The sequence below is a fragment of the Rhodnius prolixus genome, unplaced genomic scaffold (genome assembly GCF_049639745.1).
Source record: "Rhodnius prolixus isolate KJV_2025 unplaced genomic scaffold, Rpr scaffold_5, whole genome shotgun sequence".
In the NCBI taxonomy this organism is placed as follows: domain Eukaryota; kingdom Metazoa; phylum Arthropoda; class Insecta; order Hemiptera; family Reduviidae; genus Rhodnius; species Rhodnius prolixus.
Genome location: NW_027411624.1, coordinates 10,001 through 974,440, shown reverse-complemented (window position 1 = coordinate 974,440; position 964,440 = coordinate 10,001). Strand labels below are relative to the sequence as shown.

At 34.5% G+C, this 964,440-nt stretch overlaps 11 protein-coding genes and 4 long non-coding RNA genes across 52 annotated transcripts; 7 read left to right on the top strand and 8 right to left on the bottom strand.

Moving 5' to 3' along the window:
• The first annotated feature begins 1,941 nt into the window (after window positions 1–1,941).
• Window positions 1,942–258,053, top strand: LOC141458261 (uncharacterized). Of its 6 annotated transcripts, XM_074136002.1 has the most exons (28): window positions 1,942–2,172; window positions 4,548–4,681; window positions 57,768–57,816; window positions 89,816–90,049; window positions 92,247–92,344; window positions 162,306–163,286; window positions 164,679–165,148; window positions 166,833–167,733; window positions 222,332–222,358; window positions 223,591–223,617; window positions 223,798–223,900; window positions 243,877–243,986; window positions 249,538–249,626; window positions 249,704–249,944; window positions 250,608–250,815; window positions 251,535–251,627; window positions 251,738–251,937; window positions 252,464–252,564; window positions 252,681–252,805; window positions 252,908–253,087; window positions 253,174–253,362; window positions 254,101–254,280; window positions 254,374–254,595; window positions 254,683–254,823; window positions 254,901–255,029; window positions 255,141–255,225; window positions 255,330–255,608; window positions 255,695–258,053. In XM_074136002.1, the coding sequence occupies exons 4-28, from the start codon at window positions 89,822–89,824 to the stop codon at window positions 255,811–255,813; spliced, it is 5,526 nt and encodes a 1,841-aa protein (XP_073992103.1). In that variant the 5' UTR covers window positions 1,942–2,172; window positions 4,548–4,681; window positions 57,768–57,816; window positions 89,816–89,821; the 3' UTR covers window positions 255,814–258,053. The 6 variants fall into 6 exon arrangements, with proteins under 6 accessions (XP_073992103.1, XP_073992104.1, XP_073992102.1 ...); XM_074136003.1 differs by lacking the exon at window positions 1,942–2,172 and having other exon boundaries at window positions 4,433–4,681; XM_074136001.1 differs by lacking the exons at window positions 1,942–2,172; window positions 4,548–4,681; window positions 57,768–57,816 and adding an exon at window positions 65,235–65,501 and having other exon boundaries at window positions 166,833–167,349; window positions 167,479–167,733.
• LOC141458264 (uncharacterized) lies at window positions 223,907–232,586 on the top strand. The gene is made up of 2 exons (XR_012460859.1): window positions 223,907–225,594; window positions 227,872–232,586. It is a non-coding gene; the product is annotated as an uncharacterized lncRNA (long non-coding RNA).
• A 714-nt stretch (window positions 258,054–258,767) lies between the features above and the next one.
• Window positions 258,768–269,430, top strand: eIF3c (eukaryotic translation initiation factor 3 subunit c). Its single transcript, XM_074136011.1, has 19 exons — window positions 258,768–259,054; window positions 259,458–259,630; window positions 259,799–259,914; window positions 260,460–260,592; window positions 260,700–260,844; window positions 260,933–261,075; window positions 261,644–261,738; window positions 261,812–261,939; window positions 262,016–262,157; window positions 262,698–262,960; window positions 263,060–263,269; window positions 263,729–263,882; window positions 264,762–264,977; window positions 265,064–265,204; window positions 266,597–266,735; window positions 266,816–267,009; window positions 267,090–267,293; window positions 268,382–268,520; window positions 269,122–269,430. The coding sequence occupies exons 3-19, from the start codon at window positions 259,822–259,824 to the stop codon at window positions 269,235–269,237; spliced, it is 2,655 nt and encodes an 884-aa protein (XP_073992112.1). The 5' UTR covers window positions 258,768–259,054; window positions 259,458–259,630; window positions 259,799–259,821; the 3' UTR covers window positions 269,238–269,430.
• A 531-nt stretch (window positions 269,431–269,961) lies between these two features.
• LOC141458262 (uncharacterized) lies at window positions 269,962–524,472 on the bottom strand. 6 transcript variants are annotated; one of them, XM_074136004.1, is made up of 18 exons: window positions 524,290–524,472; window positions 506,273–506,318; window positions 283,155–283,256; window positions 282,899–283,027; window positions 281,998–282,148; window positions 279,301–279,476; window positions 277,786–277,949; window positions 277,271–277,418; window positions 276,409–276,496; window positions 276,193–276,328; window positions 275,365–275,597; window positions 275,148–275,283; window positions 273,308–273,900; window positions 272,309–272,627; window positions 271,369–271,534; window positions 271,128–271,275; window positions 270,553–270,634; window positions 269,962–270,441 (listed from the first exon to the last, which is right to left on the bottom strand). In XM_074136004.1, exons 1-18 carry the CDS (start codon window positions 524,431–524,433, stop codon window positions 270,364–270,366), a joined length of 3,039 nt encoding a protein of 1,012 aa, XP_073992105.1. In that variant the 5' UTR covers window positions 524,434–524,472; the 3' UTR covers window positions 269,962–270,363. The 6 variants fall into 6 exon arrangements, with proteins under 6 accessions (XP_073992105.1, XP_073992107.1, XP_073992108.1 ...); XM_074136006.1 differs by lacking the exons at window positions 506,273–506,318; window positions 524,290–524,472 and adding exons at window positions 457,655–457,700; window positions 461,502–461,777; XM_074136007.1 differs by lacking the exons at window positions 506,273–506,318; window positions 524,290–524,472 and adding exons at window positions 283,612–283,680; window positions 283,974–284,016.
• LOC141458736 (uncharacterized) lies at window positions 501,629–503,462 on the top strand. Its single transcript, XM_074137104.1, has 4 exons — window positions 501,629–501,979; window positions 502,256–502,449; window positions 503,036–503,143; window positions 503,246–503,462. The coding sequence occupies exons 1-4, from the start codon at window positions 501,857–501,859 to the stop codon at window positions 503,403–503,405; spliced, it is 585 nt and encodes a 194-aa protein (XP_073993205.1). The 5' UTR covers window positions 501,629–501,856; the 3' UTR covers window positions 503,406–503,462.
• A 6,979-nt stretch (window positions 524,473–531,451) lies between the features above and the next one.
• On the top strand, window positions 531,452–532,149 carry LOC141458167 (protein atonal-like). Its single transcript, XM_074135801.1, has one exon. The coding sequence runs from the start codon at window positions 531,458–531,460 to the stop codon at window positions 531,899–531,901; it is 444 nt and encodes a 147-aa protein (XP_073991902.1). The 5' UTR covers window positions 531,452–531,457; the 3' UTR covers window positions 531,902–532,149.
• A 28,823-nt stretch (window positions 532,150–560,972) lies between these two features.
• On the bottom strand, window positions 560,973–571,253 carry LOC141458292 (uncharacterized). 3 transcript variants are annotated; one of them, XM_074136058.1, is made up of 7 exons: window positions 571,071–571,253; window positions 564,876–564,961; window positions 564,306–564,412; window positions 563,640–563,721; window positions 563,289–563,567; window positions 561,963–562,381; window positions 560,973–561,604 (listed from the first exon to the last, which is right to left on the bottom strand). In XM_074136058.1, the coding sequence occupies exons 3-7, from the start codon at window positions 564,360–564,362 to the stop codon at window positions 561,074–561,076; spliced, it is 1,368 nt and encodes a 455-aa protein (XP_073992159.1). In that variant the 5' UTR covers window positions 564,363–564,412; window positions 564,876–564,961; window positions 571,071–571,253; the 3' UTR covers window positions 560,973–561,073. The 3 variants fall into 3 exon arrangements, with proteins under 3 accessions (XP_073992159.1, XP_073992158.1, XP_073992160.1); XM_074136057.1 differs by lacking the exon at window positions 571,071–571,253 and having other exon boundaries at window positions 560,974–561,604; window positions 564,876–565,035; XM_074136059.1 differs by lacking the exons at window positions 563,640–563,721; window positions 564,306–564,412; window positions 564,876–564,961; window positions 571,071–571,253 and having other exon boundaries at window positions 560,974–561,604; window positions 563,276–563,431.
• Window positions 571,254–597,490: 26,237 nt separating this feature from the next.
• On the bottom strand, window positions 597,491–599,929 carry LOC141458520 (uncharacterized). Its single transcript, XR_012461042.1, has 3 exons — window positions 599,433–599,929; window positions 598,225–598,577; window positions 597,491–598,150 (listed from the first exon to the last, which is right to left on the bottom strand). It is a non-coding gene; the product is annotated as an uncharacterized lncRNA (long non-coding RNA).
• Window positions 599,930–672,521: 72,592 nt separating this feature from the next.
• ATPCL (ATP-citrate synthase) lies at window positions 672,522–701,128 on the bottom strand. 3 transcript variants are annotated; one of them, XM_074135573.1, is made up of 23 exons: window positions 699,646–699,784; window positions 695,039–695,234; window positions 691,868–692,030; window positions 691,541–691,663; window positions 689,338–689,400; window positions 689,071–689,261; window positions 687,053–687,311; window positions 686,739–686,951; window positions 685,854–686,011; window positions 684,622–684,790; window positions 681,670–681,822; window positions 681,451–681,574; window positions 681,240–681,355; window positions 680,569–680,765; window positions 678,486–678,645; window positions 677,492–677,612; window positions 677,023–677,261; window positions 676,015–676,110; window positions 675,715–675,924; window positions 675,400–675,543; window positions 674,985–675,181; window positions 674,003–674,079; window positions 672,522–673,184 (listed from the first exon to the last, which is right to left on the bottom strand). In XM_074135573.1, the coding sequence occupies exons 3-23, from the start codon at window positions 692,018–692,020 to the stop codon at window positions 673,093–673,095; spliced, it is 3,255 nt and encodes a 1,084-aa protein (XP_073991674.1). In that variant the 5' UTR covers window positions 692,021–692,030; window positions 695,039–695,234; window positions 699,646–699,784; the 3' UTR covers window positions 672,522–673,092. The 3 variants fall into 3 exon arrangements, with proteins under 3 accessions (XP_073991674.1, XP_073991675.1, XP_073991673.1); XM_074135574.1 differs by lacking the exons at window positions 695,039–695,234; window positions 699,646–699,784 and adding an exon at window positions 701,111–701,128; XM_074135572.1 differs by lacking the exon at window positions 695,039–695,234 and having other exon boundaries at window positions 699,646–699,797.
• Window positions 701,129–702,561: 1,433 nt separating this feature from the next.
• LOC141458055 (serine/threonine-protein kinase 16) lies at window positions 702,562–707,331 on the bottom strand. Of its 2 annotated transcripts, XM_074135593.1 has the most exons (6): window positions 706,991–707,331; window positions 706,679–706,913; window positions 706,072–706,276; window positions 705,152–705,306; window positions 704,948–705,082; window positions 702,562–703,545 (listed from the first exon to the last, which is right to left on the bottom strand). In XM_074135593.1, the coding sequence occupies exons 1-6, from the start codon at window positions 707,098–707,100 to the stop codon at window positions 703,429–703,431; spliced, it is 957 nt and encodes a 318-aa protein (XP_073991694.1). In that variant the 5' UTR covers window positions 707,101–707,331; the 3' UTR covers window positions 702,562–703,428. The 2 variants fall into 2 exon arrangements, with proteins under 2 accessions (XP_073991694.1, XP_073991695.1); XM_074135594.1 differs by lacking the exon at window positions 704,948–705,082 and having other exon boundaries at window positions 706,991–707,327.
• Window positions 707,332–722,715: 15,384 nt separating this feature from the next.
• On the bottom strand, window positions 722,716–806,784 carry gus (splA/ryanodine receptor domain and SOCS box containing gustavus). 5 transcript variants are annotated; one of them, XR_012460729.1, is made up of 8 exons: window positions 788,285–788,563; window positions 736,416–736,591; window positions 734,060–734,247; window positions 731,610–731,795; window positions 730,409–730,553; window positions 727,657–727,815; window positions 723,122–726,900; window positions 722,716–723,011 (listed from the first exon to the last, which is right to left on the bottom strand). XR_012460729.1 is itself a non-coding variant. In XM_074135591.1 (8 exons), exons 3-8 carry the CDS (start codon window positions 736,438–736,440, stop codon window positions 726,761–726,763), a joined length of 843 nt encoding a protein of 280 aa, XP_073991692.1. In that variant the 5' UTR covers window positions 736,441–736,591; window positions 791,494–791,593; window positions 806,545–806,784; the 3' UTR covers window positions 722,716–726,760. The 5 variants fall into 5 exon arrangements, 4 of the variants coding, with proteins under 4 accessions (XP_073991692.1, XP_073991689.1, XP_073991691.1 ...); XM_074135591.1 differs by lacking the exon at window positions 788,285–788,563 and adding exons at window positions 791,494–791,593; window positions 806,545–806,784 and having other exon boundaries at window positions 722,716–726,900; XM_074135588.1 differs by having other exon boundaries at window positions 722,716–726,900.
• On the top strand, window positions 805,874–882,660 carry LOC141458053 (relaxin receptor 2-like). Of its 12 annotated transcripts, none has more exons than XM_074135576.1 (22): window positions 845,720–845,857; window positions 845,943–846,065; window positions 846,142–846,210; window positions 854,138–854,249; window positions 854,320–854,385; window positions 854,460–854,531; window positions 854,601–854,741; window positions 857,666–857,737; window positions 859,736–859,807; window positions 859,882–859,953; window positions 862,079–862,150; window positions 866,923–866,994; window positions 867,114–867,185; window positions 868,085–868,152; window positions 869,887–870,048; window positions 870,120–870,265; window positions 870,347–870,497; window positions 870,570–870,699; window positions 875,225–875,373; window positions 875,454–875,585; window positions 876,911–877,153; window positions 882,305–882,660. In XM_074135576.1, exons 1-21 carry the CDS (start codon window positions 845,770–845,772, stop codon window positions 877,045–877,047), a joined length of 2,178 nt encoding a protein of 725 aa, XP_073991677.1. In that variant the 5' UTR covers window positions 845,720–845,769; the 3' UTR covers window positions 877,048–877,153; window positions 882,305–882,660. The 12 variants fall into 12 exon arrangements, with proteins under 12 accessions (XP_073991684.1, XP_073991688.1, XP_073991687.1 ...); XM_074135575.1 differs by having other exon boundaries at window positions 875,183–875,373; XM_074135577.1 differs by lacking the exon at window positions 859,882–859,953 and having other exon boundaries at window positions 875,183–875,373.
• On the bottom strand, window positions 812,896–842,340 carry LOC141458050 (uncharacterized). Of its 7 annotated transcripts, none has more exons than XM_074135567.1 (19): window positions 842,198–842,340; window positions 840,504–840,844; window positions 839,317–839,449; window positions 839,110–839,249; window positions 833,292–833,462; window positions 833,068–833,191; window positions 832,745–832,928; window positions 832,298–832,421; window positions 830,786–830,876; window positions 830,282–830,428; window positions 822,170–822,287; window positions 821,878–822,015; window positions 821,692–821,765; window positions 820,930–821,042; window positions 819,461–819,661; window positions 819,171–819,305; window positions 818,174–818,291; window positions 817,791–818,078; window positions 812,896–815,715 (listed from the first exon to the last, which is right to left on the bottom strand). In XM_074135567.1, the coding sequence occupies exons 2-19, from the start codon at window positions 840,726–840,728 to the stop codon at window positions 814,910–814,912; spliced, it is 3,330 nt and encodes a 1,109-aa protein (XP_073991668.1). In that variant the 5' UTR covers window positions 840,729–840,844; window positions 842,198–842,340; the 3' UTR covers window positions 812,896–814,909. The 7 variants fall into 7 exon arrangements, with proteins under 7 accessions (XP_073991668.1, XP_073991666.1, XP_073991667.1 ...); XM_074135565.1 differs by having other exon boundaries at window positions 841,897–842,270; XM_074135566.1 differs by having other exon boundaries at window positions 842,036–842,270.
• Window positions 848,054–849,859, bottom strand: LOC141458056 (uncharacterized). 2 transcript variants are annotated; one of them, XR_012460731.1, is made up of 4 exons: window positions 849,435–849,859; window positions 849,243–849,353; window positions 848,658–848,817; window positions 848,054–848,535 (listed from the first exon to the last, which is right to left on the bottom strand). It is a non-coding gene; the product is annotated as an uncharacterized lncRNA (long non-coding RNA). The 2 variants fall into 2 exon arrangements; XR_012460730.1 differs by having other exon boundaries at window positions 848,147–848,316; window positions 849,435–849,852.
• A 53,517-nt stretch (window positions 882,661–936,177) lies between the features above and the next one.
• Window positions 936,178–943,644, top strand: LOC141458993 (uncharacterized). Its single transcript, XR_012461339.1, has 2 exons — window positions 936,178–939,700; window positions 940,019–943,644. It is a non-coding gene; the product is annotated as an uncharacterized lncRNA (long non-coding RNA).
• Window positions 943,645–964,440: the final 20,796 nt, after the last annotated feature.

Here is a 964,440-nt window from a genome sequence, read left to right as displayed (position 1 = left end):
CTGGTTCGAAACCATTTATAGTGGATTATCGTGGACTTTTAGAGATGCTAAATGAGGTTGCGCTTCTTCAAGTTAAATGGGTCAATACGATGTTGATCAAAGTCGGTGAAATGGAAGTGCCACTTGACTGATACACAAACTTCAGACGATTGCACGCTCCTTCCTGTTACTAGGGGTACGAGGAGGGTATCGGGGATCTAATCTAAGAGAAAGTTGAAAGGCTATTGGTGTTTTATTTTGGTATGATCCTACCGAAACAAACTGGATCTTGATAAAACTGGATTTATTATTGGTATAAAGAAAAGGATATAACCAATCAGATTCAGTTTAATGAGATAGGCGCCCTTAGAAGCAAAGAAGGTCACAGACTCCCCGGCACTCTTATCTTGAAGGCTCTTTTATCTTCTTTAATCACTCAATATCAAAGAGAAAAGTTACTAATTTAACATTCATCTGCAAAACAGCCGGGACCATAACAAATTTTTAGTCAGAGGGGGTTCACCAAATGGGAAGAAAAGTTAATAACTTTGGCATAATAAAATAGAAAAATCTAACAAATACGTTTGAGAAATACTTATTTGAAGCGAGCAGTATTAGGATCTGCTGAAGTGATCTGGAGTTCCATCCAAGGAACCTATAATGATGCGACAGACAAAGCGGATTTTAGGAACTCTTCGGAATCCTGTGTGAAATCTTTTTTGATCTGAGAGACAGAGATGTGATGGAGGGCTCGTTTACATCTATTTTATTTTGAATGGTTGGGACATACATGTTTACCAGATCTGGCTTTATCTGACTTCCTTCTAACCTACATCTAATGAAAATTGTGGCAGTTCAAAAGTTTTAAGATCAAATGAAGAGGCTATAGTTGGCAGCTCTTCACCATTCACTGAAAAATCGTCGGCCAAGTTGATTGATCTGAAAGGGAACTACACAGAAAGATAGATACATTTCTTTGATCTAAAAATCACCAGCTGTCTGCAGCAATCGCAGTTTCTTACCATTCACTTTGGTGGAATAACATCTGTAAGATTGGTGATACTGTGCGATGGACCAGGATCCAACCAGCTGCTCGATTACAGTGATACTATTGTTAGGTCTCAAACTCAAAGGCGGAAGGCTACTTGATCTATTCGGTTGGGCTACAATAATCTAGAAAGTGTATTTATCTTGGGTTGGTGAACTGTTGCGATCAAGTGTGCTGTTAAATGAGGCAGTACCAGAGATTTCTAGCCGAGATATCGGAGTGTGATGACCATGTTTAGGACTGCTATGGAGTGGTGGTTACTTTCGCCCAGTAATGGCAGTTCGCCGGCCAGTTAAGATCTTCCTGAATACGCTGGAAATCCCCACCGGAAACACTTTCTCAAGTGATCAATTTTTTTTGGCTCGAATTTGCACTTTTTTCGCTGTCCAGTCTAAGAAGCAAAATTATGACGATTTGCACTTTTTGAGGAGCAGTAGTAAAATAAATTTTTGAAAAGTTAGCTTACCGGAAGTGACCCTTTTATGAATTGTTTTTCCAGTTTTTTTTTTTTTTAAATCTCTCTCTCCAATAATTTGAGGCTACGAAACTCTGGAAGAATGGCTTGCCCTAGGCAGAAAGTAAGAGTATTTTCGACAGGAAGATAGTGAGTCTAACGCGGCCAAGTGACCATCCCAGTGAACTAAACCCTCCGGCCCCTAAGAGAGGGATGTAGTATGGCGTTACTCCCCCACAACAGCGCCTGCTTACTTCAGTCTGCAACGGTATTTCGATCAGTTCGTCAGTGCGCGCCAATTCTCTGCTCTATACGTTTATTTTTATTTTTTTTTTTAGTTTTTATTTTAAGCAAGTGAATTTTTATTTATTTCATTTTGATTTTTCTTTTTCAAAGAAAAAATAATAAAGAAAATATCCTAATTTTAATTTCATTAATTTTAATATTTATTCTTATTTTCATTGATACAGATAAACAGAGATAATTCTTCTCTATTCAACAAATAATAATTATTTTATTTATTTATTTATTTATTAATAATTTTCTTTAAAAAGAAAAAGGAAAAAGTTTTAATTTTCATCTAAAATTAAATTAAATCAGGAACTTCAAGTTTTTTAATTTTTCCAAATCAGGAGACCCGTCTACCTCGGCTTCTAGTTATTATAAGTTTCAAAACCAATTATAAGAAAAGGTGCGATTAATTTTTTTTTAAATTTTCTAGAAAATTGAAAATTGCCAGTCCAGGAGTGTCAAAATAATAAATATAGTTTTTAACTTTAGTAATTGGCTTTTTGGATTAGACTTTTTATTCCTTTTAATTAATTGAAGAGTTACGTTTAAACAGCAAAAGTAGATGAAGGAGAAGATGAAGTATAAAATAAATAATAATAAAACAATAATCTATCTAATATATTGTATATTAAAGTTTGGCCGTGACTATTTCGTATTGTTTTTATGAAATGCATTGTTTGCGGTTAAAGGTTACGTGGTGCGAAGTGCGACTCTAAAACTATACATACATAAATGTTGTTAGGATTGTTGAGAGAACCGCCGGGTGCAGCTGAATTACCCCAAGAGGGTGGAGCTGTAACTTCATTCGGGCTGTATACTTGCTAATGTTTTTGTATTTAATTGATTTGGTAGTACTTATTGAAATTCAGCATCGATTAAAATTGTTGTCGATAATCATTCTGCAAATTAAGAATAAACAGAAAAAGAAAGATTTTTTTTTCTTCTTTCACAGATCACTTAGAATCGTATCTATGTTCTCCCGCGGGAGTGACATCAGTGGAAATGCGCGCGCAAAGATATTTCCTCGTAACAAACACCTACGTCATAGAATATTAATCTTATGTGTTTTTTATTATTAATCCTAACTTCAAACTGGCCGCGAGTGAAACTTCGAAAAGAAAAGGCTGCCAATGGTTTTGATAATATGACACTTGTTGCATGAAAACGAAGTTCTAATAAACTGGAGCCGGTTGGAAGGGAGATTGGCCACACAGTACCTGAGTCAGTGTGCCCTGTAAACTCTCCGTACATCTTCTCTGTGTGTGTCGCATGTTAATTTTGGGCGTGCTGGAGGCGAATCTGATTATCTCAGGATTGGGAACATTCTCCCTTCTCAGTCACTTCCTTCACAGATCATATTTGGCGTCAACCTTGCACATTCAACACTCAGGACTTCCCTGTACTACAACTTTTCCAATTGACAAAGTACCTTATCACGTAACACAATCTTTTTTGGAAAATCTTGATAACACTGAGCCTGGCTCTTTGTAAGAACTTCTCAGAAAGCTGAGGAAGACTTTGAAGAAACGTTTCCTTGAGATGTGGACCTATCTACGGGAACCACCAGGAGTCACAAAGGCAAAGCACCAATCGACGGAAATCAGCTCCGAGATTCTTAATACCAGCTGATGCGCATTGAGACAATTGGGACAAATCGAGCCAATTTGAAAACAATGTTCAATGTCTTGGCTGGGAAGTTCAGATTAGATCCTCCGTCCCACAGCTCAGATGATGACCCACTGAAGATGGTGGTGGTTGATCTGAGCTGTTCACCGTCCCCAAACGGGACCAAACTTTAGCTCATCTTCACTACATGCAGCTTCACTCTGGGGATTGGATTGCGCAAGATTAGCCTCTTCCTACGTTCAAACTCTCGCGCGTGCATGCTCAACACAAATCCAGCCTAGATGTTTCCCTTGCATTTTCCGTCTTATCCATTTCAACCGAATCCCTAATTCAACTACAGACAACCCTAATCCCTCGCTGTTTGTAAAGTTAGTTTCTGGAATTTACTCGCGTAAGCCATTTCTTACTTCCTGGTTTCCCTTCTTCCATCTTCAACAGTCTTAATCATTGTCTTTGGAAGCGGCATAGTGCATAACTTAAATACTAGTATATGACGATTTGCTTGATATGCATTTAGAAACAATTACATTAAATTCTTTTCTGTTAGAAAATGCGCGTCATAGTGTGCGTTTCCCAACCATCCTTGGCCTGCACACCCATTCATCTAATTAGTCAATACGCTATCCGTGGAAGCCACATCACCGTGTTACTACGTGTCCACTCGAACTTGATATCATCTCTTTAACAACAATAACAGAGTTAACCTTGAACTTGCTACCCAGGTTGCACGCAACTTAAATAAGCAGATTCCCCAAACCTGTAAGCAGCACCTACTTAGTTGATTTCTGATTTTGTTTCTTATTTTTTTCGTAAAAAACACTGGCTTCTATTTCGTATGTTCGTAACATTTTCGAAACTAAGAATTCAGCAGTTTAAAGGGAAGTTTTGTTCAGAAAACTCCGACTGGAAATTTTATTATCAATAAGCCGCTTCTTTCCAAATTTATATTTTCCTTTTTTCATTTTCATGTGCGCTACATTGTTTTATCAATTTTCTCGTTTGGAAATTTTCTTTTGGTTTTTTATTTTTTTTAAAACATGTGACCAGCGCCGGAAGTGCTCAGTTTTCTTTTCATTCTGTAATAATTATTTACTAAAAATGTTCATTAAAGAAAAAAAGTGTTATATTTATTTTTCTGTGTGTAATTAGGGGTAAAAATATTGTTGTGGGAGCTTCTGTTCTTGGATTGAAAGCGTTGTCCTGAAGGCTAACTGGGGCATCTTTAAATCCTCGCTTCACCTTACAGGACGTCCAGAATTCGGATTATCGAATTTTTCTTTCAGGTAGGCGTTAAAATTTTATTATTATAATTTCTAATTATTTTAGGTTGTGTGTGAAAGGTGGGGGGCGGATTTATGACTTTTCGTCGTTCTGTGATCCCTGAAGCCTGTCATTGGTTTGTTCTTGGGGGTCTAGGAGCCACTTAATCCTCCTTCTCATTTGCCTGCCTCATTTCGTGTAATCTTCCTTTTTGATTTTTGGAACGCTCAATTTTCCTGCTTTTCCCAAGATTCTTAGTACCAGGGCATCTCTTTAGCCAATAGTCTTCTCTCATTTCAACAATCTCATGTGCAATTGCGATCGCTCTTTTCGTCACCCTGGACCCGAGCTAGATAGGTTAACACGAAACATATTATTGCCTCAATCTCCACAATAGATATATTAATTTTTAAAAATTCGACAAACATCTGGCTTCACATCCAAAGAGGATGTGTTACTTTTCATTGCAGATTGGTATAGCTATGCTTTTTGAACTACTTGGTCCATTTGCTCCTTGCTCCCGTCTCCACCACTAAGACTTGTAAACCAACTGTAGGGTCTCTAAAAAGAAGTAATACACCAAGATCATAAAAACTCTTTACCAAATTAAGATACCAGACTCCCAGAACAATCTCTCTTACGTGTTTTCAGAGACCATCCAAGCTGCGGGATCTCTCTCTAGGGTGGCAGTATGAACTCCCTAGTTATTTTGTTTTATTTTTTTTACAAAATCTAATTTCTACTCAATTTTATTTAAAAGTTTAGTGAAAAATTAAGAAAATCATTTTTCTCTCTTTTCTTTTTTAAAAATATTTTATAAAATACATCATAGAATTTTTCTTTCAAGTTCAGAAAAAAAAAAAAAAAATTTCCACCCCAATTCCACAAAGAAAAACACCTTTCTGAGAAGTTTTCTTTGTCTATGTTAAATAATAAACTCTTTTGCAGACATGCGCATGCTCAAATGTATTAACGACCCAGATTTGGAACCCGGCTAAACTGAAATTATAAACATGGTTCAGCAGATAACCTGATACTTTTATGGGAGAGATGCTGGGAAAATTGAAAATTCCTTAGATTTTTCTTTTTATAATTGCTGAAGTTGAACTAATTTCCAAAAGATTATGGTTCAAGAATTAATTTTTATTTTGAATTATTGTCGCCTAATATTTATTACTCACTTTGAAAGGCAGGATTAGGGTGGGGGAAAGAGTGACGGATACACACCCCTTTCCCTAGACTATTACACTAGTCTTTTAGAGCATTTTAAATGGGTATTTCTGTTTACAGTAAAACCAAATTTACTTTTGTATATTAAGGTGCCATTAATAAAAGGTTACGCCCCCACAAAGCCACGCCCATCGTTATTTATTCTGATCATCCGTAACAGGAGCGTTGTAGATTTTCGATTTTGAATTTTTTCTGGATACACAGGTTTTGAGGTCCCCTGAGTTCAACAAATTTAGCGTCTGCGCAAACTGCGCGGAATTCGCGAACGGAAATTCAAATTGGCTGATCAGGTGGGACTCGACAATGAACACTTTGACCAAATCAGCCAATCAGAAGTGCCACATTAGTAGATTATTTTTACGGCTTTTTAAGATATTTTTCGGAAAACGAATTTCTTTAAGCTTTCAGCTGGAACACTTTAAATTGCAACGTTTCACCAGCGAACTGATTTCACGCAGACTTTCCTAAGAGAGCCCAAGTCTTCCCACGCCACAGCCAGTTCCAGAATACTGATCAATTCTAACGTTGCTGGTAACTTTAAGAGTTGGAAATGTGAGGCCGAAATTCCGAGTTGGGAAAAATCATCCTCCAGGAGTGCGACAGCTTTTGCGAGTATTCTTTAATTATCTAGACATTCATCATGGGGTTCATCCGAACTGTGTCATCTTGTACTTAAGGCTTTCACTTTGGCTCGATCAAAAAAACTGTAGCAAAGTTTTTGGCAAAAGTGGATAAATACCCACGGCGTCCAATACACCCAGCATCCCGCATGCTTTCTTTAGATATTCTCGGGTGACACGATAAGAAGTTTGGGGTGTTCCAGGAGGGTTTACACCACTAGAGAGGAAGTGGGGGATTGTTTGCTTATTATTTTTGTTTTGTCTAGCTGCGGACTTCTACCAAACATGTCCGCAGGTTTGTGTTTATCAGGAGTGCAGCTGAACGTCCAGTTTAGATCGATCTGAAACATAATGGGAATGCCCATGGACCGGGAAATAAAATACCTCCTAGAACTACTGAAAACAAAATAGGCACTTAGTGGTTTGTGCTTCAGGCCGGATGTGTGTCGTAGTAGTTTGCTACATTTTGCCTTTGTATAGAGCAATTATTATGAGTGTAATCGCTGCAATGTGTGAAACCCTGCGGCTGAGTTTAACCCAAAGAAGGTCTAATTAACGCTCTGTCTCATTCTCTCCTGCACTTCTCAGCCCAAAGAAGACAATTAAGACAATCCTTTATTAACGTTGTTTGTATTTGATACCTCTTTGTGCAAACCGAAGAAAACTTTATGGCCACATTTTTGGAAGATAAACGAAGACAAACTGATTTTCTCTTTGGTTTATTCAGAATAAGCACGTTTTGTGGTTCTCTGCGTTAGAAGCGTATTCTCAAGGAACGCAAGCCTTCAAAAGCTATAATCATTTTTCAAATTGTGGATAAAATTAGTATCCATTTTTTTGTGACACAATTCATTTCGCAAATTATCCACCAAATTCTCTTGAATGAATTTTTAGGCCGTAAATGAGACAACTGACAAAGAACTAACATGAGAGTTCTTGATGCGGTTCAAAAAATTACAAATTCATTTTATTTTACTTTGGTTTAAACTTCTAATTATTTAAATTATTTTACCTAATTCATACGAATGATAACTTGTTCATATTTGTCTGTAACTAAAAATACATGGTATTTGGAATGCATTGACGAAATGGTGAGCATGATGATGTGAGTGCATGAGCATTGTGCCGGTGCTATCTTATCACAGGTGACGTGGCCTAGCAATGCATGTCAGCATGCCACAATGCCCGCTGTCCGCTCAAAACGCTGACAGTTATGGGTCAATCTCACTCAATGCAACCCAGTTATTATTCACCCTGGCACCAAAAAACCTTTTCTGTCGCCCTAAAGACAAATAGTTTTTATTAATGTAAAAAATAATTTCTTTCTTGTATCTAATGGAATAAATAAATGAACGATTTGTTTATGTTTTCCTTTGAATTTCCCAAATATTGGTTGGAAAAGTATTCTCCTCATAAACTATTAAAGGACCACTTTTTTCGGCCAAAATTAGACGAGGTTTGTTGGATAAACTCTGTATTGTGTTCGTGGAAAGCGGATTCTGTTAGAAGCATTGGCTTTCTCTTTTCTTATTGTTTCTGGGTTTCCACAGATTTCAATTACTCTCTTCCAATGTTCGACCACAATGAGTGCTGTTTGCCCTTTACCTACTTCCTCTTCGATAACATGAAAGGATGTTCCTCTTCAGTGGTTTTCTGATTGTGGACTATGAACGAGGATTTTGGTGTTTTACCCTGAACACCAGTCAAAGATTCCTTTGTTCCCCTCGTAGACGTTAGTTCTCAGCGAGAAGTCCGATTTTACTGGATGAGAGTTTTCATTGGGAAGGGAAATGCGGAGCATCCAGCAGAAAGTGGAAGCCAGAGTTTCGAGTTCCTGCAAGATAGAGTTCGACATTATGCTGTATGAGTCTGTCAGACTACTTGGCAAGGTTTCGTGGGTTTGTGATAATCCCAAGGCATTAATCTTATGAGCACCATTGGGTCCAGTGGGAAGAAGGTTGCCAGCTACCCTAGAGTAGCATGCTACTATCTCTCAGCCTTATGTTTATTGATGAAAGCTGAAGACACCAGTGTTGAGCATAGTTCGTATGGTTAGGCTGCGATACTTGCAGGAACGTTAAGTTCCTAGAAGAAGTGGCTAGTCCACTTCCGCTACGGGTATGTAATGTAAATTAAATCAATTACTTTACATTTGAATTTAATTCTTTCAAAAAATAGCTATCTCAGTAAGTTTCGATAATAGATAATCGTTGCGGTTGATTCCCAGGTTACTGGTGACATTACCTTAGTCAGTGTATATGGAATGTTGAAAATATAATTGATTGCTGACAAAGGATGCAGTAAATTATATTGTGTGTCCACCATGTAACTAACTATATGACAACAATTTTCTGCTCTAAATTTCTCTAAACTTTTATTACATTAAAGCCGGAAATTTCGTGAAAACTGCCTCAGATTTGTAAGAAGAAAATAATAGAAATGAAGTCACATTACTGGAGTTCCTTACCTTACAACACCCGTGCGATAACAGTGTTTCATACTATTTCTACAACGTGGTTGGACGACTGACTGTAGAGGAGCTACTAGTTTGCAGTGGTCCAGTATTGTTACCTCTTATTCACTCTAGTATCCTGCAGATATCTGCTTTATTATGTAATTGACTGTGATCTTCCAACGGAGTTCCATTACTGACCTACTTTCGGTCCAAAGAGATAATGCAGGTCCTTCGCTATTTATAAGACCGATATGTGAGAGATAATACCACTGGCTATTCACCAGTTCCTCTTCCTTCTTCCTTTGCTAACTAGTAAGAGCAAATGTGTCACGTTTTCAAGGTCAAGTTTTTTGACGGAAATATCCGTTTCGGAGTCCCAAGAGACCGATTTGATGAGTTACAAACAGAGAAGAGATCAACTGAGTGGTTAACGTGCTGGATTCCAACGTGAAGTCACCGGTTCAAATCCGGTTGCTGGTCCTTAGATTACCTCTTTCTAGAAGCTTCTAACAGTTCATGGACAGTGTTGTCTTTAACGAAAGAGTACGGTCTGAAGGCTGGCAGAGCACCGGAAAAAGCTCAGGGCGCCAGTAACCTCAGATTTGGAGGCGTCTTAAGTTAAAAAACAAATTTTCCTAGTGAAAACTGAAAATACTTTTCCTTTCGTAAGTGTGAGCAAATGATTTTATTGGCTCTAGAGCTGTTCTGGACTAGGAGATCTAGGCCTAAACTCTTCAGTAAACAGATTGTTCTGAGGCACACACACTTCACAGATCTGCTGCCATCTAGTGTCAAGAAGGCAAGCTTAAGCTTTAGCCAAATTCAGGGCTGAAAGAAAGTTGTTAATCAGTTTATCGCAGCAAAAGGAAATCGCTGGATTGTTCATACCGGGTTTTCAAGGTCATTTCCCCTGAAAGAATCACCTGTTTCCCCTTGGAGATTAGATAAAGTATTATGTGATTTCTCTTTGACATTTTTTACAGTTACGATATAATTGGAGAAATTATGTATTCAATTTTTTTGGATAATAGTTAATTGTGAAGGAGAGTCTGTCTATTATGTATTGTGTTGATAACCTTGTCTGAATATTTGGTTTTGTTTATTTGTATGTTCGTCTACAATTAGGGAAATGTCAATTGTGAAACTCTTAGCGAAATAAATAGACGGTGTCTGTGATCGCCCTCCTTCTGTCCATGCTAATGAAAGAGGCGGTTCCAAAGAGAACGGAATTCCACCTGGGAGAGTTCGGGCCGTTTACCTCTGTTCGCCTATTCTTCACTAAATTCACATCTACCTTGGCAACAATTCCAAGCCGTAGACACATAATTTCAATGGGTGGGGGGGCCACGCTTTCCTTCAGCCTGTTAGTTTGGTCTGAAACGAAAATATGGATCTTTGGCCAGGTCGCTGGAAGTACCGCCTAGCTCATTATTCACAGGTAGATCGGCCAAACCAGCTAATTATCGCAAACAAGCAGCGCTGATTTATTCTTTGCACGTTCCGGGTCTACTCCGACCACAAGTAGAGTACAAAAAATTAGATTGGAAAGTAAACAATTTTATAGCGGCCGGAAGTTGATGGAGAAAACTCTGAGTAGGGGCGGAGAAGAACTATCCTAAAGAACAAGTAGAAGGTTTGGTCGGTCGGTCTTCCGAATTTTCTCAACCTTTCGTCTGCTCTAACAGTGCTTCATCAAGACTTCTTCTTGTTTCACCCTCTCATTTTCTACGAACAGGAAGTACAGCGGTTGAGCCAAATATTCCAAGTAGATCTTTCACCCTGTTTGACCTCACACGTGTTTCCGTTCTGACCACCCTCATGTCTCAAACTTCCGTCTCTAAAACATTTCATTTCAACAGCACGTCTAACAGGAAGTGCACCCCCCCTTGCAGTAGATAAATAATATTGAGACTAAATTTATTTAATACATATAATAAAGTTATATTCCAGAGTGTTACACAGTGTTATGAACTTTATAATGTGACTAAGAACTAATAAATACTGGAAGTTCGATGAACATTTTTGAGGTAGACGGCAGAGTGTGGTAAATTGCAGTAAGAGGAAGTCAAATAGATTTTCCGCCTTTCTCTTTCCAATATGGCTGTAAAAGAACTGAATTTATAGTGGCAGAAGTGTTCCTCGCTGGAAAGGCCGTTGTAATGATTATGACGAGAGACAGTCGTGAGAGTATTACAGCGCAGTCCACCAGAAATGGTCTACTCTGAACCTGGTTATTGAAATGAATAAATTTTGTTAGTTTGAGAGCTTGGAAGTTCTAGCTTCACTGACCGGCTCCCCTCAGCCCCTCACCGTCCCCTGCAGGCTCCCCTTTTCACAGTTCCACGATTTTGTTTACCTTCCAGGCTTCATTCACTTCTCAATTCAATTGATTTAAATTACAAATTGATTTATTAGTTACGAACCAGCCTTCAATATTGAAGATGATCTATCTGTTACAGCTTCATTTAGAAAAGATTTTTTCTTTACCAAACATTGGGAAACGCTTCCATTCTGTTCACACCCTGAAAGACGAACGCCCGATTTCAATCTCTTTAACATAAACTTACAGTTTAAAATGTTAAGTATAAGGGTTGATTAAACGCCAAAAGGTACACAAATCAGCGAGTACCCAACATTTCATTCATGCTTCATTGATATCATTTAAGAAATTTTACTGCATTAACTTTTCATTGATATTTTTAGAATATATTAGATGTTTCACAGACCCTTAGGCTGGTCACTTCATTTATAATCATTTTTTTGTGAAAATAATAATAAAATGTATATTTCTTCATCATAACTAAATAGAAGCTTATTTTAACTCTATTCCACATTATTTTTCTGATTTATCTCTATTATGCCCTTTATTCTGTGTAAACACATACACATGTACATTAAAATAAAATAAAAAGTTGAGTGTAGTTCTGATTACAATTTAAATTTGAATCACGAAGTTAGGACAAAATTTGAATCTTCAATTCGTCTAACAGAAGTATTTGAGAGCACAAATAACACAGTTAATAACAAGTAAATTATTCATTTCTCAGTTGTAATTTAATGCAGTCCCTTATATTGAGTACTTGCAGTAAAATACTTTAATAATTAACTGTCCTAAATATGTGCAAATCTTATCTATTTTATATTCCATATATACATATAAGATTGTGGGAAGAACACCTAGATTAAGAATGTAGTTGAAGAAAACTATATTGTTTAATATTAACCCAGAATAATTATTACCTATTATTTTAACCCTTGAATACATAAAGTAACAATCACTTTAATCGAAGAATTAACTTAAACCGACGATTTTTATTTAAAAACTAAATAAATAAAATAAACATAACGTTTTTCTTTTCAACCTGTGATTAATAGTTTGATTATTACAGATTAATAGATATTACAGTCAATCTAAGTGAAATGGTGCGTCACTTGAACAAATATTTTGTAGATGAAAATGGCCAGGATAAGGGCCCGTAAGGTCTAATATATTCTAAAAATATCAATGAAAAGTTAATGCAGTAAAATTTCTTAAATGATATCAATGAAGTATTAATGAAATGTTGGGTACTCGCTGATTTGTGTACCTTTTGGCGTTTAATCAACCCTTATACTTAACATATTAAACTGTAAGTTTTTGTTGAAGAGATTTTTGTACCTTTTGGATAGATTCCCTTTTTGCTTTACAGATTTTCTTAACATTTGGAATAAGCAATAGTTTCATTACGACCTAATATGGTGTTAAGTGAGACCCGTAACTACCACTGGAGAGATCTTTTAAATGAATGCTTAGAGTTGCGGTCCCCAAAGAATCCACAACAACAGTTTTCTTCGGTAAACGTTTCAATTAAAATTGGAAGGTATTTGTGCGTAAATAACAAAATTTATCAAAATTGGTCGTAGTTATTGATTATTAAGGCGGGCCTTACTTAAGTGGTGCAAAGTCCGTTTCTAATGTTGAAAACTCGAGATCCACAAAAGCTTTATTTTCATAAAATATCGAATCGAATGACAATTCGACGATTGACGTAAATCAGTTCACGCGTGGATAATGTAACGATTGCATTACTTCCTCTTAGTAGGTGTAAGAGCATAGTAGCACTTAGAGTCACGTATGGAAGCTTTTACCACTTCTTCGTGCTAAACTTTATCAAACCGGCCTTAGTGTTATAGAAATAATACTAATAATACTATTAGAAAGGGCCTTATTTGGGTGGGGCAAACTCCCCTCCTTATGAGGCACGGCGTCGAGACTTTTAAAGTGCAAATCTGTACAAAATTTCGATTCGAATGACCCTTCATTCATGCAAATTGGTTCACGTGTCGATAATTTGCAACGATTGCTATACTTCCCCTTAACAAGTGTAAGAGCAGATCGTCGCTTTAATGTTACGTAGGGGAGCCCTAACCCTATCATCCTACCAAATTTTATCAAAATCGGGCCAAGATTTACAGATAAATTAGTAACTTAACAAAAACTTACAGTTTAAAATGTTAAGTATAAGGGTTGATTAAACGCCAAAAGGTACACAAATCAGCGAGTACCCAACATTTCATTAATACTTCAATAATATTTAAGTAATTCTACTGCATTAATTTTCATTAATAAGTTATTATTTAGAATTTATTAGATATCACAGACCCTTATGCTGGCCATTTTCGTCTACAAAATATATGTTCAAGTAGCACTGTAGATTGACTGTAATATCTAGTTATTTATAATAATCAAACTATTAATTACAGGTTAAAAAGAAAAACGTTATAAAAAATAAAATAAAAATATGAGGCTAAAAAATTCAAAACCTTTTTTTATAAAAAACTTACACCAATGATTTTGTTTATTTTATTTATTTATTTTTATTTTTAAATAAAAATCGTCGGTTTAAGTTCATTCTTCGATTAAAGTAATTGTTATTAAAACTGTCCGGTAGGACAGTTGTATAAGGATTGATCGTCAAAAAGTGCACGAAAAAACGTAACGTTGAAAAACACCCAACTTTGACAATTTTTTTCTCTTTTTCTATAAAAGATAAAATTCCCAAATTTTCTTTAAAATATAGGGCAAACCCTCCTTTATAACTGTAATTTTTTTGCAACCACCCAGACCTAATAGATTTCGAGAAAAAAGTTGCCGAAAATGAGCAAAAACGGCATTTTCAGAAATTGTTGTTGTTCTTCTTCTTCTTCTTCTTGTTGTTGTTGTTACCTTTTTTGTAAACCACGTAGCGCCTAAACGCGAGAACCGATTTTCATGAATGAGGTGTCATTCGATTCGGAATTTTATGTAGATGTGCCTTTTGGGGGTCTCGACGCTGTACACCGAATGGGAGAGGAGTTAGCCCCCTTTATGTAAGGCCCCCTTCAAAATTATTATTACTAATTACTCTGTAAATCTTAGCCCGATTTTGATAAAATTTGGTAGGATGATGGGGGTTAGGGCTCCCCTACGTAACATTAAAGCGGCGATCTGCTCTTACACTAGTTAAGGGGAAGTATAGCAATCGTTTCAAATTATCGACACGTGAACTGATTTTCATGAATGAAGTGTCATTCGAATCGAAATTTTGTACAGATTTGCACTTTAAAAGTCTCTTCGCTATGCCTCATATGGAGGGGAGTTTGCCCCACCCAAGTAAGGCCGTTTCTAAAACTATTATTACCAATATTTCTATAACGCTTTGTCCGATTTTGATAAAATTTAGCACGAAGAAGTGATTAAAGCTCCTCTACATGGCTGTGAAGTGCCATCATGCTCTTACACCTACTAAGAGGAAGTACTGCAATCGTTAAAATTATCAATGGGTGAACCTATTTACATTAATGAATTGTCGTTCGATTCAAAATCTTTGAATTGCCTTTTAGGGAGAAGTACTGTAATCGCCCGTTTATTTTTCTTACTCCTCTTAAAAGGAAGGTCTGAAATCGCAGTTTAAATTTGCTTTTTACGTACAAATACCTTCCTATTTTATATAAAAAGGCTTTCTCAAAAAAATTGTTATTGAGGATGGTTTGGGGGGCCGCAACTATAATCATTCTTTAAAAAGATCTCTCCAGTGGTAGTTACGGTCCCTACTTAACACCTTATCAGGTTGTAATGATAGAATTGCTTATTCCAAATTTAAAAAAAACAGTAAAGCAGATATGTAACTTAGCAAAATAGACAAAAATGAAAATCTATCCAAAAGGTACAAAAATCTCCTTAACAAAAACTTACAGTTTTAAAAGTTAAGTATAAGGGTTGATTAAACGCCAAAAGGTACACAAATCAGCAAGTACCCAACATTTCATTCAAGCTTAGTTGATATAATTTAAGTAATTTTGCTGCATTAACTTTTCCTTCACATTTTTTAGAATTTATTAGATGTCACAGACCCTTATGCTGGCCATTTTCATCTACAAAATATTTGTTCAAGTAGCACTGTAGATTGACTATAATATCTATTAATCTATAATAATCAAACTATTAATCATAGGTTAAAAAGAAAACGGTATAAAAAATAAAAAAAAATACGAGGCTACAAAATTTAAAAACTTTTTTAAAAAAATGCTTACACCAACATACATCAATGATTTCGATTATTTTATTTTTAATAAAAATCGTCTGTTTAAGTTTATTAAGACGAATTCAAGTCTGAAATATTGTTTTAAATCCTCCGTGATTCAAATTTAAACAGTAGCCGACTCTAACTTTGTCTTTTTCTACTTTAACATGCATGTATAAGATGTGACAACTTCAGAATAAAGGGCATATTAAAGATAAATCAGAAGAATAATTTGAAATAGAGTTAAAATAAAGTACCAATTTAAAAACGAAGATATAATATACATTTTATCATAATTATAACCAAATAATATTATGAACGAACTGGCCAGCATAAGGGTCTGTGACATCTAATAAATTCTAAAAAATGTGAAGGAAAAGTTAATGCAGCAAAATTACTTAAATTATATCAACTAAGCTTGAATGAAATGTTGGGTACTTGCTGATTTGTGTACCTTTTGGCGTTTAATCAACCCTTATACTTAACTTTTAAAACTGTAAGTTTTTGTTAAGGAGATTTTATGTAGTAGTCAAACGTTTATTAAAGCTGTCCGGTAGGACAGTTTTATAAGGGTTGATCGTCAAAAACTGCACGAAAAAGCGTAACGTTGAAAAACACCCAACTTTGACAATTTTTTTCTCTTTTTCTACAAAAGATAAAATTCCCAAATTTTCTTTAAAATATAGGGCAAACCCTCCTTTATAGCTGTAATTTTTTTGCAACAACCCAGATCTAATAGGTATCGAGAAAAAAGTTGCCAAAAATGAGCAAAAACGGCTTTTTCAAAAAATGTTCTTGTTCTTGTTCTTGTTCTTGTTCTTCTTCTTGTTGTTACCTTTTTTGTAAACAACGTAGCGCCTAAACGCTGGAACCGATTTTCATGAATGAGGTGTCATTCGATTGGGAATTTTATGTAGATGTGCCTTTTGGGGGTCTCGACGCTGTACATCAAATGGGGGAGGAGTTAGCCCCCTTAATGTAAGGCCCCCTCCAAAATTATTATTACTAATTACTCTGTAAATCTTGGCCCGATTTTGATAAAATTTGGTAGGATGTTAGGGTTAGGGCTCCCCTACGTAACATTAAAGCGGCGATCAGCTCTTACACTTGTTAAGGGGCAGTGTAGCAATCGTTTCAAATTATCGACACGTGAACCGATTTTCATGAATGAAGTGTCATTCGAATCGAAATTTTGTACAGATTTGCACTTTAAAAGTCTTGACGCCGTGCCTCATGAGGAGGGGAGTTTGCCCCACCCAAATAAGGCCCTTTCTAAAACCATATTATTACCAATATTTCTATAACGCTTAGTCCGATTTTGCTCCGAAAATTCAGCTCGAATAAGTGGTTAAAGCTCCTCTACGTTGCTGATGCTCTTGCACCTACTGAGAGGAAGTACTGCAATCGTTTAAATTATCAATGAGTGAACCGATTGAAATCAATGAATTGTCGTTCGATTAAAAAATCTTTGCCTCTTTGCCTAGAAGTACTGCAATCGCAGTTTATTTTTCTTACTCCTCTTAAAAGGAAGTACTGAAATCGCAGTTTAATTTTGCTATTTACGTACAAATACCTTCCTATGTTATTCAAAACGCTTTTTCAAAAAAAGTTGTTATTGAGGATGGTTTGGGGGACCGCAACTATAATCATTCTTTAAAAAGATCTCTCCAGAGGTAGTTACGGTTCCGACTTAACACCTTATCAGATTATAATGATAGAATTGTTTATTCCAAATTTTAAAAAAATCTGTAAAGAAGATATGTAACTTTGTAAAATAGACAAAAAGGAAAATCTATCCAAAAGGTACAAAAATCTCTTTAACAAAAACTTACAGTTTAAAATGTTAAGTATAAGGGTTGATTAAACGCCAAAAGGTACACAAATCAGCAAGCACCCAACATTTCATTAATTCTTCATTAATATTTATGTAATTTTACTGTATTAATTTTCATTAATATTTTTTAGAATTTATTAGATGTCACAGACCCTTATGCTGGCCACTTCATTTATAATATTTTTTTGTTATAATTATGATAAATCACACAAACGTACATGCATGTTAAAGTAGAAAAAGACAAAGTTAGAGTAGGCTACTGTCTTGAATTCGTCTTACCGAAATATTCGTGAGCACAAATATCACACAGTTAATAACAAGTAGATTATTCAACAACAATTATTCATTTCTCAATTGTAATTTAAATTAGTCTCCCTAATTTTACTTATTAAAACTGTCCGGTAGGACAGTTGTATAAGGGCTTAGTAAAATACTGGAATAATTAGCTGTCCTAAAAATATGCATATCTTATTTACTTTATATTACATATTAAATTTTTTGATAAAAAAAAGTTTTGAATTTTTTAGCCTCATAATTTTTTTTTATAACGTTTTTCTTTTCAACCAGTAATTAATAGTTTGATTATTATAAATAACTAGATATTACAGTCAATCTACAGTGCTACTTGAACATATATTTTGTAGACGAAAATGGCCAGCATAAGGGTCTGTGACATCTAATAAATTCTAAAAAATATTAATGAAAATTAATACAGTAAAATTACATAAATATTAATGAAGAATTAATGAAATGTTGGGTGCTTGCTGATTTGTGTACCTTATGGCGTTTAATCAACCCTTATACTTAACATTTTAAACTGTAAGTTTTTGTTAAAGAGATAATAATAGGTAATAATTATCTGGCTTTATCGCAAATAATATAGTTTTCTTCAATTACATTCTCCATCTAGGTGTTCTTCCCACAATGTTGTATATATGTAATATAAAGTAAATAAGATATGCTATATTTAGGACAGCTAATTATTCCAGTATTTTACTATAAGTAAAACTAGGGGGACTAAATTAAATTACAATAGAGAAATGAATAATTATTGTTTAATAATCTACTAGTTATTAACTGTGTGTTAATTGTGCTCACGAATATTTCGGTGAGACGAATTCAAGACAGTAGCCTACTCTAACTTTATCTTTACTTTAACATGCATGTACGTATATGTGATTTATCATAATTATAACAAAAAAATAATATAAATGAAGTGGCCAGCATAAGGGTCTGTGATATCTAATAAATTCTAAAAAATAACTTATTAATGAAAATTAATGCAGTAGAATTACTTAAATATTAATGAAGTATTAATGAAATGTTGGGTACTCGCTGATTTGTGTACCTTTTGGTGTTTAATCAACCCTTATACTTAACATTTTAAACTGTAAGTTTTTGTTAAGGAGATTTTTGTACCTTTTGGATAGACTGTCCTTTTTGTCTATTTTACAAAGTTACATATCTGCTTTACAGATTTTTTTAAAATTTGGAATAAGCTATTCTATCATTATAACCTGATAAGGTGTTAACTACCACTGGAGAGATCTTTTTAAAGAATGATTGTAGTTGCGTTCCCCCAAACCATCCTCAATAACAATTTTTTTGAGAAAGTGTTTTGAATAACATAGGAAGGTATTTGTACGTAAATAGCAAAATTAAACTGCGATTTCAGTACTTCCTTTTAAGAGGAGTAAGAAAAAAAAACTAGGATTGCAGTACTTCTCCCTAAAAGGCAAAGAGGCAAAGATTTTTTAATCGAACAATTCATTGATTTAAATCGGTTCACTCATTGATAATTTAAACGATTGCAGTACTTCCTCTTAGTAGGAGCAAGAGAATCAGCAACGTAGAGGAGCTTTAACCACTTATTCGAGCTGAATTTTATCAAAATCGGACTAAGCGTTATAGAAATATTGGTAATAATAGTTTTAGAAAGGGCCTTATTTGGTTGGGCAAACTCCCCTCCTTGTGAGGCACGGTGCAGAGACTTTTAAAGTGCAAACCTGTATAAAATTTCGATTCGAATGACACTTCATTCATAAAAATCGGTTCACGTGTCGATAATTTGAAACGATTGCTATACTTCCCCTTAACAAGTGTAAGAGCTGATCGCCGCTTTAATGTTACGTAGGGGAGCCCTAGCCCTATCATCCTACCAAATTTTATCAAAATCGGGCCAAGATTTACAGAGTAATTAGTAATAATAATTTTGGAGGGGGCCTTACATAAAGGGGGCTAACTCCTCTCCCATTCGATGTACAGCGTCGGGACCCCCAAAAGGCACATCTACATAAAATATTGAATCGAATGACACCTCATTCATGAAAATCGGTTCACGCGTTTAGGCGCTACGTTGTTTACAAAAAAGGTAACAACAAGAACAACAAGAAGAAGAAGAAGAACAAGAACAAGAACATTTTTTGAAAAAGCCGTTTTTGCTCATTTTCGGCAACTTTTTTCTCGAAACCTATTAGATCTGGGTGGTTGCAAAAAAATTACAGTTATAAAGGAGGGTTCGCCCTATAATTTAAAGAAAATTTGGGAATTTTATCTTTTATAGAAAAACAGAAAAAAATTGTCAAAGTTGGGTGTTTTTCAACGTTACGCTTTTTCGTGCAGTTTTTGATGGTCAACCCTTATACAACTGTCCTACCGGACAGTTTTAATAATCATTTTGGAGGGGGCCTTACATAAAGGGGGCTAACTCCTCTCCCATTCGATGTATAGCATCGAGACCCCCAAAAGGCACATCTACATAAAATTCCGAATCGAATGACACCTCATTCATGAAAATCGGTTCGCGCGATTAGGCGCTACGTTGTTTACAAAAAAGGTAAGAAGAACAAGAAGAACAAGAAGAAGTTGACAATGGACAAAGTACTTAATTGGAAAAAACACATCGAAACCGTGGAATTAAAAATAGAAAAGTACTTCAACACATTACGAGCCTTTTCCCATAGGAAGTGGGGGGCGGACCCGGAGGTGTCCCTAATGTTCTGCAGGACCACAATAAGAGCGGTACTGGATTACGGGTGTTTTCTGTATGGTCAGGCCTGCAAGTATGTTATGCGTCCCCTTCACGTACTACAAAATAAATGTATCAGATTGTGTCTCGGATTCTTGAACAGCACACCTGTGGACGTAATGTACGCAGAGGCTGGCGAATTACCGCTCGCTTATAGAATAGAATTACTGTCCGATCGATATGTCTTAAAAAAATTAGCCACGAACCGGATAATTTATAATAAAATAAGCCAATTAAATACCGAAGTCCTCACTCACAAATATTGGACAAAAAAGAAAGGCCCCATTTACACAGAAAGTTTTATTAGAATCTCTACCTTTAGAGATAAGGTATATTCTAATAATAAGTTAGATTTGTACAACTTAAAATACGAACATTTATTGAGCGAATCCTTAACAAAAACTTACAGTTTAAAATATTAAGTATAAGGGTTGATTAAACGCCAAAAGGTACACAAATCAGCGAGTACTCAACATTTCATTAATTCTTCATTAATAGTTAAGTAATTCTACTGCATTAATTTTCATTAATAAGTTATTTTTTAGAATTTATTATATGTCACAGACCCTTATGCTGGCCACTTCATTTATAATATTTTTTTGTTATAATTATGATAAATCACATAAATATGTACATGCATGTTAAAATACGAACTGCTGGCCATTTTCGTCTACAAAATATATGTTCAAGTAGCACTGTAGATTGACTGTAATATCTAGTTATCTATAATAATGAAACTATTAATTACAGGTTAAAAAGAAAAACGTTATAAAAAATTTAAAAAAATTATGAGGCTAAAAAATTCAAAACTTTTTTTTATAAAAAACTTACATCAATGATTTTGTTTATTTTATTTATTTATTTATTTTTATTTTTAAATAAAAATCGTCGGTTTAAGTTCATTCTTTGATTAAAGTAATTGTTATTTTATGTAGTAGTCAAACGTTTATAATAATAGGTAATAATTATCTGGCTTTATCACAAATAATATAGTTTTCTTCAATTACATTCTCAATCTAGGTGTTCTTCCCACAATGTTGTATATATGTAATATAAAGTAAATAAGATATGCATATTTTTAGGACAGCTAATTATTCCAGTATTTTACTATAAGTAAAATTAGGGGGACTAAATTAAATTACAATAGAGAAATGAATAATTATTGTTTAATAATCTACTTGTTATAAATGTGTGTTAATTGTGCTCACGAATATTTCGGTAAGACGAATTCAAGACAGTAGCCTACTCTTTGTCTTTTTCTACTTTAACAGGCATGTACATATTTATGTGATTTATCATAATTATAACAAAAAAATATTATAAATGAAGTGGCCAGCATAAGGGTCTGTGACATCTAATAAATTCTAAAAAATAACTTATTATGAAAATTAATGCAGTAGAATTACTTAACTATTAATGAAGAATTAATGAAATGTTGAGTACTCGCTGATTTGTGTACCTATTGGCGTTTAATCAACCCTTATACTTAACATTTTAAACTGTAAGTTTTTGTTAAGGAGATTTTTGTACCTTTTGGGTAGATTTTCCTTTTTGTTTATTTTACAAAGTTACATATGTTCTTTACAGATTTTTTTAAAATTTGGAATAAACAATTCTACCATTATAATCTGATAAGGTGTTAAGTCGAAACCGTAACTACCAATGGAGAGATCTTTTTAAAGAATGATTATAGTTGCGTTCCCCCAAACCATCCTCAATAACAATTTTTTTGAAAAAGCGTTTTGAATAACATAGGAAGGTATTTGTACGTAAATAGCAAAATTAAACTGCGATTTCAGTACTTCCTTTTAAGAGGAGTAAGAAAAATAAACTACGATTGCAGTACTTCTTCCTAAAAGGCAAAGAGGCAAAGATCTTTTAATCGAACGACAATTCATTGATTTAAATCGGTTCACTCATTGATAATTTAAATGATTGCAGTACTTCCTCTTAGTAGGTGCAAGAGCATCAGCAACGTAGAGGAGCTTTAACCACTTATTCGAGCTGAATTTTATCACAATCGGACTAAGCGTTATAGAAATATTGGTAATAATAGTTTTAGAAAGGGCCTTATTTGGGTGGGGCAAACTCCCCTCCTTATGAGGCACGGCGTCGAGACTTTTAAAGTGCAAATCTGTACAAAATTTCGATTCGAATGACCCTTCATTCATGCAAATCGGTTCACGTGTCGATAATTTGCAACGATTGCTATACTTCCCCTTAACAAGTGTAAGAGCAGATCGTCGCTTTAATGTTACGTAGGGGAGCCCTAACCCTATCATCCTACCAAATTTTATCAAAATCGGGCCAAGATTTACAGAGTAATTAGTAATAATAATTTTGGAGGGGGCCTTACATAAAGGGGGCTAACTCCTCTCCCATTCGATGTATAGCATCGAGACCCCCAAAAGGCACATCTACATAAAATTCCGAATCGAATGACACCTCATTCATGAAAATCGGTTCACGCGTTTAGGCGCTACGTTGTTTACAAAAAGGTATCAAGAAGAAGAAGAAGAAGAAGAAGAAGAAGAAGAAGAACAAGAACAAGAACATTTTTTGAAAAAGCCGTTTTTGCTCATTTTTGGCAACTTTTTTCTCGAAACCTATTAGATCTGGGTGGTTGCAAAAAAATTACAGTCATAAAGGAGGGTTTGCCCTATATTATAAAGAAAATTTGGGAATTTTATCTTTTATAGAAAAAGAGAAAAAAATTGTCAAAGTACGGTGTTTTTCAACGTTACGCTTTTTCGTGCAGTTTTTGATGGTCAACCCTTATACAACTGTCCTACCGGACAGTTTTAATTAAGTGTTAACACTTCCTTCGACTTGATAAAGGTACCGGAAAAGATGAGAACCGCGGCCTTCGAAGATTACATTTCTTCCCATTATCCGGGCTCATATCGTTTATTTACAGATGGGTCCAAAATCAATAATAAAGTCGGAAGTGATGTGTATGATCCGGTTCGGAACTATTTTACAATAATTAAATTAGAAGATGAGGCGTCCATCTATACAGCGGAGCTAATTGCTATTTTAACGGCTTTAAAATATATTTATTCGTTGTCGTAGGAAAAATATACCATTATTAGTGACAGCCAGAGTGGGTTGGGTAAATTATCACATATACACAACCAGTCTACAGGAATGAATCACATTATCGCAGAGATTGTAGAAACTATTGCCATTTTTAAAGAGAAGGGAGTCTGCATTAATTTTTTGTGGGTAAGGGGTCATTGAGGTATAAAAGAGAATGAAATTGTTGATACACTTGCAAAGGAAGCCACCAATAGTGGAGAAATGGCTAATTATAAATTACCACACACCGATATCAAGGGTATAATTGCAAAAGCAGCACTACAAAAATGGCAGACAGATTACAATAATGGTGATAAAGGTAGATTCTATAAAACTATGGCAGATCAGTTTCCTAGACAACCATGGTTTAAAGGAACTGTCACTAATAAATGGGTTGTTACGACAATAAGCAGGCTGAGAGCGAACCACGCGGTGTGCGGATCGTATCTACACAGGATCAACAAAAGGTCCTCTCCTCTTTGCGTAGATTGCAATGAGGAGGAGGATTTCAAACATGTAATAATGATATGTCCACGTTATGTGGTAGAAAGGAAACGAATGTTTGACGATATATACAGGTATTTAGATGCACCATTTCGCTACGAAGACATTATATTCTCCACCAACATTTATGTGCTTAAGTCGATAGCAGAGCTAGCAATGAAATATGAATGTATTTAAAAGCTATAGCCGAATTAGAATGAATGGAAGAAAATGCTTAGAGAAGGATTACGTGATTTTAATTTTGGTTAAGCTATAAGAATGGCAGGAGCACAGAGTGCTGCTCCATCCATTAGCAGTAGTTTATGTAAATAGCGGTATATAGTAGAGGGATGAATGTGTGAAGCGAATGTATTTGTAGGTAAGAATGGAGAGTGAGTGATATTCTAGTGATAAGCACCTAGACGATGCTGGCTGTATGGCGAAAGCCAATGCCAAAAAAATGTAACAAAAAAAAAAAAAAAAAGAAAGAACAACAAGACCAATTTTTGAAAATGCCGTTTTTGCTCATTTTCAGCAACTTTTTTCTCGAAATCTATTATATCTGTGTGGTTGCAAAAAATTACAGTCATAAAGGAGGATCTGCCCTATATTATAAAGAAAATTGGGGAATTTTATCTTTTATAGAAAAAGAGAAAAAAATTGTCAAAGTTGGGTGTTTTTTAACGTTACGCTTTTTCGTGCACTTTTTGACGATCAACCCTTATACAACTGTCCTACCGGACAGTTTTAATTTGACCCATATTTGAAGAGAATATCGCCATTTTGTAAAAACAAAATTTTCCATCTATAAGAAATTTAATCCCTATGTGGGTTTCAAATGTGGCAAAAAATAGATCAAATTTTCACGGGTCATTTACTAAAGATGAAAATTTCACAGAGAAAATATAAAAGGCAGGTGAAAATTGGTTACAAAATGTGTTTTGAAGATTATTTTAAGTAAAATTCATTTTTTTTTGGAGAACAATTTCATCACCAGAGTTTTACTTTTTGGCGCAAGCTCTAGTTCTGAACGGGTTTTGAAACGCGTGTTCGTGATATTAGTTTTGGTTACTGCAAGTGGTAGCTTCTCACGTCTTACAGATTTCCTATTGTATACATACTGACACAGATGGTCAATTTTTTAGAATATGAAAACTGTTTATGATGCCAGTTGTTTGCATCTGTTAAGATGATGTTTCGTCATTTTCATGGTTTGGCACAGCTTCACCTTAAATTTACTTTCCCTACTAATAAAAGTAATAGGCCTACTAAATATAAATAAAGATATTAAAGTAGTTTTTCTTTGCTCTAATTTCTCGCCAGAATGTGCTCTGTGAGACTATTATTTGAAATCCCCTGTCCAATGTTAAAGCCTGCTTTATGCTCAACATGTTGTTAGGAAGACCAGCTTATCCGTAGCCCGACGTCCCGTTGTAAAGAAACATGTTTATTGGCTGAAGGGATAAGAAAATCTGCCGCCCTGTGTACCCCGTAAACTTACTTGCCCTTTCCCAATATATACCGCGTGGGAAACCTTCTTGCTTATACCTTGCATCTCTCAAAGAGATATTTTATACAACAGTTTTCCCAAGTACAGGTAAAATGAATTTCCATTCATGTTTTCTTTACTTCAGTCATAGAATATTAAGGAGAATTAAAATGAGTTTCCGAGAGGCCAAGTTAGAAGGAAATTCCTCCAAAGAAAGCCTATCACTTTTCCTAGATTTTCCAAAATGTTTGCAGTATTATTTTTACAAGAGTTCTATGCACATTGCAAGCAGATCTACAAGTGGGTAACGCCAGTTAGAACACGAGGATAATATAACTACAATATTAGAAATACAAGTAGATGGAATAATAAAGGTTTTAAGAAAATCTGTATTCTATAACCTTGAACTTTACTAATGAAAAGTCGTGTGAATGTGCTATGTAGATTTTTTGCGTTCATTGCACCAATAAGAAGATATAGTTTTGATTCCTAATTGTTGCCTTGATTACCCCAACACATCGTCCTGTATCCTAACAACAGGCACAGTCTGTCATTGGTGGCCAAGAAGGAGAAAACTGTGGAAATTGTTAAACATGTAAGAGACAGTTTTCATGAAATTTCTCTTTATGTTTTCCCGCGCACATATCACGTCATTACTTCACAAGATGTAGTCATTCAATATGCATCCACAGGCACCAGTTTGACATTGTTTATGTATTTATGTTCGAGTTCTGTATTCATGTATTATACAGTGTTTACTTGAATCATTCCCTAGGCTGAATTTATACCCTACTTCGGAACATTTCAAACACTTTTTCTCTCTTTTGCTCCTTGTAAACAAAGAGTGTGGATCGTGCGGATTTTCGATTATGAATGTCCAACGGATATTCACAGTTTCGACGTCTCCGGAGATCGAAAAAACGATTTTTACAAAAATGTGAGTCTGATCGGATTCGTATGACCAGCAAGTAAGATTTAACTATTATTAAAACCCAATTAAACTATTATTAAATAAAACTGTAAATGTTCACCATATTTTATTATAGCTACAGAAGTATTGCAATCGTGCCGTATTGGCAGTTTGAACTCTCTCTGCACTTTTAGGGAGAAGTACTGTAAACGCAATTTTATTTTTATTACATTTCTTGAGTGGAATCCTGCATTTGCTGTTTAATTTCTCAAAATTTTGAGAATTACATTAATTTTTGAAGTAAAAATTTTTATTGCATAAATTGATTCTTTTTGAAATACCTACGGAGGGAAAAATAGTAAAAAAATTCTAAACTATGGTTTTAACCGAGATATTAAGCATTTAAAATCCTAATGGCGGATCAAACAACGGTCTAGTGGGCGTGTATACTGGCCAATAGAACGGTAGGTAGGTATGGGCTAGACCTCACTCCATTACACGCCCACATACACTTTCTAACTTCCACCATTAAGACTTTTTACTCGTTTTTTCGTATCAAAAATGTACTTTCGAATTTTTTCACTATTTTTTCCTCCATAGGTATTTAATAAAGAATGAAATTATGCAAAAACAATAATAAAATATTTTGAAGATCTATTTTACGTTTCACAATTAACTAAGGTTTATAAAAGATTGCAGGATAGGTCTTATTTAAATTATGATGTGTCTAATTTTGATTTGATTGAAGAATTTTTGCGGTATAAAACCGTTAAGTTAAAAATTACATTAATTTTTGAAGTAACAATTTTTATTGCATAAATTGATTCTTTATGAAATACCTACGGAGGGAAAAATAGTAAAAAAATTCTAAACTATGGTTTTAACCGAGATATTAAGCATTTAAAATCCTAATGGCGGATCAAACAACGGTCTAGTGGGCGTGTATACTGGCCAATAGAACGGTAGGTAGGTATGGGCTAGACCTCACTCCATTACACGCCCACATACACTTTCTAACTTCCACCATTAAGAATTTTTACTCGTTTTTTCTTATCAAAAATGTACTTTCGAATTTTTTCACTATTTTTTCCTCCATAGGTATTTAATAAAGAATGAAATTACGCAAAAACAATAATAAAATATTTTGAAGATCTATTTTACGTTTCACAATTAACTAAGGTTTATAAAAGATTGCAGGATAGGTTTTATTTCAATTATGATGTGTCTAATTTTGATTTGATTGAAGAATTTTTGCGGTATAAAACCGTTAAGTTAAAAATTACATTAATTTTTGAAGTAACAATTTTTATTGCATAAATTGATTCTTTATGAAATACCTACGGAGGAAAAAATAGTAAAAAAATTCTAAACTATTGTTTTACCCGAGATAATAAGCATTTAAAATCCTAATGGCGGATCAAGGAACGGTCTAGTGGGCGTGTATACTGGCCAATAGAACGGTAGGTAGGTAGGGACTAGACCTCACACCAATTACACGCCCACATAACACTTCTAACTTCCACCATTAAGACATTTTACTCGTTTTTTCGTATCAAAAATGTACTTTCGAATTTTTTCACTATTTTTTCCTCCATAGGTATTTAATAAAGAATGAAATTATGCAAAAACAATAATAAAATATTTTGAAGATCTATTTTACGTTTCACAATTAACTAAGGTTTATAAAAGATTGCAGGATAGGTTTTATTTAAATTATGATGTGTCTAATTTTGATTTGATTGAAGAATTTTTGCGGTATAAAACCGTTAAGTTAAAAATTACATTAATTTTTGAAGTAACAATTTTTATTGCATAAATTGATTCTTTATGAAATACCTACGGAGGAAAAAATAGTAAAAAAATTCTAAACTATTGTTTTAACCGAGATAATAAGCATTTAAAATCTTAATGGCGGATCAAACAACGGTCTAGTGGGCGTGTATACTGGCCAATAGAACGGTAGGTAGGTAGGGACTAGACCTCACTCCATTACACGCCCACATACACTTTCTAACTTCCACCAATAAGACTTTTTACTCGTTTTTTCGTATCAAAAATGTACTTTCGAATTTTTTCACTATTTTTTCCTCCATAGGTATTTAATAAAGAGTGAAATTATGCAAAAACAATAATAAAATATTTTGAAAATTTATTTTACGTTTCACAATTAACTAAGGTTTATAAAAGATTGCAGGATAGGTTTTATTTAAATTATCATGTGTCTAATTTTGATTTGATTGAAGAATTTTTGCGGTATAAAACCGTTAAGTTAAAAATTACATTAATTTTTGAAGTAACAATTTTTATTGCATAAATTGATTCTTTATGAAATACCTACGGAGGAAAAAATAGTAAAAAAATTCTAAACTGTTGTTTTAACCGAGATAATAAGCATTTAAAATCCTAATGGCGGATCAAACAACGGTCTAGTGGGCGTGTATACTGGCCAATAGAACGGTAGGTAGGTAGGGACTAGACCTCACTCCATTACACGCCCACATACACTTTCTAACTTCCACCAATAAGACTTTTTACTCGTTTTTTCGTATCAAAAATGTACTTTCGAATTTTTTCACTATTTTTTCCTCCATAGGTATTTAATAAAGAGTGAAATTATGCAAAAACAATAATAAAATATTTTGAAAATTTATTTTACGTTTCACAATTAACTAAGGTTTATAAAAGATTGCAGGATAGGTTTTATTTAAATTATGATGTGTCTAATTTTGATTTGATTGAAGAATTTTTGCGGTATAAAACCGTTAAGTTAAAAATTACATTAATTTTTGAAGTAACAATTTTTATTGCATTAATTGATTCTTTATGAAATACCTACGGAGGAAAAAATAGTAAAAAAATTCTAAACTATTGTTTTAACCGAGATAATAAGCATTTAAAATCTTAATGGCGGATCAAACAACGGTCTAGTGGGCGTGTATACTGGCCAATAGAACGGTAGGTAGGTAGGGACTAGACCTCACTCCATTACACGCCCACATACACTTTCTAACTTCCACCAATAAGACTTTTTACTCGTTTTTTCGTATCAAAAATGTACTTTCGAATTTTTTCACTATTTTTTCCTCCATAGGTATTTAATAAAGAGTGAAATTATGCAAAAACAATAATAAAATATTTTGAAAATTTATTTTACGTTTCACAATTAACTAAGGTTTATAAAAGATTGCAGGATAGGTTTTATTTAAATTATGATGTGTCTAATTTTGATTTGATTGAAGAATTTTTGCGGTATAAAACCGTTAAGTTAAAAATTACATTAATTTTTGAAGTAACAATTTTTATTGCATAAATTGATTCTTTATGAAATACCTACGGAGGAAAAAATAGTAAAAAATTCTAAACTATTGTTTTAACCGAGATAATAAGCATTTAAAATCCTAATGGCGGATCAAACAACGGTCTAGTGGGCGTGTATACTGGCCAATAGAACGGTAGGTAGGTATGGGCTAGACCTCACTCCATTACACGCCCACATACACTTTCTAACTTCCACCAATAAGACTTTTTACTCGTTTTTTCGTATCAAAAATGTACTTTCGAATTTTTTCACTATTTTTTCCTCCATAGGTATTTAATAAAGAATGAAATTATGCAAAAACAATAATAAAATATTTTGAAGATTTATTTTACGTTTCACCATCAACTAAGGTTTATAAAAGATTGCAGGATAGGTTTTATTTCAATTATGATGTGCCTAATTTTGATTTGATTGAAGAATTTTTGCGGTATAAAGCCGTTAAGTTAAAAATTACATTAATTTTTGAAGTAACAATTTTTATTGCATAAATTGATTCTTTATGAAATACCTACGGAGGAAAAAATAGTAAAAAAATTCTAAACTATTGTTTTAACCGAGATAATAAGCATTTATAATCCTAATGGCGGATCAAACAACGGTCTAGTAGGCGTGTATACTGGCCAATAGAACGGTAGGTAGGTAGGGACTAGACCTCACTCCATTACACGCCCACATACACTTTCTAACTTCCACCATTAAGACTTTTTACTCGTTTTTTCGTATCAAAAATGTACTTTCGAATTTTTTCACTATTTTTTCCTCCATAGGTATTTAATAAAGAATGAAATTATGCAAAAACAATAATAAAATATTTTGAAAATTTATTTTACGTTTCACAATTAACTAAGGTTTATAAAAGATTGCAGGATAGGTTTTATTTAAATTATGATGTGTCTAATTTTGATTTGATTGAAGAATTTTTGCGGTATAAAACCGTTAAGTTAAAAATTACATTAATTTTTGAAGTAACAATTTTTATTGTATAAATTGATTCTTTATGAAATACCTACGGAGGAAAAAATAGTAAAAAATTCTAAACTATTGTTTTAACCGAGATAATAAGCATTTAAAATCCTAATGGCGGATCAAACAACGGTCTAGTGGGCGTGTATACTGGCCAATAGAACGGTAGGTAGGTAGGGACTAGACCTCACTCCATTACACGCCCACATACACTTTCTAACTTCCACCATTAAGACTTTTTACTCGTTTTTTCGTATCAAAAATGTACTTTCGAATTTTTTCACTATTTTTTCCTCCATAGGTATTTAATAAAGAATGAAATTATGCAAAAACAATAATAAAATATTTTGAAGATCTATTTTACGTTTCACAATTAACTAAGGTTTATAAAAGATTGCAGGATAGGTTTTATTTCAATTATGATGTGTCTAATTTTGATTTGATTGAAGAATTTTTGCGGTATAAAACCGTTAAGTTAAAAATTACATTAATTTTTGAAGTAACAATTTTTATTGCATAAATTGATTCTTTATGAAATACCTACGGAGGAAAAAATAGTAAAAAAATTCTAAACTATTGTTTTACCCGAGATAATAAGCATTTAAAATCCTAATGGCGGATCAAGGAACGGTCTAGTGGGCGTGTATACTGGCCAATAGAACGGTAGGTAGGTAGGGACTAGACCTCACTCCATTACACGCCCACATACCACTTCTAACTTCCACCAATAAGACTTTTTACTCGTTTTTTCGTATCAAAAATGTACTTTCGAATTTTTTCACTATTTTTTCCTCCATAGGTATTTAATAAAGAGTGAAATTATGCAAAAACAATAATAAAATATTTTGAAAATTTATTTTACGTTTCACAATTAACTAAGGTTTATAAAAGATTGCAGGATAGGTTTTATTTCAATTATGATGTGTCTAATTTTGATTTGATTGAAGAATTTTTGCGGTATAAAACCGTGAAGTTAAAAATTACATTAATTTTTGTACGGTGCCCTGGGATACGACAGGATTGTAAAGTTGGCATCCACGATGTCACTAGTTAAAATAAGACTGTTTTGTTTAGAAGCACTCCGGTTCATAGATATCGATTGAACCTTCCGGATGTAGCTGCGATATAAATTGATAAATAAATAATTGAAACATAAGAATGTGAGTGTTAACATATCTGATTGCAATGTAATTCTGCTGCGTTTCCTCTAAAATCGACGCAACCATTTTATTTAAACTCTAATTCACACTCATTTACTCAAATATATATGTGCGTAGAATCATGGAATAAATAATGTAAGCTATGATCCCAATTTTGAAGGCAGCCGATAAAGCGGTAGTGCGACCTTAAAGAGAATAAACTATTCAGGTTTTTGTTATAATTTTCTGGATAACGACTGTCTTGATATATTTTGTCTTAGAGCGATAAATATCCTTTACACGAATGTCTGAGTATACTTTTTGATTTCCTTTTTTTAATGTTTTGATTTTCTGGAAAACTAAACTTAATCTTTGGAAAACACTTCAGTTTTTGTCTTTAATTTCAATTGAAGACTTCAGCTAGCTCTATGCTCTCGGAAGAGGTAACAGCGCTTACTGAGTTGGTCCATCCACCAAATTAAATGTCCAATTAGAGTACTGAAACTTAACCCTAAAAAATTCAATTAACTGGACCAAGGGCTGTTGTGAAAAACTGGGAAAGTGAAAAGGCCCCCTCCCAACTAGCTGAAGATATATTCTTTGTGGTGGAAAAGGAAATTAAGGAGCACAATAAGACCGACGGCCTCCACGGCCCACCATCAGGTGATGGCCTATTGAAACTACCTTTTCTACCTCCACGGCCCACCATCAGCTGATGGCCTATTGAAACTACCTTTTCTACCTCCACGGCCCACCATCAGGTGATGGCCTATTAAAACTACCTTTTCTACCTCCACGGCCCACCATCAGGTGATGGCCTATTGAAACTACCTTTTCTACCTCCACGGCCCACCATCAGCTGATGGCCTATTGAAACTACCTTTTCTACCTCCACGGCCCACCATCAGGTGATGGCCTATTAAAACTACCTTTTCTACCTCCACGGCCCACCATCAGGTGATGGCCTATTGAAACTACCTTTTCTACCTCCACGGCCCACCATCAGCTGATGGCCTATTAAAACTACCTTTTCTACCTCCACGGCCCACCATCAGCTGATGGCCTATTGAAACTACCTTTTCTACCTCCACGGCCCACCATCAGCTGATGGCCTATTGAAACTACCTTTTCTACCTCCACGGCCCACCATCAGCTGATGGCCTATTGAAACTACCTTTTCTACCTCCACGGCCCACCATCAGCTGATGGCCTATTAAAACTACCTTTTCTACCTCCACGGCCCACCATCAGGTGATGGCCTATTGAAACTACCTTTTCTACCTCCACGGCCCACCATCAGCTGATGGCCTATTGAAACTACCTTTTCTACCTCCACGGCCCACCATCAGGTGATGGCCTATTAAAACTACCTTTTCTACCTCCACGGCCCACCATCAGCTGATGGCCTATTGAAACTACCTTTTCTACCTCCACGGCCCACCATCAGCTGATGGCCTATTAAAACTACCTTTTCTACCTCCACGGCCCACCATCAGCTGATGGCCTATTGAAACTACCTTTTCTACCTCCACGGCCCACCATCAGCTGATGGCCTATTGAAACTACCTTTTCTACCTCCTAGTACAACTTCTGTTTACTTGCCAAATAGTATCTCTTTTTTTGCAGAACCTCTAGAATACTGGTTTCACCTCTTTCTTCGGTAATATTTAATTATACCTGTTACCGTTCTTATCACACTCTCTAACCATCAGTTTATCGAGGTGTTGGCCTTTCTACAACCTCTTATCGGTCGAAAGAGGAAGTCTGGCGATTGATTGGGGGTTTTCTTTTGAACTAAACATTTAGAAATCTCCTGATTACGAGCTAATGGATTTTTCAAATTGATCAATGACTGTCAATCTGAGAAATAATTGTGGTGAGCACTATTCAAGAACGAAACATCGCCGTAGGATCAAATTTGATAGTTACCTTAGGTGCTACGTTAACTTTTTTTTTTCAAAGAAAACGCACAAAATGGAGATTAGGTAAACTAAGTGCTCAAAGAAATTGGGTTTCATCATTATTATAATGAATACATCAATAGAAAAGTCGTCTGTGGAAATTTAGTTTTTACTTTCAAGATTTACATTTTCCAGTGAATTGTAGCTGCAGAACAATAACTTCTTCTTTTTCTTTATACAAAAAAATTGACGGAAATGCTGCGTAGGTAGAAGGAACATTAGCAACCCTCTTTGGCGTTACGCTTGATGAACCCTAAAGGTCAGTGGCAAAAAGAATATAGGGCTATCTCAAGGGTACTCCGTTAGTCTGTTCTTTACGCTTCCTTGCGGGTCCTACATCTTACGCTCAAAGGAATTGTGCTGCCCTTACCCGCCACCCAAAAGGTACAGTTCAACTTTTTGTTTTTATTGTTCCAAGGGAGAGCTGAAATGATAAAGGAGGGTGAGACAAACATTCCGGTATCCTCTAAAACCTTGTTTTACCTTCGCTGCTTTAAAGATGCCCTTGTGAAGCCGCCCAAACACCAAAATTTGCCCTTCATTAACAATAAATAAACAAAAATGAACACCTTCCAAACGCACAATTTCTTTAAGTTTAACCTAACCATTTTTTTTTACATTACTTTGAGTTTTTACAGAGTTAATTGGCTTCATTTGAGTTCGCGGTAGCAACGTGAAGTGACCCTTAAAACTAACGGCCTGAAACATTTGGTGTGAACACTCTTACTGCAGTTTATATTTAGTTTTCTTCAGCCTTACAATTACTCTGGCAAGATACGAGTATTTTACTCCAGAAGCGTCCACTGTTACTTACATCAGATACTGCTGAAGGATCATCTCAAACATCTCAGAATCCCACTAAAGACCACGTTTGGTCAACTCATGTATTTGGTTTACAAAATTGTAACTTCCATTGGATCAATTTTCGACCAAAATCCCACTTTTGAGGTTTCTGAAGTGTACCTTTTTGAGTGACGTCCGCTTACTACTTTTCTAAACATCGAAAATTTCTTGGACTTCGAACTAGCTACAGTTTTATGCTCTTTATGCGATTTTTTTTTTTTTTGCTAATTGTGAACTTAGCGAAATGAATTCTGTGAGCGACAAGATTACATACTTTGCTCCTAACTGCATAAAAAGCAAAGATGAATTCCGGGCATGCAAGGAGGATCCGCGACTGCAGATCGAGGCCATGCTGTCCCTTGGCTGGTTGTTTTGAGCCAAACCACTTAAAATTGGCAGAAAAAAAACAGACATTTATACTCGTCAAATATTTAATTAGATTTGCCATCGCCATTCTTACTTATCGATGTTAGAAAGCAGGTTCTATTTTAAAAGACAACTGAGGTGATATCAGAGTATACTGGAGGACTGTTTAACAGTGATACACTGGTGACCCCAATAGCTGGACTAGAGCGAGCGGGGAAGTGGTAGTGATGATGTGACGTGATGATGATTGGAATGGATGATGGCAGCTACATCTGGCCATTGAGCGTGTAATCTACTACGATTGTAATTACCAAACAAAGGGTCCATCTGATTGTTATTGATCGATATTTACATTGCAAACTAACCTGCACAAAGGTATATATATATATATACTGCTCACTTTAGCAGCTGTTCCGTCCTTATTGAGTTCCAGCCAAACGATTTGCCCGTACTTCTCAAACCCAGTTTAGTTTCTCTTACTTTGTGCGCTTAGTGACCAACAACAATCGATAAATAAATTATACTGTCCACGCTCTCTCTTCAATGCAAATACTACAATTTTGTCTACATTTGAGAAGTAATCTGTTGCAAGATTACGTTTAAATACTCAGACCACCGGAAGTATGACAAGTTTATTGGAGTATTTGGTTATTGTAAAGAGTTTAACTTGAACTAACTTGGCCTACCGTTTGGTTTGACCGGTTTTTTCCTTTCTGTCTTTATTCTTAAAAAAGAAAATTTAGTTTTAAATTCTGGAAAATGTCAAGTTTACACAACGCGTAAAAGAATGTTACGTGAAAAATTCGGCCAGAGTTTAAAATCAACCAACATTCGTAAAAATGACCAGAATAGAAAAGTTTGAAATCTTGAAAATCTGTTTTCTATCAATCACAACTTGATTTCCATCAAAGAACTAGAATTGATCAAGAGTTTGATTGATTTTGGGAGCTTTAAAGGATGAGAATGCACAAGGGATCTGTTTCAGTCAGCAATTTCCAGAAATGTATTTGTATTTATATATCTGACATTTATTTATTTCCAGCGACAATAGCTATCCACGTCAGGTGACGATGTTGTTGAGGTGACATATCTGATATCTGTGGGATACTGTGAAACAGGAGTCTCCAGCATTCACCCTTCCTAAACAGGACACACGCACCGAATTTATTAGGTTTGTGAATTCCTTACTGTGGAGGGGGGCGTAGAAACGCTTACTGGGAAATAGGTGCCCCAAGTTTGGGTAAATTAGCCGAGAGCAGAGAGGTTGGATCTTTTGTTAGCCAGCGAGCGCCGAGTCCAGCCCATTCAACAACTTCATACAATGCTGCCACTTCACAAACATATACGACTATTTTGTGATGGTTGAAGTGAGCTGTTGTACACACTGTTTGTTTGGTAGCACTGTTGTAGCTTGGATAGGGCCTCAACTAGAATGCTGTGGCAGCGTGGGGGATGCTGCAATGATGAAGTCCGCACTGGCACTGCTCACTGACTCCACGTTCATATAATTCATTCAATGAGTTGACATGAAGAGCACACGGACCACTCTAGAATGATCTTCCACCCCCGCAGAGTATATCTCTGCGCTACTTCACTGAGCATACATTGTTTTGAACCCGAGTACATCCCGAGTATTATGTTGTACCCAACATTCTCTGCACTCACAGAACACAATATCACAGCGAAATAATTCACCTACACACTCTTCATGTTAACATCCTTTACTGCCGTAGTTTAGTTTCATCTAGAACTGGGAGGTTAACCAGGATTCGGTGGCAGTTTTGGTCAAAATTATAAACAAGTTTCTGTAGCCTTTTTAAAGACTAATGGCGTGGAAACCGTAATTAACTCGCCTTTTAATTTCTATTGAGTGAACGTTGGGAAGATCCAAGATCCAGGCCACAATCCTGCTCTCCCAACCGTATTAGTAAACTGAGGGCAATCAGTCAGTGAAGAAGTATCCAATTACGTATTTTAAACAAGGCTAAGTATTTATTGACAAGTAGAGAACTTTGCCAGTGGCTACTTGATAGCTTGGAACTTGGTCTGTTTATTTAAGAACATTTTTGGCAAGAGTTACCCGTTAACTGCAGATAATGATGATGTTAAGTTAAACAATTCCGTTACTTTTCTCTTCTTTAATTAAATTTTATCTCATTTTATTATTTCAAAGACCAAAAGAAGAGAAATGGAAGAAAAAGAATTGAATGAATAAAAATAAAATGAAGAGATTATTTGTACTTTTGGCATTTCAGTTTGTTGATTTATGTTTCAAAATGATTATGCTTGCTTTCGGCCAACCGCCACATTGTTTGCAACAAACACAACAAAAGACATTGTCCTTGATAAATATTAAAGGTGCATTTATAAGATCAATTACAACGATTGCAACACCAGAATACTGGGACATGCTGGGCCCCAATTGGAAGAGTGTAACTAGCAGCAACACGATGGGGATCTGAAAAAACGCAAACCAACACTTCGTACCGCGATGTTCAACATCAGCGGTCCTAAGTTTTGGGAAACAATTCCTATGATTTCAAGCGTCATATTCGGCTTCTTCTCACCAGCCATCTTCAGAGATTGGTTCTCAGGTTTGTTTTTGCCATTCTGCTTCTAAAGCTTCTGCCACCTTGGTAGGTATTATATATTAAATTTTTTTTATTTATTTTAATTGTTTTGTAAAAAACAAAGGGGTCGATATTAAATTGAATTGTTTGCATCGCTCTGTTGACCAGCTCTATCGATCTTCCGTTTTCAAATATAATGTAGTGAAATAAATTGGTCTGTGCGTCCTGCCACGTGTTGAACTTCATATGCATTTTTCAATCACCGACTACGACGTTTACCATATTGGCGGCACAGAACTCATGGCAGCAGCGTGGTCGCCCAGATAAACAAGAAAATTCAATTATTTTAGTAAATATCCTTTCCTCAAATAAACAGCTGTTCGGTGTGACGCACAGTTCGCCCACAGTTTTCATTGGCAATTTGTTCTTTCTCTAATTTCTCGTATTTCAAAAACGAAAAATCGTACAAGGTTCAAATTAGATAACTCGGTTGCATACAGAGGGTAGCACAAGGTCAACAATCGTCCACCGGAAGTTTACTAATTTGATTTTTTAATTTTTTAAAGATTTTCTCGAAAACGAGCATCAAATTGGGAAAAGACCAATTTTAATAATTTACTGATCATTCTAGGGGATGAAATGTTGGAAGAGTTTTAGAATGCTGGGGCATTTAACCACCTCACGTTCAGATTCTACATCATTCTTAAAGAAATTAGCTCCAGTAAAGCAATGCCTTGCTCTACGCTACTAATTTTCAGTCTAAGTCATGTTTACTGTTTTTATGACCAAGTAATTATTACATTACGCTCAAGTGACGTTCAGTCGGAGATTGCAAACATCACTCGTATCAAGGAAATCTATTATAAAGTACAAGCTATAGAGTATACTCTATTTTTGGTTTACTTTTAGCGTTAATTGTAGAAATGTAATTTTTCATTTTAGGCGCGTCAACATCTGAGGTTATTGTTGTTGCCAGGAACTTTTTTCAGTGCACAGCCAATTTCAGGACAGTGTTCTCTCGTTATACTACAGATAACGCTGTTCATCACCGAACAGTCAGCTAAATAAAAAGTTCCTAGGAAGAGATTATCTAAGGGGGCCAGGATTTCCGATTGGAATCCAGGTACGCTAACCACTGAGATCTCCCCTCCCTTAGTAACGTATTATTTTTAATGATTTAAGGAGCGTCAACATCTAAGGTTATTGGCGCCCGGTGCTTTTTTTAGTGCACTGCCAGTCTCGGGACAGTGTTCTCTCGTTACAGACAACACTGTCCATCACCGGACAGTGAGCTGTAAGAAGCTCCTAGGAAGAGAAAATCTAAGGGCCAGCAGCTGGATTCCGCATGGAATCCAATATGTAAAAACATAATTATTGTAGCTTCACCTTGCAGTCTTGTTTAGCTGCTTCATTGAAATCATGATGGCATTTGGAACCGGAATACACATTATCGATTTTTGCAATTATTTAACTTCTCCGGAACTTACCATTCTGCGGGTCCTTCTTTAAATATTGATTAGTAATCAATTATTTCCCGCGAAGGAAGTAGTTGGTAAGAATGAGAATGTTTAGAAAACAAGAGAGAAGGTTAGATTCCTCGTCATGTTTGCCATGACTGTGGTTTACATTTAATTATAGCGACTCACTCTGTTCGAGCTGCAGAAGAGCTCGCTCGGTGGCATCTAGATTTCCATTCTGTTCTCTTGTAATTCGCCCGCCCACATACTCTTAGTGTTTACCTTGTCGCCATTTCCTCTATAGAGGTAAATAATCCGGAACGCTTACTAATAGCGGCTAGAAATGGTGTTTGCACTTTCTATCGTTCCATTTCAGTGCAGTGAACGGCCCTACCACTTAAATACTGTGCTGCTGCTGAAATTCCGAGTTTTTAAAGGAAATTCCTCATCCGGAAGTGGCTCTCCTCACTGAACAGCTCTCGATACTCTCTAATCGTTGTGCGTACATTATATCCGTGTTGATCTACAGCATTTATTTATTGTCGAGGAAAGTCAGTTTTTTTTTATGGCAGTTCTGAGATTCACTGCCGGCTGCAGTGCCATCGCAGCCTGATGAACAAATTATAGTTACGGAAAGTCGCGAGAGAGTAGATCCCAAATTTTGTGCTTGATTAGCGGAAGTTAATACATTAAAAGGATGAACTTAGAATAGAAAACGAGCTTGATTGCAATACTTCCTCTTATACGTAAGAGAAGGCACTTAGATTTCCTTGCGCTTCATCCTTTCAGACCGCCTCTTCTCCATTATTAAGTCTAAATTAATTTTCTATATTTTGACTACTTTATCGATATGAATATGAATTATTTTCCGATAGACTTTTAATTATGTATTTCCATTTTCCGAGGCGGAAAGAATGTTTTCCCCGCTTTTCCTTGTGAAATGTTTTAATTAATTTCATTGGTTGTTCATGTGCGTGTGAGGTATTGATTATAACCCGAGAATCGAACAGATCTGAACCGCTTTTTTTAATTTTTTTTATAGAAAATAATAGTGTTATTAAACGAAATAAAACTATTAAAGTAATTGGCTGAGGCGGTGCTCCTGATCAGAAATTTGAAGGAAGTGTCTACATTAAGATTAACGGTTATTTAAAAAATAAAAATGTAGCCTATATGCGAGACTCGAACGGAGGATCTCTTTCTTACAAGTCCACGCTCACAATATCTACACTAAACCACCCTCTCATTATAATGTATTGTGGAATTGAAGGAATGTTGGTTTGTACATATGTAGTGGGCTCTATAAATGTTCTACGTAGACAAGAAAGTTTATTTAAATAGAAATAATGTAACAACCACAACAATTAGGTAGCGTTAAGATCAATTTTTTTGTTAGTCAGTTTCTTTAAGACCCACGAGCTGAACAGTGTTCACTGTGAGCCAGAGTTACGTACCCATCAACAGCAATAATTCTAATAATTTTGTTAATTCTAAAACCCGTCTGGTGTAAACGTTGAAAATTTAGCAACTGGTCTCGACCAACTTCTCCAATGGCAATTTTATTTCTGTTGGAAGTCGCAGCCACTGAAATTTTCATTCTTTGTTTGAATGTGACGCCGAATAATGGCAATTCAGTCTCTTTGTTTGTTCAGTGATGACATTCGAGTAACCTCAAAAACATCGCCTGCTTTATACCATTCATCTCCGTGACCTAGTTTTACCCACAACAGAGACGTTATCTAGGAAATAAAAAAGGTAGCCGGTAACCACCTCTCTCACAGACTGTGACGTAAAGAATGTGCACACTGACTCAGTGACGGAATGGTAGCAGAATTACTGATAAGAGGAGAAGCTGGTGATTGGCTAAAAGATAGCTCCAGCTGATTGGCCCTTCTTCCACCATCACTCTTCTTCAAATCTCTCCCCTTCTGTCTCTGTTTGAATGGACTCAGTCTTTGTTTCTTTTAATCTATATTAATTATTAGATGGGCACAACAATTCATCTTGATTTTGTTGACATTGGAATGAAGCCTAAACCAGCCGATTAATTGGACAGCTGTTTCATGTGTGAAACCTGTAAAACTCAAATTTCCCCAAATAATAAATCGATATACTCGTATTTCAATGACAAATAACTACACAAGCTCTAAGGGAAATGATTGTAGCCATTTTCGGTGAAGAACAAAGCGAAGTTTCGCCGCGGTTGGTGAGTGTCGGTCTTTGTACCAGAAACGACGGTAGTCTCAACGGAGCATCAATTCTGAGCTCGCTACAACTATTTGTGTGTTAGATATTATGCAAGTGCTAAACGTTATTCTCATAAGTATATAGAAGATTTCAGTTTTTAAAAATGAACAAAAGAAAGTAATTATTGGCAAACAAAGTAATTGTATTGGCTATTTGTTTAATCTGTAGGCAAATTGGCCGGCAATAATAGGCCAAATCAATACCTAGCACGAATCAAAGGCCAATCGAAAGGCTAGCTAATTAGCAGTGATATTTATTGTTAGAACGGCGACGATCATTGGCACCAATGAAATTGGCTAGGTAGGGATACGGTGATTTGTTGATAATTTATTAATTTGTTTTTAATTGGTCGTTTAGTTTTCAGCAAATTAATCTTTTCTTATTTAAATTTCCATCATAGAGAGAAGGGCTTAGAGAGAATTTTGTATATTTTAATTTTCACGCAAGGCTCGCTGTGAGAAAGAGAAAACTTTTTAAATTGAGTTTCTACCAGAAATATGGCGTCCCCATGAGTACCTTTTAAGTCCCCTAAGTTCTTTTAAGGTCTCATGAGTTCCTTTTATGGTCCCCTAAGTTCTTTTAAGGTCCCATGAGTTCCTTTTGTGGTCTCCTAAGTTCTTTTGAGGTTCCATGAGTTCCTTTTAAGTCCCCTAAGTTCTTTTAAGGTCTCATGATTTCCTTTTATGGTCCCCTAAGTTCTTTTAAGGTCCCATGAGTTCCTTTTATGGTCCCCTAAGTTCTTTTAAGGTCCCATGAGTTCCTTTTGTGGTCCCCTAAGTTCTTTTAGGGTCCCATGAGTTCCTTTTAGGACCCCTAAGTTCTTTTGGGATCCCAAGAGTCCTTTTTTTTAGGTTTAGGCAGTTCGCATATACATGTGAACGGAACATCTCAACTACGAAAAAACGTAGAAATTTTACTTTTCATTAAACTGTGCGTGCACACTGCCATTAAGCCCTTCAATTTTATTTATTATTGAATGAATTTATATTAAATGTCCAGCAATTTATCTGGAGGGTAGCATTTCTAAGACAATCGCCGCATAAACTATACGCATTCTTGAGCCACCTAAGAATAATGTATGGTTCTATCTGATATTGGATGAAATTTATTCTCCCAACACTGTGTAGTAAACTGACGTTCTAATCTCCTACTTCGTTCCATTATGAATGAATTTAATCTTGCAGGAAAAAGAGGAAATCTCCTAATGTAAGCCCTAGAAGGATCATGTTTTATGTAAATATGGGGCGAAAGAAATGTGGTAAATGGAAATCCCTGGCGGGAATCAAGAAGCGGGATTATCTCCCTGAATAATCCGCCGTCTCTGGTGATGGTGTTACTTCAGGTAAAGTAAAACGCCAATAAATCACCCCCAAATTAAGCGCCTACCTCTCGGTACTACGTCAAATGCACCCATCAACGGAACACAATGTATTTAGAGAAAACCTCATCTAAAATAACCTTACACGACCTTAACTTAGTTTGGGTGAATTTAAGTTTTCTTTAAATTGGAATATTTTAATAAAAAGATAAAACTTCGCGTTACCAATTTCTCTTTTGATCCATTTTTGAGTAATTCCAAAAGGCATATCCGGTCTGGAGATTTTCTGCAACTTCGGGACTCTGGTCACACATTTAGTCTTTATTCATGTTAAATGGGCGATAAGTCCTTAATTTGCACTGAATTAGCAGTTTGGAGGGTGATGTACCCCTCGCTCTGAAACGCGATTCAGTATACATCATTACAGAGCTGAAATGGGTTACCAATAAAGCAAACTTACACAATAACGGTGATGACTGGACTAGCGAAAGATACTACATTGGCCTTCTCTATTGGAAAGATTCGCGATCATTTCAGTCTTTGAGGCCGTCGTTTGCAATGTTCGTTCCATGTCGGGACAGAATCTTCATCCAATGAAATTGATTTTTTTATCTTTCCTGATGATGTTAGTTTATCTCCACCCATAGAGGAAATGAGTGCACGCCCCTAAATCCTAGCTTTTCCATGTATTTCCTTAATTTAGGTTTCCCTCCATTTTATTGCTATATCTTTTGCAATCTTCTTACGATTTCCATTTCTTTACGACTTTTCCTTGGGCCTTTTTCTTCTCTTTTCCCTTATTCTCGGAAGTCAAACTCATCATCTTCAGGAATATTTTAGAAATCCTTTTTAATCAATGTTGTATTTACATCTAATAATTTCGGAAATGCGAACGAACCGAGCCGATATTGACCGAAGTGAAATCCATTCTATGGAGGGTGTACTTCCAGTGGAGCAATCTTTTTCCAACTTGCTATTTTTGGCGGAAACGTTTAAGCAATAATAACAATATAAGTGATAACACCGAAGACTATAATTAAGTGGCTCTTCAGAAGAAAGATTCTTTTCTCTATAAATCACCCCCCTCAGTGAAACTAAGGATCAGCGTGTTTTTAATGCAAGTACTAAGTTTAGAAATAATTTTAGGTGCTACTTCAGAGCAAAATCCCTTTGGTAAGTTGGTGCTTGAGAGTTGAGGAATTTCTTCGAACTTGAAATTTGAACAACATACTAAGCACTCAGAGATATTACTGTGTGATTCAGGGGAACGTCTCTAATCGCGCTCTCTTCCAGGATTGCTTCAAAGTGATTTTGTCGGAAAAGCTTCCAACAGAACGAGCGGACTTTTGTATGGAAAACTGGAAAAACCTGCACTTCCGTTCACACTTTCCTCCTTAAAATCAGAATTTTAGCAACTCCTTGAATCTCTGTGAATATCATAGAAGGGCCGGATGTTGGCAACCCCGTCCTCTCCACTCTGCCTGAAGGGCTCTTGAAAGAATTTTCCTGCAAGATTATTTTCAATGGAGCTTAGACTTCGCGTACCTGATTGGTGAAGGTGTTTAATGAGCTTTCAAAGGTGAAAAAAATCGTTTTGTAGGTATCAAGCGAACTCTTCAGCGGAACTTCCAGTATGAGCTTCCTGCGACGTTTTGAGCTGGCGTTTTCACATCATACAATTTTTTTGTTTTTGTTTTTATAATTACTTTTGCGGACTCCGAGGGTCTCAAAACGGATATGTCAAGTAGAAACTTCCTCTTAAAACAGGAAATGAAGAGAATAAGTGTTTTTTTTTTTTTACGTAAGAAAAATATTTCCGATAAAACGATTTTCTCCTTAAGAAAAGGAAAACATGAAAAGGACGCGGTTTGAGGAGGCTGGGACGGAAAAAGAGGAGCACAGAGAGAGATTGAGTTGGGAAATACTTGACATTGTTTGGTTACCGTCTAGTTTCCCTGGGCCAGATATTAGTTCGAAGGCACACTGCTATTTTTACCTCTCGCCGCTGCAGAGTTGAGGAGAAGTTCGGATTCCATTCACTTGAAAGTATTCCAACTAGAGAGCAACCGCTCTCCCTTTAAATATTCTAAAAAGTTTCTGTTTGTTGTGGTTATTAAATTCAGTCAGATCTCCTCGGCTTTTATTTACAATCTGGGATGCCCGTACTTCTTCCGCGATTAGTTTGGAAAAAACACCTGATTTTCTCGCGCTTCTATTCTCAGCTGAGCCTAATATCTGTATACTCGTACATCCAAAATTTGCCAAAAATCCAAGGAGTAATGGTCAAGTGAATTCCAAATAACGGAAACATCTCAAAATAGTGGCACTTCTCATGAACAGAATTTCTTCATAATTGGAGATTTATTCCAAAATTTGATACATATTATTGTTATACAGATGGTTAGATAGTAAATATTCGGAGCACATTAGAGGGAAGTCTAATCACCCCACTGTCCGTAATCGAATTTCCTAGAAAGTAATAACACTTACAGTTCTAATTATCGTTTATTTGTTACATTTTACATTAACCTTACATCGTACACAACGGTTAAACCAAAACTGCTGTATGGGAAATGGCCTCTCGATCTGTGTGATCGACCAGCTGAAGATCATAAAATCACTGGAAGCTGTAGCGTCGGCGAACCTCTATGGAACCTGACGGTAATCTCTCAAAACGGAAGTATCATTTCACTGAACGGATTTCCCACTTTTTTCAAAACGGCTTCAACGATTTCTTCAACTTAGAGGCACTCATTACAAATTTATAAATCTGGTAACTTTTGTATTTAACATTTTTTTCATTAAAAAAACACGTAATTACACGTATAAAATATCTCTGCAGTTCTATATGAGTGTTGGGAGGGGTGTAGGTCTTGACTGGATTCTGTTTGTTTCCGGAATTCCCAGTGAGAGTGAAGATCGCTGAAGAAGAGGCTAAATACAGTTCGCTCTAACAACATCAAGATTGCAGAAACAAATCCAGTTGTTGCAGCCAAACGGGATGAAAGTAAAAGAAAAGAAGGAATATTTATTACTCACAGGAAGAAGGTCAGCAAAGGACATCTAGTCCCCATAATTCAGGCGTAATGCGAAGTGAACCATTTTTGTAAAGTATGCAAGTACTGAACATTAAGTCTTTCTACTTAATGGCTGAAACTCTCTCATTAAATATTCAGCGCTCTGAAAGCATCCAGGCGCTGTTAGTTTGGCCATTTCTTTACTACAATTTTGTCCATTTTTCTGCCAACTATATATCAGCTGGTACAGCTTTATGAATTATAAACAAGTTAACGTACGTCCGTTAGAATGTATGAGCAGTTTCATTGAGAAAGCATGCTATAGTTTCACTGCAAACTTGATTAAATTTGGGAACAACCTTTAGTAAACAAAAGGTTTGAAGTTAGAAATATTGATTGAAGTTCTACTAGGCTAGGCTTGACGTCGTTGTTCTAGCATGCACAGACTTGCACCAGCAAAACGCCTGGTGTAAATTAGTTCTTGTAGTAGCATAATGACAAAGATAATTACAATAAGAAAATGACAAAGAAAAACTAAAAAATAACTTGAATGTCACTAAAGTTGCATTTTCAGTTGGACTGATTTTGAAGAATCCTTGTTATTATTTTTGGCTTTACTTTTCTCAGTCGCACTCACGCGCGCCGAGTTGAGGAAAACACTTTTTGGAAATCCCAAAACATTGATTTCCGGTCAACTCAAATTTGAAAATGTGAAAATAATCTGAAAACTTCTTCTCTCAAATAAAAAAGAAAAGAGAAGAAATTAAGAAAGACTTTTCGTTGTGAATATCCAGGAGTTAGAGGAAAAACCACACTTATTTTAGAGGACCGGAAAATAGGGAAAAGAGTAGTGGGCGGAAAAGGTGCGGCCGGAAATGAGGAGATCACGCCCTCTACTTCCGCTCGGACAATACCGTTCACACCAGACTGCAGCACTGTATGGTGGGAGGAGGAGGGGTAGTTATTGTCCAGTCCCCACACCGTGGACCCGACACTTCACACTCTGGCGGCAAACATCTATTGTGTTAATGTTCGCAATAAAAAACTGTTCATAGCAACGGGCCGACACAATGTGTGTTTATAAGCTAGCAGCTCTTATGTAAATACATACGTATATGATAAATGGGTTCTGGCCGGCTTACTACAGGTGTTTAGTAACTGTATTGGTTTACTTAACAGGGCTTAGTGCTGAAGCCCCCATCCTGATTTAAGCACTGCTAAGTACTTACCCACTAATAACACCTTCGTTGCGCTGACGAGATTTTTGTTACTGTTGAAGAAATCTGAAACGAACTCTCGCTCCATTTCCCGTCACTAGCACACTCTCCAGGCGCTTCCTTCAAACTCGATGGCACTTCAGAGGGTAGTCGCCCTTTCATTGGACGGCCCTAAACAGAATATCACCCTGAAACAATTGTTACATGTTCCTAAGAAAATGTTTTATAGAGCCAAGTGCCATTTTCGAGAACATAAGTTCTCTGAAATAGCATTTTGGAGGAAGGTGTAACCACCCTCATTCCCCGAAGTACCTTTGAACGTGGAAACCTGGTGGGTACAAGGTTCAAAGAGCGTGGTACACTGCCAACTTTTCTATTTGGATTGCCATTTCGGAATATCTAAGGAGGTCGTGGCGGAGTTACACCAGGGTGTGATAGTTACTGCTCACTATCTCTCACTTCCCTAGAACTTGCCTAGAAAACCGGATATCCTAAATTTTGGGGTCAATCCTCAGCAGGAGGGTTGGCCAGACATGCTCAAGCTCAACCCAGAAGCCTGCAGTGTTTTCTAATTCTCCGGTACTAGTCAGCTCGCCCTCTAAGATAGTTAAAATGGTAATTGTGTGTTATTCCTGTGCACCCAATAATGCATCTACCGGTAGCCTGAATTTAGCGGTTCTTTGATCCTGAATTGGCTGTTTGAGTTTGATAGATTCCAGTAAGAAAGTAAAGCTGTCGGCTCCTATTGCAATTACCCCCCACCACTCCAATGAACACAGGCACCCTTCTGCTCCTCACACGAATAACTATTTCACCCCTCTCTTCTATCTTCGATCAGTACTTTGCCAGTTATTCCCAAAACCCTAAGAGCAATTTAATAAGTGTCTATTTTTGGGAAAAACACTGGCTGGAGAAAGGAAATGTCTCAGAAAGTCCGTTTACAAAGCCCCAGTGCAGCCAACCGGCTCTAACTCCTTTCTGACGCTCCAGGAATTCCTAACGGTCTCATTTTCCACTTCACACACACACAATCAGTCTGTCAGACTGTCTGAGGAAATCTCAGTCAGTTTGTCTACAGGAAAAAAAAGAAACAGAATTACTGTCCACCCTAATGTGGAGATGAGAACTAACTTACAATTGGGTTTTTTGTTGGCAAAGATATGAGATTAAGCTACGGTTGTCTGAGAATTGGTTTATAGCTCAGTTTGAAGACTGTCCTGCCCAGACAGTGGTGGCATGGCGAACAATGGAGTCGATAGAACGATCAGAGTTTCTCTCCTCTGCACCACACACCCGGTTGGAAATGGTTTAATGGTCAGATTAATCCGACTAATGCCTTCTTTCACTTAATAACAGCGGATATGAGAGACTTTAATCCAGTCTGGCCAACATGTGATGAAATGGGAGTGAAAGTAATTCCAATTGTGTGACCAATCCACTTCCTGCTATTCTCATATTTCTAATTCCCAGTTTCTATAACTGAATGTACTTCAACTTACAGTTGGTGAGAGGAAACATTACCAGAGTGACAAATTTTCCTAAATTGAGTTTTCTCTCAAAACTGGGTATAACCGTCGTTCCTTAGTCCGTAAAGAGGGGTTATTTAGAATATGATAAGCATTTGTGGATAAAATAACTGGAAAACTAAAAATTGAAGTAAAGCTTGTCCTGGAGCTGGAGTCAGAATGGACTTTCTTTTCCTATTTGGCCGAAAATTGCCTCTACGATTTTCTAAAAACTCCGCATTCATTGCAGTCCGCATATCATTGCAGTGCCGAGATCTAATACGTCTTTACTCATTGTTTTAGGATAGTTCTGGCAAAAAGAAAGGAGCGAATCCTTACCTTTAAGGTGTGCCGGTCCGTGTAAGCTTACATTTAGTAAGTTTGAAATACTTTAGTATTTGGGACTTGGAGGAAACTGTAAGTTACAATCCAGAAAATTGTCCAGAAAAGTAAAATGTAAAAAATAAGGACGTTCTGAGATCTCAACTTTTGAGGTAGGTTTTCTAAATTACGCAACATCCGCACTAGGTACATAAACACAGTTGTATCGATAGTTTTCTATCAATTCAATTCCAATCTCGGTAAGGGGTATGACTGATTTAGTGCACCCAATCAACACTCGCTTTTGAGTCCAGCTGTTTGTCGTTCGATTCCTACAGCTCACTGTCCGGTGATTGTTTTCTAAATCGAGAGAACACTGTTAGAAGGCAGGTAGCGCACTGAGAATGCATAACTATGGAAGCACCTCTTATTAAAATAATTCTTTTTGTTTATTAATGATGCACTTCTGCGAATATTTCCATCGCTTCATCATGTTTATTTGCCCGATATTTCATTAATTGTCCAACTCCTGAATAATCCCTTTTCGTTCCCAGAGTCCTAATTAAAACTTGTGCGCATTCCAATGCTATTGTTCTACATTCTTCCCCCTCCGGAAGCAGAGGATATATGTTGTGTATGTTTTGTATCTTTCATTTAATTAAATTCCTGGAGGTATTTTATATTTGTTTTCCTGGAATTTATGGCTTTATCAGATTTCTGCTGAACATGACGTAACTTTTTTGAATACATCTGTGTTCAAGGCGCTCGTAGTTCTACCCTTTGCCGACAGAGTTCTCAACTGACATAAGGACTTTTCTAACTATACTTGTTTGTACATCACGCCAAAATGTGGTATTTCAGTTTTTCCCAAAGATCACAAGTTTGTCCAAATTTTGGAAAATGAGTTTTCACGGAGATAGCATATTTTGAGTTTCCCCTGAGTTGTGCAGTTGTGAGCGTGTTTAAGTTATGTGCATACCAATAATGCATTTGTAGCAAGTTTAAAGTAAAGAGAAAAAATAACGCAATAGCTGGGTTAAATGGCAATGTTTTAGTTATAATATTGAATGAGATATGGAAGGTTAAATTTTAGAGGTTTTCAAACTGCTACAAACATACCTTTATATCTCTCTTTGTGGTGTTCTGATTTCAATGAAATCTTTACCTAAATGTAGAGAAATGGTAGCTCTATAACTGGGTTAAATGGCAATGTTTAAGTGATAATAGTGAATGAGATATCGAAGGTTAAATTTTAGAAGTTTTCAAACTGCTTCAAATTTCAAACCTTTATATCTCCCTTTGTTGTGTTCTGATTTCAATGAAATCTTTACCTAAATGTAGAGAAATGGTAGCTCTATAGCTGAGGTAAATGGCAATGTTTTAGTTATAATAGTGAATGAGATATGGAAGGTTAAATTTTAGAGGTTTACAAACTGTTTCAAATTTCAAACCTTTATATCTCTCATTGAGGTGTTCTGATTTCAATGAAATCTTTACCTAAATGTAGAGAAAAAATAGCTCTATAGCTGAGGTAAATGGCAATGTTTTAGTTATAATAGTGAATGAGATATGGAAGGTTAAATTTTAGAGGTTTTCAAACTGCTTCAAATTTCAAACCTTTATATCTCTCTTTGTGGTGTTCTGATTTCAATGAAATCTTTACCTAAATGTAGAGAAAAAATAGCTCTATAGCTGAGGTAAATGGCGACGTTTTAGTTATAATAGTGAGTGAGATATGGTAGGTTAAATTTTAGTTGGGAAATTTCTATTTATTGTTTTTACCGGTAATTCATTTTTTGTTCCTCTGGGTTCGAAATGGTTGATTTTACAATTTTCTTCCTGTGGGTGTGTCCATCATTTTTTTTGGCACCTCATACCAGCCTGCTGCCCTGTCATCCAGAGCAGAGCTGTTAGTATCAAGTAGCATCAAATCTAGTTTGTGCTTATCTACTTTTATTTTAATCGTAATAACTTCTTGTCCTAAACGCTATCTAGCTCATATCTACTTTTCCCAACTTTTTGTACGGTACTTAAGATGAATTTCACGACGTAGTTAGTTGGGACTTGGAGGAAAAGGTAGTAGGAACTGAACGATGAAAGTATTCCTTCTGGACAGTCTCCCTACAAAGTATTTTGATCGAAATTTTAGTTTTCCCTAAGCATAAACGATCACTAAATATATCCACCACGCTATTAAGATAAACCCCACTAACGAACCGTCTAATGGGTGGATGTTTTCTATTAGAATATTCAATAATGTTATAAAAATAAAGATATAACTTAAGTGGAGAATAAGAAGGCACTAAAATGGCGTTCCGTCGAGTAAAGTGGCCGAGTCAATATTTAGCAACTGATACTCCAAGGTTTTATTGAGGTCGCCTCTCCAGTGAGAGATAGACTTCTTTGTCAGCAAGTTCACTGCTTTGCCTCTTGATCGTCGTCGCTTATATTCTTCTTGTTTGTTTCCTGTATACCACCACCGTTAGAGATCTTCAACTTCAAAAGAATTTTATTTATTTACTTTATGGTAAATAATACAAGCAGGAAGCAGCTAGATATCCAGTCTGCTAGTCTGAGAGGTGGTTACTTAGCCCATAAAGGCCAACCAACTGGCTCTACATCTAGACAACTGATAAAATGGAACTTACAGTGAAGGATTTTCCAATTAGTAACATTAAGGCGCTTTGTTTATCAAAGTCACGCAACCATAATGCGTATGGTTTCTCTGTGCGAGGTCAAGAAATTTATGCAATGGTGGATAGATCTGTCTTGTAAGTCCGTGCTGGCCCTAAGTAAGCATTTATCCTGCCTAAACGCTCCAAAGGTCGGGAGTGTGACTTTGGGAACAGCTGTCAGGTCCTTAATAAGGGACCAAGTGCACGTCCTTTGCCTAATGCTCGATCGCCTAAGAGTTCACTGTTTCAATTCAGGAAGCAAGCATCCTAGGCTAGAGAGCCAACTCCAGTCACTAATTTCCTCTACCTTCAGATAAATAAAAAGAGTGGGCAAGCAGATCGTTGCAACTTGCCACCAAACATTGTGCTAAAGTCTGGACGTCTCCTCAGAAATGTTCCGGGTAATTCTGTTGGTAAATATGACGGCTATTTTCTTTAAATATTTTCTCTCCGTTATATAGAATTTATTCAAAATAATGAAGCGGTAGATTGTACTTTTAATTGGTGTCTATTTCATACCTTTTAGAGAAAACTGAACAGAATTCAATTACAGTGGCTGCCACGATGAATACCCGCGAGATTACTTCTGTTGTTGCTTTGACCAGGAGAGTGTCGGCAGTGTCCTGAAGACGGCAGAGCAGTCGCTCCTTTGTTTCTTTCCATTATAATGGAGTGTCCCCTCCACTTGCCCTTTACACTACCCGGCGCCCTCCGACCTCATTCATTTGTTTTCAGTTAAACACCCCACTACAAGGCCAATATCTTAACACAATTATAATTAAATTCCTTTTATAACGGCTTTTACAGGATTTTTATCTTTAATTTTAACCAAACAAACCAAAGCTTCCCAACTAGGTCCTTAGTTACGCGAGCCAGCATGCGTATTTTTAAACTCAGTGTTCAACTTTCCGATGATTCTAATAGAGCTAAAGATCCTTCCTAGGGCAACTGTGACGTCACAGCCACGAACTTCTCCAGAGTCGATTCTCTAAAACCAAAAAAACCTGATGTGACTACAATTTTCTGGTTTTAAGCTCGGCCAATCCCACCCACCAAACAATATTTTTTAAAAAACCCTTTTTCTGACTAGGGCCATACAAACAGATATCGCCTTTAAAAACCCTAAATCTAAAATGTAGAATCACTTTTGTTTCCACAGCTTCAAAGTTTCGGAAATTTGGTTGGCTCTGAGATTCCTGAATTCTAATGAAGATTGTATTAACCAAGGAATTTCATCCGGCACAGCTAGTCCGGGATGGATAGTCCGACATCTCCATTGCAAACTAAGAATTTAGTCATCGCGTGTCGATTCACACCATCGATTATCTGTAAACATTTCAGTATCTGAGTGCCACTTGTTAGAATTGTCAGCTGTGTCCATTCCAAACTGACGCTTAATTTTACCACAGATCGATAAAGCGTTATGTTCCTAAATAGCATAGATTGTTGTCCGGATGCAATAGTGGCAAAGGGTCATACGACCATATCGCAATAGCCCGTCTCTTCTTACTTAATCTTTCCGGCAGCATTCTTTCTCATTTTTCTTCGCTCCGGATGCTCTTCTTACAGTAGTAGTCATTGACCGACTTTGAGATCGCTTCACTCTTGCGACTCTCCATCTAGGCAATATCTTCCTCATTAAAGGAAGCATTAGCTTTATGTCATAAATTTTATATTTTCCATTCCTTGTCTTCCGCATAGCCGCTGGACTGATATTCTTCCAATTTGGAACATTATATTCCTAACATAATGCAGGGGTTAGAACTGTACTGAAACGGTAGAATTTAAAATGGAATATTGATTTCGTAAATAAACTTCGCAATTGTTCTTGTTACTCAAAAAAGATGAAATATAAATTTGAAGCGGCAGAGAACTAAGAGGATCGATATCAATGTTTGCAATTCAAACAGGATGTAATGTAGTCCAAGAGGGAACACTTCATAATATCCAAAGGTGGGCTGTTGGGTCGCAAGAAGTGGTGCCAGAGCAAGCGGTGAGGTAATAGAATAAAACTTGAATAGGTTGAACGCTTGGAACCGCTTGGCTGAGAGCATAATTGAGCAGTCTGCCAGCGAGTAAACGTTCTGCATTTACTCATACTGTTGCAGTTCCAGACTACATCTCTTTCTGCCTGCTGGTTAGCTCGTGGCCGACCTGTATATATTAGCCAGTTCTATTGAACTGCATACAATATCAGTGTAAATTTTATTTAGGAAATCTAATTTGCAGTCAAAGTTTGATAAAGGTGATTCAAATCGCTAGACAACATCCTTTCTTGAAGCGTTTGTTGGCATCCTGTGAACTGGTAGGTTTCGAGTTAGTCCAACTCGTCCTGTTCAGTGCGTTACATGGAGGACCCTGGATGCATCACATGATTCCAATAATACAGTAGTAGTATTAAATTGAGCAAAATTTGTTGAGGTGTGATCATTTGAAGCGAATTGTTGGGATTTTCAAAATTAGAATGATGGTGATGTCGTTAAATTGATCTATACTCTGCATTAAAATGTCGGCATGCTGTCGCTCAGTGGTGAGGTTACAATCTATGAATGGGTTTGAACATCGTATAGTGATCGTACTGACTGAAGCAATTTGCGCGTAGTTTAGTGAACATCGCACTGACTCTTAGGAAAAGCCTCAAACAAGTGCAATGCTTCCGGTGGACATTTTCTTCTTACTTGGAATTTCAACAAAATAAATGTAAAGAGAGAAACCTTCGAAAATATATAAAAGAAAAATAAGTAATTAATTAGAGACACCATATGAATGCAACTACTTTTCGTCCTGGGCCAACGGGAAATAAAGGAAAATAATGAGGAAATCCTGAAGAGTATAATAAGAAATGCTGGTAAAAAAATAATAATGGAAGCTGGAGAGAATCTAAATCGAATATCGCAACATCGGTCTCTCAGGACGGTAAATAACAGGCCGTGTTTTATTGGGAAAATCTCATACAGCATCATGTAATAAAACTCAATTATATCGCCGAACGGATTTACTGGCTGTATTTACAGTTTATTTATGGTCGCCATTTATTGATATCAGCCTGACCGACACACAATTACTTTGCCCCACTCTTAACCAAAGATAAAAGCTTTCCACCCGCTAAAAGAGAGAAGAGTTTTCTATCAGCTTTTCTAGTTCCTTTGCAAGTCTAGGTGTAAAAACTGTGTGGTTTTCTTTTTCTAATATCTTCTTGGTGTTCTGTTTGCGTCGCTTCCAGTGCCAAAATTTCCAACCTGAACCTTCGACTTTTTGCGTATTTTAGTGAGCTGCAAAAAAAAATTTTAGAATTACAATTTCTTACGAGGGACATTGGAAATATTTACTTCCTGCACTACATTAATAAAATGGCAGTGTTAGAGGTCGCATGACGACGGATATCTCCCAGGGCCTAAATTAGTAAAATTATGGAATTTCTAATTACTGTATAATTGCTAATTGTAGATCGTGCGAGTGTTCCAATAAATGACAGGGGAAGAATCAGCTTTGAAAGGTAATGGGAAGTGCAATGAATTAAGGAAGGAAGGAAGATGCACACGGAACGAGTGCTTCTCTTACTTCCGTTTGAATTAGACAGGATTTGGTAGCTCCAGCCTCGAGAAGTTGACCTAATGGAAAGAGCATGAGGAGACGCGCGAGGACCGATCTGAAATCGATGAGCCGAGGCGTAAAAACAGTTTTCTTTCTCAAACTTTTCCCACTGTTAAATTCTATGAAAAAGAAGAAAATCTCGGCAGAGAAGCGAAGAAAAGTTTTGTACAACAAATTTTCCAGATGGGTAAACCCTTTTTAACGGGAAAATTATGAAATATCGTACCGTGGAGAGAGTGCCTGGGGCCGCTTTTAGGAGACCCGAGAAAGTAGTGCATGAGTCCGACAGCTTCAGTTTTCATTACTACACTTCGGCTTGGTTTTGTCCTAAAGTAAGGACCTCTTCTCCTCTAAAATTCGTAGTTGGTATGTATAATTAGGAAAAACAGAGCTTAGAACGAGATAGCATTGCAGACAAGGACGTTAATCAGAGGAATTAATATGAACAAAGAATAAGGACAGCACACTATATTCTTCTAGATTACAGTTACAAAGATCAGAAACGAGAACCTAGAATGAGAGACATGGCATCGGTCTTGATGAGCGAGAGGTTCAAGAATATTTGAAGCTCTCAAAATAAAAAAGGTTCCCTTTTACAATAGATAATAAATGTCCAAAACTCGAGATTCCAGTGGTTATTGTCTCAGGATCAAAGCGACATAAATATATCAGCCACACTGGGCAGCGAAGTCGGGCCAACATAACCAATCAAATCTGTGCAGAAGTTTCTCTCTCAGTTTGCCTGATGTGTCCTGCCAGAAGACTTCCTGTTGATTCTGAGCTGATAGTAAATAGTTAGCATCCATTTGAGCATTTGGAGAGAGAGAGGAAGTCGTACAATCAGCACACTTGCACATCCGGTCTTGTACCTCAAACTTAAAATTCTAGCCATTAGTTTAATACACGCTGCCATCTGCATCAGTTAGGGGCTCCTACATTAAGGTAATGTGACACTTCTGGCGAAACCACCGTGGCTCTCCTCCGGAAGTGGGGAGCGAATTATCCTGGCAAATGTTTCGAATAAAGATGTGTGTCTGTCTGTCTGTGTGCACTGAGTATTACCGAGTTAAAGAAACATGTTAAAGTCGATTTGAGAGCATCTCAAAACAAAATTGAATTAAGTGGTATTCCGGAAGGGTGATTTCCATCGCGGCATTCCTTGTGATGTCGGAGGGGGTGCAGAGCTTCCAGAGATATTTCTTGTATACGTTCACACACACACAGACGCGTTGGTTAATTAGGCTGAAAGAAGATATTTCCGGGCAGCCGAACTATTTCCTGTCAAACCTCAACACCAACACTATCCTTGCCCCCCCTACCCAGAATGTGTGCTGCATTCACCGGCTAACGGATTTCCCATTCAATAAGAATTGTCCCCACTGAGCGTGTCCCAGTGATGGTAAGTTATGGTGTGCCTCTAACAGAGTTACTTGATCTGTGCGGGTGGTTGGCATGTAGTTCACACCAGTCAGCCACATTGTCTCGCCGCCCCACGTGACACATGGCAAACTTTTCCAGCGCTGCCCCCCTCTTACAGTTAGCCTCAGATTCTCGGTCCTACATTCCTTTCCTGTTACAAATTAAATTGTACAACTTTGTGCAGAAGTCAGACGTTGCCTTCACGACAGTTACCCTTCGCTTGAATTACCCACCGTTTATCAGAAAACCTCTGCAACCATATTTGCCGCATTTAAACTGTGAAATGTTTTCTCTGAAGTGTAGTTTTCATTGTTAATATTGTAGTCATTGTAAATGCTACGAATTCTGAGTTATTTTATTTTTATATAAATTTTATTTCGTCACAGCATACTTGGTTTACAAAACGATGTTACTTTGTTAATTATTTTACAATTATGATTGTAAGCAAACAAACTAAAATACAGAATTGATGCGGTCGCGGTAGCTGCAGGTGCAGTGCAGAGATTTCTGCAACTTACCTCTTTCTCTAGATCTCTTCTATCACTGGACTGATTAAGGAGACTGATTGGGGAGTGCTAGAAGTCCCTTTGTGGTCTTTAGGGGAACAAATTTCCATAGATATGGATGAATCTAGTTTTCATTTAGAAGACCCAAATGTTTCCTGCGGGAGTAAATATTCTGTAAACGACAGTAGCTACATAAGTTACCCAAAATGGATTACCACTTATTAACATTCAAATTCACTTTATTAAAAGGGGATCTTAGACAAAATTAGGGATAAATTGGAACAAAATTTAGAGAGCGTGATAAATCACTTGAATGTTTGTTCAAAACTAAATAACCAGGCTAAAGAGTACATTAAGATCAACCTCTAAATAAACGACGGTAATAAACTGCTCCCACAATTGGCCATTTAACGCAATTAATGATTAAGAATGTCTATTTAACGATGCAGCCAGTACTAAGAGCTGAAGAATTGGCTGGGCCAGCGACTTCCGTCGATTGATCGCCAATCTTGTCTCAGACTTTTCCAGAAGAATGATTAAAACTATTTCCATTTCATTGGTTTAAACTTATTTAGAAAAAAAAGTCAAAAAATATATTGTTTATTATGGTTCTATAACTAGGCGCTGCACGGTAGCCAAGCGGGTTAAGAGGCGAGACCTGCAATGCTATGTATTGTTGGTTTAGTGCGTTCGATTCCCGGTCTAGAGGCCTTGGATTTTATTTAATGGCTAATATGAGAAATAGTAAAGTACGTTTGCTATTCGCCTCCGTCCACGACACCTAGTAAATGGTAGTTGGACGTTAAGCCCCGCCTGAAAAAATAGGCGATTACTTTACTTTACTTTTTTTTTATGGTTCTATAAATGAACAAATGTTATATGTATAATGTGCTTTTACATTAAACCAGAATGTGTTTCCTTGTTCTCCACAATACTGGAGTGAGAGCGAAGAAAAATACGGAATTCATTCGCCATAAATTAACTAATTCTCTTTAATTTCCAGGAGCTGTCCACTGAAATCATTCGCCACGAATTTTTTCAAGATAACCAAGGTGAGTGAGCTTCATTTCATTTTGATGTTAATTGAGTTGATTGAGTAGAGAGCCTACTTGGGCCAGTCGTTTTCAATTCAAACTTTAGTAAAAATGCGAAGTCTAGAGAATAACTTGCGATGGTAGGACAAAAAAGACGTGTGTGGGGAACGAAAAGAATCCTAGATTGGTCAGAAACGAAGCAAGAAAAGTGGTCTTCTATTTTTCAAAACTACGGCCCAAACCAACATAAGAATGTGCTTCTAATGGGCAATTCCAAATCTTTCTATCCAGCATTAATGTATAAGCATTGAATTTGTTGTTGAATGTTTGTGGTACCGCGCTCTCCAACGGGGACTTTTAGCATTGTGTCTTCGGGGGGACTTGAAGCAGAAACTTGGGTAGGTATAATTAGTTAACAGTAGCAGTAGGTTGGTACCAGAAGTTGGTATAGGAAAACGCAGTCTTCGCCACAGAACTCGAAGGGCGAATTGATTAGAGCGCGTTATGATTACACCGACTGGGTGTCACAAATGGGTGGTGAGGAAGAGTAGAGGGCAGGATGTCGATGGTGAGAGGGACGTTCAAAGAACCGCGCTGTCCAGCTCTTCAGGGATGTCCCCTGTTTCAGGAACTCTGTGCGTCAGTCTGCCTGCTTTATTCCTTCTATAGTTTATTATTTGTTCGCGGCGCGCCTCTCACAAAGAAACATTATTTAATTCTGTTATTTACCCTCAGATTTATTTCCTCTCCTTTCAAGCTGAAGCTGTTTACATTAACTTTCATTTAAATTTGAGAAGATTAACTGTTAAGCTGAATGGCTGCCTTTATTCAGCCCATATTTATCACTTTCTCTCAGTCCTTGTTCCATCGAGCGGGCGGGACTTCGGATCTTTGGTGTTAATGTAACACATTGAAACACCAGAAAAAGTCGTCCTGTACTGCCACTTTTCCGGTAGAGTGAGAGGGACTTCCTGTCAATCGATTGTATAATTTTTTTATATTTCTGCTGCTCATTTAACTCCTCGGACAAGAAATGAGACCTTACGATTCACTGACACGGCACATTAGAGGTTCCGGTGAAGTGAACGTGTGTGTTGTAAGGATATTCGGAACCGATAGCAAGTTTCCACAAAATTTAATATTATTTCCACAGCGTCCTAAAGCCGCCGATCTCGGCAATCCAGTTCCTCACCTACTTGTGTTTTCCTATCCAAGTGAAAATAACGAGGGTTCTAGAACAAAAGAAAAGCATGCTAAGAAAGCTCTTAAGGACTCAGTTCTGGCCACTACCTGAATTTCTTTTACCCTGCAACATCCCTGTTTTCACACAAAATTTTTTTTTTGTGTGTGTGTCCTATTGAATTATTCAAGACACTTTCGAATTGTCCATTACTTGATGGGGGCCACCTCCCTTTCCTCCATTCCTGGGTTATTATGTCCCCTGAACTCGCTCACTAGCGGGCTAAAAAGCTCCAGGATGCCCCATTAACAAGAAGAATGTTTCAGATAAAGGAACTCCCTGTGGAAAGTATTGGAAAGGTTCCCGTTATTTGATATAGTTCCGGAAGCTTCCCTTGCACAGTACTCATTGTGCAGACCCCTGCATTTCCAACGACACTTGACGCCCACGTCACAATAGATTTTTTTGATTGCATTGGGTTGCTTCCAGCCACATCCTCACTAAACGTGAAACACTAGGACAAATCTGTAGGAAATCTTCATGCAGAACAAAACAATTAGTAGGAAAGCAGAGTAGAACCAAACAGAAAAGGAGCCTATCTGGAGGCGGATAAGGCCTGGAGATCAGCTAATGAAAGATTCACTAGAGAAACGCCCCCGCTCAGTTTGTGCTGGAGACGTTATCCCTGGGTCCCCTGTTTCCCACATCTTCCCCATCCTGACCTCCACAACTTTACGAGCTTCTAGAAACACTTTTTCATGGTGGTGCCACCCTCAGTACAGGATTCTAGGTCACGCAGGGAATCCCTACTCCAAGCCACTGCAGTATAGTTCACCTGTTTCAGACGAGGCGGCGCTTTTGAAATACTAATAAAACTAGTGTATCCCATATAAACCGGATGTCTGCCGCACAAAACCAGTTAGTTTTATTGAGTTTACTTTTTCAATTTAATTACGTCACTCTCGACTTTAATATTCGCAGATCTGTATTTTCCTAATCAAGTGTTTATATTTCCAATTAAGGCTTAACCGGAACCATGTGCAATTCCAAGTGGACAGGAAGTCCTGCTGGTTCTTCAGATCTATTAACAGAACTTTATTTCCTCCCATCACTGAGTTGGCAACAATTCCTCTACCATGAGAACCATTTCACCGAACTATTTGTCACTTTTCTGACATTTTTAGAAAATAATTTCTATAATTTTCTGTTTAACTGTCGTCAACTTCTAGAAAGATTCCTTTTAAAACAATTCTGAGCGAATGGCAGGGCTGAGGGGAGGTGGGTTATTTAGTGGGTGTGGCTCCTCATACCGTGGCCATTTCCCCCACGATGATGCATAATGCATTTTCCCCCTCCATAAAAAAAATCATTATCATTAAATTAAAATTATTTAAGGCGCGTCAACATCTAAGGTTATTGGCACCCGGAGCTTTTTTCAGTCCACTATCGGCCTCCGGACAGTGTTCTCTCGTTACAGACAACACTGTCCATCACCGGACAGTGAGCTGTAAGAAGCTCCTAGGAAGAGAAAATCTAAGGGTTAGCAACTAGATTCGTACCCGGGACCTCCGCGTGGGAGTCCAGTATGCTAACCTCATAGCTAATCCCTTCCCTTATTATTATTATTATTATTATTATTATTATTATTATTATTATTATTATTATTATTATTATTATTATTATTTGTATCATTGATACTGAAATGCTGCGAACTCTGGGTTCAGCTGCGAAACTAATCTGCAGGCTCTAATAAAGCACTTACATGTTCGTAAGTTTAGCACAATATACTTTCTTTCGCTTTGGTAAGTTCAACTTTTTAACCCCTAGAACTAAGTTGTAACTTCACAGGATTTGAAACGAGCTTTTAGTTGATGCCTTCTATTTACTCTACACTTCCTTTCTTATTACATTCACGCTTATCGTCTTTTATGTTATAGTTTCTTAAGATTTGCACTTTTAGAAATTTGTACACTTGATTATTTCCCAAATAATGATAATAGATACATAAAATGCGCAGAGAAATACATATGTATATTTGAGAACGTTTACGTATGCACTATTGGGAGTATGTATACACAAGGGTGTGGATGATTCAGGATTCTTTTGAAGTTAAGAAATTCTTCTTAAGTTAAGTAAAACTTCTTTCCACGTGTAGCAACCTGAGGAATTACCACTATGCAATATGTGGAATGAAGATATTTAGCATCCAAATGTGAGTCTAATGGAGTTAATCGGAATGATTCCTGAACAGAGGAGATTCTATCATTACCTCTTCCTAAAAATAACTTTTCTCTAAAAATTATTTGCATAAAAGTAGTAACTTTTCATGTTAAATATCGTCGCCTAAGAAGTGATACCTTGTAACTAGAAAATATCAACTTTACAGGAGAAGGAAAAAACAGGATATAAAATTCATTTTAAGGCATACAGTAATTCTTCTTTCAATATTAACTATTAGTGTGACTGTCGTCTTTAAAGTGTAATTTATAAAAAATAAATTTTATATATATATTCATTTTTTATATATAAAAATGTAATTTTCGTTGAAATTGTAGTTACGAGGTATCACTTCTTAGGCGACGATATGGTACTTACCTCTCTGTGAAGGAATCGAGAGGTTTTTCGTGAGAAAAATACTTTGGGATGTGGAACTTGGGGGCAGAGCCTAGTATTTCTTCTCTCTTGGAATATAACAATGATCTGAAGTGACAGGATGGTGCATTAGATGGACTCCTAGAGCTGAGAGTGTACCTTCATCGTACTTTCTGGAGACTCCCACACGCTGAGACGGAGTGAGAAGGAAGAGGAAATAGGGAGAGAAGGAAGGAACGATCGAAATACTTCTTGTAAAGAGAAGGAAGAGCATGTAAACACTGGAATAAAATAATCTGCCAATCAGTAGTGAAGGATGGCTGCTATTAACCCAGAATCAGCGTTATTAGACTTTTTGGAATAAGGGAGTAATTCTGTTTATTTAGGGAGTGAAATGGAAAGCCAAACAGATTCGGGTAAATACCATTGGATATGAAAAGTGGGTTAATAGTGGATTTAGGCGATGTGAGAAAGGATGGCTTCTTCCGTAAGAATATATCTTACTTACACAAACAAGAGTTTTCTTTTCCTTTTTTTTATTGATTGAAAAGTTAATAAAAAAGGAGAGCAATAAGGAAGAGATGGTCCTGCAGGATTCAGAGTGTGGGGGTGGGTATAGACGCACCAACTGGCGTCCTCGGCAATCCACAGGTTGATTACTGCCCGCTCTAATGTGCTAAACTTAGTGGCACCAACTTGCCCAACTCGTGATCTCCGTTTGGCGACATTTTGGCTTCTCTCTTTGCCACCGTTTGGACATGTTTACAGATCCCCTCTATTGTTCATACACTACAGCAGAACCAACCCTCAGGAGTGCCCAGTGTTTCTGTGGGAATCCGCCACCACCGCAACGCTGGATCTGTAGTTGTTTACAGCTTTTACATTCCTCTAGAGTGCCATTTCAGTGTGATTACAATCCTTTAAGTTCCGCTGAATAGGAGGGTTCAATGTGGATCCTAAGTCCTCCACCGGAAGTGCTTTACTTGACGCATTTTTATACTTGTTTGATTTGTTTTCGGAAGTGGCGCCTAGTATTTTATCAAACTTGGCAATGTGCCGAAGACCTGCTGAATGCAGATAGTATCCGCCTTGGCGGACATTTGCTTAAAATAACTATTTGCCTGCGACATTTACATTATATAACCGAAAATCTATTAACTTTCAATTTCATCATTTTCCAAAAATATAGTTTAGGGTAGTTCTGCGGGGTCGGCTTCCCTCTAAAAGGTTCGTTGTACTGGTTTAAAGCTGGAAGGATATCTATCCAGGAAATCCAAGAGAAAATGTAGACTAGACCATGAAAATTGTATTGGCCTTCGCACCAGATTTTCAGCTTCCCTGCTGTATTAGGGAGAACCTTAACTAGATATCGATTTGAGGTATCGAGACTTTTCGTTTAGAGTTACACTGACCACGTGCACACACAGAGGCCACTATTTAGGATCCTGGAGACGGCAGAAAGATATTAATAAATATTGAGTTCAAAAACAAAAATTAATAAAGGAAAATCCAAACAGATTCCAACTACCTAAGGACGAGGAAAAGGGCATTCAAGCAGGTCAGGAGGTATATGCTAATATTGAAACTAGCAAGGTGAAGTGACCTTAACATCGAGCGAACGGCTACTTCAAGGGTATGGTGGAATACTTCGTGAAGTCTGTGAAATACTTGGGATAAGTATCAATAATAAAGTTGGATAGTATGTGAAGTCCCTCTTGCTGGCTTCCTAGAGTTTGGTCTCTAAATGTAATGAAAAAGTTTGAAGGAGCTGATGAAGATGGACCAATTTCTTTCTAGCTGCATCAGCAGGTTATGCTTCTCATAAAGGAAGTTTATAAATAGCTTGGCATTGGCCACGTGTGCTGGGAAATAATTTAATTAAGTTAAGATATCTGTTTCCGAGAACATCCTTGTTCAAGTTTCAATGATATTACTCCTCATTGCTGAGGATGTAAGTAACTAATTAGCATAAGAAGGGATTCTGTGACGCCAGTGAATAGTCCGCGAACTATGTACACAAAACTGTTACCTTTAGATTTCCATTCCCCTGGGAAACTAATTCCTCAGAGTCGCCGCCATTCACCCTTCAGTACTCTCACAAACTGAATGGAGTACATTGAAAGTAGCGCTCGCTTTACAAGTGCGCTTAATGCTTGGAAAACTAACTTATTTGTCCTCGGTGCTTTTCCTACTTACAGGTTAGCTAATAAAGTTTTCCGCAGCTTATTATATGAGATTTCACTATTTCCACCCACAAAGGGAAGTTTTGAGTCTTTGACTGTGTCAGAGGGGGTTCCTTGGGTTCAAAACATCTGGAATGAACACTCAGCCGAACCTTGTCTTACTTCAGCTCCAAGCTCCTACAGTTATTATAGATGGCAAATTTACTTCAAACATTTGATTGGACTTTGTTTTGAATAAATACACGGTTGTGGCAGTCCTGACAATCAGCCACGCCCCCCAAATACTTGGGCTCAACGTCGTAGAACCTCTAAAATCTCAAATACACTTTCCTAATCCCCCAAACATTTTTATGATAATACTTCTAAATTCATGAAATATTTCTATTTAAGGGGAGAAATAGTATACATCATGTGCATAATTATTGTTTTTACTCTACATAAAATTTCTAGTCTATTTTTCAGAAAAAAGCCATTAATTATTACTTGGTGATTTAAGTAGCACTGAAGTGGCCATTTTGGATGCTTAATGTTGATAAATCGCTGCTGATAAACAGAGAGAATAGCGACGTATAAAGTTCATTATTCAAAACAGTATACTGCATTCAGTTTGGAAGCCAAGTAGAACATCTTGGCTAAAGATTTTCGTGGAATCCAGCGACTAGACTGAAGATACTTGCCGTGGACAGTCGTTACAGACTGCTCACTTCAGTCAAATCATTCATTTACAACTCCTTCCTTAAACCGATCTGAACCGTATGAACATTCCATTTCCTATCGGTTATAAAACTTGCTTCCATGTATTCGCCACCATGCCTCTCTCCTAATTCATGTTCATTCTGTATTAGAATTATAGAAAATAGTACTGGAGAAAAAAATTATTTTTTTTATATGAAGAACAGACTGGCAGTTTGTCGATAAATAAGGTTAGAATTTCCTTCCAGAGCAAGAATTATATGTCAGTTCTAAGACGGATAATTAACTGTGACTTTAACCTTAAATAAACTTGACATTGAATTAAAGTACTCGTAACTATAAGCAGGAGAATCATTATTAACAAGAATTATAATAATTTGGTGGTAAAAAAACATTATAACCTATACACTACCAAAACCTTCCTATGACCTGCATGCAACGTGAGAATGTACCTCGGCTAAACCAACTAAACTTAATCAAATACTAGCCCTTAGATATTTGGCGTATAAAGGTCGTTAGAGAAAATAGAATCGCTTTGTTTTAGAACAGATGAATGCTACAATATTCCATTACTTTCAGAAGTTGGTCATTTCGCTGAATGAAGACGCGCTTAAATAACTAATTTAACGAATAATTCACAAGAGTTATTGGTATTTCGTTTTTTAAATTTATGGGCTGATTGCAAGATGTATGACTTGTTCAGGTGTTGTTGGTGAGATTCAGATAACTGAAATGTGTGTATACATGTATGACTAAGTGGGGAATGCCACGATTTCCGAAGTAGTGGGACAGTGTGGTGAAATATGTGCAAGGAACAGAGAGCCAGGAGAGGGGAGAGTGGTATACAGAGGGTGCTGAACAGTACGCATGCCCCGGTCGATCTGATCCCCCTTGCTCGCCGGGAACAGCGTCCTCCTGCAACGTCCTCGAGAGAGAGTGAGAGTGTACGGGCTTGTGGGGTGTCCGGGGAGCCTCTGGACGCGGAGGCATCCCGACCAGTCTCTCGTACAAGTTACAGCCATCATGTGACAGCATACTCCGTCTACCCAGAGAAGGTGAGTGACTCAGATCTACCGCCCTGCTGGGCATCTGCACTGTCTTATTACCTTCCAACCGCGCATTCCCATAAATTAGGTCACCACTTTCACCTGGCCTCTTCACAGAAACATTCCTCTCCTTCGTAGAACAAAAACAAAGAATAACGGCCATGTGATCACTTGATACCAAAAAAACTATGTTTAGCTCCACAGGTGTGCTCCTCCATGGCGTGGGAGGTGGACGGTATTAATCATAGATGTCTAGGGTCACCATTGTTGCATGTTATCCACTCTTTCTCTGGCGATGACAATAAATGCAACAGACGCAGCGACAGTGCATGCTGAGCAGCTCACGATAATCGACCCCTTATCAACTTAGCGTGACCACATGACTCATAACTGTCCATTCATTTAACATTAGCCATTTTAATTACAGCATTTCTAGCCAATGAAACTCTTTTCAAAACCCCCACTCTCCAACTTGCTCCTAACCTAACCTAACCAATAAATATAATTAAAAACTCAGCTAATTACAATTGCAACCATTGTAACCTCCAAGTTTATTATTACTTTAATTATTAATAGAATAATTATGCAATTATATGGAGTTTCAGATGGTGATAAAGAGTTATTACGTACGTTTATGTCATTAAAAAATTACTAAAAACTAAAAAAACTGATTTTGCGCAGATGTTTTGTATTTATTTCAGAGGTTATTGCACTGTTACCCCTGGTTGTTGTGCCGATTTATATTGAGCTCTCTTTAATTTTGTTTGATATTTCTCCTCTCTCTCTCTCTCTAAAGTTGTGCAGTGTTTTCATTGTCACTCGGTCCTCACTGGGAGTAGGGACTGTAATGGGGCGGATTTCCTATTTTCAGTTTTTCCCGGAAATATCTGACCCTCAAGTTCGAAAAAGTGTTTTCTACACTTTGTGCCTCTCTGATTGAGTTTTGTATCCGCCGTAGATCAAAAATAAAATTCACAGAAAATTCTTAATTAATATTTCCCTAAAGAGCTGCCGAGGGATGCGACAATAATGATATTGTCAAAATCGATCAATCGAAAGTATCACAATTGTAATCAATTTCCTGTTTCTTTTTCTTTAAATATTTTTCCGCAAAGAACTTTTCTTCTAACTGGGTGACTTCTATAGTTCGGCAAAACTTTTTAGTTTTCACTTTAATTTTATAATATGTAATTACATTTTTTTTAATTCAATTGTAACCAACACTCCATTTGTACTGGGGTAATACCCTAAAAACAAATAAAATTATACTTACACTTATACTTAGTTCGGCAACTCTCATGATCTGAAAGAGAAAGGGAGTTTGAACTTTCCCTTACTCGGGAGAATTAAATTGTAACCATGATTCCAAATTGGATGGATCTTGAATGACAGACGTGTCAACTCAGTGGAATAGATTAATTTAGCTTTCAGCTTGTATTTATAACCTCTAAAGTAGAGTTTCGGGGTCAAGTTCTCGATTTCGAGGACATTCAGAGCTATAAGTTTAAATCTACATTGTTAGAAGTTAGCAGTTCGAGATTAGAACTTAGAGAAAGTCACGTGAGTCGAAATCCGGGCACTCCATGGCGGTCTCTTACCGCAACTTAGAAGTTGTGCAGTGAAAATGAAGCCAACTTTGTGCTGGAGCGGTCACACACACCTCCCACACATTCTTGCTACTGAATGAGCTCCCTATGGAAGGCTGACGACGGTCTAAATTGTGCTTTGGGAGTCCAGGGCTGCTAGAAGGGTGATACTTTCCGAGCCAGCTAACTGATTGGATCCCTTACTCGATCCTGTTATCTCAGCAGACAATCACTCGCTGTCTCTCACTTCCAGCTGACCTCGTTCTGTACAGTTTGTACCATAGAGGGCGGTAACACCAATTCATCTCATGAAGTGTGAGGAGATTAGCTGCAGGATCGGGTCAGTGAAAGGTGTCCTTTATCTCAAGACAAGAGAGAAATATGTCCTCAGTACTTAAGTTGGGTGCCTTGCACGAGCTCAGGAGTCGCTCTTCCATCTACTGAGCACTCAAAGCCTGGCTGGAGTACCTTTCCAGGATTTCATCCTTGTCTTGCGTATCTTCTTAATAAACGGAAATAGAGTACTTGGTGAGCTAGACTTTGTCGCCCGTAAATTCTCTGAATTTATTATCACGACTTTTATTTTGATTTGTAGCACTAAGTTACAACTTGTAGTATTATTTATTTTCTAAATAAATAACTTGAGTTTGCAAATTGCCGTACGAGACCTGGCCGGTGTTCCTCAATTATTTATTTCCGCCAAGCAATAAAGATTTCAACATCTCCAGGCTATACCAGAGATCTCCATTAAAAGTTTCTTGTGGAATAGTTGGCGAGAGTCTGGAGTTTGTTGAAAGATGGAGCAGCTGTGGGATCGTATTTCCTAGAATTCGGTGTTCAGTTGGTACCACTGCCTCTTCTTCTTCTTCTTCTTTTTTTTTTAACTCTCTACATTCAGCTTCTTATCTGTAATTCTGGGGAAAACTATATGAATCACCTGTAAGACTTTCTTTTATTGCAATTTTCTTAAAATTTGGCGTTTTTACTTTATGTTGGAGGTAAGGCCTCTCACTTGGTGGTACAGGAGCACAAATTCTCTTTTCCGCTAGAACCAAATTTCCGTTTCAGTAACTTTCAGATTAAAGGTTTTATGGTCAGTAATTAAAGAAAAGCTATATTTGTTCGATGCAGTGGCATCCGGCCGAGTCGGACTTCCGGTCAAGTTATGTTCCAACAGACTCGAAATTCTATCACTTCTTGACTAGTTTTACTCTAAAATAGAAGGGTTTTTGTTAGGGATCCATGATGACATCTCACCTTCTCAGAACGACCCCGAAAGTCGATGTTAACGGAAAATATGTCAGACAAAGGACGTGTTTCTCTGAATACAGGGAAGTGAAGAGGAAATCCTGTAAAACTTTGGTTTTTGTGTTGCGCAGAGTGCGCTCTAGACAGAGGAAGTGATCCACCCTCACTCGCTGACCCGTCACTAAAACCACTCTTTCGTGCTCGGGGGACCTCTGAACGTATATTTATGCAACAGGAAATAGAAACTCTGGTCGATTAGAGTACTTCCTGCTGAGTGAGAAGAGAAACTAAAAGAGAAAGAAAAACCGTAGCAAACAGCTTCTCCTGTCTTAACTAATTGTCTTTGGAAAATATCTCTAGGAAGGTTCGAAACCAAACTTGGTTCACCGAACTTGGCACAGTGCTGCACTCACACAGACTTACCACTGACAAACCTTCCCATTCAAGGTGGGACAGTCGGGGAACTCTAGATGTTAAGCATGCTTCTTAGTAGAATTTACAGATTCACCACATAGAAGACCGAGTTTGAACTAAAGATGATTATTAGAAGTGCTATTTTACCCAAAATATTTCTCAACAACAACCCAAGAAGGCTAGCAATTTTTCTCTCTAAACTGTTCCTGATTCAAGAAAAGTAGCCGAATAAGTGCTGATGAGAGATCAGACCAAGGAGAAATACATTAAGAAACGGAGAAATCCTCCGAGAAATCAACTAAGACGTGCGATCATCTATGGCAGAAGGAAGTGGAGGACAGCCGCATTGTGACAATATGCAGACTGACAGACACCTATGAATGCTTGAACTCGTCTTGCACACAGTATTAATATACAAGAAGACAATCGAAGGACCTTTTTCCTGCCAGGGTCGGGCTATGTGTATATGTTTAAGAATTGTACAGTCTAGGCGGCTCTACTGGGAGTTCTGCACTCTGTGCGAATAGAGCTTCTCAACAACCTCACCACCGGGAGGTTTTCGGTAGCTCTATATTTATGAGTTTGCCCAGTTCGTTTGACTTTTCTACATTTAAAGTTCTTCTTTTGAGACATCTCTTAGACAGAAGCAAAAAGTTACTCCAAGTTATCCCTATCGCAGCTTTGTCTCTCCTGAATCTTGCACTATTCCAATCGTGTAATTAGAATTAATTCTTTACCAGCCAAAATCCCGACTTTGATGGACCACAGATACGAATTTAGTGAGTGGTCAGCGTCAAACAGGTATTTAGTTCGCCTTCTAAATGTAACTGTTGATCTTCTCTTACTGGATTAGAAAATCTGGCGAGCGAATTAAAAACGGACTGATATTGCAATCTCCGAACGGTAAAACTTTGGCATTTTGTTGTAAATAAGAGATCGCGTTCCACGGATCAAAAATGATCTCTAATTATAAATGCATAGCAAGAAATAATGTGCCAAATAATAAATTTACCCAAACCATAGACAAACATAAATACATGCAAACCATTCGTTCCACTTGCAAGCAAATATATGTATGTGTGGTTCATGTAATTAAGTTGTTCGATGTAATAATTATGGCAGCAAGGTAATCACAATGTGCGCTGGTTCTACCTGGAATTACATGCAGCGAGTTACATGAGACGGTGAATGTTCAACATGTTTGGTCGGTTAGATTTACAATGGCCAGTAGTTGGTCCAAAAACTAACGTTAGTTGATGGAAATTTTTGTGGATAGTTTTAAATTTTAATGACTTCCTTTTGCTTCTCCTAAAGATTGCGATCTTGTAGGTTTTAATTTTTGATTTGTTTCCGGCAATATCCATTTTCAGATCAGATTTTATATTTGATTTAGGCACCACTGAAGGACCTAACATTAAGATTTTCGATAAACTTAGCCTGAGAAGGGAAGAGATGATCAGCAGGTCCAAATCTTCCTCTACAAAATAGAACTATATGAAGGGGTGCCTTCGTAACCACGTGCTGCTCATATAAACTCTATTCCAAGCCAGAATTACATTCCTCACATCGAGGAGTTTAAGACCGTGTGTTAATTTAAGATCTGTGTCCAAGAATCTCGGTTCGATTCCTGAGTCTTTATATTTAACTTTTAAACTGATTTCTACCGTTTGTAGTAAATTTGTAACTTTGGAAGCCCAAATGTATAAACTTTATCATGTCAAATAACAAACAAGGTCCATCCTTACAGGTAACAGCGCATGCGTACATATGGTTTGCAATCCCCTAAACAGTTTCTGAATATTTGCGATAAAATTGAACGAAGTAAAATAAAGCTGTGATTGGCAACAACTAATTAAAGTTTCCACAATGAAAAATGATAAGACTAAAACAAAGTTTCCACAAATTCTGAGTACTTCCTGTTTTCCCTAACTTCTATTTCTATATTTTCTTCCCTTACAAAATAAAAAGGAAAAGTTTTTAAAGTTGGGTGATTCGGTTTTGAAATATAAAAAGAAAACATCTGCAACTTTATTTCAAAATGGCCGCACTACACACCGGGGATTGATTTAATGTCAACCCGAGTTTTCCACCCACTTTTCTCTTTATTTATTTTTTCCTGCAACGGTTTTTCTTTGTGGAAGTTGTTTTCCGTTTTGCTGCTGGCGATGGGTAGGGTAACACAGGATTCTACTTGAAGATAAAGAGCTGTTTTATCTCTTTTGGTCCAGAATCAACTTCCTAAAATTGAGCTTCTTTCAACTAAAACGAGCGGTTTTGTCCTTCTTTGCGCTAAATCCGTTACAAACTCAAGACCTGAATGTACACAAACTAACTACTTCCACAATGTTTACGTTACTTGCACTTCCTGGAACACCGCTTTCCTGGTTCTATTTTCTTCCCCTTCTGACAGTTCTTCCAGCCACCCTCTCTCTGCCTCCGCTTCTGTAGCATCCACTCTTGCTCTTGCTCAGTCTCATCACAGAACGCCTTAAGCTTCTTTGCAGCTTGATCTTCTCTTGGGCTGAACAAAGGAAATCTTTCCACACACAGAAGTCTTAGCTCGAGTAACGGGATTGAAGTGAATAAGGACAGAATTGAAATAGGTAAAGCAAATAGCGGAGCTGTTAGGATTGTTTCAGATTGAAGTGTTAAATTTTCAGCATCCCCATAGACCGCTAGATTGTGTACGTAGATAAAGAATTAAAGTTAATCGTGAAGATCAAGTACTTTCTAAGTGTGAGGGTCCGATTTGATAATTATTGATAATTGGGCAGAGTCTGTAAAGTTTCAGTCCGTCCCGTCCTTCTGTCACCCTTAGGTCTATTGGCCTGCCAAATATTCTTTTCAGTGCCATTCTTTTGCTGTTAATCCTAAGCTGGGGCCGATCCTGGTCACACTCTAACGACCTCTGCCCTTCTTCACTTCAGTCCCTCAACCTCTTTTAATTAAAATTGATTTATTACTCTATCCAAAGCATTAATTTATCGTTTCCGTAATTTCCTCTATAAATTTTCTTCTGATAATTACCAATAAATTGGTAATTATCAGAAGAAAATCACACCACTGGCAGAACCTTGATGGCCTTACTCTAATAATAATCTCCCGAAAGTATAGCAGTGCGTTCCTGCCAAATGTTAATCTCGTGAGTCCTAAAAATATTTTTTTATTCGGTTTAATTCTCGTAGTTTGCAATTTTGCAAGATCTTAAAACTTATGTTTGTGAAAAACTTATGTATTCTTGACCAAGTGTCCTTTTGATTGGGTTTGTGCGGTTGTCTGTCCGATGGCCTTCCTGTATATTTATGTTATGGTCAGTTTAACTCGAAAACAAAATCTTAGGATGTGGAAATTGGCCATTTGGTCATCAGTCCTTACAGCTCCGCTACTTGCTTTACCTACTTCAATTCTATCTTTATCCACTTCAGTCGCGTTACTCGCCGCGTTCTTCTACAATATCACTCTCATGCCTCATCCACATGCGTTGCTCACATTTCAGGTGACATTGGAGCCACTCTACTCAGGATATCTTTCGTTTTGGTTTTCTCCAAGACCAATCCAGTTCATTTCTCGAAACTCACAACTTACTCTACTCACAAGTTCATCTAGAACTTCTGTTTGAAACAATTCTCAAACGGGCTTTATCTTAGCTGAACTTAGGCTTGAAAGTGCTTTTTCTGTTGCCTGTTAAATGAGTGTGTTGTGTCCAAACTCAATATTGAGTTATAGAGATGATCAGAGCTGATGGAGCTATATCGCCCACAAGAATTGAGTATGTCTCAAAGCAGCTTATTTCGATTAAAAAAAAAAAAAAAAAAAAAATGAATAACAAACAGAGCCCAAGTGACGTCCGCAAATTGTGTGATCTCCATCTTCTTTCTTGTCTTTGTGAACGCTTGACTTGGCCTGGTTTTGCAATGAATATGGAAATCTGGTCCCTCCGGCGGCATGTTGCTGTCTACATGTGAATGTAATGTCTGCAGAGGATGAGCTCTGCCGTCGTCATGCGCTGGCTCGCTGTGCGACATTCTTTCAATATACAGAGCTTCACACACAAAGACAAGAAATTTTGTCTAAAATAAGTGATGCTGCCACCCTCGCTGGATTAAATATACAAAAACATTTTGCAGGAAGTTTTTCATTTTCTGTTTGTTGCAGCATTTTGCATTCGTGTCTATTTATTTGCATATGAACTACATGTTTGCGAATTAAGTCACTTTAATAAAAACGTCATGAACCTCACTCGACTTCCTCTCGTCGCGGCTTCCTAAAATTCTAGTATTCCTCTCAAAAGTTGGTTTAGATCGTGTTCCATTGAATTGAATCCAATCTTTGTATTCTGGTCAAAATTATGTTTGAGCTAGATGCTACCAGGGCTCTAGAAATTGGTCTTATGTCCTTAGGTAGTTCTTGTATCGTACTTCTAACTTCAATGTTTGAAATTGTTCGCTCGTAACATAATTTGTTGGTTGTTTCAGGTAGATACCAGTTTCAATTCCAAGTTAACAATTAAGGTCTATTTGTGTACACTTATTTATGAAAAATTAGGAAATCGATTTTTCACCATGAATACGAGTGTACGTTCGGAGGTCCTCTTGGTTCAAAAATGTGGATTTATTTTAGGGAGTAGCCTGAAGGACTTGCCCTTCCAGGGACTCCTCTTTACTAAAGTATCCCACCTCTACTAAAATGGATTTTTCACAAAATGTGGGTCTCATCTCACTCGGTATCTTCCTGCACCCACAATTTAAACTTCGTACGCTCATTGCAGCCATGTTAATCTATAACTCCATTAGGAAATGCTCCTTAAGACAAGCTCTGGAGGAGAAGCGGCGTTAAATTCCTCTCTTAGACAAGTGCGATCTCATTGCCTGAACAATATTGTTATGTTCTTGGTAACTAGTTACTTTTTTTTTTAACCAAGTGTGATGTGAATTCCCCAGCTTCCGTTGCGAACGTTGTGTTAAAAGGAAGTCATGTTTGCGTTCCCACCAGATTTCTTTTGGACTCAGAGGACTTTTAAAACGGGTACCGAGGCGAAAACTCAATTTCAATAATTTCCCAGCAATTTTTATGATTTTGTGGAAAATGGATGACATTTAACACAAAGTAAGGGGTAGTTGAAGCTATTTTCTTTTATTGCATCCGAAAAACCAATTTATTTTCCGACTAAATGAATGCTGAGAAGGAGCGCACAGTTGTTTTCTCTGTAACTACAGGATGTACAGGACTATACATAAGTACCAGACTGTGAGGGTGGACGACAGTTTATCGAGTACTTTGTTAATAAAAGTATCACCGAGTTTGCATGAACGCCTGCGCCTTGCCACTTTATCACCTCTGTAAATTATTACCTCTGCGGAATATCAGCTAGCTGGGTGACGTCAGCCAGGAAATAAGCTCGTGTCTACTTTGATTTCCGCCCTGTACTCAGTACGTAGCAGAAAGTTGAATTATACGTCTGGTTCTCACCGTCTGGATGGTGCCAACTCTAATATTCATGTTTAAAGAAGAATTGATGGGTAAAACTCACACACGATGATATTACAAACTTGGCATTGTTACTAAAAATAATTTTCTATCCATACGATTGGTTGTGCAGTGAGTACTTAATTGCTGAGCTGAGGCACTTCTTCCAAAAAGCGATTTGATTGGTTAGAATAAGAAAAATCAGGTTCAGAATTATCCGGAGTTCTAACCGGAAACGCTTCATTTCTACGTGGCAAGAGAATGTCGGGTGAGGGTGATTGTTTTAATCCGCGGATAGACCGGAACTGGTATTTCCTGGGATTTCACCAGAGAGGAAGTACACCTCGAGGCAATTATTTGAAGATATTCTATGGTTAGCTAAGTGGATTTCCCATGAAAGACGAATGGCGTGACATAATAGGAGAAGAAAATGGTAGACATTATGAGATCTGTAGAACATGTTTAAACGATGGAGTTTATGAAGAATTCGCGGAGGAAACTGGCAGCCGGAGTAGATTATCCTGGGATAATTTGGCACAGCGCCCAGTCACCCCCTTCCGGCAGAAAGTTCTGAATGATCTCTCTAAGTCACATTCTTCTTCTTTATCTCCCAGACTTCCACTCTAAGCGGGATAACATCTCGTGCCCGTGTATTTCTATCTGCTGTCTTAGGTAATTCTCCTACGAGTACCATTATGCAGTAATAACGAATTGGATTTAGAATATTGGTTCTATTTAGAAATACTGGAAGTACTTATTTGTAGGTTACGGTACTACTTATTCGAATTGGTATTGAGCGATCATTAACATCAACTTAGTCGAATTCAACTTAAATACACAAGCTAAACTTCCTTCCCTACTGTAGCCCTTGTTTTAGTCTTGCAGTACTCTAAAAGTTGTCAAAGGAAGTGGGGTACCCTGAACAGAATACAATTGATCTATCTTCAATAATGTACAGAACAAAATTTTTGGCGGATTTCTTTGTTATGTTGGCTCGAAAAAAAAGAAAGATTTTGCAACCTTGCTTATTTCCTGTTTTATCAAGACGAAAATATTCCGCCCTTCTTCCGACTGCTCTTCCCCCACCAAATCGGGCCAAAACACCTCACACACACACACACACTCGCACACTCCAATAACTTTCTTTATGGCCGGATAAATGTCCCCATAAAGCCATTTACAGACTGTGCCGCCATTCAAGGGTATCTTTTCAATTTTCAACCCTAAATAAAGGTCAGAAGGTCAGTCATTTTAGTTCAACCATATTGTTATTGTCAAAGCTTGCTTTACGTAATAACAATGTATTTCAAAGCTTTCAAAGCTCATTCATTCAGAAGATTTAGAATTTTTTAAAATTTATATTTATCTTTTCTTTTAAGTTTTAAAGTTGATGATTATTAATATATTGGTCATCTCACTTCACAACAGTTTTGGTCGCAATTGAAGGCTCTTGCAGAACGCGAACTCTAGCTAAAAAAATTGGGCATTTTTCCCATTAATAAAAATTCGTTGATAATAGATTTGACTATATTCATTAAACTCGGCCATTGAACTGTGGAGATCTGCAGCATCTACCTGAACCAGGAAATTCCGATTCTTCCTGAACCAGATTTTAGACGTGGGATACCCGCAGATCTTCATGGGGCGCGGACTCTATGCCAGGAGGCGCAATCCTATTTATCTCTTCGGCACCTTAAAACAGCTCGCCGGCCGCTTACATTCCTAGTGTAATATTTTGGTACCATAAAGGAAGATATAAACAATCTTTATTGAGCGATGAATTAGACGTTAGTAGCAAGATAAAAATCTCAAAATTTGGGTACGTTTTGAGTTCGTTAAATTTCAAAACCCCTTTAATTTGGCCAAATGATTTCGAGTTCTAATTGATATATTGTGATACAAAGTTTGGGTTCAATATTATTGGTAAATTCCAGAGAATTGTAGCAATATTGTGCGCAAAAATTTTCCGATTTCTTGATTACTTCTATGGGGTTATTATTGCTAATTAGTTTCGCCCAATGAAAACTCAATGTCCACAATCACTTCCTGTATAATTGTCGATTTTCAGGTTGCTTTAATGTTTGCCATCTGAAGAGAAGGTTATTATTTCTGAGAAGATAATGAAGTAATAACAGTAATTTGACGAGTTATTGTATAGTTAATGGGGCGCCATCTATGCAATAACTAAGTTCCTAATTAGCCAAGTAAGTTTACTGAAAGCTTAATACACATTATCACAAAGCGAGAGTTATGCTTGTGCTTGTGCTCTTTGATGAGAAATTATGGGTAAAGTTATAAATTTCTAATGTGATAAAGATAAAGTACGATTTGGGTGTCAGGTTATTGGTTGTCAGAAAATGAACAACCAGCAGTTCTCTTGCTGTTTTAGAAACTAAAAATTTGGCCGAAAAATGGAAAATAAAACCTAAGATTTATTCATTGAAATCCGATTTGTTTCAACATCGAATTCCTGTGGGGCAGATGATGAGGCCGTACTTTCTACTTAATCAACAATTTAGTGGCAATTTTAATCGTACTCATTTTTACAATTTTCTTTTTGTTTATCGCCATTTAATTTTAGTTCTGTATTATTATTTGCTAGCAAACTATTGACCAACTATTCTTTATCGTAATTCTCTATAAAATAAATAATAAGTGTAGAACATCTTGAAGGCTTCATTAAAGAGCTGAATACGACCTGATGTGATAGAATTTACTTTAGGTAAACGGAACTATCGGTTTCCCAAAAATAACTTCCGTTCAGTTACTTCCTTCTTGTAAGTTCCATTCCAATTAGAGTTGGTGGAGAGGGGTTCCGCAACAGTTTGTACCAACTAATTGCGCTAACTGGTCTTCAATAAATCATTAGCCTTCTGTCCTCTCTAATTGAGAACTAAGTAGTTGGGCTTCCACTCTGGACGGGCAATTCTCATCCTCCAACTACTTGATTTAAAAGTCAATACTTCCTTTTCCTTTCCTACTTCCTTTTCTGGCCACGATCAAGACAGGATGTGCGGCCAGTCTCAATAGTGTTCCACCTTCTTATTCCTTCCGTCTCCGGGGCGCTCTCTTCTCCTAATTGTCAAAGTAAACCCATCAAATCGGGCAGAAACTTAATTAAAGCTTTCGCCCTCTCTCTCTCTCCCCCCACAAAAAGAGACTCAAATTGGTTTTCCCAAAAAGTTTTAAACAGTATCAAACTTGAGATTCCTTATTACTTTGGCGAACTGTTGCTAAGTGGGGCAAGTTTTGGGATCGTAACAAATTGTTATTATTTTTTTCATGAGCTTTTTAAATGAGCACTTCCTAGTCATGTGTGGTCACGCCCTGTAAGAGTTCTCTTAGGTCTAACTTTCGTGATCCTTCTTCAAGAAAAAGTGGCTCTAATCCCCATCGGTCACAATAGGCGGCACTACCTCTACGTCTAAGATCCCCCTCACTGAAAAAAATTTGTTGAGTAGCCTCCGTGTCCTTGGAAATCTTTGTCAAACTCTTGCAGAAAAAGTTGTGGATAAAATTTAAGGTCAACCTGACATTTTTGCAGGAGCTTTAGCAACTGATTTAGTCAGACGCGACACTTTTAAAAACAAGTCTAGCAACTTTTATCAACCAAATGTTTCCAATTTAAATTGTATTTCGAAAATTGGACTGCATCTCAGTGCTCTTGCTTAATATCAGAGGAAAGAGTAGTGAGGGATTTACTGCAGAATTGAGCTGTAAGATAGGGAAGTGTTACTAGTTTGTATCACTAACAATTAGGCACCTCCGTAGAGCGCCATAAAATGTGGTTCGATGACTTCTTGTCATACAAGCAAAATCGGCAGGTACGACTTCCTTGCTCATAAGAAGATCTGCTTAGCAGACCTCTTGGACTCTTAAAGCTAACGCTCCCAGATCTCCTGCGAACAGAAAGGTTAATCTTATCTCCAACATAAAGGTTAAGAGTAGGTATAAAGGTAGGAGTAGGTAGGTCTTCAATGTGACAGATCTCGCCGTGGATTCACAAGCGGTAAAAGGGTCCATATTACCGCAAAATGAATAACTCTGATGAATGCAATTTACATAGAATTTCCAAACTTGCTGAACTGAACTTTAGTTAGAGTGCAGTTCGACAGAGAGATTTTCTGCCCAGCAAATTTCATCCGCTAATCTAGTTTGAGTAACTTCTAGCGCTACAAACTCTCCCAAAATTTGAATAATTATCAAGAATAATGTTAAGTGAAACATGTTTTAGTTTGAAGGTTAGTTGATGAATCTCCAATCAGAAGTAGAGATTAAGATTCGATCAGGAGTGAGTCTTGTGTCCCCATGACCGCAGCTAAACAGGCTTGTTGCCGGAACTCCTGCTTTGAAGAAAGCTCTTTTTCCTTGGGGTTTCCCATAACTCGTTTTTCCGATATATTTTTTTGAGAGTTGGGAGAGTGTCAGACTGTTGGTGGCTGAGAGTGGCTGCAAGCATCTCAGCTTTTTAACTCAAATTCTAAGTTCTATTAAAGTTTAATTACGTAAGTTGGTAAAAGAGAAAGCCTGTGCTCTCCAAATATGTTTCCTTCCGCTAGGATTCGCTTCCTTCCACTAGCTGGAGATCTGCGTAAACATTCCAAGTTTATAGAAAATATTCTTACGTAACAGCATGAAAATGGAGTTGGGTTAGTGGCCGAATGCTCCATTATTGTCGGATGATTCGACGAGGAATAACCTCTATTTTCCAAGTAATTTGACTAATTTCATTGCTTTGAAATGTTGCGACGACTGCAAGGAGAAGACCAGTCTCAATATTGCGCAAGGACACGCACGTTAATAAAAAGAGTAAAGAGTCTCCGTGCGCAGCAGCCTAATTGTGGGTGAGATTAATGTTCCTAGAAGGCGCCAGAGCCTCGGGTCGGCCCTATTAGAGGCAACCTCCCCCGGGGGCAGTTTGTTCTCTGCCGGCACTTACTCCGCTCCATTTCTCTCCCAACCAGCCGCATGCAGAGAGGTAATTCTAGGCGACTTCTACTTTCCATTCCGACTGTCTCAACTTTTTTGACCTCAAACTCTCTTTGGCCATAATACGAGCTATTTCTGGTCTGCCGGCGGAAGAGATAAACTTCTGATGACACTCTTCCCTAGAGCGCCCAGTCTGATTCTAATTGGCACCGGTCTTCCGTCAGTAGAAGGCGCGACTTCCCTTACCAGTAACCGGAAGCACCCATTTACGCGATGGATATTTAACTTTGTCTCACATTTCCTCCAAAATAGCTCCTTCATTTTTCACCTGCAGTTCGTACACCCAGTGTTTACATGAAGATTTATTACTTTATGCACACTTTCAGTGAGGAAAATTTGTTTTAGGGCGGTCCTTCAGGGTGTATCTTCTCTCTAATGTGTTATTTCAGGATAATGTGAAGATATACAAACTATAATAATACTAGAAACGATTAAGTTAGTTTTACGGTGCTAAACTCCACTCTTGCTAAGGAATTAAGTTCGTAACTTTACGGCGTTTTAATGTTGACGATTATGGCGAATCATTATGATATAAATTTCCATTTGTTGTAGGAGGACATCTTGCAGAGTTTAGTAAATAAATTATGGAGGATGGACAATCAACGTAGTAGCTGTTGATTCAATGAACATGGCCACAGTAGTAACAGATCTAAATTATAGAGCTAGCACAATATGGGTTGATGAGGTACTTTAAAAAAAAACAATATGGCACTAAATCAACTGGCGGAGACAATTAAGCCGTGCGGGGGAAGAACTCGACCCCCACTAAGTCCCGACTTTATATAGCCGCCTCCAACTTGCAAAGCCCATTAATTCCGTCTAACAAACACTTGAATCTTAACTGATTCACAAACTATGAATTTATAATTACTGACTCTCTGCGGCCAGCCGTAAATCTTCCTCATGCCCCTCCCCACCAACGGCGCTTCCTCCTTTTTACCACTCTTCACTCAACTTCCGCTCTAATCCGCCCTTTACTTTACTTCGTAAAGCTGCTTGCTCACTTAGTTAAAGCCGAAATACAAACAATTTCTACTCCTAATCAAGGAAATAGCAATCCTGTAATATTTATTAATTAATCGCTTATTTATTAAGGAAGACAATCTTGATTACAGGCGAAAGTCCGTATGAAATTATTAATTTTTGCAATGAATTCTTCTCCAAATTCGCTAAAAAAAAATCAAGCTTTTAATGACTGATGATGCGAACGACTTTAAAAATAAATAAACGGAGCAATAAATCTTTTCGAGCTGAAAGTGGGAGATAAAACAAAAAGGAACTTGAAGGAGTTGGTAGATCGTTAAAGGATGCTGCTTGGGATCCCTCGCTGGACCATAACTACACTCAGACCATTCTGGAAATCACTTTCCCGGAATGGAATTTACAATTTCAGATCAATTCTGTTACCTAATATTGTTCACTTTATCTATAAAACGTTTAATTTGATTCACGTCTTTATTTACCTTATCATGTTCTTTAATTTTTAATTAATATTATATTTATGTATTATTTAAATTTAATTTTGAATCTTATCTAATTCAATTTCACCTTATTATTATTGCGGCACTAAAACATTTAACTAATATCGATAACTCTTTGAGGAACGAAAATATTTTTTTGCAAACATTTGGCCAAAAGTGGGAAGAATTGTGGCGGATGTATGGGGCGGTTGTGTGGGGCGGCAAAGAGAGAGTTGGGGCGGAGAAGAGGGAGTTGGGGCGGAGAAGAGAGAGTTGGGGGCCATGTTACCCTAACTGACAGCCAAACTGATACCTGACAACCAGCTCGCACCAGCCGGCTTCCTCCGCCTGCCTCTACAAGCCCCGGGGGCTACAGATGTATATTGCTCCTCACAATTACACTATAAATGTATAACTGGCTGTATATAGTATACACACGTTGCTTCCTTTTATCCTTCTACTCAACTTTTATTTTGATATCTCCATCACTTTTTTGTTTTATCATCCATATAATTGACATCTCAGAAATCTGCCACCTTTAAATAAATATCTTAATAAATACTGTCTAATCTTCATCAGAATGCCCACATTTAACGGTGATTTCACTTCCCAATCGATCATGTGGGCTCTCATTCGACTTTTTCTACTCCAATCGATTGTGACAATTGAAATACAAATCGTTTGCTTTCAGTCAAATGTCTCGCCTCACCTCAAATTACTCAAAATTAACGTCATAGATTCCCCATAGCCCCTAACTTACTTAAACATGCTTTTAAATGGAGCAAAGCAATATTGTGGGCATATTTCTTTCTCTTACCAGGAAGGATGTTCTGTGATCGTGTCGAATATCGAGTTTTCCCAGGCAATACTCGATTTTAGGACCCCCTAAGGCCATGAAACTGGTTCTCACCAATTGGTCTGTGTCTGTATGTGGTCTGTGTCTGCAGTCGTGCCCAGGTAATAGATAGGAGACAGATACTCCGACGGCTCTGGCCAGTGAAGAGAGCTCAAAGAACTTCTTCCTGTTGCAGTCTATAAGATAATTAATGGCATCCTCTAGCAGAACTCATGCTGGGTTCCGAGATAATGATACTATTGACTGTCTTTGCCAATGAGTCTGCCTTTTCCTGCGGTTACTGCAGGGCATGGATTTTACTGAAAAAAAAAAGCCGTTGTTCACAAACTCTGTCACTCTCTTCGGCTGATAATTCCGGCTGGTTGGTTTGACTCAAAAGCTTATTGTCAGCTCGCAGGAAGGTCACACTTGGGTGCCATCACTAGAGCTGACAATAAGCTTTTGAGTCAAACCAACCAGCCGGAATTATCAGCCGAAGAGAGTGACAGAGTTTGTGAACAACGGCTTTTTTTTTTCAGTAAAATCCATGCCCTGCAGTAACCGCAGGAAAAGGCAGACTCATTGGCAAAGACAGTCAATAGTATCATTATCTCGGAACCCAGCATGAGTTCTGCTAGAGGATGCCATTAATTATCTTATAGACTGCAACAGGAAGAAGTTCTTTGAGCTCTCTTCACTGGCCAGAGCCGTCGGAGTATCTGTCTCCTATCTATTACCTGGGCACGACTGCTTACTGGCTCTCCGGTACCGTATTTAAATCTCCGTCTTGGATATCTGATGTCACTTACCACCACCTCCACTCATGAAACACCGCTTACTGCTGAAAACTACGACCAACTAAAGCAGCGATATCCCCTAACAGCACGCACTGAATCATGAACTTAGAAAGCGTCGGAACTGGATAAATTAACTCAAATCAATCATTTCGAAGCAATAGACAGAAGATCAAGTAAACTTGGCAAATATTCTGGCAGTCTCATTCATAGATTTCTGACAAAGGAAGTAAAGAGGCATTAATTACAGCAGTAAAGCAATTAAAAATCATAACAGAAAACAAGATTATGGCACTAAAGTTATCAGAACAGCATTTCTGTTGGAATGGCCGAAAATCGCGGCTGCCATTATTTGCTAGGCGGCGATTAAATGAACCCAAGACTACAGCTGCCGAATGGGATGCGACTAATCTCATTTAGTAATTGCATTGGCCAGGAAAGGGTGTGGGCGCCTCCTTTGCCACTTTAACCGATCTCCTAATCTAATCCCTAAACAAAACAGTAATTTCACTTACCAAAGAGGTGGATAATAGTTTACAGAGTCGGTAATCGCCATTTTTAGTAAAATACGAGACGTACGAACGTACGTAGACTCATACTTGCGTTAAGGAAAGAATCCATCAAGTTCATGATTTAAATTTTTTTGTGGTAGACGTATAATTTATTCAGTGGTACGAGATAAAAACTGCAGTTCTTCTACATAGGGCCGGCAATCGATTGTTACAAGATCTCCCAGTCATTAAATTGGGCCATTTTACACTCGATAGTTGTTTCTCTTTTTTTCCCAAGTGATTTGCACATTTAACAAGATTCCAGAAAAATGTGCAGATACTTGAGTAAGAATGCCAGGTTTGAATTGTTAATTTTCGTTTTTTGAATTGGCCTTCCAGTGCCCTTGCTCTTTGGCAACGTTATACATTCTGGGCAAGACTCTATTTACAATGGTAAGGAGGAATTAAGGTAACGCAGGTGTATTTTAGCCAATACATTTGCATCCATTGGTTGGACTTTCGTATGAAGGCGGGCAGAACTTCCCTTAAGAGAAGATCGCTGAAAACCACCAAAAAAGATCTTCTCCACAGACTGTTGTTTAAAGCCTACAAGATGTCCTTTAGAAGATTTTCGTCGTACATAAGAAACTGTACAGAACAGGGAGAGGGGTGAGGACTTCTTGTGAAAGTTGCAGGAGGAAGGCGCGTAAATTTATAGTCTTTTGAAATAGATCCAACATCTTACATTGTTAAAAAGTCTTGGAGGCCCGGGCGGGGTTCAGTGGTGACGACGACATCAAGGGGATATTATCTTTTCACTCACAGCCCCAACTCTTGGCAAGTTTTCAGCAAAACCGCTTTCGCTTTGCTCCCTTTATTTATATTTTCTGGTATTCTTTTTTTAATGTTCATGACTGGAGCAGTCGTTAGCGGATGTGGTCGATTTCTTTTTCTTTAAACCTTCCGTTAAATGGGTAAGAAGTACTGTGTGATTCGTCAAATTTTCGATAACCCATTTTTAGCGGAAATATCAGATTTGAAGATCGTTGGTTCTCAAAAAGTGGTTTTTAGATTAGAGCGAAAAACAAAAACTCTGAACTCATGAGACTCGAGAGGAAGTTAGCTCTCAAAATAGTTAAACCGGAAGTAGCCAATTTTCATATCAACTCGAAAATGGCTCCCATGAATCTTATTTAAATCTATAACTTCTATTTCAACCAATAGAAGTCCTTTAGGGCAACTCTAGGAGAGAGGGGTGGCAAGATTCCCGCTGACGTTTTATTCCAATGTAATCACAAACAGTTCAATGTCTACATTCTATTGTGAAATTCACATTTTGAGCTAATTTGTGAACCTTAAGAATTTATCGAGAGAAATCAACTAGTTCTTAACACATTTTTCAAACCGCGAGAATCACATTGCAATTGTTAGATTGAGTGACTAATGTCCACTGTCAGGAAAGCATTGGATTTTCGAGAAGGTTAAATACGTTAACTAGACCTAGTAAGGGATCGACTGGATAGCCTGGAAAACAGGACCCATTCGTAAACCAATCTGTCACGGATAAGATCGCATCTCCTCACTCGAGTACCTCCAGTTGAGGTTAAACATGGTTACTTGCAGGTTATTGTTTAAATTTTCACTCGGAGGGTGTAAAAGGATGTTTACACAAAGGACGCTAATTGAAATAATTGGAAAGTGTAACGGGGTTTGTTTGTTCGTGGGGTTTTGTTAGGGTCTTTTGTTATATAAATACAGACCTTGCTTAGACCGACAAACGGAAAGTAAAACCTTCAACGTAGTATTATTTATTATTACAATTATTCGGTATAATATAGGGAATAAGTGTGGCGTGTCGGGACTGGCCTACAAACTGGAGCGCAGGCGCACAACCCCTCTTGCAGGCCCTTCTCCTACATACACTCACTTCATATCCAGGTGAGTTATGACACAGTTTCAGCAGTTATGTACAGTGCCCACAAGTGCCTTTGTCTTGTATACACACATGACGTCATTGTCCTCCCACATTCATACGTCAGGCGGTCTAGCAAGCACCTCACCCGTCATTCTCATTCTCTATTTATTAGAAAACTTTCCTCTGTTATAAAATTTTATCATATTTCTCCTGCAAATTTATTATTTTGCCGCCTACCATAGAGAGCCTGTTTGCGATCGTGCTAGCCTCTTTCAGCGGTCTATTACCAATCTAACAGGAATAAGAGTTGAACATTCCCGACCACTCCCACCTATTTACCCTGGAGTCTGGAATATCCCCAGTAAGTGGGCATTAATGAATTCTGCGAGTAATTACTTAAAATATCTTATGTTCAAACTCACATCATTTACTCTCAGCGCAGTTAGATTGTTTTGATAATTAGAATTTCCGATGGAAAAGATCGTTGACTCTAATATTGCAAGTGTTTCCTTTAGAAGAACTATTTTCGAAAGATAGTAAAAACTAAACATATCTATTAAATAAAATGGTACATCTGGGCAACAGATTTGGTTCTAATTTGGCACTTTGGTTGTCTATTATTTCTCTTTAATATTTAATAGGTGGTAAGACTTCGAAGTGCTCTTAATCGAAGACACTTGGGGTTGTTGCACCTGGTGCTAAGACACCTTGTTTACCAACGCGCCGGAGGAAGCTGGACGCTCCTTAACTACTGGTAACATACCCTAGTTATGCCGTGGAGAGCAGATAGGGATCATCCTCCACATGTTCTGAAGGTGGCTTCCTGTGCTAGTCTTCTAGATGAAGAGGTGTAAGTTTGAGGATCACCTCATGATCAAGTGGGTCAAATCTTTACACCGTCTGTGTACTTCACTCCAAGACCGAAAGGATCAATAATTTTCAGGAAGAAGGACTATTCACCAATGTAGTTTCCTCTTTGCGCTTTCAACTATATAAACTAGCCCCCATAATCACCGCAAACTTCCTAAAATAATTGAAAACACACAGAACAGCGACTAAAGTGTAAACCCAAGTTATGAGTTGAACATATCCAATTGCCGCCTCCAAGGGTGGTAATTGTTTGACAGAGGGTAAATCTCACTGCTATTCGCATTCAGACCATTAGCAAATTAAATGGTTACTATTCAGAAGGTCTTGGTGTTAGGCTGAAAGGCGAAGTCTGAGTAAGGAGAACAGCTGTCATTGTGTTTCCTGCTCAGATCAGACATGCAAGACGGGCCGCCATGTAGCCAACTGCTGCCACCTATCTCGTATCTATCTCAGTGGAAAGACAACGAGGTTTTCTCGGCCTATAATGAGAATTTTCTTTCTTTAATAAAATAACTGTTTACGGTTCCAGCGCTGCAATAAGAATGGTTTCATTTTAAAGTTACTACAGTAGGAACTCGTCAAGAACTACCACCTTGGGGATGAGGCTGGACCTCAAGACAGCTGCTGCGCAATATAATTTCCCTTGTAGACAGATATTTGGTAGTTCTACATGATACATGACGTTGTATACGCTGAATATGTTATGTGCGGCGGATCCAAAACTTCCTGCTGGAGGTCCTAAAATAGCAGAGTGTCCTACACTGTCTATATTTCAGCCAATACACAATATAGAAGTATTTTCGTTTTGACGAAAATTCGATCTATACTATCGACTTGAAACTTAATTATTGTCAATTTTATTGCAGCTGTGTCTGCAATAGTTTGATCGTGGAGGGCACATTTTTTAGCCTATGCTTCTTTTTTGCCAGTAAAAGTGCTCGTACCAAATCTCTATTGATGAATCGACTCCCCAGCTCCGATTTCAAGAATATCTCTAAAAATTAGGAATCGATTTAGTTAACTAGTGCTTTCGATTGGTGGGCCCTTTCCCAAATGTTCCAAAATGTGGTCGGAGACGAAAATGTGGATCCTGACCTGACAACTGGTTCAGTTAGCGCGTTCTGCGATTTCCCAATTTTTAGTTATGCTCAATAAAGACCAATTGGTAACAAACACTCCTTCGACTCCTTCTGCTCCAAAACTAATGTATCCGATAAAAACTCAAAATCGGAACACTAGAGGTTCAAAATACTTTCTCCTACACTTGGTAAGATAGTGTAATAATTATGGAAATATAAAATATTGAATACCTTAAATTTTAATTAAGCCCCTATGTTTTAACTGATTTTATATCAATTCTCTTACAATTCTCTTACAATTTGAGGGAGAAAATACAATATTTACAATACATATATTGTTTGTTACTTGAAATGGTTATTGGTTTTCTAGGGGCGTGTCCCTGTTCCCTCTGCAGCCCAAATGCTGCATGATGGGAACAATAGAAATTAAAATGATTTCTAATAATGGTATATACAACGTGATATTTATTGGTACCAATCCTTTATTGTTAAACTTGGGTTAGTTCCATCGTTTTCATTTTTACAAAAATATACCCTTTGATGTGGGACAGATTTTTCGCCCTCACACATGGATTCCTATAAAGATGTAGAACTTGATCGTAAATAAAAACCCACTTTCCCACATATAGAATTAAAGTGTCGTTCCTGGCGAGGTAAGTGATGGATGTTCTTATGTAGCCTGAAATCTGTAAAACCGGAAATGGAAATGTTTTTAAGTCTCCTGGGTCGAGAAAGTCCGCTTGTCTACATCGAACAGAATACTTGTTCTTCTCTTGTCTTCCAGAGATATTCCAGGTGAGTAAGGCCTGTTTTCTCTGAGTAATGGGACTTCTACGTAATAGAAAGTAATTTATATTTGTATATTCGTACCAACTTACATTATGGCAAATGAGTTGGTGGTATTAAAGTATTCTATTTTTCTGCAAATTCTACCACAAAATAGTAATGAAATAAATAAAATCTAGTCATTTAGAGGTTTTAAACAAACGAAATCTACAGGAATTTGTTCTTTTTCCAAGATAATTATTACACTATCTTACCAAGTGTAGGAGAAAGTATTTTGAACCTCTAGTGTTCCGATTTTGAGTTCTTATCGGATACATTAGTTTTGGAGCAGAAGGAGTCGAAGGAGTGTATGTTATCAATTGGTCTTTATTGAGCATAAACAAATTCTGATTAAAATCTTAAATACTACAGAGTCCTTGTACACTTAAACGGTTTTATAACAAAAAAGGATACATATTTAATTTTGTTTGGGCTATTAACATTTAAAATCTCCTTTATAAAGTCAGAAGTGTACCGTTACAGTCGCTTTATTGACATAAAAGTTTGTACGAACAGGAAACAGTGTGGCATTAAAATAAAAAGTGTTTAACATCGTCATACTTTTGTGACTGTCATAAAAACTACAATCATTATCGAAGGAAAACTGATATTTTAACCAAATTTACGTAAAAAACATTCTAGGGGATATTTTAGAGGCCGGCGATTTCTGGGCGAGATCCGCAGCTTTTCCGAGCGACCAGGAATCTCTAAATAATTATGGAGCTCACCTGGAGAACGTAATACTCTCTAGTGGCCAGCCTTAGGCCCAATTTGAAATGACTAGTCTAAATTATTCTGGAGTTCTTCAAGTGCGCCTCTTTCTAACATAACCATGGACTTTGAGCTCTAGTTCATGTTCCGCACTTTTTCAGGCAATTTTTCTGCTGCGTTTAATCAGTTTTGAGACGCAAGTGCGCAAACGAGTGTTACTAAATAAATCCAAAAAGTCAGCTTTCATTTGGCACTTTTATACGACAAGGGAATTTGCCCAGTTTTCATTCTCATATTGCCACCAGGATGTCTGAATGGGCAGCCCTAATACTCTTAAACTGTTGTTCGCAGCAGAATTAAATGTTTCACCTGTAGAGAACGGCCACCAATGGCAGGAAATTAAACTTTATTTATTATTACATAAAAAAAAGACCTTCCGCTGGGTAATCGACTTGAAGTACCGGAATAGAACAGAACAACATTAGTTTTGATTGGTTGAGTATTTAAAGTAATAGATTTATAGATAATATGCTTGGATTACGCTGTGGGTAGCAGATCTAAAAGATAACCATATCGCTTATTATCAGCATATTAAGCTCTCTAACTGGATTATCACTAATTCAGGGATAATCAGCTGCTACACCAGGGAGTATATTAGTTTCTCTTCTCCCTCGTATTTGCAAAGACTCAACGGAAATGAATTTTTTCAGGACCCTGGTGTGATTAAAATAGTTTTTACAAATTGATCTTTGTGTCTGTCTGAGGAGTTTTTATCAGCAAAAAAGCAAAGCGTAAAATGTTGGAAACTTCCGATTTTTTATTTAGTTTAGGTTTCCTGTATGGTAGCCGACCTTTTGGACGAACTTTTAGGACACAATCCGCTTGCACGAAATGCCATTTCTCTGTCTAGTTTTCACTTTGTTTTTTTTTTTTTAGTGGACGACTCTCACGATTAATATCTTACAATGAGATTAACTCATAAGTTTGATTACCATTTATTTAAAGAAACTTTTACAATTAAAACAATAGAGCAATCCAGCTGCTGACCCGATGATAGCGGAGAGCAAAGCGGCGAAAACAAACACTCTCTATAGATAGCGTTGCTCTATCTTCGCTTTGCTCCCCACTGTGCGCACCCCATATGTTAACTTGTTTGATTTCGCCGCTTTGCTCGCCGCTCCACTATGTTTCCAGCCTTAGATATTCTCTTTCTAGGAGCTTCTTACAGCTCACTGACCGGTGATAGACAGTGTTGTCTGTAACGAGAGAACACGGTCCGGAGGCCGGCAGTGCACTGAAAAAAGCTCCGGGCGCCAATAACCTTCGATGTTGACGCGCCTTAAATCATTAAAAAAAATAATCAATCTAGTTCTGTCATATCCTGTGAGAGGGGACAAGCGACTTTTTGATAAGCAGTTCACCAAAACGAAAACTGGTTAGAAGCCCCAAGATGACAATCCATCTTGATTCTGATCATGTTTTCGAATTGAAGGAAGAATACCGAGCGGCCCAGAAGCACACTGGTTGTTCCCAAGAGCTATCAGTGCAATTAAATGTTAGCGAAGAATCCTTAAAACATGTGCCAAATAGTGTTATAATGATCACAGTTAGTGGAGATGGTGTGTTCTCACCTGTTGCAGGTAGGTATGAAGGTAGGGGAGGACGTGAGGTACCGGGGCGGAGGAGGAGGCAGGCAGGACTCCCGCCGGCGCTTTGATCCTGCGTACACGCCGGACATCGCCCACCTGGTGCACCGCGGCTCCTCGTTCACGGCAGAGCATGAGGCCAAAGCGAAGTCGGCGCGGGCCAGGTTGGCCGAGGTGCTCAACCTTACCAGGACCGCCAGCAGATTGCGTCAGGCCACCCAGAGAAAGGTGAGACTTTTCCTAATCTTATCTCAAGGTCAGCTTTACATTTATCGGCCAAGCTTTCTTACCCCATCAACTGCAATGAATTAGATGTTTGAACTTCTTAACTCAACCAGGTTACTCTTCTTACCAGGACTCTTCTGATGAAAACTGTCCGGTAGGACAGTTGTATAAGGGTTGATCGTCAAAAACTGCACGAAAAAGCGTAACGTTGAAAAACACCCAACTTTGATAATTTTTTTTCTCTTTTACAATAAATATAAAATTGACAAATTTCCTTCAAAATATAGGAAAAATCTTCGTTTAAAAGAATAATATTTTTGCAACTACGTACATCTAATAGGCTTCGAGAAAAAAGTTGACAAAAATGAACAAAAACGACATTTTCGAAAATTGTTCTTGTCTTTTTTTGTTACCTTTTTAGTAAACAACGTTATTATTGAAAAACGGTATTATTGATTATTTTAAAAGTTCGAAGGATAATTAAAGAAATATCCAACTATTACCTTCATTGGAAAGAATAAAACAAAAAATTAATTGGTTTTACGCTTCTGGGAAATCTGTGATATTGAAATCAAATGTTTTCAATATTCAGGTGAACTTTGTGCTAGTTTATTGTTTTGTAGCAAAAAAATTCCTAATTTACGATAAAATTGGCTAATACTTTTGTTTGTCAAAAGTAATAGAAAATAGAAAAATGAAAAATACAGATCTTCCATTTTATTAGGTGGCCAAAGAGGGCGTGGTGTAATATACTTGGTAGGGTAGGCGTGGTTTAATAAACGCTTCTGATTGGCTCTTGAACCAGCCCACTTTTCACACTTCCATTCTTCACTGTGGTTGGCCAATTCTTTACAGTTAATTATTTCTATGAAAAATAAAAGTTTAATTTTTTTTACTAATTTCCCCCCGCCCCTAGGTATTTGATGAAGAATCAAATTGTGCAATAAAAAATTTCTCAATAAAAACTTAAAAAATAAAAGATTTTTCTCGCTTAATGCCTTTTTTTCCACACTAATAATGTAAGGGTAAACTGAAATTTGGGAAAAATGGTTATTTTCTTGGGAAGTATGTGAAAGAAAATTGTGGGTCATGTTCACGAGGATTGTTCCTCGCCATTTTGCTGTTATTTAAAGATTTTTAAAGATTTAATAATTATAATAGTTTGATACCTCCCATTGCAGTCAATCTACGAGTAAGTTAATCTAAGAGTGCTAACTTTACTGAAGAAATATATTGCTAGATGAAAATGGCCAGCAAAAGGGACTGTGGACATCTAATAAATTCTAAACGATATTAATAAAAATGTATGCAGCAAATTAATTACTTAAATGATATTATTGTTATAATATTTGAATAAAAAACATAAGCTTTTTTTGCACGTGTCTAAATTGCTGAAATTACGATCTCAAGTATGAATGTTGGGTACTTGCTGATTTATCGTTTGCTTTTGTTGTTTGATCAAGTCTTATGCTTAACCTGTTAAACTATAAGTTCTTGTTCAGAGATTTAATCTGTGGAGGGGTATCCCTAGACTTTTCAAAACCAGTTACCGTCGTTTGACTTCTCTATCTAAAAATCATAAGAAACAACCTACGTACGTACCTTTCTAGGACAAAATTCTAGGTAAACCTACTTAGGGATAGCCAATAGGTCATGTTTAAGCATCAGAAGGCTAATAACCGTTCTTGATGGCCAATGCTTGCCTTAGAGGTGCTCCACATCGGTCCAAAATTAGGTAGCAGGAGTCTTAGACTATCTTTTAAAACCTGTATAACCTCTCGAGACCATAATAATAGAAATATAGGGATCAATCTTGAGCATTTGATGACAAGCTCTTGCCCGGTAACATTTAGTTTCAAGGCCATTGGGAACTGCAGTTATGTATGTCTCAATGGATTAGTAATCCGTTGTAATTGTTACTGCTGCACTAATTAAAACCAACGAAAGCAAAAGCCCAGCGGGGTTGCCATGGTTGCAAAAAGAAACATAAAAACAGCTGTACTCTAATTGATGTAAACATTAGGAACAAATCCAGTTGGTTGGTGGTGGTGTGTGAGTGGAGGGCCATCGAACTTGTCTGTTCTCCCTTCCAGTCAAGGCTGAGTGTATGAGCTGCAGCATGTCCAGTTGTGGCGCTAGAGTGTGCATGTAATCAAGTTATACGGCCAGTAACAGAACGTGTCTCGGTGTGTTGACACAGGCAGTGAACACGGCAAGTGTGGACCGCTACACCACGGGCTACCAGCCTTCCTCTGTGGCCAGCAAGCCCGCCGACAGAGCCACTATGCCTGCAACAAGGTCAGTAGTCTTTAGTTATTATCATCTCTATTTAAGTAGAATTTTAAATCAATCATCTTACTAATACCACAATTTTTGATACGATAAAAGTAATATCTAAAAAAAAACAGTTATCTGTTGATAACCACCATCAGTTTTCCTTCCAGCGGAAGTTATAAAAAAAATACAGTGTCCGACTCTCCGACCGCACTTCTGTTCTTACATTTACTGGGGCCTGGAGTTCGACTGCGAAGGTAGCAGGAGACTTCAATCGTACCATATGTTCACTGTTCTTCAGGATACTATTAAAGGAAGCATGACATCATAGCTCCCCACATCCCTACTAAAATCCATGTTCCCTGAAAACGTTTTACAACCAAGGTGATCTCCTAACGCTGGATGTATCTAGTTCAACTAATCACTTTGGTTTTCATCCAGACATGCATGAAGTCCACTTCTTGGGCACTAACATTCTCCAAGCTAGGACATTTTCCCCCTAAAGTTTGGTGAGTTTCCGGTCTTCGTTGTGAGTTACACAGACGCACCAAACACACACACACATTCACCTAAAAATGGATATTTCCGGGCGCAAGTTGAAAGCCAAACACTCGTCCAATGGTGATACTGTTTTACGAGAAGTAAGAGAAAAATGTTCAAGTTTTGTGAACAGGCATTCCTCCTAAGTGCCTCTAATGTAAGCATGACACCTGTACCTTGGACCTGGACGATTAATGAGCTACTAATGTCTGAACTTCACGGGAGGGACTTCCACCTAAACGATTCGCGCGATTTCATCTAAATTACACTTTGCCTATTAATAGATGCTATTATCAAAATAATTTTACTAGAATTTGTGGTAGGGGGCTGTAGATGTTTAGCAAAATGACCATTTCAGTGTAAAAAGCTTTCTGTTATTGCAAATTTTTAGTTTTAACGTGAGTAAAAGTGTCGATTTAGGACCAACTCCAGATTTGCTAGTTTTTAATTTTCTTGGGTAAATTTGAAAATAAATTAAATTGTTACATTTGTTTCAATATTTACTTAGAACATTTCTACTAAGAAAGTTAAAAAGGGCCTCCTGGCACCACGCATCTCTTGGCTTTCATCGCGTGAACCTTATGAACAAACCACTTTATTGGGAGATACTTCGCCCGAGATTTCACATCTCATGTTCATGTTGGTCAGCAACAATCTGGGATATTGATTTCCTTGGCCAGGAAGGATTCCATCTTACAGAGCGGAATATTAACTAGTCAGCGGTTCCCTAATTCCCTTTTTGCGCTAGAAAGTCCCTCTGATTTATTTTTTGCTGGAAATCTCCGTTAAAAAAATAAAATGGTGTCCCATTCGGTTAGTATTGCTTGTTCATTTCACTTTCTACTTATGCTTTGCAAACATTGAAGGTAAAACTCTGGTGAGCGGCAAGAAGTCAATTGGAAGTCCATCCGGCTCCCTTGAAGAAGTAGTTAAATGGCGAGAATGGACTAGAGGTGGTCCCGAGGGACGTGTGCTCGCCATTAACTACTTAGCAAGTACCCCCTGTGTTGAGCTTCAAATACCTTACCCGCAACACTCCTTCCCAAGTGTCCTTGAGGCCAGCTTGTTCCTTACGTTCCTTAAAAGAACGTAAGAAATGTAAATTATCTAAATATATATATTTATACATTACGGTTGCTGGTCGACATTAATAATAACGGAAACAGGCGGTCTTAGTATTTATTTTTAACAAATATATTATAGGAAATAGTGACAGTATTGGACTGTCCGCGATAAATTCAGCGAATTGCAACGTCTTGGGTTCGAAGCTTGCGAGTTATTAAAAAATTGTTATATAACGGCATTTTTAATTATTTCTAATCGTCATTATGCATTTTCGACACGGATGTCGCTACGTTTCCCTCCCTTCAACTTCTGCAGGCCTGACCGACTTACATAATTCTTTGTCGGCTTATTGGTGAACAGATCACTAAGTTTTTTTTCTTTATTTTTCAAATTTACTGTGGCTTGAGTTGTAATCGTCCTTAGAATAAATTACAATCACTGTATCATTGTCAAACAATTTCGCTCTTAAACTGATCGCAATCATCATTTTAATTTTAAATTATCAAAGTCCTATAATAAGTTTGAAAGCTAATTACTAAACCGACCTAAAAGCGGGGGCTTCACCCCCTAAAAGTTTAACAATTTGTATTTTAAAAAATAAAATAATAACTTAACAGCAATTACGAGTTATATCTGCAACAAAAACCTTCGCCTTTATAGCCTTAGCGAAGGTTAATAACCTGACTAGGTAGCCGCGATGTTAGCGGCCAACTCAGTCTGATAAAGGAAGGTGTATTCAATGACTGGAATTAATATTGCGCACGTGGGAGGAGCAGGTTAAAGGCGTGTTGTTTATAACATCGCCTCTAGCATAACCTTCCCTCCTACCTGCAGGTTATACTTTAGTAAGAATTTCATTTCATTTCGTTCAAAACAAATCTACAGCTGGTGCAATGAATATCTTGATTCATGAGTTCCCCACCTCCCCTCCGGGCGGATTTAACATTCCGCTAATTACCCAAATAATTAAAATAATTCCTGATCTTATTTTAGACCATCTAGATGAGGTAACTAGATAAACCAGGGCTGTCAGATGTCAGCTGTTAGAGGGTGGGTTCTATCAATGTGAAGGCTGAAATTCCTACTTCAAAAAAACTAGCGTCAACGGAAGGGCGAATTTCCTGAAGTTGTAATTTAGTTTCCTAGTATTTTCTTGAAGACAACCCTACTTCGTTCATTTTAGTTCATAATATTGTATAAATAGCAATGTTTCAGTGATAAAACTTCATGAGATATAAAAGGTTAAACTTTATAGCGTTTGCAAATCGTTCAAATCTCAAACCTTTATATCTCTCTTCCTATTCATCAGAACTCAATGATTCCTTTACCAAATTGTAGAGAAAAGTTAGCTCTACAGCTGATGATAATAGCACTGTTTTAGTGATAATAGTTATTGAAATATGGAAGGTTAAACTTTAGTGTTTTCAAATCCTTCAAATTTCAAACCTTTATATCTCTCTTCCTATTCATCAGAACTCAATGATTCCTTTACCAAATTGTAGAGAAAAGTTAGCTCTGTAGCTGATATCAATAGTATTACTTTAGTGATAATAGTTATTGAAATATGGGAGATTAAATGTTAGAGTGTTTGCAAATCATTTAATCAAATTGCAGTAATATGTTCCAGAGTTTAATGTAGAAATTTGTCTAAATTATGCGCAACTTCAATTAAGTTCTAATTTAAAACTGGGAATGGTACGGTTTTTTTTTAATTTGTGTTTTTTCACTTTGGGGAGGGCGCACTGTTCTAAATTAAAATTTTAATAAAGCATTGAGGGCCTAGCTGGCAGCCAGTGTTTAGCAAGTTAATTGTCTGATCAAATTAGATGTTAAACTAAACAGAGGAACAAAGAGATGCCAAAAACTTGTATGTTCGATGTGATATAAATTAAAAACAGTTTGGCATGGACAATCACACAACTGCATTTTATCGGTCTCTGTCCTACAATCTGAAGAGAGGTTTTTCTTCTTTTATATGCTAAACAACAAAACATATGCAACTTTCTTTGGTTTGAAAAAATATTCTTTGCAACGATACCCATTACCATAGGTATTCTAAAAAATGTATTCTGTTTTGCCAATCTACTCTATTTGTATGAGGAATTCCTTAAAACAAAATAAATAAATATTATTATTATATCACCATAGGTGCTTTTTAAAGTATTAGTTTGTGTTAGTTGGACCCTCAGTACACCCCAGTAAGGAAACTTCTTGCTTAGAACTTACTTGAACTAAGCTTAGTGGTTAGTGAGTTGGGCTCCAAGGCTGACTCTACCGGAAGTATTTTTCGAGAGAAGAAAGCCATAGTCTTATTGATGGGTGAAGCTCCAAGTGGTCATGTGAGTGGGAATGTACGGATTAGAGCATTTCAGTGCCTAGTTTTGATAAGACTGTAGACTTTTCGTCAGTGTATTGCACCTGTAATCCAGACTGGGCAGACATACGTCACTCGAGTTCTAGATAGGAAATGCCTCGTAGAACTGTTGAAGGAAGTTCATATTTGTTATTTAAATCGGGTGCTCCATCAGATCGTTTTTGGACGAAACCAACCGACCGGAAGTGCGACCAGTTTGAGGATCTCAAATTGTGGCTACCAGAATTCCCTTTAAACTCTAATTGCACAATGCAGACAAATATATTTAATTGGAAACGTTTTCCAATATTCCAATTCAATATACATATACATTCAATAGTTTTCCAATTCATATAAGGGAAATTTTGGTGGAAAGGTGGGCAGAGCTTTCCTTCAGAGTACAATCTCGTCCTGCACTATTCGTCAGACGGCGAATGTGCTGTCGTCAAACCGATAGGAAGAGATCAATTTTGTTATTTACATTGTGGAAAAACATCTGTCAAATATGACAGTTAAATTGCAATTTAAAGGAAATCGGTTGGCCGGAAGTACTTTAAACCGGATGGTTGGTTTACTGAACAGATTTTATCCTGAGGGGAAAATGGCCTCAATCTCCAGTTATTTTTCTTTCCGCTCTGAATACATGGACAGTTATGCACTGACACTGTGATAAACCTATGTCTGTGTTTACTGTCTTTACATTTGTCTGCTATTGTCTAAGCCCGTCACCGAAGGTTCTCAGATGGTACTTTCATTTCCAAAATTAAGGGCCTAGTAGGGGGGGGTCCAATCAAGCTCTAAAGGGCCCTTTTTGGTATGTAGCACGGTTTACCCTTGTTTGCGCACTCTTGCGACTCATTGGGAAGTATCCGAGTCGGAAGAATGTTAATCCATCGGAAGTGAGGCTATTCGCAACGCTTTTACGAGTTTTCCGTTATTTCTAGGCAGAGAATGTTTTTACTCCAACTGGGACCTGCAGAATATTGATCTTAGAGGATTCTTGAGGAGCGAAAGTATTAGAGGAGGTCTAATATGCCACCATTTAGTGGCAGTGATCTTACACGATACTGACGTCAACTATCCTTAAGCGGAAGTTTTAAACGGAAAAATAAATGAAATTAACCCAAATGATGGTTGGTAAAAGATATGATTGGTCAAGATCAACTTCTATAAAATTATTATTATATTAGATACAAAATAAAACAGAAGTACATAAAAGCAACCGAAGAGAGTTTAACAGTTTTATTTTGTAGTGGGGATTGAGGAGGTGTATGTTCAATGTCACCAGGATGTGTACGTATGTGTGAGTAGGAGGTGCAGCACCTGAGAGGTGGATGGAGGGAGGACACCATTTGGTGCGACACCACAATTCCAGACCGGTCCTCCAACCTTGCCACTTCGGCTAGACGCCAGGTTCCTCGCGATTATTGTTATCACGGCTACCCTTGAGTACTTATTTGTAGAGAACAACAGTAGTACTAACATATGGCGTACAGCTGTTCATGTGAGATTACTCTCATTGTTCACCTTTATTGGTCACTAAGTCATTAATCCAAAAGATAGCAAGATTGTTGCCGATTTCCCAATTCCAGTCATAATCCAAGCTTTCGTACTAGACCCATCTTCAGGGCTTATGCTGATTAATAATTTTAATATTTTTTACATTTTCAACATCACAAGATTGGTGTGTCTGCCCTGGTTTCAAAATAGTTCAGAAATATTCATTTAACGTGAGAACGGTCCGAACAGCAGTGATAAGACTCCTGAGCAGCAGGAACGTAAATTCGATGATTGTTCAGTGACAACAAATCTATTGCTGATCGGCTCTCCAGTTCCAGCGCGATATCAACTTTCAGCTTCGTTTGAGGTCAACTGTGATGTCACAATAACTCGAAGTCGCTAATAGTGGATTTCTCTACCGTGGTAATAATTCACAAATCAGAACTTCAAACCAAAGATCTTTCATGAGAGCAGTTACTTTCTTCATGTTTGAGGATGAACTGCAAATTACTGGTGTTGGCTGCATCTGCCGCATCTCTTAACCTCCTCTAAAGAAAAGATTCAATATTCATGGTTCCTCTAATGTGTTGGGATGTTGGATTACCGTCAGACGAGGAACTCTTATAAAAAGGGAAGGAAAACGTCTAGGACTAGGCAGTAAATAAACTGCCCGTCTGTAAGTCACGCATTGTTATACATGGATTACATTCACGTTTCTCATTTGTATTCGCCGAAGTCGAATTTCCTGCAGACCGATTGATGACTGTAGGACAATGAAAGGAGGGTAACATTAGGAAGACTAGATGAGGAAGTGGATACTCCCTTGCACGTGCAAATCAAGGCGGATGATATCTCCTATCATTTGTTATTCAATAAGGGCGAACAGGAGCAGACAGATGGTGTTCTCCTGCTTGCCAGCTGGAGTACCCTGGGTGTTTCCATGATGGCCGCTCTCTACTCATGGAGGACCAATATTACCTGTATTTCGTGCTGCGGTGGGTTTTCACACCAATCCATTTATTCAAATTGCATTAGATGTTTCAGTGCGCCTTACATGGTCTTGGTAAAACTTGATATCTTGATCATTCAATGTTGATTTCCCCCAAAGCAGCACTGAGGACATTCCTCCTCATTACCTCATAGATCCTTCCAATCTGGAGGGAACCCTCACACGATCTTCTCCTACCATTATCCTCGAAGTTCCATGCTCCTGCTTACTGAATTTTCTTGGGAAACTAAAGTTTGCGGTGTGTTCACAATCATGAAAATGTGGTTAAACGTCTCTTGCGGTCAAGCGATTCTATTTGAACTAAAGAAGAACTTTACTTTGACGAGGTGGTCAAAACCAGGTTTTTTCAGATCTTGTACTTCGTTACTTGTACTTCCGCTCTTACGTTTAAAGAACATCTTCTCAAGAACAGTCAGAGAAAGTAATGAAATATTGTTTTGTATGCTGTGGAGTTCTGCAGTGACATTACTCATAGATACAAACCGCCGAGTGGGAGAGTAAAAGTTGAGAGTATTTGTGAGGAGAGAGATAGACATTTCTCAGAAGACATAATGTGGTAGAGGCGGCAGGAGGTAGGAGATGATCCTGGACCAGCTGAAGAAGGTCGCTTCCATCTTCAGAATACAATACTCATCATAAAAAAACATCCTTTCAGAGATTCCTAACATTTCTTTTTTTCTTTTCAATCTCCTATCCGAACAGTTGCAGACCGTTACACATTTTCTCCGGGTTGTGCAATCATTTTTTCCTCAACTCTCACAGATTTTTTCCTTCACTCAAGATTGGAAGTGATCTTCGTTCTGCGGATAGCAATTTTCTATCTCGTTTGTACAAACTTTTGTATGAAATATTTACTCAAATTTTTGAGGGTCACTGGGGGTCGTTTCTTCTCTTTACCCCAACAATATTTCTTACTCTTTGCCAACAGCAAACATCTTGTTAACCTTCCCAGATCCAATGGGTCCCAGCTTTATTCGTGAGTACAAATAATTGGCTAAAATATTTTCAGCAAAATATTTAATTTCAAATTAAATTTAACAGTGTAGGTACAGCAAAATCCCAAAATTCTCAAGAAAGCCCTTCAGGGAGGAATTTGAATCAAAACTGGAAAGCCCCAACATGAATGTATAGTGTACTTGAGTTCCGCTTAATTGGCTTTAGGGAAGATCATCGGGGAAATCGCAGTTCTTAAAATTCGGAACTTTAGCAACTCCATTTATTGCTTTGTGTGAGTGGGAGACCAATCAACAAGTGTGAGGTGCCATCCAGCTCCCATCAGAATCCTCAAGGAATTCTCCTTAAACAATATTCCCGTTAGATCTAGGTGTGCACGCAATCAGTTCAAGTTCAAAGGAAATCTCCGGAAAATCTATTGAGCAAAGTGGATACTTCCGGTGAGAAATTCTCCTCAATCTTAAGATGTTAGTGACACCATCCTTCTCTCCAGAAAAAGCAATTTCAAGTTGAATTAGGATTCTGGAGTATTTATAAGCTGAGGGCAAGGATTGGGAGTGGCCTAGGTCAATAACTTGAACTGTGATTGGATCAACGCTACCCTCACCTTCCTTAAATGTATTTCAATGACATTCAACTTTGAAGGAATTCGTCATCTATACTTTAGACGAGAGAAAGCACAAGATAGATTTGCGGAAGGCACTGCTAGTGGTCTACAGTATAAACTACCAGGATTCAGGCACATTGCTAGAACGTGGTCTCCTTAACGTTGTAGCTAATGTCTAAACATCCAATTTGAGCGTAGCATTCCAAAACATATGGCTGTGCCAAATATCCTTATATGTCCATCAACTTATTTAGGAGGTCATGGTTACTTCCGATTTCTAATCGATTCTTGGTTAAATGGTTGAATAGTTGATCTCATTGTTCCAATGGTATTGTTTGTTAATATTAATTAATATTGAATTTTGATTGACGTGTTTGTTAAGTGGGTTTGTGGCATAGTCAGACTGAGCTAGTTTTCTATTTTGCACCAACCACTTTATTCTATTATATACTTTTGTTTTTTGGGGGATATACAATTTGAGTTTGATGAAATTTCACATTGAACTTTGGCCGGAAATAGACGCATTGAGCTAACCGCAGTTTCCAAACTCTCCGTGAACACGCATGATTTCCGTCTACACCAATTAGGTATTCAGATTCTGATTAGTTGTTCCTAAATATAACTGTAGTCGTTTTCCTCAACCAAACTGCACTAAATTAAATTTGTAGTTGAGCAAGGAAGACTCTAGTTACCTAGCCACCATCAAATAGTGTCACCTTCTGTTTAAGTAAATTGAGGAGACCCCCCCCCGACTGGAGGTCTCATGCTCGATCCGGCCTCTTCGCTTGCAACTGCTTGCTACACTAACACAACAGCTCTTTGCCTCTATGACGCAACACCCAAGAATGCCAGCGATTTGAACTTGTGAAAGAACAGAATAAAAATAAAATTGGGTAAAATAATTTAAAATTGGGCAACACTCTGTTTACTGTAATGTGAAGGACTTCTCAAGGACACAGACCGCCCATTCGCGTTCAATTTCTGCCCCTACCTGTGGCAGTGGGGGGCTAAATTGAGGTCCACCACAACTTGGCAATTTGTCTGTTTTATATAACTGTTTTTTTGGATGCAATTATTAGTGTTTGTAAATTGTTATTTAGAAGGCACGGCCATACTTTTTCTCCAACATCATATTTCTAGTACAAAATGTCTGAGTGCTCACCAGCAAAGTGTCCAATCTCTATTAAGCTTTATTAAAGGCCAGCATTTGATGTGTGAAATGTAATTATGAATATGTACGTACATTTTAAGTTAGTTTAAGCGAGGTTAAGTTGGGTTAATTAACTATTCTAACAAGCAACCAACTCTTGGAAATGGAATTCATACTTCGTAGAAGTTGTGAAAGTGACAATAAAATATAAGTTCATCCATCTCAAGACGTATTGGTTATCTTCAAAGTATCTCTGCTCGAAAGAAAATGCAGCCAAGCTGCATGAAGATACTAACTCTGGAATGTTAGTAAGTTTGGTTCTGGAATGTTCCAGGAAATTGAAGGAAGTATCTTCTACCAAGTACGTTCTCCTTCTTTGGAGACCAGGTCATTTTGGAGTACCGGAAATTAGGTTGGCCTCTCTTCGTTTCATCGGCCCGAACATGCTGTTGGCATATATCCCCAAATCTGTCTAGTTTCCCTGATGACCGGCTGTGCAGCCATCATCCTTCGGAATAGACTATAGTTCTTAGCAGTCCTAAATAAGAAGATCTAGCTGGATTTTCAGCGGACGTATCTTCGACTTCTTGTTGTATCCATTATGCACCGCAGAAAGCTTTTGCTTCTTGTTTTTCCCTTCAATGTTATGATTTGCTTTGTTGGGTTCGCTGTGAAGATTCCGACTGGATTATTGATCTTTGTTTGTGTTGTTATTGTTGACTTGGGATGGATAAGTGTCCACAGAGTTTGTTTGCTCCTACCCACCCAACAATCTTAATAACACTTCTATGAAAATTGGTTCTCCTTCAATTTTTACATCCAAATTCTACAGATAACATAATGCTATTTTATTTGTTAGCGTCATGGGATAACCTAGTAATAACGGTAAAGATGTGTTCTGATCGATCTAAACTTGACAAAGAAACATGACAATCGATTTCCACTTGGATTATCTGCCGCTCTCTCTCTCCTGTTATACAAAGAAGAAGGTTATACATTATACGCCATCGTTATTTACATCTACTGCAGGTTACACAATACACGCAACAAGTCCACTGACACACGCCTGGCAACACATTTCAATGTAAACACAGATAACAAGCTCTACTACAGTCAAAATGTTGACAGATAACTGTACACCGGGACCGCAAGTGGAACATATCATCACTAGTAACTTCCTTCAGAAAGCCACCATTCACAGGTACTCTCACTCTTCTAAAAAGGAATGATTAATATCAGATCGATTTTTTATTTTGAATTTTCAAGATAAATGGAAGGTGGAGGTCTCGTCTTCTGAGTTAGAAGAGTCTGTATGTGTGTGAGTAACCACCGTAAATGAAAAAGAAAATCAGTTAAGGTACAAACCTTATCCCTATTAGTGGCGACCAGGTTGCGACCTTGTAAATCAGTCACTACTTTCCATGCAACTCTTCACCGTATTTGGCACCAATCACTTTCTTTGAATTTGATGCGTGCGCACTTCCATTACTTCTGCTTGGCAGACTATTCTCTTAAGAGGGTTGAATGGATTCCCAGTTTTAACAAAATGGTTAGACCGGAAGTGTGGATCTCTTTTGACGATATCTTCTCGTGCTCCTTCCTGTAAGAGATACACAAATACCCTAAATTGAGTTTTCATTGCTAATTCACGTCCTGAACAAGAGCGGATCTCTAGTTTTGAAATCATTATTCACAACTTCAATTCATCCGTTCAGGTATTGCATATAACTCCAAAGTATTGTCTTTGATACTAGAGCTTTCTAGTTGCTCGTCTTTTTCATAAGAGGAGAGATGATCTTGTCATACCGACTGACATATAGAAGGTAATGTTATTTTTGGCTTTCAAAGGATTATATTCTTGGAAAGATAACGGATTGAAAGAGCTCCCTATGGAAAACAGAGAATATTTCCAATATTTTACTATTTTCTTTGCAAAGCAGAAGAAAATTAAGTTTTCTTCTGAGCTGAATTAAACAAATTTCCCTCTGAAGGTAGTTTAATCTCAACATATTTTCCTTAACCATAGATATGTGGATAGCTTTTCTACATTACCGTAGAAATGGAGTAAAGTAAATTGGCTTATAAAGTGCAAAAAATAAAGACATGGAGTTTTTATGTGGTAAGGGTTTTCTGTCAATACAGAAAACAATACATCAATATGTACCATTTTTAAGATACCAGAACATGAAAAAAGTGTTAGTGCGAATTTGAGTGAGTTCTTGCTAAGCATAACTAAAATATATAAAATCGGAGATGTTTCAAATTGTATATTTCGTTTAGACCAGCCGCCATAGGACGCTTTAAATCGTTTTGTCGGAATCGAACAACAGGAGAAAAGTCGCTTTACCAAATCGATTTATAATTTTTTGCGATTCTCTCGAAACAGTTTAACCTTTTTTTGAATATTTAGTTCTCGTTAGTGTCAGAAATACTATTAGGAAGAAGTAGCATTTCAGGAAGAAGTCTATCACCCTTCCTGAAATGAAAGAGTTCACTTAATTTTCTAAAAACCACATTTATGGACTCCACAATTCTCAAAATTGATATACCCGAAGACAAGGCTGTTTGATATGATCTCTATACTTCCGCTTACAAGGAGTAAGACAAGGTAGATGAGCGATAGAAATCTATAATTAGAACCTTGAGACGGCCATGACGACAAGGCTTGCTGATTACAGTTAGGTGGCTGGAGATTAGTAAGGCAGAAGATCCCGGCTGGTTGGTCAGAGAGAGTGACAGTGCTGTAGTACACCTGCAGCGGGTACTATCTCCACAGGGCCGGTCGGCCGATGGAACGAGGAACGAGGTCGTTCAACATGGAAGTCATGTACTGTTATCCATTCTCGGGCCGACTAGATATTATAACAGTTTATCTACACAAATACACACAACGAACAATATCATCTCCGGACTTCCTGTAGCTGTAGCTTCTTCGTGCGTCACTTCCTGTACTCTGTTTACCTTTCTGACATAACCTGTCCCAACCAAATTTAATGTCTTCTTTGTATTACGTCAGCTGAGTTATAGTTTTGCTCTGCGTTGAATACTTTCTTTTTTGCATCCTTTAACATTAAACACCTGGAGGGGCCTATGCCATGGCCTTGCTCAGAGTAAGATTTGAGAAGTCCAATGCCTTTTCTTTTTGGAACTAACCCCTCCCCCCCACTTCACTTAGGACCCTAAGGAGATTGTTCCTGAGAATTATTTTAAAATAATTTAATCTTTTATTATCTTTTTAGTAAGAAATGAATTTATCAATAATAAAGTTATTATTATTATTATTAACTAAATTAGTGTAAATTCAGATGTCGGCTGCCACGAAAACGTGAAAAACTCAGACGGAAATTTGTGTTCATTTCGACGATCATGAGCAGACCAAATCCTGGAGATAGGCTGGACTGATTAGGCTATTTCGCCCTATTTACTCTACCATCGAGCCAGCTGTTCAATTATTTTGGAACGAACTGCTAAAATATTTACCCCGGATTACATCTTGCACGACTGTTCGCTTCTTATTAATTAGCCGCCAAGTTAGGTTTACTTAAGTCCTTATATTAATTGTCAATAATTAAATTATTTGGTTGGTGGATACCGAAATCCAGTTTAGTAAATAGAATTTATTTCGCCTTTTAGTAAATATTGTAGTAAATTAGCTAAATTCTAATTTAACTGTATAAAGGCTGGTTTCTATTAAGTTAACTTACTGGTTTGCTGTTCGAATTAGGACCCCGCGGTTCGCTGAATGTCTCGAATGTCAAGGTTTACTTTCTTTTGGTCAGTGTTGGAAGTATCCCACGTAAGAGGAAGTGAAACACGAGTATACGTCATCATTGTTTTCGTAATTAGCCGACCTCATAAAGTGCACTTCCGGCACAGAAAATCTGAACGACCGCAGAACCCCACAAACTCTCTCTTTCTCTCATCTTTTCTATTTATGGCAGCCTAACGCTTAGCCAATATCAAGTTATGTCTTCTTGTTTGCCATAATTACAGCTGAATGTAAGTGTTTAGGGCACAGCCAATGCGACAGAAGATTGCCCAATCACCGTCTTGAATACAAATAAATAGCCAATAGCCTGTTTTGGTATTGCAGGTTCAAGTTTCTATTAATAGAGGGAACAGCAACAGATGTTTCCAAGTGGTCGGCAATTTCGTAAGAATTATTAGACCCAAGTATCCAACTGTTGTAGGCAATTTCTGTGTTCTTTCTTCTTCTCAATATTAGTTTTTGCCCGGCAAACCGATGTACACCTCTAAAGTTCTATTTCAGGACGATGCGACGCCTGCAATTAAGCCACACTAGAATTATTTCTAACATTTCAGAATTGAAGAAAACTTATCTAACTGGTGATTACCTAAGCTCTAAGCTTTTTTAAATTCTTTCGGAATTTGTTCCAAAAATGTTCAGTTTCACTTAGGGAAGGCTAAATTTGATATATTTTACAGACAATTTAAAATTTAGTTGATTCTGCGAATCAGCTGGGTGCTGAACACCCACACTTACCAATTTTTTATTAATTATTACATTCTCTCATCTGACCTGAGAGAAAATATAGCGGTCAGACAAAATTTCTATTCGAGTTTTCTTGGGAATCATGAAAATATGCTTTTAATTAAGAGTAGTGCCCAGGGAAAGTCTTGGTGAGGGTTTCCACCAGGTGGGTGTCATATTAAACATTTTCAGAAATTTAAGGAAAAATCACTCGATGATGTCATGAAAACATTCAGCCATTTAACAACCAGCAGAAAGCAACGAATGTCCCGTGAAAGGGAAATCTTTTCGCTCGCCGCTTAAAGTTGACATTGAGTACCAGGACGTGGGACTCCTCTACTCCAGCTACACTGTGGCTAATACCAGGTCTTCTCAGTCCCAGCAGTTTGTTAGTTGGTATATGAAAGTTAACGTCCATTGAGGTAATCAGGAAATAAGGATGGTAAGCTATAGAGTAATTAGCTCCTTCTGGTCGCCTACTTCAACTGACCGAGGTGTGGTGTCCATAAAAATGTAAATGGCGGCGACTTTAACCTGTTCCTCGGCTGGCTGGAACTCGTAATTCCAAACCTTTAGTACAACTATAAATTTTTATTACAGTTCTTCGTCATTCTTCTGTTTAATACTGTTCAATAAAACTCCAGACTTGATTAGTTTAAAGTGAAACTGCTTCTCAACGAGCTCTTATAGTGGATCAGGATGCACGCAGATAAATGGAAGTCTCAAGTTAGGCTCCTCCCCTCCTTTTGAGAAGTTTTAAACTCTTCTTACTTTCTACAACTCCACCAGTAACAGGAAGTCATGCATTTTGAATTTCCACCGGAAATATACGTTAATCATTCAACCGGAACTACCACTTTAATCCATTTTTACGAGATTTTCTTGCAAATGGCTACAACGAGTTTTTTTTTTAATTGAAGTTTTATTTAACCTACTGCATTTCTGGGGTAGATGGTTAGAGTGGTGAAGTGTTGCTGAGTAATTCAGGTGCTGAGGCCGTACATCTACCGAGGATGGTCGAAGAATGAGACAAGTAGAAAGGATCAAAGCGATGCTCAATTCTGTAGTGTAGAAAACGGCCGAAGAAGATGAGGTTATCTGGAGCCTTGAGCACCAAATTTATGGATCAATATTAGAGAGAGTGGTGTTACACGTTGCTGAGAACTGGTTTCTAAATAAGCAAGAACGAAACAGATTGTTATCGATCGAAATGACGAACATTATCGAATCAAGAACTTACTTGCGTGGAGAGGAAACGGCTGAAAAGGAACCTGTTGATGATGATTAGAGATTAGCCATTCAAGCGATGCATAAATTTATGACCTGAATTATTTATAGCGGTATTCGAATATCGTAAAAACAAGTTGAAAGTTCAGAAATGACCAATCATTCACTATTAAAAGAGCTTTTTGCCCTTTGTTTAAATACATAAAAGCTTGATAATGATTTGCCATCTTTCTTCTGCAGAAACTTCCTCTCTTCTGTCTTCTTATAAAATTGAAGAAATATATTATATAGGAAAAATTTCCTTCAGTTTCATTGGTTGAAGAAAAACTAAACTCTATTTAGCTTTCCACTTGAAGGATCAACAATTTTCTTCTTTACTGGAAAGTATTATTCTAAGATTGGAATCTCTGAGTAGAATATTGAGAAATAGTCGATTTAAACGTATTCACATTGATTTAGGGTTGATTGTGTATTTGATGGCTTTTGATTGAGTACTTCATTTTCCCATAAACACCATTGCTGGGCCAATATTCTGTAGTAGAAAAGGCAAGTAGTTTAAGACACTGAAGAACCGATCACAAATCTTAGCCAGAAATTCGTAACCATCACGGTTGTCTTTAAGTTCGATGTTTAGTTGTAAGAAGATTTTTGGAAATCGATAATTACATTAAGAAGAAGCTTGTGTGAGGGTTCATTATCGATTTTTGTTAACTAACTGAAGTGAACAGCTGATTAACCAAGTTAAACGTTGTTTTTAGTTTAACCTAAAAGTACAAACGTCTAATATTAAACGGAAAAGTGAAGCCCTGAGCCTGGACCTAAGTAAGTTACATTTCTGGTCCTGTTCAGCCTCTGTGTCCTTATTTACCAGCGTGTAACATTACAGTATCCTGTCGGGTTGTCCACCAATCTTGCACACGCATAATTCTGATTACCTTTCAGTAAGGTTATGAATAGAGGTTTAGTGTTAGTATGGGTTAGTTAGTTTACAGTACGGTGTTCACTTAATGCATTTAAATGTAGTTTTAAACAATATCATTTCTGACAATTAGAGCAGTGTGCAAACGCTATAAAGATTTGGCTACACTAATTGTGTAATTGCCCGCTAGGGAAAGTTTCGCCTTATCTACTTCGCTTATCTCCCCATTAATAAATAATTCACTAATTAGGCGACTTAGTATTCTTCTCGGGTTAAATTAATTTATTTCATTCGAGAAAGTGTTTATTTAAATTAAAAACCAAAACCAAATCAAATGTGAAATCTAGTTGGATCCTGCCAAAATTTTACTCCTTCTCCTGTTAGGAAGAAATCATCAGAACTGAGTAAGTAATCTTATGGAAAGTCAGCCTCGAATACGACCTCAATGATTTTCTTTAAGACCTGCATCAGAAAAAAGAAAGTAGCTCCTCTTTAAACGTCACAAATAATATTGAAAAAGGAAGTAAAAAAAAGTGCGATTCACGAAAATGCGAAAAGTGCGAGAATAGATTTCGCTGCAATATCGGCTTCGAGAAACAGAATTCACTCTTAAAATGCTCGTACGGTTAGAGGTGTGGGCCTCTAACATTGCGGCGGGTTTCGATTCTCAGTCTACACCTTGGATTTCATTTATCGGTTTAATAGACTGGATATTAGCAATCTGCATCCATCCCCGACTCCTGGTAGTCACAGGAAGTGGTGAGGAAGAAAGAAATCTTGTGTGACCACTCACACGACTTGCTGGAACTAGAAGACAGTAATTTTAATTAGTATATTTCTCTCTAAACCGTGATTGGAACATCTTTCACAGTAGAAGTTCCTACCTCCAATTTCGTATAATAATTGTAAGAATTGCAGAAAACTAAATTATTTTTTCCAATCTAATCTTTTGATTGTTTCCAAGTTGCGTAAGAAGTGCGTTTCTCTAAAGATAGTCCAAACTAATTGGAACTTTCTCAAATTGTAAAACTATTTCCTAAATTGCCATTAATTTTAGTCACGATAATTAATTTGTTTTCTCATTGTTAGTTTGATTTAGAAAGTATAACTTGCTCACTTCCAGTGAGGAATGACAAGACGCGCCAGAGTTGGCGAAGTGCCAGGGATGAGGTTTCTGCTTCTTGATCATTGACAGACAGACAAACTAGGAATGTAACTGTGCATACACTCTGCATGAGGAGTGAATGCGCTACTGGTTGCTCCAATTAATGAAAGATACCTCAAGAGGTTTACCTCTCCGTCAGTTCGCAAGTCTGCTCAGAAGTGTCTGTCAGTCTTAAAGGCTATTTCTCTATTAAAGAGACAGATGTCACGAAATATGTCTAAAGTTTGGAAAACTTATTTTCTCTGCAGTTTCTGACAGTGACCTAGTCTGTAGAATATTAAATTAAAAATAATCTGGCGAAACTACTTTCTCCCACTCCAGTTACTTGCAAGCTAATTGCGAACCAATCTGCACCAAAAACTCGCAAGTTTTAGGCAGTGTTGAGGCCGAGAAAGTGCCCTCTTAGAGCGAAACCCTTGTGAGTCCAGTACTGCTCATGTAAACAGAAACTACAGTTACTAGCGGACGTACGCTGCATGTTTGAAGCCCCGCCCTGTGACCCTCACTGACTTTACTTTCGGCGACCTTCAGCGTGTTCCTTCCACTGCTCTACTCCGCATTCCTCGGAACCTCACGTGTCTCTCTCTACTAGCCCAGCTGATTGTTGTTACGGACGATTGGCACTTCCTAATACTGCTTTGCTTTCAACTAAACTATTTCGAATGCAATTGTTTTACTTTCTCTTACCTGTTCTTGAGTGTCTAGACAGACATTCCTGGCTGAGTAGCAGCACTCCTGCAGAACAATTCTTCTCAACATATTTGTATACTCAATGGCGTCTAGTTTTCTCTGTCAAGCTGGGGAATTAAAGAAGTATGTTTTTGGTATAACATGTTGTTCTTGGAACAATACTGCCCGAACTTCCAAATGTTCCTCCCTTCATGTTGAAAGAGATGACTTTCCACTGGACAATTCCAATCGGATGTACGCCGTACAGATATATTCTCTCTGGAGACTCTGAAACGGATGCAGGTCTGCCTTATTCCTAATTACAATAATTCCACAGAGAAATCCTATTACTTCCTGTTCATTGCGCGCAATGACAAGATTTAGGCGCACTCTGTGTGTCTCAGCCTTTGTGTGTCTGTAGATTTTACTTTCTCACATTTTGGTCTTAAAAGCTCACAAGAGGGTGCAAAGTTCGTACTTGTCCAAAGTTGATGGAAAGCCCCTGGCAGACTCAATAGAGTTACCGACTTCCTCTTTGGTATGTTTATCTACAGACTATCAACTACACCACCTAGGCAATCACCTTCATCCGGTGATCTTTTTTTAGAAACGAAGCCATGTCATTAGATCACGCTGAAAGTGTTGTTCTTTGAAGCCCACTAGATTCAATTCGTAACAATCGAAATTATTGCGAAACAGTATCAGATGTTTACACTATCCCCCTCCCAATGTGGAGGGGTAATCTCTGTCTGTGGACAACATTCTTGTGACCATTTACTGTGCTGCCATCTATATTTTTAAACACCTAAGAATTACTAAAAACACCAAGCATGTCTTTGGTCTTTTAAATTCCAGAAAAATCTCCAAGAATAATCTAGTGCCACTAAATAATTAGTTTATACCAAATGCGTTGTACGAATCGGTGAATTCAATCAGAAAAATCGTAATTAATGAACTAATGACGTCACACAGATGATGCAGTTAAATACATTTCGATTAAAGTCCATTTAATCAAATATTTCTTTAAAAATCTGGTCCTGAAATGCCAAGGTTACTTGCAAGCACGTGATTACTTACTCGCCAGACTACATTACTTTTTGTTTAAAAAAAAATGAGGAAAAATATTCCATTCATGGAAAACGACTTTCCCAAGTTTGATCTACTGCGGAAACTCATCCACCCCTTCTGGCTACATCTCTTAAGGTTCTAACTTACAAATTTTCGTCAAAACTGGCATTTCCAAACATATTTTATCGATACTATTATTAAAAAACTAGTAAAGCTGTACATTGCACAAAAATGGCACGTCAGAGCTTAGCGGAACCACCGCCTAGAGCTGCAAGAGGAAGGTTGCAGCTCACTACTTCCTCTTACTCCCGAATTTAGAACTTTTTTGCAGACGATTCTAACATTTCATTCAATCTCAAAATTGGCGTAGTTTTCAAAACCGAACAAAACATTGAAATGACACTTTCCAAGGGAAGTAAGTCCACTGTCTGTCAACAGAACTGCCATAATTTGCTGTTCTATTCTAAAATTATTATAACTCCAAATAGAAGTTATAGATAAGATCTGCGTTTGTAACGTCAACATAAAATTCGGGAAGTTGTATTCGAAAAAATCTCAAAAATGTGGAAAGTGGTTCTACTAGTAGAGGATGTTGATCGCTGACAGACGGATCCCACTGGTCAGAGATCAGCTTACTGCGAGTTAAAGTGTTTGAGATGTTTTGTCTTCATCACATACCAGTTGACCAGTTTCTGTAAACAATTTCGCCGGACTCAGGGGGCTCCAAAACGGGTTCCTCCGTTGGAAAATCAATTTCACATTGTTTGCGTGTTCTCAGGGCCAAAGTAAAGGAAAAGAGTGATTCGCTTGTAAATAAGTGGCCCCTTAGAAAATCGAGTCACGCTTCATCTTTCCGGAAATAACTCCGAAAGCTAGACTTTTAGAAGCTTTAAGACTCCCTGGTGGATACTTACACTAATGCAGGAGGCTGCGAAAATCTGTAGCCTCTGTATCTTTCTTAAACGTTCAGTATTACGTAGTTTAGTCGAAGAGATGTTTTGATTTGTTTTATGAGAGTCAAATGATTTGTTTTATAGCTAGCTATTAAAAAAAAACTAATAAAAACAATGTTTACCTTTTTTGGAAAGATATTTGTAGAGATTCGACCTTACAGCTTAAAGGGGAGCAATGCCACGTGTTACTATATGATTTGCTTGTGTATAAATATATGTTGAGTGGAATTCTGTAATTCAGTCAGCCGTGGTGCATCTGGGTTTACTTTTTAAAATCAAGGTTAGCAGAGATGATGAAGGACAGAAAGCTGGTTACCCCTGTTCGTGGGTTCTACTTCAGAGTGGTGTGCACTAATTGATTATTCGATCTGTCGGAATTGATTTGCTCTTCCGCTTGGACGCAAAGATATACTAGTGAGGATTACTCTCTTGCGAGCACTTGGACCTCTTAAGTTGGGCTTACTTTCCTTTCTGTAGATGTTTCTAAACACTTTGAGATTCCTAATGGACATAGCACTAGATTGTAGGACGATTTCTTCCCAGAGCTCGTTTACATTAACGTCCACAAAACATGTTTCGTTTTACTGGTGCTTCACCACCGTTTATAGAAACTTGTCATCGCTCGGTTTCTCTTTCATTTCAAATGGATAAATTTCTGCAAACTCCAAACTTTAGCACATGTACCTAGTTCTTATTGAAGGTGACAAACCGCACCATTCTAAAAAAAAGGTGCTCTTTGCAAATTGATGTAATTAATCCAGGTAATAAAAAGTCGAAAGTAAAAAAATGAAAACCAAACAGGAAATTGTAAGAGACAAGGACACCGCGTCTTTCTTCAAACCTCCGTTACTCGTAATTTATTCTCCTGCTTCACTGACCGCAATCAATTCGACAGACACTCTGCTATTATTTAGTTAAATATTGCAATAGATTTCTAAAAGTAGTCTCTCGTTAAAACTTTACGTGACACCTAGGTAAATCCTTACTTTTAGATAAGCAAAGAAAATAATAAGTACAAGATTTCAGAAAACACAAATACTAGATTTTTTGTTGTTGTTGATTGCCACATTTCCCGTAGATGAGGAGAGCCGACCACGTAGTTCTAAAGAGCTCCCACCTCCGGGCTGCGTGGGAACTACTAGCGGACTTTGAACTCGACGCGCTCGCTACTTATATGGTAACAACCAAATCTTGGACCGACCAATCACACCTCCGGTTCTCAGCATGGCCAGATGTAATCATAGTTCCCTCTATTTACTGATGAATATTCAGTGGGAGAAACTGATTTCCGGCTCCTTTTTGTTCCATCAGTTTTTAAACAAATCCAACACTTTCTAAGTGGACTTAGTTTTCCATGCGCTGGGAAATTGCAAACAATTTTCTTTCTTTAATAAGCTCACAGTCTGTGAGTTTCATTGTGTAAGACGCATGCTTATGATTATAAGTCTTAATGTTCCGTTTCGCAGTAACCAGAACTATGAACTATACGTATTGTGGAAATAATATCCACTGTTTCCGTCTATCAGACAAAAATGAAGAATTGCTTTATTTAGGAAGATTGTAGGTTATAGATTTTCTTGACACAAATCCTCCTCAAATTTTAAATCTCAACATCTCCTTTACAAATTCTAAATTGCTAAAAATGTTAATTAGGTGAGTGAATTACGGTAAAAGTAGTGTATGTTCTTGTCATATCTTTAATCCAGATAAATATTTGATTATCAAAGCTGTGGGAATATTAGCATATTTGGGAAATACTTTAACTTTGAATGTTTGGTTCATCTATTTACAGACAGACGCCAGTACATAAGACTATTTACTTTGTACAATTATTTTTATAAATGTAAATATTTGCCTAGAATCTCTTTTAAATAAAATTCTCCAGCGGGCTGACGGTCCCTCTGCTGGAAAATCTCCCTTCATATGTTCCTCGCACGGCGTTTATTTCTTCAAATTAAACATTGTTTTTTTAATTGAATTTTACTCTACGTATGGAGGTTATTGTTGAATTGGATATGTGTTTAAATTATCGACGCCGAATGCAAATATTACTGCTGTGTAAACCGCACAAAATTAAATTCATCCATCTCACAAAGATAATTCTGGAAAATATTCAAAATTAAAAATTACATTAATTCCTTTTAATAGTTGGTAATAAAAAGTAAAAATTACCACATCAGGATGAGAAATTGTTGTAAGAAAAATGAGAAAGGAAAATGGGAAAGACACTTTACGCTGAATGCGGAAGTGTAGTACACACAGAGGTAGTCGGGTGGCAACACTTGGCGAGATCTGGAATTATTCATGACTACGGGTGGACTGGCTCTTTGTAACAGATACGGCCATGTGGGGAATTGCAAACACGGATGCGGCTCCAAAAACTCATTATAGCAGAATTATCCATTGCCCAGGATATGATGGAGTGGTTCTAAGCTTAATCCGACGCCAGTGTTGCAAACTGCGCTCCGTTGTGTTGCACCAGGCATGCGGTGGTACTTATTCATGAGCGGATATAAGAAAGGTGCTCTTATCATGCTCAACGTGCCAAGTAAATTACTGCACACACTGTTGGTAGAACTGATGGACTGTTAATTACCACCAAGATAGTGATAATAATTTAAAAAAAAACGAACAAAACTCTCACTTATTGGAATTTTTATCGATAGTTATCGAATTAGTGCGGAAAGTGGTGCTCTCCTTACGTGTGCGGAAAAAGGCGAGATGAGCCGAAACCACAGTTTCCGTACTAACATAAAACCTAGCTCATATTCTGAGACTAGCGAGGCACGAGACAATTGTAGTTATCTGGTGTAGTTAGATTAATTACATAATTATAGACAATCATAGACAAAAGTATTCTCCATGTAAAGGTGAAATATAAACAAAAATCTATCGAGGAGTTTACGATATATTTAAAGTTAAATATTAGACTGTTTCAAACAATACCAAAGTTCAACTCTAAATATCTCGTTTTCTACTCGACAGATTTTTAAGAAATTTTACCCATCTATAGACAATAGTTGCCTCCATATACAGATGAAATATAAACAAAATCTATCGAGTAGTTTACGATATATTTAATGTTAAATATTTCACTGTTTCAATCAATACCAAAGTTCAACTCTAAATATCTCGTTTTCTACTCGACAGATTTTTACGAAATTTTACCCATCTATGGGCAATAGTTGCCTCCATATACAGGTGAAATATAAACAAAATCTATGAGTAGTTTACGATATATTTCAAGTTAAATATTTCACTGTTTCAAACAATACCAAAGTTCAACTCTAAATATCTCGTTTTCTACTCGACAGATTTTTGCGAAATTTTACACATCTATAGACAATAGTTGTCTCTATATACAGGAGAAATATGAACAAATTCTATCGAGTAGTTTTGCAGATATTTGAAGTTAAACATTTCACTTGTTTAAACGAAACCAAAGTTTAACTCTAAATATCTCGTTCACTACTTGACAGATTTTTACGAAAGTTCGAACATCTAAAGACAATAGAAGTCTCCATATACAGGTGAAATAAAAACAAAATCTATCAAGTAGTTTTACAGATATTTGAAGTTAAAGATTTCACTTGTTTAAACGAAACCAAAGTTTAACTCTAAATATCTCGTTTTTTGCTCGACAGATTTTTGCGAAATTTTACACATCTATAGACAATAGTTGTCTCTATATACAGGAGAAATATAAACAAATTCTATCGAGTAGTTTTGCAGATATTTGAAGTTAAACATTTCACTTGTTTAAACGAAACCAAAGTTTAACTCTAAATATCTCGTTCACTACTTGACAGATTTTTACGAAATTTCGAACATCTAAAGACAATAGAAGTCTCCATATACAGGTGAAATAAAAACAAAATCTATCGAGTAGTTTTACAGATATTTGAAGTTAAAGATTTCACTTGTTTAAACGAAACCAAAGTTTAACTCTAAATATCTCGTTTTTTGCTCGACAGATTTTTACGAAATTTTACACATCTATAGACAATAGCTGTCTCCATATACTGGTTAAATATGAACAATATCTATCGTGTAGTTTACGATATATTTAAAATTATATATTTCACTTTTTCAAACAATACGAAAGTTAAACTCTAAATATCTCGTTTTCTACACGACAGATTTTTACGAAATTTTACGTATCTATAGACAATAGTTGTCTCCATGTACTGGTGAAATATAAACAAAATCTATCGAGTAGTTTACGATATATTTCAAGTTAAATATTTCACTGTTTCAAACAATACCAAAGTTCAACTCTAAATATCTCGTTTTCTACTCGACAGATTTTTGCGAAATTTTACACATCTATAGACAATAGTTGTCTCCATATACAGGTGAAATATAAAAAAAATCTATCGAGTAGTTTACGATATATTTAAAGTTAAATATTAGACTCTTTCAAACAATACCAAAGTTCAAATCTAAATATCTCGTTTTCTACTCGTCAGGTGAAATATAAACAAATTCTATCGAGTAGTTTTCCAGATATTTGAAGTCAAATATTTCACTTATTTAAACGAAACCAAAGTTTAACTCTAAATATCTCGTTCTCTACTAGACAGGTTTTTTCGAAATTTTACACATCTATAGAAAAAAGTATTCTCCATGTAATGGTGAAATATAAACAAATTCTATCGAGTAGTTTTCCAGATATTTGAAGTCAAATATTTCACTTATTTAAACGAAACCAAAGTTTAACTCTAAATATCTCGTTCTCTACTAGACAGATTTTTTCGAAATTTTACACATCTATAGAAAAAAGTATTCTCCATGTAAAGGTGAAATATAAACAAATTCTATCGAGTAGTTTTCCAGATATTTGAAGTCAAATATTTCACTTATTTAAACGAAACCAAAGTTTAACTCTAAATATCTCGTTCTCTACTAGACAAATTTTTTCGAAATTTTACACATCTATAGAAAAAAGTATTCTCCATGTAAAGGTGAAATATAAACAAAAATCTATCGAGTAGTTTTCCAGATATTTGAAGTTAAACATTTCACTTCTTTAAACGAAACCAAAGTTTAACTCTAAATATCTCGTTCTCTACTTGACAGATTTTTACAAAATTTTACACATCTATAGACAATAGCTGTCTCCATATACTGGTTAAATATGGACTATATCTATCGAGTAGTTTACGATATATTTAAAATTATATATTTCACTTTTTCAAAGAATACGAAAGTTCAACTCTAAATATCTCGTTTTCTACACGACAGATTTTTACAAAATTTTACACATCTATAGACAATAGCTGTCTCCATATACTGGTTAAATATGGACTATATCTATCGAGTAGTTTACGATATATTTAAAATTATATATTTCACTTTTTCAAAGAATACGAAAGTTCAACTCTAAATATCTCGTTCTCTACTTGACAGATTTTTACAAAATTTTACACATCTATAGACAATAGCTGTCTCCATATACTGGTTAAATATGGACTATATCTATCGAGTAGTTTACGATATATTTAAAATTATATATTTCACTTTTTCAAAGAATACGAAAGTTCAACTCTAAATATCTCGTTCTCTACACGACAGATTTTTACAAAATTTTACACATCTATAGACAATAGCTGTCTCCATATACTGGTTAAATATGGACTATATCTATCGAGTAGTTTACGATATATTTAAAATTATATATTTCACTTTTTCAAAGAATACGAAAGTTCAACTCTAAATATCTCGTTCTCTACTTGACAGATTTTTACAAAATTTTACACATCTATAGACAATAGCTGTCTCCATATACTGGTTAAATATGGACTATATCTATCGAGTAGTTTACGATATATTTAAAATTATATATTTCACTTTTTCAAAGAATACGAAAGTTCAACTCTAAATATCTCGTTTTCTACACGACAGATTTTTACGAAATTTTACACATCTATAGACAATAGTTGTCTCCATATACAGGTGAAATATAAAAAAAATCTATCGGGTAGTTTACGATATATTTAAAGTTAAATATTATACTGTTTCAAACAATAACAAAGTTCAACTCTAAATATCTCGTTTTCTACTCGACAGATTTTTGCGAAATTTTACACATCTATAGACAATAGTTGTCTCTATATACAGGTGAAATATAAACAAAATCTATCGAGTAGTTTACGATATATTTCAAGTTCAATAATTCACTGTTTCAAACAATACCAAAGTTCAACTCTATATATCTCGTTTTCTACTCGACAGATTTTTACGAAATTTTGCACATCTATAGACAATGGACGTCTCCATATACAGGTGAAATAAAAACAAAATCTATTGAGTAGTTTTCCAGATATTTGAAGTTAAATATTTCACTGTTTCAAACAATACCAAAGTTCAACTCTAAATATCTCGTTTTCTACTCGACAGATTTTTGCGAAATTTTACCCATCTATAGACAATAGTTGTCTCCATATACAGGTGAAATATAAAAAAAATCTATCGAGTAGTTTACGATATATTTAAAGTTAAATATTAGACTGTTTCAAACAATACCAAAGTTCAACTCTAAATATCTCGTTTTCTACTCGACAGATTTTAACGAAATTTTACACATCTATAGACAATAGTTGTCTCCATATACAGGTGAGATATAAACAAAATCTATCGAGTAATTTTCCAGATATTTGAAGTTAAAGATTTCACTTGTTTGAACGAAACCAAAGTTTATCTCTAAATATCTCGTTTTCTACTCGACAGATTTTAACGAAATTTTACACATCTATAGACAATAGTGGTCTCTACATACAGATGAAATATAAACAAAATCTATCGAGTAGTTTACGATATATTTAAAGTTAAATATTTCACTTGTTTGAAGGAAACCAAAGTTTAACTCTAAATATCTCGTTTTCTACTCGACAGATTTTTACGAAATTTTACCCATCTATAGACAATAGTTGCCTCCATATACAGATGAAATATAAACAAAATCTATCGAGTAGTTTACGATATATATTTAATGTTAAATATTTCACTGTTTTAATCAATACCAAAGTTCAACTCTAAATATCTCGTTTTCTACTCGACAGATTTTTGCGAAATTTTGCACATCTATGGGAAATAGTTGTCTCTATATACAGGTGAAATATAAACAAATTCTATCGAGTAGTTTTCCAGATATTTGAAGTTAAAAATTTCACTTGTTTAAACGAAACCAAAGTTTAACTCTAAATATCTCGTTTAACGAAATTTTACACATCTATAGACAATAGCTGTCTCCATATACTGGTTAAATATGAACAATATCTATCGTGTAGTTTACGATATATTTAAAATTATATATTTCACTTTTTCAAAGAATACGAAATTTCAACTCTAAATATCTCGTTTTCTACACGACAGATTTTTACGAAATTTTGCACATCTATATACAATAGAAGTCTCCATATACAGGTGAAATAAAAACAAAATCTATCGAGTAGTTTACGATATATTTCAAGTTAAATATTTCACTGTTTCAAACAATACCAAAGTTCAACTCTAAATATCTCGTTTTCTACTCGACAGATTCTTGCGACATTTTACACATCTATAGACAATAGTTGTCTCCATATACAGGTGAAATATAAAAAAAATCTATCGAGGAGTTTACGATATATTTAAAGTTAAATATTAGACTGTTTCAAACAATACCAAAGTTCAACTCTAAATATCTCGTTTTCTACTCGACAGGTGTAATATAAACAAATTCTATCGAGTAGTTTTCCAGATATTTGAAGTTAAAGATTTCACTTGTTTAAACGAAACCAAAGTTTAACTCTAAATATCTCGTTTACTACTCGACAGATTTTTAAGAAATTTTACTCATCTATAGACAATAGTTGCCACCATATACAGATGAAATATAAACAAAATGTATCGAGTAGTTTAAGATATATATTTAATGTTAAATATTTCACTGTTTCAATCAATACCAAAGTTCAACTCTAAATATCTCGTTTTCTACTCGACAGATTTTGCGAAATTTTACACATCTATGGGCAATAGTTGTCTCTATATACAGGTGAAATATAAACAAATTCTATCAAGTAGGTTTCCAGATATTTGAAGTTAAATATTTCACTTCTTTAAACGAAACCAAAGTTTAACTCTAAATATCTCGTTCTCTACTTGACAGATTTTTAAGAAATTTTACACATCTATAGACAATAGCTGTCTCCATATACTGGTTAAATATGGACTATATCTATCGAGTAGTTTACGATATATTTAAAATTATATATTTCACTTTTTCAAAGAATACGAAAGTTCAACTCTAAATATCTCGTTTTCTACACGACAGATTTTTACGAAATTTTACACATCTATAGACAATAGTTGTCTCCATATACAGGTGAAATATAAAAAAAATCTATCGGGTAGTTTACGATATATTTAAAGTTAAATATTATACTGTTTCAAACAACAACAAAGTTCAACTCTAAATATCTCGTTTTCTACTCGACAGATTTTTGCGAAATTTTACACATCTATAGACAATAGTTGTCTCTATATACAGGTGAAATATAAACAAAATCTATCGAGTAGTTTACGATATATTTCAAGTTCAATAATTCACTGTTTCAAACAATACCAAAGTTCAACTCTATATATCTCGTTTTCTACTCGACAGATTTTTACGAAATTTTGCACATCTATAGACAATGGACGTCTCCATATACAGGTGAAATAAAAACAAAATCTATTGAGTAGTTTTCCAGATATTTGAAGTTAAATATTTCACTGTTTCAAACAATACCAAAGTTCAACTCTAAATATCTCGTTTTCTACTCGACAGATTTTTGCGAAATTTTACCCATCTATAGACAATAGTTGTCTCCATATACAGGTGAAATATAAAAAAAATCTATCGAGTAGTTTACGATATATTTAAAGTTAAATATTAGACTGTTTCAAACAATACCAAAGTTCAACTCTAAATATCTCATTTACTACTCGACAGATTTTAACGAAATTTTACACATCTATAGACAATAGTTGTCTCCATATACAGGTGAGATATAAACAAAATCTATCGAGTAATTTTCCAGATATTTGAAGTTAAAGATTTCACTTGTTTGAACGAAACCAAAGTTTATCTCTAAATATCTCGTTTTCTACTCGACAGATTTTAACGAAATTTTACACATCTATAGACAATAGTGGTCTCTACATACAGATGAAATATAAACAAAATCTATCAAGTAGTTTACGATATATTTAAAGTTAAATATTTCACTTGTTTGAAGGAAACCAAAGTTTAACTCTAAATATCTCGTTCTCTACTAGACAGATTTTTACGAAATTGTACACATCTGTAGACAATAGTATTCTCCATATACAGGTGAAATATAAACAAAATCTATCGAGTAGTTTTCCAGATATTTGAAGTTAAATATTTCACTTGTTTAAACGAAACCAAAGTTTAACTCTAAATATCTCGTTTACTACTCGACAGATTTTTAAGAAATTTTACCCATCTATAGACAATAGTTGCCTCCATATACAGATGAAATATAAACAAAATCTATCGAGTAGTTTACGATATATTTCAAGTTAAATATTTCACTGTTTCAAACAATACCAAAGTTCAACTCTAAATATCTCGTTTTCTACTCGACAGATTCTTGCGACATTTTACACATCTATAGACAATAGTTGTCTCCATATACAGGTGAAATATAAAAAAAATCTATCGAGGAGTTTACGATATATTTAAAGTTAAATATTAGACTGTTTCAAACAATACCAAAGTTCAACTCTAAATATCTCGTTTTCTACTCGACAGGTGAAATATAAACAAATTCTATCGAGTAGTTTTCCAGATATTTGAAGTTAAAGATTTCACTTGTTTAAACGAAACCAAAGTTTAACTCTAAATATCTCGTTTACTACTCGACAGATTTTTAAGAAATTTTACCCATCTATAGACAATAGTTGCCACCATATACAGATGAAATATAAACAAAATGTATCGAGTAGTTTAAGATATATATTTAATGTTAAATATTTCACTGTTTCAATCAATACCAAAGTTCAACTCTAAATATCTCGTTTTCTACTCGACAGATTTTGCGAAATTTTACACATCTATGGGCAATAGTTGTCTCTATATACAGGTGAAATATAAACAAATTCTATCAAGTAGGTTTCCAGATATTTGAAGTTAAATATTTCACTTCTTTAAACGAAACCAAAGTTTAACTCTAAATATCTCGTTCTCTACTTGACAGATTTTTACGAAATTTTACACATCTATAGACAATAGCTGTCTCCATATACTGGTTAAATATGGACTATATCTATCGAGTAGTTTACGATATATTTAAAATTATATATTTCACTTTTTCAAAGAATACGAAAGTTCAACTCTAAATATCTCGTTTTCTACACGACAGATTTTTACGAAATTTTACACATCTATAGACAATAGTTGTCTCCATATACAGGTGAAATATAAAAAAAATCTATCGGGTAGTTTACGATATATTTAAAGTTAAATATTATACTGTTTCAAACAATAACAAAGTTCAACTCTAAATATCTCGTTTTCTACTCGACAGATTTTTGCGAAATTTTACACATCTATAGACAATAGTTGTCTCTATATACAGGTGAAATATAAACAAAATCTATCGAGTAGTTTACGATATATTTCAAGTTCAATAATTCACTGTTTCAAACAATACCAAAGTTCAACTCTATATATCTCGTTTTCTACTCGACAGATTTTTACGAAATTTTGAACATCTATAGACAATGGACGTCTCCATATACAGGTGAAATAAAAACAAAATCTATTGAGTAGTTTTCCAGATATTTGAAGTTAAATATTTCACTGTTTCAAACAATACCAAAGTTCAACTCTAAATATCTCGTTTTCTACTCGACAGATTTTTGCGAAATTTTACCCATCTATAGACAATAGTTGTCTCCATATACAGGTGAAATATAAAAAAAATCTATCGAGTAGTTTACGATATATTTAAAGTTAAATATTAGACTGTTTCAAACAATACCAATGTTCAACTCTAAATATCTCGTTTTCTACTCGACAGATTTTAACGAAATTTTACACATCTATAGACAATAGTTGTCTCCATATACAGGTGAGATATAAACAAAATCTATCGAGTAATTTTCCAGATATTTGAAGTTAAAGATTTCACTTGTTTGAACGAAACCAAAGTTTATCTCTAAATATCTCGTTTTCTACTCGACAGATTTTAACGAAATTTTACACATCTATAGACAATAGTGGTCTCTACATACAGATGAAATATAAACAAAATCTATCGAGTAGTTTACGATATATTTAAAGTTAAATATTTCACTTGTTTGAAGGAAACCAAAGTTTAACTCTAAATATCTCGTTTTCTACTCGACAGATTTTTACGAAATTTTACCCATCTATAGACAATAGTTGCCTCCATATACTGGTGAAATATAAACAAATTCTATTGAGTAGTTTTCCAGATATTTGAAGTTAAATATTTCACATGTTTAAACGAAAACAAAGTTTAACTCTAAATATCTCGATTTCTACTCGACAGATTTTTACGAAATTTTACCCATCTATAGACAATAGTTGCCTCCATATACTGGTGAAATATAAACAAATTCTATTGAGTAGTTTTCCAGATATTTGAAGTTAAATATTTCACTTGTTTAAACGAAAACAAAGTTTAACTCTAAATATCTCGTTTTCTACTTGACAGATTTTTACGAAATTTTACACAATTGTAGACAATAGTATTCTCCATATACAGGTGAAATATAAACAAAATCTATCGAGTAGTTTTCCAGATATTTGAAGTTAAATATTTCACTTGTTTAAAGGAAACCAAAGTTTAACTCTAAATATCTCGTTCTCTACTAGACAGATTTTTACGAAATTGTACACATCTGTAGACAATAGTATTCTCCATATACAGGTGAAATATAAACAAAATCTATCGAGTAGTTTTCCAGATATTTGAAGTTAAATATTTCACTTGTTTAAACGAAACCAAAGTTTAACTCTAAATATCTCGTTTACTACTCGACAGATTTTTAAGAAATTTTACCCATCTATAGAAAATAGTTGCCTCCATATACAGATGAAATATAAACAAAATCTATCGAGTAGTTTACGATATATTTCAAGTTAAATATTTCACTGTTTCAAACAATACCAAAGTTCAACTCTAAATATCTCGTTTTCTACTCGACAGATTCTTGCGACATTTTACACATCTATAGACAATAGTTGTCTCCATATACAGGTGAAATATAAAAAAAATCTATCGAGGAGTTTACGATATATTTAAAGTTAAATATTAGACTGTTTCAAACAATACCAAAGTTCAACTCTAAATATCTCGTTTTCTACTCGACAGGTGAAATATAAACAAATTCTATCGAGTAGTTTTCCAGATATTTGAAGTTAAAGATTTCACTTGTTTAAACGAAACCAAAGTTTAACTCTAAATATCTCGTTTACTACTCGACAGATTTTTAAGAAATTTTACACATCTATAGACAATAGTTGTCTCCATATACAGGTGAAATATAAAAAAAATCTATCGGGTAGTTTACGATATATTTAAAGTTAAATATTATACTGTTTCAAACAATAACAAAGTTCAACTCTAAATATCTCGTTTTCTACTCGACAGATTTTTGCGAAATTTTACACATCTATAGACAATAGTTGTCTCTATATACAGGTGAAATATAAACAAAATCTATCGAGTAGTTTACGATATATTTCAAGTTCAATAATTCACTGTTTCAAAGAATACCAAAGTTCAACTCTATATATCTCGTTTTCTACTCGACAGATTTTTACGAAATTTTGCACATCTATAGACAATGGACGTCTCCATATACAGGTGAAATAAAAACAAAATCTATTGAGTAGTTTTCCAGATATTTGAAGTTAAATATTTCACTGTTTCAAACAATACCAAAGTTCAACTCTAAATATCTCGTTTTCTACTCGACAGATTTTTGCGAAATTTTACCCATCTATAGACAATAGTTGTCTCCATATACAGGTGAAATATAAAAAAAATCTATCGAGTAGTTTACGATATATTTAAAGTTAAATATTAGACTGTTTCAAACAATACCAAAGTTCAACTCTAAATATCTCGTTTTCTACTCGACAGATTTTAACGAAATTTTACACATCTATAGACAATAGTGGTCTCTACATACAGATGAAATATAAACAAAATCTATCGAGTAGTTTACGATATATTTAAAGTTAAATATTTCACTTGTTTGAAGGAAACCAAAGTTTAACTCTAAATATCTCGTTTTCTACTCGACAGATTTTTACGAAATTTTACCCATCTATAGACAATAGTTGCCTCCATATACTGGTGAAATATAAACAAGTTCTATTGAGTAGTTTTCCAGATATTTGAAGTTAAATATTTCACATGTTTAAACGAAAACAAAGTTTAACTCTAAATATCTCGATTTCTACTCGACAGATTTTTACGAAATTTTACCCATCTATAGACAATAGTTGCCTCCATATACTGGTGAAATATAAACAAATTCTATTGAGTAGTTTTCCAGATATTTGAAGTTAAATATTTCACTTGTTTAAACGAAAACAAAGTTTAACTCTAAATATCTCGTTTTCTACTTGACAGATTTTTACGAAATTTTACCCATCTATAGACAATAGTTGCCTCCATATACAGATGAAATATAAACAAAATCTATCGAGTAGTTTACGATATATTTAATGTTAAATATTTCACTGTTTCAATCAATACCAAAGTTCAACTCTAAATATCTCGTTTTCTACTCGACAGATTTTTACGAAATTTTACCCATCTATGGGCAATAGTTGCCTCCATATACAGGTGAAATATAAACAAAATCTATGAGTAGTTTACGATATATTTCAAGTTAAATATTTCACTGTTTCAAACAATACCAAAGTTCAACTCTAAATATCTCGTTTTCTACTCGACAGATTCTTGCGAAATTTTACACATCTATAGACAATAGTTGTCTCTATATACAGGAGAAATATAAACAAATTCTATCGAGTAGTTTTGCAGATATTTGAAGTTAAACATTTCACTTGTTTATACGAAACCAAAGTTTAACTCTAAATATCTCGTTGACTACTTGACAGATTTTTACGAAATTTCGAACATCTAAAGACAATAGAAGTCTCCATATACAGGTGAAATAAAAACAAAATCTATCGAGTAGTTTTACAGATATTTGAAGTTAAAGATTTCACTTGTTTAAACGAAACCAAAGTTTAACTCTAAATATCTCGTTTTTTGCTCGACAGATTTTTGCGAAATTTTACATATCTATAGACAATAGTTGTCTCTATATACAGGAGAAATATAAACAAATTCTATCGAGTAGTTTTGCAGATATTTGAAGTTAAACATTTCACTTGTTTAAACGAAACCAAAGTTTAACTCTAAATATCTCGTTCACTACTTGACAGATTTTTACGAAATTTCGAACATCTAAAGACAATAGAAGTCTCCATATACAGGTGAAATAAAAACAAAATCTATCGAGTAGTTTTACAGATATTTGAAGTTAAAAATTTCACTTGTTTAAACGAAACCAAAGTTTAACTCTAAATATCTCGTTTTTTGCTCGACAGATTTTTACGAAATTTTACACATCTATAGACAATAGCTGTCTCCATATACTGGTTAAATATGAACAATATCTATCGTGTAGTTTACGATATATTTAAAATTATATATTTCACTTTTTCAAACAATACGAAAGTTAAACTCTAAATATCTCGTTTTCTACTCGTCAGGTGAAATATAAACAAATTCTATCGAGTAGTTTTCCAGATATTTGAAGTCAAATATTTCACTTATTTAAACGAAACCAAAGTTTAACTCTAAATATCTCGTTTTCTACTCGACAGATTTTTACGAAATTTTACCCATCTATAGACAATAGTTGCCTCCATATACTGGTGAAATATAAACAAATTCTATTGAGTAGTTTTCCAGATATTTGAAGTTAAATATTTCACATGTTTAAACGAAAACAAAGTTTAACTCTAAATATCTCGATTTCTACTCGACAGATTTTTACGAAATTTTACCCATCTATAGACAATAGTTGCCTCCATATACTGGTGAAATATAAACAAATTCTATTGAGTAGTTTTCCAGATATTTGAAGTTAAATATTTCACTTGTTTAAACGAAAACAAAGTTTAACTCTAAATATCTCGTTTTCTACTTGACAGATTTTTACGAAATTTTACACAATTGTAGACAATAGTATTCTCCATATACAGGTGAAATATAAACAAAATCTATCGAGTAGTTTTCCAGATATTTGAAGTTAAATATTTCACTTGTTTAAAGGAAACCAAAGTTTAACTCTAAATATCTCGTTCTCTACTAGACAGATTTTTACGAAATTGTACACATCTGTAGACAATAGTATTCTCCATATACAGGTGAAATATAAACAAAATCTATCGAGTAGTTTTCCAGATATTTGAAGTTAAATATTTCACTTGTTTAAACGAAACCAAAGTTTAACTCTAAATATCTCGTTTACTACTCGACAGATTTTTAAGAAATTTTACCCATCTATAGAAAATAGTTGCCTCCATATACAGATGAAATATAAACAAAATCTATCGAGTAGTTTACGATATATTTCAAGTTAAATATTTCACTGTTTCAAACAATACCAAAGTTCAACTCTAAATATCTCGTTTTCTACTCGACAGATTCTTGCGACATTTTACACATCTATAGACAATAGTTGTCTCCATATACAGGTGAAATATAAAAAAAATCTATCGAGGAGTTTACGATATATTTAAAGTTAAATATTAGACTGTTTCAAACAATACCAAAGTTCAACTCTAAATATCTCGTTTTCTACTCGACAGGTGAAATATAAACAAATTCTATCGAGTAGTTTTCCAGATATTTGAAGTTAAAGATTTCACTTGTTTAAACGAAACCAAAGTTTAACTCTAAATATCTCGTTTACTACTCGACAGATTTTTAAGAAATTTTACCCATCTATAGACAATAGTTGCCACCATATACAGATGAAATATAAACAAAATGTATCGAGTAGTTTAAGATATATATTTAATGTTAAATATTTCACTGTTTCAATCAATACCAAAGTTCAACTCTAAATATCTCGTTTTCTACTCGACAGATTTTGCGAAATTTTACACATCTATGGGCAATAGTTGTCTCTATATACAGGTGAAATATAAACAAATTCTATCAAGTAGGTTTCCAGATATTTGAAGTTAAATATTTCACTTCTTTAAACGAAACCAAAGTTTAACTCTAAATATCTCGTTCTCTACTTGACAGATTTTTACGAAATTTTACACATCTATAGACAATAGCTGTCTCCATATACTGGTTAAATATGGACTATATCTATCGAGTAGTTTACGATATATTTAAAATTATATATTTCACTTTTTCAAAGAATACGAAAGTTCAACTCTAAATATCTCGTTTTCTACACGACAGATTTTTACGAAATTTTACACATCTATAGACAATAGTTGTCTCCATATACAGGTGAAATATAAAAAAAATCTATCGGGTAGTTTACGATATATTTAAAGTTAAATATTATACTGTTTCAAACAATAACAAAGTTCAACTCTAAATATCTCGTTTTCTACTCGACAGATTTTTACGAAATTTTACGTATCTATAGACAATAGTTGTCTCCATGTACTGGTGAAATATAAACAAAATCTATCGAGTAGTTTACGATATATTTCAAGTTAAATATTTCACTGTTTCAAACAATACCAAAGTTCAACTCTAAATATCTCGTTTTCTACTCGACAGATTTTTACGAAATTTTGCACATCTATAGACAATGGACGTCTCCATATACAGGTGAAATAAAAACAAAATCTATTGAGTAGTTTTCCAGATATTTGAAGTTAAATATTTCACTGTTTCAAACAATACCAAAGTTCAACTCTAAATATCTCGTTTTCTACTCGTCAGGTGAAATATAAACAAATTCTATCGAGTAGTTTTCCAGATATTTGAAGTCAAATATTTCACTTATTTAAACGAAACCAAAGTTTAACTCTAAATATCTCGTTCTCTACTAGACAGATTTTTTCGAAATTTTACACATCTATAGAAAAAAGTATTCTCCATGTAAAGGTGAAATATAAACAAATTCTATCGAGTAGTTTTCCAGATATTTGAAGTCAAATATTTCACTTATTTAAACGAAACCAAAGTTTAACTCTAAATATCTCGTTCTCTACTAGACAAATTTTTTCGAAATTTTACACATCTATAGAAAAAAGTATTCTCCATGTAAAGGTGAAATATAAACAAAAATCTATCGAGTAGTTTTCCAGATATTTGAAGTTAAACATTTCACTTGTTTAAACGAAACCAAAGTATAACTCTAAATATCTCGTTTTCTACACGACAGATATTTACGAAATTTTACCCATCTATAGACAATAGTTGCCTCCATATACAGGTGAAATATAAACAAAATCTATCGAGTAGTTTACGATATATTTAAAGTTAAATATTTCACTTGTTTGAACGAAACCAAAGTTTATCTCTAAATATCTCGTTTTCTACTCAACAGATTTTAACGAAATTTTACACATCTATAGACAATAGTTGTCTCCATATACAGGTGAAATATAAACAAAATCTATCGAGTAGTTTACGATATATTAAAGTTAAATATTTCACTTGTTTGAACGAAACCAAAGTTTATCTCTAAATATCTCGTTACTACTCGACAGATTTTTAAGAAATTTTACACATCTATAGACAATAGTTGTCTCCATATACAGATGAAATATAAACAAAATCTATCGAGTAGTTTACGATATATATTTAATGTTAAATATTTCACTGTTTTAATCAATACCAAAGTTCAACTCTAAATATCTCGTTTTCTACTCGACAGATTTTTGCGAAATTTTACACATCTATGGGAAATAGTTGTCTCTATATACAGGTGAAATATAAACAAATTCTATCGAGTAGTTTTCCAGATATTTGAAGTTAAAAATTTCACTTGTTTAAACGAAACCAAAGTTTAACTCTAAATATCTCGTTTAACGAAATTTTACACATCTATAGACAATAGCTGTCTCCATATACTGGTTAAATATGAACAATATCTATCGTGTAGTTTACGATATATTTAAAATTATATATTTCACTTTTTCAAAGAATACGAAATTTCAACTCTAAATATCTCGTTTTCTACACGACCGATTTTTACGAAATTTTGCACATCTATAGACAATAGAAGTCTCCATATACAGGTGAAATAAAAACAAAATCTATCGAGTAGTTTACGATATATTTCAAGTTAAATATTTCACTGTTTCAAACAATACCAAAGTTCAACTCTAAATATCTCGTTTTCTACTCGACAGATTCTTGCGACATTTTACACATCTATAGACAATAGTTGTCTCCATATACAGGTGAAATATAAAAAAAATCTATCGAGGAGTTTACGATATATTTAAAGTTAAATATTAGACTGTTTCAAACAATACCAAAGTTCAACTCTAAATATCTCGTTTTCTACTCGACAGGTGAAATATAAACAAATTCTATCGAGTAGTTTTCCAGATATTTGAAGTTAAAGATTTCACTTGTTTAAACGAAACCAAAGTTTAACTCTAAATATCTCGTTTACTACTCGACAGATTTTTAAGAAATTTTACCCATCTATAGACAATAGTTGCCACCATATACAGATGAAATATAAACAAAATGTATCGAGTAGTTTAAGATATATATTTAATGTTAAATATTTCACTGTTTCAATCAATACCAAAGTTCAACTCTAAATATCTCGTTTTCTACTCGACAGATTTTGCGAAATTTTACACATCTATGGGCAATAGTTGTCTCTATATACAGGTGAAATATAAACAAATTCTATCAAGTAGGTTTCCAGATATTTGAAGTTAAATATTTCACTTCTTTAAACGAAACCAAAGTTTAACTCTAAATATCTCGTTCTCTACTTGACAGATTTTTACGAAATTTTACACATCTATAGACAATAGCTGTCTCCATATACTGGTTAAATATGGACTATATCTATCGAGTAGTTTACGATATATTTAAAATTATATATTTCACTTTTTCAAAGAATACGAAAGTTCAACTCTAAATATCTCGTTTTCTACACGACAGATTTTTACGAAATTTTACACATCTATAGACAATAGTTGTCTCCATATACAGGTGAAATATAAAAAAAATCTATCGGGTAGTTTACGATATATTTAAAGTTAAATATTATACTGTTTCAAACAATAACAAAGTTCAACTCTAAATATCTCGTTTTCTACTCGACAGATTTTTGCGAAATTTTACACATCTATAGACAATAGTTGTCTCTATATACAGGTGGAATATAAACAAAATCTATCGAGTAGTTTACGATATATTTCAAGTTCAATAATTCACTGTTTCAAACAATACCAAAGTTCAACTCTAAATATCTCGTTTTCTACTCGACAGATTTTTACGAAATTTTACCCATCTATAGACAATAGTTGCCTCCATATACTGGTGAAATATAAACAAGTTCTATTGAGTAGTTTTCCAGATATTTGAAGTTAAATATTTCACATGTTTAAACGAAAACAAAGTTTAACTCTAAATATCTCGATTTCTACTCGACAGATTTTTACGAAATTTTACCCATCTATAGACAATAGTTGCCTCCATATACTGGTGAAATATAAACAAATTCTATTGAGTAGTTTTCCAGATATTTGAAGTTAAATATTTCACTTGTTTAAACGAAAACAAAGTTTAACTCTAAATATCTCGTTTTCTACTTGACAGATTTTTACGAAATTTTACCCATCTATAGACAATAGTTGCCTCCATATACAGATGAAATATAAACAAAATCTATCGAGTAGTTTACGATATATTTAATGTTAAATATTTCACTGTTTCAATCAATACCAAAGTTCAACTCTAAATATCTCGTTTTCTACTCGACAGATTTTTACGAAATTTTACCCATCTATGGGCAATAGTTGCCTCCATATACAGGTGAAATATAAACAAAATCTATGAGTAGTTTACGATATATTTCAAGTTAAATATTTCACTGTTTCAAACAATACCAAAGTTCAACTCTAAATATCTCGTTTTCTACTCGACAGATTCTTGCGAAATTTTACACATCTATAGACAATAGTTGTCTCTATATACAGGAGAAATATAAACAAATTCTATCGAGTAGTTTTGCAGATATTTGAAGTTAAACATTTCACTTGTTTATACGAAACCAAAGTTTAACTCTAAATATCTCGTTGACTACTTGACAGATTTTTACGAAATTTCGAACATCTAAAGACAATAGAAGTCTCCATATACAGGTGAAATAAAAACAAAATCTATCGAGTAGTTTTACAGATATTTGAAGTTAAAGATTTCACTTGTTTAAACGAAACCAAAGTTTAACTCTAAATATCTCGTTTTTTGCTCGACAGATTTTTGCGAAATTTTACATATCTATAGACAATAGTTGTCTCTATATACAGGAGAAATATAAACAAATTCTATCGAGTAGTTTTGCAGATATTTGAAGTTAAACATTTCACTTGTTTAAACGAAACCAAAGTTAAACTCTAAATATCTCGTTCACTACTTGACAGATTTTTACGAAATTTCGAACATCTAAAGACAATAGAAGTCTCCATATACAGGTGAAATAAAAACAAAATCTATCGAGTAGTTTTACAGATATTTGAAGTTAAAAATTTCACTTGTTTAAACGAAACCAAAGTTTAACTCTAAATATCTCGTTTTTTGCTCGACAGATTTTTACGAAATTTTACACATCTATAGACAATAGCTGTCTCCATATACTGGTTAAATATGAACAATATCTATCGTGTAGTTTACGATATATTTAAAATTATATATTTCACTTTTTCAAACAATACGAAAGTTAAACTCTAAATATCTCGTTTTCTACTCGTCAGGTGAAATATAAACAAATTCTATCGAGTAGTTTTCCAGATATTTGAAGTCAAATATTTCACTTATTTAAACGAAACCAAAGTTTAACTCTAAATATCTCGTTTTCTACTCGACAGATTTTTACGAAATTTTACCCATCTATAGACAATAGTTGCCTCCATATACTGGTGAAATATAAACAAATTCTATTGAGTAGTTTTCCAGATATTTGAAGTTAAATATTTCACATGTTTAAACGAAAACAAAGTTTAACTCTAAATATCTCGATTTCTACTCGACAGATTTTTACGAAATTTTACCCATCTATAGACAATAGTTGCCTCCATATACTGGTGAAATATAAACAAATTCTATTGAGTAGTTTTCCAGATATTTGAAGTTAAATATTTCACTTGTTTAAACGAAAACAAAGTTTAACTCTAAATATCTCGTTTTCTACTTGACAGATTTTTACGAAATTTTACACAATTGTAGACAATAGTATTCTCCATATACAGGTGAAATATAAACAAAATCTATCGAGTAGTTTTCCAGATATTTGAAGTTAAATATTTCACTTGTTTAAAGGAAACCAAAGTTTAACTCTAAATATCTCGTTCTCTACTAGACAGATTTTTACGAAATTGTACACATCTGTAGACAATAGTATTCTCCATATACAGGTGAAATATAAACAAAATCTATCGAGTAGTTTTCCAGATATTTGAAGTTAAATATTTCACTTGTTTAAACGAAACCAAAGTTTAACTCTAAATATCTCGTTTACTACTCGACAGATTTTTAAGAAATTTTACCCATCTATAGAAAATAGTTGCCTCCATATACAGATGAAATATAAACAAAATCTATCGAGTAGTTTACGATATATTTCAAGTTAAATATTTCACTGTTTCAAACAATACCAAAGTTCAACTCTAAATATCTCGTTTTCTACTCGACAGATTCTTGCGACATTTTACACATCTATAGACAATAGTTGTCTCCATATACAGGTGAAATATAAAAAAAATCTATCGAGGAGTTTACGATATATTTAAAGTTAAATATTAGACTGTTTCAAACAATACCAAAGTTCAACTCTAAATATCTCGTTTTCTACTCGACAGGTGAAATATAAACAAATTCTATCGAGTAGTTTTCCAGATATTTGAAGTTAAAGATTTCACTTGTTTAAACGAAACCAAAGTTTAACTCTAAATATCTCGTTTACTACTCGACAGATTTTTAAGAAATTTTACCCATCTATAGACAATAGTTGCCACCATATACAGATGAAATATAAACAAAATGTATCGAGTAGTTTAAGATATATATTTAATGTTAAATATTTCACTGTTTCAATCAATACCAAAGTTCAACTCTAAATATCTCGTTTTCTACTCGACAGATTTTGCGAAATTTTACACATCTATGGGCAATAGTTGTCTCTATATACAGGTGAAATATAAACAAATTCTATCAAGTAGGTTTCCAGATATTTGAAGTTAAATATTTCACTTCTTTAAACGAAACCAAAGTTTAACTCTAAATATCTCGTTCTCTACTTGACAGATTTTTACGAAATTTTACACATCTATAGACAATAGCTGTCTCCATATACTGGTTAAATATGGACTATATCTATCGAGTAGTTTACGATATATTTAAAATTATATATTTCACTTTTTCAAAGAATACGAAAGTTCAACTCTAAATATCTCGTTTTCTACACGACAGATTTTTACGAAATTTTACACATCTATAGACAATAGTTGTCTCCATATACAGGTGAAATATAAAAAAAATCTATCGGGTAGTTTACGATATATTTAAAGTTAAATATTATACTGTTTCAAACAATAACAAAGTTCAACTCTAAATATCGCGTTTTCTACTCGACAGATTTTTACGAAATTTTACGTATCTATAGACAATAGTTGTCTCCATGTACTGGTGAAATATAAACAAAATCTATCGAGTAGTTTACGATATATTTCAAGTTAAATATTTCACTGTTTCAAACAATACCAAAGTTCAACTCTAAATATCTCGTTTTCTACTCGACAGATTTTTACGAAATTTTGCACATCTATAGACAATGGACGTCTCCATATACAGGTGAAATAAAAACAAAATCTATTGAGTAGTTTTCCAGATATTTGAAGTTAAATATTTCACTGTTTCAAACAATACCAAAGTTCAACTCTAAATATCTCGTTTTCTACTCGTCAGGTGAAATATAAACAAATTCTATCGAGTAGTTTTCCAGATATTTGAAGTCAAATATTTCACTTATTTAAACGAAACCAAAGTTTAACTCTAAATATCTCGTTCTCTACTAGACAGATTTTTTCGAAATTTTACACATCTATAGAAAAAAGTATTCTCCATGTAAAGGTGAAATATAAACAAATTCTATCGAGTAGTTTTCCAGATATTTGAAGTCAAATATTTCACTTATTTAAACGAAACCAAAGTTTAACTCTAAATATCTCGTTCTCTACTAGACAAATTTTTTCGAAATTTTACACATCTATAGAAAAAAGTATTCTCCATGTAAAGGTGAAATATAAACAAAAATCTATCGAGTAGTTTTCCAGATATTTGAAGTTAAACATTTCACTTGTTTAAACGAAACCAAAGTATAACTCTAAATATCTCGTTTTCTACACGACAGATATTTACGAAATTTTACCCATCTATAGACAATAGTTGCCTCCATATACAGGTGAAATATAAACAAAATCTATCGAGTAGTTTACGATATATTTAAAGTTAAATATTTCACTTGTTTGAACGAAACCAAAGTTTATCTCTAAATATCTCGTTTTCTACTCAACAGATTTTAACGAAATTTTACACATCTATAGACAATAGTTGTCTCCATATACAGGTGAAATATAAACAAAATCTATCGAGTAGTTTACGATATATTAAAGTTAAATATTTCACTTGTTTGAACGAAACCAAAGTTTATCTCTAAATATCTCGTTACTACTCGACAGATTTTTAAGAAATTTTACACATCTATAGACAATAGTTGTCTCCATATACAGATGAAATATAAACAAAATCTATCGAGTAGTTTACGATATATATTTAATGTTAAATATTTCACTGTTTTAATCAATACCAAAGTTCAACTCTAAATATCTCGTTTTCTACTCGACAGATTTTTGCGAAATTTTACACATCTATGGGAAATAGTTGTCTCTATATACAGGTGAAATATAAACAAATTCTATCGAGTAGTTTTCCAGATATTTGAAGTTAAAAATTTCACTTGTTTAAACGAAACCAAAGTTTAACTCTAAATATCTCGTTTAACGAAATTTTACACATCTATAGACAATAGCTGTCTCCATATACTGGTTAAATATGAACAATATCTATCGTGTAGTTTACGATATATTTAAAATTATATATTTCACTTTTTCAAAGAATACGAAATTTCAACTCTAAATATCTCGTTTTCTACACGACCGATTTTTACGAAATTTTGCACATCTATAGACAATAGAAGTCTCCATATACAGGTGAAATAAAAACAAAATCTATCGAGTAGTTTACGATATATTTCAAGTTAAATATTTCACTGTTTCAAACAATACCAAAGTTCAACTCTAAATATCTCGTTTTCTACTCGACAGATTCTTGCGACATTTTACACATCTATAGACAATAGTTGTCTCCATATACAGGTGAAATATAAAAAAAATCTATCGAGGAGTTTACGATATATTTAAAGTTAAATATTAGACTGTTTCAAACAATACCAAAGTTCAACTCTAAATATCTCGTTTTCTACTCGACAGGTGAAATATAAACAAATTCTATCGAGTAGTTTTCCAGATATTTGAAGTTAAAGATTTCACTTGTTTAAACGAAACCAAAGTTTAACTCTAAATATCTCGTTTACTACTCGACAGATTTTTAAGAAATTTTACCCATCTATAGACAATAGTTGCCACCATATACAGATGAAATATAAACAAAATGTATCGAGTAGTTTAAGATATATATTTAATGTTAAATATTTCACTGTTTCAATCAATACCAAAGTTCAACTCTAAATATCTCGTTTTCTACTCGACAGATTTTTACGAAATTTTACACATCTGTAGACAATAGTATTCTCCATATACAGGTGAAATATAAACAAAATCTATCGAGTAGTTTTCCAGATATTTGAAGTTAAATATTTCACTTGTTTAAACGAAACCAAAGTTTAACTCTAAATATCTCGTTTACTACTCGACAGATTTTTAAGAAATTTTACCCATCTATAGACAATAGTTGCCTCCATATACAGATGAAATATAAACAAAATCTATCGAGTAGTTTACGATATATTTAAAGTTAAATATTTCACTTGTTTGAAGGAATCCAAAGTTTATCTCAAAAATATCTTGTTTTCTAAATATTTCACTTGTTTGAACGAAACCAAAGTTTATCTCTAAATATCTCGTTTTCTACTCGACAGATTTTTACGAAATTTTACCCATCTATAGACAATAGTTGCCTCAATATACAGGTGAAATATAAACAAAATCTATCTAGTAGTTTACGATATATTTCAAGTTAAATATTTCACTGTTTCAAACAATACCAAAGTTCAACTCTAAATATCTCGTTTTCTACTCGACAGATTTTTACGAAATTTTACCCATCTATAGACAATAGTTGCCTCCATATACAGGTGAAATATAAACAAATTCTATCGAGTAGTTTTCCAGATATTTGAAGTTAAATATTTCACTTGTTTAAACGAAACCAAAGTTTAACTCTAAATATCTCGTTCTCTACTTGACAGATTTTTACGAAATTTTGCACATCTATAGACAATAGTTGGCTCCATATACAGGTGAACTATAAACATAATCTATCGAGTAGTTTACGATATATTTAAAGTTAAATATTAGACTGTTTCAAACAATACCAAAGTTCAACTCTAAATATCTCGTTTTCTACTCGACAGATTTTAACGAAATTTTACAAATCTATAGACAATAGTTGTCTCCATATACAGGTGAGATATAAACAAAATCTATCGAGTAATTTTCCAGATATTTGAAGTTAAAGATTTCACTTGTTTGAACGAAACCAAAGTTTATCTCTAAATATCTCGTTTTCTGCTCGACAGATTTTAACGAAATTTTACACATCTATAGACAATAGTGGTCTCTACATACAGATGAAATATAAACAAAATCTATCGAGTAGTTTACGATATATTTAAAGTTAAATATTTCACTTGTTTAAACGAAACCAAAGTTTAACTCTAAATATCTCGTTTACTACTCGACAGATTTTTAAGAAATTTTACCCATCTATAGACAATAGTTGCCTCCATATACAGATGAAATATAAACAAAATCTATCGAGTAGTTTACGATATATTTAAAGTTAAATATTTCACTTGTTTGAAGGAATCCAAAGTTTATCTCAAAAATATCTTGTTTTCTAAATATTTCACTTGTTTGAACGAAACCAAAGTTTATCTCTAAATATCTCGTTTTCTACTCGACAGATTTTTGCGAAATTTTACACATCTATACACAATAGTGGCCTCCATATACAGGTGAAATATAAACAATATCTATCGAGTAGTTTACGATATATTTCAAGTTAAATATTTCACTGTTTCAAACAATACCAAAGTTCAACTCTAAATATCTCGTTTTCTACTCGACAGATTTTTACGAAATTTTACCCATCTATAGACAATAGTTGCCTCCATATACAGGTGAAATATAAACAAATTCTATCGAGTAGTTTTCCAGATATTTGAAGTTAAATATTTCACTTGTTTAAACGAAACCAAAGTTTAACTTTAAATATCTCGTTCTCTACTTGACAGATTTTTACGAAATTTTGCACTTCTATAGACAATAGTTGGCTCCATATACAGGTGAAATATAAACAAAATCTATCGAGTAGTTTACGATATATTTAAAGTTAAATATTAGACTGTTTCAAACAATACCAAAGTTCAACTCTAAATATCTCGTTTTCTACTCGACAGATTTTAACGAAATTTTACACATCTATAGACAATAGTGGTCTCTACATACAGATGAAATATAAACAAAATCTATCGAGTAGTTTACGATATATTTAAAGTTAAATATTTCACTTGTTTAAAGGAAACCAAAGTTTAACTCTAAATATCTCGTTCTCTACTAGACAGATTTTTACGAAATTTTACACATCTGTAGACAATAGTATTCTCCATATACAGGTGAAATATAAACAAAATCTATCGAGTAGTTTTCCAGATATTTGAAGTTAAATATTTCACTTGTTTAAACGAAACCAAAGTTTAACTCTAAATATCTCGTTTACTACTCGACAGATTTTTAAGAAATATTACCCATCTATAGACTATAGTTGCCTCCATATACAGATGAAATATAAAGAAAATCTATCGAGTAGTTTACGATATATTTAAAGTCAAATATTTCACTTGTTTGAAGGAATCCAAAGTTTATCTCAAAAATATCTTGTTTTCTAAATATTTCACTTGTTTGAACGAAACCAAAGTTTATCTCTAAATATCTCGTTTTCTACTCGACAGATTTTTACGAAATTTTACCCATCTATAGACAATAGTTGCCTCAATATACAGGTGAAATATAAACAAAATCTATCTAGTAGTTTACGGTATATTTAAAGTTAAATATTTCACTGTTTCAAACAATACCAAAGTTCATCTCTAAATATCTCGTTTTCTACTCGTCAGATTTTTGCGAAATTTTACACATCTATACACAATAGTGGCCTCCATATACAGGTGAAATATAAACAATATCTATCGAGTAGTTTACGATATATTTCAAGTTAAATATTTCGCTGTTTCAAACAATACCAAAGTTCAACTCTAAATATCTCGTTTTCTACTCGACAGATTTTTACGAAATTTTACCCATCTATAGACAATAGTTGCCTCCATATACAGGTGAAATATAAACAAATTCTATCGAGTAGTTTTCCAGATATTTGCAGTTAAAGATTTCACTCGTTTAAACGAAACCAAAGTTTAACTCTAAATATCTCGATTTTTACTCGACAGATTTTACGAAATTTTACACATCTATAGACAATAGTTGTCTCCATGTACTGGTGAAATATAAACAAAATAGATCAAGTAGTTTTCCAGATTTTTGAAGTTAAATATTTCACTTGTTTGAACGAAACCAAAGTTTAACTCTAAATATCTCGTTTACTACTCGACAGATTTTTAAGAAATTTTACCCATCTATAGACAATAGTTGCCTCCATATACAGATGAAATATAAACAAAATCTATCGAGTAGTTTACGATATATTTAAAGTTAAATATTTCACTTGTTTGAAGGAAACCAAAGTTTAACTCTAAATATCTCGTTTTCTACTCGACAGATTTTTACGAAATTTTACCCATCTATAGACAATAGTTGCCTCCATATACTGGTGAAATATAAACAAGTTCTATTGAGTAGTTTTCCAGATATTTGAAGTTAAATATTTCACATGTTTAAACGAAAACAAAGTTTAACTCTAAATATCTCGTTTTCTACTTGACAGATTTTTACGAAATTTTACACAATTGTAGACAATAGTATTCTCCATATACAGGTGAAATATAAACAAAATCTATCGAGTAGTTTTCCAGATATTTGAAGTTAAATATTTCACTTGTTTAAAGGAAACCAAAGTTTAACTCTAAATATCTCGTTCTCTACTAGACAGATTTTTACGAAATTTTACACATCTGTAGACAATAGTATTCTCCATATACAGGTGAAATATAAACAAAATCTATCGAGTAGTTTTCCAGATATTTGAAGTTAAATATTTCACTTGTTTAAACGAAACCAAAGTTTAACTCTAAATATCTCGTTTACTACTCGACAGATTTTTAAGAAATTTTACCCATCTATAGACTATAGTTGCCTCCATATACAGATGAAATATAAAGAAAATCTATCGAGTAGTTTACGATATATTTAAAGTCAAATATTTCACTTGTTTGAAGGAATCCAAAGTTTATCTCAAAAATATCTTGTTTTCTAAATATTTCACTTGTTTGAACGAAACCAAAGTTTATCTCTAAATATCTCGTTTTCTACTCGACAGATTTTTACGAAATTTTACCCATCTATAGACAATAGTTGCCTCAATATACAGGTGAAATATAAACAAAATCTATCTAGTAGTTTACGGTATATTTAAAGTTAAATATTTCACTGTTTCAAACAATACCAAAGTTCATCTCTAAATATCTCGTTTTCTACTCGTCAGATTTTTGCGAAATTTTACACATCTATACACAATAGTGGCCTCCATATACAGGTGAAATATAAACAATATCTATCGAGTAGTTTACGATATATTTCAAGTTAAATATTTCGCTGTTTCAAACAATACCAAAGTTCAACTCTAAATATCTCGTTTTCTACTCGACAGATTTTTACGAAATTTTACCCATCTATAGACAATAGTTGCCTCCATATACAGGTGAAATATAAACAAATTCTATCGAGTAGTTTTCCAGATATTTGCAGTTAAAGATTTCACTCGTTTAAACGAAACCAAAGTTTAACTCTAAATATCTCGATTTTTACTCGACAGATTTTACGAAATTTTACACATCTATAGACAATAGTTGTCTCCATGTACTGGTGAAATATAAACAAAATAGATCAAGTAGTTTTCCAGATTTTTGAAGTTAAATATTTCACTTGTTTGAACGAAACCAAAGTTTAACTCTAAATATCTCGTTTACTACTCGACAGATTTTTAAGAAATTTTACCCATCTATAGACAATAGTTGCCTCCATATACAGATGAAATATAAACAAAATCTATCGAGTAGTTTACGATATATTTAAAGTTAAATATTTCACTTGTTTGAAGGAAACCAAAGTTTAACTCTAAATATCTCGTTTTCTACTCGACAGATTTTTACGAAATTTTACCCATCTATAGACAATAGTTGCCTCCATATACTGGTGAAATATAAACAAGTTCTATTGAGTAGTTTTCCAGATATTTGAAGTTAAATATTTCACATGTTTAAACGAAAACAAAGTTTAACTCTAAATATCTCGTTTTCTACTTGACAGATTTTTACGAAATTTTACACAATTGTAGACAATAGTATTCTCCATATACAGGTGAAATATAAACAAAATCTATCGAGTAGTTTTCCAGATATTTGAAGTTAAATATTTCACTTGTTTAAAGGAAACCAAAGTTTAACTCTAAATATCTCGTTCTCTACTAGACAGATTTTTACGAAATTTTACACATCTGTAGACAATAGTATTCTCCATATACAGGTGAAATATAAACAAAATCTATCGAGTAGTTTTCCAGATATTTGAAGTTAAATATTTCACTTGTTTAAACGAAACCAAAGTTTAACTCTAAATATCTCGTTTACTACTCGACAGATTTTTAAGAAATTTTACCCATCTATAGACTATAGTTGCCTCCATATACAGATGAAATATAAAGAAAATCTATCGAGTAGTTTACGATATATTTAAAGTCAAATATTTCACTTGTTTGAAGGAATCCAAAGTTTATCTCAAAAATATCTTGTTTTCTAAATATTTCACTTGTTTGAACGAAACCAAAGTTTATCTCTAAATATCTCGTTTTCTACTCGACAGATTTTTACGAAATTTTACCCATCTATAGACAATAGTTGCCTCAATATACAGGTGAAATATAAACAAAATCTATCTAGTAGTTTACGGTATATTTAAAGTTAAATATTTCACTGTTTCAAACAATACCAAAGTTCATCTCTAAATATCTCGTTTTCTACTCGTCAGATTTTTGCGAAATTTTACACATCTATACACAATAGTGGCCTCCATATACAGGTGAAATATAAACAATATCTATCGAGTAGTTTACGATATATTTCAAGTTAAATATTTCGCTGTTTCAAACAATACCAAAGTTCAACTCTAAATATCTCGTTTTCTACTCGACAGATTTTTACGAAATTTTACCCATCTATAGACAATAGTTGCCTCCATATACAGGTGAAATATAAACAAATTCTATCGAGTAGTTTTCCAGATATTTGCAGTTAAAGATTTCACTCGTTTAAACGAAACCAAAGTTTAACTCTAAATATCTCGATTTTTACTCGACAGATTTTACGAAATTTTACACATCTATAGACAATAGTTGTCTCCATGTACTGGTGAAATATAAACAAAATAGATCAAGTAGTTTTCCAGATTTTTGAAGTTAAATATTTCACTTGTTTGAACGAAACCAAAGTTTAACTCTAAATATCTCGTTTACTACTTGACAGATTTTTACGAAATTTTACACAATTGTAGACAATAGTATTCTCCATATACAGGTGAAATATAAACAAAATCTATCGAGTAGTTTTCCAGATATTTGAAGTTAAATATTTCACTTGTTAAAAGGAAACCAAAGTTTAACTCTAAATATCTCGTTCTCTACTAGACAGATTTTTACGAAATTTTACACATCTGTAGACAATAGTATTCTCCATATACAGGTGAAATATAAACAAAATCTATCGAGTAGTTTTCCAGATATTTGAAGTTAAATATTTCACTTGTTTAAACGAAACCAAAGTTTAACTCTAAATATCTCGTTTACTACTCGACAGATTTTTAAGAAATTTTACCCATCTATAGACTATAGTTGCCTCCATATACAGATGAAATATAAAGAAAATCTATCGAGTAGTTTACGATATATTTAAAGTCAAATATTTCACTTGTTTGAAGGAATCCAAAGTTTATCTCAAAAATATCTTGTTTTCTAAATATTTCACTTGTTTGAACGAAACCAAAGTTTATCTCTAAATATCTCGTTTTCTACTCGACAGATTTTTACGAAATTTTACCCATCTATAGACAATAGTTGCCTCAATATACAGGTGAAATATAAACAAAATCTATCTAGTAGTTTACGGTATATTTAAAGTTAAATATTTCACTGTTTCAAACAATACCAAAGTTCATCTCTAAATATCTCGTTTTCTACTCGTCAGATTTTTGCGAAATTTTACACATCTATACACAATAGTGGCCTCCATATACAGGTGAAATATAAACAATATCTATCGAGTAGTTTACGATATATTTCAAGTTAAATATTTCGCTGTTTCAAACAATACCAAAGTTCAACTCTAAATATCTCGTTTTCTACTCGACAGATTTTTACGAAATTTTACCCATCTATAGACAATAGTTGCCTCCATATACAGGTGAAATATAAACAAATTCTATCGAGTAGTTTTCCAGATATTTGCAGTTAAAGATTTCACTCGTTTAAACGAAACCAAAGTTTAACTCTAAATATCTCGATTTTTACTCGACAGATTTTACGAAATTTTACACATCTATAGACAATAGTTGTCTCCATGTACTGGTGAAATATAAACAAAATAGATCAAGTAGTTTTCCAGATTTTTGAAGTTAAATATTTCACTTGTTTGAACGAAACCAAAGTTTAACTCTAAATATCTCGTTTACTACTCGACAGATTTTTAAGAAATTTTACCCATCTATAGACAATAGTTGCCTCCATATACAGATGAAATATAAACAAAATCTATCGAGTAGTTTACGATATATTTAAAGTTAAATATTTCACTTGTTTGAAGGAATCCAAAGTTTATCTCAAAAATATCTTGTTTTCTAAATATTTCACTTGTTTGAACGAAACCAAAGTTTATCTCTAAATATCTCGTTTTCTACTCGACAGATTTTTACGAAATTTTACCCATCTATAGACAATAGTTGCCTCAATATACAGGTGAAATATAAACAAAATCTATCTAGTAGTTTACGATATATTTAAAGTTAAATATTTCACAGTTTCAAACAATACCAAAGTTCATCTCTAAATATCTCGTTTTCTACTCGTCAGATTTTTGCGAAATTTTACACATCTATACACAATAGTGGCCTCCATATACAGGTGAAATATAAACAATATCTATCGAGTAGTTTACGATATATATCAAGTTAAATATTTCACTGTTTCAAACAATACCAAAGTTCAACTCTAAATATCTCGTTTTCTACTCGACAGATTTTTACGAAATTTTACCCATCTATAGACAATAGTTGCCTCCATATACAGGTGAAATATAAACAAATTCTATCGAGTAGTTTTCCAGATATTTGCAGTTAAAGATTTCACTCGTTTAAACGAAACCAAAGTTTAACTCTAAATATCTCGATTTTTACTCGACAGATTTTACGAAATTTTACACATCTATAGACAATAGTTGTCTCCATGTACTGGTGAAATATAAACAAAATAGATCAAGTAGTTTTCCAGATTTTTGAAGTTAAATATTTCACTTGTTTGAACGAAACCAAAGTTTAACTCTAAATATCTCGTTTACTACTTGACAGATTTTTACGAAATTTTACACAATTGTAGACAATAGTATTCTCCATATACAGGTGAAATATAAACAAAATCTATCGAGTAGTTTTCCAGATATTTGAAGTTAAATATTTCACTTGTTTAAAGGAAACCAAAGTTTAACTCTAAATATCTCGTTCTCTACTAGACAGATTTTTACGAAATTTTACACATCTGTAGACAATAGTATTCTCCATATACAGGTGAAATATAAACAAAATCTATCGAGTAGTTTTCCAGATATTTGAAGTTAAATATTTCACTTGTTTAAACGAAACCAAAGTTTAACTCTAAATATCTCGTTTACTACTCGACAGATTTTTAAGAAATTTTACCCATCTATAGACTATAGTTGCCTCCATATACAGATGAAATATAAAGAAAATCTATCGAGTAGTTTACGATATATTTAAAGTCAAATATTTCACTTGTTTGAAGGAATCCAAAGTTTATCTCAAAAATATCTTGTTTTCTAAATATTTCACTTGTTTGAACGAAACCAAAGTTTATCTCTAAATATCTCGTTTTCTACTCGACAGATTTTTACGAAATTTTACCCATCTATAGACAATAGTTGCCTCAATATACAGGTGAAATATAAACAAAATCTATCTAGTAGTTTACGGTATATTTAAAGTTAAATATTTCACTGTTTCAAACAATACCAAAGTTCATCTCTAAATATCTCGTTTTCTACTCGTCAGATTTTTGCGAAATTTTACACATCTATACACAATAGTGGCCTCCATATACAGGTGAAATATAAACAATATCTATCGAGTAGTTTACGATATATTTCAAGTTAAATATTTCGCTGTTTCAAACAATATCAAAGTTCAACTCTAAATATCTCGTTTTCTACTCGACAGATTTTTACGAAATTTTACCCATCTATAGACAATAGTTGCCTCCATATACAGGTGAAATATAAACAAATTCTATCGAGTAGTTTTCCAGATATTTGCAGTTAAAGATTTCACTCGTTTAAACGAAACCAAAGTTTAACTCTAAATATCTCGATTTTTACTCGACAGATTTTACGAAATTTTACACATCTATAGACAATAGTTGTCTCCATGTACTGGTGAAATATAAACAAAATAGATCAAGTAGTTTTCCAGATTTTTGAAGTTAAATATTTCACTTGTTTGAACGAAACCAAAGTTTAACTCTAAATATCTCGTTTACTACTCGACAGATTTTTAAGAAATTTTACCCATCTATAGACAATAGTTGCCTCCATATACAGATGAAATATAAACAAAATCTATCGAGTAGTTTACGATATATTTAAAGTTAAATATTTCACTTGTTTGAAGGAATCCAAAGTTTATCTCAAAAATATCTTGTTTTCTAAATATTTCACTTGTTTGAACGAAACCAAAGTTTATCTCTAAATATCTCGTTTTCTACTCGACAGATTTTTACGAAATTTTACCCATCTATAGACAATAGTTGCCTCAATATACAGGTGAAATATAAACAAAATCTATCTAGTAGTTTACGATATATTTAAAGTTAAATATTTCACAGTTTCAAACAATACCAAAGTTCATCTCTAAATATCTCGTTTTCTACTCGTCAGATTTTTGCGAAATTTTACACATCTATACACAATAGTGGCCTCCATATACAGGTGAAATATAAACAATATCTATCGAGTAGTTTACGATATATATCAAGTTAAATATTTCACTGTTTCAAACAATACCAAAGTTCAACTCTAAATATCTCGTTTTCTACTCGACAGATTTTTACGAAATTTTACCCATCTATAGACAATAGTTGCCTCCATATACAGGTGAAATATAAACAAATTCTATCGAGTAGTTTTCCAGATATTTGAAGTTAAATATTTCACTTGTTTAAACGAAACCAAAGTTTAACTCTAAATATCTCGTTCTCTACTTGACAGATTTTTACGAAATTTTGCACATCTATAGACAATAGTTGGCTCCATATACAGGTGAAATATAAACAAAATCTATCGAGTAGTTTACGATATATTTAAAGTTAAATATTAGACTGTTTCAAACAATACCAAAGTTCAACTCTAAATATCTCGTTTTCTACTCGACAGATTTTAACGAAATTTTACACATCTATGGACAATAGTGGTCTCTACATACAAATGAAATATAAACAAAATCTATCGAGTAGTTTACGATATATTTAAAGTTAAATATTTCACTTGTTTGAAGGAAACCAAAGTTTAACTCTAAATATCTCGTTTTCTACTCGACAGATTTTTACGAAATTTTACCCATCTATAGACAATAGTTGCCTCAATATACAGGTGAAATATAAACAAAATCTATCTAGTAGTTTACGGTATATTTAAAGTTAAATATTTCACTGTTTCAAACAATACCAAAGTTCATCTCTAAATATCTCGTTTTCTACTCGACAGATTTTTACGAAATTTTACCCATCTATAGACAATAGTTGCCTCCATATACTGGTGAAATATAAACAAATTCTATCGAGTAGTTTTCCAGATATTTGCAGTTAAAGATTTCAGTCGTTTAAACGAAACCAAAGTTTAACTCTAAATATCTCGATTTTTACTCGACAGATTTTACGAAATTTTACACATCTATAGACAATAGTTGTCTCCATGTACTGGTGAAATATAAACAAAATAGATCAAGTAGTTTTCCAGATTTTTGAAGTTAAATATTTCACTTGTTTGAACGAAACCAAAGTTTAACTCTAAATATCTCGTTTACTACTCGACAGATTTTTAAGAAATTTTACCCATCTATAGACAATAGTTGCCTCCATATACAGATGAAATATAAACAAAATCTATCGAGTAGTTTACGATATATTTAAAGTTAAATATTTCACTTGTTTGAAGGAATCCAAAGTTTATCTCAAAAATATCTTGTTTTCTAAATATTTCACTTGTTTGAACGAAACCAAAGTTTATCTCTAAATATCTCGTTTTCTACTCGACAGATTTTTTCGAAATTTTACCCATCTATAGACAATAGTTGCCTCAATATACAGGTGAAATATAAACAAAATCTATCTAGTAGTTTACGATATATTTAAAGTTAAATATTTCACAGTTTCAAACAATACCAAAGTTCATCTCTAAATATCTCGTTTTCTACTCGTCAGATTTTTGCGAAATTTTACACATCTATACACAATAGTGGCCTCCATATACAGGTGAAATATAAACAATATCTATCGAGTAGTTTACGATATATATCAAGTTAAATATTTCACTGTTTCAAACAATACCAAAGTTCAACTCTAAATATCTCGTTTTCTACTCGACAGATTTTTACGAAATTTTACCCATCTATAGACAATAGTTGCCTCCATATACAGGTGAAATATAAACAAATTCTATCGAGTAGTTTTCCAGATATTTGAAGTTAAATATTTCACTTGTTTAAACGAAACTAAAGTTTAACTCTAAATATCTCGTTCTCTACTTGACAGATTTTTACGAAATTTTACACATCTATAGACAATAGTTGGCTCCATATACAGGTGAAATATAAACAAAATCTATCGAGTAGTTTACGATATATTTAAAGTTAAATATTAGACTGTTTCAAACAATACCAAAGTTCAACTCTAAATATCTCGTTTTCTACTCGACAGATTTTAACGAAATTTTACACATCTATAGACAATAGTGGTCTCTACATACAGATGAAATATAAACAAAATCTATCGAGTAGTTTACGATATATTTAAAGTTAAATATTTCACTTGTTTGAAGGAAACCAAAGTTTAACTCTAAATATCTCGTTTTCTACTCGACAGATTTTTACGAAATTTTACCCATCTATAGACAATAGTTGCCTCCATATACTGGTGAAATATAAACAAGTTCTATTGAGTAGTTTTCCAGATATTTGAAGTTAAATATTTCACATGTTTAAACGAAAACAAAGTTTAACTCTAAATATCTCGTTTTCTACTTGACAGATTTTTACGAAATTTTACACAATTGTAGACAATAGTATTCTCCATATACAGGTGAAATATAAACAAAATCTATCGAGTAGTTTTCCAGATATTTGAAGTTAAATATTTCACTTGTTTAAAGGAAACCAAAGTTTAACTCTAAATATCTCGTTCTTTACTAGACAGATTTTTACGAAATTTTACACATCTGTAGACAATAGTATTCTCCATATACAGGTGAAATATAAACAAAATCTGTCGAGTAGTTTTCCAGATATTTGAAGTTAAATATTTCACTTGTTTAAACGAAACCAAAGTTTATCTCTAAATATCTCGTTTTCTACTCGACAGATTTTTACGAAATTTTACCCATCTATAGACAATAGTTGCCTCAATATACAGGTGAAATATAAACAAAATCTATCTAGTAGTTTACGGTATATTTAAAGTTAAATATTTCACTGTTTCAAACAATACCAAAGTTCATCTCTAAATATCTCGTTTTCTACTCGTCAGATTTTTGCGAAATTTTACACATCTATACACAATAGTGGCCTCCATATACAGGTGAAATATAAACAATATCTATCGAGTAGTTTACGATATATTTCAAGTTAAATATTTCGCTGTTTCAAACAATACCAAAGTTCAACTCTAAATATCTCGTTTTCTACTCGACAGATTTTTACGAAATTTTACCCATCTATAGACAATAGTTGCCTCCATATACAGGTGAAATATAAACAAATTCTATCGAGTAGTTTTCCAGATATTTGCAGTTAAAGATTTCACTCGTTTAAACGAAACCAAAGTTTAACTCTAAATATCTCGATTTTTACTCGACAGATTTTACGAAATTTTACACATCTATAGACAATAGTTGTCTCCATGTACTGGTGAAATATAAACAAAATAGATCAAGTAGTTTTCCAGATTTTTGAAGTTAAATATTTCACTTGTTTGAACGAAACCAAAGTTTAACTCTAAATATCTCGTTTACTACTTGACAGATTTTTACGAAATTTTACACAATTGTAGACAATAGTATTCTCCATATACAGGTGAAATATAAACAAAATCTATCGAGTAGTTTTCCAGATATTTGAAGTTAAATATTTCACTTGTTAAAAGGAAACCAAAGTTTAACTCTAAATATCTCGTTCTCTACTAGACAGATTTTTACGAAATTTTACACATCTGTAGACAATAGTATTCTCCATATACAGGTGAAATATAAACAAAATCTATCGAGTAGTTTTCCAGATATTTGAAGTTAAATATTTCACTTGTTTAAACGAAACCAAAGTTTAACTCTAAATATCTCGTTTACTACTCGACAGATTTTTAAGAAATTTTACCCATCTATAGACTATAGTTGCCTCCATATACAGATGAAATATAAAGAAAATCTATCGAGTAGTTTACGATATATTTAAAGTCAAATATTTCACTTGTTTGAAGGAATCCAAAGTTTATCTCAAAAATATCTTGTTTTCTAAATATTTCACTTGTTTGAACGAAACCAAAGTTTATCTCTAAATATCTCGTTTTCTACTCGACAGATTTTTACGAAATTTTACCCATCTATAGACAATAGTTGCCTCAATATACAGGTGAAATATAAACAAAATCTATCTAGTAGTTTACGGTATATTTAAAGTTAAATATTTCACTGTTTCAAACAATACCAAAGTTCATCTCTAAATATCTCGTTTTCTACTCGTCAGATTTTTGCGAAATTTTACACATCTATACACAATAGTGGCCTCCATATACAGGTGAAATATAAACAATATCTATCGAGTAGTTTACGATATATTTCAAGTTAAATATTTCGCTGTTTCAAACAATACCAAAGTTCAACTCTAAATATCTCGTTTTCTACTCGACAGATTTTTACGAAATTTTACCCATCTATAGACAATAGTTGCCTCCATATACAGGTGAAATATAAACAAATTCTATCGAGTAGTTTTCCAGATATTTGCAGTTAAAGATTTCACTCGTTTAAACGAAACCAAAGTTTAACTCTAAATATCTCGATTTTTACTCGACAGATTTTACGAAATTTTACACATCTATAGACAATAGTTGTCTCCATGTACTGGTGAAATATAAACAAAATAGATCAAGTAGTTTTCCAGATTTTTGAAGTTAAATATTTCACTTGTTTGAACGAAACCAAAGTTTAACTCTAAATATCTCGTTTACTACTCGACAGATTTTTAAGAAATTTTACCCATCTATAGACAATAGTTGCCTCCATATACAGATGAAATATAAACAAAATCTATCGAGTAGTTTACGATATATTTAAAGTTAAATATTTCACTTGTTTGAAGGAATCCAAAGTTTATCTCAAAAATATCTTGTTTTCTAAATATTTCACTTGTTTGAACGAAACCAAAGTTTATCTCTAAATATCTCGTTTTCTACTCGACAGATTTTTACGAAATTTTACCCATCTATAGACAATAGTTGCCTCAATATACAGGTGAAATATAAACAAAATCTATCTAGTAGTTTACGATATATTTAAAGTTAAATATTTCACAGTTTCAAACAATACCAAAGTTCATCTCTAAATATCTCGTTTTCTACTCGTCAGATTTTTGCGAAATTTTACACATCTATACACAATAGTGGCCTCCATATACAGGTGAAATATAAACAATATCTATCGAGTAGTTTACGATATATATCAAGTTAAATATTTCACTGTTTCAAACAATACCAAAGTTCAACTCTAAATATCTCGTTTTCTACTCGACAGATTTTTACGAAATTTTACCCATCTATAGACAATAGTTGCCTCCATATACAGGTGAAATATAAACAAATTCTATCGAGTAGTTTTCCAGATATTTGCAGTTAAAGATTTCACTCGTTTAAACGAAACCAAAGTTTAACTCTAAATATCTCGATTTTTACTCGACAGATTTTACGAAATTTTACACATCTATAGACAATAGTTGTCTCCATGTACTGGTGAAATATAAACAAAATAGATCAAGTAGTTTTCCAGATTTTTGAAGTTAAATATTTCACTTGTTTGAACGAAACCAAAGTTTAACTCTAAATATCTCGTTTACTACTTGACAGATTTTTACGAAATTTTACACAATTGTAGACAATAGTATTCTCCATATACAGGTGAAATATAAACAAAATCTATCGAGTAGTTTTCCAGATATTTGAAGTTAAATATTTCACTTGTTTAAAGGAAACCAAAGTTTAACTCTAAATATCTCGTTCTCTACTAGACAGATTTTTACGAAATTTTACACATCTGTAGACAATAGTATTCTCCATATACAGGTGAAATATAAACAAAATCTATCGAGTAGTTTTCCAGATATTTGAAGTTAAATATTTCACTTGTTTAAACGAAACCAAAGTTTAACTCTAAATATCTCGTTTACTACTCGACAGATTTTTAAGAAATTTTACCCATCTATAGACTATAGTTGCCTCCATATACAGATGAAATATAAAGAAAATCTATCGAGTAGTTTACGATATATTTAAAGTCAAATATTTCACTTGTTTGAAGGAATCCAAAGTTTATCTCAAAAATATCTTGTTTTCTAAATATTTCACTTGTTTGAACGAAACCAAAGTTTATCTCTAAATATCTCGTTTTCTACTCGACAGATTTTTACGAAATTTTACCCATCTATAGACAATAGTTGCCTCAATATACAGGTGAAATATAAACAAAATCTATCTAGTAGTTTACGGTATATTTAAAGTTAAATATTTCACTGTTTCAAACAATACCAAAGTTCATCTCTAAATATCTCGTTTTCTACTCGTCAGATTTTTGCGAAATTTTACACATCTATACACAATAGTGGCCTCCATATACAGGTGAAATATAAACAATATCTATCGAGTAGTTTACGATATATTTCAAGTTAAATATTTCGCTGTTTCAAACAATACCAAAGTTCAACTCTAAATATCTCGTTTTCTACTCGACAGATTTTTACGAAATTTTACCCATCTATAGACAATAGTTGCCTCCATATACAGGTGAAATATAAACAAATTCTATCGAGTAGTTTTCCAGATATTTGCAGTTAAAGATTTCACTCGTTTAAACGAAACCAAAGTTTAACTCTAAATATCTCGATTTTTACTCGACAGATTTTACGAAATTTTACACATCTATAGACAATAGTTGTCTCCATGTACTGGTGAAATATAAACAAAATAGATCAAGTAGTTTTCCAGATTTTTGAAGTTAAATATTTCACTTGTTTGAACGAAACCAAAGTTTAACTCTAAATATCTCGTTTACTACTCGACAGATTTTTAAGAAATTTTACCCATCTATAGACAATAGTTGCCTCCATATACAGATGAAATATAAACAAAATCTATCGAGTAGTTTACGATATATTTAAAGTTAAATATTTCACTTGTTTGAAGGAATCCAAAGTTTATCTCAAAAATATCTTGTTTTCTAAATATTTCACTTGTTTGAACGAAACCAAAGTTTATCTCTAAATATCTCGTTTTCTACTCGACAGATTTTTACGAAATTTTACCCATCTATAGACAATAGTTGCCTCAATATACAGGTGAAATATAAACAAAATCTATCTAGTAGTTTACGATATATTTAAAGTTAAATATTTCACAGTTTCAAACAATACCAAAGTTCATCTCTAAATATCTCGTTTTCTACTCGTCAGATTTTTGCGAAATTTTACACATCTATACACAATAGTGGCCTCCATATACAGGTGAAATATAAACAATATCTATCGAGTAGTTTACGATATATATCAAGTTAAATATTTCACTGTTTCAAACAATACCAAAGTTCAACTCTAAATATCTCGTTTTCTACTCGACAGATTTTTACGAAATTTTACCCATCTATAGACAATAGTTGCCTCCATATACAGGTGAAATATAAACAAATTCTATCGAGTAGTTTTCCAGATATTTGCAGTTAAAGATTTCACTCGTTTAAACGAAACCAAAGTTTAACTCTAAATATCTCGATTTTTACTCGACAGATTTTACGAAATTTTACACATCTATAGACAATAGTTGTCTCCATGTACTGGTGAAATATAAACAAAATAGATCAAGTAGTTTTCCAGATTTTTGAAGTTAAATATTTCACTTGTTTGAACGAAACCAAAGTTTAACTCTAAATATCTCGTTTACTACTTGACAGATTTTTACGAAATTTTACACAATTGTAGACAATAGTATTCTCCATATACAGGTGAAATATAAACAAAATCTATCGAGTAGTTTTCCAGATATTTGAAGTTAAATATTTCACTTGTTTAAAGGAAACCAAAGTTTAACTCTAAATATCTCGTTCTCTACTAGACAGATTTTTACGAAATTTTACCCATCTATAGACAATAGTTGCCTCAATATACAGGTGAAATATAAACAAAATCTATCTAGTAGTTTACGGTATATTTAAAGTTAAATATTTCACTTGTTTGAAGGAATCCAAAGTTTATCTCAAAAATATCTTGTTTTCTAAATATTTCACTTGTTTGAACGAAACCAAAGTTTATCTCTAAATATCTCGTTTTCTACTCGACAGATTTTTACGAAATTTTACCCATCTATAGACAATAGTTGCCTCAATATACAGGTGAAATATAAACAAAATCTATCTAGTAGTTTACGGTATATTTAAAGTTAAATATTTCACTGTTTCAAACAATACCAAAGTTCATCTCTAAATATCTCGTTTTCTACTCGTCAGATTTTTGCGAAATTTTACACATCTATACACAATAGTGGCCTCCATATACAGGTGAAATATAAACAATATCTATCGAGTAGTTTACGATATATTTCAAGTTAAATATTTCGCTGTTTCAAACAATACCAAAGTTCAACTCTAAATATCTCGTTTTCTACTCGACAGATTTTTACGAAATTTTACCCATCTATAGACAATAGTTGCCTCCATATACAGGTGAAATATAAACAAATTCTATCGAGTAGTTTTCCAGATATTTGCAGTTAAAGATTTCACTCGTTTAAACGAAACCAAAGTTTAACTCTAAATATCTCGATTTTTACTCGACAGATTTTACGAAATTTTACACATCTATAGACAATAGTTGTCTCCATGTACTGGTGAAATATAAACAAAATAGATCAAGTAGTTTTCCAGATTTTTGAAGTTAAATATTTCACTTGTTTGAACGAAACCAAAGTTTAACTCTAAATATCTCGTTTACTACTCGACAGATTTTTAAGAAATTTTACCCATCTATAGACAATAGTTGCCTCCATATACAGATGAAATATAAACAAAATCTATCGAGTAGTTTACGATATATTTAAAGTTAAATATTTCACTTGTTTGAAGGAATCCAAAGTTTATCTCAAAAATATCTTGTTTTCTAAATATTTCACTTGTTTGAACGAAACCAAAGTTTATCTCTAAATATCTCGTTTTCTACTCGACAGATTTTTACGAAATTTTACCCATCTATAGACAATAGTTGCCTCAATATACAGGTGAAATATAAACAAAATCTATCTAGTAGTTTACGATATATTTAAAGTTAAATATTTCACAGTTTCAAACAATACCAAAGTTCATCTCTAAATATCTCGTTTTCTACTCGTCAGATTTTTGCGAAATTTTACACATCTATACACAATAGTGGCCTCCATATACAGGTGAAATATAAACAATATCTATCGAGTAGTTTACGATATATATCAAGTTAAATATTTCACTGTTTCAAACAATACCAAAGTTCAACTCTAAATATCTCGTTTTCTACTCGACAGATTTTTACGAAATTTTACCCATCTATAGACAATAGTTGCCTCCATATACAGGTGAAATATAAACAAATTCTATCGAGTAGTTTTCCAGATATTTGAAGTTAAATATTTCACTTGTTTAAACGAAACCAAAGTTTAACTCTAAATATCTCGTTCTCTACTTGACAGATTTTTACGAAATTTTGCACATCTATAGACAATAGTTGGCTCCATATACAGGTGAAATATAAACAAAATCTATCGAGTAGTTTACGATATATTTAAAGTTAAATATTAGACTGTTTCAAACAATACCAAAGTTCAACTCTAAATATCTCGTTTTCTACTCGACAGATTTTAACGAAATTTTACACATCTATGGACAATAGTGGTCTCTACATACAAATGAAATATAAACAAAATCTATCGAGTAGTTTACGATATATTTAAAGTTAAATATTTCACTTGTTTGAAGGAAACCAAAGTTTAACTCTAAATATCTCGTTTTCTACTCGACAGATTTTTACGAAATTTTACCCATCTATAGACAATAGTTGCCTCAATATACAGGTGAAATATAAACAAAATCTATCTAGTAGTTTACGGTATATTTAAAGTTAAATATTTCACTGTTTCAAACAATACCAAAGTTCATCTCTAAATATCTCGTTTTCTACTCGACAGATTTTTACGAAATTTTACCCATCTATAGACAATAGTTGCCTCCATATACTGGTGAAATATAAACAAATTCTATCGAGTAGTTTTCCAGATATTTGCAGTTAAAGATTTCAGTCGTTTAAACGAAACCAAAGTTTAACTCTAAATATCTCGATTTTTACTCGACAGATTTTACGAAATTTTACACATCTATAGACAATAGTTGTCTCCATGTACTGGTGAAATATAAACAAAATAGATCAAGTAGTTTTCCAGATTTTTGAAGTTAAATATTTCACTTGTTTGAACGAAACCAAAGTTTAACTCTAAATATCTCGTTTACTACTCGACAGATTTTTAAGAAATTTTACCCATCTATAGACAATAGTTGCCTCCATATACAGATGAAATATAAACAAAATCTATCGAGTAGTTTACGATATATTTAAAGTTAAATATTTCACTTGTTTGAAGGAATCCAAAGTTTATCTCAAAAATATCTTGTTTTCTAAATATTTCACTTGTTTGAACGAAACCAAAGTTTATCTCTAAATATCTCGTTTTCTACTCGACAGATTTTTTCGAAATTTTACCCATCTATAGACAATAGTTGCCTCAATATACAGGTGAAATATAAACAAAATCTATCTAGTAGTTTACGATATATTTAAAGTTAAATATTTCACAGTTTCAAACAATACCAAAGTTCATCTCTAAATATCTCGTTTTCTACTCGTCAGATTTTTGCGAAATTTTACACATCTATACACAATAGTGGCCTCCATATACAGGTGAAATATAAACAATATCTATCGAGTAGTTTACGATATATATCAAGTTAAATATTTCACTGTTTCAAACAATACCAAAGTTCAACTCTAAATATCTCGTTTTCTACTCGACAGATTTTTACGAAATTTTACCCATCTATAGACAATAGTTGCCTCCATATACAGGTGAAATATAAACAAATTCTATCGAGTAGTTTTCCAGATATTTGAAGTTAAATATTTCACTTGTTTAAACGAAACTAAAGTTTAACTCTAAATATCTCGTTCTCTACTTGACAGATTTTTACGAAATTTTGCACATCTATAGACAATAGTTGGCTCCATATACAGGTGAAATATAAACAAAATCTATCGAGTAGTTTACGATATATTTAAAGTTAAATATTAGACTGTTTCAAACAATACCAAAGTTCAACTCTAAATATCTCGTTTTCTACTCGACAGATTTTAACGAAATTTTACACATCTATAGACAATAGTGGTCTCTACATACAGATGAAATATAAACAAAATCTATCGAGTAGTTTACGATATATTTAAAGTTAAATATTTCACTTGTTTGAAGGAAACCAAAGTTTAACTCTAAATATCTCGTTTTCTACTCGACAGATTTTTACGAAATTTTACCCATCTATAGACAATAGTTGCCTCCATATACTGGTGAAATATAAACAAGTTCTATTGAGTAGTTTTCCAGATATTTGAAGTTAAATATTTCACATGTTTAAACGAAAACAAAGTTTAACTCTAAATATCTCGTTTTCTACTTGACAGATTTTTACGAAATTTTACACAATTGTAGACAATAGTATTCTCCATATACAGGTGAAATATAAACAAAATCTATCGAGTAGTTTTCCAGATATTTGAAGTTAAATATTTCACTTGTTTAAAGGAAACCAAAGTTTAACTCTAAATATCTCGTTCTTTACTAGACAGATTTTTACGAAATTTTACACATCTGTAGACAATAGTATTCTCCATATACAGGTGAAATATAAACAAAATCTGTCGAGTAGTTTTCCAGATATTTGAAGTTAAATATTTCACTTGTTTAAACGAAACCAAAGTTTAACTCTAAATATCTCGTTTACTACTCGACAGATTTTTAAGAAATTTTACCCATCTATAGACTATAGTTGCCTCCATATACAGATGAAATATAAAGAAAATCTATCGAGTAGTTTACGATATATTTAAAGTTAAATATTTCACTTGTTTGAAGGAATCCAAAGTTTATCTCAAAAATATCTTGTTTTCTAAATATTTCACTTGTTTGAACGAAACCAAAGTTTATCTCTAAATATCTCGTTTTCTACTCGACAGATTTTTACGAAATTTTACCCATCTATAGACAATAGTTGCCTCAATATACAGGTGAAATATAAACAAAATCTATCTAGTAGTTTACGGTATATTTAAAGTTAAATATTTCACTGTTTCAAACAATACCAAAGTTCATCTCTAAATATCTCGTTTTCTACTCGTCAGATTTTTGCGAAATTTTACACATCTATACACAATAGTGGCCTCCATATACAGGTGAAATATAAACAATATCTATCGAGTAGTTTACGATATATTTCAAGTTAAATATTTCACTGTTTCAAACAATACCAAAGTTCAACTCTAAATATCTCGTTTTCTACTCGACAGATTTTTACGAAATTTTACCCATCTATAGACAATAGTTGCCTCCATATACAGGTGAAATATAAACAAATTCTATCGAGTAGTTTTCCAGATATTTGCAGTTAAAAATTTCACTCGTTTAAACGAAACCAAAGTTTAACTCTAAATATCTCGATTTTTACTCGACAGATTTTACGAAATTTTATACATCTATAGACAATAGTTGTCTCCATGTACTGGTGAAATATAAACAAAATAGATCAAGTAGTTTTCCAGATTTTTGAAGTTAAATATTTCACTTGTTTGAACGAAACCAAAGTTTATCTCTAAATATCTCGTTTTCTGCACGACAGATTTTTACGAAATTTTACATATTTATAGACAAAAGTAGTCTCCGTTTACAGGCGAAATATGAACAAAATCGATCGAGTTCTTTTGGAAAGTCAGAAATCTGGCGCGAAGAATCACGTGGCAAAATATCGAATAAGTGAAAAACCCATTCCATAAAGGCAACTTCCGATGGAGCAGTTTCTTCGCTAAGTTCCTGTTAGGTGGGTCACTCAAACCGGTGAAATAAAACTCCTCTGAGGTTCCCGTTTTAGGCTACCTGTTCAACAGTGTCTTGAGAGCGAACTTCTTTCTGGTCAATGCAGTAACTGCAGTGGTGCCAAATCTGACCCAATCGCAGTACCCGAGTAAGTGTGGCGAACAGTAAGTGCTAACCTGAACGGTCCGTAAGGTCATATCTTCTCTTTCTAGTTGTTAAAAAGAAGCAAAAAATCATTGATTTTATTTGCCAAACAAATGATGAAGGTTATTGTGGAAGGATAAAAAAGTAATCGCCGAAATTGTAAAGGAATTGTGCTAATTCCTTTAGTCTGGATGAAGATACCGGATGGGGAAGTCGCCAGGGGTGCCTAATTTAATTTGCAACTTTGTCCTTCGTCCACCTTCAAACCCTTTTGCTAAAAACACTGCGGGGAAACAAAAAAATTACATAGTCCCTTATCCCTTTTGCTTCCCAAGGGTTTCCTGTAAAAATGGTTACTTTATCCTCACAATTTTCGGATTAAAGTACGTTATCCTAATCAAATTGTAAGTCTTAACAGCGACCCCAGGTTTTTACATGAAATATAAACCACAGAGTTTCTTATTTAAGGCGATCCTACTAAAAGCTGTACGGACCAGCATTCTCCTTTATACACTGAAGCACATTACAACACAGTTTTACAAAATGGGCAAGCGGCGAATTTAAATGTTAAAGAATTTAGGCCAGAACCTCTCAAATATTGAAACTACCTATCTTATGCAATCAAATCATTTTGTTTTTTATACATATTGAGTATTCAACAAACCGGTTCAATCAAAAGTGGTATAGTAACATCGTAACATTTTGTCAGTCGCTAATTGAAGTCATTCTCACTGGAATTTCGCCTAAATTATTAAATAGATTTCTCTGTTCGATTCACTTTCAGTATTTACTGTTCCCCTTACCTATCGAGAAAGGAAGTATTGATACACTTTCGATTTCGAACTGACATATGGAAATAACCGTTCTGAGGACTAACCGGAAGTATTTCTTACGGAAGAGATCTTATGCACAAATGCCAGAATCAAATCAGTCATGTTGACCAAGTGACAATGACAAAATAGATGAAATTCTTACTGTATTTAAGTAGCACAGTTGTATTCATTAATTCGCGGACTTAAACTCACTTTCAACAGTGGTCTCAGCTTATTTTTTTCTTATCTAAAGAATTAAAAAAACATCTGTTTCCGCTGAGAATTCAATTTCAAACTGAATACTACCTGTTAGGGGAATATATCCTTAGTCCAGGAAGAAACGCAAGTGAATGCAAGGAAAATAAGGGCTGTTTTGAATAAGATGATAATGCATAAAAATTCTTAAGAACATGATGAACTGGATGAGGAGAAAGTGGTATTAGTTCCGATTTGAAGAACTCCTTAACAGCGGAATTCAATGTGAAAGGAAATGAAGGATGAATAAGTGGGTTGCAAGGGCCCCCAACCCCGACTATTCGGCCGTTCAGAAGAGTTGTACAAAGAATTACAGATAAGTTGGTCGGCCAGCTTCATTCAAGTACGACTTTTGCCGACCTCAAGCACAGCTTAATACCTGACATCTTGCTTGTAAATACTACTACCAAGATTAAACTTTCGATTCATAAAATGAAAAATAATTCTTTTATAAGAGAATGGTTGGGAATTAAGGATTTAGTATGTTTGGGGACTTAACCCTTCCAAAAGAAGCCCTTTTTCAGCGCCAGCTTTCCGATCTGACTGTAATATCGTGATTCATCGCCTTCAGCCCGAACCAATTATCATTTCTTTTCGTTTAATAAAGAAGGAAAATTTACCACTGTAAGTACTGAAAGGGATACAAGTTGATCTGTCGCCAATGGTGCTGGGGCGACATCTCTAGTAAAATAATTGGATTTGATAATAATATTCGATGTCAACAGACGACAGAAAATGTTCATGAATATAAATGTAACAATTTTAGATGTAAAGATTCAAATTGAGTTCTATTCAACTCACCAGAACGTATAAATCTTTTGAATCCATAATGTATTATGATACATTGATGGAATAACTTTATGTATTGTTTTCCCACATTTTAAATTATTTATTTTAATTAAACTGTATTCTTGGCATCGCCAGGGGGGCCCCTTGTTTTTCATTAAGCCTTTATTAGTTTTGTTAGTTTCTTATTTTAATATTTTGATTGGAAAACTAGACTTTTCTATGAAGGGGGGTTAAGGGGCAAATAGGTGAATATTTCTGTGCTCTTTTCTTTATAAATAGTTGGCAAGTTTGATCAGTCCTTTAAAAATCCTTTGACTGGGTGTAAATGAATTTAGTTATAATTTATTTTTCTTTATTTTCGCTTGTTTTAATGTTAATAACCTAACCTAACCTAACCTAACCTCACAAAAGAGATAAGAGAAATAGTATTTTTTCTGGTGTTTACAGTAGAGCTTAGACTATGGATCCAAGTGATCACGATATGGTGTGCATTTCCTATCTCAAGAGACAAATCGACAACGTCCTCATTTAACAAACCTTATTTCTCTCTTGTTACAGAGGCGCGAACGTGTCCGTACTGCACTTGAGGAGTGCTTCAGAGCCTTGGGAGGTGAAGAGTAGTGTTTACACCACGCCCAACAATTACAATCACTACAACAATTACGTAGCTGAACGAGGTGCCGGCACTAACTTCAGATCTAGTCTGCAGAGGGGTTCCTTGTCCAGAGATCCTAGTTTAAATGTAGAACAATGCACAAGAGAGCTTTCACCAGTTCGCTGGTGTGACCGCGAAGTAGACGGTGTGTTTCTAGGCAGATCTGGCTGGGTGCAAGTACAGCAAAGTTCGATGGAGCGACATGAAACCACAACCACAACTCGACCGCACGTCACCAGAATCAAGATGGCCGACTACCACAGTAAAAGTGAGCCGGGCAAGCTGGAGCCGCCACACCAACGGCCTGGGTACCTGCCGCTCCCGGGTACGACGGTCCGACGAGGCCGCACTTCACCGTCGTCCCTAGATCTGACGCGTGAGGAGCCCATCACACCACCGCCCCCGACGCCAATAATCTCTCCGCCACCCGCATTCCAAGACACCAAGTATCGAGTGTCGCCTAGACGTGCAGGGCCGACGCTGTTCAGAAGTAACGCCATCGAGATATCTCCGCCCCCCTCGCCGCCCAAGTTTCGTCTTTCACCCAACACACATCAACAAGTTCAACCGCCGTCAAGAAGACGTATGACACCGTCTCCAGTTAGTTATCATACTAAATCTTTAGAAGATCATTCCGGAAGACGTCATCTGTACCAGAAAAAAGATTCCTCATCGTCCAGTTCTTCGTCGTTTGGTTTCCATTCGTTAGACAGTGCTCTGAACCCCAGCCGACCGCAGCTCATGCCACGCCTTAACGAGACTGACTCTTCCCTTGGCGGTTACGAAGAGGGAGACGACATGAGTGATTACTCCACAGTAACACTAGTGCCCCGAGATTCCCCAGATATTGAACGAGTTTCTCCTTCCGGAAGAAGTAGACAAAGGTAAATAACATTCCTCATAATTACAAGTGTATGTTTCAGGTAAATGATTACTTCAGGAAGATAGCAACAGTCTGGAAAATAACTAGACGGATAGTTTCCCGCCACTCTAGTCGGAAACAAAACTGGGCGTTTTCATTTAAAACTTGTCTTTTTGTTAGTGGCGGAAGTACGAAGCAGTGAGTTTAGGGTTTTCTCAACATCTCAGGAAGTTTTTAGGACCCACTTATTTTGGTGTCGAGTAGCCGAGGAACACATGAAATAGAATCTAAGCCTAGGCCGGGAATCAAACCCGGTTCCACATCTCAGTTTTGCGGGCCGCTAACCGCTAACCGTTCTCCTACTATGGTAATTAAATTTGCTTGACACTTCGAATTCTTAATAAAACAAAAATGGTTAGTTCATTTAACAGATATTCACTATAATCAAATGATTCTGTCGAAGAAAGCAGGAGACACAGCTTTTCTAGACCCAACTAAATCATTGTCTCCTGAAAAATTTCAAACCAAAGTTATGTCCTTCAACATTACCAACAAACGATATAAGAAAATCCGTAACATTCGAAATTAGACACTCAATTTGCTGCAACTCTATCTGCTATCAGCACCGCGCCGAAGCAATCTTTAGTACTAATGCTCTTTTTTGTGAGGATCCAGTTGTATCTCTCTAAATTTCCCCTTACAGATATTTCTTAATTAATTATTTTCATTTTCCTTCTGTGGGAAATTTATGACAAGAGGAAACCCAGTCTTGTAGAACCACCTGTCCGACCCCTGATTGCTTCGTGATTATTATTAAACAAACAGCTTATTAGAAAACAAATTAAGATTTTTTATTAAGAGTTTATTTCCTGTTTAATACTTTAATTAATTTGATCATTAATTAAATATATTTATGAAGAGATCATTTTTCTCTCGAAGTCTAATTTTATTACTGTTTAAGCATTTCCATAACGGTACGTTAAAATCTACCGACGCCGTTTTCACGATCGACTGTTCCAAATTTGATTACAATCGACAACTTGCCTTTCTTTCCAAAATCTTAGTTTCGAAGAAATGTAGAAATTAGAGTTGTAGAGTTGTTAGTAGTTTCCGGCGTTTGTAAACCCAGAAATCTGTAGTAAATACCCGAACGACTTCCGATTTTCCATTATCATATTTTACATAATTAAATTCCCTTTTTCTTGAAACTAACATTTACTAAAAAGAGAGTTCACTTCAATGTTATGACGTGGTCAGTTTAATAAATAACGCTGTTGAATAAAGCGTGTCGCCCAGAACCTTCGACAAAAGATCTAAAGACGTAGCAGAGTCACAATTTCAATAATCTCATCAGAACTTAGTTTGTTTCGTGGATCAGCGTTCATTTGCAATTTTTTTGTTTTTTTGTTTTAAGACAACGAAGATCACCAGGGTCTGACGCGAAGAATGGCTCACCAGGTTCTTCTTCGTCTTCATCCACCGAATTGGAAACATTTAGAAGAAGTGGTTCGTCACATAACCGAGGTCACAACAGACCTCGTACCGTACAGCAACAACAACAGCAGCAACAACAACTGCAACATCAACAGCAGCTACAACATCAACAGCAACTGCAACATCAACAGCAACATCAACAGCAACTACAACAGCAACATCAACAGCAACTACAACAGCACCAGCAATTCCAACAACAGTTTCAACATCAGATGGCCGTAGTGCAACAAGCCTACGAAGACAAGGCGAGTCGTGTGAGGCGATCTAGGAGTTTACAGTTGCCAGAAAGGTGTTCCCCGGGACATCCGGCCTATCTGCCGCAACAACAGCAGCAAGTCATGGTGGGACAACCACTCACCATGTCCCGTCAACAGCGGCAGATGCATCCAAGTAAGTAGTCTTTTAGGGGAATTCTATGTCCCCTCTTGCAGAAACTTTTGCTGGCTCAAGTCTTCGAGTTTCAGCCTGCATTAAGGCTGGCTGAAGCCACGGTAATTACGAAACTATATCAACTGGTAAACTCGCGTCAGTGTTCACATCAGAACTTCAAAATCTCTTTCTATAAAAAAAACAAAACAAACAAAATCAGCTTCGACTTGATAAAAATAAAGTATAATTTGGGTTAATGGTCAGAAAATGGTAAACTGGCCGCGGGAGTTAGACTTCCGGTATAGTTCAGTGCTTATCTACCGAAGGTAGTAAAATTATGGATAATGGCGTACAACAGGTGAGTTGGATGGAAGCAGAAGCTCCGGTTAAACTTTCCTTTTTATTGCGTACCAGCGATCCAATATGGAGAAATAATTTCACTTTTTCCTTCTTCCGTTTCGATCGTTTTAAAAGAAAGTAACCGCGGCGCAGATTGGCTCTTTAAATTGAAATCGAATCCTGAAAATAATTGTTCGATGTGTGGAATACATCTGATATTTCTATTTCCGGCAATCGTTGGGTGAAATTGAATATCGACCGCAAGCTGTATTATATCCAATCACGTTCTACAACCAAAAAACAAGAAACTGAGACTTTTTTTTAAAAGAAAGTTGAATTTGATTCTATTTTAACCAATTTCCTGTAATTATAGCAAAGTCTAGCTTTTATTTTCTCTGAAGTGGACACTCTCACGACTCTCTGATAATTTGCTAAAAACTTGAAATAGAACCAAAGAGTTAGTTATGTTCAATATTGAATTTGTTAACTATATGAAAATGATAGTACTGAAGCGTGACGTAACCGCTTTCCAGTGACGTCATTACACTAAAATCAATATTCCCGATCCTCAAAAGAAAGTGATAAACCTTACATTCGTAGTAAACAGGTCCGAATAAAACCCGTTGGCAAACTCTACGGAAAATAACATAAATCTGGAGAAAGAAATGTCTCTCCAAGAGAGCTCAGATGCAATGGACTGAATAGGCAACTTAGTGGAATCCTTCTTAGAACCTGTGAATGTTACTTAAAAAATGTTAATGAAGGCATTTGTGTGTTCAAGTTAAAGAACGAATTCGGTAAAGGAGGCACTTCCGGTCAAAAGATAAGCTTCACTTTCGGATTTTTTTTTACATACACTTCCTTTTTGTAGTACATCACACTGGTAAAGTAAATTTAAGCAAAATGGCATTGCGCCTGCTCTCTCACATTTGCTCCAAAATAACTTCTATAAATCTCCCAAAGATGCATGTTCCAAAGGAAAATTGAAAAATCCATTCAGCAAGGTGGCTTATTTGGCAGGTTCATTTCCCTAAAACCTTTCAGGATCCACAGATGATACTGTGATTTTCCGTTCCCGAGTTATGGAGAACTCATTGAGAAACTAGGCTGAGTGGAATACCTGAAAGGCTGGTCGAACAAAGTCTATCCTCGGCCTTATGCAGCTATCTTCCCACTCTGGTGACAGAGAGGACAGTTTGCTTTACTTTTTTCTCTACTACACCGTTCAGGTTTCCATGTGCCTAAAATTAAAGTCATTTCAAAGTCAGCAATCATTCAAAAAGAGTTTTTAAAAGAAAGTTATCTTTAGAAATCTATGAGAACTACCTACTTAGTGGCATGAGTGTTTCGAACTTGATTGTTTCAGGAACAGTGCAGTCAGAGGAGATGGCACTGGAAGCAGAACTGAGGCGCGAAGCGGAGGAAGAGGCGCGCGTAGTCACTGAGTTCGTACAAGGCGTGAGAAGCAGGGAGGCTGCAAGGTCACTACTACGTCACCGTTATTTGCAAGAACGAGAAGACTTGTGTCATCAGCAGAAACCAGCTCCGACCGCCCCCAGCGTGGTGCTGGTGAGGCCTGGCGTCCAGGCTAGAAGTCGAGGTCTGCAAAGAGGCGTGACCGCACCCAGCGGCTGGACGGCCGCTCAGATGGCGTACTGCACGCACGCAGCCCAAGCCGCCGCCACGGGGCCAAACATGCGCCTATCGCAGAGTTACCCGTCACAAAGACCAAACCGTGAATACAATACGAGATCGTCACCTGCCTCTCTGGAGCGTGTAAACGATGCATCGCCACGGCCAAGACGTGGCAATTCATTGAACGTTCCCACACAAGAGGAGATGGACGCCAATAGACGCCATAGATTTAGACGATCGCCAGACAGGTATGAGGAGTGTGTTTATCGTCGGCAAAACGTCTCTGTTACCGTACATAAACCACCCGACATAGAAACAGCTATATCACCCAAACTTTCTCCAGTAAATTCGCTCATATCTAATTCTTCTTCGTCCAGTGAAATGTGGTTAACCTGCTCCGAACGGACCAGATCGCCCAGGATGATGAAGTCTGCAGCATCCACCCCTGAAGACAGAAAATGGGTGGAGGAGTGTCGGCCGGGCAGCGCGCCCGCCGAACAGCGGGCAGGACATCCTGGCAGGGTGGAGCACACCCAGAGGTCGCTCTCCCTGCCCAAGTGTTTCCAAACTGGCAGGGAACTGCCAAGACTTCCGCCAACCGTGCACCACAACCCTCCTAGATTGCAATACAAGTAAGTTGAAACTTTCTCCTCTTACTCACTTTCAGGCAGCTTCAGCGCACACTTTTTATCGAACTAGTCTCCCACTCCATTAACACCGTTCACCCTAACTAAAGACACTTAGTATGTCTCAAACATGGGTAGAAAAGTTTTTATTATAACCATTTATTCATTGATATAATCTCGCATTGTTAGAACAGCTATCTTCAGTGAAAGGTCCGAAATATGCAGCAAACACTATTACGTCTTATCTGGATCATGTACCGGCAACCTTACAGGTTGCAAACATTGACCTCAACTGTGCTATGACTTTTTATTGCTTCTTGGGAGTCTATCTTTGTTAGCATTTGAGATCGGGATTGCCTGACTTGATTGGCAAAATTATTATTAAAGTTGTATATTTTTAGAATGATTAGAATGTTATAAAAAAACAGATATAAAAACGGATTTTTGCAGGGCAGTAAAAGACTTCTTTAATTTGTTCTTATAAGTAGCTAAAACAGGATTGAACAAATATAGTTTTGGTTTGGGAACCCAACTAGGCGATATGAATTTTTAAAAAAATAGATTTCACCTCTTTAGGGTGGTGCACTGTAGAAATGTTACAATCAGCTTTTACTGAAATTTGTCCCCAACGCTGCTGGGCCTTTATTGTTATCACAGTTTACAGTCTCCGTTTAGCTTTGCTTCTTGCAATTTACTTTACCACTTCTCTAACAAAATGAGCTTAAGAAATTAGGACTGTCGATAAATTAGCCAAGGTTGTATCATTCTTATAACCAAGGTTGTATCATTCTTATAAAATAAACAAAAAGACTGATCTTTAAATCTCCTTTAAACTGGGCAAGTTCTTCGATCAGAATACATTCAATTTTTACATTAATCAAGAATAATGTAAATTTGTTGCAATTCGTTTGGCGGAGAGAGTTGGAATTAAAACTAGATATAGTTCCAGTGTTGTCCGCTAGAGTGAAGCACGAACTGAACGTGCACCTGCTTCACCATTCATAAGCCGTTACTTTTAAACTGATTCTTTCTCAGATTATTGTTTCATTCTTTCTTTTACTAACTACTGCTGATGATTAAAAGACTTCTGTGATCTTGAGCGAATTTCATAATGAATATTCCTGTAAATTACTGGTTTTAGGCCACCTAAATAATCCTAACAACTTTTTCTTATAGTGATTAGTGATTGGCCAATTTTGCGTTAAATTATACGTAAAAGTGACCCCACAAAACACAGATAGTGCGGATTGATAATTACAACCTGCCAAACATATAACAGTTTTAATTTGGCTCAGCAGTGCCTTCTGCCACATCCCCTTTCAGTTAGAATGTTGGATTAACTTGAGCTTTAGGAGTGTAAAAGTTAAGAAACAAATTAAACATTGCTGTGATGTATTTGATTTTTGTTGAGCTTAAATTTGTTACCATAACTGCCAGTAATGTTGACTGGTTACCTCTATTATATAAGTTGAACTCTAATTAGATAATATATTACTTTAGACCGGAATTGCAGCTCAAAATTAATCTGGAATCTCAATAAATCTATGCGACTGAAAACGTTTCAGATTAAAATGTGAATTTGCATTTATGAAGCAAATAAGGTGACTTATTAATAGTAGCGGTAAGTGCTACCTGCTAGAACGAGGCGTACATTTATATACCGCTTGCGATTAGTGGACTAACGGGATCAACTTTTGTTTTGTGAGATGTTCTGTACAAAGAGAAAAAGATCAAGAACACTATTATCCTGTTTCACAGTTCTAAACAGGACAACATAACAGTTTTCTTTAAATTTAGCGAACTCTTTGCACACTTAGATTTTTAATTTTAATTATAACTTCAAGGAAGGTTTTAATCTGGGATATGGGAACGGTGGACATCTCCCTATAGTGTGTAATCACTCGTATCGCACTTCCTGCGTATTGGATTCCTTTGAACGAGACCAAGAATGTCCCTAGGATGAGAATATCTTCCATTGTCAGAGGAACACATCACCAAAATCTCACTTACGCACACTCCACCACTTTTAAGGGGCATTAAATGGTTAAAATTACTTACCCGGAAGCCCTACTTTACGAAATGAATTTCTCACGTTTTTGAGGTTTTCTCCTATGATTTTCTGTAACTTCCTTTGCCCATTTCACACAGATCTATAACTTTATTGTGATCAAATTTATGGAAAAATTCTTTTTCTGCTAGTTCTAAGGTTGTGGTTATTATTCCTGTGAAGTGTCACTTTAGGGCTATGTAAGGCTATACAAGCCTTGCAATGAAGACAATGAACAATATTAGGGAAAAAGTTGTGAGAGTGTCCCCTGAAGGTTAAATGATTTCTGTTTCTTTGATTGGAACATGCCTCTGAGGTGAAGTTACAGGAGGGTGCATGTTACTGCATGACTGAGTTCACATGTCAGGGGCCGCGCCCTTCACCCAACCATTTCCGGTTATATGGGGCCCTTCAGTCAACCTCTCTCCCGCCTCAAATGCTCTTATTACTCCTGGCGAAATAGTCCAAACAAAAGTTACCGTCTCTTATATCTGTAGTTTCTAGACCAAATTTAAAACATTAGGGAGGTGTGGCTTCTCATGGCATTCCTTCCGGAATTGTTATTTCCAGTCACGGTATTTAAGCTGCCGTCTAATCCACATTACGATAGACCTGCATTACATGGTGCAATAGAGGGGGATAAAACATTCCTCGTTCTTGGAAGTGCCTGTAATAGATCTTTCCAGGGAGTGGAACAAAATGTAAAGAAAATAGTTTGTCCCATTTTCAAGGAAATTTTAAAAAAATGAAAAATCTCTGAAAAGTGCTGTTTCCGGTATAGAAATTTTAACCACCGCGTTTTCAATTCCAATTGGAGGACTTTAACGAAATTTTAATTCGATTTTTTGTTTTTGCGATATTTTGTTTATCGATCATTTTCCCAAATTACTTCAAAGAACTCGAAAAAAGGTCTACATCAAATATTTGATATGAACGTACTTCTTGCCATTAACTCATAAAAGAAAAATTACCCTATCAGCCGGGCATACTCAACGGCACATTGTATTGGTAACAGCGAGTGAAGTTAAGGTGCGAATGGAGCTAAACTGCGGTATAGTGGCTCAGCCTGGTGTGAAGTTGGCGAACCGGTGGTGACCGTTGCCGGGGAAACCTGTTCCCAAGGAATACGCCCCACTTTCTGCTAAAACCGCCAAACTTGGTTCAGTGTATTTCAGCGGGGTGCCCGTGGCGGTGTTGTTTGTGTGCACCGACGCTTGGGGCGTTGCCGTAATAGTTTTTATTTTTTATTTTTGTTTATTTATTTAATTTTTGTTAATTTTACTTGGTTACGAGTAGTAGAGTGACTGAAAAAAGATAGATAAATGAAATACATTGTTTTAAAAGAGTTATCTATAAATGCAAGTAATATCAGTATTTCGTCTACCATTTCTGTGATTTTTCTTTCATTCTCCACCGCTTCGTTGATTTTTTTAATTTAAAATTTCTAAAAAAAAACAATAAATAAATAAGACGAGTTGTGTGTGTAAGTGATATTTGGTGATGTATTCCTCCGACAATGGAAGATATTCATCGTGGAGACATTCTTGGTCGTGTCCAAAGTCGTTCAAAGGAGTCCAGTACGCAGGAAGTTCGAATAGTTTAGGCAGAAGTCTGGCGGAGTAAGTTACGATTTGCTGTCGAAATTTGTTTTTTACTTTGTGAATTCAATTCTCTATTGGACTTTATTTCAGGAGGTGGGGATCTTAAACCACAGATCTTTTAGTTTTAACATTATTTTGCGTTTTTAATCAATATTTTGCCTTTAACGAATAAGCTGTACTGCCCCCCACGACGATTATATTTGAAACAAGTAAATCACTATAACAAAATAAACGTAATGTTTTCCTTCAAAAATATGGGCGAAAACCGAAAACTACCAATTTTTTTTTTTAGCGCAAATAACCTCTAATAATGATGTGTGAGTTGTTTTCTAACTGAAGTTCAAGTTAATTTTCCACTTGCCTCTCGAAATATTGCAATCTTGCTAATTTTCCGTTGAAGTGTTGAAGAGATAAATGTTTTGAAGTCCCATGTGTATCAGAAGTTGTTTGTATAAATTGAAGGGATTCCTGTCTGGAAGTATGATATCCTCCGTAACTTAAAAATAGAACATAGGAGAGCGTTCATACTTGTTGCTTGATTTAAATGACCCTGTGGAACCTAACAAACAAAACTTCCATTTTTTACTGGATATAGTTTCCTGCTTTCTGGATTACTCTATAAAACGGCTCGGAAAGTTTGAATTCAAACTTGTTTACTGTACAAATTACTTTTATCGATCTGTAAGTTTTATTTAAAACATTTTTAAACATAGTTTTTAGTGAGGGATGAACCCTTCTAAAGTGACTTTTTAATTGTTTTTGGTACTGATGCGAGATTAGATAGGCGAGATGGTAATTTCTTATTTTGATAATTATTACATTGGTGTAATTTGCACCTTCCAAATGATATCAATTTTCTTACAATTGTAATGGATTAAATGACATCATTTTTTTAGGTTGGTGTAATTAACTTTGTTATTGCTTCGAGTTAATAGACATTTTTATGGGAAAAGTGTCTTCTAGCATTTAACAACTATGAAATTAAAGCTTTCTCAAAGTCAACCTATGTCTTCATGAACTTTTTTCAACGTAAATGAGGGTGTAGAACAATTTCTGTGGTTACATTAGTTAAACTGTTCTGAATGGAAAGCTTTACATTTCCAGGGAAACACGTTTCAAATAAACGTGAAAGACCCTTTTATTAATATCGTAGTAGACCACTCTTAAAGCCATTTAACAAAAGTAAAGAGAACAAAAATCTAAAAAGTCGCATTTCTGGCTGAATGGTTTCTGCTGAAATTTTATCTGAAGTGCAAACAGCAGGATTGTCCATACGAATAGAGAAAGTTAGTGCAGATATGATTTTTCCATCTTCTCTCAATTCCAACAGAAAGCCTAGGCTAAATAATTGTTTTTCTCTCCCACAGGAGACCTGTGAAACATGTACATATTTGTGTTGCGAAGGAGAAAGAAGCAGTTATAATAAACATGGAGAATTGTCAATAATCTATTGTTTACACAAAGCCAAACTCGGTTTTATTAGTTCAGCTGGGATACAGTTGGTACCACCTGATTAATAACAGTCTCATGTTTGATTTCCCGGTATTGCGATATTGGAAAGATTGCCTCTACTTTTTCATCATGTCGTGCCATGTTGCCAGCTTTTATTGGATTGTTTAATAATTCCTCTTCGATAAAGTTATCTATCTAATGCTTATTGATTTATTCATTCTGTTTACGTATCTTCGATTTTTTTCTACAACTAAACTAGGTCAGTTCATTTATTTTCTACTTTAGGTTTAGGTAGTTTAGCTAAGGAAAATATAATATTTAAGTTGGTTGCTCGAAGAGGTTTTCTAATAACTCCACAGAAAATATTGATTTTTATGTAATACAGTAAAAGCTCCTTATTCGCGCTTCCTTCATTCGCGTTTTCACTATTCGCGGATTAAAAAAATGCGACCCAATTCCTATATTCGCGGAAGTACACTATGATAATAAAAGGATTCCAATAGGTATCCAACCCAATATCCTTTGTAAATGCCGTCAAATGGACTAATAAAAAAAGTAAAATAGATCTTATTACAACTTTGCCTAAAGTACGTTGTTAAATGATATCGCCGAGGACTTTGACATAAGCCGCCTTCGCCGCGATCGGTGATTTTGAGAATGTAAACGCACAGAATGAAAGCAATTGTTCGTGATCCAGCAATAGAAAAAATGGAAGTGGCGTTGTCATTATGGATCGAAGACCGCAATCAAAAAAGGGTGCCCCTGAGTGGTCCAATGGTCCGGGAGAAGGCAAAGTATCTTTACGCTCATTTTAAAGAACCTGATGGTAGTTGTAGTGGCAAGTTCAAACTTTGACTGCAAACAAAAGCTTTTAAAAACTGCCAAGCAAGAGGAAATTACAAAATTCTTCAAACCATTGCCTAAGCCTTAAGATAATTAATCAAAATCTTCAAAAACTTCAATTAAATTGATTTTTTTATATATTTGTTTTTTTTTTATTTTGTCACCTAGGAACGTATCCCCTATAATCCCATATAAATTACCATTCCGTATTCACGGTTTCTGTATTCGCGGCATATTTATGGAACATATACCCCGCGAATAAAGAGCTTTTACTGTATTTATTTTACAATTCGGTTTGTAAAAATTTTTCATCGCTTAATTGCAACATATTTTAGTAATAGAATTGTCCGCCAGAAGTCTAACATTGTATGTTTCTCGGAATTCGGTAAAAACGCACCGTCTTCTTTCTCACACTGGAACAGTAGAATTCAAGAACGAAGAATGACGAAAATATTGGTTTTACATTGTTGAAATTAGACCTTAATATTTTTGCCTTATTCCCTGAGAGTGTCTTATCTGCTCAGAAAAAAATATTATTATTTATTGGCCACCATAAATGAGTTGTGCCTTTTTTCTTTCTTTGTTTATCGCTCCACATTGTTTATCTCTATTCTTGATTCCCCAACAATTCTAGTCGCAATGAAAACTAAAAGCGAATCCATAAGTTAGAGCAGCTGTTGGTGGCCCAGTAGGAAGAAAACAGGGCAAGATTGTTAGTGGAAAGTAAAAGTACAACTTTCCTTTGTTTTTGCAGCGCTGTGTACAGATATATTCAGATTTTACACAATAGCATGGCGTAGAACTTTCCAAAGCAGTACTGGTTTACTCGTTAAGTTATTCATCCTCTAATTAAGAGCGTAGAAGTGCCGTGGGCAGCCGCTACGAGGTGTGTGCTAGTCCCTAATGAGCGGCCTCTACTCTCTAGGATTTATAAAGACGCCGTTTGGGGCCAGAGAGGTGTAATTAAAACGGAAGTGCTCCATTGGAACAGCTAAGCAGCTAATTACCGTGTTCACACAGACTCTCTACATCTTCTGCTTTGTTCCGTCAGTATATCACAATTTGCATTCACTCGGAAAGCGGAGACAATCTTCACCATTAGCTAGTTAATAGTGTTACCTAATTCTGCAGGATATTTGTATTATTAATATACTGAGTACGGAGTGATTGCGCCGGTCTAGTTGTGCTTAGATGGCTCTTAGTCTGATAGACCTCCTGCATCAGACACCTGTTGGCATGCTGGATTTCTCAGTCACTACTGATGAGTCCGTCTTCTTTTCTTCAACTTCGGTATTTCATCTCGATATGGTCCTTGCTATTGCCCGTATCAGATTTGTCAGCATTGAGTTTTCATCTGAGGTCTGATTCTAAGGAACTTCTGACTGTGGGTGTGTATTCCAAGTCATTGGCCATGTGCTGCATGTCCTTCGGCACCGAATCGAATACACCAGAGTGAACCTGGTTGGAACGCAACTAATAGCCGAGTGATGAGCCAGCTGTTTCCTCTCTAATTACCGATTCTACATATTTACCGCATCCTGTCACCGCTAGTGGAACCAAATATAAAATTTGTACTACCCCCCCAACAAAAAAAAAGTGAAAATATTATTTGTGAAATATTTGGATGTAATATTCAAATAGATTCAATAAGTTAAATAAGAAAAGTCAGCCAGTGAATCTGGCAACTGCGCACTCGGCAGCTAAGGGCTTAATTCCGGGAAATTGGGCCGATTTGGCAACCCTGCTCACCTCTCTAGAACACTAACACACCTCTAAAATTCACTTACTTTCTTTAATTTAAGTTGAAATACTTTGTTTATTCAATTTTGTATCTAATGTCGCCATTTTGTCTCCCTAGCCCCTACTACATCAATCTTAACTAAACGAAATACATATATCTGAGAATTACTCTTTATTATGATTTTTTTTATTTTAGGCATCACTCACATGACTTCATTCTTGAATAGGTTTCCTTTAGTACTTGGACATTGTACTAAATGTTATTTACCTCCTAGTGTAGGGTGAGAAAAGGGAAGAAAGGTTACAGACAACCTATCAATTACTACTTAATTATTAAGAAAAAAAACTTATTTTTCGGGTTCGAGACTTTTAGGCTAATATTTCAGCGGAAATCGATAATTTGCGGGAAGTGAGACTGGATCAACTTACAGTTCTAAGGAACTAATTTATTGTTTTAGAGTACGCCTAGGTCTTGTAATGTAGAAGGGGTGGATTTTATTTCTTACAAATTGCTGGCTGTCTCCGATGGTATTCAGGCGCCTTAAGTATCCAGAAAATTAATGGTACAATTTAATTTTCATTTTTTTAACGGGAAAGGGTCCGGAAAAGTCAGGCAACTGGTGAGTAAGCAATTTTCTTCAAGCCTATAATCCTAGCAATACTTTAACCGTCCACCGGTCTTTTTGAAACATTGAACTGAAGTCGTACTCCAGAGGTTAAAGAGATGAATATGAATATTTATACAACTTGTTGGCCATGAAAAGCCAGTTTGTTGGGAAGCCCAGCACATCAAAGGGAATGGCTAACACTTGCCCTAAAAGTAATGACCTAATATGTGGAGAGCGGTAAAGTAAGGATGGTCGGGATGACTGGATAACTCCCTGGTCCTACCTAGAGAGGTCACAGCCTGCTCGCCCCTTGACACGAGGTCACAGCGTTCGTTCCCACTCGGTTATATTTAGCTCCAGGTGGACTATTTGGGTAATATCCTTCGAGCCTGACCTATAATTAGGTTACCTCTCTCATTTTAATACTTCTCCTCACGAACATTACTCTGAAATTTACTGAGACAGAGAATCACGCCAAATTCCTCCCCACAAGCGTACCTCTTCACCACCACCAGAAACTTCAGATTTGTCTGACCGAATGTCAAACTAGCAGATTCAGCCTTTTCGAGTTAAGCTGAACGCAACCTACTCAGACAGCTCACACTAACACTGAGACCAATTTTTAAAGAAAACGTACGAAAACGGAGAATTCAAAACGGATTATTGTTGGCGATCAACACAAAATTGAAAATGTGTATGATTGCATAGTTCCTTTTATGAAGGGGAAGAGAAAGCACGAATTTATGCAAATTTTTTTATGTTTCTCTTTCTGTAACATGAGTTTGCTATCCATTCGTATTCCACCATTTTGTCAGAGATGGGTGGAAGAAATAGTTCAACAGGTGTTTAATCTATTCACTGCCCCCAGGAAAGGCAATCAGATCTTGTTATTCTACCGACCGACAGACCTCTTTGCTCTGTCGCTTTCTTTTCTCTTATATCCTCTTTGTTTCTGATGGTGTTTTTTTTACCATTACCATTCCTAATTATATAAAAGAGGTAGAACACTTTACTGTAATAGTTTTATTAAAGGGAACCTCTCCTCCCCTTCTCTTAGAAATGCTGAATTCAATTTGTAGATGTACATTCAGTGTGGAAATCGTTTGGAGCGACTTTCGAGACCGTAGCAGTATGTGACTTGTTAGTGAGAAGAAGGCCAGATTAACTTGGCATAAGTCTAAATCAGGCCGGGTCAAGACAAAGACCAGCATCGTCCAGTAGAGGCTAGTGAGATGGGCTTGGATGCCACAAGCAAGTCTCATTATACTTACTTATACAGTATGAAAGCTTAAGGCATAGATTAAAAGAAATTCCACCTGAATTTCCCTACTGGACCCAGGTACGTGACTTCGCCAAACAGTGGTGCTGCCAGTTCGTCACTTCAACGAGATAATCATTGGAAAGATGAGGAAAACTTGAGAAGGAGAGACTACAGTTATTTCTTTTCGTCCAAAACAATCCTCTGGCATCAGTTTCACTCTGACTAATGAGAGAGCTCAGTTTGAAAGTTTACAATCCTCGTTCTGACCACAATAACCACTCCGCTGGCAGTATTGTTTTAGATTACTTAAAGCGCATTCAAGTCTACCTGTCTAAAGGTTTTAAATCTTACTTAAAACCACAAACTATCATAATATGAAATCAATAGTAAAGTACTAGAAGTATTTAGCGAGAAGCTTACTAATGGCTGCAAAATGGCGCACGTGGCGTTCTAATGTGCTGCCATCTACCCAGCTTTGTTACTACTCAACTTACCCCAACGCTACCCTGTTCCGTGCAGCATGTTGTTCGCATTTCCACCATCCTCCAGTCTTACCCAGCACCCTTAAACACTAAAATGTAATCTCCTTGGGCATAACGAGCAGCCTGTGCCCATAGGGTGAGAGGAAACCGCAACTTGCAGTTCGTCATCCTGAAAGCAGCGACTAAGTAGGACTTGGTCTGCTCTATAAATAAACAAACTAAGCGCACTCAACCTAGAGCTTTCAGTGATACGGCATTCTAAATTTGTGATCGTGGTTAATTTATCCTAAACAGCCGACAATTATATAGTCGGCCCTCCCAACACTCTTTCTGGGTTTTTGTCCGCGTGTGATTTTTCTGCTGCTTAATTATCTGTAGCGTTCTTTAAGTATATTAATTTTCCATTTGGGTCCAAGGGATCTCAGCTCAGTGTAGCCAACATAAAAACCGATTGCGCTGCCCTTCTAACATTCTCACGATAAGAGAATATTTGTTAATTATAATGCACAGGAGGTAGTATGATAATAGAGGTAGTAATAGAGGTACTTTAGTTTAGAGCCCAAACTTGAGGTGAGATGCTGGTTGGAGAAGAGCGCTCTGAGTGACACAGGATTTACGCTGCAGACGATTTCTGACCGAAGCGGAAGGCGTTCTTTCTGCCATGATTGTAACAAGTTAAGTGAGAGGAAGTGCTCTGGCTGTCACCATTCGGAACTTTTTAATTCATCTCCTGAACAAAGCGCTTTGTTAAAGCAGAAATTTTAATTAAAATGGAGAATGGTAGACTTTGTTAGCTGAAGAAAAATCCGGCCTTAAATTAGAGATCTGTGTGCCCAGTTGGCGAGCGCAATTTAAAACGTTCTCGGTTGAGTAGAATTGCCGGTAGCAGGAAGTTAGTGGAGATGGTGGTACTGGGATACCCAACAGAGAAGAAGAGGAAGGACGACTCTCAACTTCCGATTCGTTAACTCCGCTCTTTAATAAGACAGGCTTGGTTTACTTAATACTTCACATCCGGCCGAGGGAAAATGCCGGAAATTAATTACTTACTCTGCTATTATTGCTTAAAATGAATTTGTTCTTTCTGTTCCTTACTGGAAGTATTGCGATCCGGTTCACTTTGGCCGCCTTTTATCGCTAATCAGTTCAGTTTGTCTCTGAAGATTCATTCTGAGATTTTCCTGCCAACAAACTATAGACCTTCAAATTTAACAGTAGTCTGGCAACTTCACAGTCGAGGAGAGGTTTCGTGATAGTCGTGATTCTGCTTATTAGACAGTAGACATACTGCTGGAGAGTCTGCGGATACTCCCTAGCACGATTGGAGTCACTCGTTAACAACATGTCTTGCCACTTAGCGTGTCGGACAAATGATAATTTTGATTTATGTGACGTTTTAATGAACGCGTTCTGGAACATCGTCAACTATTTTAAATCGAAGTTTGTATGTCTGTCGGTCCTGTATGTGGGAAGAGTGCCCAGTAACCTTGCTGGGGTTATCCACTTCTCACATTGCTTTCAATCTTCCTTCAGGATTTAGAAAAGCAGTTATTGCTGTGCTTCGCCCATTGATCAGCCCTCCCATACACCCCACGGCTCTTACATGAGCTGTTGTAGTGTATGCGATTCCAGTCTAACCAACAAAAGAGAAAGTGTCTTCAGTGATAACTCTTACAATGCGAGTGTTATCAGGATATCTTAAAAACTAAAGGTCTCAAAAGCTCGGAGTTGGTATTCTATTTAGGTATTACTGCCACTTTGTGCAAGTCATTCATTTGAAGCCCTGGGAATATAGACTAGAAGTGTCTCCTGGAGAAGTGCCAAGTTAAAGCATCGCTCTAATTGAAGTGTCCCTCACTATAATACATTGCTGTCGCCTGAGTTTTAGGACCAAATTGCATCTAAAGCAACCATATCATGAGTTCGAGACTAATCGATTAAACGGAAGTGCAATTTTCAAGGATAGATTTCTTCTTTTAAAACGGTTTCATCGATTTTCTCTGTTGCTTTTTTTTTATCTGACAATGTAGCCGCGGGCCATCTAAGTCAAAAACTGATTGGAGGAGATTAATTCATTAAATTCTTGTTGAAATGAAAAGCTCTAGCGATTGGAATAGCGGGAGTAGAATGGAGTTACAGCTGGCCGAGAGCTGACGTGACTCGAACGATTACCGCCCAACCGGAGACACTATTTTGTGTAAATAGTGGGAGTTTAAATTAGGCAGTCTGCTGGAGGGGAGGTTCTTTACTAGGATAGTGGGTTTATCGCCCCATTTTAACTTCATTCAAACAGGACATGTGTTTCGCTGTGTGTATGAGGAACCTGGTTCTGTACAAAGGGAGGTTACAATTGGGGGGTCAGTTCCTCCGACAAATTATCGAGCAGTAAGGAAATATTTCTTAGGTCGGTGAGGAAGGAAAAGTTGAAAGAGAGTTTCGTCTTGTGGTAACAACCCCAGGGTGCAGACGGTCCCCCTCTGGCCCTGTACTGGCGTCACCCCTCGCAGTTTGGTATCACCCTCACACTGGCAGCGGTAGTGTCTGTCTGGTTTATATAAAATGGTAGTGGGGGGCCAATGTAGATACACACACACACAGACAATGGTAATACTGAAGGGGGATTATATAGGGGCGTCCTCTAAATAGATCGAGGGGAGAATAGTCACGACGCTCGCCAGTATGCCGTGAGATTGGCTGCTGAGATGTGTTGTGATGTTGCTAGTGCTGTTGGCCGCTGTCGCTTACATCTGGACCTTTATTTCAATTCTATGGCTCGTCAGGTACGCCTTGCCATGGATTTTGGCTTTCATTCAGTTCTTAAAATGGAACTCTTATTTCTTTACAAATATTTCTCTCCACTACTTAGAATTTTTAATAATATTTACTTCAAGTCAATGTTTATATATTTTATAGAAAATAAGAATGTGGTTTAGTTCGCTAACTTCATTGAAACTCTTCCTCATTTTCACCAGCAGAAATGGGCAAACCCAAGTTCAGATCTGTGTTCATATCAAATCCTTCGGGTTGCGCTAGAAAGTTGCATAAACCTAAGAAAGATGTCCTTTGTTCTGTCAGCTTCCGCTGGACTTCCTAGAGGATTTATGGTGACATCACTAATCCAGCCGTTTGAACCACAAATTGTACCACTACGTCATATTATCTTCAACCCTTCCAGCTTAAAACCAGTTTCTAAATTGAAAGTATCAGACCACCAAGTATGTATTGTGTATTTAACAAGAATTTTCTTAAAAATCGCTCAACATTAAATAATTAATTAATTAAATTAATAAAAAGAATAAAGTGCCACTTCCGGTCAAGTGATATTCTTCAAATTGGGAATTTTACTACTTAATTCGTGATCACATTATACAGACAACGCGGCCGCACTGGAACTTTAGCGTAATGTTCTGCTGCAAGGAGTAATTTCCTCAAAACTATCACACCTTCAAGTGTGGACAAACAAAGATTAGAGAAATCGTAGAAGTGGTTTTGGTGGTTGGCAGAACCTCTTGAACTTTTAGAGAAACATTCAGTGAAGTGGCACTTCCTGTTTAATACCAAAACCTTATCGACTCTAAGGGAAATATCGAGTTTGAATTTACCGTCATTATTTTGTTTGAGTTAGGCCTACCACTCACCTAAATGGACAATGCAAAACCCAGTGTCGAATATCTAACAATCGCAGTATTTCCCCTCACGGGGGTGCGCATAAAAATGAAATCAATAAACTTACGAAAGGTGTACACACCCAAAGTGATGAATCTACCCGCACGAAGTCTGGCTGCCTTACTAATCGATATTTCATTTCGATTCCCCTATTGCACAGCTGTACACGAAGTGTCTCCCTCGCACAAAACTTGCCGTGCGACAGTAGTATTGTTGGAGCTAAGTTCCGATCACCGATAGTAATTTTATGCTATTTTCTGTCCTTTGAAAAGAAAGCCACCAAACCAATTTAGATTTTTAGTACTTTTGTCAGGGAACAATGGCTGGTGATTTATAGCGACAGGAAGCATTCCTCTAATTTCAGAGTACTTCTGGGAAAAGGATTTTCTTCAAAGTCAGGCGCCTTTTGTAGGTTTCTTGCCGTGCAAGTCTTCTCAAGATCAGTTTGTGACTGGTTAGCACCCCTGACGAGTTAGCCAAAATTAGATCTGGAGTGCTTTCCTTTTTATTGCAGGATGCCTCAGTGTACCTCATTTACAGCAGCAATAGTGATAACCCCCAGAGGTAGTTGACAAATGTGTATTAGATTTGAACCAGCAGAACTAGGTTGTCGTTTTAGCGTTTTAGAAGAAAATGTTTAACTGGTTTGTGTCTGCTAACTATCAGTCTTTGACTTACAATCTTCAGAATACTAGCAATCTTTTACCTTTGATAAAATGTCTTCTGTACTAAAATTCAAATTCTAATCAATTAATCAATCAATCGTGACCTTAAGTTTCGCAATAAGACTTTTCGTACAAAATTTTATCACCCCTAAGGCATTATTGGAAAAACGGAAGTAGTACTCCGACAATAATAGTTCCGTATATATTTCAAGTTTGGAGAAGACGAACTAATTTCCCAAGAGAAGTTAAGAGCTGGTGAAAGAATAAGTGCTAATTTGCAGTAACACCGCGCCAGAAATTGCACTGAGTAAAGGAAAATCTCATAATCGTTATTATATTTAGAAAGAATGATGGCCTGGCGAAACATGTTATTTCCTGTGAAGCCGCAAGGTGGGAAACTCGTGTTTTCTCTTTTTTTTACGACCCATTAAACATTTATTGCTTTATGAGGCTTGCTTTTTTTTATTGTTCTTTCTCTTCGATTGCGTAACGTGTGCCTTTGGAATCCATGAAAGCAACAATAAGACAAGTCGTGCGAGTTTGGCCCAGCGAGTTGTTTTTAGCGCCTTATTTACAATTGGCGGCGGGAGGGGGTCAGAAGCGTGCAGTTCCTGGCGCGTAAATATTTAGGAAGTGAGTGCCAAGTTTAAGCGAGGAGAACATCTCTAGTGAATCACCCGGTTTAGTTTTACTTAATCTTCGCTCTCTGACGAGAGTGCGTCCATGAAGGCAAGTTGGCATCGCCTCAGCCCACTTCTTTCATGTTATTCAACTACCTGGTTTCTTTTCCGTAAGCGTAGTAAAAGTGAAAAGATTGTACGTGAATGTGAAGAAGTTGGCAATAACCTGTATGAGAGAAGGTTATCACCAAGGTTAGTGCCAGCTATTGTGGCAGGCAAAAAAACCTGGTGGCAAAGATAACCAGTCTGATAAGTAGTTAATAGAACCGACAATAATCTGTAAGAGGAAACTCACTAGTCTGTTTCCCTGCTGGAAAAGCCAGACCTGAATTGTTGAGAAGGATGAAGATTTCTGTTGTCTACTTGAGGAGAGACCTAGAGAAAATAATCGATATTCCGGTACCAGTGCTGCCAACCCAGTGCGAGATAATGGCAGCTCATTTAATGTTTACATTGGCTCTACTTCATTTTCCCGTTGTCAGGATTGTGTACTAAGGAGTACAGTTTTTCATCCTCCTACTTGAAGACGTTTTTCATCAGTTTATTTCAGGACGTTGATGTGGTTACCAGATACGGTGCTCACCCACTCTGGGCAAACTGCTATCTTCTTGGTACAATCAGACTGCTATTTATCTGAACTAGGCTTCCGAAGAAGCAAGCACTCTTGCTTAATAGTCAAGGTTTTTTACAAGGTGGAATTCCCAGATAAATGAATAGAGATTATGGGGTATAATGATGAGCTACGAGCTAAGTTAAATTTTGGTAAAACAAATAATGCTGATGTAAAAAAATGGCACTAAACCGTATTTAATAGAAATCACAATAACCGAGCTAAACTTACATAGGAAGTAATTATGAATTATATGAATTACGAATTTGAGCAAGGATGGAGTTGTGGCGTATATAGTTCCGGATGGACGAGCCCTTTTGAATGAGTTGCTCTAGGCTGCTCTCCAAAAGAGAGCATTCCTGGCTCTTGCAGCTGCAACAGATGCCCTCACAGTGCAAGAAGATCTATTGTTTTCTTCCACGTCACAAGCTTTACACAATTTAATTTTTGAAACTAATTATGTAGTACTTATTTACAATAAAATAGCTAATCTTACAGATATTTAATTTTTATTTAAAACAATAGAAAACAGATGTCTTAAGTATTTGATTTTAAGGAAACGCAATTCTGGTTTTCATAATTCAAAAGGAAAGAGCTCCATGCTGATTTCTTAATTGCAGGAGCTAAGCAGGGAGTTAATATTAGTGGAGCTTCTTTTCAAAACATCTCATGCTTTAAACAAAGCAGGCAAAGGTCAAAGGTGACTGCGCCCCAACTCTTTATCAGTTAGGGCTAAATATAGTGCCCAAGTGGACTACCTTCCTGCCTTCCCAGGCCACCATTCAGCCTTTTCAATTACCTTTTTTTCTAACCATTAATTAAAAACGTTTCGACTATCAAGGAAAATAGCTGGTGGGAGAAAATTCTCACAATTTTCTCGAGAGACGCCTCCAGCATCAATTTCCTTTAAACCTTGACTTCGTTCCTATTATTTGCTAATTTGGATATTTTAGTTACTGTTGCTCTGAACAGAGTCCGCGAAGGAATGACGAAGAGTTCTGAACAGATGTCTTAAAGGCTTGCAGCAAGTTAGATAAGCTGATATAATTGCAAGATTTTGGAAAATAAAGTGAAAACACTTTTTTGGAAATAGTCTGAACGGCACAGTGCGATTAGTTTTTCGCATTAATTTTCCTCACGACTAACATACCCGATTTTCCTCGTCAGAAATGCAATGTTTTACCTTTTGGTAATTAACTGTGGGCATCTTATCAGGGCAACTATCCAATAACATGTTTAGGGAAACGGAAGTATCTATTGGATTTCTGTTTCTTTTTACCCCGGCGAACTCAAATATCTTGTCTCTACAAGTTCTTAAAGTCTCCCGTACCAACCTTAGATGTGGATGTCTCTGGTGAGAAAGGACCCCTTGGTCATCGCGCATCCTTTAAATTGCGCAGCTTAATGAAATGCAGTCCGAAAGAGAGAAAATTGGCTAAATACAGGATATAATTATGAGATTAATGAAGGACTTTTATTGGCCCAAGTGACTGAAGGTGCCCAAGAAATAGCAGAGCGATTAACTGGCTCAGCCGGACTGTGATCAGTTTCAACAGCATTGATTCGAATGGTCCGATTTTGAATTGCCGTCTGTGTTATGATTGCCAAGTTACTATGCTGGGTTAGTTGCCCATTCGCTCATTAGGAACAGTTCCATTCATGCAGAGCTCCAATGTAAAACATATGTTTTCTTTAGTATATTATGCTCTTATTAGAAGCAGATGATTAGTGCTGCACGAGACCGAGACGAGGCGAGATTTTATGCAGTCTCGATCTCGGTCTCGGTCGCTCAAGTCTCGGTCTCGATCTCGGTCTCGGTCGCTCAAGTCTCGGTCTCGTTTCTCGTGCAGCTCTACAGATGATAGTTTGTTCTAACAAATAATTTCTTTCTAAACTTTGTGATTTTTTTCCAAAATGCAACGGGAAGTCTCCACTTTACTTCCGCTAATGTTCTGTAAACAAATAAGCGCTAATATTGAGAAAATTTCAAAATTACTTGGCTTCCTTGGCAAATCGATGAAATCGGTCCTGGGAACCTCTAGAAAAACGGAGAGGGAGTGAGTCCTCTGTCCGTGAGAGCTGCCATTGTGGGTGCAGAAGGTTTGTTTCAGTGTCTGCACGCCATTGTTTGCCTTGATCGCCTTCCTAGTCTATTCATTGCAATTACTTTACAAAAAAATTATTATATAGAACAGATTTGAGAATGAAGATTTGGGTGCCTGGTTTATTGCAAATATTTCCTTTAGTTTTATTTAATTGCTTTGTTCCATCATTTTATTATGCTTATTCAGTTTATCAAATCAGCCATAAACCAGTTTTATGATTAATAAGCCTAATCTCTCTGCTGTTTTGATTACGTCATTACTCTGTGACTAGCAGTAGGTGTGACGTGTACTCCAGCAATCTCTCTGTACGAACTCTAAACAAAACATTATTTTGTATATATATTTTCTTTTCATAAAAAGTTTTGCTATCCTTAGTACCGGTACTAATCCAGGATTATTTTTTTGCTAACATTTTTAAATTGCAGGATTGTATGGGTCTAAAATTGGTAAACCCTGGGAAACATCTCAAGGTTTTTGTGTGCCAAGTGAATTTTATCTCTTTTACCTCGCAAGAAGTCCTGCCGTAGTTCCTATGGAGAACAATAAACCTCAGCTGTCGTAGAGAACAGCAAGCCCCGTCTCCCGGAGGTATACCATCAAAATATATTCTTGATGTTTTGTGTTTTTCACTGAGTAGTTTGATTTTGTTTTGTTTATTTATTTACTTCAAAAGAAGAAATGAACTTTTGCCGCCGTAAACAGCTGATTCTCAATAAACTACTGAACTCTAAACAAACTCTGTTATTAGATTTATAGTCTTCATTTTTATAATTTACCAGATAAACTACTAAATATGCACAATTCTGGCGGTTCGTAAACAAGTCTAACTTCCGGAAGTGTCTAGTTTGAGACAAAAAGCCACGTGGTTTTTAAACTTCCATCCAAACAAAACTTTACTGCAACTTACTTGACTTTGCTTCAAATATTAAGTTCAGTTTAAAATAAAACCTATGTTTAGACTTTCTTTTTCCTTTAAGGATTCCAACCTTCACTTAACCTTACCAAATTAAGTATTTTTGTAGTTTTTGACGGGAACTCAAACTGCTCTGTTATTTGTTGCAGGCGATATATTTTATTTCTAAAATCATTTTTCACCTCCTTTTAAGTTTTCCTTTGCACAGATTAGTTAGTAAACCAAAGTATAATGACACAGTGTAGATGTCATATAGGCACACTTTACGATACAATTCGATTGTGGCAGTTGTGTGTTGTTCGTGATTGTTGACAATTTGCCGTTGATTGCATGTCCCACTAGCAAGTTTTGTGCTGTCCTTACTTTAGTTTTGTTTAAGAAAATAGCTGCAAAACCAAGTTTACTGCGAATTGATACATCTATTGTGACTCCCTAAACTATTAGCGTTTGTGTTAGAATTTAGACTTGAGAAAATCTACGCTGAGTAGATCGTGAAGTTGGGAGTCTGTTGGATTTTTATTCCAAAATGAGGTAGAAATCATCGAGCTGTCGCATGTGCTAGTTGCAGTAAACACAAGCATGTTGCAAGAAAAGTTCTAGTTTACACAACTGGTCATACTCAAAATAACAGCAATTTAGACAAGTTCCCAACATTATTTCTGGATTTTTAGATGGGGATGGCGCAATAGTGTAGCAGGAAGGGCGAGTTTGTAACCTCCTCCTAAGAGAAGAAATTTAGCGGTCAGGTTATAAGGCACGATCGTTTGAAGCAGCCGCTCTCGAGAAATTGGTTGGTCACTTGGAAATAATGTTTAATGCAGAATGTAGAGTTGACATGGGCCCAACTGGGGTGTGGAATTCCCTTCGAGGATTACCTGCAGGGCTACCATATCTACATAATCTAGAAATAGGACCTCTACCGACATTACACCGGGACTGCTTATGTATAATTTATATTTTAGAGCTCGTTAACTTTTATTTCAGCCTACTAAAATGGACAATTTTACACACTATTCTGGTACATAAAATAGAGACTAGATTCCCTCCAGTATATCTCCTAGTAAATGTCAATTATGTTGGCTCATATGATTTTGTTTAGCTAATTTTTACTAAATAGGTTAGAAATAAGCCAAGTTTTCTCCTGTTCTGATGTTCTCTTCGAATGGTCTAGGTCTCTTAAGTCATATTAAGCCTAAAATATTCTCCTAGGATCTGATGTACGAGTATATGGTTATATTTAGTGGGAACGAATGGATTTCTGTTTGAAGATTCAAAAACCGATTTACTACATTTAATGAACTTGCGTAAAATAAGAACACTAAGTATCGATAAGTGGATACGTTCACTAAGATGCACTTTCGGAGGAGGAATTTCCTTATAAGTAAAGCGTTCTATCTTTCCTTAACCTACATCCTTAGAGCCTCATATATCTAACGTTTTGAAGGGAAGCCGAATCATCTTCAAGAGTGTCCTTTTTTTTAGTTTGAATAAATTCTGCCAATTAAAGTGCAGTGCAGTGATTTCTGACGCAGATCACACATTGCCAATACATTAATGTGTTTCCACCACTCTTCTCCTCAATCTCAAGAAAAGTCGCCCAGCTGTCAGGGTGGCTGAACTTCTGAAACTGTCAAACTTACCTTCGCTTCGTAAAAAGGAAATTAGGGAGAAGGACAAGTTTTCCCCTCAACTTCTCCCACGGAATGCTCCAGACTTCTTCATTTTGACAAGAAAACTCTTTCGCAAGTTCCTGACATTGATTTCAGAAAATATGTCAAGAAGACATGGAAAACTGCTGAAGCAAAACTTTTTGACTTCCAGCTTCTTTTTTATTCATTACTGAGTTTCTGTCGCGCCAAGTGTTCGAAATTGAGTATTAGTGGGAAATGCGAGTTTTTCTAAAGAACTCTGAGTGTGGAAAAGTTAGTTTTAGAAAGTGGTCTGTCCGTGTGAATAAAACGCCCAAGTGACCTGGCAAGGGCTTCACGATGAAAATCCCCTTATCGGAAATACTGTTATCCAGAGTTGGTTCCTGTTTTAGTCGCAGGTGGTCACGGCAGTTTTCTCGGACACTTAATTTTTACGTAATTTTCATTCATTTGTGCTGGGAAATTCGTTTTAAGGCACCTCTGGAAAATAAGATTGGATCTCTCAGTATGATTAGAGACCATGATAATTAGAGGTAAAACTGTTCCTGAAATTCGAAGTGAAGCTTGAAGGGTGCTAGGGCTGTCAGCTGATTAAGTGCGACATCATTGTGCAGCATCCATGTGGCTTTAAGTAGATTATTGCCGCGGAGTTGTGGGATCACTTTGGTGCGCTGAACACACAAGCCGCTCAGTTTGGCTAATTGGCGCAGTGCTGCCACACATCTCTCAGCGGCATGAATACAGCCTTTATAGTGGCAAGATGTGGTTGCATAGCAAACAGTGGTTGTTGCCTGCCGGTTTAGCTTTCAACTAACCTTACACACATCCTGTACGTACTAAATAAATTAGTAATCGATTCTCTCTGTTAAGTTTGTATGCTGCATAACTTCTTGCTACTCTGCGGGGCAATCGGGTGTGACAGTCGGGTCAAAATTGTTAAACTGGATTCTTGAAAAATCTAAAAAGCATAACATTTGCAGCAAGTAGATTTCCTGTGGAATGTCTTTTCAGAATGTTTATTACTTTCATTTATCTCGCCCAACAGAAAGTATTGCAATGAACCATTTCCATTTTACACTTGACTCGCTAATCACACAAATTTTGTTCAATGTATAATTAATGTTTGTAAACAAGAAATCTAGGATGAATAATTCCCACCAGCACTCACTCGAAACCCGAAGCGGAATAACGCCTTAAGTGTGGGTTCGCGGAACTATTCGGGAAACTTTATAGTTCTAGGACACTCATTATTACGCAAAGAAACATTTATATTTGAAATTATTTCCTGGAAAACTCCTAGAGAGAGCGACATTGTTTCCCTCTAATGGGCCATTTCGTGAACTTGTACAATTCTACTCAATTCTGCTCAAGTCACAATAGGATTTTTACTTTTTAAAACATTTTCTCGAAAATTACTCTTAAGTCAAGTCTTTCAATGTCAACAAACCTCTTGGCGTTAATTACTTAAGATTTTCATAGATTAAATCTCTCTAAAAGCAATGGACCGAAATTTCTTCCATCTGGGTGCACTAATGCTGTCTATGTACTTATCACTTTGGCTTTTTACGATTTTTCTTGAAGTTCGAATGTTGCTGTGGTGGCTTGCCCCGGAAGTGCCATTTCCGGGGATCCCTCTGGTGTATCATCTAATCCATAATTACTTTGAAGTAAATATGTCGCTGCTTTTATTAATTCCCTGCTTGGCGAAACATGCGAAGAATGAACGTCACTTCCAATCATGAGAACTGGAGACTCAGGTAATCCGTAAGTTTCGCACCAGATTGCTTAGAGACTAATCCCCAGTGAATTCTCTCACTTCGAAATAACAAAGCGCACAGCTTCCTCTTTGTTAGTAGAATTTACTCTGGTATTGATCTCGCATTTGGTCTAAAGTTCCATTGTGAACTCTTCTTACATTGTGCCGCACTGAATAGAGACTTTAGTTTCGACTGTCAATATGAGAAAGGAAGGGCGTTACCCGCACAACAGGTGAGCGGCAATGACGTCACCAAAGCGTGCTGCCACTAATGAAGTTCTTGTTATATGGACCTCCGCTGCAGATTCTAATCCCTTTTCTAATTTAAGGCCAGCGAACTCTCTGAGAGTGTTACAGGTAGAGTACTTAACTCAGCCTTTCCTACTTTACGCCCTACTTCGAGAAAACTTCCACCTCATTCATATACTTACTTTCTTATCCCTTCTCTCTTTGGCAGACATTTTCTGTCGATAAATAATACCGATCCTTTACGAAGATATAACTCCTTCTATGGTTACAAATTTACTACTTAATTGTATTGCTTTTACTGCGAAGGGTGTTCAACGCGGCCCAGCAACAATGAGAGAGATTATGTCTAAGAATGGGCTTCAGTTTGCAGCCTCAACAATACCAGCAATTACAGCCAACAGATTTAGTTAATTTATTCTGTGACTGAAGACGCTGAAGGACGAGTGGTCGTGGTAGGTGTTGTTCTTGGACGGTAGCAGGGGTTGTACTTAGGCAACTAGATGGACGCGGTTCTCGACTCTAACCGCAGCTATTTCACCGACTAAAACCTGTCAAGTTTATTCCCTTAAGTTACTGGACATCCCCAGACTAATCAATTATTCTGCAAAAATTAAGAAGGTAATAAACAGCCATTGGTTATAAGAGGAAATGAATTCTTAGTGAAATGCTTTATTTCCGGCTGCAGACCACCTTGTTTCCGCCCTCGTCAAGAGCAATTTGCTTAAAATTAATGTCGTCGTCATATTTTTTCAATATTTATACATCAATATGTGTAGGTTTAACATGGCTGCTTGCTGGTAGTGACTCTAATAGACCTGGCTGCAATCAGAACACGATAAAATTTCCAAAAATTTCTCAGTTCGGATTTAATGATCCTCTGGGCGATGAAAAGTACAAGAGGGGAAGAATGCGGTACTTCCTTTCATCAGGGGTGAGAGAAATTAAAAATCAAATGAATAGTTCTCAGCTGTTATTTTTTTTCAAAATAAAGCTAAAAGTAGCTTAGTTCCCGTGGGAATTCTAACTTAGAAAGGAGTCTGTTACCTAGCCGCTTTATTGTGTTCTGTAGGAACATCTTCTTCAGGTAACAAGCTTTGCCCATCTACAACCGCTTCTATCCCAGGCTTTTCGGCACTTAGTGCACCTCTACGAAAGGTAAACAATAAAATCTACTCACACGACATTCTTTCGCGGAAATTCTCAAGCCTTATAACTCATACATTGATTATTGGTGGAATTGAAATGCTTGAAACATATTTGAACGTAGTTAAAGCGGCACTACCTCTTGGGAAAAGGCAGGTTATCTAATTGACCGCTTGGAGGACTAGCAGTAGACACTTCTAGGTCTAGTGGTGATCTAGGATTTATTAACGAATTCATAAAGAAACCTTACCGGCCCCAGACTGCCTACTCGTGAGATTCCAGCGGTTCACGTATATGTAATTGAATTGTATGTATTAGTTCAGTTTATGAACAGCTTGAGTTCAGTTTCCATGGCGATGTTACTCCTTTGCTCTTGAGATCCATCATGTTGTCAGTTATTGTTACAAGTTCTATTGAATTAACTTACTGACCTAACCTAACCTTCTTAGACTTCCATTTTGAAATTAATAAAACTTTACTAAATTAGTTGTAGTTTTCATTGATGGCCCATTTTAGTTCATTATTTTAGTGGGCTGCAGATTATGTAAGGTTGTTAGAGTATTACGTCATTAAAACAGCAGCCACGCCCCACTACTTACCTTCTCGTCCTTTTTAGCCAGCGTAATTTTATTTAATGCCCTGTATTATACTACGAAGAGTGGGCGGCCATATTGTTAAAGAGAAAAATTAATTAATTAGACCAGCATTTAACTAAGAAAATTAGGGTGCCTCATTTTTCCTGCGGCTCACTAATTCGCACCACTTCCGCTCTCAATTTGTAAATATTCATTCAAATTTAAAATTTTAACTTCCTCTTTTCTCCTTAAGATTATTAATGTTTAGTTTTCATAATGTTGATCATAACTCCAAAACAGGGAATCGAATGGTTCAATGCTGCTCAAGAACCCTTAACGTTATGCCCTAATTTGATCCACCAGTAACTTAGCTGATTGTTTACAGGGCGTTCAGTAACTTTTATATCTTACACATCAACAGGAAACTCTCTCCTGCCGTTCCCTAAAATGTTCTTTTGTATGAATTTTACTAGGGAAATATTTGAAATTAATGTTTTAGATTTCCATATATGGAATCAGTAGACGGAAGTTTAAAGGCAATAGTCGATGGCGGCAACTAGAGATCTCTTCTCCTGGTGGCATTTTCAGCTGTTCTAAATCTAAATTGATTCTGATTCTTGTATTAGTCAGGGGAATTCCCCCTCTCCACAGTTTCTAGTTAATTATAAGTTCCATTAATTTTCTATGTGCAGCTCGGACGTGATGGCCAACTCGATGCGCTGTTCTTTAATCTATTAACCAGCACAAAGCACATTGCTTGCGCTCCCTTTGCTAAACGGGTTTCAAGTTTCACATTGTGCACTTCAAAGTTTATGATGAGAGAACAATAAAAGTACTTGTTGACCCGGAAAATATAAGTTCTGTGGCCACTATCTGGAGCGTTAACTCTGTGGAGAGTCTGTGGAGGATTGCAAATAGTTTGTAGGTCAGAGATGATGAATGCTGGGTAGTGATTAGGTATTTAAATTCTAGGGTAAATTTACCGCTGTCGCTACTCTAGGCTAGGCTAGTTGTTCCAGATGGAATTAGAACTGCAATAATTCCTATTACTGATCGCTCTCCAGGTCCATCGGGCTTATTAACTGCATTTTCCCACAGTATTCGTTCTTTTCCACAAAGAGGATCCCAGTGATTGTCCAGAAACTTCTCTAATTCAAACAATTGATTCTATTTTTACACTCAAACGAGCGAAAGAAATTTAAACTCACTACCTAATCGCTGCATAGTTAGGTCGAAATATTGCGATCCAGTTCCTGTTATATATTATTGATATAAATTAAATATTATATAAAAATTACAGAATCTACTAAGCTAGAAATATTAAGTTTACGTTTTGGTTCAGTAAATATTACTAACTAACTATAACCTTCCCACGGTTTACAAAAAAGAAAAAATAATTCAAGGAAATTCTCGAAATTATGATTGTATTCACTTTTAGTTGCCTTTTGTTTCTCATTCCACGTTCTCCAAATTTACTGTTTTATTCATTCAATTTACTGTTCGTGTAAGCGTGTAGAGGCGAGATCTTGAAGGTTTGACTTTTCATTTGGAATTGTACTTGATCGCATCATGAACAGGATTACACTACCAATAGTATAACTGCTACTCGACATTTGTTCGAAAAAATATTGATCAAATTTAATTTTCTTTGGGTATCTTTGACGAAGTCAAAAATTGCGACTTTCTGTTTCCACCATCATCAAGAGTCTCACAGATAAGCTACAGATTCCAAACATTTGCATCATCTTTAATCATAACTGTTACTGTACAGTTAGTTAAAACTAGAGCTTTGTGTCGATTTCTGCGAATATAATTTTTTTTTTTAAATTTGATCGAATAGTATTAAATTTAGGAAGTGCATCTTAATGCAATGGGCAGAGGAAAAATTGTTTATATCCGATTATCACCGGAAATAACATTTTTGAGGGTTCCACAGTCCGTGAAATTTGGTTTTGTTTTAGAAAGTGCTTTCCCAGAAATAGCACATAAGAATCGATTGTTTACTTTTTTAAAAAAAAATAATTTCCCTGAACGATGAAAATAGAAAATACTCGTAGCTTAACTCGGTCGAGGTGACGTAAAACTTTTATTGGAATGTTTTGGGGAAAACTTTGAGGCAATTCTGGGCAGGAGTGAGGTAAGGCTTCTTCCTGTCTGATTTCTCATTTCCTTTCATAATGTTTGGAGGAATCCTTTACCAGAATTCGGTAGAGGTCATGTAGGTGTTAACGCCAGGTGTTTCCGCCGTGGGGGAATGATTAGAGGAAGGAAGAAGTAGATATGATTTTCGTGAAATTGTCAGAGAGCAAAGAGTAAAGCCAGTGGTTAACATTGGTCGGTCGGAGGTGACATGCTGGTCTCTAGTCCAGGGATGCTGGCAAGAAGCAGCTGTAGACAGCTGGCGATGACTACCTCTACTGGGCCCCACCAGACAGCACCACACATCTTGCTCCTCCAGTATCCTAGACCTCTCCCTCTAGATCTATCCCCACTCCACCTTCTCTTCAACACTCCTCCTGCGAGTAGTACACACACCACATTCTACTGGAGCCTCCAGACGTGTCAGGACAGTCAGGCAGTGTACCAAGTGACCAGTGTGCAGAGTTGTTCAGTGCGTGAATTACTACCTTGTTCTGGTTTAATGTTATTTCCAGTGATCATTCTCAGTGTTCTGGAATAAACTCTATCCCGAGACTAGTTCTGGACTATGACAATGACCAAAGTTCTGGGACCTTCATCGCCCAAAAGGTACTTTTCAAGTTCTTAAAGTAATTGTGCAAATCTGGTTTGATCGCTCATACCAGTTTCTCTAACTGCCATTCTAACTTGAACTCGGTTATTTTATAGTTATTTTAAACCCGTTTTAGGAGCGCGGCGATAATATTGATGATGTAAAAGCTAGTTAAATAAAGATTACTGAATAGTAAACCATCAAGTTTATAGAGGCGGCAGTGAACTTTAAAACATAAAATATACTCTCAATTATAATTAGCTCTGACGCAGTAAAGCTTGGCATCTAAGAAAACAATTAAATCAAAGGGTTTATGATTCAGTCATTACAGTGGAGATTAGTTACATTATAGTTGTTACATCTTCATTACGCTGGGTGACAATTTAGGGTTTAGAAGGAATTTAATGTGGCAAGTGTTCCACATTAAAAATGAGTATACTTTAAGGAAGATCGTTAGAACCAAAATGACACTTCCGATCGGAAGTCTAGAGTTTAAACTTTAGTTCGGTCACAAGTTGCCTCTGCACAGGAAATTGTCCCCATTTTATGCTTTCTTTAAAACCCCTCCCACGATTTTATTTGGGTTCGAAGGTCATGTGTGAGAGTAGTAGTGTGGGTTCTCAGATGGTTCTTGCCCTCTCCTCCTCCGAAGTACCTTAATGTTACCGTGGCCAATGCATCCATCTTGACAGTTTGTGTGTGGAAGGTATAGTAATATGTATTGTGAAGTGGACAGCGGATACATACAGCAGACAATACCGAAACATGGGTACTTCAGCTGGGTATTTGTATGTAAAGTAGGTAGAGGTAGAGGACTGCCGTATTGTCCAAGTTCTATGTGTATAATAGCAGCGTATGAGTTACAAGGTCCCATTACGTACCCCACGGTGTTGTTGGGACCCACAATAAATTCTAAAAGTATTGTCAGCTTTTGTTGCTAGTAAAATAAAAAAAATAGTGACGCTAATGGCAGGGCTGTACAGTTTGTTGACCTTTTGAACCTAGCGCAGCGCTGCTGTTCTTTGAAAGAATTTCTTAAAGAGGGAGAGAGACAGACGATAGAAATTGAAATGTTTTTGTTTTAACTCAGATGAGTTCTAAAGTCGGAAGTGCGAAAGATCAGCGCGGTCAGGAACTTGGCAGAGGGTCTGAAGCGTATTTCTCACATTAGTTTCTCGTTCTGATAACCTTGAACCAATGTAGGGTTAGAACTTGATTGTAAAGATCGCTTTCACCCTTAGAGGAGCCCTTGCACAGTTTGCAGGGCCTCCTAGTGATCTCTTTTTATTGAGTTCAGCGAGAACTCTGGTTTACCGAACTTCATCTTGATTTCTTCCTCCTAATTCCCCGTATAGAGGAAGTAGAGTGTTAAAAAGAATATCACAAATGAACATGATTTTTATAATAAAATGAAAAAAAACAAGAGTGTCCCAATGATAATCCGTTGTTAGCTCAATTAAGAACGGCAAGAAAATTTAATTTAAAATACCCAGAATTCAACAGTGCATGCTGTTAGGTTAATTGCGCCATTGTATAACATCTACATCAGCATAGTTTTAGGTTATATATTGTTCGACTGTCCCTGTTGGAACCAATCAGGTCGAAGAACCCGTCGAATACTGGCTGGCAACGCTAGCTTTAGGGAAGTTCAGTAACTAGAGATACGTTTCTCAACATTGTTTAGAATGTACGATCTGGGCAAGTTTTATTAAATAAGACTTGTTAGTAAAGTAGAATGGGGCACCTTGCTGTAAGTTACGCCGCCAACATGCGGGTTCACTTGACCGTTACGGAGACTAAACTGCTGCTAATTACCTTTACCGCTAGCTTTAACGTTAAACAAATTAATCGATAATGACAAAAAACTGTGAGTTTAAGATTATTTTGCTGCGAAGTAGTGGGCGGGCGTTAGTTCGGAGGAAATTCATTAGTCACACTCCAACTATTCGGTTAGTGACGGTTCACTTTTTGACTCTTTGTGCTGTCACCAAGTGTCGATTCTCTCCAAGGGAGAATTGTTCTTCCTTCCTGACTGTCTGGGGGAACGCTGGTGCCGAGATACTCACACGACTCTCTCTCGGTTCAAACTTCATAGTTCTGGAACACGTTCACTTGCCCATCATGCTGAAACATCCCCAAGCGCACCCTTCCGTCAATGCCCTAAATTAATTTCTTTCTATATACAAGTTATTTATTAATTACATTTGAAGCTCTGGAGCTGTGTTATGGTGTTTAGAGGGAATTTAGGAGGTATTTTCGAGAAAAACTCGGAAAAGTGTAAAGGGTAAAAAGTGACTCTTAAGGTTGATGGTTTTCTCAGTACTCGGAGTTTTAGCCACTAATTTAATCTTCTAATCCCTTTTTCATTTGCTGTATTATGATGATAAGGATGGAGATCAAAGTTCGCAGAGTCGAAACTGTGAGAAAAGCGCAATAAGTAGTCGAGAGTGAGTGAGTGAGACCTAGGAGTTATTAAGGGAACTGAGGATCTTTATTTGGAGATTTGAGAGCTGAAGGATTAGGGTAATGTGAATGAGCGTAGACTACCAGATGATATGTTAGACACAGTGCAGAGGACTTATAACAAAATCCTGTTGCTTCTAAATCGGTGCATTCAAACTCCGACTCAGCTGAGACAGCTGCACCCGGTCTAAGAACAGATGTGTTGCATTCGGCGCAGGTGTCAGTTAGAGTAGGAGGATGCACCTGGTGTCTCTTTCTTTCTTGAAGTTGGTGCTATTTTAAATCTTAGGATTGGAACACGTGCTCCTTTCCTGGCTTTGTGTGTGTTAGGGACCAAGGTCCCTCGGGCAGGCCCTACACACTAACAAAAAATTAACAAATCTGGTTGAACCAAAACACCAGATTGGTTTTGGAAGAAAAGCTGGCCAGCATGACACCTGCTCCAGATGGCTTGCTACCTGACATCAGCTGCTAGTTCGGAGAAGGGAAGGTGATGTTTCGAAACTAATGGGGAAACTCACTCTGTCCCCTTGAAGAGAAAGCAAATGCTAGAAAATTGCGGAAAATGGAATTTTCCTAGGCGAACCCTCATTTTCCAACACGCAATTTCGCCCACACATTTGATGCTCTTAATTATTGATTTATTTAATCAAATTACCGAAGTAACTAATTCCCTGAAATTAACAAAAAATTTCTCGTATTCCCGGTATTTATTTCATTTCGGCATTTCTGACAACATCAGAATATATTTCTCGAAATAAGAGGCGCATTACTGAATCGCCATTGATTCCAATCGAAATGGATTTAAAACAATATTAAACGAGATGTATGCAGATTAGTCAGGGTTGAATTATGATACGTGGCACGGTAAATATCTGCTGTGGGTGGTGTTTTGACCAAAGCCACATTTCCGTTTCAATATTTAATTCTGCTATTCTGGATTTACTCCGCTCCGCTTTTAATCCGGATTTATCTGGCAGTGAATGAAAAATTAGTTAGCCATTGCCTCGTTTTGCAAAGTTTAAAAAAATATTATACCTAAGTTCAATGAAAAGTATGTCAATATTTTATTGCCTTAAATTAGCCTTCTTGAGTGCATTTCTGCGGAAGCGAGCACGAAGAGGAGTGTCTCAAGCAGCAGATGGTAACCCTGTTCTCTAGCCACGTCGCCATTAAAGTGTTACTTTATCAGTTTGAGAATGGTTTGAAAGTGCCTCAGTGATCAAAGACAAGGAAAACAATATCCTCCTTCACGAGGCAGGAACCGTCTTCCTTCGAAATGGCTCCTCAAATTTTCATTTTATCCCGAATGGTGGTTCTACAATTTCAGATCTGTTACTTAATTTTAATCTTCTAAGACAAATTCTTAGCTAAATTCATGGGGAAATGTTTTCGGTTTCAGCACGCATGCGCATTTGACAAGCACCTTCTTAGAACTTCTCGCGCCATAGTTTCATTGAGCTCCATATCCGCTGCACACCACCAATTCCAAGAGTAACTAGGAAATAAAGTTTCTAAAACAAGCACCTAAACTATCGCAGTAACTCACCGATTACTACGACTAAAGTGCACGCTCGGTTTATTTTATAACTATAATAAAATAGTATTTTTTTCTTTTTAGGCTGTAACAAATTTATTAGTAAATAATTTAACATTTACTGTTGGCCAACATGCAAAGCCCTTCATTGTGATTACAAAATAGATATTTAATTGTAGCCATTGATGTAATAAAAATATAGCAGGCCTAATGTATCTCTCGAGACTAATCTACTTGTTTTAGAATTAGAAAATTGAGGCCAGGTTCACTATTATTAGTTTTAGGAGGAATATGGAGTTGTGTTTGTAGTTAGTTATCTGTCCTGTTTTCTGTAGGAGCTGTGAGTCCAGGGTATTCACATGGACAGTTCCAGATACTGTCCGTTTCGAATCCGCCATTGTTCACTCTGACATAGTTTTAGTGGGAAATCAACGATCATATTCTCTCTCTCTACTTTTTTTAAATCAAGTTACTATAACTTTTGGAATAAACAAAATAGTTTCTATCTTAGGCATGCCTGGTTCTTTATGATGTCTGCGGCCTAGATCTGGACTCCTTGCTGAATATTTATTTACCTGCCATATATTAAGTTGGTATGAGAATATCAGGAGGGTCGGTGTATTGTGCTTTAGTTGTGGAACGTCTTTCGATGGCAGAAAATGTTCCTCACAAAATCGTTGGCAGTCTACTCCCGTTAGAACAATCACTTTTAGCAACCTATTTTAACATACAATCCAGCTATAGGTAGTAGAAAGAAACATGAAACTGAAATGATCCATAAGAGCAAAGCCCTGTTCCAATCAAATTTTGTATATTTTGTTGTTTGTTTCTTTAAGAAATCAGTGTTACTCTTTAATTCACCCATGGGGGTGCTGTTCGCTTTCGGATATTTGGAGATTCATGTTTTTATTATATTTTATTTCGAATAACCATGCGAACCCACTCGGACAGCTTTCTAAAGTCACTTATTTCCTCCAAAGATCAAAATAAGGAACGTCCGATGAATGTCAATGTAGAAAGTTTGATAAGTTCGTGACACTTCCTGGTTCTGGTTTTAGCAAGAAGGAATTTAAATAAATTAAAATATTAATAAAAAGAGTGAAACCAGAATGCTATTGTTTATAAAAATTATTTTTAGCGGAACGCAGTCAGCATGCTAAATATAGACTTACATCCGGTTGGGTGGCAGGCCAAGGTCCTGTTATCACTAACTTCATTGCGGCCAGTTTTATCGCCGGCTACGTTTCCTTCCTTTAAACATAAACATATTATATTCCTTATGCACATTTTTTTAATTCTCTTACTTCTCATGAAGTCAGAAATCGTGCAATCGACAATCCTGGCATCCGCTAAAGACATCTCGTGGCGCCCTTCAATTGTCGAGACATTTAACATTTTTACAAAATATTTTTATTATTTATTTTTTTTATACTCGAGATGGTTATAAAGTTTGCTTAGCAGTGATTTTATTCATCCTGATTTCCCACAAGAAAATCCTTTCAAAGGAGGATGCACCTGGTTAACCAGGACTATAGGAGCGGAAGTGGAGTAGGTAATGAAGGCCGGAAGTAGGGCTAGTAGTGCTGAAGGTCGTCAGAACAGTTGCACCGCCCCCTGCAGCTCTTCAGAAAGCGAGCGCCTCCCTGCCGTTATTCATGTGTGAAACTCCGGCGTGATTACCATCGTCTTTGTTTCGCTTTGTAGTGAATCTTTGAGGAAGAAGGAAGATGAATAATAGCGTAACTCTTCCATCATTTCCTGTCTGCCAGCCGCCTCGCTTTCTTAGAATCCATAATAGAGCTAGGTTAGTCTTTTGTCCATTCTGCGCCCCTAAGCTAGCCTTTACTTGAATTGAATAATTCTTCCTTTTCTAATATTTAAATCACACCTCAGGATGCTGTTTCACTCCACGATGTTGTCACGGAAATTCTTCCCTCAAGAAAATGTCTGCTTCCTGGAATTGTTTGGCCGATTATACATCGTCAACTTGGGCCATTTTATAATTCATATTGCGTTTTATTCATCATGCATGCTGTGTAGAGTTTATTCCATCTTTCATTTTGCATGAGAAGTATTGTAATCGTGCAGTTGCTCTATTTTGAGTTTCTATAACGTTCATACTTTTATTTTGTACCGCTTCAGGCGCTCCTGTGCACCGCTTTCCTTAAGATACTTGACCTTCCACTTCTCTCCGCGTCCTACCAACGGTAGAACATATTTTTTATGATCTAAACAAGCTCTCAACAAGCTGACAAAACGAGCAATTAAATGAGTTTTAGGAATTAATTTAAGGAGGGTTCCTTGATGACTCAATGCCGGCTTTATTATTTTAATACCGGTTCTTGGTTTTTATTAACAACTGCTTATGTACGAAAGATGTAGTAGAGTATGATAGTTAGCCGTCTCCGTCGACGACACCTGTCTGCAGAGGAGGTAAAGTCTGAAATAATGCTTTAGTCGCAAAGATATTTTAGGATTAGGATGCTTATCGCTCCATCTCCATCTCTCAATCCCACTGATTCAAGTTCTAAAACTGCGCTGGGTGAGCGGGAGTCACCATTCAAGTTCTCCAGTGATGACGTGTTCCAAACCGGTTCTTCAAGTCTGACCGCCTCCTCCTAGCTTCAAATAGCCTGGGTGTTGTTTGCTTGTTTCTTGGTAGTAGTCGCACACGAAGAGAGAACACAATGCTGTCTGTAAACTTGGCGCAGATACGACTCTTTCAGCGAACTTCCACAGAGATTAGTTCACGTACAATTATACCCGGCCTTTGCGACCTTGACAGGTGTCCGTCTATTTCTCCATGGCGTACGGCCATCTTAATTAGGACAGCAGCTACAAGTTCTCATTGTTATCAAACATGGCTGCCAATATGATCGCCTGAATCACCTAGTGATTATCGCTAACCATTCATTACGTCCAACACATGAAACCAATTAATTTCAGCGGTTCCTGAATATATGAAGCAGGTTACTTTGATTAGTGGGATAAAAGCTTATTCATATCTTTTATAATAGTTTGTTTTTGAAACAAATTTAATCTGGATAAAAGTGTATTTCTATAGCCAATTCAAATTAAATATATTTAAAATTGCTGCTGTTAGAGGGTTGTGCAGTGCGATCCTGTGTTCTTCTCCGAAATAACAAATAATAGCTACGTCAAAGATAAAAAAAGTGGAAAAAGATTGATTTTTCTGTTTGAAAACATACCTTCCCTGTAAATTGGTGCCTCAGTAACACGGGGTACAGCAGTGGACAGTAAACCTACGGGATTCCTGTCTTCAACAGGATGGCAGGAAAAGGCAAATTTTTACGAATAAAATGGGCGAAATGTGCTAGTCACACCCGAATATTCGTTAGTGGCGACAAAATAACTTATCTTGCGAAGTTTACCTGGACCTGGTGTGGACTGAACTTCCTTTCCGCTACTTTAGTTCATTTATGGATTAAATAATTGTATATTTTATTTATTCACTAGGCTGATAAGGTAAGTAAAAGCTGATAAGGAAAAGCTGATGGTCTAACTGACCAGGTTAGGGGAACAAAAATAACAATCTTAGCTATTGTTCAATTTACTTTGAAATTCTAATAAACTAGTCTAGAACATCGTTCGATTTTATGCCTCGCACACTTGTTGAATTGTAAATTAGGTTTCTGAATTGTAAACTCTCAAGTTATTGTTGTTTTATATGAAATTTATAATAAAATCCAGTTAGGTACGTGTTGGGAACTGTTGGGAAAGTGGATGTAAACTGAAGAGAACTGAGCCAGAATGGATCGTTACAGCCTCCTTGTCTAGGGTTACAATCTGCTCACTTTGTTACAGTATTCTCCTCTAGTTTGTGAGGAAACGTTTTAAAGTGGCAGATTCCTCACAACCACTTTACTCAGAGAAATGGGCATTTACCTTTATAGTGGGTATGCTACCCTGATGAGTACGTCCCTCCTCTATTATGGAAAACATTTTCCTAGGAAAATCTAATTGTAGGGTTTCTGATGGAGAAAACTTTTGTTTATCTTAACTCTTATATTCTGCGTGATTGCGTTCTGCAATCTTCAGCACCAGCCAAGATAATGCAGGAGAAAACTCCGGATCTTGTAATAAAATGATTCCTCTTACAAGAATTTCAAGGGGTCCACTGACTGATCAGCCTCATTGGCTGCTCTGTCTGGAGACTGGATCCGTCTTTAGTTCTCAACTAATCTAAACATTTCTATTTAAAAAATGTCTATATATATTTATGATTCTAAATCCTTCTGTTAAAGTTTGATTAGTCGATTAAACAATAGACAAGGACTTTATCCTTCAATTAGAAATGCTGACCAGAAATTTGTGCCTTCAGACCGCCCAATGTAGAGGTTTTGTAACTTACAGTGTAGCAATTATAGTTAGACAAATTTCGAGTGAGTACTCAAATCAGATCAGAGATTAAAGGCTAATCAGCTAAGTAACAATGTCGTAATTTGTAAAGGAGTTCTCGAGTGTCAGCAGTACGCATTACCAATGTCACGCCTGGGAGGTCCGACCGATTGCAGTCATGTTACTAAGAGCGGCCGCTCAGGTCTTCTTGTTGGAAACATGCATCCAATGATGCAATCTAGAAATTCTCTCTCTGCCCACAAACATAAAGTATTAGTAGTGCGGTTGTGAAGAAACTGGCGATTAATCAAAGTCACCATCGCTAACCACCGATTAAATATCTTATATGTACACAGTGAGGTAACTCCTACTACTTGTAATGTAAATAATATTACTTAGATTTACATGGCTGTCTGGCATGCATTCACATTTAAGTAAATTATCACATGACTGTAAATATTAACACTTGGATTAGTGTAAATAGAGAGGGTCTTCATTTGTATTTCCTTAGGTTGAACTCCTTGCTGTAAAATTTAAATTTTTAGAAGCAATAAATTTGATTTGATTTCCTTAGGTCTTAAATTTAAATAGTATTAAATAGGAATTTAAATCCCTCGATCCTGTCGATCAAGTTTTCGAAATTTTCTTTCGCAATGCATGCGAGTATGTTAACAGAATCGGTCAGAATCGAAAAATAGCAGCAAACCCAAACTTGGTATTCAATTCTACTATCGATTGCAGTGCTGAAGTGGTCGCCAAATCCATCTACCGGAAGTACGAATTTATTGACGAGACTTAACACTTTTTTGAGGTTTACATAAAATAGCTCTAACTATTTATAATTTTTACGAACTTCCTGTCTACTACAGTCCAAGTAAATAAATGCCTATCACTTTTATTCCAGCAAAGAGGAACTTTGGCGATTCTTTCTTTATTAAAGTTCTGCTATTCTCTAAAGTGCCGATTCAGGATAATGTATGGCCTCACTAAATATATAATATAATAATAAGGGGGTTCAAGCACTTGTAGAAATTAAATACATCCAATATTCTCTCGGATAATATAATTCAAAGTAGGCTTATTTTAAATTTATAACAATAGAACGCCTTATATCGTATATACATCTCTAAATACATTACATTTCTAAAGTAGGCAATTCTATCTAGATAACTCTTACTCTGGAAGGTTTCTTTTTATTGTTTAGATTGAAGGTTATAGTCTCATCATTCAGGAACATCACGCTAGAGTTCGTGTCTTCACGATGGAAACTAAATAAACTAGCAACATTGACAGAACTTGAAGACAGCTTTCATTCTTTCCCATCCTGCATTCACTTTCATTTCCGCTGAGGCTTGCATTGTTTTTGTTGGTTAACGTGACAATGGGCGTGCGCATTGGCCTTGCCGGTTGTGATATATGGTCGCACATAAACTGAACCTGGTACAAGCTCTTGGCTACGTGCTGGACAAACTCTCTCTTGGTACTGGAACATGGAGGCTCATTTGACGACGTCAGTGGCTCGCTCCCCAGCCGCTAGTTTTCTTATCACCCAGTCGCTGTTTCGTAACCCGTTTGTTATTATTAAGCGCTTTATCAATCCTCTTTGTTGCCCCCTTATCTTAACTTTATTACTCTCTAATCTTTATTATTTTATAGAATTTACAAGCGTGGGCAGATTGTGTAACGCGGCCATGATAGTTTGTTGCTGCTCTAATAAGATTGTGGATTTTTATAATGCGGGCGAATAATTCACTCGACGGTTTTTGTTGCAATCGTTACAGAACTGCTCAACAAATTTGCTCACCACAACAGCGTGAGTGTGCGTCACTGACATAAAATATTATTGTGTATTTGTGTGTTAGTTTCCCTGGCCCAGTACCGGATTGCGGCGCGGGGTGCCTTACTAAAACCAGAGTCTTTGCAGTAGTGCAAGGTTGAACTTTAACAACTAGTTCGAATGTCCATTGTAGCGTTAGTCAGGTAATTTGAGTGGCACTAATTAGACACCAGTTTCTTTAAGGAAGAAAAGTGCGCAAAATATAAAGTATTTACAAGATAAGGGCAGAGCCTTGTAAGTCAGTACATAACGGTGCCAAGCACCTCTGATGACTGCTTCACCCTAGGGAAAAATTATAGCCAATTTCAGACTTATTTGTTGATACTACTGGCAAACCAACAACCATCCCTACTTTATTAGGTGTGGTACTCCGCTTTGCTGCCTATTACACACCCAGGAGCAATAAGTAACGTCAGCGACGATATAGCTCGGGAATCAATGGCTTTCTTGATGGATATTTTACCAGCCATAGCTTTGCTACCAGGATGTCAGCGTCAACATTCAAGGAGAATTCGCCCACTGCAGATGGCATTAAGTGCAGATAAGGATATTGTAATTACAATGTCAAACTGACGTCATCTGAACCAGTAGGAGGAAATAAATCTGTACAAAGAGACTAAACAAGAGGCGACAAATTATTAAAGAAGTAATTAAGAAAGAAATGAAAGAAATTAATGGCGCAGATAAGAAAGACGTCGAGGCTGTTGCGCTAACGATAACTGTCGCTAATGGCTTATATTTCATTCGGTGGCCATTTATCTATTTGTTATAGACACAAATTAGAACCTCCTTATCTGCTGCTCCTCTGGTCAACCTCATCAGCCTTGGTCACTTCCATAGAACATAATAACATTGGTCAAGTTTAGACCTGAATCTGTTCAGAGTACTCGAAGACCATCTTACCTCGTCTTTCACTTTCAATAATTAGCAACCATGCTTTATCTAATCACAACCTCCATTTCTTTCGTATTGACGTTTCGTATTGATTGCATACAGTTATGTGACTAAACTCGCTCTGATCTCTTGGGATCTTGACAAGCCGTAGAAGTTTCGATAGAATTTTTTATCTCTTCCAAAGCCTCGTAGAGCTAGGCTTCTGAATGCAGCCATGCCTTTTGTTGATTTCTTCAATTGGAGATCTTGGACGAGTTAGAAAGCTTTATCCTGAAGCAAACTTGATTTAGGCGTGCCGTTTTCTTGGAAGGGAGGGACCACTAACCATTTAGTTTAATGAGTAGTAAGGATTGGCGGACCGCGGCCAATGAAGACGATGTTAGTCGCAACAATGGAGTAGGAAATGCTGCTTCAGCGCAATGTCGTTTCCTCTGACTATTTTGAAATGAACATCTTATTACACAAAATAAATGATTTTAATTGCGACTTTGTGGTAGTTCTGAAGGGAAGATGAGAAGTTGAAGAATTTACCGGTTGGTCTGACTTTCAGTCCATTTAGTTGCTCAAAATGAATCCTTGAGGTCTGGAGTGGCCCTTCAAGTGATTAATAACAGCCGATCAATCAAAAGATCTTTGTTGCTGGGTGGTCCCGTTTTCGAGGACCGACAAGGGGACAGACCTCTCTGCCTCTGAGTGATGTTCAGTGTAACGTTGTGGCCCACTGATAGAGACAAATGGAACTAGATGGAATTCTGGGACGGCTAACTGAGGGGAGCGATCAATGAGGAGACTGATGCCCAAGTTGTCGCCGGTTCGCAGCTACATCCCCTTGATTAATGATCTGCCATATGGTTTTTTCGATTTTTTTTTAAACAAATTTATTTTAAACTTTATCTCGACTCCATACTGAGCACTAAATCTGCTCTTCACCACCAACATTAAAACTACCAACTACTAACTACTAACGCTAGTTGTGACGCCCACAACACTTTTACAATTCGCACTTAACGTGATTAAATTTACATGAAACAAGAAATTTAACTAAAAGGTTAGTCTACTTCAGTATTTCAGAGATGCAATGTGTAGAACTACCCTTCAGTGGTGAGATTAACTCTAACCTGATGAAGAGGTTGAATTCCTTCAATTTTACTCTCAATATTCAACCAAACCATCGTTTTCCCATGCACCAAGGAAGTTCACAGCGTGTATCTGAATAACCGAATCACAAGGTCAGGATACTTCCTCACAGTTGTAAGAGGAAGCGGAAGATACCATCATGTAATATCCGCTTGTTTTTGTTAGATTCTTTTCCGGATGCTCTTTCGTATTCTTAGAAGATTTCTCTCCCTTAAGCAGTAATTGTTTGTAAATACTGGTAACAGAGGTAATAATAGATAGATTTAATTAATATTTTAGAGAAAGCGAGACCAATTTAATAAAGTATAGAGTTAATATAAAATGCCTGGTATCCGCGCTGTTTATTTTATTATTACCTTTAGAAATCTTGTTCACTGCAGTAATAATTATCGTTTTCTTTTATAAGGCAGATGCGCAACAATGGTGCATCTTAATAGAGAGTAATCCTGACAAGATGTACATAACATCTTGTATCTGGGTAAACTACATTTCGCCTCTGATAATTAGAGTACCAAAGGTAAATCCGTCAGTGGTTGATGGAATATTTTCACAGCCAATTAAAGAGACAAGACTAGCAGCTTGTACTTACCAACTGATGCTTGTCTAATCATCATCATTTCATCTAGCCTCTGATGGTGATAGTTTCATCACAGTTATTATGTTATGGGAAAGAACATTGTTATTTCCGCTTTCAGAAAATTCATCGTGTTCCTGTCAAATTTTCTAAATTGAGTTTTCTTTGGAAATCAACATTTTGTGGTCCTTTGAGTTTGAAAAATGTGTTAAACAACATCCGGTTCGGTGTAAATAGATTTTCTTTAAATTTGAAATTCCGCTATAATGCGGCGGCTTCATTTATCTAACGGCGTGTATTGTTCCAAAGAAGCACATTAGAGGCATTTTGGTGTAACAGTCCCCTGATTGGCAAATAAAAGAGGCAGTCTCTAGCAGAGTTGGGCACTGATTAAAAAAAAAATTAAATTCTAAATTTAATTGATTAAATTTTTTAATTGATTTTTTTTTTTAATTTTAATCGGCGAATTTAATCGTCATTTTAATCATATGACAATTATTTAATCAATTAAATTTCAGATTTAATCGTTAATCAAACTAAAAAAATTATGATTAAATCTGAGAATTAAATTGAACTTTAATTTTAATCACCGAATTAGTTCAATTTCAATCGTTAATCAAACTAATTTAATCATCCACTTTTATGGCTTTTCAACCAATGGTTCGAACCACGTTTTGGCGATGCCATTTTTCTAAGCGTCTTCAATAAATACTTTTCGGTTAATTTTTGTAGACTTGGACTTCTTCACGAGTCTCTAGACCAGCGGTTCTTAACCGGTGTTCCGCGAATATGGTCCAAGTGTTCCGCGAAATTTCAATTTTAAATGTATTGAAATTTAGAAACTTAGGAAAGATACGAAAACAAAAAATTGTTCCTTTTTTTTAATTTGAATTTAATTTTAAGTTCTTTCTAAATACCGAATCTCAAATTATTTAATGTTAGTGTTCCGCGAGAAAAATATATACGATACATATAATTGTGTTCCGCGTCTATGAAAAGGTTAAGAACCACTGATATGAAAGGTTGAAAATTTTTTGGGTCATGAAATTCTGTAAAATTATGGCCGTTCTATATTTCCCACTGTGTACCACTTATTGATATGGAATTTTGTTCTCTTGTACACTTTGTTTTTCTCAATTAAAAACTATAGTTATTTTGTGCACAGATCTAAAAAGGTAGACGATATAAAGGGTTAAAAAAATTTTGGGTCATGAAATTCTGTAAAATTATGGCCATTCTATATCTCCCACTGTGTTCCACGTATTGATATGGAATTTTGTTCCCTTGTACACTTTGTTTTTCTCAATTATAAACTATAGTTATTTTGTGCACAGATCTAAAAAGGTAGAAGATATAAAGGGTTAAAAAATTTTTGGGTCATGAAATTCTGTAAAATTATGGCCATTCTATATCTCCCACTGTGTTCCACGTATTGATATGGAATTTTTTTCTCTTATACACTTTGTTTTAATCACTTAAAAACTATAGTTATTTTGTGCACAGATCTAAAAAGGTAGAAGATATAAAGGGTTGAAAATTTTTTGGGTCATGAAATTCTGTAAAATTATGGCCGTTCTATATCTCCCACTGTGTACCACGTATTGATATGGAATTTTGTTCTCTTGTACACTTTGTTTTTCTCAATTAAAAACTATAGTTATTTTGTGCACAGATCTATAAATGTAGAAGATATAAAGGGTTGAAAATTTTTTGGGTCATGAAATTCTGTAAAATTATGGCCGTTCTATATCTCCCACTGTGAACCACGTATTGGTATGGAATTTTTTTCTCTTATACACTTTGTTTTTCTCAATTAAAAACTATAGTTATTTTGTGCACAGATCTAAAAAGGTAGAAGATATAAAGGGTTGAAAATGTTTTGGGTCATGAAATTCTGTAAAATTATGGCCGTTCTATATTTCCCACTGTGTACCACTTATTGATATGGAATTTTGTTCTCTTGTACACTTTGTTTTTCTCAATTAAAAACTATAGTTATTTTGTGCACAGATCTAAAAAGGTAGAAGATATAAAGGGTTGAAAATTTTTTGGGTCATGAAATTCTGTAAAATTATGGCCGTTTTATATCTCCCACTGTGTACCACGTATTGATATGGAATTTTGTTTTCTTGTACGCTTTGTTTTTCTCAATTATAAACTATAGTTATTTTGTGCACAGATCTATAAATGTAGAAGATATAAAGGGTTGAAAATTTTTTGGGTCATGAAATTCTGTAAAATTATGGCCGTTCTATATCTCCCACTGTGTACCACGTATTGATATGGAATTTTGTTCACTTGTACACTTTGTTTTTCTCAATTAAAAACTATAGTTATTTTTTGCACAGATCTAAAAAGGTAGAAGATATAAAGGGTTGAAAATTTTTTGGGTCATGAAATTCTGTAAAATTATGGCCGTTGTATATCTCCCACTGTGTACCACGTATTGATATGGAATTTTGTTCTCTTGTACACTTTGTTTTTCTCAATTATAAACTATAGTTATTTTGTGCACAGATCTAAAAAGGTAGAAGATATAAAGGGTTAAAAATTTTTTGGGTCATGAAATTCTGTAAAATTATGACCGTTCTATATCTCCCACTGTGTACCACGTATTAATATGGAATTTTGTTCTCTTGTACACTTTGTTTTTCTCAATTATAAACTATAGTTATTTTGTGCACAGATCTAAAAAGGTAGAAGATATAAAGTGTTGAAAATTTTTTGGGTCATGAAATTCTGTAAAATTATGGCCGTTCTATATCTCCCACTGTGAACCACGTATTGATATGGAATTTTGTTCTCTTGTACACTTTGTTTTTCTCAATTAAAAACTATAGTTATTTTGTGCACAGATCTATAAATGTAGAAGATATAAAGGGTTGAAAATTTTTTGGGTCATGAAATTCTGTAAAATTATGGCCGTTCTATATCTCCCACTGTGAACCACGTATTGGTATGGAATTTTTTTCTCTTATACACTTGGTTTTTCTCAATTAAAAACTATAGTTATTTTGTGCACAGATCTAAAAAGGTAGAAGATATAAAGGGTTGAAAATGTTTTGGGTCATGAAATTCTGTAAAATTATGGCCGTTCTATATTTCCCACTGTGTACCACTTATTGATATGGAATTTTGTTCTCTTGTACACTTTGTTTTTCTCAATTAAAAACTATAGTTATTTTGTGCACAGATCTAAAAAGGTAGAAGATATAAAGGGTTGAAAATTTTTTGGGTCATGAAATTCTGTAAAATTATGGCCGTTTTATATCTCCCACTGTGTACCACGTATTGATATGGAAATTTGTTTTCTTGTACACTTTGTTTTTCTCAATTATAAACTATAGTTATTTTGTGCACAGATCTATAAATGTAGAAGATATAAAGGGTTGAAAATTTTTTGGGTCATGAAATTCTGTAAAATTATGGCCGTTCTATATCTCCCACTGTGTACCACGTATTGATATGGAATTTTGTTCTCTTGTACACTTTGTTTTTCTCAATTAAAAACTATAGTTATTTATTGCACAGATCTAAAAAGGTAGAAGATATAAAGGGTTGAAAATTTTTTGGGTTATGAAATTCTGTAAAATTATGGCCGTTCTATATCTCCCACTGTGTACCACGTATTGATATGGAATTTTGTTCTCTTGTACACTTTGTTTTTCTCAATTATAAACTATAGTTATTTTGTGCACAGATCTAAAAAGGTAGAAGATATAAAGGGTTGAAAATTTTTTGGGTCATGAAATTCTGTAAAATTATGGCCGTTCTATATCTCCCACTGTGAACCACGTATTCGTATGGAATTTTGTTCTCTTGTACACTTTGTTTTTCTCAATTAAAAATTATAGTTATTTTGTGCACAGATCTAAAAAGGTAGAAGATATAAAGGGTTGAAAATTTTTTGGGTCATGAAATTCTGTAAAATTATGGCCGTTCTATATCTCCCACTGTGTACCACGTATTGATATGGAATTTTGTTCTCTTGTACACTTTGGTTTTCTCAATTATAAACTATAGTTATTTTGTGCACAGATCTAAAAAGGTAGAAGATATAAAGGGTTAACAAAATTTTGGGTCATGAAATTCTGTTAAATTATGGCAATTCTATATGTCCCACTGTGTTCCACGTATTGATATGGAATTTTTTTCTCTTATACACTTTGTTTTTCTCAATTAAAAACTATAGTTATTTTGTGCACAGATCTAAAAAGGTAGAAGATATAAAGGGTTGAAAATTTTTTGGGTCATGAAATTCTGTAAAATTATGGCCGTTCTATATCTCCCACTGTGTACCACGTATTGATATGGAATTTTGTTCTCTTGTACACTTTGTTTTTCTCAATTAAAAACTATAGTTATTTTGTGCACAGATCTAAAAAGGTAGACGTTATAAAGGGTTAAAAAAATTTTGGGTCATGAAATTCTGTAAAATTATGGCAATTCTATATCTCCCACTGTGTTCCACGTATTGATATGGAATTTTGTTCTCTTGTACACTTTGTTTTTCTCAATTATAAACTATAGTTATTTTGTGCACAGATCTAAAAAGGTAGAAGATATAAAAGGTTGAATATTTTTTGGGTCATGAAATTCTGTAAAATTATGGCCGTTCTATATCTCCCACTGTGAACCACGTATTGGTATGGAATTTTTTTCTCTTATACACTTTGTTTTTCTCAATTAAAAACTATAGTTATTTTGTGCACAGATCTAAAAAGGTAGAAGATATAAAGGGTTGAAAATGTTTTGGGTCATGAAATTCTGTAAAATTATGGCCGTTCTATATCTCCCACTGTGTACCACGTATTGATATGGAATTTTGTATTCTTGTACACTTTGTTTTTCTCAATTATAAACTATAGTTATTTTGTGCACAGATCTATAAATGTAGAAGATATAAAGGGTTGAAAATTTTTTGGGTCATGAAATTCTGTAAAATTATGGCGGTTCTATATCTCCCACTGTGTACCACGTATTGATATGGAATTTTGTTTTCTTGTACACTTTGTTTTTCTCAATTAAAAACTATAGTTATTTTGTGCACAGATCTAAAAAGGTAGAAGATATAAAGGGTTGAACATTTTTTGGGTCATGAAATTCTGTAAAATTTTGGCCGTTCTATATCTCCCACTGTGTACCACGTATTGATATGGAATTTTGTTCTCTTGTACACTTTGTTTTTCTCAATTAAAAACTATAGTTATTTTGTGCACAGATCTAAAAAGGTAGACGATATAAAGGGTTAAAAAATGTTTGGGTCATGAAATTCTGTAAAATTATGGCCATTCTATATCTCCCACTGTGTACCACGTATTGATATGGAATTTAGTTCTCTGGTACACTTTGTTTTTCTCAATTATAAACTATAGTTATTTTGTGCACAGATCTATAAATGTAGAAGATATAAAGGGTTGAAAAGTTTTTGGGTCATGAAATTCTGTAAAATTATGGCCGTTCTATATCTCCCACTGTGTACCACGTATTGATATGGAATTTTATTCTCTTGTACACTTTGTTTTTCTCAATTATAAACTATAGTTATTTTGTGCACAGATCTAAAAAGGTAGAAGATATAAGGGGTTGAAAATTTTTTGGGTCATGAAATTCTGTAAAATTATGGCCGTACTATATCTCCCACTGTGTACCACGTATTGATATGGAATTTTGTTTTCTTGTACACATTGTTTTTCTCAATTAAAAACTATAGTTATTTTGAGCTCAGATCTAAAAAGGTAGACGATATAAAGGGTTAAAAAAATTTTGGGTCATGAAATTCTGTAAAATTATGGCCATTCTATATCTCCCACTGTGTTCCACGTATTGATATGGAATTTTGTTCTCTTGTACACTTTGTTTTTTTCAATTATAAACTATAATTATTTTGTGCACAGATCTATAAATGTAGAAGATATAAAGGGTTGAAAATTTTTTGGGTCATGAAATTCTGTAAAATTATGGCCGTTCTATATCTCCCACTGTGCACCACGTATTGATATGGAATTTTGTTCTCTTGTACACTTTGTTTTTCTCAATTAAAAACTATAGTTATTTTGTGCACAGATCTAAAAATGTAGAAGATATAAATCGTTGAAAATTTTTTGGGTCATGAAATTCTGTAAAATTATGGCCGTTTTATATCTCCCACTGTGTACCACGTATTGATATGGAATTTTGTTCTCTTGTACACTTTGTTTTTCTCAATTATAAACTATAGTTATTTTGTGCACAGATCTATAAATGTAGAAGATATAAAGGGTTGAAAATTTTTTGGGTCATGAAATTCTGTAAAATTATGGCCGTTCTATATCTCCCACTGTGTACCACGTATTGATATGGAATTTTGTTCTCTTGTACACTTTGTTTTTCTCAATTAAAAACTATAGTTATTTTGTGCACAGATCTAAAAAGGTAGAAGATATAAAGGGTTGAAAATTTTTTGGGTCATGAAATTCTGTAAAATTATGGCCGTTTTATATCTCCCACTGTGTACCACGTATTGATATGGAATTTTGTTCTCTTGTACACTTTGTTTTTCTCAATTATAACCTATAGTTATTTTGTGCACAGATCTATAAATGTAGAAGATATAAAGGGTTGAAAATTTTTTGGGTCATGAAATTCTGTAAGATTATGGCCGTTCTATATCTCCCACTGTGTACCACGTATTGATATGGAATTTTGTCCTCTTGTACACTTTGTTTTTCTCAATTAAAAACTATAGTTATTTTGTGCACAGATCTAAAAAGGTAGAAGATATAAAGGGTTGAATATTTTTTGGGTCATGAAATTCTGTAAAATTATGGCCGTTTTATATCTCCCACTGTGTACCACGTATTGATATGGAATTTTGTTCTCTTGTACACTTTGTTGTTCTCAATTATAACCTATAGTTATTTTGTGCACAGATCTATAAATGTAGAAGATATAAAGGGTTGAAAATTTTTTGGGTCATGAAATTCTGTAAAATTATGGCCATTCTATATCTCCCACTGTGTACCACGTATTGATATGGAATTTTGTTCTCTTGTACACTTTGTTTTTCTCAATTAAAAACTATAGTTATTTTGTGCACAGATCTAAAAAGGTAGAAGATATAAAGGGTTGAAAATTTTTTGGGTCATGAAATTCTGTAAAATTATGGCCGTTCTATATCTCCCACTGTGAACCACGTATTGGTATGGAATTTTTTTTTCTCTTATACAGTTTGTTTTTCTCAATTAAAAACTATAGTTATTTTGTGCACAGATCTAAAAAGGTAGAAGATATAAAGGGTTGAAAATTTTTTGGGTCATGAAATTCTGTAAAATTATGGCCGTTCTATATCTCCCACTGTGTACCACGTATTGATATGGAATTTTGTTCTCTTGTACACTTTGTTTTTCTCAATTATAAACTATAGTTAATTTGTGCACAGATCTATAAATGTAGAAGATATAAAGGGTTGAAAATTTTTTGGGTCATGAAATTCTGTAAAATTATGGCCGTTCTATATCTCCCACTGTGTACCACGTATTGATATGGAATTTAGTTCTCTTGTACACTTTGTTTTTCTCAATTATAAACTATAGTTATTTTGTGCACAGATCTATAAATGTAGAAGATATAAAGGGTTGAAAATTTTTTGGGTCATGAAATTCTGTAAAATTATGGCCGTTCTATATCTCCCACTGTGAACCACGTATTGGTATGGAATTTTTTTTTCTCTTATACAGTTTGTTTTTCTCAATTAAAAACTATAGTTATTTTGTGCACAGATCTAAAAAGGTAGAAGATATAAAGGGTTGAAAATTTTTTGGGTCATGAAATTCTGTAAAATTATGGCCGTTCTATATCTCCCACTGTGTACCACGTATTGATATGGAATTTTGTTCTCTTGTACACTTTGTTTTTCTCAATTATAAACTATAGTTATTTTTTGCACAGATCTAAAAAGGTAGAAGATATAAAGGGTTGAAAATTTTTTGGGTCATGAAATTCTCTAAAATTATGGCCGTTCTATATCTCCCACTGTGTACCACGTATTGATATGGAATTTTTTTCTCTTATACACTGTTTTTTTCAATTACAAACTACAGTTATTTTGTGCACGGATCTATTATTTTAGAAGATATAAAGTCTACGAGTGGTAAACATGGTGAAATGTGAGTGTAAGGTGGTCCTATATAAGTCTTGAGAGTCACCAGACTGGTAGAATGAAGGTGCCAAGTTTGGGAAAAGTGATAATATTGATAGTGAAGAGGCACCAGCTAGGCGGAATAAAGATGCATCGGTCCGATTCTGGTTTAACCATTGGCATTGTTTGGCTTTAAAAATTTAATCTCTCAAATTTTGATGAAATTAAAAAATTTAATCGTCCAAATTGATTAAAACTAAGTTTGGAATTTAATTCAATGAATTAAAATTCTGATTATTTAATTTTAATTTTAATCTTAATTTTTAGTTATGATTAAAAATTTTAATTGATTAAATTCCGATTAAATTAAAAGTGAATTTAATTTCAATCAACTAATTTTGGCCGATTAAATTTTTTAATTTTAATCATGATTAAAATTAAATTTCGGTTTAATTCAATTGTTTTTTAATTGATTAAATTTTTGCCCAACTCTGGTCTCTAGTTATAAAGGGTGTGTATTCGTTGTAGTTTAGAGAGGAATCATTGAACAGAAACCAGAAAACCCCAGTAAAGTAGTGTTTTGGTTTCCCAAACGACAAACCAGATTCTCTGTCTTAGAGTTATTTTGCTTACATAAATACTTAACCACCATTTTTCCGTATTCAGATGTACTCAACACAGAGTGTGAAATTTGGAGTTAACATCGTGTTCTTATTTTTGTATGAAGGGCAACGGAGGAAGGTCCTGGCAAGACTGAAACTTTGGCTATCCCTTGACATTTCCGCTTTGAGTTTCAAAATTCAGGTTCGATTTAGCCGCAATTTCAGACTTAGATGTTTATACTTTTTTTTGACATTGGCTTCCGCCATACAGCCAGCATCTTCTAGGTGCTTATCACTAGAATATCACTCACTCTCCATTCTTACTTATAAATACATTCGCTTCACACATTCATCCCTCTACTATATACAACTATTTACATACAAACTTACAACTAATGGATGGATCGGTACTCTATATTCCTGCCATCCTTATAGCTGTTTATACTTATTAAATAAGCGGCTTCTTTTGCTATAAAACCCTAGAAACTTTGAGACTTTAACCGATGTCAGGATGTTGCTAGAGAGTTGCACTTGATTGCTGCGCTTACTTAATATTTGTTGCGGAAGCTATTAAAGTGAGAGAGAAGTTGGGCCCTTATTGTGGCGCTAAAGGAAGAAACACCCGCGGAGTACGTGAGGCGAGTTGAGAATCCAAGGATAAAAAACTTTTCAGACCCATAGTTACCATGGTGATGCAGCTTTTATTAGATTTGCATTTTTTTTTTTTTTACTAACCGCTTTAAAGTTTCATTAAAGTGCTCCAAGTTGATTGGATATTGATTAGGGATTAGCGTTTAAGACTTCCAGATATCGTTCAATATAATTTATCCGGCCGCGAGTACCATTACGGTGGAAGTCAGCACTTGGCGCAACAACTCCCACGACCTATCTTTACCGCAGATTGCGTAATGATAGTACTTTGAAATAAAATAGTAGTTGCAACAATATTACTGTGCATGGTTCTCTCGCTTTACTTCAGCGCAGTAATAGGATTATTTTTTTTTTTTTAATTTATTGTCGGACGCATCGGACGCACCTAAACTAAATATCAAATTGTAACTCTCCATTCTACTACGTGTTGTGCTTACCGCGGGTAGTCTGAAAGATCCCCATTTTGTAAATTAACTTTCCTGTATTCTACGTCATTTTAAAACATGCATTTCCGGTGCACATTCAAAACAGGAAATTCGTTCGAATGCAATAAGTACTTCCGCTTAGTGTCAAAAGAAAGTTAAGCGCACTCCTTTTCCTGTCCAATTTAGAAATGAGTTCGAATCACAGATTCGAGATAACCCTAGTCAGCGCTCTTTGTAGGGGCCACATTGGAGGAGGACTACTGCTTTATATACGCGAAAATGGGTTGATGTAAGACGTGATCTAGGTCACGTACGCTGAACCCAATTCTCTACGGACATACTACAGGGCTGCCAACACCACATCTAGCTACCTTTTATTCACCTTTTTTTTGTCGGACTTGTAAGAAGAGGGGGTTTATTAAGGAGAATGGGGGTCTAACGGTAAATATTTACCTCCGTTTTCACTTTCCTTTCCTCCATTTTAGACTTGACTTTTTTCCAGTTTCCTTCTCGTACCAAGAGAAAGCCTTGTGATCGTGCCAACTAGTGCTAATTGAGATTCACTACAAACACCTTGAGAACTCTAGCGATCTCCTCCTGTTAAACGTTTCGGAGCAGATGCGAGCTAGTCCTTGAAGCCTTGATCGCGATTAATGATCAAGTAACTCTGATCGTCATCTCTCCTTCCATGGAAAACTTGCATTAGCAAACAGATCACAGCCTTCCCTGTAGTAAATCTTTTCTCCTTCACATCATAACGGATCCAATGTCAAAACCATGCCGAATACAGGTCGTTAAAAAATAGTTTAATCCTTTTATTTTTATTTTAAATAATATATATTATTTCTCAAGTGAGCGAAGTAACGCATCTTCACTTTTCATTATGTTCAGGTATTGACTCTCCATGTTAGCCAGAGTGTCATCTGATCAACGATGAAATCACTACTTTGTCGAACTTTTGTTATCACTCACTTCTCGAAAAGAACAAATAGTCGAAGTAGAGTTTCGAGGCTGGTTTTCTCGCATAGCACAATAATTATCTGGCTAATTTTATTGCAGTATATCTTAAATTGTCTTATGAGAAAAACAATTGCTGATTTTAGATTGAATTTCAGCAACATGTGTCCAACTTTAATCACTACTATTGATTGATACTTATTTGTGTTCTCGTTGCTTTCCTGTGAAGGATGGATGTGTTGGTTACCTTGTAAACTTGCGTCCGAACTGACACAAACACGAAAAGCCAAACAATTGTATAACTTAAGTCGCCCACACAAGTCCAAGTAGCAATCTCCACCCTCACCATGACAAACTGAAAACAAATCAGTAGAATTAAAATCGGAAAAAGGTAAATTCAAACAATTTTTTTGTGTGTTTTGATTTTGTTCGTTTCCCGCCGCCATATTGATTGATCGCCTGATTGAATATTTGATCAGTGTTTCCTAGGATCGTGAACAGACTTTGTATTAGTTTTCTCATTTCTTGTTTAATTCACTAGAACAATTAGTTTAGCTCCTAACTACGAAGTATCGATTAATCGATTCTAGAAATATTGACTAATTTCGGTACATAAACCAACTAATTTAGCTTTTAGTCTCCAAGAGACTTGTTGGGGTCTGTTCTGATTGATTTTTTCCTGAAATGTTTTAACTAAGAATTTTAGAGCGCCCGCCAGATAAATTTATGATGTTTAAACTCTTACATTGAAATTTAAAAGGAACTTGCTGATTAGTATGAGCCAACAATGTCTTCTGGAAGAGCTCTGAAAGGAATGCACATCCGGGACTGCGGAGCTCAGCTTAAAGCAGAATAAGACTTGCCCGGAAAAGATCTGTCCAATGCAGTACCATCAGAAAGATAAAGTTACTCAAGCTGACGGATTTCTCTTGGGGATTTGAGTCTAGCTAAGATTCTGTATTCTTTCGTTTAACATTCGGAACAGAAACGACCGAGAGTTAGAAATATTCTGTCCAGAACCTTGTTGGATTCTGAGACTATTGGGGAGATAGTCGGTCAGTCTGATCGTAGCAGTGGAAATGCTCAGTTTCCTTGGTTTGTTGGTACCGCGGATGCAGCACCCTGTTTGAAACGGTGGTTAGTAGCAGAGGAAGACACTTTCCCCTGCACACGAGTTTTCTTGGAGCAATAAGTGTCGAGGATTGTTTTCCCTCGGGAATGGGGCGCTAGTTTGTTGGCTACTGTTTTGGAATTGTTGGCTCCGCTTCCGTTTCGGGGAAACATCAGGTTTATTGTATATACTTCTTTGGTGTTGAGCGTGTTCGGTGATTTACTAACTGAGGCCACACTAAACACGTAAGAGCTCTAGGTTCTTGCCTTAGAATGCTTAGACCAAATAAGGGTTTTCTTATTTCAAAAGTGGTCTGACGGAGTCCAGTAAGACGGAACTATATCGTTAGGGTGGCAGGAAAATAATTCTTCCCCCTTTTGGGCATCCCTCGTAACTTCTCCTGACGAATGCATTTGAACGAGTAATTCAGCATTAATAAAAATATCGATTAAGTACGAAGTCAGAAGTGAAATTCCTATCCTGTTCTGGAGAGAAATGTAAATTGCAGGAGGCTTATCTGCTGCGTAGCTCACGGTCACCGAAATGCAACCCACCCAAGTCCAAGGTCAGTCAAGGCGTTCCAGATTATATCTAGATCTTCTACGTGAAAGAATTGATTTCTGTTACTCTTCTATATCAGTTTATATAATTTTCTATTTTTGCATGTATTTCTTCATTTGTTTGTATTTTTGGTTTTATTGATGTTCTCCTTCTTCAGTTCTAGATTTATTGTTTGTTTCTTTTTAAACTGTATGTTTATTTATTTACTTTATATAATATGTTTTCACTTATTTTTTATTATTTTTAGTTTAATTAAAGTCCATTCTGAACTTGTCGTTGAAGTAATCTGTGTAGCAAGGTAAAGAATATTGTCTCAATACATAATTGGGTAATTAAAACTCCTAGTTTTGTGTGCTTACTGAACTAGTTTCGCGGACAGTTCTATGAAATATGGGCTACGTCAAGGGAAAGATTTATATTTTTACCAGAAACCTCCAGGAACGTCCATTTTGAGCAATCCTTTGTAAAAGTGCCATCAGAGGGGGCTGCCGACAACGCCACACAGCCTGAAGGTTAGGTTATAGTCTAGGAAGGTTTAACGTCATTTTAGAGTGTTTACCTTACAGTTTTTCATAGTGTTTAACGACGGTGAAATATAGCTAGTAATTTAATTATTCTTTACAGAATAATAAAATCTGTTTTTGAAAACCGTCTTACACCTATAATACGTTAAGTGAAATGTTTAGTGCTCCTACTTTCAGGATGTTAGGGATCCAGTGCGCTAAGTCTGTTGGGGAGGAAGTAGTTAACAGGAAGATCGATTTTGGAACTTTCATAATTTTGTGAGAATTTGGCTGCAGGAAGTTTATTGAAACTCTAAATATATTCAATAAGAATAAAAATATTACTTTTATCTGAAAACATTTTTTGGCAAAAAAAAACAAAAAACTTATTTTAGTTGATTTAGTTTTAAGAAGGGACTCAGATTATGAAATCAAAGCCTGCTTAATGATGGCGCTGCGACTGGTATCCAGGCAATCAGCTAAACGGCGGAAATATCGAAGTCTCTAGATGGACTTACATACAAACATTTCGAGTAAGTTCTACTGTTAGCCAAGAAAGCCTTGGTATACAATATTGTGGAGCTAAATTCTATTTTTAAGTAGTTTAACGTTCGTGCTTTTCTTGTCTACTTCTATTCCTTACAGTACGTTTACTCTATTTGCTGCTCTGATTCATTTCAGTTATTTAATGAGGTTAGAAATTTTGTTTTTAACAGAAAACTGAGTTTCAGCTCAGAATAGCGGCGCGCTCTCGCGCTGTCAATCCGAACTTAGTAAAGCCAAACAGCTGATTAAAAAAACTATTCTAAACTTCTACTGCAAGTGCTGACTTAATTTCTGAAGTTTTAGTGTTCTTAAAAAGTAAAGTAATCTCCTTTCTTTTTGATGTCCTAAGATCTCTCTGGTACTTGGGAAAAGGCAGTTTAGATAAATGAAAACAAGTTAATTATGTTGGCAGGCCAGCTTTCCCACGTGAAAACTCGGTGAACTAAACAAAGAAAAACTCTTGCGAAAGCATGTCTAAGCTTAATTCTTCTTTAGAGCGCCATAAAGTCTCGCAAGTAGGTGAACTAGTGGATGGCCAGCTTTATATCCATTTTGGATTGTGGGCTAGTGAACCCGGAAAAGGCTGTAAAACTCCTGAACATGTTACTGAAGGATTTCTTCATGGATAAGGGATTTTCCTTGGCTAAAAATAAAGGAGTTTCTTATTTTCTTTTCTTTTATATCCGAGGAAGCTTTGGGAAAATGTCTCTTCGTTAAACAAAACTTCTTTTAAAGCTATTTCTAAGTTCTGGCCTGCAATTGGTTAGTCAGAACCTAAAAGAAAGCCCAGAAGAAATGAGTCAAAACTCTGAACCCCTACCCAAATTCGAAATCCACACACGCTCTTTCTCAACATTAACAATTAGATATTTTAATAAAAATGTATCAGTATAATTTTCAGTCCGATCAATAAGGCAGGAATTGAGAAGTGGCTGTTCCGGTCTATGATTTCCTTCAAAGTCAGAGTTTTGTAGTTTAGTGGAGCAGCTAAATTTCAGACTATGTAATGCTGAAACGAGCTCCACTCATTTCATTTTTAGTCACCACTTCCTCGGCACCTGCGCAATTATTATTCCCGGGGACATGCTCCAAGAGAACATTCTAGAACTTTTTATCTGGTGTGCAATATGTGGATTTAGATCACTTGAACCAAGTGGCACTTCCGACAGATTTTAGCCAATAACCTATAAAATAACTCTCCCGGAAGCACCTAAACAAAATATTACCTTTTCTAACGAAATCTTGGTTACTTTTAAAACACCTTTACAAGGTGTTATTAATGTTTTACCTTTACCACTTTTATAAAACTTGTTACTTTCATCTGCCCATCAGAGCTATGTATTGCCGCATACGTCGAGTGTGCAACCCCTTTGTGTATTCGCTAAATATGTCTGTCCACGTGTTCTAGTTTTAATTGCACTTGTAGTTCATGTTTTATCGTTTATAACAGTTTTTCTTTTAAAATTTTCACAAAACTTACAATTTCCAAAAAACACTTTTTATTTTTCAAATTTCACTTTTTCTCTTTTATTTTCTTTATGTTTTATTGTAGCGCCCTGTTACGTCGGGAAACTCTGCAGTGAGTATCAAACAACTCCATTTCCAAACTACCATTTTCTTGTTCAGTAAAGTTTGTTTCCTTTACAACTTCCAGTTGAATACCCGTTTGCTTATTTTCAATTTCATTCCTACCATCATCCAGTATTGATTGCTCATTATTTGGTGTTCCATTGGTGGCATTTCTTCCTTATTTTTGTTAAATTATAGTATTTACTGGTGTAAATAATTACTTTTGTAACTGGAACAATACGTCCAAGAGAATAATTGAAAAAAGCACATTCCTTTTGGCGTATTTTCCACCATTTTCATTTATTATAAAAGCCTAAGTGGTATGTGCTGGGAAAATTAAGTTAGACGAATAGCTTTTAGTGGAAATTAACTTCTGAGTTCTAGAGGCTCGCAGTTTATACCACCGGCTATTATAAAAGCTCAAGTTGAACTTTACAACTAAATGAACAATTTTCTTTTTATTGTTATTTATTTAATTGTTTGTGTTTATTGCTCCTCGTGTTGGAAGTTAAAGTAGAATTTGCTCCTCCTCAGCATGTTTATTGCTCCTCATTTCTTCCAAAGATTTTATGATGCAAACATCTGGTTTGGATGTTAGATTCATTCTCATCGCGGCGGGTCTCCAAGATTTCACGTGAAGACAAAGTTGCTTTTCTACGAAGTTTCTCTCAAGTCTACAGTAGCACAACAAAAGAAGTGCAGACCAAGCTGGTTGTGTCTGGTTAGTCTGTGATAGTCGCTGCCCAAATAGTATAGTACTTGACTACGCACTGATGCAACAGATTGTGGAATCGACTTTAGCTCTACACGAAGAGACGTCACAAGAACACTTGTCAGTAATGGCGTTATCAGAATACGTTCAGCATTCCAATTGTCAAACTGTGACTTACGGCACTCTAGTTTCTCTGGTTGGCCACTACTTCCTAGCACCACAAAGAAGTTCTAGAACTGAGGAGAAGTCTGCCAGGTTGCCCTCTACGTCCTCCTACATGTTTTTTGCTTCTCCCGACAATGTTCTTCAAGATCTGAACTTTGTGCCTTTAAATGTGACTCCCCAGACCAGTTTATAGTTGTGAATGCCTTCATTTGATCCTAAATCTCTTATTAACCCCCAGTTGCCGTCCTATTTTCTTTTTAACTTTCTGTTTCTTTGGCAACTTTATTGTTGCTCTTATTTTGCAAATCAACATTATCAGCTTGACATTAATACAGATTTATGTTTTCTCATGGTGCAATGTGCAGTGCACTCTACAGACGGGATACATTCCAGTGAGTACACAATTACATAGCCCCCACCCATCACTTATTGTCATACATATTTTTGTTTTATCTTTTCTTGTTATGTATCCATATTATCTCCATATATGTTCCATTCCAAGTATGTTTTATATTTTTTGATATAGATATATATTTAATAGATGGCTAATGTGTGTTCTGTTTGTTGCACAGTGGAGGCCCGTGGGGCAGACACCGCGCCGGCACCAACAGCCCGAGTCCCGTGCCCTCCATCCGACCACCGACACCGGAAGTAGCCAGGACTGCGCCACCCACGGTTAGTACCATCTAGCTCTTGATTACACCCCAGTGAGCATTTGTCTTCTGATTATTCATGACCTCATGATTTATCATTGAACTCCCAAAGATAGCCACTCTCACCAGGACTCCTTCCTTATGTCGCACCAAACTGCTTCCTGTATACCCCTCTTTTCTCTTCCCTTTGAAGTGGAGGCTCCTAGTCTTGGTGGTGATTACCTCTGCATCCGGTTACTCCACAGTTCCATTTTCAGCAATCTATTTTCATAGCAAACAATCCGTTTTAACTTTTCCAGAGTTTTCTGACATCGCATTTATACTAACCCACACCACCGATCGTGGAATGATCTCTATTTATTTGATTGAATCCTTTCTGCGCCCGGGGATGGAATTGCTACAAATTTTCCCCTTCGGTGTATTTTGACCACATTAAGTTTAGCTAAGTTTTGAAAACAACACTCACGTGTTGAGTGCCATCAAATTGTAAATTCTGTAAAAGTGGCTCCCCTCCAACAAAATAATAATAATAATCCAAAAAGTTCTTAGAATAGACTAAGAGGGCCCTTATTTCCTTCATGGCATCCAGAGGAGTTTACTGTATCTCTTCTTTTTACAATGTCCAGGATGTTTGCAGCAGTCGTTGCCTGGTCTCCATTTTTTTTGTTTTGCTTTTTTTTGGCATTGGCTTCCGCCATACAGCCAGCATCGTCTAGGTGCTTATCACTAGAATATCGCTCACTCTCCATTCTGATCTCCATTTGCTAGAAATCAGAACATATGAGATAGCGATACTATCTGGCGTAAGGCCAGATTAAGCCGACGTAGTAACTCGGCCCATTTAGGTTCAAGACCGCTCGGCAGTTACGGCCAGCGCCAGTTGAAGGGCTGGCATTTTCGGTTGCCATCAGAGGCTAAGAGCCTCCTCCCACTGGGGCCCAAGTTTAGGTCAGGCATCCCAGAAAGCACAGGTCAGACATCTCTAAAAGCTAGTGGTTGATACCTTTTGTTCGTGATACCAATACAGTATCTGGGAATTACGGTAGAAGAGTGATCTTGGAGATCGCAGTAAAAATCTTGATGGACTTAGAAATGAAACATACAAAATGAATGTTTTCATTTTCTAAAAGTCACCAATCTTTGAATTAGGAAAAATGATTATCTATAGCTGGAGAATGATGATCTGTAGGTGGACATCTATAAATGAATCTATAACTCAATATCAAAATCGCCAAAGAACTCTAGCTTAAGGCCAAACTTAACCAAACGGTATCAGTTATTTTGGTGCGAATCCAGAAACCGCTCCAAACTCCAGACCAATGCTCACTGATATATTGTAGTCTGTAAGCAATAGATAATCGATTACATTTTCATTTTCCAAAACACAAACATAAATATACTAATTTCTTTCCACCCACCACCCCAAACAATGAACAAATATTAATTAATAAAATTCATAAATTTATTTATTTAGTTATTTTCATTTTTTTTTTTTTTAATTTTAATTTTCAACTCGTTGGATATTTTGGCTGTTGATCATATGTGCACTGGAGAGTTTGTTTACACTGGCTATTATTATATTGTTTTTGTTTGGTTTTATCAGTTTCCATTGTGTTCTAGATTTAAGTGCCTGTTGTTGCTTGGATGAACGTGGTGTATGCTTGAAATTAGATCTCGTATTAATGAAAAATACTGTAAATATAATTAATTGATAAGGTAATTTATTATTTGTTTCTATGTTAAAGAGATGAGTTTTTGTGCATTTCAATTAGATTAGGTTATGAAAGTATTATTTAATTTTGCTTCTTTTTATTATATTTTTAGATTGGTTATTAATTATTTTTATTTTTTACTTAAAAAATACCTTTAGTTTAGAGAGTTATCATTGATCACTCACTCATGAGTTATCATTGCTTATCTGATCGTATGTAAATGTACAAGAATAATGAACAAGCAGCAATGTGCATCATATGTTACGAGCAATTTGAAGTGGGCCGTGCAGAATGGTTGTGTAATGCACAAGAATCTTTTGTAATTCTAAAGGAAAATCAAGGTCTAGCCCCTCCAAAAAAGTAGACTGCCCTCAAGTTATCCTAAAGCTCCACAAAATATATATTAACTGCATCAATCAATTTCCTATTCACTTACCATTCTGTGCGAGCTGATTCACTTCAGCAAGCACCATCTAATTATAAATGCATGTTTGTAAATTGTGCAATGGGCTGCAACACTACTGATTCCATTGCTCTTGTACATTTAATTCTATTCAATTTATCAAGAACCATTGTTCTATTTACTCATTGGTGTTTCTGAGTGCTACTTCAAAACAAAATTCAATCACAAATCTTTTAAAAAAAGAACTGACTTTTAAAAACATAGTTCAAATCATTTAAGAAAGACCGCTCGACCTTTACCTTGATATACAGCTGTAAAATGTATCACTTGTTTAGCAAACTTACCCTGATGGCCAGAAAGTTGGTTAGGAAGCCAGATCCTTTTCAAATCCTACGAATATCTGAAATGATTCTTTAAGTTGGAGAATTGTAAACTGTGGACCTATTCCTTCCACATCCTGAGAAGTAGGGAATATTAAGTGGTGCCTATTGGTGTCCACACACTGGTGTAAATAAGCAAGCACGCATTTCCCGTGTGGCTGAAATACCCTCAGTCAAAGCCCCAATCCTGTACATTAACCCTACCATAAGAGTGTTTAGAGTTGCAGTTTCCCGTGAATCGTCGCAAAACAAATTCTGAAAACCAGATTCCTCTCCACAATACAGGTTCACCATATTCTCACCGAAGGCAAACATATCCCAACTTTTTAGCTGCAATTGTAGTCTGTTACCCAACCTGTTATCGAAGTTTTAGGTTCCTGACGAAATGTCGCTACACGTTAGGAAAATGGTTGTCACAGTTTTACCGAGCTATATCATTTTGCGAGGTCTTATTATTGAAAGTTTTAAAAAGTTAGTCTTTAAATTGATACTTTCAGTTTACATAGCGTATTTGATGGCCATCAGATCTCTACTAGTTTGTGGAAAACCTTTTTGAAAGTGATTTGGTAACAAAGTACCATAGAACTGGAAGCAAGCAGTTAGGGATGGTCAGTTTTCCATGGATTATCTCACAGATTTACGAGTTTTCTTCCTGCTACCTTTGCGCCCCTCCAAACACACCATCCTTTCTTCCAGAGCATTCAGGAGTTTTCCTTTGCGCTAACTTTTTATGGAACTAACCTAACTTTATTGAAGCAATGTTGGGTTTGGCCATGCCATGAATGAACTTCATCACTGCACTTATCCCTGCGGTTAGTTTGTTGATTTCATGGCAGCCATAAAAAGTAATGGCAGCCCCAGTAGGCTGCATCTCTCATTCTCCTGTTGGATCTCTTCACGGGCATTTAATTATGATCAACATCTGAGATTACTCCCATTTGTAATGTTTATGAGACAGAAGGGGGGAACGCACGTTTCTCTGGTGATTCGCATGACATGAAATAGGTTCAGGGAGGCGTTTCCCAACTCCACAGACTTTTACGGCCCACCACTCAGATAATCGCCTAGATAATTGTGCGAACATCTGGTACCTGAACAAACTTAGCAGAACCAATTACTGACGGTCTATCACATAGATCAGCTACATGGACGGCCTTTATGCCACTACGGTTGTATGGTACATAAACAAAAGCAATCTTGTTTTACAAGAATTATCATACTGATTACGCATAGACGACACAGAGTGCAGTCTATTTTGGACTTGATTCTTGAGAGTTTTACAGATCACCGAGTAAATAGAAAGAAATTTTAAAAATTCAAGAAAACACTAAAAAGAAAGAGTAAAAAAGAACATCAGAACACAACAATATAAATAATTTACAATATTTTTTAAAAAAATTTAAAACGTATAGATTTTGATTTATCTTTTGTACTTTTTTCTTTTCTTTTTTTTTAACTTTTGTTTCCATGTCTTGCGCCAACACAAACTCGATAACAGGATCATGGATGGGTATACTACATGTAGGATCTTGAGAAAGAGCTCATTATTTGAGACCGAAATAATGAGCTCTTGGATAGGAGTTGGCAGGGTCTACCGTCACATCCTCAGTTGCACTCTGACAAAGTGGAAATGATGGTGTGATAATTCCTTTATTAAAAAGACAATTGTTATTTATATAAATTGAATAATTCTAGTTATATGAATGAATTAACTCTTCTTTTTATATATATTGAATTTTATTCAAAAGAAAATTTATTGGAATATATAATTCAGTTTGTTGAGACAAAGGGTGTTTATATATTTACATTTCATATTTATATATAAGCCAATGTATTTGTACATATATGTAGACAATCGTCATTATTCTCTAATTAATAAAATATATTTACATGAATTTTATATTTAGGTAAGGGACAAGTTATTTACTTTTTACAAATATATTAATGGTGTTCAGAAAACAGAATGTATTTGCTCATATTTGCACAGAAAATGAAACTTTTTTGGAAAAAGTTATCGTTATCGAGTGTGACGCTCCTTTTTGGTGTCTAAAACGTTTTCTTTCATTTTTTTAAATAACATTTCCCTCGTCTTTCACTTTTATTGACTTCATTTTCTTGTTTTTCTGTTTTCACTTTTTGTTTACGCTCTGACCGTTTGGAATATTTACGTAGCAGCGCTGTTTTCGTTGAAGAGTAAGCCAAGAAGTATTTGTTGTTGGCTAATATTTGGATAATGCCAAGTTATATCGTGGTATGGTCCACATTGGTCATTTAGAGGAGGTAACTAACGCTGGAAGTGACTCTTAACCCCAATGTTCCTATCTTGTCCAGCGTTTTATGTGATCTGGTGGAAACTAAAGTATACTCGGACATAGTTAATAGGGGGCACTACTGCGACCAAAGTTGAACTGCTGTGCGTCTTCTGTGGCCAGGCGAGATCACTTCTCCCCGAGGAACATGCTGGCAAATATTGCAGGCTTTCTGTTATCAGAATGCCGTCACAAAAAGCAGCACGGCCAATTCTTCAGTTTCTATAGAAAGCTATCCCTAAGAATCTCTCGCAAGAGACTATCTGCTGTCATCAAATGGCCGCCTTCGCAAGATACGGTTTAGACGAACAAATAGTTTTATGCAGAGGCAGAAGGTTGTTCATTGAGGGTGATTGGCCGGAACTAGAGTAGTTTAGGTCGCGAAGACCATCCCACTCGCTTGCCTTCTGACTAGTAGTTCTGCCGCAACCCTATTTCCGCCCGGGAAGACGCATCCTCCCGCTGGGCTTCACATCACCTGGGGGACTTTAACTATTACTTGAAAACGCATTTATTATTTTAGAAAATGATTTAAGAATCCCTATCATTTTGTTTGTTTTTTGTTTAGTTTACGAATAAAAATAATAATAATATTACGATTTAATTTTCAATAGTTTACGAATTGATAATGAATTAAAAATAATAAAAAAAATTCCATTTATTGAATTTAAAAAAAAAGAAGAAGAGGCACAATAATTAGTGGTATTAGAGTAATTGCTATGGTGAAGTGTACAATTTTTGATATTTATTACAGTCATCCATTTTATATTATATAATATGATAATACTTACATATTGGACTGTTTCTAGTTTCTTAGGAGCATGTTTAAATATTATAACATGTGAAGTAAAGAAACAAATCTTTATTTTTGAAAACTAAATCAGTTAATAAATAAAAATAAAGATGAAGTAAGAGGGCAATCTGAATGTCAGCTGGGATTAAAATAATTAATTAAAAAATAAAGAATATTGGTTAATTTTTCTAAATAAAAACCTAGGGTGCCTGAACCATTTAACTGTTTAATAATGATATTCACTTCTCAGAATGACTCAAGGAATATTTTTGGTTTTTTTTCTTGAGAAAATGAAAAAATCGAACATTTTAATAAGATAATCAAGATAATTTCATAAATTGAGGAATTTAAATTATTGGTGTTCTCTGTGTTAGAGTTAATTTGCTTTGAATACAAATGAAATTGAATTTTAATACAGTAATAAAACGAAATTAACTAAAACTTACAAAAAATAATAAATATTTATAAGACATATCATACGGAAGTTCCTCTGCGTTAATGTTTTCCGAATTGATGAGTTCCTGTTGAATTTACTGCGGAAAAGTAATATATCACGGAATGTCTGTCTCTTCCGCAAAGCCATTTCGTAGTGGTCTTTCTTGCCACATGCTGCATGGCCATCCATCTTGTGCTAACCATTCGAAGGCCTGCGTAACCCACAGTCCTATTTACCACAACAGCGCCTGACCGGTCTTCCAGCGTTTCTAAGATTCAAACAATCCGAACAAATGCGACACTAATCTTGAGTTCCCGCACTACTTTCTTTCCGCCCACAGTTTCGAAACATAATCTCCTCAAAAATCCAATTCCACATGAAAGGATAAATTCTATGGAAATCTCTCAAAACTCAGCCAGGTAGCCTATTTATGTAGAAATGTCTCTCTGGCAAGCACAGTTAAGGACCCTAACAAGGAGCAGGTGAAGTCCTTGATTCCAACCTCACAAGGTACTAACCAAGAACGTGTCTCTGGTAGCTTTGTGGCCCGCATCTTGCTGAATGTCCTAGGAGTTTTTCTTTCAAAGGTTCCCAAATCTTTTCTATCCCATTCGGGGATAAGCCTGACTTGTACAAGCGTCTTCCAATATATACTTTCGTTGGTTGAAGATTGTTCGACAGAATGACTTGAAGATGAGTGGAAAAATAGTGACTGGCTGGGCTCGAAGAAGTCAGTGTTTCAGTCAGTCAGAGAGTGGCCCATCAAACGCCAAGGTACTCATGCAGCCAAACTTGTTAATCCAATGGAAATTCTTTCTTCAGTTTTCAGTAGCCACTTTGTCCATTGCCATCACGATCCACTCTCTGCAAGTGTTTAGTACTTTTTGAGCTGATTCCAGGTAAAATTGTAAACAAATTGGACCAATATTTCCTCTCTTGTATCGATTAGTGCTACTCTTCAGTGAGTAGCCGTCCCTTCTTTATCGTATTGTAAAATTGTATTTCGTAAATAGATAAAAGTAAAATATATTATTTAATTGATCTAAGAATGTAAATATTTTGATTGGCTTTCAATTAATTGATAAAGGGAATGTTTCCCAACATTTTCAGTCACTCACTTTATGACTTCCATAATCTTTTTACACACCCAATCAACGACTAGTCATAAGTTTATCAATTGTAAAATATTATTTATAATTTATTATTCATTACTCACCACTCAAGCAAGGCCTAATGTACAGGAACTCATCCATATCTTTTTTTTGTGACGAATTTTTAATTAGTAGTTTGTATTAGTTTTATCTCCGTAATTAATTTCCTGTATTAATAATTAAATTAAGAGTAATTGAATAAAATGTGAGGTATCGGTTCGTTTAACGTCCGTATGTGATGCCCAAAATGAGGGGCCTGCACGGAAAGATCCTTAGTACCCGATAGTAAAGGAGGGATATCCGATTTGCTGTGATTTTTTTATTTTTACTTTTTGAGGCGAGAGTCGTTCAGTGAGTGCTTTCATTATTTAGAAAAGCTGTCAAAGAAGTTCGCTAAGCTCTGCCTCCCTTCCGTGTAGAGTGGAAACTCCTGTCAAATCGTCGCTTCCGATGTACTGCAAGAATCCCTTCTGGTGTTAGCGTAGAGCTAGAGTGATCTCTGCTCTAAAACAGTATCAAGATGGGTGCATCATTCAGCGACGACATACTGGAATCTCCTCAATTGGGTTGTTCTCCTCCAGTAACTCCAGCAGTTACAACAGTTTTTGAGTGATGGACCGTCGGTAGATGAATTTCCTTGGCCAAACACCAAGCCCAGCTTCTTCAGATTTGACTCTAGAACGCCGATTAGGAATCCATCAGTTGCTCAGACTGCCACATTCATCTGACCTTTTTTCATGGCCCTAGCGGTCGTATAAGAAGGTTCTCCTGGAAGATCTGTCGCAGTATTCCTGCTCCTTTATGACAATCTGGACGTTTCGCCCTCCTATGGGAGTTCCCGTTCCAGTTAAGAACATTGCTGCGGCCATCTTTCACGATGACCGTCCATGTTAAGATCTATCGTTATATTCTTCGGAGTTAGTTCCGAGTTCAGCATGTACATTGTAGAAACTTTCAGCAGGAATTGGAACATTCTGCGCTCGTCTCTTGATGCCGCTATCCTTTTCATAAATGAAAGCCCTCAAACCTTGTCTAGTGAAATGTGGCCAATCCTGAAAACTGTTCTTACTCAAGGGGTGGCCATTAGTGGTCACAGCAGGACGTTAAACGATCTGAACCCAGCTTATTAAACACTGGAACCTTGGTGATAATTGGTAAAGCGCGATTTTAAATGATAATGTAGTTAAATACTATGATATATAAACGTTTTTAAATTAAAAAGTCTAAATTAATAAACAATAATTATAATATATTTATTTAAAACACGCTCAGAGCTTCGTTTGTAAAGGGAGGGATATTCTCTTGTAATCCGCTTTCCGAACAAATTGTGTAAAGTAAAAGAAAATTTATATACCTATGTCGTTGTAAGATAAAGTGAAAACTGTTTTCTAGCTTTAAGGTAGAAATAAACTGTTTGAGGAAAACTCTGAATTTTTCTGAACAGACACGAGTAATTCTAAAAATAAAATTCCTTTATAAATAAATAAGTGAAAAGAAATAAAACAGCTGTGAAGTTTACCATTATTTTGTTATTACACTGGCTCATTTATTTTTATTTTATTATAAGTTGGTGGTACCTTACAAACGTTTCGCGTCTCACCGAAGAAAGTCCATGAACCATAAGAACACCTTAATCAGTATATTAGTGAGTTTGCAACACTTCTGCAAACATCAGATCATCAGTTTGGTTATCTCAAGTATATCTCCAATCTTCCAAGTTCGTGCTTGAAAAATAAGTATGCTAAGTGCAGTTTAAAGTCCTTGCTAACCTCTCAGATCATTAAAGTTAAAACTTTGGACCATAAAGAATTATTATTTTTATTTCCTCCCACCCCCATTTTTTCTATTGGTCTATTTGGACGTGGTCTATTTTATAAGGGCGTGGTCAACTAAGAGTTCTCATCTTTTGATTGGTCCTACATGCCACCTCAATTTCACACATTTATTCTTTATTTTGACTGGCCAATAATTGATTTTTATTTGTCTCTATAAATACTAAATCAATTTAAATTATTTTTACTAATTTTTCTCCTGCAGGTATTTGATGAATTACCAAATTATCAACAAAAATTATTATTATAAATGCCGAAAATGTAGATTATTCTTTCTAAATAGTTTTATTGTGTGGTATTAAAGTGCGAAAAAATGGAATTGATTAGAAGATTAGATATTTAATTGGAAAATAGGGAAAAGAATATTGTTTTTGTCAATTACTGGCTGTTTTTCTCATTCATTCCATATGTCCACCGTAGAGGTTGTAAAAGAAGTCGCTGCCACCACCCGAAACGAATGGTAGCCGAATTGTGAGCCAAGTCTGCGTAAGATCAATGATTAAAACGTTTCTGACGATTGGCACTTTGGCCAAGCGGAAGCAAATTTAACAACCTCAACAAGTTGGCAATTGGAATGCTGTAGTTGATTCTAGAGTGCAGGTAGAGTGTGGCAGCGAGCAATCCAAGATGCCAAACAGCTGTTTTCGTTTACATTCTAAACTTTAATTTAAAAAATACATAAATTTAACAAAAACCTACAAATTTTTTTAATAGAAAAGCGGCCATTTTGTTTGTTTCTTTAAACTATTGTTTTGATTATTTATTATGTTGGGGAAAAGTAATCAATATATGTATTTAATTTAATAAAGTGAGCATGGCTGATTACTTGACCATTAATATATCATTTCTTTTCGCCATGTAATAAATAAACTATAATAAACATACAAGCATGATATGTGCTTGATTAGCATGTTCAGGGTGCTGTGCTGCAACTTACTACTTAGCAGGTAAGTCTTACAGAAAACTTATTGATTTCTCCCCCCTAGAACCCAGATTTGTTTATTATTACTTTATTGAGCTCTATTTTACTAAAACTTTATTTACTTATTTAGTGCATGAGCTTTTATTTATTGCACTTGTTATTTTATGTTTATAAATCATATATATATTTTTATTTACACTTCACAAATAAAACCCTAACTCAAAACCATTTAGAAAACACAATACAATCACCCTGAGTACAAATTGATTTCAGAATTACTAATTAATTATTTTATAAAGCAAGAAAGCCAAGTAATTCATTTCTGGATATTTATTTGCTGTTAAATAAGAGAAATGTTCGTTGAAACATTTCATATGAATGTTCTTAATAATCAGCTGATAACGAACTTTGTTTCATTATTATTATGTGTATTTACATTTTGGTAATTTTAAAGTTAAAGTATTTTTACAAATAGTACTTTATTTACATCTAAATGTTAACATTTATTTCAAAATGTTTTTTATAGTATTTGAACTTCAGTTACTAAAGTTATAATGCTTTAGTATATGAATGATATGAAAATTTCTGCTCCTTGATTTTACTTTTTAAACATTTCATAAGTTCAAGTTCTGAAAGGAAATAACAACGCAGTGGTGAATCGCCTTATTTGTGAAATAAAGGGCAGTGATAAGATGAGCGCCATAACTCTGAACTCAATGGAAGGATGATCCGCCACAGCATCACTACAAGACATCACTGGTAAAGTTAGTCTGCTTTTTTTCCATCGCTAGCAGGTTAATGAAGGGATTGTTGTTGGGGATCATAAAGGAGAAAAAAAAACCAGAAAGGTTTTTAGGGCAAATCTATTGAGACGTTACAGATCCAGGGAGGTTATCTCGCAAGATGTGAGGGATGTTTTTATAAACAGTCTGCCAGGTGCAGAAGGTTTTCTTAAAGAAGCGATTTTCCCCATTTTTCGTACAAGTTCGTGTCCAGGAGGATCGTCATGGGGTAGTTCTGGCAACGAAAGGAAGTAGACATCTCGAACTAGAGTCACTTAATTGTAACCAGTTGCAGTCTTGCAGTTTAATGGTAAATAAAACGTGCAGGTTGAACTTTTGGCAACTTCATTAAATGACAGTCGCGTGAGTGTTCATACGGAAATTTTCAAGTATTTATTTTATATTGAAGTGGCACTGGAAGGGTTGCGGCTATAATTAAGTTGGTGTTTGTTTAAAGTTTGAATGAAGTTGACAGCCAGCTGCCTGGTTGAAGTACCGCAACAAAGCACACTGGATGAGTACCACTGCTGACCAAAATCTGCTCTAGAGCACTGCTTGCATGAGTCGGGAATTACCAAGTACCAGCGCACTCTGTGAGCCCCGCCCAGTTACAGTCTCTCTGCGAGAGTGTATCACTCGCATTCTACACCGGACATAGACTTTTGTTCTCGTATTGCTGTGCGGCATTCACATCGCATTACGCATTCAATGAGTGTGTATACTCGCAACAAGTAGCCATTCATTCCGAACTGTAATATCACCGTGCTAATATCTATAGGGCAGTGGTGTTCTCAACTACCCCATTGTTTCTGTGGAAGCACCATTATTTAGTATCCCTTGGTTTAGTTCAGTATTGCCACCTCTTTCCATTACGGCAAGTGAATGATTGCTTTTGGAAACCGGATGCGCGAAGAAATTGCAAAAAGCTCTGACTAAAATGATTCAGCTGGAAAAGCTCATGGACGCGCCCTTAAATAATAATAATCATAGCAGTAACATGGTTAAACATGATATAACTTAGCGAATTCTGACATTTGAGACAGCGACAATCGGCCTAAATGGCTAAAAACCAAAATAATCCATTTAGTGAAGTAGAACTTATTGTCCAACAATTTTGGCCCAAATGTAATTCTTAATAATTAAACCTTTTATTAAATTCACACTTCCCATTTTCGGACTGAAACAGCTGCTGTTCGGCTCGTGAGAGAAAACTAAAATGTTGGATACCAACTGTTGGTATAGTTGGACAAACCCATGTGAATTGTTGACGTCTCGCCAGGTTCGGGCCGAAACGTGGTTAAAAGGAAACAGTGTTGGTTGCATGCGTGTTCATTGGTGCAGTCCGACTCCCTGAGGCGCTATCTGACCCACATTATCAAACTATCTCTCCCTCCGCGATGCAAGCACCTAGATTCGCCCATGCAGTTCCAACTATTGATCCTGCCCTCCACAATTACATTCCTACTGTCTATATTTATATTATTTAGTCCAAATTAAATTCCATTTGGCTGTAAAAGTCTAGTAACAAATGTCATTTAATGGAAATTCTTTCCGATGGAGAGGAAAACTTCTCACAATAATAACCGCATTTAAGGTCAGTCTCACTCCCAATTGTACCTCCTGCCTCAATATCAAAAGAGAATCCTCTGTATGAAGTTTACCAAATAGTTACAAGCTTAGCGTTTGATTGTGTAGCATTTGATTTCTTCAATAGGAGCTCATTCCATCACAGATCGCTCCATCATGAACTTGAGCCCCAGTTTGCTGGATAACTACTCCTAGAAATTCCACCAAGTTATTAGCTACTCCAAAATCCGATATAACTCCTCCCTGTTCTGGGAACTGACTGACTAATCTCTGCTATCTGGAGCTTGCTGGAGAGTAGATGCCTTAGTCAGCCTCCTGGAAATGACTGTGTTTTACTCTCAAGCTTTGTATAGTAGATGAAAGTTGTGATTGGGGAAGTAAGCGTCCCCGGGTCAATCTTCACCCCCACTACGATTCCCTCCACTTATTTCTATGCAAAACTTAATTTTAAGATTTAGTGTAAACTTTAGTTGATCAGCAAATAACTGTAGTGTTTTTGTTCCATACTGGTGTGTAATGGATACAGTTGATTAATGTTTTCAGACTTAGAATGAAGAGTGGGTCAAACAGTGTAATTCGATACGAGTTCTTGACCCACACTTAGTGCGATTGGAGCATCTAAAAATAGAAAATAATTTTAGAACACAAAGTAGGGCAGTTAAATATTTAAGGAAATTGAGGGTGTCAGCTGAATTAGCTGACATCTTGAAGTAGGAAAGAGGAGAGCGGCAGCTACTCGCGCCGAACTGACAGCTCTGCTGCATAATATAGACCTCACCAGGGGCGCCACCTCAGCTGTCCGGAGTCACATCCTTTCCCAGGAATTTCATGCACTTCAAGGATAACTTTTGTCATTATTTTGTGGTCGCGTATTCACTGAAGCGCATATTGCTTTGTTGCAGTCATTCATTAAAACTTTTTTGTTTATATCTAATCTGCAGAGAAGTTAATGAAGCTATGATGATTCGAAGGTTTCAATCAAAGTCATCAAAGCAGATGTGCTTACGTCAGCGCAAATTAGGAAGCTAGGGAACAGATGAAAGTGTTTTGACACAAATTAGAGGACGTCGACAAGGTCAAATTCTATGTTTACTCTTAGTTTACCCTGTCATCAAAGAATCTAGACAATGTCTGGTTAATGTTTTACTCAAGAAGGCGATGCCGTGTACTCCAATTCAGCAAGACTTCCTTTCCGCATTATTTATTTTTAATGACCTTACTGTGACTCTTTCCGCTCTCTTAATTGATTTCCCGGCGTTTACAATTTGAAAATACAAGCTACACCTTTCGATTAGAATAATTTAATTAGAATCAAAGTTTAAGCAATGGCCTCTGATCACCGCTAATATATTCAAAAGAGTTGTGACGACATCAACTAGTCTCGCTCCGTCTCCAAATTCGAAATTTCAGCTAAACCCATAACCCTTCTTAATGGAGCAGAACGGATAGGATCCTACTTTTACTAAATGGCGTTAAGAGGTACATTTAAGTTGTAAGAAAATTTGTAAATCAGAATTACTGTAAGGGAAAGTATGGAAGTGCGAACATTGAGCGAGTGATTATTCGTCATATTTACAAGTTCATATCGGCGTTTTACTTTTTATACTATTTTGTAATTATTATTTAAAAAAACTTGAATCAGCGTTAATTTGTAAGAAATTATGTATTTTTTTTTTTTTAATAATTTTTTCTCCGGAATAAACGATCTTTTGGGGAATTGCGTTAATAAGACCAATGATGAGGTTCTGCGGTCCTCTTTGTACAAATTTTGGCTCTCAAACTTCAAAAGATCATGCAGCCCTTCTGTAAAGTTTTATTTCGCATAGTATGTACCATGTCAGAATTAAATATGTTTTAAAGTTGAGAGGTTTAGAGAAAGTTTAAGCTATAAGCTTGAGAATCGCAGTCGCGTTTGAATCACAGAACGTGTTTGAGGCACTTCAGGAGGCTTGATGATCATTCGCAGATGGTATCTGAACAATGCCGACACGATTAACTCGCCCAGACTCCGCTAGTTGACTATGAATTATATTTAGTTGCAGTACCAGGGCTGTATTGTTCCATTATTGTATTCATTTCCGTTCGGCTTCTCCAATCATTTCTCTGTCGATCTTCGTCCGTGTGATTAATGCCTTGGACTGGCAGACCTATAATAACCTCCTCAAGGCTTACCAATATGGCTTTCAACCAACTTACCCTCTTCAATATTATTATTAATAACGTTGCCGTTGACAGTGATGACCCTCTACTAAATTATAGCAACATTACAGGAAATTATAATTCATTCACTGTACTATCTACGATCTACGATGTACTATCTCGTATACACTGGCTAAATTAAGTCCATAATCAATTGTAGTTATTCGATTTATTGCCAACACAGATTGATTCCTGTCAATGCCCTAATTATTTTTTATCCAGTTATCCTAACTAACTAAAATGATCCTTTTTATTTTATTTTATTTTAAAAAAGCGCTGAGGTAGAGCCAGGGGAGTGTTAGAGAAGTCGCCCTGAATGGGAATGTCTTCTGTTCACCACTGTTCGCAGTTCGCACACCATCCTTTTGCCGCGATCTAACGGAAATGGAGCAATTATTATCCAAAGCAATCTTAACCACTTCTAAAGCAAACTCTGGTGCCAAGAAGCCGGGTTTGTCCATTCGTGTTCTACCAGATACCACTGTGCGACATCCATTCGTGAGGTGAGATCATCTTGGACACCATCAAGCCACTCTTTGATCAGCTTTCTAGGCTATTCCACTCCCAAACTCGAGCTTTACCATTCATAGAACCCTACTAATTTTTTAATTTGGAGGGCAATCTTTGGATTACATAGGATATAGTAGGGATTGGTTTCGAACAGCACGAACCCCTCACCGCCTACTCTTGCTCGCCTTCATATTCTCGTTATCCAATAGTTCATACATTATTATTAATCCAAGTTGATGTGAAGTGTAAATGTCAGTTAATTAGCCCTTCATTTTGACTTTGAAGTTCTACCGCCTCATTCTTCCAAGATGCCGACCCTTACGTAGCTCCCAGCTCGCTGTACTCTTAGCTAAGAAGCAGGGCAAAAAGTGCAGAGAGAGAAAGTGAACCTATGGCGCTTGTCTTTCAATCTTGTCTGTAGTAGTTCCATTTCTCTTCCTCAAGATTGGTTTAAATTGAAAATCCTTTTTGAATGGCTGACGAAATTTAACAGCTTCAGACGCACTTTTTTGTGTTTCACTCCTTTGACTCTGGAACATGATTTATCGTAAAGCGGAACAGTGTGAATTCAAACAAGTTCTCAGCTGTGCAAAGTAGATCTGGTGGGTAAATATTGATACAGTTACCACTGCTCCGCCGCTGTGCGGAGTTCAGTTGGAGTTTTCTCATCTCAGTTTGTCCATAATTAATGAGCGAGCTAAAGAGGGTCTTTAAAAGTACAGAGAACTGCCGGTCATCGATCTGTGCTTCTTGCCGACTGACCCGTCTAAAACGCCTTCAAATATTCAAGCACCCGGGTAGATGGCTACAGCTAGGGCCCTCTCCAACTCTTAGTACAAGTATTTATGAGTTATCTATAGTCTAGGGCTGTGGGTAGTTTTCAATTCTGTAAGTTTTTCTTTATTCTCTAACACATACCACCTCATCTAGCTGAAAATGGGATGCTTCATCAGACTGGCCATTTCGCCAGTTTGGGAGCCGGAGTTTCCGCCAAGTCCGCGCCTTTTCCCTAATAGGTCTCTGTGGCAATTGAATTTCATTAAAGTGACAAAAAATCTTTCTTTAACTGACTGCACTGATATATTTCTTTTTAATGCACCGTACCCCTAATATTCTTTCTGTCTCTAACAACTCCCAGAACCTCTTCAAGCAGACTTCCTTTGAAAATTTCGCACACAACTATTTCCTACGGCAGTGATTTTCTGCTTGACATATTTCTCAGTAAACATGCAAACTTTTTCATTTTGCTCACCTTGAATCAAATAATTGATAAAAAAAAATGGTAATAATAAAAATTAATAACCAATTTCAGATAAAGACTGTTATTATGTTGATTTTATTTTTTTATTTTTTAAGTGCTAAGATAATTTGGTTCTTATAAATGACGACACTATCGGCGCGGTTTCATCATCAGCTGTTTTAGTACGTCAGCGCTTTACAAACAAGTTCAACAGGTGGTTTTAATCGCTTTGCCATAAACTTTCCTTTTTGGATTTTGAAACTCAAGTCGCTTTTGTGGCTGATAAAAATCTTTATTATATATCAAAAACAGTTTTGTTTGTCAGCCCCTAGTTCCGGATAGATCTCAGTTCGGGAAAGTTGTCATCACAATACGTTTTCGTCTTGCTAGGTCTCAGAAGCGAAAGACAGGAAGTTTTGGTACTTTTTCTGAAACTTTCTTGACAATCTTTCATTCGGCCTGATCGGCTTTTTCTGCCAGATACTCTTCGCGTTTACTCTTTCTTTTAGTTTTCACATTTCAATATCTCTCTGTATAAGTTGGGGGTCAATACATTAAGAAAAGCGGCATGTGCACCTGGATACATGTACCTTCGACGAATTACTCACACGCCACGGAGGAGGTGAGCATCATGATCATCAGAGAGACTTGTATGCCCAGAGCACTCAAAGCCCGAGCCAAAAGCTCCAAGGACCGCACGTAGTATATTTTGTTCCGACTTGACTCAACCCAAGTGGATGAACATATGTACCTTAACAGTGACTGAAACGGCTGAAACTCTCAGCCTGCTTCTTTTCCCAACGAAAACAACGTCAAAAGATTAAACAAACTATGTCGTTTTAAGAATTCGTCAAATAGGTGGATAAAGTTGAAGAACAATCTGACCAGAATTCAAAGTGGGGTGCGAAGAATAGGGAAGAAAGCGCCTCCTGCTGGACCCTTTTTACTTCAGAGGGAAAGAACTGAACCCTCGTTCTTCAAACAGATGTACATTTACCTGCTATTACCTGCAGATATAAGATTCTGACAGCTCGCAGGGCAGTTGTCTCTAGTGGCGCCACATCCAGATCTTATCTCGGCCACCGGAACCGCTCCAGTTACAGTCCTAGCAGCTCTACTTCCTCCTACTTTCCACAGCACACTAGATACTCAAATTTCACTAGAAGTTACGTTATCAAAAATATATAACAGTACATTTAGCTTCAACCTCATTTCTTAAATGATATTATAGAAGATTTAAAAAGCAACACCTTTCTCTGGTTTGAAAGCGAGTGGTTAAGTTGGTCAGGCGTTTTCCCTAAAATCAGTTGAATACGTTTAGTTGATTTTTAATGGTTTCTATTTTTTTTTAAAGTTATTAACTGTTACCACGGTAACAGATCCACTGACAGTTTCACGAACATTTAGTTGAGGCAAGCTATTTCAGATGTTGGTTAATTTAATGAAGCCTTAAAAGAAATGTCTGTTGGACGCCCATTATTATCAAATATCCCTTAGAGGGTTTTTAGCAAGGCTACTCCTGAACTTGGCCTATTTTCAAAATCTGGTGCTCCTGCTCCTATTCTCAAAGTTCTAACTTACAAAGTTTCTTCAAACCCCCCACATTTAAGTTATATTTAATTATTATAAGTTAGTAAAACTATATTTTACACCGAAATATAACCTTATTGAAAACCTACAACAACCTTCTTTCGAAATCGAATTGTTCTACAAAATGAATAAAATAAAGGTTTTAAAAACAAGTGATTGCAGAAAATCCTAGAATCCAAAAAGTTGACAATCCGAGCAGAGGGGGGGGGGCTACTTAAGGTTGAGGGATTTTCTTCAACTTTTAATTTGATCAGCATATTTAACTATTTTGAGACAGGGAAATTCAATTTCACAAAAATGGCATTTTAGACATTCAACCCGCCCAAGAAGTACTAAATTTGGGGGGAAATGTTTCAAGGAAAAGCTGGATGGCTCCATTCAATCTGTAAGCGTGATACTCCCTGATGCGGGAGCGATGAAGTAGAAGCGATTGGAATGTGCCCCAGGGAGGCACTGCAATAAATAGTAATAAATTAAAGTAAATGAAATGTAATGTGATATATGTAGAAAAGTAAAGGGGCACTTCCTTTTTGGCGCAATATGTGGATAGCGCAGGGAGCACTGAGAGTGAAGTGCAATGGCAAACCGCCAAGGAAGAAACAGGAAGGTAAGTAACTGTGGGGGCTATGTGTGAGTGCGTCTCTAGGTCGGAGGGCGAAGGAGATATAGAGGAATTTCCAGGATATACGAGAAGACTTGCGGTCCCTAGGGAACCTCAACCACTTAAGTCCAAAGAGGCGTAAGGGAATGGAAGTGAAACTAGAAGCGTACAAAATAGATGCGTTAAGAAGTAGCGGTACAGCGGGCTCTAGTATCATAGTGGACGATGAATAACAAAAACCAGTACAGAATGAATGGGTGACCAGATGGTCTAGATGGGAGTAGCGAGGGCAAAGGTTCTTAGACAAAGACCACAAAAAGTTTGGAAGGAAATGGAGGCTCTAGAAAATCTTATTCAGGAAAGGTTTAATTTCAGAGAAAATGTACTTAAATAATTTTTCCTTCAGAATTTTGGGATTTACAATAAACGCAATAGAGAGTTGGTTGGCAGGAGTTTTATTTGGGTCAGCTGGTTAAGTTTACTTTCTAAGAGAATAGCGCTAAGCAAGGGGAGCTAGGTTATAATGACCAAGTTAACCTTGTGCTTACCTGCGCTTCTGACAAACAGGTTTGTGAAGTTAGGCAAAGCATGTAAATATGTGCGATACACTGATAAGCAGTGACGTGTCGGAGTTCTACACGCACCCCTCACTCACTGGTTACCCCTTCCACAGAATATGCACGAAAGAAATGCCCTCTAGCGGTAGCACTCTATATTGATGGATTGTTTTTTTAAAAAAAGAGGTTTTCAACTTTGTTTTCGAGTTGTTGCTGCTGTTATCAGACCTCTCGCTGCTGTTCTCTACATCGCTGTACACCATTGGCTAAAACTTTCTCGTCAAATTGATTTTGGCTAACTTTCATAGAGCTTAAACCTGCACATTAGGTTGATATTTGACGATCGAGCAGTAAGGCTCTCAGGGGTTTGGAAATGTACATATTTGCGTTATTATACTCCCGCAACACTAATCGATCTGATATCGTTAATAAAATTGCCTAAATATGATATTTCCTGCATTAATTTATTTAGTTAATTTGGCTTCGTATAACAATTTTATAACATAGAGTTATAATTTCTTAACGACTAAGAAATTTATGTTAGCCTGATCTATTGCTGTTTTTCTGACAAATGATTAATGATCAATTATTACTTATCGATTTCTGTCCGCGTGACCTAATCGGTAGTTGGGCGTAAAGCCCGCCTGAAAAGTTTACTTTTCCACTTTACTTTTTTTTATTACTGGTCAATTTTGCATCCAAAATTTTACATTAAATTATCTCAAATGCAATATTTATTTAAGTTTGGAAGCGACCGTGAGCAAGTTGACAAGTCTAAAGAACTTAGTTTAACTTCACTACCGAACATTAACTTATTTCTCTGCTTTTATAATTGGTTTTATTAGGAGTAAAAAAAACTTCGGAAGTTTAACCAATAAGAGTAAGGTTTAAGAGCTTCTTGTATTTTTGTAAATATTTGTCTCCAACTAATTGCTTACTAACAAATACACTCTTCATTGGCAAAGTTTAATTTCTATTTTATCTCTGTTTGCAGCCGGTACGTGACATCCTGTCCGGAGATGCAGACAGTCAACTGAGTAAAGCCACCAAGTACTCCAGTACACCTCTTCTCGACCCAACTGGCTCTGACTGGGACTTACCAAGGTGAGTTAAAGTTTACTTTTTAGTCAACAGACTCTACTCATTGAGCACAACGTTGGTGTTCTTTGAAACATCGGGTCGATCAAAGACTTGGAGTCCACTAACGTTAATTATCTTAAATCAGCATCTAGAGCGGATGCCATTAAATGGTATTACGAACCGACATAAAATAAAGAGGCTGATAACGGAAAAGCGCCTGCTTCCTGTTTACGTAATTACTAATCCAGATCCACTCCTGTATACCTGAATGCTTGTTAAGAGGTTATTTTCCCAAGTGGTTACATCATTGCGTTGGTTCCAGTTCCAACCTCCGGAGTGCAGCACTTAGTCTCGTCCATAATTTTTACCTTCTCTCTTAGTCACACTAAAAAACAGCTCTGAAATCTGGTCAGATTTTCTTTGTAGAGTGTTCACGGTTCTCAGTTGTCCGTTTAGTGATTCCTTGAGTCGAAGAAAGTGGTTTTTAGGAAATGTTCTTTCGAGAGTTAAAGTGGTGTCAGAAGTTGAAAAATTGCAAAAGGCTGAAGCTTGGTATAGAGATTACACTCTTAGATCTACAACTTTTAGTTGAAACATTTTCGAGTTGATCTCTCTCTAACGTGCTATTTTATTGTGTTGTACGATGGTACCAGTTATTTTAAGGCACGCGAAATTTAAAGCAGTTTCTCTTTTTTGAAATTTTCTTGAAAAGCTCGCCCAGTTTTTCTCTTAACTTTGTTGTAGATTTCACACTGTTAGTCCTATAATTTTAATCTCACCAAGGGAACTGCAGTTCTGGGCACCAAGAGGATAGGAATCAAGCCAGGCCTCTAAGGTGTCATTTTAGTGTATTGTATAGTTTTACTAACTTATAATTTTAAGAATTATTATTTTTCGAAAAGTCATGGTTTGAAGAACTTAAGGATTGCCAGTGAAAATCGTGAGAGTGGGGACTCCTGATTCCGCGTTTGAAAATATTTGCGGAAGGAAAGAGATATTCATTACTGCGTGGAGTGGAGAGGGTGGTTGTTACAGGTGCCTGTCACAACTACTGTCTGAATCACACAAATTAACTATTCCAATAGTTTAATAAAGTTTGTAAGCAACACACTTAATGAAGTGACAGTTGTGATTAAGTGGGAAACTTGCTAAGGACAGAGTTGGCTGCAGAGCAGAGTCTCGGCAAGTTCTACTCAATAGATTAGATGAATATCGGCGGAAGTAAGTAAAGGCAAGTTTAGCAGACGGTTAAGACTCTTGTTAACTATGGCCACTTTACCAATAGTTCGTTATAAAGAGAAACTTGCTTAGAAATAACAGTTCTGGTACATCCTTCAGGAAAATGTCGTATTTTAGTTTTCATTGGGAGATCATTCCATGGTTCAAGCAGAGCCTTAGAGAATCATTGTGCACATCATGAGTGTACATCGCAAGTAGATCTTTGATATTTATTCCAAAGATTTAACACGAAGAATTCACTTAGGGCAGTTCTGAGGAGAGTCAAGGAAGTAATGATATAATAAGTAATAATTATATAACTTAATAATGAAGTTATAACTTTAAGTTATTACTAATCTTTACAACTTTGGTAGGAGTGTTCAAAAACGGTCCTAATTGTGTGCTGCCTAGATAGTGAGCCTATAACTTCTATTTTAAGCATTTATCCAGGAAGCAGAGCTGAAGGGTTGGAAACAGGAAACAGTCTATAATTCATTGTGCAGTTTTAACACCTGTTAAAGTTATTGATACTTGGGAGTGAGAAAAGTCTGACCAAAATTTCGACTTGGAGGATGACTTGCAGAAGTGGCGTCAGCGCAGAACGGCTTCCCAATAAGTTACTGGGCAGTTACCAAATAGTTCCTTTTGATTAGATATTGATTTTAGGGAGGTTTTGGGGGGAACTAGACGTCATGGTTCTTTCAACTGTACCACCTCATGGCAGGAAGTAGGTATAATATTAAAGTCAGCTATATTTCCAGAGATATTTTATGGAAGATAGTTTCCAGCTAAAGATGTTCCACCCTAGGATGAAAACGGCGTTTGGTTACATATTTACAGATGTCAATAGGAAAATATGAGGCAAGCTAGTTGTAGGCAATCTTGAATGTTGAGAAACAGTTTTAGAAGTTACTTTAGAACCGTTATTCGTATTCAGTTTCTATATGAGTTGAAGTCGTTAGTTTCAACAAGCATTAAGGTTAATGTACAAAAATGATGCGTTCATTACGTACACAGATATATGTGTGTACGACGAGGAATATTTAGTGAGGCTGTGAAGATAATGGGCGAAGTCAACGGCCTTTCGCAGCCACGTCACACGAACAATGTCTAGTATTTCTAGCATTTAAAGCAATATTAGTAAGTCTTCTATTTCTGGTGCTAGTTCACCACTCTTTTTTAACAATAGATTCAACTATTTTCTATTTACTTTTCAGAAGTTAATAACAAATTTTGTCAGTTCGAAATCTCTAGAGATCAATTACCATCGCATTCAAGATCAATTTTTAACCATCAGTTTTCACTAAACATTCACCAAAAAAGAGAAGTTTCTTCGTAAAGAGAACATGAAAATCAAACAACTTTCAATTTCCGTTTTTGTAGTTATCGGAAGTGCCTATACCTTGTACCTTGAGTTTATCTAAACTAATATTGATTAGGACCAGAAGGTCACTCTCACGGCGCAGTTTAATGCTCTAGAAAACATCTCCTCCAACGGGAAACCGCAAGGAAACTAGTAGAAGAACCTCTAATAACAAATAATATCGCCATCATTTGCTCCGGACAGAACCAGAATGAAACTAAATGTTGTTAGGGATTGTACTAAGAATTAAGGATAGTGGAAAGAAGTACATATTAAAATTTCATTTTCATCATAATTTTCGCAAGGTGTCGTTTCCTCAATTTACGCTATTTAACTAAGGGTGATTCTGAATAATAAATCCTTCACCACCGTGAAGAAGGTTTGAGGAAGCGAATGCCTGAGATTTTACGAGACAAATCCTCTCCCCCCCACTGGGTGCGAGGGTTTTGCACCAGATTCAGAGAATTCGGAAACGGTGGGAAACTCAATTTCAATCGTTTGCCCCGGTATCTCAAGGCAACCTTTCCTTAGCCCAACAGGTAGTTCTAGTGAGTCTCTTCGTGGTTTCTCCTGCACGAAGCTGGGGCGGTTGCTGCCTCCTACTGCTAAACTCCACTATACTCCATTTTGGCCGAGACCCCATACCGATCTTTATCAAGAGGACCGTGTAAACTGCTGGTCCCAGTCCCACTGTTTATCCCCTTTAAAGCGCAGTTTGGAGAGAACAGTCTCATCTGTGGTAACAACTCCAACAATGTTTGTACATCCATTTTATTATTTATATAGGAGTTAAAAGGATTCGGAACAAAACAACTGAGAGCCCGATTTCCCTGTTGTTTATCCTCCGCCAATCCAAGATAAGAATAAATGCCCCAATCATTTATTAATATAGTGTTATTTAAAAAAAATAGAATTCACTCAGATTTGTATTTGAAATGATGCGATTGCACGGGTCAGGCAGCTGAAAATAGGAAATTTGATTCATCTCTGTAGGTCTCAAAAGAGGATTTTAATGGTTCATTAACTGTGCTGGTGGTTTGTAAGACTGCAGAGTCTGGCAGTGTGCGCCCTGAAGAAGAGATCATGACGGCAGTGCGTAAAAGAGTTTGTGTGTATGGCGAAGTTAGCGCGCCCTCGCTGTCCGATCTATAGTGCATCAGAGTGGGTAGTCATGGCAACGCAGCCTCTCCACCTGCACACTTCCGTCTGTTGTGCTATGGCTTTAATTAAACTGCCGCCTCCTGTATTCTGTTCGGTAGCCGCTCCCCGCGCTATCCAGTAATGTTCGTATCATCTGACCAGCTTTTAATCGCCTTCGTTCCTCTTCCCCAGGGTAGCATTAAAACAGGGCCAAATCACTTCGATGAATACCGCAATTACCGCTTTAAAAAAACAAAACAGAAAACCATGTACTTTGGGGAAAATCTTTACGATTTTCCACCTCCTCTCACTAGGTGAGGAAAGTATTAAGAAAACATGTTAAAATTTCAAATTCGGTTTTTATAGGAAATATCTGTTTTAAGGTCCTCGAATCCGAACAAGGGGGGTATTTAGAGAATGATCTCTTTTTCTGATGTTGGTGGGTTCAATTTAATAATAACATTTAAAAGATGGTAATTTTACACATTGCGCTGATAAAGGCACACTAGAGTTAAGTCAACCATCTGCCTCACTCAAAAATCCCCTTAATCGTTAATGCCGAGAAAACTTTTCAAATTAAAGTCATGGAGTTCCACAAGCAGTTGCTTGTGAGTAAACAGAACTCCAAGTTTAAGGAAATCCACAGGAGAAGCCGCTATCGAGAATCTGAACAATCGATTCAGAATCAGTGTAGCTTTTCGGGTTCACTGATTTTGTCCAGAAGATTATTAGCACGTGCAATTGCACGTGGCATGTAAAGCAGATTTGACCTGCCTGCGATTTATTTTTTGGTTATGGTTTATTATTGTATTTTTTATTTTGTACTGAATTAAAAAAAATAAATAAAGCTAATTCGGTCATACTACTTTTTCGAAAAATGAATGGATGTAGTGTATTCGTGCAATTTCTGGTGAAATCTTGTTTTTAGAACTTTTTACTCGCAGAATCACTGCCAAGAAATAAAAATAACAAAAATGGAAATAATGCTTTACAGTATCTTTGATTGAAATCAGATTTACGCTTGTGCCTGGCAATATCAGTCCCTACATACTTACGTAGCAGCGGGCTCAGATTTGCACATATGAGTTTGAGAATGGAGCTGGATCACGTCTAGCGACAACTTACACAATAACCACTAGTTTGATAAAGAAGTACATCTCCAATTTGGAATAATAATAACTAATTAAGGTATCGTGTATTTACAAATGAAAAATTGTAATTAAGGTTCACAGATTTTAAAACTAAAGAAGCTGCGAGCACTTCCCTGGATCAGGTTATGCTCGATTTGGCCTGTAGCTTCTCATAATTTCCGATAGATAGCACCACCTCTCGGCAACCAAAATTTACCTTCACATGTAAGTTTATAGCCTCGCTTATTATAGCTTCGAGTTTACTGTTCGTGTCTTTTGCAAATTTTCATTCTACAGATGTATACTTTTTTTTTCATCCTAAACATCTTTGATTTTTTTTTAACTTATTCTTAGTTGAAAATGGAGTTAAAGGTATGAAAAGTACTTTCCTTTTGTACATTATTACATAATTCGCTTCTTAGTTTTTATTGTTAAGGAAAGATAGTAATTATAAAATCAACAGAATATAGAAATGCAACTGTTCTCTTGGATCTGTTTTAATGGAAAAATCCGCTTCTATCTTAATCTTCCTAGCCTCATTCAGGCTTCCTGAATTTTGCTGAATCTCATTTTTCGAGGGCTTTTCGTTTATAAACTTTAAACATCTTTCTTTTGCAATGTCGCGTCCATGTTTGATTGGCTTTTGGGTAGTGTAAATGTTGCCATTTTGAACAGACGACATTTTCTGATTAATATAATGCATCTAAAACATTCTATGTTACAGACAGTGGAGTCTTGAAGATAAGGGATGTAGCAAGCAGAATAGATTTAGTGATCAGAAAGAAATATCTCAGTCGCAGAAGAATATTTCAGGTAGGTGGTTTAATTCTATCACAAAACTTTCTCCAGTATGAAAACATGGAATAAATTGTTTTCTGTTTTATTTCCAGAGAGTGTATTACAAAAATTTCGCAAAAGTTTCTCGTTAAGATTTTATAAGAAAGGTGGAGGGGGAAATAAAGACGGTGAAGAGGAAGAAACTGATTCAGAACAGCCACAACCTGCGGAACCCCAAGAGCAACAACTTGAACAGCAAGAAGAAAAGCAGACGGTGCTACCTCAACAACAGACTGACAGTACTTCCGACACTTCACAGCCTCTTAAAGAAGACGCCTCTGCCGAGAAATTTAGGTTGGTTTTTTAAATGAATATTTTAGAGAAAGAAGCGCAAACTCTGAAAGATTATGTGGTCGGTTTCTTTCCTAGCACAGCTGATCATCATCTATTCCTCATGTCTTAAAATATTAAATTTTTAATGAAAGAAAAGAAGGTTGATGAAGGGGTGAGGGGCTTTGCCAAAACTGTCGATACTTAACTTCAAACTTTTGGGTTTTATTCTTCACCTGTTGTGCAAAATATTTCCTGAATAACTTATATTGATGTCGTGTCTGAAGAGGTGGTTAGTAGTTGCTAGCAAGCAACCTACAGTGCCGGTCGACACATAAGCACATTCTCGAGGTCTTCCTTCCCTTAACACCTGAAGTATAAGAGAATTATAATATGTAAAATATAGGCCATATGGCTTATACTGGCCTGTTCAGATAACTTTTGATATAACTAACCGTACATAACTAATTTTTGGAGAGTACAAGTTATTTACTTAAATAAGAAACAACCTTGTATTTCAAAAACTTGTTTTTAGGAAAACTGGTTGCCGGATGAGTTTGATAGAGGACTGCAATTTCAGAATCCCTCCGACAGTAAATGGCTAGTCCACCCCTCATATTTGTTAAAGCATCTAACAGATCTCTTTAGAAGCATTTTTTAAAAAATTATTTTCATATTTTATTTTAGATTTGGCCCTTTAGTGTGGCGATCAAGCAAAGAACGTAAGAAAGCAAAAAAAGCGGCTCGCCATGCTAAATGTAATTCAGGAGACAGCGGTATACAAGTTGAAATGGCATCTGCCGGTGGAAGTAGAACTGCTGGTGATTCTTCCGAGTCTCACGATACCGAAGACAACCTTCCCGAAGATCTGGTTGACTTGGATAGTCCGCCAGTGGTTAGTATCGTATAAGAACAGTTTTGGGTAGATTATGGTGTGCGTGAATCCCTGATGAATGTTTATGAATAATTGAAAAGCTTACCTAACATAATTTTAGGTTTTCCATTTCTTTCTGATTTAATTTTCCTAGGTTTTCTTTAAGTTGATGAGAGTACCAAACTTTCTTACAGCTTTGCATTATTTTGCGCTCGATTGTTTTGTGCTTTCTTGTTGTAAGCAGGTGTTGCGTTTATCTGGAAATCCAAATTAATTCTTCCATATTTTCGACAAATCTGCATCTTGAAATGTACTTTTGTAAAAACGAAGACTTCTTCCTTCCAGTTTGTCAGTTTCCAAGAATGTGCCCTTGAATTTCGCAGAAACTCGTGTTAAACAAAAATTTCAAAGTAGAGAACGGAAGGATAGGATTGACAATCCTTTTCTTACATTTGAACACTACATTGACACTGAATTTTGTGAAAGTAAAGAGTTATAATAAACTGTTGAGTGTTGATTTTCTATCTACAAAACTTACTAACTATACTTTTTAATGGGAGAACGAAATATTAAAATCTGAAAAATGAATATCACCAACACGCTAAAGTTTGTGTGCTTTGACCCGGTAGGGCCTCTCTTAGTTTCCTCTAATAGTTTCGTTTCTAAAAAGTAACTTAGAACATTCCAATTTATGCGGATATTTCAGAAATAAACAGCATTAATTCTTCTTAAAATGTTAGGTGCGACGTCGGGGTACCCATAGTTCTTCTGAAGGCAGAGTATCCAGGCCTACGTCCGATGTAATTAATCAGTTCCTCATCGATAGATTAAAGGTAATTTATCTAACTCTATTAGACATAACTGCTAGAAAAGATTTAGTTAGATTTTAGCTTTTTCTTTGAATAATCAACCTAGGCTTTCATGTTTTTGTTTATTATTCAAGGCTGAACTAGAAGCGAGAGGATTGAGAAAACGAGTGCAATCTGGAGTAAGGCGAACTTATTCTGATCTAGGCGGTCAGAGACTGTACAACTGGGAGATGAGACGAAGTTACCGTCGTATGACATCGCACCCGTCACCACTGCGAGCGAAGCCAAGCAGGGACCATTCGCTGAATAACCATAGCAGCTCAGCTATCGCAAGGTGTGTTTTGAATATTCTTGTGCAGTTCTTCATTCGATTAAGTCTCGTGAAGCAAAACTAAAGTAAGATTCCTTAAGAGTGACCTTTTTCGTACTAAATAAAACAAATTGACTCAAGATCTAGGTTTTATTTTATCAATTTATTCTGAAGAACATTCAATGAAGTGGATGTAAAAGGTATAATTATGTGTCCACGGAGGGGCCTCTGCTCCTAGCATGAGCCTTTTTTTCAGAAGATTCCAGCTATCCTCAGCCCGCGGGTAGCAGTAAAATTACCTATTTTGCCTGCATTTGGTCTGGCCACCATTTTTACGATGTATTTTGCCACCATTCTTTGTTGCATGCCCTTACAAAGCATTCAGCAATGTCACAAAAGAATTCGAATCCCATGTGATACAGAACGAACCCCGACACATGTTGGGTCCGTTCACCTTTATACATCTGAAACTTGAGTCTAACATCGTAAGTTAGTTCTGAGGATTTCTAACATCGTAAGTTAGTTCTAATTCAACTAATTTAACTTACAGCTGCCGAAGAGTTTGTGCAAGAACTACACAACTTAGGAGGTCGGTGAGCCAGCCTCTCGGAATCAATGAGCTCTCACCACTGATGCTGCGCAAAACGTCAGGTACATAGAAACTGATCTTTAGTGTTCAAGCGCGCTGCAGTATTCATGTTAAAGATAGCTTTAATTAAATGAAATAATATTTCAAATTATTATTAAAATGCATGATGATATTTCAGGCGGCCGTAACAACGTACTGAGCGAAGATGAGAGAGGAGGTGCCGGCACATCTGATGATGAAGTGCTGTCGGATTCTGAGTCTTCGGTGGCCTCGCTGACAGATAGAAAGAAATCTTTTGAACAGGTTAGTACTCAGATAACTGAACATCCAAGTTATTTACCAGACGTAAATTAACAACCTAGGACTAAAACTTACTACAACAAATTATTTCGTTTCTTAAATCAGGCGATGGAAGAGGAAGTAGTGATACTGGCGGAAGCTGTATGGGATCATGTTGCCATGGAGCCCGAAGAACTAGCTTTCAGAGCGGGTGATGTGATCGAGGTGTTGGACACTTTAGATAAAGACTGGTGGTGGGGCGCCAATGGATCTCATGAAGGGTGGTTCCCTTCAGCTTTTGTGCGGGTTGGTATTATCTATCGCTTTTCATATCCAACTTCCTTTTATAGAACTATTATCTGGATAGCTTATTAACTTTAATTTGTTAATAGTTACGAGTGAGCCAAGAAGCGACCGTGGAAGATTGTTTGGCAGCCGCTGCAGAAGGTAAACAGTCATCTTTGTGCCGTCGTAGAGTTTCTGTATCATTGTTGTCCAACGATCAAGTCCGAGCTAGAGTTGTCACCGAATTAATTAACACCGAAAGAGATTTCGTCAAAATACTCAGGGATGTTCAACAGGTAAGTTGACACACATTGGAAACATTAAAACTAATCTTTTGTAAATGTTCGGTTTCCATCTATTTTAAGAGTCGGCGCTTTCGGCTATTTACTTTTGGATGTCCATTTGTTGAGTTTATGAGTTGCATTATAAGATTTATTTAGTTGGTTACTTTAATTGGTCAAGAACCCAATGCACCAAATATATTGTCTAAATACAATAATAATTTCATGACCGATTAAATTGTAGCAATTAAGAATACCTATGTTGAAAATAACCCGTGTAGAAAAACAATCTAAATTAGTAAAGTTGTATAAAAATTTGATATAAGAAGAATGATTCAGATGTAAAAAATAAATATGTAAAATTTATATGATAGGAGAAAATAAAAGTTAAGAATTTAGTAAGAAAGCCCAGAGGGAAAGTAGAAATACGTGGTCAATAGTATTGGCCATTTTAGATTTCTCTAATTTAACAAGATCCTGTGTGTACAATAGATTAGTTGGACTTGTCTTCTAACGATGTAGATAAAAGAGTCTGTCCAATAAATAGTCCGCCCTCCGCTCTTCATAACAGCAAGGTTCCGTTCATTGCGTAAGGACTCAGATCGGCTGGTCTTAGCATTTATAAATATCATCTTATGGCATCATTTGGAAATTCAGACTCTGAAAGCACCGATGTTTTTGGAATATCAATAGTGTATGTAGTGAATATCTAGTGTCCGGATTATCGAAATAATTTCAAGTATTTTATTTTAGGGTTATCTATTCGAATGCAGACGAAGAAAAGACATGTTCTCTGAAGAACAGTTGCAAGTTATATTTAGTAACATAGAAGACCTTTTAGTCTTTCAAGAGAAATTCTTAGAAGATCTAGAAGCCAATGTGGACTGGGAGCATCCTCACAGAAGTTGTCTTGCTCCAATATTTCTAAATCATGTACGTTGGCGATTCGTTATTTACTGTATTAGCCACGATTCGAGTTTGTAGTTCTAAATGAAATGTTTTAACAACCTATTTTATAATCTTTAGAGAGCCGGATTTCGGAAGTATTCAGATTATTGTAATAGTCATCCGTTGGCAATAGCAACGCTTCAAGAATTACATAGGCAGAATGGTTATGATAAATTTTTTGAAGCATGCCGCTTGATGAGAGGTCTCATAGAGATACCTCTAGATGGTTACCTGCTCACTCCTGTTCAGAGAATATGTAAATATCCTTTACAACTTGCCGAACTACTTAAATACACTAAGGTATGTTGTTCACATTTTATCAAGCTATTGTTTTATATATATTTATAAAATTCAAAATTACTTCAGCATTTATCTTTTCCCATTCAGACTGATCACGAAGATTATGAAAAAATTAAGGAAGCGTTAGAGGCAATGCGAGGAGTGGCCACACTGATAAACGAACGGAAAAGGAGAATGGAAAGTTTAGAAAAACTGGCGGCTTGGCAAGCCAGGGTAGAAGGTTGGGAGGTAAATATTTAGTTCCTGAGTTTGTAACTTTAATAAACTGGATTTTGTTTTATAAATTCAATTTAACCAAATTTTAGGGGGAGGATTTGATCGAAACAAGTTCCCAGTTAATTTACCAAGGAGAAGCGGTGCGAGTTACCTCCGGCATGTGGACAACCAATGTCACTCTCTTTCTTTTCGATCATCAGCTGGTCTATTGTAAAAAGGTAGGCATTGTAAAAATGTTTTCTATTTTTATACTAAAATCAGAGGGGGTTAAACTTCCTTGAACTTTACTGTAATAGTAATTAAATCACTAATTGAATTTTAATTTTTAGGATATACTCAAACGAAGTACTTATGTGTATAAAGGAAGGGTAAACATGGACAGAAGTGAAGTCATTAACTTGAATGATGGCAAAGGTATGTTTTCAAAACATTGGTCACCTAACATTTCATTTTGGTGAACTTATCCCAAGGCAGTTTAGTAAATATATTTTTCTTAAAAAAAAGTATTTTTGTTTCAGATACAAGGACAGGTGTAAGTGTTAGGCACGGCTTTAAAATTCTAATATCTTACGACAGTTCCTTGCAGAACAATAAAGAACCGAGTACAACCACAAAGGCCCTAGTGTTCTGTGTTCGTGGGTCGAAGGAGAAACTAGAATGGTTGACAGCTTTTGATCGTGAACGGAAATTAGTAGAGCAGGATTTGGCGGAAGGTTTAGAATTCGCGCCAGCAGCCAGGAGATTAGCCAGGGAGGCGGCTTCCAATCGACGATCTAGGCCTCCTAATAAACACGGACGTCAGTATTCTTTTGACCATTTCCTTTTTATTAGACTTGATTCAGTTTTTATTGCTCGCTTGATAATTATTGGCAAATTATTACAGAAAAAACCTACAAATACCACCACCAGAACAGTGGAAGACACCATGGTCCTCTCAGTCGACGAGTTGGAACCTGGTTTACATTTAATAAGAAATCAAGACCCCATCCAGCAACTTCATGAGGCATAGTCGGGGTGACTGCCCTCGCTTGGGTTTAAATAGTCACCCGACGGATATCTATCAATGTATTTATATCACCAATACTTGATGTAATAAATGAATTACTCTAGTCACTAACGAACATTTTTCACTCGTATAGCTGTAGAAGTGTTGGAACGTTTTATGCTATTGTATAAAAAATATTTTACAGCATTACTAAAAAAATCCTGGTGGTCAGTATTAAAGCAAGAAATATTTGCAGAATAGCAAGGTCACAGTCTACTTCTATTAAATTACATTACTGATACTAGAAATTAAATTAAAAATCACCTAAATGGTTCATAAAAATCATTTGTTGATGGTATGAATTAACAATCTGAACTCGCAGGTAACTTTCTCTTACTCCAATTTAGTAATTAATTTTTATTTGACGTTAGAACGTTTATTTAAAAGGTAGTTGACATTAGATAGACATTTAAAAACAAAGCTACTAAAAACTAAATAACATTAAGTAATTCCATACGGCTGATTTAATTCAAATTAGGAATTACATGTATCATACTTATTAATATCAAATGAATGATAAATACTTAAATCACGCTGAAATGGAACTTTAGAGGGATACCCAACATTTCTCCTCGCCAAGAAGTGCCCTTAATCGAATTTTCCCTGGAAAATGTATTAGTGCTATAGTCAACGTATCAGTGCTGTACTAAATGTATCAGTGCTGTACTAAATGTATCAGTGCCATACACAATGTATCAGTGCTATAGTCAACGTATCAGTGCTATAGTAAATGTTACGGTACATATTATACAAAAATTAAGTTTAAAGAAAATCATAAAAGCCAGTTTGAAGTGATAGTTTTTTACTAAAACCTTACTTAAGGGAAATGTTGAATTTCTACCTTCTTATGAGAAGTTAAAGTCTAGAATGAACGCTCGCGTTACTTTCTTTTACCACAATTCATCGAATATTTCCTTGAAACTAGGAATTGGTTTTAAAAAATTAGTTGTCATGCTGTTTATGTTCACTGCCGTTGAAGGAAGCATGACGATCAGCTCCGCCCAGAACTCTAAAGTAAATGTTCGAAACCAAAGTGTTGAGCATACCTTTTTCCCAATTCAAATTAAACCCTTTGAATAAAATTCAGTTTTTTAGTTCGCACTTCGCAGAAAGACGTGTGAATAGAACAATTCCAAATTCGCAAGAAAATATAAAAAATAAAGCTAAATAAATAAATAAAAACTAGCGCACCAATGAAAAGACTTCAAAACTGTTATTTCCAGTGAAAACTCGATATTGAAAATTTGGCAGAATATCAATGCTTCCACTTATTAGAAGTAAGAGAAAGTAAAAATTGCATTTATTAAAGTGGTACTTGGAGGGATGTTGCTTTGCTGCGGTAAAAAGAAAAACCCCGTTTATTTTTCAAACAATATTTGTACATACACAAATGGAAGGACAAAAAGGAGAATTGAAGTATGTGTCGAATGTGAGGCAAAAGGAAAAAACAAGAATAATTTATAGAAAGCCTACGCACACAGCTGGTTTTTACATATCATTATAGAAATAATATGAGTTTATATAGTTAACACATGTATCAATATTTTTGAAGATATCCTTTTATCATTCTTATATATGTGGTAAATGTGTAGAGAATAAGGCAAGAGCTTGATTTACAATTACAGGTCTCTTAGGAATTAACCATAAACGTTAAATTTCTTTTTATTTAAATAAAATAGAACTAGATGTTTGTAAAGTCGATCAGATTTTAGATTAGAATATCTGTGATCAGTTTTATTATTTTTACTTTTTTTTATATATAAACTTCGTAATCGATGTAATAACATTTTACCTTTTTCAAGTATTCTAGGTGAACCCCATATATAAGTGCAAAAGTTTTTATTTTTTATGTAAACGTATAATTTATTGCTAATCGATAGATTGTTATTTAGTGTAACCTCGTATTTAATGGAGATGAATAATTCCTGATAATTCAATATTAGTTATTAATTTTAAAATCGGTAGAAAATATTTTAAATTTTACTTAAGGAAAATGCCAGAACTGCGGTAATTTTCTTGAACCATTTCTGTCAATGAGGAGTATTGGATTTGAGACTTTTGCTTTTGATACTGAAACTGACAGATTTTCAAAAATAGGAAAATGGAAAAATTGTAGCAAAAGTATCGTCTCCAAGCTCTTCGTCTATTTTAGTGAGAGACTTGGAGAAAGTTGGAAGTAGAGCCTTCAATCATTTTGCCGTGATTGAATCAAGTTAAACAAGCGAAAAAAAAATTGATTTTCTAAAATTAACCGTTAAGTTGTAATGAATTCTTTGAGCATAAAAAATAATAAAAGAGAATACAAAAATGAAGAAAAATGTTGCTACTATAATTTGTTACTGTATTTTATATACAAATTAATATTATTTATTAAATTTATAAGGTGTTGACAAAAGAAAACAAAATGTAATTAATATGTTGTAGAAACTGTAAATTAAATGAAAACAGAAAATGTGTTATAATTCAGTATTTTAAATATCTATCCTCACCCATGACCTGACAACCATTTTGGTTTAATAATAATAATTATTTATTTATTTACAAAACTTTACATACGTTCTCAAAAATGAAATAATTGAAGTTTCAAACTTGGCGCCTACATTTAGACACTCAACTGATTAAATATATTCAGATTAAAGAGAACATAACAAATTTTAATATTAAACATATTAATGAAAAAAATAACAAAAAACTTAGCTTCATACAGGCAGTTATTACAAACTATACTTGAACCTCTTATGTTTATATTTTTTATAGCCCAGAGAACTTATTACAATTTATGTTTGCTATATGTAATAGTTATTACTATTGTACGGACTATTACAACAGTTAGTGACAAATTTTTCCAGAAGATAATAGCAGAGAAGAAAAATAGCAGAGACGCTAGGAACGTCAAGTACGTGTGCATATAGTGAATCGAAGGTTTAGTTTCTATTCATATAAGTGAACAGAATGCACATAACGCCTAGCACCTTATTCCATGCATCATTCACACGCTTTTAACCATGGTTCAGAGAGAGACACCATTTATTTTAATAGTATGGTTGGTTGATCACGGGTCTTCTACGAGTGAATAGAATCAGCTTGTTTTAGTGCAGTTTGGTTAGATTTGGGTAGTGATGAACTCACAGAAAAGTGGCAAATCAAGTATCGTGACTGGTAAAAAAAATAACAGGAATAATAACACATTGTTTTGAGGTAATGATCTTATCCTGTCACTCTTTATTTAATTATAAATATTTTGTGAAGTCCCAACTCTCTTGTAAAACTGCTAGTTGTAACAAGTAATAAATGAATAAATAAATTTAATTATAAACAATAAAATTACTGGAACAGAAAATATTTGTCAGCTATTAACTTGGCAATACAAGACAATTTATATCACAGATAAAATTAATGCGTCCATGGGACTCATTTATTATGCTATTTTTCAAAATACTTACTAATCGCCTTGTCATTGACTAATTCAGTATTTAGTTTTAGAATTACAATAAACCTTAGCTGTGATTGTCACAAACCCTTATGCTGGCCATTGCATTATTATATTGCAATATTTTTTTTTTTTTGTTAAAATAATGATAAATGTAAATTACATTTTCAGTAGAACTAGTTGAGTCAGCCGCCACTAGACTGGGTGGCAGTAGGGTAACCTCTCTGTGGTAAAGTTAGATTAGGTTAAGTGAGTCGTGTTACTACGAATGCGTGCTTGTTGGGCATCTGGTAAGCTGGTGGAAAATAACAAGTATCTGTGTAATAATTCAAAAGTTAAAAAAGGTATATTATTGATATTTTTCTATTCTCTAGTGTAAATAGAGCTTGCCATTCTTGTTTCACTGTTTTTACTTTTTGTTCTTAAAAGCAGTATCACGTGAGCCACCTATCTTGAAAAAAATTAATTTTTTCATGCTTGAGAATCTATTTTATCTGTTCCGTATTTTTCAGTTTTTGTTGTGTGATAATTCAAAATGAGTCGTTTCTTCGCAACTGGTTCTGATTCTGAGTCGGAAAGCTCTTCTGAAGAAGAGCAAGTAGTTAGGGCGCCTCCAACTACCTTTACAGTAAGTGTAATTTTTTTTATTGTTATTTTAGGAATGTCTTCATAAAGTCATAATATTGTAGAATGAATAATGAGTAACTTCAATACTGGAACAAATTTGTCATTGTTGTAATTTGGTTGGGATGAAAAAGATTGTACATAACTAAAGTGTAATTGTTTAGAAATATAATTTTTATTCATAAATTTAACATTGAATAAGTTTTTATTCAAGACGAATTCGAAAAAATATTAAGATAGCGATCAGGCGAATACCATAGAACAACGGTTGCTCATTAGAAAACAAGAGTGATTCAAACATCAGCTCAGTCAACGGATTTGGCATTTAAAACTTCATTTTCAGGAAAGATCAGTTCCAAGCAAGGGAAATGCGATGAAAGCAATTTTTATTTGCAATTTTATTTGCCAAATTTACAATAAACTTTTTCTACCCCAACCATTTATTATAGTTTGAAATAATTTGTTCAGATATGAAAGTTACCTACTGTATGTCACAATTAGAAACTATGAATTATACTCGTGATATAATGTTTATGGTTGACGTTATAGTTCAGCGATGATGAGGAAGATACGAAGAGAGTGGTTCGTTCGGCCAAAGAGAAAAGATACGAGGAACTAACAAACAACATTAAGCAGATCAGAAACTTCAAAAAAATTAAAGATATGAGCAGCATGTTGAATAGTATGTATATCTACGAATTCTGAACTTTCGTTTAAGAAAATTTTGTCTTGGTATTTTTATTTTTATTATTGCATTATTACATAATTTGGGATTTTATTGGTGGACAGGTTTTGAAGAATTAATGCGAGCCTATCAGAAAGCTTTACCAGTTATTATTAAAGAAGAAAATGGAATGACACCGAAATTCTATCTTCGATGTCTGGTTGAAGTAGAAGATTTTATCAATGAAATGTGGGAGGATAGAGAAGGAAGGTAAGATGTACATACTTATTGAGGTAAAAGTATCCGATAGAAGAAAATATCTCATTTGAAAAGTATTTGTTCTTAATGTCATTTTTAGAAAAAATATGTCAAAGAATAATTCTAAATCATTGGCATCATTAAGACAAAAATTGCGTAAATACAATAAAGATTTTGAAGAAGAGTTGGCAAAATTCAGAGAGAATCCTGATTTAGGAGATGAGGATGAAGAACAGCCTAAAGGTGATGAAGTTACTTGAAATTAAACATTCTTGTTTTTATCATTTTATTTCAATTTTTCGAGCGTTATGGGACTTTAATTTTGCCATTTTAATTTCATAGCTTTCTTCTTGTATAGTTTTCTATCGAGGTAAAATCCATTTTGACATCTCTTGAATCCGAAATGGAGGTTTCAGAATATGATTTGTGTTTGAATAAAATATCACATAAACTATAAGTCTGATGAAGTTTAAATTTTATATTTTATTCTACCACATTACAACATTGTGCTGTACCTCAGCCATTTTTACTAAGAGGCTAAAAGTGGGTAAAAAAGAGTCAATTTTTTAATAACCTTGCAACAAACTAATTTTCTTCATATGATCATTCGGAATTGCAACAATTTTTTAAGTTCCGTTCACTAGATTTGCCTAGAGAAATTTGACTTCCACTCATCATTTAGTCACTACTTTGTCTGGGTCGGAAAGGCGAGATCTATAGGTAGGTGAGGAAATTAGCAGTGTTAGAGTACTGCAGATCCAGATTTTCTACTTTTTGTTTTCAAATAAGTAATGTTAATATTAATTAGCAGAGGTGGAAGAAGATTCAGAAGAAGAAGCACTTGGTCCCGCAGTTTTTAAAAAAGGACCATCTGAGGGCAGTGCATCGGAAACTAAATCTGCTAAGGTGATTTAATCAGAGTATTTATTCTTTAGTTTGTTTGCTCTTTGGCGAGTTAAAGCAATATTATTTTTTTCAGCCGTCTGGGGGAGACGATGATGAAGGAAGCGATGATTCTATTGACTGGGGTAGCGATTCCGAATCGAGTACTGAGTCTAGTGACGATGAAGGGCAATACACTAGTATTAGAGAACGATTCTTGAAAAAGTAATGATATTTTCTGTTACTAAAGTTATAATGAATATACCAAAACAGTAAAACTTACCACGATTGCATGTTGCAGGACGACAGACCGCGAAGAAGAAGAGAAGCGTGAGAAGAAGAAAGAGAGGAAAGAGAAAGAGAAAAAGAGATTACGAAAGGACGAGGAAGAGGATGGCGAAGGGGAATGGGAGACGGTAAAGTTCGGAGTGGCCATTCCATCCGTGAGTATTTCCATTCATAGTTTCGATGTATGCGAAGTAATGCTGACAAATTGGAAGTGTGCTAATGTCTCGAATTGTTGTTCATGCCTAAAACTAGAACCTAGAACTATTCGCTAGAGCCCTCCCAATTTTTCCCATAAGATTTCCCATTTGAAATAACTTAGGAAGCTTTAGACACCAGTTAAGAGAGTCTATTGTAAAGAGCGTTTATTCTCTTCAAAAAATATCAGTACTATTATTTTTAAGTTTTCTCTTCTTCAAGTCGCCAGTCAAGTTGAAATCTGCACACTGCATGAAATTTTCTGACTGAGATAGTCCGGAAGAATCAAGTCGTCAGCTACATCTGCGCTATCCCGGGGGATAGCCACGGGTGCTTCATGTTAACTGATTCTAACTGAATGAACGCAGATTTAACTTTTTCTCCTCTTTTTATTTTTAAATAACATGTTTTTCATATCAATAAAATTAAGTCAAACTGACCGAACCCTAAAGACCAGAGTTTTTTGTTCGTTTTTTTTAAAAAAACATTTCTTTCCACAGGAAAAACCAAAAATGTTTGCAAAAGATGCTGAAATTGATATGAATCTTGTGCTGAAGAAGTTGAGCGAAATAGTTGCAGCACGTGGTAAAAAGCGAACTGATCGTCGAGAACAGATTGAACTGTTGCATGAATTAGCCGCCGTGGCTGATACCCACCATCTTGGGCCTGCTATCAACATCAAGATCAAGTTGGCCATTATCTCTGCCATATTTGATTATAATCCAAAAGTATCTGACGCGATGAAACCGGAATATTGGGCCAAGTATGTAATATAAAAACAAAAACAAAAAATGAGTAGAAAAAAAATGTTTTGCATTCTTTTGTACTTTGTTAATATTTTATTTATATTTTAATTGATTAGGTTACTGGAGAGAATATCAGAAACATTAGACCTGTTGGTGGCCACGGGGGATATCCAGATTGGCGAGAACATTCCTGAGGAAGGAGAAGTGTTTGACAAACCTCCGTACAGAGTCAGAGCATGCGTGTTGACCATAGTTGAACGTTTAGATGAAGAATTTACTAAATTATTAAAAGAATGTGATCCACATTCTAATGAATATGTCCAAAGGTTATTATTTTTTTTAAAAAAAATATTGTAGTCTTTATCTTGCAGCCAGAGTTTCTTGTATGTTTTCTTTAAAAAATATCTTTCCACAAGAAAAACCGAAAATGTATGCATTCCTTAGATAAGTTATTTCAGATTTAAAAAATAATGTCAAACTGTTAAATCTCACAAATGGAATGAATTTTGTTACTTACCTAATCCCTTAGATGTTTTGGCCATTTTAACAGAAAAAGTCATTTAGCGTAAAAAAAAAAAAAAATCAAATGACTGATTTACCGAAAAATTTTTAAAAATCGAATCATGATTTAACCGAACTTTTTTTGTCGTAAATAAGTGGTAATACCACCTTCTTGCCTATTACAAGTTCAGCCGACGACGACGAGTAAATAACTTTGAAATAGTAAGAACACATGTATTCGAACTTTGATGTAATAATTTTGGAAAGTTTGTTTCTAATTCCAGATTGACTGATGAAAAGAGAGTGTGCAGTATTATAGACAAAGTTCAAACGTTCTTGGAGAAGTCAGGCGTGCCTTCAGATTTGTGTCGAATTTACTTAAGAAAAGTGGAACATCTGTATTACAAATTTGATCCTTCAGTTATCAAACAGAAGAAGGTAAGATGCTTTCTCTAACAGCTGATCTTTCCCTTAACTATTTCAGACAAAGTTCTCTCTTAAACATTTGTAAAAGTAAAGTAATGCCTATTATTTCTGGCGAGCGTCTAACTACCAAATTTGGCGCTGGAGAGACTTGCAAACATACTTTACATAATTCCTTATATTTACCATTTACCAATCCAAGACCAGAGTCGAACCAGTACCACCATATATCATAGCTTTGCGGCTCTGCCCCTAACCGCTTGGCTACGTAGCGGCTCTCTTAAACATGTGTTTCTAAATTTCTCCAAAACGAAAAGTGTTGGAACTTTGTTATAAGGGCGTCAACCCTTTAGCAACGATGAGATCGTTACAAAAACTTACTTATGACCTTTAAAATCAGCGATATTTAATTTCTAGCTTAAAGAGATTATGATCGCTAAATTATTTTGTGAACACAGAGGCAGTCTCAATAAGAAAGTTATGTGTTTGCCTTTTAAAATAATTGAGTTTTTAAATGAAAAGTATTGGATTTAGTTTTCAAACCACCACACCCCTTACCCAAAAAATGAGGTGCGTCTCAGTATAGATACATCCAATCTATCTGTTCTACATTAATAAGAAGATTGTGTGTGGACAACACGTACACAGGCTTTGTAAGTGAAAGTCACTTTTCCTGGACAACCTAATTACTCAATTTCTGGTTTTTCATTTATCTAAACGTAAATCCTTTGCTGATTATCCATCTCTATTGCAATACAATTTTAAAGGTTTTCTTTAGAAAAACTACTCGAAAACCAGAGAAGTGAAGCAACTAGTTAGTTATAAATGTTAGTCTTTGAAAACTATCAATTTAACTTAGCTAAACATACTCACAATCGAAGTCGTAAATTTCAGGGAGAACTTGAACCAGGAACTATAACCAGTATACAGGTTATGGACAAATTGTGTAAATATATCTATGATAAGGACATAACCGATCGGCTGAGAACCAGAGCAATACTAGCGCACGTCTATCACCATGCTTTGCACGATAACTGGTTCCAGGGCAGAGATCTTATTCTTATGTCACATCTGCAAGAGGTTATCCACCATTCGGATCCATCAACTCAAGTAAACTTTCTCTAGAAATAGTATTGAATAAAAAATCGTAAAGTAAATTGGAATTAATTACAAAGTAAAATTTCCTCCATTTGTAGATTTTGTACAATAGAACAATGGCACATCTAGGTTTGTGTGCTTTTAGACATTCAAACATCAAAGATGCTCATAACTGTCTTGTTGATCTGATGATGACCGGTAAGACCAAGGAGCTGTTGGCTCAAGGACTTATGCCACAGGTAACTCTTCTCTACATTAGCTGCTTCATAGAACTGCAATTATTTCTCTTATTACTAGATCATTTCCGATAATCTCAAAAAACTTCCTCCTGTGAAGATGTTTTAAATGCTTCCTTGATCGTCCTTTCTCTCCAAAATTCCTCGCTAAAAACTGCTAACTACACAGAGATAATTGTAAGTAAATCTATTTAAAAGAGTAATTTGGCGTGTACATACATAGTTCTAAGTTTATCTTTTACGTTTAATTCTAACTTCAGATGTTTATTAATGATATTAAGTAGGCATCGCCTTAAAAGAAATCCGATTGAACACTTGAGATCTTCTTTTACTTAGATGTTAATGATACCTAAATAGTCTCCTAAATTTTAGCATGGGCACTTAATTTACGGTAACAATATGTGGGAAATTAAACCATAGAATACTCAAAAAAAAACAGTTTAGAGGGAAGACCATAATTCTCATGTCCCCGTAACCGGAAATCTAAAATTAATTTTATCGAAAACTTATTCAATCAAAACTGATAGTCCTTATTTGCATTTTAAGGTGATCCGTGATGGTTACGTGAAGTGTAGTGATTGATTCGTAAAAATCGCCGGAAAATGAAAAAATAAAAACATTTAAATTTTACTTCAGAAATGGTGTTTTCAAAAAATTACAAATTTTATCAGGTCATTTAATCTTCTTTAATGTTTTTGATAAGAATTAGTTCTACATATTACACTAAACAGCACTGCAGAGGGAAGGTGATCTATTACCCTTTATCTCCAATGACAATATATTCGAGTAAATCTCAAAAAAATGAAATATCTATTCAGCAAATATAGTACTTGTAGTAGGCTATCACTTTATTGGACTCAGAGGACCTAAAAAAGTCTCAGCTTCCCCAAATGTAAAGGATCGAACTTCCAGACATAGCCTCAAATATCTTTTATTTTATCTGCCGTATAACGCATATTTCTAGTATCGCTGACTGTTTTCGGACTTCAATCCATCATCAGATGTAGACCACTCAGCCTCGTGTCGACCACACGTTGCTGATTGATTCATCCAGTCAATCCAGCACTACGGATCTAATCGCATTTTCAATAGCCCCAAATAATTGAATTTTGTTTTGCGTCCAGCATGCCAGATTTGCAACTTGCTTATTTATTCAAAATTACTGATTTCGATATTAAGCACTTACATAAGAATTTAAATATCGCACTCCATTATCAGAAGTGTTGTAGTGACATCTACTTCGTCTTGGAGTCTGCAGCAGCCTTCATATTCTAGACCGAGACCACGTGTAATTGTAAAATCTATTTGTTTCTACTGATTGTTTATATTTATTGCTGTAATTTCCTAGCAAATATCAAGTAATTATAAATCAAATTTGCACTTACCTAATTATAGAGACAACACGAAAGAAGCAAAGAACAAGAAAAAGTGGAAAAGCAACGGCAAATGCCATTTCATATGCACATTAATTTGGAGTTGATCGAATGTGTTTATCTGGTCTCTGCAATGCTTATTGAAATACCTTACATGGCCGGTAAGTGCGCAAAATGCAAAACCACTTAGTGCTGCTATTGTTTTGTTAAATAATCCATTTAATTCCATTTAAAATATCAGCTCATGAATTTGATGCACGAAGAAGGATGATTTCCAAAACTTTCTACCAACAGCTGAGAAGCAGTGAACGTCAGTCGTTAGTGGGTCCGCCGGAGAGTATGAGGGAACATGTGGTTGCCGCCTCCAAGGCGATGCGAAATGGAAATTGGTCTGCGTGTGCTGATTATATCATCAATGAAAAAATGAATGCTAAGGTAAATATTTTATTTCCTTGCCAATATTAATTGGTTCATATGATTTTTTTTTGCTTCTAAAAACTGTTGTGATATTGCAGGTGTGGGACTTATTTTACGAAGCGGATAAAGTCAGAGCTATGCTTATTAGGCTTATCAAAGAGGAATCACTGAGGACTTATCTGTTTACTTATTCACACGTTTATGCGTCAATTTCAATGGCAACATTATCAGAAATGTTTCAGTTGGACAAATTTGTTATTCATTCCATTGTGAGCAAGATGATCATTAATGAAGAATTGATGGTAAGAGATCTTTATCGTCTGCCCGCATGCTTAAATTTTACCAGAAAAATCATTTTAGGGGAGGGTTGGAGGTGACGCTTTCTTCTAAATGAACATTTTAATGTAATTTAGATCCTTAAATTTAATTAATTTTTAATGAGAATTCAATGGGTTGCTGAAATTGAAAATTTGAAGAAAATCACGTAATAGAAAGTGTGAAGTTTCCCAAGCTCTTTCAGCTTAGCCACTTTGTCGAAAATCACTTACTTCTTGTCACCTACAATTCTCATATAAGCAGTTTTGATTTTTTTGGAAATATAGTATTAGAAACATTTTGGTTCTTCGGGGAGTAGCATTTGATTCTTGTCTTTCAGGCGCCATCTTTCAATTTTATGCTTTACCACCTTTGTGGTGAGAATTCAAAGTTATTCTGAAATTCGGACACACACACACATAAACTTTTCCGACCAAAAAATCTTTTAAAAAAAATATTCCTGTGAAACTCTCTATATCTAAACTTTGACAAGATTGCAATATTTCCGTTTCTCTTTATACAAACAAATTAATAATAATAATAACGTGGTCATAAATATTTTTGGTCTGTTATATTGCTTCAATAATTTGAAGAAATTCGTCGAATGAGAGTGCAGTCACAGGCGTGTAGAAATTTAATAATAATAATAATAAGTGTTTATTTGAAAAGAATATTGTATAAATCATACTAAATAAAAATACACTTTTCGACAATAGACATACGTCCTTCTGCCAAGTTAGTCTTTAACTTACAGAATATATATGAATAAAAATAAAAATGAAAGCGCAACTTGAATTAACTTATAACAACTCAAACAAAAAATAAAACCTGGAGAAAATAATAATAAAATAATATTAATAATAATAACCTATTTACATTATATACATACATTATCCATTGTACTGGGCAACCAGAAAATCTCTGTATATGGATGCCGCCCTCACATGCCCACAAAGTCTACCCCAATCCTTCCCGTTTAAGTATTCTATTAGTAGAAAATTAATAATGGATATATTAAAATTAATACATCTTTTCATCTAGAATTTTTTTAACTTAATCAAATGATTACTTCCAGGCATCACTGGACGATCCTTCGCAGACTGTGGTCATGCACCGCAGTGAGCCTAGCAGATTGCAATCACTTGCTTTGCAGTTGGCTGACAAAGTGATCAACTTGGTTGATTCAAATGAGCGGATATTTGAAATGAAGCAAGGTAAAAAAAATATTCAATTTTATTGACTTGAAAAATTCGCAATTATTTTAAATGAAATTTGTGTAGATATTGGTCTTGCTCGTACTTCAGGCGAGTTCAGGACTAGCAGTAAGTATTAGCTTAAATTTTGAAGAAGGGGATTTGTATCGTTACAAGTAAGGCAAGTTGGGGTCGTCCAAGGTCGCTTGACCAAACTATAGAAGCTGTTCTCAGGGCAAGCACTAATAGACTTGCAAGGAATATAATAATGCCATAAATAGACTCAGGCTCATGCATAAAATTTAAAAATCTAAGTGTTTACTTTAACCACCCAAACTCTAGGTTAGGCCTTGCCAGTCTACTCCTCAAAGAGAACAAGTTTGCGAAGAAAAAGACTTGTTATCTCTTTGTGTATTCTTCTTTAAACTATAGACTTGAATACTCATTAAAATAAAACAGCCAAAAACTAGAATTCTGTATTAACTAAGTAAATAGGTACACGTTTTTTGTTACGGTGTTTTTTTTTTTCTTCTTGGGTTTTTGGATAATCTAAACAAAATTCTACTTTTTTTGCCATCTAAATTGTTTTGTTACTAAAAAATGAATAATGTTAATTGTTTAGGTAACTTCTTCCAACGAGGAGGTATTCAAGGAACATTCAGACAGAATTACAACAGACCAGGCCAAGACTGGGGCCGGTTGAGAAGAGATCGCGTGGAACAAACTAGAGCCTATTAATTCTATAATACCAGTACATATTTAGATAAATTTACATAAAATGTATTGTATTTGCAAGATTTCCAAATCCATTGTTACTCCTTACTTCATTCATATGTTTCTTAAAAGTGCTGAAATAAAATTGTACTTTTTACAATAAAAGCTGATTTGTTTATAATAAATAAGAGCTAAATAATAAAAATTTTGTACAATATTTTTATTATATTTGTATTTATCATCGCCTCGTAGAATTTACCTTCCAGTTCTGATACTTGTATTTATAATGAATGCTTGTTTACAATTTCGCAGTTCTTTCACAAGAGAGCCTCAACATGTCCCTTTAAAGATGGAAAAAACTGGTGTAAACATTCACACTGCTTCCTCCTGCCACATTCTAATTAATCTTATATAACAGTTAATACGAATTTTCTCCAAATACAAGATATATAGGAATATGGAATTTCAATTTGTTTCTTTCATTTTTCAACTGGCTGTAATTTCAATGCCACTAGCACAATTAAATCCAATAAGTTCTTCCATAGGTTCTTCAGTCTAAACCTGGATTCCAACTTTCTCCATAGTTTTATGCACATATTGCTTTTTCCTCAACTTTACGCATATATAATTGCAATAGTATCATTATCCCAAGAGTTTAATTTAAAATATGGTGAACAGTGATTAGAATTAAGCCTTTTTTTAGTCAATCTAAACCGGAATTTCAACTTTTTTTGGTGTTAGTGTATATAATTGAAAATAAGATGGACCCTTTATCTGACATCCTGCTCTGCTTTAGTATTTAAAACAGGTGGGCTTGAGGTTGTTTGTACTTGTACCAACTTAAAATCTGGTGAGAATGTGTCGCGGATAAAATAAATAACTTTCGTATTGCCCACCATTATCTGTTATTCTCTAATGTAATGATTGTAAAATAAATATGCATAATTCCACAAATTAATTACTTTTTTTTTTATACAACATATAAACATGTTATATTGTTAATTAATTTAATAATTACATTACATTATTTTACAATAATTTGTGATTTTTATTTATTGCTTTTATAATTCATTTAAGTATGAAGCCTCTTAAGTGTTGAATATTTTATATATAACAGTAGTATACATAATGATATATATTAAAATATGACTTAGTTACTTGACGTAGAACTTATATACCCTGGTGACGGGGAGTCTGAATGCTGGGCTCCGCTCAGTTTGCTTTTTCCCTAAACAAAGACATTCAAATCTTTTAATGTGGATGTTACTTTAAAGGACGATTAAATTTAATTTCTTTCGTTTTGAAATGAATAATTTAAAATAATATTTGTAAGGCTAACATAATCGAGAGCGCTCCTGTCTATCTTCTGATACTCCTTTCCTGATCTTGGTCTTAATATGGTAACCGCTGAATGACTTTGCCTGTAAACAATTTAATTCTTGTCTAAAATTTTGGTCTAAACTATTTTTTATTCGCTCTTGTTTCAATATTCACTTTATCTATTGCGTGACAATATATTTTGCAAAACATTAATATTATTTTAATAAAGAGTGAAGCAATCCAAAACAATGACTACAATAAGGTTTTGGTCTACCAGAAGCGCCAATTTACTGAAACATTTTTTCAGTTGAAAGTTTTCTCAAAAATTCTCTCAATTTTCTTAAAAACTTTGTTTGCTAATTATATACCCTAACATATGTAACTTAACAAAGCTGGACATTTTTAAGGTAGATTCGGATCGTTGTCATTAAAAAATCGAAATTTTTTATAAATGATTTTCCTCAATTAATTTTATATAATAGCAGTTTAGATACTAGTTAGTTAGTTTGTCTGGACAATAATGTCCACTATAAAGTTACACCCTATTTCGATTGGCTGATGGAGAGAGCAAATATAATCGAATACTTCACTTACCTTAATAAATTATCATGTTCAGAAGAACTGTAGGATGACATAGACAAAGTTTCGAAGTAATCAGACATATCTGATGCTCCAGAACTGCTGCTAATAGAATCTATGTAGGGTATGGTTAGGGTGCCAGAACTACTTGAGACTGATAGGTCTGAAATAGAAGTGCATACTCGTATAATCGAATAAAAGTAAAACTGCAGACAAGCTCTCATATTTTATTGCTGTAAATGAGTTTTCAATTTACCTTTGGTTCCTTCTTTCTTGGGTGGACAGATTGGTACTTCAGCTTCAGCGGACGATGATTTAACCTCCCCTTTTCCAAGCCTAAAGCACAATTCTTCAAGCGGCTCTGAAGATTTTGATCTTCTTGGAAGTCGAAGAGGTACACCTTCTAAAGACTTTTGCCGCACCTAGTATTGCAAAACTTGACTTAAAAATTTTTATTTTGCAACATCACAAATGTATAATACATGTTGTAAGATAAAAGAAATATGATATAAAGACACATTCTGGAAAAGCCTCTCCTGGGAGCTTAAAACATCAATTTTAATAAAACAAAAAAATAATTTTCGAAAGACTAGTAGAGATAAAATTACTGTGAAATACCAAATTTTAAGGAACCCTTTAAATTACCAGAATAAAAAAAAAAAATTAATTAGGTTGTAGTAAATTAATTAAACTAATTGCATTAAATGTGTAAGTTACGAACATCACATAAAAGAGAAATGTACGCGCGCTAGAGTGCTCATTCTGGAACAGAAAATTGTCCGCCAACTTCTCATTTGATTCCATTCGGGTTCTCAACGAATTATTTGAAGTTTGAACTCCGCGCTTTTATCACTTTGATGAAATGAAAATCACTGAGATTTGGAAAAACGGCTTTAGAAACTTAAAAAAGGCGACTACTTGCTGGGCGTAATGTGTGGAACGTTCTACCAGCTGCTGACACATTTTACACATTCGTGAACATTTTCTGGTGTAGCATTTCTGGTCAGAAGTTGATAAAAGTTTCCTGGTGAACGAAGAGAAACTGTAACAACAGCAGTCCTCAGAAGTGTATCTAACCCTTATGCCTTTTTGGTCAATCTAAACTGGAATTTCAACTTTTTTTGGTGTTTAGTGTACGAGTATATAATTGAAAATAAGATGGACTCTTTATATTTCATATTTCTTTTTTTTTTTACCTTTGAGAGCGGAGTGATTATGGTTTCGAATTCCAGGAAGCCAGCACCAAAGTTCTTCAATGAACCAGTTGAGACCCCAGAATCATTGGACGAAGAGGAATCTCTGTTGGTGTTGGACTTGTTGCAAGGTACTGAAGAGGGACGACGAGATACTTCCTGTTCCAATAACAGCTGAGGTAGTGTCTTTTTCGGTGTGTTCTCCTGACTTTTCTCAGAGGGAAGAGAATCAATCGAATTGGATTGAGAATTCGGAGTGAGCGTGTTGTGGGTTGACGAAGATGTTGTCCTCTCGGTGATGCATTCCAAACCTTCCAAATATCTGGATTACATAAAAATCTACTAGAAAATTTCGCTACAATATAAAGTGGTCTTAAAATAAAAATTTAATACACATACAAAAAATTGTGGGGACTGAAAAATAACTAGTTTCGGGTGATGTTTTAGTTCTATCATAAAACGCTCACCCATCTGTTTCTTTGTATTTCTTCGGCCATCAAACTTAAACTGTACTCTCACAATTTGTGCGAACTCACAAGACTTTTTCTGACTGAAAAAATATCTAATTGACAAATTTTTCTTTTACGTTGCAGTTTTCTAAACTTTTAGAAGACCATAAATTTCTTGATATTCACGTTGCAGAACCTACTCTGATGAAGAACTTTACAGAAATGCTTGGCACGTAATTGCCCAAGACCTCCCAAATAGATTTTCCTTGAAATAAGTTACCACGGAAAGTGTTTGGCCTTGCCTTCATATTTGTCCACAGGTTGTTTAAAGAAATTGGTTGAAAAAATATCAATATCAGTCGCATACTGCACGAAACCTTTAGTTTCTACTTTTGTAGATATTCTATTAACACTCACATCCAAACACATCTTGCGTTAAAATATTTTTTTCTCGTTTTCAGGGTCCTCATCAGTGCATTTTCGGTGAAAAATAATACCGGAAATTTGACAATATAACCTGAACAGAACTGAAAAAATAGCGAAAACAATTTACCTGCCAGAATCCATTGAATTCGATCTCCTTCGAATTTGTGCTAGCCTTCGACGTTCATTCGTAGCATAACAGCTGGCCGGATCATGTCTTCTAAGATAAGGACTGGCTGTGGCAGATCTTGGCTGTGTGGACACAGGTTCTGCGTACGGTTCAGAACACTGACATTTCACGATTGGGTTCATTGAAATGTAAGGTGGTCCTCCTGAATTTATTAGAGCAGATTGTTGCGCTTCATCCGCCACATAGTGAGGAACTGGCCCCATGAATAAGTAATCTGAATTATTCGGCGACAAAGCAGTACTACCTGAGAACGTTGTGGTGTTTTGACATTGACATTGGCCACAGCCAAGTTTACCCTTTAGATCGCGAACATTTTCATAATGTTCCAATGATCGTGCAAACCCAATGTTGGCGTAATTCGGCACTGTGATCACACCAGCGCTGTCTTTTATTGGCGGCTCCATTTTTGGAACTGGGCAGGATTTTGGCGAGGTTTCTGGATTGCCGTTGGCCATTTTACGCTTCGTTTTTTTCAACAAATCAACTTTAGCGTAGATAGCACCATTTGGACTAGATTCGCTAGCAATTACTACCTGAAATGTTTAAAATAAAAATTAAGATTCAATGATTTAAAATAGAGGATATTATAAGAACACTATATATTTTTATTTATACTTCGGAAACTTTTAAAATTGAATTTTTTCTCTAAACATAGACAAAGTGAACTCCATGTGGGAAGACCGAGGCATCCCAAACTAGCCTAGAACTGACTTCTTAGATATTATTAGCTTTAATTACCACCGGACGGATGACATCGAGATTTCGTTATAATTACCATCACAATCGGCAACAACCATAAATTACGCTTGCGAGAAGTATATTAAAAGCAAGTAGGGCTGAAAAAGTATTTGTCAAAACTCCAACACTTGCATTTACTTAATATCTTTTTTAGGCCCTTTTGAGTTCTGTGAAATGATCTACAACAAGATAAGTTGCTTTCACAGATAACTGATGATTTCAACCGTTTCAACACGAATCATCTACATTTGTCGATATTAACTCAAATACTCATGTTAAATTAACAAAGTTAAATATTTATAAATCTCACAAAAGGATATTACCGCTACTGTTCTCAAAAATTTTAATATTCTGGAGGAAACTTTCCCAGCTGACTTAAACCAGCAGCAGCCGACCTATGTTTCTGCAGCAAGATTTCCCCGGGCCTGATATTGTCAAATATAGGAGCAAATCCGGTTTTAATCAAGAATTATTGGAAAACATTATTATTTCTTTGTTTCTGTAATTAAAACTGCATCGTTTCAATAATTTCAAATCACCGAAATTAAGAGTTCGGAAACAGCACATGCAGGCCTATACCACTTATTCTTGTTATCAAATTTGTTGAACGATGCAATCCGAATGCAAATAATAGATACGAAATTGCTGAGTTTTTGATGGACATTGTTTAGATTCCTGGCATGTTTTTTTGAGAAACACGCACTTTGTCAAATGTTGAGAATGTGTTAGGGTCCGCAGTGCTGAAGAATGCCGTAGATTTCAACCTCGTAGAATGCATGTTTGTTCAGTTTCTGGATAGTTTTGGAGTTTCTTCATCATCAGAGGTAGTTTGGAGTAGAGAATGTGTTTTCATTATGAGTGTTCTAGCAGTCAGCAAGTATAGTATACGTCAAATTGTCTATACCAAACTGATTAATCTAGCTAGTGATGATCAGAAACCGGTCAGAAGCAAAATTCTATTTGCGATGGATAAAATGTACCAAAAATTTTACTTTTTAACCTTTACCTTTCCCTCCTAACCACTGAAATAATTTCTATCTACCTGAGCAACAGAAGTGTGTGTTCCAGGCTTATCTTCGTGAGAACAGGAACACGCAGCAGGAACTTGCTTAGTTGAATGGCACATTGGTTGCTGCTGGCACGAGCAAATTCGCACCATATGACAACTGCACTCAAACCTAGAATGATGTCGGAATGTTTTTGTAGAGAAGGTTATGTGAAGCAGATGTAACCTAATTCAAGTGAATGTGGTGAGTTACCTCTGAACATTGTGACACGGCTGACAGACCGGTTGGTGCGCGAGACAAGAATGTCTACAGGCTGGTTGTATGGCCGCGCTGTGGCAGAGACAGTGGTGCACGGTGGCCGGCGGAGCATGATGACGATGACGACACTGACTCGTGTTCATCGATTCCTTGATCTTTCTCGGAGTGTCGTAGTACTCATCAGACGATGAGGCAAGTGACATCCTGTTCGGCTGGTTCGGCTCTTCCTAAAAACCAAAATAAATATTTTTACAAACGAAAAAATAACGATAAAATTGTATCACTTCTAGCAAAAAAATTAAAAGCTTAGAATTAAACGCTTGAAGGAAGAAAAACTGTGGAAAAGATATCTCGGGACGTTAGATTTATACATACTTTTACCTTTCTTAAAAGAAAGGTTGGCTTCCTGCTTTTTTAGATTCCAGATTTTCGATTTTAATTTTTCAAGGGGAATATCAGTTTTTAAGATTCTTAGTACAAAAAAAGTTTTCTACTGTGGAGGTAAGTACAACTTTAAAACGTTTAAAGCCATGAAAATTTAACCTTGTACACTTATAGTGTAGGATTTACCCTATATTTTCACGAAAATTTGGTAATTTTTTTATTTTATAGGAAAAGAGAAAATATTTTTCAAAATTTTAGGTTTTCAATGTTTTCTTTTTTCGTGGAGATTTAGACTAGCAACGCTTAAACTAGTGTCCTACCTGACTGTTTTAAAATGAAAGAATATCATAACACTATTAAATGGAATCAAGTATAGAAGAAAGCAGAGAAAATAGAGGAGGAAATGAATTTATTCGCATTAATAATAAATAAAGTTGCCTTAAGACTAGCGCAGATAGATCTTGGCGTGTCATAGTTCTCATAGTGCAACGGCTCAACTAGGCTTTGACATTTATGTGTTCTTGGTTCACCATGGAGTTGGCAAGGGGGTACGTGACCAGTGGGTGACGCAGCTCTGTAAGCAAATTTACTTTATAATATCTCTATTAACATCACTGTAAAACTTTCTTAATTCATAAGGCCGTAATAAGGTACCTGCAAGTTGAATCACTATTGAAAACTTGGTCAGATCCGACGACAGTGCTGCAACATCCGGCGCTCCTAGTTGTTCCGTGTTCACAACCTGTCACAAACAATTACACTAATTATACAGAAATGAACTCGACCAGGTAGAAACATGCAATTAGAAAACACCTTTCCACTTCCATTTGGACTCATGACCTCCCTAAGAGGCGAAGATGCTAGAGCTCATTTTGTCTTAAGGACAACAATCAACCCTCTCATCTTTAAGAATTATCACGGCTTTCCCACTCTAGATTAGAGTTTTAACGCACAATACTTTACGGATAGCTTGCTAAGTTTGTGCTCCGTGTTGTCTCATCATTAGATTCGCTTTCTGACCTCTCTGATCGAATGGCAGCATGGATGTAGAGCACCTAGAGTCTTGCGCGGCGTCAAATAGTGCTATTATCACGTGCCGGCGTTGTGTAAAGACAGCGCCCATATGTTGTATTCCGTGACATATTCTCCATATACGATGCACGCAATGCATTTTTTTATAATCAATCTATTTTGTTAATTTTGGACAAAATGATTATGTATTGTTTTGCAATTTACAGCTATATTAATTAGAAAATCTCAATACATTCTTCGGTCAGAAGATTTAATCAGTATCGTGTACTTCGCAAAAATTCCAAGGTTCAACGCCATATTGCTTACAGGAGCGCGATGATTTTAACAGGCAGACTCCATCCATTGAAAAAAAGCTGAAGGCCAAAGCTATCACTAACAAGCCACGCAATTTTCCCAAGCAGTAAAAATGTTTTAGCAAACAACCGACACGGACGATGTTAATGGCTAGTGTTATCAACTTATAAAGCCGTTTCCAGTTACAAACCTGTGGCTTCCATGATCCAAGCAGGATTGAAGCCGGTGCCCGGAGTATTGGAGACAGTCAGCGATCTGGTCATGTTTCCCAGCTTGGCCGAATTGCAGCCCCCACACCTGCCCGCTCCACTACTGTTACTCCACCCATCACAGCTAGTCTACGATTAAACAAAAACAACAGAATAAACAAAAAATATCATTACTTACATATATTTTTCGTCTTTTAATTACAATCAGTGGTAAAAAAGTTTGTAGTCTCAAAAAACCACTCTTGTTATACCAGATATTTAAAGATAAAATAATCACCAAACAACTGTCTGATTTTGTAGTTAGAATTATACAATAAGCTAAAGGCTTCAAAATGACTAAAACATATTAAAGCAATGGGATCTTAGATGTAACCTGTGATGGAGTATAGGATACTTAAAAGAAGTCACAAAGTATGTTAATTAAGTTGGTCGATCAGAGGAATGATCACGCAGTAATCATTTTTTCCTTTTTTTACTTTCATAAATACAATTTTACCTGTGATTCCGTAGTCAAATCCGTCACGGAAACGGTATCCCCAAATTCAGAATTGCCAAGACTTTGTTCCCAGATCGTACTACTGAGTCGAGTCTGTTCTGATCCGTCTGTACTGACAGCTGTTTTGAGCCTGGGCGGATGCCGTCGAACTGGGCTTTCCATCACTAAAGCATAATAGTTACTAATAAAATTGATTCATTCATAGAAAACAATTGATTATTATACATTATATTTTCAAGGATTGGGAGAAATTTTCCGGCGCTGCTTCATGTATTATGGAAAGTACTCTGTCTGTAGATTTATATAATTACTTTTTTAAAAAAAGGTGTTTAAGCAATGGCAGAAAATTCCAAATATTCTAAATATGCAAGTTATTAAAATTTGTACCATTTTTATTACAAGCATTTTGTAGATGGTTTAAAAATGGATACCTTTGATGATTCAGAGTTTTTATTGTATATTGAAATGTTCTCAGCGAAAAGATACTAAGTTGTAATAAGACATCAATGGAATAAATAAATATTGTTAAAAACAAAAAATATTGTGTTTTGGATTATCTAAACTTTAAAATCATGTGTTTTAGGTTAACATTGTTAGAAAAGACCATACCGGGAGACCATGCTTTGCGGCAACTCTTTGAGATCACAGCAAGGCAAATTCTTAATAATAAGAGTTTTTATTGTGTTACTTCTTTTCTAGCCGTACTATAGTTTCTTTGTAATGCAATTATTTCTTTGTTAATTAATGTTAAACCAGCATCCTATCCGGCTGTCTTAATCCTCAATAAAATTCTCTCTTTAGTCAGGACAGCGTCTGCTAAACCTGAACAATTATCTTTCTTCCAGCTGTATTAATAACATAACATACTTAGTCCAAACTACTTCTAAAATCATACACTAAGACTCCGGCGATTGTGGATCTCCCGGCAAGACACTTTTTTTTTCTTTTTTTTTTTAAATTGTTGTTTAATTTTATTTTTCCTCGTTGTTCCAACACTTCTCGACATCTGTAACGAGAGAAAACTAGAACTAAGATTTTCTTAAAAAATTTCAGAAAAAGGAGGCAAGAATGACGAATTATGACTGGCTGATCTGCTACATGGGGGATATCCTAGAGATATGTGGCACAGGTAAACAAGGATTTCCTAAGCTGTTCTATACCAGAAACTAAATTTGGGCGAGGGTGTAAATTTATGATCTCTGAAATTTTTTTAAAGACGAGTCCAGCTTGAGGCGCTGCTCAAGTCCAAAGGAGGACCGAAAATGGTAGGCAGAGGTACATGGAAGTACTCCAAAACTGTTCAGACAATGAAAAGATGATCCATTTTACTAAATCCATTTTTCAATTAGAACCTCAAAGAACCTCACAGTTCGGATTTACGCTAACGTTCTCTATTTCGATGTAATGACTGCTAACTGTTTGATCGATTTCTCAGCGCTTAAGGGTTTATCAAGGATCCACACAAAATAGGGAAAAATTTGTGATGGAAAGCTACAATCATCAATAGTATATTACCGGACATATTTCTAATGACTTGCTTCCTTCTAGGAATTAGTTTTCCCTCTGAGGCGGCTCTGAACGAGGCGGTTATTTCATCTCCTTGGTCGGTCACCAGAACGTACACTCCTTCTAGTCGGCCACATGCAGAGCCTCCTTCAAAACAAAAACGGTTTTCCACAACGCCGTACCTCCTTAAACATAAAAAATGAAAGATTGTTAGGTAGTTACGAGTGATTAGGTACGTATTAAGCGCTTAGCATCATCTTTCATTTCAAAGTAACAAATATGTGGGGCTGGCCCCATGCAAAAGGATATACCTATGTTATGACTGGCATTAGATACCGTTTTGTGGACAGAGATTATTGGTTTACTGACTCACCCTTTAATTAAAATTGACCGTGTGTAAACTCTTCTCACTAGTCAAATATTGATGGGCCAGAAAAATAAAAAAATAAAAGTTTTTTTTTTTCAATTTAATAACAATTTGATCTTTCAATTAACGCTTACATTTCCGGGTACTGTTCTCCTGTGAGGTCCGGCACAATAAAACATCGACTAATCCATCTGGGTTGGGTTTATTTTATTTTTGGAGAATATTAAGGCATCAACTTCCGGTAAAACTCATTTCGAAAACTAAAAATCTTTTATCTGAGGAAGTAGAAATATTTGAAATTGCTATTTGTTTATGGAAACTTAGAATTTTAGTCGAATGGCAAGATAAAGAGATAACCGTCCTCCTTTATTAGAATGCAAGATGGATAAACAAAGTGTTCTGTTTTTAAATTCTGTTTTTAAACTAAAGACTGCATTAAAAACTATCAAATAGAAGAAATAAAGTGTGAGACGAAGAGAATAGAAACTGAGAGCTGCAGCTCTGTAGTGACCTGGGCACCAGAAGTTGGAGGATGCTCTTCATGCAGGGCATGCAGCAGCTACGTGCGCCAGGAGTTGTCCGACAAGCCGAGTTGTCACTCTAAATAGCCGGCTAATATTCACTCTCCCATTGCGGTCACGTGGACACTTGTCCTGCACACGTGCCAAACTCAGAAGTGCACGTACTAACACACCTCACCAGCTGCTAATTAGCTATTCCCGAGATTTGTTATCAACTACATCTCTAATAAATATGGATTTGTTTGCACGCAGCTTAATCACTTTCTCGGGTAATCAATGGGTTCTTAGTGTGCGCATCAACTTATTCATTCCCTTGTTCACACCTAAATTAATCGGATCTCTTTGTAGAATTTTAATGCAACTTCATTTATATGAACACGAATACACTGTACATTAATCTAAACAATTGAATTTATTTCTAAATCGATTGATTTTAATTGTGTATCTATTTATTTAATTTAAGGCGCATCCAAATCTAAGATGATTAGCGCAAGAAGCCTTTTCACTGCACTGCCAGCCTCCAGACATTGTTCTCTCATTACAGCCACTGCGAACTGGAGGGCTGCTAAAAAAGGAAAATCTAAAAGTAGCAGCCTGGATTTAAACCCAGGACCTCCGATCATAGTATTAATTTTAAAATTATCACTATTAATAGGTATTTTTACTTTCTCTAATCGTTAGCAAATAACAAGAAAGTGGAAATGAAAGTGGTGAATGTGGAAATTTTCAATTTTCTAAGTTCGACAACTCACACGACCTTCTTGAGCAACACTTTCAACTTTGTATTGTAAAGAATAAAAATTGGAAATTTGTTACTATATTTCTCCTCTCATCTAGAATGTCTACTGTCTAACTGTCCGGTATTCTGAAGTAGCATGAATGATGCCACCACTCTCACAAAGCGTTAAGAAAAATATTTGAAAATCTTTGGAACAGTTTTCTTGAAAAGAAAGTGAATCACACAATCATGAGAGCCCCCTCCTCAGCGACCTCGGAATATGTATTTCTAGTGAATTCAATTCTCAATTTGGAAAGCAAACAATTGCAATATTTCTAGTATTAGTAGTTTTATATATTTATTTTGTAATTACAATTTAAATTACTTGAACGCTTCTTTAATTTAATAGCAGACAGTTCCCCCTGTTAGTCGCACTACCCCGATGGTATTATATTTCTGGATAAATAAAAACTGGTCAACTAAACTGGAGATGTTGAATTTTCAGATGAAAGAGTTCTTGGAATTTTTTGATCAAGAGTACTCACACTCCAGTTCTTCTGGAACTTTGAAGTCTCCAAGAGGCGGAGATGGACATACAGACATGAAAGGATGTTTTCCAGCTCTGGAATTTCGGAGCAATATCATATGTTAAGTAAATTGAACTTGTAGGGGGATAAATTTTTCTGCTATTGTAGAACAATTTTCACTAAGACAATATTTGGCAGATTGTTTTAGCAAAAAACATATTTTTTTAATAATAAACTCTAATTGAATTGAACTGATGGTTAGATTTGATGAAGGAGCTATCTAATGGACTGTTGCAGCAATTCTCATTTGAATGCATCTAATAAAAGACAAAGCTTTGATAACTTTAAAAATTGGTGCAATTCAATTTCACATTATTTTTGATTACATGGCTATCCTTCCCTATCACTGATAAAAGCATTGGTATCAAAACTTGATTGTTGACGAACTGTTCCGAGTTTAAATGTTAAACAAAATACCAGCAGTATACATATAAGTGTTGAACATTTACAAAAAAATTTATGAGTTTACGGGCAAGAAGATGCGTTGGAGCTTTTACGGACTAAGTAACGAACCTGAGCTGTGAAATGTTCCAAACGCCTATAAGTCGAGGCGGTACGCCCATAGTCAAGGAGAACCTGTACTCTTGAATGTGCAACCTTGCAGGGCCTGCAGAGATTTTGGTGCGAGCCGGAGCACTTCCTATTTGGATCAGATACTGCAGATCTGTAAAACACATTATTAAAAATTAAGTTTAGTGAGTGAAAGAAAAAACGGGAGAAATTTAACAAACGGCAATAAAATCTAACTCATTCACAAAAGTAACGTTCAACTTATGAAGACTCTTCTATCGGTGAGCAGACAAAATGCTGAGAATAAACTACAAATAAAATTTATTACTAGAGCGCGGTCAAACATCCAATTGATTCATGTCCGATTAACTATATTTATGCACAAAATCAGTTAAGTACAGCAAAAGGAAAATAAGCATAAAACTCTGACAAAATGCGATTTAATAATGTACTAGATAAAAACTGTTACCAGATTAGGGAAGAAGGGGTTTAATTCACTCGGGCTTATTTTTTAGGATAATAATTTAGGAAGGTTTTTAAGATAATAAATACTGTGGTTCCTAATAAGGTAATATTTCATATATGGCTTCTATGATTATGAACCCAGTGTTATAAACACAGAAATTAAGAATTAAACAGATGTTCTAGGCAAATTTAAGATCTAAATAATACTCAATTAGCGTCCATCTGCGATAACCATCAACTTTTTGTACGATTAGTACAAGTAATTTATGTAAAAAACGATTCAACAACAATGAGGGCAAGATTATAAACGGTTTACGGCTTGTTTGGAAGAATAATTTTAGTGGAAATAGAGCATCAAAATGTTAAAACTATTATCTCCTTTTATAGATTTTGGAAAGCTCAAATAACATTTTGCAGTTTTAATATTAACCATAAATACCTTCTCCTAAATTGTTGGCAATCTTCACTTGCCATTGTATAAGTCGTTCTCTGGTGTCGAACGCCAAGACTACAGTCACATCTTGACACAGAATCGCTATAGTGTTGGACTCTTTGTCTAAAGTAAACCCTGAAATTAAATAGATTTCAATTAGTCAAAAATAAAAAGAAATTTGATAATATTTTAAATCAGTTAATCATTATTAATCAATAAGTATTGTTATTGATAATTAGGAAGAGCTAACTCATCGAATTACCTGTTTCTACCCCAAGAAAGTGCTGTAAGGAGAGGGATGCCTTCGTTTGACCCTGTTTGTATCTGTCTTTGCTGTCCCTGTACAGCTGCAGGTGCAGGCAATCTGTAACAAACACGGTAAATAAGCTAAAGAAAAAGAAACATTTTATTTTTTTAAATACATTTAAAAGATGCAGAGATATTACAGCAAGTTCAATTAACAAAATTTGGCGAACAGTTGTATTTTGATGAAAACATGTCAGTAGCAGCCCACATGGCACACCTTGCTACACTAAATTAAAGCTGAAACATATGCCGTATGCGGGTTTCCAGAACGAGATGTAGATATATTTGCACATGCTTGCATATATAAATTTTTCATCACTTAGAGAACAGATAGGGCAATCACAACCTGATCTTAAGAAGTATTATTATTTTCACTTCAAACCTAGAATTTTTGTTGATGGTAGCTATCTAACCTTGAGGGAGGAGCGTGGGTTCTGGTTCTCTAGCGATGGTTCTCTCGTGGATTCTAGTGCAAACCAGAACTAAAATCAGATTAAAATATTAACAATTTAAAATAATGGTGCGGTTCGAGTATTTTATCCATTACATTTTGTGGACTAGGCCAATAATAAATCACCACTGTAATTTTTCACCAAGTTTCAACAAATTTATTCCTTCTTCAGAGAGTTATTGTGCAAGTGTCAGTTACAATACGGTAGAAATTCTATATCTTCGAACATGTAATACTGTTACAACGTTGTCGATAGATTAGAATAGTGATTTATTGACCGAATATTCATCCCTATTAATCTGTTAAATTTAACTACGAACGCACTGTTACAGTAATTGTTAAATGACCCCATTACTTGGTTGGTTTGTTGTACATGAAATTGTTTTTTTTTTTTTTTTTATATCGCGCACTAACTAGATGTCTTGATATAACCTTATTCTGAACACTGAGGTTACTATTGTCGTGAATGTTTAGTATTGGACAAAAGAAAGAAGGTTGTATTTGTGAGATTATCCTCTTACAGTCAATTCAATGAAAGCTGTCTGGGATCAAATGATCTTTTTATGTTTTACATTTGCAACTTCGGTAGCTTGGAAAGAAATGCTAAAATTGACAATATTTTCTTCCTTAAAGCAAAACACAATTCTTGTTAATAACATCCTCTAGATACAATCCCAATTAATGAGAAGAGGTGCTATTTTTGATCTGCGGACCCTGATAGTCTCTGAGAATGTAACTAAAAGTTAATGGATTGAAATACAGAAATGTCGTACCCTCCAAATTAATCACCGACTAAAAATTACTCAGAAATCTGGTAAGATGACCTTCCTTTTTAACCCTAGCAAATACTTCGGTAGCATATTAGACACAAAGGTTAAAAAATGTTTAAAGAAATAATAAAGGAATGGAAACGATGTGTAAAAGAAAAATGTCTGGCATAATTGATGTAGTGGCGCTGAGGGTAATCCGGTAATCTTGTTACCTCGCAACGTGGAACTTACAGCCTCTCTCGACACTTCCTTCCGCATCTAAGCCAATTCTTCCTTGGAGTTTATACTACACTAGCCAATGTTTATCAGATATTTACGACCTAACTAGAGGTTATCTGTATACAAGAACAAAAAGTAACACATTCAAAAAATGTATCATCTGTAGCCGCTGGAGATTAAATTTACTATTTTTTTTAGTCAATCTAGGCCAGCATTTCAACTTTATCCAGTGATCTTCTCAATTATTTGGTAATAAGAGCAACCCTTTATCTTACACCTACATAATTCTGCTCCTAAAAGTGGAGATGAACAATTAAATTATGTAATTCTTTTGTGGTCAATCTAGGCCTTAGATTCAACATTTTCCAATGGTTTTTACACAATTATTTGGAAAAAGAGCGACTTTTTTATCTTCCAGCTTCATCGGCTCCAAAAAGTGGTAATCAATGATTAAATTGAATCAAAGCAGGAATTTTTACTTTTTCCAGGATTTTTTACACATTTCCAAACTACACAGAGCAACTGTGATCACCACTTTTTAGCGAAGAGTTGGATATAAGATAAGTGCTCGTTCTCATTTCTAAATATATGTGCTAAAACAGTGGAAAAAGTTGAAATCCTGGCCTAGATTGACCGAAAAAGATTTAATTTAACCATATTTTGAAGTGAAAAGCTGGGTAAAAAAATAAAATGATGTTCCTATTTCGTTGGTTGTTTAATTCAACATTTTTGCTTAACTTTTTAAATCTCAAGTTTTTTGTTAAGGAGACATATAGAATAGTAGTCCCTTGATTTAGATGCAATTAAGAAAGTGAAGTTATTACATTGTAATAAGTCGTATGGAAAATGCTGTAATTACAGCAGTTAAACGGAAATTGGTTTATTTTATTTATAATTCATGTATTGTAGTGGTGAAAATGGTTTGGTTGATTGTGGAAGTGATAATAGTGGCAGTGGCGCTACCTTGGGCGTGAGGCCTCGTTTGCAGACCGTCATCCTTATAATGGTCGTCTAAATTCTAGGTATCTGCATGCAAAGGGAATAGAGCAATATAAGAACCGCATCAAGCAGTAAAGCGCGGCAACACACCTAATTAGGCGGAATGCCTACCTCTTCAGTCACTAAACCCGTGCGCTCAATTCGATAATTGAGCATTTTCATTTAACACCTTTCTCTCGGGCTTGTATCTCCCTAATTATCTAGGCCTATTTTGTTTCTGTAAGGGCACAATGTACCTTTCAAAGAAATTAAATCTCATAAATTTATCATGTACCATTCGCTCGATTCTGTTTTCAAAACGAGTACAGCAAGTGCTGCGACCATGTTAATTTTCGATATGTTTTATGTTTCACGGAAATATTTGTTGTGGATTTCCGTCAATCCAAAAGATTGTTTCGTCGTACATGTGAACACATTAGCTCAATGACTATAGTATAATTTCATGAAACTCAAATTTTATCAATGATCAAAACACAATGAACAATATTCAAAATTTATATTATTTTGGATTCACCATGGGAACGAATCCCAATACAGAGATCCAATTCTCTCGGTTGGTTTTTCAACAAGCGTAATTCACGTTTTGAAAATTTCTCAAATCTGAAATGATTTTCATTAATTCTCACTTTCATATTTGAAATATTTTCTCAACATTCGATTAAGTACTGTGAGAGTGGGAGGATAGGTCCCTCAAAATTACCCTTCTATTCTATATTCATAAATTTGTAGCTAGAAATTCAATTTCAAAGAGAATTCCTCAACCGCAACTAGCCCTTCACAAATTGTACGTTTCGCTATTTTGAAATATTTTATCAAAAATGCTCCATCGCTTCTCTTTAAATTCTGCATGCTCAATGTATACTTCACAATCTTGTTAAGTTTTCCAAAGTAAACGTTCTCTTGATTTCGTCACAGGAAGTAACACGATCGTGCTAATTTCCCAGAGTTTTTGCAGGATATACAAGAGGTCCTTTAGCGCACGGTCTATGTGAATGACAAAATCGCCGGACGCTTTAACTTATTACTCTACAGATAACTGTACAATATTCAAACTTTTGAAACAAGAGAAACTGTGACTGCAACACCAGATTGTTTTGAAGCTGTTTAAGCCACCATATAATATAAATTATATCCATTTTCAAGCACAGCAGGAAGTGGGCAAACATGCTGGCGGCCCTTCTCCCCGAAACTCCAAAAAAAACTTGGGTACAACGCCACCTGCATTTTCCGTTCCACAATCCCAACTACATACAATTTGCTCTGCTGTGGAAACCCCTCTTTGCCCCCTTTCTTGCGTCTTCTGGTTTAATTAAACTAGGTAATTAATTTTGTTGGCGCAACTGTACAAAAAGCCCGGCAAGTGAAACCGCGCAGAATAAGGCGACTCATCATGAGTTCTTAGTATTGCTGAACGACCCCGAAGAGGGGAACACGCCCTCTTTACCCAACCCCTCACTAAAAGTTCTGCATGTTGACAATAAGATCTCACTTTCTGATCGTTGTACTCTTCTGCAGTCTTCCGATCTCTTTGGACCTCCTCCTAGCCCAGGCCAACAATGCAAATTAACCCTTCTATCATCAAAAACCATCCCTTTCTTCCGTTAACCTTCCGCAACCCATCCCTTTTTTGCCAAGCTATATTATTAACTGTGTGGCCGTCCCACATTGTAACCTCTCTCTGTTCCGTAACCTTTTATTAATAAAACCTTACTTTCCTTTCTGTAAGTCACTTCCGACTTGTCACTGTTCATTATTGAACAATTTGAGTTCGTCACTGACTCATAGAACTCTTCAAGAATAAACTAACTTTCAGCACCAAATCACTACCTAATCCAAAATTCTGGTGTGGACTCACACACTTTTTCTACCCTCAGTTTAGATAATTACATTCTTGAAACTTGGAATTTATACTAAGAAGATAATTAACTTCTATATTAGTCATCTAGGGTATTCGAACTCTGATTAGTCTTCCGACTTTTAACGCCAGACGTGAACAATCTAACACAATGTTCTGTACAAAAGTTGACAATATTGTAGATATTCCAGCCCTACTAAACGAAATCTCATTAACTTCGTTTCTCTATGTCCTCTGAGATCAATAGACACTTTCCATATATCTTATCTTAAAGGCCATTACCTACCGTTAATGCTCCTCTAACGCTTCAGCTATGGCTTCAACCACCAAATCTCTTCAAAGTACAGATATATTTTCAGTTTCATATCACCAGTTTCGTACCGGCTTTTTAGTGTATTGTAGCATTATTATTTGTAAATTTATTCTTATCATTAATAGGTATCAAAATTATCATTATGTCCGTAAATGTAAAAATAATTACTTTATGGAAAGAAGAAGAATAAAGAGGAAATGCCAATTTAGAGTAAAAATTTTAGGAAAATTTGGCAGTTTCGTGGTAGGGTTCAGCCCTATATTCACTGAACACGTTTTGGGCTCAATGCGGCCACTTCTAAGGGCGAAATATTTTTCCATTTGCGCAGAAATTCGGCGCAGAGGCAGCTGGTATAATGACCATAAATACTCCATCGGCTGGTTCCGGTAAATTGGGCAAATTATTGGAAAAGTTGTTACTTTCATAAGTACAATGTGCCTTTCATATTGTTTTACCGTAGTGAGAACTGGGCTGCGTAATATACAAAACGGAAATAGCTCTGTGTAGGAATTTTCGACCAATAACTTGGTTGCTTTGTAAAAGAAGATCAGCTCTACGGCTGCCAAATTGTGATTTTGTTCTCTATCTCCCACCTTACCAGTAATTGGTATTCTAGAATCTATACATCAGTTTGGATTTACAAGGGTGCTAATCCAACTTTGTTAGTAAGTGCTTCAGTTCGAGTGAATAATTTTTTGTCGTTAATTTAAGTTTAAAAAAATGTATTTCTCTTTGTAGGTTGCAATGCATGGCACATTTTGATTTCCGTTAATTAGTTAAGCGGACATGGTTGATCTAGATTGGATCTAGCATTTATCAGACTGTCCTTGCATTCCTCACTAACAGATCTATCAATCACATTTTTTTTAAATACCATAAACAGTTACATTATTAAGTCAGAAAACTATTGGTTATTAATTGGCTTGTACATGACTTGTACATATCGGCAACACTGTACGTGATGGCATTACATGTAAATTTCACAGATTAAATAGAAATAAATCGTTCATAGGGCTCCTTAATTACGCTGGTGCCACATAATACTAATCGGCTTGGCATTCCAGAATTCTGGAATAGTGTGAACGCCATTGATAAGTTTAGAATTTCGGTTAATAACTTCAGATTAGCATTCCCAGTATGCTTTAGATTTTTAAGGAGATCCCTAAAGTGATAATCGGAGGAAGTGCTAAACTTTCCTTTATTTGAACGAAATACAATAATGCTTTTGCTCATGTTATTTATAGTAACAACACTTTATAGTGATAATTCCCATTCTGTGACTTTTACTGAATTTTCTAATTAATTTTTATCCTTTTCTAAAATTAATGTTTGAACTTGATAAGTGCATGTAATCTAAAGTTCAAAGAAATGTCTTCTTCAAGTTAAAGGTATTCATGCGATATTAAACTAACTGCAATGTAATCTGCCAGACTGAGAAAGATCAGCCAAGTATGAAGTATATAACATGAATCGCAAGGCTAAAGTGAGACGCTAAGATTTCTTTAATTCTTGTGGCTTTTAACTCGTGACATTATTAGCTAGATTCAGACACGCCTGGCGCGTCTTCTACTTGGCGTTTGGCCGCAAGTCAGGACACTGCGATACTTGGTTTTATATTTGGAGGCTTTTAAAATTACACACAGCATTTCCGTGACGTCAACGCATGAACAGTGCGGTGGAAGGTGTGCCAGGGCAATTGAGTGAGGTACCATGTATAAGTGTAATTGTAATGGAATTTGTGTAAAGTAACAGAACTAAGATAGAGTAGCACAACTTTTCATCTTCAATAAGTCACACTTTACAGCCCAAGAGATAAAAGCACTTCTTGCCCAATTACAGGCAATATAACGAAAAGATGAAATAGTGCCGACTTCCATAACAGCAATAAAACACCTGACTGTAAAGGCAGCTTGCCGCTTTTTTGATATTTCCCCTCTTTTCTAGTTGCACAGGAAGTGTTTAAACCAAATATGGAGCGAATAATTATCATTTATTTTACTTTTAATTGGATTATTATAAACTCTTGAAGGCTCACTTTAAACAATGATAATGGAATCCTATTCGAACAAGCAGCCCTCATGTCTTCAGCTTTTTTGGCACTTTTAGCACGCTGTAGGTTCTGCAAGTCTAACCGAAAAGTTTGTTCAATGAACTATTTAAGCATGATTGTTAAGGAGCGGAGTTGAATTCATGTCTACAAGGAGTAGACCAACACGATCATAATGTGAGTACAAGGTTAAAGATAGTAATTGGAAACATTTTCAGAAAAGTCGCAATTACCCGAAAAAACCTCTACAAAACACGTTCAGTCGGCTGATTTGGTGCTGTGCTTTCATTCCTAATTATAGTTGGTGTTACAGTAGATCGACAAGTTTGAAGGAAGCACAGCAAAGTAAAAAGTTATGCTTCCGGTGTCGAAAAGTTTGCCTCCGACATGGTTCCATGGTTTCAATTCCATTTTGAGTCTCTACGATTAGCTGTTTTCCGGTATGTAGCTCACATTTGGGGAAGCAAACGAACAAAAGTTTTCGCTCACGAACTCCAACACGTGCATGCTGAATGATCTCAAGATTGAAAATCTACACGATTGCAATGTTCCTTTTGCGAGGAGGAAGATAAAATAAAAGGAACGAGTCGTTTGTCGATTAACAGGGCCAGATGCCGGCATTGGGGCAATCTATCAAACTGGGTGGTGTTTTTACAAACTGGCCGAATGTGTGGGCTTCAGATTGGCTTGGACGCTCACTACCACCAATGTCCGCAGGCCGAGGAAAGTATAAAGTGGACATTGTTTAGCTAGTAGAGTGCCTTCTAGAGCCCAACAATTATGCAAATCTAGATTACATTTGTTGAAATAGTCTTACATTTTATGTAATTCATCCATAAAAAAATAAGAATTATTTTGTACAAGATTGGAATATTATTCTAACGGGAGATTATTAATTTTACTCTCTGAGTTAAGGAGATTCATTGGACCCTCGATAATATTACCCAAGTGCCAGGAGGAGATACTTCACGGAATAGGGAGCGAAACCACAATCCTGTCCACGAAATGCCAATTTTTTGTTACGTTCAGAGAGATGTAATAAATCTACATTCTTGCGATAGGTTTTCAAGATATTTTAATGGAAACCGCAGCACCTTCCGAGAAAATCCCAACAAAATGAAGAAGTAACAGTTTTCGGATGAAGGATTCTCACCGCGTCATGGGGTTCACCGTCGGAATATAAATTTCTGCTTCTTGCTTTAGTTACACTTTTTGAATTAGTTAACCCACACTGATAAGAGACTATTTCCAACCATCACTTTTTTGCATTCAAAAGACTCAAATGAGTACTTCCGGTAAAATATTCTTTTTGTGAAAATTGAAAGCGACCCCAACACTTCCTCCCACCAGCAGAAGAAAATGAAAAAACTACAGGGGAAAATTATTAAAGAGCAATGTTATTAATAATTTATATTTATAGAGTATTTAATTATTTATCGCTATATTTTAGAAAGCTCGTGATTTTTGGTAAAGTACGGGTTGTTACAGGAGCGAGTCAGACTTGCCTATTCATTACAGCTCCTTGTGGCAGTCCTGTGCTTAGCCAGTAAGGAGCAAGCGGTGGGCAATGCTGCCAACTAACTCTTGTTAATGTTTAAAGATGTTCTTGAAATCTTTCAATAATTCATAAGACAACTCTTGTACAAACTACAAACACTGACCTCACTGATTTATTATGTATCACTCAGTGAACACAGATTGCGGGACGTACTAGTAGTCCCGGTGCAGCGCGGGGAGCAGGATGCTGTAGGCAGATACCCGCTGGGTAGAGCAGCTCCTCCACGTAGACAGGTCGTGGAAACCCAAATTGAATCCTCACTTCCTGTCAAAAAAGTCCGCCCCAAAATGAAGCGGAAGAAGAGAATAAAGAATAAGTGGGTGTAGTTTGGAGCATCTTTTGCACACTGTTGCTAAGTGTTTCCTAAACTCCTTGGGGCTGCTCTCGCTAAACTTGTCCCAACAAGTTTGTTGTCGGCCGCCCTGCGCGCTGTTGCCCCACTGTTGCCTCGCTTCTTCCAGTTTCACTCCCCTCTGCCACCCTGTTAGCTCCAAATTCACAACACGTATCCCTCAAACCCGGCTAAACACTCCCAATACCCCTCACATTCTCTTTCTTTGTTTTATTTAAGCCAATTCTTCACGGACCTTTCTAGCCTACAGCCATCTCGGCATTGATCAAGGATGGTTTCGACAGACGGACAAACTGATTTCAAACTTGGCTAAATTAATTGATTAGTCCCAGACTAAAGAAAAAACACTTTCTCAACTTTATCTTTTAATTCTTATGGTTTTAACACATTCAATCAAAATTTCTAATATTCAGAGTGTCTGATATCGCATTCTTTTGCCCCTTCTGGTTCTAATATTCACTATTGTAATCATCTCGGGGTGGTAAAAACATCATCTTTTGTCCCCTACTCTAGTTGCTCTTGGTAGGTTGCACCTCCTCAAAATCACCCCTCGCCATAACAATCAATCATCAGGAAATGTTTGTAACACTAATTTCATGAGAGAGTTTTTCACATCTATTAGTTAGTTAATGTCTTTAATTGTCAGGCTTTGTCTGCCAGTCAGTATCCTGAAAATCAATTATAGAAATCGAATTGGTAGTTAGTGAATTTAAAAAAAAAAGGACCTCAGCTATAGGGTAGATGTTGCCCGTCGGGTTATTGGTAAAGTTGTTGTCGGATAAAACCAAGTTTGCTGGCATCCTGCCGGCTCCGCACAACTCTCCGAACCAATTATGCAGAAAGCAGCTCCTCTACTGCAGAAACTTATGCTCAACTAAATGGTATTTTCCCCAATTTACGACTTGGACTCGGCTACATATTTTTCAGTCATTGCATTACTTAAAGCGCTCTTTCTCCTAATTACTGTTAGTTATGTCCAGGGAATACAGCAATCAAAAGTGGATCGTTAAGTGAGTTACTAAAAGAAAAATCTCCCAAAAAAAAAAAAAAGGTAAAATCGACTCATCAATTACGCACTACCGGTGAAATTTTACTTCTTTTGGAAGCATCGACTTCTCAGACATTAGTGCCCTCCAAAAAATATTTACGACACAAACGTTACCATTCATCTTGTATGTCACCCGCGACCTGTAATACCTAGCGCTACATACAATACCTAGGCTAGCTAGATAAAAAATCCTAGGTTGAGTAATGATGTGATTCTCGTGGAGCACCTACTTCAAAATTTGGTGAATTTAGAATGTTCTTAAATTGCTACATTTGTTGGATCGCAGAGTTTTGATTGTGATTGTGTCCTCAGAGTTCTACTAACCTCATAAATAACCGGAAATTCTCAAATGGAGTCATCAAGAGTACTTGTGGGTGATGGTATATTATATGATGGTATGTGGTATCCGAGTGTGTTGTCTGTATGTGCGTTTTAGGGTAATTTATGCGGCTTGTAAAGCAACAATTAACGTCGTTTGCAAGTACGAGCCCAACGGAGTTAGTGCATGCCCGCTAAGCTCCCCGTCCGCCCGCGGCATTCGCTGTATCGTTGTCCAGCCTCCATGCTGCCGTCCACCACACCAGACTGGACCAAACGGAACTATAGGCTGTCCTACTACTTTTCCATCTCCCACCGTCTAGGGTGTGTCAAAAAATTGTTCCCAAGGGTACACCTTACCCCGATAGGCCTGGAAGCCAATTAGTAGATTCGATTTATTGTCGGTTGAGTCAAATACCATTGGGAATTTAAACCAGCCACAACAGCTCAACGCCTCTGTACTCCAGGAGTATGTCGTAAACACCCCAATTGCCCTCTATATCACCCCTAGCCGAGAATCCCCTATAAACTGAAGTATCTAGAAAATTGTCTTCTAACGATTTTTCGAAAAATGAAGGAAATCGCAGATTAGATTGGACTCAAGGAGGGTCTTGTTCCTTAGAATTGCAAACCATAAAAACTGACCCTTCGACATCAGCGCAGCAGGCATCCCAGACACTTGAAAACTAACCCTAAAACTTGTTTTTCCTTTCATGACGTATTCACAGACTAAAGAAAACGAAAGTTATTGAAGGAAAAGTTTACCCGGAGTGCGGATCAGAGGCTGCGGACGGCAGGTGCATTTAACTAATCGCAACGCCCACCTGTGAAGCCATAGCAATAAAACTCTGCCACAAGGGAGATGAGTGAGGTTATAAAGTCCAGGTTTGGAGGCAGAATAGCCTAAGGGGGTGCCTCTAATTTGAACAGTTATTAGTGCTTTATTCCCTCTTCGGAGTTATTACTTTAGGGAAGGGGACCCAAAAAGATAACATTTTCAAAGACGCATTATCGATTCTGGAATATATCTACTAAAAGGAACTTGACAAGGTACGCCCTTTCTTAGAACTGCTCTGCATGCAGCGCTTTTCTTTACCACTACTATTTTCACTGCAGATTTCCTTTAAAAACATTATCTGCTCAGACACTCTACTTCCTGAATTGTATCAGAATCTCTGCCTTCTTGATTATTCTCTCTCGTGAACTGCGGAACTCCATACCACTTTCTCTTATTGTAAGTATAGAAGAGTTTTAATTTAAACATTTTCAAAAAGTCTACAAGGCTTTTGCCGGCTCTTCTCACATTACGACATCACGTTGGATCAAAAATTTGTTTTCTTTAAAAATATAGTTACCTAGTTGATGTGTGTAACTATTTGGGATTAATGATCCAACAGGGAAAACTGTTGCTCTGACCAATCCCGTCTGAAATGCGAACTAAGCACGTGGGGCAATCTCGCGCAACTGATCAAGGGTAATAAAGCCTTTTTTAGCAATAGTGAGCATTGTTCCACGGTTTGTGGGAAGGGGTAACATCCCAGGATGAAGGCAACACAAATAAAGTGAAATCTAATAAAGATAAAGCAACGCAATCTTGGGGTAGTGCTGCTCCCTCTTTCTGCGGGCGGTAATAAATGAAGAAGGGGGGAAGCGAATGCTTCAAAGAAGTAGAAAAATTGATTAAAAAAGAAAGTAAAGTTTCAGACTGAAGGTGTGCTCAGAATATTGACTCTGGTACTGAGTCACTCGTCGAAGGGGTTACTCACACTTGCAAATACTTCATCACAACTAAATAATGGAGTGCACAATGTCCATCTCGCGAGAACTCCGTAATAACTTGCAGCTGAACATGAAGCTGGTGATGATGTCACTGACAATGATGATAATTTAGTGCCAACTTTATATATATACAGAATACTAAATATATATAGATGTATATTTTCAGTTTGGAGCTGCGTCACATTAAATAACATGTGTACAGACATACACGCACATACAGACAAAACATGCACGGTCAGTATCCATTTTGCACAAGAAAATTTGTTGTAGGTCGTTCCCATATACATGTCCTGGGCCTCCTATAACTGACACGTCATGCTCTTCCAAACACAGTCGCCATGGCACTACACGGACAGAGACCAACATGGGACAGTGAAAACTCGGCTGATTCTAAATTAAAATGCCCCACCACTACCGACGGCCCCAGCAGTGAATGGAGGCAGCGGTTCTGTATTGGCGAGGGAGGACTTTGTTCCACCGCCCCTCACTGCTGCACACGGGCGCACAAAACAACTAGAAAATTGAAATGGAAATCATTGTTGGCGACATTTTCCCAACCGTTTCAACATCACAGAGGTCGAGTTTTCGTGAACACAATTTTCTTTTACCCAACCCGGACAGTCAACCTTTTACAGATTGGTAGAATGTGATTTTGACTAGATTATTGCTCCTTCCATTCTGCAACTCTTGGGCGTAGTGCAGTCTGACGTCCATTGAAGAACTGCGGAATACTGTATAGTGTACTACGCACCATTAAGTAGCTACGTAAGTTACGACAGAGTTTAAATTGAATATTTTTCTAATACTAACCGAAGTGCTATTCTTTGTAGACCTCTCAAGCGGTAATTAGTCGGTTTGTATTTATTTCTGTGTATTTCATTATTAGTTTCTTTTTCTGTAATTAAATGTAAAAAACTAACTTTTGAGGACAGTATGGCTGCAGTTAACCTGTACCATTCAGGACTTTGCTCAAACTTGCAATACGAAGGATTTAAGCGACCGCAGCCCTTCAGCAATAACCGTCACAGGGGCAATTACATGGGACTTAACAATGCAGCATAAATATATTTCACTCAAAACGCAGCAGATGTAAAAAAACAAAAAAAACTATTTGCAATAGATTTATAAGAACGGTAACTAAGGGAGCGCGAGTTTCCGTTTTTGAGTTAAAGCTAACCGCTATACCGACCTGTTTGTGAAAACCACAAGATGCCAATAAATTCTGGCTCCGTTTGGCAAGTGTAAGGAAGAAGTGTCTGGAGCATTTCCGTCTTGGAGATTGCAAGAACGGTATGCGAACAATATTGCAGAGGCTGGACATAAATTATGTGTAGAAGATAAAATAGACTAAATTAATTAATAGCTTGAAATATGAAGGACTTTACAGATTTTAAAGACTACTTCTAGTTTTGAAGAGCCCTGTAATTGAATACAAAGAATCTGTGAAGTACTAATGACGAGGATAGTTGAAACGCGATGTTTCCAGAGAGAAGAGAAATGTTAAACTGTAATTGTTAGTGATTGTCGGCAAGTGTGACAAGGCGCGGGGATGTTTTAGAACTGTTAGCGCTAAAAGGGAAGCTAATCTGTGGTGATGCCCTCGCTAGAAGTACAGAATTACCCTGTATAGGGCTGGGGCACAGTTTGAAACAAGAGCTGCAGGCCCAGCTCAGTTAATAACCCTTATAGCAGGCACGCTCCCCACGCGCGCGTGTATGTCATTAGAACCTCGCTTCGCTTCTTGTTAGTACACCTTGTTTTGCGGCAACATGAACGTATGCAAAGCTGTACTCAACTAGCTCCCTTTGCTTACGCTGCATCGCTCAACCAACCGGAACTAAGGCAGATCCCTCTAAGGTAGCGGTTCTCGAACTATGGTATGCAGGGCTTCTCGCAAACCGACACAACAGTAAACATATGGAGTGAAATAATACGCACTGCCTCCTAGATTCTTGAGGAGCTAGTGCCAAGTTTCTTCGGATTTTTGACAAAATATTCAATTAGCTGTAACGTACGTATTTGGTAAAACAAAAATGACTCTTTAAGGAAAGTCCGGCATCCAATCACCAGTGACGTTCCTTAATTCAACTTCATCGAATATTTTTCAATCAAAACTATCAAGTTCTTCATACCAAGTTTCCGGTCCCTCTATCTTCAGAGGCTGATTAAACCCAATTCATATAAATCGATCTAAAGTGCCAAATGACTTCACCATCTTAAAGAAGAGTTTCAGAAAAATCCCAAACTAGTGTAAACAAAAATCAAAATCAAAAAAATGGCCTGCAATATGCACGAGTGATTGAAACTAGTGAACCATCGTGATAATGGTCAGCCCGATGTTGCAAGCAGGTTTCTGGCTCTTTGTACTTTTTTGCAAACTTTAAATAGCGGGCTCATTATTGCACAAAATTCAGAGAAGAAGGTTGAACTTTCAATCACCAGTGCTCTCTCGCTGCTCTTTGAACCAAACAAAAATGCAAAGCGTTCCTACCAAAACCAGAATATGGTACGATTTACACGAACGATCTACCATTTATTGCGGATCCCATTTGGCCCTGACCCGCTAAGTTAAATCCCACCACAAACATTCCCTTAATCTTCAACTTGTCCACCATTTTCCAGTCAAGTCCGCTGGCTTCGCGACCATCTGCGCACCTCTAGGTGCTCTTTGAAAATCTGCATAATATTTTCTCTTATAACTGTGAGAATTAGTGTAAGAGACATTGGTGCGAGGGTTTCACTAATAAGTTTTTTCGTTAGGATTTGTTTTACCACGGAAGTGAGTTGCCTTGGTGTAAGGAGGGGTGGCCGATGATTGCATTAGGTATTTTAGGAGCACAAAAACTGGTATTCGGACTAGTATAAAAAGAGAAACATAAATTTCAAAAAAGAAGGGATGAGATGGGTTTAAGTAAGCCCGTACAAAGAAGGTGAGGAAGCGAAGATAAAGAGGAGCGCCTCCAGAGATTCAGGATGTGGCCCAGAGAAGGAAAATGCCCGGACTTCAGTGCAGTTAGTTACGCAGCTTGCACAGGCCGACCTCTGCTGCGGATGTCTCCTTGTTCTTCGCCGACCTCTGCTGCGGATATCTCCATGCTTCTTCTCCTAGTAATGCCAACCATTTAAACAGTTTTCTCCACTTTCCTTTTTGTTGCGGTGCTTAAGATGGCTCTGGGACTTATTGCACTTACATCTGACCTACTCTTTCCCAACAAGTTTCTGTCTGCTCTATGCTGACTGGCTACTTCTCTAGTACACTTTTAAAACAGAATTATTTATTGGTTTTCAGGGCAGATATGTTGTGGGATTCTTCAACAGAATAACTTCAGCCACTTATTACAATAACTTTCAACTCAAAAGTTACAACAAGTAACGCAACATTACTTCATTAAATGCATTATTGAATTTTACTATTACTCAAACAAACAAAAAAGAAATACATACAGTATATGGTGGGTGTGTGTGTGTGTACATATATATTAAAGCAGTTGTTTGTTCGGTGGCCATTTTCAATTTTGCGCTTCTCGGATGAACAACTTTCTGTACGTCTCCAGGAATTTAGAAATCGGAATAAATTGTTCAGTTTTAAGAATTCATCGATAACAGCTCTATCGATTTGCTTTAAGTAGCTCGTGTAGGATGTAATGGTGTTTTCTAGGCTGATGAGGACTTTGCTAATGTAGAGTTGGAGCTGTTGTATGAGGTTCTCTAGAGATTATTCCAACAGTGGTAAAAAGTGGAGAGATGTTTCTTTCAGACGTGACGCTAAAGAATGGGAGGAGGTGTGAATGGAGTTGCCGAATGTGACAGAGACTGGGGATTGTAGCTAACAGATTAGATTGGAGCGGGCAATCTGGCAGATCCAACAGCTCAGTGATTAAACAGCTATCCGAGATGAACAGCTATTTCTAAAACCTGGAAACCTTGAAGGCATACAGTGGAGCCTTTATAATCATCATCTATGGAATAAGGCAGAGTTTGTGCCAACAAAGAGACGGCACCCGTAGGATAGCGATGGATCTCGTCTTGGTTCATCTCTCTTCTCTTCTTCAGCTTCTTCGTCCTACCACGCAACATGTACACAGCGCATGTGCTTTCACTAGTTTTAATCACTAATTACATTAGTACACTCTACGCTCATACATAATGTTATCAAATCATCACAAGCATCGACTTCCTGTGGTACTACTGCAGTGTGTCAGTGTGTACGAGTAGTGTACATTCAGCTCTGTCGCAGACTCATATCTGGGCCAAACTAACACGCTCTACTAACAAACATACACCCTTTTAACAAAATGTAGATTTGTTAAGATGTTTCCAAGCTTTCCCCATAATTTACCGAAGACGCCTGGATCAAATTAAATTTTCCCCTTTTAGTAGTGATTTGAATTGCAAGAGAGAGGAATGGGTATGTATGTAACAGGAAATACTGTCTATGTGCCTATCCACGAGCTAAAAATGGATCAAGCCAAAGTTTTAGTCAGTTCTCATATAACTTTTCACCATCACAGGTTTGTTAGATTTGCACTAAATTAGACCCAAAATACGGGGAAAATAATAAGGAAACTCTCCTTTTTGCAACATTGTCACATCCCAAACTAACGATAACACGCTAGCAAACAGGATAAAAGCTGCCATACTCGTATCCTTCTGCCCCTCCTGAAATGAACAACACGCAGGAGTTCTGTGGAGATGTTCTCGACAAACCCGAAGAATGGCCTCTTCTTAGAGTTTGCACTAAACAAGGAAGACGATTTTCTTGCCAACTCAAGATTCCCCGAGTAGCAGGGCAGAATCCTTTATAACCGGAGTAAAGGAAGATCTCTCTCCCACATCATCTGAGTGCATATTTTAGAATTATCCTGCAAATGTGCGGCAAGGTTTTGAGCTTTTTAGTTCAATAGGATAATATTCATCGCAATCCCTGGTATTACCTTCCACTTTAAGAACAACATCAAACAACAAATCGGCCTTTAATTCAAATATATTTCATTTAAAATTAATTTTATAGAATACTGGCCAAACTGTCCAAATTAACTTCAGAGAAATTCATTTCTCTTTGATAACGATAATTATCTTTTATCTTCCAACAACCCACCCCATTGCGCCCTTATCAGACCAAAGAAGTAGCTACTTAAGGTTTATCGCCGATTGCAAAACTATACTTCTGATTCCAACTTGGCGCGGAAAACAGTTGCATTAAAAAGGTTCATGTTTTCTGCACCGACTTGCATCAAGGTCCATCTCTTTGGTTAGGAACTTTCTAACAGCGAGAGCTGAGAAAATGTTAGAACTCCATGTTTGAAGAATGTTACTTTGTAGAGCGGATATCAGCATCCAGCCAGTCAGCTAAAGACTTGCTTTTAATCAAAATTCTTTTCATGCGAATTGGTTTTAAAAAGGTTCTGGAACCGAAACGTTTCCTTCGAAAGAACCTTCACATTAGCCAGCCAATTAATGGTCAGTTAAAGTTCAAAGTTTGAAGCAAAGCTCGAGAATAACTGTGGGAACGTTGTGTTAATCTTCAAATCAGGTTCTTGTGTGTTGTAAAAGTTGTTGAGTTGAGGACAATTGAATTTGTAGCCAGGCTAGAGTAGAAATAGAGGGCCGAAAGAAAGGGCCCAGCCAGAGGCAGTGAATTAACCTCAGGGTCCAAACAGAAACACCTTACAGTGGACTGGGGCACATTAGTTTGGTCTGGCTGTGAACGCAGCGCTGTCACGGGCCATAAAGATTGGTCCCGGTGTTTTGGTCTCTTTCCCAATTCCCTTCCTCTCTAACCAACTGCCGGCAGCATTCTTGTACTCCGTCATAGCCCAATATCTTCCCAGACGCCGCACATCCTCTACTAAACTTGAAGCATTTAACTTCGCAAGAGAAAATCCTTGGAACTGGCCTTTTTCTTTTAAACGATTTACTATTTATTTTTCCCATTTTCCTCTCTCTGTTTATCACTTCTAAGACTCGAGGTCTTCCACAGTTTTCCTTCGACTTGCCCACCACCTTCCCTGCCCATTCTAGTTCACCTCGTCTCCACCATCACCTGCATTTCTCGGTAACCCATCTTCTACTACACCTTCCATAAATTAACGTCATATTCCTTGACTGCAACTTATCTTGTGCATTCTCTTCATCCATACGGGCGTTCCTCCGTTCACTGAACTTGGATTTTAAACCTTTAAAACGTAATGCCTTGAATTCATTTCTGTAAGAGATTTATTACTTTCCCCTACTTTACTGAGAAGATAAAGTCTTATGATTGTGTGTGTGTGTGTATGTAATTAAATAACCAAGTAAGTGTATGTGTGTGTGGAAGGTCAGTATAACTCGAAAACGAAAACTCTCGGAAAGTGCAGAGAATTAAAATTAGGGGTTTTCGGAAAATCAGCCAGCAGGAAGTTACTCGATATTTTCAGTTTTTAAGAATTTTCTCGAAAATAATTGAAATTTTATAACAATTGATAAGTAATGATAAGTAAGTACTGCATTAAATTTTCATTATTTTTTTAGAATAGATGTCCCAGACTCCCATGCTGGCTATTTTCATACACAAAATATTTTTCAGTAAAGAGTAGCAGACATTTCACTTAGGTGGATTGTAATCAATTGATATTCGTGCACTGGTTTTTTAAAAATTGCTACTGAAAAAATAATTTTTATAACGTTAATTGTTTTTAAAAAAAATGCGAATACCAACATACATTATAGATTTATAAATATATTGTAAATATACACATTTGCATGTCTGTTTTTAAGTCAGATATAAGTGAAGTTAAGCGCAGTAGAAGGAAGTAAAAATCGTCGGTTTAAGTTCATTGTTCAATTAAACTGATTGGTACTTCACTTAATGTAGTTAAGCATTTATAACAATATGTAATTAATAATTAATCTAGTTTGTTAATATTTAATTTTAATGTAGTTTTCTTCAATTACATTCTTAATCTAGGTGACGTAGCCACATGTTATACGCGTATTTTTAGAATAGGCAATTATTGTTAAAGTACTTCACTATTATTTGATTATAAAAGTTCTTCACAAGTATTCAATTAAAGCGACTATATTCAATTAGAAATAAGCAATCAATTATTGCGTATTCTTCTGTAGCAAAAAATGCCGAATTTAAATAAAATTGGCAAATACTTTCGTTTGTCAGTAGTAATAGAAGGTAGATTGTGGTACTGGGTTCGATTCCCGGACTAGGCCTTGGATTAGTAGAAAGATCTTCCATTTTAATAAGGGCCAAAGAGGGCGTGATGTGACACACATCACATGGTGTGGAGGTAGGCGTGGTTAAATAAACTGTTCTCACTTCTGATTGGCTCTTCAACCAACCTACTTTTCACACTTCCATTCTTCACTGTGGTTGGCCAATTCTTTACTGTTAATTATTTCTATGAAAAATAAAAGTTTAATTTTTTTCACTAAATTCCCCCCCCCCTAGGTATTTCATGAAGAATCAATTTATGCAATAAAAAAATTTCTCGATAAAAACTTAAAAAATAAAAGATTTTTCTTGCTTAACGTCTTGTTTTCTGTACTAATAATGAAAGGGTGAACAGAAAATTGGGAATAATGGTTATTTTATTGGGAAGTAGGTGAAAGAAAATTGTGGATCAAGTTTCACCTATTGTTCCTCGCCATTTTGATGTTATTTAAAGATTTTTCACGATTTAATGAATAATAGTTGCATACTTTTATTACCTGAATGAATACTGATATTTTTTAAGCGAATTTTTTGCAAAGATTTGTTTTAAAAAAAATTTATTACGTAAATCGTGGTAAAGAGAAAGTCACGTGAGTGTGGCATCCAGTTTGTGCGGAAAACTGCTCTTAACTGCTGATCATTACTGAATCGGAAATTGCGTCGTCACGAACTTACCGAATTCTAATTAATATCATGTACAAAATTACATAACCAAGTTACATTTTACATTTAACTGTTTAGTTCAATTAGGTCTATTTATCTCTAGAATGCTTAATAATAGGGTTCAGCTCCCTTTAGTTTGAACGCTAATAGATAATTCACTATAAAATATTTTTAAAATTAACTTTCAGAATTAAACAAGTTTTAAGCAGGAAAACGTGGTGATTCTCGCATGATCGTCTGACTTGTCTGTGGGTCTGTATGTTGCCTGGGAAGAAGAGATAAAAAGAAAGCAGGCATTGTTAACAAAATGTAAACATTCGAAGGAAATGCTGTGGAGGCTATTAACTGACTTGCAACTGAACTTTTAATTGGACCGTAATGATAAGTATATTTAGCTTGGGATAGATTATTTGAGTGTGCAACATTGTGGCCCCTCGAATCAGCTGAAAGCGGCCCTCTCAACTAATTGTGAATGTGGTCCTCCAACCGAGTGAGTAACTTTCCTACCCTATTGCCAAAGTACGAGTAGACCGGCTGTCAGAACTTTTTACCACCGGCCGCTCATCAACATCCCAAGCGGCAATCAAACACATCCCTTCCCTCTGAGTTCATGTTACCTTGTTTTAATTGAAATTAATATAACTGCGTGGCAAAAAAGAGCGTCTGTAGTTTCGCTGAACTGAGCTCCACAGACTCATCCAATTGGAGTTTAACACCCAGCCTTTTGGACCTTTAAACTTTGTCCACAAGCATCTCCCCTCCTTCAGTAAACATAATTTTTTGCGAACCAACTAAACGTGAGATGATATATTTATTTTCCTAAGATGGGGAAATGAAATTGGTCTATCAACGCCCGTAACTGTGAGGTGCAAGAAGTGGAAGAGGTAGCGGGACAATTAGAGTTCTCATCAGGTCCGATGCGGAAACCTCTAGACTAAGCGATTTCTCCAAACCTGACGGAGAACAGGCTACAGATATTCCAAGACTACCTCTCCAACCTAGATCTTAGAACTGAAGGAATGGTTACTCAGGGCCAACATGCGACTTCAAGTCCTATCCCCTTCTACTGATCAAGACAACTTCTCTTATATCTTCTACTTCACGAAGGCACGGTTTCTAAATGAAAAGCCCAAGTTGAAAAATAACATACACTTTCTGAGGTCAGCACTGAACAATAAGAAGCAAACATGTGTCGGATGTAAAATGATATACAATTTACTAAATCACTTTTAAGTCATATTTAGTTATTCTTATATCCGTTCTATATAATTAATAAATTAATAATACTAAACAAGAAGTATTACGTAATATCCAATTTGCTTAAAAAAAGTGCTACAATAGATTAAAGAGGAAAGTTAGCAATGGAATATTGCTATAACGATACTGCGTACTGCTCTGCAATACTGTTGGTGCTGTTGAAACTTCTTTGACTTTGTGGCGAATAACTTGGAGTACAATTAAATTGGAGCTAAGTGGTCCGACTAAGAGGTCCGTGCTTGGAGTTCCTTTGGTTAAAACATTAGTTCTTCTTTGCTCCTAATGTAAGGCTGGTGCTAATTCAATGGTAACTTACTTTAGTACATAGAATACTATTCAAAATGAGGATGTACTTTGGGTGTTCGGAAAAATCGGGAAAAAGAATAAAAGTATCTATTGCGAGCGAAAATAACCCATAGATTTATCCAGTAAGATCTGCATTTCCACCTTCAAACAAATGAGTCTGAAGGAGCTAGAAGATTAGAGAAAGAGGCGATGGAATTTAGACTGGTGAATGTTGGAACAGCAGGGTAAGAATACTATATCGCCGCCGGCATGAAGTACAGTTTGGCTGGAGGCGACTGTAGCAGCCTCCTCATACACCTGCAGGCGAGAGGAAAAGCATGGATAAATTTAGGACTTAACACAAGATATATGTGGAGAGAACTCATCGCCATTGTTGGGATAAAATTAATAGCGGCACACTGTAGTCGGCTGAGTGGAGGCGGTGGAGACGGCAGAAACCTCTTCCTTGTTGGTAATAAAGGACCAAAGCATGGGGAACCTGTTCGAAAGTGTATGGCCGCTGGCAACACTGCAGTTGGGGTGATTAAAGAGGTTATGGCTGTGGGTACATTGAGCCACAGATTTCTCAATTTATGCGCTCTACTAAGAAAGATGATCATGCGAGTTGTCACCTCTAAACTACGCAATACAGGCCTTATTTAGCCAGAGTATGCATACCGAGCTGCACGTAGATTGATAGCAGAGATGTTAGGGATGCTAGCTAGAGATTTCTGATTGTTCTCCTAGGCGTGCAATAATGCTCGAAGCGCTCTTTGTTCAGTGTCTGCTCCTAGACAATATAAAGCAGGACGAAGTTCCCTTGCCTCAATATTAGAAATTTCATTTTTGCGCAAGCCGCTCAAAAATATTTATTCGAATTTGAGGATGCAGCCCCCATTGTTTTTTAGGCAGATTTCAAATTGCATATATTAAGTGACATTTCCTTTTTTTATTGATGCAGTTGCCAAGAAGACGTTCGCACTGCAGAACTTCTAGAAATATTTTTAGTACAGAAAGGGGAGAGGACGTTAGGAATGAATCAATTAGGGGAAATGCAAAATGAAATGGCCTGTTGATAGGACTGTCTGAAGGCTTGCGTGGGATGTGCCTTACAAAGTAGCGCTGGAGATTAAGAGGCATTGGAGTTCAAGTTCTGCTCCTTGGAGACACTAATATCAAGGAGGCTGTGAGCCGGGACTGCCGGCAACTAGTTGGTCTTCACGCTTCACCAATTATCACTACACACAGAGTACTGACTAGATTCATACTGTTGAACTCCAACTCTTCATACAGCCTCATTCAATAGAAACAAAGCGCTCCACTTCTACAAACTCTCTGTCGAAGTCTGGGAACAGAATGGCTTCAATGCGCCAAGAGGCAGGAAGCTGGAACGTTTCTCTTTCATTGAGTAGGATTGGATCCTGGCAGGACCGGGGAACTTAGCGATCAAAGAACCATTTTATGATTTTTTGTTTATAACTTTAGTGAGATTTTCTCAGAAACTAAAGCTATTTTCCAACTTTCACTTAAAGTGAAAAACGGAAAATCACAGCAAGATGAAATTTTATTGCAAGTTTAAATTCGGCAATCAGAGCTGACAGACAATAAGCTTTTAGACCAAATCAGCCACCCAAACAATTATTAAGTTTTTTGAGAACTATTTTCATTAAACTAGGAGTACTCGTAATTATTGGGCACGAGTAATTCTACAACTTTTACTTGAAACACTTTCCTGGAAAAGTTTGACTCAGGACACTTCCAAGCAGGGAGTTGGTTAAGGGTTCTCTTGAAGTCCCGTTTCTCTGTAATCCATGGATTAATCATAAATTAATAGGAAATTATACCGGAAATTCCCAATTTGGAAAAATTTGACGGAGAGAAAGTTTATTTCTCTAAAAAGAATTTTTTTGAAAATCGCGCCTTTAAAGAGAACACGAAATCAAGTACGTAAATCGCAGTGAGCGGAAGTCGTGTGGGTTTCGTACCAATTTATTTGTGTGAATTTGTGTAACCTGCGATTACAATTCATCGTTAAAAGGAAGTATCGAAATAAGTTGTCCATAGCAAAGGCGAATACATTTTACATGATAAATTGCACATTGGAAATTGAAAACTTCCCGTTCAAATAAAATAAAGGGTACACATTATACATTATGCAAATTGAGACCCACTTTACATAGTTGACAACAGGCTGATTTGTTGGAGTGCAAAGGCAAAGAGCTACAGCCGGGGAGGGAGCAGCTTAACCGCTCCTCCTCCTCTTCTTCTTCTTTTAAATTGAATTTAGCTAAATAAAAAAGTTCCGTTTGACGGGATGTTTGGAAGGCGCTGGGAGATAGCAGGAGGAGAACTAGGCGCTTTTCCCGGGCCGTAGTCAGGAAGCATGGAGCAGGAGAAATCCTGTGTTAGCTGAACAGAAGAAAGATGAGCACCAAAACGAAGGAATAGAATTGTAAATTAGCCGATTGGGTGTAAAGAGGCGCTGTCTAGCGGCAAGTGAGCAACTGCAAGCCTGATCCTTTATTCACATTAGCATAAACTTGAAGCATAAGTGCTGGTGAAACCGGTTTAAACTTTCAAATAATCTCCCACTCCTTTTTGATTTTTAAATACCATGGCTGTCTGATGGTAGACGTTTCCTGTGAAGTGAAATTCGCTTCTACTAGCTTTTCATGCACTTTTCCATTACCTGCGCTCATGCATGCGTGAAGAAAACATACGACTTTTTAAGGAACTAACATGTTCATATGCTCAGTCAGCGTTAGCACGCTATTCACAAAGCTCGTCCCGAGAGGGAAAAGAGAAAATGGAAATGACTTCTGTTTTGACGACAATTTGAACAATTTGAGATCACTAGAAAATAAATAGATTTCCAAATTGGTGCGCTGCTAGTTGATTCTCGCACCAACTGGTGCACTTGCGGTGCTCCACCTTTCCAGAACCCTAATTATTGCTGCTCCAACAAACCAACTTAATTAATTAAACTAGATTAATATTCTATTGTAGTTTAGGCTGAATAAGTATATATTTATTTCGCAAGGTTTGTGAACCGAAACTACCCTCTCAGGGAAATTTGAACTCAAGCTTACTCCAACTAAAAATTTATAATTACACCGACGTTCATTCAGCGCCACAGCACACTCTCAAGCTGATGTCTCACGGCTAAACTAAATCACTCTTCAAGTACAACAATCATAGCCAATTCGGGTAATCTACTCGTTGCCCACTGAGTTTGGACAACTGTGATTTGTGTTAAAGAAAACCACTAGAAGGAAAGAAACCGGAAGATGAGCCAATATTGCTTTTGAGTACCATCCAGGCTCCTGGCGGAAATTTGGCGAAGGAAGTCTCAAGCGGAAGTAATGTAGAGTTCTTGTTCTACGTTTTTAAAATACTTTTCTAGGAAAATGCTTTTCTGAGGAAGATATAGTCACTTTCAACCACAGATTTCAATTTTTTTTTTTTTTTTTACACAAAATTTAAATTAAAAAAAATTAATTACGGAAATTGCGCTAAGTGAAGCTCCCGTTTGAATGTTGATGGCAGATTTTTTGCAATTGTTCAATCAAGACCTCATAGTGATTGTAAAACACTTGAAACAGTGTTCGCTAATCAAACGGGCTAAAAATAACATTTGGTTAAGGAATGTGGGTGAAATGAAGTAATTACTACTGTTTAGGGCAGCTTTACTTTGTAAATACATTTAAATTGTTAAATATCGGAGCTCCAAATGTAATTAGCGAAACCGATAATAAAAATGAATTCCATCGGAAAAAGTTCTAAATCTCTTTAAATGGGTATCTCATTAATTTCCATTAAACCGTAAACACTTTCCAAGTGAGAAAACCGAGAAAACTGGAGAAAATCTGTTTTAAATAGAAAAAGGTCATTCGGCGAATAAACAAATGGATTCATTTGTGAATCAAATGAATCAGAGAACACCCAAAACGGATATTCAAGCTCTAGTCGTTAAGAACATTTTTGATTAAAGCAGAAAGGATGAGATTGTGAGGTTCCCAAAAATTGTAATTTCATTTAAGACTTTCTTGACACCGGAAATCTAGACTAGTGCGCATCCGCTCATTATGACTATTACAGGAAGTAAATTTATTGAATTCGGGGGGTAGCCAATTTGACCAGAAGTTGAGAAAAATGTTTCTAACGTTAACATTAAACTTTGCAGGAAGGCCGTGTCAATCACTGTAATGGCGAACTCTACAAAGTTGGGTAGATTTTACTCTTAACGCTCCTCCAATTAATGGGTCCAAAACGTAGAACTTGAACGAAGCCGACTGGCCCTTTGCTAATTTATATAAATGTCAGAATGCTACAACATACGTGGGGACACAAAACACGTTGTCCAACTTGAACAGTTAGTGCTACCAGCAGTGGTTAATTAAAACTTGCAACAGTCCTTCTCGCAGCCGAGAGCTAGAGGGTTGGCGATCCTGGCACCATACTCTGGCTACCAACCGCCATCTTTCTCCACTCTCCTCGTCAACACATGGAACCCTCCCTGCTCATTCCCAAAGAGGAAGAGTTGCCAGTTTCAGATTTTGAGCTTTCCAGGGTACAAAACAATTTGCAATTGTTAGTCGATGCTCTAAGAAGTACCAACTAGCAGCCAGAGTCATGTTTTGGGAGCATCCCTGGCGTATGTCCAAATCGTCAATGATACTTCCGAATTTTAAAAATTAATTCCACTATTACAGAATCACAAGGAGGAAGTAAATGTTGGTCAAATATAAATTGAAACTTAAAGCTTATTTTTAAATTGCCAGATGGCTATTCAGCTGTATAAATATTTCAATAAAACAAAGTAATTTAGGTAAACTGCAAGGATCCATTAATATACATGAGGCGGCATGGAGGCGCTTCAGAGTCGTGCCAGTCAATAATAAATAATAATGGGCGATTAAACATTCAAATGAAGGGTCTGAATTGATGCGGAAATCTGGACGTCGCCCGTCCTACCCAAATCACCCCAATCAATAACATTTATTTACGCGAATCCATTTGAAGATTATTTTGATCTCTTATTTTTTACATCCTAAACTGGTCATCATTTTGACCCGGAAGGCGGGAAAGGCAGCAGGAAGCTCTAACTTCCGTAGTGTTCCGTTTGAATCTGTTCTTCCATTGGAAGAAAAGTAATAATCTTATCTGCAATTCATTAACTCAAGAAGTAAGAGGAATATCACGGCAAATTAAATAACTCGGGCAGAAAAATGAAGTTACAACATTGCGCATGTCAGTTCATTGTCGGTCTTGAAAGACACGCTGGCGATCCAAGTTTTCCGATTCAGAGCGTCAAAGGACCAAACAAATTACGGAAAACTCGACCAAACCAAAACCGCACGTCCTGCGGCTAACTTACTATTCTTCTGACTAGGTATTTTTACAACAAATTGCGTTCTCGTAGATATCGTTCAGGCATTCGTACTGCATGTATGCAGTACAAAGTTTCTGGTGAATCTCTAATTGAAATATAATATTTGCACATCTAGCAATTTTTTAATTTTGTTTGAGTAAGTTTAGTAAGAGCTTGTTGGTATTTGTGAAGTGCAGGTTGTAACTCAATAAAAGTGCTTATCTAGCAAGGAGCTGAAATAAGGGACTTTACACAGTCACCTGAAGAAAAGCGAAAGAAAGTGAAACGGTGCTGAAATTGTAAAAATGAGACACAAAATTTCCACGCGATAAAAAAGGAGAAAAAGATATGATTTACTGATTTGAACAGCTCGCAGGGGTCTTAGAGCGGATATCCGCTGCTAGCACACTGTTACGCCTAGAAAAGTTAAGAAATATCGTGCATAAGCGGTGTGGGCTCGCCGAGTTAGTGTCAATGCTTCCAGTTATCTCCTTCCAGCTTTTCTACAACTTCGACATGGAGTTCTATTTTTATGATAGTGTGTTCACAGATGGTATTTAGTTACTTATTCATCTAAGAGTATGTGTTGGCTAAACTGAACTATTGATAAACTATCTCTGCTCCACAACTTAAAAGCTGGAATAAACGTTCCACCATAACGAGGATTCATAACATGAATTTGAGTTTGATCGAAAAGAAGTTCTGGATACCATGCACGTTTAGGAATCTCCAAGGAACTGTTGAGGTTACCCCGATTAAGGCTGAATGGGACCAAATACAATACCAAAGTTCAGAATTGCGGCCCCACCCACATTGAAATAATTTTCTAGTTAGGTTAGTGCAATGTTCCAGGTGGCGTATTTTTTCCCGCTTCTTTGCACGTAGTTTGACTGCGAGGAAGGAGTAGGTTTGAATAGATGCTGATTTGGGAAGAGGAAACCAATTCTCCGGAACGTCTCCTGGCGGGGGTCGTACTACCTCCATTTCCAGGAATTGATGATCTCCACATTCAGTTTTAGTCTTGCTTACAGAACTCTCTAGAGAGTGACCTTATAGGCCGGCTTGATGCCCTAGTACAGACAGGCCACAGAGATTTGAATGGAGTTAAACTGGTTTTGAATAATACACTTCCCTATGATTAAAATTGTCCGATCGTGGGTTACAATCCGGGTAAAACTGGGTCTCGCTGGGCCGGAATACCTTTCAATATTCACTAGCCACGACATGAAATCGACATGAAAGTTGGATAACGACAGCAATTAGACTTGGCTCTACTTAACCAAATTGCAGAATACTGGGGTTACTCTGTGCGCTCTAACAGGTGCTTTAAAATGTTGCATTTGAACTAAACTACTTGCGATAAATACAATAAACTCAATGCTGCTTCGTCTCTTTGCGAGATCCAAACAATAAAATAGGTTTATTGATTTTTGATTATATAAATCTTCTTGCGTTTCTTGAATATCTCTGGGGATCATTGCTATTTCGGATTTTTACCAGATAATCTTCACTTATCTTCAATTTCTCATAATTCCTAATTTCAGAGGGAAGATTAAGCACGATTTCTCTGAATGGCGCCTCCTACGAAAAATTAGTGAGAATTAAATGGGTCGCTAAATTACCGAGTAACAGACGCTGTATGCTGTCATTCCAGGTACAAACTAATGCCTCTAAAGTATTCAAGATTTAAAAGAAAAAAAAAAAAAAATCATAACCTAAAGGAAGCCTAGCATTTCCACCCTTTTTTGTGGAAAAGGTACGAAATATTAAAAAACTGATTTAAAAAAACAAAAACGGTTTTAACAGCACATAACTAAGTATTAAAGAAATCCCTCTTGATTCCCAGCCACAATCCTTTTTTGATTTAAATCCTTTTTTAGGCGATAACGCCAGGAAAAGAGTATACAAACAACAATAAACCGGGAAGGAATTGTTGATGTGAGAAGTGGTAAATTTGGAAAATAGGGCCGAACTGAAGCTGCTAGTGCACATAAGGGCGGGAATAAAAACAATGAAGGAATGATAATGTCAGAGGCAGAGTAGGGCGGGACAGTCGGCATAGGTTAAGGAGATATAGATTTGGCTGTGTTCGTCTCCAGCTCCGGATCCCCGCTGTTCTATCCAATCAAATTTCGGCCAAGCTGCTTTTCAATTGTTGTACGCCCGCAACGGCATAATACACACACGCTCACACACACACACACACATATTTATATGTACATACATACATACTGTGAAAGAGTGCGGCAGTTCGTTTAGGGGATGTAGAGTTAGGATGTGATAAAGGGCCGCCGGAATTGTGATGTCAGATAGGAAACAGGAAAAGGAATCTGTTGGTAGAAGTGTAATGGGGAAAGTGTGTGATTGGATGCAGGCTGTGTCTGGCCGCCCTCTGGCAGTGGATGGCACTTCTTGATATGCACCCTCGCTCAATAAGAAGCAGAAGGAAACTCCGGCTGAAGAAGTCATGTCGTCTTCCCCCCATACTTCTCACTTGGATCTGATCCCATTATTGCATCCACTACTTCCTGCAGGATCATCTCAGTGCTCGTCCTCTAGTCATTAGCCACACTACAACGGGTCAATTGTTATTTTCTTTCTAAGAGAAGAACTTAGATAACCTAGACAGTAGGCTCTCCAAGTATGTACCGCCTTAGATAATATAGCCTTCAAGCCTTACTGCCCAGTAAGGAACTGGTACTCATGAAGGGAAACAAGCGATTACTCCTTTATATAAACATATGTTCAGGCTGTTACTTCTATCACTGCTTCTGTTGTACGTTTCTTCCAGACCCAAAGCTGGAACAATATAACTTATTGTCCCAGACAATCTGCTCTTCTTCTAAGTTTATTGTTCAGTAATTAATAGGTACTGATGGTAAGGGTCTGATTTTCTCAAATGGTCCATCACGATGAAGTCTGTATATAGCCTTCCACGACTGTTGAAGAAAGAATGGCCTCACAGCTCTTCTAGAACCTGAAGAAAAGTTCCAAGTCAAAGTGACAGATAGCTTAATCTAAGTTTGGTACAAGATCGGATGAAACCATTGGGTAACTGTCTAGTAAATTACAAAGAAAGGAAAAAAGCTATTTCGTAAAGACGGTGACCGTTGTTCTTCCAACACGAAATCTTATGCGAGTATTTGAGGTGAAAACCTAAAATATAGAACCTAGATGATCATAACTAATTACCTATTGGGCAAAGTTAGCAGCAAGAAAAACTCGCTGATGCTATTCCTGAGGAACTAGTTTTGGCTCCTTTTTCCAGAAATAAACTTCTATCAATTAAATTCACCAGTTTAAAGCATTTCCAGCGATTTAAATTTGTTTTTGCATTGCTAACGTTAAGAGCGATTATCACACTTTCTTCTTCGGTACACTGGGTACAAGGATCTTGGATGAACATTGAGTTTCGAACGTGACCATTAAGATTTTAGTGGCAAGAGAGAATAGTTACAAATAAGAGTGTGATCAATAATGGACAGCGCTTAATGTGGTGGAGACTCCAACTAACTTGTTTCTGTCCAATTTTTGGTCGGCCCAGCTGGCTGGCTGGCTGGAGGATAAATGGGGCGTGAAGGTGTACGAGCGAGCGATCGTCCGGTACAAAGAACTCTAGTTCTGGCGCAATGACAAACCAAAGCCCACCTCTAGCAGACCGCACTCACTTCAAACAAAACGTGGTACATGTTGTGTTTATTTATTGTTTGTGACGTCAGGTTTGCGTTAAACTTCCTCGGCCTCTCCAACCAGCGGAAATCGTGATCGCGATTACTATTCAAAATCAAACGTTTTTAACGAGAACTACTTCAAATGCTTTTCGTTAAAATTTCTATCCAATATGAGATCTAAAGCTTTTATTATAAGAGAAACTCTTTTTAAGGCTGTTCCTGAGAAGAGAAGGTTGGACATCCGTTTAAGGTCCGTTTTAGCGAAATCTACACATAACTGAGGCAACTGCAGTTCTCAAATTTCAAAAAAAGGCGATTTGCTGGCCACTGCTCGACTGTTAACCAACAATCTAACCTCAACATTCTACTTAGAACAGAAGCTGTACATACGCTAGGCTTTCCAACTGTTAGAAGCCTCATTTGTTAATATTGTCCAAATCGACTCTGCATTCTGGGTATATTGATATCTCTGTTTTGAACCTCTTTATTCCACCAGTAGTTGATACATTGAAGCCCTTTTGCAACTTGCATTTAATATGAACTGCGTCGTTCAAAAAGACCATCACGAGGCCTTATCTAAATATATGAAATTAAAGTTCTGATATTTTGTTCATACACTCAGAAAGAGAAAGAGAAAGAGAGTCCATTTTATAAAATAAACTCAGGTGCGGGTGTTGATCTAGTAGTTATGCGCGTGGCTTTGTGAGTGGAAGATCCCCACATATAGCTAATTTTTATTTGTAAGAAAAAATTGTTTCTAGTAAAGTATGAGCTTCCGCCCCCGTCTACGACACCTAATTGGTAGTTGGACGTTAAGCCTCGCCCTGAAAATAGGCGATTACTTTACTCACTTCTTAAAACTCAGCAGATCTTAAAAGGATACTCCCGCTGGGAAATTGAAAATGCGGCACGATGGCAAACTTTCCTTCCTTTGTTTCCCGGGGGATCTATTGGACTGTTGTTTAGATGATTATCAAAAAGCGTCTGTCACTGCGCACAGGTTGGCAGAAAACTCCGCATGAAAAGATAATGTAATAAATTTCCCACAGATCTAGTCTGAGGGAACACTTATGTGAAGCGGCAGGGAATGTTTGGGCGGAAGCAGAGGAACAGCAGGTGTTGCCTAAATTCATAACACCATCCTCTCTGTGGTACAGAAGTCACTCGTCTGGAATAAGACAAGCGCTTTAATTGGAAATTTGCATAGAATTAATTACACAATAAAGACGATACATCACCTCTGCTATATTCTCTAATAACGGTCTGAAAATCATATTACCTTACCTAACTTAATTATTAAAACAAAATGTAAAAATTTTTTAGATTCTCGATTGCTGAAGTATTGATCAATATTAGTTAATCGAAATAGTGTTTTTAAACATCTGGAGTGAACAAACAATTTTTATAAACTTGAGAGACAAATTTCCTTCGATTTTCCTTCAAACTCGCTAAAAGGAAAATTAGAAAAATGTTTTCATACCAGTAAATAGTAGAGAGCCAATCAGTACAAGTCTGAAGATAATTCGCACATCCAGTCATACCATTTCCTTCAAACAAAAGCTTCGAGAAAATCCCAGAAAGTTGAAACTTCGATAGAACAAAGTGGCAATTCCTATTGGCTGACTGTGACCAAAAGCTATTGGTCGCGTCCGTTCTGAGACTTCCATTCTCTAATTAAATTGTGCTAACAGATATACACACCTATACGAAGAAAAGTTTGAATAAACGACTTTTTCATAGCGGTAACTGAAAGTAAGGATTGTGTACTTTAATTCCTTGAAAAAAAAGGAAACAAAATAGGAATTATGTTCCCAGTTTCAGAAATCTTTTACAGGACAATTACACCAACCAAGCGTCTAAGTGCAGAGGAATTGTTGAAATCATCTTTATCACTCGCTGTTTCCTGCAAAGTTTTTTAGTAATTTCCTGGAAAAGAGCCCGGAAAGAGAAGCAAAATTAATTTGTTAAAGCTCTAGTTGTTATTTAGGGGTTGGGGCGGAAGAGGTCACCTGGCCGCCTCCGACTGCTGTCGTCTGAATGAAATGGCGTCCAGAGTCCCTTCTCGCCAGGCTGGGTCGTGCCACAGTTATTAAAAAATGTATTATACGAGGAGCTTGGCGCCGGGCTACACGACAGCCAAGGGACGGCGTCTGAGGAAGGTCTGAAGTGCGCCGCCCTCGGGTATTCCACGACTGGCAGCATCCACCCCCACCTCTAGACGCAGATCTACTAACTATTGCGCCCTTCTTTCTTTTATAACCATCAGCCAACCTGCCCACTATTACCAAATACATAACGATAGAAATAAAGCTTCTCGCTGTTTCTGAATGTTCTTTTAATGATTTCATTAAAACTGAACACAAGCAAGAATAGTTAAGCAGTTCAGAAAAATGGTTGGTGCGGGGATGTGTTAACTTAAAATCGGAGATAATCGCAGAAATTCAAAGTTGATACTTCCAGCTGCGCTGCTGCATCAAGACTTCCCGTTCGAGGTAGATTTCCCTGGAAAATTCATTTTTGGGCACTTAAGGGGGAGGGGTAACCTCTCAATTTCCTTTCTATGGAATGCACGTTCTTCCTGTTATACGATATTACCAAAGATCAAGTAAATTGCTACACTGCGAGTTTACGGAAGAAAAGTCGTAGAAGAAAGTGAGATCTACTGAACAGTTTCTTGGGGTCTACTCAGCACCTTCTACTCAGTACCTTCTACTCAGACGATTATACTAGCTTTTCACAATACCAAAACTCTCTCTGACCACACTTGGAGCAAGTATTAGGACAAAATCGCCCAAGAACCACATTCTATTCTAGAATGGCGCATCAATCCATTTATTGAATCCTGACATCCTGAGGTAGTCTGCAGTTTGCAGCCATCCAGTTCTACTTACTTTCTCTCTTCATAATGATCGTCCAACCCCGCCTGGCTCTGCAAAGCGGCTAAGTTAGTAACTTCTAGAAGCTTTCTTCATCAAACCAGGCAGACATTTCCAGCCCCACGAAGCCGTCCAGTTTTAACTATTTCAATGACGTTCTGCTCTCGAGAGGGACAACACAAATCCCAGTTAGTCTTCAATCCCTCAATTTAAACTTCTCCAAAAAGGGATAAATCACAATTAAGAATTGCCGACTTATTTCAATGTGTGCAGCGCTACCTTCAGAAAGGTAATGGACGAAAGACCGATTGCAGCATTACAAGAACTGGAGCTTAAGCCTGAATTGAGGAGTCCTCTCCCTTTCTTCACTATTCCTCTGCTTTATTCCATTACCAGGCGCGGATCTGTTTGAAAAGTCCATTTGAATTAATCCCCACCAGTTTGTGGACGTATCTCTCCATATATCTACATAAGGGGAGCGAGAGTGGCCTCGTAGTGCAGCAGGGGTCAGTCACACCAGACCACGCGTTCACTTTGATATATCAAAACCATAAAAAGGTTTGCCCACCCTGGACGCTGAAACTGACCCTTTCATAACATTTGTCATTGTTAAGCACCCACCATCATGTGGTATCGAGTTCAACTTTGGGCAAACAATCTATCTACCAAATCTCCCTCCAGTCAAGTTAATAAAAATAATTTTTGTTGTTAAATCTGATATCCGACTGATTAGGGAGCTCTCCTCTTTTTGGTAAAAACTTTCTCCCGTTTTACGGTCGAGACAAATACTCGGAGTTTATATTTCACGGGAAAAGCTTGTTTTTTATTGTTCACAGCGTACAGTATGTGGGTACAGAATATCTAAAAAAAAAATTAGACAACTCATGCCAGTTAATATCCGTCCATGGAAATCCAAATATGCTGAAGCAATTGTTCCAAGATTTTTTGAAAATGGACTTCCTATTTTTGAATTATGCAGACCAACACTAAACAGACACAAGCAGAATAATTTGTAATTGCAGATATACAAGGCCAACTAACAACTTTTTATCGCGAAACAATAGATAAAAGATAGTCTATCGCCTGACCTGTATTTAACAGGATAGTTTCACGGCCAGTTAACAATTTTAACTAGATAATTACTTTTTTTCTACCTTGGCAGATTGTTTTCTAAATTTTGTGTTATGTTTGAAGCAATAATCAAGCCTACTTCTCTCTTTTCTCCATTTTCTAAGATATTAAATGAATAAGACTAGAACAGACTTGATATTTGTTACCAACATTATGTAAATAATAATTTCGCTTGTGAAAGAATAGTTTTAAACAGCTGTCTGTCGCTGCAGGATCCTACATCCAACTTCAAAGTGATATCTTCAAAATTTGATTTCACAATTTTTGAAATCATCATGGAATTATTCCAGGCTTCCTATCAGAGACCATACTATTCACATAATTATTACAGCAAGAAAGCATTTCTTGCATATAATATGTACATCCAATATGAATGTTTACTATATAAAACTTAGGATGGAAGATTTGCGAGGAATCGGTCAAATAAAACAACTCGTCTTTTTGCCAACGTTTCGACAAATATATTGTCCTCTTCAGGGCGTGGCTATGCGGGTTGGTTGAGTTACAGTTTCTGTAACAGCCACGCCCTGAAGAGGACAATATAAATCAGGAGGACATAAACATTGTTACATAATGTGTTGGCAAAAAGACGAGTTGTTTTATTTGACCGATTCCTCGCTAATCTTCCATCCTAAGTTTAACAATTTGCGGTCACGAGAACTATATATTCATGTTTACTATATACTTAAACTTTATTTATATACCATACTTGTAAATACAAACAATTTCTAACGAATTTTTTTCTGTGTGTGACCTTCTCAAGAAAGTAAAACTTTAAACATGCTTCTAACGTGCCATTTCATTCTGCATGTATTTTCTAGGATTTCAAGAGCGATGCTAAGAGCATAGCTAGAATTCCGCATATATTTAACGGAGAGAGTTAACCGTATAGGGAACCCATTCAAGAATCAAGATCCTTTCAAATTTCAAGGCGTCTCATATACTTTTTAAAAATGATAAAATGTATTCGAGGAGAATAAAAAAGAAAACAAAAGAACAAAGTGTAGATGATGAAAAATTGTTGTTTTTCATGTTGTTTGAAAAGGGTAAGTTTAATGGAAATGTTACGCAGAAAGAAGGAGGGATTGTCTGTGACATAAAGTAGCAACAATTACTTCATCAAGCGCCGCCATTACAAAGCTGATTGTTGATGCTTTTTCACTTCCTGTTCGGCAAGTTGTGTTGTCCGGCTACACAGCAAGTCATGGACGCACTTTTAGGACAGCAGAACTCTGCTTGTTCTCGGTGAGCTGATTGCTGGACACTCCGGCTTTACCCCTCTGCCCTAGGACTTTTTTTTATCATTTTGCAGCTCCTTCAGGTCCTTCCGGCAGCTCGCACATCAGGATATTCCCCGGCAAATTGCTTCGTATGGAAGCCCCCACTCTTCTTCTATTTATTTCTTGTATTATTTCTCTCAATATGTCCTCCTGATTTTATTTCACTTCATCTCGCCCAAGTCTACACACACTAACATTTCTTTGCCTTCTCCTTCTATTTATTCATTAGATTTCTTTTCTTCCTTACCCAATAGAAATTGATCTATAGAGAAAACTAGATGTTTCATAAGCTGAGTATCAGGGATGATTATGAAAGTTTCCAAAATTAGCCAGTCCCAAAGATTTAATTCATCTTTTGTTTTCAGCTAGTAATTTCAGTCAGACCGGAACGATGGTAAAAAGCAGGAGCACTGTTTCTTCACTTTCTCACATGTTTAATTTCCTTGCCTCCGTCCTTCTAAACAGGATTCTCTACTACTGCAGGAGTTTTTAATCCTTTGAATTGTAACAATGTTTTTATGAATCCTGTTATTAAAAATATAGAACATTCCATATTGTACTTTTGGACTTTAATAACAATTACATGTTTTTACTGTTTTTCACTTTCAATAGTTTTTTAAATTTATTTAAATGCTATAGAGGCCCAAATCATAGCTTACGTAAGGAAAATTAAAAAATAGGGCACAGAATGACTTGGTATGTCAATGGTCTAACCAGGACACTGGGTTGTGTTACTCGTAACTACCCAATAGAATACACAGTACATGGCTCCTTTCTCTTTTATGGCTTCTTTAAGAGGGTCCCACTACCAGCCACTGTCCTAAGAGTACTGTTCTCGAGATAAGAAAGCTGCACCAAGGGAGATTCTCGCTCAAAATGAGTCTCGTCATTAATGGCTAGAGATATTCCTAAAGAACAGGGAATCCAAAAAGCCGCAAATGTGACCGCCACGCCGTCACTAGAAAGAATTCAGTATGCCGGATTGTGGGACTTGTTTCAACTGGACCTAACTTTGTTATCAATGAGTGAAAGGTGCAAAGTCTATTGGCTAAGGGTAAAAACAAAGTTGTTGTCCTGTGCACACATACCTGTCCGAAGCATTTCCTCAGGGAATTCGGCATGCAGAGGAGTAAGGATGCAGAAGAAAGATGCACTGTCCAGTGCCCATTCGCAGTACAATCAGTAGAATGTCCGGTAAGCTCCAGTCGGTGCGAATATATGATGTCCCCGCCTTACTACCACACAATGTACGACTTCCCCTAACTCCGCTTCCAATTTGTATAAAATCCAGAGCTGTTCTTCAACACACCCAGGGTTGTGGCTGCTAGGGGAGGAATATCCCTGGAAGGGCCTCCCTTTTTTATTGCATCACTTCCATTCGGTGTAGCGCTTGTTATAATAATTGCCTTTTGAAAGTTGGGCCACTTGAAGGCGGCTTGCGCTTTTGTTTTCCATGTATGTTCTATTCGTAACATTTTGTTTTTTGTTTTTAATGGCAGCAAATGTGACGCTTTAAAGCGAAAGATGCCCTCTCCACCGCAATGACCCTTTTTTTGCATTCTGCCCTCACACTCCGCTTTGGGTAAGTCTGGGGAGCGACAACAATCGTGAAAGTTATTGCCGAGATAACCGCTCTACTCTCGTTTCCCACAATACAATTTCTTTGTTTTTAAAAAAAAACGAACTAGAGAAAAAAATTCTTTAATTTTTGTAGACTTGAAACAAAAATGTAACACTGATAGTGGGGAACCCTGTGCAGACGCGCTTCACAGCAGATAACAGCGTCACGCCTTGCTGCCTCCAAGCAAGTATCTGGAGGTGGAGGGTGGCGACAGTTTGTTCAGAAAGCGCAAAATCTCATCTGGATATTCACATGAGTTGGAATACACAATTAAATTTACAATATGTATTAGTTCTAAACATTTTAAGAAATATTAAAATCTTGCAAAATTATCCAAATTGCAAGAACTGTACTTTCAAACAAAACGGCACTTTTCGGAAAAGCTGACCCCATTAGAGAAAAATGAGAATGCATCATCCATTTTAATAAAGTTTGCGGACTTTTTGTCTGTTTAAAAGTGAAAGGAAATCTGATTCTTCAAGAATGTGGGTAACTCCAGTCAGGGTAAGTATTCAGAGAATTAGACAAAACTAATGTATGAATGGGTGTGATAAACGGCTGGAGTTTGTCAATAGGCAAAATCAAACAAAATGGAAATAATGGCACACATCAACATCCGTACGTCGCGGTTTCCCATTCGAACTGCTTCCTGTAGGCTAATTAACAAAACTGCACGTTACAAAGAGACCTTAACATGGCTTTTTACAAACTAGGTGGCCTTGGTAAACAAGCAGACCTGTAAGAGCCATAACTTTCTACCGAACACGTAAAGATAAATCTAAGGGCAGTTCGGATGGTCCATCAGAAAGAGTCGACAAGTGGCATGCAGTTTCTTTGAATTCCCCAGGTGGGAATAAAAGTTCGAGTGAAGGGAGACCTGTCTTATTACAGGGACGTTCTGTCCAACCCTGTGAGGGTCTGTGTGTTACAGAGATGAGCGGTTGGGATTGACGGAGGGGTGCCCTTATTATCTGTAAATTCTCCCAGGCACTCAGAGTACTTCACGACATGCTGTTCAGTGGGTTTGTGTTTTGATAAGGCGGAAGGCCGTTCCGAACAGATCTAGTAGAGTGATAAGCGTGCAGATAAGGTGCCGGTACACGTGTCTGCATACAGCAAAGTCCACCTCCCCTAACATCTCCAGTCCAAATGTTGCCCTACTCCGCTTTGTATCAAGGACACAAAAAACCTTTACAGATATAACTTATCTCCACCAGATTTAATTATAATTTAGGTTAGTGCAAAGCAAGAAAGTGGATTAAAAAAGCTACAATTTTATCTTCAAGGACCACTTACAAAGTTTTTTTTCTAAATCAGAAATCGCTTTTTAGATGTTTGAATTTACTTCACACTCCACTGGAAGACCCTGTTCCCAAAGCAGTGCAGCCAACAGAGTCACCTGAAGTCTAATAGGCTCCAGTTTTAACCAGATCAATAGATCCACCAGTAGTTTTTGATACCCCTTTGGTCTCAGCTACCAAAGACCTAAAAAAGCACCATTAGTGCTCATTCTCTTTCTCTTTCTCACATAGTCAGCACAGAGAAGTGCTGATTCTCTCCAAAGTTTCTTCTTCGTTCTAATCAAACCCCACACCTAAACTACTGTCTAAACATAAACTAAATAAATGAGACATTTTTTAAAGAACTTTTGATTAATATCAAAAAAGTTTAAAATAAAAAGATGGGGAAAAGCATTCAGCCTTTTTTGCAACCATTGTCTAAAAATACGAAAAACTTAAAACTACATTTTTTTTACAAACTTAAAATCTGTTATAGTTGTTCATAAAAATGAAGAAAAATACGTCGTTTAGAAGGGTTTCTTTAGAGTAGCCGTAGGCGGTGTCACCATAAAAGTTATACCTTCTGATAGGCCAATCAATCCGCCCATTTTTAACCCCTCTTCCTCTGAGTTCTGATTGGTTAATTACTTAACGCTCATTATTTTATAAAAAAATATAGTTTAGAATTTCTTTTAAAATAATTCCCCCCCCCCCCCGTAGGTATTTGATAAATTACCATAATATGCAATAAAAATTCTATGTTAAAATATCATTACTTTGTCTCATTTATGCCCAAAGGAAAAAGAAAATTAAAAAGATTTGTGCGGTTATAAGGGAAAAATGGGGAAAATCTAAATCTATTTGGAAGTTGCTGAAGACAAGTACGACCTCTATGTTGTAATGTTAATGTGGCGGAATGCTTAAACACATGCATAATTCTAGATATAGACATTCATAGATTTCCATGAAAAACTAAATAACGACTATAATGGACGGCCCCAGAAGAAGAAATCCTATTGGATTATTAGTAAGTAAAAGTTGCGGTGAAAAACGCTCAATTGGCCGCCAGCTGCTAAAGATAGACGATCTAGCTGAGTGGAGGAGTAGTCGGGAGGAAGATGGAGGGGAGTGTAGGGGGGAGAAGGACAGAGAATCCTTGGGATCCCCTCTCTTAACTGAATTCATATGCTAATAATTTCAAATAACGCATTCACTGAAGTAATTTTGGCTGACTATAATGAAAGGATGAAGAAATTAATTTGGCACAAATCTTTTTAAGAGTAACTGCTCTCTTTATGCTTAGTGAATGGTGAATACTTTACACCAATCAGAAATGGAAGCCATTCTATGCTAATTATTTCATCATTAATAGAAAGGTTTCGGTGATTTCGGATGTAGTAGTGGATCAATGCTCCGTCAAAAGTGGCGTGGCGATTCTCTGTTCGCTTTACATTCACTCGGCCTGATCTACTGAACAGGAGGTCTGTGGTCCCTCCCACCATTTGAGAAGGAATTTGCCACAGTAGAGGCGGCTTCCGCTACAGTATTGTTAAGGTGGATCTAACCCATACACCGAAAGCCAATTGGCATTAAGTATTCATTCGAGGTTTTAAAGGAAATGGGGACGTTAGATGCATGAGATTAAAGACAGAAAATTCCGAGAGTATTTTTACACCAATGACTACTTCTTGCAATGATTACAACATTCTAATGGTACAATTTCTCATAAAATAGATTTTGAGCTAACCCCAACCAACTGCCGACCAACCTCAACCGTAAATACGGAAATGTTAAAAATGTGGAAGCGCAGTAGATTTGTTGAGAAGATACAATTAGTGAGCCTTAAATTGAAACTAAGGTGGTGTAGGTAAATGTCTACATTCGAAGGTCGAAATAGATCAAGGCACATCAAACTTGGACAGTTATAGATCTCCAAACTCATATAAATCCATTATCTCTGGCTGTTTACCCACTGGACAGCAGTCTGGAGCAGAATTGATACCCATTTTAATAACTAAATAAATTTTATTACTTCTGAAGAAAGTCCTCTAATTTCTTCATTTTATTTTAGTTTATAGATCAGTGCTTCTCAAATGGTTGCAGAATATGTTATATTTTAATTATGATGTGCCAAATTTTGATTTGATTCAAGAATTTTGTAGTAAAAATATTTATTGCATAAATTGTTTTTTTATGAAATACCTACGGAGGAAAAAATAGTAAAAAAATTCTAAACTATTGTTTTAACCGAGATAATAAGCATTTAAAATCCTAATGGCGGATCGAACAACGGTCTAGTGGGCGTGTATACTGGCCAATAGAACACTAGGTAGGTAGGGACTAGACCTCACTCCATTACACGCCCACATACCACTTCTAACTTCCACCATTATGATATTTTACTCGTTTTTTTCGTATCAAAAATGTACTTTAGAATTTTTTCACTATTTTTTCCTCCATAGGTATTTAATAAAGAGTGAAATTATGCAAAAACAATAATAAAATATTTTGAAAATTTATTTTACGTTTCACAATTAACTAAGGTTTATAAAAGATTGCAGGATAGGTTTTATTTCAATTATGATGTGTCTAATTTTGATTTGATTGAAGAATTTTGTCGGAATAAAACAGTTAAGTTAAAGATTACATTAATTTTTGAAGTAACAATTTTTATTGCATAAATTGATTCTTTATGAAATACCTACGGAGGAAAAAATAGTAAAAAAATTCTAAACTATTGTTTTAACCGAGATAATAAGCATTTAAAATCCTAATGGCGGATCAAACAACGGTCTAGTGGGCGTGTATACTGGCCAATAGAACGGTAGGTAGGTATGGGCTAGACCTCACTCAATTACACGCCCACATACACCTTCTAACTTCCACCATTAAGCTGTTTTACTCGTTTTTTTCGTATCAAAAATGTACTTTAGAATTTTTTCACTATTTTTTCCTCCATAGGTATTTAATAAAGAGTGAAATTATGCAAAAACAATAATAAAATATTTTGAAAATTTATTTTACGTTTCACTAATTGTGAATTACTAAGGTTTATAAAAGATTGCAGGATAGGTTTTATTTCAATTATGATGTGTCTAATTTTGATTTGATTGAAGAATTTTGTCGGAATAAAACCGTTAAGTTAAAGATTACATTAATTTTTGAAGTAAACATTTTTATTGCATAAATTGTTTTTTTATCAAATACCTACGGAGGAAAAAATAGTAAAAACATTCTAAACTATTGTTTTAACCGAGATAATAAGCATTTAAAATCCTAATGGCGGATCAAACAACGGTCTAGTGGGCGTGTATACTGGCCAATAGAACGGTAGGTAGGTATGGGCTAGACCTCACTCAATTACACGCCCACATACACCTTCTAACTTCCACCATTAAGCTGTTTTACTCGTTTTTTTCGTATCAAAAATGTACTTTAGAATTTTTTCACTATTTTTTCCTCCATAGGTATTTAATAAAGAGTGAAATTATGCAAAAACAATAATAAAATATTTTGAAAATTTATTTTACGTTTCACAATTAACTAAGGTTTATAAAAGATTGCAGGATAGGTTTTATTTCAATTATGATGTGTCTAATTTTGATTTGATTGAAGAATTTTGTCGGAATAAAACAGTTAAGTTAAAGATTACATTAATTTTTGAAGTAACAATTTTTATTGCATAAATTGATTCTTTATGAAATACCTACGGAGGAAAAAATAGTAAAAAAATTCTAAACTATTGTTTTAACCGAGATAATAAGCATTTAAAATCCTAATGGCGGATCAAACAACGGTCTAGTGGGCGTGTATACTGGCCAATAGAACGGAAGGTAGGTATGGGCTAGACCTCACTCAATTACACGCCCACATACACCTTCTAACTTCCACCATTAAGCTGTTTTACTCGTTTTTTTCGTATCAAAAATGTACTTTAGAATTTTTTCACTATTTTTTCCTCCATAGGTATTTAATAAAGAGTGAAATTATGCAAAAACAATAATAAAATATTTTGAAAATTTATTTTACGTTTCACTAATTGTGAATTACTAAGGTTTATAAAAGATTGCAGGATAGGTTTTATTTCAATTATGATGTGTCTAATTTTGATTTGATTGAAGAATTTTGTCGGAATAAAACCGTTAAGTTAAAGATCACATTAATTTTTTAAGTAAACATTTTTATTGCATAAATTGTTTTTTTATGAAATACCTACGGAGGAAAAAATAGTAAAAAAATTCTAAACTATTGTTTTAACCGAGATAATAAGCATTTAAAATCCTAATGGCGGATCGAACAACGGTCTAGTGGGCGTGTATACTGGCCAATAGAACACTAGGTAGGTAGGGACTAGACCTCACTCCATTACACGCCCACATACCACTTCTAACTTCCACCATTATGATATTTTACTCGTTTTTTTCGTATCAAAAATGTACTTTAGAATTTTTTCACTATTTTTTCCTCCATAGGTATTTAATAAAGAGTGAAATTATGCAAAAACAATAATAAAATATTTTGAAAATTTATTTTACGTTTCACTAATTGTGAATTACTAAGGTTTATAAAAGATTGCAGGATAGGTTTTATTTCAATTATGATGTGTCTAATTTTGATTTGATTGAAGAATTTTGTCGGAATAAAACCGTTAAGTTAAAGATTACATTAATTTTTGAAGTAACAATTTTTATTGCATAAATTGATTCTTTATGAAATACCTACGGAGGAAAAAATAGTAAAAAAATTCTAAACTATTGTTTTAACCGAGATAATAAGCATTTAAAATCCTAATGGTGGATCAAACAACGGTCTAGTGGGCGTGTATACTGGCCAATAGAACGGTAGGTAGGTATGGGCTAGACCTAACTCAATTACACGCCCACATACACCTTCTAACTTCCACCATTAAGCTGTTTTACTCGTTTTTTTCGTATCAAAAATGTACTTTAGAATTTTTTCACTATTTTTTCCTCCATAGGTATTTAATAAAGAGTGAAATTATGTAAAAACAATAATAAAATATTTTGAAAATTTATTTTACGTTTCACAATTAACTAAGGTTTATAAAAGATTGCAGGATAGGTTTTATTTCAATTATGATGTGTCTAATTTTGATTTGATTGAAGAATTTTGTCGGAATAAAACAGTTAAGTTAAAGATTACATTAATTTTTGAAGTAACAATTTTTATTGCATAAATTGATTCTTTATCAAATACCTACGGAGGAAAAAATAGTAAAAAAATTCTAAACTATTGTTTTAACCGAGATAATAAGCATTTAAAATCCTAATGGCGGATCAAACAACGGTCTAGTGGGCGTGTATACTGGCCAATAGAACGGTAGGTAGGTATGGGCTAGACCTAACTCAATTACACGCCCACATACACCTTCTAACTTCCACCATTAAGCTGTTTTACTCGTTTTTTTCGTATCAAAAATGTACTTTAGAATTTTTTCACTATTTTTTCCTCCATAGGTATTTAATAAAGAGTGAAATTATGCAAAAACAATAATAAAATATTTTGAAAATTTATTTTACGTTTCACAATTAACTAAGGTTTATAAAAGATTGCAGGATAGGTTTTATTTCAATTATGATGTGTCTAATTTTGATTTGATTGAAGAATTTTGTCGGAATAAAACAGTTAAGTTAAAGATTACATTAATTTTTGAAGTAACAATTTTTATTGCATAAATTGATTCTTTATGAAATACCTACGGAGGAAAAAATAGTAAAAAAATTCTAAACTATTGTTTTAACCGAGATAATAAGCATTTAAAATCCTAATGGCGGATCAAACAACGGTCTAGTGGGCGTGTATACTGGCCAATAGAACGGTAGGTAGGTATGGGCTAGACCTAACTCAATTACACGCCCACATACACCTTCTAACTTCCACCATTAAGCTGTTTTACTCGTTTTTTTCGTATCAAAAATGTACTTTAGAATTTTTTCACTATTTTTTCCTCCATAGGTATTTAATAAAGAGTGAAATTATGCAAAAACAATAATAAAATATTTTGAAAATTTATTTTACGTTTCACAATTAACTAAGGTTTATAAAAGATTGCAGGATAGGTTTTATTTCAATTATGATGTGTCTAATTTTGATTTGATTGAAGAATTTTGTCGGAATAAAACAGTTAAGTTAAAGATTACATTAATTTTTGAAGTAACAATTTTTATTGCATAAATTGATTCTTTATGAAATACCTACGGAGGAAAAAATAGTAAAAAAATTCTAAACTATTGTTTTAACCGAGATAATAAGCATTTAAAATCCTAATGGCGGATCAAACAACGGTCTAGTGGGCGTGTATACTGGCCAATAGAACGGTAGGTAGGTATGGGCTAGACCTAACTCAATTACACGCCCACATACACCTTCTAACTTCCACCATTAAGCTGTTTTACTCGTTTTTTTCGTATCAAAAATGTACTTTAGAATTTTTTCACTATTTTTTCCTCCATAGGTATTTAATAAAGAGTGAAATTATGCAAAAACAATAATAAAATATTTTGAAAATTTATTTTACGTTTCACAATTAACTAAGGTTTATAAAAGATTGCAGGATAGGTTTTATTTCAATTATGATGTGTCTAATTTTGATTTGATTGAAGAATTTTGTCGGAATAAAACAGTTAAGTTAAAGATTACATTAATTTTTGAAGTAACAATTTTTATTGCATAAATTGATTCTTTATGAAATACCTACGGAGGAAAAAATAGTAAAAAAATTCTAAACTATTGTTTTAACCGAGATAATAAGCATTTAAAATCCTAATGGCGGATCAAACAACGGTCTAGTGGGCGTGTATACTGGCCAATAGAACGGTAGGTAGGTATGGGCTAGACCTAACTCAATTACACGCCCACATACACCTTCTAACTTCCACCATTAAGCTGTTTTACTCGTTTTTTTCGTATCAAAAATGTACTTTAGAATTTTTTCACTATTTTTTCCTCCATAGGTATTTAATAAAGAGTGAAATTATGCAAAAACAATAATAAAATATTTTGAAAATTTATTTTACGTTTCACAATTAACTAAGGTTTATAAAAGATTGCAGGATAGGTTTTATTTCAATTATGATGTGTCTAATTTTGATTTGATTGAAGAATTTTGTCGGAATAAAACAGTTAAGTTAAAGATTACATTAATTTTTGAAGTAACAATTTTTATTGCATAAATTGATTCTTTATCAAATACCTACGGAGGAAAAAATAGTAAAAAAATTCTAAACTATTGTTTTAACCGAGATAATAAGCATTTAAAATCCTAATGGCGGATCAAACAACGGTCTAGTGGGCGTGTATACTGGCCAATAGAACGGTAGGTAGGTATGGGCTAGACCTAACTCAATTACACGCCCACATACACCTTCTAACTTCCACCATTAAGCTGTTTTACTCGTTTTTTTCGTATCAAAAATGTACTTTAGAATTTTTTCACTATTTTTTCCTCCATAGGTATTTAATAAAGAGTGAAATTATGCAAAAACAATAATAAAATATTTTGAAAATTTATTTTACGTTTCACAATTAACTAAGGTTTATAAAAGATTGCAGGATAGGTTTTATTTCAATTATGATGTGTCTAATTTTGATTTGATTGAAGAATTTTGTCGGAATAAAACAGTTAAGTTAAAGATTACATTAATTTTTGAAGTAACAATTTTTATTGCATAAATTGATTCTTTATGAAATACCTACGGAGGAAAAAATAGTAAAAAAATTCTAAACTATTGTTTTAACCGAGATAATAAGCATTTAAAATCCTAATGGCGGATCAAACAACGGTCTAGTGGGCGTGTATACTGGCCAATAGAACGGTAGGTAGGTATGGGCTAGACCTAACTCAATTACACGCCCACATACACCTTCTAACTTCCACCATTAAGCTGTTTTACTCGTTTTTTTCGTATCAAAAATGTACTTTAGAATTTTTTCACTATTTTTTCCTCCATAGGTATTTAATAAAGAGTGAAATTATGCAAAAACAATAATAAAATATTTTGAAAATTTATTTTACGTTTCACAATTAACTAAGGTTTATAAAAGATTGCAGGATAGGTTTTATTTCAATTATGATGTGTCTAATTTTGATTTGATTGAAGAATTTTGTCGGAATAAAACAGTTAAGTTAAAGATTACATTAATTTTTGAAGTAAACATTTTTATTGCATAAATTGTTTTTTTATCAAATACCTACAGAGGAAAAAATAGTAAAAAAATTCTAAACTATTGTTTTAACCGAGATAATAAGCATTTAAAATCCTAATGGCGGATCAAACAACGGTCTAGTGGGCGTGTATACTGGCCAATAGAACGGTAGGTAGGTATGGGCTAGACCTAACTCAATTACACGCCCACATACACCTTCTAACTTCCACCATTAAGCTGTTTTACTCGTTTTTTTCGTATCAAAAATGTACTTTAGAATTTTTTCACTATTTTTTCCTCCATAGGTATTTAATAAAGAGTGAAATTATGCAAAAACAATAATAAAATATTTTGAAAATTTATTTTACGTTTCACAATTAACTAAGGTTTATAAAAGATTGCAGGATAGGTTTTATTTCAATTATGATGTGTCTAATTTTGATTTGATTGAAGAATTTTGTCGGAATAAAACCGTTAAGTTAAAGATTACATTAATTTTTGAAGTAAACATTTTTATTGCATAAATTGTTTTTTTATCAAATACCTACGGAGGAAAAAATAGTAAAAAAATTCTAAACTATTGTTTTAACCGAGATAATAAGCATTTAAAATCCTAATGGCGGATCAAACAACGGTCTAGTGGGCGTGTATACTGGCCAATAGAACGGTAGGTAGGTATGGGCTAGACCTCACTCAATTACACGCCCACATACACCTTCTAACTTCCACCATTAAGCTGTTTTACTCGTTTTTTTCGTATCAAAAATGTACTTTAGAATTTTTTCACTATTTTTTCCTCCATAGGTATTTAATAAAGAGTGAAATTATGCAAAAACAATAATAAAATATTTTGAAAATTTATTTTACGTTTCACTAATTGTGAATTACTAAGGTTTATAAAAGATTGCAGGATAGGTTTTATTTCAATTATGATGTGTCTAATTTTGATTTGATTGAAGAATTTTGTCGGAATAAAACCGTTAAGTTAAAGATCACATTAATTTTTTAAGTAAACATTTTTATTGCATAAATTGTTTTTTTATGAAATACCTACGGAGGAAAAAATAGTAAAAAAATTCTAAACTATTGTTTTAACCGAGATAATAAGCATTTAAAATCCTAATGGCGGATCGAACAACGGTCTAGTGGGCGTGTATACTGGCCAATAGAACACTAGGTAGGTAGGGACTAGACCTCACTCCATTACACGCCCACATACCACTTCTAACTTCCACCATTATGATATTTTACTCGTTTTTTTCGTATCAAAAATGTACTTTAGAATTTTTTCACTATTTTTTCCTCCATAGGTATTTAATAAAGAGTGAAATTATGCAAAAACAATAATAAAATATTTTGAAAATTTATTTTACGTTTCACAATTAACTAAGGTTTATAAAAGATTGCAGGATAGGTTTTATTTCAATTATGATGTGTCTAATTTTGATTTGATTGAAGAATTTTGTCGGAATAAAACAGTTAAGTTAAAGATTACATTAATTTTTGAAGTAACAATTTTTATTGCATAAATTGATTCTTTATCAAATACCTACGGAGGAAAAAATAGTAAAAAAATTCTAAACTATTGTTTTAACCGAGATAATAAGAATTTAAAATCCTAATGGTGGATCAAACAACGGTCTAGTGGGCGTGTATACTGGCCAATAGAACGGTAGGTAGGTATGGGCTAGACCTAACTCAATTACACGCCCACATACACCTTCTAACTTCCACCATTAAGCTGTTTTACTCGTTTTTTTCGTATCAAAAATGTACTTTAGAATTTTTTCACTATTTTTTCCTCCATAGGTATTTAATAAAGAGTGAAATTATGCAAAAACAATAATAAAATATTTTGAAAATTTATTTTACGTTTCACAATTAACTAAGGTTTATAAAAGATTGCAGGATAGGTTTTATTTCAATTATGATGTGTCTAATTTTGATTTGATTGAAGAATTTTGTCGGAATAAAACAGTTAAGTTAAAGATTACATTAATTTTTGAAGTAACAATTTTTATTGCATAAATTGATTCTTTATGAAATACCTACGGAGGAAAAAATAGTAAAAAAATTCTAAACTATTGTTTTAACCGAGATAATAAGCATTTAAAATCCTAATGGCGGATCAAACAACGGTCTAGTGGGCGTGTATACTGGCCAATAGAACGGTAGGTAGGTATGGGCTAGACCTCACTCAATTACACGCCCACATACACCTTCTAACTTCCACCATTAAGCTGTTTTACTCGTTTTTTTCGTATCAAAAATGTACTTTAGAATTTTTTCACTATTTTTTCCTCCATAGGTATTTAATAAAGAGTGAAATTATGCAAAAACAATAATAAAATATTTTGAAAATTTATTTTACGTTTCACTAATTGTGAATTACTAAGGTTTATAAAAGATTGCAGGATAGGTTTTATTTCAATTATGATGTGTCTAATTTTGATTTGATTGAAGAATTTTGTCGGAATAAAACCGTTAAGTTAAAGATTACATTAATTTTTGAAGTAAACATTTTTATTGCATAAATTGTTTTTTTATCAAATACCTACGGAGGAAAAAATAGTAAAAAAATTCTAAACTATTGTTTTAACCGAGATAATAAGCATTTAAAATCCTAATGGCGGATCAAACAACGGTCTAGTGGGCGTGTATACTGGCCAATAGAACGGTAGGTAGGTATGGGCTAGACCTCACTCAATTACACGCCCACATACACCTTCTAACTTCCACCATTAAGCTGTTTTACTCGTTTTTTTCGTATCAAAAATGTACTTTAGAATTTTTTCACTATTTTTTCCTCCATAGGTATTTAATAAAGAGTGAAATTATGCAAAAACAATAATAAAATATTTTGAAAATTTATTTTACGTTTCACAATTAACTAAGGTTTATAAAAGATTGCAGGATATGTTTTATTTTATTTATGATGTGTCTAATTTTGATTTGATTGAAGAATTTTGTCGGAATAAAACCGTTAAGTTAAAGATTACATTAATTTTTGAAGTAAACATTTTTATTGCATAAATTGTTTTTTTATCAAATACCTACGGAGGAAAAAATAGTAAAAAAATTCTAAACTATTGTTTTAACCGAGATAATAAGCATTTAAAATCCTAATGGCGGATCAAACAACGGTCTAGTGGGCGTGTATACTGGCCAATAGAACGGTAGGTAGGTATGGGCTAGACCTCACTCAATTACACGCCCACATACACCTTCTAACTTCCACCATTAAGCTGTTTTACTCGTTTTTTTCGTATCAAAAATGTACTTTAGAATTTTTTCACTATTTTTTCCTCCATAGGTATTTAATAAAGAGTGAAATTATGCAAAAACAATAATAAAATATTTTGAAAATTTATTTTACGTTTCACAATTAACTAAGGTTTATAAAAGATTGCAGGATATGTTTTATTTTATTTATGATGTGTCTAATTTTGATTTGATTGAAGAATTTTGTCGGAATAAAACCGTTAAGTTAAAGATTACATTAATTTTTGAAGTAACAATTTTTATTGCATAAATTGATTCTTTATCAAATACCTACGGAGGAAAAAATAGTAAAAAAATTCTAAACTATTGTTTTAACCGAGATAATAAGCATTTAAAATCATAATGGCGGATCAAACAACGGTCTAGTGGGCGTGTATACTGGCCAATAGAACGGTAGGTAGGTATGGGCTAGACCTCACTCCAATTACACGCCCACATACCACTTCTATCTTCCATCATAGAGACCTTTGCGATGAATTTTTTTAATTGAAAATGTACTCTATAATTTTTCCACTATTTTTTCTTCCATAGGTATTTAATAAAGAATGAAAGAACAGTGAAACATATTCCCGGAAAAAAGAGATTCGACCAGGGATTGTTTTATGCGAGGGTCTTTTGGATTTGGGCTTAAGGTATATTATTATTACAAAATAATGTAAGGACCTATTTATAGCTGTGGAAGGTAATTTGAAATATTTGGTGGACCGGAAGTGCCTCTTTACGGAATTGTTGTCATGGTGTTTAGCATATTTTGCGGAAATAGTTCCATTAAAGTGAAAATGTGCATCAAAGCTGTAGTCCTAGATTATTTTAGCACCACTAGCTTTTGTTTCAACTCAATCAGGTAAACAGGCTAATAGGAATTCGTGTGAATGTTCATGGTGGATTTTTACTTCCTCTTTGTGCTTGTGAATAAAATATACACGAGTGAAGTGCACTTTTTATGTATATTTTAGAAAGAGAGAGAAATAGGAAAGTATAAAAAGCCGCCGAAGCTCAAACTTCATGGAATTTAGACACTATTGAGCACGAAAAAAAAAAAAATTAAACTCAGATATTACTTAAAACGAGGAAGTAATAACTATTCAGATTATTAGGTTGCAGATATGTGGCTAACCTATTCGAAGTAAACAGTTAAAGCGGAGGTGGAAAAAAACGGTGAATTTAACAAACGAAAATGTTCTGAGCTGCCCACTGCTGGAAGATGGCTGTAACCATTCCTGAACCCTTAACTGAATGCCGTGTATTGGCTGCAAAGTTGTGATGCCCCAGGTAAGGACTCTCTGCTAACGCTGTTTGCCTCGGAGGAGCGATTTAATTTAACAAGGATGTGAGGCCAAGAAGAATAAGATAAAAGGATAAACAGAAGCTCCACTTCTTCAGATGGTGAGTTTTTACACAATGATTGTCTCCACCACACTTCTATTTCATTCCTAACAAGCGTTCACCGCCTCTATAAATCTATATACGAACGCAAGGAAATTGGAAAACCACATAACCAGAAAAATAACAATAAGAAATCCATTACTGACGGCTTTTCCTTATCTATCAGAATATACTACATGGGAAGACTTTCTGTCACCATTCACAAGTTTTCTTCCAACTCGGTGTTTTCTCTGGAAGTTCATCTCTAGAGATCGCGAAGAACTTCAATGAAATGATTCTGACAAATGGTCAGGTTAGGCATTAGTGTAACTTACTTCTGGAGGCCTTTTTCAGGCTGATGACTGTGGTGAATGTCTGTTAGCAGGACCAGCAATATAGAGACATGTAGACCAGCAACTCATCTTACTTCATTGAATCTGCCGAAGTTTATTTTCCTCACCAACTCGTAGCTGTCCCGTTCTGCTGTGATCTTGACTGATAAGAGATTTATTTTAGCGGTATTATTTTTTTAGTGCCGCTCCAATCTTTAGGGAAAGTGTGAAATGTGAGCATTTTAGATTCCATCAGAAATATTCGTTTCCGTTCAGAAAACACTCTTCTACGGTTCTCGAGCATCTAACTCAAACAATTTCTTCAAAATTTGAATGTTTACAATATTTCTTAGTAAACGTTTGCAAAATCTTAGAAAAAATAAAATTAAAACAAAACAAAAGTTTAAAATCTTTCCAGTGATGTGACGTTTACTTAAATTGAGAAATATTTAGTTCATCCATACAGTATAGTGATGGATAGAAAAGTGACTCGCAAAGCTAAGATGTATTTGGAACTGGGTCCGATTCCCTTTCTAAGTTTTGGATTTTACAAAATGATAAAAGGATTCATTGATAGTACTTTTGCAAGTCACTTCCGTGCATGACACTTAATTTGGTAGTTACACGTAAAGCCCGCCTGAAAAAAAAGGCTGTTTAAAGAAAGACTGTTTAGTGACAAGTCTCAGCTTCAAGAAAATACATTATCTTGAATAGCAGTAAAAGAAAATGCTGCTTGACGTCAGTGAGTACGGTTCGTTAATGCTAGCAACAAACATTGAAAACTAATTGATTCGGTTTGGAATACTGTCCTATCTTGCCTAAGAGTGGAAGAGGCTGCTGACGCCAGTTAGAAGAAAAGGGCCATCCAGATCCCTTCTAGATTGTACAAACATGTCGCTACTTTCGGCTTTAATTTCGCTTGGGTCCAGTCAGTTTCTTTACACTACACCCTTGGTAGTCCGATCTTGTGTTGGCTGTTGGTCTGGCTGGAAGAGATGTGGCAGAGTTCTTTGGCAAATAGATCAGTATTCTCAGGACAAGCAACTGTGACCCAACTCTCCAAGGAGCCTCTTTCAATAGTGCTGCAGACAGTACTATTTACATGGTGACAATGTGTCTCTGAACTAGATGTCACTGGATCCACTAACACACCCCACCGTGACATCACCTCTTCTAATACTTCCTGAGGTTAGGATGGATTGTAAAGATGATACACCTTAACCCTACAACAGTTTTATCCATTTATACACTCCCTCAATGAAAAAAGATAAAAGCTAAACGAACTCTATTTTTAACGAATATATAATATCAAGTTTGACTTACTAAATTTCACTAAGATATAAAATAAATAAATAAGCCGTTTTTTGAGCCAATAAAAACGCAATAAGTTAAGATAACATTAACGAATAATACATAAGCTCCAACAACCGACAGGGCTGATGCATCTTCTTCAAGAGGGTAAATGGGTGAACCTAAGATAAAAGAATATTATTCATAAAATCACAGAAAATGTGACCAATCCGGTTACCCAGACGACTTTACTACAAAACAGTTTGCGTAATGAACTTCTGTGTTGTATCGCTTTAAACTCATTGTTATAACCGAGTTCAATTTTCCAAAAACCAATTTTGAGGCAGGGAAGGTAGAAAGGAGCACTTCCGTAAAAATTCAATGTCGAATACTATTCTCGATCGCAATGCTTCCTCTCACATGAAGGCGGAAGAAGGGAGTGAAAAAAATCCCCAAATGTGTGAATTATTATTTATTAAGTAAAAGGGCCTAGAAGAAGGAAGGAGTTGTCGTCAGCAGCAAGGAAAACAAGAAAGGGGTTATGCAAATGGAATGGAGTAGCATCTTTACTTGAAGGAGAGTACAAGAGCTACACCCAGTGTGTGTAAAGGGTACACCCCGAGTAATAGAGGGTATATGCTCTCCAGAGCAGAAGACCGGGAATTTAGTGGATTACAAACACTGAAGACTTGTGAGAGGGCGAACGAGCCCTCTCAGTTAAGAAGGGAGATGACTAAGAAGAAAGTGGATGACGCCATTTACGGAAAAATCTTGAAAAGCGGGAAACAAATTGTCACTAGCTCAGCTGACGGAATCTTCCGAACAAACCACTAGGATACGCGTCAAGCGCCTTACTTCATCTTACATATTTGGATACAAAGTAGTGTTACAAAACACTAAATTAACAAAATAAGTTAAATATGATTTATATAAATCATTGATATGATAATAATAGCATTATATGTAAATATACAGAACAAATAAAATTGAAGTAGATAGTAGTGCATACTGCGTCCCATATAAAGTAGGACAATTGCATAAGAAGGGTTAATCGTCAAAAAGTGCACGAAAAACAGTAACGTTGGAAAACATCGAAATTTGACAATTTCATTCTCTTTTTCTATAAAAGATTAAATAACCGAAATTTCTTTATAACATAGGCAGAATCTACCCATAATCAACTTTTTTGCAACAACCCATATCTATTAGATGTTAAAGAGCTATAGAAGGTAAAATTACAGTGAATTACAAATATCTTCTAATTAAAAACCTCTATATCTCCCTTCGTATTGTTTAGATTTAAATGAATACCTCAACAAATTGTAGTAAAGAGTTACCTCCATAACCGTGAAAAATCGCATTGTTTTAGTAATCACAGGTTACGAGATATAGAAGGATAAATTTTTGTGGATTTCAAATACCTTCAAACTTCAAACATCTATATCTCTCTTTTTATACTTGAAATTTAAATGAATTCTTTAACGAATTGTAGAGAAAAGTTACCTCTATAACCGACATAAATTGCATTGTTTTAGTGATAATAGGTTACAAGATATAATGAGAGATGTTTGCCCCACGTATTTAAGGCATTTTATTATTTTAATGTAGTTTTGTGTATATCAGGCCGATTTTAATATTATGGCATTAAGTGTTATCCTGCACTTAACGCTGCCGATATAAGTACTTCAATCGTTCAAATAATTGTTGGTTTATAAAATTATTATCGTTTAAATGAATGAATTGTCATTCTTTTTGAAATTCTTTGTGCATTTTGATAGCTTTTGTGCATTTTGATAGCTTTTGTGCATTTTGATGTCTATAAGATTACAGAGGGCGTTTGCCTCGCTTATGTAAGGCCTTTTTTAAACTATTATCAATAATCTTCGCTGGAATTTGATTAAATTTGGCAGGAAGTGGTGGTTTGAGCTTTACGGGTGACATTAAAGTGCTATTCTCTTCTTAATGGGACGGATTGCAATCTTGGGATTCAGATGTTTAATTTCTCTTTGCTCTTTTTTTTAAGAAGTACTGTAATCGCAGTGTAATTTTTCTTACTCCTCTTAAAAAGAAGTGCTGAACTCTCGTTTAAGTTAGCTATTCACGTGCTAATTTCTTCCCATTTTATCCAAAAGGTACAAAAATCTCTTCTACAAAAACTAAAAGTTTAAACTTAAGTTTAAGGGTTGATTAAGTTTTCATTAATATTTTAGAATTTATTAGATATTACTGATCCTTATGCTAGCTATTTCATTCTTAAATTTTTTTGTTTTAATAATGATAAAGTGAAGATTACATCTTCAAAAATAAATAGGCACTAAATTTTAAGTCTATTCAAATTATTAATTCCAAATTATTTTTCTGTTCGATCAGGTACACATGCACACTAAAATCGGAAAAGACAAAGTTACAGTTGGTTACTGTTGGAGTAAATAGAGAGCTGCTTTCTTTGTTTAGAAGGAACCGCGATGAAAACAATTTTTAGAAAGAGAAGGTAGTAAGGGCAACCAAAAGATCTGCTTTCTGAAAAGAATAAATGGAAAATCCAAATACATTTCAGAAGATAGATTAGGAACTGAAATAAGGGCTGATTAGTAGGATAAGTATGTTGTAGAAGAAGAATGGATACCAGAGAGGAATTCTGGAGGCGAGTGCAAGATGAGTTAGGTTGGGAACTGGGCTGCGGCCAGGAAATGGGAATTAGAGGGAAGGATGGTCGTGCTCGGAATACACAAGAATTGGGATTAAATCAATCAGAAGACAACACTCCAGTCGATACACTCACATTGCAGCCTCCATTTCACACTTCTCTCCACACTGCTTTCACAATTATCCCCATTCTCAGGAGCTACGTGCATTAACTACTTCTAGCGCCTATTTTCTGGCCGCATGCTGTACTGCTCCAAACTTTGTAGGTCTACATGGACCGTCTTGAACTTCCAGCCAGCTACAAAGTTTTATTCTATTTTCAACATTATTTCCGCTTACAGCTATAACTCCGGTAAGTTGTAACATAAACAATAATTTGTACTGAATTTGTAATTTTGGTCAAGGACAATTGCATTTGTTTTAATTTTTGATTTATTCTTTTGACAATTATTGCTCACAACTCTATCCTTAGGAGAGAAAATTCTTATAGAACACCCCAAGATAAACTGGATAAGAAAGCAGTGCGACTCTTCACTAAAGACTTGTTTCAATGATTACGAGTAGATCCTATAGTTGGTAGTACTTATGGATTTAATAAATCAAAGCACACCTAAAAATTAAGCATGATTAGAATGTTACAAAAGTGGACTGATAACTCTCGTATCTCATATTGTAAACTCAGTGTTTCGTCATAGTGAAGAAAATCCTCTAAAGACTCAGTTTCCTACTCAAGGGTCATTAATTTCCAGCGGTGAGAAATTCAATTTAGAAATGTTGTCAGGAATGGAAATTGATAATTAAATTTAAATAATAAATGAAGCAAAACTAGGCGACTAGTCTTTCAAAGCGGAAGCGAGAGAAGGAATACTTAATGTTTGGTGACGTGTCTCAGTACGGAAAAGTGCCAGTTGCGTTAATTAATAAGCGAATATCCTCTCGACATGGTTACGATAATAGTAGCCCTTTAAATAATCCTTTATTTTAACATAAAAACGCACTTATATTAATTTATTGGGAAGCCCAAGGAGAAGGAGGACTGAAGGCTCAGGGGGGTCATACACCCTGGGTCACATATTGGCACGCTCGACTCTGGTGTTAATTTGGAGGGGTTGGCCAATGACATTTATACTCCACTTCTCATTCACAAACTAAGTCTTTTAACTTTTGGAAAATTAGCTACAGTAAAGTATTGGTCTTTTTCAAAACAGGAAATGCTTCGATCGGGGCAAATTTAAAAACTGAATATCGCCATGTTTGTTGCTGTGAGCCTCGCCTGGGGTGAACACAATAAATTTCACAAGTTCCTCCCTCACCCTCCTCTCACTTCAAATACCAGGAAAACTCCTATTATCATTACGCAGTTTGTAAAACAGGACATTTTACTGAAATGCCCCCAAATTGCTCTAAATTCTATTCTCTAAAAAGAAAAATAAATTATTTAAAAATAAAATTTATAACTACGTGCATATTTAGAGTTTTAGAGGAAGTTGGATGCACATTCTCCAGGAAAGCTAGAACATCCGGTGAGGTCATTCTCTCACTGCCTTTTCAACTTTCTAACTCGCAGATCTTCTACGAACTCCATGTTGGTGGTACATAATTACTTCCTCTAAAGGAGAGGGCGGCGATAATCGATGAGATCCATACATTACACTGAAATGATCTACTAGACCTTAAAGGTATGCCGCCTGTCCCATCTATCTTCTCTCAAAATTGCCCCTTTTTTTTTTAAAGGAAAAAGTTGTAAATGAAACGCACACCCACTTGTGCCAAGTTTAGAGAGAACTGTTTGCGCCGTCATTGAATGAACCGAATAACTGACAAAACCTAACACTTCTATTTGGCGCATGTTTTAAAATGTTGACTTTTTACTGAATCTTGCTTTTTACTATAAAATCACGTAACACTCTCAGGGGGTAATTAACTTCAGACAGACAGGCTTGTTCATAAAGACCACACTCTAGGGACCTTATCACTGAAATTTCCATTGAGTACTCCAAAGGGAACATCTTGTGAGTGAGTGAGACTAGATAGCGAAGTTTACCAGCCCTGTGAACTTGATCAATCTCTGGTGGTGAAAAGATGATTAGAAGTAAGGGAAACACCAGCTGACCGCAAGGATGTACGCATGAACTTTGTTTTGGGGGTAACTTTTGCAACTTTTCTGGAACATGGCTGCTGGTGCTGCCAGAGCGGTGAGCGTGTGGCTGAATGCTTTGTGTATTGTTTGCATTGTGTGAATAAGTGGGAGGTGAACTGTACAGGCTTTGTAACATTGCCACGTCGCCACTCCACTGGCTTGTACGACCCTTACTCTGGGATCGACTGCACGAGCACACAGAGCGAGCAGTGCTGGTATGAGTGTGGCATTTGAAAAGAATCCACCCGGGCAGAGTGTGCAACGAGACCCACAAGCAAGGCATGGCCAGGCTGTGGGTCTTGGCGGGGTACTCTGCTACTCTCTAACCAGCCACAGCCTCACTCACCACCATTTCCTCCCCACTCTCCCAATTTCACAACATATTAATAACAGACAACTTCCGAGACAAATTCAGCCCTCCGAACTTGAAAGAATGTTTCCAATAAAACTGAGAAAGAAAATGTTACGAATTGTTAGTTGCGATAAGCGGTTATCCATTAACCAACCTAAAACTCAGAAACAGTGGATTATGTCTGGTCAGTCTGCTCTCCATGGACCCCAACCGAAATGGTTTGTGAGAAAGGCAACACTGCCTGAAACTGAGAACGTGTGGGTGCATTCCGAGTTGTCATCGATGGAAGAGCTAGCGGGACTGAATTCTGTTCATATTCAGGATGTGTGATGTTCTGGTCAAAAAGTTCTTCTGCAACAAGTCAGAAAATTAACGAGCGGGAGTTTAAAGCCCTGCTTGTAGCCCATGAACTGGGAGGAACAATGAACTGTTAGGTCCTTCAGGTAAAACACCCAAACAAGCCAAGACTTTTGTTACACCCCGGAAAATCTAGCATCTAATGGCCAAAGATATTCACGAAAGTGAAGGACGGGCCAAGATGCTAGAGTTTAGATCATCGTTCTAAGGAGTGAGAATTAAATCATCCGAAAGGCAGAGAGATGATGGCTTAAGTTCTGCAGAAAAGCTTAGTCAAATGTTGGAATCTATTTTACAAAACACGAAAGTTGTCCCGTTATCACTAATTTCGTGCAGATAAAGTTGTCACAAGCCTGTATGTGCGTGCAGAGTATGTTTGTTCCACCTACGCCACTTGGAAAGCCATTTCCACATAAATCCGCCCGAGGGTTTCACAGTTCTCTTTACCTTTGTCTTTAGCGCGGAGAGTGTGCGCGCAGACAAGTTAAAACATGCACACACAGCGCTGTCTGTATTAACTCGGCACTCCGCCCCGCTTCATGCTTGTCTACTGCTCTTAACTCTTAAACTAACAATTCAACTCACAATGCCACTCTGTGCTATTTAGTATTTTTAACTCCTCTTCCTGTTAAGGGAACGTATTGCCGCTTGCCGAATTTACTCCTTTTTTAAAAAACAAACAAAACAAAAGTCAAATAACAGAAAATACCGTTTTGAGATTATTTTGAAGAAATCTAGTACTCACTCGACCTGCCCTTTCTTAACTGGGAGGCAGTCGGGTCAGTCTCTAATCAAAGAATTTTTACCGGATGTAGCTAGATGCAATATGACCGGTAGTTAGACCAGAGAGCCGCAGTTTTACTCCCAAAGTAACGAAAAAAAGTCTCCCCATAAATCTGGAAAACAAATAGAAGATGGCGCAGAAAGTATGCTGTGTTTATGTTACACTGCTAGAATTGGTTGGCACTCTCAGTGCTGATAAGGCAATAATTATCTCCATTACAGGATGTGACGTCACCTTCCTTAACACCTCAATCCATAGAATATTGATAAAGTTATAAATCTTTCGTGATAATGAACAGAGGTGAAACTTAAACTAAGCGAAAAAATAAAATTGTCTCAGCTGTTAAAGATATACCTGTTGTAACGGCTAGAGGCCAGATGGCTATCCCGTCAGTGTACCAGTCCGCAGTATCGATTTTTAACTAATTTAAAAATATAGAAGTTGACTAAGTGAAGCAATAATTGCGGAAAGAAGCAATGCGTCACAGCGACCCCCCCCCCAAGTCATTGTTCCCTGAGGAACTTGCCTATGTGGACAGATCGTACAAACCTTAGTGACCGAATGACAGCCAAAGTCGATAGTTGAGGAACTTACAGTAAACTGAATGCCGATCTCTAGAGTTACACTTTCGGATTAGGGTCTTTCTCCCATCAATGTATGTAATACATTCCACTGTGATAAATATTATTACGGTTCTAAGAAACATACAAAATATTTGTGAGGACATAGAAATAAACGTAGAATCTAGAGTTTTGATAATTATGGTACCCCCACTTGGAAGGGTCCAAGTGTTCATTTACCTGCAAATGCTTGCTCCAAATGTTTTCGAAAACAGCTATTACGTCACAATTTTGTATTTTTTTTAATTCGCGATATATAGTTAATTATCCAAATACGAGTTCACCGTTGCAATACACCCCTTCCTGCAGTTTTACACAAGTTGAAACGAACTCGTTTTGAACGTTTCTAAGGCTAACAGTTGGCATCTCGCTACTCAAAACGCCTTCATTTAGGCTGCAAACCTTCAAACTATTTTAAAATCTATAGAACAAATTAAAACAAAAGCATGGCTCAGGACCAAGGAAAACAGGACAAACGCCAGAGGAGAAGAACATTCTCTAAAGGAGATGTCTTTTCAGTTTTCTGGGATAAAGATTAGTCGTAAAACAACATTAGACTGTGCTGTAGAATAACAGCTTTGCTTTCATGGTGTGTAGATTGTAAGGATGACCGTGAGGCGTGGCAGACAATTCTTCATCAGAAGGCAAAAGGGTGAAAATGGTTCATCAACAAACCCCCCCTGACAGAAAAATTGCAGCACCAACAAGATGAAGCGGTTAACTATTCTCCCAAAGGAATCCCTCAGGGCAAATAAGTCCAGTTTGGGGATACTGTACATCCTACCTTGCTGAGGGTAGTACGACAACCAGAGTGGCTAAAAAGGGGGCTACGAACCAGAATGGACAAGGAATGCGAGAGTGGTATAGTAGGGTACCTGCGAGCGGGGGTCTGTGAATGTCAGCGGGTACAAATTAAGTTTGCAGCCAGCGCCGCCAGCGGTGTGCAGGCGAGTCAACATTGTCGACTAGTTAGCGCGCCCTTTCTCTCCCGCGGGCGCGCACACAATCCTGCCAACATACTCAACCCCATATCCCCACACAACACGGCTCAATTATACCCCAGTTAATGTACCCTAATTACTTTGCTAATGTTAAATACTCTAACTAATGTTAACAGTTTTCTACCTAAATGTGAATATCACAATAAAAAAGAACTACTTGTTAGTTTCATCGTTGTAAGACTCTGATACTAATTCCAATGCGTTGATACTGCTTGGCGTCTTGGTGCCATTAGTAACCTCTCAACCCGATATTTTCTGTCAGGATTACATTTTTTGGCCATTGGAGTTCCCACTGTCAGCCAAAAGCAGCAAGTTTGTAAAAACGGGGCTGGGAAGCAAATGGAAATTGTTAGTTCGAAAAAATGCCTGTTGACAAATAAATACGAAAAAAATACTGTAGTAGTAATTAACAAATAACATAAGAACAGGAAGTGCGATAAATCAATCGATTTATTAGAATCGATAGCCCCTTAAGTTATAACAAATGAAATAAAAGGGAACAGAAAACAGGATGGAGATAATTAAATGGCGGAAAAGGGTTTTCTTTGGAAAATGGCCAACAAACTGAGAAACTAACAAACAAGGGCATTATGCGGACCGTATTGTACCTGCAGCTATTAGGGCAGCCCTAATAAGGCAGCTATTAGGGCTGCCCTAATAAATTTTAAAAAATTTACAGTTATATATTAAATTTCAGATTGCATTATGTTGAGACTATTAGGACAATATGTGGTCTATGTTTAATTCATATTCGACAGAACAGTGAGCAATGCATGCCCATTTTGTTGGTGAACATTTAACTAAAAGTACATACTGTTCATTATTTGATCTAAAATTTGTTCCAAAGCATGAACATATCTTTGAGGCGTCCGTCCTATTGCAGAAAGGTCACACTTGAGAAAAAGCCTCCCTTAATACCTATTTTAAAACCACCTCTTACAGCTTTTTCAAGAGTGATTACATTGCGGCGAGAGTGAATTAAACCAATAACTGCAGTGTAAACTACTAGATACGAGTAATACTGAAGTCGAACTAACTGTTTACCTTTCACATGAAATATCTAAAGCTCGGTTTTCTTCATTTTAAGGAGAGTTTGGTGAAGTTACGAGATGAGAAACGAAAGGAACAAGGTTATGTTAATAAGACTGGCTGATATGAAAATGTAACCTTCCCATGTTGGTATTACTTCTTTCAAGTACTTAAGATAATGGCCAAGAAGGTTGGATGTCCTCGAGATAAGGTTCACCTTGGCTTCTACGAGCTGATAAAAACAAAGTCCCAAGCAAGGCGAGCCCATTAAAACTTATAAACCGAAATAGAATAATTTAGGAGAAGATTGGCTGTGAGATGAGGCAGTCCGTCTGCATACTGAAAGTAAATTCAGAAAGTAAGACAAAATATTCAACACTCACTAGATGGACACTCCCGAGTCCAAAAGAAAACTTCGGGGAATCACCCATCTTCTCTTACTGGAGTTTACGAAATAAAACTCTTTCTTTAATCTATTACAATGCTTACCTAAATCTATGTTATACATGTGGGTTCGTTCCTTGGTTTTGTAAAGAGGACGGGCTTTACACCATACAGAGGATGGTTTAATAAGCCATAATTGGATGGATTGTCTTAGGGCTACAGCACTCGCCTTGTGTTACAATGTAATCCCAAAACTATTACCCAAGTCTGCCATGAATTTGGATTTTCAAGGAGAAATATTCTCATGCTGAAGATGTATGTCTACATAGGAAATACTTTTTTTAAAATGACCAAAAATTGAAACATCGATTCAGTGGGGGCAATTCCTGGACATCGATAGATGAAAGAAAGTAAGAGATATTATTCATTATTGAGAAAGAGAAAGTTTGGGTGTATTAAGAGAATTGGAGCCAATCTCTTCTCTCCAATTCACTAATTAGGGCTCCTTTAATGTTGTTGTTAGGACTCAATTAGTCATCTTTCAGCAACAAACTAAGTGCTTGGACATCGCGGCCTAATCAATACTGAACAGCCACTCGCTACCTATGGTTGCCTTTTCATTATCTAGAGCTATATTTCTTTCTGAGAGCTTTCTGACGTTTTGGATTTGTGTCTGTTCAGATTGATGATATCAAGCTTCTAGTCAATATTAAGTTCAACAACTCAGAGTAATGCCGAACGGTCCGGAGAACAAGAACGGTGAGAAGTTGTAAAAGAAATCACGTTGAAATAACGCGCGGCTTTTTTGGCGCCCCTTTTACGCAATTTAATTTTGACAAGCACTTCCGGAGCCTAGTTAGCGGCCCTACACTGAACTCCAGAAACGGCAGCCATTTCAATTAATATTCCGCAGCCTTCCGCCTCACACTCTGGGTTTACCAACGATGTGGGAGGAAGGTCCCCAAACCCATCTTCCAAGTGATCTCCCCCAAACTCCTTCTAGCACATTATACTGTATGCAAAACTTGTCCACTTAATGGATAATGCAGAATTAGGCTTCGCTATCTCAGTTCACAAACGGCGGATCGAAGAGAGGATAAATGTAATTGCTACAGGAGTCTGCTAAGTAATTTGTAAAGGTTTATTTCTTTTTTTGTTCAGGTGTTTGGAGAATGGGGAAGAGCACTTGGGACAATTAATACGGGAACTAAACTGTTTTCACTTTTCCAACACCCTACGCTCCTAGTTCACAGATAAAGGAAAACTTCCAATACTCTGAAAGGAATAAAAAAAAAAAAAACAGAGAAAAGATTTCCCGCTGGCTTAACAAGTACTGCCCAGTATCTATCTTTTGGATGGTCTCAAAGGAAAACCCATCTCTTTCACAAGAACATGTAGGCGGAAAGCACATCGTGAAAAGCTCCTTTCCTCGGACAGTAAAACAGCGAGTATTGCAGCACTTTAATTTCACCTCTACTCAATGTCCGACCGCACTTTGCACGACCTTTCTCAAGTTAACATTCCATCAGCTGAGCGTCACCCACTCCACATTACTTTATTATTACTGGGCTAATTTCCAATTTCTTGTTTCTATTTCTCTGAATTTTACTTAAAATAGTTCCATGAAGCTTAACTTCCTAAATAGTAAAGAAGTAAAAAGTAAAGTAAAGTAATCGCCTATTTTTTCAGGCGGGGCTTAACGTCCAACTACCAATTAGGGGCCATGGACGGAGGCGACTAGCAAACATACTTTACTGTAAATTTCTTTTATTAACCATTAAATAAAATCCAAGGCCTAAGACCGGGAATCGAACTCACTAAGCCAACAATACATCTTAGCTTTGCGCGTCTAGCCTATAACCACTCGGCTACCGTGGCGCCTAGTAAAGAAGGGCTTGCCTTGAATTTTTTTCGCAGCAGTTAAGTATTATTTAAGTTAAGAATATTATTTTAATTTAGGCCAGATATAGAATCATTTCTGACTACCTTATTTAAACAAAATAGTTGCAGCTATTTTCTGGAAATCGTAAAAAAAAAATGCAGTAAAGCCACACTTCCTATTGTCGAGTTTTGGCGGAAACCAATTCAGAATCGATTGTGGCATCCAATCCAAACATACCAAGTTTAGTTTCCTGCTGGTCATAACTATCAAATTACACAAATCCGACTTCCTATGATAAGGCAGCCGTTTCTGTATTCGAGATAATGGTGTATATAGCGTACGTCTGTATAATGTTTATGAGTTGAAGTAGTCAAACCGACATTCCGAATTGGAAGTCCACCAGATGTGCGAGTGCACAGAACGATTTTTTCTGAACTTGGACACGAAATACATCAAATTGGATCTAATACATTGATCTCCCACTTTGCGCAAATCAAATCTTACTTCAACTCTATTATTGTGATAAATATTTATAATATTAAAGTAAGCTTTTTTTTATCAGCCAAATTGTACGTTTAAATACATAAACTTCTGTAGGAGAATGTGGTGTTAGTGGTCCAGGAGACTTAGATCTGTTCATTCCTTCATATTCTACTTTAGATCCAAAAATTGCGCATGTGTTTTTTAAAAAGTTTCCTGCGATTCTAATAAAACGAAAAAATGAAATGTTTGGATAACGGAAGAGATTACATACAGGAAGGCAGTTCGGGACACAAAAGGATGCTGGCTATCAGGATTTTGTTTGTTCAGCGACAACAATGTGTCCCTTCTTGCTTGCCGTACAGAAATACATAAACATGATGTCACAATAGCTGGGACTTATAATAACGCCCGATGGTGTGTATCAGACACGCAACTTATACTTTGGCCATTGTTGGCTCTGAAATTGGCATCCCCGCGGGATATTAAACACCTGTGCCCCGCAACTCTAGCTGCTGCTTGCCATTAATTATCGCTTCTTACATTTTTTCCATCTCTGCATTTTAAGTTCAGTCTTATTGGGCGAGAGATCCGTTCCCTTGATGGTTGAAATTTAGTTTAGAAAATGTAATATCTCCAGTCTATGAAGAATTTACGCCGAATTTATGTGAGCTTTATTTCAAATTGAAGTTACCACAATCTTTCCGCTCATTATGTGGATACTAACGAACCATATTCGTGTTTGCTACTTCTGTTTTTAACCGGCGAGAGAAGTATTGCAATCGTGGCAAATTTTTCAATGCCAAGTTTCCACTGTTTCAATAGGATAAAGTAATTTTTAGAGCAGGGTCTGCATGTCTGTGCACGGAATATCTCAAAAACAAAAATTGGGTTTTATTGCTATTCCTGAGACTGAGCTTGTGGCCGAAACTTGTCCCCCGGAAGAGCTTTTCCGAAACAATCAGAGAAAAGTGAAAAATCCATTCAGAAAAGAGCTTCCAACAGTTTTGGGGTTTTTACGAACATGGAACTTGAGTAACAAATTTAACCCTCCTTTATCATACATTATATAATGTGCCGGATTACCTTACATTATACTAAAACGGTGCACTAGAGGAAAGAATACTGTTCCCCTAGCTCGAATTCCCCTAAACTTATCCTGTAGAGAAAGTAAAAAATTGGTTTTGTTCATCGTTGGCGGGTTGACGGAGGCACTGACAAGTGGCGGGTGGCGCAAACAATAACCACGTGTGTCTCAGATTCTTCCTGACTGCATTTACAGCATGGCAACTACGATCTTAGTGACCTTCAATTTAAACCTGACAGAAACTTTGACGTCAATAACAGTCAGTGCAGTAAAAGAAAGGGGAGTGACTTCAAACCTATGATCGAGCCGCTGTTGGAAGAATATGTCAATCAATTAATGGCTACCTGTCAATTTGTTGTAGACAGGCTGGTAAACAGACGGTTGACTTGGAAGACCACGAAATCCATCAAGCAATCAATATATTATCTAGACTGACAAACTACATGACAATCTCGAACTGGTTCGTTCAGAATGCGGGCTTTTGAATATTTTATCTGATGTTGAAATATTTTAATGTGATCGAATTTATTTTTGAATTTCGCTGCTCAATAGAGATCTTCATCCTGCACGATGTGATAATATCTTTCACAAAAGAGTGGTCTGTAATCAGTCCGATCGCTTTACAGGATGGACCACGCAGTCAACTTCTTGCGTAATTTCTTCCGCCTAAGAAAAAAGTATTGTTTAATATTAATGAAGACTGAATAATGGATTTAAATTTAATGTGAAGTGCTCTAGGTTACAGTATACATTTCTTCCGCACCATGTTAGCTACTAATCGAACTAAAAGAGTGCGCATGAGCCAACTATATATTTATACGACTATATTATCAGAGGAAGGCGTGCTCATGGATATTATTTTAAAGGGTGTACCGTGTCGAGATTTCCTTGATACATCTGTTTGGTTTGGTTGGAGAAAACACCGAAGAAGTATGGGAAAGTCGGCTGTTGCATAATTCATGGCTTGCTTCTCTACTGGCCGTCGAGCTGGATATGAAGGCAGGAGGCGCAGCACTATTGTTCTGTTTGCGAGCCGCTAGATCTCTATAAAACAATAGTAGAACACCTTGCCGGGTACTTGGAGCGGAAGAGAGAGCCAATGTGGCTGATGATGCCAGATGAGTTAATACAATACGTGATCTAACAGCCAGTCTCCACATCCATCCCATCGACTTAACAAGTGCTCTGTCTAGCTCTTCTAGCCGACTTAGAAAGAGTTCACACCGAGAATAGACCCTGACATCCAAACAAATATACTTAATAATCTATCGAATTAATCATTATACTTGTTAAATTGAAAGGTTTCAACATTCGTGTAGTGCCCAAATATGAAAACTATTTTCAAAAAAGTGAGACTTCCGCAAAGCCAATTTCATAAAATTAAAAATTTTTGTTTCATATCTAGCGGTTAATAGGCGATTAGGGCTCCAATGGCACATAAGAGGAATTACCATACCTCTCTCCTGCAAGAGCCCTTTTATATTAAATTTATATTTTTACCTGTATGCAATCAACCTTCCCAGGTTTAAGGAAATCGCTGCAATCCTTTACAAGAAAATTTCACCTAAGTGAACTGAAGTGAACCCTGGTGCAGATAGCTAAGTGGCAGATCGATCTCTCTGTGGGACTCAATCCAAATTCCGTTTCAGCTTCCTGCGATCTATCGCTTTCAACAAACACACACACATACAACCCTTTTTAAAATCTAGTTTCAGGAACTCAGGACTCCACGATACTCGATTTTCGGTGGAAACTCGACATCGGAAATTGCGGATATCGCAATGCATTGCTCAACGTTAAGAAAACATGAAATTAACTTATTAGGTCAGACCGGACATGCCTGCGAAAGTCACGCACACTGGTGAATTAAGTAAGAAACATGAAGAAAGTGGTTAATTACCAGAGTATTGCTCCTTAATTAACGGACAGCATGTTCTATCAAGTGTGCCTTATAATTAAGAATAAATGTCAAGAGGCAGATTTAAAATGAAACTAACACTTATTTGGCAAAACAGCAACAGGACCCTTCTTAATGACCATAAAATGACCCCAAATGTCCTCCTATAGCCTGAATTTCAACTTCAATTATCCTTAAATAATTACTGAGGAAACTACAAAGAAATATTAGAAAAGGTTATGAACGCTAGAGAAGGTTTTTGTATTGTTTGAGTACTGTATGTAACCAATTTAATGTTTCTGGCAATATCAAAAAAATTATTATTACAAGTGTTATTGTTTTTGCCTTGAGCAAATTCTAATTCTTTTAATCTTAAATGAATTTTATCTCTTTCAAGTTCAACCTGCAGAAGACAAAGTTCTAATCTCTCTTTATTCGAACAATCTAATTCACTAATAGTTAGTACTTTCATGATCAACACTCTCTGTAGTATTAATTTCAAATATATTTTTATCAAGAAAAAATTGAATTAACCTATCTTTAATTTCACACTTTTTCATTGATGATTTAACCATAGGAATTTCAAAAAGATTTACAATTTTTATCAAATCATCTTTTTTCGCAGTATTTAACATCTCCAAAGAAGGTGAAGTTTGAAATTTTAACAAATCAAAAGGCATGGTTACTGAAATTGTACTCACCAAACAAACAAATGGACTTTGTAAAAACAATTTTCTGTTTCGGAGCGGCCCCCAATTGTTATATTATTATACCAAATACTACTAATATACTAAATAATAATACTTAACAAATTCTTTATTTAAAAGACGAAACAAATAAACAATACAAATTGGTTACATACAGTACTCAAAACAATACAAAAACCTTCTCTAGCGTTCATAACCTTTTCATACCTGTTGTTCCCGCCATAACAATTCAGGCTGTCCGCTAAAACAGTCTGGGTAACTACCCTCAGTTTCCCATCTGGCTCCAAACTTAGAGCTTCCAAATTTTGATAAAATCGTCAGTCTTTTAAAGAACAAATTGAAACTGATACTACGATAGACAAGAGCTCGGAGACATCCTGGAGTCAACATAGTATGACCAAGGTCTCAGCGGACATATGTACCTGACTGTATGTCGTTAATCTTTTCACCAACAAAGTCCAGCAAGATGACATATATTGCGCTTAATTGTTCATTATCAGGGCCATTTTACCAATAATTATAAAATATTTATTATTGCATAGAGGTCGCCAGCGAGTCCTCTTCAAACCGTTATCTTATCGAGATAAGGAGAGCCTCCACCCCACCCCCCACAGATTGTGGTTAGTTCAGCAAACTGCGAACCGATCTTTAATTCCTTCTCTTCTACTTCTCTGAGTCGGTGGGCGTAGGTGTGTGCCCTCATTAGTAGCTTATGAATGAAACATTCATCTCCACATCATAGAAGCTGGCCTGACCTATAAATGGCAAACAAGCAACACAGATCGTAGAAGACGAGGTCATCAAGGTACAAACGCACACGCTTAAAATGTTTTATTAAAACTAAGGAAACTCCAAACCATTTCCATACTACTTTCCGCTTGTTCGCTGCAAGGGAAAACAAAATTTTGAGGCTTAAAAAATCTGCAAACAAAACCAGGAGGCAAGAAGAGGAGGAGCTATGGCAGAAAATATGTTTCTCACTTTTTATATCTCCTTCTATGAATGTATAATGGGAAAAGTTTAAAAGAAGCAGGAGTTAATACAATTATAAAACTTCATCATCTTTAGGAGGTGGGTGTCGCTTTTGGTTGTCTGGCGGAGAGGCCAACTTGTGTGGAGTGGAGGGGGAGGGGGGAACATTAATTATTTTGGACCAGAGCCACCAAGGAGCATGCCGCCTCCAGCTGCCTCACCATAACCGCCAACTTAGTTCTTCCAAGAACAATACAAATTTTCAAATAACTTATTTAAATACATTAGCGAAGTGTGCTGACTTCAGAAGATACGTCATAGTGCGTGTTCCCAACAGATCGACTGCGCCGCTATTTAAACTGCTCCCCTCTACTAATTTAATTAAACTCTGCAACTGCTCACCCCAAACTAAAAGCTACTATTGCAATCTTATCCAAATTTTGATATTGATTTTTGCAGGAAATGGTCCCAGAATTACAGCAAAGAAGCAAACCGATTAGCTTGACGAAGTTCTAATTTACACATTAAGAAGTCTTAATAATTATCTGAAATAAATTATTTGAAAATTGGCTTAAAAATAAATAAAATTAAAATAAAATAAATAAATAAATACGCGTAAATCTACAAATTAAAGCTAGAATGACCATCAATGATGCGTGCTTTACGTGACATAGAATTCTGTACAATATGAGATAGCCTTAAAATTGAAGAAATCTGAAAGATTAGTACATTTTAACTCCCAATTATATTGAATGGTTTATTCAAACAATAACTATTCTACTCAGTTTCCACAGTTTATTTAAGTAAGAGAAGAGTATGAGTATTAGATGGAGAGAAATGGATGGTCTGTCGATTAAAGATACCGCGATAAAGAGTGTGAACGGGAAGTACGTGATTGGTTATTGGCGGCAGCAAGAGAGGAGAATGGCAGGATTAAGGAGGCGACTGCTCTGAGCCGTGATGGCGAACCTATGACACGCGTGTCAGAGATGTCACGCGAACTCATTTTGGGTGACACGCACCAACAGAGACAAAAAGTTATCAAATTCTTTTAAACAATACTTGAGCGATTTGTGGAGTACTTTGAAGAACTTGCGGGTATTTACTGAGAATAAGGATCTGGCCAGCTTCCCTCAGATCGATGATCATAAAGTGGGTCCATTTAATAAATCTTTTTTCTTTACTAAAGTTGCCAATATCAAAAAATTATGAATATTACTTTATGTGACACGGCGCCAGAGTTAATTTTGGGCTTTTCAAAATTTTGATATATCGAGCTCTAAAGGTTCGCTATCATTGAAATACATACACTTTACTCAGTTATTGGATATAGATTCTTGTGATCCATAAGTTGTGAAGGTATTGAGAGTTGACATTTTTTTGGGTCATAACTCGCTCTGAAATTGGGCCCCTATATCTATCTCCCTTTGTGAAGAACTTAGCATGAAATTTTGTTGTCTTACACACTCAGTTATAAGCTAGAGGCTTTTTTATGCACTGAGAATATATCGAGAATTTAAATTAAATAACTGTCATCCAGATGAACTAAATTAAATTATATATTATAATTGCAATTCACGCGGCCGAACCCTTCTTCTAAGAGCGAGTTATCGTTGTCACCAGATACACCTAATGAGGGTCACCAGTCAAGCGAACAGAAATGTCCGCAAGAGAATAACTGCGTGGCAGCTGTCTTCACAGATGAAGGTGGCTGAAGGCTACAAGATTCCCTCATTATTGCTAATGAACCTCTAAAAGGGCACCCACATAACCAGAAATAAATATTTTATAACCTTTATAAGAAATATATTTTCTCAAATTGCAAAAATTAACGGCTCGTTATTATACTAATATTAATGCAATCACTGTTTTGTGCACAATTGCTAAACTAATTCAATAACAAAATTTATTCTGTAATAATGCACATTACTAAATTCAAAATTATGAATTACCAATAACTTTTAAATATTATGTAAAATTTTAAACTTGTGGATTTCCATAAGCCCATTTTCGTCAGTGTATGTGTTGTTCATGGCCAAACTGAACAGAATCTCAGAAATTGGATTTTCTTATGGTGTCGTAGATACAGGACGTTATACTTTGAGCAATTAACTGGCAGTCCTCTACTTTAATAACTTCTAATCTAGACTATGCCTTCAGTAACAATGAGAACTAACCTCACTTCCAGAGTAACTCGAGTAATTAATAGGTTCTTACCTGCAACAAAAACAGAACAAGGTATCAGTCAATTAATTTTTGCTGCATCGGAAGAGGAAATGGTCCTAACTCTCAGAAAGGTAAAAGAAAAGAAAATCGGAAAAGAAGGAACTGAAAAAGACTAAATACAAAGCACGAGCAAATTGAAATAGAGGTATAGTAAATTCCGTAAATGTTAATGATTCACCAACAAAACTTACTTGATTGGCTGCTTAATTTCATTCGAATTCACTCTGCATTTCTCTTAAGTGCAGCGTCATTAATCCTGCTGTGAATATTGCACATTGCACAAGCTAGACGCCATGGACACCATGTAAATTATGGCAAGTTATATTAATAATGGCAAGACGGAAGTAAACGTGTCCATTACACTTTGTGAACACGATACAGGAAGTGGTGTTTACTGGTTTTATAATATGATTTCACAGGACAGGCTGTACCGATGATGTTGCAGAGATTATCTGCTTTGAGCTGATACTGCTTAGTGACAACATGGAGATATGTAAATCAAATTTCTGAGATCAGGTACACAGCCTCCGTCTTCCCAATAGTCTAGTGTTTATTCAATGCCCAAAAGCATATATTTACATGCTAAGTGATACATATGTGAAAGCATACTCAACATAGTTGGCTTACTTAATCTAACATACAGTCTCCAGTATTCAATATTCAAAACTAACCTATGAATACAATTAATAAATACCGTAATAAATATGTAAATACGTAATTATATATATCGCCGTATTAAATCGATTAAATAATTACCAAGCTGGAATAGATTAACCTCTAAACTGGAGGTTCAAGCAGTACGACTGGTAGCCGGCTGTACTATGAAATCAGAGGTGGTGATGTACTTATGTAAGACTAACTTATAGCAGGTTTCAGATATTCTCTAAATAAAGCAATAAGAATGTAAAGTATGATAACTCAAAGCCATAATACAATACAGTTCATAGATTTTGAAAAGTTATTTGGATTTTATAATTTACAATTAACTAAATGTTTGATGTTAGATAATAGAACAATTTCTTGAAATTTTCTATAATAATAACAACTTCAGCTATTAAAAATAGTGCAGATTAATTCAAAATTAATTATAAATTATAACAAAACACTTCCAAACAAAATAGAAATCTGAGTAACGTCATTTTAATGAGATTCTAAATGAAAAATGCAAATTCTATTAGCATTTCATTTACCAAAAAAGGCTTCTATTCTTCATACCCGTGCATTGCATATTTTATTATAATTAGAGCCCCCCGTTTATGTTTCCTATTATCCAGGTGATCTACAGGGAAAGAATTCAGATGGTACCAAATTTCCTAACATTAATTATCGCCTCCATACGTCAGGTCTTTTAGGCATAAACTTCTACCATGTAACTTCTATTTACATTCTAGTGTAAATATGTATAAAAACTAACAAGGTAATATGTAAAAAAAACTTTATATACATATTTACATAGATTGTTGAAAAATCTGGAAATAACAGCTGGAAGGTCGAGCATTGTGGCGTTTTCTCTTTCTCATATTTAATTTACTCAACTGTGTTCAGCTATAGAGATTATTCTGCCTTCCTTTCGACCTGAAGATGTTTAGCTACTTTAGGTTTCGGCTCGTTCGAGGATACAACTAATTTTTTGGAATTGCATTTTCACCGCAATTGCTGGAGACGATGTTTCAAGAAGTCTGTTCATGAGCACCTTAGCTAGATTAGAGGTAATCCTGACATAACATAATTGTGGCCGAGATATCAAGACTGGGATCAGTCCCCCTGAGTAGTTCCACTTTTCTGACATAGTACGTCTGTGAAATCGATGTTCAGATCAGAGCAGTTACAGTATATAATCATCAAGTTACAGATCATCAATGACAGTATATAATAGTCACAGAGATCTTTTAGCCTAAATTAATTTTTACACAAATTCTAAGAAAACATTTGTAGTTCTTAAATAAAAAAGGTACGCAATATGCATTTACTTCTAAAATTTTGAAACTCCTTCCCACTTAAAGAATTTCGGGACGCACCTTTGACTAGAAGAAGATAAGAGTTTTCTAAAAAGACCTGGTGCCATCACGAGCTGGTTTTAATGAGTCTCTCAATTAGCCAGCATCCTTAATGGTCTCCTTTAATGGAACTGAATGAAATTTTTATCGCTTTCAACCAGATTTTTATAGAAGTAGCCCCCACCACTCCACCTCCAGCCCTCATTATCATTGCTCCTTCATTTTCATTCATTATAAGCTCCTTTATTTCCAAGCTTTTTTACAAGTGCAGCTACAAGGTCACTAAAATGGAGCCTTAAGGAGGAAGAAAGCTTCAATCACTATTACCGGAAATAGGCTTTTTCTCCGCAATCTTTGTCCAATAAAAATTGTCGCCTGTATAAAGTGCTTTCCAAAAGTTGTTTATTTATGTTGGTTTTGCGACTGAAAATAGCTGAATTGGGGGCAATATGTCTGTCTGAGGAGGGGATACACCGTCTGGCCGTAAGGAACACATGTTTATGTTCCTAATAAGAGGCACTCCTTATTCTAAACAGATAGATACATGTAAATATAGTGTTGTCGTCATGACAGTCGCCGTTCGCAAGAAATAAACTTATTTATCTATTTAAGCGAAGCACTTCCTTGCATCACTTTGGGGTTCCAATCTAGACAGACCAGCCATTGTGTCTGAGAGCTTCTTGAGATCCACGGATATCTAATTATAATATAATCACTAAGTTACTCTTAAAGCGTTAAATGAGTCACATTTTTAACTCCCTTTGTCAACCAGATCTGTTTTTCCTTTGCGGCCCTGTAAGGAGAGAATGTTCACTGAGAAAAGAATATCAAACCCAAAACCCTTCTGCCATGATACTAACTTCAGCTACTAGATGTTTACTGAATAGAGATTAATATTTCTATATTTATTAATGTGTCTCAACAGACTGTATTTGTGTATCGAATACAAAAACGGAGCTTCAAGTTGTAGAAGCTGATAGCAAGAATCCCTCATTAATGACTATTTCTGAACTCTTGTGATTTCCTCAACAATTCTCTTTAACCTTTGCACATTTATCAGGAACTAGATTTTTAAGCTTTCCCAGGGATATTTGATTAGGGGGAGCTCGCTCTGAAGTTCTATTTTAGTCAACTGAATGGTACTACCATGCGAAATCATAAGAAGGATTATTGGGTTTGAAGTAAATTGCATTGTGAAAGAATAAATTACTTTGCAGGTATGTTTCCGCTTTCGCCAGGTTTTGCTTTAATACACTTCAGCTGACTCAGCGTTACTGCGAAATATAAGATGCTATAACTCTTGTTTGAAACTTACTTTCGAGGAAATGTATTTTAACGAAGTTCTGGTGCAATGACTAGCCCCCAAACCTTTTTTTCCCTATAAATACCATTTTACCAATTCACTTTGTAAAGTAACTACTATTATTTCCGGCTGGCTTTACCTCCAAGTAGTTATAGCAGAATACTTTATTATAAGTTTCTTACTCTGTCAATAAATAAAGAAACTAGCCAAGGGCCTATAAAATGAAACTATCGGCCTCCAAAAAGGATGAATAACACTCTACCTATCAATTATTAATTTATCAATTCAACAATTATTCTCAAAATCCCATTAAATAAGTTCAAACTAATAAAATGAAATGAAGTAGAGTTTGCTTGCATCACATGCCGGACAGAAGGTATGTATGTTGGTAGATAATGATAGATTATTAGAGCAATCACTTATTTTTAAGGAGGATAGTTCCAATTTCTGCCCCGCAGGTCTCCTAATGATACCTAATGATAGGTTGGTGATTGAATTCAAGAAGAAAAGTATTGGATGCTGTAATAAACCGGGAGAAATAAAATGTTTAATCTGCTAGGTAACGTTCTAAAAACAGGAACTTGGTGCAGTAGGAGGTCTATTTCCCATCAGAAGAACTTTTCACTACTGCTGTCTTAAAAAAATATTTACTGGAAGCAATAAATTTCTTTCGTAAGCTTCTAGAAGAGCAGAGAGAAAGGAGTCGTGAGAGTGTGTCATGTGATAGAGCCAGGATTTGTATACATTGGATGTTCTTGGATTGGAAGGATCGGCACAATGGAGGAGAGTCAAGGACGGCCAGCTGAATACAAACCAGAACACAAAGGTATGAATAGTAGGAAGTGAATTAGATTTACTCGAATAGAAACATGGAGCAGGTATACCACTACAACAATCAAGCAGGGCTGACATTGATCACTGTTGTTTAACCCAACTATTCATTAATTATAACATGGCGAGTTTAAATATTATCTTTTTCGCTTACTGCAGACAAACTAAATGTTGGGGATCATGCCACATTGTGAACATTGAGTTTCTACTCAATCGTGACAGCTGAGTCCGTAAAAGTAGTTTTTTGAAAATAACGTGCACAACTCTCTGGCTCAAGTCAAGACTTCAATCGAACCCGACGAAAATTTAGCTATCAATGTCCTTCAACCAGAAGTGCCTCTTAGGTAATTGGGGTTACTCACTGTTTCTCGAAACGGCCCTATCGATTTGTTCACTTTTTCTCGAAACGGCCCTATCGATTTACATTAAAATGGTTACAAAACTCGCAAGTTTGTTTGTCGACAAATACATTTGTTTATTTCAAACCTTTCCTCCAGGAAATTCCATCATGGCCGCTTCTAGGAGGGGATAAGAAAACAATAGCTTGTCAAGATTTTTAAAGTAAATGATTCTAGTAAGGTTCTGGGAAAGTTATGATTTCATGCTTCAAGAGAATCATTGGAAATGATTGTTTATTGAACATTGAAGCCAAAGGTCTTCTTAGCAGTTTGTAAGAAAATCAAAGAGGTAATAAAAAGTCGTGTGAGTGTACAGTTTTGCATTACTTTCCCAACTAGAGCCAGCTGGAGATAAATATTCTTTGTAAGTACTGCATAAGAGAGAACAACAACGGATATACCAAGTGATTTTTGTTTTAGATGGGCGTATGTATTTACTTGGTGAATCTGCCACAACTATGTGCTACATTGGAACGGATTAAGCGCTAACATGTTGCCAGATAAAATGTAGCATGCTTCACTTGCAACAAACCAAGCGAATTCACTATATACGTTTAGAGAGAGAGCGAGAGATAGAGATGGTGGCAGGGATTCTGCTAGCAGAACAAGAGCAGGTCTGGGGAGCCCAGAAATGCACGGTATTTCATTTCCTACCATCCAATATGCTAACTACTTGAACACCACGGGCCAATCAGCCAACATCTAAGTAGCCGAATTTCTGTACGCTGAATACTCTCCGGATCTAATCGGATCTATATTATGGATTTAATAATGTGATCAAATTCTTTAGAAGTTCGAAACTCCGACTCCAGCTAGTACTACTGTATTTACTAAATTTTCTGCATAAGTTCAGACTGACTGTTATAAATGTGGGGGTGTGATGGTTTATTGCAGGTGTAAATAAAGGATTTGTGGCCAGTGCGAACAAAAATTAAGCGCGAGAGGAAGGATAAACTGAGGGTCTAATTTACTTTCAATTCAGTGTTTTTCCTAGAAGTTTAGCTGTTTTCCCATAACTAAAGGAAAATGATATTCCAGAACGTGAAGAAAACTTCCTTTATTCTGGGGAATACAAAGCGCCCAGCAAATCGTAACCTTATTGAGATTAGCGAGAGTAAAAAATACGTTTTCAGAACAGAGAGCGCACCTTACTTCAAAGTATGAATTTTCCTAACAGTTTCAGAAGAATCGTACATCTTACTGAAATGGCTCTTCAAACTTCCCCTAACCAATCAAAACTGAAAGACTTAAAGAGTTAACTATGGCAAAAAGTGATTCTTTCATTGCGAGTGTGGATCACTGAGGCATCAACTTGGTAACCGCATCTATTTGCAAGAATCCGATTGGCATTCTACTAAGAAGAAGAGAAAGAGTTTTTGATAGAGAAAGACTGGAGTGTTCCAAACCTGATTTTGATAAAATAAACTTCATGATGTCAGCATGAAATGCTAATTAATCCAAATAATCCGGTGATATCGCATAGCTGTGGCCGGACTTGCCATCTGCCTAGAGTCTCTCCCGAACAATGTACCTATCTAGTACAAGGGCCAGCCCTCCAAGGAATGGGTCCTACCAGCTCCAAGAAGACCCTCTTCTAATGCTTGACCTAACACAATTAAATGAAGAACTTGCCTAGCATTTCGCTTTTCACTTGGCTAGTTCTGTTATTATACTCGTGCGGTTATTGTGTTTGTGTGGTAAAGTAAACACCCGAGTACTTCCTTTGGCGCTCATTTTATTTCCCTTAACAGACCTCTTTCCCACCCACAATACTTGACCACGGTCGTCAGCTCCTCTTGGGAATTACTAAAGATCAAAGATAAGTCACTTTTTCCTTTTTTACTCCCCGGGGAAGAATAGATCAACATCTTGTTATTTCCATCTTCATTCTCCCCTTTGTAACAAACAGCCAACAAGATTTCTTTCTCCTTAGGAAAACACTTAACCGCCAAAAGACAAGCAGATACTGTCGACAGGGGTTATTGAAAAGATGTTATTCTTTTGCTGACGAGAAGCATCATGTCTTCATCTCATTCCTCTCCATCGCACCGGTAGAAATATATCTGTATAATTACCATTTTCCCTTGTAACCCAATCGTTACCATGGAAACAGTCGTTTTCAAGAATATTACAAAGAACCAGATAGTCTACTCTGTAAGTGGTACTGGCGATTATCAGATATTCCTTAAATTTGGAACGGTAGCAAAGCCTTTTATTAATATTGATATCCAACTGCCACTTTTCCAGAAACTGGCTCCCTTCAATAACATCAAATAACAGTAAATTTTGCAGTCCGTCCTAGTTGCATTGTCGCAACAGATAGTAACGTTTTGGCCGAAATACTTCAACTTATTTACATGTTTAATTTGGCCGGATGATCGCACCACCGTTAGAAATAACTTCGTTGTAACCATTTTAGAGAAGTCTGGAAAAACTAAAAAAAAATCACTTCTTAAACTCGCCCTTCAACCAAAACCTTAGTATCTGAAGCCACAATGCAATTAAGAACGGACTAACGAGTGTCAATTATCTTTTTGAAAAATTCTCTGAACACACAAACAAAAACCCAGTCATATTAAAACTTTCCGGTAGGACAGTTGTATAAGGGATGATCGTCAAAAACTGCACGAGAAAAAATAACGTTGTAAAACACCCAACTTTGACCATTTTTCTCTCTTTTTCTATAAAAGATAAAAATCCAAAATTTTCCTTAAAATATAAGGAAAATCCTCCTTTATTTTTCTACTCGACAGATTTTTACGAAATTTTATACATTTATAGTCAATAGATGTCTCCATATGCAGATAAAATATAAACAAAATCTATCGAGTAGTTTTCGAGATATTTGAAGTTAAAAACTTCACAGTTTCAAACAGAAACCAACTTTAACTCTAAATATCTCGTTCCCTACTCGACAGATTTTTACTAAATTTTATACAATTATAGACAATAGAAGTCTCCATATCAGGTAAAACATAAACAACATCTATCGAGTAGTTTTCGAGATATTTGACGTTAATGATTTCACTGTTTCAAATAGAAACGAACTTTAACTCTAAATATCTCGTTTCCAACTCGAAAGATTTTTACGCAATTTTTTACAATTATAGACAAAAGTTGTCTCCATATACAGGTAAAATATAAACAAAATCTTTTGGATACTTGTCGAGATATTAGAAGTTATAGATTTCACTGTTTCAAACAGAAACAAATTTTAACTCTAAATATCTCGTTTCCAACTCGACAGATTTTTACTAAGTTTTATACAATTATAGACAATGAATGTCTCCTTGTACAGATAAAATATAAACAAAATCTATCAAGTAGTTTTCGAGAAAATTGAAGTTAAAGATTACACTGTTTGAAACACAAGCAAATTTCAACTCTAAATATCTCCTTTTCTATTCGACAGACTTTTACTAAATTGTACACAATTTAGAACAAAATCTATTGAGCAGTTTTCGAGATATTTAAAGTTAAAGATTTCACTGTATGAAACAGAAACGAAATTTAACTTTAAATATATCGTTTCCTACTCGACAGATTTATACGAAATTTTATATAATTATAGACAAAAGTTGTCTCAATATACAGATGAAATATAAACCAAATCTATCGGGTAGTTTTCGAGATATTTGAAGTTAAAGATTTCACTGTTTCAAAAAAAAACAAACTTTAACTTTAAATATCGCGTTTTCTACTCGACAGATTTTTACTAAATTTTATACAATTATAGACAATAGATTTCTGCATATGTAGGTAAAATATAAAAGGAATCTATCAAATAGTTTTCGAGAAATTTGAAGTTAAATATTACACTGTTTGAAACACAAGGAAAGTTAAACTCTAAATATCTCGTTTTCTATTCGACTGATTTTTACGAAATTTTAGACAATAGAAATCTCCATATACAGATAAAATATAAACAAAATCTATGGGGTAGTTTCCGAGATATTTGAAGTTAAAGATTTCACTGTTTCAAATAGAAACCAATATTAACTCTAAATATCTCGTTTTCTACTCGACAGATTTTTACTAAATTTTATGCAATTATAGACAATAGAAATCTCTATATACAGGTAAAATATAAACAAAATCTATGGGGTAGTTTCCGAGATATTTGACGTTAAAGATTTCACTATTTGAAACTGAAAAGAAATTTAACTCTAAATATCTCGTTTCGTACTCGACAGATTTTTACGAAATGTTATACAATTGTAGACAATAGATGTCTCCATATACAGGTAAAATATAAACAAAATCTTTTATGTAGTTGTCGAGATATTTAAAGTTTAAGATTTCACTGTTTCAAACAGAAACAAATTTTAACTTTAAATATCTCGTTTCCAACTCGACAGATTTTTACTAAATTTTATACAATTATAGACAATAGAGGTCTCCATATACAGGTAAAATATAAACAAGATCTATCGAGTACTTTTCCAGATATTTCAGGTTAAAAATTTCACTGTTTCAAACAGAAACGAACTTTAACTCTAAATATCTCGTTTTCTATTCGACAGATTTTTACTAAATTTTATACTTTAATAGACAACAGAAGTCTTCATGTACAGGTAAAATATAAACAAAATTTATCAAGTAGTTTTCGAGATATTTAAAGTTAAAGATTTCACTGTTTGAAACCGAAACAAAACTCAACTCAAAATATCTCGCTTTCTACTCGACAGATTTTTACGAACATTTATACAATTATGGACAAATATTTTCTCCATATACAGATAATATATAAACAAAATCTATCGGGTAGTTGTCGAGATATTTGAAGTTAAAGATTTCACTGTTTCAAACAGAAACAAACTTTAACTTTAAATATCGCGTTTTCTACTCGACAGATTTTTACTAAATTTTATACAATTATAGACAATAGATTTCTGCATATGTAGGTAAAATATAAAAGGAATCTATCAAATAGTTTTCGAGAAATTTGAAGTTAAAGATTTCATTGTATGAAACAGAAACGAAATTTAACTTTAAATATATCGTTTCCTACTCAACAGATTTTTACGAAATTTTATATAATTATAGACAAAAGTTGTCTCAATATACAGATGAAATATAAACCAAATCTATCGGGTAGTTTTCGAGATATTTGAAGTTAAAGATTTCACTGTTTCAAACAAAAACAAACTTCAACTTTAAATATCGCGTTTTCTACTCGACAGATTTTTACTACATTTTATACAATTATAGACAATAGATTTCTGCATATGTAGGTAAAATATAAAAGGAATCTATCAAATAGTTTTCGAGAAATTTGAAGTTAAATATTACACTGTTTGAAACACAAGGAAAGTTAAACTCTAAATATCTCGTTTTCTATTCGACTGATTTTTACGAAATTTTAGACAATAGAAATCTCCATATACAGATAAAATATAAATAAAATCTATTGAGTAAATTTCGTGATATTTAAAGTTAAAGATTTCACTATAAGAAACAGAAACGAAATTTAACTCTAAATATCTCGTTTCCTACTCGACTGATTTTTACGAAATTTTAGACAATAGAAATCTCCATATACAGATAAAATATAAATAAAATCTATTGAGTAAATTTCGAGAAATTTGAAGTTAAAGATTTCACTGTTTCAAACAGAAACAAACTTTAACTCTAAATATCTCGTTTGCTATTCGACAGATTTTTACTAAATTTTATACATTTATAGACAATTGAAGTCTCCATACACAGGTAAAATATAAACAAATCTATCAAGTAGTTTTCGAGAAATTTGAAGGTAAAGATTACACTGTTTGAAACACAAGTAAATTTCATCTCTAAATATCTCGTTTTCTATTCGACAGATTTTTACTAAATTTTATACTTTTATAGACAACAGAAGTCTTCATGTACAGGTAAAATATAAACAAAATCTATTAAGTAGTTTTCGAGATATTTAAAGTTAAAGATTTCACTGTTAGAAACCGAAACAAAACTCAACTCAAAATATCTCGTTTTCTACTCGACAGATTTTTACGAACATTTATACAATTATAGACAAATGTTTTCTTCATATACAGATAATATATAAACAAAATCTATCGGGTAGTTGTCGAAATATTTGAAGTTAAAGATTTCACTGTTTCAAACAGAAACAAACTTTAACTTTAAATATCGCGTTTTCTACTCGACAGATTTTTACTAAATTTTATACAATTATGGACTATAGATTTCTGCATATGTAGGTAAAATATAAAAGGAATCTATCAAATAGTTTTCAAGAAATTTGAAGTTAAATATTACACTGTTTGAAACACAAGGAAAGTTCAACTCTAAATATCTCGTTTTCTATTCGACAGATTTTTACTAAATGTTATACAATTGTAGACAATAGATGTCTCCATATACAGGTAAAATATAAACAAAATCTTTTGTGTAGTTGTCGAGATATTTAAAGTTAAAGATTTCACTGTTTCAAAAAGAAACAAATTTTAACTTTAAATATCTCGATTCCAACTCGACAGATTTTTACTAAATTTTATACAATTATAGACAATAGAAGTCTCCATTTACAGGTAAAATATAAACAAAATCTATCGGGTAGTTTTCGAGATATTTGACGTTAAAGATTTTACTGTTTGAAACAGAAACGAACTTTAACTCTAATTATCTCGTTTCCTACTGGACAGATTTTTACAAACATTTATACAATTATAGACAATAGAAGTCTCCATGTACAGGTAAAATATAAAAAAAATCTATCGAGTAGTTTTCGAGATATTTGACGTTAAATATTTTACTGTTTGAAACAGAAACGAACTTTAACTCTAAATATCTCGTTTCCTACTCGACTGATTTTTACTAAATGTTATACAATTATAGAAAATGGAAGTCTCCATATACAGGTAAAATATAAAAAAAATCTATCAAGTAGTTTTCGGGAAATTTGAAGTTAAAGATTACACTGTTTCAAACAGAAACAAATTTTAACTCTAAATATCTCGTTTTCTATTCGACAGATTTTTACTAAATTTTATACATTTATAGACAATTGAAGTCTCCATATACAGGTAAAATATAAACAAAATCTATCGGGTAGTTGTCGAGATATTCGATGTTAATGATTTCACTATTTCAAACAGAAACAAACTTTAACATTAAATATCTCGTTTTCTACTCAACAGATTTTTACTAAATGTTATACAATTATAGAAAATGGAAGTCTCCATATACAGGTAAAATATAAAAAAAATCTCTCAAGTAGTTTTCGAGAAATTTGAAGTTAAAGATTACACTGTTTCAAACAGAAACAAATTTTAACTCTAAATATCTCGTTTTCTATTCGACAGATTTTTACTAAATTTTATACATTTATAGACAATTGATGTCTCCATATACAGGTAAAATATAAACAAAATCTATCGGGTAATTGTCGAGATATTCCATGTTAATGATTTCACTATTTCAAACAGAAATAAACTTTAACATTAAATATCTCGTTTTCTACTCAACAGATTTTTACTAAATGTTATACAATTATAGAAAATGGAAGTCTCCATATACAGGTAAAATATAAAAAAAATCTATCAAGTAGTTTTCGGGAAATTTGAAGTTAAAGATTACACTGTTTGAAACACAAGTAAATTTCAACTCTAAATATCTCGTTTTCTATTCGACAGATTTTTACTAAATTTTATACTTTTATAGACAACAGAAGTCTTCATGTACAAGTAAAATATAAACAAAATCTATCAAGTAGTTTTCGAGATATTTAAAGTTAAAGATTTCACTGTTTGAAACCGAAACAAAACTCAACTCAAAATATCTCGTTTTCTACTCGACAGATTTTTACGAACATTTATACAATTATAGACAAATGTTTTCTCCATATACAGATAATATATAAACAAAATCTATCGGGTAGTTGTCGAAATATTTGAAGTTAAAGATTTCACTATATGAAACAGAAACGAAATTTAACTCTAAATATCTCGTTTCCTACTCGACTGATTTTTACGAAATTTTAGACAATAGAAATCTCCATATACAGATAAAATATAAATAAAATCTGTTGAGTAAATTTCGAGAAATTTGAAGTTAAAGATTTCACTGTTTCAAACAGAAACAAACTTTAACTCTAAATATCTCGTTTTCTATTCGACAGATTTTTACTAAATTTTATACATTTATAGGCAATTGAAGTCTCCATATACAGGTAAAATATAAACAAAATCTATCGGGTAGTTGTCGAGATATTCGATGTTAATGATTTCACTATTTCAAACAGAAACAAACTTTAACATTAAATATCTCGTTTTCTACTCAACAGATTTTTACTAAATGTTATACAATTATAGAAAATGGAAGTCTCCATATACAGGTAAAATATAAAAAAAATCTCTCAAGTAGTTTTCGAGAAATTTGAAGTTAAAGATTACACTGTTTGAAACACAAGTAAATTTCAACTCTAAATATCTCGTTTTCTATTCGACAGATTTTTACTAAATTGTACACAATTATAGACAATAGAGGTCTCCACATACAGGTAAAATATAAACAATATCTATCGAGTAGTTTTCCAGATATTTCAGGTTAAAAATTTCACTGTTTCAAACAGAAACGAACTTTAACTCTAAATATCTCGTTTTCTATTCGACAGATTTTTACTAAATTTTATACTTTTATAGACAACAGAAGTCTTCATGTACAGGTAAAATATAAACAAAATCTATCAAGTAGTTTTCGAAATATTTAAAGTTAAAGATTTCACTGTTTGAAACCGAAACAAAACTCAACTCAAAATATCTCGTTTTCTACTCGACAGATTTTTACGAACATTTATACAATTATAGACAAATGTTTTCTTCATATACAGATAATATATAAACAAAATCTATCGGGTAGTTGTCGAAATATTTGAAGTTAAAGATTTCACTGTTTCAAACAGAAACAAACTTTAACTGTAAATATCGCGTTTTCTACTCGACAGATTTTTACTAAATTTTATACAATTATAGACAATAGATTTCTGCATATGTAGGTAAAATATAAAAGGAATCTATCAAATAGTTTTCGAGAAATTTGAAGTTAAATATTACACTGTTTGAAACACAAGGGAATTTCAACTCTAAATATCTCGTTTTCTATTCGACAGATTTTTACTAAATTTTACACAATTTTAAACAATAGAAGTCTCCATATACAAAAAAAATATAAACAAAATCTATTGAGCAGTTTTCAAGATATTTAAAGTTAAAGATTTCACTGTTTCAAACAGAAACGAACTTTAACTCTAAATATCTCGTTTTCTATTCGACAGATTTTTACTAAATTTTATACATTTATAGACAACAGAAGTCTTCATGTACTGGTAAAATATAAACAAAATCTATCAAGTAGTTTTCGAGATATTTAAAGTTAAATATTTCACTGTTTGAAACCGAAACAAAACTCAACTCAAAATATCTCGTTTTCTACTCGACAGATTTTTACGAACATTTATACAATTATAGACGAATGTTTTCTCCATATACAGATAATATATAAACAAAATCTATCGGGTAGTTGTCGAAATATTTGAAGTTAAAGATTTCACTATATGAAACAGAAACGAAATTTAACTCTAAATATCTCGTTTCCTACTCGACTGATTTTTACGAAATTTTAGACAATAGAAATCTCCATATACAGATAAAATATAAATAAAATCTGTTGAGTAAATTTCGAGAAATTTGAAGTTAAAGATTTCACTGTTTCAAACAGAAACAAACTTTAACTCTAAATATCTCGTTTTCTATTCAACAGATTTTTACTAAATTTTATACATTTATAGGCAATTGAAGTCTCCATATACAGGTAAAATATAAACAAAATCTATCGGGTAGTTGTCGAGATATTCGATGTTAATGATTTCACTATTTCAAACAGAAACAAACTTTAACATTAAATATCTCGTTTTCTACTCAACAGATTTTTACTAAATGTTATACAATTATAGAAAATGGAAGTCTCCATATACAGGTAAAATATAAAAAAAATCTCTCAAGTAGTTTTCGAGAAATTTGAAGTTAAAGATTACACTGTTTGAAACACAAGTAAATTTCAACTCTAAATATCTCGTTTTCTATTCGACAGATTTTTACTAAATTGTACATAATTATAGACAATAGAGGTCTCCACATACAGGTAAAATATAAACAATATCTATCGAGTAGTTTTCCAGATATTTCAGGTTAAAAATTTCACTGTTTCAAACAGAAACGAACTTTAACTCTAAATATCTCGTTTTCTATTCGACAGATTTTTACTAAATTTTATACTTTTATAGACAATAGAAGTCTTCATGTACAGGTAAAATATAAACAAAATCTATCAAGTAGTTTTCGAGATATTTAAAGTTAAAGATTTCACTGTTTGAAACCGAAACAAAACTCAACTCAAAATATCTCGTTTTCTACTCGACAGATTTTTACGAACATTTATACAATTATAGACAAATGTTTTCTCCATATACAGATAATATATAAACAAAATCTATCGGGTAGTTGTCGAAATATTTGAAGTTAAAGATTTCACTGTTTCAAACAGAAACAAACTTTAACTTTAAATATCGCGTTTTCTACTCGACAGATTTTTACTAAATTTTATACAATTATAGACAATAGAATTCTGCATATGTAGGTAAAATATAAAAGGAATCTATCAAATAGTTTTCGAGAAATTTGAAGTTAAATATTACACTGTTGGAAACACAAGGAAAGTTCAACTCTAAATATCTCGTTTTCTATTCGACAGATTTTTACTAAATTTTACACAATTTTAGACAATAGAAGTCTCCATATACAGAAAAAATATAAACAAAATCTATTGAGCAGTTTTCGAGATATTTAAAGTTATAGATTTCACTGTATGAAACAGAATCGAAATTTAACTTTAAATATATCGTTTCCTACTCGACAGATTTTTACGAAATTTTATATAATTATAGACAAAAGTTGTCTCTATATACAGATGAAATATAAACCAAATCTATCGGGTAGTTTTCGAGATATTTGAAGTTAAAGATTTCACTGTTTCAAATAGAAACCAATATTAACTCTAAATATCTCGTTTTCTACTCGACAGATTTTTACTAAATTTTATGCAATTATAGACAATAGAAGTCTCTATATACAGGTATAATATAAACAAAATCTATGAGGTAGTTTTCGAGATATTTGACGTTAAAGATTTCACTATTTGAAACTGAAACGAAATTTAACTCTAAATATCTCGTTTCGTACTTGACAGATTTTTACGAAATGTTATACAATTGTAGACAATAGATGTCTCCATATACAGGTAAAATATAAACAAAATCTTTTGTGTAGTTGTCGAGATATTTAAAGTTTAAGATTTCACTGTTTCAAACATAAACAAACTTTAACTTTAAATATCTCGTTTCCAACTCGACAGATTTTTACTAAATTTTATACATTTATAGACAATTGATGTCTCCATATACAGGTAAAATATAAACAAAATCTATCGGACAGTTGTCGAGATATTCGATGTTAATGATTTCACTATTTCAAACAGAAACAAACTTTAACATTAAATATCTCGTTTTCTACTCAACAGATTTTTACTAAATGTTATACAATTATAGAAAATGGAAGTCTCCATATACAGGTAAAATATAAAAAAAATCTATCAAGTAGTTTTCGAGAAATTTGAAGTTAAAGATTACACTGTTTGAAACACAAGTAAATTTCAACTCTAAATATCTCGTTTTCTATTCAACAGATTTTTACTAAATTGTACACAATTATAGACAATAGATTTCTGCATATGTAGGTAAAATATAAAAGGAATCTATCAAATAGTTTTCGAGAAATTTGAAGTTAAATATTACACTGTTTGAAACACAAGGAAAGTTCAACTCTAAATATCTCGTTTTCTACTCGACAGATTTTTACTAAATTTTATACAATTATGGACTATAGATTTCTGCATATGTAGGTAAAATATAAAAGGAATCTATCAAATAGTTTTCGAGAAATTTGAAGTTAAATATTACACTGTTTGAAACACAAGGAAAGTTCAACTCTAAATATCTCGTTTTCTATTCGACAGATTTTTACTAAATGTTATACAATTGTAGACAATAGATGTCTCCATATACAGGTAAAATATAAACAAAATCTTTTGTGTAGTTGTCGAGATATTTAAAGTTAAAGATTTCACTGTTTCAAACAGAAACAAATTTTAACTTTAAATATCTCGTTTCCAACTCGACAGATTTTTAGTAAATTTTATACAATTATAGACAATAGAAGTCTCCATTTACAGGTAAAATATAAACAAAATCTATCAGGTAGTTTTCGAGATATTTGACGTTAAAAATTTTACTGTTTGAAACAGAAACGGACTTTAACTCTAATTATCTCGTTTCCTACTGGACAGATTTTTACAAACGTTTATACAATTATAGACAATAGAAGTCTCCATGTACAGGTAAAATATAAAAAAAATCTATCGAGTAGTTTTCGAGATATTTGATGTTAAAGATTTTACTGTTTGAAACAGAAACGAAATTTAACTCTAAATATCTCGTTTCCTACTCGACTGATTTTTACGAAATTTTAGACAATAGAAATCTCCATATACAGATAAAATATAAATAAAATCTATTGAGTAAATTTCGTGATATTTAAAGTTAAAGATTTCACTATATGAAACAGAAACGAAATTTAACTCTAAATATCTCGTTTCCTACTCGACTGATTTTTACGAAATTTTATACATTTATAGACAATTGAAGTCTCCATATACAGGTAAAATATAAACAAAATCTATCGGGTAGTTGTCGAGATATTCGATGTTAATGATTTCACTATTTCAAACAGAAACAAACTTTAACATTAAATATCTCGTTTTCTACTCAACAGATTTTTACTAAATGTTATACAATTATAGAAAATGGAAGTCTCCATATACAGGTAAAATATAAAAAAAATCTATCAAGTAGTTTTCGAGAAATTTGAAGTTAAAGATTACACTGTTTGAAACAGAAACGAAATTTAACTCTAAATATCTCGTTTCCTTTTTTTTTTGTTTTCTTTTTTGGCATTGGCTTCCGCCATACAGCCAGCATCGTCTAGGTGCTTATCACTAGAATATCACTCACTCTCCATTCTTACCTACAAATACATTCGCTTCACACATTCATCCCTCTACTATATACCGCTATTTACATAAACTACTGCTAATGGATGGAGCAGCACTCTGTGCTCCTGCCATCCTTCTCGCTTAACCAAAATTAAAATCACGTAATCCTTCCCTAAGCATTTTGTTCCATTCATTCTGATTCGGCTATAGCTTCTAAATACATTCATATTTCATTGCTAGCTCTGCTATCGACTTAAGCACATAAATGTTGGTGGAGAATATAATATCTTCGTAGCGAAATGGTGCATCTAAATACCTGTATATATCGTCAAACATTCGTTTCCTTTCTACCACATAACGTGGACATATCATTATTACATGTTTGAAATCTTCCTCCTCATTGCAATCTCGTTTCCTACTCGACTGATTTTTACGAAATTTTAGACAATAAAAATCTCCATATACAGATAAAATATAAATAAAATCTATTGAGTAAATTCCGTGATATTTAAAGTTACAGATTTCACTATATGAAACAGAAACGAAATTTAACTCTAAATATCTCGTTTCCTACTCGACTGATTTTTACGAAATTTTAGACAATAGAAATCTCCATATACAGATAAAATATAAATAAAATCTACTGAGTAAATTTCGAGAAATTTGAAGTTAAAGATTTCACTGTTTTAAACAGAAAGAAATTTAACTCTAAATATCTCGTTTTCTATTCGACAGATTTTTACTAAATTTTATACATTTATAGACAATTGAAGTCTCCATATACAGGTAAAATATAAACAAAATCTATCGGGTAGTTGTCGAGATATTCGATGTTAATGATTTCACTATTTCAAACAGAATTATCTTTAACATTAAATATCTCGTTTTCTACTCAACAGATTCTTACTAAATGTTATACAATTATAGAAAATGGAAGTCTCCATATACAGGTAAAATATAAAAAAAATCTATCAAGTAGTTTTCGAGAAATTTGAAGTTAAAGATTACACTGTTTGAAACACAAGTAAATTTCAACTCAAAATATCTCGTTTTCTATTCGACAGATTTTTACTAAATTGTACACAATTATAGACAATAGAGGTCTCCACATACAGGTAAAATATAAACAATATCTATCGAGTAGTTTTCCAGATATTTCCGGTTAAAAATTTCACTGTTTCAAACAGAAACGAACTTTAACTCTAAATATCTCGTTTTCTATTCGACAGATTTTTACTAAATTTTATACTTTTATAGACAATAGAAGTCTTCATGTACAGGTAAAATATAAACAAAATCTATCAAGTAGTTTTCGAGATATTTAAAGTTAAAGATTTCACTGTTTGAAACCGAAACAAAACTCAACTCAAAATATCTCGTTTTCTACTCGACAGATTTTTACGAACATTTATACAATTATAGACAAATGTTTTCTCCATATACAGATAATATATAAACAAAATCTATCGGGTAGTTGTCGAGATATTCGATGTTAATGATTTCACTATTTCAAACAGAATTATCTTTAACATTAAATATCTCGTTTTCTACTCAACAGATTCTTACTAAATGTTATACAATTATAGAAAATGGAAGTCTCCATATACAGGTAAAATATAAAAAAAATCTATCAAGTAGTTTTCGAGAAATTTGAAGTTAAAGATTACACTGTTTGAAACACAAGTAAATTTCAACTCAAAATATCTCGTTTTCTATTCGACAGATTTTTACTAAATTGTACACAATTATAGACAATAGAGGTCTCCACATACAGGTAAAATATAAACAATATCTATCGAGTAGTTTTCCAGATATTTCCGGTTAAAAATTTCACTGTTTCAAACAGAAACGAACTTTAACTCTAAATATCTCGTTTTCTATTCGACAGATTTTTACTAAATTTTATACTTTTATAGACAATAGAAGTCTTCATGTACAGGTAAAATATAAACAAAATCTATCAAGTAGTTTTCGAGATATTTAAAGTTAAAGATTTCACTGTTTGAAACCGAAACAAAACTCAACTCAAAATATCTCGTTTTCTACTCGACAGATTTTTACGAACATTTATACAATTATAGACAAATGTTTTCTCCATATACAGATAATATATAAACAAAATCTATCGGGTAGTTGTCGAAATATTTGAAGTTAAAGATTTCACTGTTTCAAACAGAAACAAACTTTAAATATCGCGTTTTCTACTCGACAGATTTTTACTAAATTTTATACAATTATAGACAATAGAATTCTGCATATGTAGGTAAAATATAAAAGGAATCTATCAAATAGTTTTCGAGAAATTTGAAGTTAAATATTACACTGTTGGAAACACAAGGAAAGTTCAACTCTAAATATCTCGTTTTCTATTCGACAGATTTTTACTAAATTTTACACAATTTTAGACAATAGAAGTCTCCATATACAGAAAAAATATAAACAAAATCTATTGAGCAGTTTTCGAGATATTTAAAGTTAAAGATTTCACTGTATGAAACAGAATCGAAATTTAACTTTAAATATATCGTTTCCTACTCGACAGATTTTTACGAAATTTTATATAATTATAGACAAAAGTTGTCTCTATATACAGATGAAATATAAACCAAATCTATCGGGTAGTTTTCGAGATATTTGAAGTTAAAGATTTCACTGTTTCAAATAGAAACCAATATTAACTCTAAATATCTCGTTTTCTACTCGACAGATTTTTACTAAATTTTATGCAATTATAGACAATAGAAGTCTCTATATACAGGTATAATATAAACAAAATCTATGAGGTAGTTTTCGAGATATTTGACGTTAAAGATTTCACTATTTGAAACTGAAACGAAATTTAACTCTAAATATCTCGTTTCGTACTTGACAGATTTTTACGAAATGTTATACAATTGTAGACAATAGATGTCTCCATATACAGGTAAAATATAAACAAAACCTTTTGTGTAGTTGTAGAGATATTTAAAGTTTAAGATTTCACTGTTTCAAACAGAAACAAACTTTAACTTTAAATATCTCGTTTCCAACTCGACAGATTTTTACTAAATTTTATACATTTATAGACAATTGAAGTCTCTATATACAGGTAAAATATAAACAAAATCTATCGGACAGTTGTCGAGATATTCGATGTTAATGATTTCACTATTTCAAACAGAAACAAATTTTAACATTAAATATCTCGTTTTCTACTCAACAGATTTTTACTAAATGTTATACAATTATAGAAAATGGAAGTCTCCATATACAGGTAAAATATAAAAAAAATCTATCAAGTAGTTTTCGAGAAATTTGAAGTTAAAGATTACACTGTTTGAAACACAAGTAAATTTCAACTCTAAATATCTCGTTTTCTATTCGACAGATTTTTACTAAATTGTACACAATTATAGACAATAGATTTCTGCATATGTAGGTAAAATATAAAAGGAATCTATCAAATAGTTTTCGAGAAATTTGAAGTTAAATATTACACTGTTTGAAACACAAGGAAAGTTCAACTCTAAATATCTCGTTTTCTACTCGACAGATTTTTACTAAATTTTATACAATTATAGACAATAGATTTCTGCATATGTAGGTAAAATATAAAAGGAATCTATCAAATAGTTTTCGAGAAATTTGAAGTTAAATATTACACTGTTTAAAACACAAGGAAAGTTCAACTCTAAATATCTCGTTTTCTATTCGACAGATTTTTACTAAATGTTATACAATTGTAGACAATAGATGTCTCCATATACAGGTAAAATATAAACAAAATCCTTTGTGTAGTTGTCGAGATATTTAAAGTTAAAGATTTCACTGTTAAAAAAGAAACAAATTTTAACTTTATATATCTCGATTCCAACTCGACAGATCTTTACTAAATTTTATACAATTATAGACAATAGAAGTCTCCATTTACAGGTAAAATATAAACAAAATCTATCGGGTAGTTTTCGAGATATTTGACGTTAAAGATTTTACTGTTTGAAACAGAAACGAACTTTAACTCTAATTATCTCGTTTCCTACTGGACAGATTTTTACAAACATTTATACAATTATAGACAATAGAAGTCTCCATGTACAGGTAAAATATAAAAAAAATCTATCGAGTAGTTTTCGAGATATTTGACGTTAAAGATTTCACTATTTGAAACTGAAACGAAATTTAACTCTAAATATCTCGTTTCGTACTTGACAGATTTTTACGAAATGTTATACAATTGTAGACAATAGATGTCTCCATATACAGGTAAAATATAAACAAAACCTTTTGTGTAGTTGTAGAGATATTTAAAGTTTAAGATTTCACTGTTTCAAACAGAAACAAACTTTAACTTTAAATATCTCGTTTCCAACTCGACAGATTTTTACTAAATTTTATACATTTATAGACAATTGAAGTCTCTATATACAGGTAAAATATAAACAAAATCTATCGGACAGTTGTCGAGATATTCGATGTTAATGATTTCACTATTTCAAACAGAAACAAATTTTAACATTAAATATCTCGTTTTCTACTCAACAGATTTTTACTAAATGTTATACAATTATAGAAAATGGAAGTCTCCATATACAGGTAAAATATAAAAAAAATCTATCAAGTAGTTTTCGAGAAATTTGAAGTTAAAGATTACACTGTTTGAAACACAAGTAAATTTCAACTCTAAATATCTCGTTTTCTATTCGACAGATTTTTACTAAATTGTACACAATTATAGACAATAGATTTCTGCATATGTAGGTAAAATATAAAAGGAATCTATCAAATAGTTTTCGAGAAATTTGAAGTTAAATATTACACTGTTTGAAACACAAGGAAAGTTCAACTCTAAATATCTCGTTTTCTACTCGACAGATTTTTACTAAATTTTATACAATTATAGACAATAGATTTCTGCATATGTAGGTAAAATATAAAAGGAATCTATCAAATAGTTTTCGAGAAATTTGAAGTTAAATATTACACTGTTTAAAACACAAGGAAAGTTCAACTCTAAATATCTCGTTTTCTATTCGACAGATTTTTACTAAATGTTATACAATTGTAGACAATAGATGTCTCCATATACAGGTAAAATATAAACAAAATCCTTTGTGTAGTTGTCGAGATATTTAAAGTTAAAGATTTCACTGTTAAAAAAGAAACAAATTTTAACTTTATATATCTCGATTCCAACTCGACAGATCTTTACTAAATTTTATACAATTATAGACAATAGAAGTCTCCATTTACAGGTAAAATATAAACAAAATCTATCGGGTAGTTTTCGAGATATTTGACGTTAAAAATTTTACTGTTTGAAACAGAAACGAACTTTAACTCTAATTATCTCGTTTCCTACTGGACAGATTTTTACAAACATTTATACAATTATAGACAATAGAAGTCTCCATGTACAGGTAAAATATAAAAAAAATCTATCGAGTAGTTTTCGAGATATTTGACGTTAAAGATTTTACTGTTTGAAACAGAAACGAAATTTAACTCTAAATATCTCGTTTCCTACTCGACTGATTTTTACGAAATTTTAGACAATAGAAATCTCCATATACAGATAAAATATAAATAAAATCTATTGAGTAAATTTTGTGATATTTAAAGTTAAAGATTTCACTATATGAAACAGAAACGAAATTTAACTCTAAATATCTCGTTTCCTACTCGACTGATTTTTACGAAATTTTAGACAATAGAAACCTCCATATACAGATAAAATATAAATAAAATCTATTGAGTAAATTTCGAGAAATTTGAAGTTAAAGATTTCACTGTTTCAAACAGAAACAAATTTTAACTCTAAATATCTCGTTTTCTATTCGACAGATTTTTACTAAATTTTATACATTTATAGACAATTGAAGTCTCCATATACAGGTAAAATATAAACAAAATCTATCGGGTAGTTGTCGAGATATTCGATGTTAATGATTTCACTATTTCAAACAGAAACAAACTTTAACATTAAATATCTCGTTTTCTACTCAACAGATTTTTACTAAATGTTATACAATTATAGAAAATGGAAGTCTCCATATACAGGTAAAATATAAAAAAAATTTATCAAGTAGTTTTCGGGAAATTTGAAGTTAAAGATTACACTGTTTGAAACACAAGTAGATTTCAACTCTAAATATCTCATTTTCTATTCGACAGATTTTTACTAAATTTTATACTTTTATAGACAACAGAAGTCTTCATGTAAAAGTAAAATATAAACAAAATCTATCAAGTAGTTTTCGAGATATTTAAAGTTAAAGATTTCACTGTTTGAAACCGAAACAAAACTCAACTCAAAATATCTCGTTTTCTACTCGACAGATTTTTACGAACATTTATACAATTATAGACAAATGTTTTCTCCATATACAGATAATATATAAACAAAATCTATCGGGTAGTTGTCGAAATATTTGAAGTTAAAGATTTCACTATATGAAACAGAAACGAAATTTAACTCTAAATATCTCGTTTCCTACTCGACTGATTTTTACGAAATTTTAGACAATATAAATCTCCATATACAGATAAAATATAAATAAAATCTGTTGAGTAAATTTCGAGAAATTTGAAGTTAAAGATTTCACTGTTTCAAACAGAAACAAACTTTAACTCTAAATATCTCGTTTTCTATTCGACAGATTTTTACTAAATTTTATACATTTATAGACAATTGAAGTCTCCATATACAGGGAAAATATAAACAAAATCTATCGGGTAGTTGTCGAGATATTCGATGTTAATGATTTCACTATTTCAAACAGAAACAAACTTTAACATTAAATATCTCGTTTTCTACTCAACAGATTTTTACTAAATGTTATACAATTATAGAAAATGGAAGTCTCCATATACAGGTAAAATATAAAAAAAATCTCTCAAGTAGTTTTCGAGAAATTTGAAGTTAAAGATTACACTGTTTGAAACACAAGTAAATTTCAACTGTAAATATCTCGTTTTCTAATCGACAGATTTTTACTAAATTGTACACAATTATAGACAATAGAGGTCTCCACATACAGGTAAAATATAAACAATATCTATCGAGTAGTTTTCCAGATATTTCAGGTTAAAAATTTCACTGTTTCAAACAGAAACGAACTTTAACTCTAAATATCTCGTTTTCTATTCTACAGATTTTTACTAAATTTTATACTTTTATAGACAACAGAAGTCTTCATGTACAGGTAAAATATAAACAAAATCTATCAAGTAGTTTTCGAGATATTTAAAGTTAAAGATTTCACTGTTTGAAACCGAAACAAAACTCAACTCAAAATATCTCGTTTTCTACTCGACAGATTTTTACGAACATTTATACAATTTTAGACAATAGAAGTCTCCATATACAGAAAAAATATAAACAAAATCTATTGAGCAGTTTTCGAGATATTTAAAGTTAAAGATTTCACTGTATGAAACAGAATCGAAATTTAACTTTAAATATATCGTTTCCTACTCGACAGATTTTTACGAAATTTTATATAATTATAGACAAAAGTTGTCTCTATATACAGATGAAATATAAACCAAATCTATCGGGTAGTTTTCGAGATATTTGAAGTTAAAGATTTCACTGTTTCAAATAGAAACCAATATTAACTCTAAATATCTCGTTTTCTACTCGACAGATTTTTACTAAATTTTATGCAATTATAGACAATAGAAGTGTCTATATACAGGTAAAATATAAACAAAATCTATGAGGTAGTTTTCGAGATATTTGACGTTAAAGATTTCACTATTTGAAACTGAAACGAAATTTAACTCTAAATATCTCGTTTCGTACTTGACAGATTTTTACGAAATGTTATACAATTGTAGACAATAGATGTCTCCATATACAGGTAAAATATAAACAAAATCTTTTGTGTAGTTGTCGAGATATTCGATGTTAATGATTTCACTATTTCAAACAGAAACGAACTTTAACATTAAATATCTCGTTTTCTACTCAACAGATTTTTACTAAATGTTATACAATTATAGAAAATGGAAGTCTCCATATACAGGTAAAATATAAAAAAAATCTATCAAGTAGTTTTCGAGAAATTTCAAGTTAAAGATTACACTGTTTGAAACACAAGTAAATTTCAACTCTAAATATCTCGTTTTCTATTCGACAGATTTTTACTAAATTGTACACAATTATAGACAATAGATTTCTGCATATGTAGGTAAAATATAAAAGGAATCTATCAAATAGTTTTCGAGAAATTTGAAGTTAAATATTACACTGTTTAAAACACAAGGAAAGTTCAACTCTAAATATCTCCTTTTCTATTCGACAGATTTTTACTAAATGTTATACAATTGTAGACAATAGATGTCTCCATATACAGGTAAAATATAAACAAAATCCTTTGTGTAGTTGTCGAGATATTTAAAGTTAAAGATTTCACTGTTTCAAAAAGAAACAAATTTTAACTTTAAATATCTCGATTCCAACTCGACAGATCTTTACTAAATTTTATACAATTATAGACAATAGAAGTCTCCATTTACAGGTAAAATATAAACAAAATCTATCGGGTAGTTTTCGAGATATTTGACGTTATTGAGTAAATTCCGTGATATTTAAAGTTAAAGATTTCACTATATGAAACAGAAACGAAATTTAACTCTAAATATCTCGTTTCTACTCGACTGATTTTTACGAAATTTTAGACAATAGAAATCTCCATATACAGATAAAATATAAATAAAATCTACTGAGTAAATTTCGAGAAATTTGAAGTTATAGATTTCACTGTTTTAAACAGAAAGAAATTTAACTCTAAATATCTCGTTTACTATTCGACAGATTTTTACTAAATTTTATACATTTATAGACAATTGAAGTCTCCATATACAGGTAAAATATAAACAAAATCTATCGGGTAGTTGTCGAGATAGTCGATGTTAATGATTTCACTATTTCAAACAGAATTATCTTTAACATTAAATATCTCGTTTTCTACTCAACAGATTCTTACTAAATGTTATACAATTATAGAAAATGGAAGTCTCCATATACAGGTAAAATATAAAAAAAATCTATCAAGTAGTTTTCGAGAAATTTGAAGTTAAAGATTACACTGTTTGAAACACAAGTAAATTTCAACTCAAAATATCTTGTTTTCTATTCGACAGATTTTTACTAAATTGTACACAATTGAAGACAATAGAGGTCTCCACATACAGGTAAAATATAAACAATATCTATCGAGTAGTTTTCCAGATATTTCAGGTTAAAAATTTCACTGTTTCAAACAGAAACGAATTTTAACTCTAAATATCTCGTTTTCTATTCGACAGATTTATACTAAATTTTATACTTTTATAGACAATAGAAGTCTTCATGTACAGGTAAAATATAAACAAAATCTATCAAGTAGTTTTCGAGATATTTAAAGTTAAAGATTTCACTGTTTGAAACCGAAACAAAACTCAACTCAAAATATCTCGTTTTCTATTCGACAGATTTTTACTAAATTTTACACAATTTTAGACAATAGAAGTCTCCATATACAGAAAAAATATAAACAAAATCTATTGAGCAGTTTTCGAGATATTTAAAGTTAAAGATTTCACTGTATGAAACAGAATCGAAATTTAACTTTAAATATATCGTTTCCTACTCGACAGATTTTTACGAAATTTTATATAATTATAGACAAAAGTTGTCTCTATATACAGATGAAATATAAACCAAATCTATCGGGTAGTTTTCGAGATATTTGAAGTTAAAGATTTCACTGTTTCAAATAGAAACCAATATTAACTCTAAATATCTCGTTTTCTACTCGACAGATTTTTACTAAATTTTATGCAATTATAGACAATAGAAGTCTCTATATACAGGTAAAATATAAACAAAATCTATGAGGTAGTTTTCGAGATATTTGACGTTAAAGATTTCACTATTTGAAACTGAAACGAAATTTAACTCTAAATATCTCGTTTCGTACTTGACAGATTTTTACGAAATGTTATACAATTGTAGACAATAGATGTCTCCATATACAGGTAAAATATAAACAAAATCTTTTGTGTAGTTGTCGAGATATTTAAAGTTTAAGATTTCACTGTTTCAAACAGAAACAAACTTTAACTTTAAATATCTCGTTTCCAACTCGACAGATTTTTACTAAATTTTATACATTTATAGACAATTGAAGTCTCTATATACAGGTAAAATATAAACAAAATCTATCGGACAGTTGTCGAGATATTCGATGTTAATGATTTCACTATTTCAAACAGAAACGAACTTTAACATTAAATATCTCGTTTTCTACTCAACAGATTTTTACTAAATGTTATACAATTATAGAAAATGGAAGTCTCCATATACAGGTAAAATATAAAAAAAATCTATCAAGTAGTTTTCGAGAAATTTGAAGTTAAAGATTACACTGTTTGAAACACAAGTAAATTTCAACTATAAATATCTCGTTTTCTATTCGACAGATTTTTACTAAATTGTACACAATTATAGACAATAGATTTCTGCATATGTAGGTAAAATATAAAAGGAATCTATCAAATAGTTTTCGAGAAATTTGAAGTTAAATATTACACTGTTTAAAACACAAGGAAAGTTCAACTCTAAATATCTCGTTTTCTATTCGACAGATTTTTACTAAATGTTATACAATTGTAGACAATAGATGTCTCCATATACAGGTAAAATATAAACAAAATCCTTTGTGTAGTTGTCGAGATATTTAAAGTTAAAGATTTCACTGTTTCAAAAAGAAACAAATTTTAACTTTAAATATCTCGATTCCAACTCGACAGATCTTTACTAAATTTTATACAATTATAGACAATAGAAGTCTCCATTTACAGGTAAAATATAAACAAAATCTATCGGGTAGTTTTCGAGATATTTGACGGTAAAGATTTTACTGTTTGAAACAGAAACGAACTTTAACTCTAATTATCTCGTTTCCTACTGGACAGATTTTTACAAACATTTATACAATTATAGACAATAGAAGTCTCCATGTACAGGTAAAATATAAATAAAATCTATCGAGTAGTTTTCGAGATATTTGACGTTAGATATTTTACTGTTTGAAACAGAAACGAAATTTAACTCTAAATATCTCGTTTCCTACTCGACTGATTTTTACGAAATTTTAGACAATAGAAATCTCCATTTACACATAAAATATAAATAAAATCTATTGAGTAAATTTCGAGAAATTTGAAGTTAAAGATTTCACTGTTTGAAACAGAAACAAACTTTAACACTAAATATAACGTTTTCTGTTCGACAGATTTTTACTAAATTTTATACATTTATAGACAATTGAAGTCTCCATATACAGGTAAAATATAAACAAAATCTATCGGGTAGTTGTCGAGATATTCGATGTTAATGATTTCACTATTTCAAACAGAAACAAACTTTAACATTAAATATCTCGTTTTCTACTCAACAGATTTTTACTAAATGTTATACAATTATAGAAAATGGAAGTCTCCATATACAGGTAAAATATAAAAAAAATCTATCAAGTAGTTTTCGGGAAATTTGAAGTTAAAGATTACACTGTTTGAAACACAAGTAAATTTCAACTCTAAATATCTCGTTTTCTATTCGACAGATTTTTACTAAATTTTATACTTTTATAGACAACAGAAGTCTTCATGTACAGGTAAAATATAAACAAAATCTATCAAGTAGTTTTCGAGATATTTAAAGTTAATGATTTCACTGTTTGAAACCGAAACAAAACTCAACTCAAAATATCTCGTTTTCTACTCGACAGATTTTTACGAACATTTATACAATTATAGACAAATGTTTTCTTCATATACAGATAATATATAAACAAAATCTATCGGGTAGTTGTCGAAATATTTGAAGTTAAAGATTTCACTGTTTCAAACAGAAACAAACTTTAACTGTAAATATCGCGTTTACTACTCGACAGATTTTTACTAAATTTTATACAATTATAGACAATAGATTTCTGCATATGTAGGTAAAATATAAAAGGAATCTATCAAATAGTTTTCGTGAAATTTGAAGTTAAATATTACACTGTTTGAAACACAAGGAAAGTTCAACTCTAAATATCTCGTTTTCTATTCGACAGATTTTTACTAAATTTTACACAATTTTAGACAATAGAAGTCTCCATATACAGAAAAAATATAAACAAAAAAGTTAAAGATTTCACTGTTTCAAACAGAAACAAATTTTAACTTTAAATATCTCGTTTCCAACTCGACAGATTTTTAGTAAATTTTATACAATTATAGACAATAGAAGTCTCCATTTACAGGTAAAATATAAACAAAATCTATCGGGTAGTTTTCGAGATAATTGACGTTATTGAGTAAATTCCGTGATATTTAAAGTTAAAGATTTCACTATATGAAACAGAAACGAAATTTAACTCTAAATATCTCGTTTCCTACTCGACTGATTTTTACGAAATTTTAGACAATAGAAATCTCCATATACAGATAAAATATAAATAAAATCTACTGAGTAAATTTCGAGAAATTTGAAGTTAAAGATTTCACTGTTTTAAACAGAAAGAAATTTAACTCTAAATATCTCGTTTACTATTCGACAGATTTTTACTAAATTTTATACATTTATAGACAATTGAAGTCTCCATATACAGGTAAAATATAAACAAAATCTATCGGGTAGTTGTCGAGATATTCGATGTTAATGATTTCACTATTTCAAACAGAATTATCTTTAACATTAAATATCTCGTTTTCTACTCAACAGATTTTTACTAAATGTTATACAATTATAGAAAATGGAAGTCTCCATATACAGGTAAAATATAAAAAAAATCTATCAAGTAGTTTTCGAGAAATTTGAAGTTAAAGATTACACTGTTTGAAACACAAGTAAATTTCAACTCTAAATATCTCGTTTTCTATTCGACAGATTTTTACTAAATTGTACACAATTATAGACAATAGATTTCTGCATATGTAGGTAAAATATAAAAGGAATCTATCAAATAGTTTTCGAGAAATTTGAAGTTAAATATTACACTGTTTAAAACACAAGGAAAGTTCAACTCTAAATATCTCGTTTTCTATTCGACAGATTTTTACTAAATGTTATACAATTGTAGACAATAGATGTCTCCATATACAGGTAAAATATAAACAAAATCCTTTGTGTAGTTGTCGAGATATTTAAAGTTAAAGATTTCACTGTTTCAAAAAGAAACAAATTTTAACTTTAAATATCTCGATTCCAACTCGACAGATCTTTACTAAATTTTATACAATTATAGACAATAGAAGTCTCCATTTACAGGTAAAATATAAACAAAATCTATCGGGTAGTTTTCGAGATATTTGACGGTAAAGATTTTACTGTTTGAAACAGAAACGAACTTTAACTCTAATTATCTCGTTTCCTACTGGACAGATTTTTACAAACATTTATACAATTATAGACAATAGAAGTCTCCATGTACAGGTAAAATATAAATAAAATCTATCGAGTAGTTTTCGAGATATTTGACGTTAGATATTTTACTGTTTGAAACAGAAACGAAATTTAACTCTAAATATCTCGTTTCCTACTCGACTGATTTTTACGAAATTTTAGACAATAGAAATCTCCATTTACACATAAAATATAAATAAAATCTATTGAGTAAATTTCGAGAAATTTGAAGTTAAAGATTTCACTGTTTCAAACAGAAACAAACTTTAACTTTAAATATCTCGTTTCCAACTCGACAGATTTTTACTAAATTTTATACATTTATAGACAATTGAAGTCTCTATTTACAGGTAAAATATAAACAAAATCTATCGGACAGTTGTCGAGATATTCGATGTTAATGATTTCACTATTTCAAACAGAAATAAACTTTAACTCTAAATATCTCGTTTTCTACTCAACAGATTTTTACTAAATGTTATACAATTATAGAAAATGGAAGTCTCCATATACAGGTAAAATATAAAAAAAATCTATCAAGTAGTTTTCGAGAAATTTGAAGTTAAAGATTACACTGTTTGAAACACAAGTAAATTTCAACTCTAAATATCTCGTTTTCTATTCGACAGATTTTTACTAAATTGTACACAATTATAGACAATAGATTTCTGCATATGTAGGTAAAATATAAAAGGAATCTATCAAATAGTTTTCGAGAAATTTGAAGTTAAATATTACACTGTTTGAAACACAAGGAAAGTTCAACTCTAAATATCTCGTTTTCTACTCGACAGATTTTTACTAAATTTTATACAATTATAGACAATAGATTTCTGCATATGTAGGTAAAATATAAAAGGAATCTATCAAATAGTTTTCGAGAAATTTGAAGTTAAATATTAAACTGTTTAAAACACAAGGAAAGTTCAACTCTAAATATCTCGTTTTCTATTCGACAGATTTTTACTAAATGTTATACAATTGTAGACAATAGATGTCTCCATATACAGGTAAAATATAAACAAAATCCTTTGTGTAGTTGTCGAGATATTTAAAGTTAAAGATTTCACTGTTTCAAAAAGAAACAAATTTTAACTTTAAATATCTCGATTCCAACTCGACAGATCTTTACTAAATTTTATACAATTATAGACAATAGAAATCTCCATATACAGATAAAATATAAATAAAATCTACTGAGTAAATTTCGAGAAATTTGAAGTTAAAGATTTCACTGTTTTAAACAGAAAGAAATTTAACTCTAAATATCTCGTTTACTATTCGACAGATTTTTACTAAATTTTATACATTTATAGACAATTGAAGTCTCCATATACAGATAAAATATAAACAAAATCTATCGGGTAGTTGTCGAGATATTCGATGTTAATGATTTCACTATTTCAAACAGAATTATCTTTAACATTAAATATCTCGTTTTCTACTCAACAGATTTTTACTAAATTTTATACAATTATAGAAAATGGAAGTCTCCATATACAGGTAAAATATAAAAAAAATCTATCAAGTAGTTTTCGAGAAATTTGAAGTTAAAGATTACACTGTTTGAAACACAAGTAAATTTCATCTCAAAATATCTTGTTTTCTATTCGACAGATTTTTACTAAATTGTACACAATTATAGACAATAGAGGTCTCCACATACAGGTAAAATATAAACAATATCTATCGAGTAGTTTTCCAGATATTTCAGGTTAAAAATTTCACTGTTTCAAACAGAAACGAACTTTAACTCTAAATATCTCGTTTTCTACTCAACAGATTTTTACTAAATGTTATACAATTATAGAAAATGGAAGTCTCCATATACAGGTAAAATATAAAAAAAATCTCTCAAGTAGTTTTCGAGAAATTTGAAGTTAAAGATTACACTGTTTGAAACAGAAACAAACTTTAACATTAAATATCTCGTTTTCTACTCAACAGATTTTTACTAAATGTTATACAATTATAGAAAATGGAAGTCTCCATATACAGGTAAAGTATAAAAAAAATCTCTCAAGTAGTTTTCGACAAATTTGAAGTTAAAGATTACACTGTTTGAAACACAAGTAAATTACAACTCTAAATATCTCGTTTTCTATTCGACAGATTTTTACTAAATTGTACACAATTATAGGCAATAGAGGTCTCCACATACAGGTAAAATATAAACAATATCTATCGAGTAGTTTTCTAGATATTTCAGGTTAAAAATTTCACTGTTTCAAACAGAAACGAACTTTAACTCTAAATATCTCGTTTTCTATTCGACAGATTTTTACTAAATTTTAAACTTATATAGACAACAGAAGTCTTCATGTACAGGTAAAATATAAACAAAATCTATCAAGTAGTTTTCGAGATATTTAAAGTTAAAGATTTCACTGTTAGAAACCGAAACAAAACTCAACTCAAAATATCTCGTTTTCTACTCGACAGATTTTTACGAACATTTATACAATTATAGACAAATGTTTTCTTCATATACAGATAATATATAAACAAAATCTATCGGGTAGTTGTCGAAATATTTGATGTTAAAGATTTCACTGTTTCAAACAGAAACAAACTTTAACTTTAAATATCGTGTTTTCTACTCGACAGATTTTTACTAAATTTTATACAATTATAGACAATAGATTTCTGCATATGTAGGTAAAATATAAAAGGAATCTATCAAATAGTTTTCGAGAAATTTGAAGTTAAATATTACACTGTTTGAAACACAAGGAAAGTTCAACTCTAAATATCTCGTTTTCTATTCGACAGATTTTTACTAAATTTTACACAATTTTAAACAATAGAAGTCTCCATATACAGAAAAAATATAAACAAAATCTATTGAGCAGTTTTCAAGATATTTAAAGTTAAAGATTTCACTGTTTCAAACAGAAACAAATTTTAACTTTAAATATCTCGTTTCCAACTTGACAGATTTTTACTAAATTTTATACAATTATAGACAATAGAAGTCTCCATTTACAGGTAAAATATAAACAAAATCTATCGGGTAGTTTTCGAGATATTGGACGTTAAAGATTTTACTGTTTGAAACAGAAACGAACTTTAACTCTAATTATCTCGTTTCCTACTGGACAGATTTTTACAAACGTTTATACAATTATAGACAATAGAAGTCTCCATGTACAGGTAAAATATTAAAAAAATCTATCGAGCAGTTTTCGAGATATTTGATGTTAAAGATTTTACTGTTTGAAACAGAAACGAAATTTAACTCTAAATATCTCGTTTCCTACTCGACTGATTTTTACGAAATTTTAGACAATAGAAATCTCCATATACAGATAAAATATAAATAAAATCTATTGAGTAAATTTCGTGATATTTAAAGTTAAAGATTTCACTATATGAAACAGAAACGAAATTTAACTCTAAATATCTCGTTTCCTACTCCACTGATTTTTACGAAATTTTAGACAATAAAAATCTCCATATACAGATAAAATATAAATAAAATCTACTAAGTAAATTTCGAGAAATTTGAAGTTAAAGATTTCACTGTTTTAAACAGAAAGAAATTTAACTCTAAATATCTCGTTTTCTATTCGACAGATTTTTACTAAATTTTATACATTTATAGACAATTGAAGTCTCCATATACAGGTAAAATATAAACAAAATCTATCGGGTAGTTTTCGAGATATTTAAAGTTAAAGATTTCACTGTTTGAAACCGAAACAAAACTCAACTCAAAATATCTCGTTTTCTACTCGACAGATTTTTACTAAATTTTATACAATTATAGACAATAGATTTCTGCATATGTAGGTAAAATATAAAAGGAATCTATCAAATAGTTTTCGAGAAATTTGAAGTTAAATATTACACTATTTGAAACACAAGGAAAGTTCAACTCTAAATATCTCGTTTTCTATTCAACAGATTTTTACTAAATTTTACACAATTTTAGACAATAGAAGTCTCCATAAACAGAAAAAATATAAACAAAATCTATTGAGTAGTTTTCGAGATATTTAAAGTTAAAGATTTCACTGTATGAAACAGAAACGAAATTTAACTTTAAATATATCGTTTCCTACTCGACAAATTTTTACGAAATTTTATATAATTATAGACAAAAGTTGTCTCTATATACAGATGAAATATAAACCAAATCTATCGGGTAGTTTTCGAGATATTTGAAGTTAAATATTTCACTGTTTCAAATAGAAACCAATATTAACTCTAAATATCTCGTTTTCTACTCGACAGATTTTTACTAAATTTTATGCAATTATAGACAATAGAAGTCTCTATATACAGGTAAAATATAAAAAAAATCTATCAAGTAGTTTTCGAGAAATTTGAAGTTAAAGATTACACTGTTTGAAACACAAGTAAATTTCAACTCAAAATATCTTGTTTTCTATTCGACAGATTTTTACTAAATTGTACACAATTATAGACAATAGAAGTCTTCATGTACAGGTAAAATATAAACAAAATCTATCAAGTAGTTTTCGAGATATTTAAAGTTAAAGATTTCACTGTTTGAAACCGAAACAAAACTCAACTCAAAATATCTCGTTTTCTATTCGACAGATTTTTACTAAATTTTACACAATTTTAGACAATAGAAGTCTCCATATACAGAAAAAATATAAACAAAATCTATTGAGCAGTTTTCGAGATATTTAAAGTTAAAGATTTCACTGTATGAAACAGAATCGAAATTTAACTTTAAATATATCATTTCCTACTCGACAGATTTTTACGCAATTTTATATAATTATAGACAAAAGTTGTCTCTATATACAGATGAAATATAAACCAAATCTATCGGGTAGTTTTCGAGATATGTGAAGTTAAAGATTTCACTGTTTCAAATAGAAACCAATATTAACTCTAAATATCTCGTTTTCTACTCGACAGATTTTTAATAAATTTTATGCAATTATAGACAATAGAAGTCTCTATATACAGGTAAAATATAAACAAAATCTATGAGGTAGTTTTCGAGATATTTGACGTTAAAGATTTCACTATTTGAAACTGAAACGAAATTTAACTCTAAATATCTCGTTTCGTATTTGACAGATTTTTACGAAATGTTATACAATTGTAGACAATAGATGTCTCGATATACAGGTAAAATATAAACAAAATCTTTTGTGTAGTTGTCGAGATATTTAAAGTTTAAGATTTCACTGTTTCAAACAGAAACAAACTTTAACTTTAAATATCTCGTTTCCTAAACGACTGATTTTTACGAAATTTTAGACAATAGAAATCTCCATATACAGATAAAATATAAATAAAATCTATTGAGTAAATTTCGTGATATTTAAAGTTAAAGATTTCACTATATGAAACAGAAACGAAATTTAACTCTAAATATCTCGTTTCCTACTCGACTGATTTTTACGAAATTTTAGACAATAGAAATCTCCATATACAGATAAAATATAAATAAAATCTATTGAGTAAATTTCGAGAAATTTGAAGTTAAAGATTTCACTGTTTCAAACAGAAACAAACTTTAACACTAAATATCTCGTTTTCTGTTCGACAGATTTTTACTAAATTTTATACATTTATAGACAATTGAAGTCTCCATATACAGGTAAAATATAAACAAAATCTATCGGGTAGTTGTCGAGATATTCGATGTTAATGATTTCACTATTTCAAACAGAAACAAATTTTAACATTAAATATCTCGTTTTCTACTCAACAGATTTTTACTAAATTTTATACAATTATAGACAATAGATTTCTGCATATGTAGGTAAAATATAAAAGGAATCTATCAAATAGTTTTCGAGAAATTTGAAGTTAAATATTACACTGTTTGAAACACAAGGAAAGTTCAACTCTAAATATCTCGTTTTCTATTCGACAGATTTTTACTAAATTTTACACAATTTTAAACAATAGAAGTCTCCATATACAGAAAAAATATAAACAAAATCTATTGAGCAGTTTTCAAGATATTTAAAGTTAAAGATTTCACTGTTTCAAACAGAAACAAATTTTAACTTTAAATATCTCGTTTCCAACTTGACAGATTTTTACTAAATTTTATACAATTATAGACAATAGAAGTCTCCATTTACAGGTAAAATATAAACAAAATCTATCGGGTAGTTTTCGAGATATTGGACGTTAAAGATTTTACTGTTTGAAACAGAAACGAAATTTAACTCTAATTATCTCGTTTCCTACTGGACAGATTTTTACAAACGTTTATACAATTATAGACAATAGAAGTCTCCATGTACAGGTAAAATATTAAAAAAATCTATCGAGCAGTTTTCGAGATATTTGATGTTAAAGATTTTACTGTTTGAAACAGAAACGAAATTTAACTCTAAATATCTCGTTTCCTACTCGACTGATTTTTACGAAAAATTTTAGACAATAGAAATCTCCATATACAGATAAAATATAAATAAAATCTATTGAGTAAATTTCGTGATATTTAAAGTTAAAGATTTCACTATATGAAACAGAAACGAAATTTAACTCTAAATATCTCGTTTCCTACTCCACTGATTTTTACGAAATTTTAGACAATAAAAATCTCCATATACAGATAAAATATAAATAAAATCTACTGAGTAAATTTCGAGAAATTTGAAGTTAAAGATTTCACTGTTTTAAACAGAAAGAAATTTAACTCTAAATATCTCGTTTTCTATTCGACAGATTTTTACTAAATTTTATACATTTATAGACAATTGAAGTCTCCATATACAGGTAAAATATAAACAAAATCTATCAAGTAGTTTTCGAGATATTTAAAGTTAAAGATTTCACTGTTTGAAACCGAAACAAAACTCAACTCAAAATATCTCGTTTTCTACTCGACAGATTTTTACGAACATTTATACAATTATAGACAATAGGTTTCTGCATATGTAGGTAAAATATAAAAGGAATCTATCAAATAGTTTTCGAGAAATTTGAAGTTAAATATTACACTATTTGAAACACAAGGAAAGTTCAACTCTAAATATCTCGTTTTCTATTCGACAGATTTTTACTAAATTTTACACAATTTTAAACAATAGAAGTCTCCATATACAGAAAAAATATAAACAAAATCTATTGAGCAGTTTTCAAGATATTTAAAGTTAAAGATTTCACTGTTTCAAACAGAAACAAATTTTAACTTTAAATATCTCGTTTCCAACTTGACAGATTTTTACTAAATTTTATACAATTATAGACAATAGAAGTCTCCATTTACAGGTAAAATATAAACAAAATCTATCGGGTAGTTTTCGAGATATTGGACGTTAAAGATTTTACTGTTTGAAACAGAAACGAACTTTAACTCTAATTATCTCGTTTCCTACTGGACAGATTTTTACAAACGTTTATACAATTATAGACAATAGAAGTCTCCATGTACAGGTAAAATATTAAAAAAATCTATCGAGCAGTTTTCGAGATATTTGATGTTAAAGATTTTACTGTTTGAAACAGAAACGAAATTTAACTCTAAATATCTCGTTTCCTACTCGACTGATTTTTACGAAATTTTAGACAATAGAAATCTCCATATACAGATAAAATATAAATAAAATCTATTGAGTAAATTTCGTGATATTTAAAGTTAAAGATTTCACTATATGAAACAGAAACGAAATTTAACTCTAAATATCTCGTTTCCTACTCCACTGATTTTTACGAAATTTTAGACAATAAAAATCTCCATATACAGATAAAATATAAATAAAATCTACTGAGTAAATTTCGAGAAATTTGAAGTTAAAGATTTCACTGTTTTAAACAGAAAGAAATTTAACTCTAAATATCTCGTTTTCTATTCGACAGATTTTTACTAAATTTTATACATTTATAGACAATTGAAGTCTCCATATACAGGTAAAATATAAACAAAATCTATCAAGTAGTTTTCGAGATATTTAAAGTTAAAGATTTCACTGTTTGAAACCGAAACAAAACTCAACTCAAAATATCTCGTTTTCTACTCGACAGATTTTTACTAAATTTTATACAATTATAGACAATAGGTTTCTGCATATGTAGGTAAAATATAAAAGGAATCTATCAAATAGTTTTCGAGAAATTTGAAGTTAAATATTACACTATTTGAAACACAAGGAAAGTTCAACTCTAAATATCTCGTTTTCTATTCAACAGATTTTTACTAAATTTTACACAATTTTAGACAATAGAAGTCTCCATAAACAGAAAAAATATAAACAAAATCTATTGAGTAGTTTTCGAGATATTTAAAGTTAAAGATTTCACTGTATGAAACAGAAACGAAATTTAACTTTAAATATATCGTTTCCTACTCGACAAATTTTTACGAAATTTTATATAATTATAGACAAAAGTTGTCTCTATATACAGATGAAATATAAACCAAATCTATCGGGTAGTTTTCGAGATATGTGAAGTTTAAGATTTCACTGTTTCAAATAGAAACCAATATTAACTCTAAATATCTCGTTTTCTACTCGACAGATTTTTAATAAATTTTATGCAATTATAGACAATAGAAGTCTCTATATACAGGTAAAATATAAACAAAATCTATGAGGTAGTTTTCGAGATATTTGACGTTAAAGATTTCACTATTTGAAACTGAAACGAAATTTAACTCTAAATATCTCGTTTCGTACTTGACAGATTTTTACGAAATGTTATACAATTGTAGACAATAGATGTCTCGATATACAGGTAAAATATAAACAAAATCTTTTGTGTAGTTGTCGAGATATTTAAAGTTTAAGATTTCACTGTTTCAAACAGAAACAAACTTTAACTTTAAATATCTCGTTTCCAACTCGACAGATTTTTACTAAATTTTATACATTTATAGACAATTGAAGTCTCTATATACAGGTAAAATATAAACAAAATCTATCGGACAGTTGTCGAGATATTCGATGTTAATGATTTCACTATTTCAAACAGAAACGAACTTTAACTCTAAATATCTCGTTTTCTACTCAACAGATTTTTACTAAATGTTATACAATTATAGAAAATGGAAGTCTCCATATACAGGTAAAATATAAAAAAAATCTATCAAGTAGTTTTCGAGAAATTTGAAGTTAAAGATTACACTGTTTGAAACACAAGTAAATTTCAACTCTAAATATCTCATTTTCTATTCGACAGATTTTTACTAAATTGTACACAATTATAGACAATAGATTTCTGCATATGTAGGTAAAATATAAAAGGAATCTATCAAATAGTTTTCGAGAAATTTGAAGTTAAATATTACACTGTTTGAAACACAAGGAAATTTCAACTCTAAATATCTCGTTTTCTATTCGACAGATTTTTACTAAATGTTATACAATTGTAGACAATAGATGTCTCCATATTCAGGTAAAATATAATCAAAATCCTTTGTGTAGTTGTCGAGATATTTAAAGTTAAAGATTTCACTGTTTCAAAAAGAAACAAATTTTAACTTTAAATATCTCGATTCCAACTCGACAGATCTTTACTAAATTTTATACAATTATAGACAATAGAAGTCTCCATTTACAGGTAAAATATAAACAAAATCTATCGGGTAGTTTTCGAGATATTTGACGTTAAAGATTTTACTGTTTGAAACAGAAACGAAATTTAACTCTAAATATCTCGTTTCCTACTCGACTGATTTTTACGAAATTTTAGACAATAGAAATCTCCATATACAGATAAAATATAAATAAAATCTATTGAGTAAATTTCGTGATATTTAAAGTTAAAGATTTCACTATATGAAACAGAAACGAAATTTAACTCTAAATATCTCGTTTCCTACTCGACTGATTTTTACGAAATTTTAGACAATAGAAATCTCCATATACAGATAAAATATAAATAAAATCTATTGAGTAAATTTCGAGAAATTTGAAGTTAAAGATTTCACTGTTTCAAACAGAAACAAACTTTAACACTAAATATCTCGTTTTCTGTTCGACAGATTTTTACTAAATTTTATACATTTATAGACAATTGAAGTCTCCATATACAGGTAAAATATAAACAAAATCTATCGGGTAGTTGTCGAGATATTCGATGTTAAAGATTACACTGTTTGAAACACAAGTAAATTTCAACTCTAAATATCTCGTTTTCTATTCGACAGATTTTTACTAAATTTTATACTTTTATAGACAACAGAGGTCTTCATGTACAGGTAAAATATAAACAAAATCTATCAAGTAGTTTTCGAGATATTTAAAGTTAAAGATTTCACTGTTTGAAACCGAAACAAAACTCAACTCAAAATATCTCGTTTTCTACTCGACAGATTTTTACGAACATTTATACAATTATAGACAAATGTTTTCTCCATATACAGATAATATATAAACAAAATCTATCGGGTAGTTGTCGAAATATTTGAAGTTAAAGATTTCACTATATGAAACAGAAACGAAATTTAACTCTAAATATCTCGTTTCCTACTCGACTGATTTTTACGAAATTTTAGACAATAGAAATCTCCATATACAGATAATATATAAATAAAATCTATTGAGTAAATTTCGAGAAATTTGAAGTTAAAGATTTCACTGTTTTAAACAGAAAGAAATTTAACTCTAAATATCTCGTTTTCTATTCGACAGATTTTTACTAAATTTTATACATTTATAGACAATTGAAGTCTCCATATACAGGTAAAATATAAACAAAATCTATCGGGTAGTTGTCGAGATATTCGATGTTAATGATTTCACTATTTCAAACAGAAACAAACTTTAACATTAAATATCTCGTTTTCTACTCAACAGATTTTTACTAAATGTTATACAATTATAGAAAATGGAAGTCTCCATATACAGGTAAAATATAAAAAAAATCTCTCAAGTAGTTTTCGAGAAATTTGAAGTTAAAGATTACACTGTTTGAAACACAAGTAAATTTCAACTCTAAATATCTCGTTTTCTATTCGACAGATTTTTACTAAATTGTACACAATTATAGACAATAGAGGTCTCCACATACAGGTAAAATATAAACAATATCTATCGAGTAGTTTTCCAGATATTTCAGGTTAAAAATTTCACTGTTTCAAACAGAAACGAACTTTAACTCTAAATATCTCGTTTTCTATTCGACAGATTTTTACTAAATTTTATACATTTATAGACAACAGAAGTCTTCATGTACAGGTAGAATATAAACAAAATCTATCAAGTAGTTTTCGAGATATTTAAATTTAAAGATTTCACTGTTTGAAACCTAAACAAAACTCAACTCAAAATATCTCGTTTTCTACTCGACAGATTTTTACGAACATTTATACAATAATAGACAAATGTTTTCTCCATATACAGATAATATATAAACAAAATCTATCGGGTAGTTGTCGAAATATTTGAAGTTAAAGATTTCACTATATGAAACAGAAACGAAATTTAACTCTAAATATCTCGTTTCCTACTCGACTGATTTTTACGAAATTTTAGACAATAGAAATCTCCATATACAGATAATATATAAATAAAATCTATTGAGTAAATTTCGAGAAATTTGAAGTTAAAGATTTCACTGTTTTAAACAGAAAGAAATTTAACTCTAAATATCTCGTTTTCTATTCGACAGATTTTTACTAAATTTTATACATTTATAGACAATTGAAGTCTCCATATACAGGTAAAATATAAACAAAATCTATCGGGTAGTTGTCGAGATATTCGATGTTAATGATTTCACTATTTCAAACAGAAACAAACTTTAACATTAAATATCTCGTTTTCTACTCAACAGATTTTTACTAAATGTTATACAATTATAGAAAATGGAAGTCTCCATATACAGGTAAAATATAAAAAAAATCTCTCAAGTAGTTTTCGAGAAATTTGAAGTTAAAGATTACACTGTTTGAAACACAAGTAAATTTCAACTCTAAATATCTCGTTTTCTATTCGACAGATTTTTACTAAATTGTACACAATTATAGACAATAGAGGTCTCCACATACAGGTAAAATATAAACAATATCTATCGAGTAGTTTTCCAGATATTTCAGGTTAAAAATTTCACTGTTTCAAACAGAAACGAACTTTAACTCTAAATATCTCGTTTTCTATTCGACAGATTTTTACTAAATTTTATACATTTATAGACAACAGAAGTCTTCATGTACAGGTAGAATATAAACAAAATCTATCAAGTAGTTTTCGAGATATTTAAATTTAAAGATTTCACTGTTTGAAACCTAAACAAAACTCAACTCAAAATATCTCGTTTTCTACTCGACAGATTTTTACGAACATTTATACAATAATAGACAAATGTTTTCTCCATATACAGAAAAAATATAAACAAAATCTATTGAGCAGTTTTCAAGATATTTAAAGTTAAAGATTTCACTGTTTCAAACAGAAACAAATTTTAACTTTAAATATCTCGTTTTCAACTCGACAGATTTTTACTAAATTTTATACAATTATAGACAATAGAAGTCTCCATATACAGGTAAAATATAAACAAAATCTATCAGGTAGTTTTCGAGATATTTGACGTTAAAGATTTCACTGTTTCCAACAGAAACGAACATTAACTCTAAATATCTCGTTTTCTATTCGACAGATTTTTACTAAATTTTATACATTTATAGACAATTGAAGTCTCCATATACAGGTAAAATATAAACAAAATCTATCGGGTAGTTGTCGAGATATTCGATGTTAATGATTTCACTATTTCAAACAGAAACAAACTTTAACATTAAATATCTCGTTTTCTACTCAACAGATTTTTACTAAATGTTATACAATTATAGAAAATGGAAGTCTCCATATACAGGTAAAATATAAAAAAAATCTCTCAAGTAGTTTTCGAGAAATTTGAAGTTAAAGATTACACTGTTTGAAACACAAGTAAATTTCAACTCTAAATATCTCGTTTTCTATTCGACAGATTTTTACTAAATTGTACACAATTATAGACAATAGAGGTCTCCACATACAGGTAAAATATAAACAATATCTATCGAGTAGTTTTCCAGATATTTCAGGTTAAAAATTTCACTGTTTCAAACAGAAACGAACTTTAACTCTAAATATCTCGTTTTCTATTCGACAGATTTTTACTAAATTTTATACATTTATAGACAACAGAAGTCTTCATGTACAGGTAGAATATAAACAAAATCTATCAAGTAGTTTTCGAGATATTTAAATTTAAAGATTTCACTGTTTGAAACCTAAACAAAACTCAACTCAAAATATCTCGTTTTCTACTCGACAGATTTTTACGAACATTTATACAATAATAGACAAATGTTTTCTCCATATACAGAAAAAATATAAACAAAATCTATTGAGCAGTTTTCAAGATATTTAAAGTTAAAGATTTCACTGTTTCAAACAGAAACAAATTTTAACTTTAAATATCTCGTTTTCAACTCGACAGATTTTTACTAAATTTTATACAATTATAGACAATAGAAGTCTCCATATACAGGTAAAATATAAACAAAATCTATCAGGTAGTTTTCGAGATATTTGACGTTAAAGATTTCACTGTTTCCAACAGAAACGAACATTAACTCTAAATATCTCGTTTTCTATTCGACAGATTTTTACTAAATTTTACACAATTTTAGACAATAGAAGTCTCCATATACAGAAAAAATATAAACAAAATCTATCGGGTAGTTTTCGAGATATTTGACGTTAAAGATTTTACTGTTTGAAACAGAAACGAACTTTAACTCTAATTATCTCGTTTCCTACTGGACAGATTTTTACAAACGTTTGTACAATTATAGACAATAGAAGTCTCCATGTACAGGTAAAATATAAACAAAATCTATCGAATATTTTTCGAGATATTTGACGTTAAAGATTTTACTGTTTGAAACAGAAACGAACTTTAACTCTAAATATCTCGTTTCCTACTCGACTGATTTTTACGAAATTTTAAACAATAGAAATCTCCATATACAGATAAAATATAAATAAAATCTATTGAGTAAATTTCGTGATATTTAAAGTTAAAGATTTCACTATATGAAACAGAAACGAAATTTAACTTTAAATATATCGTTTCCTACTCGACAGATTTTTACGAAATTTTATGCAATTATAGACAATAGAAGTCTCTATATACAGGTAAAATATAAACAAAATCTTTTGTGTAGTTGTCGAGATATTTAATGTTTAAGATTTCACTGTTTGAAACAGAAACGAACTTTAACTCTAAATATCTCGTTTTCTATTCGACAGATTTTTACTAAATTTTATACTTTTATAGACAACAGAAGTCTTCATGTACAGGTAAAATATAAACAAAATCTATCAAGTAGTTTTCGAGATATTTAAAGTTAAAGATTTCACTGTTTGAAACCGAAAAAAAACTCAACTCAAAATATCTCGTTTTCTACTCGACAGATTTTTACGAACATTTATACAATTATAGACAAATGTTTTCTCCATATACAGATAATATATAAACAAAATCTATCGGGTAGTTGTCGAGATATTTGAATTTAAAGATTTCACTGTTTCAAACAGAAACTAACTTTAACTTTAAATATCGCGTTTTCTACTCGACAGATTTTTACTAAATTTTATACAATTATAGACAATAGATTTCTGCATATGTAGGTAAAATATAAAAGGAATCTATCAAATAGTTTTCGAGAAATTTGAAGTTAAATATTACACTGTTTGAAACACAAGGAAAGTTCAACTCTAAATATCTCGTTTTCTATTCGACAGATTTTTACTAAATTTTACACAATTTTAGACAATAGAAGTTTCCATATACAGAAAAAATATAAACAAAATCTATCGGGTAGTTTTCGAGATATTTGACGTTAAAGATTTTACTGTTTGAAACAGAAACGAACTTTAACTCTAATTATCTCGTTTCCTACTGGACAGATTTTTACAAACGTTTGTACAATTATAGACAATAGAAGTCTCCATGTACAGGTAAAATATAAACAAAATCTATCGAATAGTTTTCGAGATATTTGACGTTAAAGATTTTACTGTTTGAAACAGAAACGAACTTTAACTCTAAATATCTCGTTTCCTACTCGACTGATTTTTACGAAATTTTAGACAATAGAAATCTCCATATACAGATAAAATATAAATAAAATCTATTGAGTAAATTTCGTGATATTTAAAGTTAAAGATTTCACTATATGAAACAGAAACGAAATTTAACTTTAAATATATCGTTTCCTACTCGACAGATTTTTACGAAATTTTATACTATTATAGACAAATGTTGTCTCCATATACAGATGAAATATAATCCAAATCTATCGGGTAGTTTTCGAGATATTTGAAATTAAAGATTTCACTGTTTCAAACAGAAACAAATTTTAACCTAAATATCTCGTTTTCTACTCGACCGATTTTTACTAAATTTTACACAATTATAGACGATAGAAGTCTCCATATACAGGTAAAATATAAACAAAATCTATCGAGGACAATAGTTTTCGAGAAATTTGACGTTAAATATTTCACTATTTGAGATAGAAACGAACTTTAACTCTAAATATCTTGTTTCCTACTCGACAGATTTTTACGAAATTTTATACAATTATAGACAAATGTTGTCTCCATATAGAGTTAAAATATAAACAAAATCTATCGGGTAGTTGTCGAGATATTTGGCATACTTTCAATTGAGGAGGCCAAGATTCGCGCAAGGAAATGATTTTAGTGAATTAAGCAGCTGGAATCCTGTTTCTGAAAGATGAACCACAATACTAGGGCACTAGGCGCACTTAAGAGCAATCTAATGCCAGGAACGCTAATCTAGGCAAGGAAAAGTTCCTGTTTGTTTAACAGCAGCCGGCGGCGCTGTTATTTTGTTTCAATAAATTGCTGTTAATTAAAGCCATATTTGGCGTAATTAATTTTAAACTCAGTTTGATTGGGTAATTAATGAGATTGCGGAAATGCCTGCCTCTTGCCATCATTTGTGATCGGTTTTCCAAAATATTGGCATTTAGAATAATGGCAAAATATATATAGGATATTGATTGGATGATCTGCCATGCTGCCGGATATGCTTTTTGGAATTAAACTGGCTCGAGGCACGCCCCTGATTAAACACAATTAGTCAAACATTTTAATTATCACAGGTTCAGGCCTGTTCTCTCATTTCTTTTACCCTGAATTAAGAGGAGGTAGGGCGATCGTGCGGATTGTGGATTTCGAAGTTCCTCAGAAAATTCACGTTTTGTGATCTCCTAAATAGAGGAAACCAGTTTAATATCAGGAAGAGTTCGACTATTTGTTCCCAAAAAGCATCATTCCTCCGGAGATTACGAAGGGGATTAATTTTTGCGAATAAATTTGTAGAATAAGCCGGCCTACAATCCTTTTTGGCGGCCAGAAGTCCTAGTCGAGGCTACTCTAATACTCCCAAATTGGATGTCCAGATATTTGTGCAGTATGGATGAAAGGATGAAGTGATGACTTTGACTAAATATTGGATCAGAATATTAAGTCGAAAGCAATTTTAAGATCAATAAATTGTTCACTAATGGCTTTATTTCGGTGTTTACTTTTTCTCTAATAATTTAATGATTGATTTGTTCAGTTGATTGATTCATTTCGAATAAAAATTTAAGGAAATGTGCGTACTTATAGTGCTAAGTAAATCTCTAGTTTTGGGGGTTGTATAGATGAGAGCAAGCTGCGGTGTGAATGTTGTTTTAAGGGACAGGTGGCTTACAAGGGCACACGCCCTCCTTCAGGCATCCTGCTGCCGGCCTCTCCGAGCCCTTCGCCATCCTCTACAGCAGATGTTCTCCGATACCTGCAAACGTCTTCTACCCGACCTTACGCAGCCCCTTCAACCACTTAAACAAGAAATCTTTTACTTTTGTTAAAAATAGTTTGGTATGGAGAATTGTTTGACTCTTTGTTAAGGACTGGAGTGGAGAGCGTGTCCCTGCCATTAATTTAGTGAATAGAACTCATATTCCGACCAATCTATTACATACATAAACAACAAATTACGGATATTACCATCAAGAAACAGACTTTCAAAGCTATAGATTCTGTTTTTCTTATTTTATCAAAACACGGTATTGGATCCATTTACTTCCAAGTACTGAACAATTTCAGTCCCAATCCTCGTCAAAAGTAAAGTTCAAGGTTTGGGCAACCCAATGCACTCCACATGCAGCTTACTATTCGGAAATGAGTTTCCATTTTACAGTGGATTCCCAGTACCTCTTCTTAAAATTCAATTTATTGAGGAAGAAAAGTTTGAAATATAAGCGATGCCGTTAACTGTGTTTACGGTTTTCGTCTAAACTAAAGAAAATTGTTTAAGAAATCCACACTTCTTGGGAAAAAACGATTTCCGAAATCGAAGAATGATTCAAAAAAAGTTATAGATTTAGATATATTATAATCATTGCGCTTGTTTAAAGAAAATCATTGTTGTATTGAGGGGAAATCGCAAATTGAAGCCAAATAAATGATTCTGAAGAAGGTAATTCAGAAGGATGGACGTGACCGTCACGATGGAAGTCAGCTTCTTGCGACTTTTCCATTTTGAGATTTTAGGAATATGATGGCTAAACACTCAACACGCTCTAAATATCTATTCTTCGATCTCAGGGGACTTACTCCTGTGAAATCTCGAAAAAGGAAATTTGACGTCAGCAATACTTCCTCTGACCTAGGACTTGGAGGAAGGGAAGAAGGAATTCGTTTTTTCAAAAGAGAACTAGCATCTTGGAAGGATAGGAAACTGCTATATTACTTTGGCCAAAACTCCAGTTCCTGCACTAACCGCCTCCATCGAGCATAAAAAGCATGAAAATCAGGTGATAGTTCCATCTGATGGTCCCTTAAAGCATTAGAACGAGATAGTAACAGTGACAGACGTAGAGCGCACTCATCTGTGGAGTATGGATAGATTCTAGAGTAGTCAATAATAACCAGTGAACGCGACGATGAGTCTGTGGGGTGTTTACAGCGTGTTAACAAAGAAACTCAACATGTGATTTATGTGGCCGCAGCTGAGAGCTGCGTTCTGAACAGGGTTTGTTTACCCTTCACACCTGGATGAATTATTCTCCACATGATGATTATAGCTCTGAGCTGCTGGGGCCTACCGAATCAAACCAGTCATCTCATTGACCGCATTCTGCAATTACCGTAATAAAGGCCATATGCTTGCATTGTATAGAGCAGATATGAACATTAGTTTGTTTTTTAATAGGGGAACAATAACTAATTCACAATTTCTCTTATTTGTATTAGAAATCATTGCTTTTTCCCATCTTTACTGAGAACAAGGAAGTGATTCTACCAAATTTTCAAGCGTTTTTAAGGAGTACCCGAACCATCCACAATTAAGCCTATCCGATGTTTAAATATAGGCTGGAAATGGTGGCTGCAATACCCCATGGGGTAGTACCAACACAACAGGCACAACTTGAAATTTGGCATTGAAAGATTTCTTCTTCGTCCTTCTAGGCGAATCCTTACTTTAGGCCCGTCTTAAAGCAACACAGCCCAATTCTCGGAAAGCCATGATGTTTCTCACCAGAGATATTCCGCACAAGTACACGAATAGGAGTCGCTTTGTGCCTATTCTGAAACTTGATGTCTGTGATTTATTTTCCTTTAACCTTTACTTTTCTAAATCTCTCTCGGAGAGCTATTACCATCACTCAGATTATAGATTTTGATTTTATTCGTAAAAAAATCTTTTTGATGTCTCCAGAGTTCGAATTCGTGGTTTGGTGAGTGCAAGTATAACGTTAACGTAACTGGAAAATGAAAAATCGTGAGAAGTAAAAATTCGGTACCTGGTTTAGATGCCACAATGGAAAACAGTGATAATCATAGTAAGAATCAGCTTCAACATAATCAAACCCGGAGCGATTTTCTGGATTTAATTATTTATTTTGTTTAAGTATTCATTAGAACGATGTTCAATAAACTTGTCATTCTTATTGTAGGATGAAAACCACTTTTACTTACCCAGAATAGTCCATTTGAGGGCATCTTCCTCCCCCAAAGAATTCTAAAAAGGTTACACCTAATCAGCTGTATCAATCTGAAAAACTCGCCCAAATTTTTCACGTCATTATGACATCCTAAACAATTGTAGACTCTATTTGTCACTATATACACGTATATACTACCACTGTATGTATACACTATATAAGGTACAAGGTATGAATTAGTTTCAGCTAAACTTTGCATAGTCCAAAAAAACACTCTAAATTTAGGTCTCAAAATCTCAGGCTTGTCCATGGGTCATATTTTTCTGTCCCATCCCATCCCATCCCATGGCAATTTATGCCTGTCCCATCCCATCCCATCCCACGGGATTCCCATTATAATATTAATATGGAATACAGTTCAAATAAAATTATTAAATTTATGAAAGTTTACGTTTAGTGTCTACTAAGCAAAAGAGACAAGCAAAACGACAAAATTTATTAACTTTATTAACTTTAACACTCAAAAGTATAATCTAAGTATGACAATTCAGTATCATTCTGACACTCTCATTCTATTTCTGAGTCACTCTGCTCACTCAGCACACTGTCAATTTCCTATCAATTTTGTTGCACTTACGCAACTGCAAATTTCAGCCTAAATTTATTTTACAATATCAAGTATCGACTACCACGGGAAATACAAATGTGTGCTGTCCCATCCCATCCCATCCCATGGGACGTTTCCCATCCCATCCCATGGGACGTTTCCCATCCCATCCCATGGGACGTTTCCTATTGGATTCCCATGGGAATAACATTCCTATGGACAACACTGCAATATCTTGCCCCACATTTATCAGAACATTCTGGAATGTTAAACTATATACACTTCATCAGTAAAAGATAAATAGACATCCGATCAAGCCTAATATGTACAGAAAATTGGACTTCCTTTTATTAAGGCACTCTAGTCTAATGAAAAGCACAGTCAGTGCTGGGCTTGAGGGAACCTGCTGTTGTCCAAGTTCCTAATCAATGTGAATAGATCTATGATGATTGATGACTATCCAAAACTGGAATGAACGACAGAAACCAATATTTAGAACAATAACAAAATAGTAGAGCTAGGGGGTACTAGAGCGATAGAAATACGAATTTTGGGGACCCTCACAGAAGGGTTGGTGGGGGGAAAATTGATTCAGAAGGTGTTGTACTTCCTGTATCTGCATTCTATTTATATACAGGGGGCATAGGAAACTGTAGGAGAACTGGAAACAAAGCAATATGAAGACTGGGATATGAGCCGACAGCCACACACAACGGCATTATGGAGGTCAGCGGTGTATTAGTGGTGACAACACCTGCAGCTTGAATGGTGTAGCCAAACCATCTGTATCTGAGTGACTGCCATTGTGAGGACGTACGGTTACTGTCGTGCCATTACGCGCCGCTATACTCTGCCCTTTACATACATCTGGATGATACATTTGGGATGAATAATATTATGTACATAACCACAATGTAACTAATAACTAGCTCCAGTGTAGTGGAGCAATGTCCCAGATACCTCTCTGCTCAACTACTAACACATCTCACTTTTATAGAGATAACTTTCAAGTTCGCTCTCTTAGGGAAAATTCTCGCCGTCGTATCCCCTCCCCCGAGAAAAACAGTTTCACCTCTTTCCATTGTTGACATCTTCAGTAAAAATGGAAAAATTACTGAAAATTTAGCCTTTAAAAGTTTACTTTTAATATGTTCGCTTCCCAAATGAACCTGTAGAGTTTATTTTCTTATTCTAGAAATATTTTTGAACCTTAGGGAGCTCAAAACGAATGGTCCCAGTGAAAACTTGATCCCTAAAATTTGGCACAACGCAATCCTCTTACGAGAAGTTAAAAGTAAAAAGGTTAGGTTCTTAGAAATTTGAGAATTAGGTTTATGTTTGATTGTCCTACTAGTTTTGAGAAGTGAGGATGTGGCGCTACAAGGCAGCCAAGTCTAAACTAACTAAAGACCTATCCATAAATCTTACCTCTCCTTGACCATTATAGATGACTTTCCAGATGTCGCTGTGAGCATTATCTGGAAATTCCTCAGACCTTCGTAAGAGTAGCTGCTAACTGACACCTATTTTAGGGCAGGCACATTCTGCTAGCTGAATAGTTTTATCTTCACTAACAAAGAGTCCCGTTTGCCCAGTTGTGCCTTTAAACTCTAATTTGATGACCTTCTGATGTCAACATTCGTTGCTGCAGTTTTCTTGAAATGTCTACTTTCATTCACCTTCTTCAGCGTGCATCAGATCGACTTCCGGGTCAAGAGATCCCAAGGACGGAGAAAATGTCAGAAATAAGAAATAAAACTCCAAGGTGAATGCTATTTTGTTTGTTTTATTATCCGGATGGCCTTGGAGAGCCCATCCGCATAAGATATTACAAAATACATTAGCAGCGGACTGTCTGCCAGACTGAGTTACCTACCAGATGATACTAAGTGTATTATGAATCTGTGAATTCATTTTAAATTAATACATTCCGAATGTTGCCACCATAACATGGTTACGTCGCCCACGCGTACCAATTTTATTTTCACATTATTTTATATTTACGAGAGCCAAACAGATATTTGTTTCACGCCCAAGGTTACTAATTGAATATGAATCTGTTGCGAAATTATTGCAACTGACATTGCATCACGCTCATTTACATTCAGTAACTCCCCCTTCACCTTTCTCGAAGTTTTGTTCGTCAAAAGCACGACGTTGAATATTTTTCTTCAAAAATTTTCGCTTGATCCTAATCGGTCCTAACATTGATTTTTAGAAGGATCGTAGGTTTATTATCCTTTACGAGCATAAAACGGGGGTGTCCTCTATGACGAGGAAACTATGTCCGTAGAACGCACAGCGCTGGAGTACTTAAAAGTCCCGCCTCACTTCTCCTCCAAAGCGCTCTTAAAATGAAAATAAAAAATGTTTAAATCAGCGTGCAATTGGTATATCAATTATTAAAAAAGTCTCTAAAGCCGTTTTGGAGAAGACAACGAAATTGGGATTCAATAAAGTTGTACACCGCTTGGTTGATGTTAGTTTAAGCTTGTTTCCGCCAACCACCCAAACCAAACGTCAAATTTGAACTTCCCAAATTTCCATTCCTGATTTATGGTGGATATCCACTTGCAGAGAGGCAGAGACACAAGCAATTAGTAAAAACACTTTTTCAAGCAAAGAAGACCAAAAAATATGGGTTACTGAATCCAAAATCAGCACGATCCTAACACTTCGTTTTATGGAGTATCAATGTGAGCAGTGGCTATGAAGTGAAATATTAATATCGATGGGTTCCCCAGGGAAATGGCCCTCTTAACAATTATCTTGGCCAAACACTTAGATCAGAACGGAGGGGAATTGTTCTGCAGTTGTCTAACTTGAACGATTATTTACATAGTATTGTTTTTTTAACCCTAACTTCCGGTCTACGTCACAAAAATGAAATGAATTATTTTTATTTCCATTCGCTCACTCAGGAAAGACCTTTTGGTTGTGTCTAGTGTCAACGCTAAGTATTGTGTAACAGACAAGCTGTGTATTTTGCTCCGATAGAATTATTGATGAGTGGTGTTGAATAGGGGGTTTAAAAAAAGGTTCGCTGGCTTGCGGATAGGGCGCGGGACACAATAGAAACTTCCGCGAATATCAGCACACGTGTTGGCTCCGCTCCACTTTGATATTCACATAGCTATCAATGCTCCTGTCACAGGCTAATCGCCATCTAGCGAAAACAGGTATCTCCTAGGCAGGTTGTTTGAATGCTAAATGACTAGGGAGACACCACTCGAATGTCTAAATACCTGAATAAAAAGCTTAAAGGAAAGGACTCTTATGAATGTGAGTTCACACCATACTTAAAATAGTGAATTTATAAGTCTACTGAATTCCTTTAATAAGCTGTCGGAGAGGTGACGCAGTGTGAAGAGCACATCTTGAAGCTCGGCTGGAGTTGCTGAGCGAGCGGCGGCACAGCGAGAAAACTAATGAAAACTCTTCAATCTCGTACTGTCGTATGTGTGTGAGAAGTGTCACACCGAGCCCCAAACCTGCCGGTCCTGCAGGAACGCTAACAGGTGGCAGGTATAATACCCGCTTGTCGGCTAAATCCTAACCCAAAGAAAATTCTCAATAAGAGCAGATAAACAGAGAATAAGAAATGGGAAAGCGAGGGCACACGTAGGGATCAGATTATGGCGCAACCCTAATATATTTTCTTTAAATTTCATTTTATTATTGTGGCTTCGCAAGAACGCTTTTCACCGTTTTTCCAAATAAAGGAAACCTGGTACGAACTTTCACACGTAAACCCCCTTAACACAATTTGCGTAATGAAATTTTCCTTGGACTTGGCATTTTTGCAAAAAAATAAAAAATCTCTAAATAATTTATAATTATTTCAGTACAGTGGCACTTTCACTCGACCTACTTTTTCCAAAGTTTGAATTTTTCTTCCAAATTTAACGCCGATTACATTGTAGTGACATATAGACCGCCTTGAAAATTTTGTTATTGGGGCTGTAATGGAACATTTAGGAACTCCAGGTGGGTAGCTGGTATTTTACCCAGGTACGAGAGAACGCCCCCTGTAAAGTGCCGACAGCGAATTGGAGAAATCCAATTGAAATCATAACTTTCTGCCGAAATTAAAATGTATGATGGCTGAAAGGTTTCAAAAAGACTGTAATATATAAGTTCTACATCCACCTATTTTCGTCAGCTCTATGTTGCTCTTGCAGTTTACAGAGAAGCCAGACTTCTCTGTCTTCAATTAACCTAACCGCCAAGATAAATATTAAATACAAACCAACATTGGCTGGAAATATTATCATAGTTGTTTGTGGACTGTTATTAGTTAGTGTACTTAGTTTGTATTGATCGGGTTACTCCGGCTCCAAATCTACATGGGGAGGGTTGTTGGCAAGTATGTTAACTTGGTCTCGTCCATACACACGCTCACAGATCTCCTCTTACAAGTTCAGGCATCTTGCAAACTGTCCCTCAAAGCAGGGGAGCTTGGCTCGCCATATAGAATGCTAAGTGCTTCCGCAGGTACCATTGGATGTCTTAATGGAGGGCGGGCATGATTTGCTAGAGGGGGCAGGAGAATTAATTGACCAATGCTCTCTTTGTTGCGCAGCCTTCCCGTGCTGCGCGCTGATCTGAAATTCAGATGTCCAACTAGTAAATTATTAAATTGTGCTATAACTTCCCGATTGCTCGCGATGAACTGACAGCATTTCGCTCCCCAGTTCCAGCTCCATTGTTCCAACCAACGCAGCCAATACCAACTACACTCAAACTCATATCTACATTCTACACAAAGTTCTCAATACAAGTTCTTATATTACTGAATACCATTGGCGATAAATTTTTCTTTAAAAAATACAACTCCGCATTAATCAACTCTGAATGATGTACAATTTTAATGCGTTGGAAAGGGATGAAGCATAAAGAATAGTAATAAAGTTATTGGCAAGATATCTACATTTATTGCACCTGATATTATTCCTACTGCTGAAAGGGTCTTCAGGGAGAATGATCAGGATTCTACAGGAGTTCCTCGGTGGCCTGAACAGGTAATAAAGTAATCTACGCCGCAAATCCCCATGTGACAATCTGATAAGGCGTGACGTCATTGTCAATAGTAGATCCAAAGTTAATTTTAAAAGTATCTCTACAATACACACACAGTTCAAATCTAGCTCTATAAATAATATGTTGTTTTCTTAACTTAATTTCTCATATTATCCAAAAAGAAAGAAGACAGAATTATGCCAATTTCAGTCAGTTACCATTTTTTATTATTTTGACGAACTTTCAACAACCCAGGGATGAGCACATCTTCGGGGCTGTGGAACATATTTTACACTAGAGTTATAATAATTTTGTAATTATGAATTTGTATAAAGTTATGTAGTTTATAAATAGTTGATAATGAATGTAGTTGATACTTACGTCAACATTCAGCGTACAGCTGGGCTCGCAACCCGCCCTTTGCCCAGCATAGATAAGAGAGACATGAGTGAGCACAGGCTCGGGGGACAGTGCTTGGGGGGGGAGAGGCTTTATTAAAAGTGGAAAGTGAAAGTTGGCAAGGTACTGAATGAGCCCTCTCTGGCGGATATGTTCGTCATCTCACCGGCCACTTCTGACTAACACACGAGCCACCCTCTTTATACGCAAGTTATGGATTCACAACTTCCGCTTGGAGTAAAATACCTCCCTCCCACTCTCACTGAAACTTACGTTTCTTTTCACAGACTAAAGCTTTGATCTGTAAGTTGCCGGAAGCTGAAATACAGCCCCTTTTGGCTTCATTTTGAGGTGATTTTTCATTTTTGGAATAGTTAGTAACCCTAAAAACTTAAACGCATGCAAACTTCCAAAACTCCATTTACCAAATTTAGCAGATACTCATCACATCCCGGTACAAGTACGTGTAGTAGTAAGATAAACAGGACACCATAAATATACTATAATACACTAAACTACAATCGAAGTACTCGTATTAATGCTACTTGATGTTTGTAGTCATAATTTGTTTTGTATTTTATCTAACGGTTCTTGGCAACATTGTTGGCAACTGGTGTGGTAGCTGAACGCACTTGCACAAGTAATTACTATCAATACTATTTCAAGTATATCATATTTCTACAGCAGACCGTCTAGAACAGAGTCAGTTTGAACTGTGACACTGATGGATCGCCGGTCAGAATCGCCGGCTGCACACCCATTTCTGAAGCTCACCCATATTTCTGCCCGGGGGTCTTGGGCCTACACTAGAAGGGTTTACGCCCTGTTATTCAGCCTGAATCAACTCTGATCGAGTATTTTATTCATTTCTGCCCAGTGAGAGGATCACGGCAGCCATTTCTTCCCTTCACTTACACCAACCTTTCTCTTATCCCACTTATTCTAAAGAGGTCAAATCTAAGTAAAATGAAGAATTTTCACTTTCTCTTCCAGTAGTAAGAAGTTGCATTTGTTTAACCCTTACAGAAGACGGTTCACTGAAGGCGGATAGCGGCATGCTTGTTATGTGATTTGTTCTGTTAGTTAAAAGAAACTCCCAAAACGAAATATCGTAGTCGATACCAACTTGACATTCCCATTCTCCTCCTATCGCTTTAATTCTCCTCCTCACTAGAACTGCCGCAAAAAGAAGATTTTGTATTTGAAAAGAGATTCATACAACTGGTAGCTGAAGTTTTACAGCAAATTTAAAGAAATGACGAGGAAGTAGTTTTAGTAAAAAGAAAAACTTTAGATAGTGGCACTCCCCCCGCAAAGAATTACTAAATCACCACTTTACAGGGAAGGCTTACCCCCCATCCATCCACCCGGAAGTGCCATTAAAAAGAACGGATGAAAGCTGTAGACCTAGTGTTTTCTTTTTAATTTTGTAAAAGTAAACAAAATCTGCGAAACTAATTTTTAAATTAGTACTTCCACGTCGCCACGACCTCGTCGGCCACAAAATTCCATAAACTGATTTTAACTTCTTTAGCTTCCTTCCGACTTCTGTTTTTGAGCACACACGCAGACCATTCTTTTAAAAACCCTGTTTTCGGATTAAGAGAACCTTTAAACTCGATCGGGAGCATGTACCATAATTAAGGATGTCCTATTTTTTGAGCTGAAGTATTTCCCTAATTAGGCTATCGCCAGTACAGAGCGGAGAGCAGGTCTTCGCTGATCTTACAACTTCCAGACACATTGCGACAGCAGACCCTCTGCAATATAGTTCACTCAGCTGCAACCTTCGCTACATCAATTGCGCAATTAAAGAATAATCGGGATTTATGTAATACAAGAAATATGCAGCGCACCTAACTGCGTTTCTACAATTGTAATTGCTCCTAATCCTCCCACAGTTCGGCCTTCTACCTGCAGCTTTCTTGATTAACAGTTGTGCGATCATGGCGCGGTGATTATCCAACTCCATGTGGGTAATTTGAATTCATTATTAAGATTCCCTCGCGGCCTCCGAATAGTTATATAATCATGTATTTATAGAAATTACCACAACGCAGAAAAAGATCTAACCCTGATCCAACTAGAATCTACGTAGATACGCCCACACCTGATTGATTTGGATTAGTTTTTGCTTTCTGCCACTAGGTAAGGAAAGTGTTGAAATTCTCCGGAAGTGTCTGTTTGAGGTCACTGAGGTCAGAAGAGAGGATTTTCTTGTATGTGAGAAGAGAATATCTCAAAAAGGAAATGTCAGTGGAAGCTGAATATGTATTGAGCCCTACCGGAAGATCGATTCTATTTAAAGCCACTTGCTAAAGAGATTTTTCACCTTTTTTTTCGGAAATAGCTCAACTAATTTCCTTTAAACTTTGAGCCCTGATTGCGCACTTGCAGATTATAACTTTCATTGGAAACCATTTTTTCAAAAAATTCGAATTGTGGAAAAATCCTTCCCTCTGCAGTGCTGCCTAATACTATCACACTTCTTATATGTTACGAAGAGCGAGCTAAATTCTCTGATACAATTACCCGATTTGAAAAGAACTCTTCAACCGAAAGGACATTTCGCTGAATGCACTTTTCTCAATTTTCCTCGAAGACGATTGAATTAAAATCTTGCATTTATATTACTCGAGTGCGAATGTATAAATTTTCTTATTTTTAGTATAAAATTTCATTTCTGAAGAGTTAGGAGGAGGGTTGGGAAAGGTTTCCCTCTAATCTTGGGTGTCACTTGTTGCTGTACCGAGTGTATTAGAATAAAAAATAAAATCAAAATATATATATGTATATATTTTGAACTTTGGAGTTAAAAGAAAATTTATTACTTGGGCTCGAGACTGTCGCAGCGTTAAGTCCTATGAGTTGCACCAATAGAATGCAGTTAACTAATTTACAGTGAGTGTAAAATGAAATAAAAGATATCTAAGTGGAGAGAAATAAATTGATAGTTCAGACAAATGAGCTCTTTGTGTTGAAGATGTGCCAATCTCAGCAAATTTTGTTTGTATTGCTAGGATCGCTTGCGGAGCATTGTCAGCGCAATTATGGTACCGGCCAAAATTACTGTGTCTCATAAATACCATAGTTACCTCGAAGTTCGTATTGCCAAAATAATATAAAAGGAAAAACGCTGCTGTTGGCTTTCCTGGCTGGCCGACCGAAGTAGCTCTTGCAACTCATCCGACTCCTCTAGATCGTTTGGACACTCTTTACACATACTTGCTAAACATATTTCCCTTCTTTTATTTATTTTCTATCCAAAGTATAACGCATTAGAGGTCCCTGGGTTCGAAAAAGTGTTTTTACTTAGTGATAATGTAAATACAAGCTCAGAAACGAAATGTAGCTTGAAGACTAAATTTTATATTTCGGTTAGTACACATGGGGTACGATAAGGCGGTTCTGTCGCTGTTTTGAATTTTGTCGACCATATTCTTCTAATACTTGGGCAACATCACTTTGAATTTTTTTGCTAGGAACATTCAATTTGAGGCTCCGCTGAAGGTGGGCTTAGTTCCAAGGGTGTTCCGCGCAAGTAAAGTTTAAAGCAATATGGCATTTCTTGGCAAATCTAAAAAAAAAATATCCAAATGAAAGTGGCATTTCTGTCGATTTCCCTAAGCTTGGCATGCCACCATTGTTTGCTGTTAATGACTATTGACCCCATTAGAAAAACCATTGATGGAAAAGTTTTGAATGAAGAGAAGGTTTAGCGAAAAATCCTTTCAATATCCTCTTGTTAAATAATTCGCCGCCGACCGACCGCCGTGCCAAAAGGAAACATTCAATTAGAATCATTTGCGATTTTTCCGTTTGGCAAACTATCTGTAGTTGTAAGTTTCATGTTAAATGTTGGAGTGGTGAACAACTGTAGTGCTAAGGATGAGAGAGTGATGCTTGCTAGCAGGAGGTAGTTCTTCACAGAACCAGATGGTTTGCAAGGGGTGTGAAGGACGAGCCAACGAGCTCGCCGGGCCGAGCTGTAAGCCATTCAAGCCGGCAGACCGCACGAGCTTTGAGCACTCCTTCACCCGCCACTATCCAACGCAAACCCTGCGAACTCGTATAAACTTTCTACCGCACAAACTGTAGCTTATATATATATATATATATACTTTGTTTGTGGTAGTTATATAACATTATTGTTTGCTTTCCGTTTGGAAAGAGGGATTTTCCGGGGTAAACAAGCATTTCTCTAAAATCACCTGAAATTTTATTACAAAAACGCCAAAAGAAAATTGCTAGGGGTTAAAGTGACTGGTCTAATGTGCGACCAGGACTTAGAGCTCTATCTCCAGGTCTGGCAGTTTAATTCGAAGTGGGAATCCGAAGTGAAGCTCCAGGGTCGGCAGATAGATGGATGACGTCCCCAAGGACGCCGCTCATAAAACAAAACCTCTTGTGCGTCTAGTAGAAGATAGTCCAAATTTTCCTAAGGCCAAACGTTTTTCCATTACCTAACTTCCTCAATCGACTGCAATCAAATTGGACAGAAGAGCAAGTTTTCAAATGCTCTTGTCCTAAGCTGCGAAATGGCTCTGTACGATTAACCAAAAATCTGAACACATTTATTGTCGGAAAACCCAACTACTTACATGAAGAGGAGATGGCAGTGGAATGTGGGTGTCTAGCGCACCCCCAGAACCGCACTTTGGTGGTGGATTTGAACATGGCTAAAATTTGGGGACGAGATGCGTTGAACAAAAAAGAAACTATTGAGTAAAAGTTTTTGGGCGGAAAATACAGTGGCTGCAACTCAGAGAACCTTGGCTCTCGCCCAAGTATTTAGATCTGTGTTGAAAATATTTTGTATTCAATTAGCAGTGTTTAAAATATTTATTTTCGGCGCAGACGAAATTGGAAATAATTGTAAAAGGTCGCAGAGTTAGAAAAATGAATAGCATGGTAAGTTGGTAACACCGAGTGAGTAGAGTAAACTACCCTCACTGGACAAACATTCCCGGCGGTGCGGGAGGGTGGTGGTGTATGCTGCCCGGATAGTTGAACCAATTACAGCAGAAGATAAAGTGGAAAGTGCTGGACAATGTTCCAAACTGAGTGGACTCTTCCCAACTCCAAGCGAAAGGGTGAGAGACCATCACTTCAGCTGTACGAGATTAATCAAAGTGAATCGCCAGACAAACAAACTAAATCTCTTCTAAATAAAGTTGCCCAACAATATTGCCAGCTAACCCCCCTCCCATTAGGGTAAACTACTTGCCCTAAACTACTCGCAGGCTCCCCCTCCACTTTCTCTTTACTTCGGATTATCACCAATTCTTTTTTCCGGTGCTCCATTCGCCAAGGATGTTAGCGCCTTAAGTTGCCTTATAACAATAACAGTTAACTTATAACAGTTAACCTGATATATCAGATGTTACTAACATCAAAATAAACACTTTTTGGCTGTATAAATTTATCATCACTCTATTAAAATTAAAAATTTACAAATATAATTATGATGATTATTCACTTTAGACAATTTGGCACGATAGCAGTTCTTCCTTTAATTGAGAGCAGCGAGAGAGAGAGCGTAAAATAAAACTTATAAGAGAAAGTTATGAGCAAAAGATTGAATTTGGGTAACAAAGGCTGGATGTACTTTCACACAGCCAGGATGTACGGTCGGTTCAAGGGGCTCACGAGCAGGATCGTGACTGGAAATGGATGGCTCCAGGCGACCGACCCTGGACGCTCTTCTTCCTCCCTTTACAACTATCGACTAAACTCCTCCGCATCCGCTGTTATTTTTCATTGTCTTACCTGGCAATGTCCATGGTGGCTGAAATACTTGACTGAAGTCCCAATGTCTGTTGACATGTTAAATTGAACTTTGAATATTGTCGTTAGACAGACGATAGTCAATTTTAGTAAAATCGGGTTGCTGCCGAAATTTAGGTTAGGGTGTTGAGGAAAGTTTCAGCTTTCTTCGCATGCGGGACATCCCAATGAATGTTCCCATGACAACACAATCCCAAAAAAAGAGGGATTAAGGAAGAAGATAGGGTTAAAGTTGAATACGATTTTCTCTCCGACAAGAGAAGTTACGACTTCTCCACAAGCTGAGAACTTATCGATAGTTTCTGGTTAATCGATGACTTACCCAACTGCACATGCACAAACCTAAATTGGTATTTATTTAATTAAGAGAGATTGGGCACATTGTTCGCACAAAGGAAGTCGGCCATCGATCTCCAAATACGGACTGAGAAATTGGTTACAGATTCGGCCTAACTTATAAAATGAAACTAAAAAGATTGCTAGCCCATCTGGCCAACTTATCTGTCAGCAACACTGAATGCCAAAACAATGACATTGAAACTTGTTACAATGGCAGTAAGAGTATTCACACGGATTTAGTTATCATTAAAGGATGCGGCCTAAAGACAAGACAAAAGTGGTACCGCAGGACTGGAAAGTGACAATCCGTGATGTAAGCCCATGACTAAGTATTGCAATATGGCTGGAAACCATGTGCTAGAGATTGAACAGAATCAATGCACGCCCAATTAGCCAATTCAATTACCTCATTATTAATAATTATCGAAATAAAATTTATTATGCACATGCAATCAATTGTGCATTTAACGGGAACATCGGGCACTACTCCGGCAAACAATATCTAAACCTATTTTTCAGTTAATATAGACCTTTTTCAAAAGTTTTTAAACCTATATTGTTAGATAAGAACGACCCAGTCTGTAACATCCAGCCCTGCTCTAGTATAAAGTCTTTGACTCTCGGCTATCAATATATCAGTGCGAATGTAATTAAAATACAAGGGAAACCTATCATTTCCTCCTCTATTAGGAAACCTAAGTGTACATTATCCTCGATTTCTGTTAGTGCCAACCCCGATAAACGGGCAAAAAACTAAAAATAAGTATTTACAGTTATTTGCATGATTCTATAGCAAAAATATGAAAAACCCATAACTTCTTGGAAGTAAATGTTGAAAAGTAAGTCTGCCATGTAGTGTTATTACGGCGGTTGTCTTCCGAGAAAGGGGCCGTTTATAATATTTAGTGAGCTTGAGTACCTTTCTCAATAAAATAGTTTCAAACTCCTTGGAAGCAAGGGCAATATTCCATTACACCAAACGAAAGAACTTTAAAATCTCTATAAGGAAATGACGCCATTTTCTCTACTACTACAAGGAGTATCGTTCTTAAATTAAACTCGCCACAATTTTCTAAATTCGGAATAAATTTACTTCTTATTTTTATTTTTGTTTATTTTTTAGCGGAAACACTGTCGAATCTCTTAAAATATTCGTCAATATGTTGTTTTCTATCGATCTAATGGCGTCTCATTATCAAACAACTTGGTCTAAACGGAAGTCAAAAAGATGTTAAGTTATTGTTTGTTTTGACTTTAACCATAAGCTACTTGCTTTCCTTTTAGCTAAATCCAGCGATTTTTCTTTGGCACTGAGGCAGATGTTAAGAAAATTACTGACGTTGAACATAAATTATTTCCTTCAAAAAAAAGATGAGTTAAGCTAGAGCCTAAGTGGAATTGATTAGAAATATCTATAGATGTGTACATTATTATGTAGAAGATTGATGTTCACAAGATATTCGTATGTGAAAATATAAGAGTGAAATGATAAACTGGTGAATGGAAAAAAGCACTTTAAAAGAATTTCCTAAATCAGATAATCTATCTAGATCGAAAGAAAACCGAATCATCTTTCTTTAGAGAAAATGGAAAGATGGCCGAAAATGATGAAAAATGATATTATTGAAGTAAAAAGCCTTCTAAATAATTTTATTCTTATTATTTGGAATTCCTATCAAGGTTATTTTATTGGATCAGCTGAAGCAATTTAATGAAATATAAGAATGAATTAAAATGTTTGGCATAAGGATCCAAGTATCTTCAACCACTTTAAATTGCCACTTTCGGTATTTTAGTGATTCTTCTGCAGATTAACGTGGAAAAGCGCTGCGGAATTCCACTTTGAGAAATCGAAACGTGGTTTCGCAGAATGGAATTTTGAATTATGTAGAAAGAAGAAGTTCATCGATCTATTGAACATATAAGCTTGCAGTTGTTCGAGATATAATGGGCCTGAAAATCCAAACGAGAAAAGAAGGAACCCTGCTGTACTGCTGAAAGAAAGCTACTCTAATAAATGCAAATCTCGTTGGCTAATACCTGCAAATTAATGATGGTGTTCAGGGTCTGGACTAGGCAAGGTCGAGCAGAGGTGCAGTAAAGTGGCTAAAACCTCCACCAGCCTCTTCACCCATGAGAGGGCAAACCACAAACTTTTTCCATCACCCTAAAGAAAAAAGGTGATTTTAAAGTTAATTTTTATGACTCTTCACCTAATCTCAGGTTTCTGTAACAAACAGTTGCCCTCATCAGGTCGACGCCTGCCATCTTGTCAGTCTCATACTTCTCCAACACCCCGACATCTGCCTCGCCAACTTTATTCGCTTCTTTCTATTCTATTTCCAGGCTGTAGCGTTTTCATTTTGATGTAAATGGCTATCCAGTAACCTGCGCTCAGCTAATTATTTTCACTGTGCAAGGTTAACTTGACTTCCTAGCGCAACTTCTTCCATCAGAATTAGTTGATTCTACTTCTTCATTGTGTTCACTAAATGGCAATCAATCATCAGCAATGCTTATGATTGTAGTTGATCTTTAACTTCTTTAAATATTAATTACCAGCTACCAAATAATAGAGAGCGGAACTTCGGCAGGAGTAGAACAGGTTGTACGTAATGGTAGAGATCTTAAAGTGTTATTTCCTCTTAGGCCGCTCCACTTCCTTCCGTACTATACTATCAAGTATCTCTAAATTGTATTCCTATTCCCTAACAAACTTATAGCTTCACTGACCATTCTCCCGTCCGAAAATTAGTTCATCGATTCCGGACAAGTGTAACATTTTGTCTTTCTTCATTAGTGTGACTACTTATTTTAGCATGAGTTTCTGATTGTAAATGTTGATGAAAAATGAAAATTAGCACTTCAAAATTATAATAACTCATGTTTGCAATTTTTATTACCTCAATTGAAACAGAAAAGTTAATGGCTTTAGTGAGTTCCCCACACTATAATGTATCTCCTAATATGTGAACCAGAAGTTGACAATGTAGTTGTGCAGTTGTTAATCTCTAACTACATTAAATTAAAAAAAAATTGGACGTTCAACTGGAAGACAATTGAGAGACTCCCGGCAACAGCCCATTGAATTCAATAACCATGCTATGCTGCTGAGTGAAATATAGAAAATTGTAAAGTGGATTGTACGGGATATAACTTATACCCGGACTTGACTCTTCGGCACGACCTAGAGCTGCCCACGTTATGTTTTTATACAGCTCGGAGTATGATTAGAGCTATGGAGCGCCCGTAGGAGTTTGGGGTAGGTGAAGTGCGGTGGGTAAAGCGACCGGAAATAGGTCGTACTTCCTGCGCGGTGCCTGGCGGCGTCACATCCCCCGACAGCCAGGCCAGAGAAGAGGATACCCTTTTTAAAACAGATATACCCACGTCCTCATAAATCTGTTACAAAACAGAAATAAAGTACAAAACCCCAGTGTGAAATAGTCACACGTGTTTTCCTAGTAACACAAAGGGCCATTCTCTGTACTTCAGGGTCGTCCCAGCATATAAACCTTTTGGGCCTCTTAAAAAAAAGTATTATTAAAATACCAAAAATCACGGTATTTTTCTCAGTTTAATAAACTTTATTTTGGAGATCACTGCTCATTCACAAACTACAGCAGCGGAGACTCACCTCGCATGCTCAAGATCTGTGTGTGTGTAATGTAATTGCGCTGAACAAAGTAAATCCTGGGAACCATCCTTTTCCAGTTCGAAATTTAAGCAACCTGCAGCCAAGCCGTTTACGCAGTGTTAGGCAAACCAAATCTCATTCCTCCATTTAATACCAACAAGTTGAAAATAATGACTGAATATTAACGACCGTAGTCCTAGTTCAGCTGTGGAGGTCATTAGTTTACCGTCCGAAGGGAGATCTACCAGGTCCTGCAATGTCCAAGCGTTCTGTCCTTAGAGGATTCTACCTACCTAACGACCTTATCCCTTGCAAACTGGCCTTGAACTGCTCAAAAGTATGATGTAACTTTAAAAGATACATAAGAAAGCTAAGCATCACTTAATACTATGTCAGTAGTGAACATGTTAGAACATGTCTAGAGAAGGTTAGTGTGAATTTTTGAAATATTTCAAAATTGAGATTTGCGGAAACTGTGCTGGCCGAATTCGAAAATGAGTGCAATCACAGTCGTTTCGTCACAATTTAGTAACATCACTGACCAGGAGCGCTCGCGGCTTATAGAAATGCAACGCGGTCAGGATGGTTTCATGACGTGTTCACTATAACAAGAAATTTAAATAAACTGAGGAAGTTCAAGTGACATTTATTGTATGTAAGTGTGTTTGAGTACGCATTTTATAAAGTTTGTCCCAGCGGTAATGATGTACTATTTGAATTGTGTTGGCAACTGGTTTTGAGATCAATACATTAATCTAGATCACAAGTAGATTTGTTACAAGTTGATGGCGGAGGAGATATGATTCTCCCACCATGGGGGATAATGAGGCAAGTCGTGGCAAGAGTAGATTGGTTTGGGTAGAGTTGGCCTGGAGAGGCAGAGGGAAAGCTGCAATGAGTTTTAGAACTGCGGCGCGATTGAGGAGTTTGCCCCACAAGGTATTAAAGTTTAAGTGGCAGCTCGACAAGAATACCCGTTCGCTTGACGAGCCCATAATAATATTCCCTATCGATATCAACATCCTATCAAACTTAGGTTACTCACACCAGCGGAGAAGACTGAGAGTCAATTGGGCACATCAACGAGATTGAACCGAGTTCCACTTTATTCCCACTTTACACTAAACTTGTGACTGAGTACAGTAAACGTCATTATCGAAAAGTAAAAAACCGTTTAAAGAGAAATATTCCTCCGATCAAGTTGGCCATTGAAACCACTAAAGAGAATAAGAGTGCATAAAAGCGGGTAATACGTCTTCGGGAAAACAAGACTCTGGGATGAGAACTTATCACCTTGTCCGAGAACAAAACATTCCTTCAATATCAAATTTCATAGATGATCTTGACAATAGTCTCGCCTATACATATACAGACTGGCTGACAAACAGAAGATAATTATCTACAGTGAGGCTGGCCGCCATGTTGGATCACAAAAGTAAACCTAGCTCCCAATACTGTTATTTACAAGCCGTCCCACCTGAACTCACACAAAGCTTTCTCCTCCAATTGCTTACTTTAAAACGCTTTGAACTCAGCCGTCCTCTACAGTGGGAACGAGAATGTAGTTGCCATCTTGGACGGATGGAGAGATGAATGGTTTTTGCATTATTTTGGATTATGGGAAACTTTACTGGCACCAGTCTCAAGTCTATCACAAGTTTTGCTAAAATAGATTTGTGCTTGCCAAGTTATTGTGCTTTTACAAGACAACTATGAAGTTTTTAAACGGAAACTGCAGACTTTCTGGATCTGGTCCCATCTTAGAGATTGACGCGTCATTGGCATGTCGAAAACTGTGGTTATCAACGCTTCCCAGCTTCACTATTCCATGAACAGGACCCTCACAATTTGGATTGGTTCTATGATGTTCCACCTGTTAGCCATCCTACACAATATCTTGTCTGGCAAGCTATGGTGGAGTTATGGATTTTTGTTTATATTACTTAACCATCAACGACTCTCGTTGCGATTAAATTTAACTACAGGAAATTATACAAGAGATTAACACACATTAATATAATAAGCAACAGTGCAAGTTCTACATCCACAATTAGAGCCATTTCCATCCTGTGATTGCTCAAGTTGTTTAACGTTTGAATGTTCAGAGGAAATGTGCTCCAATGTAACTTGGCGTGATAAATATTTGAGTGAGCTTTATTTAAAATATAATTCGTCATTTTCGTTGTTTTCTTCTACTTTAATAGTTAGGGGGTGTAGCAACTGAAGAGAGCGGTTTAATTAAAGAGAATACAATTGAAGAGTGGATAAAAGAATGAAGTGAAACCTGCATCGGCCGCAATCAGCAGCTGAGATGATCTGGACGATTGTTTTATTGGCTTGCAGAGCAGCTTGTGTGTTAACAATGACTCACCTTCCATCGCCCCTATACGATAAGACCTGCTGTATGACAACATCACATGTTTGTTATAAAGTATCCACCATATTATGACGTAAAAATAAAGAAGACTATTAATGGTGTGATCTACTTTAGAGAAACATTTCGCGATATTTAAATCGTACGATCGTGCAGATTTCCGCTAACAAGTTTCAACTGGAAGAATGCACATTGAGGTTCTCCAAAGACGACGATAGGGTGGTCTTTACAAATAGGTGCGCCCTTGACTGTGAGGATGTGATGACAGCATAATTGCGGAAGGTTAAAATCCGATATTTCGGCTAGTTGCCTCTGTGAGGTGCTAATATCGGCCAACCGGAAGCACATCACTAATGAGATTTTTATTTATTGTGATTTCCTCAAAGGTGGTTCTCACAATTTCACTTGAAACGCCCTTTCTCTCTATTCGAAGACATTTCCACAACTTTTAAAGCATTCAGCATTCAAGCATTACACTCGTACTCGAGCAAGTGATTGTCGGCGTTGAGTGATCTCTCCCTCACACACACAAACAAATCAATTGTAAAAAATAACTTTTTCACACCCTAGACACGGAAAGAAGTTAGGATTTCTGACAGTAAGTCGTTCTAGGTGGTTTCTAGTTTGGATGTTCACAGTAAGTAGTAGGCAATTAGTAATACATAGTTATAAATGGTAAATAACAGGGTTGATATTTATAGAACAATACTGGGAACAGTGGTCCGTGTAACAATCATTGTAATGCAGAAAAGGGATGAACAGAGAATTATGAGTTATAAGCTACGTAACGAACGGCCACCTTATCTACCACCTCCCACGCACGAAGCCAGCAGATTGCCGTTCTTGTTGGTTATTACCTTGAGTGAAGCCAAACAGCCAAGGCCGTGGTAAGTCTGTTTGGTTAGCCCCGGTACCACTTTAAATGAAGCCCAACTTACTGCCGGGAGATCGACCGGATGCTGGGACGTGTGGTTGGATTATGATTTAGATTAGGGGCCGGCCGCAGCTGATTTAATTCCATCGAGGATGCTCCATTGACCACCAGTTACCCCTCTACCCTTCTTACACCAACTCCTTTTCCTCTGTGATTTTCCGCTTGATCTTCCCCCCCTCCACCACTTCGCTATTTAAGCTAATTCTAGACATCACTTGCAAGCTTAGCGTCGCTTTTATTTACAAACTTAGAACTAAAAAATCGACTTTACGCTCACGACCTTCTCTTTGAGCTGTTCTTGTCGTTCTAACTTACATTATCTCCCGATTCCGAATTTCACTAAATATTTAATATTTGCTAAAGTATAGGAACAGATGCTGCAAAACTCTACATTCACTGAGACGATCTCAGGGGGAAGACCCAAGACAAATCTAAAACTAATCTCCTTAAAAAATTCTTGAAATAAAACTGATGGATCTACATTTTTGAGGAGTAAATACAAATGGGGAAGAAAATACACCAAGTCCTTTTCGAAAAATTCCAAAATAGGGAAAACCAATCCAAACCAATGTGGTACTTCCACTTGATGGATTTCGAAAGCTATTCAGAAGAACTGAGCCATTAAACCTTCAAAAGACTACAAAGAGAAATAGACCCATTGCCGGGCTGAGATCTGTCTGACTGACCTCGTAATTCAGGCCATCCCAGACAGAACAAAATCAGATAGAACCAACATTTATATGTTGATGACGTTGTTTAACTTTGCGTTAACTGACTGACATCCTCTGTCTCTAAGTACTTATAGTTACTTAATGCTAAAAAACTAACCTCACTCCCTGAGTACCCAAGTAACGAACATGTCCATACCTGCAAAGAAAATAACATGATATTAATAAATCAGTAAAACTTTTACTAAGTTCTAAATCAATCACAAAATAATATTTGACTGTTACCAAGGAGTCAAAATGATATTACTTCAACTGTCGTAGAACATAATCGTGGTCAATTTAAATGACTTAGAAGTCGAATTCAATGTACATTTCTCCCGAGTGTCGAAAAAACTAATTATGAAAACTCTCACAACTTCGTCTTAGTAAACTAGGAGAATGAACTAATAGCAGCGGACTTCTATGCTATTCAATGCCACTGCAATTACCTGTTTCCGCTGAAGAAAGCGTGACGTCACCAATTGGAATTCCAGAATAATCAGTATTCCCAGAGGAAATGTTTCAAAACCAAATTGCAGGAAACTCAAAAAACCCGTTCCGATTGGCTAATTTTAGTTCAAACACGAACTTTTGGTTAGAGTTAACATAACAATAAATACTGTATAGATGTTAGATCCGTGCACTACTCTGAGCTGGTATCTTAGGTTAGTTTCACCTAAAAAGCTCTTTTAAATAATATAGCCTTGAAATAATCTTTAAAGAAAATAATTGGACCCATTTTTTAAGAAAACTGTTGAAAGTGGGGGGAGAATGTATTATGTGACGTGAGACCTAACTGCCGACCGATTAGCTTGAAATTAGCAACTTTGCTCGCATATTTAATTCCATAGGAATGCCGTTGGGAGGCAGCACACTACACTGAAATGGCGCTTAGAGGGAACCCTACTAATACTCCTTTAAAAATACCCTCACACGAATTATGTTGTGTAGTTTTTGAAATAGAAATTATAGTGCGCAAATCGATTATAAGTTAAAAGGAAATCCTTGAAGCCGTTTTTTGAGGAAACACAAAAAAACGTGAAATTTAGTAAGTTGATACTTTGGGATAATTAAGTTCATCCAAAGCTAACTGTCGACTTCATGGTGCACCTAAAATAAGGACTCTCTCGGGAGTTTCTGTGATTTTTTTTAATTGGGTTGCCACTTAATGAACACGTAGACAACCATACTTAATGAAATAATTAGTAAACGGTACCTTTTCGTTCACAGGGGACCTCCAACAGTCATTTCAGGGAAATTTAAATTGAAAATATGCCCGATTGTACCTGACGAGGGGGAAGGGAGATTAAGAAAAACGAGATCCTGAGATGCTGGCAACAACTTCAGTAAGGAGCATAAAACTACGCCATTAGAAGAAATCTTCGAAGATGTTGAAATTACATCCCTATTATGGAGGAAGTGAGAGTGGAAGAAATTGTTCATTTTTTCTCTCTTTTCCGTCTTCTGTGGACTGACGGGCGCTGATAGTAGTGACCTGGCAGGGAAACCTCGCCCAGTCGAAGTTCCACAGCTGATCTAGTAGATCGGTACACCTAACTACCAAACTTATGTAAATAATGCTTTAGGTAAATACAAGTATCAAATCAAAAGCTATAAATGTAGATAAATATACAATTATAGACCTACACAGGAAGTTAATTTGTTATTGATCGTACACCAACTGAACGAGAAACTGCTTTTTAGCATCTTAAAAGCACCCAACATTCTTTCTTTTAAATCGATCGCACGAGGAAAAGTCCGTCTGAGTCAGTCTGAAGTCAAACCAAGAGGTTGCTCAATCACCTCATTCTTTCTCTCTCATATAAATCGCATAAGTCGATCTGTAACTGCTCGAATACTTTTCTTGAAACATTAGTTTCAAGTTGGTCACTACTTAAGAGAAATGTTCGGCTTCACAAACTAATGTTAATAACGTCTGTTTGGAAATTAGGAAGTCGAAGTAACTATGTATAATACTTATAGTAAGGGGAAGCCGAGTGTGGGTTCAAGCCTGGTTTTTCGTCATGCAGCTGATTGCTGTACACAAACCGAAATGTCGTACTCGGCACTTATTCCCGAAACCCTCACTCGACCCAATAGTATTCATTAGTCTAATTAAATTAATTCACACCCAAATCTCATAACCTCTCACTCACTTCCGTATAGTACAGATAGCTGATAAGACGCTGCACCGTTAAGCAATTATTACCTTGTTACATGTTTAAATACACTTCAGAATAGACGGCAATTTAAAGAAATGTGTCCTAGATCAGAATTAGCTCTAGAACTTCATTTCGCAAACATAGCTTTTACAAGTTCTTCAAGAGCAAAAAGTGTACTCTAGACAGTTTCCGATAAATTTTCAATGTGCAAAGAATACTTTTATAGTAAAGTTTTCACGAATAAAATACAAATATATACTATAAATACAAATGTGTACATATGTATGTACATATATATGAAGGCCTGAATGGAGTTTGGAAGAAGTTTCTACTTAGTTTCCCCACTCCATTTGGATTCTCTTCAAGTGTGAACCGTAAGTATGTGTGTTTGGGTGTGTGTGTGTGGAATAGGAGAGGAGAGTTGCTGGCCGGGGCTTCACAAGCCTAAAAGTACAACAGAGCTTGAAGTGAAGGATGTTGGAGAAAGGGTGTTAGATGATCGGTGGAGGACTTCTCTGCTAGGCGGGAACGGTACCTGTCTACATCCGGAGAACTTTGTTACCACCTACTCTCTCTTGCACGCGGACAGACAAGAAAATTCTGCGTCTTTACTTAATACGGGGTTACTACAAGACCTGGCTTCAGGGGTACAGCTGGTCAACTCCAGATGTTCGCTGCTTCTCTCTGTTTAAAGGTACCACCCACCACCGGGACCAACTCTTCCTCTGAACACTACCTCTCGACTGATCCTCTCTAACTTCCTGGCTTGCTGTAGGATGTGAACGTGACTTCGCCTCACCGCACTTAGAACCACTAAAGATAGATCACCTGCCATATAACTGTAGTTTCTACTAACAACTAGTAACTGGATGTACTGCCATCGTGAAGTCTTGAATTTCATCCGGAACTATGTGATCTAAGAAAGAAACACACACACGTCTTTCCCACACTCCGGCGGAAATAGCTTGACTCCCTTCACTTTTAAGCCTGGGGTGGTGGCAGACTAGTTCTTTAGAGTTATTTTCTTGGGCGTCCAGTTCTGGACAAAGGACAAGCACCCAGACCCAATGGCGAAAGCCTGGTGGATCTTCCGTGGTCACCCACTGCTACTGCAACTTTGGGCTTAAAGAAGTAAGTAACGTGGAGCTACCACCAAGCACTTACAATGAATGGACTTAGGAAAAAGGAGAGGATTGTCCTACCAGAACTGGAAGGGGTTGCAGCACAATAATCCCTTGAATGTTGGACCGCATTCTAATCTTATAATCCAGACAGTACGAGACCTATTTTACGGAAAGTACGTATTTTTGCAATTAAATAGTATTCAAATACTATGCAGGGTGACCCAAGCTACATGGGTAACGACTTTTTCTCGGAAACTAAAATAGCTAAAAAAAAATTAAAAAATACGTGTTAGGAATCCAAATTTAATTTGTAAATATTTTTCGGTGCTCCCAGAAACGACAGGCAACAACTTACTTTTTTTCAAATGGGGAGGTGTGGTTTTTATTTCAGAAATAGATTCCACTATTTTTTTTAAAGAAAAATTTACATAAACGGTTCCTTCAAAATTTCAAAATGATATAACGATTTTCTGATTGTATAAGAAGAAAAGTACTATTTTATTTTAAATTTTACTACTCATTAATAATACAGATCATGCTCGAAATGGCCTCCACCATTAGAGTTGCATAGGCAAGCTCTTTCCTGCCTATGGGGGGGAAATAAGTAAAACTTATCACTTTCATTCAATGATCTAGATCTTACTTTCTTTTACTTTAGGAAAATATTTCATTAACTTTTTTGATTCTGCATTACACTAGAAGTATGAAACCGGAAAAATAATGTTCAAAACATGTTTATTTAGGACATTTTTAAGATATCAATTTTTATTGCATTATTCGATAATTTATCAAATACCTATGGGGGAAAAATTAGTAAAAAAAATTAAAGTAGTATTTTTTCTAGAAATAATTACCAAAAACAATTGGCTAATCTCATTGGCGAATGGGATGTGTGAAGTGGGCGGGCTGTAGCTGATGACGTAGTGCACCGTAAGCCACTCCCTCACCAATAACAGCACAGTTATCCAGTACATAAAATGGTGCTCTTTCACTTTCATTCAATGATCTAGATCTTACTTTCTTTTACTTTAGGAAAATATTTCATTAACTTTTTTGATTCTGCATTACACTAGAAGTATGAAACCGGAAAAATAATGTTCAAAACATGTTTATTTAGGACATTTTTAAGATATCAATTTTTATTGCATTATTCGATAATTTATCAAATACCTATGGGGGAAAAATTAGTAAAAAAAATTAAAGTAGTATTTTTTCTAGAAATAATTACCAAAAACAATTGGCTAATCTCATTGGCGAACGGGATGTGTGAAGTGGGCGGGCTGTAGCTGATGACGTAGTGCACCGTAAGCCACTCCCTCACCAATAACAGCACAGTTATCCAGTACATAAAATGGTGCTCTTTCACTTTCATTCAATGATCTAGATCTTACTTTCTTTTACTTTAGGAAAATATTTCATTAACTTTTTTGATTCTGCATTACACTAGAAGTATGAAACCGGAAAAATAATGTTCAAAACATGTTTATTTAGGACATTTTTAAGATATCAATTTTTATTGCATTATTCGATAATTTATCAAATACCTATGGGGGAAAAATTAGTAAAAAAAATTAAAGTAGTATTTTTTCTAGAAATAATTACCAAAAACAATTGGCTAATCTCATTGGCGAACGGGATGTGTGAAGTGGGCGGGCTGTAGCTGATGACGTAGTGCACCGTAAGCCACTCCCTCACCAATAACAGCACAGTTATCCAGTACATAAAATGGTGCTCTTTCACTTTCATTCAATGATCTAGATCTTACTTTCTTTTACTTTAGGAAAATATTTCATTAACTTTTTTGATTCTGCATTACACTAGAAGTATGAAACCGGAAAAATAATGTTCAAAACATGTTTATTTAGGACATTTTTAAGATATCAATTTTTATTGCATTATTCGATAATTTATCAAATACCTATGGGGGAAAAATTAGTAAAAAAAATTAAAGTAGTATTTTTTCTAGAAATAATTACCAAAAACAATTGGCTAATCTCATTGGCGAATGGGATGTGTGAAGTGGGCGGGCTGTAGCTGATGACGTAGTGCACCGTAAGCCACTCCCTCACCAATAACAGCACAGTTATCCAGTACATAAAATGGTGCTCTTTCACTTTCATTCAATGATCTAGATCTTACTTTCTTTTACTTTAGGAAAATATTTCATTAACTTTTTTGATTCTGCATTACACTAGAAGTATGAAACCGGAAAAATAATGTTCAAAACATGTTTATTTAGGACATTTTTAAGATATCAATTTTTATTGCATTATTCGATAATTTATCAAATACCTATGGGGGAAAAATTAGTAAAAAAAATTAAAGTAGTATTTTTTCTAGAAATAATTACCAAAAACAATTGGCTAATCTCATTGGCGAACGGGATGTGTGAAGTGGGCGGGCTGTAGCTGATGACGTAGTGCACCGTAAGCCACTCCCTCACCAATAACAGCACAGTTATCCAGTACATAAAATGGTGCTCTTTCACTTTCATTCAATGATCTAGATCTTACTTTCTTTTACTTTAGGAAAATATTTCATTAACTTTTTTGATTCTGCATTACACTAGAAGTATGAAACCGGAAAAATAATGTTCAAAACATGTTTATTTAGGACATTTTTAAGATATCAATTTTTATTGCATTATTCGATAATTTATCAAATACCTATGGGGGAAAAATTAGTAAAAAAAATTAAAGTAGTATTTTTTCTAGAAATAATTACCAAAAACAATTGGCTAATCTCATTGGCGAACGGGATGTGTGAAGTGGGCGGGCTGTAGCTGATGACGTAGTGCACCGTAAGCCACTCCCTCACCAATAACAGCACAGTTATCCAGTACATAAAATGGTGCTCTTTCACTTTCATTCAATGATCTAGATCTTACTTTCTTTTACTTTAGGAAAATATTTCATTAACTTTTTTGATTCTGCATTACACTAGAAGTATGAAACCGGAAAAATAATGTTCAAAACATGTTTATTTAGGACATTTTTAAGATATCAATTTTTATTGCATTATTCGATAATTTATCAAATACCTATGGGGGAAAAATTAGTAAAAAAAATTAAAGTAGTATTTTTTCTAGAAATAATTACCAAAAACAATTGGCTAATCTCATTGGCGAACGGGATGTGTGAAGTGGGCGGGCTGTAGCTGATGACGTAGTGCACCGTAAGCCACTCCCTCACCAATAACAGCACAGTTATCCAGTACATAAAATGGTGCTCTTTCACTTTCATTCAATGATCTAGATCTTACTTTCTTTTACTTTAGGAAAATATTTCATTAACTTTTTTGATTCTGCATTACACTAGAAGTATGAAACCGGAAAAATAATGTTCAAAACATGTTTATTTAGGACATTTTTAAGATATCAATTTTTATTGCATTATTCGATAATTTATCAAATACCTATGGGGGAAAAATTAGTAAAAAAAATTAAAGTAGTATTTTTTCTAGAAATAATTACCAAAAACAATTGGCTAATCTCATTGGCGAACGGGATGTGTGAAGTGGGCGGGCTGTAGCTGATGACGTAGTGCACCGTAAGCCACTCCCTCACCAATAACAGCACAGTTATCCAGTACATAAAATGGTGCTCTTTCACTTTCATTCAATGATCTAGATCTTACTTTCTTTTACTTTAGGAAAATATTTCATTAACTTTTTTGATTCTGCATTACACTAGAAGTATGAAACCGGAAAAATAATGTTCAAAACATGTTTATTTAGGACATTTTTAAGATATCAATTTTTATTGCATTATTCGATAATTTATCAAATACCTATGGGGGAAAAATTAGTAAAAAAAATTAAAGTAGTATTTTTTCTAGAAATAATTACCAAAAACAATTGGCTAATCTCATTGGCGAACGGGATGTGTGAAGTGGGCGGGCTGTAGCTGATGACGTAGTGCACCGTAAGCCACTCCCTCACCAATAACAGCACAGTTATCCAGTACATAAAATGGTGCTCTTTCACTTTCATTCAATGATCTAGATCTTACTTTCTTTTACTTTAGGAAAATATTTCATTAACTTTTTTGATTCTGCATTACACTAGAAGTATGAAACCGGAAAAATAATGTTCAAAACATGTTTATTTAGGACATTTTTAAGATATCAATTTTTATTGCATTATTCGATAATTTATCAAATACCTATGGGGGAAAAATTAGTAAAAAAAATTAAAGTAGTATTTTTTCTAGAAATAATTACCAAAAACAATTGGCTAATCTCATTGGCGAACGGGATGTGTGAAGTGGGCGGGCTGTAGCTGATGACGTAGTGCACCGTAAGCCACTCCCTCACCAATAACAGCACAGTTATCCAGTACATAAAATGGTGCTCTTTCACTTTCATTCAATGATCTAGATCTTACTTTCTTTTACTTTAGGAAAATATTTCATTAACTTTTTTGATTCTGCATTACACTAGAAGTATGAAACCGGAAAAATAATGTTCAAAACATGTTTATTTAGGACATTTTTAAGATATCAATTTTTATTGCATTATTCGATAATTTATCAAATACCTATGGGGGAAAAATTAGTAAAAAAAATTAAAGTAGTATTTTTTCTAGAAATAATTACCAAAAACAATTGGCTAATCTCATTGGCGAACGGGATGTGTGAAGTGGGCGGGCTGTAGCTGATGACGTAGTGCACCGTAAGCCACTCCCTCACCAATAACAGCACAGTTATCCAGTACATAAAATGGTGCTCTTTCACTTTCATTCAATGATCTAGATCTTACTTTCTTTTACTTTAGGAAAATATTTCATTAACTTTTTTGATTCTGCATTACACTAGAAGTATGAAACCGGAAAAATAATGTTCAAAACATGTTTATTTAGGACATTTTTAAGATATCAATTTTTATTACATTATTCGATAATTTTCAAATACCTATGGGGGAAAAATTAGTAAAAAAAATTAAAGTAGTATTTTTTCTAGAAATAATTACCAAAAACTATTGGCTAATCTCATTGGCGAACGGGATGTGAATTATTCTGATTAACACTGGCTTGGGTAGAGGATTGGGGGAATTTGATTTCCTCTGTAAGGTGCTCTAACTTCCGGTCGGACTCTAGTTGGCGAGAACAAAATATCGCTAGGTATTTCTATTGAATAGCTGGAGAGGAGTCATGATTCACTTCCTGTATGTGAATGAAGGACGTCTGGAGCGGCCAGTTGAGCAGGCCAAGAGAGAGAGTTCTGAGAATTCTGCCGCAACTGCTACTCTCCCAGAACCCACCTCACTTCCGCTTGCACACGGCACTTACATCACACGTTCCTCCCTGATCGGTAGCTTCAAATCGCTTTTCCTACCGCTACCTGTTTTCGGCATATCTATCGGTCAGTAAGGGGAAGTTTGCGATCCAGTCTCCTTTGGATTGCTGAAAGCTGATATATTTTTTGGGTCTGGGCAGGCCTGAACCTTACACTGGAGCTCCAGATTTTCTAGATTTCGTTTCTGCAGTTTCTATAGCTTTTCTCCAGACGAAAAGAGGAAGGAGACGTAAAGAGTGACACGAAAATCTGTCTTTCCAGACATGCTGTCACTGCTCCTTCTCCAAGACTGACACTTGACCTGCGACTGAACTCTGCCAGGTGATATATTACCACATCTTCTGCAAAACATTTGTCACGTCAACACAAATAACAGTGTTTCCGATGCCTTCATTAGACTCTCATCCGACCCATTGTAGATCTTAGGGTTGTACCATAAACATAGCGATGTTCCTTTAGGTCGATTTGATCTTGAAGCCTCCCTATCTGACCCACTATCAGCCCTTCTGAAAAGCGAAATAGATTCCAACCAAAACATCTAATTTATGGCATATTTTCTGTTGTGGAAGGTACATCATGCTAGAGATAGTAATATTAAGCTGCATTACTAGCACCAGAAAACATCTAGAACATCAGCGTTCGCCAATTGACATCCCGTGACATTAAGTACGTACACAGTGTCAACGCACCTTTTAAGATGATTTAGTAAAGAAGCCCAACGGCCCATATGATACATACCGACTTTGACGTTTTAGAAGTTTTTCGACAAGTTTTTCAACTGTCCGGTAGGGCAGTTGTAAAGGGGTTGTTTAATGTGGCGTTAAACTTCGAGCTTGAATATAATCGCTAGGCAGGAAATGTGAATCTCTTTGTCGGTTTCTCAATCTCTTTTGTCACCCTCTGCTCAGGTCACCTCCAAGCTTTACTTGAAATTCTTTAGAAGTAAAAAAGTCAAGCAATGCCCAATTTTTTTTATTGATTCCTCATATTGACCATTAAATAAAATCCATGACCTAGATCGGTACCATAATGCATCTTAGATTCCTCGCCTTCAACAGTATGCTGCCGCGGCGCATATTCTTTAGAAGTAAATTCACTTTAAAGAGGTTCCTGCTTACAAGTCCAGTAAATTTCAGTAAGCCTCCGCGCATCTGTATTTGGCGCAACGACTACATTGGACATTAGACCATGACCTGCATTAAACTCAAGAAACATTTAGTAAAAAGTCGAAATAAGGATGAAACTTTAAGAACTAAAGTAAGAAAAAGACGCGCACTCGAGAAATTGGTTTCCAATTTGAAGTGAGAAACTACAGCCTGGTGAGGGGGCCCTTTCAGCTGATGCTACACAGTCCTGTTCATAAATGTAGAAGTAAGGCAGTGTTGCCAACCACACGCCGCTGGCCTGTCAGTGTGCCACCGGAGTCATTAGTCATCATAGTGTACGCTTGGCAAGCCTGTCCGCCAAACAAATTTCAATTTTATTACCAACACTGTTTTCTCCGCAGTCAGCACTCTATGTTCGGCGCCATGAATATTAATACTCCATGAAGGGTGGGGGTGACTGAAAAAGTTGTTCAATGAGACAACTTTCAGAGGCCGAATATAGTCATTTTGGTCCAACAAAAAAATACAAACGGAAATTCTCAACAATGAATTCATTATCAACATTTTGTTCGCTAATGAATTCATTTCTATCTAGAAGATTTTCTTTGACTTAATTTCTAAACTTTGTCTTGGTGTAATTACGCCGGATGTACTAACAAGAGCAAGTGAAACACTTTGGAAATGGATTTTCCACAGAGTTCAGAACATCTGGGTCGAACAATCTTACGTCGTTCTTAGGAATAAAGGAAGTTACTTATAATACATGTTAAAGAAAAATATAATATGAATGGTTGATGCTGATGTAAGAGGAATTGGAAGATGGAGGAATAATGCTGGCCGAAGTTGGGGCGAATTAAATACCAGCTGTTCATATTTCAAAATAAGTGTGAAGCCATTTCCAGTTTGAAATGATGTAGCGATAGTTTGGCTCTCAGTTCCCAATCAGCTGTTTGCAGATGAGATCTCGTTCGGGTTAGCCAAATTAAGGTTCTGGTAGATTCGGGTATTAGCCACGCTCTTCTTTTAGTTCAGATCAAGACAGATTGCTGCCTCGTTGCATATTCTGCTATTCTGTTTGGAGTTCGATACTTCAGGGAATGCGCAGATATTTACTGGACATTTTAGTGATCCGTCTAATCTTTGATTCCAAAAATTTCACTACTCTTCAAGAATTTTCGTGTTGGTTTGAACTTGCAAGGCTCGCAGAGCTCGAATTATTGTTGTCAGAGCCCTTATTTTTGTAACGTCTAAGCATAACCTTTATATTATAAAACGTCCGATAAAAGACACGATCACCATGCTCTTTCTTTAAAAAAAACATGTATAGGTTTGAAACCCAGAATTACGATGAAATATAAAATGCTGACACAGGTGAGAACAACAAGGTAAATGGGACGAAATAACTCTCTAAAATGTTGAATCTTTCTCTAAGTAAATTAATGAAAAGAAAAAACGAGAGACAAAATTTTCCAGTTGAGGAAGCGTTCAAGCTTCAAATTAAAGCCTGGACTCCCTGGAGCGGGTGGAGACGAGGTTTTTGCCCGCTCAAAGGGATATTTAAAAAAGAAAACCCAGGGCTGAGATCGGCTCTGGGATGTGCTGAAACCTCCCCTAAATCAAATTACCTGGTAATTAATTATTTAACGAAAATAAACCTTTCTGGCGCCAAACAGGCTCTCTGCAGCTTCCGGTTACTCCATCGGCGCCATTCGCACATGCTACACGGCCAATCTCTTTACTCTCGCTTGCTACACGGCCAATCTCTTTACTCTCACTTGCTCTTAGTACAGTATTGGGTCAGTGGCCAATTTCGAAACTAATTGAGGTGAATATAAATACAAAACCGTTTAATGCTTGCGAAAAGTTTGGTGGGTAGCTGAAATTAAGGTGCACTGGTAACTCAATATAACTGGTTCTATCTGCCCTTGAAGGTTCACCCGTCAGATACTTTTGGCCTCTTCTATATAATGCTCACAATTAAACACCTGGGTTGTGGCGTTGGTTTTTGGCCTGTTTGGCCTAATTGGCATTGAAGGCTGCCCTTTTATAACCCATATTTTGCCGTCACTGGGCATTATTTTGCCAGCAACCTGCTTGCAACTGGAGCCCTCTTAGTGAGCTTTGTGACATCACTTTGGATGCTACCATCAGCTACCTCCCAAGCCGGACGTTGTTGTTGGTTAGGTAGATCTATTCGTTGTCCATCTACTAGGTTTGAGGACGAAGGGGGCCAGCTAAGATATTCACAGCTATTAAATATAACCCCAGGCCAAGATCGGGGATCGAACCTGGGACCCTATATAAATTGGCTTTGCGGTACTCTAGCCACTCGGTCGACGTGATGCCTAAAATTATTTTGTGTAAGCTCAGTCATGTAGCCTAATTAAAAAACTACGCCATCACTGTAATGTTCCTAAAGAATTTTTAATACAACTACCTTTCGTTATCAACTTGAACGAAATTATTTAAATTTGAAGAATTAAGAAATGTAATTCCTCAGAGATTTTAGGTCCGACTTTGATTCCAGCAATTCTTTTTAAATGAATTTTTAGAAGAAAATGCGCGCGCTTTGATTTGAATTTTTCATTAACTGAGGTGTATGGCTGAAGAGAATTTTACATAAAAACGGAAGTTGATATAAGTACTTAATGACCAAAGTGCTCAACAATCGTTTTACACCAATCTAATTAAGTAATCAATTAAAACGTCCATAAAATCCATTTGGAAGACGTCAGCTTTAACCTTGAAACAATAAATGCTATGTAATGGATCATAAAACATCACTATGATGTCATCAACCACCATTACTGAATATAATTTAAATTTAAAAGAGATATTTAAATGGGTAACAATGCTGCTTGGATAAATTTTATTTAAATTTATGTTAATTACAATTAAAACCAAACCGTTTCAAATTTTATCATCTAGCGACTGTTAATAGAAGAAAACTATAATTAACTATCTTGTTTTGCATTGATCTGCCCGAAAAATAGCTTCAGGAAAGTGGCACTTAGGCCGGCCAACGAGAAGAAGAAAAAACTTTTACGAAGTAAAGAGTGGCCGCATGACTGCAATGTGTTGCTGGGTATAATATCCTGATCCGTCTTAACGGTACTTTCTAATTTATAAATAATAATTCGTCATTAACAAACGTCTGAAAATAAAACAAAGTCAACTAAAATAACCATTCATGAAACATAAACAAAGCTACATCCTAATAAAACAAAATCGAAGGAGTCTCTGATTAGAGCAGCTGCACTAATAGGAAATCCTCTTGAAGGAGAAATGCCAGGACAGCATCACATTGTCAACTTCCAAATCATCACAGGGCAGATTGCTTGAGCTATAATTTAAATCATCAAAAGCTTCGCCACACAATAATATTTGACTCTAAACAACCGCTGGACGTGCAACAGGTACGGTTCAACTATGGAGGCCAGATTGTCTCAACAAGGGATGTCAGAGAGAGCCAAACGTGGACAGCTTCCACTTGTTTAGTTTAAGAACCAAACCAAAAAGAAAGACCGACGCTTTAGACCATATTTTTGGAGAAAACAGAGGTGTAATTTGAAGAAGGTATTAAGCATGAGAGGCAATTAGAATCTACGAGTTAAATCTTCTTACAACGATAAACCACTGGCAGAAAATGGCTGCATTAGAGTGTTAAGATTATGGAGAGTAATTCACGTTTTATAGTTATCTGGGTGGTAAATATCTGTGCAGCTAGAGTACTGCCCCCGCTGGAATATCTGCTGCAAGATTTGGCGCCTCCACCGGCCGCAAGAGAGCTTTCCCAAAGTTTAACTACGGCTGCTAATTCTCACATTGGGATATTGCTTTAATCCTGTCTTCCTCCCCTAGCTGCTAAAGTAGGCCGGCTATTCTTTGTAATGCGCAACTGCGTCACTCCAGCTAGTGTTAAAGCTGATGACGTAATTACTCTTTCTGTTCGAGGGAAATGTAGCCTCCGGAAGTGAAGCTGTGGATTCTCGCTGTGGATTTAATCTTGAGAGAGAAAGAGAAAAGCTTAGAATACAAACTCGACATTGTTCGGAGACCAGTTCAGCCTCGATCTGTTCTTCACGCTACTAACTACTTCTAAGTATCTACTCTAGCCATCAGCGATTTTATTGCTAGAATGCTTGCTAGTAGGTCCAATGTACAAGTAGTAAATTTTAAATGTTTTTATTTAAATGTTCAGTAACTATAGTTCCATCGCGAACACCGGCACCGTATCTGCTTTGTACAAGCATCTATTAAATTGCTTTCGGAGCTCGGAAATACTTATAACGATTAGGCTAGTCATAAATGATAGTTGTCCAGCGAACACTCCAAATGGCCACGACTAATACAAAATAACTGCTGTGAACACTAATCAGTCTCCTACAAATACACTTACACAAACGGAAATACCATAATTATGCATCCAGCCCTCTCTAAAATTCCCATATTCATGATTTCCCAAAACGTGTTACTTGCAGTAAATACTCTGTTTTAATCCTGAGACCAGCTTAGTTCCTCCAAGAAAAGTGAAAGAAGACACTTGGAAATGGGTGAGTGGGGAAGAAAGTATGTATGAGTGGCAGGGTTGCTATTGGGAGGTAATTTGGTCTGATCTGAGCAGAATGACGTCGTGTACAAACAAAGGAACAGCTGGGCTAATAGAGCGTCGGGGGCGGGGGCCGGACCGTTATAAAGCCGGACGGCCCCTCCTCTCGCCGGCCTGGTGTTCCTGTATTATACATGCAAGTCAGTCATACTCTAGCTAAAATCTGCTGTGAACACACATTCCATTCACACCAATTAGAATACTCCAGGTTCTCACCAATCGCTGTCCTATGAACTGACAGTGAAGCGCATTTCTTACTAGAAAATCTTCAAAAAGTGGAAAATCCGGTTGATCAAATTTAACAAAAACTTTATTTCTGTATCACCTTCGTATTTTTCGATTCTGAGTGTTTGTCTCTGCCTCTGGACAGAATATCTCAAAGATGAAAATTTGCCAAATATCCAACCATAGTATTTCGTTTTAATAATATTTTTTCTGTTTTTTTGTTTGCAGATTCCCATGAGGATGCTCAAATTAAATTAACTACCCTTCATGATTATTGTGTTCTTAATCAGCTGCAGCTAAATACCGACAAAACACAAATCGTTATTTTTCGTGCTTCCCCGAAAGCAAAGTTTTATCCTCCACTTTTTTATGACAATAGAATTATTGAATACGCTAATACATATAATTATCTTGGAGTTCCTTTTACATGTACAGGAGCATTTAAGTGTGCTTCCAAGTACTTCTTTACTAAGGGTAATAAAGCTCTAGCGAAGGTTCGGGAAATTTTAATTAAGGCCAAATCAAACACATGGGAGTCTAAAATTAGATTATTTGAGTCAATCTCAGCTGCTACACTTCTGTATGCTTCTGAACTTTGGTCCATCAACTATTTGAAAGTACCGGAGAAACTTCAAGTTTCGTTTTTTAAAGGTCTATTTCACCTACCATTAAACACCCCTAATCATTTTATTAGAAGTGAAACTGGGTGCAAAGATATTCGCGTGGTAATACTGGAGCGTACTCTTAACTGGTGGATTAAAGTACTCGCTATGTCTTCTTCCGAGCTACCAAAGAATTGCCTTTTCGAAGTATATAAGCAAGACAATACAATACAAAAACACTGGTTTTCTTATCTTGCCAAAGTATTGCATACAATTGGTTATTATGACGTAAGATTTAGTAGTTCGGATCTGCTCCGACAGTGTAAAAAAGACATTTTAGAGAAATGGTCGAACCACTTAAAATCCCTGGATCTGGAGAGAGTGTATAATTCAAAATATAACCCAGATTTTAGATTTCTTGTACAAACAGACTGTGTTCCTTTTTATTTTATTGGTAATTCAAACATAAAACAGCAAAGATTATTAATTCAGCTTAGGCTAAGTAATATAAATCTAATTAGAATATATTTAAATGGAGAACAGTATGTCATAGATACAACAATTAATTGTCAAACTTGTAATCTAAATGCAAAGGAAACGCTCGCTCATATCTTAAAATATTGCCCTTCTTATAACAATTATAGAAAATCTTTGTTTAAAAATATAAATGTAATAAATAGTGATGTAGCCGATATATTAGATGTTGCAAACTGTCAACAACTTAATAACGTTTATAATTATTTTTTATCTGTTTTAAAATTCAGAAAATTTGTGTTTACTTGTTTTGATTGGTAAGTAGAAGGAAATTGTATTCAGTTATGCACCAGTGAATTATTTTTTTTCGTTTATTTTGTACCACTCACTGTAATATGTTTTCATAAATACAGAATATTTATCTAAATCTAAAAATCTAATATTTTTTCTCAACAAGGCAGAAGAGCAATCAAATATCTTTTCTCAATACTCATGAGAACTTAGGGAAGATGTTTAATTCATTTGATGACTGGCAGTCAGTTAGACAATGGAATTGATAAATAAATCTCAGAGAAAGTAGACCAAGCAAAAAGGCTCGTTAAGAGGGAGAGAGAGAGAATAGGAGAAGTGGGGCGAAAATGGAGGAAACGGGAGCAACAGGAATGTGTGTATATAATAGATTGGGATGGCTGTGGTAGCAGAGGGTGACCAAAGAAGGATCTCACCTTGCTGAAGATTATTCCATCTTCTTCTCTTTGGACATGATTGATGATGTCTACGGCCATAGCGATCTCTGAATAGAGCTATTACATCATAATGCTATTCCTGAGACTGCCACTACACAGCATCGCGAGCTTAGAGTGGCTCCAGCCGATTGCACGTGCTTCTATTTAGTAGCGCAATGCAATCAGATGGAAGATAGATAATCGAACTCACATATTGCACACCCTGCCTTTGAAACTGCCAGGAAAGTGGCTGATTTATATCCGCTTGGGGCAGCACAAGTGTAAATTAAGAAAACGAAAATTCTGTAATTAAGTAAGGCCGCAATTTCTTGCCTTGAAGGTCATCAAACATTTGTCTGCCACTTCAATGAAACTAATCTAAACTGGCTCATGTTTCCAACATGGCCTGTTAATTTTTGAAGGTGCCGAATCTACTAAGTTACAAGGAAACCCCTGAGGATGGTAAGCAGATCCTTCAGATAAAAACGGTACGTTCAGCGCAGTATCCCTCTTAGTGTAGTTCTTTAAACAATAAAAACTCACAAAAATAACCACTGAAAGAGAGCAGAGACTCCTATTGGTGGTAGAGTGGGACAGGAAGATAAAGGGTGAACTTAGATAATCTTTTTTAAAAGAAATATTCAACAGATGGTTGAGTGGAGAAATCGCCGAGCCAATCACGTCTACTTTCGTTAATAAAAAGAGGAGAAGGCGGTGATCCGGCGGCGGCAAAGTTTCAGATAGATGATTCCGTGCGCGCCTGAGATAGTTGTCAAGCTGACACTTCCTGCCCAGCATCACAGGAAGAGATGAGAGCAGCGCCTGCCGCCCCAAAGTAAACAAGTTTAGGCAAAACTCTCCAGCCTCCTTTTCACTTATATAAACTATTTTATTATAGATTTTAGAGACCGACTCACTATACTTCAAAAATTATCATTTATTCTATCCATGGAATAGGGCATTTCCTCTCTCTGAGATAATTTCTTTCTCAGTGCTAGATGGTTGAGATAGGATCGCCCTGATGTGCCAATAACAGTTCAAAAACCATCTTAATTGTCGTAAAATCCTAATATCCTCTTTTTTCATCAGCCTAACTACAAAGCTAATACAGATGGTATAGCTTCCATAATGTGGAAGTTTATAAATTAAAAAGTGTGGGAAACGTCTCCTAGAGGCGTCTTCCCCTCTGTCATTCCTACTTCTTTGCCAGTTCTATTGATTGACCAAAATTGAATCTTTCTAAATGTTGGAATATTTGTTTAGTTTGGGCAGAAGTGCGGCATTTTTTGAGAGTTACAGTCTGTTTCAATGTCAGTGCTAAATTGTAAAGAAAATGCCATCCTTAACTGAAAACAGAAGTGCTAAAACCATCTTAAATGTGGTAAAAGTCTTCTAATTTAGCAAGATAAAGTGCAATTTTTACCAATTATCGATTTTAAACTTTAGCAACACATTTGATGCTAACTAATATTACCTACTTGTAGAATTTCCTGAAACGATAGTTTAGACGCAAGTCAAAGATAGTTGAAGTGGGTTTGAAGTGTGTACAGCCGAACCACAAAAACAGTCCGACTCTGGCTCCAAATCAACTTACCTCTACACCCACATTACTGGCAGCTACTTAGAATGTACAAACACAAGCAGCTTAGGAGTGCCATGACTGGTCTTAGATAACCAGCGAAATACCTTTCGCTGCACCCTTAGTTTTAGCAATAACTAAAAAAATATTCGTTTAAGCTGATGGTAGCTCGTGTCATATTCCTAAGCACGCACCTTCTCTTGCGAAAACTTGAGGGCATAATTGCACACAGGACCGTTATGAATGAAATCAACTTTTCTCATGGTACCCTTTCTTTAGAAATCTGTCAAAAAGTTTGTCTCATATGTATAACCATTTCAATTTCCAGGGAAACAATGGACGGGGAACCCGTCAATAGGCCTTCAGCGCCCATCTGGCTACCCGGTCGTAAACAATAAATCCTCTCTCACAGTGCCTCCCCTCGCAGATCGAGTGGACATTGCGTAGCCAAGTTGATTCCTGCTAAACCATTTGACCAAATTCAATAAATACTAGGGAAATAAACGGGGGCATTGTGAAAGGGGGTGCCGTACACTCCGATTGGTCCATTGGCTCCATTAAGGCTAAGAGGCTGCTGCACGTCAGCCGAACTGTTCCTCTCATAGATTTAGATGACTCTTTCAATTTAGATGACCAATCTTCTTCTTCTTCCTGAAGCTTTTTAATCTTTTTATTCCAAGAAGTGGGGCTTAAATAATTAATTAAACTTCAAGTTTATTAATTCAAATGAATATCATTCCTGTGATAATTCTTAATTACGGAAACCTATCGAAATCAATCTAATCAAAATTACGGTAGAAACTGTCAACTCTGATGATTTTATCTTAAATAGATTGCTCGTGAGGTCCAAGCTCGAGCAGCTAAGGAAAGAGATGGGAGAAAATGTTTGTCACCGCAGCAGTCGAGGCGCCCAAAGAAGAAAAAATCTTTAGAAAAATATTTCGATGGAAAGTTTGGTGAAAAATCGCTTTCGCCGCTTTTCATTACCCGTAAAACATTAATTGCCCCCTGAAACTAACTTTGAAACATTCTTCTAGTTGTGTTCTCCAACAGACCTTTAAAAAATCTCTTTGTCGTCAAATTAAATTATAAAAGATTTGCATGATGGTCGAAGGTAAATCTTAATATAAATGTACATTCTTCAAGGATTTACGTAATCAGGATTTACATCTACTCGGTAACAGCTGACTTCAGCAACTTCTTTATTAATGGAAAATAAACACTGGACCGGTTTTTCCTTTATTCATTTTCCGGCTCTTTTCTTTCTTCTTTGTTGCGCTGGCGTACTTATTAAATCGTTAATAAAATCATTCCCATCTCCAATGATAATTCCAAATTAAATAAATGAAACTTCAATAGTTAATTAATGCAAAATACAACAGTTGGTTTAATTAAATGTTTTATTGACATATCAATACTCTGTTATAGTTTACTCTGTTGATTACTATAATAGTTTAATGTTATACTGCTAATATATTAATAGTAACCACGGGTATCAATTAATGTAAACAAATAATTCTCTCTGTAGTAAATCCAGAATTACGTTCTGAAAGTCTTCTGCCATTATTTTATGCGGGATATCTGCAAAGTAGCGTTCGAACTTGGAGATACCGAACTCCAACATTTTTAGATATTCTCGAACTTTCCTTCCTCTTCACAGACTTGAGATATTTCAAATAGAATTGATGAACATTTAGACGGGGTAAGTTTAATTTAAATTAACTAAATTAGTTAAGTAATTGCTAGAACCGTATTTTAAGAAAATCGCGAAAAAACGAAAATCATTTCGGTAACTTTAAATTTAAGTTTGGGTACAACTACCGGTTACGGCCGTAACTCACGAACACTCCACCGGAAGTAGCTCTCCACACATTTTTTTATGTTCTCTCAAACTCGAAACCAAAGTCTTTTTTAGTGGAATTGAGTTAACTGCAGGAAAAGCGACTGATTTTAATGGATTTGAAAGTTTTCAGCGATTTTCACTGGAATGGCTGCTGCAACGACTTTCTTGGAACTTCACGAGCCGATATCATGACGCCCACTGCAAAGACCCCTCTCAAGAACAGCAATTGAACTAAAACTAAACTCACAGATTCCCCAAAAAATATGATTTCCAAAATACTGATTTTGTACATTTTCATTTGAATATAAGATTTCTTTTTTATTTTTGTAAATATATTGTCTAAAGTCTTCTAATTCATTTACTTGTTTTAATTTTTGTGTATTTAATAATTATTTATTTAGAATGATTAAGTTGCTGTAAGAGACACATGGCCAGATTCCCATTGCGAACGGTTAATAAAATCTCTTATCAAAGGGCTTGCTGTTTGCACAGTTGTTTACATTTCCTTTGAAATTAAAGGAGCGCAGGATAAGAAGGATAGGACCTTTATAAAATAATAGAATATAAGTGAAACTAGAGAGGGAGGCGGTGCAGAGATGTTTAATCTTGGGGCGGGGGCGGTAGTTCTTTTGTTCACATGAGAGGTTGTAACTGCATAATTAGCGTCGGTTGGGGGCCGCACTCAGATCTGCACTAACGAGCCACATTTCTGCTCCACTAAGTCCCTCAGAACTTCACACCACTCACTCTCAGCACATTCACACTTAATCACATCCCTACTCACATACACTCGCAACAGATACAAATATATTAGTCAGGGACTCAAATAAATAATTCAGCTAAAACAGACGAAATTCTCACAGTCATTAACGCGGCTCACACCATTCGCTGTTTGTCTGTTAGTTCGCTTTCTTCCTTACAGTCCTACTTTTTCCCTCTAAGTAAATAACTCAGGTCCCACTCATCAGACTTGCTCTTGCCATAGTCTAAGAACATAAATTTCTTCAAACTTACAATTTGTATAAGGTTTAAATATTACAGGAGTTTATTGCAATAAATACTGGTGCGGAAGTCACATTCTTCATATCCAAGGTCAAATAAACGCTTTGGTGACAGATCTAGAAAATTGTACAATTGCAAAAGCTGTCCACAATAAAAATGATAGACCTACATGTGCATAGACGGAACGCAAACTCTACTGTGGAAATCACAGGAAAAACTCTATCATAAACACTCGCACGACTTGCTCCTGCTGCTTTTCTCGAGGTTCTAATTCTCAATCTTCTCAGTTTGAACGTTAGAGAAGGGATCTATCCATCCCCCTCTAGGGCCATTAATCGAGTTGCAGGGAACTAATTCCAAGTAAAAAATGTACATTTTTGTACTTGAAATATCTGCACTAAGCTCATTGAAAATCGTAAAAGCCGTTTGCGAGAAAATCTATTCGGTGAATTGCCCCCCGCCACTTCCTCTTAAGAGCGGAAAGAAAAATGAGGGAATGTTATTGTTTTGTTTTTACAACTATTTACCCAAGATTACCTAGAAGAGCAAATGGCGTACACACCTAGAGCACAGGTGAATAGTCCAGCCGCAATAAAGCCATAAATGAGGTCACTTTATTAATTTATTTTTTATTAAGGCAATATTTCGTGGCGCCATAATTTTTTATTATGTCTAAAAGTTATAATATCTCCACACCTCTACGAATAGTATTACATACGAGTACATTTCTTGAACTTCCGTCTTCAATAAAAACAAACTCAATCTGAAGGTTTTCTGAGTATGAAAAAGAGCTGGCTGAAATAGTTCTACTCTAAAGTACCACTTGCTAGACATTATTCTTCCGATTTCAACAAAATATTTATTACGATCAAATGTGCGCTGTTGAGTATGGGCGAGCCAGAAGAGGCAAGGCTGATCATATGAATGCGAATGACGAGATTAGGAGTCAAGGAGCGGCCAAAGATGTTCAGAGTCCAAACGACCCCCACGACCTGCAGGATCTCATGTAACTACTACATTCACTTTGTCAACATAGTGGAGTACATATTGAGTAATCATTTACACAATTACTCCGCATGATCGAATGCACAGGACATGGTAGCTAGAAGGCCAGTACAGATGGACCATAAGAGTTACAGGAAGTATGAGGAGGAGAGCGGGGAGAGGTTTGGTCGGTATAACGGAAGAATGCAAAGAGCAGAAGTCGAGTGTGGGTTCTGCAGTTCTGCCAACCTCCTTAATCTTGATTCATGCTAGTTTCCAACTTTGACTCCCATTACCGTCGGCTGTTCCCAATAAGATAAACTTGCCAGGCAAAGTAATGTCTTTGCGAGTACCCTACCTGCATGTAGCTACCCTCAGGTTGTATGTACCTGTACCAATGGTCGTGAATCTCACATATCATATGACCTGTTTTCTTTTTCGCTCCAAGGAAATTCATGCGCATGCAGTTTGTATCTCGCAGTTCAGAATTTAAGAAGGTCATAATAACGTCTTTGATTAAGACCGTTAGGTAATTTTCATCTTTTCTAATCCTCTTAAGATAAAAGTCCTGTTATCGGGCAGATTTTCGATTAATATCTAAGCCTGGTAATATCTTAAGGTTCTATATAGATAAATGTGTGTTTGTGTGTGTGTGTCTGTTTATGTGTGAATGTGAGGAAGTGTGTGTGTGCCACCATAGCTTAAGAGCGACAGATCGCCATTTAATGATAAAACGTAAATTCATTATCCAAAAGAAGTAGAGACAGACTCCAGGAAAAGATCCATGATGAAAGCCAGTTTGGATAGAAAAAGGAAAATATCGAAATTATGTGACCGTAACAAGCAGATGAGCGGTCATTTACTAAAGAATGTGGCCTTAGAAATTCTACTCCAACAAATGGCAGACCGCAAGCAGAAAGAAGCGTAGAACGTTAAAAAGAAAAAACAAACTTCTTTAGAATTCATATTAAATAGAGGAAAAGCCATTTAATGACAACATGGCGCTATAATAACGAGAGCAATGGACTCTAAAACATTTGTTTTTGATGATGGTTGGGAGTTTTTGTAGAATATAAAGGAAGCTGGTGGGATACTGGGTAACAGATCGAGGAAGAAATTTAAATATTCAATAAGCAGCTGGGGGTTTGGTGATGAGCAAGAGTCGTTCCCTGGTGGTTGGAGGGGGCCTCTGAAGTGACGTAAAACCAAGGAAATGGGAATCTCGCCGACATTCTGTCGGAGTGGGAAGAGTGTCGCAGGTGAAATTCAAAGAGAATCAGTGATAACCTGCTAATAATAGATGGCAGCTCCTCCAGTCGAGCCCCACAGGCTCTCTGACTGACACGGCACCCGCCCACTATTTAAATCACGTTAGACAACACAGCATCCCGGTCCGCTCACTAAGTATTCTCTTGTTGGGCAATCACCTAATCAACCCAGCTATTAAACATAATCACTACAATGCAAGTTTGGGAGTTCCTGCAGAGTGTTTACTGCAACTACATGACTTTCAGATTCTTGTCTTAAAGAGCATTGCTAGGTTAGATTGGAACCGAGGCGGCGGTTCCAACTAGATACAGTTCAATTTTACCATCCTTTCGATTTAAGAACTTGGAGATTTCATTTAATTAAATGCATTTCTTATTTAAGAGAATAGATTGTTTACTGAATGATTTTGGAACATTATTCAGAACAATAGAACCAATAGATTACTCTCAGAATTCAAAAGTTTAGATCTTATATCTGGATTTGAAATTACAGTTAATTACTGGTCCAGATTGAATGCCTACTTGGTGAAAAATATTTCTAGAAATACTACTTTGGGAGAGTACTGAGAATAGGTGGAGTGAATGCTTCACTCTAATGTGGCATTGCAGTACGATGTACTGTTTTACGAACTGGATTAACAATATCCACCCAGAATAAAATATGTTTCTAATTCGTTCGATGAAAATTGCAACAAGAGGAAGTAATGAGTTTTTCTCTCGCCGAACGTTTTTAGAAATTTCGCTGGCCAAAGCATGTAACGTAATTACTAAAACTGTATGCGATCGCCAACCCTTTCTCTCTATGGGACTGGCAGAAAGTAAAAATCAATAACAACGCATTCTCGTGGGAATGGCTTGTACAGGAACCCTAATACCCTGAAAGAACCCGGATAGATTCAACTGGAAGTCAATATGATTTAGGGGCAAATTGTTATTAGAGAAGAATTTGGAACTCGGAATCTCTCAATAACAGATGATTCTGTATCTAGAAACTTTATTAGAATCTAACTTAATGTAACTCAAACAAAACATAGAGTTCGTAAATTTGCCATTTCCCAACGATAACTTAATAGCTGCTACACCGGTGATGAAGGTGAGTATGGGGCCTAGAAGCCACTGAGAAATAAAGGTTCTTAGCTGGCCGGAAAAGCTACAGTCAGTTAGGAGGGAAAGCTTTCACAGTTTTCTTTACTGTGTCGGCTACACTAGTCTGGCTGTGTTCCAGCACTCCAGGCCTCAGATCTGTTCCAGCCAAACTACTCTCAGAGTTCACTGTACCACACTAATCAGTCAACCCAGCTATGGTAAACTTTGTGAACAAATTGCATGTTTTTGTTTTAGCTTCCTCGCTTTTTCCAAAAAGAAAATGGGCCGGCCACTTTTCGTGTCCTTGCGGGTACACCAGCTTAACAACACAAACGACAGATGAGTGTGAACACTCATTAGGAACACTACATCAAAATCTAGCTTACCAACGCACACCCACCAACTCGAATTGGGCCCATTAAAGGTATACTTGAACAGTTTTAGCTTTTTGTAGCCCGTTCATTTATTTGCTTATTGTGCATCACATACAAAGAAGTGAGCTCTGGAAGACAAAAAACCGAAAGAAGAAAAGTACTCAATTACAAAAATTAGAAACAGGAAGTTGTAATTGTCACAAATACTGCTAATTTCAGAAAATAAATTGAAATATAACCAGACACCTAGATAATAAGTAATATCTGAATTTCCCTTAACCAAATTGTTCCAGAATAAAGGTTCTTCTTATGTCCAGGAAGGAAGCCAAGCTTAAAGAAAATCCTTGGAGACGTTTTGAGAAAACCTCTATTCAGGAAATGACACTTCCGGCTGACTGATTTTGACCTTCCTGTGGCTTCTTCTGTTCGCACCTAAGCGCAATATGAAATTTGAAATTCTTTTTTGAGTTCAGATGAACACACACTCACACCAGTGTGCCTGTATATTATGTAATTCTGGATAATATCCATTTTCTCAATGAATTGTAAAAAAAATAGAAAAATCCTCAGATTAGCCTGGAATAACTGAGATTCAACCAAGAAAGAGAAGGACGTAAGAAGTTCTGAGTGTTCACACAGAATTCTGACCACCAGAGTTCGCGTTGGTTAGGTTTAGGGCAGCGTTCTTTGCTCCTCAGCTCAGACACTTACTTCTTCGACCTTTCTTAAAAAGAATAACTCAAGAGAAGTTCGACTGCCTCCCAATGGACTAAATGTGACACCCTTCAGTACCATCGGTTTGCTGGCACCCTGGCTGCTCCAAGGTGACAGTTGGGCACAAAGTTGGCTCGAAATATGAAGTTGTGTTGGGTTGCCTCTGGCATGGAGCTCGCTCTCCTCAGTAGAATATTTCCCCAACTCTTTCTTGTCGTCGGCACTCACACACAAATCTCTTAAACAGTCAAATCTCGCAGCAACCTCATACTCACTACTACTAACAGCGTCCTTAACGGGCTTCCCAGCGTCCATTCAACCACGCGACCCTTCTTATTAGGGTGCTCCTCCATTCCGCCCACCAAACGAGCATTAATGCGTTCTCTCCGCTTGTGTAAGGCTTCTCCTCAATCTTTTGCCGCCTGCGGCCACGACCCCTCGTATCTTAAAGAAAAAGGAAGTGGAGAAAATATAAAGATAAAATGTTTACCATTGCCAAATGGATTAGATAGAAAGTTTTTGTTGGCAACGGCCGGAAGAGATGGGGACAACTCACTGCTACTATTATTCCTACACTTCCGGCATTCCATATCATATTGCTTTCTGCTTGTCGGAGAGCCGATAGCGACTTTGTCTCTAAGCTTTCAGCACGTAAGGGAAAAAGGATTAGCCACTTCTTCATGGATAGGCAATTCCCCGCGGGAATGGCTGCCTGAAAGCGCCCAAAACCTTAGCTGCACTTCACGAAGGGCATACAGTGATGATTGTGGGTTCAGTGCTCACTGGCAAATTACAGCTCAGCCTAGTCTAAGGCGTTATAAGCTCCCAATCAAAGGATAGATGCCACCGAGGCACTGGATCCCCTTCCTAACTTATGTGAGCAGTGAAACTTCCTCTGAAAGCCTCGTGCTTATGCCAACTGGTCGGCAAGGTCACACTCTTGGGAGGGGATGGTTACTGGCCCCAGAAAGTGGTTCATTGAGAATTCTTCATCAGGTTTAGAAGGGAGTACCCTTTTCTAAGAGGCGCTTTTCTTCAATTTCTGGAGATGGCGACACATGGAAGTGGCTATCTCTGACAGCTCATCGCTCTTCCTGAGTCTTGTCATCACGTTCCATGAGGTGATTTTCTAGCACCAATGGAGGCTCAGACGGTTTAGTCGGACAAAGTACAGATATCCCGTTATGACAAAAAAGTATCCACCGAGAGACAAGTTTTGTGATCAATTGGATGTCGAGCGGAAGCGACGGTCATGGACTTCATGATCATGGTCTATTATAATCATATTGCTTTCTACCATATTAGATTCCTCTGCCGCCAATTAACATTGTGTAACAACAAAGGCTTCCAGTCCGGAGATAAAATTTACGGGGAAAATATTCCAAAAAAGGTGATAAATATTCAATGATAACAAAGATTCTTTTGAATATCAAGATCATAACGTCGAGCGTAAACTGAAATAAACTGTTTACTTTGAACTCGGCTGGCCCAAAGCTAATGAAGCCAAACTTCATTTAGATTCTCTGCGGATAAGTTCGAAACTCAAGTGCTTGACCAAACGTACGTCAACAGTTCGGTGAAAGGCTAGAGATTATAGTATAAAAAACCTGAACAAGCGTACTTTACTGTGGTGATGTGGCCTGTTCACCAGCAACCTTCCCACTCGAAATTAGGTCTTTTGCGAGCCTGTGATAGCGTGTGGACACTTCGTACGAATGCCACTGGGGACCTGATGGCCAAATGTCTCGCTTCACAAAATATTTTTATACATTGAAGATTTCTGGAAAACGGCTCAATCGATTTTTTCTAAAAATGGAAAACCCACTCAAAATGTTAAATTTATTAAAACATTTTCCAAGAAACTTCGATTAAAGGAACTTTATTTAGAGCGCTGATGGAATCTCTAACGTGCCATTTCAGTGTTACGTTTGGTTTCACAATTTGCACACTATTAGGCAATATTGCGCACTTTAACTATTTTAATGTTTAGTTACTGAAAGTTCTGAAGCAGGGGCATACTCGTATTCTTAGAAGCACGCTGGCAAGTGATCTCTACGTGAATAGTGAGTACGCCATCTCTCCAGCTAACTGACGACCATTCGCACGCAACTAGGCGTGCATTGGCCCCCAGCGATGACCAAACTCCAGTATGACCTCCATGCTGGCCTTGATCTCCACTCTCCTGGCGCGGGTCGAGTGGGGGCGACGCGCACGGCCGACTGAGTCATGATCTCCGGGTCTGGTCAGCTGAAAGTAATACTTTTGTAATATAATCGGTTCTGATTACTAGACTTTTTTTTTATAAGTTAGGGTGAATGGGTCGGTAATCGACTTGGCACCAGTAACTGACATACCAGCAATAGAACGGACATGAGCCGTTCGTAGTGGTGATTCTTTCAATTTAGTTACTGAGAAGCCTTGTGGTAGCAGTCCCAGAAAGATATTAATTATTGTAAGGTTATATACCTAATGTCGTTTCATGAATATATTTGTTTGTCAATTACTGGTCCCACCCCATGTCAAACACTGGTTACCACCGAAAATTTTATGTCAATCACAAGGCCAATGGCATACTTACAAAAAAAAATCATTTTTGGTTGACATAATGATCGAATTTACTGCAATTAAAATAATAATATTACACAATACATCCAACTGGAGCGGCACAATTGTACAACCTACACCTAGAGCCAAAATTACGGAAGATATTCTAAACGAAACTCGAATTTTTTCTGAAGCTGTCAATTACCCGTCCCTTCACTCTAGTTGAATTTTATTTTAATTTTATTAATTTACTTTTTTAACTACAGATCTTTAATTATTTAACTATTTGAAACTTCCAATTTTTACAAAATATTAGTTTGCTTCGCTAAAGCTAAAGGCTATTGCGGTAGTGCGAGCACCCAGAAGTCCCTTCTTAAAATCAGTTTTTGTCAAAAGAATTTCAAACAAATCGACCGCTAAGGAAATCATCATTTCCGGTTAGGCCATTTTCTTCAAAGTAGGGAAGTTGGCAACTGTTTTAAATGTCCGTCAATGTAGTGACTTGCACCTTTCATACTCTGAAATGACATTTTGATGAGTGGCCTAACGTTCTCTTCTTCCAGAGATACCCTAAATCTGAATATGGGTAATCTGGACATAGGTTTAATTCATTTATTTAATGGGAATTAACTAAAACAGGGATAGTTACTATTTGGTCTGGACTAACTGAAGGAGGAAGAAGGAGCCCGTGTTCCCCTTTAATGCAGAATCAATTAAAATAAATCACATAGTGGACTGCCCCCCCGCAAGATGTGATTTAGAACACGCAGACTTTTCGCTATTTCCAACTAGTCCACTTCAAGAAACACCATGGCTCCTGCTGATACCTCCAGGAAGGGTTCTATCCCCAGATTAATCGCCTACTTGCTAGTAGATTGTTTTTCACCAAACCTAACTGAGGAAGATACTCGGAAAAGACAAAAAAGAAATCGTTATCCAATGGGAGGAAGAAGGGGACCAGATGGGCCTCAAAGGGTAGACCTTGCTGGAGACATGGATGACCCCACTTCTGTAGCCGCCCTAGATGGCAATAAGAGTTCTCTTTAATTTATCCCTTATTATATAGAAGGAAAAGAAAGACTGGGAGTGCTAGGAATTTGCAGCTCCTGCCTCACAGGCAGGGTAACCCCGCGATCAATACATTTCTTTGTTCAGAACAACTCAACGATACCAGTGGGCTGTCGCACCACTACTCGCATCTTAAACAATTAAGACACATTGAGTTAATTGTAATGTGAACTGTAATACCAAGTTATTTAGGTCAGAGAACATCTCTCTCAACATCTGAAAACTTCTTTATTAAACGCTCTAGCATTTCGATTGGTGCTGCCAAGTCTAATCGTTCACTAGAATCCTCAAAAAAAAGCAGATCCGTGCACTAAATTTATATCTCTTTGTGGCAATAATAAGCAAAAATATGTTAGATATTTGGAATTTTTTTAACTGTTTGGGTAGCTCCGCGTGGAAGAGCGAGGCACGGAGAAAGCGGAAGAGACTATCAGCCGGACCCGGAAGCGCTGTATTAGTGGTCACATACTACAACTTTTTGCCCCTGCAAATATTGACTTTGAAAAATGTATTAACTAACGAACATTTTGCACTAACTACATGTACCTAAGCCGCTCTGCGAGTTAACTGCCATATTCTCTGACGGCACGTCTAACTTTTCGATTGAGACTACATTTCGAATTGAATTTTTTCAGCAGTTAGGATTAAACTCAAGTCTACTTTTTCAGCCGAGGGCTTAACGACCAAATAATAAATTTTTTGAGAAATTTTAATGGCAAGAAGGAAGTGCAGGTACAGGGGACAGAGGAGGGGATGCAGGTAAAAGAGCAGTTTACACACAATGCTTGCAGTCGATGGTGCACTACCAAGATTCAGGGTACAATGGGGCGGTCAATTCTGGGGCCTGCATTGTTCTGTACTTCCTTCACACTTATGGCAATTTGGTCGCTTCCACCTTCTAGAGACCATCAACAAAGTAAGCAAGTCTCTTGCCACAAAGAAATATGTGGGTCGAGTTTCTACACCACTTTTACTTTTGCCAATCAATACTGATATCGTCTCGTCAACGTTTCCTTCCTATCGTAAATTAAATTTAGAAAGCACACAGTTGCTATACCTGCAGCTATATACACATGTAGTCCAGCAATCGACCTAGCCTCATAAAACCTAAAATCAATCGCTTAGACTTTCCGGAACGCAAACAGAGCTGCTGCTCAGATCATTTTGGGTTCAAGACTCAAGTTTAGAAATAATCCCAGCAATGAATTAACATTTGCTAGATCATATTCTAAAAAATAATTTCTGCCGTTATGAATCACAAGATTGTATTTGGGGCACCCCCGAGCTAGTGTGAACGTTCTTTTGTTGTCATATATTTCCGGAAATAACTCACAGGAATACTTCCTTTATCCAATGGCAAAAGTAATTAAAGAAGAGTAATCTGTAGAAGACATTATCACCATATTTATATTTCAACGGGCTCCTTAAAGAGAGTCTTAACTTAATAACTGCCAAGAAAGAAAATCTTAGAAACCGGTTTCTCTTATATACAACAGTGGCCAGCAACTTTAGAAAACCATAATATTGAAAAGCTGAAGAAGACTGAGTTTAGTTCTGGATCGCGCGGTGATGGCAATTAAACTATCTAGTTGCAGCGCAAACCCAATCCAATGGCAAAATATTTAGTTTCACTTCAGGTATCAGGACATGAGAAGTGAATGTAAAAGAAAGCTGAGGTAATGAAGACAAAGTTAGGAGCAGTAATGGTTAGGTTAGAGTGTGATAAGAAACAAGTCGTTGATAACACGTTATCTTATCTTTCTGTAAGAGTGGGGGCTGTGCAATTGAAGTCTACCTGCGACAACTCCAACCACGCTCAACCTCTTGTGTTTCACGAAATAATTCTATCACACCTGCTGTGAACAATCATACAACCATCAAATCTCCAGCTTCAAACTCTTTAATTTTCTCAAAACTAAGACTTTGCGAAGCAATCTGTGCTTACAGACACCAAGATGATTCTTAATTGCTTCCATTTCCTTACTTAGTGATCCACGGCATCTCCAAACGGATAAAACACCTGTTCAGTTCACTTTTGGGTTCAAGGGTGACACAGCTATCTTCTGCCCAATCACTTGTTTACAATTGAGATTGATTAAATTTAAAGCAAAAGTTCCGGTTAGAGAAAATTTCACTAGCGGAAGTAGCACTTAGAAGGGGGGGATTTTTCACTTTTTTAAAAATTTCTCGAACTGGCCTCGACGATTTTTTGTAAACCTAGTCTGTTACACAACACATTGTGCATGGGTAGTTAGTTCTAGAACTTTCACTTCAACTATTCTTTAGGGAAAACTATTTTTAGGGCTGTAATGGAGGGAAACCTCCCTCTAAAGGGTCATTTCTGTACTACAGACGTTTTTGTGAAAACTGCTCGCGAAAGAGTGAGTTAAATAAATAAGCGAATCTCGAATCTTTAGATATGTTCTAATGGTCGGATTTGGTTCGGGTTGGACAATTTCAGTAAGAATTGTATAATTCAAGGGTTCGGAGTTTGAATGAAACGATGAGTTGGAACCATAAGAATTGTAGAGACTGTGAGTGATTACGTCGGATTATTGTTAGACTTGCAGCATCCTAAACAATGAAATTTCATGACTTAGACCGGTTTTACCAATAGCTGGAACATTTTTTTTATTTAATTTAAGTTTAGCTTTACTACAGTAAAGCTGAATATTTTCTGTTAGCCAACTAACTAAGTTTAGAGCTGTGCGCCATTCCGCCTGTCAGCTACATTCTCTGCGGACACACCTTCTTCACTTAACCATAATTAAAGTGGAATTTAACTTTTGCAGCTTGATAAATCTCACACTTGACACAGAATGCTGAATTTAAGTTCCTAGAGTTTTTAGTGCTCATTGAATTTAAAGCAAATTCGACAGGAATGTGAATGGAAAGACTCTGTTAGGGGCTGCGGCATCTTTTAGGTTAGGTTAGGTTCGGTTAGGTTATGTGCAAGTTCAAATGAAACTCGATTCGAGAAAATTGCATAAGCCTAAATGAAACAAACCGTACTGTCGTATTAGTGATAGTTTTACAGCTCGCTATTTTGGATAAATATTTCACATAAAAATTATACATTAGTATGGAAATCACACTCAATACTAAAACAGTATAGATAAAAATTAATAAACATGTATGTGGTCTGTATACTTTTCAAGAAAATCATTGTAACCACTTTTATTCGAAAAATTGAAAAGTAGCAGTTCCGGTTTGCTGAGTTGGACAAGTGAACTGCCGAGTTCTTCGGAGACCCCAAACCAAACATCAAAATTTTCTTGTTTGCCATACGCAGTGCACACCATTAACTCCTCGTAATGGCATCCACAAACAGACAAACTAATCTTTAAAAATTCACTTTCTCCTCATTGGTAATGCCCCCCTGAAAACTCCAATTAGAAGATCCGCACGGCTGCAGCTTAGAGAGAGGGGGGTAAGAGATAAGGACTACAACTTGAACAGTTTGAGCGATCCCAATACTTATTTCTTCTAAAAAAAAAAAAACAGAACATAAAGCGAAATAAACTCAGATTTAGTGGAAGATGTAGTATTGGAGAGTAACCTAAATATTGACAGACAAGAATATAAAGCTAGCAGACTGGAGCCTCAGTCAGCATCTGTTTTCACGATAATTACACACTACGGGCTTGAACTAGGCCATCAAAGAGGAAGTGGAATGGTAGCTCTGTGTGCGTGTGTCGATCTACAACAGGGGCCGCCACTACCTGGGTCAGCGTGGTGCTCTCCTACAACAAACTTTTTCTCCCAACAAATTATAAGCGCAACAAATTAATAGACTCAATTTTTATTGCTCAAAGTTTTTTATGTCATAAAAATATGCTGGTCATAGACTAAAGGTCATAGATTGATTTAGCATCTTTCTAGACCAGGTTGATCCTGGAATGAACAGAACATTTCCAATAATGCCAGTAACTCGGTTAATGTCACGTAAGTTTTAATAATTGTAGCCAACAATAGCAAGGACAATTTTTTTTGTTTTCCCCCCAAATTAAGGAGCGTCAACGCCTGATGCTTTTCCAGTGCACTGCCGGTCTAAGGACAGTGTTCTCTCGTTTCAGACCACACTGTTCATCATCGGACAATGAGCTAAGAAGCTCCTATTAAGAGAAAATATAAGGGACAACAGCTTGATTAGAACTCGGGATTTCGGCATCGGCCCTTGGCTTCTAATTGTTTCGGAGAAAAGTTCTTTTTAACCAATGGTTATTCCCTAGATGAACCTAAGACAAGGAATATTTAGAAGATTAATAACTTCTTCCGCAAACTGCCTTTTAAAGCTAAAACTAACTTAATGTTGTTACCAAATGGAATAATGCAATACGAGTTACTTGTTTAAATTAAGTTCTTTTATACGATAAATTGGATCCTGAGTTAAGAGAGTCCAACAAATACATTACTTCAAAATCTGTATTAATATAGAAATATTGCCAAGAGTGGTTCTATTGCTGGAAGGATGAAAAACAGTGGCCTTAAAGCACGTGTAGCCAAGATAGTATGGGGGTCCAGCAGCTGCTCATCTCGAGCCGAGTAAGAGACTGGAGGCGCTTACCTGCCACAGGTGAGATCTTCCTCACTACGCACCATCTGGATTTCCACTGTAAAAATTAACCAACATTAATTATAATACTAATCCAACCAATTATAACCAATATTAATCAAACATGTATTTCAATTTATTAATAATTATTTTGGCCTTTCTATTTTTATAAGAAGGTGTAAAATGGTTAAGTTCTTTTCGAGGCACGAGATAGCGAACTCTAGTTATATTTCTGATCAAGCAAACATTCGCAGCACCAAAACCATTCTGAGCGCGACCCTCACTGGAACGATTCAAATTCTAAATGGAAATTCCTTTCCAACATTGCGTCCAATCATGGACTTTGCCAACTGACCTACGCGATACCTGCAGGGAGATAGTGGACATCACGAGCACAGTCAGACTCTCAGTCCACAGTGCCGGTCCGCACAATATGTACTCAGCCATTATCTAATTGTCACTAATTACAATTATTATGTACCTATTCCAGTCTAATTAGCATGATAATTATCTAATCGCGTCATTGCAGTCAAATTTATTGTCTACGTTCTATCATGTTCCCGACCACGACACTCTCTGCTCCAGTAATTTATCTCCTCCAATAGTCCAGCCTCCAGGAAGGATCCTTTCCTACCGTTGGCTGCCAGGACCAATCAAAGATTCAATTATAGCGTGTCACTTTACTATAAATATTTGTTATATATTTATTATATTTATACTTTTAAACATTTAAATAAAATATTTCAAGTAATGTAAATAATTACCTGTATACAAACATAAAATGTAATTGCAACTCGCAATTTTCAATCTTGAGCATTTACAGGATGAGTTTAAGCAAGAAATAAGTTTTTACTAAGTTGTGTTGGTGTTGTTTAGATTTCTTCATAATTGTACCAAAATACAAAAGTAAAAAAGGAAGAAAGCAAAAGAAAATGCTAATATTTTCTCTATTTACTTTCGTCTTGATATAGAGGGGTCCTTGGCGTAACCGTCCCTTGAAAGAGGTTAGAATACATCACATGACCTTGTGGTTCAGCTGTTCGGTGCCAACCCCGGCAGGTTTCACCTTTCTGGTAAAAATTTGGTTCACTTTAGAATACTAGACAGCTGATTTCCAAAAAAGGAATACATATTACAGTGAGAAGAAGAACTTTGACAAATATTACGTTTCTTTAGTTACAAGCTTTCATAAATGTAATAATAGGCCACTGACATCTTAAACAAATCGAAAATTTAATGAACTTTCGATAGGTCTGATTAAAATTTCAGTTCGACCACCGAAGGTTTGTGCGCGGGAGGATTAAAAGATGGATAATGGCGCATTTCAGTCAGTTTCTAAGCCAATAAAAGTACTACACTCTAGAAAATTGCAAAGTAGAAGAAGGATGGTCTGGAGCCTGCAACTACCACGTTCGGCCAATAAATTAAATATTAGAACGCAATAGAACTTGCTTCAAACAGTTTTCCAATGGGGAAATATATTAATAAAAATGGGAGCACAAAATCAAAATGGCGAATGAACTTGGCGCTGGTCTTAGAAGAGTATATTTGTTCGTGTTTAAAAATTTCTCCTTCCGTTTGGTTGGCACGGCTTTATATCAAATTTATTTAAAATACATATTCAACCTGAAGTTGTTCAATATGAAGATGTTTGACGTAAAACTCAAATTGATGATCCAACATCCCTAGCAGTAAAGAATTCCTCCTGTCAGAGGTTAGAGGAAGAAAACAAAACTTGGAGGCGAAGTAGATTAAATGGCAGAACGGGAAAAAATTATTTTAACAAAAACCAAGAGAAATGATTAAGGAAAATAGAGGAAAAATCCATAACAAAGGAAGAAATATCTCAATCTAAAAATATTTACTGTATAAAGCGAGCTGGTTATAGAGGAGGGGGGAGGGGAGGGTGTAGCGAGCGATATCCAAGGAGCAATGATTGCCAATATCGGCGAATAGATTGGCTGGGGGTGCCATTCCACGATGTATGTGTGTGTGTGAATGGAGAAGTGCTGCCGAAGCCGTTCAATAGGTGCAGGCTATTGTTCCCGGAGTTGCGGCTGCACATTCCTTCAATCACCCACTCACCAGATACCCATCAAATAGAGTAGTCTCTAAAGACGCACGAAGAACAAACTTAGCACTTCACCATCAAGTACCAGCAATACTACCCTATGTTCTGTGATGGTAAGCCCATCCTACAGGTTTGATACCCCAGCTATTCTAGTTATCCAACTCTATTGCGCTATATCTTTAGTTTAGTTGAAAATGGGGATGTATCTGCAATGGGGCGGGGGATATCAGCCGCCTTTTGGTTTTATTCAATAGACACGAGTGCTACGTTGAAGGAAGATATCCCCGCTTATTTCCCGGTTAAGTGGTGAGAAAAACTCTTTCAATCGGCTCCCGTTTTCATCATTATACATGTTTCGACTTCACAGGACGAAGAAGTTATAGAAATGGAAGTATTTGAAGTTGGTCTAGGAAGGTAAAATTAAGTAATGAGACCAGTATGAGCTACGACAGATATATATAACGGAAACTCAAAATTGATGTAATCAATTTGGGAAATCGGTTTTCACTGACTGCAGGATGGCACCTGGGAAAAAGAATGAGAAAGCAACATATCAGATATTATTTCTTATTCAACGGAATCAGGACATGAATTTTCAATGCAATATCATTTTAAAAATCACCACCATCCTAATGTTACACTTGTTGCAAATATTGGCCGGAGGGGATAAGTTTATCATCTTCAATGTGAAAATGAATTGGGAAGAGTCAAGTGAGGATTTCGAGCAGTTCTTTGAGATTTACCTGCACTAACAGCTCAATTCAGATTTTGAGCTGTTATGACTTATGGGTACCAACACCAGTGGATTGTATGCAGTTTGTATTTAATTTGAGCGTTGGGTCATCGAAACCTGCGCTTGAACAAAACATCACCGAATCGGAAAATCACAGGAAGCAAAAGATAAAAAATGCATCTTTCCTCCATCTGGGGGAGTGGTCGTGCTCCCTGTAAAGGGCCATGTCTAAGTTACGTAAGAACTTATTATCAATCAAATAGTAACCAAAATACTGAACTTGAAGGAAATCAGCAGGCAAAAAGGGCCACTTTAGTGAGTACATTTGTTGGGAAAGCTCCAAATAGTTTTTTTTTTTAATTTAAGGCGCTTCAACGTCTCAGGATATCAAAACATAAAGCTTTTTATTAATGCACTGCATATCTCCGGACAGTGTTCTCTCGTTACATACAACCCTTGGGTTTCCCTTTGTCTTAGTGTGTGTAGATTGGTAGGGTTCTGGGGAGGATGGACGTCCTGTTTCCTGTAGAATAAGGCGGCAAGAGGAAGTCATATGAGCTTCAAATCATATTTCAGTGACATTTTTTCTGGCAAATGTGATCACTTTGACAGTCTTCGACGTACGTTAGGCATTAATTATGTTTAGAAATTTGCTTACAATTGAAAATAATTTGGCTGGCCAATACCTCTGACCTAAGTGCAATGTAAGTGTATCCTCAGGGATGCTCCTGTTTAATTCTAGGACTTCTCCACTAGAGCTCAAGAAGGCACCGTAAATCAGGAATATCTAGTGTTTTCACAAAGTTCTGTTATTATTTGATTCTTTGTCGCTTGAAAAATATCTCAAAATAGGAAAAGCCATTGTCCATTAGCTAATTGTTATGCTAAATGTCGGTTCCCTGACCTGAATCAAATATTAGGCAACCGTGCCAAAAAATAACTTCGTCACTCTGAGTTAGGTGAACTGCCGAGACACGAGCAAAAAATAAGAGGGTTTACATATTTTTATTATTCAGAAATAAAACTTTTGAAATATAAAAGAAAATAATATTTACCTTCTTTCCGTCTCTGAACTTGACAGATCCTTCGATAATTGCAGTGTAATCCATGGCTTAGCAGTTGTTTTCATTAGAAACACAACACTCACACACAAGAAAACGCACTAAAAGTCTGTGAAAACATGCCAGTGAAAAACAGAATTTTTTCCGGAAAAAACAACAACAAAATTGTTCGTAGCGTAAAAAGAGTCTAAAAATTATAAAATTCAACGGCCGGTACTACCAAGACATCATTACCCGAACGAAACTTGAACGGGCACTGAGTGTCGGTTGATTCGGAGTTGGGAGTATGTGGTGTGGCGGCCGCTAGAGTCCTCCATGGCGCCAGTGTCGGCCTAGACACAATCGCTCTTCTCTTCAAAACTCTGGCCTTAATGTTTGCTTAACTGTGAAAATCGTTGGTTTTTCTGTCTGAATAACATCTAACTATAGCAATAATAGCTTATCACTTCCTTTGAAGAAGACCAACTGGTGAACGATTAAAAAAGTTAAATTAACACCCCATGAAGTGACTCCTCCAAACATTTGTGGAAAAAATGTTAAGCTATAAAGCTTATTACTAAGCATTATTATAAAGCATTTTCAATAATGGTTGTACAACAATATGCTATAGAAGAAGTAAATCTAACTTGGACAATATTCTGTGTTCAGGAAATCCCAGCACTAAGACAAGATTGATTTCCTTAACTCTCTTCCATCTTGTTGGAATGTGAATCTATCTGTTGTCTGCATTCTAAACGTAATTCTCTAAACTGAAACTCCTCTCCGGACCTGTTTGTTGGAGGCTTTAGAACGGTGGCGACCCTGAGATTTAAAAGGGGGATGGCTCATTCAGTATGGGAACGACTAAGCAGGATGTTGGAAGGATCTCGTCATTTGTTTATTAATTTATTTTGGCACAACGACTGCCATGGTCATTAGCGCCAGCAATTTTTATAATATAATTCCAACCTCCCGGTTTGGCTGCAGCATATTGCATAATGATACATTTGTTCATGTCCGCAACGACGTGTACTATTGTTTCTTAGCCGACAGCTCTTCCAACGCAGTCTCTTATCTCTCTTTCCAAAAACGCAACTTAATACACTTGAAGATTTTTTTCTAACAGTTTTTAAATGCATAAAAACAGTATTTAATTGATATAGAATTAACTCAGAAACCATGAAAAAATTAAAATACTTTTAAATATTCAGCAAGGACCCATGGTTCCGATAAAGAAGATTTTCGAGCAAATTGATTTTGGATGGAGCATCCATCTAATGTGCTATTTCTGAGAATTCTACTGTTTTACCACCCTGAGTAATTTTAAGAATGTTGAACTGTAAACTAGATATGTTGCTCTGAGATGGATCCGCAGAATTGAACCCTTCCATCATAGATAGAACAAGAGAAAGACTTGTGAGTGGTTTTTGGCGGATTTTGTTTCACTTCCTCTAACCGCCCCCTCATACAAATAAAATATTTCAATTGGGCAAAGCTCCGACATTGAGTTACACCCAAAATATCACTGTAGAGGTTACTTGTGGGTGGTTTTAGCAAATTGGTCTGTAAGTGCATGTTTGTAAATGTGAACGTCTAACGCTTCTAGTTACTCAGCTTCCCTTTCATAAATCTACAGGCGATGGTACTGAATGCCAAAAAAGCACTTTCTTGAACAGCCTCCTCGCAGCATTTTCCCAAAAGTGTCCTTTATGAAAGACGAGTTACAGAAAAGTTATAGAACTAGGTCAGTGCGATGAGTGTTGCCGGTTTAAACAAACACACTTGAGAAACCATCCTGTGAGGTGGAGTGGGGGTACTTCCGGCGAGAACTCGATATCGACAGTTTGACATGATCGCAATTTCTAGTAAGAAAAGGTATGTGTGTGAGAGAGAGAGAGAGTGATTGTGGCATTAATGAGAAGATGGCTCCCAAAGGAACCATCTCCATTATTTCGTCCTTCTTTGTTAGTGGCCTCATCAGCTACCTAAAGGAAGTATCCAAGCACTTCCGGTAATGATAAGATCTCCACTGAGACTAGTCGAGAACTCCATTGCCTAACATTCATCTATTGATCTGATCGTTTAGATTTTTATTTTGGTTTTATTTGCTGTTCCTATTCCGTTTTAATTAATGAACATCACTAGAAGAACCTCTGCCAATTCTTAACTATAAGAAGAGATAATCTAAGAATTGAACTCGAACCTCCAAGTCCAGCGCGGCCCCAACTGAGCTAGTGCCTTCCCTTAGAAGACAATAGTGTTGGGAGCCTACCGGAAGTGTGTCCGTAGAAAGCGTTTTTTTTTTTTAATTCGATTATTCTGTAATTGTGTAGACAGCAGCCTAAGGCTTTCATATGAGGCGAAATCGATGTTTGAAACCATTTGGTTAGAAACTATGATTTTCCCATATTAAAATCATTAATTGTTAGACTTTATTTCGCTCGTAGTCGTTTCGAACGTCACCGCTTCTGTAATTTTTAGATGACGAAGAAAGCGAGGCATTAAAATTAGACAGCGCAAATCAAAAAGTTTAGATATACGAGTATTAGATGTTCATATAATATTAAAAAGTTTGAGAAGAATTCGATCGCATGCCCTAAGTTGATTGAAGATGCGCCTCTTCTCCAGGGCGGACACTGTAATGTTAGCTGCCTGAATCCGAGGAAATATCGCATCCCCTCCAAAACAAACTCATTGTTCTGCAGATTAGTTTAAACGACAGTAGGATTTACACAAGGGATGAACCAAAGTTAAGTAACAATACAGATAAAGGAAGTAACTAGCTGACCGGAAATGTAAAGAATGGAGGATCAGCTGCGAGTCCGAGATGGGTGGTAGCAGATGGGAGAGCGAAGAGTCTGAGCAAGGCTGCTCCAAGTGGGGTTACACAGAGAAAGACACCTGGTCACCTGCCTCTTCTCCCTGGGGTGCGCGTATGCTCGACATGACTTTTGTAGCGGCTATTTCTGTCGGTTTTCCTTCTGCTTCCCCACAACCACCCCATTCTACAGATTTCCTTCTGATTGTCGTGTTACACTTCATCGCCAGTTACAATTTCTCAGAACTAGAATCTAAAGTAGGTGAGAACCAAATTTTAGCCTAACACGAATTCTCAACCCTTTTGGGCCATTTCCTGTATTCTAGAGAATAAATCCTAACGCAGTTATTAATCCAATAAACCATGGGGTACCGGAAAGTCCAGGCCAATAACAGATTCTCGGAGCTTATGGGTAAACTTTACGGGCGCCAATGTTTGCAACAGGAAGACAGAGATTAGATTCCATCGGGAGGTCTGAGAGCCTTCATTATTCGATCCAGAGAATCTATTGTGGCTCCCAGTAGAGCATTTCTTCCAGTCCTGTCCCATTTTTACACTGTCTTAACTTCACACAGTTATTCGACAGCTGCTCTTTGAAATTTCCAAACATTTATAATCATCCACCCCTCCATTCAGAGTCCTGGATTCGGCCATTGGCCATTTTCCACTTCCATTGCCAAATATTATTTTTGCAATTTTGTCTATCAACCTACGTGTCGGCCTATAATAGTAATTTGATGTAAAGTTATGCCACATCTAAATAATCGTGATCATTAGGCAGGAAAGAAACGATGTTAGTTGAACACCCTGGCATTTCAAAACCTTTCTTTGTTTTGTTGTGAAGACCCCCAGAATGTCTGGTCACCCGTCCAAAAATATTGTTTAGGACCAACTGGCCATGAATATTAAGTCTCGCTATGATGGGTGCCAGAACATGTTTGCTTAGCGGCAAATAAATTCTAAGCAGTTAAGGCGTTGTATTTCCTTTAGGCTCCTGAAGCAGGCACAGGGATAAACTAACCCTTTTGCACCATGATTTCCTACGATTCTAAAGTCTATAATGAAAAGAACAGAGTATGTTGTGAAACTACGATTGACCAAATCCACTTTTCTTGATTTTTTAGGTTCCGCCACCTTTCTGGAAGAATACTCTGAAGGATTTCCTTTAAAGTTGCTCTCGAACATAAAGATAGTTTCTTAAACCTCGTCTAGAAGAGGTCTAGAGAAGTCTAGAAGAATTAGAGCTCTCTGCAACTGGAAAGTGTTGACCCTTACTAGAACATTTATTGGACAATGTTAGTTAATAGCCATTTAAATTATGAAAGAGTCATGGAAGTATATCCTGTTTTGAATAATTGTTTTTTTTAATTTCCTGTTAATTTTCGCAGCGATACACAGGAAGCTGTGGAAATATTGCAGCGAGATGAGCCTTCCTAACTTATTACTTCCGCAGAACTATATTTGGCCATAATGGCCCAGCCGAGTCCCAGTTAAACTGCAGGAGGGCCGGTCCATCCAGTACACCCCCCCCCCCCACTACCCTCGAAAGCTGACCAGATTTACCCCGGGACCTCACTAAGCGTCTTAGTAATAATTACACATAACTCACCACCAAACAGTACGCAATAATAGAACGCGGCCGGCTGTTATTCTACACTCTAGACTACAATTAATGTAAAAGCCGTAATTAACTTAACGATTGCTGGCGCCATGAATAAAGAGTTGGTTTTTGGATAAAGAAAGGGATGTGGAAGTAGCAGCCAAAGAACTAAAAGTAAAAAAGCAGAATTAACATTAAAGCGAAAATTACCAAAAGGTGGTAGATGTTGGAAACTTCTTATTTTCCAACCCATCAGTAATATTGTTTTGCAAATTGAATTAAGAGGACTCAGGAGTCACATGAAGGAACTGCAGGAGTTAATATTTCCCAAAGTGGCTTTGTGTAAAACAGACGAACAATAGCTCTACAGTGATAATACATTCCACTTCGTATGGTTCTTCCAGTATTATAATGCAAATAAGCAAATCATTCTAGTATTTGAACTAAATAGAACGTACGAACCGCAATTTGCATGATGTAGAGTTAAGCCTGGATGTGCAAAGTGGGAGGAGATTGCTGTAGATCGACAATCGCTGCAACATGAACGCCGGGCTGACATCTGGTCTTAACCTTAATCTAGTCTTCACTTCAATTTTTTGATTACCACAGAATTGGCTACTCGGTGGCTAAATTCTCGTTGTTTACAAGTATTGCAATGCAGATTTTATATGTGTTTTTACCATAAATCCAAATTCTGAGGTGCGCTGATTAGGGTAAAGTGGTTTTAACAAATAGTTCTGAGCACGTAAGTCGGTCTTCCTGATAATAGGTGCTTAGGCTAATTCCACTTGGCCGAACACATTCTTTCCAAAATGTGCGCATGATCTTCTGCGCCGCCACATACAGGACCTCTATTTGCTTGCAACAAGAGCAAGTAGAGCGGTAGAGTGAAATGGGATATCAGGCTGGGAACTTCCTAGATCCTTTCACCCCATGAGTGAGTTACTGTATTTACCTGTAACAGACAATCGATTGGTCACGGTGAGTAACTCCTAGTTGTGGCCTCTCCTCCCTGCTGTCTGCCGCAGAAATAAAGTTTTCCCCTGCTTTGGACTTTTATTCGGGAAAGTATGTTGGACGGCGGCAGTGAATAGATAGATCAGAAAGCGGGCAGGGCCCTCAACATTTGGGGAGGGTTTTACTTTTTTCTTATTTCCAAAAGAAAACAAGAAGTGCCACTAAAAGAGGAAAAGAAAATGGGACAACAAGCAAGTGTTGGCACGCCTGTTTGATAATTTATAACCTGGGATCTTAGTTTGGTCAACAGCTCCTGATCAGTTTGTTTTCCCGCCAAACTTAATACCTATTACATCCACTTTTCTACAGAATTACTTAATTATTACTTCTTTTGAAAGTAACAACTCTTTTACAATTTAATTCTTACTTAGTTCTTACACGAAATAAAACGTTGAGTTTTACAGGTATCGAACAAATTTTAAGTTCCCCCTGCTGCACTCAAATCGTCTCATTTGACACTTCAATGAGTGCAAAGGATGAATCAGAAGAGATTTCTTTCGAGAGAAGAAGTAGTTCCTTCTTCAAGATGGAAGTCTGAATTTTAAAAGATTTTCTTGCAATAGTTATTTAAATGAAGGTGCACGAATTGTGGCCAAGCGCAATAAAAATCTTAGCCTTCTTTTATTTATTTCTTCTGCATTTGTTCATAAATCAAATTTGTATTTGTAAATGAGAGAAATCAATGAATGCAATAACTCTTATAGCAGGAGGTTAATAATTTGTAAGTAATAAAGAAAGGCCTTTTATAGGGCGCTGTAAATGTACAAGAGAGCACTTTGTAAGGCAAGGTACAGAAGAAAGTGGAGCACCGACATAAAGATGTGTGCCGCTAAGATTTAGATGGGCTCTTTGTGGCTAACCTTGTAGGCAGAGAGTATGCCAGCTGTGGCACAGCGGGGGTAGCGCGGAGGCGGCGCTATACTTTATCTCTGGAGCTGTCCACAGATTTATTGGCTACTACTGAACGGCTTCCTGGAGACGCCACAAGCTGACCTGCTTACTTATACCGACCACTAGACCGCCACACACACCCACAAGCTTTACCCGCTGCCACTGTCATGTTGACGTAAAGAATTAAAAGGAAGTGGCAGATAATGGTGCATTACCTTCTCTACTTCACATCATGATATTCCTCCTAAGCTGGAGTCTAGCCTACGCCAATCCCAACTAAAAATTAAATACTGTATGTAACCTTCCATATTACCTACCCCCTTAAACTAGTTCCTTAAGGAAGGCCCAGAGGTGTCCGAAACGTCGAACATTAAGAATTTTTTTTTCTTTTCTTTTGTCCCAACCGACCATTGAAGCATGTTCCATAACAATGACCAAACATCCGACTTATTCATCAATTTTGCTCCGTGAAAGGGATCTTTGTTTTGGTCCTTCACTTGATGCTGTTTTACTAGACTTAGGCTTTCCGGGAAACTACATGAAGGAACTGAGGAACCAACTGAGCAAATTAAGATAGGTAGTACCACAAGAAGTAAAAGGCTGCCCTATTTTGGACTTCCAGGACTACGTACGGCATTGAATTGGAGGAAGGCACCTCTAACGCCCCAAATATTCTTTAAATTCAGGTAAGATTTATAAAAGCATTTATGTCAAAAAAAAAAAAAAATGCGATGTCTGCCCTCTGTTTACAGCCTCAAATATCAAGCAGGGTTATGTTATTTATGAATCGCTACGTCTTGTTTGTGCATTTTAACGGAACTTCAAAACGTCTGGACGAAGAAAGCACAAACCGAGTGATTAGTTTTGGAACTATTGTCGCTTCAGACGACTCAGGTTTTTGCAAAAATATATCAAACGGAATCAAGTTTTATTTCCAGTTTTTAGCTCAATGATGGCTCACTTTGTTTAACCTAAGTACCGTACGCACTCACTTCAAGTCCTATATGAAACACTTTCTCGGACTTTGGAATAAGGAATGGCGCCCGACTAAAGTGCTTTACAAATTCATTCAGAGAAGAATGAAATTTCTGGTTAATGTTAAACGCTTCAGGGCCTGAAGCGACAATGGTTCCAAAACTAAACTCATGTTTAAGTTTTATATCATTTTAAATTATTGATATATTGGCGTATCCAAGCAGAAAAATGTAAAATATAAATGCCTGTTATTTGATCAAGAACCGCAAAACGAACATTCTTCCATTTATTGCTCAATAATTCGAAGTATTGACATTTCTTATCAATAAATACTGATAAAACCCATGATGTGAAGGTGAACTACAATATCAAGAGATTGCAATTTATCTCTACTAAATAAACACATTCCTGAAATTGAATAAACAGCGGAAAAAAGTTTCTCTGTTCCCTTTACTTTTTGTTGTTTTAGCGCGCAGTAGATAACCTGGCACAGGAAGAGGCAGTATTGCGATCTGACGAATCCCCAAAATTGAATTTTCACATGAAATAAACGTTTTGGGGTCTCCTAAGTAAGAAAAAGCTCTATCTCAACTTAATGTTTCCACCTGGCTGTAAGTGTTACATCCGACTGTCAAAAAGTGATAGTATTAACTTTGCCTTGCAGTGAAGGTTCAAACTGTCCGGTAGGACAGTTGTATAAGAGTTGATTGTCAAAAACTGCACGAAAAAGCATAACGTTGAAAAACACCCAACCTTGACAATTTGTTCTCTCTATTTCTATAGAAGAAATAATTCCCAAATTTTCTTTAAAATAAAGGGCAAATCCTCGTTTATAAGTGTAATTTCTTTCGCAATAGCGTAGATTAGTTTTCGAGGAAAACGATTCCACAAATGGGCAAAAACAGCATTTTCAAAAATTCTTGTTGTTGTTGTTGTTGTTACCTTTCTTGTAAACTACGTAGTACCTGAACGCGCGAACCAATTTTTATGAATGAGGTATCATTCATTCGATTCGGAATTTCATGTAGATATGCCTTTTATGGGTCTCGACTCTGTACATAGAATAGGAGAGAAGTTAGCCCCCTTTATGTAAGGCCCCCTCCATAATTATTATTACTAATAACTCTGTAAATCTTAGCCCGATTTTGATAAAATTTGGCAGGATGAAAAGGTTAGGACTCCCCTATGTAACATTGAAGCGACGTTCTGCTCTTACTCTATTAAGAGGACGTATTGAAATCGTTTCAAATTATCAAATGGTCTTGCTGAGTGTGTTTGTATGAAGGGGTACTTGTATTTTCTCAGAAAAGACTCCCGAGTGTTACCTTCTTCAAACAAGGACAATTCAGACCACGATTAGTTAAGCTTCCCTCAAAATGACATGAAAGTGTAACGAGCGGCCTGAAAAAATTCTGCTGCATTTTAAGATGAATTATCAAATGGTCTTGCTGAGTGTGTTTGTATGAAGGGGTACTTGTATTTTCTCAGAAAAGATTCCCGAGTGTTACCTTCTTCAAACAAGGACAATTCAGACCACGATTAGTTAAGCTTCCCTCAAAATGACATGAAAGTGTAACGAGCGGCCTGAAAAAATTCTGCTGCTTTTTAAGATGAATTATCAAATGGTCTTGCTGAGTGTGTTTGTATGAAGGGGTACTTGTATTTTCTCAGAAAAGATTCCCGAGTGTTACCTTCTTCAAACAAGGACAATTCAGACCACGATTAGTTAAGCTTCCCTCAAAATGACATGAAAGTGTAACGAGCGGCCTGAAAAAATTCTGTTGCATTTTAAGATGAATTATCAAATGGTCTTGCTGAGTGTGTTTGTATGAAGGGGTACTTGTATTTTCTCAGAAAAGATTCCCGAGTGTTACCTTCTTCAAACAAGGACAATTCAGACCACGATTAGTTAAGCTTCCCTCAAAATGACATGAAAGTGTAACGAGCGGCCTGAAAAAATTCTGCTGCATTTTAAGATGAATTATCAAATGGTCTTGCTGAGTGTGTTTGTATGAAGGGGTACTTGTATTTTCTCAGAAAAGACTCCCGAGTGTTACCTTCTTCAAACAAGGACAATTCAGACCACGATTAGTTAAGCTTCCCTCAAAATGACATGAAAGTGTAACGAGCGGCCTGAAAAAATTCTGCTGCATTTTAAGATGAATTATCAAATGGTCTTGCTGAGTGTGTTTGTATGAAGGGGTACTTGTATTTTCTCAGAAAAGACTCCCGAGTGTTACCTTCTTCAAACAAGGACAATTCAGACCACGATTAGTTAAGCTTCCCTCAAAATGACATGAAAGTGTAACGAGCGGCCTGAAAAAATTCTGCTGCATTTTAAGATGAATTATCAAATGGTCTTGCTGAGTGTGTTTGTATGAAGGGGTACTTGTATTTTCTCAGAAAAGACTCCCGAGTGTTACCTTCTTCAAACAAGGACAATTCAGACCACGATTAGTTAAGCTTCCCTCAAAATGACATGAAAGTGTAACGAGCGGCCTGAAAAAATTCTGCTGCATTTTAAGATGAATTAAAACTGTCCGGTAGGACAGTTGTATAAGGGTTGATCGTCAAAAACTGCACGAAAAAGCGTAACGTTGAAAAACACCCAACTTTGACAATTATTTTCTCTTTTTCTATAAAAGATAAAATTCCCAAATTTTCTTTAAATTATAGGGCAAACCCTCCTTTATCACTGTATTTGTTTTGTAACGACCCAGATTTAATAGGTTTCGAGAAAAAAGTTGCCGAAAATGAGCAAAAACGGCTTTTTCAAAAAATGTTCTTGTTCTTGTTCTTGTTCTTGTTCTTGTTCTTCTTGTTCTTCTTCTTCTTGTTACCTTTTTTGTAAACAACGTAGCGCCTAAACGCGTGAACCGATTTTCATGAATGAGGTGTCATTCGATTCGGAATTTTATGTAGATGTGCCTTTTGGGAGTCTCGATCCTATACATGGAATGGGAGAGGAGTTAGCCCCCTTTATGCAAGGCCCCCTCCAAAATTATTATTACTAATTACTCTGTAAATCTTGGCCCGATTTTGATAAAATTTGGTAGGATGATAGGGTTAGGGCTCCTCTACGTAACATTAAAGCGGCGATCAGCTCTTACACTTGTTAAGGGGAAGTATAGCAATCGTTTCAAATTATCGACACGTGAACCGACCGAAGTGTCATTCGAATCGAAATTTTGTACAGATTTGCACTTTAAAAGTCTCGATGCCGTGCCTCATAAGGAGGGGAGTTCGCCCCACCCAAATAAGGCCCTTTCTAAAACTATTATTACCAATATTTCTATAACGCTTAGTACGATTTTGATAAAATTCAGCTCGAATAAGTGGTTAAAGCTCCTCTACGTTGCTGATGCTCTTGCACCTACCAAGAGGAAGTACTGCAATCGTTTAAATTATCAATGAGTGAACCGATTTAAATCAATGAATTGTCGTTCGATTAAAAAATCTTTGCCTCTTTGCCTTTTAGGGAGAAGTACTGCAATCGTAGTTTATTTTTCTTACTCCTCTTAAAAGGAAGTACTGAAATCGCAGTTTAATTTTGCTATTTACGTACAAATACCTTCCTATGTTATTCAAAACGCTTTTTCAAAAACATTGTTATTGGGGATGGTTTGGGGGACCGCAACTATAATCATTGTTTAAAAAGATCTCTCCAGTGGTAGTTACGGTTCCGACTTAACACCTTATCAGGTTATAATTATAGAATTGCTTATTCCAAATTTTAAAAAAATCTGTAAAGCAGATAAGTAACTTTGTAAAATAGACAAAAAAGAAAATCTATCCAAAAGGTACAAAAATCTCCTTAACAAAAACTTACAGTTTAAAATGTTAAGTATAAGGGTTGATTAAACGCCAAAAGGTACACAAATCAGCAAGTACCCAACATTTCATTAATACTTCATTGATATTTAAGTAATTCTACTGCATTAATTTTCATTAATAAGTTATTTTTTATAATTTATTAGATGTCACAGACCCTTATGCTGGCCACTTCATTTATAATATTTTTTTGTTATAATTATGATAAATCACATATATGTACATGCATGTTAAAGTAGAAATAGACAAAGTTAGAGTAGGCTACTGTCTTGAATTCGTCTTACTGAAATATTCGAGAGCACAAATAACACACAGTTATAACAAGTAGATTATTCAACAACAATTATTGATTTCTCTATTGTAATTTAATTTAGTCCCCCTAATTTTACTTATAGTAAAATACTGGAATAATTAGCTGTCCTAAAAATATGCATATCTTATTTATTTTATATTACATATATACAACATTGTGGGATGAATACCTACATTGAGAATGTAATTGAAGAAAACTATGTTACTTGCGATAAAGCCAGATAATTATTATAAACGTTTGACTACTTCATAAAATAACAATTACTTTAATCGAAGAATGAACTTAAACCGACGATTTTTGAAAATCATTGATGTATGTTGGTGAAGTTTCTTTTAAAAAAAAGTTTTGAATTTTTTAGCCTCATAATTTTTTTTAATTTTTTTAACGTTTTTCTTTTTAACCTGTAATTAATAGTTTCATTATTATAGATAACTAGATATTACAGTCAATCTACAGTGCTACTTGAACATATATTTTGTAGACGAAAATGGCCAGCATAAGGGTCTGTGACATCTAATAAATTATAAAAAATAACTTATTAATGAAAATTAATGCAGTAGAATTACTTAAATATTAATGAAGTATTAATGAAATGTTGGGTACTTGCTGATTTGTGTACCTTTTGGCGTTTAATCAACCCTTATACTTAACATTTTAAACTGTAAGTTTTTGTTAAGGATTATCAAATGGTCTTGCTGAGTGTGTTTGTATGAAGGGGTACTTGTATTTTCTCAGAAAAGACTCCCGAGTGTTACCTTCTTCAAACAAGGACAATTCAGACCACGATTAGTTAAGCTTCCCTCAAAATGACATGAAAGTGTAACGAGCGGCCTGAAAAAATTCTGCTGCATTTTAAGATGAATTATCAAATGGTCTTGCTGAGTGTGTTTGTATGAAGGGGTACTTGTATTTTCTCAGAAAAGATTCCCGAGTGTTACCTTCTTCAAACAAGGACAATTCAGACCACGATTAGTTAAGCTTCCCTCAAAATGACATGAAAGTGTAACGAGCGGCCTGAAAAAATTCTGCTGCATTTTAAGATGAATTATCAAATGGTCTTGCTGAGTGTGTTTGTATGAAGGGGTACTTGTATTTTCTCAGAAAAGACTCCCGAGTGTTACCTTCTTCAAACAAGGACAATTCAGACCACGATTAGTTAAGCTTCCCTCAAAATGACATGAAAGTGTAACGAGCGGCCTGAAAAAATTCTGCTGCATTTTAAGATGAATTATCAAATGGTCTTGCTGAGTGTGTTTGTATGAAGGGGTACTTGTATTTTCTCAGAAAAGATTCCCGAGTGTTACCTTCTTCAAACAAGGACAATTCAGACCACGATTAGTTAAGCTTCCCTCAAAATGACATGAAAGTGTAACGAGCGGCCTGAAAAAATTCTGCTGCATTTTAAGATGAATTATCAAATGGTCTTGCTGAGTGTGTTTGTATGAAGGGGTACTTGTATTTTCTCAGAAAAGACTCCCGAGTGTTACCTTCTTCAAACAAGGACAATTCAGACCACGATTAGTTAAGCTTCCCTCAAAATGACATGAAAGTGTAACGAGCGGCCTGAAAAAATTCTGCTGCATTTTAAGATGAATTATCAAATGGTCTTGCTGAGTGTGTTTGTATGAAGGGGTACTTGTATTTTCTCAGAAAAGATTCCCGAGTGTTACCTTCTTCAAACAAGGACAATTCAGACCACGATTAGTTAAGCTTCCCTCAAAATGACATGAAAGTGTAACGAGCGGCCTGAAAAAATTCTGCTGCATTTTAAGATGAATTATCAAATGGTCTTGCTGAGTGTGTTTGTATGAAGGGGTACTTGTATTTTCTCAGAAAAGATTCCCGAGTGTTACCTTCTTCAAACAAGGACAATTCAGACCACGATTAGTTAAGCTTCCCTCAAAATGACATGAAAGTGTAACGAGCGGCCTGAAAAAATTCTGCTGCATTTTAAGATGAATTATCAAATGGTCTTGCTGAGTGTGTTTGTATGAAGGGGTACTTGTATTTTCTCAGAAAAGACTCCCGAGTGTTACCTTCTTCAAACAAGGACAATTCAGACCACGATTAGTTAAGCTTCCCTCAAAATGACATGAAAGTGTAACGAGCGGCCTGAAAAAATTCTGCTGCTTTTTAAGATGAATTTTGTTTTACTCAATTTACTTAGTAAGAGAATCATTGTAATCGTGATGTTTTTTGAATTTGAGTTTCACTGGAAATATCCGTTTGAGTCACTTCCGTCGGAAAAAGTAGTTTTCACAAATTGGATTCTCTTTGTCTTCTCTCTCTCCCTCTCTGTTTGAGTATTTGTGTTTCTGAAATCCCAGAACGTTGAATTTTTTAGCTCAGATGATACAATGATGATTAGATTAGATGATCAAATCAGGTTTTAGTCAAAATCGATTAACCGGAAGTATCACTTCAATGAGTAGAGTTTTTCAGTTTGATGGGAATTTCTTTGAAACATGAACAGGAAATTCGATAAGCGTGCACAAGTAATTGTAAACTTATTAGAATTAAATATTAGATTAAATATGATAGAAACGTTCAGAGTTTGAAGAATATTTGTGAGTTTAATTTAATAATTAAAATATCAAGAGGAAGTCGTGAGAGTGTTCCTACCATTATAATTTCTGAGAAAATCTCATTCCAAAAGTTGCGATAAGAGAACTTCATCAGTTAAAAGAGTTTGTATTATTAATTAGTATTTGTTGCTGATAAGACAGAGTCAATAATAACAAAGTTTTCTGTAATTTAATAAACATAAACAATGAAGCGATGTCTAAATAAAAACATTCAGAAATAATATCCGTGACTAATCCCCAACTTGATGAAATAAATTCTGTTAGACTTCACTCTTTCCACCTGAATTAGTAAACAATAAACATGGTTATGGTTTTATTTTAATAAACTTAAACTTATAGTGGCATAAATTCCCCCTCTATCCTTTGTGTGCACTATAAAATCGAAATACGTCTTTTGACATTAGTTGAAAGAAGTGCTAGTTATTTTTTTCTATTTTATTAATCTATTTGGTGAAGACTTCATACATCTTTCTCAATTTTTCCGATTTCACTGATTACTTCATATCATCAGTTCTTTGTGGTTCCTGAGTACCAGAGAACAAAAAAGTTACATTTAGAACAAAATCTGAGAGTGTGAATATCGCGCGCTGCGGTTTTTCGTTTTTCAATGATTAATTTCTCATTACAGCCAATTGGCCGAACTTTCGAAACTTTTTTCGACTGCAGAGAACCTCACTGACTGAAAATTTGCCTCTTCCACGAGACTTTCTGTTGTTGGTTGTAAAACGTCGATATATTTATAAGAGCTCGTGATTCATGTAGGCAAGTTTATCGATACGAGCTCAGCTTAGTTGCACATCACAATCAATGCAGAACCCAAATAATTGATTCGCGGATTGACACTGGCTGACTAGAGAGCATTGATTCCCATGTAAGTGGAACAGTTCTCTATTTGGGAAAATGACAAGAGTTGGGGAGTTCAGTATGACGCGCCATTAAAGTGTCCCTAACATGATGACGTAGTGTATCGACAGTTCCCCTGATTGATGCTTTATCTGAACTGTACAGTTTGTCCGCCATTCTACTGCTGAAATATTTGTTCAGTCAAATTTAGATCTGTAAGAAATTTGTATAAGAGTGGGTCGATTGCATAAAGCGTCCTGTGATAAATCATAGCTCGGAGTCCCTGCGCTGGCCGCCATTCCCAAAACAATAACCTAATCTTCCTTTCTAAATCTCTGTAGATTAAAGCTAAATTATTATTTACGCGCTGCTAACGTTTAATTAGAAATTCTCGAAAAGGAATATCAACAAATATTAGAACGGAAATTAACAAAAAAAAAAATTGGATCAACAAAAGGCAACAATTTCATTCAAATTGGAAATTCATTTTGTTGTCAACATTTTCAATTATTACTAATTCTCAATTATTAATTAACAACTTGGAAATAAAGTTTTCAGCAATTATTTGGTAGAAAAACAAAACTCAAATTTGAAGATTCATTTATGATTTGATGGCACAATTTATACATAATAATTATACATGTAAAACTCTATGTTTGACAAGGGTTGATCGTCAAAAATGACTCAAAAAAGCGTAATGTTGAAAAACAACAACCAACTTTGATAATTTAATTCTCTATTCCGAACAATAGAAGCCCAGATATTAAGACTTGAATTTAAGAAAACATAAAAGGTTACTAAACTTGCTATTACTAACCGATTACTATTACTTGTCTATAAATATGCCGTAATACAGAGAATTTCTTACAATAGAAATACAGATATTAATACTAAATTTTTTGGTAAAATGTAAGATCAGTAAATTTTAACTTTCTATTTCTTGTTTAGTAACCTAATGTTGAAACAATTTTGTAAATAATGGGAATTTCAGCCTAGTTCTTTCGAATAGAAGTGATTTTTAATCATAAATACCACTTACTAGATCTTACTTGGATGTTATTGTACAATCTGTGTCGTCCTTATTTCATGGTATACAGTTGAAAACAGTTGAAACAGTCGGAATACATGCCTAGATCTTCCGATTTTTATCTATAATTTCCATTTTCTAGAGCAGAGCCGGATGTTCGAGTTCGGGATTCCGGACTGGACTGTCCGAGAAAAAGTGCAGAATCTTCCAGGATGTGTAAGTCAGTTAGCAATTATGAGTTTTGTAATTTTTTGTTATAGATACTCTTTTCATAATTAAACACATCAGAAGGTGATGCAGCTATTTGGGATTCGGGATATTTGTGAATCTTATTTTGATAATAACCTTAGAGGTTTATTCCATAGAAGAATAATTTTGTCAGCTCAATGCATTGAGCGTCGGTAAGGGTGCCAGTGTCCTTGAAGTCGGTGACACATTAAAGGTAGAAATTTAAGTGGCAAGTTGGATTAACATAATTCTTGGATAGGAAGTACGTCTGCTGGAAATTCCAAAAGGAATTCACTAAAAGGAAGAATAGTAATGGTCACCAGAGGAAATACCTAAGTAAATCAACACTAGAGATGGAAAATAACCAATTACAGCACAATTTCAGTTGATGCCCTCTGTCAGAGAGTTTGGGGATAGAACCCTTGATCGTGGACACCGTTCCGGAGTGGCGCCCCCTTGATTGTTAGCTAATACTGCTATGACTCACTCACTGCAAAATTTTAATTTTCTCTCGAGTGTTGCGGCACACCTTCTCCCAGGAGAAAGTAAATCACCCCATTTGAACCCGCGCACAAGAGTTAGGCTTCCGAATTGTCTTATCCTAAAACTTAACGCCTGATTCCATATATCGAAATTGAACTTTTTGGCGAAAAACAAATTTGTAAACAAATTGCAAAAATGCACGTTCTTAAAGGATACCAAAAACATTCGTTCCCACATTGCCTGAATCCTGGGCACCCAGATTTGGAAAAAGATAATGTTAGTGAAACGCGTACTGACTGGCTGGTTACTGAATTTCTAATGCTAACAGCTTCCGGTGCTTGCAGCACTTCATAACATTCCCCAGAGCTAAGTATGCTAATTGCATAAGAGAACAGTTATAAATGAAGTCCATACAAGGAAGGTTGTACTGCGCAAGGTTACTTTACTACTTACACCCTCGCCTTCCCTGTGCAGTCTACTTTGCGCGTTACTACATTCCTCTTGGATTGAATCAGATTGTTTTAGTTTGTATACTTTAAGTGAGTGAGTGTATCTGTACAACTTTGTTCCACGGTAAATTACAAAGTTGAAGGTTAATGTTTACGGAACAAAACAAGTTATTTAAAATTCAACTGCCGCAAATATTCCTCCACGATATCTGAAACTATAGGTAGCCACCTAAAGCATTGCGACAATGTAGTTCAGGATTACCCCGGCTTAAACTGCTAAACAATTAATTTTTATTTTGTGACCCCAGCAAGTTGGAAGCGACGTTAAGCACCATCGGAGCGGGTGGATCTACGATGTTCCACGTGATTTATGTGTTAAACAAACATAATGATGATGTAATGACAGGGGTAATTGATGATAACGATATTTGTGCATGTAAATTGAACGGCGGACGACTCTGACTCTGAGTTGTGATGTTGAACTTTGCGAGGATATGAGAGCAAGTTCCAGCCACAACAAACTCGCTCTTTTGCCAAATCACAAACCGACAGACAAACACAATCACCGCACTGTACATGCCAAATGCCATCTTGATTTATGGTTCTTGCCCTAATTACCTTTCGATAATGTTCTCTGCAGAGAGGGTTTGGGAGTTGAACAAACTTGATGCTGAATCAATAAAACCAATATCATCTTTAATCACAATTAATTGAGTCGTATATACCAACTAAGTTGTAATCAGATTAGCCAAAATCGTAACTGAACGAACGGTGACTTCTACTCATTGCTGATTATCTCGCAAATTAATCAAAACAAATTTTAAAATATGCATGCAATCCTCTCCAAAGAGTTTGTGAAAGCGCTCAGAACAGCTGTGACACAATTCTTTAAAAGAAAAACTTTTAGATCTCGTTACCCGTATGAATATACCGCCTAGAGAGAAAGTTAGACGACAGCTTAGATTCAATTCTAAAAAAAGAAAAAATGTTCATTGAACAAAGGGAACTTCTGGTTGAGGTACTTCACTGACATCATGATCTATTACAGCTTCTCAAGTGTCAAAGGTTGTTATGTTTAACTAAATTCGTGTGGCATTGCTTTTAGTTTTCCTCCACCAAAACCTTAACAGTAATTGGTTGTAAATACTTAAAAAAGAGTTGAATTAGTTTTAGAAATAGGTGTATTATAAATTATTGAATAAATATCGACAATCGCCTTTGTTTGGCGATTTTAAGAACTCAAAAGATGTGTACCAGTGAAAACTTACTATCGAACATTTGTCACCAACGCAATACCTCAGCTGCAACCAAAAGAAAGAGGAAGTGAATAATTGTAATAAGCCGTTTAAATATAAAGGCACCAGCAGGCATTTTATTGCGATCAACGACAAAATATTGACAATCTCCATTGATCTAGATGATTATATCCGTGATCGAAGCAGTGTGACAAATGGCGCCATGGAGATCAGTCTCGCCGAACGCACACAATAAAATTTGAATGATAAACAATAAGAAGGGAAGGTATCGTGATCGTGTCAAATAATCGATATCAAGTTTTTATGGCAAAAGCACGTTTTGAGATCTCCAAGTCTGGAAAAGTGTTAGTAAATTGTAAAATAAGAAATCGTATGATTTCCCTGCGCGTGGTAATGTATTTCCCTTCACTAAAGCAGATCTACAGAGTTTCTTTTAACTTGGCCTTCCTAGATTTACAACTTTTTCCCATGAACATACCTTGAAGGGCAGTTATAGCAGGAAGAGCAGTTAGGATACTCTCTCTAAAGTGCTATTTTAGGTTGGAATGTTTTAAGGATTATTAAATACGTAGTTAAAATACCAAGTTCGAAAAAATCCCTCGGCTTGAAGTCCCACTTTAATGGCTGAATTTTTCACTTAAAAAAATAATAAAATTGCAACAATTTACTCTAAACATCACAGGCAATAGATCTGTAATAAGTGATAACTTTTGTTTGAATCATTTATCGATAAAAACTGGGGCAGTTACGAAGGATTATTGGAAATACGCTTCCCTATGTTCATTTCAGACAGGACTTAATGCCAAAGTTGAGTTGCCTGTCAGGAGAGAATGAGCCCTCATGTGTCGATTTGTGTCCATCCTACCCATCCACTCAATCAATCAATCCAATCAATTCCATTAGGACTTCTGTAATGTAAGATCGCGCTTTTACATTATTTTAATGGACACGTTATTTGGAATCAGTTTTTTTTATTTCTTGTTCAGCTCCATTGACAGAGTTGCTTAATTGAATATTATTTGAAAAAAGTTAAAACCTTTATTGTGAGAAAACTCTTGGAATGGGCGGTGAACCAATAACGTTCGAAGACTCCCTCTAAAAGGAAGTCCTACGATTATGGTGGCTTTGTCGAAATAGAGTTATCACAGTGAAAATACTTCACACACACACACACACACACACACACACACAGACAAGCTAACGACAGACTGACAAAGTGGCCCAATGTAAAAATTTTTGGTCAAGTGACGTCCATGTATTCACTGATTAAAATTCCAAATCGTTGGCCTGAACAATTACCAAAACTTCATCTTCAAAGAGAAGAAGAAACTAGCTCTTAAATATTAAAAACCTTTTCTTATTCTCTAAGTCAGTTTGCTATGAATAAGGGCGGTAAAGAAGTCGAGGGCTCGTTATTAGTAAATACGCTGCAAATAATAGTTCTTGTACATCAGTACCTAGACCTGGAAAGCAAGGGGCGATAATTGTGTTCCAGAGCGGAAACAGCGAGTTGCTACTGGAGTGGGTCAAAGTGGCGCCCAAAGAATTAAAACGCTGGAATTTTCTCGGGCCATTAGTCCAATCACCGCCAGACTTTAGGTAGGTTGGAAATAGAGTTCGGGCAGCGCCAGTTCTGGAGGAGCTGCGATCTGTGGAGTTGTGACCCACATTCAGCTCACTACCGATGCAACAACGGGCCGGCAACTTTATACCCATTTTCTAACCAACATATGTTAAAAATCAAACAGCCTGCCAAACCCATTCAATTAATTTTTCTACTCACAAACAATAATTGCTAAAAATCATACACAATAATAAATTGCTTCCCAACCAATCCCTTTTAATACCTTCCACTAGGTTTTTTTTGGCATTGGCTTTGCACCATTCAGCCTACTTCGAAGTTCATTCCTTTCCGGGATATTTGTTCTTAACGATGTAACTTTCTATCAAGTATATTTGTTAATAGTTCAACTCCTATGAAATGTTTAACGGCATGAGTAACTTTATTAGCACCTAGACGATGCTGGCTGTATACATAGTAGACAATGCTGGCTGTATACATAGTAGACGATGCTGGCTGTATACATAGTAGACGATGCTGGCTGTATACATAGTAGACGATGCTGGCTGTATACATAGTAGACGATGCTGGCTGTATACATAGTAGACGATGCTGGCTGTATACATAGTAGACGATGCTGGCTGTATACATAGTAGACGATGCTGGCTGTATACATAGTAGACGATGCTGGCTGTATACATAGTAGACGATGCTGGCTGTATACATAGTAGACGATGCTGGCTGTATACATAGTAGACGATGCTGGCTGTATACATAGTAGACGATGCTGGCTGTATACATAGTAGACGATGCTGGCTGTATACATAGTAGACGATGCTGGCTGTATACATAGTAGACGATGCTGGCTGTATACATAGTAGACGATGCTGGCTGTATACATAGTAGACGATGCTGGCTGTATACATAGTAGACGATGCTGGCTGTATGGCGAAAGCCAATGCCAAAAAAAAAAAGGCAAAAAACTTTATTATTGATAATAATTTAAATTTAAGCTGTTTGCAGGTAATACAACAGATTATACTTGGTCATTTGGGCAGCTTAGAAAATCAATTTCAAAAATATCTACATTCAGATATTGAATCTAAACAGTTTGATTGGTTATTGAAACCAATCCTGATAGAAATTGATCAAGTGCAACATTTATCACTAAAGGCACAGAAAGAATTTGCAGAACTTTCTGCTGATGCTGAAGTCTTAAACTTGAATTTCCTGAGAAAAGTTTAGCAACTTTTTGGATTGGAGTTAAAAAAGAATATCCAACAATCTCTGACGAAGCATTGAAAGTTCTTTTGCCATTTGCCGCCGCATACTTATGGGAATCGTCATTTTCAACTTTAACGTCAATAAAAACAAAGTTCCGTTCCAATACAAAAAATATTAAAAATGCTATGAGACCTTCAATTACAAATATTTATCACAGATTTAATTTATTGTGTAAAGGTAAACAAGTATATCCTTCTCATTAAATATAATTAAATGATTTTAATACGAAACATTTTTTATGGTTCTTCTAGTTTTATAATAAAAGTTTATTTGTGATAATTTAAAAGAAAATTTAGATTCTATTTATGTTTTTTATTTATAAATAAAGTTTTTATTGATTTGGTGTTTTAATTACTTTTATATTTGGCGATATTTCCCTAAATATAATAAGCCTAAAACTAATATGCGGTTTTTTTATTTTTACAAACTTCAATTTTTTCCTGTTTAAAAAAATGGAAGATAAATTTAGCGGTGTTACGGCCTGATGTTTTCATCTATGAGCTTATAGTACGATACAATATACAGTAGTATATACAATCATATCCAAATATGGAACTTAAATCGACTTACAGCCCAATCATTAGGTGTTAGGATACGAGTATAAAGTGGTAGGCAAGAAATTAATACTTTATAAAGGGGTTGCGGTCGCAAGAAGTTTAAGTACTGGTGTAGCACATAACATTGATCATGAGGTGGGTTGTAAAGTTGTACACTTATAAAATTGATTCTGTTTCCTGGCGAGTGTTAATGAGAGTGAACAATTAATAATGGGCACATTGCATGATTCTTCTGATTAAATTACATGCGACTTGTAGAACCTTAATCTATCATTTCAGTCCCCTCGCTCACATATCCCCCAGCGCTAGATGAATGTGCATGTAGCCCAGGAAGGAAGGTCCTCTAATGATACAGACTGGCAGCTACATCTAGTTTACATGATTACTCTCTACTCTGTCGTCATGCTGAAGACCTTTAAGATAGTTCTCAATTTTACTCTGAAATGTAAACTTCTATTAGTCTGTTAATCATAATCATTTCCTTCTGTCGTCAGACAACGTTTTGCAGTCAGGACACTAACCGAATGCTTATTATGAGGTACCCCCACTAGATTACCAAAGCATACTTCACATAATCTGCTTTGTTCCATTCGGCTTATTTAGTGCCATGGAAATAGGGTTCTCTCAATTTACTTAAATAATAAAACAGAGAAACGTGGGTAATTGTTATTATTATTGATGATTTTGGAGAAAATTGAGGTGTGGTCATAAAATTAATTGTTTCTTCATACCAACTTTTCGGTAAACCTTCTTCAGAGTTTGTAAAATTTGTGGAGTTTAACGTTAAGCTATATCATCACAACTGTTATAACAACATTCAAAATTGTTCATATTTTGTAGTAATTATTATTATTTTACGCATTAGCAAAAGTTGGATTAAATTTTATCAATTAACGCTTAAAAGTAAGTTCGTGCCGCAAAGAAGGAATTTCCGCATCCATTTAGTAGATCCTGACTTTCCAAAGAACAGTTGGAAAAATTTTGTGAGCAGCTAGTGCGGACCTGAGTTCGTGCTTGAGATTTACAAACGACTTGTTGAAAACATTAGTTTCAGTCTCCAGAGAACAAACCTGTTTAAAACTCGGAAATCTGTCTAAACATAGTAGCTCTTCTTTCCAAGACGAATACAGGAAGTGAAAACAAAATGATATTTGATGGGAAGATAGAAGAGCGGGGTGATGGAGCAGTTTGGTGGTTGGAGCAGAAGACGACTCGGGGGCGGCAGAGGTGGTCAGGTGGCGCTGACACCCAGAATTAATTAGCTTCCAGCCATATGAGAGGGCTGCTTCACTTCACCCAGTCGTATTATTCTTAAATCTGGGGTTGCACCCTAACTCTACTTTCTGCTACTATAATCTCTGGACTTGTTCTCTAATACATTACTATAGAAATCTAGGAAAATGTCCTTAACGAGGGAAATAAAGTAGAGGCCATCCGGCCATAATAACGTTCTGGTTCGGGACAATTGGAAACAAAAGACCAATCTGGCTTCAACAGACTTTGCCTCACGTAATTTACGTTTTGGATTTTCTTGTAACATTAAATTTGTTCAATGCGAATAATCAATTGAGTTTAATATTTATACATGTCCACTAACTTTACAGGTTGCTGCTGTAAAATTGTGTGTAGAAGGAAGCATGACATCACCCACATTCACCTCTTCCTGAAGACCCACACCTAAAAGAAAATTAACAAAGAAACCAAGTGACTGCTTTAATCAAAAACTCCAATCGAATTTGGTGAAATTTACCCACAGATAAAAAGATATTATTCGACCGAAATTATAAACTAGATTGTTTGTAATAAGTCGTGTAATTTTGAAGCTACAAAGACGCAGCTGGGCCATTATTTTATTTTAGATTGTAGTTTTAATTTAAATATATTTGTTTAATATAACACATCGAAAAGTTGCTTGTATTTGGAATTCAAGTTTTCAATACTGCCACAGATATGTTGGTTTGTTGTCAAAACACTCTGGGATTTGAATGCTATTCCATCATACTACGCTGAATGGCAATGATCCATAATAATTCAAAACGCATTCTTAACAATTTTATCCAGAAAAGGTAATGAGTGAGAAAGGTTTTGGAGGAACCTACGAAGTCGAACCCTTCACCACCCTGAAAGAGTGGCTGCACCAGGTGGTATGGAGGCGCAGACACCAGGATTTAGGCCTGTTCCGTTCTTTAGCGAAGGCTCATTTTAAGCTAATTATTAAGTACAAGTTGCGTCAATAGAATCGTTCAACTGAAATCGCCATGGTCAACAAAGAAGTCAAAAATGGGAATTGTTATTATGGATCAAGCCGATAATGAAATGCCCCGAATGTGAAGAATTCTAATTTGAGAGCTCTTCATCCAAACTGATGGAACTGAGCAAACCTCTTCTCCAACTAGCACGCGACTCCCTTTTATACCAACCAACCATTGTTCGAGTACAATTTTAGTAGAACCAAAATTATGGTTGAACTGAAACAATATATTTTTATTATTAGGATAATTAAATTCTTGTTTTACAGCGGGATATTTATTGCGTTACAGAGCAGTACGCTCACTCTGGTTGCAAACAGAATCAATTAAATTGGAGCTGACCATTGTTCTGCTATTTAGCGCAATGTCGTTACTCACCCTCCACTTGTATACTGTCGGGTTACAGAATGTCCGCCAGCAATGCCCGGGCAATAGAAAGAGTAAGCACCCACGGGGAATGTTGGTGCGGGCGGTGAAATAGAAATAAAAAGGAGCCGAGCCGCGAGCAAGTGGTACATTGGGATTTTATACAGTTGGCAGCGCTGCCAGGGATGTCCTGTGATTCAGTGTTTTGTTTGCCTGCCCTGCTCCACCCTCCACCCTCCAACACTATTTAACTAGTCTTTTTTTCAGCTACATTTTTCTGTCATATTTCGCAACTCTGATTCAGTTTTGAATAATTGTGTCAAATTATATAATAGAATATTAAAACATTTCCTGCATATCTAAACTTTTTATAAATTTTGTATTATTTCCTTTCTGTTTTAACTTGCCATCGAGAGATAAGTAAGGTGTACCGGAAGTCGTTGCAGCCTGACCGATTTCCAAGTTGCAGGTTCTTGCGATTTTTCATTTTTAATCTTCTAATCTCTCTTTTAGTTAATTCTGGAGCCGTCAAGGTTCTCTCTTGTTTTGCTTACATCTTATTAATCTGCCATGATACTGTAAATATAATGCTAAAACATTGTAAAAATATCTCTATGCGGATGACTTACAAATTTATTTAGACTATTAGCCGTCAGCAGTAAAAGTTGGCATTGACATCATACAAAAGTATGATGTAACATTCATAACTGAAAAGTCTAATTAACTTCAATCGTTTTTTAAATCACCGGAAATAATAATTATTTCACAGGGCAGTAATCGAATAATAATCTCTAAAATGAAAATATAATAATTGAATAATCGATTGCCAAAATCAATGTTGATTCTGTAACCATAGAGATTAGGTTTGCAAAATGTTTATGAATGATAATCACAAATACTGCTTTGTTCACGTCAGCAACATCTGCATTAGTATGCAATTACATTAAACTTCCATTGTGCACACCACCACTGTTAATGCTGACCTAATCTCTGAACTAAATTTCAAATTTCATAGATCGCTTTTCCCTAAGTTTTTTATTAAGAATCTAAATCTTATCTAATAGGACGAACGCACTGTATCACTCTACAACAATGTGATTTGGCACAATGTTGAGTTCCGACGGGCGACCGCATTCACCTTTATTTTGTTGATTATCTTTCAAACCGCAAACTCCAAAATGTTTAAATAGTCTGTTACATTGTATAATTAAAACTGTAAATAAGGGTCCAAAAGCGATTGGGGCGCTCATTACTTGTGAACTCAGCACTGAGTTTTTATTTCATTTATTGAAAATTTATGACGTTTGCAGCACTCAAATTAAACAATTAAAACCGTCAAAATGTACTGCAGTGAGATCACCTGACTCGCTAAACTGATTCAGTCACTAAGTTAATATCTAATTACAGGTAATACAAGCAGGCTGGATAAGCGCACTAATCTCGCTTAATAATTTAATCTCGGCTCAGTGTACCAGCTCGCTAAATTGGGAACTAAATTTTGTTATTATTGAACTAGTGGTGGACTAACCATTAGCCTGAACTAATATATCTATTATTTAGCCCCAGTCTCCGTCATATTATGTAAATTCCGTCGTAATTAGTAAATCATGGCTCGACGTACCTTTCGGTTGATTCAGGAGAAGTAAATTTGTACCGAACTGACAAGATATTTCCGGAAATATTGGCCTCACTAACACTACTGAACTTTAACTAAATCAGATTTGAAACTCACGTGATTTCCTCTTTAAGCAATTTTGAGAAATAATTTTTTGAAAGTTAGAATTTTTATTAAAAGGATAAAATTTTGTAAGAATTATATCATATATTTATATATATTTAATTTATTTATATTTATTAATTTACAACCTGTACTTATCTACATCATGTAAATGTGGTCTATATTAAGTTAAGCAGTGACTGTTTGCTGAATCCTGGTGGATCCAGCGCCACAATCGAGGAGGCATGAGAGTTATAAGAAATGTTTCTACTGATTGGGAAAGTGAGTGGTCCGTAAAACAGAATTATAGATTGTGGTGAATGTTTTCTCGCTAAAGTTTCCGCTTCCTGCATTATTTCGAGATTGAAATATTTTGTCCATACGCAAAATTCTTTTTTTGAAAGCAGGAAGTCACAAAAAAAATCTGTTGAACCTGCAGCCAAATCGCGAAACTTTCCTTACCTGAGTAAAAGTGACAATCGCTGGAAATCAACAAACATTGGCTAGGTAAAGTAGCGATCGCTTCTAACATTTATCGCCAATTCATTCATTATTATCAATCTGTTGCTCTTTGTATTCATCAGATAGCTACCCACCCCTTACTTCGTTATAATTTGGTACATTTTATTTGAGTTGCATCAGTTGCAGTTCGAGCACTTTCGAAAGTCGCTCTACTCTGGCGAGGTCTGTCTTGGCGTTCTCTGATTCACTTTCTTATCACCATACCTCAGCTCCGTACGTAGTGATGGAGTCATTGGCTTCCTGCAAGAGCTGACTGATGGCAGTAAGGTGAAGTGTTGGATCAACAAGGTGATTTTGCAGGAAGAGAAGGCGGCGAGATGTTTCCCAGCTGAATTTTCATTTTTCTCCCATGAAAAATACATGAATCAACTTCCCCAAGCCAAAATCTAATTGGTTAATTTGAATAAGAAATTGTAGTGAAAAAGATAAGAATCGCTAAAAGTTGAAGAATGGCGTCTCTTTTATTTTAAATAAAATGATTAAAATTATTATAAATAGAAGAAGAAGTGGGATGATTTTAAAAAGAAAACTTCAGCCTCAGCCAGAGGAAAGTTAACATGTAGTTAAATCATGTTGAAAATTAATAATTATTGTAAAATATAATAGAAGGGTAAGGGCCCCCTAAAAGGGACGGGACATGCAGGGAAATGGGTCTTAATTGGAGTGGGACAGAGGGAAGTGGCCCTTAATTTACATAACGACTTGGCCAAGTTCTGAAAGGGACCGCCCTTTCGATGGAGCCGGGGTGCCTTTATACTCCCTTGTATTTATTGACGAGGAAAATATTTTTCATATCAAAAACTGTTCCTTTTACCATCGTCAAACTTCAAGGACATTTCGCAGATTATTTCTTTAGCCACCCCCCTTCTCCCCCTTTCACACACATATACACACACGAACACTCATAGTAGTGCAGAAATGCAAGTCAGTCCGATTACTATTAGTGCTAAACATATACCGCAATCAAGTTCACGGCTGCAGATGACTTGAAATCTGCAACCGTGTATTTATATTTACTGAGAAGTTGACAACTTCTTTCTTTATTCCATCCGTACTAAAAGGAAATTTTCTGTTTTAAGTTGTCCCCTTGGATACTTCCTTAAGTATCCTTGTTCCAATTCTCTGTTCCCTGCATATGGCTGACCTACCCCTCCATCCCAACTCTACAATTTATTCGTATGCCGATGATACGGCCATCCTATCTCATAATTCATATGCAGTGAACGCAATCCGATCCATCCAGTCTCATCTTCATATCCTCGAACCCGGTTTTGCAAATGGAGAATAAAAGTCAATGAGGCTACGTATCTCCACATAACCTTTACCCTCAATCACAAGGTACTCCCGCCAATATATCTGAACCACGTGGAATCCCCATACCCGTCTCAAGCGATATGAACTTTACTTATGTTACCGAATGACCAAAAGACTCCTCGACAAACGCTCCAAATTGTCTCTTACTAACAAAAGGAAACTCTACACTGCCCTACTAGCCCTAATCTGGACATGACTTGAACTGAACAATCCGCTCCCTGTCCCCGACTACTATTCTCTCAAATCCTCCCCGAAGACTGAAGCGTCGATGACCTCGCGATCATCTGATCGCATGATAGAAAAGGGCATCCTGCGAATTCACTGTAACCGTGTTAGCCAATGCTATCGATGGATGACCTTCATTCAAATCATTCAAGCCATTTTTATTTTATATATCACCGGCAATAATATTTCCTTGTAGCCAATAGGAGGTTGGAAATTGAACAAAGTTAAAAAAAAAAGTTTTCCCTTTCGTGCCGGGAAAGTGTTTTTATTTAATTGGCGCAGATTTCTCTCTTACCCCGGAGCGAGTGTGTGAATTCATACTTTTAAATATTTTACATGTTTTAACCGTACAATATACTTGACTTTACAGGAAACACGCCGAACTTTTACCGAGAAAAGTATCCAGAACAAAAAAAATCAAATAAATGCAGGTAAGGGGGCAAAAGGTTAAACTAAATATATTTCGGGAAAATCCCAAAAAATTGTAAAACCTCAAAAGTAAAGTTGGTAAATTTTGTATGTTAGCGAGTAATTTTGAAAACAATGTATTATTAATCTGTAAAAATGTATTAATAAGTAGCTACCGAAGGGCCAATTAGGTTGTCTCGGCAAATAATGAGCACTATTTGACTGTTTAATTTGTAATTTAATGAGAGCTTTAAACAAGAACTTAATGAATAGCTGTGTGGTCAGTGTTCGAAGCATGAGCAAGAAATCAGTAGAATTGGTTTCCGAGAAAAGCGCGTACAACTAAAGTAAAATTCTCCAGGAAATCCTTACGTTCGCTAAAGCGATTTTCTCCCAATTTAACATTTTTGGGGGAAAAAATTGAGCCATCTGAAATGGCGCTGAACATTACTGAGGGACTTAAATCTCCCAACTCTAGCCAGAATGAATTTCTCTGGAAAAATATATCAAATGCAAGTTTTAGATCTACACGAGAGCAGAGAGTATGTCACGTTAGATAAAAATTGTTGGAGAGTCTTAATCGATATCTCCTTAATAAATACTTACAGTTTAAAATGTTAACTATAAGGGTTAATTAAACGACAAAAGGCACAAAAACAGCATGTAACCAACATTTTATTCATATTTACTTTCGTTCTTAATTTTAGCCTTTTAGAAACTAACGTGAAATGTTATGTTTTTTCAAATTTTCAAACCATAATATAATTTAAGCAATTTTACTGCGTTAATTTTTCATTAATATGGTTTAGAATTTATTAGATGTCACCCACTCTTAAGCAGGCCATTTTTAAATACGAAATATTTGTTCAGTGAAGTGTAGCATCCATTATACGTTGATTGATTGAAATAGGAAGTATTAAACTATTCATGCTAATGGAAAATAGAAAAAAGAAAAATACAATATATACCATTTTTTTACAGGTCAAAGAGGAAGTGGTGTGACATCCATGGGATAGGCGTGGTTTAATTAACTAGTCTGGTTTCTGATTGGCTCTTCAACCAACCTACTTTTCACACTTCCATTCTTTACTGAGATTGGTCGATTCTTAATTGGTAATTATTTCTATGAAAAAAAAAGTTTAATTGCCAACTTTTCCTCCTTAGATATTTAATGAAGTATCAAATAATGATATTTAATGATTAATAGTTAGACCTGCTATTACAATCAATCTAAGTACAATGGATGCTTGTCTTTCCTGACAAATATTTTGTATTTGAAAATGGCCAGCATACGGTCTGTGACATCTAATAAATTCTAATCAATATTAATGAAAATTTAATGTATTAAAATTACTTAAATAATATTATGGTTAGAAAATTTGAATAAAACCTAATCTTTTTCGTAATTTTTTGTTAAATATTTTTCAATAAAAGTAATAATTAAATATTTCATTATATCTGTCTTACTTTCAAAACAATCCATAATGCCGTTTTCCAGAAAATTCTATACCTTTAAAAGTCTATTCTGTAAAGTCACAATCTATTTTACAGATTTTCACAACATTTGGAATAAACAATACTTTGAAAGTTTCATTACAACTTGATATTGTGAACCACCGGAACTTTATCTACCATAAAGAGGAGAGATGGTTAAAAATGATGTTTAGAATTGCCGCCTCCAAAGAAGTCCACTAATAAAATTTTCTAAATAAAACGTTTCGAATAAAAGTGAATGGCATTTATTCGTAGGTAAATAGCGATTCCGTATGAGAAATTAAACAGCGAAAGCAGGATTCCACTCAAGAAAAGTAATAAAAATTAAATTGCGTTCACAGTACTTCTCCCTAAAAGGGCAGATAGAGTTCAAACTGCCAATTCGGCACGATTGCAATACTTCTCCAGTCATAATAATATAGTGATCATTTACAGAGTTTTATTTAATAATAGTTTTAAGTATTTAAATACTTATATACTTACATACAAATAAGTATTTAAAATAAATCAAGGATAGAACATTAGTCTATGGCTTCAACTTTAGCTAATCTTGGATGTTGATGAGAGATTAGTTATTTACTCAAGTTGGGGAGGGATGTGAAGACCACGTGAGCTCAACTCAACTCGTATTAGGAGAATTTTTAAACAAAATAATCAGTTAGAAAAAGTTGAAGGCCGCCTGGCTGTACTTTAATCAATCCGCTGCCTCTAGATTACCTACTTCTTTGGTGTAATAAATGGTAATTACAGTCTAGGATCTAATGTCACACTTCTGTTTTGGTCTGCAGTTCTACATCTGATCTACCCCCTCTTTTTATGTTGAGTAAAATTTTGATATTTACATGGTGTCGTGGCGATGACCGAATTTCAATTTATTATTGCAAATATTGCTTCGACATATTAATTACCAAATTGCCTAAAAATAGCGCCACCGTCCAGTCTGCAGTAGTTTAGCGACCTACCAACACGCTACGCAACAACATTTGGGTGTTGGTTCGAAATGCTGCCGCTAGAAGCAGCAGTTGCTTGGCACTTATTAAAACGGATTGTAATATTTAATCTTTCTACTTTTATTATGAAATCAAATCTGCTTTTTATGCTATTTCTCTTTTTTGGTGATATTTTTTAAAGCAACGATCGGTAATCTATGGCACACATGGTATCTGGTACGACAATCGAACAACGCTTAAATTCAACTTTCTGGTATTTGATGACTTTTTTTAACTCAAAATTTTAGTTTTTTGGATTGAAAGTTAATTCTTTATTTTTTGTAAAGCAAAGTGGATTGTTACTTTATTTTTACTTAATTCAAATCAAATCTACTTTATTGCTTCCAAAAATATTAAATTTTACAGCAAAGAGTTCAACATACATAGTTAATAGAGTATAGCTAAAACAAATAATAATCAAATCTGATTATTGAAATCTGATAAATACGAAAACAGATATAAATGTTTAAAATTTGAACGATTTGTAAACTTACATCGAGTACATCAAAAATTTAACCTTCCACATCTTTATTAGCTATTATAACCTGAATTTTGCGGTTAATAGCAGCCATACAGGTAACTTATCCCTAAAATTCTGTCAAGAATTCATTAATATCTGAACAGTACGAAAAGAGATATAAACGTTTGAAATTTGAACGAATTGAAAACATCCAAAATTTAACCTTCTATAGCTCATTACCTATTACCACTAGAACATTGCAATTTATACCAGTTATGGAGCTAACGTTTCCCTACATATCGATGAAGAATTCATTGAAACCTAATAAATACGAAAAGAGATATAATCGTTTGGAATTTGAACGATTTGAGAACTTACATGCAGTAGATCGAAACCTCCCATATTTAATAATTTTTAAAGTAATTAATCTAAACAATTACCTGCAACAGAAAAAACTACAGTAATACTTTATCTCACGTGAACAAAAGAAAAAAATAAGAGTTAGTTCAACTCAAGTTTTTATTTGAGCACGGTACTCACAACAACCTGTCACTAATTTTTGTTGTGCAACTATTTGGTAATGGTAAATAGTGAGAAAGCAGTAGTGCAGACTGGCTATACTTAGCCGCATTGATGGTCACTTCAAAGAGTTGCAATCAGTGATGCTCTTGGCGCAGCGATCTCCAAGCTTCGCTTTGCTCTTCAAAACGTGTTGTTGTCCTTTTCGAATTTTTCAAATTCATTCACACACACATTGTTCAGGATACGCAATGCCGCCATTGTAAACATGGCTGGCAATAGAGCACTCATGAATAATTTGGTCACAATGTACAAGTCGATCCATCTGAGCATTTTGGAGACACTATGAAGCTAATAAATTTTGTCCCAACTTTTAAAAGCTATCCATTCGATTATTTATTGGGTAAATTTCAAACAATAGTATTAGCATATGTTTACATTTAGAATATTATTCAGACATAAATTATTGATTATGCAGATGGCACTTTCCTGTGCACACTGCCTCTGTTTCCAGAAATTTTACATTTCCAAACCTTCCGGAGTACCCCCACTCAAATTTAGAATTGGAACCATCTACGATCTCTGTTTTGAGTTATGCACGCTCAAACACAAAGAAACAGGACCTCGGATTGTTCATTATTTCAAATACTAGGTATTTTTTTTATTAGATTTAAAGTATGATTATTTAACATTATTCCCTGAATGTATTTAAACATAACAATCTATAAAATTACATGCAAAAGGTCACTAAATCTTAAGAGAAGTTCATTAGAGTTTTCTCCAAGAAAATTCTGCCCAAAATTCAGTGAAGTGGCTTTTCCACGTGATCGACTTTATCTAAGCTTACTGTCCGATCTTTTAAAGGTAACTAAACCAAATATTACCGAATATTATGAACTATTGGCGATTTCTGTTTTTTATATTATTCTGAATGCCCCCCCCCCCCCAGTAATTACTAAATACCATTGACTTAGACCATACATTAGATGAATGCTAAATAGTAATGCGGTTTTATCGCAATTCTTAGTCTTAAGCGGGAGGGGGAGATTATAACAGGAAATTAAATGTAGTTTCGATGCAGTTAGTTGCCGAAAAAATTAATCACGTTACACTACACGGAATAAACAAAGTGCATGAAATTAGATCGAATCTGTCAGCCTACCTAGCCAACTATTGTTGTAACCTGAGTGACTGACATGAACCTCACATAAGCAAACTTTAAAGCACCATGAATATGAGATCATAGTGATTAGGAAAGGAAGACTAAAGTTGTCGCTTTTCCCATAAAAACATTAAAAAGTAAAGTCTCTTTTATTATTCAAACTTTACTCGTTATAAAACATTTTGATTAATACAAGATGAATACTTAGTTTCAAACTGTGATACACTGTTTTTTAGTTTATTATTTTAAGTTACGGTATATTGTAAGTTACGATTATGTACTCAGCTGTGAGCAAACTGTTCTAAAAAGATTATTTCTTAAATGTATAGTTAATAATATTTGTTTTTTATTTTGTTTGCCTCACGAAATAATGAAAAGTAAACAGGTCGAGAAGAACCAAGTGAAGGCTGTAACGAGCAGAACACGAGGGCATAAAACTGTTTGTGGCTCGGTAGAACTACTGGTATTGCGCTCTTTCTACGAACACTCAGCATCCAAAATGTTCCTACATCTGCTTGCATCCCAACCAAATAAAGTAGCAACTTCTACACAACTGAACTCCGGAGGACACAGAGGAAAGTGTAAGTTGGGCTTGCCAGCGAGTCTCTTTGCTCGGCTCTCCTAACTGCACAGAAAATAAAGCTTAATTGATAATTAGAACGTAAGGCTTCCATAGACCAGCCAGTACGGGCCAGACGTGTTCAAGCATTCGTTAACCCTGTCTACTACTGCTACTTCAGTAGATTCAATAAAAGGTCTAAAGGATCTAAACCTTTAAGTTTAATAATTTTTCCAAGACGATTCCTTCAGGGCACATCTTAGAAGGAGCGGACCGTAGGTTTCCCTCTGAAGTGCCATTTTGGAATAATATAGAAGCAAAAGAATTATAGAAAAAGAAAGCCTTTCGAGTGTCTACCCCACTTCTTGTCGACACAAATGAAATACTCAAATATGTCCAATTGCAAATTGTAAGTCGTAATGAGTTATAATGCTAAATATAGTGCACAGCCTACCTAACCCACAAAGTCTCCTGTGCTGAGCAAAGTTAGTTAATATAATTAAAGTGAAATTAATGAAATAACAGTAATTATTAGAAATGAGAGGGGTGGTAAAGCGGAGCCAGGTAAATAGAATGAACTCAGAACAGGTGGTTGCGGAGGCTGGCAGTGACAGAGCACTCTGCTGGAATCTAATCGCATCATTACAGCTTATTGCACCTTTAGACAACCCTCTTCTTACGTAACACCAGCTCAAAATAAAACTCCTGTCTCTGTAAGCTTACATGTCTCCACACCAATTAGCACTTGAATTCTCTACACTACCTGAATTCTCGATAGTCAATATCGCTCAGGAAAAAATTGTTATTAACTCATTCTACTTTTCTTTTCAGAATTTTCACAATTAATTCTAACTTACAAATCTTCTTCCATTTGCAAACTTATGTTTCTCTAATCTCTCGATCATCAAATATTACTTCTGAGCTGATATTTTTGTTGCCGAATTAAGTACGCAGCAAGGTAGTATCCAAGGTAGAATCCCAGGTAGTTGGAGAGAGTGGCATCTTCCTCTCTGCCACCACATTCGTTTCCTTACAATGTGTGTGAGAGAGTGTTCAGTAAAACTGGAACTAGGGGACATCTATCCATCATTCTGACTGAGCAGACTTTGAGGTCAAAATTAGGATTAGGCTAGGTTAGGCTCTGATTAAAAAATAGATACATAAACAGGAAAAAAACTAATCATACGAGTTTAGAGAGATGATACCAGATGACTAGACGTAACACAGTTTATTGTAAGGCGTCAAGATTTAAGGTGTTGCTTTAAATTAATGTATTTAAGAAGAAGAGGATCAAATCCTACTAAAACATTTAATCAACTTCCACAGTCAGGAAGCAATTTGGATCTAAACTGAATGTTCTTGAAGCCCAAATCGGCGGCAAAGAGTCTGACCTCTAAATTCTAAAGAGATCCAGTACTGATTTGAAGTTTTCAAGTTCGTAAGAACTGAACTCTTCATAGTCAGTTAAGGAAAGCTTTTAAAGACATTACGAAATGTTGGTTTTGCTATACGAGTATATATTTGTTCATGTTCCCTCACATTAACAATCTTAGATTAGCCCAAGTGTAGCTATCTAAAAAAAAGTTCTACCTAGCCTAGATGAAATAAAATTCAGCATGATTCTAGAACTCCTGTAAGCTTTGCACTTTAAATGAACCTGACGATTTAGTTCATAGCATTCTACAATAATCTGACCAGCTTTCACATCATTAAGAGAAAAATATTTATACCAATATGTTTCAAAATATGACAGGGAGGAGCAATTAATAAATTTAATGAGTTTCTTGGAGCCAGGACTAGCTGATTAGCTGAATTATTGATTTCTAATTTTTATTTATCTCCTTAAAGTAAGGAAATTGTTTATTTAATAGTAATTGTTTATTCTGATTTGAATTTTCTAAATTTCCAATTTAATTTCTTGGCGTTTTAACCTTGATCGTATATTTCTTCGTTTTCTTTTTAAGAAGTTCTCATATATTAAAATATTTCAGTTATAGGTAATATTTTTAGTTAGTTTTGTACATACATTTAGTTATAGTTTAGATAGTAATCTTCGTTCTCATTTGTTCTTATATTTGAAATTTAGTTAGTATCGCTCCTCTCTTCTCTGCAATTGAATTTTCATTAATTTTTTGTTTTATTTATTTATTTTTTATTCTGTATTTACCTTCTTTTGTTTTTTTTTTTTTTGTTATTCTATGTATTAGATTAGATATTAGGCCAGCCCCCTCTGAATACTCTGGTTATAACAGTCGTAATTGTTCATTTTCAAGCACATGGAAGCAAAAGTTGGAATCCGATGTCTCTGCATCAAAACAGGTGAAGTCGATATAATCTTTAAGAAAACATGTCTGAAGCACCGTTCACACTGATCAGCTTACAAAGAGGAAAACAACACCTGGCGATAATTAGGCAGTTATCTGGAACAACTGGGGACGTGTTATGATCATACGTACTTTGTACCAAAGTGCTAACTAGGAGGAAGAATTTTCTGTAAAATTCCTGTCGGCCATATTGCCTACAACTTCTTATAGGCCCTTGGTTACGGGAGAGATTATAGTGTAGAGCTGAACTTGAAAGCTTCTCCAATGTCCTGTCCCTTCCTACTCTGCTAATAACATTAAGTGAAATTATATAATTTGCAGACTTGTTTGGAAGTAATGGGTAGTGACGAAATAAAGAGGCGCTAATCGGTTGCAGTCTATCGCTTAGTAAAAGGATTTCGCCGGAAGCTAGTTGGTAGGTGGAATGAGAGAAGCAGCACGCTAAACGACTTGGCCGGACGCCCAGCCTGGGCCTCGGCGAGAGCAATCATAGCCGGTGGCTGTACTTACCGAGAAGGCGAGGGAAAGTCGGTAGGAAGGAAAAGACAGTACACCTCTGGAGGAGGCTTTTTCCTTCAAACAGCCATTTGTTTTCAGATGGGGGTCTTGGGACCGATACCACACTTCCTGGGAACCAACTACAGCAAGGCTTGTCTTCTTCATTACACACACACCCGTTTCCACTAACTAATGATGTTTTAAATGTTGAATACCCAAGTTTGGGCGAAAAGGATAGACAAATAGACACGATTCAATTATGTGCAATACTGGCAATAAAGCAGAGAATTACCTACGGAATCTACAAAAATATTTCCATACTAAATGAATTCGTAGTTTTGTTTGGAGTTATAGCAACACATAAACTGTTCTTGCAATAGCTATTATTGCACAGATTATTGAACTGGTTTGCATTATTATTCGTTGCATGTCCGAAGAGAGTTGGTGCTCTTCTTTTCTTTTTTTTGAAGATTGTATTAAACAAAAAACATTTTCGCTAATTTAACACGTGGTAGCGCGCAGGATTTTTCGACTTCTGACAGTTTTCGGATTTTCATACATCGAAGGTTGATTCATTATTTTGGTGTAGAAAATCCGAGGTATAACTACATATTTCTGTTGTGTGAGTAGAGTAACCATGCTGGAAAATAGTATAAAATAGTTTCTTTTTAATAGCACAAAACAACGGTTTATTTTTTCAAAAATTATTTTGGGTTTACTCAATCTAGAATTCTAAAAGGAACGTTGGCCACTCGTAGCATGATATAGTAAAAAAGTATTTTACTGTTCATTTCCTTTTCGCACAATTAGTTGAAATTGGACAAGATCGATTAGAGCTGTGTATGCAAGATCGATTAGAGCTGTGTATGCAAGAACAAAAAGAGGCGGGTTCTTATGGCGATAAGTGTGCAGCACGTTACTCATGAACGAACAAGAGGAGGAAAAGAGAATCATTAAGTGAGGTGAGCTTATGCCCATTTATCTGGAACCGGCAGACGCCAGTTCTGCTGCTTGCATGCTCGGTTGCATGATGTCACACCCTTTGTCTGCAGTTACAACCATGGAAGTAGGAGTTAACAGGCTTAAAAGTGGAGCAGAACATGAACTCCCGTACGAACATACGCAAAGATTGCCCTACCGCTTGCCAGCGAATCATTGTAGTGGTGTCATGTTGATGAACTGCTTTGAAGGAGATGGTGCACCCTCAAGGCAATAAGTTAACCTCCAGCAATGCCCTAATATCAGATAGATTTATTAGGCAATTGAATTGTACAAAAATCATATCTTGGACTACACGATTTCATCTTACATGCTAATTTCTCTTAAGCTGATAAATAGCCAATCTATTTAGAGTGGATTCGTTCTTCCTCCTCCTGTTATAAAAGGAAGAATCCAATTTTCGAAAATGACCTTTCACCAACAATAAACGTTTTTCAGTCCCTTGAGTACCGAAAAGAGGTTTTTAGGAAATGTGATTCATCACAAAAATGATAAATTACACAGAAAGCACATTTTACACTTTGCTAAGGAGTTCTAAAAAGAGTTGATAGAAAGTTAGCCGGCCAATCTCCCGACCGCAAGTAGTTTTTTATCGATAGGATTCTTTTTCACTTTTTTTAAGAAGAGCTGTTACGATTTCCATGTTGTATGTCCTTGGACTGTCGCTGCACTAATTTTTACGGGTTACACTACTCAATACATCCGGGAGAAGTGGGGTCACATTACTTTCCCAAGAGCAACTTCGACGTCACGGATCTATCAATCTACACCTACTATATTAAGCTTAACTTCACTTTTTCTTTTATTAAAAAACCTACGAATCAAAAATAATAATTAAATAAACAGCGGTAAAAGAAAGATCATTTCAGAATTAGTTTATATTTTCTCAATGGAAACCTGTTAAAGTAGTGGAACTAGATTCTGAAATGGGGATTTTGATTGAGAAAGATGATATTCTTACAGATGAGGTGAGCTAAGTAGAAATGGCAATGCAGTCTCCACCGACTGTTTGTAGAATTCGACTGTTAGTGCTGCTGACAGCTGTTGGGTCGCGTGACTGACTCCAGTACAAACAGCCACTTTGCCATGTAGTTCTCGTTTTGTTTCTTTGTAAGAAGGAGAGCGCCGCCCACACCCAGATATTATTTAGAGAACCTCTTCGTCTTAAGCACAAAGATTAGTTCTATGATTTGGCGCTGGTGAAAGGAAGTAATGTGATCTTATCAACTCCACAATAAGAGGAGTTCCTTCACTTTCTTATTTTTATGAGCAAATGTGTTCCACCCCAAAACAGCAGAGAATGCTGAAACGCTCAGGTGTAAAACATTCTTTTGGCTCTATCTATTCGGCGCTATTTTCTAGCTCCTATATTCAAACTCCAAATTCTAAAACATACTTTTTCTTACGATTTTTTTTTAATGATTAATTCGACACCACGAAACCTAAATTTGGTGTTTGGACGTAAAGCATGCCTGCAATACCTTCAACAGGCATTACTTTCTTTCTACCAATATTTACCTAGAGCCTGCAATCAGAATGCTTCAATTGGAGAGTTGATGCGATAACGTTAATTTCTAAGCTTTGAGCTTAGTCTTACTTTCTAACACGGCAAACTAAAAAAGCCTCTAATTGGTAGCGAAGATCCACTATTTAAAGAATAAAATTTACTGGATGTGAGACTTTAGTGGGATACATTTTACCGCCATCTTTTAGATAAGAGTCACTAACTGTCATTCCAAACTAAGCTAATCACGCTTGTTGGTTTATTACTCCAGTTCTGTTTCTGAGAAGACTGATTTCAGAGCTAGAGTCTGCTCTAGCCTCAACAAAGAGGGTTACTACGTGATACACTAGTAATTTTATTAAAACTGGAACAACTTACAATTAGTCAAAAAATCCAACTGTGAAGAAAATTTTCAGAATTGTAATAATAAAAAGTCGTGTGAGTATGCGCATTTACAAAAATCTTTTTCTTATTATTTTCTGTTTCTTGTTCTTCAACAATAATTACATTCCAAAAAGAAGTCGAATCTGTAGGTGACGTGCTTCCGGCCACCTGACAAGCGAGCACACCAGTGAGACATCCTCTCAGAGCAGTTATTAACAACTCTTTGAAGAAACCCGTATTTATTTCAGCAAAGTTTCTTTATTCCTGTTCACCATGTTTGCTACATGTCGAGGGTCGGTTGCAGTTCTGAATGAACAGCGGTTAGTAAAAAGAACTCAGATCTGCTATCTACTATCTGCTTCCGTTTACACTCAATAACTACAAATCAGGGTGAACTCACCCGACTTCCTTGTCCAAGATCTAACATATCACTTCTTTAAAACCCAAAACAAACTTAATAATTATCAAACTTTATTCAGATGAGAAAGCGGCTAATTTCACAGGAATGAAATATTAGGAGGACTATTCGATCCGTGGCTACCTAAATACCCTTTAAATGAATATCTCAATATCACATTTCACTTCCGCCTTCAGGGCCCTTTAGTAAAATATTTCTTCCCATATTTATACGTTATAACGCGGAAACAACTTATACTTAAAGAATATCAAGAACGGAAGTAGCCATTTGCAGAAGCATCATTTTGGTGAAATACCTCTGAATGCAACAGATATGTGGCACTATTCTGTCGGAACAGAGATATGTGCCGAGTTCTTTGGATAACACTGTAAAACGCTCTCTAAACTATTGGTCCCCACAAGCAAGTTCGTCGGTTTATAAAAAATAAAACTACAGGAAATCCAAGTGAGGGGAAGGTTGGCCAGCAGGTAATTAGCGCCTTAATTAGAGCTCTAGTTAGCGCGAGTTAAAGTAACACTTTGCAGCCACCAACAGTGTTGAGATGGCCAACCTGCAGTGCACAGCAGTCCTGACCCTTCTGGCATGTCTTTGCAACATGCCTACGTCGCGCAGTCATCGAAGGGTGAAGAGATACATCACGTTTCCTGAGGGCAGCACCTTCTCTGTAAGTCTTCCCAACTTATTTAATTAACCCCAATTGACTCGCCTCTGGATATTAGTACTCAATATGTGCTCCAAGCTTGCTGAATACCATCGCGGCTCTTTCTTATACACATTAGTATTCTCTATCCACAACTTAAAATTGAATGCAATATCAGTTAACTAAAAAAAAATATGATAGTTTTGACACTTTAATGTCCTAGTTATACTTTTGAGGTAGAATAGAGATGTTTTGGCGATTACTATGATCATCAGATTGTAAGTGCTGTGTACATTACAGTTTGCATTCTGTATGGAAATCAAGGCTGTCACTCCGGACGACCCGGACATATTCACAGAAGCCGTCGCCGTGGCTACTTCCTACGACCTGCCAAATAATTCCATGACGTTAGGTATCACCAGAGAGAGGCACCACGTGCTGGCCAGGAGTCATAGGTCCTACATCTACTCCAGGATTGCATTAGTCCTGGACAGGTGAGCTGTTAGATCGACACAACATTTCTCTCACTATATTTTATCAGAGTTTCAACTCCTTCGTTACCTTTAATCTTCCAATTTTGTAAAATTACTTAATCCTCACTAACTCTAGTCAACTAGTCCCCCACCCTGACTACTACCTGGACAGGAACAGAAGCCGTTCTGAACAGCCGCACTTGTGCAATACACGAAATGTTAAGGTTGTAACAATTACACAAACATTCTTCGGATCTACCTTCTGGAGCTATAATGGCCGCAGGGGACTTAAAACTGATATTTTAGGAGGAAAAATAAAATTTTAGAAAACTACCTCGACCAATAGCAAGTGAAATTGTCCCTATGAAATGGGTTTCTTCAAAGACTGACGATAAAACGTTTAGCTTGTTGGATATGCTAAATTAATGTAGACTGACATAGCGATCTGCCTTGAAAACTCAATCTCGGGAATTCAACGATCGCAATAAATTCTCTTTTCAGCTGTAAGAAGAAGTGAAGACTATGAGTATGCACGTGTTGGAGTGATATCTATACTTATGCAAACGCAACCAGATTCATTATATTAGAGTGACTACTTCCTTTGCAGGATTGGTTTGGCGGGACAAGAGTGTATGCTGAGAGCACTCTGCGAAGGTACTCAACATCTGCAACCTAGAAGGGATATTCTGTCAGAGATTATTAGAACTATTTTGAAGTAAGTAATGGCTTAATATTTACAACTTTATCTCTCTTTCATTTACATTAAAGATAATAATCAAGATCAGTGTACTTTGAGTAAGAGCGATTCTCGTTGCAGATTTCCTGAAGTGGCAGTTTCTGCCGAGGAGCCGGCAATTCAGTGGACCTACCTGAAAGCGTACAAGGCCGGACTGGCTGGCCTGCACTGTGCCGCTCTGTACCCCAGATGTCCGGTGAGTCTGGTTGGGATGGCACTCTCGCTGAGACCTCGTCGCTAGATTACCTCAATTCCATTTCTTGCTTAACTTTATTAATAAAAGCCACAATAAAGACTTCATTGTTGTATCTGCTTCATTCTAGATGTAAGATCCATCCTGGTTGGAAATGCGACAGTTTCCGCCCCAATCCGACAGTAGGATGTGCCCATTGGTACTCCTAAAAGTACCCGAATACATTCCTCATCCAGTATTCAACTGCTTTTTTCAATTTCAAATAATTAGTGCCTCTATAAGGACTTGCCATCTTTGTTTTTTTTCAAATAAAATAGATCAGTGGGAATCAGGATCATAGGGATCAACTCACACATTTACGCAGCTGGTTGGAATTTTGGATTCGACAGACAACCCCTCTGACAAAATCAGGACCAGAAATGTGCTACATCTAAGATTATCATATTTTTACAGTGAGTAGATTCCACCTCCGAACTGCAATTCTGGAAGGTAATGTGTCAGCTTGGATTGGGATGATCTAGAATTTCTCAGGGGTTTTGCTAAACCCAGATCGTAGTTGCACATACCAACTACCTCTGAAGACACAATGTGTGAGTGTCTGCATTGAACGTTAGGCTCGCAGAAAACCCAAGATCCCTAAAGCGTGGAACTGGCCGCTCCTTCTACACTAAACTGTTTCCACATTTCTTCTGTCTAACCACAAAAAGTGAAAGTTAGTTACGCGGAACATTGGAGGTCTGGTAATACATAGAGAAGCCACAGTGGGTGTCGCTGTTTGTGCCCAGGAACACCACTCTTTTAGCCATTTAAATGGGTGACGAGGGGGAGAGCCCATGAACTTGCCTTGGCCCTCAGCTCGACAAACTCAGTAAATCAAAGGTGGTGGGCGTGCGGCTCGCGTGAGAGGATTATTATTTATCTGCAGCCGCATAACGCGCGTCCACATCGATCTGCACGCACTTTACCAACACACTCACCAAATGTGTCGAACACTCCCCCCCCATCTCCTTCTCTTAGCACTGCAATGATTACTTTATAAACAGCCGATTTTAGTTTCACTCAAAATTTAGCTGATAAGACGTAGTTTGGCTATCCAGTAGTCTAGCAAATCGCTCTGTACTGATCCACCTACTTTCTAAATTCCTTTTTTAAATAACCGACATCAAATCAACCGTGCCCTTCCGAACAGAGTTCAAATTACGTTTTATATTTTTGTTTAGCAAAAATTAATCTCAAATAACAATAACAAATGACCAGAAACAATAAACTCTAAAAACCATCAATGTAACTGTAATTGCATCATACATATATTATTAATATTTCTGCCAGTGATAGAGCCAAACTAGATTGAAAAATAAGACATAAAAACCATCGGAAAAAGAGGGGATTTAACGAGAAAGCTGCAGTTTCTGTAGTTGATGTTTAACGAATAATTCAAAAATGAAAAATATTTAAAAGTGTTGGTTAAATAAAAGAAAAAACTAAAAATCAGCAACTATCTACTATTGCATTCATAGTTTCTTTTCTGCTGCTGATTTCCAGCTGTTAGAATAATAATCAATTAATCGATGTTAAATTTGTTTCCAAATTGCTTTCTTGTTCTTCTCAACAGATTTCTCTTTCTAAATTTGGAGCTTCCAAGTGCTTTAACACCACGCGGCCCGTTGCTCTTTTGGAAGTTAGCGTTGGTTTGGTAAAAAGAAATAAATCTGAAGGCCAATTGCTACATTTTTCTGTAATTTACGAGTATTATTCTTCTTCCCGTTACATATGTTTGAGTATGTTTGTATGTAAATTGTTTTTTATCGTATTAAATTACAATTTGGCGCTTGAATCTAATTCTAAAAGTTTTTTTGTATTCCTTCTGTCCTCATCTGGAGGGAAGGAAATAAAGAATTCTACAGAACTTGGCGTCTTGGGGCAGCCCTGCCAGTCATTCGACAAGAAATTTAGTGAAATACTGTGAAATAAGTATTCACAATGTGTTTCCATAATTTATATAATTAGAACATTTTATTATTCTGTCATATAAAGAAACTTAATAGATCTTTCACTGGATTCAAGTCAACAAAATCTCGAGAGGAATAGCGGAAACTTCATGTTCGTTTGCGAATGGTCTCAAAATGGAGGTGGACGATAATTTAGATCTAGCCTCTCGATAAGATTTTCTACGGCGAACGTAATCATTCTATTAAAATGTTACTAATTTGGTAATGGAAAAGAACATTCTTATTCTTACAAAAATGAAAAGAACAAATTATAGTTGTTTAAAGATGGCCTCTCATACAAATTTGGCGCGTTAAGTTGACTCGTATCCTAACAGAAATTTAAGTTATATTTTGCATTCCCTGAGCTAACAACAAAAGTACGAACTTTACCCTCACAATCTTCTGGGGTTCCTACAAAATGGTACAGTAGAATATGAGTTGCTGGTGGGATGGGTACAGCGCGCAATGCCCGACAGTTGGAACTAAACTGTGTTTCTAATTAAAAGCAGGAGAATCTTGTGGAGGGTCACTCCAGGAACGGGAGGGCAGATAGAGATGAAGGTCCTAACCTGAGAAATTATAAGAATGGCGAATGTTCCCTATAGCTCGAGGGAACTGAATGGCTCTAGAGGCCAAATAAGTTCTTGTGCTCTTACACGCTCATCGGAAACTTTCGGAAACTAAGTTGTGCACCTGCCAATCGTCAAGCTCAAATATATTGCTAAATTAGGTGCGTGAACGAAGAGAGGAGCCCACGTTTTACTATTAACATTACCCTAATGCATATCTTGAATGGAAGGTCTCTACTCATAACCAGAAATGTAAACTGTCCCCAATCCAGGTAATTGGGTTGAGGTCATTTAAGAAGTAGTAGATGCTGCACTCACATCCAAAATAAAAACATCATAATCATCAAATATGACTTACCTGCAGCCGGAGATATTTTCGTCAGTACTGCGTACCTTGTCTTCCACTGAAACAGAATTCATTCCTCTACAAAAACTGATATTTATTACAGATATGTTAAGGTTAAATATTAGAGCAACCAATATGCATGATTCTGAAACGGTTATGTGTACGCATGGAAATTAAGGAGTAGTCTCCAGTTAGCTACTAATTATCGAATGAATGAAAAATGTCGTGAGGAGCTACGGGACCCTGTGCCTTTTCTAAATATTCTGGCCAGTTCGTCTGAAATGGTTATTACAAAGAAAATATATTGTTTTCAGTTCGGATTTGCAGAAAATTTGTCGGTAAATCATCTATAAAAACTTAAAAATCGAGTTATCCAAGTAATGATTCTGTTATGTCGATTACCTAATGTTCGGGAAAAACGATACTTTAATATAAGGTAAGCAGAGGACCAGCGTTTTTTAACAGAGTTCACTGTTCGCTTTGTTTGAAGTTCAACATTAAAATATAACTACTACCGTAAAAAAAGTTGTGGAGTAAGAGAAGTGTGACTTGGATAGTGTGAGTGTAACCACAATTTGCAGAAGAGTAAATACACATAGTCTTAAAGAAATGCCCAAATAACCTTGTACCAAAATACAGAAATACCGCAAGTATGAATTGATTTTTTTATGGAAAATTCAAATAAAAGTTTTACAACTACTCAATGCAATTGTACAGGAAATGGGCGGAGCGTATTTCAAGCCGGTTTGAAATACTGAACATGATCAAATTAGACCGAGAGAACTTCAAAATTGAGAGCGAATATTCTGGGCGAGTCCAATACTTCTTTGATCTTTCGAAACAAGTAGAAACCAGAGTTGGGCCCTGATTAAAAAAAAAATTTAATTCTAAATTTAATTGATTAAATTTTTTAATTGATTAAATTTATTTTTAATTTTAATCAGAATTTAGGTAATCGGCGAATTTTTTTTTTTTTTTTTTATTATCCTTTTAATGAAATTTACACCTGTACCTACAGGTACAATAGGTAAATGCGATGAAAGTATGTCAATAGCGTGGCATACGTGAATGACGGTCATCCATTGATGGCCGCCGTTAGTCACCCAGTTGGTCACGGGGCCAACGGCGCCTCAGCCGTCTTCGAGGATTGGAGGGTAGCGTAGTTGTAGACAGGTTTGCAGCTAAAGGGTTGGGATGCAGTGAGAGTTTTTGGTGAAAATTTTTGTATCGAATTTTGGCAAGTTCGGAGATAAGTGGAATTTGGAGATCTGTATGTATAGTGTGGTTGCTTACATAGAATGGAGCGTCTAGTATGCGGCGGAGAATTTTGGATTGCAGTGTTTGTAGTCTATTGAGGTTGGATTTTTTAGCTGTACCGTAAAGTTCGAGTCCGTAAGTCCATATTGGTGTGAGAAGGGCTGTATAGAGTCGTCGTTTGTTCTGTAGTGAGAGTTTTGAGCGTTTGTCGAGTAGCCTGGCTAGAAGTTTGTATCGTTTGTTTAGTTCGGTACGTTTAAGTCTCGTATGGGGGTTCCAGGTAAGTCTCTTGTCTAGGTACATTCCAAGGTACCGCACATGGTCGGCTGGTGGGATAGGTGTGTGATGTAAGAAGACAGGTGGCGGAGTTTGACGTTTGAGTGTGAAGACTATGTATTTAGATTTAGTTGGGTTAATTTTTATACGCCAGTTTTCTAACCAAGGTTCTATTGAGTGAAGGTGGGACTGTAGTGAGCGTACTGCGAGGATAGGGTCAGAGTGTGTGGAGAGAATGGCAGTGTCGTCAGCGAAGGTGTAAATAGAGGTATTAAGGTTAGAAGGTAAGTCGGCAGTGTAGATTGTGTAAAGAAGAGGAGCTAAGACACTTCCCTGTGGCACACCAGCAAGGACGGGATAGATGGAAGAGTGAGTAGTGCCTTGAAGAACTTGAAAGAATCTGTCAGAGAGGTAAGAGCTGAGTATGAGGTAATAAGTGCTAGAAAGGATGTGTTTTAGTTTCCACAGTAGACCTTCGTGCCAGACTCGGTCAAAGGCTTGCGAAACATCGAGGAATACTCCAGCGTAGTACTGTTTTCGCTCGAGTGAAGAAGCGATGGTGTCTACAACACGATGGGCCTGCTGGATCGTCGAGTGGCAGCTTCTGAAACCAAACTGATGGTCCGGTATAATTTCGAGAGATTCTGTAATTTCGTAGAGGCGTGGTAACAGAAGTCTCTCGAATATTTTGCCCAAGAGAGGCAGTAGGCTTATCGGTCGATAGGAAGAAGGTAGTTGAGTCGGTTTGTTGGGCTTGGGTATCATTCGAACTGTAGAAAATTTCCAGAGTATAGGGTAGTAAGTAGTTCTGAGAATAGAGTTGTAAATGGTAGTGAGGAAGACTATTGCTTTTTTGGGTAGTTGGAGTAGGATGTTGGCAGTAATTAGATCGTAACCAGGGCTCTTTTTTTTATTGAGATTAATAATGACTTGCTTGACTTGGGAGGGTGTGAACGGTTTTGGAGGCATAGAAAGAGGTAAAGGTATGTCTAAGTCCCTAATAACGTCTTGAGTATGTTGTGAGTTGAGAACGTCAGGATGCGGAATGAAGACAGTTGAAAGGTGCGTTGCAAATAGCTCAGCTTTTTCCGAGTCACATTTAGCCCAGGAACCGTCAGTAGTACGAAGAGAAGAGGAGGTAGGTTGAAATTTTAGAATACGTCTAGTGGCAGCCCAAAGGGAGTTGTCTTCAGTAGTCAGAGATTTGGTATATTCGGTGTATTGTTTGTTGTAGTATTTACGGAGTTCTTTTTTAAGTTGGTTTGTCAGGTGATTAAGTTGTTGTTTATGAGATGGGTATTTTGTACGTTGCCAGAGAGATCTCGTTCGTCGTTTGTTAGTTATGAGTGTGCGCAAATAGAGGGGTAAGTTATAAGGTATGCGAGCAGGTTTTTTAGCGGTGCAGTTAGTCGTCGCTTGCCAGATACTCTGCTGGATGGCGGCAGTGAAGTGATCAACGGTATTGTCTAATTCTTGGGGTGTTTTGAGAGGTATTTTGAGGTCAATTTTCTTCTCAAGTAAGTCTCTGAAGAAGTCCCAGTCTAAAGGTCCGTTTATTAGCGTTGGTTTTGGTGGTCTAAGTTTGTGGTGGATGTCTATTGTGAGGATGACTGGACTATGATCAGAGGAGAGTTCATTTAAGGTGAATGAGTGAGTATGAAATGATGAGATGTTAGAGCAGATGAAAAAGTCAAGCAAGTCAGGGAGTTTATTGGGAGCAGTCGGCCAGTAAGTTGGTTGAGAAGGTGATATGTATGAGTAGCTAGTTAGAGAGAGTGCATTGTAGAGTAGGCGTCCTCTTGGGTTTGCCACCCGACTACCCCAGCGAGGATGCTTCGCATTGTAGTCCCCACCGCTTATGAACCTGGGACCCAGAGACTGGAAGAAGGATAGAAATTGGTTTTGAAGGATTGTGTGATTAGGTGGACAGTACACTGAAGCAATGTTGTAGTGGAAGGGTTCACTTTGGAGAGAGATCACAGTAGGTTGTATGTAGTTTGAGGCATTGTATGGAATGGGAAAGTGAGATAATGAATTTTTTATGAGAATAGCAGAACCGCCATGTGCAGTACCATCAGGATGGTCAGTTCTGTAGGTTTGGTATCGGCGAATTTAATCGTAATTTTAATCATATGACAATTATTTTAATTTCAAATTTAATCGTCAATAAAACTAATTTAATCAAACTAAAAAAATTATGATTAAATCTGAGAATTAAATTGAACTTTAATTTTAATCACCGAATTAGTTCAATTTCAATCGTTAATCAAACTAATTTAATCATCCACTTTTATGGCTTTTCAACCAATGGTTCGAACCACGTTTTGGCGAGGCCCTTTTTCTAAGCGTCTACAATAAATACTTTTCGGTTAATTTTTGTAGACTTCGACTTCTTCACGAGTCTCTAGACCAGTGGTTCTTAACCTTTTCATAGACGCGGAACACAATTATATGTAGGGAAGGGATTAGCTATGAGGTTAGCATACGGGACTCCAACGCGGAGGTGCCGGGTTCGAATCCAGTAGCTGACCCTTAGATTTTCTCTTCCTAGGAGCTTCTTACAGCTCACTGTCCGTTGATGGACAGTGTTCTCTGTAACGAGAGAACACTGTCCGGAGGCCGGACGTGCACTGGAAAAAGCTCCGGGCTTTAATGACCTCAGCTGTTGATGGGCGAAAAAAAATATATATATATATATGTATATATTTTCCTCGCGCAACAATAAAATTAAATAATATACTAACTAACTATAGTTTATAATTGAGAAAAACAAAGTGTATAAGAGAACAAAATTCCATATCAATACGTGGTTCACAGTGGGAGATATAGAACGGCCACAATTTTACAGAATTTCATGACCCAAAAAATTTTCAACCCTTTATATCTCCTACCTTTTTAGATCTGTGCACAAAATAACTAAAGTTTATAAGTGAGAAAAACCAAGTGTATAAGAGAACAAAATTCCATATCAATACGTGGTTCACAGTGGGAGATATAGAACGGCCACAATTTTACAGAATTTCATGACCCAAAAATTTTCAACCCTTTATATCTTCTACCTTTTTAAATCTGTACACAAAATAACTATAGTTTATAATTGAGAAAAACAAAGTGTATAAGAGAAAAAAATTCCATATCAATACGTGGTTCACAGAGGGAGATATAGAACGGCCATAATTTTACAGAATTTCATGACCCAAAAAATTTTCAACCTTTTATATCTTCTACCTTTTTAGATCTTTGCACAAAATAACTATAGTTTATAATTGAGAAAAACAAAGTGTAAAAGAGATCAAAATTCCATATCAATACGTGGTTCACAGTGGGAGATATAGAACGGACACAATTTTACAGAATTTCATGACCCAAAAAATTTTCAACCCTTTATATCTTCTACCTTTTTAGATCTGTGCACAAAATAACTATAGTTTATAATTGAAAAAAACAAAGTGTATAAGAGACCAAAATTCCATATCAATACGTGGTTCACAGTGGGAGATATAGAACGGACACAATTTTACAGAATTTCATGACCCAAAAAATTTCAAACCATTCATATCATCTACCTTTTTAGATCTGTGCACAAAATAACTATAGTTTATAATTGACAAAAACAAAGTGTATAAGAGAACAAAATTCCATATCAATACGTGGTTCACAAAGGGAGATATAGAACGGACACAATTTTGCAGAATTTCATGACCCAAAAAATTTTCAACCTTTTATATCTTCTACCTTTTTAGATCTTTGCACAAAATAACTATAGTTTATAATTGAGAAAAACAAAGTGTAAAAGAGATCAAAATTCCATATCAATACGTGGTTCACAGTGGAAGATATAGAACGGCCTTAATTTTACAGAATTTCATGACCCAAAAAATTTTCAACCCTTTATATCATCTACCTTTTTAGATCTGTGCACAAAATAACTATAGTTTATAATTGAGAAAAACAAAGTGTATAAGAGAACAAAATTCCATATCAATACGTGGTTCACAAAGGGAGATATAGAACGGAAACAATTTTGCAGAATTTCATGACCCAAAAAATTTTCAACCTTTTATATCTTCTACCTTTTTAGATCTTTGCACAAAATAACTATAGTTTATAATTGAGAAAAACAAAGTGTAAAAGAGATCAAAATTCCATATCAATACGTGGTTCACAGTGGAAGATATAGAACGGCCTTAATTTTACAGAATTTCATGACCCAAAAAATTTTCAACCCTTTATATCATCTACCTTTTTAGATCTGTGCACAAAATAACTATAGTTTATAATTGAGAAAAACAAAGTGTATAAGAGAACAAAATTCCATATCAATACGTGGTTCACAGTGGGAGATATAAAACGGCCACAATTTTACAGAATTTCATGACCGAAAAAATTTTCAACACTTTATATCTTCAACCTTTTTAGATCTGTGCACAAAATAACTATAGTTTATAATTGAGAAAAACAAAGTGCATAAGAGAACAAATTTCCATATCAATACGTGGTTCACAGTGGGAGATATAGAACGGCCTTAATTTTACAAAATTTCATGACCCAAAAAATTTTCAACACTTTATATCTTCTACCTTTTTAGATCTTAGCAAAAAGTAACTATAGTTTGTAATTGAGAAAAACAAACTGCATAAGAGAACAAAATTCCATATCAATACGTAGTTCGCAGTGAGAGATATAGAACGGCCACAATTTTACAGAATTTCATGACCCAAATAATTTTCAACACTTTATATCTTCTACCTTTTTAGATCTGTGCACAAAGTAACTATAGTTTGTAATTGAGAAAAACAAAGTGTATAAGGGAACAAAATTCCATATCAATACGTGGTTCACAGTGGGAGATATAAAGCGGCCACAATTTTACAGAATTTCATGACCCAAAAAATTTTCAACCCTTTATATCTTCTACCTTTTTAGATCTGTGCACAAAATAAATATAGTTTATAATTGAGAAAAACAAAGTGTAAAAGAGATCAAAATTCCATATCAATACGTGGTTCACAGTGGGACATATAGAACGGCCATAATTTTACAGAATTTCATGACCCAAAAAATTTTCAACACTTTATATCTTCTACCTTTTTAGATCTGTGCACAAAATAACTATAGTTTATAATTGAGAAAAACAAAGTGCATAAGAGTACAAAATTCCATATCAATACGTGGTTCACAGTGAGAGATATAGAACGGCCACAATTTTACAGAATTTCATGACCCAAATAATTTTCAACACTTTATATCTTCTACCTTTTTAGATCTGTGCACAAAATAACTATAGTTTATAATTGAGAAAAACAAAGTGTAAAAGAGATCAAAATTCCATATCAATACGTGGTTCACAGTGGAAGATATAGAAGGGCCTTAATTTTACAGAATTTCATGACCCAAAAAATTTTCAACCCTTTATATCATCTACCTTTTTAGATCTGTGCACAAAATAACTATAGTTTATAATTGACAAAAATAAAGTGTATAAGAGAACAAAATTCCATATCAATACGTGGTTCACAGTGGGAGATATAGAACGGCCACAATTTTACAGAATTTCATGACCCAAATAGTTTTCAACACTTTATATCTTCTACCTTTTTAGATCTTAGCACAAAGTAACTATAGTTTGTAATTGAGAAAAACAAACTGCATAAGAGAACAAAATTCCATATCAATACGTAGTTCACAGTGAGAGATATAGAACGGCCACAATTTTACAGAATTTCATGACCCAAATAATTTTCAACACTTTATATTTTCTACCTTTTTAGATCTGTGCACAAAATAACTATAGTTTATAAATGAGAAAAACAAAGTGCATAAGAGAACAAAATTCCATATCAATACGTGGTTCACAGTGGGAGATATAGAACGGCCCTAATTTTACAAAATTTCATGACCCCAAAAATTTTCAACCCTTTATATCTTCTACCTTTTTAGATCTGAGCACAAAGTAAATATAGTTTGTAATTGAGAAAAACAAACTGCATAAGAGAACAAAATTCCATATCAATACGTGGTTCACAGTGAGAGATATAGAACGGCCACAATTTTACAGAATTTCATGACCCAAATAATTTTCAACACTTTATATTTTCAACCTTTTTAGATCTGTGCACAAAATAAGTATAGTTTATAAATGAGAAAAACAAAGTGCATAAGAGAACAAAATTCCATATCAATACGTGGTTAACAGTAGGAGATATAGAACGGCGATAATTGTACAAAATTTCATTACCCAAAACATTTTCAACCCTTTATAACTTCTACCTTTTTAGATCTGTGCACAAAATAACTATAGTTTATAATTGTGAAAAACAAAGTGTATAAGAGAACAAAATTCCATATGAATACGTGGTTCACAGTGGGAGATATAGAACGGCCATAATTTTACAAAATTTCATGACCCAAAAAATTTTCAACCCTTTATATCATCTACCTTTTTAGATCTGTGCACAAAATAACTATAGTTTATAATTGACAAAAACAAAGTGTATAAGAGAACAAAATTCCATATCAATACGTGGTTTACAGTGGAAGATATAGAACGGCCATAATTTTACAGAATTTCATGACCCAAAAAAAAAAACCCTTTATATCTTCTACCTTTTTAAATCTTTGCACAAAATAACTATAGTTTATAATTGAGAAAAACAAAGTGTAAAAGAGATCAAAATTACATATCAATACGTGGTTCACAGTGGAAGATATAGAAGGGCCTTAATTTTACAGAATTTCATGACCCAAAAAATTTTCAACCCTTTATATCATCTACCTTTTTAGATCTGTGCACAAAATAACTATAGTTTATAATTGAGAAAAACAAAGTGTATAAGAGAACAAAATTCCATATCAATACGTGGTTCACAGTGGGAGATATAAAACGGCCACAATTTTACAGAATTTCATGACCGAAAAAATTTTCAACACTTTATATCTTCAACCTTTTTAGATCTGTGCACAAAATAACTATAGTTTATAATTGAGAAAAACAAAGTGCATAAGAGAACAAATTTGCATATCAATACGTGGTTCACAGTGGGAGATATAGAACGGCCTTAATTTTGAAAAAATTTCATGACCCAAAAAATTTTCAACACTTTATATCTTCTACCTTTTTAGATCTTAGCAAAAAGTAACTATAGTTTGTAATTGAGAAAAACAAACTGCATAAGAGAACCAAATTCCATATCAATACGTAGTTCGCAGTGAGAGATATAGAACGGCCACAATTTTACAGAATTTCATGACCCAAATAATTTTCAACACTTTATATCTTCAACCTTTTTAGATCTGTGCACAAAATAACTATAGTTTATAATTGAGAAAAACAAAGTGCATAAGAGAACAAATTTCCATATCAATACGTGGTTCACAGTGGGAGATATAGAACGGCCTTAATTTTACAAAATTTCATGACCCAAAAAATTTTCAACACTTTATATCTTCTACCTTTTTAGATCTTAGCAAAAAGTAACTATAGTTTGTAATTGAGAAAAACAAACTGCATAAGAGAACAAAATTCCATATCAATACGTAGTTCGCAGTGAGAGATATAGAACGGCCACAATTTTACAGAATTTCATGACCCAAATAATTTTCAACACTTTATATCTTCTACCTTTTTAGATCTGTGCACAAAGTAACTATAGTTTGTAATTGAGAAAAACAAAGTGTATAAGGGAACAAAATTCCATATCAATACGTGGTTCACAGTGGGAGATATAAAGCGGCCACAATTTTACAGAATTTCATGACCCAAAAAATTTTCAACCCTTTATATCTTTTACCTTTTTAGATCTGTGCACAAAATAAATATAGTTTATAATTGAGAAAAACAAAGTGTAAAAGAGATCAAAATTCCATATCAATACGTGGTTCACAGTGGGACATATAGAACGGCCATAATTTTACAGAATTTCATGACCCAAATAATTTTCAACACTTTATATTTTCTACCTTTTTAGATCTGTGCACAAAATAACTATAGTTTATAAATGAGAAAAACAAAGTGCATAAGAGAACAAAATTCCATATCAATACGTGGTTCACAGTGGGAGATATAGAACGGCCCTAATTTTACAAAATTTCATGACCCCAAAAATTTTCAACCCTTTATATCTTCTACCTTTTTAGATCTGAGCACAAAGTAAATATAGTTTGTAATTGAGAAAAACAAACTGCATAAGAGAACAAAATTCCATATCAATACGTGGTTCACAGTGAGAGATATAGAACGGCCACAATTTTACAGAATTTCATGACCCAAATAATTTTCAACACTTTATATTTTCAACCTTTTTAGATCTGTGCACAAAATAACTATAGTTTATAAATGAGAAAAACAAAGTGCATAAGAGAACAAAATTCCATATCAATACGTGGTTCACAGTGGGAGATATAGAACGGCCCTAATTTTACAAAATTTCATGACCCCAAAAATTTTCAACCCTTTATATCTTCTACCTTTTTAGATCTGAGCACAAAGTAAATATAGTTTGTAATTGAGAAAAACAAACTGCATAAGAAAACAAAATTCCATATCAATACGTGGTTCACAGTGAGAGATATAGAACGGCCACAATTTTACAGAATTTCATGACCCAAATCATTTTCAACACTTTTAGATCTGTGCACAAAATAACTATAGTTTATAATTGACAAAAACAAAGTGTATAATTGCACAAAATTCCATATCAATACGTGGTTAACAGTAGGAGATATAGAACGGCGATAATTGTACAAAATTTCATTACCCAAAACATTTTCAACCCTTTATAACTTCTACCTTTTTAGATCTGTGCACAAAATAACTATAGTTTATAATTGTGAAAAACAAAGTGTATAAGAGAACAAAATTCCATATCAATACGTGGTTCACAGTGGGAGATATAGAACGGCCATAATTTTACAAAATTTCATGACCCAAAAAATTTTCAACCCTTTATATCATCTACCTTTTTAGATCTGTGCACAAAATAACTATAGTTTATAATTGACAAAAACAAAGTGTATAAGAGAACAAAATTCCATATCAATACGTGGTTTACAGTGGAAGATATAGAACGGCCATAATTTTACAGAATTTCATGACCCAAAAAAAAAACCCTTTATATCTTCTACCTTTTTAGATCTTTGCACAAAATAACTATAGTTTATAATTGAGAAAAACAAAGTGTAAAAGAGATCAAAATTACATATCAATACGTGGTTCACAGTGGAAGATATAGAAGGGCCTTAATTTTACAGAATTTCATGACCCAAAAAATTTTCAACCCTTTATATCATCTACCTTTTTAGATCTGTGCACAAAATAACTATAGTTTATAATTGAGAAAAACAAAGTGTATAAGAGAACAAAATTCCATATCAATACGTGGTTCACAGTGGGAGATATAAAACGGCCACAATTTTACAGAATTTCATGACCGAAAAAATTTTCAACACTTTATATCTTCAACCTTTTTAGATCTGTGCACAAAATAACTATAGTTTATAATTGAGAAAAACAAAGTGCATAAGAGAACAAATTTGCATATCAATACGTGGTTCACAGTGGGAGATATAGAACGGCCTTAATTTTGAAAAAATTTCATGACCCAAAAAATTTTCAACACTTTATATCTTCTACCTTTTTAGATCTTAGCAAAAAGTAACTATAGTTTGTAATTGAGAAAAACAAACTGCATAAGAGAACCAAATTCCATATCAATACGTAGTTCGCAGTGAGAGATATAGAACGGCCACAATTTTACAGAATTTCATGACCCAAATAATTTTCAACACTTTATATCTTCTACCTTTTTAGATCTGTGCACAAAGTAACTATAGTTTGTAATTGAGAAAAACAAAGTGTATAAGGGAACAAAATTCCATATCAATACGTGGTTCACAGTGGGAGATATAAAGCGGCCACAATTTTACAGAATTTCATGACCCAAAAAATTTTCAACCCTTTATATCTTCTACCTTTTTAGATCTTTGCACAAAATAACTATAGTTTATAATTGAGAAAAACAAAGTGTAAAAGAGATCAAAATTCCATATCAATACGTGGTTCACAGTGGAAGATATAGAAGGGCCTTAATTTTACAGAATTTCATGACCCAAAAAATTTTCAACCCTTTATATCATCTACCTTTTTAGATCTGTGCACAAAATAACTATAGTTTATAATTGAGAAAAACAAAGTGTATAAGAGAACAAAATTCCATATCAATACGTGGTTCACAGTGGGAGATATAAAACGGCCACAATTTTACAGAATTTCATGACCGAAAAAATTTTCAACACTTTATATCTTCAACCTTTTTAGATCTGTGCACAAAATAACTATAGTTTATAATTGAGAAAAACAAAGTGCATAAGAGAACAAATTTCCATATCAATACGTGGTTCACAGTGGGAGATATAGAACGGCCTTAATTTTACAAAATTTCATGACCCAAAAAATTTTCAACACTTTATATCTTCTACCTTTTTAGATCTTAGCAAAAAGTAACTATAGTTTGTAATTGAGAAAAACAAACTGCATAAGAGAACAAAATTCCATATCAATACGTAGTTCGCAGTGAGAGATATAGAACGGCCACAATTTTACAGAATTTCATGACCCAAATAATTTTCAACACTTTATATCTTCTACCTTTTTAGATCTGTGCACAAAGTAACTATAGTTTGTAATTGAGAAAAACAAAGTGTATAAGGGAACAAAATTCCATATCAATACGTGGTTCACAGTGGGAGATATAAAGCGGCCACAATTTTACAGAATTTCATGACCCAAAAAATTTTCAACACTTTATATCTTCTACCTTTTTAGATCTGTGCACAAAATAACTATAGTTTATAATTGAGAAAAACAAAGTGCATAAGAGTACAAAATTCCATATCAATACGTGGTTCACAGTGAGAGATATAGAACGGCCACAATTTTACAGAATTTCATGACCCAAATAATTTTCAACACTTTATATCTTCTGCCTTTTTAGATCTGTGCACAAAATAACTATAGTTTATAATTGACAAAAATAAAGTGTATAAGAGAACAAAATTCCATATCAATACGTGGTTCACAGTGGGAGATATAGAACGGCCACAATTTTACAGAATTTCATGACCCAAATAATTTTCAACACTTTATATCTTCTACCTTTTTAGATCTGTGCACAAAATAACTATAGTTTATAATTGACAAAAACAAAGTGTATAAGAGAACAAAATTCCATATCAATACGTGGTTCACAGTGGGAGATATAGAACGGCCTTAATTTTACAAAATTTCATGACCCAAAAAATTTTCAACACTTTATATCTTCTACCTTTTTAGATCTTAGCACAAAGTAACTATAGTTTGTAATTGAGAAAAACAAACTGCATAAGAGAACAAAATTCCATATCAATACGTAGTTCACAGTGAGAGATATAGAACGGCCACAATTTTACAGAATTTCATGACCCAAATAATTTTCAACACTATATTTTCTACCTTTTTAGATCTGTGCACAAAGTAACTATAGTTTGTAATTGAGAAAAACAAAGTGTATAAGAGAACAAAATTCCATATCAATACGTGGTTCACAGTGGGAGATATAAAGCGGCCACAATTTTACAGAATTTCATGACCCAAAAAAAAAAAACCTTTATATCTTCTACCTATTTTAGATCTTTGCACAAAATAACTATAGTTTATAATTGAGAAAAACAAAGTGTAAAAGAGATCAAAATTACATATCAATACGTGGTTCACAGTGGAAGATATAGAAGGGCCTTAATTTTACAGAATTTCATGACCCAAAAAATTTTCAACCCTTTATATCATCTCCCTTTTTAGATCTGTGCACAAAATAACTATAGTTTATAATTGACAAAAACAAAGTGTAGAAGAGAACAAAATTCCATATCAATACGTGGTTCACAGTGGGAGATATAGAACGGCCTTAATTTTACAAAATTTCATGACCCAAAAAATTTTCAACACTTTATATCTTCTACCTTTTTAGATCTTAGCACAAAGTAACTATAGTTTGTAATTGAGAAAATCAAACTGCATAAGAGAACAAAATTCCATATCAATACGTAGTTCACAGTGAGAGATATAGAACGGCCACAATTTTACAGAATTTCATGACCTAAATAATTTTCAACACTTTATATCTTCTACCTTTTTAGATCTGTGCACAAAGTAACTATAGTTTGTAATTGAGAAAAACAAAGTGTAAAAGAGATCAAAATTCCATATCAATACGTGGTTCACAGTGGAAGATATAGAACGGCCTTAATTTTACAGAATTTCATTGCCCAAAAAATTTTCAACACTTTATATCTTCTACCTTTTTAGATCTGTGCACAAAATAAATATAGTTTATAATTGAGAAAAACAAAGTGTAAAAGAGATCAAAATTCCATATCAATACGTGGTTCACAGTGGGACATATAGAACGGCCATAATTTTACAGAATTTCATGACCCAAAAAATTTTCAACACTTTATATCTTCTACCTTTTTAGATCTGTGCACAAAATAACTATAGTTTATAATTGAGAAAAACAAAGTGCATAAGAGAACAAAATTCCATATCAATACGTGGTTCACAGTGAGAGATATAGAACGGCCACAATTTTACAGAATTTCATGACCCAAATAATTTTCAACACTTTATATCTTCTACCTTTTTAGATCTGTGCACAAAATAACTATAGTTTATAATTGAGAAAAACAAAGTGTATAAGAGAACAAAATTCCATATCAATACGTGGTTCACACTAGAAAGCAAATAGAAATGGCCTTTCAGAAATATTGGCAATTAAACATTGTAATTACTGTAGGAACGAATGAAAATGCATATTCTTCCACGTCACACGTATCTTACCGGCTGTGACGTGATTTTAAAAAGAAAACACTGCTAAAGCAATTGTGGGTGGGTTGTTCTAAGGAATGTGCTGTAGAGGTAGCACCACTCTAATGGAATATACTTGGCCAGCGCACCCTACGGCAAGACCAGTCCACGTGGACTCCACTCGGCAGATTATTTCCACTGTATTTGGCGCCAAACGGGCCTTTAGTTCTGTGCCGACTGATTAAACATGTCCTCTTTTCACTTCCTGTTTGAACTTCCTACCATGACGTTTAGCACTTACTGCAATCTTAATGCAACGATTTATTTATTTCCGTACAAAAATTGATTTTCCGCGTTATTACTTTGGGATAGCTCAGACTGTTACCTCGAAAAGTTGAAAGAAGATATTTATTGAATGCCGGTAAATGGAGGAATTAATGAAATCTAATGTTTGGATCTGATTTCTAATTTTGTTCCTGGTTTTATTTTCTCTTTCACGGTAAGAGAAGTGCTGAGTTTGAGGATTCGCTGTCAATATCTCGGTTCAGAATGAGTGAAATCCAAGGCCAAGACCGGGAATCAAATCTAACTACCTCAATACTTGTAAACTTTGCGGGCCACGCCTCTAACTACTATTAAAGACAAGAAAAAACGTTTAATAATTTAGTATGTTGGAATAAATGTAATGACAGAACTGTTGCTATTGGAGACGGGGGAGTATTTCACAACAAATATTGTTTCCAAAGGGCACCTCTTTCCATTTTTGTTTTGCCAGGCCGTCTGTGGAAGCAAGTGAGAATATTAGTATATATGGAGACAACTATATTCATATGTATGAGGTTGATGTTGTCTGGAGCTACTTGATATTCCGCAGAAAGCCGCCCGTTGATGCCATGCCACACAGCTGTCACACTTGTTATCTGGTATACACCGCCTCCCTATTAAAAATAAGGAGCTTCAAAATGCTTCTGAGGTTCTACCAGCTCAATTCTTGCAAAAGTTAAATTATGTTTTAGGACAGAACTGACCGTCGATACTGGTAGCGAGAGTAAAAGAAGTACCTTTAAAGAACCTTTGGTACATCCAAATAAATAGGCCGAAAGGAATATACAAGTAACTCTTACTAAAAAAGTAAGCTCATGTTGCCAAGAAGTACTTCCAGACTCGTAACCAGTGGTAAAGACCATTTTTCCGTTCGATGAAGGAAAATTATGCTTCTGAAATTCGGATCTTGAAAAGGGAGTAAAGGGAAAGTGGTGTGCACACTCACGCCAGAATGTTTACATTTATACTGGATGGCCGTGGGAAAAATAACTTATGTGTTGTAAGAGCGAAAGCACTAAGCTCTTGGGCTTAATGTCTACCTTAAGACTTCCTGGCTTTTCCAAGTTTCCAGTGAGATAGCTGAAGAAAGTTTTCAAAGTCCAGATGAATAACATCGAAATTTAAATTCAAAACTTAAACAATGGAGTCTTAATAAAATAGAAAAGTGGAGAACATCTGCTGTGGAAAAGGAGATTTTCCTCAATGTGTTCTCTCTCTAGACACAATTTCCCGACTTGATTACTTTTTGTAACCTTTGCTGGTATTGTAACGGCCGAATTATACGGTGAACTGCCGGGAGAAATTATCGGCAGCGATTACAAAACGGTTGGGCCAGTATAAAGATCGCGTGACCTCTGCAATCACCCTTCTTTCAACCTGAACGGTACTACGAACTCTTTTCTGGTTACCTTCTCGGAGGCAGGGGGCGAGGAGCCAAGTTTTTATTAGAATATGGCTGTGGGTGAATGGGCTGACAGAGAGTAGCCTCTAGAAGGGAAGTGGCCCCACAGTTGGCCGGTAGTTAGCTTTCTGACCGGCCAAATGGTCTTCAACCTCGTCACTCGCTATCAAATCAACTTCTACTGATAATAAACATAGATACACTTAACTGAATTATTATAGACTTAATAATATAGGGCTTTGCATGCAATATTCTGTAATAAAGTTTCACCAGACTTGCGTACCAAAGTTACTCCAGCTAATTAGGTGGATGGATGCGCAATGTCGGAAACCTCTACGGACAATTGAGAGAAAGCAAATGTTGAATCAAGTCCTGACAATTAGGACCCGAAGAATGGAAGATAAGTTCCATGCCTGGACCAACTGATGACTGTTCCTTCCAAAGTATCCCCGCGCATTTAATAACTCTCGTCACTTCCCCTTAACCCAATTTTTAAATCCAAGCTTTTAAATTTTTAAAGTTTGCAATTCAAAAAAAAAGTCCTCAGATATTTTATTTATGTTAAAAGAAACTTGCCTAGGCCACTCAGTCAATGAAGTTCAAGCAAATGCAGATATCACTGGCATCGAACTTAGTCTTAGAATGCACACAGGGGTATAAACTGCTGCTGAAACCTTCAAGAACAGAGATTTTTCAGCTGCCCAACTTCTGTGTAGAGGGGGAGTGATCTCACTTTTATCTACTCAGCACATACAACATTTATAAGAAATGTGTTGTGAACACCCTCAGGACCCCCTTCCGAGCTACGGGTATGGGGAGACAGCAAGGTCACCAGTCAGTCACTTCTTCACACACAAACACTTTTCGGTGGTTTTCCCTGTGAAAACTCAATCTCCAAAACTCGCAGAACTTTTCTTTGTGTCTTTGTGTTGTACTAAAAATTAGGGAAAAAGTTGTAGGAAATTAGTACATGAATTAGGAAGAAAAACATATTAAAAAGTGGAATAACATGGCAGAGTTGGCATGGTAATTTGGTAGGGTGCCAATGTAGTTTAGATATGGAAATGTCAGGCAAGGTTAATACAGTCTTCTAATCTCCCATTTGGGCTGGGGTTCCAACCATGTAAAGGTTTACTTACTATTCTTGGTAAACGTAGAACTCAGTGGTGGTGTGTGAAGACCAAGTGGACTAGCGATTCAGCGACCTCTGAAAGTTAATGCTATCTCTTTGCTACATCTACAAATCCTATAAAACAATTGAAGAACATGGCCCATTAGAAGTTAGTTTGACCAAAACTTTGATACTTGCACTGCCCTTTCCTTTTAGCCAATCAGAGCTCGCTGGGTCCACAGTTCAACATTCACTTGATTCAGCTACTGGCCGACACTGACTCAGCTACTTTAGCACGACAAGAATGTGTTTAGCAGTTTGGTGCTTTTATTAATACGTTTAGACTGAAAAACCTAAATAAGAACAACCTTTGTCATTCTGAAAACTTCAAATACAGTTAAAACTGACCTCACGTAACTACGTGATTAACTACCGATCAACTGATCGGTCTCAGAAGGGGGGACGTTAAGTCGATTCTCGAGTCGATGTAGAAGCAGCCCATCGTTATAACTGCTAATGTATAAGCTATGAAATATATTATTGTATACATTAGAAAAGAACAGGATTGCTCACAAAACATAGAGTTAATTAAAATGAACATTACCCATGATTTTGAGAATTATTTTCGTTGTTGGAAGTTTTTGACTGTCGAAAAATCGGATCGATCCACCATTGATTTCTGTTATGATATCGCCAGGTTTTACGCAACTAGAAACGGCTGAAACGAGGCCTACCTGCTACAGTGTCAGTTAAGTATTTGATTGAGAATGTAGGGAAAGAAATGTACAAAAATTGAAGATAACGCTAAGAGAAATACGTACCCGCTTGGTGTCCCTGTACTTAAGGTACGAAGTAATCACAACTAGATCCGGATCTAACACTGTGTCCTCAGAGTCTGAGCCGCCGGAATCTTGGCTGGAGGAACGGGCGCTCTTAGCCGGCGAACTGAAAGCCGAGTCTGACATGGCCAACTTTACTGTCTAACCGTCGGCGGAACTGTAACAGCCGCACTAGGTTCATCCTAGTGTTGGTTTATGGTTCTTGTTTTATGATAGTGCAGCCTAGCGGACTTTCTTGCAACTTACCGACTTTCCTTTTCAGGGAACAGAATGCGTTACTATTCACTAAAACGCATTAATGAACCGTCGTCTTTCTCGTCAAGTTGTTAGCGTTTGCCCTGCTATACTCAGCCACAATGGGCATCCCTTGTCAATGCAATACGGTAGTTTGATAAAAGATGCAATGGAATATATTTCTTCAACTTTATCAGATATCAGATTTAAATTGATCTTTGTTCAAAATACTCTAATGCAGTTATTACAAAATCAAAATCTGAGGTGAAATACCTTCGAGATTCCTTTTGCACATTCCATTGTTATGATCAAATCGTTCACGCGCTCTACTGAATAAATTTTTCAGTCTCTTTCGTATTGAATAACAAATTATCTTAAAAGATTTCCAAGTTTGGAAGTTTTATGTTTATAGTATCAGTAGATGTGCTTCAGCTTCATCTTTAGTGCGGATACCACCGTTGTATTCGCTATACTTACATTACAAAAATTTGGTCCATTTGCTCCAGCAGTGATCTCTAAATATTTCTTCGAATTTGACCGGAAACAGAAAGAAGTTCTCTCTAACGACAGGCAGTGGTCTATGGAGTGCTGTTGATCGGTTCGATTCCTTTCATAAAATTGTTTTTAAGATTCTGTTATATCTAGGCATTCTTAAGACATACGTTGTATTGCAAAACGTTGGCAATATGATAGATGTTAAAAGTCTAAATTGAAGGCTAATCTTCGATAAAATTAAAAAATAATTTGAGCAAATTAAAGTTCAGATCAAAATTATGGACTAGACTTGTAATATCGAAGTGAAGAAGGAGTTGAGGAAACATGAATGTAATCGCACACATAGAATATACTTTTTCAAAAGATTTGAGGAAGATGGCCGGAAGGTGCTGCTGCTAGTTGTCAAATTCAAAACTAAAAAAGTATTATTTTAAGCGAGTTAGGCCACCTGGTGGAATATTCTTTATCAAGCGATGATGCAATTATAGCACAATTTCTTTTTTTTTTAAATTATTCTCACGTTACTTGGAACCCATTTGTCTTTAATTCTTAGTAAACAGCCAGATTGTCATAATAGTCATCACACCGAAATAAGGTCTTTCAACAGAATGGTCCTGAAAAGGGAAAGCCCAGTTACCAAAGTGGTGAAAAGTCGGTGGTCTTCGAAATCATGGATATTAGCGACTCATTCAACCCATCTTTGTGAGATATTAGAAACCAGACCAACCAAACTTGGAATTCAGAAGTTCCCTACCATTTAGGAGCCTGATTAGTCCTCTACCCCTTCCCTTAGAAGTTTAGCCAAATTTTTCAGGAGAAAAGTTTCTAATAAAGTTTTAATCAATATGAGAACTTTTTCTATATAAATTTTAAAGAAAATTGTTTATTTTTAGGAAAATCTTATTAAAATTTGTAGCTCCTGTGAGCATTTTGATCAATACAGTCCTTGCCGGAAATGTAAAGTTACTATTTCCCATAATTCATCGTTTTTGAGAGATTTTCGTCACACAAATTGAGTCCAGTTTCTAAAAAATAGAAAATTTGTCTTAATTTGTAAGAGAAATTAATAAATCAATTGTTAGTTTTCGATCGATGATTCAAAACTTTAATAGAGAATAAGGTCGTTAGTCCTTATAGAGAATAAAGTCGAAGTAGTGAGAGACGTTAGAGTTCTTATGAAAGTGTGTAAGCTATCTGTAGGGGTTGCAAGCCTCATCCATTCCAAAGGCCAAAGTTCTTATATTACTGCTGCCTTGTATTCACTTTCTCTAATAGAGAGGTAGGGTGAGGTCGAGCTGTAAATGTTTAGTTTTCATTTAAAGCACTCGTTTTGAGAAAATGCAGCGGTTAGAAAAAGTGCTCAAGAAATATACTTGCTTTCCCGAACGTTCAAGGCCGTGCAATGACGACGAGGTGAATTTTGATTAGTCCTTTGAGGTATGAAGGCGACTGGGGTATGATATGCGTTTTGCATTCAAGATTCTAAATGACGAGGACGATCCGGCCAAATCTTATCCAGTGTCAGATTCTATAAACTGCCTGGAAGTCACACCGCAAAGTTTAACATTTCTCACTTCTCCAGCACACATTCAGCGAATAGAAAACTGTGGACACACAGAACCTTTCAGATGCTGAAAATGTTTGCATCAAATAAGAAGATTACCATTTTGTTTAAAAAATCTTCTAGCGTTTCGCGATCACTTATGAGTGTGTAGGTTCTTATTCCAATTTTCTTTTCTTTTTTATTTTCGAACTTGTGTTAGTGACTCGATTTATCTTTCCATGACTTCAATTATTCGCTTTGTTGGTGTTGGTTGATGTAAATAAATAAATTAGTAGTTATTTACCTGGAATGGCTAAGAGGGAAGTTCGCTTGCGTCCCTCTCCGAAAGTGTCCTACTAATTTTTCAGAAAAACTTTTTAATTTCCAGATTTTATAGTTCACCATGGTTTTGAAGAAACCTCTATGTTCAATAACTGCTTCATAAAAGCAAGTTTTGGAAGTTTCATTCCTAAAGCAAGAAAATGAAGTTGGATTCGAAGCAGGTATTTAGAGTAATTTAGTGCATTTAGCAAATATAATTCCAGAGGAGCTGGAGAAAATGGTTCATATTTAGACGGTGAAAGACGAGGGAACAAAGGACAAACAGGTAGACCGGAACACAAAAGATTTGCAAGGTTGCTTTCAATAATTTTGTATAATTTACTTTCAAATCAAGAAAATATTAGTTTTCTGAAGTGAAATAGATCTTATTATAAATGTTTAAAGAAGATAGTAGAGAGTGTAGGTCTTTTTAGCAAGACGCTGGTTACTAACAAGTCTGTTAAGAGGAGCACTCGGGGTAAGTTGTTCTCCTTTGGCAGGAATTGTGGATGCCCTCGAACACAATGAGGACCACTGCAGACTGGCCCGCAAGCTTTATTGTAGAAGGCCATGATTACCCCATTATCGTGAATTACGATAGCAGTTGTGTTTCTTTTGATGGCGCTTCTGACCCAATATATCGCGCGTTTTCTCCCTAACAGCTGACTGAAGCTCAAAGTAATTATTTAACTATCTTTAACTATCAATTAATAAGTTTACTTTATATCTTAAAGAGACCACGTTGGCTGAATAATTTGTACAAATCTGCGAAATATCTTCACAGAAAGTGATTGGGTTGTACCATAAATGAATAGAACAATTGAAAATGAAGAAGTAATGGACTTCTCCAACTACCACTTCCGCTAAAAACGTAAATTCGACTTTTGTAGACATCCCTTAATTAATAATGAATGTGCACACATCTGGAGTCAGTCCATGGCTCATTTTGGGCAGGGTATACGACGAATGAGTAGATGAAAGCAGCTTGTACTAAATTCTTTGCCGCCAGAAAACATTCGTGATTCCAGAGAGAGAGCTGGCCAAAGAGGATTACACTTTGGAGAAGAACTTTGGTTTTTGTTAATAGAATGTTGAGGACATCAACTAATTCTGAAAGGGGGTATCTTGCATTAGTTTTGGGAATGTCACAATATTAATTTCTGTTCTAGTTTGGCATACCCGCAGTGACGCTAAGTGGGTAGTCCACCTTGCAATCCGCAAGGTTATTGCCTAAGACCCGCACGGAAACGTATTTTATCTCCAAAAGAAAATTGTCGACGTTCCACCTTGGCATTTCAAGACATTCTTCTGTGATCTGTTCACCCAATCTTGTTCGGATTTCGCACTTCTCAGGCCTCACATTCTGTTAAAATCTCAATTCTTCTGAAAATGAAAGAGAAAATAAAGCGTGGCCACATGTCTGTCGGCCCCCCCTGTCGCAAATAAACTGCACTCAGATCAGTGAGATGTGCGGAAGCAATTACTAATATGGAGCAATGGAATAAAATGAGGGGTAGATTATGTGCGCGTAGTCCGACAATACTCGGCTCTACATTGACTGCAGGGGCGCAGATTAATTCTGTAAAAGTTAAGACAGTTTTGATAACTGAAACACGATTGAAAGTTAAACGTGGATGGCGATTAGGCGGGTCGTGCCGATGCATCCCAGTGTAGGGATAATGCGACAGCAGTAATGACTGTTAGTGGTCACGTGACCCTAACATACTGAACACGCCCCACAGATCTCATCTAAAACTTTGCGACAAATCTTTGTTCAGAATTAGTTGATACAAGAATTGATAAGTTTATCAAATGAAAATCAATTTTGTACCGAAGCTGCGTCTTCGGTTGTTGCTGCTTTTAGCGAGCTACTATAATTGGTCAGAACTAGGTTGGAAGAATCAGAATCAGATCGGCTTCTAAGCAGTTTCTCAGACCGATGTCAAGGTTTAAATTTAAACTTGACTTAATCCACTTTGACTTTGCTATGAAGCTTTCTATTGGGGTCACAGCAGGTTGTAAAGTCTAGCTTCAGTAACAGCATCATTTTACTGTAGTGTTTAATATTGAAGTGAACTATTTTCTCTATAAATTCTATGACTTGTGAAATAGAGTTTCGAACATTAAGGTGAGAGGGAGTCTACATTCTTTACTGCAGTTTCTACTCGCACATTCACTTACAGCAGTCCATTGAATTTTTCTGAGAAGAGACGTGGCATGCCAAACACACCAAGGTTAAACCCTTTCGACTCTTTGTGTCACATCTCTACCCACACATTATCTACACCTTATCGCTGCTAGAACCTTAGGCATTCTTGTGAACTCATTGGGTAGATTTTGTTTTTTGGGGCAACCTGTGGCAATATTGATGAAGAGAACATGTCAGCCGAGTGTCAGTTAGTTATGGTGGGAGGAGGTTGGGATGGTACGTGCCGCAGCAGAAGGGTAGCGGGCGATCGAGCGTCAGCTGCGAGAGTCGCCATATGCAGCGAGCTGGCACAATTCTACCAACCCACTCTATACTCAGCCCTCAACTCTATCTATTGGCTACTTCCGCTTTTATCTTCACATGTATATATTCACCTCTTGTGATGATCTAGACCCAACAGGTGATGATCTTTCCACCTTACCCACTACTTCTAGCCTCCACGGTTTTCCCAAGTGAATATCAGTGACTTTTACTCCAACTGCAGAAGGTTAGTTGACCTTCTCACGGCTATTTTTCACTAAGGAAATCTTACAAAATGCCTTCTTTTAACACATACTCTAACTGTAGAGTCTAAGTCGCTCTAGGGCCACTTTACATGCATTCAAACTTAACCACGCGCCTCCAGAACCCGCTAGAATTGTATTCCCAACGGAAGGTTTTAGACGAAATAGATAGTATATTTAACCGGATGTTCACGAAACGTATTCGAACAGGCTACTGCGATCCCGATCAATTTGAGATACTGAATTTAGTTCAGGAAAATAAATCTGGTTCTACTCTGTCACTACTATCTCTTACAAATTCTCACTGGGCTAAGTCGTACATTTTCTTCTGAGCCTCAATTTTTGATACAGATTTAGGATCAATGAATGTAAAATCTATCCGACCGCATCCTTTAGACGCTAATCTTACTTTACGGACAACCGTAAAAATAAATTCATCCTAATAAATGCCAAGCTTAATGAATACAGAAATACTACATAAAAATATTCACACACACCTGAATTTACACTGCATGAACATTGGATGATGCTCTCCTTGAATCTGCTAAACTACAATCCTTACAGATCGCAGTTAGCTGTAATAACTACTTACAACATAATTAATCATTATGGCTTTAAATTATAATATTGGCCTCCCTCCATAAATCTTTAAAACGTTTTTATATCCGGATTTTTAAGCCAAGTTTTTCTTCCCACTTTAGCCTGTTTTATTCACCAGCAGAATAATTGTCTGTTAAATAAGTTCCATCCTGAAACCTTTAACAGGTAGTTAAATACTCAGAAGTTCACTTTCTTCCAAAAATCTCTTTGTAGAAGTCTTTATTACTTTTTTAATCTTTATCCGATCAATCGCAATTTAGTGGCCTTTATTTTTGAATCCTAGCCATCATAAAAATGTTTGTTTTAGTATGGTTTTCCGGCGGGAAGCGGTCCCGCATACATCAATGAGGGCCTAAAACAAGAACACATATTAGAACTGCCGCTGTTTCATACGTTTATATCACTTCCTGTTGGGAGTCACTTGTTCCTCATTTCTGAGCTTTCAGTGAATAAGAGGTATGAGCCGGGCTTTTTAGACTGCTTTGGAAAATATTGGGAAATCAAGCCTAATCTAGTTAATCGAAGAACTAAAACCTGCCATTTCAATAATCTTTCAATGGATAGAGGTTTTGAGCTTGGTTGTTGCGCTTAAAACTGAGAATTGCTCTTTCTGCTTTTCAGGTTTCAAATCATTTAAGCCAAAGTAGCAATACTCTCAGTTAGTGGTGTAAGGGAAGTTAGTTGTTCACATTGAGACCAACATCTACAGACTTGGGATTAGAAAAGCTCGAAACAGCCCTCAGACATTTCTTTTGAAATATAGGTATTCTTCATCAGCACATTATATCATTATAATTATCACTATTACAGGTCGTATGCACTTATTACAACTAAACCTTGAATAAAGTTTGTTCAAATTTGAGTGTGCCATGGAAATAATTTAATACATACTTGATCCAAACTTTTACAAGCGATACAAAGCATTTTAAATAAATTTCTTCTAGTTCGGGTAAATAAATGTAATGTTTATTGGTAAAGAAATTTTAGAATTATAAAATATTGTGGTAAATTGGAGTGGATGAGAGAGAGCTGAGTTGAGGAGGTAAGTCTGGCAGCGTGAGAAGGGAAGTGGGTGTAGGCGGTAGAGAGGAGAGGGCGGAGCCTGTCCTCTGGGGCACGTGCCCCGTCTGCAGGAAGGCGGAGACTTCCAAACACACACAGACATACGGCTAAACACACACAGCACTGTTTCATCCAGGCTGATATAAAAGAAAGGGTGCGCCCCTCCAAACTGTTAGTCAGATCATGACTACGATCATGTACACTTCGTGTGTCAGTCCGGTCGATCTGCAAGACGCCAACAAGCACGGCGCCCCGTGTTCGCCGCCTCCGACCGCAGTGATCACTTCCACGCACAGCCTCTACCTGCCGCCCTTCAGTGACACCTACTGCCGCCTTACTGGATATCCAGAAGTTCTAACACCTGAAAGTCCAGATTTCAAAGAGACACCAGATTCCGGCGGAGATGACGAGGAACTAAAAAGGAAGCCAGTCAGTCCTGTCGTAATGAAGAAACGAAGACTAGCGGCCAACGCTCGCGAACGCAGACGGATGCAGAATCTGAATAAAGCATTTGACCGACTGCGAACAGTGTTGCCATCGCTAGGAAACGACCGACAACTGTCCAAGTACGAGACTCTGCAGATGGCCCAGACCTACATCAACGCACTCTACGATCTGCTCAGGTGAACTGCCACTTGTTTTTGGAAGTTATCTATGAGAAACTTCTCGTTTGTCCAAATAGTGCCTCAATTTGCATAGTCACTTTTCCGCCATTGTTTAGCCATTAAGAAACTCTGTGATAAACTTAATAACCGTTACGTGTAATTTTTGTACCATTTGTATTTTTTAAGAAAGAAATCTTATTTTTGGATATTAGAGTGTAAAATGTAAATTCGTGTTATTTGTAAATATAGAGAAAGCTATAATCCTTACAAGTTCTTGTTAATCTCAGGTCACCTCAAACCCAATGGGAACTGACGGAAAGAGAGTTTATCGATTATTATCCTCATAGAACCCCAGTAGAGAATCTCAGAAGCACTCACTTAGCCCGTTCTCAGTACTAGAGTTCGTTCGTCCAGTCAGCACTCAACTGGAATCAAGAAAATTAGGAATTTCATGGTCTGCAACATTGATGATTTTATCTATCCATTATCGCATGCTAATGTTCCGCCCAATTCCTGACTGCATCCAGAAAAGTATTACAATCAAATGTCTAAGACTCGTTTTTACCAGTAATTTCCGTTTTGAAGTGTACTGACTCCGAAAAAGTGGTTTTTAGTAAATTGTGTATGTAATACAAAACACTTCAAAAATGTAGATAGTAGGAAACAACCTGTGTTTGGTGATAAAGGATGTGCTGGACTAGTCCAGCACATAGTCCATAGCCACCGCAGCTGGATCGGAAGTCTCCTTTTACCCATTGGATTTTCACTTCTCTTAGACTATCTCCGGAACGGAAGTAATTTCTTTGAATTTTTGAAAGCATCGTTCACTGTTGCAATGTATAAGCAACAAAACTTGGTATGTGCATTAATCTAAATCTTCTGTTTGAATCATTGTTCCAGCTCAATTTAATTCACTAACCTTGATTTTCATTGGTTAATTTAGTGAGAAAATACGTTGTTTAAATTTCGAGTTCAAAGGAAACTCCTTCAATGACTTCCCACTTTCACTGAATAGATTTCCCACTTTTCCTCGCCAACGACTTCCTCTAAACTCAGAACATCCATATAGATCTACTAGTTTTATTTCAATCAGTTTTCTAGGAAATTTATGTTGTGAATAGCTCTAGAGGATCGGGACTCCTTTTTCTTTGCCCTAGGTTTTTTGCGCATTTGCTGGAAGATAACCAGCGACAAACTTCGATTAATAGCACATTTTTACTAAGATAATTTACAAAACATTTTACAAAATCTCAGAAGGAAATATCATTTAAAGATTCCAATTTTTAGGAAAATGTAGGAATTAAGACCTCAAGGATTATAGGAGGGAAATGTCGAGTGAGTGTTAACACAAGATGTTTACAACTTCCGGTCTTTCACAGTTCTCTTTTTGGGCAAAGTAATTCTGCAAGTACAAAAAGAAATTTAGAAAGTTAAACATCAACCGCTCAACTTCCACTAAGTTAGGTCTTACAAAAAATTCCTCAAAGTCTACGAACAGACCTGGAAAATCTATTCCAGTTTTATGCAGTGAATGATTGAAAGCAAAGACCCACTACCCCTCCAAGCAGAAATTAAGCAGCAGGAAGCTGAGAGATTAGAAATCTTCACCAGGTGGTCACCTTGAAGACAGTAAGTAACCTGTAAAAGACTGACTTTCCATTGGAAGGAGCCACAAACTTTAAACTGGAACGTTTTCTTTAAGCGAAATATTTGAATAAAAAACAATTTGACAAGAAGTGGCTTTCCGTTTTGGAAATAGAAACCACCGCAAAGAAACACTTTTCTCCATGTCTTGCTCAATTACTTGTATTTTGTATCTTAACCTAACCTAATGGTTAAGATAGGCAAAAAGTTAAACAGAACTCATGTGAATCGTAAGTGTTAATTACTTAAGAATAACTTGTAGAATATTAGGATCATAAAAACTTTTTAAAAATAACTGCTAGAAAAATACATCACATTTATCTTTTTTTGTATCTTAACCTAACCTAATGGTTAAGATAGGCAAAAAGTTAAACAGAACTCATGTGAATCGTAAGTGTTAATTACTTAAGAATAACTTGTAGAATATTAGGATCATAAAAACTTTTTAAAAATAACTGCTAGAAAAATACATCACATTTATCTTTTTTTTAAAAAAAGAATCCATTTTAATTGACCAAACCTCAATAATTTGAAAAGATTATTTGAAATTAGATGAAATTGTCAAGTAAATTGCTGAAGCTAAAATCTATTATAGGGTAGCTGTCCCTTTTCCTTATTGAGTTATTTTTTCCTCCAGTCCCTCCCTACACAAACACATATTAGGATACCTTCTATCGCAAGGTTTGGTAGAACATTGTACCTTCCTGAAGACTTCCTTACAGTCAATCGGAACTGAAGACTGTTATTAAAGTGAAGCCGAGATTGAGGATAATTTTGAAAAGTATTGGAGAGGAAGTCAGGAAAGTTCGATTCAGACATTTTGTTCCTAAAAAATGAATTTCATTTGAAATTTAATGACGGACACTGACGGAAAAGTGGCAAAAGGATGTAAATGTTACCGAATGACTGTCAGAAGTAAATAGATGATGTCGTAATATTCGATCTCCAACACTGAAAGATCCATGTAACAATCCTGTAGAATGTCTGAAGCATGCAACTGGCCATCAAGCCAAATTTCTATTGTTAATTAACTAATTGCAAATGGAATAAATTTGAACAAACATTTCTCAGTTACCCTTGAAACTAAATAAATGAGTAATAATTAATTAATAATTAGGCGAGACGGTAACTTTGGCGACCAGATCATGAGAAGTTTGAGGGGGGTGAGTGGGAGAAGAAGTTTGTCTACCTGTCGGCGGATAGTTACCTGAGCAGGTACAGCAGCCAGGTACACACTCCACTACGAGCTGTTTGTACTTCTACAACGAGAGAGTTTGCTATTCAACCCTGAGCTTAGAGGATGGCTCTGAGCGAGACAAGCTCACTTTATTCAGCACACTATAAAATTGTAAGTAATTGTGTTTCTTGGGGAGAGGAACTAAGAATATGGAGCCTCTATGGGTGTGATGTTGCCTTGAATGTGCCAAATTCATGTAAGTTTGATGGATGTTCTACTTTAATGATTCAAATCTTGAGAATGAAATTTGTGAGAATCTCAACATTTAGTGGTTATAGTTGAGCTGAATGCCACTAAGATACAAGAACACCCGATAGTGCAGCTGCAAGATGATGTCGTTATGGCTCATTCATAAAGAAGTCCATCCTCACTTTAACCTAACTAAGATGTGGAACTTGTTGGGCGCTCCAAAATATTTAGATATTTTTCTAAAACTCTGCTTTAAGCAGTTAAAAAATTTCAATGTTTACATTAGTGATGTTGAACATAACCTGCAATTCGAAACAAGAGATAGCAGTTAGGGGAAGTGGAGCTCAGTCTAATCTTAAGGGTGCCATTACGACCACTTAATTTTTATTACTGTTACATCCCTTCGGAATTGGTCCATCTTGGGAACTACTTGAGACCAACCAAGACTACTTTTTCAGTACATTTTTTTGCAGTAAAATTAAATCCTAAAATGTCTGGTGATATGGGATTGTATTATTATAAGTGCACAAGCCGCTCAACAAGATTATAAGCTACTCCAGCTACATCAGGTTTATGGTTGCAGATAGCTCTGCAGCTCTGTGTAATCACCTACAGACATCTCTAGCGCAGAAATGGGCAAGGGATAAACAATCGTTCTGTAAAGTCTAAGAAAAGTGAAAAATTCGTTCTGAAATAGATACTTCCGGTTGCAGAATTCACTTCAAAATTGGGATTTCAGCAGAACGTTCGACCCTCTTTAATAACATAAATATGGCCTAAAGGAAAACTGACCAAAGCCTTGCCCAGGAGTCATCTTAACCCAATTTCCTTTGGAAAGTATTTTTAAAAAATAAAATCGTTTCAGTCATTTTCCATAAAATCTGGGGTAAAAAAATAGAAAAGTAGTATTTCTGCTTCAGGGATGTTCTTCAGGGTGCCCACTGAAGAACGCTGAAAATTGCAGTAAGATTAAGTGACTTTGGTCACCAGATTTTTTTGAATTCTTAATGAACAAAGGTGCAAAAACCCAAAATTTGTTCGTGGTGTTGTTAAGGATGTATTGTGCATACTGTTAAGCGGACCGAAGGATGCACAATTCTGCCCAGCCTTTTGATCCTTGATTTGTGAAGATAATAGCCAGCAGTCAAGGACGGTACATGCTAATGAATGCCCGCACTGGCAGCGCCTTGTAATTAGATGACAACTGCACTAGTTGGCCTGGTGACCGTTACTTTAGTACTCTATTCATACCCAGCGGTGATTAGCGTCTACTCAACAACACTGTCAAGGTTAGAGTTTAACACAAGCAGTACGCTATTCATTGATAAGTAACAGCCAACTACAGCCTGCGGACGGAATGAATGGACTAGTATGTGTAGCCTTCATGACTACAGCAATGGCGCCACTACGCACCGAGTAGACACGCACGTTGGTCAGTCAGCGCCTCAAACAGCCACTTCCGTTCTCACACTTCCGTCCTTGTTTTGCCTTCTCTAGTTCTCATAGTAGTGTGTTCGCTCTACACACTCCACTAGAACACCAAATTTTCGTCTCCCCACTCTGTGGGATTACCCAGTGGTCCCAGGTCCCAGCTTAGCACTTCCCTAGATCACTGACTCATGCACAAAAAGTAAAGATGGACTAGTCTGGGAGACCTTGAGGTACTAATTCCCTCAGAACACTGATTTCTAATTGTATCAAAAAAAGACACAAACACGCTTCATACTTTGAGACTCCACCTGAGAATGGATTCACACGCTCCACAGGCTCATTCAGTTGCTCTTCTTTTCTTTTTGCAGCCGAGCACCAAGTTCTGAAGTCTTCAGCGCTACTTGCAGTTTATTGATTTTGCTGCTCTTCACACAATTCGCTAGTCTCTAGAACCAATTCGTCCACGTTGTGTTAAACCAATCAGGATGCTGCTCGATTTTCTTCACTACAATTCTTAAGGTTTCACTAAAATCTTTCACTCACTCTTTCACTAAAATGGCACCCTTTCCCAGAAATGCAATGAAACCAATTTTTCTAGAAGAATAATTGAAATGAAAGTTTAGACTTTTCAGTAAGTGATCGAATATGAAAATTATAGAGCTCGCCGGAGCCATTTTCGAGAAAATATCAACAGGTCTTTCAGTAAAGCGCTACTTCAAAACTCATTAAAACAGCACTCCTGGAAAATTCCTGGAAGGAGTTGGATAGGGAACAAATGGGGCGTTAGACATTTTGTAAAGTGGGACTTTTTACGGTAGCAAAGGGTCTAATGGAAAAAAAGCGAACACACAATAGAATCGAAAGCGAAAACTCCTTTTGATGATACAATCGGCAACTCATTAGTTCTTCTATTAGCATCAGATTTTGAGGAATGTCAATTCAAAGAGCGTTGTCAATTCATTTTCTCTACAACTGTAGTGAGGCGTAATTATTTTGGTTATGTTTCATGTGTAACATGTACGAATATGTATGTTTCATTTGTCATTTCAAGATTTTTGTTGCAGGAGTTTTGAATATAACATAAAAAAAATGCTACTGAATCGTCAACAATAGGTTCTTGGCCAATGTATTACGTTGTATTATTGTATTAGTTAATGTTTTACGTTTTTTTGAAGGAACGTTTCAGAATTAAATAACAGTGAAATTGTTTGCTACGAAGTGAAAAAGGTTGAATCTTTACCTCCGGCCTAGCACTATCGCGGGCAAAGAAGGGGACATAATAAGAGAGTAAAGAGAAAAGAAGTTGACGGTTTGGACGGTAAGTCACTAATACCAACTGTGGAAGTAAACTTTTACAGTTGGCATTACCACAAGAAATTAAAGAAGATAATAATTAAGTTGGCAAGAACGACTCAGTGAAAACAACTTCCCTTTCACTTTCAGAGTCCCGTGTCACAGTGCGTCAGAAGGATCGCACCAGTCTGACTTGGAGGATAATTACTGCAGGCTCTCAGGTCTCTTCTCCAGAATAGAGATATTACAAATAATTACTTATCCTATATGATGATGATGATGATTAAAAACAAATAGCTAAATTATTAAATGCCTAACTTGAAGTAAATAGCCAGAAAGTAGTAAACCATCTGCACGAACGTGTATTTATCTTTAATATGTTTATGGATATTAGGGGCGCCTGTCGGGGAGATATTTCGTGTTGACGTAGACCAACGTTTAACTTAGCCCCAATGATTTTTTATGAACATTAGAGACAGACATCCATTCTCTAAGAGAAATATCTCGGAATAATAACCACCACCCTCTTGCACAGACATAACTAATTGTTACTATTATTGGCTGCTGCTGCAGGGCAACCACACTGTGGTCACAGAGCCAGACTCAAGTAGCTGCATTAGAGGCAATGCCAGTCCATCCCATAGTCATGACGCTTCTTCATCTTGCAATGGATGATAGCGGAAACGAATGGCCAAACTCATCACTAATCTCGAAAAGTTGAGCTTATGTAGCTCAATAGGTCCATATCCATGTCTACAAGTTGAAAGTCGTCCTTTTTGGTGTAAGTTCAGTTCGGACGGTTTCAGTCGTTATTAAGCAATTTATATCAAAGAGATAAACCGTTCATTTCCGGCTAACTTTATTATATTTCAAAACTCCAAGTGGGACGATGGTCAGAAATGAAGCAAAAAAGGTTCTCTTGAGTTTTCCCACACTCTACTAACCCAAACCATTTGATCTCCAAGTCCATATTATTATGAGTGATTAGTTTTAGTATAAGTGCCAAGCTTAAAGAAAACAAGGGCCGGGCTTTCTAGAAAATCACAGACCATTGGAAAAACTAAAGAAAACTTATAATTTCGGTCTCGCAGTTTTGTTCAAAGTTGGTTCAGTAAGTCATTTAATCTCTGTCATGGTTGTAAAAGCGATAGATCCATACGTCACACAAAAAGGCAAACAGAAGAAGGCGTTTTTACATCTCGTTCCTCAGAAGTGTCTAAACAAAAACAAATACTGAGAAAATATAACAATCTGATGAGAGTGATTTTCGAGATAGGGATCTTCATTCTGTCAGGTATGATGTGAGAAGCGTGGTACTTAGTAAGTAAGTACATGGAGCTTTAGAGGTGTGAAGCTGGCCTCGCCAAGCTGCCGATATATCGCGAGTAGAGGGGAATAAGAACACCAGCCCATCGACGCAGGTACCAATAATGGTAAGTTGAGCTGTAGCTGACTGAGTTCGCATACTAACTAGTTAGTGTTTGCGCCCAGCTCAGTCTGTTTGTTCAGCTAACTACTACCATTATCTGGTGCTAAGTTGTTATCTTCATTGAGTCTTTATTTCATTACATAGTTAACAAGCTGAACAATCTGCTAGTAAAAATTAGTTACTTCTCCATTTATTTATTATTTCAAAAGTTTCCGCAAGTAGTCCTGATGGCTACCTAGGCTGTCCTTCATCATACACTTTGGTAAAGGATTACATGGGTTATCTGTATATGTTATATTATCTGTATTTAATGCCACACATTTATTCTGACTGATTGTAATAAAGCGCTTGGCCAGGAAATATAGATTAATGTAGTTACAATTATGGAGCAGAAAAAAAAACTAATATTTCACATTTTGTAAATATTTTAGGAAAGATATGATTTCGTCAAACCAGTAACAGAACTTTGTGCTAGGCTCAGTCTCTTGGACCCTGATTTTGGAAATCATTTTGAAAGATACATTTAAACTCATTAGGATGCGTGGAGCACAGTAGTTTCAAATAGTGCAGGCAGTAGTCATTGGTATAGAACTAGATAATATCTTAACAAGGTGCCTTAGTTTGTTCGAATAAGCAAATCAGTCGGTTCACACACACTACTAGAGAAATAATAAACTGTCAATATGTAAATAAAAGGGATAGATAATGATTTAATGGTTGGCGTGGCCTATTGAAGACTGGGGTTGCAACCCTCTCATTACCTCACCCAACAGTCCACTGATAAGTTCATCTTGCTGTTCCGGAACCCCGTAATTCCCCCTCGACTCCACCCTCTCACAACAACCCTACCAGTCTAATTGCTGTGGGTTTAGTTTTTTATCTAATACATGGTTTTTATTCATTCTACTAGTGGTGAAGGTGTGTTAAGTTTAACGCCTGCAGTCTGTGATTTAAAGGTTTCAGTTCAAAATAGGACTTGCCGAGTAGATGAACATTGTAATAGCATTGAATTGTACGCACAATGTAGTCTGTATTTCTACTCTTTATTCACACACCCAAATCATCTGATTGACGCAAACTCATCCCATTTCACCAATTCGGATTCAGGCCAAAAACTAACTGGCTCAGAATCACAAAACCTGTCGTACATAATGTGGAGGAAATGCACGGCTACAATATTTCTCAATTCAGTCGACAATCCTCCAGAAAGTTTGAAAAGCAACAATTAGCACTACCACACATATGCTGGATGATTGGATGATAACTAATCTGGGTTGAACAAGATCATGTACCTATCTTACAAAGGTGCTTTGGTACTGAGAAAACTGAAGGAACTACTGATTTGAAGTGCGAAAGATTGGACACCCACTCTATTCATCGGGTTTGGCACCCTCTGGCCTTCATCTAATAAACACATGTGGCAGCAAAACGGCAAGAAAATTTGAAGAGGTGATATCAGCTGTGGTCGAGTATTTTGCACAACTACAACAATCATAATTCACAAATGTAATCATATAATTCGAAATGTGTTTGACCAAGTCATTGCACCAACAAGGAACTACTGAGATAAATGTCTTAGTGATCTGAAAAAACCAAGTCTTTCCTTGTCACTCTGGTGTGATGGGAGCCCCAGGTTAGTCTGAAGAAAAGAAATTTCGGAGCCCAATTAATTCAATTGTAGGTTAATCGTAACTGTGGGCAATTATCTATCAGGGTGGTCTGCAAAGATTCTAAAACCCTTAAGTCCGACTTTTTTTGTATCTTAGAGAAGATTGCAAAGCAGCGTTCATGGCTCTCAACACCTAACGGATATGCCCTTAATTATATGAACTTGTTCTACCTTCGGAAGTGTTAAGTCCATTGAGACTTGGTGTTAATTGTGGATGATTTCATTTTTATAACGTATAGTGGTACCTGTACTGGATATTTTAACGCCTGCAGGTAGATAATTCGAGCTTCACGGCGAAATTGAACCAGCGAACCTGTATATACAGATGTTTAGAGAGCGAGAGAGAAGAATGAGTCGATAAATACCGTGTTGTGCGAGAAGAACAAGACTTTAAAAAAGGCGGCCAGTACTACGAGTATACAAACTTAACAAAACGGAAATAAATAGCTCACATAAAAGCATAGAATTGCCAGCCAAAGATTGGCAACGCTAACCACGATATCTCTATGGGTTAGTGAGGGTTTCAAAGGAAAAACGTTCTTATATATTTTATTTTTAAATGGTGACATTGTTTCGCGGTAAATAAATGAGATTAATGACTACTTATGGTTAGTTGTGTGGTTCAAAAAGACGATTTTGATGATTTTCTTTTTACGAACCGTTTCAAATGAAGTGAATTTCCTTATTTATTTTTAGAAAATATTTTGATTAAAAAGGATGGGTTTTGGTCGTCATATGGGCGTCGCAGTTTGTGAAGATCCTGTTCATGGAGAAGAAAAGCTGACGGGCGGGAATGATCACAGTTGTGGAGGCGAAAAATAAAAATAAATAAATAAATAATAAAAAAAAAATACGGTAAACATTAATTCACTCGAAATGGAAATTAAATTTAGGTGGAGAAATGGGAAGGGCTGACAGATCTGACGCAGTCTGAATGGAAGTAACTCGAGCCTAGCTTGGTCTTCGCCAGAACGTGGAATAATCCTCTACAAAAGCGTTTAAAGATTTTAGTGCATCGTAAACTAGTAGGTGCAACTATTAGAGACCGTATGCGCTCATTGTCTCGGACTTACACTTGTTAGTGTTTGTAAGACTGCTGTAAATGGTTAGCCACCACTGTGATTGCTTTATGAGTGCATTGCCTTCATTCACGGCTGCATAATTCCTGCAACTAGGCGCTTCTCTCGTGCATTTTAAATACTCGCTACGATCATGGTTACGAAGAAGGATTATTTGGAAGATACTCGTATTAGAAAAATTGGAAAGGTTTCAGAGATCTTTGGATGAAATAGTTATTGTGATGGTGGCTGATGACATTATAATTGAGTATCTCGAGAAACTTCTTTGTTTGATTATCTCATACTGAATACTCCATGAGAAACCCCACTGCGATTTACTTTTGCCTCATAGTGTCCACATTGAACAAGGAGAGCGACTCTGTAAAAATCTCATTTTTATTTCGATTTCTTTCACTGCAACCTCGAGAATTACAGCTGCATTAACATTAAAATGCCTACTCAATTGTTGTCTTTAAGGATATAGTTTCACAGCAATTTAACATTACAGTTCGTAATGTGCAACTAACTATAATAAGTGCATAAGTTGCAAGATTGCTGGAAGTATGTTTTAATTAAAGTTTCTGTTGTATGTAGTTTAGCGCAAATTTTAACTAATTAAAATATCATTTGCAATATTTTCGAAAAAAGTATAATAATTGGAAAAAAAAGCTGGTTGAGTTTGGTGAATTTGGCAGTGACAAATTAGAAGGAAATCTATCAGTTTCAAATCAAATGTGTGGGAGTGTGAGTTGGCTGGATTTTGAGGTGTTCCAGAGAGTATATCGCTTGACCCCACTACATGTGAGGAGCTCCGTAACTTGTGGTTAGTTGTATTGTTCCCAGTGACTTTGTTTGTTGACCTGGCCTTTCCCACTGGACGCTGGGCTGCCGACCAGACTGATTGACGGGGAAATTGGTAGGCAGACTGCACGCCGAACTGGAGAGTGATGCGCCGCATTGGAGCGCAGGCCACCGGCACGAGCTCGCGTTACCGCATAACCTTTTAACAATTATTGTGCAGCCTGGACTACCCATAACAATTACTTATGTCGGCTTGCACTTTCTACATCGTGACTGTCCGACTCTACAATTTCAGGGACAAACTAGTGTGTTGAGAGTTAAGTTTCCAGCATTGTGTCAAAATAATTTTACAATGTATTCGTGACATCCAACGGAATTGGTAAATACAGACTCTATTCTGTTTTACTTCGTCTTACTCTGAGAGAATGTAATATAAGATAGGACAAGATATTTATCTGGCTTTTAAAACACAAAATTTTACAGCCAGGGAGCCTGGTTCACAAATTACATTAATATTACAGATTACATACTCAAAAAATAACAATCCAAATGAATTTATTAATAAAGAAAAAAGAATTAAGTCTAATAGAGAAAACTAAAATTACATATTTTATTTAAAAACTGAAATATGTTACTACACATTATTATACATTAAAATTAAAACTGAATCCAATAATAATAATAATGAAAAAGAATAATCAAAATAATTAATAAACTGCGTGTAATCCACATAACAGAATGTTCTCCATTGAAATATTAAAGAATATAATGATGCATAGACATTCAGACCTACACATAGGTACATTTCATGGGCGTAGGCCATCTGTGCCTTTAGTAATTCGTCGCATATCTATAATAAATTTTATAATTTTTAAAGCTTAGCAAATAAAATAGTAAACGTAATTAATTTTGTTCATTTCTAACAATCGAGCAACATTCGAAATCTGATCACTGTTGTTACAGATATATTTACTAATATATATTTTTTCCTATTATTCTTATACATACTACAATTTAATAAAAAATTAAACAGATCGGCTGCGCCCTCTAAATTACAAATCTGGCGGTTATATTCATTGCAGGGATACAGCATCACCTTTACAAAAAACTTTGGAAGAATTGAAGCTGGCACAATCCTAGCTCTGGAGAATCAAATTTTGTTTGCTCACATTTAGAAAAGAATTAGTATTTTTATTTATCAATATATAACTTGTTCCGATTGTGGCTAGTTGTGAGAGCCAGTTGTGCTCAGTGTTGTTACGGCGAGTTTCACTCAGCTCGGACAGTTGGTTCAAGCAATCTTTGGAAGGCGAACGACACTCATAATTTGGACCTTTTGCCACCAAATGGTAAATAACTAATCTTATAAGAATCTCATTTTCTATACGACTAGTCCCCGTTTCTAAACGGACTAAATGATTAGGGGTATTAAGAGCCAAATGAAAAATCGATTTATAGAATCTGAGTGCAACAACAGCTTATTTACAGCTTAAATCGACTCTAATCTGGCAGGTGGTTGAATCATATTGTTGGGCCGCCTGATCTAAATTCACTTCTTTTTATCTTTGGGATCATCTAAAGCCGCTCGGTACACTGTCAAGAACGCATGTCTGCAATTACTCGAAAGAGTATTGGATAGTGGCAATCCAATAACATGATGATTAGTGTATTTGACTGGATGATTCGAGCCACCAAACTTAGATCTTCAATGAACACATATTCAGCAATTGTTAAGAGTCAATTAATTTGTTGATATCGAATTTGTTTTGTTTTCACTGGTTATGGTTAAAAAAGTATGTTTATCTAATAATTAATTTTTCAATTAATTGCAGATCTGTAATTAATTGTTTGTTTGTAAAACAATTTGTACTTTCCCAAACATATCCTAAAGAGTATCTTACATTAGCCGGAATAAAGGTTTAGTGAAATTGTTTAGCCTGTGAAGTTTAAGGTTAAAAGAATGCTGACTACTTCCGTAGCCAAATTTTCGAAAGGATATAGAATGTAAGATGACATTTCTTAACTAAGAAGAACTTGGGGACCATGAATCTACAGGCTAAGTACAAGCAGAACTTTTAGACTAGTGTAAGTCTGGAGGGACAGGCAGTTAGGTCAACTGATTTCATATTTGCTCGGCTACACAGTTATAAGAAGTGGGGGGCTCAATTACAAGAAAATAAAATAAAAATTCTTATTGAATTTAAGAAGATATTGTGGCTGGACCTTGGCAGACTGCAAGGCCAGAGTGCTTGCAGCGAAGATCCAATCACATTCTAGGGAGACTGCACGCGATCCCCTTATATTCTCTTCAGTTGGTAATTATTATTATTATGCAATAATAATTACCTTGAGTATTAATGTAGCAGACAAAAAGCAGAATATCCACTAAGTAGACTGAAACGCAGTCATGTATTATTTGAAAACTTTGGCATTATTGAAGTTACTGGTAAATACAAATTTAGATTTCAACTTTTGTCTGTAGTCATATATTTTGGAATTTGGACTAATGGAAATTAAATTCACTTTGTCGTGTCAACGGGACATCCCAGCCTCTAATGGAGCCTGCAGTCGAAGAATATTGAACTCTTTTTTAGGGCGGGTTTCTGAAGAAAAGTTGCGGTACGCTGCTCTCTCAGTCGCATTGCATTGAGGTTAAGGGTCACCCCACATAATATTAGTAAATCAGTTCAGTTATATGAAAAAAATACAACTTTTGACCAAACTGATAACCGGAATAGCCCTCTTTGTGAATAGATTTTCAGTAATTAAATACAATTAGAACTCTTTTAGGGACTATGAACAGTTCCTCTTGAAAATTGATGGTTTCTGGGGATTTTGGAATCTCTTGAGGCACTATTTTTGGAAACTGCTCGGATTTAACACCCTTTCATTGTTATTGCGCATTATTGTATGGTAAAGTACCGATTTTGCAAAAGCGCACAGATATTGTGAATTACGTGTAAAACTTTGTACATTTGGGGTAGGATAAAGCAAATTGGTCTTATCAAATATTTTATTATTCTTGGGAAAGCTGAATTTCTGAAAGTGGCTGAGTCTAACTGCTGAGTGTGGCCAAAATATATTCCCTCCACCTGTGAAATGATATTGAATGGGATTTTAGTAAGTTCAGGGTGACTTGCAGTTTGACAAACTGAACTGGTAAGTTATAGAGAGCCGTCAGAATTTATTGTTATTGTGAGATAGGAGTTCGCTAGAAGTAGAACTGAAGTAGGAGATATAAGAGATTGACAGGCGTATTGTTCTGCAATTCTGGAAGGAGGTGGGCCTAATTGGTGCTGGCCAGGTTGGTGCTGGACAGCCTAATTCCTCATCTGGTGCTGCTCACACATACAGCGGCAATGCATTTGCTCCACCCCTACTAGCACATCAATACCTCACCACACACTGCTCACTCGTCTACTATAATTACTCTTAATATATGCAATTCTTGTTTCTCTATTTATTTAGACACTCTTTGTGCGATTAAAAGCAGACAGCTGCATACCTCACAGGTGCAATATTTACTTAACTGCACGAATGTACTGAAGTTTATTTGTAGATCTGTCATGTTCCTAGAACAGTTTTATACAATACGCTCAAGTCCTTGAATCCTTCCCACTGTTAAGTGGCTGTAACATCTTAGTGGCATTGTCTTTTCATCCTCTACCCGACTAGAAAGCTGAAGATTGCAATTAGTCCACGATTCAGGATAAAACCGCTGTCCCATCTTAAATAGCCCATCTAAGGAAATCCGCTTCATTGAATGGCTTTTCCACTTTTTTCCATCTTCTCTGTTCAGTTCTCCTTTTTCCTCTCGATTTTCTCGGGGCTGAAAACAGAATATCTAGAATTTTCATTTGAATTATTTTCCTAATCAGATTCTTTGGGGGCAGTACCGGAAATGGTTTCCCCCAAAAAAGTTGCCGCTACAGTTCAGCACACTCGGCTTTACAAACAATTAACATTCGCCAGATTCAATTATGTTTTGAAAACTCTTTGAAAAACCGTTATATCTTAACGACTCTGAGGCAGGAAAATTACTATCTGAGTAAATTGCAGGTGAGTTCACTTTCAAACTTACAAATTGCAAGAGTTCGACTGTTAGGGCAGAGATATCTGTAAAGTGAGTACTGTTGCCAGATAGGAAGGTTACATCAACCTGCATGTGTGCAACATTGGCAAGTGTTGGCGGGGGTGGAGCTTGGCAAAATGATTTTCAGATATTACAAAAGGTAATTAAAGGTGTGCGTCAGGTAACAACACAGAAACCTAACCTGACATTAAGCTCTCCAAGAGGCACTCCCAAATCAGCTTCAAGTTGGTGCCCAGGCCACGCTCACAGACGCATCAAACAATTCTCAACCGAACTATCAAACTATCTACTTCAAATTCTAGTTCTGCCCCTCCAACAGTCATTTTCAACATTCAACTGCACCTTTATGGTCACAAATATAAGTTGGTTCTTCCGTTTAAAGGAGCAAAAAACTGTCTTATCCCCCCCCCCCCACACCAACATCAATTTAAACTTCAGTTTGTTTGTTTTTATTTTTTGTTTAATTAAACCCTAAAATTTTATTTCATAGTTAACTAAAAGTTTATAAGTGTATAATATTTGTAAATGACATATGGGGTCGATACATTGCACTGAAATAGCAAGACCCGATCTATAAAAGTAGTTTTCCTGGCAAGTTGTTTTAGAGTAATGGGTATAAGTTAAAAGAAATTTGGAAATTTATAAATAAATCTTAAAAAGAAAAAAATCTGAACTGTTGGGTGTAGTTTGGTCATGACTAATGTTTAATCTTAGAACTAAATTAGACTCATCACTCGTACTCAAAATGGGGCATTTAATTTTGGTGACAAATTTTAGTTTATTTGGTTTTCCATAATTTGCATGACTAAATTCACAATCGTTAGCCATAATTACCTAAGCTGATTTGGCATAGGAAATTGCTACTACCTGTTGAGAGAATTGGTCCGCTGTTTGGAAGTCGGGAACCACCAAGGTAGTACCCAAAGGATAATCACGATTGCAACCATTTGCTTGCTTTGAAGTAAGAGAAAGGAAAAAGTGTAGGCACTCCACTCTAGGGATGGTGAACATGAAGCCGAGGACGATTCCAGGATTGGTGCTTTGGAACGCCTAGACTGGGGAGTCTCAAGTTGGAATCATTCAGAAATAGAAGACCTAGGTGGTATTTCGGGATTCCATTCACTAGTTACGACGCTCCTCAGGGTGAGCAGAACGTCAGTAATTGCAGGCTGGACCTCCTCATCGCCACGTGCCCGTCACTGCTGACATCCTCAAACACTGTAATTTTCTCATTAATATTTCTAATTCTTCAATAATCGTTTAGTAGTTATGTGAAATGTTACTCTACGACAGATACCGGCCAGTTCTCCTCTGTAATCAAGGGAAACGTTATCAAAGAAAGTGATATGTTGGCAACCATGCAATTAGTTCTCAAATTTAAGAAAATCCGAGAACCGTTTTTATGAGAAAAGAAAAAAATTACACTTTTTGTTTTATTAAAGATCATCATATTGATGGTGGGTGAAGATCCTTTATTGTGAATATCTTAAAAAATAACTTAAATAAGAATTATTGTGAATTTCAAAGTAATTTAAAATTCAATAATGACTAGCTAGACGCTGTAAAATTTTTTTCAAACAACCGTTCAGACAAAATAATTGAAAAATTGACAGAAATGGCGGAAAAAACTCACAGAAAAATAAACCAGCTGAATAGTATTAGTAAGAAGCAAATAAGTTTTTGAACTTAGTAAGATGATTGAGTTAGAAATTTGAGATATGAGAGAGAGGGGTGTCAGTGTTTACACTCGATTACTTCGATCTCAGGTGACTTTAAAACAGTATTACCCTTGTAAACTCAATTTGAGAACCTGATTCGACAGCAGACGAATGTGGAATAGAGAGAGGGAAGAAGCAAGAAGTGGAGTATGCGGTAGGGCGTGTTCCCCTCCAGTAGTCTGCTAATTCTCTGGCAGGACAGGAAAGAGTTATAAAGATAGTGAAGTAGTAGACATACGAAGTTTAATGTGGGCCGCAGGCAGGGACATCTCCTCTTCCTCTCGCACTGCCTTAATTTCTTCAGGACAGCCTTGATGTATCCTATTTTAAAGTGGGAACAGTCCTTAAATCTTTAGTTTATTAACTCACGCATCCTTCTGGGCCGCATGTAGACACGAGGAGACGGACTCATTTTAATAATGAGCCTCTCTGCTAGCCCTGTAGTTATTATCTGCCCTTTAACAAACTAATAAAATCCGGCCCCCTCACCTACTGCTATTGCAATTTGAGGACAAGTGGTTTTCTAAAATGCCCTTCAATATCCTTTACGAGCTCAACGCCTCTATTATGAGAATGACACTAAGGATTAAATATAGGGGAGGGGGAATTCCAAACGAGAAGAGAATAGTTGAGCCCAAGTGCTACCATACTTTTCATTTTTGCCTGAATGGTTCCAATGTCCTGCACTCCCTGTATACTTGAAAGCTATTATTTAACCGGGTTTCTCAGGAAGGGCTGTGTGATGAGTACGACATGTCTAACCAGAGGCCGAAGAAGATCGCCCGACCGGAAATGCGACTTCACGGAACAGTTTTTTTAGTTTTCCGTAATTTTCAAGATAGCTGTTTCATCTGAAATTTTGGACCAAACACACGAGTACGTAGAGCCCCACTATCTCTCCACTGACCACTTAAAAGAAACATTTATTACATTAAGTATCTAGAGTAGCTGTGACGTCGCTTTTTCCTTTAAATACGGGTATACCATTTTGTCGCAGTGATTTTATTTAGTTTCTTTATTGAAATCAGCTTATTTACTTTCAAAAAAAGATTCTTTTATTTCTGCAACCGAATTGTTGACCAGCAACAATTCGGTTGCAGCAACCAACCAACCTTACATGATTTTGGGTGCACATCACATTTTTATGTGCTTTCTGAGAATGGAAAACGAAAATAAAAGAAAAACTCAGTTTGATGATTTTTTTAATGAAAGTTCAAAAAGGCCAAAAACTTTGTAAAAGTTAACACTGTGAGTCTGCTTTTCTGGAGCCAGAGTTACTTTCACCTCCTCCGTTGACAGGACGTGCCTATTCCTAATTAAACATATAACTTAAAAATGTTACTATCAGCTAATTAAGTAATAAAACCCCATCCAATTGAAAGATTTCTAAGATTTCCTGCTGTAGATGAGCAAACCATCATAAATCGCCCCCCACTCTTCTACCTTACCAGTGACCACAGTTAATCGTGTAGGTAGGTATTTGGCAGATTGTTACAGAGCCAATAATAAAGTAGTTTCAAACGTGGAGCAAATTGCCTCGGCTGGCCACTGGCCATATATATTGTCGCTTTCTGGTTATAAACTAGATAGCGCTCACCAGCTGCACTTCACATCCTAATTTAGGGCCACAGTTGTACTAATTAGCGATATTTGACCCTACCAGATTTGAAAAAGGGCCACTTCGAATACTTGGCAGGTAATACCCTTTTACAATTAATTAACAGCAAACACACATTAAACTTCCTTAATGTTCTCGCCCGTACAAGTGACAACTTTACTGTAAACTTGGCAGTTTAACACAAAACACAAATAAAAGAAACTTACTGCTTAGTGCTTAGAGTAAGCTTTTCGGATCCAACTCTCAAATTTCTTTAACAAAAATAAAATTTTTGCGGAGCCTTGAGTCTGAAATTGGTCGGTGTGTGACACCAAGAACAGAAAATCACCGATGTATCGAATTATTTTATTCCTTTCAAAGTCTTGATAAGGTCCAGGCTGATCATGGCAGTGCCGATGAGGGTCTCACCCCCCTCCATTTGCAGATTGCTAGAAAAGGTTTCCCATGAAAAATACTTCAAATAAAAGTTGAATGTGTGCATGAAAACAATTTGCTGTCAGTAGTTGTATAAAAACGAGTTGGAGCTTTTTTCAGCAAATCTATAATAATGATAAAACGTTGTTTGGAAAAGTGGAAATTTGAGTACTTTTATGACTAATTTCCATTCAGATCCTTTGGTTTTAAAGTTGCATTAAAAACTGCATCTGCTCGGGAAAATTCCATACATTGGGTCCATTGTTATATCGTACAATCCAAAATTAACTGATACACCAGGCTAGACTTGCTCAACTTTGCGTCAGTCGCGCTGTGTTACTGAGTCATTCATCCTAATAAATAACCTGGAAATAACGGACTCCCCGTATAAAATGATAAAAAGAAATTTAGTTTTGCCTTCCGCTTCAAGTCTGATTTAAAGTAGTAAAATAAAAGGCCTTCTTTAACAGGAAAGCTTATTCCTACTAAAGTAGGATTTATGTAGAGCAGAAGGGTAGTGTGGAACATGAGCCACCGGAAATGGTGTTCTTTTTTTTACCGTAAGGTCATGGTCACGGTGAGTTAGTGATATAACTCAGGGTGCAAGGTGATAGACTGGAGGGAACACCTTTCTCATTAGTTAGTTTCATCTTTTTAGATGCGACTGCACTGTCAGCAAAAGACGATGCTTCCGTTATATCCGGCACACCGCCATAAACATTATCAGCCAGCCTACTAAGCAAAGATAAAGTGATTGGCTAATGTATGCAAACCAAGATATTTAAATTTGCTTCAAATCTAGAATCTAAAAGGTATTTGGCTTCAATAACTTACAATTTTTTGAATCTTATGAAGGAAGTTCCACGCTGGACTCATTTGTTCTTTGAGTGACAGGCAAGTTACATCAAAAACAACCCATCACAGAATTCAAGGAACTGAGGTAGACATATAGTGGTATTCGGGACTACTGGACCTTGTTCATCCATCCAAATGAGGGAGGGATTCGAACCACTTCTGTGAAGAACTTAAATTGACCACGCCTCCATAAGGCGGCACGACTTTTCTAGGGAAAATAGTTTATATAAAATTGATAGAAGTGCCTATTTGCAGTCGGTGTATCCATTTTGATTACTCCTTAACAGAAACTTACAGTTTAAAATGTTAAGTATAAGGGTTGATTAAACGCCAAAAGGTACACAAATCAGCAAGTACCCAACATTTCATTAATACTTAAGTAATTCTACTGCATTAATTTTCATTAATAAGTTATTTTTTAGAATTTATTAGATGTCACAGACCCTTATGCTGGCCATTTTCGTCTACGAAATATATGTTCAAGTAGCACTGTAGATTGACTGTAATATCTAGTTATCTATAATAATGAAACTATTAATTACAGGTTAAAAAGAAAAACGTTACAAAAAATAAAAAAAAATTATGAGGCTAAAAAATTCAAAACTTTTTTTTAAAAGAAACTTCACCAACATACATCAATGATTTTCAAAAATCGTCTGTTTAAGTTCATTCTTCGATTAAAGTAATTGTTATTTTATGAAGTAGTCAAACGTTTATAATAATTATCTGCCTTTATCGCAAATAATATAGTTTTCTTCAATTACATTCTCAATGTAGGTATTCATCCCACAATGTTGTATATATGTAATATAAAGTAAATAAGATATGCATATTTTTAGGACAGCTAATTATTCCAGTATTTTACTATAAGTAAAATTAGGAGGTCTAAATTAAATTACAATCGAGAAATCGTAATTGTTGTTGAATAATCTACTTGTTATTAACTGTGTGTTATTTGTGCTCACGAATATTTCGGTAAGACGAATTCAAGACAGTAGCCTACTCTAACTTTGTCTTTTTCTACTTTAACATGCATGTACATATATGTGATTTATCATAATTATAACAAAAAAATATTATAAATGAAGTGGCCAGCATAAGGGTCTGTGACATCTAATAAATTCTAAAAAATAACTTATTAATGAAAATTAATGCAGTAGAATTACTTAAGTATTAATGAAATGTTGGGTACTTGCTGTGTACCTTTTGGCGTTTAATCAACCCTTATACTTAACATTTTAAACTGTAAGTTTTTGTTAAGAGATTTTTGTACCTTTTGGATAGATTTTCCTTTTTGTCTATTTTACAAAGTTACATATCTGCTTTACAGATTTTTTTAAAATTTGGAATAAGCAATTCTATAATTATAACCTGATAAGGTGTTAAGTCGGAACCGTAACTACCACTGGAGAGATCTTTTTAAAGAATGATTATAGTTGCGGTCCCCCAAACCATCCCCAATAACAATGTTTTTGAAAAAGCGTTTTGAATAACATAGGAAGGTATTTGTACGTAAATAGCAAAATTAAACTGCGATTTCAGTACTTCCTTTTAAGAGGAGTAAGAAAAATAAACTACGATTGCAGTACTTCTCCCTAAAAGGCAAAGAGGCAAAGATTTTTTAATCGAACGACAATTCATTGATTTAAATCGGTTCACTCATTGATAATTTAAACGATTGCAGTACTTCCTCTTAGTAGGTGCAAGAGCATCAGCAACGTAGAGGAGCTTTAACCACTTGTTCGAGCTGAATTTTATCAAAATCGTACTAAGCGTTATAGAAATATTGGTAATAATAGTTTTAGAAAGGGCCTTATTTGGGTGGGGCGAACTCCCCTCCTTATGAAGCACGGCGTCGAGACTTTTAAAGTGCAAATCTGTACAAAATTTCGATTCGAATGACACTTCGGTCGATTCACGTGTCGATAATTTGAAACGATTGCTATACTTCCTCTTAACAAGTGTAAGAGCTGATCGCCGCTTTAATGTTACGTAGGGGAGCCCTAACCCTATCATCCTACCAAATTTTATCAAAATCGGGCCAAGATTTACAGAGTAATTAGTAATAATAATTTTGGAGGGGGCCTTGCATAAAGGGGGCTAACTCCTCTCCCATTCGATGTACAGCGTCGAGACCCCCAAAAGGCACATCTACATAAAATTCCGAATCGAACGACACCTCATTCATGAAAATCGGTTCACGCGTTTAGGCGCTACGTTGTTTACAAAAAACGTAACAAGAAGAAGAACAAGAAGAACAAGAAGAACAAGAAGAACAAGAACAAGAACATTTTTTGAAAAAGCCGTTTTTGCTTATTTTCGGCAACTTTTTTGTCGAAACCTGGGTTGTTGCAAAAAAATTAGTCATAAAGGAGGGTTTGCCCTTTATTTTAAAGAAAATTTGGGAATTTTATCTTTTATAGAAAGAGAGAAAAAAATTGTCAAAGTTGGGTGTTTTTCAACGTTACGCTTTTTCTTGCAGTTTTTGACGATCAACCCTTATACAACTGTCCTACCGGACAGTTTTAATACCAAAACTTCGCTATAATACTGAACAGGTTGAACGTTTGGTAATCCCTCAAAAATTGGTTGATTGATTGATTGGTAGTAGGCCCGCGAAAATAATCAGACAGGTTATCGTGCTTCCCGCAAAATGGTCGCGCCACCATTTTTAGAACCAAAGGTTAACATATTTACATCGAGATGAAATTCTTACTGAAAATAGAGAAGTGGCCGAGCTATGTCTAAAGTAGGCGGTGTTCGTTCAGGACCACACGCCCTGTGGTCAAGTCTTAACTAGTTGCTGTCACCTTCAGACTCTTTTATTTGGGTACCGCTTACAGACTTCCTCTACTGTGGTGCTCTGATTTTAGAATTAAAAGTAAGATCTGTGGGTAAAGCAGAATGATGAAAGGGCCCGCCGAACGGTAGTTACCGCTAAGAAACAGCAAAGGGTCTGCAGGACTGTTTGACCACCTACACGCTGGCCATACTTTCACCACTCAATGATTACTCTACCTCAAATCAAACTAGCTCCCTACAAAGGTCTAAATGTATTCTTAAACCAAACGGCACTACTCCGATAACTTTCTTTTGCCTCAATCATTTCCAATTTCCTTGTTGCCAACCAACAATCGCTAATGGTACAGAAATCTGCAGGTTTTACTCTTAAACGTAAATGACCTTCTCTTGTGGGAGTAAAAAAATAAATTGTCTCTAACCACAAACTAAGGGACTAACCTATTCGATTTTACTCAATGTAAGAAGAAGTATTGCGAGCCTGTCAAATGTTAGAAATAGTTTTGATTAGAAATATCGATACGAGTTACACGTGTCCACCATAAGTGGTCTCCTTATGTACATTTACTCATGCTTGTTGTGTGTGAGCTTCCGCGTGTTCTGGTGTGATTGCGATTATTCTAAAAACGACAAATCGTTCTTTTGCACCTGGCGGAAGTTAGCGTTGTAAATCCCTCAACCGAAATTATCTCTTAACTGAATGGATATCTTACATTATTGACACTCCACAACATTATCCGTTCCTTAAAAAAATTCAGTTTAATCAATTAAGTGTAGGTTAAATACAACTGTACAATATTGCGCAGGAAGTGAGGAGTTTGCCCGAGTCAGATCTTCAAAAGAGTGTGTTAGTATTGGGAGGGTATCGGATCCTGAACATCTATGAGAAATCACCATCTGATGGTGTATTCATTGAGTACTATAGACCAGATTGTTTTGGTCCACCTCGAAGGAAGGGGCTCCAGTTGTTCAATGCAATGGCGGAGAGATCCGTTACAGCCACTACAGGAAGGTGCAGTGGGCCAACTTGCCAGTCACGGCGGAAGTGTGCAACCGGGTGGGCGTGGAGTAGGTAATGAGTGCATCAGCCCTAAGACGCTGGGAGTTTACCCGTTATTCATAATATAACCTCTGACTTCCCTCAAAGCCGCTCTAATAACTTATTTCCAGCGCACCAACGTTCTGAGCGAAGGTGGGAAATGGCCCCCTTCTCCGCCACTGTTTGGTTCTGACTTAATTTTCCCAGAGAAGGTTGGTGCTACTGTGAGCTGTATTATTGTATTATAATAATATACTACCTTTTTACACAAATATCCATTTCTAAACAGTTTATCTAGCCAAACTGCGGCACCAAAAATCGAGCGTTTGTAGAGAGCAGAATTTTCCGTTCCAATCTGTGAATACCAAATACCATTCTCCTATACTCCTCGAAATCTTCCAAACTATAGGGCACAAAACTAATCTTTTCCTAAATCAGGAAGAAATACCCTGCACTTTTATGACATGTCCCAGGGTGTGTCATACAGTATATATATCGTACATACATTACATGAGAATACTTGGATCTAAAACTTTTATCTTTAAAATTTTTCTACAAAAATCGATTAAGGGGTGGAGTGAACGCTTCTCTCCAAGCCGTCTCGTTCAGTTTGGAGCGTGTGTAACATTTTTATTAACTTTCTTAGCAAACTTTTTTTCAATAATCCACCTACAGACTCCTAGTAGACATAATGTCTAAAAATTGTATTTTTCTGCAACCATGTAGGGAAGTTCTCATTACTCAATTAAAATCAGCTGTGTAATGCCCAACTTCCCACACTGGTGGGGAAAAATTCCCATTAGTGTCATTTTCCTCACTAGTGAGTGGAAAAACTTTATTGTGCTTCCTTGATATAAGAAGTTTTGTTATTAAATATTTTCTGTAAAACTTTAATAAGCTTATTTAACGTAACTAAATAATTAAAAATACGAATATTAAAAAATAAAATAAAAATTGAAAGGAATATAGAAATAAAAATAATACTTTAATAAATAATTAGATATTTTTAATTATAACAGTTAAAAAGGTTATAGTGTTACCTTATAGAAATTTAAAATGGATTCTTGCGATTCCTGTTTAGAAAACACTCCATCAATAAAAGAAACAGCAGAAAATGTAATAAGTAATGTAAATACGTAAGTAATGTAAATAATTGTAATATAACAATAAATGTTTATAATAAATAAATTACTTTTTGTAGACTGTAAAAATGAAATTTTTAATTTTTTGAGTTAATAAATCTAATGGTTGCAGAAAAAATATAATATTTAACTCGAGTGTTAAGTATTTTTCACACTTGTTAAATAAATGACTATTAACATAAAAGAAGGAATAAATTGAATTTACATTTGCAGGTAATTATATTGAATGATGAAGGTGGGTAAAGGAGATGTAGAAATATCTGTATAAAAGATGAATAAAGAGATTGAAACATTGACATAGACTAGATAGATAATAATATGGCAGTTAAGCTAAAAAGAAGTGTCCAATATCTTTCCAACTTTCCAAAATTCAGGATGTGAAAAAGATTTAAGAGTTTAGGTCGTGAGAAAGTGTCCCCACCCACCTTTCACTAAGAGATGAAGCGTTGCAGCAGAAGTCCCGCTGTGCTCGTCGGCGGTCAGCTTTGATTCTTAAGCGAGCTCTTCTATAACAGACACTTTCTTTCAAACACCAGAATTCACTATTTCTAGCCATTAATGCGCAGAAAATAGACAATTTTCCGGTCATTAATAACAGAAGCAATATTGTGTGAAGTAGATTGCTAGGAGAACGTAGGAAGGACCCGAGTCTGTTTCCTTCTCCCACGCCAACAGCCAGAAATTGTGGGATATTACCAGATTTTAAAACTGAATCTTCATCGGAAGCAATGTTTTAAAGTCTCCAAAGTTCACAAATTTTATGTGCGGAATATCGCGAAAAAGAAAAGCCGCAGGAGACGGAAATTTGACATCACCTTGGCCGGAACTTCCCGATTGTTTTGATGGACAACTCGGAATGTACTAGAAAATGGTCCGCAGAGTGGACAAACAACGAGAATTTGTGATTGGGTAAGCGTATCCATTGACTCGTTCTATAATCTGATCGGAAGTATACTTCCGCTCTTTGGCCTGAACTAATATAATACTTATATATTATATATATGTATAATGGAGGAGTTGTATGTAGTCTCTCATAGTGTACACATCGCGTCTGTTATAAACTATGACTTGACTGGTTTTATTTGCTCTAATTGACGTAAATTTTTGCATGAATATAAATTATTACAAATTACGTAATCTCCCAAAATTTGAGAATTTTCTATCGAGCCTTTTTATTTAATAAAAATACAAAAATTGTGATTTAATATTAATTTAAGTTGCAGTATTACTTTAGTGGAGGGGAGGCGTGTTGTGATTGCTTGAACTTGAACTTTGATTGTTAGGCCATCAACATGAATGTATACATCAATATTTACAGGTATACTTTGCTAGCAACCAAGATTGTAAGCGTACAATATTTAATTTACTGATTTTGCTATTATTTTGAACATTTAACGTAAAACCATGGGAGACAATCCAAAATTAGATTTGTTACCAACACAAATGAACGATATGAATCAAAAGTTTCAACAACAATTTGTCGAAATTAAAATTCTAATGTTAATTTAGTTGCTAGTATTCATTCTCTTAAAAACAGAAATAAAATCTGATATTAACAGCCTCAAACAGGATATTAATATTTTGAATGCCAAGAGTGTTAAATTGAACAAACAACAAACTTCATTTGTAAGAAAATTGAACAATTTACATCGTCTATTGATAGAAAATAAGCAGAATTTAAATTATAATAAAATTAGATGGACAAATATCCCTTGTGCTGAAAATGAGAATATTTTTAATATAATTAAATCTATATGTGAATTTAATGGCATAAATATTAATGAAGAAGATCTAGTTTTATAATAACGGCTTAAAAAGAAAACATTCATGCCCTCCCCACCGGTAATTTCTAAATTAGTTTCGAGATAATCAATAAAGGAATTTCTTTTTTAGCCAAGAAACATTTAATTAATAAAGATTTAATTACAGGCATAAATTTAAATGCCCCGAATCAAATATATATTTCAGAGCATTTGGGTAGGGAGACATATTCACTGCACAATAAGTTGAAATTACTACAGAAAAAAGGTGAAATTAAATTTGTCTTGGTCAGGCATGGCGAGTTATTGGCTAAATAAACAGAAGGATCTTCGCGAATTTTGATAAAATCAGGAGCTGACCTGAGTGAGATTGGAGATGGTCTAATTACTGAATCTGAAGATGTATCTTCTCTCGCAACCGGAGAGGAAATGGAATTGAAATATTCTGATACCCCCCAATTTTTACTTTTGTCCGTAAACCGGTAAAGAAGAAAATTGCTGGAAATATTAAAGAATATATGAAGCCCGCTACTTCACCCTTGGTACTTTCACAACCTCTGCAGCATATTTCTGTACCAACTTCAAAAATTTTATCTTCAAGATTGTCTTTTGGTGTTGAGAGAGTTGTTCGTTGTTTTTTCCAATTTAACCAAATTCACTTTATTCTGATTTTCTTAGATAATCAAGTGTTCTGCTTTTGTTTGTTATTTTCTGTACTTTTTACAATTTATTACATTAATTTTATGCGTTTTATTATTATATTTGCGCTGTTTGCATTTAATTATTTATTTGGTTTACTTTAGTTCATCATCATTGCATCATAAATACAAACAACTCCTTGCTTGTGAAGTGTAAAACTTAAAATAAATTTATATTAATGTATATTTATCTTTAGGATGTTCACATTTATGAGCAATATTCACACAGTTAAACAAATGCGTTCTGAATATTGTCGGTAGAATAATTGGGAAGAGCAGCACCCTCCTTTCTGAGAGTCCTGCTGCAGCAATAAATGATTAATAATCAACGATAATAGTTCCTAGGGGAGTGAATAGTGCAAGTGTGCCACACCGGCAAAGATACTAACTGCAACTGTCGCCGTACCACCTTTACCGAATTCATAAACATTGTTCACGCGCTTACGAATGCCACATATACTCCGAGTACCACAATATTATTGTCCGTAAAAATTAAGTATGGAAAACTTGATACCAAGTAATTGTTACAGCATTCAGGTAGGGGAGCAGTGATGATTCCTTAGTCGGCCGCAAGGTAAGAAATAAAAATATTAAAAGGAACAAAGGTAGAGAAAGAGGGAGAGGGACTAATGGTCACAATACAATGGTACCAACCTTAGAATGCGGGGGCTGACCCCCTCCTGGTTGATCACGGGGCCTAATGGTAGCCAACACAATGCGTAACCAGAGTTTCTCAGTCTTCATCCTTTATTAATATTTGGTGGCGCGGCCAATCTGCACGGCTTCGGGTTTCCTTTTGTGGAGCCTTCGCCGACGTGCCACGTTCCTGTTAAGCGCCGCCGTTCTGCTCTTGGAATTAGAACGCATCCATTATAAATAGCTCCATTTTTGCAATTTAGTTGTTCTTCAAATTACTAGAAGCTATTTTGTTTCTAACTCTACAATACTTTGGACAGCAATTGATTTGTGTGTTTACTTTGAAATTTTGGAGTAAAATATAGAGTATTGGAGCTGCTTTAGCAATCAGCTTGTCCAGAATCACAATTCCAATTAATTTTATATTTTTGGAACACGAATAAAATTGTTGGATTTCTTTTCAAATTAAGGCGCACCCTGAGTGCTCCCATTTTTATCATCTCTTTATAATTATCCATGGTTAAAAGATTTTCTTTAAACTTAAAAGAACAGCAATGCAATTCATTGACGAAAGAATTGCAGTTTCCTGGGATGGGATATTCTACAGGGATGCCGAAAATAGCTGATCCTAAATCCCCTAAAAAAACCTATTTTTATAGAAACTTGTTTCAAATAAATGTGGTACTTATTTATGAAAGTAAACAGCACCAAGTGAAAAAAAAAACAAATGTTAGGTGATATAGATATGTGGGAAACTAAAATACCAAGTAGTCCCAGCTTCCGGTGGCAAAACCTTCAGCAGCGGTTACAGAATCTCAACTTGCTTCTGCTCTCAGCTTTAATGGGTTTTAAAATCACTTGATAACACGTACACGCAGATACCCGACTATATCCTAAAAACTATTTTTTGCTCTCAGGAGATCCAAAAATTGATATTTCAGGGAATAAAACAATAAACTGCACACAATTTGTCCCAATTGCAAAGCTAAAAAAAAAACATCTTGTTGCTCTTTAACTTGCGTAGAGCACCCTGTCCCCTTTTAAATGCGGTTAAGATTTACACTATGAGGAGCTAACTCCTCCCTTAATGTCTAGCACAGGGTCGAGACCGCTAAAAGAACTACCTCTCTATGATTAGGGACATTTTGATAGTATTAATATTTCTGAATTAATGGAGTCAGCTGAAAAAGGGTTGCACTTTTAGTTAGGTACATTTTAGTGAGCGCGAATATAATATTGAAGCGAACTACTTTTAGTGAAAACTGTAATTTTTAAAAGAATGAAAGAAGTTGGTGCGAGAGATCTCGCGGTTGGATATTTCGTTCTCGTACAATACATAGTGGTCGAAAACCATGCAATACTTGAAATGGAACCTTAAACAAAGTCTTGCGAAAATAGCCTATATACAGTGTATGGAGCCTGTATACAGAAAACTTAAAGAAAGTCGTTGAAATGATTTCCAAAGAATTAACTAATAACCGAGAAATCTAATCAGTAAAGAGAGTGCTGAACATATTTGAGTTATTTTGGCTCTCTTCAGTTTGACGCCAGAGCTGCACATGCTAGGCGAGCTAATTAAGACAAGTTATTCAGCGATGCTAATTTATTTATGAAAACAATGTTTATTTCTTGATAAATATTGAAATTCTTATTTCGTAGGTGATGTAGTTGTTATTCGCCGCCCAGAAGAGAAGCAGTGTTTTGAACCCTCTTCCTCGCACTTCCTGATCTTATCTGATCCTCCTTACGCAACGGATTGTTGTGCATCTCATTGACCTCCTCAGGAGCATGGGTGACTGAGGCAAAAGACATGGGAGACGGTTTGGTCGGTCCTTTACAAGTGGTGACTGACATGGCTTCCTCGTTCAACAGCTTTTCGTTGTTGATTGCACCGATGCTCTGATTACATTGCTCACCGTACATGTGGTGGTGTGGATCAAAGAGGAAAAAATTTTTATTATGATGCACTTTGTCCACTGGAATGCAACATGAATGCGACGAACTGCCACTCACTAGCCAGTTTAGAAAGCCAGACAGATCTTTGTGTAAGTTCACGCAATCTTTACAGCTGACTGCACTGATTAGAGCTTCCTCCACAGAACTCAAAACTTCCTGCACCAATTTGTGCTCATGTACCTCCGAGTACTCATCTATGAAATGGCGTGGTAAGTATTTTTGGCAAATTCCGAGGGTTTTCCTCAGCTGAAACAAACATTTCACTTGTATGAGCAGAAAAGATTGTGCCAACTTTAACAGAGAGAAAGTGAGATAAAAAGCTATAGCGCGACTTTCATACTTCATTCACACTATCTCAACGTTCACGTAACATATCTTTCACCCACTCATAGTGCACTATTCAACCACTTGCCCACACTTCTCAACTTTACACCACTCACATTGTACACTTTGCATGCACAAATGGTACACTACATACACTCAACCATTGAGCAACTCTAACCACCAAGAGAGCCACAGTAAGATCTTTTTTTATCGCGGTGGGTTAGGCATAAGACCTAACTCAGCACCATAGCTGGTGTTGGCCACTGCTTTATTCTCTTACATTGGTGCCGGACTGTTTGATGACCGTGGTGACGATGTCCTGTGCAATGCTGGCATGCTCCAAGGCCGCCTTATCTTTCGCCTGGTCCATTTCCTCTTCCAAGACCGATTTCTGCGAAGGATCCAGTTGTGACAGTACTATGTTCCTCTTGGCTATAGTTCGTTCAGTGGGGTGGTCGCCGCCGGCTAGTTGACGCTTCTCACTTCTCTTGGTTCCGGCATATTCCCCAAGTTGCTGCTTATTTCCTCTGTGTTTGCTCTGTTTTCTTTTCGTCACAGATTTCTGCGTGAAAGTTAATCGCTCCTCCTTAACTTCTTCACAATGATCAGCCGCCGCTAACTTATTCACACTCTTTTCATCACTACTCTCATGATGAGAATATTCATTATTCCCATTAGTGTAATTTAGATGACTTTCACCTGAAAATGCCATTGCAATGATTAACAATTAGTTAAAACTTGTTTGCATTTATATTTGCGCGAATTTCCAATATAATCCATTTGCCGACAGATACGAACTGCTTTAGTTCATTTTTAATGCGGAAAAGTTTACCGACATATTTCGCAAATACACGAACACGAACGGCTCAAGTTTATCTGCACCAAGGAAGATTTTGTGTTAGTTTTCTGTAAATATCTATTTTAGAGAACCGCTTAAAGTGTTCGCTTTTTACAAGTTAGTCTGGTCGTGGTGTGTAATTACGTGTGAATGTAATTTACCCACTGTTACTATAAAAATTGCAGGGAGTTCAAATTACGTCTTTGAGTTGGTTGTCACAAAGAGGCAGTGAGACTTTGAAGATATTTTGTGAGCTCATCAGAAGGCAAACGGCGCGAGTTTTGGCCGGGTCCAGAGCTGCGCCCGTTTGCCAGCGGGACCGTTAGGTGTGTGGTTGTCTAGACTAGCAGAGGCTGTGGGATGAATTGTATGTCGCGTGGTGCCTCTTAGTAACTTACCACTCCAACTCGAAAGGCTGGAGGTGATAGGGAAGGAGCTCCTTGGATTATTGGCATGTCCTTGCCAATGCAGGATGTCTAATAACCTTCCAAGAGACCTCCAAAAAAGATACCTTTTTTGTCTCAGTCATCTAATCCCAGTTTTGAACAACTGCTGAAGAGAGAACCGTCTAACCAAGCGTTTGGGAGCGCACTAAAGGTCACAGCACAATATAGCCAAAGGAGAAATTAGGTGGAATTATGAAGAATATGTCCTGACTAAGCCGGGAAATCTTCAAGTCCAACAGATTTTCTTAGAGCCAAGTGGCCAGTGGTGTCTACTTGAATCACACTCTCTAAACTAAAACTCATACTAACCATATCTTCTCACCATTGACTTTCCGATGTTGATTTAATCGATTAAATTGTTGATTTGTCTCATTCGTGAGTTGGCAGGTTGGAATTTCCAAAAAACTTCCAAAATAAGATTTGCCATCCTCGCTCCTCATTATATTATCGATGCAAGGCTCATTTATATTTGGATTGTCTGCGGATCGAATTCGCTTATAATTATAAAACTCTTGACAGGAATGGTCGCCGACTCGGTCTCCTTTCTTGAGCATGTCGTCCAGATAGAAAAGCTCTTTGAGGTCGTCATGTATGATAGAATCTGAAAGAAGGCTAGTTAATTTTGCTGATTTGGGTGTTATCTAAGCAGTAAAAACAACTGATCTTAACTTACCAGGATCCTCAAAATCGAGCTGTGAATTGTTTTTATTGCTGGCAGCATTCTTGAATTTGTCCTTGGACTCTTCAGTATTCGTCTGCACATTTATTTAAATGTGTTAGGTCTCTCAGATTAGAGGACGGTAAAAACCACAACTTTGATCAAGTATAAAGAGGCCTTTATTACTTTAAATCCTCCAAAAGACTGAATAACTAGATAGCAGCTAGCCTATCGAATCACTAAGTGTTCGATATCTGAATTCGCTAGTTTTATTCTTTATATTTTCACTCTGAACTAGAGTTATAGTTTTATTATTCAAATTCTGTGAATTGAAGATTATTGAACCATATATAACGGTATGGACTCTGATGAGTATATTGTAAGATAAACCCTGATTATGGTGCTAAAAGAGTTCTGATGGCGACTGATTGATTATGATGCTAGAAGAACTCTGAGGGAGTTTGTCTGAAAGTGAGCTGGAGTGGTGGTCAAAACTGTATTTACCATGCCCGCAGTTTGAGGCATAGAGCTGGGAGACCTGCAGGGACGACTAGAGCTTCAAGGCATGGCTAATCTTCTCTTAACCTACTCTTTCAGCGAAGCCCATCAAACCCACACATATTTTACATGAATAACAAATTTTAGTATATAACTTTTCAAAGTAATAAAGTCTATACGTACCGCGTAAATTTTCAAAGCTAAAATAATCAGTATGACCAACGCTAAGGTTTCCTCCATAATATCAATAAATACTTCTCTGTTTTAAAACTATTATTTGAGAGCACTTCCTGAAATGAAATAGAACTATTTTGCTCAAATTTTTAAAAACTTTAGGAAGCTTGAAATGTTGAAGGGTAATCAAAACCAGAGAAAGACGTTAGAGGTTGATGCTGAGGTCCAGAGATATCTTTGAGTATTTATAGGGACATGAGCATCATCCCGCCGGCAGTCTTACAAGTGTTTCTAGGATTATGCTGGCCACATTGGTCACTAGCCAATGAACAAATGACCACTCTTTTATGGGATACTGATACTGGGCTTCTTGGGTGACCTGTGACGTCACGGTACAATCAACACAAACATTAAAGACCAGTATCTCTCAGTAAAATTTTAACTTTTATGAAAATTTATTGCGTTTATTATTTATGTGGTTTTTAAAATAATTGGAATGGGTTGCCGACCGGAAGTGACACGTTGGCGGCACTGCTTTAGTCGCGTTCTCTTTTTTAATTGCTATTTTGGCAAACTCACCACAGTCCACAAAATGGCCAGTTTTCCACGTGGTAGTTAGTAATAATAATCCTTCTGTGCCAATCTGCCCAATGCGCACCAAACATCTAAAAAAAAAAAAAAGAAAAGAATAAAAAAGTGCCACTGAATTAGTTTTGAGCTTCAGTTTCCGAACATGTGGTTGCATTGATAATCCCGTTACCATGGTTACAATATAAAAAATTGTTTATTAAATGGTCTGGAGAAATAGCAAGTGTAAAAGTTGCTCCTGAAATGTGCCCAAAAAGCTTAATTTTGAAAAAACACTTCACTTAACCTTTGAAAAAATTCAAATTTGCTATTGAACTAGGTAAACTTCACATATTTTGTGTAAAACTTGGAACTTCTGGTTTATACCAGAAGCCACCTGTTCTACATAAAATAGAATTGGATAAAAACGCAAGCTCAAAAGGCTGCACGCTTCCTTTAATAATATTTTATTGTGGGAAAAATACATGGCAAAACAATTTACTATTTTCTTAGGTTTAAACCTCAACTAATTTGTGTAAAGTTATTTAATCAGGAGTTTACGAGTAAATGTTCGCCCACCAGATTTCCTCTATTACTCTATTGGAGATTTCACAGATTCAGAAATCTGTGTTAAGATCCTTGCAGTCCGTAGAGACGCTAACTTAGTGGATATTACCCCCCCCCCCCCATCAGAGAGAATTTTCCACTCAGTTTTTCTTCAGCCCCTACGATTTTTCTTAATCTTACTGCAACCATCGCACTTATCTAATTTAAAAAAATTATAGCATTTTCCCAGGAAAATTTAATAAAGATAACTTCTGAGGAGGGCCCAGTAGTGGCCAACCACCATTCTTGAGCCTACTGTGCACCCATAGTTTGATGGCCGCACTATTAAGGCATTTTCAACTTACTTTTCATAATAGATCGAACTTACACACACCATCTACCGTTTGCCTTAATATACGAGTAAATTATCATGTACAGAATCCAGAGTAATTAGGTGAAATCAATACCACTATTTTCAACAGTTTTTTCTTTTTACTTTTCAAAATAGATAGACCTTATTTGTACCATTTACCTTTATTTAAGTTATATACTGAAACAGCCAGTTCTTGCTTCTTTTCAAAATAGATCGACGCGACATATACAATCTAAAGTAAAGTAAAGTAATCGCCTATTTTTTTCAAGCGGAGCTTAACGACCAACTACCAATTGTGTCTAGTGGTCGTAAGAGCGTGGTATTGTAAGTGGGAGATCCCCAGTTCGATTCTCGCTTATGATTAATTTTTATTTGTTGGAAAAAATTGTTTTTAGTAAATTATACATTCTATCCTAAGCATTAACTATGAAACACAGAAAAAGCAAGCTTTCCAGAGAAATTAGGAAACAACTTCTACTTTTTCTAATGGGATGAACTTCTTGTTTTTTTAAAATAGATAGACGAAATATGTACAATCTAGCTTAGGGCCATTATTCGCTAACAGATACAGAACCAGCAGTATTCTCGCTTACATTCAAAACCGATCGACTTAAGATGTACAATTTAGCCAAGGATGTAATATTAAACACCTATATTGTCATCTGTGACATCTAATAAATTCCAAAAAATATTAATGAAAAGTTAATACAGTAAAATTAATCAATTGATATCAATGAAGTATTAATGAAATGTTGGGTACTTGCTGATTTGTGTACCTTTTGGCATTTAATCAAACCTTATACTTACCTTTTTAAACTATAAGATTTTGTTAAAGAGATTTTTGTACTTTTCGGACACAATTTCCTTTTTGTCTATTCCGCAAAGTAATACATCTGCTTTACAGATTTTCTTAACATTGGAAATAAGCAATATATTCATTCCTGATATAATATTAAGTTGAAACCGTGACTACTACTGTAAAGATCTTTTAAAATAATGCTTAGAGTTGCGCTCCCCAAAGAATCCATAAAAACAATTTTCTTGGGAAAACGTTTCGAATAAATTAGGAAGGTATTCGTTCGTGAATAGCCAAAATTAAATTGCGATTTCAGTACTTTTTACTAAAAAGAAAAAGAGAAACATCATCAAATACGTACGATTGCAAAACTTCCCTTTAATAGCTGTAAGAGTAAGGTTGCAATTTAATGTAACGCAGTAAAGATCAAACCACTTATTCCTGCCAAATTTATTCAAAATGGGCAAAGATTATAGATAATATTTTAAAGGAGGCCATACTTAAGTGGGGCAAACTCCCTTTGTAATGTTGTACACAACAAGATCCACAAAAACTGTATCCACATAGAACTTTGTATCAAATGACCATACATTCGGTACACGCGTCAGTACTTAGAAAGATTGCAGTATATCAATTACTAGGTGTAAGGGCAGGGTAGCACGTTTATGTCAACTAGAAAAACCATAACCTCCAGCAAAACTTTATTAAAATCGGGATATATGTAATTCACAAAAACATTAAAAATAAAAGTATTACAGGGGGCCTTACCCACGTAAACCAAACGTCTCTCCATAACTGTATTCAGCGCAAAGACTGACCAAAGCCATATCTTTTATTTAAAATTTAACCTTCTAAATCTCATTCCCTATTTCAACTAAAACATTGCACTTTATACCAGTTATAGAGCTAACATTTCCCTTCATTTCAAAGGAGAATTCATTGAAATCTATAAATCCGAAAAGACTTTCGAAATTTGAACGATTTGAAAACTTACATCGAGTACATCAAAAATTTAACCTTCCATATCTTATAACCTATTATCACCAGGATGTTGCGGTTAAAACCAGTCATAGAGGTATGTAACTTATCTTTACAATCCTGTAAAGGATTGATTAAAATCTGAACGTTTGAAATTTGAACGAGTTAGATAACATCAAAAATTTAACCTTCTGTATGTTGCCACTACAACATTGCAATTTATACCAGGTATAGTACTAACTTTTCCCTAAATTTCGATGAAGAATTCATTGAAATCTAATGAATACGAAAAGAGATTTAAACGTTTGAAATTTGAATGAATTAGATAAAATCCAAAATTTAACCTTCAATATCACAGTAACTAATAACACTAAATCATTTCAATTTATACCTGTTATAGTGCAGACATTTCACAGGCCATAGCAAGATTTGGAAGTACGCAATTCAAGTAGATGTGTACAAATGAAAATGTAAATAGGGACCCAACTGCACGCCAACAGGCCTTGATGAAGCATTGGCAGATGTAAAAATACAAAGCAGCTCACAATGAGCTGCGACGCACGTCTGCCAACTGTAGCGAAGTGTGTGTTGCTAGACGTGGACGCGTGACGCCAATTTACCATCAATCTCGACTCCCCCAGCGAGCCACTCCAAGGCCTCAGGTCAATTTACCATTCACTGGAGCATCATCTTATACGTTTCAAAGCATTCTTCTTAAAAGTTTTCATCCCTTCATTGTCACTTTCCCTTGCTGTGTTAGGATTGCTATCATGTCAAATGGTCGTTATCGTCTTTTCAGATGAAATAAACGTTCGAGACCTCTCAATCTAAAGGAATTTTACATAGTTTGGAGGCATTCTTCATCCATTTCATATGTGTATAATTAAACTTATTAAACCTAAAACTTGAAAAATATTTCCACAAAACATTCTGTGTTAGAGGGAAAAGGGCGGGGTAGGCTTCCCTCTACAGCGCCATTTCTGTGTAATTTTTGGTAAACCAAATATATTATAAGGCAGATCAAAATTGTTGTTTTCAAGTGGACACTAATGTCCGTAGCAGTCGATAAACCCTCAAAAAATTTACAAACTATGTAAATTAGGAATGAATGAAAAGAACTATGAAAAAAGTTGCATGGTGCGGAAATTATCCAATTCCTTCAGGAAGCATCTTGTAATTTTAGTGCATAACTAGCATAGAATTAGAACTGTAATAAAAGGTGTTCTTGTATATAGGTGATGAAAATTCAAACAATAATGAGTTTTCGCTTTCTCATCAGAAGCTAAGAATAATAGAAGAGTCTCACCAATCTAGGAACTGCATGATAACTTTCTTTGTGTCCATTCTGTACTCTCGAATTATCCAACCATTCCCTTTTTCAGTGGTGGCAACCCAGAATCATAGATGCTTACAATCTGGTGCAGTTTGTGTCCTAGCCAGCCCGCTAAGTACGTCTGCAGTTTACATCTCTGTCGGCATGATTACGAGGTGCGGGGCTGTCGCTAGCTGCCGTTATTATCGCGGCGCGGTCACAAAAAATATCAAGTGTGAAAATTAGAGTGTGCCGAGAGGGATGGGGTGCCTGAGAGGCTAACGAGAGCCGACTCCTGTCCTAATAGCCTGCTGGCCGTTTAGCGCACAATCACTCCTCCTCAAGAGTATCTGTCAAAGTAGTCCCTTCTTACCTTCTGACATTTCCTGCTAATGTGCCCACTATGCCAAAGGTTTTTTGTTCCCAGAATGTCAATGTGATGTTCAGCTAGACTTCTTTTCTGAAACAATCCGCTGTTTGAAAAATGTTGGAACGCTAATTTTTGAAGATATGCTCTTCAGAAGCGGCCGGTTGGTTTTAGATTTAGTAGCCGCAATTATTGACAATTAATATCATCAAAAGGGTAGACACAAGAGTGCTAAATTAATATCATCAAAAGAGGATAGTGGAGATATTGAATCTCATTTGATTTATGTTGTTCCAAATCAAAATTCTGGTTTCGGAATCTCACAATTTTGAATCTTCTAAACGAAACGCATATCACATCTTAGTCGCCAATCTCCAAGGACTTCTAAATTCACCTCGATGTCATTGCTCTGCCAAGAAAAGTAGATGATACTCTGTCTCGCTTTGCTGCTCGTAAAGCTGAAGTTGCTTTGTAATGAAAACATCAGCACCATGTAGATAAGCTTAGAGTTGTCTGAAAACTCACCATTTCCTACTAGGAAAATGATGAGTATTTCAGTTGGTAAATGAAACAGGAATTTTAAAGCAAATCTTATCCTTGAATAATTGAAATATCCTTGTGTTACGTTGCAAGTCTGGTTAGCTGATTTCGGCTGGGAGCTTGGTATTGGAAAGAATAATAGTTTTAAAATCTTCTTTGTCAAAAATTTCTCAAACTAATCGTTTATGACCATTTTTAATGAATCATTTAACTTTTATCTCTATATCACCAAAATAGGAACTATTCCTGAAAATTATACTTCTAAAGAGGTTAAATAACTTTCTGCTTTCATGATGTGTTTTGAGAGAATGAGGAAGCAATGTGGTTGCAGTTCGCATTTTTAATATCATGCATTTCCAACACACGCACAAACATCTTAACAAAGTGAGCTTTAGTTGTTTACGGAAGTTTAAATGTTACTCTTGCATATTTAATAGAAAATAGAAAAATATCAATCTGTTTTTTGTTTGGCCAACTATTAAATAATAAATTACAAAGGATTGCGTGGCGCTATCGCGTGGAACTTGGAGGCGATTCAGCCCCGGGCGATTAGCTCGTCACTCCTATCTGGAGTCATTAACAAATACCAAAGAATAGAAAAGAATAGTCTACCTGCTTGGGACATAGTGCACAGCGATGCCGTTCGCTTTGATGGATTGGCAGTTTATAACGTTTATACAAGTTTAGACAAAAACGTTTTGGCCGATAAAATCTAATAATGTGAAAAACGATTCAGTAAAGCGAAAATTCAGTTGTGGAATTTTGTTTCAACTCAGAATTATAGCAATCAATTTAATCGTCTTTAATAGCACTAAATGATAGGACGGTGAACATTGCAAAAATGGCGTCTCAACGAGTGCCCTTCACTAACTTACCCTTTGAAAAAATTTTTAAATAAAAGTTGTAGATCTCCATATCTGGATTTGTGCTGAGAGAAGGTTCTTGCTGCCAATTTCGGCTATCGAAGAAAAGTGGTAATTCCGGTAAAGGAGGTATTTCATTCGCTAAGTTACCGATAAGTACCATGTGTTACTCACCTCTAAGAACTTTCTCCGAGCTTTGTTTCTGAGATATTATGTTAACATACATGCGCAAAAACACTAATTATAGAGGCCCGGATCATTTTCTAAAAACGACTTTTTTAAACTCGAGGCAAGGAACATGTACATCCGAGAAAAGTCAACATCTAAAATTTAACGTGATAGCTATGCATCCTCTCATCTCGCTATTAAAACGTCTGACAATTGGCCAAACTTTCTTAAAGGGATGAAGAAGTAAAAGCCTGTTTAACATACCTGAGTAATTTGATTAAGAATCCTGAAGTATTCTAGGAGACTGGTGCCCAGCAGGAGTTGGTGAGCATTGAAGAATCGCTTTAAATATCCGAGGTTAATTAATCAAATTTGATTGTTTTAGAAAATTGGGAAAACAATTATTTAATTGTTTCCAAAGTGGTCCATTGTTGTGTGTCTCGCAAGTGATCGCAACATTCTAGCTCCGAACGTGGAATTGAAACACGGAAACAAGCAGATGGCTTGTGGCCACTAACTTCCAAATCATTACCATCACGTGAGAGAGCAGCACCGGCCTCTCGGCCAAATGTTGTCCTCCGTTTAAAGCGGCTCACTATTTACTATCAATAAGAAACAAAAGAAATATTAAAAAATAAATGCCGAAGATTTAGTTTAATAAAAAAAATGTATATGTATTGTAGATTTCCTGTTTGTTAATAATTAGATTCAATTAGGAGCCGCCAGGGGTGCTGCGGCCATTCTATTCACACATTCCCTTGAATCTTAATTAGACAGCGATAAAAAACATATCGATTTATACTTGATTCCCACACGTCAAGTTAATTTCTATTAAATGGATTCAATTAAGTCAGATTTTTTGCCCCATTATGTCTAACATTTCAAAAAGAATGTTTGTCAAAATATGGGTGTTACTTGGCTCTGAATTAATTTGTGTCGGAGAACGGATCCCATTGGTATCCAACCAGTCGGCTGTCAGCCGCCTCCAGATGGCGTTTAATTTTCTTTCGCTTCACCTCAAGAAGTTCGAATACTCACCGGAAATTTCACTTCCGAATTCCGATCTAGATTGGCAATGAAGACTTTCTTCCGCCAATATGGCGCAGGTCGAATTGGCCATAAGAAAGGAGCTTTTGCTGCAACAGATCTGTGGCGGTTTTCATATAAACACGCCACGTTTCTCAAACGTTTTCCAGAAATCAATCAATTTTTAAATTTTTAATTCTTTAAAACTTTTTTCATAAACAGTCTTAATTTGTAGGGAGGGGGTGATGCGAATTTGATTCCTCCAATAGGAAGAGCCGAGAAATGAAGATTAATCTTGTCTATTAATATAATGGAGAGCATGTCATAATTTCAAATTAGAATTAATAAATCTTTCATTTTTTTTTTTTTTTTTTTTTTTTTTTTTTTTTTTTTTTTTTTTTTTTTTTTTTTTTAGCGCATCAACAGCTGAGGTTATTAGCGCTTGGAGCCTTTTTCAGTGCACTGCCGGCCTCCGGACAGTGTTCTCTCGTTACAGACAACACTGTCCATCACCGGACAGTGAGCTGTAAGAAGCTCCTAGGAAGAGAAAATCTAAGAGTTATCAGCTGGATTCGAACCTCCGCGTGGGAATCGAGTACGCTAACCACATAGCTAATCCCTCCCCTTTTGAACGATTAATAGCCAAAACTCTTAATTCTCTCTCCTAAATTCCATTAATTAAAGGGATGACTGGCTTCATGGCGGACATTGAAACTCAGCCGTTTATACCGGTAAAAGAATGTCAGTTTTGTATTTATAATTGAAATTTATTCAATTTTTTATATCCTATACTCACTTCTTTTTCAAATTAGCGAAAAAAAAATAAAAATAACCGCGATGCTCAGTGGTAGCGGTTAAAGGGAAGATCTGGGAGTCCGGGTCTATCCGAGATCGTCGACAATTTTCCCTTAATGGAGCTTTTACCTTTATTCGAGGGGATGCTCAGGACACTAAGCTGACCGCCTTAGATTATTGTTTACTCTCTCTTTTTATGTTAGGAGAAGTGTTCTGATCGCATCAACATTTAGATAATGATTTTCCCCAAACAATAATTTTTCTGCAGCCCCCTGAATCCATTTTTTTATTTATTTTAAATGGTCTTTTTGTCCATGAGAAAAAGAAAATTACTCACTGTTTTTCAAGCGGCGCTTTTTTAAATAGTGGATGTGGAATTTCATTTTGATTTATACTTAAAATTCAATTGATTGTTGGCAGAACCACTCAGTTTGCATCCAGGGTGTAGGTATATAGTTAAAGTGAGAATATGTGGGACATCACTTATTTGGTACGTGCTCTTTAACGGCGTCACAAAGCTTGGCGATCGCCTCCTCTAATTTTACTTTATGATTGGACATTAAACGAAGTGCAGTCTAAACCAGTGCCAACAATACACTTAGTGGCCCAAAGCAAATTTGCGCTCCACATAATGACCTGGTTCTGGTAAAAGTAGAACCCAATGTAGAGGGTAACCTTAGAAAGAAAATGAAGAAAGTGTAAACAGAACAGAGATAGAAGTGTTATTTATAACAAATAAGAAGGTAATTGATGAGTTGTGTTGGTACAGACCTGAGGTTGTTCTTCAATCTGCACATTGGCATCTCCATAACTAACCAAGTGTGAACAATTTCCAACTCTCCTAGAAAAGGAAACATCCGTCTAGTGTTGATTTTCTCGCCGCTATATCGGCGCCTGGGTGTAGTCAGGAAAGCTGTTTCATGTTCCACTGCTACTCTTCATTCTTCCGGACCTTCCTCCACTAACACGATTTGATCCGCCTACAAACAATTGTAATGATTTCAGAATGGTAACTAGCAGTTTCAAATGTTGATTTCTCACAAAAATCGTACAAAAGAACAGATTTCCTATCTTTATTTGCTCCTAAAATAACTGTTTTAAGACCCTCCGAGGTCGAAAAAAGGTTTTAAATTTTGATGCGGCGTTTGCCCAGTCTAATTGGGAATCGAAAAGTCGCGCAAGTACAAATTTGAGAGATCGATTAGTGAATCGATGTTACAGTTTTTTGAGATTTTCTCAATAACAGCATCACGATTTTCTTTAAACTTGATACCTCATTAACTCTACGCAGAATATAACCTTCATTTGAAATTTTATTCTTATCTACATCCAATTATGGTCACTTCTCACGTGGGGAGTGCTTGTGCTTAAACTTCCCTTTGAAGTTCATTTCATTGAAGGGATGCTTTAATCTTCTATAATTATTGTACTTGAATACGCAAACGGAAACGCCTCTTCATAGAGTTGACTTTATTTAAAGTTTGATGTTCTTTTTCTCAGAAATGGTTGCAATGATTCTTTAGCGAAGGGAAGGGATTAACTATGCGGCTAGCGTATTGGATTCCCGCGCGGTGGTCCCGGGTTCGAATCCAGCTGCTTAGATTTTTCTATTCTTAGAAGCTTCTTACAGCTCACGCTCCGGTGATGGACAGTGTTATCTGTAACGAGAAAACATGTCCGGAGGCCGTCAGTGCGGAAAAACAGATGTAAACGCGCCATTATTGTTAAATAATTTAAAAAAAAAAACGTTTCTTTAGCGAAAAGGTTTTTTTCCCCGGCTCATGGACAGCTTGGTCATTAGCGCCGTCGAAATTGTATTAATTTTTCTTTAAGTTGGATAATTAGTTTAAATAAACTAAGTTACATAAACGTTGCTACTAGTTATTAATCCAATTTGGTAGCGGTAGCCGGACCAAAATATTGCTCGGGTTGAGCCTAGCTTTCAGATGCCTTGAGGCTAGAAAGGATTGGAGCATTAATGGTGACGCGTCAAAGAGATACATTTCTTGGCTGTGTCTGCTTGTTGCATGCCGTATCCAACCGGCTACATCGCCCATAATTAGAAGTATAACCTGAGCCCAGATCGCAGCCGAACTAGCTAATCGTACCGTAATGTAGGAAAGAAAGGTTCGCCCAGAGATTGCGTCTGTCACGCCACCTTGAACGCCCGCACGTGTTCAGCAGCGTGTTGACCCGCTGGCAGGTATTGCCGCTGAGTGCAAACAAGATTATATGGCCCTCTGTTGACAGACCATTAGGTCTGTGATGTGATCTTTGCGTGATCCTAACACTCAACTTGGTGCTGTCGGCCAATTACAATCACCTTTCGTTAGTGACAATCAAGAAATAGGAAACCACCATCCAAGGCGGAAATTGCTGGCTAATTCCTACAATCTAGACGGACTGGACTTGCATCCGCTAGATATTTCTAAAATAGCCGAGAATATTCATATCACAACAAGCAAAGGATGTAGCTGTTATCAGTGTCAAGGCTCCTATCTGACTCCAAGGCTTACCCGAGCGAAAAAATTTTCAAAAAAAAACATATTTTCGATAAGCTTTTTACAGCTGTGGAGGAAGGAGCGGACGCACCTCCAATACGCCTCTTGGTTCTTTGGAGCCCGGAGCCTATTTCAGTGCAATGCCGGCCTTCAGACAATGTTCTCTCATTTAGACACAATAATGTTCATCACTGTAGGCTTTAAGAGACTGCTAGGAAGAGAAAATCTATAGGGCAGGCTGTTTTTAGATTTATAAATCATACAATGCGGCTGGTTTCCCAAAAGATGAACTAATGTGTCATCAGAGGTGACAAGTTGGTGGTGAAATGAGGCCGGCTGATTATCGAAGGTGTAAATAAATAATAACATGCCTAACACCTGATGAAGACATCCTTAGACCTTTAAAACCTGAGATGAGTCCTTCACAGCGATAACTAGACAAGTACTTATCTATTCAACCACTGTTAATCTTAAAATAATTACTGAAATAAAAGAAGAATTGTCATTTACTTTTTATTGGTGGACGGTTGGATATCTGTCAATGACAAGTCGTCTGGACTAGACTGATGGTAAGTACTTCATTTCTTCAATGACTTGGTACGATTCACTTCTTGAACGGGAATCCACCAGATATCCGATAATAAGAAAGAATCTTTCTGAGTATAATCAAATATAATTAATTTTTATTACTATAGTTCTTAAATATACGTAAGTGGATGGAAACGCTGCACTGAATAATATAGTTCCTTTAATCCATCATAGACGACGTTTTTTCTATTTCAAAACCGTTTTGGAATTCGATCCACCATCACCACTATCAGAGGAATTCTATGGTCACGACCATCAAAGCATCGGATGATAGATAAAAATTCGAAACCAGTAAGAAACATAAAAACGTGACAGTTAACAGCGCATCAACCATATATTTCATTTTACTAACACTTGGAATTAATTATAGCTAACTGCTACAGTTTTAAAATCTGACGTTAGAGGGAAGATGGGGAGAAATATGTGCATTTAATTGATAGAGAGAGTTGTTTAGAGGTGGAAGTCAACGACTGCTCAAGTGATATTTCCCATTTTTACTCTCGGAATTTAAGCAATACATTTCAACCTCTTTAATGTACAGAATTTTCTACTTCCGGTTGAGGGATTTTCATCGATAAGTGACCATGAGTCACTCAATCGAAATCTAAAGTTAAAGTTTTTACCTATTTTTTCTTTTTTAGTTCGAGTTCATTTACTAACACACCAAACACATACACTTCCTAAAAAATATGTTTTTGGACTTTGGTTACCACAAAACTGAACTCAGTTCGGTTCGCTGAACTCAGTTCAGCAACACTCCCTCTTGTCTAGGTAGTCAGCGAAAGTGAAAATAAGTCACAAAAATTCCTAGTTTGAAACCAAAGTGAGATTGTCGTCAACGCTTTTTCAAATTTTCCTAATGCAACTAGCCTTTTCAAACTCTACATTTAGCCAATTTTACTCGTCAAAGAGACAACAGAACATTTTAATTTAGTCTGAAGTGAGCCTAGAGGATGCCTGCATCTCTTTCAAGAACCAGGAGAAATAAACAATTACTCAAAATAATTAAGAACCTGGAAATAAGTCATTAAGGGAACAAAAAACGAAAGATAAATTAAAGAAAAATGCATAAAAAAAGCGAGGCGGGTAACCCGGAGGTGGATTAGTTCGTTATAAGCAAAAAATGTTAACAGAGATTGCGATTAATCATAGTGGTTCGCTGGCAGCTAATATCTTGTCAGGAAGGGCCAACCGGCCGGTTGTGGCCACTCTTTGCCACCTGATTTATTTGGCCACCCACTTCCCTTCTATTGAATTATTAACCCAAGTTATATCTCTCGGCTCGCAGATCTCCTACGACTTATTTTAGCGTACCTCGCCCGATAGGTCTCTGGCATACACAACGGCCAAGTTAACTTCAACGGTTGCTTCCAAATCTTCTTCTTTCTAAAGAACTATTACATCTGGCGTTCCAATATGGAATCTTCCCAGAATCTTCTCGCTTCGTGCAACGCTTAGTGTTTGTTAAGGAGATAATTAGTAGTATTGGTCTTGCATTTGGCAATATTTGCTTTTTTGGTGTTGCTTTCTCTTCTTTCTGTCAATTACTTTTTGAACTTTTTTGCTACTTCGCGTAGTGTATTCAAACTAAATATAAAATTTTATCATTCTACGAGTTTTTGGTTTCCAACTGAGTGTTGTAGCCTAAAGCTAATCGCTACACTATTTTCTAAAAATAACTCTCATTATCATTTTGTCTAAAAATATTTTTTTTTTTTTATGATTATTATTATTTTTTTATGCATACATTTGGTGGGTCAAACACGGTAGCGAAATGGTCCAAGGCCGCTGTAACTTTAGATCAAAGCCTTGGTCAAGTGTGTGTAACGGTCAAATTGTCTCAGGGACTTCAGTCAGATGAATAACTAATTTTAATCCCCAAAGAACCCCATTCCCACGGAAAAAGTCCTGGGTGCCCATTACATGTTCGAAAAGGAAGAGATATCTTTGACAGTTTTAGTCAAATTTTTTTATTTACAATGCCGAGCTTCCACCTACTTTCTACCTCAATATAAAGTTGCTTTGGTTCCTACAAAATATTCTTCACGTGTTACAAAAGCACACTCCTCAAAACCTCAAGAATAAAATTTTAAGGCAAAAGTTTTAAAATCTGCCGTAAGATTTTAATTAAAGAATTTGTTAAAATAGTTCCAAGAAATCGAGAAAGTCTAGTGAGAGTGTAAACAGTAAGAAATTGTGCCTATTTTTGTAAGGCGGGGCTTTACGTCCAACTACCAATCAGGTGTCGTGGACGGAGGCGACTAACAAACATACTTTACTGTTAATTTCTTTTTATTAACCATTAAATAAAATCCAAGGCCTAAAGACCGGGAATCGAACCCAGTACCACAATTAGTGAGAGTGTAAATACGAAAGTTTTTGTGGTCTTTTATTCTTGATTAAATAATTTTTAATTTTAAACCGTATGAAGTCATTTAGGAGTTAATCTTGGAAAATGATTTAAATTTATTAAAAACTACTCTGCAAGAGTTTCTAATAATGAAACCCTAAAAGGATGGGAAGTTCCTCCTTTTTGAGGTAAAATACTCACAATAATAGAAGCTTATGGAGGGGTTGTGGAGAAACAGGAAATGCCATTTCATATTACCGGATGCTAGTGTTCAGCCTCTTTCTTCTAACCAACAGGACGCACTACCCTACCAAAAAAGGCTTCATTTGAACACAACAATGACCGTCTCACCTTGCTCCTAGTTAGGATATAGTTTTTTACTACTACGTTGAAGGCAGAGTGTGTTACCGTGTCGCAAGTCTTACACACACTCAGCTTCCTATACCTCTTGGAAAAAATTAATCCGAGCACGGCCGGTTGGCTGTCTAATCGCTGTCGACTTCACCTGATACCCTACTGGCCACCTACAGCGATCTGGACGCACGATCTGGCCACCTCTCCAAGTCCTACACCGGTTTTACTTATTTCCCCTTCACCGTTCGCCAATTCTACCTTCTATAATGGTTTCTTTATTATTTTAGAACAAGTGCAAGATATGGGATCGATTTCTCGATCTAAGCACCTAGACATCGCAGCTGTATAGATAGATGTTGTAACTGTGTTATTTCTTCTATTCTATTGAAGGTTGTTCTTCAATTTAAAAAATTTTCTTACTAAAGTTTCGGAAATATTTATTTCTAACCGCAGGGGGGGCTCCTGTAACAACTCGCACAATGAAATCAGGAATAGAATTTACTTGTAATTTAAAATTACTTTCAATTTGAATTTTCTTACAAAGGGTATATGTGATGATGTGTCAAATTTTACAGAAAATGTTAATAATAATTATGACAGTAATTGTCTTGTCAAGTCAGAAATGCAAACTTATCTTATGTTTTTTAAAAAAATCTCGGAGTTTGGACAATTCTTTCTATCTTTCCTCAATATTCTGACTTGTATTGACCTTTAGAGTGCACCAAGTTTCGTAAGATAAATTGGAGCAGCTTTTCCAAAATGACTATTCAAAAATAAGAAATAGAATTCGGAAAGTCAAAATTTTGAAAAATTGTTTTTCCCCTTATGTTCTGGATCAGATTGGATCACTTCCAAAGATTTGTGTTTTTTGCCCTAGAGAATTTAAGGATAAGTTCAAGTTTTTGAGATGTTATCTGAGAGTTGGTTTTGAAATAGGACCTTTCTAATTGAAAAATAATTACTTATTCAGTAGTAAAAGTACCAGTACTTTTAATCTGGTAGGAACAAAGAGAAGGAGCGAACATTTCAATTTCATGTGAAATGTAAACAAGAATGATTGTGGTAAGAATAATGAAGGAGAATTAGGACGGAAAGTGATCTTTTAGAGGCGGTAATTTGTGTCCGAGTTGGGGTGCAGCCTCAGTCTAAAGAGCTGGGGCACAAAAAGTGAAAGACTTTATCGCCTGAGGCTGCAATCTTGAAGAGCAGCTAATGTTTGGGTGAGAGTGACATCGCTATTAGAGCCGTTCCGGCAATGCTGCCAACATATTGCAGCCCCCCTCACACTCCAAAATGCAAAATAAAAAAGAGCCAAAACGCAGGACCACCCACGAACCGATTATATTAAACCACCCTTAAATGGGGTTTATTTGCAATGTTTATTGGCGGGCTGGGCCCCCACCGACCTGCCGAGGGCCCCCTTACCCATCCACTGCTTCTGCTACTGTTCCACTGCCATTCAGCCTCCACTAGTCTGAGCCATTTTAACATTTCTTCATACTTTGTTTGCCAACTGCAGAGTGCCAACAGCCAGGATACCAATTGAAGCAAAAAGTCCCCAGAAATTCTTTTATGAGAAAAATGAAAAAGTAAAGCAGATATTTGTTGAATCTGTATTTAAAAAAATCAAAGATCAAACTTAGAAATCTGTTCTGGAAGCGACCGGAAATGGCTTTGAATTAAAATCAACACAAGAAATTATCAAATACAGAAATATTACTTAAAGGTATAATAATATGCAAACTCCTAAGAATTATTAAAGCGTTTAGTTCAGTCATCGCTTTTTATATTTATAATAAATTTCCCAAATATTAAAGATTAACACCTTTAAACGACAAAATTTGGTTGGCCATTGAATGAAAAATAATTTATTTCAGAAGACATTTTGATTAACTACGTGCTCTAAAATGTAAATCGTTGCAATAATTCAGCTCAAATTCAGTTATAGGCGCTAATTGATAATGGCGAATTTATTTGAATTCATATTAATCAGGGAATTTTAAAAAACAGTGTACATTATTTCATCGCATTTCTCCACGTTTTGTTTTATGGAGCTAATCGAATTGTGCAGCGAACGGCTCTTAGTTTAGTAAACGCACTCTACTATTACTAAATTATAAAAACTAGAATTCAACTGCAGATAATTTAAAGGTCCCCATTTGGGTGATGTTTATCTTGGTGGCTGGCCTTAATTCTTTTAAAAATGTTATTAAAATTTTGTACAATTATAAAGGAAAATAAAAACTCTTTTTCTCTGTTTAGATCAACCTGAAATTGTTTTATTTAGGCCAATTTATTAATTAAAACTGTCCGGTTGGACCGTTGTTAATAAAAAAACTGTCCGGCAGGACAGCTGCATAAGGGTTGATCGTCAAAAACTGCACGAAAAAGCGTAACGTTGAAAAACACCCAACTTTGATAATTTTTTTTCTTTTAGTATAAAAGATAAAATTCACAAATATTTTCAAAAAACCATCTTTCCTCCTTTAAAACAGTAATTTTTCTACTACATCCTAGATCTAATAGATTTTGAGAAAAAAGTTGCTGAAAATGAGCTAAAACGGCATTTTCAACAATTGGTCATGTTCTTGTTCTTGTTACCTTTTTTGTAAACAACGTAGCGCCTAAACGCGACTTTCATGAATCAAGTAAAGATTTGCATTATCGTTGTGCTTCTCAAGAAGGGGAGTTTGCCCCACGCAAGAAAGGCCCTCTCTAAAAGATATGTAAAGTTAAAGTTTGGAGGTATTAAAATACTTCAAATTACAAACCTCCATATCACCGTTCGTATTGTACACAATTCAATGATTTCTTTACCAAGTTGTAGCGAAAAGTTGGCTCTGTAACTGACACAAGCAGCAATGTTTTAGTTACCACAGTTATTGAGATATGGAAGGTTAAACTTTGGAGGTTTGTAAATACTTCAATTTTCAAACCTCTGTATCTCTCTAGATATAGAGGTTTTGAAATTCGTATTGTTCAGAATTTAAAACTCTCTTTATTAAATTGTAGAGATAATTAGCTCTATACCCAATTTTCTGTTCACCCTTACATTATTAGTGTAGAAAACAAAACATTAAAAATCTTATTTTTTAAGTTTTTATTGAGAAAATTTTTATTGCACAATTTGATTCTTCATTAAATACCTGGGGGGGGGGAATTAGTAAAAAAGATTAAACTTTTATTTTCATAGAAATAATTAACAGTAAAGAATTGGCCAACCACAGTGAAGAATGGAAGTGTGAAAAGTAGGCTGGTTAAAGAGCCAATCAGAAGCGGGAACTGTTTTCTTAAACCACGCCTACCTCCTATGTACGTCACACCACTCCCTTGTTGGCCCTAAATAAAGTGGTAGAACTGTACTTTTCATTTCTCTTCTTCTGTTACTATTGACTATCAAAAGTATTAGTTAATTTTTTTTAAATTAGAAATTTTTTGCTCCAGATAAATAATTACTGGTAATAATAATTCTTTCCTAAATAATAATTAAATTTAGTTCCTTTGAGTATTTGTTAAGAAGTTTTATAATCAAATAATTAATAAAGTTCTTTAATAGAACCTGAGCTAAAGCAAAATGCCTCAGAATTGCAATCAACTAAACGTGGACGCACAAATAGTAGCAATAGTAGGTGAATATGAACCGGCAGCCTAAAAATTGATTATTAGCCACTCGCTAAAATAATTAAAGTGTAGCAAGGGCAATACGCCAATAAAGGCTGGACGAACTGGACTGATCAGACTGCCAGTTTAGGCTATTAGGAGGAAGGAGAAGAAAACAGGAGACAAACTCATGCCTTCAAATTTCCAAGTTCCGCAATTTAATGAAAGCTTTTTAAATAGGTATAAAATCTGTACAATAAATACTATCGAGGAGTAGGTCCAACCTTAACCCTCATGGGTGCGCTATTGTTCACGTGCATCTACTGAGAAGGGTCAAAAATGGATGGTTGGCGCTACTGTTGTTGGAATTAATTGCACTGTAATAGGCGGTATTCCTCCTGATTAACTCAAATATGTCGAACTGGGTATTTGAGGAACAAAAGTCTGCGAATAACACTGGAAGCAAGCACGTGACCACTCAGATTGTTTGCAATCTGAAAACCATCTGCTTGACGGGAGCACGGCCAGCACATGTTCCCTAACATATGTTCCCCTCATTATACTACAATAATAACTATTTGTGGCATTTCAATTTGTGCCAGAAATATTTTTATGGATTGACCAAATATCAGTAAGCTTGAGATAACCAGGATGAAATCTAACATATTTAACCATAATGATATATTATTCGTCTTGCAAGTTTCCAGTGCACCAAGCTGATAAAAAATTACTATTAGAAGTTTGTAAACGAAAGTAGAATTTAAAAAATAACTAAAATATAAAGAAAAATAAAGAAAGAAAGACATGTTATTAACTAATACGTGTTATTAAAATATTTTGCACCGAAGAATTTGTAAACTAGTTAAAGATTAGTGAGAGTGCGATTGCAAACCGCAGAACCCGATCGGCTAAGAGCACATGGTCATAAATAGACGTCTTTTGGTTTGCAACTTTTTCAAAGCACATTGAATTTATATGTGGTTCTGAGGAGCTTGAACGCCACGCTTTCCTGAATAGAAAGTGAAATTTTACTCCTTTTTTTTATTAAAAACTCTTTTTTTTTAAATTGACTCACAAAAAGTGCACAAAGTGATCTTTGAGTGTCACGCACATTTTTTTTTAATCTTAGATTTATTGTCATAAATTAAAGTTTCATTAATTCTTTACTTTGAGGTGGAGTTTAAGGTCCTGGAGCCGTTCAAAATGTCCAAGACCGTCCACGATGTCACCTGAATACAACAATGCATCCATTGTTCAAAGAACATGGCAGGATCGACAAGCCGGCCACGGAAGAAGATGATGCAGAAATAACATAAGTTATGCATGAACTAACCTAAATTATACTGGTCTCTTCCATCGATCAATAAATAGCTCACTTTTTCACCTATCCGACTATAAGTTATATTCTACTTTCTCATTGCTCAGGGAAGTATTGCCATTCTTGTTGGCTCACAGCAGATGTGTTGTTTCTTACGAAATTAATAAACGTTAATTTTAAGTGCACAAATAAGTAATAAACGAACTAAACAAAATAATAATAATAGAGAATGCTAAAAAGCTTCTGTTCCTGGAAAAAGTTGCAATTTTTAGGGTAAATGGAAGTCAATAAATTTAATAAATTAGTAAAATTCTATAGACATATTGGTAGAAATGAGCCGGCGACTGCAGGAGACAGACGGATTTTCCTCCAGACCTGAATGGCCAAAGCCATTGGGCTGCCAGTGGCTATTTGTCCTTCTGCTACTCATCCTTTATAGAATGTGTGCAGATTATAAAACTCTAAATAAAATAAATATCGATTTGAGCAATTCCGCCACTTTCACTTAATCGAATCCTAATCGAATTATTCAGAAAAAAATGTATCCAAAAATAAAAGTTGCAGGAAGTTACTTTAAAACAATACCAAGATTGAAGGAAATCGTTGGAGCCGTTTTTGTCAAACACTGTCAAATAGATCCAGCACAGTTATTTCCGGTCGGCTGGTTTTGTCCAAAATGCCCGCGTATTATCGGCTCCGATATTACTTCTCTAAACCAGCTAACAAATTAGACTTTTTATCAAATTGGACATTTTTAAATTTAGCAGACACTCTTACAGGACACTTTACTGGAGACCATTTTCTTGGGAAAACTCGACATGGTAACTGAAAAGAATGGTGAAAGAAGGTGAAAAATAATACTTATCTAACAAGCAATGCAGGAAACTACACTATGACCGCGACAAACCACGAACTTTAAATAAATATGAAATAGCATAATTTCAACTATCCCACAATCCTCGATTTATTTATATTAAGTTCTATCACCTAGTTATTGAGATTCACCGAAGTTCAGCCACATTAGCTGAAATCCAACTTTTCTTCATTGGAGTAAAGCAATATTTGACCAGTTCTATCAGGATGTGAAACACAGTGCACTGCATTCCGGACATTTAGATTGGCGTTCACTTCAGAGCAGAAATTACATTTAACCGTGAAAGGCCATGTGTTCGATCCGCACTCAGCACAAACTCTACTTCTCGGCGAAAGGTCCAGCATGCAGTGAAGCTCTTACATGGAATACATTTGATAATGCTTGATGAGTTGGTAGTGGCCTATTCCAACTCATTTTTCTTAGATATGCATGTGAGAGACGTCCATATGCAGGATGTAAAAATACTTGCCGTGGAGTTCTGTAAAAAATATCTTTACGAGTAAATGTTTGTTATATTGAATTCAATTACTTTATGCTTGGTTAAGTGAGCATCGAATTTCGAACTGCTTCACACTAGGGAGGGTCTCAGGTGAATGGCCACGTGGGGAGTCACGTGGGCTCAGCATGATGTCTTCTGACATTATGGTCATGCCTGACTGCACTCATGCAGAACTACGAGTAACCTTGCAGAACTTCTACTTTTACATGGATGGCAGCAACATTTCTGCTATTGAGTTGCTCCCAAAATTTGTTCTACATTAGCCAAGATGGCTTGGGGTTTTAAATTGCGCTAAAAGTAATCCATGAGCTGTTGAAATCCCTTACTAACTCTATCCTGCACTGAGATCTACTTGATGTTTTTTAAGCAGCAGGATACCGCCATGTTAAATTCCACGCCACAATCTCCACTCCTGCTAACCCTCTAGTTTCCTAACTTCCACTCAAGCTCTGCGCCGGGCATGGCATATTCAAGGATTACTTGAACGGCCAATATTAGTAGAGCATGTTCTCTTAAACTGCCCTCTCCTTTAAGGCTGATACTACTTGAAGAGGGCTTACCGTCCCCAGGTGTACTTAGTGACCTCTTCTGAAGGGCAAAATTTTGAATATTTTCCTATTATGTCAATTGCTATATTGTCTTCGATTGCCATTTTGTGTTAATATTGTTAAGAAAATTTTTATTATTCGTATTTTTTATTTAGGGTTAAATTTTTCACTTTTAATTGATCCAGTTTTGTAAAATAAATCTTTTACTTGTTAAAAAAAAAAATATAAATCATTAAAAATAATTACCTGTCCGGTTTTTCTTTAAATATTCAGATTAAAATAGTAATATTTGAAAAACATTGTAATTACGAATTCTACTACACACATCCAACACATTTCAATATCAACAACTCAGTATGTGTTGAATACGTACGATAATATGGAAACTAATGAAATTCCACTTCACAGTTTAGGGGTGTTGATGAGAAAACAGACACCAATTTGTAAAAATCGCTCCACTGGACTCGAAGGTTCTCAAAATGAATATTTCTGTAGGTGAAAAATAAATAAAACAATTGGTTTATAAAAGCCAGTTTAAGTATTCGGGTTCATTACATTTATTTTTTGATGTTACCTATCACAGGTCATAGGACATTGTGGATGAAAAAAGTAATAACCGAGGGATGGGTAATTAGGCGAAATTTGCTGATTGTCGCAGTACAAGCATCTTTCGAGCCGTACAATTTTACTATCAGCGCTTTAAAAATTAATACGACTTCTACCCGTCAATGGCTTGTTCTATATGAACGGCCAAGCTAGAGAGTACGCGCGGGCACAACTTTCCAGTATAATATCGCAAATCCCGTTCTTTAGGTTTTATCTTTTCAAAACTGTTTCATTAATATTTAAATTGCCTTGTTATGTCACTAAAAGATTTGATAGGTTTTGGCCCAGTTCCCGGATAGCGAGGCGCTCTGCAGGCCCGCCTCAGACAGTGGCGAGGTACATGCAGAGTTGAGGGCTGACTAGTGCCAGCGGCATCTGGCAGGCGAGCCACCACACGTGCCACGGCTCGCTCTATCCCCCTACCAGTTTACTAATCGACTAGTTCCGTCCTAGAAAACTTACCCCTCTACCTCTTGGTTCACAACCCCTCCGGCTCCGCTGCACACTGGTCGGTCTTTCTCTTACTATATTTATTACAGATAAATAATAAATGCAAATCTATTAAACCTACAACTAAATTCTTTCATCCGAAAGGGAGAAGAGCAATGCCGTATACGGGATTTTGAAGCAAGTTATCCACGCGAACGGTTAACAACTTTTGGCTGTCCAGTTTTTTGAGTTTATGAGCACCACAGTTGAAAAGCATATAATACTATCTTGACAGAACAGACGTAACTGAATGACTGGAGTGCATCTTGAACACTGTGCAGTAGAGCAAGGAAGCTCTGGAGCCGAACGTTAATATGTATTATGGTAACTTATGTTCTGGGTAGATAATATTATCAGAATTACATTTACCAGAAGAATCGTTTCTTTATTTCTATGTTGTTAAAATTCCGTGTATACTAAATATCCTCAGAAATTTCCTCTTAAATTAAAGAGGAAATCGTGTGAGTTATACGCCACATTTTTTTAGGAGAACTTCATTTCCTGGAAACTGGACTTGGAGACTGTTACATGGCCTTAGTGCTGTTGGGAAGCAAGAGTGTAGTGATGGGCAGTGCCTAGCTCACTCAGACTGCAAAAGACAAGTACCACGTGCTCATCAGAACACCTGTTCGGCTGCTTAACAGATGTGATGTGCGCAAAAGTGCCGCTGGCCTACTACCACCAGTCGGCAGCTAAATGTCACTTAGATCGGCCGATTAGACCAATTTCATGCAGGTTTGTACGCGCTACTCTTGATATATGGTCCTCTAGACTGTATTTTATTTCTCAAGCGCTTGATCACTACCACAGTCCAGTCTCCATGGTAAATGTTTCTGGCAGACTCATTTCAATAATCTTCTCGTATCCTGGACATGTATCTGCCCTGAAGAACCGCTCTTTCCCAACAATAGACAATCAGTCAAGGCAAATAAATTCTTATAGCAACAAAACCGAAATGACCGACTCACATAGTTCTCTTATAAATTGATTTAATTTATGATATGATGGCTTGCACAACTCGTAATAATAGAATTAGAATCTAGAGTGACCTTAACGGTGGAGATGCATAGACGGTGTAGTTTGGTACATGAGCTTCAAAGGGCACATTAATTTCCGGTTTGTTCAGTTGAGGAAACACTCTGCCTAATTTTCTCTGATGCCAATCTCACACTTTTGCCGACTGTCGCCCCATCACTCCAGTCACAGTATTGGAAAGTTCACGAGAGCTGGCTCTCCCAGACACAAGGCAAAGGTCCCTTTCCAAGGGCTCCAATTTTATAAAAAAGTGGTCACATTTCTAGTCTAGCCCCGTTGCACGATTCAGTTTCTATTGCTAATTATTTTTTTGCTCGATCAAGAGCTATCTTGTAGCAAGAAATGGAGGTCAAATCTCTGAAATGGCACATTAGAGACCTTCTTCTCAAGTCCTCATTGTTCGGAAAATGATATAAAGTTTTAAATGTAATAAATACATTATCCAATCAGTATACAATTTTAAAGGAACTCGGAAGCATTCGAGAGACAGTATCGAAAAATAAAGAAGCCTTTCAGTTTAATGACCCGAATTCGCTGTTGGGATTTTGATTGCTAAGTTATTAGCGGAACTCATTGGCGAATATAAAGTTTCCCTTACGTCAGTTTTTCGATTTTCGCAAACTTAGTTCGCTCCTGGACCATTTTTTTCAAAACTTCTTTTCAAAGTTCAGGGAACCACCTTAAGGATATTTCCGGTGGGAACTCAGATTCGAAAATCTGCCCCCCTCCATTGGTAATATTTTTCTCACTGCGGGTGGAAAAAGAAAACAATTTCAGCGCCACCAGTTAACAAGAAACTTTCATTAATTGCTGTAAATAATTCGGGCCCATTGATTTACGGGCTGACAGAAAATAGCTGCCCATTACAGAATTTGAACTGAAGTTAAATCGCTCGGAAAATATTGTCAAGTAATTTACTAGCAAATTTGCGCTGCCTAGATTAGTTTTTACAAATTTACCTGGTAAAAGGTAAGCGTAGCCAACCAATCTGATGGAACTGAATGAAAGCAAGACAATGAAGAAGCAGTTAGCAGCAGCAGGTAGACGGCACTGCAATCTAGCGGGCAGCCTTTAACCTAAAGTTCTGTTCCTTTCCTTTCGCATCATAGCATCTCGACATGGGGACACACATCACTCCGAGCTACAACTTTCTATTATGGCAATTTCATGCTCAACAGGAAGAATAACAATACATTTCCTTGGGAATCTGCTGATGATGAAAGGGGATGGACGAATGTCAAAAAAACATCAGTTGGCTGGTTACCTAGAGCGACCATTTCAGCAGAATAACGTGCAGGGAATGTGATATTGATGCATATGTGTTAATTTGTCAACAGCTGGAGAAGACAGAGTCGACGGGGCGTGAGAGATCGAAGGTATCCTGCCCCTATGATTTAGTGCACCTCCTCTTGCTGACCTCACACCACAGGTTGCATATTTTTGCACTCTTTGAAGGTTCATGTTCACGGTCAAATCAACTTCAGTCTTACATTTCTTCTTGTATTACTTTTTTAAAGTAAAACTCAGATCCAGTGAACGCAATCCGATCCATCCAGTCTCATCTTCATAATGTCCTACGTTTCGCAAATGGAAAATAAAGTCAATGAATCTAAATCTCATTACATAACCTTTACCCTCAATCACAAGGTACTCCCGCCACTTTATCTGAACCATATTCTTATTCCTCCGGCAGATAAGGTGCGATATCTTGGACTTAACCTAGATAAACGCCTTACGTGGAACCCCCAGACCCGACTCAAGCGACAGGAACTTACTTACGTTACCGAATGACCAAAAGACTCCTCGACAAACGCTCCAAATTGTCTCTTACCAACAAAAGGAAACCCACACAGCCCTACCAGCCCTAATCTGGACATAAGAGCTTGAACCGAACTGCAATGTGCTCCAAAATCAACCGCATCCAATCCCTTCCTACTATCCATACTGACCTAAAAATCCCTTTTGTCCTTGACCTAGCCAAATCTCGTTACACCAAATTTCATTCCAAACTTGCCCAACTCTTCTTCAATCCGCTCATACGCACCCTGTCCCCGACTACTCTTCTCTCAAATCCTCCACGGAGACTGAAGCGTCGACGGCCTCGCGATCAGGTGATCGCATGATAGTTAGTCGACTCATGATGGTTATCGGATGGTCCTCATTGAAATCTTTCCAGCCATTTATTATTTATATATTGTAATCTGATTTACTTGTTGCCAATAGCCAGTGGTAAATTAAATTGAGTTAAAAAAAAGTCTGTGACATCAAATAAATTCTAAAAAATATTAATGAAAAGCTTTGCCTTTTAGGGATTCATCGTATTCGCCGTTTAATTTTGATATTTACGTACCTTCCTAGATATAGAAGGTTGAATTTTGGTGGTTTATAGATTCCTCAAACTTCAAACTGTTGTATCTCTCTTCCTTTTGTTCAGATTTTAATTAATTCTTTACCGAATTGTAGAGAAAAGTTAACTGAATAACTGCTCAAAATTAGAATGTTTTAGTGATAACAGTTACAGAGATGTTGAGGGTTAAATTTTGGTGGTTTTTAAATAAAAGATTCAGAATTAAGGTAATGATTATTACAAAAGGGAAAAAGATTCCTTTATGGAAAATACATTTTAAAAACCTACAAAATCATGCTAATTCAAGAGAAAAATACAGACGAAAACTTGAACTAATAAGGTTAACACAACAACTAAAATTATTATTAACACACAAAAAACTAGGCCCAATTCAAAATAAATTTCCACACTTACAGCACCCAGGCCTGGTAGTGATTGTCCTTCCTCTCCTTCTTATATATTTAATTCTTGAAAAGAATAATTTAAGATGGTCATTAAAATATATAGTAAATTATCCAAATTCTCACTACTATAATACGAATTGTTACATCTTGGCTGACTTGCATTACTACAGAAGCAAATAAGAAGAAGGAAAAGGAGAAAATGCTGCTTTCCCATAATTATATAAAAATGAATGCTGTTTATTACTGACCCATATTATGCATACACAGTGTTACCACTTCACTGTCCATTTAATATTTCAAGTTAATAAGCAGTAAATTATCGGAACGCTCAGCGGAGTAAAGTATTTCAAACAATCCCAAATAAACACATGTTAAATCAACTGTAAAAAATTTCCTTCCAGAACGGATTGACTTCTTCCCTCGCGATTCAATCGCCAAAACGAGAATTGAACCCGGGTAGTTAATTTTTTCGAGTAAAGCCTAGATTATCATCCTGAAACTCTCAAACAGATATCATCAATGGTATTCTAATTTTCAAGTCTAAAGTTAACTAATATTTTAAGTCATAGGAAGGGTGATTTTTTTTTAGACTTGAATACCTACAAATTGTGTGATTGGAGAAGTAAGTTAAAGCGTGCAACTATTTAACCGTTACGTTTTAACACGTTTTTTAAAATTTCTTTTGCAAGTTACTCCAACGAATCTTTACTGAGCTTTATTTTTATCCAAGTTCAAAACGGTCTTTTGGTGACGACACATGTGACAATCCAAAGACGTTCATTGATAGAATCAGAATACAAGAATAGTTAGCTTCCTAGCATAATTAATTTTAGTGTAGGGAAGGGATTGGCTCAGGAGTCCGAGTACAATGGATCCCAACGTGGTGATCTCGGGTTCGAAACCAGCTACCAACCCTCACAATTTCTACTCTAGTAGCTTCTTACTCTCATTGTACAGTGTTGTCTGTAACAAGAGAACACTATTTGGAGGCCGGCAGTGCACTGAAAAAAGTTCCGAGCATCAATGACCTCAGGTGTTGACACGCCTTAAATTAAATAAAAAAAAAAATTTATAATAATTTAATTGGTCAAGATGAAAACAAAATGTTCAACTCCGTTTATAAATTTCATTTTAGGAACGTCTGAGGTTATAATTTTTAAGCCACTTGCTCAACTTTGTCTGGCTCTATTTAGTAGTTCCAAAGAGAAATACATAAATCGGTTTGTTAACCTTAATGTCTGAAGATGAACGGAGGCGCTTTGATAAAGAGAGCTGAAAGTATGAAAGTTTTGAAACAATAAAGCAATGTTCAGCCATCGCGTGTTGACTGCGACAGAATACTCGTATGTTCCTTAAAGACTCCACTTGCGGTTCTTCTGACTGCTGTATGTTATTTGAAGCAGTTACTTTCTTCGAATATTTTATCCACACTCGAGTTGTTTGTAAAAAGAAATTTAAGTGAATCAGAGTACAGACTGTAACGGAACGTTTGTAGTGTGTAACCTTTGTACTGCGCTTTGAGTTTAACCTTTTTAATGTTGATCCAAACAATTAAAAGTATACAATGAAAACAAATGTACGTTTAAAAAGAAATAACGGCGGAAGTATTGTACGGTCAACTTCCTGTAAAGAGCATTGCAAGCCAGATCATTACCAACGGGTAGTCTAGGAGGAGGCGTTAAATTGTTAATAGTATTGTATGAGTGGATTGGCGGGGACCACCCAGTCTAAATCTGCTAGCTCCCTGCCAAACCCTTCACTTTCTTTATTATTTGGAGAGCTGTGGTGTGAGAAAGAGCGGCCCCTTTGTACCACCTAATAACGTTGAAGGCCCCTCGCTCTGCAATATGAAGCCATCAATTTCCCTTGATCTGGCTACTTCGCCAGCTATAGACCTTGTGAAATTCAACTTACCACTGCCCGTGCAAGCTATTGTTCGCCAATCGCTGTTTCACCTCTACGTCTGCTCTTAATAATGGAGACGTTTAAAAACCCTCGGTAGGAAAGAAAGAGAGCTAGAAGGGTTGCAGCTACCTCTCTCTCGCACACACTTCTCTAGAACTCACCCTGAGTTGGCACCACCATTGTACTCGCTCCACCTACATGTACACCATTATCATTGTGCCCAGTTAAAATATCATTGTGCGTGAGGTTAAGGTTACGCTACAGTGTTTAACTAGTAGTCAGCCGGTGAGAGTTTTATCTCATACTCGTAAAAGCAGATTTCGTGCGCTAACAATATTTAAAGGAACAGCGCTGGTACAAATAAGACAAACAAGTCTCATATCTCATGCATTTGTTACACATAAACGTTTCGAACTTCTGCCCAGAGTCCATTTCCGGTATAACAGTTACCTATTCGCAAAGATGTATATTTAGACATGGTAATAACTCAAATTTCACATAATTAATCAATCCTTATCTGTCTCAAACAGCAATTCTCAATTTTTTTATGTAAACTTACATTTTCCTCGAATTCCGAATTCGTAAACCCCGCATTTTAGTTACTGAGATGACATTTTAGAGGGAAAATTATTCCCATTCCCACCATATATACATGTCTAAAAAGAAATTTTGCGAACACAAAGATTCAAATAAAGTTTTTTGATCTAAATTAAATAATTACTGTGTCCAGTTAAAAGAAAATAGAGAGCCATTTTCCTGGAAAACTGGGTGTTAAAAATTTGCTTACCTCTTAAGTAAAAGTGAAGGTTTCTACACCCCCTGAAACAATTAATCACTTAATTTTTCAGACCGGATTTAACGTCCAGTTACCAAATAGGTGTCGATGACAGAGAGGGTTAAAAGCTCTAATTGTTAATGATTTTACAGTAAATGTAAAGCTACACGGTGGACTTGTTCTTTGGGCCTCCCAATTACGTTTTCAATTTACCTACTTATCACGTTGATCTAATAAAATTAAATATTCACCAAGTTCTATAAATTTCAAGAAATTAAAATACATTTTTTTATGATGAGGTGGTGAAATTTATTTTGGAGAAAGGTGCCGCTGGCGGTGCTTGCCTGTAGTTGGGCTCAGTTTTCTCCAAACGACACATTTGGAGAGTAATTCAAAAAAGAATGAAGAGAAGCTAGCTGAAAAAGAGAGAAGATGTGGCAGTTTCGAATTTTGAAAAGTTTTCAGTTAGAGAAAGCGGAATGCACACATATTTAGCGCGTGTGATGAGTAAAGATGAACATGTTGAGATATTACAGTTCTAAAACATAAAGTTTACTTTTTTTTAAAGGAAATGTCTGAACATTTTCTTCTGTTTTGAAATATGAGATGATAACTTATTGGTGAAACCATGGTTTAACGTCCCTTTATGTGATTGAATTAACTCGCTATAAAGCGAGTATGGACAAAAGGTAGGAGAGTAAACGTGCAGCATGGAGCAGTATTTGTGAAGCCAGAGTACTGATTTCCCAGTTGTTGAAGTGACATAATGGCGGCTGACCATTATTCAGTGAGCAATGCCAAGTGAAGGAGTCGCGTGGTCCAGATAACCAAAACTCTATTGGCACGTGTCCTTTTGAAATGCAGAATGTACGGACTATTCGGCGCTCTATTTACCATCACTGGACACTTGACAATACCGTCTAAGAGTGCCATCCCTTCAGGGCTTGGCACTCGCTACACTCCAGTTCGACTTAATGGACAATTCAGAAAATTCTTACCATCCTTGTCCAATACATAATCTCACTTGGAAGTCAATATTCTAATAGCAATACCAAAAAACGATATTACGAAATTTAGGCGATCACCCCCTAATTCACGTTTTAATTAATTCAATTTTGATTAATGCACTTACAGTATATAGTAACAGTGTTCATATACATATTATATGAATGTAGTTTCAGTACAAGGAATATAGTTCAGTAACAAACTCAAGAATAACATCAGAATTACATGTGCGTTGAAACATAACAGAAGTGGCATTTGCGACAATTACGCCAAAAGCTAAGTTTCCATATTTTACCGTTAATATAGTAGAGAATATTGGAATGTACAAACTTTCTTTCTGAAGTTAACTTTTTTCTAAACCGCAGTCGCTTATCTTAACCTTAATCCCCTCACCATTCTGGTAGAGAAATATTTTGATGAAATAAAGTTAGTGGTTGCGTTACCATTATAACAATACTATTCTATTTAAGCTTTCTCGATATAATTTGAGTAAAGAATTGTTTTGAATACTTGCAAATTGGTTAGTACAAATGAACATACAAGTTGAAGACCATATTTGAATCAAACCTCAGAGCTCTATAGAGAGAGATTGAATTGATTGATTCTTTATCTTGAGGATAATCCTCAGAAATCTGCTTAATTCCAATCAAAATGGCTCCTGTTACTGTCCATGGACATCTCGAAATTAGTTTAAGGATTGAAAATTTTACTTAATTTTGTAATAATATGATGGGAGAATTTGGGTGTGAGTGATTTTTCCAAATATATCGATATATATATTATATTTCCTTACTCGAGTAAGGAAAATCACTGTGAAGTCCTTTAAGAGGAAGCACTATTTTATTGAAGAGTTCTTCCTGTTAAAGGTTAATCAACGATTTTCAAGGATTTTTTTTACAAACATTCTGCTCCAATGTCAACAAGTTTTGGTAGAAATATTCCCCTAGAAAATCGATTAATAGATGAGAGAAAGGTGGGAGAACAGGGTTCCCTTAAAAATACCTCTTATTGACCAATAGGAATAAGAGAATCCCCGCATCTGTACTTTTACGAGTTGCTGCAATATTCTGTTCAGTAATAGACAAGCTGGTTCCCAATGTATAAAGAAGACCTAAAATGAGCCTCTTGGATTCACTCGTTCCTTGTTCAACCACTTACTCCAGCGCTAGCATTGTATAACACTATCTTGTAGACTGTAATTAAAATCTTTGGGCGCAGGCAGGTCCAGTTAACAATCCACCTCATTCCAAACAGCCCCAGCCCCATGAAATGTAGCAGAGCTCAAAGAGTCTGAACAATAACTCCTTACTAATCTCCCACATCTATATCGACTAAATTACATTAAAACCTTGTAATAACACAACCGGCGAAATCATTATAATTTGTGGGTGCGTACATTATTTGGCCCACCATTTTATTTAGTAATAATTGTTTATTCTAAACAAACTTCAGTTGTTTGTAATCTAGATCAAACGGATAGACAATTTTACGGCATCAATTAATGGATACCGATCTAGTACTAACTCAATCAACGCCCTTTAATAACTTAATCTCAACAACTTTCTAACGTTGTACTGGCTAATTTATAGCTGTAATGGTCCCTCAATCACCTCCGAGGCACTTTCGTTAAAAAAAACAAGTGCCCTCACAAGGGACTCTGTCACTTGTACTGGGGAAACAGTATTAGGAATGTCCGCTGAGTTGAGCTTCAACTCAAGAACGTTTTTTGGTTTACAAATACACACAGTCTCAACACCATTAGCTTTATTAGTAAAACGCTGTCTTAAAGAAGGACTGATATTGTTAGAGATAGGTATGAACCGACTGAACCATCCGTCAATGCATTGTGTAAATATTAGTGTAACTATAGAGTAGACCAGTCTATAACATGTGCACGCCAGCACTTCACAAGTCATCTTCAATTCTATTTGGACCTGGGTTGTCACTGTTAGTAGAAGAAAAATGGAATGACATTAGCCATGGACATTAAAATAGAAAAATAATTCAGAAACGGAGCCGAAGTACAGTTACTTAATAAAGGGAGAATATCGATACTGCTCCTGACTAGTGAGTGATACGTATGCCAATTAGTGACACCTCGTCACAAGTGGCTTGGAACTAGGATCGTTTCTAGAATCCTGGGTCGTTAGTTTACATACAACCTGCTGTGTGACCCAAATATAGTGGCACACGTGCACTCACAAAAACTCTTTTTTGTGTCGGAACTAAGGAATGACTGAACGTTTTTATGAACCGCTACCTCTGGTTACCTTGTAAAATCTTTTATTCGGATAACTTGGGTGAACAGGCATCATCCACTAATGCAGCGAAAACTAAACTTTAATATAAAGTAACGATTGAAAGAAATATTTGTAAAAGAGGGAATATTTGAAAGCTTAAAATTAAAAAAAAAATTGTCATAATTTTAAAACTGAAAATCATCTATCTTACATTATCTCTATTTCTTTTTTAGCAATAGGCTGTCTAATAATGCACATTAAATCGATTAGCACTATTCTCATTTGTTTAAGAGATGCAGTAACTGGCATGTTTACATTAAAAAAATGACAGATCTAAACAGAAGGTTATATTGTATTTTTTTTATCTATTTCAACGAAATAGACTCAATGTGTCTACTTTAAAAACTATGGAACATAATTAGTTGACCACAGACATACGTCACTAGTATACAAAAAAAAAAGATAAAAAATCTCTTAAACAAAATCTTAGAGTTTAAAAAGTTAAGTATGAGGGTTAAATAAACGCTAAAAGGTACACAAATCAGCAAGTACCCCTCATTTTATGAATACTTCATTGAATAATTTCACTGTATTAACTTTACTTAAATGATACTATTGAAGTATTAATGAAATGATACTTGCTGATTTGTTAGCTTTTGTCGTTTAATCAACCCTTATACTTGATTATTTTAAATGATAAAAATTGTTTTGAAATTTCCTAAAGTACATACAATGGATTTCTATGTGTTTTTAATATCTTCTGTGAGGGACTCATGAAAACATTGTTCAAAGGCAAAGTTGAAGTGGCCCAATTGTAGTAAGAGAAAGCAAGAAAAGTTTTAAAAAATGGGGGAAAAATTAGATACAAAGTTAAATAAAAAACACTAAAGCTTTTTCATGTTTCTAACCAGCTAAAATTACGAGAATAAGTATAACAGGAATGTCAGGTACTGCCTGATTTGCGTACCTTTTGTCAGCTCTATATTTAAAATTTAAACTATAAGTTTTTGTTAACGAGAGTAGATGAGGTTCTTGTGTCTGTAAACTTCTAACATGAGTAAAAGGTTAATCCGAGAAAATAAATAACGTTCTCAAGAATCTCACTAATAATATCATTTTAGGACCCAGAAGCAATCGTTTGTAAAATTAATTACTACTCACCTGATACCAAAAAAAAAAAAATACAACATGAAAAAGCAAGATATTGATACAAAAGAAAACCAGTTAGTAACATACGGAAAGCCGCCGTAATGTGAAAAATTCACCCTAATTATAAATGTTAATTAGATTGTTGTACACCCAAAATTATTTGTAGTTCCACTGAAGATTCCAAATATTATCAAAACGTCTGCCTAAAACTGATTCTTAAATTGTGGCACATTCTTCTATTTTAGCTAATTGGAAGAATATTAAATAATGGTAATATTCATTTTAACATAAATATTTTTTATTTTTACTAATAAAGAATAATACAATATATTTAACATAGAGAAATAGGGAAACGCCATAGAAGATCTCGCCAAAACAGGAAGATCATTTTTCTCCATTTTGCCTAAATAGACCCATATATTCGAAATTTCACATACTAAAACATTGATTTAATTTCAGTCATTTGGGAACACTGCGTAATTTTTAGGTTCGAAAGGCAACCGAGTCCAAATTATTGAAAGGCACAATATTGTTCCATAAAGAAGAGCAGTAAAATAGCTACAAAAACAAACATTGTTTGCAACGGTTGCAGTAATGACTGTGTTCAGAGTAAGCAGTTAGAGGGGCGCCTTTAGCCGTGCCAATAGTAACACCCCAGCAAGCTGAAATTAGGGCAAACTTAACCTTATCATTAGCAGTTAGCTAGTACTACCGTGCTGGCCAGGTTAATGGAATCTGCTAGCAGGTACTTTGAAAGCAGAGTAGGCAAAAACTTAAACATCGGTTTGGTGGGGCGCCGAAAGATTTATTTGCTTGCTTAGGATGCTATTAGTGCAGGACTTGAGCGTTGATTGTGAAGTTGGCAATCGTGCGAGATATATAGTTATGATGAGATGTCTTCATTGTGTTTAGACGCATTGACCCCTTCTCATGGCCCTAAAACAACCACATTCATTAATCTTTCTAGAAAAGGACACCTTTGAGCTATCCGAACCAACATTTTTACTTACATCTCTAAGTGAATCAACCATCAGGCTTGATACCTACTCAGTGAACGTAGATAAGAAATTGTTTGCCGGGAACAGAAGTTAGCGCTGCTCCAAGTTCAGTACCCTGATTACCATTGATTTTCCACAAGCTTATGCCAGAGTCTTAAAATCAAATATGGAATTAGAACTTTCTAGTATTTTTAGTTTTATACTTATGCTGTCCTGGGATAAAGGTCTTAGTTGTTGAATACCCTTTTACATATTCTTAGATATACATTATCGGATCCAACTCTTTTGGTGATAACCTAACTGCTCGTATTTACTTAGAGCAGCCAAGGAGATTAACCACCATCTTGCTGGCTCTTTTCCCCAGTCTGTTGGATCCAGTGTTGCCGATGGGGTAAATCAGAATTACCCTCTCCACTAGGTTCAATTACCCGTTTTTACCCGATACTAAAACCAGCGTTACCAACTATATTTTATAAGCGGGATATATAAAAAACACTTTGTAAGCTTAAAGGGTTATAAACAGTATGTAAATAATAACTATGATTAAATTATTTTATTCTTTATTTTACAGCTTTTATGTATTAACATAATTAGTAGCAACATTTTTATAAATTTTATATTTAAAATTATTATAATAGTCATAACTAAACAGAAAATAAACTTTTAAACCTCTTTTTTGTCCCAAATGTTAGTATTTAACATTTCCTCATTTGGTTCAAAATTAATAATATCATTATCTTTGTATAAAAAATTTTTGGTGATTAAAATAGACTTTAATGTATTAGTTGACAAATTATTTCTGTGATCAGTTTTTATATTTTTTATGTCACTGAAAATTCTTTCAACAGATACATTAGAGAAGGGTAAAACAAGCAAAAAGTATATAACTTTTTTTAAATTTTTAAATTCAAGTTCACCATCAGCTTTTTTTATATTAAAAATTTTAGCCCAGTAATCCTCAGTGTCCAAATTTATATCGATATTAAAATCTTTTAACTACTGAACTGTTAGTAATATAAGTAGATTAAATATATAAAAATGTTATTGCTCTTTACAAAAGCTGAATTCAGTCTAGATCGAATTTGAAATTTTCGAAAAATTATTTCGTTTGAGTAAGATGATTACCCGATTTTACCCGTCAAAGTTCAATTACTTGCTTACTTACCCATTCAATGTTGAATTACCCGAAAAATGGGTAATTACCCGGACATTGGCAACACTGGTTGGATCTAAATGAGACAACTTTAACAACACAATGTTGAACTGGTCCTCCTACAGAATGTATTACAGATAACACAATCGCACATTGACCAATTCGTAAAAACTTTTTTTTCACCTCAACACGGATATTTCTAAAAATGGCAAATCTGCAAGAAAACAATACTTCTCTTAGTTTTAGTAGAGAAAGTATTGGAGAATTACAGATAAAGCCTTTGGAGTTCTTTCTGATGTCAGCCAAAACTTCGAACTCGGATTTCTTTTCCTCTTGCTTGAAATGGACATTAAGAATGGTAAGTGTCGCAAATACTCTGATGTTAGCAGGTTATTTTTAAAACGCTTCGTGACACTGCAGTCCATTAAAATTAGTGAACAGGTTATTCGGTTTCTTGATATTAATCTTGTGCAGTGTCCAGGTTAACATTTCTTGTCCATCATCAACACACACAGACTGAATTCACATGTATAAAATAGAATAAAACAAATTCCTTCCACCTGATTTCTGTTAGCCAAGTTGTAACTGTAGCCTAGGAAACTCTATAATGTAACCAAAAGTTCATTTATCACTTTCCGAATAATCGAACCGTTCGCTTGCTCTAATATGCTATAATTAATGGACTAATTAAAAATTCCCTCAATAGTAAAATATTTAGGTGCCTATTTCAGTGAACTCCTTATCTCTAACGCAATAACAATATATAAATCTCTTTAACAAAAACTTACAGTTTAAAATGTTAAGTATAAGGGTTGATTAAACGCCAAAAGGTACACAAATCAGCAAGTACCCAACATTTCATTAATACTTCATTGATATTATTTTAAGTAATTTTACTACATTAATTTTCATTAATATTTTTTTGAATTTATTAGATGTTTCACAGACCCTTATGCTGGCCATTTTAATCTACAAAATATTTGTTCAAGTAGAACACCATTTAACTTAGATTGACTGTAATAAGATAAATAAGATATGCATATTTTTATGACAGCTAACATAATTATTCCAGTATTTTACTATAAGTAAAATTAGAGGGACTAAATTAAATTACAATTGAGAAATGAATAATTATTGCTGAATAATTTACTTGATATTACCTACGCGTTATTTGTGCTCACAAATACTTCGGAAAGACGAATTCTAGACTGAAAAATTGTTTTAAATCCGTGATTCAAATTTAAATAGTAGCCGACTCTGCCTTTGTCTTTTTTTACTTTAACGTGCATGTACATACATACGATATATCTGACTATTCAGAATAAAGAGCATAATAAAGATAAATCAGAAGAATAATTTGGAATAAAGCTAAAATAAAGTACCTATTTAATTACGAAAATATAATATACATTTTATCATAATTATAACAAAAAAATAAAATATTATGAATGAACAAAGGGAAGGGATTAGCTATGCGGTTAGCATATTGGATTCCCACGTGGAGGTTCCGGGTTCGAATCCAGCTGCTGACCCTTAGATTTTCTCTTTCTAAGAGCTTCTTACAGCTCACTGTCCGGGTGATGGACAGAGTTGTCTGTAACGAGAGAACACTGTCCGGAGGCCGGCAGTGCACTGAAAAAAGCTGCGAGCGCCAATAACCGCAGATTTTTGAAGTTGTTGAAGCGACTTAAATCATAAAAAAAAAGAAAAAGAAAATGAATGAACTGGCCAGCATAAGGGTCTGTGAAACATCTAATAAATTCAAAAAAATATTAATGAAAATTAATGTAGTAAAATTACTTAAAATAATATCAATGAAGTATTAATGAAATGTTGGGTACTAGCTGATTTGTGTACCTTTTGGCGTTTAATCAACCCTTATACTTAACATTTTAAACTGTAAGTTTTTGTTAAAGAGATTTTTGTACCTTTTGGACAGATTTTCTTTTTTGTATGTTTTGCAAAGTTACATATCTGCTTTACAGATTTTATTAAAATTGGGAATAATAAATTTAATTTTATCATTATAACCTGAAAAGGTGTTAAGTCGGAGTTACTACCACTGGACAGATCTTTTGAAAGAATGATTATAGTTGCGGTCCCCAAGCCATCCTCAATAACAATTTTTTTGAGAAAGCGTTTTGAATAAAATAGGAAGGTAATTTGTACGTAAACCTTAACAAAAACTTACAGTTTAAAAAGTTAAGTATAAGGGTTGATTAAACGCCAAAAGGTACACAAATCAGCAAGTACCCAACATTTCATTAATACTTCATTGATATTATTTAAGTAATTTTACCGCATTAATTTTCATTAATATTTTTTAAGAATTTATTAGATGTCACATACCCTTATGCTGGCCATTTTCATCTACAAAATATTGTTCAAGTAGCACACCATTTAACTTAGATTGACTGTAATATCTATTTATCTATAATAATCAAACTATTAATCACTGGTGAAAAAGAAAACGTTATAAAAAATAAAAAAATATGAGGCTAAAAAATTCATAAACTTTTTTAAAAATTGCTTACACCAACTTACATCAATGATTTTATTTATTTTTATTTTTAAATAAAAATCGTCGGTTTAAGTTCATTCTTCGATAAAGTAATTGTTATTTTATGAAGTAGTCAATCTGGCTTTATCGTAAATAATATAGTTTTCTTCAATTACATTCTCCATCTAGGTGTTCTTCCCACAATGTTGTGTATATGTAATATAAAATAAATAAGATATGCATATTTTTAGGACAGCTAATTATTCCAGTATTTTACCATAAGTAAAATTAGGGGAACTAAATTAAATTACAATTGAGAAATGAATAATTGTTGTTGAATAATCTACTTGTTATTAACTGTGTGTTATTTGTCCTCACGAATATTTCGGTAAGACGAATTCAAGACTAAAATATTGCTTTAAATCCTCCGTGATTCAAATTTAAACAGTAGCCGGCTCTAAATTTGTCTTTTTCTAATTTAACATGCATGTATATGTGACAACTTCAGAATCAGAAGAATAATTTGGAATAGAGTTAAAATAAAGTACCTATTTATACGAAGATATAATATACATTTTATCACAATTATAACTATTATGAATGAACTGGCCAGCATAAGGGTATGTGACATCTAATAAATTCTTAAAAAATATTAATGAAAATTAATGCGGTAAAATTACTTAAATAATATCAATGAAGTATTAATGAAATGTTGGGTACTTGCTGATTTGTGTACCTTTTGGCGTTTAATCAACCCTTATACTTAACTTTTTAAACTGTAAGTTTTTGTTAAGGAGATTTTTGTACCTTTTGGACAGATTTTCCTTTTTGTCTATTAGCAAAGTTACATGTCTGCTTTACAGATTGGATTTTTTTAAAATTTGGAATAAGCTATTCTATCATTATAACCTGATAAGGTGTTAAATCGGAACCGTAACTACCACTGGAGAGATCTTTTTAAAGAATGGTTATAGTTGCGGTCCCCAAACCATCCTCAATAACAATTTTTTTGAGAAAGCCTTTTTATATAAAATAGGAAGGTATTTGTACGTAAATAGCAAAATTAAACTGCGATTTCAGTACTTCCTTTTAAGAGGAGCAAGAAAAATAAACTGCGATTACAGTACTTCTTTCTAAAAGGCAAAGATTTTGAATCGAACGACAATTCATTGATGTAAATCGGTTCACTCATTGATAATTTTAACGATTGCAGTACTTCCTCTTAGTAGGTGTAAGAGCATGATGGCACTTCACAGCCACGTAGAGGAGCTTTAATCACTTCTTCGTGCTAAATTTTATCAAAATCGGGTTAAGCTTTGTAGAAATATTGGTAATAATAGTTTTAGAAAGGGCCTTATTTGGGTGGGGCAAACTCCCCTCCTTATGAGGCATAGCGTCGAGACTTTTAAAGTACAAATCTGTACAAAATTTCGATTCATTCATGAAAATCGGTTCACGTGTCGATAATTTGAAACGATTGCTATACTTCCCCTTAATAAGTGTAAGAGCAGATCGTCGCTTTATTGTTAGGTAGGGGAGCCCTAACCCTATCATCCTACCAAATTTTATCAAAATAGGGCCAAGATTTACAGAGTAATTAGTAATAATAATTTTGGAGGGGGCCTTACATAAAGGGGGCTAACTCCTCTCCCATTCGATGTACAGGGCCGAGACCCCCAAAAGGCACATCTACATAAAGTTCCGAATCGAATGACACCTCATTCATGAAAATCGGTTCACGCGTTTAGGCGCTACGTTGTTTACAAAAAAGGTAACAAGAACAACAACAAGAACAACAAGAAGAAGAAGAACAAGAACAAGAACATTTTTTGAAAAAGCCGTTTTTGCTCATTTTCGGCAACTTTTTTCTCGAAACCTATTAGATCTGGGTGGTTGCAAAAAAATTATAGTTATAAAGGAGAATTTGGAGTAAGATTTAAAGAAAATTTGGGAATTTTATCTTTTATAGAAAAATAGAAAAAAATTGTCAAAGTTGGGTGTTTTTCAACGTTACACTTTTTCGTGCAGTTTTTGATGGTCAACCCTTATACAACTGTCCTACCGGACAGTTTTAATAGCAAAATTAAACTGCGATTTCAGTACTTCCCTTTAAGAGGAGTAAGAAAAATAAACTGCGATTACAGTACTTCTCCCTAAAAGGCAAAGAGGCAAAGATTTTGAATCGAACTACAATTCATTGATGAAAATCGGTTCACTCATTGAAAATTTTAACGATTGCAATACTTCCTCTTAGTAGGTGTAAGAGCATGATGGCACTTCACAGCCACGTAGAGGAGCTTTAACCACTTCTTCTTACTAAATTTTATCAAAATCGGACTAACCGTTATAGAAATATTGGTAATAATAGTTTTAGAAAGGGCCTTACTTGGGTGGGGCAAACTCCCCTCCTTATGAGGCACAGCGTCGAGACTTTTAAAGTGCAAATCTGTACAAAATTTCGATTCGAATGACACTTTATTCATGAAAATCGGTTCACGTTTCGATAATTAGAAACGATTGCTATACTTCCCCTTTACAAGTGTAAGAGCAGAACGTCGCTTTGATGGTACGTAGGGGAGCCCTAAACCTTTCATCATGCCAAATTTTATCAAAATCGAGCAGATTTACAGAGATATTAGTAATAATAATTTTGGAGGGAGCCTCACATAAATGGGGCTTACTCCTCCCTCTTGCGATGTACAGCGTCGAGACTCCCAAAAGGCACATCTACATAGAATTCCGAATCGAATGACACCTCATTCATGAAAATCGGTTCACGCGTTTAGGCGCTACGTTGTTTACAAAAAAGGTAACAACAACAACAAGAAGAAGAAGAAGAAGAAGAAGAAGAAGAAGAAGAAGAACAAGAACAATTTTTGAAAATGCCGTTTTTGCTCATTTTCAGCATCTTTTTTCTCAATATCTATCAAATCTAGGCTGTTGCAAAAAAAATTACAGTTATAAAGGAGGGTTTGGAGTAAGATTTAAAGAAAATTTGGGAATTTTATCTTTTATAGAAAAAGAGAAAAAAATTGTCAAAGTTGGGTGATTTTCAACGTTACGCTTTTCCGTGCAGTTTTTGATGATCAACCCTTATACAACTGTCCTACCGGACAGTTTTAATATATTGTTGGTAGAAGTTACCTATTGTTAGAATTTATTTTCCAGAATACGCAACACTTCAGAAATGTCCAATCTTTGAACTTCTATTTATACCCTGGTTCCATCGATTTTGGAGTACTGTTCCCCTGTTTGGAATCTGCTTTCTATTATTGTATTAGTTAAACTATTATAACTTAGGACTGCTATAATTATTATTAGTGTTGTAATAGGTCAACTTCTGCATTTTTATCAATTTATCTTGACTCGCCTTTATCTGTAAATTATTACTTTTTGTTTATTGCTATTGACTTCAGCAACTGAGCCATTTGACCGTTTTAAATAAATGAATAATACTTTTCAGATCTAAATTTGTTTTCTTAAATACGAAGTCATTCTAAATGCTTTCTGCCATTACTTCTTTTTGATCAAATATTGTAACAAGTACAACATTCGCAGGGGTTCAAACAGGACTAATTTCGAAACTCGAATATCGCAATACTTCCTGTGAATAGAGAAAGTGAAATTAAGCATTATTAATGAAGCATTCGTCTTTATGCATATAGAATTGTTCGTATTCTGAATAACATGTAAAATTTGTCAAACCAGCTAAGAATGAGAGTGGTGGAGAGCGAATAGGCTGGGGGCTCACTCCTCCATCTTAGGCCTCTCACAAAAACATTTGAGACTGCTTTCACCGCCAGAATTGATTCTAATTCATAAAAGTTTGGGTTTCCATGTCTACTCGTGTTATTTATGCACTATTTGTGCAGCTAGGGAGGTCTAATTTAGTATCCCACGGAGTTCGGGATGGATATGAAGGCGACATGGTAGTAGAGACAAACTATTATACATCATTAAATATCTAATTGCCCATAACGAAGCTTTCAGATATTGGCATCCTTGTTAGTGTTTAATGTTTCCTCTTCGCTAAAGGTGATCAGCGACGAAATCAGCGACCACTTTAAAGTTTATAGTATGTAAATTGAGTAAACTTTTTATTCATTAGGAGTGCATTGTTAGTAAAGGGTTAAAATACCGATAAATCTATGTGCCTGGATCAAAACGAAGAGTAAGAATACTTGCGATAAATTAAATGATTTAATGTTCTTGCTTTCCCGAAGGAGGTAACTCAGCAAAATATTAAACGTAAACTTTTCAGTCATTCTAACTTTCTCTTACTTTATTAAGACAGTGAAGTTACTGTAATCGTGAAGAACTTCCGTTTTGAGTATTTACGAGAAATATCCTTTTTTAGGTCCCCTGGGGCTGAAATGAATTAAATATTCGGAGTTTATTTATTTACAGTACGGGCAATCTCCCAGGTACAATTTAATATAATTTATAAGTTACATATGTATGTATTTATATAATAGAAGTAATTTATAGAATTTACATATATCGTCATAGAAACAAAATATATTACTTTTTTTTTCTTTTTTTTTGCGCATCAATAGCTGGGGTTATTAGCGCCCGGAGCTTTTTTCAGTGCACTGCCGGCCTCCGGACAGTGTTCTCTTGTTACAGACAACACTGTCCATCACCGGACAGCGAGCTGTAAGAAGCTCCTAGGAAGAAAAAATCTAAGGGTCAGCTGCTGGATTCGAACCCGGGACCTCCGCGTGGGAGTCCAGTATGCTAACCTCATAGCTAATCCCTTCCCTAAAATATATTACTGATACAATAATAATAAAAAGAAAAAGAAAACAATTGATTTTAGGTTTTTTAAGTAATATAAGAAATTGAATGATGCATTTAAACTAAAGTACTTTACTGATTAATAAATTTTAATGATTGCACAATTAATTGAAATGTAATTTTCCAAGTGACTAATTATTGAAAAATCAGTTATTTAAAAAAAGTTTCCATTTTCGATCATGTCAGTGTTGAATAAATCAAAATCAGAGGGTAGATGATTAACTTGATCCGTAATTCTCGGAAAATAACTGAACTGATCATGTTAGTGTTGAATAAATCAAAATCAGAGGGTAGATGATTAACTTGATCCGTAATTCTCGGAAAATAACTGAACTTACGATAATTAGTACTAGGGCACACTTTAGACATTTGTTTTTGTCCAGTACTGCTTGTTGGCACGTGGAAATTTAACAATGATAACAGTTCAGGGCAGTTTATATTATTCAGTATTTTGAAAATAAAAATCAAGTCTGTAGCTTTTTTACGAAACTGTAAAATATTCAAACCAGTAAATTCCATTATGTCGTCGTATGGCACTTCCGTCATGGCTTGTCTCCCGATACCAGAACAACCATAGAAATCTTCTTTGAAATGATTCGAGCTTGTTGACGTAAGTTTTCTGACAAGGAGACCATAAAGCAGAGCAGTACTCAAGAATAGGTCGTACCATTACTTTGTATAGGACATTCATGGTTCATCCTTAAAGTATCGAGTAGATCTTGATATAATACCAATAATTTTATTTGTCTTCAATATTATGCCAATTTGTTGTGTTTATTTGACCATATTGTTCATGTGAAGGTTGAAAGAAGGGTTAGCCCTGAACGTTACACTGGTCCTTCACTGCATTAGATCTAGTAAGTGTTGTAGCATGAAGAGAATAATCAAAGCTGGTACATCCGACTACGATGATAGGATACTTACTACCTTACATTTTGAGATGTTTAAGCTCATTTCATTTTCATCACACCAAACATTCAGGTTATGAAGAGAGTTTTGGAAAAGGATAAAGTCATCCGCTGAGTTAATGGCAGTATAAATCTTTAAGTCGTCTGCAAAAAACAGTAAGTTTACTGAATTGAGACATGTAGATATATCTTGATAAAAATTTTGAATAAAACAGGGCCAAGAATAGAACCTTGTGGTTCACCAGATGATACAATTCTTCTGACATTACTGATTTTGTATTTAACTGATTAATGACTTGCGGTGAGGTAGGAATAGAACCAGTCAAGAGTGATCCATGAATTCAACAATGAGATAGTTTCTGAATAAGTTTGGAATGATTGACCCGATCGAACTAAGGCTCTCTGTAAATAGTCCTCAAATAGTAAAAAATTAGTGAGCGTTGATCTACCAGAATGGAAGCCGTGCGTTCACTGAGAATGAGGTTGTCGAGTAAAGGCCGAAGAATGTCAATTACAGACTTTTCAAAAATTTTCGCAATTGCTGAAGTTTGAAGAAAATATGTGTGTGAGTTAGAACCTTGAGAATAGCAGAAAGAGTTCAAACCAGTTTTTCGTGTTCAGTCAGGTACACAATTTCCGTTTACAAACACCAACGCCTTTTTCTTAACAGGGAACCTTATTCTACGTGAAAATTCTACAAGGTTGTATTATTTGTTCTTATGAGGACCTAGGGAAAGTATAAATGTGCGCTTACCTGAACAAACTTCGAAATGTCGAGGGAAGGCCATAGCCCATTTTCGATGGAATGATTATTTGGAGTTTTAAAGTGGTAAGGTTGGTCAGATCCAGTAAGTAGCTTACAGATGTAACATAATCCAGCGCCACATCGCCGTGTGAGGCTGCCATCTCTTCCTTCCTCCTCCCTCTTCACTTGCTGGGAGGGATTCTCCTTAACACATTACCTTGACTCTGATTTCTTCCACATGAAACCTCATTTATAACTAGTAGTTCTAACTAGGAATTTTGATACATAATTAGTCGCCTTTACGCCAATGGCCTCTGATTTTCTCTTTTCTAAAAAAAGTAGTTAACCCTGGAGATGACTTAGGGAGTATTACCGCTGGCTAACTTTTCCACTCAGTTAGTGTGTATGTGGGAGTTTCAATTATTTTCATTTTGACTAAAAGTGCAGCCTGGCACTGGTGTAACTTTCAAAAAATAATTAATGTATTTTAATTGAAAAAAGTCGCCTAAACAGGAGCAACAAATCTGTTTACACAACTTTCACTTCAGCATTATTATTACAATTTAAAATTGCAAATATTCGTTCAACTAACTGTGAAACCACATATGGTACCTGTATATGTAACTATGGTACCTATGTATATATGTAAATATGGTACCTATTAAAACTGTTCGGTAGGTCAGTTGTATAAGGGTTGATCGTCAAAAACTGCAAGAAAAAGAGTAACGTTGAAAAACTCCCATCTTTGACAATTATTTTCTTTTTTTTCTATAAATTTTCTTTAAAATATCGGGCAAATCCTTCTTTATAACTGTAATTTTATTGCAACAACATAAATTAAATAGATTTCGAGAAAAAAGTTGCTGAAAATGAGCAAAAACGTTTTTTTCAAAAAATGTTCTTGTTCTTCTTGTTACCTTTTTTTGTAAACAACGTAGCGCCTAAACGCGAAAACCGATTTTCATGAATGAGGTGTCATTCGATTCGGAATTCTATGTAGATGTGCCTTTTGGGAGTCTCGACGCTGTACATCGCAAGAGGGAGGAGTAAGCCCCATTTATGTGAGGCTCCCTCCAAAATTATTATTACTAATATCTCTGTAAATCTGCTCGATTTTGATAAAATTTGGCATGATGAAAGGTTTAGGGCTCCCCTACGTACCATCAAAGCGACGTTCTGCTCTTACACCTATTAAGGGGAAGTAAGGCAATCGTTTCAAATTATCACCGCGTGAACCTATTTTCATGAATGAATGGTCATTTATTTCGAAGTTTTAGATAGATTTGCATATTAGAAGTCTTGATGCTGTGCATCATAAGATAAGATTAAATAAGGGCGGCCACAAGGCCTACGCCACTGCGACCCCTTTGGATCTATACTGTGCATCATAAGGACAGGAGTTTGTCCCACGCAGGTCAGGCCCTCTCTAAAACTATTATTACTAATCTTTCTACAACGCTTAGTCCATTTTGTTAAAATTTAGCAAGAAGAAGCTGTTAAAGCTTCCTACGTGGCTCTGAAGTGCCATCGTGCTCTTACACCTACTAAGAAGAAGTTCTGCAATTGTTCAAATTATTGACGTACGAACTGATTTAAATGAACGAATTGTCTTTCAATTTGAAATGTTAGATACAGTAGAGTCGGCTTTTGGGGTCTCGAAGGTATATACTTAGGAGGGAGTTTGCCCCACTTAAATAAAGTCCCTTTTAAGCGGATATTAATAATAATTCTACATATAATCAACCCTTATAAAACTGTCTTACCGGACAGTCTTAATCTTGGCCCGTCTTATCAAATTAGGCAAGAAGAAGAATTTAAAATGTGTGACATTTAAGTATGATCCTGCACTTACACCTACTAAGGGGAAGTATTTGCAACCATGCCGTATTCGCAGTATTTTCTTTGCCCTTTTACGGACAAGAAGTGTAATTGCAAATCATTTTCATTTAGAAGTTATTGTGATCACAGCTTGTTTTCTCTTTCATCCCTTAGGAGGAAGTAGTGTTATCAAAATTTATCTTTTTTCTTTTATTGCAAGGTACTGTTACTTGCAATTTTCTTTCTAGATGGGTTGTAATTATTCACATAAGTGGTGGAATTAAAATTCCACATCATTTCTCCACGCTCCATCTTCTTCCCACCAACTTGTTACCATTTCCCCATAACTTATGTTAGTTTTTTTCCATCCTAGATCTTCCAACTAATTATTTCCGATACCCATTCATTTAAAAAATCAATGATAGCAATGTAAGTTGGCTCATCTCAGATCGTTCAACGGGACTCACAACTTTCAGATGGCAAAAGAAATAAAATAATTATTTAAGTTAAATATATGTTTCCATATCTTACATTTAGTAAGGGGAGTCTGGCAATCGTAACAAATTTTCGGAATTGAGTTTTCACCAAAATGTCCTCTGAATCAGAAAAAATTATTGTTTTTTCGGATAATATGGCCGACAACATGGATCACATAAAAAGTTGTGAATCTCTTACGGATTCTGGGCTCTTATTCATCCGGATAACAAATTTACAAACTTTTAGTGCATATACGTACATAGCATATAATTTTTGAATTACTTACAGAGGATGTTATGTCAATATACAAATAATTTGTAGTTAACATTTGTAGTTTGAGTTGGGATAGTTTTGAAACGCTTAAAGACGTTTAACTATGTCTTCATTAATTTGTCATTAAAGTGCAAAAGCTCATTTGTTATAGAATTCATTTACTTATCACAATCAATTTACAATAATTTCAAAATAATTAGAAAACTGTAATTGGTGAGAACCGCGGACTGGTTTCCATCCCGTAGTGTGAGCATAAAAACACCGATGTCGGACTTCCGCTCAAATTTAGATACAAGTAGGGGGGGAAAATGGGATACTCAGATATCAGAGATGTTATTACAGATAGATTTTGGTAAGGCTATTTAATTAAATGTGGGTTTTGATTGGAACAGTGCCTGGTTTCCTGTAAGTTAGAGGATGGAGCTGGGTGTGATTACACAAAAAACGTAAATGGAGCGGGTGGCGCACAGAGAGGATGTGAAGGCGTTACAAAGTGGGCGGTGGGTGTTACCTACAGCAGCATTTCCGTTCTCACCCAGGACGGACTCCAACTAAACCCAAGCGCAACACTTAGCGCAAGTACATTTGCTCGTTCACTTTCAATCTTATGTTGCTCATCTTTGTTTTAACGTTAGTATTGGAAAATCTCATATTGAAATAAATAGGTAATTTTTTCTTTGAATTTTAAATGAATTCAGAAATACAGTTATATTGATCTTTTCTTTTAAATAAAAAAAAAATAAACAAAATGATTAACCAACCTAAATTCTAAACTTGATAATTATAGTTTTAATTTGCTTTGCTATATTTAAGGCGAACTAAAACGCCACTGATTTACATAAAGTTTGTCATTATATATATATATATAACTTTTCTACTGATAAATTTAGTATTAGTCGTACTAATTATTTAAAATTAAGAGCGAAATAAAAAAAAAATGGAATAGAGTTAACATTAAGGGACTGTTTTTACTATTTAAATTACTTACTGTTTACATTACTTGTAGTTTAGATTAATTTATTTTTAAATTACTTAAATTTTTAGATTACTTTTTTACATAGTATGTTATTACTACTTAAAGAAAAATAACCAATATAAAGGTCTGTGATCTCCAATAAATTCTAAAAAATATTTGAAATAAAATTAATTAAACGATATCCATTCTCATAAAATTTCCAAAAGTACAAAAGTACATTGGGATTGTATTTTTCTTTTAATTCTTCTGTAAGAATTCATGAAAACATTGAGTTTCAAATAAAACATTATTCAAACGTGAAGTTATAAGTAGTGGAAAAGCCACAATAGAATTAAGAGAAATCAGTTCAGGAAAATTAGAAATGAACTCATAGTAAGTAATGAATGTTTCTACTTGGTTAAAATAACGAGTTATTTATTTTTTCTTTTTTCTTTTGTAGCCTGCGAATGGACATACCTTTTAATGTTCAATCTTAGCGACTTCCTTTTTATTTTTTCATTATTTCTCAACTTCTATTTCCGTATTGGGTACCCTATTAAATATATTAATAGCTTTTCGGCTTGGAAATTGAACATGTAATTAAGTGTTAGTGTGTCGGTTCCTAGAAGAAATTATATCGTGGCATCTCTTTTCTTCTCAGTCTTTCCAAATAAGATTGCCATGCTACAATAAACTATAATTTTTTAAAACTTTTTACTCGGAAAAGTACATTTTGGGATTCTTGGATGTGCGAAAAGGGAGTGGAACTTAATGTTTTAAGAAAAAATGGACTTTTTAATTTTTGCAGCAAGAGAAAGTGTGAGAAAGTTCAAGCAACACTCACTTCCTTTTTGTAATAGTGGCAAGAAGAGCAGACCTATTTAGGTTTTGCTGAAAGATTATCGATGTTCTCTGCAGGTAATTTATCTGTGTTTAGGTGGAATTACCATCAGTAAAAGACTAATACTCGCCTAAGACTAATTACTATTAAGAAGTTTGTTGATTACAGATTTTTGATCAGTACGTTATAAACTGACAAGAAGTTTACAGATAATGATATATTGTTAATAGTTAGCCAGGTTATAGCCAAGGAGAGGAATACTTTTGGCACGGGTAAATTCTTAATTTCCTAGATGGTCCATGAAATGGGAGTAAGTGATTAGTGGAAGATGTAACCTAGGCGGGTTTTAACCGTGAAATGTGATTACTTAAAAAATGTATCTTCTTTATTTCTATTTCACGGCATCAATCAAAAAAATTGCTTGCCTCCAGACTGATACCCAACTGTTTCTCATACGTTTTATTTTATTTTATTTTTAATTATCGCTCAAATGCAGTCGGCAAAACTCCCTTTAACAAATAAAGAAAACGACACTAATGAATCTAAGAGAGAGTATTATAAATTGAGGTACAGAGTCATTAGGGTAGTCGATAGGGCTGCAATCTGTATGAAAAGAAATCACTGAGCACTATTCGCTAGAGGTGCTTTACCAAAGTGCTAAAGGCAGTAAAAGCAGAAAGGAGAAGGGCCAGAAACACGGTGACCGCGATCGTGCCGTGACCAGCAATCAGTATCACAAGCTGGCCCAACAGCCGCCTTCACGGGTATCCTTCTAGCTCACACATTAAACCATACAACCAAGAAACACCGAGCCATAAACATTCAACTTTGAGGAACCTCGATCTGTGAAACACGGGCTCTTCCTGAGTCAAGCGAAACCTGCAATGGCCATCCTGGGCTTCCGATGGCGGGCAGCATACTCTTAAATAGATGAAATGTATAGTCTCGAGCTCTCGTTCGCCATTTTTTTTATAGGTCACTTTTACTGTCTTTTTTTTTTTTGTGCCATCGTCAGTAACGCAGCATTCACGTGGCCAGATATTAAGTTCAAGAATCTTTTGATTTAGCACAAGGTCGCAATACTTAAGAACAAAATCTTATATTTGAATAACATTGATTTATTTATATTTTGGTAATTAGTTTTTATTGCATTGGTTTCAAACATATCAGGTACAGATAACATAACAGATACCAATGTATTAAAACTGTCCGGTAGGACAGTTGTATAAGGGTTGATCGTCAAAAAGTGCACGAAAAAGCGTAACGTTGAAAAACACCCAACTTTGACAATTTTTTTCTCTTTTTCTATAAAAGATAAAATTCCCAAATTTTCTTTAAAATGTAGGGCAAATCCTCCTTTATGACTGTAATTTTGTTGCAACAACACAGATATAATAGATTTTGAGAAAAAAGTTGCTGAAAATGGGCAAAAACGGCATTTTCAAAAATTGTTGTTCTTCTTCTTCTTGTTGTTGTTACCTTTTTTGTAAACCGCGTAGCGCCTAAACGCGTGAACCGATTTTCATGAATGAGGTGTCATTCGATTCGGAATTTTATGTAGATGTGCCTTTTGGGGGTCTCGACGCTGTACATCGAATGGGAGAGGAGTTAGCCCCCTTTATGTAAGGCCCCCTCCAAAATTATTATTACTAATTACTCTGTAAATCTTGGCCCGATTTTGATAAAATTTGGTGGGATGATAGGGTTAGAACTCCCCTACGTAACATTAAAGCGACGATCTGCTCTTACACTTGTTAAGGGGAAGTATAGCAATCGTTTCAAATTAACAACACGTGAACCGATTTTCATAAATGAAGGGTCATTCGAATCGAAATTTTTTACAGATTTGCACTTTAAAAGTCTCGACGCTAAGCCTCATAAGGAGGGGAGTTTGCCCCACACTTTCTAAAACTATTATTACCAATATTTCTATAACGCTTAGTCTGATTTTAATAAAATTTAGCACGAAGAAGTGATTAAAGCTCCTCTACGTGGCAGTGAAGTGCCATCATGCTCTTACACCGACTAAGAGGAAGTACTGCAATCGTTAAAATTTTCAACGGGTGAATCGATTTACATTAATGAATTGTCGTTCGATTCAAAATCTTTGCCTCTTTGCCTTTTAGGTAGAAGTACTGTAATCGCAGTTTATTTTTCTTACCCCTCTAAAAAGGAAGTACTGAAATCGCAGTTTAATTTTGCTATTTACGTACAAATACCTTCCTATTTTATTCAAAAACGCTTTCTCAAAAAAATTGTTATTAAGGGTGGTTTGGGGACCGCAAATATAATCATTCTTTAAAAAGATCTCTCCAGTGGTAGTTACGGTTCCTACTTAACATCTTATCAGGTTATAACGATAGAATTGCTAATTCCAAATTTAAAAAAATCCGTAAAGCAGAAATGTAACTTTGGAAAATAGACAAAAATGAAAATCTATCCAAAAGGCACAAAAATCTCCTTAACAAAAACTTACAGTTTAAAATGTTAAGTATAAGGGTTGATTAAACGCCAAAAGGTACACAAATCAGCAAGTACCCAACATTTCATTAATACTGCATTGATATTATTTAAGTAATTTTACTGCATTAATTTTCATTAATATTTTTTAGAATTTATTAGATGTCACAGACCCTTATGCTGGCCAGTTCATTCATAATATTTTTTTTTATAATTATGATAAAATGTATATTATATCTTCGTTATTAAATAGGTACTTTATTTTAACTCTATTCCAAATTATTCATCTGATTTATCTTTAATATACTCTTTATTCTGAGTTGTTACATATCGTGCATATTAAAGTAGAAAAAGACAAAGTTCGAGTCGGCTACTGTTTAAATTTGAATCTCGGAGGATTTAAAACAATATTTTAGTCTTGAATTCGTCTTACCGAAATATTCGTGAGCACAAATAACACACAGTTAATAGCAAGTAGACTATGCAACAATAATTATTCATTTCTCAATTGTAATTTAATTTAGTCCCCCTAATTTTACTTATAGTAAAATACTGGAATAATTAGCAGTCCTAAAAATATGCATATTTTATTTATTTTATATTACATATCTAGAAGAACACCTAGATTAAGAATGTAATTGAAGAAAACTATTATTTGCGATAAAGCCAGATTAATTATTACCTATTATTATAAACGCTTGACTACTACATAAAGTAACAATTACTTTAATCGAAGAATGAACTTAAACTGAAGATTTTTATTTAGAAATAAAAATAAATAAATAAAATAAAATCATTTATGTAAGTTGGTGTAAGCATTTTTTAAAAAAAGTTTTTGAATTTTTTAGCCTCATAATTTTTTTTTTATAACGTTTTTCTTTTTAACTAGTAATTAACAGTTTGATTATTATAGATAACTAGATATTACAGTCAATCTACAGTGCTACTTGAACATATATTTTGTAGACGAAAATGGCCAGCATAAGGGTCTGTGACATCTAATAAATTCTAAAAAATATTGATGAAAATTTATGCAGTAAAATTACTTAAATAATATCAATGCAGTATTAATGAAATGTTGGGTACTGCTGATTTGTGTACCTTTTGGCGTTTAATCAACCCTTATACTTAACATTTTAAACTGTAAGTTTTTGTTAAGGAGATATAATTTACTTATTGCACTGCAGGTCTGGCATTAGGCATGAGAGTGTTCTGGAGAAGCTTTAGGCCAGACTTCTCTGCGAGCAATGATGCAAGCTTGTTGCCGCAGATCAGAACTTAACACCAACTACACCATAAGAATTAACGAACAAATACCTCTGAAATATTTAAAAATTGTTAGGACCATATAATAGCTTCTTTTGAAGACCTCATTCATTTAATGGACTCAGAAATAGGTTAAATTCGTTAATTTAACTCACGACTTCGCTCTTTAGGTTTGTGATACAGAAAGAAATTATCGTTCAAACATCCCTGGAAGACCTCCTGCTGAGTGGGTTTTACATATTTCTCTATCTACACGCACACTGAAGCGAGGGAAATAATTCGAAGGCGTTCAGGGATTCCTAATCAAAAGTAGAACTCCGAAGGTCAAAGCGATTACTTTAAACGATTTAAAGAATGTTCACCATACTTGCTTTTCCTAGCAAGTAATATTACCTTCAGTGGTAGTGCAGAGGGGAGCCAGACAATCTCCTACAAAATATAACTTCAATGAGGTGGTCTATATTATAAGTAAAAAAATTGTAGATAAATTTAATCAAGTAAGAAATAAGGGAAATCTCTGTGTGAGGTCCAATCTTTTGAAAGGAAACACAATCTTGTGGAGATTTTTTCGGTATTGGACTTCAATTTTGTTCTATTGTCTCACTCTTATCTAGTTTGGCAAGAAACCAGCAATTTCCTACTTTAGATTATTCTTTCCAACCGCCTAGGCCCAGCCTAACTTTGTTAAGTTAAACGTCGTTGTAAACATATTTTGTGGCTATCCAAAAAGTTATCACAAAAGGACAAAATTTTATTTGCACACTTATGTGTGATTATGGTTCTAGTATGTCACAATAATTACCATTTTTCTAAAAACTGCTCGTTTGGACTAACGTTTCCGGAAACTCAATTTCGGAAAGTTGAGACGATCAAATCTTTGAGTTCTCACTCAGAAGTAATCTCTTCTTATAAAACGTACTGCCCACTCAAACGAAAAAAGTGAAAATTTGTAGCAGGCAGATAGCAGCCTTAAGAATTACAGCGGCAGTATGATGAATACGAGACGCAGTAATGAAGTGGAGTGCATGAGGCAATGGAACCAAATTATGGGACAAAATTAATATTAGAGTTCGAGAGCGTGGGTGGTCCGTAAGAATGACACTGTGCCTTCCATGAGCTCTAAGTAATAGCATGTCCCAAATTATTTGTTAGTTTTTGTGGCCACTTTTTAGTGAATACAAACATTAATAGCATTCACTCTAATTTATTCGCTTTCAACGTCTTTGATTGTCTTTAAATGCTTCAGCAAAACTATAAGTTACTGATGCCCCTCATAAATCTAGCGATGAACACACCTGAGGCTGAAGGAGTGACTTGTGCAAAGTAGATAATGTATAACAATGGCGGTTACTTACTCTTACAATCGTAAGTTTTGTTTAATTCTGTTTCTCAAGGCACCCGACGATGAGGCGATAAAAATTTCCCAAACGGAAGTACCTTTTGGCTGAGTGATATTTTCTCGAAAACTATTACAATGATTTATCTTTACGTACATACATTTTACTAATGGTGGTCTATAACTATTTTAAATTAAGGGAAAAGGTTTGAGTAAGCCTCCTCTAAAGGGCTATCTTATAAAGGGGAGTGAATGTGTTGGTAACATTGTGACAATGATGAAAATAAACCGGAAGCACCACTTTTCTGAATGGATTTTTCCTTTTTGGAAATTATTTTCCAGTCCGCTACGATTTTCACTAAACTCCGTATTTAGATCAGTCGTATTAAGAATGATTAGTTTCTCACATCTGTCAATATCTTATTCACACTGTCATAAGAAATTATAATTGGACTTCATTCTAATTAATGAATTAATAGTTAGATTCCTGGAATAATAATCAAATTAAATAAAATAAAAACGGCCAGCATATGATTAAATAAATTCTAAAAGATATTAATGAAAATTTAATGCAGTAAAATTATTTAAATGAAGTAGTTATAGAATATTGTCTTTAAATTATTTAAATTAAATTTGCTATTAAAATTTCGGAAAATACATTTTTTTTTTTTTTTACGAAGGATTTGGTCAAAACAGAGATAAGTATCTTTAATATCTTGATGATAATTTTAGCGTTAAAGATTTGGGCTAACTCCTCTCCTTAAGTATGGAAGGGTCGTGACCGCTACATCAAATTTTTAATGGAATATTTCATTCATAATATCTGGTTCCCTCGTTTAGGCGCCCCTTTGTTTACTAAAAATATCGAAAATTTGGCAATTTCCCCAACCTCAGGATTCTTTGCACGATTGTAGTTTAAAATCAGAGTTGGGCAAAAATTTAATCAATTAAAAAACAATTGAATTAAACCGAAATTTAATTTTAATCATGATTAAAATTAAAAAATTTAATCGGCCAAAATTAGTTGATTAAAATTAAATTCACTTTTAATTTAATCGGAATTTAATCAATTAAAATTTTTAATCATAACTAAAAATTAAGATTAAAATTAAAATTAAATAATCATAATTTTAATTGATTGAATTAAATTCCAAATTTAGTTTTAATCACTTTGGACGATTAAATTTTTTAATTTAATCAAAATATGAGAGATTAAATTTTTAAAACCAAACATTGCCAATGGTTAAACCAGAATCGGACCAATGCATCTTTATTCCGCCTAGCTGGTGCCCCTTCTCTATCAATATTATCACCTTTCCCAAACTTGGCACCTTCATTCTACCAGTCTGGTGTCTCACCTGTACTATGTTGGTGACTCTCAAGACTTACATAGGACCACCTTACACTCACATTTAACTATGTTTACCACTCATTAGACTTAGATAGGACCACCTTACACTCACATTTAACCATGTTTACCACTCATTAGACTCAGATAGGACCACCTTACACTCACATTTAACCATGTTTACCACTCACTAGACTTAGATAGGACCACCTTACACTCACATTTAACCATGTTTACCACTCACTAGACTTAGATAGGACCACCTTACACTCACATTTAACCATGTTTACCACTCACTAGACTTAGATAGGACCACCTTACACTCACATTTAACTATGTTTACCACTCTCTAGACTTATACAGGACCACCTTACTCTCACATTTAACCATGTTTACCACTCATTAGACTTAGATAGGACCACCTTACACTCACATTTAACCATGTTTACCACTCACTAGACTTAGATAGGACCACCTTACACTCACATTTAACCATGTTTACCACTCACTAGACTTAGATAGGACCACCTTACACTCACATTTAACTATGTTTACCACTCACTAGACTTAGATAGGACCACCTTACACTCACATTTAACTATGTTGGCGACTCACTAGACTTAGATAGGACCACCTTACTCTCACATTTCACCATGTTTACCACTCACTAGACTTAGATAGGACCACCTTACACTCACATTTAACATAGTTGGCGACTCACTAGACTTAGATAGGACCACCTTACACTTACATTTAACCATATTGGCAACTCAATAGACTTATGAACAGGGTGAACAGAGTTATGTGCTCCACCCACTTTTTTTTTTAAATGGCGGGAAATTTCAAAAAAATAGAAAACACGTATTTAATCAAATCTATTTTTTTTTCAGTATTTGACCCACTTTTTGAACACCAATTTCCCCAGATACAGCATCTAAGTTTTCTTTCAAATGGAACAAACAAGATCTAGGCAGGCTAGAGTTATTCGATGTTCCAGATCTTCGACTGAAGCCAAGGTATTAAGGTTACTGTACACTTGATTTTTTAGATATCCCCTCCGAAAATAGTCTATTGGGGTTAAATCCGTAGTTCGAGGTCAAAATCGAACTCTTCTTGAACCGGATGATAACTGCGGATGAAATATAGATTACCTACGAAAACATCGTAAGGAAAAGGGCATATTGTGAACCCGGAAAACCTAGCCCTTCCACCTCTAAACCTAATATAACTCTGAATAAGAGAATGTTGTGTATAAGGTGGGACATTCGAGGACCAACACATTATGAGCTTTTAAAACCGAACGAAAAGCTCAATTCGGAGAAGTATTGTTAGCAAATGCATAATTTAAGACAGCAGTCCAAGAAAAGAGGCCGGCGATGTTCAATAGGAAGAACGTCATCCTGCATCATGATAATGCCAGGCCAAATGCTGCTTTAGGGACTCGTCTAAAAATTGCAGAAAAATGCTGGAAAATTCTATCGCATCCGCCATGTTCCCCGAAATTAGTACCCTCCGACTATCACTTGTTTTTGCCCTTACAAAATTTGTTGAAGGGCGAAACATTTGAAAATGAAGTAGATATCAAACAAGCACTGGTTTAATTTTTCGCATCAAAAAATAAAACCTTTTTCAAAATTGAAATACATAAATTGCGCTCACGCTGGCGAGATATCATTAATAATAATGGCAATTATATTATTTATAAACGTTTATTGACGGTAAGAAAAATTTGTATTTTGTTTTATTCCAAAAACGGGCAGAACTTTCCGGTAGACCATATATAAGTCTAGTCAGTGGTAAAGATGGTTAAATGTGAGCATAAGGTGGTCCCATCTAAGTCTAGTAAGTGGTAAACATGGTTAAATGTGCTTGTAAGGTAGCCCTATTTAAGTCTAATGTGTCGCCAACATGGTTATGTGAGTGTAAGATGGTCCTATCTATGTCTATAGAGTCGCCAATATGGTTAAATGTGAGTGTAAGGTGGTCCTATCTAAGTCTAGTGAGTCACCAACATAGTTGAATGTGAGTGTAAGGTGGTCCTATCTAAGTCTAATGAGTCGCCAACATGGTTAAATGTGAGTGTAAGGTGGTCCTATCTATGTCTATTGAGTCGCCAACATGTTTAAATGTGATTGTAAGGTGGTCCTATATAAGTCTTGTGAGTCGCCAACATAGTTAAATGTGAGTGTAAGGTGGACCTATCTAAGTCTAGTAAGTGGTAAACATGGTTAAATGTGAGTGTAAGGTAGCCCTATATAAGTCTAGTGAGTCGCCAACATGGTTAAATGTGAGTGTAAAGTGGTCCTATGTAAGATTGGTGAGTCGCCAACATGGTTAAATGTGATTGTAAGGTGGTCCTATCTAAGTCTAGTGAGTAGTAAACATGGTGAAATGTGATTGTAAGGTGGTCCTATATACTCGTAAGTCCTGTGAGTCGTAAACATGGTTAAATATAACACTAAGTAGGAACTGTATAAGTCTTGTGAATGTAAGGTGGTCCTATATACGTCTAGGGCAGTGGTTCTTAAGCTTTTCATAGACGCGGAACACTAACATTAAATAATTTGAAATTCCGTATTTAGCAAACAATTAAAATTAAATTCAAATTAAAAAAAAAAACAATTTTTTGTTTTCCTATCTTTCCTAAGTTTCTAAATTTCAATACATTTAAAATTGAAATTTCGCGGAACACTTGGACCATATTCGCGGAACACCGGTTAAAAACCACGGCTTTATATCTTCTAAAATTATAGATCTGTGCACAAAATAACTATAGTTTATAATTGAGAAAAACCAAGTGTATAGGAGAAAATAATTAAATACCAATACGTGGTTTACAGTGTGAGATACAGAACGGCTATACTTTTACAGAATTTCATAACCCAAAAAATTTTTAACCCTTTGTATCTCCTACATTTATAGATCTGTGCACAAAATATCTATAGTTTATAATTGAGAAAAACAAAGTGTATCAGAGAATAAAATTCCATATCAATACGTGGTTCACAGTGGGAGATATAGAACGACAATAATTTTACAGAATTTCATGACCCAAAAATTATTTAACCCTTTATATCTTCTACATTTTTAAATCTATGCACAAAAAAACTATAGTTTATAATTGAGAAAAACAAAGTGTACAAGAGAACAAAATTTCATACAAATACGTGGTTCACAGTGGCAGATATAGAACGGCCAAAATTTTACAGAATTTCATGACCCAAACAATTTTTAACCCTTTATATCTTGTACAATTATAGATCTGTGCACAAAATAACTATAGTTTATAATTAAGAAAAACAAAGTGTATAAGAGAAAAAAATTCCATACCAATACGTGGTTTACAGTGGGAGATACAGAACGGCTATAATTTTACAGAATTTTATGACCCAAAAAATTTTTAACCCTTTATATATTGTACATTTATAGATCTGGGCAAAAAATAACTATAGTTTATAATTGAGAAAAACAAAGTGTATAAGAGAAAAAAATTTCATACGAATACGTGGTACACAATGGGAGATATAGAACGTCCATAATTTTAGAGAATTTCATAACCTAAAAAATTATCATCCCTTTATATCTTGTACATTTATAGATCTGTGCCCAAAATATCTATAGTTTATAATTTAGAAAAACAAAGTGTACAAGAGAACAAAATTCCATACAAATACGTGGTTCACAGTGGCAGATATAGAACGGCCAAAATTTTACAGAATTTCATGACCCAAAAATTTTTTAACCCTTTATATCTTGTACATTTATAGATCTGTGCACCAAATAACTATAGTTTATAATTGAGAATGGCAATGTGTATGAGTGAAAAAAATTCCATACCAATACGTGGTTTACAGTGGGAGATACAGAATAGCGATATTTTTACAGTATTTCATGACCCAAAAAATTTGTAACCCTTTATATCTTGTACATTTATAGATCTGTGCACAAAATAACTAAAGTTTATAATTGAGAAAAACAAAGTGTATAAGAGAAAAAAATTCCATACCAATACGTAGTTTACAGTGAGAGATACAGAACGGCTATAATTTTACAGAATTTCATGACCCAAAAAATTTTTAACCCTTTATATTTTGTACATTTATAGATCTGTGCACAAAATAACTATAGTTTCCAATTGAGAAAAACAAAGTGTACAAGAGAACAAAATTTCATACGAATACGTGGTTCACAGTGGGAGATATAGAACGTCCATAATTTTACAGAATTTCATGATCCAAAAAATTTTCAACCCTTTATATCTTGTACAATTATAGATCTGTGCACAAAATAACTATAGTTTATAATTGAGAAAAACAAAGTGTACAAGAGAACAATATTTCATACGAATACGTGGAACACAATGGGAGATATAGAACGTTTATAATTTTACAGAATTTCATGACACAAAAAATTATCATCCCTTTATATCTTGTACATTTATAGATCTGTGCACAAAATATCTATAGTTTATAATTGAGAAAAACAAAGTGTACAACAGAACAAAATTTCATACGAATACGTGGTTCAAAGTGGGAAATTTAGAACGTCCATAATTTTACAGAATTTCATGACCCAAAAAAGTTTTAACCCTTTATATATTGTACATTTATAGATCTGTGCACAAAATAACTATAGTTTATAATTGAGAATGGCAATGTGTATAAGAGAAAGAAATTCCATACCAATACGTGGTTTACAGTGGGAGATATAAAATGGCTATAATTTTACAGAATTTCATGACCCAAAAAATTATTAACCCTTTATATCTTGTACATTTATAGATCTGTGCACAAAATAACTATAGTTTATAATTGAGAAAAACAAAGTGTACAAGAGAACAAAATTTCATACGAATACGTGGTTCACAGTGGGAGATATAGAACGGCCATAATTTTACAGAAGTTCATGACCCAAAAATTTTTTAACCCTTTATATCTTCTACATTTATAAATCTATGCACAAAATAACTATAGTTTATAATTGAGAAAAACAAAGTGTACAAGAGAAAAAAATTTCATACAAATACTTGGTTCACAGTGGCAGATATAGAACGGCCAAAATTTTACAGAATTTCATGACCCAAAAAATTTTCAACCATTTATATATACTACATTTATAAATCTGTGCACAAAATAACTATAGTTTATGATTGAGAAAAACAAAGCGTACAAGAGAACAAAATTTCATACAAATACGTGGTTCACAGTGGCAGATATAGAACGGCCATAATTTAACAGAATTTCATGACCCAAAAAATTTTCAACCCTTTTTATCTTGTACATTTATAGATCTGTGCACAAAATAACTATAGTTTATAATTGAGAAAAACAAAGTGTACAAGAGAACAAAATTTCATACGAATACGTGGTTCACAGTGGGAGATATAGAACGTCCATAATTTTACAGAATTTCATGACCCAAAAAATTTTCAACCCTTTTTATCTTGTACATTTATAGATCTTGGCACAAAATAACTATAGTTTATAATTGAGAAAAACAAAGTGTATAAGAGAAAAAAATTCCATACTAATACGTGGTTTACAGGGGGAGATACAGAACAGCTATAATTTTACAGAATTTCATGACCCAAAAACTTTTTGACCCTTTATATCTTGTACATTTATAGATCTGTGCACAAAATAACTATAGTTTATAATTGAGAAAAACAAAGTGTACAAGAGAACAATATTTCATACGAATACGTGGAACACAATGGGAGATATAGAACGTTTATAATTTTACAGAATATCATGACACAAAAAATTATCATCCCTTTATATCTTGTACATTTATAGATCTGTGCACAAAATATCTATAGTTTATAATTGAGAAAAACAAAGTGTACAACAGAACAAAATTTCATACGAATACGTGGTTCAAAGTGGGAAATTTAGAACGTCCATAATTTTACAGAATTTCATGACCCAAAAAAGTTTTAACCCTTTATATATTGTACATTTATAGATCTGTGCACAAAATAACTATAGTTTATAATTGAGAATGGCAATGTGTATAAGAGAAAAAAATTCCATACCAATACGTGGTTTACAGTGGGAGATATAAAATGGCTATAATTTTACAGAATTTCATGACCCAAAAAATTTTTAACCCTTTATATCTTGTACATTTATAGATCTGTGCACAAAATAACTATAGTTTATAATTGAGAAAAACAAAGTGTACAAGAGAACAAAATTTCATACGAATACGTGGTTCACAGTGGGAGATATAGAACGGCCATAATTTTACAGAATTTCATGACCCAAAATTTTTTTAACCCTTTATATCTTCTACATTTATAAATCTATGCACAAAATAACTATAGTTTATAATTGAGAAAAACAAAGTGTACAAGAGAAAAAAATTTCATACAAATACTTGGTTCACAGTGGCAGATATAGAACGGCCAAAATTTTACAGAATTTCATGACCCAACAAATTTTCAACCATTTATATCTACTACATTTATAAATCTGTGCACAAAATAACTATAGTTTATGCTTGAGAAAAACAAAGCGTACAAGAGAACAAAATTTCATACAAATACGTGGTTCACAGTGGCAGATATAGAACGGCCATAATTTAACAGAATTTCATGACCCAAAAAATTTTCAACCCTTTTTATCTTGTACATTTATAGATCTGTGCACAAAATAACTATAGTTTATAATTGAGAAAAACAAAGTGTACAAGAGAACAAAATTTCATACGAATACGTGGTTCACAGTGGGAGATATAGAACGTCCATAATTTTACAGAATTTCATGACCCAAAAAATTTTCAACCCTTTTTATCTTGTACATTTATAGATCTTGGCACAAAATAACTATAGTTTATAATTGAGAAAAACAAAGTGTATAAGAGAAAAAAATTCCATACTAATACGTGGTTTACAGGGGGAGATACAGAACGGCTATAATTTTACAGAATTTCATGACCCAAAAACTTTTTGACCCTTTATATCTTGTACATTTATAGATCTGTGCACAAAATAACTATAGTTTATAATTTTGAAAAACAATGTGTATAAGAGAACAAAATTCCGTATCAATACGTGGCTCACAGTGGGAGATATAGAACGGCCATAATTTTACAGAATTTCAAGACCCAAAAAATTTTCAAACCTTTTTATCTTGTACATTTATAGATCTGGGCATAAAATAACTATAGTTTATAATTGAGAAAAACAAAGTGTACAAGAGAACAAAATTTCATACAAATACGTGGTTCACAGTGGCAGATATAGAACGGCCATAATTTTACAGAATTTCATCACCCAAAAAATTTTTAACCCTTTATATCATGTACAATTATAGATCTGTGCACAAAATAACTATAGTTTATAATTGAGAAAAACAAAGTGTACAAGAGAACAAAATTTCATACGAATAGGTGGTTCACAGTGGGAGATATAGAACATCCATAATTTTACAGCATTTCATGACCCAAAAAATTTTCAACCCTTTTTATCTTGTACATTTATAGATCTGTGCACAAAATAACTATAGTTTATGATTGAGAAAAACAATGTGTATAAGATAACAAAATTCCGTATCAATACGTGGCTCACCGTGGGAGTTATAGATCAGCCATAATTTTACAGAATTTCATGACCCAAAACATTTTCAACCCTCTATATCTTCTACATTTTTAGATCTGTGCACCAAATAACTATAGTTTATAAACTATAATATATAAACTATAAATTATAATTGAGAAAAACAAAGTGTACAAGACAACAAAATTTCATACAAATACGTGGTTCACAGTGGCAGATATAGAACGGCCATAATTTTACAGAATTTCATGACCCAAAAAATTTTCAACTCTTTTTATCTTGTACATTTATAGATCTGTGCACAAAATAACTTTAGTTTATAATTGAGAAAAACAATGTGTATAAGAGAACAAAATTCCGTATCAATACGTGGCTCACCGTGGGAGTTATAGAATAGCCATAATTTTACAGAATTTCATGACCCAAAAAATTTTCAACCCTCTATATCTTCTACATTTTTAGATCTGTGCACCAAATAACTATAGTTTATAATTGTGAAAAACAAAGTGTATAAGAAAACAAAATTTCATACGAATACGTGGTTCACAGTGGGAGATATAGAACGGCCATAATTTTACAGAATTTCATGACCCAAAAAATTTTCAACCCTTTTTATCTTGTACATTTATAGATCTGGGCACAAAATACCTATAGTTTATAATTGAGAAAAACAAAGTGTATAAGAGATCAAAATTCCTTATCAATACGTGGTTCACAGTGGGAGATATTGGACGGCCACAATTTTACAGTATTTCATGACCCAAAAAATTTTTAACCCTTTATATTTTCTATATTTATAAATCTATGCACAAAATAACTATAGTTTATAATTGAGAAAAACAAAGTGTACAAGAGAACAAAATTTCATACGAATACGTGGTTCACAGTGGGAGATATAGAACGTCTATAATTTTACAGAATTTCATGACCCAAAAAATTTTCAACCCTTTTTATCTTGTACATTTATAGATCTGGGCACAAAATAACTATAGTTTATAATTGAGAAAAACAAAGTGTACAAGAGAACAAAATTTCATACAAATACGTGGTTCACAGTGGCAGATATAGAACGGCCATAATTTTACAGAATTTCATAACCCAAAAAATATTCAACCTTTTTTATCTTGTACATTTATAGATCTGGGCACAAAATAACTATAGTTTATAATTGAGAAAAACAAAGTGTACAAGAGAACAAAATTTCATACAAATACGTGGTTCACAGTGGTAGATATAGAACGGCCATAATTTTACAGAATTTTATGAACCAAAAAATTTTTAACCCTTTATATCTTGAACAATTATAGATCTGTGCACAAAATAACTATAGTTTATAATTGAGAAAAACAATGTGTACAAGAGAACAAAATTTCATACGAATACGTGGTTCACAGTGGGAGATATAGAACGTCCATAATTTTACAGAATTTCATGACCCAAAAAATTTTCAACCCTTTTTATCATGTACATTTATAGATCTGTGAACAAAATAACTATAGTTTATAATTGAGAAAAACAATGTGTATAAGTGAACAAAATTCCGTATCAATACGTGGCTCACAGTGGGAGATATAGAACGGCCATAATTTTACAGAATTTCATGACCCAAAAAATTTTCAACTCTCTTTATCTTCTACATTTTTAGATCAGTGCACCAAATAACTATAGTTTATAATTGAGAAAAACAAAGTGTATAAGAGAACAAAATTTCATACGAATACGTGGTTCACAGTGGGAAATATAGGACGTCCATAATTTTACAGAATTTCATGACCCAAAAAATTGTCAACCCTTTTTATCTTGTACATTTATAGATCTGGGCACAAAATAACTATAGTTTATAATTGAGAAAAACAAAGTGTATTAGAGAACAAAATTCCATATCAATACGTGGGTCACAGTGGGAGATATTGAACAGCCATAATTTTACAGAATTTCATGACCCAAAAAATTTTTAACCCTTTATATCTTGTACAATTATAGATCTGTGCACAAAATAACTATAGTTTATGATTGAGAAAAACAATGTGTATAAGAGAACAAAATTCCGTATCAATACGTGGCTCACCGTGGGAGTTATAGATCGACCATAATTTTACAGAATTTCATGACCCAAAAAATTTTCAACCCTCTATATCTTCTACATTTTTAGATCTGTGCACCAAATAACTATAGTTTATAAACTATAATATATAAACTATAAATTATAATTGAGAAAAACAAAGTGTACAAGAGAACAAAATTTCATACAAATACGTGGTTCACAGTGGCAGATATAGAACGGCCATAATTTTACAGAATTTCATGATTAAAAAAATTTTCAACACTTTTTATCTTGTACATTTATAGATCTGTGCACAAAATAACTTTAGTTTATAATTGAGAAAAACAATGTGTATAAGAGAACAAAATTCCGTATCAATACGTGGCTCACCGTGGGAGTTATAGAACGGCCATAATTTTACAGAATTTCATGAACCAAAAAATTTTCAACCCTCTATATCTTCTACATTTTTAGATCTGTGCACCAAATAACTATAGTTTATAATTGAGAAAAACAAAGTGTATAAGAGAACAAAATTTCATACGAATACGTGGTTCACAGTGGGAGATATAGAACGGCCATAATTTTACAGAATTTCATGACCAAAAAAATTTTGAACCCCTTTTATCTTGTACATTTGTAGATCTGGGCACAAAATATCTATAGTTTATAATTGAGAAAAACAAAGTGTATAAGAGATCAAAATTCCTTATCAATACGTGGTTCACAGTGGGAGATATTGGACGGCCACAATTTTACAGTATTTCATGACCCAAAAAATTTTTAACCCTTTATATTTTCTATATTTATAAATCTATGCACAAAATAACTATAGTTTATAATTGAGAAAAACAAAGTGTACAAGAGAACAAAATTTCATACGAATACGTGGTTCACAGTGGGAGATATAGAACGTCCATTATTTTACAGAATTTCATGACCCAAAAAATTTTCAACCCTTTTTATCTTGTACATTTATAGATCTGGGCACAAAATAACTATAGTTTATAATTGAGAAAAACAAAGTGTACAAGAGAACAAAATTTCATACAAATAGGTGGTTCACAGTGGCATATATAGAACGGCCATAATTTTACAGAATTTCATGACCCAAAATATTTTCAACCCTTTTTATCTTGTACAATTATAGATCTGGGCACAAAATAACTATAGTTTATAATTGAGAAAAACAAAGTATACAAGAGAACAAAATTTCATACAAATACGTGGTTCACAGTGGTAGATATAGAACGGCCATAATTTTACAGAATTTCATGACCCAAAAAATTTTTAACCCTTTATATCTTGTACAATTATAGATCTGTGCACAAAATAACTATAGTTTATGATTGAGAAAAACAATGTGTATAAGAGAACAAAATTCCGTATCAATACGTGGCTCACCGTGGGAGTTATAGATCGGCCATAATTTTACAGAATTTCATGACCCAAAAAATTTTCAATCCTCTATATCTTCTACATTATTAGATCTGTGCACCAAATAACTATAGTATATAAACTATAATATATAAACTATAAATTATAATTGAGAAAAACAAAGTGTACAAGAGAACAAAATTTCATACAAATACGTGGTTCACAGTGGCAGATATAGAACGGCTATAATTTTACAGAATTTCATGACCCAAAAAATTTTCAACTCTTTTTATCTTGTACATTTATAGATCTGTGCACAAAATAACTTTAGTTTATAATTGAGAAAAACAATGTGTATAAGAGAACAAAATTCCGTATCAATACGTGGCTCACCGTGGGAGTTATAGAACGGCCATAATTTTACAGAATTTCATGACCCGAAAAATTTTCAACCCTCTATATCTTCTACATTTTTAGATCTGTGCACCAAATAACTATAGTTTATAATTGAGAAAAACCAAGTGTATAAGAGAACAAAATTTCATACGAATACGTGGTTCACAGTGGGAGATATAGAACGGCCATAATTTTACAGAATTTCATGACCCAAAAAATTTTGAACCCTTTTTATCTTGTACATTTATAGATCTGGGCACAAAATATCTATAGTTTATAATTGAGAAAAACAATGTGTATAAGAGATCAAAATTCCTTATCAATACGTGGTTACAGTGGGAGATATTGGACGGCCACAATTTTACAGTATTTCATGACCAAAAAAATTTTTAACTCTTTATATTTTCTATATTTATAAATCTATGCACAAAATAACTATAGTTTATAATTGAGAAAAACAAAGTGTACAAGAGAACAAAATTTCATACGAATACGTGGTTCACAGTGGGAGATATAGAACGTCCATAATTTTACAGAATTTCATTACCCAACAAATTTTCAACCCTTTTTATCTTGTACATTTATAGATCGGGGCAGAAAATAACTATAGTTTATAATTGAGAAAAACAAAGTGTACAAGAGAACAAAATTTCATACAAATACGTGGTTCACAGTGGCAGATATAGAACGGCCATAATTTTACAGAATTTCATAACCCAAAAAATATTCAACCCTTTTTATCTTGTATATTTGTAGATCTGCGCACAAAATAACTATAGTTTATAATTGAGAAAAACAATGTGTATAAGTGAACAAAATTCCGTATCAATACGTGGCTCACAGTGGGAGATATAGAACGGCCATAATTTTACAGAATATCATGACCCAAAAAATTTTCAACCCTTTTTATCTTGTACATTTATAGATCTGGGCACTAAATAACTATAGTTTATAATTGAGAAAAACAAGTGTACAAGAGAACAAAATTTCATACAAATACGTGGTTCACAGTGGTAGATATAGAACGGCCATAATTTTACAGAATTTTATGACACAAAAAATTTTTAACCCTTTATATCTTGTACAATTATAGATCTGTGCACAAAATAATTATAGTTTATAATTGAGAAAAACAATGTGTACAAGAGAACCAAATTTCATACGAATACGTGGTTCACAGAGGGAGATATAGAACGTCCATAAATTTACAGAATTTCATGACCCAAAAAATTTTCAACCCTTTTTATCTTGTACATTTATAGATCTGTGCACAAAATAACTATAGTTTATAATTGAGAAAAACAAAGTGTACAAGATAACAAAATTTCATACAAATACGTGGTTCACAGTGGTAGATATAGAACGGCCATAATTTTACAGAATTTCATGACCCAAAAAATTTTTAACCCTTTTTATCTTGTACAATTATAGATCTGTGCACAAAATAACTATAGTTTATGATTGAGAAAAACAATGTGTATAAGAGAACAAAATTCCGTATCAATACGTGGCTCACCGTGGGAGTTATAGATCGGCCATAATTTTACAGAATTTCATGACCCAAAAAATTTTCAATCCTCTATATCTTCTACATTTTTACATCTGTGCACCAAATAACTATAGTTTATAAACTATAATATATAAACTATAAATTATAATTGAGAAAAACAAAGTGTACAACAGAACAAAATTTCATACAAATACGTGGTTCACAGTGGCAGATATAGAACGGCCATAATTTTACAGAATTTCATGACCCAAAAAATTTTCAACTCTTTTTATCTTGTACATTTATAGATCTGTGCACAAAATAACTTTAGTTTATAATTGAGAAAAACAATGTGTATAAGAGAACCAAATTCCGTATCAATACGTGGCTCACCGTGGGAGTTATAGAACGGCCATAATTTTACAGAATTTCATGATCCCAAAAAATTTTCAACCCTCTATATCTTCTACATTTTTAGATCTGTGCACCAAATAACTATAGTTTATAATTGAGAAAAACAAAGTGTATAAGAGAACAAAATTTCATACGAATACGTGGTTCACAGTGGGAGATATAGAACGGCCATAATTTTACAGAATTTCATGACCCAAAAAATTTTGAACCCTTTTTATCTTGTACATTTATAGATCTGGGCACAAAATATCTATAGTTTATAATTGAGAAAAACAATGTGTATAAGAGATCAAAATTCCTTATCAATACGTGGTTACAGTGGGAGATATTGGACGGCCACAATTTTACAGTATTTCATGACCCAAAAAATTTTTAACCCTTTATATTTTCTATATATATAAATCTATGCACAAAATAACTATAGTTTATAATTGAGAAAAACAAAGTGTACAAGAGAACAAAATTTCATACGAATACGTGGTTCACAGTGGGAGATATAGAACGTCCATAATTTTACAGAATTTCATTACCCAACAAATTTTCAACCCTTTTTATCTTTTACATTTATAGATCGGGGCAGAAAATAACTATAGTTTATAATTGAGAAAAACAAAGTGTACAAGAGAACAAAATTTCATACAAATACGTGGTTCACAGTGGCAGATATAGAACGGCCATAATTTTACAGAATTTCATACCCCAAAAAATATTCAACCCTTTTTATCTTGTACATTTATAGATCTGGGCACAAAATAACTATAGTTTATAATTGAGAAAAACAAAGTGTACAAGAGAACAAAATTTCATACAAATACGTGGTTCACAGTGGTAGATATAGAACGGCCATAATTTTACAGAATTTTATGACCCAAAAAATTTTTAACCCTTTATATCTTGTACAATTATAGATCTGTGCACAAAATAATTATAGTTTATAATTGAGAAAAACAATGTGTACAAGAGAACAAAATTTCATACGAATACGTGGTTCACAGTGGGAGATATAGAACGTCCATAATTTTACAGAATTTCATGACCCAAAAAATTTTCAACCGTTTTTATCTTGTATATTTATAGATCTGTGCACAAAATAACTATAGTTTATAATGGAGAAAAACAATGTGTATAAGTGAACAAAATTCCGTATCAATACGTGGCTCACAGTGGGAGATATAGAACGGCCATAATTTTACAGAATTTCATGACCCAAAAAATTTTCAACCCTTTTTATCTAGTACAATTATAGATTTGGGCACTAAATAACTATAGTTTATAATTGAGAAAAACAAGTGTACAAGAGAACAAAATTTCATACAAATACGTGGGTCACAGTGGTAGATATAGAACGGCCATAATTTTACAGAATTTTATGACCCAAAAAATTTTTAACCCTTTATATCTTGTACAATTATAGATCTGTGCACAAAATAATTATAGTTTATAATTGAGAAAAACAATGTGTACAAGAGAACAAAATTTCATACGAATACGTGGTTCACAGTGGGAGATATAGAACGTCCATAATTTTACAGAATTTCATGACCCAAAAAATTTTCAACCCTTTTTATCTTGTACATTTATAGATCTGGGCACAAAATAACTATAGTTTATAATTGAGAAAAACAAAGTGTACAAGAGAACAAAATTCCATATCAATACGTGGTTCACAGTGGGAGATATTGAACGGCCACAATTTTACAGTATTTCATGACCCAAAATTTTTTTAACCCTTTATATCTTCTACATTTATAAATCTATGCACAAAATAACTATAGTTTATAATTGAGAAAAACAAAGTGTACAAGAGAACAAAATTTCATACGGATACGTGGTTCATAGTGGGAGTTATAGAACGACCACAATTTTAAAGAATTTCATGACCCAAAAAATTTTCAACTCTTTTTATCTTGTACATTTATAGATCTGTGCACAAAATAACTTTAGTTTATAATTGAGAAAAACAATGTGTATAAGAGAACAAAATTCCGTATCAATACGTGGCTCACCGTGGAGTTATAGAACGGCCATAATTTTACAAAATTTCATCACCCAAAAAATTTTCAACCCTCTATATCTTCTACATTTTTAGATCTGTGCACCAAATAACTATAGTTTATAATTGAGAAAAACAAAGTGTATAAGAGAACAAAATTTCATACGAATACGTGGTTCACAGTGGGAGATATAGAACGGCCATAATTTTACAGAATTTCATGACCCAAAAAATTTTTAACCCTTTATATTTTTTATATTTATAAATCTGGGCACAAAATACCTATAGTTTATAATTGAGAAAAACAAAGTGTATAAGAGATCAAAATTCCTTATCAATACGTTGTTCACAGTGGGAGATATTGGACGGCCACAATTTTACAGTATTCCATGACCCAACAAATTTTTAACCCTTTATATTTTCTATATTTATAAATCTATGCACAAAATAACTATAGTTTATAATTGAGAAAAACAAAGTGTACAAGAGAACAAAATTTCATACGAATACGTGGTTCACAGTGTGAGATATAGAACGTCCATAATTTTACAGAATTTCATGACCTAAAAAATTTTCAACCCTTTTTATCTTGTACATTTATAGATCTGGGCACAAAATAACTATAGTTTATAATTGAGAAAAACAAAGTGTATAAGAGATCAAAATTCCTTATCAATACGTGGTTCACAGTGGGAGATATTGGACGGCCACAATTTTACAGTATTTCATGACCCAAAAAATTTTTAACCCTTTATATTTTCTATATTTATAAATCTATGCACAAAATAACTATAGTTTATAATTGAGAAAAACAAAGTGTACAAGAGAACAAAATTTCATACGAATACGTGGTTCACAGTGGGAGATATAGAACGTCCATAATTTTACAGAATTTCATAACCCAAAAAATTTTCAACCCTTTTTATCTTGTACATTTATAGATCTGGGCACAAAATAACTATAGTTTATAATTGAGAAAAACAAAGTGTACAAGAGAACAAAATTTCATACAAATACGTGGTTCACAGTGGCAGATATAGAACGGCCATAATTTTACAGAATTTCATAACCCAAAAAATATTCAACCCATTTTATCTTGTACATTTATAGATCTGGGCACAAAATAACTATAGTTTAAAATTGAGAAAAACAAAGTGTACAAGAGAACAAAATTTCATACAAATACGTGGTTCACAGTGGCAGATATAGAACGGCCATAATTTTACAGAATTTCATGACCCAAAAAATTTTCAACCCTTTTTATCTTCTACCTTTTTAGATCTGTAAACCAAATAACTATAGTTTATAATTGAGAAAAACAAAGTGTATAAGAGAACAAAATTTCATACGAATACGTGGTTCACAGTGGGAGATATAGAACGTCCATAATTTTACAGAATTTCATGACCCAAAAAATTTTCAACTTTTTTTATCTTGTACATTTATAGATCTGGGCACAAAATATCTATAGTTTATAATTGAGAAAAACCAAGTGTATAAGAGATCAAAATTCCTTATCAATACGTGGTTCACAGTGGGAGATATTGGACGGCCACAATTTTACAGTATTTCATGACCCAAAAAATATTTAACCCTTTATATTTTCTATATTTATAAATCTATGCACAAAATAACTATAGTTTATAATTGAGAAAAACAAAGTGTACAAGAGAACAAAATTTCATACGAATACGTGGTTCACAGTGGGAGATATAGAACGTCCATAATTTTACAGAATTTCATAACCCAAAAAATTTTCAACCCTTTTTATCTTGTACATTTATAGATCTGGGCACAAAATAACTATAGTTTATAATTGAGAAAAACAAAGTGTACAAGAGAACAAAATTTCATACAAATACGTGGTTCACAGTGGCAGATATAGAACGGCCATAATTTTACAGAATTTCATAACCCAAAAAATATTCAACCCATTTTATCTTGTACATTTATAGATCTGGGCACAAAATAACTATAGTTTAAAATTGAGAAAAACAAAGTGTACAAAAGAACAAAATTTCATACAAATACGTGGTTCACAGTGGTAGATATAGAACGGCCATAATTTTACAGAATTTTATGACCCAAAAATTTTTTAACCCTTTATATCTTGTACAATTATAGATCTGTGCACAAAATAGTTATAGTTTATAATTGAGAAAAACAATGTGTACAAGAGAACAAAATTTCATACGAATACGTGGTTCACAGTGGGAGATATAGAACGGCCATCATTTTACAGAATTTCATGACCCAAAAAATTTTCAACTCTCTTTATCTTCTACATTTTTAGATCTGTGCATTAAATAACTATAGTTTATAATTGAGAAAAACAAAGTGTATAAGAGAACAAAATTTCATACGAATACATGGTTCACAGTGGGAAATATAGGACGGCCATAATTTTACAGAATTTCATGACCCAAAAATTTTTTAACCTTTTATATCTTGTACAATTATAGATCTGTGCACAAAATAACTATAGTTTATAATTGAGAAAAACAAAGTGTACAAGAGAACAAAATTTCGTACGAATACGTGGCTCACAGTGGGAGATATAGAACGGCCATAATTTTACAGAATTTCATGACCCAAAAAATTTTCAACCCTTTTTATCTTGTACATTTATAGATCTGGGCACTAAATAACTATAGTTTATAATTGAGAAAAACAAGTGTACAAGAGAACAAAATTTCATACAAATACGTGGGTCACAGTGGTAGATATAGAACGGCCATAATTTTACAGAATTTTATGACCCAAAAAATTTTTAACCCTTTATATCTTGTACAATTATAGATCTGTGCACAAAATAATTATAGTTTATAATTGAGAAAAACAAGGTGTACAAGAGAACAAAATTTCATACGGATACGTGGTTCATAGTGGGAGTTATAGAACGACCACAATTTTAAAGAATTTCATGACCCAAAAAATTTTCAACTCTTTTTATCTTGTACATTTATAGATCTGTGCACAAAATAACTTTAGTTTATAATTGAGAAAAACAATGTGTATAAGAGAACAAAATTCCGTATCAATACGTGGCTTACCGTGGGAGTTATAGAACGGCCATAATTTTACAAAATTTCATGACCCAAAAAATTTTCAACCCTCTATATCTTCTACATTTTTAGATCTGTGCACCAAATAACTATAGTTTATAATTGAGAAAAACAAAGTGTATAAGAGAACAAAATTTCATACGAATACGTGGTTCATAGTGGGAGATATTGGACGGCCACAATTTTACAGTATTTCATGACCCAAAAAATTTTTAACCCTTTATATTTTCTATATTTATAAATCTATGCACAAAATAACTATAGTTTATAATTGAGAAAAACAAAGTGTACAAGAGAACAAAATTTCATACGAATACGTGGTTCACAGTGTGAGATATAGAACGTCCATAATTTTACAGAATTTCATGACCCAAAAAATTTTCAACCCTTTTTATCTTGTACATTTATAGATCTGGGCACAAAATAACTATAGTTTATAATTGAGAAAAACAAAGTGTATAAGAGATCAAAATTCCTTATCAATACGTGGTTCACAGTGGGAGATATTGGACGGCCACAATTTTACAGTATTTCATGACCCAAAAAATTTTTAACCCTTTATATTTTCTATATTTATAAATCTATGCACAAAATAACTATAGTTTATAATTGAGAAAAACAAAGTGTACAAGAGAACAAAATTTCATACGAATACGTGGTTCACAGTGGGAGATATAGAACGTCCATAATTTTACAGAATTTCATAACCCAAAAAATTTTCAACCCTTTTTATCTTGTACATTTATAGATCTGGGCACAAAATAACTATAGTTTATAATTGAGAAAAACAAAGTGTACAAGAGAACAAAATTTCATACAAATACGTGGTTCACAGTGGCAGATATAGAACGGCCATAATTTTACAGAATTTCATAACCCAAAAAATATTCAACCCATTTTATCTTGTACATTTATAGATCTGGGCACAAAATAACTATAGTTTAAAATTGAGAAAAACAAAGTGTACAAGAGAACAAAATTTCATACAAATACGTGGTTCACAGTGGCAGATATAGAACGGCCATAATTTTACAGAATTTCATGACCCAAAAAATTTTCAACCCTTTTTATCTTCTACCTTTTTAGATCTGTGCACCAAATAACTATAGTTTATAATTGAGAAAAACAAAGTGTATAAGAGAACAAAATTTCATACGAATACGTGGTTCACAGTGGGAGATATAGAACGTCCATAATTTTACAGAATTTCATGACCCAAAAAATTTTCAACTTTTTTTATCTTGTACATTTATAGATCTGGGCACAAAATATCTATAGTTTATAATTGAGAAAAACCAAGTGTATAAGAGATCAAAATTCCTTATCAATACGTGGTTCACAGTGGGAGATATTGGACGGCCACAATTTTACAGTATTTCATGACCCAAAAAATATTTAACCCTTTATATTTTCTATATTTATAAATCTATGCACAAAATAACTATAGTTTATAATTGAGAAAAACAAAGTGTACAAGAGAACAAAATTTCATACGAATACGTGGTTCACAGTGGGAGATATAGAACGTCCATAATTTTACAGAATTTCATAACCCAAAAAATTTTCAACCCTTTTTATCTTGTACATTTATAGATCTGGGCACAAAATAACTATAGTTTATAATTGAGAAAAACAAAGTGTACAAGAGAACAAAATTTCATACAAATACGTGGTTCACAGTGGCAGATATAGAACGGCCATAATTTTACAGAATTTCATAACCCAAAAAATATTCAACCCATTTTATCTTGTACATTTATAGATCTGGGCACAAAATAACTATAGTTTAAAATTGAGAAAAACAAAGTGTACAAAAGAACAAAATTTCATACAAATACGTGGTTCACAGTGGTAGATATAGAACGGCCATAATTTTACAGAATTTTATGACCCAAAAATTTTTTAACCCTTTATATCTTGTACAATTATAGATCTGTGCACAAAATAGTTATAGTTTATAATTGAGAAAAACAATGTGTACAAGAGAACAAAATTTCATACGAATACGTGGTTCACAGTGGGAGATATAGAACGGCCATCATTTTACAGAATTTCATGACCCAAAAAATTTTCAACTCTCTTTATCTTCTACATTTTTAGATCTGTGCATTAAATAACTATAGTTTATAATTGAGAAAAACAAAGTGTATAAGAGAACAAAATTTCATACGAATACATGGTTCACAGTGGGAAATATAGGACGGCCATAATTTTACAGAATTTCATGACCCAAAAATTTTTTAACCTTTTATATCTTGTACAATTATAGATCTGTGCACAAAATAACTATAGTTTATAATTGAGAAAAACAAAGTGTACAAGAGAACAAAATTTCGTACGAATACGTGGCTCACAGTGGGAGATATAGGACGGCCATAATTTTACAGAATTTCATGACCCAAAAAATTTTCAACCCTTTTTATCTTGTACATTTATAGATCTGGGCACTAAATAACTATAGTTTATAATTGAGAAAAACAAGTGTACAAGAGAACAAAATTTCATACAAATACGTGGGTCACAGTGGTAGATATAGAACGGCCATAATTTTACAGAATTTTATGACCCAAAAAATTTTTAACCCTTTATATCTTGTACAATTATAGATCTGTGCACAAAATAATTATAGTTTATAATTGAGAAAAACAATGTGTACAAGAGAACAAAATTTCATACGAATACGTGGTTCACAGTGGGAGATATAGAACGTCCATAATTTTACAGAATTTCATGACCCAAAAAATTTTCAACCCTTTTTATCTTGTACATTTATAGATCTGGGCACAAAATAACTATAGTTTATAATTGAGAAAAACAAAGTGTACAAGAGAACAAAATTCCATATCAATACGTGGTTCACAGTGGGAGATATTGAACGGCCACAATTTTACAGTATTTCATGACCTAAAATTTTTTTAACCCTTTATATCTTCTACATTTATAAATCTATGCACAAAATAACATAGTTTATAATTGAGAAAAACAAGGTGTACAAGAGAACAAAATTTCATACGGATACGTGGTTCATAGTGGGAGTTATAGAACGACCACAATTTTAAAGAATTTCATGACCCAAAAAATTTTCAACTCTTTTTATCTTGTACATTTATAGATCTGTGCACAAAATAACTTTAGTTTATAATTGAGAAAAACAATGTGTATAAGAGAACAAAATTCCGTATCAATACGTGGCTTACCGTGGGAGTTATAGAACGGCCATAATTTTACAAAATTTCATGACCCAAAAAATTTTCAACCCTCTATATCTTCTACATTTTTAGATCTGTGCACCAAATAACTATAGTTTATAATTGAGAAAAACAAAGTGTATAAGAGAACAAAATTTCATACGAATACGTGGTTCACAGTGGGAGATATAGAACGGCCATAATTTTACAGAATTTCATGACCCAAAAAATTTTTAACCCTTTATATTTTCTATATTTATAAATCTGGGCACAAAATACCTATAGTTTATAATTGAGAAAAACAAAGTGTATAAGAGATCAAAATTCCTTATCAATACGTTGTTCACAGTGGGAGATATTGGACGGCCACAATTTTACAGTATTTCATGACCCAAAAAATTTTTAACCCTTTATATTTTCTATATTTATAAATCTATGCACAAAATAACTATAGTTTATAATTGAGAAAAACAAAGTGTACAAGAGAACAAAATTTCATACGAATACGTGGTTCACAGTGTGAGATATAGAACGTCCATAATTTTACAGAATTTCATGACCCAAAAAATTTTCAACCCTTTTTATCTTGTACATTTATAGATCTGGGCACAAAATAACTATAGTTTATAATTGAGAAAAACAAAGTGTATAAGAGATCAAAATTCCTTATCAATACGTGGTTCACAGTGGGAGATATTGGACGGCCACAATTTTACAGTATTTCATGACCCAAAAAATTTTTAACCCTTTATATTTTCTATATTTATAAATCTATGCACAAAATAACTATAGTTTATAATTGAGAAAAACAAAGTGTACAAGAGAACAAAATTTCATACGAATACGTGGTTCACAGTGGGAGATATAGAACGTCCATAATTTTACAGAATTTCATAACCCAAAAAATTTTCAACCCTTTTTATCTTGTACATTTATAGATCTGGGCACAAAATAACTATAGTTTATAATTGAGAAAAACAAAGTGTACAAGAGAACAAAATTTCATACAAATACGTGGTTCACAGTGGCAGATATAGAACGGCCATAATTTTACAGAATTTCATAACCCAAAAAATATTCAACCCATTTTATCTTGTACATTTATAGATCTGGGCACAAAATAACTATAGTTTAAAATTGAGAAAAACAAAGTGTACAAGAGAACAAAATTTCATACAAATACGTGGTTCAAAGTGGCAGATATAGAACGGCCATAATTTTACAGAATTTCATGACCCAAAAAATTTTCAACCCTTTTTATCTTCTACCTTTTTAGATCTGTGCACCAAATAACTATAGTTTATAATTGAGAAAAACAAAGTGTATAAGAGAACAAAATTTCATACGAATACGTGGTTCACAGTGGGAGATATAGAACGTCCATAATTTTACAGAATTTCATGACCCAAAAAATTTTCAACTTTTTTTATCTTGTACATTTATAGATCTGGGCACAAAATATCTATAGTTTATAATTGAGAAAAACCAAGTGTATAAGAGATCAAAATTCCTTATCAATACGTGGTTCACAGTGGGAGATATTGGACGGCCACAATTTTACAGTATTTCATGACCCAAAAAATATTTAACCCTTTATATTTTCTATATTTATAAATCTATGCACAAAATAACTATAGTTTATAATTGAGAAAAACAAAGTGTACAAGAGAACAAAATTTCATACGAATACGTGGTTCACAGTGGGAGATATAGAACGTCCATAATTTTACAGAATTTCATAACCCAAAAAATTTTCAACCCTTTTTATCTTGTACATTTATAGATCTGGGCACAAAATAACTATAGTTTATAATTGAGAAAAACAAAGTGTACAAGAGAACAAAATTTCATACAAATACGTGGTTCACAGTGGCAGATATAGAACGGCCATAATTTTACAGAATTTCATAACCCAAAAAATATTCAACCCATTTTATCTTGTACATTTATAGATCTGGGCACAAAATAACTATAGTTTAAAATTGAGAAAAACAAAGTGTACAAGAGAACAAAATTTCATACAAATACGTGGTTCACAGTGGTAGATATAGAACGGCCATAATTTTACAGAATTTTATGACCCAAAAATTTTTTAACCCTTTATATCTTGTACAATTATAGATCTGTGCACAAAATAATTATAGTTTATAATTGAGAAAAACAATGTGTACAAGAGAACAAAATTTCATACGAATACGTGGTTCACAGTGGGAGATATAGAACGGCCATAATTTTACAGAATTTCATGACCCAAAAAATATTCAACCCATTTTATCTTGTACATTTATAGATCTGGGCACAAAATAACTATAGTTTAAAATTGAGAAAAACAAAGTGTACAAGAGAACAAAATTTCATACAAATACGTGGTTCACAGTGGCAGATATAGAACGGCCATAATTTTACAGAATTTCATGACCCAAAAAATTTTCAACCCTTTTTATCTTCTACCTTTTTAGATCTGTGCACCAAATAACTATAGTTTATAATTGAGAAAAACAAAGTGTATAAGAGAACAAAATTTCATACGAATACGTGGTTCACAGTGGGAGATATAGAACGTCCATAATTTTACAGAATTTCATGACCCAAAAAATTTTCAACTTTTTTTATCTTGTACATTTATAGATCTGGGCACAAAATATCTATAGTTTATAATTGAGAAAAACCAAGTGTATAAGAGATCAAAATTCCTTATCAATACGTGGTTCACAGTGGGAGATATTGGACGGCCACAATTTTACAGTATTTCATGACCCAAAAAATATTTAACCCTTTATATTTTCTATATTTATAAATCTATGCACAAAATAACTATAGTTTATAATTGAGAAAAACAAAGTGTACAAGAGAACAAAATTTCATACGAATACGTGGTTCACAGTGGGAGATATAGAACGTCCATAATTTTACAGAATTTCAGAACCCAAAAAATTTTCAACCCTTTTTATCTTGTACATTTATAGATCTGTGCACAAAATAACTTTAGTTTATAATTGAGAAAAACAATGTGTATAAGAGAACAAAATTCCGTATCAATACGTGGCTTACCGTGGGAGTTATAGAACGGCCATAATTTTACAAAATTTCATGACCCAAAAAATTTTCAACCCTCTATATCTTCTACATTTTTAGATCTGTGCACAAAATAACTATAGTTTAAAATTGAGAAAAACAAAGTGTACAAGAGAACAAAATTTCATACAAATACGTGGTTCACAGTGGTAGATATAGAACGGCCATAATTTTACAGAATTTTATGACCCAAAAATTTTTTAACCCTTTATATCTTGTACAATTATAGATCTGTGCACAAAATAATTATAGTTTATAATTGAGAAAAACAATGTGAACAAGAGAACAAAATTTCATACGAATACGTGGTTCACAGTGGGTGATATAGAACGTCCATAATTTTACAGAATTTCATGACCCAAAAAATTTTCAACTCTCTTTATCTTGTACATTTATAGATCTGTGCACAAAATAACTATAGTTTATAATTGAGAAAAACAAAGTGTACAAGAGAACAAAATTTCATACGAATACGTGGTTCACAGTGTGAGATATAGAACGTCCATAATTTTACAGAATTTCATGACCCAAAAAATTTTCAACCCTTTTTATCTTGTACATTTATAGATCTGGGCACAAAATAACTATAGTTTATAATTGAGAAAAACAAAGTGTATAAGAGATCAAAATTCCTTATCAATACGTGGTTCACAGTGGGAGATATTGGACGGCCACAATTTTACAGTATTTCATGACCCAAAAAATTTTTAACCCTTTATATTTTCTATATTTATAAATCTATGCACAAAATAACTATAGTTTATAATTGAGAAAAACAAAGTGTACAAGAGAACAAAATTTCATACGAATACGTGGTTCACAGTGGGAGATATAGAACGTCCATAATTTTACAGAATTTCATAACCCAAAAAATTTTCAACCCTTTTTATCTTGTACATTTATAGATCTGGGCACAAAATAACTATAGTTTATAATTGAGAAAAACAAAGTGTACAAGAGAACAAAATTTCATACAAATACGTGGTTCACAGTGGCAGATATAGAACGGCCATAATTTTACAGAATTTCATAACCCAAAAAATATTCAACCCATTTTATCTTGTACATTTATAGATCTGGGCACAAAATAACTATAGTTTAAAATTGAGAAAAACAAAGTGTACAAGAGAACAAAATTTCATACAAATACGTGGTTCACAGTGGCAGATATAGAACGGCCATAATTTTACAGAATTTCATGACCCAAAAAATTTTCAACCCTTTTTATCTTCTACCTTTTTAGATCTGTGCACCAAATAACTATAGTTTATAATTGAGAAAAACAAAGTGTATAAGAGAACAAAATTTCATACGAATACGTGGTTCACAGTGGGAGATATAGAACGTCCATAATTTTACAGAATTTCATGACCCAAAAAATTTTCTACTTTTTTTATCTTGTACATTTATAGATCTGGGCACAAAATATCTATAGTTTATAATTGAGAAAAACCAAGTGTATAAGAGATCAAAATTCCTTATCAATACGTGGTTCACAGTGGGAGATATTGGACGGCCACAATTTTACAGTATTTCATGACCCAAAAAATATTTAACCCTTTATATTTTCTATATTTATAAATCTATGCACAAAATAACTATAGTTTATAATTGAGAAAAACAAAGTGTACAAGAGAACAAAATTTCATACGAATACGTGGTTCACAGTGGGAGATATAGAACGTCCATAATTTTACAGAATTTCATAACCCAAAAAATTTTCAACCCTTTTTATCTTGTACATTTATAGATCTGGGCACAAAATAACTATAGTTTATAATTGAGAAAAACAAAGTGTACAAGAGAACAAAATTTCATACAAATACGTGGTTCACAGTGGCAGATATAGAACGGCCATAATTTTACAGAATTTCATAACCCAAAAAATATTCAACCCATTTTATCTTGTACATTTATAGATCTGGGCACAAAATAACTATAGTTTAAAATTGAGAAAAACAAAGTGTACAAGAGAACAAAATTTCATACAAATACGTGGTTCACAGTGGTAGATATAGAACGGCCATAATTTTACAGAATTTTATGACCCAAAAATTTTTTAACCCTTTATATCTTGTACAATTATAGATCTGTGCACAAAATAATTATAGTTTATAATTGAGAAAAACAATGTGTACAAGAGAACAAAATTTCATACGAATACGTGGTTCACAGTGGGAGATATAGAACGGCCATAATTTTACAGAATTTCATGACCCAAAAAATATTCAACCCATTTTATCTTGTACATTTATAGATCTGGGCACAAAATAACTATAGTTTAAAATTGAGAAAAACAAAGTGTACAAGAGAACAAAATTTCATACAAATACGTGGTTCACAGTGGCAGATATAGAACGGCCATAATTTTACAGAATTTCATGACCCAAAAAATTTTCAACCCTTTTTATCTTCTACCTTTTTAGATCTGTGCACCAAATAACTATAGTTTATAATTGAGAAAAACAAAGTGTATAAGAGAACAAAATTTCATACGAATACGTGGTTCACAGTGGGAGATATAGAACGTCCATAATTTTACAGAATTTCATGACCCAAAAAATTTTCAACTTTTTTTATCTTGTACATTTATAGATCTGGGCACAAAATATCTATAGTTTATAATTGAGAAAAACCAAGTGTATAAGAGATCAAAATTCCTTATCAATACGTGGTTCACAGTGGGAGATATTGGACGGCCACAATTTTACAGTATTTCATGACCCAAAAAATATTTAACCCTTTATATTTTCTATATTTATAAATCTATGCACAAAATAACTATAGTTTATAATTGAGAAAAACAAAGTGTACAAGAGAACAAAATTTCATACGAATACGTGGTTCACAGTGGGAGATATAGAACGTCCATAATTTTACAGAATTTCAGAACCCAAAAAATTTTCAACCCTTTTTATCTTGTACATTTATAGATCTGGGCACAAAATAACTATAGTTTATAATTGAGAAAAACAAAGTGTACAAGAGAACAAAATTTCATACAAATACGTGGTTCACAGTGGCAGATATAGAACGGCCATAATTTTACAGAATTTCATAACCCAAAAAATATTCAACCCATTTTATCTTGTACATTTATAGATCTGGGCACAAAATAACTATAGTTTAAAATTGAGAAAAACAAAGTGTACAAGAGAACAAAATTTCATACAAATACGTGGTTCACAGTGGTAGATATAGAACGGCCATAATTTTACAGAATTTTATGACCCAAAAATTTTTTAACCCTTTATATATTGTACAATTATAGATCTGTGCACAAAATAATTATAGTTTATAATTGAGAAAAACAATGTGTACAAGAGAACAAAATTTCATACGAATACGTGGTTCACAGTGGGTGATATAGAACGTCCATAATTTTACAGAATTTCATGACCCAAAAAATTTTCAACTCTCTTTATCTTGTACATTTATAGATCTGTGCACAAAATAACTATAGTTTATAATTGAGAATAACAATGTGTATAAGTGAACAAAATTCCGTATCAATACGTGGTTCACAGTGGGAGATATAGAACGGCCATAATTTTACAGAATTTCATGACCCAAAAAATTTTCAACTCTCTTTATCTTCTACATTTTTAGATCTGTGCACCAAATAACTACAGTTTATAATTGAGAAAAACAAAGTGTATAAGAGAACAAAATTTCATACGAATACGTGGTTCACAGTGGGAAATATAGGACGGCCATAATTTTACAGAATTTCATGACCCAAAAATTTTTTAACCTTTTATATCTTGTACAATTATAGATCTGTGCACAAAATAACTATAGTTTATAATTGAGAAAAACAAAGTGTACAAGAGAACAAAATTTCATACGAATACGTGGAACACAATGGGAGATATAGAACGTTTATAATTTTACAGAATTTCATGACATAAAAAATTATCATCCCTTTATATCTTGTACATTTATAGATCTGTGCACAAAATATCTATAGTTTATAATTGAGAAAAACAAAGTGTATTAGAGAACAAAATTCCGTATCAATACGTGGCTCACCGTGGGAGTTATAGAACGGCCATAATTTTACAGAATTTCATGACCCAAAAAATTTTCAACCCTCTATATCTTCTACATTTTTAGATCTGTGCACCAAATAACTATAGTTTATAATTGAGAAAAACAAAGTGTATAAGAGAACAAAATTTCATACGAATACGTGGTTCACAGTGGGAGATATAGAACGGCCATAATTTTACAGAATTTCATGACCCAAAAAATTTTGAACCCTTTTTATCTTGTACATTTATAGATCTGGGCACAAAATATCTATAGTTTATAATTGAGAAAAACAGAGTGTATAAGAGATCAAAATTCCCTATCAATACGTGGTTCACAGTGGGAGATATTGGACGGCCACAATTTTACAGTATTTCATGACCCAAAAAATTTTTAACCCTTTATATTTTCTATATTTATAAATCTATGCACAAAATAACTATAGTTTATAATTGAGAAAAACAAAGTGTACAAGAGAACAAAATTTCATACGAATATGTGGTTCACAGTGGGTGATATAGAACGTCCATCATTTTACAGAATTTCATGACCCAAAAAATTTTCAACTTTTTTTATCTTGTACATTTATAGATCTGGGCACAAAATAAGTATAGTTTATAATTGAGAAAAACAAAGTGTACAAAGAACAAAATTTCATACAAATACGTGGTTCACAGTTGCAGATATAGAACGGACATAATTTTACAGAATTTCATAACCCAAAAAATATTCAACCCTTTTTATCTTGTACATTTATAGATCTGGGCACAAAATAACTATAGTTTATAATTGAGAAAAACAAAGTGTACAAGAGAACAAAATTTCATACAAATACGTGGTTCACAGTGGTAGATATAGAACGGCCACAATTTTACAGAATTTTATGACCCAAAAAATTTTTAACCCTTTATATCTTGTACAATTATAGATCTGTGCACAAAATAACTATAGTTTATAATTGAGAAAAACAATGTGTACAAGAGAACAAAATTTCATACGAATACGTGGTTCACAGTGGGAGATATAGAACGTCCATAATTTTACAGAATTTCATGACCCAAAAAATTTTCAACCCTTTTTATCTTGTACATTTATAGATCTGTGCACAAAATAACTATAGTTTATAATTGAGAAAAACAATGTGTATAAGTGAAAAAAATTCCGTATCAATACGTGGCTCACAGTGGGAGATATAGAACGGCCATAATTTTACAGAATTTCATGACCCAAAACAATTTCAACCCTTTTTATCTTGTACATTTATAGATCTGGGCACAAAATAACTATAGTTTATAATTGAGAAAAACAAAGTGTACAAGAGAACCAAATTTCATACAAATACGTGGTTCACAGTGGCAGATATAGAACGTTTATTATTTTACAGAATTTCATGACATAAAAAATTATCATCCCTTTATATCTTGTACATTTATAGATCTGGGCACAAAATATCTATAGTTTATAATTGAGAAAAACAAAGTGTATTAGAGAACAAAATTCCATATCAATACGTGGTTCACAGTGAGAGATATTGAACGGCCACAATTTTACAGTATTTCATGACCCAAAATTTTTTTAACCCTTTATATTTTCTATATTTATAAATCTATGCACAAAATAACTATAGTTTATAATTGAGAAAAACAAAGTGTACAAGAGAACAAAATTTCATACGAATATGTGGTTCACAGTGGGTGATATAGAACGTCCATAATTTTACAGAATTTCATGACCCAAAAAATTTTCAACTTTTTTTATCTTGTACATTTATAGATCTGGGCACAAAATAACTATAGTTTATAATTGAGAAAAACAAAGTGTACAAAGAACAAAATTTCATACAAATACGTGGTTCACAGTTGCAGATATAGAACGGACATAATTTTACAGAATTTCATAACCCAAAAAATATTCAACCCTTTTTATCTTGTACATTTATAGATCTGGGCACAAAATAACTATAGTTTATAATTGAGAAAAACAAAGTGTACAAGAGAACAAAATTTCATACAAATACGTGGTTCACAGTGGTAGATATAGAACGGCCATAATTTTACAGAATTTTATGACCCAAAAAATTTTTAACCCTTTATATCTTGTACAATTATAGATCTGTGCACAAAATAACTATAGTTTATAATTGAGAAAAACAATGTGTACAAGAGAACAAAATTTCATACGAATACGTGGTTCACAGTGGGAGATATAGAACGTCCATAATTTTACAGAATTTCATGACCCAAAAAATTTTCAACCCTTTTTATCTTGTACATTTATAGATCTGTGCACAAAATAACTATAGTTTATAATTGAGAAAAACAATGTGTATAAGTGAAAAAAATTCCGTATCAATACGTGGCTCACAGTGGGAGATATAGAACGGCCATAATTTTACAGAATTTCATGACCCAAAACAATTTCAACCCTTTTTATCTTGTACATTTATAGATCTGGGCACAAAATAACTATAGTTTATAATTGAGAAAAACAAAGTGTACAAGAGAACAAAATTTCATACGAATACGTGGTTCACAGTGGGAGATATAGAACGTCCTTAATTTTACAGAATTTCATGACCCAAAAACTATAGTTTATAATTGAGAAAAACAAAGTGTACAAAGAACAAAATTTCATACAAATACGTGGTTCACAGTTGCAGATATAGAACGGCCATAATTTTACAGAATTTCATAACCCAAAAAATATTCAACCCTTTTTATCTTGTACATTTATAGATCTGGGCACAATATAACTATAGTTTAAAATTGAGAAAAACAAAGTGTACAAGAGAACAAAATTTCATACAAATACGTGGTTCACAGTGGTAAATATAGAACGGCCATAATTTTACAGAATTTTATGACCCAAAAATTTTTTAACCCTTTATATCTTGTACAATTATAGATCTGTGCACAAAATAATTATAGTTTATAATTGAGAAAAACAATGTGTACAAGAGAACAAAATTTCATACGAATACGTGGTTCACAGTGGGTGATATAGAACGTCCATAATTTTACAGAATTTCATGACCCAAAAAATTTTCAACCCTTTTTATCTTGTACATTTATAGATCTATGCACAAAATAACTATAGTTTATAATTGAGAATAACAATGTGTATAATTGAACAAAATTCCGTATCAATACGTGGTTCACAGTGGGAGATATAGAACGGCCATAATTTTACAGAATTTCATGACCCAAAAAATTTTCAACTCTCTTTATCTTCTACATTTTTAGATCTGTGCACCAAATAACTATAGTTTATAATTGAGAAAAACAAAGTGTATAAGAGAACAAAATTTCATACGAATACGTGGTTCACAGTGGGAAATATAGGACGGCCATAATTTTACAGTATTTCATGACCCAAAATTTTTTTAACACTTTATATCTTCTACATTTATAAATCTATGCACAAAATAACTATAGTTTATATTTGAGAAAAATAAAGTGTACAAGAGAACAAAATTTCATACGGATACGTGGTTCATATTGGGAGTTATAGAACGACCACAATTTTACAGAATTTCATGACCCAAAAAATTTTCAACTCTTTTTATCTTGTACATTTATAGATCTGTGCACAAAATAACTTTAGTTTATAATTGAGAAAAACAATGTGTATAAGAGAACAAAATTCCGTATCAATACGTGGCTCACCGTGGGAGTTATAGAACGGCCATAATTTTACAGAATTTCGTGACCCAAAAAATTTTCAACCCTCTATATCTTCTACATTTTTAGATCTGTGCACCAAATAACTATAGTTTATAATTGAGAAAAACAAAGTGTATAAGAGAACAAAATTTCATACGAATACGTGGTTCACAGTGGGAGATATAGAAAGGCCATAATTTTACAGAATTTCATGACCCAAAAAATTTTGAACCCTTTTTATCTTGTACATTTATAGATCTGGGCACAAAATATCTATAGTTTATAATTGAGAAAAACAGAGTGTATAAGAGATCAAAATTCCTTATCAATACGTGGTTCACAGTGGGAGATATTGGACGGCCACAATTTTACAGTATTTCATGACCCATAAAATTTTTAACCCTTTATATTTTCTATATTTATAAATCTATGCACAAAATAACTATAGTTTATAATTGAGAAAAACAAAGTGTACAAGAGAACAAAATTTCATACGAATACGTGGTTCACAGTGGGAGATATAGAACGTCCATAATTTTACAGAATTTCATGACCCAAAAAATTTTCAACTTTTTTTATCTTGTACATTTATAGATCTGGGCACAAAATAACTATAGTTTATAATTGAGAAAAACAAAGTGTACAAAGAACAAAATTTCATACAAATACGTGGTTTACAGTTGCAGATATAGAACGGACATAATTTTACAGAATTTCATAACCCAAAAAATATTCAACCCTTTTTATCTTGTACATTTATAGATCTGGGCACAAAATAACTATAGTTTATAATTGAGAAAAACAAAGTGTACAAGAGAACAAAATTTCATACAAATACGTGGTTCACAGTGGTAGATATAGAACGGCCATAATTTTACAGAATTTTATGACCCAAAAAATTTTTAACCCTTTATATCTTGTACAATTATAGATCTGTGCACAAAATAACTATAGTTTATAATTGAGAAAAACAATGTGTACAAGAGAACAAAATTTCATACGAATACGTGGTTCACAGTGGGAGATAAAGAACGTCCATAATTTTACAGAATTTCATGACCCAAAAAATTTTCAACCCTTTTTATCTTGTACATTTATAGATCTGTGCACAAAATATCTATAGTTTATAATTGAGAAAAACAATGTGTATAAGTGAACAAAATTCCGTATCAATACGTGGCTCACAGTGGGAGATATAGAACGGCCATAATTTTACAGAATTACATGACCCAAAACATTTTCAACCCTTTTTATCTTGTACATAGATCTGGGCACAAAATAACTATAGTTTATAATTGAGAAAAACAAAGTGTACAAGAGAACAAAATTTCATACAAATACGTGGTTCACAGTGGCAGATATAGAACGTTTATAATTTTACAGAATTTCATGACATAAAAAATTATCATCCCTTTATATCTTGTACATTTATAGATCTGGGCACAAAATATCTATAGTTTATAATTGAGAAAAACAAAGTGTATTAGAGAACAAAATTCCATATCAATACGTGGTTCACAGTGGGAGATATTGAACGGCCACAATTTTACAGTATTTCATGACCCAAAATTTTTTTAACCCTTTATATTTTCTATATTTATAAATCTATGCACAAAATAACTATAGTTTATAATTGAGAAAAACAAAGTGTACAAGAGAACAAAATTTCATACAAATACGTGGTTCACAGTGGCAGATATAGAACGGCCATAATTTTACAGAATTTCATAACCCAAAAAATATTCAACCCATTTTATCTTGTACATTTATAGATCTGGGCACAAAATAACTATAGTTTAAAATTGAGAAAAACGAAGTGTACAAGAGAACAAAATTTCATACAAATACGTGGTTCACAGTGGTAGATATAGAACGGCCATAATTTTACAGAATTTTATGACCCAAAAATTTTTTAACCCTTTATATCTTGTACAATTATAGATCTGTGCACAAAATAATTATAGTTTATAATTGAGAAAAACAATGTGTACAAGAGAACAAAATTTCATACGAATACGTGGTTCACAGTGGGTGATATAGAACGTCCATAATTTTACAGAATTTCATGACCCAAAAAATTTTCAACCCTTTTTATCTTGTACATTTATAGATCTGTGCACAAAATAACTATAGTTTATAATTGAGAATAACAATGTGTATAAGTGAACAAAATTCCGTATCAATACGTGGTTCACAGTGGGAGATATAGAACGGCCATAATTTTACAGAATTTCATGACCCAAAAAATTTTCAACTCTCTTTATCTTCTACATTTTTAGATCTGTGCACCAAATAACTATAGTTTATAATTGAGAAAAACAAAGTGTATAAGAGAACAAAATTTCATACGAATACGTGGTTCACAGTGGGAAATATAGGACGGCCATAATTTTTCAGAATTTCATGACCCAAAAATTTTTTAACCCTTTATATCTTGTACAATTTTATATCTGTGCACAAAATAATTATAGTTTATAATTGAGAAAAACAATGTGTACAAGAGAACAAAATTTCATACGAATACGTGGTTCACAGTGGGTGATATAGAACGTTTATAATTTTACAGAATTTCATGACCCAAAAAATTTTCAACCCTTTTTATCTTGTACATTTATAGATCTGTGCACAAAATAACTATAGTTTATAATTGAGAATAACAATGTGTATAAGTGAACAAAATTCCGTATCAATACGTGGTTCACAGTGGGAGATATAGAACGGCCATAATTTTACAGAATTTCATGACCCAAAAAATTTTCAACTCTCTTTATCTTCTACATTTTTAGATCTGTGCACCAAATAACTATAGTTTATAATTGAGAAAAACAAAGTGTATAAGAGAACAAAATTTCATACGAATACGTGGTTCACAGTGGGAAATATAGGACGGCCATAATTTTACAGAATTTCATGACCCAAAAATTTTTTAACCTTTTATATCTTGTACAATTATAGATCTGTGCACAAAATAACTATAGTTTATAATTGAGAAAAACAAAGTGTACAAGAGAACAAAATTTCATACGAATACGTGGAACACAATGGGAGATATAGAACGTTTATAATTTTACAGAATTTCATGACATAAAAAATTATCATCCCTTTATATCTTGTACATTTATAGATCTGTGCACAAAATATCTATAGTTTATAATTGAGAAAAACAAAGTGTATTAGAGAACAAAATTCCATATCAATATGTGGTTCACAGTGGGAGATATTGAACGGCCACAATTTTACAGTATTTCATGACCCAAAATTTTTTTAACCCTTTATATCTTCTACATTTATAAATCTATGCACAAAATAACTATAGTTTATAATTGAGAAAAATAAAGTGTACAAGAGAACAAAATTTCATACGGATACGTGGTTCATAGTGGGAGTTATAGAACGACCACAATTTTACCGAATTTCATGACCCAAAAAATTTTCAACTCTTTTTATCTTGTACATTTATAGATCTGTGCACAAAATAACTATAGTTTATAATTGAGAAAAACAATGTGTATAAGAGAACAAAATTCCGTATCAATACGTGGCTCACCGTGGGAGTTATAGAACGGCCATAAATTTACAGAATTTCATGACCCAAAAAATTTTCAACCCTCTATATCTTCTACATTTTTAGATCTGTGCACCAAATAACTATAGTTTATAATTGAGAAAAACAAAGTGTATAAGAGAACAAAATTTCATACGAATACGTGGTTCACAGTGGGAGATATAGAACGGCCATAATTTTACAGAATTTCATGACCCAAAAAATTTTGAACCCTTTTTATCTTGTACATTTATAGATCTGGGCACAAAATATCTATAGTTTATAATTGAGAAAAACAGAGTGTATAAGAGATCAAAATTCCTTATCAATACGTGGTTCACAGTGGGAGATATTGGACGGCCACAATTTTACAGTATTTCATGACCCAAAAAATTTTTAACCCTTTATATTTTCTATATTTATAAATCTATGCACAAAATAACTATAGTTTATAATTGAGAAAAACAAAGTGTACAAGAGAACAAAATTTCATACGAATACGTGGTTCACAGTGGGAGATATAGAACGTCCATAATTTTACAGAATTTCATGACCCAAAAACTATAGTTTATAATTGAGAAAAACAAAGTGTACAAAGAACAAAATTTCATACAAATACGTGGTTCACAGTGGGAGATATAGAACGGCCATAATTTTACAGAATTTCATGACCCAAAAAATTTTCAACCCTTTTTATCTTGTACATTTATAGATCTGTGCACAAAATAACTATAGTTTATAATTGAGAAAAACAATGTGTATAAGTGAACAAAATTCCGTATCAATACGTGGCTCACAGTGGGAGATATAGAACGTCCATAATTTTACAGAATTTGATAACCCAAAAAATTTTCAACCCTTTTTATCTTGTACATTTATAGATCTGGGCACAAAATAACTATAGTTTATAATTGAGAAAAACAAAGTGTACAAGAGAACAAAATTTCATACAAATACGTGGTTCACAGTGGCAGATATAGAACGGCCATAATTTTACAGAATTTCATAACCCAAAAAATATTCAACCCATTTTATCTTGTACATTTATAGATCTGGGCACAAAATAACTATAGTTTAAAATTGAGAAAAACAAAGTGTACAAGAGAACAAAATTTCATACAAATACGTGGTTCACAGTGGTAGATATAGAACGGCCATAATTTTACAGAATTTTATGACCCAAAAATTTTTTAACCCTTTATATCTTGTACAATTATAGATCTGTGCACAAAATAATTATAGTTTATAATTGAGAAAAACAATGTGTACAAGAGAACAAAATTTCATACGAATACGTGGTTCACAGTGGGTGATATAGAACGTCCATAATTTTACAGAATTTCATGACCCAAAAAATTTTCAACCCTTTTTATTTTGTACATTTATAGATCTGTGCACAAAATAACTATAGTTTATAACTGAGAATAACAATGTGTATAAGTGAACAAAATTCCGTATCAATACGTGGTTCACAGTGGGAGATATAGAACGGCCATAATTTTACAGAATTTCATGACCCAAAAAATTTTCAACTCTCTTTATCTTCTACATTTTTAGATCTGTGCACCAAATAACTATAGTTTATAATTGAGAAAAACAAAGTGTATAAGAGAACAAAATTTCATACGAATACGTGGTTCACAGTGGGAAATATAGGACGGCCATAATTTTACCGAATTTCATGACCCAAAAATTTTTTTACCCTTTATATCTTGTACAATTATAGATCTGTGCACAAAAAAATTATAGTTTATAATTGAGAAAAACAATGTGTACAAGAGAACAAAATTTCATACGAATACGTGGTTCACAGTGGGTGATATAGAACGTCCATAATTTTACAGAATTTCATGACCCAAAAAATTTTCAACCCTTTTTATCTTGTACATTTATAGATCTGTGCACAAAATAACTATAGTTTATAATTGAGAATAACAATGTGTATAAGTGAACAAAATTCCGTATCAATACGTGGTTCACAGTGAGAGATATAGAACGGCCATAATTTTACAGAATTTCATGACCCAAAATTTTTTTAACCTTTTATATCTTGTACAATTATAGATCTGTGCACAAAATAACTATAGTTTATAATTGAGAAAAACAAAGTGTACAAGAGAACAAAATTTCATACGAATACGTGGAACGCAATGGGAGATATAGAACGTTTATAATTTTACAGAATTTCATGACATAAAAAATTATCATCCCTTTATATCTTGTACATTTATAGATCTGTGCACAAAATATCTATAGTTTATAATTGAGAAAAACAAAGTGTATTAGAGAACAAAATTCCATATCAATACGTGGTTCACAGTGGGAGATATTGAACGGCCACAATTTTACAGTATTTCATGACCCAAAATTTTTTTAACCCTTTATATCTTCTACATTTATAAATCTATGCACAAAATAACTATAGTTTATAATTGAGAAAAATAAAGTGTACAAGAGAACAAAATTTCATACGGATACGTGGTTCATAGTGGGAGTTATAGAACGACCACAATTTTACAGAATTTCATGACCCAAAAAATTTTCAATTCTTTTTATCTTGTACATTTATAGATCTGTGCACAAAATAACTTTAGTTTATAATTGAGAAAAACAATGTGTATAAGAGAACAAAATTCCGTATCAATACGTGGCTCACCGTGGGAGTTATAGAACGGCCATAATTTTACAGAATTTCATGACCCAAAAAATTTTCAACCCTCTATATCTTCTACATTTTTAGATCTGTGCACCAAATAACTATAGTTTATAATTGAGAAAAACAAAGTGTATAAGAGAACAAAATTTCATACGAATACGTGGTTCACAGTGGGAGATATAGAACGGCCATAATTTTACAGAATTTCATGACCCAAAAAATTTTGAACCCTTTTTATCTTGTACATTTATAGATCTGGGCACAAAATATCTATAGTTTATAATTGAGAAAAACAGAGTGTATAAGAGATCAAAATTCCTTATCAATACGTGGTTCACAGTGGGAGATATTGGACGGCCACAATTTTACAGTATTTCATGACCCAAAAAATTTTTAACCCTTTATATTTTCTATATTTATAAATCTATGCACAAAATAACTATAGTTTATAATTGAGAAAAACAAAGTGTACAAGAGAACAAAATTTCATACGAATACGTGGTTCACAGTGGGAGATATAGAACGTCCATAATTTTACAGAATTTCATGACCCAAAAAATTTTCAACTTTTTTTATCTTGTACATTTATAGATCTGGGCACAAAATAACTATAGTTTATAATTGAGAAAAACAAAGTGTACAAAGAACAAAATTTCATACAAATACGTGGTTCACAGTTGCAGATATAGAACGGACATAATTTTACAGAATTTCATAACCCAAAAAATATTCAACCCTTTTTATCTTGTACATTTATAGATCTGGGCACAAAATAACTATAGTTTATAATTGAGAAAAACAATGTGTACAAGAGAACAAAATTTCATACGAATACGTGGTTCACAGTGGGAGATATAGAACGTCCATAATTTTACAGAATTTCATGACCCAAAAAATTTTCAACCCTTTTTATCTTGTACATTTATAGATCTGTGCACAAAATAACTATAGTTTATAATTGAGAAAAACAATGTGTATAAGTGAACAAAATTCCGTATCAATACGTGGCTCACAGTGGGAGATATAGAACGGCCATAATTTTACAGAATTTCATGACCCAAAACATTTTCAACCCTTTTTATCTTGTACATTTATAGATCTGGGCACAAAATAACTATAGTTTATAATTGAGAAAAACAAAGTGTACAAGAGAACAAAATTTCATACAAATACGTGGTTCACAGTGGCAGATATAGAACGTTTATAATTTTACAGAATTTCACGACATAAAAAATTATCATCCCTTTATATCTTGTACATTTATAGATCTCGGCACAAAATATCTATAGTTTATAATTGAGAAAAACAAAGTGTATTAGAGAACAAAATTCCATATCAATACGTGGTTCACAGTGGGAGATATAGAACGGCCATAATTTTACAGAATTTCATGACCCAAAACATTTTCAACCCTTTTTATCTTGTACATTTATAGATCTGGGCACAAAATAACTATAGTTTATAATTGAGAAAAACAAAGTGTACAAGAGAACAAAATTTCATACAAATACGTGGTTCTCAGTGGCAGATATAGAACGTTTATAATTTTACTGAATTTCACGACATAAAAAATTATCATCCCTTTATATCTTGTACATTTATAGATCTGGGCACAAAATATCTATAGTTTATAATTGAGAAAAACAAAGTGTATTAGAGAACAAAATTCCATATCAATACGTGGTTCACAGTGGGAGATATTGAACGGCCACAATTTTACAGTATTTCATAACCCAAAATTTTTTTAACCCTATATATTTTCTATATTTATAAATCTATGCACAAAATAACTATAGTTTATAATTGAGAAAAACAAAGTGTACAAGAGAACAAAATTTCATACGAATACGTGGTTCACAGTGGGAGATATAAAACGTCCATAATTTTACAGAATTTCATGACCCAAAAACTATAGTTTATAATTGAGAAAAACAAAGTGTACAAGAGAACAAAATTTCATACAAATACGTGGTTCACAGTTGCAGATATAGAACGGCCATAATTTTACAGAATTTCATAACCCAAAAAATATTCAACCCTTTTTATCTTGTACATTTATAGATCTGGGCACAAAATAACTATAGTTTATAATTGAGAAAAACAAAGTGTACAAAAGAAAAAAAAATTCATACAAATACGTGGTTCACAGTGGTAGATATAGAACGGCCATAATTTTACAGAATTTTATGACCCAAAAAATTTTTAACCCTTTATATCTTGTACAATTATAGATCTGTGCACAAAATAACTATAGTTTATAATTGAGAAAAACAATGTGTACAAGAGAACAAAATTTCAAACGAATACGTGGTTCACAGTGGGAGATATAGAACGTCCATAATTTTACAGAATTTCATGACACAAAAAATTTTCAACCCTTTTTATCTTGTACATTTATAGATCTGTGCACAAAATAACTATAGTTTATAATTGAGAAAAACAATGTGTATAAGTGAACAAAATTCCGTATCAATACGTGGCTCACAGTGGGAGATATAGAACGGCCATAATTTTACAGAATTTCATAACCCAAAAAATATTCAACCCATTTTATCTTGTACATTTATAGATCTGGGCACAAAATAACTATAGTTTAAAATTGAGAAAAACAAAGTGTACAAGAGAACAAAATTTCATACAAATACGTGGTTCACAGTGGTAGATATAGAACGGCCATAATTTTACAGAATTTTATGACCCAAAAATTTTTTAACCCTTTATATCTTGTACAATTATAGATCTGTGCACAAAATAATTATAGTTTATAATTGAGAAAAACAATGTGTACAAGAGAACAAAATTTCATACGAATACGTGGTTCACAGTGGGTGATATAGAACGTCCATAATTTTACAGAATTTCATGACACAAAAAATTTTCAACCCTTTTTATCTTGTACATTTATAGATCTGTGCACAAAATAACTATAGTTTATAATTGAGAATAACAATTTGTATAAGTGAACAAAATTCCGTATCAATACGTGGTTCACAGTGGGAGATATAGAACGGCCATAATTTTACAGAATTTCATGACCCAAAAAATTTTCAACCCTCTATATCTTCTACATTTTTAGATCTGTGCACCAAATAACTATAGTTTATAATTGAGAAAAACAAAGTGTATAAGAGAACAAAATTTCATACGAATACGTGGTTCACAGTGGGAGATATAGAACGGCCATAATTTTACAGAATTTCATGACCCAAAAAATTTTGAACCCTTTTTATCTTGTACATTTATAGATCTGGGCACAAAATATCTATAGTTTATAATTGAGAAAAACAGAGTGTATAAGAGATCAAAATTCCTTATCAATACGTGGTTCACAGTGGGAGATATTGGACGGCCACAATTTTACAGTATTTCATGACCCAAAAAATTTTTAACCCTTTATATTTTCTATATTTATAAATCTATGCACAAAATAACTATAGTTTATAATTGAGAAAAACAAAGTGTACAAGAGAACAAAATTTCATACGAATACGTGGTTCACAGTGGGAGATATAGAACGTCCATAATTTTACAGAATTTCATGACCCAAAAAATTTTCAACTTTTTTTATCTTGTACATTTATAGATCTGGGCACAAAATAACTATAGTTTATAATTGAGAAAAACAAAGTGTACAAAGAACAAAATTTCATACAAATACGTGGTTCACAGTTGCAGATATAGAACGGCCATAATTTTACAGAATTTCATAACCCAAAAAATATTCAACCCTTTTTATCTTGTACATTTATAGATCTGGGCACAAAATAACTATAGTTTATAATTGAGAAAAACAAAGTGTACAAGAGAAAAAAAATTTCATACAAATACGTGGTTCACAGTGGTAGATATAGAACGGCCATAATTTTACAGAATTTTATGACCCAAAAAATTTTTAACCCTTTATATCTTGTACAATTATAGATCTGTGCACAAAATAACTATAGTTTATAATTGAAAAAAACAATGTGTACAAGAGAACAAAATTTCATACGAATACGTGGTTCACAGTGGGAGATATAGAACGTCCATAATTTTACAGAATTTCATGACCCAAAAAATTTTCAACCCTTTTTATCTTGTACATTTATAGATCTGTGCACAAAATAACTATAGTTTATAATTGAGAAAAACAATGTGTATAAGTGAACAAAATTCCGTATCAATACGTGGCTCACAGTGGGAGATATAGAACGGCCATAATTTTACAGAATTTCATGACCCAAAAAATTTTCTACCCTTTTTATCTTGTACATTTATAGATCTGGGCACAAAATAACTATAGTTTATAATTGAGAAAAACAAAGTGTACAAGAGAACAAAATTTCATACGAATACGTGGTTCACAGTGGGAAATATAGGACGGCCATAATTTTACAGAATTTCATGACCCAAAAATTTTTTAACCTTTTATATCTTGTACAATTATAGATCTGTGCACAAAATAACTATAGTTTATAATTGAGAAAAACAAAGTGTACAAGAGAACAAAATTTCATACGAATACGTGGAACACAATGGGAGATATAGAACGTTTATAATTTTACAGAATTTCATGACATAAAAAATTATCATCCCTTTATATCTTGTACATTTATAGATCTGTGCACAAAATATCTATAGTTTATAATTGAGAAAAACAAAGTGTATTAGAGAACAAAATTCCATATCAATACGTGGTTCACAGTGGGAGATATTGAACGGCCACAATTTTACAGTATTTCATGACCCAAAATTTTTTTAACCCTTTATATCTTCTACATTTATAAATCTATGCACAAAATAACTATAGTTTATAATTGAGAAAAATGAAGTGTACAAGAGAACAAAATTTCATACGGATACGTGGTTCATAGTGGGAGTTATAGAACGACCACAATTTTACCGAATTTCATGACCCAAAAAATTTTCAACTCTTTTTATCTTGTACATTTATAGAACTGTGCACAAAATAACTTTAGTTTATAATTGAGAAAAACAATGTGTATAAGAGAACAAAATTCCGTATCAATACGTGGCTCACCGTGGGAGTTATAGAACGGCCATAATTTTACAGAATTTCATGACCCAAAAAATTTTCAACCCTCTATATCTTCTACATTTTTAGATCTGTGCACCAAATAACTATAGTTTATAATTGAGAAAAACAAAGTGTATAAGAGAACAAAATTTCATACGAATACGTGGTTCACAGTGGGAGATATAGAACGGCCATAATTTTACAGAATTTCATGACCCAAAAAATTTTGAACCCTTTTTATCTTGTACATTTATAGATCTGGGCACAAAATATCTATAGTTTATAATTGAGAAAAACAGAGTGTATAAGAGATCAAAATTCCTTATCAATACGTGGTTCACAGTGGGAGATATTGGACGGCCACAATTTTACAGTATTTCATGACCCAAAAAATTTTTAACCCTTTATATTTTCTATATTTATAAATCTATGCACAAAATAACTATAGTTTATAATTGAGAAAAACAAAGTGTACAAGAGAACAAAATTTCATACGAATACGTGGTTCACAGTGGGAGATATAGAACGTCCATAATTTTACAGAATTTCATGACCCAAAAAATTTTCAACTTTTTTTATCTTGTACATTTATAGATCTGGGCACAAAATAACTATAGTTTATAATTGAGAAAAACAAAGTGTAGAAAGAACAAAATTTCATACAAATACGTGGTTCACAGTTGCAGATATAGAACGGCCATAATTTTACAGAATTTCATAACCCAAAAAATATTCAACCCTTTTTATCTTGTACATTTATAGATCTGGGCACAAAATAACTATAGTTTATAATTGAGAAAAACAAAGTGTACAAGAGAAAAAAAATTTCATACAAATACGTGGTTCACAGTGGTAGATATAGAACGGCCATAATTTTACAGAATTTTATGACCCAAAAAATTTTTAACCCTTTATATCTTGTACAATTATAGATCTGTGCACAAAATAACTATAGTTTATAATTGAGAAAAACAATGTGTACAAGAGAACAAAGTTTCATACGAATACGTGGTTCACAGTGGGAGATATAGAACGTCCATAATTTTACAGAATTTCATGACCCAAAAAATTTTCAACCCTTTTTATCTTGTACATTTATAGATCTGTGCACAAAATAACTATAGTTTATAATTGAGAAAAACAATGTGTATAAGTGAACAAAATTCCGTATCAATACGTGGCTCACAGTGGGAGATATAGAACGGCCATAATTTTACAGAATTTCATGACCCAAAAAATTTTCAACCCTTTTTATCTTGTACATTTATAGATCTGGGCACAAAATAACTATAGTTTATAATTGAGAAAAACAAAGTGTACAAGAGAACAAAATTTCATACAAATACGTGGTTCACTGTGGCAGATATAGAACGGCCATAATTTTACAGAATTTCATGACCCAAAAATTTTTTAACCCTTTATATCTAGTACAATTATAGATCTGTGCACAAAATAACTATAGTTTATAATTGAGAAAAACAAAGTGTACAAGAGAACAAAATTTCATACGAATACGTGGAACACAATGGGAGATATAGAACGTTTATAATTTTACAGAATTTCATGACATAAAAAATTATCATCCCTTTATATCTTGTACATTTATAGATCTGTGCACAAAATATCTATAGTTTATAATTGAGAAAAACAAAGTGTATAAGAGAACAAAATTTCATACGAATACGTGGTTCACAGTGGGAGATATAGAACGGCCATAATTTTACAGAATTTCATGACCCAAAAAATTTTGAACCCTTTTTATCTTGTACATTTATAGATCTGGGCACAAAATATCTATAGTTTATAGTTGAGAAAAACAGAGTGTATAAGAGATCAAAATTCCTTATCAATACGTGGTTCACAGTGGGAGATATTGGACGGCCACAATTTTACAGTATTTCATGACCCAAAAAATTTTTAACCCTTTATATTTTCTATATTTATAAATCTATGCACAAAATAACTATAGTTTATAATTGAGAAAAACAAAGTGTACAAGAGAACAAAATTTCATACGAATACGTGGTTCACAGTGGGAGATATAGAACGTCCATAATTTTACAGAATTTCATGACCCAAAAAATTTTCAACTTTTTTTATCTTGTACATTTATAGATCTGGGCACAAAATAACTATAGTTTATAATTGAGAAAAACAAAGTGTACAAAGAACAAAATTTCATACAAATACGTGGTTCACAGTTGCAGATATAGAACGGCCATAATTTTACAGAATTTCATGACCCAAAAATTTTTTAACCCTTTATATCTAGTACAATTATAGATCTGTGCACAAAATAACTATAGTTTATAATTGAGAAAAACAAAGTGTACAAGAGAACAAAATTTCATACGAATACGTGGAACACAATGGGAGATATAGAACGTTTATAATTTTACAGAATTTCATGACATAAAAAATTATCATCCCTTTATATCTTGTACATTTATAGATCTGTGCACAAAATATCTATAGTTTATAATTGAGAAAAACAAAGTGTATAAGAGAACAAAATTTCATACGAATACGTGGTTCACAGTGGGAAATATAGAACGTCCATAATTTTACAGAATTTCATGACCCAAAAAATTTTCAACCCTTTTTATCTTGTACATTTATAGATCTGTGCACAAAATAACTATAGTTTATAATTGAGAAAAACAATGTGTATAAGTGAACAAAATTCCGTATCAATACGTGGCTCACAGTGGGAGATATAGAACGGCCATAATTTTACAGAATTTCATGACCCAAAAAATTTTCAACCCTTTTTATCTTGTACATTTATAGATCTGGGCACAAAATAACTATAGTTTATAATTGAGAAAAACAAAGTGTACAAGAGAACAAAATTTCATACAAATACGTGGTTCACAGTGGCAGATATAGAACGGCCATAATTTTACAGAATTTCATGACCCAAAATTTTTTTAACCCTTTATATCTTGTACAATTATAGATCTGTGCACAAAATAACTATAGTTTATAATTGAGAAAAACAAAGTGTACAAGAGAACAAAATTTCATACGAATACGTGGAACACAATGGGAGATATAGAACGTTTATAATTTTACAGAATTTCATGACATAAAAAATTATCATCCCTTTATATCTTGTACATTTATAGATCTGTGCACAAAATATCTATAGTTTATAATTGAGAAAAACAAAGTGTATTAGAGAACAAAATTCCATATCAATACGTGGTTCACAGTGGGAGATATTGAACGGCCACAATTTTACAGTATTTCATGACCCAAAATTTTTTTAACCCTTTATATCTTCTACATTTATAAATCTATGCACAAAAGGCGAAAGATTTATGCGTTTTGAAGAGAGACCAGAGTTAGGGTCTTTCACTATCTGGGTTGGACAAGGTACAGTACAAAGCAATACGCATTTGTCTGGGAGCTATGAGATCAACTCCCACAAATGTTCTCCTTGTGGAGGCTAAAATTATGCCTCTACACATACGTCGAGAATTATTGTTGGGAAAGTTCTTAAGCAAAAGGCTAATTAAGTTTAAGGAAGTTTCCTTGATGAGAGTCTCAGAGCTCTCAGAAGTGGTTCGCTCACACAGGTTTTGGTTAAAAAAGAAAACGCCATTAATGTGTGAAATGTTTAGAGTAACGGAGAAATTATACTCTGGCCTAGAGGTGTTGCACGCGGCTCCTCGGAGATCTCTTCACTATGAAGTATCTTGTAAAGAATCTCCGTACGTCCATTTAGATTTATATGATAAGGTGAAAGAAGAATGGGGGGATTTAACATACCTAGCTTTTATAGCGCGCATGAGGGAAATCATAAACCCTTATTTACTATTTACGGACGGATCAAAATCGGAGCAGGGAGTAGGTTGTGCTGTACTTGACCCGCAAACGGGAAGTTTTCGCCTATACAAGCTCCCTAATAATGCCTCAATATTTACCGCAGAAATCGTAGCGATTTGGAATGCGGTAATCCTGGCGGAACAAATACAAAGTAATGACATAATAGTCATTCTTAGTGATTCTAAAAGTGCACTCCAAAAAATAAAACGTCCGGGCGATGTTTTTGATCCCATAATTATAGAAATTATAAGTCATTTGATTAATGCAATGGGTAGGTTGCATCTGGTTTGGCTGAAAGGGCATGCTGGGATAGTTGATAACGAGAAAGTCGACGTGCTAGCAAAAAGAGCGATCTTATTAGGGGAACATACTCCAGTGCTCAATTTAGCGGATTTCGAAGGTGCTTTAAGAAAGCGTTGTTATGACGCATGGCAAAAGCTCTACGATCTGGAAAAAGAAATTAAGGGTAAATATTACGCTGATTTACAGCCTAGGATTCCCAACAAGCCATGGTTTGTAGAAGTACTGGAGGGGGAAAGGCAATTTTACACAACAATAATGCGACTGAGGTTCAACCATAATCTCACAAATCCGCATCTGCATAAAATTAAGTTATTAGATAGTCCCAAATGTGATTGCGATAGCGGGGAGGATGGGGACATCGATCACCTCCTCTTCAGATGCAGCAGATATAATAAAAATAGAGACAAGTTCCTAAAGGAATTGGCAACACATGTACGATTTCCCTGTAGCGCTAAAAGTATTTTAGCTATAATGAATCCTGATGCGCTACGAATTATTTACAAATTCATTAGAGAGAATAAAATAAAAATATAGGATGCAGCTAAACTCCATAGTTGCGATTTTAGTTCTTAATTACTCAAACAAGTACTATCATAACTACACTACTAATTACACCACTCTAAGCTCACATCAAATAACGAAGTCACATTCAGAGACCATTGTGTTGTTCTAGGAAGGAATGTCAGTACGCAGCGCTCAAGATATCCTTATCTCATGGAAGCCACGACGCAGAATGTAGTAGAAGAGTGGCTGGCATGACGAAGAAAGAAGGGAAAGAGGCTGCGCTATTCCTCAAATTGAATATTGGAAAAGATAGGGCTGGTTTTTTTCCACCAACATATTGGTAAACTGAGGCGCTAGGAGCCAACTGTAATTGTTCATGCCAATATGTTGGTTTTTTCCAGCCCTCATATAAAGTAATGGTTAATGTGCAAACAAGACCACTATAACAATAAATAAATAAATAAATAAATAAATCTATGCACAAAATAACTATAGTTTATAATTGAGAAAAACAAAGTGTACAAGAGAACAAAATTTCATACGGATACGTGGTTCACAGTGGGAGATATAGAACGTCCATAATTTTACAGAATTTCATGACCCAAAAAATTTTCAACCCTTTTTATCTTGTACATTTATAGATCTGGGCACAAAATAACTATAGTTTATAATTGAGAAAAACAAAGTGTACAAGAGAACAAAATTTCATACAAATACGTGGTTCACAGTGGTAGATATAGAACGGCCATAATTTTACAGAATTTCATGACCCAAAAAATTTTTAACCCTTTATATCTTGTACAATTATAGATCTGTGCACAAAATAACTATAGTTTTTAATTGAGAAATACAAAGTATATAAGAGAACAAAATTCCATATTAATACGTGATTCACAGTGGGAGATATAGAACGGTATATCTGAATATTCTGAATAATTTTACAGAATTTCATGACCCAATAAATTTTCAACCCTTTATATCAGTGGTTCTTAGCCTTTTCATAGACGCGGAACACAATTATATGAATATATTTTTTTCGCGGGACACTAACATTAAATAATTTGAATTTCGGTATTTAGCAAGAACTTAAAATTAAATTCTAATTAAAAAAAAAAGGAACAATTTTTTGTTTTCGTATCTTTCCTAAGTTTTTAAATTTCAATTCATTTAAAATTGAAATTTCGCGGAACACTTGGACCATATCCGCGGAACACTGGTGTTCCCCGGAACACCGGTTAAGAACCACTGGTCTAGTGACTCGTGAAGAAGTCCAAGTCTACAAAAATTAACTGAATAGTATTTATTGAAGACGCTTAGAAAAATGGCCTCGCCAAAACGTGGTTCGAACCATTGGTTGAAAAGCCATAAAAGTGGATGATTAAATTAGTTTGATTAACTATTGAAATTGAACTAATTCGGTGATTTAAATTGAAGTTCAATTTAATTCTCAGATTTTAATCATAATTTTTTTAGTTTGATTAACGATTAAATCTGAAATTTAATTGATTAAATAATTGTCATATGATTAAAATTACGATTAAATTCGCAGATTAAATTCTGATTAAAATTAAAAATAAATTTTATCAATTAAAAAATTTAATCAATTAAATTTAGAATTTAATTTTTTTTTTTATCAGTGCCCAACTCTGTTTGAAATTATGTAAGGGAACATGATTCTCTTATCCTGCCAAATTTCATTACTTGCGGCTATGATTTTCAGAGTTATTGTTAATAATTTTAGCGAAATGGGTTTAACTCAGTTTAGTGCTTTGGCTTACCACTAGCTTGTGGAGCTCCTAGGTTCTAACCCAGACTCCTACTTATTGATTTTGTCTTCCTTGAAGCCTCTCACCGCTCACTCTTTGTCCGTAGACAGGCAATGCAACGGAAAAGACTCCGGGAACTAATAATCTCTGATGATCAATGATTAAAAATAGAAAAGAGTACTCTCAAAGTAGAGCATTCAGACTACCAAAATGCACATGAATATTAAATTTTGAATTGAAGGACTTATTCATGAAAATTGGTTAATGCATTCAAGTACTAATTAAAGAAAAAAAAAAATGAAAAAATCAATTGGGACATCTTTCAACATTTCGCTTTTTAATGCAGTTTTGAGCTCAACCTTTATACTCGGCCCCCCCCCCCGGGTTACAATAATTTTATCAATGTATTTATTTACTGTGGAACCGTTTACAACAGGTCACTGGCGTCCGGAAATTTCTCAGGCACTTTTCTATCTTTAGGCAGATTTTCCTCTTCAAAAGTAACAGTACCGATCACTAGTCAACTTAACAGGCTCATAGGGAAAACAAATCCAAAGTCTTGAACCCGTGGCTTCCGTTCTGAACATTTCCATGAACATATTACTGCCGACGTTGCTAATGCGCAAGCTCAGAGTTAGGCAAATAACTTTCACTTTGTTAAATTGTTATTATTACTGACTACTTGCTAGAGAACACTGAGGCTGTTCAGTAACAAAGCATTGAAGGGGAAAGGAGGATTTATGAGAACAATGTGCCAACGGCGCTTATCTGCAGAACAATATCGGTCCACGTAAAAAACTTGTAATCAATACACGTTCAACAAGCTTCTGTTGTAGAATACCAGCTTGCCCCTTCTATTCCAATGCTACTCATACCACGTGACCTGCTAGCTAGCTCACGCGACTTCTAACAACAGACGTTAAACGCTCATTTACATTTTTATTGTAACCAAACTCATATAGATATATCTTTAGTCGGCCTTATTTTACTCTGAACACAATTGTAACATTACACGTTTGTAGTGTCCTAACATAATTCTAGTTTTATAATATAGAATAGAAATTGGTTATAAAGTTGGGCCTCAAGGTTACATCCAAAGAGTAAAACCATAGTTACTAATCTATATGGGCTTGTTTCAACCGCTTATAAATAAATCTGTTGTGGATCTCAAATTTCTTTTACTACTATTCTTAAGATCTCCTTAACAAAAACTTACAGTTTAAAATGTTAAGTATAAGGGTTGATTAAACGCCAAAATGCACACAAATTACCTTATACTTAACATTTTAAACTGTAAGTTTCTGTTAAGGAGATTTTTGTACCTTTTGGATAGATTTTTCTTTTTGTCTATTATTTGGGTGGGGCAAACTCCCCTCCTTATGAGGCATGGCGTCGAGACTTTTAAAATACAAGTCTGAAAAAAATTTCGATTCGAATGACACTTCATTCATGAAAATCGGTTCATGTCTCGATAATTTGAAACGATTGCTATACTTCCTCTTAACAAGTGTAAGAGCAGAATGTCGTTTTAATGTTACGTAGGGAAGCCATAACCCTATGATCCTACCAAATTTTATCAAAATCGGGCCAATTTTGGAGGGGGCCTTACATAAAGGGGGCTAACTCCTCTCCCATTCGATGTACAGCGTCGAGACCCCCAAAAGGCACATCTACATAAAATTCCGAATCGAATGACACCTCATTCATGAAAATCGGTTCACGCGTTTAGGCGCTACGCAGTTTACAAAAAAGGTAACAACAACAACAACAACAACAACAACAAGAAGAACAACAACCATTTTTGAAAATGCCGTTTTTGCTCTTTTTCAGCAACTTTTTTCTCGAAATCTATTATATCTATGTTGTTGCAAAAAAATTACAGTTGTAAAGGAGGATTTGCCCTACATTTTAAAGAAAATTTGGGAATTTTATCTTTTATAGAAAAAGAGGAAAAAATGTCAAAGTTGGGTGTTTTTCAACATTACGCTTTTTCGTGCAGTTTTTGACGATCAACCCTTATACAACTGTCCTACCGGACAGTTTTAATTCTATTTCATTTTCTTCAAATTCCAAGTATTTGAAAAATATTTAATTTTTTATAACTTTATTTAGTTTTTGAAACCGTACTTTAAACAAAAATGACACATTAGAGAAAGAATTCTGATAAATTCCTGTAGAAAAATAATTTTAAATAAGTAAAAGGCCTACACGAGGTAATTAAAAAAATCAAACAAACAAAAAACAGAAAATCTTGGGTGCCAAATAATCACTAACTAAAAGTGGAAAACCCATTGAGTAAAAGTAAGAGGTAGGTACTTTCAGTTGATACGTTTTCTTAAAACATTAGCAACAAATTTATTAACAATTTGTCCATTTTTTAAGGAAAATCAAAAGCTCTAAAGAACTTTGGGTTACGATAAAAGATTTCGAATTAAAACAAATTTTAAATGATTGATTACGTTGGAAGGATAGGAAAAATTTGTAGGTTTCGGATAAGAGAAAGAATTCTTTTTTCAAAGCAGTCAATCTTCTAAATTCTGTTGAAAAATTCACTTAAGCTTACCAAAACTTAGGGTTTTCGGAATATTTATTGATTTGAATAAGCTTCAGGTTCGGTAGATCGTGCGAGGATGTGGGTTATATTATATGGCATTGTATAAAAAATCTATAAACGAATGCTCTAGTATTTATTTAAAAAAGAAAAAAGAAAATAGATTCTCTGAACCGACGGGTGTATAACTAAATAAATTCCGTTAAACAGGGTGTCTTTTGGGGAGGAAGTGTAAAGCTCACTTCTACGTTCAGTATTGTGACTAATATAATACAGTTTTTTAAATGAAATGTTAGTTTTTCGTTTGTTTTTTAACACTACTTCATCGGCTTTTACAGCCTTAGGGCTAGCATCCGAATTCATACGCGTGATCAACGAATAGGATTCCAGCATGCTAACCACTTAGCTATCTCTCGCTTTTGTCTTATTACTTCTACTACTACATATAATAGCATTAGCTTTGTAACGGATGACTACTACTATATGCATTTACATCAAGATATCTTGACCACTTTTTACTTTCTCTTCCTCTACTAGTACAAGAACGCATGGTAATGGTGGAGATTCTATTTTGAGTTTTCCTTAACAATTAAAGATGACTAAAATGTTAGGAGATAGAAGAAAGTTTGAGCCTGAATAATAGAAAAATAAGAAATAGTAGTGTTCACATCAGGTTTTATATTCCATCCATTTTTCAATACTTGAATTTGCTTATGATTATTTTCTTATGAAGTTTCAATAGTACAATTGTCCATATTTAAAATAACAATAAATAAATTTGCAGAATTAAGTAATAAAAAAAGATAATATTTCACTAAACTGGGGTACTGGTGAAGAGTAAAAACTTTCTTAAAATGCTAAAATATGTTGAAAACGGACTGTAGACTTTATGGCTTGTAATGATTTGATTTTGAAACTTGTTACAAATTAGGAACCCAAAAAGTGGTATTGACAAAAAATACATACATATATTAAATAAAATAATCAATTTTATTACAAAACTGCAGAGTCAAGTTACATTTTTATTTCACTTAAGTATAATATAAACATATAAATAGCGTTATATGGACACAACTTTAATAATATACATATGTAAAAATGCATCTTTCTTTAGTGGAAGTAAAAGTCAACAAATTGATTTGTTTCAATAAAATTCCTACATTTAATTTATACATACTCATCTATATGTATACATAAAAAAATCGTTCGACCACAATTTAGCAAACAATACAAAGGAAAATCTGATTCAATCATTTTGATAATCAGGAAGAGAAGAATAATGGAATGACTTGTTTTAACAATGTCCTAAGTGAAAATAAAGAAACTAAGTATACCAATTCAAAACAACTGTGCTAAACTGGATGTCGTTTTTCTTACAATATAACTACAAGAAATAAAATAAAAAATATACATATTCTTTTTTTTTTAATTAAAAATATTTAAAACATTCTGTAATTATTTAATAAAATTGACATTTATGCCAACGTCTATGTACAACACATAATTTCAATCAAGTGTGCGAGTAATAGGATGAACTCTCAGTTGTACTGCTCAGGTAACACATAAGATATGTCGTCCCAGGGATGTCTGTATAAACCTTGTTTCAATCTTTTCTGGTCCATGTAATGACCTGCAATAAAAAAGTTATGTTTGATATATTATTAAAACCTAATGTCGAGAATTCTGAGGAACGATCATTGTGTTCTCTTTATAATTACAACGTTAAAAAAGCAAATAGAAGCTCTTGATAATGTTGCAGTGTGTTCCCGTCTAGCTAATCTGTTCAAGAAACAGATCTCTTCCACAATTACATCTTGCCACAACTCAACTGTTAAAAATGGTCATTTTTTATTAAATATGCAATATTGTATGGAATTGTAGAAAGATCCTTGATAATATTTAATTCTTACAAGTTAATTTTTGAGAGATTTTGGTTTTTTAACCAGTAAACTTTTTCTTTTAAATAATAACTAATTCACGAAATTACTCTATTAAAAATTTAAACCTTATTTTGGAACGACCAAAGTCTGTAAGACGGTTTTCCATGCCGATTTATAGTTAAATTAATTGTAATATTAATTAAGATTTATTTATTAATAAATAATTAACTGTTAGATTTAGCTTTAATAAATTTAGAATTCGTGCATACCAGTAGGCATTACTTAGTATTTATGCGTGATGTGAAGTGTTGTGTTGCGTAAAGCTCGCCTACTATACTATCAAATGGATAAGAAAATAGAATAAGATTTTATCTTACTTGAGTTGGGCAGAGAACTCTCAGGAAAGAAACTCTTCTGTTCCATTTCTGATTTGTATTTATTTACGATTTATTATTATTATTATTTCGTCTTAACCATTATAAAGTGTTTATTTGGTGATTTTAATAATTATATAACGAAACAGCCCATTCTTGGTTAACTAACAGTAAAATGTGTGATTAAATCTTACCAATAAACCCAATACTTCTTCCAAGTACAAACAAGCTGTTAATGGCACCCATTTCAATATATTCTTGCGCTTCTTCTCTGAAAATAGATTACAATTTAGTGTTCAGTGTTCGGACGAAAGATTTTAAGAGTTAATAGTTCACTTGATCGCAGTTAAAGTATAAAAATAATTATTATACATAATTGTTAATAGTTCATTGTTGTTTTCATTATATTTATCGTTTAGTTTATTTGTTAAGTTCTGGTTTTTATCTTCCTTAATTGTATACGATAAAATCTTTACACATAAATAGCACTTTTTTTAGTACTTATGATCATTTAAGAGTTATTTTTGTGTTATGTTATGTCTGTTATTTTTTAAGAATTCAAAAGTTCTGTACAAAAGTTGCCATCAATAGATGCAAATATAGTGTTTAGGTTGGCAGGTAAATTACAGCCAGTACTAGAAAAGCCCTTTACAATAATCTTCCTTTAGTATTGTTAGCACTTTCCAGAATTAGGTAGCTGGAGTCTGATATTATTTCAGAACACTTACAATTGTGCGTTATTTCTGCACCAATCCTGGTTAGATAGTGCGGCGAATAATTATGATTAAATTACATACTAATAAGTTTCCTTATAAATTTCCTATTGTTGTTATTGTACCATTTCTTCTGCTGATATAATTTTTCTTGCCCGTGGCGTTGTGTATCATTGCTTGTATAGTCCGGGTAAATAAGTCAAATGATGTATTGATGTCAGTGGTACCATAATGAATGAGATTCAGTGGTTTGTAAGCATCAAGTCTGAAAGTTACCACTCTATCTTTCCTTTGATAGTTATAACTTCAAATATCTAACTGTACTTACGAAAAATAATAACAATAATAATAACAAGTAAGTGGAATTGAGATGGTTGATCTATTCATTGTGAGCAGAAGTAATAAAAGAACGTTTGAAACAGTTAAGCGATAACTACAGACATCTAGCTCATAAAACTCTCACCTTGTAAAACTTCCACTATGTCTCAAAAGATCTACAAAAGATACTGCAATCACTCCATCCACATTTAATATTAGATTTGGTTTCTTGGAAGTAGTAATTTGCTCTACTTCCAAAGCATATTTTAAAAGTGGAGTCGCTGGGAAATTCTCCAAAACAAATTCTTTTATTATTTTCACCCTCATATCTGGATTATTTATCTAGAATAAAAAGAATTGAATGGCTATAAAATGTATAGGTTAAAATAAGATAATTTAATTTATAATAAGATATATATCTTTACCACAAGAAATTTTATACATTTATATATACATATAATCAGATATCTAATCATAATAAGAAAATTTAATTTATTAAATTGTATTTTTTTTTTTTAATTCTTGTCGTTAATTTTAAAATTGGTATTAGATTATTATACCGATTTAACTCTGTGTCCGATTCCCATTATCAACTGGCCCTTCTTTCTCATTGAATTTACAAACTCCATGGGAATGAGTCCAGAATCGTAGGCCTCGCTGAATTGTTTTGCAGCACCATCTAAAGCTCCACCAAACCTGTCGCCCTGTAGTCAAAAATATATGAATAAAAATGCAAAAAATTTAGTGGACGTTATTATTGTAAGTAGTAATAATTTAAATAAACTTTGGGCAAAATCTGAATCTGATGAATGGCCGAAAAGAAAATGTACCATCTGACTAATAATAAAAACAAAAAGTAACAAATGTTTACTAACTATAGTGAGTAATCCGGACACAAGGGAAGATACGAGGTCTTTACCAGCTCTTGCACAGACAATAGTATTGTGGGCACCAGAGACTGCTGGCCCGTGGTCTGCAGTAACCATCAGACACATCTCGAAGAATTTACAAACGTAAGGAGGCAGAGATCTTTGAAACCATAACAAAGATACTACTCCGCCAATGCCCATATTCTGTTTTAATACCTAAAAACATTTATACTTATAACAAATACTTTTTTTTATAAGTGGGTTATCTTAAGTAATGAGACGCTCGCAATTGAGTGGGATACTTACATCGCTAATTGGCATTCCTGCGTACAACAGCTCCTGGCCCCTCTCATCGCATATGCTGGTCATGAACGATGCAGGCTTCCTTATAAGACCTAGTTCCTGCACAATGAAACAGCTGATTATTTGGACATCATTTATTCTAGACCAACTCAGGAAAACAGCTATGACGATAGCAGATGACATGAACTCTGGTGTTGTAAATGAAAATGGGTATCTTCCTAATAACTAGGAGTACGTACTCTCAAACTGCTCAGAAATGCAAGGATGTTAAACAATAATTCCCTTTGATTATTCCATAAATGAACAGATCTTAAAAAGAAATAAAAGCATTGCAGTTTGAATAAACTGGATGTTCTAGATCTGAATATCAAAGAGTAATCTCAACTGTAATCTGTAATTAATACGCTGAATTTAGTAGAATACGCAAGATGAAGTGTCCATATTTAAAGAGGTAAAATATACAAAAAAGATAAAGATATGCATTTTTTTAGGATAAGAAATTATTATTAATTTCAATGATTATTATTTGATTATCAAACTTCCTTACAAAGTTAAGTACTGAATTAAAGGGGCTGTATTTAAACATAATTTAGGCTAGAATTATCACTACAAGTGGTTATTTATTCATTATTAACTATGTGAATTAGTTTATTCTTCTATTCTTTTGTACGATGAATTCAGGATAAAAATCTTTTAAATTCGTGTTTTAAAGTAGGTACTAACTTCGAAACAAAAAAATAATCAGATATAAAAAAAATTATACCTATGATAAAAAAAATCGATATGCTCAATATTTATTCGATTTCGTAAGACTAATTTTAATGTTAAAGTAGCCAGCCAGGAGACTGTAAGCCGTCCAATTAAAATTCTCACTATGAACGTTTTTATATCCATTCCATTCGGCAAATGATTATTTAACCGGCCCGTGGCAGAAAAAATATGCCCTCTGATGTAGACAAATTAAATTCTTATAATATCAAACCATTAGATAATTTATTTTTATATACATACTCTAGCCCAGGAGTAATCCATTGGCACGGTGGGTGGAGGTAACTCTGGTCCCGGTACAATATCACCAGACTTGACTAGTTCTGAATAAACTTCCTGAATAACTTCGCCCAAATGATCAAATGACAACGGCACTCTTGCACCTGCTGCACGCAGAGCTGTATTCTTAGCCACAGCTGTTTCTCGTTCAGAATTAGCACACGAACCAGCATGTCCAAACTGCACTTCTGAAGTAAACATAGCTAAAAATAAAGTTAAAAAAAAATTATATTTAGAGAAATTTAAAGAAATTATTTATTCTAACAGATCATCAGTATGAAATAATAGGCGGTTCACTCAGTTTATTGTAAGCTAAGGGTAATGCGGTCAAGTCTTACTGTTGCAAATGCAATTGTATATGATAAATAGCAAGCCCTAGGAACATCAGTGTATGTATTGTTGTTGAGAAGAGTGGAACGTAAGACGTACTTACAAGCACAAGTTCCTATACACCAAGCAACTAGAGGTTTCGTGATACGTCCAGCCTTGATCGCATTACAAACATCGTATTCTTCAACTCCACCAACTTCTCCCAGCAGTACCATCATTTTCACCTTAAAAAGAACATAATTCTTCGTTTACCAGTCTAATTATGGCAAAATGTTTTGAAAGCTACCGTTGGGATGTGGCGAGATATGTCATTGACCGGCAAAGTAAATATTATTTTACGCGTGATAACCGGCCGTATTTACTAGCATGCTCATCACTGATTTTATCCGTCCTAAAACACATTTTTTTGGTCATCCTCATCGGATTCAGACTTTCATCCATCATTAGAAGTTGATTAGTCAGTTTGGAGCAGTGAATTTGTCTTCAAATACACGAAATTGCTGTCTAAAAATAAGCGATATTATTCAGCACTGCGAACAAAACAACATAATCAACCATTGAATATAATTAGGCTGGTCAAAGACAATCATTTCCCACTGGATGCTGAGCACCTCAACGTTTGTCTGTCGCTAAAGGATGTGTGATACTTTGCAGAGACTTCTAAATCGATGCGGCTGCAGCATGCATGTTTGTGTTGGGTAGCACCATTAACATATACGGTGTGTACGGCAAAGTTGCCTAGTGTGGGCATGTCTTAAGTCAAAAATAAAAAAAAAAGTTTATAACAAACCTTCGAAGGTCAGAATAAAGAAGTTAGTATTGAAAGCTTAATCTCAGATGATCGCCTGATGTGTAAGAAATGCATTATATATAAGCGTAATAATACAGGCGTTACTTTACAATCTTAGCGATTATTACGAGCCCATTGACAAATACAAGTTTGTTTCAAACGTTTCAAGTGAATCGTAACCCGATAAATTAATTCCGTTATTAACTGAGGGTCCTGCAGAAGAAACCATTGAGGTGTAAGAATAGAAACGCTTACTCGCATTAGTGTTGTCTAATAATGTTGCTAGGATTTCTTATTTCCCACTTACTGCAGGATCAGCTTGGTATCTCATAATGTGGTCCATGAAGGTGGTGCCAGGATAGCGATCGCCACCAATAGCCACTCCCTCATACACGCCATTTGTTGCTTTGGATATGATATTGTTCAACTCATTTGACATGCCACCAGATCTTGAAACATACGCCACACTAAAAAAACCCAAAAAAATGTTACGAACTTAGAACTTAAAAAAAAAAAGTAGAGGCATCCTACCAAATAGAAAACATAACTAAATATCCTTGTTCATTTTGTAACTCAAGCTTTGGAAAAGCGGCAAAAAGCAGGTGTAATATTAGGGCTCAAGTAAAATTCACAGTTGAGTATATTAATTTAAGGAAAAAAAATTGAAATAACAATAATTTTTAGTGAAATGTATCATTTATTTTTGTTTATGTTTATATTATTATTATTTTTTTACATTATGCTCATTTAATGTAGTACACTGAAGTTTATTTATGTTTAACCAACTCATTGCAAAAAGTTGTAAACTTATAAGCAATAAAGTTATTTAATTTAATTTATATTTTAACTAAATATCCTTGTAATTAAAACTGTATTTTTTTTGAAGATACACTGTTTCAAAAACTGCTTATTCAAAGTGTAAAGGTGGAACTGGTTATAGAAAAGAAAATGGTTTTAAACCTCTTTAGCAACAAGAAGTTCATACAAACCTAAAGTTTCGAGAAATTTCTTAATATTTCTTCTTACTTATTCTTAATTTAATAAGTAAGAGTTTAATATGGTGGTCATATCAAATTTTCTCTATTGAGATTTCATCGAAAATACTGTTTTAAGTCCATTAAGTTAAAAAAAAAAGAACAAGTTTTTTATAAGTTGGTCGCTGCGTGAATGGTATACATGCGTGTTTTGTCGTTAATACATCATACGTCGCTCTCCGAACACTGAAATTATAAATTCCATTAAGTATGTGTGTGTTTTGGAGTGTGGAGTCAATGAGACCCGACAATAAGCTTTTAGATAGAATCAGCCCAATACGTAGAAAGCCACTTTACTGGACCGAGTTTTAAGTTTATTTTTAGATCTTCTTGAAAACCACTTCTATGATTTTCTTTAAACTTAGTCCAATTAATGTGCGTAAGTAATTCACTAACACTTTGAAAAAAAATCTACTGACACTTCTAGGAGGTTAGACTTTGCTTTAAAGAAGCATTTTAGGGTAATGAATAAATTTATATCACCTATTAAATAAATATAAAGATAAAATTTGAATTGGAACGAAAATGGCCTACCAGAAGTGCCACTTTACTAAAGAGGTTTACGTATTTGGTGATTTTCTTCGAAAATGGTTCCAGCGATTTTTTCAACTTTGAAACTCTACTTACGTGGAGGAGGGTTACATTTATTAGAAAAAGTTTTCAGAGAGCATTGATTATAAGTGCCATATGAAGTTAATTAGACAATTTAAAATATGGATGGTAATTTGAGAAATAATAATCTAATGAACCTCATATTTTTCAAAATTTAAATAATTTTATCTCTCAATTATCTCTTCTCTTTGAGCAATAAGCATCAATTCTTTTTAAATTTAGTCGATTAAAAACTCTACAAATTTTCAAGCTCTTTTCACATTCATTTCAAGAGAGGTTTGTATCAAGTGAATAATTATAACAAATAGCGTGGTGAAAACTTGGAAATCAGAATTACTTTTTATCTTTATCACCTTTATTTCACCACCTTACACGCATGATATAAATACCATAATGATACGGGTGTATTTCATTTAGCCATACCAGGAAATGTATCGTACACATGTGACGAGCCTGCGTTGAAGGATTAACTGACGATTATTTATTTTAAGAGATCTGACACATATATTTATTAATTATTAAAATAATATATAAATTTATCAATATATTATTAATTTTTATTTACTTATTTATTTTATTTATTTATTATTTTAAGTATAAATAGAAAGTAGAAGTAAGACCAGCAGATTCGGCTAGTGGTGGGGTAACGAAAAGAATAAACACCAGACTTAACCCATAACCCATTAACCCATTAACTGGTTATTTAGTTAGTTACAATGGTCTATAAATTCAAGTTATAATTACCTGCCAGGCCTGTATAGTTTAGAATGTAGAATATTATCCATCATGCCACCAGTGTTGCCTATTTTAAGGCACCCTGGTTTTATCCCACCAACTGTGGCCGGCCCGATTATAGATACGCCCTTTGCATTAGCTTTTAATATTAACTTTCTAGTCATATTTTCCGGAATTCCTTCAGCTATTATTGCTATGACTCTAATCTGTAAAGAGAAAAGGTTCATATAAATAAATGTAAACACAATTCTAGGGTATTCAAGACTTTTAAAACTAAAAAAAAACTGAAATTGAGTGATTTGATTTTGAAAAGAAATAATGCAATGAAAGAGTCCCACAATTTTTGTAAGTATCACTACTTACTCAGTTAAACATAAATGATATAAGAGGTCTGTAAGGACCGCCAAATTTAGCTTTAGGATACTATCCTTTTATGGGGCCAATTTTAAAGCAACCCAAATAAAAAAAAAGACTTAAGAATTTGATTTTTACAAAGTACACTGTACTTAAAATTAAGGCGCAACCACATCTGAGTTAAATGATAGCGCCAGTCTAAACCACTGAATCCGGTACCTGCGGCTTGCAAGTCTACCGACAGTCATTGAGCTAATCCACTTCTATTGTAAAAAAAATTGAGGCCAGATTTAAGAACAGAGTGGGTTATATAACTTCATTATTACCTGTGGAAATTTAAGGGTTTCAATGGTGCTATCATAAGCAGAACGGAGTGAGGCGAAGTTAATAAGGACATCAGCTTCATTATGTTTGGCCATTGCGTCGTCCATTCTCTTGTAAACTGAGTGGAAAAAGAACAAAAAGCGCCATCAATTTTTGTATTTATAAAAAGTTCCATAAGAAAAAGAAAAGAAAAGTGGAGTAACATTGACTTACCAGGGATAAGAACTTCCTTGTGACCCCAGTAAAACTTCAGTTTGTGATCTCCAGTGAAAGGATACACCAGGCACGCAACAGAAGGTTCTTCTCTTCGGCAAACAAAGTCGAAGTCCAGCATGCTCTATAATATTAAAAAAATTCTAAACGTACTTCCAAGAAAATGATAATCACGGGAAGCAAATACTTCTGATAAAAAGAACAAACTTAGGTGATTACCTGAACAGCTCTTGTCTGCATACCCCATACAATAGACTTACTTCCGGAGGTAAAGAGAGGTCTAAACAGATGATCTCCTTGGGAGCCGTCCCTGCAATCTACAGAGTTGAACATTTTCTCACCTAAAAGTTGTTTGTGTGGAGATGGTGCTCTCTGGACAATCGAATGTGACAAAATTTACATCATTATGAAATTTCTTTTGAAATTCTAATTTCACATCTAGTAAGACATGTATGCTTCCGACAGCTGTTATCAAATTTGGATCAATTATTATTTCATGCCAGCATGTTAAATATAAATCAGACATTGATTTAAAACTCTCTTATTTGATACACACAACTAACTTTACGAGGGTCGTTTGAAAAGTCCGTGCAAAAATAAAAACTACTTAATTTTTTGGGGTAAACCTTTTTTATTTTTCAACATAGTCTCCTTTTAGGCTTATACACTTCGTCCAACGCTGCTCTAGTTTGTTGATCCCTTCCGAATAATAGGATTTGTCCAAGTCTGAAAAATAGCCATTCGTTTCTGCAATCACCTCCTCGTTTGAATAAAATCTTTTGCCCGCCAGCCATTTCTTCATATTGGGGAACAAATAGTAGTCCGAGGGAGCCAAGTCTGGAGAATAGGGGGGATGTGAAACGAGTTGGAACCCTATTTCCATTAATTTTGCGACCACAACTACTGAGGTGTGAGCTGGTGCGTTGTCGTGATGGAAAAGGACTTTTTTGTGGGCCAATCGTGGGCGTTTTTCTTGCAGCTCGGTTTTCAAACGGTCCAATAACGATGAATAATATGCACCTGTAATAGTTTTACCCTTTTCCAGATAGTCGATGAGGATTATTCCTTGCGAATCCCAAAAGACAGTCGCCATAATCTTTCCGGCCGAAGGAACGGTCTTCGCCTTTTTTGGCGCAGATTCCCCCTTGGTAACCCATTGTTTAGATTGTTCTTTGGTCTCAGGAGTGTAGTGATGTATCCATGTTTCATCCACAGTGACGGAACGACGCTTAAAGTCCTGCGGATTCTTCTGGAACAGCTGCAAACCGTCCTTGCAACACTTCACACGATTTCTTTTTTGGTCAAGCGTGAGCAATCGCGACACCCATCTTGCGGATAGCTTTGTCATGTCCAAATGTTGATGCAAAATATTATGTACCCGTTCATTCGAGATGCCCACAGCACTAGCAATCTCACGCACCTTCACTCTTCTGTCATCCATCACCATATCATGGATTTTATCAATGATTTCTGGAGTAGTAACCTCAACAGGGCGTCCAGAACGTTCAGCGTCACTTGTGCACATATGGCCACTCCGAAAATTTTGAAACCACTTATAAACTGTTCTAATCGAAGGTGCAGAGTCACCATAATGTTTATCAAGCTTCTCTTTAGTCTCCTGAGGCGTTTTGCCTTTCATAAAGTAGTGTTTAATCAACACACGAAATTCTTTTTCGTCCATTTTTTGAAAATCACTCGACTTCCTCGATTCAAACGAATGCCAAACACAAAGAAATAGACCGATCTGGCTGAAACTTGGTGTGTGTTCTTCCAAGAGGTGCTACTAACTAAACATAACCTCGATACGCGCTAGTGGTGCTATCTCTCTGACTTTGCACGGACTTTTCAAACGACCCTCGTAAAGCCAACTGGCAGAATTGATACCTACAACAGACAGTGAACATTAACCAATAAAACCAAGTTACACAGTAATCCCGCAAACTAATTTTCCTAGCGACTATTTATATCCCGGGTGACACCACAGAGCGATACCAAAATTTTACTACTCTCCAGAACAATATCAAATCAATTTCCACTAAATTAATTTTTTAAAAAGATCAGAAGGATAGGTAGTAGTTATATGCACTAAATTAAAAGAATCCTGCTAATATTATAGGTTTGAATGGTAAACCATTTAGGGTATCGTATTTCTAGTTAGAACCATTTTTCCTTCAGCTGGAAATTTCAACAATATAATTATCCCTAAACTACAAAGGATAGAACAGATTGTAACACAAAATTGACACATTACAATCAACTTTAAAAAGCCCCTCAAAACAATTTACTTCTTTTTTTGTTTTCTGTTTTGTTAAGAAGGAATTCTGGTCTGCGACCAAACGGATCTATTGTGGCTCCACTGGCGCAGTTAGACCACTTCCTCAACAGCAACCTCAGAATTCCCTAAACATTCTGATTCTCTAAAAACTCACTAGGAAAAGCAGAAAATACAGCAGTCAGAGACAACCCTCTCAGTAATAACTCACCCATCCCCTACACTGCCCTTTTTTGTTATTCTGAAGAAGGTAGACGAATCAAATTAAGATATATTTCTCTCCAGTACTTGGTATCTATCCGGGATCTTCATGGTACTCCTATGTACAGTGGAGAGTCGAGAGCAGTGAGGCTTAACCACTCCCGATAGCGTAGAAGTAGCTAATTAGATTATTTAAAAAATTATTGGGCAAAAAATGATCTTCAGCTTTAAATAAAATCTTTGGAACTGTTTTCAAGAGAACTGAATAAGCCTTTCAATTTAGAAGACTTTTGCCTAAAGGAACTTTTTCACTTTGCCCTTTTTACTTCTCTATAATCTCGTTAAAACCAATTTACATAGTAAACTATTTTTAAAAAACTGATAAACCAGACTAGAATATGAAAGAATGCTAACTTACAAGACAGTAGATTTATACGAGAATTATCCATTATTTAAAAAATGGTATCAATAACTTCCAGGTTTAAAGACGAAATAAAAGTTAAGATTTTGATGCTTATAGTACGAGTATATAGTATATGCTTAAAAGTATATTTCTGGAGAAGAAACTCCATTACCAAACTTTCGAAATTGTAATCTTCGGAATAAAAATTAAATCAATACGTGTAAATGTTTCAAATAAAATAATTTAAGAAATCCGAAATTATTAAAATAATACACAAAATAAACCAATTATTTACTTGATTTTGACCTCCAGGAAGAAGAAAATTTGCTGTAGAGAACTCTTGTTCTGCTTCCTTAGGAATCGGCCTTTTACCTAGAGCCATACCAACGATCGCAGTCATGTGAGTTTCTGGCCCAAATACATGGATCGGTATTCTCAAAGTTTTACCAACATCGCGAATTATCCTGCAGCATGATTATGTAATTATTATAATAGGTATTATTTCTGTAAGATTTAAAGGGAAAAAACGGATTAAGTATTGTGGACAAGCTAGGATGTGGATATAAGTTCATTATTTCTTCTTCTTCTTTATCTCTTACTTAACATGAATGTATATAAGATATTATTTCAACAACACTGCACTCTTAGTTCAGTTTTATTACTGGGGGATAGGGTGGGGAGTGGCTAGCTGAATCGTCTAGCCAAATAACCTTTAGACATCTAGTTAAAATTCTCTTTGTAATTAATATATGTACGTACATAGTTAGGCTAATGTAGCAATAACTTCATTATTATTACTTTTATAAGAAATTGTAACGAAATTAGTCTCACTACTTTCTGCTTGGACATAACGGGCTATTAAGTACAAACCTTTATTATTACTGAAGTAAGCCCTACATTTATATGGGTAATGCGGACTTAGCACAAAGCAGCTATTACTATGTTACTAATCGGAGTTGTGCAAACCAGTTGAGATGACTTATTTTGGGAAACAGCATTTTGTAAAATTTACATATTTCGTGTCAGTTATTTGCATATGTCATGTTTAGTCATGGAAGACCTGATAGTTTAGCTGAAATCTCTGAATGGACCCTTTATTAATAACTCTCGCAGCTATCTTAGGGTCAGGTCGGCCCTATTTATTTACCCAACTAAACAATTTTACCCAAATACTTGGCACAAATTGAAACTTCCAAAATTCTAGCACATGTTGAAGTGAATATTTCCTGCATAAATTGTATTTAACTTTATTAAAGCACTTTAATAGTTACTTAATAGGTAAATTTAATCCCACCCACTATTAAAGTAGTGCCTATTTTTCAGGCGGACTTCACGTCCAACTACCAATTCCATCTGTTGTTAATACATTACACAAGGCCATATTGATGGTATTGTCACATTATTTATCCTTCTTCTTAGCTAATTAACAGGGTTTATGGCTGTTAAAACTATTATACACTTTTTGCTATAAATCAAATGGCAATTAAACTACTGCCACTTCGATAAGTAAAAGTTGACCTGTATTACCTAAGACCTTCCTGATAATTTGGACCGGCTCTTCTAACGTAGACTGAGATATTGTGTTCCAAAAGTTTGGTTTGATATTCAGTTAGTGCTGTTACGATACCCTTGAATGTTGCAGCTACATTAGTAAAATTAGCTATACCACCGCCAGTAATTAGTACCTGAAAGAAATATGTCGTGAAAACTCAATTTCTCCAGCTGTATTTCTGCTCAAGATTTGTTAATTACAAATATTTAATCCTTAAGTTACTTTAATTAAGCTATCCACTAATACAGTCTGGGTAATAGGATGAAATGTAGCAATTTTACTCCTCATGTGAGACAAGAAAGTTAATTAAATCACTATGACAATACAATCTTCTTAAAAAATTTAATGTTCTTTTGATTGTTCTAAATAAATTTGCGCTTTATTTTTATTCTCTAGAAGTTGCAGCTATTTTGAATTCGTGAAAAGACTGAGAATCAGATCGCGGTTTATATGACTACAATAATCGCAAACAACATGGAACCACTTCCGTTTAAAGATCTATGTATAAGCCAACTTCTAACGCTCTTTATAGTAGCAATCTACTATTAATCTACGGGATTAATATCTGAAATAACTTTAATTGTGAACGGAGCAATAAAGAATGAAAAAAATTGGCATTTTCTTTAATGATTTTTTTTTTTTCTATGTTAAAGACGGAAATTTATTTTACAGCAAGGAGCACACTATACATAGCCGTGGTAGAATGGCAGTCTCCAAATGAATACAATGTTACCTAGCTGTAATGGGAAGATAGTGTGAAGAGAGAAACAAGTGAGAACCAATCCAAGGATATATATTGTTCGTACTTCCGTGTTTTTTTAAACACAATTGGTAATAGTAATGTTAACGAATGTACCTACCTTTCCCTCAGGATGTTTTTCCTGGGTCATTAGCGATAGTATGGTCTTAGCATATTCGTAGGTTTGTTGTTCTGAAGGCGCACCAGAATATTCTCCATAATTGGCCAATTCTGCAGCACCTCCGTAATCACAAATGGTATCACTATATATGACAGAGGCACCCCCTCCTGCTACCATAGTCCAGATACGACCACTTTTATTTAAGATTGTAAGCTGAAACATAACAATTTCGTGTCTTCAAAAAGTTTTTTAAGTGCTAATTTATGCAAAATATTCGCAAAATAATAATGTTGGTTTCGCAAAGTTCTTAATACCTTTAGAGAGGCTCCACTCTTAGAATCAAGATCGGCAATATATGCTTCCTCTGGATAGGCGTCTCGACCGAAAGGTGGAGGGTAATCGATTTCACCCCAAGCTTGACGACATATAAAATCTGCAGTGGAGTCTAACTTAGCAGCTAAGTCTAATGTGTAAATAAAGTCTTCAGTCACGACTAGAGGGTTTATCTCTAAGTACGTAAAGTAAAGATCGCAATATACTTTATATAACGATGAGATGAAATTCACTAATATTCTGTAAAGAAAACAAACTTTTTAACTAAATAAACCTGCAATAAAATATTATTTAAGTAAATAGTGCTTGAAAGAGAGAGTTTTAAGGGCAAAATGGCTTGGATAGACAAAAACAAATTTAAAGTAGTAAGAGACACTTTATGGGAAACTAAACGTTATTAAATTGACAAAATGTAATTTAGTTAACTGTATATATTATTATTCTTTTTTTTTACGAATTAGGGCAGAGCCCCTAGTGCCTTAACTACCACCCTGGCACTTTAAAGGGAACCTACTTTCATCCTCCTCAGAATGCCCTTAAGATGTTTGTTCAAATGAAATTGTCGTTTTACAATTGGTATTCAATTTCTTAAAGCAGATAAGCAAAAATCTTATGAGGCCTTTATGAAAAAAATCTCAAAAATTAAGAATCCATCAGACACATGGTACTTTCAACTGTCCGAATTTCCTTCAAATTCGGAATCTTGGCCACACAATTAAATCTGCATTAAGTACATTAAACTTATAAATGGTACAATTGGAGGAAGCCTACTCAGCCCTCACTGTGAAGAAGTTGGAGCCATTTTCGGGAAGTTTGTGGGTTTTAACATACGGACTTTTTAAAGCGAAAGTCCAAATTTGACATACTGCTTAGATGCCGACAGAGGATGCCAAAAAAACGTTTTGGCATAAACTGATTAAACAAAAGCATCACTATTCAAAAGAGATTTTTCAGTAATTTAGCATTACCCTACGATTTTCATTAAACTGATTGCTCATACATAGATCTTTAACTCTTAATGGCCACCTTCTTCCGGGAAATTCTATTAACAGCACTCTCGAGAGAAGGGTGATAGGGGAGGCTTTCCTCTAAAGCGCCCACACTGTTTATTGTACCCGCTTACCACCTGTATAAGATTAATAAGAATCAAATAAATTAAATTACGAAATTGGATAAAAATCAACTGACCCGAAGCGCACCTTCACTGAATAGAATTTCCTCGCAAACAGCTGCCACGATTTTATTGAAACTTTGTATGTAATCACAAACACCTATATCTAAAAGTTTTACTGGAATATTTTTTCAGGAAATTAATTGAGAGAGGATGGATAGATTCTTCCTAAAGTAATTAGAATAAAATAAGGGCATTAGAGTTTGAAGAAACATTGTGCATTGTGTTGAGAATAGTAGGAAGGGAAAGTGGTGAAAGAATTCCCCCCCTCTTATCAAAGATCTATGACCACACGTAGAAAGCGATTTCCTGTCATTCTCTTCTTATGAGTAAAGTCCATCAAGAACCAACTCCAATGCTCCTCTCCTTCAAAGTTCACCTCATGCAGAGCATAAAGTTCTTTCAGCTTTTCCTTGGAGGCGCTGAAAAAGGAGACCGACCCACTGTTCTTGAGTGTTTGGATAGTTAAAGTACATCACTATTGAACACTAGTGACGCTACGTTTAAAATGTAAAAAATCATTGCATTATTAAAAAATTAACCCGCTTCAACGCTAAACTGAGATGTCAATTCATGGAGGAATGAAAAACGTCCTTTTATATTACATACGTAACTAACAGCTAATACAACTACCTGGGTTGCTAGTTTCGTGGGGACATGACATTTTCCAGAGATATGTTTTTAACAAAGAGATTATCTGTGTTTAAACAAAATAAAAGATGCCACACAAACACCAAATTTTTTGGAGTCAGGGGCTCCACAAAATGTCCAGCAGAAAACCTAATTTAAAAAAGTTACCAGCAGTAAGTGGAAGGAGATGGTACTAACTTATGTTTGTTTTCTGGCATTCCTACAACTAATTTTTCTTGAACATCATCTAGAGACAAAGATGATCCCACAGGCACGGAGAGCCTGAGAGCCTTAGCGTCCACGTCTCCAATATCCACGCCTCCTTCGTGGTGGAACAGTATTATGTCGGCATGTCTTTCCGAATAAATGCACACATATGCTTCTTCTATCTGAAACAAGCTTGCTGGTTACAACACCTAACATTTTTTATAATTCACTCCAAAAACTGTAATTATTGAAACTCACAGGTTCATGCCTTATAAATGGTTCAATTATGAAATTCTTAAGTTTCCCCCTCGCCTTTCCGACCTAGAAAAAAAAGCATCGATAAAGAAAGCAATGATCAGATTGTTCTCCTACAGATTTGTCAAAACAATTCTTAATCAGGTGAGTAACTTCCCAAGAGCATTTCACATTTGGCTTTTATTTGTCTGGTTTAGATCTATCATTACCTTTCAAATCAATTTTCCTGCACTAATACTAGTATTTCCCAATCAAGAATCCCTTTGATTAGTTTTTGTTAGTTGTTCTTCAGCCCATTTACACAAGACAAAATTTATTGAAATAGTGCGAAAATTTAAAAAACGTTAATACGGAAAAATTTGAAATTCTTTTTGATTGGGTGCTCAGTACCACGTATTGCCACCGTGTGCTTGGACAGCATGCATACGTCTTGGCATGCTCATTACTAGGTGCCTGATGTTTTGTTATGGAATTCTTTCCCATTCTTATCTTAGCACTTGTTCTAGCTCTGGTAATGTCCGTGACGGATCAGGACGGTTGCGAATGTTTTGCCCCAGCTGGTACTTCAATCGGATTCAAATCCGGGCTACAAGCTGGCTTGCCGAGAGTCTGAATATTATTGGCATTTATGAACTCAGGTACCACATTTGTAGTATGAGGGGCGGGCTCCATCATGCATGAAAATGAATTGATCTCCACCAGTACGTGTTCTTCCGCGGGTGTGGATTCGTAACATTTCTTTGATGTACCTCTGAGCTGCCATTCCATTCGCTAACACAACCAAGTAACTTTTTTCGATAATAGAAATTCCTGCCCAAACCAAAATTGATCCGCCGCCAAATGGTGACGTTGGTTGTAGTGCACAAGGGAGAAAACGTTCGTTTCCTCGTCTCCATACTCTCATTCGCCCATCGTTTCTGTACAGAGTAAATTTGGACTCATCAGAGAAGAAAACTTTTCTCCATTGCCCGATGTGCCAATTGCGAGGTCCCTGCCAAACAGATGTCGGGCGATTTTGGGCCTTCTGATCAACCGTGGCACTTTTATTGGGTACCTGGAACGCAGACCACCTTCCCTCAACTGATTACGAACGGTTTAAGCAGAAATCACGGTTCCTGTAGCTCGCCTGAGGTTACTTTGGATAGCAGGTGAGGTGGTTTGGCGATTTCTGAGGGCATGTAGCCGCATGAATTGGTCCTCATTTAATGAAGTGGATCTTGGCCGGCCCTGCTCTGGTCGTCTCGTGAATCGCTGGATCATACAATAACTCACTCCCAATCGCTGGCCTACTTCCTGCACTCCTAGGCCTTCCTCAATTAATGGCAGACCTACAAACGTCAAATTCGGAAAGACGCCGCTTAAACCTTGCAGGGATTCATAACACATAAAACAATAGCAAATACCAGTAAAAACTGCACGACACAACGTTAAAGACTGATAGAGATAGAATAGAAATAGCCCCATATCGGTCATTATGAACAAGATAACAAGGAGAAAAATGGTCAAAGAAAACAATAGCCTCCTGAGACAGTTCTGAGGGTTTATCTTAACCCTAACCACAATTATATCTCTTCAAAATATGTTCCAGAGTGCACTCATTTACTTGGAAAAACGACAATACAAAGTGGCCCTTTAATTTTTTTGCAGTATTATCGAGTTTTGCAGTGTATTAAAAAATGAAGTTAAAGTGTCTGTGAATGGCAGAATGGCTTAGAAATATCTCAATAAAATAAAAGTATTTTCATTATATTCAAATATTAGCGGCAATATTATGAATTACTTCACTTTACATTCAATCACTTTCAATTTATTATTAAAAATGATGTAGATTTAAAAACACATTGCTTTTAGACTACCAACTCCAGTGACCTCGAATATTATTACCTTAAGAGATAAAGGAATGTTTAAAAGAAGTTTTGGACAAAATTACAGGATTTATTGAGTGAAGGCATTGCACCTTTCTCAAGCAGACCATCTCGATGGTGAAGAATTGCTTTACTGTTCCACCCCTGACTTGACAAAGTCTCAACCCTTTAAAATAGAGAATTGTAATTCTGAGAAGAATTAAGAGTAAATTTGTGTAATAAATATATTTTATTATGACTATCCCTCGATTCCATTTCTCTTCACTGAAAACGTTTAAATATTACAATAATATATTTTATCAGAGGAAAATGAATGTGAAAAAGGTTTTTATCAGCTTTACCTCCTGATCCTTTCCCATTCGCTGTTTGACCCACTGTTCAGCGCCAGCCAAGTCAGTGTTTACAATAATTAGTCCCAGTTTACCTCTTCTTTTAATCAATTGGTCTGGTTTCACCACTAATGGCTGTGGAATAGTATTGCAAAAATTTAAGTCTTTGCTAAGTATACTGTATTTTATCTTATTTGTTATAAACAACAGTTACAATAGAAATTCTATGAAGAAGGTTATTTTATAGAGAATGTTAATAACATAAGATCTTGGGCGCTAATGACCGACCAAGGCAGTCGATGCGCCAAAAATAAACAAAATTACAAAAAGATAACATACCTGCGTTTTTAACCAAGGATGTTCATTAGCTAATTCTCTCCAGTCTGTGTTTTCGGTTACACAGGCAAACCTACATCTAACTGCAGAGGTACATGAAAGATGCCTATTTAGAAGATCTTTTCCTGTAGCCTCTCTAATCGCTTTAGCAGACATGACGCTTCAACTTTAACAAAACAAATACTACTTTTGAAGGAGCCCTTAAAACAAAATTATGAAAAAAAATAAAGAAAATTTCTCATACAGAGAGAAGTAGGCGTTGGATTTAATGGATAAGCCTAAAATTACGATTCTGCTGCAGTAACCTTCTTAAATCTAATTTCATTTTTTCTGAAAAAATGAAAACGTTCTAAGCTGAAGTTGAAACATTTAGAAAGACAAAATAGTACTAACAGAAATCAGTTCGAAAATTTGGTGCAAAATTAGGAATAAATTTCAGTAAAACACTGAAACTTTTCAAATGTTTTTAACTGGCTGAAATCACCAGCTAAAGAATGAAATAGGTAATTGCTGATTTAGATACCTTTTGTCGCTTAATCAGCAATCAGCTTATACTTTAGTTTTTATACATTTTAAAATTATTTCCATGGAAGTGATAAACCGTAATGTTCTTTGGCATTGGAGTGCCTTATATACGAAAAATTCTGTTGATTTTTCTTTTTCTGTTATCGATACCTCTGTTAGAAAATGTTGAAATTTAACTAATTGTAAGCAAGTTGTAGATCTTGCTTTGAGACCCTGGGCCTAATCTTTTCCTTAAAATTTGAATTTCTTTAAGCGTTGATTAGGTCGAACAAATTTTTTTTTTTTCAGTTCTACCTTTAATACCAACGTTGTTGCTGAAGAAATATTTCTTAAATTCAATTACCGTTTTCGCTCAATAATAATTCTAGGTGCAACCAAATTAATTCCTTTATTTTCAACTATTGACACAACAAATGATGCTTCCAACTTGATTTAAAAGTTCATGAAAAATATATGAATTTTTATAATGAAATTATTTATTTAAAAAAAAGTTCCCTTATGAGGGAAAATATATAAATATTAGGCATATATAAGGCATTAAATACAGCCTTGGGGTCTAATAGGAAGCTGCTCCATCTAGCTGCGATTCACCAACCAGTGATCGTAGCTTACGCACTGTATTGTGTCTACTAAAATGTCTAACGTTCTCATCGAAATTTTACAATTCCTTTAATATTTCTCACATGAATAAGAAAGGTATCTATTGCTTGTTATATAATTATAGCTGCTACGTTATGACGTCAAATAGGGTAGATACAGCTTGCCACCAAGGTCATTTACGTCATTACTGTACAACAAAATTTACCACTTCAATAATAAAACAAGTACTGTTGAAATCAAGTACAGCAATAATAATTTATTATGCACAAATGAGAATAAGTAAAATGGGCGTTTAGTACCAAGGATTTTAAGAGCACATAAATACTTGGATTAATTTGCTACAAATCTGCTACAAAGAGAAGAAAAGACTACAAAGATGAAAATATAGCTTCTGAAATTTCGCAGGACTGGAAAACATGAAGACATGACTATTCGGCAAAACAACATACTGGAATTCAATAAAAAAAAAAAAAGAACTCCCTATTGATCCTGACGAGTTTGTTCTCCTGCCTTTTTTGAAAGAGGAATGAATGAAAATAACAGGAACCTTCAATTTGATAATTAGCTCAGGTGCAACTATCGAAGTCCTCAATAAGCTTTTTTTAAAAAAAGTGGTATTTTACTAAATAGATTGTTCAGATTTGGGAGATTTCTCGAAAGCGACTCCATTCTTTGGGCAATGGGTTAAGTAACGATTCACCTATGAAGGGCCATTTTAGATAGTGAACGGTTCTAAAATGGTAACCAAAATTACGAATAGAAAGAATATCCGTACATCAGAACCCATGAGTTTGGTTTGGACGATATCTCAGGGAACATTGTGTGGTTTGGAGGAACTGTGACGTCATCTTTCCTTCAACAGTTATAGTGTGATCATTTGTATAGTGGAATAAACTATCTTTTTAAGAAATCATTATAAGTTTCAAGAATATTTAATTATAGTAAGAAAAATTCGAGGGAGAAATCACACCAGATTTTTCGACTTAGAAGGGCCGCGCATATCATGCACAACAAATCACATCAGTTACATTTTAATTACTTTTCAAAAAAAGTGATTTTAAGAGGATTGCCGGAGAATGTTGACAATCAGGTTTTTAAATCCACCAAGAAAGATTGATTGTAAACTCCCCGCAAAAGGAACAGAGGCCTTGCATCGTGTACAGTAAAATCTATTCCTGGAAATCAATTCAATGCTTCCTGGTAAAGCATTAAAAGGAAGGAGAAAATCAGGCGCTAGTAAGAACTAGGATGTAGGTAGTGACAAAGGTCGTGCTAGTTAACGGTGCTGGGTAGGTGTGCCGTCCTGCCTGAAGGTCTTAACCAAACCTTGCCACTCAATATAACAGCGTCATTATTTTCATTGCTAAGTAGAAAGAGAAAGAAAAAATCACTTTCATATTCTCTAACTATTGAACAGCAAGAACTGCGACCTTAACAGAAATCGCAAAAATTTAATTAGGTAAATTGCCAAAATATAAAATAGGTATTCGTATGAGTATTTAATTAACTCCACTTCAGTTCATTTCAGTTCGATTTACTCAAAAGCTCCAACGATTCTCTTGGACACATGGTCTAGTTAGTTAGTGCAAAAATTAAATCAGCGACTTTTATTTAAAATAATGTTTGAGGAAAGTAATAAACCCAAACGAGTTTATTACAATCCAATTTATAAATCTTAGTGTTCAGGGACCTCACGTATTTCTACATATGTAAACGCAAATCAAAACTCTGTACGATTATATTTCCTCTTACTAGGGGTAAGAGAAAGTAAAACGGAAGTTGAGACTCGAAGCATTGGAAGCTGAAGAAAGTAAATGCTAATAAGTGTACGAATATTGTTATTATCAAACAGAATTTGACCAGTATGTTGAGCCAAGATGCCTGAGGTCCAACTCTCTGGGAATGAACATCCAGAACTTTCTACTCTATTTTTGGTCCTAGTCTGACACATAACATAAACCGTCCACAGTAACATCAACACTTCTACACCACCAGCATGGTCGCAAAATAGTCCATTGGAAAAGAAAAAGTTAATCTAAAAATACTTACGAGGAAGAAGTGTGTAGGAAGAAGCAAAAGAAACTACGGTGGGGCTCACACCTGAGGAGAATTACTGTTCACTCTAAATACTGGCGAGTGTGATTTGGTGACCACATATATGTTTAGAAGCGGGAAGATAACGGCCAATATCTCATATCTCAGAGCAGGCAAGGGGCAAAAGGTGACCACCTCTCTTATTCACAACCTGTTTCAATAAGATTGTTATTAGTTTATATTACGGCAATATGTTTGCCAAACTGGCACAGAACTAGGTTCTGGGTTTTGAGGTGTACTCGTCCTTAACAGCATGAAATATGTTAGATGAATCACTTCCACTTGCAACAGTAACGTCAGACTGGTTGGCCAATTCTCTTCAAATCCGAGCCCTGACAGAAAGGGATGTACGAGTATGTTATACTACTTTGCCGCACATCATGCAATCTGCCACAATGATCCACAATCTTTGTTGCGGCGGCAGGCAATCTGCCACAATGATCCACAATCTTTGTTGCGGCGGCAGGCAATCTGCCACAATGATCCAATCTTTGTTGCGGCGGCAGGCAATCTGCCACAATGATCCACAATCTTTGTTGCGGCGGCAGGCAATCTAGTTGTGGCACTTAAACCAAATATTAAATTTCAACTAACTGCAAGTTTTGTTTTTATCTTATGCTGATTTTTATCTTATTAGAATGCATTTTTATTGGAGTTGGAGGGACCTCAAAACAGACATTTTCCAAAATCGAAAGAATCTGAGCCGATTGAAACACTTCCTCTGGCGTGTTTACTGAGAGGATCTTGAAAAAAAAAAAGGCGAAGAAAATCAATTTGTTAATGTTCCTGACCAATACTACTTTCACTCTGAAATGAATTAAGAAGACTGGATTACTTGCACAATACCCGCTCCAATGTAGGCCTACTGATAAACATTGACGTTGGTGCTGTAATGACATTCCCAATCTCAAGCGGTAAATCTACATAATTAGCAAAAAAAAATATTACTGCTTTGAATGTAACGTTACGCGATAGCAGCTTATCTGCCAGATATCGGCATTTTCTTTTCTACTCCTTACAATACACTATTACCACCTAAGAGTATTAAGAAGAAAATGGAGAATTATATACTATGTTAAATGCAAGATTATAACATGTTTTAAATGAGTTTTGCCATGTTGAAATGTTTCATAAATTTAGCATGAATTGAAAAAGAATGACATTTATTTATTTTTTTATTTATTTATTTGAAAAGAATGACATGGAAACATCCCAAATAATTCACTTCTTCAAAAAATTATGATTTCCTATGGAATTTTTGAAATAGCTTTTTCAATACAAGCATTTTCCAAGACTTTAATGTAGATTATAACCCTAATGGGGACTAATACATTTGTAAATGTGTGTAAAATTGTACTCATTACTTATAAATTACCTCAAAATATATATTTTTCTTTTCTGGCGGGCTTTTCGTCCAACTACTAAATTAAGTGTCGTGGACGGAGGTGACTAGCAAACATACTTTACTACAAAGGTCTCATATTTAATAAAATACAAAACATAGATCGGGAATCGAACCCAGCACATAGCTTTGCAGGTCTCGCCTCTAACTGCTCGGCTACCGTGGCGCCTAAGTGAAAATATATTGCATCCATTTTAATTTAAGGTGCTTCAACACGTAAGGTCATTGATATTCGGAGCTTTTTAAGGGCAGCCGGACAATGTTCTCCCGTTAAAGGCAACACCGTCCGTCACCGGACAGTGAGCTGTAAAAAGAGAAGAGTCAAAAGAGCCAAGAGAAAATCTCATCGACTGGACTCAATTTCGTGATTACCGAGTGAGGGAATCACGTCGCAAACCACTGAACAAATCCCTTCGCTTTTATTTATCATTATTATTATTAATCCCTTAAAAACTGAGGCATCAAGCTAGTGTTTCAGGCAGTTCCAGTGATAAATCTAAATGTTGCCATCAAATCCTAAAAAAAATCACCATTATTGAGATGGGTTGATCAAACCAATTACCTTTCAATATATCTGAGAAACATAAAAGCACGGTAAAATCTGGAGATTTAAAAAACTAGGTAAATAGCATTCTAAGCCAAAATATTCTCAGATGTTGATGAAAGGATGAAAGAAGTTTGTGAAAATAGGAAGATTCTGCACAAAAAACGTACACCCTGAAAATGAACGAATTTTTTTAGAGAAAAAAAAAATCAAAAGAAGAGAGGCTACATACACACCCGTTACAAACAAACCCGGAACACACCCGAAACAAAATAAAACAGGAAATCCTGTTTCAGTTAGTGCGAAAGCACGCAAAGAAATTTTGTTACGACTTCCTCTTAACGTAATCTTCTTGAAATGTAGAATTTGTAATAAAAAGATGTTTAACTACAATATTATATATTCACTTGCGTCACGGTCATAAAATGGTAGTAATCGCAGATCCCACAAAAATCAATACCTTCTGAGCAACGTGACAAGACTAAATTGCATTATTCCAAGCACAAATGAAACCTTTTGGACCAATTTAGGAATTACTCTCTCAATTGCCCTCGAAAATGTTTTTTAAAAAAATCCCTCTCTCTCCACTGTGGCTCTACGCTACGGTCCAAGAAGGACCTTGACCTCCTCTATCACTATTTAAAAAAACTACCATTCTGTATTGACGTACATCTAGTATACTGATGCTCTTCCAATTTGGAATGTGGTTACTAATTCATATATAGTTGATAGAACTGATACAATACGCTGCAATTGGAATTTGTAGCTACAGCTCAACTAAAAAAAGGTTTCTGGAACATGGTTTCAAATACACTGGCAATAGACCTAAATGATAGTAGTTTGCGTACGAATTTAAAGAAAATCATCAAAAATAATTTAGAACAAAAATTGGAAAACCAGTCCGGAGGTTTTCATCAAATTTGGATTTTTATTTAATTGGTATTAAAATAATACAGATTATACACCACACTGAAATAAACATTTAGAAGAAGGCAGCCTGTTCCCATTCAAAAATAAATAAAATAATAATAAAAAATTATTTAAATTTTCTGTGGAAAAAGTTTCAAATTAAAGTTGTCGCTCTATCTTCACTGCAATGTTTAAAGTAAATTGGAGTCAGTTTCAAAAGAAGCCCAAAAACATTGTAGATTATAATAAATTCGGTAGAATGGCTCTTCCAGTGGCTAGTTGGGTCTAAACGTGTATAGCTGGTTTCGATCCACCCATTTGCAACTAAAACTTCCAGCGATTTTGAGTGACATAATCCCAATCACACATGCAGACTGACCAACTTCCATTAGAACTTGCACGACTGCAATGCTTCCTCTTACGAGGAGCTAGAGAGGGCAAAAAACTGGGTCCGGCAATAATACTTACGGGAGAGACAACCAAATTATTCTGGATTCTTGGGATCTAGGCGAATAATGAGTAATGAACAAATTAAAGAACAAAATGTGCGACCAACGAAAACACACTGGAGCAGTGGGGTAAGTGTTTGTTGGTAAGCTGATGCGGAAAGCGTAGAGTTTCGAAACGAGAGAATTCGCGTTCGACATTTTCCGAGCTTCTAATTTCAATTTTGACGTCCCTTATTTGAATTAAGGGTCGCAGATGGTCAATTACTCTTATTAATTTCCACTTTGAGACACATTATGAATTATAAAGTTTTGTTAGAAAGGAGACGTTACAAATTAGGGGATCTTCATTTCTATAATTACGCTGATCACTAAACAAGTGTGACAGCATTCTTTTAAATTAATTTCTAGATTAACTCATTGAATGACTAGGGTATGAAAGGCAAGAAACTAATGAATAAAATTAACTATGTAAATCTTTAACCAAAAACTGCAGTGGTTCTTTCTAATTGATAACTTAAATACGTACATTGAACAAAATTTATGATTTGCGAAGATGATGATAATAATCATGAATTAATTTATAAAATAATCTCCAAAAGCTTAAAACAGATTCTTGATCACCACCCTCCAAGAAGAACTTCCTATTTATGTTATATCTGTTCATTGTTCCTATCCTAATTATGGACAACCTACTTTGCAACAGATGGTACCAAATTCCTTAAGAAGTAAAGAAATGAAGAATAAAATACTTAAGAAGTAAAGAAAATGAAGAATAAAATACTTAAGAAGTAAAGAAAATGAAGTAATATATAAATATATTTATCTTTCACTAACTTAGTTGGTTTACCCAACATATAGTTGAAATTATCACCTATGAGAGATTACAAAGGTAAAACATAGAACATGTCAAGATGTAATTGCAAATTATTGCAACTGCTGATAGAATTATCATATTACCACAGTTTTTCATTAAAAAAGAAGGAGTCACCTTTATTTTTGTAAATGAAAATAAATGTCACTTTGTAAACAAATGATTGTTTACACACCGGCATCTTATAATAAACTTCAAGTCATTGATTATAAAAGGGTAAGACATAAAAAAAAAAAATGTAAAATCAATAAAAATTGTACTATCAACGTTGGATCCTCCAACCTTACTTAAGGAAAAAAATATTTATTTTTCAAAAAGATTCTTAACCTATCTCCGTACCCAGCATGTAACAAAGTAGATTATTATCAATAATTACATGGTACTCACTTCTTTTAAATCCAATCTTTAAAAAGAAATGCTAAATTAAAGATGAAAGTATCTTGATTGAAACCTAGCGAGATTCGGAACCACAGCTACTAAAAGGACCAATGTTTCCACGCAACTAGTAAGTGAAGGTTCACGCCACTCTCAACACACGTCACAATGTAAGATAGACATTGTAGCAATCTAATAACCTCATTGGCTTACACACATCGAACGAGTGTACGTCGATATCTGTGGATGATAATCCACTGTCCATTCCAAACTTCTTTGTATAGTTAACCTACCAAATCATACTAAAATTTAATAGATTTCAAAAGAACATAGATAAGAGAGAGTAGTTCTCAATTCTTGATGAAACTGCATCTGACACCGTCTGATTTAAATGCTTTAAGAGTCGTACTGTATGGATAGTTTTGTATATTTATTTGACTTCAAATTCAGATTAGGTAATTTTTGTAGATATGTAAAATGATTTTAATAAAACTATATTTACAGATAGTAGTAGTATTAATTTAAAAATACATTACAAATCATAAAAAGATGTATACAATTTATAATTTAATAATGACATTTTCCATTATCAATAGATCTATTTACAGGTAGTTTGAGCACGCTAAATAAAATAAGAAATTAGTAATCGTAACCGTGCCACCCTCGCAGTAATACAAACATATATTGAAATGGAAGTTCAACTTTAGTACATCGTGTGTATAAGAGCCCGCTCAGCCACTTTTGACAGATAAAGAGCAGATCTTTTAACTAGGAGGGTTGCAGACCTGTTGAACTTTGGTCTATGCTGGACACAAGGTGATCCCTACCCTTAGAGGAGAGTCTGATGTCTAGTAGAAAGAATAGTCAGGAATGAATAGGAAGGTAGATTTTATAAATCGCTATTATTTGAAGTAATATTCAACTACGGTAGAGATACAACCTTTTCTACTAATTAAAACTTAGCTTAAATCACGCGATCTCCAAGATATATTTTTAAGTAGAATAGGTGCTGAAAGATCCCCAAATTTTTGAATAATGATGTATAATAATGTATTATTATAAATGTATAACATTTACCTCAGAGTGCAAAAGACTTCCAAGCTCTTCTTGCTAAGTTAAAGAAAGAAAGAATTAAGTCGTTTCCGAGCTGTTCTCTTGAGATAAAATTATAGGAAGGTATGATTACAAATTTCATTAACGAAATGAAAATTAATATTTGAAAGGAAACATTATTTCCTATTAAAGTTTGCTGATACGACAAGCAACAAAAAAAATCTATTACAAGAAAAAACTACTGCAAAAGTAGCAAACAAATATGATCAAATTAAAAAAAGAATAATAAATTATAATATATTACACATTACTGTAAACTAACAAAATATGAATAATAATACACATGCTACATTCTGAGAGAAAATGTACTTTTCCTATATAAATTAATATAATCCTACTAAGCATTTATCCAAAATTTTGTCACCTGGATACAGCTACACATAATGTATAGATGTGTATGAGCGTAGCCCCAAAAATTTAGATCTTTTGCCCAGAATAAAAGAATTGTATACAGAGCAGATGTTTGGTAAGCAGCGACTAGAACAAACTCCAACCCTGCCCATAGCGGATATTTAAAGGTTTAACGAGTTAATTGTTTGAATGCGCTAGACTGTCTATTCTCTCTGCTAGACATCAGACCCTCCTCTAAGAAGGCGGGCTGTTTAGCAACAATTACGCGACCAAAAAGATGAGTAGAATAAGAGCAACCACATAATCTCTCTACAATTCGCAAACCATCTGTATCGCGCAGCTTCTGCAGACTCTCAACCGCAAACGAGCCGTGAAAAATGGAATGTTCAAATATACTAATGTAAAGAGTGCTGTAACAATTCTTTTATCTTTACAGAGCAACAACTAATGCGTCTGAAGCTTCTGACATTCTTTTCAAAGAGCCTTCTGTGATTAGCATGTCAGCTCCACATTACCCGCACAATCTGAATCGACCCACCGCACAAGAAATTTAGATTTGAGTAGAGGCAGACACATAATAAAAATGTATGTACGAAAGGAAAATTAATAAATTCTGACAACTTTGTCACAGCTTTGAAAATTACCTATTCTGTCGCACACGAGAGCAACTCAATAATAAATAAAAAAACAAATTGACTGAAGTTTATCTTCCGTTACTAATTCTTTTGTTTTTATTCTTGAGTCATTAATTTAGAAGCACAATGCGAAGAATGAAAATTTTAATGAAAAGAAAAGATACTTTTCACTTCTTTTTATCAAAATATATTGAACAAGTTTTGGATCCTGGCCTGATTAACTTCTTCTTCTGCCGAGCAAATAGTTAAATTTTATGATTTGCTATCTTGCTAACTCTAAACGTAGAGCACAAATTCATCTGAGTTCACATAAAACATGCATGTAAATACTAATTATTTTACTTTGAAATGAAAACGAATTAGCACAAAAAATATTTATTGTTAAAGCAAATGATGGGACGGAGCTTCAGTAAATCAAATAAATTTTTTCAAAAAAGAAATTTATGTAATTTCATTACAAAGCATATATATCGTTTAATTAAAATTAAATTTTGATTTCGAAATAACTTTCTTATTTACATAACATCTGTATAGTTACAGAACATTACAATCTTATTTTAGAAATACTTATTTCCTTACCAAAACATATTAACAAAATAAATATTCAACTGAGTGAAAATGAAAAATTCCTGTTTAAAATTAAATAAATGTTCTTTTTTTAAATTATTTTATATTTCATTTAAATACAACATAACAATTAGAACTACCAAACGTAATCACTCCCCCTTAGTATTCCATAAATAATAAATAAATATTCGAAAAGATTTAAATTTTTTATTTTAAATTTAGTGACTTTTTGTATTGTCGAAAATACTTATATGTTCATTGACTGGAGGTAATGTTGATCAATCTAAAAAATAAATACTTCCCCCCCCTAAAAGTATTATATGAAATGTGCAAATTTTTCTGACGATTTAATTACTCAAATTGATAATTTTGTTGACAGGACAGATTGTACAAATGAAACTAATTTCATTAGCTGTGAAACGTGAATTCATTCACTTAGTGTCAAAAATATTTTGACATTTCAGTTCATATTTCACGCGGTTAAAAGATGAATGGATCGAGTATCGTAGAGGCACTTGGTTTTTGACGTTTCGCTCTGAAGTTATGTGGTTATATTATGCAAAATCAAATCAACACAAAAAAACAAACTGAGATTCGCAAGTTGGTTATGAAGAACAGTTAAAAGGACGGTTTTGGTTTTACTTATTCATGTTAGTGTTTTCGGTTTCATAGGCGACCTACGATTTTAATAAAATTATGCATTTACTTATTTTTGCTAATATATTTAGTACTTAGTTTTAGTTTCTCTTTTAATCATAGCAAACGTATCAAAGGAATGATCAATAAGATACAAGCGCTACCGCGAAGGGCATCTGACTCCTCAAGTGAGCTAACTTGCTATTCTGTATTATACTTTAAACAATTGGAGGATATCAAACAATAAAACCAAACCTACACTATCTTTTATTTACAAATTATATATTACTTGACACTATACATTAAACAAAACTATTTTGAAGGAAAAAACGTACTTAGAAAAAAATATTTTTTTTTTTAGCAGAGCAGCGAAAATAAAATATCCATATTTTCTGTTCACAAATATAAAAAATTAGTTTCATATTGTTTTATTCCTCCTTTATTACCTGTAAAACATGATCACTATCATGATTTAAATGGTCCTGGGCAAGAACTAAACCATTCCTTTATGTTTCTGCATTGTTTCTTGCGCCTTCTCTATCACTGTGTATATGTACGGCCGTTCCATTGGTGACACTTTCAGCATTAAACTTATCAATTCATGCATGTCCTTTAAATAAATAAGAAATACTTTGCAGCATTAATGCTAAATTGTACGTACTTCTTTGATTATATATTGTATTTATTTTACTCGAAACAAAATACTATTATAATTAATGCTTAATAAAATGTAAAGAAATAACAGGATAAATTCATGCCAATATTACACAAGAGGTAAGGATATAAATTACATTAAATGACTCCAGATTTTCACTCCAGAACAAAATAAATTTTCCTAGTCAAATTCTTGGGAAAGTTACAAAACAATGTAGGAGCCACTTTATAGAAATAAAATTAAAAAAAAAAATGATTCAGAAAATACACTTTAAATAGATCAGTCATTACTGGAGATTTGGTGCAAAAAGTTGACGGAAAAGTGAAAGCGAACAGACGCTTTAGGATTTCATCGTTATCAAAGAGTTTCATCAAGTGTCATGAAGTGTTCATTATGAAATTGTGACCGGACGCTCTAATTATCGAATGTTGTGTTCACGCTGGATACCGAAAAAATTGTCTGTGTTGCACAAAACCAGAAATTTAGCCAGTCCGTTAAGTTTCCTTGAGCGGTACAATAGGGAACCTGATGAATTTTAAACCAAATTGTCACAGGCGGCGAAACATAGGTGGTATACGTTAAACCGGAATTGAAGCAGCAATCCATGGAATGGCGATATTTCACATCACCCAAGAAATGAACTTCAAAAAAAAATTCAGCCCGAAAAACATACGTACTGTGTTTTGAGTTTTGCTTGTGGATTTTTTGCCTCATGGTAAAAGAAAATTCTGCAACGTGCAACCTAGAAAAAAATTGCGCCGGGCGATTCAACATAAAAGGCGTTACTTTCTGAATAAGGAGATCGTTTTGCTCCACGACAACGCCGTCCACACGGCTATTAAAACTCAAGATTTCATCAGACTGGGAAACACTTGATCACCCTCCGAACAGTTCCGATCTAGTGCCCAGAACCACCACCTTTTTCTGCATTTGAAGACGCATCTTGGTGATCAGCGCCAAGTCAGTCAAAACGACCTTGTTGTCGTGGTTGTCAAATTAGGCAAAAGCTGGTTATACGACACGATAACTACGTTCTTCTTTACTGGTTTTTATAAGTACTATACGAGTGTTGACTTGTGAACCATTTTTCACGCCAACTTTTACTAGGGTAACTTTAAGATTAGCAGTGAGAAGGCTTCTACTGATTTATTTTTTCTTATAACTTACGGTCTTATTTCTTAAGAGAACTATTCCATTTTTAGAAGTAGTAGATGCGAAAGATGCTAGAGAGCAGTTATATAGAATCGCTTTAAGAGAATTAACTTCTGTTTGTATGGGTCTACTTCACTGAGAAACACAAAATGACAAGTAAAGCAATAAGCAAGTTCTTAGTACATTTCCACCATGAATTAATTACCTGAGAGTAAGGTGTAATTGTGGGGAATTCCACACTGCCACTGATTACTGCTAGAGCAACTGAATCTCCTCTTTCGTACACTGCATCGTAGGGAGATTTAAAGTAGCACATAGCGAACAGTAGGCAACCCAAAGACTGCAATTTGTAACATACATGCTAAAATTAAGCAAACCGTATAAATAAGGAGATGTGTAAATAACTAACCCAAATGTCCGTTCTCTGATCTATTACGCAATAACTTTCAACATTAAATAATTCTGGAGCTCGGTACGGCATGCTACATCTTTCACTCGCCAAATCCTGCAGTCTCTGTGCATCTGTACTTCCACATATTTTAACAAATGCCGGCGCTACAGAACCTGAACAAATGAAATTAATAAGTTACCTAATAGAATCATCTGCATTTTTTGCAGTTTATCAATGACACAATTTTGCTTTCAAACGAAACATACTGAGAATATTAAGGAAGTTAATATTTGCGCCTACTATAGGTAATTGGCTATCCGAACTTAATATGGGAACAAAAAGTTGGCTATTTCCTCCTACAGTAAAGAATATATGTACTATTTATAACTGAGATTTTTATTTAAATTCAAAACGCAGGTTTTAAATGATCCACTAATCTACATTCAACGATAATAATAAAGAAATCAAACCATGTTTTTTAATCAAATTTAAGTAAATTCGGAAAGGAGTGAAAAGCACTCCAGAAGATGATGATCGTTTATTAAATTAAGAAATTTTTTAATTTATTACAAATGTTAAGTAAATTTTCTTTATTTGTGTGAACCTTTTTAGCATCAGTTAGCTAGATACTACATTGTAAATTTATAAATATGATTTTCTTCTTTCTTTTTATCTGATTTGCATATTATAATTGAATATCATTCTCAAAGTGTTTAATTATTTAATTTACATACAAAACCTAGAAACAAGCAAAATCGGAAAAATGTCACATAAACCTCAGTAATAAATTTATACATATAAAAGCTCCACGGTATAAAAAGCCAATATTACAGTGTACGTAAATAGCCACATTTAAATTTATAGCATTATTTTGAATAATTAACCAAAGATCTCAAAAAGTCTGTAGTAGTAATTAATACTAATTGTACTTTACCAACCTAGATCCATAATGACTGGGGTATTATCTGCATCCAGCAGTATGTTGCCAGGTTTGATATCTCTGTGGGCTAATGCAACAGGTTTTACCTCGTGAAACACCTTTATACCCTCACAAATTTGAAGAAACATGCGTAGAATGTCCCCTTGATCCATGTAAAGTTTACTTTTACGTCTCATTTCCAGATAGTAGGCAAGTGTACCTCTCTAAAAACAAATATGAAAAAATATGTACATATTACTTCAAATTTAGAGACAACACAAGGAGTCAAACTAGAGAACTCACAATTAAGGAAGATAAACTTGCAAAACCATGGAAGAAAACAGAAGCTGTAACTATTACAATAATGAAGAAATAACTAATTCCTGATTTTCTTTAATTTGAGAATTCCAAAGTTAGATGTTAAGAAAAAAAAAGCCCTCACATACACACATATATGTATATATATTTTTTTAAATTTATGTGTACAGGACAAATCTTAAGTAATTAACATTTCAAATAAAACAATATCGTCACTTTTTTGCTTAGAAACAGGACAGCGATCGCAATTTTAAGGTTTTTATTCTTGAAAGAAAATTAAATTTTATTTACTTTGCAGAATTACGTACAGAATAATATGGCAATAATAGCAACACTTGACTTGTTGTGTTTAATACTGGATCCGGACAACCAGAGACCGCAGATTCTAAACATGGTACTATATTAGGATGAATAAGAGACTTGTGATATTCTATTTCTTGTAAGGCCCACTTTTGATCATCTCTGCCATGACAAATTATTTTCTTAACTGCAAACCTTTTTCTAGTTCTTGCACTTTCCACTAATAAAACTGTGCTGAATCCTCTACATTAAACAATAAAATAATTTTTAAAAAAATACATTATTCTGATAATGTTTTGGTGGCAAAAAGGTTACCTTACCCTTGTCCAAGTTCCTCTAAAATGTAATACTTGCAATTATTTATAGTTATATCATCCCGAGCACAAAGACATCCCATTTTAAAAATCATGCTCAACCCTATTGTATTCATTATGGCACAGAGGAAATTAATTTAATTAAATCATAATTAGGAATAAACACATCACCAACATACAACGGGTAAACCCGAACTAGATAATATAAACCTGCAACGTGACGTCATTGTTTCAAATTCCACTCTTATAAATCAATTTGGGGAAATGCAATGCAATATAAATAATTATTAAAATATAAAAGTGTATGCTATATACACAGCACTATAAGATTCATGATTCTATAAGGCTTGCTTTCAGACTTGTTCAGACCTTTTTATTGTTATTGTGATTATGATAGTGGGTAATTTTAGTGTGGTAAGATTATTTGTGGCAAATAGTTAGTTATTCATATTTACTTTATACCAAAAAATTTTCTATTTGACTTTTTTTACCTACTCTACAAATTTGACAAAACAAGTCAACCTTGAGTTTAAGAGGGCTTTTTAAATTCAATATCTGAAATTGCCTTATGTTAAGAATGCAACATATATAGCAATTTCTCATTATTTAAAAATAATTATTCGAAAGAAGCAATAGAAAGAATTCATAACGCTAGACCTAAGCTTTTAACAGAAAATCCATAACTTACTGCTTTTTCCTACTTTTTCTTTGGGATAAAGGTTACATGTAAAAACAAGTCTAATCTCGTATCTATGGCGCAATAGTTCTACAGAACCCAGGCTTATTCCACAAATTTCTGCCTGATATCTCTATTTTTTTTTTACAATTATTAGCCACCATCTGATATCTTTGGGTCTTCCCTTACGATATATCATCCTTAGATAAGCCTCTTGGGCAGCCTATTTTCCCCAAATGATCAAACCAAAGCGGATCTATGTATTTTAATCGAGCACACGTGTATGATTTTAAACTTTTCCTGTTATACTTCTGTCAGTTTAATTCGTAGGGCATACTTTTCCTATATATTTAACAGAACTCTTGAGGTAATATCCATGTCACTAGATGAGATTAATCATTGAAGCATAACTTTGACGTTTAATTTTGTAAAAAGAACTATTTTCCACAACTATTCAGATATGTATATATACAGCGCGTTTCGGGGTGGTGCCTTAACTGAAAATATGAATTTAGGACTTTAAAACAAGAAAAAAATTTCCTATGAAGATATGCCCGTTAACGCGATTTTCACGTCTAAAGATTTCCACTTTATGAATTATTATTACATAGGTAGGTTATAATAAAAAAAATTAATAGTGTCTTCCAACTACTTTATTAATAGAAAATAATGACAATTAAAAGTAAATAAAGAAAATGAGGAATCGGTATCTTTCTTCCACAGCAGCAATAGCTGATCGGCACTTGATTGCTGTTATTGATTCAATTACTCTTCTTCTTAAAGAATGAAGATCATTGGCATTTCACAGACTTTTCGTTTTATGGCACCCTAAGCAAAAAAAAATCTATTGGTGTCAGATATGGAGAGCAAGCAGGCTAAACCTGCACGGCCAATCCATCGATTAGGATAATTTTGATTTAGCCACTGCCGTGCTCCTCTGCCGTAATGTACTGGACAACCATCTAATTGAAACCATGAACTCCTTCTCAGTTGTCGCGGAACATCTTCAATCAAAGAAATAATCATTACTAAGAAACTGCAGAAATGTGTCCACATTAAGCCTAAGATTCCATCTACCATTATTTAATTTGGGGATTAGAGCGATTAATAAGTTTTCGGATTATTCATTAGCTCTTTACAACCTGTTTTTTTTTTTTTTTTTTTTTATGATTTAAGGCGCGTCAACATCTAAGGTTATTGGCGCCCTGAGCTTTTTTCAGTGCACTGCCGGCCTCCGGACAGTGTTCTCTCGTTACAGACAACACTGTCCATCACCGAACAGTGAGCTGTAAGAAGCTCCTAGGAAGAGAAAATCTAAGGGTCAGCTGCTGGATTCGAACCCGGGACCTCCGCGTGGGAGTCCAGTATGCTAACCTCATAGCTAATCCCTTCCCTTTTACAACCTGTTAATTTCAAAAGTTTATTTTGAGGTTCAAGCAAATCTGTGTTTTATTCACGTTATTTAGCATATTTTTTTAATTAACTAAAGAATAGTACACTGCTCTAAACTCGTTAAACGAAAATCCTTTCTTTCGAAATTGGTACCTAACCCTCATTTAACTTCATACACCATTCTCTTATTTTTATTTTATTTTATTATATAAGTATAATGTAAATTTTATATTTTTGAATATAGTTCTTAAATTAATTAATTATTAAATTACACGTTTGCAAAAAATGGTACTGGATTTGATGTTTTTGATCAATTATATTCTTATGGTAGGTGAATTCCTTTCATAATGCCGACGCTGTTTTAAGGCCTACTTTTCTGCAATTAATCAGAGATTTCTGCATCAATTTTTAAAATAACCATTATTCATGATGTACTTTTCGAAAGGTGTTTGTATATTTTATGTTTTAATGAGTAGTGCACGGTTTAAACTTATGTAATATTTTTGAGAAAAATGAAGTCAAAGTTTTTGGAAAAAATTAGAAATTCGCTATTTCTTATGTTTGGGCCACCAAATGAAATACTTGATATTATTATTTTGGAACATAAATAAGCTTATTTAAAAGGAAATTTAACCTTCTTTCTAATGAGCTTATTGAAATTGCTGTAGCTTAATAATTTGAGAAATATAGGCAACTGTTTGCTAAAAAGTAGTAGCACCTTGAAAAAACATAAAATTAAAAATATCTCTAAAACGGAGCCGAATCGAGCCATAGTTTATATGGATTTTGTTGTTGCAAATGATGACCAGAATCGCCTCCCGGTAGTCTTATGCTGAACACACTGTATATGCTAGTAGCTATTCGCGTTTTAATTTCGTCTTCATTTTATTTCTTTTCGTTGCCTATTTAAAGGTTTCACCAGTTCAAACACGCAGTTAAATTTGCATTTTTTCAGACATCCAACTTTTGCTTCTGGATGACATTTTATAGTTTTTGTTCATTAACTCTCAATTAATTGCTTACCTTTCAAATTCCTCTAGGGCTTCTTCAATGCTGTTTCAGTGCCCACAAATGTAGCTTAAGCGAGGTGTAGAGTCAACTACTGTAAATTATTCATTTGGGTTGATCCTACGCTCTTATCATTATTATTGGAAGCTTATTATTATTATTATTTTTTTTTTTTTTTGCGCATCTCAGCTGAGGTCATTAGCGCCCGGAGCTTTTTCCAGTGCACTGCCAGTATAATACTATACAGTTATTAATTTAAGATCCAACAACCAATTAGGCGTCTTGGACGGAGTCTCAAGCACACCTTTACGATTAACATTTTTTCTAGCATAGAAAGCAGCTACACACATTATTCGAACTATTGATCTCCCTCGCTTCAAAAATAAAAAATAAAAAAATAGTCTTAGAAATATTTATACTTTTATAAACATCTGACTTACTAAAGGGATAAGGTCTCTGGATCAAGTAAATAACAACATGGAAGAAAAATTATTGCCAATTACAGTCTGGTTTTGTTTTATTTTATTTTTTTTTTTTGCCAAGCTTTCGGCCTAAGGACTACGTTATCTTCAGAGCTGTGAAATTTATTTATGTAAAAGATTTTTTGAGTGTAATAATTTTTAATAATGTATAATTTTACCCACGGCAGCCTTAAAGGTGCTTCTGGGACATATTACTACCCCTGCGTATTTCTGCTAAGGCAAACGCCTCCAGGTCAGCCTATGGATTAAATTTTAGCATCCATGATCATCTCTTATGTCACGGAAAGATAGTGGGAGACTTGGAAAAAATCCCTCAATTCCTTATATTTCGTTACATCCTAGAAATCCATTGTTCAATTATGCCAAATATTTTTCCATGATTTATAAACAGTATATCTCAGTTTATATCACAGAGCTATTTGTAACTTATCTGGAGTTGTTGCATGAAAAGAAAGCAGATGAGAAGAGTCTGATAGTTTATTCAGACTCCCGAAGATCCTTAAAGGCTATCTCAAATAAATTTTCAGAAGATCCTTTGATTCAAAAGAGCGACTTCACTACCGTCAGAGCTAGGGGCCCAAGTTCAGGCGATTAAAGACAGTGATGCCTAAAATTAATAGAAAAGAAGGTGATCTCCTTTACGAAAGAGAAAGGCTGATCATCACAAGATTGAGAATAAGTCACACTGAACTGACACACTCCTATTTGTTAGCTGGAGGAAACCCAAATAAATGAGCTTGGTGTCAGTCGAATAATTCAGTAAAGAACATTATTGAGAAATATGGCAATCTGCAAGATTACCGGAATAGGGTAGAACTGCCTCGTAGTTTAGGGACTTATTAGGCCTAGGCAAAATTATTTAAGAATTAAAAAAAATTATTTATATATTTTAGAATTTATATTTAAGCTTGAAAAAAAATAGATTCAGTTTTAGTTTAGTTTAAAACTTGGCACATATAGATTTCCGCTTAACAGATTGCGAAGAATGTACGACGTAGAATATTTCACCCAATAGAAGTAGGTAAATACACATGTAAATATTAAATTATATTCAATTTTTATATTGATATATTACATTTTATGTGGGGGCAACTTTTATTGGTATGAAAGCATAAGTTTGAATGAATGATAACATTTTTTATGTGTGCATTTAACATATAAGAACAAATGCTTATAATTTGCTAAGTTGATTAAAATTATCTGAGTTCCATAAGGGAACTACACATCAGCCTGATGCCTAAAGAAACTTTAAAAGGCGTTATGACCTTAGCAGTCGAGACAGAATAAATTGATCTGAGAGGTCAGCTGTCGAATGTTTTTTAGGAAAATTTCTTAAATTTAATAGTTACCAGATTCAATGGTACTTAAAACGATATTTAGAGATATTTGGTCCTTAATATACATTGAAATTTTCTTTTGGAATACAAGCAGCTTTTTTATTTTCAGTGTTGAAAGTAATTCTAAATGTTAACCATTACCATAGCACCAATAAACAAAGTCAATTAGATTAGTAGATACTCAAATTGATTTTTTTTTTTTTTTAACATTTCGTAAATATTGCATCTTATTCTTAAAATGGGTTATTACAATAGTGAAAATTGGTTGGTAAGTACAAAAGATTTTGAATTTAAGGATATCTGCAATCTAAAAAATGCTGGCAAACATCAATGTTTTCCACCATAATTAATTAGTAAAACCCAAATGATTGAAATTTCTAAAAAATTTGCTGAACTGAAAATTTAAAAATTTCATGAAGTAATTTTAAATTAGTTATAGAGGATATTTAAGCAGATATAAAGGATTCTTACGCTGAGAGAATAAGGCTTAAATTATCATTTTCGTATAAAAACCTTTTTCTCAGTCCAAAGTAAGAGGGTGTATTGCGGTTTTGGCAACATTCTGATTCGAGTTCTCCTGAGTCCCCAAAAAGGTCGTGACATATAAGTGTTTTTTTATGTGAACATTGTAGCTCAAAAATGAAAAAACTGAGGAAGCTCAAACTTCATATTTCGTTTTTGCACCTTCATTAAACCTGAATTTCCTTTATCCGAAAATACCTCTTCACTAAATGATAATTATTTTTTATTTAGATATTTCCAAAAAATGCCTCCAAAGGTAGGTGCATTTGTAGCTCCATAACTTTTATTTGGACCATTTTTCGAAGAAAATTCGATTTAGAGAATTCTAGGGACAGGATTTACATCTAAAGAGAGTCATTTTAGTGGAATGTGAAGGTCCTGTCATCTACGTGAACAGGCTTAAATAAGTAGCTAAAATTCCGAGTTTGATGAAAATAGAGTGACCTGAGTGCCAATTTCTTGATGGAACATGAAATTCGCGTTTTGCTCATAATCCGATCGGGCTTAACTCTCGAACTTTTTTTCTATATTAACTACTCGTGTGAAAACTAGTTTTTTATTTTTTACTTTTTTGTTGGTTTTATGAGAGTCTTCGATGGAGAATTTTTTTTGGGATTCTCTCTTAAGTGACATTCTGTATTCTGGGAGTATATTGTCTATATGATTTACTGAAATGGATATCTTTAACCAGAATAAAAAAATCTTGTCTACAGAACTGTTCCTTCCAGCTTACTTCACGACCTTCTAGTTAATATTTGGCGCCCGGCCAAATTCAGCCTATTTTTTTTAGTCTTTACGATTAAAATATTATACATTACATTTGTATGATTAGTTTTATAAGAACGTGTCTGTAAACCTATATATATATATATATACAGGGTGACCAGAGTTATATGCTCCACCCACTTATTTTTTTAACGGCGGGAAATTTCGAAAAAATAAAAAACACGTATTTAATCATTTTTAGTTTAGTTTATTTTCAGTGATTGGCCCATTTTTTCAAACCCCTGTATCTCGAGATACAGCATCCAACTTTTGTTTTTCAAATGGAACGTTATATTTTTTGTTGCATATTTTTATAGTGTTTGAGCTCCTAAAAAAAATAGATTTTTTTTTTTTGAAATCGGTTGGGTTTTCCAAAGTTATGGTAATTTAAAAAATGAAAAACAAATTTCAGTTTACTGTCAAAATTACGTTATTTTTTTTAAAGAATCTGTTCAATCTGGGCACAATCAACGGACATGCAAGCCAAAACTCTGGACTCCCACGCTCTGTTTGTAGCAGCACTTATGGTAGCGAAGTCAAGATCTAGGCAGACTAGAGTTATTCAACGTTTCAGATCATCGACTGAAGCCACGGGATTAAGGATACTGTACACTTTATTTTTTAGGTATCCCCACAAAAAAAATAGTCCATTTGTATGGGCCGATTAGTTAATTTCCTAAAACTCCACACCAAACGTTTGTAGAAAAACCAACCTGAACATCGAATAACTCTAGAGCCTGCCTAGATCTTGACTTCGCCACCTTAAGTGCTGCTACAAGCAAAGCGTGGGAGTTCAGAGATTTGGCTTGCCTATCCGTTGTGCCCAGTTTGAACAGATTCTTCAAATAAAATAACGTAATTTTGTCAGTAAACTGAAATTTGTTTTTCATATTTTAAATTACCATAACTTTTTAAAAACCTAACTGATTTCAAAAAATTGTTTTTTGTTTTTTTTAGGAGCTCAAATACTATAAAAATATACAACACAAAATATAACGCTCCATTTGAAAAACAAAAGTTGGATGCTGTATCTCGATATATATATATATATATAGGTTTACAGATACGTTCTTATATTTATATATATATACGTTAATATAAATTATATTTATATTATATAAACTTATATAAATCATAAATAACTGCTTAACAAAAACTTACAGTTTAAAAAGTGAAGTATAATGGGTTGATTAAACGCCAAAAGATTCACGAATCAGCTAGTAGCCAGCTTTTCATTCATGTTAGTTGATATCATTTCAGTAATTTTACTGCATTAACTTTTCATTAATATTTTTTAGAATTTATTAGATGTCACAGACTCTTATGCTGGCCTGATTATTTATAATAACTTTTTTGTTATAATAATGACAATATGTACATTACATCTTCATAAATAAATAGGCACTTTATTTTAACTCTACTCCAAATTATTCTACTGATTTATCTTTAAGATGCCCTTTATTAATCCTACAGTAATCTCATACTTATGCACATAAAAATAGAAAAAGACAATCAGGTGGTTACTGTTGAAATGTTAATCACAGAGTTAAACAAAATTTATTGTAATTTAAAGTAGTCCCTTTAATTAGAACTTGTAATAAATTACTTAATATAGTAATTAATAAAGTACTTGTAGTAATTACACTAATTTGCTCTCCTAAAAATATGCATATATCTCTACCTATTTTATAATACATACGCATAAAATTGTGGAAAGAGGAATGTAATTGAAGAAAACTACATTATTTAATATTAAACAAGATTAATTATTGCCTATTTTTAACCGTTGACAACTACATAAAGTAAAGTAACAATCAATTTAATCGAAAAATTAACCAAAATCGACGATTTTTATTTAAAATATATAAATAAAACTAACGAAATCATTGGTGTATGTTGATGTAAGCATTTAAAAAAATTGATAATAATTTTTTAGCCTCATATATTTTTTTGATGATTTATAACCTTTTCCTTTTTAACCTGAGATTAATAGTTTGATTATAAACAAACCACTAAGTAGATAGGCAGCCTAGCTAGATTACTCTACTTTACTTTAATAATTATTAAAGTAAAGTAGAGTAATCGCCTAATTTGTCAGACGGGGCTTGACGTCCAACTACCAATTTACATAAAAGGTAACAACAATTTCTGAAAATGCCGTCTTGACCACTTTCGGCAACTTTTTTCTCGAAATCTATTTGATCGGGGTTGTTGCGAAAAAAGTCAGTTATAAACGAGGATATACTCTATATTTTCAGTAAACTTGGGAATTTTATCTTTTATAGAAGAAGAGAAAAAATTGTCAAAGTTGGGTGTTTTTCAAAGTTTCTCTTTTTCGTGCACTTTTTGACGATCAACCTACATAAACTGCCCTACCGGACAATATATATATATATAATAACATAAGTAAATAAGTAAAGCATTCAACTCTTAAGTAAATCTCCTTAACAAAAACTTACAGTTTAAAATGTTAAGTATAAGGGTTGATTAAACGCCAAAAGGTACACAAATCAGCAAGCACCCAACATTTCATTAATTCTTCATTAATATTTAAGTAATTTTACTGCATTAATTTTCATTAATATTTTTTAGAATTTATTAGATGTCACAGACCCTTATGCTGGCCACTTCATTTATAATATTTTTTTGTTATAATTATGATAAATCACATATACGTACATGCATGTTAAAGTAGAAAAAGACAAAGTCAGAGTCGGCTACTGTCTTGAATTCGTCTTACCGAAATATTCGTGAGCACAAACAACACAGTTAAGACCCCAAAGCAAAATTTAACTCCGATTTCAGTACTTCCTTTTAAGAGGAGTAAGAAAAATAAACTGCGATTGCAGTACTTCTAGGCAAAGAGGCAAAGATTTTTTAATCGAAAGACGATTCATTGATTTAAATCGGTTCACTCATTGATAATTTTAACGATTGCAGTACTTCCTCTTAGTAGGTGTAAGAGCATGATGGCACTTCACAGCCACGTAGAGGAGCTTTAACCACTTATTCAAGCTGAATTTTATCAAAATTGGACTAAACGTTATAGAAATATTGGTAATAGTTTTAGAAAGGGCCTTACTTGGGTGGGGCAAAATCCCCTCCTAATGAGGCATAGCGTCGAGACTTTTAAAGTGCAATTCTGTACAAAATTTCGATTCGAATGACACTTCATTCATGAAAATCGGTTCACGTGTCGATAATTTGCAACGATTGCTATACTTCCCCTTAATAAGGGTAAGAGCTGATCGCTGCTTTAATGTTACGTAGGGGAGCCCTAACCCTATCATCCTACCAAATTTTATCAAAATCGGGCCAAGATTTACAGAGTAATTAGTAATAATAATTTTGGAGGGGGCCTTACATAAAGGGGGGCTAACTCCTCTTCCATTCGATGTATAGGATCGAGACCCCCAAAAGGCACATCTACATAAAATTCCGAATCGAATGACACCTCATTCATGAAAATCGGTTTACGCGTTTAGGCGGTACGCAGTTTACAAAAAAGGTAACAACAACAAGAAGAAGAAGAACAACAACAACAATTTTTGAAAATGTTATTGTGCATTTTTCGCATCGTTTTTCTCGAAAACTAATTAATCTATGTTATTACGAAAAAATTAGTTATAAAGGAGGATTTGCACTATATTTTAAAGAAAATTTGGGAATTTTATCTTTTACAGAAAAAGAGAAAAAAATTGTCAAAGTTAGGTGTTTTTCAACGTTACGCTTTTTCGTGCAGTTTTTGATGACCAACCCTTATACAACTGTCCTACCGGACAGTTTTAATAATGCATTTACTATAAATTCATAGAGGTGCACCAAGAAGTTGTAAAAGAAGGATATCGTTTTGTGAAGTAAATGCATAACATTCCTATTTTTAATCAGTTCATTTCATTTAGGATAAAATGCAACTACTTTTGAATTAAATGAGATTGTTTCTGAGAGTGTTCACCAAATAATTCAAGCAACACGATCGCTTTTAGCAATGTAACAAACATTAATCATTTGTTCAGCATTAATAATTAAGTCGTTACCTTAAGCTGATGACTGTGAGGTCTTCGGATAGCTCTAAGACAGAAGAAGTGGGGTGCGGCGAGTAAATTCTAATCCGAGTTAACTTAGGCCATACTTTTCCAAGCAAAGCTAATTGCAATGGATTTGTGCTGCAGTGATCATCAGAGAAAGATGATCAATTATGTATTTCTAATTGTTCAGGCACCTTGGCTGCCTATCGTGTCGTAGAAAGTTAATTCTTAGCTTTGTGAGACTTCATGAACATCCTGATGAGCATTGGTAATTACAATAATTGGCAATAATTATTACCTGGAGCCCAAGAATCGCATTTGCTTATCTCATAGCCGTAAGAAGAAAAAAGGTACTATAAGTAGTAATATGTTTTGCTAGTATAATGAGCGTGGTTAGGGTTACCCTAACTATAGGGTAGGATGGCAAACCCATTAGGCACAGTAGCTTGGGCTGACTAGTCAAACCCCAAAGAATCTGAACTCCTCTAAACTTAAGTCTATCTTTAAAAATGGAGAACATGTTTTGAAAGCAGACTGCTTTTGACTGAATGGATAAATGTATGGGAGTTATTTTGTCTTAGTGCTGAAATTTCCTAAATAGAGTGTATAATCCACTAAAATCATTTTGTAATGACATAAACAGCATATTATTGAAAAAGTTTAATTTTTACATATGTATTAAGGTTTGATTACCCATGTAATATATATCAAAGCTAATATCAACTTGAGAGTAATTGTGTTTTTAAGCAGAAAAATATGTGTCCACAGTTTTTTGTTTTGAATCTATTTTGATTCATCCTTAGGAATCAACGTGAGGGCCAAGTTTTACTTTCCACAGCAGTAAAAGATGAAATTAACGATACCTGACAAATATTTAAAACACTCAATTGAATAATGATTTCTCTGAGACTGAACAAATTGGGCAATTTATTATGTATCATCCCTTTATGTTATTTACTTTTGTTAACTTTATTAAATTATAAATTGCGCTATGTGCAGGATGAAGTTGATGAGGAATTGCATGAACTAGCAATAAATGCAGAAGGCACCAGGACCTTATTCACAACTATGAGCATAGTTATATTATCATTTCTTTTGCTCTACGTGTCAATTTTATATCTATGGCACGCCCTTTCAACTTTCTCAATCAGGTAAGTTTTGACATGATCTTTATACTTTCCAGTGACATGTTATCATTAATTTTTGAGCGGTACAAACAAAATTCCTCATTGTTGACAGCCATTTGGATACCTCTAATAGATGGATGATTCATGTTTAATTGGAACATTATTCCAGGCCAATTAGATATTAATCGCAAATCATTGCTCTCTTTGAAATGCGATTTATTTTCTTAGAAAACCGGATGTCCAATGCACCGTCTTGATTACTTTTTAAACGTTATTTATGAATATTGATCTATCAAGCTTTTTTAATTATATGTTATTTAATTAATTTTAACCATAAATCATATAAAATTCTTACATTTAAATTAAGTTTTATTATTTAAAAAAAAGTATTAACTATTTAAATCGTAAGATAATTTTTGTTGTAATTATTTTTATTTAATTATTTAAAATGAATCAGCGAAAATGAATCAGTGTGGAAAGAGAGAAAAGATTTTATAAGAAAGTTTTGATCATAGCAGAGGAGTATTGTTTCCTGGGCCGAATTATTAGGTCCCCGCAAAATAGAAAAATTAATGTGACTTAATTTCCAACATAATTTGAGAAAAATCAAAATTCTGAACAGACCAAAACACTGGGACTGTTTTTTTCCATTGAAAAATGCCTCGTCTTCTGCAAATTCTTACATATTTAATTCTTCTCGATAAGATTATAAATTTGAAAAACCGTATACTAAACTAAAAAGTAACTTTAACAAGGAAGCCTTACAGTGCGGATGTTAGAAGAAAATTAGTGTTTTAGGACTTTATAAGAAAAGAAAGTCATGCGAGTATTCTCCCGATATTAATTATTATTTAATGTTCTAATTGCACATACTATTTTTCAGGGGATACCTGTTCCAAGGCAGTAGGCAAGCCAGCGCAACCTCACTACTGAGTGCCAGTACATAAAATTGCAATTCATTTAAGAATAATTTTTTCCTTGATTTGAATATATGGTGAGAAAACTAAAGTTGTGGAACTACTTCTGACAAATAAACATTTCTTCTTCATTTAAACATTTCGCAATGTTTATCGAATAACTGTTTAGATGTTAACATTCTGTTAGAGCTTGTTAGTATTAAACGGGCAGTAAAAAAGTAAGAAGTGATTAGTAAACAACAAAAACATTTTTGGCGGTTTTATGTCGACCAACTACTGATACGTATCATGAACGGAGGAGGAAAGCTGATAACATACTTAACATATATAAATATATATTAGTAATACCATTAAATAAAATACACCAAAACAGGGGAGGATTAACTGAGTGGTTAGCGTATACTGGATTCCTATGCGGGGATCCCGCGTTCGAATCCAGCAGTGACCTTTACATTTTCTCTTCTAGGAGGTTCTTACAGCTCACCGGCAATGTTGTTACACAATGATGTAACAAGAGAACACTGTACACTGGCGGGCAGGGCACTGAAAAGAGCTTCGGGTCCAAATAACCTCAGATGCCTGCCCCCCCCCCCAACGCCTCACCTAAAATCATTGCAAAACTTCTTTAGGTCACCGGCCGCGCCTCAAACCGCTCGACTGCCTGACCAGTAGTATCTTACAAAGTAAAAGAGATATTTAATCTAAGTATTTCCTTATTAAAAAATATTCTCCCTATTGTGCTAATTGGACTGAACTTTTTAAAAAGCCCAATTGAAATTTTACAATAGTTTTGCACTTTGTCTCGAATGATTCGAAAATAGCTCGTAAAGATTTTGTTTAACATATTGCAATATTTCGAAAAGCTACTTTTTTTATTGGAAACAAAATTATTTTTGTTATTTTCTTAAGATAGACTAGCTTCTAAATTGTCCCCACAGAAATGTTCATTTCCCACTAAACTTTTAAATACGATGTCCAATTTCAATTTAAGCATAAGTATGAAATTTCATGAGATCAGTTTAAAATTTCTTTTAAAGGTTTTTGATGCACTTTACATTAAACAAAAGCATAATTGCCTTCATCACTTCAAGTATTATTTCTTCTTACCTGCAGTGAGTGATATAAAATGAGCTATCCCCGAATTCCTTCATGGGTTACCTAAGTGGATAATGATAGCAGTGCTGCCGATATACTTGAGGAAAGGAATGGCCATCCAGAAACATTCCCTAGAACTGGGAAGTAGAAAGAAGAAAAAACAAAGATAAATTCGAAATTTGATTCTGCGTTAAATTGAAATATCACGAGGCAAATAATAATTAATTAACCAGTTAAGCGTGTTTGAAGTGTATACACGACATCCAAATCTCTATTACTATTACTAGGTGCGTTCGACGTGTATACTCGTTGTGAAAAATATGTCATTAACTATAAAACTCGAAATTTTAATAAAATACAATAAGAATATTATTTGGTGGGATGTTTCCTTTATCTTACCAATAGAACTGCCAAGTATTTTATACGAAGGGGAGTGGAGGGAGACAGCCAAATGATAAGTGGTTGGTACATGTTTGGTCTCCCCATTAGAGATTAGGAATTACGCACACAAATAAAAGCTCTCAACTCTTGTGCAATGCCGTTTTTACCCTAGATAGAGGTTCAGACCTCTGTACAAGCATGATTTCAATTTGCACAGAATTCAAAGCTCTTTTCTTCCTTGTAAAAGCTCTTGCGTCCCTAGTTAGTAGGCAATGCATATGGTGAAGCGGTTCAAGATTTTGAAATGCACAGAATGCTCTGTAATCTCAAGCCCCAGAGATTGCAGAAAAAGTGTTTGCAGTGACTAATATTACGTTGTAAACTTTTGGTTGTTTTGCCCTGCGTTCGTCGTGTATACACGTAATTTTAATTCCGCGCAATGTGGGGTTTTTTTAAAACTAAATTCCACGCTTAACTGGTTAAACAAAACAATAAACCCTGTAAATATTATAAATACAGCTACAGTACAGTCTGCTTATCTTAAAAGGCGACTAAAAGTGAAAGTATCTGTTGGTAACACTACTGGGGAAATCAGTGCTCCCTTAATAGTTTACCGTCTCCCCTGACCTTGCCACAACTTTAATGATGGAAGATTCATTTCAATTGGCAAACGAAAAATTGCGAGATAAATAAGACTTTTTTCAAGATAGTGATGAATTTAAAGTGTTTTCTCTTCAGAAAGTAGTATAATAGTGAACAAGTATAACAAGCGTACAGCGATGGGTGGCTTGGCCATTCTAATTAAAAGGAAAATGTATAGAATCTATAAAATTAATTATTTAGTTAAAAACTGGATTGTTTTTAAACTCAAGAAGCAAGTATCGAAAGCTTAAATCTCTGACCAATGAAGCCATATACATATATCCAAGTCTACCTTTGACTTTATCCATCGTAGCACACGTGTTTATTGTACCCTTAACCGGTTTCGGATCATCATTTATCTTCACAGGTAGACACTTCAGATTGGTGTAGAGATTTCTAATTTACTTACGTTACCGTCTTGCACTACACTTGCTGTCTAAATCGTTCTCTCTACTGTATGCATGGAAGAGAGAAATAATCCAAGCAACCACAGGTAATTTTACCAATAGTTTTAGCACCCTAATTTAAATTGAGTGAATTTTTATTAGGTATATACCTAATTCCATTTCTTATAAATTTAATATTAACATTTCTTTAATGATTTAATTATTTTTAATTCTTTATTTAAAAGAATTTCTTATAATTTTGGACTGATTACCTGATTACAGTTTAATGTAGGTTTTAAAAAAGATTTCGATATTTTTCGAGTTTTGTACATAATGAAAATTAAAGATACAAATTTTTAACTTAACTTCCTTCATTTAATTTGAAACTTGGATCAAATGGTCGTCTGCATTCAATAATTTTTAAAAGTTGGGCCTAAGTTTAGATTGATTGCGTTGATTAGTTATGCCATTGCACCTCAGATTTACGCGTACATTCCGATTCACACCCTTTTTGAACTTGGTCCGTGAACTACGCAGAGGCGTAAGTATTAAGTCATTACTTAATGACTATCAATTATAATTGTATTACATAATTATAATCTCATCGGTATTAATAATAATTATTATTAATCGGTATTAATACCGATGAGATTAAAAATTCGATATATTTTTTTTTCCTTCTTCTTCTTCTTCTTATACAGCACTACAAGAAAGGAAATACAAGCAAAGTAGCCCGACTACAGTTCGCTATTTCAACAGTGTCAAAGTCACATACTTTGTAAACACATTTCAACAAATTCAACAAACCTCGTGCAAAATTTTGCAAACTATTTTCATTTCAAAGTCATATAGTACCTAGTATAAAAAAAAAATTGCTGAAGTGCGAGAGAGAAGAGACATGGGCTAAGCGGAAATGAAGTACTAAAATAAATATTTAACCAGAGTAGTTATTTATAAATTTACAACAGACCCATTAATTAACTAATTCTGTTTTATTTACTTTGTAAAAATAACACATGGCCCAGCAGTGAATATTTCAATTTTTTTTTAAATTTAACGCTTATTAAAGATTTTCTAAAACAAAATAAATTCAAAATAAGAAAAAGAGAAATCACAAACAAATAAATTAATTACATCCATATTCTGTTTGTTGTTTTGTTTGGTATATTTTGACCAAGAAATATAAACATATAGTTGTTTCCAGAGAGTTATCAGTTATAATACACGCACATCACTTTTATGTTTTTCAAAAATTAAAAAACAAAAAATCTAAAATAAAAACAAATCAATTTTCTACAAAATATTTATAAATGAGCTATTCAACTCTATAATACAATAGTTTTATAAGATTTACATTCACATAATGAAGATTAGCTAACCTTGGAAATTTTCTTTCAACGTTAAGCTCAGTCACTTATAATCAGTTTCTGTAATGGTTTTTTATTTAAATTTCATTATTTTTTATATAATTTTGTGTTGGTTTGAATATTCACTAAAATCTAGTCGCACATACAATAATTTTTAAGCATGCAGCTGATATCCTATCCACTCAAAGAATTAGTACCTAATTTAATCATAATTATTAAAGAAGATTTATTTCGTATTATTTCTTGATTTACCTATCATTCATATGAAAAACAAATGAAGTGAACATATTTATAAATTCATAACTTTTTTAAAACAGCCGTTACCATTTCTTGTTTAAACAATATCGTGATTTGTATGTACCCTAATCATAATGTGAATCATATGCCAAAACTAACAAAAATTAAAACATTTTTGAAAACACAGAGAGCAGGTCAGAGTTGCGTTGCCATAAGAAAAGAAGAGGAGAAAATAGATGGTCAGAATAAAAATAAATGTAAATTTCGTGTTCAAATATTTGAAGTATTCACCCTTTTGGCAAGAATAAAGTTTGCCACTTAAGTAAGCAGAACGCAGATGCGGCTCAAGTTTAGGCTCTCATTACAATAAAATTCTCAAATGTTTTCAGATAAAACTCTAAAAAAAGTGGCGTTTTAGTAAAACTTGGCTGATAAAACAGTTCTTGGACAATATAAAATTCAACTAATGAAATAAATTTAGAAATAAGGAGGCGAAATGGTCAGTCTTTTTAGAAGCCAATTTCTTTATTACTTTCCTACATTGCGGGTACCGTTAGTCAATTTCACCAGGGGCTTGATAGTTTGACGTACATCTCTTCACCACTATTGAGCTTGCTAATTAAGGCACCCATGATACCCTAAACTTGGAGAAATATTTAAAAAATTGGTCTCTAACAAAGACTCTCTCTGACCATTGTCGACAGCACTTTCTTCTTATCATGATTTAAGGCCTGACGATTCACTATTCAATCCAAATGTTTTAAATTTTTCAATGTAATTTATTCTGTTTAAAATTTCTGTAAATTTTCCAAATCTAATGTAATGATATTAATTATTTTTAAGATACGCAGAGCTACGTTTGTCAGTTGATTAAAATAGACTGCCAGGTTTCTTTAAAACTATTTAATGTTACTGGGGATTGTGACAATACTGATGCAAAGTGTCAACCAATATCTAGTAATTGGAGTATGGTCAATATGGATCTCTAATTTCTTGAGAGATACTTAATTACTTATTAGTAATACGTGCCCCAATAAAACCCTCAGAATCGCAGTGGCGTAGGCCTTCTTACCAACTTCCAAGGAATCTAACTAGTTAAGGTTATGCAATATTTTTCTGTTCTGTACGAAAACCCTCTGAAGAAGGGAGAAAGAAAGGATAAATGTAAGGTTGCTAGGAAAGTTAAAAGCTCACAATAGGGCAAAGATTACTCCAACATCATTATCCAGGATATGAATTGATATTATTACATTAATCTGGGTAAACATAAGAGTTGACGCTCATGATCAAGCGCCTATCTCAATTGTTATTCGTCCCGTTTAATTGCTCTCGTACTTCGGCCGGTCACAACTACAACCCACCACTCAGGTGTATTCTCTAGAATTTATATTCAGCCCAGCTAACCGAAACTACTTCCGTTTTTTCATAACTCATAAAAAGGAAAAACAAATGTTGGAAAAGAAACGTACATAATTTATTATAAAAATAATTAGTCCATACTGCTTTCAAAAACAAGAAAACACATTTTGTAAGACAATTTGTTAACGACTTTCCAGCTTTAGTGATTGGCGATTCCCAGTTGTCATATGTACATATATATGTCTATACTTAAAAGTATATAAACACGTATGAGATGTGTGAAATATAAGTAATTACAGCACATTGTTTAATTTTAATGAGGCTCCCTAAAAGATTGTATAATTTTAGAGAGAGGCCCATCTTGATTATCGCTAATTATAGAAAATAACTCTCGTTATTTTACTTATATTTTACTTTTTTACTTCAATTTTATTTATGTGTGAAATTAAGTCATTTATCACAAGCATTTAATTTACTTAAGGTAACAATTCTAATAAATAGCAAATATTGAGAATGATGCTCCATAAAATGTGGTTGACATGCTTCTTTAAGTAAGTTTTGCAGAGCATACTTCTGCATAAAAGCTTCTTTTTTTTAATAAAAAAAAAAAAGCTTTACAGGAGAGGATTGCATTGTTAGTGAAAGAGTTTGGTACAAGACCCAACCAAACCACCAGAATTTTGTTATGTAAACAAATAATTTAAATTGTTTTTCTATAATCTTGTTCACACAATAAGACTGTAATCTATTCATTCTTTTGAGGTACATATTGAACGAACCAATAAAACATTGCCAAGCACACATCATCCTGTGATAAATGATTCTCAAAATTAATAAAATAAAAATCAATAAAATAAATATATAATAAAAACTTACAAATATTTTTAATTTTTTTATATTTATTATTATATTTGTGGTTATATTTTAAAACACTAAAATTTTAAGATACATAAAAATACAATTCTTGAAAAAGAGATCGCAGCTGATTTATTAAGGCTTATGAAAAAAAATCAAATCAAATGTGAATTAACGTTTGAATAGCATTTGAGGGAAACATAAAGGTAATTAATACATATATGTATAAATACTTCCGCAGATATACATGTGGCATATTAAACGCGTCATACCGGACCTTCGGAAGCTGAGTTGGAAGTTTTGAGTTGATATTTTAAAATAATAACTCAAACATAAGAAGTCAAACGTTTTTATATTTACAGTAATTTATATATATGTATTATGTATTGTATATATATATATATATATGTTTTATATATATATACATATGTATTTTATATATATATATATATATATATATATATATATATATATATATATATCTGTACATATTAAGAGGAGGGTTACTCTTAACATCACTTTCACACAACACAGCTCAATATACACATGAAGATCACCTACTTACTGTCTTTTATTATTATTTTTTTATTTTTATTTTTTTCAAGTAGATGCATAAATTCATATAAAACAGTATTCTATAAGCAATTTATTGGAAATAAGTATAATCGAAATAATTAAAACAAAAATTAAATGAGTTTTACATGGAACATTCCAGACAAAAAAAAATCTTTCAAAGAAGAGATTAGAGAGCAGGTTTTTGGGCCTGTCTGCATACAAGTTGACTGTGGTGTCCTTACATGTGAAGAAGAATTAGCACGAACAAAAATAAGCACAGGTGGATTCCAACAAAAATTAATAATAATGGACACCGATTTCATTAAACTGTTTTCCTTCACAAAAAAAAAAATGTATATTTATATCGCACTAGTCACGTTTCAAAATCTCACTCAACACGCATCATAATGTTCTTCCGGTATTATATATATATAATATATATATATAAACTCACTTATATAAATTATATATCCGTTTCATTTATTAGTATTTTTTTCATCATTTTTTATTTAAATTATAAAACCTGTCCACATGACACAGATATTGGCGCGGGCACTGTGTACACTATTATCGTGGTGCCGAGAACTGTCTGGCGACTGAGGTAGATTTACGCTGTCTTAATGCTGTCTTTGTATTTCCAGTCTGTTATCTGCGATCCTTATACAGTAGATATGTGTTCATTGCATGAGGCAGATTGAGATCCGATATTTTCTCCTCTAACTGTTGTTTACCAACTCGTTGTCTGATTACCCGCCTGCATAGATCCATCAACGGTAATGGTTCGGCTGTTGACAAATTAATCAACACAAGTTAATTAGGAAAGTATAAAATAAAGATCCTAACATCCCTAACTATCAGCTCAAAAACCAAATATTGTAGGAAGCACGCATGCGTATTCTAATGGGATCTAATACGTAACTAGTAACTTCGCCATGAATATAAATTTAATTTAATTTCCCCAACAAAACACGTTCAGTAACTGTGTTAATTGATTTAGAAAAATCAATAAACATAAATTTAATAACACCCTGAGAGAATTTTGCAAACTTACAATTTAAGAAAGAAAACGAAAATGTAGTACTGGTTTCATTGATTTTATGGGTCGTAAGTTTTTTCGGTTTTGATCACTGACGAAGGTTGATCATGAGTTTGACGTAGAGAATAAGATTAACACTATGCTGAAATTGTGGTTAGGTTCGCAGTGCTGGATAATATCTTTGACTTTATAATATTTAATATCTTAAATAAACATGCGTACTAGAAAGATAAAATCGAAGTTAGCAGTATGTTTTTGACATTTGCTTAGTCAGCCTACTGTCAAACAATGATAAGAAAATTAAGGGAGGCACAAGGCATACAAAGTTTTAAAGTCTCAAAAAGAGGAGGAGAATGTTAGAAATGTATTTAACATTATGATGTTATCATTTATTTAAACATACATGTATGTTTCAGTAAAATTATGGTTTTGTGAAATAATGAACTGTGTAATAATGTATACTTATAATTATTTCTATTACATAACAGGTGTGAAGAACACTTACGATCAAGGCCACCTATGTATTTCATCGTGATTTCGCAATGGCCCCACACTGCACTCACTATAGGGTATAATTTCCTACCCTTCAAGCCACGAAACGCAATGCCTAGATACTGGCCGTCCACAACGAACGATAAGGTACCTTCATCCATGTCCAATACCACTGCAAATTTATTCATTGTTTAAAAAATCAAATAAAATAATATTAAAGCAGCGGATTTCATTATGTATAAATATCATTGTATAATATTTACATATAAAATAAAAATTCGTTGTTGGTCAATACAAAATAAACTATAAACTTGATTAATTACAGTTCCTCTTTATCCAATTTGTTACCAAGGTTATTTGTATAAAATATTTTAAAGCAGGCACAAAAATGTGCTTACTTAAATCTTATTGTTTAAATTGTAAAATTTGTACCAAAGGGCAAAAACCCTTGTTTCCTAATCATAAAACTTCATTATTTTTCAAGTGTCGCAAAAATAAACCATAGATCAGAAAAGATCGTATCTAGCAGTTCTACATCACGAGCAGGTGAGACAAATCGACCAGTCCCTTAATTTACTCGGCTAATTTCATTAAAGGAATTTTTTTGTTGGAAGGGAGGAGTTAATATATCATTTACAAAAATCCCTTCTAAAAAAAACCCTTCGTAAAACCCATCTATAAAATGTACACAGTACTGCACAAACAAATGATAGAATGAACTAAATACAAATGTCCAGAGATATCTTAAGTTCATATTTAGCTAAATAAGATACTATGGAAAAATTTTTATTTTAAACGAACTACAATCATATTTGAAGATATGCTAGACATTTTTTACCGAAAGAAGATGAGTTGGAAGGTTAGATCTGTATTCATACTTATTCCAATAACTTAAATCTACGGAGAGAACGAAATTCTAACGTATATTAAACAAACTTATGACGATAATTCACTGCGCAATACTGGTTTAAATTTAGGAACTTGGATAGTGCACTAATAAAAAAAGGAATGCAATTATAATAGAGTATTTCGCAGTTATTACGCGTGCTAAAAGGATGAATTATCTTTAATTTCATCAGCATATAAGGAAAGATCAATTAGTGCATACTGAAATTTAATGTATCACCAAACATAATAAGGCCTAGAAGAGATCTATGCAAAGGAATAAAAAATTGATTAGAAAGAGAATTCTCTATCTTTTCTACCTGCCAAGTAATTAGCTAACCTTGATAATATAAAGAATCCAGAATCCCTAGCATTTCATTTCGGATATAAGATTCTAATTATTCACTTCGTCAAATGCTTCAATATAAATGATAAGAATTAAGATCTGATGAAAGAATTGAGAAAAACCGTGCTGTGCTATTCAAGAACGTAATTGTTTTTTAATAAAAATCTAACAGACCAGCAGTTCTTAATATAAGCTTTTTTAAATGTAAAATAAAACTGATTTTTAAGATACATGTAACTTGAAATCTTTGCTCAGTACCGAGGCTGAGATAATAACCGGGCATGCGCACTTATTATCGAGAAACATTAGTTTATTTTAGATCTTTTCAAATTGTAAACAAAAGAGTTTCTAGTCAGCCATTTATTAAACGATATTAAGGAATGTTCTATTCACAACCACTGGCTTAGTAAGAAAAATAAATGCGAGATTATCGGCTGTAACGAAAAACATTTCATCGTGAGAACAGTAGTTATCTTAGTTAAATGAGTCAACGAATGGCCAGAATATTTTATGTGAGTAGATACACAGCAACAATTAACAATTTTGAAATATTGCTAACATTCAATCTAGCGAAAGATTTAACTTAAACATCGTCTCTAATACTATTCAACTAATCAAGAAAGTTTTTTCACAACCACAAACCACGAAAAAATGAACCATTGACTTTTATATAGTTATTTAAGCACCGAGCGATTACAATTTGTACGAATAGTTAGAATATTTAAATATTAAATTTTTTCACCATTAGCCGAAAAAGACCGCACCCAGCCAGCCCCTTGAGACATATTTCTCAGATAGTCAATCTTCTATATACAATATAGATACAATCTTCTGACCACGAAAATGCTAAAAATGTATTCATAATGATTGCTTCATGATCTCTGAACCATTTATTTAAAAGGCCTACTTTTATTTTGAATTAGTTTAACTTAAAAAAGTAAATGGGAGTATTCTCAGAGCAACTACTTAGCATAAAAAAAAATTTAATTGTAGCTGCAAGCTTGGAGAACTACCACTTAAAAGAAATCCTAAATGAGAGTGATGTTTGGACTAGCAACGATACTAGCTCGATCGTCGCCTTATTTTAATCCAATCTAACACATTTGGCAACATTTAAACGTGATTTTGTAATTTATCAAATACTGAAAGACTGCAATCAATATTAATAGATCAATTTGTAATAATGTTTAATTTCTAAACAATTATTTCTCTTTGAAATGGTTGGCAGGTTTTAAAGATATAAAAGTGATTATCGAAAGGCTTTAGAAACGTCGAGAAGTAAAGCTGTCTTTTCTAAAGAAAACTTTATCCTTATGGTCCCATTTTAATTCTATTGCCGTTGCAACTTCTATGAATTATAAACAACCAAACATCCGATTATTTAATCAATTTCTTTGCTGAATTCATAATTTTGTCACGCTAACCATCACATTATAATCAGGAACATGATTTTGTTCAGAATTAAAGTTACTAAGCACCGAAAAAATTAAGTTCACTTACAAAAAAGATTTTATCAAAAAGGCAAACATACAACCTAGGAATTTGTCTGGCACAATAAATGTTTCATCAGGCTTCAATATTGCTGGATATGTGACTCCCACATTGTTCTTTGAGTCATGATACAGTTTGTTTCTACCCAAGTCCCAGCCCCACGACTGATCGTTACTACCAACCAGGCTCTGGAAAGAGAAAAAAAAGTAGTAGATTCATCAACAATGATTAATTATGTTTAGCAATAAAATCAATATATCTAAAGTCCTTAAAGTAGACTGAAGTGGTCTAATTGAAGTAAGTCTAAAAGAGTGAAGAAAACCCGTAGATCGGTAAGCGAACATAGATGAGGAAGACAAGAAAGGGAATACCGATTGCACACTTGCTTCGGAACTCCCTCTTTGTAATACATTGTCGGTCCTCTGACTTGTATTCGCGTGATGTTCGCACTTGCTTCTTAATCAGAAGAGCTGTGGACAGCAGGATCTAGCTCGACAACAACAATAGGATGTGATGTTGAGAAGAGTTGCTAGTGTTTAGTAGATTAACTTAATAAACAATTTTATAGAAGAATTTCCTTTGATACAATCTAAGTAAAAAGTAAACTGACGCTGCATCTACCTTTCGAGAACCACCGTTGCAGATGCAATGGACGAAGGCGCAAGGCATATACATTTTAAATAAATAAAAACATTTTTATTACGAGCAAATCTCTTTACGCTGCAGGAGAGAAAACAAGTTCCAAATGAACCGACATAAAAAAAAAATTTAAAAAAATCTCGTAAATTCTTAGAAGCATTGAATCTAAAATTAGCAGACTTTAAGCCGATTAAGACTTTAAATAGCTAATTCCTAATTCCGAACATCACGCTCTGTTAATATATACTCCTTTTATTATTTTTACTTGCAATTATTTCCAAATTGAGCACACATTCCGTGTACTTATCATATCCCCTTTTTCTGAAAAACAGTCTAAACAGGCGAGTAGCCCGTCAGATGAAAGGGGAAGAAAGTAGCTTGCAGATTCAATCTCTTTTAATTATTCAATAATCATCTTAACCTTGCCGGAAAAATGTAAAATTCAAATAAGGACATATGTATTCAATTGATAATGGAATGTTTAAGTAACGTTTTAATAAATTTGTTTAAAATGTTTTGAACTTCATAAAGAATTATCTTTCGAGTTTCCCCTCTAGTAGAGTGATGGTGGCAAGAATAGATATTTACAGGTAGAAAAGAGTGACCTGGTATCCTACAGAATGCAATGGAGCATCTTGGGTGGCGACTCCTACCACGGCGTGGGTACCCCGCTGTCTGGTGGACCAATGCACCTCCCATACGTGCAGGCCCTTACTAAGGCCAACTTTTCCCCGGATACAATCAGTGCTCTGAGCAACCGGGTGTCTGTGAAACGTCAATTTGTCATCATCCTATAATAAAAAAAAAAATAATAATATAAATTCAAAATTTGTTAGTACAGAATGTCAAAAATGTAATATTAATTCATAATATGAGCTGTTATTTTTGAATGTGGTATAAGTCCAATTTTTAAAAAAATGAGTTAATGGTAATTTCAGTAAGATATAAACATATTTTTGCCATATTTAAAATAATATATTCAATGGAGTACGATTTTTTTTATAGTCAACAAAAGAATTTTGACTATAAAATATAATCACAAAAATATTTTTTTTGAAAGTGGAATAAGCCCATTTCTAATAATTATAATTAAAACAACTTTCTTATGGCAATTATTTTTGATTATTGCTACTTCAGTTATTTATTTATTTATATTTTTAAAATAATTCAAACGCAAAACCTTAAATATCTCGATACATGGAAAAATGGACTTATACCACTTTCAAAAATAACAGCTCATATATAAATTCAATATTTACAAGAAATATTTTCTTAAATAGAAATAATATCGATAAATACACACTTAGGAACAGATGGACGTCTTCACAAAAGGAATTGAAGAATTTTGTTGCGTTAGTTTCGAAACTAATGTTTTCTCAATTGTACAATGACGATTAATTTGTTACAATTAATTCATTAATTGAAGATTCTGGCCACAAATAACATTTAAAACCGGTTGAAACTTGATGCACGATAAGCACGAAAAAAGTCCTCCTCTAACCTCAATTTAAGTAAATGTTTTTGAAACTAAAAATTTTTAATGATAAGCTAGTTGTCAATATTTAGCAAATTCACAACATCTGTATGGTAAAGTAGCTCTTGGGACCACTCAATGTCGGATGCCATGGTGATCCCTGAACCAAATTTCCATTTGAAAACTCAGTTTTCTTCTTATTTTTTTTTTTTTAGTTTTGATAATTATTAATAAACTGCACAAGGGAAGGGGCGCGTGGTGCACACGGGTAAAACCATTTGGTCATACTCAGCGTCAAAAAAGTTGACTTTCATACCTATCAAAAAAGAGAAAACATGAAATTTTAAACTGATAAAGAACTGGAGCAGTTTCAGAATTTTATTCCCACAAATAAGAATAGTCTTAAAGTTAAACAGGGGTAAATATGTGTGTAAGATAACTAATTTCAAACTCAACCAACAATCCGGATATATTTTAAATTACTCATCTGCTACAACCCAAATAAGAGTGGAGGAACCTTACAAAAGATTTAAAATTGTCCAGTAAGAATATCCAACCCACATGTTTGAAATAAATATTTAGGTCGAAAAACAACTAAAAATGGGTTTTACGAAACAACTATTGCTCCACCGACCCTGAACCCATCTTATTTACATAGAAAAAAAATGAGTTTATTTACAGGGATTTTAGAAATTATACCCAGGAACGCGAGAGGAAAATATTGAACAATAAGCTGGTCATCTTGAAATTTTCTAGTTTTCCGACCTGTTGTGCAATTCCAAAAACTTTCTATTCAAAAAGAAGCAAAAACCATTGCCCGAAAAATTTATTAATTTACGTTTTTAGTTATTGTATCCACACCGTTCTTTGAGTAAAAAGACGATTGAATAAAACAATGGTATACAAACGTAAACCAACCTGACGTTGTTAGCCTAATGTCCAATATTTTATTCTGGTCTTCCAGGAGCTGATATCTAAAAACTCCTTTACAAACGTGCTTCAAACTTTTTCCCCACGAGGAAACCACCTCTAATGATTTCATTAAGATGAATTTAGGGGCGTAGGAACAGTAGCTCCTTTTTAGTCATTTTGGAATTAAAACAAAAAAATGGTATCGGCCCCCTGAGGCCCATCCAATCAAACGGCCGAATACCAGTCGGTTTATTTTAGACTTACCAGTTAAAACATGAACAAAATTGGAGAGGGGTATACTTGTAAGATTTTAGAGAAAAAGAAAGAAAAACTAAACTCTGCGTAGTTGTAGGTAGAAATAAGTTAAGCCAGTTTGTTATGATATTATGGGGATTGTCTTTTGAGGAAATCTGAGAACCCAAAAATTACTGACAAAATATTTAGCTGAAGAGGTTATTGGTAGGTGAATGCTGGAAAATATGCATTTCGAGGAAAAATGTTCTATTCGGATAGTTACTTTATAAAAAACACTCTAAATTGTTCTACGTAGCGAAGTATTTCACTATAGACTCATTCCTTTCATCTACTTTTTTGATTTTTTTACTTTACCAATTTAAGAAGAAAATAAAGGCATAAAATAGTGAAATAAATAAGAGAAAAATGACTAACCTTTACAAATATATTTAACGACCTATCATCTGGATTCCAACCGTGTTTAATTTGTGCCTCTCTGGATGCCGGAGGCATATCTAAGAGGATGTCTAATCTGGCAGGGCGCTGGAAATCTTGGGCTAACTCGCGCGGGATGACCGGCTTGTACGGGGCCGGACTCTCCCTGTTTACGCTTTTCACTCCATCTGCAAACAGAACAAAAGATCAGAATTAGTCAAAAAATGTAAATACAGCTCTGTCAAAGAAAATGAAGAGAAACTAACAGCGTTCACATAATATTCATTCAAATAGGCATTAAACAGTAAATTTGGGTTAGTGAATAAAGAAAATTAATTAATAAAATTGATGATGAAGGTTTACCTTTGCTACGCATCATCAGCTATCTCTCTCTGAGAGCTTCTGTTATTATTAACAACAGTAACTGAATCGCTTTATATATATATATATATATATTTAGTGAAACAATGAACAAAAGCATAGTGTGTTTTGTTTAAAAATAACAAAAATTAATAAAATTGACAACTACAATAAAAGACAGTCTAATCCTGTTTCAATTAAGAAATGATCTGAACATCTCAAGTGTTAGTCAATATACGAAGTAGAATAGAACTTACAATGGAACGTCACAATGTTGGCCGATATTATTGACAAGTATCTCTCCTGCCGCTCTTCTGATACTCAACTCTCTAACTAATCATCATGTATTTACTAACACTTCGCACAATGAGTCTTCAACTATACCTATAAATAACTCGAAGCAAACCAGGACTAAATTGTTTTAAATTACAAATTATGGATGAATTAAAACAAGTGTCGAGGCCACATAAATTGAGAGACCCTGAAACACAAGAGTCTTAATGGACGCGATAAACTATTCTTAGCAGCTCCTCTACCCCATGTAAACAAACATCTTAGTTTTATAATTATTCTACAGTTTTTAATAATGACGTACAATAAGAAAGTGGCCAACTAACTTGGTCTCAAACATATGGTAAATATCTTATTAAAATCATTAAAACCACCTGGCAATTCGTTTAAAATATTCGCCAATCGAAAACTGGAAATTAAAACTGGTGTGTATGTTTTTTCCCCAGGAGCCTGCTGCAGCTCACTGTCCAGAGACCGGCGAATTCTCCGGTCGCCAATGATCTCAGCATTTGTCCCTACTTAAATAAATAATAAAATTGGTGAAAGGTAGGCATAACTTCCTTGCACTGTACTTGTTACCTGATCTAGGATCTTGCTATAGACATCAAATTTTCATGAGTTCCTTTCTGGCTTCTAAATCACTAAAATCACTGCTAAAACTAACCATATGAAGTGTTATTATCAAATCCGCAAATGTGATTTGAATTTGAATTTTACCTCAATGTACCCAGATTTAATATTTCCGGAATTAAAGTGACTGTTTACAACATAGTATTACATTTTTAAAAGTTGACTTTCATAGATCATCAGCTTAATACGTAAAATTATATAACAAATCAATCATTTTAAATTTTAGCAATGCGAGCCACGAGGCCCGATTGGCTTTAAAAGAAAGGCAATAAAAAAGAAAAAAAGAAATTTAATACTTGTTCCTAAAATTCAAAATATGTAATTGGTTTACACACCCCTCGATCTCGATTTTACATCAGAAATACATGTTTTGAGCTTTGAAAAAGTTTTTTCTCGAAATTGGCCTGGGTATTTGGGAAGGTGAAACAGTCTGTGATTGATAATTTAAATAGATATTGAAAAACAAGGTAGTTTAGAAGTTAAGTCAAAAATGAAAAATGACGTACAGATGAGAAAACTTGAAGATTATTAGAGAAAAAAATTGTATAAGTAAATATAGCAGATCAAAAATGATGTCTAAACGAGGGCTTTTATATGAAAGCATCTACAAAATGATTTGCCTAGCTTCGCAAATCTATTAACTCTTTGAGGCCCACGATTTTAAAGAAAATAAAAGCCCTAGTTGCAAAAGCTAAGCAAAAGGTGGGACAGTTCTTAACCCACCTAGCGGCAAAGAGTTAAATGAATGAAAACTATTAAATGAATGAAAACTATTTCTATTAAATGAATGAAAACTACTTTATTTTGTATATTGAAGTTTTTTTTATTTAATTTACAACTCCCTATTGGCAACAGTAAATGTGATTGCGTTTAATACATGAACCAAATCAATTGGAACAAATGAATGAGGGCCATCGAACGTTGGCCACCATGATATTCATGGTTAACACAGCCAATTTATGTTCCACATGATTGCTGATAGCTTCGCCATAGTAAGGAACTTTATAACGAAACATTTAAAAGAAATTTAATATTATATATTCAACAGCAATCGAGATAAGAAATTTGGACGTACTTGAAATTTTCTGGCCCATGTTCATACCCCGGCCGCTCCTGGTTCGGCGGTGTTCGAGGTACGAGGCTGTTTTGTTGGGGAGTACTGAAGACTTGTAATTGTGGCGCCTCAACTCGCGCAGCTCCAGGCCGGACGCCGTGCACCTGCTACTGCTCACACCGCCCAAACCCTTGTACCTGCAACAGAACGGACACTCATCTTCTATTCTAATAAATTATAAAGCTGGAATTTTAGAGTCAGAAACAACAACTACTCCGTACTTTGGAGGCTTTTATAATTGCCAACAGATTTCTACTTCACTTGGAATACTGGGAAGAAATAGCTCACCAAAACATCAGCATAGAGCTTTCTTCCCACTTCTCACTCCTTTTTTGAACCTTTTACCGCGCACCTCTTAATACGCATTTTCGATAGTTTTAAAAATTCACTCCCCCTCAACACTTAGCACTACATGAAGTAAAATGTACTGAGCACTATGCAGGAGATTCTTTAGCTTATTTGCTGAAAAAAAGTTAATGTAAACTATTTTTAACCGTTCGTAAAAAACAATTTGTTTCATATTATAAATTTTAATGTTCATGAAAACTGTCTCTATTTCAAGATAGATAAATTCTTCGGATTTGCGAAGAACACTCCAAGAGAGGCAAACTGGTACGCTTCTTTCATCTTAATTTATTCAAATAGATATTTGCATTGTCAAAAAACAACCATCAAAGACTGAGAGTTAAGTTGGATGTTTTAGAAGTGGCAGGCTTAGTAGAAGCACAAGGCGTAGTTATTGTGCTTTTGGGAAGAGCAGGCAGAGAGTTCCTCCAGTGGCTGATCCAGTGACTGGCACAGGGCTCATATTCACAGTGCGCTTTAGCTAGTTCACTCCACTAGCTAAAGCAGCCATTTCTCATTACTATATACCCCTGTAGCATTAGCAGCATTGTTTTATTTTAAAAGAACCCTCCCAGCATCCTCTTTATTTAACTGATGAATCATCGATGTTATTTACTAGAGATAATCTAAGGAAAGATAGGGGCACAACTGCAAAACTATCAGCACTAGGCAATATATCATCCACTTGCCAAAGGGTAAAACTTCACAACACATAGCCAATGAAGTTCACTTTCACTTCTACCAACCAATAATCAATCATTCCGAGAAATTTGAACCGGTACTTCAGAAACAGTTCTTCCGACTTAGAACTTACTGGTCACTTCAAAAATGTATAAGGACGCCAAAGAGGTGCACTAGTTTTGGGCATTCCAGGTAACGGCTTTGGTGTGTCGGTACTCACCGGGAGCAGCCAGAAATCAACACTTTAACTCATAAACCTTAAAATGTTTCTCTTCCGCTCTACGGATGTTTGTTTAATAACTTTAAGAGATAAAAGCAGATTTTGACTAAACCTTGGAATGGGTCGAGGAGGTGCGAACTAGAGACGGTTTTAGCTTTCTTCATATTCCCCTTTACCATTTCCTGCCCACAAGCCAGTTCCAGTTGAAAAGTCACTGCGTTCATGAATTTACTATAGAAAAATTTACTTCATAAACCTCTTTCAATTAGAGAGGGCAAGTCATAGTTGAGAAAGCGCTAGGTCGTATAAATTTTAACATCAGTGGGTCGACTGGACAACTCTAAGATATTGCTATGAATAATTCCATTCATAAATCAACAAAAATATACATTCACAATTATTTGCTATAAAGCATCTAGTTTTAAATTTTTATTTTCCAATTTTTGCGATGTTTCATTTTTACAAGGGGTTTGAATGTTACTTGAGTAATGGCGAAATACACTCTCTTTTCGCGTCGATATTGCGTCATTAAATAATAAACAAAAACCTTATCATTAAATTCTATGATAAAGTAACTGGCACCCCATTTGGCTTTAAAAACTCGTATTCGCAGTCTACTTTTGTGAACCATCCATTGAATAAAGGAGAACTTCCGCTAGAAGAATTTTATTCAGACTCGATTTTAACCGTTCACACGAGATAGAAACGTCTCCCCCCCCTACACAAGGAGGGAACGTAGCGCTTCCGTTTTTTATAAATTACTCTTAATCGAATTTTCCGGCAAAAATGTTTTAAATATAACTTTTGAGATTTATATGTTTTTTAAGCACTAATTGAAGTTACAGGAAATCGTAAGTGCCGTTTTCAAAGAAATATTAAAATACTAAAAAATATTTTCAGAAAGCCTTAGGTATATTCACTTCAAGATTTTCTTAAAATTTGAAAAATTAATCCCACATATGGTTTTTATTAAAATTATACGTGGCGACAGCGCATACAGAAAAATGACCTCTTCTCCCAAAAATCTATTGATTATCCTACATCATTGTATTACCGACGCGAACCATCCTTTTTCTTATTACCACAACTAACTGGCGTTTTCAGACGCACAGGCTTCGATTTTACCTTCTGCAAACTAAGCTTGTAATTGTACTTACTAGTACATGGTAATCGTCTGTGAGCTGTGCCAATCGCTGTCTAGAAAATGTCCCTAATCGAGATAATTTTCATAATTATCTCCTACAGTCTTGGAGCGTGATCCCTGACGTTCCTGTCAAGCTCTTCCCAAAGCAGCTCGATCGGATTGAGGTCCGGAGTCTGAGCAGGCCAAGTTTTATTTTTCAATATGCCTTAATCTTCTTTTTGTTGTAAATACCCCCGACAAAGTTTAGATGAATGTTCTCGGATCATTAACCTGCTGCATAATAAAGCTGGAACCGATTAAACGAAGACCTGAAGGGATTGCAAAATATTTTGGAAACCCTCTTTATTGAGGATTCCTGAAATTTGTACCAGAGCTCCTAGACCACAGCCTGAGAAACACCCACACACAAGAACTGAGCCTCCCCCATGCTTTACACTTGGGATTACGCACTGAGGAATAAATTTTTCTGATGGTGAGCGGCGAACCATAATCCGGCGATTAGATCCAAATACCTGAAACTTCGATTCATCAGTCCAAAGTACTTTTCTCCAATCTTCCACTGTAAAATCTTTATGAGCAAGTGCCCAGTGAAACCTTTTCTTCTTATTGGCTGGACGTAGAAGTGGTTTCAGTGAAGCTGCCCAATAAGTTGGCTTCCCTTAGTCTTCGTTTTACCGTTGCAACAGACACAGATTTTTTGGTGACAGTATTCACTTCAGCTCGAATCTGAGCAGCAGTCTTCTATTCCTCTTGCTTTTTAGAATAATAAATTGATCCTCTTGAGTAGACGTGATTCTAGGTCTATTTGTTCGAGGTTTATCGTGATGAGTGCATCTCTTCGAAGCGAACAAGGGTGTTCTGCACCCCACTTTTTGATATTTTTAGTTGTGCGGCAATTTGACGCTCAGATTTCATTTCCTTGTGTAAAGTGTAAATGGCACTGCGCAGTTCCGCAGAAAATTCCTTCTTTTTACCCATTTATAGAGGAAAAAGAAAAATAAGATTGAAATAAAAAATAAAATGAGAATTGCAAAAAATGTGAATTATTAAAACTTAGAAATCTAAATTAAACTACTATCTAAAACTTATGCTAATTCCACCTAGGAGTTAATGTGCCAGAGTGCGAAAGTCCAAACAAACAAACGCACGGTTTATTTTTATGAATAATTTAAAACGATGTTAATATCAATATCAGTGAAATATTAGAATCTTCATATTTACGATATTTGATTTGCATACAACTGATTATACAATTAATTGTTAATTCAAGTTAGTTCCTGTGAGCTGCTATGTATTTATAGTATGCCTACCTTAAGTGTAATTAGGGTTTTGAGTGGTTAAAACTTCTTAATTAATATAAATAACAGGTCAGGCCTGCAAGTATGTTATGCGACCCCTTCACGTACTACAAAATAAATGTATCAGATTGTGTCTCGGATTCTTGAACAGCACACCTGTGGACGTAATGTACGCAGAGGCTGGCGAATTACCGCTCGCTTATAGAATAGAATTACTGTCCGATCGATATGTCTTAAAAAAATTAGCCACGAACCGGATAATTTATAATAAAATAAGCCAATTAAATACCGAAGTCCTCACTCACAAATATTGGACAAAAAAGAAAGGCCCCATTTACACAGAAAGTTTTATTAGAATCTCTACCTTTAGAGATAAGGTATATTCTAATAATAAGTTAGATGTGTACAACTTAAAATACGAACATTTATTGAGCGAATTAAGTGTTAACACTTCCTTCGACTTGATAAAGGTACCGGAAAAGAGGAGAACCGCGGCCTTCGAAGATTACATTTCTTCCCATTATCCGGGCTCATATCGTTTATTTACAGATGGGTCCAAAATCAATAATAAAGTCGGAAGTGCTGTGTATGATCCGGTTCGGAACTATTTTACGATAATTAAATTAGAAGATGAGGCATCCATCTATACAGCGGAGCTAATTGCTATTTTAACGGCTTTAAAATATATTTATTCGTTGTCGGAGAAAAAATATACCATTATTAGTGACAGCCAGAGTGCGTTGTGTAAATTATCACATATACACAACCAGTCTGCAGGAATGAATCACATTATCGCAGAGATTGTAGAAACTATTGCCATTTTTAAAGAGAAGGGAGTCTGCATTAATTTTTTGTGGGTAAGGGGTCATTGTGGTATAAAAGAGAATGAAATTGTTGATACACTTGCAAAGGAAGCCACCAATAGTGGGGAAATGGCTAATTATAAATTACCACACACCGATATCAAGGGTATAATTGCAAAAGCAGCACTACAAAAATGGCAGACAGATTACAATAATGGTGATAAAGGTAGATTCTATAAAACTATGGCAGATCAGTTACCTAGACACCCATGGTTTAAGGGAACTGTCACTAATAAATGGGTTGTTACGACAATAAGCAGGCTGAGAGCGAACCACGCGGTGTGCGGATCGTATCTACACAGGATCAACAAAAGGTCCTCTCCTCTTTGCGTAGATTGCAATGAGGAGGAGGATTTCAAACATGTAATAATGATATGTCCACGTTATGTGGTAGAAAGGAAACGCATGTTTGACGATATATACAGGTATTTAGATGCACCATTTCGCTACGAAGACATTATATTCTCCACCAACATTTATGTGCTTAAGTCGATAGCAGAGCTAGCAATGAAATATGAATGTATTTAAAAGCGATAGCCGAATTAGTATGAATGGAAGAAAATGCTTAGAGAAGGATTACGTGATTTTAATTTTGGTTAAGCTCGTAGAAGGATGGTAGGAGCACAGAGTGCTGCTCCATCCATTAGCAGTAGTTTATGTAAATAGCGGTATATAGTAGAGGGATGAATGTGTGAAGCGAATGTATTTATAAGTAAGAATGGAGAGTGAGTGATATTCTAGTGATAAGCACCTAGACGATGCTGGCTGTATGGCGGAAGCCAATGCCAAAAAATAAAAATAAAAAAAATAAAATAAAAAAAATAAAATAAAAAATAAATAACAGGTGGTCTTAAACTTTTGACCGGCAGTGAATTTACACCACTTTATCATAAATTAAGCAACACACCAGGCACAAATCAAAATCAGAAAAATATCAATAATTAAATTCATAAACGAGGCAATATCTATATTTCCACGCATCCCTGCAGTATCTGATTAGAGGCAACCATCCTCTGTACCCATTTAAATATTGCACTAACTCCTCCAAGGAGAGAGTGCTCTTATTAAAATGTAACACTGAATTCTTTGAGACAAGGACATTCAGCGGTAAAATGGTAACATTCTCTACCTGAGACATATTACAGAGGGAACATAAATTCCTTGACGGCTCTCTAAGTGCACTGCAATTCAAATATAATAACTCTCCTCTGTACTTGATTAACCAACTGATGTAACTTATTGGCAGCTCGTCATTCATATATTGAACATCTAAGTTCAATTCTTTGTAAATTCTGCCTGATGAAGAATTTAGGGCTTTAGATATACAATTCTGACGGAAATAATCATTAAAGCGAGACTGAATATTTTTTAAATTAGACAACCATAAGTCAACGTTATTTAAATTAAATTTTATTTCCACTTCATAATCTGAAGCTAAAGCCAACGCATTGTAACTAACTACATTTTTAAAAATAACTTTAAGGTTTAAACAATTAGGGAGGTCCCTGTGGAAACAACACTCCAAACAATAGGATGGAAAAATAACTGCCAGATTCAGTCATGATATATTTTTATTATGCCGAGCTTTCTACCTAGAGACTATCATCTTCAGGGCTAATTTACAATGTATTATTTTACGTCATTAAAAGGAAGTCCATGAGCAGACAAGGCAGAAAACACACCAACCTTGTAATGATGTTATTATACTTTGTCAATTAGCCCTGAAATGACCTAGTCCCTAGGTTGAAAGCTCGGCATAATAAAAATATATCATGACTGAATCTGGCAGTTATTTTTTCATCTTATTGAAACTATGAATCAGTTACCAAAAATAATGAACAGTAAAACGTTTTTATAAAACTACCTTCTAATAACCAGGAATATTCTGATGTTTCGAATACTATAAAGGTATGAGTACTTCGAAACTTAGTTTCGCGATGGTTACGATACTAATCAAACAGTTTAGAAATGACTTCAACTTTGTTGCGTTTTATTTGCCACAGGTAATTAGAGGAAAGTAATCGTTCTCTTTAAATAAGCATATTTCTTGTAAAAGGATATTGGGCGGAAGTTAATGTATGTGTGAATGGCACAGCTGGTTGCCATGGAGTCGTGGGCCCGCGTGCGCATCGATCCACTAGCCTCCCCCATAAACTCAATCCAACTTATCCATTACAGCCACTGCTCAATATTTATAAATATTTTTTTAAAGTTGCTCCTTTTAGAAATTTATTTCTCTCACCGATATTAGACAAGTATTCTCGGCATGAGCTGATAGCCTCTATGGGAGACAAATTTTCGGCATTTCACTTTTCTTCAGAATTATAGTTTTTGAACTCAAAATCTTTGGTGAACAATCAAATTTCTTTTTCCTTAATCCAGTTTTTAAAACAAGGCTAAATGCGGAAAAGGATGATGATACAATACCTTGTAGATAAAAACCCTGTTGCCCCTTTATAGAATTACGAGTACAAAAGTCAACATTACACTTACCTCCAAAATACTTCAAATAAATGGATTTTTTATCGACATATTCTTCATAATACAAAAGCTATTTTGAATGTGACGCGATAAGTCCTGATAGTATTTGAACGTTCTGGCAACCCACTGGAGCTCTGCTAGTGGACCTCACATTTCTACCTAACCCTTTAGATCCGCCAGAAGGCGAGAAAGTATGGAAGGTATCGCTGGCAAAAAAAGCTTACCCTACAATAGATAAAAGGCTAGATATCTTAGAACTAACAGCTTATGTGTGTTAATCGCGGGAGACGTGGTTGCATTCCTTAATTGGCATCTATAATTAAGGACTTTGGTCTAAAGATGGGTGAGCTCACTGCAGTGAGCACAGGTCTCTAAAACCTTGTTTTACTGAAAGAAGCCCAAATAATAAACTCTATTGAAAGCGTGTGCGCATTGCATTTTCGATCACTAAAGCAAAACATGAGAATCCTGTCTAGGTAAAAGGAAGTAACCATACAATGTAAGAGCAACTGTAAGAAGAAATAAACTTCAGCCTGCTTCCTACCATCCCATGGTAAATCTTGTCAACCCGTGAAAGGAGGAGAGTATCCAATGGTGACGAGAATACTCTTAGAGTAATAAATCTCACAAAAGCTTTCTCGCAAAAACTTTCGCCCAAACTTGGACCCATTTGAAGAAAAAACCAAGTGAACTGATTTATTTGTTACACGGTATGTTATAATTACAACTCTTGAATGGGATCGTAAACATCCTATGTGCTGCCAGAGCATAGTTCATTGTTCAAAAAGAGGAATATATTATCATTAAAACCATCTATGAGAATTGTTATAATTGTGTAAGAGTTGAACGACACTACCCTTACAGCAGCTGTATCCAGAGTAAGAACAGGAAGGTGTCTCTCTCAATCAATATGGCATATGCCAAAACTATGGCGATATTAGTCACTTAATCAATGGAAGTATTACGATTTGGTATCGCCTCCTACTTCGGACTTGCCCAACGCTAGTACATTTCCAAAGAACAACTAAATAAATAAAAAAAGACTACCAATATTGGGTGATATATTGACAGCTCCAGAAGGCACTGGAGGTCGACAAGATATATTTAAAAGAGCTCTGGAAAAAATGCTACGATCTCGCAAGTAGAAGCTCAGCGTGCGATACCATATTCAGTTACTTTTGACATATAGCCGCTGAACAAGATCCCAGAGTGTGCAGGGGGTCAGGGGTTAAATTGGCCCACAATTGTGATATTGGTGTATTTAGCTGTAGCTAAATCAGTCCGGGTTCGCAACCACCTCGAAGCCGGTCTGTATAATACCACTGGCTAAAGACAAACCGAGGACTACGCCAAAATTAAGGCAGATTTGCTCATTCAAGGCCGGGTGACTCTAAGAGTAATGGGGATGCTAACAAGACACTCTGGAGAGCATGATTGTCCTAGTCTAGATGTTCGTCGGAGGATCTGTTTGCATGAGGAAAAGAAACTGCTCCGCTCTTGCGAGGACATGTCAACACCACTGAATTGACTTTATATTCATATATTTATTATTTTTAAATGTTTCTCAAAATCGAGCTTGATTTTATGAAAACAATGCAAACTTGTTTTTCTCACGCAGGTCTACAACATTTATACGGAACATTTTTAGACTAAGATCATTTAACAAAGGAGGGAGCATTCGAGAGTTTGGTCTTAAACAATTAAGGAGAATTGCATTAATTGCTAAAATTCGAGTTGGCCAAAAGCGGAAGTACCAAGAGATTTCTACAAAATGACTTCCTTGAAACTTGTTATTTACTTTGATTTCACGTGCACCAATCACACTTATTTAAATATAGTTTCTAGGGAATTCATTTTCCGCCAGTTCTGAGAATTAAGAGAGTAGGCTAAAGTCATTTCAGTGAAATGAGTTCTACAAGCTGAATGAATAAGAAACTATTGAACTTGTTTTCTAAATCTGATTATGAAATCATTTAAAATTCTTCAATGAAAATTGATACTATATTTACAAGAGATCCGCCTTTGTTATACACCATTATTAGTTTCTTTACTATTGACACAATTCATTGGTTTGAAGCGGCGGAAAAGCGAAAAGCCTATTTCTGCCACAATCTTTCTTTCAGGAGAACTAATAAATCACAAAAATCAAATAATATTATGTTTCAACTTCGGGATATTGAAATTTTGAGATATTTGGCACAAACAACCTAGTATTTTATTATCCTATAACCAAATACTGTTACATCTTATTACATAAATAAACCATTTTCAGATTGAATTTTCAAATTTTTCTTGATGTAATAAGTTGTAAAACCCCCCCTAGAACATATTTCAAATTAAATTTGTCTAATATGTATTAAATTTTATGTTTGTAAATTAGTTGTTAAAGTTAGATGACGTGTGCTTTTCAATTTGTATTCGTAACACATAGTAATGCTCAAAAAGGGGGTGCTTTTGAAATGAAAAAGAGTGTAAACTAGAGACAGAGGGAGAGAAAGAGCTGACTAAAACCCATCTTTTTGCTCATTAAGCTCTTTTCAAACGGACACTTCCGGCCAACTCAATGCGAAAATAAGAATCGAGAATTCCCTTTTCTGCCCCCTCCCCATTCTTTATAATCATTTAAGACAGAGGTTAGTAGCATAAAGAAGTAGATATATTAAATAGAGAACCTTTAACATAAACTCCAACTTAAAAAATAGGAACCACTTTTAGTAAGTTGCGATTATATGTATACTACCTTTTTTTCTTCTTTTTAGCAGAAAATTGATCATAAAATTCAATTTATCATAAAATCAATAATCGAATCACAAACCACGGAAAAATAAAACTTTATTTTAGCTCCTTCCATGAAAGCTCATAGTAAGATGGCGGCAAAATTCTCTCCACCGGAAATAGCTCTTTACCGCAACAGGTTTGTATTTTTGCTGAGATTTTGTGAAGCTCATTTCACTCATGTAGATCTAAAACTTTCTGTTTAACCACAATAAATGAAAGAAAGATTTTGGTAAGCGTATCCTTGATATGAAGGATGGATAGACATCTCGCCCTTTTATGAAATTTAGGCTGTTTTAGCACCTGTACACTTTGTGAATGTGTACCTAAGATTACGCTACTTGTATACTAAGTGTGAGTAAAAGTGAATATAAGATAAACCGCGTCTAAAGGAAATTCCTCAACTGAAACAACCAAATAGACTTTTTACTTTTCCTTTAAAATGGCTCAGATGAGGTCTTGAGTGATTTACCAGTACATTATCTAAATCAAAGCTCTACAATTTTTACTGAGCGTTTCTTTTCCAGTTAATCTGTTTAGAATAGTTTCTAATCGGTTTTAGGATTAGCATTTTAATGGCAAAGTGCAATTTACTGTTTTAACTAGGTGTACGAAGAGCCCCTTGAGAATGCAGAAAAGAGAGATTCGTGTTGAGTTCCCGATAGATCTGTTTTATCTGGTATCATTTACACTTAAGTTTAGCCAAGGCTCGCTTGGCTAGGTAGGTGGGATGGAGGTCTTTAATAAGACTTAAGCTTTACATAATCTGGGACATCACTTTTCCTTGGCATTCGTCAACTGCTATAAGCAGATCTTACCGTAAAATACCATTCGGAGATGCTACATAACAATTCTAATTCCGAGGAGAACATTCACGGTAAAGGAGAGTTAGAAGCATTAAAGCTGATAAAAAGTAACAGCATTGAGTGGCGAGCAGCGGAACGTGGATAGCTGGTCACAAGGTCTAGAAAGTGAGCATTTCCAAGCGATTTTCCCGAATGCAGGCCAAGGCTGTCAGTGGTCTCACTTTTCTGATCCGCCAGCCTTCACCAATGACAGTCACTGGCTATCACTTATTTATCTTGTAACTTCTTTCTTTTCCCAATATTAGTGTTGGTCCAATATTTCCCACGTTATTACTCCTGGGTTCTTAAGAACTTGGCTGCCCACACTTCTCTGCTGTAAACACTTATATTATTTTAACTTTTTTTAAATCTTCAACTGAGAAAAGAAAATGGCGATTCTTATTGCCAAACCCCGTAGTAACATGTCCAAGACACGTCCGCAGCTGGGTGATCACTTCCAATATGTTTTTGACACACAAGACCGTTGCACTGTCTAAGCGACGGAGAATACATTGGCTTGTACAATTTACTTAGAATGTAAAAAAAAGAAAAAAAAAGCACATAATTAACAATATATCCAAAATTTATCAAAATGTTTTACTACCAATTAATAACATTCAGGTATCCGCACCACATGTCACCAAGGTACGCTTTCTCACTCAGCGTATGATAGAAGATATAAGTGGAAGCCTAATTCTGTTCGACCAACTACGACAAAGGGGAAAAATGCGCTCCAGTATGGATAAAATTAATGATTCGCTACAATCACTGAAAAAAGCAAGGATAGTTCGAGTGCTCACTCAACCCGCTACTAAGCCGAGGTTGCCTTTGCTAAAGATTTCCCAAATCGAGAATTGTTTGGAAATAAGTCTTTTGGCGCTCCCGAATTTCTAAAAAAAAAAAAAATTCTTATCGGTGTACACTTACCCACATTAAACATAAGACTTTTTCCCACTGCAGCATACGTAATTGTTTTAAATTTATGTATCGAAAATCGATTTGGATGCAACCCACTGCAGCATACGTAATTGTTTTAAATTTATGTATCGAAAATCGATTTGGATGCAACCCACTGCAGCATACGTAATTGTTTTAAATTTATGTATCGAAAATCGATTTGGATGCAACCCACTGCAGCATACGTAATTGTTTTAAATTTATGTATCGAAAATCGATTTGGATGCAATGCTTTGGTCTAGGAATAAGAAAAAGACAATCACTTTAAAATCTCGTTGAATGTAAGAGAAAGGTTAAAGATGATGATTGGATCAGTTAGGCGACTGCGCATGTGCTAACAGCTGCAGATAGAATGTCGTTATAACGACCACACGCACCAAGCCGGCCGGTCCTCTAATATTCCAGCTTAATCTAGTTGAAGCCTGTTCTTAGCATCTTTTTAATTTGCATGGAGAAGAGATCGCAATTAGAACTGGCAAATCTCTGAAGAAAAATTGACACAGTGAATCAGCGGCAGTTTTTAGTTTGGATAATCCTGATGCCATTTCATTTATAAAACAACGAAAAAAGAAGATTAGATGATTTGGTGAAGGAGCTATTAACCAAATTACAGCTTCCAGCTATCTGCTCAGCGCACTCCTTTTGGTAGAAGCGAGCAAGAGACTACTATTTATATCTCCACTCTGACAGATATCGTAGCGGTCATTATCATATAAGGCTAATAGAAGTCACAGTATCAGCAATTAATCAAAATAAATGATGGCTTCTTACTCCAAGCTAAATATACAAATTTTGAATTCCATGTGGTTTTTGTATTAGCCACTGTTCGCATAGACAGGTCTAAATAAGTTATGTATAGAGGCGTAAGGGATGCCATATTTAATTTTGTGCAGACGGACACAAAATTATAGCCGCTACCATAATAGTCCAACCATAACAGTTGTATTAAATTTAAAAAGTTAGAAAAAAAAATGGATGTACTGATTATGTTGGACATTTCAATTTGTGAATATATATGTTAATATTGATTGCACAGAAACACTGGACCATGGACTATTGCAGGGCAAGGACTCCAGTTGATGCAAAGAATGACTCTACAGAAGTTCAAAGCTATGACGTGGTGCCTTTCCAAAGAAACCATCATCAGCCCTCCTCTCTTTATCAATGTCAATTAAACTGGGGCTAAGGGTGGACATATTCAGGACTCAGGACTCACCTCTAGCTCCTCCATGAAGACCGTTTAACTACTATCCTGGCTAGAGACTTGAATGCTCAGAAATGTTTGGATATCCGCCAATTATAGAACTAACCAAGAAGTGACACGTTCCAACGTAATAATTTCATAATTTCATTTACATAAACTTTGTCATATAAAATAACTGGGAATGTTTAGCGCCCAAACTCGTATCAAAGTGAGAAGAATGTAAGGAGGAACTGGAAGCGGTAGCTGGTGCGTTGCGGAATGATTCACTGTCAGGGTTTACCCATGACCTCAACGTAGCACATGTACAACTGCTTATTCACTATGTCAACCGGCCAATGCAGTGGCAACCTTTCAAAACCTCACTTATCTTCTCACAAGTTCTTTGGTAACCTCTAAATCCTTACGTCCATTAAAATTATAACTACAGACAGTAACTTCTCTAGGTGCGAAATATAAAGCGAGAATACCCCAGAGCAGGCAGGAACAGCCAAAAGCTAATAGAAGTCACAGTATCAGCAATTAATCAAAATAAATGATGGCTTCTTACTCCAAGCTAAATATACAAATTTTGAATTCCATGTGGTTTTTGTATTAGCCACTGTTCGCATAGACAGGTCTAAATAAGTTATGTATAGAGGCGTAAGGGATGCCATATTTAATTTTGTGCAGACGGACCAAATAATAGATGGTTACAAATAAAATATTGTATGCAAAAACTAGCGCGGTATCTTCAAAAATAAAACAAATAAAATAAAGTTTGGTAAACTGGTACTTATAAAATCGTTGATTTTATTCGTCATAGCGAGAGTATTTCTGCTGCTTCAGATCGATCTATTTCGGATTTTCTCAATCATCTGATTCATCAGTTAAGTAAAGAGAATTTGAATTTACATAGTGGAAATCAAATTCTCTCTCCAAAATAATGAGTCGAACTCCGTCGTTAGATGAAAATCCGAAATCCAAAATACTTTAGAGATGCGTCAGATAAAATAAATGATTTTTTTCCAACTATACAGATTCAAACATATTTTCTGCTTTCAAAAGCTTCTCTTTTTTTTTGAGATATTACTTACATTTTGAACAAGTGCTTTATCGAATTCAGGTCTTCAAAACTTTGATAACCATTCACAATTGAAAATCAGCACGGCTGTAAAACCCTTTTTTAATTAAGAGAATGTAAAATTACTTTCATATATTTATTCAGCCAATTGGCTGAATTGGCCATTCCAATTTGGAACTTTCAAAATGCAGTGAACTGATATTTCCAGTGAAAACCATTCTAATCGCCACCAAACCTAATTATTTCTTGAGACTACAGAAAATCTTAACTGTGATTTTTCCATTTTTGTCATTTTATTCTTTATTTATGAATAAAAATTGAAACCAATTTAACTAATAATGGTATTACTTTAGAGAGCGACCAGGTAGGTAACCAGCGTAAATTTTAAAATTTAAACCTTACGGTATTTCTAGTTCTCAGGTATTTTGACCTCCTCATACCTACAAAGTACAGAGTATCAGAAATATCTAGAGGGACAGGAGACTTAACAGCGGCAGTGAGAAAGGGTGCGCAGGATGGACTGAGAGTAGTGGAATGTTAGCAGGTATAAAGAAGGCCGAAGGTTGAAGCGAAGTAAGCAAGAGAATCCTAACCAACAAAAACTGACTAGAGATTCAAAAGAAGCATGAAGGTTACCTGCTCCTATCGTGTGTCTCCTGTGTTTTCATGTTTAACACGATGCCTTAATTTCTGAAAGCTGTATATGTATGTATGCAGCGGCTGAGATGGCTTGCTGAACAAACTTGATGAGATTTAGAACACAACAGATCACTTACACACTGTCACTTGTTATTACAACGAGCAATCGTAGGAAATAATAACAAAAAGCAACCTGACATTACTAAACTTAATGATGAATTCAAAGTTTACGTTAGAAAATAAAAGATGATTACAAGCATACATATGCAGGGAAGGGCATATTGGCCACTGAGCGAATACCACTGGTGCGCAAGCGGACACTGGCCGACTCCAACTGAGCGCTCCACAGCGCACACAACATCCCCTCCCTAACCTCACATCCCCCACCACTAAACTCACCAATACACTTTTCTTCTTTACAATTCTTTACTTTATTTTAGCTGTCTTTACCCCCGACAATATGTACTAAGATGGGAGGCAGGGTATCTACGTTCAGGTAAAAGAAGCAGTTTTAGAGGATTGGCCAAGTAAGAATATTGTATATATTGGGGAGTTGCAAGCTAGCATATCAGTGTGTGTGTAGTGCGGTGTTTCTCACACTATTTTAGTAGCGTAGCCGGGTTTGGACAGATGGAGAGGGGGCACTCTGGTCCCCTTAAGAGTTTAAAAAAAAAAATAAAAGGAACAAAAGCGATCATAACTCAGGCGGGCAGGGGAGCTGTTTCCTTTGTCTGTAAGAGGCTAGCTCACACAACGACAGGCCTTGAGAGGGCGCGTACGAGTGCCGCGTTGCGCGCGTACACCGGCTCATACTGCTTGCCTCACTACATTCTCTTGCTTCCTTTTAATCTTACTTCCAGTGCATCACTTATTCTACTTTCTCTGAGTGCAGAAAAGGCCGCCTTCACAACTTGAAAAATCCCAAACTTGTATCGGCTCACTCTATTCCCTCTACACTATGGTTGAAAGCCCTCACAAGGCTTTCTAAAAAAGGAACTTCTTATAAACTTATGATTGACAGTAGTATATGCAACAAGAGAACACGATCCGGACGCTGGAAGTGCGTTTAAAAGGGCCTCGGACGCCAAAATTGCCGGCCAAAATAAATAAAACTGGCTAGAAAACTCACACTTTTACCTTTTTCCACAATTCTAACTTCAGAAGTTGGTTAGAAAATTAGTCATATAAAACGATAAGCAAATTTATTCAATTTGTACCAACGAACAAAGTTACATTTGAATGTAAACAGAGAAGCCTAACCCCTCCTCTCATTAGAAACTGTACAAAAATTTTCCACGTAAAATGATCAAATGTAAGAGTACGTAATCCTTGTGAACCAGCTATGAAGGATAAAATGCTCAAATATAATATATTCAAGCACTCTTTTATCGTTGGCATAGCTACGAGCAGTTTGGCAAAAAAGAAGAAAATGATGTTGCAGGAAGAGATGAAGGGAAGAAAACAGTTGAAAAATGAAGGCGAAAGGAGACAGAGATGTATAGTACATATAAGAGAAGTGAAGAACTTCTTAAGAGAGGATTAGAAGGCGAGGTTGAAGTGGGGGGAGACCCGGAAAGAGCGGGTGGCCTGATGGTGTGGAGTTGACCTTGACTGCGAGCGTTGCTCCCCAGCGCCACATTACACAACCGGCTGACCGCTTGCAAGGTCACTCCATCTTGGCCAGCAACTCTGCAACCTGCAGCAGCACTCCACTTTCTCTCTCTCTATCATTCTCATTCTCACATATCTCTATGCGACTCTATTTTTACTACCTTTTTCTTTCCTAAATATTTATTTTACTCTAATTTTGTTTAAAAAAGTGAGCATTCCGCCGGAAATATCTCTAAAAATTATGCGTGACGAGCCACTTCCACACCTACTGATTACCTCTTCAACATACAACTAAAATAATCTTGATATGCATTACAATCGAAGGGTGCGTTCTCTACAACCGCATTCACAAGTTTGCATCTCTGGAACTTCCATAGGGTAAATTAAGCGGACTAAAATTTTGAACTAAATTAACTAGCCTAATGTAACGATACTCACTTCAGTGATCAGAAAACATTTCGCCAATATGGCGGTTGGATTATGGATTTTCTTGAGACCCCAATTTAAGATGAATTGAGCCACCTTAACAGGCGTCTATTGGAAAGAAACAAAAATGTTCATGCGCACCACGGTCCGACTTTTACAATTATCCAGAAAGTGTCCATTTTTTAAATTGATACAGGAGCTGTGAACTTTCTCTTACTCTGGTAAGCCAAAAAGAACTGGAATCCTCTAAATTATTAATTTTGAGATTTCACCGGAAATACCAGTTTTGATGAGCCCTGAGTCCGGAAATCTCCCGGAAATTCTGTTAAAGGAAGGAGGGCTTAACCTCTTCTTTCTTCTAAATTTTATCAAAATCGGGCCCAGATTTACAAGTTAATAATATTTATTTTTAGAGGAGGCTAATTGTAGCATGTACAATGCTGAGACCCTAAAAGACACATATTTTAGGAGGGGAGTTAGCCCCACAGATATAAGGCCCCCTCTAAAACTATTATTAATAACTGCAATTCTTAGCCTTATGATTCAATTTAGAAGGCTAAAGAGGATGGATACAAATTCCTTACTTCAGTTCGACGTGCCATCCTATTCTTACTCTAATTCAGGGTAAATATTGCAATCAAGGCTTATTCGCAGCTTAATTTCTATTACACCCTTAAGAGGAGGAAATTAAATCACTATGATCTAATTGCTTCTACAGGAAAGTACTGTAATCGTAATTTACATTCTATTATCCTCCTAATAAAATTGGTTTAGGATTCTGCAGGGGAGGGGAACCAATCAAAAAATCTCCTCAGCGAAAACTTACAATTCAAAAAAGTTTTTTATAGGATAAAATTGCACTAATCAGCAAGTACCTGAAATTCCTGTTGTACTTATGCTCGTAATTTCAGCCAGTTAGAAACATAAGAAAAAACTTGAGTTTAATTTAAATTTGTTTCTAATTTTTCTACACTGATTTCTTTGACTACTACTGGTGTATTCTGAACACTTTACCTCGCCCTTGAACAATGTTCTCATGCATCCTTACAGAAGATTAAATCGCTTAATAAACCACTGTACTTTTCGAACACAGATTGCGATGGTCACTAGCGCACTAAATCCAGTTTCTTTCTTGTTCTAAAGCCATTCAAGCTGGATGGCATATGGTATTATCCTATGCAGCTTCTTCAAGCAGTTCCTTGTTCAGCAAGTAGGGGTGAAGCCTAGCTGAAAGGGATCTTTCCGACATTCCCTCCGAATATCTCACTAGTAGACAAGGGGAGAGTAGTACCTTATTTGTGTCAGTCCTTGTCTAACTTTAACAAACTTTTACAAAAGTGTCGAAACTGTTCCATAAGTTTTACTCGTGTAAATACATTTTTCCCAGTAAACACATACTTGCAAAAAGGCAATTAAAGAACACATTCTCAATAGAGAAAAGTTATAAATATTCCTTCCCCCTTTTTCATAACAACTGATATATCATTTAAGTACGTTTACTACATTAAATTTTCGTCAGTACTGTTTAGAATTGGTTAGATGTCGTCGACCCTTATGCTTGCCTTTCATTCATAATAATTTTGTGGTAAAAATAAAGATAAAATGAAAATTAAATTTTCATAAATAGTAATAAATTATTTTAACTTTATCCCTATGATTTATTCCTATGATTTATTTATTATCCTGTTTATTCAGAATAATCATCACACCCACTCAAATATTAAAATAAAAAAAAGGGTTAATGGACTCCAGTAATTTAAATAATTTGAAACACGGAGTTTAAACGAAATTTCAGTCTTAAATTCGTCGTTCAGCAGAATACGACAGCTTTATACTAATAAATACTGTATTTATATTTCTATAATGATATTTCATTCCTTTATTATAATTATAAGTCCCTTTAATTAAAAACATTTAAAAAAGTTATATAATCAAATAATTAGTAAAACACTTTAATAATAATTGCCAATCGACCTATATGTACCTACATCTGTTAGAAAGAAACCAGACGCTATTACGGAAACATTTCACCGTCTTTAAGTTTGTTTGTGAGTGTTTAAAATGTCTCCGCCGATTGAGAATCTCGCCGACTGTGAAATACGCGCTGTAAATCTTTCTTTTTAGAGCTAAAAGTGTGAAAGTGGTTGAAATTCATCGAGAGATCAATAATGCGAACACCCTCTTCCTGTTTCTAATGATTTTTCCAAGTTGAAATTGTTTGTTTGAACTTCATTCCTTGGATGATGATGAGTGTGGCCATTGCATGGATTGCTGTTTCCATTTAGGCTGTGACTATTTGGCTCAAAAATTCACTACCTCCCCCCCCTACTGTACTGCTCAAGGAAACTTAACGCAATGGCTAAACGTTTGTTTTTGTGCATCTCAGTCAATATTATTGGTAACCAACGTGATCAACAACTTTCGATGATTTAAACGACTGGTCACAATTTATAGAGAACACTTCTTCACACTCATTTGGTAGCGATAATTCACTTTTTCGCCAACTTTCGCATCATATCTTCAGAAATGACTGAACGATGCTTAATTCGTTTCATATCCTGAACATTCGTGCGGATATCTTTACCAGCTCTAATCCATTTCACTGCTCATAATGTTTTCTCCATAAACTTCACTGATCTCACGATGAATTTCAGCTACTGTCGGCGAGATTCTCAATCGGCGGAAACATTTTAAATACTCACGAACAAACTTAAACACGGTGGAATGTTTCCGTAATAGGTTTCTTCTTAACAGATGTCGGTACACAGTACGCATGCGCCAAATACTCACTTCAGCGACCGAATTCCCAAACGGTACTTTAAAAAAAACACGCCTCATATATATATATATATATATATATATATATATATATACGGTATATATATATATATGGTTCGGCTCCACGGTAGCCGAGCGGTTAGAGGCGAGACTTGTAAAGCTAATATGTATTGTGGTACTGGGTTCGATTCCCCAGTCTTAGGCCTTGGATTTTATTTAAAGGTTAATAAAAGAAATTTACAGTAAAGTATGTTTACTAGTCGCCTCCGTCCACGACACCTAATTGGTAGTTGGACGTAAAGCCCGCCTGAAAAAATAGGCAATTACTTTACTTTTATATTGTTCTGGAAAGGACTGTGGGGAGGTGGTGTGGGCTTTGAATTGAATTTAAAACTATTTGTAGTGAAGTGTGTATGGAGTAGATAGTTTGACCTTTGTACCCTTGGAATGATTGGCGCAACTTTACTCACTTTTTGCTCTCTCTCTCGCTGCGTGGTAAACTACATATTAGAAAACATTTATTCGGTACGGAACCTGAACAGTTTATTCCGATGACACATCTTATTACCAGCAGTATGAGAAACAAAAATACAAAGGCTGAGAAATTTCGCTAGTTTCATGTAGAACCTGAAAAAATCAAAACGATTTAACAAATAATGAAACAGTAAACCTGATTGGTTAAAATTGGGTGTAAAAAGCTGCGAGGAAAGAAAAAAGAAGAGAAGCTAGAGCAGAAACAAGGGAAAGGAGGTTTAAATGAGGGGGTCATCACCCACGTCAATACTTTGTGGCAGCATCTTTAGTTCGCCTGCATCTTTAGTTCGCCCGCATCTCGCCGGTTAGTATTTCCTGCGAATACACAAAAAATAAAAATATAATCCAATCGAACATTCAAAAATACAGGCACGTTTTTACGTCTTAAGCGGTGCATCAAAATAGTTTGCAGTAATTGGCTAGTGTAAGTGTTAAGACAACCTGAAAAGTGAAAAACTGTAAATATATAAATTTGATTGGTTGCTAGTAAAGGAAAATTCAGAAATGTTTTTGGCCAAATCAGATTGATGAACCCAAAGTGCAGTGTGTTGAATGTAAAAGTTTTTAGTTTTTTCGTAGAAGTCAGTCGAATATTAGAAATGTTGGAGAGAAAACTACTGAGATACATACAATCTCAATTCTATTTGTATCTTAAGAGAGGACCAATCAAAGCTAAATCTTATGTGAAGTTCACCAACTCTCGCCATCTGCGTAATTTACTTTTCCAGATTTTCGCTAAAAAAGTAGCTGTATTTTATTTAGTACATAATCGCTATGATCAATAAAATAGAGTGTAGTTGGAAAATGACGTCCACCTTCTATAATTGGTGTATATGGGTATATAATGGGTATAGTGTGTACATAATGGGTATAGTGTGTACATAATGGGTATATAATGAACAAATTTCAAACCGCCACATGATTAACCAAACAACATATCCATCTTCAAATGGAAACTTTGCAAACTGCCTACGGCAGGCCAATCCAAAAAGTGGTTCTGTTTAGAAAGGAGCACTTCCTTTGGCTAAAATTCATTCAACTTGCAACTTTGGATAGACTTGGACATAATTATAAATATATATATTTGTTAGAACTGTTCTCTAGATAGTGAACTGTATTTTAGAGCAGATAACCCTGCGAAAGTGGAAAGATGTTTCAAGTAAACGTTATTGAACTAGATCCATATAACTCATCCTCCCAATAGTATTAATATATAGTATTAATTCTAATACTATACGTTCAGTATAATTAATACTATCTATATGATTATATACCATTTCTAATACATATTATATTCTATCGAATAATTTTTTTTGTCAAATCATTTTTCCGCTATTTAATAAAACCGTTGCAGCTACGATAGCTCATACACGAAGTATCAAAGCAGCTATTTGAGCAAACGACACAAAATATATTTACTAACATTCAAGTAATTACTTATTGTTTGAGGTACTAAATTAAGGGCGTTGGACAGGGGATGGAAGCTGGTAACATCTAAAGCAGCTAAAACCCGGGATTCGAACTGAGGATCACCCTCTTACTAGTCCACACTCATAGCCGCTTTACCAAACCGGTTTTGTTTCAGTTAATATAATCACAATATTCATAGCGTACGCAGACCTAACAAATTCATCGGAATCATTTTCATAAAAAATAAATAAATAGGATAAATAATAAAAGTAACAAAAAATAGTTAAAACAGAGCTAAATCATTGGTGTTAAATGGTACTTCTGATCATTTGATTTCTTCGCAAAAGATTTCTTTTACATATTTAACTCTCTTTAATTTCATAAAAAGAATGATGTCATAAATTCCACCGTAACGGTACTTTAGAGGGGGGGAGGGAATTCCTTAAAAATTGCCTCAGAAAAATGTTTCTGAGAAATTAAATAAAACTTATAGATTCCTTGTATATATCAGAATTACTGCACCAGGTTTAAAGAAGATCGTTAGAGTCGTTAACCCCCCCCCCCCAAATAAACAATCGAATATATTAAGTAAAGTGGCAGCAGTTCCGGTAGGCTGTAAATCTTAGCGTCGGCTCCATGATTGCTTTAAATTCTAATATTTAATTTATGTACTCTGCGTTTTTTGTTTTTGAGTTATGCCAATCACATTGAGAGGCAGACCAAGCGAATCACCCAAATCAAATCGATATGTAATCGACATTTCGCAGAAACCACGAGAGTGTCACATACTGTAATTTGTACCAAATATAAAAACTCAGGTAAAAAGAAATACTGTGGAAATGGGAAGGATGTTACCTGAAGCAAGGTAAGACTGTCAGCTGTATCCAGCTCTCTAATCATTGCTCTGGCAGCTGAGTACTAAAGAACGGTTAGTTATATGGTGGGAATCGGAAACCCTCTTTAGTAGCTGCATACACCGAATCTTGCAGGTTGAAACACAACATTGATGTTCCGGCCACTAAAAGATAATGTCGCAAATCAACAAAGTGCGCATCTCCTTTCATTTACTTACACCAAGTTTCACCAACTTAACTGCCAACTCAATTTTCTACGACCTGCAGAAAAATGTTATTTTAACTTAGTTATTCGCAGATTTTTTTTAACATTTAATGGTTTAGCAGAAGAAGCTATGTTTGCCAATAAATAATCTTCGTTTCTGCTGTTCAAGTCCTGAGTTCTACATTTGCATACCGTGTACAAGTACATAGATTAATATTTATTTCAGATATAACTAAAATCAAATAATTTAAAACATTAATACATTTAAAATATTAAAACAACAATGAGATTTAATTAACAATTAATTTAACAATGTAATAATATATTAACATATGTGTCAGGAGGATAACTATGATAGAATTGGCGCCAATTTTACTATCTACCAAAGACCGGCTAAGAGAGAGAGAGAGAGAGAGAGAGAGAGAGAGAGAGAGAGAGAGAGAGAGAGAGAGAGAGAGAGAGAGAGAGGATATGAATTTGTTTAATTTAATGGGTTTTAGTATAACTCTGGGGAACAGCAATTTCGTTGTCAAATCTGTGTTTTGTTTTCAACTAACATTTGGCCTTTGAATCCAAAAATAAGCGCAGTTTTCGTCTAACACGTCAACTTTTTAAGCTACAGGATGGATACCTTCTTTAAAAGTCGTACAAATTATGCATATCAAGGAAAATAAAGCAAAAGCTTACTAAATATTCTGTTCACAAAGAATTATTCTATTCATACAAAGGCTATAATAGTTACTGCGCAAGTTAAATTGTGATCATACAAATAGTTGTTTCTGTATCGAACAGTAATTATATAAATTAAAGTAAAACTTTTCGCTTAAATCTTCTTCTGTAGTGTTTAATCTGAGGAGAGTCTCGCTTGATGCTCCAACAGAAATCAGCCAACATATGTACATCCCATCTACCTTCATACCGTGTCTCCATGACCTTCAAATCTTGGTGGAATCGCTCACCCTGCTCATCACTCATCGCTCACCAAAATTTACCGGCAAGTTAGCTAGACGGCTATGTAAAAAATGCAATTTGATGCTCATACAGATTGACCTAGCAGTTTGAAGCTCTCCAAAAGTTGCTAGACAATTTCGGCGTAATTCTGTGTTCATTTATTTCCAAGAAAGTCTTTAACAATGTTTTTGAATGCCATCCAAGCATTGCTTTGAATTTCTTGCATTGTTCCGATGAAATGTTCATCTTTAACAAGCTGCCGAATCTGTGGACCATCAACACCACCGGCCTTTATCTTGTCAAATGGCAGGCTAGGAAATGCCGAAATGAGATATTTAAAACAGTCGCCTTCAATTGGCAAAGCTTTAACGAATTGATTCATGAGACCCAATTTTATATGCAGAGGTGGAAATATAAAGTTCTTTCTGTCGATAAGTGGCTGATGTAGGATGTTTGGTTCATCAGGTTTCAGGTAAGATCCAGGCGGCCAATTCGACTGCACCCAATGTTTCTCACGAGCTCTACTGTTCTACATACACAAAAAGCAGGGATACTTAGTACATCCGCGTTGCTGGCTAGGAAGGAAACAGACCATTTTAAAGTCAACAAAAATGTTCCATTGGTACATGTGATATGGCAACAAATCAATGCCTCTTCTTTATGTCTTCACATTCTTCTCTCAAACGAACTGAATGGCTTATCGGGCCTGTACCAAATAAATTTCCATTGTAGAGGAGAACACACTTCAAGCTCCGCTTTGAGCTATCGATAAACAGTCGCCATTCAGTTGCGTTGTAGACTGAAATTCCCAAGTCGCCATTAAACCATGTACGTTATGGCAATACACAAATCCACCATCACTTCCAAAGTACATATGGTAGAAACGCACTTTCTCTTTATGGAAAACAGGATACCTTAGCTTCCCCTTTCAAGCTAGTTTTTCTCATGCAGTCTTGATGCTAAGAGCCCTGAAGCTTTTTTGCACAGTCCCAAATCTCGAACCAAATCATTCAACTCAAGCTGCTCAAATCCCTTACGAACGGAATCATCTTCAATTTCAAAACCTTCATCGTTGGGATCTTTACCAGACTCCCGTATTTCCAAAGAGGGTATTTATAGGCACTGGGATTTAGGCTGAATGAGGCACTGGGCGTATAGCTGATGGCAAACTAGGATACTTTATTTTACTTTTTTTTTCTTGTTATATCCTGAGGTAATCCATAGAAGTCATGGTGCCCGTACAATGTTGTGAAGTTGAGATTGCACGAAGAACAGGTGACAGGAAGGGATTTCCAGAAGGAGGAAGGCTTTACTTTCTTTTCCTACGAAAGGAAGTACTGCCATCTTGGACAAAGTTCCGAAATTATATTTTCTCCGAAATATCTATATTGTGGTCATCTTCGTCGGTAATTTTGGTTTTCAGAAAACAGCCAGTGTTCCTGAGCTTGTAAACAAAATATAAGAGAAAAAATATTCAGTAATTACTGAAGGAAGAGTATTCGCCAAAAAAGAGAAAGAAACTAGGAGGAGAAGTTGGATATAAAGTTAGTGGTGGTTGGTGTGGAAGTTGAAATGGAGAAAGGAAAGAGGATGCAACGTTGCCAGTTCTCCCTGCGACAGGGTTGCTCTCTATTTGCAGCCGCTCAATACGGCTGTGAACATCACAACATATGGTCTGACAGCCCTGCTCACACACATGTTACCAACAGTACTCACCGCGCCAGCCAGGCTCTACATCCCAACTTCACAACAAACTTTGATTTCGTCCACAATCAACTGCTCTTCTTGGGCGCTAATCTATAACGTTCATCGTCTAATCTTCTGGTTAGAAACACTCCCTGCTCTTCAACTGCATCTCTCATACGAGACTAATCCGATATTTTCTTCAATTTAGAGCAAGTGCAGTGCAAGACGAAACAAATGAAGTCAAACCTCTCACCAAACTACCTCTGATGATGGTGAAAGACCCAAAACCAACGGAATACCAAAAAAAACATGCTACGTTGCCTAAAATCAGAAATTTTCAAGCGCTGTTTATCTCATATACATACATCTTATAACATATATGATATCCATAACAGACTCTCTAACTGGCCTTAGACAAAACCCCTTAAACTGATTCTCTTCCCTTACTTTAACATCTGAAAGAGAAAATCTAGATAAGATTTGAACAAACAAAAAACTATAATATATTAACTTAAATTTACAACTCCAGAAAGCCAAACAAAACCCCCACTTACGCCAACGAATATGAAAACTGATAATATTACAACGTCGCGCTAGAGGCAATGGCAACCAACTGAATCTGGAAAAGCACTTTGATTACCAAACAAATTGCGGTCTGACACACTCACCTACAATTATAAATAAAATTACTTAAAACTTCATTTGTTCATTAAGTACGAATTATTATTTACATGCAACGAAATCTTGCAGAGCAGCATTCTTTTATGGGTCAGTCTGTCACTCTAACCAGTTAATTTTGAGTTTAAGCCTTGGATTTTAGAGGAAGATATTACAGCGTGCCGGCTGTCCTTTAGCTAATTTCTTTGGAAAAATATTTCCATTAATGAAACTGACTGCAATAAGTGAGCGAAGTTAAAGGAAGATCGTTCCAATGAGAATCTCAAAAAAGGCGAATATGTTTTCTGTTCAATGATGAGTAGTTTTGGTTAAGGAATTTGAGTAGCCCAGTTAACGTCGATCTTCATGCGAGGCCGAATCGATATAATCTTCCCAAAACTTTTCATTTTAGAGATATTTTGAGCACACTTTTTTAAATTGAGACTCGGACGTTTTCAAGCAGCCAAAACGATTATTGTGAACACTCACTCGACTTTTCTTAATACCACTTTCAAGCTTTTAATGTTTACATTTTCTCAAATCCAATTTTAAACTGTACGTTTTACTGGAAAACGAAATCTAACAAAAAGTCCTCCTAGTCTGCATCAAATTTTCCCACAATTTTCAAAATGAAGTTATATATCTATGAGTCATGCAGTTTGGAGTTGAAAAGCCATTTCGGCGATGCGATTCTTGTCACCTTCTTCCAAATGTGGGCAATCATTGTTGCAAGTTCAAACCAAAATCCAAGTGGTGAACCTGAAGAAGGTGTCCCTCAACAGTCTTCCCGTTGAGATATTTTCTTGTTCAAAATTCCAATTTAACCCCCTCCTCTTTGTATTTAGAGGTAAGGGCCACAGTTTACCCTCAAAGGGCACGTTCTCCCTCCTCCATAGTCCTTAAATCGAATTCTCCTTGGAAAATGATTCGAACAAGTGTGTAGCGCCATTATATAGAACTTTCTTGGATTTTTCTAAGTAAAACTGTGACCAAACACAAAATATTTATCTTTAAAAGCACCAACCCAAACGTTTATTTCACTTTGGAAACTGAAAATATAAAATATGTGGATGATGGATAGCTTTCCATCTGCTGATTGCTGCAGATTTAATAAATAACAATTAAAAATAACACAATATGGTGTTTGATAGAGAAAGAAAGGGTGAGTGTTGTTGATTCGAGGCAAGACTAAATGCAAGGAAATCTTAATGGCTGTTCTCTGATAAAGGGAGAATCCTGTTGGTTGTATTCGAGAAAGGTGAAATGCGTCAGAGTTTCAGTGTAGCAATGAGAAACAGCAGTCAGCTGTAGCAGCAGCTCTGTCAGGTCAGCTCTTACCCTCTCTCAGGTAGGGGAAAATAAAGGGCCAGCACCGGTAGATACAGGGGCTCATCAGTTCCCACAAGACAGAAGGTCAGGTGTCTTTATAAAAGAAGGGTCGCTGGTAACGAGCATCGCTACCCCTCCTCTCAGATTTGCATTTATATAGTTCTTGCATTTAAGATTATGCAGTGCAGAGAAAAAAACGAACTGAAATGGCTCGAGCAAGCAATAAACATGGGCACCTAGGAATAGTTAGTTGCCTGCAAACCTGTATCTACAGCTATAATACATTCTGCTTGTAACCTAAAAGCCAACCGACTTGGATTCCAGCGTCTGCATTAAATGTATTATTAAGCATTCCTGGTGAACCATCCTTGCTCTTTGCTTACAAAATGCTTTAAACATACTTAAAAGTTTTTACTAATGTGTAGATTGCTTCGTTATTAGTGGAAAGTGCATTCTGGCGTGCAAGCGGAACCACGACCACAATACCCTAAAATCCACCCACTTACAGCCTTGTCCATATAATCAGCCTTATTCACTCGCTACACATCAATATTTTATTTGTGTAGAACTGAGCTTTGTTTCTGACAAGTCAGCACCATTTCTATAATGCGAAAGACTCTATACAACTACTACTCCAGGCAATCGCCTCAGATAGAAGCACTGCAAGGCGAGACTCTTTTCAATAACAAAAAGTCTGAAGTGATAACCTCACACAATTTATACAGCCGCAGTTCACTAAATTAGTAAATTTTTTAAAATTTTTTGAAATTATACAATAAATAGTTTGTTAATATTACAAATGTTCTCAAAATGGCCATTCTGAAAAAATGATGGTTTTGGTTTTCGAAAGTTGATTATAGATTATCTTAGGGAATTTTGAGATGCGGTCATTAAAATTTATAGAAAAATTTATTTTTTCCCACCAACGTTTCGATCAAATTAATTACCTTCTTCAGGGGGCGGTAAAAATTTGTAAAGTTGTATGTTAAGCTATACCATCATAATGTTTTTAACATAACCATCATCATTATACATCATAGCTGCGTTCAACAGTTATGATGATACTGCGGAACATATAACTAATTTTACCATACCTTAAATATAATAATTTTTTCCATACCCTGAAGAAGGTAATAAATTTATCGAAACGTCGGTGGGAAAAAAGAAATTTTTCTATAAATTTTAATGACCGCACCTCAAAATTCCCCAAGATAATCTGATAAAAGTACATCACAGCTCCAACAACAGTGGATACTCTCTGAGGAGAAGTTTCAAACCAAAGTGATAAGCCTAACTAATTCTAATTCTAATAAGTTCAGATTAAACCTCTGGACACATATTTCGGACAAATAATTCTTATAAAGGCTTAAAATCCGAACAATATAACGACGACACTCATCCTGAGAGAAGCTCAGGAGAGCTTAACTTTATCTAAAGTAATATAAATAATAATAATAATAATAGTAATAATAATAATAACAGTAATAATAGTTATTATAATAATAATAATATAAGTGAACGGAAGTTGAATGAAACTTGCAGAAGCCAATTTTTAGAAAATCTACTGATCTCAGATATTGGGCGCCTTATTAAAGGAATAAATAAAGACTGCAATAGTCATTCTGAGTAGAGGATACTCTCCAAAAACTTACCATGATTACAACTAAAGAAAATATCAAATTGGAATTTGTTGCGACTTTTGTTTTTTACACAATCTTCTTTCGGACTGACAAGTTCATTGTGTGTCCACACAATTGGTACCGCTCACTGCGGACAATACAATTCCATTCCTGAGGTGAACTAATGAAAAAAAATAAATAGAAAAATAAATAAAAATAATAATAATAAAGACATATGATCAAATTGAGTACGATAGACGGGTGGCTAGCGCAATTCGGCAGCCAGGAAGAGAAGCATTTCATGGAACAAATTAATGCCCTTATTCTTTCTTCAGTACTTCGCCATTAGTACCGCTGTCCGCTGCTATCGCATAATTTAGTAGCTGGAAGTTAAAGCCGGCCAGATAAACTACTGATAAATAGGCTATTACACCTTTCCAGTAGATTTTGAAGTAATACCGGAAACGGTGGAGATCTTGAGCTGACTGCCGCCATGCTAATGAAATTGTTGGCCTGTCGAAAACGGATGTGGTTGGCTGGCTTCAGCAGGTCCTGGACAAGCCAGTTGGTTCAGGTGTTCAGTGGACATGAGAATTTAGCGTACCATCTTTTCAAAAATGGTCTTACCCAGTCGCGAATCTGCGCCGGCTGTGGTGAATTCAATGAGATTGTGCGGCTCTTTGTAGAGGTGTGGCCCGTTTATTCTAAAACTAGATTCCTTGTCTTCAGGAGGTTAAATGTTTCCCTCCCGGAGATTTTGGTATCTGGTAATCTTTATGATTATTTAGCTTTATTCCAGTGCACTGGGCGATTGAGTCGCCATGCTCCATAGTGTCCTGTCACTACTTTATTAGTTTATTGTACTGTTATCCGGCAATTTTTAGCCGGATTTGTTGGTGTCTCTTATGAGATGAGGGGTGGGCATTTTGGATTGCCTTCGGCTCCTCCCCCTTTTTGGTGGAACCGCCCTTTTCCAATCTATCTATCTATCTATTACTTCCACTTCCTCCACTAGCTAAGTGCTGCAGTTTGTGTTCACCGGAAATTTCCGTTCTGAGGTACTCAAGAGTCCCAAAAAAGACAATTTTACAAATTGGTCTGTTGGTTGTGTGTGTGTGTATGTGTGTGTGTAAAATCACCGTAATTCAACAAAGAAATAGTTGAACTTTGATATTTCAGTTGATTGCCACGGAGGAGGCCACATAAAGTTTTGATCGCAATCCGTCTAATGGAAGTACCAATTTAATTTTACTTCTTGAGCGTTTTCTCTCTAGAAAAGCAGCTACGATTTTCCCTAAACTCAATGCTGGCTGCATATATGCACGTCTGTAACTTATTTTTAAAACCTTTTTTAGGAAATCTCGATTAATGGCATTCTAGGGGAACTGGCGATAATTTTACCCAAATTGCCACTTTACCAAATAGATTTTTCAGAATGTTGAGCTTGTCTCAAAATACATTTTTATTTGATCATTTTAATGGGAGCTAATTCGTTTAAGGAAAGTTAGTTTCTGTAGAGAGGGTGGGATATGCTTTCCTAGAAGATCACATTTCAGTCTAATATACGGTTTTACAAATTTTGTTATTGATTAACCCAAATGTTCGGAATTTGTAGAAAATTCTCTAATTATAATCTTGAGAACAGTATTAAGAAAAAGTCGTACGAGTATATAATATATATGTATATATATAAAGCAGTGCGTTGTAGAAAACAAAATCATCTTCAATTATCAACAACCACTCTTTTATTATAAATAATACATACCTACAGCCGGGTATGAGTGCCTTTATAGATAGCTCAGTCTTTATTCTTCGATTGGGAACCCCTCAGAACGAAGAAATTTCTTCACATGGGAAGTGCATGGAATGTGGTAACCAGGATTGAATTTTGACTAATGAGTACTAATTTTTCGTGTGAGAGACATCAAGCCACTAACAATATGGCGGTACTGTTGCTGCTGGAGCAGAAGGATTGGTTCTCTTGAGATCAGTCCTTATACTCGCTAAATGCAGATAATTGTGGAAATAAAACAGGAGCAACCGAATTATAGAAAGTGTTTTAAACTCATCAGCAGGCTAGAGAGAATCGATTCACTAGTGGGGCTCCCCACTAAGTTAAACTATCGATCGTGGGGCTTGCACCCCTCGACACGGTCCGACAGTACAACCCTCAATACTTGGCCTAACTCTCAGGGAGCCAATCGATCTGTGCCAGCCTGCAGTACTCTCTTGTAATAAAACACTCAAAGCCGTGCCACATCCCTTCACCAAGCGCCAATATTCTTTAACTTCTATTTTCCCTTATTGACCGCAATCGCAATACTTTCATCTCTTCTCTCGGATATAAGCTACACACAACACATGAAATGGAAAGTATTTACTGCAGAGCTGCTCAAGTGTGGGTTCATGGAGGAGTATGAGAATGTGGAGAAATCGCAACGGTTCGCTCTCACGCGTACGGGTGTTCTTGGAGTACCTACAAATACGCCTTCCTATGCACTTCTCTTGGAGACTGGGAAATTACCTGTATCCTGTATACCTTTTTTTTACATGTTTCCTATATCATTAAGACTTTACAACTTGTTTCCTATATCTAAATAGATTTACTCGCGTTATTACGGATGCAACTATTAGAAGAAATACTGGCTTGACTAAACAGTGGGAAAAATATGCAACTGAAAATAACATTGATCTAAATCTGTTAAACTCTGAATGTTTCTTACAATAATAATAATAGGGAAGGGATTAGCTATGAGGTTAGCATACTGGACTCCCACGCGGAGGTCCCGGGTTCGAATCCAGCAGCTGACCCTTAGATTTTCTCTTCCTAGGAGCTTCTTACAGCTCACTGTCCGGTGATGGACAGTGTTGTCTGTAACGAGAGAACACTGTCCGGAGGCCGGCAGTGCACTGGAAAAAGCTCCGGGCGCTAATGACCTCAGCTGTTGATGCGCAAAAAAAAAAAAAATAATAATAATAAGTGATTTCCCTAATAAGGAGTCAGAAATGAAATAATAATAATAATCATCATCATCATAATAATGTTTCTTAAAAGATAAGATTAAAAACAATCTGTACTTTAGTTTAAGAAAAGAATCTGCTTGTTCTATGTTTCAGCCTGTCCAACTCGACCAACTTGATCACAGTGCTGGTAAATATTACTGATGAAGATAATCTAAATAAAATAATAACTATTTTCAGGAGCTGTTAAAATTTTAATTTTCAGCCATGGAGAGGGAATAAACTTTATACATAATGTAATGTGCAATATGAGTGAAAAGCCTCGGGAGATATCCTATAACTATGTGTACTTGCTGAGTTCAGGAGAAGATTTTTAGGCTCCACTAAACTACCGATCCACCGATCGTTGCATAAATTTGATAAATGTGTAAATTGCCAAGGTTTTTTATATTCCTGAAATTTGTAATTATTTATAGAAAACAGTTAATCTATGGATTAATGGATTAATTGATCTTTAAAATTAATCATTTCTTGATACACTTCCTGGACTATTGTGTATTTTTAAATTAAAAAAAAAAAAAAAGAGTAATTTGTAATCGTAAAATTAGTGAAGTATTATAAAATAGAAAGTTTATTTTGTAGATTATACTTTTTAGTTGAGAAAAAAAAAAACAACTCGACAGTCTAAGTTGTTAAGATTATAATTTTCATTTTCATTTTGCTTCTGCAATATTTGTATTTATTTATTTACTTAATGGACCAGATTATTATTGTTAGTGGCAGCTTAGCTAAGATTACTTCTTGGAGTCTTGAAGAAGAACTTGCCATTTTGGTTAGGAACTTTTCTGGAGGATTGTGGATGGCTGTGACAACCATCTGGAAGGTTTTACTTTCCCTCTGTACCAGCCAGCTACTGTCTTTAGGGCTGCTTTAGGGTGCAACGAAATGAGCCGACTTTCTCACCGCAAATTGAATGTTCTCCTGATTAGTTAGATCTCCTGATTCCTTTTTTTCTTTGTTTCTTGCAAGACTGTTAATATGATAATATTTAAAAAATCCTAGGGTTATCTGGTAGCTGCGTTTCAAAAATCAGATTCTTAATTCGCTTCACAACGTCTTCAATTAGGTTCTTCGCATTGTGAGCCTTTGGAATATTAGCCTGCTTCAAACGAACTGGCGGCTCCCGTTGGATCTCATTTTTACAGCCTACATTCTAAAGCAAAGCGCCTTTGATTTAGCTAAGTTGAGATCCCATTGCAAAGCTGCGCTTCAGGCCGACAAAGTGAATCCCTATAGTGTTTGTGTCGAATCTTTAAGTATGTCCTGCGCCTCTCCTGCTTATGCTTGTTATTAAGGTAGCAAAATCCTCTGCAAAATGCCTCTGTTATTTCTCCAGTGTTTTGGAGAATGTTTGAGCTTCTTCTCTCTGGAGTAAAATGATAAGAAATGTCACGTTCTCTGTTGCGTTCCAATCATTTGTATGAATGCCAGCCTTCAACAGTCGCAAATAAATTGCCTATGATGAATTTCAGCAAGGACAGCTTCGGCGGCTTAAAATCAATATTTTTAGTATAAAATTAAAGATTTTAATTCGAAATAAAATAAATATTTTCTGAATATTCATTACTTGATTATTAATACTTAATAATAAATACAATCTTAAAAAAAATAAAAAGTGTACAAATTAGTTTTTGCAATTAGCAGTATTATATCTTTACAGCAGTTGTTGTAGATGTTGTTGTTGTTGATATTGTTGGCTACGCAGGGTTGAAACTATTTAAATGAAGTTTAATGTTTGGAAAGTACTTGTAGGAGTCATTAAGCCAGATTTAGGTACTGAGAATGATGGACTCATCAAGACGAGTAAGGGTAATATAGGGTAAGGCCAGATGAGCAATAGATAAAAGAAAAGGCGTACGAACGAAGAGCACAAACCAGACGAGTGCTGCAAGAGAAGAATATAGAGGCGGCAGAGGCACTAGTGCAGAGCGGGCATCTGGCCAACACGGATCAGAGGCGGCCCCGCCGTCTCGACTATTAATATTTACCTGATTTAATGACCAAAAAAAAAGTAGTGTTGCCAAATAGCAGAAGAACTGGGCCTGCACATCACCGTCCACAAACCTGGCTCCCATTTCTATTCAAGGTGTTCTTTACCAACAAAGGGAGCTGCTTCAAGCGCCCAAACTTGAAAACCCACTGTTAAGAATCTCGCTGGCGAAAAAACAATAAAATACTTTATTTCAAAACTTACAATAAAAGCATGCATACCAAAGTCAGAGATTCAAGTAAAACTGAAGTACTTCTACTCTCTTTTTGATATATTAAACGTTTATTGGCATGATCAATTAAACATGAAAAATTAGTAGCATATCGTAATTAGTAAGTTTTACTAATATTGGACTTGACTGTACCGCGGCAAAAAAACATAGGTCAAGAGAATATTTAATGAGAAGGTCAAAATAAATTCTTAATTTAGTGAAAAATCTAAATAAGGTTTCATTTCATGACAGAAACGTTTTGGAACTGACGAGTAAATGTTCATCAAGAATCCTTAATTGAGATTACGAATACAGCTTTTACCATTATTTTTTTTATGAAGACGAGGATTTTATCGAGGCAAAAGGTCCTCTCCTCTTTGCGTAGATTGCAATGAGGAGGAAGATTTCAAACATGTAATAATGATATGTCCACGTTATGTGGTGGAAAGGAAACGAATGTTTGACGATATATACAGGTATTTAGATGCACCATTTCGCTACGAAGACATTATATTCTCCACCAACAGTTATGTGCTTAAGTCGATAGCAGAGCTAGCAATGAAATATGAATGTATTTAGAAGCTATAGCCGAATTAGAATGAATGGAACAAAATGCTTAGAGAAGGATTACGTGATTTTAATTTTGGTTAAGCGAGAAGGATGGCAGGAGCACAGAGTGCTGCTCCATCCATTAGCAGTAGTTTATGTAAATAGCGTATATAGTAGAATGATGAATGTGTGAAGCGAATGTATTTGTAGGTAAGAATGGAGAGTGAGTGATATTCTAGTGATAAGCACCTAGACGATGCTGGCTGTATGGCGGAAGCCAATGCCAAAAAAAGAAAACAAAAAAAAACAGAGGGATACTTTTCCGAAATTGAGAAAGAATTTTCTGACTGAGCAATGGACCAGAGCATTTAACATTTAAATTTTAGTAAGTTTCTAACATCAAACTAACTTTCACATGGGCCCACATTTACACAGATGGTTCAAATCAGGTAGAAACGACCGGGCGGGAATTTATAGCGCCAATGTTCAGATCTGCAGGAACTTTCAAGTTTAGAGAGGAAAATCTGCGCGATGAGTAGCCTCTATCCTTTGGTTCACAGAAGGCAATTACTGCTTAATGGCAATACTCAACCACTTCCCTTATCTAATGCTGCTGAATTACAACAGTTAGGTTAGGTTAAGTTGTAAAGTAACCCCTTCATTCAGAACTTAATCTCCCTCGTGGAAAGTAATAAATTAGACGAAAGTTTATAAATAAATAAGTTTATCGCAAATATAATACCACTCTACAGGGTGTTCAGCATAAGACTACGGTAACTTCGGGAGGCGATTCTGGGCATCATTTGCAACAAAAAATTCCATATAAACTATGGCTCGATTCGGCTCCGTTTTATAGATATTTTTAATTTTATGTTTTTTCAAGGAACTACTACTTTTTAGCAAACAGTTGTCTGTATTTCTCAAACTATTGTAGCTGCAGCAATTTCAATTAGCTCATTAGAAAGAAGGTTAAATTTCCTTTTAAATAAGCTAATTTGTATTCCAAAATAATAAAATTAAGTATTTCAAATTGTGGCCCAAACATAAGAAATAGCAAGTTTCTAATTTTTTCCAAAAACTTTGACTTCATTTTTCTCAAAAACATTTTATATGAAAAAACCGTGCACTATTCAGGAAAAACATCTACATACGATCACCTTTCGAACGGTATACAATAATTAGGGTTATTTTAAAAATTGATGCAGAAATCTGTGATTAATTGCAAAAAAGTAGGCCTTAAAACAGCGTCGGCATTATGAAAGGAATTCACCTACCATAAGAATATAACTGATCAGAATCATCAAATCCAGTACCATTTTTTGCAAACGTGTAATTTAATAATTAATTTATTTAAGAACTATATTCAAAAATATAAAATTTACATTAAAAATAATAAAATAAAATAAAAAGAAGAAAAATGAATATGATGTTAAATGAGTGTTAGGTACCAATTTCGAAAGAAAGGATTTTCGTTTAACGAGTTTAAATCTGTGTGTTATTCTTTAGTTAATTAAAGAAATATGCCAAATAATGTGAATAAATCATCATTTTGAACTACTCAATAAACTTTGTTAAAGACGATTGTGGAGGTGTACTGGCGGTCCGGTGAAGTATTCCATCCACCATTATTTAATTTGGGGATCAGAGGGAGTAATAAGTTCTTGGCTTATTCATTAGATCTCCACAATCTCAAAATGATGTAGTTCAAAATGATGATTTATTCACATTATTTGGCATATTTCTTTAATTAACCAAAGAATAACACACAGATCTAAACTCGTTAAACGAAAATCCTTTCTTTCGAAATTGGTACCTAACGCTCATTTAACATCATATTCATTTTTCTTCTTTTTATTTTATTTTATTATTTTTAATGTAAATTTTATATTTTTGAATATAGTTCTTAAATAAATTAATTATTAAATTACACGTTTGCAAAAAATGGTACTGGATTTGATGATTCTGATCAGTTATATTCTTATGGTAGGTGAATTCCTTTCATAATGCCGACGCTGTTTTAAGGCCTACTTTTTTGCAATTAATCACAGATTTCTGCATCAATTTTTAAAATAACCCTAATTATTGTATACCGTTCGAAAGGTGATCGTATGTAGATGTTTTTCCTGAATAGTGCACGGTTTTTTCATATAAAATGTTTTTTAGAAAAATGAAGTCAAAGTTTTTGGAAAAAATTAGAAACTTGCTATTTCTTATGTTTGGGCCACAATTTGAAATACTTAATTTTATTATTTTGGAATACAAATTAGCTTATTTAAAAGGAAATTTAACCTTCTTTCTAATGAGCTAATTGAAATTGCTGCAGCTACAATAGTTTGAGAAATATAGACAACTGTTTGCTAAAAAGTAGTAGTTCCTTGAAAAAACATAAAATTAAAAATATCTATAAAACGGAGCCGAATCGAGCCATAGTTTATATGGAATTTTTTGTTGCAAATGATGCCCAGAATCGCCTCCCGAAGTTACCGTAGTCTTATGCTGAACACCCTGTATAATAATCAACAAATATTTTATCAATGAAAATTACATTTTTCTTTTTCCTTAATTGAGTGTTACTTAGCGACATTTGACCTAAATTATTGAATGAATATAAACTTGCTATCTGGAGCCAATAATTGCTAATAATAGGTGTAGGTTCGGTGGACAAATGTAAGGATATATTCCACTATACACTATATCAGGCAAACTCACTGAAAGAGAAATATCTTATTAAATGTATCATTTTGTTGAGTAGAGAAGACGGTACTGCTGCTGCACGAACATTGGTTGAACGCGCGTTCGTTCAGCAGTGGCGATCCTGCAACAAAGGGGCAGACAACCTTGAACTACGTCACTCCAGCAATTTTACCCCCTCTCCCGGCAGATCCTCCTCCCTAAACAAACATACCTGGCTTGTTTGGATCTTATCATTGTGACACTTGCACTTTAATATCAATAAGCTGCGCTATTTAACCATTACATATGTTAAGGCAGGGGGATAAAGAATGTATAGTCTCTTTTTGAATAATAGATGTACGTCTTATTAAATACGAACATGAAAGACTGCGGGAAGTTTCTGCTACTTTTCAAAAGGTCGAAAAATATTGTGGATGCCATTCCTTAAGTTGATTTTAGCGAGAAAATTTGTATTCGGTTTGAGTACTGACTATTATACATATACTTATTCTAGAAATACTAGTAAAATTTAACGAGGGAGTTAATTAATTAGATACAAAGAAATACCTTCCACTTTTATTCGAAACGTTCTACCAAGAATTTTTTTTTGTGGAGTTCTGAGGAGCCAGCAACTCTAAGCATCATCTTAAAGCATCTAATAACGGTAGTTCCGCCAGTACACCATATCAAATTATAATGAAAGTAGGTATTGCTTATTCCAAAAGTTAAGAAAATCTGTAAACGGATATGCATCATTCAGAAAGACTTTTAAAGGTTTGGAATTTCCTAGAGAATATCACAATTGAATATTCTTAAAGTTCGAATGATAATTAAAGAAACCTTTCCTTTTATTGGAAAGCATTAAAAAAAAATAAAATGTGGCATTCGTGTCAAATATTTGTGAGCATGAGTGAACGACAAGGCGCTGTTAATAATAACTTTTTATCCCCTCCTAAACTTGGCATAAATCCCCCTAATCCTTTCTAATTATCCTAAATAATATATCCATACTTCAGCTCGTAATTTCAGCCAATTGAAACGTTCGAAAAAACCCATGTGATTTATTCAAATTGTTAAAAATCTACAAAGTATTTGTTCAGCAAAGTATAGATTAACTTGGATTGATTCTAATAGGGAAGATATTAAACTAACTGATGATTTAAAAAAATGTTAATTACGACGATAATTATTAAGAAAATAAAATAAACAAACAACCGATACTTTTATTTATTTTTCTAACATCTAATTTCAAGATGCTGTAGCATCACTACGCTGCTGCATCAAGAAAGATGAAATTAGGCTCAAATTTAGAGGTACCTACAAGTTACTAATATTAAAACAAGATTTCATACTTGTGTGAACATTCTTCGGAAACCTTTTGAAAATTTGAATTAAACTTAAACAACATTACTTTGATTCTTTTTTATTATAAACTGTCTATTCTTTAATTAATATTTCTCAAATCGATATGCTCTAATCAAATATGTTGTAAGTGATATCAGCGCATTATTCGGGGGAAACATGAAGGTGCGGGTGGGGGGGGGGGGGGTAAAGGTGTTTTTTTTTTAATTTTTGGTAAAGAAATGGAAATGGACCACGATTTCACACACCTTCCTAAGAACATTTATATGGCCAAGTGGTTGTTGGCTCGACTGCATCCCTGTTGCTTTTTCTTATTGGTACGCTCTCCATTAGGGTGTACTAAATCTTAAAGGCAGCAAGAGTTGTATTCTTGGTCGAGGGACATTCGTCACTTGGAAGCAATCAAGAAGATTGCTTTGCAATATTTTGTAATCACTAATTCAGGAATGCACAGGTAAGTTTATATATATATATATATATAATATAGGAAGATATTTTCAATATAGAATATGAAGAATTTGTCCTGTATAGCAGCAGCAGCAGCAAGGGAGAGAGGAGGTGTAGAAAGAGGAGGTAAGGTAAGCAGCAGACCTTGGCCGGGTCCATCCACTCTGGCGCAGCACAAAGAATTGTAAACAATCAAAACAAAAAAAGGAAAAGAGGCGCCCTTGGCCGAGAGAGTCTCGTGGTGGGGATGCGGTGAAGATACGCCGCCTCTCTGATGAATGATGAGTAAGAGGAAATGACGTCATGATCCTTTCACTCCCACTACCGCTTCCAAAACGTTTTGTCTAGTCTTTGCTAGTATGAGCACATCGCTTGTCCTTTAGCCAACTGTTTACACAAATAACTCCAAACGATGCAATTCTAACAAAATATAGGATTGGCTTGTTACAAATCAAAAAGCTATAAAAGCTTAGACTTGATATTATTTTTCAGTTTCCTTTTGGGAACTGACTCCTTCCTATTGGTGAAGAAACTCCTTCTACCGGAAGTATCATTTGTTTCTTTTTATCACTTTTTCTAAAGAGAAACGTTCCTTTTAAAATGACGTATTTTGCTCAACTAGTGCTGTAGTAACAACACTATTATAATCCTACAAAAATACAAGTTTTCGTGGCAGGCTGTAACATTAATAACAAACCCAATCATTCGCCCGTCTATACCGTTCTCTGTCAATACAATTAACTACATGTATACAGTAGCAATGAATCTTATGACAAAGAAATTCTTTATTTCAATGCCATTATTGATGTCAAGAAGGGCCTGTAATTCATGTAGAATTGTAAATCCGCAACTAAAAGAAAGTGATTAAAAGCCCCTCTAAATGAGATTAAAGTTGCAAAAACTAAACAGTCAATTAAGAAGAACGAAAGCTGTGACATATTTTACTAATTCTCTATCTTGAAGCCTCTTGAAGCAAGTTAACTCCAGTCTGCCAGTGGTCAAGCTAGATAATTGGCAATACTGCATTGCTTTAATTTATATTTGACTAGCCTAGTTTTGTGTTAATATTCGTTGTTAATTTTATTTCGTTGGGATAGTACTTAATGTGTGTTAAAGAAATATAGTTTTGTTATTAGTTGGGAAAGCTAACTGTTAATGATATATTTCAATAAATTGCGTGACATTTGTACTAATGCTTGGGGTAAGTACAGAAACTGGAATCAGTGAACGAGTTGATGGAATCGGTTCCAACCCTGGAACTGATTCAAATCCAACGACTCCAAAGGCGGACTCGTTCTGCCCATCACTATTGTTAGGAGCGCCACCGCCAAGCAGAACTGATGAAGTGAGGTTTGTTTTGTTTAGAAACTAATGGTATTTCGGCATCATTTTATGTTTTATTTCATTAGAGGAATATGAGGTTATAATATTTTAACTTATAATTCATTTTAATGCAACGCCATTATAATTTTATAATTTCTTTTATTTTTTGCCACGGCACACTTCTACCGTAGCCGTTGCACAGTTGTATGCCGCGGTGCATAGATTGGGAAGCACTGCTTTAGGGGGACACCAAATAGGTTTCGATGTACAGTAAAAGCTCCTTATTCGCGCTTCCTTCATTCGCGTTTTCACTATTCGCGGATTAAAAAAATGCGACCCAATTCCTATATTCGCAGATATTCGCGGAAGTACACATACATAATAATAAAAGAATTCCAATAGGTATCCAACCCAATATACTTTGTAAATGCCGTCAAACGGACTAAAAAAAAGATGTAGGTCTTATTATAACTTTTCCTAAAGTATGTTGTTAAATGATATCGCCAAGGATTTTGACATAAGCCGCCTTCGCCGCGATCGGTATTTTTGAGAATGTAAACGCCCAGAATGAAAGCAACCTTATTACTCAATGAATAAAGTATATTTTTAAATGTTGCTGTTCCGTTCTATGGTAAAAGCCGCTTGGCGTGTTTTATTGTTTCGTCTTTCAAATTCGTTACAAAAATTGTGATCGAGTAACACGTCTCTACCGCTCTTTTTCTAATTTATAATGTCAACTAAAAAAAATGAGAAACGAGTTTCGACACGAAAAAAATCTGTGTTACCGCTTAAAGTGAAAATAGAAATGCTTGATCGTTTACGCCTTGGAGAGTCATTTGCATCCATTTCACGCTCATTCAATGTCAACGAATCAACTGTACGATCGATAAAAAAATCCGAAGATAAAATAAGATCGTCTGTAGCTTCAACTTCACTGTCAACGAAAATTGTTCGTGATCCAGCAATAGAAAAAATGGAAGTGGCGTTGTCATTATGGATCGAAGTCCGCAACCAAAAAAGGGTGCCCCTGAGTGGTCCAATGGTCCGGGAGAAGGCAAAGTATCTTTACGCTCATTTTAAAGTACCTGATGGTAGTTGTAGTGGCGAATGTACAGATGGAGGATTTCAAGCATCGGAAGGATGGTTCAATAAATTTAAGATGAGACAATCATTGCATAACATTAAAATCGTTGGAGAAGCAGCATCTGCAGGCACTGCTGCAGCAGAAAGATATCCAGAAGAATTTGCAAACCTAGTAGCTGATGGAGGATACAAACCTGAGCAAGTATTTAATGCAGACGAAACTGCACTGTTTTGGAAGAGAATGCCAAACAAAACATTCATTTCTAAAAGCGAAAAGTCTGCTCCTGGATTTAAGGCAGCAAAGGATAGAGTTACACTGCTGCTATGTTCTAATGCATCTGGAGATTGTGTCATTAAGCCACTGATGCTTTACAGATCGTTTAATCCTCGGGCTTTAAAAAATCAAAACAAGGACAACCTGCCAGTGTTTTGGCGTGCTAATAAGAAAGCGTGGGTTACAAGCGCTATTCTTTGTGACTGGTTCCGGAATTGTTTTGTTTCTGAAGTTGAAACTTATTTAAAAAACAGAATTTAGACTTTAAAGCACTTCTAGTTTTGGACAATGCACCAGGTCATCCTCGCGAACTTGAAACTATGCATCCAAATATAAAAGTGACATTTTTACCTCCCAACCCAACGGCTTTGCTTCAACCTATGGACCAAGGAATAATCCAGGCCTTTAAGCTCTATTACATTAGACGAACCTTCAAAATCTTATTGGATAATATGGAATGTAATCCTGATATGAATGTTATGGAATGCTGGAAGAAATTTGACATAGCAAAATGCATCGTGAACATAAAAGAATCATTGGAAGAACTGAAGCCACATACATTGAAGTCATGCTGGAAAAAACTGTGGCCTGCTCTGACTGCGGAAAATGACGAAGAATCTGTGCAAGTTCAAACTTTGACTGCAAACATAGCCGAAATCGCGAATGGAATAGGACGAGATGGGTTCGAACAGATAGAATCAAGTGACATTCAGGAATTGCTTGAATCGCAAGATGAAGATTTGACTGAAACCGACTTGGAGGAAATGTTAAATTCACAGCCCATTGAAGAAGAGGCTTCAACAAGCACTGGAAACGTGACATTTAATTTGAAAAATCTTAGTGAAGGTTTAAGAATGGCAAGTGAGCTTTGCGATTTCTTTATGAACACTGATCCGTCTATGGAACGAAGTCTTATTTTTAAAAGGCAAATTGCTAATGCGACTGCTGCGTATCAGTCTGAATTGAAGGAGCTTTTAAAAACTGCCAAGCAAGAGAAAATTACAAAATTCTTCAAACCATTGCCTAAGCCTTAAGATAATTAATCAAAATGTTCAAAAACTTCAATTAAATTGATTTTTTTACATATTTGTTTTTTTTATTTTGTCACCTAGGAACGTATCCCCTATAATCCCATATAAATTACCATTCCGTATTCACGGTTTCTGTATTCGCGTCATATTTATGGAACATATACCCCGCGAATAAAGAGCTTTTACTGTAGTTGGCATTCTTGCTCAGTCCATAATGGAGCCTGCCTTACCACTTTGTTATGGATTCAATTATCTCTTTAAATAAATTCTAGATGCCGAGAAAATTTGATGAAATAATCATTTTAGCCAAGTTCTAAAATACTTTGCCATGTTCGGGGGGGATAGCAAAACATCTAATTCCCCAGACTTTGACTTATAATTATTCAAACAATAATTTCACTCATTGCGCCACGAAGAAATATTCTTTGGGAGGCACTCACACGAATCCATTTCTGTATTCATACATTTCTAATTCACTGATGGCCTTCCAGATTGAAATTTATTATATTGAGTTGTTCTCGACTGAGCAAAGCAGTGGTCATTGTATCTTAATCCTTACTTAAGCATTTCAATAAACTCAATCATCATTTTGAAATCACATGAAGCAGGCTGCGATTGAACTAAAGGAGCTCTCATTTTTATTGTCCCTATACTCCCAAGTAAGCCTTAGTAATGGATACCAAGATCGTCTGAATGCGAGATGCTATCCACCAAATTAACAACATCCCATTTGCAGAGTGAGAAAAAGACTTCTAACGGAGAACGATTTCATACTCAAGGTGAAGCTGGATAGCTCTGAATAAATTTCTTAAATCTTTCAACACTGTGTACCTTCTATCATTTCGATATTTTATTTAGTACTTACAACTTGCAGTCAACACTCGGTCCAACATACCTGTAACAAAAAGGAGATAGATATATTATCATTCGCCCAAAAATTATGTTATTAATATAACCTATGTAAATAAATACAATAGCTTTGAAAGTAAGGTAATGTTAGCCACGAGATGAGCACATATGGTGGATTGGGCATAAGTGTATTCGTTTAAAAAGAAACAATCAAACGGGTTACTTCAAATGACTTCTCCAATACCATTTCCTTCTTTTAGCTTTCTTAATAATTTGAAGGAAAAATCAAATAAGTTAGTGGCGGCGACGGAGGCGGAAATGAGACATTTCAAACTAATTAATTTTCATTTATCGCTTGTATTGATCTAAATATTTTAGGTCCGGCCAGAGGACCAGTAATGATTGGTCTAATCATTGAGACCTGATCTCAGAGGACTAATTAAGGTTTAAGAAATGATCCGGGGCTCAGCACCCTTAAAAGTTATGAAATAAAATAAAAGAAATACATGAAGATATGTTAATTCCAAGCATACAATTTATTTAACTTTAAAATGTTAGATATTTGATTTGATGTGATACTCCTATTTTGGTGCAGTGAGTACACACAGATCACAACATATATTATAAATATTACTTTTAAAGAGTGATATTATGATCTTACATAAATAATATTTAAAATACAAAAAAAAAAATTGAAATGATTTGCTTACAAGTGATTTGTTTGTATTAAATGCATAGATAAACGTCTCCTTCTCGCAAGATGACTTGCAAAGCTTTAGAAAAATGTTTGAGCCGATAACCCGAAAAGAAAACCAGGATCCTACACTGGAACGATGAAGACGATCGATAAGAATGAATCAAAAATCTAAAAAAGGGAGTGAATAGAAACAAGAAATAAAAAGTGAAAAAACTTTTTGTTCTGCGTTGGGTTATAATGTGAATGGATTTTTAGAAATGAGATGGAAAAAGGAGACATTTTTGTTCTGCGTTGGGTTATAATGTGAATGGATTTTTAGAAATGAGATGGAAAAAGGAGACATTTTTGTTCTGCGTTGGGTTATAATGTGAATGGATTTTTAGAAATGAGATGGAAAAAGGAGACATTTTTGTTCTGCGTTGGGTTATAATGTGAATGGATTTTTAGAAATGAGATGGAAAAAGGAGACATTTTTGTTCTGCGTTGGGTTATAATGTGAATGGATTTTTAGAAATGAGATGGAAAAAGGAGACATTTTTGTTCTGCGTTGGGTTATAATGTGAATGGATTTTTAGAAATGAGATGGAAAAATGAGACATTTTTGTTCTGCGTTGGGTTATAATGTGAATGGATTTTTAGAAATGAGATGGAAAAAGGAGACATTTTTGTTCTGCGTTGGGTTATAATGTGAATGGATTTTTAGAAATGAGATGGAAAAAGGAGACATTTTTGTTCTGCGTTGGGTTATAATGTGAATGGATTTTTAGAAATGAGATGGAAAAAGGAGACATTTTTGTTCTGCGTTGGGTTATAATGTGAATGGATTTTTAGAAATGAGATGGAAAAAGGAGACATTTTTGTTCTGCGTTGGGTTATAATGTGAATGGATTTTTAGAAATGAGATGGAAAAAGGAGACATTTTTGTTCTGCGTTGGGTTATAATGTGAATGGATTTTTAGAAATGAGATGGAAAAAGGAGACATTTTTGTTCTGCGTTGGGTTATAATGTGAATGGATTTTTAGAAATGAGATGGAAAAAGGAGACATTTTTGTTCTGCGTTGGGTTATAATGTGAATGGATTTTTAGAAATGAGATGGAAAAAGGAGACATTTTTGTTCTGCGTTGGGTTATAATGTGAATGGATTTTTAGAAATGAGATGGAAAAAGGAGACATTTTTGTTCTGCGTTGGGTTATAATGTGAATGGATTTTTAGAAATGAGATGGAAAAAGGAGACATTTTTGTTCTGCGTTGGGTTATAATGTGAATGGATTTTTAGAAATGAGATGGAAAAAGGAGACATTTTTGTTCTGCGTTGGGTTATAATGTGAATGGATTTTTAGAAATGAGATGGAAAAAGGAGACATTTTTGTTCTGCGTTGGGTTATAATGTGAATGGATTTTTAGAAATGAGATGGAAAAAGGAGACATTTTTGTTCTGCGTTGGGTTATAATGTGAATGGATTTTTAGAAATGAGATGGAAAAAGGAGACATTTTTGTTCTGCGTTGGGTTATAATGTGAATGGATTTTTAGAAATGAGATGGAAAAAGGAGACATTTTTGTTCTGCGTTGGGTTATAATGTGAATGGATTTTTAGAAATGAGATGGAAAAAGGAGACATTTTTGTTCTGCGTTGGGTTATAATGTGAATGGATTTTTAGAAATGAGATGGAAAAAGGAGACATTTTTGTTCTGCGTTGGGTTATAATGTGAATGGATTTTTAGAAATGAGATGGAAAAAGGAGACATTTTTGTTCTGCGTTGGGTTATAATGTGAATGGATTTTTAGAAATGAGATGGAAAAAGGAGACATTTTTGTTCTGCGTTGGGTTATAATGTGAATGGATTTTTAGAAATGAGATGGAAAAAGGAGACATTTTTGTTCTGCGTTGGGTTATAATGTGAATGGATTTTTAGAAATGAGATGGAAAAAGGAGACATTTTTGTTCTGCGTTGGGTTATAATGTGAATGGATTTTTAGAAATGAGATGGAAAAAGGAGACATTTTTGTTCTGCGTTGGGTTATAATGTGAATGGATTTTTAGAAATGAGATGGAAAAAGGAGACATTTTTGTTCTGCGTTGGGTTATAATGTGAATGGATTTTTAGAAATGAGATGGAAAAAGGAGACATTTTTGTTCTGCGTTGGGTTATAATGTGAATGGATTTTTAGAAATGAGATGGAAAAAGGAGACATTTTTGTTCTGCGTTGGGTTATAATGTGAATGGATTTTTAGAAATGAGATGGAAAAAGGAGACATTTTTGTTCTGCGTTGGGTTATAATGTGAATGGATTTTTAGAAATGAGATGGAAAAAGGAGACATTTTTGTTCTGCGTTGGGTTATAATGTGAATGGATTTTTAGAAATGAGATGGAAAAAGGAGACATTTTTGTTCTGCGTTGGGTTATAATGTGAATGGATTTTTAGAAATGAGATGGAAAAAGGAGACATTTTTGTTCTGCGTTGGGTTATAATGTGAATGGATTTTTAGAAATGAGATGGAAAAAGGAGACATTTTTGTTCTGCGTTGGGTTATAATGTGAATGGATTTTTAGAAATGAGATGGAAAAAGGAGACATTTTTGTTCTGCGTTGGGTTATAATGTGAATGGATTTTTAGAAATGAGATGGAAAAAGGAGACATTTTTGTTCTGCGTTGGGTTATAATGTGAATGGATTTTTAGAAATGAGATGGAAAAAGGAGACATTTTTGTTCTGCGTTGGGTTATAATGTGAATGGATTTTTAGAAATGAGATGGAAAAAGGAGACATTTTTGTTCTGCGTTGGGTTATAATGTGAATGGATTTTTAGAAATGAGATGGAAAAAGGAGACATTTTTGTTCTGCGTTGGGTTATAATGTGAATGGATTTTTAGAAATGAGATGGAAAAAGGAGACATTTTTGTTCTGCGTTGGGTTATAATGTGAATGGATTTTTAGAAATGAGATGGAAAAAGGAGACATTTTTGTTCTGCGTTGGGTTATAATGTGAATGGATTTTTAGAAATGAGATGGAAAAAGGAGACATTTTTGTTCTGCGTTGGGTTATAATGTGAATGGATTTTTAGAAATGAGATGGAAAAAGGAGACATTTTTGTTCTGCGTTGGGTTATAATGTGAATGGATTTTTAGAAATGAGATGGAAAAAGGAGACATTTTTGTTCTGCGTTGGGTTATAATGTGAATGGATTTTTAGAAATGAGATGGAAAAAGGAGACATTTTTGTTCTGCGTTGGGTTATAATGTGAATGGATTTTTAGAAATGAGATGGAAAAAGGAGACATTTTTGTTCTGCGTTGGGTTATAATGTGAATGGATTTTTAGAAATGAGATGGAAAAAGGAGACATTTTTGTTCTGCGTTGGGTTATAATGTGAATGGATTTTTAGAAATGAGATGGAAAAAGGAGACATTTTTGTTCTGCGTTGGGTTATAATGTGAATGGATTTTTAGAAATGAGATGGAAAAAGGAGACATTTTTGTTCTGCGTTGGGTTATAATGTGAATGGATTTTTAGAAATGAGATGGAAAAAGGAGACATTTTTGTTCTGCGTTGGGTTATAATGTGAATGGATTTTTAGAAATGAGATGGAAAAAGGAGACATTTTTGTTCTGCGTTGGGTTATAATGTGAATGGATTTTTAGAAATGAGATGGAAAAAGGAGACATTTTTGTTCTGCGTTGGGTTATAATGTGAATGGATTTTTAGAAATGAGATGGAAAAAGGAGACATTTTTGTTCTGCGTTGGGTTATAATGTGAATGGATTTTTAGAAATGAGATGGAAAAAGGAGACATTTTTGTTCTGCGTTGGGTTATAATGTGAATGGATTTTTAGAAATGAGATGGAAAAAGGAGACATTTTTGTTCTGCGTTGGGTTATAATGTGAATGGATTTTTAGAAATGAGATGGAAAAAGGAGACATTTTTGTTCTGCGTTGGGTTATAATGTGAATGGATTTTTAGAAATGAGATGGAAAAAGGAGACATTTTTGTTCTGCGTTGGGTTATAATGTGAATGGATTTTTAGAAATGAGATGGAAAAAGGAGACATTTTTGTTCTGCGTTGGGTTATAATGTGAATGGATTTTTAGAAATGAGATGGAAAAAGGAGACATTTTTGTTCTGCGTTGGGTTATAATGTGAATGGATTTTTAGAAATGAGATGGAAAAAGGAGACATTTTTGTTCTGCGTTGGGTTATAATGTGAATGGATTTTTAGAAATGAGATGGAAAAAGGAGACATTTTTGTTCTGCGTTGGGTTATAATGTGAATGGATTTTTAGAAATGAGATGGAAAAAGGAGACATTTTTGTTCTGCGTTGGGTTATAATGTGAATGGATTTTTAGAAATGAGATGGAAAAAGGAGACATTTTTGTTCTGCGTTGGGTTATAATGTGAATGGATTTTTAGAAATGAGATGGAAAAAGGAGACATTTTTGTTCTGCGTTGGGTTATAATGTGAATGGATTTTTAGAAATGAGATGGAAAAAGGAGACATTTTTGTTCTGCGTTGGGTTATAATGTGAATGGATTTTTAGAAATGAGATGGAAAAAGGAGACATTTTTGTTCTGCGTTGGGTTATAATGTGAATGGATTTTTAGAAATGAGATGGAAAAAGGAGACATTTTTGTTCTGCGTTGGGTTATAATGTGAATGGATTTTTAGAAATGAGATGGAAAAAGGAGACATTTTTGTTCTGCGTTGGGTTATAATGTGAATGGATTTTTAGAAATGAGATGGAAAAAGGAGACATTTTTGTTCTGCGTTGGGTTATAATGTGAATGGATTTTTAGAAATGAGATGGAAAAAGGAGACATTTTTGTTCTGCGTTGGGTTATAATGTGAATGGATTTTTAGAAATGAGATGGAAAAAGGAGACATTTTTGTTCTGCGTTGGGTTATAATGTGAATGGATTTTTAGAAATGAGATGGAAAAAGGAGACATTTTTGTTCTGCGTTGGGTTATAATGTGAATGGATTTTTAGAAATGAGATGGAAAAAGGAGACATTTTTGTTCTGCGTTGGGTTATAATGTGAATGGATTTTTAGAAATGAGATGGAAAAAGGAGACATTTTTGTTCTGCGTTGGGTTATAATGTGAATGGATTTTTAAAAATGAGATGGAAAAAGGAGACATTTTTGTTCTGCGTTGGGTTATAATGTGAATGGATTTTTAAAAATGAGATGGAAAAAGGAGACATTTTTGTTCTGCGTTGGGTTATAATGTGAATGGATTTTTAGAAATGAGATGGAAAAAGGAGACATTTTTGTTCTGCGTTGGGTTATAATGTGAATGGATTTTTAGAAATGAGATGGAAAAAGGAGACATTTTTGTTCTGCGTTGGGTTATAATGTGAATGGATTTTTAGAAATGAGATGGAAAAAGGAGACATTTTTGTTCTGCGTTGGGTTATAATGTGAATGGATTTTTAGAAATGAGATGGAAAAAGGAGACATTTTTGTTCTGCGTTGGGTTATAATGTGAATGGATTTTTAGAAATGAGATGGAAAAAGGAGACATTTTTGTTCTGCGTTGGGTTATAATGTGAATGGATTTTTAAAAATGAGATGGAAAAAGGAGACATTTTTGTTCTGCGTTGGGTTATAATGTGAATGGATTTTTAGAAATGAGATGGAAAAAGGAGACATTTTTGTTCTGCGTTGGGTTATAATGTGAATGGATTTTTAGAAATGAGATGGAAAAAGGAGACATTTTTGTTCTGCGTTGGGTTATAATGTGAATGGATTTTTAGAAATGAGATGGAAAAAGGAGACATTTTTGAACTATGTTAAAAGTTGTTTTTTCACTGAATGAAACTTTTTTAATGGAGGGTGAGTTTGATTATCTTTGGGAAATTTTTAATGAGTTTCTTTTATGTTGGGAAAAGGGTGCAAGGGAAGATGTCGCACTAACATTTGAAGGAGTAAATGGTTTGAACGGGTGGAGGAAGAATCAAGGTGCTCAAAGAGACTTTCTTGGAATCAGGAGACAGAGTGAATGAGAGGGAAAGAAGAGGCGAAGAGGAAAGCTTTAACAGAAGCAGCACCATGATTCATTACCACGACGAAGTCGGAAGAGTATTCCTAGTGATTTGCAGGAAATCAGTAAAGAGAAATCTGCCTTCAGTAATCAGAGATAACTATAATCTTCAAACCTTCAAACATCCAAATGGATAATTGCCATTGTAAATAAATATTATATAGTCTCAGAACTGAACTAGCCTTAAGGCGAAAATGCTAGACGCTAGATAAGGGGCTGGGTATATCGTAATTTTCTAGGTGGACGCGATTCAAAATTAGAATCAAGTACACAAAACAAGAAGGCTCCCAAGAAGCAAAGACGACTTAGGAGGTCACCTGTCGAGAAAGGCTTGCGGGGTGCCTAAAAGTGGCAGGACGCGTTTCCAACAACCCGTCCAAAATATCCGAGGAGGTAAATTTACCTAAGAAAAGTAAACAGACTTTGAGGTGGGTCCTCTTAACAGGTCTAACGCAATACAACAGGGAAATATGTTACACCTAGTTCGAAGGTAGCTCTACGAGCGATTCACTAAGATGCGCACCAATCCGGGGTAAAATCAAATCACTACTTTTTTCGCTGGATGATGTGGGCGCTGCCCCCAGCCAAGTTGTGATGATGCCGTTGCAGCTTTGAAACCAGATTTTGTCGATGATTATCTTAAGCATTGCACAGGGGCCGACTTCATCATATCAGATAAGTTTTAAAAGTTTCTAATTCTTTTGTGTTTTTGGAAGTTTATTCTCTTTTCATTTTCTTTTTGAAAATATTTATTAGAAAAGTCAACTTCGCAGACGGACTTAAGTCCACTTCTTAGTGTATTTATTTATTTCCATACATCTGTATGTATTAACAAAAATGTGAAATAAAGCACTAATATTATAATTAAGGCGTGCCAACATCTGAGGCCATTGGCACCCGGAGTTTTTTTCAGTGTATTACCGGAAAGTGATCTCTTGTTACTAATACTAGAATTTTCAAGAACAAAGAAGGTAGCATAACCTTCCACAAAATGAATTCTAGTTCACTTTTCTACATTTGTTTCATGAGATCATTATGAAGGTATGCTACTTTTATTGTGTACAGTTCTCTAGGAGCACTACTGTGAGTGAGGGGGGGCTTCCTTTTAAGGACCTTTATGTACCTCTAATGTACGGTCCTCCCACTCATTTATGTGGCCAATTTTTGGAAATAAAAATTTATTTCAAGGCAGTCCAGAGAATGGACGGACAAGGTTATAGGGCGGTGAACTTGGTATCTTTTTCTAGCTGAATAGAAACTACATCTAACAAATAATTAGTAACAGGTTCAAAACTGAAGAATGTGTCTCTAAAGACCCCGAGACCGTAGGGAGAGTGTGTAAACCACACAGGACTTCAGTGGTGAAAAAAGTCACATCGGCCAAGCAACTATCGCAATGAAGATTGGGTACACTTATTACTCGTTGAAAAAAACCATAGGCAAAATTTCTCAGAAAATATATGGTTTTGGAAGCAATATGCAAATATCATGTCTAAATGCTTCAATTGAACAAACCAAAAGAGAAATAAGGCAGAGGAATATTGGGGCGTCGCCCCTCGCAAAAAGAGTGCGCAGATGCCTACTAGTTTAACGATCCGAAAGCAAACGTTGAAAGGTGATTAAATTAGTTAGACTGAGAGAATGGCATTTATTTGTCAAGGTTGATGAAACATCTTTTGAGAGTCTCACAAGAGAAATATACCTTGTCTCCATGGCGAGTTGGCGCTGCAGTCTGGCCGGGGGCAGCAAGGTCCAGCAGTATACATGCGACACCAGCGGTAGACGGTGCGCTGAGGCGGCGAGAGCGGCCACCTGCTGCAAGTGGCTGTTGTGCTGTTGGAGTTGATGTTGAGCGAACCAGTGCGGAAGGTACTGAGTCGCAGGTACTGGCATGACTGTCGTACCCGCCCTGGCCGACGACCCCCATTTGGGCCCGCGCAGGCGCGCCACTGGCTCCCTACCACACGTCGTACGCACTACAGACTACTAATCTTCCAACTATCCCACTATACCTCCCCTGCCAAACAATCTCTGACACAACCTTGTACGTTAATGATGGGCAAAACCGTCCACCGAAGTCTTTCAATTCATCTGAATCAACTAACAAGAATGAACAACTCTCAACGATTCCTTCAATTCTTAAGTAATTTAACTAATATCTCAAATAAATTAGAGGATTCATAAACATTAATTGCTTCAAACAATTTACTTTGCGCTTTAAAATAAATATTTCCACTCTAAAGCTACGTATGTTTGTGTTTGCAAACTTCCGGGCGGCAATAAGCAGTTTGGAAGAATTTTTATTTTCATTTAAATGGGAAACTTGATTTCACAAATTGTTTACATCTAGAGGAGCCTTCCTCTTCCAAGTTCCGTAAAAGAGTTGATATCTGCATTAAAATATGAGCCCGTAATTTTGGCCAGATATCGCCTTCAATAGAAGTTAAAATAGTTTTATTGAATTTCATAATTAATTTCGTTAATGATATTATTATTATCTTTTTTAAAAAACCTAGCAAACTATATAATATATGTATAAATAATATTCACTAGAGCATCAGAAAGTACCTTAAGTCTGGATTAGATGGAGGATTGCACCAACACAGTTGTGCATTTTCAATTTGTCCTTAGTTTTTTCATGGCATCATTTCTGTTTAAATAGGAAATTGATTCAACTCGTCCAAAATCAGAATCCGCTCGAATTAGAAATAAGAATATTAGTTCGAGTGTGAAGTGAAAATATTTTCGAATTATTCTGCTTGCTAATCTGGGAATTCCTTTTGAAATCCGGCCAATATTTTTGTATTCTCCAAGCGCTAGGCATCATCTTTTTCATTAAAATTAAATTTACATCTCCAGCAGTGTAGATTGAAGAGTAGTCCCGAGGTGAGGCTAGTTGGCTTTATCCAGAAAAGCAACAACATTCCCTTCTAAACTTCTTCAATAAAATTTTAACTACTAAAAATGTTCCTTGGTCAAGACCAAGTCATTCAGTTATTTTAACACTCTTATAATAAAAATAAGGCTATAATATAGATTCACAATAACTTAGAGGAATTGTCCAGAGGTTAATACTATTGCAACTGTGCACTTCTAGAATAAATAATAGGTTGCTGGAGTGGTGCCCCTTGAATAAATATCTTACCTGAAGAAAAATGTAGATTTAGATCTGTTAAATCCTGACTGAATAATCCATTAGTATTGTATAGTTCATTTATTCCGATAAAACAAAACCTCTATGCTTTATTCTGAGTAGATTTTAGTAAAGTGTAAGATGCTGACAGATTAATCAGGGAGAAAAAACATGCTTCGGCTACAAGCATCTGTCTTAAAATTAACGGTGTTTTATTTTTGCTTAATTATGTAGCACAATAAGTAAGTAAATTTCGTTTCTTTCCCCATGGCTAGAAGCCATTAAAATATGCATAATTTTGTGCGCATTTACATACAAAGTTATTGTTGATTACATTTAATGTTTCAATATTAACTACTCACTACCAAAATTCCTCATTTTTATCCCGTTAAATTCTCTATACGAACACATAATCTCCATTTCAATTACCACTTAAGTAAATTATTATTTTAAAAAATATTCTATTAATTAGTATATAACAAATATTTTAAAGAAATACGCTTTTCTTTTTTATATATCTATTTCAATGAAAACTGTTAAAATATAAGATAATGTCACTATCTCGGCCACGAAGAAGACAATAAATTTGGTGTATAATTACAAATGAATCTTAGAAAATACCGAATTCTCGTGAATATAAATCCATAATATTCAATATTTAACGATCACAAAGGATAAATACTGTGATAAGTAATCCGCACGATTAATCAGAATCAAATCGATCTTATAATCATAATAATTGTAATAGGTCTGCTGCAACTATTTTAAAAAAGCTCCACCATGGGTACGCTTATTCCCCTTCATTTTTACACACTTTCTGTTAAATTATATATATATATAATTTGGTGGGAGAAGGCCCCGAGGTAAAGCAAAGCTGAGATGCCTGAGAATTGTAGAGGAAGACTTGGAAACCATTGGCCTCCGTGGTTTGCAGAACGGCCGTGAGGAATGGAAAACTGTAGTGGCTCAGGCTTTTTACGGGCTGCGATGGTCAGACAGTAAGAAAGCAAGCGCTGCTAACCAGGGCTGTTTCCATCCTCTTGTCATATTTTGTAAATAATTTTTCCAGAAGATATTGTTAGATTTTCAGACTTGGTTCAAAAGTTCAAAAGAAAGAGTTAAAATGTGAAAAATATCTCATATTCTTAATATACATTATGTACATGTGGAAATTAAAAAGCTTATCGCTGCCACTATCCCACAAGCTGTCCTACAGGACTCTCATTGTGAATCTCTCAAAACCTGGTAGTTCCGTTATAGTTGTTTAAAATGAGATAATTCATAACTTATCTCAAGTCACAGGAACAGCTTCTGTGTGAGGTGATGTGTTATTTTGTTGTAGGAATTTACCGATCATTCTGCGTATTTATAACTATGTTTTTGTAATTATTAATTAAATAGTTTTTACTTCGCATTTACTTTGGTGATAATTTTACACTCAGCCTCTCATTGTGCGTGATTTAGCAAATAATTAGTAATTGTAAGTCTCACCACCTGTATCACTCATTCAATCATTGTTGGAGTGAAACTGAAGTAGATAGTTTTGCTTTAATGATTTAAATTGCGCTGTACATTTAAGGTAACCCAACATTAAAGAAGGGACAAAAATTGCAAAAGCATTAAGAATTGAGAATTTTTTTTTTTTTTTCAGAATAATGAGAAATATGTCTTTTTTTTCTTTTAATTAAATTCTTAGCGCTAGTTTTAAAAGTGAACAAAATTAGCAAAAGAAATATCATAGTTATAAATTGCAAATTTAAAAAATAATCTTATCCTACCTTAATGATTTTCTGCGATGTTAGAGAATGCATTGCAGCCGGAAGTCCCACTGCACTTACACACCACTGCACAAAACCCACTGTCCCAACTGATGCACATCTATTAGAAAAAAAGTATTCTTATAAAGCGACACAACAGACAGGCAATACACTTATTTGATATAAACAAATAAATCATAAATAAATAACGAAATAAATACAATTAAAGAGATAAAAATATGGGAGTAAAGTATTTATTTCGGTTTTATATGAAATGGATGAAAACACTGAGTGAGAATCTGATGAAGTTCTTGGCTTTTTTTAAATTAATGGGATTAGGTTGGAGACGGTCTTGAACAAATTGGCAAGAAGGCCTCTCACTCTACTAATTGATTGACTCTGGAAGTCGACGAATACATGTCTTCACTCTCGAATCCTCCTTTGACTTCCAGAATCCTTACGTTTTACTTACATATTACACCTCTACAGTCTAATAATGATTGGTTGTTGCATGTTGCAAACACAACCGAGATTATAATTAAAAACTAAATCCAAAACAAAAACAATCCACTCATTAGAAAATACCAGTTCATTTCCAAACCTTTTTTATAGAATAGGTGGGGGTTATATTTTCCAAATGGACCGGAAACATATATTGAGATCTCCTCTGAAGAATCAAGAAATGCATCAGTCTGTTTGTATGAATGAATGAATGAATTCGTAGGAAATATCTCAAATAAGAAAGATCGCCGACTGTTCTAACATTCACTGATACCATTTCGCTATAACCACTTCTTACAACTTGACAACCAGAATAGGGACTCAACAGAAAGGATTTTCTATAGTATCTGCTAAACTTTCTTCATGTTGTTTGCTTATTAGTAAAAGTTGATTCCACCAACTAGTTGGAGGGAATTAGAGCAAGAAATTTTGTGATGGCCCCCAAAAAAAGTGCAGCTAAGTGAAGATGGTGGCGAAATGCGTGGAGAGAGATGTAAGATTAGAGGTGTAAACTTGCAGCCAGAAGATGGCTGTGAGTGATGGAGTAGGCGTCTTCCCTCAACAAGAGATCAATACTGGTTGCACTGTCTACTCTGCGCAGGCGTGTCTCCATTAACCTCTAGTGTGATGCACGCGTCTATGCACCCCACATTTACCATTTATATTTTTGTCGTCTCGGAGACTGAATCCTTACCACTTATATTTTTGTCGTCTTGGAGACTGAATCCCTTCTCTTATATCTTAAATGGTTAAATCATTTCTTCATTCTGCTGGTCAGCACCATATGAAACTGAATTTCAATAAAATTCCAGCAGTCTCAGGGCCGTCATTGTTTTTGGCAATTACAAAAAATTTAATATTTCTGGTACAAGAAAACCTTATTTGTTGACAATTTCACCACACTTGTTAGTTTGTGTGTGTTTCATTATGCTCTGGTAACTAGAACATAGGTCAAGATTTAAAGAAATACAAATGGAAATTTTAATTTTAAAAAGTTAGGACCTAGGATTAGAAGGGCATTCCTTATTGAATACTCGATTAGAATGTCCGAGACCATTAGTATGTACAATTTCCATAAAAACAAACCATCTAAGGGAAACTTTGAGAGAAGCTAATAGAAATGTTAACAAAATATCAATTGCCCCACCCAATCCGGTGATGGGGCAGTGTTGTCTGTAACGAGAGAACACTGTCCGGAGGCCGGCAGTGCATTGAAAAAAGCTCCGGGCGCCAATAACCTGAGATGTTGATGCCACTTCCGAAGCAGAAAACAGCTTTTCAACATTAAATAGAAGGAAAACTTTTTAGATTATTTAGCGTACAGGAAAGACTCTCCGCCTTTCTTACATCATCATTCAAATACCTGATTTAAAAGCGCCATCCAACGAACTTTTTTTTTTTAAAGTAAAAGCTGAACAATAATGGCTTTGGAGCGATTTTAAAAACACCTAAAGAAGTAAGATCTAATACATGAACCGCGATTTCTCGCGTTCACCATGATCCGTGATAGACACCGGAAGATGTGGTTAAACATTATACGAATGGTTCTGACTACAGGGAAACGAGTACATACGGTGGCTGGGGCCAATTAAATAATTTACTTTTCTAGCTGAAACTGGCATTAAACCGAATCAAGTAACGACGTTAAAGATCTGGCGGTCCTCCCACTGGATGGGAGTACTCACAGCGGCCGAGATAACATGGTTGAATTCAAAACAGTGTAAAGACTCGAAAGTAAGAGCCGTCAACCTTTCCTAACAACTGTCAGACTGAACAATATTTGAAGTGAATATCCAAACGATCTACTCTTACTGTAATTGTCGACATTCTTGCAACCTACGAATTTTGAAGTACACTCATTTTTTACTGACAATAAGCAGTTCGTAAAAGCGTACACATAGAGAGAAAAGCACCTTAAAGGAAGCAAACCCGCCATTATCCCTCAGTAAAATTCTAAAAATAATTTTCATCGAGAAATGGTTTTAATAAAAGTTGAAGATTTTTTTGATGGTAATCTCAGTAAAGAAACTAAGTTTATAGAAAATCGTCGAGAGAGAAAGGAAGAGATTCAAATGTTAAAAGAAGGCCTTGGAACTGATATTTTATATAAGAACTCAAATTAACAATTGTATGGTCACAATACCTTCCTTAACTAATAAGAAAGCAAAAACCACTTCTTGGGCTCCCAGGTCTACCAACAGATAGCTTCGGCGAGAACTCCAAATTAGTAATTTAAAATCGCAATATTTTTCTCACCTAAGAGAAAATAAAAATCATCTCTCAAACTATTTGCGTAGAGCTCATTTCCAGGAATTTAAGATAAACTATGTGAAGTGCTTTTCACTTCCACAGATTTTGTGTCAGCTCCATTGCCCTCCACTCGTTTTCTAGCATCAAGGAAATTAAAGTTATCACTATACTCGTATAGTCTGTTCTGGTTATTGAAGATCAGAAGCAAAGCAATAGAAAAAAATTCTGGAGCAATGTTTCATTATTAATTTGCAAGTACCTAGAGGGGAGCCTAAAATAAATTTCCCAGGGAAAATATTTCTAATAACAATGACACAATGCAGTTTTAAAAATAGGTGGAATCATTTTCCAGGCAATCGCAAAAAGATGGAGAACAGAGGTTTTGCTGAAATCACTGGTTTGAAAGTACAGGTTAGCGATTAGTACTGCAGTAATTAGATGTAGATATATTTTTTTATACTCAAACATAGACCATTACAATGTGCTGTCTTGACAGGATTGAGTATTTTCCGTTGAAACTCAATGTTAAAAAGTATTAAGAAATTATCTAACAAATCTGTTAGTGAATCGTCATAGTTTGAATTATGAAGCGACTCAATTAGAACGGTTTTATTTCCCCAATAGTACTGAAGTCCAGATGAGGGCACAAATGGCAACTTAAGAGTCAAATATACCATCCGCGAAAAAAAGATTCTGGCCACATTGCAAAAAAAAATTTCCACATCAAATATAAAATTTTGTGACTGTAAAAGGTTTTTTACATTCACAAAATTCAATTACAAATAAGTATGAGATTAATTTAAATATGTAACAAACAGACAACAATGTTAGACATATCTGTTGAAAATGCAACTGGCGCACTATCTAGTGGTTCCTAAGTGTACTAACTCAATAAGAAGAGAATGTTACGCTATCTCTTGACTGCCAGGGCAACTGCTACAATTAGTTCATATGTTCATCTTTACATAGTTTAATGTTTTTATTATTGTAAAATTTTTAAAATAAATGTTAAAAAGGGAAAACATTAGAGGAAATAAAATAACTGATGAGAAAACCCACATCTTTTTCTTATTATATAATTATCAAAGTTCTTGTCGTACATCCTCCTAAATCTCGTCTGATTTTTTAATAAAAATAAGTACGTATTTTTTAATAAGTACGTAAATTTTAATTAGGTTAACTAAACAAGCTGTTGCAGAACACGCCTCAATATCTTCTTTCATAAAAGCAACGGATTTTTTATTGCTATGCAGGTACGTAAACAAAGAAATCGTTCAAGAGACATTTCATCTCGGAAGCGGTTTTCTTCTAAAAATTATAAGGAGAAGAATTTTATTCAGTTTTCAAGGAAGGTAAGGCTACAAGAAAAGAGAAATTTAAACTCAATTAACAAATAAACATCTGAAATTACTAAAATTGAGGACAAAAGAACGTAATAATTTCGCCAGCCAATTGTTTAGATTCTTACATTAACTATATTAAGGAAAACATGAGTTCGAGCAGGAGCCTGAAGCGTAAGTGAGACTGTAGGAAGTAATAAATAGGGAAAGGGTATTTTTCTTTCTTCGGCGGATGAGATCGGTGGTTTCACAATGTGAGGCTACTTGTAGAATTGTCACATTGGTGAGGCTCAATGTGAGCCTTCATAATGGCCGCCTTTCCAAAGTTTGGAGTTACAGCTTGATTGCAACCCTCAGAAGCTAAGATGGCCTACTCAACTGTAAGATAGGAGGGGAAAATATCAGACACATGTGCCCTGCAAACTCAACTGCAGCTGTCAGTTGCAAATAACTTCGAACAAACCTAGTTGCACAATTCTTCATCCTTTTAGACAGTGTTAATCGTTTTCAATAGCAGATCATTACTTTTGGAGACGTGGGCCGAAGTTCGCTAAGGCTGTGCCCAAGAGCACTAATTTTCACAATAAATTCTGAAGATAATGTTCTATATTCGAGAAGTTAATTTGAAACATCAACAAAAAGTCGCAAACAGGCGTGTGAAAATGATGTGTGAAGTATAAAATAAAAAGTGAGGAGATACATTACTATTTTTTTTTTTTTTTTTTTTTGGCGCATCAACAGCTGAGGTCATTAGCGCCCGGAGCTTTTTCCAGTGCACTGCCGGCCTCCGGACAGTGTTCTCTCGTTACAGACAACACTGTCCATCACCGGACAGTGAGCTGTAAGAAGCTCCTAGGAAGAGAAAATCTAAGGGTCAGCTGCTGGATTCGAACCCGGGACCTCCGCGTGGGAGTCCAGTATGCTAACCTCATAGCTAATCCCTTCCCTCATTACTATTATTATTTTTTTTATTTAAGGCGCGTCAACATCTAAGGTTATTGGCGCCCGGAGCTTTTTTCAGTGAACTGTCGGCCTCCGGACAGTGTTCTCACGTTATAGACGACACTGTCTATCACCGGACAGTGAGCTGTAAGAAGCTCCTAGGAAGATAAAATCTAAGGGTCAGCAGCTAGATTCGAACCCGGGACCTTCGCGTGGGAATCCAATACGCTAACCGCATAGCTAATCCCTTTCCTGAGATACATTATTATTATAATTTTACGAAATTACTAATCTAGCTGCTGTCAAATGTTATGATATATTCAACACTTTGATCCAATCACTAGCAGTCAGTATCAGCTTAAAATTTTGATGATTTTACAAAAAACACGTTATTAAAATCAGAAATAAATCAATTTCAGAAGGACATTTTAGAACATTAATTGTTGGAGAAAATCCTTGATTAGCAATCTATATTCCGAGAGGAATATGGGCAAATAGAATTCTCTAAGTTTCTCTTAATTTTGCAAAGTCTTCTTTAGAATAGGTTGGGAGGGTACTGGTTTAATGGAGTGTTGGTTATAACAAGCTCCGCGCATAACTTCCTACAAAATATAGATGAATGATTTCATCTGGGAATGCTACAGGATTTGGGTGACAAACGGGAAGCACACGGAATCATTTAGTCGCTCAGCTGTAAAACTCCTTAATATAAACAAATATGGAACTAATTCATAATCTGAAAGCTGCTTTCAACGATGAGGATGAGGATGAGTAAGGGAGAGGGAGATAAGCGGGAGCAGGCGGGTCCAGTGGGCCTAGAAGAGGTAGTTCCGGAGAAGAGCACTCTGCGGCAGCGCGACATAGAGCGCATGAAGAGGAGGGGACAAGGCCGTGCAAGTGGGTCACAGAAAGTTGTTGGCCCGCCGCTCAGTGAGTCGCCAGCATCGTGTCAGCTGTACGCACATTGCTTGGCATGTCTATTTCTGCACACAACTGTTAGATATTCATGATAATTCATCAATTGGTTGCACTAATTTACAAATTGGCGCATTCTTATTCTCAATTTTTATTCTAGTTAGAGAAGACTAAGAGCTTGTAGACTGTTAGTTACAACAGCTAAAGTAAGCGCATTACGCCATACCAGTACTTTACCGCAGATAGAGTTATCCATTTTTTCTAAAATTAGAATATTCACTCGACAGGTAGCTTAAATATATTATTTAGCAACTATCGGAATTATTTTATTAAAGAATGTTTGACGAAATAGTTTATAATTTTGATGATATTGCGAAAGAGGTTTTAAAAATCAGAAATGAATGTCAGAAGCAAGCCCCATACTAGGTAGGAAGTCAGCGAACTTTCAAACCAAGGTTCTAGGACAAAATAAGTAACCTTCAACTTCCAATGAAACTCCAGGATTCTTTAGAGAATAGTCTAAACGAATATTGGAGATTAGTGACAACTCGTCTTGGGGGCTCCGCATTTATTTATTTCTTGACTAGGGATTCCTTATGTTTAAGTTTTCTCAAACAAATAAAGAGAAAAGCAACAACAATCATAAACAAGTAGACCTGCGAAGCTAATATCTATTGTTGGTTTAGTGGGTTCGATTCCCGGTCTTAAGCCTTGGATTTTATTTAATGTTTAATAAAAGAAATAAAAACAGTAAAGTATGTGTTGCTAGTCGCCTCCGTGCACGACACCTAATTGGTAGTTGGACGATAAGCCCCGCCTGAAATAATAGAGGCGATTACTTTACTTTTAAACAAGCACAAAAATAAAGATAAAAAGTATGAAATACCATGAATACTCAGACAAGATGAATAAAAATTGTAAAAAAATTACTATGTATAAATAAAATTTTAAAGTATATAAATATTAAAGAATATAAAACAATTGAAAAATGCAGGGAAAAAATGATCAGAGTCTATAAAGTTTTATTTTACAGGAGAAGAAAAACTAAGTTCTGAGAGTTTTATTTAAGAAAATTCGAAGCACCGCAACATAACAGTATTACGAGTATATCAACTAACCAAATATACTAAAGTAAATGTACATAATGATGTATCTAACGAACAGAAAGGCTCGTTTTTGTTTGTTTTTTTGTTACTGCTAGAGCAGAGAAAACATTCACTGGCTTCATTTTCCACTTTCCTCACTAAACTCCATTACTATCTTTGCAGAGGAACTTAGAAAAGGCTCATTACAATTCATTCGCACAAACATCTAAACCACAATGACGCAGTTAAATTAATATTATTATTGCCAGGCTCAGTGGACTCCGATCGATGTTTACTAAAACCGCGTGGACTCTGAACGTTCTTGCGTTGCCTAGTAATACAAATTCTTTTTATTACGGTGGACTGTCATCGTTTATTTGAAATATCGTATAGCCAGATGAAAGCTTACCCCAAATACTACAAGGTGCCTTTGACTTTAATAATCATTTTTACTATGAAGTATTTCCAGAGAATCGGAAAGAAAGTTGTCCGTAAAACTGCGTTGTAGAGGTAAGTTGTAAAGAGAATACCAATATTAGTAAACTGCTTATGTTAAAATGTGAGTAGTTAGTTATATTTAAGATTATAATCAGGAGATTTTTTAGCCGGTAAGGGCTGTAGGAGGTAAGGTGGGTTGTAGAGGTGAGTCTAAGTCCTCTCGAATGTTGAGTTTGTGAGATTGATCTTGATGTCAGGATGTGGAATAAATACATTAGATGATTGACTAAGAGATTAGCTTTGTCTTGATCTGTATTCACCCAGATAGAGTTGTCGTATTCAAGTGAATTTCTGAGATTATGTTAACAAAAAGCATTGTGAAGAAGGACACCTTAAAAAGGCGCTAATCCGGGGACAGATATCTCCCCGGTAAGTCCAGGAAGACTGGTATTTCAAGAGAGTTAGTTCAACAGCAAATTGTGCTGCTGCTAAGTTTATTACAGATCATTAACTAATCCAGAGTCATAATTTCCTCCGACAACTAGACGGCTTTTAATAACGAGATGCACTGCTTGGCCTGGAAATTCTCCCCATGGTACTCTCAAGATCTAAGTCATTGGTGAAGAAAAAGCCTTTAATGTAGTCCAGTCAACAAAGCAAATAAGAATAAATAAAAGGAGTTGAAAACATCAATCCCAAAGTGAAAAAGTTCAATATTAGCTTAGTAGGTAGCATACAAACAAAATATTAAACTTGTACTAACTACGGTTTTTCGTTTCCAACCTTTTGTATGTTTTTACACATACATACGAGTACATACAGAACAGGCGAAACTGAAATTCTTGATTCAAGTCGGAAAGAAAAAAAGCGGCACCACATTAATATCTGTTTATCTGATTTTGATTGGCATTATTTTGTTAGGGTCATTTACTATACACTTTTGTGCCTTGCGAGTTGAGCACCTCTGCAAAAACCTAGATATTCTGCTGTAAGGATAAGGAGAGGGCGCTCTTTCTCCTTACAGAGAGAAATCCTCACCTTTCGGACCTCAAAGAAGCTGATAGTAACCATGGAAACTCAATTTCAAAAATTTGGCATTACTCTTCTTTTTTCCTCCTTCCCTAGTAAATATCTAGGCACACAAATTTTTATGACGATTCTGTAGGCAAATGTAATAATTAAAAACATCCAAAATGAATATTGTACTTTTAATATGTATCTTTGAGGTGTATTTAGATACATACTAAGAAAGAGTGGAGCCGTTTCAGCCAGCTGGAGAAGCTCCGCAAAGGAAGCAGGTTGCTTCCATCACTGAGCGAGTTTAACGCTCGCTAGACAGTCACTAGATCCAGTGTTGGCACGAGAACGCGCGCTACTCCTACTGGCCCCACAACCTGCCCCTCCTGTAACGGTCTTGTCCCCTCCTCCAAAACCCCTGCATCTCCTTGGCACTTTCTCTTAAACTCATGGCTATGATGAAATCTTGGTGTCAAGTGAAACAGTTGGGTTCTAGAGACCCGCAGTTAAATCTCAACCAAATTATGTCTTTATTTCTTTAATTTTTAGAAAATAAGTTAGTTAACAAGGTTATAAGACTGTTATATATTTAAGACGTGTCATCCAAGATTAAATAAAGTGCTGTTATACTCGTTTTTCTCTCTATAGATTTTTTTTTTTAAATAGAAATTAGTTACTTTTAAGATGGTGAACATAAAGCTAGCAGTGTAATCGTATCGACAAGGTATTGGATAGTAAATTACAAAATAATAGCTGGGTAAAATGCAAAAGGTGTTAAGGTTTATTTCTCATAGTAAATTATCTGAACTATCGGTTGCAGAGCTAATTTTTTTTTTTTTAAGGGTTTTTCCCACAGTGAGGATTCCCTCGCCCCAAATTTTTTATTCTTCTCTTCCACATCTCTCTGTTTTTTGCGTCTTCAATAGGAAGACCATATCCTCCTTAGCCATCTTCAGCCATGATAGTTTCGGCCTGCCTCTTCTCCTTCTTCTCCCCCCCTCTCTCTCTGGGTCCCAATCCATGATCCGTCTACAGCATCCTTTGCTCTTCCATCCTTGAAAAATGTCCGGCTAAATGTATATTTCAGACAAAATATGATTAAAATCCTTTTTTCATTTATTTATTACAGGATTTAAAGAATTACCAGGCATAAAAAGAAAGTAATTAGAGATGAAAAAAGTGAACTGAAAGTACAGAAAGTAAGTTCTCCCCATAATGCATCGATCATCTGCTTCAACTTGAAAGTTTAACTGAAGAGTACGAGGAGAGGACTAATCATGATCAGGATGATGCGATTTTAACCTCTAGGAGAAAGTATTTAGATGTGATATGACTGGATTTTATCGTTTACTGGAATGTTGTCGCCACTTTTGTATTGCACTAGCCACTTCTAAAAGTCTAACTGGAATCGAGTAATACTTATTTTAATAATTCTTGAGAAAGGGAATTGAAAATAACTTTTTCCAATGTCAACAATTTAACTTGAAACTTAGCATTTTCATTCTGTTAAGCAAAATAATAAAACTATTAATAGAAAACATTATAATAAAAACTAGTTCTCACTCTTAAAAGCGCTCAATTAAAAAAAAAAAAAGTAAATAAATTAAACACGAAATGCAAGCAACTAGGATCTCCTGAAGAGTCGGTGAATCTGAATGTTTACGCAAAAACTAGTTCACTCTTAAAAGCGCTCAATTTAAAAAAAAAAAAAGTAAATAAATTAAACACGAAATGCAAGCAACTAGGATCTCCTGAAGAGTCGGTGAATCTGAATGTTTACGCAAAAACTAGTTATAGAAAATCATGATTAGTTGTTTCGAAAGTATTCAGACGGCCCTTAACATTGCAAGATTCTTGCCAGGAGAAAAAAGAAACCACTTCACTGAAGAAAATTATTGGTAGAGGAAGATGAGAAAGTTTTATCCCCGTGGCCGCGTGTCACTTGATGACCTCCTTTTTTGGCGTCCATTATGCTGCTTTTTCTATTCTACTAAGGGTCATTAATACAAGACCTCCAAAAATATTGTAAAGTTTTTCCTTTTTCTATCTTTCTCTATTTGAAAAACTTCAACTACAACTAGTGACTGCCACTGGTTATTAAATAAGAGGGTTCGTAAATAATAAAACTCGCTAAACTTGTAATAAACCTGATTTATTAACACAGCAACATTACTACAATTACTAACATTTACTAATTCACTACATTTACCATTCCCTACAGTAACCACAGTTTACTGTTACACACTTACTAGACTACATACATACACAACAAAAACTGTTCAACGACTGACTACTGGTCCGCACTGCACTGAATTGCACTAGACTAGACTGCACTAACAAAACTCATCTCTACTCAACTGCTTACTCACTCACTGACTAACCCGCTTACTGCTAACTCCGAAGAACACTGTAAAACTAGAACTGACTGACTGGGGCCACTCACTTATTTTTATACAGTGGTGGAACGTTCTAGACTTCGCCAGAAACTCCCAGAACAATCTAGGCCTTTCTGTCTGTCCCAGGTCAAGTCTGGACTTTTGTTAGCCCCTCCCAGCGGCCCCTTAACGAACCATAGGCTCCATCCCTCCCAAGAGTAGGCGCCAAGGTCACTTCGTTACAATATTATTACTAATCCCATATTTAGAAAAAAATGTACTTTTTAAATACCTTTGCATTACTTAGTAAAAACTTTTAATAACAAGGTAACACACAAAAATAATTTTTAATAAAAGGAGATCCCACAATCCTTCAACTTACAGGCCAGTTTTATAGTAAATACTACGAAATAAGTGGCATATTTTCGCTGGTATATTAAACAAGAGGCTATCTCTAGTGCCGGCCGACACTGAGGAACAATTAGGCTCTAGTAAGAATAAAAATTGCCATGGTGGAAGTAAGTAACCGCGTATTTTTTCAGGGGCTTAACTTCCAACTACCAATTAGCTGTCGTGGACGGGGGCGGAAGCACTTAATTTACTATTAACATTTTTTCTAACAAACAATACGCAGCTACACGCGGGTTTCAAACTGGGGATCTCTTACTGTCATATCCATTCTTCATTGCTACTATTCCAACATCACTCATGACGAAATCTTTATTCTTAGTTCTATTGTCAATGTTCAACTGTCCTTTTTTCATGGAGGTCTAATGCATGCTATCTTCATAGACTTTCGATTCGTAATGTCACTATGAAGTCAAGTTTAAATTAATAAATTTGGGGAAATTAGTTCAAGCGATAATGACAATAGTGGAAAATATGTGTACAGCAAGGTGATATCCAACGGACTATTGCAAGGAGAGGACAGCCCGTTGATGTTTTTCTTATAATGACATCACAGTATTTAAAAAAAGCAAATGTCAAAACAAATAAGGAGGGGTGTTAATTCTGCTACACAGTGCAGTAGAGATGTTTAGCAAAAGCTTAATATTATAGATAAATACCAAGATATCTGAGAAAGTGAAAAATAGCAAATCTGAATAGTAAGGAACTGGTTATGTTGCTAAAAATTGAACTTATTTCGAAGAACCATTTTCTTCCAGAGGGAAATTTAGAAGTCATGCGAACATTTCAGAATTAAGAGCCAAGTAGCTCCCCCGCAAATATTATTGTATATATTTAATATAAAAGTAAGGTAGTTGGTAGTTAGCTGGCTCTATTCTGTTGTATTGTTCAGAAGTTGTGATCCACAAAACGTTGACTTAGTGGAAACAGTGCAGGTTAAATTCTTGAAGCACTTGCTGCACCCCTTTTGCATACCCCAGATGTGCATGTAAACGAGATCTGTCAGTTTCCCATTAAAGTAAAAATCTTCAAGAGGTCATTAAAGTGGTGGTATAAATTATTGTTGTAAAGCTAGTAACTCTTAACATAAATAAGATATTGATAAGATAAATTAATAAATTAAGCCTGAGATTAACTGAGCTATGGTATAAACAGAGGCTGATTCGCTATTTTTATGGAAAAGCAGCAATTTTTTAAAAATTGATTGGATTTAAGCAATTTACTGGATAGATATGTTAATAACTGTTTCAATCAGGATATTACTGAAGCCCTAGATTCTACAGGAATGTAGATTTTAGACATTTCTTACCTTTCCTAAAAGTTAATCAGGCTTATTTAAATTCATGTCAATAAATTGTCATCATACCTCAAATTCGTCTTACCACTAAAAAGTTTCTAACAGTATTTCTTTATGCTAAAAACAAATTTTGTATCCAGATAAATCATAAAATATTTGTATTTCAGAATTCAGAATCAGGAACTTTACTCCTTAACAGAGCTTCGAGAGAAATGGATTATAAAATATATTATTTCTGAGCAGTCAGAAGAAAAAATAAATATTTTCAACTATATTAAAAAGATAAAAGACAAATTTGCACTGGAATAAAATAAAAATAACTTTAAAAAGAATAAAATAACAATACAATTAAAAACAAATTCAAAAATAATTCACCTACTAAGTATAAAAGACCCTCTTCGAAACAATATAACAATTTGTAACATTTTTTGGCTTACCTCAAAGCTATATAATTCATTCCTTTATTTTTAATGGGTTATTGAGTCGAACGCTTTATGCATCATATTCGCAAATCTCAGCTCAGCTTTGAAAAGACTGCATTCATGCTTGCACGAATTGCGCGAAAATAATATAAAAAAAGAAGGGCATTTATTGAGTTGACATACAGTTTTAATCCACTTAAAGCCGAAGCGGTCGTATACATTACGCCTGCAAGTAAGGAAACTGATGCTAACACTATCTACCGCCTTAATGCGCCACTTAAATTAGGAAATAATTTTCAACATATACATATATCTATGTTGAGGCCTGAATCAGATTGTTCTGGTAATTGACCTCATTACGAAGCATGGCAGGTTTGGAAATATTCAAATAGTTTTTTAAACCGGAACCTCTTAGGAAACTATGTCAGGAAGAGTAGGAAACGACTTCTCATTTGACTGCGTAAATATCGCAGGGTTGCGATACGAGATATTTGGCACTATGCGGCCAGAGCCCGTATCACAACAAAAACTATTAAGTAAGATTTGGGACTTGGTAATGGATTTACTTACTTGATCACATACGGGTTAGTACAGTTAGCCTCTTTGATTAATGTAGTTGCAAGGTTTAAAAAATAAAAAATAAAAGCCATACAGACTGCGGAACTATATATGTATTTGTTCTGGAGTAGCATTAGAAGAGAGCCAAAAGTTGTAGTGTCTTTCAAAAACCCCAATTTCACGAGGAAACTATTCAGATAAAAGTGAAATACATTTAGGTGGTACGAAGTAAAGAAAAAATGTGCATTTTTAAAGAAATCTTACAAATCTAAAAAAATCACACTTTTTTGACGAATTTCCACCAAAATACTAGTCTAAAAAGCGACAAAACTGGATAAGTTTCGAGTTACCTGCGACCTTTACCGATTTTGGACTATTCTATTAAAACAAACCACCATCCGCCATAACCATTTGTCACGTTCGGGGTATCTCAAAAATGTAGTTAAGGTTAAAACTCAATTTCAAAAATTGGCAACATTAATATTTTCCCCAGTAGTAAGAAAAAGTAAACAATAAGGCAGAACTGCTTTATTTCTCATGTTTATAATAATACTCCCCCTCCGAACTGTTTCCTTCTACTTTTTACAGTCCACACTAAATTGGTAGGAGTTTCCTAATAGATTTAAAAATTTAATTTATCTGGAATCTCTCTGCTTATTTAGCATTTAATTTTGCCTCAAAAGGAAACTAAGTTTATTTTTTCATCATTCAGGTAAATGTTTTGATTCTGAACTTCTTATTATAGGAATACTTGGCGACTGTAATTGTAACACACACCTCAACAACCATTAAATGGCACCTCATGGGCAACCTATACCAAACAGCAGGTAGGCCAAGTGCGCTCGAACAAAAGGATTAAGCTGAGATAATGCAACTGTGGAGAAACGATCGAAAACGTAAGAATGAACTTTGTACAGATATCTAGTTTTATAATATTCAATTCAAAAGATTTTCTAAACTTTACAAGGGTTATTGGTTAATTCTCCAATCTTTTTATTGTCACGGAGGTCACTACTTTCTTGTTATTTCTGTGAGATTAGGGTCATCTTCATTTTAAGTTATATTTCACAATAAGTATTTACTTAATAATATTGATTTTTATTTATTTTCGTTAAATTGATACACAAGCAATTAGCACTTTTTCTAATTATGTACTCTTTGACCCTAAACACAATTTTAAATGAACTTGAAAGAAACTATAACCAAGTCCATGCAAACTCCTTAGTTATGAAACTTAAAGCAACTATTCTAAATTTTAAATCTAAAGTAGAATTTCTGTTTGATGCGCTCAGTTAATTCTAATCAACCCTCTGCTGTCTGTTAAAGTGCACCCTTTGTTTAAACAAAAATGTAAAAAAAGTAACACCCACCTACGTTCTGAATATAGAGAAACACTTGTAAATAAACAAATCAAACGATGGATTTAAAACAACACTAAATTTCATAAGGTGAAGTAATTTGATTTCAATTCGACTCATTTTCAGGGGGTTTACATAATATTAGCAATGTTGATAATCACTTTACCTTGATTTGGAATCCAGGGCGCTTGAAGTTTATCCTTCTCAAGTAATAATTCTAAAGGATTCAACATCTCAAATGCACACTAAGAAAATAAAACTGCCTATTTTACATCGAACACATTTAGCGCCAAGATTTCGACACATTTACAACAGAAAATTACTGTTCAAACACAAGTGAAACACAAGGTACGTACAACTGTTAGCAACAAGAGCTGACTGACATGGCCACCATTATCCGAGCTGCGAGGTTCCGCCGCTAGAGTGCTCCTCTATTAAAGCTCTTCCTCTTATAGATTTGCAAGCAACTCATCTTTGCTGATGCCAGCTGGGCTTGTTCTAAAGATTACTGGATGAAATCTTAATTCCCAGAAAGGATATTGAAAAAGAGGAAATGTCTACATCTTTTGATTCCTCCGTAACTTAAGTGATATGGCCGAAAATAATTTTAGAGCATTTATAAATGAAATCCTAACCAAAAAGATTGTTACATTGAACATAATGTATTTTATCAGTTTACACACAATAGTTTCTAAAATTATTTTGTACTTTAAGAATTACATAAGTTTAAACAGCTTTTCTCTCACGAAGAGTAGCATTCATTTCAGAGTTTTTTATGGCAACAGAAAAAGTAGCAGAAACCATTGCCGCTGGTGTGTAGGTGCTAAACTTTTGCAAATACAAGAAAAAAAATCATGTGTCTAATGATATGCTATGAAAATGAAATTGCCATGTAGACCATGCACTTCATGAAATTACAGCTCTAAGAAAAAATAAATTACTTAAATCTCCAACATTTGTACAGAAAAATTACGATGGATGAATAACTCTATTTCGTTGATTTTAACCGATGTAGCTGCAAGTTGGTACATTTCTGGCATGTTTCGGATTTTCAACCATCATGAAAGGTTGGTTCTTCAGTTTAGTGCGGAGAATGTAATTTCCACTTGTTTCTAACTCGTACTACACTAGTTTACTTAAGGGACTGAGTCATCAGGCGAAGTATGAAACATATGTGAAAGTCAAAGTTCTCTATAGTTAATTGATCAACTTCTGATGGCTGAAAATCTAAAACTGATTAGAAATGTAAAAAACATGAGCCTAAGAAGTAGCTACATTGTAACGGATGATGAGCTGCCTGGATCTTGGAGTATCCTGTTATTGTGAAGTCATCACAAATTCTGAATCCCCCGGACAATTCTGGTTTAGCACTAGACACATTCACCATAAACTATTTTTTAAAAGATTTTATATTATAATAAATTCTGCAGATTCTTTTAAGATTCTAACGACATTGCCTTGCAAACAATTGGCGTTGCCTCTACCTTTAAAGGTCAAATTACTTTCGTTTTAATCTCAACTTCTTACATATCTACCCTAATTATTCAGGAATTCTAGCTTTTCGTCTATTTGCAACGCTTCCTCTCTCTCCTGATAGTCAACCAGAGATTAATAAAATCAAGACGCAATATAAGGTGGACGGAACTCCTTCTTGTTCAGATTTAGTAATAGGCCATTGGCATCTGAGACAATGGCGATAGTGCAAATTGGATTTAAGTTTCCAGGCATACTAACCTTGAAGTAAAAATAAGAGAACAAAGAAGGTATCAGTTATTATATTATTAAATGCTGCTTTAAAATTGTAAAAATAAGAAATTGTCAGATTCTTACACAGAAACCATTACGAAAAAGACTCTGCCACAGCACCAAAAAACAAGAATAAGCTCATTGTTTTAAATCTTTTTAGGTAACATACCTAATATCATTCTTTCAGTTCTTTCAAAAGAGGCTGAAGTGATTTTTTTTTTCAATTACCTTTTTCTGCAGATTGCTTCTTTGTTCATCACATTTTTTTAGGACTTGATATTCTGAAAATTTATTTTTAAACTTTCTTGAAATCTTCGTTTCTTTTTTGTTTCATTACTTTGTGATTATAATAAAAATAATTACTTCCGAAATTTTACCTCTTTTTTTTTCTTCTTCTTCTTTCTCTTACAAGGTGCGGGAAGCTATAGCGATGTTCTTTCTATAAGATATTTGGCTTTCTGCTGTCTAAGAAAACCATCAACACTTTAAAGTCTAGTGAGTAAGATCCTGGGCGTTGAAAGGAGATGGGATTTGCATACTACACCACCTAAAGGACGGTTCGAAAGACTCTCAAGCTGCGGCGGTTACCTTTTTAACGAACGGCACTCGCCTCTTACCTCAATAATAATAACAGTTAAGGAAAGTATTGCGTCATGCCAAATTTTCGAATCCATTTTTGCAACAGAAATTTACGTTCTGAGCTTCCCTGAATCAGAAAAAATGTTCTGTGAGAGTATGAACAAAATATATCAAAAACAAAAACTAGCAGGAAGCTGAAACATTATGCATAGATAGGCTGTACCAAAAAACCTGTCTTAATGCAAGGTTAAAATCCCTCTACCACATTATACTACCACTACATACCACATATGTAACTGCCACATTATAGAACGGATTTTTTACTTTTTGAAATTTTCCGAAAATAGCTCTGACGATTTTCTTTAATCTAGTTTCAAACATTCGGCTGATGGTGGTCTGCAACTTTTATTTGAAACATTATTACTGAAAAATTCGATAAAAGGCACTTATTAGAGGGGTGGTGGTTAGGCATCACTTAAAGGACTATTTGAGTATAATATATGGCTTTGTTCCCTACAAATTGTTAAAATTCCGAATTTGATGAAAGTTTTACCACCGAAATTTCCATGGGGAATTATCTTTCGCGAACCTATTGGGACCCTTACATTTGAGATTTAGTGGATAATTATTAAGATTAAGCCGAATGATAGCGTAAATAATCGAGTAATTATAAAATAGTTCAGGGTTATGGTTATGCTTGTACGTAATTTGTAAAAGGCACCTTAAATCGTAAAAAAAAGAAATTTTACTTTTCAAACTTTGCAATATATTTCTGTAAGCAAAACTATAAATGCTAAAAATTGTGAAATAAAGATTATATTATAATACTCTTTAACAAAAACTTACAGTTTAAAATGTTAAGTATAAGGGTTGATTAAACGCCAAAAGGTACACAAACAGCAAGCACCCAACATTTCATTAATTCTTCATTAATATTTAAGTAATTTTACTGCATTAATATTCATTAATATTTTTTAGAATTTATTAGATGTCATAGACCCTTATGCTGGCCATTTTCGTCTACAAAATATATTTTCAAGTAGCACTGTAGATTGACTGTCATATCTAGTTATTTATAATAATCAAACTATTAATTACAGGTTAAAAAGAAAAACGTTATAAAAAATATAAAAAAAAATATGAGGCTAAAAAATGCAAAACCTTTTTTAAAAAATGCTTACACCAACATACATCAATGAATTTGTTTATTTTATTTATTTACTTTAATTTTTAAATAATAATCGTCGGTTTAAGTTCATTCTTCGATTAAAGTAATTGCTATTTTATGTAGTAGTCAAACGTTTATAATAATAGGTAATAATTATCTGGCTTTATCGCAAATAATATAGTTTTCTTCAATTACATTCACAATCTAGGTATTCATCCCACAATGTTGTATACATGTAATATAAAATGAATAAGATATGCAAATTTTTAGGACAGCTAATTATTCCAGTATTTTACTATAAGTAAAATTAGGGGGACTAAATTAAATGAGAAATCAATAATTGTTGAATAATCTACTTGTTATAACTGTGTGTTATTTGTGCTCACGAATATTTCGGTAAGACGAATTCAAGACAGTAGCCGACTCTAACTTTGTCTTTTTCTACTTTAACATGCATGTACGTATATGTGATTTATCATAATTATAACAAAAAAATATTATAAATGAAGTGGCCATCATAAGGTTCTGTGACATCTAATAAATTCTAAAAAATATTAATCAATATTAATGCAGTAAAATTACTTAAATATTAATGAAGAATTAATGAAATGTTGGGTGCTTGCTGATTTGTGTACCTTTTGGCGTTTAATCAACCCTTACACTTAACATTTTAAACTGTAAGTTTTTGTTAAAAAGATTATTGTACCTTTTGGATAGATTTTCCTTTTTGTCTATTTTGCAAAGTTACATATCTGCTTTACAGATTTTTTTAAATTTGGAATAAGCAATTCTATCATTATAACCTGATAAGGAACCGTAACTACCACTGGAGAGATCTTTTTAAAGAATGATTATAGTTGCGGTCCCCCAAACCATCCTCAATAACAAATTTTTTTGAAAAAGCGTTTTGAATAACATAGGAAGGTATTTGTACGTAAATAGCAAAATTAAACTGTGATTTCAGTACTTCCTTTCAAGAGGAGTAAGAAAAATAAACTGCGATTGCAGTACTTCTAGGCAAAGAGGCAAAGATTTTTTAATTGAACGACAATTCATTGATTGAAATCGGTTAACTCATTCATAATTTAAACGATTGCAGTACTTCCTCTTAGTAGGTGCAAGAGCAAGGTAGCACTTCACAGCCACGTAGAGGCTTTAACCACTTATTTGAGCTGAATTTTATCAAAATCGGACTAAGCGTTATGAAATATTGGTAATAATAGTTTTAGAAAGGGCCTTACTTGGGGTGGGGCAAACTCCCCTCCTTATGAGGCACAGCGTCGAGGCTTTTAAAGTGCAAATCTGTACAAAATTTCGATTCGAATGACACTTCATTCATGAAAATCGGGTCACGTGTCGATAATTTGAAACGATTGCTATACTTTCCCTTAACAAGTGTAAGAGCTGATCACCGTTTTAATGTTACGTAGGGGAGCCCTAACTCTATCTTCCTACCAAATTTTATCAAAATCGGGCCAAGATTTACAGAGTAATTAGTAATAATAATTTTGGAGAGGGCTTTACATAAAGGGGGCTAACTCCTCTCCCATTCGATGTACAGCGTCGAGACCCCCAAAAGGCACATCTACATAAAATTCCGAATCGAATGACACCTTATTCATGAAAATCGGTTCACGCGTTTAGGCGCTACGTTGTTTACAAAAAAGGTAACAACAACAACAACAACAAGAACAATTTTTGAATGAAAATGCCGTTTTTGCTCATTTTCAGCATCTTTTTTTTCGAAACCTATTAGATCTGGGTTATTGCAAAAAAATTACAGTTATAAAGGTGGATTTGCCCTACATTATAAAGAAAATTTGGGAATTTTATCTTTTATAGAAAAAGAGAAAAAAATTGTCAAAGTTGGGTGTTTTTAAATGTTACGCTTTTTCGTGCAGTTTTTGATGATCAACCCTTATACAACTGTCCTACCGGACAGTTTTAATAAACTTCTTGAAAACTTTTCGTTCAAAAAATTATTTATTAATCGCCAAATGGTACACAAAGTTTTAATTTTACTCGTAACTTATGTTAATTAAATTGAATGTTTCCTACTTTTTTACTTTTAGAGGTATTATCATTATAATTTTTTAATTTTATTATTATTTTATCTTAGTTGCAAGTTGTAATGGAATCTTAATATGGAGTTGGTTGAGAATTATATGTTAGATTCAAATTAGCCATTGCCAAATTCAAAACAATAGTAAATAGGATAAACTAATGGGTAATTAGTACCGTAAAAATTTAAGCAAACAACTATCATTTAATGAATATTCTTCATGTTTAAGTTTTAAGTAAATATGATCATTAATATACTCTATAAATTACATACTTAAATATCATAGTTTATATGGAATCTTATACAGATAAAAATATATGTATATTGATGGTCTGTAATAGATTAAAAGCAAAACATCATAAAAAAACAAAATATTATTTGAATCTAAAAAGAGAGATTGAAAGTAAAGTAATTTGGAGACTATAATAGATACAAACAATACTAATAATTTGACTATTTAGGGTAACATAATACAATGAACCTGGGAGTTTAACATATGTATGTTCTTAAATTAAATATATTATTGATACAAAAAATAAATTACTAGAATAAAGTTGGTGCTATGAAGTTTTTCAGTTTAAAAGAATAGTCAAAATAAAGACTTCAGTTTAGATTCAATCTCAAAATGCATCAAAGCCTCCATTTTCCGGGAAAATGAAGGATTGGCAAAAACTAGTTTGTACAACTCTTACCTTAGTAATTAGATCTTACAATATTTAGCATAAAACACAGCATTAAGAGATAAATTATATCATCATTCTTCTTGTCAGATATACATACACCTGAGTTGGCAGCCAACGCTATTGATATATATTCATCCATCGTTATTATCGTTAAAAATGTATATATTATTTTGAATTCATCAGGAACTAAATTTCCTTCCTAATATTGTTAAAATTATCCATAACATCTGATAGATTAAAGAGATTTTGCTACTGTTCACCGATCGTAAAATTTAAAAATGGGATTTATTAGCTAATGTTCATCGAATCGTATAATTTGACAATTTCTGCCCAAATCAGGAGCCCAATCAAAAATGCTAGGGTTATAAGCACTTATCATGAGACTTAAAATAACAAATAGGTGATCAACTTTGCAGGCATACCTAAAATTTTCATCCCCAATGAAACGGGTTTTTTAATCACTCTTCAGATAAAACAAATGAGCCTGACTTCCCTCTTGGCAAATGAATCTGGTGTTTTTTGACAGTTTTAACAAAATTTTGAAGAATTTCAAAGGGATCCTCTTCAAATGGCTACATATTAAAGTCCCCACACTTCAGATAAGTAAGTACAAAAGAACTCTTTCGGCTAAGATCAGTCATTTTGTTTGGGCTAACACGGAAGGTTTTATGAAAACAATCTTTTTTTTCTAAATTGGGCAGCTTCTGAAAAATCACATGTTATGGAAACGGTTTCCTCAACGGATTCAGTCTTTCTATCGTTGCAGACAAAATTACATATCTTTTTTGGAAGGCAGCGCTTAAAGAATGGTTTCACTAGTTTTGCTTTAAATTCTTACAAGTTCGCATACCAACAAGTATTAAGCAGATTTTAAATGAATGTCGCTTAGGTAGTACGCACCGACAAGGTCGTCATCATATGTAGTTCATATTTTCCTCTTGAACAACCTTCGTTTTCCATCCCCCTTTTATTTCACCTTCGACTACCTTCCTACTAACTTAGCCGTGAATTCCACAAATGTTGGATCGAATGGCTTTATGGAATAATGAAGTAATTCAGAATTGCCCAGAATTTTATATAGATTCTTACCTATTTTATCTCCTTTGTTTACATTTCTGGCCATTATGGGCTAAAGTATTGTCTTTGCGGGGTCCTTATGTTCATCTTAAAGGGAAATGAACTCTCCGTTCTGAATAATATTGGGTTGCATTTGGTTTGGCTTGCCAACGGCATCCAGAAAAAAATTTTACATTTTTTTTGACATATTAATTATATTTAATTAATTACTTCAGTTAGGTATGTCTGATTTTTATAATACATTTATTTAAATCTCTTTCGGTAATATAACCTGAAAGCCTTAACCAAGGCAGGCATGTCAAGGATTTCCTCATCCTTGTTTACCATTAATTCAAATTTTCCCTTAATTTAACTTTAACTAGAGTCTATCAAAACCTCAAATGGTGCTTGGAGGGTGCAAAATGGCTTAGGCAGTGGTTTTTAACCGTTTCCACAAATTAGGACTGGCTAACTGTAGATACCCCAGCAAATGGAACGATTAAATTAAGCAAGCCTATTTTTATATCACTTTTCCCTGAAAGTCTGTCTCTAATCTAAACTCTCTTCTAAACTAGGTCATCTGGACAGGGCGATTTTAACCTGTGTAAAAGTGCAGTAGGAGACTCTCTATTCGAATGAGATTTTGACACTTCTGTCACAATGCCGGCAGAAAACAGTTATTTCCGGCCATTACAAAGCTTTCAGAGTGCCTACTACTTCTAGTAAGCACACTATCCTGCTTTTGGGTGTGAACAAATTTTCAAGTCCACAGTCTAATTTATAATGGTTTTTCCCCATTTAGAACTAAAGATCGAATTCAAAAACGTTCGATCTCAAAAGAGAAAAAGGACTTTAACTAAGACGGACGGTAACACAAAGCAAATTCTAATAGTACAAGGTCATATTTAGTGACCATGAACTAATGGATTTCTGAGCAAATGTGAAGATTTCTGTTGTTGATACGAAGTTACATGATTTTTTCTATTGAGCAGAGGCAAAAACGAATGTTTCAAGTTAGTAAATACAAATACATATAAAACGTGTTGAAAATAAAAATATTTTCCTTTAGAAATTTGCTGAAATACATTAGGAAATTCTAAGTATCCCATTTTTGTAATTGATTTTTACCATTTTATTAATTCATTGCTATACATAATCTAAATTCTGACTGCTAATATGATCTTAAAATTTTTAATTTTAAAGAAAAATGACATACTATGTACACTATGTATTATCTTTATTTATAGTTTATCATGTATTTTCCCTTAGGCCTAAATATTATTTTTGCCGGATTTTTTATCCATCTGGAATCATTTTTTGCCAGAACCGGTGATGAGGGGCAACTCTTGGTCTGAGAATAATCTGCTGGTTCAGAAGACAAATTTAATGATTGCCTTGCCAGAGAGACGACACCTTCTTTACATTTTCTCTTTTGCCGTTTGAAAATACCAAAGAACGATAATTTATTAGACTTTGTTTGGCTTGTTTCATATTCTTTTGTGACTGAACTTTCTTTTGGAGGCTGCGCAGTCGTAATCTCATCAGCACTAGCAGATTTTACAACAAGTTTGTTGGGTAAATTAGTATCTAAGCTCTCTATTACTATTGAAGAGGCAGTGCCAAGCAAAAATTCTTCTTTAGCTTTTTGTATCTTCATTGCACGCAATTTTAGACTCGCAGATAATTCCTCGCCTATTGTTAATTCTTCAACGCTAATGTCTTTGATTTCAGAAATTACGAACTTCTGATAAGATGCTGTATTTTTACTGTTTACATTATCAGAAAAAATTATTTCAGTTTCATTATTATCAAATCCAGTTCCTGATAAAGTTTCCTGCTTTCTAATTTCATCTGAATCAAATATCTCCAATTTACTTCGAACATCTTCTGCAATTTGTTCTGTCTCCGTATTTTTTTCTGAAAAATCTTCCTCAATCACATATTCAATTACTTTAGAATCGCCTATAGGTGAAAATATCTTTCGAGTTGTTGGTACAAGTACGTTGGAGACGTTCAGTAACGATCCCATCACACCTTCGCCATCTGTAAAACATATTGAATGCATATTATACCTAGGTAATAGAAACAAATAACTATCACTAAATTTCAGTAATGCATTAATTTCATTATTTCTAACCATTAAGAATTTTGGGAAAAGTAAAAAATTACATTTTTGCACTGATTTTAACCGTCAAAGCATCTTGTTTTTTGGAATTCTAACTACTACGGATAATTCAACATTCAAATGTGGCAATATTTCTAGAATTTTTGGAACACTTTCTCTTGGGTCCTCTTCCATCCATCTTTGGATCTGATACTTGTGTTTAAACATTACGAAGAGTAAGAACATGGTAATATATCTTGTACGCGTCTGCAGTGACTCACAAAAGTTTTCATACACTCTGGTTAGCACAATTAATGAGGATATAATTTGGAAATTTATAAAGTGAGGAAAATTGGAATTTCTTCCCACTAAAATTTAAGTAATCTCGACAAAGAATCCATTTCGAAAAAATACATTAACTGAATTTTTAAGCTGCTAATTTAAACTTATTTACGGAAAATTGAGCTAAATCCCCATGCCTTAACTAAAATACGTTCAGAGATAAGATCTGAATTAAACATGATAGTTAGTGTAGAAACTGTGAGGAGGGTTCTGCGGAATGCTAGGGTATGCCGCAAAAAACCATTTATTCATTAGAAATGAGTATAAAAAGAAAAGAATTGGCTTCGCAAATTTATACTTGGCAAAGGATGAAAAATACTGGAATGAAGTGGTTTTCAGTGACGAACGCAAATTTAATCTTTTTGGGTCGGACAGATGATGGTTTGGAGAAGAGTGAAAAAGGATGAGATGAATTCTTCGAGCCAAAGAATATTAGAACAACCGTGAAGCATGGTGGTGATCAGTTATGTATGGTCTAGGGTTATATGTTGTCCATCTCGTCCAGGTAATCTGCATTTTATAGATGGGCTCATGGACCAGTGTATGCTGACATTATTAAAAAAAATTTAAAGGAAAGTGCATCCAAAATGGGTATTCTGGAAAACTTTAAATTTTATCAGGACAACGACCCTAAGCATAAGGCGCGAAAAGTTAGAAATTTCCAAGTCACCAGCGTTTCGGTCCTATAGGAAAAATTAAAACTAGAATGGGAAGCGATTCCAACAGATTACTTTAAAAAAATTAGTGTCTTTGATGCCAAGAAGGTTGAAAAGTGTTATTGACAATAATTAAAAATATATAATTGCTAATCAAATGTGCTTACCACGCATATAACCTAAGTGTAAGGTTTGGTGTATGGAAACTTTTGTGAGGTGGTTTTCAGTTTTATTTTTTATTTATTTCTATTTAAAGTTAAAAGAAAAGTTTTATATATATATATATATATATATATATATATATATATATATATATATATATATATATAAAACTTTTCATGAATAAATGGAGTCTATATTTTATTAAAATTAATTTTTTTTTCGTTAAACCATTTTCCTCTAATTTTTTCAACCGCATTTTCCTGGAAATAGATCGTGCATGAAAACTTTTGCGAGTCACTGTATGTATCCATCCACTTTCCAGCAACAATTTATTAGTAGAAATAATAAGTCAATTTTAAAAAATAACACCCTCCCAAAATGTATTAAACGTGGCACCATGCATCATACAAAAACACATAACATACATACACGCATGCACTGTCAGTTAAGTTTTGTAATGAATATTTAATTTCAATCGATTTTTCCAATATTTCATCTATGTTTTGATTTTATATTTTATATAACTACAAATTATTACTACTATTATGTAAATAGTAATTAGAGACTTTATAATAAAATATCTTTTTATTCAAAGTGCTCTATAAAAAAGAGTTTAGTGTTATTTTAGGGCACCTAAGGTTTTTTCCAAGTTTCTTACCGCCACCTTTAAGCAAAAACGTTATTTTTATGGATGGTTTTATTAAGTTTCCTAAAGTTTCTAAGATAATAAATTTGTTCTCCTTGCCTAAAATAATGAATCTACGATGATACGCAGTGAGAATTAAATTTTTTATAAACGTTGGAAATATATTATGTTTTATTTAACATATAGGCTTACACATCAGTAATCTAACCTTCTGAGTCGACATCAGTGTTCGTGAAATGTTCATCACGCGTGATGAACCAATCAGAATTATTTAAACATGGAGAAGCGGCATGATTATTGGTAAAAAATGGAATCCAGTGATTAGATAAATCATCAGCGTTTAAGGAATCATGTAAACTGAATGAAGAAGCAGGTGATGAAACTGTACTTCTCAGAATTGCCATAGGTTCCGGACTGAGATCTTCATGTCCAACACATCTTCGCAATGAATGTGAGCTTGATATATGGAGTCCTAAATTAGCTCCAACGGAAGTGCCTGCATTTTAATAACAATACAATATGTTATATTAGTCGTTAAACAAAAAAAAGACTTTTTTTAACCAAACTCGTTTCAAAATAATAATTTGCTACCTAATTGTGACTTTGAACTTTCAAGTATAAATGCCTGTTTTAATTCCAGTAACTTATTCATTATATGTTTTGGGAGCCTTGACAACTCTTGAGATCTTCTTCCTCTTAGCCAATGAATCTACGAGTAAGTGGTGCCTCAGATTATTGCATAATATGGGTGCGTTCCCCTAAGCGTTCTCAACGATCACGCTCACGACCGCAGTTTTGCCTGTTCCACTTGCTTGCGAACGTTATAATCGAAAACTCAGGTGGAATGGACTACGGAGCGTTTCAACCGTTCATGTAAACATTACAAATGGCGACCTCGAAAATAAGTCAGAAGCTTGAAGAGGTTATTTTTTAATATTAATCCCGTTTGTATGTAGTTATAAAACTTTATAATTATTGGTAAAGTTGACTTATATTAAAAATATATATATAAATCAATTTTTATATTACATTTTAGTGGAGTATTTATAAAATTTACGTTTAAATAAAATTAAAATGTCTTTTGTGGCCAGAGTAGGATATTTATTAATGTAACGTAATAATGCTTTAGAAAGTTCTTCATCTAGTTCCGATGAAGAGTGTAATGCAATTTTACAATATCGCAATGGTGAAGAGCGAAAACTTAGGCCACGTATTATTAACTACCAAAGTGCAATTGATCGTTATTCAGTGATTTATGTTAGTATGTTAAGGGATAAGTAATTTTTCATTTTATTTTTTTTTAGTCTTTCAAGAAACACATTCAATTATTAACATGAGATAATACTTTTATTTACATAATTTTTTCGGTCGCCATCTTTCCCTTTAAAAATTGCGCCAAATTTTTGAACGCCCACTTCGACCAAGCTCTTAAGGTGGGGCGTTGTGAGCTTCGTGAGCGAAAATAATGAAGTCATTAGTGATATCTCGCCACGACCACTATGAACGGCTGAAGGTATATTTTGATGTTGTGAGCGCTTAGTGGAACGCACCCTATGATGATTCCAAAATTAAAAAAATCATAACACACTGGTAATGTAAAAGATGAGAAATAACTTCTTATTTTATTTCCATGAAGTGAGGCCATTTCTTTTCTAAACATTTCATACTTCAAATGAAAAATTTCCTTTTCCTCTTCTACGACAGCCGCTTCCAGACGATCTGCCTAAAAGAAGAAGAAAAAATAATAATAACTTTGACATATTCGCAAGCATTATGTTGCTTCAACTACGTTGAAAAATTTAGTAACATTTCGTGATATACTTAAATAGTTGCTGGGATACCCAGATACATTTTTAATTGGTAACAAAATACAATTACCATTTCCAATAATTCAGATATTAAACCATTTATAAGCGTGCCACTAGATTTCTTTTCTGTTAGATTATTCAGATCATGCTGAGGGTAGATTTCATCATATATTGTATTCACCGTTTCCGTTTGGAAATTATGATTTTCGGTATGAAGCTGGCCTAATTTCATTCTGTACTCGACAGATACATCTGGATAAGCCTGATAGGCCTGAAAAATAAAATCACAATCAATACTTATGTAAAGTGTTAGATGCACAGAAATTTATTTTTAATAATTATTGTAGTGTTCATTTTGGCCTGTGGCTGCATAACTGATAGTTTTCCTGAACAAGCAGCACCCGATTTAAAAGGGAATAAGTAAAAAATGAGAGATTTTTTTTGAATTTGCTTTATGCTTAAAGTGGAATTAGTAGATACTTATTGATCTGTAAGGACAGCTGCAAGATATCTTGTATCAGGACTCATGTCGGCGAGGCCGGGTTAAGCTAATAATTTTTTGGTTGGGTGAGCTAAAGAGAGATTAGGATACATGTAAATAGAAATACAGGTAGAGAAAGGCTACATGCAAATAGAAATACAGGTAGAGAAAGGCTACATGTAAATAGAAATACAGGTAGAGAAAGGCTACATGTAAATAGAAATACAGGTAGAGAAAGGCATCTACATTTTAAGCCATTAGAGGTGCCTATTTCTTGTTATTATAGTTTATATTTACAGTTATTTATGTGCTTAATTACTTTAAATCAAATATTGTTAAGGGTATGAAGGAGAAAAGTTTTGTTTAGAAGAAAAATGTTAGGTTATCAGAATAAGAAACCAATGAATACCGTTCCCTCGGTGTAGAATTTTTCAAATCCTCTGCAGACAAAAAAACAAACAAACAAAAATATGCTAGTGTTCATATTGGTTAAATTGATTGTGGAAACAGGCCTTAAATAAAAGGAACTCCATGTTATTGAAATTCCCATTACCATACTGGGACATTAATATCTTAAAATTTGGAAAATTATACTACAGGTGATGCTAATAACGACCTTCCAAGCTGAATTATCTTCATCCCACTAATTTAGTACACCAAAATTGGTCTCTTCTTTTGTTGTACTAATTTTTATAAAATTTTGTATATTTTTGTTGATTACAAATGTGGACTGTAAGTTGTAGAATGATCTAATACGGAAATTATCAATTTATTTTGTTAACTCTATAAACGATATTTGTTATTTATTTATTTAGTAACGAGAGACCTATGTTGGTGCGGTACTACAATAAAAACATAAATAACAATAACGTTAAAACAATAAAAAAAATTATACAATGTACAATATTTGGAGAAAGTAAAATTGATTTTTGAACTATTAATTAGTAAAAGAAAAACCTGAATATGAAGACAATAGAAACAATTAGAAGAGACCACAAATGAGTGCTTTCGTAAGTTGCATTTGAAGCATGCATACATATTGGGGTACAATAGCTTACCTGATAACTGTGAGTATTTGAATCTAGATGCGTGGTATCAATACGATTTCCCTGGAATTCAAATGAATTAAGATTTGAATTCTCTGGGTTTGCAGGTAAATCAAACTTATCCACTGCAAAAAAATTACAGATGTATGAAATTTAGAATTTTCCGCATTAACTTGTGTATTAACAAAGGTCTTTGCGTTTAAAACTGTTTTACCTCAATGAGTGTTTAAACAAAAAGACTCGCAAGCTACTTATGGAGAGGCAATCGTCTACTAGGACCCTTCTACAGCTTCCCTTTAAACTGTAGGGTCAAGAAAACATGGTCTTTTGGATGACAATTTGGATGTCAAAAACATGGAATTTGTCTTTTCTGTTAAAGCACATCTCCTAAATGTTTTAAAACACTACTGTCAATTCTCAAGAATTTGTCAATTCTTGGCTTCCATAAATATAAAAATTTCTTGAGCTTTTGCTGTGAAACCTTTTCTAAAATTATGATTTAATATCTACAATTTCAAAATATAATTCATTCTTTATAATTTTTTAAATCATAAAAGTCAAAACTCAAGTAAACACTGTTAAATCTGAAAAGTGATTATCAAGGGACCTGAATTAAGAGATATAATTTCAATATCAACTTTATATCTGTACTAACAAATCATTGAAGTAACTGAAAGATAAATCGCAAAGACTTTTGTTTACATCCAAATAGTCCAAATCTGGCAAAGACAAAGGTTCTTTGGAAAGTTGTGTCAATAAACATTAAGGTCTTACCAACATCTTGTTCGAATGATCTGGATACATCATGTATCTGCCCCTCCAGATTTATCATATCATCTTCCAACTGCCTAGAATTTTAAAAGCAATTTATTTATAGCTTTGTTAAAAACTGTGCCACCACTAACCGAGATTTTGTTCATTGAAACTTTTTTTAATCAGGAAATTTAAAGGTTAGTGTACCTACAAACTTCCCGTTCTTTTTTTAGTTTGTCTAATAGTGATATATTTTCTTGTAATAACTGGTAACTGGAATCTACCATTTTCCTGCATTTTATACCACTCTTTGTATCTTCTTCACGATTGTCGCTCAAAACAATCCTGAAAAATTAAATAAAATGACAATTAGAATCTTAAATAAATAAGAATACGCATTACATTAAGGGGAAGAAGAAAAAATAAAAAAACAGCTCTTTGCCTCCGACTAAAATAGCATTTCATATTTTTAAATTCTAATGAACAATAAAAATATCACCTGCTTCTTGAATCAACGGTGGTTGACTGTGGTTCTTCAGATTTTCTTGAAGGAGGTGAATTTTTATTTTCTTTGAAATTTGCTAAATTGTTTTGATGGTCACCTCTCAAATCAGTCACTGGAAAGTTAGGTGAAATTAAGTTTAAGTTAGATACGTTCTTTAAAGTCATTCCATACCAAACACAGATATGTTACAGCTGAGCAAAACTTATTTTAAAAATCTGGGATAAAATAAATATGCGTGCTAAGAAGGATAAAATCAGAGTATTATCCATTACTGCAGACCTAACAGCATTTCAGATATAACACAATAAAAAACAGTAAAAAGTGGTATTTCCCATATACCTGCTCTCTTCCTAATTATTTTATTCTTAGAACTAGCTTTAACATACTCATTTCGGAAGATCAAAATCTTAAATTAGGTTCTAGAGTACATGATTAAGAAATAAGGAATTCCTTGACAACTTGGCTAAAATGCTGCAATTTTAGAGAAAAATATCTTTATAAATCTTCATCAATGGACATAAAAGTCACAAAATGCCTAGGAATATTTTGCTGTTGTGTAAAGATTGGGTAAACAAAGCATACCGAGATTCATTCTATGATAACCTGCTTCGTTATGCAGTTCTTCGATAGAACGGCTGTTTTCCGTCTTTAGTATGTCTTGCTTAACAGTGCAAAACCACATAATTCACATAATAATAATAGTACTAATAATAATAATAATAATAATAATAATAATAATAATAATAATAATAATAATAATACTAGTATAAAGCTCCGGGCGCCAATAACCTTAGATGTTTTATAAAATAGAAGAACTGTCCGGTAGGGCAGTTGTATAAGGGTTGATCGTCAAAAACTGAACAAAAAAGCGTAAAGTTGAAAAACACTCAAGTTTGACAATTTCTTTCTCTTTTCCTATAATTAATAAATGATAAAATTCCCAAATTTTCTTCATAATACGAGTATAGGGCAAATCCTCCTTCATGAATGTAATTTTTTTGTAACAACCCAGATCTAATAGGTTTGGAGAAAACTTAGCCGAAAATGGGCATAAACGGCGTTTGGAATAAAGTTAAAATAAAGAGCCTTTTTAATACTTACTTTAATGATGAGATACGAGTACATCTTTTATTATTCTAACAGAAGAATATTTATGGATGAAAAAGCCAGCACAAGTGTCTGTGACATCTAATACATTATAAACAATAAGTATAATAGACGTATGAATGAAATTATGGTACGTCTGATTTGTGTACTTTTTGTCGGTTAATCAATCCTTGAACTTAACTTTTTAAACTGTAAGTTTTTGTTAAGGAGTAATAATAATAATAATAATATATATTTTTTTTTATATTTGAAAGGAGGTGAAATGCTTTTTACGCACGGAGTGCCGGACTCCCAACAAAATGGCCTACCGGCTAAAACACCCCCCTACATCCCTGGACCTAGCCTGGATTCACTTGTGCAGCATTACATCAGGCTAGGCCCCCCATCCTGACCCTAATTAGGGATTCGCTTCCTCCTCATCCAACTCCCTTGTTTTACTTATTAACACCTCTCTGGCAAAAGGGGTGACCGCACTCCAATTCGCTCTGCTTGTGAGCACTATACTTTGGAATCGGTCAGGAGTCCACCGGCCGACGCTCCCCTCCAAATCCCTTCTGAGACGACCCCACCTTTCACACTCAAAAAAAGTGTGATGGGCATCGTCCCTCATCCCTATACAATGGGGGCAGTCCCCTCCCGGCCTCTTGCCCATTTTCCGCAGATAGTCGCGGAAGTAGCCGTGACCAGTGAGGAGCTGGATGAGATAGTAGTCTACCTCACCGAAAGACCGTCCGGTCCAGCTATTCATGTCCGAGACTAACTTCGCAGTCCACCTTCCTCTGGTCTCCTCCAGCCACGCAGCCTGCCATTCCGACATAGTAAGCAGCCGCTCCTCTCGAGTGGCTGCTGCCTTGTCCACTTCCCTCCTTCTCCCGAAGATTCTCTTTCGCTCGGAGGCAAGAAATGCAAAGGAATGACCCCCGCAATCTCCATCACAGCTGGCTCCGAAACAGTCCGGTATGCAGAGGCTATCCGGAGAGCACCAAGCCTCTGCACCCGCGCCAATCGTTTCCTATATGTATCTCTGTTTAGGGCGTCCGCCCAAACTTCTGCCCCATACAGCAATACTGAGTGTGCAACACTCATCAGAACTTTGCGGGTGCGGGCCCTAGGTCCCCCGACGTTGCTCATCACCATCAGCCTGCTTAACCTTCCCACGGTTGTAGACGCTTTTTCCGCAGCCCTCTGAATATGCTTACCAAAGGTTAGCTTGGCGTCGATCGTCACTCCCAGGTACTTAACTGCCTCCGTAGAAACTATTGTCTCCTGCCCAAACTTCCATGGGATGCACACATCTATACGTTTTTTGGTGAGCATTACAATCTCCGTCTTTGCCAGCGCCAGGGTTAAACCATGTGCAGTCATCCACTGGTTTACCTTCCGCATAACTTGAATAATAATAATTTTTTTTTTTATAGTGAGGGTGAAATGCAGGTTACGCACATTGTGCCGGACTCCCTCGCGGTCTACCGGCTAAAACACCCCCCCCCTGCTACCAGGCCTAGCCTGGATTCGCTGTGATTTCAGCATTACATCAGGCTAGTCCTACCCCTACTCAGGGGACCCTACTCAATTGTGTTCCATGTCCCTTTTTTTAGAGACGAGTACTTCTCTTGCAAAACTAGCCACTAACGACCAGTTAGTCCTGCAAGAGAGCATCGTCTCTACCAGCATCTCTGGAGTCAACTGCCCGAGTATCAACTCCAAATCTCTTCGGAGGCGACCCCACCTTTCACACACAAAAAAGGTATGGTAGGCGTCGTCCTGGACAATATACACAATCTTCTTGACTCTCCTTACCCATCCTCTTGAGGTATGCTCTGAAAAGGCCATGCCCACTCAAGAGTTGGGTAAGGTAGAAGTCCACTTCTCCGAAAGACCGCCTTATCCAGATACTAATAACTCTGATAAGCCTGGCGGTCCATCGGCCACGCGGCTCCTCGTCCCAAGCAGCCTGCCATTCCAGCACGGTACGGGAACGCTCCTCCCTGGACACGGCTTCTTTATTCATTTCCGGCTTCCTTTTTTTACCGATTATATGGGAAAGATGTACCATATCAATAATGATAAATAAAAACTTAACAACTAGATAAATATAGATTTTTGAGCCCCAACAAACAGTTCAATACCTGCCCACCGATGGCTCCAACTATATTTTTTGGGCTGATTAGTTCTCTGAAAGAAGTACTCTATAATTGTGGAAGTTAAAGAAATGTCGCTTTCAAAATTACATTTCAATTTATTCATGCAGAGCCGAATGAACTATTGCTGAATAAAGTAATGAGTAAACAAGAATAATTTAATTTTTCGAACGTAACACTAGCAGTAAACGAAAATGATATAAAATCAAAATACCCTAAAATTTTGTAAATTTCACATTTATTTTTTAATTCTAATTGAACGGTACCTAGAGTAAATATAGTGTATTGTGTAGAAGGCAAGTAAAAAAAATGTAGTGGATACAAATTTAACTTGCTGGATGTTTGTTTACATAACGGTTAGTACGCTGAGTGAGCGACGAGGCCCAAAGGGCGACTGAGCGTTCTGATTTCATTTTTACGGTCCACAGAAGAGTTGAAAACTAAATAGCAAAATGAAATAAAAAGAATCCAATTACATCCAGATGAAGCACCGACAGACAATGAGCATTCCGTCCCTAAAGTTTCCCTACGTAACTCTAAGGTGCCATCATACTCTTACGCCTATTAAGAGGAAGTACTGCAATCGTTCAAATTATAGACGCGTGAACCGATTTACGTCAATAAATTGACATTCGATTCGAAAGCTTTACCTCTTTAAAAATTAAATTAAAAAATTAATTCGATGCCTATTTGAAAGTAACGACACAAGCTTGGAATTGGTCGGATGCATTGTCCTTTGGAGGTTGTAAACTGCTCCAACGACTCAATTTGGACAAAAATCAATTTCTATTACTCGACTAGTGTAATAGTGATAATTTCGGTCCATTTAAAGTACAAGCGAATTTATTTCAAAATTTCTGGTTGAAAATTTCCATTTTCCTCTGTGTCGCACGTTAAACGTATAAGTGAGACGTCATTTTATCCATATTCTGGTATTCAACTGTTTATTAATTGCCAAAGTCAATGTACATTGGTAGAAATCTGCTAATTATGTTCTGGCAAGTCTGGATTATAACACCGATTAGGGATTGTTCCGGAATGAGAAAATCAAATTCATCAGGAGAGGAAGATAATGAAAGGGCCAAAAGATCATAAAGCTCGATATGAATCGTAATGAGAATTCCTTATGGCTTAACATACATACAACTGGATGTTCACGTTATGAAGAATGATTACAATCCCTGTCAGGAGGCCTTTTCTATAAATTTGTATAATGTGTCTTTTTTGTTTTTAAATTTCTATATGAATATATTCCAGAGTAAATTAATATACGTTTTCCAAATAAACAATTTAAGTTCGGAAGCACAGAAAAAAGCCAAGATAACCTTTTTTTTGTAGGAGTTTTGCGTTGGATTTCTTCTTAATTAAAAATGGCACAGTAAAATCCTTCATTGATAAATTAGTTTCTGCCCTGAACATACTATTTAGCCCCAAAAAAATATTTCAAATTTTGAATTTTTTTTTTTATTATATACCTTTTTTTTATAACATTATAATATCTCTTTAACAAAAACTTACAGTTTAAAAAGTTAAGTATAAGGGTTGATTAAACGCCAAAAGGTACACAAATCAATAAGTACCCAGCATTTCATTAATCCTTCATTGATATTATTTAAGTAATTTTACTACATTAATTTTCATTAATATTTTTTTGAATTTATTAGATGTTTCACAGACCCTCATGCTGGCCATTTTAATCTATAAAATATTTGTTCAAGTAGAACACCATTTAACTTAGATTGACTGTAATATCTAATCAACAAACTATTAATCACAGGTTAAAAAGAAAAACTTTATTTAAAAAAATATAAAAAAATATGAGGCTAAAAAATTCAAAAACTTTTAAAAAAGAATGCTTACACCAACATTCATCAATGATTTCATTTATTTATTTTTATTTTTAAATAAAAATCGTCGGTTTAAGTTCATTCTTCGATTAAAGTAATTGTTACTTTATGTAGTAGTCAAACGTTTATAATAATAGGTAACAATTAATCTGGCTTTATAGAAAATAATATAGTTTTCTTCAATTACATTCTCAATCTAGGTATTCTTCCCACAGTGTTATATATTTGGAATATAAGATAAATAAGATATGCATATTTTTATGACAAGTAACATAATTAATCCAGTATTTTACTATAAGTAAAATTAGAGGGACTACATTAAATTACAATTGAGAAATGAATAATTATTGTTGAATAATTTACTTGATATTACCTACGCGTTATTTGTGCTCACAAATACTTCGGAAAGACGAATTCTAGACTGAAATATTGTTTTAAACCCGTGATTCAAATTTAAATAGTAGCCGACTCTGCCTTTGTCTTTTTCTACTTTAACTTTAATGTATGTGCATGTACATACATATATGTGACTACTCAGAATAAAGAGCATAATAAAGATAAATCAGAAGAATAATTTGTAATAAAGCTAAAATAAAGTACCTATTTAATTACGAAGATATAATATACATTTTATCATAATTATAACAAAAAAAGTAAAATATTATGAATGAATTAAGGGAAGGGATTAGCTATGCGGTTAGCATATTGGATTCCCACGTGGAGGTTCCGGGTTGGAATCCAGCTGCAGACCCTTAGATTTTCTCTTTCTAACAGCTTCTTACAGCTCACTGTCCGGGTGATGGACAGAATTGTCTGTAACGAGAGAACACTGTCCGGAGGCCGGCAGTGCACTGAAAAAAGCTCCGGGCGCCAATAACCTTAGATGTTGACGCGACTTAAATAATAAAAAAAAAGAAAAAGAAAATGAATGAACTGCCAGCATGAATGACACTTCATTCATTAAAATCTGTTCACTTGTCGATAATTTAAAACGATTGCTATCCCCTTAAAAAGTGTAAGAGCAGAACGTCGCTCTGATGTTACGTAGGGGAGCCCTAACCCTATCATCCTACCAAATTTTATCAAAATCGGGCCAAGATTTACAGAGTAATTAGTAATAATAATTTTGGAGGGAGCCTTACATAAAGGGGGCTAACTCCTCTCCCATTCGATGTACAGCGTCGAGACCCCCAAAAGGCACATCTACACAACATTCCAACTCGAATGATACCTCATTCATGAAAATCGGTTCGCGCGTTTAGGCGCTAGTTGTTTACAAAAAAGGTAACAACAACAACAAGAACAAGAACAATTTTTGAAAATGCCGTTTTTGCTCATTTTCAGCATCTTTTTTTCTCAAAATCTATCAAATCTAGGTTGTTGCAAAAAATTACAGTCATAAAGGAGGATCTACCCTATATTATAAAGAAAATTTGGGAATTTTATCTTTTATAGAAAAAGAGAAAGAAATTGTCAAATTTGAGTGTTTTTCAACGTTACGCTTTTTCGTGCAGTTTTTGATGATCAACCCTTATACAACTGTCCTACCGGACAGTTTTAATATGGCTTATTTTTTTTATCAGTTCAACATCTATAAATCACGTATAAGGCTTTACTAGACCATACTCCTTTTAAAAAGAAAAGTTTCTGAAACAGTGGTGACCTAGGAAACACAGAACGTTGCAGAACAAGTGCTATTCTTTAATCTCTTGGAAAATAACTCAGCACACCGGAGGTACACAACACTATGTCCAATTTTAAATTTTTTAGAAGAGTGCAAATAAAAGAGTTTTTTCGTGGTTTTTTCTTGCTTATAAGCCCATGGGAATTATTTTGCTTAAATCTTTAGTCGATAATAAGTAACTTAGATGCACCATAAGTGATGGTTGGGTAATACAAAAATAAATATTGTATTAGAAACATTAAAAAAATAAATTTTGAAAAAATGGACTTAGTGTTGTGTACCTCCGGGGTACTGAACTAGAACCGTCTCCATACTCAATCTAGAGAAATCATAGTTTGCCTCAGCCCTGGTAGGGCATTCTAGCGCATCTTCTCATTTCTGGACTCTATTGAAGAGACATTCCATCATAGGATTCTCGTAGTTGATTGTAGGGGTAGTGAACCCCCACAACTCATCCACTCTAGCGTAGGGGTAGTAAAACCCTACCACTCATCCACTCTAGCCAGAGACTTGGCACACAGAGCCCCCTTGACACAGAGAGGGGAGGCTCGGGAATGTATATAAAAACGAGGGAAAAGTCAAAGGAGTTCTGTTCAAAGTCTTACACTTTAATTGTACACATCGTTTTAGCCACGTCAGTCAGTCTGTTCTGTTCTTGTAGTGTAAAGTATACAGTCCTTGGCAGTCAGTCATATAAATATATAAAATCTTATACCGATACTAAAGTGTTATTTATCCATCAACGTCTACAACCAACATCTCCTCAAAAACCATTACATTGATCTTCTCTATCTAATTATTTCACACAAAATAGGGAGATTATCTAATATTTGACTACTTAACCATTTTAAAACATGGCAACACGTGATTAAGATCACGTGCTTGCTAAGGCAAGCTTTAATAGGTGCTTCTCACGACATAAAGTCAGATAAACGTCACATAACATAAAGTTACATTAGATACATCTTCATTCGGTTACATTCGCACTGATCGTTAGCCTTACTATAATTAGCTTATTTAACGGTCCTCGATCCACTCGACTAACAGATTTCTTTAAAGACTCTTTAAGGATTAGTGGACACTGAGTCACGAAAAAAATGATGTAACTGAATTCCTTACCAAATTTTAAAGTTCATAGTGAAATCAACAACCAGAGACATCTCCAACAAAGTTGGGATTAATTATATTTTTAAAGTTTGGCAAATGTTTTAAGAAAAAACAATCTCCGTGGATATGTTTTAATTCAAGATAAGCGCCCTTAATAAAACTGACGAGAGACCAGAGTAAAAACATTAATATTAAGCTGCATTATCTGATACTGTTGTACCTTGGACACGTGAAGCTTGCATTTCTTCAACGTCGTTCAGTGAAAGACTAGAAGACCGACACTTCCTTATGTCAGTTGGGTTTGTTACTGCCATATCTACAATACTGCTAGTTGATTTGGACTTCCCTTTGCAAACATTATATTCAACTGGAAAAAATTAAAAATGAATAAAAAAAAAATTTAATAAATCATTACTGTAGAAAAAGTACTACCTTTGGGCATTTTAGACTTTTTTACATTTAATATTGTAAGATGTTTGCAAGAAGTGAATCTACTGGTATGGCAAAGCGTTGGTGGGTGTTTTCAGGGAAGGAAGTTTGTCGACCATTTGGCAGAAAGTGATAAGAGCTTAATAGAATTTGGGGTAAGGATTTTGCCAAAGTGGAAACGTAAGGAATATTGAAATCTTAGTAAGATTGAAAACATAGTAAGCAACAAAGTAAAGGATTTCGATTCAAATTAGGCAGCTTAGTAACCCTGGCAATAGTTACTTAAAGTAATTACCTAAATTATCCTTGACTTTATTCGATAACAGTTTATATTGAGGATCAAGAAGAGCAAATGTAGATTCATCAGGTGTTATGCCCTTGGACACCTGAAAGAAAATTATTTTTCTTAAGAAAATTTATCTTAAGCTTATCTAGTTTAAGTACTGAAGAATAGCAGATGGATTTTGCAGACCACTTGAAATATACAACTTTTATTTAACTACTGGTTTTGATTCTTTTGTCTTCACGTCGGAAGAAAGCGTTTGGTGAAGTTATGAAGAATGATTTTTTAAAATAGTGTGTGGTTAAACTTATTTTTCTTTGCTAAATATTATATCAGAAATAGCAATAACAGCAATAAATGCTGCAACAAGTAAATTTGATCTTGATGAACTTGTTCACTTATAATGTCATATAAGAACGATCACCAAGTCGTGAAACACATTTACAGATGAGTTCACTCACATCTGTAAGTCTCTAGACCGCATCCGCTTCAAGCAACGAGGATTGCATTATTTGTATGTTTGGTAGAGCCCTACACTTCTGCTCCGTACGGCCATGTCGGTCTTTACAGTGTCTTAGTTTGTGATTCAAGTCTAGATTTGATCTGTGATCAAAAAGTCTAGTAAGTAGCTTGAAACGCCTGTTCACATCTTGTCGTTTCAGTCGTACTAGTGGGTTCTAGGTTAGCTTTTGTCAATGTACAGACCCAAGTATCGTACTAGGTCTGCGACAGTGACACTGCTCAGCTGAGCCAAATCAAGAAAGATACCCGACCAGTATTGTTTACTGCTTTGTTTACAGTATTGTTCATGGACGTGGATATAGTATCTATTTCACGGTTCTTCTATGGTGTTGTTGAATGAAATGTGCAGAAACCAAACTGATATTCAGGTATCAATTGTGTTTCCTCTATTATAGGAATTAGCCGCCTTAGCAGTAGTTTTCTGCAGTATTTTTCCTAAAACATATAAAGGCTTCTTGGTCGGTAGGGGCTAGATTACTGTGCAGGTTTATTCGCTTTAAGAATCATAATAAAAAATGAAAAATTATAAGCTTTAGGAGGTAACGTAGAATAAATAAATAATGTTGTAGAATAAATAAATAATGCACAAAATATAAGTGTAAATATATAAATAACATAAGCCACCTAAGAACAACTGTGAATAATCCTGACTATCCAGAATACATATGTACGACATTTATTATTAAGGGAAGGGATTAGCTATGAGGTTAGCATACTGGACTCCCACGCGGAGGTCCCGGGTTCGAATCCAGCAGCTGACCCTTAGATTTTCTCTTCCTAGGAGCTTCTTACAGCTCACTGTCCGGTGATGGACAGTGTTGTCTGTAACGAGAGAACACTGTCCGGAGGCCGGCAGTGCACTGGAAAAAGCTCCGGGCGCTAATGACCTCAGCTGTTGATGCGCAAAAAAAAAAAAAAAAAAATTTATTATTATTATTTACGTAAAATATTTATTTTAAGCGTTTACAGCTTTGTAGGTTGCTATGGATATTTTTTTCTTACCTCCCATTCATGAAGTCTTCTAGTGAATTTGTCAGATATTCCTTCGAATCTAAACAACCCTGCTGAAGTAGGAACAATTACTTCCTGAGCAACTGACTTACATGTATCTCCAGTTTTCTTTAACCTAAATAAATATTATAAATTCAATAAAGCCATTTTAAGCTACGCTTTAGTTACCAAATATCCGCAAACATGCACAGTGGAAGAAAAATAAAAAAAATAAAACAGTGACATCTGTATCAGTAATTTTATTAGGAAAGAATTAATTCCGTATTAATTAGAGCATTCCAGGATATTCACGCCCAACAGAAAATGTAATATTAAATTATACCTATTATGTTATAACGTGGTTAATAAGCGTTAGAAAACACACACACACAAAAAAAAATAATAATTCAGTAAGAAGGGTCCAGATATACAATAGTTGGTAAAAATCAACTACACTACCGAAACCTATGTTTAATATAAGAATTGTGAGCAATCTCTTCCATTTTCCTTGCAAATTCATTCGTAAGTTTATTTTTTAACTCAGTATAACTGGCTTCAATCTGATAACGAAGGTTTCCATTATCATCGAAGACGTCATCATACTTTTCTCCCAGCACGTCACCACTGTCCACCTCATCATACTCTAGATCCCAAAAAAATTCTTTAAAAGATTTTAAGTCCTCAATATTCTTATATCCCATAATACCCTCAGAAACTAAATTCTACATTTTAGTAACCTTACTTTCTTAATTCATATTCAGATATTCATATTTTTAACTTACCTGCATCATAAGCAAAACAATCAGATTTAACTGGGCTGGAAGGTGCCGAACAAGAACCCTGCAAAAGCACATCTCTAACTTTCAGCCACTTTAACTTCCGAGATAATGACAAATTTTCTGAACTCTGGAATAGATAAGATTTGAATTTAATTATTTTTATGGAGTTAGAAATAAATAATTTAAAGCGAAATTCGTGACTGATTTCTTAAATTTTTAAACATTACCAGTTCCATCTCTGCTAAAGTTTGCCATCTTCCTTCTTTTCTATCACAGTTATTGCAAGGAGTTATTTTCCTTAATCCTACTTTGCCGTGGTGATGTAACATACACTTCATCTTGCTCCAAGGAGTTCTGTGAAGTTCTTGGCTTTCTTCTTTTGATAGCCTATCATTTTTCTGGAAGGAAGGTCATAAATTTGATTAAATTAAAAACAATTCCTTAAGTTTGAGAGGCTGGGCTTAAAAGAAAAAACATAAATTTTCACCAACGTTAAATTTTCTTAATAAATAGACTCAAATCAAAACTGAGTATACATGCTACCTAAGTCTGAAATAAATCGTTCAAATTCAGCACATTTTCCAGCTTTGAACAAGTTAATAATATAGTAGAAATAGATAAATTGTAGAAAGTAGGCTAATCCTCATACTTTAAAAGATCATCTTCTCTAACAGCTGATAGTCTGGCATCTACAAGACAATTAGATGCGAAATTAAATTTAAAGAATAGTATTTTTTAGAACAGAAAAACAGTGGAGCAAACGAAGCACTTCTTTTAACCTTAGGAAGAAAGTTCAAAAGTATATTATTTTGTTTCACCTTTACAAATTCATTATCCCTCCTAAGCCTCCAAATTTATTGCAAGGAATGTACGTGTTTTGCTGAAATAGCGATTAATTTTTAGCTTGTGCAATCAGCTGTTTTATTTATTGTTGATATATAAAGTTCTTTAAATTACATTGATTGATAGACGATAAAATCCCTACTTGTTCTACATTACACTCGGCAACTTTAGATTCCATGTTTGTTTTCTTTAAAGAGGTTTGATTGAATGAGGTGGATGTTTAATTTTTATTTATTTGTTTGATAACACCAGAACCAAACGGTTCTATGAAGGTGTAAAGTGGCACCTAGGTACCAGAGCAGTGGAGAATCAATCAAATTAGATTGATTGTAGTAAGAGGTACCAAAATAACGAACAAATTTTATGAAGAAAGTGTATTCTGACTTAATTTTGTATGGAACGAGAATATTATTGTTCATAGCAAAACTAATTTTTTAAATAAAACAAAAGTTAAATAACATATCTGGGGAAACTATAAGGGCCCATTGATCATTTGGATAAGCGCAATGCTTCTTCTCAACCTTAAAAAAATAAGAATCCTAATATTCCTAACAATTATTCTGTTTAAAAAGTTAAGTATATGGGTCTATAAAACGACAAAACGTACACAAATCAGCAAGCAAGTACCAGATATTTCATTCATACTTCAGATGATAATTTCAGCCAATTAAAAACTTTCGAAACAATTATGTTTTGGAGGTGTAGTGGTTACGATCATGGATTTGTAAGTGGGAACCCCGCCTACAGCAACTTTTTATTTGTGATAAAAAAATCTTAATAGGAAAGTTTGAACTTCCATCTCCCACCAAGACAACTTTAAAGTCAAACCTGGTCTGAAAAAATTTGATATTAATTACTTTTTACTGTCATTGATTGCAATGATTTTAGTAGCCCTTTATGTTCCACCGTAACTTTCACAGGAGGACTTCTATAGACTGATCTAATTGCTAAACAACATAAGGAATTGTTGTTCATTCTTTTTGGTGACTGATTCATAGTTTCAATGGGAATGAAAAAATAACTGCCATTTCAGTCTAGAAAAATTTATTTTGCCGAGCTTTCGACCTAGGGACTAGGTCATCTTCAGGGCTAGTTTAGAAAGTAATACTATTACATTTCAGGGTTGGTGTTTCTTCTGTCTTGTCTGTTCATGGACTGTCTGTTCAGTCAAATAAACAAAGAAATAAAACTTAAGTAAAGAAAAAACAAAACTGAAAAAGGCGAACAAGTATTAAAAGCATGGCAAAATGCCGTCTGCCAGAGTTTACTACGTTGATTACATATCAAAATAACAAAATACGAGTATAATATCACTTGAAATAAAATAAAACAAAAATATAACAATAAGAAAAAGGAAAAATACTGAATAAATAAATAAAAAGAACCACTTGAATCAAATTAAAAATAATATCAATATACCTAAATATAAACTCACCAAGACAAATTACCATACATGTGAAAATCCATTAAACAAATTTACAGGGAAAAACATAAAAACAAAACAAAATTAAATAAAAGAATAAAAAAATACTAAGAGATGTTTGAAATCCATTCAAACCTTATTTTCCAGGCAAGGCAGGCGTAAGAAATCAAGACGCGGCATGAGACCTTGTCATTTAAATAATTTAAAATTTCCCCTCTATTAAGGAAACCCTTGCCAAAATACAGTACTCTGAGTTCCGACAGAAGAGAACACTCACCCAAAAAGTGGTAGACCTATATAATAACCCTAGCTTCAAATTTATAGATAAAATACCATAACCTAATGGATTTTCAATTTTTAGAGATTTCTTCCCAAATGCCGCTAACCATTTTTATACATAATATATAATATAAGTAGTTTAACTTTTATTAGAATAATTTTTCTATGGAAATTCTTTAGAGCATTATAAATTTCTAAGTGGAATTTCCGCGCAACCTGCAGCTGTACAATCTGAATAATTTAGCAAGAATTAAATGAATTTCAAAATCGTAATTTAAAAAATGTTACAATCTCAAAAATTGTCTTTTAATTTCTTGAAAAGTCTTGTAATTTTTCACATTTTTTTTTAGGCAAGGAATTACCTGAGTGGTTAGCTTATATTGGATTCCAACGCGGAGATTCCGGGTTCTAATTCAGCTGCTGTCCAGGGATAGACAGAGAATACAGCCCAATATGGCGCCAGTTACCTCTGATATTGGTTGACACGACTTTTAAAAAAAGGCCCTAAAAGTGTGCTTCTTTAATAACTTTTTTTTTCTATTGTTATCAGAGAAAGAATCTGCGACAAACTCTGATCATATAAATTTTTGAAAAACGCCAGAATTAGTTTGTGCCTCTCCAATTAAAATTTCTAATATTACTATAAAAATGAAATCAGGCGGTAACTGGGCTCACTCGGCAAAGGAACATTGGCAGTCAAGGTTTTAAAACTGTCCGGTAGGTATAAGGGTTGATCGTCAAAAAGTGCACGAAAAAGCGAAACGTTGAAAAACGCCCAACTTTGAATTTTTTTTTTTCTCTTTTTGTATAAAAGATAAAATTTTCAAACTTTCTTTAAAATATAGGGCAAATCCTCCTTTATATCTGTAATTCTTTGCAACAACCCAGATGTTATAGATTTCGAGAAAAAAGTTGTTGAAAATGAGCAAAAACGGCATTTTCAAAAATGTTGTTCTTCTTCTTGTTGTTACCTTTTTTGTAAACAACGTAGCGCCTAAACGCGCGGACCGATTTTCATGAATGAGGTGTCATTCGATTCGGAATTTTATGTAGATGTGCCTTTTGGGGGTCTCGATCCTGTACATCGAATGGGACAGGAGTTAGCCCCCTTTATGTAAGGCCCCCTCCAAAATTATTATTACTAATTATAATTACTCTGTAAATCTTGGCCCGATTATGATAAAATTTGGTAGGGTGATAGGGTTAGGGCTCCCCTACGTAACATCAGAGCGACGTTCTGCTCTTACACTTTTTAAGGGGATAGCAATCGTTTTAAATTATCGACAAGTGAACAGATTTTAATGAATGAAGTGTCATTCGAATCGAAATTTTGTGCAGATTTGCACTTTTAAAGTCTCGACGCTAAGCCTTATAAGGAGGGGAGTTTGCCCCACCCAAGTAAGGCCCTTTCTAAAACTATTATTACCAATATTTCTATAACGCTTAGTCCGATTTTGATAAAATTTAGCAAGAAGAAGTGGTTAAAGCTCCTCTTCACGTGGCTGTGAAGTGCCATCATGCTCTTACACCTACTAAGAGGAAGTACTGCAATCGTTAAAATTATCAATGAGTGAACCGATTTACATCAATGAAATGTCGTTCGATTCAAAATCTTTGCCTCATTGCCTTTTAGGGAGCAGTACTATAATTGGAGTTTATTTTTCTTCTAATGATGATGGTGCTGGGGACGTATTTCTTGAAGGCTTAAAATTGAAATGGGTTGAGAGCACTATCTACCTGGGTCAGCTCATATCGTTCAGTGATAGCACCCTGAAAGAAATAAACAGACACATCGCTATAGCCTGGAAAAGATTCTGGAGCCTCAAGTTTGTATTTAAAAGTAAGATGAGCATCCAGCTAAAAAAAGCCGTGTATTTGAGGCGTGCATCCTCCCTTCCCTTCTTTACGGAGCGCAAGTTTAGACATTGACCAGGAGAGCTAAGAGTCGTCTTAGAGCTACCCAGAGTGCGATGGAAAGAAGCATGTTGGGTATTCAAAGAGCTCGGAAAATTAGGAACGCCGAAATTAGAAGGAAAACTGGGATGTCGGATGTAGTAGAAGCAGCTTTATTGCTGAAATGGAATTGGGCTGGACTCGTGGCCAGGATGAGCGAGATTAACTGGGCAAGGAGAGTAACAGAATGGATACCGTTAGACAGACCAAGGAAAAGAGGAAGGCCGTTCTTGAGATGGAAGGATGATTTGGAGAAATTCTGTGGGGTACTGTGGAGCAGAGCGGCTCAAAACAAACGTGGATGGAAGAAACAAGGAGAGGCCTTTGCCCTAAGATGGGCCTAGTTACCAATATTATTTTGTGCTTATTCTTTTCAAGTATTTTTAATTTTTAATTTCAATCTTATATTCAGTAAAAAATTTCAGATGAAAAGTTATTTTTAGTTATTTTTATTTTAAGTTTATTTCAAGCAAAATCTTCCGTTTTATTTAACATTACTTTTTGAATTTAATTTTTTTGTTTGTGTATATATTTAAATTAATTTAAAATGTGGAATTATATGCCTGTGTGCAATTTGTATTGGTAATAAAGGCTATTATTATTATAATTATTATTATAATATTACTATAATTTTGATTTATAAAGCAGGATCTTTACGACTATTCATTTTATTCATCAAGGCAAACTGAATTAATTTCGTTATACTTCTTTCAATGATAAGATGTTCTTTGTATATATAAACAATTTACCTAAACTCATGGGATATTATCTACAGTAACTTTGTATTACATCGGTTGACTCGTTGAAAATAAGTAATGTTCCATGCCTACATTTTCACATAAACGGTAATTTTTTTCATTAAGACTGCTTAGTTGACCACACTAAGGACGAACAACAAATATAGTGTTGACTATATATTTTTTTCTTTCTAGATTTGAAACCTGATTTGTTCGTATTGATAAGGGCACACCCTCAGCATATCCAGAAAGAGTTTTCAAATACATGAAAAAAAAAAATCAAAGCACAATTTTTTGATGAGGGCCCGCTGCGAGAGGAACGTTTGGCATTCGGAGAAAAACAAATTTCAAATCCTAATCTAAAAAATCAAATTTTGAAATATAAATGACCAATAAGCATTATGAAAACATTTTTTAGCAATTTATTAGAAGAATTTTGGAAATCTAAACCCAATCAAAAAAGTTACAGTTCCACAAAGCAACAATGCCTAAAGTTGCCATTTTATTTAATTTTTACGAGAGTATCTTTTCTGTAAATAACATAAATTCTGTATTCGCAAAGTAATAATATTGCTGAATCTAATATTCAAGTTAATCACCCGTAAGTGACGATAGAAACCTAGGAAATACTCAATTTTAATAAATTCTCTACATGATCTATTGAAACAACCACGTCAGATGACAAAACTTCGAAACTGTTATGATCGTAAATGCTCTAAGACGGATAAAATACAGGGTATTATTTTTTTCCACACTGTTTATTCATCATATATTTCTCAGTAAGAATATTTTTCATTCAAGGTCTGTTACCTTGGAGTTAGAGGTCAAATGCTCATCTAATATATGGGTAGCTGCTACGTCTAAAGATTTACATCTTCTATTCACATATTCTTCTGCTTCTAAAGAATAATCCTTACATTCTGCATCACTAGCTGATAAACATCTTCTTTCTGAATACAATTATTACATTAAAAGTCAGTACCTAAGGCGTACATCATTATTATCAATATAACTAACCTCTAATGAGAAGTTCTTCATCTGATGAAGATGAAGAAAGATGAGGCACAGGTGGAAGAGTAGAACGTGTCCTTATAGAGGAAGTTCCAGGAGGGTTTACACAGAAAGGTGGATCACTGGAAGAATTAGCAACCTAATCACAATAAGAATATAAAAATGTTATATATATAAATTAATATTGAGTACAATTAAAAATAAATTATATTTTATAATTAAATGTAACTTAAGACCCAAACGACTTGCTCTTATTCCAATTAGAACTCTCAATTGCTAAATTTTTGACAATTAACTTAACTGGAGAGGTATTTAGTTATCTCAGTCTCTCCCTGGGCATGCCATAAATTACTAGCAGGTAGTTAACAGTTAAATTACTACCAACCACCTAAGTATCTATTTTTTCGGAATTTACATAAGCATACATCTTACATTCTTCTCAATTGTAGGCATTCAGCTAAGCTAATTTGTTTTGAGAACGAAAAAAAAGTAAGTCAAGCCAGATTTTGAAATGACCTAGCACCTTTAATTTTATATATATCGAATTACGGTTTCCGGTTTCTTTCGTAACTTTTTATACTCTTTAAAACTGTGTATATGAAAATGGGGGTCAAATGCGAACTCTTACTTATGGACACGCGTCTGCCGCTATGCGGGCAGAAATCTAAAATCAAATCACATATTCTGAAACCAGAGGAGACGGGCAACAAATTTTTCCTCTTCAGTTTTTTGCTCAGATCAACCGCTTAAGCATGAAATGCTTTGAGCCGTCTTGAAATGAACACCCTGTATACCTGTATTGTATAATTACCCTTATTTATTTTGATAACCGCAAATATCAACATGGACTCAATAAGCAATTCTGAAATCTCTTTAAAAAGTGAGCTCTTTGAAAGGGTTAAAGGCTCTTTAAAAATTAATTACAATTAGCAATAATAAAAACTACATTCCTCAATGTGTTCTAAGTTGAGCCTAACCATACTAATCAATCGACCAGACATCAGACTTTTAACAATATCGCTTTATTATTTTGTTAATAGATATTCCATTTTAAAAAAAATCACAAAAAAGGGTGCAATTACGTTAGAGAATATGAAATGCGTTTGAAGTGTAAAGTACTCGCAATAACTGAATCTACAGTACACTTTTACAATTAAGCTACACCACATTTACCCAATTCAAATACACTTTACCTTAAGTAAGTCTTCCTTATCTTTTTCCCAGCCAAGTACACCTTTTACCCGGTGCCACCGAGATAACTTAGTAGGTTTTGTTGTTGTTGTAGAAGTAGAAGTGTTATTATTTTCAGCTTCCAAATAAGATAATCGCATCCTTAAGTAGGAATTGTCTCCTTTAAGTCTTTCTAATTCTGCCAAAATTCGACTGTGTTCATTAACATTTTCTTCTCCAATCGACATATTCTTTGCACAACGTTAAGCACACTTAAGGCGAGAGTTCACTAATTTCAATGAAATTCAGCTGGCATTCGTGGCTCGGACCAATAGTAACTAAACAACATACTGACTCTCGAACACTGAAAAAGAAGGGTTACCATTAATAGGTTGGACTAAAGCCAACTTTTTACAAATAGCATACAAGAAAAATTCTAAAAGCTAGTACCATCTTTTACCGCCGACAGTTCAAACTAATTTACACATTAGTTCTTGATTTACTTATTATTTTAATTTGTTTTCTTAAATAACATTTTTCCATTTTAAACTCTTCGCACCAAGTCTCTGTAAGACTTCTCAACATTAGCTCTTATCTCTATTCATTTAGCTCTCCCAATTATAAGAAAATGCTTATGTAACAATTTAAAACGAGTATACACAATGAAATGTTTTAATTACATTCGCAAGGCTTTCCACTGAATCCTCTTCTTCAACCCTACCTTAAAATTGTTTTTTAAATTCTTAAATGATTTCATCCAATCGAATGTTACACCTTGATACCATACGCATAAATCTACAAATTATTTGAAACATTTCTTTTTATGAAAAATGGTTTTAAGACAGTTCAGAAGGAGCTATGTGGCAGGATTTGTCTAAGTATCATTTCACCGTGTTATGTGCATATGTTTAAAACCATAAAATGTTAGTATAATTTTTATGCTGTGCACAAGTTAGAATGTTGAGAATTTCGGTAAAAGAAAGTAGGTGTAAGCGTTCACATCTGATCCCTTATAAATTGAGTTCGAAACAGTAAGTGTTGAGTTCTCTTCCAGCAAATGTCGGACCAAAGCGACTAATGCTTACAAAGAAAAATAGAAATGATTACCAGTAAAAGGAATTTTAGTAACAATTGGTATCTAACCTCTAATTTGTGGTCTAAATTTAGAAGCCAACAACATGAATCTAAGCACAGTGTCTTCTCCTCTATTTAGTCAGTGATGTTCATCTACTTAAACTTTTTGGACATCGGAATAGATGTCGGCGAGCAAAGAGAAGTTTGCTCATAACTGGAATATACATTAAGAATAACTAAATTAGGGTAAATTTTAAACACGCAAATAAGTTTCTGGAATTCTTGCATAAATTGTAAGTCTATTTAGCATAAAATGAGAAGATAATATAAGGTCACCATTACCTATAATTGAACGAAACGCCACAAAATAGACGACCAGGTAAGTAGCAAAAATTGGGTTCAATCAATTTTCACTAGTTATTTCAATTATTAGGATGATTATTCTTAACAAGACTAAGTTATAAAACTTTTCAGAACATACTGTGTGATCAAATATGTTAGAAACGTGAAAAAGTATAAAAAAGAATATATTATCCGCAGGCAACTGCTAAAAGAATGCACTCTTCATAACAACACTTAGTTTCAGTAATTAACAAAATAAAGTTTGATACCAATAATGATGAAAACTCTGTCACAACTTTACCATTACCCCTGCCGGCTCCACGAAGGTTACAACTGAATTAAGCACAATGAAAGCGACGACTCACGAGTTATCATAATTCAATCAGTAAGAATCAGAATCAAGTTGGTCTAGAGGTTGTGTAGTTCGTAAATGAACGGGTCCGTAAAGTGAACGAAAGGCCGGAGAACTAGATCTATTGAACACCTGAACAGTCGATCTTTAACTAGAGATGGATAAAAATTTAATCAATTAATTTCCAATTGAATTTAACAAAAATTAGTTGATTGAATTAAATTTTCTTTTAATTTAAATGGAATTTAATTAAAACTAATCATATAACAAATTAAGATTAAAATTAAATAATCAGAATTTTAATTGGTTGAATTAAACTCCAAATTAGTTTTAATCACTTTTGACGATTAATTTTTATAATTTAATCAAAATTTAAGTGATTAAATGTTCATAACCACAACTTTGCCAATGGTTGAACCAGAATCGGGCCAAGGCACCTTCATTCTGTCTAACTGGTGCCTCATCACCATCAACATTATCACAGTTCTCAAATTCACCACCTTCATTCTAACAATCTAATGTCACATCTACATCAACATTATCACTTTTCTTAAACTCAGCACCTCCATTCTAGCAATACGAGTGACATTAATTGTAGAAAGTGCATGGAAAATTAAGAAAAACTTTCAAAATATCTTCACTCTCACTACTGTTCCCTTTCTATTCCCTAAGACCCTCTCCAAAAATTGTGAGGTTGACTCCGTTTGTCCACATCTCGATAAATTGTTGAGGAGAGTGCTTGAGAATTACCGCAATCCGGTCTTTCAAATAAGTTCTGATGACATCTCTATTGACGTCTCGCTAGAGCTGGGTACCATGATTAATAGGATTTTTGTCATTTAAATCTATAAAACAAATAGCCATAATGGATGGTTTACTGGTGGAATATCAAGTAAAGTATTACCAGCTCACGGAAAACATTGATAAATGAGGAATAAAACATATCCTTTCTAAACGCATTGAGAAACCAAGTCCGTTCTAAGAGATAAAAAAGAAGGTTGCATTAAAGTAGCTAGTCAATCCAATGTTGGTTCAATGTCTTAAAGTGAGAATTATTGTAAAGTATGCAAAAGACTAAAACAATTACTCACAAGTTAACTGAGTAATGAAGCCTTATGTGAGATCAAATTTGTGATATGAGAAAAAGAAAAAAAGAGATCAAATTAATAACAATGTCGATAGGATTCGACACATACCCTCTGAACCAAACTATTACTCGAGAAAAAATTACTAGCCAAACTGACATTTAAGCTTAAGTACGCTTTCAGATCTGCTTCAAATCCGTTTAGCAAATTCATAGTAAATTACAGAAAAAGCCTTTCTTTAAAATTGCCCTTACGGTGAATTGCATTTCTTTCTTTTAGGAAGTTTGGTTAGAAATTTATTAATTAAATACTCAGAGGTAGTAAAATCTTAGAATATATACAAACGGAAGTTTTATTTGACCCCTCGTAAAGTGAGAGAATACTAAATTGGTTCTATGTAGGTCTAGAGAGTCTCCAACACGGTTGAATGTGAGTGTGAGGGAGGGCCTATCTTAGTTTAGTGAATCGATTGCTTATGAAGTCCAATCTGAAAAAAATAATCGAGAAGTTTTTGTTGGAGATACTCAGAAAGGTGGCGTCGCCAAAACGTGGTCCGAAACATAACTTGAAGTCATTAGTGAATGATTAAATCAATTTGATTGATTGAAATTAAATTAATTCGGTGATTAAAATTGAAGTTCAATTAAATTCGCAGATTTAATCATAATTTTTTTTAGTTTGATTAACGATTAAATTTGAAATTTAGTTCACTAATGAATTGTCATATGATGAAAAGTACGATTGATTTCGCCGATTAAATTCTGATTAAAATAAAAAAAATAATCAATTAAATTTATGACTAATTTGTATTTTTAATGAGTGCCCATCTCTGTCCTTAACCACCTTCGTTCACCTCTAGTTTCATTAGGCTAAAGTCAACTACTTCCACTGGTGACGGTTAATAAATTTTTTTGACTAAATGTTTTTCTTTGACCGTCACATCTGAAATTTGAACTTATACTTAGCAAGAATGTGAATGTTGATAAGAAGATAAAGAGTGCTCCAGCCAGTGAGTAAAAGATTTAGCCTAGAGCTTTTTATTTTTGTAAAATTATAAGATATTATTTTAAAAGCATAATATTTAATTCTTAATAGATGAATATTACTTTTCATATGAGTAATTATTATTAGAGTGATTTAGAATTTTTTTAGGGGAATAATGTTCCTACCCCATCTTGACTTCCGTGACATTTTTTGCTTTAAGTATCTTTAATCTTTCCCTCTTAAACAAAGTAACTACCTATATGTATTTGAGCGTAGCCTATTAATTTTATATTTATTAGAGTCAACAGCAAATAAGGAATTTCAGTTTCTGTGAGTTAAAGAAATATAGTTTTGTTATTAACTGGGATAGCTGTCTTTTAATTAAATATTTCAATAAACCATGACATTTATACGAATGTATTGGTATTGGGCAAGTACAGAAACTGGAATCAGTGAACGAGTTGGTGGAATTGATTCCAACTCTGGAACTGAATCAAAACCAACGAATCCAAAGGCAAACGCGTTCTGACCACCATTAGTTTACAATACATGAACCCACAAATACAAAACAGTAACTCACAAAAGAAGACAGTTAAACTGACAAGTGCAGAGATAAAGCAACTTTTCACTTCCAGGATTGTGATAATCCTTGTATAACAGGCTGGCTGATTGGGATCAGAGGTTATTATCTTACATAAATATGCGTTCTAAAACGAATAAAAACAACGATATTGTCCAGCACTCTGGATCAAATCATGTTTGGATCAACCCACCTCCTTCGTCAGTTACGGGGCTGCCAGTGACAATGCTCTTGAATAACTAACATTTCTGATTCGAGCGAGTCACTTATCGTTCACGAGCAGTTAACCAGAAAGATGTTAAATGAATAACTGTTTCTTTCTTCGCTTGGGTTTTCATTAAAACTCCCATACAGGAGCAAATGACTTACTATATCTTCCACATGATCATCTTTTACATGCAGCTGTTATGCTGCTTTTAGGCAAAACAATTGATGCACAATTAGGACATTGTTTACAGCTAATAAAATTACGTGACACTAATTTTACATTGTATTTGAACAAAATTCAAATACTGGTTGTATTAAATTATATCAATTTCCATGCACTATACTTTTTGAACAGAAAAATGTAGATTTTTTCATCATAGAATTTTTCAAAAAGTAAAAATATGAAAGTACGTGATTTTTTTTTTTTGCACAAATCTTTAATTTTCCGAACACCATGGGCGATTTTAATTTTTGAAATTGGCAATTTTTTGTCTGCCCGTAACGTATATGAAAGAACGTTTTTTTTGGAAATAGTGATTCTAGTAGATTCGTTCATCCACTTGTGTCGTTCAAAAGACTCGAAAAGCTATATCATGGTAATGGGTTAATGGATAATTAAGTTAATACCATTAGCTGTGGGCTGAAAGCGTAGTGTGCAGTGCAGCATGGTCTGCTCGCGAGGTCATCTGGTACTGCTGCCGTTGGCTACTGCCTTCGCTATTCTCGCCACCATCATTATCTTTCTCAGATACGGTAAATATTCTGACATTCTTCATGTAATAACATAATACTAATTATTCAAATTAATTTTTTGTTGCCACAATCATTGCATTTACAGGTAGTTGCCCTGAAGGTAGTTTTGCATGCGACGAGTCATATAGCTTGTGTGTTGTGCAAAGTTTAATTTGTGACAATAAAGGTGACTGTCCTAACAGGGAGGACGAGGATCTTCGTGTTTGCAGTAATATCTCTTTTAAAAAGTTATTTTTATAACGTTATTAAACATACCAAACCTAACTCATCTCACCATTTTGTAGGAGACATGCACGGAGTTTTCTGGGAATTAATTAAACTTTGGGATAATTCCTCAAAGAACGACGTTTGTGGTAAAATTTTTCTCTATTTAATTGTTGGTCTTATTGAATTCTTGGAAACACACTTCTTAACTTCTCTTGCCACTGCACAAAAATAGAGTCACAATACGAGTTTTCACCGGAAGTTCAATTTTTGAGTATCTCTCACTTTCGAAAATGGCTTAGTGCATGTTGCTAAAATGAAAAATTGTAGAAAACAAACTTCACAAAGCGTTTTTCAATTAGATCGGTTAAAAGCTTCATACGAAGACAAAATCACAAATTAGCTTTCAGCTTTTGAAATAAAAATAAATAATTCAAGCATAGGGTTCACACTTCAGATAGCTAAATTATCAACAGTTAGTGTGGAGAAAAAGTGCGCTGCCATTATTTACAATTTTTGTTTCCACACTTTTCTGTTCTTACGATGAGAAAAATAAAAAACCAAGAATATTACCTTGCCGGTAAACAGTTATAGAAAACAAAGTACAGAAAAATCTTTTCAGTTAAGAGTCACTTCCTAACAGCCGATTTTGCTTAAATTTGAAATTGTAGTCTCATAATTGGTTCTTATTAACGTACAGACAACACAATTAATATGGCAATGGTGCAATACAATTAACGTAACAACACTTTACGAGGTTATTTAACCACCCTCTCTCCCAGAGGTGTCATTAATCTTAGACCACTATTTGAAATACAAGTTATAGATCAATCCTCAGATTGAAAAGTGGTAATATTACGTACTAAAAGTATCACGACATCAGTATTAAATGTTAGCTTTCTGCGAATTGTAGTTTTTGAAATGGTTCATGTTCTCAGAATACGCGCTGAAAAAACCTTTTCGTGTTCAAGGAACCTCTAAACATAAGGTCCTGTGAAAAATCAATTTCAAAAATTTAAATTGGTCTTTTGGCGTATGGGAGACTAAAAGTGTTATCCCAAGAGCTCGAAATGCGGTGTAAAAGAAAATTAGAATAAACAGACCGAACTGGAAGACAAAAGTCTGGCAACTAATACGAGGTATTGTGCAAGAATGCGAGCTTATTTATTGGAAGTTTAACTTTTTTATTACATAGGTTGTTAGGGCAATTATCCTCAATTTATGTGTCGCGACATTGTTTGTTGGATTGAATGAAAGGTAGAACAAGTTATTTATAGATTTGAGTACAGTCTCAAGGAATGCAATGACTGAGCAGTGGCTAGTGTAGTGAAGTTGCGTGTGTACATTAATTTTTTGTGTCAAATGCAAAGTAAAATGACTCAGTTAGAAGAAAACATTTTCTAGTAATTCTTGAAAATTGAACAATCCATTGAGTAACGGACGTAGTTCCGGGTTAGGAATATTCATTTCAGTCTTCATTTTAACAACTCATTTAATGCCTCTCACTAGTTCTAAAGAAATAAGACCGCAAACTTCGCAAAAATAATACTTTATAGGAAATTTGTTGTATACTTTATTTAGCACTATAGATGTTTCAATTAAATTGTAGGAGACGTTTTTGAAACACAAAGTACAGAAAAAATCTTTTTAGTTAAGCGTCACTTCCTAACAGCCGATTTTCCTTAAATTTGAAAGTGTAGTATCATAATTCTCTGTTGGCGCCCAACAAAAAAGATAAATTTGAACTTTCTACCGTTCGTCTTTTTTGGTCACTCTCCTTTACCAATTTTTGTAATGGTACTTTTTCGAAGTACCTCAAAACGGTGAAAATTTAAAATCCACATGACAATACCTTCTCTTACAAACTAGGGTAAGAAAAACTTAAAACTAGGCGACTAAAATTTCATTTAGCTGTTTTTTTTAATACTTAATAAGTTCTAAATATTTCTATCCATTAGCTGTATCTATCTATCTAATTAGCTGCATTGCTTGTAGATATTTTGTGCACAAAATTTACCCAAAAGGATCAGTACAAATATTACGGAATTGTGATTACTCTATAGATGATAAATAATAATTATATCAAATATAGTTTAATTAACATTGGATTTTATTTGATAAATTGTGTTCATTATTCCGCTTGTAAGAAAATGAAATGTACTTGAAGCATAATCCAGGTAGCATTGACTCGGTGGAGTGTTCATGTGGTATTCGTACTGCGTCTCAGCCAATTTGCTTTATTTGACCGATGCCCGCTGTAAACCAGGAAGAAGTAGCGGGTAAAAAAAGTTAAACAACAATGAAACAAAAGTTGAATTAAAAAAGAGGAGCCCTATGTGTCTGCCTCATTGGCGGTTAACGAGTGACTCGCGCTTCTTCCTCTCTTAAACGTTTTTCTTAATTATTGGCCTTTAGTAATACATTACAATCTACAATGCAACTCGGGAAATCATCAACGATAAGCCAATCAGAACCTGAAGAAACAGAACTATTAAAAACAATATGTTTACATTTCTGAAACGCTGCACTTTCATTACTTGATCTTTCCGGTCTACAAGATCAGTTTGGTATAGTGATTTCGACTTTACTTACGTACCGTCTCGCACTACAATTGCAGCCGAATTACTTGCTGGCCCTTAGATTTTCTCTTCTTACATCTCTCTGTGCGGTGTTGTCTGTAACGAGAGAACTTTGTCTGTTGGCCGGCAATGCACTGGAAAAAGCTACAGGTTCCAATAACACAGATGTTAACGCATCTTTAAAAGAAAAAAAAAATGAAATTAAAGTTAGTCACACAGTTAACAACTAAAAATTGAATCAGTGTTTGTATTGCAGTATTGGTTGCAATGGTGTATGCTGTATGGTATGCCTTGGATATGAAATGCAATTGAACCGCAGTAATAATAAAGTTTTTTTTTTGTCTGATAAGCTTTTAGATAGTCTGAATTCCAGGTTCAAACTATTCACCCAGGATGAGTAAGAGACTTACAGGTCTGTAGCGAAATATGCGTTTTCTCTTGTTTGTGATTACTTATACTTTCCGTTTTGTTTCAAGTACTAGGTACGTATCTTATCTAAATAACTGTTACTCTTAACTGTTGAAAATTGAATTAGACTATTACTGTTTATTTCAGGAAATTTCGATAACTAATAGATAGATTGTTAGATATTTAACCATCACCTGGACTTCTTTTTTAACTTCAACTCCTGTATCTCCTTAACAAAAACATAGTTTAAAAAATTTCTTTTAAGACGAGTAAGAAAAATTAATCTGCGTTTCCAGTACTTCTCCCTAAAAGGCAAAGAGAAATTAAACTTCAAATACGCACGATTGCAATACCTCTCTTTAATAACTGTAAGAGTAGGATGGTACTTTAATGTGACGCAGGAAAACTCGAACCAAATTCCGTCGAAGGTTATTAAGAGGGGCAAACTCCGTTTCTAATGTTATAGATGTCGAGACCCACAAAAGCTGTATCCTCATAAAATCTCGAATCGAATGACAATTCATGGACGTAAATCGGTTCACGCAGAGTTGGGCACTGATTAAAAAAACAATTAAATTCCAAATTTTAATTTTAATCAGAATTTAATCAGCGAATTTAATCGTAATTTTAATCATATGACAATTATTTAATCAATTAAATTTCAGATTTAATCGTTAATCAAACTAAAAAAATTATGATTAAATCTGAGAATTAAATTGAACTTTAATTTTAATCACCGAATTAGTTCAATTTCAATCGCTAATCCATCTTTTAACCATCTTTACCACTGACTAGACTTACATATGGTCTACCGGAAAGTTCTGCCCGTTTTTGGAATAAAACAAAATACAAATTTTTCTTACCGTCAATAAACTTTATTAAATAATATAATTGCCATTATATTAATGATATCTCGCCAGCGTGAGCGCAATTTATGTATTTCATTTTTGAAAAATGTTTTATTTTTTGATGCGAAAAATTTAACCAGTGCTTGTTTGATATCTACTTCATTTTCAAATGTTTCGCCCTTCAACAAATTTTGTAAGGACAAAAACAAGTGATAGTCGTAGGGTGCTAAGTTCGGGGAATATGGTGGATGCGACAGAATTTTCCAGCCTTGTTCTGCAATTTTTAGACGAGTCCCTAAAGCAGCATTTGGCTTGGCATTATCATGATGCACTATGATGTTCTTCCTATTGAACATCGTCGGCCTCTTTTCTTGGACTGCTGTCTTTAAATTATGCATTTGCTAACAATACTTCTCCGAATTGTGCTTTTCGATCAGTTTTAAAAGCTCATAATATGTAGGTCCTCGAATGTCCCACTATACACACAACATTCTCTTATTCAGAGTGAAATTAGGTTTACAGGATTTCCGGGTTCACAATATGCCCTTTTCCTAACGATGTTTTCGTAGGTAATCTACATTTCATCCCCAGTTATCATCCGGTTCAAGAAGAGTTCGATTTTGACCTCGAATTACGGATTTAACCCCAATAGACTATTTTCAGAGGGGATATCTAAAAAATAAAGTGTACAGTAACCTTAATCCCTTGGCTTCAGTCGAAGATCTGGAACATCGAATAACTCTAGCCTGCCTAGATCTTGTTTGTTCCATTTGAAAAAAAAAATTTGAAAATGTGTTTTCTATTTTTTTGAAATTTCCCGCAGTTTAAAAAAAAAGTGGGTGGAGCACATAACTCTGGTCACCCTGTTCATAAATCTATTGAGTTGCCAACATGGTTAAATGTAAGTGTAAGGTGGTCCTATGTAAGCCTAATGAGTCGCAAACATAGTTAAATGTGAGTGTAAGGTGGTCCTATCTAAGTCTAGTGAGTCGCCAACTATGTTAAATGTGATTTTAAGGTGGTCCTATCTAAGTCTAATGAGTCGCCAACTATGTTAAATGTGAGTGTATGGTGGTCCTATCTAAGTCTAGTGAGTCGCCAACATGGTTAAATGTAAGTTTAAGGTGTTCCTATATAAGTATAGTGAGTGATAAACGTGGTTAAATGTGAGTGTAAGGTGGTCCTATATAAGTCTTGAGAGTCACCAACATGGTATATATGAGGCACCAGACAGGTAGACTGAAGGTGCCAAGTTTGGGAAAGGTGATAATATTGATAGAGAACAGGCACCAGCTAGGCGGAATAAAGATGCATTGGTCCGATTCTGGTTTAACCATTAGCAATGTTTGGTTTTAAAAATTTAATCTCTCAAATTTTGATTAAATTAAAAAATTTAATCGTCCAAAGTGATTAAAACTAAATTTGGAATTTAATTCAATCAATTAAAATTATGATTATTTAATTTTAATTTTTAGTTATGATTAAAAATTTTAATTGATTAAATTCCGATTAAATTAAAAGTGAATTTAATTTTAATCAACTAATTTTGGCCGATTAAATTTTTTAATTTTAATCATGATTAAAATTAAATTTCGGTTTAATTCAATTGTTTTTTAATTGATTAAATTTTTGCCCAACTCTGGGTTCACGAGTCACGATAACGTGAATTCACGATAATTTGAACGATTGCATTACTTCCTGTTAGTAAATGTAAGAGCATGATATCACTTTAAAATCTAATAGGGAAGTTTAACCACTTCTTCGAGCTAATTTTTTTCAATATCGGAAAAAGCGTTATAGAAATATTAGTAATAATAGTTTTACCACGCGGAGGTCCCGGGTTCGAATCCAGCAGCTGACCCTTAGATTTTCTCTTCCTAGGAGCTTCTTACAGCTCACTGTCCGGTGATGGACAGTGTTGTCTGTAACGAGAGAACACTGTCCGGAGGCCGGCAGTGCACTGAAAAAAGCACCGGGCGCCAATAACCTCAGATGTTGATGCGCCAAAAAAAAAAAAAATAAATAATAGTTTTAGGGCAAACTCCCCTCCGTAAAAGGCACAGCGTAGAGGCTCTAAAATGAAAATCTGTACAAAATTTCGGTTCGAATGACACTTGATTCATGAAAATCGGTTCACGCGTCTATAATTTGAAACGATTGCCATACTTCACCTTAATAGGTGTAAGAACAGAACGTCGCTTTAATGTTACTTAGGGGAGCCCTAACCCTTTCATCCTACCAAATTTTATCCTAATCGGGCTGAGATTTACATAGTTATTAGTAATCTATAATTTTTGAGGGGGCCTAACTTACCTGGGGCAAACTCCTCTCCCATTCGATGTGCTGCGTCGAGACCTCAAAAGGCACATCTACAAAAAATTCCGAATCGAATGACACCTCATTCATGAAAATCGGTTCGCGCGTTTAGGCGCTACGTTGTTTACAAAAAAGGTAACAAGAAGAAGAACAGCAACAACAAGAACAAGACCAATTCTTGAAAATGCCGTTTTTGCTCTTTTCCAGCATCTTTTTTCTCGTAATATATTAAATCTGGATTTTGACAAAAAAATTACAGTTATAAAGGAGGATTTGCCCTATATTTTAAAGGAAATTTGAGAATTTTATCTTTTATAGAAAAAGAGAAAAAGAAATGTCAAAGATGGGTGTTTTTCAACGTTACGCTTTTTCGTGCAGATTTTGACAACTGTCCTACCGGACAGTTTTAATTATTTTGATATATCTGAAGAGGTTATTTATATTTTGTATGGATAGTTCAGTGACATTAAATGTAGAATATTATATTTCACTTACTTTGTTTCCTACTGAAATTAATCTATTTCAGAAAAGTTAAACTGAACGTATTCAGCAAGCAGTACATTTTTCTTCAACTTGTTTGACAGCGTCGTTATGTACTTCCAAAGATGGAACAGCTTTTTTCATTATGTGTTTAGCTGCTTTACACTTGTTGGTATCATTTGGATGAATATCTGACAGGAATATTTTTTGTGCATATCATGTTTTTATTATTAAATAATAATAACCAAATGGTTGGTTAGATAATTAGTCATGTTTTCGTAGGTCTAACTCTAGTTCTCTGCCACAATCTTCGGATTCTGTTCTGTCTTGTTTGAGACCTGAGATGAAGTTAGATACTTAATACTTTAGGTTATCTTCGTTTCGATTTCTGTAATTACTGATTATGAATTCGTTCAATGTTAGTTTAGTTAATAATAGAAAGTCTCATAAGTAGCATTCAATTTCAGTTACATATATCAGAAAAATATTTTTAATAGATAATTTTCTATCAATCATGTAGCGGAAATAGTCACAGTTTATTAATCTCTTGTTTGTGATTTCGTAACAAATAGTAGCAAGTATACAGGGGAGTGAGTAGAACTGAAAGGTTAGCACTAAGGCTAGCATTTCCGGTTGTTTGCTATTTTGGTAGGATTTTAGTTATTCTGGTGGAAGGATATTTAGGCCATAATCAGTAAATAGCTATTTAACATAGGATAATTTGAATTAGTTTTTAAATAATCCCGTTCTATGTTTTTACGATTTAGATAATGGTGTAATAAGCAAGGATTATCACTTAACAAAAAAAACTTAAAATTATTTTCGTAGATTCCATTGTTGAATTGCTTGTAAACAGTAATAATGCTTGATCTTAAGTTGGCGTTATGACAGAACTACTGTTTATATTTTTTTCGGTCTATCTATGTCGCTCTTTGAGCTCTTCGTGTTTCCTCAGAAAATGTACGAGTGTCGTATAACGTTCGTTATGGTTCAGTGACCGATTTTTGTAAGGACATTCTTACCAAGTTCTTACAAGATACCTTCACTTTTAACACTTCGATTTCAGTTTTGGTTTAGGTTCAATAAATGGAACGGGAATTAGAAATGGGCTTTATTTAAACAGCTTCAATAGGCCGAAATTTTTGAAATTTCCTATTTTTGGTAATTGTGACACTAATAATAATTAATAATGTTTCTGTTTTCCACTTGTATTATTAAGTTAATGGTACCACATTAAGAGATTGCCATTCTGTCTAATACTAAATTCGTTTGGAGTTCCTATTCATAATCCTTGAATACTTACATATAAACTGCTTTGATTTTAATAAAAATCTGTCCTATTGCTTCTAATTATACTTTCGTGTTTCGCAATTCAAGTTTAACATCTTGATATATTTTATTAGCTTAGGGTTATTTTACTGATAAGAAATGTCTGTTATGTTCAGAATTAGACGAACGACCACAGCAATGCATGTGCAGTGACCTAACTGTATTAGTCTGTGCTGGACTCGAATTGAATTTTGTACCTCCTAATATATCCAACAGGACTTCAAAACTGTAAGATAATATCCATTCCATAGCATTTCTGCCTACATGAATTAAAAATAAATATATTATTTCATTTCAGAATATTGGTAAACAATCAGATAACACTGACCAATCTTTCCTTCAACAACCTCAAGTTGACATTGTTGTAAGTAACGTGTTGGGCTAAAGGTGATAAATTCTGTTAAAAACTAATTCTTACACTCTCTTTTTTCTAAGCAGAAATCTTGCAAATAATTCGCTCGTTAACTTACCGGCTGGCGTTTTTAAAACTCAGAGCTTTTTAAAGAAAATGTAAGTAACATTATTTACTGATTTTAAAGTTAAGATAGCACTGTAGTTATGATTCTCTGTTTTTGACAGAATTCTAGATGGCAATCAATTAAAAATAATACCAGAAGAACTATTTTTTGGTCTTCATGATTTAGAATGGCTTTTTTTACACAATAATCAACTAAAGGAATTAAATTTGAAAAGTTGGTTTATGAACAATCTAACTTGGTTGTAAGTATCTCATTTAATGCATACTTGGTTTCCACCGCACTGATTTTCACTTCTGCCCAACTTCAGTAAACTTCATTTCTGTACCTCACACAACTTTCTGTCATAGCGTGTAGAGGCAACTAAGGGCAGGAAAAAACTAACGCACATGACTGCCTGCAGTAAGTGAGACATAGGTGTTTCCTTAACAAAACATTTCCATTAACAAATTGAGTATAATAATACAATATACAATGGTATAAAGATCAGCAATTGATTTATATTTTCTTCTCAGTTTATAATGTCAGTACAGAAAAGAGGATGCCTTAATTTATAATAGTAGGAATTATTTGCAATCAATAAAGTGTTTCATTTTACATATTGTCTTATAAATTAAGTTAAAAATATCTACTATTTTATCAATTCAAAAATAACTAGTTTCACTATATGTCTTCTTATTAATTCGATAAAAACGGTATTTAAATTTAAATAATATAAAGCTTATCAAGTATTACCTTATTAAAAAAATGTATCCTCTTTATTCTATCTGCTTTATCTTCTGAAAGCTTATAAAATTTTAAGCTGCTCTCTTAACTTGGATGTAGCGACGCTCATAAATATACGTAACTTAACAATATTCTCTAATTATTCAAACACTTGAGGTGTGAGACTTATGTTTATCTTTAAATCTGACTTTGCATCAAAATATAAGTATAATGGAATGAACTTTAAAAACTCAGTTATCTGATTATAATACTAAAAACTAAAATTAAACAAATTAGAAAAAAGAACCTAAAATTACTTATAAGAAGATAGAATACTGTTTTTGCCTTAAGATATGTGACATAGTTTATAAGTGTGCTTATTTCTATCTAGAAAGTTGTGAAATATACTCTGAAGTAATGATGTTTAAAGTTGGGTTTCCCCTTCGGTAGTCTATTTCAGTTTTTATTAGATCGGCTTATTTATTAGCTCTTCACAACCTGTTAATTCCAAAAGTTTATTTTGCAGTTTGTAAAAAGTGGTACTGGATTTGATGGATCTGATCAATTATATTCTTATGGTAGGTGAATTCCTTTTATAATATAATGCCGACGCTGTTTTGAGGCCTACTTTTTTTGCAATTAATCAGAGATTTCTGCATCAATTTTTAAAATAACCACTATTCATGGTATACCTTTCGAAAGGTGTTTTTATGTAGATGTTTTTCATGAGTAGTGCGCGTTTTAAACTTGTACAATATTTTTGAGAAAAATAAAGTCAAAGTTTATTGAAAAAATTAGAAACTTGCGATTTCTTATGTTTGGGCCACAAAGTGAAATACTTGATTTTATTATTTTGGAATATAAATTAGCTTATTTAAAAGGAAATTTAACCTTCTTTCTAATGACTTATTGAAATTGCTGTAGCTTTAATAGTTTGAGAAATATAGACAACTGTTTGATAAAAAGTAGCGATTCCTTGAAAAAACATAAAATTAAAAAATATCTATAAAACGGAGCGAAATCGAGCCATCGTTTATAAAGAATTTTTTGATGCAAATGATGCCCAGAATCTTCTCCCGAAGTAACAGTAGTCTTATGCTGAACACCTGTATAATTTAATGTAATCTATAATTAACATAAAATATAATTTATAGAATATTTGTAGTCATAGACATAAATTATATTAATAATACAATGGTAAAAATTTAGAAAAACAATTGATTTTAGGTTTTTTAAGTAATATAAGAAATTGAATGACACAGTTTAAACTTTACTTTACCGAATTAACAAATTTTAATGATTGCACAATTAATTAGATTGTAATTTTCCCTAGTGACTAATAATAGAAAAATCAGTTCTTTCAGTATCAGTACATTCTATAAAATTAGTACATTCTATATTATATAACTAGTAGACGAACCCACATTCTACTTCACTCAAAGCAACTAACAATCCGACCTACTCAGTGGAGTTTGGTGTCTGGGTGGTTTGTTCGTGTAGAAGTCTAGTGTTTCTAGTTCTAGGGTCTCAACTAGTATGGTGAGGAGTCCAAAGTCTATTTGCCTGGATAGCTATAGCTTCTAGGTTATACAGTTGAAGTAGCCGATATTCGTGATTTTTATTTTATTTTTTTTTATTTATTTTTTTAACTGGGACCACACGTGCCAGTCAATCACTACGATAGATCATGTAACCTGGTATTTCAATACGGTAAGAGGTGTTTCAGTGATGTCATGATTCTTCATTCACGGGATATTTTAAAATTTTTGTCATGTTCAATGCTGTAATTGCTAAAACGAGAATCGTTTTGGACCTAAATTTTATTTGATTAATAAATTCAATGAGTGGCTATGTTATATATTTCTTTTTTATTTACAGTTCTTTTCAACGCAACGGTTATTCCATAACTCGAGATTCTAAATTTTAAACATTATAAATAAGAAGTACTACTTTAAAAGAATGGCACTTTGCCGTTTGGTGATCCATCTAATACAAATTGAATGTTAAATTCAATATACTTTAAAATTAAGCAAATTTGAAAAGTGTATTCCCCACTTTTTATATCGTCATCGACTAAAAACTGTAAATTTCGTAAACTATTCGTTAAATTTCAGAACTCTTTTGCGCCCTTTATTGTGATAAACTGTTCCATAATTATACTAATATAACTCCGTTTTTATTCCTTTACACAATTCTTTGTAATCCTTCAAATTAATATTATATTAATCTTTTGTCCATTTTAAGTTGTTTTTCCTGTATATATTTAGAAGAACGTAAACTTTTTATCTCTTCACAAGCTTTATCAAGCCATTTTTGTTTGAACCCAGTCATAAACCTATTTCGAATGGTCGGCGTACACCTCCTGAAAGACAGTAAATTTGCCGAATCTGTAAAAAAGAAGTTTTTCAAATTCTCGCGTCTTAAATATCAGCAAATTCACAACAATTTTATTTTTATTTACAGAGATCTGACTGGCAACAAGCTGAAGTTAAGTGATGAATATTTTCCAAAAACGTTACCATCTCTTTCACTATTGTAAGTAAAATCTTTATTTATAATTTATAAATACATTTTATACAGGTTTAATAACTTTATAAATGTCACTTTGTAACTGTATTACATTGTACCGATGTGTAATATTTTGCTACTTGCGTTGATATTATTTTATTCGAATTAGGATTTGCAAAACTCAAGCAAACCTCAAAAGCACCAAAATCACAATTCTTTTTCCAGCAGACGTGAAATAGTCCTGCTGATATATAAATTGAATCGGTGCACACCTTCCTCACCATAATACACAATCCTTTTGTTTTTATTAATAATGTATTCTCGCTTGAATACTTGAGAGGAATTCAACAGATATACAGATACAGGTGAGGGTAATGGAAATTCTGGAGCTGTGGGTATGCATGGTCGTTCTTTAAGTAATACAGTGCTTTACAGTAGGTCGCAATGTGGTGCTAGTTGTATTGATTTAATTGCTGTCTTAGTTGGTGAGTTTACTTTAGATGAGCTGATCTCTGTGTTAGTGAACTGAAAAATAACAGAGCTGTTGATTTAGACTATAATTTTAAACGCAGTTCTTAAATTGCTAAATCATCAGAGGACCTTGTAAACAGTTCAATATTATTGGAGTTCGAAGCAACTTTCTTGAATAAATTATGGCGTATCAACATCTGAGGCCTCAGCTTTTTTTAGTGCACTTTCAGTGAGACAACACTGTCCAACACCGGTCAGTAAACTAAAAGAAGCAGCTAGGAAGACAAAATCTAAGAGATGGCAGCTTAATGCGGACCTGGAAACTCTGCGAGGGAATCCAGTTAGCTAACCACTGAGTTATGTAAGTTGTTGACACCTATCAGAATCTGAACTACAAGCTCTATGCTACGCCCAAAATATTACTACTCCTGTCAAGAGTAAATTCAGCTTTCTCCTAATTTAATGATTTGGTGATGATATTTTAATACTTTTTCTCGTGATTTTTCTCTAAGGTTGATTTACTTATTTATAATTAATTGCAATAATTACTTATCTTTACATTTCAATATTATTGTAAGCAAATTATAATAAAAATGTTACAATTAACGTATGTAGTAGTTTTTAATATCTAGTAATTTTCAACTTTTGCGGGAAATTTTTTCACAGATTGTACTGGTGCGAGGGTAAAAAAAAATTGAGAAACGCTGATCTAGTCATCATGTACGGTGAACCAATCATCAGATCTTTTTAATGAACTGTTGATCTCACTGCATACAATAAATAATCTACACTCCAGTCCTCAACATACATGAATATGTATTTCCCGCAAGTTACGGATTGAAGTAAATAGTAGTCGAATGAAACATCATTGAAATGTCATCAATGAAACGTCAGTAATTCTGAAATATATTATAGTTCGTCATCATAATTCTTAAAGAGGGTGTTAGCTAGCTCAGTGGTTAGTAAACTGGATTCCACAAAGAGATTCAAATCCAGCTGTAAATCCTTAGTTTTTCTTTTCCTAGGAGCTTCTCACAGCACACTGTCCGGAAATAGACAGTGTTGTATTAATGAGTGAACACAGTCCGAAGTGTCTGACAGTGCACTGTAAAGGCTCCAGGCACCAATAACCTCAGATGCTGTCACGCCTTAAAGTTATGATTATGAAAGAAAATAACTTATTCATTTTGGATATGGAAGTGAAATGCTGAAAAGAAATCAGCTCATCTTATCATTTAATCAGCTATTATTAACCAATGAATCAATCAGCTTATCTTAGGGAAGACTTTAAGCAGATATTTTGAATATCTTTAGGGCTAACTAAGAAAAAATTATTGAGATTGTCAAAGTAGATGTTAACGTAGTGGACAGGGAGTAATAAAACTAAATTTCCATTGCCATTATTATGAACATAACAGTTCTTATTTCAATGCTGTCTGATCTGACTGTAAATTTTCGTTTCATTAATGTGACAAATAGTTCTTTCCTTGACCTAAACTAAAGATATCGTACATTTAATAACAACTACTTAACTTGCGTTTCATTTCCTTTTAGGTATTTAGACCGGAATGAAATTGAAAAAATTACTGATAAAACTTTTTCAAATTTGGATTCAGTTAGAGATTTGTAAGTAATATTTGTTAAACAAATGTGATAAGAGTAGTGAACTTGATTAAAACTAAGTTATCTTTTTTTAACAGAAGTTTGGGATGGAACTACATTAAATTTATTCACCCTCAAGCATTTTCTCGGCTGATTAATATAAGAGAAATGTTAGTAAAATAATAATATGTTTTTAATGTTTTTTTTCTCTTTCTTCTTCTTCAAATGCTTGTATCTATTGTCACGACGTGGATGTGATGTTTTCGTCAAGGGAGCAGTGAAGTTAACACCCATTATAATGAGTATTACTTCGTTGAAGTAGCCTTTTTACACTCTATTACTACTTGCAGGAAGAAGAAATATTGCAATTTAAACTTGGATCTTTGCAAATTATCACGGTAATTTACGGAAAATTTGGGTGCAAGTATACCAGATCTTTCTGTAAGCCAGTAATATTCACAACCTAAAAAAAATTTACTTTGAATATTTAGTATTACATAAATCGAATAATTTTACCTACTTAAATGTGCTCTTCTCAAGCTCTGAAAATTTAGGGTATTCAATTCAAGGCTGAGTATTTTGATATTAAAAGTCGTGTTTGCTTTTATTTTATTTTCAAAATCTATAATGTAATTGTGAATTTAGGATCAGATTACACGCGTTTAATTCATTTATTGTTTTAAATCATTTATTTTTTCAAAAATCTGGGATTCTAATTGCTCAAGCTTGGAGGAAAGGGTACAGGTAAAATTTGTCAAAAATTCAGTACATCTTCCTAGCAGTATCCTAACTGCTCCGTGAGAATAAAAATTAATTCATTTAATGTCTAATATATTTAAAAGAATCCTGAATTATTTGTAAAAATCCTTGTTGTGTCGGTTATAGTAAGTTTGGTGAAGCGTAGCAGTACATCTGCTAAGACATATGAAAGTGCCAATCGAATACTTGGTCTGAGAAATTGTTTTCAGTTTGATTGGTTCTTAAGAAGTTTGAGGTGCTAAACTTACTTCTTATCGATACAGAGTATCGAAGTATGTTTTGATAAATTCGTTCAATAATGACTGATTGAGCCAGGACGTCAATTCTTTGTTCAATAATAACCTGTTTAAATTTGGCCATTTCTTCTTCTTACAATGAGACCTACAGAATGTTGAATTGGGAGGGCTTCATTTGAAATATAATTACCATCTTGATGCAATTTCACTTATTACCCGGCTTAGTTTTTTTGGGAGGGGGGAGTATTACACACTCATCTTTAAAGACTTTAATTGCTTATCGTGCAAATTAAATTCAAGGATTTCCATCCTCTTTATAATATCTAATTTTACACTTCTAGGTGAGGTGCCCGATTCCAATTAGAGTAAAAATTCGTTGCAAGTCCTATAAAGATCCAGGAGCCTTTAGACAATTACTACTTCCACTCTCCATAAAGGATTGGTCTCATTTAATTTTTTGTTATTAATTATTTAAAAATAGAGCTTTTTTTGTTAGATACTTAATGTTTGTTTGTATATAGTGCTTACTACTCTGAAACCGATCCATTTCATGTTTTTATAAATATTTTTTGTTTATTTTATTGCCATAAATTATATTTGTTTCATTTCATTTTCTTTCTAAAATTTTCTGTACTATATTTGTGTATGGTTTGCGCTTTGTGAAGTGATGTTAGCATTTCCCTCACTTATTTTTCTAGTGTAACTTCTTTTCAAATCACAATATCGAATGAAACCTGTAGCCTCTGAGAGAATCGACCCCGGCTACAATCTTGAATATTGGTAACAATATAAATAAATAAAAATTATCTGTGGAAAAGGAATTCAACTGCCTGTCTTTAAATTTTCTCTCTCTTCGAGTCTCTATGGCCCTCTGGCCCTCTTCCAGTGTTGGAATTAGGAATCCCACATATTCCAGTTTTTCCCTCTATCGCGTAGAACTTTAAAATTCTAATCGTATATTGCCGAGTTGAATCTGATATGGTAGATTTTGCTCGGTAGATATTAACACTATCAACTTTCCTCCTTTTAAGTGGAAAGCTCTGCTGTTACTGCAAGATTCCTGCTTAAATCTAGTTCTAAAATTTATAGAGCTTAGAAGACATTGTCTTCCTGGGTGTCTTGCGTTCTCTGTTCTTTGAAGAATTTTCAATGGCACCAAAAAACCATGCGATGAAAAGTGGATGATTTATTTCGACAATCCAAATAAACAACAACTAGGGTAAGATCAAGCCATCTTTCTAACCAACCTACATTGAATATTTTGACATTATTCTTATAATTAGGATTTTCTTCTTTTTAGAAAACTGAATAACAATCAACTGATCGGTTTGGACATACGCACTTTTCAAATGAACCTGCTTTTGAACAAACTGTAAGTATTTGAACTAACGAACAGCAACAGTTATAACATTTATTATGCTATGCCGAGCTTGCTTCGAGCCAATTTTTATAATTAGAAATTTCACTTGTATAGCTATTTGACCATTATTAAAATTTCCACAATAATATGACACAGCTTCGTCAAACGTTCAAGTGTTTTTTTTTCTATTTTTAAAGACAAGCACTTCTAGTTTCCTAAAGAAACCACTATAACAGAGCTACAGGCTAATTCCAACAGCCTATCATAGTACTGAGAGAGTTAGTAGATGGTTTTAGTTGTTCCAGATTCATATGGAATATCAATAGTATATAAAGGGCACTACCCTAGTTAGACTAATCCTGGTTTCAAGCTGTTATTGCTAAGTTTTAAAAGAACTGTAGTGAACAGACAGCTACTGTTTTTGTTTATTATTATATATGTATTGAACTTACTTTTTCACTAGTTGTAGTTAGTAAACATTGCATTTGGGTGTCAGAAGAGTTAAATTAAGCCGTGGGGTTAGTAACTGGTAATATATGTATGTATAAATTATTTCATTTCAGTTTTTCTTGTACATTTGACTTCAGAACCAAGTATTGTTGCAAGCCATATCATACTTAAAAAATTAAAGAACTAATGGTACTCATAAAAGAAGTGAAAGATTAAACAAAAAAAAAACAGTAAGAAATAAAATACGAAATTAAAAAGACCGATAAGAAAGAGTCAGGACGAAATGAAAAGTAACTAGGACGAAGTATAAGAGGAAATAAAAAGATACGAGAAAGAGCAATTGAAAAAAAAGAAAAGAAATGGAGAATAAGATATTCGATGTAGAGGTATGTAAAAGGTAAAAGGAAGGAGTTCAGATCCGTATCTCAAATCAAGCCGCTTCCATATGACGGAAATTAATCGTGGAGAATTAGGCCACTACTATAAGATATAACTAGTAATGAACAAATAAATACTTCGCATACTAACTTTTGTTGCACTCTTACTTTGTTCATTGTAACTAAGGACAATATATCTGAGTGTACCAGATACATTGCATTCGTACTCTTATACTCTATTACGAGGGTCCCAATCTCGGCTCAGGCCCAAGCCATCGGAATTACTGGGGCTCCTGATTATTTACAAATTTATCGAACATAAATATTTGCATATTTGAAATGACCTGTTTGAAGGAGGGAGGAGGACTCGTGCAATGAGTCTGTGTTTGCTGTACATCACTGACAGCTAATCCTTGAGTCCGACTCAATTACATGACACCTGATCCCAGAAACATACCTTTTGTCATGCACGTCGGATTGACCCTAATATTAATTTAACCGTCATCCAGTATTTATTCTTACTCTTTCTAGGAATTAGAACACTAATAGCCATCCTGGAATTGAAGTCACACACAGCAATTTATGCTGTTTATATATTCTCTTATCCCTTGCAGATTGTGCATAGAAGTGGCCAATAAAGCCAAATTCATTACTGATTAAAGAACTTTTTTTGAAGAAAATTTGCAATCGGAAATATCTGGTTGAGAAACATATTCTAATGACATATTATTTTGATTACTCCTGAAAATGGATTTTGTCATAATCCTGCCCCCTTCCTTTCTCACTCTCTCTCTCTCTCTCTCTCTCTCTCCCCCCCCCCCTTTATCAGGACGCGTAAAGAAGACTTACATATTAAGTTTAAAACACTTAGAAATGTGGTTCAAAATAAAATTAGAAATGCGAAACGTTCGTATTATTCAAATGTTTTTTCAAACTTAAACAATAGCAAAATAACCTGGAAAGAAGTTAGGATTAATTAAAACTCGTTCTCAACTAAGTAATATTCCTTACAATTGCAATGAAATAAATAAACATTTTGCTTCATTTATCAATAAAACTACAGATTATGATACTCTGGAAATAACTCATACAGAGAAACCTTTCAATGAAAATAGTTTTTATTTCAAACATATTACCTTAGATACACTTTTATGTAATCTCTTCCACAGTAAATCTGAAGCCAAAGGTGTTGATGAAATTTCAATAAATTTTCTGAAAAAATCCATGCCTGTCATCATTCCTCCTCTATTAGACATTTACAATTTCTCCTTAAATCATTCGACATTTCCTTCCTTATGGAAACATTCCTTGATTCGAGCCTTCCCTAAAACTAAACATCCATCCTCACTAAAAGATCTGCGTCCTATTTCATTGCTGTCTGCTGTTTCTAAGCCTTTGGAAAGAATGGTATGCCATCAGCTTAAGGAATACTTGGAAAATAATAATCTCATGGATCCGTTTCAATCCGGTTATCGTGAGTGTCACAGTACACAGAGTGTGTTACTAAAAGTTACAGACGATATTCGTTTTGCTATTGATAAGCGCATGTTAACCATTTTAGTGTTGTTTGATTTTACAAAGGCTTTTGAATCAGTTAATCACACTCTTCTTCTAAAAAAATTAAAATTATTGGAATTTTCTGATGCAACTCTTAGATGGTTTCAATCATATTTGTGTAATAGAAAACAGTCCGTTGTCTCTGGGCATGGAGATTATTCATCATGGGAACCAGTTTATTCGGGTGTACCCCAAGGTTCTGTTCTAGGTCCTCTTCTGTTCTCTCTGTATATCAATGATATCTCATCATCTATCAAGCATTGCAAATATAGTCTATATGCAGATGATTTACAGATATACCTTCATTGCCCATTGTCTGAATTAGAACAGGGTATAGCCCAAGTCAATTCCGATGTTTATTCAATTAATGAATGGGTGAAACAAAATTGTATTGAGTTTAATGTTTCCAAAACCAAAGCCACGATTGTTGGAAGTGCCAGATATGTCAACGATATTGATATGAATTCTATTTCAAAAATAACAATAGATCAGGCTTCTATTCCTTATGTAGATTCTGCTAAATGTTTGGGTGTCACTATTACTAGTACTCTATCATGGAATAATCATGTTGGTGACATATCTAACAAAATTTCTAAAACTTTGTGCCAGCTTAAATACAATAGGAATATTCTGCCTATTTCGCTAAGAAAACAGCTGATTACTGCACTTATATTTCCGCATTTAGATTACTGTTCGCTAGTGTACAATGATTTAACAGCTGAATTGAACATAAAATTACAAAGGTCAATAAATTCCTGTGTTCGTTTTATTCTAAATGTAAGAAGAGATGAGCATATTACTCCTCATTTTATTTTTCTTAATTGGTTGAATGTCAAGTATAGAAGGAAGTATTTATTGGGAAGGTTTCTGTTTATGCTTCTAAAAAATAAACGTCCTGAATATTTATTTAATCTGTTTATTAGGAAGGCCCAATTAGATTTAAAAAATACCAGAACTGCTAATTTCAAATTTTATATTTCTCCATATCGAACAGTTACCTATAAAAATTCATTTCTTGTGCAATCTTCTCTTTTCTGGAATTCTTTACCTCTTACAATAATTCATAAAAGTACAATAGCTTCATTTAAAAATGCATTGTATGATTTCTTAATGCGGTCCTTCACAGAAGACGCTTCTCATTAGAGAATTTATTATTTAGTTTTATATCTATTAATTAAGTGCATTTCAATGTAATTTTTGTTATAATAATTTTACTTTTATATTACTTTTACTTATAGAGAACTTATTGTAATTAATTTTGTAATTTAAATTTTGTTTGTTGTCCTTAAGGGATATTGTCCCAGGACAAAATAAAAGTTTCTTTCTCTCTCTCTCTCTCTCTCTCTCTCTCTCTCTCCTCTCTCTCTCTCTCTCTCTCTCAATATATTACCTCACGAAAAAAAATCGCAGGAATTTCAAATTTTATACTTTGATTAGACTGGTTTACAAACAACTTTGACAACGCTCCAAATTGCCCATAGAACTCAAACGATTGATATTAATACTAACCTCAAACCTATGTGGACATTCGGACTACTGGAGTAGTGGGGTTCATCCATGCCTACAAACATACCGACTATACAGATATTACAATGAAAACTACTCCGATAGATAGAACTAACCTAACTACATAACGACCTCAACATCCCATTCTTACAATAGTCTTGCCATGACGGAATATCAAAAGTTCCATATTGCTCACTCTACTTTAATCCATTTATACAGCCTTTCGTCTTCACTGTTATTCCTAACAATCCACCCCGCCGACTGAATCGCCAGTGGCCGCGGGACTTCCTTGAAAACTATCATCGATTTCTTGTAGAGTGCTACTGCTGGTAGTCTCTCTCCTGCTCTTCACGCACCAAATGTATCTTCACTATTTGTTTATTTTCTTATTGTATATATTCATGCATAGATTGTAAATTACTTAATACATTTAAAAAAAAATTAGTTGCCACCAGGCGAAATAAGATAGTCAAAAATCCGTTGACCAATTAAAAGAAAGAATCCGTTGATCCGTTTCACTTTACTGAAAAGCCTTTATTTTATTTATTTTATTTTTTTGAGATACTCATTTATTTAATTAACTCATTGCAAACCAATAAATCTACAAATTTTATCGGGGAACTAGGAAATTCTGTTAGGGTATTTCTGGGAAGGAATGTTCTGGTAGATTACTTCTGAGTGGTATGAAATAATAACATTAACAAGGTAGGTGAGCAGAGAGAACAAAGTAGGGAAAAAACTCATATATATAATATCAATAAGGTCTTCTTCGTCTCCATTCTTGAATGGAAGTACATAGTAATTTAAGGAAAACTTTATGTTACTTTGAAGTATCAAAGTAAAATATTTTGATATAATATTATTAATATGATTAATCTAATTGGGCATGTTTAGAGATTTAAGTGGCAACATTGACTTGAAAATCCAAAAAGAGCTCCTATCCAAACTGTCCAATGTGTACTCGCTGTAAGTTATCATTTACTTTAGTGTGAACTTATTTTATTGGATTTTTTGTGCTACTAATTTGGTTTTTCTAATAACTAGGTATATTATATTATATTTTTCTAAAGTATGTGTTATTTCAGAGGTTTAGAGGACATAGACTTATACAATATTGACTACACGATGTTTACATCACTCAACAAGCTGCAGTTTGTGTAAGTTTTGATATTTTCTATGAAACCTTTTACAATATAGGAAGATAGATAGATAATGTTTTTATTTAAATAAAATCCCTCATTATAATAAATGAAACTTCCTGGAGTGAGAAAAAAATGTAATTATAAATCTATGATATAAAAACAGTGAACAAAATAAACACTTGGTCAATTAGTCCATCAGTGGGATTGGCTGTTTAGTATTGTGTTCACTAACAATAGAAACCAAATCAACTTCCAAAAACAATTTTTTTAAATTAAGAAATTTAAATCCTTTGATGTATGAAATACCAGGCATCTTTGAAGAACTGTGAGAGAGCCGTTCATTTCTTAGTTTTATTAAAATAACCAATAACTCGTCAAATGTTAACTCCTCCCTCAACTCAATTGTCGAAGTGCTTATTTCAGAGGTTAAGCTATTTATTTACTTTATGATTATTATTATTATTTATGTAATATCAAACTATCGCTTCTGTTGTTCCGCTGGCAGTTTATTTTTTAAAATTTTTGATCATGTCCCAAAATCTCTTGGTGTCCTGCACGATTTAAACTGATTCATTTAAATAAAATAACCTCCTCTTTTTAGTATACACAGTTTTGTACTTTTTATTGCAATTTATTACTTTTTCTTTTCATAGTAATAGTAATCACATTTTCCATAACAGATTTTTGGCCATAATACTTTTTTTTTGTGGTATAAACTTATACTACATAATATGTTTTATGCTTTGTCTTTGTGTGCATATATTTTCTAATTAATGTATTTATCAATGCTAACGAATTTCATTTTTTCTTTTAATTATTCCTGTCCAAACAAGGAGTTACATAATTAGATACCCAGGCGCAGTATTTAACAATTTAATGTAAATGATTGATCATATAATGTTTCTATTTTGCAGGTATTTTAAGCGATTCAAATATTGTATGCAAGTACCTCAAGTGCCAATATGTTCTCCACGCAGCGATGGTACGATTTGTTTTTAAAATTTGAATTTTAGTTTCTAAAATCTCATAATTTTGTCACATCCTAGAGAAAACGTTTTTAACTTTTCAAATATTTTTAATTCGGAAGGTAAATGTGTATTATTATTTTTTAATCTTTGTAAGGTTTAACATGGAGTGGAACCTACAAAATATTACAAATGAATAACGCTAACTGCAAATCACTTGGATCAATCAAGTCCAGTGCACATTTACGCGACCTCAACCATAAATATTCATTCATATTTTCATTCGTTTTAAGGTTTCTTTTAAGGTGATTTTTGAAAATAGTGGGTCTACCCGATTCATCCTGCCAAATGTTATCAAAATCGAGATAAAAGATTTACAGAGTATGAGTAATAATAATTTTGGGGAGCCTCTTCTCCCATTCAATGTACACGTTGAGACCCCCAAAAGGCACGTCTACATAAAAATTCCGAATCAAATGACAACTCATTCATGAAAATCGGTTCGCGCGTTTAAGCGCTACGTTTTTACAAAAAAGGTAACAACAAAAACAACAAGAAAAAAAGATTTTCTGAAAAAGCCTTTTTTGCTCTTAATCGGCTACTTTTTTTTTCAAAATCTATTAGATCTGGTTGTTGCAAAAAAAAAAAAAAGTTATAAAGAAGGCTTTGCCCTCCTTTATAATAATAAAGAAAATTTGTGAATTTTATCGTTTGTAGAAAAAGAAAAAAATTGTTAAAGTCTGGTGTTTTTCAACGTTTCACTTTTTCGTGCAATTTTTGACGATCAGCTCTTTATACAATTGGCCTACCGAACAGTTTTAATAATTGTTAAACTTGTGTAAATATTATTTAATACAACTAAGGTTCCAAAACAATAAAATTATCCTAAAGGAACACAAATCTCCTAAACAAAACTCTCAGATTATATAGTCGTCCATAAGGGTTGATTAGGCGACAAAATGTACACAAATCAGCAAATACCCAACATTTTATTCGTACTCCACCTCTTAATTTCAGCCATTTAGAAACGAAAAACTTACGTGTTTTATTCAAAATTTATAACAATTGTATCATTCAAGAAATAGTTTTCAACTTGCAATAATTACGTTAGCCCAGCAATTAGAGGCGAGATCCGCAAAACTAAGATGTATAGCGGTATAGTGTATAGTATACATATACAGGTCTCGGCCTTAGATTATATTTTTTGGTTAAATAAAAGAATTCATTGCACAAGCACGTTTGCTGTCATCTCCGTCCACGACACCTTCTTTGGTAGTTGGACGTAAAGCCTCCCTGAAAAATAATTACACTACTTTAACTTTTTTTTCATTTAAGTCATTTCAAAAAGCGTTTTTCATTGTATATGAGTCATTATAGATATTCTGAATTTGCCTGATTATTTTGATGTATATAATGTTTATAATTATGTAAATAATAATAAGGCGTAAAAAAATTAAACAAAAATTACTATATAAGTAATGTTTGCTTAAGCCAAATTTATTGCTAACAAGACAAAATACAAAATAAACGTATTGGTTTATAATAGTATTTTTTGATATAATCAAAACCAAAAATTCAAACAATCATATTGGATTTAGCTCTACACTTCCATGTGCGCTCACAATCCACTTAGTTTACGCTAACATCACTTCACTTCGTCGTCGTGATGAAACACCAACTATTCGGAAGCTCGCCTCACCAGACATGAACTATTTTGTATTTATATATTGCATTTGACCTTAATTTTACAGGAGTTTCCACGGCAGAGAATTTATTAGCAGATGTTATACTGAGGACAACACTTTGGTTTGTTGCAGTATTTATCATTTTATGCAACGGACTTGTGCTATTACATAGACTAAAAGGCCTAAAGCAATCTTCACCGTTAAATCTAATTATTACTAACTTGGCTTGTAAATATATTATTTTGTCCGCATTATGAATTAAAACTAGCAGTAGGATTCTTGCTAATATATGTTTACAGTTTCAGACTTAATAATGGGCGTTTATCTGTTATTAATTGGTGTTGTGGATAGTGTGTACCGAGGCAATTATAGGCAATTCGCTTCAGAATGGATATCATCGCCTTTGTGCACCCTGGCTGGTATAGCTGCGCTTACCTCCTCAGAGGTGCTAAGATGCAGCAAACCTTGTCCAATTTGTTATTGTTTGCTATAATTTGTAACTGTTCCTTTAGTGTTTATGTTTCAGGTCGGTTTGTTGTTACTGTGGTTAATTAGTTTGGAACGATTCCTTCTAATATCTACATTCTTTAATGGATATTATACATTAAAACCTAAAGCAGCTTTAGCTACTACCTTCAGTATTTGGAGTTTCGTTATTTTACTTGCTTTGCTTCCTGGTAAATAGAGTATTGCATACATCTGAATACGCACACTTTTTCTGTTTTTTAATGAATATTGTTGTTTTGCAGTATTCGTTTGGCGCCACGCAAAAAGATTCTATGGCACCAACAATTTTTGTTTTCCATTACACATTGACGAACCTTACGCCGTGGGCTGGCACTACACAGCATTCCTCTTTCTCGGAATTAATAGCGCAGTGTGAGTAACCTCATGAATTATTTGATTACTTCATTTTTTTTTTAATCGGCGGTGTACAGCAGGGCAAATCGATAGGAAATATCACGAAATACTATGAAGTATTTTTCGTGACTTACTCAACTGTTTATACTTGCTTTTTGGCTTATAGGATACATACTACAGGACAGTAATTATGGAACTGAAGAAAACTAACCAATTTTTTTTTCAGATAATCAGATAGATGAAACCCTTCAAATCTCAAAGTGAAATTTACTGATGTTACTGAAGGAAAATACTTTTATGCCTTTTAATTGAATTAACTACTTTAACAAAATAACAAAAAAATTATGTTATTCAGGGAACTCTTGATCTCACTTTTAGTAAAGTGTTGGGTGTAAACATTAGCTCCTTAATTTTCAAGATTTATATTCATAACGAAAAAGTAGTGAATTTAAAGCCGTTAACATCTCTGGGCCCAGAGCTTCCTAGTTATCTACCGGCCTGTGGACAGTGCTCTCTTTCTACAGATAACTGTCTGTCACTGTTCTACAGGCTATAGGTCCTATTAGAAAAAGTAGTGAATTTAAAGCCGTTAACATCTCTGGGCCCAGAGCTTCCTAGTTATCTACCGGCCTGTGGACAGTGCTCTCTTTCTACAGATAACTGTCTGTCACTGTTCTACAGGCTATAGGTCCTATTAGAAAAAAATCTGGCCAACACGCATTTATCTGTCTCATAATTATTTATTGCTAAAGAGTTGGTAGTTTCTATTAATGTTTATTTTCCTTATTCGCAATGAGAGGAAGTATTGCAATGATGAGCAGTTTTCATTGACATACATGTTTTGAGCCCTCAAAGCTCGGAAAAACGTTTTTAGCGCTTGCTCTATGTGTTTGTTTTTCGTATTAGTGCTATTCCTAAGTTCCTGTTACTAAGGTTTTGGCCGAAATCAATACACAGAAAATCACTTTCTTCAGTGAACTTCGGCGTTTCCACATTGCCTCGAAAATGGTTTTTATACGATTTTGTTTAAACTTTTTGCTCTATTGACTCATCTTTTGACAGGTTTTCAAAACAGTAAATACGTTTAGTAGTGCAACCACGGTAGTACATTTGTGATTGCAACGATAAAGACCTTAACTTGAATGCCTAAATATTGGGTCTACAAATTTGGTTAGACGCTGGCATCTATTTGTAATAAGTTCGTAAACAAGGTTGAATTAGATTCGTTCCTCACAAAATAATGAAATACAAATTTTTTTCTTTACACAGAAATAAAATTGAAAATATTTATAAATAATGTTTATAATATAGTTTGTATTCGCCAATGTACAAACGGATTTCTTGTTTTGCTTCATCTAAACCAACAGAATAGTCTATTTCTGTTTAATTGGGAATTTAAATTTAAATACAATAATTGACTATCGACTGAAATTTCCGTAAAATAAATTAAAATTTTGAATTTATTTACAAAATCTGTATTTTGGCTTAACAAATGATAAAAGAAAGCTTCAGCGATTTGTTTTTACACTTAGAAAGTTGCAGTGCTGTGATTACACAATCCCTCTGATGATTTGCAGGAATTATACATGTAAACATGTTTTGCTTTAATTGAAATGTCTAATCAAATAGTATAGACAAGCAATATGCTTGAATGTGTTATTTTAGTAAAAAAATAAAATGAATCAGTTATTTGAAAGTATTTTCAAAATTTGCTCTATCCAGCGAATACTTGTAATTTAAAGTAAATCGACTTGTTTTAAAAACAAAAGCAATTGGGGTGAGATGTAACAGAGTGGTTTACTGGTATGCAAATAGACCCGTAAAAAGAACAGTCGGCTAGTGAGAACTCTCGCGCTTCTATGGGGACCAGTACTCCTGGTAAGAAGTAGTAAATTGTGCCTACTCAGTTCGTCACTCCGTCCAGAGAGGGAAATGAAGAAATCCCTCAAAAGAAATGACAGCTTTGGAACGCGACAATCACAGGACATTTATTTCTCTAAATTCGAGGTATCTGGTTTCAGCATAATCTCAACAGTTTTTGACAAATTGGTGCGTATTTTTATTAGGCAAAGCAGGTTGAATACAGAAGCTGTGGTACTGTATGGAGGTGAGATCTGGGCAGATGCACTCAGGAAAGATAAATATAGAAGGATTTTAGCTGCAGTGCAGAGAAAAGGCGCCCTTAGAGTAATCAGTGCATATCGGACAGTATCGGAGCCAGCTGCCTTAGTTCTGGCAGGTATGACCCCAATAGATCTAATGGCCTCCGCAAGGAAGAAAGCTTATCTACTGAGAAAGGAAGAAGGCGTGGATGCAGGGACTGCTAAAGAAGTAGCCAAAGCCCATGTAGAACAGGAGTGGACTGCCCGATGGGCCAACGAGAGCCGGGGAAGATGGACGGCCAGATTGATAGCAGATCCATTACTATGGGCCACAAGGAAGTTCGGTCAGGTCTACTTTTACATGACCCAAATCCTTACAGGACATGGTTGTTTCATGGCATACTTAGCCCGCATGGGAAAACGCCCTGATGGTGCTTGTATATACGGAGACTCACCTAGAGACGACGCTGAGCACTCATTGTTTGACTGCGTGCGGTGGAAGGTAGAAAGGAAAAACATCATGGACGTTACAGGAGATATTGTCCCTGAAACGCTGATGATGGCAATGCTGGGACGCAAAGAAAATTGGCATGTCATCGCCTTGAATATTAGAAAGATTTTAATGGTGAAAAGGAAGGATCTGGAGAGGATCGAAAGATAAGAACTATCTGTTTGTAAAATGTGGCAAATAATATACGAGGTGCCTCCCCGAAGAAATACCTTATGGTGGTGCCGTGGAGGAAACTCACCTGAAAAGAGAGGGGGTTTTTAGTGGGTGAAGCCCCACACACCCGCCTCGGCGGACGGTGCCTGTTGGCATTTTCCCCCTCTCTCAAAAAAAAAGAAAAAAAAGCAGGTTGAACAAATTTGTGAATGCGCAACTGAATAGAGGATGCCAATGTAGCGGCGGGTCCACTCAAAATCTGGACTGCTAAATTTAAGCAGAACTAACCTTCTTAGGCCAAATGCCTTTCACACCTAACGCAGTTAGGCCCTTCACCTCTTTTAAAATCCTCTGGCCCACCTCTGCATCGCCAGTAGGATGGATAAGGGTTTGAGGATTCAATGTAATCAACGAAACTTCCTCCTGCGCCATCAGGAGATGGAAGGAAACTGAGATAGTATTCTATTCATCGTTCACTAAGTATTTGGAGAATTATGGTAAGTACTTATTGTTGGTTCTTACAATTCAGGAACCAACTGGTTGCATGGTTTAGGTAAAACAGAATATCACTGCTAATAATTCTTTCCAAAAAATAATGTAGCTGTCAATTTTAATTTCAGCTCTCGGTCCCTTGCGGGCAGAGATGGTGCCTATAGATAACTCGTTTCTGTTGTCTAAATACTCTCATCCTTCTGTTGAATCTCAGTACTAAGCCTCTTTTGTATGCATATCTTCTTCCATCAGGTAACTATGCATGTTTTCTAAGAAAGTTCACGACCTCCTAAGCCTACAATAATCAGAAATGGCAGCTTACTCCAAGGGTCAAGTAAGTCATCCATCTTTCGTCAGAGAACACTTGACATTGGATTGTGCTGATCTAGAGTTCTTCTGTTGGTTCGCTAAACCCAAATAGTTGCTCAAATTAATTCTTCTTCAGTCCTTATTTATATTATGTGGAAGTTTCAGTGATGTCTGTATTGTAAACCTCTCTGGTACCTACCTACTCCACAGCGCGCTTTCCTTCAGCTTCTGCGAGCACACATTCACACTCACGACCACTCATACAGGGAGAGGGAAGGAAAGATACAGTTATTTAGTTAGCGATTTATTATTAATTACTTATTCTACTACACTCGTATATACAAAATCTCCCAACTATAATTAAATTTCTACAACATAAAAACCCCTGAAATGAATAACAATAATAATAAACTAAAAATATCCATCACAATAACTAAAACAAAATAAACCAAAAGTCTTTTAACTAAAAAATAACCTCTGATTAACCTCTGATAAATAAATATTAACAAGAATTAATGCCTGAACCCTGGTGAGTGGTTAAGGGGCGCACAGTGAACTTAATCTGGGAGCTGGCTCACCTCACGCCAATCGGCTGTTTATTTACTTCGCAGCGACTCGTGGACTTCTCTCGGCAATGGCTTACCACCTTCTGCCTCCGTCACTCCTCCCCACCACTCACCAGGGTTCTTACCTTATCGAATTCTGTCCTCTACATATTTATTATTATTAGTCCGTCGGCTTTCTTAATCGTACTGCGCACTATTAACACTTTACAGTACTGTTACATTGGAAACTCTGGAGAGAAGAGATTTCAAAGAAGTGGTATTTAATCACTAACCAAGGGGGTAATCCTTGTTGCTTTTAACTCATTTAAAATGGGTGTAAATTTAGTACTTTTATCTTTAAATGAAGTTTTTAAGATATACGTTTTTAGGCTGTTATGCATAGCGATATTCTACCTGGCCATGTTCATTAGCATCTGGAGAACCAGGCACGCCACTACACTCAATGTGCGGGATTCGCAATTTGCACTAAGGTTCTTTTGCATAGTGTTTGCTAACTCATGCTGTTGGGTTCCTGTAATTGTGCTTAAGATTTTGGCTTTATGCGGTTTCACCTTCTCCAGTGAGTAATCATGCAATTTCATTGCATTGTATTATTTTGCTTGGCTTTTGGAGCTAACAATACTCGATTTTATATTTCAGAAGATGTTTATGGATGGATAGCAATCTTTGTGGTGCCTGTTAATTCAGCTGTTAATCCAGTATTGCATACATTTTCGACTCCAGGCTACTTGGCTGGGGCTCAGATAAGTGGACAAGCACAAATTCCAAATGGTATTCTAACCAGTCACATAAATTAACTTTTATTAAAATTTGTTTTATATTTTTAAATTACGCTAACCTGCTTGGAAAATAAGTTGTAGAGGCTACAATTTTTTGTATTTCTCTTTTGAGAAGGTTGGCAGGGCGACAGATCTCCTTGCTTTCCCAAATTGTCGCTAAAAGAATACTTTTGAGGAACTTGAGTATTCACGATTTACTCGAAAATGGGACCAATTATCATCAAACTTGGTCTAATAATAATGCCTGTTTTTTTTTTTCATTTTTGTATCTGAGGAGGCACCTTTCTTACATTAAACGCAACTCTCCCAAAATTACCAAATAATTATTAAACCTTCTTGTTTGTAACAGATGTAAAATTAATTTTTAGCCATTTTGTGTATGCTTGAAAACATCTAAAGCTCTTAACAATTGATTTTTCTTAGAAAAATCACTCAGAAAACGTCTTATTTCCCGATATTAAGAAAAATACTAGCTTTACGGCCTTGGCAATATTTTTAGTAGAAAGGGGATGAAAAAATACATAAAAATGACCTATCGCGTGCTCTTCTTTCTCTTTGATTACAAGTTAAAAAATTGTAATGTGATTAATAAATACCAGATTTTGAAATGGCCTAGCATCTTTAATTTTGAAGATATCGAATTGCGGTTGCCGGTTTCTTTCATAACTTTTTATACTCTTTAAAATTGTGGATATGAAAATGGGGGTCAACTACGAACCCTCACTTTTGGTCGTCCGTCAGCCACGTATGCGGGCAGGAATCTAAAATCAAGTCACATATTCTGAAACTAGAGGTGACGGGCAACAAATTTTTCCTCCACCATTTTTTGCTCAGATTAACCGTTTAAGCATGAAATGTATTTGAGCCGTCTTAAAATGAACACCCTGTATATGTTTCGAAACATAAAAAGCAACATTCAAGCACCTGCCTCCGAAAATACACTGTACCGGTGCGACCAAGGCTCTCTACTATAATTTACAAATTTTTTCAATTCCTTCCGTTTAAATATAGAAATAATTCTTGCTCTGTCAAGTGAATATCTAGAATCCTAATTACAATTACACATTCCACTTGCTCGTTATTATGGAGATGAAAGGTTTGTGGCATTTCTAGCGAGTTGTATATCCGATTTTATTGCCAATTTATTCAGGAAATTATCTCTGTTTTGAATTGCGCAATTAAGTTTTGGAAGCAACGGTAACATACCTTAAGGCTTACTAGTGTCATCTGTATGTTCTTTTATTTAAAATTTACCTTCTTTCTCATAATTTAAAAACTAACGGTTATAATTTAATCAATACTGCATATTGTTAACAGAGCTCCAAATATCGGGAGGGAAGAAGTTAGGAGGACGATGTTTGAGCGGCATGGTAAATAAATCTTCAACTGAGCTCAGACCAAGAACTGTGGACGAAGAGACCCAGTTCTCTAGCAGACATCGCACTTCTGCGTAGTTACACAGATTGGAAGTATACCAGACATAATCTCTTTTAAACTACTTATACTCAACCGTAACTTTTAATGAAGAATTTTCATATGATCAAAGAAACATTTGCTTAAGTGGGTATTCACAATTATGTTTTAAATAATTGTATATATTGTAGGTAAATTTAAATGCTTGGTAAAAAAAAAAGGGTTGTTAAGGCTTATTCACTTCTTTTTTTTTCAACAGTGTAGTTATGTGTGAAATTGTAATTGGGAGTAAATGCAAACTATATGATTTTTTTTATAAAAATAGCACTTGTTTGAAATATTTCCTAACATTTTCTAAAATATTTCAGGTTTTTTTTTCTTAAGTGCAATTTGTAACCTTTGACTTCCTTATTTTAAGACAGCCTACTTTAAAATTGACTATTGGTCCATCTAAAAGAGTTTTCAATGAATAAAACCACTTGATAAACTAACACTGTGTAGTGCTCGTGAACACGTTTTCTTGCAAAACAAACGTAATTTCTCATACGAAGATTCAAGGAATCCTGGAAAATGATATACCGTTTGAAAGTCCATTAAACAAGGAAACTTTTATAAAAAGTACCAGCACCTAGGTCTGATAATGATCACATAAGGGTCTAATGAGTTTTCTTAAAAATTTCGATTACTTTTATTTTTACAGCATCCGGAGGAAGATTGAGGCTGTTTGGAAAATAACTTATGCTTCGAAATGGTATCAATTTTTAGAAAATTTATCTGTCTTTCTAACCGTGTCATCAGAATCGAATTCGGACTAAAACTTTCTGAGTAATAACATTTTTATTGGAAAAAAGTAATGATTTTAGAAAAAAAAAATTAAAGTGACGTCACTTAAGAACAGAGGATAATATGAAGTTGGCCAATACGTCATTGAACTCCACTTTAGATGTACTACACACAGTAGGCCTGTGGACAATACTTACTGGTTCGGTATAGCATACAGGGTGACCAGAGTTATATGCTCCACCCACTTTTTTTTTAACGGCTAGAAATATCGAAAAAATAAAAAACACAATTATTTAATCATTTTTAGTCTAGTTTATTTTCAGTGATTAACCCATTTTTTTAAACCCCTCTATCTCGAGATACAGCATCCAACTTTTGTTTTTCAAATGGAACGTTATATTTTTTGTTGCATATTTTTATAGTATTTGAGCTCCTAAAAAAAATTGTTGAAATCGGTTAGGTTTTTCAAAAGTTATGGTAATTTAAAATATGAAAAACAAATTTCAGTTTATTGTCAAAATTACGTTATTTTTTTAAAAGAATCTGTTCAAACTGGGCACAATCAACGGATAGGCAAGCCAAAACTCTGGACTCCCACGCTTTGCTTGTAGAAGCACTTATGGTGGCGAAGTCAAGATCTAGGCAGGCTAGAGTTATTCGACGTTCAGGTTGTTTTTTCTACAAACGGTTGGTGTGGAGTTTTAAGAAATCAACTAATTGGCCCATACTTCTACAGAGAGAACTTAACTGGTGAAAGGTATCCAACTTTTTTTTAAGAGACATTTTGCCAGTTCTGCTTGAAGATGTTCATCTACAACGTCGGCTAGATATGTATTTTCAACAAGATGGTTGCCCAGCACATAATGCGAGAGTGGTTGGAGGTTACCTGGACAGAAATTTCCATGAAAAGTGCTTAGGGACTCATTGTCCCACCCAATGGCCACCTCGATCTCCGGACTTAACCCAAATGGACTATTTTTTTGTGGGGATACCTAAAAAATAAAGTGTAAAGTATCCTTAATCCCGTGGCTTCAGTCGATGATCTTAAACGTCGAATAACTCTAGCCTGCCTAGAATGTGACTTCGCCATTTTTTGTTTTTTTAGGAGCTCGAATACGATAAAAATATGCAACAAAAAATATAGCGTTCCATTTGAAAAACAAAAGTTGGATGCTGTATCTCGAGATAGAGGGGTTTAAAAAAATGGGTCAATCACTGAAAATAAACTAGACTAAAAATGATTAAATAATTGTGTTTTTTATTTTTTCGATATTTCTAGCCGTTAAAAAAAAAGTGGGTGGAGCATATAACTCTGGTCACCCTGTATTAAAACTGTCCAGTAGGACAGTTGTATAAGGGTTGATCATCAAAAACTGCACGAAAAAGCGTAACGTTGAAAAACACCCAACTTTGACAATTTTTTTCTCTTTTTCTATAAAAGATAAAATTCCCAAATTTTCTTCATAATATAGGGCAAATCCTCCTTTATGACTGTAATTTTTTTGCAACAACCTAGATTTGATAGATTTTGAGAAAAAAGATGCTGAAAATGAGCAAAAACGGCATTTTCAAAAATTGTTCTTGTTCTTGTTCTTGTTCTTCTTGTTGTTGTTGTTACCTTTTTTGTAGCGCCTAAACGCGTGAACCGATTTTCATGAATGAGGTATCATTCGATTCGGAATTTTATGTAGATGTGCCTTTTGGGGGTCTCGATCCTGTACATCGAATGGGACAGGAGTTAGCCCCCTTTATGTAAGGCCCCCTCCAAAATTATTATTACTAATTATAATTACTCTGTAAATCTTGGCCCGATTATGATAAAATTTGGTAGGGTGATAGGGTTAGGGCTCCCCTACGTAACATCAGAGCGACGTTCTGCTCTTACACTTTTTAAGGGGATAGCAATCGTTTTAAATTATCGACAAGTGAACAGATTTTAATGAATGAAGTGTCATTCGAATCGAAATTTTGTGCAGATTTGCACTTTTAAAGTCTCGACGCTAAGCCTTATAAGGAGGGGAGTTTGCCCCACCCAAGTAAGGCCCTTTCTAAAACTATTATTACCAATATTTCTATAACGCTTAGTCCGATTTTGATAAAATTTAGCATGAAGAAGTGATCAAAGCTCCTCTGTGAAGTGCCATCATGCTCTTACACCTACTAAGAGGAAGTACTGCAATCGTTAAAATTATCAATGAGTGAACCGATTTACATCAATGAATTGTCGTTCGATTCAAAATCTTTGCCTCTTTGCCTTTTAGGGAGAAGTACTGTAATCGCAGTTTATTTTTCTTACTTCTCTTAAAGGGAAGAACTGAAATCGCAGTTTAATTTTGCTATTTACGTACAAATACCTTCCTATTTTATTCAAAATGCTTTCTCAAAAAAATTGTTATTGAGGATGGTTTGGGGACCGCAACTATAATCATTCTTTAAAAAGATCTCTCCAGTGGTAGTAACTCCGACTTAACACCTTTTCAGGTTATAATGATACAATTAAAATTTATTATTCCCAATTTTAATAAAATCTGTAAAGCAGATATGTAACTTTGAAGAACATACAAAAAGGAAAATCTATCCAAAAGGTACAAAAATCTCTTTAACAAAAACTTACAGTTTAAAATGTTAAGTATAAGGGTTGATTAAACGCCAAAAGGTACACAAATCAGCAAGTACCCAACATTTCATTAATACTTCATTAATATTTAAGTAATTCTACTGCATTAATTTTCATTAATATTTTTTTGAATTTATTAGATGTTTCACAGACCCTTATGCTGGCCAGTTCATTCATTTTCTTTTTCTTTTTTTTATGATTTAAATCGCTTCAACATCTAAGGTTATTGGCGCCCGGAGCTTTTTTCAGTGCACTGCCGGCCTCCGGACAGTGTTCTCTCGTTACAGACAACACTGTCCATCACCCGGACAGTGAGCTGTAAGAAGCTCTTAGAAAGAGAAAATCTAAGGGTCTGCAGCTGGATTCGAACCCGGAACCTCCACGTGGGAATCCAATACGCTAACCGCATAGCTAATCCCTTCCCTTTGTTCATTCATAATATTTTATTTTTTTGTTCTAATTATGATAAAATTTATATTATATCTTCATAATTAAATAGGTACTTTATTTTAGCTTTATTCCAAATTATTCTTCTGATTTATCTTTATTATGCTATTTATTCTGAGTAGTCACATGTATGTACGAGTATGTACATGCACGTTAAAATAGAAAAAGACTAAGTAGAGTCGGCTACTATTTAAATTTGAATCACGGATTTAAAACAATATTTCAGTCTAGAATTCGTCTTTCCGAAGTATTTGTGAGCACAAATAACGCGTAGGTAATATCAAGTAAATTATTCAACAATAATTATTCATTTCTCAATTGTAATTTAATGTAGTCCCTCTAATTTTACTTATAGTAAAATACTGGAATAATTATGTTAGCTGTCATAAAAATATGCATATCTTATTTATCTTATATTCCAAATATATAATACTGTGGGAAGACCTAGATTGAGAATGTAATTGAAGAAAACTATATTATTTGCGATAAAGCCAGATAATTATTACCTATTATTATAAACGTTTGACTACTTCATAAAATAACAATTACTTTAATCGAAGAATTAACTTAAACCAACGATTTTTATTTAAAAATAAAAATAAATAAATGAAATCATTGATGAATGTTGGTGTAAGCATTTTTTTAAAAAAATTTTTGAATTTTCTAGCCTCATATTTTTTTTTTATTTTTTTTAATAAAGTTTTTCTTTTTAACCTGTGATTAATAGTTTGTTGATTAGATATTACAGTCAATCTAAGTTAAATGGTGTTCTACTTGAACAAATATTTTGTAGATTAAAATGGCCAGCATAAGGGTCTGTGAAACATCTAATAAATTCAAAAAAATATTAATGAAAATTAATGCAGTAGAATTACTTAAATATTAATGAAGTATTAATGAAATGTTGGGTACTTGCTGATTTGTGTACCTTTTGGCGTTTAATCAACCCTTATACTTAACATTTTAAACTGTAAGTTTTTGTTAAAGAGTATATAATATAATTATTTTTTATTTTATTTATTGTCAAACTTTTGACCTAAGTATTAACATTGATTTGATTTAAAAAAATATTTATCTTTTTCTTATTAACAAATTATAAATATTAGGGAAGATAAAGAAAAAGGTTTTGTAAAATATGAGCCACAACCCTGAAAATGATTTTAGTCAGTCCGCGATCAAATGCTTGGCAAATAAAATAAATTTAAAAATTATTATCAAAATTGACAATTATCTTTCTAACGCTTATCTTATGTTTTTCGAGAATTTCTCAGGAGTAATAAAGTCATAAATTTGTCTTATTAAAAGAAAGGTTTAATTTTAATAAAAAAAATTATATGATTAGTGAATTAAAAAAAAAATTAATAGATTTTAATTTGTTGCTAAATTTATATTTGTTAGGATTAAAAATGTATTTGTTAGGTTGCTTTTGAAGTTTTTATTTTTGTTTTCAGCCCTTTGCGTTGCTCTTTTTCACCTCCCTGCCAACAGCTTTAGAGAACAATTCTACTGATTAATAAAGTGTTCCATACATACCTACACCATCAGGAGGAAATGTGAGAAAATTAAAAAAATAACTAAGCTGCATGCTTATCAAAAATTTATGTCCACTTCATCTGTTTCTTTCTTTACTGTACGTTTCATTCATCATTTGTAGTCTAGGTTTCGAGATCTACATTATTATTGTTGTTACGTCTTAATAATTAAAAAAAAAAAAAATTGTTTTCTATTCTGTAAATGAAATATTCTAATTACTTGATTGTATTTATTTGTATATTATATAAGTATCAAATACAGGAACAAAAAAGAATGTTTTGTTTATTTAAATAAACTTGATTACTACTACCACTACAAATACGGAAACAGCACCATTATAGTGAAATTTAGAGATATGTTCTTCTATTTCCAATGGTTTTTACTTCTGGTTTTTCAAAATAGATAGATGAAAAAACAATCTATTATCGGCCTTATTATTAACTTACAAAAAGAGTAACATTGCAATGAAATTAGGAGAAAAGTTTTTCTTTTTTAATGTTATTTGTTCATGTTTTTCAACCGCAGCTTGCAATGAAATTTAGAGAAAAATTCCTCTTTTTTTAAAATAATTTTTACTTGTTCGAAATAGATCGACCTCAAAACTACCATCTCAATACAAACAAGTAAAAAATAGAACCGCAGCATTCCAGTGAAATTATTTCTTCTTTTTCCGATGGTTTTCACTTCTTGTTTTTCAAATTATGAAAAAACAATCTAGCATTAGTGTTAATATTAACTATCAAAGTACAGAAACAGCAGCATTGCAGCGAAATTGGGAGGCAATTTTTGCTTTTTCCAATGGTTTTTTTTTTTTTTTAAATAATTAGATCGACTCAACATCCACAAATTAGTATTAGCGTTAATGTTATCAAATGCAGAAACCGCACCATTGCAGTGAAATTAAGAGACGATATTTTCATATGCAACGAATTTTATTTTCACTTTTTTAGAGTAGAACGACAAAGCATTATTATTAACTATCAATTGCAGAATAAAGAGAAAAGTTCCACATTTTCCAATGGTTTTTACTTTTGGTATTTTAAAATAGATCCGCAATACGTATCTTGTAGAATCTTGCACTGGCATTATTATTAACTGTCTAATACAGAAAGCGTAGTATTAGAGTGAAATTAGGTTCTCCTAATTTTCCAATAATTTTTACTTTTTTTCCAAATTGATCGATTCAAAAAGTGCACTTCATTATACGAGGGGCACTACTTATATTTTGAGCCTTGGCTACACTGAGTGTTGTCAGGTGCTATCTGACGTTTCCACTTGAAAGTTTGACATTTTTGACCGTAACCTTATTCAGAACGTTTTGTTATTTGAGCGCGATTTGTGTTGTTTAAAGTCACTTGAAAATTGTGTCTCAGCGAAAAAATGGAATTAACTCGTGAAAATTTTCGTGCAATGATTTATTACGACTTTCGACGTGGATTACCAAGACAGGAGTGCATCGATCAACTTACTTCTACTTTTGGCGATAAAGCCACTGTGCCACTGTGAAACGCTGGTATAACGAATTTAATCGTGGTCGTCGTTCGCTCACCGACGAAAGTCATGAAGGTCGTCCAAAATCAGTTGTTGTGTCAGAAAACATTGATGATGTGCAAAAACTAATAATGCAAGATCGTCATGTGACATATTGTGAGACTGAGGCAACCTTAGGCATTAGTTCCACGTGTATATAAAATATTGCATGATCATTTAGCCGTGAAAAAGGTTTATTCTCGTTGGATTCCACATAATATCTCAAAAAGATGCTCGTGTCGATTGGTGCAAACGAATGCTTAAGAAAAACAATAACGGTGCTGCAAAAGACGTTTATAAGATTGTAACGGGTGACGAATCATGGATATATGCGTATGAGCCGGAAACTAAACAGCAGTCGACTGTATGGGTGTTTCAAGATGAACCAAATCCAACAAAAGTTGTTCGCGCTCGAAGCACTTCGAAACAAAGGGCCAAAGAAGTGTATAGATCATAAATTTACACGATTATAGACAATAGTAGTCTCCATATGCAAGTAAAATATAAACAAAATCTATCGAGTAGTTTTCCAGATATTTGAAGTTAAAGTTTTCTCTTTATAGAACGGAAACAAACTTTAACACTAAATATCTCGTTTTCTGCTCAACAAATTTTTACTAAACTTTACACGATTATAGACAATAGTAGTCTCCTTACACAAGCAAAATATAAACAAAATCTCTCAAGTAGTTTTCCAGATATTTGAAGTTAAAGTTTAAAACTTTATAGAACGGAAACAAACTTTAACACTAATTATCTCGTTTTCTGCTCAATAGATTTTTACTAAAATTTACACGATTATGGACAATAGTAGTCTTCATATACAAGTAAAATATAAACAAAATCTATGAAGTAGTTTTCGATCTATTTAAAGTTAAAATTTTCACATTATAGAACGGAATCAAACTTTAACACTAAATATCTGGTTTCTGCTTGATAGATTTTTACTAAAATTTACACGATTATAGACAATAGTAGTCTCCATTTACAAGTAAAATATAAACAAATCCTATCGAGTAGTTTTCGAGATATTTGAAGTTAAACTTTTCAGTTTATAGAACGTAAACAAACTTTCACCCTAAATCTCTCGTTTTCTGCACAATAGAGTTTTACAAAAATTTACACCATTATAGACAATAGCAGTCTACATATACAAGTAAAATATAAACAAAATCTATCGAGTAGTTTTCGAGATATTTGAAGTTAAAATTTTTACTTTATAGAACGGAAACAAATTTAACCCTAAATATCTCGTTTTCTGCACTATATATAAACAAAATCTATCAAGTAGTTTTCGAGATATTTAAAGTTAAAGTTTTCACTTTATAGTACGGAAACAAACTTTAACACAAAATATCTTGTTTTCTGCTTGATAAATTTTTACTAAAATATACACGATTATAGACAATAGTTGTCTCCATATACAAGTAAAATATAAACAAAATCTATGAAGTAGTTTTCGATCTATTTAAAGTTAAAATTTTCACATTATAGAACGGAATCAAACTTTCACCCTAAATCTCTCGTTTTCTGCCCAGTTGAGTTGTACAAAAATTTACACGATTATGGACAATAGTAGTCGCTATATACAAGTAAAATATAAACAAAATCTATCGATTAGTTTTCGAGATATTTAAAGTTAAAGTTTTCACTTTATAGACCGGAAACAAACTTTTAACACTATATATCTCGTTTTCTGGTCGTTAAGGGGGGGGGGAAGAAAGAAAGAAGCGTTTGACCTTTATGCTATAGTTTAATACGTAGGATAAAATGTTTAGATAAGGAAAAGTGAGGTATTTGTGCGGGAATGAGTATGGTTAAATTGAGGCGGACACAGGTAGATGAGTAATAATAGATGAGTAGAAGTAAATAATGTTAAATTTTAGATTGAGTGAATTGAATGATGAAGGTTAATGAAAGATGAATGTTGTTTTATAAGAGAGTGTTAAGAAAATAAAGAGCGGTGGGCGGCGTGTAATATTTGTAATGTAATAGTAAAAATAGTAAATAAGAAATAAAATAGAATGAAGTACATATTGTAGAATGAACAAATAATTTTTGAAGTGTGATATAAAGTGTAAAGTTTGGTGTGTTTAGGGTAGTCAGGAAGAAAGATGACGTACTTCTACGTGACATCCTTTGAGGGATTAGAGGTTTTAGTTGGTGCTGGTAGTATAGTTTATTTTGATATTTATTATTTGTAGAATGTTTAGTTTGAATGAGTGTGCTAGAGAAGCGGGTGTGTGTGTGTGTATGTATAATAAGTAGGTGAGCTGGTTGACGAACTACGTACTTAAGTATAGAAAGTAGAAAAGAAGGCGGCGATATAAAGCAGTGGTTCTTAACCGGTGTTCCGCGAATATGGTACAAGTGTTCCTCGAAATTTCAATTTTAAATGTATTGAAATTTAGAAACTTAGGAAAGGTACGAAAACAAAAAATTGTTTCTTTTTCTTTAATTTTAAGTTTTTGCTAAATACCGAATTTCAAATTATTTAATGTTAGTATTCCGCGAGAGAAATATATACATATAATTGTGTTCCGCATATATTTCTCTCGCGGAATACTAACATTAAATAATTTGAAATTCGGTATTTAGCAAAAACTTAAAATTAAAGAAAAAGAAACAATTTTTTGTTTTCGTACCTTTCCTAAGTTTCTAAATTTCAATACATTTAAAATTGAAATTTCGAGGAACACTTGGACCATATTCGCGGAACACCGGTTAAGAACCACTGCTTTATATCTTCTAAAATTATAGATCTGTGCACAAAATAACTATAGATTATAATTGAGAAAAACAAAGTGTACAAGAGAACAAAATTTCATACGAATACGTGGTTCACGGTGGCAGATATAGAACGACCATAAATTTACAGAATTTCATAACCCAAAAAATTTTCAACCCTTTATATCTTCTACCTTTTTAGATCTGTGCACAAAATAACTATAGTTTATAATTGAGAAAAACAAAGTGTACAAAAGAACAAAATTCCATATCAATACGTGGTTCACAGTGAGAGATATAAAACGGCAACAATTTTACAGAATTTCATGACCCAAAAAATTTTCAACCCTTTATATCTTCAACCTTTTTAGATCTGTGCACAAAATAACAATAGTTTATAATTGAGAAAAACGAAGTGTACAAGAGAACAAAATTCCATACCAATACGTGTTCACAGTGGGTGATATAGAACGGCCATAATATTACAGAATTTCATGACCCAAAAAATTTACAACCCTTTATATCTTCTACCTTTTTAGATTTGTACACAAAATAACTATAGTTTATAATTGAGAAAAACAAAGTGTACAAGAGAACTAAATTTCATACGAATACGTGGTTCACAGTGGGAGATATAAGACGGCCATAATTTTAGGAATTTCATGACCCAAAAAATTTTCAACCCATTAGATCTTCTACCTTTTTAGATCTATGCACAAAATAACAATAGTTTATAATTGAGAAAAACAAAGTGTACAAGAGAACAAACTTCCATACCAATACGTGGTTCACAGTGGGAGATATAGAACGGCCATAATATTTCAGAATTTCATGACCCAAAAAATTTACAACCCTTTATATCTTCTACCTTTTTAGATTTGTACACAAAATAACTATAGTTTATAATTGAGAAAAACAAAGTGTACAAGAGAACTAAATTTCATACGAATACGTGGTTCACAGTGGGAGATATAAGACGGCCATAATTTTAGGAATTTCATGACCCAAAAAATTTTCAACCCATTAGATCTTCTACCTTTTTAGATCTATGCACAAAATAACAATAGTTTATAATTGAGAAAAACAAAGTGTACAAGAGAACAAAATTCCATACCAATACGTGGTTCACAGTGGGAGATATGGAACGGCCATAATTTTACAGAATTTCATGACCCAAAAAATTTTCAACTCTTTATATCTTCTAAAATTATAGATCTGTGCACAAAATAACTATAGATTATAACTGAGAAAAACAAAGTGTACAAGAGAACCAAATTTCATACGAATACGTGGTTCACGGTGGGAGATATAGAACGGCCATTATTTTACAGAATTTTATGACCCAAAAAATGTTCAACCCATTATATCTTCTACATTTTTAGATCTGTGCACAAAATAACTATAGTTTATAATTGAGAAAAACAAAGTGTATAAGAGAACAAACTTCCATACCAATACGTGGTTCACAGTGGGAGATATAGAACGGCCATAATTTTTCAGAATTTCATGACCCAAAAAATTTTCCAACTTTATATCTTCTACCTTTTTAGATCTGTGCACAAAATAACAATAGTTTATAATTGAGAAAAACAAAGTGTACAAGAGAACAAAATTCCATACCAATACGTGTTCACAGTGGGAGATATAGAACAGCCATAATTTTACAGAATTTCATGACCCACAAAATTTTCAACCCTTTATATCTTTTAGAATTATAGATCTGTGCACAAAATAACTATAGATTATAATTGAGAAAAACAAAGTGTACAAGAGAACAAAATATCATACGAATACGTGGTTCACGGTGGGAGATATAGAACGGCCATTATTTTACAGAATTTCATGACCCACAAAATTTTCAACCCATTATATCTTCTACATTTTTAGATGTGTGCACAAAATAACTATAGTTTATAATTGAGAAAAACAAAGTGTATAAGAGAACAAACTTCCATACTAATACGTGGTTCACAGTGGGAGATATAGAACGGCCATAATTTTTCAGAATTTTATGACCAAAAAAATTTTCAACCCTTTATATGTTCAACCTTTTAAGATCTGTGCACAAAATAACAATAGTTTATAATTGACAAAAACCAAGTGTACAAGAGAACAAAATTCCATACCAATACGTGTTCACAGTGGGAGATATAGAACGGCCATAATTTTACAGAATTTCATGAACCAAAAAATTTTCAACCCTTTATATCTTCTACCTTTTTAGATTTGTGCACAAAATAACTATAGTTTATAATTGAGAAAAACAAAGTGAACAAGAGAACTAAATTTCATACGAATACGTGGCTCACAGTGCGAGATATAAAACGGCCATAATTTTACAGAATTTCATGACCCAAGAAATTTTCAACCCATTATATCTTCTACATTTTTAGATCTGTGCACAAAATAACTATAGTTTATAATTGAGAAAAACAAAGTGTATAAGAGAACAAACATCCATACTAATACGTGGTTCACAGTGGGAGATATAGAACGGCCATAATTTTTCAGAATTTCATGACCCAAAAAATTTTCAACCCTTTATATGTTCAACCTTTTAAGATCTGTGCACAAAATAACAATAGTTTATAATTGACAAAAACCAAGTGAACAAGAGAACAAAATTCCATACCAATACGTGTTCACAGTGGGAGATATGGAACGGCCATAATTTTACAGAATTTCATGACCCAAATAATTTTCAACCCTTTATATCTTCTACCTTTTTAGATTTGTGCACAAAATAACTATAGTTTATAACTGAGAAAAACGAAGTGTACAAGAGAACTAAATTTCATACGAATACGTGGTTCACAGTGGGAGATATAAAACGGCCATAATTTTAAGAATTTCATGACCCAAAAAATTTTCAACCCTTTATATCTTCTACCTTTTTAGATCTGTGCACAAAATAACGGTAGTTTATAATTGAGAAAAACAAAGTGTACAAGAGAACAAAATTCCATACCAATACGTGGTTCACAGTGAAAGATATAAAACGGCCATAATTTTATAGAATTTCATGACCCAAAAAATTTTCAACCCTTTATATCTTCTACCTTTATAGATCTGTGCCAAAATAACAATAGTTTATAATTGAGAAAAACAAAGTGTACAAGAGAACAAAATTCCATACGAATACGTGGTTCACGGTGGGAGATATAGAACGACCATAAATTTACAGAATTTCATGACCCAAAAAATATTCAACCCATTATATCTTCTACATCTTTAGATCTGTGCACAAAATAACAATAGTTTTTAATTGAGAAAAACAAAGTGTACAAGAGAACAAAATTTCATACGAATACGTGGTTCACGTTGGGAGATACAGAACGACCATAATTTTAAGAATTTTATGACCCAAAAAATTTTCAACCCTTTAAATCTTCAACCTTTTTAGATCTGTGCACAAAATAACAATAGTTTAAAATTGAGAAAAACAAAGTGTACAAGAGAACTAAATTTCATACGAATACGTGGTTCAAAGTGGGAGATATAAAACGGCCATAATTTTACAGAATTTCATGACCCACAAAATTTTCAACCCTTTATATCTTCTAGAATTATAGATCTGTGCACAAAATAACTATAGTTTATAATTGAGAAAAACAAAGTGTAAAAGAGAACAAACTTCCATACTAATACGTGGTTCACAGTGGGAGATATAGAACGGCCATAATTTTTCAGAATTTCATGACCCAAAAAATTTTCAACCCTTTATATGTTCAACCTTTTAAGATCTGTGCACAAAATAACAATAGTTTATAATTGACAAAAACCAAGTGTACAAGAGAACAAAATATAATACGAATACGTGTTCACAGTGGGAGATATAGAACGGCCATAATTTTACAGAATTTCATGACCCAAATAATTTTCAACCCTTTATATCTTCTACCTTTTTAGATCTGTGCACAAAATAACTATAGTTTATAATTGAAAAAAACAAAGTGTACAAGAGAACAAAATTACATATCAATACGTGGTTCACAGTGGGAGATATAAAACGGCAACAATTTTACAGAATTTCATGACCCAAAAAATTTTCAACCTCTTATATCTTCTAAAATTATAGATCTGTGCACAAAATAACTATAGTTTATAATTGAGAAAAACAATGTGTACATGAGAACAAAATTCCATACCAATACGTTGTTCCCAGTGGGAGATATAGAACGGCCATAATTTTACAGAATTTCATGACCCAAAAAATTTTCAACTGTGCACAAAATAACAATAGTTTTTAATTGAGAAAAACAAAGTGTACAAGAGAACAAACTTCCATACCAATACGTGGTTCACAGTGGGAGATATAGAACGGCCATAATTTTTCAGAATTTCATGACCCAAAAAATTTTCAACCCTTTATATCTTCAACCTTTTTAGATCTGTGCACAAAATAACAATAGTTTATAATTGAGAAAAACAAAGTGTACAAGAGAACTAAATTTCATACGAATACGTGGTTCAAAGTGGGAGATATAAAACGGCCATAATTTTACAGAATTTCATGACCCACAAAATTTTCAACCCTTTATATCTTCTAGAATTATAGATCTGTGCACAAAATAACTATAGATTATAATTGAGAAAAACAAAGTGTACAAGAGAACAAAATATCATACGAATACGTGGTTCACGGTGGGAGATATAGAACGGCCATTATTTTACAGAATTTCATGACCCAAAAAATTTTCAACCCTTTATATCTTCTACCTTTTTAGATTTGTGCACAAAATAACTATAGTTTATAATTGAGAAAAACAAAGTGTACAAGAGAACTAAATTTCATACGAATACGTGGTTCACAGTGGAAGATATAAAACGGCCATAATTTGACAGAATTTCATGACCCACAAAATTTTCAACCTTTTATATCTTCTAGAATTATAGATCTGTGCACAAAATAACTATAGATTATAATTGAGAAAAACAAAGTGTACAAGAGAACAAAATATAATACGAATACGTGGTTCACGGTGGGAGATATAGAACGGCCATAATTTTAAGAATTTCATGACCCACAAAATTTTCAACCCTTTATATCTTCTACCTTTTTAGATCTGTGCACAAAATAACTATAGTTTATAATTGAGAAAAACAAAGTGTACAAGAGAACAAAATTTCATACGAATACGTGGTTCACAGTGGGAGATATAAAACGCCCACAATTTTACAGAATTTCATGACCCACAAAATTTTCAACCCTTTATATCTTCTAGAATTATAGATCTGTGCACAAAATAACTATAGATTATAATTGAGAAAAACAAAGTGTATAAGAGAACAAACTTCCATACTAATACGTGGTTCACAGTGGGAGATATAGAACGGCCATAATTTTTCAGAATTTCATGACCCAAAAAATTTTCAACCCTTTATATCTTCTACCTTTTTAGATCTGTGCACAAAATAACTATAGTTTATAATTGAGAAAAACAAAGTGTACAAGAGAACAAAATTACATATGAATACGTGGTTCACAGTGGGAGATATAAAACGGCCACAATTTTACACAATTTCATGACCAAAAAATTTTTTAACCCATTATATCATCTAAAATTATAGATCTGTGCACAAAATAACTATAAATTATAATTGAGAAAAACAAAGTGTACAAGAGAACAAAATTCCATACCAATACGTGGTTCACAGTGGGAGATACAGAACGGCAACAATTTACAGAATTTCATGACCCTAAAAATTTTCAACCCATTATATCTTCTACCTTTTTAGATCTGTGCACAAAATAACAATAGTTTATAATTAAGAAAAACAAACTGTACAAGAGAACGAAATTCCATTCCAATACGTGGTTCACAGTGGGAGATATAGAACGGCCATAATTTTACAGAATTTCATGACCCAAAAAATTTTCAACCCTTTATATTTTCTAAAATTATAGATCTGTGCACAAAATAACTATAGATTATAATTGAGAAAAACAAAGTGTACAAGAGAAGAAAATTTCATACGAATACGTGATTCACGGTGGGAGATATAGAACGGCCATAATTTTAAGAATTTCATGAGCCAAAAAATTTTCAACCCTTTATATCTTCTACCTTTTTAGATCTGTGCACAAAATAACTATAGTTTATAATTGAGAAAAACAAAGTGTACAAGAGAACAAAATTTCATACGAATACGTGGTTCACGTTGGGAGATACAGAACGACTATAATTTTAAGAATTTCATGACCCAAAAAATTTTCAACCCTTTATAACTTCTACCTTTTTAGATCTGTGCACAAAATAACTATAGATTATAATTGAGAAAAACAAAGTGTACAAGAGAACAAACTTCCATACCAATACGTGGTTCACAGTGGGAGATATAGAACGGCCATAATTTTTCAAATTACATGACCCAAAAAATTTTCAACCCTTTAAATCCTCAACCTTTTTAGATCTGTGCACAAAATAACAATAGTTTAAAATTGAGAAAAACAAAGTGTACAAGAGAACTAAATTTCATACGAATACGTGGTTCAAAGTGGGAGATATAAAATGGCCATAATTTTACAGAATTTCATGACCCACAAAATTTTCAACCCTTTATATCTTCTAGAATTATAGATCTGTGCACAAAATAACTATAGATTATAATTGACAAAAACAAAGTGTACAAGAGAACAAAATTTCATACGAATACGTGGTTCACGGTGAGATATAAAACGCCCACAATTTTACAGAATTTCATGACCCAAAAAATTTTCAACCCTTTATATCTTCTAAAATTATAGATCTGTGCACAAAATAACTATAGTTTATAATTGAGAAAAACAAAGTGTACAAGAGAACCAAATTTCATACGAATACGTGGTTCACATTGGGAGATATAAAACGGCAACAATTTTACAGAATTTAATGACCCACAAAATTTTCAACCTCTTATATCTTCTAAAATTATAGATCTGTGCACAAAATAACTATAGTTTATAATTGAGAAAAACAATGTGTACATCAGAACAAAATTCCATAACAATACGATGTTCACAGTGGGAGATATAGAACGGCCAAAATTATACAGAATTTCATGACCCAAAATATATTCAACCCTTAATATCTTCTACCTTTTTAGATCTGTGCACAAAATAACTATAGTTTATAATTGAGAAAAACAAAGTGTACAAGAGAACTAAATTTCATACGAATACGTGGTTCAAAGTGGGAGATATAAAATGGCCATAATTTTACAGAATTTCATGACCCACAAAATTTTCAACCCTTTATATCTTCTAGAATTATAGATCTGTGCATAAAATAACTATAGATTATAATTGAGAAAAACAAAGTGTACAAGAGAACAAAATTTCATACGAATACGTGGTTCACGGTGGGAGATATAAAACGCACACAATTTTACAGAATTTCATGACCCAAAAAATTTTCAACCCTTTATATCTTCTAAAATTATAGATATGTGCACAAAATAACTATAGTTTATAATTGAGAAAAACAAAGTGTACAAGAGAACAAAATTTCATACGAATACGTGGTTCACAGTGGGAGATATAAAACGCTCACAATTTTACAGAATTTCATGACCCACAAAATTTTCAACCCATTATATCTTCTACATTTTTAGATCTGTGCACAAAATAACTATAGTTTATAATTGAGAAAAACAAAGCGTATAAGAGAACAAACTTCCATACTCATACGTGGTTCACAGTGGGAGATATAGAACGGCCATAATTTTTCAGAATTTCATGACCCAAAAAATTTTCAACCCTTTATATGTTCAACCTTTTAAGATCTGTGCACAAAATAACAATAGTTTATAATTGACAAAAACCAAGTGTACAAGAGAACAAAATATAATACGAATACGTGGTTCACGGTGGGAGATATAGAACGGCTATAATTTTAAGAATTTCATGACCCAAAAAATTTTCAACCCCTTATATCTTCTACCTTTTTAGATCTGTGCACAAAATAACTATAGTTTATAATTGAGAAAAACAAAGTGTACATGAGAACAAAATTACATATCAATACGTGGTTCACAGTGGGAGATATAAAACGCCCACAATTTTACAGAATTTCATGACCCAAAAAATTTTCAACTCTTTATATCTCCTAAAATTATAGATCTGTGCACAAAATAACTATAGATTATAATTGAGAAAAACAAAGTGTACAAGAGAACCAAATTTCATACGAATACGTGGTTCACATTGAGAGATATAAAACGGCAACAATTTTACAGAATTTCATGACCCACAAAATTTTCAACCTCTTATATCTTCTAAAATTATAGATCAGTGCACAAAATAACTATAGTTTATAATTGAGAAAAACAAAGTGTACAAGAGAACCAAATTTCATACGAATACGTGGTTCACATTGGGAGATATAAAACGGCAACAATTTTACAGAATTTAATGACCCACAAAATTTTCAACCTCTTATATCTTCTAAAATTATAGATCTGTGCACAAAATAACTATAGTTTATAATTGAGAAAAACAATGTGTACATGAGAACAAAATTCCATACCAATACGATGTTCACAGTGGGAGATATAGAACGGCCAAAATTATACAGGATTTCATGACCCAAAAAATATTCAACCCTTAATATCTTCTACCTTTTTAGATCTGTGCACAAAATAACTATAGTTTATAATTGAGAAAAACAAAGTGTACAAGAGAACTAAATTTCATACGAATACGTGGTTCAAAGTGGGAGATATAAAATGGCCATAATTTTACAGAATTTCATGACCCACAAGATTTTCAACCCTTTATATCTTCTAGAATTATAGATCTGTGCACAAAATAACTATAGATTATAATTGAGAATAACAAAGTGTACAAGAGAACAAAATTTCATACGAATACGTGGTTCACGGTGGGAGATATAAAACGCCCAAAATTTTACAGAATTTCATGACCCAAAAAATTTTCAACCCTTTATATCTTCTAAAATTATAGATATGTGCACAAAAATAACTATAGTTTATAATTGAGAAAAACAAAGTGTACAAGAGAACAAAATTTCATACGAATACGTGGTTCACAGTGGGAGATATAAAACGCTCACAATTTTACAGAATTTCATGACCCACAAAATTTTCAACCCATTATATCTTCTATATTTTTAGATCTGTGCACAAAATAACTATAGTTTATAATTGAGAAAAACAAAGTGTATAAGAGAACAAACTTCCATACTCATACGTGGTTCACAGTGGGAGATATAGAACGGCCATAATTTTTCAGAATTTCATGACCCAAAAAATTTTCAACCCTTTATATGTTCAACCATTTAAGATCTATGCACAAAATAACAATAGTTTATAATTGACAAAAACCAAGTGTACAAGAGAACAAAATATAATACGAATACGTGGTTCACGGTGGGAGATATAGAACGGCTATAATTTTAAGAATTTCATGACCCAAAAAATTTTCAACCCTTTATATCTTCTACCTTTTTAGATCTGTGCACAAAATAACTATAGTTTATAATTGAGAAAAACAAAGTGTACATGAGAACAAAATTACATATCAATACGTGGTTCACAGTGGGAGATATAAAACGCCTACAATTTTACAGAATTTCATGACCCAAAAAATTTTCAACTCTTTATATCTCCTAAAATTATAGATCTGTGCACAAAATAACTATAGATTATAATTGAGAAAAACAAAGTGTACAAGAGAACCAAATTTCATACGAATACGTGGTTCACATTGAGAGATATAAAACGGCAACAATTTTACAGAATTTCATGACCCACAAAATTTTCAACCTCTTATATCTTCTAAAATTATAGATCTGTGCACAAAATAACTATAGTTTATAATTGAGAAAAACAATGTGTACATGAGAACAAAATTCCATACCAATACGTTGGTCACAGTGGGAGATATAGAACGGCCATAATTTTACAGAATTTCATGACCCAAAAAATTTTCAACCCTTAATATCTTCTACCTTTTTAGATCTGTGCACAAAAAAACTATAGATTATAATTGAGAAAAACAAAGTGTACAAGAGAACAAACTTCCATACCAATACGTGGTTCACAGTGGGAGATATAGAACGGCCATAATTTTTCAGAATTTCATGACCCAAAAAATTTTCAACCCTTTATATCTTCTAGAATTATAGATCTGTGCACAAAATAACTATAGATTATAATTGAGAAAAACAAAGTGTACAAGAGAACAAAATATCATACGAATACGTGGTTCACGGTGGGAGATATAGAACGGCCATTATTTTACAGAATTTCATGACCCAAAAAATTTTCAACCCTTTATATCTTCTACCTTTTTAGATTTGTGCACAAAATAACTATAGTTTATAATTGAGAAAAACAAAGTGTACAAGAGAACTAAATTTCATACGAATACGTGGTTCACAGTGGGAGATATAAAACGGCCATAATTTTACAGAATTTCATGACCCACAAAATTTTCAACCCTTTATATCTTCTAGAATTATAGATCTGTGCACAAAATAACTATAGATTATAATTGAGAAAAACAAAGTGTACAAGAGAACAAAATATAATACGAATACGTGGTTCACGGTGGGAGATATAGAACGGCCATAATTTTAAGAATTTCATGACCCACAAAATTTTCAACCCTTTATATCTTCTAGAATTATAGATCTGTGCACAAAATAACTATAGATTATAATTGAGAAAAACAAAGTGTATAAGAGAACAAACTTCCATACTAATACGTGGTTCACAGTGGGAGATATAGAACGGCCATAATTTTTAACAATTTCATGACCCACAAAATTTTCAACCTCTTATATCTTCTAAAATTATAGATCTGTGCACAAAATAACTATAGATTATAATTGAGAAAAACAAAGTGTACAAGAGAACAAAATTTCATACGAATACGTGGTTCACGGTGGGAGATATAAAACGCCCACAATTTTACAGAATTTCATGACCCAAAAAATTTTCAACCCTTTATATCTTCTAAAATTATAGATCTGTGCACAAAATAACTATAGTTTATAATTGAGAAAAACAAAGTGTACAAGAGAACAAAATTTCATACGAATACGTGGTTCACAGTGGGAGATATAGAACGGCCATAATATTACAGAAGTTCATGACCCAAAAAATTTTCAACCCTTTATATCTTCTTCATTTTTAGATCTGTGCACAAAATAACAATACTTTATAATTGAGAAAAACAAAGTGTACAAGAGAACAAAATTCCATACCAATACGTTGTTCACAGTGGGATATATAGGACGGCCATAATTTTACAGAAGTTCATGACCCAAAAAATTTTCAACCCTTTATATCTTCTATATTTTTAGATCTGTGCACAAAATAACAATACTTTATAATTGAGAAAAACAAAGTGTACAAAAGAACAAAATTCCATACCAATACGTGGTTCACAGTGGGAGATACAGAACGGCAACAATTTACAGAATTTCATGACCCAAAAAATGTTCAACCCATTATATCTTCTACCTTTTTAGATCTGTGCACAAAATAACAATAGTTTATAATTAGGAAAAACAAAGTGTACAAGAGAACAAAATTCCATTCCAATACGTGGTTTACAGTGGGAGATATAGAACGGCCATAATTTTACAGAATTTCATGACCCAAAAAATTTTCAACCCTTTATATCTTCTAAAATTATAGATCTGTGCACAAAATAACTATAGATTATAATTGAGAAAAACAAAGTGTACAAGAGAAGAAAATTTCATACGAATACGTGATTCACGGTGGGAGATATAGAACGGCCTTAATTTTAAGAATTTCATGACCCAAAAAATTTTCAACCCTTTATATCTTCTACCTTTTTAGATCTGTGCACAAAATAACTATAGTTTATAATTGAGAAAAGCAAAGTGTACAAGAGAACAAAATTCCATACCAATACGTGGTTCGCAGTGGGAGATATAGAACGGCCATAATTTTAAGAATTTCATGACCCAAAAAATTGTCAACCCTTTATATCTTCTACCTTTTTAGATCTGTGCACAAAATAACTATAGATTATAATTGAGAAAAACAAAGTGTACAAGAGAACAAAATTTCATACGAATACGTGGTTCACGGTGGGAGGTATAGAACGGCCATAATTTTAGGAATTTCATGACCCAAAAAATTTTAACCCTTTATATTTTCTACAATTTTTGATCTGTGCACAAAATAACAATAGTTTATAATTGAGAAAAACAAAGTGTACAAAAGAACAAAATTCCATACCAATACGTGGTTCACAGTGGGAGATATAGAACGGCCATAATTTTACAGAATTTCTTGATCCAAAAAATTTTCAACCCTTAATGTCTTCTACCTTTTTAGATCTGTGCACAAAATAACAATAGTTTATCTCTTTAACAAAAACTTACAGTTTAAAATGTTAAGTATAAGGGTTGATTAAACGCCAAAAGGTACACAAATCAGCAGGTACCCAACATTTCATTAATACTTCATTGATATTATTTTAAGTAATTTTACAGCATTAATTTTCATTAATATTTTTTTGAATTTATTAGATGTCACATACCCTTATGCTGGCCATTTTAATCTACAAAATATTTGTTCAAGTAGAACACCATTTAACTTAGATTGACTGTAATATCTAAACAACAAACTATTAATCACAGGTTAAAAAGAAAAACTTTATTTAAAAAAATCAAAAATAATTATGAGGCTAAAAAATTCAAAAACTTTTTAAAAAAAATGCTTACACCAACATTCATCAATGATTTCATTTATTTATTTATTTTTAAATAAAAATCGTCGGTTTAAGTTCATTCTTCGATTAAAGTAATTGTTATTTTATGAAGTAGTCAAACGTTTATAATCATAGGTAATAATTATCTGGCTTTATCGCAAATAATATAGTTTTCTTCAATTACATTCTCAATCTAGGTATTCATCCCACAGTGTTATACATATATTTGGAATATAAGATAAATAAGAAATGCATATTTTTATGACAGCTAACATAATTATTCCAGTATTTTACTATAAGTAAAATTAGAGGGACTACATTAAATTACAATTGAGAAATGAATAATTATTGTTGAATAATTTACTTGATATTACCTACGCGTTATTTGTGCTCACAAATACTTCGGAAAGACGAATTCTAGACTGAAATATTATTTTAAATCCGTGATTCAAATTTAAATAGTAGCCGATTCTGCCTTTGCCTTTTTCTACTTTAACGTGCTTGTACATACATATATGTGACTTCTCAGAATAAAGAGCATAATAAAGATAAATCAGAAGAATAATTTGGAATAAAGCTAAAATAAAGTACCTATTTAATTACAAAGATATAATATACATTTTATCATAATTATAACAAAAAAATAAAATATTATGAATGAACAAAGGGAAGGGATTAGCTATGCGGTTAGCGTATTGGATTCCCACGTGGAGGTTCCGGGTTTGAATCCAGCTGCAGACCCTTAGATTTTCTCTTTCTAAGAGCTTCTTACAGCTCACTGTCCGGGTGATGGACAGTGTTGTCTGTAACGAGAGTGCACTGAAAAAAAGCTCCGGGCGCCAATAACCTTAGATGTTGACGCGACTTAAATGATAAAAAAAAAAGAAAAAGAATATGAATGAACTGGCCAGCATAAGGGTCTGTGAAACATCTAATAAATTCAAAAAAATATTAATGAAAATTAATGCTGTAAAATTACTTAAAATAATATCAATGAAGTATTAATGAAATGTTGGGTACTTGCTGATTTGTGTACCTTTTGGCGTTTAATCAACCCTTATACTTAACATTTTAAACTGTAAGTTTTTGTTAAAGAGATTTTTGTACCTTTTGGATAGATTTTCCTTTTTGTATGTTTTGCAAAGTTACATATCTGCTTTACAGATTTTATTAAAATTGGGAATAATAAATTTTAATTTTATCATTATAACCTGAAAAGGTGTTAAGTCGGAGTTACTACCATTGGAGAGATCTTTTTAAAGAATGATTATAGTTGCGGTCCCCAAACCATCCTCAATAACAATTTTTTTGAGAAAGCGTTTTGAATAAAATAGGAAGGTAATTTGTATGTAAATAGCAAAATTAAACTGCGATTTCAGTCCTTCCCTTTAAGAGGAGTAAGAAAAATAAACTGCGATTACAGTACTTCTCCCTAAAAAACAAAGATTTTGAATCGAACGACAATTCATTGATGAAAATCGGTTCACTCATTGAAAATTTTAACGATTGCAGTACTTCCTCTTAGTAGGTGTAAGAGCATGATGACACTTCACAGCCACGTAGAGGAGCTTTAACCGCTTCTTCTTGCTAAATTTTATCAAAATCGGACTAAGCGTTATAGAAATATTGGTAATAATAGTTTTAGAAAGGGCCTTACTTGGGTGGGGCAAACTCCCCTCCTTATGAGGCACAGCGTCGAGACTTTTAAAGTGCAAATCTGTAAAAAATTTCGATTCGAATGATATGAAAATAGGTTCACGTTTCGATAATTAGAAACGATTGCTATACTTCCCCTTAACAAGTGTAAGAGCAGATCGTTGCTTTAATGTTACGTAGGGGAGCCCTAACCCTGTCAACCTACCAAATTTTATCAAAATCGGGCTAAGATTTACAGAGTAATTAATGATAATAATTTTGGAGGGGGCCTTACATAAACGGGGCTAACTCCTCTCCCATTTGATGTACAGGGTCGAGACCCCCAAAAGGCACATCTACATAACATTCCGACTCGAATGATACCTCATTCATGAAAATCGGTTCACGCGTTTAGGCGCTACGTTGTTTACAAAAAAGGTAACAACAACAACAACAACAACAACAACAACAACAACAACAACAACAACAACAACAACAACAACAAGAACAAGAACATTTTTTGAAAATGCCGTTTTTGCACATTTTCGGCAACTTTTTTCTCAAAATCTATCAGATCTATGTTGTTGCAAAAAAATTACAGTTATAAAGGAGGATTTGCACTATATTATAAAGAAAATTTGGGAATTTTATCTTTTATAGAAAACGAGAAAAAAATTGTCAAAGTTGGGTGTTTTTAAACCTAACGCTTTTTCGTGCATTTTTTGATGATCAACCCTTATACAACTGTCCTACCGAACAGTTTTAATATTTGAGAAAAACAAAGTGTACAAGAGAACAAAATTTCATACGAATACGTGGTTCACGGTGGGAGATATAGAACGGCCATAATTTTAAGAATTTCATGACCCAAAAAATTTTCAACCCTTTATATCTTCTACCTTTTTAGATCTGTGCACAAAATAACTATAGTTTATAATTGAGAAAAACAAAGTGTACAAGAGAACAAAATTCCATATCAATACGTGGTTCACAGTGAGAGATATAGAACGGCACCAATTTTACAGAATTTCATGACCCAAAAAATGTTCAACCCTTAATATCTTCTACCTTTTTAGATCTGTGCACAAAATAACAATAGTTTATAATTGAGAAAAACAAAGTGTACAAGAGAACAAAATTCCATACCAATACGTGGTTCACAGTGGGAGATATAGAACGGCAACAATTTACAGAATTTCATGACCCAAAAAATTTTCAACCCTTTATATCTTCTACCTTTTTAGATCTGTGCACAAAATAACAATACTTTATAATTGAGAAATACAAAGTGTACAAGAGAACAAAATTCCATACCAATACGTGGTTCACAGTGGGAGATATAGAACGGCCATATTTTTATAGAATTTCATGACCCAAAAAATTTAAAAGTGGTAAACATGGTTAAATGTGAGTGTAAGGTGGTCCTATCTAAGTCTAGTGAGTGGTAAAGATGGTTAAATGTGAGTGTAAGGTGGTCCTATCTGTGTCTAGTGAGACGCAAACATGGTTAAATGTGAGTGTAAGGTGGTCCTATCTAAGTATAGTTTGTGGTAAATATGGTTAAATGTGAGTGTAAGGTGGTCCTATCTAAGTCTAGTGAGTTGCCAACATGGTTAAATGTGAGTGTAAGGTGGTCCTATCTAAGTCTAGTGAGTGGTAACGATGGTTAAATGTGAGTGTAAGGTGGTCCTATCTAAGTCTAGTGAGTGGTAAACATGGTTAAATGTGAGTGTAAGGTGGTCCTATGTAAGTCTTGAGAGTCACCAACATGGTATAGATGAGACACCAGACTGGTAGAATGAATGTGCCAAGTTTGGGAAAGGTGATAATATTGATAGAGAAGAGGCACCAGCTAGGCGGAATAAAGATGCATTGGTCCGATTCTGGTTTAACCATTGGCAATGTTTGGTTTTAAAAATTTAATCTCTGATATTTTGATTAAATTAAAAAATTTAATCGTTCAAAGTGATTAAAACTAAATTTGGAATTTAATTCAATCAATTAAAATTCTGATTATTTAATTTTAATTTTAATGTTAATTTTTAGTTGATTTAAAATTTTAATTGATTAAATTGCGATTAAATTAAAAGTGAATTTAATTTTAATCAACTAATTTTGGCCGATTAAATTTTTACTTTTAATCATGATTAAAATTAAATTTCGGTTTAATTCAATTGTTTTTTAATTGATTAAATTTTTGCCGAACTCTGGTTAGCAATAATTAATAATAAATAGATTTTTGTTAAAATATATGAATGTATAGAATAAAATATATATAACTAAATTGTAATTGTCATTTCATTCTATTTGTGGGGCTTTTTCTCAATGAAAATGTGGTCATTTTACAATAGAGCATTGTTGGTTTGAGGATAGAATTGAGTATGTAGTTTCTTTCTAGTTTGGTGAAGTGTTGCCGCAGAATTGAAGAAAATAGACTTTACTTTATTGAATGCCAGTTTCTCTGCGTTGGCGAAGTACGAGTACTTTGAGGCGTGGAAATATTTACCATTAGAAGTAATAGGCACACCTAGGTAATGAAAGAGAAGAAGAATTTGAATAGGCTTTGGTGAAAAGGTAATATTAAGGAATTTCTTTTTACGGGTACTGTTTGAAAAATGTATGATTTTAGTTTGACTTGCATTAAGAGTGAGGTCTTTTAAACAAGAGTATTGTTGGAGTATGAGCAAGTGAATAAGAGAATTTGGAAAAAGAAGTATGTTATGTGCGTAAGGTATTAAGATGATCTGATTGTTGCGGTATATTGAAGAGAGGTAGCGCGTTTAGACTTGTAAAATTGTATCATATCGGAAGTAAATAGATTAAAGGGAAGAGGAGATGGAAATAAGTTTTGATTTAGAGTTTGTATTAGATAAATTAAAGGATTATTTGAAAGAATTGGGAAGAGTATTAATATTAATGAAATGATTTGAGAGCAGTTTGGGTGTTGGCCAGTAGTGATGGGCTATTTGAGCGGACTCGTTGCAGTGGTACGAGTTGATTCAAATGCCTATTTAAAAAAAAAGTGATTCCGCCCCGCTGCAAAAAATTGAGGTAAATTAAAATGAAAATGAGGCAGGAAGGATTAAACATAAGAAGAAATGTGACGGAATTTAGTAAAATATATGATTAAAAGTTAGGTTTGCCATTTAATAAGAAAAGTATATTTGTTGAAGACACATTAAGTACTATCCCTAATTTGCAATTGCTGTGATAAATATAAAATGAAGAAGGTAAGAGAAAAATAGGCTACTCAAATATAAATTAAAGCAATTTAGTTTTGTGATTATCTAGCTTGACTGGAGTTAACTTGCTTGAATTGAAGAGGATTGAAGATAGAGAAAGGGAAATGGGTAGGAAATTATTGGATAGAAATTGTAACTGTTGATAAAATAACGAGGTAACGAGGACTGACTCCTCCTGCATACTAGATCATTGTGTGTTTATATTTTATTTGAAATTGTTGGTATTTTATAAGAGTAATGGAGAAAAAGAAAGAAATTTGAAAAATGAAAATGATGTTAAGAAAGCGTTATAATGTTTTTTGTATTGAAATGAAAGGAATATTTAAGTAAAAAATATTTCCAATCGATGAATGTTTGTGAAATAGAAGTGTGGGAGGGATGGTGAAAATGAGTGTAATAGGGGGGGGGCAATTAATATAAAACAAAGTGTTCGACCACTCCAATTTTAATTTAGTCAAAGAAGGATCAGGGGTGGGGGACACCACCAACACTTGAAATACCCTTAGAAAAAATATAATTAATGTTTAATGAACAATTAAGGAATAAATGACAACGTTTACAATGCACTTAACAAAAGGAATAAAGTCTATATTACAATTAAAGAATAAATGACAACTTACAATGCACTTAACAAAATGAATAAATTCTATATTTAATTCTTTCTTAATTCTGTCTTAAGACGCGGTATTGGGGATAATTATTCAAGGAACAATTAATATAACGACAGAGTTCTGACTTTCTTTTAGCGCTAATACCAGGCACGGTATTGGAAAGGATACAGTTTTGACAATGCATTAAATGTACAGGGCTGTGCACAGGGAATTGTCTAGTTACAAATACCATACAGGTATCCTGGCATAAATCCTTGAACCCCAGACGGGGGTGGCAAGTAATTTTCTCTTAATAATGAATGTACAAGACTTACGTACATGACAGATACAGAAGGTACAATAAATAATAACAATATGGCCATTAAAGTCCAATTCTTAACAGACAATCTCTCCTCATTAGCACTGGCACATGTTCCTCCGGCGGAAGGAGGCCATCAATTTGGCGGACCGACGCACAGCACACAAGGTCAGTCAGCAGCTCCGCCTCTGTTGAGGTGCCCAAGGGCAACTGAACTTCTGCCTTGCACTGGTCACCATCCGCACCACGTTCAAACAACCAATGCTGCCAATGGACAATTGTCGCTCAAAGAAAATTCTGGACAAGGGGGGCCGCAACTCCTTGCGAGGATCCAACAGATGGGATACTGCAGTAAATAAAGCAATTAGGTAATACTACATTTTGGCTGAGTGTTACTTTGACCGTCTCACAGACAGACATTGTACAGGTTTAAAGTTAGGCGAATGAAGATAAGAATAAGAGTGTCCAGCGCTAAGTTAAAGATTAAGATAATATTTTTAAAGCTTGATATTGAATTGTTATTAAATTTATTTATGAGTAATTATCATTTTACTTGAAGGGTTATAATTTTTTTATGGGAATAATTTGCTACCCATTTGCGTTTCTCTATTAACTGCAGTGTTGCAGTGGTGATGCTAGATAATGACTAAACTGCATTGCTTTAATTTTTATAATTGATAAGTGTATTTTTGTGTTACGTTGTTAATTTTATATTTATCAGAGCAATTGGAAATTAGGGATAGTTTTTTTATACACTGGGAAAGGTAACTAACTTTTAATGATATATTTTAATAAATTGCGTGACATTTTTACTAATGAGTGAACGAGTTGTTGGAATCGATTCCAACCCTGTAAGTGCAGCTCATTCATTCAAGAACAATCAAAGGAGTAACATCACAGGAAGAAGAAGGAACAGGAACACCTTTAGCCAGCAGTATCAAGTGAGAAGAGGCAAGGCTTGAAAGCAGATAGAAGAAAGGATGCACTGCTAGCTAGCAGATTCGAAGAAGCAAGCTGAGAGGCTGAAGAGGAGATATTGTCAGCCTAGCAAGTAGCTACGTTCACCAGCAGATAAGATCAGTAACTACCAGCTAGGACAACAAAGGGTCCTTTTCAGGGCCAAGAATCCTTGCTGCGAAGTGGTGGGGTGATCAAATCATCCTAGTAAAGTGAAGTCATTGTCGAACTTACTGCCCTTCACATCAAATTTGCCAACTAATTCTTCTTCTAATTTGTCATCTCAGTGCCGCACTTAGCGAAAAGATTGTAAAGATATAGTTCTTTATAGTTGGGTTTAGTTCTTTTTAAATAGAGACCGCGAAAAAAAGTTGAATTTGAAAAAGCGCGGGAAATTGAGTTGGATAAGTAGCAACAAATTTTGTACTTGTAATACTTCTCCAAATTTGTCAACTCAGAGTCGCACTTGGTAACAAATGAAAATATTTCTTTAAGTTGGGTTTAGTTGTTTTAAAAAAAAAAACCACCAAAAAAAATAATTTGAAAAAGCGCGGGAAACTTGTTTCAATAAGAAACAAAAAAATTTTTATTGTAATTTTAAAAAAACGTGCGCAGCGCGCCCTGTAAAGGCGCATCCTGCTGCGCGGGCAAGGGAAAAAATAACTACAGATGGGAAAACTCCAAGTGGCTGTGGATCAACAGTCCAGGGCAGCTAATGTTACTAGCACGTTAGCTAGCCTGAACTCCTCACCACTTAGCACACGAGTCTTGGGCCCGAAGACAAGTGTGCCACTGGCCAGCGAGGAATTTACCCCACCTTTCACGTAAAGTTCCAAACTGCCTGTAGTTCACTTGGTCTACCACAGCCTCTAGAAACTGTGCCACACCAAACAACACAAGTCTCTGTTCATAAAGAACGGAAGACGTGTTTACAGGCCAGCAGGGAACTGCTCTCTGCTATTATCACTTGTCTGGTCAGCAACAAGCAACATATCTGTATAAAACAGACAGAAGCCCACATGCAAAACCACACAAGTGGGCTAGCCCCTAACTCGAAGGCGTGCTGTGTCACCACAGCTTTGTTGAGGGGGATTCGCCGAGTCCGAAGACCCAGCGAACATTTCAAAAATATCACCAGTAACTAGTACTGGGGTGTTACAGATGAGATGGTATTCCCACGCTGCGCCTTCGTCCAGGCGAATTTTAAGTCCCACGTTACGCCATCATCCAGGCGAATCATGGCCAGCTAGCCTCTTCTCACTTGATACTGCTGGCTATCCACGTTGGCAGCTATACTGCTTGAGATGTGGATGGTTTAAAAATTCTTGAGTGACTGACCAGAGCCGTCAACTGGCCGTCTTATATAGGGCTCTATCTCAATTCCTATTGCCTACGTTCGTACAATACTTGTACTGCAGTAAAGTTCCCCCCCTTGACCCAGACGACTCCAGCGGCCACAACTGCAATCTCTATTTATTGAAAATTCCATATTTTAATTATTATTCAATAATTTCTTATTCCTTTTGTAATAAATGTTTTTTCTCTTTACTATTTCACATTGTAACAACATTTGACAATAATTCAAACCATAAATTTACTTATTTCAATATTTGCAAAATTGACAAGCTATGAGTTACGAACTCAGCCAATAGAAAGTTTGTCTACGTTATGGTCCGGCTGTTTTCTAATATACATTGGAAAATTAATTATTATTCAATAATTTCTTATTCCTTTTGTAATAAATGTTTTTTCTCTTTACTATTTCACAGTGTAACAACATTTGACAATCTTTCAAGCCATAAATTTACTTATTTCAATATTTGCAAAATTGACAAGCCATGAGTTACGAACTCAGCCAATAGAAAGTTTGTCTACGTTATGGTCCGGCTGTTTTCTAATATACATTGGAAAATCTGCCTAAATTTGAAGTTTTCTTTTATTACGTGCGCTACTTGTTACTTCATTTACCGCGTACAGTGTTTCTAGCTTCCCTAGTTTAATGAACAAGTGGCCTTTTCAGGGCCACCTTCGTTTTGTTAGTATTGTGCAGTGATAGTGTAGAATCATCAACACAGGTGTATCTTTTAGCACACTTACCAGAGACAGGAAGCGCGCTAAATTTCCACTTTTATTGCACAGCGTGTGATGAAATTGGCGTCTAATGCAAGTGAGTTTATTTTAATTATTACGCTGTTTTGACTTGATTTTAGTAGTTTCATTACAGAGAGTGCAAAATAAATGCCTGAGATTGATTGGTTCGTTTCCCAGATGGACGCCCATAGACTACATGCACGCAGTAATTGACGTTCCTAGCATCTCCACTACTGTTTACTGTCTTTTAGAAAAATTCGTCTCCACTTGTTACAATAGTCCGTACCCTCACATAGTAGCCATTGTAAATTACAATATAAACTCTCTCAGTTATAAAAAATATAAATATAAACGTTTAAAGCATCTTTTGTAACACCCACCTGTATATCAAGCTAAGGTTTTTTTAAATTTTTCCTTAATAAGTAAATATGTTCCTTTAAACTGAACTAAATAATTTGATGGGTGTATATAGGCGATAAGCTTGAAACCTCTATTTCATTTCAAATTTGTGTACTTTGTGTAAAGTTTTGTAAATAAATAAATATTATTATTATTATTAGTAGTAGTTTCACATTATTTGAAATATCAATTTTCATGTCTTTAATGATTTTAGACGACATAATCATTGAAATATTTCTTTTTTTTTTTTGCTATTTACGTGAAATTAGTAATTATTACAATCAATAAAGATGAATATTACGTTACTTTCTATTTATTTCATTTTTGCTGTGAAGACGAAAAAGTTTACATTAACAGCTACAGGAATCCCCACATATCTGGCATTGCTAAGTAAGCTATTCTTACACCGGATCATACGAGAATCAAACGTATTTCATTAATGTATTTTATGGATTTTATACTTTTTAATTGTTCATTTTTATGTCTATTCATTCTTTTTAACTTAATACCATCCACTGATAATGAATTTAAGTGTTGTTTTCAATTGTATAAATTATTTAACTATTTCACTTTTTACTTTATCTCTTTTATTGAAATTGTCAATATTTAATACTTTTTTGCATTATTTATTTATTCTTTATTAATGAAAAGGATGAATAATTAAAAAGAAAAAGGTAGAAAAAGATCAATTATAACTTCACTTGTTGTACATGTATGGACATAGGGCCAGGTCATGCTTTCTATCGGATTTTGGTGGTACTGCACTGCAATTGTGAGATGTGAATGGAGCAATGAATAGATTTTTATTTTAAATTAAGGTCATTAATGTATTTCTATTACTTCTTTCATTTCTCAATAATAAATTATAAGTTATGAATGTATTTGTTTCAACAATTGTACTTTTGTTAATTGTTAATTGTATGTATTTCCATAGAAATTAAGATGCATACTCTTTAAACAAGTTTTACATTTAATTATTTATTTTGATACTTATTTCTTCTTTCTTTTTTTAATAAGAATAGTTTTGGTATAGATTATATTGCCAATTGTGCTTCTTAGTATTTATTTAAAATATCAGTTTTTTAAATTATTGCAGCACTTGACTGACTTTGATATTGAGGCTTTTTTAATGTTGCATTTTATTCATTTTAATACTTTCTGCAAGTTTTATTTATAATTAATTTCTTTTATTTCTCTTTAAAATTATTGCTTTGATTGATTTTTGTGCTAATTCAATAGTATTACTTGATCAATTTAACTGTTTTACGTCTTCCTTATTTCAATTGGTAATTGCGACTTGGTAATTAAAACTGTCCGGTAGGACAGTTGTATAAGGGTTGATCATCAAAAACTGCACGAAAAAGCGTAACGTTGAAAAACACTCAACTTTGACAATTTTTTTCTCTTTTTCTATAAAAGATAAAATTCCCAAATTTTCTTCATAATATAGGGCAAATCCTCCTTTATGACTGTAATTTTTTTGCAACAACCTAGATTTGATAGATTTTGAGAAAAAAGAAGCTGAAAATGAGCAAAAACGGCATTTTCAAAAATTGTTCTTGTTCTTGTTCTTGTTCTTCTTCTTCTTCTTCTTCTTGTTGTTGTTGTTACCTTTTTTGTAAACAACGTAGCGCCTAAACGCGTGAACCGATTTTCATGAATGAGGTATCATTCGATTCGGAATTTTATGTAGATGTGCCTTTTGGGGGTCTCGACGCTGTACATGGAATGGGAGAGGAGTTAGCCCCTTTTATGTAAGGCCCCCTCCAAAATTATTATCATTAATTACTCTGTAAATCCTTAACAAAAACTTACAGTTTAAAAAGTGAAGTATAAGGGTTGATTAAACGCCAAAAGGTACACAAATCAGCGAGTACCCAACATTTCATTAATACTTCATTAATATTTAAGTAATTCTACTGCATTAATTTTCATTAATAAGTTATTTTTTAGAATTTATTAGATATCACAGACCCTTATGCTGGCCATTTTCGTCTACAAAATATATGTTCAAGTAGCACTGTAGATTGACTGTAATATCTAGTTATTTATAATAATCAAACTATTAATTACAGGTTAAAAAGAAAAACGTTATAAAAAATAAAATAAAAATATGAGGCTAAAAAATTCAAAACCTTGTTTAAAAAAATGCTTACACCAACTTACATCAATGATTTTGTTTATTTTATTTATTTATTTTTATTTCTTAAATAAAAATCGTCGGTTTAAGTTCATTCTTCGATTAAAGTAATTGTTATTGTATGAAGTAGTCAAACGTTTATTACAATAGGTAATAATTATCTGGCTTTATCTCAAATAATATAGTTTTCTTCAATTACATTCTCCATCTAGGTGTTCTTCCCACAATGTTGTATATATGTAATATAAAGTAAATAAGATATACATATATTTAGGACAGCTAGTTATTCCAGTAATTTACTATAAGTAAAATTAGGGGGACTAAATTAAATTACAATAGAGAAATGAATAATAATCTACTTGTTATTAACTGTGTGTTATTTGTGCTCACGAATATTTCGGTAAGACGAATTCAAGACAGTAGCCTACTCTAACTTTATCTTTACTTTAACATGCATGTACGTATTTGTGATTTATCATAATTATAACAAAAAAATAATATAAATGAAGTGGCCAGCATAAGGGTCTGTGATATCTAATAAATTCTAAAAAATAACTTATTAATGAAAATTAATGCAGTAGAATTACTAAAATATTAATGAAATGTTGGGTACTCGCTGATTTGTGTACCTTTTGGCGTTTAATCAACCCTTATACTTAACATTTTAAACTGTAAGTTTTTGTTAAGGAGATTTTTGTACCTTTTGGATAGATTTTCCTTTTTGTCTATTTGGAATGTTACATATCTGCTTTACAGATTTTTTTAAAATTTGGAATAAGCAATTCTATCATTATAACCTGATAAGGTGGTAAGTCGGAACCATAACTACCACTGGAGAGATCTTTTTAAAGATTGATTATAGTTGCGGTGCCCCAAACCATCCTCAATAACAACTTTTTTGAAAAAGCGTTTTGAATAATATAGGAAGGTAAATAGCAAAATTAAACTGCGATTTCAGTACTTCCTTTTAAGAGGAGTAAAAAAAATAAATTGCGATTGCAGTATTTCTCCCTAAAAGGCAAAGAGGCAAAGATTTTTTAATCGACAATTCATTGATTTAAATCGGTTCACTCATTGATAATTTAAACGATTGCAGTACTTCCTCTTAGTAGATGCAAGAGCATGATGGCACTTCACAGCAACGTAGAGGAGCTTTAACCACTTATTCGAGCTGAATTTTATCAAAATCGGGCTAACCGTTATAGAAATATTGGTAATAATAGTTTTAGAAAGGGCCTTATTTGGGTGGGGCAAACTCCCCACCTTATGAGGCACGGCGTCGAGACTTTTAAAGTGCAAATCTATACAAAATTTCGATTCGAATGACACTTCATTCATGAAAATCGGTTCATGTTTCGATATTTTGAAACGATTGCTATACTTCCCCTTAACAAGTGTAAGAGCTGATCGCCGCTTTAATGTTACGTAGGGCAGCCCTAACCCTATCATCCTACCAAATTTTATCAAAATCGGGCCAAGATTTACAGAGTAATTAGTAATAATAATTTTGGAGGGGGCCTTACATTAAGGGGGCTAACTCCTCTCCCATTCGATGTACAGGGTCGAGACCCCCAAAAGGCACATCTACATAAAATTCCGAATCGAATGACGCCTCATTCATGAAAATCGGTTTACGCGTTTAGGCGCTACGTTGTTTACAAAAAAGGTAACAAGAACAAGAACAAGAACATTTTTTGAAAAAGCCGTTTTTGCTCATTTTCGGCAACTTTTTTCTCGAAAACTATTAGATCTGGGTTGTTGCAAAAAAAATTACATCTATAAAGGAGGGTTTGCCCTTTATTTTAAAGAAAATTTGGGAATTTTATCTTTTGTAGAAAAAGAGAAAAAAATTGTCTAAGTTGGGTGTTTTTCAACGTTACGCTTTTTCGTGCACTTTTTGTCGATCGACCCTTATACAACTGTCCTACCGGACAGTTTTAATCTTAGCCCGATTTTGATAAAATTTGGTAGGATGACAGGGTTAGGGCTCCCCTACGTAACATTAAAGCGACGATCTGCTCTTACACTTGTTCAGGGGAAGTATAGCAATCGTTTCAAAATATCGAAACATGAACCGATTTTCATGAATGAAGTGTCATTCGAATCGAAATTTTGTATAGATTTGCACTTTAAAAGTCTCGACGCCGTGCCTCATAAGGAGGGGAGTTTGCCCCACCCAAATAAGGCCCTTTCTAAAACTATTATTACCAATATTTCTATAACGCTTAGTCCGATTTTGATAAAATTTAGCAAGAAGAAGTGGTTAAAGCTCCTCTACGTGGCTGTGAAGTGCCATCATGCTCTTACACCTACTAAGAGGAAGTACTGCAATCGTTAAAATTATCAAGAGTGAACCGATTTACATCAATGAATTGTCGTTCGATTCAAAATCTTTGCCTCTTCGCCTTTTAGGGAGAAGTACTGTAATCGCAGTTTATTTTTCTTACTCCTCTTAAAGGGAAGTACTGAAATCGCAGTTTAATTTTGCTATTTACGTACAAATTACCTTCCTATTTTATTCAAAACGCTTTCTCAAAAAAATTGTTATTGAGGATGGTTTGGGGGACCGCAACTATAATCATTCTTTTAAAAGATCTCACCAGTGGTAGTAACTCTGACTTAACACCTTTTCAGGTTATAATGATAAAATTAAAATTTATTATTCCCAATTTTAAAAAAATCTGTAAAGCAGATATGTAACTTTGCAAAACATACAAAAGGAAAATCTATCCAAAAGGTACAAAAATCTCTTTAACAAAAACTTACAGTTTAAAAAGTTAAGTATAAGGGTTGATTAAACGCCAAAAGGTACACAAATCAGCAAGTACCCAACATTTCATTAATACTTCATTAAAACTGTCCGGTAGGACAGTTGTATAAGGGTTGATATTATTTTAAGTAATTTTACTACATTAATTTTCATTAATATTTTTTTGAATTTATTAGATGTTTCACAGACCCTTATGCTGGCCAGTTCATTCATTTTCTTTTTCTTTTTTTTTATGATTTAAGTCGCTTCAACATCTAAGGTTATTGGCGCCCGGAGCTTTTTTCAGTGCACTGCCGGCCTCCGGACAGTGTTCTCTCGTTACAGACAACACTGTCCATCACCCGGACAGTGAGCTGTAAGAAGCTCTTAGAAAGAGAAAATCTAAGGGTCTGCAGCTGGATTCGAACCCGGAACCTCCACGTGGGAATCCAATACGCTAACCGCATAGCTAATCCCTTCCCTTTGTTCATTCATAATATTTTATTTTTTTGTTATAATTATGATAAAATGTATATTATATCTTTGTAATTAAATAGGTACTTTATTTTAGCTTTATTCCAAATTATTCTTCTGATTTATCTTTATTATGCTTTTATTCTGAGTAGTCACATGTATGTACGAGTATGTACATGCACGTTAAAGTAGAAAAAGACTAAGGTAGAGTCGGCTACTATTTAAATTTGAATCACGGATTTAAAACAATATTTCAGTCTAGAATTCGTCTTTCCGAAGTATTTGTGAGCACAAATAACGCGTAGGTAATATCAAGTAGATTATTCAACAACAATTATTCATTTCTCAATTGTAATTTAATTTAGTCCCCCTAATTTTACTTATAGTAAAATCCTGGAATAATTAGCTGTCCTAAAAATATGCATATCTTATTTACTTTATATTACATATATACAACATTGTGGGATGAATACCTAGATTGATAATGTAATTGAAGAAAACTATATTATTTGCGATAAAGCCAGATAATTATTACCTATTATTATAAACTTTTGACTACTACATAAAGTACCAATTACTTTAATCGAAGAATGAACTTAAACCGTCGATTTTTATTTAAAAATAAAAATAAATAAATGAAATCATTGATGAATGTTGGTGTAAGCATTTTTTTAAAAAAGGTTTTTGAATTTTTTAGCCTCATAATTATTTTTGATTTTTTTAAATAAAGTTTTTCTTTTTAACCTGTGATTAATAGTTTTTTGATTAGATATTACAGTCAATCTAAGTTAAATGGTGGTCTGTGACATCTAATAAATTCAAAAAAATATTAATGAAAATTAATGTAGTAAAATTACTTAAAATAATATCAATGAAGTATTAATGAAATGTTGGGTACTTGCTGATTTGTGTACCTTTTGGCGTTTAATCAACCCTTATACTTAACTTTTTAAACTGTTAAGTTTTTGTTAAAGATTAATAATAATATATATTTATTGTTTAAAGATAACATCTTCTAACAATGAATTAGTTTTTTTTTTTTTTTTTTTTTTTTTTTTTTTTAAATAAGTGGAAAATGCAATAAAAATAGCGTACAAAAAGAAAAGAAAAAGTATCCATAAAAAACAAGAAAAATAAAATGTATCCGTCAAAAATACAAAAAAAAAAATACGGTTTCTTTTTATACAATACAATTTCATTATCCTTAACAAAAACTTACAGTTTAAAATGTTAAGTATAAGGGTTGATTAAACGCCAAAAGGTACACAAATCAGTGAGTACCCAACATTTCATTAATACTTCATTAATATTTAAGTAATTCTACTGCATTAATTTTCATTAATAAGTTATTTTTTAGAATTTATTAGATGTCACAGACCCTTATGCTGGCCATTTTCGTCTACAAAAAATATGTTCAATTAGCACTGTAGATTGACTGTAATATAGAGTTATTTATAATAATCAAACTATTAATTACAGATTAAAAAGAAAAACGTTATTAAAAATAAAAAAAAATTATGAGGCTAAAAAATTCAAAACTTTTTTTTTACAAAAAAACTTACATCAATGATTTTGTTTATTTTATTTATTTATTTTTATTTTTAAATAAAAATCGTCGGTTTAAGTTCATTCTTCGATTAAAGCAATTGTTATTTTATGAAGTAGTCAAAAGTGTATAATAATAGGTAATAATTATCTGGCTTTATCGCAAATAATATAGTTTTCTTCAATTACATTCTCAATCTAGGTATTCGTCCCACAATGTTGTATATATGTAATATAAAGTAAATAAGATGCATATTTTTAGGACAGCTAATTATTCCAGTATTTTACTATAAGTAAAATTAGGGGGCTAAATTAAATTACAATAGAGAAATCAATAATTGTTGTTGAATAATCTACTTGTTATTAACTGTGTGTTATTTGTACTCACGAATATTTCGGTAAGACGAATTCAAGACAGTAGCCTACTCTGTCTTTTTCTACTTTAACATGCAAGTACATATATATGTGATTTATCATAATTATAACAAAAAAATATTATAAATGAAGTGGCCAGCATAAGGGTCTGTGACATCTAATAAATTCTAAAAAATAACTTATTAATGAAAATTAATGCAGTAGAATTACTTAACTATTAATGAAGTATTAATGAAATGTTGGGTACTCGCTGATTTGTGTACCTTTTGGCGTTTAATCAACCCTTATACTTAACATTTTAAACTGTAAGTTTTTGTTAAGGAGTAAATGAAGTGGTAAGTAGGAGATGCATGTATGATTTTTGAAGAAAGTAAATGAGAATAAATGATTAAGTGAGTATTTGAAGAAATAATAATGATGAACATGTTGAATTGTTTTAGGAAAGAAGAAGGGTGGTGAAGTAAGAAGGAGCGAGTATAAAGCCCGACCCCAGCCCGGTGAAGAGGCATTTGACTAGTAAGGGAGAATACAAGCGGATCGTACGGGAAGCAATGTACATTTAATTGTAATTTTTGAATAGAAATAAATTTGTGATTATTTTTTTTTTCTGTTTAATAATTTAGTTGAAGTTGATGGGATTGTTTGATGAAGGTTTTTATTAGGAAAAAAGTAAATAAATGAAGAAGAAGATGTGTTGAATGAATTGAATTTTGATACATGTACATACAGTGGCGATCAAAAGTTTGCACACACCCTGAAAATCTGTCTTTTATCTCGGTGGGAAAGGATATCTTGCGTGGCTTCTTTGATTAATGTTTGCAATGTTACGATATGAAAATCCTTGATTATTTATTTAACTATTAATGTGCGTTCTGACACAGGAATTTCCTTTCTTTGGTGAAGCATTTTAAATAATAATAAATTGTTAACTAAATCCGTCTATATTCACGTTTCAACTATAACTAATAAATTTGTAAATATTAAGATTTACCCACCCTAACTAGTAAGTATTATTATAATATTGAATTTATGAATTGTGTATATGGACTTTTGTTGAGGCATGAACTGCGATCTTTTTATTTATATGCAATGGGAGATGGCAGAGGTGTTTTCATCTCTCATATATATAATTAGTAAGAATAGTTAGAAATGTTTAAATAACATTTTTACTGTAATAATTTTTTATTTTGAAAATTCCGGAAATATTGTGGGGTATGTAGACTTTTGTTGGACACTGTATAGAAATTGGTGATTTATAGTTAAGAATTTGTATGAATGAATAAAACTGATTGTACATTGATGAAATATGATGAAGAAAGAAAGAAGGAATAAAGAATTAAAGTAGAATGTATTTGTAGGTAATATGTGTTTAGTGAGTGCATTGAGTAGTAAAAGTATGTATGTTTTGTGAGGGAATTAGAAGTGGTTGTGTAGTGTGTGAACTTTGATTGAAATATTGTTTGAAAATAATGAATTTGGGTGTTGATTAATGTGTGTAGTATAATTTGACGAAAGGAAGTTTGTTTGTTGGTTGGAGTAGTTTATTTTATGCGTTATTATAGCGCGCGTTTGGTGAAATTGTAACCAGATGGAAGGTTTGGGTGAGTGTGTTTTGGTTGTTTAATGTTTTTTATGTAGTGAAAGTTGGTATTTTTATTAATATTAGTGTTTAAAGAATAGAATGGTAAATACTGTTATGATTAGTTGTTTGTATTGATTATGAATATTGAGAAAGGATTGATACTTGTAAAGTACTTTGTTAAGGATTATGTTTTCATAATAATTTTAATGTACATACATATACATATGTTTGTTATTTGATTGATATAAAAAAAGAAATGTATAGTTTTATGGATGATAGTATGTAAATTTTTGAAGAGTTAAATGAATATAGTAAAGGAAAATTGTAATTTTTTGATTGTGTAAAAATAATGACATTGTTTATAAGAAAGTTTAGGTGTAGAAAGAAATAAGAGGAAGTCTGGCTGTGTGTGGTTGGGAAATGAAGGAAGTTGTTTGGTCCCCGCAAGGTTGAGGCCCCCTGGGTCGGTTTTTTTTTGTCAGTACCGGTCCTCAGTTGGTAGCATTGGTGTTCTGGAGAGAGTGGGGTGGGTGGCCGGTGCTGTAGAGTTCCCCCTTGACTGTGAATAAGGAAAAAAAGGCGTGTTAGGCTGGAAACATAGTGGAGCGGCGAGCAAAGCGGCGATGATAGCGAAGAGCGAAGCGGCAAAAACAAAAACTAGAAATAGATAGAGTTGCTCTATCTTCGCTTTGCTCGCCACTATGCGCGGTCCCATATGTTAACTTGTGTTTGATTTCGCCGCTTCGCTCTTCGCTATCATCGCCGCTTTGCTCGCCGCTCCACTATGTTTCCAGCCTTAGCTTCTCTGGCAAAACGTAAGAATTGTGATTGTGCCTCCGGCCATATTGTGGCGTCGGTTAGATACGCAAAACCTTTTTTGACTGTATTAAGAACATTGTCAGCGGGTATTGGATGGTTGTACATAATTCAAAAAGCCATTGTACTTTTGAGGAAATTAACATTTGTAAGTTTTATACTTATCATTATTAATCAGAATTGTCTGACACCCCCGTCTGGGGTTCTCATGGTTTTGTTCCTCGATTTATGCTTTGAGACCTTGCATGGTCATTATAATTGCCTTGAGCACTGCTTACACGTTTTAAATTGTCCAGAATTGTATCCTCTACTCCAGTTCCAGTATTGTTCAGGAACTGCGTCTTATTTGTCTTGGACATAGTATTGTGAACAGTTTGTCTATATTATTATTCAGTTATATATATATTGTTAATAGCCCTGTCCCTATTTTTATTTAGATATATATTGCATATTATTTGTCTTGGACACATTATTGTGAACAGTTTGTCTATATTATTATTCATTAAAACTGTCCGGTAGGACAGTTGTATAAGGGTTGATCGTCAAAAACTGCACGAAAAAGCGTAACGTTAAAAAACACCCAACTTTGACAATTTTTTCCTCTTTTTCTACTAAAGATAAAATTCCCAAATTTTCTTTAAAATGTAGGGCAAACCCTCCTTTATAGCTGTAATTTTTTTGCAACAACCCACATCTAATAGGTATCGAGAAAAAAGTTGCCAAAAATGAGCAAAAACGGCATTTTCAGAAAATGTTCTTGTTCTTGTTCTTCTTGTTCTTCTTGTTGTTGTTACCTTTTTTGTAAACAACGTAGCGCCTAAACGCGTGAACCAATTTTCATGAATGAGGTGTCATTCGATTCGGAATTTTATGTAGATGTGCCTTTTGGGGGTCTCGACGCTGTACATCGAATGGGGGAGAAGTTAGTCCCCTTTATGTAAGGCCCCTCCAAAATTATTATTACTAATTACTCTGTAAATCTTGGCTCGATTTGGATAAAATTTGGTAGGATGATAGGGCTAGGGCTTCCCTACGTAACATTAAAGCGGCGATCTGCACTTACACTTGTTAAGGGGAAGTGTAGCAATCGTTTCAAATTATCGACACGTGAACCGATTTTCATGAATAAAGTGTCATTCGAATCGAAATTTTGTACAGATTTGCACTTTAAAAGTCTCGACGCTATGCCTCATAAGGAGGGGAGTTCGCTCCGCCCAAATAAGGCCCTTTCTAAAACTATTATTGCCAATATTTTTATAACGCTTAATCCGATTTTGATAAAATTTAGCATGAAGAAGTGGTTAAAGCTCCTCTACGTTGCTGTGAAGTGCTATCTTGCTCTTGCACCTACTAAGAGGAAGTACTGCAATCGTTAAAATTATCAATGAGTGAACCGATTTAAATCAATCAATGAATTGTCGTTCGATTAAAAAAATCTTTGCCCCTTTGCCTTTTAGGGATAAGTACTGCAATCGTAGTTTATTTTTCTTACTCCTCTTAAAAGGAAGTTCTGAAATCGCAGTTTAATTTTGCTATTTACGTACAAATACCTTCCTATTTTATTCAAAACGCTTTTTCAAAAAAATTGTTATTGAGGATGGTTCGGGGGTCCGCAACTATAATCATTCTTTAAAAAGATCTCTTCAGTGGTAGTTACGGTTCCGACTTAACACCTTATCAGGTTATAATGATAGAATTGCTTATTCCTAATTTTAAAAAAATCTGTAAAGCAGATATGTAACTTTGCAAAATAGACAAAAAGGAAAATCTATCCAAAAGGTACAAAAATCTCCTTAACAAAAACTTACAGTTTAAAATGTTAAGTATAAGGGTTGATTAAACGCCAAGGCGTTTAATCAACCCTTATACTTAACATTTTAAACTGTAAGTTTTTGTTAAGGAGATTAAAACTGTCCGGTAGGACAGTTGTATAAGGGTTGATCGTCAAAAACTGCACGAAAAAGCGTAATGTTGAAAAACACCCAACTTTGACAATTTTTTCCTCTTTTTCTACTAAAGATAAAATTCCCAAATTTTCTTTAAAATGTAGGGCAAACCCTCCTTTATAGCTGTAATTTTTTTGCAACAACCCAGATTAAGTAGATTTTGAGAAAAAAGTTGCCGAAAATGAAAAATGTTCTTGTTCTTGTTCTTCTTGTTCTTCTTGTTCTTCTTGTTACCTTTTTTGTAAACAACGTAGCGCCTAAACGCGTGAACCGATTTTCATGAATGAGGTGTCATTCGATTCGGAATTTTATGTAGATGTGCCTTTTGGGGGTCTCGACCCTGTACATCGTATGGGAGAGGAGTTAGCCCCCTTTATTTAAGGCCCCCTCCAAAATTATTATTACTAATTACTCTGTAAATCTTGGCCCGATTTTGATAAAATTTGGTAGGATGATAGGGTTAGGGCTCCCCTACGTAACATTAAAGCGGCGATCAGCTCTTACACTTGTTAAGGGGAAGTATAGGAATCGTTTCAAATTATCGACACGTGAACCGATTTTCATGAATGAAATGTCATTCGAATCGAAATTTTGTACAGATTTGCACTTTAAAAGTCTCGACGTCGTGCCTCATAAGGAGGGGAGTTTGCCCCACCCAAATAAGGCCCTTTCTAAAACTATTATTACCAATATTTCTATAACGCTTAGTCCGATTTTGATAAAATTTAGCAGGAAGAAGTGGGTTAAAGCTCCTCTACGTGGCTGTGAAGTGCTATCATGCTCTTACACCTACTAAGAGGAAGTACTGCAATCGTTTAAATTATCAATGAGTGAACCGATTTAAATCAATGAATTGTCGTTCGATTAAAAAATCTTTGCCTCTTTGCCTAGAAGTTCTGCAATCGCAGTTTATTTTTCTTACTCCTCTTAAAAGGAAGTAATGAAATCGCAGTTTAATTTTGCTATTCACGCACAAATACCTTCCTATGTTATTCAAAACGCTTTTTCAAGAAAAGTTGTTACTGAGGATGGTTTGGGGGACCTTAACGATAATCATTCTTTAAAAAGATCTCTCTAGTGGTAGTTACGGTTCCGACTTACCATCTTATCAGGTTATAATGATAGAATTGCTTATTCCAAATTTAAAAAAATCTGTAAAGCAGATATGTAACTTTGTAAAATAGACAAAAAGGAAAATCTATCCAAAAGGTACAAAAATCTCTTTAACAAAAACTTACAGTTTAAAATGTTAAGTATAAGGGTTGATTAAACGCCAAAAGGTACACAAATCAGCAAGCACCCAAAATTTCATTAATTCTTCATTAATATTTAAGTAATTTTACTGCATTAATATTCATTAATATTTTTTAGAATTTATTAGATGTCACAGACCCTTATGCTGGCCACTTCATTTATAATATTTTTTTGTTATAATTATGATAAATCACACATATGTACATGCATGTTAAAGTAGAAAAAGACAAAGTTAGAGTAAGCTACTGTCTTGAATTCGTCTTACCGAAATATTCGAGAGCACAAATAACACACAGTTATAACAAGTAGATTATTCAACAACAATTATTGATTTCTCTATTTTAATTTAATTTTACTGATAGTAAAATACTGGAATAATTAGCTGTCCTAAAAATATACATATCTTATTTACTTTATTTTACATATTACATTTTTTTTTATAAAAAAAAGTTTTGAATTTTTTAGCCTCATAATTTTTTTTTATTTTTTATAACGTTTTTCTTTTTAACCTGTATTTAATAGTTTGATTATTATAAATAACTAGATATTACAGTCAATCTACAGTGCTACTTGAACAAATATTTTGTAGACGAAAATGGCCAGCATAAGGGTCTGTGACATCTAATAAATTCTAAAAAATATTAATGAATATTAATGCAGTAAAATTACTTAAATATTAATGAAGAATTAATGAAATTTTGGGTGCTTGCTGATTTGTGTACCTTTTGGCGTTTAATCAACCCTTATACTTAACATTTTAAACTGTAAGTTTTTGTTAAAGAGTTTATATATATATTGTTAATAGCCCTGTCCCTATTTTTATTTAGATATATATCGCATATTATTTGTCTCGGACATATTATTGTAAACGGTTTGTCTATATTATTATTCATTTATATATATATATATATTGTTAATAGCCCTGTCCCTCTTAGTAATTAGTCATTTATTGCGTTTCATTTGTCTTGGACATAATTGTGAATATCCTTTGTTTATTATTAAACACGTATTGTTAAAAGCCTTGTTACTATAATTCAGCACATATATGTATATATTCAGTAGCAATTGCCTGAACCTACTATTGTCAATCTCCTTGTATGCATTATTAATCATTTATTTTTATTGTTTACTTTATTGAATGGACTATTAATTGATCTGTAATTAAAAAATAAACTACAATTAGGCTTTTCATTGATAGAGGTATTTCAAGTGTCGGTGGCGTCCCCCACCCTCGATCCTTCCCTGACCAAGTTATATTGAAGTCGTCGTTCCTTTTATTTTCTGTACTATTGCCCCCTCCCCCTATTTGAAAATTCTTCAGAAGTAATAAAAGGTTTTGGAAGTTAGGTGGCAAATAATGTTTTAGAATTTTGTTTGGGTTAGTTAAGAGAGATAAGAGTTTTATATGTTAAAAGTTTTCTTTAGTGGAAGGAATAGGGTTAATTTATTTAGAGGACTGTAGCATTTACATGGGTATTGTTAGTGATGGGTCTCTTGGTATAGGTATGTAGAAGGGAAGGCAATGAATGAAGGGAGGCAGGCGTAGAGAGAGACGGACAGAAATATGGGAATGTGTGGGGAGATGTATTGGCGGAGCAGCGAAGAAGCGTGTGAGGCAGTGAGAGCAGTGAAGTAGGCAGAACAGGCAGTTAGCCGGCGCGGGCAGGCATATATGTAGGTAGCTAGTTGTAAAGCGATGCACACCAGCCAGCCAGTACATTGAGAGTGAGGTAGGGAGACTAGCTGTGTGGTTGGCTAGGAGGATTTCCTGGAAGGTTGAGATAAATGAAATAATGGTTTTTATGTAAGAGCAGTATAAGTTTGAAAATTGATTGATTAAAAAAATGAAGAAATGCATAGGTAAAGGTTATGTGTAAATTAAAGGGTACTTGTAATGAAATTTTGGGAAAATGGAAATAAAATATAATAGATTTAAAGAAAGGAAGAGAAATGGAGAATAAGGCAGACAGAGCAGCATACTAGCATAGGTATTCAAGGTAGTTTTGTTGGAGTTTGATTTTGTTGAATTTTATGATTAATATTTATTTAATGGGGAAAAGAAGTGTTTTTTGTATTAAGGAGATAGGTAAGTATTGGAATAGTAGTGATTTTGGCTTAGCGGAAATGGTAGCTAGCTACGTAGGTAGCGACACTTGAAAAGAGATGTTTTCTTTGCAAATAACGTGAAGACACTGACTCCAGCAACTGTCCTGCTGGTGGCGCTAGTGTCGATTATCACTTGATTTATTGTTAAGAATGAAAAATAGAATTGAATAGAATTTGATATACACAAGTTTATTTGATAGAGGAGGAAAAGAGATGTAAATGAAAGTTGAAATGACTTCTGATTTATTAATTTGTTGCTATTAAGGTTACATACGCTTTTGAGGAAGTGAGTGAAGCATAAAAGTACATAAGTAAAATAAAATAAGAGTAATAAAAGTTGTTAAAAAAATGAAATAAAATAAATAATAATAATTATAAGTTGAAATAGGATAAGTAAAAGAGACATGGTTGGAAATAAAATATAAAGTTGAAAATAAGATAAAAAGTTATGAGGAGAGAAATGAAGATAAACTAAAAGAAAGTATTCTCCGAAAAGAAAACTTGTAATTCTAAGAGACTGTTTACAATAATTGTATATGGCATTTACCTGATGTTTAGATTTTATAGTTTTTAATTTTTCAAAGAGAATAAGAAATAAAGGAGGATGAAAAGGTGTTTGTAAAAAATTGGAAAGGAAGTAAGATGTAAGGTGATGGAGAGTTTTAGATTGGAAAAGAAAAAACATGATTGAATGTTAACAAGAAGAGGAGGAAATTAAGGAAATATCATTACAGTAAAATGTATATGTGGATCGGTTAAAATAAAGTTTTGTGCATTTTATTGTGCAAAGACGTATTTGAGTAATGAAGGTGAGTTTTATAAGATTGCAACCTAAATGGAAATACATTTGATTGATAGCTAAATTAGAGACATGTGTGTAAAATAGATTATATCTGCTATTGAAAACCTCTGATAGGAAGTTATTTATGAGTTTGCTGATGATGTTTTTCTTTTCTTTTGTTAAAATGAAAGGATGGTGGGTAAGTAAAAGATGGAATGCACCAATAGACGACATTGTGCTCTGAATGAAAGATATGCAAGTTTTATTATTATTTCTTTTGTGAGGATTTATTGAATATAAAATATTATAAGAAACATAAGGCAGACATGTACTATTCATTGTGAGTATTTTAATGAAGAAATTATAAATTGACTTTTAAAGGGAAATTATAATGGGCGAAAATGGAAATTGTAATGGAAGTAAGGAATTGGGAGTAGTTTTTGGAAGGTCTAGAGATTGTAATTGTACAGTTTGAAGCAAGTGGAGATAACTGTGAGCCCAGATTTGTGAGTAATAGAGTAAAGTGAGCACACGTCCTGATTTTGGCGGGACAGTCCCGCCGATTTTGAAACATGTGCCGCTTTTTAGAAAATATCTGGATTTCTTATTTTAAATGTAGTGTAGAAATTTATTAAGTATTATGGTGAATATAAAGAAATTAAAAAAGCACATAAAATGCATACAGAGTAGCAAGTAAGATTTACTCGGTGGTGTTGGATGATTGTCGTTACGTCTCGTACATTGGGATCGTCTAATTGGGTGACATTAAAAAATGAGATTTTATGGGAATATGTGTAAAAATGTTTTGAATATATTAGTAACGATTTTGCGAAAAATAATATTGTGAGGTGTGATTGGTAAAAAGATATGTTACAGATGAAAAAATGAAATGTTGCTGTCTGCAAATGTGGAAAGAGAGAAAAAATGGACGGAGTTATTGCTTGATTTTAAACAGAATAATATTGCTTATGAAAATATTTTGAAAATTGTGGAATTGGCGCTTTCCCTTGCAGGAACAAATGCAGCAAGAGAAGGTGTTTTTTCTAGTATCAATAAAATATGGACAAGTGAAAAAACGCAGTTGAAGAGTGCAAGTTTAAAATGTATGGATTAAAGTGTAAAATATAATTTGACCAATTGATGTGAAATATTTGACGACATTTTAATAAATGATGCGAATCTATTGGAAAATATTGACACGGATGAAAAATATGACGGTGAAAGAAAATGGTAATTTTTTTAAAATAAAAAATTTAATTTGATTAAAAATCATGATGTTGAAATTATGATTTTTTACAAATATTTTTATAGTTAGCAATAATTAATAATGTAAAGTTTTATTAAATAACTTTAAGACCTTTTATTTAGTTTAATTAACTTTATTAACAGTATTAATTATAATAACTAGAACCACGAGTTGTTTAGATAGGCGCCAACCATGAACTTACTAGTTCTCCAGCTGTTACTAACTACTTCTATTTTCATGAATGTAGATGGCGACACTATCGTGACATCTCCCTTTTTTACAAGTTTGAATCTTATAAAAGTACAAAAGTAATCTTAGAAAATACAATCTTTGGAATTACAATCTTTTGGCTTACACTTTGTAATCTTTCAAGTAAGATAGCGGTTTGCTTATTCTACCAGATTTTGTGACATAAGGTTGAGTAGTTTGAACATTGTGATTTGAGTTAGAACTATCAGATTGGTGCACATAATTAGAACTCGCTTGTATAGGATATGACTGACTTACATTTGTAAACGCTTTGCTTTGATCATTTTCATTACAATCAAACTCCGTAGTGTTTTTGTACAAATGAACACGATTTCTCTCAAGCTTTCTACCATTCGACATTTCCACTTCATAAGACCTTGGTCTATTACAGATTTTTGTTACAATACCTGGCTCTAAGGGCTTATCCACTTGTTTTCGTACAAATACATTTTCAGCTAAACTTAATGGTTTCAAATTGTGACTATTTCTATCGTAGACAAGTTTTTGTTCGCTTTGCCTTCTTATCAGTTCTTGCCTCACTTTTTCATACTTTTCACACTCATCCTTTTTTACATTAATTGGAAGGATTCCACGCGTTTTGTAACCAAATAACAATTCATTCGGCGACTTAATATTGTTTGAGATCGGTGTGTTTCTATATTCTAACAATGCAAGTGTTGGATCTCTACCACTGTGTTCTATCTTATTAAACATGCTTTTAACTGTACCTATACTCCTTTCTACCATACCATTTGATTTTGGATAATTTGGACTTGAAGTTACATGTTCAAAATTCCAGGATTTTGCAAAATTTCGCATGTCTTGATTTGCAAAATGAGTACCATTATCAGAAATTACTTTTTTCGGAATACCAAACCTTGCAAAAATTGACTTTAACTTTGATACAACAGTGATTCCAGACATGTTTTCCAATTTTGCAACTTCCACATACTTGCTAAAATAATCAATAACTAATAGAAAGTGACTGTTTTGAAATTCAAACAAATCCATTCCTAGTGTCTCCCATGGACCAATAGGAACTTCATGTGGTAACAAAGTTTCTTTTACATTTGCTCTTTTAAAACGCATACATGATTCACAGCTGTTTACAATGTTTTCAATATGCTGATTCATACCCGGCCAGTATACAATTTCACGTGCTCTATTTTTACATTTTTCTATACCAAGATGACAATAATGAATTTTAGTTAACATCTCTTTTCGCAGACTTTTTGGCACAACAATTCTGTTACCTTTAAAGACTAAACCCTCAATTACACACAATTCATCCGCATAAGTATGATAAGGTTTTATTATATCCGGTATCTTTTTACTATTATTTGGCCAACCTTCTTGGATGAATTTTATCAGCATTTGCATTTCTTGGTCATTATGAGTTTCTTTTTGAAATTCAGCTTTTTTCTCTATTGAAATCGGAAATGACTCTAATAATAAACAAACTTGTGCTTCAATTTCTTTTTCACTTTCACGAGACGGCTCTACAAGATAATGACGAGATAATGCATCAGCCAATAACAATTCTTTTCCTGGCTTGTATTTAATTTCTATATCATATTTTTGCAATCTCAGTCTCATTCTCAATAATCTTGCTGGACATTCATTTAGTGACTTTTTAAATATGTACTCTAACGGTTTATGATCACTTTCTACAATTACATGTTTACCATAAATGTACTGACTGAATCTTTCACAAGCAAAACAAATAGCTAAAGTTTCTTTTTCTATCTGAGCGTACCTTTGTTCAGTTTCTGACAACGATTTGCTAGCATAAGCAACTGGTAAGTTGTTTTGTAAGAGTACACTACCTAAACCATCTTTTGAAGCAACTACTGATAATACAACTGGTTTGTTTACGTCGAAAAATTGTAAAACAGGATTTTTTATCAAAATTTCTTTAACTTTTTTATAGCTTTTTTCTGCAGTTTCTGTCCACAACCATGGGACGTCCTTTTTTATCAAATTTCTCAAATGTGAACTTTCGTGTGACACATTTGGGATATATTTACTGACATACGCAAGCATTCCCAAAAACGTTTCCATGTCTTTTTTGTTTTTTGGACGTTCCATGTTTGTTATTGCACGAATTTTTTCGTTGTCCATACTAATTCCTTTTTCTGAAAAAATATGACCTACGTATTTCACTTTGTCAGCTCCAAAAATACATTTCTTTAAATTGAAAGTTACATTCCATTCTTCTGCCCTTTTCAAAACTTTTTCAACTCTTTCATCATGTTCTTTTTTATCTTTTCCCCAAATCATGAGATCATCTATATAAATCAATACACCTTCAATGTCCCCAAAAATCTCTTGAAAACACATTTGAAAAATTTCTGACGCTGACGTAATTCCATAAGGCATGCGCAAAAATTTGTATCTACCGTACGGTGTATTAAATGTGACTAAATCTGAGCTTTTTTCTGTTAATTTTATCTGCCAGAATGCCTTGTCTGCATCCAGTGTTGTGAATACCTTTGCACCAGGCATTCTGGAGCACAAATCTTCAAAACTTGGAATTTTAAAATGCTCTCTTTTAATATTTTCATTTAAATAAGTTGGATCAAGACAAATTCTCAAATTACCATCAGGCTTTTTTACAATAACAAATTGATTTACCCAGTCTGAAGGACCTTTCACTTTTTCAATTATACCTGCTTTTTCCATTTTATCAAGTTCTTTTTTCAGAGGTTCAATTAATGCTACTGGTACTTTTCTACAATGCATAACTTTACCTACTGCATTGTCATTCAGTTTTATGTCATATTCGAAGTTTTTTATGCACCCAGTTCCTGAGAAAACAGTTGCATGTTTTTTGACAAACTCATTTTTTACACTACTTTTTTCTTTGTTTACAGTTTCTTCAATGACATCAACTCTTTGTACAAGTTTTAACTTTTCCAATGTAGGTGAGCCAATTACAGTTGGTACATTTGTGTTTCCTTCAACTACAATAAACTCAAGAATCGCTGGGATTCGATTCTCAAATTTGCAAGTCAAGTAACACTTCCCCAAGACTGGTATTTGGCTTCCCCCATACGCTTTTAAAATGACATTGAATTTTTCTAGGTTAGGTTCTTCAGTGCACACTTTTTTCAAATTTTCAATTGAAATTACATTTCTTTGTGCACCGGTGTCTAATTTGACACACACTTTGTTTTGGTTATTAATTTGAATCATTTCGCACCAATCTTTATCGTTTTGTGAAAGAGAAATGTTTCCAACGAACAATGACTCTACTTGCAAAGTTTTGGTTTCATTTTCAATTGTATTTACTTTGTTAAATTTACACGCGTGTGCGAAGTGATTCATCTTACCACAGGCTGAGCACTTCTTTCCCCAGGCTGGACACTGGTTCCTTGGATGAAGCTTGTTGCATCGTTGACAGGGCTTGCATGTAAACTGCTGTGACGCCTTCGTACTGCTTGGCTGGAACGTCTGCTGTGCGCCCCAATATGTAGCTTCAATCGGGCTTTGTACAGCTGCTTTGAGTTGCTTGCCTCGCTTCTTTTGTCCTTGCTGATTTTTGTTCACGGCCATTTTGATCACGTTTACCTTTGCATCCGAGTCAATCGTCTTGAGTTGCGTTTGTGACAATTCTGCAGCTTTGCAGATGTTTATGCACTTTTCCAGGTTGAGGTCGTCCTCTCGCAACAACTTCGATTTTAAGTCCTGGTCCAGTACACCACAGATGACGCTGTCCTTTATCAGACTGTCTCGAAGCTCACCGAAACCACACACACTGCTGAGTTTTTTTAGGTCGGTGATAAAGGACGAAAAAGTCTCACCGGGCTGCTGCTTTCGCGTGAAGAAAATATGTCTATCAACACTTTCATTTGCCTTTGGCGTGCAAAAGTTTTCGAATGCAGTTAGCACGGTTGCAAGCACTTTTTTCTCGTCGTCCGTAAGGCCAAACGTATCGAACTTGTCCAACGCCTCGTCTCCAATCACATGAAGGAGAACTGCAACTTGTCGTTCCGCAGGCTTCGTATCGAGTCCGGTTGCCTTCAGGTAGAGCTCGAAGCGTTGTCTCCATTTACGCCAGTTTTCTTTGAGGTTACCCTCGAACAAGAGGGCCGAAGGCGGTCGCATGGACGATTCCATCTCTAATTTTTCGTCTTCTTCCTCGCTGTCGTGCTTGTCTAATTCCTCCACGGGGACTAACACTAACACTAACACTTTTTTTTTTTTTTTTTTTTTTTAAATAACACTTGTTTAACTAACACTTTTTAACCCTTTTTTAACCGACTGCGCCATGTAAAGTTTTATTAAATAACTTTAAGACCTTTTATTTAGTTTAATTAACTTTATTAACAGTATTAATTATAATAACTAGAACCACGAGTTGTTTAGATAGGCGCCAACCATGAACTTACTAGTTCTCCAGCTGTTACTAACTACTTCTATTTTCATGAATGTAGATGGCGACACTATCGTGACAAATAATAAAGAGATTTTTGTTAAAATATATGAATGTATAGAATAAAATATATATAACTAAATTGTAATTGTCATTTCATTCTATTTGTGCGGCTTTTTCTCAATGAAAATGTGGTCACTTTACAATAGAGCATTGTTGGTTTGAGGATAGAATTGAGTATGTAGTTTCTTTCTAGTTTGGTGAAGTGTTGCCGCAGAATTGAAGAAAATAGACTTTACTTTATTGAATGCCAGTTTCTCTGCGTTGGCGAAGTACGAGTACTTTGAGGCGTGGAAATATTTACCATTAGAAGTAATAGGCACACCTAGGTAATGAAAGAGATGAAGAATTTGAATAGGCTTTGGTGAAAAGGTAATATTAGGGAATTTCTTTTTACGAGTACTGTTTGAAAAATGTATGATTTTAGTTTTACTTGCATTAAGAGTGAGGTCTTTTAAACAAGAGTACTGTTGGAGTATGAGCAAGTGAATAAGAGAATTTGGAAAAAGAAGTATGTGATGTGCGTAAGGTATTAAGATGATGTGATTGTTGCGGTATATTGAAGAGAGGTAGCGCGTTTAGACTTGTAAAATTGTATCATATCGGAAGTAAATAGATTAAAGGGAAGAGGAGATAGAAATAAGTTTTGATTTAGAGTTTGTATTAGATAAATTAAAGGATTATTTGAAAGAATTGGGAACAGTATTAATATTAATGAAATGATTTGAGAGCAGTTTGGGTGTTGGCCAGTAGTGATGGGCTATTTGAGCGGACTCGTTGCAGTGGTACGAGTTGATTCAAATGCCTATTTAAAAAAAAAGTGATTCCGCCCCGCTGCAAAAAATTGAGGTAAATTAAAATGAAAATGAGGCAGGAAGGATTAAACATAAGAAGAAATGTGACGGAATTTAGTAAAATATATGATTAAAAGTTAGGTTTGCCATTTAATAAGAAAAGTATATTTGTTGAAGACACATTAAGTACTATCCCTAATTTGCAATTGCTGTGATAAATATAAAATGAAGAAGGTAAGAGAAAAATAGGCTACTGAAATATAAATTAAAGCAATGCAGTTTTGTGATTATCTAGCTTGACTGGAGTTAACTTGCTTGAATTGAAGAGGATTGAAGATAGAGAAAGGGAAATGGGTAGGAAATTATTGGATAGAAATTGTAACTGTTGATAAAATAACGAGGTAACGAGGACTGACTCCTCCTGCATACTAGATCATTGTGTGTTTATATTTTATTTGAAATTGTTGGTATTTTATAAGAGTAATGGAGAAAAAGAAAGAAATTTGAAAAATGAAAATGATGTTAAGAAAGCGTTATAATGTTTTTTGTATTGAAATGAAAGGAATATTTAAGTAAAAAATATTTCCAATCGATGAATGTTTGTGAAATAGATGAAGTGTGGGAGGGATGGTGAAAAGGAGTGTAATAGGGGGGGGGGGGTCAATTAATATAAAACAAAGTGTTGGACCATTCCAATTTTAATTTAGTTGAAGAAGGATCAGGGGTGGGGGACACCACCAACACTTGAAATACCCTTAGAAAAAATATAAATATAATTTATGTTTATTTAACAATTAAGGTATAAATGACAACGTTTACAATGCACTTAACAAAAGGAATAAAGTCTATATTACAATTAAAGAATAAATGACAACTTACAATGCACTTAACAAAATGAATAAATTCTATATTTAATTCTTTCTTAATTACTAGACACGGTATTGGGGATAATTATTCAAGGACCAATTAATATAACGAGAGTTCTGACTCTTTTAGCGCTAATACCAGGCACGGTATTGGAAAGGATAGTTTTGACAATGTATTAAATGTACAGGGCTGTGCACAGGGAATTCTCTAGTTACAAATACCATACAGGTATCCTGACATAAATTATTATTGGAATCATCAGAACCCCATACGGGGGTGGCAAGTAATTTTCTCTTAATAATGAATGTACAAGACTTACATACATGTCAGATACAGAAGGTACAATAAATGATAACAATATGGCCATTAAAGTCCAATTCTTAACAGACAATCTCTCCTCATTAGCACTGGTACATGTTCCTCCGGCGGAAGGACGCCATCAATTTGGCGGACCGACGCACAGCACTCAAAGTCAGTCTGCAGTTCCATCTCTGTTGAGGTGCCCAAGGGCAACTGAACTTCCTTGCACTGGCCACCATCCCCACTATGTCCAAACTACCAATGCTGCCAATGGACAATTGACGCTCAAAGAAAATTCTGGTCAAGGGGGGCCGCAACTCCTTGCGAGGATCCAACAGTACATGTAACTTGGTGGTCCTGACAAGGACCAGTTACAAAAATACATCGGCCCACGAATCGCTTATGGCGCTCCCCAGCGGGGAAACCACACAGTTGAGTGGCCCTGAAAAAGGGCGATCTCGATGTTGGGTAAGGCCGCTCCGAGAATAGCTTGAAGACAGCGCGAGCCCACAGAATAAGTGAAGTGAGAGGCCCTGAAAAGGGCCGTAAGCTAATACCAGTCAACCGGCTTTGGGAGCCCCGGCAGTGTGGCCAGCACCCCGATAAACCCCGGTACCAATTGGCCTGGTCCTCGCTCGTATCTCACTCTGTGGTAGCGCTGGTGATTCTGCTTGCCTCTGTAGCTGGTGTACTAATGCGGCTCTGAATACTGCACTTTCTTCTTACTTCAATATATATGCAATAAGTGATGGATATTTTTTTTCTGGTCCGGTACAGAGATCCAGGTGGTTTTTAAAGTAAGGCCCAGTCAGCAACCTTCAAGCTAGTGTAGCCATTGTTGATGTTTCCATGTTTAAAAATTTTCTTTGGCTGATGCAGACACGGCCGATTCTGCCCTTTATATAGCAAAGCCGACCGTGCCGTGCGCTGGCGACGCGACTGTTTCGCTATCTCTGAACCGTCCAAAGAACCAAACTGCCATTCCAGAGTGTTGAGAAAGACTTTTAAAATGGGCTATTTGCCTCTTTTTCTATTTTTTTTTTATTTATTAAAAAAAACATAAATACATATAAAAATACATTGCTTATATTTACAAAAATTATGTAGCTGTTCAATTATATAGCAAAGTAAAGTTGGGGTTCCAACAGTGATTAATTGGTTAATGTTTTCGTTAGGGACTGCAGTTAAGAGATGATGGACATATTTGTACATAAATGGTATTTGAAAGGAAAGTTGTTTAAGGCAAGTGTGAAGTATTGTGTGATTATGATGTCCGTTAATATTGGGCTGAGACAAGTTGCGATGGCTACGCGGAAATTTTGTTTGTAGAAATGTTGTTTGTAGGAAAAATAGCCTCGGTGACAAGAATGTTTGAAAAGTTGTAGAAAGTTGTGAAGCGGTATCTGTGTGTATTGTTTTATGGTGTTGCATTTTTTGGGAATTATGTTGAGTACTAATTGTGTACTCTTTAACAAAAACTTACAGTTTAAAATGTTAAGCATAAGGGTTGATTGAACGCCAAAAGGTACACAAATCAGCAAGTACCCAACATTTCATTAACACTTCATTGATATTATTTAAGTAATTTTACTGCATTAATTTTCATTAATATTTTTTAGAATTTATTAGATGTCACAGACGCTTATGCTGGCCATTTTCATCTACAAAATATTTGTTCCAAGTAGCACTGTAGATTGATTGTAATATCTATTTATCTATAATAATCAAACTAATAATAACATGTTAAAAAGAAAAACGTGATAAAAAATAAAAAAAATTATTAGGCTAAAAAATTCAAAAACTTTATTCAAAAAATGCTTACACCAATATACATCAATGATTTTGTTTATTTTATTTATTTATTTTTATTTTTAAATAAAAATCGTAGGTTTAAGTTCATTCTTCGATTAAACTAATTGTTACTTTACGTAGTAGTCAAACGTTGATAATTATAGATAATAATTAATCTGACTTTATCATAAATAATATAGTTTTCTTCAATTACATTTTCAATCTAGGTTTTCTTCCCACAATGTTGTACATACGTAATATAAAATAAATAAGTTATTCATTTTTTACTAGCTTGCTGCCTTCATCAAAGACTCGTTATGATGCATTTTTGGATTATTATTCAAGTTTTCTAAAATAAGAGAATTTAACAGTAATTGTTATAATTTGTATCATTTTGCTTCAGTAGAACATTTTTATGAAATGTATTTTCTTAAACTTGTACATCTCATTTTTGAAATTTTCTATTTATTTCATTTTTGCTGTTAGTATGAAGAAGTTTACATTAACGGCTAAGGGAAACCCCACCTCCTGCCCACATAGCTGTCATGGTTAAGTAAGCCATTCTTACGCCGGATCCTACGAGAATCAAACGTATTTCATTATTGTATTTTATGAATTTTATAGTTTTTAATTGTTCATTTTTGGGTCTATTCATTCTCTTTAACTTAATACCATCCACTGATAATGAATTTAAGTGTTGTTTTCAATGGTAAAAATTATTCAACTATTTCACTTTTTACTTGATTTTGATTTACGGAACTTATTATTTATTATTTGTTGCATTATTATTCTTTATTTTAAAAAAAGTATTAATAATTGAAAGAAAAAGTAAAAATGATCAATTATAACTTCACTTGTAAATGTACGGGCATAGGGCCAGGTCATGCTTTCTATCGGATTTTGGTGGTACTGCACTGCTGCAATTGTGAGATGTGTATGGGAGCAATGAATAGATTTTTATTTTAAATTATGGTCAATAATGTACATATTTCTATTACTTCTTTCATTTATTTAAGATTAAATTATAATTTATGAATGCATTTATTTCTACAATTTTACTTTTGTTAATTGTATTAAAACTGTCCGATCGTCAAAAACTGCACGAAAAAGCGTAACGTTGAAAAACACCCAAATTTGACAATTTTTTTCTCTTTTTCTATAAAAGATAAAATTCCCAAATTTTCTTTAAAATAAAGGGCAAACCCTCCTTTATGACTGTAATTTTTTGCAACAATCCAGATCTAATAGGTTTCGAGAAAAAAGTTGGCGAAAATGAGCAAAAATGACATTTATAGAAATAGTTGTTGTTGTTGTTGTTGTTGTTGTTGTTGTTACCTTTTTTGTAAACAACGTAGCGCCTAATCGCGTGAACCGATTTTCATGAATGAGGTGTCATTCGATTCGGAATTTATGTAGATGTGCCTTTTGGGGGTCTCGACCCTGTACATCGAATGGGAGAGGAGTTAGCCCTCTTTATGTAAGGCCCCCTCCAAAATTATTATTACTAATTACTCATTAAAGATTTTGAATGGATCGACAATTTATTGATGAAAATCGGTTCACTCATTGATAATATTAACGATTGCAATACTTTCTCTTAGTAGGTGTAAGAGCATGATGGCACTTAACAGCCACGTAGAGGAGCTTTAACCACTTCTTCGTGCTAAATTTTATCAAAATCGGACTAAGCGTTTCAGAAATATTGGTAATAATCGTTTTAGAAAGGGCCTTACTTGTGAGGGGGAAACTCCCCTCCTTATGAGGCATAGCGTCGAGACTTTAAAAGTGCAAATCTGTAGAATATTTCGATTGGAATGACACTTGATTGATGAAAATCGGTCATGAAAGTCGATAATTTTAAACGATTGCTATACTCCCCCTTAAAAAGTGTAAGAGCTGAAAGTCGCTCTGATGTTACGTAGGGTAGCCCTAACCCTATCATCCTACCAAATTTTATCATAATCGGGCCAAGATTTACAGAGTAATTAGTAATAATAATTTTGGAGGGGGCCTTACATAAATGGGGCTATCTCCTCTCCCATTCGATGTACAGCGTCGAGACCCCCAAAAGGCAAATGTACATAAAATTCCGAATCGAATGACCTGATTCATGAAAATCGGTTCGCGCGTTTAGGCGCTACGTTGTTTAGAAAAAAGGTATCAACAACAAGAAACAAGAGCAATTTTTGAAAATGCCGTTTTTGCTCATTTTCAGCAACTTTTTTCTCGTAATATATTAAATCTGGGTTTTGCCAAAAAAATTACAGTTATAAAGGAGGAATTGCCCTAAATTTTAAAAGAAATTTGGAAATAAAGAATTTTATCTTTAATAGAAAAAGAGAAAAAAATTGTCAAAGTTGGGTGTTTTTCAACGTTACGCTTTTTTGTGCAGTTTTTGACGATCTACCCTTATACAACTGTCCTACCGGACAGTTTTAATCTATGTTGGTTGCAGAGGGATGAAAGATGGAAGGAGATGAGTAAATGTTTGTGTGGTATTATGAATTTGCCTTTAAGTCGTAAGGAATTTTGAAGATTATACTGGTTGTTGGATAAGGGCTGTAGAATGTTGGGTAAATATTTGGTAAGTTGATAGGTGGGTGAACATATGAAAGAGATGATGGGCCTAAGAGGGAAGTTATGTTTATGTGTTTTAAGCAAGCGATAGATTATTGGAGCTAATGGGGAGTTGTTGATTAAGGATTTTGGTTCTAATGTGTTAATAAAGCAGTGATTGAAAATGCAGTTAATAAGTTGGATAGTGATTTTATTGATTGTATTGGTAGGATGGTTTTTGAGTTTTGTACATATTATGTATGTTTGTGGGAAATGAGTTGTAGGATTTTACTTTGATAATAAGTTTTTTTAATTGCTACCGTTTGATTAGTTTTGTGAGAGGGTAGGATTAATATGTCCGGGTTATTGGTTAAGTAAGTGTGTGTTTGGTTGGATAGTTTGTGAAGTAAGTGGTGTGTTTGTGTATGTTGTTGTTTGTGGTGCATGTACACAGTTAGTAATGGCGTTAATTGATTGCGATGGGATAAGATGCCTATCACTGTGTATTATGAATAAATAATAAGGTATATTGAAGGCTACTAATGAAATGAAAAGTTGTAACGTTTTTGACATTGTGATCCATGGCAAATTTAGGACAGAAATTGACTAAGATTTTGAGGAATTGCTGTGTGAGTTAAATTGACTAAGGAATTTTCTTTTGTTAGCAGAGATTGTTTCTTTTGCTATAGCAGACTTAACTTTTTGATGAGATTTGTTTTGTTGTGATTAAAAATTTGATTGTGGGGTGATAGTTGTGTTGGTTGAAAATGTTTTATGATATTGGCTGGAATAAGTTGATGTGCAGGAGATTTGTGTAAGTGAATCGGTTTGTTGATTTGTTGAAGGTTGCAATAGCAGATTTTAATTTGAATATTTAAGAAGCTTTTTTGAAAGTTGTGTGTGGACTTAATGATAGATTGCGTAAATTTGTGTACATGACTGGCCCACGATTTCAATAAGATTCAAGAGCAAATTGGAGAGTAATGTGTTTGTAAAATGGCATATTAGCACTAATATTTGTGGCTGTTAGTTTGTGTAACTCAAGCAAGCCGCCTAGCGACGTAAGTTTGAATAATTATAAAGAATTTATTGTATTTTACTGTTTATTTTTGTATTACTGTTTTTTTTTTCTATGTTAGTGACTGAAAATTGTTTTGTATTTGTAATATGGAGGCACTGAAGAGGACAATATATTTGTGGAAAGGTTGGGAAAAAGAGGAGTTGTTTTATTTGAGCGATTGATGGGAAATGTTGGATGGTAAATTGTTGATAATTTGTTATATTTGTATTAGATGGTTATTTTATGTATTTTGTTGAAGTGAAAAAAGTATGTAGGAAATGGATGTAATAATTTAGAAGAAAGTGGAAGAGAAGAAGTTGTAGTGACAAATGATCGATATGTAATGACGGGTCGATATGGACATAGCAACGTGCAAAAAAAGGTTATAGAGTAACCTAGCTGGGGTGAGCAATATAAGTTTATTTGTATTATTATTACAAAAATATAGTGTTCTATCGAGCTGTGTGTTATTTCCTTGTTTGTTTCACCACATTACAAAAAAGTGATGATGGAAGGTGAAAATTGTGAAAAGTAGGAAAAAGGAAATGTTAATGAGTTTGTTTATTGAAATTTGATGTTTTTCTCGTTAGTTGGAAGTTAAATTGGTTGTTGGATGTGTTAGTGAAGCATTAAAAATATGTAATAATAATAAGGAGAAGGATATGATGTATAGTAAAGTAAAGTATACATTTGTAATAAGTTTTATGGAAGGAAGTAGTTTTGTTGAAGTAGGAGTGAATTATAGAGAGGGAGTGAGTAGATGAAATTAGAATTGAGAAATGAATAATTTATGGTGAAGAATGAAGTGAGCATATTTTCATTGAGACAAAGCGGGACAAATGAGAATTAGAATTTAGTTATATATATTTTATTGTATACCTGCAGAAAAATGTATTTATTATTAATTGTTGGTAACTGTTGTATACTTATGTGGCCGAGGGATGTAGTCCAGTATAGAAGCTATTTTTTTTCACCGCTCGAGGGTACACGTAACTTGGTGGTCCTGACAAGGACCAGTTACAAAAATATATCGGCCCACGAATCGCTTATGGCGCTCCCCAGCGGGGAAACCACATAGTTGAGTGGCCCTGAAGTGAAGTGAGAGGCCCTGAAAAGGGCCGTAAGGTAATACCAGTGAACCGGCTTTGGGAGCCCCGGCAGTGTGGCCAGCACCCCGATAAACCCCGGTACCAATTGGCCTGGTCCTCGCTCGTATCTCACTCTGTGGTAGCGCTGGTGATTCTGCTTGCCTCTGTAGCTGGTGTACTAATGCGGCTCTTTCTACTGCACTTTCTTCTTTCTTCAATATATATGTACCGTCGAAAGAAGCAATCTGCCATTCCAGAGTGTTGAGAAAGACTTTTAAAATGGGCTATTTGCCTCTTTATCTATTTTATTTTTATTTATTAAAAAAAACATATATACATATAAAAATACATTGCTTATATTTAAAAAAATTATGTAGCTGTTCAATTATATAGGAAAGTAAAGTTGGGGTTCCAACAGTAACTACGTATAAAAATATTTGTAAAAAATAATATTTGAACATGATGATTTTTAATGAAATAAAATTTTTGATTTAAAAAAAATTGTGATTTTCTTTGACGGTGATATTTTTGATTGGAGTGAATACTTTGCAATAGATTGGGATCATTTATTAAAATGTGTTGAAATATTTGACATGAATTGGTGAAATTATATTTTACACTTAATATAGATTTAAAAGTTTTAATGTTGAACTGCATTTTTTCAGTTGTCCATATTTTATTGATACTAGAAAAAAAGATGTTCTCTTGCTGCATTTGTTGGTGGAAGGGAGAGCAGGAATTCTAGAATTTTCAAAATATTTTGACAAGGAATATTATTGTGTTTAAAATGAAGGAATAACTCTGTCCATTTTTGACTGTTTCCACATTTGCAGACAAGCCTTTTTACCAATGACACCTCATGAAAAAGATAATTTTGGCAAAGTTACTAATATATTGAAAAGATTTTGCACATATTATGTGAATTAAGCCGAGACGTAAGGACAATGATGGAACACCAGCGAGTAAATCTAACTCGGTACATTGCCTGATTTAGTTTACTCTGCATGCATTTGATGTGTTTTTTGAATGTATTTTTTATTTATTTATATTCACCATAATTTGTGTTTTGTTGTATTGTGATGATTTTTGTTGGAGAATAAAAGATAATTGAGTTGATGTAGTTAAAGAAGAAAGTTGATATTGTATTTATGTAGATTGAATATAATGGAAATGTTGTTATTATTATTGTAAGAGAAATAGTTGTTATGAATTTTGTTTTAAGTATGATTTTTGAATATGAGAATAAATGATTAAGTGAGTATTTGAAGAAATAAATAATGTTGAATTGTTTTAGGAAAGAAGAAGGGTGGTGAAGTAAGAAGGAGCGAGTATAAAGCCCGACCCCAGCCCGGTGAAGAGGCATTTGACTAGTAAGGGAGAATACAAGCGGACCGTACGGGAATCAATGTAGATTTAATTGTAATTTTTGAATAGAAATAAATTTGTGATAATTTTTTTTTTGTTTAATAATTTAGTTAAAGTCGATGGGATTGTTTGATGAATGTTTTTATTATGAAAAAAGTAAATGAATGAATTGAATTTTGATATCTCCTTAAAAAAAAACTTACAGTTTAAAAAGTTAAGTATAAGGGTTGATTAAACGCCAAAAGGTACACAAATCAGCAAGTACCCAACATTTCATTCAAGCTTAGTTGATATAATTTAAGTAATTTTGCTGCATTAACTTTTCCTTCACATTTTTTAGAATTTATTAGATGTCACAGACCCTTATGCTGGCCAGTTCGTTCATAATATTATTTGGTTATACTTATGATAAAATGTATATTATATCTTCGTTTTTAAATAGGTACTTTATTTTAACTCTATTCCAAATAATTATTATTCTTCTGATTTATCTTTAATATGCCCTTTATTCTGAAGTTGTCACATCTTATACATGCATGTTAAAGTAGAAAAAGACAAAGTTAGAGTCGGCTACTGTTTAAATTTGAATCACGGAGGATTTAAAACAATATTTCAGACTTGAATTCGTCTAACCGAAATATTCGTGAGCACAAATAACACACAGTTAATAACAAGTAGATTATTCAACAATTATTCATTTCTCAATTGTAATTTAATTTTACTTACAGTAAAATACTGGAATAATTAGCTGTCCTAAAAGTATGCAATACTTATTTATTTTATATTACATAACATATATATAACATTGTGAGAAGAACAGCTACATTGAGAGTGTGATTGAAGAAAACTATATTATTTTCTATAAAGCCAGATAATTATTACCTATTATTATAAACGTTTGACTACTACATAAAGTAACAATTACTTTAATCGAAGAATGAACTTAAACAGACGATTTTTATTAAAAATAAAATAATCGAAATCATTGATGTATGTTGGTGTAAGCATTTTTTTAAAAAAGTTTTTAAATTTTGTAGCCTCGTAATTTTTTTTATTCTTTATAACGTTTTCTTTTTAACCTGTAATTAATAGTTTGATTATTATAGATTAATAGATATTACAGTCAATCTACAGTGCTACTTGAACAAATTTTTTGTAGATGAAAATGGCCAGCATAAGGTTCTGTGACATCTAATAAATTCTAAAAAATGTGAAGGAAAAGTTAATGCAGCAAAATTACTTAAATTATATCAACTAAGCTTGAATGAAATGTTGGGTACTTGCTGATTTGTGTACCTTTTGGCGTTTAATCAACCCTTATACTTAACTTTTTAAACTGTAAGTTTTTTTTTAAGGAGATTTTTGTACCTTTTGGATAGATTTTCATTTTTGTCTATTTTGCAAAGTTACATATCTGCTTTACTGTTTTTTTTAAATTTGGAATAAGCAATTCTAACATTATAACCTGATAAGGTGTTAAGTAGGAACCGTAACTACCACTGGAGAGATCTTTTTAAAGAATGATTATAGTTGCGGTCCCCAAACCATCCTCAATATAACAATTTTTTTGAGAAAGCCTTTTTATATAAAATAGGAAGGTATTTGTACGTAAAAAGCAAATTTAAACTGCGATTTCAGACCTTCCTTTTAAGAGGAGTAAGAAAAATAAACGGGCGATTACAGTACTTCTCCCTAAAAGGCAAAGAGGCAAAGATTTTGAATCGAACGACAATTCATTAATGTAAATAGGTTCACCAATTGAAAATTTTAACGATTTCAGTACTTCCTCTTAGTAGGTGTAAGATCATGATGGCACTTCACAGCCATGTAGAGGAGCTTTAATCACTTCTTCGTGCTAAATTTTATCAAAATCGGACAAAGCGTTATAGAAATATTGGTAATAATAGTTTTAGAAACGGCCTTACTTGGGTGGGGCAAACTCCCCTCCATATGAGGCGTAGCGACGAGACTTTTAAAGTGCAAATCTGTACAAAATTTCGATTCGAATGACACTTCATTCATGAAAATCAGTTCACTTGTCGATAATTTGAAACGATTGCTATACTTCCCCTTAACTAGTGTAAGAGCAGATCGCCGCTTTAATGTTACGTAGGGGAGCCCTAACTCTATCATCCTACCAAATTTTATCAAAATCGGGCTAAGATTTACAGAGTAATTAGTAATAATAATTTTGAAGGGGGCCTTACATAAAGGGGCTAACTCCTCTCTAATTCGGTGTTCAGCGTCGAGACCCCCAAAAGGCACATCTACATAAAATTCCGAATCGAATGTCACCTCATTCATGAAAATCGGTTCTCGCGTTTAGGCGCTACGTAGTTTACAAAAAAGGTAACAACAACAACAACAACAAGAAGAAGAAGAAGAAGAAGAACAACAACAACAATTTCTGAAAATGCCGTTTTTGCTCATTTTCGGCAACTTTTTTCTCAAAATCTATTAGGTCTGGGGGGTTGCAAAAAAATTACAGTTATAAAGGAGGGTTTGCCCTATATTTTAAAGAAAATTTGGGAATTTTATCTTTTATAGAAAAAGAGAAAAAAATTGTCAAAGTTGGGTGTTTTTTAACGTTACGCTTTTTCGTGCACTTTTTGACGATCAATCCTTATACAACTGTCCTACCGGACAGTTTTAATATGTAGATAGAGTGCGTAAGAAAAGTTTACATATTTTTGTTTTATCTCGGTGGGAAAGGATATGTGAAGTGGCTTGTTTGATTAATGTTTGGAATGTTAGGATATGAAAATGGTTGATTATTTAATTTAAGTATTAATGTGCGTTGTGACACATGAAATACGTAAGATGAGAGCGACGTTGTGCTGTTACAGTTTTTAAGGGGAAGTATAGGAATGGTTTTAAATTATGGACAAGTGAAGAGATTTGAATGAATGAAGTGTGATTGGAATGTAAATATTGTGGAGATTTGCACTTTTAAAGTGTGGAGGAGGGGAGTTTGGCCGACCGTTTGTAAAACTATGATTAGGAATATTTGTAAAAGGGTTTGTGGGATTTTGATAAAATTTAGCAGGAAGTAGTGATTAAAGGTGCTGTAGGTGGCTGTGAAGTGCCATGATGCTGTTACAGGTACTAAGAGGAAGTAGTGAATGAGTGAAGGGATTTACATGAATGAATTGTGGTTGGATTGAAAATGATTGCCTTTTAGGGAGCAGTAGTGTAATTGGAGTTTATTTTTGTTACTGCTTTTAAAAGGAAGTAGTGAAATGGGAGTTTAATTTTGTGTATCTTTTGGCGTTTAATCAACCCTTATAGTTGAGTTTTGAAAGTGTAAGTTTTTGTTGAGGAGATACATATATTTAGTAAGAATAGTTTGAGATTTTGACTGTAATAAGTGTTTATTTTGAAAATTTGTGAAATATTGTGGGGTATGTAGACACTGTATGTATATTATAGAAATTTGTGAATATAGAAATATAGTTGAGAATTTGTATGAATGTATAAAATTGATTGTACATTGATGAAATATGATGAAGAAAGAATTAAAGTATGATGTGTGTAGTGAGTGGTATGTTTTGTGAGGGAAGTAGAAGTGGTTGTGTAGTGTGTGAAGTTTGATTGAAATATGTTTGAAAAAAATGAATTTGGTTGTTGATTAATGTGTGTATAATTTGAGGAAAGTTTGTTTGTTTGTTGGTTGGAGTAGTTTATTTGATGCGTGATTATGGCGCGAGTTTAGTGAAATTGTAACCAGATGGAAGGTTTGAGTGAGTGTGTTTTGGTTGTTTAATGTTTTTGAATGTAGTGAAATTGGGTATTTTGATTAATATTAGTGTTTAAAGAATAGTACTGTTATGATTAGTTGTTTGTATTGATTATGAATATTGAGAATATACTATGTTTGTTATTTGATTGATATAAAAAAAGAAATGTATATTTTTGTGGATGATACTATGTAAATTTTTGAAAAATTAAATGAATATATTAAAGGAAAATAGTAATTTTTTGATTGTGTAAAAATAATGACATTGTTTATAAGAAAGTTTAGGTGTAGAAAGAAATAAGAGGAAGTGTGGCTGTGTGTGGTTGGTAAATGAAGGAAGTAGTGAAAGGTTTTGGAAGTTGGGTGGAAAAATAATGTTTTATAATTTTGTTTGGGTTAGTTAAGAGAGATAAGAGTTTTATATGTTGAAAGTTTTGTTTAGTGGAAGGAATAGGGTTAATTTACTTGTAAGATTGTAGGATTTACATGGGTATTAGTGTTGGGTGAGCTTGTTATGGAATATATTGTTCTCTTACGGCATCAGTGCAAAATGGATCAAGATATTGGAAGGTCTGTACGGTTTGTCTAGTTTGAGGGTTAAAGTTGGTAATTCCTATACTGAGGAGGTGTCTGTCTGTAGAGGGGTGCTTCAGGGAGATACTATCTCCCCATTGCTTTTTGCTATCTTTATAAACGATTTGGATCAGTTTCTTTTGAATAATAACTGCAGCCCCGTCAGTTTAGATCACAGAACGGGAGTGGCAGCACTGCTTTATGCAGATGATGTCATTCTACTTTCGGACACGGCAGTGGAAGCGCAAAGAAAGTTAACGGCTTTGGAGCGTTATTGCAGTTTGAACGACCTACAAGTCAATGTTAGTAAATCTAAAATGTTAATATTTAAGAAAGGTCGTAATAAGAAGAGTAAAGAAGCATTCTATTATAATGGTGCTCCTCTGGAGATAGTCGCCACTCAGAAGTATTTGGGTATAACATTTTCGAACTCAGGTGTTTTCCTTGCAGCAAGCAAAGATATGATTTCGAAGTCTGTCGTTGCAATGAATATGTTAAGAGGAGCTTGTACTAAATCAAAATTAAATTCATGGCCCTCCCTACTCAGATTATTTGAAAGTACAGTCTGTTCTGTTTTGCTTTATGGTTGTGAACTTTGGGCGTTACGATACTGTGACCAAATTGAAATTATACAATCTAAATTTTTTAGGTCTTTATTTTTTTGGCCTATTAACACTCCAAGTTATATGATTCGTTTAGAGACAGGGCAAATCAGGTTGAAACTTATTGTTTTTAAGTCTGCTATCAGCTGGCTAATCAAACTATTAAGCATGCCTAATAATAGGTTTCCTAAAGTAGGTTTCGACAAGCTTCTCTCTTTAGATAAATCCTCTAGTAATTCTGTCAAACACAACTGGGTCTTGCAACTGAAATGTCTATTTATTGAGGCAGGTCACGGCCATGTTTGGAATAACCTAGATGTGACTCACTTGAAGAGCAACAAACATAAAATATTAAATGATTATCGTGCCGTTCTGTATAATTATGATTGTAACCGGGCTGCTAACTCCTCTTTTAGTGCACTCTTTAACAGCATTAGATATATTGATTGTCACAATTTTTGTCTGCTAATGCTCCCTATGCAATGAAGAGAGTCATTAGCCAGCTGCGATTAGCCTCAGGAAAAAATTTAAGAGTATATATAGATAACACCAAGTATACGATCAACCTTGATGAAAGTTGTAAATTGTGTCATCAATGTGCAGAAAATCTACATCATCTTTTTTGGTCGTGTCCCTTCTACGGGCACTTTAGAATTAAATATATTAATAAATACGTCTTCAGAAATGTGAATGAGTTATTATATATCTCTAAAGTGGAGCAAATTTATGATATATTCTATTTTGTTTGCAACTTTTTAAAACTGAGGTCATTTTTATTGAATGAATAATACAGTGTTGTAGACTAATTCATAATTATTGTATATTTGGATTTGTAAATCACTTACTGGAAACATTTATGTTCAAAATATTATTGTTATCTTTTTAAATCCATTGCCCTTATTTAGTATTATTTTGGTTAAATTCATTTTATTTTATATTGCATTGTACTATTATTATCATTATTTTTATTACATTAATCGCTTTTTCTTTTTTCCTCGTCTGTAAAAGTAATACTTTTCATTTTCAATTTTTCTATTTCTTGTTATTGATTAGTTTGTTTTTGTTTGTCAAACCCACCCCATCTGTATTGTACAACTATGTAAACGGATGTAAAAATAAATAAATAAAATAAATAGTGTTGGGTGAGTTGATGTAGGTATGTAGAAGGGAAGGCAATGAATGAAGGGAGGCAGGCGTAGGGCCGGACAGAAATATGGGAATGTGTGGGGAGATGTATTGGCGGAGCAGCGAAGAAGCGTACGAGGCAGTGAGAGCAGTGAAGTAGGCAGAACAGGCAGTTAGCCGGTGCGGGCAGGCATATGTATATGTAGCTAGCTAGTTGTAAAGCGAGGCACACCAGCCAGCCAGTAGAGTGAGAGGGAGAGTGAGGTAGGGAGACTAGCTATGTGATTGGCTAGGAGGATTGTGCTTGAAGGTTGAGATAAATGAAATAATGGTTTTTATGTAAGAGCAGTATAAGTTTGAAAATTGATTGATTAAAAAAATGAAGAAATGCATAGGTAAAGGTTATGTGTAAATTAAAGGGTACTTGTAATGAAATTTTGGGAAAATGGAAATAAAATAAAATATAATAGATTTAAAGAAAGGAAGAGAAATGGAGAATTTTGAATGATTTTGTTGAATTTTATGATTATTATTTATTTAATTGGGAAAAGAAGTGTTTTTTGTATGAAGGAGATAGGTAAGTATTGGAATAGTAATAGCGGAAATGGTAGCTAGCTACGTAGGTAGGGACACTTGAAAAGAGATGTTTTGTTTGGAAATAAGATGAAGGCAGTGACTGGAGCAACTACTGTCCTGCTGGTGGCGCTAGTGAGGATTATCACTTGATTTATTGTTAAGAATGAAAAATAGAATTGAATAGAATAGAATTTGATATAGACAATTTATGTGTAGAGGTTAATTTATTGCTATTAGGGTTACATACGCTTTTGAGGAAGTGAGTGAAGCATAAAAGTAGATAAGTAATAATAATAATATTAAGTAGAAAATATAAAAATAAGAATAAAATAGAAATACAAAAGTAAAATAAAATAAGAGTAATAAAAGTTTAAAAAAAAAAATGAAATAAAATGAAAAGAAATAATAATAATAATAATAATTATAAGTTGAAATAAGATTTGTAAAAGAGAGATGGTTGGAAATAAAATATAAAGTTGAAAATAAGAAAAAAAGTTATGAGGAGAGAAATGAAGATAAAGTAAAAGAAAAGTTGTAATTGTAAGAGACTGTTTAGAATAATTGTATATGGCATTTACCTGATGTTTAGATTTTATAGTTTTTATTTTTTTAAAGAGAATTTCTTTTGGAGGATGAAAATTGGTTGTAAAAAATGGAAAGGAAGTAAGATGGATTGGAAAAGAAAATGCATTATTGAATGTAGACAAGAAGAGGAGGAAATGAAGGAAATATGATTGTAGTAAAATGTACAGTGACTGGCATTAATACTACATAGAAAAGTTTGTATTTTTTTTGTTTTAAATAACATTAGCAACATGTGTAGAAATTATATATAAGTATAAATGGATGAAATTGCAAACTGTTGGGTAGGACTTTTTGAAAAAGTGTAAAATAAGGCTGTGAAAAATATTGGGACACCAGAAGTGGTAGAGTTTAAATGTTGAATATTTAAAATCTGCTACTATTTTGACTTACAACAGCCCTGAAAGGATGAGGCATGGATGAAAGAAGTTTTTGGTTAATTAAGGTGGTGTTTTTTCCCATTCTTGCAGGAAACATGGTTTTAATGAATTTTTGTTAGATATTACTCGTTTGCTTAAAGCACTAGCTAAATATTGCCATAAATGTTGAATGGTATTAAGATGTGGAGACTGCGGAGAGGTTTGTAAAACTTTTGGGCAACTATATATTTGGGGTGGTTATCTTGGTAGAATTTAAAAGACCCTAAAGTACCCAATTTTTTGGCAGTTTTTTTCAAATTATTTTTTAATATATTACTATAAACCATTTTGTCCATCATTCCATGAATAAAGACTAATTGTGGAAATGCTGATGCGGACATCCAGCCCGAAACCATAACTGACCCACCTCCACCCGGAGGTGCAGCTTTAAAACCCTTTAAAGTTGGCTGTAAATTCTTGTTTTCGAGTTGAGCATTCGCTTTCCTCCAGACCATAACCCTTGCATCAGACTGAAGAACATAAAATTTTGATTCATCGCTAGAGTATATGATTGCAAAAGTCACTACTTCCATTAAAATATTTTTCGGCAAATTTCACTCTCTTAATAGGATTTATGTTACTGACAAAAGAATCCTTGCAGGCTACCCTACGATGATAGTGGAGTTTTCTTAGCACTCTGCGAACATTTTTTGCTCTGTGAAGAAGTGAAAAATTTGACATTGAAGTTTGGGAGCACTAAGTCGGTGATCTTTTTGAATTCTTTTAATATATAACGCTGCTATATATATTTCCAAATTGTATAAATATTGGGGCAAAAGCTTGGACAAACTATGAATTATAATAGTGTGCCAATATTTATGAGAGGTAGAATTTGCACTTATTATTATACATATATATTTTTTTTTAATCTACGAAAACATTTTTATGTACTTGATAAAATAGTTTTTATTAATTAATAGTAACTATAAAATGAAATGAATTTATAAAAATTTGAATAAATTCGGTGTCACTTTTAATTTTGGTGAATTTTTAACTTGTGTATGTACTGTCTGTCTGAATATTAATGGGAGTGACTGTATATGAGGATGGGTTGAAATAAAGTTGTGTTTATTTTATTTTATTGTTGATTTTTCAGTGGAACGAGTTGATTGAAATGGGTATTTTTAAAAAAAGTGATTCCGCCCCGCCCGCCCGAAAAAATTGAGGGAAATTAAAATGAAAATAATGAATACTGTAGTGGTTTACAGTAAAATAAAAGTGACTTGAGGCTAGTATGTAGAAGTTGACTGACACTAGCAATTTGATTGGTTAAATGGACTGGAATTGGTGGAGTTGAATGAGGAGTGATTTAAATGTTTTTGAAAGCGGACGGACTGGTTGGATTTTTTGGTTGAGTGAATCTAGCGAATAGAAAATGGTGGAGCTGGAAGCGGAGTTGAGTAAGTAAAGCAGTTAGGTAATACTATTTTTTAGGTGAGTTGACATGTACAGGATTTAAGTTTGGCCAATGAAGATAAGAGAAAGAGCGTCCAGCCGCTAAGTTAAAGATTTGGCACACAGGTTTTTCTTTTTGTAAAATAATAAGATGTTTTAAGATTGAAATGTTTGAGTTTTGTATTGGGCTTGGAGTTTGTCTTTAGGCAGAAGTTGGGTATTAACTTGGTTAAAATTATGGAAGAAAAGTGTTTAGTTTGAATTAATGGGCGATCTAATTGAGACAGTCCCGGACAGTTTACTTTTTCAAGTTGTGTTGGGTGTTCCGTGATAGATTTGGTTTGGGCAAATGAAAAGTGTATTAATTTTATTGATGATTTTTATGTTAATTAACTGAGAGCATTTGCCTGTTGTTTTGTCCTTAAAGTTACGTGGTAATATAAAACTAGGTAAAAACTATTTGACTTGCTGAAAATTTGTATGGAATTGAAAATGAAGTGAATTGTAGCATGAGAAAATGATTTGTAGTAAACATGTGCAAGTAGATTTTGCTTGGGAAACAGCAGATTGCTTAAATAAAAAGTGAATAAAATCGATTGAGAATCATGCCTGTGAGGTTGGTATGTTTAAACATGTGAAATATGGTGAAAATAATTTGAAAAAAGCATGGTTTGACCGGGAATGCTATAAGTGTAAAACTTTAGTTGAAAAAAATGATAGAAGCTGGAAATTTAATAAATAACTTGCAAGCGTATATTATTTGTAAAAAAAACTATATGAATGTTATAAAGTTTAAAAAAGTTGAGTTGTACGAAGATATTTGTAACAAAGTTTGAGATTGTAGGAAGAGTTGAGACTTTTGGAAAAGAATAAAATATACTAGAAGATACGAGGTTAAAATGCCTTCTCCCATTGCTATGGAAGCTTGGAATACCTATCTATTAAATTGATACCCTCCTAATATTTATTTATTTATTTATACTACATTAAAGCGTGAGGCTTATTGTAGGGAGTTGGGTAAAGTATTTACATAAGTATTTAGAAAATTGAAGAACATAAAACAAAACAAAAAATGAAATTCCATAAAAAAGAAAGAGAAAGTAACATCTTTATCAGTATAATAACTTAGATAAAATAAAACCAATACTTAGTAATAATAATAATAATATTACAAGAAAATAATCTAAATGAACCAGCACAGGATAGATAGATAGATAGATAGATAAAGTCTTTTATTTAAATATGTACATAAATTTCAAAATTAACAGATCAACTTATTCAATAATTATCAAATAAAGGACATACGCTTGTACAAAACCATCAGCGGGGGTGCTAGCTAGCAAATACAAAATAAATGTTCTTTAATAATATACAATTCCCAATAAAGGACAAATAATAAATAAATAAATAATATATCAATAATAAATCATATATATAAATAAATATTCTTAACTAAATAAGTATGGAAAACATTGTATACGAGTAAATAATATGTATTTTAGTAAATCGATAATAAACTAAAAGAAATACTTTTTATATTAAATAAAATAAATTCTTTATTTTACACTAATCGATTAATTATGTATCTTTTCATATCGTAAGATCCAAGCACGCTTGGTGTAATTGAATAAAGAAATCCAATCACCATTTAGATACTGTATTAATTCTTGTTGGGACAATATAATCTTATTTAAAAACTTCAATCGGAGATCTCTATAAGCAGGGCAAATACAAATGAAGTGAATGATATTTTCTATTTCTTCCCTACTGCATAGCGAACAGACTTGTGATTCATTACTATTGTATCTTTTATAATTTAGATTCAATAGTTCTCCTCTTATTTTAATTATCCAACTAATATTGTCAGTTGTATATTTATCGCAGAAATAGAATGATTCATCACCGAAACTGAAATTTAGATATTTATAAATTATACTAAACTGAGAATTTTGTGCTCTAATTATGCATGCTTCTATATGATTTCTGTGAATTTGTTCTCTTAATAAATTTAACTCCTTTTTACAATCATCTACATTATCAAAATTGATTTTTATTATTGAGCCATTTTCCGAATTTACATTACAAAGATCCTTATACCAATAAATTTGTCTTTTAATTGTCTCTAATGCTACTATCTTAGGGTACCTATAATTTGGCATACTTAGTACTTTTATAATGTAATTATGATGTAACTGCAATGTATGGATGTACAATGGAGGCATATTTGTTTCCAAGGTGATAATGTAATTTGGGGTGTTCCTAGGCAATCTTAATAACTTTTTAATAAAGTACGTGAATAACTGTTCTCCTTGCCTATAAGACTTTCCACCCCAAACTTGCGCGCCATAGCACATGATTGCACGAGAAACAGCGTTGAACATTTCTAACTTGGCCGAAACAGGAATTTTGCTATTTGCTATAAATGATTTCCAAACGGAATTTAGACCTATTTTTGCCTTTAATAATTTATCATTTAAATGTTTATTTAAATTTAACTGAGGAGTTATGCGCAATCCAAGATATTTGTAACAATTAACTATTTCTATATTTTCATTACCTAAAGACCAACGCTCTTTATTAGACGGTCTTGCGCCGTTTCGACATACCATTACTTTTGATTTATTTGTGTTAATCTTTAGGTTCCATTTGAGGCAATACTTTTCTAAAACATGAATATTATATTGTAACTCAACAGGATCCAATGCAATCACCGCTATGTCGTCAGCAAAGGCTAACAATTTAATTTTATTTCGGTTAATATTAATTCCTCCTATAAGATCATCTTCAATATCATTAATAAAAAGGGTAAAGAATAAAGGGCTCAACAATGCCCCCTGTTTTACACCCATTGTTGTCTCAAATTTATGAGAATATTCATTTCTATACCATACCATTGCTTCTGTATTCTCGAAAAGTTCCTTTATAATACGCACTATTTTTGTAGAAATTCCGATTTCATGTAATTTATAAATTAGAGCGTGACGATCCACTCGATCAAAAGCCGCAGAGAGGTCTAGAAAAAATATATAAACTTTCTGTCTTTTTTCCGCCAACTTAATATTTATAATATTTGATAAGGTAAATAGATTATCGACAGTGGAATACCCTGGTGTAAAACCTGCTTGAAATTCACTCAGAATGTCATTATCCTGCACCCACTGCGTCAATCTTCGCAATAATAAACCTGAAAAAATTTTCCCAATGGTATTTTCAAATGCAATTCCTCTATAGTTTGTATCCCCATTTTTGTGTATTGGATATATCACTGATTTTTTAAATTCCAGTGGTACCCATCCCTTTTCGAAAATATTATTAAAATAGCTCAAAAGGATTTCATGGAAATTTTCAGGCGCATATTTGTAAAACTCATATGGAATTTGGTCAGTCCCCGGTGCTTTATTTATTTTAGAGTTATCTAATACTACTTTTAATTCAGACATTGTGAACGGTTTATCCAGAAATTCATTTATCACAAAGGGTGAAGCATAAGAAATACGGACAGTGAGTAGCGGCGGATTATAGAGAGCCCTGAAGTAATTTATCCATTCTATTAAATCTATATCCCCTCCAACTATAAATACCTTATTCTTAAAATTATTCACTAAATCCCAAAACCCTTTGGTATCCTTAATAGTTTTAAACTGATTTACTAAATCTGTGTAATAATCCTTTCTCTTTTGATCACATAGAGCTTTATAATGTTTATTAAATTTTTGGTACAAACTTCTATCCTCATCATTATTTGTTTTCCTAAACTTTTTTAGTTCCTTAAGCGACAATGTACGCAATTTTTTTACAATCCTTATCAAACCATTTCTGATTTTTCCGCGCTCTATAACTACCCTTTGCATTATAATTTAGCTGGAAATTGGAGGAATCCGATATCAGGTTGTAGATATGATCCAAGTCTAGCACTGTGCACTTTGCTCTACAATCTTCTGTGTTTATCCGTAATTTATTTTGAAAATTAAGTTTATTTTGCATATTCCAGTTGAATTTAGGGAGTAGAGAGAGAACATTACCATCCGAAACACCGTGACCACGAATTTTAAAAGAAACAACTATTGGCATATGGTCCGAAAAGGACTGAGTATCTACTTCAAAATTATCTATCAATGGAATACATTCTTTAGAAGCCACACAAAGATCAATTACGGAACATCCCACAGCACTGACAAATGTGAATTCTCCGTTACAGTCTTTAATCGTTCTACCATTTAATATCAGCAAGTCATAATCACTAAAGCATTCTAACAGGCGACATCCACTCTTATTTACAATTAAATCTTTTGACTTTCTTTTTGGAAATATTACATTTCTTTCTTCAAAAAACATTTTAGATGGTATATTCTGTAAACTGCCAATTCTAGCATTAAAATCACCTATTAACATAAAACTGAAATATTGAAAGTCATATAGAAATGTACACAGTTTTTCATAATCCTCATACCATTTATTGCAGTTTAAATATACCGGTAGTATATACAGATTGCTATTAGCAATTAACAGTTGTATTACATGAAATTCATTTAATTTAACTACCTTACTTATTTTCAGTAAAAATTTTGTGTTTTTAACTCCATAAATATGCCCCCCCCCCACTTGCTCTACCAAATATTTTTGATTTTTCAGCTGGAATAAAAATAATTTTAAACTCAGGAAAACATTTGGTAACTAAATAAGCATCGTTGTCTAATAAAAATGATTCAAACAGAAAAAATACATGGAAACTACTTACATAATCAATAAACTCAGAATTATGCACTTTATTTCTAAAACCCGCGATATTATAGGATAAAATGCGTAATGATTTTAATTTATTTTTGTTAGGGTTTACTAAAGATAACATACCATCATGAGCACCAATACCTTCGTTATCAGATTCACCAATTACATTTTCATGTACGCCTTCGATGAGTCCAGTTGTAGTTGCCAGTGTCAGATTGGAAGCAGTTTCATATTGAATAAGTTGACGCTATTTTTGCTTAGAACTAGTTTCTCCTTTATTTTTTCCACTACTTGTGGCCCTCTACCAGCACAGGATACTAAATGAATTTTTGAATATTATAAAATCACACATTTAGGTTTATACATTTTTTTTTTTTTATAATCAGTTAAATTTGTAACTTTAATTTGCTTAAGTTAAGGCTGCTATGAATATAGAAGTAAATATGATTGAGTTGTTGAATAGAAACAATATCCAGTATGGTGATGACATTACTACAGTCGTCCACATTCTTTATATATTTACTTAAATATTTAGTTCTAGCTGTAGAATATAAAGGACAGTTTAGCAGAAAGTGAAGAATATCCTCTCTATGTGGAAGTGAGCAACAACGGCATTGTTCTTTGTGGAAAATAAACTTTTCACCTTTAATGTATAGTCTGGTATGGTGCTTGGAGGCTAAACGTAACTAACAGACAGCTCTAATTTTGTTAATATGAGTGTTAAATAATATATATGAGTAATGAAAATTGAAATAACAGAAACTTGTATAATAATTATTATAACTAGAACTGATAACTTTGTCAATATCTTGACTTAACAAATTGTTACTGTACGCAAATAGCATATTATGAAATTCACTTTCAATTAACTTGACATCTTGATCATCAGATCTGGCAATAGAGGTTAAACAGTTTCTGAAGTCATGGGTCGAGTTAAAGGGCAAGTGAAAAGTATGGAAGAGTGCAGCTAGTCTGTTGTAGCAGATTTTAGGCGTTCTATCATGTGACATATTAAGCAGACAGACCCACCATTTGAGCATTCTCTTAAATATCTTGAATTGGGTGTGAATACGGCCAGTTTGGGGTTGATATAGCTGCTAATATTGAATACGATTACTGCTTGAAGTTAGATGTTAGTGAGCCTCTCTTAGACAATGCTATTAATGCTAATGAAATGGCAGATTGTTTAAAAAGATGTAAACTAGGTAAAGCTGGTGGGCAAGATGAAATAAATGATGACTTTTTTTATAAATTGACCTGAAAATTGGCTACTTTATTTGGAAGTGTTTTTTAATAAAATAATGGAATGTGAAGATATTGGTGTAAAATAGTGATGTTTATGTTGGATAAAAAAGGGGATAAAATGTGCAGAGATAACTACAGGGGTATTGGTGTGGTTAATTGTTTGGTTAAGATTTTCACTCAGAAAATGTAGTTGCAGAGTTTGTGAACTGTATAGGTGAGATAAATTATGGTATTAAAAAGAAAAATGTTGATTGTCTTTTGGTAGACTTGCAAAGAGCATTTGACTGGATTTGTGACCATTTTCTTTGGGAAAAGCTTAGAAAATTTTAGAAAAATTATATAAGGAGGCAACTGTGAGTATTAGAGATAATAATGGATATTGTATAAAGGTGAAGCTGAAGGAAGGAGTAATTGAGGGAGAAATTTTGAGTGCCATTTTTTGTAACCTATTCGTATCGGATTTGGAGGGTTATTTGAGAATTGGAATTGATGAGAAAAAGGATATTATCCTATTGGGTTTTTGGAGATAGCCCCTCCGATTTAAGAAAGAAATGAAAAGTATTAGTGTTTGGTTCCCCAAGAGTGGCGGCCCCCCAGACTTGTTTTTTCCCTGAGTCAGTTGGCGGAATTGGGTGAGCACGAGGAGAGAGGGGAGGCGCTGGTAGGACGTGAGGTCAAGCGTCTGGGTGAAGCATTGTCGGCCATGTTAGCGTCCTTTTTCTTGCTTTTACATTGTGAAAAGTTTGATGATATAAAAACCTGGTTTTTTGTTCACAAGTTTTATGGACAAATCGTTAATCTGTTGGACAACATATATATATATATATATTCGTATGTAATTAGCGTAATTATTTTATTGTATTTAGTGCGCGTCAAGCACGTTGTTAAGTACAAGGTCATTTCCCCAGTTACATATTGTATTGAACTATTAATTATTGTAATTATTTTTCCCTTTTGTCATTATATAAATTGGTTATCCTCATGTGTATATCGCCTTGTACATTTGACTATTTTATTGTATTTAGTGCGCGTCAAGCACGTTGTTAAGTACAAGGTCATTTCCCCAGTTACATATTGTATTGAACTATTAATTATTGTAATTATTTTTCCCTTTTGTCATTATATAAATTGGTTATCCTCATGTGTATATCGCCTTGTACATCTGACTATTTTATTGTTCTCAGAGTTTATGGATTATTAATAAAGTATTGAATTGTATCTATGGAAAAAGTGTTTTGAAGACTGGTGGCGTCCCCCACTATTCCAGCCTTAATTTGAATTGCTTCTCTATCCACCCCCCTTCCTTTTGAACATTTTTCAATTAGAGTGCTATTGAAGCTTAAAGAAATTGCAGGTTAATAGAGGGAAAGTTAAAAGTTGTGAAAATGTTTACTTTGGTTGTTCCATGCTGGAGATGGTTTGCTATTTTAATTATTTGGGCATTACATTTTGTAGATGTTGACTTTTTAAAGAGGCTAAAGATGAAGGAAGCGGTTAGGAAGAGTGAACTTTGCAATGGGCTGATTGTTTAATATTTTTTCGAAAAATAATTGAAAATGTTGGGAATGAAGAATGTATCTTTTTAATTGAATAATTAGAAATGCTGTGCTGTATGGTGCTCCCGTGTGGATGCTGTAGAATGTAGATTTATTAAAAGAAGGTTAAATGTTAACCAATGTAGTGTGAAAATGTGTTTTTGAACATTGGTGAAGGTTGACAGTGAAAGGATGAATGATAAATTGAACTGTTACTCAGAATTGCGAAGTTTAATTAATAAATTGATTGCATCCTTTGTGTGGCGAAATAATTTGAGTAAATCTGATTTAGACTGTATCGTTGATAGATATAGGGCTTATTTATTTAATGAAGATGTTGCGAGAGGAAGAAATTGTAATTATAGTAAAGATTTGATTTGCATGGAATAATTGGTAAAGAAATATTGTGCTAACCTTATCTCCTGTTGGATATTGCTGTAAAATATAAAGGCCTATTTGCTGAGCTAAGATTAAATGGCAAACAAACATTTTTGAAAATTGACTATAGACAATGTAAGTTTTAAAATTAGTGGTGAAAATGTTTGTAAGCTGTGCAAGAAAGAGGTGGAAGATGGCAGGGATATTTTTATAGGGAAGCTTTTGATGGAGAGTAGTTAGGAATGAGAAGAAAGAAAGCCTTTTCCTGTTGTAGAAATACATGAATTTTTGGCTAAAATTAAGAGAATTTCTATTATTATTTTCTATTTGTTAACCTTATATTTTTGTTTATTTTATTTATATTTTAGTAGTGTATTCATTATTAGTAGTTGTGCGTTTTTTTTGTTATTAAAAATATAATTTAAAAAATAAATAAATAAATATGGTTATTGCAAAATGTATTACTTTTATTTAATTTTTTTGTTTTTTATATTAAGTATTTTATTTGTTAAAGAACGATTTTTAGTTATTCTTTATATGTTTAAGTTAAAAGTGTAGTTTTATTTTATGTTTTTGTTTGTAAACAGAATTCGATTGTAACGACTGATAAATGTAAAATGTAATAAGATGTTTTAAAAGGTTGATAGTAAATAAAAATTTCTTTGTTTATGAGTAATTATGATTTTGTTTGAATTTTATTTTATGGGAATAATTTGCTAGCCATTTGCAAATGAAGTTACAATAAGGACAAAACTGGAGTTTGTTTAATTTTTATATTTGACTGGCCTATTTTTGTTAATATTTGGTTAGGTTGTTAATTTGATATTTATGAGATGAATTGGAAATTAGGTAACTACTTGATGTGTTGACAGACTGGAATTAATAATAATGATAATAATAATAAATTGTTTATTAATCTTTAAATTATTTATTTATTGATAACTGTTTAAATACAATTGTATATAACAGTGAAATTTGACCCAACAAAAGAAATAAACTAAAACTGTATAAATTATAAACATAAAGAATAAGTACATAACTTTTATAAATATAATAGAAAATTCCATATAATATAATCTCAATTAATCTTTAAATTATAAAATTTACATAATGAAAAAAAAATAACCCTTAAAGAGACAAAGTGCATGGACATAAATAGTCCATCTGCAGAGTTGCACTAATTATAAGTCATACAATCTATTGACTTTCACAAAATACATAATAAAAAATAAAATGTAAAATGAATAGAAATTATAAATTCTGTTTGAAGAAAAATAGTGAAGAAAGAGAATTAAAATAAAAATACTCTTTTTTACATACACATACCCAATTAGTAATTGAATTGTCATTTTTCTATAATTACCAGCTGAAGGAATAAATTTATTTAAGAATAGCCAATCATTTGCATTTAATTGATCTATTAGTTGTGCCATGCTTAATTGTACTTTGCCAAAACATCTGACTCTAAATTCCCTGATAATTGGGCAAACCGCTATAAAGTGATTGGAGAAGATTCGGAAGGACTAATTGGTCCTTCCAAGACCCTGACGATGTTTGGGAGAGCAAAAGGAGTAAACTATAATTTGAAGACAGACAATAAAAGGGAAATTAACGTATTATAAATGTTGAGGACTTACATGAACTGGCATTACATGCTTATTACTATGGTCATGACCAAATATGAAATTAAACATGGAATGAACACAAAAAACTATCTTAGTGAGCGGATCACAAACACGAGGTTTTTCACATAACCGGAAGAACGCCGACAGTATATTCCGTTGTTGAAGCCCACAGCATGAAAAACGAATTCTGAATATTCCTCGAAGAGGGAGGAGGGACGATTAGAAATAATATTTTAAATTAAGCGTTAAATAGGGGATGGAACTAGGTGGGGGACACCACCACTCAAAATACCTTTTACAAAGAAGCAAATATTTATTAATTTTGACAATCGGGAATACTTAAAGTTAGAATTGAGAATAAGAAAAACATTTCCTGACGAAATAGGAACACACTAGGCTATGGCGTGTTATAAAGTTTTAAGACTTACAAGAGCAGACATTACATTATTTTCTGCAATGGTCATGACCAAATATAAAAATTAAACATCCAATGGATCCAAAAGATGACTATAGTGATCTGATCACAGGCACAAATTTCACACCTAACCGGAAGAAGCCCGATAGTATTTTTTGATGCTAAGCACAGAGACACAGCCAAACACATGAAAAACGACCAAACACTTTCGTCAAGTCCAAGGACAACTGCCTGAGCCAGGTCACGTACGCAGTCCCTTTTTTCCTACAGACCTCCAATGCAGCCAACCCTCCACTGCATGAACCTAAATTTCCCACAAGGGGGCCGCACCTCCTTGCGAGGATCCAACAGTGATAAAGATTCTCCACAGCCCCCAAATTACACATGGAAGAGTAATGCTGTGCCTCTGTACGCGTTTTGTTGTAATTTAATTTAAGAAGCTACCCTCTTGCTTTAAAAATATTACTCATTAGATAAAAATTATTGTCATCAGATTTATAATGATTATCCAAACAAACATAATTTAAGTTGTTTGTACAGAGAGTGAAAGGTTGAATGGAAAGCTTTTTTTAGACATTCTTCTTTAAACTCTTGATTATTTTCTCAAACAATCCATTGAACGAATGGAAATTCAACGATGGATTTCGTACTTGCAATACTTGTCCATTCACTTTTGCTGGGTTGCTGCAGATAAAGGCACAGTTGGAAATGAGATGGCCGACAAATTAGCGAAGGCTGCCTCCAGGAACATGGATTTGGATTGTACATGTATAAAAATTCCGCGCTCAACTATAATCTGGAATTTAAGATGTGAAAGTATTAGTGAGTGGAATGAATGGTGCGAGAAGGGAAGCACCACTAAACTCTTCTTCCCTACCATCTATGACCGACTGAAAGTGAGCCAGCTTCCGCTCGGCTTTAAGTTAACGCAGGTGCTGAGTGGCGATGGCAAGTTGCGACAATACCTTCATCGCTTGCGCATTATTAGTGATGCCAGCTGCCAGTGTGGAGATTTATCGAGTCAGACGGTCAGCCATATTATTTTTGATTGCAGGCTGGTTGAAAATTTTCGCCTTCCTTTAGTTGGGGCTATGCTGTTAAATAACTTTGAATTGAATCACTTGTCACTGCTGCATACCGAAATTCTACCGTTATTTGTAAAATTTGTAAATAACATGAATTTTGATAAATTGTAAATTAAGTGAATCGACCCAAAAGTAAATTAACATTTTCATTTTATTATTTAATTAATTTGACTAATTTAATTATTTTATTTAATTATATTAATTTCAATTCTATTTCGGTTGATTCTGTAATTGTTTCAAGTTTCTATATATTTTTGCATTATTTCAATTTAATTTAGCTACTTTTATCATTTGATTATTTTAAGTGGCGTTTTCTAATTTCATTATTTATCTTTGATTATTATGATTTTAATATTCTTTATTTTATTATCATTAAGTATTATCTTCTTATATCATTTAATTTAATATCATTTTGTTAGTATTATCAACTATTATATTCTACTCTAAATTATTATTTGATTATTGATGGTAAATGTTGTATACCAGCATGTATTATACATTGTATGGAGCATGCAGAAATAAAAGTTTAAAAAAAAAAAAAAATCTCCAAATTTGTCGTCAGTGTCGCACTTTATTAACAGCTAAAAATATTGTTCTTTGATTTTGGGGTTTAGTTCTTTTAAAAAAACATAGGCTCAGCTCAGACTGGAATTAGTGAACGAGTTGTTGGAATGGATTCGAACCCTGGAACTGATTCAAATCCAACGACTCCAAACGCGATGACTAATTGGTTGGGCTGTTGTGTTATGCGTGGGGTGGGTAGGAGTTGAGTATTAAGGGAGACAAGTGTGAGTTGGTGGAGGGGATGAGAGTGGGGATGAATGGAGTGGGGGTTGCGCAGTGCGCATGCGCGAATCCCCTCTATATAAGACGGTGTACTGTGCGGAGCAGCTCATTCATTCGAGAACAATCAAAGGAGTAACATCTGAGGAAGAAGAAGAAGAAGGAAGAAAAGCAGGAACAGATAGAAAAAGGATGCACTGCTAGCTAGCAGACTCGAAGAAGAAGCAAGCTGAGCGGCTGAAGATGAGATATTGTCATCCTAGCAAGCAGCTACGTGTTCACCAGCGGATAAGATCAGTGCTACCAGCTAGGACAACGAAGAGTCCTTTTCAGGGCCAAGAATCCTTGCTGCGAAGTGGTGGGGTGATCAAATCATCTTAGTAAAGTAAAGTAAAGTGAAGTCATAGTCGCACTTACAAGACTTCTCTTCAAATTTGCCAACTGTGGATTTCCTACTTGCAATACTTCTCCAAATTTGTCAAGTCAGAGTCGCACTTTATTAACAGGTTTAGTTCTTTTAAAAAACAGAAACCGCGGGAAAAGTTTGAATTTGAAAAAGCGCGGGAAAAGGTTGAATTTGAAAAAGCGCGGAAAAAGGTAGAATTTGAAAAAGCGCGGGAAAACTGTTTCAATCAGAAAGTGTACCAAAAAAATTTTTCTTGGCCGGCGGCAAAGCCGCCGGCCAAGAATATTTATATTATGTACATATTTAAAAAAAAATTGCGCAACGCGCCCTGTAAAGGCGCATCCTGCTGCGCGCGGGGACAAGAAATGACCACAGATGTGATAAACTCCAAGTGGCCAAGGCGGAAGTGCTGGGCAGCTAATAAGTAGCTGGCCTGAACTTCTCACCACTTAGCACACGAGTCTTGGGCCCGAAGACAAGTGTGCCACTGGCCAGCGGGGAGTTTACCCCACCTCTGAGGCAAAGTTCCAAACTGCCTGTAGTTGACTTGGTCTACCACAGCCTCTAGAAACTGTGCCACACCAAACAACACAAGTCTCTGTTCATAAAGAACGCAAGACGTGTTACAGGCCAGCAGGGAACTGATTTGATTCTCTGCTATTCTCACTTGTCTGGTCAGCAACAAGCTACATATCTGTATAAAACAGACAGAAGCCCACATGCAAAACCACACAAGCGGGCTAGCCCCTAACTCGAAGGCGTGCTGTGTCACCACAGCTTTGTGAGTGGGGTTCGCCGAGTCCGAAGACCCAGCGAACATTTCAAAAATATCACCAGTAACTAGTACTGGGGTGTTTCAGATGAGATGGTATTCCCACGCTGCGCCTACATCCAGGCGAATTTTATAGTCCCACGCTGCGCCTACATCCAGGCGAATTTTATAGTCCCACGTTGCGCCTTCATCCAGGCGAATTTTATAGTCCCACGCTGCGCCTTCATCCAGGCGAACAATGGCCAGCTAGCCTCTTCTCACTTGATACTGCTGGCTAAGCTGTAAAATCCCACGTTGGCAGCTATTCTCCTTGAGATGTTGATGGTTTAAAAATTCTTGAGTGACTGACCAGAGCGGTCAACTGGCCGTCTTATATAGGGCTCTATCTCAATTCCTATTGGCTACGTTCGTACAATACTTGAACTGCAGTAAAGTACCCCCCTTTGACGCAGACGACTCCAGCGGCCACAACTGCAATCTCTATTTATTGAAAATTCCATATTTTAATTATTATTCAATAATTTCTTAGTCCTTTTGTAATAAATGTTTTTTCTCTTTACTATTTCATATTGTAAAAACATTTGACAATATTTCAAGCCATAAATTTACTTATTTCAATATTTGCAAAATTGACGAGCTATGAGTTACGAACTCAGCCAATAGAAAGTGTGTCTACGTTATGGTCCGGCTGTCTTGCAATACACATTGCAAAATTAATTATTATTCAATAATTTCTTATCCTTTTTGTAATAAATGTTTTTTCTCTTTACTATTTCACATTCTAACAACATTTGACAATATTTCAAGCCACAAATTTACTTTTTTCAATATTTGCAAAATTGACAAGCTAAGAGTTACGAACTCAGCCAATAGAAAGTTTGTCTACGTTATGGTCCGGCCGTTTTCTAATATACATTGGAAAATCTGCCTAAATTTGAAGTGTTCTTTTATTACGTGCGCTACTTGTTACTTCATTTACCGCGTACAGTGTTTCTAGTTTCCCTAGTTTAATGAACAAGTGGCCTTTTCAAGACCACCTTCGTTTTGTTGGTATTGTGCAGTGATAGTGTAGAATCAACACAGGTGTCTCTTTTAGCACACTTACCAGAGAAAGGAAGCGCGCTAAATTTCAACTTTCATTTAATAGCGCGGGAGAAAATTGGCGTCTTACCAAGTGAGTTTATTTTAATTATTACGGTGTTATTTCTGGATTTTAATAGTTTCACATTATTTGAAATATCAATTTTCATGTCTTTAATGATTTTAGACGACATAATCATTGAAATATTTCTTTTTTTTTTTTGCTATTTACGTGAAATTAGTAATTATTACAATCAATAAAGATGAAGATTATTTATCAATAATGAATCATCTACCAATTTATATGATACTTTTTAAAAGAATTATATCTACAAAAAGTGATATTACTCCTGTTTGTTAAATAATTAGTACTTATTGCATGTAATAAATGTTGTTATTTATTATTATATTCAAGCTTAATGTGTTTCTATTATCAATACAATAGCTTTTCTACCATTTTAATACATTATTAAACAAGTAAAGGTTTAACAAGTGTTTGAATATGTGGAGAAACGCGCCAAACTAGTAAGTTGTGATTACGTCATTTCCCCCTAGGAGTTTCCAAACTAGTTAACCATACACTTCCGATTGTATTACCCCTGTTTACTTTCCACAAAGAGCTTAAGCTCAAGCTATGTGTGTCTGTGTGAGTAGGGCTACTCGGCTAGTTTCCAGAATATCGATATGTATCTTCGATTTATTATTTACCTTCACATGTAACCTAACCTTTTCTTCTTATTTATTTATCCTTTTATTTATTCCTTATTTTGAAGCTAAATATTTGACTGTTATTAATGGTAAGGGCGAATATTATGGCTAAATTCTTAAAGAAATTGATTAATTGCATGATAAAAATAATACTTTCAAATGAAATTTTTTAGTACTTTTGATGTAATTATTCTATTTTTACTAGCTTGCTGCATTAATTAAAGACTCGTTATGATGCATTTTTGGAATATTATTCAAGTTTTATAAAATAAGAGAATTTAATAGTAATTGTTACAATTTGTATCAGAGTAGAACATTTGTAGGAAATCAATTTTTGTCTTTTTCTTAAAGTTCTACATCTCATTTTTGAAATTTTCTATTTATTTCATTTTTGCTGTGAATACGAAAAAGTTTACATGAACAGCTAAGGGAAACCCCACCTCCTGCCCACGTAGCTGGCGTTATTAAGTAAGCCATTCTTACACCGGATCATACGAGAATCAAACGTATTTAATTATTGTATTTTATGCATTTGATACTTTTTAATGCTTCATTTTTATGTTTATTAATTATTTTTAACTTA

What these genes read in the sequence shown, in the direction of transcription:
- LOC141458292 (XM_074136058.1), bottom strand. Translation starts at nt 564,362, where the DNA reads ATGGAGGAAACCTTAGCGTTGGTCATACTGATTATTTTAGCTTTGAAA. An exon ending in TAGCTTTGAAAATTTACGCG is followed by an intron (nt 563,722 to 564,305) that starts GTACGTATAGAC and finishes ATAAATGTGCAG; the next exon opens with ACGAATACTGAAGAGTCCAA. An exon ending in TCAACATCGGAAAGTCAATG is followed by an intron (nt 562,382 to 563,288) that starts GTGAGAAGATAT and finishes TGGCATTTTCAG; the next exon opens with GTGAAAGTCATCTAAATTAC.
- LOC141458050 (XM_074135567.1), bottom strand. Translation starts at nt 840,728, where the DNA reads ATGTCGATTGGAGAAGAAAATGTTAATGAACACAGTCGAATTTTGGCA. An exon ending in ATAAGGAAGACTTACTTAAG is followed by an intron (nt 839,450 to 840,503) that starts GTAAAGTGTATT and finishes TATTGTGATTAG; the next exon opens with GTTGCTAATTCTTCCAGTGA. An exon ending in TAAAGTCAAGGATAATTTAG is followed by an intron (nt 830,429 to 830,785) that starts GTAATTACTTTA and finishes AATTTTTTCCAG; the next exon opens with TTGAATATAATGTTTGCAAA.
- LOC141458262 (XM_074136004.1), bottom strand. Translation starts at nt 524,433, where the DNA reads ATGTCAGACTCGGCTTTCAGTTCGCCGGCTAAGAGCGCCCGTTCCTCC. An exon ending in TGGAACATTTCACAGCTCAG is followed by an intron (nt 279,477 to 281,997) that starts GTTCGTTACTTA and finishes TTTATGTTTAAG; the next exon opens with GAGGTACGGCGTTGTGGAAA. An exon ending in TAATCACTCCGCTCTCAAAG is followed by an intron (nt 271,535 to 272,308) that starts GTAAAAAAAAAA and finishes TTGCAATACTAG; the next exon opens with GTGCGGCAAAAGTCTTTAGA.
- gus (XM_074135588.1), bottom strand. Translation starts at nt 788,475, where the DNA reads ATGCCAGTACCTGCGACTCAGTACCTTCCGCACTGGTTCGCTCAACAT. An exon ending in CAACTCGCCATGGAGACAAG is followed by an intron (nt 736,592 to 788,284) that starts GTATATTTCTCT and finishes GTTCTGTTGCAG; the next exon opens with GTACAAGGGTTTGGGCGGTG. An exon ending in CGTTAAATATATTTGTAAAG is followed by an intron (nt 731,796 to 734,059) that starts GTTAGTCATTTT and finishes TTTTTATTATAG; the next exon opens with GATGATGACAAATTGACGTT.
- LOC141458736 (XM_074137104.1), top strand. Translation starts at nt 501,857, where the DNA reads ATGGCCAACCTGCAGTGCACAGCAGTCCTGACCCTTCTGGCATGTCTT. An exon ending in CTGAGGGCAGCACCTTCTCT is followed by an intron (nt 501,980 to 502,255) that starts GTAAGTCTTCCC and finishes TGTACATTACAG; the next exon opens with TTTGCATTCTGTATGGAAAT. An exon ending in ATTATTAGAACTATTTTGAA is followed by an intron (nt 503,144 to 503,245) that starts GTAAGTAATGGC and finishes TTCTCGTTGCAG; the next exon opens with ATTTCCTGAAGTGGCAGTTT.
- LOC141458053 (XM_074135575.1), top strand. Translation starts at nt 845,770, where the DNA reads ATGGTCTGCTCGCGAGGTCATCTGGTACTGCTGCCGTTGGCTACTGCC. An exon ending in CATTATCTTTCTCAGATACG is followed by an intron (nt 845,858 to 845,942) that starts GTAAATATTCTG and finishes TTGCATTTACAG; the next exon opens with GTAGTTGCCCTGAAGGTAGT. An exon ending in TTACCATCTCTTTCACTATT is followed by an intron (nt 857,738 to 859,735) that starts GTAAGTAAAATC and finishes ATTTCCTTTTAG; the next exon opens with GTATTTAGACCGGAATGAAA.
- eIF3c (XM_074136011.1), top strand. Translation starts at nt 259,822, where the DNA reads ATGAGTCGTTTCTTCGCAACTGGTTCTGATTCTGAGTCGGAAAGCTCT. An exon ending in CGCCTCCAACTACCTTTACA is followed by an intron (nt 259,915 to 260,459) that starts GTAAGTGTAATT and finishes TTGACGTTATAG; the next exon opens with TTCAGCGATGATGAGGAAGA. An exon ending in AGAGAACGATTCTTGAAAAA is followed by an intron (nt 261,940 to 262,015) that starts GTAATGATATTT and finishes TGCATGTTGCAG; the next exon opens with GACGACAGACCGCGAAGAAG.
- LOC141458055 (XM_074135593.1), bottom strand. Translation starts at nt 707,100, where the DNA reads ATGAATACAATAGGGTTGAGCATGATTTTTAAAATGGGATGTCTTTGT. An exon ending in CCCAGTCATTATGGATCTAG is followed by an intron (nt 705,307 to 706,071) that starts GTTGGTAAAGTA and finishes TCATTTGTTCAG; the next exon opens with GTTCTGTAGCGCCGGCATTT. An exon ending in ATCAGAGAACGGACATTTGG is followed by an intron (nt 705,083 to 705,151) that starts GTTAGTTATTTA and finishes TACAAATTGCAG; the next exon opens with TCTTTGGGTTGCCTACTGTT.
- ATPCL (XM_074135574.1), bottom strand. Translation starts at nt 692,020, where the DNA reads ATGTCTGCTAAAGCGATTAGAGAGGCTACAGGAAAAGATCTTCTAAAT. An exon ending in AAAAACATCCTGAGGGAAAG is followed by an intron (nt 686,012 to 686,738) that starts GTAGGTACATTC and finishes TATTTCTTTCAG; the next exon opens with GTACTAATTACTGGCGGTGG. An exon ending in AATTATCAGGAAGGTCTTAG is followed by an intron (nt 684,791 to 685,853) that starts GTAATACAGGTC and finishes ATCATGCTGCAG; the next exon opens with GATAATTCGCGATGTTGGTA.
- LOC141458261 (XM_074135998.1), top strand. Translation starts at nt 65,250, where the DNA reads ATGTGCAAGGAACAGAGAGCCAGGAGAGGGGAGAGTGGTATACAGAGG. An exon ending in TCCTCATCGATAGATTAAAG is followed by an intron (nt 251,628 to 251,737) that starts GTAATTTATCTA and finishes TTATTATTCAAG; the next exon opens with GCTGAACTAGAAGCGAGAGG. An exon ending in CTCCAATATTTCTAAATCAT is followed by an intron (nt 254,281 to 254,373) that starts GTACGTTGGCGA and finishes TATAATCTTTAG; the next exon opens with AGAGCCGGATTTCGGAAGTA.
- LOC141458167 (XM_074135801.1), top strand. Translation starts at nt 531,458, where the DNA reads ATGACTACGATCATGTACACTTCGTGTGTCAGTCCGGTCGATCTGCAA.